At 43.7% G+C, this 979,550-nt stretch overlaps 4 protein-coding genes across 8 annotated transcripts; 3 read left to right on the forward strand and 1 right to left on the reverse strand.

Moving 5' to 3' along the window:
- Positions 1–289: 289 nt before the first annotated feature.
- GOPC (golgi associated PDZ and coiled-coil motif containing) lies at positions 290–54,451 on the reverse strand. 5 transcript variants are annotated; one of them, XM_088480969.1, is made up of 9 exons: positions 53,828–54,451; positions 35,484–35,648; positions 32,450–32,473; positions 24,500–24,675; positions 21,965–22,130; positions 14,900–14,995; positions 14,087–14,251; positions 2,466–2,649; positions 290–1,910 (listed from the first exon to the last, which is right to left on the reverse strand). In XM_088480969.1, exons 1-9 carry the CDS (start codon positions 54,080–54,082, stop codon positions 1,792–1,794), a joined length of 1,350 nt encoding a protein of 449 aa, XP_088337095.1. In that variant the 5' UTR covers positions 54,083–54,451; the 3' UTR covers positions 290–1,791. The 5 variants fall into 5 exon arrangements, with proteins under 5 accessions (XP_088337095.1, XP_088337094.1, XP_088337098.1 ...); XM_088480968.1 differs by having other exon boundaries at positions 14,900–14,998; positions 53,828–54,450; XM_088480972.1 differs by lacking the exon at positions 53,828–54,451 and adding an exon at positions 38,630–38,712 and having other exon boundaries at positions 14,900–14,998.
- Positions 54,452–112,654: 58,203 nt separating this feature from the next.
- Positions 112,655–144,751, forward strand: NUS1 (NUS1 dehydrodolichyl diphosphate synthase subunit). Its single transcript, XM_088480973.1, has 5 exons — positions 112,655–113,291; positions 127,672–127,800; positions 130,483–130,635; positions 137,522–137,621; positions 142,487–144,751. Exons 1-5 carry the CDS (start codon positions 112,850–112,852, stop codon positions 142,575–142,577), a joined length of 915 nt encoding a protein of 304 aa, XP_088337099.1. The 5' UTR covers positions 112,655–112,849; the 3' UTR covers positions 142,578–144,751.
- A 116,149-nt stretch (positions 144,752–260,900) lies between these two features.
- On the forward strand, positions 260,901–754,763 carry SLC35F1 (solute carrier family 35 member F1). The gene is made up of 8 exons (XM_088480974.1): positions 260,901–261,413; positions 524,126–524,301; positions 637,051–637,178; positions 665,816–665,975; positions 667,378–667,546; positions 679,437–679,489; positions 688,682–688,836; positions 749,952–754,763. The coding sequence occupies exons 1-8, from the start codon at positions 261,304–261,306 to the stop codon at positions 750,174–750,176; spliced, it is 1,176 nt and encodes a 391-aa protein (XP_088337100.1). The 5' UTR covers positions 260,901–261,303; the 3' UTR covers positions 750,177–754,763.
- A 105,107-nt stretch (positions 754,764–859,870) lies between these two features.
- Positions 859,871–890,456, forward strand: LOC148514759 (uncharacterized). Its single transcript, XM_088481003.1, has 8 exons — positions 859,871–860,166; positions 861,838–862,111; positions 879,924–880,061; positions 884,402–884,659; positions 885,766–885,857; positions 887,133–887,314; positions 887,983–888,152; positions 889,897–890,456. Exons 1-8 carry the CDS (start codon positions 859,882–859,884, stop codon positions 890,073–890,075), a joined length of 1,578 nt encoding a protein of 525 aa, XP_088337129.1. The 5' UTR covers positions 859,871–859,881; the 3' UTR covers positions 890,076–890,456.
- Positions 890,457–979,550: the final 89,094 nt, after the last annotated feature.

Below are 979,550 nucleotides of genomic sequence, written 5' to 3' on the forward strand. Positions count from 1 at the left end.
CTAATCACAAGGTGTGCTATGCAATATTAAAGCACTAAGTTACTTATATGTTCATCATGCATGTACCTTCTCCTACTTTTGAGATAGGCAGAAAGTTTATTTTCTAGTGTAAAGAAATTAGCAAGTAATTAGTGTGCAGTAATTTTATATGTGTACATGGTTTTTAGTGTGTAAACCATTAAAATAACCCGTCATACTGGTGTAAGTAGCAGGTGGCAAAATAATAGAACCAATATCTAATGTTGTAGTTTGCACATAATAGAAATGAAACAAAAGCTATTACACACACTATAAGGGTTTAGTGCATTTATTTAATTTAGTGGATCCTGTGACACGTGACCTTTGTGGTCATCGTATTGCAAAGGAAAAGACATTACAAAAACATACTTGTATGAAAGGGATATGTAACATAAAATTCACCTGTCTGCTTTGGCATGGAAAGTATGATGTACACAATGCACAACAACATCTACTGTTACCAGGATAAGAGGACAGGCAGCCTTAATGCAAAGCTTCCATTTTATTGTATTTAGTTTAACTAGTATCTTAAAGTAAATATGTCTTTGAATAACTGAAAATATAGTCAAATGTAATATAGAAACATACTGGCTGTAAATGGAGAGTGATGGCAATATTGTATAAACCAAAAACTCTGAACCTAAAAAATACAGTATAAAAAGATTTAAAACATACTTTATATAACCTAAATTAAGTGACACCACAAAAGATCATGTCACGAACAAGAGACACAAATTTATAAATAGCAATTTGACTACTATATACACTCTCCAAGGCTCTCTCAAACAATATGTATAGTGCAGCTGGCAAAGGGGATAACAGAAAAACAACCCATTTCACATCACTCTTTGTACATAAACAGTGGCTGACGTATAGCAGAAGGCTGTTCGAGTATTGCCATACAGGTGGTAACAGAGCAGTCATTTCTTCATTAGCAATCCTTTCACCTTCTGATGCCATAGAGCAGATACAACAGTAGGCATTACAGGATAAAATAGGCAAAGTGTGATACATTGACAGGTGACATGGTGAGACAAAAACCACACATTCTGCCCAGTTACTAAGGTTAATATAGCGATCCGGTCACTGAGACTTTCACCATGGTTTGCATCTTGTAGATGAACCATTACCAATATATTTATAATAGGCACAGAATCCTCTTAGTGTACCTGTTAAAGCGTGCACCTAATTCTGTACTCTGCAGGTAAATAGAAAATACATACATAGAGTTTATTGTTCTTTCTAGAAAAAAACTTAAATACAAAACATTAGTGCAGACTGCAGGACTTTTTTTTACTGCATGAACCAGAATACAGAAAATAACGGTTTTTAATTGATTGTACTGGGCCAGACTGGCACTTACATTTATCCTAAAACCAGAATATAATGATTTAAGCTTTATTTAGAATAAAATGCTGTTTTTCTGTCACTTACTTTAAACATCTCTAGTGTAACTCCCTTCTAGATCTGTGTTGTAAACATTTATCTTAGTCCAGTTTTACCTATGTCAGACAAAAATATAATCTCAAAAAAATCTTTACATATTTAAAAATGCATGCTTTGGTGCTTACAAAAAGAAATGAGAAAAGAAACATGCAATATCAACAGGTATGGCTCATAGTGGATCAATGAAAGATTTTGCACATGTAGAATTGCTCAGACAACCCTGAGGAAACTGCATTGGAGGAAATTGTATCCAACCTCCCTTGAGACTGATATTTGTCCACTAGAGTGAGTATTGGTCTCTTCCTCTGACGACACAGGAGACTAGCCCTACGACAGGGATTCTGAAGAATATGCCAGCTTGGAAGCAGTGTCTCCGGATAGGGAATCACTTGTTGGCTCCAGGTCCCCATTTTCATGTCCATCAATGTGATGCTTTTGGTCAAACACTAGGAAAAAAAAAGTTGTTTTTTTTACAAGACTTTTAGTGAGCTATGGAACGCAACTTGAGGGGTATTCAATTAGTAGCGCTGCTAATTGAACGTGACGGGGCTATCCAATTAGCCCAGAAGTGCCGCCCGATGTCGGTACTTATCGTGGATATTTTTCGGGACCTGCTGTGTCCCGAAAAATAATCCACGATAAACACGTTTTTTACCCCACCTAAATGGTGAAAACAGATAAGCTCACGGACCTATCGCGGATCCTATGTGTTTTCAGGAGAGATATCTTATTTATTTCCCCCCCTATCCTATTATTTCAGACAAAATAATAACCATAGGCCGAAAAACGGGGATAATCGTTGAAAAATCCCCATTTTTCACCGATCATGGCTAATTGGATTACCCCCCTTGGTCTGATATAAAATAACTTTAATAATAATAATAATAATAAACATCTTGGGAGAGGACATGGGCAGTGGATAAACAATATTCATTATTTTTTTTTAAACCTTACTTACAAATCACTTGAGTGCTCCTGATGGGGGATCGGATCACACTTACCTCGCAATGGTTTTGCATCACCACTTCCATCTTTATTAGATGCTCCAGGACTAGTTCCACCTTCTTCTAGTTCATCAAGGTACAAGCGATAGCGATGTCCACTTTCATCTTCATACTCCACATTTTCATCATCTGAATCTATCTCTGGAGCCACATAAACTACTTCAAACTCAATATCCCCCCTCTGCAAGATAAGCAGTTAAAGAAACTGTAAATAAAAGCTTGTGACGCAAAATAGGATGATAAATGCAAAAACCTAGCTCAGTGGTAAAATACACAACAAGAAAATGCTGCATAGCTGCAATGAATTGCTAATTCAGAGATTTTAAGTAATTAATGACCACTATACATGTACCGTGGCATTCCAGCCAACATGAAGAATTCACAACCCACTGCATAATAATTCAGGATCAAAGAGAAAAACATTCTAATCATGGCATAGATTATGCGACTTTCTTGTAAATTATTATTATTATCCTTTATTTATTTGGCGCCACAAGTGTTCTGCAGCGCCTTACATAGTACATAGAACTAGTAGGTGAACAAGAAACAAGTAACTTACAGTACATTACAGTGCAGGACATGGACACGATTTATATACATTGCTGCAATAGCGATTAAAGCACTCACAATAAGCAGCCGGGAGTTAGCAGTCAGTGTTAGGTGCCCTAATGGGGAGTAAGGAGTAGAAGAAAATGTAACGAGAAGCCCATGAGGGAAGAGGTCCCTGCTCGTGAGAGCTTACATTATAAAGGGGAGGGGCAGACAGACAGGCGTGACACAGAGGGGGAAGATAGGGAGGAAAGAGCATGAGGTGGGTTAGGATGAGTGCTGGAAGGCCTTGATGAAGTAAATGCACTGAGGCGCCATGAAAGTACTGTGCCAAATGTAGCAATTTTCCAGAAATACCTTGATGCAAATATGGCCATTTGTATTCAACTTCTCAGATAAATAAGATAAATGTGATGCCACCTGATTTGCTCACACACCTTTATTTGAAATTACAAAATGCAGTTTCCCATCTGTTTCCATTTGCTTGAGGTGTTTTATGTTCTTAAAGAGGAATAATTACAAGGTTTTAAACACTTGCTCATAGACCTATTGTATTAGTTGTTGTCCCAGGCAACGCTTGGACTTCTCTCTCTCTCTCTCTCTCTGGCACTCCTCCACCGCATCCTCTTTGTCTCCTCCTCTATTCCCCTCCTACTCCATCTCTCTTGTCGCTCTCTTCTCTGCATCGGTTTCTATTTCTCCCTAACAACCTTCGCCCACCCTCTGTTTATCCCCCAATTCCTTTCTATCCCTTCCCACCCCCTCTCTTGCTCATTTTTCCCCCCTCGCGCTCTCCTGCCCATCAGTGCCTGCGTTTCAGTTCCCTCTCCCCCTCTCACCTCAGTCTTCATTCTGTTGTTGTGCTGACCAGACAGGCAGCACTAGCTGTGGTAACATTGGATCGGCCATGCATGTTTTAAATGAGAAGTTGGCGGCAGGCGCATGCTGTGCACGAAAGCGGATGACCCAACTTTTAGCAGCAGTTTATTTTTCTATATTAGTTAGAAACTCGTGTAAAATTTGTGCATGCATCAGGGGCTGAGAAAAGGATTTGAATATTGAATACTGATTAGCCTGTTAAAGGGATGCTATTACATCCTGATTATATATAATCTCATGAATGTGAAAGTTTTGTGATCTGAGGCACATGTTGGCCGTGGACAATGACAAAAAAAAAAAAATAGATTGATTCGCGTTTTGTATGTTGCCCCCAAATGTCTATCAATAATCCTATTAAAATAGATGATCAGTACAGTAATTGTTGTGTAAAAGTTTGTGTACACTGAACCTTCAAAAAGCAAAGGTGTCACTATCTCAGTCATGCGAAAAAATATTCTGTATTTTGGAATATTTGGATATGGGAGGCTCAGCCTGTACTGACTATGAGCTATCTGTAGGCCTGAGCAACTCGTGTGGCCAGGCTGGTCAGTGATCCCAATGTTACAATTATTTAGATGGGGCCATCAGTGATATATGTTATAAGAATGCTATATATACACAACTACAACCCTGAACTAGAAAGAACTCCCTCATGAGGAGACTGAGGAAACATACCGCATTATATACAGCTTAACATATTTGTAGGCATCACAGAGGGGGAAAACAAAAAACCTTTATATACCATTGTAATGTCCTCCCCTCTCCCTCTACCATAAACGTCAACTGCAACCAATCTCTCCTGCTTGAACTCATTCATTCTATTGCTGCATATACTTTTTATCTATTAACAGTTTCTTATATAGCGCAGCATATTCCGTTGCGCTTTACAATTGTAAGCATTAATAGAACACAACTGGGTAATAACAGACAGATATATAGGTTGCACTGTAATTCCTGCCATCCTTACTCAGCTTTCCATTCTTCACTTCTTTTCCTCAAAATGAATTAGACATTTCCCCACTAAGCATATGCTTTATCCCCGCCATCATAACTCCTCTTCATCTCTTTTTTTTATACTGCTCTTCTCTTCAGTCCTAACCCAACACATTTACCCTCTCCCAGCTTTCCCTTCTTACTCCTCCTTTCTATACTCACTTTTCCACTTACCTTTTATCCCTATTATCACACTATATTATATTGGGGGTTTTATATATTTTTTTTGTTACATTTTATTTTTATTATATCTTTTTCTTTGCATGCTTATTCTATATAATTATTTCTAATCATAACTTTTATATATTGTATATGTTATTTCCCACAGTGACTTCCTCACGTATAAGACAATCTACCACTCTTATCGTAATGCACTGGATAATGCCAAACAGATATATTTCCAATCTGTTATCTCTGACCAAGCCTCTAACCCCAAGCGACTTTTTAATACATTTAAATCACTTCTTAACCCTCCATCACCCAACCCACCTGCTACTATCAGTGCACAAGATCTTGCTTCCTATTTCAAAAACAAGATTGATAATATCCGAAATGAAATGGTATGCACTTCCTCAGCCAGGGTCTTGTTCAATTCCCTACCTGAACCCAATGGCACGTTCTCATCATTTGACCCCACTAATGAAGATGAAGTAGCTACACTCTTCTCATCCTCCTACTCTACTACCTCTCCTCTTGATCCTACACCCTCACAAATCAGTAAAGCTCTGTCTCCTGTGCTCATTCCACACTTAACTAAAATCTGTAATCTCTCTTTCTCTACTGGTATCTTTCCATCACTGTTCAAGCATGCAGTGATCACTCCCATTTTGAAAAAACAAAATTCTGACCCTAACTCTCTCTCAAATTACCGTCCTATCTCCCAGCTACCTTGCCCCTCCAAGCTACTGGAGAGACTTGCCTACACTCGCCTCACACACTTTCTTAACACCCACAACTTATTGGATCCACTTCAGTCAGGCTTTCGTTCCCAACACTCCACTGAGACAGCACTGGCTAAGGTAGTAAATGATCTGGTCACTGCCAAGGCTAAAGGCCATTATTCACTTCTAATTTTTCTAGATCTCTCAGCTGCCTTTGACACTGTTGACCACTCTCTTCTCATACAAACACTACAATCCATAGGTCTTCAAGACACAGCCCTTTCTTGGTTCTCATCTTACCTATCTAATCGCTCTTTCACTGTTCGCTTTTCTGATTCTAACTCCACTTCGCTACCTCTATCAGTTGGAGTACCACAAGGTTCAGTATTAGGTCCTCTGCTTTTCTCAATATATACCACCTCTCTTGGCAAACTAATCAGCTCTTTTGGTTTTCAGTATCATCTGTACGCGGACGATACTCAAATTTACCTATCCTCCCCAGATTTGTCACCATCTGTGCTGGTCCGTGTCACTGAATGTCTCTCTGCCATTTCATCTTGGATGTCATCTCGCCACCTCAAACTTAATATATCCAAAACAGAATTAATTATATTTCCACCAGCCAATAGCGGTTACCAACCTGATATCTCTATTACTGTTGACAACTCGACAATCTACCCCACCTCACAAGCTCGCTGCCTAGGTGTCATCCTTGACTCTGAACTGTCTTTTGTTCCCCACATTCAATCTGTCTCTAAATCCTGTTACATGCATCTAAGAAACATAGCCAAAATTCGATCATATCTTACTCAAGACACTGCAAAAACTCTTATACACGCACTCATAATTTCCCGCATTGACTATTGCAATAGTCTCCTTATTGGTCTTCCCAAAAACAGGCTCTCCCCACTACAATCCATTTTGAATGCAGCTGCGAGGTTGATCTTTCTCACCAAACGTTCAGTGTCTGCTGATCCACTCTGTCAGTCCCTCCATTGGCTGCCAGTCTTCTACCGTATTCAATTTAAAATACTTGCACTCACACATAAAGCTATTAACCAAACCACACCAACATACATCTCTTCACTTATCTCAAAATATCTTCCAACCCGACATCTCCGTTCTGCACAAGATCTGCGTCTCTCATCCCCGCGCATTACTTGTTCCCATGCACGGTTACAGGACTTTTTTCGGGCTGCACCCACCCTGTGGAATGCCCTCCCATGCACAATAAGACTTTCCACTAGTTTCCAAACATTCAAGCGTTCTCTGAAAACTCACCTCTTTAGACAAGCTTATCAGATTCCAGGACCGCCCACCTAACCTTTTATAGCTCCCTATCTAACTCTCTTCTTATAGTAAACACTTATCACATCTTCTCTTTCTTCAATTGAACATCCTCCTAACCCTAGGCCAACTTTCCAGTGTGATTGGATTATACAGCCCACCAAGAATATCTGCAATTGGGCTGGACCTATTTGCAATAGCACCTCTCCTTGTGTATCAACACCTATTTCCCTATAGATTGTAAGCTTGTGAGCAGGGCCCTCTTACCCTTATGTATGTCATGTATGTATGTCTTTTACAACCCAGTATAATGTTAATCTTGATTCAAATTGTAAAGCGCAACGGAATTTGCTGCGCTATATAAGAAACTGTTAATAAATAAATAAATAAATTAAGCAGTCAATGTTATCCATCTTGACTATATGCTCCCCCACCTGATCGCCATAAAACTGGGAGTATCCAGATCTAGAATATACATGCAGAACTTCACAGCATCAACTTAATGTGCACTTCTGAGGTTAGCAATAATTATAGTTGGCCTTTAGTGCCCTTCCCCTGATACCGTACCTGCTTAGATAAGATCAGAGAAAGCACAAAACAAGGAGCAATTTGCACCTTGGTAAACCATATTGCACTACAGGTGGGGCAGATATAATATGTGTAGAGAAGCTGGGTAACACGTTCCGATACATCATATAGTGTGTATACCAGATCAGTCGTTCATCGCATCGTCCTATCTACTGTTCTGCACAGCAGCTAGGACGAAGTGATGAATGACATGGTGCTGTTACATGCATCCGTTGTACATGGGATCGTGCAGTATGTACAGTTTATGCAATGTATCATTATATTGCATCGCATAGTTGCTGGGTCTCGCATCGTATAGTGTGTACCCAGATTTACAATTGAAAAGGGGGCGTGCCCAGGCTTAATGCTAATTCACTGTAAAACTAAAGTTGCTATTTGTTCACTACAAAAGCAGCCGGTATATTGCCTGCATACAAAAATGTGCACCCTTTGCATTGCAACATGGCTTATTCCAGGAGAAGATTGAATAAAATTGCTCCTTCTTTGCTCTTACTCATAACTGAATAATGCCTCAAAATAGGAAAAATCTATATACACCATTTTTTCAAATAATTGTTTATCCAAAGTAACAGCTCTCAAAAATTATGTATAATATTATAACCTTGTACGTTTTAATCATCACATAGATTTCTCTCTCTGCAACTCAGACTGGCCTTCAGCAACAATTTCAATAGATATAGGGCTCAATTTAGAGATCAGGGGCCGTATTCAATTAGACGTGAAAATGTTAAGTTCTCGTGTAAACTTTTCGCACCATTCGCCTCACTTTTCGCACATATGTGCGTTCCCGCTATTCACGCAACAGTATAGAAGTCTTTTAGGGAACATAATCAAAAAGGATAAGGGCTGTTAATTTGTGTGACATGGCTGTTATATGCGTTTTTATCCAACAGAGAAGTCAGGTATCAAGCAATTATTTTTTTGGGGGGGGGGAATAAATGTTGTAGTTAAATTGGAGGTACATAAAAATGGGAGTAGTATAGTTTTGTCTCATAAAAGTGCATTTAAAAAAAAAATTAAAAATACACCTGTCACTTGCACCAGCAATCCTAAAAGCACCTGTCCCATCCTTACAGCCCCACAAAATAGCCAGTGTTCTCCCCAGGCTGCTTTCTGCAGGCGCATCGCCCAGCAGGAACAGCCTACCGCCCGGCACTTTCCCCCGCCGACCCCTGCTGTGGAACTCTGGCCTCTGAAGTGACCAGAGGCTAAGGAAGCCTCCGATCGCTTCAGAGACAAGCATTCCGAGTGATGCAGTACACGGGTGACGTCACAATGTCAGGAGCCTGTCCGGTGCGCCTGCTGGATCTAGTTAGATCCAGTCAGAGCGAGGCAGCGGGAGTGGGAGTGCGAGCAAGTTAAGGTAAGCTCTGGGCTGGGACCAGTCTGGGGACACTGCCTAAGGGGCACTATTTAAGCCTGGGGGCACTGCATAAGGGACCAGCAGCCTGGGGGCACTGCATAAGGGACACTATTTAAGCCTGAGGGCACTACATAAGGGACCAGTCTGGGGGCACTACTTCAGCCTGGGGGCAATGCATAAGTGCAAAGCAAAACTACAAGGGGCACTGTATAAAGAGCACAAATACAGGGGGCACTGCATAATGGGCACTTTTGACTGAGAGCCAGTGGGGGAGCAGCCTGAGACCTGTCGGGCTGGAATGGTAAGGGAGATACCCCTTTTCCCGGCGCGCGCATAATTGCGAAGGCCCTCAACCGGCTACTTCTTGATGCAACCCGGCTGGGAAAAAAATCTGGGGAGAACACCGATAGCCACTACATAAAATCCATTTTCCAACACTTTCTTTTTTTTTCACCCCAAAAATGACATGTCAATATTGGCCCTAATTAAACATGTATTTTTGCCTAATTAGTCATTACGGGGGTCCCCAAGGAGTTCTGAACAAAGTCCTGACATTTTTAGCCAAAAAATAGGGATTTTACACAACTTTTCACTAGCTCTTAGATGGTGTAAACTTTTCATAGCTTTTGCCTATGGAGAGTTCGCACCGGCGAAAAGCCGCGGCTAATAGGATAAGCGAAAAGTTTGCACAAGTGAAAACTTTTCGCACATTCGCAGCTTTTCGTGTCTAGCTGGATACGGCCCCAAGGTATGAAAACTTCATCAATACAAAGGCAGCACAACAAAAACATCTCATCAACAGCCCCTCCAATTCATAAAGATTAAAGCAGCTCTCAAATTAAATCAGTAAACTAAAGCCAAAATAACAAAACACAATAAAATAAAGTAAAATTATACAATCAGTGACACTATAAATTATTTCAATGAACTGACGTTTTTAAGAAAATTGATAAATTTGGGTTGATTAAGGGCCTGATTCAGAGCCGTTCGCTATTTGCGGTCGTTCGTTCAAAAACAAGGGGTGGCTATTCAAATGATCCGTTCGCAAATTGCAGTCTGTTCACGCCTTTAAGTCTGAACGAGCGAGCAAAACATACGCTCGTTTATTTGTTAAAAACGCCCCCTGGCCGCTCGCACCATACGTCATGTCCGCTATTTATTAGATTAATCGAGTACATCGACCAGCGTATGAACTGCTCGCTATTCTTGTGGTTGGTTTTTGCTACCACAATTTTGCGAACAGTTCTGGCTTAAAAAAAACCCAGTGACGTGGTCAATGACGCTGCTGTTTTAAATATGCACACCCATAAAATGCCCGTTTTGACCTTTAAGCACGCCTGCGTTCTGATTTCCACTCCCCGTTTTCAAGCACCTTCCCCTGTTACCACCCACATACGCCTCATCCTGTCACTCATATTATCAGGCATTCGCTATTTTGCGAGCACATGAATTTCGGCCGCACTGACTGGTTCGCGCATGCGTATAACGATCCGTACGCATGCGCAGATGTGCGAACATCGCTCGGATCGAGCGTACTGCCGCTAGCGAGTGGCTCTGAATGAGGGCCTAAGTTCTAATTGCATGCACATCACCATCCTATCTACACTTATTTTCTATCTATCTCTGGCAGTTTAGATTTATGTAGGAAAAAAAAAAAAAAACTGGGTTGCAAGGGGATTTATATAATGTGCCAGTATTAGGGATGTTAGGAACCCACCTGGTGAGGTCACCATGAGTGGTAGGTGGGCAAACATCTTTGACCAAACATGTACTAAGAACCTCAATAGAAAACCATGTTAATAGTTTATTATATATATTTTGATATTTAGTATTCCTGATGAGGTCACCATGATGTGGTAGGTGGGCAAACATCTTTGGCCAAACGTACTAAGAACCTCAATAGAATACCATGTTAATAGATAGTTTATTATATATATTTTGATATTTAGTATTCTTAGTGCTTAGAGTGTGCATCTGCATCCCCCCCTTTTTTCTGCATTAGAACTACAGGTCTCAGCATGGTAGCACCTCTTATTATGTTTAAATAGGATGTGCAGCCCAGCTCCCACCCCCTTTTTCTTAGTTTACATTGATGTACTCTAGTAGCAGTGTACAAAATGCTGCCAGGTGAACTGGGGGACAACATAAAATGTTGACTTCGAGATCACCTGAAAAATAAAGAGACAGACTTATGCTGGGTACACACTGACAGATATATTGGCCGGTCAACTGATCGGACAATATATCTGCTACACGTCGGCCAGTTTGTACCAGCTGTACGTCTGTGAACGGCGTCGTTCACAGACATATCGCATTAGCTGCGCTGCACAGCCGATCGACATATGTCTGTAGACATATCTGTCCATCGGCAGGTGTGTACGGGCGGTCTGCAGATCGCCCGTACACCCACAGTGGCAGCCACGGGGAGGGGAACAGGACACGTCCCCTGGACCCGCTGCAGCATGCAAATGATGGTTGTTCAGTGTGTATGAACGACCATCATCTGCAGATATATTGATTAGGTGTGTACTCACCATAACTTCTGCACTGGGTAAGTATTCAAATAGGGTAATTATGTTAGGACCAACAATGAATCTAATAGAGCCCCTGAAAACCAAAGTTTGTAAAGTTGGTTGTGCACTATAGTCAGTATTTTCACACCATGTATGAGAAAAGAGACAGAAGAGGGACACGCCTGTAACAGTGAAGAATTATTAGCTAAAATTTTACTTTTATTGTGAATATTAAAATAAGTGGGATAATTTTAAACACAGACAAAATGGGCTTCAATTGGGAGAAAATGAGTAACTCTTAATAAAAATGGGAGTTTATAGTATACGGTTTAATATATTATCAGTTGTATATTTGACAATAAAAACACCATCTAGTTTTGTTACTTTAATATTGTACAAGGATTATGGCCTTCTTATAGCGATTAATCATCATTAAATATGTATATCATGATCAGAGTGTATTTGTCTTATTCCTCAATCGTTGTCAGGTTAGATAGTTGCCACTGTTTTAAAAGAATAGTGATCATACACAAAAACAAGATGTGATGTATATAATATATTTATTAAGCGACAATATAAAAATGCATCATCTGAAATAGAGAATTAATATGCTAACTTGCATATAAATGAGTGATGCCAATATGGTCACTAGGTGGAGCTCTTGCACAATTTATTGGAGTTAGCAAACTAATGCTGGCCATACACTAGCGTGATTTCGGGCCGATTACACGTATTTAGACGCGTCGTATGATGTGTAAAAATCATGTAGTATTTAGGTAGGAATACGATGTGCGCTTCTGCTGCTTTTCGATCGTATCTTATGATCAGACGAGCAGCCCATATTATCCGTCGTGATCGTATGCAGATCGTGCCGTGTTTTTGTGCATGCGATGCATCGTGCGCCTGACTGGCGTCATTTAAATCTATTATGATCGCATGTTTTTGGTGAGGCACACGATCGATCGTATCACGGCCAGTCGTATAGGGGCAAGTGATCGTACGTTCATCGTGTGTGAAAAAAGCACAATCGTGTGTCCAGGACTGCCAGGGAGTTTGGGGGAAAACATATGATGAATCGCATCTTATGCTGGTCGTACTAGTAGTGTATGGCCAACCTTAAGTTCTGATTCCTATCATAGAAAACACCAATGTGACGACAGACAGACATTAAAGTTTAGCTTATAATTTTTCACTATTAGAAGTGTGCCCCACAAAGGGGTCAATCCTATTAGCCGCGATGATCTCGCTGGCGCGAGTCATCGCGGCAATGGCCGTCTTTACAGCAGCCTGGATCTGCTGAATGTTGCTCGCGGCCCCGTAGGGCTGCAAGGAAAATTCAGTAGATTCGGGCTCGGAGCAGGCCGCTAGGGTGTGAGGTGCCGGTCCATTGCTGGCAACTCGCACCCTTCGCACATAATAGGATTGACCCCATTGAGTCTTCTGTCTTTTTTCTCATACATGGTAAGATCACCTCAAAACGCAGATCGTGAAGAATATATAAACAATTAAAAGAAAAAGGAAAATACATATTAACTATTGTAGGGTTATTTTTATCAAATTATCACAGGTGTTCTAGTGTTTCTCTATGCCAAACCAAATGAATACCATAAATATACTTGGAGTTTGTGAGAAACAATACAATGCAACCATCTAAAAGCGAAATTTGTTTGATTGACCCTTGTAAAAAAAAAAGTTGTGTGCAGTCCTTTTAATCTAAAGCAGTGGTTCTCAAACTCGGTCCTCACATGACCCCACACAGCTCATATTTTTGCAGGTCACCCAGCAGGTGCACAGGTGTAGTCATTACTCACTGACACATTTTAAAAGATCAACAGGTGGAGCTAATTATTTCACTTGTGATGCTGTGAGGAGACCTGGAAAACGTGAACTGTTTGGGATCCTGAGGACCGAGTTTGAGAACCTGTGATCTAAAGAATTAATGTAAATATGTTGTCATGAATTCACCTAGAATTGCTTGACTGAGGAACAATGAACATACTAATTTTCAATGTACCGAGCTGTGGGTGCTGATGTTCCAACAAACTAAAAGGGGACGAGTGACCAAATATGTAGAAAAACAGCAAACGCCATGCATTGGAGTGATCCCCCTTGACCTCTCTTTTGTAGCAGAGCTTTTAGAAAAACAGTATAGCCAGCAGTTATGGCACCCCCACTTTGTGATGTCCAGCTCGTTGGAATGGTGATTGAGCATGTTCATGGTTTTGTTGCTAAAGGATTGAAGAAAGATTCAAAAGGCGACAACTCAGATTAAATAGAGAACATTTACAATATGAATGCTGAATCTCTGAACAACAAGAGTGCATAAAACCATAACATAGTGGGATCTAAAGGATTCATTATATCCCATAGGATTAATGCACTACCTGTTTACTTTTGTCATATATTGTTTCATTCTTCCTTTAAGCGAAACACAGCTACTCAAAACAAAACAATCTGGCTACAGGGTAGCTTGGAATGTCATAACTAATACCTGGAGTACAAATACATTAGCAGACATTGCAATATATAATAACAATCCATAGTACAACATCTAATATTACCTACCTGCTGAGATAGAATGGTAACGGCTTCTTTGTGTTTGGCATCTCTTAAATTGATGCCGTTCACTGCCAAAATGGCATCACCAACATGCAGTCCACCACAGCGATCAGCCGGCTGAGTCGGGTGAATTTCTGATATGAGGATTGGAACACCGTGCTCCTTTCCACCCTGTACAGAAACAGAGAAAAGACAACTCTATGTAATAACAATTAGAGCCAAAACTTCATTATTTTGCTTTTACTATAGAAACAAGTTAACTGGGATTTCAGATTCTGACCATAATGACGGTCTACTGAAATTACGTAAAATAAAATCAAGTATGAAGAGCTGCGGACCATTGGCTGGGGATCAATAAAGCATTTGCATAATGCTCTTCATTCTAATGTCACAAAATATTCCCTTTAAGCTCCTCTTTAAAATGCCTCACAGCACTAAGGTCGTGGGTTTGATTCCAGCTACGGCATAACTGTGTGGAGTTTGTATATTCTCCCTGTGCTTGCGTGAGTTTCCTCAGGGTGCTCCGGTTTCTACCCATACTCTAAAAGTATACTGGTAGGTTAATTGGCTCCCAACAAAATTACCCCTAGTGTGTATGTGTGTGAGCATGTGATAGGGAACATAGATTGTAAGCTCCACTGGGGCAGGGACTGATGTGAATGACCAATTATTCTCTGTAAAGCGCTACGGAATATGTGTGCGCTATATAATTAACTGGCAATAAATAAATAAGCAGGTCTGGTCTTGCTTAAAAATAAATTGCATTGTATTAAGCATAGCTGTCCTAAATCAAACACCAGTTACTCAATTTCCACTTACAGTAATCGATATGCCAAGTCCTTCATGATCTTCTTTAACCAAAAGAACTTTTCTGATTGGACCAACTCCTTGACTTTTCTTCAAGCAATCTGGTTCCTGCTGGTTCAAGAAAGCACATTTATAACCTCACAAACACATGGGACGAGTAGCATCAAATTAAATGTACTGGCGAATAAAGAAAACCATGTATTTTTTCATACAGTAATTTGTACATACAGTGGGCCTGATTCAGACCCACTCGCGAGCGCTATGCGCTCGCTAGCAGGTCAATGGTGGCCCAGTGCGCATGCGCACGACGGAGCCGGGTCCGTCGTGCGCATGCGCGAGACCCGGATAGCGGCGGGCAAACAGTCACTCCGGGTCTCGTACCAATGGGGGCGTGCTGTCGATGTTGAGTGACAGCACGCCCCCTTAGGTGGGCGGGCCGGGGGAGTGGCTGCCCAAACGGAGGCGTTCCCATGTGAACGCCTCCGTTTGGGGGCGGCCCCACTGACATCACAAGTGATGTTAGTGGGAGGGATTTCGGCTCTGTGAGAGCCGAAATCTCTCTGGGGCTTGCGGCAACGAGACCCTACCAGAAGGGTCTCGTCGCGAGCCCGATGGTCTTGACCATCGTGACAATCTTCCTGGCCGCTCGCTATAGCTGTGGGTGGTTACCCACAGCTATGCGAGCGGCCAGGAGGCCGCTCTAAAAAACAAGAAGGCCGGCCCTGATTCAGAGCGAGCGCTCTGTCAGAGCGTCCGCCTCTGAATCAGGGCCAGTATTTGGACAGCCACCGATTGTGCAAGTTGTTGCACTTAAAAAGATGTTGAGAGGTCTGTAATTTCCATCATAGGTACACTTTAACTGTGAGAGAATCAGAACAAAAAAATCCGGAAATCACATTGTATAATTTTTAAACAATTTATTTGTATATTCTTGCGGTAAAAAAAATATTTGGACAATCAAAAAGTTTAACTCAATACTTTGTAAAGTAACCTCGGTTGGCAATTACTGAGGTCAAACGTTTCCTGTAGTTCATGACCAGGCTTGCACACACTGCAGCAGGTATTTTGGCCCACTCTTCAATGCAGATCTTCTCTAGATGTGTCATGGTTTGGGGCTGTCGCCGGGCAACACGGACTTTCAACTTCCTCCACAGATTTTCTATTGGGTTGAGGTCTGGAGACTGGCTAGGCCAATCCAGGACCTTGAAATGCTTCTTACGGAGCCACTACTTAGTTGCCCGGGCGGTGTGTTTGGGGTCATTGACATGCTGGAAGACCCAGCCACGTTGAATCTTCAATGCTCTTACTGAGGGAAGGAGGTTTTTCCCCAAAATGTCACGATACATGTCCCCATTCATCCTCTCCGTAATATGGATCAGTCGTCCTGTCCGTAGAAAAGCATCCCCAAAGCATGATGTTTCCACCCCCATGCTTCACAGTGGGTATGGTGTTTTTGGGATGCCACTCATCAATCTTCTCCCTCCAAACACGGCGTTTGGAGTTTATATCAAAAAGTTCTATTTTGGTCTCATCTGACCACATGACATTCTCCCAATCCTCCTCTGGATCATCCAGATGGTCACAGGCAAACTTTAGACAGGCCTGGACATGTGCTGGCTTAAGCAGGGGGAACTTTCGGGCGCCGCAGGATTTGAATCCATGACAAGGTAGTGTGTTACTAATGGTAACCTTTGTGACTGTGGTTCCAGCTCTCTTGAGGTCATTGACCAGGTCTAGCGTTCCCGCTAGGCTGTTTTAGCGGGGCGTGGCGCCCTGCCCTCCTTCTGGAGGGCAAAAAGCACCCTGCCCTCCAGGAGGAGGGCAAAAAGCGCCCTGCCCTCACAGCCTGCGGGAGCCGTTCTCACCCACGGGACGCAGCGTCCCGCGGGTGGAGAAACATGCGGTGACCCTCACCGCCGGAGAATAGACGCCGGGCGCATGCGCCCAGCATCTATTCTCCCTGTCTGCAGGGCTTGGGGGCTGCCCGGCGTGTCCGTAAGTGCCGGGCACGCCCCCAAGAGTGACGAAAAGGGGACGCGTCTTATAGACACGCCCCCTTTTCCGATGACCACGCCCCCTTCTCGGGCGCACGCACGGGCATGCCCTCTCTAGCTCCGGCGCCCTGCCTGCCGCCTGAGCTAGAGGGAACACTACAGGTCCCCCCGTGTAGTTCTGGGTTGATCCCTCACCGTTCAAGATCATTGATACCCCCATGAGGTGAGATCTTGCATGGAGCCCCTGGTCGAGTGAGATTGTCAGTGATCTAGTATTTCTTCCATTTTTTAATAATTGCACCAACAGTTGATCTCTTCTCACCAAGCTGCTTGCCTATTGTCGAGTAGCTCATCCAAGCCTTGTGCAGGTCTACAATTTTGTCCCTGGTGTCCTTAGACAGCTCTCTGGTCTTGGCCATGGTGGAAAGGTTGCAGTCTGACTGTTTGAGGGTGTGGACAGGTGTCTTTTATATAGTTAACCAGTTCAAACAGGTGCCATTAATACAGGTAACGAGTGGAGGATAGATGAGCTTCCTAAAGAAGAAGTAACAGGTCTGTGAAAGCCAGAATTCTTGCTGGTTGGTAGGTGTCCAAATAATTATTTTCCGCAAGAATATACAAATAAATTGTTTAAAAATCGTAGAATGTGATTTCCAGAATTTTTTGTTCCGATTCTGTCTTTCACAGTTAAAGTGTACCTATGATGGAAATTACAGACCTCTCTCATCTTTTAAAGTGCAACAACTTGCACAATCGGTGACTGTCCAAATACTTTTTTGCCCCACTGTATATTTTTGCATTAAGTACCTCTGGATCAAAATCCTTAAGATCTTGGAAGATAACAAAACTGTGCATGAAAAAAAGATGTTCAGTTTCTAATCACAAACATTAAGTGTTTTGATATATTACTTATTTAAGTGTTTGTTTTATTTTATTTATTTTTAAAGGAAAACCTAATAGCTGTACATGTTATTGTCTCATTTTATACACAAGCACAATATTAATTATTACGGTAATAATAAAAATGTTATATATATATATATATATATATATATATATATATATATATATATATATATATATATATATATATATAATTCATTGGTCTGTTTGTCTGTCTGCATATGCATTCGGACACCCCTGCACCGATTGGGATGAAACCAAAGTGAGGTGGTCCAGTTGGATCCTGGTCAAACCTCCCATTGGTAGACGCTGGGCAGAACTTTGACCCGGGGAGCCTGTTCTGGGCCTTCCATGGACAGATTTGGACGAAAACTTCAGAGTGGTAACATTGGATCCAAGAACAATTACTAGACAGTGGAGGTCTTGGTCAGAACTCACATTTGTGTATGCTGGGCAGAACTTTGATCTGGGGAGTCTATTCTGAGCCTACCACTGGATGGATTTAGATGAAAACTTCACAGAGGGGTGGCAATTGGTCTGGGATGCCTACTGTAGTGGTTGGGGTCCCAGTCTGACCTCACAGCAGAGTGCACTAGGCAGAACTTTGACCCGGGAGCCTGTTCTGGGCCTTCCACTGGATGAATTTGGACATCATCACATTAGAAAACCCAATAACTTGAAGATTTAAACCCGGGCAACGCTGGGTACTACAGCTAGTAATAAATAAAACTGGAACCACATGTAATAGTCATGTGGTCAGCTGATGTCAGTCATATTTGTGGTTCGGTTCATAATATAACTATTGCTTAAAAAGGTTTTTTTTTTATGGCGGGGGGATGGCGAGCTATCTAGTTTATTTATATTTCTATTATGTCCTTACAATGATTTGTTGTACTATTCAAATTTTCTTATGTATGGCAATTATTCCATATGTAAATTGAACCTATTGGTTCTTCTCTTTGCTGTTTGGATAATAGTATACACCATTTGCACTATTGTACAACTATTGTGTTCACTGCATTTGTATCATTGTTTATTGTGATGTCTGTAAATGTGACACTTGACGCTTCCATAAAAAAATTTGTTTATAAAAAAAAAAAAAAAGGTTTTTTACTATTATTATTTTGATAGTTCACCGAAATTTTTTTTAGACATTCTGGGCTTATAATTACTACTATAGTTATCATACACAGACATGGTCATTGGGTACTTCTTCATCCTAATCACCGAGGAGCACTGCTCCAAAATTTAAAGTAGCAGGAAATGCCGTTTTAAAGGAGAGACCTGGTTATTTTTAGTACAATCACAGTATGCAGAAAAAAAAGCTAACAAAATTTCTTGACAGTCCTTATAATTCATAATAAACTGAATGCAGTATAGAAAGCAAGAGTAGCAAATGTATGTACATGGAAAAAAAACATAGATCATGGAGCACATGGGAGGACGCATACAAATATGTAATCGTGTGGCAGTGACCATGCCTCAAAAACACCTACATGATTGAAATATATGGTCTTGCGTGTTAGCAGAGAGAATTAAGGGCCTGATTCAGAGCCGCTCGTAAGCGGCCGCTCGTTCGCTCATCTGCGCATGCATATGGGTCATAATGCGCATGCGCCAACCAGTCATTGCGGTCGGAAATCGAGCGCTCGCTAAATAGCGAGTGCCTGCTAATTTGAGTGACAGGATGAGGCGTTTGTGGGTGGTAACAGGGGAAGGTGCTTGAAAACGGGGAGTGCTGATCCGAACGCAGGCGTGCCAAACGGTCAAAACGGGCGTTTTAAGGGTGTGCATAATTAACAAAGCAGTGTAATCGACCACGTCACTTGGTTGTTTCTTAGCCTGAACCATTCGCATGATTGCGGTAGGAAAATCCAACCACAAGAACTGCGAGCAGTTCAGATGCCTTTCGATGTACTCGATTAATCAAATAAATAGCGGAGATGACGTATGATGCGAGCGGCCAGGGGGCATCTTTACAAAATAGCGAGCGCATGTTTCGTTCGCTCAGACAGAGGCGTCAACAGACCGCAAAGAGCAAGCGCTCAATTTAAATAGCCGGCCCCTTTTTCTGAACGAGCGAGCGCAAATAGCGTCCGGCTCTGAATCAGGCCCTAAGTCCATTGCTAATGTAGTCTCTATGTCTGTTCTATTGCAAAAAATAAATAAAAATCACAAACCCAGTAGGGTAGGTACAACAGAGGATCTCTATGCAGAAACCCTAATTAGTGCTGAATGGCAAGACATGCAGTCCTTGGGATGGACTGGGTTTCCCATGTAGACCATGTACTTTTAAAGTGGCAGATGAAATAGACCCATCCGTCCCACCACAACACTAGAATTAGTGGGTGAAGGGTATGATTGCTGAGACAGGTGGGTCAGCAGCATAGACAGAAGGGAATGTAGGAAAGGACAACAGCAAGAGAAATATCTGGTTCATCTCCAAGCCACTAATGGATACATGTACAAGATATTAAATAAATTAAAATTCCTGTTTATTAAAAAGAAAGACGTACACAAACCAGGTGCCATAGTAGCTAGAAGAGGCTGTACAGAATGGGGCATATCCAACTGATCGAAAGGTTTTGCTCGCAAAAAAGTATGCGGACCTCGCAACCAACTTTGGATTACCCTGGGTTTGTGTGCTCCAGATACCCACAGTATCCAATTTAAAAAAATTGGTTGCATGATTTTTTTGTGGGCAAAATACTACAGGAGGGGATTTTTTTTTTTTTTTCACTTAGTCTGCAGGAGGCTGCGGAGGCTGTGCGTGGGAAGCGGGAGCAGGATTAGGGGTAATGTAGTGTGTGTGGAGAGCGGGAGTAGCTTTTGGGGTAGTGCGTGGGGAGCAGAAGCAAGGTTTGGGGTAGTGTAGTATACTGTAGTGTAGTGTAGTATGTGCAGAGAGCAAAAGCAGGGTTAGGGGCAGTGTGTGCAAGTAGTGGGTGCAGGGTTAAGGGTAGGATAGGTAGATAGTGTGTGCAGGGAGCGGGTGCAGGGTTATAGGATAGGTAGATAGTGTGTGCAGGGAGCAGGTGCAGGGTCAGAGGTAGTATAGTGTAGGTAGCGGGTGCAGGGGTAGTGTAGTATACGGGGAGTGGGTGCAGGGTTAAGGGTAGGATAGGTAGATAGTGTGTGCAGGGAGCGGGTGCAGGGTTATAGGATAGGTAGATAGTGTGTGCAGGGAGCAGGTGCAGGGTCAGAGGTAGTATAGTGTAGGTAGCGGGTGCAGGGGTAGTGTAGTATACGGGGAGTGGGAGCAGAGTTAGGGGTAATGCAGTGTGCGGGTGCAGGGTTAGGGATAGTGTGTACAGGGAGCGGGTGCAGGGTTATAGGATAGGTAGATAGTGTGTGCAGGGAGCAGGTGCAGGGTCAGAGGTAGTATAGTGTAGGTAGCGGGTGCAGGGGTAGTGTAGTATACGGGGAGTGGGAGCAGAGTTAGGGGTAATGCAGTGTGCGGGTGCAGGGTTAGGGATAGTGTGTGCAGGGAGCGGGTGCAGGGTTATAGGATAGGTAGATAGTGTGTGCAGGGAGCAGGTGCAGGGTCAGAGGTAGTATAGTGTAGGTAGCGGGTGCAGGGGTAGTGTAGTATACGGGGAGTGGGAGCAGAGTTAGGGGTAATGCAGTGTGCGGGTGCAGGGTTAGGGATAGTGTGTACAGGGAGCGGGTGCAGGGTTATAGGATAGGTAGATAGTGTGTGCAGGGAGCAGGTGCAGGGTCAGAGGTAGTATAGTGTAGGTAGCGGGTGCAGGGGTAGTGTAGTATACGGGGAGTGGGAGCAGAGTTAGGGGTAATGCAGTGTGCGGGTGCAGGGTTAGGGATAGTGTGTGCAGGGAGCAGGTGCAGTGTTACAGATAGTGTGTATGGGGAGCGAGTGCAGGGTAATACCTGTCCTGCGGAGGAGGAGGTCACAGCGCTGCAGAAGGTGGGTAGTTAAGGGCTAATTGAGCTAATTTTAAACTTACATTTTCCTAATTAGTCATGGGAGGGAGGTGTCCAATGCAAGGGCCAAAATATTTTCTTTAAATGTGGATTTTTAGGAAAAATTAAACCTGCTCTAGAAGCGCTCAAAAAAAAAAAAAAGAGGGCAAGATTTTTATTGAACTCGCACCTAACTGGATACGCCCTTATATGCACTACATGATTGGTAAACAGCTGCTGGGTAACAAAAGGAACTTACATGTCCCGGAGGAACTGGCAAAGGCCGCTTTAAGTCATTTCGCCCTCGGCAGGCTCTGATAACCGTTTTATGTCTATGTAGGTGGATTTCAGCTTCAAGTTGATTCCATAGTTTGTCATGAGCAGGGCCCTTCATATCCCGGCCAAGCAACTGTATCTGCTGCACCCTTCAAATAATTAATCACTTCCATTATTAAGTACATATTCATAGAATTTTAAAAAATGCTGTTTTACACTTAAGGATGACCAAATCCCATTCTACAACATACATACATATATAAAAATGCAGATTTTAATACTTTTGTTTTAGGATTCACAAATAAAGCACCATAAACCATGCATCTACAAAATCCATAAAACTTTGGTTTATTGTTCCAAGTACTTCACCATTTGCCCTGCAATAGCAAACTGGTATCAGATATTTGTACAGGATACAGTCAGTATCCAGCGGGCGCGATGTCAGCAGTAATATTACTGGCGCCGGAATCCTGGTGCAGACATCCCGACCGCCGGGATACCGAAGGTAAGTAGCGGGGTGGGGAAGGTTAGGCAATAGAGCAGGGCTTGACAAATCCAGGGGGCCAGGTCGCCATGGTGACCAGATTTTGCTGCCTGGCTACCAGATGTTGCAGGGAGTGCGGAAGCAGACCCTCGTCAGCCCCAGTGCCGATTAGTGTCTGTAGTATTGCAGTGATCATTTCATGCACAGGGGTGCATGTGCTGAGAGTCGCCTGCGGTGACTGCTGTGTCTGTCCATCCTGGCCTGCGCTGGCTTCTCATGTACGTCCCATCCTGCACTGACTCCTCCTCTCCGTCCCACACCTGCACTGACTCATCCTCTCCATCCTGGGCCTGTTGTGACTCCTGCTGTCTGTCCCAGTCTGTGCTTATCCTCCTGTATGTCCCGGCTGTCTGTTGTATCCTAACTTGCTGCATAGAGCTCTCCAGTAAGAGGGTCTATGTGTGGCCAGGGATTGCGGAGCGGCTTCAGAGGGATAGTGGTGTGACCACGAGGGGGGGTGGTATGGCTGCGGAGGAGTGGTTTGCTGCCGGGTACCCCCCTAGTTGTGTGGCCATTGGAGGGGGGGGGCTAGCTGCTCAGAAATGTGACCGCAAGGGGGAAGCTGCACAGCAATGTCGCTGCAGAGCAGTGGTTTGTCTGAGGGGTACCCCCTCAGTAGTGTGGCTGTGGGGGGTGGTTGCCTGGGGGTAGGTGCTCAGGAATGTGGCCCCGGGGGAGCTGTGCAGAACAGTGAGGGGGCCTCCATTTTACTATATCCATTCAACTGCGTACATTTTGTGGACTAGTATAGTGTGTATAACAGTTGCATAACACAGAGAGCTGTGCTCCTCACTCACTCCTGTCATTTTTTCGGGGGAACGGCGGTCTGGCGCCTACACTTTCATCCTGGCTCCTAGATTTTAGAAAAATTTGTCAAGCCCTGCAATAGAGGGAGTGATAGGGTTATGCACTAATGGGGGTGGGTTAGGTTTAGGGTATGGGGATGGAGTGGTTAGGTTAGGGCACTAAGGGGGGGGGGGGGGGGGGTCGGGAGATTAGGCAGCAAAGAGGGAGGGTTAGGGTAGGGAGAGGTTCCCGACTGCTGGAATCCCATACCGATTCCATTTGCACATAGATGGCCTGAATGGGAGTCGGTACCATATGTGCAAAAGTGGACACGTCTAGCAATTTGTGTCAGGCTGCGCATGCATTGAAAACAGCAAACACGGTCTGCGCATGCATCACACCAAGTATCCGCAGTGGTAAGAACATCCGTACAAGTGAGATCTTAAGTAGACATAGGCTTTCTTGGCGGCAACTGTGCTTATTTGAGGTGTATGGACGAGCATTGGACGCCTCTTTCAGTCAGATGGTTTCCACCCTGCATGAGGAGGGTGCAAGTTCTGATGCTAATGATGACGGCAGCGGTTGGGAACACATTTGGCGGTATAACATGAAGTCGCACAGATACTTGCATAGACAGAAGCTCACATTACCATAAGGTAGTAAACCTGGCTGCCATGGACAATTTGTGCCCAACTCAGAATCAGGCCCAGAATACTGTACTTACCAATCTACTGAGATATACATCATTACAAAATGTGATGTAGACCGCATCCCGGCGTTTGGGTTGCTGACGGTCTAGCTCGGGATCCCGGCTCCAGCATCCCTACCGCCGGCATCCCGAAGGCAAGTATCAGAGGTTAGAGGGGGGTTAGGTTTAGGGTTAGGCACTAGGGGGAGGATTAGGTTTAGGGTGCAGAGAGGCGGTTAGGTTAGGTTTAGGCACTAGAGAAGGGGGGGGGGGGGAGGTTAGATTCAGGCACCGAGGAGGGCTAGTTTGGCACAATCCTGACACATGATGGTAAGTTCCCTGTCAGGATGCCGCTGTCAGTATTCTGATAGCTAGCATCCCAACGGCCGGGATCCCATATCCAACCCCTATATAACATCACCAACCGAACACAAAAAGGGATTCACTGTATGTTAAAGGCAGGACAAGCAAATGATAAATTTCCTTCTAAAGGATCTTACCTTCCAGCCAGCTCCTTATCTAAATATTTAGCAGCCAATCTTGCTCCATACACTTCTGCCTGAAGAACAGCAATGTGCCTGCGGAGAGCTTCATTTTCTTTCCGCAGCAGTTTCACTTCTGCCTCCAGCTGTGCTTCCTTTACCTTCTCTTTCTTATTTGCCTCCAATTCCTTTTCCTACACCAAGATTATTCATTATTACAAAGTACAATAAATGTAGTAATAGCAATAAGATATATAGGTTTACAATAGTTACATAATGACTGGATCAAAAAGAAAAAACAAAACAAAACATTGTGTCGTGGGTACTTTTTTTCAGTACCCGTATTTAACAAAATGCAGGAAACTAGAGCAATGAAAAAAATTAAACCAAAGAGGTTAATCAAGTTGGCTAAATGGGTTCCTCACTGTACTGCGACTCCAACCATATACTGTAATACATAAATAATAAATGTAGACAAGGAAACAACTGTTAGGGAGAGCTCTGCTTATGACAGGGGTTACAATATAATTGATAATGGCAAGATTCAGAGTTGTACATAGTTTGAATCGCTGATGCGTCTTAGGACCGCTGAAGGTATCTGAAGGTAAAAGATGCCCAATGCTGGCATTGCAGATTCGAGTGCTGCATCAGCATCAAATCCCCATTCTGCAGCCAAAGGCTATCCGATTAAGACTAAGCTTATTCAGAATGACCGCCGAAACATCTCTCCTGTGGCCAGGAAAGTTGAAGACGCTGGCCTCTGTAGGTCGACAAAACCCCATTTTTTTATTTTATTTAAATGGTCCTTGTCGCTGACCCATCCCCACCCCCAAAATTGTCAATCATTCTGCAGCTAAGGGGGCACTGCGAGGGATCTCGCAGTACAAGATCTGCACATGCACAAATCAGTAACCATCGGAGATGTACACAAACCATCGGGTAAGCGTACAACTCTGAATATGACCCAAAGTCCAGACCCCTGATTACACAGTTGGTGTAGACTCCGCTCTTCATCTCTATCACTCACTCCCATTAAAGCCAAGATATTGTTTGAACACGAAAACTAAGGAAGAAAAACACAATCTCCGGCGCTAATTAGATTCACATGAGTACAGGATGAGTCTCCCATATCCAAAATGCTTGGGACCAGGGGTATTTGGATATCGGAATATTCCGTATTTTGAAATAGTTGCATACCATAATGAAATATCTTGGGAATGGGATCCAAATCTAAACAAAGAATGCATTTATGTGTTATATACACCTTATACACACAGACTAAAGGTTATTTAATACTATAATTTGAATAATTTTGTGCCTTAAAAACAAAGTTTGTATACACTGCACCATCAGAAAGCAAAGGTTTCACTATCTCAGTCATGGTAAAAATATTCCGTATTTCGGAATATTTGGATATGAGAGACTCATCCTGTATATTATAAAACAAACAAACAAATAAATATATATATATATATATATATATACACATATATATATATATTAGTGTATTTATTACACACAAATAGAAAAAAATAGTGTCATTCAGATAAACATATTAATTAATACAGCAGCAAGAAATTGATTACAAGCTTGTGATTGCTCAAACAGCTAGAAATGATCAACAGAAATGAAGATAGAAGTATATCTGTGCTTATCCTAATAATATTGTGAGATGGCAGAAAATATCACTCAGGACCCCAATAATTATGTCAAATATACATATTATTTCATATAAATTCCACATCTAAAAATATTTTAGAACATCTGTTACATAGAATTGACTTATATATAATATATATATATATATATATATAAAAAAAAAAAAGTTAATAAAAAACCTTTAATTTAATTAATGAATGTTTCAACACTGGATGTTTGCATACCTCCGAATGTCAATAGTGCTCTATATGTTGCATATACACCAAATGAGCCTGAAGTAATGAAAAGGTCAATAATAATTGTTCACGGACATCCTGAGAATAATGATGTTTAGTGGAGATATTGCTGTGCTCACTGTATACCGCACATTAAGGGGGTGGGGGTCCTTATGGTTCCTGTGCTCAGGACTTATGTCCCCCTGGGGGGTGTCTCCAAAGTTACAGCCGATTTGTTGTGGAAATAGTCAGCGCTGGCTCAGATCACCTTATGCCTGCAGGCAACACACAGCAGGCTGTCACTCCTATCAGCAGAAGAGCATATGGAGTCCAGTGTATAATCACACTCAGTTTGTAAGTCACCGGAGAGGTATGTATAGTCACAATCACGGTGTTCAGCTCTGACTAGTTTCGCCCCACAATAGGGGGGTTTATCAACGATGACTATTTCCACAACAAATCAGCTGAAAATTTGGAGACACTCCCCAGGGGGACAGAAGTCCTGAGCACAGGAACCATAAGGACTCCCCCCTTAATGTGCGTATACCGTGAGCACAAGTGACTGGGTAATTATCCGCTATTTTGTCCAGCCAAAGTGCTAAAAAGTATCAATATTACTGTTATTAACAGTGGTGTATATAAACAGACTGCTCAAACTGATTAATATTTATGGTCTAAAGTGGATAATCTATGTGCTTAATTAAGCACCATCAATACCTCCACTAAACATAATTATGCTCAGGATGTCCGTGAACAATTATTATTGAACTTTTCATTACTTTAGGCTCATTTGGTGTATATGTAGAGCTAAGTATATGCAACATATAGAGCATTATTGACATTCTGAGGTCCGCAAACATCCATTGTTGAAACACTCATTAATTCAAGGTTTTTTATGAACTGTTTGTTATATAAAGTCAATTCTATGTAACAGATGTTCTAAAATATTTTTATATGTGGAATTTATATTAAATAATGTGTGTATTTGACTCAAGTATTGGGAGTCCTGACTGATATTTTCTGCCATCTCACAATATTATTAGGATAAGCACAGAAATACTTCTATCTTCATTTCTGAACACGAAAACAACTTTTCCAAATCATTTAATAATGTATTTGAGTGCATTTTGTTCACATAATTTATTTGAAAATCAGTGAATTTTTACAGAACATTATAATTATACAGGAACCCAGGAGGTAAATACCAGGGGATGCAATCGGGAAACCAGCTGACGTGATCCCGACAGCCGGCTTCCCGACTGCTTTATCCCGGCGTGGGTTAAATGACAGGCGACTATATCTAGACGCCTGTCATTTTCCCGACGCTGGGAGACAGGCGCCCGGCATCCCGATCGTAGCGATGCCGGGCGTCGCAAGCGGACAGCCGCGGCGGGGGTTAGGGCACCCGTGGGGACTTAGGGTCAGGCCCCCCCCTGGGAGAGTTAGGCTAGGGGGAGGGAGGGTTAGGCACCCCCCCAGGGGACTTAGGTTTAGGCAGCGGGGAAGGGGGGGGTTAGGCACTTACGGGGGGATTAGGGTTAGGCACTTGGGGGGGAGGTTAGGGCTAGGCACCCCTAAGGAGGGTTAGGTTAGTTTTTACTTACCTCAGGACGTTCAGGATTTCCAGCGTTGTCGGGCTGCCGCTGACGGGAATCGAACCGCCATGCAGCCAGCGGTATTTCATACCGATTCCAATACCAGAGTCCCAGTGTGATAAACTCAGCACTTTTTCAAACTTGGTCAGCCTGGGTGCTGGTCATCTACTTAGCAGCGCCCCACCTTTTTATAGCACTGTAGCAGTGGCCTCTATAGCCTGACCTGCCATTTCACACCATTAGTCTTGGCTGTCAATGAAAGAGGGCACCTCAGGAAAGTTATTGTCTTAGGTGACAAATATCTTTAAATATTTTAGCTGTGAATAAGCTTTGAGATACATAAGAATTATGAATGAAAAATGCTATTTTAAATTAGTTTTAGTAAAGATTTTAGTAGTAGAACATCAGGTACTCGTCCAGAATACAATTCATTATCTATCAACTGGCAGTATGCAGCAGCTTAGCATAAGCAAATAAAGAACTGTAACAGGATGCAGGGTTAGGGTACCTTGACATAAAGCTGAGCCTTCCATTGTAATAACCTGATTGGTTCAGTAGGACATTAATTACAGAATAAGCTGTGCCAACAATGATAGCTGAAATCAAGGGCACCAACAACCACAGATGTAAGACTAGATACCATTTGTACAATGCGATTTACTACTAACGTCTCAAATCTGTACAAATACACATTCAATTTAACAAACCCCCGGCTAAGGATTTGTGCACGTTTAAACCCTTTGCTGTCAGTATACCACATACAGGACAAGGAAACAGGAGTGCAGCTTAGACACTAGAGACATACTAATCACAATAATAAACATTTATGCATTAGACTCTGTATTACTATAGAATACCTGACAAAGGATTTTTGTGAATGCCCCTCTCCATGGTGTTAGATTGTGCGTGAACTCTTTAGAATTTTCTGAAATTATTCATAAATGGGACCTTAAGTATGTTCAAAGTTTCATCAAAATCATAAAAAAGAAGAGATCAAACAACACATAAAAAGTTTATACTTTTCCATTAATTTAGTGATCAAAATGTTCCAACTTCGTTCTTGATCCCTTGTGCTTTTTGTAGGAGGTGAGGTTAACAGCCTTTGCAGATGTTATTTTACGGTGTCTAATTCTGGGATTTCTCATACTGCTTTAAGGACTCAGGGCCTGATTCAGAAATGGACGCTAATGCGATCGCAGCTGCAATATCATAGTCAACACAGCTGACTCACAGAGGGTTCTCATGCTGTGTAGGAGATTGCAAGGGCTAATTTATGTATGTCCATGTAACGGCGTTAACACGCCTGAGTTTTTCTGACTATCCCCTCATTACCACCCCCCAAACGCTGACTACCTGTCACTCACTCTGTGTGTCTGTAATCGCAATGAGGCAGCTCACACATGCAGTGCGACTTATACGCATTGACAAACAATTGCTCGATCTGTGCTCATAATTGCTATTCATCTCTGAATCAGGCCCTCAGATTGAAGCTATTGGTGCGTTCGCTGGGTTTCAAATTAATTTTGAAATGTATTTTGCACTATGGTTTTGGCTTGGCCATGTTTATCCAACGTAGGCTGTGAATACTTTCATTTCATGGCCATCCCTCTCCATCCATACTTGGGAGTCCCAGGTTGAGGACATCTCTATTTGTGTTATATGGGTAAGGCTAATCTGGTCAAAATGATAATCTGTCTAAAATTATGCTACCCTCTTCAGACTTTGCCCATGCTCTTAATACATAGGGATGTCTCCTCTGTTGATACTAGATTTCCTATGGGGTCATAGGACAATCAGGTGTCCTTATGCGTGAGCCAAAGGTTCTTAGGTCTGCACAGTGATGCTAGTAGCATGGTTTGGGATGGCTTTATTGCCAGAGTTAGGAATACTTGTCATTATTGATAAATCTATGCATTCAGAGCAAATCTTACAGGACAATGTTGTGGAATAAAGCTCAACAAAAGGTAGGTCTTGCAGCAAGACAATGACCCTAGACACGCAGGTCAGGCTTCCAAAATAAATGGTTAAAGCAGAAGAAAATTTACTTTTTGGAATGTCTGAGTCAAAGATCAGACCTTAATCGAAAAGAAATGTTATGGCAGGACAAAGTTAGGTAGTCTTGCAGGAAGCCCACAAACTTCCACGAGTTGAAGCAGGAAATAATGGTCTTAAATTCCTGCAAGCAGATGTAAAGGATTCAGCAACAACTACCTTAATGTTTGATTAAAGTCACTGCTGCTAAAGGGAGTCACGCCAGTTACTGAATCCTAGAGCCTCACATACTTTTTCCAGACAAAGAAATTTAATCTTGGGTCATTTTCATCAATAAATGAATGAAAACGTATGTAATTTGTGTATGTTTTTTGACTTATTGGGTTTTCTTATTGTTACCATTTGGTTGAATCTCTGAAAACATTTAAAGCTCATATTTATGCAAAAATGAAAAATATTAATATTAAATTTTGCAAACATTCCAGCAGCATTGTACTCCAGCAAGATGACGTTGTTCAGATCAGCACGCCGGATGTTCCGTTCTTCAGGGAGACCCATCATTTTCACATTTTACAGGAAACCAACCAAATTTAACACAATGTTTTGAAAAGGCAGGCAGCAATTTTTGTACCAGATCCAAGTAAATATATCACTTTAAAATTTATGAACATTATAAAAGGAGCTAAAATAAGTAAATTAACTTTTCTATGAATCCACTCTTAAGTCCAGAAAATGAATTCAGCCAAAGCAATATAGACCCTATTTTATTCTGTAGCTTTTAAGACTTTCAAGATTATTTATATATGTCCACTTCAACGGAATGATCTGGGTCACAATAAAACAATTTTGTTTTTAAACTTTAACAATTATTTTATTACATTTAAGTTTTTTTTTATAGAAGGCTGGTTTTATGGATATTCCAGTCTATGTCTCAGGATGTATACATTTACCCTGATGTTTGATATGTTGTAACACATAAAATCTGAGGTTTCCTAGACTACCATATCTATTAATCAGTAAACACCAATGAAGACATGGGGTGTCATTATGATTCCCAAATTAATAAATCAAGTGAAAGCTACTTATGCGTGAGCCATCGGTTCTAAGCTGCAGCCAACAGTGCTATCTAAGAAATGCAAGATAAGGTCATGCATCCAAGCTTGGGAAAATGCTGGCTCTCCAAAGTGAAACCACAAACCCAGCATGCTCTGACAGATAGTTGACAGTTGGCAGGGTATGCTGGGACTTATAATTTCACATCAACCAAAGAGACATAGGTTGGCTAGTGTTGTCTGCAGCATAGATACTGGTCAATGGCCACCCATGTAAACCTGACATTAACAGCACCAAAAGGTTTAATCATCTTTCCGTATATTCCACATACTCTCTGTGGACAGACATTGAGCGAATGGTAGAAGAGAGACTGGATAAAATAGGACATGTTCTTCCAACATCCCAACAGGCCTATTGCCTAAATTGTAAACAGAGAAGTTATGAGTAAAGCTGCATACACACAAACACAATTTTGTTACCAACGATTTTCTGTCAGATTTTTTAAAGTGTAATGAACGATTTTTTTGAACTACAAACGATTTTTGCATATTCCCTTAATGAAAATCGTTCAGTTGGTCAGTCTGACTGAACTACAAACGTGAACGTGCATGAACGATAATTGTTCATCGTTTTAACTCAGAAAGTGGACGATTTTTTTCAACGATTGAACAATACCGTTATCGACGATAATCGTTCAAAAAATCGTTGTGTGTGTATGCACCTTTAGTCTAAATGTCCAAGTGCAAAAGTAAGGTAGTACAAATTCACAATACATAATACAGAATTGTTTTAGTAAGATGCAAAAGACAACAAGGTTAAATACATATTAATGTAACCACATCAAACCACAGCAGCCATTCATTAGTTCCAATTGTGCAGCACATCATCACTGTTTGCTTGCACAGCTAAAGCTTAACATTATCCCTGTGGCCATCTTAGAATAGATTCCAAAACTAGAATTACAGAGAGTGGCGATATAAATAAGAGGAGTGACATAAATAAAGAGACTACACCTTGCTATAAGTGACAGTAGTAAGGGGGAGCATCGTTTCATAAAGGAGCTTAGAAAATGACTTTTACATACCCAGCATCTCCAATTAAATACATAGGTTAATGAAAGACCGATGAAGAAATTATAAAATGTATTCTGCATACAGAGAGTCCAAAGGACAACAAATAAAGGGCATCTCAACAGCAAAACTATAATTACACCACCTCATTTTCCCCAAAATCTGTAATACTAAAAAAAGTAATGAGCAGTGATATTTGCAATGGGATACAGCTTAGTATGGTCCAATATGACACAGCTCATCTACTTATACTTGTGGGGAAATGACAACAAGTTTAGCTTCTCTAAAGAAAGGAGTGTAAACATTTCCAACTTTAAGCAGTCACTGTGCTGGAGAATAAATTTGTATTTTGCTACAGTAAATACAGAAGCGTGCCATACTCACCATTATTTCCAGACTAGGGACAGACTTAAAGCAAGAAGAGAGAGACTTTTAGTTAGAATAGCCATATTAAAGACAGAACAGAGTATTAGAAAAGAAAACTAAACAGCAGATATTAAATATGCACCACTTTGTACCAGAATAATAAAGGTTTATAAGGGCACAGCAATACAAGTATGAACTAAGGTAGTCCATTGTCAGTCCATTTGCACATGATGTAAAAAAGAGGATAGAATAAATAATGCAATAGAATCAGAGACCTAGACTGATTTAAAGATCTCAAATGCATATGCACAAAACATTTGTCCTTGGCTGGTGGGGTTAGCATTGTCAATCCTCTGAAAGTACAAGGGCGGACGAAGACTCACTTTTTTTTCTACTCATCTGGTCAGGGTTTTATTCTGCATTATTAAATAGGAGTCAAACACAGCTTCCCATGGTGATATAAAGCAAGAAGGAAATCCAAGGTATGGCACCAGACTCCACCAGGCCCACAGCTTGGGGATGACCAATCAACTAAACCAGTGGTTCTCAACATCAACCCTCAAGTTTTCCCAACAGGTCATGGTTTCAGGATTTTGGTTTGTGGAAGCAGGTGGGATAATTACTGACCCAGCAAAATACATTAACCCACCTGAGCATTTATTTAATTATTTTTTTTTAAATCCGCAAAACATGATCTGTTGGTGGCACTTGGGAACTGGAGTTGAGAATCCCTGATCTAAATGAAGATTCCGTAACTGGTGTTGTAGCCTAAAATGCCAGCCTGTGGGTCTTCAAGGTGGCATTGGGTTGGTGACATCCAATGGATCAAGAGTTTGGGTAATTGTAATTTCACAAATATTCCCATTATATACAATAGCTCAAAAATATTATTTATACCACAGTTTCTAGTCTATACTTCATGTGAAACCTCATTATGCCAGTATAATAACCCATGCCCTGTATTATCTTACAGTAACCAGCACCATACCATGTACTTCTACCTGTATACTGTAAGATCATCTGATTAACACCCTGTACCTCATTACCTCACCCAGAGATTGTCTTAAAACATTAAATAGGCATTACTGCACCTTGTAAAAAACAATACCACACTTCCAAATCAATTTCATACATTCTACCTGATAAAGAAAAAACTCAAACATTGAAATCTTAATAAATATCTACAGACCATATAGTGAGGGGCAGTGGTGTTGCCAAGGACCTTAGGGGTGGCCCTGCCCTTTCAAGTTAGCACAGCACTCAAATTACATGAGCCAGCTCTTAAGATGGGTACAAACTGACATATATTGGCAGATCAATTGATTGGCCAATCTGGTGCCCGTCGTAGTGTGTACAAGCAATATGTCTGAACGACGTTGTTCACAGACATATCGCATTAGCTGTGCTGCACAGCCGATGGACAGATATATGCAAGTGTAGTGTTCATTCTAGCTCCGGCGCGAGGCAGGGCGCCGGAGCTAGAGCGGGCACAATCTTGCGCGTGCCGAAGGCGTGTGCGCCCGAGAAGGGGGCGTGGTCATTGAAAAGGGGGAGTGTCTATAAGACGCGTCCCCTTTTCGTCACTCTTGGGGGCGTGCCCGGCACTTACGGACACGCCGGGCAGACCCCAAGCCCTGCAGACAGTGAGAATAGATGCCGGGCGCATGCGCCCGGCGTCTATTCTCCGGCGGTGACCGGGTCACCGCACATTTCTTCACCCGCGGGACACTGCGACCCGCGGGTGAAGACGGCTCCCGCAGGCTGTTAGGGCAGGGCGCTTTTTGCCCTCCTTTTGGAGGGCAGGGCGCTTTTTGCCTTCCAGAAGGAGGGCAGGGCGCCGCGCCCCGTTAAAACAGCCTAGCGAGAACGATACAAGTGTGTACGGGCGATCAGCCAATCGCCCGTACACATGAAGCGGCAGCCACGGGGAGGGGGGTCACAGCGCGACCCGCGGCTGCCTGGAAGATGATGGTTGTTCAGTGTGTATGAACGACCATCATCTACAGATACATCTGCAGATCACTCGATATATCTGTGCAGTGTGTACCCAGCATTAGCCTCCTGTAACAATAGCATGGGAGTCCTGATTAGTGCTCCACAATCTCCTAGGTTTAGGCCCAATTACACAGGCTGTCCCACATGAAGTTAAATGTTCAAAAGAAACATTTTATGTCATAAATTAAAAAAAAAATGTAGTGTGAGATTGCAAATAGATAACATTTGCACGTTAAGCATCACACCGAATTAAATATAAAATAAATGAAAAAAAAAAAGCTAGTATTATTTGACTTCTTCTAGAAAAATCCAACATATACAGCATATTATTAACACTAATACAAGAATGTACTATTGGCTTGATTCCAAGATTTACGCTAATGCAATCGCAACTGCGAACTCTTACGGATCGTAATTGCTTAAATATGCTCATATCTTCCAAAGCTTAGCCGAGCATAGGGACACACACCGCTGCCTTCTCATATCCGTCCGACGACATACAATAGCGTAAACATTGGTAACATTGACGCAGCTCAGGCAACCACACAGTTTGTCATCAAGTCTGACCTTCCTCAAACACTGCAGCTCTCCTGGCACGGAGAGAAGCTCTCATGCTGCGAAGGAGATCGCAATGGCTAATTTATGCACGGCCATGAAACTAAGTTTAAATGGTCAGACAGGCCTGCGTTTGCCTAGCCACCTCGTTACCTCCCCCAAACACTGACCGTCACTAACTTTGCGAGTGAATCCTCTGTGCAAGTGGAATCGCGACACAATCGCTACACGTGCAGAATTTGCGCTTGCGCAGTGGCTAACAATCGATTGATCTGCGTAAATATCTGCATTGCGTACATCTTTGAATCAGGACCTATGTGTCAATCAGTCAATGATCATATAGTTGGGTTTTATAAACTATGGTTACTTAAATATAAAATATACCATTATCACATATGTGGAATGCATCATACATGATAACTAATACGTAGTAGGACCAGCAAAAGGCCATTTTAGTCAGTTATGCACCAAAAGAAAAGACTTGACTTCAGCTTCTGCTTACCAGTTTGGCTTTGATGGCTACGGAGTCCACATTCTGGCCTGTTTTGGAGTGAAGCTGTAGTTGTACAGCATGGAGCTGCAGGAGCTGATCATGAACCTCTCTCTCCAATACCACTTTTTCTGCTTGAGTCTCTGTCAGCTCAGATTTCATATCCACAAGCTGAGCCTGCAAAATACAAGACATATTGTGTTCCTTGTGTTCTAAAATATAGTGTAGTCTTATGAAAACAATATTATAAAGATGTAATGCACACGATATTTGTGCCTAGAGCCTTGCACTGCAGTCTGAACTGATGATATACTGTAGCCAGGCACAAGTTTCCAGGTGCTGACACGACTCAATGCTGACTGTGTATGTGAGGAAGGAGTGGGATTGACATAATTTTGATATGACTTATGGAGCGTACACACGGTCAGATTTGTCAGACTTGTCAGATTTGTCAGATGAACGACTGAACGATTTGAACGATTTTACCAAAGTTTTGAACGATTTGAACGATTGAACGATTTTTGACTGCATTAAAATGAATGGAATCGTCCAAGTCTGACTGCAAACCCATCAGATGTCAGATATCGTTATCTGACAAACGGGAACGCGCATCGTTGATCGTCCATCGTTCAGGCATGTCAGATATGAACGATTTTCCTTCAGATATGAACGACTGAACGATTTTTAAATCGTTATCGTTCATATCTGAAGGAAAAATCTGATCGTGTGTATGCACCATTAGCAGAACATTTTCAATGCATAAGCAATGTAGGATAGTTATACTGCTATTAGACCTTATGCTGAATACACACGTAAAGATTTTCTGTCCAACCAGCCAACTAAAATGAAAATGGTCGTCAGACAAGTTTGTTAAATGTTTGATCTAAACAAATTTGATCAAACAAAAGTTTTTGTCCATTTTCCAGCGTCTGGGAGCAAATTGCTGATTGTCATTTGCTTTCATACCTTACCAGATTTTCATTCCAACCAATCAACTAGTTGGCTGGTTGGACAGAAAATATTTAGGTGTGTACCCAACCTTAGTTGTACTTTTACAGTATACAATCTTATATATAAAATGCACTAAAGTATCCTGCGTTCCAGGGTTTAAATCTTCAAGTTATTACGTTTTATTATGTGAGGTCATCCAAATCCATCCAGTGGATGGCCCAGAACAGGGTCCCTGAGTCAAAGTTCTGCCCAGTGCACTCCGTTGTGAGGTCCGACCGGGACTTCAACCACTCCATTAGGCATCCCAGACCAATTGCCATCACCCTCTGTGAAGTTTTCGTCCAAATCCATCTAGTGTTAGGCCCAGAATAGGCTCCTCAGGTCAAAGTTCTGCCCAGTGTACACCAACGGGAGGTCTGACAGGGACCCTAACCCACCGAAAACCTGGCCAGAATCCCACTGGACCACCTCAAGTTGGTTTCTTTCCAATTGATGCAGTTGTGTCAGAATGCATAAATAAATAAACAAACCGACCAATGAATTATATATAAGATTGGTCTGTTTGTTTGTTGTCTGTCCAGTTATGCATTCGGCACCCCTGCACAGACTGGGATGAAACCAACGCGAGATGGTCCAATTGGATCCTGGCCATGTTTTAGGGGGGGTTAGGGTCCCAGTCGGACCTTCAGTTTGTGTACGCCGGGCAGAACTTTGACCCAGGGAGCCTGTTCTGGGCCTTCCACTGGATGGATTATGACGACATCACATAATAAAACGTAATAACTTGAAGATTTAAACCCGGGAACGCAGGGTACTTCAGCTAGTTCTAGATAAATGTCCCCCTAAACTAGTCACATTTGTGATTGATTTGTCAATCTACATTTGATCATACTACATCATAAGTTCTCAAACTCGGTCCTCAGGACCCCAAACAGTGCATGTTTTCTAGGTCTCCTTACAGAATCACAAGTGAAATAAATAGCTTTCACCTGTTGATCTTTTAAAATGTGTCAGTGAGTAATGACTACACCTGTGCACCTGCTGGGTGACCTGTAAAACGTGACCTGTGTGGGGTCCTGAGGACAGAGTTTAAGAACCACTGTACTACATAAATTACACAACTCTGCGATGAAAAAGCCTTTGTAACGAATTTATGTGATACTTTTTTTGGCTTCTGAACATGAAAATGACTCACGATTTTGCATATCACATCACGTTTTTCTACAAAACATGTATTTATGAATAAGTAATTTTTTTCATATTCTTTAAAGTAATAAATATATTCTGCCTACATTTATTATAAAACATTGTCTTAAATGAATTCAGACGGTAGTATAGAACGTTGCAATTCAGTTCTCGTCATAAAACTTCCCCCCGCCCATTTCCAGATTAAGGTCCACATGGGCCTGAAGCTGAAATTTACAAAGGGCCTAAACCCCATACTGTCTAAACTCTAAAGGAACATTGCGCGCGCGCGCACACACACACACACACACACCAACTACAACGTGAGCTGGCGAAGGTGGAACCAAATACAGCAGATGCAACACAGTTTTGCCCTGTGCCGGCTCATTTTAACCCCTGCCTACCACCACACACACACACACACGCACACAGTACACACTACACTAGACTACAGTTTAGAACAGAGTGAGCGGTTCCGCCAAGACGTTAAAGATGTAGAAAGAAGATACCGGGGTCGTTGGGACATCAGCATGATGGCTGACTACTGCTGGATGATACACAGAGATGACACAGAAAAAGTTTATAAGCGAAAAAACAAAGTTTGAAGACAAAAAAAAAACAAGATAACGATTTTTTCAATAATTATGGTTTTGTTTCTATTATTGTTTGATTTTATTGTTATTTTATGTAATTAAGACAAAAACAGTGATATCACTTCTTCATATTTCACAATAAATATGTCAAAAACAATTAAACTTCTTGTTTTTTCCTTAAAAATGTATGTAACCCCCTGTAGCAAGGTCGGGGAACTGGTACCATCTCCTGGGGTAGATGGCACTGCACAGCAGCTGAGAAATTACACAAAGTCCACTGGTCTGTTGCAACTGGTCTCCACCAGTTTTATTAGGCAAACAAACTAAATAAATAGAAATAAACACCTTGCCGTCTGGCACTAACTATACAGAAGTGATCCTAGCTCACTAATAAACAAAGTATTAGAAGGGTTTTCAGGTTTAATTTACCTGCTTTCATCAACCTGATTCTCACTCAGAGACACGAAAGTCTGTCCTTTCCCCCAGGCAGTGTTTCCCTCTAATGCTCAGCCTCACAGCACTAAAAACAGCCAAACAGCTGAAAACCCTAATTAGCCTCCAGTGAAGTTATTAACCCAAAAAGCTCCTAACACAATCACCTTCCTGAGGTTTCAAAAGACATAGGTCAGGAATCTAGGGCAAATATACCTCCCTTCCACTATGATGCCAGTGACCTTGTCACACCCCTTATAAGTAAATGTGATGTTGTAATTTTTTTAATATACTATTTCTTGATGTATACAGGAGTATAATTAAGACTATAAAAGTATTATGAAAAAAAGCTTTCAATACCTTTCGCAGACCTGTTTTATTGATGTGTATGAGTGTCTAACAATTCAATATAAAAATAAAATAGAACTAGATTGAATGAACAGATTGGACCATATGTAGCCAGCAAACGACACTCCTGTTAGTACTTATTTTGCTTGATGTAGTGTTAGAAACAAACTTCTAGTGTGGTTATAGTAGTGATCTTATAATTTGTTAATAGTTATGCTCTAACTAAAATTTTTGTAAAATGTGTAGATATATAGAGCACACACATAATGGAGACGATTCAATTCGGTACATCCCATGTTAAGATTACCACTACGGTAATGGTTCACAGGCTTCAAGTGATATTTTAACTTCATAGCGGGAAGTTTATGTGCAATTAAAATGTGCATGCCGCTTGCTTTGTCTGTTAATCTATATCCTGTGACAGTCATGTGATGTACATGGGTAAGATTAATGCAAGGGCTTAAACTTATTTAAGGCATAACAAATGTGAAGAGGACCAAATACGAAATTGTGCACTTTAAATAAGCAATTAAGATCATACTGAGCATAAGGCATTGTTTTAATTGTTTGAAAGAACAAGCAAGAGCTATAAAACGAGGTAGTACAGGTATATGAGGTGGGAGCAAACTGTTGGTAAGATGAAGCACAGGAAGTAAACAAAATCAGGTAAACATATAAATAAACGGTGATGGACTACATACCACTTGAAACTTCAATTTAGAATTCATCTGTAGACTTAAGTCTGATTCTAAAAGGAATGCTCACTAAACAATACTGTTTTATTACCATATTAGGTTGTTTCAAGGTGAGGCTAGACAATTACTAGTATCTCTCTCCCAAGTTTGGGCACCACTTATATGTGCTGGCCAATGTCCATATACTTGCAGGATAGACTGATTGATCAATAGATAGATAGATATCAGAACACTGACATATATTGGCCAATATAACGTGTGCCCGTCGGACAGTGTGTACCAGCGATATGTCTGAACTACGTCATTCACAGACATATTGCGTCGGCTCTGCTGCACAGACGATGGCAGATGGATATATCTGTAGCTATATCCATCTGCCGACCGCCCGTACACTTGCAGCAGAGGTCACGGGGAGGGGGGCGGGACACACCCCCTGGCCAGTGGGACCCGTTGCCAGAGACAGATGATGGTCATTCAGTGTGTATGAACAACCTTCATCTGCAGATATCTGTTCAGTGAGTACCCAGCTTAACAGTGCATGTTTTACAGATGTAGTTGGTTCACAGGTATTTTCATTACTGGCCGACACATTTTAAAGATCCATAGGTGAAGCTAATTAGATTGTGATGCTCTGGAGATCTGTTAAACATGCACTTTTAGGGGACTGGGGGGGGGGGTGTCGATGTATTATAGCGGCACGGAACGGGTTTACGATCATCTTTACAAGGCGAAGCACTACCGCATAGCGCCCCTGTCATTTACCATCCAACCCCACATTAATACATGGGGGAGCAGCATGATCCGATAGCACTCCTCCCCATATTGCCAGATAATACATCTATACCTGGATTTAGAAAACACTGATGTAGAGAACTGCTCAGCTCCACTCATGAAATATATCATATTACATATAACAGATCATATTTTAAGGCAGAGGTTCTCAAACGTGGTCCTCAAGGCACCCCAATGGTTCAGGTTTTAGAGATATCCATGGTTGAGCACAGGTGGTTAAATCAAATTGACTGAGGTACTAATTAAGTCACCTGTGGTCAAGCATGGATATTCTTAAAACCTGGACTGTTAGGGTGCCTTGAGGACAGAGGGCCTGATTCAGACTCGCTCGCGAGCACACGCAAGCGGGTCGATGGTCCCCCACTACGCATGCGTGAGCCCCAGCAAGTGACGGCAGCTCCGTCGCTCCTGGGCTCACTAAAAGTCGGGGCAGCTGTCGATATTGATTGACAGCTCGCCCCGTTTTGTAGGCGGGGAGGGGGGGTGGCTGTGCAAACTGGGGCCTGCCGTTTGGGGGCGGCCCCAGTGACATCACGAGTGATGTCTGTGGTGAGCTTCCGGCTCTATTAGAGCCGGAAGCTCACTGGGGCTTGCGGCAGACGAGACCCTACCACAAGGGTCTCGTCGCAAGCCCGATGGTCGAGACCATCGCGACCATCACCTGGCCAGACGTAAAGGCTGTGGGTGGTCACCCACAGCTTAGCGAGCGGCCGGCTCCAATAAAAAAACGCCCTAATTCAGAGCCAGCGCTCTGAAAGAGCGTCCGGCTCTGAATCAGGGCCAGAGTTTGGGAACCTCTGTTTAAAGAAATTCTTTAATCATGTGCTGGTGAATTATTTATTCCTTCTGCATCCTTAGAGGGAAATTCTCAAATCATGACCTGTTGGGCTTACCTGAAGACCAGATTTGGGAATAGAGACACTGAGTCTTGCTCACAGGAAGTGATTAAGTAGTAAAATATAGAAATATATTTTTCACATATGATGTACAATATCAAGATCCAAACAAAATATGGCAAATAAATTCTGGGTCTGACGGTCATAGAACACAACTTATTACTTTGACCCAGTGGTGCACAGTAAGGGAAGGGGGGTTTTGGAGTACTGAGAAAACCCCCAAAAGGACCAATTATTTTTTTATTTTTTATTTACAGAGACAGCTCTGCCTCAATTTCTACATTGAGCATGGCCTGCAATCGGAGCCGCATTCTTCCACTCGTACAGCCTATTTGCTGCTGCATCTCCCCTCTCAAAGCAAGTGTATATTCCATTATATATATATATATATATATATATATATATATATATATATATATACACACACCCGGCTTAGAGAGAGAACCACCCCCCCCCCTCCCCCCCTTTTACATATCCAGTGTTTGCCCCTGCTAACACTGGTAAAGCAGATATATGCATATTAACATTTCAAATATTGTATGGATAAAAATAAAGTATAGTCAATACATAAAATATGTCACAGAAGCCAGATGATGGCATAATGAGGTGTGTTTGACAGGGATATGTCTCTGCATCAGTTTGAACGAGGTCTCATTATTTGACTGTGCTGCTAGAGCGGGGTTACTATCAGGGCAGAGTAATAATATCAGCAATCAATTGGGGCAATTCTGCATTTTGCAGATGATTGTGTAAAGGTGCCTACACACTCGGCGATATTTTACACAATTCGCCCGATTTTGACGCATCGGAACAACAAATAGTGTAAAATATGTCCAAATCGTGAGTGCCCACTCACAATCACGATGCGCGAACCCGCTGGTCGTACATCGCATCTTCAGATCTTGCCTGCTGCAGGAAAGATCTGGTAATCTCTTACACGATGTGGTGCAGATTGTACGTGTGTTTGTACTCACAATCTATCGCATGATCTATTGTCCATTCCGTCACTTAACTGAAATATCCCTGTACACGCCCAATCTCCATTTTGTGCAGCATTGTGACTTGGATGAAGATGGACGCGATTCCTTCAGCTGGCACACCTGATCACGCGACCTGGCCTATTTTTTGGTGAGTATTTATGATGCTAGTGCAGCTGAGTAGCAATGTATATGCAAACCCTGTCCATAGGGACCTGCCTGATAGAGGTCACCTGGACGCGGTGGGCAGGCCCATAATTATGGCCATTATTATGCAAAGAACCTCTTTGATGCTATTTAGCAGTTATATTATTAGGTTCAGCATGGTTACAGTGTGCACTTGCATTTGTCTCTTTATGCTTGCACCACCAATGAATATGCCTGACCCACTGTCCACCAATGTGACCACCTATGTGTATAATGCATGACCCACCTACTGACCACCTATGAGTAATGTGTCTATATATTATATATTTAAATAATATTTTGAACATAATAAATTAATTTAATGAATCTATAAATTTATTGAAAAAATGCAATATGTATTAAAATTAACCTTAACATTAACACACCATAAGAACAGAAACAAACCAAAAACAACAACTTTAAAAATATTTAAAACTATACAACCAAACATATCAACATTAAAAATACTTTAAAATAACCAAACTATTAAAAAGGATAATAAAAAATATGGACGCATACTATATTATGTTTTTTTTCCCCTAGCTATGTCTTTGTATAAGGACCATGAGTTTCTCACCGGCTTCCTGGAGCTTTTGGAGGCAAAGGAGTGTCTATGGAGGGTTAGCTGTCGCGACTATTAAAAAAAGTTGAAAAATCAATTGGCATTGGAGGAAATGGTGGAATATAGCTGTCAATACTGTAGTGTTGCATCCGTGAAATGGGTGAGAAATTAAATCCCAAATCTCCATACAGTCTTTGTCAAAGAACGGAAGAGGGTGGAGGAATCTAAACATTCAGTAGCTGATGACATATATTGGCCCAACCTTTGGTACTATCCTCTTATTTCCTTTATCATGGACCAAGAACCACAGCATCAGTCTCTTGTCCCTATGGCCGAGCAAGAGGGAGAAGAGGAGGTGGCTGAAGATTCACAGTGGACCGTCCGAGGCAGGTTTGGTAAGTAGAGACAGTGCATACACACCATGTTTTTTTTTTGTTGTTTTTTTTTAATCCTTCTATTTTTTTACGTACCACTAATGTCTACTTAATTGTCATTTGTCCCAGACAGTCATCCTGCCATGGCATTGCACCCGGCCCCTTAAAATAGGTCAGATCCTCCTCTCTAACCTGTTTGGCCCATGCAGTCCATGTGGTTTGCATTGGAGGTACTGCCACTGATGAAAACTGGGCAATCTCCTCCAGATGGTCTGGGTCTTCTAGCATAGCTGTGCCTGATGCCCTGTGTGGGGTGTTTTGAACAGTAAAAAGTTATGTAGAACACAGCACGCCAACACAACCCAGTCTATTTTGTCCACACGCAGGTTTATGGTGGCGTGGAAAATGCAGAACCGGTTACTCAGAATTCCAAACGCATTTTCCACAATACGGCGTTCCCTAGAAAGCCGCCAGCGGCAGCTGTGTGTTTGTTATAGCGGCCGATGAGAGTCAGGCAGACTCTCATTGGCTGCTGCGCTGCGTCCACTGAGGGAGCCAGCTGGAGCTCACTCATGAGCTCCGCCTTCCGGCTCCCACCGCAGTGGGTGATGGGAGAGACGACATGATATCTCTACCATCCCATAGTGGAGAGCGAGAGCGGGCCCGGGGAAGTGGACAGCGGTGGTCGTCGGCAGGAGCGGGGATCAGGCAAGTTGTGTTTTTTTGGGGGGTTTTTGTGCGTGTAAGAGGCAGTGCATAGGGGGGGGTGGCCGCTACTGGAGCACTGTACAGGGTGGGGCCGCTGCATGGGGGGGGGGGGGAAATGCATAGGGGGGGACCACTTCTGGGAGCACTGATTAAAGGGGCATTACATAGGGGGACCACTACTGGGGGCACTGTATATGGGGACCACTACTGTTGGTACTGCATAGGGGGGGTGGCCGCTAATGGGGGCACTGTATAAGGGGCGGTGCTACCAGGGTACCGTATAGGGGGGCCAATGCATAGTGGGGACTACTACTGGCGTCACTGCTTAGGGAGACTACTACTGGGGGAACTACTACTGGGTGCAATGCATAGGGGGGACCACTTCTGGGGGCACTGCATAGGGGGGACCACTTCTGGGGGCACTGCATAGGGGGGACCACTTCTGGGGGCACTGCATAGGGGGGACCACTTCTGGGGGCACTGCATAGGGGTGCCCAAAGCATATTCTTGCACCTGGGCCCACCACTCTCTAGTTCGGCCACTGCCGGCGATGGCTTTGCTTGCCTGGGGTTTTTTGGCTGCGGAGGGGTGGTCTTTCTGGGGGTTGGTTGCCTGGAGAGGGGGGGGGGGGGTTAGCTGCTCAGTAATGTGGCTGTGGGAGGGTGGTTTACCTGGGGTACCCCATTAGTGGTGTGGCCATGGGGGTTGGTTGCCGGGGCGTAGGTGCTCAGTAATGCTGCCCAGGGGAAGGGGGGGGGGGGGGGTCTGGCTCCTACACGTTCATCCTGGCTCCTAGATTTTAGAAACATTTGTCAAGCCCTGCACGAGCCCGACCACTGCAAGCCAGGCTATATATAGTGCCCTTTTAGAAGCAGGAGGAGGATATTTCGGGGTTTTACGACATCTAAAGTTTTTTTTTTGTTGTTGCCTGCAGTATCACCAAATTTGATCTCTCCCAATAGCTACACTATGGTATACGGTGGCGATGACGCTGATTGGACACGGTCAATACACACGTCACAAGGTCAGACTGTTGGAAGCCGGGACCAATCTGTCCATGTGCCATGTGTTTATTGGCCTATTCAATCCAGTGTCTGACCCAACGTATACCATAGAGCAGCCTAGCTATTGGGACTGAAAATTTGGTGATAATGCAGTTTTACATTATTAATGCATAAAGGAGACTTTAAAAAAAAATTGCAAAGTTATTTATTCCATGTTTGGAATGCAAATGTTATGCTTTTGTCATAAAGACAGTTTTATTACTCGCAGCCACAAGAAATAAATATGTAGTGTTTTTTTCTTACCTTACAAAACTGGTACTGCAGCACTTTGACAATGGTCTTGCAGGTCTCCGGGATGATGACGCCCACAGTCTGAGGGGATATGAGAGTCCCAAACTTCAGGTCTTCCAGTGACCTTCCTGTAGCCAGGTACCTCAGGGTAGCCACCAGCCTCTTCTCAGCAGGGACTGCCCTCCGCAGCTTAGTATCCTGCTTCTGGATATAGGGGGTCACCAGACGCAGCAACTCCTGGAAGGTGTCGTCATCCATGCGCAGGAAGTTGCGATAGTTGTCCGGATTGTTCTCCCGAATCTCCATCAGCAGCGACATGTGAGAGCGCGTATCCCTCTGCAGCAGCCACTCCTTGCTCCAGCATGCTCTCCTCTTTTGCTGGGCCCTCTCCTTCAACACCTTAACCCCAGCATAGGCAACCAAAACTCTATACCGATAGGGATCCATCAGCACAGAATGCAGGATAGAATGCAGGTAAATCACACTTTGTTGAGCCAGACAAAACAAAGCAGAGCACAACAGCAATGTACAGTGGCCTTGATTCAGAGCCATATGCTCTGACAGAGCGCTCGCTCTGAATCAGGGCCGTCCCTCTTACTTTTTGGAGCGGCCTCCTGGCCGCTCACATAGCTGTGGGTGACCACCCACAGCTATAGCGAGCGGCCAAAATGATGGTCGCAATGGTCAAGACCATTGCGACCATCGGGCTTGCGACGAGATCCTTGTGGTAGGGTCTCGTCTGCCGCAAGCCCTGGAGTGCTTTTGGCTCTATCAGAGCCAAAAGCACTCCCACTGACATCACTAGTGATGTCAGTGGGGCCGACCCCAGACGGTAGGCGTTCCCATGGGAACGCCTCCGTCTGGGCAGCCACGCCCCCGACACGCCCAACAAAGGGGGCGTGTTGTCAATCACCATCGACAGCACGCCCCCTTTGGTGCGAGACCCATAACGACGGCTTGGCCGCCGTTATTCGGGTCTCGTGCTTGCGCACGACGGAGCTACCTCCGTCATGCGCACTTGGGCAACATCGACCCGCTTGCGAGCGCTCAGCGCTCGCGAGCGGGTCTGAATCAGGCCCAGTGTTCAGCAGGTGTACACCAAGCCTCACTAGTCACAGAGCAGAAGTGCACAGACCTAAAAATGGCAGGACTGCTTTATATACCCCCTAGTTAAGCCCACCAATTATTTAAATTTAGTTGAACTCTTGCAGATCATTGTGAGGTGTTTGGTGAGCCAACGATTTATCATGTACGATCTCACGATTTGAACATCGGACACGATAGATGGTGAGATCGTGTGTCAAGTTGAACACTTTTTACAACAAATAGTGTCCAGGACTGCCGCGGAGAGTTCAAGGGAAATTGGACACAATATTGCATTGTGAGTACATCGCGTAGTGTATAGGCACCTTAAAATATCTGCGATATATGGGGTTACAGACCGCAGATTCCGATCAACATGTTGGATTTCACAGACCAATTGGTGCTATAGATTTTTAGTGTATGGTAACAATCAGTCAATTTGCAGACCATTAATAGGAAAATGAGGAGCCTTCCAATCAAGATTGGCAGATCTGTCTTTCCAGAAAATGATCTGCAAATCAGTGAAAAATATCTGTAATGTATGGGTGCAGATTGGTGAATCCTTAAATGGGGGGGGGGGGGGGGAAATCACAGATCTGTGAATCTTTATTTTTGTGATTGCTGATGTATGGGCCTCTTTAATCTATCCCTAGCCAAGGTTTTCCCTCCCATAATTAGCTGTAATGTGCGCAGACTTAATTCAATCTCCCTCTGAAGCTACCTACACACTATACAATTATTGGTCTGATTTGCGAATAATCGGGTGATCGGGCTAATTTATTGTATAGTGTGTATGAACGATCGGTTCAGCGTTTCACCGATAAAACATCCACAAATGCATTCCTTTGATTATCTGATCCGTCGGTCAAGAACGAAAATCTCAGCCTCAAATTCCCGATATGGAGCAGAGTGCATTCCCAATAAACTGCCCATATTTCCTATGTACTCCTGTCACTATGTCATCATCCTTGTAGGTGGACATATGCAAAATCAGTGTGGTGTGGTGGATATTGCTAGCTTCTATGGTAAAATTGCATAATGTTTAGCACATATATTGGGGCTGGCAATTTGCTGAAAAATCGCCTCCGTTTCTCATCACGATCAAAAAAATCTGACAGGGTGTAGCTAGCTTTCCAGGCACATTCAATTAGGTGCGAGAATAGCAAAAATCCTGCACCTGCTGGGTTTTTCCAGCAGGTGCGCGATTGTTACTATTCAATTAGGTGCGGGATTTTTAAGGTTTTGAGCGCTGGAATGTTTTTTTTCTCCCACCTCCAGAGCAAGCCTGACTTTTCCTAAAATAGTTAATTTTTGGAAAAATCACAGGACTTGCTCTGTGACCCTGGCTGCACTCCCCCTGAGGTCTGATTAAGCAATTGGAAGTTTCCAAATAGCTTAAATTACTCATCTTCCGAAGCGGTATCGCCTTCTTCCAGTGCCGGGAGCCGGTTCTTCTGCAGCAGGGTGAGTATGTGGGTACTACATCTCCCAGCAGCCCTTGCGCCTCCCAGCAACCGCAGAGACCAATGAAGAGCTCCAGACATACAAGTATATATTTTTTGTATTTAATGCGCCACAGGGTTTTCAGCCTCAAAAACCCAACAACCACTTACACGCGCAAACCCCTGGTAATTAAAGATCGCACCCAATTGGATATGCCCCTTTCAGTCGTTTTTTACAGGACTAACAGCAATGGTAATCAGATACTTTTCAGGTATTGTAGAATCGTAAAAAAAAATCTAATCATACTCACAAGTGCAGTTTAACATGGCAAAGGGATCGTAAAGTGAGTGCTGCCATCTACAAACACATTCTTTATACATGTAGGTTGTTAAACAACCAGTAGTTCAGCAAGGAAAAGGATTAGAAGATGTGATTATTCAAACCGACTTTTCGTAAAACATTAACCTTGCAGAAAAACTTGTCTAGCAAGGCTATAGGTCTAGCTGCTGAGAAATGTACTAAGGAATACAGCATCCTTCAATTTCAATAGTGGCTAAATAGCATAGTAAACAAGTTTTTCTTGCTACACACAAGCAATTTAAGCCCACATAAAACATTTTTGGCAATTCAGATCTAAATAAACAATAGTCTTTCACAAAAAATGTCCCCAAAAGGAAAATCGAGTAGATTAAAGAATGTTGAATGTCCATACAATTTCAGAAATGGAATGCCCCATCAGTCGGGCACCCACTATCTTGCCCTGTTAAAATGCAGATAATTCACGTCGCCTTGCCATGAGCAGCCTAGCTGGTGTTCAAACTGACTCACGAAATGTCAGATTACAACTGATGCAGGTCTGGGCATTTCCAAGACGTCATACTGCGCTGAAGCCACCTACCATTACTTTTACATAACACTATCCCATGTATATTGTTGGAGAAAGGATTTAAAAAAAAAAAAAACATGTGTGTACATATACCTGTAATTACAGCAGTTACTGTGTGTGCAGGGAATGTTAGCCACAAATCCAAGCGACAGATCAAGTTCTATTCTATTCCAGGATCACAGAGAAAAGTGCCACGTGATAACCAAGCAGCGTTCGTACACTAAAAGGCACAACATTGTTCAGGCTGGACAAAGGTTTAGTATTTATCAATTTTATATCTTGGATAGTGTTTGAAAAAATAACCAATAATGCCTCTGCCCATCACTGGCTATCTTTGTTTTTTCCTAAAGGTTTAATTTCCAAGGAAAATAGCATAGTTGGTATAATTCTGAGAAGACAGTAAAGACACCCAATGACTAACTTTTTCACACCCAACCTTTAATGACCAAAGTTGGCAAATACCATGGGCGGTATTCGTTTGTTTTAGTGGTCCGAATCTCCCATCTAAAGTGACAGGAAATCGCAGGGCGCTATTCAGTTGAGGCCCATTTTCGCGCTGATCGCGCCCATAATGGTCGGGTTTAGCCGCGTAAAACAGCTACCTCCGACCAAAGTGCTGGACGCGATTGGGCGCCCAAACAGGTCACTTTTTGCCCATTTCAGCTCTCACCCCCCTGGGGCTGCGAGCTGAAATGGTGCTCCGTAGGCTGATCGCGCCCGACAGGAGCAATAATTGAATAGCTCCTGTCGGGCACGTAAGGGGGCGAAACAACTGTATACCGCCCCATGAGTTATGCTGCCTAAAATAAGAGTTATGGTATAACATACCTTTGTTAACTTTTTCTTTGAGGTCCATAGGGCCACAGGAACTACCTTGGGGTATGTAGTTGGAATGATCCAATGCACCAAACAGCTATAGCTTTGGAGCTCCCAGCATGCACTGGTCCCCCTCCCTATATACCCCGCCCTCAGCCACAGGCATTCAGTTTGTAATCAAGCCTAACGGCAAGAGACAGATAGTGGAGAAGGAAGTACAATGTACACAAGAAACACTCAACATACGAAGAGGGAATCCGTGATACAAAAAGGCCAAAGAACAGATCCCAACTGAGGCCATGTGTGTCAGGATGGGTGCCCTGTGGACCTCGAAGAAAAAGAGTTAACAAAGGTATGTTATAGCACAACTCTTGCTTTCTTCTTCAGGGTCCAGAGGGTCCACAGGAACTACCTTGGGGACTCTCCTGCACAGAGAGGAGAATCAGCTGCCCAAAGGAAGCATCCTGGGAGGCAAAAGTATCAAATGCATAGAATTTGATAAAAGTATGGATGGCAGACCAAGTGGCTGCCTTGCACAGCTGTTCAGCCGAGGCGCCATGTCTAACCGCCGACGATGGTCCAACAGTGTAATGTGCTGTCACCTTGTTTGGGACAGGGAGACCAGCCTGTGTATACATCTGAGAAATAGTCGAACGCAGCCAGCGAGCCAAAGTCTGTTTGTTTGCTGGCCAGCCTCGTTTGTGAAACCCATATAACACAAAGAGTCGGTACGACCCACGTAAATACGAAGGGCTCAAACTACATCCAGGAAAGCTTCACCTGAAGACAGGTCTGAAGACTGAAAGGCCAGAACTACAATTTCCTTATTTATATGAAACCGGGAAACCACCTTTGGAAGGTAACACGCCTTAGTACGGAGGACAGCTCTATTTTGATGAAAAATCAAATATGGAGAGCGACATGACAGTGCTGCCAAGTCAGAAACTCTGCGAGCTGAAGAAATAGCGAGGAGAAAAATTATCTTCGCTGTCAGCCATCGTAAGTCCACCGTATCCAAGGGTTCAATGGGAGGAGCCCGCAGTGCCCTGAGAACCAAGGATAAATCCCACTGTGCCACTGGAGGGAGAAATGGAAGTTGGAGCCGAAGAACCCCTTGCAAGAATGTTCTAACATCCGGCAGAGGGCAATTCTGAGACGATCATCCAGCATGTTTCCTTCTGTAACAGTATTTTATTTCTATTACCTCCTCAACAAAGAGGTAGCAACTGTTCAATAAGCATATATTTAATATCATGTAAGGTGTGTCCAGCCTAAGTAAATGGCTGTGTTTTGCCACTCCAATAAAGTGCAAGCTCTTTTAATGGAAAAACTGAGAAGGGCAATGCGTTCTATGGGGGAGGGGGGGTTTCAATTAGTTCCGGAACAGCACATTGTGCCAGTCAGAGCTTTATTCCTTGAATACGGGATCGCAGTCACAGTATGTAACACGCCCCTGAAATGGTCACACCACTCCGTTACCTCCCCCAAATGATCCCTGACTGTCAATCACACTGCAAGTAAATGTTCGCTACGCATGCGCAGATTGACGCTTATCGCTCAACCTGCGAACATATCGGCATTGCATACAACTCTGTATCAGTCCCACAGTCATTGGTTTGGTACAAAATAACGCATTCATCCTTACATAACCTATGTTTAATTATATGTTAAAGTCAAATAAGTTCCATTACTGCAGCACAGTAAAAAATGTTAAAATAAACCTTACATATCAGCTTTCAGTACTAAGCTCCAGCAGTGGCGTCACTTATTTTGGCGACACCAGTGTTTGCAAATACGCGCTATAGCGTGTATTTTACCCACATATGAGGACCGGGGGGCCCATTTTTTCAAAATGGGAGGGTCCCCAGGGATGCGCTCCGCTGCCAGGCAACTCCCGTGGAGTGAAGACTGTGACCCGGCACGCGGCTTGAAGACGGCGCCGCGGACCAGGCAAGACACTGGCTGCACTCCCTGGGGCATGTAAGTATATATCGGTTAGCACCGCGATAGTGCGAGGTGGATGTTGGTGGGGGAGGAAGTTGTTGGTGCGGTAGCGGTCTGGTTAGTGTGAAGGGGTTTTGTCATAACGCGCGGAGATTAGGCATGTCAGAGCATCTTTTTGGGGGTGTCAGGCTGATTTCCCCAAATCTGATCTCTGTGTCTAAGTAAGCCGTACTTTCCGCCTGTTCAGGTTTCGCCTGGTCCCGTTTTCGCATACTTTCAAATTAAATACGGGGTAAATCGGGAACGCACGCGATACTTTTCCGCCTACAAAACAGGCTCGGCTCAAATTGAATACGGCTCATAGTTGGCAATCCTGTTTTGGATAGTTGTATAGGCCTGGACAATTACATCTTTCATTTTTCAATTTTATAATTTGTCAGGCACATCGCTAGATGAGTGCCTACAAAGCAAGTTTATGTTTACAACAATCCTATGTTCCTCTTTTGACATTTGAAATGATGGCAGGTATACAACATTCAAGTTGTCCAAAAGTTAAACGATCCACACAGCCACAACCCCATAGGCCTATTTCACACCTGCCGATTTTGTCCGGCCGGCAAAAAACCAGGCAGAAGCTGACTTGTTTTTTCAGGCACTCAGTGCCTTTCACATGCAGCGGCTTTGAGCCGGTTTTAATGTTTTTTTTATTATTATTTATCTACTGGGCATGCGCAGCAACTACTGTACAAGCCGGCAGGAGGGTGTGTGTTTCACCTACCACTAAATTTCACACCCGGCAAAAAAAGGCCTGGATTTTTGCCGGCCGGTGAATACCGGCAGGTGTGAAATAGCCTAGGCTGTATGAGAATAGAGATGACCCATATAAACAGAAACCCTAACAAAAACTATTTCAGAGTACAGATATAAAAGAAATGTGCACCACTTATGGTCTGTGTAGCAGCTCATAACAGGTTAATATGTAAGGGTTAAATAGGAGCGCTAAGTGGAATATTTATATGTATAGGCATCAAAATATACTAGCTCGCATCAAACTACAATAAAAAACAAAGACTTTTTAAAACAATATAAAAAAAACAAAAAAAAATCCATGAAACAGTTTCTACTGAGAAATAATAGAAGGTAACAATGAAACAGTGTTTATGCTCCTTCGTATCAGTAAGCGGCTTACTTAGACCCAGAGATCAGCGGCGTAAAAACAGAGGCAGAGTGGCATCATCAGCGGGCAGACGCACCACCGCTATAACACGGACATACCATCTTGGAAAAGACCACCTTCCCTCACAAGAACAAGGTAGGGAAAGCCAGCGGTTCCATCTATAAGCACCTGTTCACATCCGTGCAGCACTGCTAAAATATTGGCTCACTTACAAATACAAAGGAGCATTAACAGTGTTTCAATGTTTCCTTTTTTATTATTCAGGATATAACATTTTCATACTATTGTTTTATAATTTCATAAAGTTAATTCACAATTTTCATTATTTCATAAGTCTTATGTTGATTTTATAGTTTGATGTGAACTAGCATATTTTTATGCCTACACACACACATACATACATTATAAGCCCAGCACTCATATTTAACCCTTTCATATCTCCGAGTAGTGTTATCTAGGCTCCATTCAGTGGTAACTAAACAAGAAACGAATGCAATAGTTCATTCTGAGTGATGTACTGTACGTGATGTGCCGTTGGAACAATGTGGAACCACGCGGCACATCACACATTTTACATTGCACCCGTATAGAGGAGCACAGCAAAATAACTATTCCGAGTGATGTGCGCAGCTGTACATGTTTTGGAGTTGAATTGCCTGCCCCCCCCTCCCACCACCCAAGAATGCTGCTTTATTGATCTCACTCTATTTATGTCCATGGTAATCTGATGGAAGTATAACACTATGTAAACCTTCACAAGGAAGTCATATACAGTGGTGTACAGATAGTAAGTGAGCAGGACAGAGAAGAGTGGGGCCTCCCTCCTGCTCCTATCATTTCATTCTTCAGCTAGTCATACATAGCTTACTAGACGAGCCATGTGGATTCTGACATGTGTGAGAGAGACATGCTACATGCAAAGAGCTGGGAGTCCGGTTATGATGTCATGTTACCATGACATAGGAGTGCCGCCTGATGACGTCAGAGGCAGCCCCGTAGTCGGCCACACTCACCTCCAGCTTGTGGTTGATCTGACTGACCGTCTGCGCCTTGTGACACAGCTGAGCAAAGCAGGAGCTTAGGCTCGTCATCTTCTGCCGGCCCTCATAGGTGATGTCGGCCTGGTCAGGGTCTATCTCGCCCAGTAGTAGGTCCACGTCTACGAACGCCTTATCAAACTCCTTCTCCAGCACCTCCAGCCAGCGGAACATGGACATCCCGGGCACGGGGCCGGGGGAAGCGGCGGTCGAGCACGGAGCCGCCGACATGACGGAACAGCGGAAAGCAGCTGCAGCGGCGGACACCGGGGACCGGAGAGGGAATCACACACAGTCACTGTGACCCCCGTGCTGATTGGCTAGCCGCGGAGAGAACAGGGGCAGAGTAGCCTCCTGATTGGTCCGTCACGGAGCGAACCTGTGAGAGGCTCAGCGCTGTAGCCCAACGCAGGACGGTGATTGGCTGTTCTAGAACCAGGTGCTCCAAGGCTAGCCTGTGATTGGCTGATCCTCAGAGGTGGTGATGGTTTGGGTGTTAGACTGATACACAGCCCATGTACTGGTGCCAGAGCTAGTCTGTGTGCCCTGACGCAGTCTCCCAGTCACTGTTACTTTTGCGATGTTCTGTACTTGCCGGTGAGGCAGGACATATATCTTTATCAGGAAGCTGTAGGATGCTTATCCGGGTGTAGATAATCGTCTGTTTCTGCCTGCCACAACTGACAGATTGCAGGCCAGAGCAAACGATCACAGAATAATCGCAGTTCTGTCACGTGACCAGGAAGCTGTGCACCTCTTGTGTTTTTGTCACGTTTTCACTGTTTATAATAATTTACCGGGGTTGTGAATAGATCCCTTTCATTTCAGTAATGTCTCTGCCCTTGGTAGGAGGGATTGCTTATGTAGTGCTCTGTGTAGCAGTAAATAACATGTTGCTGCATTGATTTGCCTATGCAGATAGAAAGGAGATATGTAATTTGTATAAAACAGGTGTCATACGTGCATTGATTTATTTGCCACTTATGCCCAATTAGCGAGACTTGCATTCGTTTCTCCATGCCATTAAGACTTCACAGGCCTGTTCATGTTATGATGTTTCTCTGGTGGAGAGCTGTCTATAGTCGGGTTGGGTACAGGACGCTGGCACTCAAGATCTCCCGCAGCCTTATCCCTACCCCTAGTGCCGCCTAACCCCAATAGCTACCGTCGGGATGCTGGTGCTGGCATTCTGAGCGCCTGCATCCTGACAGACGGGATATAAACTTTATCCCCAGTCTGTTTGCAACCATCAAGGTTTCTAACCTGATAGGCATGCTTTTACAAGCGATGCTGCTGTTGTAATGGTACCCACTACCGCCTGCTTTCCAATGGGTAATGACTTCACAACTGCTGCATACATCAGGAGAGAGTGTCCGTAGAAGAGCTCCTTTGGTAATGTCTAAATCCCCTTCACCGTGAGGACCCTGACGTCATCAGCCAGTGTCCAGCGTCATTCCCTGCCATCCAAGTGGGCATAGAGGGGGAATATAACCATGTGGCGAGCCACTGTGCCCGAAGCGTGGCGAGCGGACAACAAACTTGAGTAAGTGGGGACAAAGTACTTCTGTAGCTGGCTGTCATGGACATGAGCTGCACTTCCGCCCTCACTCACGTCACTTCCAGGTCCTTAGCGTGAAGGGAAAATACAGCCTACCGAGCTCCTTTGTGCATAAGCAAATGTCAGGAGTCCGTTGAGTATGTGCACAAGCATACCATTATTGGTTAACATGCTTCTACATGTCATCCTAAGGCATGTTGCGGTAAAGGGGTGCGCTTTTAAAAAGGGAGAGCATGTCACCTCTGTTTTGGGGGCATGCCAAAGTCAATGACTGCATCCTTAGATGCTGATTCACTGGCCTTGACAGCTTAGGCAACCTTAGGTGTAGCGGAAAAGCTAATTTCACATCAGCATGGGCATAACTGCACGTGATATTGTGTTGGTGAAAACATGTAAATTTCAATTGTCCATTTATGTAGCATCATTTATATGTAAAAATGCTTTGAACTAGGGTCTGTGTAATCTAAGGGGTTGTAGGAAGGTCTGTCTTCCTGAACAGCCATAAACCTGCCTCACTGTATATGGCATGAATGAAATATGTCTGTGGAATTATATGACAGCTGTCCAGACCCTTATTAAAACAGTCATTAAGAGTCTGTGTCCTGTTTGGGGACAATGATCAAAGAATGGTTGCTATACAGAGATGTGTGAATTGCTTCACCTAGTCAGCAGTGTACGTTTATGACCTCAGCCTACTTCCCAACTTCATAGAGAGCTGAACATGTAACACAGAACCCCTGCTCATGTGGCCAGGAAACCCTGAGCTCCAGCCAGCTGTACCATCCACTCTGAGCTGAAAAGGGTTAAATCACCCCAGGGAGGGGGGTGAGGGGGTGCCTGGAAAAGCAGGCATAGATATGTGACTCAACCCTGGCTTATTGTTCAGTCTGCATGAGACTATTGAAGGATACAGATGATCCAGAGTTCGTCACTGGGAAGGCCACATCCCAGAACCATTTAATCCGCCATGACTCTAATGGTTTGTTTCCCCCTTTATTTTATTTTATAGAAAGTGTCAGTAACTGTTATTCTTTTTATCATTATTATATTCTTTTTAACTTTTTGTACATAAGCTTTGAAGATATTCTTGAATTAAACATTCATTCTAGTTCTGGATCTGTGTTTTTATGACCCAAGGCCTCATATGGCTCATGTTACCTATTTTCTAAGTATTTACAATTGTGTATGCAGGTGAGAGCAGAAGCTCACCTTATGCTTTAGCATTACATTCTTCATCTGCTGGTGGCAGTTACCAGGTTTAGTTAGCGCTGAGGTAACCTGTAAAAGTCACGGGAGGCGAGTCTCAGATTGGCGTATCTTCAGGGGGGGCTCGCAGGACTGTGACATTATGGTCGATCAGATGTCTAATAGTCGCCGTGATGTTGCCAGTGTTTACCTGATACTGCGTCTTTGGAAGCAGGCAGTGTATCTGAGAGCCCGGCAGTTGACGTCTCTTTACAAAAGACGGCTCCTGCGGCATTTGCATAATTTCTTTGATCTGCTGCTACCGAAGACGCAGCAGCCACCTGGATTGTGTCCACCTCTTAATCAGGCCCAAAATGCTTTGCTCATGAGTGCCACTAACATTTCAATTGCAGTTACCTGGGATCAATTATCTAGTTGATGAGAATGGTGTTTTTAAATTCATACTGTGAAGATTACTGGAATTAAAACAAACGTGAGGCTTGAAAGCAAAACATTTTATATAGATAAAATACCTGTCAACATTCCACAAGAAAATTGGGCCATGTTAGATTATGTCCAGATCTGCCAAACCATGCCCATTTTATGTGAAGTGACACATTTTAGGGTAAATCATGTCCCTTTTAAGTACTGAAACAAGTGAAAATCGGGACTGTTGGCAGGTGTGCATGGTTAGCATTTCCTGATGGCCAGATAGTGAAGCGTGATTCATCACTCCAGAGACCGCGTTTCCACTGCTCCAGAGTCCAATTGTGGTGTGCCTTATGCCACACCAGCTGACAATTGCAATGGTAATGCACATGGTTACCTGATGATTGTGTACAGCTGCTCTGCCATGAAAACCCAATTCATGATACTCTTGATGAACAGTTTTTGTGCTGATGTTACTTCAAGAGGGAGTTTTGGACTTGGTAGTGAGTGTTGCAGTCGAAGACAGATGATTTTCTTTTTTAGACCCCTTGGCAGCCCAGGCTAATGGGATAAATCCTACTGAAATACATAGTTCATAGGTTCTCAAATTCGGTCCTCAAGGCACCCTTACAGTCCAGGCTGTAAGAATAGCCATGCTTGACCACAGGTGACTTAATTAGTACCTCAGTCAATTTGATTTAACTAGTGTTCATTTTAGCACCTGTCACAGCCCGTGCAGTTCCTCTTTCCTGCCTAGGGTGTTGCTGTCTGATCTGGTGCTTCTAGCACACTTAACTAATGCAACAAATTGATGAGATAAAGACCAGCGAGTACTGGAAGCACCAGAACAGAGAGTGACACCTCAGGCAGGAAAGAGGAACTGCATGGGTTGTGACAGGTCCAGGGTGCTTTAATGAACACTAATTTAACCATATGTGTTCAACCATGGATATCTTTAAAACCTGAACTGTTGGGGTGCCTTGAGGACCATGTCTGAGAACCTTTGCGATAGTAACTAAAATCAAATGTGTACGTCCTTACTATCTTGTCATTTTTTCCTGCTTTCTCAGCAGATAGTCTAGGTGGCAAGGAGCACTTTTCCCTTTGTCCGTACCTCTGAGGCAGCCCATCATGGAGCATGGGTAACAAAGAGATTGCCATCCTCAATTATAGAATTATTATGTAGTAGACATGATGCAAGTAGAGGCTTGATTTATGCACAATATGAATGCAACTCGTGATACAGCATCCACAAATCGGCAGCTGCCATTGACAGGAATGAGCATGCCCGTAGTGAGTCTTTTTATTCACTCACTGCATTGTGGTTCACCAGAACTTGCCTGCAGTAAGGATAAAGAGCCTGGCTCAAAGAAGTCATAATGCCCCCATACACTATCCGTCGGGTTGCCGTATCCTGCGATGGGATTTGAAACGCCAATCCGCTGGCCGGAAATGTCGACCGGCGGCCATCAATGTTCTGCAATCCCTCGGAGGATCGGTGAAATTATATATGTTAAATTTCACCAATTTGCTTGTGCTGCTCCGCAAAATATGAAAAAAAACTTTATTGCAGTGGCCAGTGCTGGAAGAGGAAGACCAGAGACAGGATTCTGACCGCGTCAGATGGCCCCGCAGCAGTGTCAATTGGCCTGGCAGCAAGCCACAAAAGGGGGAGGGGACCAGCCCAACAGGGACTCTCCAGAGATTCTGGTGGCCCAATCCACCCCTGCTCACAGCAGACACAGTGATTACACAAAGGAAAAAGGTTTGTCTCTTTGAGACAATCCTTTTCCTCTTTTTTTCCTTTGAGTAACCATAGTTACTGTCTTTGGCAGCAGCCCCGCATGAATAAGACATATTATATGTCATAAGTAATAATTCTGGGCTACATGAATTTTTAGAAATACCTATTAGTGCAGAACTTCTCCCAAAATCCCCTTCCCCCATTTATATAAAGCAGACACATTGACACAGTTATCTCTTACAACAGACACAGTGGCCCATTTATCAAAGTGTATTTGAGGTAAAATCCCCGCAAACACCAGTTTTCGGGGGTTTAACTCAAATTCTAAGTATCCCCCGTATGTATGAAGGACCGCCATTGCCGCTGACAGCCGCCTCCCCCATAGGTTTCTATGGGGATGCAATGTTGCCAAATTTACCAATATCCGGAATGTGATGTTTTCCAGATATTGGGGGATGCAATGTTGCCAAATTTACCAATATCCGGAATGTGATGTTTTCCAGATATTGGCCCCATCTGAAGATGACGTTAGCCGCCGTAGCCTATGGGCTACACCTCGCACTATTAGCCGGTGGAGGGATCCACCGGAACCCTCCCCGGCTATGGCGGATGTGCATGTGCAGTCCACGGGACTGTGCATGCGCAGCACCCCCTGCACTGGTCGGCAGCTCTCCGGAGACATCGCAGGGACGAGCTCTGAAATGGTCCCAGATGATACATCCGGCTGATAGGATCACTTTTTGCAATGCGATTAGGGGCATTACGGCATGCCCTGATCGTGTTGCAAAAGCGATCATTGATAAATGGGCCCCACAGTGTTTCCAGATATGTCAGACAGTTGATATTGAATGGTTAATATTAGTGTTTAGGAACATTTTTTTCCCTATATACAGTGCCTTGCAAAATAATTCACACCCCTTAGCATTTTCATGTTCTGTTGCCTCACAACCTGGAATTAAAATGGATTGTCTGAAGGTGTGTATCATTTCATTCACAGAACTTGCCTACAACTGTGAAGTTGTGTTTTTTTTTAATATTGTGAATCAAACCACATTTAGGACAACATAACAGAAAACTTCAGCGTGCATAACTATTCACCCCCCTAAAGACAGTACTTTGTCGAGCCACCTTTTGCGGCAATTACAGCTGCAAGTCACTTTGGATAAGTCTCTATGAGCTTGCCACATCTTGCCCCTGGGATTTTTGGCCATTCCTCAAAGCAAAACTGCTCCAGCTCCTTCATGTTGGATGGTTTCCGCTTGTGAACAGCAATCTTTAAGTCTGCCCACAGATTCTCAATTGGATCGAGATCTGGGCTTCGACAAGATGCTCTGACTTGGGGGATCACTCTGGATACCCCCGATTAGCCCTGCTGAAGGTTTTTGGGGTTTTTAAACGGGCTCAATAGCTGCTATTTTGGGGATTTGGGAAGGTGGTGAAGAATAGTATTTAGAATTTTTGTTTGCTGAAAAGAAGTAGTCCCAGCAAATTTTGTGAAATTTTAAAAAACGTGAAAAATCCACCTGCCGCAAACACATGCAATGAAAAAAACACCTGGGGCATACTTGGGGACCCCCCTAGATTGTAGTTTGCTAGTTTCTAACTTTGAACCCCCCAAAATGAAAGTGCTTTTTTGGGGGTGTTGTGAGGTATTTTTGTAAAATTTTTTGACACAGTTTACCTTTGGGGGACTGTCTGAAGGTTGCCGGGTGGTTTCCGAAATGTTGCACCCCAAAACCCCAATTCTGCACTTTTTTTCGCCACCCATTCCTTGGTGATACTTTTTCGCAGGGTCAAATGCACCAGCGAAAAGTTTTCAAATTGAATGCGGTGTAAAAGCGTCGAAAATGACGTCATCTGAGCAAAAACCTCGCCGAAACAGCGTTTTCGCTCCATATTGAATACCCCTGTTAATGTCAGTTTATTACTAGCTAAAGTCTGATTGATTGCGATCAATAAAACCATCTTTTTCTTGAGCAGCTGTTTTAAAAATATTTCATGAATCTGTCTGTTAATATTATTTATTTGTTGAAAATGTTTGTTTTGCTCCAAGTAAAAATATAGACCATCAACAACTGTAACCCCAATTAATAAAACCGAAGTTCATATTATAGTTTCTAGGTGAGTCTTTATCAAGATGCAGGGATTTTCTATTGCCACTTGTCACCGCAATAGATAGTTTTCTATTGCTTCAATTTAACAGATAAACTTTGCTGGGGAAGCTGAGTGATGCTTTACTCCAGGGCCTAACAGTACAGTATAGTATGCACTTTAGGGTGCCCCAGCACATGATGCTTTGTGCCATAGCACCACTTGTACACCCTAGTTATGACCCTGCTCAACTCCCAAGCGATACTGTCTGGCAGCAGTAAGTGGAGACTTTGGGGCAGGGCCATAACTAGGGTGGTGCGGCCGGTGCTGCCTCACAGAGGGCCTAATTCAGACCCGCTCGCGAGCGCTGAGCGCTCGCAAGCCGGTCGATGTTGGCCAAGTGCGCATGCGCACGAGGGAGCCGGCTCCGTCATGCGCATGCACGAGACCCGCATAGCAACGGGCAAGCCGTCGCTATGGGTCTCGCTACAAAGGGAGCGTGCTGTCGATGGTGAGTGACGCCCACCATCTGGGGCCGGCCCCACTGACATCACAAGTGATGTCAGTGGGAGTGCTCTCGGCTCTGATAGAGCCGAAAGCACTCCAGGGCTTGCGGCAACGAGACCCTACCACAAGGGTCTCGTCGCAAGCCCGACCATCTTTTTGGCCGCTATAAAATTCAGAGGGACGGCCCTGATTCAGAGCTAGCGCTCTGTCAGAGCGTCCGGCTCTGAATCAGGGCCAGAGTGCAGATGCCCTGTGGGTGGAACTGCTTGCAACTACCTTGATCTACCAGTGCCCCCACTGCCTAGCGTCTGCTGCAATGCATTTGGGTAGCTGTGCGCCCGGCTCCTTCACTGCCGGGTGCACCACTTTTAATATACATTGGAGTGGACAGTAACTGTCTTCTGTGATCTGTATCCTGCAGTGTCTGCAGGGAGAGATGTCATGATGTCACGGAGCTGCATATGGTGGACAGGTAGCCAGAGGAAGGTAAGTGGGGGCTGGAATGGAATTGCCACTGGGGGCTGGAAGTGACACTGGGCTGGAGTGAATAAAATTATGGTTTACTATTAAATAGAGGTATATGGAGGGGGGTGATAATTTGTGGCATAATGTGTAAAAGGCATTACTGTGTGGCATAATGTATAAGGGAATTGTCACGATCCGCGGTACTGAAGTCTCCATCTTACCTCTCTGGTGCCTATCCAGGTTGGCATAGAGGGCGTTCTGGGTCGCGGGCCGCGCCCAGAAGGTGTCAGAATATACACTTGGTGCTCCACGGCCTTCTACTACAGGCAGGCTTCTCCTGGTTGTTGACATATTGGCTGCACATTGGGTCTCCCTCCAGAACGGAGACATAGGCGCGGCCATCTTGGACTCTGTCACATGACGCTAAGCTTCCACTCAGTGCATAGCCTGTTGAATTGCTGACTGCACTGACCAATCATCCAGGATCCAGTCCTATGAATTCCTTTCACTGACTGGCCTCTGTTGCCAGTACAACGTCGCTTCTTACCTCAATTGCTGTTTCTGAATTGCGCAGTCCGTCCTATGCAATTGTCTTCATCTTCTATCAAGACTCCTTCATCATTTGCTGCAGTTTGGACTTGCCATTGGGAATTCCTCTCATCATCTGACGCAGTCTGGATTTGCTATTGGGAATTATCTCTCAGTTATCATCTGCTGGAGTCTGGAAATTATCATTGAGAATTATCTCTCAAATCATCATCGGTTCCTACTGGCTATCTTTAATAAAGTTTCATCATCGGTTCCTATCGATTATCTCTAATAAGGTATCACCAGTGGTTCCAACCAAGTGTCATAATCTGTTCCTACCGATCATCTCTAATAAAGTGTCACCATCAGTTCCCACTGATCATCTCTAATAAACTCGCCATTGGTTCCTACCAATCAAACATCGAATCCTCATCTAATCCATTATCATTCCTCAAACATCGAATCCTCATATAATCCATTATCATTCCTCAAACATCAAATCCTCATCAAATCCATTATCATTCTTCAAACATCGGATCAACATCAAATCAAATATCTATCTGCATTTATGGATATTCATCAACTCTTATCAAGTTATTCTATTACATTGGACTTTTATTTCAACCACCATTGATCTTCTGCTTATGCATATACCAAATCCTCATATTATAGCCCTTTCAGACATATCGAGAAACCCGGGAATTTGGCCTGCCTCAGCCAACTTCCTGGGTAGCCGCGTATGTCTGAAAGGTACCTACCCCCGGAACAAGTTCCCGGGTAGCCGACTGTCAAAGCTGGATAATTGGCTGAGACAAGAACAGTTTAAAATTGAAGCGTGCGCAACGCCACCTTGCGAATGGCAGCTAGACTCCATTTTAGAAACAATCTGCAAGACGCCATTTTGCGACCAGCGTCACTTTAAATTACAACTCACGAGCTAAGAACAGATGGCAATGTTTTTGATAATCTACCAAGGGCAACTAGAAGAACAGCCTCTTGAGAAAAAGTAAATAGAATAGACAATGCACCAGAAACTGTGAGTGCTTTACATACAAATTGGGAATCCCAGTATGCAGATAAGTATAGTTGTGGCAATTGTAATATAACCCAGGCATTGATCTACACAATTGAATGTGTCTGAATCCTAAACAGGTTTTAGTTTCACACCCAGACAGAATGGCCCTAGCTTCACAGCTGGAGGTAACACATTTGCATTGCAGTCTGAAACTGTGAGGATTGATATGTGTGTGTATGTATGTGTGTGTATATATATATATATATATATATAAATATGTTAAGTCCATCATGGATGGAATCTCATGCATAAACACCGCACATTACGCACAGTTGAGCTGCTAACGTGACGCCCAGTAGCGAATGCACAATTATTAGCATCATGCGATTGCATCTTTCACCATTTCACATACACACATTATGCTTAAGACCCCGAATGAAAACACCGTTTAGTAGCTAAATGCGCACGCATCTGTCCCCAGTTAACTAGCATCTTCATATCAAACCCCGTACACTCACACATTACATATTCACTTACAAGGTTCCATTAGTGTTAAGGTATAAGATTTAAGTTTGTTCAGTTAATATAAACGCTGTGAAATAAAGATATTTGGTAACTAAGGTTTTATACATGCTAAACAAGCCGTGGTTGGTTTCGTACTGATGCGTACTCTTTCCACAGTATTCCGGTGATATCGGTGGGGAGATCGCATCATGCATTCTCGAGTTATGGACCGCAGAGACTTCAAGCAACAAAATGTATTAACTGTTATGTTGCAGGGGGCGGGTGGGCAGAGATCACCAGCTGTTAGAGGCTGGGTAAGTCTATTTGAACCAGCCTGTTAAATACTCTGTAACAGATGCTTCTCCCCTGGGAACCAATGATATCAGCAACAAACTTCTCTATTGTCCTGTCTATTCTGGGGGGGTATAAACGTGTGCTCAAACACTGGGTCTTAGTCTTCATGCTGAATGCTGACGGACGAGGGGTTTCTTGCTGATACCTAACATCTGGACCAGCGGCGCTGCGTATGTATACTGGACTTGGGTCTGTATAATTCCTTTGCGCTAAATTGTACACAGATCATAGCGTGTAACTGACTGTACTTTTACTTGAATAATACTTTGTGCTTTGGAACCACAGATTCCAGGTTTAAGTCTTTATTTACTGTATGACTGCGTACGCAAATTAGCGTCATCCTTAGAATGTATAGGCAGGATATTAGAAGGTATAGGAAGATGTGTATAGAGGTTCATTTTAATATCGTCAGATGGGGGCTTATCGAGTGAAGTCACTTACCTACTCACACAGCACATACGGCTATCGATATCTCAGCAAAGGGTGGAGTGGCCACATGCAGGGTTTTCCTGCAACCGCTTTGTGCTGAAAAATCGCTATCCGTTTTCGTGTGAGCAAAGGAAGCTGACTAGAATCCAGGGACAAGAGAGGAAAAAGTTTGTTTTCCTTTGTTGATAGAACCTAACGTTTAAAAGGGTGCCACAGTATTGAGTACGCGGCTGAGTCTCAGTTTTGCGCAAAGCAAAGAAGCACTTTTGCGTACGCAGTTAAAAAGTCATTATACGGTTGTGTGGTAGTCGCATTATTGTGTATGCGGCTGGTCGCACAATAGTGTATACGTACTTCTGGTTCTACTGCCACGTGTTTAAACAAAGCCGTCGAGGTTTACCTTTTTCAATTGTTATCAATATCTGGGTTAATGTGTATTTTTATGCGCAGGAAAAAAGTGTGTAACAGTGAATATTTGTTGGACAAAGTTAAGGGTATCGTATGATCCATAAGGGCTATGTGCAAGGGTTAGTCTAGCCGCTCGGTAAGTAGCTTTACCGTTCTATACACAGTAGCAGGTGTACATGTTGTCTTTGTTGTAGAGAGGTGCGTGGGAGTGGCCGACATATAAACTCCCATAGGTGTGGAAGTTGCCTTACTAAATCTTATCCGGGTGTGGAAGTTGCCTTTTTCAAATCTTATCCAGGTGTGTGGGCGCCGCCGACTTAAATCGTCCACAGGTAAGTGAAAGTATCTTGATTGTCTTTCACCAGTTTAAATCTTTATTGAAAAGCGTAGGATTTTATCTCAGAATGGGAGCCATGCAAACAGTAGAGATGTTAGACAATGATGTGCTGCTAATGGAGGCGCCGATCGGATCGGCCTGTCGTATTATGCATACTAAGTACGGTACTTATGCAATATGGTATTGTGATGTATGGTTTAAAATGACGATGAAGAGTGTTAGACCGTTTCCCAGAATTGGTAGTTTTGATAAGGATGTATTATATAATGTCCGGGATCACATCAGTTTGATGCGCTCCCGAGAGAAAAAGGTCAAATATTGTGAATGTTTAAAATTGTGGCAGCATGAAGGGGATGCGTGGCTTAAAAATGTGCAAGCGACGCAAACTAGCGTCACGAGCGCATTGCCAGAAAATACATCCGTGACGTTAAATTGCGATACGGGCGAGCAAGGTAGCGTTGTGGAGAGTATTGCCAGCAGTTCACGCTCATCTCCCCCACCTTATGTGGATGGAGGTGCAAGTACAGTTATCAAAAATACCCATAAAAATGTAACAAGCAATTTGTACCCTCTCTTAAGCAACCATAAAGAAAATGTTTATGAAGTGGATGATGAGCCTGTTGTAATGTCTGCAATTTCCCATGCTATGCAATCACGGGTGGTGCCGCCATCTTCATCGGTAACAGCAAGGGAAGTTTTAACACACTCTGCACCCGTAGAGGAAGTTGTTAATACCATATGTAGCAGCAGCAGATTAAACCCCCAGCTAAGTAACCAGGTCAGAGGTAGCAACGCTACCAGTCTGCATCCCATTCGGACGATAACTGTTCCGAATGGAAATGCAGATGCGAACGTTGTAGTGCCCACGAGGGAAGTAGTAATGCATTGTCCCTGGACAAGAGCAGAACTAAATTCCATCATAAATGATTTCCCCGATTCCAAAAAGGAACTAGCCAAATGTCAAAGATTTTTGAGAAATTTGGGTAGTTCTCATGAGCCAACTAAGAAAGATTGGCGTGTGGTGTTAAGGGCCTGTCTGCCACGTAATACCGACATGACAAAATTTATCACGGATTGTGTATTGGATGGTGACATTCCCTTAACAGACCAAGTAAACCAAGGTAACATTTCTCGCATTGTAACTCAATTGGGTGTATATTTTCCAGTAGTAGTTAACTGGAACAAAATTTTCACAATTAAGCAAAAGGAGAGTGAAACTGCAGAATATTATTGCGATCGGGCTCTGCAGGCTATCACCCAGTACACTGGGTTAGAAGATATTAAAGATAGCACTCACCACAGGGGAATGATAGTCACGGTACTCATGGACGGTCTGAAAGATGACGTAAAGACTCGGGTTCAGACCTCACGACCTGGTTGGAGGGGACTCACAATAGATACCCTCATAGAGTCTGCCATAGAACATGATAAAAATATCACCAAGAAAAGAGAGACCCAGAGCGAAAAACTAATGGCTGTCAGTATCCAAGCTCTGGAAGGAATGACAATAACATCACAGCCAACCGACACACCTGCACCCACACACACACCTGCACCTGAACAGTTACACATCCTCACCAATCCCACAATACAGTAAACACATCCTTACCCCACATATCATACACAACCACAGGCCTCATACTACCCACAAACTTCATACCTCCCACAATACCCTTGTCCTTCACATCCTTACCCATACCCACCATCTTTTCCTCTTGCACAACTCCCACAACAATCCTTTCATCCAACCCGTTCAAAAATATGTTTTAACTGTCACCAAGTGAGACACGTAAGTAAGAACTGCAAAGTGAAGAACACCACACAGGAACACGAGTTTCCCATGGGTTCATAGGTAACCCCAGTATCTTCTCCCAGGCCTTAAATGACTGTTTACAATCTTTTCAACCTATCAATGGATCTGTTCTAATGTAAAATGTGGACGATTTATTGTTGTATTTTAGGTCATGTTTAAATGATATTAAACTGTTGTGCTTTATCTCCCACTCATAGGACACAAGGTTGCTAAGGATAAACGGCAGCCATGCCAGGCTGAGGTCGACTACTCGGAATACTATCCAACCCAGTGGCCCAGACATTATTTAGAGCAGTAGCTATTAATAACAAGATTTAATTGCAGGAACCTGTATGCAGATACTATGGCCTTCATTCAGAGGCGGCCGTACGGTCTGCGACCGCACGGCCGCCTCGATGTTTGTCAAGTGCGCATGCGCACGAGGGAGCCGGCTCCTTCGTGCGCATGCATGAGACAATGCCGGTCATAGCGGGTCTCTTTCCAAAGGGGGCGAGCTGTCGATGTTGATTGACAGCTCGCCCCATTTGGAAGGCGGGCCGGGGGGGTGGAAGCCCAAACGGAGGTGTTCCCATGGGAACGCCTACCGTTTGGGGGAGGCCCCACTGACATCACTAGTGATGTCAGTGGAGAGCTTCCGGCTCTGACAGAGCCAGAAGCTCTCCGGGGCTTACGACAAGTGAGACCCTACCCTAGGGTCTCGTCGAAAGCCCCGATAGTCACCCTAGCGGTCGTTAGAGCTGTGGGTGTAAACCCACAGCCTAACGACCGAAACAGAGGCGGGCAGTCAGGATGCAAGCGGCCACCCAGTTTCTGAGCGACCGCTTGCATCCTCCGACCGCCTCTGAATGAGGCCCTATATCCCTAGAATTATTAAAAATGATAGGGGGACTTATTTTACAGGTGACGTTCCCAAGAACATGTATAAGGTGATGGGTAACAACACTAAGATTATCCCAGACTGTCTTTTCCTTTATTTGCCCCCCTTTGAGATACTGGGCCTGATTCAGACCCGCTCGCGAGCGCTGAGCGCTCGCAAGCGGGTCGATGGTTCCCTAGTGCGCATGCGCACGACAGAGGGAGCTCCATCGTGCGCATGCGCGACACCCGGGGAGCGACGGGGAAGCCGTCGCTCCAGGTCTCGCACCAAAGGGGGCGTGCTGTCGAGGTTGATTGACAGCACGCCCCCTTTGGTGGGCGTGCCGGGGGCGTGGCTTCAAGATGGAGGCGTTCCCATGGGAACGCCTACCGTCTGGGACCGGCCCCACTCAGTGGGAGTGATTTTGGCTCTGATAGAGCCAAAATCACTCCAGGGCTTGCGGTCACCGAGACCCGACCGCAGGGTCTCGTCGCAAGCCCAATGGTCGCGATGGTCTTGACCATCGCGACCATCATCATGGACGCTCGCATAAGCTGTGGGTGGAAACCCACAGCTATGCAAGCGTCAAAGAGGTCGCTCCAAGTTTAGGTAGGAGGGCCCTGATTCAGAGCGAGCGCTCTGGTCAGAGCGTCCAGCTCTGAATCAGGCCCACTGTTCAAACAGGCAGCCTCATGTGAAAATATGATAATGAAATTACTGTGCAGGGTCTCACAAAGATGAATGAGAATAACCAAAATTGAAAGTGTTATTAACTAACATGTCTAATGCAAACTGTCATGATGTCAAATCTGGAGAATTTGTTATGATCCAAATTTTTTTTAGCTCAGGTTTTTTGACTGATCGGTGGAAAGGTCCGTATCTGACGATGCAACATCCTCAAAGGGTGGCCGAGGAAGATACGTGGGTCCATTCCACTCATTATAGGGAGGTTAACCATCCGGTGGAGATACAAGGCGGAGACAAGGCCGATAACGTGGACCTGTCGATTGCGAGCTTGTGCCGGAAGGATTAAAAAGGTGACGGTGAGATATCTGAGCTACAGAAATGTGTAGATCAGTGCTTCCAGCAATGGAGTGGTCTGCTGTGGTCATCCTAGTTCTTTTTCTTTCCAGAGTTTTTGTCGTGATGATCTGTTTGGGGATACTCAGTGTCTGTGATGGAGGACCGAATGAGGAAATGGGAGCTGATGGCAGTGCTGATGGAGTGGAGTCAGGCGGAGTGCAATGCCAATCAGGGGAGTGTCTGACCAATTTTAGTATTGTAATTGTTATGTTATTTGGGAAGAATACTTCCAGAAGTTATGACCCTCACACATGTTGAAATGCTTAGTATACATAAAAATATACCATCACCATATCTTCACACGCAATATGAACACAGAGGCAAAAGAAACATGATACCTGGTGATGTGCATAAAGCCACTCAGTTAATTAGTGAGACAACTGGCTTTCAAGTTTTAGTCGCACTGGATCCCACCAGAATTGCTTGGGGTACATAAAATTTTAGATATATCCAGGAACTTGCTAATTGATAGATGTACGATGACACATTCAGGTATACAGGGAGAGAATTGCAAGCGTACAAGAAAGAACTGGTGCAACACAGACTAGTGCTGAATTATTTAACTGCTGTTACTGGAGGGTATTGCGTAACATTGGCCACCCAGTTCGGAGTAAAATGTTGCACCTATGTCACCAATGATACAAGCGACCCCAAGGAGGTGATAGACCGGAAGATGGATGAAATTCTGCAGCTAAAATGGGAGTTTCGAAAGAACCATAACGCTTCAGTGGCTGAAGTAGGAGAAAAGATAGAAGGATGGGTTTCATGGCTGAACCCAGTGAAATTGGTTCTCAGGTCTAGGGGAATGGGTCGAGGAAGTGATCGCCAGCATAGGCAAATTCTTGATCCTTATACTAATTGTTATCATAGTAATTGGCATATGTGTCCGGTGTGTTCCTATTGTGTTGAAGTGTGGAAAATTTAAAAATAGAGTAAAACAAAAGAATGAAATTATGATGGTGGCCAGTATGAATACCGAGGTAAATACAGAACTGTATTACAACCCTGAGCTAGGAAACACCATCATTTAATGTATTATATTTAGCCATGCATAGAATGTATTATTGAAATGTTATTTTTAAAACACCTCAGATAATGTAAAGTCTAAATTCCCCTTCAAGACTGCTTTTATAAGACTGGTGCATTCCCACACCTTTCACATGATCTTCCAAGATCCGCGGTGTGCGTATAATAGTAGTTTTATGTCCCCATCCAAAGACACATTATTGATGGATTAAGAACCACCTTGTGCCATCCCACAATAACACTAAATAATATGTAAATGTAAGCCTAAATTAAATTCTAATAGCAGATTTTGATAGCATGTTGTTCACTATCAAAGGGTGGACTGTCAAAGCTGGATAATTGGCTGAGACAAGATCAGTTTAAAATTGAAGCGTGCGCGACGCCTTCTTGCGAATGGCAGCTAGACTCCATTTTAGAAACAAGAATCTGCAAGACGCCATTTTGCGACTAGCGTCACTTTAAGTTACAACTCACGAGCTAAGAACAGATGCCAGTGTTTTTGATAATCTACCAAGAGCAACTAGAAGAACAGCCTCTTGAGAAAAAGTAAATAGAATAGACAATGCACCAGAAACTGTGAGTGCTTTACATACAAATTGGAAATCCCAGTATGCAGATAAGTATAGTTGTGGCAATTGTAATATAACCCAGGCATTGATCTACACAATTGAATGTGTCTGAATCCTAAACAGGTTTTAGTTTCACACCCAGACAGAATGGCCCTAGCTTCACAGCTGGAGGTAACACATTTGCATTGCAGTGTGACACTGTGAGTGAGGAATGATATGTGTGTGTGTATGTATGTATGTATATGTGTGTGTGTGTGTATATATATATATATATATATATATATATATAGAAGCATGAAGGTGCAGCACTCCCCTCTCAATAAATCAAGCAGAGACCAAAGGATCAATAGAACGTTTCAGTACTTTTAGTACTATCTTCAACCATATACAGATACAAACAAATGGCTCACCTTAAATACACCCCTCTGCCCAATGTGCTAAACACAAACCAGTCAGATCACATGACAAGACTGACAGCGCCTCCTGATGACATCAGCAACTAAGCTGTCATCACTACAGGACCACATCACCATAGAAACACATAAACACAAACAGAGCCAGGACATATAATGCAATAGCACTGTGCCTGGTTGCCTAGCAACCACAATTACCTCAATAATGTACATGTACTGATTGTCAAACGAGCGGAATGGATATACAGCATTACAGATACCAACAATGTTACATGTGTGGATATCAAAACACATTCACAATGATCACAATAATAGTCATTATATATAAAAATGTCTATCACATGCCCATACTATACCCAGGTTACATAATAGCCTCAATAATACACGGATATAATAAGGGAATATTACAGGCATGCAATGCTATACAAAAAGACCTATGCATGTCAACACATATTGCAGCAATGACTAACATTCATATACATAGAGATAGTTATGTTATTAAATTCCAGTAATTAGTTATTAGAAACATGATAATGTGAGAGCCTCATTTAAACCACGCGGTGCAACTACATCCAATCGATGAATCCATCTCGCCTCACACTGTAATAGCAAACGGTTTCTATCACCCCCTCTTTTTGGCTGTGGGACATGATCTATCATCCTGTAGTGGAGGCATGCCAAATTATGATTGAATGCCAGAAAATGCCGGGCCACCGGCTGATCACTAGAGCCACATGACAATGCTGTCCGAATACTTGAAAGATGCATTGCCATGCGTTCTTTAAATTTACGCTGGGTTTTACCCACGTACGAAAGTCCGCATGGACAGATAATCTGGTACACAACAAATGTGCTATTGCATGTTAAATGGTGAAGAATGGAAAACTGTTTACCCGAATGCGGATGAGCAAAGCTATCCCCAGGGATTAAGTATCTACATGTCACACATGAACATCTGTGACATCCGTTCTTTCTTACTGCCAAAAAATGTTTTTTAAGAGGAATATTCATGCGATTAGAAATATCGGCCTTCATCAATATATCCCGTAAATTTCTCCCTCTGGAATAACAAGACATAATGTCAGTATTGGCCAAACCCAAGGACTTATCATATTTTACAATGGGCCAATGCTTTTTAGATGCCTGATTAATATTAGGGGATAAGACATTAAATTTATTAACCCACTGGAGTATTTCTCTTCTGTCACTAGATTCAAATTTAGTTAGCAAAGTTTTTCTTTCAACCTGCATAATCCTATTCTTAGTATCAAGTAAGCATTTGATGTCATAGCCACGTGCAATGAATTTCTGTATAAGTACATCGATCTGCCGGACAGCAGTATCAGTGTCATCATTAATACGCCATACCCTTAACATCTGGGAGTACGGAAGTCCCAATTTAAGACTTCTAGGATGACAACTATTCCTATGTAACAGAGTGTTTCGATCAGTCTTTTTAATAAATACCGAGGTGGTCAATGCTGAACCTTTTTTGGTGATAAGAACATCCAGGAAATCAATGGAGTGTTGATCCATTCTAACTGTAAATTTCACAGGGCTTGGCGAGCTATTATGAGCATCAAATAATTCTCTTAATGCTTTATCACTGCCCTGCCAGATCATAAACACATCGTCTATGAACCTAGTATAGAACAGGATTTTACCAGCCACGATATCATCTGAAAAAAATATCTCCTGCTCGATACCAAACATATAATTATTTGCATACGCGGGTGCCACCGCTGAGCCCATGGCACAACCCATGAGCTGCAGGTAATACCCGCCATCAAACAAAAAATAGTTTTTCGTCAGAACAAATTTCAACATGTCAACACACAAGTTGATGTAATCATGATCATACAGAGAATTATGAGACAAAGTATCCCTGAACGCCCTTAAACCATCCCCATGTGGGATAATTGTATATAAACTCGTTACATCTGCACATACTAGCCACGTATCTCGTGGAATGTCTCCTAATTCAAGTAATTTATTCAATAACGATGTTGTGTCCAACAGAAAATTTCTATGCGATTGAATTAAAGGCTGCAGGATAGAATCTAAAAAAAAACTGCACATGGTTGTGCTAGAGAACCCCTAGCACTGATGATGGGTCGTCCTGGAGGTGGAATAATCCCCTTATGAACCTTAGGGAGTGTATATAGTAAAGGGGTGATGGGAAACTCCGGCAACAATGCTTCAGATAATGCCTCTTCAATGATTCCTTCTTCCAAAGCATGTTTCAGAATAGTAGATAATTCTGATTTGAAAGCCACTGTAGGGTCACCATTCAATTTACAATAAGTGGCACTGTCACTCAACTGGCAATAAATCTCAGATCTATAGTCACAAATGTCCTGGAGCACCACTGCCCCTCCCTTGTCCGCGGGACGGATTATTAAATTAGGATTTTCTGAGAGTGACTTAATGGCCACCCTCTCTGGTTGCGTAAGATTAGGGTGCACCACACAAGGCTGCTTAGATAACATGGAATTGATCATTATTAAAGAAAAGATTGCAATATTTGAAAAGGTTCAATTACCTATCTTGTTATCTGAAAGTGGCACTGATTGGATGGGATTATTCCACCTCCAGGACGACCCATCATCAGTGCTAGGGGTTCTCTAGCACAACCATGTGCAGTTTTTTTAGATTCTATCCTGCAGCCTTTAATTCAATCGCATAGAAATTTTCTGTTGGACACAACATCGTTATTGAATAAATTACTTGAATTAGGAGATATTCCACGAGATACGTGGCTAGTATGTGCAGATGTAATGAGTTTATATACAATTATCCCACATGGGGATGGTTTAAGGGCGTTCAGGGATACTTTGTCTCATAATTCTCTGTATGATCATGATTACATCAACTTGTGTGTTGACATGTTGAAATTTGTTCTGACAAAAAACTATTTTTTGTTTGATGGCGGGTATTACCTGCAGCTCATGGGTTGTGCCATGGGCTCAGCGGTGGCACCCGCGTATGCAAATAATTATATGTTTGGTATCGAGCAGGAGATATTTTTTTCAGATGATATCGTGGCTGGTAAAATCCTGTTCTATACTAGGTTCATAGACGATGTGTTTATGATCTGGCAGGGCAGTGATAAAGCATTAAGAGAATTATTTGATGCTCATAATAGCTCGCCAAGCCCTGTGAAATTTACAGTTAGAATGGATCAACACTCCATTGATTTCCTGGATGTTCTTATCACCAAAAAAGGTTCAGCATTGACCACCTCGGTATTTATTAAAAAGACTGATCGAAACACTCTGTTACATAGGAATAGTTGTCATCCTAGAAGTCTTAAATTGGGACTTCCGTACTCCCAGATGTTAAGGGTATGGCGTATTAATGATGACACTGATACTGCTGTCCGGCAGATCGATGTACTTATACAGAAATTCATTGCACGTGGCTATGACATCAAATGCTTACTTGATACTAAGAATAGGATTATGCAGGTTGAAAGAAAAACTTTGCTAACTAAATTTGAATCTAGTGACAGAAGAGAAATACTCCCGTGGGTTAATAAATTTAATGTCTTATCCCCTAATATTAATCAGGCATCTAAAAAGCATTGGCCCATTGTAAAATATGATAAGTCCTTGGGTTTGGCCAATACTGACATTATGTCTTGTTATTCCAGAGGGAGAAATTTACGGGATATATTGATGAAGGCCGATATTTCTAATCGCATGAATATTCCTCTTAAAAAACATTTTTTGGCAGTAAGAAAGAACGGATGTCACAGATGTTCATGTGTGACATGTAGATACTTAATCCCTGGGGATAGCTTTGCTCATCCGCATTCGGGTAAACAGTTTTCCATTCTTCACCATTTAACATGCAATAGCACATTTGTTGTGTACCAGATTATCTGTCCATGCGGACTTTCGTACGTGGGTAAAACCCAGCGTAAATTTAAAGAACGCATGGCAATGCATCATTCAAGTATTCGGACAGCATTGTCATGTGGCTCTAGTGATCAGCCGGTGGCCCGGCATTTTCTGGCATTCAATCATAATTTGGCATGCCTCCACTACAGGATGATAGATCATGTCCCACAGCCAAAAAGAGGGGGTGATAGAAACCGTTTGCTATTACAGTGTGAGGCGAGATGGATTCATCGATTGGATGTAGTTGCACCGCGTGGTTTAAATGAGGCTCTCACATTATCATGTTTCTAATAACTAATTACTGGAATTTAATAACATAACTATCTCTATGTATATGAATGTTAGTCATTGCTGCAATATGTGTTGACATGCATAGGTCTTTTTGTATAGCATTGCATGCCTGTAATATTCCCTTATTATATCCGTGTATTATTGAGGCTATTATGTAACCTGGGTATAGTATGGGCATGTGATAGACATTTTTATATATAATGACTTTTTATATATAATGACTATTATTGTGATCATTGTGAATGTGTTTTGATATCCACACATGTAACATTGTTTGTATCTGTAATGCTGTATATCCATTCCGCTCGTTTGACAATCATTTCATGTACATTATTGAGGTAATTGTGGTTGCTAGGCAACTAGGCACAGTGCTATTGCATTATATGTCCTGGCTCTGTTTGTGTTTATGTGTTTCTATGGTGATGTGGTCCTGTAGTGATGACAGCTTAGTTGCTGATGTCATCAGGAGGCGCTGTCAGTCTTGTCATGTGATCTGACTGGCTTGTGTTTAGCACATTGGGCAGAGGGGTGTATTTAAGGTGAGCCATTTGTTTGCATCTGTATATGGTTGAAGATAGTACTAAAAGTACTGAAACGTTCTATTGATCCTTTGGTCTCTGCTTGATTTATTGAGAGGGGAGTGCTGCACCTTCATGCTTCTATTTATGCCTATGTGAGGGCACCCCTGCAGGATTTGATTTATTAGCTGGAGTGCCGGACCTGGAGACTTTTTATATATATATATATATATATATATATATATATATATACACAGTCAGGTGCATAAATATTGGGACATTGACAGAATTTTCAATAGCTTTGAAATGAAACAAACAAGATGTGCTTTAACTGCAGACTTTCAGATTTAATTTGAGGGTAATTACATCCAAATCAGGTGAACGGTGTAGGAAATACAACGGTTTCTATATGTGCCTCCCACTTTTTAAGGGGCCAAAAGTAATGGGACTATCAACTCAAAAGCTATTTCATGGACAGGTGTGGGCTATTCCCTCGTTATTGCATTATCAATTCAGCAGGTAAAAGGTCTGGAGTTGATTCTAGGTGTGACATTTGCATTTGGAATCAGTTGCTGTCAACTCTCAATATGAGATCCAAAGAGCTGTCACTATCAGTGAAGCAAGCCATCATTAGGCTGAAAAATCAAAACAAACCCATCAGAGAGATAGCAAAAACATTAGTTGTGGCCAAATCAACTGTTTGGAACATTCTTAAAAGGAAAGAACGCATCGGAGAGCTCAGCAACACCAAAAGACCCGGAAGACCACGGAAAACAACTGTGGTGGATGACAGAAGAATTATTTCCATGGTGAAGAAAAACCCCTTCACAACAGTTGGCCAAATCAAGAACACTCTCCAGGAGGTAGGTGTATATGTGTCAAAGTCAACAATCAAGAGAAGACTCACAAGAGTGAATATAGAGGGTTCACCACAAGATGTGAGCCACAAAAACAGGAAGACCAGATTAGAGTTTGCCAAACAACATCTAAAAAAGCCATTACAGTTCTGGAACAATATCCTATGGACAGATGAGACAAAGATCAACTTGTACCAGAGTGATGGGAAGAAAGGAGTATGGAGAAGGAAAGGAACTGCTCATGATCCAAAACATACCACCTCATCAGTGAAGCATGGTGGTGGTAGTGTCATGGCGAGGGCATGTATGGCTGCCAATGGAACTGGTTCCCTTGTATTTATTGATGATGTGACTGCTGACTAAAGCAGCAGAATGAATTCTGAAGTGTTTCGGTCAATATTATATGCTCATATTCAGTCAAATGCTTCAGGACTCATTGAACGGCTCTTCACAGTGCAGATGGACAATGACCCGAAGCATACTGCAAAAGCAACCAAAGAGTTTTTTAAGGCTAAAAAGTGGAATGTTATGCGATGGCCAAGTCAATCCCCTGACCTGAATCTGATTGAGGATGCATTTCACTTGATGAAGACAAAACAGAAGGGAAAATGCCCCAAGAACAAGCAGGAACTGAAGACATTTGCAGTAGAGGCCTGGCAGAGCATCACCAGGGATGAAACCCAGCGTCTGGTGATGTCTATGCGTCCCAGACTTCAGGTGTAATTGCCTGCAAAGGATTTGCAACAAAGTATTAAAAAGTGAAAGTTAGATTTAGGATTGTTTAGTTTGTCCCATTACTTTTGGCCCCTTAAAAAGTGGGAGGCACATATAGAAACCGTTGTAATTCCTACACCGTTCACCTGATTTGGATGTAATTACCCTCAAATTAAATCTGAAAGTCTGCAGTTAAATCACATCTTGTTTGTTTCATTTCAAAGCCATTGTGGTGAATAGAGGCCAAAATCTGAAAATTCTGTCAATGTCCCAATATTTATGGACCTGACTGTGTGTGTGTGTGTATATATATATATATATATATATATATATATGTAGTGGCAGTATCACCAGAGGTGGCACTGGTGAGCAACAGATTCTGTGTGGGGCAGGGGAGATCCACCCAGACTAGAAAAGCATTGTGAGAAGATGCCTGATGGCTGCCTTGTGGATAGGGCTCAGGTGTGGGCTGATGAGAGGGCAGACCATTCAGGGTGCTGTGGGAAACAGTCTATGTAGGATTGTGGCAGCCAGAGAGCCCAATGAAGCTAAGCGAGCCACTGTGGCCTGTGTCTGGACCTTGCAGGAGGCAAGGGGGGACCACAAATTCTCAGACTGTGTGACAAGAAAGCAGTGAAACTGCAGGCTGAGGAAGCCAATCTGTAGGATACAGGGAAGGCCATCCAGACTGTATTTGTGTAGCTGTGGCAGCCAAGCCAGGCTGGAGCCGACGATAGACCTGCAAGAAGCAGGCAGAGACTTTGTTGGCAGACGCTGCACCATGATAGAGAGGGCTCACTAAGTGAGTTTGATGCCATAAACAGGGGCTAGGTTGTTTATTATTTTCTGTTCCTTGGTGTTGTACCTGTTTTCCTCTGCTGGATTGGTACCCTTCGTACTGAGATTTTCACCTGGTGTCAGCTCCTAATCAAGATTTTCACCTGATGTCAGCTCCTAATCAAGACCAGCCCCAATTCTTTGATTCTCTGTTTAGGTGTATTAGCAAAGTGGCACAGGGCCATATTATTATGAGTGGGGATTTTAATACCATTATTGATCCCCTGTTAGATAGATCTAACCCACCTGCAAACTCCTCCGGGATGTCTCTTCCTAGAGCTTCTCATACTCTCCTGGCTTTCCTTAAACATTACGGCCTCTGTGATTCCTGGCGTCTTAAACATCCTCATGCCAAGGACTATACTCATTTTTCAGCTCCACATCAACATTATTCCAGGATAGATATGATCCATATTTCCTCCTCTATTACCTCTATGGTTACAGAAGCTGGTATTTCCCCCTTTACATGGACAGACCATGCAGGTGTTTATATTCTTTTAGATATATATCGTTCTCCTTGTGGGAAGCGTAATTGGCGCCTTGATGACTCCATCTTACAACATCCTCCAGCGTTGCTTGAAATAAAATTGGCGGTGACCCGCTATTTTGAGGAGAATACCTCCACTGATATTTCTTCTAGTATCCTCTGGGAAGCCCATAAGGCTACTATACGGGGCTTTCTCATTTCTAAAACCTCAACGGTTAGGAAAGCGGCTGCGCAGGAAATTAATTTCCTTGAGTCACAAATTTCTGTGCTGTTGACTCAACATAAGACATCCCCTAGTGCTTCCGTTTTAACCTAAATTGAGAAGCTACGAGGTCAGCTTAATTCTCTTCTGTCCCGCCGTGCTGCGCTTATCTTGCAAAAACTCCGTCAACACTTTTATGATAAAGCTGACAAAATTGATTCTTTATTAGCTAGTAAATTGTGTCGCAGGCAAGCATTAGGTGCGATAGACAAATTACACTCCCAGTCTTCTGGTTCTCTTACTTATGATCCTGAAGTTATTGCTGAGGAATTTCGGACCTTTTATAATTCCCTTTATAATTTGTCGGACTCTTCCCTTCCCACCTCTGCTGGAGCCGAGGGGGTGCGTTCATATTTATCCTCTACCCCCCTACCCAGTCTTTCAATATCCCAATCAACTATTCTCAATGACTGTATTTCAGATGAGGAGACAATAGCCGCTATTAGATCAATGCGTTCCTCTGCAGCCCCGGGCCCCGAAAGGTTTACAGCCCAATACTATAAGTTATTTGCAAAGGAACTTGCTCCATATCTTACATCTTTATTTAATGACATCTTGGATGGCACTTCTTTTGCTCCCGATACAACCCGGGCCGATATTGTGGTGATCCCTAAGCCTGATCGTAATCCTACTCAATTTATTAACTATAGACCGATCTCACTATTAAACGTCGACCTGAAAATTTATGCAAAAATTTTAGCAACTCGGTTAGCTCCTTTGCTTTCTTATTTGATACATCCGGATCAGGTCGGGTTTATACCTGGACGTCAGGCATCGGATAACACTAGACGGGCTATTGATCTAATATATTCCATTCATAAAAGGAAACTTCCTTCCCTGATTTTAGCTTTAGACGCGGAGAAGGCCTTCGACCGCATTTTCTGGCCCTTCGTATTTGCTGTCCTAGACAAAATGGGCTTCTCGGGCAAATTTTTAGATGGCATTTTGGCGCTTTACCGTTCCCCCCACGACATGGGTTTCAGTTAATGGTGTTTACCCCTCTAGTTTTGGGATCACTAACTGTACTCGGTAGGGCTGTCACCTCTCTCCCTTAATATTTGCTCTAATTATGGAACTTCTGGCGGCAAGGATCTGTTGTAATAGATCTATCTCTGGAATATCCTCGGGCCCCTCTGAATATAAAATCGCATTATATGCCAACGATGTTTTAGTTTCTCTCACAGACCTGGCCCAATCCCTAAATTCACTTCTAGAGGAAATAAATTCATATTCCCGACACTCGGGTTATAAAATGAATGTTACCAAGACTGAAGTTCTCGATTTCTATATCAAAGCTACCCTAAAGCAAATCCTGGAGGCCATGCTCCCTTGTACCTGGCATAAAAAGATCAAATATCTCGGGGTTTTCTTAACTCATCACCATCATCAGCTGTTTCAGGCAAACTTTCCCCACCTTCTAGATTGTATTAAGTCTGATTTGCATGATTGGTCCAATTATCTTATCTCTTGGATAGGCAGAATACATTCTGTTAAGATGAGCGTTCTCCCTCGGCTCTTTTATTTATTTCAGACCCTCCCGATTTACATTCCTCCCTATATTTTCAAATTCCTTCAGTATCAAACTTCATATGGAATTGAAAACGCCCACGGATCAGACTAAAGTTGCTTCAGCGTCCCTCCAGGGGAGGAGGATTGGGTATTCCTGATTTTAGAAAATATTATTATGCTGCGCAGCTTTCTCATTGTGCTCAGTGGTGTAATTTTAACGCAAGGAAGGTCTGGGTTGCTATCGAAACTGAGAAGCTGGCTTTGTCTACTGTATCCTCCCTGTTATGGCTTTCTAGGATTCATCGCCCTCGGATGGTTTCTTCTTACCCTGTAGTTTCCCGCTCTTTAGCTATTTGGGATTTAATCAATAGACATTTTAAGTTAGCTCCAGGTCTGTCCCCTTTGATTTCATTATTTCTTAATCCTGTTTTCCCTCCAGGCTTATGCAAATCATCCTTACTGCCTGGTCATCGGGTAATATTTACTATTTAAACGACATCACTATAGATACAAATTTTCCACAATTTTCTGAAATCCGAGATAGAGTAGCAATCCCATCCAAAGAATTTTTTTGGTTTCTACAAATTAGACATTTCTACTCCAAAATTAGCTTGATCCTGATTAGCAGACCTTTGATTTCCTTTGAGTCTATATGTTTGAGACGACCCCACCACTAGGGGCCTTATCTCTACTATTTACTCTTTGTTAAGGGAAGAAGTAAGTCCCATTCGGGATTCTCATGAATTGGTGTGGGAGCGAGATTTGGGGCACTCTATAGATGCTGATTGGACGGAAATTTGGGACAATGCCGCCGCCAGCTCTATTTGCGTCAAAATTAAGGAAAATATTTACAAATTGCTATATCGATGGTATTATGTTCCATCGTGACTACGAATAATGTTTCCCGATGCTTCGGATAGGTGCTGGAGGGGCTGCCGTGGCTTGGGCACTTTTTTGCATATATGGTGGACCTGTCCCAAAATAGCCAATATATGGCAGGAGGTTATAGATCTCCTTTCGCACCTCTTTGAGACCACTATTCCCTCTGATTCTCAGCATTTTCTGCTTCCCTTGTACCTACCCACCCTGTCCTGGTATCAGAATAAACTATTCCGACACATAGTATCTGCTATGACCTGCCAAATAGCAGCGGATTGGAAGAACCCTAGTCCTTCTCCTATGCAGGTAATATTATCACGTGTATGGTATGTTTACAAGATGGAATACATGCCAGCTTTATTACGCAATACATTGAAATCTTTTGATAATATATGTCACCTTGGTTGACATACAAAAACATTCATTCTCCATTCAATATTTAATTTCAAATGTTTTTTCTATTATATTTAGATTAAAGTGTTTTCTTATGTAGAGTCCACCCAACAATCTTCCCCCTTATTTTCTCTTGTTTTCTCTGTTTGTTTTTTCTCCTAGACGTTGCCGCAAGATATTTTTTCTTGCTTCTAAACTTTTCTCTTATTACAATGAGAAAATGAATCACTTTATTACTGTTTTGTATTGTTATAGTTTTTATGTCATATGCATATTATGTGCTGTAATTTATTTTTGAATATTTAACTGCACTATTTTATTGTGATTTGCTTAATAAAAAGAGTTTTAAAAAAAAGAATAAACTCGAGTAATTCAATTAGGAATTCATTAAATTCACCGTGAACCCCCATATCCTGAAAGTATTTCGTAGCTTGTGTGACTCTCTCGTGACTGATGCTGGTATAGGGGCTCTCTACGTCACATGATACCAGCCAGACATCATGGTTAACATTTAAATTTTGACGTTTAGGCAATACATCCATGGTGTCTCTGGTATACAATGATAATTCCATAATGTATTTACGTAGATGTTGGTCAAAAAAAATACTTGTTTTTTCCGTAAGGCTTCCCTTTCCAGATAGAATGGGTATCCAATTGGATACCCGCGGTATCCAATTTAAAAAAAGTGGTTGCAGGGTTTTCAGAGCTGAAAACCCCACGCTGCGTAAAAAAAGAAATTAAAAAAATCTACACTTACCTGCCTCGTGGCCTCCGTGGCTCCCGGTGGCCTCCCCTCCAGCTTCTCACTAGAGAAGGGGCTGCTGGGAGTCCCGGGAGCTGCTTGGAGGCTTCAGGGGCTGGCGGGAGGAGCAAGGGCTGCTGGGAGATGTAGTTCTCCCAGTGCCCATTGCGGGGGGCACACAGACACTGGTGGGGTACACACACTGGGGGTCGTACACACAACACTCATACACACACACACTTACAAACACTCACTCACCCTGCTGCAGAAGACCCGGCTTCTGACGCTGGATGCAGAAGACAGCGCTGCAGGTCCCAGAGCAAGTCCCACTGAATTTTCCTAAAATTAACGGGAAAAATCAGACTTGCTCTGGAGGTGCAAGAATAAAAACCTCCCAGCGCTCAAAAAAGAAAAAAATCTACACCTAATTGAATAGCAAAAATCCTGCACCTGCAGGAAAAACCTCGTAGGTGCGGGTTTTTTTTGCTATTTTCGCCCCCAATTGCATATGCCCCATTAGCTCCTTTATCAGAAGGTTTTACTATCAATTCCTGCCACTCTGGGATTTCCTGTAAGGCTTTCCTCTCTTCTTTACTAATGTTGTCAGAATATGATTTGCTGTGTAAAAATAAGATGTCCAGAGCTTTAGAAACCAGATCTTGAAATACTTGGGGACAGATCTTATTGTATGGGAAAAAGGAGTTCTTTTTTATCTTACTTTTATGCGGCTGTCCGCTCGCAAGTGGGTCGATGGTGTGCACTGCGCATGCGCACGACGGCGGGAGCTCCGTCGTTCGCATGCGCCAGACGCGACAAGCGAAGGACTTTCCTTCGCTCGTTGTGTCTGATCAAAGGGGGCGTGCTGTCGATGTTGATTGACAGCACGCCCCCTTTGGTGGGCGTGCCTCCCAGACGGGGGCGTTCCCAAGGGAACGCCTACCGTCAGAAGCCGGCCCACTGACATCACTAGTGATGTCAGTGGGAGTGATTTTGGCTATGATAGAGCCAAAATCACTCCGGGCCTTGCGGTTGAGAAACTCAACCGCAGGCTCCGGCTCGCAGTGGCGATGGTCAAGACCATCGCGGCCATCAACCTGCACGCTCGTATAGGCTGTGGGTGGTGACCCACAGCTATACGAGCGTCCAGGAGGACGCTCCATAATTATGGAGGACGGCCCTCATTCAGAGCGTGCGCTCTGCTCAGAGCGTACGGCACTGAATGAGGGCCTAAGTACGATCTGGATATTGTGCCTATTACGGAGTCATATCCTGGATACTCTCATCACCTGGAACTTGATGACCTGGCTGTGAGTATATCCTCCCCGTCTACCCCATCTGTGTCACACCTGTTTGTCTGCCCTACCTTTTTAGAATGTAAGCTCTTGCGAGCAGGGCCCTCTGCCCTCTTGTGCTTCTCCCTTCTTTACTTTCATCTACTTCTTTCTCACCAATAGGGCACCTAACACTTGGTTGCTTATGCTCTGTTGCTTATGTGGGTGTTATGGTCGCTAATGTGGCAATGTATATTATCCATGTCCTTGTCCTGTATTGTATTGTACTGTAAGTCTTTTGTCACCTATTTGTTTTCATACATTGTAAGGCGCTGCGGAACACTTGTGGCGCCATATAAATAAATTATAATAATAATAGTGGGTGGAGGGGGGGCAGTGGGCTTGTTAATAGTGGGGGGGCAGCGGTCTTGCTTCTAGGGGTGGTAGCGGGCTTTTTTTATAGTGGGTGGGGGGGCAGTGGGCTTAATAGTGCGAGGGGGGCAGCGGGCTTGCTTCTAGGGGGGGATAGTGGGCTTTGTTTATAGTAGGTGGGGGGGCAGTGAGCTTGTTAATAGTGCGGGGGGCAGCGGGCTTGCTTCTAGGGGGGTAGCGGGCTTGTTTATAGTGGGTGGGGGAGGTAGCTAGTGCGGAAGTCAAAGGAGGTACGTGGTTTTTTTTTATGTATTTTATTTTTTAGGTGTATGTAGCTATTAAAGGGGCTCTATGGGGTCACTATAAGGGGCACTACAAGGGCACTATGGGGGCTCTATAAGGGCACTATGTGGGCTCTATATGGGGCACTACCAGAGGGTACTATGGGGGCTCTATAAGGGGCACTACAAGGGCTCTAAAGGGGCACTACAAGGGCAATATGGATGCTCTATAAGGAGCACGACACGGGCACTATGGGGGCTCTAAAGGTGCACTACAGGGGCTCTATAAGGGGCATTAACAGGGGGCAATATAGGGGCTCTATAAGGGGCACTACCAGGGCAGTATGGGGGCTCTAAAGGGGCACTATGAGGGCTCTATAAGGGGTACTACAAGGGCACTATAGAGGCTCTATAAGGGGCACTACCAGAGGGGGCACACCAGGGGGCACTATGGGGGATATAAAGGGGGCACTATAGTGGCTCCACCAGGAAGGCACTACAGGGGCATTACCAGGGGATGTGAAGGGGCATAAAAGGGGAACTGAAGGGGATGTGCAGGGGCATATAAGGAGAACTGAAGGGGCACTAAAGGGGATGTGAAGGGGCAATAAAGGGATGAACAGGGGCACAAATGGGAGTACAGCAAATTGAATCTAATGGGAGCACAGGGACACTACTGTTTGGAAATGTCTATTAAAAAAATTAATATTATTTTGCAGATGTCAAGATCCAATGCACGACGATTTTGGATGGGATTCATCGAATTGTACCAGGCCAATGAGTGCCTGTGGAAGTTATCCAGCAACGACTACTAAAACAGAGATAAAAAGAATCAGGCATTTAATAAGCTTGTAAAAAGATGCTGACGTCGACTGGGTAAAGGCGAAATTTCAATACTTCAGAACAGTGTTCTTAAAGGCACACAATAAGTACAAAGATGCACAACGTTCGGGAGCAGGTGCTGATGAAGTCCAGAAGCCCAAGCTGTGGTATTATGACCTGCTGCTATTCGTTCTTGATCAAGACCCAAAGACACGGTTGCGGTGTTGGAGCCAAGGATCGAGGAGGAGGAGGACCTCGAAGAAGAGTTGGAGGGTCAGGATGAGGTAAGCTATTAAAAATGTTATACTATTTGGATTAGGTAAAGTCTATTGCTTACCTTAAAAAAAAATGTTTGATTGTGCGTCAGAATTTTTACCTTTCCCAGGGCTTCCTTAATTTCCAGATCACTTAATGGTAAGTATTATTGTTTTAGTAAATGTATATTATATTAATTTTTTTTTTTTTTGCTTCACGGTCGAAGTTATCGACGTTCATCCTGAACCTCCCTCCAGCGAGCCCACAGAGGTTTTGGAGTCGGATGTGGAGAGGCCGGCCGAGTCTGCATCTTCCTCTGCAAATCCTCCTGGGAGGAAGAGGCAAGGCCGTCTATAATGACTCCAGCCTCTGGACCGTCAAGGACTGCCCAATTTATACAACACGCGGAGGAGGTTTTGAGGAATCCCACGAGTGCAAATCAATCTATTGGTAACAATGTCAGCCATGAAATGGATAAGATGACTCCGAGTCAGCAAATCCATTTCAAGAGGTTAATGTATCACACTATTATCCTTGCTCACCAAGAAAAATTGGATGAGCATACGGATGTTGCATCATACATTAGAACTCCGCCCACCCCATCGGCCTCTGGTAATTTCCCCATCCCACCTTATAGACCGGCGTATCCAACACATCCAATGCCTCCTCCGTCACATCCCCTCCCGTATTCTGCGTCGCGTAGCCCAGCGCCACAATCTCCCTATCCCAGCACATCGATGAGTAGTGTGCACTCATCATGGATGAGAGCACAAGCTGCCCTCCAGGCGGACGAGGAATTTTTTAATTAGTATTTTTTTTTAAATATATATATATATTTGGTTTTTAAAGTGTTTTTTGAATTGGTCAGTCCTTTTGTCTTTGGGTTTTTTTCAAGAACGACCGTGAGTTTGGTCATGTTGCCATGACTTGGGCAAATGGACATCATCAAACTTGCTGCAAGAATGTTGTGTCATCTAGTTACTCATTGTGCTCAAAGAACACTGTTTTGGAGTTTTGTTTATTCCCCTTTACCCAATTGATGTCAGTATTTTTTTCTAAGGCCTCGACTGTATTTCACAAGATTGTTATGTGCCTGATTCTTTTTCTGTTTGAGTAGTCTGGCACTCATTGGTCTGGTAACAAGGGATGAATCCCATCCATACTTTATACTTCATCAGAAGTAAAAAAAAATTTAATGAAATAAACAGTTGTTGCGTTTTTATTTTTTTAAATATTGGTAAATTTTGTTTCTTAACATGTTTAGTATTGGTAAATTGTGTTGTGCTAATCAAGTTTTTTTTTTTCTAGGCAATTCTACAAGATTTGTCTATCTGGATCACAACTGGAGAAGGGCCTCGTTGAATTAACGTAGGTGTCTTTACTTGGACACCTATGTTAACTACAACGGCAGAACTACGATGGACATTATTAGCAACAAGGTAAGTACTTATAACCCTTTTACACCGTGTCAAAAATCCAGGGTTGATGCGCATCAACCTGGGATTTGTGGTGGTATAATGGATCCAGCCAGGTCCATGGACCCGGTGATATATCCCGGGTGTTCCCGGTGGAACGAGATAAGGTTCTTGGATACAGAAGGTTAATTAAGCCACACAAACCAGTATCTTGAAAAAAGATATAATTTATTACAACAGATAACAAGATATGGAAGAATAATAGTTACTTAGCTTCGGAATATAAGATGGTTAACACGATCCAGGAGCCTCCTCTCAGAATAGAGCTGGAACGAACAATATCCTAGCCACCAGCTGCAGTCTCTGGTCCAGGCATAGGGCAGGCCACTGGAAGCTTCTTTGTTCTTTGTTTATATAGTATCCTACTTGCATACCCATCTAACTCTTACTAATATGGGCATAAACCTACTTCAAAGTACTTTATTGGTTAACTACAGTAGACAACGCCTAAAGGATTTATGGCCTGTCTGCTTCCACATTCCTGTACCATTTCATGCCTGATACCACTTCATGTCTGATACACACATAAGAACCATGAATAGAAATGGCTGTCAGTAGCCATTTTGCTATCCCAATACACCGGGGAAACTGCAGGGTTGGCCAAGGGTGGTCACGTGCCACCCTGTAGTGTAAACGGCGCAATGCAGGTCTAGATGACGTCATCTCCAAGCGTCCACTTTCATGATGGAAGAGCCGGGTCTGTAGAGACCCGGCTCTGGTGTAAACGGTGCCAACTCAGGAATATGCTGGATCGGCGCCGGGTCTGATCCGGCCGGAACACTGTTCGACCGCCCAGATCAGACCCGGCATTTAGGTCTAAAAGGGGTATTATAGGGGTATTTCCTGAAGAAGTGGCATGTGCGAGAGGGAATCCCTCTGCAACAGCCACTCCCTCATCCAGCAGGAATGTACACTTCTTCTCACGGACCTCTCACGATCAGACAACAGCACAGCGGGCAAATATGCTGTCCTGACACGGTAATGGTAGTGATCCATGATTACAAGAGAGTACAGTACGCTGTTTAATTAATGGCATGCCAAAAATCAAAGCAGCAATTTATCTTTAAAACGACGCTCAGAAAGGTATACACCCAACCTAACTAGCAACAAAGAATAAATGCTGAGTTTTAATAAGGTAATCAGGAATTTAGAGGGCTGCAGAAAGCACCTTTAATGAATATTCAAACAATCATTAAAAAAAATCCACTCCCAGAATGATGTCATGCAATATCTTTCATCTTTTGCCAAAATCTCTCATTTACATGACAGATACAGTCAGGTGCATAAATATTGGGACATTGACAAAATTTTCATATTTTGGCCTCTATTCACCACCACAATGGCTATGAAATGAAACAAACAAGATGTGTTTTAACTGCAGACTTTCAGATTTAATTTGAGGGTAATTACATCCAAATCAGGTGAACGGTGTGGGAATTACAACGGTTTATGTCCCTCCCACTTTTTAAGGGGCCAAAAGTAATGGGACAAACTAAACAATCCTAAATCTAACTTTCACTTTTTAATACTTTGTTGCAAATCCTTTGCAGGCAATTACAGCCTGAAGTCTGGAACGCATAGACATCACCAGACGCTGGCTTTCATCCCTGGTGATGCTCTGCTAGGTCTCTACTGCAAATGTTTTCAGTGCCTGCTTGTTCTTGGGGCATTTTCCCTTCAGTTTTGTCTTCATCAAGTGAAATGCATGCTCAATCGGATTCAGGTCAGGGGATTGACTTGGCCATTGCATAACATTCCACTTTTTAGCCTTAAAAAACTCTTTGGTTGCTTGTGCAGTATGCTTCGGGTCATTGTCCATCTGCCCTGTGAAGCGCCGTCCAATGAGTTCTGAAGCATTTGACTGAATATGAGCATATAATATTGCCCGAAACACTTCAGAATTCATTCTGCTGCTTTTGTCAGCAGTCACATCATCAATAAATACAAGGGAACCAGTTCCATTGGCAGCCATACATGCCCACACCATGACACTACCACCACCATGCTTCACTGATGAGGTGGTATGTTTTGGATCATGAGCAGTTCCTTTCCTTCTCCATACTCTTCTCTTCCCATCACTCTGGTACAAGTTGATCTTTGTCTCATCTGTCCATAGGATGTTGTTCCAGAACTGTAATGGCTTTTTTAGATGTTGTTTGGCAAACTCTAATCTAGTCTTCCTGTTTTTGTGGCTCACCAATGGTTTACATCTTGTGGTGAACCTTCTATATTCACTCTTGTGAAGTCTTCTCTTGATTGTTGACTTTGACACATATACACCTACCTCCTGGAGAGTGTTCTTGATTTGGCCAACTGTTGTGAAGGGGTTTTTCTTCACCAGGGAAATAATTCTTCTGTCATCCACCACAGTTGGTTTCCGTGGTCTTCCGGGTCTTTTGGTGTTGCTGAGCTCTCCGGTGCGTTCTTTCTTTTTAAGAATGTTCCAAGCAGTTGATTTGGCCACACCTAATGTTTTTGCTATCTCTCTGATGGGTTTGTTTTGATTTTTCAGCCTAATGATGGCTTGCTTCACTGATAGTGACAGCTCTTTGGATCTCATATTGAGAGTCAACAGCAACAGATTCCAAATGCAAATGTCACACCTAGAATCAACTCCAGACCTTTTACCTGCTTAATTGATAATGAAATAACGAGGGAATAGCCCACACCTGTCCATGAAATAGCTTTTGAGTTGATAGTCCCATTACTTTTGCCCCTTTAAAAGTGGGAGGCACATATAGAAACTGTTGTAATTCCTACACCGTTCACCTGATTTGGATGTAATTACCCTCAAATTAAATCTGAAAGTCTGCAGTTAAAGCACATCTTGTTTGTTTCATTTCAAAGCCATTTTGCTGGTGAATAGAGGCCAAAATATGAGAATTCTGTCAATGTCCCAATATTTATCCACCTGACTGTATCTTTCAGCACAGCCACAGGAATTTTCAATAGATATCTTTTGTCTTTTATCTTTCATAAAAATATGAGATATGGTAAGAACTTACCTTTGTTATCTCTATTTCTACGAAGTCCATAGGGATCCACAGGATACCTTGGGGTATAGGTGATGATGTCAGGCATCGGGCACCATAGAGTTAAGCTTTCAGCCTCCCAGGATGCACTAGGGTCCCCCTCCTATACCCCGCCCCCGAGCCAAGGCATCTCAGTTAGGTACCAAGCCATAGGCCGGAGGAGGAGAAGGAAGAGAGAGAAGAAAGATCTGGACACACACAAGAATCACATTCTCACCAGAGGGAGACGGAAAAACCAGTGACCAGATCAAAGCCCATCTGCAGCACAGGTGCGACAGGGCGGGAGTCCTGTGGAACCCTATGGACTTCGTAGAAATAGAGATAACAAGGGTAAGTTCTTACCATATCTCATATTTTCTACTTCAGGGTCCATAGGGTATCCACAGGATACCTTGGGGATGTCCCAAAGCAGTATCCTTTAAGGGTGGGGACGCTCCTGTGCTGAAAGGAGAATCCGCCGCCCGAAGGAAGCATCCTGAGAGGCAAAGGTGTCACGCATAATACCTCACAAAGGTATGGACAGAGGACCACGTAGCAGCCTTGCAGATCTGGACTGCAGAGGCACCACGTCGAGCTGCCCACGAAGGACCCACAGACCTAGTGGAATGAGCCTTCACAGAAGGAGGAAACGGCAGGCCTTCATGCAGATAAGCTTCAGAAATAGCCATACGGATCCAGGCTCCAAAGTTTGCTTTGAAGCAGGCCAACCCTTTTTACGGAAGCCAGAGGCGTCCGACTTCCTAAACGAAGAAGTGCGGTCAACATAAGTCCTTAAGGCCCGCACAACATCCAAAGTGGCCTCACCCACTGAAAGGCCGGGTGAGTTAAAAGCCGGAACAACTATTTCCTCGTTAACATGAAACTGGGAAACAACTTTGGGAAGAAAATCAGGACGAGTGCGTAGCACTGCCCTGTCCCCATGAAAAATCAAGAAAGGGGGTCTACAAGAGAGAGCCCCTAAATCAGAAACACGTCTGGCTGAAGCTATGGCCAGAAGGAAAACAGTCTTAGCTGTAAGCCATTTATGATCCACTGAGCCCAGTGGTTCAAACGGCGGTCCTTGGAGAGCTCTCAGGACCACAGCCAAGTCCCAAGGCGCAATGGGTGGAACAAAAGGCGGCTGAATTCGCAGAACGCCCTGCATAAAGGTGCGTACATCAGGGATTGTAGCAATCCTACGGTGAAACCAGACAGACAGGGCAGAAACCTGCACCTTCAAAGAAGCAAGGCGAAGCCCGTGGTCTAGTCCCGCTTGTAGGAAGGTGAGTACACGAGACAGACGAAACTCCCGCGGTGCATAACCTCTCGGTCGACACCACTGGAAGAACGTATGCCACACGCGATGGTATATTCTCACGGAAGACGGTTTCCGAGCTCTTAGCAAGGTTCGCACCACAAAGCTGGAAAACCCCCTGGACCTTAACATGGCCATCTCAACAGCCACGCCGTCAAAGACAGCCAAGTCAGGTCCGGGTGAAGACAAGGACCCTGTGACAGAAGGTCCGGTCGTGGCGGCAACCACAGAGGACTGTCCACGGACAAACCCTGAAGGTCTGAGAACCAGTGCCGTCTGGCCATGCGGGAGCTATCAACAGGAGCGTCCCTCCTTCCTGTTTGAATTTCCGGATTACCCGTGGAAGAAGGGAAACCAGAGGAAAGAGGTAAGCAAACCGGAACGTCCACCGGACGGACAGAGCATCCACCAGAGACGCCTCTTCGTCTCTTGTGCGAGATCCGTACACCGGCAACTTGTTGTTGTGCCGGGACGCCATGAGGTCGATCTCTGGAAGACCCCACCTGTCCACCAGTAGTTGAAAAACGTCCGGGTGCAGGGACCATTCCCCTGGATGAACGTCCTGGCGACTGAGAAAGTCCGCCTCCCAGTTTAGCACTCCCGGGATGAAGACAGCTGATATGGCCGGAAGATTGCGCTCCGCCCATACCAGGATATGAGACCTCTACCAGAGCCGCCCGACTTCGGGTTCCTCCTTGCCGGTTTATGTAGGCCACGGTGGTAGCGTTGTCCGACTGGACCTGCACTGGGTGACCTTGGAGAACCCGATGTGCCTGCTGGAGAGCATTGAAAACCGCTCGGAGTTCCAAGATGTTTATTGGAAGTCCACCTGCCCTGAAACAAGTGTGGACCCGAGACCGCTCCCCAGCCCCAAAGACTGGCGTCCGTTGTTAACAGGACTCAATTCGCCACCCAGAACGGACGACCCCTGTTGAGATGGGTCATCTGCAACCACCAGGTTAGAGACAGGCGAACCTCCAGAGTGAGCACCAACGTCTGGGACTTCAGACTCTGAGGCAGTCCATTCCATTTGGACAGGATCAGGTGCTGCAGAGGTCTGGAGTGAAACTGGGCATATTCCACCATGTCAAATACCGACACCATGGAGCCCAGTAACCTCATTGCCGAGTGCAGAGACACCCGGCGGCTCTGCAGACAACTGCGCACCCTCGACTGTAAGGCAGAGATCTTTTCCCCCGTCACAAAGATCCTTTGCTGTCCCGAGTCCAATAAGGCTCCGAGATGCAGAATCCGCTGAGACGGGATCAGGGTGGACTTCTGTCAGTTTATCAACCAGCCGTGCCGTTGCAGTAGCGCAATGGTCAGGTCCAAGTGGCGCAGAAGGAGCTCCGGAGATCCTGCCACTAAGAGAAGGTCGTCCAAGTACGGCAACATGCGGACTCCCTGAAGCCGCCATGACCGCCATCACCTTGGTGAAAACATGTGGTGCTGTCGCCAGGCCAAAAGGTAACGCCCGGAACTGAAAGTGGTCACTGCGGATTGCAAACCTGAGGAACTGCTGATGGCGCAAAAGGATAGGGACATGCAGGTAAGCGTCCTGTATGTCCAATGACACCATGTAGTCCCCAGGTTCCAGCGCCAGAATGATGGACCGAAGGGTCTCCATCCGAAACTTCGGCACCCGCAAAGACTTGTTGAGAGCTTTGAAGTTGAGAATCGGACGAAACGATCCATTGGGTTTCTGCACCAAAAAGAGATTGGAATAGAAACCCTGGCCCTTCTGGGAGAATGGAACAGGCACTATAACTCCAGCCTGGAGCATAGTGTGCAAGACATTCTGCAGCTCCGTGGCTTTGTTCCGGTCTGATGGTAGACCTGTGGTGAAGAATCGAGCCGGGGGTCTGTGCCGGAAGGAGAGGGCATACCCGTGTGAGACCACCTCGAGAACCCAAGTGTCCGTCGTGGTGACCGACCAACACTGGGCGAACTGCAGCAGGCGGCCTCCCACTTTGGGATTCCCCAAAGGGAGGCCCGGACCGTCAGGCCGCAGGCTTGTCATCTGGCTTAGGAGCCGGAAGTCTGGTACTCCAGGCCTGGTTCCGGGGCTTGGCCGATTTCTTGGGGCCAGCCTGTTGGGGAAAGGACTGTGCTTTAGGCCTGCCCTGGGCCCTATAAGGCCGAAAGGACGACTTACCTGAACCGGAAGAAACTGCAGCAGACGGGAGACATGCCGATTTGGCTGCAGCCAGCGTGGCTACAATTTTGTCCAGGTCCGGACCAAAGAGAACTTCTCCGTTAAAAGGCAACGCTTCCAAACCCTTTTTGGAATCCGCGTCCACCTTCCAAGATCGCAACCACAATGTACGACGAGCAGCTACAGCTGCCGAAGAAATTCGAGACGCCAGGGTACTAATATCCAAGGCCGCTTTGTTGATATAAGTGGCCGAATCCCGGAGATTGCCGATCAATTCCGTCTGCTCAGCCGCACAGTCGGAATCGAGGGACGCCTCCAACGTATCAGCCCAGAGCTCCATAGCTCTGGCAACCCAGCAAATGGCCATAGCTGGCCGCGCTGCCCCCCCGGCAAGGGAATAGATGGACTTCAGGCAGATCTCCACCTTGTGGTCCGTAGCATCCTTAAGGGAGGACATGGATGGCATGGGTAATGTGGCACTACGGACAAGGCGTGTCACATGAGAATCCACCTGTGGAGGGTACTCCCACTTGGCAAAATAATTGTCCGCAAACGGATACGCCACTGCTAAACGCCTTTGAGGCTGATAACGTTTGCCTGGCTGTTTCCAGGCTTCCTCTAGATGGTCAACTAATTGCCCCGAAAGAGGAAACACTGTGGTATCTCCTTTAACATCCTTGAAAAAGGCGTGTTTGGACTTTGATACTGGAGTCTCCTTATCCTCAATAACTAAAGCAGTACGGACTGCACGAATAAGGCCAGGTATATACACCTTAGACTTAGTGTCCGACTCTTTAGGACGGGGAGGTTCCTGGTCAGAAAGATCCAGAATCTCCCCATCGTCGGACGTCCCGTCGTCATCCTCATAAGGAGCAGACAGAGACGCCACCGGCTGCATGTGAGGCCGCATCACAGACTCCCCTTGCAACACTTCTGACAACTGCTGTACAGTTTGTTAACAAATTAACCCATGCAGGCTCATGAGAGACCTGAGGAGGGGAAATAGGGAGACTGTGGGGTACCATCAATTGTCTTGGGAAACCCTGCATGGGTGAAGGCACCACTGACTGCTGGGACAAACCCATCTGAGTGAAGGCAAGCTGCGGAGCTAACTGGCCCACGAGGGTTGTAAGCGCTTTGGCAAAACAAGCCCAGGGCGGCTCCTGAGCCGGAGCCGTGACTGTAATCGGTCGCGTCAACGAATAATACCGTCGACATAGTCCCTCCGCACTACCGCCCCCCTCCGCTATAGATACCTTGCATGTAGTACATAAAAGCTGGAGAGGAAAATCACTTTTAGACATAATGGTAAGTATGTGACCCCTCTCACTGATACTCATTAGTATAGTGTGAGACCACCCTGCAAGCACCGCACCGCAAGGGTTTTAGCAGAAAGAACAGGGACAGTTAAAATGCTGACAGATAGAAAATGAAAGTACAGGCAGCAGACGCTAGCATAGGTCACATACGATGCAAAGAAATCAATTCCTGCACTATCAGCGCTGATCCTCAACTACACAGACTCAGAGTCTGGTAGGACACAGCGCTGCATACACAGACCTTAATTCAACGGAGGAGAGGTAAGCAGGGGGACCCAGACCGCGATGCCACCGTTCATCAGCGTCCAGCAGCGCTCACCATGCTTCTTCCAAAGATGGCCACCGAGGAGCAGAGAGGAGGCCGGCCTGGGGGAGGAGCAGGACCAGTCAGCTAGACCAGAGAGGGCTGTGTGCAGCGGGGGAGGCGCCGGCTGTGACAGAGAAGGCGCGCTCCCCTGGCATGCATTTAACCCCTGGGACGCCGCAGCTCTGCCGCGGTCCTGCTGTCCCAGGGGGGTAGTGGAAGCGCAGGTTAGAACCTGGCTCCACGCTGCAGCCAGTCCCCAGGGAGCCCCTGCCTGGGGACTCGGGACCATGTATCAGGGGGGACCCACCGTGGGACCCCGCTGCTTACCTGTTGTCCCCCTTGATTCCGGCCATGGTCCTAAACATCTGGGGTCACCGCTAGCTGTGACCCCAGATGCCTACCAGCATCCCCGGATCAGTACCGGCATTCTGGTACCAGTGGGGGTGTAGGGAAGACAGCATGGACGTCAGGACTGATTGTCCATGCTGTACTTCCAGATGTGCAGCCACAGCTGCATTGTAGAAACTTCAGGGGCTCTTCATGGCCCCCCTCTAACAGGTGCATCCGACTACGGCCGGGCACCAAACTAAACTGAGATGCCTTGGCTCGGGGGCGGGGTATAGGAGGGGGACCCTAGTGCATCCTGGGAGGCTGAAACTTAACTCTATGGTGCCCGATGCCTGACGTCATCACCTATACCCCAAGGTATCCTGTGGATACCCTATGGACCCTGAAGTAGAAAACATCTGCTAATGGATAGACCCCTTAAGGTTGATGATTCTCAACTATTTTTGGAGTCACTTATATTTGATTGTGCATCCATTCTCATTTTCTGTACCTCCTCCTCTCTCTGGTTTCTTCTCTCCAATCCGAGGACTCCCTTTTTCTCATTCCTCCCTTTCCCCTTTCAGGTCTTTCTCCATCTATGAGCCGTATTCAATTTGGGAGTGAAAAGTCTGTGCTGGACTTTTCGCTCCACATCGCTGATTTTCTGGGGATAAAGTATCGGGCGCGTGCCCGCTTTATCCCTGTATTCAATTTAAAAATAGCGAAAACGTGACCCGGCGAATTTGGATCGTCGAAAAAAAAACGGGAATTTTCTAGAAATATTCTAGGGACCCCCTAAAGATGTCCAGACATGGGGGTTCAGTCTGGGTACCCCAGTTTAGCCCTGCAGAATGTGTTCTGTATTTTTAAATAGCCGCGGCAGGTGTTTTTTCCCGACATTGCAGAAGTGATTCAGTAGAGCACTTAGCTTTTTTTTTTCCTTTTTAAAAGTGGTCCCATCAAATTTGGTGTACATGAAAATGGGTACTAGCATATTTTTAAGTCTCTAAAGTAATTTTTAAAAAATTCTGCAAAAATGCACCTCTGCGAAATGAAGAAAACACCTGCCGCATATAAGGGAACCCCTGTGGATGTCATTTGTCTATTTTAGAAGTGGTTTTTAGTTTGTTTGTTTTTTTCACCCCCAAAAAAGTAATTTTTTTGAGTGTCCCGATTTATTTTTTTTTTTACTTTTTGTTTGGCACATTTCGTTTTATGGGGGCATTCCCAAGGGTGCAGGCTATTTTTTTTAAGCCTGCACCCCTAAACCCCAAATCTGCACTTTATTCACCTGCTAAAAGGTAATTGAAAAATTATCCTTGTTTTTTTAAAATGACTTTTCGCACCATCTACGACAAAAAACGGGAATTTTCGGGAAATATGCCTGGAACCCCCTAAAGATGTCCAGACATGGGGGATCACTATGGGTACCCCCATTTTTGCCTGCTGAAGGAAGTCAGGGTTTGTAATAGTCGCGATAGGTGCATTTTTGCGGCTATGAAGAAATGGTGAAGAATAGCACTTATATTTTTTTTACGGGGGGAAATAACTTCCTATCAAATTTGGGGTACATGAAAATGGGGGTAAGCATTTTTTTAAGTTCCTAAAGTTATTTTTAAAATTCTGCAAAACTGCACCTGCCGCTTGTCCCCGCAATGAAGAAAACACCTGCCGCATACATGGGGACCCGACCTGAATTAATTTAGATAGTTTGGCACTTTGTTCCCCTATTTTTTTTTTAACCCCCAAAATTAAACTTCATTTTTTTGGGGTGTCCCGATTATATTAAAACTTTTTTTGACGCAGTTTTTTTTTTAAATGACACTCCCAGAGGTGCAGGCTATTTTTGTAAGCCTGCACCCCTAAACCCCAATTCTGCACTTTTTTTCGCCAGCAAAAAGCTGGTGAAAACTTATCCCCGTTTTTTTAACATTGACTTTTCGCACCGGCGAAAAGTCAATGTAATTGAATACGGGGATAATTCAAATAAGCGAAAATGACATCATCAGCGATAAATTATTGCTGATTACAACATTTCGTCTCAAATTGAATACGGCCATATGCCTAAATTCTCTCTCGGATCTTTTGGCATTTTGCCTAAACAAAATCCCTGTTTAGAGCCCTATTGAGACTCATGCCACTGGGGCTATCCCCCTCTGCAGAATCTACTTCAGATTAGGGGTGTGCACCGGCCACTTTTCGTGTTTTGGATCTGGATCTTTCTTCGTGTTTTGGATCTGGATTGGTTTTGCCAAAACCACCCTTCCGTGTTTTGGGTTCTGGGTTTTGTGTTTTGGATCTGTATTTTTTTTTAAAAAAGCATAAAAACAGCTAAAATCACAGAATGTGTTGTTTTTTCTGCTCCTATGCTATTATTAACCTCAATAACCTTAATTTCCACTAATTTCCAGTCTATTCTGAACACCTCACAATAGTGTTTTTATGTCCAAAAGGTTGCACTGAGGTAGCTGGATGACTATGCTAAGCGACATGAGTGGGCGGCACAAACACGTGACCCATCTAGGAGTGATACTGCAGTGGCAGACAGGATGTCAGTTTGAAAAACTAGGCCCCAAACTGTACATAATGCAAAGAAAAAAAAGAGGTGCAAGATGGAATTGTCCTTGGGCCCTCCCACCCACATGTTGTATAAACAGGACATGCACACTTTAACAAAGCAATCATTTCAGCGCCAGGGTCTGCCACACAACTGTGGCTGAAATGATTGGTTCGTTTGGGCCCCCACAAAACAAGCTGGCAATTAATCTGTCCCTGCACAAACTGGCTCTACGGAGGCAAGATGTCGTCCTCATCCTCCTCATCCACCGATTCCTCACCCTCTTCAGTGTTGTGTAGATCCTCATCCTCACAGAGTATTAACTCGTCCCCACTGGAATCCACCACCACAGGTCCCTCTGTACGTTCTGGAGGCTGGTCTCCCTGGAAGAGTTGATAATTAATTTTTATGAACATCATCTTCTCCACATTTTGTGGTAGCAACCTCCTACGCCTTTCGCTGACAAGGTTCCCGGCTGCACTAAACACTCTTTCGGAGTACACACTGGAGGGGGGGGCAACTCAGGTAAAATAGAGCCAGTTTGTACAGGGGCCTCCAAATTGCCTCTTTTTCCTGCCAGTACAGGTATGGACTGTCTGACATGCCTACTTGGATGCTGTCACCGATGTAATCCTCCACCATTCTGTCAATGGTGACAGTATCATATGTAGTGACAGTAGACATGTCAGAAATTGTTGCCAGGTCCTTCAGTCCGGACCAGATGTCCAAACTTGGTCCTGCCTGCCCTGTATCACCGCCAGCAGGTTGCTTAGGATACCTAAGTTTTTTCCTGGCAGCCCCAGTTGCGGGAGAAAATGAAGGAGCTGTTGACGTGTCACGTTCCGCTTCAGCTGACAGTGTGTTCACCAGCAGGTCTTTGCACCTCTGCAGGCTTGTGTTGGCCGGAAAGAGAGACACCACATAGGCTTTAAACCTAGGATCGAGCACGGTGGCCAAAATGTAGTGGTCTGATTTCAACAGATTGACCACCCTGGAATCCTGGCAAAGCGAATGAAGGGCTTCATCCACAAGTCCCACATGCCGAGCGGAATCGCTCCGTCTTAGCTCCTCCTTCACTTTCTCCAGCTGCTTCTGCAAAAGCCTGATGAGGGGAATGACCTGACTCAAGCTGGCAGTGTCTGAACTGACTTCACGTGTGGCAAGTTCGAAGGGCTGGAGAACCTTGCACAACACGGAAATCATTCTCCAGTGCGCTTGAGTCAGGTGCATACCCCCTCCTTTGCCTATGTCATAGGTGGATGTATAGGCTTGAATGGCCTTTTGCTGCTCCTCCATCCTCTGAAGCATATAGAGGGTTGAGTTCCACCGCGTCACAACCTCTTGCTTCAGGTGATGGCGGGGCAGGTTCAAGAGTGTTTGCTTGCCCTCCAGTCTTCGGCACGCAGTCGCTGAATGGCGAAAGTGGCCAGAAATTTTTTGGGCCACCCAAAGCGTCTCCTGCACGCCCCTGTCGCTTTTCAGAAAATTCTGCACCACCAAGTTTATTGTGTGAGCAAAACATGGGACGTGCTGGAATATGCCCAGATGTAATGCCCACACAATATTGGTGGCGTTGTCAGATATCACAAATCCCCAGGAGAGTCTAAGTGGGGTAAGCCACTGGGCGATGATTTCCCTCAGTTTCTCTAAGAGGTTGTCGGCGGTGTGCCTCTTACTGAAACCGGTGATACACAGCGTAGCCTGCCTTGGAACGAGCTGGTGTTTCTGAGATGCCTGCTACTGGTGACGCTGCTGCTGTTGCTGCGTAAGGTGATACATCTACCCAGTGGGCTGTCACAGTCATATAGTCCATAGTCTGCCCTGTTCCACTTGTCCACATGTCCGTGGTTAAGTGGACATTGGGTACAATGGCATTTTTCAGGACACTGAGGACACTTTTTCTGACGTTTCTGTACAGTCTCAGTATCGCCTGCCTAGTGAAGTGGAATCTAGACGGGATTTGGAACCGGGGACACACTACCTCCATCAATTGTCTAAATCCCACTGCACTAATGGCGGATACCGGACGCACGTCTAACACCAACATAGAAGTCAAGGCCTCAGTTATACGTTTTGCTTCAGGATGACTGCTGTCGTACTTCATCCTCCTCGCTAAGGACTGTTGGAGGGTCAATTGTTTAGTAAAAGTAGTGGTGTTCCTACTTCCTCTCTGGGATGATGAACGACTCCCAGCAGCAGCAACAGCAGCAGCGGCAGCAGGAGGCGTAGCAATGCAGGATCCTCCGGAGGAATCCCGGATAGGAGAGTCAGTCATGCCAGTGACATGGCCTGCAGGACTACTTCCGATCCTGACTAAGGAGGAAATTGACGAGGAGGGAGTTGACGGTGTGGTTTGCAGGCGCTTGGATACAACAGGACAACGGGATTTAGGTGTCCCTGGACTGCTTACGGTCTTAGCCAAAGTTTCTGAACTTGACAGTAACTTTTTATGAACGCGCTGCAGGTGCCGTATAAGGGAGGATGTTCCTAGGTGGTTGACGTCCCTACCCCTACTTATTCCACCTCTACATATGGTACATATGGCAAGACAGTTGTCCGGATTTGGATAGAAATATTGCCAGACCAAAGAGGTGGAATGTTTGGTCTTCTGCCCAGGCATGACCGTGATGGGCTTTTTCATCCCACGGACAACAACTGTCTCCCCCGGAGCCTGATTTAAACAAACCACATCACCATCAGAATCCTCCTCGCCAACTTCCTCCTCAGCGCCAGCTACACCAGTATCCTCATCCTGTTGTACTTCAACAGTGACATCTTCAATTTGCATATCAGCAAGTGGACTGTGGGTGCTCCTTTCAGCACTTGCAGGGGGCGTGCAAATGGTGGAAAGAGCCACCTCTTCCCGTCCAGTGCTGGGAAGGTCAGGCATCGCAACCACCACCACACTTGGACTCTCCTTGGGGATTTGTGATATCTTCTTAGAACGCACAGTTCTTCGCTGTGCTTTTGCCAGCTTAACTCATTTGATTTTTTTAGTGGGAGAAGGGCTTCCATCGTCATGTGAAGCTGAACCACTAGTCATGAACATAGGGAAAGACCTTAGCCATTCCTTGCCACTCCGTGTCGTAAATGGCATATTGGCAAGTTTACGTTTCTCTTCAGATGATTTAAATGTTTTTTTCATTTTCCTGAACTTTGTCATTTGGGATTGTATGTGCCCTCTACTATGACATTGGGCATCGGCCTTGGCAGACGACGTTGATAGCATGTTATCGTCTATGTCATGACTAGTGGCAGCAGCTTCAGCACTAGGAGGAAGTGGTTCTTGATCTTTCCCTATTTTATTTTTATCGGAGAAAGTTTGGTCCTCCATTTATGTTATATTGATATATACGTGCGGCTAAGTCGCACACAAACACAGAAAATAATTTTTTATTTTTGTTGGAGACTAGTGCACTTTGTGGGTTACACCACCCTTTAAGAAATGAGCCAGCTGGCCCTTTACTTATGGGACACAGGCGCACGCTTGGCGCTGCTCCTTTGTTGATGCACGTGCAGCCACAGTGCACACAATTCACAAACACAGAAAAATATATTTTTTTATTTTGTTTGGAGTGCCCTTTGGGGGTTACAGCACCCTTTAACGGACAAGCCAGCCGGCCTTTTACTTATGGGACACAGGCGCACGCTTGGCGCTGCTCCTTCGTTGATGCACGTGCAGCCACAGTGTACACAATTCACAAACACAGAAAAATATATTTTTTTATTTTGTTTGGAGTGCCCTTTGGGGGTTACAGCACCCTTTAACGGACAAGCCAGCCGGCCTTTTACTTATGGGACACAGGTGCACGCTTGGCACTGCTCCTTCTTTGATGCACGTGCAGCCACAGTGCACACAATTCACAAACACAGAAAAAATATGAGATATGGTAAGAACTTACCTTTGTTATCTCTATTTCTACGAAGTCCATAGGGTTCCACAGGATACCTTGGAGTATAGGTGTGACGTCAGTCATCGGGCACCATAGAGTTAAGCTTTCAGCCTCCCAGGATGCACTAGGGTCCCCCTCCTATACCCCGCCCACGAGCCAAGGCACCTCAGTTAGTTACCAAGCCATAGGCCGGAGGAGGAGAAGGAAGAGAGAGAAAGAAGATCTGGATACACACAAGAATCACACTCTCACCAGAAGGAGATGGGAAAACCGGTGACCAGACCAAAGCCCATCTGCAGCACAGGTGCGACAGGGCGGGAGTCCTGTGGAACCCTATGGACTTCATAGAAATAGAGATAACAAAGGTAAGTTCTTACCATATCTCATATTTTCTACTTCAGGGTCCATAGGGTATCCACAGGATACCTTGGGGATGTCCCAAAGCAGTATCCTTTAAGGGTGGGGAGGCTCCTGTGCTGAAAGGAGAAACCGCAGCTCCAAGGAAGCATCCTGAGAGGCGAAGGTGTCAAACCTGTAATACCTCACGAAGGTATGGACAGAGGACCACGTAGCAGCCTTGCAGATCTGGACTGCAGAGGCACCACGTCGAGCTGCCCACGAAGGACCCACAGACCTAGTGGAATGAGCCTTCAAAGAAGGAGGAACCGGCAGACCATCATGAAGATAAGCTTCAGAAATAGCCATACGGATCCAGGCTGCCAAAGTTTGCTTTGAAGCAGGCCAACCCTTTTTCACGGAAGCCATAGAGGACAAACAAGGCGTCCGACTTCCTAAACAAAGAAGTGCGGTCAACATAAGTCCTTAAGGCCCGCACAACATCCAAAGTGGCCTCACCCACTGAAAGACCAGGTGAGTTAAAGGCCGGAACAACTATTTCCTCGTGAACATGAAACTGGGAAACAACTTTGGGAAGAAATTCAGGCCGAGTGCGGAGCACTGCCCTGTTCCCATGAAAAATCAAGAAAGGGGGTCTACAAGAGAGAGCCCCTAAATCAGAAACATGTCTGGCCGAAGCTATGGCCAGAAGGAAAACAGTCTTAGCTGTTAGCCATTTAAGATCCACTGAGCCCAGTGGTTCAAACGGCGGTCCCTGGAGAGCCCTCAGGACCACAGCCAAATCCCAAGACGCCACAGGTGGAACAAAGGGCGGCTGAATGCGGAGAACACCTTGCATAAAGGTGCGCACATCCGGGATTGTAGCAATCCTACGGTGAAACCAGACAGACAGGGCCGAAACCTGTACCTTTAAAGAAGCAAGGCGAAGCCCATGATCTAGTCCCGCTTGTAGGAAGGCAAGTATCCTAGACAGACGAAACTCCCGCGGTGCATAACCTCTCAGTCGACACCATTGGCAGAACGTATGCCACACGCGATGGTATATCCTCGCGGACAACGGTTTCCGAGCTCGCAACATGGTACACACCACAGAGCTGGAAAACCCCCTGGACCTCAACATGGCTGTCTCAACAGCCACGCCATCAAAGACAGCCGAGCCAGGTCCGGGTGAAGACAAGGACCCTGCGACAGAAGGTCCGGTCGTAGCGGCAACCGCAGAGGACTATCCACGGACAGACCCTGAAGGTCTGAGAACCAGTGCCGTCTGGGCCACGCGGGAGCTATCAACAGGAGCGTCCCTCCTTCCTGTTTGAATTTCCGGATTACCCGTGGAAGAAGGGAAACCGGAGGAAACAGGTATGCGAACCGGAACGTCCACCGGACGGACAGAGCATCCACCAGAGACGCCTCTTTGTCTCTTGTGCGAGACCCATACACCGGCAACTTGTTGTTGTGCCGGGACGCCATGAGGTCGATCTCTGGAAGACCCCACCTGTCCACCAGCAGTTGAAAAACGTCCGGGTGCAGGGACCAATCCCCCGGATGAACGTCCTGGCGACTTAGAAAGTCCGCCTCCCAATTTAGCACTCCCGGGATGAAGACCGCTGATATGGACGGAAGATTGCGCTCCGCCCATACCAGGATCCGAAACACCTCTACGAGAGCCCCCCGACTTCGGGTTCCTCCTTGCCTGTTTATGTAGGCCACGGTGGTAGCGTTGTCCGACTGGACCTGCACCGGGCGACCCTGGAGAACCCTATGTGCCTGCTGGAGAGCATTGAAAACCGCACGGAGTTCCAAGATATTTATTGGAAGCTCCGCTTCTGTCGGCGTCCACCTGCCCTGAAACAAGTGTGGACCCGAAACTGCTCCCCAGCCCCGAAGACTGGCGTCCGTTGTCAACAGGACCCAATTTGGTACCCAGAACGGACGTCCCTTGCTGAGATGGGTCGTCTGCAACCACCAGGCACGGGACAGACGAACCTCCGGGGTGAGCACTATCGTCTGGGACTTTAGAGACTGAGGCAGCCCGTTCCACTTGGACAGGATCAGGTGCTGCAGAGGTCTGGAGTGAAACTGGGCATATTCCACCATGTCGAACACCGACACCATGGAGCCTAGTAACCTCCTTGCTGAGTGTAGAGACACCCGGCGACTGTGCAGACAACTGCGCACCCTCGACTGTAAAGCAGAGATCTTTTCCCCCGTCACAAAGATTCATTGCTGTCCCGAGTCCAATAAGGCTCCGAGGTGCAGAATCTGCCGAGACGGGATTAGAGTGGACTTCTGCCAGTTGATTAACCAGCCGTGCCGTTGCAGTAGCGCAATGGTCAGGTCCAAGTGGCGTAGAAGGAGCTCTGGAGATCCTGCCACTAATAACAGGTCGTCCAACTATGGCAACATGCGGAATCCCTGCAGCCGCAGAGAAGCCGCCATGACCGCCATCACCTTGGTGAACACACGCGGTGCTGTCGCCAGGCCAAAAGGTAACGCCCGAAACTGAAAGTGGACGCTGCGGATTGCAAACCTGAGGAACTGTTGATGGCGCAAAAGAATAGGGACATGCAGGTAAGCGTCCTGTATGTCCAATGACACCATGTAGTCCCCAGGTTCCAGCGCCAGAATGATGGACCATAGAGTCTCCATCCGAAACTTCGGCACCCGCAAAGACTTGTTGAGATCTTTGAGGTTGAAAATCGGACGATACGACCCATTGGGTTTCTGCACCAAAAAAAGATTTGAATAGAAACCCTGGCCCCTCTGGGAGAATGGAACAGGCACTATAACTCCAGCCTGGAGCATAGTGTGCAAGACCTTCCGCAGCTCCGTGGCCTTGTTCCGGTCTGATGGTAGACCCGTGGTGAAGAATCGAGCCGGGGGTCTGTGCCGGAAAGAGAGGGGGTACCCGTGGGAGACCACCTCGAGAACCCAAGTGTCCGTCGTGGTGACCGACCAACACCGGGCGAACTGCAGCAGGCGGCCTCCCACTTTGGGATCCCCCAACGGGAGGCTCAGACCGTCAGGCCGCAGGCTTGTCATCAGGCTTAGGGGCCGGACGTCTGGTACTCCATGCCTGCTTCCGGGGCTTGGCCGATTTCTTGGGACCAGCCTGTCGGGGAAAAGACTGTGGTTTGGGTCTGCCCTGGGCCCTATAAGACCAAAAGGACGATGGTCCTGAACCAGAAGGAACCGCGGCTGATGGGAGACATGCCGATTTGGCCGCCGCCAGCGTGGCCACAATCTTGTCCAGATCTGGACCGAAGAGAACGCCTCCGTTAAAGGGCAACGCCTCCAAACCCTTCTTGGAGTCAGCGTCCGCCTTCCAGGATCGCAACCACAAGGTGCGACGAGCAGCCACTGCTGCTGAAGAAATTCGAGACACCAGTGTACTAATGTCTAAGGCCGCCTCGTTGATATAAGTGGCCGAATCACGGAGATTACCAATCAACTCCGTTTGTTCGGCCGGACAGTCGGAATCAAAGGACGCCTCCAATGAATCCGCCCAGCTCTCCATCGCTCTGGCAACCCATCAAATGGCCATAGCCGGCCGCGCTGCCCCCCCCCGCAAGTGAATAAGCGGACTTCAGGCAGATCTCCACCTTGCGGTCCGTAGCATCCTTAAGGGAGGACATGGATGGCATCGGCAATGTGGCACTACGGACAAGACGTGTCACATGAGAATCCACCTGTGGAGGGGATTCCCACTTTGCAAAATAATTATCCGCGAACGGATAAGCCACTGCCAGGCGCCTCTGCGGCTGGTATCGCTTGCCAGGCTGTTTCCACGCCTCCTCTAAATGGTCCATTAACTGACCCGAAAGAGGAAAGACTGTGGCGTCACCCTTCACATCCTTAAAAAAGGCATACTTGGATTTAGCAGCTGGGGGAACTTCATCCTCAATCACCAAGGCTGTGCGGACTGCCCGAATAAGTCCAGGAATATATACCTTGGACCTAGCGTCAGCGTCCTTAGTATGGAGAGGTTCCGGATCGTAAGGATCCAGAATCTCCCCATCATCAGACGTCCCTTCGTCATCCTCATAAGGAGCCGACAGAGACGCCACCGGCCGTTTATGTGGCCGCATCACAGCCTCCCCCCTGCAACACATCCGACAAGTGCTGTACAGAACTCGTCAGGGAGTTAATCCACGCCGGCTCCTGAGAGGGGAAATAGGGAGACTGCGGGGTACCACCAATTGTCTTGGGAAACCCTGCATGGGTGACGACACCACTGACTGCTGGGACAAACCCATCTGTGTAAACGCGGGCTGCGGAGCTAACTGGCCCACTAAGGTTGTAAGCGCCTCAGCGAAACAAGCCCAGGGCGGCTCCTGTACCGGTGCTGTAACCGTAATAGGCCGCGCCACTGACAAACACTGCCGGCAGAGGCCCTCCGCGCTACCCTCCCCCTCCGCTAAAGGTACTTTACACGTAGTACACTGTAGCCGGAGAGGTAAATCACTTTCAGACATGATGGTACTAAGTATGTGACCCCTCTTACCAATTGTATTTTAAAGAGGTGAGAGACCACCCTGAAGCACCGCACCGCAAGGGCTTAGAAGAAAGAACAGGGACAGTAATAAAGCTGACAGTCAGAATAGAAGATACAGGCAGCAGCGCTAGCACAGTCACATACAATGCAAAGAAAATCAATTCCTGCACTAACCAGCGCTGATCACTCAACTACGCAGACACAGAGTCTGGTAGGACACAGCGCTGCATACACAGACCTGACCACAGTGGAGGAGAGGTATGCGGGGGGACCCAGACCAAGATGCTTCCTTCCAGGCTTCCAGCAGCGTTCACCATGCGTTCAGGAAGATGGCCGCCGAGGAGCAGAGAGGAGGCTGGCCTGGGGGTGGAGCGCTGCCACAGGGCCAGTCGGCAGAGTGCAGAGAGGGCTGTGTGCAGCGGGGGAGGCGCCGGCTGTGAGACAGGGAGGGCGCGCTCCCCTGGCGTGCATTTAACCCCCGGGACGCCGCAGCGCTACCGCTCTACTGCGGTCCGCTGTCCCAGGGGGGTAGTGGAAGCGCAGGTTCTTACCTGGCTCCACGCTGCAGCCAGTCCCCAGGGAGCCTCCTGCCTGGGGACTCTGGACCATGTAACAGCGCTGCTTACCTTGCTGTCCCCCTTGAATCCGGCCATGGTCCGGAACATCTGGGGTCACCGCTAGCTGTGACCCCAGATGCTCACCAGCATCCCCGGATCGGTATTGGCGTTCTGGTACCGGCGGGGGTGTAGGGAAGACAGCATGGACGTCAGGCCTGACTGTCCATGCTGTACATCCAGATGTGCAGCCACAGCTGCATGCAGGAAAGCTTCAGGGGCTCTTCTTAGCCCCCACTCCAACAGGTGCACCCGACTCCGGCCGGGCACCAAACTAAACTGAGGTGCCTTGGCTCGGGGGCGGGGTATAGGAGGGGGACCCTAGTGCATCCTGGGAGGCTGAAAGCTTAACTCTATGGTGCCCGATGACTGACGTCACACCTATACCCCAAGGTATCCTCTGGATACCCTATGGACCCTGAAGTAGAAATATATTTTTTTATTTTGTTTGGAGTGCCCTTTGGGGGTTACAGCACCCTTTAACGGACAAGCCAGCCGGCCTTTTACTTATGGGACACAGGCGCACGCTTGGCGCTGCTCCTTCGTTGATGCACGTGCAGCCACAGTGCACACAATTCACAAACACAGGAAAATATTTTTTTTTATTTTGTTTGGAGTGCCCTTTGGGGGTTACAGCACCCTTTAGCAGTCAATCCAGCCGGCCCTTTATTTATGGGACACAGGCGCACGCTTGGCACTACTTTGTTGATGCACGTGCGGCTACTGCGCACACAATTCACAAACACAGAAAATATTTTTTTATTTTGTTTGGAGTGTACTTTGGGGGTTACAGCACCCTTTAATGGACAAGCCAGCCGGCCCTTTACTTATGACACAGGCGCACGCTTGGCACTACTTTGTTGATGCACGTGCGGCTACTGCGCACACAATTCACAAACACAGAAAATATTTTTTTATTTTGTTTGGAGTGTACTTTGGGGGTTACAGCACCCTTTAACGGACAAGCCAGCCGGCCCTTTACTTATGACACAGGTGCACGCTTGGCACTACTTTGTTGATGCACGTGCGGCTACTGCGCACACAATTCACAAACACAAAAAAATATATTTTTTTATTTTGTTTGGAGTGCCCTTTGGGGGTTACAGCACCCTTTAGCGGTCAATCCAGCCGGCCCTTTATTTATGGGACACAGGCGCACGCTTGGCACTACTTTGTTGATGCACGTGCGGCTACTGCGCACACAATTCACAAACACAAAAAAAAAAATTTTTTTGTTTTGTTTGGAGTGCCCTTTGGGGCTTACAGCACCCTTTAACGGACAAGCCAGCCGGCCTTGTACTTATGGGACACAGGCGCACGCTTGGCGCTGCTCCTTTGTTGATGCACGTGCAGTCACAGTGCACACAATTCACAAACACAGAATTTTTTTTTATTTTTTTTTTAGCACTTGGGGGGAGCACCCCTGACAGACAGAGCACCCCCTGGACAACACTACAGCACCCCTTTAGGACTGGGACACTGCACAGGACTTTGGAGTGGACACAGCCCCTATGGACAACTGACTGCACAACACAGTCCAGCCAGCCCCTATGGACTTTGAAGTAGTGGACACAGCCCCTATGGACAACAGCAGCACAGCGCAGCACAACACTACACTGCACTACACTACACTACTACACTACACTACACAGCCCAGCCAGCCCTAACTCCCACCCTCCCTCTTCACTGTCCACAGCCGAGTGAGAAAATGGCGCCGACGCGGGTACCTTATATAGGATCCAAAAACCGCGAGACCCGGAAGGCGGGATGATGACGTTTTGCCTCGATTTCAGATCCGAGTCAGGCGGGAAAAGTCGAGCCTGACTCGGATCGGGGGGCTCGGATTTCAGAAATCCGAACCCGCTCACCCCTACTTCAGATGTAGAGTAATTAAAAGAATTACCATTTCTTTTACGTTGAATCGAATTGTTCCATTTAAAGACTCTATTCAGGAAATAATCAGTTTTGTCCCTCTGAAACTTTATCTGTTTCCTCTCTGTAATGTAGCTTTCAGACTCCTCTCTTTCTTGTACTTTTTGTACCTTTGTTTAAATTTGTCTAGAGATTCAAAACTTTTGAATTTATTCCCTAATATAGAGATCTCGTGTTAATTGGGTGAATATGATTTAATCATGTTTTATGAGAATCTTTATTAGGTCTTTGGAACACTGGGTCAGAGCTGTCTCCTATTCTTTTTTTAATTCCTCATTTACTAAATCAAAAGCTGTTTATATATCTGTTCTGCCATTATAAATTGCCTGGTACCGTTCATGTTATTGCCTTAGTGCATTCCTGGACATTTTTGGATTCATCCCCTGTACATGCTGACATCCATTCCTAGAACATGTTCATTGCTGGCAGTTCCCAGTGACCTGACAAATGCATTGCACAATCACATAACGATAAATCAATATCAGTTGTGATCAGAATGAAAGAACAGAGGCCTCAAATCAAGTCTGCCGTGCTTACATTCACTGGCGTCACTAGGGTGGGGCGGGGGGGGGTGCGGGCCGCACTGGGTGACACCATCCAAGGGGGTGACACCAAAATAGCAGAGCTGCTCTGCTATTTTGGTGTCAACCTGTCGGATGGTGTCACCGTGACATGGAGAAAGGAAGGGGTGAGATTGTGGGCTACCCCAGCAGCTGCAGGAGCGCTGGGGAAGCCTACTGTGTGCCGAGAACAGGAGGCATTAACGCCTCCCGGATCAAATTTGGGGTACATGAAAATGGGGGTAAGCATTTTTTTAAGTTCCTAAAGTTATTTTTAAAATTCTGCAAAACTGCACCTGCCGCTTGTCCCCGCAATGAAGAAAACACCTGCCGCATACATGGGGACCCGACCTGAATTAATTTAGATAGTTTGGCACTTTGTTCCCCTATTTTTTTTTTTAACCCCCAAAATTAAACTTCATTTTTTTGGGGTGTCCCGATTATATTAAAACTTTTTTTGACGCAGTTTTTTTTTTAAATGACACTTCAAGGGGTGCAGGCTATTTTTGTAAGTCTGCACCCCTAAACCCCAATTCTGCACTTTTTTTCGCCAGCAAAAAGCTGGTGAAAACTTATCCCCGTTTTTTTAACATTGACTTTTCGCACCGGCGAAAAGTCAATGTAATTGAATACGGGGATAATTCAAATAAGCGAAAATGACATAATCAGCAATAAATTATTGCTGATTACGACATTTCGGCTCAAATTGAATACGGCCATATGCCTAAATTCTCTATCGGTACACATAGGGGGCGTGGCTTTGCAGGCAAACCCACACACCCTTTCACAGTGCCACACCCCCTTTTGAGAGCGCGAGCCTACAGCGCGCAAAGCATTTCAGTCCTGCTGCACCAGGTGTCACAGAGGTAAGTGACGCCTCTGCCTACATTGGGACAGTTGGGAGGTGTGACACTGTTAAAGAGTCTGTGACTCCCACAACAGAAAGGTAAACATGTCACTTCTTAAGCACAAAGTATATAACATATGTACTACATTTTAAGGAATTAATACATTTGCACTATTTCACTCTCATCATTTCAAAAAACTTTTTTAGCTCCTTTGTACATGACACAGTGCCATAAATTCCAATTAAGGGGCATATTCAATTAGACGCGATAAGCCGTTTTCGGCGAAAGTTTTGCCAATGATATTTCCCGAGGCGAAAACGTATCCCCGTTTTCAATTCCAAAGACTTTTCGCCTACGCAGAAAGTCAATGCATTGGACTAGGCGAAAAAGATTTGCCTATGAAAGGACGCGGAAAAAAGTGCAGAATTGCGGTTTTGGGGTGGAAAGGTGGGGACACCACCCTGCACCCTTGGAACAGGCCCCCAAAGGTTAACTGAGTCAAAAAAATCCCCTAAAAATTTTAAGAACAATCCAAAAAATTACTTTGAAAATGGGGGCAAAAAAGTTTAAAGTTGGGGTACAAACTTAAAATCTAGCAAAAAATATTTTATACTAAATCAAGTACATATCAGGCGCACAAATTAAATAAATATTAAATAACAATAAAAAACAACCAATCAAGCAGCTTTCAAAAGAAGTGTTTGGGAACACTCCATAGATATACAGACATGAAAAAAATACACAATTATAGAAAGCGCTTTCTATAATTGTGTATTTTTTTAAAAACTAGCAAATTAAGATTTTGGGGGGTCTACAAGTATGGGGAGGTGTTTTTTTGATTGCAGCTGCTTGTTGAAGGTGCGTTTTTCAAATATTTTTAAACTTCACTTTTGCGATTTTTTTTTTACCATGCTTGCACCCATTTTCATGCACCCCAAATTTGCTGGGACTAGTTATTTCCACCAAAAAAAAAAACCCTGCTAAATGCTACTCTTCACCACTTGTGCAAATTAGCAGCTATTGAGAGCATTTAAGTACGCTAAATAGCTTCAGTAGGGCTATTCGGTCCCCAATGTTAGTGCATCTTTTGGGGGGTGTCAGGTTGATTTTCCCAAATCTGACAGCACTTTTCATCTGTTTGCGTTTCGCCGGGTCCCGTTTTCGCACATCACATCCACGGGCCGCGCGTGAAAAGTTTTCGCCTGCAAAATGCGCGAAGTCGGTGAAAAGTACGGCATGCGAAACCTTTCAGACATTTTGCATCATGGCCGGCTGACCTATTACGCCAGGTACGCAGCTGCGTACGGTGCCAGGCTATAAGGGCATCATCTCCGAGTCCGCTGTGCTATCCCCCACAGCCGCCGTCAGTGTGACAATCAGTCACACTGACTCATCGTATGCCGCGGAGCACTGAGCATCCAGCACCGCAGGTGCAGCCTGAACACCTCTAACAATAATGACAGTCCAGGGCCGGGCACTCCCATCTCCTCAGCTCCTCCCCCTATTGTGACAGCTTACAAGAGTGTGCCTGCCCGGCTGGTGGAGGAGGGGCCTTGCACTCCCCTTTCCAACCCCAGCTGCCTCTCTCTGAGAGGTATGCATTAGTATAGTATTACATTATAACTTTGTGTATATTAAGCTGGTCTTTTGATCTACAGATTATCATTTTGTCATTGTTCCATTATTACATGTACTCCCGATATTTCACACACCGAAATATGAGGCATTTATTCAACAGGGGGGCGCCAAAATCTATACCCGCTTACCAATAAAATTAGGCTCGGGCCGGCCCTGCGTCTAACTGAATATCCTCCTTAGTGCATTACATCTTCTCTGTGTTATGTAGATAACTCCTGGCTGTGACAGCAAGATGTCGCTGTCACTTTCCCGGACACGTCACTCCTGTTACATCCTGTCTTGTTGCTTCCATAAATCTCTCTCAGATTCCGGCTCCAACCTGCGCTGGCCACATCACTTCGCTTCTTTCCTGCGGAAGTGAGATCACATGATAGTCTGGCCAATCCGGGCCGCGGATGTGATGTGTGCCGGAGTCACACACAGTGTATGGCAGGCAGCAGTGGGATGCTAGGAGCGGCGGGGCTGAGGTGCCGGTGTCAGTGAGCGGCGGACATGTCCGTGCTGTACGCGTTGGCCTGGCGCCTCCTGCACGTGCTGCTCGGTGTGCAGCGCGCGCTGCTCTCGTGGCTCCGGCTCTGGCACTGGCGGCTGTGGCGGGCAGCGGGCGCGCTGCTTGTGACGGGTGACACCGGCTTCCACGAGCGGGGACCGCAAGGAGACTGCAAATTCCTCCGCCGCCGCTGGGATGTGACCGGACGCTGCGAGTGCCCGGAGTCTTCGGACAGCACCTCCCTACGGCAGCGCTGTGACTGCACCTACCTGCACCGCGACTTCACCGCTCATCACCGGAGAGACCGAGCCAAGCTCGGCAAGCTGCCCATACATCTGGGGCTCCTCATCGGCGAAGAGCAGGAGAGCTACACGGACGTGGCCAGTCTGGTGGTGTGGTGCATGGCCCTGGGCATCTCCTATGTCAGCGTCTATGACCAGCAAGGTACCCGGGGGGGCAGCATATGGTTATCGTGTCTCCCTATGTCGTCTGTCCGTGCCCTGTACTGTGTTCCCTGTGTGTGTATGTCCCTACCGGCTGCATACTACAGTGATAGGACCGGCTATGGAATGGAGCCCATTCATTCCAATCAGCTCATACTCACTAACGTGTTGTGTTGCTGTTTGAAGTGTTTGCTGTGTAGTTAATTTGGTAGCTCCCTCTCCCACCCCCAACCTGTGGTGTATATATCAGTGCATGTGATGAAATCCTTAAATGAGTTACCCTGTCATCTTTGGTATTAATTGTTGTTACCTTTCCAGCAAGGGGCTGGAAGTTTAAGGGATGACCTGGATGCTGGCAATAATTAGGGGAGACGCACACAGATTTTAGGTGCCTACACACTTGGCGATTTTTTATTTTTTCCATGATTTGCCCGATTGCGACAAATCATGACGACAAATCGTGTAAAATATGCCCAAATCGTGAGTTTCCACTCGCGATCGCATTGCTCATCCCCGCAGGTCGTACATCGCATCTTCAGATCTGCCGTGCTGTAGGGCAGATCTGACAATCTCCGTCACGATGCACTAGAATAGTTAGGAGGCACAACAGATCGTTTGTCACATTGGACAGTTTTTCACACCAAATCGTGCCAACGACTGCCGGGGAGCTCCTGGGGAGAGTTCAAGGGGAAATCGGGCACATCATGACCACATTGCCAAGTGTGTAGACACTTTAACACTTGTCTAGAGAGGAAATATAAACAATAGGTTTATGGTACTGAATGCGGTGTCAGGATAGCAGCTCTACGGTCTGTGGAACTAATTAAAAAAAAATAAAAAAAATTGCTGTTTAGTCATTGTAACCTGCATGCCGTATTCAATTTGAGCCGAGTCGTGATTTTTGCGGCCCGGACTTTTCGCCTGTTTTGCAGGCTGAAAAGTATCGCGCGTGTGCCAGCTTTACCCCATATTCAATTTGAAAGTACGCGAAAACCGGACCCGGGGAAACTTGAACAGGCGGAAAGTACTGTCAGAATTGGGGAAATCAGCCTGACACCCCCCAAAAGATGCTCTGACATGGGGGTTCACTATGGTACCCCCTGATTTGGCTTACTGAAGGTATTTGTGTGTTTAAATTGGCTCAATAGCTGCTAAATAGCGTTTTTTTGTAAGTGGTGCAGGATAGTATTCAGGAGTATTTATTCCAGAAAATAACTTATCCCAGCAAATTTGGGGTACTTGAAAATGGGGGTTAGCATATTTAAAAGTTGCTAAAGTGAAGTTGAAAAAATCGTGAAAAACCCACCTGACGCAAGCACCTGCAATCCAAAATATACTTGGGGCATACTTTTCCCCCCCCCCTCCCAGAGTCAAGTTAGCTAGCTTTCAACTTTGTACCCCAATTTTTTTTATTTTTTTTTCCCTTTTTCAAAGTAATTTTTTGGGGTGTCTAAGTTTTTTTTTTTTTATTAATTTTTTGGACAGTTTACCTTTGGGGGACTGTCTGAAGGCTGCACGGAGGTTCCCGCAATGTTGCACCCCAAAAACCCAATTCTGCACTTTTTTTTCCCACCTGCTATTCATAGGCGAATCTTTTTCGCCTAGTACATTGCATTGACTTTCCGCCTAGGTGGAAAGTCTTTCAAATTGAATATGAGTTAAAAGCAAAACAGGCGAAAATGACTTCATTGGCGAAAAAATATCGCTTATCCGGACTTTTCGCCTCAAATTGAATTACGGGCCTTAGGCCCGTATTCAATTAGTTTTGCACCTGCGATACTTTTTCACATGCCACTTCGCCTACATCGCCTGTTTTGGGTGCGGAAACTTTTCGTGCGCGTCCCGCTATTCGCCGTCTTCAATTCCAAAGGACGCAAAGACGGGACCCAGCGAAACCTCAACAGGCGGAAAGTGCTGTAAACCAGCCTGACCTCCTCCTCCTCCCCCCCCCCCCCCCCCCAAATAAATGCACTAACATTGGCGTTCACTAAGAAGTCCCCGAATAGGCTGCTGAACATGGTCAAACGTTGAGGTGCTTAGTGTAAGTGTTCCCGCTAGGTTGTTTTAGCAGGGCGCCTCGCACTGCAAGATTTTAAAACTGTAAGATGTGCCCTGCCATTATGGTGGCGCCTTGCTGAAACGGCCTGCCGGATGTGTCGGTTGCAGTCTCCACCTGCGGGCAGCAATGTCCTGTGGTCGGTAGAAGTTAGTGAAACAGTCACCATCTGATGAACAAATGCCATGTGAATGCGTGTGGCATCTTTTCACTCTGTATGAAGAGCATTGGGGCTGCCCAGCATCTCTGTGACTGCAGGGCAAGCCCCCTGCAGTGATGAAAAGGGAGAAAGTCTTAAGGAAATCATTGTTTGTGCTGTTTTAGAGGGGCTCTGCACCCAGTCTGATTTTAGGAGTACAAAGAGCCCTGCCCTGCGCCTTCCCCGGGTGGAATAAGTTGCGGTGACCCATCACCGCTGGGTGAACAGACGCCATCACCGTGACGGGAAAGCTTGGGAGAAGTCCAGCACCTCTGCAAGTTTGACGAATTTGGGAAGTGTCACAAGGACACGCCTTCCCCACAACTCTGCGGGAACACTATACGTGCCCCCTTTTCCAATGACCACTCCCCTTTTCTGGATACATGCGCTGCCTGTTTTCACGCCAGGTACCCTGCCCCTCTCCGGCCCTGCCGTGAACACTATAGTGTGATCCGAGTAATGCATTTAAATGGCACATCAGCAGTTGAAATTCATAGGCCAACTTGTCGAGATGCAATGTCATGTCACAGAAACCGGTTTTGTGCACTGCCTTTGATAACGACAGGGCAGGCGTTGAAGATTAGCAGCGACCTGGGGCAAGCACGTCCAGTTGACTTGTTACGGCGCTGCCGTTGGTAGGTAATGGACCATCCTCTCTACATCTATGAGCTGGCACTGAGTGATTACCATTTCTCTGGACCATTGAAGCACTTGGGTGGAAGGCGATTCGCAACAGACGGTGAAGTTCAGCAAGCATTCATGTCCTGGCTTCAGGCAGTTAAAAACTGATTTCTATGGCGGGATAGATGCCTTAAAGTACCGTTGGAACAAATGCTTAGACAAGTATGGGGACTATGGGCAGTATTCAATTTGCCTGTGAATAGTCGAAATTGGCGATAAATTATAGCTAATGACGTCATGTTCGCATATTTTCATTCCCGTATTCAATTTCAAAGACTTTTCGCCGTCTTTGTAAATAAACGGGGATAAAGTGTTGGGAGATCGGGTTGCGATATTCAACTGTTTTGGGAACCCATGCCTTTTTGCAAATGTTGCGCCCAAATATACTGGGTTTAGCTGTGTAAAGCTGCTAAACCCATCTAAAGTCCTGGGTAGCGTGCTAAAACAGCAGTTTTGGTGGCCAAAACCAGGACTTTACTTGCTACCTCAGGAGGATGTAAAGGAAAATATAGTGTAGTATATCAGGGTAGACCATACTATACTACATGTCATAGGCTACTTACCTGCTGTAGAGCTGCACTGTTAGCTTGGCTAGGTATTGTCAGCATCAGCATATTTCCAAATCATCCATCTGTGTGTGATGGGGGGAGTGCTCGCGTCTCAAACAAGTTTTGGGGCCATTCCCTCTGTTGCGCTATTAGGTGCTTGGAATGCGTGCGGACAACCTGCACATTGCAAGGAGGTGGGAGGCAGTTGACTGGTCACAATTGCCTCATGGGCCTCATTCAGCCTGTGGGCTGTATATAGTTCGCCCCTGATCTAGGAGCTTGTTTTTGCTAGCCACTAAAGCTGGCCGTACACTAGACCGGGGGTAGCCAACCCTGGTCCTCGTGAGCTTACCAACAGTGCATATTTTCCAGGTCTCCTCACAGAATCACAAGTGACATAATTAGCTTCACCTGTGGATCTTTTCAAATGTGTTAGTGAGTAATGAATACACCTGTGCACCTGCTGGGTGATCTGGAAAAAGTGAACTGTTGGTAGCTCTCGAGGACTGAGGTTTGGCTACCCCTGCACTAGACCAACTTGCATCCAACTATTTGGTTGGTTGGAATTAAAATCTGGTATGGAAGAAAATGATCAGCAATTTGCTCCCAACCCCTGGAAAATGGACAAAAACTGTTGTTTAAATCAAACATTTAACCAACTTTTCTGAACGACCATTATCATTTGCTCCCATACCTTACCAGATTTCATTCCTACCAGCCAAGTAGTTGGATGGTTTGATGAAAGTTGGTCTAGTGCACAGGTTCTCAAACTCTGTCCTCAGGACCCCAAACTGCATGTTTTCCAGGTCTCCTCACAGAATCACAGTTGAAATTATCTCCACCTGTGGATCTTTTAAAATGTGTCAGTGAGTAATGAATACACCTGTGCACCTGCTATGTTACCTGCAAAACGTGACCTGTGTGGGATCCTGGGGACTGAGTTTGAGAACCACTGGTCTAGTGTATGGGCAGCTTTAGCATCACACAAACTATTAATTTATCTGACGTGACTGTTCAAATTGGTTACATTTTTCAACTAGATTTATAAAAATAGTTTGGAACTCTGAACTAAGCCAATGAAATCTGAAATGTTTCAGTGTTTAAAACCATATGATCGACTGTAATTTGCATACATTACCAGGTTTTCATTCCAACCAGACAGATTGGACAGATATGGCAGAAAATTGTGTAGTGGATGCCCATCTTAAACCACAAAATTTGTTGTTCGGAATTTATTGGCACCATAATGTGATTGCCTTGCTGTGTGTGGTGGTGATATGGTGTAATCTGAATGAAAACAAATTTTGCAGAAAGTATTCTTTTACAGCCGGCAATGACTTCTGCAGCTTTCCATAATAATGCTGGTACACCAAATATTTGTTTTCAGTCAAAAGGCAATGTGGTGGGCACCCAACCCATGTGGCCAAGATGACAGCTGTGTGATTGAGGGATTAATCCCTTGTGCCACGGTGCCATTATTATAATGACCTAGGCGCTATATAAATATGTAAAAAAAATTGTTTTGATTTTATTTTGTTGAAGCATGCTCCGCAGAATGAAAATCTGGTAACGTATGGGAGTAAATGATGACCAGAAATTTGCTCCTAGATGCCAGAAACCTGAAAATGGTCATCAGACAAGGTTAAGTGTTTGATCTGAACAATTTGTTCAAACAGTTTTTGTCCATTTTCCGGCGTTTGGTAGCAAATTGCTGATTGTCATCTTCTTTCATACCTTACCAGATTTTCATTCCAACCAATCAACTGTGTGGCCAGCATAAGGCTGTCCATTGTATGATGTTGGAACATGGCATAGCCAAGTCCTGGTGTTGTATTTAAAAGTTGAAGTAATGTTGTATGTATTAAAATATTATCTAATGCATTTAAGTTAATGTGCAGCTTTGCAGAAAGGACTCCAGGGCTGTGCTAGCAAAGCCAAGCGGATTGCAAATGAAAATGTTTTAATACGTTTTTCTTTTAAGTGTAATGCTTAATTCACTGTGTGCCGTTTTGGGGGGAGATTTATTAGTTTATTAAGTCACGGTAATGGGCGCCTAATGTTGTAATTCAATTGTTTGTGGCCGCTCATTAATTATCTTGCTTGTTGCGCACAATTAAGCTGGTTACACACTGAGACGATTGAATCGTTACCTCCATTACCTAGCTCAAATGTGTACACACGATACGATATGTGCTCTTCAGGCCTATATATTGTCCGGTACACATTGCATAGTGTACCCAGCTTTAGACAGTTTAGCCGCCCAAAACGGCTAAATGCGCCCCTCATGCCATGAGGCCACACATCCTATTTGGACTAGGCACACGCAGATATGCCCTCTTTCATGATCAGCTCCCCGCTCGATATTGAGGCTAGAGGGAACACTACAGAACTTTTCTCAAGTTCACAAGTCTGGTATCAGAATGATAGTCTGGCACACATTTTCATGTTGGCTGTGGGTGCATAGTGTCTCATGTTTGTGTGATTGCAACATACACTCTTAAATATGAACTAGTGATTATGCAATTACACAGCTGTTATATTTTCCTTCATTGTGAAACTGATATGAAAAAAAAAATCTTTGGGTTGTGAGAAAATGGTATTATACTGGACAAATCCCAGGAGTAAAGTTGCCATTGCAGTTAAACGTGTAGACTTTCTCTCATCTGTCATATATAGCATGCCTTTTTCTAAAGCTGGGTACACACCACAACAATGATGCAGTGTAACAATACATCGCGCATGCTGTGTACGATGGCGCGATGTATGGTTACATCGTGTAGTGTGTGCACCCGATCCATCATTCTGATCTGCATCTGAACGATACATCATATATTGTGTACCCAGCTTAAGATATAAACTTGCTTTTTCTGGTCTGATCTGCTCATGAATTTGGCAGTTCATCTTACCAATGTCTAGACCAGAGCATATACCTAACATACAGACAGATATACAGGTGCTTGTTTTACAGTCATGTACGTTCTGTTCAATCTATGGTCAACATTATTTAAATGGCTATCATCACTTTTTAATTGCTGCAAAACGTGCAGTACTAGAATGCAGTCAATAATACATGTATGCAGTAAAGGGCAATACACAAAACACATGAAAACAATAGCTAAAGGAATACAAAGATATAATAGCAAAGACAGGACAGTTGGCATGTGATGCGGAAGGCATAATACTACAATTCAGCAATTAAGGGCAGCATCAATGAAGTTTTGGAGCTGGAATGAGAGGAAGTGATGAAGGTAATAGGCAGAGGGATCAGCGATTACGCAGAGGTGTAATGTGATAAATCAATGTTGGGAGCTTTGCTTCATGGTCATTCAAGTCTTCAGGTAACTGCACTGGTGCTGGGAAGAGGGCACTAGTGAGACTTTCTTCTTCAGGTTCCATAGGGTCCACAGGAATTACCTTAGGGTATGTGGTTGTAGTGATCCAGGCACCAAACAGTTACAAGCTTTAGTTCCCAGGATGCACTGGGTCCTCCTCCATATATACCTGTTCCCTGGCTACAGGCACTCGGTTTTTCATTTGGTGCGCAGGACTAGTGCACCTTGTAGACAAGGGACTGCTTCAGCAGTACCAAGCTTTTGTTTTTGGGGTTTTTTTTATGAGTAAGCAGCACTAGGCATGCTGATGGACGCCCGTGCTACTGCTCCATCTACCCCGCCGGCGACACAACACCAGTGAGGGAACTGGTGATTTCAGCAGGTGCCAGTGGAGTTGATAAACGCTGGGCCCTGGGATTGCAGCTGGAGACAGGTAAGGTGTTTCCCAGCTGGCTGGGAACCACGTGGCAGTCCGTACCCCTGGCAGTGAGGACCTGCCGAATGCTGCTGTTGTGAGGAACCAGGGGCGACTGCCTCCCCACTAGACCACCGGGGCATAAAATTCTGGCGCCGGGAGCAGTAAAAGGCGGCGGCCATGTAAATCCAGTGCGCCTGGTGGATCCATACAGCCTAGGGGAGGTAGGCTCTCCCCGACGACCCCTCCTCCAGCCCAGACACTGCTCTAGAGACGAGGTTTCCCGCGTCTGGGTTGCTCTTCTCTGTCATGAGACGCCCAGAGACCACTTACAGGTGCTTTACTATAGCTGCGAATCTCAGGAGGTTTGGGCAGTCTCCCTGTATACCTCTCCTTAGGTGGCCAGGTTATATAGAGCTCAATATCCTACTAAGCTTGTGGGCTGTTCGTAGTTGACTAAGAGCCTATTGTGTGTGTGTGTGTGTGTGTGTGTGTGTGTGTGTGTGTGATATATATATATATATATCTTTGCATTGTATGTGAGTTATGTAAGTTCTGCTGTGTGTTATACTGAGGTTTCTGCTCATAACCCTCTGCTACAGGTGTGTGGGTTATTTTGGAGGTGAACACTGTCACATTATATTGTATTGTATTGCATTGCTTTGCATAACATGTATTGTTTTGTTATGTCCAAAGATAAAGAGAAGCAGGAGGTTAAAGCTCCTGTGGTGGTTTCATGTATGGCCTGATAGGCGGCCTTGTCCCCTCAGGATTTCATACAGGATGGATTATGTGGTCGCTGTCATAAGGAGTCACCACATCAGTCCAGCCTACCAGCTCCTGGGCAGGAACCCCCTTGGGCTTCTTTTTCTCAGATTATGGCACAGGTTGTGAACAGTTTATCTACACCCATGCCAGCCCCTACTATGGGGTACCCTCAGCAGCTACAAACAACTGTTTATGCATCTATCCTGGATGGATGTTTATGCCCACTCAAGTCAGTGTATGGCTCCGTCCCCTGCTGCATTTTAGCAAATGCTGCAAGCAGGCAGGCCAGTAGTGCCTAAAACCAGAAGGTGGTCAGCTTTTTCCTATGAGTCCGTCCAGCCTGCAGATTCTGATGCATCTTCAGATGAATTTGAAGAAGTACAGGGCCTCTCTCAGCAGAGGCGGACCATCTGGCAACAGTGAATGTTCCCTCTTTGTTTAGGGCTGTCAGAACTATTTTAAACATAGTGAATAGCCAGAACCTAGGAAGGCTCCAGTGTTCAAGCGCCAGAGGGTCGTAAAGGCTGAGTTTTCTAAATCTGAGCAACTCTCTGAACTTATGGGGGAAGCATGGAGTTCTCCGGATAGACTATTCCATGTTACAAAGAAGGTTGCATCTTTATACCTCCTCCCACCTAATGAATGCGCTAGGTGGGAAGTTTTGCCGACTCTGGATGTTCATGTGTCACATCTGGTTAAGAGCGCCACTTTGCCCATACCATCTGCATCCTTCCTTAAGGATTCCACAGATAGACTTGAAGCCTGTCTGAAGGCATTTTTTTCTCTTGTCAGGAGCTGTTAACCGCCCGGCCATGGCCACGGCGTGGGTATCTACGGCCATTGAAAATTGAACAGGGACACTGGAAAACACTCTTCTAGAGGCTTCCAGAGAGCAGCTGACGATCATCTCCTATATCAAGGAGGCAGCCTCCTATCTGGGAGAGGTGGCATAAGATGCCGGTATTCTGGCTTCTAAGGAATCAGCTGCCTCAGTTGTTGCTCGCAGAGCCCTATGGTTAAAGGACTGGAAAGCAGATGCAGGGTCCAAAAAGCCTTGGGAGTCCCTGCCATTTACTGGAGGCTTTCTGTTTTGCACAGAATTGGATAAGATTGTAGCTGCTTTGGCTGTTTCCAAGGAGGCTGGTCTGCCTTCAATGACTACCCCATGACCTAGGCAGTTGTCATTTCGAGCTTTTCGCCCGCAAGGAAAAGCGAAAGGTCAGTCTTCCTTTAGACAACCCAGTTCTCGTAAGAGACTGCAATCTAAGAGATCTTGGGAAAATAGCCGTCCGGCTTCCTAGTCAGAAGATAAACCCTCTGATGGGGCGGGCCTCCCCCTGGGGAATCCCAGGGTGGGAGGTCGACTTCTTCAGTTTTCTAATACCTGGCATCACACAACAGATGCCTGAGTCCGGGTGTTCTCTCGAGGGTACGCCCTTTCTGGAAAAGTCCCCCACAAAAGTTTTTTGCACAACTCCTCCCTCGGAGTCTGAAAAGGCCTTAGACTTCCAGCAGGCTATTAATTTCCTGCTGGATTCAGGGGTAATAATCCCGGTCCCATTGGATCAACAAAGAAAGGGTTATTATTCCAATCTATTTTTGCCCAATGGGTCCCACCTGCCTATTCTGAATTTGAAAGGTCTCAACAAATATATTCGGCTGCTCAAGTTCCATATGGAAACTCTTCAGTCAATTCTGGCAATGGAATCGGGGGATTTTATGGTGTTCTTGGACATTCAGGATGCCTATCTGTATAGCGTTCCCGCTAGGCTGTTTTAGCGGGGCGCGGCGCCCTGCCCTCCTGGAGGGCAAAAAGCACCCTGCCCTCCAGAAGGAGGGCAAAAAACGCCCTGCCCTCGCAGCCTGCGGGTGCCGTCTTCACCCGCAGGTCGCAGTGTCCCTCGGGTGGAGAAATGTGCGGTGACCCAGTCATCGCCGGAGAATAGACGCCAGGCGCATGCGCCCGGCATCTATTCTCTCTTGTCTGCAGCGCTTGGGGGCTGCCCGGCGCCTCCGTAAGTGCCGGGCACGCCCCCAAGTGTGAGGAAAAGGGGGTGTCTTATAGACACGCCCCCTTTTCGGGAGCTCGGAAAGGTGCCCTCTCTGGCTCCAGCGCCCTGCCTGCCGCCGGAGCTAGAGTGAACACTATCTGTATATGCCAATTACACCTTCCCACCAAAGGTTTCTGCGGTTCTGCAGCAATATTTCCAATTTCAGGCGCTGCCCTTTGGTTTGTCAACAGCCCCGCGGGACTTTACCAAGATAATGGCAGTAATGATGGCCTACCTCAGGCGTCATGGAGTCAGAATACTGCCATACTTTGACGACGACCTGATATTGGCAGAGTCTCCAAAGGTATTGCAGCATCATCTCAGACTGACTATTAACTGCCTACACAGACACTGCTGGATAATAAATTGGAAAAAGTAATCGCTTTCTCCAGTACAGAAGATGGTGCACTCCTGGATTCTCTGGCACAAAGGATATCTCAGATTGTGGCCCTTCAATTGCGGGTTCACAGATTTCTCCACAATCAGACTGTCTATCTACTCAGCGATGCAGTTTCTGGGGTCCATGATGTCCACCTTCGACATGGTGGAATATGCTCAGCTCCACTCCAGACTACTGCAACACCTGATCCTCTGCCGGTGGAACGGGGAGTACCAGTTAATAAAATCACAGATCCGTCTTTCCCCAGAGATTCAGCTTTCCCTCTCATGGTGGTTGCAGACGTTTCATCTGAACAGGGGTCGGCCCTTCTGAATTCAAGATTGAGTGCTCCTCACTACCGATGCCCGCCTCTGCGGATGGCGCACAGTGACGGGTAGTCACACCTTTCAGGGAAAATGGATGACCAAGGAAGGTCACTTATCCATAAACATCCTGGAACTTCGTGCAGTGTTTAGAGCACTTGCTCAGGCACGGGATATACTGAGGGGCATTCCTGTCCAGATACAGTTTGACAATGCGACCGCAGTAGCCTACTTCAACCGTCAGGGAGGCACGCAAAGTCTGGCAGCTGTGGCGGAAGTGACAAACTTTCTGGTCTGGGTAGAATGTCATCTTCTGCAATCTCTGCAGTATTCATACCAGGAGTCCTCAACTGGGAAGCAGACTTCCTAAATCAGCAGGATATACACGCCGGGGAATGGGCTCTTCATCCTGATGTCTTTCAGATCCTACTGGACAAATGGGGACTACCAGAGGTAGACCTCCTAGCCTCAGGCCACAACCACAAGGTCCCCAGGTACGGGTCCAGAACCAGGGATCCCTCAGATGATTTTGTGGACACTCTAGCAGTGAAGTGGGACTTCAAGCTAGTGTATCTTTTTCCTCTGATCTCCCTCCTCCCAAGGGTCATCAGGAAAATCAAGCAGGAGGGTGGAGCAGTAATACTTGGCCCAGATGCCATTGGTTCACCGACCTTCAGTCTCTCTCCATAGACACTCCATGGCCTCTTCCTCTAAGGCCGGACTGTTAACACAGGGTCCCTGCCTGCATCCGGATCTTCCCCGTCTGTCTTTGATGGCGTGGCTCTTCAATCTTCCATCTTAAGAGCCAAGGGTTTTACTACTAGTATAATTCAGACGATGCTTAGAGCACAGAAGCCCTCCTCTGCCCGTATCTATTACAGGGTTTGGCACTCGTATTTTCAATGGTTTAGGCATAGAATATATGCACCTGAAGTTTTTAGGCTCTCGCGAGTGCTTGCTTTTCTTCAGGCTGGGTTAGACCTGGGTCTCTGACTGGCCCCCCTGAGAGTTCAGGTATCTGCACTCTTGTTTGGTTTCAGCGAATGATCACCCCGCTGCCTGATGTTAGGACATATTTTTTCAGGGTGTTCTTAGGGTTCAGCCTCCCTTTGTCCCTCTGGTAGCTCCGTGGGATTTGTCTTTGGTTCTCAGGGCTCTCCAGGCTCCCCCATTTGAACCCCTGAAATTAATAGACCTTAGGTGGTTGACAGCAAAGATGATTTTTCTTCTTGCTATCTCCTCTGCCTGCAGGGTCTCTGATTTGGCAGCCCTTTCTTGTCGCTCTCCCTTTTGATTTTTCATCAGGATAGAGCTGTTCTTCGTACCAGGGCGGGTTACCTTCCTAAGGTAGTGTCCTGTTTTCATGTAAATTAAGAAATTGTGGTACCAGCCTTCAGACTTCTCAGTAGGTGAAGCTTCTCTGGATGTGGTGTGGGTCCTACGTATCTTAAGTGGATCGCACCAACTCCATTACGATTTTTTTTTTAAAATGTTTGTGTTGTATGGTTGTCATAAGCAGGGCTGGCCAGCTAACAGACTCTGGCTAGATGGCTTCGAATGACAATTTCTCACGCTTACACACAAGCTGATCTTTCTGTTCCAAACACAATGACAGCACATTCTACTCGATCTGTGGGACCATCGTGGGCATTTCGTCGTGGTGCCTCTGCTGAACAATTGTGTAAGGCAGCCACGTGGTCTTCCGTCCACACTTTCCTCAAATTTTACACATTTGATACATTTGTCTCTCAGGATGCTTCCTTTAGCAGAAAGGAGAATCCGACGCCCAAACAGGAGCGTCTCCACCCATAAGGGAACTGCTTTGGGACATCCCCAAGGTAATTCCTGTGGACCCTATGGAAACCGAAGAAGAAAATAGTTATAGTATAACATACCTTTTTGTTAACTTTTTCTTGTTATTGGGTAATCTGTTTATTTATTTTTTTTTCTTTTGTATTTCAATGTTTCCCTCTTCTTAGAGTGTTTCTGATGTACAATTCTCCTCTTTCCTTCTCCTGCCTTGGGCTTGGCAACAAACTAAGGGCCGTATTTAAGTGCCGGCGAAAAGCCGTTCTCAGCGTAAAGTTCTCGCCGGTGACGTCATTGCGCCAGGCGAGAACTTTTCCCTGTATTCAATTTCAAAGTTTTCGCCGGTGCGAAAAGTCTGCGCCTTGTAACCAGCTCACAAGTTTCGCCTCTGAAAGGAGGCAGAAAAAGTGCAGAATTGGGGGTTTGGGGTGCAAAGTTGCGGCAACACCCCTGCAGCCTTGGGACAGTCCCCCAAAGGTAAACTGTGTAAAAAAAAAAAAAGTTTAAAAAATACTTTAGATCACCCCAAAAAAGTACTTTCGTTTTGGGGGTGAAAAAAAAAACTAAGTTAGGGGACACTTAAAAACTAGTAATCGACTCCAGGGGCTCCCCCAAGTATGCCCAAGCTGCTTTTTGATTGCAGGTGCTTGCTGAAGGTGCGTTTTGCGGTTTTTTTTAAACGCACTTTTTAGCAATACTTAACCATGCTTGCACCTATTTTCATGTACCCTAATTTTGCTGGGACTACTTATTTTTCCCCATAAAAAACCTGCTAAATGCTATTCTTCACCACTTGTGCAAAAATCCTAAATGGCACCAATTGAGAGCATTTAAGCACCCCAAATACCTTTCAGCAGGGCTATTTGGGGGTATCCATATGACAGTGCATCTTTTGGGGGGTGTCAGGCTGGTTTCCCCAAATCTGACAGGACTTTTCACCGATTTCAGTTTTGCTGGGATGTGTGCTCGCTTCCTTTACAATTTAGTAGGGCGAATCGTGGTGCCAAGCGCAATACTTTTACTGACGGCGAAATCTCCGGCATGCGAAAAGTCCGCGACTTTTCTCCGGCAATTGAATACGGACCTAAGTGCCTGTAGCCAGGGGAGGGGTATATATGGAGAAGGACCCAGTGCATTCTGGGAGCTAAAGCTTCTAACTGTTTGGTCCCTGGATCACTCCACTTACATACCCCAAGGTAATTCCTATGGACCTCAAAGAAAGAGTTAACAAATTTATGCTATACCATAACTTATTTTTTTAAGATGTTCACTGCTTCAGTGATTTTAATGAAAAATGGTGAATAGGAAGCAAATGGTCATGTAAGTTCCTTAATTGTGGGAGTGACAAGGCATGCAAGTTTAGATTTTGATAATTGTGTAACTGGTATGAGCATGATATTATACTTGATATGCATGTATTAGAGCACAGGTTCTTAAACTCAGTCCCCAAATAGGTCATGTTTTCCAGGTCTCATCACAGAATCGCAAGTGAAAGAATTAGCTCCACCTGGGAAACTTTTAAAATATGTCAGAGTAATGAATACACCTGTGCACCTGCTGGGTGACCTGGAAAATGTGAGGTGTTTGGGGTCCTGAGAATCGAGTTTAAGAACCACTGCATTATAGGAGCTGTGCATTTCTTATCACCTTCTCCTAAGTGCCAACAGTTTCTCTCATAACCATGTTATTTAAAGTTTTCATGTTGGTCTGAAGGTGTTCTGACTGCATCTCTCCTCTGTGTTTGATAGCAAACAAAACATGTGGACATGTACACACAGCACAAGAATAATGTGATTTGTTTTATTTTTTTGTCCTTTAAGGGATCTTCAAACAAAATTCTTCCAGACTTATGGATGAAGTTTTTAAACAGCAGAAGGAATTGTTAGGGGATGAGTGTTCAAAGTATCCACTTGAATATGCAAACGGCAGCACTGACAAAACAGATAAAGGTAAGGTAATTTGGCAGTGTAGTGTTTGTTTAAAAATGAAAGGTGGTTCTGTTGCAAAGTTTCTCACTGACCCCTATTTTCATTCCACATTCATGCAGTATTGTGGAATATGATGAGATCCACAATTTTAAATTGGTATATTAAGGTATATATTCATCCAAAATGAAAGATGTTGCATGAAAATACTTTAACATTTTTCATTATTAACATTTTTAAAGTCCTCTGCCTTTTGGAGTAACCATTACACAGACTGTATTTATGGGGCCTAAATGTAAATCATGAACCTGCCTTGATTATTAAGGATTTGTTTCGCGGAGATCCCCGCTATGTATTGCGGGAAACTCGCAGGTACAGCGGTTGTAATAACCGATGTCCCAGCAAGTTATATCACTGGCATTTTGTAGGTCTTTCACATTTCTGAAAGTTTTCTCCCGAGATAAGCTGACACAGCGAATGCGCACATGCCAGTTTCCGCTGTCAAGTTTTCATAGGCTTAAAGCGGTTTACACCATCTGAGCAAACTTGGTACGTAAGGATTATGGTGTGTATCCACTACCTAAATTTACCAGGCGATTGAGCGATAACGACGCCTTTATCGTTCAATCTTTTGAAAATCAGGCACAAATCGGGCAGTTTAATGTGAAAAACTACCAGCTGGTTGTTTTTGACATCTATCATCTCCCGTATATGCTGGTCAACCTGACGATAACGTCAGGTTCAGCATGTACGGGGATGATTGATGTGCCTAGACTGAACGTTCAGTGTAGGCACATCAGACTGTGAAACTACTGCACTATTACAATGTCATAATCGTGCAGTCGTTTCACAGACGCTAAGTGGATACGCACCTTTAGATCATAGTCTAAAATCATTATAATGGGGTTTGCGATATGGAGTGCTGATTAGCACTCTGCCAGAGATTTATGTGAAATCTCCTGCATTGTGTGATTAGTACATGGGTGCAATACGTAAAATTATGCAGAAACTACAGCTTCTACATAGTTTTATGGGGGGAAAAAAAGCTTGATAAATAGTCCCCTGTATTTCAGTTATAAGAAATACCACATGAAACGAGGAAGGACTAAATATACTGCATGCTGGAAAGATTACTGTATCAATCATGTGATGTGAAGTGCTATGTCACAAGACCTGACTTAACAATCATAGCTGAAGATCCATCACCCAGCATAGCCACGTACAGTCTTCTCTGCATACACTGTATATGATTCAGCAATTTTGTTATCTTTCTATCTATTTATCCATCTATAAGCATAGTCAGTGTAAAGAATGACATTTGTGTATTTAAAATAGTTTGCTGTGCTCACTGGTGTAAAATTCACTAGATTAAGGGGGAATTTAATTAGATGCGAAAACTTAACATTGGAGAAGTTTTTGCACAATTCGCATGTTTTGGTACGATATTTTCGCGTATTGCCTATGTGCGCTCCCATTTTTCGCCATATCCGATTATAAAAGACGCAAAAACTCATTCGTGCACAAACTGCGCATGGTGAAGCCAGTGAAAAAAGTACAGCACATTTTAGGGAAATCAGCATGTACCCCTTAAACAGCCTAACTGACATTGGATATCAATATAGAAGTGTATTAGTGGACCTAATAAAAGTATTTTGAGTTTTTGTAAATTTTGTTAAATGACTGTTATATGCATATTTGTATAAGTGTGGGAAAATAATAAAAAGCAATATTTAAAAATAGCTGCATTTAAATTGGGTGTGCTAGTATATTTTTGTCTTAAAAGTGCACTTTTAAAACATTTTAAAAATACACCTGCTGCAGCCACCTGCAATCCTAAAAACACCTGTCCCATCCATACAGCCCCCCAAAATACCACTACTTTTCAAACCAATTTCCAACACTTTTAAAATTTTTACCCCAAAAATTACATGTCATTATTAGAAGGAATTAAGTTCAATAACTGTTTTTGGCCTAATTAGTCATTAGGGGGGGGGTGTCCAAAGGGTTCTGAACAAAGTCCCCACATTTTTAGCCAAAAATGGGGATTTTGCACAAGTTTTCACCTGCTGGTGAAAACAGTTCGTCGGTCTTTGACTATGGAGCTTTCACATATGCGAAAACATCGGCAATAGGATTGCACGATACGCCTTATTGTGCGAAAAGTGCGTACCTGCGGCTAATTGAATCCAGCCCAAAGTGTCCTCATTTTGTGGCTAGGAAGGTTTTCTAGGTCACTAAATATGTGTGTGCATGTTAGAAGTTTTGGAAAGCTTAATATTTTGTGTGATTTATATTAATTTAGTATATTGGGTGGGAGCTGAGCTAATGGTAGGCAATATCCTGTCCTGGGAACAGATGTATATTATGGTAAAACAAGCTTGAGTGTGCAGGATGGCATGTGGAGACAGTGGTATAATGATGCTAGTATACTGTTGTGGTATAGGCTGATATACAGTGTCACTAATTCAGTGTGCGGTCTACTATTTTTTACATAATAACCCAATATCTCCTTGTCACTGTAATACTTCATTTAATAAAGATTGTTGCGCCTAACAATTTTATAAACCTAAAAAAACAAAAATCACTTTGCTTACTTGTACAAGCTGATATTTGCAGACCCAGCAGCTACATGAGACCATGGTGTAAGCATCGAGGCTCCTAGAAGCTTTGAGTTTCAGTTTTTAAACCTGTGTTCTATGTCTACAGATTTCCGCCATTTGCCTGTGCTAAAGGTGTTATCGCCAGAAGACGGGAAGCCACACATTGTGAAAGCTGCTCAAAGTTTTTGTCAACTCGTAGCTCAGAGGCAGAAAACACCAGCAGACTTGGATGTAGATGTTTTTGACCATCTATTAAGAAGTAATATACTTTAATATTTCTTGTCCTTACTTGCCAAGTTTAAAGTAATTATTTAATATGTAAGAAAATATTAAGAAAACATTACTTAATTGTATGCATTTTTTTTACTGGTGGCCTGTAAAGCAATGGTCCTAAACTTCTGTCACAGCATGCTGTGTTTAAGTGGTTTATAGGGACTTGTGATGTATTCACCAGACTAAACCAAAAGCGCTTACCGTAGCGATCGCCTGCACATTTTGAAATACAGCTTTAATGCTGGCTTGTAAAAATATTGCACATACAATGGTAAAAAAAAAAAAATATCATTCAGTTTAATCTGAAGTTAAGGAAAATGGTTATGCAACTATTCACTGCTCTCAGCGCAGTCCTTGGTGGGTTTCTCACAAGATTAGGCTTTACTATCAATTATGTATATTTCCAAAAGACCACTGTATTATTGCAATCGCTTCCCTTAGTATAGCGGTTCCCAACCTGGGGTACTAGTACCCCATGGGTAACTCCCTGTAACTTTCCAGGGTACCTGACAGATTTCCTTTTATGGTCTGGTAGGACAACAAGGTGGTTAGACAACTAGGAAAAACAGTGTCCTAGGAACGTTTAGCAACATGTATCGCTGTATGACCCTGATGACAAAGTTAAGGTGCATCACTGTAAAAGCATACATGGTCACTAGTTTCGGCAATATTTTTTTTTTTAGAACTTGAAATACATATGTAGAATTCAATCTTGTGTAACATTTAAAAAAAACTTGTTTCTTCTTTAGGGTCAGTAAGGATCCACAGAGATACCATGGGGATAATGTGGTTGGAGTGATCCAGACACCAAACAGTTAAGCTTTCAGCTCCCAGGATGCCTCACGGTCCTCCTCCACATATACCCCGGCCACAGGCATTCAGTTGTTCGTTTGGTGTGGCAGGATTCAGACGCACCTTTGTAATAGAGGACTGCTCAGGCAGTCCCAAGCTTTTTTCTTTTTAGGTTTTATTTGTATGTTTTTGGGTTAACAGTGCTGATCGTCTGAATTAAGGCGCATGCACTGCGACTGTCTACCTCTGCCGGGGCGCAACACCAGTAAAGTCTCTGGTGATTTCGGCGGGTCACGGCAGAGCTTGCTAGCAGCGATGCTGGGGCCCGGACTGCAAACGGACACATGGAGATGTCAGGTAAGGCGATTACTCGCTTACGGGGAATTGCGCCCAGCAGACCTTGCTTTTGGCGCTGGAGACTCATCGGAAGCCGCTGCAGTGAGGGCTCGGAGCCGTCTGCTCCCTCACTAGACCACCTGCATCTTATCATTTGACGCCGAGGATCGGCAGCAGACACTGCTGCTGCCATGAGGCCAGCGTACCTGGCCGGTTGATGCAGCTTAGGAGGGTAGGCTATCCACCGGTAGCTCCTCCCCAGAGCCAATGAAAGGTTTTCCCGTGTCTGGGTCGCTCCTCCTACCCTCCTCGTGCATATGAAATGCTCAGTCCATTATCTGTGCTCTGCTGAAGAGGCTTGGTCTCAGGAAGTTTTGGGTCAGTCTCCCTGTATACCTCTCCCCAGGGTCAGGTATATAGCGTTTGAGTAGTTAATATAGGATCTGTGGCAACTTAATTATATATGCATTGTATGTGACTGTTTGCTAGCTGCTGTGTTGATACTGCCTTTTTATTTTCTGACTCAGTTAAAAATATAACTGTTTTTCTCCTCATCCCTCTGTTAGAGGTGTGGGGGTTTTCTTTGGTACTTCACATTTACTTATTTGTGAAGGCTGTCACATTACATTGCATTGTTACCTTTATAATTGATATGTCAATAGGTAAAGGGTCTCATCTAAATCCTGTTTGACAACCTTGTACCCTCAGGACTTTATAAATGATGGTGTGTTTGCCCCTCCTATACATCCTTCCTGGGTGGATGTTTATGCCCATCTAAAGTCAGAGTATGGCTCAGCCGGCTGTTGCGAACAGACCGGTAGTCACTAGGGTGCCTAAGCGGAGGTTATCTTTTTATCAGTCTGCACAGCATATAGATTCAGACGCATCATCGGAGGAATCAGATGATGCGCTGGGTTCTTCTCCAGGGTCTAGCTCAGGAGAGGAGGACCATCCTTCAACAGTGGATGTTCCTCCTTTGGTGAGGGCGGTTAGATCAATTCTAAATATACAGGATGATGAACCGGCTCCTAGAAAGAAGGCTCCAGTGTTTAAAGACCAGAAGGTGGCAAAAGCGGAGTTTCCTAAATTGGAGCAGCTCATTGAACTTATGGAACAAGCATGGAGTAACCTGGATAAACTGTTCCAATTTACGAAAGATTAGCATCTTTGTATACCTTACCAGCTTCTGAATGTATTAAGTGGGAAATCCCTCCTACTGTGGATGCTCATGTGACTCATTTAGTCAGGAATGCTACGTTGCATATTCAGTCAGCATCTTCTCTTAAAAGATCCTAAACAGGAAAATTGAAACCTGTTTTAAAGCAGTATTTTCATCATCCCGAGCCATTACTCGACTAGCTATGGCTGGGGCTTGGGTAGCCAAGGCTGTTGAAGAATGAGAATGGACGGGGGCATTGGGACATACTCTACCAAATGCTACCAAAGAGTAGCTGACGTATATCTCCCACATATGGGAAGAGGCCTCCTATTTGGGAGAAGCTGCAATAGATGCTGGGCTCCTGGCTTCTGAAGCATCGGCAGCTTCGGTTGTTGCTCGTAGGGCCCATTGTTTAAAGTCCTGGAAAGCAGATACAGGGTCAAAGAAGGCTCTGGAATCCTTTCCTTTTATTTTGGGAATATACTTTTTGTAGCAGAATTAGATAATAGCTACTCTGGCAGCTTCAAAATCTGCATTTCTGCCATCAACAGCTACTTTGAACTCTAGGCAGTCTTCTTTTTGGTCCTCAGGGATGAGCAAAAGGGCAGTTTTCCTCCAGGCCGTCTATATTTCTCGCAGGACAGCTAAGCAAATTAAGAGGTCCTGGCCGGCCAGACGTCCAGCGTCTAAGCCTGGCGACAAACCCTTTGTCTAATGGGGCGGACTTCCTCCTGGGGGATGCCAGGGTGGGAGTCCGACTTCAATTTGCAGACTACTGGCATCAAACAGACCCCTGGGTCCGAGAAGTGGTCTCTCAGGGCTATGCCCTCAATTTCTGAAGGCATCCTCCCCAGATGTTTTTTCGCACAACTCTCCCATCAGATTATATCGAGGCCTTGGCCCTCCAGGAGGCTATTTACTTCCTGCTGCGGGCCGGGGTGATAATCCCAGTTCCTGTGAGTCAACAAGGAAGGGTTTATTATTCCAATCTATTTTTGGTTCAGAAATCGAATGTGTCTAATTGCCCTATTCTAAATCTGAAAACCCTCAACAAGTTCATCCGTGTACCCTAGTTCTGTATGGAGACTTTTCGGGCAATTAGTTTGGCAATGGAACCTGAGGATTTTATGGCTTCCCTGGACGTTCAGGATGCGTATCTGCATGTGCCTATTACGCCATCCCACCAACAATTTTTACGGTTTGCTGTCCTGCAACAAAATCACCACTTTCAGGTACTGCTTTGGTCTATCAATGGCCCCTCAGGTCTTCACCAAACTGACTTGGCCTGTCTACAGACGCACGTTTGGATCATCAATTGGAAGAAATCCAAACAGTGGATGGTACATCTGGGGGCATTTCAGGATTCTCAGGCACAAAGGGTGTTTCTGCCAGAGGACAAGATTGTGGCCCTATCATTGTGAATTCGCAAAATGCTATGCAATCGAAGGATATCGATTCTATCGGCGATGCAGGTCCTGGGATCAATGGTTATCCATCTTCGACATGGTGGAATATGCTGCGTTCCACTCCAGGCCTCTGCAAAATTTGATTATCTCCCGGTGGAATGGACAGTATAATCTAATAAAGTCCCAGAGGATCCTTCTCACTCCGGAGGTTCGTCTCTCTTGTGGTGGCTACAAAAGGATCATCTAGACAAAGGATGCTCATTCTGGATTCCAAGTTGGGTGATTCTCACCACGGACGCCAGTCTTCGTACATGGCGGGCAGTGACAGGTCATCACACCTTTCAGGAAAGATGGACAAATCAGGAGTCCTCTGCCCATAAATTCTCGAGCTTCGAGCAGTATACAAAGCACTCATCGTTCAGAACCAGTCCGACAACGTGACCTCAGTAGCCTATTTCACTCATCAAGGAGTCACACACCATGAGGGAAGTGACAAACATTCTGATCTGGGCAGAACGTCATCTTCCGGCTATCTCGTCAATATTCATATCGGGAGTCTTCAACTGGGAAGCAGACCTCCTAAGTCGTCAGGACATACACGCCGGAGAGTGGGCTCTCCATTCCTAGTGAACAAATGGGGCCTACCGGACATAAACCTCATGGCATCACGCCACAACCGCAAGGTCCCTCAGGTACGGGTCCAGGACCAGAGACCCCTCAGCCGCCTTAGTGGGACGCACTGGCAGTAAAATGGGACTTCGAACTGGCGTATCTCTTTCCTCCGATTTCCCTCCTCCCAAGGGCCCTCAGGAAATTCAAGCAGGAAGGCGGAACTGTGGCTCCGGCGTGGCCCAGACGTCATTGGTTCACCGACATACGGAATCTATCCATATACATTTTGTTTCCTCTTCCTCTATGGCCGGATCTGTTAGCGCGTGGTACCTGCCTACATCCGGGCTTACCCCGTCTGTCTTTGACAGCATAGCTCTCGAGTCTTCCATCTTAAGAGCCAAATTTTTCTCCAGCTCTGTGATTCAAACGATGCTTAGGGCATGAAAACCTTCCTCTGCCTGCATCTATTACAAAGTTTGGAAGTCTTTTGGTAAATCGTGTTCCCACAGAAAGTATGACCCTAAGATTTTTAGGGTTTCCCGGGTACTTTTTTTTCTCCGGGCTAGGTTAGACCTTGGTCTCTTGTCTGGCCACCCTGAGAGTTTGTGCACTGTCAGTCTGGTTCCAGAGAAAGATTGCTACTTTACCGGATGTTGGACTTTTCAGGGGGTTCTCAGAGTTCAGCCACCCTTTGTCCCACCAGTAGCACCATGGGATTTGTCTTTGGTTCTCAAGGGGCTACAAGCGCCTCCATTTGAACCTCTGGACTATGTTGATTTGAATGGTTGACAGTGAATACACTTTTTCTCCTCGCTATCTCTTCTGCACACAGAGTCTCTGATTTGGCAGTGCTTTCTTGTCGCTCCCCATTTTTTATTTTTCACCAGGCTAGAGCTGTTCTCTGTAAAAGGGCAGGTTACCTTTCTAAGGTAGTGTCCTGTTTCCTTGATAAGGCTTGTCAAAAACAACAAAGCTGTAAACACTTCAAATATTCACTCAAATGTTGTAAGTTTATTGATTCAAGTAAACTTTTGATAAACATTGTTACATTTAGGGGGAGATTCAGTTAGTCATGATAATTTACAGCTGGGGCAAATTGGCCCCACTTAACGGGGATTTCTTTTCGGGTCTCGTGAGACACGAAAAGAATCCCCGATAAGTGTGTGCTGTTTTCGGGTGATAAAACACTTAACACTCGAAACCGTGAACTTTTCACCGATGCTGGATGTTAATACCAGTTAACACGTTCATTTAAAGGGCGTTAACACAGGGTGAAAAGGGGAGTCTAATTGAATAGCGGCTACCTCCCCTTTTCTTCCCTGATTTATCAGGGCTAATTGAATTCCTCCCATAATAATAATAATTTTGTCTACAGATTTCTTTAAATTGTTTCAAATATGTTCACATTTTAAAATTTTACTAAAGCTTAAAAAAAAAAAAGTGTTTCTGGATTATGAGGGAAAATTGTTCAACTGCAGAAACCCCTTTATTGGGCTGCAATTACAACTGGCCTGATCACGGTACAGTGCCGACGTTTACACCTACATTGATTCATCTAAGCAAAAAACAATCTACATAAATTATTAGATCTGCACACTGTACTAGGCCTTCATACAGAGGTTTTTCGATCTATGATGTTTACAGGATAAGTCCACATTTTAATTTCAAATTTATTATTTAAATGTAAATGATAGTTCCAAAGGTCTATTTTGTGACTAAAATCCTCCCTCATATCTACAGCACCTGATATTGGAGGTTTAGTGTTAACTTGCAGAGGACAGAAGGTTAAGACCCTGCATTAACAAGTAACATTTAGATCAGGGGTTTCAAACTTGCAGCCCTCCAGTTGCAGTGGAACTGCACATCCCAGCATGCACTGTAATAGTTTTGCTTTTAGGGCATTCTAAAACTCAGGTCATGCTGGGATATGTAGTTCCACAACAGCTGGAGAGCCGCGTGTTTGACACCCCTGATTTAGATGCACTCTGATAGAGCGTGTCTGTCGATGATTAAAAGGAGTCATTGGATTCTACTTATACCACTTTCACACAAACTTGAAAAAGCCTGCTTTTACCTGGCATTTGATGCAGTTTTTTTTGCCGGTCCCAGCCTGCACCTCCCTTCAAACAGAAAAGCACATTTCCAGGTCAAGTCTTTGGACCCGACAATTTGCAGATAAATCTGGATGTTTCATTTGTGTGAAAAGGTCAACCCAATCGCAGTTCCCGTGACTTCGGCCCTGGTGAAAACCAGGGTCATAGTCCCGGGAATTTTGACCCTTTCACGCAGAAAAAGGACCAGTGTTGATCTGCAAATTACCGGGCCCAAGTTCTTGACTCAGCAATTTGCTTTTCTGTGTAAAAGGGGTATAAATAGACCCATTTAACACTCTTCATTATAATTTTTTTTTAACAATGTGTTAAATTGCTTTGAAACTACTGCCCCATATAAATATTGTAAATTGAGGCATCCAAGGAATATTAGATAAAGTGGGTGACTAATTGTTTTTCTAATCGTACTTTTTGGAATTAAGTGACCGTTCTCTAACTGTTTGATTTCTTTTGTAGGTACACAGAATTTCCCAGACCCTGATCTAATATTAAAATTTGGCCCTGTAAACAGCACATTAGGTTTTCTGCCATGGCACATACGACTTTCAGAAATAATGTAAGTGTGTGCATCAAGTGTTGGAGCTCCTCTATTTATTGGGGGTGTTATGTTACCCCTCCTTATCCTAGCTCCTTCTAAGGGAAAAATATCCTAAACTATTTGTATTTCTGATACAGTTCTATGTAGACGCTAGAATGAAAGCTGCTGTCCCTTAATTGATACTTACTATGTAATGCACTAAACGTTCCCTGTGAAACTTGCACTGTAGTGTTGTAATGAAGAGGTTTCTTGGAAGTTTGTTTTTTGCTAATTTAAATGTCTTAAGGTAAAAATATGCAGACATCCAAACATCTCACACATGTGCTTAATTAAGTACATATGGGTGTCCACCAAAACCATGGTCATTGTTTGTACCCGCTTGGCTGCTTTAACAGCCTCCACCCTTTTGGGAATACTTTTTACTAGATTTTGGAACATGCCAAGAACATTAGTAATGTTGGGCTCGAACGCCTGACTTGCAGTCAGCATTTCAGTTCATCCCAAAGGTGTTGATGTCGGATTCATCCACACCAACCTCTAAGCTATTCCTTGATGCACCTTGCTTTTCTGCATGGGTTCCCCTCTCCAAACTATTGCCACAAAGTTAAAAGTCCACAAATCTCTAGAACAGTGGTTTTAAATTATTAAAATTTTTAAAATATGTTGTGTACCCAGCTTTAGTTACTGGCACAAAAACTGCTTCCACAAACAGAAATTTTAAAAATATGACCTGTTGGGAAACCTGCGTGTTGAGAAACTGCCTCTTCGCAGGGCCAAAATCATGAATAACTGTTTCAAGGCCATTATGTCTCCTCCCATCAAATTGTATAGAGTTTTGGTAATACGTTTTCGGATGGACAGGAAGTGTTAGCCTAGCATCTGGCAAGCCTAGATTCACCTGTTAGACTGCCAGTTTCTGTAGCATAATTTGTGTCTCCAGCCAACATGTGGCAATGCACGTAATGTCCTTAGGCTGGCGTGCTGCTGCACATTCATGGAAACTCGATCCATGATTCTCCAAACCGTTCTTGTTCACAATGACATTGCTTCCAGATGCAGTTTGGAACTCTGCAGTGAGTGTTGCAAACGGGGACAGAATATTTGTGTAGGTTGCTCAGTGGTCGCATTCTGTGTGGCCTAGAACTTAGCAGCTGACCTGTTTTTTCATAAATGTTTCCTTTTCACCATAACCTCACTTTACAGTTGACCCGTGACAGCTGAACCAGAAATTTGACAGACTTGTTGAAAAGCTGGCTTCCTATGATAGCGCCATGTTCAAAGTCATTGACTCTTTCTATGGCTATTGTTTGGATATTGTGTGGCAGCATGCTTCATTTTCTGCATCTGTTAGCAATGGGATTGATATCAGTGCTAAACACTAATTAAGAAGGGGTGTCTACATACTTTTTCCCATGTAGTGTGTGTGTATAACGATTGTTTAAATGAGAAACATTACATAGTTAAAACATTTGATTTAAACATTTACTTTTCTATATATTTGTGTGTAACGAAAACATGTTTTTGTTTTTTTGAAAAATTTTATTGTTAGGAAAACAGCATATTGTAATATAAGTATAGATAGTTATCCTCAACATAATAGACAAATAGCAGAAAATCATATAGCAAGATATTCATATAGTTTGCAGTACATAAATCTAGATATAGATTGCAGTTGCACAACCAAAAATCAATCACATATATAGTTATATACAGTTAGTGGGCTGGTGACAGAGTGTAGATCAAAAGTGAGGGCCATTATCAAGCACTTCCAAAGCAAACCATGACGTAAGCTAGAAGCATCTCCGTAAATAATCTTTAAGTGATGGGGATAAAGTGTGAATATAAGGCAACCAGGTGCCAAAAAACTTTTCAGTAAGCTCTTCCTTATTGGTGGACGTCTCTGACCAGTCCGTTATAAACAGAAATGTAATTCTAGGATGTAATAATGTAAGAGTAGGTGGGTTAGAGTCAATCCACTGTGAGTGTTTTTTTGCTGCCGCTGCCAATTCAGTCAGAAGTCGCAGATTTCTCTTTGTCAATCCTGGTGATGTGTGTTTACATATATGTTCCAGAAAACCCAATCTTTAGAGATCACAAAAGTAATTTTTAGAACCTTTTTAATATATCTATTAAGTTCACCCCAGAAAACCTGTACACGTGGACATTCCCACAGGCAATGCACAGTATCTGCGTCAGGCGCTGAGCATTTATAACAATTGGCAAAAGGTGCATCATCAATAACTTATTTCAATTTAGGGGTGTAGTATGCCCTGTGCAAGATTTTGAGATGCATTTCTGTATAAGAGACTGATCCCAATTGTTTTTTAATTTTAAGACATGAAAGAACAATAGTCTCTATGGGAATTTGTGGGAAGACCTCTTTCCATTTCACTAGTCCTGTAGTACTTGACTCTAAATCAATAAGAGGTCAGGAACAAGAATATATAAAAGAGGTAGAGAAAGGGCCATGTGGTTTGCGACGCAGTGCACCATCCAGTCTCCAGTTTAGGTCCGCTGCCAAAAACCCACGCAACATGGTTTGAATATAGCTCATTGCCTGGAATTAAGGAAATAAAGGGACAAGAATGGCATGGTATAAATGTTATGACATCCAATCCATTGCTATTCGATAATTAGCTGCCAGGGCATATTGTCTGAGGCATGGCAGGTTTACACCACCCAAATGTGTCTGCTGTTGCTACTTAAACAGTGAGATTCTGGGGTGTTTTCCTGCCCATATGAATTTCTGTAGGGCTTGAAAGAAAACATATTTAACAAAACTCATTAACTAATCATCACTAGTTTTTGTACTCTGAATGAACGGTTGGATGTAAGTTTACTATATACTCTTCAGTCAGACAATAGTAGATATCTTAGGGTGGGACTTGCACTTATATACATGGTACATATTGTAGCGCTATTTATACTTCTATCAGCAGAGTTTACATGCAGATATATCTTTTTCTTTTCAAGGCCAAGCACTTTATTGCCAATTTCCTTGTATAACACCAGCCAACTCTGTTGTGCTTTAATAAAGAGAAATGACAACACACATGGGACTTAACCTTTTAATACAGGGGTGGGCTATTATTTTAGCCATTTATCAAGTCTCTGCAAACTGTCGAGGGCCCCGCACAAAATATATATTTTTCGCTTTAGTGACATGCAAAAATGGACAGATATGATGCTATTAAAGTAAGATTAGAAAAGAATGTTATGGATTATAAAGTAGTATACTAAAATATCAATAGTAGCACACCACAATGCAGGGAGGATTAGAAGAATATTGTTTCTTGTTGCTAATGCCAGATAATTGAAGTCCCCACCCATCCTGGGTCACTGATGTCCCCTCTTACTAGCTCTTTGCATCTCAGTGGAAGGACTGGGTCAGTGCTGGATGCAGCACTGGCTGTCTCTTCCTCTCTCACTGCTTCGCTGCTCCCATTCCACTTTATCACTCATTAAAGAGATCTGGCATTAGGGACCGCTTGCAATCTACAATTATTTTACACTCTATATACAAACCAACTCCCCTTTCAATCTGTGTTTTTGTATACTGTGAGCAGCCCCTACTGCAAGATCCCTGGCTGATGAGTGTTTGCTGCAAGGTCAGGACCCAGTTGCCTCGGGTCTTAATTTTGCCTACCCCTGTTTTAATAGCTCCTAGTATATCTTCTAAAATGTACAAAATAAATTGCTGCTATTAAGTGACTTCCAGTTTCTGTACAGCTAAATTCCAATGGCACCTATGTGTTCTACCCTGGAATGCATAGTACTAATGCATGCCAAATATTTTATATAATGAGTGATCTTTATTTTTCTGAGCGAGTCATAGTGTATTTAGTTTTATATACTCCTGTATGTTCTATATATCACATCACAAGTCTCATATATTTCACTCAAACCTCTACTTTGCACCACAAATGCAATTTGAACCCATTACAACATTTAACTCTCAATATGCAGGCTATATTCCCATATCAGCAGTGGAGTCCCCATGTGCTGTAACCTGTAGTTTGGTAGACAGACTGGGCTTCCAAAATCCACCTGTCCTTAAAAATATGCTTAGTTGCAATGATGTCTTTGCCCAAATGTAGACGCACACTGGTTCTGTTGCCAGGTGTGGTGGCCTATATGTGCTACCTAGCCACTTGGTGCAGCCATTATGTGGCTGCCACAATAGGGAAAGTGGTTACCTTTATGGCTGGCCATGCCCCCTTTCGATTCTATCTTTATAGGGGCTATGGCGTAGGAGCAGGAGCATGCCTTTATGTGATCAATCAGGTCCTTAACTGTTTATTTTCCAAATTGTAAAGAGCAACAACATATGCTGGCATTATAAAGATATATCTAAATTAATAAGATTGAAAGTGATTTCTCCAGTTTTATGTCTTTCTCCAGATATACAGTATATATTTTATGATTATTTTATTTTTTTATCTGGAGTTTGAAATATTATATTGAAGGACAGCCAACCTGTAGTCCAAAGTTCCCCCAACTCCGCCACCACCGACCAGGTTTTAAGGATATCATGCTTGAGTCCAGATGGTTAAATCAAATTGATTAGAGGTATGAAGTCACCTCTGCTAAAGCATGGCATAACTTGTGGACTGTTATGGGGGAGTTTGGGAACCTCTGCTGTAGCCAATCATGTCAATAGCAGCAGACAACCAATGTGCTGAACTTGTGGGAAGTAGCTAAGGTACTGGCGGTGCCCATGATAAGGTGAAGAAAAGAATAGAGGCGTGCAGGAAGACAGAGTTGGATAGTAGAAGTGGAGCATGGTTCCAGGACAGCACAGATTAGTGGAGGAGAACATATCACATTCACCTCTATTTTGAACAAAGTTTGTGATTATAACTTTTTATTCTTTTTCCCCTCAGTTCTTTACCATCCCACGTGAATATCCAATATGAAGACTTTTTCTTTGCTCTCCGTTGCTACGCGGGCTGTGAACAGCGGCTTGGGAAATGACCTGCTTTTTTGGTTAGGTCTTTCAGACTTCCTTCAAAAGGGACTGAATACATCGGTTTACACGCAATCTGTTATTTCACTTTGGTTCACAATTCTTACCCCAGATTTGGTCTCCAGCTATTACACATCCGTTCTTAATGTTGGAAAGTGTCAGCCACAATCTGGGAAGTGGAAAGGATAAATGTGGACATGAGCGCTGCTGTGTAAAGATATTGAGTCCACTGTGCATTGTATTCATACTTTGTGCAGGTTCAGTGTCTGCCTGCAAATAAAATGTTCAATATCAGGAGTATTGTAAGAAGATCTGGTATATGGTTACCTATGAAGAATTGTTTAAACGAGCAGTCCGTCCAGTTATTTGTATGGTATGGGCTGTTGAGTGGCTTATCAGTCGCGGGTGTCTTTCTTCGGCCAAAACGCAAATCTGATATGAGGAATGTAAATGGTGTTTTTGTTTTTATTTTTTGTCCACTGCAGTAAAAAGGGCATGTGCTTTAGTTTACAATACCAAAAATATCTCATCAGAGTTGGATAATATCAGCAAGTGTCCCAATATTAACATGAAGTATTTTCAAATACTACACATAATACAAACCAAAATGTTGAAATCTGTATTTAAAATATATCCTTTGTCATAGAGCAAGTCCATATTTAAGTAGAAATGCAAGAGAACTGAATAGGTGTTGCACCAATTTGCACTGGAACTACTTGTTAACTAACTTGATTATATGGCATTTAAGTTATAATTTGTCTGACAAGAGTAATATGTAGGGTAAAACAAATTAAAATTGTGAACTGGAGCTTTTCGACTTCTAGTATAATAGGTTAGAACTGCTATTGCTTATCCATTATAAAACAAAGCTTTTACAATATTTCTGTATACATAGATATACAAGATTACCACCAGACCATTGCTTCCATTAGGACAGGGAATTACATTAGGGCAATGAGCAGTAGTTGCCAGCCTTCCATGCTGTTGGAAAATACATGTTTGAAATTCATGATTATTTTAGTGCTGTATTTATTGCTTTTGTCCTAATTTGATATTGGTTACCATGTAATCCTTTCTACCATATGTATTTGAAGTATTCCATGTTTGTAATGTTGCCTGCAGTACCTTCTGCTTTAATAGATTGAAGTAGACCTCTAACAGGAAGCTACTCTGTATTGTTCATGGTTCTTCCCTTTCTAATGCTGTTGACTGAGTCCAAGACACATCAGTCTTTATGAACATTGTCAGTATATAGTTGACAAACGCATTTCAATGACCTTTAGTACACAATTGTGCCACATAGAGAAGACTTTGTTTCAAAAAATGCATTAAAAATGTCTACAATAACAGACATGTCTTTGTTTTACCTATATGCAAACCTCCACTTTTACACATTTAGAGAACTACAGTAAAATATTCTTCCAGTTGACCAATAAAACCTTGTTGGTCCGTCTGCTGTTTTTGTTTTCTAGATCCCATCGGGGTTAATGGCAGCATTCCCCATTACTGAAGAATACAAATATCAGTTTGCCAGCAGTGGAAAGGATAGTGCAAACAGCATAGGTCCCAAATAGAAGCCCTGCAGCTTTTCTAAGTAGGTAGAAGTTACTGTACTCTAAGCCAGTTTCTCTTGTTATCCTTTAAATACTGTGATTCTTCTAGAACAGTACTATTAAATATAGGTGAAAATTGTTAATAAATATTTCTAAATAAGTCAATAAATTTTGTATAAGATTTCTGAAACTACAAATTCTTGGCTGTAATCTGCCACATGTCCCCCTTTTTTTTTTTTTTTTTTTTTTATTTTATTTATTTTAATTTTTTTTGTTAAGTATTTACTTCATAGTCATGCAGATGGAGAATAGAGCAGGATGGTTGTGGGAAATCCTATTCTAACTTGACTTTATTAAAAATGTACACTTTTTACCATTTGTGCCAAGCACTTTATCCATCTCTGGGGATTTATCTATGAATGTATGTGAACCTATTATGTCATTAGCTCGAACATCTTCTCAAAAGCATTTTTACAGATGAGTCCTCTTGTGCACTGTGTTGCTGTAATGTTTGGCTAAATGTAAATATGTAAAGTTTTTATGGTTTAAAAAAAAACCAACATTGAATTTTAATATTCAAAAATATCCATTGTACAAGAAGAGAATGGAAATAAAGTCATTTAAGATTACTCTGTAATCTGGATATGTTTTTCAAGTTTTTGCATGGTCTATAGCTTGTTAATGTTTAGAACATGAAAAATGGTGACTTAAATTTTTTTTTAAATGTATTTACTGATATATTTTGCATGCCATTGACTTTCTCTTGTCACTAAAACATCAGTGGCAGGAACCAGGCTTCATCTTTATAATCCTTTCTGTTGGTGATGAAGGATGACACGTGGGTTGGAATGAATTCTTCCTCCTAATCTTCTGAACTCTGATACGAGCAAGTCATGTAAAAGAAACAAATATATAAATGTGTAGTACAGTTTTTCTTATGTTTTAAAGAATAGTTCAGTTGTGTCTCCCTATATCCACCCTGAAAACTGGTGAGGAACAATCAGCGTACCACAACTCACACTTTCACATGTAATGCACAGCGTATCAAGGTATCTTTACCACCAAGAAATAATCGCCACAAGTGATCCGTGTATAGAATTGCCCCAAAGGTAAGTATGACTTACCGCACTCACTATAAGTGCAGGAATTTTTCAACATATAAAGCAGTGTTGGCTAACCTTGACACTCCAGCTGTTATGGAACTACATAACCCAGCATGCACTGCTACAGTTTTGCTATTAGGGCATGCTAAAACTGTGGCAGGGCATGCTGGGATATATAGTTCCACAACAGCTGGAGTGTCAAGGTTAGCCAACACTGATATAAAGGTTTCTTTAAACCAGCATACATAATCCAAAAATAGAGGGTGTACCCTACTCATGATGGATGTAGCTCTTTTGAACCATATCAAGGTATTTTTGTACTCTTTTTTTTTTTTTTTTTTTAAGTCACCACCAGCCCTTCTTCCCTCAATATATAGTTGCAAAAGGAAGACCCAGGTGGATGTTTTCAAGCAAAAAACTTTATAAAAAAAAATTCCCAAACAAACGGGATATCCACAAAAAGAAAATAAGACCACTAAGGGTCCAATATGAATCACAATGTCCAATAGAAAAACAAGCAAATGAATAAAAAAAAAATATACAAATAAAAATGCAAAAATTAGTCCATCATACCTAAAATCCATATGAAGTTGAAAATGGCTGTTTAAACTCTTAGCTGGTCAATGTTTTGGCCCTAATTGAGCCTTTATCAAGACATGCTTGGAGTGTGAATAAGCCCCATATTTAAGGAATGAATAGCCATCTGTTTTTGAGAGGAAATGACCTCAGCAGCTTCGTGTAATCAGATTTTAAAGTGCCAAATATTTTACAGCGATGCTCAAAATAAATTAATGATACATCAGATAGTGTATACAATGATTGGCAATCTCAGTAAACATCATCTTAAAAACAATCCTAAAAATTACAAAAGTTACCATGTTGTCATGACAACCCAGCCTAACCGGAAATAGCCAAATGAGAGTAATTCATTAAGATATCGGTAATCAGGATGAGTTCTGAACTATTTGGAACTTTACCTTGTATAACCCTTCATTCCTAATAATTAAGGATGGAGACATCGATATAGAATGGTGGCGATCACTGCTCCACCACGATAATTAGACAGGAAATACTACCCCGGAAGTGGTCATCTCCCTGACTTCACAGTCTGTGGAACGCAAGGTGGACCGCACAATTATCCGGAAATTACGGGGAAAGCGGCTGTATAAGCCGGACCACCGTCCTTTACATGTGGCTGCACCGCATAGTGGAACGTAATAACATCACTTCCTGTTGGTGAACACAGGAAGTGGGAAGGTGGCTATATCCTCGGACTAAATCAACATCCGGAAAAGGACGGGAATTGCCTGCGTCCATTTTTGTAAATGGAACAGGACCTAAAATTTAAATGATTACTCTCACTTTTCACACAAAGTCGCATCTTCTAATTCTTGTATGGGTTCAAGATTCCAATGGAAATCTTTTTCTTTAAAATGTCCATTCGGGTGATGTTTAAAAAAATAAACTGACAGCTTATCTCTTATAGATTTTCTATCTCCTCAATTGTACATAATTCATATACATAACTTTAATCGAATAGCAAAAGGATGAAATTTGGCGGAGTTATAATACCCTGCACTAGAGGGACCATTTTAGTTCGAAGTCTCTATTCAGTCCCCCAGGAATCAAGGTTTTGCATTTATAAATCAGATTCATTTCTGTTCTAGCTAAAACCTTGAAGCTGTCTTTGTCTCTTATTGCCTTTTAACGGCTTTGGTACCATAAAACGCTAGTACACCAGAAATGGAGCATTCATGGATCTGTGAAATAGGCTGAAAGAGCATGTGACTCCAGTCCTTTTTTTATATTTTGTATATATGCTCCACTAATTGGACCTTCAATGGCCTTGAGGCCCTACCGATGTATACTGTCGGGCTGGCTGGCAACTTTTACCCTGGGGGCAAATGCATGCAGGCGGCCCTAGCAGAGGAGTAGCGTGTAGCCAGGGTGCCCGGAGCACGTTCGGTCAGCGCTACATGCGCGGTGCAGGCAGCTGTGTCACAGACTGCCTGCGGTCCGGGGGGCACATGGCACCCTGCCACCCGGCCCAGCCCGCCACTGTATACGGTGTTGCAAGTGCAACGTATTGCATACACAACATTTTTGGAGACGCTGGCGTATGTAAACAAGCAGCTGTTAAGGAAGAAGACAGCGCGGCCGGTCACACCTACCTCTGATAAATAGCAACTGAGTGATTACAGCTGCAAGGCTTGCAGACCGCAGCATACAGAGGGGATGGATGAATACATTAGCAATTACTAATACAACAAGTATTGCTATCTTATATATAGAAGGGCTTATTCTGTTACTGCACTAAAGTTAGGCAGTAACTTAAAAAATATATATATCTTATGTAAGAGCTTTTACCTTTGGCTTGTTGCATTTACAGAGGGTGAATAGAATTATTGGTGTGTGGTCATGTCTTTCCTACTTAGTATGGAGAAGCCAAACAAGGGGGACAAGAAGCAGGGTTCTTTAGTTGTTTACACCTGTATAAATTGTGATCAAAAAATTATATGCTACCCTGTACTCAGACTCCTCCTGTATCGGATTCCTCAGTGAAGCCCAGAACATGGGACGATGTCTTACGCAAATGGCAACGTCCCTGAATAGAATGACAGGAGCTATTGCCTCTAAGAGGCGAGCAGATCATTCTTTAAGGTTATATCGGAGAAGAGGTTGCTGCGAATTGGATTCGGATTGGGAGGATTCCTCAAACTGGGAGGAAGACTAACATTTTTATTCAGGTGTGTATAAGCTGGTAAATGCGGTCAGAGAGACTTTGGGTATACAGGAAACAACTGTCCCAGAGACTAGTTCAGTTTCTTTCTTTAAGCGCAAGAAGAAACAGGTATCTGTGTACCCAGAATTTCACTTTTTGAGGATTATATTAAAAGAAGCTTGGTTAAAGCCTGATAAGAAATTTCAGATCCCAAGAAAAGTTTGTATCTTTATTCGTTTTTGGAAGAAGATACCAAGCTTTTGGAGGTTCCACCCACGGTGGATGCTCATATTGCTAGGTTAGTAATCTGCACAATCTGTAACTCCAAAAGACCCTATGGAGGAAAAGCGACACTGTATTAAAAGCTTTATTCACTTTGTCAGGAGCATCACTGCGTCCAATATTGGCCAGTGCCTGGGTGATAAAGGCTATCTGTCCCTGGATGAATCCGATGATTACTGGTTTTCAAGCAAGGGAGATGTCTGAAGTTAGTTCCTTAGCTGATCAGATTTTAGAAGCTTCAACCTATATAGGTGATGCTTTGATAGATACTATTCAGGTACAGTCTCCGATTTCTGCATTGGCCATTTCAGCCAGGCGTTTGCTGTGGCTTAAATCATGGAAGGGCAGATGTAGAATCAAAACATGCTTTAGAGGCATTGCTTTTTTCTACTTCAGGGTCCATAGGGGGTCCACAGGGTTGACCTTGGGGTTATAGCTGGAACAGGATCCATGGGCACCACACAGTTAAGCTTTTAGCTCCCAGGATGCACTTGGGTCCTCCTCTATACCCCGCCCCCGAGCCACAGGCACCTCAGTGTAAGCTGGTGCCCGGCCGGAGTTGGTCACCGCGCAGGGGGGCTGCAGGAGCAGCCCCCAGAAGCTTTTTATTTTAAGTTAAATTTTATTTATTTTTAATCTATTTTTACTACAGACGGCAGCGAAGGGCTGTCTGTACAGACGCCCACGCTGCCGCTCTGATCCCCGACTGGCGCCGCGACGCCAGTACTGATCTGGGGATCGCGGCGGGAGGACAGAGTCCGTACTAGCCGGACTCTGTCTACCTCCCAGGACTGCTGCCGGAGTCGCCGGGGATTCAGGTAAGCCGCGCGTCGCTGGCTAGCGGCGGCGCGCGGAATGCCTTAAATGCAGTCCTTTAGCCTCCGGTCCGGGGGACAGACCGGAGGCTGCTGGCAGTGGCGGCGGGCCCCCCCATAACCCGTGGGACCACTAGACTACCAGGGATAACCGGCAAGCGGGAAGCCAGCATCCCTGGGGTTAATGGCCAGCCAGGGGAGGAAGCCTTCCCTGTCAGCGGCTCCTCAGCTCAGCGCGCCTTTCAGCACGCAGTCTGGTGTCGCTGAGCTGCAGATACTCGGCCACTCCTCCTCTGAGGTCTCCAGCGGCCATTTTCCCAGTGGCAGCGCAGATCTCAGGGAGCACGCGGACCGGTCCCCCTGTGTACCTCTCCCCTGATTAAGGACAGCGTACACAGCACTATAGCCCTCCCAGACACTGAATCTGGGCAGGTTGATTGTAGTGTAAAGGTGCAGTGAGTATATCTTCCTGCATGGTATGTGACTTTTTGCTAGTGCTGCCTGTCTGTGCTTATTTTCCGCTTACTGTCAGCTTATACCTATCCCTTTACTTCTCCTACAAGCCCTGCAGGTGTGTGGGGGAGGGGCGTTTCTACTGACCTCACTTATATAGATCACGTATTTGTGAGGTCCGTCACATACAGTTGTGTGCTACTCAGTGCCATATTGTGGGCTGTTGTTCAGCACACCGGTGAGTGCGTTTTACTTCTACCCTGGTGCCAGATATATAATATATTCTGTCATGTCAGACGAGGAGGTTGAGCGCTCAGTGGCTCCGGTGTTGGCCTCCTGCGGACGCTGTTCTGCAGGAGTAGATAGGGAGGATTTGTCACAGGATGGCCTGTGTAGTCGATGCCAGGTGGCTCCTGGCCCATCCAGACCTTCTCTGGCGCAGGAACCACCGTGGGCGATGTTTTCTCAAGTGCTGGTGTCTATTGCGGACCGTCTGTCGGTCCCGACTGCTCTCACTACTAGGGCGGTGCCCCAGCCGACCATCCCCCATTCCCCGGGTGTCCCGCAGTTATTGCGGAGTCCTCCTGGGTCTCAATCAGTTGGTCCCTATGCGGGGTTGCCTATGTATATACAGGCTTCCCCTGTGCCGCAGCAGCCTGTGGTACCTTTTCAGGCCCCTATGGCGACGCCTCCACCATGGGTGGATGTGCTCTCCAACTCCGTGCAAAATTTGGCGGCCGCTTCCTCGGCTTTTCAGTCAATGTTGCAGACTGACATGCCTTCTAGGATTTCTAAACGCCCACTCATGACACGGGCTGCTCAGGTATCGGACTCAGAGGGTTCCTCAGATGATGGGGAGGTCCCTGATGACACTGACTCGGACGCCTCGGTCCAGGAAATGGATACCAAGTCGTCCATTAATGTGCGAGCACTAGTTAGGGCGGTGCGAGCTATTCTTCTTATAGAGGATGAGGCACCGGTTCCTAGGTCGAAGTTTCCTAGTTTCAAAAAAACTAAGGTGGCTTCTGCGGTGTTTCCCCTGTCGGATCAGTTGACGGATCATATGGCGGTAGCTTGGCAGGCGCCCAGTAAGAGATTCCTTCCTCAGAAGCAGTTGGCTTCTAATTACCCCTTCCCTGAGGCACATTGTAAAAAATGGGAAACTCCACCGGCGGTGGATTCCCATGTCACCCGTTTAACTCGGGGCGCCACCTTACCATTACCGTCGATATCCTCGCTGAAGGATCCCACGGACAGGAAAGTTGAGACTTGCTTAAAGTCTATTTACTCCCTCTCCGGGGCGGTGGCCCGACCGTCCATGGCCATTTCCTGGGTGGCCAAGGCCATTGAGGGGTGGGCCAATGCATTGGAAGATACCTTCCCGGACGACGCTCCGGATGTCCAGCGGGCGTTGTTGGGACAAATGAGGGACGCCGCTTCTAACATTGGAGAAGCTTCTTTAGATGCTAGTCTGCTGACCTCGCGGGTATCGGCTGCAGCGGTGTCTGCCCGCCGATCCTTATGGTTGCGGTCCTGGAGAGCGGACTCTGATTCAAAGAAAGGTCTGGAGGCCTTACCTTTCAATGGGGAATTACTATTTGGTCCGGACTTGGACAAAATAGTGGACACCCTGGCTAAATCCAAGTCGGCCTTCCTCCCTTCGGCGGCACTGCCTGCTAAGGTTCGGAGTTCGGCTTTTCGTTCCTTTCGGGTTCAGGGTAAGGCGAAAGGTCAGTCCTTCCCGAGACAGTCTGCGAGTAAGATGGCCTCTAAACCCAAGAAGCAAGCCTGGAGTGCTCGGCGCCCTTCTTCCAAGCAGGAAGATAAACCTGCGGCCTGATGGGACGGGCCTCCCTCTGGGGGACCTCAGAGTGGGAGGCCGACTTCTTCTATTTGCCCAGTGCTGGCACAATACCACCACGGATGCCTGGGTTCGAGAAGTGGTCTCCCAGGGGTACGCCCTGTCTTTTCGGCACAGACCACCCCACCAGTTTTTCTGCACAAGTCCTTCTCAGAACAAGACCAAGGCGTTACAGGTTCAGGAGGCTATAGAGTCCTTGCTGAAAGCAGGGGTCATTGTTCCCGTTCCTCTATCACAACGAGGGACGGGGTATTATTCGTCTCTGTTTCTGGTGCAGAAACCCAATGGTTCTCATCGCCCTATCCTCAACTTGAAGTCTCTGAACAAATTCCTCAGAGTTCCCAAGTTCAGGATGGAAACGTTACGTTCCATCATTCTGGCGATGGAACCGGGGGATTACATGGTGTCCCTGGACATCCAGGACGCCTACCTCCATGTTCCGATAGCATCTTCACACCAGCGGTATCTGAGGTTCGCTATCCTTCAACACCACTATCAGTTCCGGGCGCTACCCTTTGGTCTCTCCACGGCACCGAGGGTGTTCACGAAGATTATGGCGGTCATGGCCGCACATCTTCGGAACCAGAATGTACGGCTGCTGCCGTACCTGGACGACCTCCTGTTGCTGGCGAGCTCCCCGGAGGTACTGCTTCAACATCTCCACCTGACGATCGCTTGCCTGCAAGCACACGGGTGGTTGATAAATTGGAAAAAGTCCTCTCTGATTCCATCACAGCGGATGGTTCATTTGGGAGCCCTGCTGGATTCGCGTCAGCAAAGGATCTTCCTGACTCCGGAGAAGGTCGCCTCACTACAGCTGCGGATACGCAGTTGCCTGAGCCGTTGCCGCCTGTCGGTCCATTCGGCTATGAGAGTTCTGGGGTCCATGGTGTCGACATTCGACATGGTGGAATTTGCCCAGTTCCATTCCCGGCCCCTGCAGGGGCTGATTCTATCAGAATGGAACGGGTTACCTCACCGGATCCGCTCTCAGGTGCTGGTGTTGTCTCCGGACGTTCGGCTATCTTTGGCTTGGTGGCTTCAGACAGCTCATCTGGTCGAGGGGCGCCCATTTTGGATCCCGGACTGGGTCCTGCTCACGACGGATGCCAGTCTCCGGGGTTGGGGGGCAGTGACCGGCTCTTTGTCGCTTCAGGGTCGTTGGTCAGCGGAAGAAGCACTTCTCCCCATCAACATCCTGGAACTGCGGGCAGTATACAAGGCCCTGCAGTCGTCCGGCCCCGCTCTTCACGGAAGGGCGGTACAGGTGCAGTCCGACAACGCCACCACGGTGGCGTATATCAATCACCAAGGCGGAACTCGCAGTCAGGCAGCGATGTCGGAGGTGTCTCGTATCCTGTCTTGGGCGGAGGGTCACATTCCAGCGATCTCGGCGGTCTTCATCCCCGGAGTCCTCAATTGGGAGGCGGGCTTCCTCAGCCGTCACGACGTGCATCCCGGGGAATGGTCGCTTCACCCAGAGGTGTTTCAGCTACTCGTGGACAGGTGGGGACTGCCGGAGCTGGACTTGATGGCCTCCCGTCACAATCACAAGTTGCCCGTTTACGGGTCAAGGACAAGAGACGCAGGTGCAAGTCTGGTGGACGCGCTGTCGGTGACATGGACGTTTCACCTGGCGTATCTGTTTCCTCCGATATCCCTGCTTCCTCGGGTTCTGCGGAAATTCAAGCAGGACGGCGGCATGCTCGTGCTGGTAGCTCCGGCGTGGCCCAGACGTCCTTGGTACTCCGATCTGAGGAGCCTCTCCATCGACGCTCCGTACCTTCTTCCTCAACGTCGGGACCTGTTGTCTCAGGGGCCCTGCCTTTACCCGGATCTGGGTCGGCTGTCTTTGACGGCGTGGCTCTTGAGACAGCCGTCTTGAGGTCTCGGGGCTTCTCCAGTTCGGTTATTGGTACGATGCTCAGGGCACGCAAGCCTGCTTCAGCACGGATTTATCACAGAGTGTGGCACACTTACTTTCAGTGGTGTGAGTCCAGACTTTATGATCCTCAGGTGTTCCGAGTTTCTAGGATCTTGGAATTTCTTCAGTCAGGATTGGATCTCGGCTTACGCCTTGCATCTCTGAAGGTTCATGTGTCCGCCTTGTCCGTGTGGTTTCAACGGCGGATTGCAATACTACCAGACGTTCACACCTTTTTCCAAGGTGTTCTCAGGATCCAGCCTCCCTTTGTGCCTCCTGTGGCTCCTTGGGACTTGGCGGTGGTGCTACGGGTCCTGCAGGGTCCTCCGTTTGAGCCTCTTGAGGCGGTGGAGCTCAAGTGGCTGACATTTAAGACGGTTTTTCTCCTGGCAATTGCTTCGGCCAGGAGGGTGTCTGAATTGGGGGCGCTTTCCTGTCGCCCTCCTTTCCTGATTTTTCACCAGGACAGAGCGGTGCTCCGCACTCGTCCTGAGTTTTTGCCCAAAGTGGTCTCGAAGTTCCATATTAATCAGGAACTTGTTGTGCCAGCTTTTCAGTCCCCTGATCCTTCAGCTGGTGAGACTTCCTTAGATGTGGTCCGGGCGCTTAGAATTTATGTAGACCGGACGGCTTCGGTTAGGAAGTCTGATTCCTTGTTTATCCTCTTTGGTTTTCACAAGAGGGGTTGGCCTGCCAACAAACAAACGTTAGCCCGTTGGCTTCGTTCCGTTATTTGTGAGGCTTATGCACAGGAGGGCTTACCTGTGCCAGCCTCTGTTAAGGCTCATTCCACTCGTTCTGTGGGTCCCTCTTGGGCTGCTAGACGTGGCGCTTCTGCTGTTCAGCTGTGTAGAGCGGCCACTTGGTCTTCAATTCAAACGTTTTTGAGGTTCTATGCGTTTGACACCTTTGCCTCTCAGGATGCATCCTTTGGGCGCCGGGTACTCCTTTCAGCACAGGAGCGTCCCCGCCCTTAGTTGTACTGCTATGGGACATCCCCAAGGTCAACCCTGTGGACCCCCTATGGACCCTGAAGTAGAAAACAAGAGATATGGTAAGAACTTACCTTTTGTTATCTCTGTTTCTACGAAGTTCATAGGGTCCACAGGGCGCCCACCCTGACGCACCTGGCTTCAAATGGGCTGTGTGGCTGGTCACCGGTTTTCCGTCTCCTATTGCTGTGAGTATGGTTTCTTGTGTGTTCCAGTCTTCCTTCTCTCTGTTCCATATTCTCCTCCGGCCTAGGCTGCTTACCAACTGAGGTGCCTGTGGCTCGGGGGCGGGGTATAGTGGAGGATCCAAGTGCATCCTGGGAGCTAAAAGCTTAACTGTGTGGTGCCCATGGATCCTGTTCCAGCTATAACCCCAAGGTCAACCCTGTGGACCCTATGGACTTCGTAGAAACAGAGATAACAAAGGTAAGTTCTTACCATATCTCTTGTTTTTTTAAAGGGGGAGTTTTGTTTGGTCCAGAATTAACCAAGATTATTTCTCAGAATACAGGAGGAAAGAGTCCATATCTTCCTGTAACTACTCCAAAAGTTTCTGGCCATTTGGAGAGTATAATCCAGGGGTCAGGGAACTTTTTTTTTACCTTTTACCCCAAAATGTATTTAGCTACGCCGCCGTTACCCCCTTGATTTGAAGGGAAGGAGATCATATAGTAGTGCCCCCATAGTTATACCCCTGTAGTAGAGCCCCCATATAGTGCCCCTGTAGCAATGCCCCCATATAGTGCCTCTGTAGTAGAGCCCCATATAATGCCCCTTTAGTAGTGTCCCTGTCGTAGAGCCCCCATATAATGCCCCTGTAGCAGTGCCCCCATATAGTGCCCCTGTAGTGCCGCTTGTACAAAGAAAAAAAAAATAAATGAACACCTTAATCCCTGCTCCTTCATATGCCGCCATCCTGTCCGCACGGCTGCTCTTCGGAACTATGGGAGAGCCGGGAGCTGGAGTTCAGAAGTGAACTCCAGCCTCTGGCTAACGCGGCGCTGCATGGATGGAAGGAGCCAGGCGCCCGCTGATAATAACATCTCAGGGGGCATCCGGCTTAGAGCATCCCTGCGGCGCCGTGCGCCTGTGACCTCCATTCCTGGTGGTAATGGACGGACAGCCGGGCATGCAATGATTAATATGCATGCCCGGCTGTCCGTCCATTACCCCCAGGAATTTCATTTTTACCCCATTTGGGGTAATTTACCCCTGTTCCCCGACCAGCAGTATAATCGAAACCACAAATGTGATGCTCCAGATACTCAACTAGCTTAAAGGAAGGCCAGTTTTATAGCTTCTCTAATGAGCAAACCCGTTTTTCAGCTGTGCTAACATAATTGCACAAGGGTTTTCTAATCATCCATTAGTCTTCTAACGCACTTAGCACTGGAGTGATGGTTGTTGGAAATGTGCCTCTATACACCTATGTAGATATTCCTTTAAAAACCAGACGTTTGCAGCTAGTATAGTCATTTACCACATTAACAATGTATAGATTGTATTTCTGATTAATTTAATGTTATCTTAATTAAAAAAACAGTGCTTTTCTTTCAAAAATAAGGACATTTCTAAGTGACCCCCAAAATTTTGAACAGTAGTGTAGATCTAATGGCTTCTCGTCTAAATATTCTGGCCATCCTACCCAGCAGTGGGTTAAAAGGAGAGCATTTATACTTTCCCTCATGTCTGGGATTGTCCTAAGAAGTTTGTGCACTTAGCGACCACTTTGTTGTACTGTATGTGTTATGGCTCTATAGATTTTCCAACTTTTAGAGCACAGCTTTGAGACCTTGGGACATTATTCATGGTCCCTATCTTATAGCTTTGATTCACTCTATTGATGAGATTGAGGAACAGTTTTGTTCTGATCTTTTATATTGTCAACTAATGCACAATGTATCATTATGCTTATATACCCCAACCATTCTACAACATACAGAGAACTAAAGATTACTGCTCCTCTGGTATTCATTCAGGCAACAATACCTTAATTAAGATAAACCATACACTAACAGCTGACTTCGGAACTCCCGGTTTAGGCTGGTACACACGTAAGATTTTCTATCCAACGATCCAACTAGTTGATTGGTTGGAATTAAAATCTGGTAAGGTATGAAAGCAAATGACAATTATCAATTTGCTCCCAAACACGGGAAAATGGACGAAAACTGTTGTTTGAACAAATTGTTTAGATCAAACATTTAACAAACTTGTCTGATGACCATTTTCATCTGTTTTCTGGTATATAGGAGCAAATTTCTGACCATACGTTACCAGATTTTCATTCCAACCAATCAACTAGTTGGATGGTTGGACAGAAAATCTTTACGTGTGTATGCACCTTTACACTGTAGACACAACCTGTTTTTCCCTTCAAGCTAATTTGAGTTAAAGGGGATGGTGTCAGAATCCCAACTGCTGGGATTCTGGCGTTCAGAATGTACACCAGTCCAGCGTCAAAATACCAGCGCTGGCAGCCCGAAGGTGAGTACTGGGGTTAGGGGAGGGTTAGGCTTAGGCAGTAGGGGTAAGGATAGGTTTAGGCACTGGGGAGGGCTGGGTTAGGAATACTTACAATACTGTGCAACATTTTTTCCACACCTGCCTAAAACTTTTGCAAAGTAAGAATGCTTTCAAAAATAGAAGTGTTAATAATAGTTTATTTTTATCAATTAACAAAATGCAAAGTAAATGAACAAGAGAAATGTAAATCAAATCAATATTTGGTGTGGCCACCCTTTTCCTTCAAAACAGCATCAATTCTAGATACATGTGCACAAAGTCAGGGATTTTGTAGGATTATAGTCAGATGTATTATTAAACAATCATACCAAACAGGTGATAATGATCATCCTTATCATATGTAGGTTGAAACAGTCATTAACTGAAACTGAAACCGCTGTGTAGGAGGCTTAAAGCTGGCTGAGGAACAGCCAAGCTCTGCTACAAAGGTGAGGTTGTGGAAGACAATTTCAAGTCACAGGTCATACACCATGGCAAGACTGAGCACAGCAACAGGACACAAGGTAGTTCTACTGCATCAGCAAGGTCTCTCCCAAGCAACAATTTCAAACCAGACTGGGGTTTCAAGATGTGCTGTTCACGCTCTTTTGAAGAAGCACAAAGAAACAGGCAATGTTGAGGACCATAGACGCAGTGGTCGGCCAAGGATGAAAGACACATCATGCTTACTTCCATTTGAAATTGGAGGATGTCCAGCAGTGCCATCAGCTCAGCACTGGCTGAAACCAGTGAGACTCAGGTACACCCATCTGTTCGGAGAAGTCTGGCCAGAAGTGGTCTTCATGGAAGAATTGCGCCCAAAAAGCCATACCTTTGACATGGAAACAAGGCCAAGTGACTCAACTATGCAAGAAAACATTAACTGGGGTGCAGAAAAATGGCAGCAGTGGCTCTGGACTGACGAGTCAAAATGTAAAATATTTGGCTGTAACAGAAGGCAGTTTGTCCGCCAATGGGCTGGAGAGCGGTACAATAATGAGTGTCTGCAGGCAACAGTGAAGTATGGTGTAGGTTCCTTGCAAGTTTGGAGCTGCATTTCAGCAAATGGAGTTGAGGATTTGGTCAGGATTATGGATGTCCTCAATGCTGAGAAATACAAGCAGGTACTTATACATCATGCAATACAATCAGGGAGGCGTCTGATTGGCTCCAAATTTATTCTGCAGCAGGACAATGACTCCAAACATACAGCCAATGTAATTTAAGAACTATCTTCATTGTAAAGAAGAACAGAGTCCTGGAACTGATTAAATGGCCCCCACAGAGCCCTGATCTCAACATCATCGAGTCTGTCTAGGATTACATGAAGATACAGAAGGATTTGAGCATCCTACATCCACAGAAGATCTGTGATTAGTTCTCAAAGTTGTTTGCATCAAACTCCCTGCCGAGTTCCTTCAAAAACTGTGTGCAAGTGTACCTAGAAGAATTGATGCTGTTTGAAGGAAAAGGGTGGTCAAACCAAATATTAATTTGATTTCGATTTCTGTTCATTCACTTTGCATTTTGTTAATTGATAAAAATAAACTATTATTGACACTTCTATTTTTGAAAGCATTCTTACTTTGCATCATTTTTTCCACACCTGCCTAAAACTTTTGCAAAGTACTGTACCTTTAGTCGTCGGCATTGTAACCTGGACGGGATTATGACCGTCGGGATCCCGAGCACCGGCATCCTGTACCCAACCTGACTTAAAGAACACAAAGATGGAAGTATTTAATTACACCAATAGAAAGTATTTTACATACACATGGCATTGTATTGGTCAGCCTGTTCAATGTACCATTATGTAAAGTGTATATTACAACTACTAAATTAAGGAGTTTACAAGGTAGAGAACCTACAAAAATGTGTGACAGGTACATTGAGCAATGATGCTAAACTTGCACTTTTTCTAATCTTCATGTAATGTTAAATAGTAATGCTTGGAATGTAAAATGTTGGTCTACCCCAGGGGTATTCACATATGGCCCTTCAGCTGCTGTGGAACTACACATCCCAGCCCTGCCACAGTTTCTCTTTTAGAGCATGCTGGGATGTGTAGTTCCACAGCAGCTGGGGGGCTGTATGTTTAATACCCCTGGGCAGCACAGACTGTGTAATGGTTAGCATTACTGCCTCACAGCACTGAGGTCATGGGTTCGATAATACTGTGTGGAGTTTGTATATTCTCCCTGTGCTTGCGTGGGTTTCCTCCGGGTGCTTCGGTTTCCTCCCACATTCCAAAAATATACTGGTAGGTTAATTGACTCCTAACAAAAATAAATTAACCATAGTGTGTATATATGTGTGTGAGTATGTGATAGGGAATATAGATTGTAAGCTCCACTGGGGCAGGGACTGATGTGAATGGCCAAATATTCTCTATAAAGTGCTGCAGAATTTGTGTGCGCTATATAAATAACTGGTACTAAATAAATAAAAAATAAATACCCCTGGTCTACACCCTCAGTGGCTCTGACATATTTTAATAGGGCTACTATGTGTCCTGGCTTTCCCACGAGATATCTTTACCTGACAGTGCACTACATAGATGCATTAAATAGTTTCATGCATTTCTACACAATGCACAAATGTGGTGGAGGGTGGGTGTATTTTAAGAAGTCATCAGTTCCTGTACAGAAACAACATACTTTCAGAAGAATGCATTTGCCTTTCATCATTGGATTACATTAGATTACTGTAAAAACACATCTCCTGGAGTATGAAATCATATCATCCTCAAGGGCTTCATTAGTCTTCTCATTCTTTGTTCTATATACCAGTTACAATTTTTTTTCCATTTCTTTAGAATAGCTGGGGACCACCCATCAGCAACGTAGATAGGACAACCAGTATAAGGCTGCCCTTAAGCTGGGTACACACTATGCAAGGTGCGATCCAGCGGCTGAATGATCCCGCTGTGCTGCATGGTGTCGTTATTGCATCTTCCCATCTGCCACGCATCACAGCAACTGGGATGATGCGATGAACGATGGATCGGGCTTACACACTATACAATGTATATGATGTAACGTTCTGATCCCCTCTGGAACGATATATCATAATGTATATCCAGCTTTAGGGTTTCGTAACTTCCTTCAGAAGTATGTGCACATATGTGCATAGAAGGTCAATATGAGCATTTATCAGAAAATAAATGTATTATGCATCCATATATTTTGATGTTAGTAATTTACTTTCAATTTATTTTTTAAGGAAGCCATGAGTTGTTTGGCTATTGCATTCTCACTTAGATTTCAAGTAAGCAAAGTGAAAGTTGATCCAAACGAGATACTGTGGAGGCCCCTCTCCATAGCAGCCCTGGTTACTCTTTTACTAGTGGTATTTTCGGTTTATATTATCCATTTGGCTGTCTGTTTGTATGGGGAACTTACTGTTTTTACAACGTTGAAGACCAAATGCATCCAGAAGAACCGACTCATTTTACAAACTGACGAGATGTGAACGCTGTACTGGACTGCTCCCTGATGTGGGAACACAGTGCAGTGAGCAGCCAAAGATAGAGCACCTGTAACAGCTGGTGGGATTCCTGTGTGGCTGGGTGAATATTTTTGGTCCCTGCAGTGCACATTTTGTGTCTCTGGGGATCTGACCCATCAGACTCATTAGGTTGCCATGGTTTATCCCTTTTGACTGGCCAATGGCAGGATAAAGTCCTTTGACTGCTGTTTTGCTTATCTATATTGAGTGGGGATAACCAATCATGTGGTCAAGGTTCAGTGGGGCGTGATTTCTTGTGATTGATAGGTGTCTACACCTACCAGTGTAGTGCCGGAAGACTAAGAAGTTGTATGCAGACTCATTGGTGGCAGCCACTCTTGCAAATCAGAGTGATGCCAGTACTCATATTTCTGTGTTGACTGAATGGATGGGTAAAGTAGCGGCTTCTGTGAGTCAGTATGGAGCTGGCAGATACAATTATGTGTAAACTGATTAATGGCTAATTTAACCACTCCTATAGGAGTATTATCAGGAAAACAAGATTAACTATGGGCTGATTGATGGCTAGTGTAGCCACAGCCATGAGGTGGGTGGTCCCAGCAGTAATTTGATGTACAGGCTGATTGATTACTAGAATAGTTGTCAGAGTGGAAAAAAAGAAAGATACCTGATATAATAAAATTATATTTATACATTTGTACTGTTGTGGGTGATAAATATTAATGCAAGTAACATTGTGATTAAGGAGTAGCGAAAGCTCCTATATTTATTAATGATGTGCGTAAGGAGGATCCGGTCAGAATGTCCACACCAGAATGTTGTCAGGTTCCGAATGTCGACAATATGTTGACATTCAAAAATGTTGACTTGTTCTTAATGTTAACATAAAATGGAAGCTGCTCAAATCAATTTGGCAATACTCTTCAGGTACATGAAAAAGAGGGGTCATACTAAACAGAAAAACAGAAAGGGGAGTATCCCCTAGATATCCTCCAGCACACTAATGGTACCTGCAACAATGTATGAAAACTATATTGTAATAGAATTCAGAGATATTTGTTGCATGCATTTATAAGTACATGGTAAGCTGCCAGGTCACTTCACGGCTTCTCTGATACCAGCAGTTCCTACACTACATGAGATAATAGTGCCCACTCTGGGCCATGTAATTATCTATTGTAAGGCCTCATGATAAAGGCACATACAGAAATACATCCAAATTGAGAGCACTGGGCACTATTATCATGTAAAGGGGGCCAGCGCGGGGACTTCCAGCTGGCCCCAGCCGCAGCTGTGAGGGAAGGTGGGCGGATGAAGCCTCCAATTACACCTGACGGAACACAGTTCCGTTCCGTTCCACTTAAATGTTAATTTGTGTTTGGGGCCAATTAACCTACCAGTATATTTTTGGAGTGTGGGAGGAAACCCACACAATCACAAACTCCGCACAGTTAGGGCCGTGGTGACCTCAGTGCTGTGAGGCAGTAATGCTAACCATTACACCGTCTGTGCTGCCCTGTTTAACACAACCCAGGATAGTTAGATTCCTGTTGTGGAGGAAGAGGTGTTGCATGTGAAAAGAGTTATCTGTTTGAACATTGTGCAGATTGTTGTGCAAGTTAAATTAAGATTATTTAGCAAATATAAACAATTGCTGGATACAATGTTAACAATAGTCATCATATCCCCAGATGCTCAGGTGGCTAACGGCCTATTTAAACACAGCCCTGTGTAGTCAGATTCCTGAGTTATTTGTTTGAACATTGTACAGGTAAATATGTTTTATTTTACTTTGTTTAATTTTTTGCTGTCCAATTTAAATTTAGATAATTTATTTAGATGATTTAGGGGCCTATGTATTAATAATCGAGGAAGTGCTTGATTATTAAGGTTCCCTATTGTAGCAGATATTTTCATATTTTATTTTTAACATGTACTTATATAGCACCGAATATTCCGTTGCACTTTACAATTGGGAACAAACAGTCACAGAACAAGACTGTGTAATAACAGGCACAGATAAGAGCACCCTGCTCGAAAGCATTCAATCTATAGGGAAATCGACATTGCTACTTTTTTATAAAAAATTTCCCCGCTATGTACAAAGGAGAACTCGCAGGGATAGCAGTTGCGGTAACCACTGTCCCAGCAATTATATCCCCGGCAAATTGTAAAAGTCTTTCACGTTTGTGAAAGACTTTTCCTTAGGAAGCAGACTCTGCACATGTGCACAGTGTCAGCGTCCACCGCCTGCCGGAGGCTGCGGTAGAGATATCGGAAGACCTCTCCCTTGCTCCTAAGCCTCCATAGCCTTAAAGCAGTTTACACCTTCTGAAGATGGAGATTTTTGTCAAATGTCATGCATTGTTCTATTATTACAGTGGTTCTCAAACTCTGTCCTCAGGACCCCACGCAGGTCATGTTTTCCAGATAGGTGTATTCATTACTCACTGACTCATTTTAGATCCACAGGTGGAACTAATTATTTTCCTTTTGTTTCTGTGAAGAGACCTAGAAAAACACGCACTGTGTGGGGTCCTGAGGACCGAGTTTGAGAACCTGTGTATAAGTACCTAGAAACAGTTTATAAAATTAAGCAGAAACTGCAGTTTCTAGATCAGTGGTTCTCAAACTCGGTCCTCAGGTCGTGTTTTCCAGATAGGTGTATTCATTACTCACTGACACATTTTAGATCTACAGGTGGAGCTAATTATTTCGCCGTGTGATTCTGTGAGGAGACCTGGAAAACATTGCAATGTTTAGGGTCCTGTGGACCGAGTTTGAGAACCTGTGCTCTATATAATTGAATGAAAAAAAGCATGATACATAGGCCTCTAAAACTATTGTTGGACATAGTGTTAATAATAGTAACCATATCCTGATGCTGCTTACACACAGTACGATGGCATCGTTGTCTGATCGTCCTCCATGTGTTGGATCAAGACCATCGCGACCATCGGGCTTGCGATGAGACCCTTGTGGTAGGGTCTCTTTGCCGCAAGCCCCAGAGAGATTTCGGCTCTAACAGAGCCGAAATCTCTCCCACTGACACTCGTGATGTCAGTGGGGCCAGCCCCAAACAGAGGCGTTCACATGGGAACGCCTGTTTGGGCAGCCACTCCCCCGGCCCGCCCACCAAAGGGGGCGTGCTGTCATTCAACATCGACAGCACGCCCCCTTTGGTACGAGACCCGGAGCGACGGCTTGCCCGTCGCTATCCGGGTCTCGTGCATGTGCACAACGGAGCCGACTCCGTCGTGCGCATGCGCTCTGGGCCACCATCGACTCGGTTGCGAGCGCTCAGCGCTTGTGAACGGGTCTGAATCAGGCCCAGAGTACAACTGAATCAGCACCATAGGCAAGAAATATCAAAAATAGATAATTGACAGAGAAACAAACGGGAAAGTAAATTTTATACTTCAGTTGGTAATATAATAATAAATATATTTGTTTTTGTGCTAATTATTAAAGAGGTTTAGCATGTGAATTAAACGCTAAAATACTCTAGAATATATATATATTTATTGCACAATGTAAACAGTTGCTATTATATCAGTGTATTTTCCTATAAAAGATCACAATAAAAATGGCATAAAAACCCATTAAGACAAAAAGAAAACACCAGCGTCTCTTGTGTCTATACTCCAGGGGTCTTTAAATTGGTCCCTTTAACGGCTATTAGTGTGAAAGCTCACCATAGCAGTTTTTTTCCTTTTTGGGTGTAATCAATATTGTAAACAACAAGTTAATATTTAAAGGAGCAAATTTCCAAAGTCCTATTATTGCTGGCCTGGTTAACAGGCTCTCCTGGGCTAGATTCACCTTGGTGCCTTGAACCTATGTAAGATCATTAGCACAGGTGCATAAAATGCTGTGCCGTTTTGCTGTGTACTCAGGGCCTGATTCAGACCCGCTCGCAAGCGGGTCGATGTTGGCCCAGTGCGCATGCGCACGACAGAGGCGGCTCCGTCGTGCGCATGTGCGAGACCCGGATAGCGATGGGCAAGCCGTCGCTCCGGGTCTCGCTACAAAGGGGGCGTGCTGTCGATGTTGAGTGACAGCACGCCCCCTTTGGTGGGCATGCTGGGGGCGTGGCTGCCTAGACGGAGGCGTTCCCATGAGAATGCCTACCGTCTGGGGCCACTTGTGATGTCAGTGGGAGTGCTCTCGGCTCTAATAGAGCCGAAAGCACTCCAGGGCTCGTCGCAAGCCCGATGGTCGCGTTGGTCACCCACAGCTATACTAGCGGCCAGGAGGTCGCTCTAAAAATGAAGAAGGACGGCCCTGATTCAGAGCGAGCTCTCTGTCAGAGCGTCCGGCTCTGAATCAGGGCCTCAGTTTGTTATGCCGTGTTCCCAGACAGTGAGCAGATAGCATGTACAACCATGTTTACTTGTCAATAGTCAGGTGGTAGTAATCTCCCCCTCACACACAGCCGCTATTCCCGGTGTCACCAATCAGCATTTGTGTAGGGGCACACCTCTGTGGCCAGTGGTCAGCAAAGGTGATGTCTCCAGGCAAGATGTCATCCACTGCGGGCACCAAGCAATAGATCCACATTTGTGGAGGAACAAACGGGGTGACTAACCGGTTTCGTTCAATTTTCTGGGAGCTTTTTCAATAGTAAGTATGGTAATATAATAGTAAGTATGCAATTAGAAAATAATATTGTCCTTGTTTAAGAAGAAAAAGGAGAAAATAAGCTTAAACAAACATGAAGGGAGGTTGACCCAATATAAGTGAAGGTGTAAGTGTTATTCTAATATATTTTAACTGTATTTTTGTATACTTTTTTACAAAGAACCAATAAGGTGTGTAAGGGGAAAGAAAAATAATTCTGATAAGATAATTATATTAATGTATTGTTGATGAAAAAAGGAACTACTATTATGTGATGAGCAGTATTAATAAAACAAAAAAAGGTAAACGGGAGTTAAGCTCTAGTATGGAACTAGAGTAATATAAAAATAAAGTGGTGATAAATAAATCTGTATGTGTTGATTTATATAAAGAATACACCATGTCAATATGCTTATTGAGACAGTGGGGAGGGAGTGTACCCATTTTAAAGGTCTGTTCACTTTCCTTCTAAGGTAATTCCTTCATAAGGGCTCGTCTGTAAATGCCCAATTTTTATCCTAACCACACCAAAGACTGGGATCAGTTTGTTTGCTGTTCTGTTTCAGGAAGCAATGTCTGGCCACTGATGTTATTTGTTTCGATATGTTGCTTATAGCATTTCTGATGTTCTCAATTTGCTCTAAGACCTGTTGCTTTCAAGGCTCTGGTGGTCATCCCGACATACCTCCTGTGTTTCAACTGAGGCAATACTGTATATCACGCATGGGATGCGGTCACAATCCCGGCAAGTGGAATGCAGGCGCTTAGAATACCGGTGCCGGAATCCCGACACCTAAGTAGTGGGGTTAGGCACTAAGAGGGGAGGTTAGGTTTAGGCATTGGGGAAGGAGTGTTAGGGGTAGGGAGAAGAGATGAGTTAGAATACCTACCGACAGGTGTCGGATCCTAACCCTGTCGGCGTTGGGATTTTGACCACTGGGATCCCGTACCCAACTCATCATGCATGTGGTGTTGCAATTGATGTAATGTTGGATATTCGATGATTTCCCATTTTCGTCTGCTACATTTTGTGTTTTGAGCATGCTTTACAAGAACCACAAGGGAAGGCGTATTTTAGTTTAGGTTGTGTAATCAGGTTTTTGTAAAAATGTCTCTCTACTGGCATGTTGTTCAGATTTGTGTATCAACACCAGCTCATTTGAACTTAATCATTTTTACACCATTCACATCAAAATCCCAGGTCTGACCTGGAATATACAGATCATGGTTTTAACCCGTGTCACAGCTGCTCAGACCCCTTGCACATGGCACCTTGGACCTGGATATTTTTCATGCTCACAAAGATGAGGTCATAAAAAGTGGTTGGTGTCTTTTCACTGCATTGCATTAATCATGGCCAACGAGTTACCACTGTGTAGCCCGGAGTTCCTGAGTTATTTTGGATTACTGCTGCTTCAAACAGCAACTGAGAGCCTGATGCAGCTTGTTACAATGTGCTATCTTGCCCACTGTTATTCCAGGAGAAGGGTGCAATTTAAGGCGGAGAGGTCTAATACACAACACCATTATTTGCTCCCTCACTTTTGCATCCTGCCAGTTAGCAATGCTGCCTTCTCTGCTGCCACTTGGAGATGACATCATCTCTGAGCACACCTGATCCTCCTATCGGCTCCTTTTCAGTGTTACCCGGGTCGGATAACCTGTGTCGCACCTTTCAGATCGCATTGTATCTGGGTTGAAGTCCCGAGACACAACCCGGGTTGACCCTTTCACATCAAGCCAGGACCCGGGTTTCCACGGCAATATCCCGGGTCAGAAAATTGCTGTGTAAAGTAGTTTTGCCAGATCATGGTCAGAGAGAACGATATGCCAGTGGTTTTTTTTAATCTTTTATATTCAAGGCAGAACTTGCCAACAAATTGAATTTGGTTAGATTTTAATTGTGTTGGTTGAAAAGATGAGATCTTTTATCTTGGTTTTAGTTAAAACATGTCTGTCCCTTTTGATCTATTACCAGGGCCGTAGCTAGGGTAGTGCGGCTGGTGCCATCGCACAGGGCACCACAGGTCAGGGGGCGCTGTTCGGGGCTGTCAAATTTCTGCTTATTATCATTCTTGCTTGTAGCTTCCTCTTATTTCATCCCCAGCATCTCTTGGCCTCTCCTATCTCTTCCCTGGCCCTTCCCCATGAAGCCATGGCCTTTTTTTGGGTGCATTATGTACCTTTGAAAAATGAGGGGGGCGCCAATGCTCTTTCTGGCACAGGGCACCAAAAAGTCTAGTTACGGCTCTGTCTATTACTATATCCTTTTGTGTAGTCTCTCAGAAACTTTGTGGCTCTTGTTGATGAATGATTTATCGTCTGAACAGTTTCTCCTTAGACATTGGAATTCTCCCTTTGGGATGTTGATTATAATGGAAGATGGGAGCTACTTCTTTGTAGTAGATTGTTTGTTTGAGGTGGGCTTACTAAAAAGTTCTGTATTTATTATCCTATGTGTTTTTGCTAAGAAGGAGATGTCAGTTTTACTGATCTCATAGCCAAGATTTAATTTTTTTTTTATTGAGTGTGTCAATGAAGCTGATGAGATCTGTTTGATTTTTTTGCATCTTGTCGTGACTTGACACTAAATGCTGCTTATCAATTACCCCACAAAGATCTGATTGACTGATACCATCTGGACACAGATCCGTGAACATGGAAATTTTTATATATATTCAATGGATCTTTAATAATGGCTTTACAACGTTTCTAGCTACAATTGTTGCTTAAAATTGATATATCATGCAGCAAAAAGATATCTATTCAAAGACTGAACAAGTTTTTCTTAATTTGTATATAACATTCTTGCTACTATTGCTGCTATTATTGATATTCTACTGTGATTTTGAGATATACGTTCTGTTATTTAATTCATTAAAATATTTTTTAACACATTGTACTAACTAGTGTCACCAGCACAGTTTTTTTTCTGCTGCATATTTGTGTGTATGTGTTGCATTTATGCATTGTGTACATATATATTACGCACACACTTTATTTTATATGATTATTGTGTGGGGTTACAAATCTCCCCTTTTTAATTTTTTTTTAAAACAAGCAGCAGGTGCATGTTGTTGCTAAGCGCTGAGTTTTTCTTATTTATTTACTAAGAATACTACTGTCCAGTGCAGGAATCCCCTCCACCCTTTCAAAACTCTCATTAAGGGGGAAATTAGCCGTGGTACTCTACTGCCAGCTAATTGATTCCCCAGGCTATTTCAGTTAGCATCGAAGCCGGTACTTATCAGGGCATGGCCTAATCGTGCGAGGTGTGACCACACACCACTTAGTAAAAAAAAGACAAAATAAACTTTTTGCTTCAGGATCCATAGGGATCCACAGGGATACCATGGGGATATTATGGTTGGAGACCAGCCACCAAACAGTTAAAGCTTCAGCTCCCAGGATGCCTCTGGTCCTCTTTCATATATACCCTAGCCATAGGACTTCAGATGTTCATTTGGTGCGACAGGATCAAGATGCACCTTTGTAACAGTGGACTGCTCTGGCAGTCCTAGGCTTTTATTTTATGTTTTATTTTATTATGTTTGAGTCAGCAGTACTTAGCGTATGCATTAAAACGCAGATAGTGCGACTCCATCTACCTCCGCTGGGCCACCTCACCAGTAACTGGGCTGGTGATTTCGGCGGGTCGTGGCTGAGCTTACTAGCAGCAATACTGTGACCCGGACTGCAACCAGACACAAGGAGATGTCTGATAAGGCAATTCCTCGCTTACGGGGAATCGCTTGCAGCAGTCCTTGCTTCTGGTGACTGGAGACTCACCAGAAGCCGCTGAAGTCAGGGCCCGGGATTATCTGCGTCCTCACTACACCACCGGGGCCTTATCGGCTGATGCATGGGATCGGCAGCAGACGCTTCTGCTGCCACGAGGACAGCGTACCCAGCTGGTTAACGCAGCTTAGGAGAGGTAGGCGCTCCTCACCTGACCCAGACACAGCCCCTACGAAGGATTTTGCGCATCTGGATTGCTCCACCTACCCTTCATGTGTATATGAAACGCTCATGGTCCACACTTAGTGCGCCCTGTAGCTGTTAGTCTCAGGAGGGTTTGGGTCAGTCTCCCTTTATACCTCTCCTTTGGTTAAGGTATATAGTGCTCTATATCTTACAATTCCTTTGTGTTTGTGTAGTTGATTTAGAAGTTGATTGTAATTTTATTACATATGCATTGTGTGCGACTGTATGGTAGCTGCTGTATTGCCACGGTCTCTTATTTCTGTCTGGTAATTATAAGTATCACTGTTTTTCTCTCCATACTCTTGGGGTGGAGGTTTTTCTCTGAGTACTTCACATTCATTAAGATTTTTTGAAGGCTGTCACATAATATTGCAATTATTTCCTTTATTTTGAACATGTCAAAAGATAAAGGTATACAGGAGGGGGAGCCCTCTGTGCTGGTTTCATCAAATCATAAATCATGTATGGCTAATTTGTCCCCTAAGGACATTAAGGATGTTTGTGTTTGTCTGTTATAAAGAGCCACCTAAACAGTCCAGTTTAGAGCCTTCTTGGGTATCCTCTTTGTCCCAGGTAATGAAGCAGTTTGTGAATCGTATGGCTGTTCCCACTATGCCTCCTTGGATGGGATGTCCACAGCATGCTATGTTTGTACCTCTTATGCATTTTTCCTGGAAGGATGTTGATGGCCATTCTAGTCAGAGTATGGCACAATCTAATGTTGATAGCAGACCGGTAGTTACTAAGGCGCCTCAACGCAAGTTAGCTTTTTATCAGTCTGCTCAACATATGGATTCAGACGCATCATCAGAGGATTCAGATGATTCGCAAGGTTCTTCTCCATGGTCTAGCTCGATGAGGACCATCCATCCACAGTGGATGTTCCTCTTTTGGTGAAGGCAGTTAAATAAACCCTAGACATTCAGGATGATGAACCAGCTTATAGTAAGAAGGCTCCAGTGTTTAATAACCACCGGAAGGTGGTCAAAACTGAGTTCCCTGAATCTGAACAGGTCACTGATCTTATAGATTAGGCATGGGGTAACCCTGACAAACTTTTCTATGTGAATAAGAGAATAACATCGTTGTATCCTTTCCCGGCTTCTGTATGTACTAAGCGGGAGGTACCTCCTACTGTGGATGCACATGTGATGCATTTTAATCAGAAATGCTACATTGCCTATTCCGTCTGCATCTTCCCTGAAGTATTCCACGGATAAAAAGATTGAAGCGTGTCTTAAAACAATTTTTTTCATCATCTGGAACTGTTGCTTGTCCAGCTATGTCTGGAGCCTGTGTAGCCAAAGTGGTTGAAGAATGAATGGGAGCATTTGAAATATCTTTACCAAATGCTGCCAGAGAACAGATGATGTATATCTCTCATGTACGGGAAGTGACTTCCTATCTGGGAGTAGCTGCTGTAGATGCTGGTATATTTGCTTCTAAAGCATCAGTAGCTTCAATAGTGGCACGCAGGGCCATGTGGTCAAGATCCTGGAAAGCTGACACAGGATCAAAGAAGGCGCTGGAAGTTTTGCCTTTCTATGGGAAAGTACTTTTTGGAGCAGAGTTGGATAAAATAATAGCTGCTCTGGCGGCTTCAAAGTTAGCAGCTCTGCCATATAATATAGGGCGACTATGAAGTCTAGGCAGGTTTCTTTTTAGTCCTTCGGTTCTCAGGGACTAGCAAGGGAACAGCCTTCCTCTAAGACGTCTAGTTTTCACAAAATATCAAGACGACAAATTAGGAGGTCTGGGCCAACAAGATGTCCAGCTTCTAAGCCAGACAACAAACCCTCTACTGGGATATCCCAGGGTGGGAGATCGACTTCTTCAGTTTGCGGATTGTTGGCGGGGGGAGGGTTAGGTTAGGGGCTCCCGGGGGGGACTTTGGGTTAGGCACCCCCCGGGAGGGTTAGGTTCAGAGGTATACAATCGTTAAACCGGCTGCATTAACCGACAGCCGGCTTCCCGACTGTCATATCCCGGCGAGAGTGAAATGCCGGGCGTCTATATCTTGATGCCTGTCATTTCCCCGACGCCGAGAGACAGGCGCCCGGCATCCCGATTGAAGGGATGCCGGGCGCCGCGGGGGAGGAGGGTTAGGTTTAGGGCACCCGGGGGGGACTTAGGGTTAGGCACCCCCCCTGGGAGGGTTAGGGTTAGGCTAGGGGGAGGGAGGGTTAGGGTTAGGCACCCCCGGGGGGGACTTAGGGTTAGGCACCCCCCGGGGGGACTTAGGTTTAGGCAGCAGGGAAGGGGGGGTTAGGCACTTAGAGGGGGGATTAGGGTTAGGCTCTTGGGGGGGAGGTTAGGGTTAGGCACCCCTAAGGAGGGTTAGGGGGTTAGGTTAGTTTATACTTACTTTAGCAACGATCGGGATTTCCAGCGCTGTCAGGCTTTTGCTGCCGGGAACTCTGCTTTTGTCGGCCAGGCGCTGCCGGGGATTGAACCACCTGCTGAGGCCGGCGGTATTTCATACCGATTCCGGTTCAGGCACTTACAGGGGGGAGGTTAGAGTTAGGTACCCCTAAAGGATGGTTAGGGGGGGAAGAGGGTTAGGGTTGGTTAATTTACTTACCCCGTCGGGATCTTAACTTCAGGTCTTCCGGCGTCGGGATTTGAACCTAAGTCCGGCAGTAAATCATACTGATTCCGCGGTGAAGGCATTGGCCTTTCAGGAAGTCATTCACTCCCTGCTGCAGGCAGGGGTAATAGTCCCGGATCCTGTGTTGCAACAGCGAAGGGGTTATTATTCAAATCTATTTCTGGTTCAGAAACCAAATGGGGCTTATCGCTCTGTACTAAATATAAAAACACGGTTAATCCATGTACCCAAGTTTCGTATGTAAACTCTTCGGTCAATTATTTTGGTAATGGAGCCGGGGGATTACACTGTTTCCCTGGACATTCAGGATGCATATCTGCATGTTCCTATTATACTATCCCACCAGCAATTTTACGGTTTGCTCTCCTTCAGCAACAATTTCAGGTTCTACCCTTTGGCCTATCTACGGCTCACCGAGTTTTTACCAAAAAAAAATGGCAGCCGTGACAGCCTATCTCAGGCGTCAGGGAGTCAGAATTCTGCAATATTTGGACCACCTTCTGATAATGGCACGGACTCCGGTTGTTTTACAAAACCATCTTCAACTGACCATAGCCTGCTTACAAAAGCATGGCTGGATCATCAATTGGAAGAAATCATCACTTTCTCCAAGCAGATTGTACATCTGGGAGCTCTTCTGAATTCTCGGGCACAGATGGTGTTTCTGTCAGAGGACAAGATTGTGGCCCTATCGTTGTGAATACGCAAGCTGCTTCAAAAGTGAAGGATATCCATTCTGCTAGCAATGCAGGTCCTAGAATCAATATCAGAATCTTTATTGGCCAAGTATACAACTGTATACCCGGAATTTAGCTCCGGTTATGCTCCGTTCCATTCCAGGCCTCTGCTATGATTGATTCTCTCCAAGTGGAACAGACAGGATCATCGAATAAAGTCTCAGAGGATCCTTCTTACTCCAGAGCAGCGGCAGAACTATGGGAGACAATGGGGGCACCTGCCACCGGGCTCCAGCTCTGAAGGGGCACCTGCTCCATTGTCCACAACATTTTCACCCCACTTCGGGCTGTAACTATGTACCAAGAGTGTACAGTCAAAGACGCCCAATACATGGCACCCCTTCCCGGCACCTGAGAAGCCACCGTACACTAGTGGAGAGCTCCTTGTCAGACCATCAGCTGCTGCCTTCGTCTATCTATATACTGTCTGCATGCAAATTGCTACATTACAATGTCAGCGGCTGTGACGGGGTGGCACCAAATTATAACTTGCCTCCGGGCATCTGCGATGAATTTACGCCACTGCTCCAGAGGTTCGTCACTCCCTCCTGTGGTGGCTAAGAAAGGATCATCTGAACAAAGGGTGCCCATTCTGGATTCTAAATTGGGTGCTACTCACCACAGATGCCAGTCTTCGCGGATGGGGAGCAATGACAGGTCATCACACCTTTCATGTAAGATGGACAAATCAAGAAAGTCACAGAAAAAGAGAAAAGGATCGAACAGTGCTAATAGTAATAATAGTATTATTGATACCAATCTAAATATACTGAGTAACTCCAAATCTAATGAGAAGACACTTTGATGTTATACATACTTAAATAAAACAAATGATATAATATAAGTAACTCCTTTAATTAGAATCCAATACGGCTTGGTTCATAATATAAACATTTAATAATAATAAAATGGTGCATAAAAATAATTATAACAATCACAAAGTATTAAAAAGCTGCAGCACATAAAGTGATGATATTCCGGCATAAAATGGATGAGTTAACTCAATTCATGAGAATCTCTTGTCCATGTAATCCATTAGAAATGTGGGAATCAAATAGTATTATCACAATGTTACAAAAGAAATAGCAACCTGCGTGGAAAGAAACGGAGTCAAGGTAGGGGCAATCCGGACGACTATCCAGCAATGTTTGATATATTACCAGCCCGCAGAGATGATCCTGTTAGTGGCTTGTCCAGTTAGCCAACAGGGGCCGCAGCTTTAATGGCAAAAAGTGGTAAAGATGTATGGTGCTGGCCCGGAACTTCCCAGATGCGTCTCCAATCCGATTCTGATATTCTGAGGTGCTAATAGGTCCTGGGGTGCTAAACGCGTTTCGTTGTGGAAACCCCCCACAACTTTGTCAGTAGCTCAATAAGGCAATCCTCTCAGTATGGGGTTTAAATACCCTATTAGTGATTGCAAAATTAGTGCAGCTGTACACACCCTAATTGGTCTGAACCAAGCCGTATATAGATTCATATAGACTACTATGCACATAATCTAGGAGAACTTGAATAAACATAGAGAGCATATTTCATTCTTATTACACAGAAGTAATATAATTCTTATAAAGTCAATTGCATACATGCGCTCCAATACTTCCGGGTCGCGTGACTCAGATGTTAAAGTGTAGTCACGCGAGCCACCGGAAGTAATAGCCAATGATCTGGGCATGTCGGCGGTCACATGGTGCAAACACACTCAGTGTACGTCTGCATCAGGACTGCCAGGTAGTGGCGGTCATGTGATGTAAACATACCAACGTCATTAGCTACATCAGCGATCACGTGTCTCCACATGCCACTCGGCATCTATCTATCTCGGGGACCACCCAGTTGCCGGCGGTCATGTGATATCAACACACCTAACGCCATGAAATCATATATTAGTTCTAATGAAAAATCCACTAATAAATTACTTTTCTTATCCATTATTCTAAATAAGAGGGAAAGTTTAACCAATTCAATGTCCTATTACTCAATAATGGTAAACTTTCCATTCATAGAGAAGATTGTAACAGGCTAAATAACATATCCCCCTAGAAATATTAACATACAAAGGTAATTCCTATTGATAACGAACCCATATAATAAATAAATAATTAAATAGATTAAATTATTGAAAATATAACAATCTAAAGAAACCTAATAATCTAAATAAATGTTAATAATGGGTGGGTTAGTTCTACTCCTACATAGACATGAATATAAGGTCTCGAATAAGGAATGATGTAAAATAAAGGTGAAAAAAGAGGGATAGAAATTGGTAATGGACACCCTGTCTGCCTGTTTAAACTCATTGGTTAAGCAGGAATTAAAAGATGGAATTAATTTCCACTGATTCATTTAAACCACCCGGGTATAGCAAATTCAGTTTAAACATCCAGTAGACCTCTTGTCTACATAATATCCTGAATCTGTCTCCACCCCATGACGTTGTTTTAATGGACTCACGTCCAACTATCCTTAAAGTCTGAGGATCTTTATTATGCTTATTTAAGAAATGTAAAGATAAACTGTGTGTTCTCACACCTTTAATGATATTCCGACGATGTTCCATGAACCTCGTTTTAAGTGATCTCGTGGTGTGGCCCACATATTTCAGAAAATTCTATAGTTTCTGAAGATAATCTCCCTAATTTCCTTATGTTTGTTGGTAAATTTGCATATAAACGGTACATTACCTCTGTTAAATGACTTTTCTTTATTACAATACGAATCTTTTTCTTTGGGGTATAGTAGATCTAATCTCTCTAGCTTCGAGACCTCCTCTAAGGCTTTCTTCAAGATATATGGGGGGTAACCCCTTCTCTCAAAGGAGGTAATCATTTCAGATACTTGTGTTTGAAAAGCTTCCAAAGTGGAGCAATTTCTCCGTAGGCGCATCAGCTGCCCCTTGGGGATGTTACTTTTCCAAGGCTGGTAGTGAGCGCTTTTAAAGTGTAGATATGATTGTGTATCCACTTGTTTGGTGAAATTGGAAGTATGAATAATACCATCACGGACCTCAAGGGTCACATCCAGGAAGTCCATATGTGCCGGATGATATTGATAAGTGAAAGAAAGATTAAAGTGATTAGTATTAAGAGACAAAGCAAAATCAGAAGCAGAAGATAGATCCCCATCCCAAATAGAAAATAGATTGTCAAAGAAACGGCCATAGAAAACCAGGTTCGCAGCGAACCCGCTCCCCCACACATGGTGGTCCTCGAACTCTCCCATGTATAGGTTCACGTAGCTCGGTGCAAACCTGGTCCCCATGGCTGTCCCCATGACTTGAAGATAAAAAGTGTCACCCATTATTAATATTTATTCAGATTATTAGGTTTCTTTAGATTGTTATATGTTCAATAATTTAATCTATTTAATTATTTATTTATTATATGGGTTCGTTATAAATAGGAATTACCTTTGTATGTTAATATTTCTAGGGGGATATGTTATTTAGCCTGTTACGATCTTCTCTATGAATGGAAAGTTTACCATTATTGAGTAATAGGACATTGAATTGGTTAAACTTTCCCTCTTATTTAGAATAATGGATAAGAAAAGTAATTTACTGGGCAACTGGGCGGTCCCCGAGATAGATAGATGCCGAGCGGCATGTGGAGACACGTGATCGCTGATGTAGCTAATGACGTTGGTATGTTTACATCACGTGACCGCCACTATCTGGCAGTCCTGATGCAGACGTACACTGAGTGTGTTTGCACCATGTGACCGCCGACATTCCCAGATCATTGGCTATTAATTCCGGTGGCTCGCGTGACTACACTTTAACATCTGAGTCACGCAACCCGGAAGTATTGGAGCGCATGTATGTAATTGACTTTATAAGAATTATATTACTTCTGTATAATAAGAACGAAATATGCTCTCTATGTTTATTCAAGTTCTCCTAGATTATGTGCATAGTAATCTATATGAATCTATATACGGCTTGGTTCAGACCAATTAGGGTGTATACAGCTGCACTAATTTTGCAATCACTAATAGGGTATTTAAACCCCATACTGAGAGGATTGCCTTATTGAGCTACTGACGAAGTTGTGGGGTGTTTCCACAACAAAACGCATTTAGCACCCTAGGACCTGTTAGCACCTCAGAATATCAGGATCGGATTGGAGACGCATCTGAGAAGTTCTGGACCAGCACCATACATCTTTACCACCTTTTGCCATTAAAGCTGCGGCCCCTGTTGGCTAACTGGACAAGCCACTAACAGGATCATCTCTGCAGGCTGGTAATATATCAAACATTGCTGGATAATCGTCCAGATTGCCCCTACCTTGACTCCGTTTCTTTCCACTCAGGTTGCTATTTCTTTTGTGACATTGTGATAATACTATTTGATTCCCACATTTCTAATGGATTACATGGACAAGAGATTCTCATGAATTGAGTTAACTCATCCATTTTATGCCGGAATATCATCACTTTATGTGCTGCTGCTTTTTAATACTTTGTGATTGTTATCATTATTTTTATGCACCATTTTATTATTATTAAATGTTTATATTATGAACCAAGCTGTATTGGATTCTAATTAAGGGAGTTACTTATATTATATCATTTGTTTTATTTAAGTATGTATAACATCAAAGTGTCTTCTCATTAGATTTGGAGTTACTCAGTATATTTAGATTGGTATCAATAATACTATTATTACTATTAGCGCTGTTCGATCCTTTTCTCTTTTTCTGTGTATTTATATTTGGGGTTTTGACACACCCGCTTCGAACGAGCTGCTTTTGACAGCGCCTTTCCAGTCATATATTTATTCTCCAGCTATACTTTGTATATTGTCAACAGATTGGGGGCTGCAATCATGTCTAATTTTTCGTATAGAAAACATAGAAGACAGTCATACTTGACACAATGGGAAATTAATGTAGATCCTATAAATGAACCAAAAAATGCTGATTTACATAAAAAATTTTATCAATTGGAAGATCTCATGAGAGCCGAATCCAAACATTGGTTGGATTGTTTACATCTCCAAAAACTTATAGACAAGGGAGTGATTCCCCATTGTTTGAGATTGTTCAAACCATCTATTTTCCCCAAGGACTCAGAATTTCAGTCGGAATGGGAAAAAATCCTTAACGACTGTTTTGTGTCCTTGATGAAAATGGTTATTAAATATAGAACACTTAAAGTTCAAGAACTAGAGAAGGAGATAGAAGATCTGAAAATTTCTTTGGACCCTGTGAGCAAAACAAATGAATTTATAGAGACAGGGTTGTGTGTGATAGAATAGAAAGGTTTGAAAAACAACTTTTTGAAAATGAACAGAAGAAATATAGGAGGGATCTAGAGGATTATAGGGAGAATAAGGTTAGATCCTATAAGAAGAAAGAGGACCCGAACCAATATACATCTCATTACCCTTCTTCTAATCTGACTAGAGAGCATAGAGGAACAACTCAAAAAAGAGATAATAGATATCGATTTGTCAAGAGATCTAATATCAAAGGATCACATTATATTAGGGATATTACCAATATACCTATGTCAGAGATAAATAGTTCCCCTAAATTAATAGATCAGGGAGCCAGACCTAAAAGGAAGTTCATTAGAACCCATCCAACAAGACCACGCTTTGAGTCAGAGGATTTTCAGGAGGAGGGGCCTCCCCCAAATCACTGGGAATGGAGACACAGAGCTCCGTCCCAACTAGGGACTTACAAAAGATCAAGAGATACAAGCCTAGTGGTAGAAGAGGAGGCCTACGCTCCAAAGAAAAATCTAAAAAGAACATAAAATGTAAATATAGAGAACATCATCATAATAATGATGTTATGAATCCTCCAAATGTATTTGATTTGTTATCCAAACAACTGGATGAGAGTCAATTAACTCTATTGAGCAAGGGATTGAAATTCTCGCCCACTGCCAACTCTAATATTTTTGAATTGTTTGTTGATCTAAATAAATTTGTTCGTGATTTGTGCCGCAAAAGGTTTTTCGCGAACAAACAACTCAGAAAAAATGATGATAACTCGATTCCAGTTGTATTGGACTCTACTGACTATTCCTCTCTCTATGTTGGAGGATCTATGGGTGGAAGGTAATGTTACCTCCCCCAATCGATCTACCGATGTACAAATTTATGACATTAATACGCATCATCAAAGAGGCAGACAAGGGGGGGGGTTGGTTGTACAGGATAGGGCCAATTATTTGAAGGAGGCCCTTAATCAGTTGGGCGACCGTTCATTTTATGAGGTCCTCTCCTACAACCCAACCACTGCTTTTCTCTCCGAGATTAAGATCCTTCTGGATGCAGCGCTGACCAATGGGGTCATATCTAGGGAAGTCCATCGGTTTATTTTTAATCCACACCCGGTGATCCCTATCTATTACCACCTCCCCAAAATTCATAAAACTCTTGATTCACCTTCGGGACGCCCCATCATTTCGGGCATTAACTCACCTCAAATTTATCATTTTACGTTGACACTTTTCTTCAGCCCTATGTTCCGGCTCTTAGGTCGCATCTTCGGGACACGACTCATTTTCTCCAACGCATTCAGTCTATTCAATGGAAGTCTTCTTATGCCTTCCTAACTATGGATGTTAAGGCTCTTTATACGCATATTCCACATCAGTTTGGCATTGCCAATATTTCTGCCCGCTTGTCCCGAGATGACGACCTATTACCGGACCGTAGGGACTTTATCCTAGATTCGATTTCCTTTATTCTTTCTCATAATTATTTTTTGTTTCAAGACACTTTTTATCTTCAAGTCATGGGGACGGCCATGGGGACCAGGCTTGCACCGAGCTACGCGAACCTATACATGGGAGAGTTCGAGGACCACCATGTATGGGGGAGCAGGTTCGCTGCGAACCTGGTTTTCTATGGCCGTTTCATTGACGATCTATTTTTTATTTGGGATGGGGATCTTTCTTCTGCTTCTGATTTTGCTTTGTCTCTTAATACTAATCACTTTAATCTTTCATTCACTTATCAATATCATCCGTCACGTATGGACTTCCTGGATGTGACCCTTGAGGTCCGTGATGGTATTATTCATACTTCCAATTTCACCAAACAAGTGGATACACAATCATATCTACACTTTAAAAGCGCTCACTACCAGCCTTGGAAAAGTAACATCCCCAAGGGGCAGCTGATGCGCCTACGGAGAAATTGCTCCACTTTGGAAGCTTTTCAAACACAAGCATCTGAAATGATTACCTCCTTTGAGAGAAGGGGTTACCCCCATATATCTTGAAGAAAGCCTTAGAGGAGGTCTCGAAGCTAGAGAGATTAGATAATTAGGTAATAAAGAAAAGTCATTTAACAGAAGTAATGTACTGTTTATATGCAAATTTACCAACAAACATAAGGAAATTAGGGAGATTATCTTCAGAAACTATAGAATTTTACAACAAGATAACATCCTAAGGAATGTCTTACCCTCTAAACCGGCTGTGATATACAGGAAGAACAAATCTCTAAAATGTATTCTTGCCCCTAGTTATTTAAAGTCCGATAAAAAGAATATATCAGAGACTCAGTTCCCTGAACATAGAGAACAGTGGCTACCAATTAGACCTCTGGGTTTCCACCGGTGTGGAAAAAGATGTACGATGTGTACACATACACATAAGAAAACAACCACTATCCCTTTAGGTACAGACCAGGATACTTACACACTGGTTAGTTTTATGAACTGTGATACACCTTATATTGTTTATCTCATTACCTGTGGTTGTGGTCTGAAATATGTGGGCCGCACCACGAGATCACTTAAAACGAGGTTCATGGAACATCGTCGGAATATCATTAAAGGTGTGAGAACACACAGTTTATCTTTACATTTCCTAAATAAGCATAATAAAGATCCTCAGACTATAAGGATAGTTGGACTTGAGTCCATTAAAACAACGTCTAGGGGTGGAGACAGATTCAGGATATTATGTAGACAAGAGGTCTACTGGATGTTTAAACTGAATTCGCTATACCCGGGTGGTTTAAATGAATCAGTGGAATTTAATTCCATCTTTTAGTTCCTGCTTAACCAATGAGTTTGAACAGGCAGACAGGGTGTCCATTACCGATTTCTATCCCTCTTTTTTCACCTATATTTTACATCATTCCTTATTCGAGACCTTATATTCATGTCTATGTAGGAGTAGAACTAACCCACCCATTATTAATATTTATTTAGATTATTAGGTTTCTTTAGATTGTTATATGTTCAATAATTGAATCTATTTAATTATTAATTTATTTATTATATGGGTTTGTTATAAATAGGAATTACCTTTGTATGTTAATATTTCTAGGGGCATATGTTATTTAGCCTGTTACGATCTTCTCTATGAATGGAAAGTTTACCATTATTGAGTAATAGGACATTGAATTGGTTAAACTTTCCCTCTTATTTAGAATAATGGAAAAGAAAAGTAATTTATTAGTGGATTTTTCATTAGATCTATTATATGATTTCATAACGTTAGGTGTGTTGATATCACATGACCGCCGGCAACTGGGCGGTCCCCGAGATAGATAGATGCCGAGCGGCATGTGGAGACACGTGATCGCTGATGTAGCTAATGACGTTGGTATGTTTACATCACGTGACCGCCACTATCTGGCAGTCCTGATGCAGACGTACACTGAGTGTGTTTGCACCATGTGACCGCCGACATGCCCAGATCATTGGCTATTACTTCCGGTGGCTCGCGTGACTACACTTTAACATCTGAGTCACGCAACCCGGAAGTATTGGAGCGCATGTATGTAATTGACTTTATAAGAATTATATTACTTCTGTATAATAAGAACGAAATATGCTCTCTATGTTTATTCAAGTTCTCCTAGATTATGTGCATAGTAATCTATATGAATCTATATACGGCTTGGTTCAGACCAATTAGGGTGTATACAGCTGCACTAATTTTGCAATCACTAATAGGGTATTTAAACCCCATACTGAGAGGATTGCCTTATTGAGCTACTGACAAAGTTGTGGGGGGTTTCCACAATGAAACGCGTTTAGCACCCCAGGACCTATTAGCACCTCAGAATATCAGGATCGGATTGGAGACGCATTTGGGAAGTTCCGGACCAGCACCATACATCTTTACCACCTTTTGCCATTAAAGCTGCGGCCCCTGTTGGCTAACTGGACAAGCCACTAACAGGATCATCTCTGCGGGCTGGTAATATATCAAACATTGCTGGATAATCATCCGGATTGCCCCTACCTTGACTCCGTTTCTTTCCACGCAGGTTGCTATTTCTTTTGTGACATTGTGATAATACTATTTGATTCCCACATTTCTAATGGATTACATGGACAAGAGATTCTCATGAATTGAGTTAACTCATCCACTTTATGCCGGAATATCATCACTTTATGTGCTGCTGCTTTTTAATACTTTGTGATTGTTATCATTGTTTTTATGCACCATTTTATTATTATTAAATGTTTATATTATGAACCAAGCCGTATTGGATTCTAATTAAGGGAGTTACTTATATTATATCATTTGTTTTATTTAAGTATGTATAACATCAAAGTGTCTTCTCATTAGATTTGGAGTTACTCAGTATATTTAGATTGGTATCAATAATACTATTATTACTATTAGCGCTGTTCGATCCTTTTCTCTTTTTCTGTGTATTTATATTTGGGGTTTTGACACACCCCCTTCGAACGAGCTGCTTTTGACAGCGCCTTTCCAGTCATATATTTATTCTCCAAATCAAGAAAGTCGTCTGCCAATAAATATTCTGGAACTCCGAGCAATATACAAAGCACTTATCATGGCACAGGACCTGCTCCAGGGCAAGCCGGTCCAGATCCAGTCCGACAATGAGACTACAGTGGCCTACCTCAATCATCAGGGAGGCACAAGAAGTTACATAGCCATGAAAGAGGTGACAAGGGTTCTGATTTGGGCAGAACGTCATCTTCCGGCCATCTCGGCAATATTCATACTTTGAGTACTCAATTGGGAAGTAGACTTCCTAAGTTGCCAGGACATACATGCTGTAGAGTGTTCTCCTCCATATGGGAGTGTTTCAGCTTCTGGTAAACAAATGGGGTCTGCAAATAAAGCATAGTGGTCACTCACATCAGCTTAATGATATTGCACAGGTGCATGTAAAGGGCGGGGTTTACTCTGAAGCACAGAAAAAAAGGATATTCCCTCCAGCACACTGCAACAATATCACCAAAAATATTTGAATCCTACATGATAATAGAAATTCAGAGGTATTGGTTGCATACATTTGCAAACATGAATAAGCGCCGGGCCAGCATCAAGCCTCCTCTATAACAGTGTCCCTAACATTCAGGAGTTCACGTCTGAGGCACAGGGCACCCCAAAAGAATCCAGACAAGGACCATCCCCAGGGCATCACACGAAAAAGGGAAAAAAGGTGATAGTGAAGTGCAAAGTATAGATGTGTAAAGATAATCAATGTGTTAATATAATAAGAATTAAAATTACATAAATAATAAACAAACAAATAGAAAGGTGATGAAAAAGTATCTATGTGAATTAAGTGGTGATGCCCTGAAAAAGGCCCAGTCAGAGCAACTCCGGGGGCCCCACGCCCAAACACTCACCCCAAAATAATTAATGCTACCTAATAGTAGCACCCACTCTGGGTCATATAATTACAAATTAATGTACTGCATAATAACAGCACATATAAATATATAAGCAGAGAGCTGACTCACCTAGGAGGTACCCCAGAAACCTCCAAATGGCACTATACGGACCAGTACATCCTCCCAATGCTGGCTCCCTTCATGCCTCTCAGAACTACAAATAAAAAATATACTGGTCGCTCACATCAGCTTAATGATATTGCACAGGTGCTTGTAAAGGGCGGGCTTTACTCTGAACCACAGAAAAAAAGGATATTTCCTCCAGCACACTGCAACAATATCAGCAAAAACAAATGGGGTCTGCCAGAAATAGATCTCATGACATCACGTCACAACCACAAGGTCCGCAGGTACGGGTCCAGAGACCCATCAGCAACCTTCGTGGACGCACTGGCAGTAAGATGGGACTTCAAGCTGGCGTATCTGTTTCTTCCAATCTCCCTTCTCCCAAGACTTCTCAGGAAATTCAAGCAGGAAGGCGGAACAGTAATACTGGTGGCTCCGGCTTGGCCCAGATGTCATTAGTTCACTGACATACAAAATCTGTCAATAGACAGTCCGTATCCTCTTCCTCTATGGCAGGATCTGCTAACGCAGAGTCCCTGCCTTCATTACCTCGTCTGACTTTGACGGCGTAGCTCTTGAATCTTCCATCTTAAAAGCAAAAGGTTTTTCCAGTGCTGTAATTAAGACAATGCTTATGGCACGAAAGCCAGCCTCTGCCCTAATCTGTTACAGGGTTTGGCATTCTTTTGGTCAGTAGTGACCACTTTGGAAGTGCAGGTTTCTGCGCTGTCAGTCTGGTTCCAGGGAGTTCTACAAGTTCAGCCTCCTTTTTGTTCCACCGGTAGCACCATGGGATTTGTCGTTGGTTCTTAAGGGGCTACAAACTCCCCCATTTGAACCCCTGGACTCTGTAGATTTGAAATGGTTGACAGCGAAGACACTTTTTCTCCTCGCTATCTCTTCTGCATGCAGAGTATCTGATTTGGCAGCGCTTTCTTGTCACTACCCATTTTTGATTTTTCACCAGGGTAAAGCTGTTCTTCGTACAAGGGAGGGTTACCTTCCTAAGGTAGTGTCCCGTTTTCATGTGAATGAAGAAATTGTTGTTCCAGCTTTTCAGGCTCCAGATCTTTCTGTAGGTGAAGGCTCCCTAGATGTAGTTTGTGCTCTCCATATTTATGTGGTGCGTACAAACTCTGTTAGAAAATCAGATGCTCTTTTTGTATTATATGGTTTTCACAAACAAGGTTGGCCAGCTTTTAAGCAGACTCTGGCGAGATGGCTACGCATGACTATCTCTCAGGTGCACACACAGGCTAATCTCCCTGTCCAAGGCACGATGACAGCACATTCTACTTGTCTGTAGGGCCATCATGGGCATTTAGACGCGGTGTCTCTGCTGAACACTTGCCCCCCCTCCTTGATCCCATCCCCCTCCCACCTCTGCTACCGCTCTCCTTCTGCCTGCTCACATCTTGCCCACCTTATTAACCTCTCCCTCTCATCAGGCACTGTTCCTTTTGCATTCAAGCATGCCCTGTCTCCCCCATTCTTTAAAAACCTAAAGAATCTTTAAAAATTCTTTGATCCTAACCTTCTCTCTAACTACCGACCCATCTCTCTCTCCTCTCTCTGCTCTCTCTCTTCTCTCTCCTCCCTTCAAACTCCTTGAGCGGATTGTCTAAAACCGCCTTGCTGCTTTTCTTACCTCCCACTGACTCCTTGACCCTTTTCAGTCTGGCTTCCATTCTCTCCATTCCACTGAAACTGCCCTCATGAAAGTCAGCAACGGCCTCCTTGCTGCCAAATCCAAACGCCACTACTCTGCTAATTTTCCTTGATCTCTTTGTTGCTTTCAACACTGTGGACCACCCTCCTCTTCTGCATATCATTCACTCCCTTGGTCTATGTGACACTGCCCTCTCCTGGCTGCCCTCCTCCCTCTCTGACTGATCTTTCTCGGTTTCCTCTCATGACTCCTCTACTCCGCCTCCCCCCTGCCTCCCCCCTGCAGGCTCTTACAAAAGTGTATCCCAAGGTTCTGTTCTTGGTCCTCTCCTATTCTCCCTCTATACATCCTTTCTAGGTGAACTCATCAGCTCTTTTGACCTCCATTATCATCTCTATGCTGTTGATACACAAATATACCTTTCCTCCCCTGATCTCTCCACCTCTCTTCTCACTCGTATCTCCATCTACCTCTCTGCTAACTCTTCCTGGATGTCTCAGCGGTTTCTTAAACTTAATATGTCTAAGACAGAGCTGATCGTCTTCCCACCCTCCCACATAACCTCACTTCCCACTATTTATTTATCAATTGATGGCATAACTATCTCATCTAGCCCCAAAGTACGCTGTCTTGGAGTTATCCTGGACTCATCTCTCTCTCCTTCAAACCACATATCCAGAACCTTTCGCAGTCCTGTCATTTCCATCTCACAAATATTTACAAGATCAGACCCTATCACACGCAGGATGCTACTAAACCCTCATAGTCTCACTGGTCATCTCTAGATTGGACTACTGTAACCTCCTCCTATCTGGCCTCCCCAAATCCCATCTCTCTCCTCTCCAGTCTGTCCTTAATGCTGCTGCACGGCTTATCTTCCTCTCAAAATGCTTTACATCTGCCTCCCCTCTCCTACAAGCACTCCATAGGCTCCCCTTCCCTTTAAGAACCCAATTTAAAGTTCTCACGCTTGCTTACAAAGCCCTCACCCAATCTTCTCCCATTTACATCTCTGATTTCATCTCCCTTCACTCTCCTGTCCGCTCTCTTCGTTCAACTAATGCACGCCGCCTTTCATGCCAAGTGATTACTTCCTCCCACTCCTGCCTCCAAGATTTTGCCTGCTCTACTCCCCACCTTTGGAACTCTCTCCCACTCCCCATCAAACTCTCCACTTCTTTGCAATCCTTCAAACAGGCTCTCAAGACCTACTACTTTATCAAGGCCTTCCAGCTATCATCCTAATTTGCTGCTACATGCTCCTTCCTCCCCAACTACCCCATCTGTGTCAAACCTGTTTGTCTGCCCCTCCCTCTTAGAATGTAAGCTCTTACGGGCAGGGCCCTCTACCCTCTTGTGCTTCTCCCTACTTTAGTTTCATCTACTTCTTACTCACCAGTAGGGCACCTAACACTTGGTTGCTTATGCTCTGTTGCTTATCTGGGTGTTATGGTCGCTAATGTAGCAATGTTTATTATCCATGTCCTGGTCTTGTATTGTATTGTTCTGTAAGTCACTGGTCAAAAATTTGTTTATGTACTTTGTAAGGCGTTGCAGAACACTTGTGGTGCCATATAAATAAATGATGATGATGATAAAATAATAACAATTGTGCAAGGGAGCTATTTGGTCTTCTGTCCACACTTTTCTTAGGTTCTATGTCGTTGATACTTTTGCATCTCAGGATGCTTCCTTTGGGGCGGCGAGTTCTCCATTCTGCTCATGAGCGTCCCCCACCCTAGGGGAACTGCTTTTGGACATCCCCATGGTGTCCTTGTGGGTCCCTATGGACCCTGAAGAAGAAACTTTAGCATTATGGTAGACTTACCTAGATAACTCCTTTTCTTCGAGATCCACAGGGCACCTACCCAGACGCACCTGGCTGCATGGGTAAATTTTTTTTCTTTCATGCACAGATTCCCTCATTTTGTGTAAGAGCGTTTCTGATGTACGATTGCTTCTTTCTCCTCTTTCCTTCTCCTGCCTTGAGGCTTGTTAACTAAACTGAAGTCCCATGGCTAGGGGCGGGGTATATATGGAAGAGGACTCGAGGCATCCTGGAAGCTGAAGCTTTAACTGTTTGGTGCCTGGTCTCCAACCATAATATCCCTGTGGACCCTATGGACCTCGAAGAAAAGGCGTTATCTAGGTAAGTCTACCATAACTCTGAATTTTTAATTTTTTTGTGCTATCCTTTTATTCCGTCTGACACCAAGGGGTAAATTTACTAAGATGGGAGTTCTATTAAGAAGTGATGTTGCCCATAGCAACCAATCAGATTCCAGGTATTATCTTCTAGAAGGAGCTAGATAAATGAGAAATAGAATCTGATTGATTGCTATGGGCAACAGCACTTCTTAAATAGAACTCCCAAGTATAATTTGCTGTGTTTTTCATATCATGCACATTTGCATCTTCTAAATGTAATAGACAATGCTTACAGATAGCTATTTTATGCCTCTGACTGACATTAAGCTAAAAAAAAAAACAACAGCTTTTAAAACCATTTACATTTTCTTTTAAGCTACTGCACAAAGTATGTGTAAATGTTAAAATGAATATGGACAACCTCTAGAGATTTCCACTAGGTGGCAGATTAACACAGTGTTATATTACGTTATTCAATGCATTCTGCCATTTTCAAGCATTGCCAAACAGGAATGAATGAATTAATCTATTTTAGGGATGAAAAATTTACTTTTGAAAAGTTATTTGCTCAAGGAATTGTGAGCCACATAGGTATTTCTGACCATAAAAGGAGTGTATTGATAGTTTCTAAACTCTGTTTTTGGATTGTTGTCTTTTAGGGGCCTATTTATTAAGATCTTTTTCATAAAATTATGTAGGAACTGCAGTTTTTGCATAGTTTTTATGCTTTGTAGATATGTACTAATAGCCTAATGCAGGAGATTTTACAGAAATTATTACAATGTGGACTACGATCTGACCACTATGTACTAAACTCCAAACAGCGAAGCTTTTCAGAGATTGGTCCCGTTAGTTTACACCATCCTAAGATGGTGTGAACCACTGTAAGCCTGGAGGCTTACAAGTAGGAGAGAGATCCTCCCCCACTCCCCAGTGACAGTTTACCCAAGAGAAGCCTTTTACAATCTGCAGTTAACCACATGGTGTCATGGCACACCATATCTGTATTACGCAAGGAACACATCCATTAAGCCGTCAGGCTTAATGATCGTAATTTCATTGCTTTTTGAAGTTTGAGTGGCAGAAATTCTATGGGTTTTGTGAAATATCAGATCATGTCTAAGCAGCCTTAATGGGACATGTGACACCGGAAGGTTTTTTGTCTATGGAATTTTTTAAAATGTTTTATCTATCAGGGTTTGGAGGAGCAAACTGGGCCACCTGCAGGGGAGAAGGGCAACAAAATGGTACACTAGCATAGGTGTTAGAGGGGCCGGCACACAGGAGGTGGTTGGGGACATGAGGAGTGACAAACCGCTGCAGGGGTGGGCTGTAGGCATGCGGGGTAGCGGCAGCAATGGGGCAGTGCAAAGGGGCATCAGAGAGCTCACCGGTACTGGGCATGCACCTGAGAAAATAAAATCAATAAGTCACAGATGCACGGACGCATCAGTGAGATCCATCTACGCATCTATGTTAAAAGTTGAATGTTGAATAAAAAAAAAGTTATCCCCCCCCCCGCCCTCCTAAGCACAACCAGCCCTAGGCTTTTCACGGCCAGTCCTGGTTGTGAAAATACAGGGGCCCACGTATCTAGCATAACCAGCACTGGGCTAGTGAGAACCATCCATGATTGCAAAAATATGGGAGGACAAACAACGTAGGAATCCCCCATGCTTTGCACAACTTGAACTGTGCTCTGATCCGGTATTGGAAATACAGGGGGAACAAATGAGTAGGGTCCCCCTGTATTATCCAGAACCTGCACCGGACTTTTTCTAATGGGGGGGGCTAATGCTACAGCCAGGGGAGCCCTTTCACCGGCCCCCCAGCCGAAGCATTAACCCTGCAGGCAGGGGTCCATCTGGAGCTGGGGACCCACCAATAAAGGGATCCCCCTCTCTAGGGCACCCCAGGCCTAGGCTTATAGCCTAGGGATATCCCCAGCAACCCTGGACGATGGATGCTGGGTTGATTGTGTGAAGTGACCCACCCCATCCCCCTGAAGCACAACCAGCCCCAGGCTTTTCACGGCCAGTCCTGGGTGTGCTTAAATACAGGGGACAAATTACATAGGGAACCCTGTACTTAAACACAACCAGCACTGGCCTAGTCAGAACCAGCCCTGGTTGCCGAAATACGGGGGGACAAACGATATAGGGGTCCCATGTACTTTGCGCAACCAGCCCTGGGCTCTGATCCGGTCCTGGTTCTGGAAATGCAGAGAAAAAATGAGTAGGGTCCCCATTTATTATTCAGAACCAGCACCGGACTTTTCCTAGTGTGGGGCTAATGCCACAGCCAGGGGAGCCCTTTCACCGGGCCCCCCAGCCAAAGCATTAACCCTGACCGCTAGTCAGCCCAGGACGGGGATCCCTGGAGTGCTGGGGACCCCCCCAATAAAGGGGTCCCCCTTTTTAGGGCACCCAAGGCCTAGGCTGACAGCCTGGGGCTATCCCCAGCACCTCTGGGCGGCAGGTCCCGGGTTGATTGTGTAAAGTGTGGTGTGTAAAGATATATTTTTCTTTGCAGGTGAACCACAGGTCCCAGCAAGCCTACTCTGCATGCTGGTACTTGGAGCTCCACAAGTACCAGCAAGCAGGGCATTACAGGCCCGCTGACACCTGTAGTCCACCTGTAAAGAAAATATTAAAATAAACACAATACCCTTCATATTTTAATAGTTTATTTTACTGCATCTTCACCTGGGGGATGGTGGCTTTTATGCATGGCCGCCACTGCCCCAGGGCTACTGACTTCTCCACTTGGGGGGCGGCCGCCGCCTTCCCAGGGCTTCCGGCTTCTTCACCTGGAGGGAGTCCGCCGCCTGGGCTTCCGGCGTCTCCACCTGGGCGGAGTCCGCCGCCTCCCCAGGGCTTTCGGTGCCTTCACCTGGGGGGCGGCGGTCTTTAAGCACTTTTACATGGCCGCCACCACCCAGGGCTTCTGAAGTATTCAGAACCTGTGCTCTTGTACTGCGGGACATACAGAGACATGGTTACTGCACGGCAGGCACACAACATGGCAAGGGATGGAAAGTCACACTTCCAGGAGAGGAGGCTGTACAGGGGACATTGGGAGAGTGGCCCCGCTCACATGCCAGGCTGATAAGGGGGATACAATAGGGAAGGGGTGCAACTGCAACATCCCACCCACAGAGAGGTGAGAGAAGCAGAAAAGGGTGGGAGAAGAGGAGAGACAGGAGGGAGGCGATCCCCATCACCACCACATCTGGCTGCTGCGGGACAGGAGAGAAGAAGGCAAGGAGGAGTTAGGGTGGATATAACAGTCTGTCACCCCCCCGCCCCATGATACCCTCTAGTAACACCAGGCACCTCCACCCTACCAGGATGACAGCTTCTCCCCCTCTAGTGAGGGTGGCCGGGGACTGTATGTGTGGATGGTATGTGCGCACATGCCTGCTCCTTTTGCAGGAATCCGCCTCCTCCCGTCCGGCTCTCAGGCTTTGCTGCAGTTGTTGGTGCTTCCTCTGACCTGTGCTCCTGATCTGTGGGACACACAGAGACATAGTTACACATTAATACAGTCACACTAATATACACACATAATCACACACTAATATACAAACATACAGTCACACATTAATACACAGTCACACACTTATACACACATACAGTCACATATTAATATACACAGTCACATTAATACACAGTCACACACTAATATACACACAGTCACACATTAATACAGTCACACACTAATATACACACATACAGTCACACACTATTATACACATACAGTCACACACTTATACACAATCACACACTAATATACACACAGTCACACATTAATACACAGTCACACACTAACATACACACATACAGTCACACACAGTGGTCGAAGTGGGAATTTGTAGTGGCGTATGGAGGATCACTGTGTGCGTCGAAGGCACGCCCAAAAAATGGGAGTGGCCATGTGTCATGAGGGGCGTGGGAATGTATCACAAAGGGGCTTTACCCCTCGTGATACATTGTCATGCCCCTCATGTTGTGTTGAGTGTGGTTAAATATTGTCTCTTCAAAAGGTAAAAAAAGATGAGGTTTATTTTAGAAATAGTGACATCAGCAAGTCATTAATTCAGATAAAGAAAACAGGAGCTCTGCCAGGGTGCTGCTGGTGTCTGCATGCTTGTGTGAGGGGTGCTGCTGGTGTCTGCATGCGTGTGTGAGGGGTGCTGCTGGTGTCTGCATGCGTGTGTGAGGGGTGCTGCTGGTGTCTGCATGCGTGTGTGAGGGATGCTACTGGTGTCTGTGTGTGTGAGGGGTGCTGCCGGTGTCTGCGTGTGTGTGTGTGAGAGGTGTGCTGCCGGTGTCTGCGTGTGTGTGTGTGAGGGGTGCTGCCGGTTTCTGCATGTGTGTGTGAGGGGAGCTGCCGGTGTCTGTGTGTGTGTGTGAGGGGAGCTGCTGGTGTCTGCATGTGTGTGTGTGTGAGGGGAGCTGCCGGTGTCTGCGTGTGTGTGTGAGGGGAGCTGCCGGTGTCTGTGTGTGTGAGGGGTGCTGCCGGTGTCTGTGTGTGTGAGGGGTGCTGCTGGTGTCTGTGTGTGTGGGGGTGCTGCCAGTGTCTGCGTGTGTGTGTGTGAGGGGTGCTGCTGGTGTCTGTGTGTGTGGGGGTGCTGCCAGTGTCTGCATGTGTGTGTGTGAGGGGAGCTGCCGGTGTCTGCGTGTGTGTGTGAGGGGAGCTGCTGGTGTCTACGTGTGTGAGGGGTGCTGCTGGTGTCTGCGTGTGTGTGGGGTGCTGCTGTTGTCTGCATGTGTGAGGGGTGCTGAAACTGCGTGTGTGGGGGGTGCTGCTGGTGCCTATGTAGGGGGGTGCTGCTGGTTTCTGCGTGTGTTGGGGGCTTCTTCTGGTGTCTATGTGTCTGTGTGGGGTGCTGCCGTGTCTGCGTGTGTGAGGGGTGCTGCCGGTGTCTGCGTGTACTGTATGAGGGGTGCTGCCTTGTCTGCGTGTGTGAGCGGAGCTGCCGGTGTCTGCGTGTACTGTATGAGGGGTGCTGCTGTTGTCTGCATGTGTGTGGGGTGCTGCCAGTGTCTGCGTGTACTGTATGAGGGGTGCTGCCAGTGTCTGCGTGTGTTAGGGGTGCTGCCGGTGTCTGCATGTGTGAAGGGTGCTGCCGGTGTCTGCATGTGTGTGGGGTGCTGCTGGTGTCTGCATGTGTGTGGGGTGCTGAAGGTGTCTGCGTGTGTGAGGGGTGCTGCCAGTGTCTGTGTGTGTGTGAGGGGTGCTGAAACTGCATGTGTGTGGGGTGCTGCCAGTGTCTATGTAGGGGGGTGCTGCTGAGGGGGGTGATCACAGGGGAGTGTGTGGGCAGCCGCAGGGAAGATTAAATGCTCGGCTTTGTCTGGGGGTAAGTGATCACGGGGGAGTGTGTGGGCAGCCGCAGGGATGATGGAATGCGCAGCTGTGCCTGGGGGGGAGGGGGAGTGTTCGTGGAGGAGTGTGTTGGCAGCCACAGGGAAGATTTAATGTGCGGCTCTGCCTGGGGAGAGGGAGTGATAGCGGGGGAGTGTGCGGGCAGTCGCAGGGATGATGAAATGTGTGGCTGTGTCTGAGGAGGAGTGATAGCGGGGGAGTATGCGGGCAGTCGCAGGGATGATGAAATATGCGGCTGTGCCTGGGGGGGAGTGAATGCGGGGATGGTGCTGGCAGCCAAGGAGAGTTTGAAATTTGTACTGCTGTTGACCGCGAGGGGGGGGTATGGGCAGGGGTGGAGAGGTGATCGTGGGAGGGGGATATGGGCAGGGGAGACTGAAGTGCAGCTGTGTGTGGAGGGGAGGTGTGGGCAGAGAAGAAACATACTGTACACTGGTGGTGAGCGGGCGGGCGGCGGGACTCTGCAGGGCTCATCAACATAACTGTAACTGTCCTGTGACTGACACTGACAGCAGTCAGCAGTGTCAGGGAAGCCGCCGGCAGCACACGCAGGGGTCCAGACCGTGAGTGAGACTGTCACTCAGCAAAAATCTTCTCCTTGAAACTTAAAAAAAAAAAAAATTTCAAAGTTTAGTGCTTGAAGTTGAAGTGGCGGTATGTCATACCGTTGCATACTGGTCACACATTAATACACAGTCACACACTAATATACACATACAGTCACACATTAATGCACAGTCACACACTAATATGCACAGATTCAGTCACACATTAACACAGTCGCACACTAATATACACATACTGTCACATATTAACAAGCACACACTAATATACACATACAGTTACACACTTATACACATAGTCACACATTGACACACAGTCACACAATAATATACACACATACAGTCACACATTAATACACTGTCACACTAATATACAGTCACACGCTAATATCCACACATAGTCACACACTTATATACACATATACAGTCACACATTAATATACACACACAGTCACACATTAATACACACACACACTAATATACACACATACAGTCACACATTAATACACACACACTAATATACACACATAGTCACACATTAATACACACACAATAATATACACATATACAGTCACACATTAATACACACACTAATATACACACACAGTCACACATTAATACACACACACGCTAATATACACACAGTCACACATTAATACACACACACTAATATACACACAGTCACACATTAATACACACATAGTCACACATTAATACATACACTAATATACACACATACAGTCACACATTAATACACACAGACTAATATACACACATAGTCACACATTAATACACACACACTAATATACACACATACAGACACACTAATATACACATAGTCACACATTATTGCACAGTCACACACAGTTACACATTAATACATAGTCACACACAGTTAAACATTAATACATAGTCACACACTTATACACACAGTCACATATTAATACAGTTACACACAGACACACACTAACACACACATGCATAAATACAGTTACAGACATAGGGGTCTATTTATTAAGCAGTGTTAGGAGAAGTGAAGAGTGAAAAGTGATAAGGTGCCAGCCAATCAGATCCTAACTACCATCTCACAGGCTGTGTTTGTGTATTGGGATAGCAAAATGGCTACTGACAGCCATTTATATTCATGGTTCTTATGTGTGTATCAGACATGAAATGGTACAGGAATGTGGAAAGCAGACAGGCCATAAATCCTTTAGGCGTTGTCTACTGCGATGTACGCTTGCTTAAGTTTTAGAAGTCCTTATCAGTAGTTAACCAATAAAGTAGTTTGAAGTAGGGTTATGCCCATATTAGAAGAGTTAGATGGGTATGCAAGTAGGATACTATATAAACGAAGAACAAAGAAGCTTCCAGTGGCCTGCCCTATGCCTGGACTAGACTGCAGTTAGTGGCCAGGAAATTGTTTGATAACTGACAGTTGGGAGCTGATTGGCTGGCACCTTATCACTTTTCACTTCTCCTAATACTGCTTAGTAAATAGACCCCATAGAAACACATACATGAATACAATAGTGAGCCCTCCCTCCTCTCTCACCTTGCAGGGTACATTATTAGTCTGCACACTAGTGGCTCCTCCATCCCCTCTCCTTCCTCTCTGCCATGCTGCAGCAGCTGCTGGGCTGACCTGAAAGTGACGTATAGCCTCACCTCCTGCAAAAAGTAGTGAAGATGGGGGTGACGGCCTGGAGTGAGGCTGCTGCCTGTCATACATTTTGACAGGCGCAGCAATAGTGGGTAGCAGCGGAGCGGGGAGATCGCCTCTCCCAACTCGGCGCCTCCATGCTTTGTTTACCCCTTTAAGTGAATCACGCCGGCCCTGACTATATAGTGTACACTTTCCTTTGGGAAGGTGATGTCCCCTCTGGTCAGCGTCCTCCTATCATCCTCTGCTAGCACTGTCTCACAGCCAGGGTCACTCTTCACTACACATGCTCAAACAGTCCACAGCCTTGTGCAACGCCCCTTCCCCCAACTCCTACCCCGACTCAGCGCTGAAAGGCAGCTACTTGGCTTCCCTTTAAATACAAAAAGTAAAGAAAAAGTGCCCAAAAAATGGTAAGGGGGACATGCCTCGGTGCTACCCACCTGAATCCACCACTGGTCCTGTGTGAGCGCTCAGCAGCAGTATCATATGGGATGCAGGCTAACAGGCAGCCATGTTTGTGCAAGTGAAGCCTGCTGGAGGCTCTTACTGAGGCTGCGCAACAAGTTGAAAAGTCCTATCTCTATAATGGCGCATTCTTGAGGTAATAGTTTAAAAACTGTAACTTTCTAATTTACCTGAACCCCAAAAGCACGTACCCTGGCACAATAGCTGCCTAATAAAACAAACCCCAAGTCTAAATTCCACCCCTACCCTGGGTTATGCCTTCCCAAAAAAAAACCATAGACTACAGCAGAAAAATGGTCCTAATTGAGAGTGTCAGAACAATGTGACAGTTGGACCTTTAGATTACTCCCATGTCCTCATTTTTTATGTTTTTGCCCTGCAATTTGATATGCAGCAGCCAGTGACAGTTCTACCCGGCCCTGCCAAATTTCAGATCCGTACCTCTAAAAGGTTTTGAGGTGTAGCCCCTTGAACACCCTGCCCCCCCCCCCCTCCCCCGGAATTCTCTATGGAGAAATCCGTTTTTTTAGATGCAGCCTTAATATAAGCCCACAACTGTGCCCTTATAATGACACATACTTTTCTGTATTTAGAATACCTGGGGGTCTGGCAGCGTAGCAGGGATCTGGCGGCATTCACATTGGGGGTGCTGGGCCAGGCGGCAAACAAGTTGGCAAGGGGCGTCACCTGCGGGGGCAGCAGTGATATATTATATATCTGTATAGATGTATAATATATATTTATGTGTGTAGTGTATATATTATATGTATACACAGGACAGGCGCTTGGTGTCTCTGCACCCAGCGCCATCCTGTGCTTCCTCTCCGCCCACTTCTTCCCTGTGTCCTCCCCCTAACCATAATGTTATACCTGCAGCAGGTGGGTGGAGGGCGGGAATTTTCTTCAGCCGGACCCGGCGCCCCTGTGCGGCCGCACTGACAGAACGTGTCAGGAGCTGGGCCTGTGCATACTCTACTGCCCGATCACTGTGGCTGTTCCTGGAAGGAAGGAGGGACAGGCTTATCCCCATGCGGTAGCCGGGAGAGGAAGATGGGGGCGTCGCCAACTATACACAGCAGTCGGCTTATCAGGAAGGTCATGGCTGCTATGCAGCCGCACCAGGCAGGGGATGAATCCGACTGCCCGATTACTGCTGGCCACAGTGATCGGGACTTAGCAGAAGCCGTGGCTACTGGAGCCCCGGCTGCTGCTTCTATGGAGGTCACGGCTGCACTTACAGCTGCGCTGGGAGGGGGGTGTACTACCGGGTCCTGATCGCTGTGGCCAGAAATGATCGGGACACAAAGCAGGGGGGGCGGAGTGTGTAGAGGGACCAGGAGGTCCCTCTGACATAGGCGGCTGTGGGAAGATTACCTTCCCGCAGCCGCCTAGTGGGCATATTCGACTGGTCGTCACCATGACGACCATGCCAGTTAAAGATAAGCCTGTTGTGGGCAAAACTGTTATGTCCATGCCAGGCAAGTGGTTAAAAACCTTTTAATGGATGGGATGGTTAAGAGGCCATTCAGAAAGAATGGGCTCTCCTGCTGCTCTTAGAAGCTATTCTCTTGAACTACAGTTGTTGGGGAATCCCCATACCTTTTTCCAGCATAGTACAGGTGGGTTTGTGCCCAGCAATCCCTCGGGCATCATCTGTGCCTACTGTTAACAGCCTAGAGCTAGCTATTGTATAGAATGTGGTCAAGTGCTTCTAATTTGTAACCAAAGCAGCTTTCTTAAACAAAATTAATTGTCTTAAATTATGTGTGGTACCAGAAAGCACTAAAATGAAGTGTAATAAATACAATAAATGATAGCAAAAAATATATAATTTAATAAAATATATAATGTGTAATAAGAAACAGATCTGCAGGGTGTAATCAGTTAATAGGAGACACATAAAATGCACACTTAAAAGATGTTTATAGCCCCTTTTGTATGAATGTGATGATTAACCTCCGGCACACTAAAGTACTCAAAAACTTTCCCTGTCTTACCCTATCGACTGATCTTCTATTCACAGTCAGTGCAGCTAGCAGACGTGCTGTTGTTTTTCCTGACCGAGATAACGGCTTCTTGAGTCAGCAGTGTTCACTCCGTCCGGCTTTTGGCAAGCGATGGTACGATCACTCTGCTCCATCCTGATAGCCCAGAGGAGTCTCCACGAGAGAGTAAAATCACTGATGCTGGTTGCCTTTCTTCACCAACATGTTTCATTACAATGAGTACAGGTCCCCATACATCTGCGACGGATCGTCGTGATGGAAGCGGAAATGCCGACCGGGGACCATCGATGTTCAGCGATCCATAGCAGGATCGCTGACATTTCACATGTCAAATTTCTCCGATTTGACAATCGCGATCATTTTTTTATCGTGATTGTCATAACTGTGAAATGCAACATGTTGTAATTCTGCGATGCCGGGTTTCAGGATCGCGGCAATCAATCGCAGATGTATGGGGCCCTTAACTTTTTCAAGGTGATCTGTTTGTTTCTCCTCCACACCTTTATTTCATTAGGTCGCAGCCTATTAGCTACATTCTAAGGCAGTCCATTTTGTTTCAATTAAAATTAGACTTTATTTAGAGCTGTTTTAAAACTTCTATAAATCTTCAAAAATTATCAGTTTAAGAATCTTTGATCTAAAGTATGAAAAGTTAGTTGACAAAAGGAAACCTAAAACTAAGCTTAAAAGCTAAGGTGCCCACACACATAACGATGTCCTCACGATACGATTTTATGGCCAATTTCCTCATGAACTTTCACAGGAGCTCCCTTGCCGTCGTGATCACGATTTGGAGTTAAAAATGTCCAATCTGATTTAAGATCTATCTTGCAGCCAATGCATTGTATCCCAGATTGGCTAATCTGCCCTGCAGCACGGCAGATCAGAAGATGCGATATACGACGAGCGGGGACGCGCATCGGCATTGTGCTCGTGAGTATAAACTCACGATTTGTACTTTTTTTACCCGATTCGTCGTCACGATTCATCGAAATCGGCCAAATCGTGTAAAATGTCGCTATGTGTGTGGGCACCTTTACAGATGTCAGTGGTCTCTATCCATTTAAAGTGCACTATTTCCCATAATTAAATAGTTTCTTGCTAAAAATATATAGAACATATTAAAATGTATTTTAAAACATGAGCAGATAATAGGGTGAAATAAAATAAAAAATAAAACACTAAAATATATTCAGTCATATAGTAAAATTAAAAAAAATTCATATCTTCAAGAATGAACCCAGGTCAAACTCCAAATTTAAACTGTCTGGGTGTAGAGCTTTCATTTTATATATCCATTCTGTTTCTACTTTTGAGATCTTTTTTCCAGATAGTCTCCATCTCCCCAGTCTTGCTCCACATTTTTGGATTGCCAGAAATTGTAAACCTTTGGGGTTCTTAATATGTACAGTGAGAAAATGACTCAATATGCTATGAGTGCGTATGCCTTTTCGGATGTTTATATGCTCACCTATCCTAATTTTTAATCTTCGTTTCGTGCGACCCACAAATTGTTGCCCACAGGGTAATCTAACAAATAAATAACCCCCTCTGTGTTGCAACTTAAATTATTTTGTGTGTTGTACCCTTTGTTTTGGTGAACAAAATTATTGATTTATTTCGTGGTGGATTCTTTTTTTTTTTGCATCCTACACAATTCTTGCAATACATGAACCCTTCTCTCTTCTGCATTGGAGTACATGATTCTGGGGGGATGCAACTTTTTTGTTAGCACATATTTAAGAATTTGCGCTCTTTTGTAAACAATTCTTGGCTTTTGTCGGATAATATCTTTAAGGTCTTGATCTGATTTAAATAAATGCCAGTGGCACTTCAGGCTTTGTTCTTGTGTATAGCTGTTGTACTTTGTGATAAATAATGCTTTCGGTGGACTACTTGTTTCCTTCTCCTTATATTTAATCAATTCTACTCTGTTGATTGCCTTCACTCAGAAGTTTAAAAAGAGCATTATTTATCACCGTGATCTGGGTTCATTCTTGAAGATATGAAAAGATTTTTACTTTTGCAATACGACTCTGAATATATTTCTTTAGTGTTTTTTTTATTTTAGTTTATTTCACCCTATTATCTGCTCATGTTTTAAAATACATTTTAATATGTTTTATATATTTTTAGCAATAAACTATTTTATTATGGGAAATAGTGCACTTTAAATGGATCTGCTATAATGTAACAGTTTTTTATAGAGATCACTGACATCTGTAACTTTAAGCTTAGTTTTATGTTTACTTTTTTTCAACTAACTTTTCATACTTTAGATCAGGGATGGGGAACCTTAGGCCCAGGGGTCGTATAAGGCCCCTGGAATGATTTGGTCTGGCCCTCTGAGCTTTTTTCTGCTAGCCTTATCTGGCTAACAGGGTGCCTAGAATGGCACCCTGCAGTCAGAATCTATGGAGCAGTGCCACCTGGAGCATCCTTGGGATGCTTCAGACAGTCACACCGCTGCCCTTACAGCTCCCCGGAGCATCCTCAGGATGTGGAAGGGGGAATATGTTGGAAGGAGGAGGTGGATGGGGAAGGAGTTTGGAAGGAGGAGGTGGTTGGGGGAGCAGGATGGTAGGAGGTGGGTGGGTAGTTGGCCGTTGGTGGAAGGTATGTCGGTGTTGAATAGTTGCTGGATGGCGGCATGGTGAGGATATTGGGGGCAGGAACTGCGGGCCAGGCTACAATGGTTGTGTCAGATGTGAGTAGAGTTATGCGCTTTGAATATCAGTTCTGACGTCAGTCTTTCATACTGAATCCTTTGCTCTGCGACCATTGCTATCAGACCTGCACTCACATAGGCAACAAAGTGGTCGAATTCATCGGGTGGTTTTAATAGTGCTTCTCTGGCCTGTAAGTAGTGGGTTCTCCTCTTCTGTGTATGTTTTGTTTTTCGGCGCTGCTTTTTGGAAGTGTGTGTGTGTGTGTGTGGGGGGGGTGTTGGAGTCACCAAAGTGTCATCTCTGCTGGATAAAGTTCCGGGCTGCTGGGAATGTCAGAAGTCTCTTAACAGAGAAAAATAAAATCAATTGCATATAGTAATTAATGTGTGTAAAGAAAAACAAACACCACAGTTCCAGCGCTATAGCCTATAGAATACGTATATCCAATAAATAGTAGGAGCTGCGTCTTGCAGAGTCCATCAAATGATGTAAAGGCAATGATTCCATATGAAAAAGAAAGGTATATATAGTGCAATATCGTTTAATCACATATGGAAAAAATATATATGCTATTGAGTGTGAATGCGGTCTGTACTATATCGGACGCACTTCTAGACCTTTAAAGACGGGAATAGGAGAACATCTGCGCAATATAAGGAAAGGGCTAGAAACACATGTACTGTCTAGCCACTTCAAGCAATCTCATAACTGCTCGCCATTAGCCATAAGAAGGTTTATAAGATTGATCTGGGTTAAAGGGAACTGGAGATAAAGGGACCTACCTAAACAACTGGCTAAGGCCGAGATGAAAAAGATCTATGAATTGGGCACTTTAAAACCAGGAGGATTAAACCTCGATTCTGATATAAAATGGTTCCTATAATTGGTCGATGTCCCTCTTTGTTTCTTTCCCTCATTCTCCTTCATCTATTATTTCTGCACTGTGCATTTGTATGTTTTATTAAATCATTATAGAATTTTAAAATTATTATAGAGCTGTTTACTTTTACAGATATGTGATACTTATTGCTATTTTTTACTGATTATAGAAAAAAGATCGGTTGGCACACAGTACTTTCTCACGTTAACCACTTCTTATTCGCTGGCTCAGTACAATCAATATTGCGGAGTGATCAAAATAAGGACTTTGTTTTTACTCCGTAAACGCGTCCGTTTGCCATGGTTATATACCAGAAGTGAAGTCGCGTGAAGATAAAATGAGCCATTCTAATACACATGCTGAGCGGAACTGGAAGAGTCACGTGCTCGCCTTCTGCAATAGGAGATTGGCCGGAGGCAGCAAAGGGTCATGGGACTTGTAGTCTTCTTTGTCTAGAGACCAGCTGTGTCCAGCGAATCTAGATTGGATTAGGTATTTAATGGACCGAAATAGACATTAGGACCACTCTGATTTTGACCTTGAAAAAGACCCTAGCTACTGGGTCGAAACGCGTTGGTTTGTTTGCTCACGGACCCCACCTGACGACACGCTATGGATCCAGAAAGGATGCTGGTATAAATCCATCACTGTCATTCACGCAGGACTACGGCATTTCATATGCTTGGAAAGTCCAGATTACTGCCAGTTTTCTTCTATGATCGGGTAATTGTTGTCCTCCAGCCGTTTGGAGATCTTCACTATGTTCTTATATATTTTCCTGTCTGTTTATTTATTATGTCAATATTGACATTATTAGTTGAACATTGGGCCTGATTCAGACCCACTCGCGAGCGGCTATCCGCTCGCAAGTGGGTCGATGGTGTGCACTGAGCATGCGCACGACGGAGGGAGCTCCGTCGTGCGCATGCGCGAGACGCGACAAGCGAAGGACTTTCCTTCGCTCGTTGTGTCTGATCAAAGGGGGCGTGCTGTCGATGTTGATTGACAGCACGCCCCCTTTGGTGGGCGTACCGGGGGCGTGCCTCCCAGACGGGGGCGTTCCCAAGGGAACGCCTACCGTCAGAAGCCGGCCCACTGACATCACTAGTGATGTCAGTGGGAGTGATTTTGGCTCTGATAGAGCCAAAATCACTCCGGGCCTTGCGGTTGAGAAACTCAACCGCAGGCTCCGGCTCGCAGTGGCGATGGTCGCGATGGTCAAGACCATCGCGACCATCAACCTGCACGCTCGTATAGGCTGTGGGTGGTGACCCACAGCTATACGAGCGTCCAGGAGGATGCTCCATTTTTATGGAGGACGGCCCTCATTCAGAGCGAGCGCTCTGCTCAGAGCGTCCGGCTCTGAATGAGGGCCATTGTGTTCTTTTATGTTAATTTTTTTTTTTCCATATGTGCTTAAACGATATTGCACTAAATATACCTTTCTTTTTCATATGGAATCATTGCCTTTACATCATTTGAGGAAAGGACAAATATTTGAACTGTTTCATATTTGATGGACTCTGCAAGACGCAGCTCCTACTATTTATTGGATATAAGTATTCTATAGGCTATAGCGTTGGAACTGTGGTGTTTGTTTTTCTTTACACACATTTAGATTTGGAGGGTGGAGGGCACCTCTTTGATACCATTTGCACCAGCTGCTTACTTGCGCACTTATCTTTTTTCCTTTAAATATTCTGTTGCATATAGTAATTCATGTTTCTATTCTTTTACAGTTCCCTACAAGCACGGAAGAGTGGATAGCCATTAGGGATGAATTTGAGAGCAGTTAGCTCCCCCACAGTTAGGGAACTTCCATCAACGGCAAGCATATTCAGATTCCCCCACCTGTCAATAGCGGATCGTACTACTATAACTACAAGGGGTACTTTAGCGTTGTTCTGATGGCGGTGATGAACGCCAACTACGAGTTCCTGTTCGTAGATGTGGGGAAGAACGGCCGTGCTTCAGACAGTGGCTCCTTTAAGAACATGGCATTCTACCAACGGCTCACTACGCAGACCTTGCATTTGCCATCCAGAGAGGCAACGAAACACGGCCTGAACTTTGTATTTGTTGCTGACAAGGCTTTCGCCCTTCATGAGAATGTCATTAAGCCATTCCCACAGAGGGCACTCAATCATGAAAAGAGGGTCTTCAATTACCGGCTATCTTGGGCGTCGCTATCCGGGTCTCGCACATGCACATGACGGAGCCGGCTCCGTCGTGCGCATGCGCACTGGGCCACCATCGACCCGCTTGCGAGCGAATAGCGCTCACGAGCGGGTCTGAATCAGGCCCTGTATCCAATGCAAAGGGCATAACAGAACTGTGTTGCACTGAAAATAAGCAATGATATAGTCCGTAGCCTAAATTCAAGTGCTAGTCTTGGTGGACAAGCACATTTTTTTGTGACTTATTGGTAATAAATAAACCAACACTAAGACATGAGAGTATGGAGTCAAGCCTAAATGCGGAGAACAGTGGCTAACATTTAAAAATACAGAACTACATGTGGCCATGTTACCAAAGAATATATATAACAGGCGCTAGTCAATATGAAAATGTATTAAAGTACATCAAAATAAACAGGAAAAACAGAAAAAAAAATTCTTAATGGCGTTTATTAACTATACAGATAGCAGCCTAGATTTTGAAAGTATTGCAATATATGTGCTGTCCAGAAAAAAATAAAAATGTGTATATGTGGAAAAGCACAGAAAAGAAGAAAAATGAATAACTGAAGATGTTCTTTGTTAGGACATCTAACTTGCATATGCCATAATTAGGAATCCAGATCATACCAAAAAATTCAACCCCATTAGTGTTAGGTTTAACAGTTCATGGAGAGTAATTTCAGCAGGTGTGCCAAAAAGATTTATTTGCTATTATTTTCCGGAATAAATAAATTAAAAAAGCATGCATGCAGAAATATATGTATAGCACATGTCGTCCAAAGGTACATGTCTTACGTGATCCCAGAAACATTTACTATATCAGCGTGCATAGAATATGCTGATCATCTAACCAGCCTGCTGTCCTTGTCTAGCAGATTCTGAATCACAATGATGTGGTGTGGTGTTTATCCGTCACATCCGTAATCTTAGTAGTGGATAGTTAGATGTACAATAGTCCTGGTCACACAGGGGATCACCAAAGAGCGCACCTTCTCTTGCTTAGATTTCTCTCCACATCAGCATAATGATTAACTAGTTTCTCCGCCTCTTTTAGTTACTCAGCAGCTTCCTCAGAATCACATAGATTCTGAGGAAGCCGCTGAGTAACTAAAAGAGGTGGCTATGCTTTTCCACATATATACATTTTTTTTTTTCTGGACAGCACATATATGACAATACTTTAAAAATGTAGGCTGCTATCTATATAGTTAATACACGCCATTAAGAATTAAGTGTATAAGTAGGATGACTGCTTAATCTTAGGCAGATGTGTATTTTTAGCTTGTTATATATATATATATATATTTATATATATATTCTATTGGACAGTGGGCCTGATTCAGAGCCGCCCGTAAGCGGCCGCTCGTTCGTTCCTACCGATTTTCGCACAACTGCGCATGCGTACGGATTTTAATACGCATGCGCGAACCAGTCAGCGCGGCCGAAAATTGTGTGCTCGCTAAATAGCGAATGCCTGCTATTTTGAGTGACAGAATGAGGCGTTTGTGGGTGGTAACAGGGGAAGGTGCTTGAAAACGGGGAGTGGAGATCCGAACGCAGGCGTGCTTGAAGGTCAAAACGGGCGTTTTAAGGGTGTGCATAATTAACAAAGCTGCGTCATTGACCACGTCACTTGGTTGTGTTATAGTCAGAACTGCTCGCATGATTGTGGTAGGAAAAACCAACCACAAGAATAGCGAGCAGTTCAGACACCTTTCGATGTACTCAATTAATCTAATAAATAGCGGACATGATTTATGATGCGAGCGGCCAGGGGGCGTTTTTTTCAAAATTACGTTCGCATGTTTTGTTCGCTCGTTCAGACATAGAGGCGTGAACAGACCGCAAAGAGCGAATGGTTCATTTAAATAGCCAGCCCCTTTTTCTGAACGAGCGAGTGCAAATAGCGTCCGGCTCTGAATCAGGCCCAGTGTGTACTAATTGTGTGTTAGCCATACATATGGTGATATTTTTACTGTTTTTATTAATTGTTTTTCCTCCCACCTATATAAATGCTGCTGTCACTTGCATAGAAATATAATTACATCAATTGATCTGTTGTTACTCTATGGGTTAGCACCCATATATATTTGATAGGTATGTGGCCATGTTCCCTGAATTTATTTACTATCTTTTATATAGCTCCTACATATTGCTCCGTACCTTACAGAAATAGACTCAAACAAGAAATTTAAAACAAAGTCACACTAAAACTCATTTATTGACACATTGTTTACAACTATTAATACTTTGTTTATAATCCTTATGAGCAGCATGCCAAACCGCATCAAGAGTTTCACAGTTTCTTTTGATCAGGCTCTGACTGGAGAGCCGGTGAAATCCCCAGTAGACCCCATTGATCTGTAGCCATGCCCTTTATCGTGGTAGGTTGGGGCCTACCGCACCATTTGCTACAGCAGGCTGCTGCTTGCTGGTCAGTCATCAAGGCTGTGACTGACCCAGCCTGCAGCTACACCCAGAGGACCGGGGCACACAGCAATCAGACTTGGCACTGCACTACTGGGTATTAAATCCCAGTAGTCTCTGCAGAGGGGTCAGAGGAGCATGTGCTGAGCTCTTATTGGAGGAGCGCATCACATGCTCCTCTGACCTGTGAAGATCAGCAGCAGCGCAGCCTCATGGAGTGACTCATTGTGATGCTGTGAGTGCTGTGAGTGCTGCTGTGACTACTGCTCTGTTGGCTGCCAGAGACTGCAGTGGCTTCTGGTGAGTACAATGTGTGGGCACCACAGTGTGGCATCATGTTAGTAAATGTGTAGTGGTATAATTTACCCACAACTGACCAGCATTGCAAGGGTAACTGGGTGGCTCGCCACTATTTCTTTGACTCCTCCATAGTCGCCACTACCTATCTGCACTACTGTAGATTAGATTAGATAGATAGATAGATAGATAGATAGATAGATAGATAGATAGATAGATAGATAGATAGATAGATAGTGAGTTTTATAGTATTCTGTTTTTAGTACATAAAAGGGTCATAAATTATCAGTACTTTTTCCCATTATAGTTGGCCACACTGGACTGTTACCTGGCCAGGGATGGATATACGTTATTCAGGGCCGCAACTAGGGGGGGGCTGGAGGTGCACGTGCACCGGGTGAGCCGCTGTACCTGGTGCCAGTGACCTCCAGCCCGGCGCTGCAGAGAGGCTCCAAGCCGGACGTCCGCTGGTAATATTTATTACCAGCGGGCGCACGGCTCCTTCTCTGCAGCGACGCGGTGTAGCCGGAGGCTGGAGTTCTCTCCCGAACTCCAGCTTCCGGCTCTCCCCACGGGCACTATGGGGGAGACGTCATGACATCTCCCCCATAGTTCCAAGGACCAGCCGGCGGACCGGACGCGACGCTGGATGCAGGAGCGGGGTTCAAGGTAAGTATTTTTTTTTTTAATAAGCTGCACTACAGGGGCATTATTATGGGGGCAGGGGCATTACCACAGGGGCATTACTATGGGGGCATAGGCAATAAGGGGCATTACTAATGGGGCATGAGCACTACAGGGGCATTACTATTGGGGCATGGGCACTACAGGGGCATTACCACAGGGGCATTACTGTGGGGGCATGAGCACTACAGGGGCATTACTGTAAGGGCACTACAGGGATATTACTATGGGGGCATGGGCAATACAGGGGCATTACTATGAGAGCATGGGCACTACAGGGCCATTACTATGAAAGCATGGGCACTACAGGGGCATTAATATGGGAGCATGGGCACTACAAGGGGCATTACTGTATGGTGGGCACTACAGGGGCATTACTATGGGGGTATTAACATATGGGCATTACTATGGGGGCATTACAATATGGGCACTACTGCAGGGGGAATTACATGGGGGGCGCCAAATTACTGTCTTGCCCCTGGTGACAAAAATCCTAGTTTCGGCCCTGCGTTATTTTCTGCCAAGGCTGACACCTTCAAATAAACAAATTTCCCTGCCAATGTTTTTAAGAAGCTTAGGTAACACATGAAAATACCTCATTGCAAAACAGTTTTACAGTCTAATAGGGGTATTCAATATGGGTGCGATAACATCGTTTTTTGCGTTAATATCGCACTTTTTAACGTTTTTGCGTTAATATCACTTGTTTTAGTTTTACACCGTATTCAATTTCAAAGACTTATCGCAGTTTTGAAAGGTCTGATAAAAAACGGTGAGAACTTTTCACCATTGAATAGGTGTCGAAAAAAAGTGCAGAATTGGGGTTTAGGGGTGCAGGCTTAAAAAAAAATAGCCTGCACCCCTGAGTTTGACATTTAAAAAAGAACTGTGTCAAAAAAAGTTTTAAAAAAAAATAGGGACACCCCAAAAAATTAATTAAAAAATTGGGGTGCAAAAAAAAAATGGGAAAAAATTGTTAAACAATAGGCAAATAGGTTCAGGGCTATTCTGCATGTATGCGGCAGGTGTTTTCTAGAATAGAATTATAGCGGCAGGTGCACAAATGCAGAATTTTAAAAAACTTTAGGGACATCAAAATATGTTAGTACCCATTTTCATGTACCCCAAATGTTGATGGGACCACTTAAAAAAAACGAAAAAAATAACCTAAGTGCTCTTCTGCATCACTTCTTCAATGTCGGGAAAAAAACACCTGCTGCGGCTATTTAAATCCCCGACTTTCAATTAAAGTTTAAAACAGTGGTACCCATAGTGTTCCCCCATGTTTTTACAACTTTAGGGGGGTCTTACAATTATTTTAAGGAAAAGTTCGTAACTTTACGCAAATCCAACTTCGGAGTTTACCGTTTTCGTTAATTGATATTGAATACGGGGATAAGCGGGAGCGCGCACCATACCTTTACGCAGAAAAAAACTCCGATATGAAACGTTAACTTCGCCAGGGAAGTTAACCTTTCATATTGAATACCCCTCTAAGTTTTTGGCCAGTAAGTCAGAAAAACTATGAAATTGTAAAACCTGGTGTTGAGTCTGATCATTTGCACACCTCTGTATTATATAGTTGCATTATCATCTATTAGATCAATTTTACAAAGCTTTTCTCTACCCTAGCAGGAGGGTATACGTTTAGGATGCCAGCAGCCGCAATACTGACCGCCGGCTTCCCGACTCCTCAATCTGGGCTAGGGTTAAATAACAGGCATCTAAAATCTAGAAGCCTGTCATTACCCCTACGCTTGGAGACCAGGACCTGGCAACCCGATTGAAGGGATGCCGGGCGCCACGAGCGGACAGCCGCGGGGGGGAGGGTTAGGTTTAGGGCTCCCGGGGGGGGCTTAGGGTTAGGCACCACCCCGGGAGGGTTAGGCTAGGGGAAGGGGGGGTTAGGGCTAGGCTCTCCCCCCCGGGGGACTTAGGTTTAGGCAGCGGGGAAGGGGGGGTTAGGTTTAGGCACTTAGAGGAGGGATTAGGGTTAGGCACTTGGGGGGGAAGTTAGGGTTAGGCACCCCTAAGGTGGGTTAGGGTGGTAGGTTAGGTTAGTTAGTACTTATGCGGCCGGCAGTATTACATACCGATTCCAGCAGGAGCTCTCAGCAAAAAAATGTTTGCATGCAGCAAAACCAATGTTTATATGCACTTGGTCTTTGCTTTTTGGCAAATTGATTTCATGGTTTAACCCAGTGGTTCCCAAACTCTTTTTAATCGCAGCGCCCTAGAGTATTCGCATTGTTTTCACGGCACCCCTAAGCCAAAAGCTTGTTGAGGAATTCAAAAAATATGTAGTAAAGTTAAATAAATTGTGCTTACCTGTCATCCTTAGGTTCAGTTATGTGGTGGTGGACAGGTTTGCACTTCTGTCTGCCCACATATTTACATTACATTAACCATAAATATATTGATTTGGTGCTGGACAACCAACCTGAGGCACCTCTGCAAGTGTCCGGAGGCACCCCAGGGTGTCACGGCGCACAGTTTGGGAACCACTGGTTTAACCAATCAAAAAGCACAATCTCTTCATAAACACTCCCTTGATTGTGGCTGTTGATTGTCCTCACACTCAACCCCCTGTTTTTGGACAGAACTCTGAGACGAAATATAGGAGTACCAAGTAAACTAGCTGCATGCATAAACCCCTGGGGCTCAGGCAAGGTTAGAGTTTAGCTAGGTAACATTTAGCAGGTAGATGGTATTAGAACTTTAAATCATTTTAAAATATTACGCTTCTTTATTTATGTTTATTTATGCTTCTGCTGGGTGAATAGGTTTTCAGGATACAAATGCTTCCTGTGTAAAAATATAAAAAAGCTAAGATATGATCATATTTAACTAATAAACGTAAGAAAACAAGTGTTTGCTGACCTAAAGTCCTACAATTAAAAATATAACAGCCTTTATTATTGATATAGACCGTAATAATACTACTAGAATACAGATCAAATCTAAAAAAACAGTTATCACTTGGTGCACACAAATGTTGATCACAGTTCAAAGGAAAACCATAAAATCAAATATAGATCACAGTTCAAAAGAATAGTTCATAAAAAATATTTTCCTTTTTAATTGATTCCTCTCTTCCCCTTGAAGATACTACTTACAAGGAAGTAGAGTGTTAATTGCCTGTTTGAAATGATCATCACTTAAAATCGATCAAATTCTTTATAAATTCTTATTCCCCTTTATCCTTTTCTTTATGTAATAATGCACTTTTGCCTCAGCATATATTATTCTTGTTGTATAAGCAGGAATTCTCATCTAAAGGTATAAAAGCAAAAATTGCCAATCTAGTGCATTATCCTCCCAAGTATAATGAATATAATAGTATAAGAATAATAAAATCATTAAATGGTTTGTGAATGCCTCTACCAGACTGAGGACCTCATTCAGAGTCGGTCGTTGCGGCCGCACGGTCGTACCCATACAATGTTTTTCTTTCTGCGCCTGTGCACGGCTAGCAGATTGCTAAAGTTGATTGACAGGAAAGACCGTTTGTGGGAGTATACGGGGGTGGTGGTCTGTAAACGGAGGCATTCTTCAGCGTTTCCAGGCGTTTTAGGGGAGTGCATAAATTACCTGCCTCGTACGACCAAGAATTGCGGATGCATGAAAACGTCACTCTACGAACAGGCTGATCGTCCAGGCTAAGGTAGGCAAGTAGCGTCCATAAGCCACAACAGTACAATCGTTAATCTGATGTTACCTGTGATGTTTCGATTTGGAACCACACAAACCAAGCAGCTGCATTGTAACTATTAACACTGCTAATTACCTTGTAACTCATTTCACTTACGTGTGCATTAGGGAATTCGTAACACAAATGTTTATTTGTGCTTTTTAAACCTTTTTTTTGTAAAACAGTTTTTAAAACATCTAGCATTGTGTTTTGCGTAGCAGCCTTTTCAGATACCACACTTTTTAAACCTTGTATACATTGATATAGTTAAAGATAGACATTTTTGGTATTAAATTTTTTTATTTTTTTGAAATTTGCCTTTCATCACAATGTAAATAATAATTGTTTCAGCAACATTTGTATATAATTAAAATAAAAAAAATAAAAAAAAATTTTTTGTTAAAAAAAATAAAAGAGCTTGAGACATTGGTGACAAGAAATATGGGGACTGGACAACAGGTGAGGGAGGAGATATCCAGGGCTACTTGCGTCGTTTGGGCCGGCTTGGAGGAAGAGGTAAGCTACGGACAGCCGACTGGCGTATAACACGCTGACTGGCCTGGCCAGAGGTAGATGGGATTTCCTCTGGCCTAGGCATAGGGCTCTCCATACTTGCGGGGGTGGCTGTTGGGCTGCCAGAGGTGGTGGTCCTGGGAGGAAGGGAGTCTTGCTCCATCATGGCAGGTGGGTTGGCCTGCTCCTGGGTTTTGGCCAAACGATCTAGGGCCCCAGCAATGGTCTCCAGGGCCACCGCCACCCTCACCAGAGTGGTCTCCATCCTCAGAAGAACACATGTGTTCTCCTGAGTTTGGGAGACCAACCTGGTGAGGAGAGGCACTGCTCGGTTTGATGGTTGCCCTGGAGTAGACTCCACTGGGTCCCCAGATGGAGTACTTGGATCCTCCCCTGCAGAGTCTCCATCTGTGCTGGACCCAGACCTGACCTCAGCAGCATGCACTACCTCCTCTGAGTCTGGAATATAAAAAAAATTTTTTTTATTTGTTTTCATAAAAAAAAAATCGCATAGACGTTTGAGCTTTATACTTTTTGGCTACCAAAAAAAAATTACCTTGTTGCACATGTGGAGCGTTGAAGTCGGCCATGTCAGTGTCCATATAGGACACGCCGACTATCTCCTCTTCCGTCACACATCCCTGAGCCAACGTCTCCAACCTTGTCAAGGCCAGCTCCTCAGGGATGGGACCACCACCTGTCCCCGCAGCATGGTCCAAACTACTCCGTAGCTTCCTCTTCAGTTGGTACTTGAAATCAGTCCAGCTGTCAATGTTATTTTGGAAATTTTAAGTGTTAGTTTATTTAAATAAGATCAAGCTTTGGACTTCAGTACACTCACAATATAATTTTCTTACTGTTTTTTAACGACTTTCTGTGTTCTGTAGGTTGTCCCCACAGCATTAACAGCCCTGAATATCTCCTCCCAAATCCTGTCTTTGGCTCCATATTTCTTGGTGCATTGACAAGGTTCTCCATTGTCATGGTCACCAATGTGTCAAGCTCGATCCGTGAAAATGGAGGGTTTCTTGGCCTTGGCCTGCTTGGGCCCACCTCCTCCTCCTCTACTGGTGGACTTTGATTCCCAGCACCTACAGCATTTTTTAAATTAGATAAAATATTAATCATTTTTTAAGGGAAATATGACCAGTTCTTGTGTTGTGGAAAAAATGTGATTTGCACTTACCTGGCTCATTTGGCCTCTGCTCACCATGCTCCTCGCTTGACATTCTGCTAACCTGTGAGAGAGCATGAAGAATACTGCTTGTGCAGACTTTTTTATAGATGTGAGCGCATCCCTGGATTGGTTACCCGTGCATCCTTATTTCCCTAACTACAAATGCACACCTTTCCTGCATTCCGTAATTACTGCGTGGGTTGTGCTAGATGTGAGCGCATCCATGGATTGGTTACCCATGCATCCTTATTTCCCTAACTACAAATGCACACCTTTCCAGCATTCCGTAATTACTGCGTGGGTTGTGCTAGATGTGAGCGCATCCCTGGATTTTTTACCCGTGTATCCTTATTTCCCTAACCACAAATGCACACCTTTCCTGCATTCCATAATTACTGTGTGGGTTGTGCTAGATGTGAGCGCATCCCTGGATTGGTTACCCATGCATCCTTATTACCCTAACTACAAATGCACACCTTTCCTGCATTCCGTAATCACTGCGTGGGTTGTGCTAGATGTGAGCGCATCCCTGGATTGGTTACCCGTGCATCCTTATTTCCCTAACTACAAATGCACACCTTTCCTGCATTCCATAATCGTTGCATGGGTTGTGCTAGATGTAAGCGCATCCCTGGATTGGTTACCCGTGCATCCTTATTTGCCTAACTACAAATGCACACCTTTCCTGCATGTTTCAATAATTGGGGTTTGGTTTCTTTATTTAAGGCAAAGCCAAATGTTCCCTTACTTGTGGGTTGTAGTTGGAGTGTTTTGTGGTGCAGGAGGTGTTTGATAGTAGTTACATTGTTTGAAGTTGTTTGACAGGTGCTTGTGTGTGTTGTTTGAGAGGTGCTTGTGTGTGTTGTTTGAGAGGTGCTTGTGTGAGTTTTTGAGAGGTGCCTGTGTGTGTTGTTTGAGAGGTGCTTGTGTGTGTTGTTTGAGAGGTGCTTGTGTGTGTTGTTTGAGAGGTGCTTGTGTGAGTTTTTTGAGAGGTGCTTGTGTGAGTTTTTTGAGAGGTGCTTGTGTGTGTTGTTTGAGAGGTGCTTGTGTGAGTTTTTTGAGAGGTGCTTGTGTGAGTTTTTTGACAGGTGCCTGTGTGTGTTGTTTGAGAGGTGCTTGTGTGTGTTGTTTGAGAGGTGCTTGTGTGTGTTGTTTGAGAGGTGCTTGTGTGAGTTTTTTGAGAGGTGCTTGTGTGTGTTGTTTGAGAGGTGCTTGTGTGAGTTGTTTGTGTGTTGTTTTATTTTTGTTTTTTATTTTGGTTGTGGGGTTTTTTTTGTTTCCTTTTTTTATTTTTTTTTGTTCTATTTTTGTTTATTTTTTATTTCCTTTATTGTTGTTGTTGTTTTTTTGTGTTCCTTTCTTTTTGGTGTTTGTTTTTTGTGTTCCTTTCTTTTTGGTGGTTTTTTTTGGTGGGTTTTTTTTTTTTGGTGGTTGTTTTTTGTGTTCCTTTAGTTTTGGTGGGGGTTTTTTTGGTTACTTTATTTTTAGTGTTTTGTTTTTGGTGGTGGTTTTTGTTTGTCAAATTTGATTGGTGCTGACATTTAACAAACCCCGTTAATTGTTTTGCTTGAGCCGGTTACTTGTTCTGTTTGGGTGGCCGGGCTTTTGTATCCTTCAAAAAACAACATTATTCGAACACTCAAGTAAGTGTGGCAGCCTACTGCATTTGTTTTTTTTGGATCAACAATCCTAAAAAACTTACATTTTTTGGTACTAATTTTTTTTTATTTATTTTTTTATTTATTAAAGGTGTTTAACTGTCCATTTTGTACTTGAATCAGGTAAGTGTCTATTTATTCAAACCTACAATTATTATTTTTTATTTTGTTAAAAAATGTAAAATTAATACTTTTAATAATGTTTTCTGATCTATTTGGTAAATGTAAATTCGTACATTTAACAACAATTCATCTTGGCGATTTTAAAAGTTAAGCTTTGTTTTAACAATAATAGTAGTAATATTGGTTTGGACTAAAAAAATCTAATTCATTTTTGTCTTCCCTAAAAATAAAAAAACCTACAACAAATACACATGTAGGGATTTCCGAAGATGGCACTGCCCAACCCTGTAAGAATATGCACCATTATTATAAAGCTAAGTATTTTTGAACAAATAATCCAAAAACACTGTGTAGAACCAATTTTAAATATAAATTTAACTTTACAGAGCGATGTTGGACAGCTAATAGTGGCCATGTTGACCCCCACCAACCTTCCTCAGCCTCCTCCTGGGCGTAGGCAAAGGAGGCATGCAAGGGCCAAGATATATAGAACATGTGTCAACCTTTTTGGAATGCCTGATGATGTGGTTGTAACCACTTATCGCCTGCCTCCAAATATTATCCTAGACACTCTTTCAATAAAAAAGAATGACCTAGAAAGTCAGATTAACATTCCTACTGCAATCTCACCACTTACACAGTTGTTGGCGGTGTTACATTTCTGCACCTCAGGGTCCTTCCAAACCACTGTGGGGCTGGTGGGTGGCCTCTCCCAGCCCTCATTTTCACGGATCCTGAGGCATGTGCTAGATGCATTTTTCAATCATCTAGCACATTTTATTAGTATGCCTTTGGATACGGAAGCCCTTGATGTGATAAAGCAGAAGTTTTTTGAAATTGCAGGCTTTCCACACATCATAGGGGTAGTGGATGGCACTCACATAGCACTTCAGCCCCCTGCATGCAGGGAACAAATCTATAGGAACCAAAAACATTTCCATTCCCTAAATGTAATGGTGCTATGTGATGCCTCCCTCCAGATCCTCTCCCTGAATGCCAAATTCCCAGGCTGCAGCCATGATGTGTATGTGATCCAGCATTCAGGGATTTGGCCAAAATTAAGCACACTGCAAGCTGGTGACGCGTGGATTCTTGGTAAGTAAAAATCCAGTATGTATCTCTAGTAATAGTGTAAACAGGTTTTCATGGTAAATGTATGTATCTTTTGGTGTCCCATTTCCATCAGGTGACAGTGGATATCCTTGCACGCCCTGGCTGCTGACTCCTTATTTGACTGCCACACCAGGGCCCCAAAACTCAATATAATGCCACATTTACTGCCACCAGGCAGGTGGTGGAGCGCTGTATCGGCCTTTTAAAGGGCCAGTTCCGGTGTCTCCATCACTCTGGTGGTGCACTCATGTACTCGCCAGATATGGTTCCTTGCATTGTGGTCCTGTGTGGGATTTTACACAACATTGCAATAAGGAGTTGAGTACCCATGCAGCCAGAGGAGGACTTGCCAGAGGATGGCCCTCCGGAGGAAGGTGTTGTGATGCTGTCGGGGGGGGCCAGACGCGATTATGTTGTTTCACGTTTTTTTAGGTAGGAATATTTATATTTTTTTATTAAACAAAACACTTTTTGCAAATGTATTTTAATGTGTACCTTTTTCTTTTGTTTTCTTTTCCTACCAACCAAATCACACTTTCCAAAACCTGCAAAAATAATGGAACCCATTGGCAATACCCTGTATGTTTTTGGACAACTAACACATTTTGCACGGATATACCCCAACATGTTTAGTTAATTTGCCTTTTGTTTTAATAATTTGTATGTTTCCCATTCAAAAATCTGTTTGTTTTTTACTATCGTTGTTTATGTTTGACTAAGCCAGATGTTTTCTTTGCCCAAACCCTGAGGACATTTGTTATGTGTGAATGTGTTATGAAATTATTTTTACGAGTAAAAGCCTGTTGGCAACATGTTTGTTATTTAATAAATGTTTTCAATTAAATACAAATGGTTTTTTTTATTAAAAAATGAAAGCCATTTTGAGGTGGGTAATGTATGCCAACCCCTAAATAAAAAATATACAACATTACTGCAAATGTACTTAAGGTTTACTAATACATTTTTGCAGTTCTTACACTATGGAAAGGCACCCACCTTTGTTCACAAAGTTTTTAAAATGCAGAATTACACCCTTTAATGTGTTGCAAAAAAGAGGACAAATGTTTGAAACACAAAAACTTTAATGTTTTTTGGGGGTAAGAAAAATGCAAAAAAATGTCAACAAAATAACTAAACATCCTCCAAATGCCCCACTATTCTTTGGAGGCAGCAGTAGGCCTGCATTAAATATCCAGAGGTGTCTCTTAGCTCCTCCCTTATTTCCCTCAGGATGTGGGTTAGATCTGTGGAACAAAAAAAAATTTTTGGAATTAAATACTTCATTAAAATTACAAACATTTGAACATTACACATTATTCAATGTACCAAAAAGTGTTTAAACACAATGATGTTACGGTGTGTTTGAAAGTATCAGCCACACAACATTATTAATAGGTTTATACTTTTATGTTGTTAAAATAATTTGAAACCCTAACTATGTGGCATAAGCCAAAAACCACTATGATGATGTTAAAAATAATGGGAGGTGTATTCTTAAGTCATGATGGCCATATCCTTAAAACACAATGCACGTATTCACTTCTAGAATGTTCTTGATAAACCTAAAATACAATGTGTTTGTTTGCTATGGAAAACATCACTTTGCCTAAGTACATTAGTACATTTTAAACACAGTGTACACAACATCAACAAGGGTAGTCTGGTTCCTAGCACCTTGCCAAGTTGTGTGACATGTTTTTTACATTGTAAAATACTAATCTGAATGTAATCATTATTTCCTAAAAATATAAAACATTTTTAAAAAACCAGTAAACCTATATCTTTGTGGTCCACAATAAAAAAAAGGCCCAGGCACAAAACCTAAGGTCGTAATTGTGAAAAACAGCATTATTGCGCAACGATTTGGAACCCCAGACAGAAATTTTAAAAACCAAAAAAAGGTCAAAAATTTGTACAACTACATGGATAACAACACCCAAAAAAAAAAAAAAAATACCCTCAGAGTGGTCAGACACAACCACAGATGTGGGCGGAGATACTTCCGGTGAAGGAGTATATTCGGGAGTTGGGGGAATGGTGGAAGGGGAAATGGAGCAGGAAAGATCCAAGTGAGGGGAGATTTGAGAAATTTGGGATGAGTGGGCAGGGGAGGGAGGAATACTCGGGGAGGATTGGAAGAGGGAGGGAGGGTTACTGGGGGAGTATGGTGGTGGGGAGGGAGGGCTGGGTTGAGGAGATGCAGGTTACCACCAGCATGTCTTTGCATTCTGCATGCCCTTCTCTGTCTCCGCTGTGCTTCTAAAATGTAAACATAAAATAAAAATAAAAAATTAGTTTTGAATTTCGGCTACACAATACAAGTACACTTTACACATTCTGGACAATAGGGACAATGTACAGGAGGGTTTTTTAACATTGACTAAAATAATTGGCAAAGGAACATACATTTTTAACAGTCCACTAATTATTACTTTTAAACAAACGCATACTTACGTCTGCGTATTTGCGCCCGCAAATTCATCTGGAGCGCAGGCGACCGGCGGCGCAGGTCAGACCAGCGCCTCTCTAATTGGGCAATATTGCACCTGTAACCCGCTGATCGGAGTGCTCGCCTCACCTCCGCATAGGCCGCCCGCTTTATGTGGTTGGAAATGGGCGGCACAGCGTGGGTAATCCGCCTGTCCAGGATATTTACCAGGACAAGCAACTCCCTCCTGGTAAAGGCCACGGCTCTCATGATGGCAATGGCCGATTTTTCAGAAAACATGAAATATACATGGGGTACAAAAAATATGATTGGCTAAAATATTTACACTTTCCTCAAAAAAACCACTATTGGCCAATCCTTTAATCATGTATCCCGAAAAATAAGGTCACATTTGATTGGCTACAACACGCAGTGTGCAATTGCAAACATAAGAGTGCAAATGATCCTAATGCAAAATGCACATGCATTTATAAAGTTAACACAATTAGCAAAAGTACATTCACAGTTAATAAACCTTACTTTGTTTTTCAAATTGTGTGAAAAAAAAGAGAACGGCGAAAACACCCATGAAATGAACAATAAAGTTTATTGACACTTGATAAAAAACTCGTTTTAAAGAACAGCAAGAGTTAAACACTTAATTAGATAATTGACAACAGGCTAATAACAAGCTGATCGATAGTCCATGTAAACATGACATGTGACCATCAAAAGAGCACATACGGCCACAAACATCAGAACATAATTAGCATACAGTGACTGACAGCGCCTGACTACGATTGACTCGTTCGCTCAATCAGATCAGTCGGTAGCTAGAGGTGGTGCAGTGCTAACGAATGGGCGTCACTTTGTTTACGATCGCCCTGCCATACGATCGGATTTTGCGGTCGTTGGACGTACGACCGTGCGGCAGCAATGACCAACTCTGAATGAGGTCCTGAATCTTTGCTGACAATGTTTCAATAAGACAAGTGTGTTGCAGTCTCTCACACTGTGGGCTCCCAGTCCACTCACAGTGGACTGGAAAGCCTAGTAGGACCTACTTCAAACTCCTATCTACTATTGTTTATCGGAAAGAGACAAATTGGAACAACTGTTGCTCAAATAGCAACAATGTCAAAAGGTATTCTTTGTATTCAGCTGTCTATAGTATATGATGGTCACTGATGCTGTCTGTAGTATGTGGCAATCACTGATGCTGTCTGTAGTATGTGGAAATTAGTGATGGTCTGTAGTATATGGTAGTAAGTTATACTGTCTGTACTATGTGGAGGTCAGTGATGCTGTCTGTAGTATGTGATGGTCAGTGATGCTGTCTGTAGTATGTGACGGTCATATAGGCAGAGGGTTACTATTTTCTGTGACAGGTTAATGGAGGCGCCGTGATGAGTCCTTGCGCTGTGTGACAAAAAGCCTACATTCACACCTGTGAAGTGTGATCTATGGGCCTGAATCAGAGACGTATGCAAAGCCGATGGTACTGTACATGTGCAGATCTTGTAATGCAAGATCACTAGCAGCGACTTCTAAACCGCAGCATATCAAACATGCTGCCGTTTGGGGGTGGGGAGTGGGCGTGATGGGTACCATTTTACAAAACTGCATGTCAACCCCGTTTTATAGGTGTGCCGAGGCCAAGGTCTGCATCTTTTGATGTTCCGGAAGCCATTCTGAGTAAGCTTAGGCTTGATGATCGATGGCTGCCCGATGATAATCATGCTGTGTCTTCGGATGCAATACTCTGATCTGCAATGCCAGCAGTGGGCTTCTTTTGCATTCAGACGCCTCATGTGGCATTAGCATTTTTTAGTGTACAACTCTGAATCAGGCCCTATGTTTCATGTCATGATTTTCTTTTGAACGGTTATTAACATCTCTTAGTTCTTAGTGATTTATTTGTATTTTTTTTTTTTTTTAAATATTTTATTGTAAGACTGCAAAACGTATATATCAACATATACAATATGTTTTAATTTCCACAACTGTACATATACAGTAGAACCTATACTTATAGAAATATCAGGAATAATCAAATAAATCGAAACAATTATATAGTGCAATATAACTCGATAAATAGAACAGAGGATCCACTACATAAAGTCAGAAAAGTGTTCCTTTAAATCAGTGAGAAATTCTAGTTTTAGAGCTTCCTTTAATATCCAAAATCATACTAACATATGTATACTATCCGACTAAAGGGAGCACTGCCTAGAGTTACCAATTCTAAATTGTACCATTGAGTCAGATGGTCTGCCTGTCTAAGAGAATTATTTACTGAGGGTAAGGTGTGTGTATATATGGAAGCCAAATAGAGAAAAAAGTTCTGCCTTACTATCTTTGTCTCTCATCTCTAGCCAGTCCATATGAATCAAGTAGGACACTCTAGGCAAAAAAGAAGCATCAGTGAAAGTGTATCAGCTGAGACCCACTGGGACAGAATAGTCGTCTTTGCTGACGCTGCAATTTTTACCAGCAGTGTACAACTGGGCCACCTAGGTACTCCTGACAGGGAGGGTAAGTCCCAAAGAGCCCATTAAAGACTATCCCTAACGTTGAGGTAATATAAGTTTGAAATTTTTTGATTATTGTACAGTATTTCTTATATTTGTTCTATATTTTAATTAATGGTTAAATATACTTAGTGTTTTTTTCTCCTTCATCCACTAGGGGACACTGGAGTCTCAGTACAATGGGGTATAGAAGTGGGATAACCGGGAGCTGGCACCTTTAAAAATCTGAATGGTAGCTAGCTCCTCCCCCTCTATACCCCCCCAGGTCAGTCTAAAATTTGTGCCCTGGGAGCTGGACCTATGCTCTTTAGGGCTCGACATTAACTGAAATTACAACCAGCAAGAGGACAGACAGGCAGCTCACTGCCCCTGTCTGTTTGCGCCGTTGGAGCTGCTGGGCAGACCTTACCGCAGCTTCCTGCGGTGTGTGCTGAGGTCTCCTGCTACAGAGACCTCAGTCTCTGGGGAGCCCAGACGCTCTGCATGCGGCACACGTCGCGGGCTCCCATAGCACATGCCCGCCGCTGGCAGCACAGGCAGAGCAGGTTAGTGTATCCTGGCTCTGTGGCTAGCAGATGAGCCAGGACATTACTTTAGGCAGGCATACATTAGCGGCCCGCTAGCGCTGAGCGAGCGCCATAGCGGGGGGGTGCGGAGCCTAAGTGACTCTTCTACTCCTGCCTCCCAGCAGCCTCAGCGCTTCCACAAGGATGCTGGAGGCCATTTTAGCTGCTGCATACACACGGAGACTGTCTGCATAAGACGCTGTGACACAGAGTCAGGCCAATACTGCTGTTTCACGGCATTTATTACAAGAACAGCACTAATCAGTTAGCGCTGCAGGGGTCATAGCATATCTCCCTCTATGCCCCTTTCCAGTTATCACACTCTCTGTTGTAATCTGTATTAATCTCTGTATTCATCTCACTGTCCCTATCATCTACGTGTGTGTGTGGGTGTGACAGTACGTTGCAAGCATGTCTAACAAGGGTTCTATGGCTGCCCAAAAATCATTCTCCTGCAAAAATTGTGCGGAGAAATTCACACAGGGACAGTCTAATTCTTCCCTGCTGTGTGACAAGTGTGTTTCTCAGTCTCAGACTGCTGACTCACCAGCTCAGCCTATATGGTCTGATCAATTGACATCTGTTATGTCTAATCTGACTGCAGAGCTGGAGGCAGCTCGCAAAGACAGGGAAAGGATCAGACAGACATCATCCGAGCCAGATTGGGCTCGTTCATTAGCCAGGTCTGTTGAGGGACTTACAAAGGTAATGTCCCAGGCCCCTCCTGCAACCTCATTTTATAATATCCCTAATAAAAGACTGATTCATAATCCCTTATGCTTGGATGATTCAGAGGAGGAAGAGGTGCAGGAGCCTGAAGAGGGCGAGGTTCAAGTGGATGAGGTTCAGATTCCTGAAGAGTCTGAACCTACATCTCACGGCGTAGATGCTTTAATCACTGCAGTACACCAGGTTTTTCACCAGGAAGACATGGAGGTAACTACTAAGCCGTCTATCTTTGGTAAAAGATTTAGACAGGCTGTCACTTTTCTAGCATCAGAAGAGTTGGATGATATCCTAACCTCAGCGTGGAAACACCCAGATAAGAAGTTTCAAATTTCAAAGAAACTTCTGTCTTATTTCAGTTGGACCTTCTCTCCCAGTGGTCAGGATCCCACCTCTTTCTCCACCAGCGAGTCCTATTGTCTATCCAAACTCGAACATCTCTCATTTGGTGGTTGAGTCCCTCTCACCTGCTGGCAGGAAGATGGTTTGCTGTGTGGGATTGGATTCTCCTCACCACAGACGCAAGCCTGAGAGGATGGGGAGCAGTGACCCTGGGGAAACATTTTCAGGGGCACTGGACTCAGACTCAGTAGGAGGCAGGACTGCCTATAAATATTCTAGAATTAAGAGCAGTGTTTTATGCTCTCCAGCTGGCGCATCCTTTGTTGCAGGGTCAGGCAATCAGAGTACAGTCGGACAATGCCACAGCGGTGGCGTATATAAACAGACAAGGCGGCACCAAAAGCAGCACCGCCATGAGAGACGTAAGCAGAATTCTACTTTGGGCAGAGGAATTCGCAGTGGCGATTTCCTCAATCTTCATCCCAGGAGTGGAAAATTGGAAGGCCGACTACCTCAGTCGGCAGGACATTCATCCGGGGGAATGGTCCCTCAATCCTCATGTATTTCACAAACTGACTCTGCGGTGGGGCTGACTGCAGACCGACCTCGTGGCGTCGAGGTTAAACCACCAGTTATCAATTCACTGTTCATGAACAAGGGACCCGCAGGCAGCAGCAGTGGATGCACTGACAACTCCGTGGACGTTTCACTACATATACCTCCTTTCCCGCTTATCCCTCGCTTGCTTCAAAGAATCAAGCGCGAAAATGTCAAGGTGCTACTAGTAGCTCCAGATTGGCCCAGGTGAGCGTGGTACTCACAGATACAGAATCTGTTGATAGACGAGCCGTGGCCGCTCCCTCTACAAGACAACCTCCTTAAGGGGCCGTTTATTTATCAAGACTTAAGGCGGCTTCGTTTGACGGCGTGGCTATTGAAAGGGCCGTCCTCAGGAAAAAGGTTATCCCGTCGTGTGATTCCTACCATGATTCGGGCTAGGAAAGAAGTTACGTCCCAACATTGTTATCGTATATGGAAGACGTATGTAGCTTGGTGCGAACTACGCAATTCTCCTCCGTCAGTATTTAAGGTATCACGTCTCCTTCTTTTCCTTCAGGCTGGTTTAACAGCAGGCCTTCATCTTGGTTCCTTAAAGGTACAGGTATCCGCGTTATCTATTTTCTTTCAGAGGAAATTAGCTTTATTGCCGGATATCCTAACCTTTCTCCAGGACCTAGTCAGAATTCAGCCTCCTTTTGTGCCTCCAACGGCACCATGGGACTTAGATTTGGTACTGTCTTTTCTCCAGTCTGACACGTTTGAACCGTTACAGAGGGTGGAGATAAAGTACTTAACTTGGAAGGTGGTTCTTCTTTTGGCACTCGCCTCAGCGAGACGTGTGTCTGAATTAGGTGCTTTATCATGTCGCCCTCCTTATCTAATTTTCCATGAAGATAGGGCGGAGTTGCGCACACAAAAGTGTTTCCTTCCAAAATTAGTATCGGCTTTTCATATGAACCAACCAATTGTGGTCCCTGTGTTTAAGGATGAGTCTCCAGCCTCTAGGTCCTTAGATGTCGTCAGAGCGCTTCGGATTTATGTTGACAGGACTGCTTCTCTCTGAAAGTCTGATGCTTTGTTTGTTCGATTTGATTTGGCGCGTCCAGGTTGGCCGGCTTCCATACAAACCATTTGAAGATGGATTCGTCTGGCTATCAGACAGGCTTATGTGATGGCTTTAAGACAACCACCGGTTTCCATTACGGCGCATTCAATGCGCTCGGTAGGCCCTTCATGGGCGGCTGCTCATGGGGTTCTACCGCTTTGATACTTTTGCGGCCTCTGCTTCGGAATTTGGCTGTGCAGTTTTGCAGGGTTCTCAGCGCTCTCCCACCCGGGATGTGAGCTCTGGGACGTCCCCATTGTACTGAGACTCCAGTGTCCCCTAGTGGATGAAGGAGAAATTAGGATTTTGGTACTTACCAATAAATCCCTTTCTCCGATTCCACAGGGGACACTGGACGCCCCCCCTGCGTGGAATGGATATGATATACCCATCAGCTGCAGCCCGACAGGAGCAGAGTGCGAAGCAGCGGAAGCCCGACAGCGCTGGAAATCCCGATCGTGGCTAGGTAAGTATCTGCTAACCTAACCCCCCTAACCCTAACCCTCCTTAGGGGTGCCTAACCCTAACTTCCCCCCCAAGTGCCTAACCCTAATCCCCCCTCTAAGTGCCTAACCCTAACCACCCCCTTCCCCGCTGCCTAAGCCTAAGTCCCCCGGGGGGCTGCCTAACCCTAAGTCCCCCCCGGGAGCCCTAAACCTAACCCCCCCCCACGGCTGTCCGCTCGCGGCACCCGGAATCACTACGATCGTGATGCCGGGCGCCGGTCTCCCGGCGTCGGGGAAATGCGGGCATCTACATCTAGACGCCCGGCATTTCACCCATGCCGGGATAAGACAGTCGGGAAGCCGGCTGCCGGTATTTAGGCAGTCGGCTTTCCGATTGCTTCCCCCCTGCGCTGCTATACCTGCATTAGTTACGGTTTTCCAGGTTCAGACGGTTGTTTGTTTTTCCATAGTCTGATTGGAATGTTGTTTTTTTCCTCTTATACAACTGTTTACTTCTTTGTACATGAATCCTGTAGCTTTTTTGTCTCCTTCTCCTTACTTTCCAGCTCCCCTTGGGCACAGTTTGTTTAGACTGACCTGTGGGGGTATAGAGGGGGAGGAGCTAGCTACCATTCAGATTTTTAAAGGTGCCAGCTCCCGGTTATCCCACTTGTATACCCCATTGTACTGAGACTCCAGTGTCCCCTGTGGAATCGCAGAAAGGGATTTATCAGTAAGTACCAAAATCCTAATATTTGTAGGTGGAATGTTTGAGGTTATTTCCATGAAGCTCTATTGTGATGTGGGTGAAAGCAGTAAATTGAGGTCTTTTGGAGGCGTCATTTCAAACTACAGGAAGGTTAGTGTGAATTAACATTATCCATTATTCTTGCAATAAATGGGGATTAGCATAATATAAGTGGTCACAGAGAATCGGTGTGAAAAGAGCATGAGATAGCCCTAGCAAAAGCATTATCTGCTTTTACATTTTTGCTACTTAATAATATTGTTCCTTTTAAGTAGATATACTGTATAGAACATTTTGTATTGAAAAGCAAAATACAAAGCGCGTTTTATCTTCCCTGATTTAGGGGCATATGTATCAAAGCTTGAGGTGAGATAAAATTGTGAGATATATATCACCAACCAACCAGGTTCCAACTTACATTTTGCAGGCTGTGTTTAAGAAATAATAGTTTGGAGCTGATTGGTTGGTGATATATATTTCACAATTTTAACTCACATCAAGCTTTGATACATATGCCCTGAAGTGTTTTATGTGAGTCAATAAATTCACTCATCCATTTTATATAAGTGTATCACAAATATTATTATTCTCTGTATGTATCTACTCATCAATCATCTATTCTCATTTTGCAAAACAATCTGAGCCAAGATTCATTCAAACTAATATTTCTGCTCACAAAATGCATCACAATCTGTACATCAAACAGACCTGTAAATGTCATTAACAAACTGCAACAAAAGTACAAGCATTTCACAACTGTTTGAAAAAACTATTTGAAATTTGTCAAATTTTAATTAAGACCTAATGCAAAAATGTGGTATTTACTCACAGATGTGTCCTCATACACAAATACTGCTGTCTTGACAAAAAGTCACTCTCTCCCATGCGACTCTACTGGTGTCAACCTGTTTTTTTGTTGCCCGAAAATGTGACTGACACACTGCAAGACTACACTCATTTGTTATGCGATACTTGTATATCTGTGTGCGATTGAATCTGTGTACCTAGTGCCAGGGTCTGGCTGGCAACTTTTAGCCTGGGGGGCAGATGCATGCAGGTGGCCCTGGCAGAGGAGTAGCGCGTAGCCAGGGTGCACGAAAGAATGTGCATGCTACGGCACCCCCCCCTCAGGAGGACACCCTTATGCAGGCCTCGAGTAGTGCCCCCAGTAGTGATCCCCCCTATGCAGTGCCCCTTGTGCCCCCAGTAGTAAGCCCCTTATCTAGTGCCCCCAGTAGTGGTAACCCTTATGCAGTGCCCCTTAAATAGTAGTCCCAGTTGTAGTGTTCCCCCTATGCAGTACCCCCACTATTGCCCTTTATATAGAGCCCCCAGCAGTGGTCCCTCGATGCAGTGCCCCCAGTGGTAATCCCCTCCCCCCTATGTAGTGCCTCTAGTAGTAGTCCCCTCCCCCCTATGCAATGCCCCTAGTAGTAGTCCCCTTGTAGTGCCCCTAGTAGTAGTCCCCCCCACTAGTAGTAGTCCCCTTGTAGTGCCCCTAGTAGTAGTACCCCCCTTGTAGTGCCCCCAGTAGTAGTCCCCCCCTTGTAGTGCCCCCAGTAGTAGTAGTCCCCCCCTTGTAGTGCCCCCAGTAGTAGTAGTCCCCCCCCTTGTAGTGCCCCCAGTAGTAGTAGTAGTCCCCCCCTTGTAGTGCCCCCAGTAGTAGTAGTCCCCCCCTTGCAGCGCCCCCAGTAGTAGTAGTCCCCCCCTTTGTAGTGCCCCCAGTAGTGGTCTCCTCCTTATAGTGCCAGACCCCCCGCAGTAGACACATAATATAAAAAAAAAAAAGCCACTTACCTGACACCCGCTCCTGCTCCTGGTCCCGCCGCCGAGATCAGCTCCTCTGTCCGCCGCTTTGCATTATGGGAGTGATGCGTCATGGGAGTGACGCGTCACTCCCATTACCCACTGCGGGTGCTGGAAGATGTCCGGCTCTGGCAGTGGGAGCAGCAGCTGATGAGAGTCTGTCTGACTCTCATCAGCTGCTAAAGCAAACACACAGCTGCCGGCTCCGGCGGCTGTGTGTTTGTGCTGTGTAGTGCTGGCCGAACTCCGTCCGGTCAGCGCTACACACGCGGTGCAGTCTGTGTCACAGTGACACAGACTGCCCATGGCCCGCGGCCCACATGACGCTGCGGCCCGGGGGGCACATGGCACCCTGCCCCCCGGCCCAGCCCGCCACTGCCTAGTGCTATGATGCAGGGGCCGTGGCTTTTTTCCATGCCAAGTTCAATTGGGCTTCGTATACAGTTTCAGTCACACACACATATACAAGTGTTGCATATCAAATGCATCCGTGCAGTCTCATGGTACTTGTTGGTCACATCAAATTGTGACTAAGATGCACTTTCTGCCAAAAAAGGTGCTAGGAGACAATCTGGCAGCTCACTCGGGCAACAATGTGTATTGAGGCTAGGTGTATGAGGACACCTGTACATATATAATAATGAGATTTGAGTTTTTTAAATGTCCTTTTTTAAGATGGATAAATGTCTTAATGTATTTGTGTTTTTTTGGACTAGCTACATAAATGTAAACCATTTTGTTAAGCTTCGAAAAAGGGTTTTGTATATTTCCAATTTCAAAGTACTATTAGAAATAGAATGGTCAAAATGTTAATCACAAACCATTAGTTGTCTCATTTATTTGTGAAGCATCAAATATATGCTATACAACTGGCCGATTTAGCCAAATCGAAATGACAAATCGGGCATATCGTGCAGTGTGTATGCCCAATTTGCGTGTACCCGTGGTTGCATGCGATATTGAGCGATTGGCTGTGCTGCACATTCAATCATGTAATATCACATGTGAGTCTGTACAAGTTAATGACGGACGGAACAGTGATTGTTCTGTCTTTCATTACATCTTTCAAGTGTATACCAGCAATCATGCGATGTCCAGGGTGAAGACAAATCGCCCTGAACATCGGCACGATTGCCGGTCGTTTAGTTGTGTACCCAGCCTCAGTGAAACAGCATTAGCATGTACAAATCGGCACAAGTACTGACGCATGTTAGTAAGGTCCACAAGTTCTCTCACATAAACAAGCCCCCTGGCTATCCTAAAATAGCAGCCTTGTGATCCACATGCAGTAAAGTGGGTGCATGCACTAGTGGATATGAACAGCCTGCATCATTTTGCTTATAATTGTACATATAACAGCAGCCTGCTGTTGCAGCTAAACGGTGCCACTCTTGGTATTATGTACTGATTAGAATGACGGGCAACTGCACTTTCAATTGGAGAATTCCAAATATACACCAGTTACCAGTACTTCGGGTGGCCACCCTCTAGGAGATTCTCTTGTCAACTGCAATCCAATGCACTGCTCCGTCCTGGTTGCTGCTGAGTGACTTGCTGCTTCAGTGACTGCCGTGAGTGTGGAAGCCGGGTGCTGAAGAGTCTGTGCCGATCATTAGACCATGTGACCATATCACGCGTTTCGTCCACGTGATAGGACTTTCTCAAAGATTGCAAATAGAGAAAAATATGAATATTTTAACTTCCATTACAACCGAGCTTTCAAGCTAAACAGGGTTTCAATGGATAATCAGTATTAAAGGTTTTTGGGGAATGAATGAACGATTGGTCTTTTGCACATTTTCACCATCTAACCATTATGTGAAAACATAATTCTCACTGAAATTAGATGACAGCTTGGCATATTTTTGGATCTTTGAGACATTTAATAAAAATAATAAAATGGATTCTCCTCAAAAATGTCATTTTCTTGAATCAGAAGGCAGTTCAAGAAAAGTGTGTTATGTGCTCTGCCTTAATGCAGTAGGATAAGTATGGTTTTAATTAGCTCACACTATATTTATCCTTTAGAGTTTTGTCAAGCTGTTACCCAAAATACACACAATATATTATTAGCTAGTGCATTTTATGCTGCTTGAAAAATCGAGGAAATTAAACTGAATATAAGTCTGTGCTTGTTTTCAGTTGCATTCAGTCAATGTTCTGATACCTTGAATTGTCCTCTGCAGCTCTCTAAGCCACTCACAGATTTTTAAACTTTAGAAATTCTCATCCATTTGATTAATAAAAAATTGTCATCTGTGGTGGCTCACATAACGGTTTTCACAAGCAAAGGTGATAACCCCTACAACTGGTATTCTTTCCTAACCTTAAGCTTTGTACTGTATCCACTCCAGTATTGCATCATTATTTGTATAATACCCCTTTTCCACCTAAATTCCGGGTCTGACCCGGAGTTGGAACAAAGTTCCTATCCGGATCTGACCCGGAATTTTGCCGGCGCTGACTCGGGATATTCCCGAGTCAGTGCCGCTCACACCGCAGTCGGGTCTGCATAGACCCGGCTTTTGCGGAGTGAAAGTGGACGCTTGGAGATGACGTCATCTCCAAGCGCCACTGAAGCCGGACCAATCGGCCGGCTAGAAGCGCACTCCAGTTCATCGTGACCCGGAGTGCGCTGTTCCCATAGCAGGGTTTCACGGGCTACGCCCGTGTTAAACCCTGCTAGTTACCTGGGTTGGATTGCCGGGTCACTTGACCCGGTGATCCAACCCTCTGCCCTTTTACACCAGGGAGCTGCCCGGGTTAACCCTTCAAAAACCCGGGTTTTAGCTCCGGTGTAAAAGGGGTATTAGAGGGAGAACAATACTATACATGCACAACAAAGACTGTGTGTCAGAGCAAAAATACTCTGACACACATCAATTACTCAAATGCAAATTCATCACCGCCTTGCTGTTAATTTTACTTTAGATATTCAGATGCTGGAAGAAGCATGTTTTCTTATTACTTATCTATTTATAATGCAAATATCTTGTAACTTCAGAGCTCACAATGCTTTGGCCCCTTCAGAGCCATTGCGATCTTATTTATTACAAGTTTAATTCCTTGTTCAGTTTTTGCTTTGATTTATAAAATGTGACACAAGATGCCCTTTCCAGATCACTAAATTACAGTGACTCCAAGAATGACATTGCTGATTTAATTGATTCTAAATCCTATGTAGCAAAGGAACTTTGATTACATTTACTTTTGTGGGCACACAATTTCAACTTTGCAAGACATCCAGGGCCCAAAATGATTGTGAATTACTTTCTACTGTACATATTCAGTGTATCCACAAAGCAAAATATCCCCTTAGTCTCATGGATTTTATCACTAATTTGCCTGACTCCTTGGCTCATAATTAGGGGTGAGCGGGTTCGGATTTCTGAAATCCGAACCCCCCCGAGCCCCCCCGATCCGAGTCAGGCTCGACTTTTCCCGCCTGACTCGGATCTGAAATCGAGGCAAAACGTCATCATCCCGCCTTCCGAGTCTCGCGGGTTTTGGATCCTATATAAGGTACCCGCGTTGGCGCCATTTTCTCACTCGGCTGTGGACAGTGAAGAGGGAGGGTGGGAGTTAGGGCTGGCTGGGCTGTGTAGTGTAGTGTAGTGTAGTGTAGTGCTGCTGTTGTCCACTACTTCAAAGTCCATAGGGGCTGGCTGTGTTGTGCTGTGCTGCTGTTGTTAATAGGGGCTGTGTCCACTACTTCAAAGTCCATAAGGGCTGGCTGGACTGTGTTGTGCAGTCAGTTCTCCATAGGGGCTGTGTCCACTCCAAAGTCCTGTGCAGTGTCCCAGTCCTAAAGGGGTGCTGTAGTGTTGTCCAGGGGGTGCTCTGTCCATCAGGGGTGCTCCCCCCAAGTGCTAAAAAAATAATATATTTTCTGTGTTTGTGAATTGTGTGCGCAGTAGCCGCACGTGCATCAACAAAGTAGTGCCAAGCGTGCGCCTGTGTCATAAGTAAAGGGCCTGCTGGCTTGACCATTAAAGGGTGCTGTAACCCCCAAAGTACACTCCAGTCCAAACCAAAAAAATATATATTTTCTGTGTTTGTGACTTGTGTGCACTGTGGCTGCACGTGCATCAACAAAGGAGCAGCGCAAAGCGTGCGCCTGTGTCCCATAAGTAAAGAGCCGGCTGGCTCATTTCTTAAAGGGTGGTGTAACCCACAAAGTGCACTACTCTCCAGCAAAAATAAAAAAATATTTTCTGTGTTTGTGTGCGCTTTAGCCGCACGTATATATCAATATAACATAAATGGAGGACCAAACTTTCTCCGATAAAAATAAAATAGGGAAAGATCAAGAACCACTTCCTCCTAGTGCTGTTGCTGCTGCTGGGAGTTGTTCATCATCCCAGAGAGGAAGTAGGAACATCACTACTTTTACTAAACAATTGACCCTCCAACAGTCCCTAGCGATGAGGATGAAGTACGACAGCAGTCATCCTGAAGCAAAACGTATAACTGTGGCCTTGACTGCTATGTTGGTGTTAGACGTGCGTCCGGTATCCGCCATTAGTGCAGTGGGATTTAGACAATTGATGGAGGTAGTGTGTCCCCGGTTCCAAATCCCGTCTAGATTCCACCTGCATCCTCAAAGCAGCAGCGACAAGCGTGCGTCTGTCTGTTAAAGGGTGGTGACACCCTCAAAGTGTGCAACACAAACAATAAAAATATTGTTCTTTTTTTTTCTGTCTTTGTGAAATGTGTGGGCTGTAGCCGCACCTGCATCCTTAAAGCAGCAGCGACAAGCGTGCGTCTGTCTGTTAAAGGGTGGTGACACCCTCAAAGTGTGCTACACAAACAATAAAAATATTGTTCTTTTTTTCTGTCTTTGTGAATTGTGTGGGCTGTAGCCGCACTTGCATCCTCAAAGCAGCAGCGACAAGCGTGCGTCTGTCTGTTAAAGGGTGGTGTAACTCTCAAAGTGCTCCAAAAAATAAAAAACTATTTTTTTAATGTGTTTGTGACTTGTGTGCGATGTAGCCGCACTTGCATCTTCAAAGCAGCAGCGACAAGCGTGCGTCTGTCTGTTAAAGGGTGGTGACACCCTCAAAGTGTGCTACACAAACAATAAAAATATTGTTCTTTTTTTTCTGTCTTTGTGAATTGTGTGGGCTGTAGCCGCACTTGCATCCTTAAAGCAGCAGCGACAAGCGTGCGTCTGTCTGTTAAAGGGTGGTGTAACTCTCAAAGTGCTCCAAAAACTAAAAAACTATTTTTTTGAAGTGTTTGTGACTTGTGTGCGATGTAGCCGCACTTGCATCTTCAAAGCAGCAGCGACAAGCGTGTGTCTGTCTGCTAAAGGGTGGTGTAACTCTCAAAGTGCGCTCCACAAACAATAAAAATATTCTTCTCTTTTTTTCTGTCTTTGTGAATTGTGTGGGCTGTAGCCGCACTTGCATCCTCAAAGCAGCAGCGACAAGCGTGCGTCTGTCTGTTAAAGGATTACATCGGTGACAGCATCCAAGTAGGCATGTCAGACAGTCCGTACCTGTACTGGCAGGAAAAAGAAGCAATTTGGAGGTCCCTGTACAAACTGGCTCTATTTTACCTGAGTTGCCCCCCCTCCAGTGTGTACTCCGAAAGAGTGTTTAGTGCAGCCGGGAACCTTGTCAGCGAAAGGCATAGGAGGTTGCTTCCACAAAATGTGGAGAAGATGATGTTCATAAAATGAATTATCAACTCTTCCAGGGAGACCAGCCTCCAGAGCGTACAGAGGGACCTGTGGTTGTGGATTCCAGCGGGGACGAATTAATACTCTGTGAGGATGAAGATGTACACACTGAAGAGGGTGAGGAATCGGTGGATGAGGAGGATGAGGATGACATCTTGCCTCCGTAGAGCCAGTTTGTGCAGGGGCAGATTAATTGCCAGCTTGTTTTGTGGGGGCCCAAACGAACCAATCATTTCAGCCACAGTTGTGTGGCAAACCCTGGCGCTGAAATGATTGGTTTGTTAAAGTGTGCATGTCCTGTTTATACAACATAAGGGTGGGTAGGAGGGCCCAAGGACAATTCCATCTTGCACCTCTTTTTTTTCTTTGCATTATGTACAGTTTGGGGCCTAGTTTTTCAAACTGCCATCCTGTCTGCCACTGCCGTGCCACTCCTAGATGGACCACGTGTTTGTGCCGCCCACTCGTATCTCTTAGCATAGTCATCCAGCTACCTCGGTGCAACCTTTTGGACATAAAAACACTATTGTGAGGTGTGAGGTGTTCAGAATAGACTGCAAATGAGTGGAAATTAAGGTTATTGAGGTTAATAATAGCATAGGAGCAGAAAAACCCACACATTCTGTGATTTTAGCTGTTTTTATGCTTTTTTTAAAAAAAATACAGATCCAAAACACAAAACCCAGAACCCAAAACACGGAAGGGTGGTTTTGGCAAAACCAATCCAGATCCAAAACACGAAGAAAGATCCAGATCCAAAACCAAAACACGAAAAGTGGCCGGTGCACACCCCTACTCATAATAATCATAGTCATGACAATTGATATGTCCCCTTCATGGTTTGTGGTACCAATTCCAAACACTTGGGATTATGTTTTCCTTTTTTTGAGTTTTCCGCTGCCAATTCTTTTATCACCAGTATTTTAAATGTTCAAAGTATTTGAGGATTCAACAAATCAGATTCTTGTCAAAAGAGAATTGAAGATAGGCATTCAAGAACTGTTCTTCAGTGAAAACATGGCTTTCCAAATGCCATATCCATTTAAAAGCAGCCCCTATAAAATTTTCTACATCATTTAGTGGTTGTTATGAACTTATTAAGCAATTCAATCCTGCTGCTTTCTGATTTAAATTAGAAAAACCTTCAAATGCCCAGTGTATTTAATGTATTATCTTGTTATTGAATATTTTACTGACAGACAACAAGAATTATAAACACGTCAATTTGCGGACTACTAAATTTGCTGTAATCAATTGTTCTATATAGTGGACTGGCTGGGTTATATACCAGGCTATGGACCATTAACTGCTGACAACTGCAGCATCATCACCATACACAACAAAAGCACACTTAGGACTTCTGCAAATAACCAAGACCGCAGGTTCTCAAACTCAGTCCTCAGGACCCCAAACAGTGCATGTTTTCCAGGTCTCCTCACAGAGGGGGTCATTCAGACCCGCTCGCGAGCGCAGGACGCTCGCAAGCGGGTCGATGTTACCCCAATGCGCATGCGCACGCCGGAGGGAGCTCCTTCGTGCGCATGGACGAGACCCGGACTCTGGGTCTCGCACAAAAGGGGGCGTGCTGTCGATGGTGACTGACAGCACTCCCCCTTTGCTGGGCGTGCTGGGGGCGTGGCTGCCAGACTAAGAAGTGAGTTTAGCTGAAAGTTGGCCGATGGTGAAGCAGATCGAGATTTCAACCCCAAGTAGCAAGTTTAGAGGAGATTACTCACCCGAGATTGCAGTTTCTTTTCTCTGCAAAACTCTCCTGAGCAAGCAGCCTGCACATGTCAGTGAGATATGTGAAGGCTGCTTGTGTGGTCTACCTGTTAAACAAGGGTTAAATCATAAAATAACAATGATGTAGGGTCTCCCCCCAAAAGCATAATCAGCCCCAGACTGCTCAGCCAGTCCTGGTTTCTAAAATTACGGGGAACAAAACGAGTAGGGTTCGCCCGTAATTTAGGAACCAGCACCTGGCAGCATGGCCAGTGCTGCTTTTAAATATAGGGGGAAAAAAATGTGTAGGGGTCACCCTATATTTAAAACCAGCAATGGACCCAAACCGACCACAGTGTAATGCCACAGCCAGGAGACCCTATCACTGGGTCTCCAGTGTCAAAGCATTAACATTCCAAGCTGGTCAGCCCAAGTCGGGGATAAGTAATGTATGTCTGAGAACATCTCGGACACAGGACCTGATTCAGCACAAATTGCAATCGCATATACGCACAAAGTGCGATCATCAACAGAACTGCAACGGAGGTTTGAGTACACCCACCATACACAGTGCTTGCGACTGCATATGCAGTTGCGAATGTAATCGTAAGCACATCAGAATAGCAATCGCAATCATGAATGATCGCAATTGATCACAGATCCTGTATGGCTAAGGGTCTGTACCAGTCTTTTCACAGCATTCGATGTTATTGTTGTAATGATTGCTTGTTGTGCTCACATAATTATTGCTAATTGTACCTTCGATCTGGTTAATTTCCTAATTTATAAGCTAATGACCTACATGAAGATTACAAAGACCCTTTTTTCCCTATTAATTTGTTGTGTGCAAATGTGTACAACATGGGTGCGTGTGTGTGTATGTATATATATATATATATAATATATATATATATATGTGTGTGTGTACATGTACATACACACACATATACACACACTCCAGACTTTTTTTTAACAAATCTCTATTACGACCAATCATGTTAGCTAAAAAAATTATTTTGTAATTTATCTATTTCCTTTGGGCGACAACAGCAAGCACTCCATCAAAGATATTTGAAGCGAGCTGCAGTGGTTATCTCCCCAGAATAATAAAACCTGAGAGACAAATGCACAATTTGTTAGAACTGACAGTCTATTTTCTAACGTAAAATGAATACAATCCCCCCTCTGAGGGGTAAATTTGCTAAGATTCGTGTTGATTAATCCGATTTGATCCGTTTTTAAACATGGATAGGATCGATCAAAATCTGACTTCTTTTTTCACACAAAATATCGGAATTTACCAAGCTCCTGTGTTAGTCAGGATCGTGTTGTCTGATGGTGTATTTGATCGTACCTGTTCGTGTTAAAGCCCCAAGTTTACTGCCGAAGTTTCCCTCCCGAACAAGCGGCCTGCACGTATCAGTGATATATATGCAGGCTGCTTGTGTGTTACTGTAATGTAATGTGTTACTTTTTTTTTTTTAATTACATAGGGTCCCCACCCCAAAAAGGGGCTGCTCAGCCAGTCCTGGTTCCTAAAAATACGGGGGGAAAAATGAGTAGGGTCCCCCTGTATTTTAGGAACCAGCACCTGGCTGCTGGCCAGTCCTGTTTTTAAAAATAGGGGGATACATTTTTTGTAGGGGTCCCCCTATATTTAAAACCAGCACCGAACCAAAATCAACCAGGGTGTAATGCCACAGCCAGGGGATCCTATCACCAGGTCTCCCCAGCCAAAGCATTATCAGCCAAGCAAAGGGATTTCAGGGGAGGAGGGGACCCCACCAATAAAGGGTTCCCCCCTCTTCCAAACACCCCAGGCTTAGTCTGAATCTGGGGGCTCTTTCCCACACCCCTGGACTGTGGGTACGTGGGTAATATTGATGTTAAAATAGTGAAACTATTTTATTTTACAGTGGAACTACAGGTGACAGCATGCCTGCCCTTTGGAACTACAAGTGCTAGCAGGCGGCCGGCACCCGTACCCCCACTGTAGAATAAATAGTTAAAAAACCACAACTCTCACACACCCTCTAAAGTACAACTTTATTACATACATCTATCTACCATACTCACACATGCTTACCTGCTGCCAGTTGTGCTGTCCCCTTCTCCAATAGAATTCCAATGTGAGTACCTGGAAAAAAAATCTGATACTCACCTCTATCCTCGCAGCACTCGCCGTAGCATCCTCGACACTTTGCAAAACAAAAAAACGAATATCTGTACCAAGCCGGACAAGTATAGGTATGGGTTACCATACATACCTATACTACGCAAAATGACAGATGACGGCAGTAGTTCCACTGTAAAATACAATAATTTCACTAGTCGGGAAACCGGCTGCCTTAATACCGACAGCCGGCTTCTCGGCTGCTTTATCCCGGCGTGGGATAAATGACCGGCGTCTATATCTAGACGCCTGTCATTTACCCGATGCTGGGAGACCGGCGCCCGGCATCCCGATCAAAGGGGATAGCCGCGGGGGGGTAGGTTTAGGGTACCCTGGGGGGACTTAGGGTTAGGCACCCCCCGGGAGGGTTAGGCTTAGGCTAGGGGAAGGGGGGTTTAGGGTTAGGCACCCACGGGGGGAGGTTAGGGTTAGGCACTCCCCCGGGGGACTTAGGTTTAGGCAGCGGGGAAGGGGGGGGTTAGGGTTAGGCACTTGGGGGGAAGGTTAGGGTTAGGCACCCTTAAGGAGGGTTAGGGGGTCTGGTTAGGTTAGTTTATACCTTAGGTACGATCGGGATTTCCAGCGCTGTCGGGCTTCCGTTGCCGGGCTCTGCTGATCTGTTGGGCTGCCGCTGCCGGAATTCGAACTGCCAGCCATGCGGCAGCCAGGACTCCATACCGATTCCCGGGGAAGAGCCCCGGGCTACAGACTGCTTGGGGTGATAATTCTTTGGCTGGGGAGACCTGGTGATAAGGTCCCCTGGCTGTGGAATTACACCCCGATCAGTTTTGGTCCGTTGCTGGTTTTAAATTTAGGGGGACCCCTACACAAATTTTTTTATTTTTAAAACCAGGACTGGCCAGCAGCCACGTGCTGCTTCCTAAAATACATGTATATGTGTTTTCCCCCCATCTTTTTAGGAATCAGGACTAGATGAGCAGCCCGGGGCTGGTTATTCTTTTTTGGGGGGGGCGGGGGGGACCCTATGTCCTTTTTTTTTTTTAAATAACCATTTACACACTGTTACCATGCTGAAATCACACTGATCTGTGTATGTGTCAGGGAAACTCGCAGCTCAGGAGGTGGTCTATTTAAAACTTGTATTGACTCCCCGATTTAGCTGCAAAAACGCCTGAATAGAACAAAATGAATAATGGTAAATTCCCTTGTTATGCTGAAGTGAATGAAAAGTACTTCCGATTTGAGTCGATGGTGTATTCATTCCTATTGAAATAAATGGCTGATTTTGCAGGATTATCACGGCCGAATTCACCCACCCTAAATGAAACAAAACCCAGATTTTAACAATAGTAAATTCCTGTGTTGGTAAACTTTCTTTTCACCCGAGATTGCAATCTCTGACCAACAAAAATCTTCGTAAATTTACCCGAGTATTGGTTTGATTCAGCAGTGCAATACTCAATGCAGATTTACAATAATCGTTGATCTGCGCATGCGCATGACCCATTCTGCGACATTGCAGAATGCGTCCTGTGTAAACTCATGCATTCCATTTGATGTCTCTGTCTGATTTTACCTATGTGTATAGTCAATAGACACTCACCGCTAAGCTATACTAAGCTAACTTGTAATAATTACACAATACATCATATATGCAAAGCAACAACACTTTTTATTTTTTTTAACAAGTTTTTTAAACAAAAAAAATAAATCTAATAAATTTAATATGCGGTCCACAGACCCCATCATTGTAATGAGGCTGTTTTTGAGCATGTGTAATTCGGCTCGAATAGCCTCACGCCTCTCATGCCTCTGACGTTCTGCATCTGAAATTTAAATAAAATAAAGAATATCAGCATATTTTTAACACTCTATTTACAAATGCAAACAATAACATAAAATAAAAACTCATCTGCATAAGCCAGTGTGTACTGGCTATGTCGTGGACGATGTGTGCTCCCGCACAGTGTCAGCGACATTGCCTCTTGAACCTGCATGCATGAAATTTGGTGAGTTTGATAAATGGTGCATAAGCAAACAGATGACAGTTAGTAGATGATTATCTGGAGCAACATTATCATACACAACAAGTATCAGCGCTTCTTGTGACGGTTTGAAATTTTGTGATAAATGAGAAACTTACAATAAAATTATAACTAAAGACTAAGGGCCTGATTCAGAGATGTATGTTCATCTCGGGATATGTTAAATACGTTAAGCACATGTGCAGAATGGGCCCAGCAGTCTCCCTTGCAGACCACCCAACCTGCAGCATGATTGATAAGCTGCCCCGAAGTGTCCTGTTTGTGGCCCATTCACGGAAACGGAGGTGTGATGGATCCATTTTCCATGAGGCAAGAGGCCAGGATCTGCATCAATGCGTGATCAGGCACCGCCAAGGCAGATGGAAAAATTATCTCCAGCAGCCTGAGCAAATGTAAAATACTTATAGATGAATGTTATTGTTCCAATGGTGATCCCAGCCTGCAGCCTCATTTGCAGCAATGGAATCACACATATGCAGCAAGAAGGTGTCTGACATCTCCTTCTGCATTTGCAGCTGAGATGGATGGATTTGCTCAGCTGCTTGTGTGTGGCTGTACAAATCCATCCATCTCTGACTCAGGCCCTAAGATAGACCTAATGAGTGTCTATCTTCATCACACATTTTACAATTTAAGTGCTGCAAATACAAACAGTTCTACATGTGAGGTGAATTATGACTGCTTGAACATGTACCTTCAACCACATTTTCTTCCTCAGACACATCCACGGCAGCCTGTGAAATCCCACTTCCATGTCCAGGAGTGGATGAGGCAGCCCAATTGGAGCCTGAGGATGATGACCGGGAAGGAGGTTGGGCGCGGGAGAAGGACTGGGTAGAGGAGAGGGACTGGGTAGGAGAAGTAGGTTGGGGCGTGGAGAGGGACCGGGTACGGGAAGGAGGTTGGGGAGGGGAGGGGGATATGGGCACTGCTGGTCGCCTCTGCCATCTTTGCCCAAGTGTGCACTGTTGTCCTAGGAAATAAATACATTTTAAAAAATGATTGTCTCAAACATCATTAGACATTTCTACCATGAATTGTTTTTATTGATTTTGTACAATAAAAACATCACAAAAAAGAAAAGGAAGGGAAACAGAAAAGAAAAAGAGGGAATCACATCACAAATGGCAAAAAGAATAAAGGAATAAAAAACATTTTTGCATGTAAAATACAAATTTAACAATGCATAAGAAACACATTTCTCAGAGAACATGAAGGAAACAGAAGAGGGGTTTCAAGGGCTCTCATGGAGCATCCATGTACCATCCCCATCAGTAACAAATTGGTGCCATTTAAACCATTTCGCTAATGGGTAAGAGGCTGAGAAGGAGTAAGGTACACCTAGTGTTTCCATTTGAAAAGTGGAGGATTTTATGTAAGACTTTATGCAAAGATGGCAGACACGGGCACTTCCAATGCTGTGCAATAGCATCATTGGACATGTCAAATATAAGTCTCTTTACAAGTTGATTGCATCTATGCGAGTGCCGGACTATTCTGAATACTATATATAGCAGAAAAAAGCACTCAAGGCAGGGGCGTAACTCACAGAGACAATGGAGGCACCAAGCCCTGAAGGGGCTCCTCCATCTATAGCAAGTACAGGAGCACTTGTGTGGTTCACAGAGGAAAACAAGTGTGACCGCTGATCTTCCACTGCAGAGGTGCACCTGCTGCTGCTACAGCATTCACCGCTAACACCTGAAATAGGAGATAGGAAGGTTCCTGCCTGATAACAGGAAGGTACCTGCCACTGCTGCTGGACAGTGAGTTGGGATCCGAGACACCTGTCTGATTTCCTATCCCAGGAACCATCGGTACAGAGAGCCACCCGCTGGTAACCACTGATTCTGACTCTGTCCTTCTAGCCGTTGTCACTCAGCGTACCTGGAACCCTGGAGCAAAATGTACATATCAGACATAATTGTATACGAGTGTCTATGCCTGATTTGGCGCTGCCAAGGCTAACCTTGTAAAAGTCACAGCGAAACGCATGTCGGAGTGCTGCTGTGTGTCAGATGTCACATGTACAATTTGTGAATACTACATATATATGTTTGTACCTATGCACTAACTTTAGGAGAACTATCCCTGGGTCTTGATACTGCAGGACCCTGGGGCTTGTCAAGGCCGTATCAGACACAGACACAGAATCTCATATACAATTATACCTGGTATGTAAATTACCTCTAGGCCCCATAAAATTCACATAATTTATTTAAGCAGATTGCACGGGTATATATTTACACACACCATATTTGTTTTCCCCACTTTTTTTTGGAGGGGGGGCGCCAAACTCTAACTTGCCTTCGAGAGAGTGGGATGCCCTTGACTCAAGGACTGGTCAAATAGAATCACAACACAGACTCTGTCTGTTAAATGGTCAACGTTTTGGAGCCTGAAACTCCTTTATCATGACGTGAATAAACAATGTAATACAGAAATATAAATACCTGTGTATTTACCAACGTGCTCGGCCGTCCTGTTCCAATGCCCAGTGGAGACCCGGTGACGTCATAGGCACGGGACGCGCCTGCGGCCAGGAGCTCATGTGGGGTGTAGTTCAGGGAGTGACATCCCATCACCAAAGTGATCTATAAACATAAACAATTTCATACTCAACAGTGTAATAAAGAACATGTGAAACACACACTAACATGTATATACTGTACTCTTGCATACTTACTGCGCAGAATGAGGGCTCGCAAGCAGGCCAGGAGGTGCAGTTATCGGCATTTTAGGTCAGAGCACCGCCTTTCTAATTGGACTATGGTGCGGCTGCACCCAAGTGTTCGGAGGCGCATCCACACCTTGCGGTAGGCCGCCAGTTTCACGTAGCCCCAGCTAGGTTCCATCACATCAGTGAAGACACGGAGCTCCCAGAGACTGAAACATGCTGCTGATGATGGTAATGGCGATTATTACAGTATGCATACCTTATAAAGACTATGGTGCTTCTGATTGGCTGTCTACATTAAAATGGCTGCTTCTAATAAATCACTGGTTATGAATTTGATTAGCCACAATACCGTCAATGTCAAGTTCCTATCATCACGCAATACATGGACAGCTGTATTAGCAGATGCCTGTGCATTCATTCGCATGAGCAGCATCTAGGAGATGTAAGTGACAAATGAGGTGCCTGCCTTGGGAGCATTGTTTTATAGGCAATTGTTGACTGCGCATTGCTCCTCCTTGCATAAGCATGTGCATATAAAAAGCTCGGATGGGTTTTGAAGTTTGGCAAACATGGAGGAAGACAATCTTTCTGACTTGAAGGAATGTCTGGAAGAATTTGTAAATGACTTGCCAGATAAAGATCTGCCCTTGGACATACTTGCAGATGGTGATGGTGGTCTTGTTTCTGTTGCCTCACCAAATGTTCCTCCTCATGCTCCTCCTCGCACATCACCTCTAAATGGATCTGTCAGCACTGAAAGAGACTCAACAGATGGCAAGATATGAGTGTCATGTATTTGTAAGAGGGAAAATGATGTCCTTATACAAGAGGCGATATCCACATTTCATAGTGGGCCCAAAGTTCGGCCTAAAGATCATGGAAGGATCTGGATGGAAATTGGCAAAAAGGGTCATTCTGTGAACTCCACTTATCATACACCAATATATATCTGCGGAAACTGTAAGAATTACAAAAATAGACAATAATAAAAAATAACAACAAGCTAAAACATTTAAACCATAGTGTGTGAGCTGATACTAACTTTCAGACCCTGTGTACTGTGTAATATGTGTATTGCTTTTCTTGTAAACGATATATGTGTGTAAATCTTTTCAAGTGCTAAAAATAAGTTGAAACATTATTTGTTTTACTTTTTGTCTTCTCATATGTTTTATTTAGATGGAGTGACCTTCCCAGCAGACTCAGGAGCAAACTTAAATCCCGGATTGAGCACGAAAAAGGACCAGGAGGTCCCATCCCTCAGATCTTGGAATTGACCCCACAGGATTTGAAAATTGTGGGGACCTTAGAACGGAGGTTGTTGGCAGATGCACACTTACAACATCTGGTGGTGCCTGCCACATACTGTGTCTGGTAATTGTGTATTTTTTTATCTGTCTATCAATCTCTCTATTTTTACCTTCAAAATTGTAAACATGTTTCTTTCTTTCTTTTTTTATGAGATAACCACCCTCAAAGGCTTCAGTCGGATGGGGGGAGACCTAACCTCCATCATCAGTGTCACCCCCATCCACCACTGCCACCCTTATCAAAGTCATTAATGGGCTTAGGGTGGCAGTGGACAGACAGACTGCAGCCATTGAGTCGATGCACAACTCAATCTGAACCAGCATGCAGGAAACAACCTCCGTTCTAAGGGAAATTCACCTAAGATCTGAGGAGATAAAAGAGATACTTCCTGGTCCAAATGCAAGGTCCGATGAGGTGGACCAGTGCCTTGCCCAGCCAAGAACCAGCTGTGGGCAGGCTACACGATGGTCCATCCGGTTCCGGGATACGTTAGGTCCTGAGTATGCTGCGAAGTGTCATTGCACAGAATTAACTTTTTTGCCAATTTAAATCCAGATAATTCCATGATCTATTTGAACTTTGGCCTACTATGAAATCTGGACATTACCTCTATGATGCGCCTCCCTCTTACTAATACCTGGCACTGGTATCTTGCCATCATATGTTGGGTCTGTTGAAGTTCTGGCAGACACATTTGATGTGATTATTTTGTTGGAGGAAGTGGGATAGGAACAGTTGGTGCAGTAGCAGCATCAGCACCATCACACATCTGCAAATGTGTTACCCTTACAAATCCTTCCAGAAATTTTTTGTTTGGGTTTTTTTTTTATAAAGCTATTCATTTTGTAAATTTATGTTTTTTTATAGTTTAGCTATGAAATATGTATAACAAAAAAATTACAAATCACACTTAGATATGTCTGTGATTGATATTTTACAAAAAACAACAACATTCTACCTTGTATGTACTATATTATATAGGCATGACATTTAATATAGCCAAGTTCACAAGTATTTTTATCAAGGTTTTGATGTATACATGTCTGGTGTGCTACAATATAACAGACTACATCATAACAAAATAAAAGGCCTAGATTCCAAACAATCATACTTTGACCAAGAAACTGAAGGTATACGTCTAAAGTAAAAAACGAACCAAAAAAAACAAGACATTTAGAATTTTTTTTTATAGATTTTGTATTATTACTGACGTGTTTAAAACTTGCAATGAAATATAAGTGCACTAAGAAAAAAACACGTTTCATTGAAACAAATAATCCAAAGTATGAAATCAGGGGCGTAACTATACCTACGGGTGCCTGACAGCAAAAAAATTTACAGATCCCCCTCTTAGTCCACGGCCCCACTCTCAGCCTACCACCCCCGGTCTCATCCCGTGGACCCCCCTTGGCCTGAGGCCCCCCCCGCACCCTCCTCACTCCCCAGCTTACCTGATCCATGGTCACGCTGTGCAGGGCAAGGGGCACCTTCTCTCCTGGTTGGCTCCATCTCACTGACTGACGCTGGGAGGAGGCAACCACGCCTTTTCCCAGTATCAGTCAATGGGGAGAGCCGGAGGCAGTGCTAACTGGGAAGACGCGACCACGGAGCAGGGGGGTTGTGACCACGGAGTAGGTAAGTGGAGTAGAGGGGAGTGAGGAGAGTGATGGGGGAGTGAGGAGGGTGCGGAGGGCAGGGCCGCGGACAGAGGTCTGGCACCGTAGGTGCAGTGGGAGGGCCAGGCCCCGGGGTTGGTCTGGGCCCCATAGCAGCCGCACCCACAGTAGTTACGCCACTGTATGCAATACTTATGTCATAGCGTTCATACCTTTGTTACATAACTTGCTCAATTGTAATCTCTGCACCTGACTTCCATTATTCTGATTGTAAAATCAGTCTGATGGATATTACCTGCTATCATTCCCATGTCATGCTCTGTTACCCCAAGGCCCTTTTAGCTGTGCGTTCGCATTGGTACCATCGAGTAATATTGAACTCTCACGCACATCTACAGCAGCCCTGACTTTACTTTAAAATTGCCCACCTTGTAGTATGCAGTGAGTGCTCGGATTGCGTAGGCAATCACAACAGGTAATTGATGCACGCCCACAAAACGGCGTCCAAATGGCCTGGCACGCCTGTGTTTTTCAGACCACTCCCTTCACCATCCACAGTCGTCACTCTCTCTGCGATGGATTTTTGAGTCCGTGCGTGATTGCAGAGCGATCGTAATGCTAACTCACGCACGCTTACTGTGATGCATGCGCAATATGCAACAATCAGCCAATTGCGTGCATAATCACAGTTGCGATCGGTAAAGAATCAGGCCCACAGTCCCTAGTTCACCACTAGATGTTCAGTTTCGGGCATATTCATTTGTTCAGCTACTCTTGTAGGCAGATTATTGTCAGTGTTATTTGTAAGCTTTTTCCTTCATTTCTAAATGTTGTTTGTCTCTGGGTTCCTTCCAGGTAGTGAAATAAAAGCATACAATCATATAACAACAATACAGAAGACCAGTAGGGAAATTGCTTTTAGCTTTTCTTTAATACAGAATCAATATTTTATGTCCTATATCCTTGAGTGGCAATATACATTTGTAAGTAAAAAGATAATATTTTTTGACAGCAAAGTAGTATTTGCACAAAACTAAACTTACAGGGCACAAAACATTCAGCTAAGCATTTTCTAAATTACGTTACAAGATTGAAAATTGCCTTAAAACTTTTAGTTGTATGTCTAGTAATTTTCATCCATCTTCTATTCTATTAGTTAAAATTAGGGGTGAGCGGGTTCGGATTTCTGAAATCCGAACCCCCCCGAGCCCCCCCGATCCGAGTCCGATCCGAGTCAGGCTCGACTTTTCCCGCCTGACTCGGATCTGAAATCGAGGCAAAACGTCATCATCCCGCCTTCCGAGTCTCGCGGGTTTTGGATCCTATATAAGGTACCCGCGTCGGCGCCATTTTCTCACTCGGCTGTGGACAGTGAAGAGGGAGGGTGGGAGTTAGGGCTGTGTAGTGTAGTGTAGTGTAGTGTAGTGTAGTGTAGTGCTGCTGTTGTCCACTACTTCAAAGTCCATAGGGGCTGGCTGTGTTGTGCTGTGCTGCTGTTGTTAATAGGGGCTATGTCCACTACTTCAAAGTCCATAGGGGCTGGCTGGACTGTGTTGTGCAGTCAGTTCTCCATAGGGGCTGTGTCCACTCCAAAGTCCTGTGCAGTGTCCCAGTCCTAAAGGGGTGCTGTAGTGTTGTCCAGGGGGTGCTCTGTCCATCAGGGGTGCTCCCCCCAAGTGCTAAAAAAATAATATATTTTCTGTGTTTGTGAATTGTGTGCGCAGTAGCCGCACGTGCATCAACAAAGTAGTGCCAAGCGTGCGCCTGTGTCATAAGTAAAGGGCCGGCTGGCTTGACCGTTAAAGGGTGCTGTAACCCCCGAAAGTACACTCCAGTCCAAACCAAAAAAAAATTATTTTCTGTGTTTGTGAATTGTGTGCGCAGTAGCCGCACGTGCATCAACAAAGTAGTGCCAAGCGTGCGCCTGTGTCATAAGTAAAGGGCCGGCTGGCTTGACCGTTAAGGGTGCTGTAACCCCCGAAAGTACACTCCAGTCCAAACCAAAAAAAAAATTATTTTCTGTGTTTGTGAATTGTGTGCGCAGTAGCCGCACGTGCATCAACAAAGTAGTGCCAAGCGTGCGCCTGTGTCATAAGTAAAGGGCCGGCTGGCTTGACCGTTAAAGGGTGCTGTAACCCCCAAAGTACACTCCAGTCCAAACCAAAAAAAAAAATAATTTTCTGTGTTTGTGAATTGTGTGCGCAGTAGCCGCACGTGCATCAACAAAGTAGTGCCAAGCGTGCGCCTGTGTCATAAGTAAAGGGCCGGCTGGCTTGACCGTTAAAGGGTGCTGTAACCCCCGAAAGTACACTCCAGTCCAAACCAAAAAAAAATTATTTTCTGTGTTTGTGAATTGTGTGCGCAGTAGCCGCACGTGTATCAACAAAGTAGTGCCAAGCGTGCGCCTGTGTCATAAGTAAAGGGCCGGCTGGCTTGACCGTTAAAGGGTGCTGTAACCCCCAAAAGTACACTCCAGTCCAAACCAAAAAAAAATTATTTTCTGTGTTTGTGAATTGTGTGCGCAGTAGCCGCACGTGCATCAACAAAGTAGTGCCAAGCGTGCGCCTGTGTCATAAGTAAAGGGCCGGCTGGCTTGACCGTTAAGGGTGCTGTAACCCCCGAAAGTACACTCCAGTCCAAACCAAAAAAAAAATTATTTTCTGTGTTTGTGAATTGTGTGCGCAGTAGCCGCACGTGCATCAACAAAGTAGTGCCAAGCGTGCACCTGTGTCATAAGTAAAGGGCCGGCTGGCTTGACCGTTAAGGGTGCTGTAACCCCCGAAAGTACACTCCAGTCCAAACCAAAAAAAAAATTATTTTCTGTGTTTGTGAATTGTGTGCGCAGTAGCCGCACGTGCATCAACAAAGTAGTGCCAAGCGTGCGCCTGTGTCATAAGTAAAGGGCCGGCTGGCTTGACCGTTAAGGGTGCTGTAACCCCCGAGAGTACACTCCAGTCCAAACCAAAAAAAAAATTATTTTCTGTGTTTGTGAATTGTGTGCGCAGTAGCCGCACGTGCATCAACAAAGTAGTGCCAAGCGTGCGCCTGTGTCATAAGTAAAGGGCCGGCTGGCTTGACCATTAAAGGGTGCTGTAACCCCCGAAAGTACACTCCAGTCCAAACCAAAAAAAAATTATTTTCTGTGTTTGTGAATTGTGTGCGCAGTAGCCGCACGTGCATCAACAAAGTAGTGCCAAGCGTGCGCCTGTGTCATAAGTAAAGGGCCGGCTGGCTTGACCGTTAAGGGTGCTGTAACCCCCGAAAGTACACTCCAGTCCAAACCAAAAAAAAAATTATTTTCTGTGTTTGTGAATTGTGTGCGCAGTAGCCGCACGTGCATCAACAAAGTAGTGCCAAGCGTGCACCTGTGTCATAAGTAAAGGGCCGGCTGGCTTGACCGTTAAGGGTGCTGTAACCCCCGAAAGTACACTCCAGTCCAAACCAAAAAAAAAATTATTTTCTGTGTTTGTGAATTGTGTGCGCAGTAGCCGCACGTGCATCAACAAAGTAGTGCCAAGCGTGCGCCTGTGTCATAAGTAAAGGGCCAGCTGGCTTGACCATTAAAGGGTGCTGTAACCCCCAAAGTACACTCCAGTCCAAACCAAAAAAAAAATTATTTTCTGTGTTTGTGAATTGTGTGCGCAGTAGCCGCACGTGCATCAACAAAGTAGTGCCAAGCGTGCGCCTGTGTCATAAGTAAAGGGCCGGCTGGCTTGACCGTTAAAGGGTGCTGTAACCCCCGAAAGTACACTCCAGTCCAAACCAAAAAAAAATTATTTTCTGTGTTTGTGAATTGTGTGCGCAGTAGCCGCACGTGCATCAACAAAGTAGTGCCAAGCGTGCGCCTGTGTCATAAGTAAAGGGCCAGCTGGCTTGACCGTTAAAGGGTGCTGTAACCCCCAAAGTACACTCCAGTCCAAACCAAAAAAAAAATTATTTTCTGTGTTTGTGAATTGTGTGCGCAGTAGCCGCACGTGCATCAACAAAGTAGTGCCAAGCGTGCGCCTGTGTCATAAGTAAAGGGCCGGCTGGCTTGACCGTTAAAGGGTGCTGTAACCCCCAAAGTACACTCCAGTCCAAACCAAAAAAAAAATTATTTTCTGTGTTTAGCCGCACGTATATATCAAATCGATATAACATAAATGGAGGACCAAACTTTCTCCGATAAAAATAAAATAGAGAAAGATCAAGAACCACTTCCTCCTAGTGCTGAAGCTGCTGCCACTAGTCATGACATAGACGATAACATGCCATCAACGTCGTCTGCCAAGGCCGATGCCCAATGTCATAGTAGAGGGCACATACAATCCCAAATGGCAAAGTTCAGGAAAATGACCTTGAAAAAGACATTTAAATCAGCTGAAGAGAAACGTAAACTTGCCAATATGCCATTTACGACACGGAGTGGCAAGGAACGGCTAAGGTCGATCCCTAGTATGTTCATGACTAGTGGTTCAGCTTCACATGACGATGGAAGCCCTCCTCCCACTAAAAAAATCAAAAGAGTTAAGCTGGCAAAAGCACAGCGAAGAACTGTGCTTTCTAAGAAGATATCACAAATCCCCAAGGAGAGTCCAAGTGTGGTGGTGGTTGCGATGCCTGACCTTCCCAGCACTGGACGGGAAGAGGTGGCTCTTTCCACCATTTGCACGCCCCCTGCAAGTGCTGAAAGGAGCACCCACAGTCCACTTGCTGATATGCAAATTGAAGATGTCACTGTTGAAGTACAACAGGATGAGGATACTGGTGTAGCTGGCGCTGAGGAGGAAGTTGGCGAGGAGGATTCTGATGGTGATGTGGTTTGTTTAAATCAGGCTCCGGGGGAGACAGTTGTTGTCCGTGGGATGAAAAAGCCCATCACGGTCATGCCTGGGCAGAAGACCAAACATTCCACCTCTTTGGTCTGGCAATATTTCTATCCAAATCCGGACAACAACTGTCTTGCCATATGTACCATATGTAAAGGTGAAATAAGTAGGGGTAGGGACGTCAACCACCTAGGAACATCCTCCCTTATACGGCACCTGCAGCGCGTTCATAAAAAGTTACTGTCAAGTTCAGAAACTTTGGCTAAGACCGTAAGCAGTCCAGGGACACCTAAATCCCGTTGTCCTGTTGTATCCAAGCGCCTGCAAACCACACCGTCAACTCCCTCCTCGTCAATTTCCTCCTTAGTCAGGATCGGAAGTAGTCCTGCAGGCCATGTCACTGGCATGACTGACTCTCCTATCCGGGATTCCTCTGGAGGATCCTGCATTGCTACGCCTACTGCTGCCGCTGCTGCTGTTGCTGCTGCTGGGAGTCGTTCATCATCCCAGAGAGGAAGTAGGAACACCACTACTTTTACTAAACAATTGACCCTCCAACAGTCCTTAGCGAGGAGGATGAAGTACGACAGCAGTCATCCTGAAGCAAAACGTATAACTGAGGCCTTGACTGCTATGTTGGTGTTAGACGTGCGTCCGGTATCCGCCATTAGTGCAGTGGGATTTAGACAATTGATGGAGGTAGTGTGTCCCCGGTTCCAAATCCCGTCTAGATTCCACTTCACTAGGCAGGCGATACCGAGACTGTACAGAAACATCAGAAAAAGTGTCCTCAGTGTCCTGAAAAATGCCGTTGTACACAATGTCCACTTAACCACGGACATGTGGACAAGTGGAACAGGGCAGACTAAGGACTATATGACTGTGACAGCCCACTGGGTAGATGTATCACCTTACGCAGCAACAGCAGCAGCGTCACCAGTAGCAGCATCTCAGAAACGCCAGCTCGTTACAAGGCAGGCTACGCTGTGTATCACCGGTTTCAGTAAGAGGCACACCGCCGACAACCTCTTAGAGAAACTGAGGGAAATCATCGCCCAGTGGCTTACCCCACTTAGACTCTCCTGGGGATTTGTGATATCTGACAACGCCACCAATATTGTGCGGGCATTACATCTGGGCAAATTCCAGCACGTCCCATGTTTTGCTCACACAATAAACTTGGTGGTGCAGAATTTTCTGAAAAGCGACAGGGGCGTGCAGGAGACGCTTTGGGTGGCCCGAAAAATTTCTGGCCACTTTCGCCATTCAGCGACTGCGTGCCGAAGACTGGAGCACCAGCAAACACTCTTGAACCTGCCCCGCCATCACCTGAAGCAAGAGGTTGTGACGCGGTGGAACTCAACCCTCTATATGCTTCAGAGGATGGAGGAGCAGCAAAAGGCCATACAAGCCTATACATCCACCTATGACATAGGCAAAGGAGGGGGTATGCACCTGACTCAAGCGCAGTGGAGAATGATTTCCGTGTTGTGCAAGGTTCTCCAGCCCTTCGAACTTGCCACACGTGAAGTCAGTTCAGACACAGCCAGCTTGAGTCAGGTCATTCCCCTCATCAGGCTTTTGCAGAAGCAGCTGGAGAAAGTGAAGGAGGAGCTAAGACGGAGCGATTCCGCTCGGCATGTGGGACTTGTGGATGAAGCCCTTCATTCGCTTTGCCAGGATTCCAGGGTGGTCAATCTGTTGAAATCAGACCACTACATTTTGGCCACCGTGCTTGATCCTAGGTTTAAAGCCTATGTGGTGTCTCTCTTTCCGGCCGACACAAGCCTGCAGAGGTGCAAAGACCTGCTGGTGAACACACTGTCAGCTGAAGCGGAACGTGACACGTCAACGGCTCCTTCTTCATTTTCTCCCGCAACTGGGGCTGCCAGGAAAAAACTTAGGTATCCTAAGCAACCCGCTGGCGGTGATGCAGGGCAGGCAGGACCAAGTTTGGACATCTGGTCCGGACTGAAGGACCTGGCAACAATTTCTGACATGTCTACTGTCACTGCATATGATACTGTCACCATTGACAGAATGGTGGAGGATTACATCGGTGACAGCATCCAAGTAGGCATGTCAGACAGTCCATACCTGTACTGGCAGGAAAAAGAGGCAATTTGGAGGCCCCTGTACAAGCTGGCTCTATTTTACCTGAGTTGCCCCCCCTCCAGTGTGTACTCCGAAAGAGTGTTTAGTGCAGCCGGGAACCTTGTCAGCGAAAGGCGTAGGAGGTTGCTTCCACAGAATGTGGAGAAGATGATGTTCATCAAAATGAATTATCAGCTCTTCCAGGGAGACCAGCCTCCAGAAGGTACAGAGGGACCTGTGGTGGTGGATTCAAGTGGGGACGAGTTAATACTTTGTGAGGATGAGGATGTACACACTGAAGAGGGTGAGGAATCGGTGGATGAGGAGGATGAGGATGACATCTTGCCTCCGTAGAGCCAGTTTGTGCAGGGACACATTAATTGCCAGCTTGTTTTGTGGGGGCCCAAACGAACCAATCATTTCAGCCACAGTTGTGTGGCAGACCCTGGCGCTGAAATGATTGATTTGTTAAAGTGTGCATGTCCTGTTTATACAACATAAGGGTGGGTGGGAGAGCCCAAGGACAATTCCATCTTGCACTTCTTTTTTTTCTTTGCATTATGTACAGTTTGGGGCCTAGTTTTTCTAACTGCCATCCTGTCTGCCACTGCAGTGTCACTCCTAGATGGGTCACGTGTTTGTGCCGCCCACTCGTGTCGCTTAGCATAGTCATCCAGCTACCTCGGTGCAACCTTTTGGACATGAAAACACTATTGTGAGGTGTGAGGTGTTCAGAATAGACTGGAAATGAGTGGAAATTAAGGTTATTGAGGTTAATAATAGCATAGGAGCAGAGAAACCAACAAATTCTGTGATTTTAGCTGTTTTTATGCTTTTTAAAAAAAAAATACAGATCCAAAACACAAAACCCAGAACCCAAAACACGGAAGGGTGGTTTTGGCAAAACCAATCCAGATCCAAAACACGAAGAAAGATCCAGATCCAAAACCAAAACACAAAACACGAAAAGTGGCCGGTGCACACCCCTAGTTAAAATACATTTTTGACTGAAAGCCATAGATCAATAAATTCTACACCTTCTAATAGATTTTACCCCTTTGGTTATTCAGACTGGTTTTCTGTTACTGTCATGTTTCCATAATTCTTTCCCTGTATACCACATCTCACATACGTCCCTTTATGTTTGACTATTGCATGATTGGCCCACTACAAAGAAGAATGTGTGCCACTGATTTACTGTGGTGCTCTGCTAGAGGGTTGTGACAGCTGCCAGAGGTGCATGGCCAGTCGCTATGGAATATATATAGAACATGGCTAACGCAATAGCTTAACATAAAAAAAATGTATATAGATAAAGAAAAAGTATTTATTGCAAATAATGCCATCCTACGATGATAATAATTAGTCTTTGCGTGTTTTGATGAATCTACTTGTTAGTGAATGCAAAATATAAAAAAACTGGCTTTGTCTCAATCCTAATTGACGCATGTGCAAATGAGGTTTTGAGCTGCATGAATAGCATGCATAACGTATCAAAGTTTACTAATCAGTTGCTCAACAAACTTAAAATCAGAACACTAAGCTTACCTAAAGAACACAGGGTGAGTTTTCCTCACTGAACCATATATATGATTATAAGAAAAAGACAGTATATTTGCCATCAATATGTATATATAAACTGAGTAAGCACCTATTAGGATTAAATTAAATTACTGAAACACTGGTCTTGCACCCTTGGAGTAAAAATATTTAAATTGATAACACAGAGTAGAAAAAAATAGTACTCTCTTGAGGGAGCACTCTTAGGGCTCTATTTATTAACATTATTTTTACTAAAATAAAGTGAAAAAGGGTGTTTTCACACCCTTTTCACATTACTGTAGTATCACCTAAAGTTACTACATGGCAATTGGAGTAGAATTCATAAAATTCTACTCCAAGCCCTAATTATCACTTATTTTTAGTAAGCAGATCGTATTTCCCATAATTGTAATGGGAACTGTGATCTTTCCAAAGATACTAAAAATAAATTGTGACAAAATACCGGGAAAAAGCCCTGTGATAACGCCACCTGGAGGTCTCCCCCGGATACCGGTCTAACAGGCAGAACAGAGCCCGGAGCCGGCCCCAGTAATCAGCTGTGTGGTCTAAACAGACCACACGCTGATACATTAAAACGCTAATTAAAAATAATTCGTAGAAAAAAAACTTACTTGAGTCCAGGGACCGGAGATTGGGCTCCGGTGATGTCTCCCCTCCGGTCAGCTGGTCTCCCAGCCTGCACTGGTGCCTGATCGTCACCTGACCGGGTCCCAGTGCAGGATGGGATGTCAGCTGACCGGAGCCACGGAGGACATCACCGGAGCACCAATCACTGCAGTTAAGTGTAATTAAGAGAGGGGGGTCACGGGGGTCTGCGATCGCGGGGGGTGAGGCTTAGCGACGGTCAGTTGGCGCATGCGTCGGCACTTGTCACGGTATATTTTACGAAAATACCATGATAAGTGTGCGGAGGGGATTTGCGGGGACAGAGCTTTATCGCAAGCTCTGTCCCTGCAAGGGATTTTTAGTAAATCCCTGTGATATTGCCTGAATTCGCAATGCGAACTCAGTCAGTAATATCACACTACAATCTGCATTCAAAATGCGGATTGTAGTAAATAGAGCCCTTAGAAACTTTGAATATATGGAAATTTCTAAAATGTAAATTCTATTAATAGATATATATATATATATATATATTGATAAGATAAAAGTAAAACTATAAACACAATAGTGGCTAAGGTGTATTAACATCCATCTATATTCTAGTATATACACATATATATTTATATACACACGCACACACACACGCGCTGAAGTACCCAGGTTTATACATTTTCAAATTATTAAGTTTTATTATGTGATGTCGTCCAGAACAGGCTCCCTGGTTCAAAGATCTTCCCGGCGCACTCTGCGGTCTGACTGTGACCTCAACCACTCCATTAATCATCCCAGACCAATTGCCGCCCTTTCGTGAAGTTTTCATCCAAATACATCCAGTGGAAGGCCCAGAACAGGCTCCCCGGACCAAAGTTCTGCCCAGCATACACCATCGGGAGGTCTCGTCCAGGGCCGGTAACAGAAATGATGAGGTCCTTGCAGCCATCCCCTTGTGAGTGTTCCCCCTAGTGGCTAGCCCCCGGTGGCCATCCCCCTGTGAGTGCCTCTCCGGTGGCCAACCAGCTCCCCACAGTGCAGCACCAATACTTACCATGCTGCAGCTAGAAGTGCCAGTGCGGCGCTGGCTGATGTCATGGCGTCACACACTGCACTGCAATAAACAAAAAAAACGTTATTGCACTGGCCACCGCCGTTGCAATAAACCTACATCAGTTCACAGACACAGACTCTCCGTATGGACCCGGCAGGTACCTGTCTGCTGTGCACTCCTGATCATGCAGCAGCGCAGACAGATATCAAGGGAAGTATTATGTGTGGGTTCCTCCTGGGCCCCCTACAACCTCGAGGCCTGGCACAGCTGTGTCCCTAGTCCCCCCCTGTCGGCAGGCCTGGTCCCACTGGGACCTCAAAACCCTAGTATGTGTTTTGGGATCCAATGTTACCACTTTGAAGTTTTCGTCCAAATCCATCTAGCAGAAGGGCCAGAACATGCTCCCTGGCTGAGAGTTCTGCCCAGCATACACCAACAGGAGGTCCAACCGGAACCCTAACCTCCCATAAACCTGGCCAAGATCCAACTGGACCACCTCACGTTAGTTTCATCCCAATCTGTGCATGTCCGAATGCAGAGCCGGACAGACAAACAAACGAACAGACCAATACATTTTTTATATATCTATATATATATATATATATATATATATATATATATATATATATATGTGTGTGTGGAAGAATAAGGCGCTCAACTTGTACGTAAACTTAATAAATCCTTAATACGGGATTCTGTGTAAACAAACAAATAATATATATATATAAACACTTCCCTATTAATGAGTGGCTGCTCTTTGCAGCAAAATGTGTACAGGTGAAACACACATAGGTAAAATTGAATAAATGAAGATAAAAGAGCGCCTACTAGTGTCAAAACAATTATAGGTGCCTAAATAAAGTGCGTAAGAGGACAAGGGGATCCAGAGACTTATCGTATAAGGGAATGATCTTCGGTCAACTGACCATCATTTGAATTCAATATATATGAAAAAGAAGAACATATAATCTCACGCAGTGTATAGAAGGTAATTTACATATGCAAAAAATTAGGAACACTTAGGTCCCAAACACATATACACTCCACAGTGATTTTAAAACATAATCTATTCATGAAATTCGGACAACAGGCATACGGTAAGTAGCACACATACAGGAAAAAAGATAAAAACAGGCTTATCTGTCCATATAAGTGGCTTCCAACGCGTTTCATCTCATAGCAGAGATTCTGGGTGCGTCACATGATCCACGCTGTATGAGCAGATTGCCAAATGACAGGGAAAGGCAATAGACATTTAAAGAGTCCTCATCATGTATATGCATTGGCCATTTTCTTGTAGTATTTTCCATATATCTTTAGCACAGATGGCCATTTTGTGAATGTCCTTAGATCGAACCAAATCCATAGTTGTTTTCCTATTCCCTTTAATAAATGGATAGGAAATTAGTGTATAATACAAATTGAATTCAATGTAGAGAAAAGGCTGATAGATATAAATAGAGAATATAGGCCCTCATTCAGAGCCGGACGCTCTGAGCAGAGCGCTCGCTCTGAATGAGGGCCGTCCTCCATAAAAATGGAGTGTCCTCCTGGACGCTCGTATAGCTGTGGGTCACCACCCACAGCACATACGAGCGTGCAGGATGATGGTCGCGATGGTCTTGACCATCGCCAATGCGACCAGAAGCCTGTGCTCGGGGTTTTGGACCACAAGCCCTGGAGTGATTTTGGCTCTATCAGAGCCAAAATCACTCCCACTGACATCACTAGTGATGTCAGTGGGGCCGGCTTCTGACGGTAGGCGTTCCCTTGGGAACGCCTCCGTCTGGCAGGCATGCCCCCGGCACACCCACCAAAGGGGGCGTGCTGTCAATCAACATCGACAGCACGCCCCCTTTGATCAGACACAACGAGCGAAGGAAAGTCCTTCGCTCGTCGCGTCTGGCGCATGCGCACGACGGAGCTCCCTCCGTCGTGTGCATGCGCAGTGCACACCATCGACCCACTTGCGAGCGGACAGCCGCTTGCGAGTGGGTCTGAATGAGGCCCATAGTTCATAATAGATTAAAATCTCATCATAAACCAATATTATATTATATATATTGCATAACAAGCAAGATTATAATATAAAGGTATCTTCACAATTTGAGGTGTATAAAATGCTAAAATATTTAAATATTAAAAGTTAAGAAGCTATAAGAAGAAACTATAAAAAAGGAGCGCTTTCAATGCTTTCATTAAAACCCTTGGGTGATAAAGTCTGTAGCTCTATAATCCAAAACATCTCCCTCTTTGACAGTTTATTCAAGATATCTCCCCCTCTTTCATCAGGTTTCACTAATTATATGGCTTTAAAGGTGATTTCATCTGGATTTATACCTTTAAATAGTTTTACATAAATATGGTGGCTGCTGTACATTTTTAAACAAACAACTCACCTGTTCCCTAAATAGTGCAAATGGTAGTATTGTATTTTTGTTACTATTGATGTTATTATCTATATCAGTGGTTCTTAAACTCGGTCCTCAGGACCCCTTCAAGTTTTCCAGGTCACCCAGCAGGTGCACAGGTGTACTCATTACCAGTGGCGTCCTTCCCTGCGGTATCACACGGTGCGGAGAGGGACGTTGTAAACCGGCAAAGCCGCACGTGTCCCAAAAAGGGGCGTGGCCTCGTGGGATGGGACGTTGTCTCGCTGCCCCATCCCCCATGGTCCTGCTCTTTACTAGGGGGTGCATGCCGGCTCCCTCACAGTGTCAGGAGCTGGGTGCTGCACTTAATACTACAGTGCAGCACCCGGCTCCTGTCACTGTGGGTGAGTGTCAGTCTGCACCTTGGTGTCACCCTTCGGCGGGTGACACCCGGGTGCGGCCCGCACCCCACTTGTGATGCCACTGCTCATTACTCACTGACACATTTTAAAAGATCCACAGGTGGAGCTAATTATTTCACTTGTGATTCTGTGAGGAGACTTGTTTGGGGTCCTGAGGACCGAGTTTGAAAATCTGTGATCTAAACTAAAATAATAAGAATGTTGTGTCTATTTGTTCCAAGTTGACACTAAAACTACTGTACTGAACCAATTTTCGTGATAACTGCATCATTTTGTAGTGGAAACTCCTAGAAATAACCTGCACTTTGTTTCATCTCGTACCGTCAAGTTAAAGCTGAGCAATAACAAAAACAACATTTATTGACATCATCAATGCAAATGATAGGTGTGGCACCATGTACGCGGCTGGCAACGGGGTAGGGAAGAGGTGCTTTGGGACCACATTCACTTGAATAGGATAGGTTATATAGCAGTCTGCATAGGGCACACAGTGTACACTGGTTTTCTACATTTCAGACACTGAATAGACACTGGCCCTGATTCAAAGCCGGACGCTCTGACAGAGCGCTCGCTTTGAATCAGGGCCGTCCCTGCTCCTTTTTGGAGCGGCATCCTGGACGCTCGCATAGCTGTGGGTGACCACCCACAGCTATAGCGAGCGGCCAAAATGATGGTCGCGATGGTCTCGGGCTTGCGATGAGACCCTGCGGTAGGGTCTCGCTGCCACAAGCCCAGGAGTGCTTTTGGCTCTATCAGAGCAAAAAGCACTCCCACTGACATCACTAGTGATGTCAGTGGGGCTGGACCCAGACGGTAGGCGTACCCATGGGAACGCCTCCGTCTGGGCAGGCTCGCCCACCAAAGGGGGCGTGCTGTCAATCACCATCGACAGCACGCCCCCTTTGGTGCGAGACCCATAACGACGGCTTGGCTGTCGTTATTCGGGTCTCGCACATGCGCACAACGGAGCCGCCTCCATCGTGCGCATGCGCACTTGGGCACCATCGACCCGCTTGCGAGTGCTCAGCGCTCGCGAGCGGGTCTGAATTAGGCCCACTGATCCTGAAAATTAGACATGGGCAATTGAATATACAGATGTGCAAAAGGAAGAACTGCATAGTCCTGTGATTTGGATTTTATCTTTCGATGTGATGTGATGTGCTGATTTTTACATGTTTTATTTATGTGGCTATGTAATAAAACGTGTGCATTTTAATTAGATAATGCGCTAGATGTTTTTTTCCCCTTTTTTTTCCAAAATAATTTATAAATCCGGGTGATAATGTTGAGGATCCATACTATGTCTTCAAGTTGTGTATTGGAAAAGATAATCTTAAAGCATAGGTAATGAGCCCAAGGGCATATTATCAGAGGCCTGTGTGCAAACGCCCACTTGCTCCCTATGCACCAGCTCTAGCGCAGTGAAGACTTTGGCACTGTAATAGAGTCTACTGTGTAAGCGCATATCTCTGGGAAATTGTCAGTGGCACCATTTTCAAGGTGGTTTCTCTTCTGCATATGCGCATATCTTTGGGGAAAAAATGCAGTGGCTTCTATGCTTACATCCGCAAGGTAAGTATATCCACTGGGTGCAGGGCTTATCTTGACTTGGGCCCATGTGTACAGCAAACCCTGGAAGGCCGTAACTAGGGGTGTGTAAACAGTGCCGTCGCACAGATCGCAGGGCCCTGTTGGTGGCACCGTCGCTGCCCCACAGCCTTTGCTTCTGGTCAGCAGGGTACCTGAAAAGGCACCTTACAGCCAGTATCACTGGCTGCAACTAGTGGATGAGCTGGAGAGTAAGTATAATACCTGAAGGATGTATACCTGTAAGTGGAAGCTGTTTGTTTATTTTCCTGGTATTTGGTGATATCAAATAATAGTGATGGGTGATTTTCTAATTTTAGCTGAGTGTTTTCTTTCCTAAAGGTTTTCGTTTTACAAAAAAAAATCATTAGCTGTTCAGGAAACATTTAGTAAAGTGTAGTGTTTTTTGGGCCACTATGTTTACTAAAGGCAAAAATTTATGAGAAACTACAAGAAATGTTTTCAAAGTGCCACGTTCTACTTCATCATCTTGATCTTTTACATAAGAATACATGCCATGAGATTTATAAAACGGCAGTTTACCAAACTGAAAACATAAAAAGAATTGGTTTTAAATGGCAAGATTGTTTTGGGGGTGAGGAGGGAGTAGAAGCACCAGGGTCCACAGAGGCCCAGGAAAGCACCTGTTTTTGGAACGTGCATGGTCCTGGATTCATTCTCAGATCAGCAGACCTTTTTCAGCTTTATGATCAGGTGACAAATTATTATGTGTGCTTTGGGCCTCATGCAGTGTGGCTACATTTTCCCCCCGCAAAATATTTTTTCTTCCAACTGCTCATGCACAGTAGAAAGGACAATGGGCCTGATTCAGAGCCGGACGCAATTAGCGCTCGCTCATCCAGAAAATAGGGGTGGCTATTCAAATCAACCGTTTGCTCTTTGCGGTCTGTTCACGCCTCTAGGTCTGAACGAGCGAACAAAACTTGCGGTCCTTTTTTGAAAAAATACGCCCCCCTGGCCGCTCGCATCCTACGCCATGTCCGCTATTTATTAGATTAATCGAGTACATCGACCAGGGTATGAACTGCTCGCTATTCTTGGGGTTGGTTTTTGCTACCACAATTTTGCGAGCAGTTCTGGCTATAAAATAACCCAGTGACGTGGTCAATGACGCTGCTGTTTTAATTATGCACACCCATAAAACGCCCGTTTTGACCTTTAAGCACGCCTGCGTTCGGATCTCCACTCCCCGTTTTCAAGCACCTTCCCCCGTTACCACCCACATACGCCTACTCCTGTCACTCAAATTATCAGGCATTCGCTATTTTGCGAGCACATGAATTTCGACCGCACTGACTGGTTCGCGCATGCGTATAACGATCCGTACGCATGCGCAGTTGGACAAACATCGCTCGGAGCGAACGAGCAGCCGCTTATGAGCGGCTCTGAATCAGGCCCTATGGCCCTCAGTCAGAGGCGCTCACAAAATGCGAGCGGTCGCTCTGAATGAGGACGGCCGCTTGGGTTTTGAAGTGCGGCCTCCTGGTCGCTAGCTAAGCTGTGGGTTACCACCCACAGATTTAGTGACCGACCAGGTTGATGGTCGCGATGATCAAGACCATCGCGACCATCAGGGGCTTGCGATGAGACCCTAAGGTTGGGTCTCTGCAAGCCCCAGGGAGTTTCCTGCTCTGATCGAGCAGGAAGCTCCCCACTCACATCACTGCTGATGTCAGTGCGGCCGCCCACAAAACGGCAGGCGTTCCTTAACGCCTCCGTTTGTGAAACCACCCCCCCGCCACGCCTACAAAATGGGTCGAGCTGTCGATCAACATCGACAGCCGCCCATTTTGTAGTGAGCTCCGGAGCGAGAGAATTTCTCTCTCGCTCCGGGGCATGTGCACGCACAGTGCGGCCGCCGCATGTGCACAGGGCCTAAACATCGACCCGCTTGCGAGCGCTCAGCGCTTGCAAGCGGGTCTGAATAAGGTCCAATATCTCAGTCTGCATGCAAACTTAGACATAGCTCTAGCTAAATACATACGGGATGCCGGCGTTCGGGATCCCGACATTCTGACAGGGTTAGAGTCCCGACATTTGTCAGTAGGTATTCTAACCCTCCACCTCTCCCTACCCTAACCCCCCCCAGTGCCTAAACCTGTCCTCCCTCTCCCCGTACCCTAAACCTAACCCTCCCCCTAGTGCCTAACCCTAACCCCAGTACAAAAATAGTGTAACAAAAAAGCCACCTTGGGTAAGTAACAACAGATATCAAGGGGTTTATTACTAAAGTGTTGTTTTTTTTAGAAGTGGAGATGTTGCCCATAGCAACCAATCAAATTCTACTTAACATTTTTCTATAACCTTCTAGAAGATAATAGCTAGAATTTAATTGGTTGCTATGGGCAACATCTCCACTTTTAAAAAACTGCACTTAAGTAAACATACCCCCAAGTGTCAAAAATGTACTAAAATTAAAATTTGTCTGAAAACAATTTAACATACAGTTCCTAACCTTGAGACAAAATACATCCTTGTGTATTTTTACTACTAACTTTACTACAGGTCAATTTTAACCAAGATTGATCAATTTAAAATGGATACAAATCGATCAACATCGATGTTGTGTTTCTGGGGCTAGTTGTATTTAGGACATTTAAGTTGAGCCCCCTGACTCTGCCAATGCATTTAGTGGCATATTTATTACTGGGGTTTAGACCCAATAATTATAATTTCTTATTGCCACTGTTTGTACTGCCGAGATGTTTTAAGAAACACATCCAGGAACAGGGAATCCAAGAGGAGCCCATCCCTGCGATGTGTAAATAAAAGTGATCGCTGACGCTTTATGCTGCTGGAACCCCAGGGCCGGGGCCATAACTAGGACAGGGCACCGCAGGGCAGGGGGCGCTGTTTGGGCCTGTCAATTTTCCTTTTTATTATCATTCTGACTTGTAGCTTCCTCTTTTTTTAATCCCCAGCATCTCCTGGCCTCCCCTATCTCTTCCCTGGTACCTTCCCCATGAAGCCATGGCCCTTTTTCAGGTGTACTATATAATGTCCCTATTTAAAAAATGGGGGACTCTCTGGCACAGGGCACCAAAAAGTCTAGCTACGGCTCTGCCCAGGGCAGTTCTATGCATGCATTGTTATCTGTAGCCTATAAACTGCAATGGCTAACGCCACCACTACTGCTGCAATAAGAAATGGGGGATCCGCAGCAGTTTAATAAATATGCCTCTTAGTGCCACAGATATTTCGGTTACATTTCCCATACTGCTTCCCCCACCCTCACTCCCCAAGATAGGAAAATGTAGGAATTGCTTGTGTAAGTGAAGAAGTCACAGCACAATAATAGTATGATGTGGCTCGGTTAGAGTGTAAATGAATGAAGGGTTAGAGAGGTGGGATCCCAGAGTTTCGGCTTTCCTTTGTCTGACTCCCATCGATCATCTTCTCACAGAGGAAAGCTGCTGTTCCCAGCTGCTCAGACACCATATTCTCCGTAACGTACATTAGGAGAGGATGATGAGGTGCTGCTGTCCAGCGGAGAGAGCAGCTGAATTACAGTACCACAGGTGCTTGCGATGCACCGCCTGATGGGAACTACAAGTCCCGTCATGCTATAGGGATAGATGTATTGCTGCTGCTGGGTGTTAGACCCCTCTTGTTGGCGCACTCTGGCGGTGTGCGTGGGGCAGGCATGTACAACGTGTGTATGAGGGGAGCACAGCCCACCAGCATCGTATCCTCCATCCAACTGCACACCTCCCCAGCCGCTCACTGACTCCCGGCCACACAGGCTGCTGCTGCTGCTGTACACGGGTCATCGCTAGCAGTAGTTTGATGCCTGATTGCCTAGAGAGCTGGAAAGGATCATCTCATAGCCAGAGACCAGAGCCCTCCTCCTCCCATCCCCGGGGTTCTGTGCTTGGATAGGGAATCTCTGGTCTCTAATCAAGTGTGTGACTTGTCCTGGTGACGTTCCAGATCCTGTTGCCGCTGTCATTCCTGCCATCCCCGAGGCAACCACCTCTTGCACCTTCCCAGTGCACTGTCACCCCCGCCTTGCCCTAATCTGCTCCGCTGCCTCTCCGTGCAGTGTCCTGGGCTGCCGCTAGCTCCTCTCCCGCGGGAGGCAGAGGATGCGCCCTGCCCTCTGAAGCTGGAACAGCGATGATGCCCGAGCAGCCAAACCATGTTGTGTCCACCATTGAGAACCTGCCAGCGGAGAGCATCTCCCCCAGCCCCGGCCCTCTGCAGAGGATGAAGAAAGTGTTTAACAGGTGAGGGTGCTGCAACTAATGACAAAGTAGTGTAGACAGTGTCATGCTATCTCCACATATGTCTGTGCATAGAGCACATAGGATTCTGTCATTTATAACTTACATTTCAGAGGAGTGGAAGTTTCATGACATAACACATAGGCTTTCACATGTAATATGATGCAGTCACCCTAAAGACTGAATGCCTTTATGATGATGATGATAGCTAGCATATGACTATGCTCATGTGTAACAGTGATAAATCTGGAGCACCCATTACTATACACCTTTCTTCCGCAGTGGTATAAATACATATCTTAGGTATTTACAGCCTGTGATCTGTGTGTGATGTTTTTGACATCTTATGTAACATTAGTCATAGTAAAATAATCATTGACTGCTATCTTATTATGTTCACATTTATTACGTAGGTTTGGCAGTTGTTATTATTGGTGTAGAGTATGAAATTGGCTTATTTCTGATGGAATGATGGTGTACTTGCCTTTAGCAATGTGATGTGTGTCCTTGCCAGTCTCATGCTACCTGTGGAATAGTCATTTGATACTGTGAGGAAATTCCTTGGCTCTCCACTGAAAGCCGTGTTCTATTCATAGTAACAAATCAATAAGTATTCGTGTTTACACAGTCTCATACTTGTGAGAATGACATACTGTAATAACAAATGGTCAGGTTCCCGAAGTCTGGCTTGTACTAGTTTTATGTTCCACAATGTCATTTGTTGTGAAAGGGAATATGTTATATTTATATCTGAAAACAGCATTTGTAGAGTAATATATTTGTATGTCAAAATGTAACATCAATTCAGAAATAAAAGCCGTTAATCTGTTATATAATTACCAAATGTTGTCCTAAAAAGCCCTCTTTTTTAAAATAAATATATTGCTTTGAGGAACCTGTGCGATTGTATAATCTTATTATAGACTGATTATGATAATTTTATGGTAAATTAAATTCATATCTGTCCATTTCTATTTGAAATATTAAACGAGTTAAATAAACATCACAAAGCAAACTTGAATTATTCACACAGTTTGTCATCTATATTGTTGTGTATAGATTAATTGGTATATATTTAGCACGTGCCTATAACTAGTCATACCTCTGTGTTAAACTGATTCTGTGCAAAGGATAAATATAATTTTCCCAATATATTTCCTATCTTTGAATTTCCAGGTATTGTCTAAAATAGTACACTACAGTAGGTTATGTTTTAACATTTTGTTTTGTACCGAGTTGTCTCCAATCTCTATCCAGTTTCTTCATCCTCTGATCGCAATCTATTGACCTTTCAGTCGTGTATCTGAATTTTATTTGTGTTTTAACCTACATAGATGAAAGATGTTCTGTTACATTTTCAAAATGATAATTTATATATTTACAGTATCACAAAGTCATGTCTCTACCCATATTTTCTTCTTGACAAAATGCTTGTTTTAATCTGATCGTGAGAATGCACCGGTTTCCATAGAACAGTGTTGAAAATCTATGTGCTGCAGAAATATTTGCTAATTACACTGTTCTTCCTGTTTTTAATGTGTATTGTATTTCTATGTGATCAGCAGACTGAAGCATTGTAGGGTGAGGGGACTGGAGGGATAATGATGTCCTTACTGTGGGGACTTGTAGTGGTAGAAATGCAGGTCTTTTGCATGGCAATTTAGCAGTGACAGCTCTTTCAGTTCTGTGAGTTGATGGTGATCTACTCTCTATATTGTATGGTTATCGATTGCATTCAGGTTCCCACCCCCTGTGCCTTCTGCTTTGCTGAGGATGAGAGTGGGCTTTCTATCTTGTATTACACACAACTCTAGCTGAGCAATGGCTAGACAGGAGAGAAAAATGTCTCCAGACAGGAAATGTTTCTGAAATGATGAAGTTTATTAAATTGAGTTTTAGTATCATGAACAGAAACCTTAAATATTTGGACCATTCCACAGAATTTGAAACCAAGGTGCAAACACTTTTTTGTTGTTGTATGTAATATTTAACATTCATGCTGAAATAAGTGGGATCTTTCCTGTGGTCAGTGCCGGATTAAACCATTTGGAGGCCCCTAGGTAAACAAAATCTTGGGGGCCCCCTCGCAAATTATCTCTAAATACATTTTTAATTTTACCAACCAACAATTTTAGTAGACCGTAAGTAGGTTGCCCCAAATTTTTTTTACAAACTGACAGCTGATAGAAGATGAGCTTTTAAGAGACAAACTGTAAATTGAATCTGATGTTTATGGTTTATGTGCCTTAGGTTGTTAATGGGCACATTACATTAATACAGTATTTTCTCTATAGAGTCTTTGATGTCAATTTTTCTTTTCTTTGAGTTGATTCATTTTTTCTATCTTTTGAAAAGCTTGATTGTAACTTTCTTTCAAGATCAACTCAACATTTTGATCTCGTTGTCACATACATCTATCATCCAAATAATGTGGGTGCTCCATGTGCCTAGTTAGAGCTGAGCGTCTTTTTGTGTGACTTTTTACCTTCAAATGTGTCTTATTCACACAGTGATGCAAATAATTAGCACAAGCAGCTACTGCTGATTAAAATGATATGCAGCATGCCTATGTTCTCTGTGCATTGCGGGTGTATCTGCATGCGAAACGCTACGTTACAGTGTTACAGTCACTGACTTCTTGGCGTTACGCATGCAGATACACCCGCAACGCACAGAGAACATAGGTATGCTGCATATCATTTTAATCATCAGAAGCTGCTTGTGCTATCTATTCACATCACTGTGTGAATAAGACGCATTTGTAAAAAGTCGAAGAAAAATAATCTCGGCGCTACAGAGTCACGCCACGACATGGCGAGATTAGAATGGCTGTATAACTTGCAAGGAGGCTAGATGTATGTGGACACATCTGTATATGACATAAGAAAGAGCCATGTATGTGACATTGTTATTATATTGTTTATTTTCTCACTAAAGGAATTATTTTTTTTTTATTTTCTGATACTCTCCCTAGAGGTCAGTAGTGGAAACTTCCTATTTAGATCACATGGGGGAAATGTGATAGCCTGCAAGATGCAGGCATCAACATGATTCCGGCGAGTCTGCCCGATCTTTGTTTTTAAAGCAGCAAAACCAAACTGGTTTTTAGGTTTAAATTATTGCTGGTTTAAAACATTGGGCCGGAATTACGCCAGTGCCTGCATTGTGCAGGTAATCACATTTCCCCATATGGTGTTTAAAGGAAGGTAGTGGATTCTAAACTATAACATCCATTTTTATTCTGCCATCAAACATTATCAAAGGTGGACATTGAACAGAAAGCAAAGAATGCTGAAAATCAGAGAAGATATTACCAGAATAAAAGGAATGATGCCAGTTTTACGGAGAGAGACAGAAAAGAGCAAAAAATGTTAAGGCAGACAACGGCCATAACTATGACAAAGAAACAAAAGCAACACTCTGAGGCAGCTAGGGAAGGACAGAGGAAATGTAGAGCTGCTAAGAAGGATAATCATTTATCAGAGTTGTCTTCTCCCACTGTTTCTACCTCTCTGTGGGTGATTCAATTTATCTTTTAGTCGCGGTAATAATGGGCACCCAATGTGCCAAATTAAATTTTCTTGGGAGGCACCCATTATCCCACTTATCGCGCCCAATTAGACCGGGTTTAGCTGTGTAAAACCGCTAAACCCATCCAAAGTTCTGGCTAGGATGCCCAAACCATGGATTTATCACACATTTCTGCTCGCCACCTCAGGAGGGTGCGAGCAGAAATTCTGGCACCGGCAACTATCGTGCCCAAATTGAGTAACAATAGAAATGCTCCATCAGGCGCCCATCACTGACAACCGTCGACACAAACAATTGAATTTCCCCCTCTGACTTCAACTTACAGAATACCACAAACTCTTGATAAGGCAGTTAAGAAGATTTGATAGTCTTGCCAATATCACCACGTAAACTATTAGCATTTGTGAGCAGTTTGATGGATAAGGTAGGTTTAAAACTACATACTGTAAGGCCAAGGAAGACAATAGGCCTACTGAATATAGAGGAATAGTGGTAACATTCTTATCTATCTTTGCAATAATGTATGGTGGTGCTAGACCATTGTACATTTATAATTTCTGATGTTTTGAAAAGCAAAATGTGGCTTACTGATTGTTTGGCTGGCAAGTGACATAATGGTTAGTGTTAATGGATAATGTGTGTTATGTACCTGTACCTGGTGTGCTCCCGCATGTCCAATCTCATTGGTGGCATAGTGTTCATAGAGGGCATAGTGTGTGCATGCCTCTCCTATGTGTGGCTTTGTGATGGCTTCATAGGCATCACATCTGTAATATTCATCTGTAAGAGCTTCCTTGGTCTCATCTAGGTGTGGAGTTTTCCCTATTTCTTTGGGCACTACTTGGCATAATACTATTTTCTTCACAGTTTAAACAAAAGTTCTAGTAAGAGATAATTGTTCCTTCTTCTGGGATGATTGTCTAGCCCCAGTTTATATGATTTCTTCCAGAGTAAAAGCTGGGAAGTATCTCTAGATAGTACTGTGTACCGTACAGAGGAGTTCACCAGAACACATTCCTTTCTCCTTTGCCTTAATCTCTATCAATCTTAATTGCTAAATGCATGGCAGTGTTCAAGAACGTATTCATAGTGTAATGAAAACACAAACAAAAAACAATCTTTAATGGATTAATAAAAAACTAACAAGTCTGTGACCAAACAGCGGGACAGTGTGGCAGTGGCTTTCCATTGGAAGCGCTCACTGCTAATATGGGGAGGTGCGCGACTGCCAGTCCGGACTGCCATTAGCAGAGAGTGCTCTTCCAATGGGAAGCTACTCCCCTGTTATAATGGCAGCCCTATATGGCTTCTAGGGGCTGCAGCTGATGCAGTCCCGAGAAGTTTGGTTGTTGATTTCTGTGCAATCCCATGCATGCACACATTTCTGACCGGCAGACCACCTGGGACTTATAGGGAGGAACTGCCACTGCCTATAGCCTGTCATTGAGTATATACCCATTGTGCTTCCGGCATAACAATCCAAGTATTCATCAGACTGTATTCTTATTTGTTCATTAATAAACATCCATACAGCCATTAGTAGAACTGGTCTAATGAGAAAGAGCTTTATCAATGCCTCAAGCTTCTGATACTATCCTAACCACAAGGCTAATCCCAGGGGTCCTGATCCAAATCTACAAAACCTCAGTGATGTGACAAGAACTAGATATGCTCAATGGTACTCTGTTACCACTACAACTTCTGCAGAGTTATTAGTGCTTATCACTCTAAAGGTGCATACACACGTAAAGATTTTCTGTCCAACCATCCAACTCGTTGATTGCTTGGAATGAAAATCTGGTAAGGTATGAAAGCAAATGACAATCAGCAATTTGCTCCCAAACGCCGGAAAATGGACAAAAACTGTTGTTTGAACAAATTGTTTAGATCAAACATTTAACATACTTGTCTGACGACCATTTTCATCTGTTTTCTGGCATTTAGGAGCAAATTGCTGATCATCATTTACTCCCATACGTTACCAGATTTTCATTCCAACCAATCAACTAGTTGGATGGTTGGACAGAAAATCTTTACGTGTGTATGCATCTTTAGGGACCTATTAATTAAACTTCTCCTGCCCAAATAAAATCGTAGCTGCTATTTACCAAGAATAAAATTGATTCCTGAAGTCAACATTTTTTTAAAATGGGAACTGTGGTATTCTCCAAGTTATCAAGCTCCCTGGTAACTAATGTCATTGTTGCTTAAAGGCTACTTTTAAATTTTAACACCATCAATTGATCTTTGGAATCTTCTCCAGCAGCATAGACTTGCGCATGCACTGGCCTATGGCCATGTATTAGGCAAGTCGAGTCCAAATGGGCACTTTACTATTTTTTCTTCACTAGGACAGCCTCTTATTGGAGCCACTATCCTGGCACATTCCCCTTAATAAATAGCCCTGAAAAAGCATTCTGAATCCCATTGAAATGCGACGATAAGGAATGTTAATTTTCAGGGAGGTAGTACCATTTTTAGGAATGTTAATTTTTGGGGCTGTAGTACCATTTTTAGTAAATAGATCTCATACTTTGCTGTAAAACCCAGACAACAGAAGAGTCTGCAAATAAAGTGAAAAAAACTGTAATCGCGAAACCAATGGGAAAATCAGCAGACATATATAAGGTCTGGAACAGAGCATAGATCGGGGCTGGTGAAGTTATTTCAAAATCAAATGTTCTGGCAGAATCTGTACATACAGTATGTACATACCCCTTTCAGACATACGACCCGGGAAATTTCCTGCTCAGACCCAGGAATTTCTCCTGTGCAAATTCCCAGGTATTTGGAAGAGACCCCCCTTTCACACTACAACTTCTACCCGGGAAATTCCCAGGTAGACCCCTTTCAGACAACAGCAGGGTTTTTTAGATTACATGGCAACTGCTGGACACAAAGATGAGGTGGAGCTGATGTGAGTGGTGCCAGGCCCTGATCACACACAACAATGTGCTCCCTGTGACTGGCATGCTGTGTATGTGGGGGTGCATATAATTTGAATCACTGCCCAACATGACCTCAAACTACCTCCCATGGGTGCCCTGGCAGCTCGCCCCCATCCCAAGGCCTCTGGCTGGGCTGCCCCTGGACACAAGTCTCCTGCCTGGCACTGATCACGGACACATGGAAGAGCAGAGCAGCGGCCGAGGTGCCAGGGCTGGACTGGCTGGGTACAGGTGCACGAAGAGCAGTCGTCCACCCATATTTGCGGCAGCAGCAGCGTCCCACCCAGCCCTCCCCGCCTCTCACCTCTACAGTGGCCGGGGCAGGCAGAACCCCCAGCGAGCCAGCATCTCACCCCGTCACCCGATGCTATGCCCGGGAAATAGGGGCAGTAGTGGTGGTCCAGCGGGAGTGTGGACGGGTGGTGAGCGGCAGCGCAGAGCATCCTATAGGACGCTCTGCGCTGCCAACTCAGAGCAGCAGCGCTGAGCGTCCTATAGGACACTCTGCGCTGTCAGCTCAAAGCAGCAGCGCTGAGCGTCCTATAGGACGCTCTGCGCTGCCAACTCCATGTAGAAGCTGCTTGGTGCTGCCCGGGAGTAGTAAATTCCCGGGTGGCACCATTCAGACATAGGCAGGGTAATTTCCCGGGACTTAAGTCCCGGGAAAAACCCTGGTCGATTGCAGGGGCGGCTACCCGGGAAAGTGTTCCCGGGTAGGTACCTTTCAGACAGACTTGGCTACCCGGGAATTTGGCTGAGGCAGGCCAAATTCCCGGGAATCTCGAGATGTCTGAAAGGGGTATCAGGTCATGTTACTGAGAGCTGTAGAACATGCACCCACCTGGCAGCTAATGCGCAATCACATGGATGTAGCACATCCACATAAATAAAGGCAAAACAGAACCACAAACATAATTAACACCTTTCTTTAATGTTCATAAATTATTTTTTTTCCCTCTACACCAGTGATTCCCAACCTCGGTCCTCAAGGCACACTAATGGTCCTGGTTTTAGTGATATCCATGGATGTGCACAGATGGTTAAATCAATATAACTGAGGTACTAATTAAGTCACTTGTGCTCAAGTATGACTATCCCTAAATTCTGGACTGTTAGTGTGCCTTGAGGACCGTGGTTGGGAACCCTTGCTGTACACCATGATAAATAGAACATAATGAATTAGAAGATTCTGATTATTTTCACATGTGCTGTTAGATTTATTCCAGGTAATATATCTCAAATTTTATAGTTTTTTATTTATGTAAAATGAATGTTTCCCAAAATATTACAGGCAGTAGACATGTTAAGATGCAGATCAGTTTGGTTTGAGTGTGCGCATCAGTTTAGTATGGCTCTGCTGAAGCATGCTATAAGTCATATACTCTTCTGTATTAGATTTGTTGCTATATACTGATTTTAGTCTGATGAAGCAAATAATTATGTTTCTTGAGCATACAGAAAAAAAGATACAATAAATTATGCAGCACCATCTATGAAATTCACCATACATGAATACTGAAATATGCATAGCACAATGCTGCAGGTAGCAGAGTGAACCTACATATTGTGAACACCTGAGTATAGAAACGCACTGTGTCTTCAAAATGATTTCACTTCAGAGTGCAGTATAACACATTGGGCTTCTTCTTTGCTGCTACTATTTTCCAACATTATATTAATTCCTCCAAGGCAATAATAGGGTGTTTGTTGAAGTCTCTGAGAGATACCCATTTATACTATAAAAGGAACATAGGCCACTAGTGATTAATGAACTGTCCAGCTTGAATGTGCTTTAATTTGTAGCTCAGAAACAGGAAACACATCCAGTATAGGACTTAAAGAGTTCTAACAAATGGATCTCAGCTGTACAGTGACATGGTGACATGTGTCCTCAGTGTTTCCTAGTGCCTCTCCTGATTGCTTGAATGAAATCACTCTATTTAGATGTAGTCTAGACAGTCCTAGAATATGCATGTGTAATAACCAATTTCATTTTCAGTGCTAATATGTCTCTAATGTAGTACTAATAGTAGAAGATCTCAGAATATTGGTTTTCCTTAGTTAGAATCGTCACTTTGCTGATGTTCAGTGCATAATCTGACAGTCTGTTATGATTGCCTTCCTTTTGCAATGTCATTCAACTCTTATGACTAGATTACATTTATATGATAACTAAAATATCTATTTTATCACATAGCCACATAAACAGAACAGCAACTTATATCGGAGCTATGAGTGTTTGTTCTGCACCAGACAGTTAATATGCTGAGAGCAGAGATAAGATTGATCATATTAGGATGTGAGAGTGTTGTACCTAAAATAAAAATCAGGGTTTAGATAACTTTATACTGTTTAAACACCAACACTTTACCTCCTTCCTCTTTTCACAGGTGGTAAAGATCCCTGATTTGTTTCTGGTACAATGGCACCCCTCATGCAGTCATGAAAATGTATGGTACTGTCTGTGTGTAGAGGTGCTCAGAGTGCATCATAGTGACATTGATCAGTGCCCACTCTTAGTGATGAAAGTCTTGGTGGTAGGGCCACTCTTTGGCAGCAGTGATGCCACAACCTTTTGTGACCACTACTGCAACAATTATGCGCAAATTCTAGTACATATTAACAGTGTGGTCACCTATGTAGCCTATTTTAAAATGAAATCTCTGCTGAAATTCATTGGCATGGTTATAATAGACGTCTATGTCAAGGGTGTCAGTAAGCTATTGGCCTACAGTGTAAGCCTCAGAACCGAAAGTGATCCATGTCACTCTGGAATAAGTTTTATATTCTATTCTCAGCATATGTGTGCACTAATCACATATTCTTGTCCTGATGCCTCTCTGTACCATTGTCCGTGAACTGTCCGAATATTAAAAAATTCTGGACTCAAGTGAAACAATTTGCAACAGCACATCTTTTGAACTATCTTTCCCTTACACCAGAATGGCCTGTTTTAGCAGTCGCCCCTGCCAAAGCCAAATTCACAAAGGGGCATAAAATCTTCATCTGACCATTTCCGCAGCTGAAATTTTTTTTTTGATCTTACAACACTGGATCCATACCAGCCTACCAAGTTTGACCCTATTTGGAGAAAATGATTTTACATTCTGCATATGGACTGGCTTGATGACAAAGTACAGTCTTTCTTTGAAATTAGGGAACATCTTATTGACACCCTGTCACACTCAGTCAAATTGCAGATTCAACGATGTTTTCAAGATGCGGATATAGAACTAGAGTGTTCTTACAAGATCTCCCAACTACAGTGTGAGATGTACTGTACTGTACTGCTGTTTCCATAGGGGGAAATCTTTATCTACTTGACCTTCCAACCCCACCCCTCTCCTATTTTGTATGTTAATTTGCTTGTTCTTTTTTTTGTGTTTGTTTTTACCTAAGACACTCTGTTCCTTAATTGGTTATTGCTCCCCTTGGGTTGTGTTGGTTCCTGAGCATTTCGACTACTTTTTCTGTTTTATTTTGTATCCATGTCTGTTCATTATCAGCTGTCTTGCATTTTCTTGAAACTTTGTGGAACATAATTTTTTATTTTTTTATTGTTGTATTCAATATACTTAATAAAGACAAAATGTAAAAAAAAAATGTTGAAATTGTATGATTATTTTTTTTACCCAGAAAGTAGCTACATACAGTATATTCAGTATTCTTCAATTTGCTTTTCAATTATATATCAAAATCATTTCATAACACTTTACAAAGCCATTGCCTACAAATAAGAAGACCGTAAGAATTTTTATTTTTAATGTAACAAATCAACAAATAGCAACAGCATTGAATTAAATTACTTGGTTTTCTGCTGAATGATTTGTTATTTATACTATATTTTATTAGTTTATTTGCTTGCTGTATGTGTCTACTTTACTGATTGTGGCATTTTGCTTTGTGTGACCAGTCCCTATCTTTTATCTTTATATCTAGAATTACAAGTTACAATAATAACAGCTTCATTAGTCGGGAAATATTGCAAAAACTGAGGTGGACATTATCACTAGGCTTTATCCTGTTTTTTCCCTAATTATATTTATAATGCCCCCAATTCTGTGCTTAATACTGTAAAATTTAAGTAAGTGATTTAAGACTTTTTTTCCGATACACGGCTATGTAGGCACGGGTTGAATATTATACAATACATTCAATTTAAATTACCTATCCTCTTGGGCTTTTATATGGTCACAAAACAACAGAATCACTTCTAATATCTATATAATTTAAAGTATAGAGCGCATTATCCCATATATTATGCACCAATATTTCCCACAGCTCTGTACAGAATAAGAAATAAGCAACACAAACTACATAATACAATTATGTGATTTTAAAATTTACGCAAACATTAGTCAGTAAGAATGCGAATCCTGATCATGTTAAAAGGACACTAACTGCCCGGACATTGTGAAAGGGACTGTAATCTAAGTGTGCCTCAGATTTTATCCATGACAAAAAGAGAATTAATGAACTATAATGGAGCTTAATAGAAACCATAGCTGCTGATTCGACAAGTGAAAGTATTACTAATCCATATATATATATATATATATATATATATATATATATAGCAGAAACAGCAAACAAACGGCGGCACTCGGAGACTTTCATGAAAAAGTAAGTGTATTTAAATATCCATAGCAGGCACCAACGTTTCGGGACCGCTGCGTCCCTTTGTCAAGGTAATCAATATTTATCAATATTTATATATATATAAAGGCAAATGTTAGGTCGCACTCAAAACTTGTGCAGGAGTGCACGGATCACGGAATTTGTAGCAATGAGCATATGGGCTCAATATTGTTTTGTGGTTCCCTGAGGACGGTAACCCGAAACAGCTGTTGGAGCCATCCGGGTTCAGAGCGTGTCTCCCCGGGCCCTATGGAGGCTGTACATTACCTAGATGTGCTGAGTATTACCTTATATTATACTGCTTTATGGCTTGCTATTATACCCTGATGGTGATTTTTTAAACATTACATATTTTTTCATTTTACTCTTTACAAAAGGTGTGCTGGATTTTTGCCCTATATTGGGCTCATTGCTATATATATATATATATATATATATATATATATATATATATATACATATATGTGTGTGTGTGTGATGGTGTTGCAGATGTAGTAAACAGTATCTCCAGATAGTGTTTCTAGGAGAACGATCCCACGTATATGTTGCTAGTCCCAGCCTGTAACCCCCTTCACACAAAAAAGCAATTGCCGGGTCAAGCATTCGGACCCAATAATTTGCGGATGAAACCAGTTATTTCTTCTGTGTGAATAGTTCAACCTGGGTAACACTTTCCAAGGACTTTGACCATGGTAAAAACAAGGGTCAAAGTCCCGGGAATTTCAACCCAGGTTGACCCTTTCACACAGAAATTAGGGCCTGTGTTGATCTGCAAATTACCAAGTCCAAATGCTTGACCCGGCAATTTGCTTTTCTGTGTGAAAGGGTATTGGTTATGGAACTACCACTGCCCCTTTTTAGAAAATGAGCTGCCTTTTGAGATTAAACAGCCTAGTAGATACATTAGTACCTCTTTTCCACCAAAAACCCAGGTCCGACCTGGGTTTTTGGACATGGTTCCAACCCTGGTCAGACCCAGGTCAGACCCATTTACACTGCACCTTTGATCTGGGTACCTCCCAGGTCAGCCTTGTTCACACTGAACTCAGGTCTGCCCTGCTAAACCTGTGAGGTCATAAAAAGTGGGAGGTGAATGCTCCACAACCACCAATCCCCTCATTTTAGGCATGATCCAGGTCAGATAACCCGGGTTGCACCGTTTACACTGCATCATTACCTGGGTCCATCCTGGGTCCAACCCTGGTAGCTACCTGGGTTGGATTGCAGGGTCACTTGACCCAGGTTATTTTTCAGGGACCCTTTTACACTGAGCTGCGACCCGGGTAGACCCAGCAAAAACCCAGGTTTTTGCTCTGGTGTAAAAGGGGTATTAGTTGATGAAATGTTCTCACCTTGAGCTGCAATGTTACATTTTAGCATCTTCTTGTGAATGGAACCAGCTTTGTAGTGGATGCAGTATCTACAGACCACAGAATATTAATAACATTGAATAGCCTTTCATAAGTTTAATAAACTTGTACATAAATCTTTTTAAGACTTGCAATACTAAATTTATCTGCTGAGATTCACCAATGTATCCAGTTAAATTTAAATGAGTGTCCACTTTTGCATTTGTCTACTTTTGATTGTGTTTTTTGCATTGTACAAATATCTAAAAGTCAATTAGAGATTTGGGGGGATATGTATGAAACTTGCAAGAGAAGTAAAGTAGAGAAGTTACCCATAGCAGTCAAACAGCTTCTAACTGTTATTCTATAGACTGTGCTAGATACGTGATAGCTAAATGGAGCATACACACGGTCAGATTTGTCAGACTTGTCAGATTTGTCAGATGAACGACTGAACGATTGAACGATTTGAACGATTTGAACGATTTTACCAAAGTTTTGAACGATTTGAACGATTGAACGATTTTTGACTGCATTAAAATGAATGGAATCGTCCAAGTCTGACTGCAAACACATCAGATGTCAGAAATCGTTATCTGACCATCGGGAACGCGCATCGTTGATCGTCCATCGTTCAGGCATGTCAGATATGAACGATTTTCCTTCAGATATGAACGACTGAGCGATTTTTAAATCGTTATCGTTCATATCTGAAGGAAAAATCTGATCGTGTGTATGCACCATAAAGGCTAATTGGTTGCTATGGGAAACTTCTCCACTATATCTCTCTCTAAAATTTGACAGGGTTTGATACAACTCCACTTTGATTTCTATTCATTTACACGTGCTAGGCAATTCAGGATACATTTAACTCTTAGAAAAAAAACATTCCCATTGGAGTAAATGTGGGCCCTTCTCTCCCTGGAATCATGCTAGCTCCTGGATGAGGAACAGAGATGGTAACAGCATTGACTGTTGAACTCAGTGGTCCAGAAGCTGAAATTAGTTGGTATTTCACTAGATCTTTATCTACAAGATATCGTGCTGACGTGCCACCCAATGTATGAACTGACCATTCCGACAGCTGCAGCTGTTGTTCCCCTATCACCACAGCAGGGACAGCATGGGCTTCGGGCTGCAGGCGAGATTTCCCAATGCTTGCAAGATCTCTCACATGCCCAGTGGAGCTGGCTTGATATAAGACACAGTGCATGAGCATCAGCACTAGGCTGATGTGTTGTGGGCTCTGGCAGGGATTGGCGGAGGAGGGAGTTGTCATGAAGCAGGAAGAGTTATAGCGCCACAACCCCTGTTGCTATAATACATCTACCCCAATATCTCAAATAAACATCAATAAAATGTAGTGTCTTTGATATGGGCTTTAGGAGTTTAAATGTCAGATGCAAAGTAATAAAATAATAATAGCAGTATGTGATAAATTGAATATAAGGGTGCACACACTAGATAGTGGGTATTTCACAGCAATATCTAAATAAAACAAAGAGTTCTCTTGTTTTGAAATCACCCCATCCACCTCAAATGTGGGCTAATACTTATATGAAAGTTGCTTGTTTTTTAGTTTGACATTTGTTAAGCTGTTTTTCGATGTACAAGCATGGTGTATGCTTATAAGGGTTGGGTACGGGATCCCGGCGGTTGGGATGTCGGCGGTCAAAATACCGACTACAGCATCCAGAATCCCAACAGGAATGGGTAAGTATCCTAACCCTAATCCCTAAACCTCCCCCTAACCCTAACACACCTTTCCCACAGCCTAACCCTAACCCTCCCCTTCTGCAGCCTAACCTTAACCCTCAACCCCTGCAGCCTAACCCTCCCCCTAGTGCCTAACCCTAGTTATTGCTGTCAGTGCTCGGAATTCTGGAGCCAAGATTCTGACTTCTGTTGGGATTCCGGTGCCAGTATTCTGACCGCCAGCATCTTGACCACCAGGATGCTGGATGTTCCACACAATGTTGTAGCCAGCTTTTGACAGGAGGGGGAGCAAAAGTGGAAAATTAGGTGCTGCAGGCATGGAAAATAACCTTCACTCACCATATGTTTCATATTACCCCTTCATACCCCTATCACTACATTCTCTACTGCCTCCCCACACTCCCATCTCTGTGTTCCATACTGCCCCCCACACTCCCATCTTTGTGTTCCATGCTGCCCCCCACTCCCCCATCTCAGTGTTCTATACTGCCCCCCACACTCACATTTCTGTGCTCCATACTGCCCCCCACTCCCCCATCTCTGTGTACCATACTGCCCCCCACTCCTCCATCTCTGTGTTCCATACTTTCCTCCATGCCCCCATCTCGGTGTTCCATACAGCCCCACACTCCCTCATCTCTGTGTTCCATACTGTCCCCCACGCCCCCATCTCTGTGTTCCATACTTCCCCCCACACTCCCATCTCAGTGTTCTATACTGCCCCCCACACTCACATCTCAGTGTTCTATACTTCCCTCCACGCCCCCATCTCGGTGTTCCATACAGCCCCCCACTCCCCCATCTCTGTGCTGCATACTGTCCTGCACACACCCTTCCAGCTTCCCCTCCTCTGTAATTACCTACCTCTGGCCGTTCTTCTTTCTTTTCTCGGTTCCTTTCTCTGGCAGACAGCTAGGCAACGTCATCACCAGCGCTTCATAGGCGCAGTTTTTACCAATTTGTCAGCACAGGATGCTACTGGCCTCCCCCTGGCTACATCACTGATTCCACATACACAAACAAATATACTGAAAATGCCTATATAGTCAGTAAAAGATTATATGCCTCAAAAGTGTTATACCTGTTGCTTTTTGGCAGACATAAATCTGGATTCTTATTTTGTCAGGAACAACAAATTTCAATAAAGCTAAGGGTAGCTTGTGCTCTGTACAGGAGAAACCTGATGCAGTACTGGCTGCTGTTTGGTGTATGGGCCTCTGCCATCAGCCACCAGCACTAGTGTAGGAGTACTGCACATGGACAGAGCTGAAACGTAGTGATATATGTTCAAGTCAGAACCCCGATAAATACAGTGAAAATAATAAAGAGAAGGTGAGGGATTACTAGCAGTCCTATTTAATGGGCAAACCGTCTTTTGAAGTATAAACACCAAAATGTAAATAATAAATACAATGTAAAGATTCACCTGGCAATCCACCGCTGATCTTGTACAAAGTACATTGTTATCTCCCCACTTTATTAACGGTCACCTGATGTTGATGTCATATATTTTGAACAGTGCCCTAATGATACACTTGCTTATTCTCCGGGAATGTCCACATTTCAGAGGGCTTGATGATGCGATTTATGGCATACGCCCTGGAGACGGGGCTATTATTATGCAAATTGCCCCATGAACTTGCTCCTTGAAATTTCTCAACCAGGATCTCACAGAGGGACAACCTGAAAGTTGGCAATAATGATATTTGTAGAAGAGAATGGAGTTATGATGTCAGCACTTCCCTGCAGGCATGACAACCTGCTACATAGTGGTTAGAAACTATACTGTGGATTTCATCAATTCAGTATAAACTTTCCAGCCCGTTCATGTATATTATTCAGGTCAGTCATGCACAGCTTATGAGATATATGGATGTTATATATTGACTTTGCTTGCACTTTATTCAACTCTGCTTATTAGGATTAAGCTGGCCATCCACTATACAATTTTCTGTCAGATATCTGTCCAATCTGGCTGGTTGGAATGAAAACCTGGTAATGTATGGGAGCAAATGACAATCGTCCATTGGCTCACAAACATTGGAAAATAGCCAAAAATGGTCGTTCAGACAAATTGGTTAAAACACACAAATGTAACCAATTTGAACAATTTTTTTTGTCCTTTTTTCAGTGTTTCAAACCATATGATTGACTGTAATTTGCTCCCATACATTACCATGTTTTCATTCCAACCAGCCAGATTGGACAGATATCTAACAGAAAATTGTATAGTGGATGGTCAGCTTTAGAAACGATTTTGTGTACATGTTCATGTTCTAGAACTAATGGTACAACATCTGTCTGGATCATTTGTAGTGATAAACGCTAATTTAAATATAATTGTATCCAGTATGTTAGGAGTGACAACATAATGAATATACTGTTTCTCGTTAGTGTTCATTTGCATAATTGGTAGTGTGTTTGGGTCACTAACATCTATAAAATTAGATTTTTATTCACAGCATGGCTTTAATTCATTTTCCTCAATACCCATCATTCTACATATCATTTCTAATCTAAATCAACATCTCAGGACAAAGCATATACAGATTTTGTGTAGCAACATATTACTAAGGCTCAGGGCCGGACTGGGACTAAACATAGGCCCTGGCATTTAAAGAGCACACAGGCCCAACTCGCGTCAGCATCTGGCAACGACTCCTCCCCTTACTATTCCTGGCACCTCCCACTTCTTAGTCTATTTTCTTACAAATATAATTAATATTAGAACAACATACAAGTACACATCATTCTCTGTATTAAAAATGTAATACCTACAACAGAGCTCATCCCGCAGGGGATTCAAACATGTGCCATAGTGAGACATTACTGGTGTAGGTCACACAGAGAAAAGGGAAAGCATTTTCCCTAATGACCAATCCCTGGCTTAGCAGTTGTACAGGATTAGATAGTGTTCACTGTAGGAATTTTTTAGGGCAGGGGTGCTGAACGCAGAGGACACATCTGAGTACACCAAAGCAGAGCTGTAATTACACATTTTGACAAAAGAGCGTTTGTGCCGCAATCCACAGGTGAAGCAGGGAGATCGAGTAACAAAAAAATCAAGGTGTGGTCTCGCTGGGAAGGCGCGTAACCACATAATAGTACCCCCAATTCAAATTATGCCACAGAGTAGTGCCGATAAGTCACATTATTATTATCCTCTATTTCAATGGCGCCTTAAGTGTTCTGCAGCACCTTACAAAGTACATAAACAAATAAGTGAACAAGAAACCAGTGACTTACAGTACAACAGAATACAGAACAAGTAAATGCTGCATTAGCGATCATAACTCTCAAAATAAGCAGCAGGGAGTCAGCAATCATGTTACTTCACACAGTAGTGCCCCATAGTCACGTTATGTCACACAGTAGTGTCCCTTAGTCACATTACACCACACGGTAGTGTCCCTTCGTCACACTACACTGCACAGTAGTGTCCCTTATTCACTTTACATCACACAGTAGTATCCCTGTTTCATGTTACGTCACACAGTAGTATCCCTTATTCATGTTACGTCATACAGTAGTGTCCCTTTTTCACATTGCGTCACACAGTAGTGTCCCTTTTTCACGTTACATCACACAGTAGTGTCCCTTGACGTTATGCCACCCAGAGCTTATTCACATTATGCCACAGTAATAATGCCCCTTATACATTATGCCATGCAGTAGTAGTGCCCCATTATACATTATGCTACACAGTAATGCCCCACATACATTTTGCCAGCCACACACAATAATGCCCCTTATAACACATTATGCCACCAGTGGCGTATCTAGGGTATTTGGAGCCCAGGGCAAGATGAAAAACGGAGCCCCCCCTAACATGCCACAAACGGTGTGGCCACTGAAAGTGGATCGTGTCAACATGACACACCACCGTTTCTCATCACTCATGGAACATACCTTTTCATTCCATATGCACCTTAATACCCCCAGTAGTAGTGCCCCTTAGGCAATGCCCCTAGTAATAGTGCCCCTTATGCAATGTCCCCAGTAATAATGCCCCTTATGCAATGCCCAGTAGCAATGCCCCTTGTAGCAGTGCACCTTATACAATGCCCACGTAGTAGTGCCCATTATGCAGTGCCCCCAGTGGTGCCCCTTATACAGTACCTCCAGTAGTAGTGCCCCAAACACATAAAACACCCAGACATACATAATAATTTTACTTACCCGTATCCCCGCTTCTGCGCACACCGCCGTCCGCTCCTCTGGTTCCATATGGCACTATGGGAAGTTGGAGCTCATGAGTGACTTCAACATGACACCGGCCATGGGTGCAGCAGCTGATAAGAGCCTGTCTGACATTTATTGGATGCTAAATCAAACACACCGCCGCCGGCAGAAGTGTTTGTTTTCTGTGTAGTGCCATGGACCGCACTACCTGGATGGCGGACAGCGTCCCCTCGGCCGCCGGGTCAACAACGCCAAGGACACGTGTCCCGCTCGACCCTCTTAGTTATGCCACTGCTGAGAACAGCTTGCAGGACACAACTCACACCTAAAAGAATTGACCCTTATGTATCACTATGATATTTATACAATGTACGGTATCACACTATAATATATGTGCACTAATGCAAATATGACAGAAGAACTCACAATATATACAATGCATAACTATGTATGATGTATCATATAATATACTGAGAGGAGGACCCACACACTATACAACATGTATAAGAGGAACACACACAATCTAGACACCATGTAAGACTAAACACACACTATGGGCCTGATTCAGAGCCGCTCGTAAGCGGCCGCTCGTTCGCTCCGAGCGATGTTCGCACATCTGCGCATGCGTATGGGTCGTAATGCGCTTGCGCCAACCAGTCATTGCGGTCGGAAATCAAGCGCTCGCAAAATAGCGAGTGCCTGCTAATTTGAATGACAGGATGAGGCGTTTGTGGGTGGTAACAGGGGAAGGTGCTTGAAAACGGGGAGTGGTGATCCGAACGCAGGCGTGCCAAACGGTCAAAACGGGCGTTTTAAGGGTGTGCATAATTAATAAAGCAGCGTCATCGACCACGTCACTTGGTTGTTTCTTAGCCTGAACGGTTCGCATGAGTGCGGTAGGAAAATCCTACCACAAGCACTGCGAGCAGTTCAGACGCCTTTCGATGTACTCGATTAATCAAATAAATAGCGGAGATGACGTAGGATGCGAGCGGCCAGGGGGCGTCTTTACAAAATAGCGAGCGCATGTTTCGTTCGCTCGCTCAGACATAGAGGTGTCAACAGACCGCAAAGAGCGAGCGCTCAATTTAAATAGCCGGCCCCTTTTTCAGAACGAGCGAGCGCAAATAGCGTCCGGCTCTGAATCAGGCCCTATGCACCATGTATGACAGGGGGGACAGGCACTATGCAGCATGTATGACAGGGGTACAGACACTATACATCATGTATGACATGGCGTTACACACTATAGCATGTATCACACAGGACACACTATAATGTATCACTAAATACAATATATGACAGGAGGCCACTCAATGTATACCATATACAATGTCTGAGAGGGGACAGGACTCGCACATGCTGTTCACTATGGGAGATGATGATACAAAGCCGGAAAGAGGTTCTGCAGTAGCTGAGCCCCCCCCCCCTCTTTACCTCCCAGAAAGAAGTTCAGCAGCAGCTGAGGCTCCCCCGGTTAAACCTTTCCCTTTTGGAAAAGAAAGATGCTGAGGATGAGGGGCAGGAGAGAAAGAGGATGAGGGGCAGGAGAAAAATAGGATGAGGGGCAGGAGAGAAAGAGGATGAGGGGCAGGAGAGAAAGAGGATGAGGGGCAGGAGAGAAAGAGGATGAGGGTCAGGAGAGAAAGAGAGGGAGGGTAGGGATAAAGAGGATGAGGAGCATGGGAGATACAGGATGAGGGGCAGGAGATAAAGAGGATGAGGGGCAGGAGAGAAATAGGATGAGGGGCAGGAGAGAAAGATACTGAGGGGCAGGAGAGAAAGAGGCTGAGGGGCAGGAGAGAAAGAGGCGGAGGGCAGGGAGAAAGAGGCTGAGGGGCAGGAGAGAGAGAGACTGAGGGCAGGGAGAAAAAGGCTGAGGGGCAGGAGAGAAAGAGGCTGAGGGGCAGGAGAGAAAGAGGCGGAGGGAAGGGAAAAAGAGGCTGAGGGACAGGAGAGAGAGAGACTGAGGAGCAAGAGAGTAATAGACTGAGGGGCAGGAGAGTAATAGACTGAGGGGCAGGAGAGTAATAGACTGAGGGGCAGGAGAGTGAGAGTAAGGCGCTGAGGGGCAGGAGAGTAAGACGCTGAGGGGCAGGAGAGTAAGGCGCTGAGGGGCAGGAGAGTAAGGCGGCGAGGGGCAGGAGAGTAAGATGCTGAGGGGCAAGAGAAAGGGACTGAGTGGCAAGAGAGAGAGACTGAGGGGCAAGAGAGAGACTGAGGGGCAGGAGAGTAAGACAATGAGGGGCAGGAGAGAGAGACTGAGGGGGCAGACACAGGAAAACAGAAAGGATAGACAGTAGGAAACAACATCCATTCAGTGCCAATCATAACTGTTATAAATAAGCCTTCCTTATTATAAAACTTAATGAAGTGTCCTCCCACTGGGAAGAGGTTCTGCAGCAGCTGAGAGTCCCCCCCTGGGTTATACCTTTTAGCCATGCGAGGACAGTTGGTCAGCGCCTTCGATTGACGCAGGGTCCCGGAGAAGCATCCTTGCTCCCGGCTGAGTCGAGCCGTGCAGCAGCCGGGGTGCCATGCTGCGGGTGTGCAGCATGATGAGGAGCCCCGCGGAGGTCACAGCAGCCGGGGCACCATGCTGCGGGACCGTGTGTGCGGCGTCATGTGGAGCCCCACGGAGGTCGCAGCGCCTCACCGTGACGGCCAGCAGTAGCGTCCGGCTTAGCCAATACCACTGCCCCTGCATGATCACCACCCCAGCCGCCAGGCAGCAGCCAATGGCAGCATGACAGAGGGTGAGGAGGAGAGACCATCATTGAAGGCAGCTCAGGCCTGGCCACTAGACAGTCAGTGGACCCGGGATAGTACGTCACAGAGTAGGAAGCTTTATTGTACAACAAAAGTATACGCTGCATCACGCAATGATGCGGCCGGGTAAGCCTGTGCTCGCTCAGACCGGCCCATCTGGCCATCGGCCCTTCTGGCATTCGCCAGAACTGCCCGATGGGCAGTCCGGCCCTGCTAGGGCTATGATATGGTCTATTATTAAAAAATTATGTATACTATAGACTATAGTATACTCCAAACATGGACCAGCATTTCTCCTTACATGCTGACATTGTTTCTACATTTAAACATAGAAGATAGAAACAGAAATATTTTTTTGACCAATATTCTGTTATGAACCAAAATATACAGACATATTTGTACAAATAGACTTTAGAAAAAGAAAATGTGTCTTAAGTTATTAGACATTAGACACCTGTTGTAATAGAATATTGTCATTATCAAGAACATGATCATGTACAGTACAACACAGCACTATCAATTAATAAAACCACAGCACATAACCCCCCCCCCCTTTCTTTCTGATCTCCCCACACTCAGTTACTCTGTTGCTGTTTGCCAGTCAAATAGGTGTTATGTTTAAACTTACCATGCAGCCACCCGACCTTGGCTTTGGATACACTAGCAACCACAGAAGCTCCTCAAGAGCAATTGCTATAATGAGGGGCTGCTAAATATCCAATGATGACAGTACTTTACACTGTCTGCTTAGCTGAACCCTGATAGTGTCCTTCCATATGGAAGCGTTTGTGTGAAGTTATAATCCATTTAAAGGGCTAGCTATGTTGGTTCTAATGGTACATCACAGCTAGTACTGACTAGGTAATCCCTCCACTCAAGCTGTATCCTAATGCTCTGTGTCTTAGGCTTCTTAGATAAAACTGGTCCCTTAAACACACCATCATAGTTTCCATCTTAAGGGGCATATTAATTGACATTATTTTTACTAAAATAATGTGAAGAATGGTGTTTTCACACCCTTTTCAAATTATTTTAGTGTCACTTACAGTTTTTAAAGGGCAATTGGAATAGTTTTTCGTGAAAAACTACCCCATTCCCTTCAATTCACATATTTTAGTAAACATTGCATTTTCCATATTTGTAATTGGAAATGTGATCTGCTCAGATTTTCTAAAAATATATTGTGAAAAAATACCGGAGGAAGCCCTGTGACAATATCGCCACCTTACAATGGCGTTGTTAGGGCTTTCCCCCGGTTCCTCGACTCTAACAGACAGAGCAAACCCGGGAGCCGGGCTCGGTGATCAGTTTTGTAGTCTAAATAGACCACAAGCTGATCAAAATTGTTAAAAAAAACCCCCAAAAAACACTTACCTGCATTCAGGGACCAGTGATCGGTGCACCAGTGAGATCCTCTGGGGCTTCGGTTAGCTGGTCTCTCGGCTCCTGCACTGTGGCCCTGGCCAGCTGCTGCATAAGGGTCATAGTGCAGGAGCCTGGAGACCAGCTGACCAAAGTCCCAGAGAGAGGACCTCATCGGAGCATCGATCACCAGGTAGATAAGTTTAAGCCGGGGGGGGGGTATCGGGCAGGGGGGAACCGATGGCTGTGGGGGGTGTTGATCGCGCTTAGTGGCAGCCAGGGGTGCATGCGCGGACGCATACTAACTGGATTTTTTGCAAAAAAATACAGTGAAAACTATGTGAAGTGAATTCGCAGGGACAAAGCTTTATCGCAAGCTCTGTCCATGTATGCGATTTTTGATACATACTTGTGATGTATTCAAATATCACATTACGATATTGTTCGAATTTATCACAGCCAATCCTCATCTGAGATGTGGATTGTAATAAATATGCCCCTAAATCTTTTGCTTAGTATCTGTAGGGCAGTGCTATTATTTAATCCAAATACCTGTCAATTTATCTGCAGCCCACATTTTTCTTCAATTCTCCTTATGCTGGCAGGAAAATTTCACGTTCACAGTCTTCTATACGGCAGATCTGCAGGATTATATTTGCGTTCTGTTACACCTATTCTTTCTGTTCAGCAGCTATAGAGAAATGTATAGAAAGAGAATTAGTATCTCTCACTGGAGCCTGATAGTAATGGGATTTTAACCACTGGTCTTCATGAGACATGCATTACATTCATTTTCTGATTATATACAAAAATTGGATAGTTGGGTTAAAGACTATTTTTATTCTATGTAATGTGTGTAATAATTTCTTCCTTGCAGATAATAATTTTCAACTTTAAGTACACTCATCCTCGTTTAGATTATGTGACACTTGAAAAACACTTGTGATCTGACTCTCTTGGTTTTGTTCTGCTACAGTATAAAATACTGGGAGTGGATATTTCCGGATGATACTGTGTAAGGTGCACAATTGTTTACATTTTTGCAATGCTACAATCAGTAAATCAGCAGAGAAAAGTGGACCCAATGATGATGAATGGTATATAATAGCTGAGCTGTTGACCATGTGAATAGGATGCTTTTGCTATGGGTTGAGTGTTATGGTTAGTATTGGATTGGGTTAGGGTTAGCTTTGCCCTTTCCAAACTGTAATTAAAGAAAGGGAGGGTGGGGGGCTGGGCTGGGCTGCACACGCTAATTTTAAACATAATAAGAGCTGCTACCATGCTGAGACTTGTAGTACAATGCATGAAAACTAAAATGCAGGTGCACACTCTAAGGGGTAAATTTACTAAAGTGAGAGTTTTTAGAAGTGAGTTTTAGAAGAGATGTTGCCCATAGCAACCAATCAGATTCTACTTAACATTTAACTAGCATCTTCTAGAAGATAATAGCTAGAATCTGATTGGTTTCTATGGCTAACATCTGTTCTAAATCTCACTTCTAAAAACACTCACAGTAAATTTACCCCTAAGTACTAAGAATACTGATAGTAAAAATTATTTTGATAAACTCTGCAATTTGCATGGAGTATAATTGAGGTTCTTAGTGCATGTTTGGTCAAAAATGGTCGCCCCTCCACCATGTCAAGGTGAACCCTATCAGATGGGCCCCTAACATCCCTAATACTAATACATTATGTAAATTTATGACTTACCTATAATAGTGTTAATTCTAATATGTAGAACCCTAATTGAAACCAGATGCTGTGCCACAACTGCAGCACCTGCCGGCTGGATCTTGCCTCTGTAAAGACCCAGAAGGGAAAATTAAAATGATGGCAAGTATGCTTATCCCACACGTAAATCATGGAAAATAATATATAGAGTTTTCTACAATATGGACAAACTTAAAAAAAGATTTCAGATTTCTTACAAAAGCATTATTGTTTATTTCACATCACACTTAAAAGAAGAGTTATTTTATATCTTTATGGTATTACATTACAAATCTTTTCTGATGGACTATACACTTCTAGATCAAATCTTCAATTCCTTTTTAATCAATAAGCAGCTGTATACGTGGTAAGATATGAAAGGTGCAATGCTGTCTGTGCACTCTGTCAATACCTGCTTCTTATTGCTTCAGGGTAATTAATTAATTTAGAATTTCATAGCAAGACATTTTAGGATTAAACACTGATGAGATCTTGAATCCAATCTTGCCTGAAGATGATTGGGATGAGCATTTAATTAATCAGTTCCTAGGCCATTTCAAGATAATAGGTTTGGCAATAAGTTGTGTAGCAAAACAAGTTATAAATAGATCTTATCATATGTTGGGGATCATCCTAGATAACTTCTTATAATTATCTTGTTCACCTTCTTAAAGAGCTACTAGAAAGACCTTCTCTGTAAACCTATACTGTGTGCAACTGGGACGTAACTAGGACTATGCGAGCAGTACCGCGCGAAGGGCTCTGTGGGCAACACTGTTGATGCCCAATGGCCCATGCATATGGAAAGCAGGGTGCCTGGAGTCAGAATCGCTGCTGCAGTGCCACAATTCCCAGCACTGGCAGCCCTGCCCCCTCAGCAATATGTCATAATGTCATGCATTCAGAAAGTGTGGTCTTCAACTGCTTAAATTAAAATTTCAGCGGAAGATTATGGGGCCTATTTATCAAGCCACTCTACCCCATTAAGCATTAAATTAAAATCTATTTATCCAGCCTGTAATGCAGGAGAAATTGGCAATATCTCTATGGTAGAATCATAGCACACTGTGTTTCCCATACAACACATTTGCTATTTGTCACGCTCCAAAAACTAAAAGTTTTGATGTTTTTAATCTCATTGTGAATCACCATAGGAAGGAATGTTACTGAACGGTTGCATTTCGATGGAGCTACACTTTTAAACTGTAGACATGAAACTTGGCTATAGTAGGGTGTGCTCACATAGGCAAAGATCAGTGAGGGCGTTTTCATATAAATGTGAGTTATGCAGAGCTGGAGGCAAGTAAAAATACCTCTAGTGTGCAAGTGGCAGGTGCAAATGTGCAGTGATGGTGATGACTAGTAGTAAACCAGGCATGTGTACAGCTCTTCGCTTATGAGCGAATATACAAAAGCCTGGGCACGCTTTTTATGAGTCATGTATACCCATGCTTGCCAACATTCTGGCTGCCCCCTCCGGCAGGTTGGCGTAGTGGGGTGGGTGTGGTTGGGACGGCATGCTTTATTAGGGGTGGAGTGGGGGGCATGACCACGCCCACACTACACAATGCCGGCATTGTGAAGCGGGGGGCGGGGCCATCTAAACGCAATTCAGCATGAATCGCATCATGTGCCCGTCCGTCGCTGCGGTGTTTGAGTTATGGTGCGGGGAGGGATGGTGATGATGTGGGGGGGTATGGGGGTGGTGTCCGGGGTAGACGGCTGGCTGGGAGACTTGTCCACCTTTCCAGGTGGGCTCGAGTGCCACCCAATTTTCGGGAGACTCCCAGTTATTTCGGGGGGGGGGGGGGGTAGGCAAGTATGTGTATACCCAATTTACTTGTAACCCCTCACCAGGCTGATTGTGTACATACGCACTGATTGAAGAAAATACATTTTATTATAGCAACTGTTTTCTCCATTTCCATATTTTGTGAGGTTCAGAGAAAGAATGCTTAACTATTGCAGTATGTATGAATTGCTGCTTAGTAAAGGCTGGGTGTTTATGACCAATTCGTGATGTACCAGTATGTCACTGTTCTGTTCCACTTATTTACATAGCAAAGACAGCAAGTTTAGTTTGGCTAGAGATGTAGCTTTGTGTGCTGTGTATGTGCTGCTCAGCTGCCATGAGGAGAGCGCTATTATGCGTCCCCCTTTGTAAGTCATAAACTGTGATTAAATCCTAGGGGAGTCTGCTTTACCAGGCAACATGCAGACAATAGTTGGAATCTGGTCAGCTCATTGATAAATACTAGAGACCCAAGGCATGATGATTCTTTTGTGTGCACAGGACACTGGATGGGTCCATCCCACATTCATTTCCATTGTGGCTTCACTTCTCACTTTATCATTTGAAGTGCAATTAAGCTATTATATTAAACCATTCTCTATTGTGAGAATATTAAGTAACCTTCTTAACCTGTTTTACTTAAGTACATGTGTTTGACCGTGCCATTTAAATCAAAATATAAATCTCGCTGTGCATTTATACCATTACTGTGATGCTCACCTCACTTACTTTGTAAAAAAAAAGTTATATATTTTATGTTTTGCCCATTCTTTGTGTTCTTTCAACACTTAAACCATAAGAATAATGGAATACAAGGCTGTGAAATTAATGTGTAACGTTGTGCACATCCTTCTGTGACCTCTCTTGTACAATGGCATGAGGCTTTCATTGTCTCTTCCATATAACTTACAGTTGTGACCCCATGCACTATATTGTGGTTTAGCATGCAGCTGCCCCTTTTGTCATTATTTATCATCCTTCTTAGTGCATGTCATTTGAGGCACAACTAGTGTGTATGGAGGGTACTCTGCATAACTGTCAGTGCCAGCCGTGGACTTTGTGTATATATATATATATATATATATATTTATATATATATATATATATATATATATATATGCAGAGTAAACTCCGTACACAGCATTGAGCTGTGAAACACAAAAACAGACTTGCAGGGGCGGCCCTCAGAGCATTATGAACCACAGTAGGTTCTAAAGGTTCAGCACATTTAATTCTTTCCTCAGAGATGCAACATGATAAATAAAAACACATACCGGAATGACGCCATAAAGGGGCGCCCATCACCAAGACAACAAAGAATACATAGAGACACACATGCCTGAGAGGGAGAAAACAGTAATGATGGCACATGTTAATACAGTGCTCATAGGGGAGATTTCAGTTAGCCGCGATTCCGTGTGTAAAAGTATTTTTCAGGTGAATTTTTTTTTCCCTATTCAATTAGCGGTCCAGTTACTGTGCGCTATTTCTGTATAGGGGTAACGCTTATTTTTTATCGGGACCCCCTGAGCAGGTGAAAAGTTGGGGAAAATCCCTATTTTAAGGTAAAAATGTTGGGACACACTCCTTATAAATATAAAAATAAAAATAATTTTTTAATTAACTTAACTTGGCCAATAATAACATGTCATTTATAGGGTGAAATTCTGCAAAGTGCAGAATAATGGGATAAAAGATGTGGGACAGGTATATGAGGGTGCTGTATGGATGGGACAGGTATATGAGGGTGCTGTATGGATGGGACGGGTATTTTAAACATTGCAGGTGGCAGTTACAGGTGTTTTTTAACACTTTTTTATAACAGTGCCTTATATGAGCCAAAAATAATCTGACAGACATTTTTATGCACCCCAGCATTTAATTAGCTGAAAAAGACTTGCTTTCTATGATTTTTTTCTCGGTTATTGAAAAATGCATATAACAGACATTTGACACACTTTAAGAACCCCAAATAGTTTGCTTTGGACCACCAGGAGACTTCTATACTATTATCCTATATTAGTGTGCAATTTCTGGGGGTACAGGCTGATTCCCCACTTTCACCTATACTTAATGTGTGTAACATCAATCGAATGCCAAAAGATGACTTTTCAAATTTAATTGGGCATAAATCAGGAGCACGCATACAGTCAATAAGTGACATTAATGGGTGACAGGTGATTTAAGTAAACACACGTTAACTTAATGTTTTATCACGTCTAAATTAATTCCCCCCATACAAATGTAAACTGATCAGTAAAAAAAAAAACCACTCAATACAATAGGCAAAATGCATAAACTGCAGAGCATGGCTATAGAACAATAGGAATCAGAATAACATGTAATATTACAGAGAGGGGTGGTGTGGTGCACACTTTGTGAGGTTCACGTGGTAGGCATGCATCGCAGTGGCCCCTAGATAGGTTCTGCATAAAGCATAGCCTCCTCACGGGGTGATGTTCAGCACCAAAACTCTCATAGAGCTCGTCATTGTGGTAAACCCCGAAGACAAACTTGAATGGTTGCCCAGCCGCCACCAGTTCGCATGAACCACCATAAGTAAAGGGTTGGGACATGTCAAGAAGGTACAGCTGGTGTAGTTGCCCCCCTTGCTGTCGTGAGACATGATGGAGAACTCCTCCCGTTTGTCCACCACATGCCTCACAATTAGCTCAGCACCTCCTTAGCCATTAGCTGAGTGTCATACATGAGATAAGAGAGGGACCTGAACAGGCAGGCTACTTCTCCTGTGATGGGGACAATGGTGTGAGGCACCACCTCCCCTTTAACATTCAAAAACTCAATTGCCATGTTCGAGAAAATGAAAAATCCAAAAACAAAGCAAGTGAAGTAACCAAATAGAAAAAAACGAGTCAAAGTGTTAAGTCTTTAGCAGTGGCGACTTCAGAGGTGAGGCTGCAGCACAGTCCAATATTCAAATAGGGGAGCCACACCAACTGTCACCCCAACTGCTGCCAAACATCACTGACAGTTGGTGTGGCTCCCCTATTTGAATACTGGACTGTGCTGCAGACCCACCTCTGAAGCCGCCACTCGACCCAGACAATGAGCTTACAGTCCCACAGCACTTGGGTCATGTTACTTTGTCATCCAATCACCTCGGTTGAGAGGAAACATTTTACCACTTTTCACTCTCTTAAGGGGTCGAATTTCAAAAAAATCTCTGCTTAGTTGGTGCTTATATCATGGAAGAAATATACTCCCCAAATCACTTGTTTCTAAGTCAAGGGGTTTGGGCTGGGCGAGGGTGAGTCCGTGAGTCAGGCCATTTGTTTTTATATACATAGATTAAGGACCTGTATTTTTAATATTTTATGTCTTTATAAGTGTACTATAAACTTGTATCTTTTTCATTGATTTGCTCTCTCCCAGTTGTAATATATCAGCATAATACTGGAAGTGTTTTTAGCATGGCTCCCATTGTAGGGGGACAGAGAGAAAGGACTGTAGGAGGGTTCTGCCGGGGTGACTGTAGGGGGCAGTGTGATTGACATTGGACATACTCTCACACAGCAAACTGAGCATAGCAGCACGTCAGTTATTAAAAAGGGAACCCTGTGAGAGGAGCACCCAGGAATAGTGTCCCCTATGCTCTCCTGCACAGTGCAGTGCCAGGGGTTCTAGAGCCACCACCCCCTGCTCCTGGAAGCAACGGCCAGTGGACCCCCCAGTCCCTGCTTGGCTCTAGGCAAGTGCTATGGTCGCCTAGTTGGTAACCCAGCCCTAACATCCACACCCCATAACACAACCCATTCCAGGAAGGACAAAATGCTCTGCTACTGGATTTACCTCTTAATTTATGATTGCCGTCACCTGTGTTGACACACGTTTCTTATCAATTAACTAGTTCACCACAGGTGACGGCAATCCTAAATTAAGAGGGAAGTCCAGGAGCAGAGCATATTGTCCCTCCTGGAATGGGTCATGTTGGGAGGTATGCCATAGTCTCTTATCAGTGTCATAGTGGTAATATCTTTTTCCCAGCTTGAATAACCAAACATCAGATAAATTACTGTTTGGACTTTATGTTTTTCTTGGCTTGTGTATGTTGTTTGATACAGTAGTTCTTGAGTTCACAGATGCCAGTGCATCTCCCACAGCAGTGCTGTCAAGCAGGGACTCTCACAGCCTCATTTATTAAGCAGACTTATGTTGATTTTTGCTCGTTGCGAATGGTAAAAGCACTGGTTATTTTAGTCACAGTTTTCGTTTGGCTGGTCTAACATATACAGTATGGCTCATTATTTACTAACAAACGGTATTTTAGTGGCAGTTCTCGTGGCACTATTTTGGACTCGCCTGGTCAAGCAGCTGTTAAACCAGCGCTGGTGAGCGATGGTCACCCGGCGTCCAGTGATCTGCATTAATTAGCTCCCATAATTCTTAGTGGCGAGTCAGTCGACCAGGCAACCAATGAAAAAGGAAGATTTAGTATTGTTGTTAAATGAGCCTGCGAGACAGACAACTTGTGTCCGGGGCTGTACTGCATCGGCGTCCTGTGTAAGTCAATGCGCATACGCAAGCAGGGGTACTTCCACAAAGCCTCTGATTCATCAGGAGCGAAATTAAGAAAAATTGCTTAAGAAAACAAGATTACAGTTTTCACTTGCTGGGGAGCAAGGGTTTAATAAATAGCTGTTAAGAAAAGGTATTTTACCACAGAAAACAGTAGGGATAACGAGCCATATTTAACATAAGTTTTTAGTATCGTTGTTAAATGAGCCTGTCAGACTGCTCTCATGTCGTTTGAGGGCCAAGTTGAGGATGTCACAGTGGGGCCGGAGCTTGGGGGTGTTTTGGATCTGCACACTACATTGTGTGCCGTGTGATCTTAGTTGCTATGGTGGCCTGTAACATAATTGAAGGCAAATACACAAAACATTCTGAATTGGGTGGGACAGTCACGATATATGGACACTGTATAGCTGTGACATCTGCAGGCCGCACTGTCCTGTGGGAGGGAAGGGTAAGGGAGGTACGTTTGCTTACCGCTGCTCTACTGAGAGAGGATGGGACAGCCCAACAGATTGGGAGCACTAGGAAAGCCCCCAGTGGGACAGGGAAAAGGGCGTGATGCCTGGTTATGTCCCCAACATGACACGTAATGGGACATGACACAAAGCTACACTCCTTTTTCGCTGGTGTCTTGGTCCCTTCGTTCCAAATGTTGGGAGATATGGTTGATGGTCTGAAGATTAGTCATTAATGGTGGTCTGGGGACCAACCTAGGGGCTAGGGATATTTGACAGGCTGCTCACTGTGACTAGTGTTATATTTTTCATAGAATTGCTGTTTTAAGTTTCACCAATAGGTCAAAAGGAATTGGATGATGGGGACTGTGTGGGAGGCGGCATCGGCACTGGCTGTTAGCATTACCATGGGAGCATTTCTGCAGTCCGGGTCCTCTGCAGACATATTTTTTCTTTCCTCCAGACATTAAGAACACTGAAAAGCCTTAAATTAGGAAGGATGAGAAGATACAGAAGAGTGTTACAATAGTAAGAAATAGCAGTTTAAGTATTTAATTAGTTTACTTAATATTCTGGACAAGTTTACTGATCTAAGCAGTTTAGTTATGCTAACCCAGGGGGTCCCATGTTCAAAACTTGAACCTCAAAATGCATATACAGTCAGGTCCATAAATATTGGGACATTGACAGAATTTTCAGATTTTGGCCTCTATTCACCACCACAATGGCTTTGAAATGAAACAAACAAGATGTGATTTAACTGCAGACTTTCAGATTTAATATGAGGGTAATTACATCCAAATCAGGTGAACGGTGTAGGAATTACAACGGTTTCTATATGTGCCTCCCACTTTTTAAGGGGCCAAAAGTAATGGGACAAACTAAACAATCCTAAATCTAACATTCACTTTTTAATACTTTGCTGCAAATCCTTTGCAGGCAATTACAGCCTGAAGTCTGGAATGCATAGACATCACCAGACGCTGGGTATCATCCCTGGTGATGCTCTGCCAGGCCTCTACTGCAAATGTCTTCAGTTCCTGCTTGTTCTTGGGGCATTTTCTCTTCAGTTTTGTCTTCATCAAGTGAAATGCATACTCAGTCGGATTCAGGTCAGGGGATTGACTTGGCCATTGCATAACATTCCACTTTTTAGCCTTAAAAACTCTTTGGTTGCTTTTGCAGTATGCTTCGGGTCATTGTCCATCTGCACTGTGAAGCGCCGTCCAATGAGTTCTGAAGCATTTGACTGAATATGAGCATATAATATTGCCCGAAACACTTCAGAATTCATTCTGCTGCTTTTGTCAGCAGTCACATCATCAATAAATACAAGGGAACCAGTTCCATTGGCAGCCATACATGCCCACGCCATGACACTACCACCACCATGCTTCACTGATGAGGTGGTATGTTTTGGATCATGAGCAGTTCCTTTCCTTCTCTTCTCTTCCCATCATTCTGGTACAAGTTGATCTTTGTCTCATCTGTCCATAGGATGTTGTTCCAGAACTGTAATGGCATTTTTAGATGTTGTTTGGCAAACTCTAATCTGGTCTTCCTGTTTCGTGGCTCACCAATGGTTTGCATCTTGTGGTGAACCCTCTATATTCACTCTTGTGAACTCTTCTCTTCATTGTTGACTTTGACACATATACATCTACCTCCTGGAGAGTGTTCTTGATTTGGCCAACTGTCGTGAAGGGGTTTTTCTTCACCAGAGAAATAATTATTTTGTCATCCACCACAGTTGTTTACCATGGTCTTCTGGGTCTTTTGGTGTTGCTGAGCTCTCCGGTGCATTCTTTCTTTTTAAGAATGTTCCAAACAGTTGATTTGACCACACCTAATGTTTTTGCTATCTCTCTGATGGGTTTGTTTTGATTTTTCAGCCTAATGATGGCTTGCTTCACTGATAGTGACAGCTCTTTGGATCTCATATTGAGAGTCGACAGCAACTGATTCCAAATGCAAATGTCACACCTAGAATCAATTCCAGACCTTTTACCTGCTTAATTGATAATGAAATAATGAGGGAATAGCCCACACCTGTCCATGAAATAGCTTTGAGTTGATAGTCCCATTACTTTTGGCCCCTTAAAAAGTGGGAGGCACATATTGAAACTGTTGTAATTCCTACACCGTTCACCCGATTTGGATGTAATTAACCTCAAATTAAATCTGAAATCTGCAGTTAAAGCACATCTTGTTTGTTTCATTTCAAAACCATTGTGGTGGTGAATAGAGGCCAAAATCTGAAAATTCTGTCAACGGCCCTCATTCAGAGCCACTCGCTAGCAGCAGTACCCTCGTTCCGAGCGATGTTCGCACATCTGCGCATGCGTACGGTTTTTAGTACGCATGCGCGAACCAGTCAGTGCGGCCGAAAATCATTTGTACGCTATATAGCGAATGCCTGCTATTTTGAGTGACAGAATGAGGCGTATGTGGGTGGTAACAGGGGAAGGTACTTGAAAACGGGGAGTTGAGATCCGATCGCAGGCATGCTTAAAGGTCAAAACGGGCGTTTTATGGGTGTGCATAATTAATACAGCAGCGTCATTGACCACGTCACTGGGTTATTTTATAGTCAGAACTGCTCGCAAAATAGCGGTTGAAAAAACCAACCACAAGAATAGCGAGCAGTTCATACCCTGTTCGATGTACTCGATTAATCTAATAAATAGCGGACATGACGTATGGTGTGAGCGCCCAGGGGGCGTTTTTATCAAATAAACGAGCGTATGTTTTGCTCGCTCGTTCAGACTTAGAGGTGTGAACAGACTGCAATGTGCGAACGGATCATTTGCATAGCCGCCCCTTGTTTTTGAACGAACGAACGCAAATAGCGAACGGCTCTGAATGAGGGCCAATGTCCCAATATTTATGGACCTGACTGTATATAGTTTTGAATGGGTTGAGCTGGCAATGGATTAGATGAGTCTAGCATGACTGGACAGTACTAGGAAGGGGAAGGAAGATGCTAATACAGCAGCATGTATTTATGTGGAGACAACAGTGTTGGAAAGTAGATGGGGATACGTCTTTTGCAGTACTTGGAGGGCACTTGCTTACCACCTTGAATAGCCTAGGACATTACATTACAATAAAGTGTGCTAGATAACCATTGTTCTTTGTAACTTTTACCACTACGGTTTTTGGGTCTGATTCAGCATGGATCGCAATTACAACCGCAACCGCAGATTGGCCATTTGTTGCATACAGCGCCTGCGTATGCACCGCAATGCGCGTGCGTGGGGATCCTACTGTGATTACGCACGCAGACAGAAATCCATTGCAGAGTGAGTGACAGGCTATGAGCGTTTGGGGGTGGTGACGGGGGAGTGGTTGCAGAAACGCAGTTGTGCCTGTCCCTTTGAACGCTGTTGCATGGGCGTGCATAAATTAGCCACTGCGATTGCAAACGCAGCTTGAGTACTCACAGCGTGTGACGAGACTTGCAGCTTCTGAGACAGGTCAGATCTGCTGTAATTGTGCGTGACGGGCTAATGTTCTCTGATAGTACCGATGTATTCGCAAGACTGTAAGGTATTACGGATGTGAGAAAGCAGCAGTGGGCGTCTCTATGCTGGCTGAGCGGTGGCAGACATTAGTATTTTTTTGCAGCACCATTGCGTGCGATTACGCAGCTGCGATCGCAAATGTGACCCGTGCCGAATCAGGCCCAATGTGCGTCAACGTGTCATTTTAACTCTAGTGTTGGTTAATGTGATATATTTTTAATACCATAATTATAAGTTAAAAATTAAATGGTGAGCTGCACTTTACCATCACATATATTTGTTTCTGGAGTGTCACAAAAGGTACATAAACTGTTATCACTGGGTAAGGTATATAGCAGACGTAAGTGACAACACAACAGTCAATTTAGTTAAACAAAAAAACATTATTTATTGAATATGCTTCATGGGTGAATCTAAGCAATAATACAACTGGTCTTGCATGGCTGCTTACTGCTAGATACTTGTAGATTGTCTTGGGCACATTAGGCCTGATTCAGAGGTGGACGGAATTGCACAGCCACACACAAGCAGCTGTGCAATTCCGTCCATTTAAAATGCAAATGCAAAAGGAGGTGTCGGACACGTCTCCGTGATCGCAGCTAGATGCCTCTTTTTCCGGGAAAGCTGCCCTGGAACGCCCCAGCACCGCCTCCTAAACAACACAATCTGTCAATCAGGCTGCGGCTGTGAGGCTCTGCAAGCGAACTCGCAGACGGAGGGCTGCACATGCGCAGTGCACCTCCTGTGCATGCGCTGTCCTCCCACCACTGGAGATATGCGCTAACCATCGGGTTAGCGTTCATCTCTGAATCAGACCCATTGTCTCCTATTCAGAGGCACTGATGTAGCCCACTCTTATACCCTTACACATTTAACAAACCAGTCTTGATCAGTTTATACCAAATGAAACCTTGATTTTGTACTGCTACACAAAATTGGGCAAATCAATGCATACCACCCAACATTTAGACATGAGACGGAGCCTCTCCCCCTATCAGAAATGGCCTTTTTGGGGTGAAGCTCCACCCATCTTGAGGACCACAATTCCAGTAAAAATTTATGTCTGCAGTGGGCATACTTATACATAGCAAGGAATACCCTCACTCAGGGCCGTAGCTAGGGTGGCACAGCTGGTGCCACCACACAGAGCGCCACTGTCCCGAGGGCAGAGCCGGCCGCCCACCACAATCTGACATGACACATGTCAGCAGCATTGCTCCTGTAATTCATTCTGCCCCCTCAAGAGTATCGGGTCAGGAGCCACAGTATATACATGTCGCTGGCCGCAAAACATTCGCGGACCGGCGGCCAATAAAAAACAAGCGGTGGCCTTTCAAATTTGGTACCAGCCGCTAGCCAATCATGGCTTGCGGACCGGCAGCCAACCAGAAGCAGCCATGCGGCTGCTTCTGATTGGCTGCTGGTCTGCACGGCGATTGGTTTAAACTGCTGCCGCATCTGCCCTCGTGCCCTGGTGCTGGGACCCAATACTCTGTCCCAGCACCGATGAAAGATGTGTCCCTGCTTGGTGCTGCCGAGCCGCCGCAGAGAGCCCAACGCCAGCGGGAAGTGGAGGAGGAGAAGCAGCTGGGCTTGGCAAGATGTGCACCTGCTTTGTGTTCATCTGCCCACGGAGAGCCCACTGCCAGCCAGGTGGACTGGGAAGGTGAGAAGCAGCCTGTCAGCGTGGACAACAAACATGAACTGAGAGGTACTGGGGGTGAGGTAGTGTGAGGTGCAGGGGGTGAGAGGGAAGAAGGTAGTGTCAGGACCAGGGGGTGTTAGAGAAAAGTAAGCTGTGAGGTGTAGGGGGGGTGGGAGAGGGAAGCAGAGGCTAATTCTCATGAAAAGGTTTTCTAGAAGAAAAAGTAGATGGAGTTTTTGCTAGTGATTTTTTTTCTAGGTCGTCAGTTGAGGTTGAGGAGGGGGGGGGGGGCGCCAATGCTCTCTCTCGCACAGGGCACCAAGATGTCTAGTTACGGCTCTGCCCTCCCTTTTCCATCTGCCATTCAAAACTTCCGCAACTATTTTACTCTGTAAACCCGTGCACTAGCACAGATGAGGCTCACAGTTTTATCAAAGAATTGCACACTGCAGTTTTATTCTTTATAAATGACCTCCAGAGACACCAGTGGAACAGGACTGCAAGTAGCTAAACTATGGAGAATACTTGGTTGGTACAATGGAACCATGCAAATCATCTCTCAGACCTGGGCTATTAAAAATTGTCTCTACTACAGACCTGAAAGAAAAATGCTCCCATGCACCAAACACTGCACCAAACACTACTGTAAATCTGTAGCTGAACTCCACAAATTGGAATTATACAATTACAAAATAATAGACCAAAACAACAGAGCTGAGAACCATACAGCTCTGTGACGCATGATAATACAGATTTATACTTCTGGAAGTGTAGACGATGCATTGCTTTTATTGTTATATTTCGTACAATACATCTTACTTCTGCAGGACAGGAATCTACTGCTAACATAATTATGTGTATTTACTAGGTTCATTATGTTTTCTTTGAACAGACAACCAAGTTCTTCCAAAAATTGTTGTTTTCATCTCCTATTAAAGCCAAGTATTGTCATGAACCTGTGAGAATGTGGAGAATACAGAGGGAGGAAGGAGAAAAGTGTTACTGGTAATGACAAGTTGTTCCAAAGCACGAACCACCATGGGTCAGTTATGCTGAAGGACAGGCCAGTTTAGAGCACAGCTCTCTTTGTTGGGTTCCATTTGCGGACTAGTCCATTATATTTTATAGTTTTTTAAAGATTTAAAGAATCAAAAGATGATTTATGCAAAGAGGCTTATTGTAGAACATAGTATTAGTGTATGTCCGAGAGATTTGCTTATGCACACAGCACAACAGTATTTGAATAATGCAACTAAATAAATCTAAAACTGCAAAAATACCTGCTTTTGCATGTTAAATATATATACCATTTTTAGGGGCCTATTCATCAACACTAAAATAATGCAGCTGCAGGCAGTGCTGCACATGTGCTGCTTCTACGGATGTAACGGCGCCTGCGCAGCACTGATTACAGCTGCGGTAAGTTAGAGTAGATAGGGAAAAGTATCTATTTCCCGGAAAGCTGTCATTGCTAACCCTGGCGCTCTCCGTGCAAACTGTGTTTGGGTCATGAATTGGTTGCAGCTGCCCTTAAAAGAAAAATTGTGCAATCTTTCTATAAAACTGATACAAAAAACGAGGGCTGCGCAATCCTAGAAATATGACCCAACAATCACTATATATTCAATATAGATTTATTATAACATGAGTATATATAAAGATAAAATCTATGACAATATCTGCTATAGGATAGTTAGTAAAAAATAAAACGCAACTTATTAACACACATAAATTATATAATAAAAGCCACATGAATTAATTCGCACATGTGAAGATCCTGTTTAGCAAATAATTTGATAAATTTTGGATTCAACAAAGTGGAAGGACTATAATCTCCCATTGATGGTAATAGGAGATAAGCAAGATACAAAGTTTCCAAAGTTTTAGCTCAAGTCTCATTTGCCGTTATCTGTTTATATATTGGGAGCGATAATTTGAGTAGTTGGAGACCTGATGGTAAATCTTAAAAGCCAGGGGAGGTTTTGAAGCAAAAAAGATAATTCCTTGTGATCAGGTCAATTGCCTGCTAAGTGGTGTAACCCTCCCCCAGCAGTGGGGATATTCTCCGGCGGCGCTAAGAAGAAATAGCCGTGTATAATAGGAAATAATCACTCACGCTGTCCCGGGGTTCCGTGCACGATCTGAATCCCTATTGCTGCACACTTGTTCCGGATGTGTAATGCAGGATGGGTGCGGAGAGGTAGGGTGTCCACTGACAATGCCCCTATGTACCCCCTGATTCTCTCTCCAAATGAAAAGTAGGCACATTGTGTAGGTCTCTGATCCTGCAGGCCTGCTTACTCTAGACTGATGCGTGCAGTCTGGCCGCTGGCGGCATAATAAAATGAGCTGCTCAGGGATGCTGACAGTATCTCCAGGTGTCTGTCTACTGGCTCAACACGTTTCTGTGCTGCTTGGCACCTTCGTCAGGAGCTTGGTGTTTCCTTTGGAGACCAGATGATCTTACAAAGGAGATTTGTTAATTGAACACAAAAGGTTCTCTCTGCTTATTGGTTGAAGTGTTTTTCTTTGCTTGTTTTCAGTTAACCCTTTACTATTGGTAATATAGTACCCAAAATGTCAAATTAAATTTAATATATTGATAATAATTTCAAGACAATAATCTAAATACTTATTAAACAAATGCACAGTTTGTTTTAGAATTAATTGGCTATGAACTCGGCATGAAACCATTAATATATGACGGTAATATAAAACCCATCTTTAATTTGAATGAACCTACTCATATATCAATTTCTAAACCTAGTCTCAAATCCATGTAGCTGCACATGCACGTACACACTCACATAAACATACATGTCCAAGTGCATGTCATATACACGGGAACAGGTAAATCTATTTACCATTTAACCAACTTTTCAGAATAGATAGTTATGGAGAGGAGGAATAATGAATTCCTCTGGTAATTAGGTAGAACTCCATGCGAGTTCTAAACCTAATTACCTCCAGAGAATTTTTAGTAATGATAAATAGGCCCCTCAGTTTGGAGCTACAAAACCAGCAACAAGGTCCAAAACTGGCACCTGGAAAAATTCTACTTAAGAAGCGGGGATAACCTCTTTCTCCTGCATTTTGCCCAAAGAAAGGAAATATTAACACTTCTCTTGATTTACCAACATAAGCAACAGCGAACTCAGGGGCTAATTGAACATGCAATGCTGAATGCAAATTCCCGATTATTGGGAATCAGCGCGTGCTCAGGACCCGTTCTGCGAAAGTACAGAATGGGTCCTGCGTGATCGCATGCAGCCCCTTCAATGCCTCTGCCACATAATCCACGATCGCGACCAGTGCTGGGATTGCCCATGCAGCAGTGTCATACACCTCCTGCTGCATTTGCATGCCTGCGTGCAGCTTTTCAATTCCGTCCAGTACTGAATCACACCCTCAGTCAATTTTTAGTAGCGTTGAAAATATGAATTTTTCACTTTGTTGAAAACATAACATCACCGCAATATAGCGTCCCGTTGGTTTGTGCACACGCAGTTTAAAAAGTTTAATATTGCCTTACTAGATTGCACATGCACAATACTTAGAAAGAGACCACAATTTTATATTAGCAAAACTCTGACACTCAGGGACACAAACTGCATCACCGAAGAGGTAGATTTGCGCGAAACTCTCCAGCGGATGCAAATTTGTTAAATATTGGTGCTCACACATTTTGTATTGCTGCAAAAAATGGTGATACTGTGTGTGTATTAGTGCAGGGAAAAACAATAAAATAACCCTTTGTGATTCATAGTCTCATTTATTAAAGGGAGTCGGGCGAGAGGGCTTTTAAAACTATATTTAACCCTGCTATTGCTGGCAGTAAGATTCACCAGATTCCCTTTGCATGGGCAAACTGATTGTGCAAGTATTGAGGTGGTGTTTGTACTCTTCATTTTTCTTTTTTCTTTTTTTGTAGATTTTGTTTCAACTGTTTAAAGAAGCTAGTAGTGAAAAATTATGTTGCGTTAATATAGTTGTAGTGAAACTGATACAGTTATTACTACAAGATTCACTTAATCATTCATTTCTACTTTCACAGTGCATAGTTCTTAAACATATAGCATTGACATTAAAACACACCTTCCAGAATTGCGTGTTCCTGAAAGTCATCACTGTCTCATTGGCAGTGTACCAGAAATAATGCTGGTGCACACTTCCATTATCACTTTCATGTTTATAAATGTCATTTGCGAGAGGGGGATAAACAAATTAACTTAAGAAGGAAAAGGGGCAAAGTGACTGAGGAGCTTAAGATTTATTGCAAATAGGTCCAAAACACTGTCCCAATTGATAACAATAGGGACTGCAGTCTGCAGCATTACTTAGAAAGAGATATCTTCTGCATAAGGTTCTTCTTTAAATAGCTCCGATATGGATTCCTAAATCATGCAAAAACTTCCATTTCTGTATGATTTTAATGTAAAAGAATCTTGATAAAGTAGCTGAATTATGAATATGTATGAAGGAATGACCGCAGCAGATATGGAGATACGGTTCCTCCAGCCCTGCTGCGAAGCTGTCAGATTTACCAAGCTCTGTAATACAAAGAGTTCTGGAATATTGCCCCGGCAACTAACACTATCTGAAGATGGTGTTCACACTTCACAAAACTTACTGGGAAAGAGTTCCAGAGGGACCCTCCCAGGCAATGGCCACCGCACATGCGGGGTCAACGGGCTCGTCTGGTGTCCCGATATAGTAATGAAGTGACCACTAATGTGACCACTTCACTGCTAACACATTGCATGGATGGGCTCTGTTCCTACATGCATTTTTTTTTATACATTCGGGCAGTAAATAATTTCTTATGCACTTAACTTCCTATATTTCTCAAGGGGAACCAATTGTATGATAGCTTCTGTGAAGGTCACTGCCAGCTATACATGGCATCCGGTAAGTATTGTTAACTAGATAGAGGGCTCAATTCAGACCAGCTCACTAGATACGTTCGCACGCAGCAGAAGTATGCAAATCCGCGATCACACGGCAAGGCAGTAGCACGCCCACTATGTCTTAGCGTGCGATCGCTTTGAGAATGCAGATGCCCCCCAGCCAATCTTAAGACACCCACTTTCTCACGTCATGTCCAGGAAGTGTATGCAAACATCGGTAACATCGAGTACCATCGGAAGCGAACACAGCACTCGTGGATGACCATACCCTACCGCAAGCACTGCGAGTGATTCAGTGTGATTTTCAACCATGTGACGTGTACTATGATGCCGCGTCTTAATTATGCACACCTCTGAAATGGCGTTGAGACGCTCAGGCACACCTGCGTTTGAACCACCCACTCCCCCGTTTTCATGGTCCATCCCCTGTCACCACCCACAAACGGCTTCTCCTGTCACTCTGGCTAGCGAGCTGTCTATACGCAGCGAGCGAGCGCTTCCCAATCGCATGAACTAGTTTGCGCACACGTAGTGTGATGCCTACGCATGTGCAGATTGCAAAATTGCGAACGCAGCCTAGCGAACGGGTCAGAATTGGGCCCAGAATCTCTAAATCCGGCAAAAAAATAATTTTTTTGCAGGATTTAGGGATCTACTCCCTTTGCTAAATGGATGTCTTAGTCCACTAACATATATTAGGGGTTTATTACTGAGCCTACAACCATGCAGAAATGCCATTTATTTTGTATCATTCCAATTTAAGAAAAGTTTAATTCAGGAGATATCTCTTCTCATCTCTCCTTGGCAGACTCCATGCTCCCCCTTTATCTGCCATCACATATGTTATTCCGTAAAACCTGTGCATGCCCAGGGTCAGAATCCAGCAATTTCTATCAGTTTACTGCAGGCTCTACGCTGGGACAGGCTGTTATCTGCTGTGTTGTTACTGCAAGAGTTTTTTCTTTATTAACGCAGGAAATAATTTCTATTCACTTTGATATGCAGCGATAAGAAATTATACTCTTTTCTGGCCTATTGCCACCAATGATATATAGACCTCTTAGCATTGTTGCCCTTGTAGTAAGATGAGCCAATTTTCGGCTGTTCGACCTGAAAATCTTATAGTGCACTGCACTCGTGGCTGGTGGTCGGTTGGTCAGTGACATCGAGTCCCGATATGTGCCTGTTTTATGCGTAACAATTTCTCTTAATATATATAACAAAAAAAACCAACACAGTTGAAAACATAGCAGCTCCGCTAGTCATAACTGCCCCACTGAAAAGCTTTGATGAATTGTGTAGGTTGCTAACATTCTGCTGATTTGAGAGCTAAGACATTGGCGTGCAGTCTAATTGATGTCTTCTTGATAATCCTTTCCAGAATCTTTAGGTGGATTACAGGGTGCATCAATTTCTACAATTAAGCTTGCACATTATTAACGTCTTTGAATCATTCAATAGCCACTCTATGCGTCTGACCAATTCAGTGTAATTATCCTTCAGCAGAAGACACAACATGAAGTCTTTGAAGGTTTATGGATAAAGGAGGGATGTGTTAAGGAATAAAAATAGATTTTTCCCAATCTGTTTCCTATTCTTAAAGCTGTACAAAAAACTATAATGGCTACGGTGCAATTCTTATTCTCATTAGTTTACCTTGTAATATAATATGTCTATTTATAGGGCTGACCTTAGGTGCTGCATTTCAATTCCCCCACTAATTATCTTGCAGGTGGAAGGTGGTAAGCAGCATCTTCTCCTCCTCAGACTAGGAGAGTGACATTGCACTGTGACATCACAGCATGCCTTCATACTCCCAGCGTATCACAGAGATACAGGAGCAGTGGCTGGCTGCTTAATTATGTAAAAAACAGATAACTGCCGCTCCTCCATGTCAGTAGGGCCAGAATAACAGTGGGGTGGATGGAGCTCCAGCTCCAGGCCTCCATATAAAAATGGTCTCTTTGTCATGGCAGCATCATGATGACCATCTGTCTATCTGGCCACACAGTCGGCCATAGATCATAAGTATTAAAATTATTTTTCTAGTTTTCACACATTTTGCTAGTTTTATGTATTTAGGCAGACAGTGGGGATGATAGTGTATGGGGTGTACACACACACATGGCACTTGCCACACCCATGCAGCACTGGCCACACCTCCTCTTCTCAGGATAGGCCCTTGAACATTTTCAGGCCCAGGTGGCCCTTAATTCTACTCTGCATGTCAGGAGCCCGTACTCTGTGTGTAGGGGGAGGTGCTCCAGGGACAATAAAAACAACAAATTCAATTATATCCCTCAGTTTTGTAAGCACCCATAAATCGATACCTAATGGTAGTGCCGTCCTGCTTGTTAAATTAAATATAAAGATAATGGAACAGTTTGCTATAAACAAATGCATGAGACTATACAATTTTGAATTGGTTGGTTTACATCTAACCAGATCAGTAACTAGACATTTTAGTGGGTGAGAAAGAACACTGGTGCTCTCCCCTCTCCCTTCCATTTCGAGGACAGACCTTGCTCCATGAGCAAACACAGGATTTGGCAGGGGTGAGTATGTACAGATGTGTCCTTATACATCTTTCCTGCAGTCGCGCTTCAAAGCCCGTTTCGGTGCGCCATGTCCAGTGAGACTCTGCTAGCACCGGGCACCTTTTTCGACAAGAATGCAACAAAGGCCCGTATTCTGTTAGTTTCGCACCCGCTATACTTTTTCGGCTCCCTGACTTTTCACCTACATTGCGTATTTTAGACGTGGAAACTTATCGTGTGCGTACCACCGTTTCGCCCTATTCAATTCCAAAAGAGGAAAGAACGGAGATACGTGATGTCCGAACAGGCGAAAAGTGGTGTCAGAATCTGGGAAATCAGGCTGAAGCCCCCAAAAAGATGAGGAAACTTTGGGGATCAATGTAGTAGTGCCCGATTATCCCTATTAAATCATTTGGAAATTAAACATTCAGTATTACTTTTGCTAAAACATGGGGGTTCTACTTAAATATTGTAATTTCCAAGCAATATAATAAAGAAAATTAATTCTTTGAAAATGTATATTTCTTAAACATCAAAAAGATTCCAAGGAAACACAAAGAGACCATATAAATAGCTAGCTCACCACTGGAGACAATCATAGGTTCATTCATTTTATATATTCAGATTTAAACACTAACGAGACCATATTAATAGTGAAAAATAAATGGGTTATCTGAAATATTATCAGAAGTAGTAGTAGTAATAATAATAATAATAATAATAATAATAATAAAAATTAAAAATGTATCCACAGGTGTAGATATGTATCCTGCTAGGACCCAGCAGGATGAGACTTTCCATGGGGCTATGCATGCTGGGAGGGAGTTCCTGTTTGTGCTCAGTTCAGTTACTTATGTTGTTCTAAGTAAACATGTTATTCTGCACTCCTGAGTCCATGAGTCTTATCTGATATACAACATATCTAAATGTGACAGAAGTGGGATACCATGGCTCAAGGACTCCGCCGCATCGACCCCCTCGTGTTTAATGAAACTATCGCTGACAGATGGGTGCAGTTCAGGAGAGAATGGGCTGTGTACCGCATGGCTGGATTGTCCAAAAAATCAAAACAGGTACAAGCATACACATTGCTTAATCTGGCAGGTGCAGAGGCAGTCACTAAAGCAGACACATTCACATATGCAGAAGGGGAAAACAAAGAAGACCCAGATGTATTAATTGCAAAGTTTGATGAGATTTGTATGCCTGTAAAAAATGTCATAATGGACAGACACACATTCAACTCCATAAACCAGAACACTGGGGAAAATATACAGACCAGACCGACGTTTGTCTGGCACTCCTTAACTTACGTAACATCTCGCGAGATGGATTACCATCCCCTGCCCAAAGGTTGTTATCACGTCGCACCAGAACCCAAATCCCAAATACCAAACAACAAGTACAGCCTCAATTACAGACACAAGTGCAGGCAGCACTGGCTGCTAAGCGCATGTCTAATAAAGGGAATTATGACCGTACAGCACACGCTCTCCCTCAGTTAGTCCCAGGACAAGCTGTTCGACTACAGACCGCTCGAGGATATGACAAACTTGCTACTGTTCTAAAGGAAGCCGACCGGCCCAACAGCTATGTTGCTCAAGCAGATGGAGCTGTGTATGAGCGTAATCGTCGCCACCTCCTGAGTGTACATGAAGAGACTATTACTGCGCCCAATGTAACAGTGGACGGTACAAACCCCTCTCACATCACACCAAGCCCGGGGTTGTCAGAACCTGTAGCTTCCTCAAATGATAATGAACCGCCATCTTACTCAATGGCACCAACAGATATCCCTTGCAATGACCAGGCTCCCATTCCGCACATGTATACCACCAAGTCAGGAGGGGTATGCAGGCCCAATTCCCGATTTCGGGATTATGTCACATAACCTTCCACACCCATTCTCTCTCCTTTCGTTATTCTCTTTTTATTGTGTTACCTCTTCTCTATCATCTTTATGAAGGGAGGGATGTAGATATGTATCCTGCTAGGACCCAGCAGGATGAGACTTTCCATAAGGCTATGCATGCTGGGAGGGAGTTCCTGTGCTCAGTTCAGTTACTGATGTTGTTCTAAGTAAACTTGTTATTCTGCACTCCTGAGTCCATGTTCAGTACTACATACTCAGTATAAAGAAGCTAAGACTCCTATCCAAATGACCTATTACAATGCTGCTTTCGACTCTCTGTAGAAATTCTAGCTACTAGCTTGAATATATAAATTACATACAGTATGTAATATATAAAATCATGTTCTGTACTTAAATCATTAACATATATACCATTAACCATTATATTCTGTGGTTTTTGATGGAAAGATGCCAATGCATAGTTTTTTTTCTTTTTTACACAGCATCTTATCTCTCTCCATGCTATATTTTCCTCTGGTTTTATGTGATTGTGATGTCTCTGAACATGTATAATTAGTATTAGCCACCTTTTATACTGCTTACAAAACTTGTAATTTCACCTTGCATCAATTTAGAGATGTAGCAGAAACCATGGCACTATTGAGGGAGTTGCGGTAGGCAAAAAAAATCAGTGTCTTTAAAACATTTATCAATTAGAAAATGATCTATTTAATAATGGCCACAAAAAGGACCATGAGTCGTGCGTGCCCTAGACACCCCATTCACGATTACTGACCAGCCGCGCTCACTACCTCTTCGTAATATGGGCAGAGTGCCATCTTCTGTTGTTGGAAGCGTGGAGTTAGACAGTGATATCGTAGCCAGTCACCAGCCTACCATCACTGGCAGAAAAAGCAGTGCCTGGTTTCACTGCTTACTGCTTCCCCTTCATATACATGTGTAGGGCTCAATGTGGGGGTACCAAGGTGACAATTGAGACAACGAACAGGTGATGTTATGACAATCGTTCAGTGTTTTAGATGCCCTTTACAGCCTGGCACCCTAGACAGCCATCTATGTTTGCCTAATGGTATCGCTGGACTTGGTCACAATATACTGTAGTTCCATGAAAGTTTCATTATAGTTAACCTCTAAATGAAAACACAGCATTTCTATGTCACCATCTTTGTAGGATCTGAAATTCCAGCATTCAGTTATTTGCTAGCAAAACAATATTCAATAAAAAATGTGTACTTTATAGTTGTAATACAGTTGTTGCTTCTTTCTCTCTTTTGTAAGATATATATTGCCACTTTCTAACACAAAGCAATTAACAACCAACTACACTGCACTTCTCTGTTTAGATATTATAATCAAGGCAGCCCCATTGTAACAAAGCAAATTGTTTATTAAGAATAATAAATTGTTTTATCTATAAAGAAAGTAAAGGTCCATACATCTAAGGTTCCGATTCCCTGTTCTGCCGATCCGACCCAATCCTCGGCTGCTATCGATGATCGGCGATCCATCGGCTCATCAGGGAAATTTAACTTCTCTGACTCACTTATTCCGACCACTTTCGGATTGAAATTGCAATTTTTCAACATGTTGAATATTCCCGATTCCCTGACCACGTTGTAGGCAGAACGGGGAATTGCGGCTTTAGCAGCTAGATGTATGGGTCCAATAAGGTAACACTGAAAATAAATATAAAAAATGCTTTCAAGTAAAGACTGCATTGGAAAGAAATCTATCCCTTTATTTTTAGGGCAATGAGTTTAAAAATTGTTAAAATGTAATTCTAGCCTGTGTACATGTACAAAATATTTAATAAAAGTTCCTTAGTGTCTTGGTGCAGATCAAGGCTGTGGAATAGCCCTGACTGAGTATGATAATTACAGACAAGGTGCACTGAATATTCATAGTCTGCTGCTAATAAAAACATAAACCGGCAGATGTTACAGAAAAAACTATCTGGGCCTGATTCAGGAAGGATCGCAAGTGCTAAGACGCACGCAGTCGTCCGATTTGCGCGATCTGTGCATGCGTATGGCCCTGAGCTCTAGATACTGACAGGAAGTGTAGTAGTTTGTGACATGCTTAATTGTGCATGAGGCTCCGATGGTACTCGATGGTACCGATGTTTTTTGCAGACTTGCAAACTATTACGAATGTGTAAAGGGAAGTGGGCATCTTTATGTTGTGCTGCGACGGCATTAGCGATCGCAGTCATTTGCATAATTTCGCAGTAGAACTGCCGCGATTGCATCAGCGTTCTTTGCTGAATCAGGCCCTCTGTACGGATAAGAAAAAAGGAAGTGCTCAGTTATTTTTATACTGCTGTGATGCCTGCAGGGATGCTATATAATAAATGCAGCATCCTGAAAAAATTAATTGCTGCTAATTAATTGCTTACTGGAATGTGCCATTGTGGTGTTATCTGTAATATAATTATCATTTAAACTGCACCAATTTCATTTAGAAAACTAACAATGGCAAAGGGCATGTCTAGCAAGTCAAAATAAATGCTTCATTGGACTTTATTAACCAGATATGTAGATATCATTATTTAATTGCCTCATAATCAGTGCTCAGAATCACAAAGACCACAATTTCCTCCAATGCCACAGGAAGTGCAGTATTGAGGCAATACACCAAACGGAAGCTGACACATACAAATATATCAAAATTGACAAGTATACTTAAAACAGGCACATATGACACGCTTGCTGCACTGTATTCATATAAACAGTGTGCTCTGCACACTGCACACAATGCCCCTGAGATAGGCCTACCATACTTTCCCTTTACTATGCAATCTGGAAGAATACTGACTATTATTTTATTCACATCCCTGAAAATGGGGATGTAGTGGTGAGTTTGACATTCAAAATGTCAACAATGAGAATGTGGACATTGTGAGGTCGAATGCTTCACGTCAGCATGTTAATAATGCTATTTAAAGTATTTTAACAATGTTGGTATTACAACATCAAACATGCTGATTAGCCATCTTGTTTGATACTGTAAAGCTGACAATGTTAAAATGCTTTAAAACGTATACTGGGTTCGAGCTCGCTGCTAGGATTTTCTGTAACAAATACAAACTGTTTATATGGATATTTGAAAGCCTTAAGGCGGGTATCCACTACAAGATCTGAAAACGACTGCACGATTATGACATTGTAATCGTTCAGTCGTTTGATGAGCCTGCACTGAACTTGCAGTCGTTCAGTGCAGGGTCATCAATCATCTGGAAACATGCTGAACCTGACGATATCGTCAGGTTGACCAGCATGTTGGAAAGATGATAGATGTCTAAACGACCAGCAGGCATGCGCATTGCTGGTCGTTTTACACGATTTGCAAACGATCGAACGATCGTTATCGTTCAATCGTTCAACTTAATCGTCTAGTGGACACTCCCCTTTAGACCTAAGGAGTTAGGTCAGTAACAGAGAGACTTGGGCAGTGACGAAAATCTTCTTCACAGGTCCCGACTACATGTAAGTTCAAGTCGCTTACTATATAGAAAGAATACAGAGGGTCACAGGCAGAGGCGGACTACTGCCAGTGCAGCAGGGGCTCCTGTGGAGTAAGGGACCCTCAAGGCATCCGTCACACTATGAACTCAGGGTGGGGCCTCGATGGGAGGGGACCCAAAGCATATTTTTGCACCTGGGCGCCTACCACTCGCAGTTTCCACCACTGATTACAGGGTTAGACCTCCACTCATGTAATAATATTAGTGTTATGTTCTGGGTTGTTTGTGGACCCGGGGTGGTAGCAGGAGTGATCACAGAAGCAGATTTGAAATAAAACTAGGATCTTTAATAAGTGCTTGAGTAGACATATAATGTGGCAGTAAATAAAAGTCCAGGGTTATATAAATGTGCACAAGAGTTCTGTGGTGGGAGCAAAAGGGTTAATGTCCAAATAGAAACAATTAGAGCTGTCCAGGTGTGCAGGTAGTGAAACTGAAAATAATCAAGCCAGGTTTGCAGATAGTGAACTGAAAATAAACAAGGCAGGTTTGCAGGTAGTGAACTGAAGCGCAGGATGTCAGCAGGCTCAGGCACTCAGGTATGGGCAAGGGTGATGGAGGAAGCGGGGTAGTCCAGTGGGAGCTAGGAGCTGACAGGCAGACTGGCAGACAGCGAATTCACAGGAACAGGAAAGCACAGAGAACTCCCTCTCAGCTAGGCTGAGATACACGTTGCACTGGCAAAGAAGGAAGGCACTGACCCTTCCTAAATACCCCATGCCGTGCTGTTACTGTGACTCACCAGGATTGGCCAGCCGCATCACATGGCCAGAAGGCAAGATGGCGGCGCCCATGCCAAATGGAACGGAGACGTCGCCAGGCCTTACCAGCGCAGAGTGACAACAGGCCCGCACAACAACGCGCGCAGCCAAAGCCCCCCGCCAGACACCAGCTCCGCCACCAGACAGCCCGCGCCACAATGACCTCACAGGTAACACTCGCCTAGCGCCATGCTGAAATACCCTGGCCGTGACAGTACCCCCCCCTTTTGGGGTGGCCTCAGGACACTCACCAGGCTTCTCCGGATGGGCAGAATGGAATCTCCTGATGAGCGTGGGAGCGTGGACATCACGAGCATCGGTCCAGCAACGTTCCTCTGGACCGTAACCTTTCCAGTCCAGCAAATACTGTAGATGACCTCTGCGTAGACGAGAGTCCAAGATCTGGGCGACCTCAAACTCAACTCCTCTCTCCGTCTGGACTCGAAGAGAAGCAGGTAGAGCACTATGGAATTTATTCAGGACCAGGGGCTTCAATAAGGAAATATGGAAGGAATTAGGGATTTTTAGGTATGGGGGTAACTGTAGACGATAGGCCACTGGATTAATGACTTCTGTTATGGTGCAGGGACCGATGAAGCGTGGTGCAAATTTCATAGAAGGAACCCTCAGACGAAGATTCCGGGTGGATAACCAGACCTGGCTTCCAACTTGCATGCTTGGAACTATTCTACGCTTCTTATCGGCCTGGGTCTTATAGCGAGAGGATGCCTTCAACAAATCAGACCGTACTTGAGTCCAGATGGCAGCAAAATTCCGCACCGTGTCCTCCACGGCCGGAACATCGAAAACAGGCAGGCTTCGAAATTCGGGAACACGAGGATGAAGGCCATATACAACCTGAAATGGCGTTTGGTTAGTTGACGAGTGGTAGGAAGCATTATGTGCAAACTCAGCCCACGGCAGCAAGGCAGCCCAATTGTCCTGGGAAGATGACATAAAAATTCTTAAGAAAGTCTCTAGATCTTGATTAACTCTCTCGGTGGAGCCGTTGCTTTGCGGATGGTAGGCCGTGGAAAAGTTTAACTTCACTTGAAGAACAGAACACAAAGCCCTCCAGAATTTTGCAGTAAACTGCACACCACGGTCAGAGACAATTTCAGCAGGAAGGCCATGTAGACGAAATATGTGTTGGACAAACAACTGTGCCAGGTCAGGGGCAGAAGGTAACTTCTTCAACGGTATATAGTGGACCATCTTAGAAAATCGGTCTATTACAACCCAGATAGTGTTGAAACCTTGAGAGACTGGCAGGTCTGTGACAAAATCCATGGAGAGATGCGTCCATGGACGTGATGGAGTAGGTAATGGAAGCAATTCCCCAGCTGGAGCTTGTCGTGATGATTTATGCTGGGCACAGGAGGAGCAGGAAGAGATGAACTCCATTATATCTAACTTCATAGAAGGCCACCAATAGTGTCTTTTCAGGAACTCCAAGGTCTTCCGAGTGCCTGAGTGCCCTGCGAAGCGAGAGGAATGTGCCCAAGTGAGAAGCTGCTTCCTTAATTCCGGGGCCACAAATGATTTTCCCGTAGGAGGCTGAACTTGTAATGAGGCAAAAACTCTTGATTCCAAGACAGGGGTATTGCTTTGATTTTCAGATTGATCATCACAGAGGAGAGATCTTGATAGGGCATCAGCCTTCTGATTAAGTGCTCCAGACCGGAAGGTCAGGGTGAACTGAAATCTGGCAAAGAATATTGCCCAGCGGGCCAAACGAGGACTCACACATTGGAGGTTTTTGAGAAATAGGAGATTTCTATGGTCCGTAAATACAGTAAATGGAAACTTGGCGCCTTCTAGCAAATATCTCCATTCCTTCAACGCCAACTTTACAGCTAGTAGTTCTTGCTCACCTATGGCGTAGTTCCTTTCGGCAGGTGAGAATTTTTTAGAAAAGAACCCACACGGATGGACTCGGTTGTCCTCATAACGTTGAGACAAGACTGCTCCCACAGCTTCAGATGATGCCTCCACTTCCAACAAAAAAGGCCTGTCCAGATCTGGTTGTCGAAGAACTGGTGCTGAGATAAAGGCCTGTTTTAGAAGATGAAAGGCAGACTCTGCCTCAGGTGACCATTGGGCAGGATTAGCACCTTTGCGGGTCAAGGCTGTAATGGGAGCCAGCAGTGTAGAAAATCCCTTAATGAAGCGTCTATAATAATTGGCGAAGCCCAGCAATCTCTGGATGGCCTTCAGTGTCTGAGGTCGGGTCCAATCCAGAATTGCTTGTACCTTCTTGGGGTCCATTTCTAAACTGGAGCCAGATATTACATAGCCGAGAAAAGGTACACTGGGCACTCCAAAGACGCACTTCTCCAGTTTGCAGTAAAGGTGGTTTTCTCTCAAACGGGTCAGAACTTCTTTAACATGTTCTTGATGTTTAGCCACAGAGGGTGAAAAAATCAGTATGTCATCCAGATAGACAACAACCGAAACATATAACAGATCCCGGAAAATCTCATTAACGAAACTTTGAAAGACAGCAGGGGCGTTACACAATCCAAAAGGCATTACTAAATACTCGAAATGTCCATCTCTGGTATTAAAAGCGGTCTTCCATTCATCGCCAGCTCGGATACGAATGAGGTTGTAAGCCCCTCTCAGATCTAATTTAGAAAAAATGACAGAGCCCTTGACCCTATCAAACAACTCAGTAATCAGGGGAAGAGGGTATCGATTCTTTACAGTAATGTCATTAAGGCCTCGATAATCGATACATGGTCTTAGACCACCGTCCTTCTTGCCAACGAAGAAAAACCCAGCTCCGGCTGGTGAAGTAGAGGGGCGAATGAACCCCTTTGCCAGGTTGTCCCGGATGTACTCGGTCATGGCTTGAGTCTCAGGCAAGGACAGCGGATAGGTACGACCACGAGGTGGTATCTTATTAGGTATCAATTCAATTGGACAGTCCCATTCCCTATGAGGGGGTAAGATATTTGCTTGTTGCTCAGAGAACACATTGGCGAACATCTGATATTCCTTGGGAATGGCAGAAGAAACGAATGGAACGGTCTTTCTCACAGGTCGAATTTTTGGAAGACAGGATTTCTGACAGTCCATACCCCATGACAGAATCTGCATAGAACTCCAATCAATCCTGGGATTATGTTGACGTAACCAGGGTAGACCAAGAACCACTTCTTGAGAGGCCTCTGATATCACCAGGAATTTTAAGGACTCAGAATGAAGTGCTCCAATTCGGACCAATACTGGTTGAGTCTCTTTGGTGACTATCCCGTTAGTTAGAGGACGTCCGTCTATAGAAGTCAGAGAGATGGCATGGTTGAGAGACAAACAAGGAATCTGATATTTATCTATGAAACTAGACGTTATGAAATTTCCGGCTGCTCCTGAGTCAAGTAGAGCAGTAGCAAAGACAGGTTTGGGTTTAAGATCAAAGGCTAGGGTAATCGTGAAATCTTTAATTTTTGGAGACGGGTTCATAACTCCTAACTTGATGTCTCCAGGGTCAGGTAGGATTTGGCATTTCCCGGTTTACGGGGGCAGGAGATCAGCAGGTGACCGGACTCTCCGCAGTACAGACAGAGGTTCTTTTGCATTCTTCTCTGACGTTCTTCTTTGGAGAGGTGTGTATGATTTACCTGCATAGGCTCCTCTTCAGTAGGAGAAGGAATGGGTTGGGTAGAAATGGAGGGGGTAAATGACCTTTGCCGGTCAGTTCTGTTTTTTTCAGCCTGACGTTCCCTGAAGCGTAGGTCAACTTTGATACACAACGAAATCATGTCGTTCAGATTAGTAGGAAGCTCTCGAGTGACTAGATCATCCTTTAGTCGGTCTAACAACCCATGCCAGAAGGCCGAGGTGAGGGCTTCCTCATTCCATTTGAGCTCTGATGCTAAAATTTGAAATTGCACGGCATATTGACTGACAGGACGGACCCCTTGTCTCAGTGTCATGATGTTTGATGATGCTGATACAGTACGCCCAGGTTCATCGAAAATCCTCCTGAAGGATGACACAAAGCCTGCGTAATTATCCAGCAGTGGATCTGAGCGCTCCCAGAGTGGGGAAGCCCATTCCAAGGCCTGGCCGGATAACAGAGAGACTATATAAGCCACTTTAGTTCTTGCAGTTAGAAAGTTGTCTGGCTGCAGGGTAAAATGTATGTCACACTGATTTAGGAATCCTCGGCAGAGTTTAGGATTGCCGTCATATTTACTTGGTAAAGGAAGATGTAAGCGGGGAGATGATCTGCCTCCTGTATTCCCAGACGCTGATGCGGATGTAGATGCTGGTACTTCAGGGGTAGAAAAGGAAGTTTGCAAACTATCCTGTCGCTTGGACATCTCTTGCAGAAATTTAGCCATCTGATGCTGCATGTTTTCCAGATTTTCTAAACGACCAGAAATGCACCTGAACAAATCCACTTCTGACTCCTGATCCGTGGCCGGCTCCATGGGGCCAGTGCAAACTGTTATGTTCTGGGTTGTTTGTGGACCCGGGGTGGTAGCAGGAGTGATCACAGAAGCAGATTTGAAAATAAAACTAGGATCTTTAATAAGTGCTTGAGTAGACATATAATGTGGCAGTAAATAAAAGTCCAGGATTATATAAATGTGCACAAGAGTTCTGTGGTGGGAGCAAAAGGGTTAATGTCCAAATAGAAACAATTAGAGCTGTCCAGGTGTGCAGGTAGTGAAACTGAAAATAATCAAGCCAGGTTTGCAGATAGTGAACTGAAAATAAACAAGCCAGGTTTGCAGGTAGTGAACTGAAGCGCAGGATGTCAGCAGGCTCAGGCACTCAGGTATGGGCAAGGGTGATGGAGGAAGCGGGGTAGTCCAGTGGGAGCTAGGAGCTGACAGGCAGACTGGCAGACAGCGAATTCACAGGAACAGGAAAGCACAGAGAACTCCCTCTCAGCTAGGCTGAGATACACGTTGCACTGGCAAAGAAGGAAGGCACTGACCCTTCCTAAATACCCCATGCCGTGCTGTTACTGGCCGGAGGGAACATGTGACTCACCAGGATTGGCCAGCCGCATCACATGGCCAGAAGGCAAGATGGCGGCGCCCATGCCAAATGGAACGGAGACGCCGCCAGGCCTTACCAGCGCAGAGTGACAACAGGCCCGCACAACAACGCGCGCAGTCAAAGCCCCCCGCCAGACACCAGCTCCGCCACCAGACAGCCCGCGCCACAATGACCTCACAGGTAACACTCGCCTAGCGCCATGCTGAAATACCCTGGCCGTGACAATTAGGACAGGGGGGATTTAGTATCTGGGTTATTTAAAAGGGGAAATAGAATGCGATAAAACTTAGTGGTTAAACATGTAATTATTTTTTTTACTATTTTATCCTTTCCTGAAAGCATCTGAGTACAAAAGATGTGCGAAAGAGAGAGAATTCATCAGAGATTATATTTCACATATCATTGATTCCAGAAATAAAGTAGACAGATTTCTAATCCCCTGAAGGTTTTATTTCAATATTACATCTTGTTCGATGAATCATTTGCGTTCTTGTAGAACTGCAATCTCAATGTTGCCTAAAGGGCCCACACAGTATTGCAAAAACAGAAGTGGTTAATTTGTTGTACCTTATCGCACTGTTAACCTTAATATGTCACTAATGTTTTTTTTTGTGGACAATCCTATTGCAAAAGTTGCAAAGCGCAAAAAATCTTCAAGGTCTTAGCCGCAAAAAGTATAGGTGAAAATGGGGAAATCTGCCTGTACCCCCAAAAACATTGTACTAATATTGGGTAACATTATAAAAGTGTATAAGTGGCCATAATTAGAGGGTTTGGAGTTCTTAATTGTAATAGAAAGCAATATTTTTTGCCCAAAATAAATGCTGTAGTTAAATTTACATTAATATGGGTGTAAGTATATTTTTGGGTCATTATAGGGCATTTTAATAAAAAAAAAAAGATACACCTGTTGCTTGCACCTGCAATGTTTAAAACACCTGTCCCATCCATACAGCACCACCTGTGCCACTACTTTAAACCACATTTTCAACACTTTTTACTTTTTCACCTCAAAAAAGACATGTCATTATTGGCCAAATTAAGCTAATTAAAAATCGTTTTTAGTTAATTAGCCATCAAGGGGGCTATCCGAGTGGTTGTGAACCCAATCCCGACATTTTCAGCCAACAATTGGGGTTTGGCACAACTTTTCACCATACTTACCGACTTTCTGGCAGCCCCCTCCGGAGGGGGCGGCCAGGTCGGTGCAGCATGGAGGGTGGGGACAGCTGAAGTGGGCGGAGCGGGGGAGTGAGTACTCAGCAGGTGAAAACTTTTCGCGGCAAATGCTATGCAGAATTCGCATGCGCAAAAAGTCGCGACTAATAGGATTGCGCAATATGTCCAAATTTGCAGGATAAGCCCTTTTTTTGTGGAAAAACGGCTTGTCGCAGCCAATAGGATGAGTTATGTGCGGTTTTGCAATCCCCACCTCTTTTTTGTCATGTTGAATTTTATTATTTGCTTTCTGAGTTATGCATAAAGATCATGTAGATGTAACTGAACTGCAAAAAATTACAAAACCTGTATATAACATGAGCAACTAGCAATCATGTTTTGTGGCTGCATCTCAGAAGATGTACCATTACACTGTATACAGTGGTGGCTTTGTGCTTGTCTCTAGTTCAGATAACACGGCCCTGATGAATGAGGCTGTTTGAGCTATTCATGGAGATTGTTTATCACTGGTCAGTGACTTTGAAATTCCCTGTTGACTTGCATGTGTTGGAATTCAAATGTGTTCAGTCCTTGTTATAGTACTTTGGGGTTGTATGTTGTGAGTTGAGGATACTTTCATATTAAGCAATATTCCCAGAGCGGTAACTCATTTTCTCTACTCTGTATTCTCACCATCAGGCCTCATTGGGCTGCTATGTTGGTAATTACGATCCTATTGAAGTACACCATTTTGCGGTTTAGATGTTCGTAACATCATAAAACAACCATCATGGCAATTTTGCCATAATTTAGGTTCACCTGAGCACAGCATATGCAGGGAGGGAGCTGCGATTTCAATCTTGATATTTTTACTGAATTTATTAATTATTTGCACTTTATGGTGGGAATTCAATTATCCGCAGGATATACCCCTCAGCTAAATGATCACGCCATGCGGGCAAAAGATTTTCACTGAATTAGCTTTTTCCCTGTGCTGTAAACACATACTTGCCAACTCTCCCTCATTGTCAGGGAGACTCCCTGAAATAGTATCAATCTCCCTGACTCCCTAAAGCAGTGTTTCCCAACCTCGGTCCTGAAGGCACACTAACGGTCCTGGTTTTAGTGATATCCATGCTGGAGCACAGATGTTAAATCAAAATAACTGAACTACTAATTAAGTCACCTGTGCTCAAGTTTGGCTATCCTTAAAACCTGGACTGTTAGTGTGCCTTGAGGTTGGGAACCCCTGCCCTAAAGAGTCTAGGGGGTAAATTTACTAAGAAGGGAGTTCTATTAAGAAGTGATGTTGCCCATAGCAACCAATCAGATTCCAGGTATTATCTTCTAAAAGGTGCTAGATAAATGAGAAGTAGAATCTGATTGGTTGCTATGGGCAATATCACTTCTTAAATAGAACTCCCATCTTGGTAAATTTACCCCTAGCAATCTCCCTGATTGCATCTTACCCCCATTATGAAGCTGTTACATTAAAAAACAAACAAAAAACCCCCAGATATCTACAGTACATTCATATGGGATCATTAGTATAATTTCCCTTCATTGGTTATAAGGCACAATGATCCCTATGGCTACATACATTTTGTGAAAAGTATCAGTGTGTTGTCATCAACAAATAGATTTTACTAACTGCTTTGGGGCTCATTTATATGCGAATGTAAGTCAATTTTATGGCATGCCTCTCAGATGTAGCAGTACACGCACACTTTACCACTGCGCTCATAGGTGGTGCTTTCACAATCTCCCTGAAAAGCTTTTTCAAAAGTAGGCAAGTATGGGTAAACCGGGGGTTAACGCATGCTAACCAATTGATTCTACGTAAAGTGTGGAATCAATTTGTTTTCCCCACGCTTTAAACCCCAGAGGGTGGCTTTACTCTTAAGACTTTTCCTGGCACCTCCTGAAGCTGCGAGGAAAAGTACATCTCTGTGGTTTAATGCGCAGGGTAAAGCCCACTAATTTACTCCAGCGTGGGTAATTGGCTGCGGGGTAAACCCTCTACAATAAATATCAAGAAAGAAAGACCAGACAAAAAATTATATGGGTCCACTATACAGTCAGCCAGTATAGGAAAATAGTGAAATTTCCATGGGCATAACTTTCCAGGGACAAAACCTTAAAACTTGGCAGTGCTCCTGAAATTTGGCATCTATGGTCTTGTCATATACCTTGTCAAGACAGAGGATGATTACAGCGGGGAACAGTCAATCTGTTGACAGGGATTTAAGAGTCGATTTCAATTAATTTTGTGCTCCTGATCATGAATATGCCATGCTTATTTTTCAATTGGCTCTAGTTTTTGAGATATGCATATGTCTTTAATATTTATGAAAAATTGAATTAAACAATGTGGAAAATAGTTAAAAAAATATTTTTTTATTCTGATTAAATTTGATTTGTAAAATGTTATAAAAAGACACAGGATAATTACATACATAAGTGTTAGGAAGCTGTGAGAACCGTTTTTTGTAGGATTTTCTTTTGTATTCTTGTTGCGGGCAGTCCCTCTGCAGACTCCAATAGTAATCGGCCATCATGTGATGATCCCACCTTCCTTGATATCTTTCTTCCATTACCTGAATATCCTGTTGGAACAGTTCACCCTGTTCTTAGCTTAAATCTCCAAGACTGGACGGGAAGTGATCTAAAAATGTACTTTAATACTCATGTTGGCACCTACATTTTCAGCATGTTGTGGACTAATTCATGATAGTTGTCTGCCTTGTGATTGCCTAAAAAATTTTGAATGACAGACACATAACTCAGCCATGCTTCACATTCGGTTTCAGTCATAGATGGGGTAAAATTTGGATCCTTCACCAGTTTCCGTATCTGTGGGCCTTCAAAAATTCCTGCCTTTAATTTTTCAATACTAAGAGATGGAAATGTTCGACAAATATACGTGAAACAATCGCCTGACTTGTCCAATGCTTTTACAAATTGTTTCATCAAACCCAGGCCCTCATTCAGAGCCACTCGCAAACAGCAGTACGCTCGTTGCGTTCCGATGTTGAATAACCGCGCATGCGTCGGTGTAACACTGCGCATGTGCGTACGGCAGATTGCGAGCTTTTTTGGTCTCGTTCGTCAAATAGCGTACAGGAAGTGACATGTCAAATGTGATTGACAGAACAGGGCGTTTTTGGGTGTTGACGGGGGTGGAGATGGAAAAACGCAGGCGTGGCGAGGCGTTTTTGGGGCGTACATACATTAGCAGATGCGAGCGTAAAATGTGTTCGGACCGACTCATACGTCACTGGATGATCCTCTTTCCCTTCAAAATGCTCGCACAGCTTAGGGTCTGGATTACTCGACCACATTGGCGATGGCCTTCTCCTCCTTCCCGGGACTCCACGATGTTGTTGCGATTAATCGTGGGAGGTCTGAAAAGCAATTAGTGTTGGATTGAAAACCGGCTTGGTATGTGTTTTGAAATCAGTTTTTTGGGATAGCACAAAACCGTACGCAGGTGGAAATCAGAGCTGCTAATGTCAGGATGACACAATCAATTTGCGTACATTTGTGGGGGTTTATTTTGGCCTCAATTTGGTGGTTAGGGCCTATTGTAACAATAATGTCATCATGTTTTAATTTTCTCACCATTTTATTTTTGCCTCTTGAATTTGCCTCGTTATATGAATTTTTAAACGTTCCTTAAAGAGCCCTTTTTTAAAAAAAAAATGTATTTATTTTTTGGCAAGTTTTTGCCTTTTGGTCCAGGATTAAATGTAACCCATTTGTACAATAATTTCACAATACAATGTCAGATTTTTGGTGTCAATTTATTGGTCAAACTAAAAATAAATTAATAAAAAATTTGGGGACATCTTTTTTTGGCAAAGATCAGTCCCAAAATCAAACAAATTGGCCCAACATAACTGTTGACATAAACATACAACAAAAAATTAAAAACATTTCACAAGAAAGGAGAGGGAAGTTTTGACCAGAAAGGAATATGAGCCAAGCACAGAAGGATTGTGGGAAAAGTCGCCATTGCTGTCACCGTTTTTTCACCCGTTTGGATGGGGGAGGGAGGGCGCCAGACCGGGTCCGGGATGTCATCGGGTTGGCCTGTCCAGAGGCAGATGTTGTGGCCTCTGGACTAGGCCCAGGGCTAGGCACATTTGGAGGATTGGCTGATGTTGTGCCAGAGGTGGAGGATCCTGATGTTCCAGCAGGAAGGGAGGTCGGCTCCACCATGTGCTGGCGAACGAGCTGCTCCAGGGCATTGGCGATGCGGATGTTGGCCTTGGTATTTTCCGCCAGGGCCTGACCAATGGTCACGTTGGCCGCAGCATTTTGCTCCAGGGATCAGCCACCCGTAGCAGACTGGCGTCCATCCTCTGCAGAATCTCCGTATGGAAATCCGATTTGAAATTGAGTTCTGTGAGGAGGGACACTGCCTGCGAGGGGGATTGCCCTGGACTGGCTTCTGCAGGGTCCTCAGCCGGATGTACTGGTTCCTCCCCTGCCGAGCCAGCAGAAATTCGGCGGCCAAGGCTCCCCCCTGAGAAAAGACTCACATTAGAATCTACATATTGGCACAATAACATTTCAGAGTTGGTGACATCAAAAGATTTACCTGGGACAACATGAGGAGCCGCAAAGTCTGGCATGTCCGTATCCATGTTGGACACGCCAAACACCTCCACAGGCTGCACACACCCCTGTGCCAGCTCTTCTAAATCCGTCAACTCCAATGACACAGGGGTGGGACCCCCACCTGTCCCCCTTGCATGCCTAGCCCTGTCCGCGAGTTTTTGCTTTAGGCGATATTTGAAGTCGCCCCATCTGTGGGAAAAAATGGAAGCCATTATCCTTTTGTTTAAAATGGTGTTTGTTTTTAGGGGGGGCAAGTGTTTACTTACCGCCGTTTGACATCCCGGGCTAGACGGACATAATCACTCACCCTATTGACAGCAACGGCTACCTCTTCCCACATTCTCCCCTTCTGGTTTAGACTCATATTCCTGTCTGCCTGTGGCAGGATGTCCACACACTTCTGTATCAAAACCTCCATCTCCTTTCTTGTGAAATGTGGCTGCCTTTTTTTTTGGCAGCTTTGGCCGGAATACTGGGCCCAGCAGCCTCTTCCATGTCATCCTCCTCACCTATTTGTGTAAATATTCAGATTTCACAAATTCACAACTTGCCCAATCTTATGTTTCAAATTAATCATTGATACAAAATGCATGAAAGACTTACCGCCTGACTCTTGGGCATTGTTTCCCTGGTCTGTCGCCATGTCTGAGGTCCAAACAAGAAATACACCAGAATTTTAATGTGTTTTCGTGACGTATTTATACATGCGTCCTTATTTTGCGGCCGCATCATTGATTGTGCGTTCCTATGATCCCTCCTTAATTTGTGCGGGAAACGAAACACTATTTATGGCTTGGTGTGTCTCGAGTCGAGGTGGCGTTTTTGGATTGTTGGAGGTTACCTTGGTTGGAGTTTCTTGTTTGCGGATAAAGGAGTTTGCGTTTGGAGTTTATTTTGTTTGCTAGATTTGCGTTTTTATTTTCCGTTCTCTTTTTCGGTTTGTTTTTTTTTGGCCTCGTTTCTTGATTTGGTAAGTTTTGTGAAGTCTAACTTTTGTTCAATTGTTGTCTCATTGTGTTTCTTCTTGTTTTTAATTTTTGGATCCATAATTTCATATATTTTAGCTTTTTATTAATTTCGGACCCAAAGACCTTTTGATTTGGACTCTTATATATTTGCTCTTGGTAAGTCCATTTTTTATCTTGTATTTGTGAACTAATTAGCGCATTTTTCTCAGTTTGGATAGTGACTTGTATTTGCGAACTAATTAGTGCATTTTTAGTACTTACTATTGTGACTTGTATTTGCGAACTAATTAGCGCATTTTTACTACTTACTATTGTGACTTGTATTTGCGAACTAATTAGCGCATTTTTACTACTTACTATTGTGACTTGTATTTACGAACTAATTAGCGCATTTTTACTACTTACTATTGTGACTTGTATTTGCGAACTAATTAGCGCATTTTTACTACTTACTATTGTGACTTGTATTTGCGAACTAATTAGCGCATTTTTCTCAGTTTGTTTATTAACTTGTATTTGCGAACTAATTTGCGCATTTTTAAATGCTTATTAATCCTGTAAAATTTTTTGTGGTTGCCCTTTCGCTTTTTTGGCAAACATTTCAACCCATTTTGATGTACTGTGTGCAATGTCGTTTTGCTCTTTTGCCAAATGTGTGTTTCGCATATTTTAAGTTTTGTCTAGCACAAAATTTAGAAACATAAATGCACAGAGTGAAATTTGTCAAATTATTTTTGTGATTAATTTCAGTTTGGACGTATCATGACAATACCCCGGCATGTAAGCAGCAATGGATGGTATCATCAAGCTAAGTTGTTTTTAATTTTCTTTTGGGGTGGGTCCAAAGCCTTACATTCCAATCTTGCCATTTCAGGTTGATCTTGGGCGGATTGTTCTGGCCATGCTCCCGGAAGCCGACCAACCTCAATCTCGTCCCAGGCGTAGGCATCGTAGGCGTGCAAGGCCCCAGATATTTCGAACACGTGTCACCCTTTTTGGAATGCCCGATGATGAGGTTTTAAGACGCTACTGTCTTCCTCCCAAAATCATCATAGACACTCTCTCATTAATAGAGAGTGATCTTGAGCGGCAAATTGACAGTCCAACAGCAATACCACCACTGACGCAAATTATGGCGGTGTTACATTTCTGTGCCTCAGGATCGTTTCAAACAACGGTGGGAATAGTGGCGGGCATCTCACAATCCTCCTTTTCCCGGATCCTGAGGGCAGTGATGGAGGCACTTTTCAAGCACCTCCATCATTTTATTCAAATGCCTTTGGATATGGGTGCCCTTAGTGTGGCCAAGGCCAATTTTTACCAAATAGCTGGCTTCCCACACATCATAGGGGTTGTGGATGGCACTCACATACCACTTCAGCCTCCAGCACGGCTGGAGGCCATATTTCTAAACAGGAAACACTATCACTCCCTGAATGTAATGGTGGTATGTGATGCCTCCCTCCAGATCCTGTCCCTGAATGCAAAATTACCAGGAAGTGCACATGACTCCTTCGTCATCCGGCAATCAGGGATATGGCACAAATTAACCAACCTACAAGCTGGTGATGCGTGGCTTCTGGGTAAGTGTAGACCTTTAGTACATAACAATGTTAAGCTTGATACACAGTGATCCTGATGTTGTCTATTCTTTTTCACAGGAGACAGTGGATACCCTTGCATGCCCTGGCTGCTCACTCCTTATTTGGCTCCCACACCAGGTCCACAAAGTGAGTTTAATACCGCACTTACAGCCACCAGGCAAGTGGTGAGCGCTGTATCGGCCTTTTAAAAGGCCGATTCAGATGCCTCCACCGCTCTGGTGGCGAGCTCATGTATTTGCCGGATATGGTTTCGAAAATTGTGGTCCTGTGTGGGATCTTTCACAACATCGCCATAAGGAGTGGTGTTCCAATGCAGCCAGAGGATGCCTTACCTGAGGATGGCCCCCCCGAGGTTGGTCGGAGGTCAGTATGTGGGGGGGCCATACGCGATGATGTGGTGGCCCGATATTTTAGGTAATTATTGACCAAACAACAGTGTGTATACCCAATGTGTTACGGTTTTTTAACGTTCATGTTTTTTTATATTAATTCTTGCACCATCTTCTGTTTGTTTGCATAATCTTTGGCACTCCCACGATGACTACTTCCTGCTACCCTTCAAAAACCTTTATGTTGAAACTTCGGGAATATATTCTGACACCAATATTGCAACGCCATATTTTTGAAATCATGTGGGCATGGACCTTCGTCAACCAGTTCTTGATTTGTTGTGTGTTTGTTTAGTGTTTTTGGTATGTGGTGTTTTTCTGATTATCACTGTGTGTTTTGTTTGTGAGTGACCACTTTGTATTTTGATTTCTGTTGTGAATAAATATTTGGAGAGTGTAATTTGTTTCCTTTTTGGGCACGTTAGAAGCAAGTGTAAACAAACTCCCAAACGTTAATTTTACCTAAGGGGTAACCCAGTAATGAAGCAAGTGGAGCTAAAATGTAATATGTTTTCGGGGTACTAACCAACACAACAAGGAATCGTGTACAATCAGTTGCCTTCGTAAGATTGTCCGAAGCAGTTTGGCCACCAAATAGGAACCTGAAAAATGGTGTAAACTATCATGTTGACCACCACAAAAAAGGAAAATGACATTGGTACTGGGAGGTGTTTCTTGTGCCTGTTTGCATTCAAAATACAACACACAATCTGTAGTGAGAAACCTTGCTTGAAGAGTCTACTTATGTCAGTGTAAAGAATCTTGGATTTACTCCAAACGCATGAGACAGAGCTTGATTTAAAACTGATTTATTAAGAAACAATTTGAAAAAAAATTAATAAAAAAACTAATTCCTAAGGAGGACCAACAGATGGTCAAGGCCCTGCATAAGCCCGGTGACCTGCTCCCGCATACGGCCCACACAATTCACTAGCTCTTCCCGACGCCTCTGTTCCTCTGTGGGTGACAAAAGTTTGGGGATTAATAAATCGATAATGAAGCAACATTCTAAAAAAACACAAAACAAGCAAACCAAAACTTACAAGCTTGTGGGCCAAAAAAACATTACACGGATAAAACCCAGCACCCCAAAATGTCTAAGGGCAAAAATACAAGGGCCCTAAAAAAAGGCACACAGGTGTGATATGTGTATGGTGACATCAGCAGGAACAGGTAAAGACAACCCCCAAAAATACCCTAAGGCGACAAAAAGTCAAAAAAAATGGGGACGACACATGATTACATACAAACAGTTTGTGGTGTCCAAAATAAACTTTAAAAACATACCGTTCTCCAAAACGACAGAGCCAGAAGCCACTCCCTGGACCACCTCGGAGGTGGCTACATTCCCCAACCCTAGGGGCAAGGTGTTTTCGGAATCCTGGGAGGGGGTATTTGGAGGAGGGACGGATGGAGGAGAGGGGGAATTGGGCTGGAGGGGAAGTAGGCCTGAAATTTCGGCCACAGGGTCTGGGGAGGAGGGGGTAATAGAGGAATTGGGGGTTGGAGAGAGGGGCCGGGACCGGCGTCTTGTGTGGTGATGCCGCGTAGTGTTTGCTGTGCCCCTAAAAAATGACAAAAATATTGTGGTTAGTTTCAACAGGAAACCAAAAAAAAACAAACAAACAAACAAAAAAAAACACAATAGGACAGACATGAAAACATGCACATGCAGATATGACTACAATGACTCAATAGGACAGACATGAAAACATGCACATGCAGATATGACTCCAATGACTCAATAGGACAGACATGAAAACATGCACATGCAGATATGACTACAATGACTCAATAGGACAGACATGAAAACATGCACATGCAGATATGACTACAATGACTCAATAGGACAGACATGAAAACATGCACATGCAGTTAGGGCCCACAAGATAAACTTGAAAACCACAGTCCAGAACACTTACTTTCCGCAATCTGCATGCGAAAGCATGCCAGCAAGCGGGGCGTCCGCCGGTGCAGGTCCGACCACCTGTGCTCCAGCTGGCCAATATGTCGGCGTGAGCCGAAGGAGCGCAGGCGTCGACGTACCTCCGCATATGCGGAACGCTTGCGCCTATTGGAGATGGGTGGAGGCTGACTGGTGATCCTCCTGTCCATCACCTCCGTCAGCACCAGCAGTTCGCGCCTGGTGAATGCGGCGGATCTCATGATGGCAATGGTGTTTTTTTGACAAAATATTTTTAATAAAGCACCACAAAAAATTTTGATTGGCTAATGTATTTGGGAAATTAACAGGACAAATTCTATTGGTTAGTGTATGAGTCATGTGTTCGACAGGGCCACAAATCTCTTGAGAGTTATGATAGGCTTGATGCAGTGACATGCGTAAGCAAATTTAAATAAAGAAATGAACCACAGAAAAATTGTGGGAGACAAACAAATAGAACAATTGTTTAATTGGGGCTAACATGTCTTTTGAACAATAAAAGCGAAGGTTTCAGCCGTACGTATTCTGCGAGCAAATACAAACACGGACAAGATTAAAGTTTATTGCATTGTGTTGAAAAAAAAAAAAAAATTAAGCTAATTGATACATTGATTGCCATGATACGATTGAGGGAGGTAGGCCGAAAAAACGAGCAGGTAATCGGAATCTGACAGTCCCACTTCCGGTTTGTACTTGTGCGTGCGTTCCCTTCAAGCCATTTCGGGGATGTACGCTCGCTATTTGGCACGCTCGTTAGTTAGAGGAGGTGTCGCCTGAGTTTGGGGCGGATTTTTAGCTGCGTGCGAAAATACGAGCGAGTGCTTGAATTTAAATATTTTTTTACGTACGCCGAACGTGAGTACGCCCACTTGCGAGTGGGTCTGAATCAGGGCCCCAGTTTGATATGGAGAGGCGGCAGTATGATTTTTTTCCTGTCAATTAAGGGCTCATGAATGATGTTGGCTTCTCCTACAGTTATAACTTCTCTTGGAGGCCATACGGTTTGCTGTTAGTGCATTTGTTTTGCACAACTATCCCATAAGCATATGTGACAAGGATACTTAGTATTTCCACTTTGCTGCCCAAGTAGAAAGTTTACCATTTTTAAATCGACACAAACAGACCAATGATTCTGAGAATGAGCAATTTTTTCTAAGACTAATTTGATATTTTCATACTGTTCTTTAAGTTTTGTTGAATGAACGATTCAGTAATACGCATTTTAAGCTCTTTTTAGAACTATCCAATAAGAGCCGCCAGTCTTCTGCTCGATATCCTGGTAAGCCCATCATCTGAAGAAGTTCCGGAATATTGTTGCAATACACAAGATTGTTATCTTGGCTAAAGAACGGCAGTATGGCTTGCTCTCTATTTCGATACAACGTTATAGTAACATTCAGCTCAAGAAAGTGCTTTTCTTGAAGTTTGGATGGTAAAAGCTCAGCTCCTTTTTTCGATAAATTCAAATGAAATCATTTAGTTCCTTTTGAGAACATTTGTTTGGAGTAGAGGAACTTTCTTCAAAATCACTTTTTTCTGTGTTGTCACTTGCACTGGATGAAATTTACATTTCCACATCATCACATTCAAATTTGGACAAAGAACTGAATGATGGTACAGGTAAATCTTCGCTATGTGGTATCGGTTGTTTTGCAGAATTCATACTTGGGTATTCCCATTTGCGTATCTTAAATCGATTCATACCCTTCACATTTACACCACAAAAATAACAGTCACTCAAGTGATCTTTTGAGCTCACACCACATCATAGGTATGCCGAAATTAAGTCCTTTTCGATCACTTTTAGTCCAATTGCGGAGTGATTCCACGCAGGTTTTACAAACTTTGTGAGGCACCCAAATCTTGTCTTGCTGGCTCATGTGACCTCCAAAATAAGCCTGATACGCTTGTTTTCCGAATACAGTTATATTTTCTCTTTCTTTCGCAACACTATATTTGCCACAAATATAACAAAACACATCAGGGGCGTTAGTACACTGTCTCCGAGAAGAACTAATTTTTACGGCGAAAAGTTTTGTTTCACACATTCAGTGCTAACTCCCAACAAAAGCCGAGGACATACATAACAAAACAAGCCCAAACAGTGGGAAATTGGTTGTGGTGGGACAGAGAGAGGGCCAAACAAGGGAACAGGAGGTGTGCTAACTGCGTCACTCGGTCCTCTCTGTTGCTCCTCTCTGTATGCTGGGAGGAGGCGTGGCTGTGGTCTGAGGATGTCCCAGCAGGCTCAGCAGTGCACTGCCACGCCTCCTCCCAGCATTAGTGAGGAGATTTGAATGAGTTATGTGTCTCAAATGTGACTACCAGCTACATTGTCACAAATAAAACAAATGTTTGTTATTGTTGAAAGAGGGTAGTTGTTAAAAAGCAAAACTACAGTAAGTCGATTCTGTTAAGTAAAGCAGGCCTAGACTAGTAAGGTACTTCAAATGGAGAAAATAATTGAATTTTATAATTTTTCATTAATTTGAAAACTGGAGCCAATTCAGCTATAGCAAAAGATCTAATGTGAAAATAGGACCTGCGAGTACTCTCAAACCGATCTTAAATCCTTATCGTTTAGCAATGGGTATGATATACCAGCGGCTCAATAGCCGCCGGTTCAAATCCCGACGCCGGAAGTCCGAACTGTGAAGATCCCAACAGGGGAGGTAAGTACCCTAACCCTTCCCCTTCCCTGTCCTAACCCTAACCCTCCTTAATTGGTGCCTAACCCTAACCTCCCCCCGGTGGAGCCTTACCCTAACCTCCCCCCAGTGGTGCCTAAACCTAACCCCCCTTCCCGCACCCTAAACCTAAGTTTTCTGGGGGGGTGCCTTACCCTAACCTCCCTCCCAGTGGTGCCTAACCCCCCCTCCCCACAGTCTAACCATAACCCTCCCTGGGGAGTGCCTAACCTTAAATACCCCCGGGGGTGCCAAATCCTAACCACCCATCCCTGGATAACTACCATACTTACCGGCCTCTGGACGTTTGGGATTCCGGCGTTCGGGTATGCCATTTGGGATAGCAGCGTCTGCATTTTGCTTGTGGTCGGGATTCTGGCTTGATATATCGGGGGCCGGAATCCCGTCCGCCGGTATTTTAACTACATCCCATAGTTTATTTGGGCAGCCAGATCATAGATACTGGCCTGATGAAGCGATAAGTCTACTGTTATCATTCTGCTGCCCTGGCAATATTTTACTAGTTAATCATGGTGATTGGGGGTTTTCTGTGACTGCAATATGCAATTATCCCTGCTATGACTTAACAGACATCTTTGTCCATTGCCTAAAATGCAGGAGCATTCATAAACATATTTTTAAAGGTGACAAATAAGCCAATAGTAAAACTTAACTGTGAATTGTCTGTGTGCTATTGTTTAAGTGATTGCTGGGTGCATCACTTTGGCTTATTACTGGCGAACCTGCTCATATACTGTACACAAATTCAACCTAGACCGGACCTGCTCCCTAAGTGCCTCACGCAGAAGTTATGTAGTAAGTCATTTCTGACTTCATTCTTTTACCCCTCTTTAAAATGTCACAATTGTGAAGTAATCTTGAAATTATTCAATTGAGCAATATTTGGCTCCAACCTCAGCCACATACAGCTGTAGTGGTTTTAAAGGAATGCTAAGTCTCCCTCTATCAGAGGGCTATTTATTTTGTGATAACTCCTTTTTCTCACATTTTATGCTTCACCCAATTTGTCAGTAGGTTTTCAACAGAGAAGTCTTCCATTCCTTTAGATTTTCTGTAATATCACTTCCCCATATTCAGGAGAAATGTGATTTACTTCCAATATAACAAACTGGGATAAGCTATGCGGGACGTAGTTAGTTTCCTGGCGGTCGGGATCCCGGATGTCAATATACCAACGCCTGAATCCCGCCGCCCGCCATAACGCTGGCGCCAATATCCCGAATGACAAGGATTCTGACGTCGGCATCCTGATCGTCCACAGCCGGGTAAGTAAATAGTTTGCCCGGGGATGGGGGGGTTAGGTTTAGGCACCCCCAGGGGGAGATTAAGGTTAGGCACCCTCCTGGGAGGGTTAGGGTTAGGCTACACGGAGGGGGGTTAGGTACAGGCAACCTCCCGGGAGGGTTAGGTTTAGGGTGTGGGAAGGGGGGATTAGGGTTAGGCACCACCGGGGGGAGGTTAGGGGGAGAGGGGAGGGTTAGCATACTTACCAGCCCCAGTCGGGATTGTAGATCATCAGGCTTCTGGCATCGGTATGAGAACCAGCGACTATTCATCCGTCGGTACTTCATACTGATTTCAGCTATGCTTATTGCAGATTTTGATAAAAACCTAACATCATCTCAAAATTACCTTATATATATTTTCAGCATGGTTTGGTGTATGAAGTCGCCTTTAGTGGTACTTCGCATATGTGACTTTTCCTCTTGCCCGTATGTATTACGCTGAAATGGGAAGATTTTACTGGGCATGCATGACCTCTCTGGGCTGTGCAAATGCAGTATGCTAATCTTGCAGGTTTTTAGTGGGCATGAGAGATATTAATTGTTTTAGTGGCCTCATTACTGAGAAAGCCTGTCACCGATGCATTATGTAATAAATTACAGTGGTTCTTCATACTGTATCGCTGCTATGCAGTGTGATACAATGTGCAAAGTACTGCTGTCTACAAGTTGTTATTGATTATTCAAGCCCTTACTATTTTCCTTATCCTCCAGCGGTTGATCATGTGATAAAGTAAGCAACTCAACACTGCCTACTTCACAATGCTGTAGATGACAGTGCCCCAAACAATATATAAAGACATTGGCAGCTTCTGTCTATTTTATCCTAATTTGAACCGTGCAATAAATCGTAGAACTTTCTACTTCTTGTTCAGCATGATTTAGTCTGTGCTTCTTTCCTTATATAGACACTTCGATTCTAGCTCTGGGAGTATTTGATTCACTTCAGTTAGTGTGCCTTGAAACATGCATCATACTGATTATAAGAAGGCGAGTTGTTAATACGTGATATGGCATACAAATCTACTTAATCATCTTTTATGTTAAATAGTGTACACTGAGTGTAAAGTATAGTTTGTTTATCAATGAAATAAGCTTCTACTTTCAGTTTAAATTGATATGTTTTATGTCGCAGTATGGGTATAATATGCAATATTTTAACAAGATTCACCACTGCTGTACATATTGGTCTGTTTAAGATCTTTGACATTTTAGCATTAAAAATTGTCATTGCTTACTACCACAAGCAGCGGTAAGCAGTTACCTTTCAGGGTTATTTATGAATAACCACTTGCCAAGACAGTGCTTCAGATGAGCCCATTTTGGCAAAGAGTGAATAAAAAAGTGACAGCTTCCATTATCACTTTACTGCCAGTGTTGGACCTGGCTTACCTACAGTATAGGTTGCCTGGGTGATCTCTCTCCAACGATCTTGTATGCTACAATGGCTAACACCATCTGAGGATGATATTAGCTGTCGGGACAAGCTCCAAAAAGTTAAACTTTTTGAAACGTGGTTCAATACTGCAGTCCGTCCCCATAAAAATTTGAGATATTTCTTTCTTAAACCTATTGTGAAATTGGCATGAAACTAACATTGGCAATGGTAATGATGCTTCCACATAATTAAAGCAATATACATACAGTACTTGATAAATAAGCTGCATACAGTATGCTGTTTTCTCATTTACATTACCTATTTTTGCAGCTTTTGCAGGGCCTTAACTAGGGGTTTGCGAGCGGTCTTGTCGCACAGGGCACAGGACACTAGGGACGGCACCGTCACTGTCCCAAGGCACCTGTATGTGGCTTACACAATGCCTGGAATGGTACCCTGCAGCCAGTAACATGACTGCAGAGCCGCACGCTCTGTGCAGGTACTGCAGCCTGTGGAGGTACTTAGAGCATCCTTAAGATAGGGTTGCCGATATTCCGGCTGCCCCTTCCGGGAGAGGGCAGCCAGATCAGCAAAGCAAGGGGGCATGGCTGGCATTGGGGGTAGAGGAGGGCGTGGTCACGTGATCGCGTCATTTTGTCCCCGTCCCAGCTACACAATGCCGAGATCCCAGCATTGTGAAGCAGGGGGTGGGGCCAAAATGACGCGATTTAGTGTAAATTGCTTCACCACCCCCCCTCTGCTGCGGGGGATTCTATATAACCACAGGGGGGGGCAGATGGGTTGGCGGCCGCTGGGAGGCCTGCCTGCCTTTCCGGGGGGGTTGGGAGCTGCACTCGATTTTTGAAAAGTTCCCGGCCGAATCAGGAGGATAGGGCAGTATGCTTAAGATGCTCCGAGCCGCGCCCTACTTCCTAGAGCTGGCAGCCCCATCCCTAGGTATGATATCATGTATTTAGGGGGCGAAGCCGGCACAGGGTGGCATAGAGCCCTGTTCTGTACCTGGAGAAGAGCGTGAATCTATGTGACCCAGTGGTGGCATCTAGGGGGAGGGTGTAGTAAATGTATGGGCAGATTAAGGCAGGGGTCAGGGAACTTTTTTACCTTTTACCCCAAAATATACTTGGATACACCGACGTTACCCCCTTGATTTGAAAGGAAGGAAATCATATAGTAGTGCCCCCATAGTTATGCCCCTGTAGTAGTGCCCCCATATAATGCCCCTGTAGTAGTGCCCCGATATAATGCCCCTGTAGTAGTGCCCGCATATAATGCCCCTGTAGTGCCGCTTGTACAAAAAAAACACTTACCTTAATCCCCGCTCCTGCGTCCGCCGCCGTCCTGTCCGCCCGGCTGCTCCTTGGAACTATGGGAGAGAGTCATGACGTCTCTTCCATAGTGCGTATGGAGAAAGGCGGAAGCTGGGGTTCAGAAGAGAACTCCAGCCACCGGCTAACGCGGCGCTGCTGGGAAGGAGTCGTGCACCCGCTGGTAATAACATCTCAGCGGGCGTCTGGCTTAGAGCCTCCCTGTGGCACAGCCGGGCATGCATATGAATCATTCTATAATGATTCATATGCATGCCCGGCTGTCCGCCCATTACCCCCAGGAATTTCATTTTTACCCCATGTGGGGTAATTTACACCTGTTCCCTGACCACTGGATTAAGGCATATACAACTAAATTGGGTGCACGCCTATATACCCCATATAGCGTCAACATTCTAAAAAACGATTTTGGTTTAAGTAGAACATTTAAGATTCAAGACTACTTACCTTCCATACATTCTGGGAGACTCTAAATCTAGTTCCACAGACTCCATGAAGAGTAGTTGAACTCCAGCTTCCTGCCTACTTCCTAGGGTGAGAGGGCACGATGACACATTAGTTTGTACCCGCCCCCTGTACTGGGACCCTTGATTTGCAACATTATCCAGTTATTGGGTGAGGCCTAATGACAAGAAATGCTTGGTCCCACTCCATCCATGATCAGCTGCATACTCCGTCCAACACTCTATCGAAGGAATGTATGGAATAAAGGAATGAGCAATATACATACAATTATTGTAACACACAAGTGACACATGTATACCTTCCAACATAAGATTCTGTACATAGGGCCATGGTTTTGGCATAGTAGTTATGGTCATGTCCCCAGTGGAGTGGTTATATCTCCATGGGGCATTTCTGAAGTGCTAGGACATCTTGCCCACATATCCATGTGCCTTCCCATAAATAATGGGTCTATAAGTAGGCAGGTAATATCACAAAATGTTTACGCTTTGCTTGGACATGCCCATGGTGTTAAAAGTGTTACATTCCTTGAAAAAAATTCATGGCTGCATTCACATATTCATAGATAAGCTACTTACCAATTACTATAAACAACAATGGGGGTGATTCAGAGTTGTACGTTGATTGCATCACTGTTGCATCTTTGGACTCAGTAGCGATGTGCAAATATGGTAATGTTGCAGGAGGCGCGCCATCATAGATCTGTTATCTGACCCTACTTTTATCCCCTGTCACACCCACTGTCTGCTACCCCCTGCCAGTCACCCCTTTATCTGTCACCCCTTGCCAGTCATCACTATGATCTGCCACCCTCTCTCAGCCAGCCCCATTATCTTGTGGTCTATCTATAGAGTGTCCTAATAATTGTGTATAGTTCCTAGTAGGCTTATGTCAGGTAGGCAATATCTGTAGGCTGGATATTCCTTAATAATGCAAAAAGACCTTGCACTACAGAGAACACAGAGTTGTTGCATATTTCACTATCAGAACACACTGCCGAAAGATATTGCTGAGCTGATATAGGACTGAAGTGCAAGGTCTTTTTGCATTATTAAGGAATATCCAGCCTACAGATATTGCCTACCTGACATAAGCCTACTGGGAACTATACACAATCATTAGGACACTCTATAGATAGACCACGACATATATTAGGACGTGAATAGAATACTTATTGCAGTACCATAGAGTGCTTAGCTTAAAATTTTCTTCACAATATATTTGGAGAGGTTTGTAACACCTCATAAAGCTAGCAGCACTTGGTACACTTAGCGGGTTACTTAGTGTGCGCAAACCGTCTATTCTTACTACCTTAAATTTGAGCCCCCATTATCTGCCATCCTCCTTCTATCCCCTGCCACCCCCTGTAAGTCACCCTACTATCTGCCGCTGGCAGGTGAGTGCAGCCAGCTGAAGAAGCTCACATCTCCCAGTTGCTGTACATCACGGAGCCATGGGCGCACTGCAGCCTTATATGGAGAGAGGGAGGAGAATGATATCCAGGGCCCCTCTGGGGGAGGAGTGAGGGCAGATGCTGGATGCCAACCTGGGCTCATGTCTTATTTGGTGTCATTAGGTATCCATGTACACTGACTGATGGTGCCCATCTGTAGTCTGTACTGTATAGAGTGTATAGTGCCCACCTGCAGGCTGTGATGTATAGTGCTCAGGACTAGAAGTCCCAGCATACCCTGGCAGTCAGGGGGAGGGGTGGAGGATGCACTAATGATCTTTCTTGCACAGGGCACTAAAGTCTTTGACTCTGTAGAATCCTAATATATTTTTTATTTTTTTTTATTTCATGTTACATCTCCTTGGAACATTGGTAAAAGCAATTGCCTTATCCATAGAGTACATTACATTTTGTGTACAATAATTTACCATCATTGACAGCACCAGTGTCCAGGTTCAGATATATGCTTTTACCCTGAGTTTTTATCCAAGAAATGTAGACAAATACAGTAGTTCTTATTTTATGGTGTTTTTCAATGACTGTGTCTTGGAATGAGGGCAAGCACTGTTCATTGTATTCCAGCATAATTTGGGATACTGTAATAATGCACTAGCCACTAGACTGCATGCTGAATACTACTGGTGCCATATGCTTGTGCTTTTATCTGCTCTTTACACCAACTCTATACAGAACATAGAGTGCGCCCTTATTTTTGTTTTACACAGTCAAGTCCCATTTGAGTTTTCAAGAGAAAATGGAAAAACTGCTGTAAGAGCAATAAAAGTGTATAGGAAGGAAAAAGTAATATAAGGGAAAGAAAATGGGACTGCTTTTGGCTTTAAGAAAATAGACGTTTTCAATCTCCCAACTAAAGGCCTGATTCAGAGATGTACACAGAATTAGAATGCAGCGACAGTGTAAAAATATACAGATGTCGCAGCCGACGGGATTTGCATTGAGACGCCAATTGGCGACTTCACAAATTCAAGTGACTGCATTCAAAGATGCAGCATCGGTCGCAAATCAGTCGATAATCGGCCTTCTGAGTAATACTATGGTCGCGCAGAATTGCTGCTGGAACTGAGGCACAGGAGCCATTTTTACTGCGTATAGGCAGTTGCAGGCAGAGACACGCCCCCAAAATTGTTGCAACATGCCAGCGTTTGAGTCTCCACCTCCCAGTTGCCGCCCACAAACTGTCCCTGCCTGTCAATCACTTTACGAATAAATCCTCACTGTGAGCGACATCTGTAATGAAGCTTGATACATGCGCAGCGCCTACCACCGATGATTGCTCAACTGCATAAACACGTCCATCTCTGAATGAGGCCCTAAATCACAAAATCTTACCGCAACTTAGCCCATGATGACATTTCTTTAAAAAAAATAATTTGGATTATGAATTTAAAGGTGATTTGACACTATAATGTAATTTTATTGTTCTGGAGACACCCTGAACCTTCACTATTCATTTCCAAGTCTGTGCTTTCCATTCCTCTCTTCACATCATGACTTCTCTCACATGCACTCCTGTCCTTACCAAGGTCTCACACAGTGACATTTTCTAAGTATGTTCTATACGCATTTTTTATCAATTTTAAACAATGGTTTTTAGTATTACCAATTGGCATTTTACTTTGCTTATCATTGCATTGCGGTAGCTTACAGAAAATGCTACTTGTTCCATTGGTTTTGTGTTTTTAGGATTTAAATGCATTGGGAATCTTACTGTGATCTCTGAAAGTCTAGTAAATAAACAAATCTAAACCCATATGAAAGGACTTTGATGCTTTTACAAGTATTAAAATTGCAAGTAAAATGCCAGGATGTATGAGGCCTATCATACTCACAGGTCCGTGCTACTCTGAACATTTTAATGATATGATTGGCTACAAGTTGTTTTATTCCCACCCACTTAAAAAAAAGGTTCTACACGAGTTAGGAGATACAGATTTATAACAAAAAGATCCTCCGACCTTAGCGAAATGATCCTTAAAGATTAATATTATTATTATAACATATCAGGTGCTTATCTTACGTGTGTTCTGATGTTCTGTGCATGCTCCAGAACTGAGCATATGCAGGTACAGTATAGGTTATGCAGAGATATACTCATATAGAAGCGCATTTCTACTTGTGACTGGAGAGCTGTAACTTGGCCATACTTACCGACTTTTGTAATCTGCCCGGTGAACAGACACAGCTAACCACTTTGGGGCCAGGTTCCTATGTCATTAGGCCCTGCCCCCTCATTATTTAGCCCCGTCACCTCCATACAGAGCCGCGATTCCCAGCAATTATCTCCCCATCCGGTCCACTTCACTAGGAAGTAGGCAGGATGTGGGAGATCCGAATACTCTTCCGGCGGTGCGGGGGGCTCCCTGCAACTTCCATGAGAGTAGGTAAGTATGAACTGGGTGTTCTCAGATATGCTAAATTCAGTGAGGATGTGTTGATGTAACCGCAAGTAGCGTTCACTGTAGGTCCGGCGTGGGACAGGGCGCCGGACTATAGAGAGAGCACTCCCAAAAAAGGGGGCATGGCAATGAGAAAATGGGGCGAGTCTTTAAGAAACGCCCCCTTTTCATCACTTTTGGGAGTGTGCCTTACTGACATGCTGGGCTGTCCCCAAGCTCTCCCCTCTCTGTGAATAGATGCCGGGCGCATGTATACGGCATCTATTCACCTGCAGTGATCGCTGCACCGCAGTTTTTTCCAACCGTGGGACACTGCAACCCGCGGATGGGGACGGCCCACGGCATGATGTTTTAGCGGGGCACCCCCAAAAGGGCAGGACGCATTCTGCTCTTTTCAAATTCAGCCAGGGCACGCCGCCCTGCTAAAACAAGCTAGCGGGAACGCTAGCAAGCTATACAGAGTTGGACAGAAGCCAAAATTTTCCTGTTTAGTGGTACTATTTGTGACAAATACAGGCCGGTGCAAATGATGATGATAAGTATCAAACCAAGCATACGATTAGGGGCTGAGGCCCTGATTCAGAGCCGGACGCTCTGACAGAGCACTCGCTCTGAATCAGGGCCGTCCTTCTTGATTTTTAGAGCGGCCTCCTGGCCGCTCGTATAGCTGTGGGTGACCACCCACAGCTATAGCGAGCGGCCAGGAAGATGGTCGCGTTGGTCAAGACCATCGCGACCATCGGGCTTGCGACGAGACCCTTGTGGTAGGATCTCGTTGCCAAAAGCCCTGGAGTGCTTTCGGCTCGAACAGAGCCGAAAGCACTCCCACTGACATCACTTGTGATGTCAGTGGGGCCGGCCCCAGACGGTGGGCGTTCCCATGGGAACGCCTCTGTCTGGGCAGCCACGCCCCCCGGCACGCCCACCAAAGGGGGCATGCTGTCACTCAATATCGACAGCACGCCCCCTTTAGTACGAGACCCGGAGCGACGGAGTGCCCGTCACAATCCGGGTCTCGTGCATGCGCAAGATGGAACCGGCTCCGTCGTGCGCATGCACACTGGGCCAACATCGACCCGCTTGCGAGCGCTCTGCGCTCGCGAGCGGGTCTGAATCAGGCCCTGAGTGCACTGCTCTACATGAAAAGCAGTGCACTTGGAGAGTCCCATGCAGAGTTTTTAAAAATTCCAGAAGTAACGGTTTACTGTAGTAACATTTTTTCTGGTGTATATTTTCTATTAACGAAGTATTTATGAGTATTTATGGGGGCCTATGTATCAAGCTGATTTTTGCATTAAATTATGCAGAAACTGCAGTTTCTGCATAATTTTATGTATCAATCCTATGTACTAATAGCACAATGCAGGAGATTTCACAGAAATCTCCGGCAAAGTGCTAATTAGCACTGCAGACCGCAGTCCCCATTATTATCAATGGGGATTACGATCTGAGCCCTAGGTACTAAACTCCAAAAAGCGAAGCCTTTCGTAGTTTAGTACCCGTAGTTTACACCATCTTTAGATGGTGTAAACTACTTTTTGTCTACAGGGTCTCCAGGGGAAGGAGAGAGATCTTTCGATCTCTCTCCAGCCGGCCCCGGAAGCTGATACTGGGCGCATACGCAGTGTCAACTTCACCCGGGGAAGTCTTTCACTTCTGTGAAAGACTTTGCCTAAATGCCGGGGATATAACTCGCGGGGACAACAGTTACCAAAACCGCTGTCCCTGCGAATTCCCGGTAGTGCATAGCCGGGATATTTTCATTGAAAATGAAAATATCCCTGGCGAGTTGGACCATTAATAATCGTGGCAGTACCGTGATTATTAATACATAGACCCCATAGATACCAGAAAAATGTTAAAAAATTGTGGTATAGAAAACAGTTGACATATATGAATGTATGTAAATGTCCCATGTGTCGCACAGAGAATTACCCATTAGTGCGTGACCACTTCTACATGGGAACATATTTGCTGTTAACATTGTGCGTGAATTGGCGCGGGGGGGGGGTTTGTTACCCTGCCTCCAGAGTTTATGGTAGGTTTGGCCCGGGCCTCCGCCGGTACCCAACGGAGTAGACAAGCCTGGGCCTGGGTAATTAGTAGTAAGATAAATAGGTTGCCAAGCGCTCACTGTGGGTTTACTGTATTCGTAAATGTAGGAAAAGAGGGGAGGGGGGGCAGCAAGTCTTTAGAGAAGGAATCCCCTTTCCTTCTGTACACCAGTAAATGAACAATAAGATATATGTTGGACCATATATCTAAAATAGACTGCGCCTGTAAGTGATGGTGCTGTAGAGGTATAGGGTATTCAGAATGACACAAAGTATTTATGTTTTCATCTGCCATGAGTCACAGTACTCAGAAGGATAGATCAACAATTTGAATAAAGAGTAAAAGTAAAAATAGGTAAAATGGGGGAAGTTTAGTAGGGGTATATATTGTATAATTCTATTATATTATAAATATGATATATAATGTTATATAATATATGCCCAGTGTGGCTACAAACCCAGATGGGGGGAAGAGTTAGAGTGAGGATGGAAAACGGCCACGGGGTGTAGGCGTCCCTATCCCTCCGACAAGAGTGGTTGTAGTCTGAGTATCTGGATTTGGGGGGTGATAAAGTCTGGGTGAGGCCTCACCTTCTTGAGTCTTCTTTCTCTTCTTCTTTATCTTCTTCTTCCGATCCGTGGTGAAGCTCCAGACCCTATTCTAATGAGCTCTGGCTTGGTCCCCGCAGTGTGAGCCAGGACGTGTGTCACTTTGTTAATTGTTAATCTATCCTTCTGAGCACTGTGACTCATTAAAGGCAGATTAAAACATAAATACTTTGTGTCATTGAATACCCTATACCTCTACAGCACCATCACTTACAGGCGCAGTCTATTTTAGATATATGGTCCAACATATATCTTATTGTTCATTTACTGGGTAATTAGTACTCACCCCTTCTCTCAATGCCTTGGCGCAGTGTGTTTGGCCAGCATTACTGTTCTTCTTCACCCAATCTAGTTACTCTTTTCCCAGTATTTTATTTTGTCCTTTTACTTTTAAATACCATTTCTGTATATAATGTATATACAGGTTGAGTCTCCTATATCCAAATATTCCGAAATACGGAATATTCCGAAATACGGAATATTTTTAGCATGACTGAGAAAGTGATACCATTGCTTTCTGATGGTTCAATGGACACAAACTTTGTTTAAAGAACAAATTATTAAAAATACAGTATAAAATAACCTTCAGGCTGTGTGTATAAGGTGTATATGAAACATAAATGAATTTCATGTATGTACACAAACTTTTTTTTATGCACAAAATTATTAAAAATATAGTATAAAATTACCTGCAGGCTTTGTGTATAAGGTGTATAGAACACATAAATGCATTCTGTGTGTTATTGGGGTCCCATTCCCAAGATAATTCATTATGATATGCAATTATTCCAAAATACGGAATATTCCGTTATCCAAAATACCTCTGGTCCCAAGCATTTTGGATATGGGAGACTCAACCTGTACTGTATATAATGCTATCTGAAAAGTCTGCGTTTTTATATTGTATATTCTGTAAAAATAATTTTGATAAAAAATAATTGAATGAAAAGATAACTGTGTGTATTCCAGTCCAGGTTATGAGTACACCACACAAAGAATAATGAATTGCAAACTTACCATATCCTAGAAGCCATGTTTCAGGAACCTTGACATTTTTAGTTGAGGATTGACTTGGAAAAGAATCTAATTCCCTTAATCATTGTCCAAAATATTCCATGATGCAAGGATGAATATACAAGTTGTTCTCTTAGGAAGGAGGAAGTTATTCAGAACATCAGCTGTATAGGCTGAATGAAATATGCCAGAGTACAAACGCTGGATTGTAACATCGCTGAGGAAATCAGAGGAAAACTGAAATACTGAAGAGCGACACAAAATACAAGCGCTACTGTTATTGACAAAAGCCTCATGAGAAGCCAGTGATGGGAAAGGAAACAGAAAATAGAGCATTCATTTTCCTTATTCTCTATTTAATGGGACAATAAGGTCTCACATGAAAAACATAGAACCAATAAGAAGATAACCCTATTTTTGTGCTAAAATGTAAGTTGATAAGTATCCTGGTGCATGTACTCCAAAAAACATCCATAGGGCTAATTTATTAAGTTGTTATTGACATAAGATGTGAAACATTAAGGGAAACACTTATAAAGTTGTGTACACTTTATGTTTCAGTATAGCACTATGGAGGGAAAGTGAATCAATTTTGTGGGTGGAAATGTCTCAGGTTTTAACTTTGTACGGTTCTATCATGAATATTTTTTTTCCCTTTTATCTGGATGGTAATAGTAGGGTAATAGTCATGAAAAACATTAGTGATTGATTGATTTATTTAAATAAAGCATTCTCTATTAGAATAATTATTATTATTGTTTTTTTTATTATTTGATTTTTTTTTACCTTTTTTTTTTGCTTGAATTCTCTGTACCACTGTCAGCCATTATTGCTGGGCTGCTATTCAGTAAGCTGAGCAAGGGATATCACCAAAAGTTTTTCTTTTCTAATATTCATCACAGGACACAAATATTTGTTAGTGTTAACATGTCGTTAAATACAGACTTAGGGCCTGATTCAGAGCCGCTCGTTCGCTCCGAGCGATGTTCGCACAACTGTGCATGCGTACGGCTCGTAATACGCATACGCGAACCAGTCAGTGCGGTCGAAATTCATGTGCTCGCAAAATAGCGAATGCCTGCTAATTTGAGTGACAGGATGAGGCGTTTGTGGGTGGTAACAGGGGAAGGTGCTTGAAAACTGGGAGTGGTGATCCGAACGCAGGCGTGCCAAAAGGTCAAAACGGGCGTTTTAAGGGTGTGCATAATTAACAAAGCAGCGTCATCGACCACGTCACTTGGTTGTTTCTTAGCCTGAACTGCTCGCATGATTGCGGTAGGAAAATCCAACCACAAGCACTGCGAGCAGTTCATACTCCTTTCGATGTACACGATTAATCAAATAAATAGCGGAGATGACGTAGGATGCGAGCGGCCAGGGGACGTTTTTTACAAAAAAACGACCGCATGTTTTGTTCGCTCGTTCAGACATAGAGGCGTCAACAGACCGCAAAGAGCGAACGGTCAATTGAAATAGCCAGCCCCTTTATCTGGACGAGCGAGTGCAAATAGCGTCCGGCTCTGAATCAGGCCCTTAGTACAGAGAAAACTTAATTTAACAACTGTAGTTTAGAAATTATAAAGATTTTTAGAGCTGCCAACTGTGCATGATAGCCAAGAACATACAGTAGCATGAACTACTGGGATCAGTGGCGGCACTAGAGAGTGGTGGGCCCAGGTGCAAGAATATGCTTTGCCCCCCCCTATGCAGCGCCCCCAGTAGTGGTCCCCTTATGCAGTTCCCCATATAGTGCCCCATATACAGTGCCCTCAGTAGTGGTCCCCCCCTATGCAGTACCCCCAGTAATGCCCCTTATACAGTGCCCCCAGAAGTGGTCCCCACTACTCAGTGCCACCAGTAGTAGTCCCCCTTATGCAGTGCCCCCAGTAGTAGTCCCCCCTATGCAGTGCCCCATATACAGTGCCTCCAGTAGTGGTCCCCCTATGCAGTGCCCACAGAAGTGGTCCCCCCTACGCAGTGCCCCCAGTAGTAATCCCCCGTATGCAATGTCCCCAGTAGTAGTCCCCCCTATTCAGTGCCCCCAGTAGTACTCCCCCTATGCATTGCCTCCAGTAGTAGTCCCCATTATGCATTGCCCCCAGTAGTAGTCCCTCCATTACAGTGCCCCAGTAGCGGCCACCACCCCCATACAATGCCCCTAGTAGCGGCCACCCCCCCTATACAGTAACCCCAGTAGCTCCCCCTCTATGCAGTGCCAGTGTCAGGGCCCCCAGTAGCGCCCCCCCTATTGCTGTGTCAGTGCCCATGCCCCTTACACCCACACACACACACACAAAAAACAAACACACAACTTACCCGAATCCCTGCTACTGCCGCGACCGCCACTGTCCGCTCCTCCCGGCCCGCTCTGCACTATGGGAGAGACGTCATGACGTCTCTCCCATCACGCGCTGCGGGTGAGCTCACTCATGAATGAGCTCCAGCCGGCTCCCTCTGTGGACTCAGCAGCCAATGAGAGTCTGTCTCACTCTCATTAGCTGCTATAACAAACACACCGCTGCTGCTGGCGGTGTGTTTGTTACTACGTAGTGCAGACCGCTCTCACTGCGGTCTGCACTACACTTAAATACTGTGGGACCTGGGGGACACTGGCTGTGGGCCCCTGCACCACAGTGGGCCCCCGTGCAAGCCACCGGCTGCACCGCCGCTAGTTCCGCCACTGACTGGGATAGCCATCAATCATCAATATTTAACAACCGTTGATAATTTGCCACCTATGTTCGATGTGTTTGTCATCGATGGCAGAGACCCAATGGTTCTCTGACATCAATGGCAGCAAATCAGCGATGTTTTTATATATAGCCAGCGCAAGGACAAGGAGCTTAGTTCCATCCCTAATGTGCAGCTAAGCCCCACCCTATCCACTGATTGGCCCGCCGCCAACTTTATAGGACAAGCAGAGATGTCCATCAATGGGTGAAACAATCACTAGTTTCCTGTCGATTTCGTGCCATTGATGGTCATACCTAATACAATATCATCTCTGCCCTCTATCCTCCCAAACCTTGCACAGATCCCTCAAAAAATTTCCAATTGGAATGTAACTACAATCTTTGCAATATATTCACCATCCCTTTCTAGATTCCTGATTCAAGACAGTTGGGAGGTATTACCTTGATCATTTTTGTTGAGTTCAATTATGAATCTTCTTCCTAGTGCTTCCTCCCACATAATGAGGCTGATTCTGGACTGCTTTAGCGTCTTTTTTTTGCAGTCGCATCTGCAATTTTTGGTTAATGATAATCAGAAATCTGCAATCATCAGAGTATTATCGTTCACTACTGAATCAGGCCCTCTATACGCAGACACCGTGGCACACATGTGCCGTGTGGTTTGTTAGAGATTTAGACGCATGCATAGTTGCAAACAAATCTAATTTACGTAATCATCGGCATTGCGTGCAAATGTGCTCCACTGTTTACTATGCAGAGGTAGTTGCCAAATAAAGATCGGAAACACCAATGTAGTCACCTAATAATGGACCTCATTCAGAGCCGGACGCTATTTGCGCTCGCTCGTTCAGAAAAAAGGGGTGGCTATTCAAATGAACCGTTCGCTCTTTGCGGTCTGTTCACGCCGCTAGATCTGAACGAGCGAACCAAACATGCGGTCGTTTTTTGGAAAACTACGCCCCCTGGCCGCTCGCATCCTACGTCATGTCCGCTATTTATTAAATTAATCAAGTACATCGACCAGCGTATGAACTGCTCGCTATTCTTGTGGTTGGTTTTTCCTACCGCAATCTTGCGAGCAGTTCTGACTATAAAATAACCCAGTGACGTGGTCAATGACGCTGCTGTATTAATTATGCACACCCATAAAACGCCCGTTTTGACCTTTAAGCACGCCTGCGTTCGGATCTCCACTCCCCATTTTCAAGCACCTTCCCCTGTTACCACCCACATACGCCTCCTCCTGTCACTCAAAATAGCAGGCATTCGCTGTTTAGCGAACAAACGATTTTTGGCCGTACTGACTGGTTCGCGCATGCGTATTACGATCCGTACGCATGCGCAGTTGTGCAAACATCTCTCGGAACGAACGAGCGGCCGCTTACGAGCGGCTCTGAATCAGGCCCAATGTTAGTGTGCAGTCAGTATTCCCCTTATGTGCTATGCCATTGAGTCAATGTCTGCAATTGTTGAATATAGCAAAACTTAATCTGGGTACCAAAATTCCAAAAATGAGACCACGCCAAATGATATGATCACCAAGGAGTCACACAGCTTCACACCTTGTGACAGCAGACGGTGTTGAAGTTCTTGTCACTACCATGTGCAGATTAAAGTGGATCTCCAAAATGTAAGTTGTGAAGCTCATTTTATACGGTCAAATCACGTAATATTATATCACACATAAATACGATGCACGTTAAAGAATAAACCGAATAAACAGTCATTATCCTGCAGTATGTGCTTTCGCCAAATGTTGCTTATGATGTTTTTCCCTCTGATTTCAATATTGACATTTAGAAATCTTGTTAAACATCAGCAAGTTATGGGGGGTATCCACTTAGCGATATACAAACGACAGCACGATTGCGAAATTGCAATCGTGCTGTCGTTTGTATAGCTAGTGATGTGCCTAGACTGAACGTTCACTCGTTCAGTCCCGGCACATCCCTCATCCCTGCACATGCAGAACCTGACAAGATCGTCAGGTTGACCTGCATGTACTGGCGATGTCTGATGTCTGAAGCGACCCACGGGCACGTGCATCACGGGTCGCTTCCGTCCAAAACATCCCCCATGCATGCACTATGCATGCGCGATTTGCAAGCGATTGCACGATAATGACACCGTTATTGTGCAATCGCTTGTTTAAATCGCTTAGTGGATACCCCCCATTAAGCTCTCTTGAGGGGAGATGTAATCATAACTTTGAGAGAGATAAATTGGAGATGTTGCCAAAGCAACCAATCAACATTTAGCTATCATATATCTATTACAGTCTATATAAAATGACAGTTAGAAGCTGATTGGTTGCCATTACCTCTCTTGATGGTTTGATACATTGGTCATGAAAGCTCCTGCCAAACTCACCCCCAAAAATAACCAATTTCAAAGTCATTGAAGTTTCCATGCTAATCATAATTATTGGCAGCCAGGTCAGACCAGCACCTTTATATATAATCCTGATCATACTGACATGTTGGTTGCTTAATAAATGTTGGAGCAACACATGTGGAAGAGTTTTTTTCCAATATGTTTGGTGTCCATCATTTACCCAGTCATTGCCTTTTTTTAATCTACTCACTGTATGCTGTTCGATGATTTATCACTTCACAAGGCACATTTATGACAGTGAAGACCAGCAGTTCACTAGGACCAGCTACACCACTGAGGCACTTCATGACCATAATTAACACTAATCTATAAATGAAGATGTTTTGTTGCTGGAATTCAGATACTGTACATTTTTCATTTAGACTGATCCAGTTAAGATTGAGTACCTAAAATTAACTTCAGGCTTTAAAGCAGGAGTGGGCAATTATATCGGGAGTTGCGCCACTTAATAGGTTTTAGTACACAGTCAAGGGCCGCACACATAATATGCCACCCTCCTTATAATAATAACATTCCCCTTTATTGTCAACAGGCCACTCCACATATCCCTGTAATGCTGCCATCACCCCCTCCACATGTCCCTTTTATGTCATCAGACCCTTCCACATAAATGATAATAATAATATGTGCGCTGGTTGCTGTGTGGTAATAATTAAAAGAGACACTTACAGATTGTAACTCTTGTCTCGGGAGGAAATAGAGACATGTTTATGACACTGAATGTCCCTAACTCCTCTTCTCCCACATATTTCAGCCCCACAGAAACACCCTTCGCCTCACATAAGTCCTCTCATATATTTCCTGTACAATATGTATGCTGTGTTTGAACTGTAATGTAAAAGTCAAGCAAACTGTAGTCATAGATGTTAACATACTGATGATACTGCAATATTACAATTTTCTTTGCTCTTCAGTCCCAGATGAGACACAAACTGGCAGTTTGCACTATTATTGTTTGCCTTGTGGTGTAGGGGATAAACCTATATCTGTCAGTACAGCCAGCTAGTAAGTAGTATTGAGGAATGCACTGTTGAGTAGTGAGGCGAGAAATATGTGCACGGGTAGTGTAATAGTTAGCTTGGTTATCATTAATGCCTTGCAGCACTGAGGCCTTGGGTTTGATTCCCACCACGGCCCTAACGGTGTGGAGTTTGTATATTCCTCTCTTGCTTGTGGGGTTTTTTCCAGGTACTCTGCTTTCCTCCTACAATCCAAAAATATACTGGTAGGTTAATTGGCTATTGAGAACAAATTACCCCTAGTGTGTGTGTGTGTATGTGATAGGGAATATAGATTGTAAGCTCCACTGGGGCAGGAGCTGATATGTATGGCCACACATTCTCTGTAAAGCACTGCGTAATATGTGTGCGCTATATAAATAGCTGGTAATAAATAAGTAAATAGAAATAAATGTGTATTTTTCTGTATGCTACTTGTGGGTATACAGGAGCTGAGATTAGAAAGCTCTGACTCCCAGCTTCCTGTGTCCAGAAAAGCTCAGGTACCTCCCATATGGAGTCCAACTACTTGTTCATTTGAGGTCCAAAGTGGAACTGCTAGTTCTGTTAGTTAGACAACAGAGAGGGATTAGTCCATAAGTACACACTCTGTACTGCCACTGTCTTCTCCATTAGATATATAGTGGAATTTATACTTATATTAGTGCTCTTTGCAGAACAGCACAAAGCAGGTATATATGTTTCCATTCCTGCAGGTATTGCAAATCTATTTAAACAAGAATGTCTGTAAAAAAAAAGCAGCATCCCTAAGGTGGCAGACTTTTAATGGACGTTTACCACCAGAAGCCTTCATTTTCTGGGCTTCATAGTAGCTGGAGTAGTTGGATTATTGAATGGATCTCATCAAGTTCATAATGATGACTAGCATCTCTCTATTGTGTGACACGCTTTAAGCATAGCTTTCTCCAGCATACGCATTTTACGTAGTGTGCAGAGCCACATGTATCTTAATATACCTTCAGCTCTGCATACTACATAAAATGCGTCTTTACGTAGAAGTATTTTATGTCTGTGTACTGGACGCAAGATGCATTCTGCTCTATATCGTGCCATAGAGGCTTGCTTACAGCACGTTCACCTAATTTAACAGTAGATTAATCTCTACCCTGAAGTTTTCTATCTAGACAAGTTTTACAAACCTGGAAATTATTAACCAAATAATATTGTAAGCAGAATTATCCCCTGACTATGTAACATGAAATCCTGTACTTTTGTGGTAGGAACCTTGGATTCAGCGAGGTGGAAACATCACACTTCCCTGCACATTACTTAATGCTAGAGACTGCAGTTTTCCTAAGGTGAAATGCATTATTGTTGACATTACCTCCTGACATGATTTCTTTCTTGCAGAAAAACCTACAGGTTATCGTAGTACTTTTTGTCTAACTAATATCTTTTTACCTTCCAAAAATACTTTGTTACACGCGCTTACGATTTCACTTATGAGATAGATTTTTATTTTGTTTTCTTTGTCCATAATATTGAGTGACGACTGAGGCCAAATGAGTAGGTAAATATGTAGGTCAGAGCAGTGGACAGTCTATTTTCTCTTGTGATTCACAGAGTGTAAAGATGATAGATCACAGGTTGGCTGGAGCAGGCATAGAATGCTGACCTTCACTCTCACTTTATTTTACAGTCACTAACTCAAATTTCTGAAAGATGGAAAGTATTACAGAATTCCAGTTACATATGTCTTTTGCTTTAGCTTGATTGCTCACCCAGATATAACCTTTCAGAGATATTCGTTTTGTCTTAGTCCAACAACCTTATAAGGTCCCTCCATAGTTGTGTTTCTTTTTAATTTAAGTCCGCAGCAATGAGATTTTGCTACCAAGTAAAATATGTTCAAACATTTAAAAAATATCAAAGATTGTTTCGTGATTAAGGGCAAACTCATCTTTTCTTTCTCATTTAATGACCGTTACCAGGGGGAATGTGACCTTTAATAGAATGTGTCCTTATAAATATATGTAGTCACCGGTTTGCTGCTGATATGTGTGTAGATTGAAAAATTGTGACTGATAGGGAGCTTGAGTTGAGAATCACTGCAGCAGCGTAACAGTCCAGGTTGTAAGGAATAAAATGCTTGCGTACAGGTGTCTTTTTGATTCAACTAACTGTTCTCAAGAATTGGTATCTTAAAAACCAGTGGGTACATTTATCAAGCATTGTGTTGGTTAAGTCACAGCTTTTCAGTGTGTTTTTAGTAGGATTCAAACTGCCAGATTTATTGAAGCCAAACTGACAAGTGCCATTTTAATAGTTGACATTCTGTAAATCGGCATCGCAATTTCTTACATATCAAGAATACAACAGCGAAGGAAGTGAATATGCTGACTGCACACAATCATAAAGTTATTGGAGCAGCCAGTAAGTATAAAAAGGAAGATTCATCTTACCCCTCTGCTGTAATCTAGGAAGGAAAAAATGCTTATACCCCCCAAGGCGCTCCTCCTGATACCATGTGATCCCATAGGCAATTCATTCTCAGCATATGTACATGGAAAGAAAAAAAAACAATATACATAGTGTTGTCCATCAAATATAGAACAGTCCACCCTTGGTGTAACACACAGGAAAAGGTGTTGAAGTCCCTAGATCATTTCAGAATAACTTGGATAGCCACCAACCAGGGGCATAGTGAGGGTGGATCCGGTGGAGCATGAGCTACACAGTATGATGCCCAAGTAGGTGTGTTACAGGCACTTTAAAAAGATCTGTTTGACCAAGCTGCTTCTAGAATAGGGGTAGTTAAGCCCATAAACTGTAAACATACAAATAGAAACAAAGTAGTATCGCTAACATCAATGTCAATATAACATATAGAATGAAATGGATTGGATACAATAATATAAAATAATGAATATAATATCACTTTAATAAAAATTGTGAATCATAAAACATGTTATTAAAAAACTTGAACAAATTGCCTCACTGCTAAATACATAGACATGGTATAGAGCTTGTTCCTATATGTACTTCCGATATTGTCAAGATAACCGCAACATTATTTCAATCTCAACCATGAGAGAATAGGACTGTCTTTATGGGTATATTTACCAAGCTGCTCACTAATAAAGGAATGGTCCTGTTTAGATAATAAGTCCCGCAATTTGGGGTTAGGAGTCCTCAAGTAATCACGGTGTCCACAAGGTTGTTAGTCCCAATGGAAATAATTCCAAAGTCCAGAATTGGATAGCGGCAGTGTTGTCTTGAAAAAAATTATACACAGTAAGTTGGTCCAAGCTTCTTTAGATGTAATCCGTAAATTAAGTATTGTGGTGGTGGGAGGCAAAACCACTGACGCGTTTCGCTTATCAAAAGTGACATCTTTTTCAAAGGTCAAAGGTAACAGTATGACGCCCACCTGTTAGTTTTATCTTGGTTTGTTTGCTCTATATCCTACATAAGTTACAGATCTGAGATCCGTTTCTACATTTCATGATCCCTCTGTAAACTTCTTTTGTCACCTCCTCTTTACTGTCAGGTTGATTACATTCACTTCTTTGATTCCCTCCCATCTCTACCTTGTGATCGGCTCTTTGCCCCTCCCCTCTCCTTTCTTATTGGCTTCTGTCACCACCCCTGTCCTCTCCTCTCCTTTCTTATGGCTTCTGTCACCACCTCTCTCTGATCGTCTCTTTTCCCCTCCCCTTACCTCTCTGATTGCACTTTCCTCTCCCCTCTTCTCTTTGATCTCCTTTGATCTTTGATGTCCTCCCTCCTTCTCTCCTTATTCATTCATTGTGCTTCAGTGGACTTAGAAATGACACATCTGAGGTAAAGTCCTAAACTATATGAAAGCTTCAATTATAAGGTATGATATGAGATAAAAAAATGTCACTGCTTTGCTATTTAAAGTAATGAGGTGTTCCCAGGCATGACCACAAAGTGTTATTTGAAGGGTCTTTGAAAAAATATTAGGAGACCTGAAATAACATGACATGGTTAGTAGTACTCACATTAATGTAGGTGCCATGTATATTTGCTAAGTAGGTGCTTAGTTGAGAAGGGAGCTTCCCATAGGTGTTCTCACTCAAGTGAAAGCTGCTTGGGGCCATAATTACATATATAATATATAATACAATCTCCTCTATTGACTAATAATAATGATTCAAAGGAGCTACCCCTTTGATGCTAGGTGCTATACATGTATAAAGCCGTGCCAAAGGAGCTACCGCTTGATGCTAGGTGCTATACATATATAAAGCCGTGCCAAAGGAGCTACCGCTTTGATGCTAGGTGCTATACATATATAAAGCCGTGCCAAAGGAGATACCGTTTTGATGCTAGGTGCTATACATAAGTAAAGCAGTGCAAAAGGAGCTATCCCTTAATGTACATCACCGAAGCATTCCATTCCCCCAATGGAACCTCCATGCCCAGCGTGATACTGACACTGTTTGCTGTTTTCTCTTCCCTTCAATATGCTCCCCCAGACTGGCCATACCCCACTGGCACAGTTCAGTATAGGGATTGGGGGGAGGGGGTGCTATGACATGCACTTTCTCCGGGCACCATGGTACCACGCTACTCCTCTGCAACCACACTCCTCTTTAGATATACTCTTGAGCTGGGTACACACTATACAATGCTCACTTAAGATGCAATGTAACTCACAATTTTTCCATGCGAGGACTCATCCGAAATCATGCGTACACACTATATAATTGTTCCTTCCAATATTCGCTATTTATCTTTTCTAATGATGGGAAAGAATAGAGATATACATATGCACACCCACAACTATGGGAAGATCTGTCAGCAAGCCAATCGTAAGACTATACCGTGACGGCATATATGCTTGAACAGTGTCGGACTGGGGCATGTAGGGCCAACTGGGGGAATGCAATGGTAGGGGCCCCCTGAAGAGCAGTGCGGCCAAGCTGAAGAGATGTGGCCTGCCACCAGGGGGGCAGAAGGAAAGAAGAATAACTGCCCAGGTCACCTCATCTGAGTGATTCATCTTTCCTTCTGGCACAGTAAGAGGGGCCTGTGTATAACTTTAAACAAGTTTGACTGTAGGCATGTGCAGAAGCGAACACTGTGTGCCGCTTCACCACTTCCCCCTCCGCCAGGTCATGGACTACCCCTTTCCCCCTCCTTCTGGGACATACACTACTCATCTAGACTCACCTGGCTGTCCAGGTGAGTAGTCTTTGTCTCGGTTGGAGGGGGGAAGTGCTGATGTGGCACCCCCTGTGCTGGTTTGGATATCTTTAAAACCTGGACTGTAATGGCAGTTTGGGAACCGCTGGTATATGGGATGCTTTTTTTTGGTGTGTTGGGATTAATTTTTTTTGACCAATGTAGTTATGAACTCCACCATTACAGTCCAGGTTTTAAGGATATCCATGCTTGAGCCAAGATGGTTAAATCAAATTCACTGAGGTGCTAATTAAGCCACCTGTGCTCAAACATGGATATCCTTAAATCCTGGACTGTAATGTCGCAGTTTGGGAACTTCTGTCATAAACACTCTGAAGCACTGCATTCAAACAAAAACACCAACTGCTCAGTTACAAATTATAACGAACAATACCACCACTGTTAGCAATGAACTGGGAGATCACCTTATTTACTTTAAGGAGCGCCATCTCCACAGTGCCATTTGATCAAAATATACATTAAGCATTATTATTATTATAATTATTATTTTTCAGCATAAATTTTGTTATTCAAATACTAGTTTAGTAATTTATTATTTACTGAAAATCTGCAATTTTATTTATTGAATTCCTTATGTCTTCAATTATACCATTAAAATATAATGTAAGAATATTTTATCAATATATAAAACTATGTTCTATTGATTGCAATATTATAAGTTTGTACCACTTCTGAGCAGTGAAATTACATGGTCTTTAAGCCAAAGGGGCCTATCCATTAGCAGATAAATTGAACGACTGAACGATATATCGTTCAGTCGTTCAATTTATCTGCTAATGGATAGGCCCTGAATGATGACAGATGCGGCCGATAAATTTGATCTTTCGTTTCTCCAACATGTTGGTTAATTATCGCATATCGCTGCCAGATATTAGAAATATCTGGCAGTTTATATGCGGTAAACGCCAAACGCCGAACGATATTAACAGCAGCTACAAAGCACTGGAGAGAAAAAAATTCACTCCCTGAATGATGTCATGCAATATCGTTTATCGTTCGTCTTTTGCAAAAATCTGTCATGTACATGACAGATATCTTTCAGCACAGCCACCGGAATTTTCAATAGATATCTTTTGTCTTTCATCGTTCAGAAAAACATCTGCCCCTTGAGTTTGATCTGATTGGCTAATGATACAGAGAATATAAATTATAAACAAGAGTGACCATGGGAATGATGGTTAGGCTTTCAGGGCCACTCCTCTAGAAACATGTGTTAGACAGTGCTGATAGGTGTAGTCTTTTACTACGCTGCACAAATGTATTTTGTAAATCTATTTACAAATGATAGTCCGTTGGGCCTCATAAACAATTCATCATAAAGTATTTGTAATAGATATAATTTTCAACCTGCAATTTATGATTTTCAATGTGATTGTGACATTTATTTTTTATTATGGTGCGCAAAATCAGTTTTATTATTTAAAATTAATTAGAAATAAACAGTACTGTGTGTATATTTACTAAAGTGAGAGTTTTTATAAGTGGAGATGTTGTCCATAGCAACCAATCAGATGCTAGCTATTCTCTTCTAGAAGGTGCTAGTTAAATGTTAAGTATAATCCGATTAGTTGTCATGTACAATATCTACACTTCTAAAAACTCTCAAAAAAATATATTTTTTTCTTAGTACTGGAACTTTCTTTGATAGCAAAAAAGCACTGGCCCAAAAAGAGATCTAACAAATGAAGCAGAATAAGGTTTAATCACCTGACATACACATGTCAAAACGGAATCGGTATGAAATACCGCCGGCCGGCGGTTCGATTCCCAGCAGCGCCTTCCCGACAAAAGCAGAGTTCCCGGCAGCGGAAGCCCGACAGCTCTGGAAATCCTGATCGTTGCTAAGGTAAGTATAAACTAACCCAACCTAACCCTAACCCTCCTTAGGGTGCCCTAACCTCCCCCCCAAGTGCCTAACCCTAATGCCCCCTCTAAGTGCCTAACCCTAACCCCCCCCTTCCCCGCTGCCTAACCCTAAGTCCCCCCTGGGGGTGCCTAACCCTAACCCTCCCTCCCCCTAGCCTAACCCTAACCCTCTCGGGGGGTGCCTAACCCTAAGTCCCCACCGGGTGCCCTAAACCTAACCCTCCCCCCCGCGGCTGTCCGCTCGCGGCGCCCGGCATCCCTTCGATCGAGATGCCGGGCGCCGTTCTCCCGGCGTCAGGGAAATGACAGGCGTCTAGATATAGATGCCCGGTCATTTATCCCACGCCGGGATAAAGCAGTCGGGAAGCTAGCTGTCGGGCAGTCCGGCAGCCGGCTTCCCGATTGTATACCGTCAAAACAAATGTACCTTAAGAATCCCAACTCCTCAATACATATGTCATCAATATAAGACCATATAAAGCTCCAGCATAAGTGGCTAAGTGCGTGCTCTGGAACTGACTTTGTAAGTGATTACTGGTAAGATAGGTGTAACTTGGGCATGGACAGTGGTCCCTCTCCCACACCCTTCACAATGACTTTTTGAGTATTCATTTAAAAGGAAATGCTCATTTGCATGGTCTTATGCTTCTTAAATGCCAAAGGACAGGAGTGGAAGGCTGTGGACTAAAATAAGTGGTGATTGCTACATAATTGTAGTTTATGGCCACTAAATTATACTGCCTTATATTCATCTTAATTTACCCTATCACCACTTTCCCATATCTATTACTCCTTCTTTTTTAGAAGGGTAAAAGCTCTTCATATATCATTTATACCCTGGGGAGAGGTTTTCTTCTCCTTGGCAGTCTAGTATAGAATTGTTTTCCTTGTAACAGTCAAAATAAAAATATAATAACATTAAAATAAAAATTTAGGTTTACAATTTTACTATATGCAATCTGTCACATTTTCTACAAATGAAAAAAAGAAACTCAGCCTCCCATATCTACCATGTAGCGAGACTAGTGGCAAACATGGCATGATATAAATGACTAAGCCCTGTGATGGGAATACTGAGACAGGAGGAGCGTATTCTCTCTTCTCATGTGTGGTTGTTACCTGTGTACAGTATTAGCATTCCCAACACAATGACATTAAACACTTTCTTTTAAATAAGACCAGATCCGGTAAGCTGTGCTAGCTATACTAAATAACCTATTCATTTCAAAGTACAGTGAATACCAATTAATGATCTCTAAGTGCTGCTAGGCTTAAGTGGCTGTCACTTTTTATAGGACAATCATGAAGATTATTTATAGGCGTATACTGTAGATAGGTCTAAAGTAGCTGCACATCTGAGCTTTGTGCTCTTGAAAGGTCATGTGTATAATTTCCGAATAAAGGTCAAGTTCATACAAGAAAACAATATAAAATTTACTGTATAACAGAAGTTCTTTATTCCCAGCCCTAACAGCATTCATTCAGTTTTTATGTAAAATGAAGCCCAAATGTTTAGGCAGATTATAAGAAAAAATCATCTCTATTTCCTGAATAAGTATGAAATAGCAATAAGACACATTCAGTAAAACTGTATAGTGCAAGAGAAACAGTAAAATAAAGTATCTGAGATAGATTAGCTTTTATCAATAATACAGTGTAATGTTACCCTCACTGAGTAACAACTGTTAGCAGTTAGTCCAGAATAAGACACAAAAGGGCCGATTGTAAGTTGCACGCTGCTGCAACTGCTTTAGTGTCTTTTACCGCAGTCATTTCTGGACTTTATGCTAATGATAATAATAGCCCTTCCCCAGTATACAAATGTAAGTATGAATGTGCTAGGAATGGGATGCCCACTATGTGTCTTTGGGCCTGATTCAGAGATGGACACTGTTAGCATCGCGGTTGTGTCTTTGGACAAAGCAGAGATGCTTCGGACATATGCTAATACAGCTTGAGGCATCTGATGACAAAAGACACCTCCTGTCAGCATCGCAGATCACAGTGCTGCGTCCTAAGACACAGCATAGGATCACCATCGCAACTATTTTATGCTTACTGGGCAATGGAAATTAGCAATATAACTGCTAAGTCAGGGCCATGAAAGCATTGCATGCGCCTAGGAATTGGGGGCAACACTCTTCAATTTTGTAAATCTGACACTGTCGCCACCCCCCTCCCCTCCCCCAAATAACTACAGCAGGTTAATAATGCTGCAGCTTTGGAGGCACTGCGAGCGATCGCACAGGACCTGGTCTGCAAATGCGCAGTCCCCCCGCCATCATAGATGAACGCAAATTATTGATGATGCCACCACCAGGACAGAAATGGTAGTTATTCCCAAGCCCGGGAAGAATCCCTCGGAGGCATGTAGCAACCAATTTCCCTACTGAACTCGTATCTTAAACTGTTTGCAGAGATCCTTGCTAACCACTTAGATAGGGTCATCCCATCCTTTGTCCACCCTGACCGGATTGGCACCATTTACAGGTAAAAAAAAACAATAAAGGTGCCCAATATTTCTATGCAATATGCAAAATCAGGCATTTACCCTGCATGCCAAAAATATGTCAGCTCAAAGCAGCAGCGCTGAGCATCCTATAGGACGCTCTGCGCTGTCAACTACATGTAAAAGCTGCTTGGTGCTGCCCGGGAGTAGTAAATTCCAGGGTATCAACATTCAGACAGAAGCAGGGTAATTTCCCGGGAAAAACCCTGGTCGATTGCAGGGGCGGCTACCCGGGAACGTGTTCCTGGGTAGGTACCTTTCAGACAGACATGGCTACCCGGGAATTTAACTGAGGCACGCCTATTCCTGGGAATCTCGAGATGTCTGAAAGGGGTATTAGTCAGGTAGGATACAGCACATTACCATACTCTGGAAGATAGTGGGTGGAATTAAATTAGCCGCGATAAGCCTCCTTTTTTAAAAAAAATGGCTTGTCTTGTGAATTAATACTTATCGCGCAATCCTATTCGCCGCGGTTTTCGTGGGTGCGAATTTTGACATGCAGTTTTCGCTACCTTGCTTTTACCACCTCCTGAGCAAGTGAAAAGTTGGGAAAACCCTATTTCAAGGGAATAATGTTGGGACTTGGGCCCTCATTCAGAGCCGGACGCTCTGAGCAGAGCGCTCGCTCTGAATGAGGGCCGTCCTCCATAAAAATGGAGCGTCCTCCTGGACGCTCGTATAGCTGTGGGTCACCACCCACAGCCTATACGAGCGTGCAGGTTGATGGCCGCGATGGTCTTGACCATCGCGACCATCGCCACTGCGAGCCGGAGCCTGCGGTTGAGTTTCTCAACCGCAAGGCCCGGAGTGATTTTGGCTCTATCAGAGCCAAAATCACTCCCACTGACATCACTAGTGATGTCAGTGGGCCGGCTTCTGACGGTAGGCGTTCCCTTGGGAACGCCCCCATCTGGGAGGCACGCCCCCGGCACGCCCACCAAAGGGGGCATGCTGTCAATCAACATCGACAGCACGCCCCCTTTGATCAGACACAACGAGCGAAGGAAAGTCCTTCGCTCGTCGCGTCTCGCGCATGCGCACGACGGAGCTCCCTCCATCCTGCGCATGCTCAGTGCACACCATCGACCCACTTGCGAGCGGACAGCCGCTCGCGAGTGGGTCTGAATCAGGCCCTTGGTTCACAACCACTAGGACTTATAAATATAAATTTTTTTTTTTAATTAGCTTAATTTGGCCAATAATGACGTCATTTTTGGGATGATAAAGTGCAAAGTGTAGGAAAATGGGTTAATTGATGTGGGACAGGTATATGTGGGTGCTATATGCATGGGACAGATGTTTTTAATGTTGTAGATGGGTGTTTGAGGCGTTTTTCGAAGTTTTTTTTAAAAGTGTCTTTAAATGACACACATATACACTTATAGACATTTTTATGCACCCCGATTTAAAAAGAACATTTATTTATTAAAAAAATTATTTGTTTGTTTTAGAAATACTGTATGCATAAAACAGCAATTTGACGCAATTTAAGAACCCCAAATACAGTTATAAGGGTTATCCTATATCACTTTGCCTTTTTTTGGGGGGTACAGGCAGATATTACCTTTACTTATCGCGGATAAAACCAGGAAGATTTTTCACGCGAATGCTGACTCGTGACTTTTGAAATTGGATTGCGTGAAAAACAGGAGCACGCATAGATGCCATAAGCAAAATTCGCACACGAATATTGCAAAAATGATCGCATTATCAAAGCTAATTGCATTCCACCCTGTGTCTGAATTGATTCTTTGACACACCAGTGCTCCTCCAACAGGCTAATGGTTCACAGTGCTTGAAAGGCTTACTGCTTGGTGAAATGATGCAATGGGATGCTACTGTACATGTTTGTTGCTTTTCAATTGGGTTAGACACCCAATTAATGGCAGTGTTGCTGGAAATCTAAATAATGTCCTTCATATTGAGAAGTTCAATATTATGCAGGTATTCGATTAATACCCACATGAGGTCCCATGGCAATTTAATTTACATAAACTCATAAAAACAATGTATAATGGACCTTGCTATATTACATGCAAACTCGAAAGAGACAATTCTTGATATTTTATTTCTACCCTCTTATGGCTACTTATAATAATGAAAAGTCTGATTTTCTATTATCACAATATATACATTTTAACAAAACATGTTTACTGGTCTATCTTTTTTCATTTACCAGCATTACTGAGCGAAGTAACTTAATACACAAAAAAAACCCCAAAGTAAATAAATGCAGCTTAATATACACACACACAGGTGTAATATAAAAGATCGACATTAAAACGGTTGACAGCCAACGGGTTGACACCAGATGGTCGACATAGACAAAGGGCCAACAGGATTGAACTGTCAACAGGTTCAAATGATCGACACAAACATGGTTGACACTTTTTTTGTAATTAACTCTAATACTAACCCTACCCCTTCTCCTGGTGCCTAACCCTCCCCCTAGTGCCTAAACCTAACCGTCCCCTCTGGCAGCCTAACCCTCCCCCAAGTGCCTAACCCTAAACCCTAACCTTAAAAATGTTAATAAATCCATAAAAAAAGTGTTGACCATCTCTTTATGTCGATCATTTGTGTGATGACCATTTTAACCTATCAACCTGTTAACTCTTTCGACCTTTTGCACTGTCAATGTTTTGTCAGTCAACCTTTTGTTCCTGTCGACCTTTTGCCCCTGTTGACCTATTGCATGGCAACCACCTGGTATCAACCTATTCATTGTCAATCTTTCATCCAGAAACCCCCCCCTTCCACGCACACACACACAAACATCAATGTGAGCCAAATTATATATTTGGTAATAGGGGTGGCTCCATACAGAAAATACATGTGCTTATCTGAACCATGATAATTCTTGAGACATGAGATGAAAATGTTTCCATATATTCAATGGATGATCTCAAAGAAAAAAACCCAGGAAATAATAATGTACCAAGCATAACATACAATTTATTACTAGATAAAATAACAAAATAAAATAAAATAGATAAAATCAAATATAGCTTATCTTAGCAGATACAGCAGACGCCAATAACCTCTTGCTCACCATACACTGGATCAGGATATCACCCAAAGCGTTTCATTTCTGATAATGAAATGTTGTCAGTATGATTCAGGGAAGTGCAGTAAGGGTAGGCAGAGCCTCCCCTGTCATACACCTGAGATTTGATATAAAAATTATTAAAATAATACAAATAAGATATTTATAACTTATAAACATCTTTGTTTATTGTAATCATTTTTTCATTTTTATAGTTAACGAGCACCAGCTTTGTGAAGCTCCCTGCGACTGCAGGGAGACAAGAGATGAGGCAGCAACAGCTCAGCCTCGCTTCTGTATAGTCAGACACTGCTTGCAGAGCTGTGGGCGGGGCCACAACATGGGCAGTAAGCTGCTCAGAAAGAAAGCCAATAGTGGCATGTCCCTGAAGATGGGAGGTGTGCCTTGAGCACTGATGGACACCTTGGATGTGTCTCAGTCAGCAGAAGCAAGAGAAGACATAGTGATGCAGGTAGGAGAATCAATGGACACTGAAGCTTAGTCTAGTGAGGGGAGAGTTACAGTGGGTAGGGGGTGAAACAGGCTCCCAGCATTCAGACTCATCTCCATGTGTGCCTCTCCAGCCATTGACCTCAACGCACGTCACTAGTAGGATCTCATTGTCAGAGATACCCTGTATTTGTGTGTGTTACTACTGTCAGCACTCTCCTTGAGCCTTTGTTGTATGATCCTTTGCCCGGTGCCCTCCGATGGAGCAGTTTGAGCTATTCCAAAATATTACAAAGTAGCGGCACTCAAAGGACCACATGGAGACAAACAGTAGGTTTTCCAACATTTCAGAACAAAAGTTCTTTCTTCAAGGATAACAATACAAATGAAATTATTACCTTACTACCTCGTGCAGACGCCAGCTGGCCAGAAATGACGGCGCAATCCAATGACATCAATACAAACGTATCTATCACCATAGTAACATGAAATACTGCAACATGAACACAGTGTAATTATAAAAACAATATGCTATGTATGAAAAGAGCAACAATAAATGAATACATAAATAAACATACTGCTAAATATAAGGCTGTCACTAAGGGATTTAAAAAACACATGGAAAAGGAATTATATGTATCTAACCCAGAGCCGAGAATAAGTAGAAAAATCATATGTACAAAATCATATGACAAAAAATGTTTTCAAGAAATACTGGTGACCCAATGTTTCATGAAGGCCCCTAGGAGCCAGGGCATCTAACTTAAAGATCCATCTAAACTCCCTCCAGTAATAATCTGGATCTGTCACCACCATATTTAAGGACAGGGATGTGGTCGATTATTTTAAAGCACAATGTAGATAAATTATGTGGTGCTTGACCAAAGTGTTGGGCAACAAGTTTCTTACTAGAGCCCTTCTCAAAGGCAGATTGAAATAGTAGCTCTTTGGCGCACCATTGGTGCTCCGTTATTCATACATAGATCTTCCCACGTGGGCACCAGATATTATAAATAAATTTACTATGGTGTGAAAGGTGGTGTTTAATCAATATGAAGATAATGTTTTCTTACAGTGCAGAATAAGACAGAAATAAATATGAATGTTAAAATGTGCTAATCTGCTTTTGCCTAATTTTAAAGAAGAAAATCTTGGTGTCTATTACAATAAAGGACACAGGGATCACTGTCAAATTGAATTCCACAGAAAAGCACCAAGGGAATTAGGCCACTACTTTTGTGCTAATTGAAATTCCGCAGGTAAATCTGCTGTCTGACTCCTGAGTGCTTCCTTATATTATTTATATTGTTCACTTTTAATATTTAATTAAATGGCTGTCTAAACATTTACTAATGTAACAGTACTTATTATGTATATGTCATCAGGCCAGGCCTCCAGTATTTGTGTTAGCTGCAAGGCACTTAGGGCCTGATTCAGAGCCGCTCGCGAGCGCACGGCGCTCGCAAAAGGCTCGATGTTTGGCAACTGCGCATGCGCTGTGTCCGGTGTGCGCATGCGTGAGCCCCGCCGAGCGACTGAACTTCAGGCACTGCGGGGCTCGCTACAAGACGGGGAGGCTGTTGATGGTGAGTGACAGCTCGCCCCGTTTTGTAGGCGGGTTGGGGGGGTGGCTGCATAAACGCAGGCATTCCCTTAGGAACGCCTAGTGTTTGTGGGAGGACCTACTGACATCACTAGTGATGTCAGTAGTGGACTTCCTGCTCTATTAGAGCAGGGAGTCCACTTGGGCTTGCGGCAGCCGACCCTACCCCAGGGTCTCATCGCAAGCCCGATGGTCACGATAATCACAACGTCTCCAGCCTGCTCGCACAATCTGTGGGTGGACACCCACACCTTTGCGAGTGGCCTGGAGACAAAAAAATAAATAAAAAAATACGACCACAGACCCTGCGAGCTGCTTGCGGCAACGAGCGGGTCTGAATCAGGGCCTTAATGCAGACAGTATGCATGAAATGACCACTAAATACCAAAAATTAAATATTCAGACATGAACCAAGGAGGTCAAGTGCATTGTTCTGTATTGGCCCACGTTCTAGTGTGTGTAGCACTGTCTCCTCTCACATCTTCAGGGTGGTGTCCAGTTGGGATTTCGTGCAGGTCACAAAGCTAGGAATGCCGTCTTTTCAATTGTGACATCAGTGGCCCTGACCCGTTATTTAAATCTACCAATCCCCCCCAGTGCATAACTGAAAGGCAAGCCTGATCATTTTCCTGTCACTCTGCTACTGATGTATTGGAGGAGCAGTTCTTTGGTCCTACCCAAAATTATTGCAATATATTTCTCACATTAAGACAATAACCTCTAAAGATATTAGAAAACATTATATAAAAAAAAAACGCTTAGGAACATATGGAAAAATAGTATAATGTTTATATAAAATAACTGGATAGCTTGGGTTCTTATTGCCAAATTATCGCAATCGTTATTGAGATCCGAACATATCCAAGTAAATCCGAGTAAACCGAACCGCACATCTCTACTTTGAAGAATGGTTCTTCAACCAGGCACCAGATAAAAACTGAGACACAAACAATAAATATTAGAAATACTGGAAGCTAGAATCGAATAGCCAGGAACATAACTTGAAAACATTAGGAAAAATCCTACGATTATCGGGAATCTGCGCGTGCGCAGGACCCATTCTGCAAGTGTGTAGAATGGGTTCTGTGTAGTTGCACGCAGACCCTTATATGCCTTTGCCTGACTGACAGGCAGAGGCATATAAGGGGCAGTGTGGGGGCGGTGGCGGCCGACGTTACCGGAAACGGGGCGTGTCCGCCCCATTTTTCAGGAGTGGCCAGCCTAGTGTCCTGGGCTCGCAAGCTGACCAGCCTGAATTGGCTGAGGCTTTCTCAGCTGGCTGGCGGCCTGGCACCGTCCTCCATCGCGACCATCGACCACCGATGGTCGCAATGGTGATCCCAGCCTGCGACCTCCGTCGCAGTGCTGGGATCGCAAAAGCAGCAGGGGGTGTCATACACCTCCTGCTGCATTTGCATAATAGCAAGGACGTAACTACAAAGCTGCCTGCATGCAGCTTTGCAATTGCAATCCTTGCTAAATCACCCACAAAATAGGTTCTGGTCCTGCAGAGGATACAGAGAAACAATGGAAAAGCTCCAGCCACATAATGCGGGGTTGTGGAAAAAGAATTCTATGTAACACCATCACATAATTCCAAAAGTGGAATCGTTATGAGTAGCCGGCAATCGGAATCCCGGCTGTCATGGTATTAGGCACAGCGGAAAAGTTAAGTGATATTTTTTTAGACAAGTTAAGAGTTGTATGTTAGTGCAGTATTGCCTTTTGTGTTAGTAGAAATACTATATATTGGATTTGGCACATTATAGACAGGCAAATTAGGGACTGATAGTACAGACCCACAGTAGGATTATAGATTCATGTAGGGATAAAAGTCTGGTTAGGGGAAGACCAGTAAGGAATTGAATCAATCAGTACTGGAGATGAAGTAATTTAAAGCTTTGCAGAGTGATAGACGTGCGTATGTGCATAGTCTGAAAACATTTCTTAGATGTATGTAACAGGAAATTATATGGGGAATAAAAGCAATTTCTGAGTTATATATACTATTTTTCTTATTTCCTTACTTTCTACTTTTCTGCCTTTCTTTTTCTTGTTTGTTTTCTCCTTCCTTTTTTTCTCCTTCTGTCTTTGAATGCAACTTAATATATTTATTTTTCTTCTTTCCTCCTTCAATTTCTTTTCTGCTTCATTTAATATTTTTTTTCTTGTATGTTTATATTTATTCTGTTATCGCATAATTTTTTTGTCTCATAGCTTGTTTTCTTTCTCTTTTCTATTTTGCATTTATATTTTACTATCCTTATTTCTCCTTTTCCTTTTTTTCTGATCTCTCATTAACTGTGGAGAATAATGGGATGAATGGAACATAAAACTGTAGTAAGAAGGGGGGAACAATGTTGATACAATGTGTGGAAAGACAGTAGGGGCATTGCTGGAGACACTGTTTGGCATTGTGCATGTACATTAAAATGCAGTACATCTTAGTCTTTCTACAGACTGAGACGTATATGTGCATTGAGACGGGGAAGCCTGGCATAGCCCATGTATAGTACATACATACAAAGTATGAAGGGGTGGAAGCAGCCGCAACATATGCCTCTTAGTAGGGGCACCTATTGCAGCTACCTCACCCTGTGGCAAGATCCGTGATGATGGTGATGATAATGATAATGATGATCCCATCCTTGACTTCCAGTGCAGATTCTTCAAAAAGTAATAAAAAGATCAAACAAATAGTTTAAAAATCGAAAAACCAATTAAAGAAGTTTAACTTTATTTAATTGAAGCATTTTTCTGTTTCGCATCCTGCTATCTATCTTAATTCTGAGATGGCAATAGCTTTGGAAGACAGCCCCTGTACAAGTACCACTGCTGTTTTTGATAAATTTGCAGTAAGTAGCTTCCCCAAGCTTTGTAGGAGAGCCCCTGTGATAGTTATTGCCGGCGATGGCCATCACAGGTTGCAATGAATAATAAATAGTGAGCTAATTCAGCCCCTTAGTTTCAATATAAAATTCATGTTATAATAAAGTTTTTGGGTAAACTTGAATGTAACAATAAATCCTTATACTATGGTCCGATCTCCCTAGCCCTTGGACTAGATTTCAGTATTACATATCCCAAGTACAAATCAAAACAGAAACTTGAAGGATAATACAAAAAAGTATATTTCCTCAGTGGTTTCCCATGAATAATTCATACCCACAAAAGAAAGGTTTACAATCTTTGAAGTTTAAACTAGAATAGACATGTGAGAGTTTCCTTTTATTTCATTATTTTCTGCAATAGGAATTGTGGAAAAGTTCCTGGAGCAATTCTGATTAACATGGGAATTGTGGAGTGGGTTCTTTGCTGAATGATAATATCTTTGTTAGATATCTTTGAGGTAGCAGTTTGATTACAAGTACATAGGCTGCAAACAGCTTGTCCTTAAGGAAATTGTTTTTTTGTGGTTATTTAAAGAAACTTATAAGGAATACATTTCATAAACTTGGAATTACTCTTGTATGATTTATTTTTTATCTAAAATGTTTTATTTAAAATCTTTTAGAACAAGGTGGTATTCAATATAAAGTATAATTTATAGATGACCAGTGTGTCTTTGCAGTTTTTCTGTGAGTACTTTAATCATAGAAGTTTGGCTTGGACATACAATTACACAATGTGTTAACTGGATGACAATGGTTGTTTTTCAGTCATTTAAACAATAATTTCTAATTTAGTTATATATACATCAACATTATTTTCCTTATTTCTATACCGCCAACCTATTCATCAGCACTGTGCACTTACATTTCCATACCAGAGCTCATACATCAAAGCTAATTTATTAAAAAATCCAGTGTAGTTATCGCCATGCTTTGTCTGCACTGCCATTTTCTGGCACTGGCATTTAGGGGACGTAACCCACGTCACTGAAGGGGATGTGGCCAAAGCCATCAAAAATGCATTGTTGCACCCCTTTGAAGTTTGTACTCACCCCCACTCCACACTCACCTCTTGGTGCCTTTGGTCCATGGGAGGAAAGAACACTACCTGGAGAAAACCCATGCAAGCATGGAAAAAAATATAAACTGTACACAGTTAGTACACTGGGTCGAAATCAGCATAAAACATACTTGTCTACTTTTGGGATCTTGCCTCTGAGAGATTCCAGAGAAGATGTCCAAGTGGCAAGTGCAGTGGCATCGGTAACGTAAATTGTATTATCATGTCCACGCCCCCTGCTGTGGTTTGTCATAGTTCATGAATATGTAATAATTTACAGTGAGATCATGACATCATCAAAACTCTGCCCACTTCTCTAGTGAAATGTACAGGGCAGGAAACAGTGGTCTACTCTCCCAGAGAGTTTAGAAAACTAGGCAAGTATGACAGTCCCTGGTGCTATTAGGCAGTAATGCTAACTGATTGAGCCACCCTGTTTCTTACAATTATTAATATTACCTAATACCCACTGTGTTTTTATATGCAAGCATTTCTTGTAACAAAGTCTTGTTTCTAACATGACTTCTAGTTGACATGGAAAATAATAAGGATGAGCCAGTAAGCGAGTAGACAACCCTGTCATTACAGAGTCACCAGACTCTGTAATCCAAGTGCAGAATTTGGCATACATACAGCATTTTAAACAACCCTCAAAATTATATGCATAGTCACACTATGTTGAAGGCATGGCCATATTCCTTGGTCATGTCTAGTAGTTTGGAAGCACTAGACCTAGGCAAATTCAGTTTCCTGGAAGCCCTCTCCCCTGCCTGGGCACCGGCTCAGATCATGACTACAATAGCAGTAATATCTAATATGATTGTACTAGACTTTGCTGGAGCAGGGCAAAGTTGCACCCTGTACTAGTCCACCCTGAACATGTGATGGGTTGTCAGCATCTGGAAGTACAGCACTGCCCATAATGTCCTTAGGATGCTCATAGTTCTTGTACAGGCCGCCTATCTGGGCACCCTGCAAGCCAAATGCAAGTGCCGTGGGGAAGCTATAGTGCCACCCTCAGTGCCTTGCATCCTTGGTGACTGCACCGCTTGCACACCCCTAGTACTATTATAGCTGCTGCCACAACATGAAGTATAAGTGGTGAAATGGACCTGCTGTACATGCCCAGTGGCCCAGTGTCAACAGCTTTTCCTACCAAATCAGCTGTGTGTATGCATCTGACTGCTTGGCATTCCATGTCAAGACATGTGTCTTGGCATGGAATGGGAGAATGTGTGCTTAGAAGTTTAGTCTACTGGTTATATTATGTATGTATATTTATTATGGAATGTTTAACCTTCTCATCACCACTTATGTTATTTATATGAAAGTGTGTTTTTTAGACTCTGTCCTTCAGCCTATACTATAGACCAGTGCTTTTCCAAACTCGGTCTTCAGCAACCCTAAGAGTGCACATTAACAGATCTCCTAGGTATCACAAGTGAAATAATTAGCACCACCTATGGAGTTTTTAAAATGTGTCAACCAGGAGATCTGGAAAACATGTATTGTTTAGGGGTATTATGTATTTCTGTATTGTTTAGGGGTCCCTGAGGACTGAATTTGGGTATCACTGCTTTAGACCATCTATGATTGTATTTATTAATATTTTATTATATACAGATAAGGAGACCAATGTATACATATATGTCTTGGGACGGTGCAAAAAATATTTAGCCCATATGGCCTGGCAATACTGCTGCATCTAACATCTTTGGCCCCATATGTCCTTCTAGAGTTGGGCTCATTTGCTCTAAAACCTAGCAATTCCCCCTAAGACATTCTGCATTTTCTTCTACACCAAGCCCCTCCTTTGCTTAACAAGCTTTAAACACCAATGTCAAGTGTGTGTGGCTCCCACTCAGTACCACCCAGCTTCCCAGGAATTTGAATAAATATGTGGACTGGCAGGATTTCAGTCTCCTTAAATTGTGACTTAGCTGGGACAGTTGTGAGGTACAGTATGTGATCAAAATTATATAATAACCCTTTTGTTGTGTCATATCTCCTCCCCATTGGTCACCTCAAAGACCAAGGGGCAGAGTTATCGAAAGGGTGAAAAGTCAGATTTGCGATAAAACTAAGGGTTTCCATTAGCAATATCACTGCTTCTGTTTGGTAAAATTAACTTATTTAACAAGTATTGAAGCAGCACTTATACTACTAAAATACATGCTCCACTAGCATATTTATGGCACAAAAATAGTGATAGTAATCATGCACAATATGTTTTAGCATCCTCTTGGAAGTGAAACATTTTGGATCTCTAGGAGTTAACACTGGAGCTAATCACACTAGTCAGGAACATTGGTGTTTTGTTTTTAGTATACACTGTAGTGTGAATTGGGAAGGCACAGCAATCATAGCAATCAACTATCCCTAGGTCGCGGTATGCTTTATAAGTGGCACGCATAAAGCAGACCCCCCAAAAAAATCTACCACGAACAATAATAATAACGTCCACCGCATATACTGTTATAACAGTGATTGTGACTAGCGGTGTTTCTTAAACCACCATCCCAATTTGTTCCACTATTCTATGGTGTGCTGCACATCAACATGTTAATCTGCAGTACTATGAAATGCAAAAGACGTGCAGTGTTTATTGCTGTTTTAAATTTCCTGCCTAACTACACCAAGATGCAGCAGTTTGAGTAGAAAATGTACATCCTAGAGTCACAAACTGTTTCAGATTTTTTTTTAAAATAAAGTATAAAATACTTCATTATTTAAACATACATATTTGGGTTTTAATTATTTAAACAAAATTAAAATATTATTATATTACAACTGTATACAACTTCATGTGTATTATTGGGCAAATTGATGTTATATAGCATTGTGGTATTTTGCTGCTTGTAATGTAAATCTCCGAACGTGTGTCTGGTCCCGTATCATTAAACCTTAAATAAAATAAAGATGCAGACACAGGAATGGCGTTAAAAAAGGTTAGCTATTTATTGAATAGATCAACAAATTAAAGACTGTATTGTGGCATAAAAGGATGACCAATAATCATTGCAGCCCAGTAATGCACCAACGCAAGCACTGAACATGTATTGAAGGTGGAGTCCTCCCTATGGGTGATTACAACGCACAACTAAAAAGAATTATTCAACAAGTCACCCAGAAAGGTGTAGTGCTGCCCACGGTGGAGTGGTTCAGACTTCAGACAAAAATGAGTGCACCCAAAAACAAGTCAACTGCACCCAAGCTGAATGACTTGCCGATCTTTCCCGCCAACAGGAAATATCCAACATCCAAACAAAACCAAACTAAAGGGTGGGCAGGAGGGCAAATTCTTCACAGAGGGGCTTGTACCATGTGACTCCAAACCTTAAATACCCTAACTTTTAACCCCACCCCTTAACACTTAACTGACTTTTCCTAACAATTTCAACAAATTTTCCTATTAAATGCGTCATATGTTCAATATCCAGATTATTTCCTTTTGTACTTAAATGATATATTTTCAGTTATATTAGTTCATGAAACAATTTATATTATCATTCGTTTTTCAATATCCACCTGTGTACAAGGCATTTCATATTCAATTACACTTGTGTGTTATATGCAGTGATATTTCCATCTTATATTTCAAACAATTTTGGGTAGCCCATACGAGTCTCTGTGTCGTTATTTTATTTAAGGTTTAATGATACGTTCGGAGGTTTATATTACAAGCAGCAAAATACTACAATACTGTACAAATGTAGCAAGTGTTGTGCTGAGTTTTGATTACAGAAATAGTAGGGCAGGGGAGGGACGTACATATGTTTTATCACCCTAATAGATCAATTTGTTTGTATTTTAATAAAGTTTAAAATAATACAAAAGCAAAGGCAACCAGCTTTGTATGTAAGGCTCTATATTACATAAGGATTGCATCTGATATCACACAATCCACCCATAGCTTCATGGTTTAACCCACAACAGTCATACTCTGCCTTCTGTTCTTCTTTTGCTAACATTTTTTTTTACTGTGCATATTATGCTTCTATAGAAGGTTTTATTCAGGGATGTAACTAGAGGTGGGCGAGTGGTGCCACACCGAGCACGGCCCCTCGTCATGATGTTTGGGAGTGGGGCCAACTGGTTTTAAGTATCACCCAGACTCAAAGATATTACCAGACCCCAAAATAGGCAGTTAAGATTAACTGTCTGCTGTCAATGAGCAGATTCTAGTATATTTAAGGAAGGATTAGGAGGATTCTAGGAAGGAGTTCACGGTGTAAAGTCTACATGCATCCTAAGTCCCTCTAGGCTGTGCAATCTGCAAATGAAATAGTAAAACAATGTGATCCCATGAGAAGCTATCCCAGTGAGCTGAATTTATGCAAGCTCATAGCCGTTTACTTAGCGTAAAATACTCACATTTGCCAATTTTTTGTGTGTTTTTTTACTGCTACTTTCATTCATACAAGAGAATGAAGAATACACCTGCTGTATTTGCATTACATAAACATTTTGTTGCGCTTTTCCCCAAGGAATGGTGGAATACACTAGTACTGTGATTTGCGGAACACCGCTAACCTAGCCACTATTAATATTTTATGACTTAAGGACACTTGCTTATTCTAATATGTTATGATTATCAGAACAGTTTATTAACACTTATTGCATGATCAGTAGTATTAGCAGTTGATATATGGTGTAAATGTATCTGGTTGTAAATATGACAAGTAAACCTAGCACATATGCTAGAGATGGATGCAACTTGACTTTACCAACTTTTTTTTTTTAACTTCTCTCTGGGAGAAGCCCAGTGAAGGAGCTGCAGCTGGCCACTGAGGGGCGCGGCCAGGAAATATGTGTCAGTAAGCCCAGATGAGCGGGGCCAAACTGATGCTATTTTCATAGACTCACTTCATATTGGCCCTGCCCCCTCCCCCGCTTTCGCAGTTCATGGTATTACTCCAGACCCTCCAACATGACCTGATCCATTAGATACAAAATGTTCTGCTCCTGGACTTCCTTGTTCATTTCTCATCAATAAACTAATTCAACACAGGTGACTGCAATCATAAATATGGAGGGAAGTCCAGGAGCAGAGCATTTTATACCTGATGGAACGGGTCATGTTGGAGGGTAGGTTATTCTCCCCAGGGTCCTGCCCACTTTACTAGGAAGTGGGCTGGATACTTGAGTTTTACCCACTCTTCAGGGGTTTCAAGGGACTACCCAAAAGATCAGGAGTCTCCCGGATGTTCCTGTAGAGTATTTATGTATGTTGACATGTGTCCGACTCAACATATGGGTACAAATATGCAGATTTGTGCTTCTTTTTAGAGTTCAGGGTCAGTCCATAGTGGTCAGTGCACAATGGACTTTTCATAACAAGTTCAACAACTTTTCCTAATAAATGCCATATGCTCAATATACAGACTATTTCCTTGTGCACTTAAATTATATACAGTCAGGTGCATAAATATTGGGACATTGACAGAATTTTCATATTTTGGCCTCTATTCACCACCACAATGGCTTTGAAATGAAACAAACAAGATGTGCTTTGATTGCAGACTTTCAGTTTTAATTTGAGGGTAATTACATCCAAATCAGGTGAACGGTGTAGGAATTACAACGGTTTCTATATGTGCCTCCAACTTTTTAAGGTGCCAAAAGTAATGGGACTATCAACTCAAAAGCTATTTCATGGACAGGTGTGGGCTATTCCCTCGTTATTTCATTATCAATTAAGCAGGTAAAAGGTCTGGAGTTGATTCTAGGTGTCACATTTGCATTTGGAATCAGTTGCTTTCAACTCTCAATATGAGATCCAAAGAGCTGTCACTATCAGTGAAGCAAGCCATCATTAGGCTGAGAAAGCAAAACAAACCCATCAGAGAGATAGCAAAAACATTAGGTGTGGCCAAATCAACTGTTTGGAACATTCTTAAAAAGAAATAACGCACCGGAGAGCTCAGCAACACCAAAAGACCTGGAAGACCATGGAAAACAACTGTGGTGGATGACAGAAGAATTATTTCCCTGGTGAAGAAAAACCCCTTCACAACAGTTGGCCAAATCAAGAACACTCTCCAGGAGGTAGGTGGATATGTGTCAAAGTCAACAATCAACAGAAGACTTCACAAGAGTGAACATAGAGGGTTCACCACAAGATGTAAACCATTGGTGAGCCACAAAAACAGGAAGACCAGATTAGAGTTTGCCAAACAACATCTAAAAAAGCCATTACAGCTCTGGAACAACATCCTATGGACAGATGAGACAAAGATCAACTTGTACCAGAGTGATGGGAAGAGAAGAGTATGGAGAAGGAAAGGAACTGCTCATGATCCAAAACATACCACCTCATCAGTGAAGCATGGTGGTGGTAGTGTCATGGCGCGGGCATGTATGGCTGTCAATGGAACTGATTCCCTTGTATTTATTGATGATGTGACTGCTGACAAAAGCAGCAGAATGAATTCTGAAGTGTTTCGGGCAATATTATATGCTCATATTCAGTCAAATTCTTCAGAACTCATTGGACGGCGCTTCACAGTGCAGATGGACAATGACCCGAAGCATCCTGCAAAAGCAACCAAAGAGTTTTTTAAGGCTAAAAAGTGGAATGTTATGCAATGGCCAAGTCAATCCCCTGACCTGAATCAGATTGAGCATGCATTTCACTTGATGAAGACAAAACTGAAGGGAAAATGCCCCAAGAACAAGCAGGAACTGAAGACATTTGCAGTAGAGGCCTGGCAGAGCATCACCAGGGATGAAACCCAGCGTCTGGTGATGTCTATGCGTTCCAGACTTCAGGCTGTAATTGCCTGCAAAGGATTTGCAACAAAGTATTAAAAATTGAAAGTTAGATTTAGGATTGTTTAGTTTGTCCCATTACTTTTGGCCCCTTAAAAAGTGGGAGGCACATATAGAAACCCTTGTAATTCCTACGCCGTTCACCTGATTTGGATGTAATTACCCTCAAATTAAATCTGAAAGTCTGCAGTTAAAGCACATCTTGTTTGTTTCATTTCAAAGCCATTGTGGTGGTGAATAGGGGCCAAAATATGAAAATTCTGTCAATGTCCAAATATTTATGCACCTGACTGTATATGCAAATATATTAGACGATGAAACTATTTATATATAGCGATATATCATTAGTTTTTTTTTAAATCCACCTGTGTACAAGACACCCTTTTCATGCTTAATTACACTTGTGTGTTATATTCAGTGATTTCAAAACAAATTTGGGTAGTCCCAGTGACGTCGGAACGATATTATGCTGGGTGGTGGGGCAACATAAAATCAATCCGGCGGTGCCGTCCCCCTCCTCCCCTCCTTTTTACCTAAGCGGTTGCCGCAGACTGTCAGGGGCTGTGCTTTATAGTAATAGACTGCACGGCTTCTGCAAGACACGGAGGAGGAAGTGTAATGTGCAGTGTTTTAACTTAAAGACCGGCACATTACACCTCCTCCTCCATGCGGTGCAGGGGCTCCGTCACACATTCCCTTGATTGACTCGTGTGACCAATGGTGCCGAGTCATCAATGTACTGTAAACTTCACTTTTTCCTTTACATCATTACTGTTCAATTCTATCCCTGGTTATACTTAGTATTTATTATTACGACGCTGGTTAGAAGGTTTTCCATTTCCTTCAAACCTCATGATCACATCATCTGATATGTACGGTATTTTGTATTTTTAATTTTAATTTATTTATTTTTTTGCTTTTAAGTGCTATTCTTTTGTCATTTCAAAGAGTCAATGTCACTCATATTATCTCTTTACTAACTGGACAACAACAATGTACCTAATATCATCTTTTCACAAACACTTATACCGCTTTTATATCTAAATTCTGGGTTTCAACAACAAAGAAAATAACTCCGGCGCTTAATAGAAAATAAATATATAAACTTAAATTGAAATGAATCTCAGCTACAGAGAGTTTGGATGAGTCTGTGAAAAAACTCACCCTAAAAGAAAGAACAATAAAGAAATAGATATATAAAAAGAAATAAACTCTATATATAAAACCTCTGCGCTAATAAAAATCAACTAAAAAGTGTGAATTGGCAGATAAATCACACCAACCTTTGCTTATGCAGAAATTCTTCAGGACTCGATCAGTGAAACATAATATATTTAATCATACACATAATAAATGAAAATGAAACAAAAAATTTACATATATCACATGATACCTCTAAAAAAATGCATACTGAGATAGCTTAAAAGTTGATAGCAATTGCTTAAAATCACTCTCGTGCAAAGTTCCTTATATAATAATGGTATTATTAATTTCGACTTGTTAAATACCACTATCCCTTAATTAAAATGTCCTGCTGCCATCCGTGTTTAGGCATGTAAGGAAATATAAATGAGGATTTTGTCCTGCTATTGAAATAGATGATAAATTATCCTCATATGTGCATAGGGGTAGAAAATTGCAAATGTCCTGTATAGATGTTCAGTTTGTGAACTGGCCAAACTGAACAGCAGCTAAAGTTAATGCTCACCCTGCTGGTGTGCTCGATAGCCACAAGGCTTCCTGTTTGAGCTCTGGCTGAAAACGAGCCTTGGACCCAGTGTCAGCAATGGCCTGCCTTCCACTGAGGAGGTGTCTTGCAAAGTAACAGCGGCCGCGCTGTATAGATACACTGTAGCGGTGGCGTTATCACGTGATTGGCACACCAGCGTCCTGGGCGATCTGATCAATTGCTGCTCAATATCCTGGACTCAGCAAAGTGGCTGGGGATCCCTCTGACACGTTTCGCCCCTATATGCAGCGGGGGCTATCTCTTTGAGAAAGCCTCCGCTGCATATAGGGGCGAAACGTGTCAGAGGGATCCCCAGCCACTTTGTTGAGTCCAGGATATTGAGATAGCCCCCGCTGCATATAGGGGCGAAACGTGTCAGAATTTAGCCGGCGCCAACCCAGGATATTCCCGAGTTGGCGCCGTTCACACCCGTGCCGGGTCTGCAGTGACCCAGCTTTTCCGCCATGGAAATGAACTCTTGGAGATGATGTCATCTTCAAGCGCCAGGCAGGTCATCATGACCCGGATCGCGCCATTTACACTGCAGGGTTTCATGGGTTATTCCCTTGTTAAACCCTGCAAGTTACCTGGGTTTATTGCCGGGTCACTTGACCCAAGAATCCAACTCTGTCACCTTTTACACCAAGGAGCTACCCTGGTTAACCCTGCAATAACCTGGGTTTTAGCTCTAGTGTAAAAGGGATATTAGTTGTCTATATACACTAAGGGCTAAATTTACTAAAGTTAGAGTTTTTAGAAGTGAGTTTTAAAAGTGATGTTGCCCATAGCAACCAATCAGATTTGACTTAACATCTAACTAGTACCTTCTACAAGATAATAGCTACAACCTGATTGGTTGCTATGGGCAACATCACTTCTAAAACTCACTTCTGAAAACTCTCACTTTAGTAAATTTACCCCTAAGTATGTAACATTTTTACAATTATGATCATGTTAGTTAGATGAATAACAACATATATATATATATATATATATATATATATATAAATCACCTGATAATTTAATCAAACAAATATCTATGGACAAAAATATGTCGAAACTAAGGTGGCATTTGGGGCCATATTCAATTTGAGGCGAAAAGTCAGAGTTTGGACTTTTCGCCATCATCGCTGTTTTTTGCAGGGATAAAGTATCGGGTGCGTGTCCACTTATCCCCATATTCAACTAGGATCCGGCGAAAACGGGCCCGGCGGAAAGGTAAGTATTGAAAAGTCCTGTCAGTTTTTGGTGAAATCATGCTGTCATCCCCAAAAGATGTCCTGACATGGGGGATCACTATTGGTACCCCCGATTTGGCCTGCTGAAGGTAGTTGGGGTCTTTAAATAGCCACGGCAGGTGCATAAATACGGCTTTAGAAGAAGTGGTGAAGAATAGCACTTAGGTTTTTTTTGGGAAAAAAATAACTAGTCCCATCAAATTTGGGGTACATGAAAATGGGTGCAAGCATATTTATAAGACCTTAAAGTCATGTTTTTAAATTCTTCAAAAATCCACCTGCCGCTACCACCCGCATTCTAGAAATCACCTGCCGCATACTTAGGGACCCCAATGAGTCAATTTCGCTAATTTTAAAGTTTGTCCCCCAACATTTTTTTTTTTTGTGCCCCCAAAATGAAAGTATCTTTTTTGGGGTGTCCTAAGGATTTTTTAAAAACATTTTTGACACAGATTACATTAAGGGAACATTCCAAAGGCTGCAGGCTATTTTTTTTTATTTTGCAGCCCTAAACCCCAATTCTGCACTTTTTTTCGCCACCTATTCAGTGGAGAAACCTTATCCCCGTTTTTTACAAAGACTTTTCGCACCTGCGAAAAGTCTTTGAAATTGAATATGGAGATAAGAGAAACAGGCAAAAATTACGCCATGTGCGATAAATTATCGCCGATAACTGACTTTTCGCCCCATATTGAATATGGCCCTTGGAAGCAAAGAATAAGTTAGTGATAAATTGTGGTGAAAGATAATAAATAATAAATAAAAAATGAATACTAATAATGTCAGTGAATTTCATATACATAGTTTTTGCAAAAGAGTGTTCCTGCTTTACTGTTCACTTTTGAAAGCAAATATATCAATATTATTTTATAAATGTATCATTCTTTTGGGCTTTTAATATGAGTGTTTATACATTTATAATTTACATCAATTTCTTGCATGTCTTTTATGGGTGTTAATCTGATTTGCCATTTACACAATATAAAGTAGAACATAATATTATTAAACAATGAATAGACACAAATACAAAATATTTTTAAATAAGCCTTCCTCAGTATTATAATATATATTTATATTTTTTATGTCTTTGTGTGTGTATACCAATTTGCTTATATATTTTTATCTATTGCTTTTGTTTTCTGTTAACCACAATTGTGCCAGTAATAGCATATTCTCCAACACAGCGGCAATGAGCCAAAATGAATAAAAACTCTACAGGTGGCTTATGGAGTAGACCTAGTATATTAGGAGAAATACCACTCCTATCTGGACATACCCCTCTGAGGAAATCCTTGTCTGGGAAGAAACGCTTTAGGGAGCATTACTACTTGACCACCAAAATGAGTGCAGCAGTATAAATGGTCAAACTAAATAATCGGTTCCAAGACGCTGCATGGCTCTAATTAGTGGCCATTACTAATAGCGGAGGACATATGAGGCCTATTGAGCAGCAGGATTGTTTCCACTTCAGCGACAAACATAACGATTGATCCCGGATGTCGCATGGCTCTAAATAGTGGCTATTACAATTAGCGGAAGTGGCATTTGCAGACTGAGCCCTACTGAGTGGCAGGATTTTCCTACCATAGCAGTGAGTGCCTATACATTACCCAACAGGAAGTGCCCGCTTTCAGTGATAACATCGGGGACTCGGGCCGTATGCCATTAAGGGATTATCCACCTCACACTATTAAATTTAGGAACCCAAATCTGCAAAAATTCCCTACAGATGGACGCTGCTGCAGGTACATACAAAACATATTAGAGACTAATTCTCTCTCTTTGTATATGGCCCAAAGACTAGATACTCTATAGAAAGAGCAGCGTATGCAATCTTAAAATTGCACCTAAACATTTGCCACTTGAGTGTGGACTTATGTGGACACTGAGGGGCAGCTGTCCCCTTGACTAGTATCACAGCTACAGAAGTAGCTGCGTTACTTACCTCCTCACCGTCGGCCTGGCTACGCATGCGTGACTGCCGGGGACGTAGTGAGGAGGCAGCGGCGGAGGGATCCGCTCAGATCCCTCTTTGCATCCCCAGAACTCCTTCCCATAGGTAGGAGTGGGGCTACGAGAGCAAGCGCCGTCTGAAGATGGTGCTTGTTCTCGGAAACACCGAATATCAGACCCCTGATGATGAATGGCCCGGTAACTTAAATATGCAGAAAGTAGCGTTTCCGCATGGTTACCGGGCCATTTATTGTTTGATGAATAGGCCCCCTTATTCATCATGTTTAAAATGAATCATGAACTGATGTGATCCAGGGTGTTAAAAGTAATCTTAGCCACTGTGTTTCAGTGTTTAATTTTTCTGTTTCATAAAGATACTAACTTGCCAATTCTAGGGGGTAAATTTACTAAAGTGAGAGTGTTTAGAAGTGAGTTTTAGAAGAGATGTTGCCCATAGCAACCAATCAGATTCTACTTAACATTTAACTAGCACCTTCTAGAAGATAATACTTAGAATCTGATTGGTTGCTGTGGGCAAACATCTCATCTAAAACATCTAAAAACTCTCACTTTAGTAAATTTACCCCTAGTTGTTTGATGAACTGCTGTGATCTCAGATTGTAGAAACCATACAGTTATAAATAAAATAATGAAATATAAAATATAATATGCGTTTGTATGTTATTTAATGGCACATTTTCACTATATATATATATATATATATATATATATATATATATATATATATAATTATTCCACAGCACTGTTATTTTTTCTTTATCTATATTACATAGGGATTGTAGGTTGTTACAGTGGATAGCAATCAATATACTGAGCGACTTTGTCCAGTAATATGACAAAATAGGAGGTCAGTAACTTTTCTTTTTTTAATAATTGCAGTTCGAGATTAATATCGGCTGACAGAAAACAAATTATCCTGATTTAGCATTATGATTCTGCTCTGATTTCTTATTTGTTCTTATAAACATCATGCTGATTTTTAATACGTTGCCGTAATCTTACCGATTGTATGACTCGACTGCATACATTAATTCCTGCAAAAAATTATTGCTGTTTAGTGGGAAATGCTGAAACCAATTTAATTTATTGATTATCATGCATAAATGGGTAAATGTTTGTTATGCATTGATGTGGTTAGTTTAATGATTTATAATTAGATTTGTTTTCCAAACATAGGTGTCCGTTTATTAAGGCTAAAACCTTGGCAGTCCCCAGGTGCTATTATTCTCAATGGATACTGTAGTCTAGCTCAATTATTTGGAGATTGACCCTTTTAGATAATGCAATTTTCAGATGGTGTTAACAGCCCTGTCCCCCTGAGAATAACATCACCGGAGAAGGAGCTCTGATCAGGGCAGCCATCAGGGGGGGACTACCGGGACTAGAGTCCTGGGCCCGGAGACTAGCAGAATGGGAGGGGGCCCGCACCCGCTCCTACCACGACTGCACAGCCCGCACTAGCCCCCCCCATGGTCCGATTACCCATCCCCTCTTCAGGCTCCGATTGCAATGGAGGCGGGGCCAATGTGACACCCCCCATACAACCGCAAATTGCATCATTTCGGAGGGGGAGGCCTAATGATGTGAGGTGCCCGCCCCCATTAGCAACCTGCTGTTGAATCAGCAGTGTAAATAGTAAGTAAAGCTGCATACACACTTAACGATGTGCTCCATGAGCCATATCGTTAAGTGTTTCCCCTGCACTGCCAGGCTCAATGTTTTTAATGGTATTGAGCATACACACTGAATGATATCGTTAATGATATTGTTCAGTGACGGCACCCTCCCTCATCTCCGTACTTGCAGAACCTGACGATATCGTCAGATTGCCCTGCAAGTACGGGCGATGAAACACATCGTTAACGATGTCTTGCATACACAATAGACGATATGGAATGCGATGAACAATAACGATATCGTTCATATCGTCCAATTTATCATCTAGTGTGTATGCGGCATTATTATGTGTGTGTTTTAGCATGTGTATGTATGTGTTAGGGTGTATATATGTGTAAGTGTGGATATATGTGTATGCATGTTAGTGTGTGTATATATGTGTATGTATTTGTTAGTTTGTATACATGTGTTAATGTGTATATATGTGTGCTATATATAATATCTACATTAGCTATATACTGCATATATTATATATGTGCATGTGTGTTTAACACACACACATATATGTATATACTGTATATATATATATACTCAGAAATTATAAAATTAACATAGCGGCATAAGTTTTATAATGTATATCAATGTGACTTTGGGTATCTGGTAGTGATCTAAAATGTTTTTAACGTCTTCAGCAACAATTGTTGCATTGATTAACTTGTTGCACCTGTGTGATGGAGCCCGTTGTGGGTGACGTTGCGTGATACTCACGAGACGCTGTACCCCACGTTACTTTGGACCGCAGGTGGAAATATCAGGTAATTCAGCACAGTTTGGGGTGGGAGTGTCTATATAGGTTTGTCTATGCACTATGTCAGTATACGTTTGTCCCTGAGGACGGGGTTGTCCCTAAAACATGTCGGTCTGAATAAAGCAAACTAACTTGGTCTCATTACAAGCCTGACGAGTGCTGCCTTTATTTCTGAGTATACAGTCTCCTCATCACGGATTCAAGGAGGGCACCACAGCATTTTACGAACCAGTTTTGTTACTGATCACTCACGGAGTGCCGGGCTGAGAAGCGCAACTATATATATATATATATATATATAAATACATATTAGAAACCCACCCCCAGAAAATCCAATAAAATATATAATTTTTCTTTGGAGTCAACGCGCGCTACTTCATGACACCGCTGGAAGGAAGAGGTCAGAGGAGCCGCAGCGTGTGAGGAGCAGCACCAGCCAAACCTGGAGGAGAAGAAGCCAGAACGAAAGAGCATTCTTCAAGGTAATAAGTTAAGTCATGACTCATGAGACTTAGCGGTAGCAGGTGAAGGGGGAGGGGGGCCCTGCCCTGCCTATTTTGTCAGTCCCGGGCCCCACAATTTCTGATGGCAGCCCTGGCTCTGATTATAATTTATTCCCTTGTAGCCTTGGTGCCCCTCCCATCCCAGCAATTGTAAATGATAGTGCACATACGTGGCCTTATGGCTATGCATACAAAGTGTCGAAACAGGCAGTAAAGTGATAGTGAGAAAAATCACTTATTTATATTATCCTTTTTCTATAGAGCAAAACAACTCTGTAGCAGATACAATATATCTAAAAGTAGGCAATTATGACTACACCTAATCAACCCCACAAACAACTGGCAAAACACAACCCCACATATGTCCTAACGAAAACCTCTCCACAAACTATAGCATTGTCGGTGGCAATAGTGCTGTGTGACAATGCTAACCACTGTGATAACATGCTACCCCAGTTATGATAAACACAGGATGTGCACAACAAATATGTTTGAAGTGTACAATCCTGATGGGCGCTTTAGTGCAATATCAAAGGCTTGCTGAGAAATCAGAGGATGCACATATAAGTCACATAGAGCTCCAATCTCTTACCACTTTAGATCACTCCTTTAATATAACAAAAATGTTCAGTTTTTCTCCTAAAATACAGCTCTGTTTATTCTATTTTTTGGTCTATATGAATGCTAGTGAGGGGATAATGTACCGTCTTTATTTTATGTGGCATATTGTGTGGGTGTGCTACTCTGCCGAAGTGCAACTGGCATTAAAAGTATAGGATGTTAGTACCTGATGTTTGCCAGATCTCAGATGGTGCAAATATGTTTGTGGAGTAGAAATGACTGTCCACCTTCTGGTAAACTGCGCAGTCTGCATCTATTTATTTCACTGAATAATCCAACCTCATGAAATGCTCTTCCTGAAGGATATTGTACCGTGCTTTTCCCATTGACTGAACAAACTTGCACAATAAGTGATCTCATACATGAGCAGATGGACGCAAGACTGGCCGGTTGGTATAGCAAAGCAACTGTTTACTTGTTTAGTAGTAGTAATAACTGATTTTTTATTGCCATTATTAATAAATAGGTTCCTAAATAAGGCAGTTCAAATAATGGGAAATAGGTAGGAAAGAAGAGTTGCAAGTAAATAAATGGGAAATCCATACCCCCCATTCAAAATACTTACAGTATTATGTTATGTGACTCGGGGAATGCCTTTCATGTTGTAAACAGCAGGCACCATAATTTCTTGTTTAATTTTTTTTAAATCCATATTTCTTCATAAAGTTACAATTGGTTTGCCAAGAAATTGGCTGAATTAAAAAATATATATATTTTTTTTATAAATATATAATTTGGAGGAAGCACAAAGCTGTTCTAAAATAATAATTGTAGCGGTATAGGATACAAGAAAATAGTATTTTCTTGCAAATATCTTGCTTGAGGTAAGTTGAGAGTGACAACCTGAACGTAATTGAAGATGTATTCAAACTGTCCTTCCATTTCTACAGGTCTTTAATCTATTTGTGACTAACTGAAGCATTTGAATCTGGGAAATATAGTGGGTCATTTTAAAAAAAATATGTTTAAAAACTAAATTAATATTACTGCACAGATTTACCTACTACAATTGCCTCTATTTTGAAGAGAGCAAAATTGACATTAAATGGTGAGCAGGAGAGGGCAGAAAAATCAATGGAAAACAATATTCCAGGTCCATTTCTGAGGAAAGCTCAAGGCTGAGATGCATCTACTAATTTCCAAAGTGAGTTCCTCTCTTGACAGTTTCATAACCCATGTAAGTTCGTGATTCAGATTTTTTTCTTTATTATTTTGAAGCATATTTGCATATATATGAATGTGTCATTTTGTGTAATATTACACCTTGGTTTGCAGCTAAGTCTAGGTGGAAACAAGTCCCAAAAAGGCTGATTTAATGCGAAGTAAAAAAAAAATAGAAGTAACTTTACAGCTTGGATACACCTATTTCAGGCATCTTTTATCACAGATGCCTGAAATAGAGCCCTTGACCATTTAAGAAATACTCAGCAGTTGTTTTTTTTATTTGATTAAGTTTAGAACATATATTTTTTAAAAAGACATACTGTAGGGCCAAATATAATAGGGTGAGAGTTTAGAAAATGTTAGATTTTAGCAGTAAACTCCCAAAATTATTAAACTGGGCCATTGTAATAGAGTCCGAGAAAATGCAAACTCACATCTTTTTACATTAAAAAAACTCTCACGACTTAAACTCTCATCCAGATTTTTCCCATTTTGAAGATTAAACTCGACCAATGTGAGAATTTACTGCTAAACTCTCACATTTTCTAAACTCTCACCCTATTACATTTGGCCCATAGTGCCCACCGTCCAGTGTCAATCCCCCAGCAGCAATAGATCCCCAGTAGCATTACCCCCACCTCCCTGTTGGTAATAGATCCCAAGTGGCACAACCCCACCCACCCACCAGTGTCCATAAGCACCACTATTCTTCACTGGATCTGCGAATAATACCAACCTCCAACCCAGGACCAATAAAACTTTCTGTGGTCATCACCCACGTGCCTGGTGGTCAAAGTTAAAAAGATACCCCCCTTCACTGTGGCACTTAACACTCCCCCATCCCCAGCATACAGAGCAGAGAGGAGTGTGGGTCTGGAGGAACTGATCATCAGTCCTTCCTGCTGCAGCTGATCTCTGCACTCATAGAGCGTATTAGTGTTTTGTGGGGGAACTAAATTCCCCTCCTTGCACCTTAGTACATGCACATGCGCCACAGATTGCCATCCTGATGTGCGATTCCAGCAGTGATGTCGTCGGTCACAGAGCACTAAATGACTGTCATGGGACTGTAGCAGGAAGAAGATATCATCATTCACAGATATCATCATTCACATAGCAGGACTGCGGGATCGCATGGGATACAGTAGTGTTGGAGAAAGCCCAGCTGGCTGCAGCCACATCACATGCAACCATGCCAATTAAAGTTTTACCTCCCCATTTAAAGACAGCTGAAGTCACTAAAGGAAGATGATTCCAGTCAAAATGTTTTAATTTGTATATATTACATTTACTTAAACTATTTGAAATTGAATTAGTTTATGCACAATTTTTTAACAGTATCATCGATGATAATGATGACGATGGACTGAGAAACTAACAATCGTGAGGATTTGTCTTTGTTTACCAAGACTTTTAAAACCCTGTAAATGTGATTTAGGAGTCTATGTACTAAGCAGTGATAAGTGACAGAGTGATAAGTCTGTGATAAGTGCCAGCCAATCAGCTTCCAACTGTAATTTTTCAAACACAGCCTGTGAGATGACAGTTGGAAGCTGATTGGCTGGCACTTATCACAGACTTATCACTTTTCACTCTGTCACTTATCACTGCTTAGTACATAGACCCCTAAATGTCTGTAATTTAGTTTATTCCCAGTGCAATTTTAAATTGTATACTTACCTATTTTCCTGTAATGCAGACTAGAATCATATCATTGTCCTCTGCTGCAAGTAGAAACATTGCAGAGTGTAAGATGGGGCTGCAATGATGCAAACCCCCAGCTATCCCACTTGGACCACCTATCCAGGGTCTCCCGGAAGGCAGACAGAAGTAGTTGGCAAGTTAGCTAAATTGTATTTTAAACAGTTTTATTTCACTGAAATAAATGCCAAAGTAGCTGTTACTCATATTTTTAAATGTATTTTAATTGAGCCAGATTATAGTTATAAACACCTCTATTTAGCTCAAACATAATACAACAGTTTTTGTGGTTTATGCTTTTTAATGTACCATACTCAATTTTGCCACTACATTTTCTGTCTTATTAAAGAAGTGTAAATTTCAAAGGCTCAAACTATACTAGTCAACACATTCCTTTATCTCCCAGTAACATTACAGAGAGGAAAACATGCTTATTGGGGTGGAGGAACCAGACTGATTATGATTTCCTACAGTATGTAATGATCAGGATTTCCTGCAGTATATTCTGTTTTGCCTAATTTTTTTTTTTTTAGTATTTGATGAGATTAAGTACAACCATGACCAAAAGTTTTGAGAATGACACAAGCATTGGTTTTCACAAAGTTTGCTCCTTCAGTGTTTTTAGACCTCTTTGTCAGATGTTACTATGATATACTAAAGTAAAATTACAAGCATTTCATAAGTGTCAAAGTCTTTTATTGACAATTACATTAAGTTTATGCAAAGAGTCAATATTTGCAGTGTTGACCCTTCTTTTTCAAGACCTCTGCAATTCGCCCTGACCTGCTGTCAATCAACTTCTGGGCCACATACTGACTGATGGCCGCCCATTCTTGCCTAATCATAGCTTGGAGTTTGGTAGAATTTGTGGCATTTTGTTAGTCCACCTACCTCTTGATGATTGACCACAACTTCTCAATAGGATTAAGGTCTGGGGAGTTTCCTGGCCATGAACCCAAAATGTCAATGTTTTGTTTCCTGAAGCACTTAGTTATCACTTTTGCCTTATGGCAAGGTGTTCCATCATGCTGGAAAAGGCATTGTTCATCACCAAACTGTTCTTGGATGGTTGGGAGAAGTTACTCTTGGAGGATGTTTTGGTACCATTCTTTATTCATGGCTGTGTTTTTAGGCAAAATTGTGAGTGAGCCTACTCCCTTGGCTGAGAAGCAACCTCACACATGAATGGTCTCAGGATGTTTTACTGTTGGCATTACACAGGACTGATGGCAGCGCTCACTTTTCCTTCTCCAGACAAGCGTTTTTCCAGATGTCCCAAACAATCTGAAAGGGGATTCATCAGAGAAAATAACTTTACCCCAGTCCTCAGCAGTCCAATCCCTGTACCTTTTGCAAAATATCAGTATGTCTTTGATGTTTTTTCTGGAGAGAAGTGGCTTCTTTGCTGCCCCTCTTGACACCAGGCCATTCTCCAAAAGTCTTCGCCTCACTGTGCGTAAAGATGCACTCACACCTGCCTGCTGCAATTCCTGAGCAAGCGCTGCACTGGTGGTGCTCAGATCCTGCAGCTGAATCAACTTTAGAAGCTGGTCCTGGCGCTTGCTGGACATTCTTGAGCGCCCTGAAGCCTTCTTCACAACTATTGAACCTCTCTCCTTGAAGTTCTTGATGATCTGATAAATGGTTAATTTAGATGCAATCTTGCTAGAAGCAATATCCTTGCCTGTGAAGCCCTTTTTTGCAAAGCAATGATGACTGCACGTGTTTCCTTGCAGGTAACCATGGTTAACAGAGGAAGAACAATGATTTCAAGCTCCACCCTTTTAAAGCTTCCAGTCTGTTATTCTAACTCAATCAGCATGACAGAGTGATCTCCAGCCTTGTCCTCATCAACAGGCCCGCCAAGAGCCACGTTGGGCCCCGGTAAAAAAGGGGGTGTGGTCTAATTGTGGGAGGCATGGCCATGCCCCCTTAGGTAAAAGAAAAAGCTTGATCGCTCCCCCCACAGGCATAGGAGACTGCTGTGGCTTCTTCGTAGCAGCCGCGTGCAGTCTCCCGATGCAGCCCAGCACACAGCAGCATGTGCTGGGCTGCTGTGATGTAAGAGGGGAGGGAGCCGGGCCGGACTCGGTGCCCTACTGGGCCCCTCAAGCAAGCCCGGGTAATTAGTACCCGCTCCCCCCCATCTCGGCGCCCCTGCTCATCAACACTCTTACCTGTGTTAATGAGAGAATCACTAACATGATATTACATACTCATACAGTATCTAGTGTATTTTCTACATATCAACCATCACCTGTGCGGCCCTGCACAGTTGGCCGCATGCCATCTGCAGTGATCTCAAATACTCAATATAGCGTGTTATTTTGCCCAATAATTTGGACTGGGGACCCACTTTTGCAGAATGGGTGTGTCCCAGGGGACGCTCTCCCCTGCGGCCAATCCCTGGCTCCAGATCATATGACTCATGTCATCAATTTAAAAAGTGGAGGTGGGGCCATCTCTTTACAGCGCCTTAACTTATGCTGCAGTACCCGGCGGAAGGAGAGCCCCAGTATGATGACGGCCGTGGGACCTGGTGGGAAGATGGCTTCGGCACGAGGACGGCCCCGGCGGGAGAGTGGCCCTGGCACCCGATGGGAGGACAACCCCAGCATAATGATGGCCATGGCACCTGGCGGGTAGATGGCTTTGGCATGATTACAGCCTCGGCCCCTGGTGGGAGGGCGGCCCGGGAACCCGGCAAGAGGACAGCCCCAGCATGATGACGGCCATGGCACCCGGCGGGAAGATGGCTCTGGCACGATGATGGCCCCCGGTGGTAGGGAGGCCCTGGCACTCAGCGGGATTATCGCCCTGGTGGAAGGACGGCACCCGCAACTTGTGGGAGGACGCTGTGCAAGTAAATTTAATAAGTGGGTGGAGGTTGGTTTGGTGCTGCGGGTTAATGGGTGGCTGTGCTGTGGCAGGTGGGGGGCATAACTTCCAGCGGTTGCTGGCACTGCTGCTGCTAACAGTGAAGAATGGCAGGCAGGCAGCCAAAAGGGGGTACATTTAGCAAACAATGTAGCGGGTGGGGTGGAGGTCAGCTGCTGCGACTTCTTTAAGCTACCTTTCTATCTACCCTGACCTCCTCCCTACCCCCAGTACTGTCTTCTCCTAACCCCTCTTTGCCCCCCAGTACTGCACCAGCTGCTATCTACCCTTATCCCCTCCTTGCCCCCAGAACTGCCTGCCCCTAGCCACCTCCTTGCCCCCCAGTACTGTCCCAGCTGCTATCTACCCTCACCCCTTCCCTACCGCCAGCACCGTCTGTCCCTAACCTCCTCCTTATCCCCAGTACTGCCGCAGCTGCTATCTACCCTTGCCCTCTCCCAACCCCCAAAACTACCTGCCCATAGCCCTTCCTTGTTCCCCAGCAGTGTTGTAACTTCTGTATGCAGTTACCTCGCCCCTACCCCCAGCACTATTTTCCCTTACTCTCCATTACCCCCAGCTCTACCCCAACTTCTCCCTGTGTTTACCCCCAAGCTCTAACCCATCTGCTGCTTACCCTTAATCCCCTCTACCCCAACTGCTACCTGCCCTCAGCACTGTACCAACTGCTGTTTGCCCTCACCCCCATAATATGTAATAGGACCCAGAAATTGTGGAATAGGACCCCAATTTTCTAAATTGGGTCCCTGGGACTCACACTTTTTTTCTCTCTGCCCAGTCACTGCATATGGTGTTGCATGCCTGACAGTGATAGGTACTTAGGCATGCGCTGTACATCAGCGCGACTGTCTGTGCACCAGTGTCCCGGTGTCTGGATACACACGGGACTGTTTGTTTACATTGTTAACTCTGCCCAGACATCTGATGCCCGACAACCAATGAGTCACTAGGGGGCTCAGCTGGGGGATGTCAGTATGGGCAATGGTTGAGATTGTTTGGTGCCCTTTTTTAGGATATATACAAGCAGGTGCACTGTTAATTCCTGAGGTAAACCACCTAGGATTTGGTTGAAACGGTTGTCGGGCAGGCTGCTGCTGCCGACGACTATTGGATGCTGTAATTTTCATATGTGACATTCACAATAAATCTACTAAATGTGAGTGCTGGCTCCTTGTTGCTTTTTTTGTTCCTAAAAAAAAAGTAACAGAGTTCATATATTTACTTTGCATGAACCAGGCTCCGCAGCTTTGAAAAAAAATTTCAGGAGCGCTGTTCTGTCTCAAGTGTTCTTTTTATATATACCTATATATGTGTATATATATATATATATATATATATATATATAGTGTAGGGAATGTAGAGGCGCACTGATTTATAAAATAACACTTCAAACAATAAATTTGCAACAAACAAAGAGAGAGAAGATTAATTACTTAATCTTAAGCTGTACTGTGGGTTCTGCTGTACCTTGGTCCTCCTTGAATGGATAGATAAGCATATAATATTTATTTTTCTTGTACGTGTGTCTTTTTACCATTGTCTGTTACTGTGTTATTAAAAAAAACGTTTTTAACATTGAAAAACACACTATGACCTCTTGCTTGAGTTGTATTTGGGAAGAGATTGTTTCCCATAAAAAGAGGGTCTAATTTAAGTTTTCTTTGTGTGCTATATAATAACATACAGTGCGGTACAATACACACTATGTTGGTTTTCTTTTGTTTTTCTCCATATATTTCTCGCAATGGTCATATAACCGAAGAATCCTATACCAGATAAGTAGTGTATTTATCCTCACTTCTGGTCTCACTTAAATTTTTAGACACTAGTAGGCGCTTTCTTTTTCTATTGTTTCATATATATATATATATATATATATATATATATCAGAGAAATGTATGTCCGCACTCCAAGCTTCAATTGTAAAATTGTATCATGGCGGTGCTCCTCAGGAATCCAATAAAGGTATCCACATACAAAAATAGGAAAAATGGCACTCACCAGGTAGTTGTAATTGTAAATATGTGATTTTATCTTTACAACTACCTGGTGAGTGCCCTAATATATATATATATATATATATATATATATTAGGGGTGAGCGGGTTCGGATTTCTGAAATCCGAACCCCCCCGAGCCCCCCCGATCCGAGTCCGATCCGAGTCAGGCTCGACTTTTCCCGCCTGACTCGGATCTGAAATCGAGGCAAAACGTCATCATCCCGCCTTCCGAGTCTCGCGGGTTTTGGATCCTATATAAGGTACCCGCGTCGGCGCCATTTTCTCACTCGGCTGTGGACAGTGAAGAGGGAGGGTGGGAGTTAGGGCTGTGTAGTGTAGTGTAGTGTAGTGCTGCTGTTGTCCACTACTTCAAAGTCCATAGGGGCTGGCTGTGTTGTGCTGTGCTGCTGTTGTTAATAGGGGCTGTGTCCACTACTTCAAAGTCCATAGGGGCTGGCTGGACTGTGTTGTGCAGTCAGTTCTCCATAGGGGCTGTGTCCACTCCAAAGTCCTGTGCAGTGTCCCAGTCCTAAAGGAGTGCTGTAGTGTTGTCCAGGGGGTGCTCTGTCCATCAGGGGTGCTCCCCCCAAGTGCTAAAAAAATAATATATTTTCTGTGTTTGTGAATTGTGTGCGCAGTAGCCGCACGTGCATCAACAAAGTAGTGCCAAGCGTGCGCCTGTGTCATAAGTAAAGGGCCGGCTGGCTTGACCGTTAAAGGGTGCTGTAACCCCCGAAAGTACACTCCAGTCCAAACCAAAAAAAAATTATTTTCTGTGTTTGTGAATTGTGTGCGCAGTAGCCGCACGTGCATCAACAAAGTAGTGTCAAGCGTGCGCCTGTGTCATAAGTAAAGGGCCGGCTGGCTTGACCGTTAAGGGTGCTGTAACCCCCGAAAGTACACTCCAGTCCAAACCAAAAAAAAAATTATTTTCTGTGTTTGTGAATTGTGTGCGCAGTAGCCGCACGTGCATCAACAAAGTAGTGCCAAGCGTGCGCCTGTGTCATAAGTAAAGGGCCGGCTGGCTTGACCGTTAAGGGTGCTGTAACCCCCGAAAGTACACTCCAGTCCAAACCAAAAAAAAAACATTATTTTCTGTGTTTGTGAATTGTGTGCGCAGTAGCCGCACGTGCATCAACAAAGTAGTGCCAAGCGTGCACCTGTGTCATAAGTAAAGGGCCGGCTGGCTTGACCGTTAAGGGTGCTGTAACCCCCGAAAGTACACTCCAGTCCAAACCAAAAAAAAAATTATTTTCTGTGTTTGTGAATTGTGTGCGCAGTAGCCGCACGTGCATCAACAAAGTAGTGCCAAGCGTGCGCCTGTGTCATAAGTAAAGGGCCGGCTGGCTTGACCGTTAAAGGGTGCTGTAACCCCCAAAGTACACTCCAGTCCAAACCAAAAAAAAAATTATTTTCTGTGTTTGTGAATTGTGTGCGCAGTAGCCGCACGTGCATCAACAAAGTAGTGCCAAGCGTGCGCCTGTGTCATAAGTAAAGGGCCGGCTGGCTTGACCGTTAAAGGGTGCTGTAACCCCCGAAAGTACACTCCAGTCCAAACCAAAAAAAAATTATTTTCTGTGTTTGTGAATTGTGTGCGCAGTAGCCGCACGTGCATCAACAAAGTAGTGCCAAGCGTGCGCCTGTGTCATAAGTAAAGGGCCGGCTGGCTTGACCGTTAAGGGTGCTGTAACCCCCGAGAGTACACTCCAGTCCAAACCAAAAAAAAAATTATTTTCTGTGTTTGTGAATTGTGTGCGCAGTAGCCGCACGTGCATCAACAAAGTAGTGCCAAGCGTGCGCCTGTGTCATAAGTAAAGGGCCGGCTGGCTTGACCGTTAAGGGTGCTGTAACCCCCGAAAGTACACTCCAGTCCAAACCAAAAAAAAAATTATTTTCTGTGTTTGTGAATTGTGTGCGCAGTAGCCGCACGTGCATCAACAAAGTAGTGCCAAGCGTGCGCCTGTGTCATAAGTAAAGGGCCGGCTGGCTTGACCGTTAAAGGGTGCTGTAACCCCCAAAGTACACTCCAGTCCAAACCAAAAAAAAAATTATTTTCTGTGTTTGTGAATTGTGTGCGCAGTAGCCGCACGTGCATCAACAAAGTAGTGCCAAGCGTGCGCCTGTGTCATAAGTAAAGGGCCGGCTGGCTTGACCGTTAAAGGGTGCTGTAACCCCCGAAAGTACACTCCAGTCCAAACCAAAAAAAAATTATTTTCTGTGTTTGTGAATTGTGTGCGCAGTAGCCGCACGTGCATCAACAAAGTAGTGCCAAGCGTGCGCCTGTGTCATAAGTAAAGGGCCGGCTGGCTTGACCGTTAAGGGTGCTGTAACCCCCGAGAGTACACTCCAGTCCAAACCAAAAAAAAAATTATTTTCTGTGTTTGTGAATTGTGTGCGCAGTAGCCGCACGTGCATCAACAAAGTAGTGCCAAGCGTGCGCCTGTGTCATAAGTAAAGGGCCGGCTGGCTTGACCGTTAAGGGTGCTGTAATCCCCGAAAGTACACTCCAGTCCAAACCAAAAAAAAATTATTTTCTGTGTTTGTGAATTGTGTGCGCAGTAGCCGCACGTGCATCAACAAAGTAGTGCCAAGCGTGCGCCTGTGTCATAAGTAAAGGGCCGGCTGGCTTGACCGTTAAGGGTGCTGTAACCCCCGAAAGTACACTCCAGTCCAAACCAAAAAAAAAATTATTTTCTGTGTTTGTGAATTGTGTGCGCAGTAGCCGCACGTGCATCAACAAAGTAGTGCCAAGCGTGCGCCTGTGTCATAAGTAAAGGGCCGGCTGGCTTGACCGTTAAGGGTGCTGTAACCCCCGAAAGTACACTCCAGTCCAAACCAAAAAAAAAATTATTTTCTGTGTTTGTGAATTGTGTGCGCAGTAGCCGCACGTGCATCAACAAAGTAGTGCCAAGCGTGCACCTGTGTCATAAGTAAAGGGCCGGCTGGCTTGACCGTTAAGGGTGCTGTAACCCCCGAGAGTACACTCCAGTCCAAACCAAAAAAAAAATTATTTTCTGTGTTTAGCCGCACGTATATATCAAATCGATATAACATAAATGGAGGACCAAACTTTCTCCGATAAAAATAAAATAGAGAAAGATCAAGAACCACTTCCTCCTAGTGCTGAAGCTGCTGCCACTAGTCATGACATAGACGATAACATGCCATCAACGTCGTCTGCCAAGGCCGATGCCCAATGTCATAGTAGAGGGCACATACAATCCCAAATGGCAAAGTTCAGGAAAATGACCTTGAAAAAGACATTTAAATCAGCTGAAGCAAAACGTAAACTTGCCAATATGCCATTTACGACACGGAGTGGCAAGGAACGGCTAAGGTCGATCCCTAGTATGTTCATGACTAGTGGTTCAGCTTCACATGACGATGGAAGCCCTCCTCCCACTAAAAAAATCAAAAGAGTTAAGCTGGCAAAAGCACAGCGAAGAACTGTGCTTTCTAAGAAGATATCACAAATCCCCAAGGAGAGTCCAAGTGTGGTGGTGGTTGCGATGCCTGACCTTCCCAGCACTGGACGGGAAGAGGTGGCTCTTTCCACCATTTGCACGCCCCCTGCAAGTGCTGAAAGGAGCACCCACAGTCCACTTGCTGATATGCAAATTGAAGATGTCACTGTTGAAGTACAACAGGATGAGGATACTGGTGTAGCTGGCGCTGAGGAGGAAGTTGGCGAGGAGGATTCTGATGGTGATGTGGTTTGTTTAAATCAGGCTCCGGGGGAGACAGTTGTTGTCCGTGGGATGAAAAAGCCCATCACGGTCATGCCTGGGCAGAAGACCAAACATTCCACCTCTTTGGTCTGGCAATATTTCTATCCAAATCCGGACAACAACTGTCTTGCCATATGTACCATATGTAAAGGTGAAATAAGTAGGGGTAGGGACGTCAACCACCTAGGAACATCCTCCCTTATACGGCACCTGCAGCGCGTTCATAAAAAGTTACTGTCAAGTTCAGAAACTTTGGCTAAGACCGTAAGCAGTCCAGGGACACCTAAATCCCGTTGTCCTGTTGTATCCAAGCGCCTGCAAACCACACCGTCAACTCCCTCCTCGTCAATTTCCTCCTTAGTCAGGATCGGAAGTAGTCCTGCAGGCCATGTCACTGGCATGACTGACTCTCCTATCCGGGATTCCTCTGGAGGATCCTGCATTGCTACGCCTACTGCTGCCGCTGCTGCTGTTGCTGCTGCTGGGAGTCGTTCATCATCCCAGAGAGGAAGTAGGAACACCACTACTTTTACTAAACAATTGACCCTCCAACAGTCCTTAGCGAGGAGGATGAAGTACGACAGCAGTCATCCTGAAGCAAAACGTATAACTGAGGCCTTGACTGCTATGTTGGTGTTAGACGTGCGTCCGGTATCCGCCATTAGTGCAGTGGGATTTAGACAATTGATGGAGGTAGTGTGTCCCCGGTTCCAAATCCCGTCTAGATTCCACTTCACTAGGCAGGCGATACCGAGACTGTACAGAAACGTCAGAAAAAGTGTCCTCAGTGTCCTGAAAAATGCCGTTGTACACAATGTCCACTTAACCACGGACATGTGGACAAGTGGAACAGGGCAGACTAAGGACTATATGACTGTGACAGCCCACTGGGTAGATGTATCACCTTACGCAGCAACAGCAGCAGCGTCACCAGTAGCAGCATCTCAGAAACGCCAGCTCGTTACAAGGCAGGCTACGCTGTGTATCACCGGTTTCAGTAAGAGGCACACCGCCGACAACCTCTTAGAGAAACTGAGGGAAATCATCGCCCAGTGGCTTACCCCACTTAGACTCTCCTGGGGATTTGTGATATCTGACAACGCCACCAATATTGTGCGGGCATTACATCTGGGCAAATTCCAGCACGTCCCATGTTTTGCTCACACAATAAACTTGGTGGTGCAGAATTTTCTGAAAAGCGACAGGGGCGTGCAGGAGACGCTTTGGGTGGCCCGAAAAACTTCTGGCCACTTTCGCCATTCAGCGACTGCGTGCCGAAGACTGGAGCGCCAGCAAACACTCTTGAACCTGCCCCGCCATCACCTGAAGCAAGAGGTTGTGACGCGGTGGAACTCAACCCTCTATATGCTTCAGAGGATGGAGGAGCAGCAAAAGGCCATACAAGCCTATACATCCACCTATGACATAGGCAAAGGAGGGGGTATGCACCTGACTCAAGCGCAGTGGAGAATGATTTCCGTGTTGTGCAAGGTTCTCCAGCCCTTCGAACTTGCCACACGTGAAGTCAGTTCAGACACAGCCAGCTTGAGTCAGGTCATTCCCCTCATCAGGCTTTTGCAGAAGCAGCTGGAGAAAGTGAAGGAGGAGCTAAGACGGAGCGATTCCGCTCGGCATGTGGGACTTGTGGATGAAGCCCTTCATTCGCTTTGCCAGGATTCCAGGGTGGTCAATCTGTTAAAATCAGACCACTACATTTTGGCCACCGTGCTTGATCCTAGGTTTAAAGCCTATGTGGTGTCTCTCTTTCCGGCCGACACAAGCCTGCAGAGGTGCAAAGACCTGCTGGTGAACACACTGTCAGCTGAAGCGGAACGTGACACGTCAACGGCTCCTTCTTCATTTTCTCCCGCAACTGGGGCTGCCAGGAAAAAACTTAGGTATCCTAAGCAACCCGCTGGCGGTGATGCAGGGCAGGCAGGACCAAGTTTGGACATCTGGTCCGGACTGAAGGACCTGGCAACAATTTCTGACATGTCTACTGTCACTGCATATGATACTGTCACCATTGACAGAATGGTGGAGGATTACATCGGTGACAGCATCCAAGTAGGCATGTCAGACAGTCCATACCTGTACTGGCAGGAAAAAGAGGCAATTTGGAGGCCCCTGTACAAGCTGGCTCTATTTTACCTGAGTTGCCCCCCCTCCAGTGTGTACTCCGAAAGAGTGTTTAGTGCAGCCGGGAACCTTGTCAGCGAAAGGCGTAGGAGGTTGCTTCCACAGAATGTGGAGAAGATGATGTTCATCAAAATGAATTATCAGCTCTTCCAGGGAGACCAGCCTCCAGAAGGTACAGAGGGACCTGTGGTGGTGGATTCAAGTGGGGACGAGTTAATACTTTGTGAGGATGAGGATGTACACACTGAAGAGGGTGAGGAATTGGTGGATGAGGAGGATGAGGATGACATCTTGCCTCCGTAGAGCCAGTTTGTGCAGGGACACATTAATTGCCAGCTTGTTTTGTGGGGGCCCAAATGAACCAATCATTTCAGCCACAGTTGTGTGGCAGACCCTGGCGCTGAAATGATTGATTTGTTAAAGTGTGCATGTCCTGTTTATACAACATAAGGGTGGGTGGGAGGGCCCAAGGACAATTCCATCTTGCGCTTCTTTTTTTTCTTTGCATTATGTACAGTTTGGGGCCTAGTTTTTCTAACTGCCATCCTGTCTGCCACTGCAGTGTCACTCCTAGATGGGTCACGTGTTTGTGCCGCCCACTCGTGTCGCTTAGCATAGTCATCCAGCTACCTCGGTGCAACCTTTTGGACATGAAAACACTATTGTGAGGTGTGAGGTATTCAGAATAGACTGGAAATGAGTGGAAATTAAGGTTATTGAGGTTAATAATAGCATAGGAGCAGAGAAACCAACAAATTCTGTGATTTTAGCTGTTTTTATGCTTTTTAAAAAAAAAATACAGATCCAAAACACAAAACCCAGAACCCAAAACACGGAAGGGTGGTTTTGGCAAAACCAATCCAGATCCAAAACACGAAGAAAGATCCAGATCCAAAACCAAAACACAAAACACGAAAAGTGGCCGGTGCACACCCCTAATATATATATATATATATATATATATATATATATATATATGTTCTCTCTCCCTTTTTTGTTGATTTATTTAATTTTTTTGTTTTGACAGTACGATGTCGTAATCGTACTGTCTTTCCCTAGTCGTATAGTGGATGTGCGCCTTTAGAAATCATTATAAAAATTCACAAATAGTTACTTTATATCTGAATTCATAGCTTACATTATTCTGTGATATATGTTGTTTTCTTTCACATTTCGCTTATGTTGCATTTAGCTATCTTGTTTTTATTTTCTTCATCTCCTACTTTACTAACAGGCAAAAACACTATTCCCCTGTCTCATTATACAGGTATAATGCAGATTTTACTTCTTAGTACCAAAATGTGCAATTTGCAAAGGGACCTTATGCTAGCAGCAATATAAATTCTGTATTTGGGAAACTGAAATCGATATCCAAATGGTTGTTAACTCTATTTTGTTTTCGACTTTTCTCTTAACTAACACTTAAAGCACATCCAGCAGAGCTCATTGTATTCATGCGTCTTACAAAGTGTTCCTTTCTAATCAATTTGTTTGATCATGCATTACAGAGAAAAGAATATACTCCTGGTAAGCGAATGTTACTACAACAAGGTTCATTTGTAGCAGCAAATTCTATAGCAGCATTCATTAATCCTGCAGTTTATGAGATATGCTGTTGTTATCTTTTAGTTTTAACCCATAGACATTTTCCTCTCACAATAAAAAGAAGCCTCTACCACTATGCCTATAGTATTAATGTCTTGATGCTGAATGAGAGAGATGAAATAGATGGTTCCCTAATACATACCACTGTATGTAGCTGTTACAATAGTCTGGATCAGCAAAGGAACTTGTGTCACAAAAGACAGGTGCACCAGCATTTGTCACTTTTTTTTATATATCAATAAAATGTGAATAAATTTTTTTTTTCACCAGCAACCTGCTGATACAATAATGTTAACCAAATGAGGATACTACAGTACATACAGTGAATGTAGAAGATTTAATGTTCACATTTAAATGATTTCTGCACATAACATTTTATTTTGATTATAGTAGTGAATGTGGTAACTGAGACACATTTGAAATCAGTTCCCCAACTTCAAGTTACATGCCTATACTCCTTTATCTCATATAGCAGTTCAGTTACTATGCAGTATGTACTATATGGTGTAGGAAAGCCTCGGTCCTCTAATAATGATATATCTCCTTCCATCTCTCTGTAATGGTTAGTTAAGCACTGTACCAATCCTAGATTTGTGGTGCAGAACTTTGCTGCAGCTCTTCAAGTTTAAAAAGTAAGGCAGAGCCTGAGACAGTTCTTTAAAGCCTACTCTGACAAGCCCCGTTTTCTAGCAGGTCTACTGAATAGCCCTTTCTGTTGGTGGATCCAGGCCAAATGCACCTTCTGCTATTTTAGCTAAACAGTGCCTAAAAAGAGTACATTTAAATTTGTGAACGTTCAAGGAATCATTTTCATATCATAATGTTATATTAGAATTTGTGTGCAGCGTACAGAACTATCAAGAACAGCACATCCTTTTTTACAATGTATTATTTTCTGCTATTATTTCCATGTTGTGCATGAGAGCAACATACAGTAGGGATTTGTGTTTACTATGGCTACATTTGGAATATGTGGTACTTATACTGTAAAATATTCCTGGGGCAGATATGTGTTTGGTACCAGAAACTTATTTGGAAACTGCATGCATTATTTTTCTGAGCTCATTCAAGTCATGTTGGGACATTAACAGATATTATGTAGGAATCATTACCACCCATTAATATTATTGTTTCAAGTTATCAGGGTAACAATCATGAAATACAAGCACAAAGAATGAAAAATTACACATCATTTATAATAAAATATTTATTCCAATGCTTTTATTAATAAGCATTTATGGTAACCTGGTTCTGCTCAGCGATCAAAATTTCAATCATGCCCAAGGATAATGGGACACAATATGCACATCGAGGATAATGGGACACAATATGCACATCGAGGACAATGGGACACAATATGCACATCGAGGATAATGGGACACAATATGTACATCGAGGATAATGGGTCACAATATGTACATCGAGGATAATGGGACACAATATATACATAGAGGATAATGGGACACAATATGTACATAGAGGATAATGGGACACAATATATACATAGAGGATAATGGGACACAATATGTACATTGAGGATAATGGGACACCATATGCACATAGAGGATAATGGGTCACAATATGTACATTGAGGATAATGGGTCACAATATGTACATTGAGGATAATGGGACACAATATGCACATTGAGGATAATGGGACACAATATGTACATCGAGGATAATGGGTCACAATATGTACATTGAGGATAATGGGACACAATATGTACATAGAGGATAATGGGACACAATATGTACATAGAGGATAATGGGACACAATATGTACATAGAGGATAATGGGACACAATATATACATAGAGGATAATGGGACACAATATGTACATTGAGGATAATGGGACACCATATGCACATAGAGGATAATGGGTCACAATATGTACATTGAGGATAATGGGTCACAATATGTACATTGAGGATAATGGGACACAATATGCACATTGAGGATAATGGGACACAATATGTACATCGAGGATAATGGGTCACAATATGTACATTGAGGATAATGGGTCACAATATGTACATTGAGGATAATGGGACACAATATGCACATTGAGGATAATGGGACACAATATGTACATCGAGGATAATGGGTCACAATATGTACATTGAGGATAATGGGACACAATATGTACATAGAGGATAATGGGACCCAATATGTACATAGAGGATAATGGGACACAATATGTACATTGAGGATAATGGGACACAATATGTACATTGAGGATAATGGGACACAATATGTACATAGAGGATAATGGGACACAATATGCACATCGAGGATAATGGGACACAATATGCACATCGAGGATAATGGGACACAATATGTAGGACATCGAGGATAATGGGACACAATATGCACATCGAGGATAATGGAACACAATATGTACATAGAGGATAATGGGACACAATATGCACATCGAGGATAATGGGACACAATATGGACATCGAGGATAATGGGACACAATATGGACATCGAGGATAATGGGACACAATATGCACATCGAGGATAATGGGACACAATATGCACATCGAGGATAATGGGACACAATATGCACATTGAGGATAATGGGACACAATATGGACATCGAGGATAATGGGACACAATATGTACATTGAGGATAATGGGACACAATATGCACATTGAGGATAATGGGACACAATATGCACATCGAGGATAATGGGACACAATATGTACATCGAGGACAATGGGACACAATATGCACATCGAGGATAATGGAACACAATATGTACATAGAGGATAATGGGACACAATATGTACATCGAGGACAATGGGACACAATATGCACATCGAGGACAATGGGACACAATATGCACATCGAGGATAATGGGACACAATATGTACATCGAGGACAATGGGACACAATATGCACATCGAGGACAATGGGACACAATATGCACATCGAGGATAATGGGACACAATATGCACATCGAGGATAATGGGACACAATATGCACATCGAGGATAATGGAACACAATATGTACATCGAGGATAATGGGACACAATATGCACATCGAGGATAATGGGACACAATATGCACATCGAGGATAATGGAACACAATATGTACATAGAGGATAATGGGACACAATATGCACATCGAGGACAATGGGACACAATATGCACATCGAGGATAATGGAACACACTATGCACATTGAGGATAATGGGACACAATATGCACATTGAGGATAATGGGACACAATATGCACATCGAGGATAATGGGACACAATATGCACATTGAGGATAATGGGACACTGTCACGGCCAGGGTTTCTCGCCATGGTAGTCACCGGGTGCTACCTGTGAGGTCGTTATGGCCAACGGAACGGAAACACCGCCAGACCTTACCAGACCTCTGGCAGCGGTGCTGGTGTTTGGCGAGGGTCATTGGCTGCGCATGGTTTTGTGCGGGCACATTGTCACTAGGCCTGGTGAGGTCTAGCGGTGTTTCCGTTCCGTTGGCATGGGCGCCGCCATCTTGCCTGCGGCCATATGATTCCAGCTGTCCAATCCTGGTAGGTCATGTGCTCATTCCAGCCAGTCACAGTGCGGCACTGAGTATTTAGGAAGGTCCAGAGCCTTCCTTCCTTTGCCAGTGCAACCTGTTTCTCAGCTGCGGCTGAGAGAGACTACCTGTGCCTTACCTGCCTGCCTGTCTGTTACGCTACTAGCCTGAACCGTGCCTGCTCCAACCTGCTGGATTTACGTTGCACCCTCCACATACCTTTTCACCTGGCTGAGTACCTGAAACTGCTGTTCCCTGCACCTTGCCTCCCTTCACTCCCAGCTGGACTTCATTACCACAGCCTGCATTTGTTACAGGTCATCATTCCTGCATTTGTTACAGCTCATCATTTCTGCATTTAGTTACAGCTCATCATACCTGCATTCTGTTTTCAGCTCACCATATTTGTTTACTGGACTGTTCCTGCCTGTCACTATCTGGACATTTCCCATTAACCCTCACTACAGTTATCAAGTGCACTTTAGTGCTATACCTGGACTTTTTATTTGCCATTCCCATGACTTCTAAGTCACTTATTAAAATTTCCACTTTTTCATTTAAGTCTGCTTCTGTGTCTGCTCCTATCACCACCCCGGGTCCACAACAAATTCAGAACCTCACAGACACAATCAGAGCCGTCACTAGACTTTTTGGTGCCCTGTGCCAGAAAGAGCATTGGCGCCTCCTCATTTTTCAAATAGGGACAAAACGTACCCAAACAAGGGGAAGGGCCAGGGAAGAGATAGGGGAGGCCAGGAGATGCTGCAGATAAAATAAGAGGAACTACAAATGAGAATGATAAAAACAGAAAATTGACAGACCTGAACAGCGCCGCTTGTTCCATGGCACCGGCCGCACTACCCTAGTTATGGCCCTGGACACAATATCTCTTTATGTAAAAGAGGGATTACAAAGAAATCCCCATCCTGCATATCCTTATAAACGGTCTCAAATATCATAATAGATTAATAAAGCAGTAGGTGGCAGTAGCATACTTCTTATTTAATAAATATAATCTAGCGGAACAAAGGACAATACATAGTCTATTGCTAAGAACCCAATAACGATTTCCAGATGTCTTATGTATAGTTCAAAGTAGTGTAAAAGTGTCTAAACATTCACTTATCTTATCACTCATATCTGAGCTGTAGAGTCTTCACAGAATATAAATTCAAATCTAATAAAAATGCATTAATTTATATATACAGTACTTAAAAGGAGAAGAATAGATGTTGATAAGCGTACTTTATATCTGTACTTGTTAAGTAAAGTCTAAAAAGAATAAATACATAAAATTCCTGTGTTACCTGCATAAGCTTAATATCACTTCTATTATCTTACATACTGTATGTACAGTCCCTGTTTTACTGATCATCAGTCCTCCTTGACACATGCTCCACTGCGCTCTGCACTATGGCAAGGGGGAGCGGTAAGTGACACTGGGGAGTGGGTAGTGGCACTGGGGGGAAACAATTGGCACTGCAAGGGTGGGTATTTCTACATAAAGTTATAAAGTTTGGTTAGCCCTGGAGGAGTGGGGGGGTACGATATTTATATGTGATACATGGCACTAGGGGATGAGGATGGGTTAGTGCCCCAATAGGGACCTACAGACACTGGTGTGTCGAGGAGTTACGCCGCTGAGGATCTTTTACCACAAGGGGGGAGGCGGGTAATGCTACTGGGAATGTATTGCCAATGGGGAGTGACTAGCAAAGCTTATTTGTTTTTCAATAAAATTTATCAATACATTTTCAAAAAATATATATATTTTTTTACTTAATTACATTTTTCAATATTGACAATGTTTGAAAGCCTTTTTGTAAGAAAAAAATGTCAGTTAAGTGGCTACTACTGAATCCTTAAATAGCTGTTACAATTATACCGGAAGTCACACTGCACAGATATATCTGCAGATCGAGTGATCTACAGATATATCCGTAGATGATGGTTGTTCTTATACACTGAACAACCATCATCTTCCAGGCAGCTGCGGGTCCCGCTGGCCGGGGGGTCGCACCATGATCCCCTCCCCGTGTCTGCCGCTGCATGTGTACGGGCGATTGGCTGATCGTCTGTACACTTTTGCCGATGGACAGATATATCTGCAGATATATCTGCCCATCGGCTGTGCAGCACAGCCGACGTGATATGTCTGAGAACGACGTCGTTCAGACATATCGCTGGTACACACTGGCCGACAGGCACCAGATATATTGGCCGATCAATTGATCGGTCAATATATCTGCCAGTGTATACCCAGCTTTAGGAACCTTTTCATGTATAGATTTTAAATATCAACTTATGAAATTAGGGTCGATTATGCTGCCCAATGAGACCTGTAGGGGAGGGGAGAACTATTTGAATATCTCACTCATAAGAGTATTATCTGGTTAGAAAAATAAAGAAGCAGAGAATAAGGGACAGGTTCAATTAGCCGCGAAAAGACGCAGGTTGGCGAAAAGTTTTCGCAGGAGCGAACTCTTTGCACAAAAATGCTTATTGTGCAAGCCTGTTGTTGAAGTTTTCGCACATGCGAATTCTGCATAGACAAAAAACAGCAAACTGTTTTCACCATCTCAGAACAGGTGAAAATTTGTGCAAAATCCCTATTTTTGTCTAAAAATGTGGGAACTTTAGGCAAAAATATTTTTTAATATTAAATTAGCTTAATTTGGCCAATAATGGCATGTCAATTTTGGGGTGAAAAAAAGTTGAAAATGGGTTCAAAGTAGTGGGTCAGGTATTTTTGGGGGCTGTATAGATGGGACATGTGTTTTAAACATAGCAGGTGGCTGCACCTGGTGTATTTTTAATTTTTTTTAAAAGTGCACTTTTTGGACTTAAAAATATACTTTCACCCATTTTAATGTACCCCCAATTTTACTGTATTATTTTTGTTAAAAAATAGCTTTTAATAATTTTTCCATACTTATACAAATATGCATATAACAGCATTTTGATCCAATTAATACTTTTATTAGGGCCACTAATATACTTCTAAATTGAATACCTACATCAGTTACATAATTTAAGGGTTGCAGACAGATTTCCCCAAATACACCTGTACTTTTTGCAGGTTATTCCACGGACAGTTTTTGCTTCTTTTGTAATTGGATAGTGTGAAAAATGGGACCGCGCATAGACAAAAGACGCAAAAATACGAATTGTGTGGAAAATTCTCTGACGTTAAGTTTTCGCTTTATCGCGTTTAATTGAATTCCCCCTATATGTTAGAAAAAAATCTTTTCCGATTCTTTATTTCTACTTCGGGGTCCATAGGGTATCCACAGGATACCTTGGGGTATAGGTGTGACGTCAGTCATCGGGCACCATAGAGTTAAGCTTTCAGCCTCCCAGGATGCACTAGGGTCCCCCTCCTATACCCCACCCCCGAGCCAAGGCACCTCAGTTTAGTTTGGTGCCCGGCCGGAGTCGGGTGCACCTGTTGGAGTGGGGGCTAAGAAGAGCCCCTGAAGTTTTCCTGCATGCAGCTGTGGCTGCACATCTGGATGTACAGCATGGACAGTCAGTCCTGACGTCCATGCTGTCTTCCCTACACCCCCGCCGGTACCAGAACGCCGGTACCGATCCGGGGATGCTGGTGAGCATCTGGGGTCACAGCTAGCGGTGACCCCAGATGTTCCGGACCATGGCCGGAATCAAGGGGGACAGCAAGGTAAACAGCGGGGTCCCGCGGTGGGTCCCCGCTGTTACATGGTCCAGAGTCCCCAGGCAGGGGGCTCCCTGGGGACTGGCTGCAGCGTGGAGCCAGGTAAGAACCTGCGCTTCCACTACCCCCCTGGGACAGCGGACCGCAGCAGAGCGGTAGCGCTGTGGCGTCCCGGGGGTTAAATGCATGCCAGGGGAGCGCGCCTTCCCTGTCTCACAGCCGGCGCCTCACCCGCTGCACACAGCCCTCTCTGCACTTGGCCGACTGGCTCTGTGGCAGCGCTCCTCCCCCAGGCCAGCCTCCTCTCTGCTCCTCGGCGGCCATCTTCCTGAACGCATGGTGAACGCTGCTGGAAGCCTGGACGGAAGCATCGTGGTCTGGGTCCCCCCACATACCTCTCCTCCGCTGTGATCAGGTCTGTGTATGCAGCGCTGTGTCCTACCAGACTCTGTATCTGTGTAGTTGAGTGATCAGCGCTGGTTAGTGCAGGAATTGATTTTCTTTGCATTGTATGTGACTGTGCTAGCGCTGCTGCCTGTATCTTCTATTCTGACTGTCAGCTTTATTACTGTCCCTGTTCTTTCTGCTAAGCCCTTGCGGTGCGGTGCTGCAGGGTGGTCTATCGCCTCTTTAAAATACAATTGGTGAGAGGGGTCACATACTTAATACCATCATGTCTGAAAGTGATTTTCCTCTCCGGCTACAGTGTACTACGTGTAAAGTACCTTTAGCAAAGGGACAGGGTAGCGCGGAGGGCCTCTGCCGGCAGTGTTTGTCAATGGCGCGGCCTATTGTGGTTACAGCACCGGTACAGGAGCCGCCCTGGGCTTGTTTCGTTCAGGCGCTTACAACCTTAGTGGGCCAGTTAGCTCCGCAGCCCGCGTTTGCGCAGATGGGTTTGTCCCAGCAGTCAGTGGTGTCGTCACCCATGCAGGGTTTCCCAAGACAATTGGTGGTACCCCGCAGTCTCCCTATTTCCCCTCTCCCAGTTTCTCAGGAGCCGGCGTGGGTTAACTCACTGACGAGTTCTGTACAGCACTTGTCGGATGTGTTGCAGGGGGAGGCTGTGATGCGGCCACATAAACGCCCGGTGGCGTCTCTGTCTGCTCCTTATGAGGATGACGAAGGGACGTCTGATGATGGGGAGATTCTGGATCCTTACGATCAGGAACCTCTCCATACTAAGGACGCTGACGCTAGGTCCAAGGTGTATATTCCTGGACTTATTCGGGCAGTCCGCACAGCCTTGGTGATTGAGGACGAAGTTCCCCCAGCTGCTAAATCCAAGTATGCCTTTTTTAAGGATGTGAAGGGTGACGCCACAGTCTTTCCTCTTTCGGGTCAGTTAATGGACCATTTAGAGGAGGCGTGGAAACAGCCTGGCAAGCGATACCAGCCGCAGAGGCGCCTGGCAGTGGCTTATCCGTTCGCGGATAATTATTTTGCTAAGTGGGAATCCCCTCCACAGGTGGATTCTCATGTGACACGTCTTGTCCGTAGTGCCACATTGCCGATGCCATCCATGTCCTCCCTTAAGGATGCTACGGACCGCAAGGTGGAGATCTGCCTGAAGTCCGCTTATTCCCTCGCGGGGGGGGCAGCGCGGCCGGCTATGGCCATTTGCTGGGTTGCCAGAGCGATGGAGCGCTGGGCGGAGCTGGGCGGATTCATTGGAGGCGTCCTTTGATTCCGACTGTCCGGCCGAACAAACGGAGTTGATTGGTAATCTCCATGATTCGGCCACTTATATCAACGAGGCGGCCTTAGAAATTAGTACACTGGTGTCTCGAATTTCTTCAGCAGCGGTGGCTGCTCATCGCACCTTGTGGTTGCGATCCTGGAAGGCGGACGCTGACTCCAAAAAGGGTTTGGAGGCGTTGCCCTTTAACGGAGAAGTTCTCTTCGGTCCAGATCTGGACAAGATTGTGGCCACGCTGGCGGCAGCCAAATCGGCATGTCTCCCGTCGGCCGCGGTTCCTTCTAGTACAGGACCATCGTCCTTTCGGTCTTATAGGGCCCAGGGCAGGACCAAACCACAGTCTTTTCCCCGACAGGCTGGTCCCAAGAAATCGGCCAAGCCCCGGAAGCAGGCATGGAGTACCAGACGTCCGGCCCCTAAGCCTGATGACAAGCCTGCGGCCTGACGGTCCGGGCCTCCCGTTGGGGGATCCCAAAGTGGGAGACCGCCTGCTGCAGTTCGCCTGGTGTTGGTCGGTCACCACGACAGACACTTGGGTTCTCCAGGTGGTCTCCCACGGGTACGCCCTCTCTTTCCGGCACAGACCCCCGGCTCGATTCTTCACCACGGGTCTACCATCAGACCGGAACAAGGCCACGGAGATGCGGAAGGTCTTGCACACTATGCTCCAGGCTGGAGTTATAGTGCCTGTTCCATTCTCCCAGAGGGGCCAGGGTTTCTATTCAAATCTTTTTTTGGTGCAGAAACCCAATGGGTCGTTTTGTCCGATTCTCAACCTCAAAGCTCTCAACAAGTCTTTGCGGGTGCCGAAGTTTCGGATGGAGACCCTACGGTCCATCATTCTGGCGCTGGAACCTTGGGACTACATGTGTCATTGGACATACAGGACGCTTACCTGCATTTCCCTATTCTTTTGCGCCATCAACAGTTCCTCAGGTTTGCAATCCGCAGCGACCACTTTCAGTTTCGGGCGTTACCTTTTGGCCTGGCGACAGCACCGCATGTGTTCACCAAGGTGATGGCGGTCATGGCGGCTTCTCTGCGGCTGCAGGGAGTCCGCATGTTGCCGTACTTGGACGACCTGTTATTAGTGGCAGGATCTCCAGAGCTCCTTCTACGCCGCTTGGACCTGACCATTGCGCTACTGCAACGGCACGGCTGGTTAATCAACTGGCAGAAGTCCACTCTAATCCCGTCTCGGCGGATTCTGCACCTCGGAGCCTTATTGGACTCGGGACAGCAAAGGATCTTTGTGACGGGGGAAAAGATCTCTGCTTTACAGTCGAGGGTGCGCAGTTGTCTGCACATCCGCCGGGTGTCTCTACACTCGGTGATGAGGTTACTGGGCTCCATGGTGTCGGTGTTCGACATGGTGGAATATGCCCAGTTTCACTCCAGACCTCTGCAGCACCTGATCCTGTCCAAGTGGAACGGGCTGCCTCAGTCTCTGAAGTCCCAGACGATAGTGCTCACCCCGGAGGTTCGCCTGTCCCTTGCCTGGTGGTTGCAGACGACCCATCTCAGCAAGGGACGTCCGTTCTGGGTACCAAATTGGGTCCTGTTGACAACGGACGCTAGTCTTCGGGGCTGGGGAGCAGTTTCGGGTCCACACTTGTTCCAGGGCAGGTGGACGCCGACAGAAGCGGAGCTTCCAATAAATATCTTGGAACTCCACGCGGTTTTCAATGCTCTCCAGCAGGCACATTGGGTTCTCCAGGGTCGCCCAGTGCAGGTCCAGTCGGACAACGCTACCACCGTGGCCTACATAAACAGGCAAGGAGGAACCCGAAGTCGGGCGGCTCTCGTAGAGGTGTCTCGGATCCTGGTATGGGCGGAGCGCAATCTGCCGGCCATATCAGCTGTCTTCATCCCGGGAGTGCTAAATTGGGAGGCGGACTTTCTAAGTCGCCAGGACATTCATCCGGGGGAATGGTCCCAGCACCCGGACGTTTTTCAACTGCTGGTGGACAGGTGGGGTCTTCCAGAGATCAACCTCATGGCGTCCCGGCACAACAACAAGTTGCCGGTGTACGGGTCTCGCACAAGAGACGAAGAGGCGTCTCTGGTGGATGCTCTGTCCGTCCGGTGGATGTTCCGGTTCACATACCTGTTTCCTCTGGTTTCCCTTCTTCCACGGGTAAACCGGAAATTCAAACAGGAAGGAGGGACGCTCCTGTTGATAGCTCCCGCCTGGCCCAGACGGCACTGGTTCTCAGACCTTCAGGGTCTGTCCGTGGACAGTCCTCTGCGGTTGTCGTTACGACCGGACCTTCTGTCGCAGGGTCCTTGTCTTCACCCGGACCTGGCTCGGCTGTCTTTGATGGCGTGGCTGTTGAGACATCCATGTTTAGGTCCAGGGGGTTTTCCAGCTCTGTGGTGCGTACCATGTTGCGAGCTCGGAAACCGTCGTCCGCGAGGATATACCATCGCGTGCGGCATACGTTCTTCCAATGGTGTCGACCGAGAGGTTATGCACCGCGGGAATTTCATCTGTCTAGGATACTTGCCTTCCTACAAGCGGGACTAGATCATGGGCTTCGTCTTGCTTCTTTGAAGGTACAGGTTTCGGCCCTGTCTGTCTGGTTTCACCGTAGGATTGCTACAATCCCGGATGTGCGCACCTTTATGCAAGGTGTTCTCCGCATTCAGCCGCCCTTTGTTCCACCTGTGGCGCCTTGAGATTTGGCTGTGGTCCTGAGGGCTCTCCAGGGACCGCCGTTTGAACCACTGGGCTCAGTGGATCTTAAATGGCTAACAGCTAAGACTGTTTTCCTTCTGGCCATAGCTTGGGCCAGACGTGTTTCTGATTTAGGGGCTCTCTCTTGTAGACCCCCTTTCTTGATTTTTCATGGGAACAGGGCAGTGCTCCGCACTCGGCCTGAATTTCTTCCCAAAGTTGTTTCCCAGTTTCATGTTAACGAGGAAATAGTTGTTCCGGCCTTTAACGCACCTGGTCTTTCAGTGGGTGAGGCCACTTTGGATGTTGTGCGGGCCTTAAGGACTTATGTTGACCGCACTTCTTTGTTTAGGAAGTCGGACGCCTTGTTTGTCCTCTATGGCTTCCGTAAAAAGGGTTGGCCTGCTTCAAAGCAAACTTTGGCAGCCTGGATCCGTATGGCTATTTCTGAAGCTTATCTTCATGATGGTCTGCCGGTTCCTCCTTCTTTGAAGGCTCATTCCACTAGGTCTGTGGGTCCTTCGTGGGCAGCTCGACATGGTGCCTCTGCAGTCCAGATCTGCAAGGCTGCTACGTGGTCCTCTGTCCATACCTTCGTGAGGTATTACAGGTTTGACACCTTCGCCTCTCAGGATGCTTCCTTCGAGCGGCGGTTTCTCCTTTCAGCACAGGAGCCTCCCCACCCTTAAAGGATACTGCTTTGGGACATCCCCAAGGTATCCTGTGGATACCCTATGGACCCTGAAGTAGAAAATATGAGATATGGTAAGAACTTACCTTTGTTATCTCTATTTCTATGAAGTCCATAGGGTTCCACAGGACTCCCGCCCTGTCGCACCTGTGCTGCAGATGGTCTTTGGTCTGGTCACCGGTTTTCCCATCTCCTTCTGGTGAGAGTGTGATTCTTGTGTGTATCCAGATCCTCTTTCTCTCTCTTCCTTCTCCTCCTCCGGCCTATGGCTTGGTAACTAACTGAGGTGCCTTGGCTCGTGGGCGGGGTATAGGAGGGGGACCCTAGTGCATCCTGGGAGGCTGAAAGCTTAACTCTGTGGTGCCCGATGACTGACGTCACACCTATACTCCAAGGTATCCTGTGGAACCCTATGGACTTCGTAGAAATAGAGATAACAAAGGTAAGTTCTTACCATATCTCATATTATCTCCATTTCTCTAACATCTTAATGGCCTTAATAAAAGTATACATATTTATTATCCATATACTTTGGAAAATTAGACAAAATGTATGTTGGGATAATTTTCTGGAAAGATTATGGAAACATTTAGTTTTTTTAATGCTTGGAAAAAAAACCTACCTTTTGCTATGCTTACAAACAAGTAGGTCTCAAAAATAATATAAAAGTTGTTTTTGGATAGAATAAAAAATAAATCTCAATAAAGCCATAACATTTTATTTGGTTATAGAGATTTATGCCCTCTCCAGTTTTGGATGGGTTTGGAAACATTTGGTTCACACAGTGTGTGCCAAATAATTGTACTTGTATACAAAAACACATGTTTCAGAGAGGTTTTTAGCATGATGGTGATTTGGAAAACACCAATATTTCTATATTGGTCATCCCCCCAGTGTAGTATTTTTTTTATCTTTATTTCTTTTTATAGTGATAACAAGTGTTTTGTCCACAGAAATGCTAACGAACAAATTCAGTGGACCACATTGTTTCTTTCTGTATGCGTGTGCCTACTTGTCCACCAAGATCATAGTTTTTGTAAACACCCATCTAAAAACAATTGATTAGTTTGCAGATGGTGCTTGCTCCATAATAAAAGGTATGAGAGAGGGAGCTGTACCCATCTTGCAACAAATGTTAAGAGTGGTAGAAGCAATCTTTTTTTACTCCTCTTTTAACACTTGTATCAGGCTGCCCAATAATCAGAGACTCCTCTCCTTAAGAGACTGTGTTGAGCACAGACGGGAGGCTATAAGTATAATACTTTTAATGTGTGTTTTGCATTTAGAATTTATTTGCACAGACGCACAGCTTATTGTTACCAATATTCAAAAAAGCAGCAATATAAACCCCGGATATCACATACCAGGGATCCTGGCATCAGCCCAGGAACGACTAATATATTTTCAGTACCCTTCTGCGTGTGTGGGTCTGGAATCACTACTGTGACTCTGTACTAACACAATCGGGACACGTGTGTTGCAAAACAGGCGTTAGCGCAGTAAAAAAAATTGCTCAACTTCGTCCAACATGCTAATCCGGTCCTTAATGTGGTGGCGCTCCAAGGATTTGGCTATTATGGATTTTTACTCTACATGTTGCATATGTGCATAAAAACTTAAATTTATAGGTATTCAACAATTGTTAGGTATGCAATTCACACATGTGCTGTGCATTTATCAGTATGGTACAATGATAAATAATATCAGTGACATTGTCAGGAGATATTTGATTATCATTATGTGCTTTTGGGTAAGCATGAAATAAAGTGATTAGGATTGTACTTATGTCCATGTATTAATCATGGATATAAAACAAATGACTATTTACATTTTGATCACCTGCATAGAAGCAATAATGACACACTATTGATGAGATGAGTGTTCCTGGAATACAGTGAACACAGAGGATAATGTTGGGGTAGGGGGGTTGTAGAACCACTCTGAAAACTATTTTACGGTACTTACATAGGTCATCTATCATACACATATGTAGGATAAACATGTACAGCATATACATATGTTTTACACACAAACATATTTTCCCTCATTCATGAAGTTCCTTCTGAGAACAGTTTCTGGTGCCACCTATTACTTCTCATTTTCTGTATTGTTAGTGCCTCTGTTTCCTAATGATGATAGAGTAAGGTGTTTCCAAGCAACTGCAAGCTTCCCTAAATCCATCTTTGTATGCAGTACCAGATCTAATACATATTAATTGTTATGCATAGCGACTTACCCAAGGTCAATACGATCTAACACAGTGCTTCATTTAAGACGAAATAAAAAAAAAAACTTTATACATTGAATACAGTATATTTTTTTAGAAGACTAATGTTAGAACACTATTCTTCGATATGAAGAAAGGGCACACATTTTTTATATATATAATTTTATATAATTGTAATAATAAGAAAGTTGTCTTTTGTGAATTTATTAAATTGTCAACTGGTAAAACAATAAATATTCTTCATATACACTATATCCATTTATTACTGTTGCTATGATAAGAATTTTTGTGATTGAGTGATATCAGCAAAATGGGTGAAGCAAATTTATTGAGTACAGATTAACAGATAAGAAGAGCGTAATGATTTGTTTTTGCATTTATCTAAAAAAATCCCTTAAAGTTTTGGAATATGATTAAATAATATTCACAGTATCATGTGCAGCTCTGCACAGCCTCATATAATATTAGTACACAGCAATTGTTTGCGTTTATATTTATTTGGCGATGTAGTCAAAATTTAGGTGGTCAAAACATAAACAATCAAAATGTCGACATGGTCAACATGTCGAGAACCATAAGGTCAACATGGTCAAATGGTCTACAGTTAAAATGTAGACACAGTCAAAATGTTGACATTGAAAAAAAAAATATTGTCAAAATTTCAACAGGGTCAAAATGTTGATATTCAAAATGTAGACAATTAAAATGTCAACAAAAAATGGCGTGGGACTGGTTAACGTTAATGTTCCCTGCTATAGTGTTATCCCCCTGGCTGGTTCAGCTCGGTGAAGGTTATTGGAAAACAGACAGGATCCCAATCTGTTTTTTTTTCCCCAGTATTTTCCAATACTAGAACAGGCTGAGATGGCCGGAGCTGGTTATGGATTTGTTTTAGGACCCCAAACTTTTTTTTCTTAAATGTAACTATTTATGGTCATATTGACATTCGGAACATAGGCATGTTTATATTATGAGTGTCAACATTTTTTTTAGAAATTATTTTATTGAGGTTCTGCAAGAAAAGGCAATAACATGCAGACATATAATAATATGAAAATGGTATCCGATAATGATCACACAATGTTGAAATCGGTATACAAAGATATTGAGATACAGCAAAATTATGGTATGGGTGATATCAGAATATTTTGAATGGGCGAAGGTGAGTGGAAAGAAGGGAGGGGAGAGGATAGAAAGACGAAGGGGAGAAAGGGAGGCAGGGAACTGTTAGTAAGAGAACAAAGGGGAGATGGGTTGGAGACTGTTGGCAAGTGTTGAGTATAGCGAAGAACAATAGATTGTCAAGTGTGAGCCTCATGTTAAGAAATCCAGGGAGACCAGATTCCAGTGAATTTGTGTGGGCAATCATGTAAAAACCTAGTGGTATGTTCTAAATGGTAAGTGTGCCAAATTGAGTTGTGTAGAGCATAAGAGGAGAGGGGGGGGGGTTTGCTTTCTTCCAGTAAGCCATGATGGCACAGTTACCCGCATTAAGGATGTGTAGAATAAGTGCTTGAGTATTTCTATTTCAAAATTTTTACTGTGTACATTTTGATTATCAATATTTTGACTGTGTCGACATTTTGATTTTGACCATATGATTTGTCTATATTTTAAATGTCAATATTTTGTCTGTATCTACATTTTATCTGTTGATATTTTGACCCTATCAACATTTAAGCCTCTCTATATATTAATTGCCTACATTATGTCCATATCTGCATTACTGTATGTACCTGCTGTCATTTTGATTGCCTACATATTATTGGCAACATATAGTCCATGTTAACATTTTGGTTGTCTAAGTAATGTACCTATCCACAATATGGTGTCTATATTTTGACTGTCTGAGTAATATACCTCACCCATTTATTGATATAGTTTATGGTAATATGGAACTATTTTGTGGCATTTCAGTAATTGAAGAAACACAATTTAATTATGAGGTTTGAATACAGACCAGTGTTATGGTTACTTATTTTACCAATATTATATTTTGGATGAGGAGGAAAGGGGGGATAAATTATACAAGTACATAAAGTATGTACAGTGCCTTGCAAAAGTATTCACCCCTTTGCATTTTTCATGTTTTGTTGCCTCACAACCTGGAATTAAAATGGATTGTGTGAAGGTGTGCATCATTTCATTCACAGAACATGCCTACAACTGTGAAGTTGTGTTTTTTTTTATATTGTGAATCAAACAACATTTAGGACAACATAACAGAAAACTTCAGCGTGCATAACTATTCACCCCCCTAAAGTCAGTACTTTGTCGAGCCACCATTTGCGGCAATTACAGCTGCAAGTCACTTTGGATAAGTCTCTATGAGCTTGCCACATCTTGCCTCTGGGATTGTTGCCCATTCATCAAGGCAAAACTGCTCCAGCTCCTTCATGTTGGATGGTTTCCGCTTGTGAACAGCAATCTTCAAGTCTGACCACAGATTCTCAATTGGATTGAGATCTGGGCTTTGACTAGGCCATTCCAACACATTTAAATGTTTCCCCTTAAACCACTCGAGTGTTGCTTTAGCAGTATGCTTCGGGTCATTGTCCTGCTGGAAGGTGAACCTCCGTCCCAGTCTCAAATCACAGGCAGACTGAAACAGGTTTTGCTCAAGAATATCCCTGTATTTAGCACCATCCATCTTTCCCTCGACTCGAATCAGTTTCCCAGTCCCTGCTGCTGAAAAACATCCCCACAGCATGATGCTGCCACCACCATGTTTCACTGTGGGGATGGTGTTTTTGTGGTGATGGGATGTGTTGGGTTTGCGCCAGACATAGCGTTTTCCTTGGTGGCCGAAAAGTAAAATTATAGCCTTATCTGACCAGAGTAGCTTCCTCCATACATTTGGGGAGTCGCCCACGTGCCTTTTGGCAAGCTCAAATCGTGTCTTCTTATTTTTATCACTAAGTAATGGCTTTTTTCTGGCCACTGTTCCATAAAGCCCAGCTCTATGGCGTGTGCGGCTTATTGTGGTCACATTCACAGATACACCAGTCTCTGCTGTGGAACTCTGCAGCTCCTTCAGGGTTACCTTTGGTCTCTGTGTTGCCTCTCTGATTAATGCCCTTCTTGAATGGTCTGTGAGTTTTGGTGGGCGGCCCTCTCTTGGCAGGATTGTTGTGGTACCATGTTCTTTCCATTTGATGATGATGGATTTGATCGTGCTCCCGGGGGATCATGAAAGATACAGTATATATTTCTCATTTCACTTCACCAAATTAGATTATTTTGGTGAGATCCATCACATAAAATTCAGATTAAAAAAATAAATAAATTACTGGTTGTAATATAACAAAAAAGGGAAAAAGCCAAGGGGGGTGAATACTTTTGCAAGGCACTGTAGGTACTACATATTTGAATATAATTCATAATTACTTTCTAAAACATTTTCAGGTGTGTTTAAATATTATTCATATGCTTCTTTTTCTTTTGTCAGAATATTTATTGAAGGTATAACAAGCAGTTGATACAGTGGGGTGGGTACAGCATGTGGAGAGTAGAAGAAACAGAAGCAGAATACATTTTGTTCAGAGTTGTGTGTCTGTGTGGCAGGAGAGCAGGAGAATTGTGTGATAACAACAAGTAGTATTAATAATGAAATAAACTAGAAAAGGGTTAGTACGTTTTGGGATTGTGGTAGATTCTGTAGTTCTGTAAATGTACATGAGCTGTCATGTATGAGAATCAGATTGTATTTAACTTTTAGCTATCATGGATTTTGCTGCAGCTAATATATGAAAAACTAATTGCTTTCATGTTATTTCTGACATCTTGGGGAGGGAGGAGATAATGAAGTAAAAAATTCCATGGATGTTTTGGGATAGTCTGTTCCACAATTGAGTTAATAAGGGGCCTATTCATCATCACCAGTGATTAGGTATCTACCTAGCCATGGGGGATACTTATCACCAGAGCAATTCATCATTGCTCAGGTACGGGAACAGCTGCTCCAAAATGAAGCTGTCCCTGCGATTAGCAGCACAGTATACAGAAATAGCAGCGTTACTTACCTGTCTCCGGCTTCTGCGCATGTGTGAGCTGAGGTCACGCATGCGCAAAGCCGCAGAGGAGGCAGTGAGGAGGCGGTGGAGGGATCTGAACATAGTACTTGTTCTTGCAGGCAAACTGCAAAAACTTTTAAGTTTTCGGAGTTTGCTGAATATCAGGTGGTCCTATCAGACCCCTGATGATGAATGGCCTGTTAAATATGCAAAAACTAGCATTTCCGCATAACGGGCCATTTTAGTTATGATGAATAGGCCCCTAAGAGTGTGTACACTGTACCACAATGGCAAGGTGCAGGGGTAAGTCCACCAGATATGATAATGTTGCCTTGTCTTGTTTGCACAATCAGGGTCCGTTTTAGATATGTTTCTGGTGTGTAGTACCATCTAGTGCAGCGTTGGCCAACTTGTGGCTCTTGAGCCACATGTGGCTCTTCCAATGCTCTGATGCGGCTTCCCTGATGGCTCCTCTGACTGACACTGACTGCCTCCTCTAATAGATGCGCAGCTGTTCAGAGGAGGCTCGTCCTTTGTTGCAGCAGTCTGCTCCGCTCTGGAGAGATGTATGGGTGATGTGGTGATGTGACACGGCAAACAGGAGGTGGAGCTCAACGTGTGACTGAACCTGCAGCCACAAAGAGGAAGCAGTCGCAGACACCGGAGCCTACCTACGTGACACAGACATGGGGGGCTGAAGTGGTCTGTGGAGTGGGAGTGAGTGTGTGGAAGGTGGCTGGACTGGAGTGGCCCAGGGAGAGAGGGGTGGCTGCAGTGGCAAATGAGGGTCTGCTGTTGTGACACATGAGGGTCTGCTGGAGTGACATATAGGGGGCTGGAGTGACACATGAGAGGCTGCTGAAGTGACACATGGGGGTTGCTGGAGTGACACATAGGGGGTTGCTGGAGTGACACATGAGGGCTGCTGGAGTGACAAAAATTGGAGGCTGAAGTGACACATGAGAGGCTGCTGAAGTGACACATGAGGGGACTGGAGTGACACATGGAGGGCTGGAGTGACACCAGGGGGGGTTGGATTGTATTTTGTGAATCTGTTTTATTTATTTTTTCAATGTATTTTTTGTGGATGTGGCTTTTTCAGTATATTTTATGTGGATATGGCTTTTTCAGTGTAATTATTTGTGTATGTTGTTTTTCTCAGTGTATTTTATGTGGATCTGTTTTTTTCAATGTTTTTTATATTGTTCTGGCTTTTTCTTTCCCTTAAATAGTTACCTCCACGGTGATTGTGTGCATGCACTTTTACATGCTCTTACAAACATCATACCAGAGCGTTTTTGAATGTGTGCCTTTGGCATGCGCATGATCTCGGCTCTTTGACACACCTACAGATATTTTTGGGCTCTTTGCCTCTGACTGGTTGGCCACCCCTGATCTAGTGTATAATAGAGTTTATATGCCTTACCCTACTTTGCCCTTCATAAACAAACATTCATCAGGTGGTATCTAAAGGTCTTTGTCCTATTCCGTGTCTCGATGTCCTTGAAAGTCGAAGGTTAGTTAGGTTTGTGATTACATCATTTATTTCTGAATAGGAGTTTGGAATCTTTCAAATGATAAACAAGCAAAAGTACAGTCTTGGTTGGGGCACTCGTCTACTTTAGTGAGCAGATCATCTGTATAAAACTTAACTTTTAATAATAAGTAAAAAAAACCCCTGCAATCTCAAGGAGAGTACATACAAAATGCAAACATACACACAAATATAGTACTGAAAAGTACTTGTTATAAAAAACTTGGGGAAAAGCCTAAGGTCTCACTTGCTGAAAAAAAATGCAATAGCAGGTTTGTACAAAGTCAAAGAACTTATAGAATCACAGTTTGTGAGATGTTGAATTTTTTACAATATGTTTAGAAAATACACAACACCTAATAAAGTGTCACAAGCCGCCGCTGCGTCTTGTCTGACAATGGTGCTTCGGGTGATCTTTTCAGGCCCTTTGCTAGGAGACAAGAATGCCGGGCTGCCGCTCCACAAGGTCTTCCTACCTGACTGTGTTGTCTACACCTCCCTGCGCTGATTGGATCTCCTTCCTTTATTATACCCGCAGGTTCTCTGCTCTGACACCAGCTATAGCGTTTTCCATGTGCTTTCGGTTCTAGTGAGAAGGATCCTCCTCTGTGCTCCAGCTCTTCGTGTCCAGCGTCTGTGTACTCCCTGCAAGTAACATCTAAGCAGTGGCTGCCAGCTTCTCAGCGTCTGTGTGATCTCCCTGCAAGTTACACCATAGCAGCCTGCCACACCTCAGCATCTGTGTTACTCCCTGCAAGTAACTTCTAGCAGCGGCTGCCTTTTCCCGTGTCTGTCTGGATTCCCCGCATATTCATCTTATCTGTGTCTGCCGCTTCTCAGTGCTGTGTGAACTTTTTGTTATTTCATTTCAGCATCCTCAGTCACTCCTTTGTGCTTGTGTGGTTACTCAGCTAATTACACTCAGCTGCCTTCACTGCCATTCAATGTCTGTGTACACCATCTGCTACTCACAACTCATCATTCTCATTAGCTATTCTACATCTGTGTATACAAGCAGCAATTGACATTTACAGCAGTATCTGATATACTTCAGTGCATACCAGCTCTCTAGGCTGCAACCAGCCAAGTGCATACCAGCCCTCAAGGCTGCAACCAGCCAAGTGCATACCAGCCCTCAAGGCTGCAACCAGCCAAGTGCATACCATCCCTCAAGGCAGCATTCCAGTCAAGAACCATCCTATCTTCAGAACTCCTTATCAGTTGACTTCTCAAAGAATCTTTTATTAATTGACTCATCAATTCATTCCTCAGGGATACTTTATCAATTGACTCTTAATCAATTGACTCTCTTTTGATTCAATTGAATCAATTGATTCACTGTAATATTTGGAGCTTAATTTTCCTGGTAATGATTTTACTGTGAATCTTCCCTGAGCTTCATAACATAAAGTTATTTGGGTAGTAGTCCAACATCTGGATTTTAATACCATGATAAAATTAGATCACAATATGTGAGTATTGATTATTGTGGTATTTCAGGAAAATAATCAACACCAAACAGAATTTTTAGGGTAGTAATCCAATATCAATGTTTAAATACAGTAGTAATTATTATACTGGATTATCCCAATGTGGTGATCCAGTGCCAAGTTAAATGGTGTTTAAAAGTCAGGAAATTGGTCGTCACTAAATTGGTCGTCACTAATTAATAATCACAGTATTAGAACACAAGTAGCAAATATTGTTGCAATATCAGACAAATGTTGATAATAATTTGTATGCCTTAAGGTAACAATAAATGCAAAGATAACACTGGGGAACAAAAAAAAAATTGTTTTTTTTCTTGCCAATTATTTAAGATCGGTTTAAGAGTACTCGCAGGTCCTATTTTCGCATTAGATCTTCGCTATAGCTGAATTGGCTCCAGTTTTCAAAGTAATGAAAAATTATAAAATTCTATTTTCTCCACTTGAAGTACCTTACTAGACTAGGCTTGCTTTACTTAACAGAATAAGTTGTTGCTAAACAATAAAAAAACTAAAGAGGTAGTGATCGATTTTAGGAGGTCAAAGAAAAGTGCTCCCCGCCCCTTATTTTTGAATGGTGTTGAAGTTGAGAGGGTGGGTTTTTAAGTTTCTTGGTATCAAATTTCCAGAGGACCTGTCGTGGTCGTCGCATGTCTCTTCTGTGGTAGGAAAGGCTCAGCAACGCCTGTATTTTTTAAGGAAATTAAAGGCAGGAGGATTATCTAAGCCGTTGCTGGTAAATTTCTACCGTGGTATAATTGAGAGCCTTTTAACCTATTCGATCACTATCTGGTACGGTAACTCCGCATGTTTGAAACAAGATCATTGTCCAGAGTGATTAGGGCAGCTGAAAGAATTATCGGTCAGTCTTTACCTAGCTTAGAAGACATTTACATTAAAAGGTGTGCTTCTAAAGCAAAAAAGATGGTTGCTGACCATAGCCATCCTTGTCACTCTTTGTTCTCACTTTTGCCTTCTGGAAAGTGGTTCAGTTGTCTCAGGTGTCGTACTAGTAGGATGCGGAATACTTTTTTTTCCTGCTGCTATAGTTAATTTAAATACTTTAAATTGTGTTTTGTAATTGTTTATTGTGAATATCCTGCATTTTACTTTCGCTGACGCATTTTATGTGGATGTGACAATAAATTTGATTTGATTTGAGAATCAACTTATTTTTGGTTTTTTAACAACTACCCTCTTTCAACAATAACAAGAATTTGTTTTATTTGTGATAATGTAGCTGGTAGTCACATTTGAGACACATAACAGATTCAAATCTCCTCACTAACGCTGGGAGAAGGCGTGGCAGTGCACTGCTGAGCCTGCTGGGACATCCTCAGACCACAGCCACGCCTCCTCCCAGCATCCAGAGAGGAGTAACACATAATACATTCATATCTCCTCACTAACGCTGGGAGGAGGCGTGGCAGTGCACTGCTAAGCCTGCTGGGACATCCTCAGACCACAGCCACGCCTCCTCCCAGCATACAAAAAGGAGCAACGGAGAGGACCGGGTGACGCAGATAGCACACTTCCTGTTCCTTTGTTCGGCCCTCTCTCTGTCCCACCACAACCAATTTCCATCCATTTGGGCTCATTTTGTTCAGTACGTCCTCGGCTTTTGTTGGGAGTTAGCACTGAGTGTGTGAAACAAAACGTTTTCGCTGTAAAAATTAGTTCTTCTTGGAGACGGTGTACTAACGCCCCTGATGTTTTTTGTTATATTTGTGGCAAATTTAGTGTTGCAAAAGAAAGAAAAATTATAACTGTATTCGGAAAACAAGCGTATCAGGCTTATTTTGGACGTCACATGGGCCAGCAAGACAAGGTTAGGGTGCGTCACAAAGTTTGTAAAACCTGAGTGTAATTACTCCGCAATTGGACGAAAGGTGATCGAAAAGGACTTCATTTCGGCATACCTATGATGTGGTGTGAGCCAAAAGATCACCTCAGTGACTGCTATTTTTATGCTGTAAATGTGAAGGGTATGAATCAATTTAAGAAACGCAAATGGGAATACCCAAGTATGAATTCTGCAAAACAACCGATACAACATAGCGAAGATTTACCTGTACCATAATTCAGTTCTTTGTGCAAAGTTGAATGTGATGATGTGGAAATGTTAATTTCACCCAGTGCAAGTGACAACACAGATGAAAGTGAGTTTGCAGAAGACTGGTGGCTCTTTTTGGATAGTTCTAAAAGGAGCATAAAATCCATATTACTGCACAATGGGAATAAATTTGTGTCGATTCCTATAGGTCATTCAACAAAACTTAAAGAACAGTATGAAAATATCAAGTTACTGTATATACTCGAGTATAAGTCGACCCGAATATAAGCCGAGGTACCTAATTTTACCACAGAAAACTGGGAAAACTTATTGACTCGAGTATAAGCCTAGGGTGGGAAATGCAGCAGCTACTGGTAGTAATCCCTCCCCTGGTACTGCCCCCAGTAGTAATATTCCCCCTCTGGTAGTGCCCCCAGTAGTAATAGCCCCCCTGGTAGTGCCCCCAGTAGTAATACCCCCCTGGTAGTGCCCCCAGTAGCAATATTCCCCCTCTGGTAGTGCCCCCAGTAGTAATAGCCCCCCTGGTAGTGCCCCCAGTAGTAATACCCCCCCTGGTAGTGCCCCCAGTAGTAATACCCCCCTGGTAGTGCCCCCAGTAGTAATACCCCCCCCTGGTAGTGCCCCCAGTATCAATATCCCCCCCTGGTAGTGTTCCCAGTATTAATCCCCCCTGGTACTGCCCCCAGTAGTAGCCCCCCCAGTAGAGAGAGATGTAATAAAAAAAAAAAACACTTACCTGAAACCCCACTCCTGGTCCCGATGCTGCTACTGGCTCCTCCGGCCGCTTTGCATTATGGGAGAGACGTCGTCATGACGACGTCTCTCCCATTACCCACTGCGGGAACCAGAAGATGGCTCCCGCAGTGGGAGCAGCAACAGCCAATGAGAGTCTGGCAGACTCTCATCGGCTGCTGATTACAACAAACACACAGCTGCCGGCTCTGGCGGCTGTGTGTTTGGCAGTGTGTAGTGCTGACCGAACTCCGTCCGGTCAGTCCGGTCAGCGCTACACACGCGGTGCAGCTACGTACCATGCGGGCATGACTTGAGTATAAGCCGAGGGGGTGCTTTTTCAGCACACAAAATGTGCTGAAAAACTCGGCTTATACTCGAGTATATACGGTAATCTTAGAAAAAAATGCTTATTCTCAGCATCAGTGTTCTGTTTGTGTCGAATTAAAAATGGTAAACTTTCTTCTTGGGCAGCAAAGTGGATATACTAAGTATCCTTGTCACATATGCTTATGGGATAGTCGTGCAAAACAAAAGCACTAGCAGCAAACCGTATGGCCTCCAAGAGAAGTTATAACTGCAGGAGAAGCCAACATCATTCATGAGTCCTTAAGTGACAGGAAAAAATCATACTGCCTCCTCTCCATTTCAAACTGGGTTTAATGAAACAATTTGTAAAAGCATTGGACAAGTCAGGCGATTGTTTCACGTATATTTGTCGAACATTTCCATCTCTTAGTATTGAAAAATTAAAGACAGGAAATTTTGACGGCCCACAGATACGGAAACTGGTGAAGGATCCAAATTTTACCACATCTATGACTGAAACCGAATCTGAAGCATGGCTGAGTTATGTGTCTGTCATTCAAAATTTTTTAGGCAATCAAACAACTATCATGAATTAGTCCACAACATTCTAAAATGTTTATAGAAAGTAGGTGCCAACATGACTATTAAAGTCCTTTTTTTGTACAGCCATTTAGATCACTCCCCGTGCAATCTAGGAGATATAAGTGAAGAACAGGGTGAACAGTTCCACCAGGTTATTCAAGTAATGAAAGAAATATATCAAGGAAGGTGGGATTGTCACATGATGGGCGATTACTGTTGGAATCTGCAGAGGGACTGCCCGCAACAAGAATACAAAAGAAAATCCTACAAAAAATGGTTCTCACAGCTTCCTAACACTTATGTATGTAATTATTCTGTGTCTTTTTATAACATTTTACGAATCAAATTTAATCAGAATAATAAGAATATCTTTTTACATTGTTTAATTTAATTTTTCATAAATATTAAAGAACTATGCATATCTCAAAAACTAGATCCAATTGAAAAATAAGCATGGCATATTCATGATCAGGAGCACAAAATTAATCGAAATCGACTCTTAAATCCCTGGCAACAGATTGACTGTTCCCCAGTGTAATGATACAATTCAATCACGTTTGTATAACCAGCCCCTCATAGTCAGCAGGAATACTCATTTAAAGGTTAACAATCACAGGTATAAATGGACACAATATATGGTATTGAAGTAATTGTGATGCAATAAGTAAGAGAAAACTCAATATCGTATCATAATAATATAACAAGAGAATATTCAGCAATTTACTGTTAAAGGTATCAAGAAATAATATATGGAAAGGGACTCCGTTATAGGGAGCCCTCTTCTAGAGACGGTAATTGGCTGCTGTTTACCATTTGAAACAGTGAATGGTAAATGAGCAGAATATCGTCTTCCAGGGGGTTCAGAGTTAGAAGAATGAACATCTGTTTTTGCTCCTCACCCCTTCTCATGTCTGTTACACAGTAGCGCAGACCTACAGCAAGGGGATCCAGTGCAATGAGAGTGTCTGAAAAGTATAAATAACAGCAAAAGTGCAGTGGAAATAAAAGAGAGGACCTGAAGGAGTTCCTGAAAGCCAGAGGTCTGTCAGACAGCGCAGTGATCACTTGGGTCAGCGCTGCCACAGGTGCCAGAACAAAGAAAAATACCTGTTTAGAGTAGTGCTGAGACGCTGGCAGGTATTAGAGCCTGGCATGTGCACCAGCCGCAGCTCCAGAGCCAAACAGCTGCTTCACCCAAGGGCTTTCTCAATGGTGAGCCTGCTGTAAAGGGATGCCCATATACTGTAGGAGGACCAGCCAATCATCAAGTAGGTGTGGTCCACTAATCAATTGGTGATTCATAGCTAGAATAGCAATTAGTAATAGTCTATGGCTGGATTACTTCCAAAGCCACCATAATCACATGGTCCGCAGAGACCATGTGTGTCTAAGCCAATCAGGAGACTGCATGAGTCGGAGGGTCTAGTAATGTGTGATTGATAGGGACTGTATCCAACGGGGAAATCTCTGAGTTAACTAATGTTGTGTTGTATAGCATAATCAAGTAGATGCGTTCCTTAAAGGGGAATGTAGATATAGATCCTAAATGGATATAAGGTGATGGGAATGACCATACAAAATAATAAAAATAGAAATGAATCAAATATAATTTGGGTGGATTTGCACAAAAAAATAAAAAAATAGATTTAACATGAAATTATTAGTCTGCAGCACACAGGTAATGCTCTAGATCACTTTATATCTCCATTTTAGCTGACAACTCACTGAATGAAAATATAGAGTGTAGCATATCATAGTAATATATTGTTTCAGGGTGTTTGTCAGTTACTATTAGACTGACCATACACTATGTAATGTGATCCATAACTGGGTCACATATGGTAATTGCCTATGGCAACCTAAGGGTCAAATTAGAGCTAATAATTCAAGATATAGAAATTGCTCTGATGGTATAGAGCTCTGTCCCACCCTACCAATCTCTCTGCCTGGTGCTCCCCCACTCTGTCATGCCCCTGCTCTGTCCCACCCTCTCCCAGCTGTATATACTTACCCCTTCCCCATGCAGAGCAGTCTCCCAGCAAGGGTCTGTTACATTTCTTGCTGCAGTGGTGGCTGTTGAAAGGGCAGCGCATGCACCTGCTGCCTCTGTGCATACATGTAGGAGACGGGACAGATTTTAGGACATTATTATATAGATTTTAAGATCAATTACACATTTTATTCCCATTTGGATCCATGGTTTAAAGTGAGTGATGGTGAGTCCTATGGGAAATTATGAATTATCCCATATAGGGATGATAGGAGAAATGTTATATGTCAGTATGACTGGAATATACATGAGTCTCAGGGTTTTAGATAAAATATTAGTGTATGGTAGGAATTAAGTTGAGGGGGTCTATAAACTTTGCAAATGTCCCATCAATGTCGCTACTCTACACCACTCAGCGTGGCTCAGTCACATATAGGGTATTGAGGCTTGGTGTGTATGAGGACACATCTGTACTTCCATGTGTGTGACTAGTGGCATTAGAAAGGAAAGCTGTTGATTGCAGCCACGCCAAGACAGCCGGCCTGCATTGCCTTTTCAAGTCTGCATAAGGCACAATCTGTTTTCCAAAAATATATTCTGCCTCATTGTCCTATTGATGCTTTGCAGATGCTGATTTTAGCATTTACCTAATTGTACACAGATAACACAGCCGTGTAGTTCTTTGTATAATTATATGTTTCTGCCTTTTTACTTTGAGTAATTGACTTTTAATACTTTATGTTTACTGCAGTATTTTGCAAGCTTCTGTAAAAACAACTATTAAACTGCACCTCATACTGAATGGATGTTTCCTATAAAATCCTGAATTGCCCTGTTGAGCTGTGTATAACAATAATTTGTATCCAAATGCCTGCTGGGCTACATGCACATATCTATAAACATGAAATAATGTTACTGTTTGTAATTTAAGATGCTTTTCTTAAACAAGAAAAACATATTTGCAAGACGAGGCTTTCCACTCAGCTGAGATCCCAATACGTTGTCTGTAACCCTGTAGATAGCGAGTGGGCCATTTAGACATGCATAAAGGATAAAATAAGTTCTGCTCAGATCCAACACTCCCCCTCACTTTTGGGTGAAACTCTACCCATTTTCAAGTAAGCCCCGTCCTGCGATTCAGGACAGTCGGTTGGTATGCAATCTGAGGTTATCTGAGTTAGAATATGAAAAACCAGCAAACAGCAGAGGTCACTGTTAATTTTAGTTTGGGTAAGGAGTGTTTTCTCTAAAATGTTTAAGGACTTGAATTTCTTCCTTAAAAATAGGCCAGTGTGGCTTTGAAGTTCCTTAGTGTGGAATGCAATGATAGGGTGTGCCTTTCCAGACCATTTCATCCAGGAGACATTTGTCTTCTTTCATATTGAATCTATTGAATTTTGGATGCTTAGCTTCTATAAAGAACTAAATAAATTGAGCCCAGGTAAACTCATATAATTGGTGTAAAATATAGGAGCAGACAAATATTTCCTGGTTAAGAGGCACAGGGCCTGATCCAGGGATGAAAGCAACTGCTTTCACGCTTGCGTCTGCTGCTGGAGTCGCATCTGCAAGTACTATATATGCAAATACTGGTATCAGCCCTTCCCCTGGTGTACAAGTGTGCGTCTGAGCGTGCAAGGGCCGATCCCCACTTTCAGCATCTTTGCACGCTGTAATACTGCCAGTGTTTCTTTAAACGCCACCAACGGTGCACAATCCACACTTGTACCAGCTGTATTGCAGGCGCAAATTCTCAGTCTGGCTCTGCCTCCTATGGCTGTGGCTGTGCTTCTGTGAACGCAGCTGCTTGCACTAACACGCCTGCAACACTCCCATGAGAATGACATTTTTTGCATGCACTACTAGTCACCACCCAGGAATGCCCATCACACTTTCTCGCATTTCTAATACCTCCTACACCAAACTCAACAGCATCTTTGTGCGAACAGTCTGCATAACACATGTGCAGTAGCCTTTTTTAGATTTTTTTATAAAAGATGCATGTAGAAATTGCACACATTACTATAAAAAATCGTTATAAATATCTTAAGGTGCCGGGTTACAATCAATACATAGCAACATCCATCCTCTGAACTAAAAGTCCCAGCATGGAACAGAACCAGCACACTCATTTGAATGCAAAAAAAGAACAATTTATTCCATCAATTCAATGGTCTCCTCCCCCCATCCACACCACTCTTATCTCATCTGCGCAGCTCTATCTTCTGCTCAGACCTCAGTTGCATAGACTGCATTTGTGTATTCCAATGAGCACACAATTCTGTGAGTTAGCAGCTGCACCATTTTGTGAGTGACAGCAAGCTCACTCTGTGAGAGTGCTGAATCTGCAGTTAACCACAGGGTGTGATGGCATACCATATCTGTATTGCGCAAGGAACATGTCCATTAAGGCATCAGCCTTTAATGATCGGAATTTCATTGCTTTTTAAGTTTGATTGGAAGAAAATTCTATAGGTTTTTTAAATTTCAGATCATGTCTAAGAAGCCTTAATGGGACATGTGAAACCATAAGGTTTTTTGTCTATGGAATATATATATGTACACCAGGGGCATCTTAAGAGAGGAGGGGGCCCATGTGCCTTCCCAGTGCTGGGTCCCCTCCTCTCCCCAGTAGCCGGCAGCTGACAGACGCGGCTGGCCGGCTACCACAGAGTCAGTGGACTGTGGGCACTAGAGTGTGGTCAGAGTCTACTGCGCATGTGCAGAACGCCATTTTCCGGTGTTCTTTGCAGCGCTGATACCCGACGCGGGACAACTGACAGGTGAGTTTTAGATCATATGGGAGCAGGGTGTGCGGTGCAGGGCCCCTCTGGACCCCGTGGCCCGGTGCACCGAACACCCTGCACCCATTATAGATACACCCTTGATGTACACATACAGTTGCAAAAATTCAATCAACTATGTGTGTGATACCCAGGTAAAACATGTATGGTTTTGTGTGGTGTACTGGTTGAACACCTTACCCAGTTTCAGTAGCTTGTTTGTTGAACACAGGTTCATCTAACTCCCACAGAGAGGTAAGGAGTGTGTTTTAACACAGAGACTGCCACATTTGGATGCTCCAACTTCCTTCTGCTCCACGGGAGGTTTCTGTCATCGCTGAGCTCGCCTTTTATTTATGAAGAATACTCTATTCAGCAATGTTGGAATGACAAATAAAGCATATGGTTTTCACTGTAATGGTTTTAGTAAATTTCACAACAATACCTTTAAATTTATTAAACATTAACAAAAGATTGGTTAAACTGACCAATGCAATAGGATAAATAAACAATTATAAGTTTAACACACCAAGTACTTCAACATGTGTATAGATTCAAATGCGATCCTGCAGCTAGAGTCAGGATTTTCACACAGCAGTGTATTAGTTGTCTGCTTCAGATTAGATTCTGGCACTTCCATTAGCATCTGCTTAATGCTGTTTTTGCTCATGTTGTTCATGATATACATCTTTCTCTGAATGGGTTTAGTGCAGTTGCGCACACTCATTCACAGGTATATTTCCTGTTTTATGTCTCATTGTGTACCATGTAGATGGTTTGTTTACTGTTGTCTTGGTGATGGCACGGGGTTTCGACCACGCCCCCTGTGCATGCTGGAGCGCTGGTGCGTCCCAAGTGGGTGATGTCATCAGTAGGCTCAGCAGCTGGGGAGATAGTGGAGGTGATGGACACAGGGTGAGTAGATGGCTATTAATGTTTTTTATACAATCTGTATGTCTTAAAACCATTAATCGCTGAAACGTTGGCATATACCACCGGCTCCGTCTGGTTTGTTTCACATTTTTTATTGAGACCTGCAGAGTGCCCTCCGTTCCTCTACATATATATGCACATTTTTGGATTGGTATCATATATATATATATATATATATATATTTATATGGACTAAAGGGGCCCCACTAAAGTATATGATTATGTACAATATACATATTATATATATATATATATATAATATGTATATTGTACATATACTTTAGTGGGGCCCCGTTAGTCTAAATATCATAGTTCAGCTGATTGCAGGGGGTGCACTGTTGGAGTGATACTCTTCCTATTGCTGTATAAAGAAAGTAAATAGCACTGTGTAGTCACTATTAAATTACGGTTGACTGGCTAGCAAACTGTAACGTTGGTCTGCTGGTTTGTGATATCAGGGTGCAAAGCTGCAATACCTCTCCTGCTGCCTGTAATGTCCTCAGAGGTGATGGAGACTGTCGGGGGCTGCTCCTTCTTACTTCTCGCTCTTCCCCTCTGTGGGTCTGTCATCCAACCACCTTATAAGGTAATGGTGTCTACCTCTCAGCCGGCCTAGGCCGTGCCCCTGGTCTCTGCTGCTGCACACCCTCTTGCTTCTGAGCCTGCTGGGATGGTGGTGGAGGGCAGGGATCAGCCTGGACTTATGGTGCATACACACGGTCAGATCTGTCAGATGAAAGATGAACAATTGAGGGATTTTTACCAACGATTTGAACGATTGAACGATATCAGACAGTATTAAAATGAATGAAATCATCCAAATCTGACTGCAAACACATCAGATGTCAGATATCGTTATCTGGCATGCGGGAACGCGCATTGTTCATCGTTGCAGACCCACATGTCAGATTTTATTTCAGATATGAATGATTTTTAAAATCGTTATCGTTCAGATCTGACACAAAATCAGACTGTGTGTACGCACCATTGCAGCTTCACTGACGCTCCCCTCACAGCATTTGGGGAACCGCTGGGACCAGGTAAAACACACACACACACCGTGCAGCTCTGCTCCCACTGGCAGTTTCCTCATCACAGCGCAGCCACCAACTGCTGTTTTCTCTAGTTCAATCCTTGAACCTGCCACAGTACTCACTGTCCCCTAATAATGTCCACCTCCGCTGAGGGGGCCACTGCAAAAAGGTCCCTGAACCCCCCCCAAAAAAATGAATCATAGCCTCTATTAGACAATGACAGGAGGTACCTTATAACTTTTCCTTTTTGTAGGGGCACCTCAGCATGGTTAGGCATACAGGGTCTTGGTGGGGTGCACCATGTGAACATGCATGCAAGTATTGCATGCAGACTACAACTCAGTATCAGGCCCAAATATTAGCTACAATCGCCTGCAAGGTGCAAGGAGTTAAATCTGTGTATATTCTGCAAATGACCTATGAGCTGAAACAAATGCAGGGCATGAAATTGAATTGGTTTTATTGCTGTTTTCAGTACATGGACATATGTTGTAAAGTTAATCCGAATAAATAATACATGGGTACTACTTCACACTGTGATGCATTATTCAAAGGTGAAGAGAAATAAGACTGCCCTTGTTTAATCCCATATTGTACTGGGTCCCAGCAGCATTGCTGTATAGTGCTGTTCTATATGTATACAGGCAAGTCTACACTCTACAGCAATGATTTTCAACCTTTTTCAACTCGAGGCACACTACACAAGATTTTATAATTGCCAAGGCACACCATCCGGCAATGCGGTGTGCGTGATTAATGAAAAACATACACATTGGTTCCCACATAAAATAAATACTTAGAGGAGTGCCGCATATAGTCTGAGGGCGCAGTCGCTGTGTCCCCGCCGGCGCCTTCTAATTAGACGGCGTGCCCGCTGCAGCACCACCATCTGAGACCACCATGGCGCAGCTGTTATGGGCACTCATTCCATCCCACTGCCCCAGAATGCCGTGCTTCAAACCCCGTGTTGTCGCGGCCGCGCCTGGCATCCTGGGAGTCCCAAAATGCCAGACGCAGACACAGCCTAGCGGCTACGACAACATCACTGGGACTATGAGCGCAGGGGAGAGGACTCGGAGACCCAGAACACAATGCCTTGGAGCAGCAGCAGCTCGGCAGTGGGTGTGGTGCTACACATCCTCGCGCCACTTACTCATCAGCTGCGGTCCCTGCTCCCTGTTCAATAGGGTTATGAAATAGAAGAAAAGTTGTGACAGCCGCTGCCTCCACCCGTGTCAGTGCTGCAGCTCGTGGCCCTGTTTCACTCCCCTGAGAGACTCCCTGTGTGAGTTATTTTTCCTAATGATTAATAATAATTAATAAATGTTTCAACTTAAATCCACACAGACAGCCCTTTAGCAGAAGGTTCAGGAGAGAGGATATATGTATACATTTGATCAGCTCTGTATAGCAGTGGCACTCTGCAGTATGGTATAATGTACAAGGCTCTGTAGTATTCAGGCAATGCACAATGCTTTTCTAAATGACCTATCAATGTACAGTTGCTAGGTTTACTACATTGTAAAAATATGTCATGGATATACGTTTAGAAGCTTTTCGTAAATGTTTAGTATTGAACAAGGTATAATGTATTCCTATTCTGTATATTAAGACAGGTCTCTGCATCTAGGTACAATGATACACAAGGGGTCAATCCAACTACATGTGGAGGGTGCGAGTTGCCATTGCAACAACGTTAAAAACCCTTCTCAGCCCGCTCCGAATTCGACTGAATTAGCTTGGAGCCCTATGGTGCTGCGAATCCGTCCTGCTGTTAGGTGGGCCCGTTGTCACGATGACTCGCATGCGCAAGTACATCGCAAGTAATTGGATTGACTCCTAAGTCTTCAATTACAGCCTGGTGTGCAGCAATGAATGGGACAGACGCCCTGATTCAGAGCCGGACGCTCTGACAGAGCGGTCGCTCTGAATCAGGGCCGTCCTTCTTAATTTTTAGAGCGGCCTCCAGGCCGCTCGTATAGCTGTGGGTGACCACCCACAGCTATAGCGAGCGGCCAGGAAAATGGTCGCGATGGTCAAGACCATCGCGACCATCGGGCTTGCGACGAGACCCTTGTGGTAGGGTCTCGTTGCTGCAAGCCCTGGAGTGCTTTCAGCTCTACCAGAGCCGAGAACACTCCCACTGACATCACTTGTGATGTCAGTGGGGCCGGCCCCAGATGGTAGGCGTTCCCATGGGAACGCCTCCGTCTGGGCAGCCACACCCCGGCACGCCCACCAAAGGGGGCGTGCTGTCACTCACCATCGACAGCACGCCCCCTTTGGTACGAGACCCGGAGCGACGGCTTGCTCGTCGCTATCCTTGTTTCGCGCATGCGCACGAGGTAGCCGGCTCCGTCGTGCGCATGCGCACTGGGCCAACATCGACCCGCTGGCGAGTGCTCAGCGTTCGTGAGCTGGTCTGAATCAGGCCCAGTGTGCTTTACTATATATTGTAGTCGGACTGGGTTTTACAATAAGAGGAACTTGGGACTGCATGTGACAATGAACATGTGTCAATTTGTGTATAGCTCTGTGTAGGGTCAGATTTTTGCACCACATTTTGTTAGCTCCCTGCCTTACCTTCACGTAAGTATTTACATATCCATTATTTAGTTTGCTTTTCCCTACAGAGGCTTAGGGTATCCAGTGCTCAGCCATGTGCAGCTGTGAGTAAAGCTAATGGCACCCCTCCAATGCAAACAGCCTCCTCCTCTGGCAATTGGTGCCCCCCTTGTACAGTGCGAGCAGCCTCACATTTTGTATTTTTTTATTTTGTTTGTATTTTCTTTGAACCAGTGACCATGCCCCAATTAAGCCAAGCCCCCAAGCTCGGGGCACCAAAGGAAACTTTCGCCCTGAGCTCCAGAATGTCTAGAACCGGCCCTGGGTCCCGGCATACACCTGATTATGAATGGGGGATATTATCCAGTGGCCGGTTGGAGCTTGTGAGTGTTGGTGGAGAATTACTACTCCTAATAGCCTTTCGCACTTTGATGTTTTTTTACACACCGGACCAAAGGATCCAGTAGCCATTTAGTATAGTAAGTCACTGTTTTCTTGTTCTACTCATTTGTTTGTACGTTGTTAGGCGCTGCGGAACCCTTGTGGCGCCATATAAATAATGGATAATAATAATAATTTAACTCACTGACAGCCCCCAATAATTAAGTATCCAACTCACTGCGAGTAGCAGCGGTTCATACAAGTTCACTGGAGTAATTGCTCCGGTGCAGAGACAGCTGATCTGAAAATCAGCTGTCTCTGCAATCCTCTTCTCGTCTGACTCGGCAGTGCTAGTGCATCTGTGTGAACTGGGCTTCACGCAGGCTCATAAAGCCCGGCGTCCAGCGAAAGGAGATGGACAGGGGTAGAGGGATCCAAAAGCATCCCTCTTTGCAACCTGGGACTTCTCTCCATAGGGAAGGAGCGGGTGAATGGGAGCAAACGCCATCTGAAGATGGCAAATGCTCCCACAGTCAAGTTCCAAAAATATTGTATTTTCAGAGCTTAATGAATTTAGGTCCCCATACAGTGGCGGAACTCCCGGAGACAATGGAGTCAGTTGCCGCCGGGTGCCAGCCCTGAAGGGGACACCTGGCTCCATTGTCACCCGGGTCCCGGCCTTTCCACCTACTGGCTTCAGTTCTAACGAGTAGTAGAGGAGCCGCTGAGCGCCGATCAGCATCAGCGGCGCTCCTCCTACGGCTTCACCACGGCTTTATCAGATGCATACTAATGAGTCAGACTGACTCATTACAGTATGCCCAGGCCAGACGCTAACAAAGAAGGAGGATGCTGGCACGGTCTGGCCATAGGAGGGAAGGTCCCCAAAGGCAGAACATCCACAGTTGCAACAGGGGCCCTGGAGCATCCTGCACCTCCGGGAAAAAACGCTTTGGAGGGGATCAGTAAGTGCTGCAAGTGGGTGGGCAGTGAACTTTGAGGGGGAGGTGAGCTGTAAGGGAGTCAGTGTGTGTTATAAGGGGGCAGTGAGTACTGCAAGGAGGGACAGTGGTCTATAAGGGGGGGTATAAGCTGAGTGTGATGGGTGCAGTTAGTGTTGTGTGGGGGCAGTGAGCTGTGAAGGGTGCTGTGAGCTGAGAGTAGGTAAGTGTGTTCTGCAAGGGGGACAGTGTGAAATGGAGGGAAATGAAATGGTAGAAAAAAATACAGTGCTAGTATATACACACAGTGGGCTATGCCCTGTCACAGAGCTTGTATAATACACACAGTGGGCTATGCCCTGTCACAGAGCTTGTATAATACACACAGTGGGCTATGCCCTGTCACGGAGCTTGTATAATACACACAGTGGGCTATGCCCTGTCACAGAGCTTGTATAATACACTCACTGGGCTTATGCCCTGTCACAGAGCTTGTATAATACACACAGTGGGCTATGCCCTGTCACAGAGCTTGTATAATACACACAGTGGGCTATGCCAAGTCACAGAGCTTGTATAATACACACAGTGGGCTATGCCCTGTCACGGAGCTTGTATAATACACACAGTGGGCTATGCCCTGTCACAGAGCTTGTATAATACACACAGTGGGCTATGCCCTGTCACGGAGCTTGTATAATACACACAGTGGGCTATGCCCTGTCACAGAGCTTGTATAATACACACAGTGGGCTATGCCCTGTCACAGAGCTTGTATAATACACACAGTGGGCTATGCCCTGTCATGGAGCTTGTATAATACACACAGTGGGCTATGCCCTGTCACAGAGCTTGTATAATACACACAGTGGGCTATGCCCTGTCACAGAGCTTGTATAATACACACAGTGGGCTATGCCCTGTCACGGAGCTTGTATAATACACACAGTGGGCTATGCCCTGTCACAGAGCTTGTATAATACACACAGTGGGCTATGCCCTGTCATGGAGCTTGTATAATACACACAGTGGGCTATGCCAAGTCACGGAGCTTGTATAATACACACAGTGGGCTATGCCCTGTCATGGAGCTTGTATAATACACACAGTGGGCTATGCCCTGTCACGGAGCTTGTATAATACACACAGTGGGCTATGCCCTGTCACGGAGCTTGTATAATACACACAGTGGGCTATGCCAAGTCACGGAGCTTGTATAATACACACAGTGGGCTATGCCCAGTCAAGGAGCACACACAGTGGGCTTATGCCCACTGCCCAGTAATGTCACAGAGGTTATTTTTTATATTATAAAATGCCATGGGCAAGAACACTGCCTACTCTCTATAACTGTAGTCTCACTCGATTCTCTCTATTTTCTCTAACACTAGCACTAAGTAACTAAGCGTGACTTCTGTCCGACACAGTTATGCGAAATGGCGCCGACTGCCGGGCGCCGCGCCTTTTATAGAGGCCGAACGTCACCCGGGTCTTGTGAAAATCCGACGCCGGCCGGGTGACGTTCGGCCTCGAGGTGGAATCCGAGTCAGGCGGGCACACCCGAACTTGCATATGGGTGGACTCGGATTCCACCTGTTCGGAGCGGTTTGGATTCCTCAGAATCCGAACCGCTCATCTCTAGTAAAAATATGCTAATTTCCAGAATATGTAGTGCTTTTTACCAGAAATTTCTTGTTATATTTAAGGGTTCAAACATGTTATGATTGGTGCAGATCAGACAAGCAGTTTTTGAATAGACATTAGAATGCAGCTAGTTTTATATTACCATGGGCCAACTTCTGATTCTTCTACATAGTGTAGTCTTATGTGTGCAAGTAGTAATATGTCCATTATATTGTAAATTTAGGGACATCATTAGGCCCAACATCTGGCTCATTGTCATATCAGGAAATTACAGATGTAATTTGTGTTGCATTTATTACACTATTTGTGTCACACAGTGTAATAAATACAAGCTAAATTAAATTGGTAATCTCCTGGGTCCACAGTTTTTCTTTTGCGTAGTGGGCCCACCACTTGCTAGTTCTGCTTCTGCACTGCATGTTATCGCTCCCTGTCACCCACTGCTTCTCCCTGTCACCCTCTCCTTGTCACCTTCTTGCCTGTCTTTGTCTACCTCTTGCCTCTCCCTGTCACCCTCTACCTATCCTTGTCACCCACTGCACTTTGAACTTGGAGGAGGGTGGTCCAAAGCAAATTTTTGCACCTGTGCCCACCACTCACAAGGTCCACCACTGCGTGGACGTCACGTATCGTGACCGCCTGCAACCCTGTGCCTGCCCCTTCTGAGTAGCCGAGATTCCAACACACTGCTGCAACTTACTTGGCACCGGCGGCTGGCTGCGGAGAGAAAGAGTGGCCGGGACACGGGAGAGAGTCAAGTCAAGTGCAAGCCCTATTAGGGTGGGGTGGGGTCGTCGCGGGGCGTAGGACTCGGGGGGGGGGATTATATAATTAAAAAGCACATTTTATCACTCAGTCATGTTAGGGTGGGTATAGTTAAAGATCATGGGCCTGATTCAGAGCTGGACGCTATTTGCGAACGGTCGTTCTGAAAAAAGGGCTGGCTATTTAAATGAAGTGCTCGCTCTTTGCAGTCTGTTGATGCCTCTAAGCCTGAACGAGCGAACAAAACCTGCGGCCGCTATTTTGATAAAAACGCCCCCTGGCCGCTCGCATCCTATGTCATCTCCGCTATTTATTAGATTAATCGAGTACATCGAAAGGCGTCTGAACTGCTCGCAGTGCTTGTGGTTGGATTTTCCTACCGCAATCATGCGAACAGTTCAGGCTAAGAAACAACCAAGTGACGTGGTTGATGACACTGCTTTCTTAATTATGCACACCCTTAAAACGCCCGTTTTGACCGTTTGGCACGCCTGCGTTCGTATCTCCACTCCCCGTTTTCAAGCACCTTCCCCTGTTACCACCCACAAACGCCTCATTCTGTCACTCAAATTAGCAGGCATTCGCTATTTTGCGAGCACATAAATTTCGACCGCACTGACTGGTTCGCGCATGCGTATTACGAGCCGTATGCATGTGCAGTTGTGCGAACATCGCTCGGCGCGAACGAGCGGCCTCTTACGAGCGGCTCTGAATCAGGCCCCATATCTCTTATCACTCTGCAAGTGCCATGTTAAATTATTTAACATGACAGAATGATAAAACATATGCTCAAATCTCCGCCCCTAACATTACAGAGTGATAAAACATATCGGGCGGCAGCATTGAAGGGGCACCTCTTCCTTTGCCCACAATATATTCACCCCACTTAAGGCTATTTTATAAGTGTTTTTGTGTATATGTAATAGACAGATTAGATGGATAGATATGCACCATATTTATTTTCCCTATTTTTATAGGGGGGGCACCAAATTATTGCTTGCCTTCAGGCGTCTGTGATGAACTTACGCCACTGTCCCCATACTTAATTTCTACAAAACCAGGTGAAAATGAAGTAGGTGAAAATGGTTTGTAGAAATTAAGTGATGTTAAATGGTTTTCTCGCCCTCACCAGCAACCTAACACTGTCAGTAAGTAGTTCCAGGAATACGCGTCTGAGCATTGTGACGGGTATAGGGTACACCATATCAAGATTTTGTCTCTTGTTAAATTGAGCCGCTTTGCAGACTGCATTAAATGGCAATATTAGAGGGACCTCAGTTGAAATCTGGGATTTCTCTGTGGAGCCCTCTTAATAGAAAGAATCAGCAATTACCCTTTCAGCAAAACAAGGAGTCATCACTGCTTCATAAATAGACCTCTCAGTGCTTCCACCGCCTTCGATATAAGCTACTACAATTTAGGGACATGACCAGACTGTTGTCTACTTGTCATGTTATTTGTGGCTACGAAGAAGCTTCCACTGCTATAGAAAGTCAAGAAATTACTAGTAGGACTACAACTAGGCACGGATTAGAAATTTAAAGTGGTTCTGGAAATTATTCTGAATATGGACCCATGCAGTAGGTGTGGACAGTTTGCCAGTAGTAGGGGGTCATGTCAGCAAGAAGTGTTTCACCAGTGTGGGTGCTACTGTACAGCTGAATGTATGAGTAACCAGAAGGTATAGCTATCATATAACAAGACAGTTAGGGCCTGATTCAGAGCCGGACGCAATTAGCGCTCGCTCGTCCAGAAAATAGGGGTAGCTATTCAAATGAACCGTTCGCTCTTTGCGGTCTGTTCACGCCTCTAGGTCTGAATGAGCGAACAAAACTTGCGGTCGTTTTTTGCAAAAATACGTCCCCTGGCCGCTCGCATCCTACGTCATGTCGGCTATTTATTAGATTAATCGAGTACATCGACCAGCGTATGAACTGCTCGCTATTCTTGGGGTTGGTTTTTGCTACCACAATCTTGCGAGCAGTTCTGGCTATAAAATAACCCAGTGACGTGGTCAATGACACTGCTGTATTAATTATGCACACCCTTAAAATGCCCGTTTTGACCTTTAAGCACGCCTGCGTTCGGATCTCCACTCCCCGTTTTCAAGCACCTTCCCCTGTTACCACCCACATACGCCTCATTCTGTCACTCAAAATAGCAGGCATTCGCTATTTAGCGAACAAACGATTTTCGGCCGCACTGACTGGTTCGCGCATGCGTATTACGATCCGTACGCATGCGCAGTTGGGCAAACATCGCTCGGAGCGAACGAGCGGCCGCTTACGAGCGGCTCTGAATCAGGCCCTTAGTCCCTTCTCCAGCAACTTCCTTTTCAAACACTCTAGCAAAGCTGCGTGCATCACTACTAGGTTCTTGTGGCTCCCTCTTCAAGCAGACAAGCGTGAAGAGGGGCATACAGTACCATTCAACTCTCCCTATAATTGGGACAAGAAGCTAAATGTAATAGGGTGCGAGTTCTAAAAAGGTGTGAGTTTAGTGCAAAACCCTACTTTTTCAGAACTCATACTTTTGCAAACCCGCATGTTTCTCGCATTTTCACTACTCGCATGGTGCAAAGTCGCATCCAGATGTTTTCCCATAGAAAACATACAACTCACCGAAAGTTATAGGGCGCGAGTTGTTAACTTGCACATAATTAGCTAATTAAAACTTGCAAAATAATAGACCAGCTTCTGGCTAGCGAGTTTAGCCTGACCAGCAGTGTCTATAGCAGAAGCCTACACATCCGTGCATTAAGGGCACGCTGGTACTTCTAGTTCACCTGCAAAAGAAATAGAAAAAAATATGACAAAAGACATACACCGTATATTGTATATTTTTATCACACATACATACACTCACTCATTCACTCACTCACTCGCACTACATACTTACCTTGTACCTAGAGCTGATCTGTGCCCCTGTCAAGGAGAATCCACAATCAGGACCTGAAAAAAAATATCCATACTCACTCACCCCTTGGTTCAGGTCCTCTTCTTTCCATGTAGGCATCCTTGGCCTTAAAACAAAACAAGTGAACACATTATGCATATATAGTGGAGATTATGAATAAAACACATGACATAATTAATATTATGATCTGGATGGGATGGAGTCCACAGAAGATAAGAAATTACTAACGGATTTATACGATAAATGTATACAAAAATAGCAAGGTTTTGAAATTTATCAGCATAATACTATTTGTAAGTAATTATAACAGAAAATCAAAATGTATTAAAAAGTCCACACATAGGACCTGATTCAGACCTGCTCGCTAGCAAGCGGTCGCTCGTTGCTGGTGATGTTTGCAAATTTGCGCATGCGTGTAGTTCGCAGTGAGTGTGCGCAAACTAGTACGAGCGATCAGGATGCGCTCGCTCGCCCTGCAAAGACAGCTCAGTGGAATGAGTGACAGGAGAGGCCGTTTGTGGGTGGTAACAGAGGCAAGGCAGTAGTAACGGGGGAGTGGAGTTGCGGATGCAGGCATGCCTGAGTGTTTCAACGCCGTTTCAGAGGTGCGCATAATTAACTGGCATCGTCATAGTACACGTCACCTGGTTGAATTATACACTGAAGTGCTCGCTGTGCTTGCGGTAGGGTACAGTCAACCGCAAGCGCTGCGTTCAGATCCGATGGAGCCCGATGTACTGATGGCTGTATATACTTCCTGGAGATGACGTCCGCTAGTGGGCAGCTAAAGACAGGCTGGTGTGCGTCTGTAAACACAAAGTGATCGCTCGCCAAGACTTAGGGCCGTATTCAATTTGAGGCGAAATGTCGGAATTGGCGATAATTTTTCGCCGATGACGTCATTTTCGCCTATTTCCAATATCCCCGTATTCATTTTCATTGACTTTTCACCGGTACTAAAAGTCAATGTAAAAAAACGGGGATAATTTTTCGCTTGCCTTTAGCAGGCGAAAAAAAGTGCAGAATTGGGGTTTAGGGGTGCAGGCTTAAAAAAAATAGCCTGCACCCCTGGGAATGGTCCCTAAAAATAATCTGTGTTAAAAAAAAAATTCTAAAAAAAATAGGGACACGCCAAAAAAATATTCAAAATTTTGGGGTTTTAAAATAAAAATAAGGAACACACTTCTAAATTAGCGGAATGGAGTCCAGAGGGGTTCCCTTATATGTGGCAGGTGTTTTCTTCATTGTGGGAGTAGCGGCAGGTGCATTTTTCCAGAATTTTTAAAAATCATTTATGGGACTTAAAAATATGCTTGCACCCATTTTCAAGTACCTCAAATTTGATGGGCATAGTTATTTTTCCCCCAAAAAACTTCTAAATTACCAGGTTTTCATTCCAACCAGCCATATTGGACAGATATCTGACAGATAATTGTATAGTGTATGCACAGCATACAGTAACTCTGACCATCAGCTGCATCTGACATCTCACACTCAATGTAGTGTGTTTATTCCTGAGAATGCCGATGTAGTGTGTTTTATTCCTGTGGAGGCCGATGTAGTGTGTTTTATTCCTGTGGAGGCCAATCCAGTGTGCTTTATTCCTGTGGAGGCCGATGTAGTGTGTTTTATTCTTGTGGAGGCCAATGTAGTGTGTTTTGTTCCTGAGAAGGCCGATGTAATGTGTTTTATTCCCGTGGAGGCCAATGTAGTGTGTTTTGTTCCGGTGGAGGCCAATGTAGTGTGTTTTGTTTCCGTGGAGGTCAATGTAGTGTGTTTTGTTCCTGAGGCGGCCAATGTGTGTGTTTTGATCCTGTGGAGGCCAATGTGTGTGTTTTATTCCTGTGGAGGCCAATGGGTGTGTTTATTTTATGGGGGAGCCAATATGTATGTTTTTCCTTAGGTCGCGCATGCCGTATTGCCGGATGGTGCGCCTTGGCAATTTTAAAATCTTGCGTAGTGTGCTTCGAGTTGAAAAAGGTTGAAATTCACTGGAGTAGAGGGTCAAATACATTTAATAAAGCTGGTTCTGTAGATATATAACTGGCAAAGCAAGTTTTATTGCTGTATGTTCTCAGCTGTTTAACTGGAGAAATTAGGTAGCAAACATAGGAGATATAATTCTCATTTTACATTTAACAATATATTAATGTAAGATGGAGTAAAAAATGTAAAAGAAATTATATATGATTAACTGGCAATATTTTCCTTCAGCTGCTTGAGTGAAGTACTGAACACCTAGTACTCTTGAGACCAGTGTCTCCATGGGATTGCAGTAATAATAGGGGCACAAACTTAAGGGTTGTGGCCAGTCAACACAGGCGGACTTGGTCAAGTATAGAACAGGGCTTCTTTATAAATGAGGGGACATGGTTGTGCCAGAAGTGCCCACTTGTGGGCATATTCAATTGGGCGCAAAGGTTTAGCGAGGTAAAAAAAACCTTGCACCCCTCGTGCCCAATTTTGGATTACTGCGGGTATGCGAGCTCCCTATACCCGTGGTTTACAATAAAAAAAAAAGTGGTTCAGAGCTGAAAACCCGGCTGCACGTAAAAAAAAAAAAAAAATCACAAATACCTGCCAAGGGGTCTCTGGTAGTCTCTGTGGCTCACGGTGGCCTCCCCTCCATCTTTTTCCTGGGGAGGGGGCAGCTGGGAGTCCTGGGGTCTGCTGGGAGGCTCCGGGGGCTGGTGGGAGATGTAGTTCTTCCAGCGCCCGTTACGGGGGGGCATACTCACTTTGTGGGGGTGCACACACACTCACTGGGCATATTTATTTTGGGTGTAGGGTGTACAGTACACACGGGCCCCTGGGTCCTGGGGGGCACACACCGCACACCCTGCACCCATATGTAGTTCATATACCTTTCCGCTGCTTTCAGTGCTGCTCTGCGCTTTCAGAGTGCTGCTCTGCGCATGCAGGAAAGAGGTCTCCGGGAATAAGGCGAGGGCGACATTTTCCCGAAGTCCCGCACATGTGCAGTAAATTCTGTCATTAAGCCAGAATCTACTGTGTTCAGGGCCTGATTCAGGTACCCTCGCTGCAAAAATATGCTAATGTAAACACACGGCAACCGCAGCACTATACCAAGATGCCCATCACTGTATAAAGCCTGCCCACTTCCCATGACATGCATCCGCAAGTCAGTGAAAACATCGGTACCATCGAGTAACATCAGAACCATCCGCACAGTTGTGGTTGACCTGACCCTACCGCAGAAACTGCTAAACTTCCTGTTGTCATCTAGACCTCTGCCAGCGTATGCTATTGCAGGGGCTTAATTATCCACGCCTCTGTAACAGCGTTTAAACGCCCAGGCACGCCAGCGATTCTCTGACCACCCCCCGTCACCACCCTCAAACGGTCACTTCCTGTCAATCACTGTGTGAGACTCTGCGTGCTCACTATGATCGCTTCTCGATCGCTGTGGCCGGATTGCGTACGCGCACTGCATCTTATACGTATGCACAGAATGCAAACATTGGCTGGCTGCGTGCGAACGCAACCTTGCGAACCAACCTGAATCAGGCCGTCACTACACTGTCAGAGATTAGGGGGCCCAAACGGAGGCTGCATACGGGCCCCCTACTGTCTTAAAACGCCCCTGCTCACACATACACTCTTACACACACTGATATACTCACCGCTGCTGGAGAATACAGGTTCCTGGCGTTGGATGCAGAAGACAGCTTTTGAAAGGTGAGTAATTAAGGACTAATTAAGCTAATTGGAGATTTCCAATTGCTTAATTAGTCCTCAGGGGGTGCGCCGGGGGGCCCACAGCAAGTCACGCTAATTTTTCCTAAAATTAACGATTTTAGGAAAAATCACACTTGCTCTGGAGGTGATGAATAGAAAAACTCCGGGCGCTCAAAATAGAATAAACCCTGCACCTAATTGAATAGCAAAAATCCCGCACCTGCAAGCAAAACCTAGCAGGTGCAGGAATTTTTGCTATTCTCGCCCCCAATTGAATATGTCCCTTTGCCTGTTAGGAGTGCTAAATCGTGGTTTAGTTTCCGTAGAAACAAAGCAAGCACTCAAGTTCATCCATGGTCCTGCTCCTCCAAGTTACTGACCCTCTAGTAGAGTAAAAATGGATAATTTGAGTGCATGGTCTGGAACCTGACCCCTAGAGGATGAGGTGGGGCCCACCAGCAATTCCCCCTTTTCATCTATGGGCGAGTCCAAACCTGCTTGAGACAGTGAGTAATGAAATGGCTTTATAAAAAAGTGCACTATTTTGTGAACTTTGTGTATCTGAAGAAAGGGAATGTTATCACAAATCATTATGTTTTTCTGCAATTAAATGAAGAACATTTTGTGAAGCAGGAATCCCAAGTGTGTGGCTATTCTTTTATGTTTGCGTAAAATCTGTTGGATTCAGCACATTTTTTCTAGAAATAGACAAGATACTTGTCGGGACCCCGATTCCCTTATTGCAAAGATGCTGTTTCTCCCATCCCCATCGGTTTCTTTCACTTTGTCTGTATGGTTGTATGCTTCAACGCTCATATGGAAAGCTGGCTCCTGTCTCACATATATAACAGAATTTTTATCAACGCTTACAAAGTCAATTGTGACAAAGCATGTTGGATGTGATCAGGAGCTGACACATGCACAGTAGGCATCAGTAAGAGAAAGGCTCCATGGACCTGGAACGGAAGACTCAGGGACGCAGACCCACTAGTTGTGCCTGTTGGGGAGGAGAAGTATGAAAATACTAATAATGTCTGCGTTCGCTAAAAAGTTTGGATAGTGTAGGACAAAAGGTAGTGATGTATATTGTGTAGTAAAGATACAGTCAAATTTTTACTGAATGCAGATAAAAATACTGTACAAAACCCTATTTTGAATAAAAATGTTCTCATTTTCTGTCCATTGATGTTAATAAACATCCACATGGGCACAGTGGAATGCCATCCTTGTATTGCCATATTGGATGATCCTGGGTTTCCTTCAGGTGAGTTGGGTCTCAATTCAGAAACACATGAATATGTGACCCAAAGCTATTATTTAGGGGTGAGCGGGTTCGGATTTCTGAAATCCGAACCCCCCCGAGCCCCCCCGATCCGAGTCCGATCCGAATCAGGCTCGACTTTTCCCGCCTGACTCGGATCTGAAATCGAGGCAAAACGTCATCATCCCGCCTTCCGAGTCTCGCGGGTTTTGGATCCTATATAAGGTACCCACGTCGGCGCCATTTTCTCACTCGGCTGTGGACAGTGAAGAGGGAGGGTGGGAGTTAGGGCTGTGTAGTGTAGTGTAGTGTAGTGCTGCTGTTGTCCACTACTTCAAAGTCCATAGGGGCTGGCTGTGTTGTGCTGTGCTGCTGTTGTTAATAGGGGCTGTGTCCACTACTTCAAAGTCCATAGGGGCTGGCTGGACTGTGTTGTGCAGTCAGTTCTCCATAGGGGCTGTGTCCACTCCAAAGTCCTGTGCAGTGTCCCAGTCCTAAAGAGGTGCTGTAGTGTTGTCCAGGGGGTGCTCTGTCCATCAGGGGTGCTCCCCCCAAGTGCTAAAAAAATAATATATTTTCTGTGTTTGTGAATTGTGTGCGCAGTAGCCGCACGTGCATCAACAAAGTAGTGCCAAGCGTGCGCCTGTGTCATAAGTAAAGGGCCGGCTGGCTTGACCGTTAAAGGGTGCTGTAACCCCCGAAAGTACACTCCAGTCCAAACCAAAAAAAAATTATTTTCTGTGTTTGTGAATTGTGTGCGCAGTAGCCGCACGTGCATCAACAAAGTAGTGCCAAGCGTGCGCCTGTGTCATAAGTAAAGGGCCGGCTGGCTTGACCGTTAAGGGTGCTGTAACCCCCGAAAGTACACTCCAGTCCAAACCAAAAAAAAAATTATTTTCTGTGTTTGTGAATTGTGTGCGCAGTAGCCGCACGTGCATCAACAAAGTAGTGCCAAGCGTGCGCCTGTGTCATAAGTAAAGGGCCGGCTGGCTTGACCGTTAAGGGTGCTGTAACCCCCGAAAGTACACTCCAGTCCAAACCAAAAAAAAAATTATTTTCTGTGTTTGTGAATTGTGTGCGCAGTAGCCGCACGTGCATCAACAAAGTAGTGCCAAGCGTGCGCCTGTGTCATAAGTAAAGGGCCGGCTGGCTTGACCGTTAAGGGTGCTGTAACCCCCGAAAGTACACTCCAGTCCAAACCAAAAAAAAATTTATTTTCTGTGTTTGTGAATTGTGTGCGCAGTAGCCGCACGTGCATCAACAAAGTAGTGCCAAGCGTGCGCCTGTGTCATAAGTAAAGGGCCGGCTGGCTTGACCGTTAAAGGGTGCTGTAACCCCCAAAGTACACTCCAGTCCAAACCAAAAAAAAAATTATTTTCTGTGTTTGTGAATTGTGTGCGCAGTAGCCGCACGTGCATCAACAAAGTAGTGCCAAGCGTGCGCCTGTGTCATAAGTAAAGGGCCGGCTGGCTTGACCGTTAAAGGGTGCTGTAACCCCCGAAAGTACACTCCAGTCCAAACCAAAAAAAAAATATTTTCTGTGTTTGTGAATTGTGTGCGCAGTAGCCGCACGTGCATCAACAAAGTAGTGCCAAGCGTGCGCCTGTGTCATAAGTAAAGGGCCGGCTGGCTTGACCGTTAAGGGTGCTGTAACCCCCGAAAGTACACTCCAGTCCAAACCAAAAAAAAAATTATTTTCTGTGTTTGTGAATTGTGTGCGCAGTAGCCGCACGTGCATCAACAAAGTAGTGCCAAGCGTGCGCCTGTGTCATAAGTAAAGGGCCGGCTGGCTTGACCGTTAAGGGTGCTGTAACCCCCGAAAGTACACTCCAGTCCAAACCAAAAAAAAAATTATTTTCTGTGTTTGTGAATTGTGTGCGCAGTAGCCGCACGTGCATCAACAAAGTAGTGCCAAGCGTGCGCCTGTGTCATAAGTAAAGGGCCGGCTGGCTTGACCGTTAAGGGTGCTGTAACCCCCGAAAGTACACTCCAGTCCAAACCAAAAAAAAAATTATTTTCTGTGTTTGTGAATTGTGTGCGCAGTAGCCGCACGTGCATCAACAAAGTAGTGCCAAGCGTGCGCCTGTGTCATAAGTAAAGGGCCGGCTGGCTTGACCGTTAAAGGGTGCTGTAACCCCCAAAGTACACTCCAGTCCAAACCAAAAAAAAAATTATTTTCTGTGTTTGTGAATTGTGTGCGCAGTAGCCGCATGTGCATCAACAAAGTAGTGCCAAGCGTGCGCCTGTGTCATAAGTAAAGGGCCAGCTGGCTTGACCGTTAAAGGGTGCTGTAACCCCCAAAGTACACTCCAGTCCAAACCAAAAAAAAAATTTATTTTCTGTGTTTGTGAATTGTGTGCGCAGTAGCCGCACGTGCATCAACAAAGTAGTGCCAAGCGTGCGCCTGTGTCATAAGTAAAGGGCCGGCTGGCTTGACCGTTAAAGGGTGCTGTAACCCCCGAAAGTACACTCCAGTCCAAACCAAAAAAAAAATTATTTTCTGTGTTTGTGAATTGTGTGCGCAGTAGCCGCACGTGCATCAACAAAGTAGTGCCAAGCGTGCGCCTGTGTCATAAGTAAAGGGCCGGCTGGCTTGACCGTTAAGGGTGCTGTAACCCCCGAAAGTACACTCCAGTCCAAACCAAAAAAAAAATTATTTTCTGTGTTTGTGAATTGTGTGCGCAGTAGCCGCATGTGCATCAACAAAGTAGTGCCAAGCGTGCGCCTGTGTCATAAGTAAAGGGCCAGCTGGCTTGACCGTTAAAGGGTGCTGTAACCCCCAAAGTACACTCCAGTCCAAACCAAAAAAAAATTTATTTTCTGTGTTTGTGAATTGTGTGCGCAGTAGCCGCACGTGCATCAACAAAGTAGTGCCAAGCGTGCGCCTGTGTCATAAGTAAAGGGCCGGCTGGCTTGACCGTTAAAGGGTGCTGTAACCCCCGAAAGTACACTCCAGTCCAAACCAAAAAAAAAATTATTTTCTGTGTTTGTGAATTGTGTGCGCAGTAGCCGCACGTGCATCAACAAAGTAGTGCCAAGCGTGCGCCTGTGTCATAAGTAAAGGGCCGGCTGGCTTGACCGTTAAAGGGTGCTGTAACCCCCAAAGTACACTCCAGTCCAAACCGAAAAAAAATTATTTTCTGTGTTTGTGAATTGTGTGCGCAGTAGCCGCACGTGCATCAACAAAGTAGTGCCAAGTGTGCGCCTGTGTCATAAGTAAAGGGCCAGCTGGCTTGACCGTTAAAGGGTGCTGTAACCCCCGAAAGTACACTCCAGTCCAAACCAAAAAAAAAATTATTTTCTGTGTTTGTGAATTGTGTGCGCAGTAGCCGCACGTGCATCAACAAAGTAGTGCCAAGCGTGCGCCTGTGTCATAAGTAAAGGGCCGGCTGGCTTGACCGTTAAAGGGTTCTGTAACCCCCAAAGTACACTCCAAACCAAAAAAATATATATTTTCTGTGTTTGTGACTTGTGTGCACTGTGGCTGCACGTGCATCAACAAAGGAGCAGCGCCAAGCGTGCGCCTGTGTCCCATAAGTAAAGAGCCGGCTGGCTCATTTCTTAAAGGGTGGTGTAACCCACAAAGTGCACTACTCTCCAGCAAAAATAAAAAAATATTTTCTGTGTTTGTGTGCGCTTTAGCCGCACGTATATATATCAATATAACATAAATGGAGGACCAAACTTTCTCTGATAAAAATAAAATAGGGAAAGATCAAGAACCACTTCCTACTAGTGCTGTTGCTGCTGCTGGGAGTTGTTCATCATCCCAGAGAGGAAGTAGGAACATCACTACTTTTACTAAACAATTGACCCTCCAACAGTCCCTAGCGATGAGGATGAAGTACGACAGCAGTCATCCTGAAGCAAAACGTATAACTGAGGCCTTGACTGCTATGTTGGTGTTAGACGTGCGTCCGGTATCCGACATTAGTGCAGTGGGATTTAGACAATTGATGGAGGTAGTGTGTCCTCGGTTCCAAATCCCGTCTAGATTCCACCTGCATCCTCAAAGCAGCAGCGACAAGCGTGCGTCTGTCTGTTAAAGGGTGGTGACACCCTCAAAGTGTGCTACACAAACAATTAAAATATTGTTCTTTTTTTTCTGTCTTTGTGAATTGTGTGGGCTGTAGCCGCACTTGCATCCTCAAAGCAGCAGCGACAAGCGTGCGTCTGTCTGTTAAAGGGTGTTGTAACTCTCAAAGTGCTCCAAAAAAATCAAATAATTTTTTTTAATGTGTTTGTGACTTGTGTGCGATGTAGCCACACTTGCATCCTCAAAGCAGCAGTGACAAGCGTGCGTCTGTCTGTTAAAGGGTGGTGACACCCTCAAAGTGTGCTACACAAACAATAAAATTATTCTTCTTTTTTCTGTCTTTGTGAATTGTGTGGGCTGTAGCCGCACCTGCATCCTTAAAGCAGCAGCGACAAGCGTGCGTCTGTCTGTTAAAGGGTGGTGTAACTCACGAAGTGCTCCAAAAAATAAAAAACTATTTTTTTAATGTGTTTGTGACTTGTGTGCGATGTAGCCGCACTTGCATCCTCAAAGCAGCAGCGACAAGCGTGCGTCTGTCTGTTAAAGGGTGGTGACACCCTCAAAGTGTGCTACACAAACAATAAAAATATTCTTCTTTTTTCTGTCTTTGTGAATTGTGTGGGCTGTAGCCGCACCTGCATCCTTAAAGCAGCAGCGACAAGCGTGCGTCTGTCTGTTAAAGGGTGGTGACACCCTCAAAGTGTGCTACACAAAGAATTAAAATATTGTTCTTTTTTCTGTCTTTGTGAATTGTGTGGGCTGTAGCCGCACCTGCATCCTTAAAGCAGCTGCGACAAGCGTGCGTCTGTCTGTTAAAGGGTGGTGACACCCTCAAAGTGTGCTACACAAACAATTAAAATATTGTTCTTTTTTTTTCGGTCTTTGTGAAATGTGTGGGCTGTAGCCGCACCTGCATCCTTAAAGCAGCAGCGACAAGCGTGCGTCTGTCTGTTAAAGGGTGGTGACACCCTCAAAGTGTGCTACACAAACAATAAAAATATTCTTCTTCTTTTATCTGTCTATGTGAATTGTGTGGGCTGTAGCCGCACCTGCATCCTTAAAGCAGCAGCGACAAGCGTGCGTCTGTCTGTTAAAGGGTGGTGACACCCTCAAAGTGTTCTACACAAACAATTAAAATATTGTTCTTTTTTTTCGGTCTTTGTGAAATGTGTGGGCTGTAGCCGCACCTGCATCCTTAAAGCAGCAGCGACAAGCGTGCGTCTGTCTGTTAAAGGGTGGTGTAACTCTCAAAGTGCTCCAAAAAATAAAAAACTATTTTTTTTATGTGTTTGTGACTTGTGTGCGATGTAGCCGCACTTGCATCCTCAAAGCAGCAGCGACAAGCGTGCGTCTGTCTGTTAAAGGGTGGTGACACCCTCAAAGTGTGCTACACAAACAATAAAAATATTCTTCTTTTTTCTGTCTTTGTGAATTGTGTGGGCTGTAGCCGCACTTGCATCCTCAAAGCAGCAGCGACAAGCGTGCGTCTGTCTGTTAAAGGGTGTTGTAACTCTCAAAGTGCTCCAAAAAAATCAAATTTTTTTTTTTAATGTGTTTGTGACTTGTGTGCGATGTAGCCACACTTGCATCCTCAAACAGCAGCGACAAGCGTGCGTCTGTCTGTTAAAGGGTGGTGACACCCTCAAAGTGTGCTACACAAACAATAAAAATATTCTTCTTTTTTCTGTCTTTGTGAATTGTGTGTGCTGTAGCCGCACCTGCATCCTTAAAGCAGCAGCGACAAGCGTGCGTCTGTCTGTTAAAGGGTGGTGTAACTCACGAAGTGCTCCAAAAAATAAAAAACTATTTTTTTAATGTGTTTGTGACTTGTGTGCGATGTAGCCGCACTTGCATCCTCAAAGCAGCAGCAACAAGCGTGCGTCTGTCTGTTAAAGGGTGGTGACACCCTCAAAGTGTGCTACACAAACAATAAAAATATTCTTCTTTTTTCTGTCTTTGTGAATTGTGTGGGCTGTAGCCGCACCTGCATCCTTAAAGCAGCAGCGACAAGCGTGCGTCTGTCTGTTAAAGGGTGGTGACACCCTCAAAGTGTGCTACACAAAGAATTAAAATATTGTTCTTTTTTCTGTCTTTGTGAATTGTGTGGGCTGTAGCCGCACCTGCATCCTTAAAGCAGCTGCGACAAGCGTGCGTCTGTCTGTTAAAGGGTGGTGACACCCTCAAAGTGTGCTACACAAACAATTAAAATATTGTTCTTTTTTTTTCGGTCTTTGTGAAATGTGTGGGCTGTAGCCGCACCTGCATCCTTAAAGCAGCAGCGACAAGCGTGCGTCTGTCTGTTAAAGGGTGGTGACACCCTCAAAGTGTGCTACACAAACAATAAAAATATTCTTCTTCTTTTATCTGTCTATGTGAATTGTGTGGGCTGTAGCCGCACCTGCATCCTTAAAGCAGCAGCGACAAGCGTGCGTCTGTCTGTTAAAGGGTGGTGACACCCTCAAAGTGTTCTACACAAACAATTAAAATATTGTTCTTTTTTTTCGGTCTTTGTGAAATGTGTGGGCTGTAGCCGCACCTGCATCCTTAAAGCAGCAGCGACAAGCGTGCGTCTGTCTGTTAAAGGGTGGTGTAACTCTCAAAGTGCTCCAAAAAATAAAAAACTATTTTTTTTATGTGTTTGTGACTTGTGTGCGATGTAGCCGCACTTGCATCCTCAAAGCAGCAGCGACAAGTGTGCGTCTGTCTGTTAAAGGGTGGTGACACCCTCAAAGTGTGCTACACAAACAATAAAAATATTCTTCTTTTTTCTGTCTTTGTGAATTGTGTGGGCTGTAGCCGCACCTGCATCCTTAAAGCAGCAGCGACAAGCGTGCGTCTGTCTGTTAAAGGGTGGTGACACCCTCAAAGTGTGCTACACAAACAATTAAAATATTGTTCTTTTTTTTTCGGTCTTTGTGAAATGTGTGGGCTGTAGCCGCACCTGCATCCTTAAAGCAGCAGCGACAAGCGTGCGTCTGTCTGTTAAAGGGTGGTGACACCCTCAAAGTGTGCTACACAAAGAATAAAAATATTCTTCTTCTTTTTTCTGTCTTTGTGAATTGTGTGGGCTGTAGCCGCACTTGCATCCTCAAAGCAGCAGCGACAAGCGTGCGTCTGTCTGTTAGAGGGTGGTGTAACCCTCAAAGTGTGCTCCACAAACAATAAAAATATTCTTTTTTTTTTTCTGTCTTTGTGAATTGTGTGGGCTGTAGCCGCACTTGAATCCTCAAAGCAGCAGCGACAAGCGTGCGTCTGTCTGTTAAAGGATTACATCGGTGACAGCATCCAAGTAGGCATGTCAGACAGTCCGTACCTGTACTGGCAGGAAAAAGAAGCAATTTGGAGGTCCCTGTACAAACTGGCTCTATTTTACCTGAGTTGCCCCCCCTCCAGTGTGTACTCCGAAAGAGTGTTTAGTGCAGCCGGGAACCTTGTTAGCGAAAGGCGTAGGAGGTTGCTTCCACAAAATGTGGAGAAGATGATGTTCATAAAATGAATGATCAACTCTTCCAGGGAGACCAGCCTCCAGAACGTACAGAGGGACCTGTGGTTCCAGCAGGGACGAATTAATACTCTGTGAGGATGAGGATGTACATAACACTGAAGAGGGTGAGGAATCTGTGGATGAGGAGGATGAGGACGACTTCTTGCCTCCGTAGAGCCAGTTTGTGCAGGGACAGATTAATTGCCAGCTTGTTTTGTGGGGGCCCAAACGAACCAATCATTTCAGCCACAGTTGTGTGGCAGACCCTGGCGCTGAAATGATTGGTTTGTTAAAGTGTGCATGTCCTGTTTATACAACATAAGGGTGGGTGGGAGGGCCCAAGGACAATTCCATCTTGCACCTCTTTTTTTTCTTTGCATTATGTACAGTTTGGGGCCTAGTTTTTCAATGCCATCCTGTCTGCCACTGCAGTTTCACGCCTAGATGGGTCACGTGTTTGTGCCGCCCACTCGTGTCGCTTAGCATAGTCATCCAGCTACCTCGGTGCAACCTTTTGGACATAAAAACACTATTGTGAGGTGTGAGGTATTCAGAATAGACTGGAAATGAGTGGAAATTAAGGTTATTGAGGTTAATAATAGCATAGGAGCAGAAAAACCTACAAATTCTGTGATTTTAGCTGTTTTTATGCTTTTTTTCAAAAAAATACAGATCCAAAACACAAAACCCAGAACCCAAAACACGGAAGGGTGGTTTTGGCAAAACCAATCCAGATCCAAAACACGAAGAAAGATCCAGATCCAAAACCAAAACACAAAACACGAAAAGTGGCCGGTGCACACCCCTACTATTATTATGTAGGCCCACCAGAGCAGAGACGCCTTGATGTGACTGGTGGCTTATAATATCTTTGCAAATTTGTTTAATTGAGTCCTCTCTCTGCATTTTATTTTTATATAAGCTACAAGTCTCTTTTGCTGGCCCATTCCAGAGTGCTGGGGAACTTTTGTCTTTTTTTCTTGTCTAAGTAAGTAAGTAGCATGTTAATACACAACAATAGTAGCTTGAAGAAGAAAACAAGCCCATAGTTTGAATAAAAGATATTATCTTTAAGCTACAATCTTTATATTTAGTACTTCCTACCTAATGAGTTACACTAAAGCCCTGCCTTAACATGGGCAATGAGAATAATTTTGGATAAGATAACTGCTTTCCGCTCTATAGGATAATTAGGGGAGCAGTCCCAACAATATTCATTATTGTATGTATGTATGTATTTGAAGATGAGGGGAGAAGTGGTACTAGCTGTGTTAGGTAATGCAAGGCCAGACCTCTAGTTCAGGACACCCACTTTATACATGGTATTATAAGGGTTAATCATACGAACCTTGGATATGGACTAGTTCTGGAGACCTGGTGGACACTTGATGTAAGGTTCAAAGATTTTGGTCAGTCCTCAAATACTCCCCTCACTAAGTCATAGAGTAAAAGCAATAGCAAAGGCAGGCACATGGATATTCTGGTACAAATGGAACAATTTGACTCCATATGGACAATTGGGACAGATCTGGCTTGTACTCTGGATAACTGCAATGGATCTGGATGGCCTCTAGACACCTCTGTTTACCTAGTCCTAGTGCTGATCCCACTGGACATGTTGGCTAGATCTGCAACCCCTCTGGACACCTGGATTGGATCTGAAAGCTCTCTCCTTTCTCGCAGCCTTCTCCCTAATAATGACAACTTTACATTGGGCAGTTTTTTTTCAGATCGTTTCAGCTCCTTTCCCTGGCACTGGCAGCTCCTGCCCTTTTACTAGCAGATTGCTCTCTGGTATTGGCAGGTCTCCTGTAAACTTGCATCGCTCTCTCTTAAAGGATTCACATCCTCTACAAGGGTTATATTCCCTCTGGTGGTCTGTATTCACTCTCTTGTTGGATGCTGGGTTCTCTGGCAGGCTCACTTTTCTGTGCTCCACTATTTTCCAAGTGGCTCTATCTCTCGATTTCTGTGGTCCGAAGGATGGCCATTCCTCCATCCAGGGTTGCGTTTCCACTTCTAACTGGCCGCACTGCTGTCATTCCTTTTCTGGCACCCAAAGAGGTGTACATTTCAGAGCCCGAAGAAATCTTGAGACAGTGTTATCAATTTTAGAGACTGAACTCACTGAAGAGGTGAGCATCAGATATGGGTGTTACCTTTTAAATTCTTATTTGTTTCCATTCCAGCATACTGAATAATGTTTGGACTGTCTGTATCATTGAGTTAGAAGTTTATACCCAGCTAGCAAGAAAACACAAAGGAATTGCAACAGCCCATATTATGTTGCAGTATCTTTGAGGTTGACACTATTTTTTACTATTTGATGTTTTATTTATTACATATGCCATTAACCTTTTTTCCCCTGAAGCAACACAACAATTCTGAATACTCATTTTATGTTTGTTCTGAACATATATATCTATATGTGGGGATTTATTTAAGGTGTCAACAGAGTATGTGGCAGAAGACAAACATGCTTTATCTTTAGTGTCACCTAAGGGTGTGCTACAAAGTTATTGTATGAACAGATTTTTGATTGCAGCAGTCACCTTGCTCAACTTCAATGTGCTCCCAATGCTTTTTGCTAAAAATAACCAAAGAATTTCTGAGCAGTAACAGCATGAATTTGTATATACATTTTGTTGTTATGACCATCTAATACAAATCAGACATGTGATGATAAACCATTTGAAAAGATGCTGTATATATTTATCAAATCTTCAAGAGGGATAAAATTGAGAAGTTTCCCATAGCAACCAATCATTTATCCAGCACAGCCTATAAAATGACAGTTAGAAGCTAAATGGTTGCTACAGGCAACTTGTGAACTTTATCTTCACTTTATCTCTCTGGAAGGTTTGATACATCTCACCCTATACATCTCCTCCTATACGAGTTTCCTTTATATAATACGGCAACATTAAACTTAGTTCAGCTGGACACAGACTTTTCTTGACAGTCATGAATTTTATATATTAAAGTGTTCTTATCTTGTTGCATACTAAAAACGTGTACTTGTGATCCTTCTGTTGCGCCCACATGAGAAATAGAATATGCAGATATTGTTTTGAGGGGTGGGACATTGAAATGAGATGCACAGTGTGGACAGAGCTTCACCTCTGCTAGATATGTAAAAATCAAGGGGGAGATGTGTCAGGGCCATATTGGTGCAGCCGTTATGCAGGGCGCGATGCCCAGGGGGTGGCATGCTTGCTGCTCCACCTCCTGTGTTCTGTAGCTGGAGCGCCCACAGCAGTAAATGGTAAGCGTACAGTGTTACCGACTTTCCTTTGCTTATCACCTCTTCCTCCTACACTACTCCGTCAGCTGTCTGCAGTGGGCATGGATTGTACCATTTTTCTGCACTTGCAATGACCATCCTTAGAATGCTGTCAACATCCTTACATTGGGATAGCGATAACAGGCTTAACCCAGTACCTGTGCTGCCACGATCCTTCTTAAACAGACTTCACCTTGCTTTGCATGGGGAAGCTCTCGGCGGAGATCACTAGCTGGGGGACATGCTAAATATGGAGGAGCTTTTCTCCCTTTTGATAATAGGCCAGATAGAGTTGGATACAAAAATATTGCTGGTTTTCCAAATCAACTAGTTCTAAGTCTTCCACAACAGGTCTGGATGGCGGTCATTTAAATATATACGGTCTAATTTAGTATTAGGAGCAAATCCAGCTAAATGGTGCAAATTTTCACCTGGTACACCATGTTTTGATGTTTTTTACATATAGTACAGAAATCATAGATGTCTACATTTGGGACCTCCCTGTCGGAGAACCTGAAAGGGAGCTCCAAGTGGCAAGTGCAGTAGGTGTGATGATGCGATCTACATCATGGTCCCACCCCCAGCACTACGCAACTGGAACAAGGCTATTATGATGTAATTTTCTAATTGCATCATAAGTCACATTTAATCCTCATGTCATTATGATCCTGTCCCTGCTGCCCGAGGCTGCAATTGTGCTGGTGCCCAGTGGAGGGAGGAGCCATTATGATGATGAGATTGCGGTGCCACGTCCCTGTACTTCTCACTTCTAACTAGATTGTTGGATTTAAAAGTAGGAGAGTTTGTATTACCATGCAATGTGCAAGGCTTACATTTTAGAGACCCTGGTCAATTAATTTAAGTCCTGAGCTCACATAAATGTCTAAAATCTGGTAACTAGAATATATCCTCATAATCCTGATCTAGCTGCTTTGTTGCAGACACACCAAAAGGTTTCAAGCACCGCAGTGTTTTATTTCCCAGCTATTGATTTCTAAATTGCATTTATGAGAAGGTGAAAAGCCCTATTGCCATCAGAACAGCAGTTTATGCTGGCAGTTATTTTTCACTTCACCCAATACATATAATGGGTTGCCATCGACTTTTACACATTTTTAATGGCAATCATTTCATACTTCCCATCATCAAGACATGCACAAGCCCCATCTGCGATTCACCCAACCACCCACCTTAGTCATTCCCAAAAAAACACCCATTTTTTATTTATTTACTAACATTTACTTATATAGCACCAGTATATTCTGTTGCCCTTTACAATTTTGCTGGAATCAGGACAGTTTCAGGATATACACTTCCCTCTATGTTGCACTTATGCAGATAAACACATTATCAGGTACACTTTAAATAATGTAATCAAGTGCTTTACATACTGAAAATTGTCACCGCTAATAAATAATCCTCATGTACCCAGATTCTTATAATATATCTAGGAGACTAAACCAAGTATTATTTTATTAGAAAAAGTTTGATTAAATGGGATGACACACTAATGGTTGACATGGGAGAAGGTTGACAGGTACGAATGGTCGGCAGGGTCAAAAGGTCAATATGAAAATGGTCAACATCTGTTTTTTTTTTTTTCTAGCCCTAATCTTCACCCTAACCCTCCACTTGGTGCCTAAACCTAACCCTCCCTCACGGTGCCTTACCCTAAACATTGGGGTAGGCGCCTGACCCTAACCATCAGTTCTAGTGCCTAACCCTCCAGTAAGTGCCTAACCCACCCTCCTGGTGTCTAACCCTAACCCTCTCTCCTGGTGTCTAACCCTAACCCTCGGGATAACTGCCTAACCCACCATCCTGGTGTCTAACCCTAACCCTCTCTCCTGGTGTCTAACCCTAACACTCTCTCCTGGTGTCTAACCCTAACCCTCGGGATAAGTGCCTAACCCTAAAAAAAAAAAATGTGTCGACATTTTGACTATGTCGACCATTTGTATCTGTCGACCTTCTTCTATGTCGACATTTAGTGTGTCAACATTTTGTCCCTGTTGACCTGTTGCTTGTCTAACATCTGGTGTCTATCTAGACATTGTCGACCTTTTAACTGTCTATCTAAATTCCGAATACCTATCATACTTGCCAACTCTCCCTGATTGTCAGGGAGACCCTGAAATAGTAGCAATCTCACTGACTCCCAGAAGAGGCTAGCAATCTCCCTGATTGCACCTTACCCCCATTATCTTGCTGTTATATACTTTAAAAAATAAGAAATCGGAGATATATGCATTCACATGGTATAATGATATAAACAGTGCCATTTCGCTGCATTTGTTATAAGGCACTGTGATCCCTATATCTACATGTATTTTCATATAAGTTTTCCTGTGGCCACTTATATGAAATTCTTTTTAAAACACAATACATGCACAAGTCCTGAAAAGTATCAGTGTGTTTTCATCAACAAATAGCTCTTACTAACTACTTCCGGTTTATGACACGCCTCTCAGATGTAGCTGTACACGCCCACTTTTCCGCTGTGCTCATAGGTGCTGCTTTCACAATCTCCCTGAAATGCTTTTTCAAAAGTAGGCTAGTATGCTATTATTGAGCAATACAGTTAGGTTAAAGTTGAATTGAACATTATTTTAACATGGGTAATTAGCCAGAGACCAATTCATTTAGGAGACAAGTGGTGAGAATCGTGTCTGGAATTTATCTTCGCTCAATATGCTAGGCCTGCATCTTGAAGAGCGCTGATCAGAGTACTGGTACAAATCCTAGGTGCTTTGCAGTATACCTCAATTGTTTTCCTTCTTGACTTTTATTTTATCTGTCATCCACGCTCTATATAACACACCTCTATCCTTTCCATGTGCTGTAATCTTATATAATAAGATATTATATATAAAAAAATTGCTACTGTACCCTGTGCTTTCACTTCCTTTTATGTCATATTAAATGAGTTTTTATACTTTAAAAATAATTTTAACTAAATATACTACATTCCATCCCTTTCCAGTACTAGTACTTGGTGGCAGTTCCCTGGGAACCCTACTATTCACTGCCATTAGCAGAGTGCCAGTACTTAAATATAGTCTGTGCTGATGCCATTCACCTTTTACACGGGTTGTTTCTCTCTGGGGAGATCTAACACAGCCGCTCTTATGTTTTCAAATAGAGCCTAGGGATATGTGTAATAGCCTTTGAGTTGCAGGCAGCAGCGAGATTTCAGCAATTTAGCCACTATATTTAAATCGTCAATCTTTTAAAAAGCATAGTCTTGCAACTGCCTGTAACTTGTAGGATACTACGTACATATAGCAGTGGTGGGCAAAGTGTTGTGATATAGTCTGATTGGACGTGCAGCACTGCCGACCGGATGATGTCGCAAACGGCCACGGGAGCGCGCTTATTGGCCATACACACTCAGCGATGCGGCCGATATGTCGTTCCGATTTGGCCAGAAATGACATATCGTGCCGAGATCGTCTCAGTGTGTACCCTGCTTTACAACACAGGCGAGGAGGGGAATGTGTTACTACAAGGGTGAGCGGGGATAATGTGTTTCTACAGAGGTGAGGGAGGGGAATGTGTTACTCCAGAGGTGAGGGAGAGGAATAAGTTACTACAGGTGTGAGGGAGGGTAATGTGTTACTACAAGTGTGAGGGACGGATTGCATACATCACTGCTGTTGGGGATTCTTGCTGGTGTAGGAACACCTTACACATGCATGTTATGGTCATAGTGGCTTTTACATCCACTGAGCAGCACTGTGTCACGTGGCCACCACTACATATGTGCCGGACTGAGGAGTGTGTCATTCAGCCAGAGGACATTATGGTAACTAAACATCCAGTCTAAAGGCCGGATGTAATTAGCTGCGGTAATTAACCGCAGGATAATTGCACTGCCGGGGTAATGCAATTTAAAGCCTGCGGCAGCCCATGGCCTGCACTTAATGCAGCTTTCTGTCTGAACCTGAGGGAGGCTCGGACAGAAATCCGCAGTACTGTAAGTGCCCTGAGTGTAGGTGCCGCCAAGATGTTAAGCCAACTTATTGGATTACCACACGTTAGCTGAGGATTTAGCCCATGAGGAAAAAGAGGTAATAATGGACCCTATTCCTCACATGGTAAATTACTGCGTCTAATTGCATCCGACCCTAATTGTGTCCTGGAACAGACTTTGTATTACTACCGCCTACAGTTTCTGTTGGGACTGATTAGTTCCTTCTATATTGTGTGAAAGGCACTTGTGTGAGAGGGACCTTATACAAAGAACATTTTTATATTTATCTTTTTGTGAAGCTCCACTTTTTGATTAGAATTTATCTGAGTTTGTTACATCAATCATAATAACATTTTATTTGTCTGCAACTTTGGTGTTTGTTTTACATATGATATAGATCTATTCTATCCCTGAAGTTTGCTTGTATTTGTATGATACATATGTGCATTTGATTAGTGTGGTCATTACTTGTATATTGACTTTCATTCTACATTTTTTAAATACTTTTTTTTATCTTTATTTTTTTAAATACAACATGTCCTGATATCTTTATTATATCTGTCATATCAGATGTGGTGTTTTGATTTTTAAAAGTGCAGTTCTTTATCAGGTAATATTATTTATATGTAGATAATACTTTTTTGAACCATGTAGCACAATGACACTATCTATTTCTCAAAGCTGTGTTTGACAGCAGATATTAGCATTGGTGCAATTCCCTTGTGAAGCAGCTACCTACATGGACTTGTACTATAGAACACGGGTAATCTTTGTTCTTCCTCATACATGTTTGATTGCAACTAGGATAAAACAGTGATGCTCTGTGAAGACCATCCGTGTAAAGGAAAATATGCACTTTACAGACATCTTGTTTTTTTTAAGTACACAGACACTATTTAAAATTTAAGGCAATACATAAATATATAACCACCACATTGGTTTCCTAATGGAAAAGAATAATCGTTTCCAAGTCCCTGCTGTTTTCACTTTCATTGTTTTGTCTAAAAATAGATGTACATGATTATACCAGCTGGGTGAGCAACTTAAAGTGCATGTTGCATTATTTTCAGAAGAGTATCAGACCTCTTCATGAAAACACAATGACCAGTTGTGTATGGGTGACAAGGAGGGTAGAGTAGAAAGCCTATAAAGAAAGGAAGAAAAAAAACTGTGCTGCAATGGTGAGAAAAATATTAATTAAGTGATGGTGCTTAATAGACCAATTAAATACAGGCTTCTTCTGACTATATATAAACAACATTTATTTACAAAACACATACAATATAAGATTATTAATATCAGTAGTACATATCCATTCCCAATACTGCTGCCAATAATGGATAATAAGTTAGTAACAAATTCACAAACCTATGTAAATACAATGTATATCAATTTGAGCTTCATGGCAAAGGCTGTGAATACTTATGTACATGTGATTTCTTAGTTTGTTTGTTTTTTAATTAAATTTGCAAAAATCTCAAAAAAACTGTTTACATGTTGTCATTATGGGGTATTGTGTGTAGAATTTTGAGAACAAAAATGAATTTATTCTAATTTGGAATAAGGCTGTAACATAACAAAATGTGGAAAAAGTGAAGCGTTGTGAATACTTTCCAAATGCACTGTATACGGCTGCTCATATAACACTTGTAGTTAGTAAGTAGCGTGCAACAATGATGGTCCTGGGCCTGGGCCGGGTCTCACTATGCCCGATCCTACAGCGCTTCAGCCGCGGGAGTGGCGGAGCAGCCGTGGATGGCAGATATCAGCTGGTATGAATGGCAAGCCTGCTTGTACGTCCTGTATGTGGCAAGGACCCCAGCTAATAGTCACACCCTTCACTGATGCTTTTCTACAGGGAGGGGGGAGCAGCCAGTCCACTGTAAGTTTGAATGATGGCAAGTCCGCAGCCGGGCAAGCAGGAGATCAAGGCTGGTGAACAGTGAGATGAATGCAGCAGTAATACAGAAAGGCCCTATCGACTAGTTTCGCTCCTATTCAGGAGCTTTTTCAATTGCTGTGATTTTATACTATATGTCAAAAATATTTTTGCTAGAGCAAAAAAAGAAAAAAATTCCTTTTTGGAATTTTCGAATCTAGCAAAAATATTTTTGAGATACGTTATTTCATTGATTCCTGGGAGCACCACCAACATTGTGCTACGAATACGGATTTATACCAAGAAACATTTACTGTTGGTTTTACTACATTATTTTCTTATCCTTACTCCTGTGCGGGTTCTACTTTGCCATTTCCCCTTTCCCATATGATTATGTGATTTTATACTACTCAAGTGACATCCTATTACTACTCATCCAGCATATTCATTGCTCTGTGGAGAATATCTATGGAGATCTGACTGATTACCTTCTGGTGAGAAGTGTTCACTATGAGTGCATAAGCCATACACCTAGCATACATTGTATTTACATAGGTTTGTGAATTTGTTAATAACTTATTAACCATTATTGGCAGCAGTATTGTGAATGTACTACTGACATTAATAATCTTATATTGTATGTGTTTTTTGAATAAATGTTTTTTATATATAGTCAGAAGAACCCTGTATTTAATTGGTCTATTAAGCACCATCACTTAATATATATTTTTCTCACCATTGCAGCACAGTTTTTTCTTTTTTCTTCCTTTCTTTATAGTCATTACTATGTACTGCCAGTTGGCTACTGGCATTAAAATTAGCAGCAGCACAATGGAGATGCTTACATAATCTATTGATTGATCATTGTACGCAGCTAAATCACACTAAATGTAAGTATATAGCCAGTGGTTGTCTAGCGCCAGGTTTTAGCAGCTTACGTTTTACCGACAGCTGAAGTCCATTTTCCTAGAGTAGAAAGCCTGCTGTGGTGTAGGTGTCCTTGGGCACTTACCACTGCCACTCACTTGCACTTTTAGGCTGTTGTCGCTCTCCTGGTGGACGGTCCTGGGATCTTGGACAGGTGAGGACGGTAGAGATGGACCAGCGTTGGAAAATACAGGCTGAGACAGGATGACCACCACTGGGATCAGTGGATGGTCATCATTGGCACTTTTGGCCTTAGACTGGTTACACCCATGTGCCAAGCACAAGGGTGCAACCCGGACGGAAATACCCGAGGGGAGGGGGATAGAGACGATGTGCAACACAAACAACAGACAACACAAATTATGCTCACCCAGGCACCCTTGTCTTCTTGATGAATGAATGGTTCTGCTCAGCCTTTGCAAGAAATTACAGGAGACAATCTTCTTGGCGATACCCTATCCCTATTGCCCTAGTGTTTACCACCCACAGCTGACTGTTCTTCAAGCAAGGGGCCCTATTCCATCTAACCCAGTGAGTCCCCACACAGCCCAGCTTGGTCTAGGGTGTTCTAAAATGGGCCTACAGCCCTAACATAACAACAGTGAATCTCGCACAGCAACAAATTATATACATATAGCTCCGCGAACAGTATAAACATGTAACACAGCAAATATAATATAAATATGTCCAGCGAACAGTGTATAAATACGACACTGCAAACAGTGTACAAATACGACACAGCAAACACTATATGAATACAACACAGCAAACAGTATCTCGAGATATATATATATATATATATGTGTCTAATGTGGCCTTGGTTTTAACTATAGTGCCTGTTGCCCGGTATTGCCCCTCATGCCTAGTGCCTGCCTACCAGTGATTCTGGTGCTAACTCTAAGGTGTAGTGCCCTGTCTTGCCCCTCAGGCCTAGTGCCTGCCTACTGGTCGCTTTCCTACAATAGTAGGGCCTAGTGCCCTGTCTTGCCCTCAGGCCTAGTGCCTGTCTATTGATGCATAGGCCTAGTGCCTGACCGTGCCTCATAGGCCTAGTGCCTGACCGTGTCGCATGGGCCTTGTGCCCGAACCCTGGTGGTCTAGGTAGGTGTCCAGGAGACTTACCAGTCCTGGAGTATTTGACTGAGCTAAGCCCGGCTCAGCCCCACCCACTTTCTCTTTGCTGGCAGTTGAGTCCTTCCCTACCCTTCCAGGCTTCCTGCAGTCTTTACCTGGGGCAGGCCAGCTTCCCCTGCCCCAGGGCTTCTAGGCATCTTCATCTGGCTATAGGCGGTCAGCTTTAGCTCTTTTGCATTGGCTGCTGGTAGCACATGACTTCCGCCGCTTCTTCCGCCACTGGTCTATTCTTCTGTCTTCAGGAGCTCTTCACTGCCCCTTCCAGACTGACTGACTTATAACAGCCACCTCGCCCTGGCTGTTATAAGTATATGCAAGGGATTGGAATGATCACACGGCAAGCCGTGATTGGCTTGCCGTTGCATCCTGGGATGGCTGCTAGCCCACGAGCCAAGATTGGCTCGCGGCTGGCGCCACATTCAAAATGCTGCATGGGGATTGGCGGATGCAGGACCGCCACCATTCCCCATGTGGGGCATTGGTGGCAGGGATCTTCCGCCGCCATCCCCATGCACACATTTCCGTGAACTTCATTGAAGATCCATACGATACCCTCTTGCTGTATGGATAAATACTTTACCAATGATTTATATAAGACCGTCCTGATTTGAGGGGTCCGTTGAATTGTCCTATCCATCCACACTATTGTGCCAATGGTCAGAATGTTGGGTCTTTTACCTGTCCACCACTGCTCTGCACCACAATGTTTGGCAGTTCTTACGGAAGAGGGGTAAAGTGCGGCCCATTTAAGTTATGGCAACGCCTCCTGTATTGTGTCCATGATCTGTATCCCTACTTGCTGCAATATCTGTAGGCATATTTACAGCATGTTAATGTGTTATGCCCTTATAGATGTTTATTGGTCAGAATTTAGTGTGATTATTAGTAATGTGCCTATTTATTAAACAGTTGCAATAACAATTTTATTTTATCTCTGATTCAAGCTCCAATAGAAAATCTAGTATTGCTGTCATATACCTAAAATTACCGCTGGGTCAGCTGAGTAGATCTGGCTGCCTCAGTAATATAGATCTGTAGCTGTAAGGCTCGATTTATCCAATTAGTGTATGCACAGTGGAGCTGAAAGTCAGGCTATGGCTTTCAGCTCCACAAATAAAAAATAATATTAGCAAGAGTAATTAGTTTAAAAAATAGATGCAAATTTAAAAAATATAAATATATATTTTTAAATTATTGAAGATTTACTAAAATGCTTTATTCAATTAAAAAAAACTTTATTTCATACGTTTTAAAGTTTATCGTCATCTTGAGATAGTGATAACAGAACACAGATGCGGTGGTACATGTACCGCCATCATCCTTGTTAAGGAAAGTTATCACTGGCTAAACCCAGTGAATCTGTCGCTGGTGGTAAGCCCTTGAAATGGCTTTTTGGCCTTTGATAAATAGACACAGTAACACAGGTAAATCATTGTATAATGGTAAACTCATGATTATTTTGTGTTAAGGCAGCAGCAAAGTTATTAATTTGAATCAGTGTAAAAATGTCTTGCAATACTGTCATTGGTTACTTTGTGTGGATTAGCTGTTGTTTTTAATTAATGTGAAGTTACAGTGTTTTGCTGCTGTAACATCTAATTCTAATCGAATGATTTCCTAAATAAAATCTGTAAACTCATTAATTTTCGTACCTACAGGAAAATCATGAACATGTTCAATTAGTGAAATGTGACCCGCCAAATCACATTTATCTTCTCAGAGCTTTATGACTGTGATATTGTGGTTAGAAGTGAACTAATGTAATCAGGGAAGCACGCACATCATTTACTGTCCAACGTCCTAGGTAAGCAGGGTGGCATGTTTTGGGTCCTATGTGGTAGGAGGCTAGCTAACCAGACGTGTAATTTCGGTATGCCAAACTTTCTACTCCAACTCCTCTATTTTACTAATGTCCAACCCCGACTCATGAATGGCAAATGTATATTAATTAGTAATAACAAATTTACACCAATTTTTTTCCTGTTTAGGACAAAATGTTATTGTTTATACAGTTATACTGGTCTTTGGTTTGTTTGTTTTTATTTTTTGTTTGTCTTTGTCAATAGCACTTTGGGGTCAATCCTATTAGCCGCGATGATTTCGCTGGCGCACTTTACGGCAGCCTGGATTCACTGAATTTTGCTTGCAGCCCCATAGGGTTGTAAGCAAAATTCAGCGGGTTTGGTGCGGACCACGAAGGGTGCGAGGTGGCAGTCCGTTGCCGGCGTTTTAACACTGGTGCAACGGCAACTCGCACCCTTCGCACATAATAGGACTGATCCCTATAATTTGCTTTCTACAGCTTTTTAGCATTTCTTTACTGCAAGACAATGATCAGGTTCATATGGTCAGAGACGAACAAGACTAATCTGGAGGAGTGCCTGGGAAATGGGGAATAATGAATCATTGATGCCCATACATGAGTTTTTGCCTTTTAAATCATTGCCGCTTTAAATTTACAGGCTTAATCGACAAGATTGGCCTGGTGCATGGAAATCGCACCCTATTACATATACCCCATTTGTTGTGTATAGCTCAATAAAAAAGTACTCAGCATGTCCAGTATAGAAAAAAAGTAAATACTGTGCATAGCATACTCATACAGCCCACAATCCCATTATAGTCCTGCGAAGAACGTAAGAGCAGTAAGCCCTTGATATATATCCCTGTGCCCACATTAACAGCCGCATCAGGCTGCACTGCTGCAGAAAAGCACATTTCTAGGTTATAAGAATCTACAAGCAAACATAAGTTCAACATATAATAAATACAGTTCTAATGTCCTGTAAGTCTTATGATTAAGCCAAAGTGAACAGTATTGCAGTAGAAAAATGAAAGGTATAAACTAATGAATGGGCTGTTGTGACTACTTAAGCCAGGTCACCGTGATCCTCTTTTTCTGCAAGCCAACTAACTACCTAATGATTAATCATTATCATTAATCTTCTATCTGTTATTTCTCAAAACTTTCAGTAGGAAATGTGGGCGGATGATAATGTAATTAGCATTTTATGCTCTATACCTTTGTAAGGGCGGCACGTGAAACTCTCCCACAAACAAAAAATAGGATTGGAAACTTTGTGCAGGAGAACACCATCCAGGCTGTCAAACAAAGCAACTTCTATGAAAAAAGCAACAACTACTCTTAATGTATTGTACATGTAAAATGACTTATTATGAAGCTAGGTCTATGAGTTTATATGATGTTAGCAGCTCAAATCGCAAATAAAATTTTAGTACTTCCCAGCAGATCTCAGGAACAGTGCAGATGTAAATTTTTATGACTGACAGTGAACGTACAGTAATATACTGTACAGTGCGTGATTAGGTAATAGACTGATCAGGCTGCAGCCTACAACACCTGGATACTGGGGGCGGCACAGACCAGATCCTGTGTACAATGAATTTAACAAATCTCACTATTCCTCAGATAACAGCAGCTGTTTAAACCACAGTGCACTCTTCTCTGCTTGTCTGCAGATCTAAAACATTGTTTGGAGCCTTGATTGGCGCACTGCAGCCTAGAGCCGCCCCCAGCCATGCTCTCTCCCAATTGACCACCCGGCAGCTTGCTAGAAAAAGTTTCATGTTGACCTGCCACCAAACCGGACCTTTCCAGGAGGAGCAAGTGCAACGAGGTGTGCTCTGTCCTAAAATAGTGCATTGAATGATGGCGTGGTGTGGGAGCTTTCCAGGCTCATGTCTCTTTTGGAGGACTTTGTCTTCTGACAGCAGATAAGTTTGTGGAGGACTCAGAGAGAATGATTACTTGTGTGGTGGGAGTGAGTTAAGAGTGTGTGAGCATAGGGCAACCAGAATCCTTAATCAGGCCCTGGTAATATAGGAGCCATCAATAAAAGCCAGTATGGTTAAAAAATTGCCTGCACCTGAGTTATATTTGGAGGTTGTTAGTATCTGCACTCTGCATGTCATAGACATGTGCATACCATTCAGGTTGATTTGCTAACTTTGTGCCCAATGCAAATGTTCCAGACGGTGATTAGTCCCGGTGGGGAGAAGGGAATGTATCAGGGGTACATTGCTGCACATAATGGACCTGATTCATTATGGATCGCAACTGCAACAGCTTATGCAGATCAGCCGACGATTGCGTACTGCGCATGCGTATGCAGATACAAAGCCATCGAAGAGTGAGTAATGGGAAGTCAGCGTTTGGGGGTGGTGATGTGGGAGTGGTTGGAGAAACGCAGGCGTGCCAGTCCGTTTGAACGCTGTTACTTGGGCATGCATAAATTAGCCACTGCGATGGCATACGGAGCTTGTGTACTCAATGCGTGCGATTAGGTTAGCAATTTAAGATCAGACCTGCTGTAATTATGTGTGAGTGGCCAATGTTACTCGATGTTACCGATATATATTCAGGACTGCAAGGTATTACGGATGTGAGATAGCGGTAGTGGACATCTCTATGCTGGCTGTGCGATGGCTTTGCGATTGCAGTCAGTAGCATATTTTCGCAGCAGACCTGCATGCGTGATCGCAGCTGCGATCGCGATAGATATCCGTAGAATCAGGCCCAATGAGTGGGAGTCATCATCCACAGTTTAAAGGTATATTTAGAGAATGCGAAAACCGTCCTCAGCGAAAGGGTTAAGGATATCAGTGACGTAATCAGGCCCGACCCTTTCTCAGAAAGGTCCACGGGTCCGAGATGAGGGGACGGGGCTAAATGATGCAAATCGTGCCATATAGCCCCGTCCGCTCCTCGCAGACCCGCAAATTACCCATTAAATCTCCCCATCCTGCCCACTTCACTAGGAAGTGGCCAGGGTGCGGGAGATCTGCCTACACTTCCGGGGGTGCGGCGGGGCTACCCGAAAAATTGGGAGCCTCCCGCGACCTCCGGGAGTGTAGGCAAGTATGGTATGAACATATGGTAAAAATCAAATAACTTTTCAGCTTTGCTTTCTTTATTAGTTAAAATTTCTAGCCAATGTATTTGCAACCCGGGGCAGTAGCGGGGTTAGAGCGAGGGTGTCTGACGAAATCCACTGCAATATGATATTTTTTTGCTTCCTGCCACAATCATAGCCAGCAATAATCATACCCCATTAGGTGGTCTAAACCTCAAGGAAGTAGAATATCCCATAGAGTCCATTCAGCAGTAACCTGAACCACAATCCCCAATTTATTAGCAATGTATAATTGTAGAAGTAGCCAAAACCTGTGTACCTCCTTACAGGGCTGCCATCAGAAATTGTGGGGCCCGGGACTGACAAAATAGGCAGGGCAGGGCCCCCCTCCCCTTCACCTGCTACCGCTAAGTCTCATGAGTCATGACTTAATTTATTACCTTGAAGAATGCTCTTTCCTTCTGGCTTCTTCTCCTCCAGGTTTGCCTGGTGCTGCTCCTCACACGCTGCGGCTCCTCTGACCTCTTCCTTCCAGCGGTGTCATGAAGTAGCGCGCGTTGACTCCAAAGAAAAATTATATATTTTATTGGATTTTCTGGGGGTGGGTTTCTAATATGTATATATATATATATATATATATATATAGTTGCGCTTCTCAGCCCGGCACTCCGTGAGTGATCAGTAACAAAACTGGTTCGTAAAATGCTGTGGTGCCCTCCTTGAATCCGTGATGAGGAGACTGTATACTCAGAAATAAAGGCGGCACTCGTCAGGCTTGTAATGAGACCAAGTTAGTTTGCTTTTTTCAGACCGACATGTTTTAGGGACAACCCCCATCCTCAGGGACAAACGTATACTGACATAGTGCATAGACAAACCTATATAGACACTCCCACCCCAACCTATGCTGAATTACCTGATATTTACACCTGCAGTCCAAAGTAACGTGGGGTACAGCGTCACGTGAGTATCACGCAACGTCACCCACAACGGGCTCCATCACCCAGGTGCAACAAGTTAATCAATGCAACAATTGTTGCTAAAGACATTAAAAACATTTTAGATCACAGCCAGATACCCAAAGTCACATTGATATACATTATAAAACTTATGCCGCTATGTTAATTTTATAACTTCTGAGTATATATACAGTCAGGTACATAAATATTGGGACATTGACAGAATTTTCATATTTTGGCCTCTATTCACCACCACAATGGCTTTGAAATGAAACAAACAAGATGTGCTTTAACTGCAGACTTCCAGATTTAATTTGAGGGTAATTACATCCAAATCAGGGGAACGGTGTAGGAATTGCAACGGTTTCTATATGTGCCACCCACTTTTTAAGGGGCCAAAAGTAATGGGACAAACTAAACAATCCTAAATCAAACTTTTTAATACTTTGTTGCAAATCCTTTGCAGGCAATTACAGCCTGAAGTCTGGAACGCATAGACGTCACCAGACGCTGGGTTTCATCCCTGGTGATGCTCTTCCAGGCCTCTACTGCAAATGTCTTCAGTTCCTACTTGTTCTTGGGGCATTTTCCCTTCAGTTTTGTCTTCATCAAGTGAAATGCATGCTCAATCGGATTCAGGTCAGGGGATTGACTTGGTCATTGCATTACATTCCACTTTTTAGCCTTAAAAAACTCTTTGGTTGCTTTTGCAGTATGCTTCGGGTCATTGTCCATCTGCACTGTGAAGTGCCGTCCAATGAGTTCTGAAGCATTTGAATGAATATGAGCATATAATATTGCCCGAAACACTTCAGAATTCATTCTGCTTTTGTCAGCAGTCACAACATCAATAAATACAAGGGAACCAGTTCCATTGGCAGCCATACATGCCCACGCCACGACACTACCACCACCATGCTTCACTGATGAGGTGGTATGCTTTGGATCATGAGCAGTTCCTTTCCTTCTCCATACTCTTCTCTTCCCATCACTCTGGTACAAGTTGATCTTTGTCTCATCTGTCCATAGGATGTTGTTCCAGAACTGTAATGGCTTTTTTAGATGTTGTTTGGCAAACTCTAATCTGGTCTTCCTGTTTTTGAGGCTCACCAATGGTTTACATCTTGTGATGAACCCTCTATATTCACTCTTGTGAAGTCTTCTCTTGATTGTTGACTTTGACACATATACACCTACCTCCTGGAGAGTGTTCTTGATTTGGCCAACTGTTGTGAAGGGGTCTTTGTTCACCAGGGAAATAATTCTTCTGTCATCCACAACAGTTGTTTTCCGTGGTCTTCTGGGTCTTTTGGTGTTGCTGAGCTCTCCGGTGCGTTCTTTGTTTTTAAGAATGTTCCAAACAGTTGATTTGGCCACACCTAATGTTATTGCTATCTCTCTGATGGGTTTGTTTTGATTTTTCAGCCTAATGATGGCTTGCTTCACTGATAGTGACAGCTCTTTGGATCTCATATTGAGAGTCGGCAGCAACTGATTCCAAATGCAAATGTCACACCTAGAATCAACTCCAGACCTTTTACCTGCTTAACTGATAATGAAATAACGAGGGAATAGCCCACACCTGTCCATGAAATAGCTTTTGAGTTGATAGTCCCATTACTTTTGGCCCCTTAAAAAGTGGGAGGCACATATAGAAACCGTTGTAATTCCTACACCGTTCACCTGATTTGGATGTAATTACCCTCAAATTAAATCTGAAAGTCTGCAGTTAAAGCACATCTTGTATGTTTCATTTCAAAGCCATTGTGGTGGTGAATAGAGGCCAAATATGAAAATTCTGTCAATGTCCCAATATTTATGCACTTGACTGTATATATATATATATATATATATATATATATATATGTTAAACACACACGCACATATATAATATATGCAGTATATAGCTAATGTAGATATTATATATAGCACACATATATACACATTAACACATGTATACAAACTAACACATATATACACACACTAACATGCATACACATATATCCACACTTACACATATATACACCCTAACACATACATACACATGCTAAAACACACACATAATAATGCTGCATACACACTAGATGATAAATTGGATGATATGAATGATATCGTTATTGTTCATCGTATTCCATATCGTCTATTGTGTATGCAAGACATCATTAACGATGTGTTTCATTGCCCATACTTGCAGGGCAACCTGACGATATCGTCAGGTTCTGCAAGTACGGAGATGAGGGAGGGTGCCGTCACTGAACAATATCATTAACGATATCGTTCAGTGTGTATGCTCAATACCATTAAAAACATTGAGCCCGGCAGTGCAGGGGAAACACTTAACGATATGGCTCATGGAGCACATCGTTAAGTGTGTATGCGGCTTTACTTACTATTTACACTGCTGATTCAACAGCAGGTTGCTAATGGGGGCGGGTACCTCACATCATTAGGCCCCCCTCCGAAATTATGCAATTTGCGGTTGTATGGGGGTGGGGCTTGTCACATTGGCCCCGCCTCCATTGCAATCGGAGCCTGAAGAGGGGATGGGTAATCGGACCATGGGGGGGGATAGTGCGGGCTGTGCAGGGGTGGTAGGAGCGTGTGCGGGCCCCCTCCCATTCTGCTAGTGTCCGGGCCCGGGACTCTAGTCCCGGTAGTCCCCCCCTGATGGCGGCCCTGGCTCCTCATAAGCCCACATACAATGACATAAGTATGTGTCAGGTTGGTGACATTTGAACAGTGAGAGTTCACAGAGTCCCCTATGAGAAATTGTAAGTGTGGTTGATCTGTGAACGATATAACAAATTATAATACATCTCAGCAAATTATGCAGAAGTAAGTAGCTTATTTAGACGCACAAAAGCTTTAAGGATATTTTTCAGAGATATATTCTAAATCTACCTGCCGTTTGGAAAAGCCAATAGTCAACGTCTCTAGGTGAAGTTAACACCTTCATTATTAATTTTAATGAAATGTATGAATGCTTCCTACCGCAGCGCTGTGATATTTTTGTGTTTTTTTTCTTGTCCTCATGGGAAGCCTGTTCTGCACTAGTGAGCACTGGGCAGCTACCTTCAATATCACTTCCACCAGCGGATAACAGTAGAGCCCATTCACTAGTGCAGTGGTTCCCAAACTGGGTGCCGTGGCACCCTGGGGTGCCTCAGGACACTTGCAGGGGTGCCTTGGGTTGGTGGTCCAGTACCAAATAAAATTATATTTAGTCAGTGTGAAAGGCAAACCCAGTGCTAATGGCAGCCAATCAAAAAATGTATGGACAGAAAGAAACGCAGCCCTGTCAACCACCACATAACTGATCCTAAGGGTGACCTATAAGCACAATTTATTTCATGTAATTGTTGCTGAATTTCTCAATAAGAAACTTTTCGCCGAGGGGTGCCGTGAAAAAATGCTGATACTCTAGGGCGCTGTGATTCTAATAAGTTTGGGAACCACTTCACTAATGCTATGCTATGCAACTTTCCTGTATCGGTCAGCTGGCAGGATAGAGCCCTCAAAACAGGTCTGCCTTGTCTCTTACAGTTTTGGCTATGCACACCAGATGGCCGTGCATGCACAATAGCACAGTAGTGTCCTCACCCAGCGTAAATTGAAGAAGACAAATTTGCGTTACTTAATAAACAGCCAATGGTATTAAGACTTACTGCTCATTTATCCGAGTGCTTCACTAGTTTTTTTCTATTTTGCACGTTTGACATAAGGCTAGGGGTCAGGGCCAGATTAAGTGCCACATGGGCCTGGGACTGAAAATGGTCAAGTGCCTATTGTGAGATGCAGAGGAGCTGTGACCAGGTCTGTGTGGGTGTGGCCAGTGCCATGTGGGCGTCTACACCCCCTAACCTATCAGCCCCATTGTTTCTCCTAAATAACTAAAAGTAGTAAAATTGTATAATTTTGTAACGAAAATAAAAATATAGTTTAATACTTATGATTTATGGCCGACCATGTAGCCAGCTGAGCGACTGGTCATCATCATGCTGTCATATTTTTATGTGGAGGCCTGGAGCCATAGTCCCATCTGTCCCATTGTTAATCTGGCCCTGCTAGAGGTGGTTGTAACAAAAGAAAACAACAAGCACCTGATTAATGTAATCTACACTTCTGTACATTTACAAATATTGCTTCTACAACACCATTTGCATCCATTAGGAACTGCAGACATAATGGAAATCAATTAAACTAGTGGTGCTTTCCAGGGATGTGTTTGCTTAGCATTCATTGTTAGTACAAGTCTGTATGATAGATTAATACTGGTTGTAGAGCAGCTTTGTACCTGTAAAACAAAATAAGAAGAGCATAGACCTTTCCTCAGGCTAGGATTGCCGACACAGACATTATTATCAGATTTATTTCTGTCTTGTATCTGGTATGTTGTTTTTTTTCTTGCCTTTTATTTCCCATTTAATTTAGTTGTCTGTATGCTGCACAGCGTAGCATGAACGAATGTCTATAACAGCAGTATACTAAGCGCTTAACACAATGTATACAAATAAATAATAATCAAGGAATACGTATGTACATAGGCTATATAATTATACCATACTTATCAACTGTATATATCTCCCCTCCGGGAATTCCCACATGAGAGATACAGATTACCAGATAACGTGGATGGGATGATACAAATTGCTAAATCCTGGCCTTCGCCCCACTATACAAAGCACAAATAACAACAAAGTGGGAAGAGCCATGATGACTGAGTCATGCCTATGGAGAAGGGGAGTCTGTGTAATCAGTGGGCGACACTTGTTTCTGCTTGCACACACCCGATCCCCCGCATTAGTTGGATGGATACTCGTAGTCGCATAAAGTAATAACACAGGCTTTTGCTGCTGCCGAGACTACAGCTACTGTGCGTGAGTCAGAATCGGCCCCTTTTAGTTCACAGACAGCTTGGCTTCATTACCCTCTATTCTAATGTAGGTAGTAGGGGCAGACTGACTCTGCGGCGCACCATTTTTACGGCGATTTCCAAGTATTAGAAAATATGGGTGCAGGGTGTACGCTGTGGGCACCCCATGCACCGCACACCCTGCACCCATTATAAATACGCCCCTGGTAGGTATCTCATGGCAAGCAATAATATGGCAATATATGGTGAGCAACCACTATAGTATATTTTGTTAAGTGTTGCATAGCTGTCTTGTAGTATCAGGTCATCAATACTAGTAGTCAGACACTCCAATATCAATACACAGCCCAGCCCAATCCAGTATATAAGGATAACGTCAGTGAGTTCCAAATAACAGGCAACTGGTCATGTGCACAGAAAGGCAATAATGGAAAGCAGGGGTGTAACAGAAAGGTGGTCCAGGGAAAAGACCAGTTTTTGGTACATAGTGGAGAATGTTAGCAGACAAGAGTATCGCAAAACAGGGTCAGTAAACAAGCCAAGTTTGTACACGGTTAATCCACTGTGGAAGCAGACAGGAGAGTAGTCAGATAGCAAGCAAAGAGGTTAGAAGCCAATGCGTCTCTCATCTGGGTGTGCACTAGGGTAGGATCACAGAATAGCTTTGACTGCTAGGTGAGGTCTCACTATATGGCAGATGTATCAAGCCTTGGAGAGTGGTAAAGTAGAGAAGTCACCAAATACAACCAGTCAGCTTCTAGCTTTTATTTCAAAGACTGTGCTAGATAAATGACAATTATAAGCTGTTTGGTTGCTTTGGGCAACTTCTCCATTTTGTCTCTCTCCAAGGCTTGATGCATCTCTCCCTATGAGTGTTACAGACATGTTAGTTGGTACTGCATCTGCAGACACTTTCACAGCAAGCCAGAAACTGGAGACCCATCTTAGCCTAGGGGCAATATCACAGTACATCTGACAGCCAGGGCCGGCTCGACCATTGGGCCAGGTACGCAGCTGAGTAAGAAATGCCAAGGGAACGTGATCAAGCTGTTAGCCCTACAGACACTGGCATTAACATAAAGTAATAAATCAGGCTTCTGCGGCAGCACTCCAACACAGCCACTTTGTGTCCAACTCAGAATCAGCCCCCTGTATCTACTTTGTTTAATATACTGTAATTGACTGTGCCCCCTTTGTTTTTAATAAGATATAATTAATTGTTTTCTTCTCTGGCGGGTTTTGCTTTAGTAAATCTGGTGGATTGAAAACCACTGAAAAAAACTGGTTTCTGCAGAGCACATTTTAGTAACTATCTGTAGTCATGTCCTATTTCCTTATACAAAGTGATGACAGAGATAGTGCATGGCCATAGGCTTTAATGTGCATGCAGTGTCTTGCGAGGTGGAAAGTTTGGGCTGGCGCACTGTCACCGCTGCTCTGATTACCATAGCAGAGCAGCAGGTAAATAAATGCGCACAGCATCTGTTTATAGTCCAGGGAGAGTAGGGATGGACATCGGAAACTGATGGTTACTAACCATCAATGTTTTTTGTTCCGATGGTAGTGTTTTTACCATTTGACGGTGGCGTTGTGATGTTTGCCACCATCAAATAATCTGATGGTTACTTGTTTTTTTAACTTCTTATAGCTATGCCTCCCCTGGCTCCTTCCTGGCTGCTATTTCTGCATCAGGGAATCTTCATTGGTTCATTGGAGGCTGTCTCTCTCACTCTCTCTGCCTCAGACTTAACCCTGCTTAGTCCCTGACTCCCTCTCCTCTCTAGGCTGCTGCTAGGCAACAGGGCACATTGCTAGCTCTAATTGGCTCTCACTGTGTCAGAGACCCAATCAGAGCGCAGCCCTTGCACCTGCAGCAGCAGTCAGTCACTTACACAGCACAGGCACACTCTCACACAAAGCCAGAGTGACATCACTGAATATATTATACCAGCTCAGCAGCAAGCAAGAATAATATTAAAAAGTACACATTTTGTATGTTATGTATATGGCTGGTGTTACTACACATGTACAGTTAATATGCCGTGGCATGCAAAGAGAAGTACTGCAGCTGACCTAACAGACTCCCAGCATAGGATCTCTGAAGCAGCAGTAGCAGGTACACACAATAACACCGCCCTGGGCCACTCCCTGATTCCCAACCCATTCCAGTCCCCCCAGTCCCATACCCAGTCTCGTTCTTGGCCAGCAGCGCTGCACAGTTATTGCGCAAGCGCAAACAGGTTTTCTTGCGCATGCGCAAATCATATGAATAGTTTTTTCAATCTAATTCTTTTGACCATTGCATCGAAAGTTTAGATGGCGGAAGCTAGCCATCATTCAGTGGTGGGCTTCCAGTGTCAATCCCTAGGGGAGAGCCTGAGGGCAGCTCAGCATTTGTGGTTGTGCCATAACCCCCCCAGAGTGATGAAAATGAGGGCGTGCCACAATGCCACACCCATCCATGAGGCCATACACCCCTTTTCGGGCACGCTTGTTGGTTGAATATGTGCAATCATAATTGTTCTGCTTAACATCTGCAGTTCTTCTGTGGCTGATGTCTTCAAAATTGGAACATGTAGTATAGTTAACAATAAGTCCTGTACAGTGGTACAGGACTTTTATCTTAGTGCCCATGATTGTTTCCTGATGTATTGGTACTCTGTGGTCTTTCCTCCTGAGTCACATTAAAGTAAAAATAACATATTATGTGCATATAATAAATAGATACAGGGCTATAATTCTGTGTCCTGTATATTTTATTATCCACATGCTCCTATGTTTTTTTTCTAAAGAGAGTAACTCGCAGTCCAGTAATCCCCAATCTGAGATTTTATACTGCTTCCAAGAGGCTTTTTATCACTGCAATAAAAATGTAAATGAGTATTACACTTGTAAAGCCCAACTGGCTCCAGCATGTGTATCTCATATGTGGCTGGCAGTGCTATAAATAGAAGCAGCTTCAGAAATATTACAGCTGTGGATCTGCAGTCTCCTTAAGGATTACTAAAACAATATATATGAATTACAAGTGAAGTAACACAGCACTATTAATATGTGACAATGACTATAAGGTGCACTATACCGATCACAGCCAGGGCCGATGCAAGGTCTCTCTGCACCCTAGGCAAGGCTTCAGCCTAGCCACCCATAACTCCCTCCACCCCCGCTCCAAGGGCCACTGGATGGGCTGGGGTGAATTGTGTCATTATATATATATTATATATATATATATATACATATATATATATATATACACACATAGAGAAAAGAGATACTGTATCACTCAAGTAGTTTTCAAGTGAAAAAGTATATACTTCTACTTTAAAAGTCCTTAAGTGTTGACCTTTTTTTCTGCTAAATTATACATGCAGCTGGCATGTTCGAGTAGGACACCAAGGCCAATTTAACTTTTTTGCTGAATGCAGGGATAAGATATATATTATATATTATAGTCGTTATTGTGCTCCATCCTCCCCTCTGTAAGTTCATTCCTGACCTCCCTCCACCATATGTATTGTATTGTGCCCCAGTGTTTGTGTTTTCCCTATTGTTCTTAGTGCACCTCCCACCCTGTAAGATCTGTACTGTTGTGTGGTCCCGCAAAAACCCTTTAAGCAGTTTTCTTGTTTTCTCTCCTTATTGGCAAGGTTCCTCTGACAGGCAGCAGCAGCATTGCAGCGACACTGCCGGGTGCAGATAACTAGTCATGTGCTGCTGGAGAGCTGGGATCCAAGTGTCTGGAGAAGGTACATCGGAGCTCTAAGGGGTGGCCATGGTGGTGCCCCTTGGGAACCCTAATTACAACAGCCTTCTATATGCTGTCATGTGACATGATGTTACACGTGCCAGCCCGGATGAAGCACTGAGGCTGCGGCACTATGCAACCCAGCCTGATAGCAGCCGCTGTAAAAGGAGGAAGTATCATACAGGGACATCCATCAGTTTGGTTGTTTGATGGCTTCAGTGGTGCCCCCCAAGCGGTGCCCCTAGGCAGCTGTCTAATGGTACCTTCGGCCCTGATCACAGCACAAGTGTACATACTGTAAGCAGCATTTAAAATGGTGTATTAGCAATGACCACTCAGCATGTTTATCATCATGATGATTAGCTTTTTATATATTGTTTTCTATGTTTAGAATGCACCCATACATTTTTGAAGAAATCATGTCAGTACTAAGGGCCTGATTCAGCACGGATCGCAATTGCAACTGTGTACGCTGATCGGCCGATTGTTGCGTGCTGCACATGCATAATGTCCATGCGTATGCACCGCAATGCGTGTGCGCCATGAACGTGCTGCGATTACGCCTGCACACAGGAATTCATCACAGAGTGAGTGACAGGCCAAGAGCTTTTGGGGGTAGTGACAGAGGGCGGAATTCAATTGATTCCAGCCCAACGGAGATATTCAATTCTTGCTCCTGTCGGGTGCGATCAGCTGCCAGGGCTACATTTCAGCTCGCAGCCCCAGGGAGATGAGAGCTGAAATGTACGAAAAGTGACCTGTTTGGCCACCAAAGCATCACTTTTCGCGATCGCGCCCAGCACTTTGGTCGGGTTTAGCTGCTTTACGTGGCTAAACCTGACCTCTATGGGCGCTATCAGCGCGAAAAACAGCATCAATTGAATAGCGCCCAGCGATCTCCTGGCACTTTAGACGGGAGATCCGGACCGCGTAATCAATTGAATTCCGCCCAGTGTGTCTGTCCATTTGAACGCCGTTGCATGGGCATACATAAATTAGCCACTGTGATTGCCTACGCAGCTTGTGTACTCACTGCGTGCGACGAGACTTGCAGTTCCTGAGACAGATAATTGCAAAGGAAAGGGGGAGGGGAAACCCAAGCACTGGCAGGATGAAGAGAGTGGAGGTATATAGACTGTATAAGAATTTAGTATACTGCCCACTATTGAAAATCAGTGTTATTCAGATCTAATCAATAAATCAAAATCACACATGTGGGGGTGCACCCCTGAGAGTACAAATACTGTATATTCGAAGGAGAAAAAGAAGAGAAATGGAACTCTCTTTTTTTTGGGGGGGGGGCTGTACTCGATATATGTAAATTAAAACTTCTCTTTTATTGGTAAGTTTAAAATAATCAAACAAACAACAAAATGTAGACGAACAACATTGGCCTTATTCAGGGCTTAAAGTGGTCCTGGAGAGGTGGTGGAACTCATCTCCCCTGCTGTCTACTCCCCCTCCCCCCTCTTTCACCTATATGCTGGTTTCTCTGAAATGAAAGACCTCTGACGAAATTGAGACTCCCTAGGCAGACAGATAGTAGCTCTCTGTCTGTGGGACATCTGTGCAGGTGTGCAGGGACTTGGTGGAGGTGGAACTAGTTCCACCTACCATTAGAGATGATGGAACTCAGTTCCACCCCGTTCCTGCCCACTTTAATCCCTGGCCTTATTTATAATAAAGTAGTAAGAAGCAAGCTAAAATATTGCATTAGAGATAAGTTATAAATTATAATATGAGTGCTAATACTCAATTTAACATGGCAGCAGTCACAGTAAGATAAATGGTAACATACATTAAAGCAACACAGATATTGTTTAATTGTCTTGCGCTCGGAGTACCAGCATTCAGACAGATCATATACCAATATAGAGAGTATTCCTCATTCAATAAATTGGTCTCAAAAATAGCCCAGACCTCCCGCAAGGGCAAGATGGGTGCTCGATGTGCTTTGTGATACTTACGCAGGTAAGCGACTTCGTGTGCATATGAAAAGGCAGCAGTGGGTGTCCTTATGCTCAGGTAAGCTTTGCAACCATTAGCATATATTCGTACTGCGATGCATATGAAATCGCAGCTGTGATTGCATCAGCGTCCGTCTCTGAATCAGGCCCTATGCACACCATGTATACGCACCTTGGCGAAGGATACAAGAGCCGCCGGTTGAGCTTTGTGCGTGACCGGATCACTTTGTCAGAACAATGGCTGTTTCTGGGTGGCAGCTGGGCAGTGACTATGCGGAAACACAGAACTGAGGCATCTTCTGTGTCATGGGAGTGCCAAGAATGTGTAGCTTGACTTACATGTTTGTTTGAGATGAGTGGACGGAGATGGAATGCCAGTATCAGACATATCTTTTGCACACAGCATGGGGTTGTTCAAGTGCTGCTAATAATGATAATAATGATGACTGTGGTTGAGGAGATTAAAACAGTGGGCTGATCAATGCATATGCATGAAGACAGCCAAATACTTGCATTGACAGAGGGATGCTTGCATTACATAAGATAATCTGGCAGTAGCAGACATCCGTATGTGCCGGCACTTGGCATCCGGCCCAGAATCAGACCCATGGTTCCATTTTTGACACACCTTATCCGAGGGACTCAAACATATATATATGGTGAGTACCGCAAATGGAGCTTATGACAACTACACGGAATAACCTGTACAAGTGACTATCTGTGCCAGTTCTGAACTACATTCCACTACAAATACTCTTTTCACCACTATATCTATTTTTTGTATTGCTTTCTCTTGTATTTTTGTGTAGGTTTGCGCCAAAAACACTCTTTCTATTAGTACTTTCATGGTAAAGATGGACAACAGGGAGAACTCTTGATTCCATGTGTATACGATTGAATATCTTTTTTCCATGTATGCTTATCTTGCCTCACCTGGTACTTTAGTAGGATGAACAGTCCATGGAGTAAATTACTATTTAAGGAATCTGTAACGTTTCCTTTATTCCATATCTCCTCAATTTTTTCACAAGGTGGCTGCCTTGACTCGTACTCTTAAGGGTAGGATGACAAGTATGTGGCTCAATGATTTTGCAAGGGTCTTTTACCTCATATTTAGCTTTGGTATTCTGTAGCTCCTCAATTACATTTCAACTCTTTGAAGCATTGGCTGTTCCACCCAGTATGGTTGCCTTACCTGTTACTTTCGCGGGTAGGATGAACAATCCTTCGAACTGATGACCTGAAATGGCTGCCTCAAATCTGTTTTATGTTTCTGTATTTTTTGCAAATGTAAACATCTGTCTTATATTCATGGTCTCTGTATTTTCTGCAATGCAAATTTCTGTATTAAGTTCACGCTTTCTGCAACTATAAAGCGCCTTGAGGGGATGTAGTCATGAGACCGGCTTCTCAATCTCGACATCGGAATTCCGGCAAGGGATTTAACATAGCCATCAAAACACAGACGCCTATGTAAATCGCGATGCTGGAATGCCGAGGACGCCAGCCCGAATGAGGGTAAGTCCGGGGCGCCCTTAGCGTTAGCCGGGGGGGGGAGGGTTAGGATAACGGAGTCTAGCAGGGTTAGGGTTACGTTTGGGGGGGGAGATTAGGGTTAGGCACCCCTGGGGGGAGGGTTAGGGTTAGGCACCCCAGGGAGAGATAAGGGCTAGGCACCCCCCCCCTTCCCGGGAGGGTTAGGCTTAGGGAACAATAGGCGAGGATTAGGACCAGGCACCCCTGGGGGAGGTTAGGGTTAGGCACTAGGAGGCAACACTAAGGGAGGGTTAGGAGGGGGACAGGGGAGGGTTAGGGTACTTACCTGCCCCAGTCGGGATCTTCATCCTGTCGGGCATCTGCTGTCGGAATTTGAACCAGTGGCTAAACAGTCGCCGGTATTTCAATCCCATTCCTGCCTTGAGTCCTACTGAAAAAAAGTGCTATTTAAATAAAATTATTATTATTGTCTGTGCTGCTGCTCTTAACCACTTGCCTGGTGTTGCCGGCCGGGATCCACTGGCAGTTGGTGTGGTTCCTCTATTTAAATTTTGGACTGCACTGCAGCCCCACCTCTGGAGCTGCCACTGGTTGTGACCACTGTATTGTGAAGTGGTTCCGGAGCTTCCTGTGATCTAATGAAAATCTTTTCTTTTTGGTATTTTTCTCCAAAAAATATATGAAAAAGAAAATATATAGTGTAAAACCGTAACAATGTTCTATAAATCGTGAAAGGTTTATAGAAACTCACCCTTTAGAAGTGAGGTGTAGACGTTGGACCCAATTTTCACCATGGTCCTGCGGTGGTTGCAAAATGCAACGCTGGCCTTTAAGGTGAGGTCTTCAATTCCTCCCACACATAGAGTTGTAAATGGGGAAATAAATACAACAAGCCTCCATGGTACAGATCAATTTACCCAATCCAAGATCTTACACAATATGCAGTGTACTCACCTTGAATGGGATATATTATACGCCTTGGACATTTATTTTCTCATCCCGATGTCCGTCGGTATATTACTATGGGTCCTTATACCCAGTCCAAAAATAATTGTGGATATAGACTAATTCTTTATAAAACAGTAATTTTATTTCTTAATCTGTATATGATAAAAAGGTCTTAGCGGTATGTTGTTAATTTCACCAGACCTCAAAAAAACATACAACAATTTCTGTTTAAATAAAAATTTTAAATATTTAAAAATGCAAAAATCAAAAAATAAATAAATAAAGCAAAGATAATTCCAAATCTTACAAGTAGAAAAAGGAGAAATGAATGAGTGGAGAATTCTAATTCTGAATACCTAGCAACATGTCTGCTTCCTCAGGCTGGTAGCGACCACGTCAAGCTGGCTTTCCGTCACATGGTCACATCTGATGCGACCATGGGCCTGATTCACTACCGTACACAATTGTGATTACGCACACAATTGGCCTGCGCATACATATGCGTTGCGGTGCTGTAATGAATCCCAGGGCGATTCTCTTCGGAGGGAGACGATAGTCCTGAAGATAATGGAGCGATGGGGTCAACCAAAGGATAATGCAGTTGTAGCCCAAGGCTGGAAAAGTTTGACAAGGTGGAGACCTGGTGGTCACATAGCAATCTTGGGGGCTGGAGATATTTGACAAAGGTAAAGACCTGGTGGTCACGTAGCAGCCTTGAGGGCTGGAGATGTTTGACAAAGGTGGAAACCTGGTGGTCAATTAGCAGCCTTGAGGGCTGGAAGTATTTGACAAAGGTGGAGACCTGGTGGTCACGTAGCAGCCTTGAGGGCTGGAGATATTTGACAAAGGTGGAGACTTAGTGGTCACGTAGCAGCCTTGAGGGCTGGAAACACTGGGCAAGGATGGTGACCTGATGGTCACAGAACAGCCTTGATGGCTGAAGATATTCCGGGATGCAGAGCAGCAGAGATAACATTGATGTTGATTAGATCCACTCAGACGCAACAATGTGGAAAAGGCCGCTGGGAAGTAGTGCAGCAACTGTGGTGACTGGAGACGAAAAGCAGCGGAGATTGTCGTGAGGATTTGGTTGTCCACTCAGACTCTGCACTGTGGTAAATGCCGCCGGAAAGTGGTGCTGCAACTGTGATGACTGGAGATGCAGAGCAGCGGAGATAGCTGTGATGTTTAGGCTGCGTCCACTCAGACGCTGCACTGTGGTTAATGCCACCGGGAAGTGGTGCAGCAACTGCGATGACTGTAGATGCAGAGCAGCGGAGATAACTGTGATGTTTAGGCTCAGGCCACTCAGACGCTGCACTGTGGTTAATGCCACCGGGAAGTGATGCGGCAACTGCGGTAGCTGGAAGCATTCTACAGCTGAGATAGCTGCGATGGAATTCTGGTACCTCAGACACTGCAGTGCGGACTGGGCATCAGGATGTTACTCAACACAAGATACGATAGACTCAGGGCTGGGGATACTGGAAGAACACAATGAATTAATCCTGGAGGCATCTCAGGAGGAGCTTCAGATTGGCACCGCTTCAGGGAGTCTGCCAAGGTTCTTGTCAAGGCCAAATAAATCCGAGAAGAAGGGATGATGGTTTTTTCTCCAACAGTAGAACCCTGGCCAAGAGAAAAACTACGGGAAAGGGCATCCGCCTTCACATTCTTAGTCCCAGGCTGAAAAGAGATGGTAAAGTTAAAGTGTGTGAACAACAGGGCCCATCGTACCTGTCTAGCATTCAGTCTCTTGGCAGACTCAGTATAGGCCAGATTTTTATGATCTGTCAGCACAGAAACAACATGGTAAGCCCCCTCTAACCAGTGTCGCCAATCCTGAATTGCCCACTTTATGGCCAGAAGCTCTCGGTTGCCCACATCATAATTTCTCTCTGCTGACAGAAATTTCAGAGAGAATAAGGCACGTGGATGTAGTTTATTGTCCTCCAAATTATTGACCCCTACTCCAACCTGAGAGGCGTCCACTTCCACCACAAAGGGAAGGTCGGGATTAGGATGTCGGAGGACCGGAGCGGACACAAACGCTCTCTTGAGGAGATTGAAAGCCTGAACAGCTCTGGGAGACCAATTACCGACATCCACCCCTTTATTGGTCAGGTCCACGATGGGAGAGACAATAGTGGAAAAGGATTTGATGAATCGGCAGTAGTAATTAGAAAATACTAAAAACCGCTGAATGGCCTTTAACGATGTGGGTTGTTTCCAATCTAGGACAGCCTTACTTGGATCCATGGAGAACCCACTAGCGGAGATTATGTAGCCCAAGAAGGAGATCTCTTTTACCTCAAACTCGCATTTCTCCAACATGGTGTTGTTCCACAGATTTGGAAACAATAAGGATGTCATCCAAATAGACAACAGCAAAGACCCCCAAAAAATCCTTCAAGATCTCATTGATAAAGTCCTGGAAGATGGCTGTGACGTTGGAGAGCCCGGAGGGCATAACCAGATATTCAAAATGCCCCGAGTGGGTGTTAAAAGCCATCTTCAATTCGTCTTGTTTCCGGATGCGGATAAGGTTGTAAGGACCGCGTAAATCAATCTTTGAGATCATAGAGGCCTCCCGTAGCTTATCAAACAGGACTTAGATGAGTGATAAGGGATAGGCATTCTTAATGAAACAAAAAAGAAACCAGCATCTACCGGGGACTTGGATGGCCGAATAAATCCTTTCTCAAGAGCATCTTGGATATACTCCTGCATCGCCTTATTCTCTGGAACTGACAAGGCATATAGCCTACCTTTAGGTAGTCTGGCATCAGGTATCAAGTTGATGGTACAATCGTAGGACTGATGTGGCAGAAGAACATCGGCTTTCTTTTTAGAAAACACCTCTGCCAGGTCACGATAAGGAGCGGGGACCACAGAAGTCTCAGACGGAATGACAGCAGCAAGACGAACTGGACGAGACAAACAATGAGCGAGACAGGAAGATCCCCATTGTAGAATCTCCCCAGTTTGCCAGTGGATAACAGGGCTATGCTTTTTCAGCCATGGCAAGCCCAGTACCATGGGGGCCAATGGGCATTGTAGGAGGAGAAAAGACAGATCTTCCCGATGAAGAGCTCCAATGGCCACCTGTATAGGAGGCGTCCGGTAGGAAATGGGAACTGAAGAAAGATCCTTGCCATCTAGTCAACGACTGCAACCGGGGTACACAAAGGTTCTGGAGAAAGCCCCAAAGTCCATGAAGTTCTCAGCGGCTCCGCTATCAATGAAGGCAGACACAGAGACCTGGCCAAAAGAAGACTTGAGTATAGTGGGAAAAAGGACTGAATTTCTAGGAGAGATGGATGGAAGGCCTAAATGCAACTCTCCACTAGCATCTAGACCTTGCCTTTTCCCGACTTGATGGGACAAAGTTGGGCCATATGACCATTACCCCCACAATACATGCACAGTCCCAGTGTACATCTTCTTCATCTCTCTTCAACAGGGAGACGGAAAGCCCCCTGTTGCATGGGTTCCTCCTGTTCACCAGCAGGCATCCAAAGTGGACAACGAGGAGCTTGTGGAGGCAGATTTTTCTCCAACCTTCGCTCTCTGACATGTCAGTCGATGCAGATTGTCAGACTCATAAGGTCATCCAGAGTGTCTGCGGAAGGATGTTGGACCAGGATGTCCTTAATCTGATCCGATAGGCCCCATCGAAACTGACTCAGAAGAGCAAAATCGTTCCATCCCGAGTCTATGGTCCACTTCCGAAACTCTGTACAATAATCCTCCGCTGCCCTATTCTCCTGTTTAAGAGACCAAAGGCTAGCCTTTGCCATGACTGCCTTGCCTGGGCCTCTGCCATGGCTGCCTCGTGCAGGTTCAATTTGGGCTCACAGACAGTGGAATGGGCAGGTGCAGCCCGAGTCTATTCAACTTTGAGGGTAAGTTCCTGCACTTTTTGGGTGAGCACCTGAATCTGGGCTGCCAGAATTTGCACCGGATTCTGCCCAGGCTCCATGACAAATCACAATAATTTTTTGGACCGGTGATAATGTTAGGATTTGTAGGGATGATTACCCAAGAGCCTAGCCCTGTACAGTTTTGAGGGCAGAGATGTTTGTCTAAGAGTTGTATGGCAGCTTCTGGGCTGAGTAGAAGCCTTGGGGGCTTAAAGCCTTGGCTTGATGCGGCCTTAGGGTGGAGGTGCAGCCTTTGGGCTGTCTAGCAGCCTTGAGGGCTGGAAACCTTGCATTGATGCAGCCTTTGGGCCCAGATTTAGCCTTTGGGCTGTGTAGCAGCCTTGAGGGCTGAAAACCTTGGCTTGATGTGGTCTTTGGACCGAGATGCAGCCTTTGGGCTATGTAGCAGCCTTAAGGGCAGTAAACCTTGGCTTAGTGTGGCCTTTGGGCCAAGGAGCAGCCTCTGGGCTGTGTAGCAGCATTGAGGGCTGGTAACATTGGCTTGATGTGGCCTTTGGGCCAAGGAGCAGCCTCTGGGCTGATAGACCTGGCAAGGTGATGCTGAGATGCGCTAAGTGCCGCTGGCGACACTAGCGGCAGTCCACAAGATTGTGTACACAGGACGCTGTGGTACGCTAAGTGCCGCTGGGATGACACCTGCGGCAGTACACACAATCGCGTACAATGGTGTACGACCTGTGCCGCCAGGTTGACACAAGCGGCTGGACGCTGGGTTGCACACTCTGGACACTGAGTGCGGTTTGTGCCACCTGGATGACACAAACGGCAGAAGGTGGTAATGCAGACCGTGCCGCCAAGATGACTCGAGCGGCAGGTAGTATAAATGCAGACCGTGCCACCTAGATGACACAAACGGATGGAACAATAAAGCTGACTGGATACTGGGAACTCGACTGAATACAGGAGACTATGCCAGAACCGGAAACATGTGGAGTGCTATCACCGGCATTGGAGCAGTGTTTACACAGGGATGAAATAGAGACAGGAACCAATAAGGGTCAATTCCAGCATGACGGAAAGAAGATAGGAGGAGTTTCAGTGCACCTTCGTCCTGCGTTCACCTCTTCCTGAGGACGCAGTTCGGCGGCTTGTGACACTGTGTACATGATGAATGTCAGCATGGTCAATATCGACATACTCATATGTCATACCCATACGACATATTATACCACACCTGTTTTAACTAATTACTTCCTCTTTGTAGGACAAAGCTCGGAGACCCATGCTTAGAGCATCCTGGTATTACTACTTGCAAGGGCTACAGTGATTCATTGTAAAAATAGGGGTAATAGAGTATTGGTGGGGCATTCTGCCTTAAAGGAAAAAGTGTATGCACTAGTTTACCCAGTGTTCCCAAAGGAACCCATCATGGCCAGTGTTCTGTTCTGTAGCATTGTATGAGATAGTTCAAATAAGCTGTCAATCTTGGAACTCTTCAATGACCTACAGACCTACACAGAAATAGACTGTACCTGTGATATCTTGTTGCAGTTTTGCTATTTTTTACATTTTCCCTCAACATTCACAGTGCCATTTGCTTATCTCTGTTAAACAGAGCATAACGTTTTCAGATTCAGCTGCCATCAGAAACTTTGTAAAAAATATATATATTGTAGTCTGCTTCGTATTGCCATCACAGAACAATTTCTGTTTTGTTCTGTTGATTTTGAGTGACAGACATAGAGCCAGATTTGTTGTATATATAGATTACATACATTAAGAGACCCTCTGGTGTATTTAAATTGCAAATAACTAGCAAAGTTTTGAGCTGACCAGGATAATTTAACTGTATGTATTGAACATTCGGTTTGGCTGGATAGTCCATCCAACGTTTTGTAAGCTCATTTTCATTTGTCCATTTATTTTGATAAATACATATGGGTCTATTCACTAAGCAGTGATAGGAGACAGAGTGAAAAGTGATAAGGTGCCAGCCAATCAGCTCCCAACTGTCATTTTTCAAACACAGCCTGTGAGATGGCAGTTAGGAGCTGATTGGCTGGTACCTTATAATTTTTCACTCTGTCTCCTAACACTGCTTAGTAAATAGACCCCTTAGAGCCTCATTTATCACCGGGTTTTATCATTCACAATGAGTGATAAAACTCACTGCATATGATAAATGGTGCTCCAGCCAATCAGCTCCCAACTGTCATTTTTCAAACAGATGACAGTTGGGAGCTGATTGGCTGGAGCACCATTTATCATATGCAGCGAGTATTCATATCCCGGCTGAGTCATCTGATAGGGCAAGTATACTCACTAGAACGCTGCTCCAACACCCTACTCATAACCTATATATATACTGTATATATCATATGTAACAGGGTTTATCAGTTGTTGTGAATGATAAAACTCATTGATAAATGAGGCTCTAAGTAGCCTATTTTACATATTTTGTATTGCTGCTTATTGCAGCAATTGAAAATCTTATCTGACCAATGTATCAAGAAACTTCCCTGGGCAATTGAGCGATACAGGTTAACAGTGGGAAGAAGGCAAATACCGCTTCACCAAACTGCAGAGAAAAATGGGAGAAATTGGGCAAAGAAACCAATCAGGTACTAGCTATCATTTATCAAGTACATTCTATAAAAGGATAGCAAGAAGCTGATTGGCTGTTATATGCAACGTCTCCAACTGTCCTCTTTAAGTTTGATACAATACAAGTGCTCCAAATCCCCTATGAGCATGTCTCATCCAACATTGCTGGGTCATGGAGGTGCACTGCCTTGGAAGCTCGGACTTGCACTCCAAGGCCCGCATTCAATTAGGGAGCGAAAAGTCCGTGCTGGACTTTACACTCCACATTGGAGCTTTTCCTGGGATAAAGTATCGGGCGAGTGACCGATTTATCCCCGTTTTCAATTTAAAATCAGCGAAAACGTGACCCGGCGAATTTGGATATACGGAAAAAAACTGGAATTTTCGGGAAATAATTGTAGGACCCCCCTAAAGATGTCCAGACATGGGGTATCACTATGGGTATACCCGTTTTTGCCTGCAAAAGAAAGTCAGGTTTTTAAATAGCCGCGGCAGGTGTGTTTTCCCGACATTGACAAAGTGATGCAGAAGAGCACTTAGGTTATTTTTTTCATTTTTTAAGTGGTCCCATCAAATTTGGGGTACATGAAAATGGGTACTAGCATATTTTTAAGTTCCTAAAGCTATTTTTTTAAAATTTTGCAAAAATGCACCTGCCGCTAATAGCCTATTTTAGAAAACATCTGCCGCATACTTGCAGAACACCCCTGAAGCTATTTCCTTATTTTTAATCACTGTTTCCACTTTTTTTTTTACCCAAAATTTTTAATTAATTTTTGTGGGGTGCCCCTATTTTTTTTTTTTAAACTTTTTTTGACACAGTTTTTTTTTAAATTACATTCCCAGGGGTGCAGCAGGCTATTTTTTTTAAACCTGCACCCCTAAACCCCAATTCTGCACTTTTTTCGCCATGTGAAACATGGTGAAAAGTTATCCACGTTTTTTTTCAAAGACTTTTCGAACCTGCGAAAAGGCTTTGAAATTGAATACAGGGATAATTGAAACATGCGAAAATTACATCATCGGTGATAATTTATCACTGATTCCGACTTTTCACATCCAAATTAAATACCCACCCAAGTAGTAAATCTGTAATAAAAAATGTGCAAAGCATAGTGAAGCTATCCCCGCAAGCTGACTGCCACCAATACTCTGAGAAGGTCATCTCCAATGATAGCCTTTGATAATTAGGAAAAAGATCACAACTCTGGTGAATACAGCCATTTTTGCTGGAGACGGAGCATTTCACTGCTTCATAAATAGACCCCCAATTCTTTAATTGGATCTATCCACAAAGCCATTTGTCACAGACAATACTTTGGAAGCATTATTAAATTGACATGTTACTCTAAATCAGGAAGAATTCTATATTATCCTTCAGATAGATAGAAATTATAGAGATGACATGCTACCATTTATGAAGCTAATAGTCTAATATTTGTCTTAACTTTCTACTTATTCCACTTTTTAATAAAGCATAGCTGCCAATTATTCATACTTTCCAGGAGATGTCCCTGTAAATGTCCGTATTTGTTAGTACTGACCAATTGCGCAATAAAATTGGTTCCTTTTTTCGCCATATCGGTATGATGAATAACATTTTTTTCTTGTGACATTCCGATAAATAAAAACCATGCAAGAGATACAGGTCACACTGTTAACTATTTTAAGAATACGTGTTTCTGATATAAGGCTTAGATGTTATTTTCAGTTCTGGATATTTTTAGAAAAAATATGAAAAGGATAAAAAAAAAACATCCTCTGGGTACCGGCCCTTATGAACCAGCAAGGGCAAAGCTTTGTACAGTGAAAAAGAATAGAGAATAGAGAAATGTATTATAATGATGTGTGAGTAAAACGGGATGTATTTGAGCCTATCTATTAGTCTATTTGCGCATTCTGACTCCATTGTCCTGAATTTTAAGGCAAGTGAACAGTATAACAGTATGATCTGTGAAAATATATATATATGTATACATATATATATATATTTATTTATTTAATAGTGTATCATATATACATTTATTATAGTTCACACAACAGCAAGGTTCCTTCTAATAAGCCTTTTTATTTTACAGTATTTAAGGAGAACATCATTTTTTCTAATATACTAATATCAACTTGGAACAAAAGTTGAATGTTGACAACATTTGAAAATATTCTGCAGGCACTTTTAGCTGCTGGGTAGGTGACTGTCCTTCACTGTGCTGTCTGTGTGCACCTGCAGGCTCTACACGCCATCATAACCTATTAACGGAAGAGAGGTCTAATCTTATCTTACGTTTTAATTGTAAAACTTCATATTTAATAAATATTAAGTTGTAAAGACCAGAGAACAAGGCTATAATTGCTTTTCATATATATAAATTGCACTCTATACTTGATAATCATTGAACATTTTGGAAATGATCAAGGAAATAAACTTTTGTAATAATGTTAATGAGGTGATTTTAAATTTCTAAATGCGCTTTGTCCCCTTACCGGATGTTTTAACACTATTCACCAAATGTATATTATATATATGTTTGGTGGGACTGAACATGGGAGAAAGGCTACAAACACAATAAGCCTTCAGTGAATACTTGGATATGTACTATAGTTGCAATGCCACATTGACTTATATTATTTCTACTCTTTACACAACTCTGCACCCATCGCCTAGGGGTGCGGAGGATATCAGCCTGGAGCTGGGGTCTGCCTGGGGGGGGACCCTTTATTGGGGGTGTTCCCACTTCCCGAGGAATCCCAGGCCTGGGCTGACTAGTATTGGGTTGTGAATGGTTTGGCAGGGGAGCCCCATCAAGTGAGTCCCCCTGCTGTGGATTACACCCTCGCTAGTTAGAGCCTGGTGCTGGTTGTGGATAATACGGGGGACCCCCACTCATTTTGTCCCCTTTATTTCAACAACCAGAACCAACTCGCAGTGCCTGGTGTTGGTTGATGAAAATACAGGGGAACCCTATGTTTGTTTCCCCCCATATTTTCACAACCAGGACCGACTCACTTTTAACACACAGAAGCCTGCACAGATCCCTTGATCTGTTCAGGCTTCTGCTGAATACACTGCTGCCAATGGTTATTTTGGCTAATTTCATACTTGCCTACTCTCCAGGAACAGCTGGCTCCCAAAAATCGAGTGGCACTCCTGGCCGCCTGCAAGAGTGGGTAAGTCTCCCAAACCATCCGACACCCACACAACCCACCCACCATCGCCACACAGCCAGCTACTTACTGTTTAAAAATCTGTATTAAGGGGGTATATGCACTGAATCGCATCATTATAGCCCCACCATATGCTTTACAATACTAGCATTGTATAATGGGGCGAGGCTTTGATGACGCGATTGCATCACCATGCCCGCAGCCAGAAAGTCAGCAAGCATGGCTAACTCGCACCTTGTAGTGAACCTTGCATTACAATTTGTGAGTTTTCCCGCCGTAACAATAGCATGAAGCTCGCATGGACTCGTATTTCATATAAACTCGCACCCTCCAACTCGCAGGCTATTTCATACTGCGCGTTTCAGAAAAAACTTGCATCATACTCGCAGCGAGACGATGCGAGTCCATACTTGCACAAAAACTTGGAACATATTACATTCCCCCCCCCCATAGGGTCCTTATCATTGGTCTGATATAGCTGGGTTGTTTTTTTTTTTGAGTCCAGTGGACACGATTTGCTGCTGAGTTCTTTAGTAAACCTGTTACGGAAGAGAGTAAAAAATGAGCAATGAATCTCCTGGACATAAAATTTATAACCTGGTACATTATTCCAAAACTTTGGAGTGTACCTATAGTCAGGTGCATAAATATTGGGACATTGACAGAATTTTCATATTTTGGCCTCTATTCACCACCACAATGGCTTTGAAATGAAACAATCAAGATGTGCTTTAACTGCAGACTTTCAGATTTAATTTGAGGGTAATTACATCCAAATCAGGTGAACGGTGTAGGAATTACAATGGTTTCTATATGTGCCTCCCACTTTTTAAGGGGCCAAAAGTAATGGGACAAACTAAACAATCCTAAATCTAACTTTCACTTTTTAATACTTTGTTGCAAATCCTTTGCAGGCAATTACAGCCTGAAGTCTGGAACGCATAGACATCACCAGACACTGGGTTTCATCCCTGGTGATGCTCTGCCAGGCCTCTACTGCAAATGTCTTCAGTTCCTGCTTGTTCTTGGGGCATTTTCCCTTCAGTTTTGTCTCCATCAAGTGAAATGCATGCTCAATTGGATTCAGGTCAGGGGATTGACTTGGCCATTGCATAACATTCCACTTTTTAGCCTTAAAAAACTGTTTGGTTGCTTTTGCAGTATGCTTCGGGTCATTGTCCATCTGCACTGTGAAGCGCCGTCCAATGAGTTCTGAACCATTTGACTGAATATGAGCATATAATATTGCCAGAAACACTTCAGAATTCATTCTGCTGCTTTTGTCAGTAGTCACAGCATCCATAAATACAAGGGAACTAGTTCCATTGGCAGCCGTACATGCCCACGCCATGACACTACCACCACCACGCTTCACTAATGAGGTGGTATGTTTTGGATCATGAGCAGTTCCTTTCCTTCTCCATACTCTTCTCTTCCCATCACTCTGGTACAAGTTGATCTTTGTCTCATCTGTCCATAGGATGTTGTTCCAGAACTGTAATGGCTTTTTTAGATGTTGTTTGGCAAACTCTAATCTGGTCTTAATGTGTTTGTGGCTCACCAATGGTTTACGGCCCTCATTCAGAGCCGTACGCTCTGAGCAGAGCGCACGCTCTGAATGAGGGCCGGGCTCCATTTTCATGGAGCGTCCTCCTGGACGCTCGTATAGCTGTGGGTCACCACCCACAGGCTATACGAGCGTGCTTTGTGATGGCCGCGATGGTCGAGACCATCGCGACCATCGAAATTGCGAGCCGGAGCCAGCGGGTGAGGTTTTCAACCGCAAGCTCCGGAGTGATTTTGGCTCTATCAGAGCCAAAATCACTCCCACTGACATCACTAGTGATGTCAGTGGGCCGGCTTCTGACGGGAGGCGTTCCCGTGGGAATGCCCCCATCAGGGAGGCACGCCCCCGGCACGCCCACCAAAGGGGGCGTGCTGTCAATCAACATTGACAGCACGCCCCCTTTGATCGGACACAACGAGCGAAGGACTTTCCTTCGCTCGTCGCGTCTGGCGCATGCGCACGACGGAGCTCCCTCCGTCGTGCGCATGCTCAGTGCATAACATCGACCCACTTGCGAGCGGACAGCCGCTCGCGAGTGGGTCTGAATCAGGCCCTACATCTTGTGGTGAACCCTCTATATTCACTCTTGTGAAGTCTTCTCTTGATTGTTGACTTTGACACATATACACCTACCTCCTGGAGAGTGTTCTTGATGTGGCCAACTGTTGTGAAGGGGTTTTTCTTCACCAGGGAAATAATTCTTCTGTCATCCACCACAGTTGTTTTCCATGGTCTTCCGGGTCTTTTGGTGTTGCTGAGCTCTCCGGTGCATTCTTTCTTTTTAAGAATGTTCCAAACAGTTGATTGGCCACACCTAATGTTTTTGCTATCTCTCTGATGGGTTTGTTTTGATTTTTCAACCTAATGATGGCTTGCTTCACTGATAGTGACAGCTCTTTGGATCTCATATGGAGAGTCGACAGCAACTGATTCCAGACCCTTTACCTGCTTAATTGATAATGAAATAACGAGGGAATTGCCCACACCTGTCCATGAAATAGCTTTTGAGTTGATAGTCCCATTACTTTTGGCCCCTTAAAAAGTGGGAGGCACATATAGAAACCGTTGTAATTCCTACACCATTCACCTGATTTGGATGTAATTAACCTCAAATTAAATCTGAAAGTTTGCAGTTAAAGCACATCTTGTTTGTTTCATTTCAAAGCCATTGTGGTTGTGAATAGAGGCCAAAATATGAAAATTCTGTCAATGTCCCAATATTTATGCACCTGACTGTAAGTATGACAGGAAAGGTTCTGCTAACCTGCCTCACCTGACCGCACATCACTGAGGTTTAGGTTGCCCTGCTTGTGGGAAAATCTCTATTAGTAAGCTTCAACTAATGGAAACGTCTATAACTAATTAATTGGCCCATATTTTTTCTTCTGGTACACAATGGATGGAGAATTATGGGCCTGGGTTAATGGCTGTGTGCTGTAATCTGACATCCTGAACAGGCAGCGCAAAATCTTGCTACTTTGACAAATACCCAGGGTGAATAGAACCAAGTTATGATCCTATGAAGGCTCACTTTCCTTCCTAATTGTCCTTCCATTGTATACTATGGGCCAGGGTCAGCCCCTATTTATTTATGCATGACCCCCTGGTAAAAGATGTCATTTTGGGGAACAAGTTGCAATCAACGTACTGTATGTCAGCATCCAGATAGTCTTTTCACTTACAGATGTGTTTTACTTTTAATAAAACTGCTGATTTAAAAGCTGCCAGCAATGTCACCCAAAACATTGTTGCCTTTGATTAAATGATAAATAAACAATAGAATTAAACAAGAACATAAATATAAATAAAAAAATATATATGAACAAAAGATATGAGCTTTTCACAGTTAAATGACAATATATTTTTATTTTTATTTTTTTTATAATATTTTTTATTGACTGAGATAGCATATATTATCACATAATAAAACAATAACATACAGTCAGGTGCATAAATATTGGGACATTGACAGAATTTTCATATTTTGGCCTCTATTCACCACCACAATGGCTTTGAAATGAAAGAAACAAGATGTGCTTTAACTGCAGACTTTCAGATTCAATTTGAGGGTAATTACATCCAAATCAGGTGAACGGTGTAGGAATTACAACGGTTTCTATATGTGCCTCCCACTTTTTAAGGGGCCAAAAGTAATGGGACTATCAACTCAAAAGCTATTTCATGGACAGGTGTGGGCTATTCCCTCGTTATTTCATTATCAATTAAGCAGGTGAAACGTCTGGAGTTGATTCTAGGTGTGACATTTGTATTTGGAATCAGTTGCTGTCGACTCTCAATATGAGATCCAAAGACCTGTCACTATCAGTGAAGCAAGCCATCATTAGGCTGAAAAATCAAAACAAACCCATCAGAGAGATAGCAAAAACATTAGGTGTGGCCAAATCAACTGTTTGGAATATTCTTAAAAAGAAAGAACGCACCGGAGAGCTAAGCAATACCAAAAGACCCGGAAGACCACGGAAAACAACTGTGGTGGATAACAGAAGAATTATTTCCCTGGTGAAGAAAAACCCCTTCACAACAGTTGGCCAAATCAAGAACACTCTCCAGGAGGTAGATGTATATGTGTCAAAGTCAACAATCAAGAGAAGACTTCACAAGAGTGAATATAGAGGGTTCACCACAAGATGCAAACCATTGGTGAGCCACAAAAACAGGAAGACCAGATTAGAGTTTGCCAAACAACATCTAAAAAAGCCATTACAGTTCTGGAACAACATCCTATGGACAGATGAGACAAAGATCAACTTGTACCAGAGTGATGGGAAGAGAAGAGAAGGAAAGGAACTGCTCATGATCCAAAACATACCACCTCATCAGTGAAGCATGGTGGTGGTAGTGTCGTGGCGTGGGCATGTATGGCTGCCAATGGAACTGGTTCCCTTGTATTTATTGATGATGTGACTGCTGACAAAAGCAGCAGAATGAATTCTGAAGTGTTTCGGGCAATATTATATGCTCATATTCAGTCAAATGGTTCAGAACTCATTGGACGGCGCTTCACAGTGCAGATGGACAATGACCCGAAGCATACTGCAAAAGCAACCAAAGAGTTTTTTAAGGCTAAAAAGTGGAATGTTATGCAATGGCCAAGTCAATCCCCTGACCTGAATCCGATTGAGCATGCATTTCACTTGATGAAGACAAAACTGAAGGGAAAATGCCCCAAGAACAAGCAGGAAACTGAAGACATTTGCAGTAGAGGCCTGGCAGAGCATCACCAGGGATGAAACCCAGCGTCTAGTGATGTCTATGCGTTCCAGACTTCAGGCTGTAATTGCCTGCAAAGGATTTGCAACAAAGTATTAAAAAGTGAAAGTTAGATTTAGGATTGTTTAGTTTGTCCCATTTCTTTTGGCCCCTTAAAAAGTGGGAGGCACATATAGAAACCGTTGTAATTCCTACAGCGTTCACCTGATTTGGATGTAATTACCCTCAAATTAAATCTGAAAGTCTGCAGTTAAAGCACATCTTGTTTGTTTCATTTCAAAACCATTGTGGTGGTGAATAGAGGCCAAAATATGAAAATTCTGTCAATGTCCCAATATTTATAGACCTGACTGTATGTTCAGAACAAACATAAAATGAGTATTCAGAATTGTTGTGTTGCTTCAGGGGAAAAAAAGGTTAATGGCATATGTAATAAATAAAACATCAAATAGTAAAAAATAGTGTCAACCTCAAAGATACTGCAACATAATATGGGCTGTTGCAATTCCTTAGTGTTTTCTTGCTAGCTGGGTATAAACTTCTAACTCAATCATACAGACAGTCCAAACATTATTCAGTATGCTGGAATGGAAACAAATAAGAATTTAAAAGGTAACACCCATATCTGATGCTCACCTCTTCAGTGAGTTCAGTCTCTGGAATTGATAACACTGTCTCAAGGTTTCTTCGGGCTCTGGAATGTAGACCTCTTAGGGTGCCCAAGGAGCCAGAAAAGGAATGACAGCAGTGTGGCCAGTTAGGAGTGGAAACACAACCCTGGATGGAGGAATGGCCATCCTTCGGACCACAGAAATCGAGAGATAGAGCCAGTGGGAAAATAGTGGAGCACAGAAAAGTGAGCCTGCCAGAGAACCCAGCATCCAACAAGAGAGTGAATACAGACCACCAGAGGGAATATAACCATTGTAGAGGATGTGAATCCTTTAAGAGAGAGTGATGCAAGTTTACAGGAGACCTGCTAATACCAGAGAGCAATCTGCTAGTAAAAGGGCAGGAGCTGCCAGTGCCAGTGAAAGGAGCTGAAATGATCCGAAAAAAACTGCCCAATGTAAAGTTGTCATTATTAGGGAGAAAGCTGCGAGAAAGGAGAGAGCTTTCAGATCCAATCCAGTTGTCCAGAGGGGTTGCAGATCTAGCCAACATGTCCAGTGGGATCAGCACTAGGACTAGGTAAACAGAGGTGTCCAGAGGCCATCCAGATCCATTGCAGTTATCCAGAGTACAAGCCAGATCTGTCCCAATTGTCCATATGGAGTCAAATTGTTCCATTTGTACCAGAATATCCATGTGCCTGCCTTTGCTATTGCTTTTACTCTATGACTTAGTGAGGGGAGTATTTGAGGACTGACCAAAATCTTTGAACCTTACATCAAGTGTCCACCAGGTCTCCAGAACTAGTCCATATCCATCAGAGAGATAGTAAAAATATTAGGTGTGGCCAATCAACTGTTTGGAACATTCTTAAAAAGAAAGAACGCACCGGAGAGCTCAGCAACACCAAAAGATCCGGAAGACCGCGGAAAACAACTGTGGTGGATGACAGAAAAATTATTTCCCTGGTGAAGAAAAACCCATTCACAACAGTTGGCCAAATCAAGAACACTCTCCAGGAGGTAGGTGTATATGTGTCAAAGTCAACAATCAAGAGAAGACTTCACAAGAGTGAATATAGAGGGTTCACCACAAGATGTAAACCATGGGTGAGCCTCAAAAACAGGAAGACCAGATTAGAGTTTACCAAACAACATCTAAAAAAGCCATTACAGTTCTGGAACAACATCCTATGGACAGATGAGACAAAGATCAACTTGCACCAGAGTGATGGGAAGAGAAGAGTATGGAGAAGGAAAGGAACTGCTCATGATCCAAAACATACCACCTCATCAGTCAAATGACTGTAGATATCATAATATGGTTAATATATATGAGACAAAAAGATATAAACATATCAATACAAAACTCCTTACTATTAACCAGGAGTAGAATACCATAGAAATATAATAATAATTCAAAACATCATGTTATACATCAAAAAGAATGGCAATAAATGACCAATGAGACATTATGATAACTGGGAAGGTTAGTGAGGGTGTGTCTAGGGCTGAAAAGATGCACCTCCATCTAGATGAGTCATATCGTGCCAAGTCGTTAGTTGGAAGCTGCGACGAAGTGTCGACTTTACCTGGGGCGGTAAAATGTGTATGTAGGGTGGCCAGACGGAGAAAAACTTTCAGCTAAGCCTTCCTTATTAATTGACGTTGCTTTCCAGTCCATAGTGAACAAATAAGAGAGTTGGGGGAACAATTAAATCAGAGTGGGGGTGGTTGGGTTGTTCCACTGTGATAGAATAGTTTTTTGCGGCACCGGCTATTTTTGTTAAAAGTAATCTTTTACCTGTAGGTATGGTGTTTGACGCTTCTGGGAAAAATATACTCCATAATACCCAGTGAGGTAACATGGGGACAGTAATATGCAAAGTGTCTGTAAAATATTGATGTATCATATTACAAAATTCAGCAACCCTAGGGCAGTACCAGAGGCAGTGATAAATGTCAGCGTCTGGTGAACCGCATTTGAAGCAGTTGGAGTTGTCATATTGACCTATCAAAAATTTTTAATTGGGAGTGTAATAGGTCCTATGCAATATTTTATAATTCATTTCTGTGTAGGAATCAAATTTTTTTTAACTGTTGGAAAGGTGTTTTTCCATTTGGCCACGCCTCTGGAAATCACATCTAGGTCTAAGGTGGAACGTAGAAATGCATATATTTGGAATGAAGAGAAAGGATTCCAAGGTCAGAGGTAGAGTGCACCATCCAATTTACACTGCTTACGTAGCTCATTTCTTGTAGGTAAGGGAAGAGCAGAATGGTTAAATGCGTAAATTTGTTCTGCAACTGACTGAGGGCCTAATTCAGACCCGCTCGCGAGTGCTGAGCGCTCGCAAGCGGGTCGATGTTGGCCCAGTGCGCATGCGCATGACGGAGGTGGCTCTGTTGTGCGCATGCGCGAGACCCGGATAGCGACAGGTAAGCCGTCGCTAAGGGTCTCGCTACAAAGTGAGCGTGCTGTCGATGGTGAGTGAAAGCACGCCCCCTTTGGTGGGTGTGCCGGGGGCGTGCCTGCCCAGATAGAGGCGTTCCCATGGGAACGCCTACCGTCTGGGGCCGGCCCTACTGACATCACAAGTGATGTCAGTGGGAGTGCATTCGGCTCTGATAGAGCCAAAAGCACTGCAGGGCTTGCGGCAACGAGACCCTACGACAAGGGTCTCGTCGCAAACCCGATGGTCGCGATGGTCTCGATCATCGCGACCATCTTCCTGGCCGCTCTAAATATTCAGAAGGACGGCCCTGATTTAGAGCAAGCGCTCTGTCAGAGCGTCCGGCTCTGAATCAGGACCTGACTGTGAAAGGCTGCAACTTTCTAACATCTACCAACTGATATAAATAGTTCAAGCCTTGGATAGACCAAGCGTTAATACAGTTTGTGGACCTACCACCAGAGAAAGCTGGGTTACCCCATAAGGGAAGGAAAAGGGAATGGGAAGTGGACATTTTTAGAATTGCATGAAGTTGCTTCCAAGCCGCACATGTGGATTCCAAGTTTACATTGTCCTTAACCTCCTGAGGTAATTGTGCGGTCGCATATAAGGCAATGCGACTAGATGTACACCTGGCTAAAAGCCTGCTCTACAGAAAAATGAGTATAGTTATTGGCCCCACCTATCCAGTCCATGGCATAACGATAGTTGGCAGCTAGAGAATAGCTCTGTATGCGCAAAAGATTTACTTCACCGAAATCAGTGGTCTGTTGTAATTTGTGAAGGGAGATTTTCAGATGTTTATTGGCCCATATGAATTTTTGCATTTCTTTATTTAAAAGTTGGAGATCTTTTTAACCACTATAGACTGTGTATCCTGACTTAATGCGGGCGTATTAAAGTCGGGTGGGGCTTTGTTTTCTGATATAATAGAGTTGTAAAGAGTGACTAAGTAAGGGGTAATGTGAGGAAGTAGTAATTTTCTAGTATTCTGCACCAAAGCCATCTAGGCCCGGTGTTTTCCCTATAGGGGGAGATTTAATAACCATCTGAACCTCTTCTTCAATAACCGGGGAAGCAAGTTGAAATTGCTTCTCAGCAGTGAATCGTTGTAGCCCAGCCTGTTATAGAAAGCAACTCCTAAATTAGGGGCATCTACGGGAGCTGCATATAATTTATCATAATGTTGCGATATTATCAGGATCAACCACTGGTCCCACTGTAGGAGAATTAAGTTTTGCAATATGTTTAATTGCAGTTTTCTGCTTTAAGAGGAAGCAAGCAATTTCCCAGACCTATTGCCCCATTTGAAATATTTATGTTTCTGAAATGTCTATAAGGGCATGCTCAGAACTGATGTTATCATATAATGTTTTGGCAGGTTTGGAGGCGGCCAGGAATTTTTTGATGTCTTGAGAGTGCTGAGCATTATCCCGGGTATAGTTAGTAAAATTAAATTCTACGTTTTTTTTAAATCGTCTGAAGCCGATAAATAGGAAGGGAACCTCTAATTGAAGGAAGTACGGAGAGGAGTACCTAGTTGTAATGTAAACCATATAGGGGCATGGTCATAAAACTTTATGTTTTAAATACCTGAGTCTATCACTCTATGAAGCAGTTGTGGAGCTAATAGCCCACGGGCTTTTCTAGTAAAAGTGTTGTGAGTAGCAGGAATATTCCCTGGCGGTAGGATTTTGAAATCTCCAAGGGTCAATGAGTTGCAGTGAATCAGTCATAAAAAAGAAAGAGGAAGGTGCACCTCCTTGCGACCTAGCGCAGTATTAAAATCCCCTCCCAAGATAAGATGTCCATCCACCCATCCCTACAATTTAACATGTAGGTCTGAAAAAAAGGAAGTGGTAGGACTATTTGGGGCATAAACATTAGCAATTGTGAATTTGGTACCATTGAGTAATAGCATTCTAAACAAAAAATGGTCTTGGGGATCTATGAGGGTATCAAACATCTCATTCTGAACAGATTTGTTAAACAAAATGAGTACCCGTTAGTTTTACTATGATAAGAAGCCACTATGTAATCCCCAACCCAGTTACCCCTTAAAACATTAAGGTCAGAGCCAGGGCCGGCGCAACCTGCTCAGCATAGCCTGCATTGCAGGGAGGCGCCAGGCCTGAGAGGCGCTGTCCCTGCAGCTGCTGCTGACTCAGTTGTTGCTGTTGCCGGCTGCCACTGAGCCTGTCAAGCTGCCAACAGGGCCTATAAAAGAGAAAGAGAGACCTGTACAGAAAAACAATAACAGTATAAAACTGTGATAGCGAAGAAAATGGAGAAATATGCAGCTTTACATAAATCAGAACAGCCAGCACTCGGTGAGCAATAAATAATAACAGTGTAGTAGTATCCGTGCAATGTTGACGTAAAGGCCATAAAGGGGATACATCTAAAAAAGTATAATATAAACCTGCAAAAAAACAATATGAGAAAAGTGTGGTGGGAGGAAACAAGTGTTACATAAAAACACCAGCAAATATACAAAAAAGAACACACACAATGCCATGGAAGAACATAGAGCCATGGAACAGAAACCATGGACTCAGCGTCTTGAGAAATATCCAAGTCATTGAGCTTGTAGTAAAAGACACAAATATCAGGAAATAACTGTAATAAGAGGAACTGAGAATCAGTTGTCATCAGTGGACCTAAGAGGTGATTGCAATTGAGTAGAGTGTAGAAAGGTGGATGTGTCTTTGGGATTGTCAAAAAAATGAGACTTGCCATTATGAAGAATTTGTAACTTAGCTGGGTATAGTAGAGCAAAGCAGACACCACTTTCAAAAAGTTCTTTGGAAATTGGCGAGAACTCTGCGTCGAATTGTGACATTGTAGGAGAAGTCTTGGAATAGAAGTAGTTTCGCTCCTTGGAAATGTAAATCGGAGTGTCTGCTATATGCTTCCATCAACTTCACTTTGTCAGCGTAATTGAGGACATGCATGACGAAAGGCAGTGGACGGCATTGATCAACTCGGCTACAGGACCGACCCTGTGGACTCTTTCGATATGAATAGGAAAGATATTCCTGTCCAGGCCCAGTTCTGTATGCAACCATTCAGGGACCAAGTGCATCAAGTCCTTAGGTTTTACCGACTCAGGGAGGCCAATAAGATGAAGATTATTGTGCCTGCTTCTATTTTCCAAGTCTTCAAGTTTATCTTAAAATACAGCGATAGTCAATTCATATTGGTGTACAGTGGCTTTGGTTCATCTTCCAAAGAAAAAAATTCTGTGCTCTGCTTTATCTAGCCGTTGAGAATTTTGCAGTAACTTTGCTAGGACAATTCAATAGAGGTCAATTCGCGAAACTGGTCAATTTTTTGTCAAGAAGGGACAAGATTATGTCAGAAATTTCTTGGGCACGTTGCAAAGAGTGACTACTATAGCCAGATGATTCCTCCACTGTGTCAGATGTATCCGCTCTAGATGGAGATGGTGGAGAGAGAGGTGGTTCATAAGGGGGAGGTTTGTCTTTAGCTCTAGCTGCAGTGCTACCTCTGGGGCCTCTCTGCTGTTGGTTACAAATGTATCCATTATGTATAGAGGAAAAGGCTAATACCCTTGTAATATAATTGAGACAACTGGAGGTAATTGAGAATGGAGAGCAGTCCCATTGTGTACAGTAAGCAGAAGGAGATTACAAGGAGAGAGCAGGCTTGTGTACCTGAGATGTAAGGCACTTGCAGGCAGTTTCAGTAGTGGTGAAAGCAGGACCGAAAGTAGCAGCCAGTACCAGGCACAACACGAGGCACAATGTGAGGGATTCTAGCCAGATCCAATGATTTGCTGGGCTTGCAGGAGAGCCAGAGAAACATATTGTGTCTTCCCTAGGAGGCTGGAACACAGGACCTGAAGTTGCTGGATATGGGCGCGAGAAGCCGTGGTACTGGCAGTGCAGTGAGCGTTGGTGGAGAGAGGGGGGGGGAGCCAGCCAGATAAAAGGAATCAACAGGCAAAGGGGGATGCCAGCTACTTGGGTTAAATAAATAGCCGCGGGTATGATGACAAGATGGCTGCAGTCACCAAGGAGGGAGAACTAGAGTCTCCACCATCCGATGCTGCAGCATCTGCTGGGAGCCGGACAGTGGTCAGTCTCTTGCCCGCAAGTATCCTAAGGGTCCCGGTGGTAACGGGGACCCCTCACAGATGTAGCCAATAGCCCGATGGTATGGGGATAGAAAGTCGTGGAGGAGCTCAATTAAAAAGTGGCCATATATTTTTATTTTTAGAAGATTTTAATATAGCTCTAAAGAAATGTAACATGTAAATAGGATCCTTAAAACATGTCACATACAGAATATTAAGGGACACCTTAAATATTATGAATTAGTGTCTCAGGTACTTCTCCCAATTGTCATTCCTCCTTGTCCACTTATCGGTGCTTTAATGCACCCATTCAACCTTCCCACAACCTCTAAATGCAGATCATTATTTTAAGAGCATATTTTTGTAATCAAATAAATAAAAAAGGAATATAAAGATGTCCAATGACCAAAACCTTTACTGGACCATGAGAGGTCAGACCTAGTTTATGCTATGCTGCCCTTCTGTGGCAATGGGTGCTTTCACAACAAATAAAGCATCAGTGGTTGAGGGGGGATTAAACATTTAGATTGAGACATTTCTGTTACATACAACGATACTTTACATCAGAGGTTCCCAAACGCGGTCCTCAAAACACCCCAACAGTTCAGGTTTTAGAGATATCCGTGGTTGAGCACAGGTGGTTAAATGAAATCGACTGAGGTGCTAATTAATGATATCCTTAAAACCTGGACTGTTAGGGTGCCTTGAGGATCAAGTTTGGGAACCTCTGACTTACATGCTTCCAATTACAGTGAGTAGCCTTTTGCCATTTGTTTAATCATAGGTTATTTCTGTCTTTATTTTACTTTTGTTCTCTTGTTTATACAGTCTTTCCAGACCTGATTCATTTTAGAGCCATATTTTCATGGACAAACATAGTAGTCAAGCTAGAAATATATTTCTTCTTTTTCCAACATTTTAGTTTCTCAAAAAGAATACATTCTATATCTAGGTGTTTGAGTTATTGTGAGATTATTATTATTAAACTCAGAATAGAAAATAATAAATCAGGCTGGGCCAGCCACAACAGTGTGTTCCTGTGAAAATGTACCCAACAAACTGTAGTTTGAAAATAGATTTTCCGATTCAGCCTGTAACTCAGGTAAGATTCTATTTGTTGCATTATTTGTGATGCACAGAGATTGTCAAGGAGATCATTTATAATAGATTTATGTAAGATGTGGAGTACATTCATATGACTGATGGACACCTCCAAGAGTTTTATTGCACAATGCAAAGATTACATCCTATATTCTTTAAACTTTGTTTTATTTTTTATTAAGCAGATCTGAATAGTACATATATATATCATGTTATTCACTCAAGTGTCTACCCACTTAGTAAACTAAGCTCTGATATGCTGGCATTTATGGCCAGTAACATAGAGCTTTCTCTGTCAGCTCCTTCTATATAATAGAAGCACAGATAATGGGGTTGACATATAGCTATTCCCAGCTGGTTTGTGAACACTGGATCAGTGGCATATGTAGGGTTGTCGAGCGGGGCAAGTGCCCTTGGCGCCGTCAACCACCGCTGCTGTACAGGGGGTTATTAATATGCTAATATATTTCTTCTAATATAATAATCTCCTCCAAGTTCCCTAATGTGGGGATGGACATGACCCTTATGAGCTGTCTTCCCACCAATGTGGTGGAATTAAAATGACCATTGTGAGCTGTCTTCTCACCAATGTTGGGGGGCTAGACAACATCCTTATGGGCTGTACACACTCCTATGTGGAGGTATTGGACACAACACTTATGGGCTGTATATACTCCTATCTGGGGGTTTGGATACGACCCTTGTGGACTGTTTACTTTTTATTATATAGATCATCACATAAACATATTTTACCCAGAATGCATCTTGTTTGTTATTGTTGCATATGTTGTTAAAAGCATAATGCATTATAGATAGCATAATTTTTACATATGTAAATAATTTTACCCAGAATGTGTCTTGTTTGGTATTTATGCAATGTGTGTTCTCTCTGCCTGTGTTGTTTGCTTACAGAAATTAATATACAGTGGTTTGCAATATAGTAAGTGTTATAAATGAAATATATATTGGAATGAGAAAAAATGGTCTCCCTATTTCTACAGGTGTTTGAATTAAGCTATCCCCAGTGTAATTTTAGTTTATTTAAGTTTACCCAATGTGGGGTATTGGACATGACCTTTATGGGCTGACTTTACTCCAATAGTGGGAGATTGGACATGATCTTTATGGGCTGTCTTTTGTCCAATAGTGGGGGAGTGGATATGATCCTTATGGGCTGTCTTCTCTCCAATAATGGAGGAGTGGATATGATCCTTATGGGCTGTCTTCTCTCCAATAGTGGGGGAGTGGATATGATCCTTATGGGCTGTCTTCTCTCCAATAGTGGGGGAGTGGATATGATCTTTATGGGCTGTCTTCTCTCCAATAATGGAGGAGTGGATATGATCCTTATGGGCTGTCTTCTCTCCAATAGTGGGGGAGTGGATATTATCCTTATGGGCTGTCTTCTCTCCAATAGTGGGGGAGTGGATATGATCCTTATGGGCTGTCTTTGCTCTAAACACTATTACAGGAATGTGATGTCAGTCAGTGATTTAATAGAGTGCGGCAATGACATCAGTTGTTAAAATCATAATGCATTATAGGTAGGATAATTTACATATATGAAATTTGTTTTACCCAGAATGCATCTTGTTTGTTATAAATGCTCTTTTCCTGTGTTTTTTGTATGAAATAATAAACAGTTGGGGAAAGGGTATGGTCCTTATGGGCCACCCTTGTTTCAAGTTCTCGCCATTTTTAAATTTGCCTTGGGCTCCAAGAACCCTAGTTACGTCACTGCACTGGATAGGAGGTGTTTTCAAAATGAGCAATTCTAATTTGCACTGTGCTTAGTGCACACATCGTTTTTCATAGAGAAATCATGATGAGATGTAGTCAGGATGCCGACAGTCACAATTCCGACAGGTTCCGATGGTGAGTACTAGGGTTAGAGTAAAGGGCCCAATACACGGTGCAATATGCACCTTGTGATGGGACAGGCGACATATCGGGTGGTCCCCACACAAAGATAGTTCCGGTGGCCGACCGCCCAATATGCCTGCACTCCCTCCCCCACCCGCATAGTGCTGCATGGGATTGTACATCGCTCCCCCAGATCAATTCAACATGCTGAAAGATCTGGAGGAGCAACGGATGACCCCAGCAGGCGATATCATGCCACACACGGAACAATATAGCAGCGATATCATTCAAAACCGTAGAATCGGCCACTATATCACTCCATGTGTGGAGGCCTGTAGGCACGAGGGGGAGGGTTAGAGATAGGCTACGAGAGGGGATGGTTAAGATTAGGCTGCAAGAGTAGATGGTTAGGGTTAGGCTGTGGGTTAGGGCTAGGATTGGGGTTAGAATACATACCAAAATCCATCAGGATTTTGACTGTCAGGATGCCGATGTCGGTATCCTGACCGTAGGCATTGTGACCATCGAGATCCTGTACCCAACCCATCATGACTGCTCAGTTACACTCAGGGGGAGATGTACTAAGCCTTGGAGAGAGATAAAGTCGAGAGAGATAACGGCGGGATGCAGCAACATGAGAAATCCAGTCAAACCCTCGAAAATGCGGGTTTGACAGCACTTCTCGTATGCACCAAGCCCTGGAATGCGATTGGAAGTGATGGATAACGCTATTTTCTGATGGCGCCACCCTATAGAAGCCTATGGGCTTTTATTCAGAGTGTGCTGTGAGAGGGATCCATGCGCAGAAGTATGCTCATTCGCAGAGGACAGCTCTTACTGAGAGAGCTGTCCTTTGTGATTTTGTTCATGCATACTGGCGTAATTAAAGTGGCATGCATGTGAAGAGTGGCAGGATGCATCGCATCCCGTCCAAAGTACCAACCAATCAGCTCCTAACTGTCATCTTACAGGCTTTGTTTGACAGTTAGGAATTGACTGGCTAATACTTTATCTCTCTGCAAGGCTTAGTACATCTACCCCACAATGAGTTGCAGGCAAGTCTGCTTTGTGGATAGATCTTGCCATGTTTCACACTGCTCATGCACTGCGCCGAACATACATAACTTTGATTAACTAGGGCGATTTAGAGTCATATGCATCTCATATACATCTCCACTTGTGGCTGAGTGGGTGTAAATGGGCGGTAACTGGACGTTCACAAGTAGGATAAGTGTTCTGAGGTTGTGTTGTGGGAGTGTAGGTTACTCAAAGTTGAGTGTGCACAGAGAGTCCATCTGTTTTCAGACTGATCTCTGGCACCAAAGATAGTGCTGGCACAAATAAACCGGATTTAGTGAATTCACCGTCGAAATACCGACGCCAATCTTTAGCCCGATGCCGAAATCCTGACAGCCGGTATCCCAAAAGAAGGTAAGCGGGGACAGGTTAGCATTAGCTGTGTGTGTGGGGGGGGGGAGGAGGGTTAGGTTAAGGCACCCCTGGGGGGAGAAATTAGGTTTAGGCACCCCCCCCAGGAGTGTTAGGGTTAGGCTCCGGAGAGGGGGGTTAGAGTTAGGTTCCACCTAGGGGGTCAGAATTAGGCACCTCCCTGGGAGGGTTAGGTTTTGAGTCTGGGCAAGGGGGATTAGGGTTAGGGTTAGGCACCCCTGGGGAAGATTAGGATTAGGCACCACTAAGGGAGGGTTAGGGTAGGGAGAGGGGAGGGTTAATATACTTACGAGCCCCTGTCAGGATGTTGAACCTTCGGGATGCCGTTGTTGGGATATGAACTGGCTGCTACTCAGCTGCCGATATTTCATACACATTCCCAAATATACACTGATAGTGATGACAGCTACTTTCACAAACAAATGGATCTATGCGGCCAACTCTGAGTACAGGTAGATATTTGCAATTGTTTCTGAGCTTGCGATGTGGCCACATCTGCTGCTGACTCACGTGTAACATTGAATCAGGCCCAATGTGAGGATGCCTCCACGCTGCTAAATGAGAATTACAGGCATCTTTAAAAAATGGAGCAACCTCAATCAGGGGTAGATGTACTAAATTGTGGAAAGAGATAAAGGACCTCATTCAGAGTCGGTCATTGCGGCCGCACGGTCGTACGTCACCGATGTTCGCTAAACTGCGCATGCGTAAAATTCACAATGCGCGTGCGCAAACTAGCTATTACGATAAGAAATATCTCTCTCCTTGAACTTGGCCAGGTCGTTAGTTTGAGTGACAGGATGAGGCGTTTGTGGGTGGTAACAGGGGAAGGTGCTTGTGAACGGGGGAGTGGAGATCCGAACGCAGGCGTGCCTGACTATGCAAATGGCGTTTTATGGGAGTGCATAATTAACTAAGTAGTGTCATGGCACATGTGACATGGGAGGTTTTTACACTGACTTGATCGTAGTGCTTAAGAGAGGGTATGGTCAACCTTAAGCTCTATGACCAGCTCCGATTGTTCCCGATGGTCTCGATTAATCCTTATATGCCCGGAGCTGACGTGTAATGGGAACAAGAAGGGGGCGTATATTTAGTCTTACGGCCGCATCCTCCCCTTGCTCATCCAGCTAACGAGTGCAACTTGCGAGCGCTTCATTTCACATCCGGCCCCTTTTTCCATACGACCGTGCGGCCTCAACGACCGACTCTGAATGAGGTCCAAAGTACCAACCAATATGCTGCTAACTATAATTTTTCAAGCACAGCTTGTAAAATGACAATTAGGAGCTGATTGATTGGTACTGTACCACGGCCGGACTTACCGCAAGGCAACCTAGGTGCCCACCTTAGGCCTGACGGGCAGGTCTGCCATCAGAAATTGTGGGGCACAGGACTGTCAAAACAGGCAGGGCCCCCCTGCCCAGTGTTTCTACAACTCCAGCCTTGCAGCATCTCTCAAGGGTTAGGAGGGTTGCCCCAACCTGCCCCCCTTATGTCTCTGCCAGCCAGCCCCCATTATGTCCCTGCCGGCCAGGTCCCCCTTATGTATCTGCCAGCCAGCCCCCCTTATGTCTCTGCCAGTCAGCCCCCACCTAATGTCTTTGCCAGCTAGCCCCTTTATATGTCTCTGCCAGCCAGCCTCTCCTTATGTGTCTGCCAGCCAGCCCCCCTTTTATGTCTGCCAGCCAGTCCCCCTTATGTCTCTGCCAGCCTGCCCCCCTTATGTCTCTGCCAGCCAGCCCCCCCCATGTCTCTGCCAACCAGCCCCCACAGGACATGACACTTACCTTCTCTTCTAGCTGGCATGGATGCTCCTCCACACACGCAGCGGGCCGCAGCTCCTCCTCTCCCTTTCAGTGGCTTACAAAAAAAAAACTTTATTGCACGGTGGCCACGGCAGTACAAGTCAGCGGGCCCCCTGTCACTACAATTGCACAGGGCTCCTAGTGGTAGTGGCTGGTTAGTGGGTTGTAGGAAGGGGATGGAGGGTGGGCGTTAGGAACGGACGGACCCCCTTCTCTGTCTGAGTGTCCAAGCCTGGTACTGGAGTCCCGGCAGTCCCCCCCTAATGGCGGCCCTGCCGACGGGTCCCAAGGAGCCTGTAGCCAGGCCCCACGAAATCCAGCCCATCTATCACAAAAGCTGCCTTCTAGTTGTACTTGTAAATGTTTTACAGAGGCTCAGTCACTGTGCAATTCTTCAAGTGATGGATCGATTTAATGTCTTGTTTGATCATATAAGATTTATCACTGCTCCTGTACACAGTAGAGCAGCCATCTTTAAGAGGTGACATCTTTAGAGGCCAAATCGGAACAACATATCGCCTGGTCGTCCGGTTGGCCGTACGCACTACACGATGTGCACCACATAATTTATGATATCTTCTGATTGACCTGCAGCACGGCCAACTGTAAGATGTTGTATACGATGCACGGGATCATGCAACGTACACACTGTGCGATCCGCACAATATGCCGTTCCAATTTGCCTCAAAATTACATATTGTGCTGATATTGCTCTAGTGTGTACCTGCCCGTAATCAGTTGGGGTAAGTTTCTACCTGTTTAGCACACTGTTTGGGAGAGATTTTTGCCCTTTCTTTCTTGCAGATTTGCTCTAGGATGTTGAGGCTGGATGGAAGACTTTTGTGGACAGCAACTTTCAAATAATGCCACTTATTCTCGATTGGATTGAGATCTGTACTTTGACAGGAATCAAGGAGTAGACTGGTTTCAATAATGAAGGCTGAAAAGTTCTGGAACTTCTTACATATCTTGGGAGATCTAATTGAAAAGCAACTGGATTCAATTTCATATTTATGATTTAATAATATTTATATAGCATCAGCATATTCTGTTGTGCTTTACAATTGGCAAAATAGTAATAAAATGATAATGGGTATTAACAGACAAACAAGACCTACAATGATAGAACTGCAGTAATAATAAAGAATCACCATAGCAGAAAAAAATATCGCTCAGGATACGTTGGAAATTAAAATATTTAATTATGCAAAAACATTGAAAAATGCACTTGATATAAATATTTTGGCCCAAAAATAGGGAAAAACTTTGGTTTGGAACTTTAACACTGTAAGATTACTAAGTACTTATTACAAAGTGCTTAAAATAATGTCTATACTATTGCAGGATTTGGATAATGCTAAACTACATTTGTTTTGTAATGGTCTATAATTACAGTAAATGCAATGTATAGTAGTGCAGATCATTTGCTATTAAGAATACTTCTATTTAAAAGATATATTATTTGTTGAATTCAGTTAGACTCTATTTTTTGGAAAAAGGTTTTTATGTTTATGCATCATTAAATATTATAATTTTCATTTCATTCGGATACTAATTGATATTTTTTCTACTATGGTGATACTTTGATATGGTGATATTATTTGCGCAGTACTATCATTATGATTCAATTTGCTTGGCTGAGTGAGTCTCCACTTATTCACATTAGATTACTGCAGCCTCTTATTTACAAAATAATATAAATTCTATTATATTTGTCTCATAAGTTAGTAGAGGGATCTCTATTACTATCAATATATATGTTTTATTGTGTCACCCATTTTATTACACACGTTTTATTCAGCGCCTCAGATATTTTTTGTTTGTGTTTATTTTATTAACAGACAGTCAGAGAGGTAAGAGGGCTCTGCTCGCTATCTTACAATCTGTAGGGGAATAGAAATTTGATACGTGAGGTTCAGTGCTACATATTCCACTTTACCTTGATCCAGCCAGATTGTAAAGGGGCCTATCCATTACATGACTTTGTGAACAATCTGACCAAAACCAGGAGAATTTGGTCACATTGGCCCTCATTCAGAGCCGCTCGTTAGCGGCAGTACGCTCGTTCCGAGCGATGTTTGCACATCTGCGCATGCATACGCTTTTTAGTACGCATGCGCGAACCAGTCAGTGCGGCCGAAAATCCTTTGTACGCTATATAGCGAGTGCCTGCTATTTTGAGTGACAGAAAGAGGCGTATGTGGGTGGTAACAGGGGAAGGTGTTTGAAAATGGGGAGTGGAGATCCGAACGCAGGCGTGCTTAAAGGTCAAAACGGGCGTTTTATGGGTGTGTATATTTAAAACAGCAGCGTCATTGACCACGTCACTGGGTTATTTTATAGCCAGAACTGCACGCAAATTTGTGGTAGCAAACACCAACCACAAGAATAGCGAGCAGTTCATACGCTGGTCGATGTACTCGATTAATCTAATAAATAGCGGACATGACGTAGGATGCGTGCGGCCAGGGGGCGTTTTTATCAAATAAACGAGCGTATGTTTTGCTCGCTCGTTCAGACTTAGAGGTGTGAACAGACTGCAATGTGCGTACGGATCATTTGAATAGCCACCCCTTGTTTTTAAACGAACGACCGCAAATAGCGAACGGCTCTGAATGAGGGCCATTGTTCACAAAGTCGTGTAATGGATTGCCGGCAAGGACCAGCGATGCGCGTGCACGCTGGGTCCTTGCCGACCCTGACTATCTAATGAACATGCCCGTCAACCTGACAACGCTCGTCACGTTCGGCATGTTCAGAGTTAGGAGGTCGGACTCCTGCACTGAATGACGTTCAGTGAAAGCCGTTCAGTGTGGGCAACGCACCTCGGCGACCTGAAGGTCTGAACGCTAGATGTTCAGTCTTTCAGGTCGCCTAGTGGATAGGCCCCTTAAGAGTAAAAAGTGGTTAGTGTGCTATATATCCCAATCATACAGCAATGTTGACTTGGGGTTAGAATTGTGTCTGTAGTTTGGTGTGAACTGTGTAGGGGATGTAGTTGGCATCCTGGCAGTCGGGATACCAGTGCTCAGACTGCTGGTGCCGGAATCCTGACACCAGCATCCAGGCGCAGCATCCCGACCAATGACCCCGACTTTAAGTATTGGTGTTAGGGGTGGGGTTATGGGGAGGGTTAGGCTGCTTTAGGTTTAGGCTGTGGGGGGGAGGGTTATTTTTTGGCTGCAGGGGGGGGTTAGGTTTAGGGTTAGGGTTGGGGTAGATACCAGTAGCTGTCGGTATTCTAACCCAGTCGGGATGCCAGTGCCAGGATTCTGAGTGCCGGGATCCTGTACCCAACCACTGTGTAGAGGGTAGAATAGCTTATTTGGGTGGTTTGGGAATTTAATAAGCTATTCTGAAGAAGTATGTTTTTATGGAACACTTGAAGGATTAGATGCTAGAAGAAAGCCTTGTGCAGACCCCAAAAAGTCCTGTAACTGTGAAAGGGAGCAGGTAAAGAGTGTGGATGAGAGGCACAGACCTTGTGCAGAGTGAAGGCGTCAATTTGATATTTTGAGACAAGTGGAGAGATCTATGTTGGTGTAGTCTTTTTTATGGCCTTGTATTTTAGTCGAATTATGCTGTATTGGCTTTGGTAAAATACAGACAAGCATTGTAAGTCATGACAGAGAGATGCAACAGTAGAAGAATGTTTTCAAGGAAAATCAGTCAAGCCATTGTATTCATGGGGTGTGAAGGGTGAAAGTCTGGTATGGTAAGACCAACAAGAACTCTTGCAATAGTCATTGCAATAGATAATGAGCCCATGTCTGTTATCAGGTAAGTAACTTATGCTGGCTGTTGGAAATAAATTCTGTTTTCATGAAAATTATGAATGGTCCTGTGAATCTGGAACTAAATGTATTGGAAGGCTGAAGAAGCTTTTCATTTCTAGTAGAAAGCCAAGCAATATAACCTTTTTTTTTCAGCTTACATGGTCTCCAAAAATAATCCACAAAAAGTTTAGAACAAACTGCAGCTCATTTAAGTAATGTACAGTAGTATATTATACTGTAAATTCTCTCTCTGTAGTGACCAAGCAGTGTTCTCTAGATGCAATGGAGAACAGAGACCAGAAAATAAAGGTTGGCTTCCTAGTGACGAGGGCTGGGGCTTAATGTTGCAACTCGCTGTTAATTGCATGGTGACGAAAATTGTGGGGTCATGTCCCCTTGGACTGAAAAGTTGGCATGTATAATATGAAATGAAGGAGTAATACAGAATATAAGTAAGCAGAATATATGATGCACAATAGATTCCATTGCAGAAGATAAATAATTACTCACATATAGACCCGATACAGAAGTAAAACAGTTAAAGATTAATACAGAAATTTTGTATTTTACAGGTAAAATCCTGTGCCTTGTCTATTCGGCTTAATTAACACATTTCACTAAGTGGTGTATCCATTCAACATGCCTCATCTAGTGGATTCATAATATAATGGGTTTTTTTTTACTGTAGAATAAGTTGCTTTCAAAGTTCTCTACTGATGGAAGGAGGGAACTTGATTTCATAACTGTAAATTAGAGCTTGGGTAATCTTTCTTCATAGCAGACAGCAATAAGAACTGAGGAGAGCAGTTTTTCTCTTCCTGGTAATAAATTGTACCTTGCCATGTGTAGGTCTCTCTACACTGCAGTGAGGACATCCCTCATTGCCTCCTCTGTGTAATACACAGGAGCTGGCAGGATACGCAAGAAAAAAACAACTTCCAGAACTGTTTGAAGCTGCAGTTGTGCTGTCAAAAGTTGACAGCTATTTACGGCAAACTATTCTTTCCTCACTTTGCTAAAAGTATGTGTTCTCAGGAACTTCTCATTTATAATTCATTGTAAAGCTAACTTCAGTACTTTACGTCCCCCGTGAATATCTATTTATAGAGACGACCTGATATATCTTTGCAGTTGTTGTTCATTTATTCTTTGCGTAGTCTTTTTCCTCTATTGTTTGAAGATTCAAAGTAATAGGGAATAAAGTAAAGGATCAAACACATGAGTGAAGTTTCCAAGTATACTGTGCTGTGGGGCACTAATTGCAAAATACTGTATGTGACTTGCAGGGCATGCCTTTACTGCACCTAATGCACAGAGAAGGAATACTACCTTTCATTCTTCACTTCTATAATTCGCCTGAGCAGACACTGTAAGACAGATTGATACTTTTCAACTAGTGGTCACTTTGCATGAGGCAAAATCAATCTCCTACACCCCAACATCTTCAGAAAGCAAAAGTTATACGACCTAGGGGCGTATTCAATTCGGAGCGAAAAGCCGTTTTCGCGTGGGGTTTTTTTGTGGAAATTTTGCCTGGTTTTTTTTTCTCCGTTTTCAATTCCATTCCATTTTCGCCTATGCGGAAAGTCAAGGTACTGAAATAGGCAATACTTTTTCTCCACAGAATAGCAGATGAAAAAAAGTGTAAAATCTATATTTTGGGGTGCAGATGTTGGGAAACCACTGAAAACCCTTGGTACACCCCCCAATGGACAATTCACCCAAAAAAAATATATATAAAAAAATTCCAGGAACACCCAAAAAAAGGCCTTTGAAATTTGGGGCAAACATGACAAAAGTGGGGGGACAACTTAAAAAAATAGCGAAATAAGCTTCTGGGGGTGCTCTAAGAAGGGGTCAAGTGTTTTTGGGATTGCAGGTGCTTGTATGATGGAGAAATTTCACTTTTCTAAAACTTCACCTTAGAGACATTAAAATATGCTAGTACCCATTTTCAAATACCCCAAATTTGCCATGACTACTTATTTTCACCAAAAAATACTGCTTAATGCCATTCTTCATCCCTTTTGCAAGGACGCTAATAACAAGGATTTTAAACAGCTTTAGTACCCCATTTAGTTTTATTAGGGCTATTGGAACACTTCTACATTGATCCCCAATGTTAGTGCATTTTTTTGAGTGGTTCAGCCTGATTTCCCCAAATCTGACAGTATTTTCCGCCTGTTCTGCATCCGCCGCTTGCCGTGTTCGCCTGTTTAGGAATTGAATACGGAGGATAGCGGGGATGTGTAGGATAAGTTTTCGGGTTCAAAACAAGCGAAAAGTCGGGCAGGCGGAACTTTTTCGTGGATGCAAAACTAATTGAATACGGCCCCTAATGGGAAAAGGTTATAATGTATTAGGAAATCGGTGTGAACTGAGTGGGTAGGTTGTGGTGTAGAGGATCAGGGAGTCTTGTCTTGATCTTCCAAAAGGAATGCAATGAGATTTACAACCTGTGCATTTCTTAAGTATTACATACCTACTTGTTGCATATACATCTGCATTTAAAATATACAGTCGAGTCACTTTATTATGACCCCCAGCTAACAGCCAGAGTAACCGCCGTGTGCAGCACGGACAGCAGCTAGATGGGCTGGGAGTGACTCAATAAGGTGCTGGTAGGTTGGTTCAAGTATCTGGAGCCATGCTGAGTGCAGTGTATCCCACAGATGCTGGAGGGTGTGTGGCGGAGTATCCATAGAGCGAACACAACGATCAAAGTGGTCCCACAGATGCTCAATTGGGTTCAGTTCGGGTTAATTAGGGGGTCAGGGAAGTATTGGAAGTCTTGGTCGTGCTTGTCCAACCACTGTTGGACATTTCTAGCCATGTGACATGTCGCGTTGTCTTGCTGGAAGATCCCATCCGCCTCAGGGAAGACGATCAGCATGTATGGGTGTACATGCTCTGCAAGGATGGATTCATAACCAAATCGGTTGAGGGTGCCTTCCACATGGATGAGTGGGCCCAGAGAATGCAATTAAAAGATTCCCCAGACCATAACGCTGCCACCACCAGCTTGTGTTCTTCCAGCAATGGTGGCAGGGTGTTTGTTTTCCGATGTTTCTCGCCTGACACGCCAACATCCATCCGTTCGATGAAGCAGAAAACGTGACTCATCGGAGAAGGCAACCCTTCGCCAATCACCGGAGGTCTGATTCCGATACAGGCGTGAGAATTGAAGCCTTTTCCGCTAATGCACCTGTGTTAGCATAGGTGCAATGACCATCCATTTGCTTCGGAGCCCCACGTAGCAGGGTTCGATAATCTGTCGTTTTAGACACACGTCTGGTGGCTCCCAGATTCCTTTTGACAGTGAGCTGCTCCAATATACAGTAGCACGTCGAATGCCCCCCATGTGCCTTCGTTACCGATGTTCACCTCTCACATCAATGGCATGTGGTGCTCCCCAGTTTCCACGATACACCTTCACCACAGCAGCAGTCGAACAGTTCACAAACTGCGCTGTTTCAGAAATACTGCCACCCTTGGACCAAAAGCCAATAATCATCCCTTTTTGCAACTTGGATATATCGCCCCTTTTACCCATGACAGCAACGAGTGATATGTGTGCAGACGGCCTATCACACACCTTATATACACACCAAGCCAGTGTACGGCACATGACGTACTTCATGGGCTATGCTCTGCAGACGTCAAATGTAGGAGGTGGTCATAATAATGTGACTCGACTGTTTATATCTGTATAATATTTTTCATTCTATGTACAACTGCACAAATATGCATACCTTCCAACATTGCAGACCCATGATAAGGATAGTGGATACAGGCACATCACAGTGTGGTTGTGGACATACCCTCAGGCACCAGTCAGCCTTCCTATTGCTCCTTGCAGCGCTCGGTTGCGCTTTAGCCACCTCCCTTTCAATTACCCTGTCATTACTGCATGCACCAGTAGAGGGCCAAACAAGACCTATCCTAACTTTTCCAAATCCTGCTTATATTGGGACAGATGGTAGCTCTATGCTGTGTATTGACTATAGTGCAATCTTTCTGAGTGCTACTATTAAATACAACTCTTCAAGTCTGTTGTATTAAATGGAGGAAAGCTATTCACTTACATAAATTAAATGTAGAATTGTATGCCAGTTATTGGCTGTTAAAAAAGTCATGTTCCCTACTCTCCTGTAGCAGTCTTCACTACCCTGCTCTCAGCTTTACTTATTCTGACCCTCTTCCTCTGCTTCTTTATTGTTTTCCTTGCTTTGCTGTGTCTCAGGTGCTGTAGAGGCCTGCCTCTCTCAGCGTGCTTACCTGGCTCACACTACTTACCAGATTGTTTCCTTGCTTTGCTGTGTCTCAGGTGCTGTTAGAGGCCTGCCTCTCTCTGTGTGCTTACCTGGCTCACACTACTTACCAGATTGTTTTCCTTGCTTTGCTGTGTCTCAGGTGCTGTAGAGGCCTGCCTCTCTCAGCGTGCCTACCTGGCTCACACTACTTACCAGATTGTTTTCCTTGCTTTGCTGTGTCTCAGGTGCTGTAGAGGCCTGCCTCTCTCTGTGTGCTTTCCTGGCTCACACTACTTACCAGATTGTTTTCCTTGCTTTGCTGTGTCTCAGGTGCTGTAGAGGCCTGCCTCTCTCAGCGTGCTTACCTGGCTCACACTACTTACCAGATTGTTTTCCTTGCTTTGCTGTGTCTCAGGTGCTGTAGAGACCTGCCTCTCTCAGCGTGCTTACCTGGCTCACACTACTTACCAGATTGTTTTCCTTGCTTTGCTGTGTCTCAGGTGCTGTAGAGGCCTGCTTCTCTCAGCGTGCTTACCTGGCTCACACTACTTACCAGATTGTTTTCCTTGCTTTGCTGTGTCTCAGGTGCTGTAGAGGCCTGCTTCTCTCAGCATGCTTACCTGGCTCACACTACTTACCAGATTGTTTTTGGGGTGTTACGTGTACACTCCTTGTGCTCCTTTGCATTCGCTTTTCATGCATTTGGCAGCTCTCCATGTCATTCAGTTCAATAGTGTTATATTTACTGCATCAAAAGTGCATGAAAAGCTCACATGTGCTTTTGATGCCATTTGCCCACAAGTCACTCTCCATTCATTGAACTGAATAGAGTTCTCCAACTGATGAGCTTCACTTCACTGCCTTAAAACATCATTACATATAGAGGAGCGTGTGTAAAGCACCTTCTATATGACACACAGGCCCTGATTCAGAGCCGGACGCTCTCACAGATCGCTCGCTCTGAATCAGGGCCAGCCTCCTTGTTTTTTAGAGCGGCCTTCTGGCCACTCGCATAGCTGTGGGTGACCACCCACAGCTATAGCGAGCGGCCAGGAAGATGGTCGCAATGGTCAAGACCATCGCGACCATCGGGCTTGCGATGAGACCCTTGTGGTAGGGTCTCGTTGCCGCAAGCCCCAGAGAGATTTCGGCTCTAACAGAGCAGAAATCTCTCCCACTGACATCACTTGTGATGTCAGTTGGGCCGCCCCCAAACGGAGGCGTTCACATGGGAACGCCTCCGTTTGGGCAGCCACTCCCCCGGCCCGCCCACCAAAGGGGGCGTGCTGTCACTCAACATCGACAGCACGCCCCCTTTGGTACGAGACCCGGAGCGACGGTTTGCCCGTCGCTATCCGGATCTCGCGCATGCGCACGACGGAGCCAGCTCCGTCATGCACATGCGCACTGGGCCACCATCGACCCGCTTGCGAGCGCATAGCGCTCGTGAGCGGGTCTGAATCAGGCCCACAGTTCATACTGTAAATTGTTTTTGCAGACAGGGGTGCCATTTTTACAATTGCAATAGTTTTGGTTGAAGCACGACATGTTTCCTGTCAATAAGAGAGGGGACCAAATTGCTTATTAATTTCTGCAAGTGCTATTTATCCACTTTACATGTTTAGTCCACTTGAAAAATGTGCATTGTGTAAAAAATACAAACATTACTTAGAAAATGTCCGGTCTGCGAAAATATTACTTCGTTTTCCATATTTATTATCTTAAATTAAGCAGAGAATAGGCATTAATATTGTTGTTTTTGAATCCTGCAGTGGCACCTGTTCTGTACTGCTATGTAGGTACCTCTTGTGTTTTCACCATCACAGATGACAGCAGAATTAAAGCAGTCAAAAAAATGCTTTGGTCTTTTCACTAAAAACTGTTTTTAATGCATCACTGTTTTAAAATAGTGTTTTCATTTGTAAAATAGAACAGATCTATTTTTTACATCATGTTTTTTTCCTTAGTGTAACCGAAGCCTAAATTAAAAGTTAACCCTTACCTCTCCAAGCTAGTATTGTTCAGCTGCCCAGGGCATATTTTGATGTTACATTGCAGCAGTAAAGAAAAAAAAAAAAAAAAGAGTTGTACCTATATTTTGCTGAATATTCTGTAGCAATATTCCTCTATTATATAGAACGGGATTGCTTGCTTAAACTCTCTGAACCTCAATATACTATATGTAGAATTCTGGTAAATACCAACTACTTACCCATTGCCTGTGATTTGCTGTATTAATGAAAGAGATTGCTGTGCTCTATAGTTATTGCCCATTTTATGAAGTGAATGTGGTTGAGATTCTTCCACTGGAGAATGCCATTTATTATTCTAATCCTTTAGATTTCTTATTTTCACTCTGAAATTCTCCACATTAAGATCATGTTATTGTTATTGATAAAGGACTATTCTAGATTGTTTATTTCCATAATTACATATAGAAATATATAGTCAGTGTCGGTTATTGTGTGCACACATATAAACATATTAAACATTTGTAGGATGTATATATATATATATATATATATATATATATACCACCTGTCTGTTTGCCCCTCCCGTTAGAATGTAAATTCTCACGAGCAAGGCCCTTTTCCTTTGTGTGCTCTCCCTTCCCTTACTTACTTACACCATCATCTACTCCCTACTGCCTATTTGAGTATTATGACTGCTGATGCAGCAATGTTTGCAAATTCCATGTCCTGCAATGTTCTGTGCTATAAGTCACTTTTTTCCTGTTTTGCTCATTCTGTCTCTGTCTAATTACTGTACAAGGTGCTGTGGACCTCTTGTGGCACCATATAAATAATGGTTTATATATATATATATATTTATATATATATATATATTACAAAAATAAATAGATACTGGTGCATACATTTTGAGTTCCTTCTTCTGTGAATAGTCTTATGATTTACAAGAAAAAATTATTTCTTTGTGACACTTGTGAAAAAAGGGGGGGGGAAACACTCCTGATGATAACAGGTGGCAACAGTCTTCTAGTGGTCTGTGTGGCAACAGGAAAAATGGGTTCTGAAAAATAAGAGACGTGCGCCTAATAGTGTAGTATTTAAGTAAAGCAATCTGTGCTCAAAGTAAGTAATGTGCGTACCAAAAATATATTATATAAAAGCTTATCTGATGTCCAGGTCACACTCCTAGGGTCAGGAAGCACATGGTGCCAATGAGTTCTGGATAATTAATCCAAGGGTTGATGACCACTTGAATAACCTTAAAGAGAGGGCTTGGCTTCATATTTGCGGTGACATGACCCGGCAAGCGCTGCCCTCTCTGGTGATGGCCTGTTTGCACACGCTGCAGGACTTCACCTTTTTGAAGCTCTTTATCTTGAATATGTGACAGTTCTGCCCTTCCAGGTCTTCCGGCTTAGGATCTGTGTGGTCCCTGCTGGTCTCCAAGGCACAGGAAAGGAGGCTTTTTAGGTGAAAGTCGTAGGTGTCTTTTAACCCTCACCTCCCATACTTGTATTTGCTTGAAAAAACTCTGTGGAATCTGCCTGACCATGCTGAATGTACCCCTAAGAAGACCAGCCACCATTTTAAGATAAGCAACTTCTTTAAAAAAATTTTTACTGTATGTTTCATCTGAAATAAAGCAAAATCTATCATAGCATACTATATTGTGTGACATTGTAGCTTGCTGACATTGTGTGTGTGGCATACTGGAGTCCAGGTATAAGACGTGGGTTGCACTAGCTGCTAAGTGCAGGGAATTGTGATTGATGCACATAGACTAAATAGATACACTTACCCTACAAGTGTATACTTGGTACGGGCATATATATTGAGACACTACCATCATATGTTTTCCACACTGTTGGGCACTTGTCCTCTCTCTTTTTCTATTTCTAGAACCAAAACCGTTTTACCAAGCAGTTCATTGATGGGACTGAGCTGCCACTGACATAAAGCAGGAAAATAGTGTGTGCACATTGCTGTGACCTTAGATCAGTACAGGACTGGACTTTATTTGTGACTATTTGATAGACCACATAGGAAGCAGCACCACAGTTCCACCCCCGCCTATGTGTATATATATATATATGTATATATATATATATATGTACTGTATTACATATATATATATATATATATATATATATATATACAGATTTGGTTTAGCTCCTGAATGACCTCTACCACTCTGAGCTAGAAGCAATTACATTTCGCAGCTCCTGCATGTGGTTTCTGAAGATACTCTGAAATATATATGACCATTTGTGATTTGATGCTGGAGTCAGATAAGGATTGTCTAGGTGCTGCTTACTCTGAAATATAGGCTTTGAATTCTAATAATCTGTTTCAGTTGACTGTTGATCAACCTATATTCTGCTGTATATATATATATATATATATATATTAGTCCAGGGACTGGCACTCCAAATGACCTTTGCGTAGCTGCTGCCGGTACCTTCACGTAGGAAATATACACTGCAAAAGGCGCAGCACTCCAGACACATGGAAAAAAAAATCACAGAGTGGCCAATTGCATCAACATTTCAGTTTTAATAAAATGCTGTTGATGTCTATTGGTGCAAGCATCAACACAGAATACATTTCTCTGTTCCTTGGTATAACCACGGTTGGATCATACAACTTTCTAAAGCGTCAAACAGTAAAGATTTCTCTGTTCCTTAATAAAACCACAATTGGATCAGATCACCTTCTATGTGTACAGTGGCGTAACTAGGGTATTTGAAGCCCAGGGTATATTTGAAAAGGGAGCCCCCCCTCCCCCCGATATGTGCGTGTGCGGCAAAAAATCCATATGCACCTTAACCCCAGTAGTGCCCCTTATACTGTACCCCCAGTATGCAGTTGTGGTCCCTCTTATGCAGGCCCATAGTAGTGCCCCTTACACAGTATCCCCAGTAGTGGTCCCCCTTATACAGCCCCCAATTAGTTCCCCTTATTCAGTGCCCCCAGTAGTGTTCCCCCCAAATGCAGTGCCCCATGTAGTGTTCCCCCTTATGCAGTGCCCCCAGCAGCAGTCCCCACAATGCAGTGCGCCCAGTAGTGGTATCCCCTTATGCAGTGCCCTTTATATAGTGCCTCCAGCAGTAGTCCCACCCATGCAATTTTCCCAGTAGTGGTCCCCCTTATGCAGGCACCCAATAGTGATCACCCCCTATCTAGTGCCCCCAGTAGTGGTCCCCCCAGTGCAGTGCCCCTAGCAGTAAGCCCCTTACATAGTGCCCCCGGCAGTAGTCCCCCCCATGCCCATGCAGTGCCCCCAGTAGTGATCCCCCCTATCCAGTGCCCCCTGTAGTGGTCTTTCCTGTTATTGTCCCCAGTAGTGGTCCCCCCCAGTGCAGTGCCCCTAGTAGTAGGCCAGTTTTATAATGCCCCCATTAGTAGTCCCCCCTCCCAAGTAGTAGTCCCCAGTAGAGGTTCCCCCTCCCGATTAAGTGCCCCCAGTAGTAGCCCCCCCCAGTAGAGGTCCTCCCAGTAATGGTGCCCCCAGTAGTAGCCACCCCCAGTAGAGGTCCCCCCAGTAGTAACCACCCCCTTTTCCCGTTGTGCCCCCAGTAGTGCAGTCAGGTTTAAAAAAAAAATATATAGAAATATACTTACCTGAATCCACGCTGCTGCTCCGGACCGTAACACCGCTCCCGCCGCCACCGCCCGCCAGTCCTCCCGGGCTGGCGCGCTCAGCATTATGGGAGAGACGTCATGATGTCATGACGTCTATCCCATTACCCACTGCAGGAGCCGGACGGAAGCCTGGCTCTTGCAGTGGGTGCTGCAGCAGTCAATGTGAGTCTATCTGACTCTCATTGGCTGCTGTTTAACACACGCATCGCCGCCAGCGCTAGCGGCGATGCGTGTGTTATGCACAGCCTGAGCCCGCCTCCTGGCGCTATTGGGCAAGCGCTCAAGGGGAGGGAATGGGCTCAGCAGTGCAGCACAGGACCGGCGCTGGAAGCCTAGCGCCGGTCCTGTGTAAATCTGGCTAACTAGGGCGGGCCGGACCGTGGCCGCGGCGCCCCACCACCACCACCACCCCCGCGCGTCGCCGGTCCCACGGCTCCCAGGGCACACGCCCTGCTCGACCCCCTCTAGTTACGCAACTGTATGTGTAATACCCAAAGACTTATTATACTGCAGGAGAGGGGGAAAGTTTGTGAAGTGTGGTTACTTGTTATCAAACTGTCTTGTAACGAAATAAGTACGGGACTTGCTATTAAAAGGCAACAATGTTTCAACTGTGCATGTATCAATAAGCTTGCTATATAAATAACCACGCTCCAGGTTACAAGACAGTTTGATAACAAGTAACCACACTTCACAAACTTTCCCCCCTCCTGCTGTATAATAAGTCTCTGGGCATTATACATAGAAGGTGATGTGATACAATTATGGTTTTATATAACATAACAGCTTTATAATGGGGGTATGGTGCAATCAGGGAGATTGCTAGACTCTGCCGGGAGTCAGGGAGATTGATACTAAGGGAGTCTCCCGACAATCAATGAGAGTACGCAAGTAAGCTCTATCATATTATGATGGCAGTGTACATATGAGCAGTGTTTAAAGCACAAAGCACGTATTATGCTTGACTTCCCCAAAGTATAGTAAGCCCACCACTTTATGCAGAAGTCGCCCCCCCTGGTTCAGTCTTAAGGCCGTATTCAATTAGCCGCGATAAGTCTGTTTATGCTGAAAAGTTTTGGCAGTGACGTCATTTCGCCATGCGAAGAGTTCCTCCATATTCAATTCCAAATACTTTTCGCCGCTGTGGAAACTCAATGCAATGGGACCTGCGATATATTTTCGCCTATGAATAGGTGTCAAAAAAAAAGAAATTGGGGTTTGGGGTGCAAAGCTGCAGGAACCATCCTGCACCCTTTGGATAGTCCCTCAAAGGTGATCTGCGTAAAAAAAAAAAAGTTTTAAAAAGTATTTAGATCACCCCCAAAAAGTACTTTAGTTTTGGGGGCGAAAAAGTTCAAAGTTCGGGGACAAACTTAAAAACTAGCGAAATAGACTCCAGGAGGGTCCCTAAAGATATTCCCCAGGTGTTTTTAAGTTTGCAGGTGCTTGTGCCAGGTGGATTTTGTACGATTTTGAAATGTTCACTTTAGCAACTTAAAAATTTGCTAGCACCCATTTTCATGTACCCCAATTTTGCTGGGACTACTTATTTTGAATAAAAAAACCTTGTAAATGCTGTTCTGCACACGAAAAAGAAGCTATTGAGAGCATATATGTACCCCAAATACCTTCAGCAGGGCTATTCAGGGGTATCTACAGTGATCCTCAATGTCAGACCATCTTTTGGGTGGTGTCAGGCTCATTTCCCCAAATCTGACAGTACTTTTCGCATATTACAGTTTCGCCAACTCCCGTTTTCACCGATTTCTAATTGAATACGGCAGAAAGAGGGTCCTTAGCCGGTAAGTGGAGGGAGAACACAGCTCACACTGGAAATGGCAATGTGATATGTTTTACAATTAAAATTATTCTATAATGTTTATATAACATGGCTCTACAGTATATATAGCACTTCTATTTTCTATGTTTTTTATCCAAAAAGACACCTGGCTGTAATAGCTGGTAGAGATGGTGCATCCAGATATTCACCAATTGGTATAAATTAAATGATGATATTTAACTTTTTTGCTCTTTATTACTTTATGGTTTACTATGTACATTTAATATATGCCTCCAAAGCTATAGTTAATGCTAATCATCATTTTATTATGTTATTTCACAGGGAAATGCTGGTGTCTATAGCTCTGGGCCAGGTGTTATCTCTGCTTATATGTGGAATAAGACTCACCAGCAAATATCTATCAGAGGATTTCCATGCCAACACACCGCTCTTTCAGAGTTTTCTTAACTACATCCTTCTATTCTTGGTTTACACTACCACTCTGGCTGTAAGGCAAGGTAAGCTTCATTATCTATAAGGGCATACTGTTTTAGAAGCCATCACTGTTCTTATGACTGCGCTAAATGTAATCGTAGCATTAACCTGAGCTAAATATACATCCATGTAAAGGACAAAATACTGACAGCCTTCTATGGAGAAAAGGTGTTGTCTTTATCGATCATAATTAATCATAATTATAATGACTCATTTCCAATATGTTGGTAGATGACCTCAAGAGAATTTACTATTAATCCCGAAAGACTTCATATGGCAAATTCACATGGCCTTCTAGAAGCTGCCATTTGCTGATGAGGGAACTATGACATACTAATGCCACACTGGCCTGAGATACACTAATTGGGTGTAATATGTACACTAAGTGAGTGCTCCCTTATTAATGTATAGAATCCCACACAAGGATTATTCATATCTAAATCACTGTGTGATAATGGGAATAGTGTTACTCTTGCGCTTCTATGTTATAGAGAGGTAGAGTGAATGTATCTCAATTTACCCATGTAAATCTTTCTGCAAACTAGGAAACCTGATACTGTTAGCTAATGTCCTTCTTGAGCTTGATCTCCAGGTATAGTATACGCTTTTTATTCCTTGCTCTGCTTAAGTGTAAAAGGCACAATGTACACAATTCAGTATCAAGTGCAGGGTACCACATAACTGCCTTTTCACAAGGTTTAATGTTTACAAAATAGGCATCTCTGCTGACAGTAGGACGTCTAGTTTCCACTACTTTATATTTCCATTGCAGATTTAAAGTGAGATTGAACCTCATTCTGTAAAAATACACAGAATAAATCACAACGTCAGATTAGTAATCCTAGATAATTCCACCCAGATTTCATTCCCCATCTCTCCTAAGTATCAGGATACCAAGCATGTGTCATAGGCTTTTCTGATGGCAATTACAGAGCAAGGACTATAGAACTCAATATGAGTTACATGGTTATTATAGATCTAATTCTGGGCATGGAAATCCTGAATATTACCTAAACCTCTTCCATTTTGTATATGTAGGGTGGCATACATATAGAGCCAATATTGCCCAACATATAACATAAGTTCTACTCTCTGTCTCCCATTCAACTCCACTGACTCAGGACCAGGGGCACAGAGAGGGGGGGTACTAATTACCCTAGCCCAGGCCTTTTGGAGGGGCCCAGGTCAGCTGCTGAAGGGGAAGATATGTCCCCCTTTATAGCATAAGGCACCATTTCCTGATGCTGCACTTAGTATTTTCCACTTTTTGTCTAGAGGAGGCGTGGCCACACCTCCCTGTTTCGGTCACACCCCCTTCAGTAACCAGGCTCCATTGCTATTTCAATGTCCCTGTTCAGGGCAGTAACTAGGGGTGTGCAGGCAGTGTTGCCATAAAAGGCACAAGGCTGCTCCGTGGCACCTGTATTTGGCTTGCAGGGTGTGGCAGTCAGCAGAACCAGTAGAGAGCCACCCAGCGCACAGCGCATCCTTAGGAAATGCTGGGAGCTCAGATCCCTGGTTCTGAGGGCGGACCGACCCCTATTTAACTAGCTAGTGTTGCCCATTATTGATAAGCACTTTTGGTTTAATGCATAATGACGCTTGCCTGAAAAATGAGGATGTAAACAATATGGAAGCTGAGCTGATCATTCACGTAATTGTAGATCCTCCAACATGTTCTCTTCATCCTAGTACAAAATGTTCTGCTCCCGAAGTTCCCACTTCATTTACTATTGCAGTTATCTGTGCTGAATTAATTAACCAATGTTAAAAAGCATTCCCTGCTCATAAGTTAATTAGTTATTGATACAGGACAGGTAGCTAGAGTACTACATTAAGTGGATAGTTCAGGAACAAAACAAATTGTACTGGGTGGAAGGGGTCACATTAGAAGGTCTATAATTGTATTGCTAGTGAGAAAATTAGGAACTGCCGTATTGATGTTGTGATGTGGTATATTTTAACTGAGACAAACATTCTTTGGAGAATTCATCTTGGCCATGATCTCCTGCCAGAAGGCCTTTTCAGAAATACACCAAAGAGCCCTAAAATTTCAGTCTGTTGGTCCGGTAGCTTGAGATCCAAATTGTAACGTGCCAAAAATACTCCTTCGCGCTATTATAATCTGATATGATAAAAGAATTAGGTTAAAACAAACATTGGAAAAAACTGGTTATATTCACCAGTTGTTATGAGGACATATGAGCCAGCTCTGTGAGTGCTATAGGTGTTTGAGCATCCCAATATGTGTGCTGTCACAGCCACTAATCATGTCTATGCATGCCAGTTGCCTCCTATGGTGGAGGTCATTTTGCTGGTAATGAATTTCTTCTATTTACCCGGGAGATAGAGAATAGTTTTATGCACGTTAGTATGCAGCTTTCTGTATATGGCAGACATAAGCTCTAGTTGTAACATTACTATAGTGTAGAATCTACATTTGGTACAAAAACGGTTATGTGCTATGTGCCCACATACATCTATCCTTCGTGCGGTACAAGTCGTGCCACACAACGCGGGAGCTCAGTGTGTCTCGGTAGCGCCGAGTGTTTTTCCGTGCGTCTTTTTACCTTCAAATGCGTCATATTCGCACAACGATGTGAATAGATAGCACAAGCAGCTTCTGCTGAATAAAATGATATCGCTGACACTGTAACGTAGCATTTCGCATGCAGATACACCCGCACTCGCACACAGAACATAGGCATGCTGCATATCATGTTATTCAGCAGAAGCTGCTTATGCTATCTATTCACATCGCTGTGCGAATAAGACAAACAAAAAGACGCCCATCGTTTCTGAGTCTCGCCAATGCATGGCGTGACTAGAAGGGCTGAGTAACGCGCCAGGAGGCTAGATGTATGTGGACCCATATGTAGCTATATTTAAAAGTATAAATGTAAAGGTAGCCTATGTTTCTGTCTGAGTAGCTCCATGTTTAACTTAAACAAATGCATTTGCTGTAGCTTTTCCATCCAGGTTTTCAAAATGCTCTGTATCTTTAGTAATTAACATAAACGATTATTATTACCATTGAAGAAATGAAAGTCTCTTTATAATTTACTCTCTCCATATTCATCATCCAACTCGCAGCGAGTTGCTATGGTGGATATTTAAATACCAGAGAAATGTAACATTGCTCCGGTGCGGCTACAGCTACTCCAAAAAGCAGCTGTCCCCGCAATCAGTAACACTGCTGATCCGCTCGGATCCCTCTATGCTACCCAGGACCTCATTTCTATAGGAAGGAGCAGGGGTACAGGAACTACTGTCATTGGGTCCATAACAAAAACATGCGGAAACTAGCATTTCCACATGTGTAACAGGCCCATTAGTGATGATGATTAGGCCCCTATTACTCATATATTGCACATTATCATCACCAACATTACAGGAACCTGTAATATTTAAGACTTTCATATATATTAAATGGGTGTGGTAAGGTAAAAGAGCTTTTCAATTATTATTATTTTTTTTAATATTAGCATCCAGTGCCGTAGCTAGCTCTCCCGGCGCCCAGGGCAGGCTGCGCTCCCTCTGCATGACGTCACATGGAGGGGGCACGGCCTACACCTGGTGCCAGGAGTGGGTGATTACAGCAATGCCCGGAGCATGTAGAAGAGATAAAGAGTTGTGTAATGTTTCTGATAATGCTGCATATATTTAATTTAATACTAGAAAACTGTGACACCAAGCATAGAATTTTCGATTTTATGGATTTGTTTTTTTTCATTAAATATTTTACGATTTATGTTAAAATAATAGGAACTTGTGTACTTTACGGACTCATTGCAGAGAGAACACAATGAATGTTTTAAATGGTACACAAGTACCGAAAGTAGTCCCCACCTAAAGAAGAAAGTTGTCCGCTCGCCACGCTTCGGACTCGGTGGTCGCTATGCTTGCCACAAGGTTATATTCCCCCTCTAGGCCCACATGGATGGTAGGGAATGACGCTGGACACTGGGAATGACGCTGGACATTGGCTGATGACGGCCAGAGTGTAGGACACTTGGGTTCTCTCTGCAGTGAGTCCGTAAAGTACACAAGTACCAAATAATATTGTTTGATATTATATGCTATCCAATTAAAGTTGTTTTGTTTTACCTTTAAACAGCTTTCATTTATTGACTTGTGCATATTCTTCAGCAACTTTTGTTTCTTCTAGCTGCCTTACTTTGTACAGTACTTTTCACTACAGCCTTTGTATCTTTTAGGCAGAGGGCCTCATTTATAATGAGAAAAACTTTGCCCCGGCAATACACTTTATCAGGCATATATTTTGCACTGACTTCTGGTTTTGCAGGTATGAGAGAAAATTTAAATAGAGGAAAGAGTAAACAATTTTATGCATAGGACCAGATTTATCAATGAGTGACAGTTATGGGCCCCATACATCAGAGATGGATTGCCGCGATCCTGCGATGCTGCAACCCGGCATCGCAGGATCGCAGAAATCCAGAAAATGATCGCAATTGTCAAATCGCGGACATTTAATATGTCAAATGTCTGCGATCCAGCGTCGGATTGCAGAACATCGATGGTGGGCGATCGGAAATTTCCGATGGCGATCAGAAATTTCCGATCACAGCCCTGCATCACGGCAATCCGTTGCAGATGTATGGCCATCTTTTGAAGCTGATTAGTTGGAGAATCATTTATGATTAGTAACGAGTGATAACAAGAATATCACGCATTGATAAATCTAGGTCATAGTGTTATAATTAAAACATTTAAAAGTCTTTGTGACCCTGCAAAGAGAACATCTGCATACATTTATCTCTTTACCCTTTTATTTAAATATCTTTTCCTGCAAAAGGAAATCTTGTTTATGGTGTGAGCCACCCCCTAAGGTGCTAACTCTGCCTATTTGTGTTTGCTCCAACTGCCATGGCAATACTTTGTCTAATTGTATGTTACCTTTGCCAAATATTGCTGTGACTCAGCTTACATTTTGCACGTTGCAATGACCTTTTCCGCCATGAATGGGGCTAGGGATAATGGTGTGCAGATTAGCACATTTTTGTGCTGGCCACACCCCAGTGTCTGGAAACCACATCTCTGATCAGTCGGCCTGTACTGCCTCCTCTGCTCTGGTCCTCTGTTCCTCTGCTCGTTCTGCCTCTTCTGTTCTGTCCTGCAATCACTTCTGGCTGCGGGCTCAGTCTATATAGCAGTTGTAACCCTACTGCACTTTTGCCCATGCACTCCTGTTCAGGGGATGAAGTTATGAGACTGGCGGCTGTAATGTCGCCGGTCTCAATAACGACATTGAAATCCCGACAAGGGACTTAAGATAGGCATCAAAATACCGATTCCTATCTTAATCGGCTGGAACGCTGAAGGACGCCACCCGAACGAGGTAAATCTGGGCGCCTTTAGCCTTAGCCGCGCGGGGGGGGGGGTTAGATTTGGGGAGCGTAGCGGGGTTAGGTTAGGTTTTGGGGGGGTTAGAGTTAGGCACTAAGGGGGAAAGATTAGGTTTAGGCAGGAAGGGGGGGTTAGGTTTAGGCACTAACGGGGAGGGTTAGGGTATGGGGTGGGGAGGGTTAGGGTTAGGCTACAAGAAGGGAGGGATAGGGGGAGAAAGGGGGAGGGTTAGTATACTTACCCGACCCCTGTCGGGATACCAACCATCAGGATGTCGCTGTCGGTATTCTGACAGGAGGCATCCCAACAGCCGGCATAACATACCCATTCCCTGTTCAGAAATCTGAAAAGTAAAAGATGGTAACGCTATCTGGAGCTGAGGGATCTGGAAATGAAATAGTATAAATAGATTTAATATTAGCACTCTAATTCCTAATGGCATACCTTATATATTATAGTTTTATGCCCAAAATTACCATAGCCGAAGGGCTGGAAAGTGGAAGGTTAGGTTGTTAGAGTTCTTCATAAACAAGCAAAAATTAAACAAAGATTGTATGAATTATATGTCTCTGTCTCAATAACATTAATTATGTGGGGACACCATAAATTATGTAAGATAAAATTATTATTTATTCTAATAATTATTATATAATTTAATATAAAGATGTGAAACACAGCTCTGTGCAGTTCGCTTACTGGGTTGTAATTTAGCCATTTTATTAGTAAGCAGACACCCACAGCACTATTGCAGATCTGCAGTCTCTATTGTCTGTTAGGTGTTTTTATGACTTTAAAGACCTGATCACTATTTGTTCTTCTGGGCAATTTCATTAGTAAATAATGTGATGTGCTTTTCATCATCCCATGCATCTCACTTGAATAGCTGCAGTCCCAATGACCAATCATGCATTTCCACATTATGTTCAGCACATTGACAATTAAGCTGGGATAATGTGATGCAGCAATTGAGAATTTTACTAATCAAACATCATAAAATGCTAGAATGAAATGCCAACACCATGGTAATGTGAGGCCAGGCATCTGTTCTAAGCAATACCCGTAATAGAACAGTGTTCCTCAATTAACTCAGTGTGAGGTTTTCACAGCCAGGAAATGTGCCCCTGTCTGATGCAGGCAGATAGGCTTCACTTCCACTCCAGAACACAAAAGCAACTGCATTGTATAATAATGTGCTCTCAGATCCTTCCTGACCTGTTTGAAAGAAACTTTATTTATTTGTATCCTTTGTGCTTTTTATGTATTGAAAGTTACTCACAAAATAGTACTGTAAAAATCCAGTTATTTAAAGTGAGTTTAAAGTGGAACTATTATCAATACCTAGAACGTAATAGAAGATAATATAATCATATATGAAATAATGATATGTCTAGTTGACTGTGTGCAAAGAAAAGGAATTGATGTAATTACCACTTCATTCCTCTCTCCACAGATACAATCATTTTTATTTTCCTTGCTAAATCTGTGGCATATAAGCTGTACTACTTTTCATTCATAACTTAACAGCTTGCAGTAAATGTAATAGACCAAGCTATGCCATCCCTACTTACATTTAAAAATATAGGGACATTTAAGATCCCTTTCAAATAAGTTAGATGTATGAACCCCTTTTACACCAGAGCTGAAACCTGGGTTATTGCTGGGTCTACCTGGGTCGCAGCTCAGTGTAAAAGGGTCCTTTAAAAATAACCAAGGTCAAGTGACCTGGCAATCCAACCCAGGTAGCTACCAGGGTCAGACCCAGTATGGACCTGGGTATTGGTATAGTGTAGACGGCACAACACGGGCTATCCGACCCGAGTCATGCCTAAAATGAGCCAATTAGTGGTTGTGGAGCACTCACTTCCCACTTTATGACCTCACAAGTTTAGCAGGGCAGACCCAGGTTCAGTGTGAACGGGGCTGACCTGAGAATAACCCAGATCGATAGTGCTGTGTAAACGGTGTCTAACCTGGGTCTGACCTGGGTTGGAACCATGTCTGAAAACCCAGGTCGGACCCGGGTTTTTGGTGGAATAGAGGTATTACTATCCTATGGTTTGGAAACTGAAAACTCAAACCTAATGAGTTGCGGTTTGCAACCTGTAAGATGCATGTGGTTTAGGCCAAGCTGCATCTCAGTCTTACCCCTTACATTGTGTAAGAGATCAGTGCTATGGGACTCTGGGGGAAGGGCAAGCCTGAAAACCTATTGGACTCCTGCATCTAACGATGATCATCCCAATGCTGAGTAGCACTGGGCACCTCCTAATATACCTGGTTAATTCTGTTAGTATAGTAAGCAAGCACCTGTGGCACTATAAGTGCTGGCTCTTGTAGAGCTAGCATTTGTAGTGCCCTGAACATAAATACAAAAAGAATAGTGCCTCCTGTAGAAAATATCTGTTGATACCAGTAATAAATAAATAATATATTGCCCCAGATGAAAATCAATACATAATATTGTCACTAGCAGTGCTGGATTTATAATAGGGTATATTGGGCAGTTACCTGGGGAGGTCGGATGACCCCATGCATAGCTACTGTACATCACCACCATTGTGGCACTGACTGTGGGATATGTAATTCGGGGTTTCTGTGTAGCATATTGTGAACTAGGTGGGGGTTTTACATTGTTTGTTACATATTTATGGTGCTGGGAGTATTTACACATTCTACATTTTAATAACATCGCCAGCATATCTTATTGACAATTGTATTGGTAGGCACCCCCCAAGTTAGTTGACCTGGAGCCCCCACACACTTTAATCTATCCCTGGTCCCCAACAGTAAATCAAAGATGAATATTGCCCCAAGATTAATTCAATAATATTATCTCATATATAAACACATAAATTATTATTGCTACCATACTGCGAAAAATAATATGGCTCCCATAATTTTGTTATTACTAAATACTTATGTGATATATTTTTCCACATGAAATGTTATCTGTGATTGGCTGAGCAATATAAGAGACTGCTCCTGATTGATTGGCCGTTAAATAGTTGGGCGTTAAGTAGTTGGTCTCACTGGAAATTAACTAATGTCACGTTGTGTGCTATCCAGGTGGTCAATAACTTTCAATGGAGTAACTGTATGGGCTCACAAACATAAAGAAAAGACCATTGTGCAGACAAACCACCAGATAAAAAAGGTTTAGTTATAACATTGCACTTACATTTAATAAAAATAAATAGGCATATCACCACATGATAGTCTCTCTGGTAATTCAATGGATGGGCTTGAACACGTCCTTAATCCTCCTTTGGAAAGGGAGAGTGATCATAGGTACGAAGTGGTTCCGGTTACCATAAGTCCCATGAAAAAGGCTTCAACAAGTTCCAGTTGCTTCCTAAACGGCTACCAGATCCAAAAAGGTGTAACAGACCAAGTCCAGTAACTTGCTTAATGCATTTCGAACCTCCTGGGTTCTTCTTCAGAAGCATACTGGACAGGAAAACTAGACTCCTATTTATCCCCCTAGTGATTAGTGGGCATTGCCGCTAAACCGAAAGTGACGTCATCACGTACCGGAAGTGACATCATCTCACTTCTGGTTGCGTTCCACAGCGGCTGTTTGCATCCAATTACCAAGCAAACAGGAAGTGATGTCACAATACTTCCGGTTTGCATACAAAAGGCCATCTTTAGTATGGGAAGAGTGAAAGGGAAAATAATATTAGCAAAGTATCACTTATAAATAATTAAACAGGGGAGATAAATAATCAATTTAGACAAAATAAATTGATCTAAGTACATAATTAGAACAACAATTTATACATAAATAAGCATTATTAAAATCCCCAAAAATACAAAAAAATATAATAAAATAAAAATAAATAGAAATAAAAATTAAAAAACTCCATATTTTCAGAATGAATGTACAGGTCGAGTTGATACATAAACAAGAAAAGGGAGAGAAGAAATATGAAATCATGATTAAAAGAATATCAAAGAAAACATTTTAACTCAAAATCTCCATTCAAACCTTTTGGAATAATGGTTTTTAATCTAAAAATCCAGCGCATTTCTGCTTGAGACAATCTGATATCTATATCTTGCGTTCGCCATGAGAAAAGATACATTGTATACCCCAAAAGGAATCGATCTCACATTCTTTACATTGATGGATATTTTTAAAATGTGTAGATAGACTATGGGTTTCCAACCTTTTTCTAATGTTGTAAATGTGTTCAGAAAGATGTGTCTTCAAATTCCTTGAAGCCTTTCCGATATATACCAGACCACATTTACATCGCATAGACAACATTTTTGGTGTTACATGTTATAAATTCCTTGATTGGATAAGTTACTCCATTTATAACAAAATCCTTAATTTTTTGTTGAATCTCCTTTTACGGTCCTGCACATTAGACAGGACCCACAGCGATAGAATCCTTTAGATCTTATACTGGAGCTAACATTAGAGTCAATACTACTACATACCAGATTGTCCTTCAAGGATTTTGATTTTCTATAAATAAATTTCTCTCCCAGTCACCGGCCCTTTTTAAAATTCCCCAATTCTTCTTAAAAGACCTTTCTATTTCCCACAAATCAACATTATATTTGCTGATAAATGCCCACTCTATGGATGAGTCTTGACAAAGTTTTGTTCCATTTACCTCCAAGAGTTCAGCTCTATTGATTTTCTCTACTTTGAGTCTGGCCTCTTGTATAAGGTCTGGTTTGTACCCTTTATTTCTAAAACGGTTTGAGACTTCTTTGATCTGTTCCTCACATTCTGTATTCTCTGTGCAATTGCGCTTAACTCTTACAAAATGTCCAAAAGGAATCCCATTTAACCAATTTCTGTGATGTAAGCTACTTGCCTCCATGTAGCTTTTAGTCAGTACTCTTTCTATAATTCTTTGTACATACAGACCCATTCTGAATATAAATACATAAATCTAAAAATGTAATACTTGATGAACTAAAAGCAAGCTGCCAGTGAAACAAAAATAAGGAAAGTTCACCCAATTCCCTGAAATAGAATATTGAGAAATAAAGGATTGTTCACTTAGGTGCTGAAGCTGATAGAGACATGCATAAAAACCAGGATGGTGGATCAAGGATCTATATAAAGTGATATCCCACTTCCTTAGAGTATTGAGCTTAGATTATTACTCAAAAATAATAATGTCCCATAGAGTTCCACATTAGGGAAAAGACGATATCCTTCTCTTTTTCCAAATATCTGAAGCTGTCCAGGTGGTCAATAACTTTCAATGGAGTAACTGTATGGGCTCACAAACAGAAAGAAAAGACCATTGTGCAGACAAACCTCCAGATAAAAAAAGGTTTAATTATAACATTGCACTCACGTTTAATAAAAACAAATAGGCATATCACCACATGATGGTCTCTCTGGTAATTCAATGGATGGGCTTGAACATGTCTTTAATCCTCCTTTAGAAAGGGAGAGTGATCATAGGTACGAAGTGGTTCCGGTTACCATAAGTCCCATGAAAAAGGCTTCAACAAGTTCCGGCAAACTGGTATTGTATTGTGACATCACTTCCTGTTTGCTTGGTAATGGAATACAAACAGCCGCTGTGGAATGCAACCGGAAGTGCGATGATGTCACGTCCGGTACGCGATGAAGTCTCTTCAGGTACGCGATGACGTCACTTCCGGTACGTGATGACGCCACTTCCGGATTAGCGGCAGTCGGGAGGTGGGAAATGGCAATTGGTAGGCAGTGCCCACTAATCACTAGGGGGATAAATAGGAGTCTAGTTTTCCTGTCCAGTATGCTTCTGAAGAAGAACCCAGGAGGTTTGAAATGCATTAAGCAAGTTACTGGATTTAGTCTATTACATCTTTTTGGACCTGGTAGTCGTTGTGGAACCAGCTGGAACTTGTTGAAGCCTTTTTCATGGGACTTATGGTAACAGGAACCACTTCGTACCTATGATCACTCTCTCTTTCCAAAGGAGGATTAAGGACATGTTCAAGCCCATCCATTGAATTACCAGAGAGACCATCATGTGGTGATATGCCTATTTGTTTTTATTAAATGTGAGTGCAATGTTATAATTAAACCTTTTTTATCTGGAGGTTTGTATGCACAATGGTCTTTTCTATCTGTTTGTGAGCCCATACAGTTACTCCATTGAAAGTTATTGACCACCTGGACAGCTTCAGATATTTGGAAAAAGAGAAGGATATCATCTTTTCCCTAATGTGGAACTCTATGGGGCATTATTATTTTTGAGTAAGAATCTGAGCTCAATGCTCTAAGGAAGTGGGTATCACTTTATGTAGATCCTTGATCCCCCATCCTGGTTTTTATGCATGTCTCTATCAGCCCCAGCACCTAAGTGAACAATCCTTTATTTCTCAACATTCTGTTTCAGGGAATTGGGTGAAATTCCCTATTTTTGTTTCACTGGCAGCTTGCTTTTAGTTCATTGCACACTGATTGGTATGTGTTTTTCACTAGTATCTTTATTATATCGACTAGTACATGAAGCTGGAATCGGTATGTAATGCCGGCTGTCGGAATGCCTACTGTCAAAATATGGACAGCGGAATCCCGATGGTTGGTATCCCGATAAGGGTTAGGGTAGTATACTTACTCTTCCTCCTTCTCCCCCTTAACCATCTCTTCTTGTAGCCTAAAGCGCACCATAACTCTCCCTGTTAGTGCATAAACCTAAGTCTCTCCCCTTGCTACCTAAACCTAACCCTACCCCCCCCCCCCCCCTTTCTCCACGACTAATGCTAAGGGTGCCCCGGAGTTACCTAATTCGGGAAGCCATCCTTCTGAATTCTGGCGTTGGGATTAAGGTAGGCGTCAGTGTGTTTCTACGCCTATTTTAAGTTTCCTTGTCGGGCTTCCCCTGTCGGGATTTAGGCATCGCAACCGCCAGTCTAATAATTACATCCCCCACATTTAGTTACAGAGGCCATCCTATATAGTGTTTATAAGCTGACCAAAGAGATACAATTTTGCATTTAAATCATGAAATTAACTAAAGTACATTGTATATGTGATCCACTTACAGTAGTTATAAGAAGTAAAGACTGCATATTTATTACTTCCATTGAATGTTATCGATGTGTGATTTGGGAATTGATACTATGATATTTTTACAACATTGGAGAATCCTGTTAAAGGTAGAGATTATGGGCTAAATGTTTAGCAGTAAACTCTCACACTTGTTAGACTTGGCCAATGTAATAGAGTCCGAGAACAAGCAAACACGCATGTTTATAGACTCAAACCACTCTCACAATTTAAACTCTCAATCATAAAACTTGAACAATGTGAGAGTTTACTGCTAAACTCTCACATTTTCTAAATTCTCACCCTATTACATTTGGCCCTATGTGTATGTACGGTTTACCCAAAACTTTGTAACATTAATATCACATGTCAACATTGTAACATCTTTGAGTAGTTCAACAGCCACACATTAACAGAATATAGGAATATGTAAGTTGAATTTAAATATTGTCTGACTTAATTTCTTGACGCAGCAGAGATATGCAATAATTATACTTTACGCTACCATATGTTGTCATAAAAACATAATAAAAATACATTGTGTTAACATCTTATTCTGCAAAATATAAGAATGCTCATGACTCTTCTTTAGTGTTCTATTTAAGTTAACAATTTATATATACTGAAAGTAAGAGAAACGTCACAAGCTGCAGGCTATTAAATAACTGCTGCTCCAAGAGTCAATGATTCTAAGTAGCAGAATTATTCATTCCATATATAGTTTTATTTTTACTTTAATTATGAATTAAATAGGGTCGATTTAAAAGTATATTTTATTTAAATAAAAGACTACATGAAACTTCTAGCTGTTATAAAGACAATTATCCTGTCATACAGTGATCTCAATGTACTGTTGGCAAAGGATGTTATTTAACTTAAAATGACAAAAGAAGTTCTTACACCTCTGCAGTCACAGGGTAGAACAGAATTAAAGCTTAGTGCAAAGCACTTATACTTTAGTGATAGAATGTAGAGGCTTTTTCCTGAATGCCCACTTGTATAAATACCTATTTATACATTTACCCAATGTTACCACTGCATAAACATCTGCTAGATGGAGAGGAGGTGTATTTTTAATTAAAAATTATCCCGTAATATTACAGTTGTCTTATTATAATTTTACTGTTTGTTTAACCTTCACTTCCCATAATTCACAGCTGGGAGAAGTTAAATAGAAATGTGTTGGCCATGGCTAGTCCACACAGCTTTGATTTGACCAACATATGCAAAGTCTTTCTTATTTGGATTTCGCAAATAAGATGATGGGTGGCTGTTGGGGCTGTGGATATGAATATCTGCTGAATCACACTACATATAAGAAATGGGTTTCTCTCACCAAATCAGTGAAGCTTTCATGCAATGGCTTCCCCTCCTATTCAGGGCAATCTATGATGACTGGATATTTTCATTCCACTGGGATGCTGGCTCACTGGGGCTGCTGTTTCTGTGAGATACTCTGCACAGCACTCTGCTTCTGGATCCCTGGAGCTACTGGTTCTGTGGGATTCTCTGCACGGTCAGGGCCGTAGAGATCCAGACCGGGCCCCATTACTATAGAGCAGGGGTGGGGAACCTTTTTTCTGCCGAGGGCCATTTTGATATATATAACAATTATTTACGGGCCCGGTGCAGGCCACGTCCACTCCAAGTGACATCACACGGGGGCGGGGTTACAATCGCTGGTGATTACAGCAATGCACGGAGCATACTGAGGATGCTCCCGGGGAGCTGTAAGGGCAGCGGTGTGACCGTCTGAAGCATCCTAAGGACGCTCCTGTCGGCACTGCTGCATAGATTCTGGCTGCATGGTACCGTTCTAGGCACCCTGATAGCCAGATGAGAATAGCAGAAAAAAGCTCAGAGGGCCAGACCAAATGTTTCCGAGGGCCTTATATGGCCTCCGGGCAGGAGGTTCCCCATCCCTGCTATAGAGGGTGTGTGGCCAAATCGTGTTGTATATCACAGCATTAAACATGGGGGAGGGCATGGTTACCACAAAGCAAAGTTCATCACCCATGCTTTTACCATTGAAACTCCTGGAGTGGAGGTCCCAAATGTTGGCAAGTATGACATAAATGAACAAAGAATGCAGCTTATTGAACAAGTGCAAACAGCACAAACATAAATATACTTACAGTTTAATGTAAGTGCTATTATATTGTTTTTGCAGCCAGAAAATACTTAGGAGCCATTAGAGGAGTTTATCCATATACTGTATATCTTACATCAGATGGTAAAAAGGGACAATTTGAAAATAAAAAATGGGGGTGGAAAAGAAGATTTGCTCCTCCACGCCCCCTTAGAAAATATTTGAAAAAAACCTTATTTCCAGCAGTAGGGGGGTGCTGTGAGCCACCCAGCCCAGCACAAATCCAGGGAGGGACGCAATTAGTGTGATAGCTCCCCCCCCAAAGGCAGAGGAGAGGAGACTGCTGCTGTTCAGTAGTTTTTTCTGCAGTGGGTCTGTTCCTGGACATCACTGGCCATGCTGCCTGGCACAAAGAGAAAGTGTTACCACGCAACATGCTTCCCCTCCAAAAGATGCATTTCTTCATGCACCAAAATACACAAAAGTCTTTTCATAGACAAAGTCCATCTACTTGCATAACTAATTTAGATTGCAAGCTTTCATGAGCAGGGCCCTCTTCCCTCATGTGCTTTTCCTTCCCTTACTTATACTATCGTCTACTACATACTCCTTACAAAAGCACCTAACCCTTGGTTTCTGAATCCCTGCTGCTTACTTGAGTATTATGACTGCTGAAGCAGCATTGTTTATAAACCATGGGCTAAATTTACTAAGCAGCGGTTTTGCTGTAATTTAGGAACTGCCGTCATTGATGGCGGTTTCAATTTCAAATTGAAAGCGTTTACTAAAGGCCGGTTTTGATGACTAAACTAAAACCCCAGTTGATCCCTGGAGGTTTCTAAATGACAATTCACCATGGCGTGTTCTATTTGACAGCGGTTTCTATTGAAACCACTGTGTTTTAGACATTCATTTAGATTTAGATTTCCTGGGGCTTTTCAATTGATGTGTGAAATTTCCTTGTAATTGACATAACACAAAATGTATAAATAGGTTATCCATTTCCTCTTTTACATTGAGGTTTGTGAAGAGATACAGAGGAGGGACAATTAGTTATTGTTATAGAACTTTGATAGTTGAGTGTTGGATTTTTTGTTGTTATTTTTTTTAACTATAAAAATATTTTTTTCAAAAGATTGTAGATTTAGTTTTAATTATCACATTATGTAATAATTAGCTACAAATGTGTCCTTATACATCTTTGCTGCAGTCATTCTAAAAAGCCCCTCTCGACTCGCTAGGTCCCGCGAGACTCTGCTAGCATTGGGCGTCTTTTTGTGTCTTTTTGGATGAAAATGCATCTAAGTTGCAATGTTATGTGACTGTGCTGATTAATTGATATGTGACACTTGTTTATCTGTGCGCGACTGAGTCTCTGAATCTGAATGAAGTGCTACGGTGTAGTGGCCGCAGCTTTTTTCATTCCAAGTTCTGTTGTGGATCATAAAAAGGTGCACACAGATATACAAGTATCACATATAAAATTAATCAGCACAGTCTGCGTCCTAGTCGCATCGCATTGCGACTTAGATGTATTTTTGGCAAAAAAGACGCCCGGCACTAGCAGAGTCTCATGGGACCTCGCGGCTCATTCACGCCAGGCAAGTCATGTTGTGTGGCGTATTTAGGCTAGATGTATGAGGACACATCTGTATTTAAACTTGTGTTTGCATTTTTTTGTCAAAAAAATTACATGGAATCACATTTAAATAGCTATTATTTACATAATTTGATCATTAAAAAAAACACAGTTTTGGAAACATTTTTGCAATAAATATTAGCCAGTTAAGTGGTTAAATAAAACAAAGCCTGCACATACAGTATCATAGGTCTATTGTTTGGGCGGGTTTGGCGGCAGTTTTACTGTGGTTTTCAAAACCCCTGATTGATAAATCCAGGGTTTCTATGCTATGCTTTTTATGGTCTAAAACATTGACTGTGCTTTGATATTCAATTCTGTTCTATTCTAAAGTGTGGTTTGACAGTGGTTTTGCCATTAGTAAACTGTGGACCCCTTGTGGCGCTATATAAAGAAAGGATAATAATAATAATAATAGTAATAATATTACAATTCAATATAAATTCCTGGGTACACCTTGTTTAAAGTAGAATTGATAAACGGGATACAGTGCTAGAGTTGTTGTGGATATAAATATTTAGCATCCACATGCCCTTTAGCGCTCTCCCCTGTATTTTTTGATGATAGGGGTTGTTTACCTTTATTAATTGTTTATATTTATTAAACTTATATCAAATTTCTTTTACACCATATTTAACAACAGCACCTACAGGAGTTTCAATTTGTTCTGTTTTTACACTATTTGTAAAGGCTTCTTCTGTCAATCCAAATGGACACTGATCTTATGTCCTTTATCTGAAGTTTCTATCTTTTCAGGACAGTCCATAACTACATTGCTTTGGGCTATAACTGGGCCCTTCACTACAATAAAAAAATAGGACAGTTTAAATACAGTGAACATGCCAAATAGAGCCTGACTCAGATGTACACTAATGCTGTCACTGATGCAAATTTGTACACAGCTGCTGTGTGAAAATAAGCCTATGTTGCAGCCAGTGCCGTAACTAGGGGTGTGCGAGCAGTGTAGAGCGCAGTGCTCTGTGGGCCATAACGCTGCTCACCCACAGCTCCTGCATCTGGCTAGCAGGGTGCCTGTAATGGCCCCTCTCTACCAGAATCTCTGCAGCGTCCTTAGGATGCTCCAGACGGTCACAATGTTGCCCTTACAGCACCCCGGAGCCTGCAATCACCAGCTCCCGGCGCCAGGTGCAGGCCACGCCCCATCCCCGTGATGTCATGCAGAGGGGGCTTGGCCGGCACCAGGAGAAATAGCCACGGCACTGTTTGCAGCCACCCGGGATTTGTATTTATACGTCGGCTGGCGCCTCACAAGTCCAAGCAATTGCACACAAAGACGCAGCATTAGACACAGATCAGTCAGTTATCGAAAGTCTGAGTAAACCTAAGGTTACTCAGAATGGACACCGGAACTAAGACACCAGAGCCATAATATCTGCATACCGCATAGCAATCGCAGTCTGTGATCTGCTCCAGAAATGTGCAACGCGCCTGCATTTGAGCCGCAACTCCCTCGTTGCCTTCCACAGATGGTCTCTGACTGACAATCACAGCCATATCCTCGCTGTGATCACCAATGGTAATGAAACTTGGAGCATGCGTAGTTTGACGCCGTCGTACAGTAAACTTTGGCATTGCATCCATCTCTAAAGCATGCCCAGAGCATACTTGCCTAGTCTCCTGGAATGGCCAGGAGGCTCCCAGTGGAGTGGAGCTCCCAGCTGCCCGAAAAAGGGGGCAAGTCTCCTGACCGGCCGCATAGCTCCTCCCGCACCACCAAACTGCCCCCCTGCAGAATCGCATCATAATGGCCCCGCCCCCTGCTTCACAGTGGCGGTAATCTTGGCATTGTGTGGCGAGGCAGGGCCACGTGACGGAATGGCACGATCATGTCCCCAATTCAGCGTCATGTCCACCGACACACATCCTTATGCCACGACACCCCCCCCTGTGCTATGCTGACCTGGCTGCCCCCTGTCGGCAAGTATGCCCAGAGTACAGAACATGTCGATACAGAAGACAATGTGAATAGGAATATGGCTTAGACTAGAGTGTAGACAATATTACAAAATCCAATAAAGGAATACATTGTGAATAAATAAGCAATGCAAAAGAATGGGCATACAAATTCAACGCCTTAAGAACCAAAGTCATAAGAGTAAATATAAATCATCACACTGACCATGTTCAAATATCCCTGACAAATTGAGAGCTATAAGCAACAGGTTTCTGTTACAGAAACACTAAAGGCCCCTACACACTAAACGATATCGTGAGCGATTGGGCCAATACCGACGCATCGGAACGACAGATCGTTCATATTGTCCAGTGTACACTTGATCACGATCACGATGCGCGCTCCCGTAGGTCATTGGTCGTAACTTCAGATCTTCCCTACATGCAGGATCTAAGGGCATGATTCAGACCCGCTCGCGAACGCTCGCAAGCGGGTCGATGGTGCCCAAGTGCGCATGCGCAAGCCGTCATTATGGGTCTCGCACAAAAGGGGGCGTACTGTCGATGTTGATTGACAGCACGCCCCCTTTGGTGGGCGTGCCAGGGGCGTGGCTGCCCAGACGGAGGCGTTCACATGGGAACGCCTACCGTCTGGGTCCGGCCCCACTGACATCACTAGTGATGTCAGTGGGAGTACTTTGGCTCTGATAGAGCCAAAAGCACTCCTGGGCATGCGGCAGCGAGACCCTACCGCAGGGTCTCGTCGCAAGCCCAATGGTCGCGATGGTCTTGACCATCGTGACCATCATTTTGGCCGCTCGCTATAGCTGTGGGTGGTCACCCACAGCTATGCGAGCGGCCAGGAGGCCGCTCCAAAAAGGAATAGGTACGGCCCTGATTCAGAGCGAGCGCTCTGTCAGAGCGTCCGGCTCTGAATCAGGGCCTAAATTCAATTTTTGTTCTATATTTTTTTTAATGGGCTACACAATTTTAGAACCGAAATGGCCTGAATTAGATTTGGGTATATGTCCATATTCTCGCTATAAAAATGTGCTTTGTCCCACTGCACATGAGCAAAAACTAGCAGCCAGCTTGCACTCATGTACCCACCCGTGCATTTGGAGAGGTGGATATGTGCAAGTCTGGCACACTAACGGAGTGCATACAATCTCTTGATGAATTCTGGTTATAATTTTATGCATAACTAGATACCACTTAGGAGATATATCTATGTCTTGTCCCAGTGCCAGGTGTAAAGTTATGTGCTGACAAGGACTACAGCTTTGACTCATAAATGTACTGTTTTAAAATGACTGTTTTGTATGACCTTGCCCATTCTGATGTTTTGTATGACCTCGCCAATTCTGATGTATTGTATGACCTCGCCCATTCTGATGTTTTGTATGAACTCGCCCATTCTGATGTATTGTATGACCTCGCCCATTCTGATCTTTTGTATGACCTTGCCCATTCTGATCTTTTGTATGACCTCGCCCATTATGATCTTTTGTATGACCTCGCCCATTCTGATCTTTTGTATGACCTCGCCCATTATGATCTTTTGTATGACCTCGCCCATTCTGATCTTTTGTATGACCTTGCAGCTATTTTCAGCTATAGCAGAAACTTTACAGTACTTACTCGTCGCAGTATTGCGTACACACGCAGTTCAACTGTGATATCAGGCTAATCCATTGCGATCGCAGTGCAAACTCAGCACAACATAAGGACGCCCACTTTACCTTACACACATCCGTAATGATTAACAGAATAGCGAAACCATCAGTACAATAGAGTACCATCGCAGCCTCACGCACACTTGCACAAGCTCTGACCTTACTCAGAAATTGCTAACTTTCACGCACGCTATGAGACCTCAGACTGCTATGGTATCGCAGTGGATAATTTATGCACGCCCCTGCAACGTCGCTGCACTGGCACTCCTGCGTTTCCCCGACCACCCCCCCATCACCACCCACAAACGGTGCTTCCTGTCAGTCACTCTGTGAGGGGGTCTGCATAGCCTCTGCGATCGCAGTCTCGATCGCAATAGCTAGTTCGCACACTGCGATGCATACCGATTGCGTGAGTATTAGCAATTGTGATCCTTGCTGAATTAGGCCCATTGTACTCAACCTAAACATATACAATGATTCCCTATAACTCTATATATTACTACATTTCTGAGTTTTTGTCACATCATTATTCTAAATAGGAACACAGCGCGGGAGCAAGACTTTTATGGTGTTGCTTCTCTGCAGGCTAACGCATCCAAAGACATTCGGCATTTCATCAGATTGCAGATACAGGAGAACCAAACACATTTGAGGTGACTAATCAAAACAAGAACTACACCTGATGTATTACGTTTCTTTGAAATATCCTCTGGTACCATCAGACTTAAAAGTATTATTAGGAATAGTGCTGCAAATTACCCATTTGAAAGTCATTTTACAAAAAGAGAGTTTCTGTTGTTAGAAAATGTTTCTTCTATATAAACCTAACTTTGTGTACACTAGCTTGAAGGTACATAACCTCCTGAGGCAAGTAGATATTTGTTTAGAATTATGTTGCTTTCAGTAAATTCTCCAAATACCCTGGTCATAGTTCTGTTTTTCACCCTACCCTTTTATCATCTTTTCTTCACATCTTTATTCTTTGGCTAAAATACTTACAAAATGGTTTTCATCTGCTATTTTCTTTTGAATGGATCCAATGGGACTCCTGATGTCTGTAACAGTCCAGCTCCAAATATGATTTCTCTAGCTTGGGCGGGCTTGTGTTCAATCACTGTGAAAGAGCTTAGACTTTAGACAAACACACTGTTAGTTTAAAAAATGTAGGGACGTGCAGTCAGGGTAGGCAGAGTCTCCCCTGTCATACTCCTGAGATTTGATATAAAAATGATTAGAATAATACAAAGAATATATTTAGAACTTATAAACATCTTCTTTGTTTATTGTATAAACATCTTCTTTGTTTATTTGTTTATAGTTAACACTCACAAGCTTTGTGGAGCTCCCTGGGACTGCAGGGAGACGAGAGATGAGGCAGCAACGTCTCAGCTTTGCGTCTGTATAGTTAGACACTGCTTGCAGAGCTGGGGGCGGGGCCACACCATAGGCAGTAAACTGCACAGAAAGATAGCTAATAGAGGCATGCCTCTGAGTATGGGGAGTGTGCCTTGAACACTGATGGACACCTTGGATGTGTCATGTGACCAGGAAGTGCACTGCAGTGTTTACAGATTGGAGCTCAGGGCCTGATTCAGAGCCGGACGCTCTGACCAGAGCGCTCGCTCTGAATCAGGGCCCTCCTACCTAAAATTGGAGCGGCCTCCTGGTCGTTCGCATAGCTGTGGGTGACCACTCACAGCTTATGCAAGCGGCCAAAAAGATGGTCGCGATGGTCAAGACCATCGCTACCATCGGGTTTGCGACGAGACCCTGCGGTAGGGTCTCGCTGCCGCAAGCCCAGGAGTGCTTTTGGCTCTATCAGAGCCAAAAGCATTCCCACTGACATCACTAGTGATGTCAGTGGGGCCGGACCCAGACGGTAGGCGTTCCCATGGGAAAGCCTCCGTCTGGGCAGCAACGCCCCCGGCTTGCCCACCAAAGGGGGTGTGCTGTCACTCACCATCAACAGCACGCCCCCTTTGGTGCGAGACCCATAGCGACGGCTGGCCGTCGCTATGCGGGTCTCGCGCATGCGCACGATGGAGCTCCCTCCGTCGTGTGCATGCACACTAGGGCATCATCGACCCGCTTGCGAGCGCTGAGAGTGCTCGCGAGCGGGTCTGAATCAGGCCCTCAGTCAGCAGCAGCAAGAGAAAACACAGTGATTCAGGTAGGAGAATCAATGGACACTGAAGCTTAGTGTAGTGACACTCAGCACTCAGACCCATCTCCATGTGTGCCTCACCAGCCATTGACCTCACCGCACATCACTGAAGAAATACTGCAATAGAATAAAGAATCTCCAGCTCTGTACATTTATCTCTCCAAAAACACATACCTACTGTATGGTCTGATTGCAGTTATTTAATTATGCATGCTCAAATAAGATACCTGGGATTATATATCACCCCTACTTAAATATCTCAAGATAACTTGCATCCTCAATACTCAAAAGCTTAAAACAGACATCCTGATATGGAAGCTCAAAATTATCTTCTGGCTGGGCAGGGATCATTGCAATCAAAGTAAATGTTATTCAAAAGTTTTTTTATCTGTTTTAGATCCTCCCTGTCCAAATTCCTCTGTCAAAGATCCACAGCATTCAGTAGGACTTCTCACAAATTGATGGAATATAAAAACCTCCAATGACTGTTTTCCAATACTCAATGAGTTAGAGTTTTCCCAGAAGTCTCCTGCTTAATTTGGGTACACACTTTGCAGATCAGAAATATGATCCTCAGACCGATTATCCAACCGGTGTGCACCCTGTACACTCTGAGCTATTTTTAGCTCAGCATGTGCTTTCTTCAATAGGATCTGGAGGTCGTGTATCGCAATTTGTAAGCAGAACATAAAATGCAACCTCCTGATCCGACCTTAGTAGGAGTGTTTGAAGAATTTAATATGATCTAACTGTGCTCTCTCGATATTTTATCCTCCAAACACCTCTTTATGCAGGTATTGTGGCAAAACATCACAGGGGTGCATTTTGCAGCTCCACGTCCCCTCGCCACCGTCATGGACCACCTCCATGGAGCTCCTCGGATCTTAGACCTTTAAAGTTGGCATAGCCAACTAGTATGGAATAATGGAATAGCCCAAGCTTTACTCCAGGACTCAACCTAGCCTTGACTATTGGTTTTGGGCAGGAATATGATTTGTAGCAGACCTCAAGGATTTTAATGAATGATCATAATCCCCTATTTTATGCAAAATATCTCTTTGACCCAGTCTTTTTGAGTATTTTCAAATTAGGCGACAACTCCTCTCACTTGCCTTACCACAAGCCCTGTGTGAACATACTTCCTTTGAACACTTGTGTTTCAAATTCTCCATTTGTAAGGGAGTAATTTCTAATTTACTCTCAAAAAAGGCATGGAAGAGAATGGGAAAGAGGTCTTGGCCCCCACCCAGTTTAGGATGGTTGGGAGTAGATGAAAACATGGTTCAATTAAATTTCCACCTCAAGACCTGAGCAACAAATCCATAAAAACACTCTGGCAGCAGCAAATTGTTTTAATGCCAGAAAGTGGAAGAAACCTGACACCCACTACCTAGAAAATAAATAAAGCTAATTTAGATTAATCTAGATCAGGTTCTTCAGGGAATGAAGGAACCCTTCATGAATTTACTTACATTAAACCAAATTCCAAACCAATAACTTCTATGTAAGAAATAATGTCCAACTATTCAACTGCTTTCAAATAAGGATAAGATCCAACACCAGAGCAAGTTCTAGGTACTCCTTCCATGTTAAAACTAGGGATGTGCAGGCTCAGATTAGTTTGGATTTTCCCGACAAAATCGTATTTTTCCTGCCAAAAATCGGGTCTCAGAAAGAGGCAAAACTTCATCTTTCATGGACAAATATCATCATTCCTGGACAAAAGTCCATGAAAGATGACGTTTTGCCTCTTTCTGAGACCCGATTTTTGGCGTGAAAAATCTGAATTTGGTGAGAAAATTCGAACTAAGCCAGCCTGCACATCCCTAGTTAACACTGTCCAAATTGTCTATAAATGTTTTTTTAGTAACTAGAATCATCACAGGCTTCATGTGAAATCTATAGTGTAATAAACTATAAAAATGTATTGAGCAGTTTACTTTAACAGCAAGTTAAGCCTACAGAAGATAAAAGCACATAAAGAATTGAAGAGCACCAATGGATCCGTAGAAAAGCTGTAGTTCAAGAGCATATCATACCAGTATTCAGCGGGAGATAGATTGTGTCACTTCAGTTCAGGACACGCCTCTACACTTTTCATTACTGAGGCCTTTATTAGAGGGCTGGCCTCTCACTCTGCACTAACTTAAGGAATTCAGTTAACCCTGATAATTTTTCGGGCAGATAAAACAGGACTTGCTTCATTTTTCTTACCATCGGGCAATTTAATTAAAGCCCATTTTAAAATTTAAATAGGGTGACAAATTGAGCCTGAAATTAATTAGTGCAAGTGATGGCACCATGTAATATGTCACATGTTCTACTTAATTATGTCTATGATCAGAATAAAGTTCGTGTGTGTCCCAGGACAAACAGTAACTCATATAAGCAAAGGTATCAAAGTATTAGATTTTACTGGATAACATCTGTAGTATAAAATAAATAAATACGCTCTAGCCAAGTGTATATAGAAAAAAATGGGGTAGGGGCAAATGTAGCAACAAGTGTATCACATAGACATTAATATAAATTTACAAAAAATACAAAATTACAAAAATATACTTGAGATTTGGGGTATGTCGAATTAGGAAAAAGGGGATTCCGGACTGTGCTGCCCAACTCAACCAGATAGACGGCCGGTCACCTACCTAAAGGATCTGTCCATCGTCCTGCCGAGACAGCAGCTGTAGTCTGGGGAGGGAACAACCTCACCTGGACTGACCCTTCAGGAGAATCCCAGCCAGGTACCCCCCTCCTTTGCCGGAGTCTTACCTCTGTTCACTTGATTCGCGTGTCCCGTGCTCGGCAATATCCGCGTGGTCTTCTCACCGTGCGGGCATCACTAGCTCACCAGTCCTCCTCATCCCGCTCACTCTAAGTGAATAAGGTGTCCTTAACCCGATGATCCTCGTTCTGGCTTGGCTGTCCTCCACACGTGTTCTGGTCTGTATATGCGCTCCAACTTCCGCGTCTTGTGTGTGTAGTCCTACGGATGAAAACAGGCTGGGGCAGTTTTTGCACTTCTGGTATTGAAACAAAGTATTTTGCTGCGCTTCTTTGTGTTCCTACGCATATCGACCCCTTCGGGTCTTCGTCAGGGAATTACCTATTTTCGGGTGAATACACATAGGATCCTTGATAAGTTTAGGACCTATGCGTTTTCGCCACCGACTTCCTGATAATAGGGTCATTATCGGTGCCTGCTGAGCTCCTGAAAAAAAAATCCCTTATAAGGGCTGCCGGCGGCCATGCTTCTGGGCTAATTGAATAGCCCCCGGGGGATTAATTAACTGTGGGACATTACCATGGCTAATTGAATTCCCCCCTTAGTATTATCAATTTCAACAAGGAAGAAAAAGGTAATTATTCTTACAGCATAATCTTATAATAATATTAGGTTCATAACTGTGATTATCTAATATTTTCCTGATATAAAGCAAATGAAAATAGCTAATGCTTGCACAGTGAAGTAACTGTGCCGGGCTTAAACTCAGAAGCAGAATAGTTGCTTATACAATAACTTCACATTTTATTCTCTGTGGTAAAATATTGATAAATTGCCCCGAAAAATAATTTCTTATGACGGCAATATACGGCAATAACAAATTATGCCTATCGGGGCACAAATTAAAAGCATGCTCTATATTATTTACAGTAGCTCTGTAATACATTGGATATATCCGAAATAGCTGGTGTTTATATTTCACTGCATTTGACCACCATCCTCACGAAAACTTTTTAAAAAGTGGAGCTTCTTTACGATAACTCATTTTGGAACAAGAATGATTTTACCATTCAATCAAACTCAAACCATATAGAATTGTGGGCTAGGGGGCTGATTCAGACCCGCTCGTGAGCGCTATGCACTCACAAGCGGGTCCATGTTTACCCCCTGCGCATGCACCGCCTCCGGCGTGCGCATGTGCGAGACCCGGTCAGCGGCGGGCGCTCCGTAGCTACTGGTCTCGCTCCAAAACAGGGTGGCTGTCGATTGTGATTGACAGCTCACCACGTTTTGGAGGCGGGCAGGGGGGGTGGCTGGACAAACGGAGGCGTTCGTGGGCGGCCCTACTGGGCGGCCCTACTGACATCACTAGTGATGTCAGTAGGTGGACTTCCTGCTCTATTAGAGCAGGAAGTCCACTGGGGCATGCGATAGACGAGACCCTACCACAAGGGTCTCGTCGCAAGCCCGATGGTCGCGACCATCGTGACCATCACCTGGCCGCTTGCAAAAGCTGTGGGTGGTCACCTCAAAAACATAAAAAATGCCGCCCTGATTCAGAGCGAGCGCTCTGAAAGAGTGTCCGGCTCTGAATCAGGGCCAAGGTTCACACTTCAAAAATAAATGATGATAATCATTTATTTGTTTACCTTGTCAGTAAAGTATGCGGAATAAAACAAATGGGAAAGAATAAGCAGGTCCCTATTATAACATTTTCAGTAGATAATATATTTGAGGATCATTGCCATGGCAACAGCCCACACTAAACCAGTGCTTATGGTAACCTGATGTGGCTTCACAGTGTTTTAAGTTAAGTTGAACATCACAGCTGGGAAGATTTCTTCCAGTGAATATTAAGAATCTCTGGGCTTGAATGCAAAGTACACATAATTACTGGGGTACAAAGTCACAGTTGTTTAACCATAACATTTTCCAAACATTATTAAGATTCACATATACAGTATATTTATTTTTATTGTATAGTATTCAATATTGTGCTCTCTTTACTCAAAAATGCACAAATTCCTTATCCTCTAAAATATTACTTTTTAGAAAGGTAATGTTATGTGTTACAAATTCTATATAAAAGCTAAGGCCACATTTGTGGTGAATGTTCTAGTAGGTGTTACATTTGTATATAGCACTTATGATGAATGTTCCAGTAGGTGATTCATTTGTATATAGCACTTACAGCAGTGGTTCCCAAACTGTGCGCCAGTGGCACCCAGGAAACTTGCAGGGGTGTCTCAAGTTGGTGGTTCAGCACCAAATTATATTATTGATGGTCAATGTAAAGTAAATATGTGGACAAACAGAAGCACAAACCTGTCCACCACCACCTAACTGAACCTAAGGATGACAGGTAAGCACAATTTACTTCACTTTACTACTGCACTACATTTTTTTCAGAATTTCTCAATAACAAATTTTGGCTTAGGGGTGCCGTGAAAACAATGTGGATACTCTAGGGCGCCGTGATTCAAAAAAGTTTGGGAACTACTGACTTACAGTATTTATTATGAAGCGCCTGCCATCTTCTGAGGCGGACCACAGTAAGCCCCTATGTTTACAGCTGGTCCACTGCTCTGCGTTACCTTGCTGACATCATTGGATATGAACATAATAGTACAAAAATGTATTTACACTACTTGCAGGCAGAAGCCTCACTATGGCTGACCCTATAGAGATGATAGGAGCTACTGAACAGATAAATTATGTATATACTTTACTAGAGTGTTTATATATAATGCATACAAGTAGAATATGGTTTATATTTGTGAATTCCAAACCCTTAGGTATGTTAGCCTTGTACAAGTTTTATCCAGTGGCGTAACTAGGGTATTTGGGGTCCCAGGGCATGATGAAAAATGGAGCCCCTCCCCAGGTGTGTACCAAAAGTGGGTGTGGTCACTGAAAAATGGGACACACCACTGTTTCTCGTCACTCTGGGAACTTTCCTTTCTATTCCATATGCACCTTAATGCCCCCAGTAGTAGTGCCCCTTATGCAATGTCCCCAGTAGTAGTGCCCCTCATACAATGCCCACTGTAGTAGTGCCCCTCATGCAATGTCCCCAGTAGTAGTGCCCCTTATGTAGTGCTCCCTGTTGTAGTGTACATTATGCAGTGCCCCCAGTTGTTCCCCTTATACAGTGCCCCTTATGCAATGCCCCCTGTCATAGTGCCCATTATGCAGTGCCCCCATTAATGCACTTTAAGCAGTGCCCATTATACAGTGCCCAATATATAGTGCCCCCAGTAGTGCCCCTTATACAGTGCCCCAGTAAGGCCCCTTATGCAGTACCCCCCAGTAGTACCCAATATATAGTGCCCCCAGCAGTGCCCAATATACAGTGCCCCAAGTAGTGCCCAATATACAGTGCCCCTTATGCATTGCCCTATATATAGTGCCACAGTAGTGCCACTTATATAGTGCCCTCTGTAGTTCCCTATATATAGTGCACCCAATAGTGCAGTTTATACAGTGGCCCCAGTAGTGCCCCTTATGCAGTGCCCCCAGTAGTGTCCAATATATGGTGCCCCCAGTAGTGCCGCTTCTACAATACCCCTTATGCAGTGCCCCCAGTAGAGCCCAATATATAGTGCTCCTTATACAGTGCCCCAGTAGTGTCCCTTATACAGAGTCCCGCAGAGTCCCCAGTAGTACCCCTTATGCAGTGCCCCCAGTAGTGCCCAATATATAGTGCCCCTTGCAGTAGTGCCTTTTACACATAAGACACACTCATAATTGAGACGTCATGACGTCTCTCCCATCAGCTAGTGCGGCTCCAGCCCTGAGTGCAGCAGCCAATCAGAGTCTGTCTGACTCTTATTGGCTGCAGTGCTAAAACAAACACACTGCCGCCGGCATGTTTGTTTAATTTGATGTGCCGCGGACTGCACGTGCCCTGGACTGCGGCCGGTTGCCGGCGGTGCCCCCCATGCCACCGGGTCCAACGGTGCCCAGGGCACATGCCCTGCTCGACCCCTCCACGTTATACCACTGGTTTTATCACATGTATGTAAAATATAATTGTGTTTCCTGTTACTACAATTCACATCTTCAGCATTAAAAGTAGACAATTAGGGGTCGATTTAATTAGCAACTCAGCCACAATGTTACTGATTATTTCGTCTTTAAAAAAGCTATTAATAAGCTTGAAATAATAGACAACGTGTAATATGTTTGTTTTACATGTCTTTGTTGTGTGTTTTTGCAATTTTAAACGTCATTCATTAAAAGTTATATTTTAGCCATGTATATACAGTATTATGTTCTGTGCAGAATCACCTTTTCTGGATTTGGAATATATAATAACTAACCAGCGGGTTGTTAATGAGTATGGCATAATCTCATTAAATATTTTGGCCACATGGCCCTCACTAACGACATTCCCCGTCAGCCCTGCATGTAGTTCCGACGAAGGATGCCGCTGACGACACACGGGAGCCAGTAGCGTAAGTTCATCCCAGACGCCCGGAGGCAAGTTATAATTTGGTGCTCCCCGTCACAGCCGCTGACACTATAATGTAGCATTTCGTAAACATATATACCCACAGTTGCACACAGAATATAGGTATGCCATGGAGGAGTGAGACAGAGAGTTGTGGGCGAGGGTGGCCCCAGACATGGCACACTGACAAAAGAAGCTGCTGAGGAGCAGCAACACCAATGAGCAGGGACAGGCTATAGATAGACGGAGGCGGCAGCTGATGGTCTGATACGGAGCTCTCCACTAGTGTATAGTGGCTTCTCAGGTGCCAGGAAGAGGCGCATGGCGGCTGTGACGGTACACTCCGGGGACATAGTTAAAGCCCTAAGTGGGGTGAATCTATTGTGGGCAATAGAGGAGGTGCCCCTTCAGTGCTGGAGCCCCCCATTGTCTCCCAAAGTTCTGCCCCAGACGGGATCGCACATTGTCAGCGACATAGTGACATATCGTCTAGTGTGTAGCCAGCATTAGTGATGTCACTAGTTCCTTCTGAACTATTGTATTTTGTATTTAGCCTCCAGACCCCCATGGTCTCCACTGTGTTTAACCCATGTGTAGAATATAAATAGAATAAAATATAAATCCTCATTACTGCTGTCAACCATTGTTTTCTCTATAGTTGTTTTTATTTCTGGTTTGAACAAGCTAATTTAGCTAACATATTCTGGTGCACACTGTATTTTGACAGACGACAGAAACAGAATTAATTATCACCTGGTCTCCAGATAATTCACATATTCCTGCACTTTTCATTTGCATATCTTTACTGACCGCCACCAGCAGAACTTGACACAACAAATATCAGCACCAGATTACGTTGTAGTATTATTGGCATTTTTACCTCACAAATTCAATAGAAAATGTAGATTGCTTATCAGAATTAAATTATTTTAATATATACTGTATTTGTATGTACTATACACCCATCCCTGTTTCAACATGTTTTTGTATGCACTAGAAAGACAGGAACAGTTTAAATATGTTTTGCTAAACAATTATTTCTTTATTTTACATATTTAGGGAGATTCAATTCAGTGCGAATTCAATTGACCACGCTGTTAACCCCGACTAGAGGATTCCTGCTCGCACCCTTCTGAGGTGCGAGCAGAAGTCTGACTAAATTAAGGCCGCAATGCTGTTTTTGTGCTTAGCACATGCGCTAACAGCATCGGGGCCGGCACTTTAAGTCGGAGAATGCAGGTCACCACGACTAAACACCCGGCCTAATGTGCGGCTACTTACATCTCCCAACTTAAGTGCAGGTTGCAATGGGGACAATTGAAAAGCTCTGGAAACTCATTCCCGGCGTTATTCAACATTGCGCTGAATTGAATCGCCCCCATAGTTTTTTAATGGTCATTAAAATAGATATAACATGATGTTCAGCTCCAGGCCCAGCAGGCAAAACAGTACAGATGTGGAAACTACTGTGACCCAAATATAATAGTTTGTGGTTTGCAGGCATGGCGCAAATCCAAAAAGATAGCCACTAGATTTAAAGAGGAAAATAGTTTTAAGCCAAAACAAAACTGGTTTTGCCTTAAAACTAATTGCTGCTTTAAATCTAGTGGCCATATCACCGGAATTGTGTATGTGCCACAAAGCACAAGCCATTAAATTTCGGCTCAAGTCTGCTCCTGCACATAGACAATGTCATTCACAGACATATCAGGTCGGCCCTGCAGCACAGCCGATGCTGATATAACTGGCAGATATATCACTAAATCTGTTTGTGGTACTGGCAACCCGCTGACTACCCCGCTGAACACTGGCTGCAGGAAAAGCCGACACTGACTTTATAGCTGGGCAGACAAATTTAAATGTCCCTCAGTTGTGATGTCTGGCCAGACATATCGAGCGCTGATTAGTTAGTGTGTACAGCTTACCAAATTGGCCGCTCAGTCGGCGGAACAGTCGGTCGGCCAGTGAGTTGAATAGGTGTGTACCCAGCTTCAGATGTGTGTCTTAGATGTGTTTTTTGAGAGTAATCCAGTAGTTTTAGTTTCTTATATTTCCTCTGTGCAGGGGAGGGGGTCCATGTGCAACCTCCGTATGGGCCCACACCACACACCCTGGGAACATGGCACCCGTGCTTTGTTCCTGAAGACATCTCCAGAGCACAAATCACTGGGAAAATGGCAGCCGCTACATTTTCCTGATGATTTCAGTCTGCAGAACTAGCTTACATGGGACTCCAGAAAGGTAAGTATACTAATTATATGGGTGCAGGGTGTGCGGTGTGGGCCCCTCCTGGACCAAGGGGCCCGTGTGCACTGCACACTCTGCACCCAATATAGATACGCTAGTGCCTCTGTGTTTCTTCACTATAAATGCCACAAAGAGGATTTATTTTTAATTGTGCAGGGAAGCTGCTGTGCAAAACTGTACAGCTGATATGCACACAGCTTTTTAGACTTCTGCAGGATACCAGCACACTGTGAGCGCCAACAGTCCATATAAAGCTCTTCTGACACCATGTTTTGCTTATATTTTTATGTATAAAAACACTGCAGCATTAGAAATACCTTACTTACAAACTATACACCTTCTGTACCCTAGTGATGGCCACCGATGATTTTGCTATTGATGGTGGGAATCCAATGGTTATCCATCAATGAAGGCAGACTGGGAACCAATTTTTTTTGTTTTTCCTGTCAGTACCGGCAACACAGAGCTTAGCCCTGCCCATGGCAGCCTACTAAGTCTCATCCCAGATGCTGATTGGACCGTGGCCCGCCATGTCCAAAAGCTGCTGTGTCCATCAAGAGGTGCAAACGGTTGATGGTTCACAGTCCATGGTTTCATGCCATAGATGGTAAGCACTGATGGCACCACTGATGGTTACTCCACCGATGCTCATCCCAACTGTAACTTGGACTACACCCACTTCCCAGCATTCCCCATGGTCCTATGGACTGTCAGTGAAGATTCAGGCTTTCACATTATGTAAGGGAGTTTCTGTCCCTTGAGGGGGCGTGGCCTAGACGGATCTGTGGGTAGACGTGCCTTGCCTCAGCTCTGTTGTCTACAGCTCTACACTGTAATTTAGAGGAGCTTCCTCCCCCTGTTCTCACCCCGGGGGTGCTTGCCTCCCTCCCGCATACCTCTTACATCCTCGCCGTGCGGCTGCGGTAGCGGAGGACAGCTCAGTTTGGGAGACCTGAGACCTCGGGCCTACTGTCCTGAAGCCGCGGGCTGGAGTGCGGGACCTCCGTCGTGGCAGTGTGCAGAGGTGCCCGCATGATCACCGGACCCCACCTACACTCCAAGAAGGCTGGTTGCCATCCTCCCGGCGCCTATCTACCAGCGAGACCCCACCGCTATCACAGGGGACAACTCCGGGTGCCTGGGATCCCGTTTTTTGCGCCATTCCTGTCTGGCCGCCATCTTGGATGGGAGTCAGCAATCCCTGTTTACTGTGTTCATTTACAGTATTGCGGAATCACGGAGGCTCAACATAAAAGGTACCCTGCCCCTCACAAGATATTGGCCTGCCTAGATTGGCATCAGAAGTGTTGGGATATTCTATTTTAACCCCTGGTGAGAGCTTCAGCCCTAATTTTGTACAGCTACAACCTTTATTATACAACAGTTCTTTCCCTGGACAGAGGCTGCTCCCTCTCATACATGAGCTGTATAAGTTTGGAGCATTGATAATTGATAATTAAACTACTACAGTTCATGCTCTTTATCTACCAAGAGCTTATGACCACCTGAGGAAGATTCCTTCGCTGTACTATGATATTATTGTGTCAGTTCTGCAGGAACCTGTCTTTGGAGCTATAACGCTCTCCCACAGCATGCTTCCCTTTTAGGGATGAAGACACCCTCACCCATGCAGTAATCTTACGAGACTGTTTACCACATAACTACCAGGTGCCAAATATCGCCTGTCCCTTTCATTAACATTTTCTATTAGTATATGCGGAATCATAATGCCGCCTAAGCGTGGAGGGAAAATACAGCGATTACCATCTCCTATACAATTTCCTAACTCATCCTCGAATAAACAGAAATCATCTACCTCTGCATCACTGAAGTCCGCCCTGACGCCTGTGGCTTCACTCTCTAAGGGTCTCACGTCATCGGCTGACTTGGGACTAGACTTAGATACCTCAGCTCCTCTAACTACCCATTCGATGTTCCAGATGTTCGTAGCATTTTGCACTGATATCCTCACTGGAGTAGAATCCTCCCTGCAATCACTCAGAACAGAGCTTATGACCCTGGATGGACGTACGGATCATTTGGAGGGAAAGATGGGTGAATTAGTTTCCTCGCATAATGACCTGCTTACTGCCAATGCTGAACTGCAAACTGAAGTATCAAACATCCGCGATAAAATGGCTGATCTAGAGGACAGATCGAGACGTAACAACGTAAAAAAATATGCGGTATCCCGGATTCAGTCACTCCTGCAGAGTTACAAGAATATGTGACCAAACTATTCAAAAAACTCTTACCATCGGCTTCTGTACAAGATTTACTTATAGACAGAGTACATCGTCTGCATAAGCCAAGAGTGAGTACCAATAATTTCCCTAGAGACACGCTGATGAAAATCCACTTCTTCCATATTAAAGAACAGATTCTGAAAGCTGCCAGACAAGCAGAAGGATCTGACACCCTGTGAGGTCTACAGATATTTCCGGATCTATCGGCCCATACATTGGCCAAGAGATGTTCGTTTCATAATATCACGGCAGCACTTCGGGATTACGAGATCCCCTACTGTTGGGGTTTCCCAGTTAAGCTGCTAGTTCACTACGAATCCTCTTCGTATGTTATTTCATCAGTGGAGGCTGGTGTTAAACTGCTGGTGGAATGGGACATACCTATAACCACAGGCACATCTAGATCTTCAAAAATGTTTGATCTTTTGCACGTGAGAGTATGAGTATTTTTTTTTTTTTAAGTATTGGTAGATGCAGATTTCCTTCTGACTTTAGTACCTTTTTAGGTCTGTTGTATTTCTCCTAATATTTGCATTATGTAAGCTTAATATTTTTATCTGTTTGTTATCTATATGGTCTAATAGAAATGTTCAGGTGAAATATGAAGCTCCTATTGTTATAGTTCACTAGGCGACAGGGAAGATTCACAGGGCTTTATTCAGAGGCGGCCGTACGGTCTACGACCGCACGGCCGCCTCGATGTTTGTCCAGTGCGCATGCGTATGAGGGAGCCGGCTCCTTCGTGCGCATGCGTGAGACCCGCTATGACCGACAGCGCCGGTCGTAGCGGGTCTCTTTCCAAAGGGGGAGAGCTGTCGATGTTGATTGACAGCTCGCCCCGTTTGGAAGGCGGGCCGGGGGGTGGCAGCCCAAACGGAGGCATTCCCATAGGAACGCCTGCCGTTTGGGGGAGGCCCCACTGACATCACTAGTGATGTCAGTGGAGAGCTTCCGGCTCTGACAGAGCCAGAAGCTCTCCGGGGCTTACGACAAATGAGACCCTACCCTATGGTCTCGTCGTAAGCCCCAATGGTCGCGATGGTCTATGACCATCGCGACCATCACCCTAGCGGTTGTTAGAGCTTTGGGTGTAAACCCACAGCCTAACGACCGAAACAGAGGCGGGCGGTCAGGATGCAAGCGGCCGCCCAGTTTCTGAGCGACCGCTTGCATCCTCCGACCGCCTCTGAATGAGGGCCACAATCCCAAGAAATAATCTTTTTCTAAGATGTAGTGATTATTGTAAGGTTATATAAGTTGGGAATCCTGAGTTACGTATAATTGATATTTTGCTCATATCCCAACTCTGTTAATTTCTTTTTTTTCTATAGTATCGAAGTAGCTGCATGGGTGGGTGGGTTTATGCTGCGCCACTATCTTTGCCGTCATTTTTTCCTTGCGGCAAACATTCTATTCCCGATTTTTGGGCTAATTCAGTTCAATCCCTTTTAATGTATGTTATCTTTAGTGTTATTTTCTTGTCTTTTTTGTTTTTTCCCTGTTTGTCAATCTCTAGGAATCTAGATATGCTGTTATATATGTTTTTATGTAAAAGTGTGGCCCTCTCTAACTCCAAATGGTTACATTTTATTCACTAAATACTCATGGGCTCAATTCCCCCAACAAGAGGCGTTTAGCTCTGGCCACTTTTCATAGAGAAAAGGCAAAGGTAGTGGCTCTACAGGAGACACATTTCTCTTCACTGGCACCTCCGGTGATCGGTGATACTAGATACCCAGTAACCTATTATGCTAATTGTCCCTTTAAGCGCAATGAAGTAGCTATTTTATTTAATTGCTCATTACGATTTGAACTATCCTGCAAGATCGTAGACAGAGATGGCAGATATTTGATATTAGTTGGGAAATTAGATGATAGAGAAATGACCTTAGTTTCCCTGTATGCCCCTAACACGAGACAAATTCCTTTTCTAAAAAAGATGTTAGAGGCCCTTCGAAAAGTTCAAAGAGGTAGTTTAGTGATCATGGGTGATTTGAATCTCGTACCAATGCAGTGGGCACTTCCAGATCTGGTCCGGACACACCCTCTTCGTTACGTAATCTGTTGAAGGAGTTTGATCTATACGATGTGTGGCGAATTCATTCCCCAAGGGTTAGGGATTTTACACAATTCTTGCATGTACATAATTCCTATTCTCAGATAGGTCTAATTATTTATCTCTTAGATAAATGGACTCTACAACATACCAGACAATCCAAAATTGTCCCTGTAGTTTGGTCTGACCACTCGGCTGTGACCTGGTTGTGGGAATGCGAGGGCTCTCAGCTTCCCCCTAGACAATGGAGATTTCCTGAGTATCTGTTGCACTCACATGAAGCAGCCACTCCTCTACTGGATACCTTTTCAACTTATAAGGCTACCAATGCCCCAGAAGAAACATCAATAACTACGTATTGGTGTGCTCTTAAGGCAGTACTAAGGGGAGTGTCTATTCAGACAGGTTCTAGACTATGTAAAAATACCTACAACAACAGACTGACCTGGAACTCCGCCTGGCGCAGGTAGAATCTTTAAATCGTGCTCGTCCTTCTCGTCTTCTCAAAACAGAGTTGGTATTCATTAGAAATAAACTCCAAAAATTGTTCATGGAACATATGAAAGGTGCCCTGTCTAAACTACAACAGAAATTTTATACCCTAGGCAACAAAGCGGGCAAATTTTTAGCGCGTAAATTACGTCTACGCCAAACAAGAAATAGAATAAAAGCCATCAATACGCCAGATGGACAGAGATTGCTTAATCCCTCGTCCATCGCAGACGCATTTGCTAGTCCATCGCAGACGCATTTGCTAAATACTATGAAAAATTATATAATTTATATAATGATCCCAATACTCCCCAACCCACACATAACCTTATCTCATCTTTTTTGGAAAAACTACATTTACCTAATTTGACGACTGACGAGTTGGAGTCTCTTAATGCCCCTTGGTTGGAGAGAGAGATTGTAGATGTCATTAAGGCCCTCCCTTTAGGTAAAGCGCCTGGCCCAGATGGATTTTCCAACTCTTTTTATAAACACTTCTCACTTGAGGTTGCCCCTGTTCTTGCTATTCTTTTTAATTCAGCTACTGAGCAAGGGTCTCTTCTAACTAAGATGTTGGAAGCACGGATCATCACTATACCTAAGCCTGGGAAAGACCCCCTCTTTATGTCAGAATTACAGACCAATTGCCCTCCTTAATTCTGATGTGAAGATTTTTTCTAAACTAATTGCCAATTGCCTCTCCCCATTGATTCCTCAGCTCATATATCCAGACCAGGTGGGTTTTGTTAGGGGGCGTCAAGCCTCAGACAATACTCGTAGGGTTTTTGATTTGACTGAAATGCTAGTTAAAAGGAAACGGGAAGCCCTTTTGCTTTCATTAGATGCCGAAAAGGCTTTTGATCACCTGCATTGGGAATTTCTTATAGCTACCTTAACGAAATTCGGATTTCGGGGACCAATACTCTCTACTATATCAGCTCTATATAGCAACCCAACTGCCAAAGTATTGAGTAATGGTTTCTTATCTTTTCCATTTACTATCTTTAACGGTACAAGACAGGGTTACCCTCTTTTGCCATTAATGTATGTGATAGCCATCGAGCCTTTCGCCACTTCTATCCGAGAAATGCCATGTTTCCCAGGAATTGCTGTAGCCTCCACGTCACACAAATTATGTTTATTTGCCGACAATGTTTTATTTGTTACCAGCTATGCATCTTTCTACAAACTAAATACCACCAAGACAGAGGCATTACCCTTCCATCTTTCTAAGGAAATCACTTATATATTTTCAAAATAAGTATAAATATCAATGGAAGAAAGAATCCCTTTTATATCTTGGTATCCGTATTCCAAATAATGTCTCTAAATTTGCTGAGATTAACTTTTCACCCATTATAATACAAGTCGCTGATCTTTTAAAGAGGTGGATGAGCTTTGAAGTCTCCTGGCTGGGTAGATTGGTAGCGTTCAAGATGATCGTTCTACCCAAGTTAATGTATCTGTTCCGCACAATTCCTTACATAGTACCACAGCGCTACATAGCTCAAATACATAGACTTATTCTTCAATATATTTGGAAAGGTAAAACTCCACGAATAGCCTACAGCCGTTTAACACGTCACAGACATCGAGGCGGCCTAGATGTCCCGGATTTATTAGCCTAGCTTAGTAGCCCAGATTAGCGACTGGGCGCTACCTGCCAACTCAAAACCTTGGGTTGATTTGGAGAGAGCTTTGTTTCCTCAGTTCCCCTTACAAGAAATGATTTGGACTCCTAGTCAATTTTGTCCATCTTCGACAGACTCCCCTAGAGCAATATTGGATTCCCTTACAGCATGGAATGCTACTATAGGAGTCTCTCATTGCATGATTCTACCTACCCATAATATCTCTCTTTTGGCCCTTTCCCGTTTAATTCCAGATTTGCACATTTCACAACGGCGCTCTAGAGGTATAAACACAATAGCTGACGTATTTTGTAATAATTCTATGTGTTCCTTTTTATATGTACAGACACAATATAATTTACCATCAAGCGAACTCTTTACATATATACGTATTAGTCACTGGGTTTCTGATATGTTTCGAACAACGGGTTCACTGGCTTTACCCCCCTCTAATATTTTAGCCAAAATGTCGTCAGGAAATGTTAGAGGTGCTATAAGATTTTGGTGTTCCCTATATATAGAGGACAAGACCCTTACTAAATCCCCTGCACAATTACGGTGGGAAACGGATTTACAAATTGTATTCACCCCCCAACATTTTCTAGATGCTCTAACCATTTAGAGATGCAGTTCAAGCTACTACATAGGTTGTATTTTACACCTGAAAAGCTACACAAAATATGGCCCTCCCAGTCAAAATATTGTTGGCGGCAATGTTCAGAACAGGGAGTTATCTTTCATATATTTTTGAATTGTCCAATTATCCGAAATCTTTGGCATGACGTATTTGTATTAGTATATAAAGTTCTCAATGTCCTTTTTCAGGAAACGCCTACCATAGCTCTTTTCCATATGTATCCCCAAGAGTTGTCTAATTCTGACAAATATATTCTAGGTTACATATTGATTGCCACTAGGGCAGCTATAGCACAAAACTGGAAGAGTCCGTCTCCTCCATCCTTATAAAATTTTTTAGGCAAGATTCAATACGCTTTCCAAATGGAAACTTTAGGTATCCCATACTCCTTTGCGACCTCCTCCCCTCTGGTAAAATGGTTTAAATGGCATGAATTTGTCTCGGATGGAGAGGGCGCCACACTACTTCTTGATGCTAATTGATTTTTATGTACGAACTAGTTTCTTCTATTTTTTTATTATGAGAGTGTTATTTGTTTGGTATTATTAGGTCTGGATTGGGTAAAGTGTTGGTATTGGGGGTTTGAATCTTTGATGCCCTATTTATTATTGTGTTATTTTATTATTTTATATTTATTTATGTGGTATTGTGTATGTGTTTAATGTTTTTCTAATACCATGTAATTAAGAGGTTTATTATGTTGACAGTAATGTCTGATTCCTCCCCTCTCCCCCCCTTTTTCCTCCCGTCCTTATGTTTTCTTTTTTCTGTATCCTTCCCTTTCCATGTTGTTAATGGAACAAAATTTTTATAAAAATTATTGATGGTAAGGGAGTTTCTACAAATATTAGGCATATATCTAATGCAATAACATCACATGCTCCATTGTCAGCAAAGGCAGCAAATACTCTTCACTGGCTCCAACAGAAGTTTTATGTATAGTAAGATAAAACAGATGTCCTGCTGGTGTACAAACTCAGGTAAAGTGCATACGCAACATCATTTTCTTCATTAAAGAAGTTAATATATGACCTCAAAATCAGGCAGATTTAAACACTAAAATTGAACAGCATCTAGACTAGGGGTGGGCAATCCAGCCCACAAGCTAATCCTGGCCGGCCCGCTGCCTCTCACTACACACAATGACAAGTGGCCACACAAACTGCTTGTCATTGCGGTACAGTACCTCAGACCCGCAGCCACCATTGAAAACAATCTGGTGCAGCCGGGAGCAGCTGTATGCTCCCGGCTACGGTTGGCTGCACATTCAACAGTTCCATGGTGCACTGCAGCGTGACATTCTCCCGGCTCCCCCTATCAGAGCAGTGCTTGATGAGTGTATTCCCCCGAAAGTTTAGTAGCGGAGCAGCAGCAGTAGAAACAGCGGTGGTGACTGTGATAGCCGCAGCACAAAGATTTTTACAGTGCCCCTGCAGTAAAATCCCTTATAAAAATAAGTAGGTATATATATAATTTAAGATAAATCCCGCACCCTTCTAACAGGACATACTGTCTTTTTGCTTTACAAATGATTACAAGAGCTGTTTTTTTGTTGATTGCATTTAGCAATAATAGGGTGAATTTACTGTGCAGCTATTTTCACAGTCACCGCATCTTTGACGGTTTTGGTTTAAAGGGGTCATCATGCTTTTTATCTAATATTATTGCCCCCGCGTAGTTGATATATCCAGTCTCCAGGCATACGTGACTAGGGCCGTCAAGATATTTTGCATGTGACCCTCACATGTTCACTGAAAAGCGTTAATTGGCCTCTAAGCTGAAATAATTGTCCACCCCTGATCTAGACTCCTGCACATTTCCAAAGATAACAAGTTCTCAATAAGATAAACTTAATATGGACTTTTTTCCTGGGAGGTCACCCAACTTATAAAGGAATATAAAATGTCACCCGCTCCTGGTGACAACAGACTTCCTGCAACCTACTATAAGAAATGTCAAAGATGCTTCATCCTGGGAGCAGGACATGGAGGACACCCTTCACCAGAGAACTGAGGGCCTGATTCATGTTCAGACGCAAAATCGATGTTTCACGCAAGTGGATCGGTGGTTTTCCAAAGCCACAATGCGCACGTGCGGAGACTGATTAGTGATCATGCACACATAGAGGAATCTATTGCTAAGTGAGTGACAGGTAATCAGCTTTTGGGGAAGGTAACGGGGTGGCTAGGCAAACGCAGGCATTTCAGGACCATTTAAACTCCTTTTCATGGCCGTACATAAAATAAATTAGCCATTGTGATCTCCTTCGCAGCATGTCAGGAGAAACGCAGTATTTGAGACAGGTCAGACTCAGAAGGTGTGGCTATCCGATCTGCGTCGATGTTGCCAATATTTAAGCTGTTGTATGTCATCAGACGAATATGAGAAGGCACTGGAGACATTACCATATTTTCGCTATTGCGATCCATGAGAGATAGCAGCTGCAATGGCATTTGCAACATGAATCAGGCCCTGAATACACAAAGCTAACATAGTATCACCCGCCACATCCATACCTACAAGACAAAGCAAAGGGCTTGATTCAGCTTGAAATGCAGTTGTGTATACACACGCAATCGTTCGATTAATTCGCACTGTGCATGCGTATGCATCGCAGTGCGAGTGCGCGAACTAGCAATTGTGATGGGAACTGCTTCTGTAGAGGCTACACAGACCCAGAGTAGAGTGATTGACAGGAAGTGCCATTTGTGGGTGGTGACGGGGGGTGGTCGGGCGAACACAGGCATACCAGTGCGTTTCAACTCCGTTGCATAGGCATGCATAAATTAGCCACTGCGTGACCTGACGCCATCTGAGGTCTCATAGCGTGTGCAGAAGTAAGCAATTCCTGAGTGAGGTTCGGGCTTCCTTAACTGTGCGCATGGGTCCGATGTTACTCGTTGTTACCAGTTGTTTCGCTATGTTGCCCTAGTATACGGATGTAAGGGGAAGTGGGCGTCCTTATGTCAGGCTGCGTACACAATGTGAATGCACACATTTACATATCACCGCAGATATTAGCAATGCAGTTGCATGCATATAAGCAGAATAGCGTTCCTTGCTGAATCAGGCCCACAATCAGAATGATACCTAATCCCCGCAGGGATACACAAAATCTTTCCGGACTCAAGTGACCTATATTGGAAGCTTTACAAATAGAGTTGAAGCCAAACACTTGGTGGATATTTATCCCAATGTAGTAGGAGATTTACCGCCTCATATTTAACATCACTTGTATTGCATATCATCATCTCTTTTTTTTTTTTTTTTAAATGATTTTGTTTTTATTGGATTTTTCAGGGTACAGCAAGTAAGGCACATCTGCATATACATTGGCATGGAAGAGTCAAATGACACAAAAAGTAACAATATTCCTAGCCATATGAGAAATAACAAGAACACAGATAGGCTTCACAATTATAAAACGAATCAATCCCCGTCTATTTTATAGGTGATAAGGAATATCACTATCAGAAAAGAAAAGGAGAAAGAAAGACAGAGGGGAACAAAGAAGAGGGGAAGCGAAGGAGTGTTAGCGAGGAACAACAATGGGGGTAAGGGGCAGGAAGGGAAGAGTTGGCATGGGGAGTAACCTCTGTTAGATATATTAGGCTAGGAATGTCTCCTGATAGGCTAGCCAAGGAGCCCAAGTCTCCGAAAACTTAGAAACATTTTCATGTAGTTGACTAGTGATGTATTCTAGGTTATATGTATGCCAGATCGAACCCTTCAGGGCAGCCATGGACAGAGGGTCCAGGTTTTTCCAAGATGATGCAATCACACAATTAGCGGCATTGAGAATATGCCTAACAAGAGATTGGGTGAGTCTGTCACAGCTACCGACAGGTCGCAGGAGGAGGGAAAAGGATAAGCACGGGGGAATGGAGACATTCGTGACCTGTAGAATCAACCGATACACTCTCTTCCAATAGAATCAATCGATGTACTCTCTCCCAATAGCCTTTAATTTTAGGGCAATGCCACCAAATGTGAGCCAGAGTCCCCTCTCCTCCACAGCCCCTCCAGCACCTATCTGAGGACTGAGGGAAAATATCCCTAATTCGTGTAGGGACCAGATACCACCTATACATTCGCTTGTACATTTGCTGACACATATGGAAGACTTTGCCGTCAGCTCACCGATCTTGATCCAATCTTTAGGATCCAAGGAAACTCCCATGTCTGTTTCCCAGGCCAGTTTGTGCGGCTCCTTTAGGGGCCGATTATGACCTAAGAGTAGATTATAGAAAGTGGAGATAAGCCCTTTAGAGCCAGAGCGGAGTAAGCAGAGGGACTCCAAAAGAGAGTAAGATGGGTGTGACCTTGAACCAATTACTGTGGTAAAAAGATGATGCAGTTGAAGATATTGGTAAAAGTATCTTGTCGGAATTCCTAATCTGTCTTGTAGATTGGAGAACTCAGGAAACGGGCAAACGGCAGCAATATCTCTCAAAAAATTTACTATTATTGGCCATCCAAGGAGTGAAAGATTTAGGATCCAGTCCAGGCCCAAAGTCCCTTTTATTCCATAAAGGAGTCATAGCAGGACAATTTTGAATCAAGGCAAACGTTCTATCACAGTAGTCCCAGATAGACAAAGAGAAATGAAGAGTTGGAGGAATAGTAAGGGAGGGTGGCCTAAGCTTGTGATCCATCCAGAAGAGAGAGTAAGGGGAATGGAAAGAAAGTAGCTGAGCTTCTATGTCCACCCAACCCATAGTGCGAGACGCAGCATGTGCCAGGACGGCCTGAGTTAAGTGGACAGCCAACTAGTATTTGTGAAGGTTTGCTAGACCCAAACCGCCCTCTTTACCACAGTAACATAAAATACGAAATCGGACTCTAGTTTTACGGCCCGCCCAGACAAACCTGGAGACGATCCGCTGCAATGTAGATAGAAAAATTGAGGGAACTCTAACTGGGAGCGTCTGAAACAGATACAGAAATCTTGCGAGCACATTCATTTTGATGGCGTTAACCCGCCCAATCCATGAAATAAAATGAGCTCTCCAAGTGTTCAAATCTCGGCGTATCCTGTCTAAAAGAGGTGGAAAGTTGGCAGCAAATAACTTATCATAAGATATTTAATAGATCGGGAACACCATTGAAAGGAATAGGAGCTACGCAGATGAGAGACAGTCATGGGGTCCAAGAGTATAGGTAACACTTCCGTATTATCTTGATTTATTTTAAAATTTGACAGGCGACCGTAAGAATTAATTTTTTCAAAGACCGCAGGGAGAGAAGAAACGGGATGAGTCAAGGTGAGAAGGACGTCATAGATAGCCACTTTATGTTGAGACTGATCCACTTTAATGCCCGTGATTGCAGGATTGTTGCGAATATTTGTTGCTAGGGGCTCCATGATCAAAGCAAAGAGGAGCAGCGACAGAGGGCAGCCCTGGCGGGTGCCATTCAAACTACTGAAAGGAGAAGAAGCAAAGCCATTGACCAGGACCAAAGCAGAGGAATTCAAATATAGAGAGGCGATACCATTTATAAAGTTGTCACTGAAATTAAATGCATGAAGAGTGAATCTCAAGAAGGTCCAATCAACCCTGTCAAAGGCCTTCTCAGCATCTAAGGCCACCACCAGGGCAGAGACCGACTCAGTATTGGCAAAATTAATGAGGTCGATGACCTTCCGGGTATTATCAAAGACCTGTCAGCTGGGAATAAATCCCACTTGATCACGGTGGACCAGGGAGGGAATAACAAGAGCGAAATAAGAGGCCAGGAGCTTAGCAAAAATTTTCAGATCAACATTCAGAAGGGATATTGGTCTGTAGCTAGTGCAGGAATCGGGGTCTCTACCTTCTTTATGGATAACCACTACTTCAGCCCTGGTGGTGGCCTCATCAAACTTCCGACCTGTTAGTATAGAATTATAAATGTTTAACAACAGAGGGGAGAGGGAGGGAAGAAGTTTCTTATAGAAGGCCGCAGGAAACCCATCCGGACCAGGGGCAGAAGAGGACTTCATAGACTTAACCACTAGTTCCAGTTCATCATAAGTGAAGTCTTCATTGAGGGCAGATAACTGTGACGAGGATAAATGAGGCAATTTACAAGAAGCAAGATAGGTACTAGTGGCTGTAGAGAGAGAAGAGGGGGAGAGATCTCAATTTTGAAAAGAATAAAGCGAAGAGTAAAAATCCCTAAAAATTTTAGGAATGGATTTAGGGCGAACTTCAGGGTCAAGAATTTTTAGGATCCTATTCTTGGTGCACTTAGTTTAGAGCGAACGAGCTAAGATCCTATCTGCCTTATTCCCATGCTTGTAGAATCTTTGTTGTAGCCATTTGAGAGTATGGGACGCCTTTGATGAGAAAAGTTGGTTCAGTTGGGCTCTACAAGAATGAAGTTGGTGGAAGAATTTATCTTTAGGGAACCTCTGGCACTTCTCAGTCAAGACCGAGATTTTAGCTTCTAAGCTATAGATTTCCTTTCTTTCCACTTTTCTACGGGTGGAAGAGATTTGAAGGAAATGGCCCCAGAGCGAAGCTTTTAGTGCTTCCCAATTAATCGCATGTGAAGTATGGTCACGGTCATTATGTTGATTAAAATCACTGATTGCCTGAAGGATTTGAGTACAAACATCTGAGCATAGGATAAGAAAGTCGTCCATTCTCCACTTAAACCGATGGGGGCAAATGGAGGGGAACTCTAGATCCAGCAATACCGCCGAGTGATTGGACCAGGAGATCGGGGAGATCTCCGAGCCTTGTAGAATGGGAGTTATGGTATGATCCACCAAAAAGAGATCTATTCGAGAGAAAACCTTATGTGAGTGGGAGTAATGCGAGTATTCGCGAGCTGACGGATGCAGAACCCTCCAAGAATCATACATGTTGTATAATTTAAGGAGCTTGGCTAATTTATTGGATTCCCTAAATTGAGTAGGAGAGGATCCAGTGGAACCTGTTCGATCCATATGAGAGGAGAGGATCGCATTAAAACCTCCACCAATTAGTAACCTGCTGAGTGTTGGAGGCAGATCAGTGATGTATAAGACTGCTGGTACTGACTATTGAAGGTAATTGGCAAGTACTTTTGCCAATATTTTAAAGTCCTGGTTCAAACACTTTATAGGCCTGTAGGAGGAAACAAACTCTGGATCCTTAGCAGGTTTAAGGAAAAAAAATGTATGGCCATTATTAAGTCTTGGAAATTGAATTAAACCCTTGTATAGGGATTGAAAAAAGAAGTGCATTACATTAGGGGGTATATTTACTAAACTGCTGGTTTTTAGAAGTGGAGATGTTGCCCATAGCAACCAATCAGATTCTACTTAACATTTATCTAGCACCTTCTAGAAGATAATAGCTAGAATCTGATTGGTTGCTATGGGAAACATCTCCACTTCTAAAAACCCACACTTTAGTAAATATACCCCCTTGGACTCAAAATCTTGTAATAACCTAATCTAAAATAAGTTCATTGGGACCAGGAGATTTGTTATTGGGTAAAGTAGAAATAACCCTAGAGACCTAGACTCAGAGATATCCTCATTGAAGAATTCCCACTGTGATGATGACAACTTGGCCAAGAGAGACCTGAAATTTGGAAATTATGTCAGAATTCAAGATGAATGTCATGATTCAGTTGAAGCGTTGATGACATGGGCATATTGAAGAAAACTCCAAAACTATAAAACTATTAGAAGAAAACGTTAGAGCTCACCTCTTCATAAAGCAGTCAGAGTAAAAACTGTGTGATCCCATAATTCAGCATATTTAATTCAATATTACATTATGGTATCCTCTTCTCATTTATTTTTTTAAATGTAATTTTGGATTTTATCTGGTGGTGGGTATAACGACTATCTAACACAATAGTTAGAATACAGTGCTTTATATTCTGATTGCACAATATGAATTATTTTATTTGTTTTTGAAATATTTCAATAATTTTGCTTTTCAATCTAATATTCCTGGATTTTATTTGATTTCATTACGCTTTAACAATTCATAAATCAGTACTGCCTATTGGCCATATTGTCATAGCATACAGAACGTTCTGGGGACAGCAAATTAGGTTTAATGTCCTCGCTCCAAACAGTTTACTGTCTGTTTCTGAGTATTGTTTTTAAGATTTGCTTATGAATTAAATTTTAGTAAAAGTTAACAAAGAACCAAAAACCTAAAGTTTTTACTTTTACTCTGTTACGTTCCAGAAAAGAACAGACCTTGTGTATGATATAAGAATTCTTCACCTTGCGTACTTTGAGGCCTCACACTCTGCTAGCAATGCCTTTGAAATACACATCTAAATTCCTGACACCCACGGGTATCACGGGTATCTATGTATTCCTCACACGTATTGCCTGAGCTTATGATGGTAATTTCAAAGGTTCTTGCAAGATGATAACTGTGTTGCCTGAGGAAGATAAAGTTCAATTTCAGAAATAATTGTGTTTTAGATATAATTAGTGTCCAATTCAGAAGTGTATAGTTTACCTTGAATGCTATGTCACGCATTAAAAGTGAATCAATCAATTAATCGTATTGACTGATGCAAATAACTTTACTTATGTTTTACATCAAACAGCAGTAGCAGAATGTGCACATTTTAGACCGTTACAGATGTGTAGGAAGAAGTAGTTCTTATTGCAGATTACCCTTCAATTTGGAAGTAAAAATGAAATAGACAAGCTTCTATTTACATTTCACCATATTTTTATCATTGCATATCTGTAACTCCTGTTTCTGAGATATAGGGGATTACGCTCTAAAGTTTGAACATAAGCCTTCTCATTACTTGTGAGTGCCTCCACCTTTGCCTCATCATAACATGTTGGTAATCGTAATTCACCAGGGGTGGCTAGGGAGAACCCCAGAACACTTTCTATAGGTAGGTAAATTACCCTACTCTTTTTCCCTCCTATATCCCAAGTAATTTGACACTACTACACCAATGGATCAAAAGACAAATATTAATTTATTGTTCAGGGAATCCTGTAATTAAGAATATCAATGAAGCATTAATTATAAACAAGCAATATAATTTAAAACTATCCAGAAATCCTTCACATGAATTAAACATAAATTAAGTTTAGAACAATATGAACCAAAATGTGCTGCATAATAGCCCTTAGTACAATCTTTCCTTAATCCCTATAAAAAGACACCCTATTATTTATATGGCTACTATTCTATTATATGTTAGTATAATAGGAGAGACACCTTCTACCTCTAATTCCTTCAAGCTTAATATTAAACATATTACTGTTACCTTCCTAACACTTTGTACTCCCCCAGTCAACCAACAGACACACATTCATACTGCTCACTTCTTCAAATATTTTCTTAAATAGGCACCTACTAGTTATTTCTACATTTATCCATACTATATATGTGCAATACTATATGATTATTGCTAGCAAATTTGCTTAGTCTATATAAAGCTGGCCAGTTACTAGTTGGTGCACATGTGAATCTGTTGCAAACTCAGGTTGGAATTCCTTAAGGTGGTTAACATTTTATCCTCATATGAACTAGTCCATTAATTAAGGTGGTAACATGTTATAGGGATAACATAGGCATCCAAGTAACGTGAGTCTGAATCACAATCAAAGTGATAATTATACACTATATTTACTCATATCCCTGAATAGATAGTAGTAGATTATGCTTAGTGGATGATTATTTCAAATAGTATATGAATTCACTATATATGTACTGTATATAGACACTGCATCAATCTCTTGCATGTCTCTGATAAGTTACACTATAGCTTTTAAAGTACTAAATCAGTATCTTTACTTTGTAAAAGAACAAATCAAAAACTGCTTCCGAGTTCTACTCTTAAGCAAAGCTATTTCCTTCCAATTTGCTGATGGTTCCTAAATGGAGGTGTTTTTTTGCAGATCTAGGATAAAATTACCTTTATACTGAGCCAGGTACAGTACTAAATCTTATACTGATAAATAACTTTGTTGTTCTTCCTTTGAGATTATCTCTAGTGACAGGTAGCCTGTATGTCAAAAATAATACCCCTTTCTCACCAAGGCAAGGACTCTGGAAAAATCCAAGTCATGTGTTGGTGTACATACTGTAGTTCAAACCGGGTTATCTGGCCTGGGTCCACACACCTGGGGGTAAATTTTCTATGGTTCGATTTGAGATTTACTTTTATGAATCTCTGAAATCTCCTGAAATCAAATTGAACTCGAACAGCAAAATCCCTTAACAAATCTCAAATTTACTAATAATGGATTTTGCTTTCGATTTTCAACTCAAATTCAAAATTGTTTCAGTTTAAGAAGGGATTTGCTGTTCGATTTTGCATGTTCATGTCCAAATCGAACAGCAAATCCCACTCCAAAATGAATTGCAAATCCCCAAATGAATAGAACTGCTTCATGCTTTCATTTTCAGCATGAGCAGTTCGTTTTTACACAGATACATGCATACATCAGTGAGATGCATCCATGTATCTTGCTGTAACAAGCTTGTAAAGGGTTACTGTTCCCCACTAAATACTACCAGCCCCGGACTTTTCATAGCCAGTCCTGGTTGTCTAAGTACAGGGAAGAAATTGTGTAGGGTTCCCCCTGTACTTAGCACAACCAGCACTGGGCTCTGATCCGGTCCAGGTTCTGGAATTACAGTGCAAAAAAAGCATAGGGTTCCCCTGTAATTTCCACAACCCGCAGCGGACCCTTTCTAGCGGGGGGAGTTATGTCATTGGCTGAGAGAGGTGGGGGCTGAACTCTCTCAGCCAATGAATGCTCAGACACGGCTCTACAAAGGGAGAAGCCGCGTCTGAGTTCTTCATTCGGGAGGTAACAACCATCGTGGTTGTTGCCTGTTGCGTGGATCGTGTTTCTCATTTTTTAATTTTACGAAGACCATGGATGCCTACAGGGAGAAGGGGACCAGTACAGGTAATGTAGGTGAGTGTGTGTGTATGTATGTATTAAAGCTATCACAGTGTGTGTTTATTGTGTTTATTTAAACATTTCTTTACAGGTGAACTACAGGTACCAGCGGGCCCTTAATGCCCCGCATGCCAGTACTTGTGGTTCTCCATGTACCAGCATGTGTGGGAGGCTTGCTGGGTCTTGCAGTTCTACTGTAAAGACAATGTTTACACATCTCTTTTTACACTACACTTACACTATCAACCCGCCACCCACCGCTCAGAGTTGGCGGGGATAGCCCCAGGCTATCAGTCTAAGCCTGGGGTGCCCTGGAGAGGGGGACCCCTTTATTGGGGGGGTCCAACTCCCCAGGGATCCCTGGACTAGTCTGACTAGTGGGCAGGGGTAATGTTTTGGCTGGGTAACCCGGTGATAGGGTTTCCCTGGCTGTGACATTACCCCCTGCTAGAAAGGGTCCGGTGCTGGGTGTGGGAATTACAGGGAACCCTGCTCTTTTTTTCCCCTGTAATTCCAGAACCAAGACCAGATCAGAGCCCAGTGCTGGTTGTGCTAAGTACAGGGGTAGGAACCCTACGCAATTTTTTCCCTGTACTTACACAACCAGGACTGGCTATGAAAAGTCCGCGGCTGGTTGTGTATTTAGGGGGGGACCCCACGTAATTTTTTTTTGAAACATTAACTCTTTACAAGCTTGTTACAGTAAGATACATGTATGCATCTCACTGATGTATGCATGTATCTGTGTAAAATCGAACTGCTGATGCTGAAAACGAATGCATGAAGTTCTTCTATTCATTTGGGGATTTGCAGTTTGAGTTTGAGTTCGTTTTGTCATTCAATTTACAAATCGAATGTTAGTAAATGAAGGGATCCTATTGTCCTCTATGTGAACACATCAATGTTTTTCAGAAATTCAATTTCATTTCAAATTCCTTTTTCTGTTCAATTTGACATTCGATTTTGCCTTTAGTAAATCCTTTCATAAAAAAATCAAACCAAAATCGAATGCAAAATCGAACAGAAAACAAACTCGAACTTTAGTAAATTTACCCCCTGATCATGATTTGGGATTAAGTTACTCTATGCCGTTAATGATGAAGGAACCTCATTGGTTGATTGGAAGCACTCTAGTATACATAAATATAATGCTCCTGTGTAAATATTAGCGGTGACTTTTAGCCCTTTCAGTTATAGATTCTGCTATTCTTCAGGAAATAAGACTGACCATGATTGCAGACTGTAAATAGTTGCCTTTCGTTTACATTTTAAAGTAAAAGATATCCACAGTAATATGGGAACTCCGGACTAGACAGTAGCTGCTTCTATACCTCATCTGCCATGTACTGTAGAAAGCACTGTAAACAGTCACTGAAACATTCACTTTTAGTGATGTAGCAAAGTGATGACCCTGTTTTGCAGGAGAGTGTGAAAGGCGACAATCCAGGAGTTACCCAGGACCAAAGTGTGAAAGACGCAATATGGGTTGATCCCATGTTCATTATACCATCTCTGACCCGGGGTTTTGTGTGAAAGGGGTATAAGTCATACAAGAGGGAGTGTTCTTGATCTTTGCTCAGTAACATCGCATTACATTACAAAAAAATACACACAAGTGAAAAGTGCCCGGGTCATAATGACCCAACCTGACTGACACTGGGTTTAAGAGACAAACTTCTGTAATAATTAACAATGATTATATAGCAGCCAGGCTGCGCATTGCATCACAATGACAAATGAGCTACAATGGTCTGATATCTAAATCAAGAATGAAAATAAACAGTTTACATTTAGTATGTTATTGTCAATTTAAATACTGTACTTAACAACTTAAATACTTTATTTTAAGGTTGTATTTATTCCTAAACATTAATTGACAGTTACTATATAGATATTTTGTTGGCCATGTGGGCCCAAATGTGCTCTGATTTGCTGGTCCCAGAGTGATTTTGGTGATATAGGGATTAGAGTTAAATCGGTAATTAGGTTTGCCTTATTGACACTTTAATCTAGTGGCTATATCGCGCCAAGGACAGCAAATCGTGCCTATAACATTCGGGCTGTGGTGTGATAAAATTTATAAAAAAAGTGGTAGAGGGGTTTTCCCTTTTTAATGTCTACACCCCTTTCTTACAATGACAGCTTTGGGACTAATATGGGAGCAATGCAAAAAAGAGAAATGACTTTAGAAAACATGGTTTTGCCAAGGTGTAAAGTTACTCCTTTTTTTGGTTTGCTCCCAACTCTGAATCAGCGCATTTGTAATTTCCTATTCTTTGGGCATATTCTCATTATAAATGTGATTGTGATGCGATAATATTGATTAATATTGTATAGCAATATTAAATGTTATCACAGGTATTTATCATATAAAAAAGTGGAGGGACAGAGCTTGCAGCAAAGCTCTGAACTGTCGATGTGTCTGTATAGGGCTTTTGCAGTAGTGGAAGCCTTTACTTGCCTGAGTACACTCTGCACATGCCCAGTAAAACAGTGCAGAGCGAGTAGATGAAGTATGCAGCCGGTCTAATAGAACACAGGCTGCATGCATAAAGAAAATATGGTGTTAGTTTAGCTCGGAGCAACCTCAGGACGCTCCAGGCAGTGCTGCACTTCTCGGTGCTGGTGGCCCGGCCTCCACTGGCCAATGCCATGGCATTGTTATGCCGTTGATTGTCGGCATACCTCCCAGCAGATTCTCAGGCCACAAAAGGAGCAGAGTTTCAGCAACAATTGCTATTTATGGGCAGATTGGTGCATGGTTTGGGTTGATCGGGGTGGTGCCTATATTTTTCTCTATTTGGCATTTGCAAACATTGGGAGGGTTACATTGCTACAGACTTGCCAATTCTTCCAGAAGATCTGAGAGAGTCCTGAATTTCGGGGACTCTCCTGGCCTCCTGACAGAGTTGGCCATTCTCCTGGTTCTGCCCTCCTCCCGACAGAAGTGGGTGGCCAGGACATTGGATGAAACGATTTACATTAAATTGCATCATCCTAGCCCTTCTCTCCGCTGTAAAATACTGCAAGTCATGGTTTTGACCAGCAGGGGTTGGGGCTACAATGACATGTAGCTCCACCTCCACTGTAAAATGCGGCAAACTGCAGATTTAAAAGCGTTGGGCGGGGACGCTCTGACAGAAATGCAGAGCTTCGCCCCTTGATTGGATTGGTTACCTCCTCCATGACTCTCTGGGTTTGAGGCTGATGGACACGGACTGGATTGAGGCTGAGAGACACGCTGGCTGAAATGAGGCTGAGAAACACGGGCTGGGATGAGGCTGAAAGACACGAGCTGGTGTGAGGCTGAGAGACACGGGTTGGGGTGCGGTGAGAGACATGAGCTGGGTTTGAGGCTGAGAGACAGGGTGGTGAGTGAAACTGGGAGACATGGGGAGAATGAGGCCAAGAGACACAGGGTGGGGAATGAAGCTGAGAGACACCTAGAGATGTTTTTTATTTTTTTGTAACTTTAACAAAATACTCAAATGCATTTGTTTGGAACAGAACTGGAATGAAACACAAGAACATTTGAAATGAAAAGAAGAATAAAACAATACAGCTGAAAACCAGCAAGATATAAATGAAATACCGTGGCTCATTGCACAGGAGACCCTGGTGTATTTGTCTATGTGATATGCATTCACATTCAGCTTGCTTTGTGTGCTCAGAGTTCTGTACTAAAATATTCTTCTGTTCTATAATGAGAATAGCTACATTTATAAGCACAGATCCAGTCTCTCACCACTCTGTACAATGTTTCCCAGACAATTTTTATTTTATGTAGCGATGAGCTAAGCATAGTGAAATATAACAGCTTACTTCTTTAATTCTTTTATGTTAAAGATCATCTAATAAAAGATTTTTTATCAGAACTTTGCAAAATTCTTTTAAGCCTCAACAGAATACGTTGGGGCTGATGCTGATTTGGCCACATTTGCTCCGCACATCACCGATGCAATTGCTGTCACAAAAACAAATGTAATAATGATAATTTTTTATTTATAACATGCTGAAAGAGTTCTGCAGCGCTCTACAATAGGCAGGAGAAAACATAATAAGCGGTATGACATAAAGTAATGTAACATGATGTAATTGGCATGTTAGATGATAGCGTGCACACCTGGAGGGAATCATGTGGGTGACAAAGCAGCGAGGTAGAGCAAGAGAAAACTGGCTGACAGGATTGACAGAAGAAAAGCAAGAGGGATGATGCTAAATACTGTATATGGCATGTAAGCAAGATCTTCAGAGAGTGTGGTTATTAGAAATTACAATCATTAGGGCACATGTATAAGATGGATGGAAAGACACAAGAAGAGGGAGGGCCATGCTTGTTAGAGCTTATTTTCTAATAATTAGGACCATATGCAAAGGGGAAGTTATCTTACAGTGTGTGCCAGATGGTAACAGTAGCATAAATGCCTGGTGTACGCCAGGTGTACGTCACATACAATTAACGTCCTCTTATTCAGATTATTTTTTTTACAATTTATATTTACTATAATAAATGCATTTACTATTAGGCATCAATGTGAGCTCTTAGGAGCAGGGCCCTCTACCCTCTTGTGCTTCTCCCTACTTTAGTTTCATCTACTTCTTACCACTAGGGCACCTAACACTTGGTTGCTTATCTGGGTGTTATGATCACTAATGTAGCAATATATATTATCCATGTCCCGGTCCTGTATTGTATTGTTCTGTAAGTCGCTTGTCTACAACTTTATGTATTATGTAAGGCGTTGCGGAACACTTGTGGCGCCATATAAATAAATGATGTTAATAATAATAATAATACGGTTTCCACTGCAGCTCTCTCCTGTGGGGGTCTGTCCTTCACACAGACTGCTTGACCCGATTACTAACAAGGTGGTAAAGTAGGCATTCTACTGTCTGAATCGTCCCCCCTGAATCCTTCCCATCCTCCACTTCTTTGAAAACTATATTATATCCCTCTACTCTCTACTCCACCTGTGCATTTCTGACATTTAGCATCGCCCTCCCCCAGTTGCCTGAGGTGGAGAGACAAATTCTTGTTTCCAAATTCCTCAACAATTTCTCCACCTGGCTTTCGTACTTTTTTTCTACTGACCTAGACTCTCTTATTCTTGGGGTTTTCAACATCCCTACTCTTCATGCTTATAGTACTTTCATCTTTAGTCTCCCCAAGTGGACATCACCTCTCACCCATTGCATGGAACACTTCCTGGACCTTGTGTTCATCCATTTCTGACCATCTCCAGTTTCACAAAGTCTTTGTTCTTGCTCTCTAACCACAACCTTCTTTGCTTTCACCTCACCTTGCCTCCTGCAACCTCACCTGCACCCAAATCCGTACAAACACTGCAGCATCTAAACAGCCTTGTCCTGATCCTCTTCTCAGCCCCAATTAAATTACTCCTCTCTCTTATATCTACCCTGTCTTGCCCTAATGCTTCAGACTCATTGTACAACACTATGCTCAACACAGCGTTTGACAAGACAAGGTACAGTCACCATGAGTTCTCCAACAATCCAAACCCAACTCTGGCATTCCAAACTTAAGACCTATCAACTACAAAAGTGGTCCAATACTTCCTAGTGCAAATGGAGAAAGGGCTTATTGCAGCTTCATAAATAGACCCCCTAGGATGCGAGCACTGTGTCATCCTATATTACTAAAATTTTAATTCAAAAAGTGTAATTTACAAGTGTTTTGTTAATACCATCAACATTTTTTTGTGAATACTCTAATAATGATATTATAAAATAAATATTTTGTTTATAATACAGAATTTTTGTGAAGTAGTTGCAGATGTTCCTTATAATACTATTTCTATTATTTATATTGCCCAGTGCATTATAGAGAATACAAAGTGGTATATTTATCAAAGGAATTAAGAAAAACAGTCTTCTGGGGATACCTGCATAAAATAAGTATCTACAGTATTTAGGAAAGGTGACTCTCCATTTTTGTTCATAAAAACAGTCCCTATAGGTTTTCTGTGGGGCTGCTAAATTTTGAACTTGGCTCCAATAGGTAACGTCATCTTTAGATGGTATTGGCAATTGTAGTCTATGGGCTACATTATGCCAAATTGTTTTCAATCCTTCAGCGGAATCCCCACAGGGAGATGTTTGGTCTGATGACAGCTCATGCATAGTACTGTGGCATGGTCCGTACCTAGAAGGTTTCCTTATTACACATTATAGGGACAGCTTCTCATCTGGACCCCTTTCCCTCCATGTAATTTTGGTAAATTGTAATGATATATGCAGTTGGAAGAAATTATAATTATCAGGGCTAGTTCCTGAATATTAGTTATTATGCCCCTTAATCACATGTGTACTTGCCTTATACTATCTTACAGTCTAAATTCCCTACTACACAATTACACATGAGGGTCCATTTTGTTAGAAGCCTATTAACCTATCAGTATGTTTTCTTATTGAGGGAGAGTAATAGTGTAGAGCACTTGGAGATGTCCATCTTTGCAGCAGTCACGCTAAAAAGCCCCTCTGCCAGGTCCTGTGAGACTCTGCTAGCGATGGGTGTCTTTTTGGGGGGGTTTTTTCACCGTAAATGCGTCTAAGTCGAAATATCAGATTAATTTGATATGCGACACTTGTGTATCTGAGTACAACTTATACTGGGTACACACTAAGCAATGTGTACACAGATGATATGGTGGCCGATGAGCCAACCTATCATTACCGCGTGTACACATGCACCATGTTCATTAAACAATGTAATGAACAACAGAATGTTCCCTCGTTCTGTCCTTCATTACCTTGCATGGTGCCGCACGCGATATCGTCCATGACTGGATGATATCACATGCGAACGTGGGAGTGCGCAGATTGTCCATACACATTGTTTTCCGATTCTGCCAGAAAGGACATTTTGGGCTTACATCGTCCTAGTGTGTACCCAGCTTTAGTCTCTGAATCTGTATGTGAAGTGCTACAATTTAGCAGCCACAGCTTTTTTTATTCCAAGTTCCTTTGTGGTTCATATGCAAACTCAGGTGCACACAGATGTACAAGTGTCACATATCATATTAATTAGCACAGTCTGCTGGTGCGTCCTAGTTGCATCACATTGTGATTTAGATGCATTTTAAGCACTCACGCTACCAAGTCGTGCTGTGTGTAAGGCTAGTTGTATGAGGGCACCTCTGTAAATAAAGGGAGAACATATAAACTCCACATATACAGTGGCATGATTGGAATGACTTTCATGGCCCTATCACTTGGAGGCAGCAATGCCATCCATTGTGTTACCAGGGCCGCAACTAGGGGTGGGAGGGGCTGGAGGTGCACTGCACCCGTTGCCAGTGTTCTCCAACCTGGTGCCGCAGGGAGGCTCCAAGCTGGATGCCCACTGAGATTTTATTACCAGCCAGTGCCCGACTCCTTCCCTGCAGCGCTGCAGGAGCCGGAGGCTGGAGTTCTCTCCTGAAATCCAGCTTCCAGCTCTGCCCACGGGCACTATGGGAGAGACGTCATGACGGTCGGACCGGACCGCCACCGTCCGGTCGGACCGGACGGTGGCGTACTTAGGAGCGGGGTTTAAGGTATGTAATGTTTTCTTTTTTGTGTAAGCGGCACTACGGGGGCATTGCCATATGGGCACTACTACAGGGGAATTACCATGGGGGCTTTACCATTTGGGCACTACTACAGAGGCATTACTATAGGGGCATTGCTATATGGGCACTACAGGGGCATTACTATATGGGCATTACTATATGGGCACTACTACAGAGGCACTACTATATGGGCACTACATCAGGGGGCATTACTATAGGTGCACTGCTGAAGTGGGCATTACTATGGGGGTACTGCTGCTGGGGGCATTACCATGGGGGAATCACCAGGGGGGGGGCGCAAAATTACTATCTTGCCCCGGTTGACAAAAATCCTAGTTTCGGCCCTGGTGTTACTATGACACCTAAATAATTGTGTTTTATTCCATATATTGTACAATAACAGATTAACATTTAAACGAAGATTTTTCACATATTGGCCCGTATTTAATTGCAGGCGAAAAGTCCCAGACTTTTCTCCTGCCGGACATTCCGCCTACATCGCGTGTTTTGGCAAAAACACTTTCCGTGCGCGTGGCCGCTTTTCATGCCCTATTTAATTCCAAAGGACGCGAAAAGAGCAACGAAACTCAAACAGGCGAAAAGTGCTGTCAGATTTGGGGAAATCAGCCTGACACCCCCCAAAAGATGCACTGACATGTCCCACAACTTTGTTTTTTTTCGCCCACAAAACAAAAGTACTTTTTTGGGGTGTTCTAAAGTAATTTTTTTTTAAAATGTTGGCGCAGTTTACCTTTGGGGGACTGTACCAAGGGTACTGGGGGGGGGTTTCCTGAAGTGTGCACCCCAAAACCGCAATTCTGCACTTTTTTCCGACCCCTATACATAGGCGAATCTTTTTAGCCTATTCCAATGCATTGACTTTCTGCCTAGGCGAAAAGTCTTTGGAATTGAATACTGGGATAAGTTTTCGCCTGGCGAAATGACGTCACCGGCGAAAAGTTTTAGCCGAAAACGGCTTATCGCGGCTAATTGAATATGGCCCATTATGTATTAAGAATACATTAGGCCTGATTCAGAGCCAAATTAATACATACAATAGAGTCTGCGCTCAACCAGTTGGTGTTGGATAGTAATGCTATAATGAAAAAATAGTAAGATAAATGAAAATAAAATGATGCTCGTGGGCAGGAGTGACGTGTAAAGGGTTTATTGTACCAAAAAACGGGGTAGAGGGATGATTGATATGGAAGACCAAATGCTTCCTAGTGATACGGGAAGGGAATAAGAATATCGTGGGGCTGAAGCTGGTGATAGGGAAGGTATAGGGGTAAAGCAAATAAAAAATAGAAAATAATAAGTAATAGGAAAATTAAAAATGAATCAAAATGTAAGTTTGTAAATGTCCTGGAGTAACTGTCCTAGTGGGTGTTGTGCTCTGGAGGGGCGGCCTCCCGAGCCCTCCGGTCCAGCAAATTACCCGGTCTTCTGTGTTTTCTTTAAGATGAAATCCGTGCGTGCCTCCGACTCTGCTGGAGTGTGCGCCCGGTTGCAGACTCAACTAGATGTTCGTGTATCAACGAGAGAGGCGAGATCGCCGGGTACCGCGATCACATGAGATCACGCGGCCTCCGGCTATCTGCTGATGCTGATGGCCGCTCAACCCGCCGGCCGGGAGACTGGTTGCTGCAGAGGAGGGTCACACCAGTGGGTATTTCACAGTGGGCCTGATTCAGAGCTGGATGGATGCTCTGAAAGAGCGCTCGCTCTGAATCAGGGCTTTTTTTTTTTTTTGGAGCAGCCTCCTGGCCGCTCGCATAGCTGTGGGTGACCACCCACAGCCATAGCGAGCGGCCAATAATGATGGTATCGCGACCATCGGGCTTGCGACGAGACCCTTGTGGTAGGGACTTGTTCATCGCAAGCCCTAGAGAGCTTTCGGCTCTAACAGAGCCGGAAGCTCTCCACTGACTTCACTCGTGATGTCAGTGGAGCCGTCCCCAAACGGCAAGCGTTCCCTCGGGAACGCCTCCGTCTGGGCAGCCACCCCCCCGGCCGCCCACCAAACGGGGCGAGCTGTCACTCAACATCAACAGCTCGCCCCCTTTGGTGCGAGACCCGGAGCAACGGATTGCCCGTCGCTAGCCGGGTCTTGCGCATGCGCACGACGGAGCTGGCTCCGTCGTGCGCATGCGCTGTGGGCCACCATCGACCCGGTTGTGATCGCTCAGCGTTTGCGACCGGGTCTGAATCAGGCCCAGTGTGCGTATTTAAAAGTGCGTTGCATGTGTTCTTGTAGTATTTGATTTTAGCATTTGTAAGAAAAAAATACAAGAGTTTGCCATAAGAAGAAGAAGCTACTTTAAAAATGTACAAACATGAATGTTTTTTTGCTTTTTCCTTTTATGCTTTGGTGCTTTGGTAAGCTGTTTTGAATTAGTTTTGTTCTCTATAAAATTGTACTGGACTGTAATTCATACTAGCCGACATTATTGGGGAGATTTCTGGGAGCAGCAGAAGGGGACCTGCTGCTCTCCTTTTCGGAGGGTGGGGCCAGACGCTAGATGACATTAAGCCCCACCCCCTTTACAGGAAACCCCCGCGACTCGCTGGTCTGTGATGAGGGGGCGTGGCTAAATGATGCGATTTGCGCCATTTTGCCCCGCCCCCTTCCCTACGGACCCGAAAATGCCAGGTAAAATCTCCCCATCCTGCCCACTTCACTAGGAAGTGGGAGGGATGCGGGAGATATGCCTACTCTTCCGGGGGTGCTGGGGGTTACCAAAAAATCGGGAGGCTCCCGCAATTCCCGGGAGAGTAGGTATGGATGATGTAATTATCTAAACTTTGTTTATCATACTGTAAATTATTAGAACTGGATATTTGCCACTTTACTGTATCTATAAAATGGCTATCTTTAATGACTGTAAGATTTCTTGACAATATAAAAAAAATTGTATTAATGTAATTTTTTTTTGACTACTCTAATATGTAATATTTAGACTGTAGGTTCCATGAGCATTGCCCCCCTCATTCCTGTTCTCATAACCTCCTACACACCAGCTACACTCTACACCTCCTCCTTGGGATCTCTGCCCCTAGACCCTTTATCTGTAGCCATGCTAATAGGTACAGGTTTCAGCTTACGCTGACTGTTTCCATGCACCCCTTTCATCAGTGGCTGTGTTAATAACAGTGCTATTTATGGCTGTGTTAATAACAGTGCTATTTGTGGCTGTGTTCAGGGACGCCGAGAGGGGGGGGGGGAGCGGGTGCAGATTATCTGGGCCCGGGCATGGCAAGGGGCCCGGGCTGCCAGTCTTTTTTTTTTTTACTTTTTTTTTCCTTTATTCACTTTGATAAATCCCTTGCGGGTGGTGGGCGGTAATTGAAGGGGGGGGTGGAGCGGCGGCAGTGGTTGGGGTCTCGAGCACCGCACTGTCTGTGTGTTAGACAGTATCACTTATTTGCAGGACCTGTGCTGCTGCGGAGCTAATGATGGTCTCGCGAGATGATGACGTCATCATCTCGCGAGACTCTCTCCACCTGACACCTCTGCAGTAGACTCCGGGCGGCAGGTGAGGACTGGGAGGGACTAGAGATTAGAAAATCAGGCTGGGTGACCGTGGGCAAGGGCAGCAGTCTTGTTTGTGTGTCAAGGTCAGAGGGAAGAGCTGAGCCTGCCTGTGTGAGTGACTTACACATGTCTGACACCCAAAGAGGTGCATCCATGCCCCCAAGCTGTCTGCTGCTAAGATTGAAAGCAGTATTAGATATGTATATAGTTATATAGTATATCATAGATTATATATAGTGTATGTATATATATATATATATATATATATGCTATAGATAGATATACCTATCAGAATATCTGTCTATAATATATATGTGTATATGTATATATGTATGTATATATATATATATATATATATATATGCATATACATACACAGTATAATATATCCTTGATTTCAATAAAATCGCTGCTTACTAGGTGCCCTTCATGCTACAGAAATAAATAAATACAGTAGGATGGCAGCACTCCGGATTAGATTAGTAACGCTGTTCCTGAAGAAGGCGCAATAAAGTGCTGAAACGTTGACAAGCTGTAACGCTGCAGTGAATTTTTATTTCTAATCTGGAATGCCACCCGCCTACTGTATTTATTTACATATATACATATATATAAATATATATATTATATATATGCCCGATTTGTCGTTCAGATTTGGACAAATCGGGCTGATATCGTGCAGATGTGCACCCAGAGTAATAGTGAAAACTTTCAGCCCAGCTGCTGGGAGCTATGCCATGCTCCTGTGAGTGGGTGCTTCACACAGGGGCATATCTACCCATTGGCCAGGATGGCACTCGCCAGGGGCGCCAGCCAAAGGGGGGCGCCTTCTGGCCATGCCACCAGCAGCCAAGGGGTATAAATCAGGCTGGCACTAGTGGCGGTGCAGCCGGTGCCTTGCACCGCACCCACCGCTAGTGCCCAGGGCCCCACAAGTGTAAGGAAGACTGCAGTGAGAGTGGTCTGCCCTACAGTTATAAACACACAGCCGCCAGCGGCAGCTGTGTGTTTGTTATAGCAGCCAGCCAATGAAAGTCAGACAGACTATCATTGGCTGCTGCGTACTCCACAGAGGGAGCCGGCTGAAGCTCACTCATGAGCTCCGTCTTCCGGCTTCCCCCGCAGCGGGTGATGGGAGAGACGTCCTGACGTCTCTCCCATCCCATAGTGCAGAGCGAGAGCGGGCCCGGAGGAGTGGACAGGAGCGGGGATCAGGTAAGTTGTTTTTTTTTTTTGTGTGTGTGTGTAAGCCCTGGCACGGGGGGGTTACTGTATAGAGCGTTGGCCACTGCTGAGTGCACTTCATTGGGGGGGGTGTCCGCTACTGGGGGCATTGTATAGGGGGGCTGTTACTGGGTGCACTTTATTGGGGGGGCACTGTATAGGGGAGACTACTACTGGGGGCACTGTATATGGGAGACTACTACTGGGGGCACTGTATATGGGAGACTACTACTGGGGGCACTGTATACGGGAGACTACTACTGGGGGCATTGTATAGGGGCACTACTACTGGGGGCACTGCATAGGGGGGACTACTATTGGGGGCAATGCAGTATAGGAGGGATTACTACTGGGGGCACTGCAGCATAGTGGAGATTACTACTGGGGGCACTGTATAGGGGGGACTACTACTGGGGGCACTGCAGCATAGGGGAGGTTACTACTGGGGGCAATGCAGCATAGGGGGGATTACTACTGGGGGCACTGCATAGGGGGTGGCCGCTACTGGGGGCACTGTATAAGGGGGACTTCTACTGGGGGCACTGCATAGGGGTCTACTACTGGGGGCACTGCATTGAGGGGACTACTACTGGGGGTACTGCCTGAAATTATGAGGGAAGGGGAGCGCCAGTCCATTACACTGCCAGGGGCGCTCGGATCTCTAGATACACCCCTGGCTTCACACATACTAGACGTGCTCCCAAAGAGGTGCAGCCATGCCCCCAACATGCTGTGGCCACGCCCCCACCAGGGGGGCCCCGGGAAGTTGCTGTACCGGGGCCCAGGATTTCTCTTGGCAGCCCTGGCTGTGTTAATAACAGTGCTATTTGTGGCTGTGTTAATAACAGTGCTATTTGTGGCTGTGTTAATAACAGTGCTATCTGTGGCTGTGTTAATAACAGTGCTATTTATGGCTATGTTAATAACAGTGCTATTTGTGGCTGTGTTAATAACAGTGCTATTTGTGGCTGTGTTAACAGTGCTATCTGTGGCTGTGTTAATAACAGTGCTATCTGTGGCTGTGTTAATAACAGTGCTATCTGTGGCTGTGTTAATAACAGTGCTATTTGTGGCTGTGTTAATAACAGTGCTATTTGTGGCTGTGTTAATAACAGTGCTATTTGTGGCTGTGTTAATAACAGTGCTATTTGTGGCTGTGTTAACAGTGCTATCTGTGGCTGTGTTAATAACAGTGCTATCTGTGGCTGTGTTAATAACAGTGCTATCTGTGGCTGTGTTAATAACAGTGCTATTTGTGGCTGTGTTAATAACAGTGCTATTTGTGGCTGTGTTAGGAACAGTGCTATTTATGGCTGTGTTAATAACAGTGCTATTTATGGCTGTGTTAATAACAGTGCTATTTGTGGCTGTGTTAATAACAGTGCTATCTGTGGCTGTGTTAATAACAGTGCTATCTGTGGCTGTGTTAATAACAGTGCTATTTATGGCAGTGTTAATAACAGTGCTATTTGTGGCTGTGTTAACAGTGCTATCTGTGGCTGTGTTAATAACAGTGCTATTTGTGGCTGTGTTAATAACAGTGCTATGTGTGGCTGTGTTAATAACAGTGCTATCTGTGGCTGTGTTAATAACAGTGCTATCTGTGGCTGTGTTAATAACAGTGCTATTTATGGCTGTGTTAATAACAGTGCTATTTATGGCAGTGTTAATAACAGTGCTATTTGTGGCTGTGTTAACAGTGCTATCTGTGGCTGTGTTAATAACAGTGCTATCTGTGGCTGTGTTAATAACAGTGCTATTTGTGGCTGTGTTAATAACAGTGCTATGTGTGGCTGTGTTAATAACAGTGCTATTTGTGGCTGTGTTAATAACAGTGCTATTTGTGGCTGTGTTAATAACAGTGCTATCTATGGCTGTGTTAATAACAGAGCTATCTGTGGCTGTGTTAATAACAGTGCTATTTGTGGCTGTGTTAATAACAGTGCTATGTGTGGCTGTGTTAATAACAGTGCTATCTGTGGCTGTGTTAATAACAGTGCTATCTGTGGCTGTGTTAATAACAGTGCTATTTGTGGCAGTGTTAATAACAGTGCTATTTGTGGCTGTGTTAACAGTGCTATCTGTGGCTGTGTTAATAACAGTGCTATCTGTGGCTGTGTTAATAACAGTGCTATTTGTGGCTGTGTTAATAACAGTGCTATTTGTGGCTGTGTTAGGAACAGTGCTATTTATGGCTGTGTTAATAACAGTGCTATTTATGGCTGTGTTAATAACAGTGCTATCTGTGGCTGTGTTAATAACAGTGCTATTTGTGGCTGTGTTAATAACAGTGCTATTTGTGGCTGTGTTAACAGTGCTATCTGTGGCTGTGTTAGTAACAGTGCTATTTGTGGCTGTGTTAATAACAGTGCTATTTATGGCTGTGTTAATAACAGTGCTATTTGTGGCTGTGTTAATAACAGTGCTATTTGTTGCTGTGTTAATAACAGTGCTATTTGTGGCTGTGTTAATAACAGTGCTATTTGTGGCTGTGTTAACAGTGCTATCTGTGGCTGTGTTAATAACAGTGCTATCTGTGGCTGTGTTAATAACAGTGCTATCTGTGGCTGTGTTAATAACAGTGCTATTTGTGGCTGTGTTAATAACAGTGCTATTTGTGGCTGTGTTAGTAACAGTGCTATTTGTGGCTGTGTTAATAACAGTGCTATTTATGGCTGTGTTAATAACAGTGCTATTTGTGGCTGTGTTAATAACAGTGCTATGTGTGGCTGTGTTAATAACAGTGCTATCTGTGGCTGTGTTAATAACAGTGCTATCTGTGGCTGTGTTAATAACAGTGCTATTTATGGCTGTGTTAATAACAGTGCTATTTATGGCAGTGTTAATAACAGTGCTATTTGTGGCTGTGTTAACAGTGCTATCTGTGGCAACAGTGCTATTTGTGGCTGTGTTAATAACAGTGCTATGTGTGGCTGTGTTAATAACAGTGCTATTTGTGGCTGTGTTAACAGTGCTATCTGTGGCTGTGTTAATAACAGTGCTATCTGTGGCTGTGTTAATAACAGTGCTATCTGTGGCTGTGTTAATAACAGTGCTATTTGTGGCTGTGTTAATAACAGTGCTATTTGTGGCTGTGTTAGTAACAGTGCTATTTATGGCTGTGTTAATAACAGTGCTATTTATGGCTGTGTTAATAACAGTGCTATCTGTGGCTGTGTTAATAACAGTGCTATTTGTGGCTGTGTTAATAACAGTGCTATTTGTGGCTGTGTTAATAACAGTGCTATTTGTGGCTGTGTTAGTAACAGTGCTATTTGTGGCTGTGTTAATAACAGTGCTATTTATGGCTGTGTTAATAACAGTGCTATTTGTGGCTGTGTTAATAATAGTGCTATTTGTTATTTCTCTACTGTATTGAACTGTACTGTCTTATTGTTTTGCCCTCTGTATGGTGCTGTGGACCACTTGTGGCATCCTATAAATTAGGTTTTATTATAATAATATTAATAATAATAATAGTAATAATAATAAACCTCTAGGTTGCCAGTCAAGCACAGCCTCAGAAGACAGCTGCAGGGAGGCCCAGCCCCATCACTCTTGTCATAGCTCTCACTGGCTGCCTGACTCCTACATAACCTATCTTCCAAGCTGTTCCCCGGGAACAGCTGGAGCTCTCATACAGCAGAGAAGATATATAAATTAAAGCTGCATGTTACAGTATAATCTCCAGAGTCAGTCCCTGGAGGTCCCAAACCCCCACATGGGCCCCCCTATATGTTAGTTACATGTTTTTGAGACTTTGTAGCGCTCTTTGTCAGCATGGTATAAAAACAATGAAGATAGATCAGGGAAATAAAACACATGGTTGTGAAAGATTAACTATTATACATAGATAGATGCCAAATACTAACCTGTAGAGACCGCCTTATCAAAAACTGTGCCAAAGATGCAAAGTACACAGTTTAGTGTATATACGTCTAAAATGAGAATTATTTGATCATAACAGTCTTGAATGCTAATTGTACTTTGTCTGCTGTTTGCAAATTGCTTTTGAAGTACCTTGTACAGTAGTTATTTCAGATGAGTCAAAAATGATCAACCGCTCTAAATTAAAGGGCCATACTTATACTACCTCCCTTTTTTTAGGGCCGTTGCAGGGCACTTTCATAGCAGAAACTATTAACAAATTCCCAGGACACAATTAACAGTGGAGCATTCAGGAATATGGTCATGTGACTGTTTCCGTCTATAAACCAGCACACTGGTCGCTAACAAACAGATGACAGAGATGTGGAAGTGGATGGCTGCAGCTCTCTGCTCCCAAGCCATTGTGTTCTGATATTACCTCGGTGTGTCAGAATGGCATCAACAGCGTACACATGATGTGGTTTATCAAATACCTTAGCGATATCATATAGAAAATGAGACAGAGTTTCACCTTGCATTTCTGTGTTCCAAGTATTGGGTGGCCCAATTGAAAGGGGTGTGGTATAAGAGATAGACAGTAATTAGATAGCCAATGTCTAGGTAGGTACCAGATGTTAGACAGACAAAAGTTCAATGGGGACAAAAGATTGACATTAAGAAGGTCGACAGGTACAAATGGTCGAAATGTCGACATAAAATGGTCGACATGATTTTTTAAAAATTTTTTAGCCCTAATCTTCACCCTAACCCTCCCCTTGGTGTCTAACCCTATCCCTCCCTCCTGGTGCCTAACCCTAACTATCGGGGTAGGTGACTTACCCTAACCATCCCTTCTAGAGCCTAACCCTAACCCTCCGATAAGTGCCTAACCCCAAACCTAACCCTAACCATATTTTAAAAAATAATGTGTCAACAATTTTTGCCATTGACCTTTTGACCCTGTTGACCATTTGCACATGTCGACATTCTTACATGTCAACCTTTTGTGTGTCGATCTTTTGTCCCTGTCGAACTTTTGTCCCTGTCGAACTTTTGTCTGTCTAACATCTGGGGCGAAATGTAATAGGGTGAGAGTTTAGAAAATGTGATAGAAAACTGCCAATGTAATAAAGTCACAGAACATACAAACTTGCATGTTTTTCAGACTCAAAAAACTCTCAAGATTTAAACTCTCATCCTGGTGTTTCCTGCTTTGAAAATACAACTAGATCAATGTATTAGTGTGAGAGTTTTACTGCCAAACTCTCACATTTTGTAAACTCTCACCCTATTACATTTGGCCCCTGGTGACTACCTAGACATTGCCCATCTAATTATTGTATATCTATAGTCCGGAACCCAAGTGAAAGGGCCTCCTTTTTAGTAACATCAGAATCATTCATACATTTAATTGGTCAGTGGAGTACGTGTAAGCAGAGCCATAACTAGGGGTATGCGACCTGAGCTGTCGTACAGGGCCCTGGTGGAGGCATCGTTCCTGCCTAATGCCACCTGTATGAGGCTGGCAGGGTGCCAGGAACAGCACCCTGTGGTCAGTAGCGGTACTGCAGCCTGAGCATCCAGAGCGTGCAGTAGCACTATCGGAACGTCCATTGGCACCCTGGAGCGTGTAGAGCTGCTGCTCCGGGCAGTGCTCTACTTAGTTCCCAGAGCTGGGGTCCCCTCCCCTAGGCGTGATATCATGATGTCACAGGTTTAGGGGGCAGGGCCGGCACAGGGGACACTGCTGCCCTGTTTTTGTGCTGTGTGTAAGTTTGCAACTAGCCTGTATAGTACCACTAATTGGCGATACTAGCTGCTTTTTCCATCAATTTTGCGCATCACCACCTATGGATCTAGACCTAGATAGAACATATTATGGACATAGTGGTGGAGATGACATGGTACTGCTAAGCATAGCTAAGCAAAGGTCAGCACAATCAAAAGTTAAGATAAGATGAGTGTATAACCAAAATGAGGGTTAGATAGCCAGAAGGGTAGTCAGGGATAGCAGAGGTTGTGCACAAGGCTACAGAGAATAGCATCATTACCTGAAAATGTGCCTTATCAAGCCATAAACTTCACATGCTAAGTTAGTGCAAGTGTGAATTAACACATGCGCTGTCACACACACAGATGTACAGCATGTACTCAAACAAGTGCATACACAAAGGATCATGCTTTCATCTCGTGCAACACATTGGCCATATTCTTAGGTGAGAACGTGGTATAGTTAATGGTCTTGCTTAGTGAGATTGATAGGCAGCTCCCTACTGGCTACTGTGACTTCAATTATTCAACAATGAGTCAAAGGAATATGCACATATGTAGCATTCTCCTCTTCCCTAAAGCCGGTTATCCACTAGCAGATCCTGGCACGACAGTATGATTACGACATCGTGATCGTACCGTTTTTCCCCTTCCCCCTGCAGTGTCTACCCTGAACGTTTGATCGTTCAGTGTAGGCACATCAATCATCTCTGAACATGTGCAATCTGTCGTTATCAGCAGATTTACCAGCATGTTCAGTAGATAATTGAAGTCAGAAATGACCAGCGGGAGCGCGTATAGCTGGTCGTTTCCGACATAATAGTGGCCGAGTTGTGCACGATTACTGCGAGATTGCACGATTACCATGACGTAATCGTGCAATCGCTCAGTAACATTGCGTAGTGGATACGCGGCTTAAGACATAAAATATCATGAACTTCACTACAATACTCATCTGAACACATATCAGCCAGTTTCGGTGCCACCGACATAGTAAGTTTTCCTGTGCACTCCTATAGGGTGCCAGAATGGCACATTGCACCCTGTCTTTGAAGTGAATCACCCCCTATGAATATTCTAACCAGCAAAGAACATTGACGTAACAATCATTAATGCTAGCTAGATGCCATAGAGAAAATGCTTATTAAGGAATGAGATAGATAGATAGATAGATAGATAGATAGATAGATAGATAGATAGAACACCATTTAAAAATCATTTTATCTAATTAAATCTGCTTCCTCCTGACTAGTAGAATTGTGACAGTCCAATGCATAAAGAACACAGGCCCTCATTCAGAGCCGCTCGTTAGCGGCAGTACGCTCGTTCCGAGCGATGTTTGCACATCTGCGCATGCGTACGCTTTTTAGTACGCATGCGCGAACCAGTCAGTGCGGCCAAAAATCGTTTGTACGCTATATAGCGAGTGCCTGCTATTTTGAGTGACAGAATGAGGCGTATGTGGGTGGTAACAGGGGAAGGTGCTTGAAAATGGGGAGTGGAGATCCGAACGCAGGCGTGCTTAAAGGTCAAAACGGGCGTATTATGGGAGTGCATAATTAATACAGCAGCGTCATTGACCACGTCACTGGGTTATTTTATAGCCAGAACTGCTCGCAAATTTGTGGTAGCAAAAACCAACCACAAGAATAGCGAGCAGTTCATACGCTGGTCGATGTACTCGATTAATCTAATAAATAGCGGACATGACGTATGGTGCGAGCGGCCAGGGGGCGTTTTTAACAAATAAACGAGCGTATGTTTTGCTCGCTCGTTCAGACTTAGAGGTGTGAACAGACTGCAATGTGCGTACGGATCATTTGAATAGCCACCCCTTGTTTTTGAACGAACGACCGCAAATAGCGAACGGCTCTGAATCAGGCCCACAGTTTGGGAATATGTGCATCTCTAGCTGATGTTGTAGATGACAATCCTCCCAGGCTACCAGCTGGGAGAGGTTAGAATAAACTGCAGGCTTTTAAACGTCATTGCAGCTTACTGGAAAACTGCCACGACTTGCTCAGTCAGCTCTATCGACCACCTTTCAATGTCACCACTTTACTGTCAAACTTCTCTCAGATATTAACCTGGGAGATGTGTCAGTTGCAGCGACAGCAGGATGAGCCTGTCCTCAGCAGCAGGTTTGCAGCCGTGGCCTCCTCATGGCTCTACTAGTTGGGGGAGGACACAGTCATTCATTAGCACAAATATGTTTTCATCTTTGCTGCTAAGTCATTCAGAGAGTGTTTCTGTCAGTCCCGGCTTAATGCAAATATGCCTGACTACATTATAGAAATCTATAGAAATATGCTCCACTCAGTGTTTAAGGGGCTGATTCAATTAGCCGCAGGTTACATTACACACATTTTGCTGTATATTTTCATGAAGTGTGCTCCCAATATGACTGCAAATGTGAAGTCGCACATTAATTCTGCATTTTGTGACCTACAGTATGTGATGTACATGTGAGGGTGGGGAAATCATCCTGAATCTCCCAAAACTGACAGATAAGGTAGCAGGACAATGTAAAAGGCTGTTTGTAGCCATACAGAAAATGTATTGGAAGCAGTATGCTTTGAAATTGTTGACATTTGCAACTTGACAGTAAGCGAGTATATTTCAGAAAATAAAAGTGTTTCATACACAGAGAAAGAGAGGGGTCTATTCATTAAGTATTGGATTTTGGGGAAGGAGCCGGACAGGGGTGAGTGGGATCCGAAAGGATCCGTCTTCGCAACTCGCTACTCTTTCCCATAGGGAACAAGTGGGTGTGTGGGAGTAAACGCCATCTGAAGATGGCGAATGCTCCCGCAGTCAAGCTCCGAAAATATTGTATTTTCGGAGCTTGATGAATTTAGGGCCCCATACTAGTGTATGGGCAGTGGCGGGCTGGGCCGGGGGCAGGGTGCCATGTGCCCCCCGGGCTGCAGCGCCATGCGGGCCACGGGCAGTCTGTGTCTCTGTGACACAGACTGCACCGCGCGTGTAGCGCTGACCGGACGGAGTTCGGTCAGCGCTACACAGTGACTGACAAACACACAGCCGCCAGCGCTGGCAGCTGTGTGTTTGTTTTGAGTGGCAGCCAATGAGAGTCTGTCAGACTCTCACTAACTGCTGCTGCGCCCACTGCAGGAGCCGCTCCATCTTCTGACTCCTGCAGTGGGTAATGGGAGAGACGTCATGACGTCATATGACGTCTCTCCCATAACGCAGAGCGGCCCGGGAGCCAGGAGGACAGACGGAGGAGCAGATGGCGGCGGCGGGAGCGGGGATTCAGGTAAGTGTTTTTTTTTTATTATGTGTGTTTGTGTGTACTGTGGGAGGGGGGGGACTACTACTGGGGACACTACAAGGGGGAGAACACTACTGGGGGCACTACAAGGGGGATTACTACTTGGGGCACTACAAGGGGGAGAGCACTACTGGGGGCTCTACAAGGGATTATTACTGGGCGCACAACAAGGGGGGGCTACTACTGGGGGCATTACAAGGGGGGATTACTACTGGAGGCATTACAAAGGTGGGGACTAGTACTGGGGGCACTACAAGTGCGAGAGAGCACTATTGGGGGCACTACAAGGGGGAGAGCACTACTGGGGGCACTACAAGGGGGGGGACTACTACTGGTGGCACTACAAGGGGGAGAGCACTACTGGGGGCACTACAAGAGGGTGCTACTACTGGGAGCACTACAAGGGGGGGAGACTACTACTGGGGGTACTACAAGGGGGAGAGCACTACTGGGGGCTCTACAAGGGGGATTACTACTGGGCGCACAATAAGGAGGGCTACTACTGGGGGCATTACAAGGGGGGATTACTACTGGGGGCATTACAAAGGGGAGGACTACTACTGGGGGCACTACAAGGGGGAGAGAGCACTACTGGGGGCACTACAAGGGGAGGGGACTACTACTGGGGGCACTATAAGGGGGGGACTACTACTGGGGGCACTACAAGGGGGGGACTACTACTGGGGCACTGCATAGGGGGTACCATACTGAGAGCACTATATAAGGGGCTTACTACTGGGGCACAAGGGGCACTGCACAGTGGGGACCACTACTGGGGGCACTATATAAGAAGCTTACTACTGGGGGCACAAGGGGCACTGCACAGGGGGGACCAATACTGGGGGCACTGTATAAGGGGCACTGCATAGGAGGATCACTACTGGTGGCCTATATAAGGGGGTCTTCTCCTGGGGCACAGGGGGCACTGCATATGGGCACCACTACAGGGGGCTGCCCCATATCTTTATTTTCACTTTACATTAATTCCATATGGACCCGCCTACTCCCTGGAACACTTGAGGGGGGGCGCCTAAGCACACACGTGCTACGGGCACCCTAGCTACACGCTACTCCTCTGCCAGAGCCAGCTGCATGCATTTGCCCCCCAGGCTAAAAGTTGCCAGCCAGCCAGCCCCTGTGTATGGGGACAGCAGGCCACATCGGGAGGGAAAGGTAAGTAGGGGATACATTTGTATCTGTTATATCTCCTGCGTTACCTTTATGATTATTGCCCCAAAATTTTATTTTTACAAAAGGTGAAAATGTTCATTTTCCCCTGCTTTTGTAGCAATTAAGTGATAATGAATAGACCCCAGAGAGAGAGAGTGAGTGAGTATTCTGGGGTACATTAAAATGTCTCCATAGTGATTTTTAAGTGTGTACGTACAAGTTTGTAAAAAGTATGAAAAAAAACCTTTCAAAAACGCTTATTTGCACCTTTCATCGATGGCACAGTGACTCCTCTGGAGTCCTGGACCCCAAAATTAAGGCTGCATTTTGTCCAGACACCCCAATACCGACCATCTTCCATCTCACAGCCAAAACCACCGCAAGTCATTTGCTTTTGTCCAAGGGCTGGTAAATATCCCCATCGGGAAACAGCCTATCTGGACTGATACCTTATAGTGCTGGGACATTAGCAGTTCATTTACTGTATGTGGGTACACACCAAACCTGAATTCACTGTTTTGTGCTAGTTTATTGCTGTGCATATTTGAATGTATGCTAATTTGCTTTTTTAATATTGACCTTTTATGTGGAACATTTTATTGCATTTTATTTAATCAGTGTTGAATTATTACTCTTATCAGCCACACCATTATATTTACTGAATATCTATATATTTATATTGGTAACAGCCATTTTATTTTTAATGTCAGTTAATTCTTAATAGCTCTGATTCTTTATTCCTATTATACTATTTTTTATAAGTAGAATTATGTCACAATTTATTGTAACTTATTTTAGCTCCATCCAATGCACATACTTGGCTACTCTCCTGGAATGCCTGGGAGACTTCCGAATCTCGGGTGGCTCTCCCAGATGCCGGAATCGTGGGCATGTCTCCTGGAGGCCACCCACTACCCATCCAGTTCCCTAGTGAAGTGGATTGTCCGGCCGCCCAATGATGCTATTTGGGCTGAATTGTGGTAATTGCCAATGGGTAGCAGGGGCCAAGCCACAATGACAAGAGTGCACTCTCATGCTCACACACCCACCCACTTTGCCACACTACGCCCCCAGCATCGTTTACTTTGTCACGGCACTAACCCCGCATAGAGATGAATTTCGACAAAACAAACCCAAACCGTTTTATTGGACACAAGACATGTGGATACTTGCCTGAATCATTTTCACAACATAACGTGTCTAAACTATGGCTTTGGAAATCAGTAAGTTATGCATTATATAACCAGGGCCGGTGCTAGGCTGAGCTTTACCCAGCGCCGTCCTGTGTTGCCGCCCCTTCCCTCCTCCGTTCCCTCCCAGCTGAGCTTAAATATATCCCATAGCGCTGGGAGGGAGGTGGGCGTTTCCTGCGCCCTCCGGAAACAGTATCGCTCCGGGCGACGGACCGGCTTGCCCGTGCCTGGAGCCGCTACTGTATATAACATGCAACCTATAGATCAGAGGTTCCCAAACTCCGCCATTACAGTCCAGGTTTTTAGGATATCCATGCTTGAGCAAGGGTGACTTAAGTCAATTTGATACTGGAAACTACTGAAGAGGAAAGAGGAAAGGGACCTAGGAATCACTATTTCAAGTGACTTAAAGGCAAGCAAACATTGTAACAAAGCAATGAGGAAGGCAAGTCAGATGCTTGGTTGCATAGGGAGAGGAATCAGTAGCAGAAAGAAGTGATAATACCACTGTATAGGTCATTGGTACGTCCTCATCTCGAATACTGTGTTCAGTTCTGGAGGCCATATCTCCAGAAGGATATTAATACATTAGAGACTGTACCAAGAAGGGCAACTAAAATGGTGCAAGGTCTACACCACAAAACATACCAGGAAAGACTAAAAGATCTTAATATGTATAGTTTGGACCAGAGAAGGGATAGGGGGGACATGATAGAAACATTCAAATATATAAAAGGTTTAAACAAGGTAAAGGAAGGAGACATTCTTCAAAGAAAGAGTAGTATTAGAACAAGAGGACATGTTCTGAAACTGGAGGGTGGTAGGTTCAGGGGAAATTTGAGAAAAAATTACTTCACAGAAAGGGTAGTGGACAAGTGGAATAGCCTCCCATCAGAGGTGGTAGAGGCTAAGACAGTACTTCAATTTAAACATGCATGGGATAGACATAAGTCTATGCTTCAGAAAAAGTAAGGATCAATAAGGGTTGAGGTAACAATATGTTTAAAAATGGGGTAGACTAGATGGGCCAAGTGATTCTTATCTGCCGTCAAATTCGATGTTTCTATGTTACTATGATATAACTATCTGGGCTCAAGCATGGATATTCTTAAAACATGGACTGTAATGGCGGAGTTTGGGAACCTGTGCTGTAGAACATTACATCAGATATTCAAATAAAATTCTCTGTTTACTGATCTGCCCACAAGACTCCACCTGATACAAAATGCCTGACTCAGTTTAGCTTACAATTGCAAACACATGGGCTGAATTAATTAATATATGAGAAAGGTCTTTTAAAAAAATCAATTAATTAATTCAGTTGAGGATAATGCAATTAGAAAATAAGTGGAAAGTATCTTTCAATTTAGTTTTAAAGGTTTTAACTTTTACTATTAAATCTATTGCTAAAATAGAATGCTGCTAAATTGAATTTGGTCATGGGATTTTAAAGAGTAATTACCAATCTATTACTTTCACTGCAAAAGGGAATTGGGGCATTACAAGTCTAGTCAATACATATATTTGGTTGGTGGAAAGTGGGGCTGTTCTTCATAACCTTCCTAAAAATAAATAAATCTCAGAGCTCTGACTACAGCTTTGTAATTCCTTCTTGTAGCATTACCTAAAGTAGCATTCAAATACAGGCTGCTTTAGTGAATATCCAATAATACATTTTCAGAAATAAAAGGCAATATGTGCTTTTGTGGTTTACACAGGGATAAGTCAGCATTCAAACCAACATTCGGGGGGATTTATTAATGTAGTATATAGCCTGCTACACACAGGTGATACAGTCAGGTGCATAAAAATTGGGACATTGACAGAATTTTCATATTTTGGCCTCTATTCACCACAACAATGACTTTGAAATGAAACAAACAAGATGTGCTTTAACTGCAGACTTTCAGATTTAATTTGAGGGTAATTACATCCAAATCAGGTGAACGGTGTAGGAATTACAACGGTTTCTATATGTGCCTCCCACTTTTTAAGGGGCCAAAAGTAATGGGACTATCAACTCAAAAGCTAGAGACATCAGAGACACCTTGAAGCAGGACCACCATATCAGATATGCTTTGAAGTGGCTGATGCCATATGTTTGCAAGTATATGTAAACTGAGATCTGCAGATGTGTCCTCCTATATCTATCCTCGATACGCCACACAGTGCGACATGCCTGGCATGAGTAAGACGCTAGGTCCCGTGCAACTCTGCTATAGTCGGGCACACCACATACCCTGCACCCATTTCTTCAATATTTACCTCTCCGGAGTCCTGCGTCAGTGGTCGTAGCACTGTACAAATCACTGGCAAAATGGCAAGGTAGCCACAGGTGTGGGCAATTCCCTCGTTATTTCATTATCAATTAAGCAGGTAAAAGGTCTGTAGTTGATTCTAGGTGTGACATTTGCATTTGGAATCAGTTGCTGTCTACTCTCAATATGATATCCAAAGAGCTGTCACTATCAGTGAAGTAAGCCATCATTAGGCTGAAAAATCAAAACAAACCCATCAGAGAGATAGCAAAAACATTAGGTGTGGCCAAATCAACTGTTTGGAACATTCTTAAAAAGAAAGAACACACTGGAGAGCTCAGCAACACCAAAGGACCCGGAAGACCACGGAAAACAACTGTGGTGGATGACAGAAGAATTATTTCCCTGGTGAAGAAAAACCCCTTCACAACAGTTGGCCAAATCAAGAACACTCTCCAGGAGGTAGGTGTATATGTGTCAAAGTCAACAATCAAGAGAAGACATCACAAGAGTGAATATAGAGGGTTCACCACAAGATGTAAACCATTGGTGAGCCACAAAAACAGGAAGACCAGATTAGAGTTTGCCAAACAACATCTAAAAAAGCCATTACAGTTCTTGAACAACATCCTATGGACAGATGAGACAAAGATCAACTTGTACCAGAGTGATGGGAAGAGAAGAGTATGGAGAAGGAAAGGAACTGTTCATGATCCAAAACATACCACCTCATCAGTGAAGCATGGTGGTGGTAGTGTCATGGCGTGGGCATGTATGGCTGCCAATGGAACTGGTTCCCTTGTATTTATTGATGATGTGACTGCTGATAAAAGCAACAGAATGAATTCTGAAGTGTTTCGGGCAATATTATATGCTCCTATTCAGTCAAATGCTTCAGAACTCATTGGACGGTGCTTCACAGTGCAAATGGACAATGACTCGAAGCATACTGCAAAAGCATCCAAAGAGTTTTTTAAGGCAAAAAAGTGGAATGTTATGCAATGGCCAAGTCAATCCCCTGACCTGAATCCGATTGAGCATGCATTTCACTTGATGAAGACAAAACTGAAGGGAAAATGCCCCAAGAACAAGCAGGAACTGAAGACATTTGCAGTAGAGGCCTGGCAGAGCATCACCAGGGATGAAACCCAGCGTCTGGTGATGTCTATGCGTTCCAGACTTCAGGCTGTAATTGCCTGCAAATGATTTGCAACAAAGTATTAAAAAGTGAAAGTTAGATTTAGGATTGTTTAGTTTGTCCCATTACTTTTGGCCCCATAAAAGTTGGAGGCACATATAGAAACCGATGAAATTCCTACACCGTTCACCTGATTTGGATGTAATTACCCTCAAATTAAATCTGAAAGTCTGCAGTTAAAGCACATCTTGTTTGTTTCATTTCAAAGCCATTGTTGTGGTGAATAGAGGCCAAAATATGAAAATTCTGTCAATGTCCCAATATTTATGCACCTGACTGTAGATATTACATCTTTTGAAGCATTTTTATCAAAGTGAATGGTCTGTTATACTGTAGATGCGGGAACAGTAGTTTCCGCATGTTTTAAGTAATGAATGTGATGTATCTTGCCGTCCCCATACACTAGTATGTTGTCGTAAGTTCATCAAGCTTGACTGCAGCAACCAATGTCATCAGAGCCCTGCTCTTTCCTAAAGGAAAGGGGTCTAATTTGCAAATCACTTGCTCTGAGTCAATTTTGAAGTTGCATGCAGTGTTCAGGAGCATAAGGATCGGTAAAATAATATGGAGTTATGTGTCATTAAAGTATATACACTATGCTGCAGGGAAACTTTGAGACTCCTTAATGAAAGTGATTCTACCACTATGTTACAGCAAGGACAAGGTACATGGTTTCTGTCTAAATTTGTACCCCCTTCACATCGCAATGCCCAGATCGCACCCGTGATTTTGTACACAGGTCCATCCCGGGTGCGACCCTTTTCAGACTGGTGGCCCGACCCGGCTTAGTACCAGGTCAATGACGATACTGCCAACACGTGCTGAGCCAGCGCTTGGAGATGATCTAAACTGTGAACAGGACCCGGGTCGCATCGACCCGGGTTACCCGTTCATGATGCATCGCGAGCCAGGTTGAACCCGTGTTTATCCCTGCTCATTACCAGAGTTGAAATGCCAGATTGCTCAACCCGGGATATTTCAACCTGACCCTTTACACTGCACAGTAACCCCGGTTGCTGCGCGTTCATGTGCAATAACCCAAGTTATTGCTGGTAGTATGAAAGGGGTAATAACTAGCATCATTTTTTATTGCCCACGTATGGCCATATGTACTCCTTTCCATATACTATCCTATACTATTTGACTGCTCTAAGTAGAATATTGAAACATTGTTCTTTGTGAAATAGTTTTTAAAGACCATTGTACAGTTCTATTAGTGAAAAGTGTTTCTTTAGAAGAGGGATGGGGAACCTTTTTTCTCCCGAGGGCCAATTTGATTTATACAATATTATTTGCGGGCCTGGTGCAGGCCACGCCCCCTCCATGTGATGTTACACGGTGCTGGGCCACAATCGCCGGTGATTACTGCAATGCCCGGAGTATCCTGAGGATGCTTCGGGGAGCTGTAAGGGCAGCGATGTAACCATCTGAGCGTCCTAAGGATGCTCCAGGAAGCACTGCTGCATAGATTCTGGCTGCAGGGTGCCTTTCTAGGCACCCTGCTAGCCAGATGAGGCTAGCAGAAAAAAGCTCAGAGGGTCAGACCAAATGATTCCGGAAGCCTTATACGGCCCCTCGGGCCTGAGGTTCCCCATCCCTGCTTTAGAACCTAATGGAAGAAGAAAGTTGAGAATTATGCCTAATACACTAACATTCTGATTTTAACATGCACCAAGTTCTGCAGTAAATATTGTCTTGGACAGCATCCATTGTGTCAAACTCCTAGCAGGTGTTTGTTATTCCTACAGCCGAATCTCATTAGAATTAACTCTGCACCACTAAGCTAAACAGCTCTCATTCCTGCCAGAATAGAAGATGGCCATCTGCAGTCTAACACGTTACATGCATATAGCGTGGTCAGTTTGTTTGGAAACAAATGAGCAGGTTGTGTATACAATCACAGGAGAGAGGCTGCTGATTTAATGTTTGTAACCTGTGTCATCCTTCAAGAGTGACTGTAAAGTCAATACTGTTAAAACATTTATGCTGTAATTCCCATAGATCAAGACACTGCCTACGGATTACTACAATGAATTAAAGATTTAGGTTCTATTTGCCAACAAAAGCTTTGTCATGGGGCAATTACTTTAATAATACGCTATGTCAGTTTTCATTGCCTTGCGTCTTAATTCCTATTTCCTGTTCCTTATTAATGTATAAAGCGGCCACATATTCTTACAATGTATCAATGCTGGTAGGTTCTCACCTAAGCAAATGAAGCATTTACTAATAAATTCACCAATAAAATGTTGCCAAAGTTAAAGACATAATTGCAGCCTAGGTAAATCAGCTCTGTTTGGGAGGGGTGGCATAAAATACGTTATTAAAGATATAAGATTGAAGTACACTGCTGAATTGTCGACATGGTAGAATGCCGACAGACCATCCCTGGTAGTCCAGCAGTGGCTTAATCACTCCTGTCGGCAGCTTCCGGGTCCCAACAGTCACATATGCAGCAGTTCCGGAGTTCCAGTACAGACATCTGAAATAGCGGTAGTTCCTGTAAATACTCTCCCCTTTATCCTAATCTCTACTCCTACACCCTCCCTCTAGTGCCAGTGCCTAACCATAAATCCCCCCATAACCTAACCTCCTCATAATGCCTAACCCTAACCCTAATGTTGACATTTTAAGTTTTCACATGTCAACATTTTATAATTTTTTTTTTTAATGTACAGTGACACATGGGCTAAACAATGTGGGCCCATTGATACTGGGGTGGGGGCTGTACCATGGGGATCTATTACCACTAGGGGGGGCAATGGTAATAATGCTTGGGATTTTTCAAAACTTATTCTAAACTTTATTATATGAAAAAAAAATTACAATTCCTGAGCGATTTAAGGAAAAAAATTGTCCATTAAGTGGTTAAGAAGAATTATGGCAGTACATGCAATATACCCGCACAATCTTTTCTTCACTAACACTATCTTAAGATGACGATAGCAGGGGCAGGGACTATTTTTCAAACATTTTATGTATTTATTTTTTTATTTAAAAATGGCCACTAGAAGACTCGGGGCCTGATTCAGAGCCTCTCGTAAGCGGCCGCTCGTTCGCTCCGAGCGATGTTCGCACAACTGCGCATGCGTATGGGTTGTAATACGCATGCGCGAACCAGTCATTGCGGTCAGAAATTGTGTGCTCGCAAAATAGCGAATGCCTGCTAATTTGAGTGACAGAATGAGGCGTTTGTGGGTGGTAACAGGGGAAGGTGCTTGAAAACGGGGAGTGGAGATCCGAACGCAGGCTTGCCAAACGGTCAAAACGGCGTTTTAAGGGTGTGCATAATTAACAAAGCAGCGTCATCGACCACGTCACTTGGTTGTCTTTTAGCCTGAACTGCTCGCATGATTGCGGTAGGAAAATCCTACCACAAGCACTGCGAGCAGTTCATACGCCTTTCGATGTACTCGATTAATCTAATAAATAGCGGAGATGACGTATGATGCGAGCGGCCAGGGGGCGTTTTTTAAAAAATAGCGAGCGCATGTTTTGTTCGCTCGTTCAGACATAGAGGCGTCAACAGACCGCGAAGAGCGAGCGCAAATAGTGTCCGGCTCTGAATCAGGCCCTCTGTACATTGTGCAAGTGTGGCCCTGCAAGTCAGGTCATACATACATATGGGCCTGTTAAGTAGGCAAGTACCATTGCCAGGCCAGCTTTTGCTGGGGAGATAAGCATGGCCCATATGATAGAGCCAAAATCACTCCTGGGCTTGCGGAAGCGAGACCCTACCGCAGGGTCTTGTCGCAAGCCCGATGGTCGCGATGGTCTTTGACCATCGCGACCATCTTTTTGGCCGCTCGCATATGCTGTAGGTGGTCACCCACAGCTATGCGAGCGGCCAGGAGGCCGCTCCAAATTTAGCTGGGACGGCCCTGATTCAGTATGGGGACAGCGGGCCTTTCCGCAAGAGAAAGGTAAGCAGGAGATATCATTTGAAATGCGGATTGTAGTAATTAGTTGCCATAGGGGCCCATTTATTAATGATCACATTTGCAATGCGATCTGGGCATGACATTACCGCCCATGATCGCATTGCAAAAGGAGTCCATCACTGCGATGTGCCCGGAGTGCTGCCAGGGCTACTGCACATGCAAAGTCACGCTGACTGCACATGTGCGGCCGCCATTGCCAGGAAGGGTCGAACCCCCTGCCAGCTACTTATGCGATGTGTAGTCCATAGGCTACAGGCCATCTTCAGATGGCGTTAGCTGCGGGGACCAATCTCCAGATTGTAAATTTGGCAGCATCGCATCTATGGGGGAAGCGGCTGCAGGCGGGAATGGAGGGATCGCAGCAGCTATTGGAGATATCTGTTGCAGTGCCTCCTTCATACATCTGGGGGAAACTTAATATTTGCGGTTAACCAACTGATGTTTTGGGGGATTAAGCTGCAAATATGGAATGATAAATGGGAGAGAGCAAAGGCGCTCCCAAGCATTTGTTAGAATATGCTGCTCAGCAGCAGCCTCCAAGCCCTGATTCTGATTGAACTAGTCACAGGACACAGCTCCTGCACATCCCCATTGGTCCTCACTGCTGTACTTTGTCAGTGCTATGCTAATAGTGAAGCCCTCTGACTCATCAGTATGTGCAAAGCTCTTTTATGAAAAACATTTATTTTTGTTTTTTTGTAGCGTACACAAGATCAGATAAACTGTCAGATTTCTACGATAACGATCCTATCATTAACGTTTAAATCTGACAGCTTCTGGCCCTGCAAACAACCAAACGATTGTCAATGCGCGGCCACGTGTGGTCGTTATCGACCATTGTCGGTAGTCCGTGCAAGCAGGCATACCTGGTCGATATCGACCAGATTAGCCTGTTTACTATAGGGACCCGCGGGTCGTTATAGTTGTAAGGGGCTTGCAGCATGTGTTGGATGTTCGATAACGATCATCCAACACATGCAGGATGATCAGATAACGATTTCGTTATCTGATTATCCCCCCGTCATACCGTGTGTACGCACCATTACAGTACTTTTAGAAGTTGCTATTTTGCTAGTCCCAGTCTAGCCCTGATTTCTACAGGTCTATCAGTCATTCAGACATTTATGCTACATGAACTTTAATGATTTCTGTATTGAACTACTTCTAAGCAGTATGCAATCTTAAGGACACAAACACATTAAATATTTTAAAACACTTCTACTGAAAATGTGTTTTGTATTAATTTTCCCCTGACAGATGTCTGTGTGTGTGTGAGAAAAAAAGGCAAACAGACAGCACTAGGAAACCCACTATCCTGCACTAGGAACACCCACTATCCTGCACACATTGCCTCCCCCACAGCGCTTCTGGTATCCAGAGCCAGAGCTGTCTGTGTCATCACGAGACTTCCAACTCCAAACAACGCCGCTATCCACCCCCAAGGGAGGTTGCCTGCACAAGGAACGCTCACCTGCCCATGTTACCGGCAGCACCCTCAGTCACTGGTACCTTACCCTGGGCAGACACTGAGCGGTCAACCCAGACAACCATCCCCCACATCAGTCCTCACATGCCTGCAACACTCTATACCAACAACCCCCCAGAGGAGGGTCGCTCACCCTAGCCGCAACCACCAGCGAGCATTCTTAACATTGGGTCCAGATCAAGTGCAGACACCGCACCCAACCATAATATCCCGCCTCACTCCTCAAGTCAGGACAATGAGGAAGGGTACGTACCCACGAATATCCCGGCCGCAACGCCCGCCACACGAGCCTCCGACCGGTAGGTATACAAAGGAACTTGAAAAACAGCACCAAATCACCGTGCAGGACGCCGCCGGCATGAACTGCCATTCAAACATCCGTATACCTCCATAGGTACCTGCACACTCTCAGACGGCTCATAAGATTGTAGACCATAGGTCCAGCAGGGATAATGTGCCGGTCCAGAACCGCACGGCAAGGAGCGCCCTCCCACCAGAGCATAGTTTATCCCACACCCCACCAGACCCACATCGCTCTCTCCCACTAACCTGAACCTAATCGGAGTAGCACTGTGCCTCTCATTAAACGATTTGGCCCCTTTGCTGTCTGTCAACCTTTTTGGTAGTATACACCACATTTCTTTCTACACCCACACACACAACCACCACACCCAGTACACTACACCCCATCACCCAGAAACCACTACCCACAGGAAGAGCTCACCCGACCAACAACTATCAACTCTGCCATTAACAGGACCTGGTACTCCTGCAAGACTATGCAGTACTCCTGCAAGACTGTGCAGCACTCCACACACTCCCACCCTTCTACCCCACCCATCTTGCTACACCAACTCTCCCACCCACCACCCTGCTTTTCCAACCCCACCGCCCCCACCTCCCTCCCGTCTACCCCCGCCCCCCCACACCATCCAGCGATTTACATATATTGCCCCATTCCCCTTCCTCTAGCCCCACATCATCCCCCCCCACACCATCCTCCACCAACACCACACCCTGGATGAGTGCATTTCACCACAACCATCTACAGCACTAGGAACACCCCCAATGGAAGTAATATTAATAACCACAGGGGTACGGTTTCATATGTACAAACAAAATATACATTTTAAAAACATGTAATCATACATAAACAACACATAACATACCACTAAGAGATCATTGGTACAACAAAACTCATGGTAAAATAATGATATCATAAAAAGTTACTGAGCTCCACTGCAGTTGGTATGTAATAAAAGTATAATACTGTAACTGAAAAAAAAAGTAAAAACATCCTGCATAGCAGCCCCAGAAACTGTAGATATGAATATAGTCATGTCAAGTTCACCCTTAATTCAAAGGCCAGATTGAAAAGTTTCATAGATGCTTTTATGTCTGAGATAAGCCAATGGAACAAGGGCTAATTGATAGCTACAGTAGTGCATGCACCTGGTCGGCTGATAGCAATTAGTTGGGCCAATTGTCGGATAATAATGATGTCAAGTTAAAGCCAACAATATTGTCCTTAATATACTCTTTTTAAATTCTCACGGGTTTCTTAGTGGCCGTTAGCTATATAATACTCCATGAGTCTGGGGATACAGTACATGCGATAGTAACAGTCCTGTGATTGGTAAGTGCATGCACACTCTGCTTGGAGGGTATGCTTGACCCCAATAACTCTTGCAGCTTCACTGCTGGCTCCTCAAGTCTCATGGCACTGGAGAGGTATGGTCCAGAGTGGAACCCATGTGTCACGTCTGAGACTGGAGGAGAGGACGTGGTGGGCCTAAGTTGGGGAAGGAAGCGGAGACGAGGGGCCTGGATATAAGTTCTCCTCATTCACAGGTCTTGAGTGTTGGCGAGACCTGGGCAAAGGTGCGGAGTCTAACCCACAGGATGGTGTTCGCCAGTGACCCCCCCAATTGGGATTTGGGCTTAGCTGCACCCTGTGAGCAGGTCGCGGTCCTTTGACTAGGTACCCAAGCCCTGCAGGGATAGAGACACTACACCCGTGGCCCAGAGAGGTTATGCCTGCTTAGGCACAAAGCAATTCCTAAAAACACTGTACAGTAATACACCTTGACACGAGGATCAATAATTAGGATACAAGTGGGGAGCGACTCACGGTTACTTGAGCATTCACCAGAGATAGAAGGCACACAGGTAGAGGTGGTATACGCTGTTGCACGGATGTTCACTGGAGACGAAAAGGCACACAGGTCTAGATGATAACGCTGCTGCACGGGTATTCACCAGAGACGTTTACGGCACACAGGTAAGGGTGGTAACGCTGCTGCACGGGTATTCACCAGAGACGTTTAAGGCACACAGGTAAAGATGGTAACGCTGCTGCACGGGTATTCACCAGAGACGTTTAAGGCACACAGGTAAAGATGGTAACGCTGCTGCACGGGTATTCACCAGAGACGTTTAAGGCACACAGGTAAAGATGGTAACACTGCTGCACGGGTATTCACCAGAGACGTATAGGCACACAGGTAAAGGTGGGTACACTGCTGCTGTAAGGAAAATAGGAACCTGGACCGGGAACTCACTAAAGCACGCTAGGAGACAACCGTTGTTCAGGCAATTTCCTGGAACCTGTGGAACAGTTTTATACCCAGGGGAACCCTTAGACAGGTGCACAGCATCAGCTGATCACGGACCTATCAGGGAGAAGGATACAATCACATGGGCCGACTGTCATGGCGGCGCCCATGTCCAGACTTGCGATGCCGGACACCAGCCCACCAGGAAGCCACTGCATGCGGGGAGAATACTCAGCTTCTCCCCCACCGTCGCGCAAGCTGCCCGACCACCCAGGATGACAGGGGAAGCCGGCGGCGCGGTAAGCGGGAGCCGATCCCCGGCTGAGCCCTGACAGTACCCCCTCCTTTAAGGGGTAATTTTCCCACTGAACACCCATCAGGCTTATCTGGAAATCTCCTATGAAAACTCTGGATTAGTCGCGGAGCGTGTACATCAGAGGCTCTGATCCAGGCCCTTTCCTCGGGGCCGTATGCCTTCCAATCGATGAGATATTGAAGGGTGTTGAATCTGTGCCGGGAATCCAGGATCTTCTCCACCTCAAATTCAGTGCCTTGTAATGTCTTGACTTGAGGCAATTTAGGAGAACAATTCTGAAAACGATTGAGCACCAGTAAGATCAAAGTAAGAACTGGTAGGTTTTGGTGATTCCAGTGTGACCTGCGAACAAGGATGCATGAGCCCAAACCAGCAATTTTTTACGTAAATTAGGAGGTACAAAAATTTTCCCAGGCGGCAGAGACACTACTTGAGTAGGAGCAAATACAATTGGGTCCAAAATGGAACGAACTTGAGAACACTCCTCCTCCTCCAAGTTAGTCATAAAGGAGCGAGATAATGCGTCGGCTTTCTTGTTCAACACACCAGGACGAAACTGGAGTTTTAAATTAAACCTAGAAAAAAAAAGTGACCATCGTGCCTGCCTGGCATTCAACCGGTGTGCAGTTTGCAGATAGATCAGATTCTTATGGTCTGTAATAATCGTGACAGGAAATTTAGCCCCTTCAAGAAGATACCGCAATTCCTCCAAGGCTAAACGCATAGCTAGAAGTTCTTGGTCGCCTATAATATAATTCCTTTCTGCAGGGGAAAATTTACGGGAGAAAAATCCACAGGGATGCATCTTCCCATCTTCAGCAGACTGAGATAATACCGCCCCTACTCCAACAGAGGATGCGTCCACCTCCACAATGAATGGTTTGTCTATTTGAGGCTGACAGAGAATTGGAGCTCTAGAAAAGGCATCTTTTAGGTTTTGAAAGGCTTGTACTGCTGGAACAGATCATTTAGAAGGATTGGCTCCTTTCCTTGTGAGGGAGGTAATGGGTGCTACCAGCGTAGAAAAGTGTGGAATAAACCTCCTATAATAGTTTGTGAATTCTAAAAAGCGCTGAGTACCTTTTAAAGAAGTAGGCAGGGGCCACTCAGAGATTGCTTTTAGTTTATCAGGATCCATCTGGAGACTCCCCCCGGAGATAATATGGCCTAAAAAAGGTACTGAAGTTTGGTTAAACATACATTTGGAAAGTTTCCCAAAGAGGTGATGAGTGCGAAGGCGGGACAATACCTCCTGTACATGAAGACAATGGCTCTGTAAATCTCTGGAAAAGATTAAGATGTCATCGAGATAAATCACAACAAATTTATGAAGAATATCCCGGAAGACCTCGTTGACATAACCTTGAAAAATAGCTGGTGCATTGCAAAGACCGAAGGGCATTACGAGGTACTCAAAGTGTCCGTCTCTGGTATTGAACGCGGTCTTCCACTCGTCCCCAGTTTTAATTCGAATCAAATTATACGCACCACGTAGATCCAGCTTAGTGAAAACCTGAGCCCCTTGAACCTTGTCAAAAAGTTCTGAAATTAAAGGTAAGGGGTACCGATTTTTTATGGTGATTTGATTTAAGCCTCGATAGTCTATGCAAGGGCGGAGTCCACCATCCTTTTTCCCTACAAAAAAGAAACCTGCCCCTGCAGGAGAAGAAGAAGGCCGAATGAATCCTTTAGCAAGATTTTCCTTAATGTATTCTTCCATAGCCGCGGTCTCTGGCACGGACAAAGGGTAAACACGGCCACGTGGAGGGCTTTTCCCGGGAAGCAAATCAATAGCACAATCCCAAGGTCGATGCGGGGGGAGTTTATCTGCGGCTTGTTCACAAAATACATCAGCAAAGTCTTGATAAGCCTCGGGCAACCCCTGCTGGGGGGAATGTTTAGAAGACTCAGGACGGAGGAACTTCTTAGCTGGGTTGGAAACCGTCGCCTGATTACATACTGGAACGACCTTGGTCAAACAATTTTGGAAACAATGTGAACTCCAGGATAGGATTTGCATAGTATCCCAGTCGAAGACAGGATTGTGTTTTCTCAACCAGGGCAGCCCCAATACAGCTCATAGGAAGATTCGGGTAAAACAAAAAATTCCAACATTTCTTGATGTAGGCATCCAACTTGAACAGTCACAGGATGAGAGAGCGAAGAAATGGGTAGCCCTACCAGAGTTTTACCATCTAGGCCGGACAGTAACAATTTATTAGGTAGGGGAACGACTGGAACACCCAAGGTGTGAATCAATTTTTCCGCAATAAAATTACCAGCGGCTCCAGAATCAATTAAAGCGTGGACCTTTCTTGTCCTGGACTTATGGGAAAGCGACACTACTAGAAGACTCTCTGATAATTGGGATGGCTTGAGAATAACCCCCAACTGAATGCTCCCTACTTCAGTCAGGGTTTCGCATTTCCCGCAAGTAAAGGATAATTTCTCAGAATGTGGTTAGGTGCAGCACAATAAATACACAATTTATTTTGGAAGCGTCTATTGCGCTCTGCCGGGGTGAGTTTGGTTCTGTTAACCTGCATCGGTTCCTCTTCACTAGCTAAGGTGGGTATAGGCGGATTGACAGTAGAAGAACGGGCTGGTAGGCGTTCACCTCTTCCCCTACTAGCCCATCTTTCCCGGTGGCGAAGATCAATTTTAATGCAAAGAGAGATAACGTCAGCGAAAGATTGTGGCAAATCTCTGGAGGCAAGTTCATCCTTCATTCTCTCAGAGAGTCCATGAAGGAAGGATGCTTTGAGAGCTTCCTCATTCCATTTTAATTCTGAAGCCAGGGTCTGAAACTGGACTACATACTGCCCCACGGATCGTGTGCCCTGACGCACTCGGAGAAGGTCAGAAGATGCAGAACGGCCTGGCTCATCAAAAATTCTCTTAAATGCGTAAACGAATTCCTCGTAGGTAGATACGATGGGGTCGGCCCGTTCCCATAAAGGGGAGACCCAGTCTAACGCTGCTCCTGTTAATAGTGAAATCACATATGCCACTTTTGCCCGAGACGTGGGAAAGTTCTGGGGAAGACACTCAAATTGGATTTCACATTGGTTAATGAATCCGCGGCACCGCCTGGGATCGCCGTCAAACCTTTCTGGAGTGGCTAACTGTAGTCGGGGTTTGGGGGTAGGAACCACCAGTGAAGGAACTGATGGAGAAGGTACAGGGACTGCAGCCGGGGGAGCCGGGAGAATAGAAGCCAACGTGGTTTGAATAGAAACCAGTTTCCTCGAGAGCTCCTGTAAATACTGAGCCACTTGTTGTTGTTGCGCCTCTTGGTTGTCCATCCGAGAGGTCAACTCTTGTAGTGACCCAGTACCTTGGGATCCTGCAGCCTCCATTTGGCCTGAACAAACTGTCACGTCTGAGACTGGAGGAGAGGACGTGGTGGGCCTAAGTTGGGGAAGGAAGCGGAGACGAGGGGCCTGGATATAAGTTCTCCTCATCCACAGGTCTTGAGTGTTGGCGAGACCTGGGCAAAGGTGCGGAGTCTAACCCACAGGATGGTGTTCGCCAGTGACCCCCCCAATTGGGATTTGGGCTTAGCTGCACCCCGTGAGCAGGTCGCGGTTCTTTGACCAGGTACCCTTTTCCAAAAGGAGCTATAAACAAAATTGTTTTTTAACCAATTTCTATTTTTACAGGTGCCACATTATTATTTGTAATATACATAGTGCTCAATATCTTATTTTACCGCTAAGGGAAGGTTTGGGGGGAGAGGAGAGGGGAGGATTAGGGTACTTACCAGCCGGTGACAGGATCTCCTGCTGTCGGGCTTCTCGTGTCGGGATTTGAACTGGCGGCTAAACGGCCACCGGTATTACATACTGATTTCGTTGTCAGTGATCATAAAGTATATAATAAATCACTTAACGTGTTTCACATATTAATATAGAATTCTTCAAACTCAATAAAAATGTGAATTTTGTCTTTACTTATTTAACCGTACCTCCAGGGTAGGATCTAAAAGAGAATATCAGGGGGGGCTCGTGTGAATATAGAGTCTGCCAGTAGTCATTGTGTCCTCGGCAGTCTGTTGTATTGTTAGTTTAATAATCCAATACACCCAGGGACAGACTGGGGCTAACAATTGACACCAGTATTGATTTAGTGCACGAAAAATGGGTCTCTAAAGTGTGCTGTGTGTAACAGGGCATGACCTCATAATACGCCCTATCTTTGAACAGCTCCCTCTGTATGAGTCTGCACGATGCAACGTCATGATGTCAAGAATTACAGAAATCCTGATAGTCAAGCAGAGCTCTGGGAGGAACAACAGCTCGGCCAGGCCTCCAAATGGCCATACCAACCAATCAGCCCTTCTCGCATTTGCCAGATGGCAAGTCCTCCTATGAATCCACCAATTGGAAATCAATGACTGAATATTCTAGCACACCAACTAGCCTTGACATTAAACAGTAAAACACCAGAACGACCATATAAGAAAAATGACATACAATACACAAGGCCAAGACAAATTATGTCCTACCTACACTTGCCGCCATGAAAACTTGCTGCAACTGCCAGCTGGTGTTCTAAGTTTTGTTGGGGCTTATATAAATTACGCAAAGTAACAAGCCTGTTTGGAAAAGAGATAAATGTCACGACTAGAGTTTCTCGACATGGTGGTCGACAGGTATTACCTCTGAGGTCACTATGGCGGGGGGCGTCTGGCGGTGGCGCTGGTGTTTGGCGAGGGGCGTTGGCTGTGCGTGGTTCTGTGTGGGCATGTTGTCACTTTGGGCTGGTGAGGCCTGGTGGTGCTTCCGTTCCGCTCTTGCATGGGCGCCGCCATCTTGCCTCCAATCACATGACCTAATCGCCCAATCCTGGTTTGTCTGGCCAGTCACGGCACAGCACTTGGTATTTAGGGAGGTTCAGAGCCTCACTTCATTGCCAGTGCAACGTGTTTCTCAGCATAGCTGAGAGAGAGTTCCCTGTGCTCACCATCTGTTCCTGTGTAACGCTACCTGCCTGCCTGCTTGTCTTCTCATACCCCACTGGACTACCCTGCATCCTCCATTACCTTTCCCTTGCCTGAGAACCTGAGTCTGCTGTTCACCCTGCACCTTGCCTCCACTGACATTCTGCTGGATGATTTTCCCTCAGCCTGCATTTTTCATTTCAACCACTACACCTGATTTCCCTGCCTGTCATTAACCAGAAACTCACACTGCTGAACAAGTCTTTTTCACCACCCTCACAAGACCCGGATACTGGACTGCTCCTATCTGCCACTACCTGGACCTTTACTCATTGCAATCACCTCAGTTCCCATTTGCACTTTAGTGCCATCCCTGGACTTATTTTCTCCCATGTCTGCCAAACCACTTATTAAAAGTTCCACGTTTTGTTTTAAATCTGCTTCTGTGTCTGCTTCTATCACCACCCGGGCCCACAACAAAACCAGGACATCACAATAAACAATAACCTCTTTAAAAGCCAAACAATGAATGAACATTCTAGCCCACATAGGTCTCTCTCATTATCCCCTCCCTCCATATAATTATCATTGCCACCTCCATAGCTCTCTCACTGCCCCTACCTCCATACTGTATTTATCTGCCTACCCCCTCCATAGCTGTCTCATCACCTCCCTGAGCACCCCCACCTACACATCTCTCATTATGTCTCCTGTATCGCTCACTGCCCCTCAGTGTCTATCTCATTACCCCCCCTTATCTCTCAATGACCTCTATATATCTCTCATTGCCCCCTCCATAGCTCTTATTGCCCTCTCTAAAGCTCTCTTACAATACACCCCGAGCCCCACACACTCCATATATCCCCCATTCATAGCAGTCTTATCACCCTCTGAGCACCCTCTCTCCATAACTTTCTGCCTCAATGCCTGAGACCCCTCCCTCCATGTCTGTCCAGGGGCAGAACTATGGGAGACAATGGAGGCGCCTGCCGCCGGGCTCCAGCTCTGAAGGGGGCACCTCCTCCATTGTCAACAACATATTCACCCCACTTAGGGCTGTAACTATGTACCTGGAGTGCACCATCATGGCCCTTCACGGCACCTGAGAAGCCACCATACACTAGTGGAGAGCTCCGTGTCAGACCATCAGTTGCTGCCTTCGTCTATCTATAGCCCGTCTGCATGCGATTTCCTACATTACAGTGTCAGCAGCTGTGATGGGGGGGCACCAAATTATAACTTGTCTCCGGGCGTCTGGGATGAACTTACGCCACTGTGTCTGTCTCATCGGTCCCCTCCATATCTGGACAAAGTTCTTTCATTGCCAGATCCATAGCTCTCTGTCTTCCCCCTCCATAGCAGTCTCATGATCCCCTGAGCCCCCGCTCTCTCAGATCCAGGATCAAGCTTCAACTAATTATCTTCCGTACATTTACAGCATAACTATGGCAGAGACTTCTGTGCATGACATGTCTCCCACAGCATGTATTTCTTTGTTCTCAAAGAATAGAGTAGAAGGAAGAGGATAATCACTCAGAAGATCTGCCTAAAGTCATACATGCATTTGTATCACCACACTTAGACTAAAACAATACCCTCTACCTAATCCTCCCTGCAAAACAATTGCACTGCTTGCAGCTGTACAAAATGCAGCTTCCAGACTGTTAAATAACCACCTTCATTCTTGCCACATAACACCCATTGCCTGCTCCCTTCACTGGCTGTCTGTAAGATGACAGATCTATTTCTGACTTTCAAAGCTCTACATAACCAGGTACCTGAAGCAGGTCCTGATTCCTTATAGTACTTGCTTACTTCGATCTGCATATGAAGGACTATTAGCAGTACTTAGAATCTTCCTTAATTCATTTGGGGGTAGAGCTTTTAACTTTACGGTACCAACTCTATGGATTTCCCACAGTTCAAGAGGACTCCACTCAGTGGCGTATCTATAATGGGTGCAGTGTGTGCGGGGCACACGGGCCCCCGGGTCCAGGGGGGCCCCGCACCGCACACACTGCACCCATATTATTTTAGACTTACCTGTCCATGGTCCCACGTCGGGTGTCTGCGCTGCTCAGAACACCGGAAAATGGCCGTCATGGCCATTTTTCCAGGGTGCTGCGCATGCACAGTAGACTCCAGGCACTAGAGTGTGCCCGCAGTCTGCTGCGCATGCACAGAATGCTGGAAAATGGCCACCGCGGCCATTTGTCCAGTGTCTTGCGCATGTGCAGTAGACTCCGAGCACACTCTAGTGCCCGGAGTCTACTAAGGCTCTGGTGGCTGGCTAGCTGCATCAGTCGGCTGCCGGCCATCAGGGAAAGAGGAGGGGGCCCTGCACGGGGAGTGCACATGGGTCCCCTCCTTTCTTAAGACTCCCCTGCCTCCACTAGAATCTTTCAAAAAGAAAAACAAATGACTTTACTGTTTACTCAAGCATTTAATTACTGTCCCATTAGCGCCTAAACAAAATACAACCCAAATGCTTAGTTCTCTTTTCTGTTAAGTTTATTTTGTATCATGGATTTGAGTCCTATTGGGAGAAAATCAGCTCCCTGATATTTGTGGGAGCAGGATCAGAATGTGGTCATAATACTGACCGCAGGGATTCCGGCGCTCAGAATGCCAGCGCCTGAATCACACATGTCAGAAACCTGGCACTGGCATCACAAAGGTAAGTAGCAGGGTTAGGTGGAGGGTTAGGGTTAGGCACTAGGGGGAGGGGTGCTAAGGGAGGATGGTTAGGTTTAGAATGCAGGGAAGGAGAGGTTAGGTTTAGGCACTAGAGGGAGGTAAGGTTTAGGCACCAGGAAGTGAGGGTTAGGGAGAAGAGGAGGTTTAGGATACCGATCAACAGGTGTCAGTATACTAACCCTGTCGGATTTCTGACTGCCGGGATCCCGAGTGCTGGCATCCCGTACCAAACCCGCAGGATCTTGGGTGTGAATGGAGCTCTCCACCATGTCCCATAAGTGCTGTATTGGTTTCAAGTCGGGCAAATATGGTGGCCACACCATTAGTCGGAACTCTCCAGAATGCTCCTTGAACCAATTTCTGGACAACTTGGGACCGGTTATATGTTGCATTATTTTTCTGGAATATTCCATCATTGAGGGAGTACATGAAGTCCATGAAGGGCTGCAAATGGTCATCAAGCAATGCATTGTAGTGGTTACCGGTCAATAGCGTGTCCAGACGGACCAGCAGACGCAACCCATGTCACGTGAACACTATACCATTATAGAACCACTACCAACCTGCACAGTGCCTTATTAACAACTGGGCTCCATGACCTTATGGAGTCTGCGCCACACCTGAACCCTTCCATCAGCCCGAAACTACTGGAACCACAACTCATCGGACCACTCCACATGTTGCCAGTTCTCAGGGGTCCAATTAGCAATGTCACAAGCCCAGGGGAGGCGCTCTGTCCGATGTCCATAGGCGTAACTACCATAGGTGAAAGGGGTGCAGCTGCTACGAGGCCTAGAGCTGAGGGAGGCCCATCTTCCTTGTCAAAGTTACATTTGTTATATACATTTTTCACCATTGGGGGGTACATAGGGGCCCTTACAAACTTTTGCTATGGGGCCTTCAAATACCTGCCAGTGTCATAGTGTTAACAGGGGCACTCTGGTGGGTCTTCTGCTCCCATACCGCATGGAAGCTAAGGAACGCTGCACTGACCTTCTGCATATGCATCTGGTACCATCTGCATTGAATGTGGATGTGATTTGAGCCAGTGTTGCTTGTCTGTTACCATGAACAATTCTGTCCAGATGCCACGATCTTTAAGAACCCGTGATCGGCCACTGTGTTCTTCAATGCATTCCTGGTACACGTGACACCGTAGATTGGGGAACGATGAATGTCCGCACAACTTCTGAAATGAAATGTCCAATCCGTTGGGCACCTACTCTCATGCCACGTTGGGCGTGTGTGTATGAGTATATATATATATATATATATATATAAAGTATTTTTGAAAAACATATAAAAATCAATAGATTAAAATGGACTATACTATATTAGAAGCCTAAATCTGGTTTATCTTGACTCTGTGTAACAAATATATGCCTCTTTTAGCATTAACAATTTTTAACGGTCAATGATTATACTATTAAGTTCTGCGTAGTTACTTTACTGTCCTCCTGCATATACTCAAAATTATTGCTAAATTATATTTGAAAGCAGCAAACTGATATATGCTGTGGTTTCTTAATTGGGTCTGAAGTGCGGTCTGTCATATTTTCTAGTTGTGTCTGCAGTAGAGTTGCACTAATTATAACAAGCAACCTGCCTCAATTGAAAAAGTTACTATGTCATGCAGTGTGACTGCAGAAGGCGATCCTGTCATCCTACAAAAGCTCTATACAGTTAGCAGTGCAATGGTCAGTGACATGGAAGAAAAGCTTGTGCAGAGCGGGTGTGCCCAAGGGTTTGTGGCATGACTGCATGACTGCAGTATTAAGGCACAACAGAAGGCACCTGCCTGCTCTTCCTCAGGGCGATTTTGGCATCTGACAACGGATCAACTATACAGCAGAAAACTGCAGTAAGGAACTTTTCCCATCATTTGGCAGTGTGCCAAATAACAAGAACCCTGAGAATTGTAGAGCACAGTATTTATCAGCAGAAGTTTCCTCCGATTGCACTTTACAGCTCTTGGCTAGATGATGCTATTCTACAAATTCCCAGTGTTGTGATATACACAGTATGTGTCTTTTGTGAGCAGTGAAGCTGAAGATGCCTGGTGCTTCATACAAGACAGAATTTCTCTGAGAAATAATACGCCCAGACACATCAAGGTCAGCTCTTTATGGCCTATTATGGCTTTTATGGTTACAATAAAAGCAGCATCTAATGGAGGACATCAGCTGTTGTCATAATCCAAATCAATATCTGACTTATTTTTACTACTAGTACAAACAAACATAAAAAGTATTGTTAGCGACCTAATCTGCAACATTTTACCTGGTACTAGATGTGCTGTCTTCTAATGTAAGCAGTGCCGTCATTGATAAAGAACTATTTTCTCACAGTGCAAGTAGAAATGTATTATTGTTATTGTATTATTGTTATTATTAATAATAAGAATAAATGTATTAGTGTCATCAAATGGTACAGGGATATAGCAAACAATATGTGAACAACCCGTATCAGGCATGTAGGACTAATGTATATGAAAAGGCGAGAAACATAGAGGGAAGAGGAGAGAAGAGGTGAAATGATACACCGCACAAGGGTAACAGGAGAAAAATAATCTCTATAATAGAATCAAACAGACAGGAGAGACCCAACAATAGCATCTGAAATTCTTATGACTCAATGTCAACAAAAGGGTGCACCCTCGGAGCAATAAACGATTAACACAGAAAAAAGAGGGGACAGTACTCCTAGTAAATGGGGCACACCTAAATGGTTCTAAAACATAACTTTTAATAATTACATAATAAAGGTGGGTCTCTATGATAAGCAAAAGTTAAAATATGAAGACAATAATGGACAAAAACAAAGACAAATGTGAAAATATCAAAAGTGTATTACTAATTGATGGTGTCAAATGCATCTAAAGAAGAAATCAAAGACCATGCACTTAGATACACTGAGGTCTGCTTTCACCAGTCATGTGAAACATCAGACTGGTGATGAGAGTCCCGTGCAATGGCACAGTGAAAAATACTAGCAGACTGTTTCTGCTGCCAACATGAGTCACAGATCTTGTTGCTAAGCAGCGTAAGATGTGGATCTCCGCAGCGGCTGGTGATAGAACAGTGAGGGAAATAAAGGTACCTGTTACAGGATAGTTCCCAGTGGTGTGTAGGTCTACAGGTGCGGGGGTCCCCTGTGCACACAGAGGTACCCCGTGAGCAGTGCCTGACGTGTGTTTCGCCGGGGGCTTTCTCAAAGGAAGCTCATCTTGTGGCTGGTGAGCAGGAAGTAAATACTTCCTGATGAACACTGATTGGCTGGTGAGAAATGATTGATGGAAGGAATTACCAATCATGTACATTGTCTGAATACACTAGTTAGAAACACATGTTGTGGTCACGATTGCATTTAGCCATGATTCTTAAACGGAGCTATAAATACTCCTAAATATTCTACAAACCTAACAATAAAGAAAGTTAGTTAAACGAATATATTCTCCATAACAAACTGGATGTAATAATGAAAGAAAAAGAGAGAAATCTGCTCAATAAAGTATCCGCTTACCATAAGCAGGGTGCAGACACTCCGTTACTAATTGGTACAAATGCCAACAAGAAAAACGCTTAGGATATCAAAGCAAACTTGATAAAATCATAATTAAGGCATGCTGATAAAGAGTATATATTGTTAACCCATTGGTTATGAAAATAAATATAATGGTAGAAAATTCTGACTAAAAATAAATGAAATAAAATTTGTCTCTATTATAGTCTCTAGTATACCAGTAGTCAGTGACTGAGTAATATTTTGCAAAAAGGTATATTTGGTATATCAAAGCAAATTTTAATCAAGACTTATTAGTAAGGGTATATGTTCTTACATCTTTTTGGGAGGAAATTACTTCTCACAAAGTTTTTTGCCAACACAAGGAAGGACAGGACTGATGACCAAGGAGCTATTATCAACGACTGGCCCAACAGCATGAGTTTATCGTCAGCACAGCTTACCTCAGAACAACGGCCGATTAATACTACCTCTACCAGTGATGGTACAATCTGCCATTCCAGCCTTTCAACTAATGAGGAATTAGAGGCACTGGCAATACTGGAAGATTTGGTTGATCAATCTCAGGTGACAATAGATCCTACTAACAAAATCAGACCCCTCTGTAAAAGAAATCTTCCTTCTACCCCCAGGAATACATCTGCCCAGAGGTTAGGATATTTATGGACCTGGTCTCCAGGGATCTGGATACCCTGGTCCAATATGACACCAGAGGAACAAGACAGAGGGTCAATCACAATCTAAATCAAAATGAGCGTAAGGCCCTGAAAGAAATTAGAGAATGACCTGACATTCTGATTAAGCCATCTGATAAGGGTAGCAATGTAGTCATCTGGCCCCTTGACAGATATCTGAAGGAGGTGCTTCGCCAGCTGGGGGATGAACAATGCTATAAGCATATGTTGTTCAACCCGAGGGAAAATTTTACTACATTGTACAACAGGATTATTGATAGAGCGAAATCAGAAGGAGCGATCAATAGACTTGAACATGAATTTCAACAGGTGTCATATCCTAAGACACCAACCTTCTATCTTTTGCCCAAAGTACACAAGAACCGGGAAGAACCCCCTGGTAGACCTATAGTATCTGGCATAGGAGGTCTGTCCGAACAGGCCAGCAAATTTATTGATATACATCTTAGACACCATGTAGTCACCTTGCCCTCCTATGCCAGGGACACTTCGGATGTGCTTAGGCAAATAAATGATTTAATGTTAGATGAAAATTCAATGTTGGCCAGTATAGATGTCGAATCTTTATATACCAGCATAAACCATGATCAGGGAATGACAGCTGTTACATTTTTCCTCAATATGGAGGGGACTTCTGATTTCAATGATTTAATTCTGAAACTCCTTGACTTTGTACTTAATAAAAATTACTTTGTCTTTAATAACAAGTTCTACATCCAGACCAGGGGGACTGCAATGGGAGCAGCATGCGCACCTACGTACGCCAACCTATTTTTAAGATGGTGGGAACATTTTTACATTTTCAATGAAGAAAATTAAAAATTTACCTCGCTGGCTCCCATTTGGATTCGTTACATCGATGATATCTTGGTGGTTTGGAATGGCACAGTGGAAGAGTTCCATGAGCTCATGAAGAAGCTTAACCATAATGCTTTGAACTTAAAATTTACTTATGAACTGAATGCCAACACAATCACCTTCCTTGACCTTAAACTTCATATTGATGAACATGGGAATCTTACATCAGATCTATATAGAAAGCCTACTGCAACCAATAGCCTTTTACATAGAAGCAGTCATCATTTCCCCGCAACCATCCAGAATATCCCAAAAGGAGAATTCTTAAGACTCCGTAGAAATTGCTCGGATGAAGCATCTTATAGAACCCAATGTGAGGATTTGGCGGATCGTCTATCATTGAGGGGATACAGTAAGAGACTAATTAAGAGAGCCAAGTACACAGTATCACGGATCAACAGGGACACTCTGATATTTCCCGATAATAAGCAGCAACTGGATAAGAAACAGGATAAAATACGATTCATTGCCAATTTTTGTGACGAATGGAGAAGTGTGAAATCAATCCTCCAAAAACACTGGCATATCCTGTTATTGGATCATGATCTTCAACAGAAATTGGATACCAAGGTGGAAATGAGCTGGAGAAGAGCTAAAAACCTAAGGGATATGATGGTTCATAGCCATCTCTCACATCCAAATCAGAAAGGCCCTACAATAATGCGATCTTTTCCATGCGGCCACTGCAAGGCATGTACCAATATGATAAAAAGGCATAAAATCGCGGATCGTTATGGCAAAGAACACTCTATTCGCCATTTCATTAATTGCAATACTACAGGTGTGGTGTATTGCCTGGAGTGCACTTGTGTCAAAAGGTATGTAGGAATTACAACTCGCCCATTAAAACAACGCATCCTTGAACACATAGGTAACATTAAACACGCGACCACAGATCTCCAAAAATTTAAGAAAATAACTTCTGTGGCTAGGCATTTTTACCATTATCATAACAGCTCAAGCAAGGATCTTACTGCATTTGGTTTGGAAAAGGTACAATTCAATAGTAGTGAGATTTAATGAAGGACCTTTTAAAAAAGGAATGTGAATGGACTTTCAAACTTGGCACCATGAATCCACATGGACTGAATGAAACCATTAACTACATCCCCTTTTTGGATATCTAAATCCCCCTCTATTTTCTATTTTTTTTTTTTTTATTATTATTATTTATTATTATTTTTTATGTACCTTTACCACTCTCTTTGCTGTTTCAGAGGGTAAATATCTAAATGATCATTTTCCATTGTATGCTGTTGCAGTTTTTATTCTTACTTTTTCAATCAGTGAATATACATCATTACTAGTATATTTTCATGTATTCTGTACTCCTTAATTTTCCATTTTCAAGTCACTGACTAGCTCAATATTAGAGAATATACTATGAATTGCCAAATGGAGGATCCTACTTTGGTTTAGATAACTGGTTTCCTTGATTATTTTGCCCTCACTTGAATATTAACCATTTCAATACCGCAGACCTACTATTATGAAAGTTCTAGTTTACTCGCCAATTAATGAACATATACCCTTACTAATAAGTCTTGATTAAATTTTGCTTTAATATACCAAATTACCTTTTTGTGAAATATTATTCAGTCACTGACTACTGGTATACTAGAGACTATAATAGGGACAAATTTTATTTTATTTATTTTTATTTTTATTCTTATTCATATTTTTCTACCATTATATTTATTTTCGTATACCAATGGGTTAACAATATATACTCTTTATCAGCATGCCTTAATTATGATTTTATCAAGTTTGCTTTGATATCCTAAGCGTTTTTCTTGTTGGCATTTGTACCAATTAGTGACAGAGTGTCTGCATCCTGCTTATAGTAAGCGGATACTTTATTGAGCAGATTTCTCTCTTTTTCTTTCATTATTACATCCAGTTTGTTATGGAGAATATATTTGTTTAACTAACTTTCTTTATTGTTAGGTTTGTAGAATATTTATATTTATTGGAGTATTTATAGCTCCGTTTAAGAATCATGGCTAAATGCAATCGTGACCGCTACATGTGTTTCTAACTAGTGTATTCAGACAATGTACATGATTGGTAATTCCTTCCGTCAATCATTTCTCACCAGCCAATCAGTGTTCATCAGGTAGTATTTACTTCCTGCTCACCAGCCACAAGACGAGCTTCCTTTGAGAAAGCCACCGGCGAAACGCGCGTCAGGCACCGCTCACGGGGTAGCTCTGTGTGCACAGGGGACCCCCGCACCTGTAGACTTACACACCACTGGGAACCATCCTGTAACAGGTACCTTTATCTCCCTCACTGTTCTATCACCAGCCGCTGATGAGATCCACATCTTACGCTGCTTAGCAACAAGACCTGTGACTCATGCAATCGCTGGCAGCAGAAACAGTCTGCTAGTATTTTTCACTGTGCCATTGTACGGGGCTCTCATCACCAGTCTGATGTTTCACATGACTGGTGAAAGCAGACCTCAGTGTATCTAAGTGCATGGTCTTTGATTTCTTCTTTAGATGCATTTGACACTATCAATTAGAATTTACCAGGTTTTTCCCAGCATATTGAGGGACGCCTCATTTATTATTTGATTTTCCATCAGGAATTATTCTATGATCTATACGCATGGTGCATTTTTAATTATATATAATAACGTCTATGATATGTGCTATATGTTCTGTTTTCTTATTATCGCCGATATTCACTCTAGATGAACATATACAATATTGTTCCCTATGCACTAAGTACACTTTTGATATTTTCACATTTGTCTTTGTTTTTGTCCATTATTGTCTTCATATTTTAACTTTTGCTCGTCATAGAGACCCACCTTTATTATGTAATTATTAAAAGTTATGTTTTAGTACCATTTAGGTGTGCCCCATTTACTAGGAGTACTGTCCCCTCTTTTTTCAATGTAGGACTAATGCACAAAAAGAGCAAAACAAAGTTTGCTTGTTGAACTAGAAAATTATAAACCACATTGAATCAAATGTCTTCAAATACAGAGCATATTTTATATATATATATATATACTTCAATACAGCCTGGCACTCGTGACAAACTGGTCAGTAGCAGGGTGCCTTCCTAAATAACAATGTACTGTCCAAGGTTCCCATAACAAAGAACGAGGCGGCACTCCCAAATAATGTGAAAACAGCTGTATTCAGATCATAGAAGGGACCAAGACATCAACGTTTCAAACTCCTGAGACTTTTTCTCCAGAAAGAGTCACAAAGACATTGTAACCAGCGTAAACATGCTCGTGTTAGTGTTCTCACCTTATATACAGAGAACGTTGATGTCTCGGTCACTTCTGCGATCTGAATAGTTTTTTTCACATTATTTTGGGAGAGCCGCCTCGTTCTTTGTTATGGGAACCTTGGACAGTATAAATATATATATATATATATATATATATATACAGTCAGGTCCATAAATATTGGGACATTGACAGAATTTTCAGATTTTGGCCTCTATTCACCACCACAATGGTTTTGAAATGAAACAAACAAGATGTGCTTTAACTGCAGACTTTCAGATTTAATTTGAGGGTAATTACATCCAAATCAGGTGAACGGTGTAGGAATTACAACGGTTTCAATATGTGCCTCCCACTTTTTAAGGGGCCAAAAGTAATGGGACTATCAACTCAGAAGCTATTTCATGGACAGGTGTGGGCAATTCCCTCGTTATTTCATTATCAATTAAGCAGGTAAAAGGTCTGGAGTTGATTCTAGGTGTGACATTTGCATTTGGAATCAGTTGATGTCGACTCTCAATATGAGATCCAAAGAGCTGTCACTATCAGTGAAGCAAGCCATCATTAGGCTGAAAAATCAAAACAAACCCATCAGAGAGATAGCAAAAACATTAGGTGTGGCCAAATCAACTGTTTGGAACATTCTTAAAAAGAAAGAATGCACCGGAGAGCTCAGCAATACCAAAAGACCGGAAGACCACGGAAAACAACTGTGGTGGATGACAGAAGAATTATGTCCCAGGTGAAGAAAAACCCCTTCACAACAGTTGGCCAAATCAAGAACACTCTCCAGGAGGTAGATGTATATGTGTCAAAGTCAACAATCAAGAGAAGACTTCACAAGACTGAATATAGAGGGTTCACCACAAAATGGAAACCATTGGTGAGACACAAAAACAGGAAGACCAGATTAGAGTTTGCCAAACAACATCTAAAAAAGCCATTACAGTTCTGAAACAACATCCTATGGACAGATGAGACAAAGATCAACTTGTACCAGAGTGATGGGAAGAGAAGAGTACGGAGAAGGAAAGGAACTGCTCATGATCCAAAACATACCACCTCATCAGTGAAGCATGGTGGTGGTAGTGTCATGGCGTGGGCATGTATGGCTGCCAATGGAACTGGTTCCCTTGTATTTATTGATGATGTGACTGCTGACAAAAGCAGCAGAATGAATTCTGAAGTGTTTCGGGCAATATTATATGCTCATATTCAGTCAAATGCTTCAGAACTCATTGGACGGCGCTTCACAGTGCAGATGGACAATGACCCGAAGCATACTGCAAAAGCAACCAAAGAGTTTTTTAAGGCTACAAAGTGGAATGTTATGCAATGGCCAAGTCAATCCCCTGACCTGAATCCGATTGAGCAAACATTTCACTTGATGAAGACAAAACTGAAGGGAAAATGCCCCAAGAACAAGCAGGAACTGAAGACATTTGCAGTAGAGGCCTGGCAGAGCATCAACAGGGATGAAACCCAGCGTCTGGTGATGTCTATGCATTCCAGACTTCAGGCTGTAATTGCCTGCAAAGAATTTGCAACAAAGTATTAAAAAGTGAAAGTTAGATTTAGGATTGTGTAGTTTGTCCCATTACTTTTGGCCCCTTAAAAAATGGGACCCACATATAGAAACCGTTGTAATTCCTACACCGTTCACCTGATTTGGATGTAATTACCGTCAAATTAAATCTGAAAGTCTGCAGTTAAAGCACATCTTGTTTGTTTCATTTCAAAGCTATTGTGGTGGTGAATAGAGGCCAAAATATGAAAATTCAGTCAATGTCCCAATATTTATGGACCTGACTATATATATATATATATATATATATATATATATATCCACGATCCGGAACTCATAGGATGATATTGTTTCTTTGCCCAGTGCCATCCACAGCATGTCTCTGCACAAAACAGGCTGTAATACAGAGTCCCACAGGCGGCACTCAGGGCAAATAAATGAACTGCTACTCAATGCGGCATAAGATGCAACGTTTCAACGCCTTTAATTAGCGTTTTTGTCATGCCAAATTACAAACAATACAGTGATTTACCAAACCTTAAATAGCAGGCAACCCTCGTGTGCGCCCAGCATCACTCACTGCTTCCGGTGTCAAACACCCACCAGAGCAGGAAGTCACATGCACGCCCCCAGTTACCATAGTGATGGACCAACACAGCAACAAACAACAATACATACTTTTAAAATGACAGAGCATAACAGTGTGCAAAAATTGATTTAGAACATGTCAAACAGCAAATCACTGTAATTACTTAATATGCAACTATTAATAGAATGCAATAATTTAAACAAAATGACTCAATAACATGCGCCTGGACGGCTGGAGTTGTTAAACCATAAAAAATATGAAGGCAGAATTGTAAGAGTCAATCACGCAGCAGAATGAATAAACACTATATATAACCTACAGGTTATCCAATCAATAGACACACCAATATCAAGATAACTAGAGACTAGTTATCAGAAGCACTGGAGCCCCAGTATTTCGTTTAACCCCCTCGGGATAAAGTGTCTAATTTAATAATCCACCATGTTTCAACTTGTAACAACCTGCGCGAACGTTCCCCACCCCTTGTTAACGGGGGCACATGATCAATGATCCTGTACTGTAAGGAAAAAAGATTGTGTTTTTGCATAGCAAAGTGCCTTGCCACAGGCTGCTCACTCGTGCCTGTGGTCCTGGCCATTCGTATGGCTGAGCGATGCTGAGCCATACGCTCTCAGAGTGTGCACTCCGTTTTCCCAATATAGACTATTGAACATGGGCAGGTAATGGCATAAATAATTAATCTAATAGTACAAGACAAATGGTGTTGAATATTATATTTAACCCCAGTATACGGATGACAAAACACAGATTCTGTTTGCAGGGATCTGCAAGTAATGCAGTTGGGGCACCTGAAGCAACCCAACTTAGGAGAACCCAAAAATGTCCAGTTCTGTTTTTTGCCAAGATGTGTGATATCATTACGCACTAGGTAATCCCTCAAATGTTTTCCTCTACGATAACAAGACATTATCCTCGAATTGTGGAGGGGTTTGAGGTCCTTATCTGAAGTAATGATGGGCCACAATGATTTAGCTTGATGGCTAATTGTGGTACTCATATGGTTATATTGATTAACCCACATATGTCTATTAGTCAGATGTTCATATTTGTTCTTTCTCTCAAAAAGCTGTTCAGGGGAAATCTTAATGGCTTTCAACCTAGCTTTATCCAAATGACAAATACCCCCTCTGTAGGAATTTGTTATACATGGTATCCAATTTTCTCAAACCTTCATTCCGATCTCTAGCAATTCTAAGCGCTCGTTGAAATTGCGAGAAAGGCAATGCATGCTTGAGAGGTGCAGGTTGTGCACTACTGGCCAACAAGAAGTTGTTTCTGTCTGTGGATTTACAAACAATGATGGTAACAACTGGCCCTCCTTTTTAGTCAATGTCACATCCAAAAAATTGACGCTGTGCAAGTCCATGGAATATGTGAACTTAACCGGTGTGTCCAAAACATTGTGATGTTCAATAAGCTCTACAAAAGACTGTCTAGAACCCCCCCCATATGATGAGTAAATCATCTATATAGCGCAAATAAGGCAACACCTACTTAGAGATGTTAGGATCTTTAAAGAAAATGTCATGCTCAATTGAAAACATGTATGCATTGGCATACGATGGGGCCACATTCGACCCCATCGCACAATCTGACAATTGCAGAAAAACCCGTAACTACTTTATGTACGATGGGTCCTTTTTTTCTGCAATTGTGAGTAGGAGAGTGTGACCTGGATAGTGGAATTGTATCCTGAATTGTATCCTGTGGTGCCAGGTTTGTAGGATGCCTATTATCAGTTTCATGGTGTGAGATTTCCAAACCCCAGCTAGAAGGCACATAGCATCACATGTTATGGGCCAGATGTTCACTTAGATTAGCAAATTTTTGCTACTGTGCATAATGGGCATTTCGGGACAGTGACAGAGAGGTGTCTTTGCACATGCAAGGAGATGGCGTGTTATGGGAGTATCGCGGGCGTGTGGGTGAAGGTAGCACAGACACTCAACCCCTCCACAAGAGGCCATACAGGGAGGAACAGCTATAGGGCTGCTGCAAGTTTCTGTGGTGCGATCGATGGGGTCTATAGATGCACCATGCGGTATTTCAGCACATACGGAGGCTGGCAGGGGGCATCTCACTCCTTACACAGTCGGACACACAAATGTAAACAAGGGAAAGACCATGTAGCAGCATTTCATAAAGTCACAGACGACCGCCAATGGACACATACACCGGCACTTTTCAAAGTCACTATAAGTATTGGTTCCCAGAAAACAAATAGAGGTAATCTCCAACCAACACCTTTGTGTTTTTTTCTCAACGGAATATGGAAATGAAATAACACCTCAGTGTGTAAAGGCAATTTCCAATAATGGCTTACATTTCATGCTTACATAAATAAACATGCACCATGCTCATAATGGTATCTTTAAATCTTCTCCCTTCCTTTCCGCTCCAACCAGGGATGCGTATTGGGAAAAACAGACTCCAGGTGTATAAAACAATGTATATTTTTATTAACACCACATTATAGAAAATGGGAACATCTGTACCGTCATGCAAATACAGTCCTCAGATCACCTTACAGATGGAACAAAAACCCGGGTTCAAATGGGTGAATATCAGAATCTGTACAATGCACCAATAATGGACTTCTCATATGCCACGTATATCAACGCGTTTCGACGCCCGTATGCGTCTTTATCAAGATTTCTGGCTAAAAAACAATCAATGATTAAATTAGTATAAAAAACGGGATCAAAAATATCAGCCAATAACATATTGTATACTTACATCATATGCTGGTCTACAATTAAAGAGCAAATATTTGTCAAGAGAAACTTAGGCTTTATAATACTTTCCTTACAGTTTGTGCTTTGTTCACAGAATGGCATGTTACCATATATGATTCATTTATGGAACAATTTAGGTCACTGACATTTTGTCAATCATAATATGTATCCATTTTAGTGCCTATACAATGTTCTGAATATTTATGCCTAATATTTCTTTTTCTTACCATTAAAATCCCAGAGACGTTGAATTAATATCTAACAATATTCATGTATGCTTGCACAGCACTTTATGATATATCATTTATTTTATGATATCCCCAGTATTGCTTTCTCTGTAAGATTGATGTTTATAATAGCAATATAAGATATAATAACTGTTCAGGATATTTGTAATGTTTGTTCTACTAAAAGGGACAACTATTTCTAAAGAGTTACAATTGTAGCTACACTACACTTTAAGTGAATTGTATTTTCTTGTAGTATATTAATAGGGTTATTAATCAGATGTCTTTAGTTTGGATGTTTATATAGCATTATTTGATACATCATACATTCTAAGACATCCCCAATATTGTTGTTCTTATAAAATTGATGTTTATACCATCTTAAAAAAAAGTTACAATTGTGGCTACTTTATATTTCATGTGAATTGTATTTGTCTTTACCTTTACCTATACTACTGTATATCAACATGGTTAAGCTGTTATTTATGAATTTGATGTCTTGAGTTAACACAGAGAGAGATACGTATATCAATAAGCTCACTGTACACTTTATTAATTTTCAACCTCCTGGGTGAGCATGTACTTATGACTTATATATTCGCCGCCACATTTATTAAAATCCTATATATTGTTTGGGCAGATTAGTTATCTATATATTCAATCTGGATACCCTAATTTTTTAAATATTTACAATAAAGGTTACATTTTATGATTATAATCATCTTTACTTTTTCATTTTCATCTCTGGAACTTTGATTCCAGACAAATGAGTATCCCATGTAAGGAATTTCTTTTATTTGGCTTCTCTTGCCAAATATTTGCTCTTTAATTGTATACTTATTTACATTTCCTTGGGAGCACTGCCAACCAGTAACTCCTAGGTTATCTATATACCACTTAAATGATCTTTTTAGTACAAGTTGGTTTCTTCATCTAATAGCTTGATTTAAAAAGTCCAGTGCGGGATTTCTCCTGAATCCTGTATCATATGCTGGTCTCTCAAAACATCCGACCGCGGCGCTGGCTTAGCTGCGTGTGGGGTATTTAAAAGAGAGTCCCCGTGACACGGACTCCCGTAAACATCACTTCCGGTTCCAGGAAAACTCGAGCGTGCATCACTAAACCTCTTCCCTCCATCCCACCTGTACTGGCAGAAGTAGGCCACGCTCGTTGCATCCTTCAGGTAAACTAAAGCTGGCGGAAGTGTTCTATACTTATTACGTCCCTTCTCAACAGAAAAAAAATGTGTTTGTTTGTTTGTCACCACGCCAGGGCAGATGTATAAACCCGGTTTTTTTTACAAATACAAATTTAAAAACATGAGCACCATACTTCATAGGATATACATATACATATGTATGCGTATACACAAAAATTCCCCTAAAGGCAATTTTTTCTATAAAGAGTACATGCAAACTCCAAACAAAAACAAAAACGGACTGACAAAAAATACATATATAATCCATAAAATTATTTTAGTATAAAAGATCTCCTTCAACACATATCACATATTTGCAAAGAGTACATATAAACTCCAACTACAGGAACCATTTCACCTCAAAGTTTGCATTTAAGCCAGCAGATACAGTATTAATGTATTTAATTCAAATATCACTCTCATCTCTGGTTTGGCCAATCTCTTCTCCCTATCATTCATCCTATCTATGTCTATGATAAGGCTGCAAACCTTTGTATACCTGCAGTTGAGCAATTATGCTTTTCCTTAAAATTCTGTGAGAAGGGATGATCTTCCTTTCCCTTTATTACATTTCTAATATGTTCTGCCCACCGTACTTTTGCTGCCCTAATGGTTTTTCCTATATAAATTAAAGGGCAGGTGCACTCTATTGCATAGATCAGTGGTTCCCAAACTTTTTTGACTCACGGCGCCCTAGAATATCAGCATTGTTTTCACGGCACCCCTAAGTTTAAGTTTATTATTGAGAAATTCAGACAAAAAATAAGTAAAGTAGTAAAGTGAAGTAAATTGTGCTTACGTGTCATCCATAGGTTCAGTTATGTGGTGGAGGACAGATTTGCACTTCTGTTTGTCCACATATTTATATTACATTGGCTATAATAATTTGATTTGGTGTTGGACCACCAACCTGAGGCACCCCTGCAAGTGTCCCGAGGCACCCCAGGGTGCCACGGCGCACAGTTTGGGAACCACTGACATAGATTATACATTTGGAGTGACATGTAAGGAAGTCCTTTATAGGTACAGTCCTATTTATCGTTTTAAATTCTGTAATTTTACGTTCTCCTTTACACTCTAAACACATTCTGCATTCTCCACATCTATGGAACCCTTTATTTCGAGGTAGGTTCCTTTGCTGTAACTGTGGAAGTGCACTGGATACTAGTTTATCTTTCATATTTCTAGATTTTCTGTAAATAAATTTAGGAAGGGAATTTATTATTTTATTGAGTACTGGATCCTTTAATAAAATATCCCAAATCTTTCTTATCACTTTCTCCACAGTTTTATACTGTTTATTGAAAGTTGTACAAAAGTTGAGGGTATATAAATTAGATTTTTTATTATTATCCATAGTTTCATAAATGAGTTTATCTCTATCCATATTGCGTACCTTCTAAGGATTCCTCCATCTTTTTTACTCCATATCCTTTATATTTAAATTTTTGTATTAAAGCCTACAACTGTTCTTCAAAAGTATTTATCTCTGAACAGTTACGCCTTAAATGCACCATTTGTCCTTTAGGGACATTATCCAACCATCTGCCATTTGTCCTTTAGGGACATTATCCAACCATCTTGGCAGATGGTTGCTTGTTTTATCTATATAGGTATTGGTGTCAGTTGGTTTTACATAATTGCTCGTAATTATTTTACCTTCCACTATATCTATTTGTAGATCCAAAAAATGATTAGTATGTTGACTTATGGAGAAAGTCAAATGAATATTGATATTATTACTATTCAAATAGGTATTGTTGATGGTATTGGTTTTATTTTAAATAACAATTATTTTAATTTCAATTAAGTAAATTATAAAAAAGAGGTCAGTACTGCTATGGGCACCAGGTTTGCACACAGCTATGCCAATTTATGTTTATTCATGTCTGGAATGGACATGGCTGGAGCGCAAACCTGGTGTCTGGGTGTTGTTTTATAGGCAACATTCTATTCTTATGAAGGGGAGAAAGGGAGTCTATGGATAAATTCTGTACTTATTTGAATAGTAATAATATCAATATTCATTTGAATTTCTCCATAAGTCAACATACTAATAATTGTTTGGATCTACATATAGATATAGTCGGATGTTTTGAGAGACCAGCATTTGATGTAAGTATACAATAAGTTACTGGCTGATATTTTTTATCCCGTTTTTTATACTAATTTAGCCATTGATTGTTTTTTAGCCACAAATCTTGATAAAGATGCTTACGGGCATCGAAACGTGTTGATATAGGTGGCATATGATAAGTCCGTTATTGGTGCATTGTTCAGATTCTGATATTCACCCATTTGAACCCGGGTTTTTGTTTCATCTGTAAGGTGATCTGAGGACTGTATTTGCATGACGGTACGGATGTTTCCATTTTTTAGAATGTGGTGTTAATAAAAATATACATTGTTTTATACACATGAAGTCTGTTTTTCCCAATATGCATCCCTGGTTGGAGTGGAAAGGAAGGGAGAATATACCATTATGAGCATGGTGCACGTTTATTTATGTAAGCATGAAATGTAAGCCATTATTGGAAATTGCCTTTACACACTGAGCTGTTATTTAATTTCCATATTCCGTTGAGAAAAAAACACAAAGGTGTTGGTTGGAGATTACCTCTATTTGTTTTCTGGGAACCAATACTTATAGTGACTTTGATTAGAGTTTTGTCCTCATCAGTGTATATATCTTCTTTTTTCATATCTATCCACTTGTATTGGAGAGAAACCATCAGTGGAAGAAAGAAGAAACAACAATTAGATCTGTATGGTTTGGCACAGTTGGAAGCCCCTGCTTTTGAACATTAGGAAGACTTTGGATAAGGTGGTGTTTTATCTGTGTGGGTTTATTGCAGCTGAAAGTTGTCAGCTCCTGTACCATTGCAATTTCATTGTTTTTTACACCTGTATCCTTATATGGAGGATTTTGCCACCCCTAGCCATATATCAGCCCAGTCCTCTGCATCCAGCTCCTCACATGTGTCCACCAACTCGGCTATTTGTGGTATCAACAGACATTTTTTAAAGTGCATCCAGATTAAGGGGGCCTGTAATGAATAGATTCATAATGAATCAGAGTTATAATTGAGCCACTTGACGAGTGTAATCTAAACCCTAATATATACTATTCCTGACATTATAGGAGACCTTTAAGTAGGACTACATACTTTGCTTACATACTTACAGTACTTTGCCTACATACTTTGCCCACATACTTTGCTCGCATACTTTACCCGCATAATTTGCTTACATACTTACTTTGCCCACATACTTTCCCCTCATACTTTGCCCGCATACTTTGCCCGCATACTTTGCCCACATACTTTGCCTAAATACTTTGAAAAAAAAAAAATAACTGAACTAGAAATGTTTATCCAGGGCAAGTGCTTGAGCACTATATGGGCCTGATCCAGCGATGGACGCAATGCCAATATTTTTGCAGAATGAGCGATTGTTTGCTATTGCGCATGTGCCAACACAGCGCTGTGCACGTGCAGCGATCGCATTGCAATTCCGTTCGTACAGAGGTGCCACTCACAAAGTGAGTGACAGGTAGTCAGCGTTTGGGGGCTGTAATGGGGGTTTAGAGGAACGCAGGTGTGTCTAACCATTTAAATGCCATTTTGTGGGTGTGCATAAGTTAGCCATTGTGTTTTCCTGCGCAGCATGAGAGGTCTCTACGTGTCACAAGAGCTGCAGTGTTTGAGGCAGGTCAGACTTGACTTACATGCTGCGTGACTGCATTGATGTTACCAATGTTTTCGCTGTTGTACATCGTCAGACAGATACATCACTGTTGTACATCGTTATCATTATCGTACAATGTCTTCCGCTGTGCTATGGAAGACATTAGCATATTTTAGCAACTGCTATCCGTGAGTGAATGCAGTTGCGATTGCATTACCATCCATCTCTGAATCAGGCGCTAAGTGTCCCCCTTCATTGCTGGCCCTTTGTCATCCGTCCCGCTAACCTGCTACTTAATTAGTGTGGAGTAGTGACCGTATCTTCTATTCTTGAAGGTGTGGCACTTGGCCATTACATCCTACCCACACGCCTCAGTATCAGCTCATTACTAATAGAAGTAAGAAACTGCCGGTTCAAAAAGATATGCCCACTCTTTGCCCAACTCCTCCTCTCTGCATGTGCAAAGTTTTGCTTCTCTGCCAATATATGCATTTTTCTGAGACCTATACTTCCCTGGGGAAATCTAGGTGCATGCGCGCAAATTTATACTGCAGAGCTGCTGTCTTGTGTTGTTGAAATGTGATGTGCCCTTAAATTGCTTAAAACTGCTTGTAATTTGTTTATTCTGTCCTACTGGTATTTCAGGCATCTGCAAAGGGCTCCAATGGGCTCTCAACTTGGTAAATAGCATACTTAGGGCCTGATTTAATAACAAGTGATATGCTTGTTATCACATGTTACTAATCTTAAGTGGTGCTCCAAGCAATCAGCTCCTAACTGTCTGTTTGAAACGGAATGTAGTTATGAGACCGGCGGCCGCAATGCCGCTAGTCTCAATACCTACATCCAAATCCCGACAAGGGACTTAAGATAGGCATCAAAATACCGACGCCTATCTTAATCCTGATGTCGGAATGCCCGAAGGACGCCAGACCGAACGAGGTAAGTCCGGGGCACCTTTTGCGTTAGCCGCGGGGCAGGCAGGGGCGCCGAGAGGGGGGGGGGAGCGGGTACAGATTACCCAGGCTCGGGCTTCCTGAGGGGCCCGGCGGGGGTCCGGCGCTGCTCCCCCCCCTCCCTTTTCTCTCTCTCAGCAGCCCAGCACACAGCGTGTGCTGAGCTGCAGTGGGAGACTGCTCGTGGCTGCTGAGCAGCAGCCACAGCAGTCTCCTTTGCCCGTGGGGGGGGGAGTGATCACACTGATCGTGCCCCCCTTGGCTTTGCGCCGCACTGAGGGGCTTACAGAGCCCCCCTCCCCATCGCGCGGCGCTGCAGCGCTGAAAATATTTTTTATTGCTCGAGGGGGCGTGGCCACGGCTCCCGCAATTAGGCCACGCCCCCTCTGTACCTGGGCTGCCGCGGCTCTCTACGGCCCTAGGGGCAGGGTTATGTTTAGAGAGCATAGCAGGAATAGGGTTAGTTTTTTTGGGGGGGAGTTAGGGTTAGGCATCCCTAGGGGGGAGGGTTAGGGTTAGGCCCCCCGGGGGAAGTTAGGGTTAGGCATCCCCATGGGAGGGTTAGGTTTAGGCTGCGCTAAGGAGGGTTAGGGTTAGGCACTACGGGGGAGGTTAGGCACCACTAAGGGAAGGTTGGGGGGGGAGGGTTAGGGATAGGTTACTTACCTGCCCTGACAGGATCTTCTCCCTTCGGGCTGCCAGCATCAGGATATGAACCGCCACCTATTCAGCCACTGGGACTAGATCCCTATTCAGTTTGATACATGACAGTTAGGAGCTGATTGGTTGGAGCACCATTTAAGATAAGTAATGAGTAATAACAAGCATATCACTCGTTATTAAATCAGGCCCTAAGTACCCATAGTCTATATGCACAATACAAACTCAATTTACTAGAAATGAATAATATGATATCACTGAGGCACAAAGGGGTCTACTTACTAAGCCTTGGATGGAGATAAAGTGAACGGAGATAAAGTCCCAACCAATCAGCTCCTGTCATTTTTCAAACACAGCTTGTGACATGGCAGTTAGGAGCTGATTGATTGGGACTTATCTCCGTTCACTTTATCTCCATCCAAGGCTTAGTTAATAGACCTCAAAGTCATGGACTGTAGGACTGCACTTCTATATGTTGGTTCAGTCCATAATATAGTTGGTTGTACAATGTGTAGGTGGTAAATACACCATTCTGATTTTATGGAGTGCTTAGAATTACCATTTATTTCTATGTATTTTTATTTATTTTTTTCCAATTTCAGGGGAAGAAAACTTATTGGCAATTTTGAAAAGGAGATGGTGGAAGTATATGTTCCTAGGCATTATAGACATTGAAGCAACATATTTAGTAGTCAAAGCACATCAATATACCACTTTCATTAGTATACAGGTAAGTAATTTGCCATTTCTTGCACTTGTTGAATGCAGTATGTATCGTGTTATTCTGCATCAGGGATAGCCACCCCTGATCAGTGCTTGAGAACACAAGAATTGATGTAGAGCTTAAAAGTAATAGAACCTTAATGTCACAATGAATAGATAGTGGATGCTGGCCTGTACTAGACCTAGTATTGAGGTGCGGAGTCTAACGTGCCAGTGGTATTCACCAGGAGCCCCCGCAAGGAAGTTTTCACTTAGCTGTGTCCAACACGCAGGTCGCAGCCCTCAAACTAGGTTCCCTAATACAGGTGCTGGTGTTCTCTGTATAGGAGTAGAGTACGATGAAAACGTACAGCATAGTTGACAAGACGGGTCAGAACCAAACGGACAATATGGTACCAGGGAGCAGACATATGCAGGTCACGGAGGATAGCCAAGGTCAACACCAGAATATCAAGGGCAGTACCAGGGAGGAGACAGAGTCTGGTCACGAACAAAGCCAAGGTCAGGAACGAGCAGAGTATCACAGGTGAGAACACTGGAGTAAGGTTTGGGAGCCTATACTCTGGCATACAAGTGCACGCAGAGCCTCCCTTATATAGGAGGAGGCTTGAATTTGGCGACTCGTGTGATATCACCTGGAGGCCCTTTAAAAACTATTGCTGAGCGGCCACGTGGCCCTATGGGAGCCGCAGCCGCAATCCGGAAGCCACAGGGGAAGAGCTGAAGCATGCCCTGGGTGGCTACATTAACAGAATAGCCGGTTAAGGCTTATAGCAGTGGGTGCCGAGGACCCCCAGTCCGCTGCCCTACAGACATAGCCCGACACCAGCGCTGATGGACCCGTTACATGGACGCTGTGACACTTAAATTAGTGTTTAAAGTACACTGCAACATTTTTTGGTGCATGCATATGCAAGATTGGGAGCTCAATTTTACTGCAGAGTTGTCTCTGTAATTTGTGCCGCAAACATCCATTTCAGAGGATGCAATTATGCAGCGCTAGTAGGGACCAGTATACTATGGCATCAAGAAACAAAATAATGGATGCAGTATTATGAAACTTTGAAGCATGTGAGGATATACTTTTATTATTGTTGTTATGGAGAGTAAATCCATTTCAGATGGGTGTTTTTGAAGGAGATAGGACTGCTCCCTATATATCAAAGCTGGTAATAGCTATTGCTGGTAATAACTTTTGCCAGGATTTTGATATAGCCTTCTCCATCCTAAGTATGGGAAAACCTGTTCAACAAGTACCCAAGTCTAGGCTTCCAGTCCACAGTAAAGCCGGTCACTCATGTGCAGAGGCTTTCAGGACTGGCTGGTAAGAGTTCACTTACTACTGCCATCTAGTATCACTGGGGAGCATAGTGTCACTCAGCTGCCAAGGCAAAGTTTTGCTAACATTGCATATTTGTAAATTAGTGTGTTGTACTTTATACAGTTTTAATATGGCAAAAATATAAATACTCAGCTCACACAATATGGCAAGTTAATACTTTATAGTAGTACAATTACTTACCAATCTGAACTGGGCGGAAGATGGAATCAGTGCATCCACAGCACTTTATGGCAGTGCACCCTGTGATGCTGGTCAACTCTGTCTAGGCCACACTCCTGTGCCTCTAGCGGTGTTGGTCGTATTGCCAATGCTCTTACAACAGTAGCTTCCTCCATCTTCGGTGTCTTCACTTGTATGCAGGATGTATTTCTGGCACCAAATGACAGTAAAAAATGCATGGCCAGGAATTTCCCAAGAACACTCGTGTGTGTTCATCGAAGGCACAAATCTGGGGAAAGACATGTTTTACCTCTATATTTCAAGGGTAAATAAACCAATGGGTCACAGAGCCAGTTAACCCTCTTATTTTTTGCTACAGAGGATAAGGGTCAAGAAACACTGGGCCTGATTCAGACCCGGTCGCAAGCTCTGAGCGCTCGCAACCGGGTCGATGGTGGCCCAGAGCGCATGCGCACTATGGGGGGGTGGCTGCCCAGACGGATGCGTTCCCATGAGAATGCCTACCGTTTGGGGGTGGCCCCACTGACATCACAAGTGATGTCAGTGGGAGAGCTTTCGGCTCTGTTTGAGTCTTGACCATCACGACCATCATCCTGGCCGCCCCCTGTAGCTGTGGGTGGCAACCCACAGCAATGCGAGCGGCCAGGAGGATGGTCCATAAAAAAAGAAAGACGCTCTGATTCAGAGTGAGCGCTCTTTCAGAGCGTCCGGCTCTGAATCAGGGCCACTGTTTTATTGATTCTTTATTTCTGCTTTTATTATGCTATCTGCCATGCCATTGACTCTTAAATACAAATTGTAAAGTGTTTAACAACAAGGTACAAATAGCAAATGTGCTGTGCCTAACAACCATTAGTCTGACTTTGTGCCATTTATAGCGCATTATATTAAATAAGCTGTATCATGTCCATTTCACAGGCACAATATTCAAGAAGGGACTACAGAACGTACATTGGGCCTGATTCAGAGCCGAACGCTCTGACCAGAGCGCTCGCTCTGAATCAGTGCCCTCCTCCATGAAAATGTAGCGGCCTCCTGGCCGCTCGCATAGCTGTGGGTGACCACCCACAGCATATGCGAGCGTCCATGATGATGGTCGCGATGGTCTTGAACATCGCGACCATCGGGCTTGCGACGGAGACCCTGCGGTAGGGTCTCTCTGCCGCAAGCCCTGGAGTGATTTTGGCTCTATCAGAGCCAAAATCACTCCCACTGACATCACTACTAGTGATGTCAGTGGGGCCGGCTTCAGACGGTAGGCGTTCCCATGGGAACGCCTCCATCTGGCAGGCACGCCCCCGGCACGCCCTCTAAAGGGGGCGTGCTGCCAATCAACATCGACAGCACGCCCCCTTTGGTGCGAGACCCAGAGCGATGGTGAGCCCGTCGCTCGCCGGGTCTCGCGCATGTGCACGACGGAGCTCCCTCCGTCGTGCGCATGCGCAGTGGGGGAACATCGACCCGCTTGCGAGCGTCCTGCGCTCGAAAGCGGGTCTGAATGACCCCCATTGACTTTAATGTTTTTACCTACCCATTCTCTGTTAACAATATTGGAATAAATATAGTTTATTTTTATATAAGCAGTATATAGCCTTATTCCCACACCCCAGCCCTCTCACTTGCACTCCACCTACCTTGAGCCAGTACATCTATGGAGGCGGAGCGGGACTAGCAGCATCCTGGAAACAGAATCATCCGTAATACACATGACTGCAATAACATAGAGAATACCTACACTGCTCGAAGATCCAGCCTAAAGTTCTTGCCCACCAGTTTAAAGTACACACATCATAGTTATTAACCTACAGCCACCAACCCAAAAGACTACATACTACAAGTACCTGCCTACAGTTATTGCCCACCTGGACTGTTAAATAACAACTACACTAGATCCTTATAACACTTCGGATTTAGAGAACCATTTGTATAGGGAGACAACATTCAAAGGAATAGAATTCCCGTTAAACAACAAGCACACACTAGTAATCACAGAGCACTTATCCCTAACTTCCCCCCTAGCCTAACCTGTCCCTATCCCCACAGTCTATCCCTTGACTTCCCACATACAAAAATAGTTCATCGTTGAATACCAGGAGTGTGGGAAAACAATAAATAGCAGCTAGTGGTTATAATCATTAATAATATTGACGTTGACCGACAAACAGCTCCCTAAACAATATTCAAAAAGGACTTGGTACATTATTTTCAATGGGGATGGGTACGGGATGCCGGCGCTCAGAATCCCGGCAGTCAGAATCCCGACGCAGGCATCCCAACAGGGTTAGAATACCGACACTTCTCAGTCAGTATCCTAACTCTCCCCCTCTCCCTACCCTAACCCCCCCAACCCCCCCGGTGCCTAAACTATACCTCCCCCCTAGTGCCTAAACCTAACCTCCCCTTCCCTGCTCCCTAAACCTAACTCTCCCCCCTTAGTGCCTAACCATAACCCTTCCTCTAGTGTATAACCCTTCCCCCAACCCCGCTACTTAGCTTCAGGATTCCAGCGGTCAGGATGCCCCTGTCGGGATTCTGACAAGTGTCGGGATTCCGGCACCAGAATTCTGAGCACTGGAATCCCCGCGGATTCCAACAAGACAGATTACACATTAAGCCCATATTTAAGAATTTATTTTATACGATGAATCAAAAGTCCCACAAAACAAAACACAATCCATCATGAAATATGTGAGTCTGTGTAAGGCCCTCTGTCTCCAACTATGAATGAGATTAGGATAGCAGAGCAAGAGGAGGATGTACACTATCCATATTAGTGGAAAACTAAGATTTTTAGCCACATGTAAACGTACCATTTTAAGCTACACAGAAAGCAATCTGCCATCTGTCTACCTTGGTGAAAGCAAGATATCACTAAGTGGGCATGTCTCTCATATTTCTTTTTACTAACGTGGTTTAAGATAACAGGTTTTCATGTGATTTGATGTTGAAAAAGGCAGAATTGGACATCAAGCTGCATAAAACAAAACTGCAAAACCTTTCTAATGCCAGAGCCTCAGTATGCAACAGTGGGGTCTCCCCAGTACTTTGTGAACTTGCGCGGTAACAAATAATCCCTCAACTGTGCAAACATTAGCACTGCATCTACATTTTAATCAGGCCCAATTAGTACATAGCTAAATGGTTATATGTAAATAATATGTAAATTAAAAGTTCTTAATATTATTATGAGAAAAAATAAGAAAAGTGCATCATCCCAGTTGCCCTAGTCTTAGATCATCCCTAGTCTTCTATTTCTAAGAAGAATGGTGGAAACAGAGACCCTGTAACAGTCCAAAGGAAAAAGATGTTCCTATTTCTCTGTAAGTCGTTTTGTATTATCTTTTCTACTGATGTAAAACTATACTTTGCACTGGTTACGTAAATTCTGATATACACTAATATTTTACCAACTAGCTGAAGTTCCTGCCGTTGCCCGGGTTTAAATCTTCAAGTTATTACGTTTTATTATGTGATGTCATCCAAATCCATCCAATGGAAGGCCCAGAACAGACTCCCTGTGTCAAAGTTCTACCCAACACACTGCGACGTGAGGTCCGACCGGGACCCCAACCACTCCATTAGGCATCCCGGACCATTTGCCACATCTCTGTGAAGTTTTCATACAAATCCATACAATGGAAGGCGCAGAACAGGCTCCCTGGTTCAAAGTTCTGCCCAGTGTGCCTGGGTCAAGTTCTGCTCAGCGTACACCAACTGGAGGTCGGACACGACCTCAACCCCCTAGTAAGTCTTTTGGGATCCAATGTTACCACTCTGAAGTTTTCATCAAGTGAAAGGCTCAGAACAGGCTCCCAGGTCAAAGTTCTGTCCAGCGTACACAAACAGGAGGTCCAACCGGGACCTCAACCCCCTAGTATGTCTTCTGGGATCTACTGTTACCACTCTGTGAAGTTTTCGTCCAAATTATGTGGTGTTGTCCAAATCCATCCAGTGGAAGGACCAGAACAGGCTGCCTGGGTCAAAGTACTGCCTGGTACACTCCACCATAAGGTCCGACCAGGACACCAACCACTCCATTAGGCATCCCAGATCAGTTGCCACCTCTCTGTGAAGTTTTCATCCAAATCCATCCAGTGGAAGGGTCAATGTTCTGCTCAGTGTACACCAACGGGAGGTCTGACCGGGATCTCAACCCTCTAATGTGTCTTCTGGGATCCAATGTTACAACTCTGAAGTTTTCTTCCAAATCCATCAAGTGAAAGGCTCAGAACAGGCTCCCCGGGTCAAAGTTCTGCCCAGCGTACACTAACGGGAGGTCCGACCAGGCTCCAAAACTCCCTAAAACCTGGCCAAAAACCAACTGGACCACCTTGCATTGGTTTCATACTAATCGGTGAAGTGGTTTCCGAATGCATAACCAGATAGACAATAAACAAAGAAACAGAAACAAACAGATTAATGAATTTTGTATATGAGATGATGTTATATATAAAACATTTATTATTTTGATTTTATAAAATATTTTTATTATGGAACTTATTGTAATTTAAGTAATTCCACTTAGATAATTTTCTTTAAATTGTCCATTGTGACTAGCATTCTTTTGCTTAATGTCTATTTGCGTATTGTACATTATCAACTGTATTGATTATCAGTATGATTTAATAATCACATAGCACAAATAAATTGAATGATGGAGGAACAGACCATACAGTTTACAATCTCATTCTACTGCCCTGCTTTATAGATAAATATATTTTCATCATTTCCATAATTGGGTAATAAAATAATGAAACAATCTATTATGTGTTTTGGGAGTGCTACATTATAATAACATCACAATGACACACCTCTATTTTCTAGCAGGCTTACAAACAAACGTGTTTTATGGTGCATACACACGGTCAGATTTTTCTTCAAATCTGAACGATAATGATTTAAAAAATCGTTCAATTGTTCATATCTGAAGGAAATCTGACACATCTGCCATGCCTGAATGATGAACGATGCACGTTCCCAATGGTCAGATAACGATATCTGACATCTGATGTGTTTGCAGTCAGACTTGGACGATTCCATTCATTTTAATGCAGTCAAAAATTGTTCAATCGTTCAAATTGTTCAAATCTTTGGTAAAATCGTTCAGTCATTCATCTGACAAATCTGAAGGTGCCCACACACATACTGATGTACTCACGATCCGACGATGTGTCCAATTTCCCTTGAATCTCTCCCCAGCAGCTCTGAACACGATATGCACACGATATGCATACGATATGCTGTCCAATCTTCATCCGATCTCCTGCAGCCAGAGTCTTTAACAGTGCATTTGTGTCTAGATTGTCAGATCTGCCGTACTGCACGGTAGATCTGAAGATGCGAGGTGCGACCTGCGGGGGAGCGCATCGCATCGTGTTCGTGAGTGGGTATTTTTTACCAGATCTGTCGTTCCAATGTGTCGGAATCGGCCAGATCGGGAAAAAAATCGCCATGTGTGTGGGCACCTTGACAAATCTGACCGTGTGTATGCACCATAAAGAGATTGTCTGACAGATATAGATTAGAAAAGCAAGATCCAACTTACTTAGTGTTGGACTAAAACACCAAGGGCCCACAACTAGAAATCATGTTAAGATATCACTAACAGGAATAATTATTGCTAAACCTAACATTAACTCACAGTATTTATCATTACCATGACAGTATACAACAAATACCCAACTTGCTCTTGATCACTGCTATTTAAGCCTTTCTTGAGTTAGTAAGTATAAATGTTATACACTGTCCATTCTTGTTGGCTGGGCATAAAGACCAAAATTTGGAATATCGAAATGGAAATTAATAGATGTGAATAGGTGGCTGTGACTACATATAATATAGTGACAGTAATGATTTAAGTATTGTTAACTGGGTTATATACATAATAGAATTTCTCCAGACCCAATAGCAAAATTGAGTAGGGGCAGGAACAGGGTCATAACTAGCTATGAACGACCAGTGCTCTCTCGCTGACCCACAGCCCTTGCTCCTGGCTAGCAGTGTGCCTGGAATGGCACCATGCAGCCAGGGTTGCTGTTGCAGCACACGCGGTGCATCCTGTGGACACTCCAGATGGTAACCCTGCACAGGACCCTGCCTTCCACTGGATGGTGCATCGTGGGACGCCCAGTCAGCGCTGCATTTACTGGAGCTGTCGGTCACGCCCCCTCTGCTGGACAGGGGGCAGGGGCTGGCGCAGGGTACAATTGTGCCCTGTTATGGCTTTGCGCAGGAATGTTCTTTTCGGACTCCCTATACAGTGGTTAATATGCAATAAACCAACCAGAAGCCATTAGCATTTTGCCTGACATTCAGCAGCTGCAATATACACTACCTAAAAAGTGAATCTGCATATGTATCCATGTCTAATTTTTTTGCAATTATGCTATAAATCTCTTATTACGTTTGCCTTCTCCTGTCCAACCATTCCACCTCTTAGGCATTGGGACACACAGGTTAAAGATATGCAAAAACGCATATACAGATTTATGCTCAATTTTAGTGCACACGCACAGCATGCAAATATGTATCTTACACAAAGAGATGTACATCTAATTCTTAATTAACCACAATATGTTTCATCTCTAACTTGTTTATTCTTTGTAGGCCCAAACGAATGCTACTGAAATGCACATACATGATGCATATAAATATGTAGCAATACAAATACACATTAACAACAAAGCCACCAAATAAACAATTCATGAGTCAAGGTCAACAGAGGAGCTCTGTGAGATATGGAAATATATTGTTTATTTATTCCTTCTATTCCTTCACCCAGAGGTTCCCAAACTCCGCTATTACAGTCCACATTCTAAGGATATCCATGCCTGAGCACAGATGATTTAATTAGTATCTCAGTCAGTTTGATTTAACCATCTGCACTTAAACATGGATATCTTTAAAACCTGTACTGTAATGACGGCTTAACCTCTATACTAGAGGCATGTGCTTTACCACACATGCCATATATTATGGGTATGGCATGCCAGCGCTCAGGATCCCGGCAGTCAAAATCCCAATGCCAGCATCCCAACAGGGTTAGGATACCAACACCTGCAGGTAAGTATCCTAGCCCAACACCTAATCCTCCCTCCCCATAGCCTAAACCTAACCCTCCCCCTTGCAAATCTAACCTTCCCTAACCCGCAGCCTAACCCTCCCTCCCCGCAGCTTAACCCTAACCTCCCTCTAGTGCATACCCTTAACACTCTCCCTAACCAAAATATTTAGTGTCGGAATGCCAGTGGTTGGGATGCTGGCACCAGGATTCTGACTGTTGTTGGGATTACGGTGCCAGTATTCTGTCGGCATCCTGACAGCCGGGATATAAACTACATCCCATATTACCAATTGTATTGCATATGCTTAAAACAGAGGTTCCCAAACACGGCCCTCAAGGCACCTTAACAGTCCAGTGTGCTTGGGCACAGGTGACTTAATTATTACGTCAGTCTTTTGATTCAACCATCTGTGCTCAACCGTGGATATCCTTAAAACCTGGACCATTAGGGTGCCTTGAATACAGAGTTTGGGAAACTCTGGCTTAAACAATCTTGAATCTCTGCATATATTCCCCTGAAACGTTCTAGAACCAAGTGCCAAAAATGTGTGCATTCTTTGTTAATGGTAGATGTGGTACAGGGATTGTGCTGGATGTATTCTAATAATTGTACAGTAATGTCTGGCTAAGGTAAATGTGATAGTGAAAGATTGGAATGAAACACAGAAGCCGTAGACATTGTTGAAACACATTATATCAACTAATGTGAAATATACTGATTTTGCAAACTTTTGACATGAATGAGGTATGTCTTAAAATTGACACTATAGAGAAAGATATATTTTCATGACTAGAGAAGACAGCTGTTTATAGAAGAATACTAGCTGAAGTACCCGCCATTGCCCGACTCTAAATCTCCAAGTTATGTGATGTCATCCAAATCCATCCAGTGGAAGGCCCAGAACAGGCTCCCTGGGTCACAGTTCCGCCCGGCACACTACGTCGCAAGGTCTGACCTGGACCCCAACCACTCCATTAGGCATCCCAGACCAATTTCCACCCCTCTGTGAAGTTTTCATCCAAATCCATCCAGTGGAAGGCCCACAACAGGCTCCCCGGGTCAAAATTCTGCCCAGCGTACACCAATGGGAGATCCGAACAGGACCCACCTAATACCTGGCCAGGATCCAACTGGACAACCTCGCATTGGTTTCATCCCAATCGGTGCAGGGGTGTCCGAATTCATAACAAACAAACAGACCAATTAATTTATATATAAGATTTGTTGCATTATAGCTATGTGGTCTAATAGCTTACTTTTTCGATACTAAATAACTATGTAAGATTTGGCAGCTTTACCTTGAGTAGTGTGGAAGATATTCACCAACAAAGAATCAAATATATAAAAATGTATTTTATATAAATAGATTTACCAGTAATGTACTATAATTAAATGTTGTAACAAAGTGTAAAATTTACTTTTTGTCTTTTGTCAACTTGATAAAAGATTTACTCAATTTGGAATATCTACCTGTCACAAGCAAGAGGGTGCTGATATAGAACAACAGGCACAAACAATATAGTATGTTAGTTAGCTTGTTATTACATCACTGGCTGTGACTATGTGTATGAATCCACTAATCTATCATGACAAGTTATATTAATTTGGATATTACAAGCCAATGACTAATAATGTGCTGAACCTAAACTTATATAAACTGACCTCAAGATGGAAAAGTCCCAGATGACATTATAGATAATATTATCTATTTCTGACTAGCTATTTTCCTATCTTTGTTCATGTGCACCTCTAACACTTTCCAATGTATAAAGTATTACAGAAACATAACTTGCGTTAGGTAATTTTTGAAAGAGTTCATTTAAGCTGAATGATTGGTACCTGCTTAAATAAAGTTGAATTGATTGGTTTAAACAAGGCAGAAATATTTGAATGCCAACTTAAGTCAAGCATTGCTGGGTCAAACCTTTAATCGTGCATCCTCCAAGGTATAAATCAGTGATTCCCAAATACATGGAAGAATGGCTACACTTAGATAGTAAGCTCCAATAAGCAGAATGCTTTCTCTGTAAATACACTCTCTTCCATATGCTGCTCCACTTATAAGAGCTACAGTACTCACTCAAATTGACTCTGCCTTATAAATGCATCTTTATAGTAAAAGATTTAAATCAAAGTAGAAAGTAAACACTTTTTAGTTTAGCCACTTCATAATTGGATAGTTTTCCCACCTTCATGACTAGCCTGGTATTCACCTTCTGTAATGTGCCTATGATATAAGAAATAATGTTTTATTTCTTACTCCACGTAAGATCATTTTATACTATTTTAACTTTAAACTTTATAACTATTATAACGTTAGACATACACCTTTACATGTATGTTGGTATACTGGCACTGGCATTCTGGTGTTGATACTCACTGTTGACACAGTAACTGTTTGCATCATGACTACTGCACATTCCCCCCTCCCCAAATATTTAATAAATGAAATAAGCAGGGGTATCACATATGTTTATGTACTGTAGTGTAGTATGCTTGTGGTTGCCCTGCCTCGTGCATTCATGGAACGCCAATCATAAATTTGTTTTCCTCAATCCTATTGAGGAAAATATTAGGTATTGGAAATATTGGGATTTATGCTTCATCAAATACACAAAAAGTCTTGAAGGATTTAACAATATATAGCAATAGTTGTCATCATGAAATGCTGAAAATATATATATTAATCTATCCACCAATGAATTACAAAATTAAGAGCCGTATCATTTTTTTTTCTTTTTCACATGATTGGAATGTATCGAGTGATCATAATTGCTCTCGTTTTGATAGGTTTGAGGCAACTGGGTGCTAACAGTTTTAAGACACTTATTTTTTCTAAAAAACTAACTGGATTATCAGGGATGCAATCTTTTAGTTTTTTTGTAACATGTTACTGGATCCCATCATTTCCATTAATAACGTTCCTCAGTATTAAAGAGTCATGGTCTAATGAGAGGACTTCTTCATATGCTGCTTTTAGGATATTGTAAGGATGTTGGTTTTCCAAGGGATATTTGTGTGCACTTTTGTAGTAGAGCTATGTATATGAGTTGGTGATAACAATTTAGCAAAATATAGAATACAAAATTAGTTCGGTCACTGCAAACTTCAAGGGTCACTTCCATGAAGTCCATGTGAATCCAGTTGTAGATGAAGGTTAAATGAAAAGTGTTGATGTTGAAAAAAGAATAAAATTGCTGTGATGTGTATAGTTGCCCATCCAACATAATAAATAGATCATCTATGTAAGGGTCATAGAAGACCATTCCTGCTGCATATATAGGCTGTCATAGCTAAGTGTCCAAAAAAAGAAATTAATTGTATTGAGTACTGAGAAAACATTATAATTGATGTAGCATATATGTAATACCCCGCTGTGCAAGGTATTATGTTTGACGCGGTGCATTGCACTACACGGCATGTCATTACACAGGCAGATCACTATCCCCAGCAGCCTCTGCAGCACATCAAGAGGTCAGGAGCAGGTCACATGATCTATGTCAGGTGGTAAGGCTAGTGACAGTTGGAGCGCGTGGCAGTTGGTGGGGCAGTTGGAGTGCCGCTGTGAGAGAGACTGAGCTGCGCTGGTGGGAGCTGCTGTCACTGCCATGCTGATGAGGTAGATTGGCTCTGTCAGGGAGGAGCTACTAGTGACCATCCCCTTTATCTTGCCTGATCCTGGAGTGTGGGACACCCATATAAGAGATAAGGTGGTGCTGGGTTAGGACTGCCCAGATCATTGAGATCCCGTCCAGTGCTGAACTGGCTCAGTTGGAGCAGACAGCAGGAGAGAAGGTCAGTAACGTGACTGAGAGTCACCACACGCCTGCAGAGCACCTACACAGGAATACCCTCGTATATAGCCAGGATCACCTCACCAGCTTTATCAGCAATTGTTCTATTGTTCTCTTATGACAGGGAAATCTTGCAGCTGTGTTAGACCTATTTATTTATGAGACATTACACTGAGCCAGTGCAAATACTAAATAAATTAATACCCAGCGGTTACTAAAAAACCACACTGTACTCAAAGGAGCCGTGAAAGAGTTAAAGACAGTACAATACCATACAGTTACACATTCCTTGCCTCATCCATTGACGTTGTATGTAGTAAGCCAAGCATAGAACCATCATCCCTCCATGAAACCATTAGGATACAAAATACCTTTTACTGGTTGATTGAGACTTCACCAAGGATATTGCTTCTCTCATTAACCCCTCACCCAACTGCTGTACCCATTCTATGTGACTGGCATCAGTACCCCTTGGAGTGCGTGCACCAACCTCAGCTGCAACGTTAATAGATAAATTCCCGGGCTAGATTTAAACCACATATATAGATTTGATATGTGAAATGATAAAGTATAGGCCTTAGGAGTACTGTATATGGTAAGCTGGTTACCTGATATTCATGTACACCGATAAATGTTACTGAGTAGATGTTAAGTTGTATGTGTTTTCTCTTGTTATATGGTAATATAACTGTGTATCTTGGAAGAGTTCATTGGTACCTTTGACCTTTTGGCCAAAGTGACACATTTAAAAGTGACGTCCCAATTTCATACTAACTGGAATAAAAATATTGTTGATCTCCTTCCTTCCTGTGTTATTTACTATATAAGGGGTGGGAACTCCGCCTCTGCTGTGTGGTGAAATAAATAAAATAACCTTATGGAGAGGCCCACTTGGAAGATCCAGCAGGTGAACAACAGAGTTCAATGACACCCCATCACTCCCAGCGGGAGTATGCTGTGAATAGCCATAGAAATTGTTACATGGTTGTTACATATACACATGGCCATGTCTGACATCAGTTAACCAATTACAGTTTATCCTATAGGCCACATGACTGGGACGTTGATTTGATTGCTTCCAGCCTCTGGATATATTTACCATTTACTCTTTTACAAATGAACATAAGAAGATGAGACTGTATTTTAATCCCAGGTGCAGTCACATGTCTAATTAATCTAATGGGTATTTAAAACTTAAAAAAAAACCTCATAAACCAGATTTCTCCTGACAAAGTTGTGGGAGTCTTAATGCAGACCTTATCCATGGACCAAAATCTTCTGGGGCCAGTATTTGAGTGGAAATCTTCTGCACCATCGTACTGTTCATTTGCATATATCTTAAAGGGAAAATTGGATGCCTATGGAACTGCTAGTCTGGGCAGACGTGGACACCCTCATCCCAGCCCAACAGTGGAGATCAGCCTGTCTATTATTATTATTATTATTATTATTATCGTTTATTTATATGGCGCCACAAGTGTTCCGCAGCGCCTTACAAAGTACATAAACAAATAGGTTAATTTACAGTGACTTACAGAACAATACAATACAGTACAAGGATAATGTACATTGCTACATTCGCGACCATAACACCCAGATAAGCAACAATGCAAAGCAACCAAGTATTAGGTGCCCTGGTAGAGAGTAAGAAGTAGATGAAGGTAGAGTAAGGAGAAGCACAAGAGGGTAGAGGGCCCTGCTCATAGGAGCTTACATTCTAAAGGGCCTTGTTAGTGGAGATGCCCCAGTCATCTCCTTTCCAAGTCCCAGCACACAGCTGATTATAAACGTGTCTATCTGTATAGTAACAGCAGTGGGAAGTGTCGGACCGTGCATGCTCTGATCCTGCAATCTAAAACACTGTGCAGAAGAACTTGCCTACGCCAGTATCAGTGACTGCATATAATGGCTTGTACCAGCTGGGGGTGGGGATAGAGGGTGGTGGTGAGTGACAACAGAGAAAAAAACAGGCAACGCCAGGCATAAAATCTAGTATTTAATATGGATTGTTTCTGCTTCTTTTGCTGCTAAATGGGAGTACCGTAACTAATGTGGATGCCCAGTTTCAAACCAGAGTAACCAGCATAATTCCAGGTGAAGAATTGTAGCAAGTAAGGCAATGATGCCAAATTGATTCATTTTGACCTCAGTTACTTATACTAGAATGAGGGTGGGAAGGGAAAGGGTAGTGAAGAGTGATAGTTGGATGGCATTTGAGGTAACACATGGTGTATGAGGAGACTGAGAGGAAACTTTGCTTCCTATGACTGTTCAACATAGCTCTCTTACACTAATACTTGTTGTTCTGATAGATTTACCTACCTCCAAATTGTCCAGTTGAAGCAGGGTAGTCCTTTTCGTAGGGGGTGTGACCCCAGGTGGAATGCATGACGCATTGCATTTTGAATGCAATGCATCCCACCACTCATTGCAAGCATAACGTTTGTATATTTTAATAAAATCACAAAGGACAGTTTTCCCGGTAAGAGCTGTCCTTTACGATAAAAGGGCTTCCGGGTTTAGGACCTGTTGAGTGACGCATGCACCATGGGTGGTTCTGGGAGGGATCCAATTGGATTTCTCTCAGGGGGAAGTGTGAGTAGAAGCCCATTGGCTATAATGTCATCGAAAGATGGCATTGCCCACGGCATCCAAGCCTTGGAATGTATCGTATTCTGGAGCTTGCTGTATATGCTGTAAATGTCATTTTCGGAGATATGACTGCAAAAACTGCTTTGATACATCTCGTCCCGTGTCCGGATTCTGAAAACTTTGTTTTTGGGAGGCAGGAACTTATATGTTACTACAAAGGAGCAGAAGTTTGGGCAATAAAACAGACATTTTTGACATAAGTAAGTCACACAAGTATATAAATGTATACGTTTATTTTTATGTATTTTGATGGCAATACCTGAGTGAGTAGTTGCCAATATATTCTCTGTCAGTCTGTTAGATTAGCAGATCTAAAGTGAGAATAGTAAAATATATAATAGCTGATAAAGTTGGCGCTCTATGATATTGTTCCAACCCTCAGCGCAGCAGGAGCTCTGATTGTACAGAGCATCGTTGCTCCAATTACCTGTGGCATGTTCTCTACTTTTAGTACCTCTCACTAGAGAACAGCTCTGGACTTATTAAAAAGCTTTTGATGTCAGAGCAGTGGGTTTGGATTTTTATTTGATGCTTCCTGACAATGGATCTACTTTGTTACATGATCTATTAGCTAGACTCAGAAGTTTCACACAAAACAGGTAGAAATTATGCCTTTTCCCCTCATTAAATCAGCTTGTTGCTATAGAAACAGTGTCATGATGAATTAATTATACAGTCAAATTTTAGAACGTTTCTTGAATAAAGCTGTTTCCAACAGACTTAGTATTATGTAACTTTTCACCAATTAAATAGTTTCAAAACAGCCTAAACAAAAAATTCCATAATGTTATAGTTCTATGTACTTTTTGTCTGTCACCTTGGTGAGATGTTGATGGAATAATATACATTGCAACTCTTACCAGTTTACTACATTGGAAGATTCCAATACAAGATACTTGGGGTAATTAATATGATTTTGTGTCTCCTACAGGTTTTTACTGAATATATTTATTAAATGGTATACTGCATTTTACATAATTATTATATAGACTAGTTTTTTAAACATTAAGATGCAGAATGATTACTTATCAGTTGCTGTAGCGTATATACATTGCGCAAGCCTAGAACACTGGGTGCAAACGGGCTTATGCAGATTTGCATGATCTTGCCACTAATACACCTGGATGGGTGGGACAGATGTCTGAAATAAGGGGAACAAGAAAACTGTTTTTCCGTGTACAAGGATGAAACTACATGATTCTTATAGTATACTTTGTGCTAGATTTAGCTATGTTTGTACAATTGCTATATCAGGTAAGATTATTGAGTGATATACAACTTATTTTTTTCAAACTCATATGTATATGGTGAATCTTCTAGTGAATGAACAGTTAAGGGAATCCTCATTTTTAAGTGAGTGGTGTATTTAGAATATACAACACAGAGGCGTCAATTACCTGGTTGACACCTGGTGCGGCTGGACCGAGTTCTTTCGCGCGCCTGCGGCACGTGTTCTCGAAAGGTGGCGTGACCTCGCAGAAAGGGGGCGTGGCTGTGATCCATGAAGCCACGCCCCCTTGTGTGCCGATCTTGGGAGCATTGCCGCCTCCCGTTCTCGGCACACAGTGGGCTTCCCCAGCGCTCCTGCAGCTGCTGGAGCAGCCCACAGTCTCTCCCCTTCCTCTCTCCGTGTCCTGGCTTCACAGTGACACCATCCGACGGGGTGACACTAAAATAGCAGAGCAGCTCTAGTGACACCAGTGATACAACATAAAAACTATTTTGAGACGTGCCATCATTTATTACTATGTATACTTGTAAAATAAATGGTTGGTTTAAAAATTGAAGGAATATCCAGAATTCTTCAACCAAAATACAGTAGTGGTATAGGAATTACCAGTGAATGAACACATAATGCTACAAATGCACAGACAAGTTCAGTAAATGAATAATATGACTTACATCAATAAGCATAGTCAATAGATCTAATCTAAGATTGGTTGCACTAATATTTAAGATTACTGTATTAAACCTGAAAATGTTCATTTACTAGTAGTTTCATTCACTGGCTGATGCACCTTACATACTTTTATGTTTGATTTTCTGCTGTATTTGCCTCAGGAATGTCTGTCTTAAGAGTCCACCAGTATCAGCCAGTAAATTGGGGCTCCATTTGCCTTGGTAATGCTTTCCCACGTTAGTGATGTCCTGATGAAAACACTCACCGTGATCATCACTCACCACACCTGTGTTTTCTTAAAAATAAAAGGCCAAATTAGAGTCCAAACAATTTAACTTTAAGGATATATTTCACCCCATTGGTTTGTAAGCTATAAGAAGGTCACTCACTATTCAGTATAGTTTTTGGCCTTGTGATTCCCCAAAAAGTTTGTGCAGACTCTTTTCAAACTCTGGGCCGTATTCAATTTGAGGCGAAAAGTCTGTTTTCATGTGTTTCGGCAGAAACTTTTCGCCGATGACGTCATTTTCGCCTGTTTTGATTACACTCCGTATTCAATTTGAAAGACTTTCCGCCTAGATGGAAAGTCAATGCAATGTAATAGGCGGAAAAGTTTCGCCTATGAATAGGAGGAGGAAAAAAGTGCAGAATTGGGGTTTTGGAGTGCAATGTTGCAGGAACCCCTGTGCAGCCTTCAGACAGTCCCCCAAAGGTAAACTGCGTAAAAATTAAAAAAAAAAACACTTAAGGACACCCCAAAAAATCACTTTGAATTCGGGGGCAGAAACAAAAATGTTGGGGGACAAAGATAAAAACTAGCGAACTTGACTCTGGGGAGTCCCCAAGTATGCCCCAGGTGTTTATTTCATTGCAGGGGCTTGCGGCAGGTGGATTTTTCACGTTTTTTTTTCAACTTGACTTTAGCAACTTTAAAATATGCTGACCCCCATTTTCAAGTACCCCAAATTTGCTGGGATAACTTATTTTCTGCAAAAAATACTCCTGAATACTATTTTTCACCACTTATACAAAAACGCTATTTAGCAGCTATTGAGCCTGTTTAAAAACACTAAATACCTTCAGCGAGCCAAATCGGGGGGTACCATAGGAAACCCCCATGTCAGAGCATCTTTTGGGGGGTGTCAGGCTGATTTCCCCAAATCTGACAGTACTTTCCGCTTATTTAAGTTTCACTGGGTCCCGTTTTCGCCTACTTTCAAATTGAATACGGGGTAAAGCGGGCACGCGCGCAGTACTTTTCCGCCTACAAAACACGTGATGTAGGCGAAAAGTCTGGGAGGCGGAAAAGTATTGTGGGTCCGCTCTGTTGCGCAGCTTTCTCAGCTTCATTCAACTCTCATTCAAATCTCCCATCTCTTAACAAATACTTGATTTGAGGGCCTTCAAAAATACCTTCTATAATCTTGGCATCACTGTCACATGGAAACTTATATCACACGTACATATGTGAATCCAGCTTGCGTTTATTCATCGCTGTAAACGTTTTTCAGGCCATGCTTGGGGGCTGATTCTGAGTTGGGAGCAAAGCAAGTAAAGCAAGTAACTCTGCATCTGAACATAGGGCCTGATTCAGAGGCGCTCGCAAAAAGCGAGCGCTCGCTCTGAATCAGGGCGACCGCTTTTTTTTTTTGTCCGGCCCCCTGGCTGCTCGCTAAGCTGTGGGTGACCACCCACAGCTTTAGCGGGCGTCCAGGTGATGGTCGCGACCATCGGGCTTGCGTCGAGATCCTTGTGGTAGGGTCTCGTCTGCCGCAAGCCCCAGTGAGCTTCCGGCTCTAATAGAGCCGGAAGCTCACTACTTCGGGAATGCCTCCATTTGGCCAGCCATCCACCCCTCCCTGCCTACAAAACAGGGCAAGCTGTCGATCAACATCGACAGCCGCCCCGTTTGTAGCGAGCCCCGGAGCGAGAGAATTCCTCTCCGTGCGTGCGTGCGCAATGCAAAACCATTGACCCGCTTGCGAGCGCATAGCGCTTGTGAGCGGTTCTGAATCAGGCCCATAGTGTTGTGCAATGTAAGGCGTACAAATACATTTTTATTTCTATGCAGAGTAAATACTGACTGCTCTTGCATGTAGCCCACAAATCATACTTGCCTACCCTCCCGGGACCTGCTGGAGGCTCCCGATTTTTTGGGTAACCCTCCGCACCCCTGGAAGTGTAGGCACTTCTCCTGCATTCCACCCACTTCCTAGAATGCAGAGAATATTCCAGGGGATCGGTAGGTCCGTGTGTAGGGGGCGGGGACTACTGACGCGATTCAATGAGAATGCGTCATTTGGACCCACCCCCTAATTAAATATGCAGCGTTCACAGCAAATTCCCGTGAGGGGCGGGGCTTAATGATGCAACTAATCTGGCCCCGCCCCCGGGAAGCCGGCAGGTATGCCACAAATGCTGAGAAGCTTTATTATTACACTGCTATTTACGGTTTGGACACGTTCCTTTGAAATATAAATCTCTGCACATTTTTAATCTGCCCCATCTGCACTGCAACCTGGTGTTACCAAGTTGCAAAGTTACTTGCTCTTGTTTTTCTTTTGCCCCCAATTCAGAATCAGTCCCTTGATGTGCAAAGGAGGAGGGCACACTTTGAAATGTCCAACAAGTGAGCTGTTCACAACAGCAGCCAACCAGCCCTTATATGCATCACCCCTGAAATATCATATTATTTCAACATGAAGTCACAGGAAATAACATACAGTAGGTGGAATAACACATCCAAAACTTAATGAGGTTATGCAATTCCATATGTTGGAAACAAATGTGTCATCCCTTAGTAAAAGAAGTATCCTTCGTAGAATGTTTTTATAACTACATGAAAGAAAGAAAACTGTAATACGCCCAATGTCAACTACAATAACAGTTGTAAATTGCCCAGTGCAGAGATGTAGGTTGTTAGAAACTGCGATCTCTGTGTAGAATGATCCACCACCAAAAAGGAATTCAAGGACTCACTACTGCTCTTGACCCTATATGGATGTACTCACACTCAGGAACCTTTTTGGAAGGATTCAATGAATACAGGGTCAATGTTTTCACAGTGGTGAGAGGACCAGGCAGATGCTTCACCAGTCATGCAGGCTACTTTGGCCTTACCGAAAGAGACGTTCAAATTCAATAAAGCACTGATTCATAAAAACACTATAAGCTTTGGTGTCACCATCACCATCATTAAATTTCACCAAAAAAGCAGAAGAAAATACAGCCGGAACAGCAGGAGGTGCTGGATTAGCAATTGCAGTCTGGAGGTTGTCAGATTGCCTGGAAAGTCCTTGTAGACACTGCATAAGTTCATTCTAACTAGACTCTTGTGTCTCAGTTCTACCCATGAGATATTGAAGGAGATACAGTATCTAGTAGACAAATTGCCAGGGTCAGAGTATACTATCCATTTTCTGTGGTATAGGAATAGTAGGCAAAATAGTGGTCAAAAAGTATCCCAGATCAGGGTCACAAGCCAGAATCACAGCCAGATAACTGGTACACAAATAATTCCACAAGAAATAACATAAGGAGCATTGGAGCAAAGGACACCTAATACTCTGGCACTATGCTGTGCTCAAGGCTAGTGTAAATAGAGCATTCAATTTGAAAAAGGTGGGCTAGTGACATTAGCGGTGACTTAAACGCAGCTTTTACAGACTCCCATTGGCACATGCCGACTGCAGTAGGAGAGATGAAGATGAGCAGCCATGGAGCTGGGAGCCACAACATAAGGAGCGCGCTGCACCCTGTAAGTGAACAGCAAGCCCCATGTCCAATACTTGACAATCAGTATGTAACCAATCTGTGAGGGCTTTAATGTTTTCAAGACTTCCCAAATTCTGGGCTTTATGACAGTTGCATAAATTACTAATAGAACAGGAACTCCCTTAGGTTTAAAGTAGTATTAACAATGATGTTGGATCCTACTGCTGGACAAACTGTGTATTTATATAGTTATATATTTCTGCACAAGAAATAACATTTTTTGTGTATCAATAAACCAACAGTAATAAACGTCCTAGGGAGGAACTTCTCCCTCTGAATTGAAATGTTGGTGGTGGTCCCAGGAGTCTCAAATAGTCCAATGCAAAAAGAAATTTCCTGGGCAGGCCAAGAAGACTCCTTTTTGGGGCACTCTAGTATCTTATATATTTTTATATATATATATATATATATATATGTATTTATTAACATTCACTTATGTAGCACTAGCATATTATGATGTGCTTAATAATTGGCATGCAACTTAATTATTATTATTATTATTGTTATTATTATTATTATTTTCCTTTATTTATATGGTGCCACAAGTGTTCTGCAATGCCTTACAAAGTACATAGACAAATAAGTGGACAAGCAACACGTGACTTACAGTGCAATACAATGCAGGACAATGTTTATATACATTGCTGCATTAGTGATCATAACACTGAAATAAGCAACAGGGTGGAAGCAACCAGGTGTTAGGCCCCCGAGTGAGGAGTAGATGACAGTATAAGTAAGGAGAAGCGCAAGAGGGTAGAGGGCCTTGCTCTTGAGAGCTTACATGCTAAAGGGATGTGGCAGGCAAACAGGTGTGACACATATGGGGTAGACAGAGAGGAAAGAGCATGTAGTGGGATAGGATGAGAACTGGAAGGCTATGATGAAGTAGTGGGTCTTGAGAGCCTGTTTGAAAATTTGTAGAGAGGTGGAGAGTCTGATAGGTAGAGGGAGAGAGATTCATAGGTAGGGAGCAGCATGGGCAAAATCTTGGAGTCGGAAGTGGGAAAAAGTAATCAGTTGGCAGAAGAGGCGATGTGCATTTGTTGAGCGAAGAAGAAGACAGGAATGTGAAGGAAGATTAGATCAGAGATGTAAATGGGAGACGATTGAATGAGGGTTCTGAAAGTGAGTGTAAGAACCTTGAATTTGGCTCTGAAAGGGAAGGGGAGCCTGTGAAGGGCTTGTAGGAGAGGGGAGGCAGATGTAGAACGTTTGGAGAGGAAGATGAGCCGAGCATCAGCATTGAGGGCAGATTGGATTAGAGAGAGGTGGAAAGCAGGTAGGAGTTTATAGTAGTCCAAGCTGGAGATGACCAGTGAGTGGATAATGGTTTTAGTAGCATCCTGGGTGAGAAAGGGTCTGATATTGGAAATATTTTTGAGATGGAAATGGCAGGACTACGAGAGTTGCTGAATGTGTGGTTTAAAGGAGAGGTAAGAGTCCAGGATAACTTCAAGACAGTGCACTTTGGGGCTAGAGGAGGTAGTTGTGCCGTCAATTGATAATGAAATTGTGGGAAGAGAGGTAATGCTGGAGGGTGGGAGGATGATCCACTTAGTCTTAGACATATTAAGTTTAAGAAAGTGGTGGGACATCCAGGAAGAGATAGCAGAGACAGTTAGAGATACGAGTGAGGTGGTGGGGGGGGAATGTCAGGGGAGAAAAGGTAGATCTGAGTATCATCAACATTGAAATTATATTGGAGATCAAAGGAGCTGATGAGTTCACCTAGAGAGGACATATAGATGGAGAATAGGAGATTGTAATTGGGTGGTAATGGGGCATTTAGTTTAGTGGGGTGTAATCAGAATGGTTAGATATTCTGAGTTGTGTGTACGGGGAAATCTGTTTAATTTCAGACATCTCTTGCTTCAGATGTAAGGCTTGTACAAGTGCACGCTGATAATGATGATGGCTACTTGAATACTTGTATGGATATGGGCAGAGCGGTGCGTAGGCAACTGGGTATGCTGGCGAATATTCGCATTTAGGGCCTGATTCAGAGATGGACGCTAATGCAATTTTTACGCAGTTCGAGCGATTGTTTGCCATTGCGCATGCATGTAAGCTGCACTGTGCACCGCTGTGAATGCTTTGTGATTATGGACGTACAGAGGATCCATACATAAAGTGAGTGACAGGTAGTCAGTGTTTGGGCGAGGTAATGGGGGTGATTCGAAAAACACAGGTGTGTCTTACCGTTTAAATGCCGTTACATGGGCGTGCATAAATTAGCCATTGAAATTACATATGCAGCATGAGAGCCCTCCATGTGTCAGGAGAACTTCCGCAAGGCTCAGATGGCCGCTCGATCTGCATCGATGTTACTGATATTGATACTGGTGCGTGACGTCGTACACAGATGAGAAGGCAGTCGTGGGCGTAAGCTTTGGAACTATTAGCATATTTTCGAAGCTTCGTTTTGTACGAAATCACAGCTGTGATCGCATTAGCGTCCATCCCTGAATCAGGCCCTTCGTTCTTTGCAGACAGTGCTAGTGTAATTGCGGCCAACTTGTGTGCAACTTTGAATTTGGCCCACTGTGTTCTCCCTAACACAAAACAGGCAATCTGATCATTTCCTTGGACCAAGTACCCTGTAATGTCCTATATAATTTTAGAAACCAGTAAAGAAACCTTCCAATGCTCATGATGAAACTTCATTCTCAAGCACTTCCTTCCCTCAGAAGATCTGCCTAAAGTCAAACATGCATTTGTATCATCAGGCGTAAGGTGCATATACACGTAAAGATTTTCTGTCCAACCAGCCAACTAGTTGATTGGTTGGAATGAAAATCTGGTAAGGTATGAAAGCAAATGACAATCAGCAATTTGCTCCCAAATGCAGGAAAATGGACAAAAACTGTTGTTTGAACAAATTGTTTAGATCAAACATTTAACAAACTTGTCTGAATGACCATTTTCATCTGTTTTCTGGCATTTAGGAGCAAATTGCTGATCATCAGTTACTCCCATACGTTACCAGATTTTCATTCCAACCAATCAACTAATTGGATGGTTGGACAGAAAATCTTTACGTGTGTATGCAGCTTTAGACTACTGCAGTGCCCTATATCTGGGTCTCACAGCAGAATAAGCCCTATTAGTGATCCTTATATTACGCACCTAATAACTTTAGCCCAGTCTGAATATGTTCTTTTATAGTGAATTAGGAAAATACTAATTAATGGCAAATGTCTGTATACAAGTTCAAACTGTGACATTAATCCAGTTTATATAAAATTAAATATCTGTATAAAGCTATTGAAGATGAAACAGCCTGTGGTGTTGTGTGCTGAATTTCTTTTCATTAAAGTAACCCAGTAGTTTGAAGGAAGTTTTTAGTAGAACACAAATCTGGCAGCAAAGCAGCTGGCTAAAACACCAGATAGCAAGCCTTTGCACTCTAATTGCTTCTATACACAGCTCTAACCATTCAGATTGAACTGACTGTATTCATTTTTCAAATTTCATTTTGTGGGTCCTCTAGATGAATAAATAATTATTTATTTAGGGTTCTGGATTTGAAACAGCAGAATGACATTTACCAACCAATGTGAAGGAAAATATATCCATGTACAGTCATATCCATATATTTTGATACCAGATTTTGGAAATATGCTGGACTTTTTTAACATTAGTATAAAATAGGGTACACAACAGAAAAGAAAGTCATAAAAAACACAGGAAGGCCAGACACGGGTATATACCTTATATATAATACACAGTCAGGGCCGTAACTATGGTAGCGCGACCAGTGCCATGTCACTTTGTCGTGTCTAAAAGCAACTCATTTCACAGATTGCAGTGTCCTTTGGAAGTGTTAAAACTGATAATCAGGTATATTATTGTATATTTAAAGGGGTATATTTACTAAGTGTGGGTTTATAGAAGTGGAGATGTTGCCCACAGCAACCAATCAGATTCTAGCTATTTTCTTCTAGAAGGTGCTAGATAAATGATAGGTAGAATCTGGTTGGTTGCTATGGGCAACACCTCCACTTCTATAAACCCGCACTTTTGTAAATATACCCTAAAGTGCAAAATGTTTTTTCTTATTACATTAACTCCAGTAGTCACTGGTTCCAGTCACGTCTATTATGCCAAAAGTGTTAACATAAATAAATAAAAAGTAATTTCACATACCGAACATATTTTTCTAATAAAATACTTATATACTATGTTCTCACATTTAGTGAATATATATATATATATAATATTTTTTTCTTCTTAATTGATCCATTAGTTTTCAAATAGGAATAAAAAACTTAAGAGAATTCCTTATAAGTAACACCCACGATGAGTAACTCTTCACCACCAGTCTCTCACAACTGTTCTGCAGTGGGATGCTTGTGACCGGCTGGCAATGAGAGGAAACCCCCATGATTGCCAACTGTGATTATTTCACTTCCATTGAAGGTGTGTTAGTGTATTAGGGTATTTTTTGGCTTGTTTGTGCTTATATGTAAGACTGGGTTGAGTAAAAATGATTGGGTGAATTATGCGTGGAACATTTAAGGCTACATTATACTGGTAAAATATGCAATATTTTCAGAGCCAAATGTTTAATGTGGCCAATATTCTGCAGAATAGGTTTGAAAATATTATTTATGTCTACTTATGTTATTATAATTTGCATGATTATTTATGTTAAGATATGAAGCAGACTTGCCAGCAATACATCACAATTATTAATGTTTCAGTTTAAGACAATGGGGTCTAGTTACTAAGCAGTGTTAGGAGACAGAGTGAAAAGTGATAAGAAAGTGATAAGGTGCCAGCCAATCAGCTCCCAACTGTCATCTCACAGGCTGTGTTTGAAAAATGACAGTTGGGAGCTGATTGGCTGGCACCTTATCACTTTTCACTCTGTCTCCTAACACTGCTTAGTAAATAGACTAAACTGGGTACACACTATACAATGTGTGGCCGAGCCGACGGAATGATGCGATGTACCAATACACACACGCGGTACACACTGCACGAACTGGTGTATGCCGGCGAGATGTGACATTACATGCTGCATGTAACTGCATAGTGTCATTCATTGCATCGTCTTATGTGCCGTACATTACATGACATGCGTGACATGCAAGTGGGCATACACACTATAAAATGTGTCTGATATTGTACACTATATCGTATAGTGTGTGTGTACCCAGCTTAAGACTAATGCTGATACTTCAACAGCAGCGGATTGGGATGGAAAACCAGCCCGGGAAATTTCTGGAAGCAGCCCTAATGGGGATGGGGTCTATGGAACGGGGTGGGATAATCCCTCCTCACAGGGTCTTATTCTATGATTCTGAGTCAGAAACAGTTGCGGCCTTCCTTGTGTCTTCTGATGCAGTTACGACTGCGACTTAATGCTAATGCCGCTACAGAGCCCTTCCCTGGTGTACATCCATGTGACTGACTGTGCAAGGGCTGAGACGCCCACAGTGAGTGTGTACAGATGCTGCAATCATGCTTTGCACATCTTTAGATGCCATTGAAATTTGCCAACTACAGTAGGTGCAGATTATCCGTCTAAGTATGGCCTCCAATGTGAGCGATTCAGCATCTCTACATGCAGTCACTTTCAGCAACACACCTGTGTCACTCCAATTACACACCCATCGCTACATCTGCGTCTGATTAGCCAACCCCCTGTAGCCATACAGGAGCGCCCAACACATTTCTGATGCACTTCTTTGTGTGTCTCTGAATCTGTACTGCACAGCTATACAAACACCACTGGGATGTATGCACGGTGCAACTCCAACAATAAACACCACTCCACTGCGTCCAACATTGCTGACTCACCATCAGGTCCATAATACTGTACAGTGTGTGACATTATGGTGACCATCACACCAAACATGCTGCAGAATAATAGGGGTAGATGTATGAAGCAGTGAAAAGAGTGGAGAAGTTGCTCATGGCAACCAATCAGCTTTGAGGTTGCATTTATCAAGTACATTCTGTACAAGTACTTAGGTATGAGCTGATTGGTTGCCATGGGTAAATTCTCCACTGGCACACTTCTCCACTCTTTTCACTGCTTTATATATCTACCCCATGTGTGGAAACAATAGCCAAAGGGTATAATATAATAATATATATAAAACTCACTAAATGATTGGACACCATAGATAATGACTGTGCATTATTCCCCAACAACCGCAGTTTCCAACTGTAACAGCACCATCTGTAAACCAATTAAAATGTAAGCACTAGCATCACTCACGGGGACAATTCATTCACTGCACTGTAGAATAGATCAGAGAAGAAGTTCCCAGAGCTATTCAATTGACCACGCTGCTAAGTCTGACTAGAACCATTTAAGTCAGAGAATGCAGGTTACCATGCCTTAAGATGGGTGTTTAGTCGTGCTAACTGGCATTTTCCGGCTAAAGTGCGGGCAGCGAAGCTGTTAGCGCCACGCTAAGCCGGAAAATAGCATCGCAGCTGGCACTATAGTTAGATTTCTGCTCTCACCTCAGGAGGGTGCCAACAGAAATCCTCTCAGTTGGCTTAACAGCGCAGTCAGTTGAATAGCTCCAGGAACTTCTTCTGGAGTCTATTCAGCATCAGACTAAATTGAATCGCCCTCACAGAGACACTACTGACAAAATAGCAGCACATCACCACCTCAATGACAGACATACACATTTCTGAAAATTCAATCTATTTTATTCACTTACACAGTTTGTCAGTGAAGGCATACCTCCCAACTTTGTGAATGGGAAGGTCAGGACCCCCGCGCGCACGCCCAAAAAAGGGTGTGGCCTCGTGGCACCTCCCCTTTTCCATCACTCCAGGGGTGAGCCCAGCATCCCTGGAGATGCTGGGCTGCCCCCAGCTCCCCCCGCACGATGAAGCGATGCCGTGCACACGTGCACTGCATCTATTCATCCGCTGCCCTGCTATGCAGAGCAGCGGTGATATTGATTTCTCACAACTTCCCCCCACCACGGGACACTGCGGCCTGCAGGTGGGATGGCGGGACAGTGCCTTAGTAGCGCGGACTCAGGCACTGTTTGAAGCTGTGAGGGAAGAGCAAAATAAAGGGTGTTTGGAGCTGTGATGAGAGAGCAGAAAAGGGGTCCTGTGTGGGGGATGGGGGGTCAGGTGGTGCCACGGATGGGGTTGTTTGGAGCTGTGTGTGGTAGGGGGAGGGAGCACTGCTGGAGGAGACTGTGATACTCCCTTTTTTTTTTTTTCTACAAGGGTGTAATTTGAACATTGAAATTATAGTTAGTATATTATAGTCTCCTACCGTTGGTCTTCTGTCTAGGCTGCTGTGCAACAGGCAGCTTGCAGATGCAGACAGAGTGCAGTGCACTGCACTCTGTACACTTCAGATGGAGATGGTCCTAGGGAAGGCCGCCAACTGGCTGGAGGCGGAGCCGTCAGTGCTGACTGACGGACTTTGCAAAGGATTATGGGAGGAGCTGCTGCGGCTGCCTTTTTTCTTTAGCTTCAATGAGCTTCTGTTCATATGCTACGCTTCCCGATCGTGTTCTTCCCGATCGTGTTCCGTAGCAGTCGGGCCGGTGGCCTGCGGAGCACAGTGGTGAGTGAAGGGTGACTGCCGGCCGCTAAAGGGACAAATGGGTCAGGCCCAACGGGAAATGGCCCGGCATCCCAGTCCACCCCTGTACTTCAATAATGATACACAGCTGGCTACTATTATGTAAAGGTGGCTAGACAGGTCCCTGCAGTTGATAATAAAATGATGTCACATGACACACTGACTGCGTAAAAGATGGAGTATTCCCTTGGCATCCACCCTAGAACAGAATATCAGTCCATGACCATGTGTGTGAAATATGTATTTTATCATATTTTTGTAGCATGTGTACATTTTCTGCTATTGATTGTGTTACTGTTCTAATTTCATATAGTAATTTAATTGGCAAATATATTAATCATTAAATATTTCTTTCTTTGCAGCTACTAAATTGTTTTGTTATTCCTGTGGTCATATTACTGTCCTGGTTTTTCTTGCTGGTCCGATATAAGGTTTTACACTTCATTGGTGCTGTAGCCTGTATCCTTGGGATTGGTTGCATGGCAGGAGCTGATGTACTTATGGGAAGACAGCAAAAAGAAGGTAAGTCATATTCTTGATGTGTTATCTAATGCCACTGAACATCTTGCTGTCACGGATGTCATTGTCCTACTGAAAGATGAACTGTCGCCCCAGTCTGAGGTCAAGAGCACTCTGGAGCAGGTTTTCATCCAGGATGTCTCTGTACATTGCTGCATTCATCTTTCCCTCTATCCTGACTAGTCTCCCAGTTCTTGCCGCTGAAAAACATCCCTACAGCATGATGCTGCCACCACCATGCTTCACTGTAAAGATGGTATTGGCCTGGTGATGAGTGGTGCCTGGTTTCCTCCAAACATAACGCCTGGCATTCACGCCAAATAGTTCAATCTCTGTCTCTCATGGCCTGAGAATCCTTCAGGTGCATTTTGGCAAACTCCATAGGGGCTGCCATGTGCTTTTTACCAAGGAGTGGCTTCCGTCTGGCCACTCCACCATACAGGCCTGATTGGTGGATTGCTACAGAGATGGTTGTTCTTCTGAAAAGTTCTCCTCTCTCCACAGAAGAATGCTGTAGCTCTGACAGGGTGACCATCGGGTTCTTGGTCCCCTCCTGGCTAGGGCCCTTTTCCCCCGATTGCTCAGTTTAGACGGCCGGCCAACTCTAGGGAGAGTCCTGGTGGTTCCGAACTTCTTCCATTTACGGATGATGGAGGCCACTGTGCTCATTGGGACCTTCAAAGCAGCAGATATTTTTCTGTACCCTTCCCCAGATTTGTGCCTCAAGACAATCCTGTCTCGGAGGTCTACAGACAATTCCTTGGACTTCATGCTTGGTTTGTGCTCTGACATGCACTGTCAAGTGTGGGACCTTATATAGACAGGTGTATGCCTTTCAATATCATGTCCAATCAACTGAATTTACCACTGGTGGACTCCAATTAAGCTGTTGGAACATCTCAAGGTTGATCAGTGGAAACAGGATGCACCTGAGCTAAATTTTGAGCTTCATGGCAAAGGTCGTGAATACTTATGTACATGTGATTTCTTAGTGGGGTTTTTTTATTAAATTTTGCAAAAATCTCAAAAAAGTTTTTACACATTGTCATTTTGGGGTATTGTGTGTAGAATTTTGAGTACAAAAAAAGGCTGTAGCATAACAAAATATGGAAAAAGTGACTAGAGACATATACTGTGAAAATGTCACATTTATAAAATCGTACTACAAGGGATGAAATTCAAATAATTTGAGGATTAAATGTGTTCTTATTAAAACTATATGAGCAACTTGATGTTTGTTGTTGCTATCAGGAAACAGGCGAGAGGACAGCTCCGATACAGTACAATCTGGTCATCATTATTTCAGTAAAACACGCTCCATTTGCTGTTAAAATCATAAAATATTTTATATTTTAGAGTAGACTAGTTTTGTCTTCTAACATTTTGTTTTCTATTTTGTCTGCAGATTTTTACCTAGGCGATAGTAAACTAATTGGAGATGTCTTGGTTCTCGGAGGTGCCACTCTGTATGGTATTTCTAGTGTGTGCCAGGAATATATTGTTAGAAACCTTAGTCGAATTGAGCTACTGGGTATGATTGGACTTTTTGGATCCTTCTTCAGCGGGATACAGCTGTGAGTACAACAATTATAATAGTTAAACCAAGTCTTATAGATGCATGGATAGACATACAGATGAACAGACAAATATAGATATCTATATAGTCTTGAAGCTCCATGAGAAAGCGTTTTCCAGCTATTTTGGTGAAAAATTATATCCTGTCTAATATTGTGGATACCTTGTGTGAGGGACGCCAGTTCTAATTCTGATTCAAACTCTGTATACACTCAGGACCTCATTCAGACCCGCTCGCAAGTGCCTATGCGCTCGCAAGCGGGTCGACGGTGGGGCACTGCGCACGTGCCATGAGCGCACGGTGCATGCGCAAGCCCCGGAGCGAGAGAGAAATTCTCTCACTCCGGGGCTCGCTACAAAAGGGATGGCTGTCGATGTTGATCGACAGCTCACCCCGTTTTGTAGGCGTGGTGGGGGGTGTGGCCAGACAAACGGAGGCATTCCTGAAGGAACGCCTGCCGTTTGTAGGCGGCCCTACTGACATCACCAGTGACCTCACCTCAACTGTTCAATCTTTTCAGTCCAAACACTTCTTAACTAATGCCATCTTCAGGAGCTTTGGTCAATTTGTCTCAGAGCCGTAGTCATGCTCTGCCTGTCCTGACGTCTGACAGGCAGGGCAGAGCCCAGAGTTGTCGCCTGTAATCAGCCTTTGTCTGATAGATGAGTGCACAAAGAGAATAAATGTTAATAATAGAAAATAAATAAATAAAGCTTACCTGCACACTGATCTCTGATCGGTGAGCTACTGTTTCTGTAACCTGATCAGCTGAGCTGTGCGGTCAACTGAGTCGCAGTAAATGTCCTACCACACAGCTCAGCTGATCGGGTTACAGCAGCTCACCAATCAGAGATCCCTGTGTGAAGGTAAGCTTTATTTATTACTAGCTGGGATACCTGGCGTTCCCCGAGTTGAAGACTAGACCCTGAAGTACATCTGCAGCCTTAATTTTTTTTACATTGTCCTCGTCTAACCTGGATAACTATTCAAATTAGGAGTAACGTGTCTGCTCGCGGGCGCACATCTTGCGACGTGTGGCACGATTTGCCGCGTATGCAGCAAAGATGTAGCAGGACACATCTGTAGCTTCCAAAATCACTTGAGTTTCAGAAATCACTGCAGAACAGAGGGGGTGATTCAACTGAGGACAGATATGCTATTACAGCCACTAACATGTTAGCAGCTGTGATAGCTGTAATATGTAATGCAGCAGGGCCATCACACTTCTGATCTGAGCTGTGTGCAAAGGTGCAGCATCGGATCATCTGCGATCCTTTCAGCCGGATGAGAGACCATGGGGTCACGCAAGCCGGCTGCCACAGATAAGTAAAAGAGGCCAGGAAATCTCCATCAGCTGACAGAGATCCTGGCCTCTCCACTCCCCCCCAATGGCGGAAACACGTCCAGAATCAGCAGCAGACTGTCAACCACTGAAAGTCTGCTGCCGGACTGTGTGCGGAATCACAGCACGTACAGCACATGTGCAGTACAGGTCAGGCACATGCACAGATTCCTGATATTTGGGAATCTGCGGGATCCCTGTCACCGCGTCCGCAGCTGAATCACCCCCTGAAATCACTCTGCAGACCAACTTTGAAGACCATGGGCCATATTCAATTTGGTGCGAAAAGCCGCTCTCGGCTAAACTTTTTCGCCAATGATGTCGTTTTTGCCGATTCCATTTATGCCCGTTCTCAATTTGTCCGACTATTCGCCAGTGCGAAAAGTCAATGCATCAGACCCGGCGAAAGAGTATCACCTATGAATAGGTGGTGAGAAGGTATTCTGTGTCAAAAATTTTTAAAAAAGTACCTTAGGACACCCCAAAAAAGTACTTTCGTTTTGGGGGCAAAAAAAAGTTGGGGGACAAACTTCTAAACTAGCGAAACAGACTCTGGGGGGGTCCCGAAGTATGCCCCAGGTGTTTTTTTTATTGCAGATAATTACGGCAGGTGGATTTTTCACATCTTTTAAAACTTCATATTAGCAACTTTAAAATATGCTTGCACGCATTTTCATGTACCCCAAATTTGAAGGAATTACTTATTTTGCCAAAAAAAACATCCTAATTGCTATTCTTCACCACCTTCTGAAAAATGCAAAACAGCACCTATTGAGACCGTTTAAAGACCCCACATACCTTTAGCAGGGCTATTCGAGGGTACCTATAGTGAACCCCTATGTCAGAGCATCTTTTGGGGGGTGTTAGGCTGATTTCCCCCCAAATGATAGGACTTATCGACGATTAACTTTTCGCCGGGTCCTGTTGTCGCCAATTTGAAATTGAATACGGGGAATCGCGGGGATGGTACTTTATCACTGCCAAAACCTCAGATGACGGCGACAAGTCTGGCAACGGACTTTTCGCTCCAAATTGAATATGCCCCCATATCTAGCACGGCTGCCATCAGGGGGGAATGCCGGGACTGGAGTCCCGTTGCCGAACAGAAGAGGGCCCATCCGCAGTGGCACTGTGATCTATCTCCTCTGCTGTTTATAGTCTCCATATGCTAATCTTTGCCAGGAACAAAGATTGTGGATTGATTATGCTGTCTGCCACAGTCTGAATGTTTTGAGTGGAATGTATCGAGTACTGAGCTGTTTATGAGTCTGCCAGACCGCAGCTGCGATTACGCACGGGAGTCTGCGAAAATATGTTAATGAATGCAATCGCAAAACCATCATCGAAACACCCACTACCGCTATCTCACATCCGTAATACCTTGCAGTCCCGGGTATACATCGGTAACATCGGCCCCTCACACACAATTACAGCAGATCTGACCTGCCGCAGAAACTGCAAGTCTGCGTATGCCGTCTAAGTGGCTAATTTATGCACACCCAGGAAACGGCTTAAAATGGACAGGCACGTCTGCATCTCTCTGACCACTCCCCTGTGACCACCCCCAAAGGCTCACAGCCTGTCACTCACTCTGCGATGGCTTTCATTCTGCTTAAGTGATCGCAAAGCAATCGCAATGCAAACTCACGCACGCACACTGTTCTGCATATGCATGCGCAGTGCGCACCATTGACCGATCTGCGTACGCTGCTGCAAGAGTAAACCATGCTGAATCAGGCCCAGTGTGTGTATGTATGATGCCAGCCCCTCAGCCCCAGAACCTGTGAAATGTAAAGGGGCCTATCCATTTGCCGACTTTCTGCACGATGCAACAAAAACCAGGAGGTTTTGGTCAGAACGTGCAGAAAGTCTGCTAGTGGATAGCCGACAAGGACCAGCGATGCGCGTGCACGCTGGGTCCTTGCCGACCCCGACTATCTATCGCACATGCCGGTCAACCTGACTACGGTCGTCAGGTTCAGCATGTTAATATGTAGGGAGGTTGGGCTCTTGCACTGAAGACGTTCAGTGAACGTCTTTCAGTGCGGTGCCCGCACCTCAGCAACATAAAAGTCTGAACGCTGGACGTTCAGACTTTCATGTCGTGAAATGGATAAGAGTGTCTCGGTTTACTGGGATTGTGTGACAGTGTGTGGTCCTGACGAAGTTCAAACCTAGGCAAAAACCTTTGTTCAAACTACACCACCATGCCAAATTTGGTGGATCTAGGTACAAAACTCTGGCTGTGCATAGAGGGCAAACAGACAAACACTTTCTCGCTATAGATTACAAACATTTATTATCTTTATACATGTAGCCTGTTTCCTATCAGACCCTGGCTGCATCCTCCTTCCTGCACACTAGGCACTGCCTTACTGGGCATGTGCAAATGTGCCCCAGCAAGTAAAGGCTTTCACTATTGTGAAAGCCCAATGTAGACACATCGCCAGGACAGAGCCTTCTCACAAGCTCTGTCCTGGCACCTTTATTATGATAAATACTTGTAAAAATATCTAATTTTGCAATGCGATATTAAATCAATATTTTCACACCACAATCTTATTTAAAATGTGTATAATGATAAATATGTTACATAGTCTATATTGTCATAATTAGTGTAATTAATTCCTGGCTTCTATCTTTGTGCTTCCAATGTTACCTAATTTGCAGCCCTGACATTAAAATATTGTACAGTATATAAATAATCATAGGAGTAGACACTAATGGGAAGGGACAATTAAATGTCATGGTTTATCATGGTGAAATTCCCTGGGCCTAGACATACTTCTCCCTTAGGGACTAGTTTGAACTTCCGTATAGTCATCTTGCCTTTGAAGTTCAGGGCTTAGGAAAACTAATGGATATAATTATAGCACAGACAAGTGAAACAGATCTAAAAGTCCTATTTGATGTATATGGCTGAAAATTCAGAATATATGTCATAGGCCTATATATTTAGTCACTTCCATTATATATAAAAGGGTCAACCCTTTTCCAATATGAATAATTTGGGTAACATTCCCAGTTATTTGCTTGCCAAAATAGTTTGTTAACCTTTTTTACAACTGTACATATTTTCACTAGCATGGACCGAAAGTAAAAATAATGTCATTTATGCAGCAGTTTAACATGAAACTAACTTTCTCGCAGAATTGGGATGCATGGTTTTCTTTTAGTAATCTACCTCTTTTGTAATCCCCACTTCTCTCCCATTCCCTATTGTATTGTTGGATTAATGCATATATTAAGATCAGTGGTGGATTTTACCTAGGGGATGCGAGGCTGCAGCCCCCCCAAGTAAAATCCTCCACTTCAGTGAACCAGTGCAGTCCGTGACTGCACTGGCTACACTGTGTCTGAAGGTGGAGTCCTATTGGAAGCGCCACCTTCCAGTCATACACAGGACAGGCAGCCCCAGGGGCCTCCTCTGCCTGGGACTGCCAGTCCAGGCTGCCATAAGCAGAGAGAGGCTTCCAGTGGAAGCCGCTGCTCTGCCTTTCAGGCAGCCATACAGAGAAGCTGGTCTAGTGTTATGCGCATGTGCGGCACTACCGCCGCTCATGCGCAAGTCCCGGGGGCCTGACATTCATTGTGCAGGCGCTGGGACCAGAGGCAGCAGGAGCCGCTGTTGATTAAGATATCTTAGTAGGTATTTAGTATGGTATACGTTCGGCATCCCAGCGCTCTGGATGCCGACACTTACCTTACCGGCGACATAATACTGTCGCTGATCAGAATCCCGGTGCCGGCATCCTGACCGGCCAGATGCCAAAGGTATGTAGCGGGGCAGGGGGGGAGGGTTAGGTTTAGGAGTTAGGTACTAGGGTGAGGGTTAGGCACTAAGGGGGGAGGATTAGGTTTCGGGTGCGGGGAGGGGGAGGTTAGGTTTAGGCACTAGGGGGGAGGTTAGGTTCAGGCCAGGGGCATCTTTAGGGAGGAGGGAGCCCGTGTCCATTCCCCTTCCGAGGTCCCCTCCTCTCTTCCCGGCGGCCGGCAGCCGACTGATGCAGCTAGCCAGCCACCGGAGCATTAGTAGGCTCTGGGCACTATTCATATGGGAAATTCTTCTTTATTTGTAGGACACGCCTCTCAGATGTAGCAGTACACGTCCACTTTACCGCGCGCTCATAGGTGCTGCTTTTTCAATCTCCCTGAAATGATTTTTCAAAAGTAGGCAAGTATGGGTTTATGCAAAATACTTGGTGGGGGGAGTTCCCTTTTGTATTACCTATTTATAATTTATAATTGTGCTAGTGAAATGAATGTGAAAAGCTCCATGCTGTTTGCATATAGATGCATGAAAAATCGACCATATTTATAACACTTGAACCACATTTTAGATGCGTAAGAGTTTAACCACTTAACTGACAATTTTTTTTCTCCAAAAAACGCTCAGAAATTGTCGGGTTTTTTAATGAATGAATTAGGTCAAGAGCATATTTTTAAAACTTATCCAACACGATTTTATAAATAATTTGTTTTTTTATAACACAGTGTACCATAAAAATAGCAATTTTATGGTATACTTTAATGATTGCTATTGACAAGTGTACCATTTATAAAAAAATTCATTGATTATTTGAGACAGCAGCCGCCAATGTTTCCTTAACATTGGGGGCTACCATCGATGTGCAGCATCGGTGCCCGTTAGCAACGGCAAAACCACTTGTTATTGATCATTTGCAAACCATCGGTGGTCAGTGGCCATCCCTAGTGTGTAAATTTATTTATATATATACTATATTCATACAGTGGTGGAACTAGAGAGTGGTGTGCTCAGGTGCAAAAATATACTTTGGGCCCCCCTATGCAGTGCCTCATATACAGTGCCCCCAGAAGTGGTTCCCCCTATGCAGTGCTCCACACACACATAATATAAGGGCAAGGTTGTACCCTTATATTAAGGTTGCATCTAAAAAAATTGATTTATCCATAGAGAATTCCGAAGGGGGGGCAGGGTGTTTAAGGGACTACACCTCAAAAGCTATAGGAGGTACGGATCTGAAATTTGGTATGGCCGGGTAGAATTGTCACTGGGTGCTGCATGCCAAATTTCAGGGCAAAAACATAAAAATTAGGATTTGGGAGTAATCTAAAGCTCCAACTGTCACATTTTTCTGACATTCTCAATTATACCACTTTCAGACATACGACCCAGGAAATTTCCTGCTCAGACCCGGGAATTTGTCCTGGGCAAATTCCCGGGTATTTGGTCGTTACCCCTCTTTCACACTACAGCGTCTACCCAGAAAATTCCCAGGTAGACCCCTTTCAGACAAGAGCAGGGTTTTTTAGATTACCTGCCTCTCCTATGCCGTCTGCCCTTCCTAGCCTGTCCCCTCTCCGGCTGCCGCTGATGAGGTCATCAAAATGCAGCAGGCAGCTGGCCACCCCAATCCAGCCATTTTTTTAAATTTAATTTTATTAATAAATTATTTGTTTTAACCCCTATTTGCCGTTCCCCCCCACACTGGGGTAGAGATAGAACCCCTTCCGTTAATGAACTGCCCTGGTGGTCAAAGCTGGAGTGCGGGCGACCCGCTGTAGCAGAGACCTGTCGGCGGTCTCCAGCACTGGCGGGTGTCCCCGGCGTCAGGCAATGGTAGCAGCGGCAGGGACATGGATGCGGCGGCGGGACATCAGCAGTGGTGGTGTTGGCGGCAGGTCGCGGTGTCGGCGGAGGCGCGGGTGTTGGTGGCGGAGGGTCCAGCGGCGTTGAGGGCATTGGTGGCGGGCCTGGATTCGAGAGGATCCAGTCCCCGCCAGCCATTCTGCTGAAAATGGCAGCGACGCCCATTTCAAATATGGTGCCACAGCGCCATTTTTGAAATTTAAAGATGGCCGCCGCGAGCCAATCACGGCTCGCGGCGGCCATCTTTGAATTTCAAAAATGCGCTAAGGCACTGTTTTTGAAATGGGCACCGCTGCCATACTCGGCAGAATGGCTGGCGAGGACTGGATTCTCTCGGATCCAGGCCCGCCGCTGACACCTAATACAGGCTACCCATTAAGGCTACTTAGACATGATCTGAAATTTCACAAAACCTATTGATTTTCTGCCACTCAAACTTCAAAAAGCAATGAAATTACGATTATTAAGGCTGATACCTTAATGGACGTGTTCCTTGCGCAATACTGATATGGGTATGCATCACACCCTGTGGTTAACTGCAGATCCAGCACTTCACAGAATGAGATTTCTGTTACTCACAAAATGGTGGAGCTGCTAATTCACAGAATTGTGTGCTCATTGGAATACACACATCGTAATTTCATTGCTTTTTGAAGTTTGAGTGGCAGAAAATCAATAGGTTTTGTGAAATTTCAGATCATGTCTAAGTAGCCTTAATGGAACATGTGAAACCGTAAGGTTTTTGTCTATGGAATGTATATATATATATACACACACACACAACAACACACACTGACCCAGTTATTGCCCACCTGCGAAGCTGGCCATGTGCAGCAGCCCTCTCGCGTCCATTTTACTTGTAGAACAGAATGAACTTCTGTGCATGCGAAGAAGCTGATTCTGACAGCTGCACAATCGGAGCTGAGCTCAGGCTGTGGTAGCAGCCCGGTGGCGACCCCTGCCCCAATCCGCCACTGGCCCTAGACTTGGGATGCCCCTAGGCATAATGCTTATGCCTAGGGCCGGCCTTGACACTTATAAAAAATGATGGGGCTGATGAGTCAAGTACTAATTTGTGTACTGCACTTTATGATTGAAAACGTTGCATGCAATAATAGTATATTTCTGCCTTTAAACAGAGCTCTAGATGCATTCCGGTTGGCAACAGCAGAATATGCAACTGGTTTACACAGGCACACAACGCATACAATTAGATCCTACTTGAATCCATGTTGTAAAGCATTAGTTTAATGTGCAATATAAGGATTCCCTATTAGGCAAACTACAAATACCTGTATAAATACAACATAAAAGCCGCCCATCTTGCATAAGCGATAAAAATAAATAAGTTGCTAAAAACATGCTCAAAAAAAGCATAATATATGCAGAGCAGTGAAGAAAACACCAATCAGTGTAAGCAGAACATTCAGAACAGACAATCATATGTGGTTTGCTAGTGCCAGCGACTGCTATAAATATCAACCATTAATTGCAGTTTACATTCTAGAATGATTACACTGCTGCAACCAATCCAACTTTTTCAGCAAGTTTATAACTGTATATAATTTGAAACTTGCAAATTCAACTCCAACAGCAAAAAAAACCAAAACACAAACCCTGTGAAAGCAGCTGTTACACCGCAGTGCATTACTGCATTGCATAATGCTACATTTTATGTATAATAAAAAAGAACAGCTGCAAACATTTTCAATGTTGTGTACTGATCCTGATCTCAATGTTGTGTACTGATCCTGATCTCAATGTTGTGTACTGTTCCTGATCTCAATGTTGTGTACTGATCCTGATCTGTTTGTGTGCTGATGCATAAATTTACTTAAGGTCGATTTTGCATTTTGAGTGATTTGAGGTGCGATTCTCATTCGATTTGTATTCGATTTTGCTTCTGGGTATTTACTAAAGGCCAAATCGAATGTAAAATCGAATTTCAAATCTAATTTTTCTCAAATCGGCCTCAAATCAAACATCGGTAAAACATTGGTACTTTTACACAGCCCAACACACAAATCCCTTATTTACTATCATTCAATTTGAAATCGACCTCAAAATCGGACTTCAAATCGAATTCAAATCCCCAAATGAATAGACCTGCTTCATGCTTTCGATTTGAGCATGAGCAGGTCGGATTGACACAGATACATGCAGACATCAGTGAGATGCCTGTATGTATCTGACTGCAAAAAGTAAATAAAGAGTTAAAAGTAAAAAATGACGCAGCGCCTGACCTCTCTCAGCCAATGAACGCTCAGACCCGGATCTTCAGAGGAGTAAGCCGCATCTGTGTGCTTTATTCGGGAAGGAATATTCATCCTGGTTAAGATGGTTATTTCTTAGTACGAGGGTCGCGTTTATCGTTTTGTTACTTTAAGAAGACCCATGGATGCCTACTGGACAAGGGGACCACTCGAGGTAATATAGGTGAGTATTGTGTGAGTGTGTATGTATGTATTAAACTTATACTGTGTAAGGTGTGTGTGTTCCTTTCAACATTTCTATACAGGTGAACTACAGGTCCCAGTGGGCCCTTAATGCCCTGCATGCTGGTACTTGTGGTTCTCCAAGTACCAGCATGCAGGGGAGGCTTGCTGGGACCTGCAGTTCTACTGTAAAGACAATGTTTTTATTCTTCTATTTTTACACTACACTAACACAATCAACCTGCCTCGGGCTATCAGCCTAGGCTAGGGGTGCCCTGGAGATGGAGACCCCTTTATTGGAGGGGTCTCCAACTCCCCAGGGATCCCTGGCCTGGGATGACTAGCGGTCAGGGCTGATGCTGCAGCTGAGGGGCCTGGTGATAGGGCTCCCCTGGCTGTGGCATCAGTGCCTCATTAGAAAGGGTCCAGGGCTGGTTCTGTGAATTACAGGGAGACCCTACGCAAATTTTTCCCTGTAATTCCAGAACCAGCACTGATGACCTCATTCAGAGTTGGTCGTTGAGGCCGCACGGTCGTACGCCACCAATGTTCGCTATACTGCGCATGCGTAAAGTTCACAATGCGCGTGCGCAAACTAGGCGCTACGATTACAAATTTCTCTCTCCTTGAACACAGCCAGGTCGGTAGTTTGAGTGACAAATTGAGGAGTTTGTGGGTGGTAACAGGGGAAGGTGCTTGAAAACGGGGGAGTGGAGATCCGAACGCAGGCGTGCCTCATTACAGCGTTTTATGGGAGTGCATACGGATTATGGGAGTGCATAATTAACAAAGTAGCGTTATGGCACATGGAGGTTTTTACACTGACATGATCGTAGAGCTTAAGAAAGGGTATGGTCAACCTTAAGCTCTACGACCAGTTCCGATGGTTCCCGATGGTCTCGATTAATCCTTATATGCCCGGAGATGACGTGCAATGCGCACGAGAAGGGGGCGTATCTTTTTGACTTCCGACCGCTTCCTCCCCTTGGTCGGCCAACAACCGATCCGAACTTAGGGACGCAACTTGCGAGGGAATCATTTGAATATCCGGCCCCTTTTCCCGTACGACCGTGCGGCCGCTTCGACCGACTCTGAATGAGGTCCTGATTCCCATAGCCCAGTGCTGGTTGTACTAAGTACAGGGAGACCCTACGCAATTTTTTCCCTGTACTTAGTCAACCAGACCTGGGTTTGCAAAGTCCGGGGCTGGTTCTGATTTGGGGGCGACCTCACTTTTTTTTTTACTTTTAACTATTTGGTTGCTTGTTACAGTCAGATACATGCAGGCATCTCACTGATGTCTGCATGCAGGGGCGCCGAGAGGGGGGGGGAGCGGGTACAGTTTACCCGGGCCCGGGCTTCCAGAGGGGCCCGGCGGGGGCCCGGGTCTGGTGCCACCCCCCGCCTCACTTCCTCCCTCCCTCTGCTGCAGCCCAGCACACAGCGTGTGCTGGGCTGCAGCGGGAGATTGCTTGCGGCTGCTAAGTAGCAGCCACAGCAATCTCCTATGCCTGAAGTGGGGAGCGATCACACTGATCGCGCCCCCCACTGGCTTTGCGCCGGGCTGAGGGGCTCACAGCGCCCCCTCCCCAACGCTGCGAAACACTTTTTTTTCAAGGGGGCGTGGCCACGCCTTCTGCAATTAGGCCACGCCCCCTCTTTACCGAGGCCCCCCCATGGCTCTCTACGCCCCTGTCTGCATGTATCTGTGCGAGAACGACCTGCTCATGCTGAAAGTGAAAGCATGAAGCAGTTCTGTGCTGTCAGGGATTTGCAGTTCGTTTTTAAGTGTGATTTGCCATTCAATTTGTACATGAACATGCAATATCGAACAGCAAATATCACTGTTCAAAACCGACTCAAATCAAATTTGTTTTGCAAATCACAAAACAAATCGAACAATAGTAAATCTGGCAAAAATACTGGTTTTGGAACATTCGATTTGAGTCGGCTTGAAAAGAGCTAAATCACTCTGCAAATCGACCTTTGATAAATTTACCCCCTAGTCTGTTTTTACTAAACCTTAAACCATAACCTTCCTAATCAGTGTTTCAGTATTTATATTATTAGCTATTAATTATTTCTTATTTAAAATGTGCTCAGTTATTTTACTCTTGTATTTCCTTTGCAGTCATCTGCCTCCAAAAGTCAGTGACAAAGAACCAGTCCAGTTAACAAAAATGGAAACTGTCACTGCAATCTTCGCTTATGGCGAGAAAATAAGGTTACATTGCTTATTTAAAAGGGGAAATAGTTATATTTTGCTATAAACAAACAATACAGTGTGATTCTTTGTAAGAATTTTAGGTCAACGGCTGTGGCTAAAATATTTTTTGTTACACATTATTTCAGGGACAAGTCATAATTCATTTTGTGCACCTGATACACTGGGAGAATAGGCTTGTTATATCTATAACTGATCCTATTTTAGATTGACTGAATGTAATGGGTCTAAAATGAAACTTATATTTCCTTTCAGAGCAATAATGGAACACAAGGAGTTGTTAAAAGTACCTTGGGACTGGCAAGTAGGTAAGACATTTCATTTCTTCAGTTCTGCTATAAATAATTCTTAGCTAAACAATGAATAAAGTCCTTGCAATTTATCAAATGCAGAGCCGCTTCATAACGTTCCTAAATGAGTTCTCCACCTACTGGCTTAGATAACATTTACTGCACCATTATCTTAGGCACAGAACAGCAATATTAGGAGATCATTGTGAAAATAAAATCACAGAGGATGACACTTTCCCTCTAATGTGAGCCAGCAGAACAAGAACACTATTAACAGCAATGACCATAAAAACAAATACTTAGGCAAAATCCAAATGCATAATTCTTAAGAAATAAAATTGCCCAGAGCAAACTGTGCATAAAACATACAAATGAGAGAGCAGTAAATTATGTCTGCATACAGAATGTTACATACATACATCTACGTCTGCCCAAACTGATATTTAATAGTATGTTACTGTATGTTTGTTTTATTAAACAAGTGTGTATAAGTCCGTTAAATAAATGATGGAAGTACTTGGGCCTTTGGTTAACACGGTAAATATGGTTATATTAATACATGCTCATTAAAATGTATTTAATTATAAATACATGCATATAAAATAGTAAACAATTGTATTTATGTTTATACGCTGAAATATACTTGGCATATCTGTTGAGCAACTACTGTAGATGCCATGCATATAGCCCCAACAGTATTGATTTTAGGTTAGGGGAGAGGAGGCATCTGCCTTGAAGGTAGGCTCCTAAAGGACACCTGAGCAAGATGGGAGATGTTGTGGCAGAAAGACAATTGAAGCAGATAATACTAGTACACAAGAAAAGGGATCAGGTTATCTATTCACTGGTAAAACGAAAAATAAAAAGATCTATGTAAAAAACAGTTGCTATACTGATTTTACATGCTACAAATACAATAGTTTCTACAAAACATTCTTTGCATAAACAATTATAAAGTTTAAACCTTTTGGGGTCTATTCAGGAAATCAGTATGATTTACCTCCGGACCCATGCCCGGCGGTTGGAATCCCGACTGTGGCATCCCGGCAGAGGAGGAAATCCCGATTGTCAAAGGTAAGTATATACTAACCTACTTCTACCCTCTAACCCTAACTCTCCCTTAGGGGTGCCTAACCCTAAACTTCCTCCAGTGCCTAACCCTAATCCCCCCTCTAAGTACCTAAACCTAACCCCCCCTTTCCCCGCCGCCTACACCAGAGTCCCCCGGGGGGGTGCCTGACCCTAAGTCCCCCCCGGGGGTGCCTAACGCTAACCCCCCCTTCCCCTAGCCTAAACCTAACCTCCCGGGGGGTGCCTAACCCTAAGTCCCCCCCGGGAACCCTAAACCTAACCCTCCCCCCGCGGCTATCCGTGCTCGGCGCCCGGCGTCCCTTCGATCGGGATGTCTAATGACAGGCATCGGCATATCAATGCCTGTCTTTAGACCCTTGCTGGGATATGACAGTCGGGAAGCCGGCTGTCGGGATTAGGGACCTCATTCAGACCAGCTCGCAAGCGCTATGCGCTTGCAAGCGGGTCGATGGTGAGGGCCTGTGCACGTGCAGCGCTTGCAATGTGCGTGCGCAGTCCCCGCTCGCTCGCTCCGGGGCTCGCTACAAAAGGTGTAAAAAAAATGTTGATCGACAGCTCGCCTCGTTTTGTAGGAGGGGTGGGGGGGTGGCCGGACAAACGGAGGCGTTACTGAAGGAACGCCTGCCGTTTGTAGGCGGCCCTACTGACATCACCAGTGATGTCAGTAGGGAGCTTCCTGCTCTGCTAGAGCAGGAAGCTACCTGGGGCTTGCGGTAGATGAGACCCTACCGCAAGGGTCTCGTCGCAAGCCCCGTTGGTCGCGATGGTCTCGACCATCGCGACCATCACCTAGTCACTCGCTAAAGCTATGGGTGGTAACCAGGAGGCCGCCTTTCAAAAGAAAAGTGGCCGCCCTCATTCAGAGCGAGCGCTCGCTTTTTGCGAGCGGCTCTGAATGAGGTCCATGGTCCACCGGCTTCCCGACTGCATACCCTATTCAGCAATGATTTTTTTTTTACATAAAAAATGCAGAAATCATAATTTCCGCATTTTTTATGGAAATCCACTATTCAGCAATAGGATAATGGATAAGATAACGTAATTATCTTCTCCAGTAATTCCCTAGTTGATCTCTACAGTGTTTTAACGCTTTTTGCTACTCATGGGCCAATGCAGAGTTTGTAGTAAAAGGGTAGAAATGACTCAGATGAGAAGTGCATGAAAATATTAGCATTTCCGCAAACATACAAAGCTATACGCGTCTCATAATGTGTACACGTCTGTACTGGCAGGATCCCCGCCTACTTTACTACATGTCCTCATCATCAGTGTGTAAAAGATGCACCTCCTAGCCGGCATCTATGCACACAATTGCTAGTCTGTATTTGCATAGACAAGCTCTTGCTGAAGTTTACCTACATGATTACGCCTCTTTCCACTTCCATTCTGCCTCTCCAGTCAAAAGGTTTGATATGTACAAAATGCATAGTACTCACTCCGCAACAGGCTCACATTGTCCAGTTTGTATAATACTGTAATGAAATGTCTATACACTGTTATTAATATTCACAAACTACCCTGGACAACTCTAGACCCACACAAGGTTTTTTCCACTGCGGTACGTGCACCAACTGTACCACCTTGAAATATCGCAGCACCAGACCCACCACATCATTCACATCAACACAGACAGGAGAAACATACAAAATACAGGAACACATAACATGCAACACCACGAACGTCATATATCTTATACAATGCCCCTGCAACCAACAATACATCGGCAGAACCACCAGACCACTTAAAACCAGGATCCAAGAACACCTCAGAAACATCACGAAACAGACAGACAACCACAGCATACCGATATACTTCCAAGAACACCACCATAGCAACACGACAGGCATCAGATTCACAGGCATTAAACACATCAAGAAAAACTGGAGGGGAGGGGACCACACCAAGACCCTAAACAAGGAAGAACTCCGGTGGATCTTCACCCTCAAAACACTAGCACCCAAAGGACTAAACATCGATAACGAGATTAAATCAGTCATCTCCAAATGAACACGGCCACCATATACTTGACACATTAACAACACCGATCCCCACGCAACCCCGCGTACTCAACCTCTTAAAATGTCAAGACAATCCGACCTTCCACCCTCTGACCATCCAAACCCCCCCTCCACTAAATCATCTACCACCTCCCCCTACCACCCCCATCAAGCCATACTCACCTTCAAATGCTGACACCCAGAATCAGTGATCCCCATTCACCCCCCGCATCACCGTTACCTTGACATCCCCTTCCCCAACCAACCCTGCCCTAACACATACACACCCTGACACCTTGATCACTACCACCCCCATACCCTTTATATTGCCCGCACCACCAATTCCAACACCCCCACCCACATCCCAAACGGACTCTCCCCGACACAACAGACAGCGGCCCTCACACTTATACACCTAGTCACGACCTCATCCGAGTCACCCCCGTCCTCCTCACCTCATCGCCCAGCACATTAAGCACCCATTACACCCCACTGCCACACACATTTAAGACACACCCCGCCCCCCGCTTCTCTATGTTGCTATGGCTCCTGTCTGACACACATCACCGATCCGTAACATGAACACACACCTGCCCCCTACCCCCCCTCACGCTACATTTTATCCCAGCCCCCACACACATTCCTGCCTCTATAGTGACCACACCACCCCAAGACGGCACCCCCCCCCCTCTCCACAACAAGACCATTTACACACTACTGCACCAAACACATTCCACACACTAAGAACCTATTAGTCAACACACCAACCTTACTCCTCCTCGCCACACGTTGACACACACTTCCCCGTGTCAGTCGATTTAACCACTTGGCCACACCACATATATACTTACACAACCCTGGCATTCCACACATCATACAGGTTAGCGATACTAACCACTACTCCCACCCTCCCACTACACGCGGCCATCATCTAGACACCATTATACACATAACAGGAATGTCCACTACAGCACTGCCAGCTTGACACATGCCACACACACCAGTCTTATTCCATCTCCCCCTGCCCGATCACCTAGCCACCATCCCTGGAGAGATGCCCATCCACACCTCCCCGGACCCCTGCGGTCACCCGAGCCACCAACCATCACCCTCATAATCACCCCCCCACACACACACGTTTGGCCGCCTGCACCACGGGACTAAACTACCACGACAATGCTGTTTCACATCCCCACCTCCACAATAATTGCCTTACACACCCCGGTGCCCTTGACCCCCACCCTACTCGCCACATGCCCCTGCCCGCTCATTAAATCCTCCACACAGCACAAAACACTCCGCATACCTCCTCCGCCCAACGCACGCCAGAGCCAGCTGTCACCTTAACCCATGTAAACATACGGAAACCCTACACAGCACAAGATTGGCTGCCAGAACCACGTGACCACCTCCAACCAACTGCACCCGGTCTCGATCCCCATAGCAGCTGCATAATGCATTAAAGCACACCAGCCCCAGCATACACACCCACACCAGCAGAGCACATGATTGGCTGCCGACACCACATGACCGCCGCTGACCATTCACAGCCGGTCACAATCCCCATAGCAGCCACATATGCACCCAGACACGAGCTCCAGCTAACACAACCACAGCTGCACAGTAAACCATTGGCTGCCCAAACCACGTGACGTTATCACCCAACCACAGGCTTAGCCTCGCACAATCACCCACGACCTATCAGATACATAGGCCACACCCACTCTTAGCCCTGATTGGTCATCTCCACCACCTGACAAACACAGAACCCGGAAGTTCCACATTTAAACCTCACACATGCATAGCCACACTTCTTACCTCCTTGAAGAAGGCAGAGCCCCTGCCGAAACGCGTTGGAGACCCCCTACATTCTGACACCACAGCCAGCTTACACCAGAGCTCTTCATTCCTGCGGAGAACTCGGTCGAGCCTTGCTGCTTCCAGAACCCTCTCTACCCACCACCCGCAGGGCCGCGCTGGGCATCACACCTAGCAAAGCCCTTCGCACCCGTCTTGATCACCACTCCACCTGCTAGACCCAGGCGACCACGCACCGCCCCCTGGGAGCAACCAACACCAGCTCCACTCACAGCTGTTCGTCCAGCATCAATCCCTAAGCGATCCACACCAGCAGGCACCCACCAGGCAGCGGGAACAGAACGCCAGCAATGCGGTGCACCAAGCCCCACAGTGCACCAGCAAGCCACTACCACACACAGAGCTTCCTCCAACCGCTGACACCGCAACAGCCATCCAACACCGCATCTGCAAAAGGAAACTAACACCAGCTACCAGCAGCCCAAGCCTTTTTCACCAACAAATCCTACCGGTAGGTAAGTGACTCCGAGACTTATACCCCTGCGCGGGACGCCGCCAGGGTGTACATCCACAACCGCCAGACCCGCTGCCAACCCACCACTCCCCTCCCCCCGAGACATCCTAAGACTGTTGACCAAAGGTCCAGCAGGGGTAACGTGCCGGTCTATTGAACTGCACGGAAAGGAGCCCCCTAAAAGGGTCCACTCACCTCTCCAGTCTCCACCCACACACACCCCCAAGTGGATCGCTCACCCCACCTGGGTGCCTGGGACCAAACAGGATTAGTACTGTTTTTTTCCAATAAACCCTTTGGCCCCCATTTCTGCCTCTGTCTTCATTTCCTCACCCACCACCTCCAGTCCATTAGACCCCCTTCCCTCCCTACACCCCATCACTCCACAAACAACATCGAACACAAAAGACCACAACACACTATTACTCCAGCATTACACCCATAGGGCGAGCGCACCCTCCGCACCCTCTACCCCATTATATCATTACACAGGACCCGGTACTCCTGCTTTTAGGAAGGTGCAGCACCCCGACACAAACAATACATCTCACATCCCATCTGCCCATACAGCAGAGCGCAGTTCTAACCCATCATTTACTGTTATTAAAACATTTGAAAGTCACGTTTACCGTGTAAAATACAATTCAATGCAGATACAAACACAAAATCAAAGTACAAATTACAAAGATTCGTAATCTTCCCATTTAAAAATGAAATATTCTTAACTGTTGTGGCCTAATGCTGGCCACACACATAGCGATATTTTACCCGATATGGCCGATTGCAACACATTGGAATGACAGATCGTGTAAAATATGGCCAAATCTTGAGAAAATCGTGAGTCCCCTCTCATGATCACGATGCGATGCGCGTCCCCGCTGGTCGCACATTGCATCATCAGATCTGCCGTGCTGTAGGGCAGATCTGACAATCTGGGACACAATGCACTGGAAAAGAAAAAAAGTTAAGATGCAAGATAGATCTTAAGTCAGATTGGATGCTTTTTACTCCAAATCGTGTGTAGAACTGCCGGGGAGCTGCCGGGGGAGAGTTCAGGGGAAATCGCACACATTGAGGGATTGGGTGCAGATCGCTATGTGTGTGGGCACCTTAAATGCAGCTATAAAATAATGTGAATAGATTGCTGCCTTCTTATAATATAGCAGTATATCCAGTGGGGAGGTCGAGACATAATCAGCCAATTAGGATGGCTGTTGATCACCATCATCACCAGTGTATATTTCACTCAAAGATTAAGCACCAACTAGAGAGTCACCTCCTGAATGGCGCATATGCATTTGAAACCAGTCTGCCTTGGGCGCATTTACATGAAGTTCATGAACATACACTCCCATACTTAGACTTTGCTTGTACACCCCTCATTTCCCAGGTCTGCTTCTCTATGTATAGAGTAGTAACTGTAATATACAACACAATGTGCATACGCAGTGCAAGTCTGATGTGTGTGTATACATGGCACAGAAATGTGTATTTTATGTAGTATACAAAGATATGTGTATTTTATGCAGTATTCAAAGATATATACAGATGGGTCCTCTAGCCTCCTTGCGCGTTAAGCAGCCCCTCTAGTCGCGCCATGCCGTGACTCGGTAGCGCCGAGCATTTTTTGTGCAATTTTTTAGCTTCAAATGCGTCTTATTCGCACAACAATGCGAATAGCTAGCACAAGCAGCTTCTGCTGAATAAAATTATATGCAGCATGCCTATGTTCTGTGAGTGAGTGCTGAAAGTCACAAAACATCAAATGACCGATGAACCCAGTAAAAATGTGCATACCAAAAATATATTAATGATGTCTTCATATGTGTTTGGTGTCAGGTCCTTTCTGATATGCTTGCCGAGATATACGTGAACCCTAGAAAAGAGAAACATTGACACTAGCAGTGCGGGTGACCCTGTCTGACATTCAAGAATACAGGATAAAAAATATTGTACAACCATTACAATACATGGAGCTATATTTAATAGTAATACACAAGTTAGGCAAGAAGGGCCTAACCAGCTGGCTTAACGTTCCTTCACAATACCGGATACCCCTGATCCCACCACAACTGGTACACATGGGTGTGGTCACTCCACTTTCATGCCAGGGCAAATAATAAATCCCTTGGTGACCATGGTAATGATATACCAATTCTGCATGAGCAATGTGCACAAGTATAATACAATTCTATTGTATTGCAGTACAGAAACAACCTCCAGTCATTAAGGAATTAAGAGACAGTAGAATAAGGCCTAAACCGGCCACATATCTCGTAGTTCTTCATTTTTATCAAATGAGTGCATTTCTGTACCTTCACGTCAATGTACATTTCATGTACAAACATTATGATCACATTTTAGTAAGTTATTTGTTTTTTTTTAATTAGATTCTTCACCAAACACCAAGCCATGAAATTACATTTTACCTCACAGAGCAGACAGACATTACAGTGCATGCACTACAGTATGTAAGACAGATGAAGGACCATTGGGTTTAATTACATGTTATCCATAAACACATTTCCCTTGGGCTCATTCCAGGTACTCTTTATTTAACAATTCAGTGTAAAATACTGTATGTGGAATGAATGACGGGATTAATACATTTGTGACCAATAATTGTGTGTGGTTTGGTTTGTAATACAGACTAACAAAACATTAATGCATTAGAATAATCTGCCAGTGGTTGCATGTCTCTCATGAATGACTATTGTGATAATATTTTATTTGATGTACATATAAATCAAGGTTGCTCTTCCATAAATACTAGATATTTATTTATTCATTTTAAAAGCACCTATCAGCTTCAGTGGTGAATCAGCCAATCAGATGCAGTCATCACTGAAATGTATGCATTTGATCTCAGGCATCCACAATCAATACTGCTTTGACAAGCATGTGTGTCTCTGTGCGGATCGGCACCTGTTCATAAGCTGGGTACACACTTTTTTGATTGCAGGCTGATGGGGTAAAACTGTCCCGATCAGCCATACAGTCTGTCCCCACTGTGACCCTCTGTCAGCCGCGTACACACTGTGCAGACATAGCACAGTGTGTACGGGCCTCTATGGGATTGGGAGGTCGAACCAATAAATATTAAACAGTACATAAGGTGCGACCTCCCAATCCCGACCGGGATTGGGAGGAGCATTACAAGCCATTTATCAGCTAATGCTCCTGCATCGGGACAGCGTACACACCTATACAATCCAACAGCCGTTCTCTCGATATTGGATGAACGGCCCGCTGGTATATAGGTGTGTACCCAGCTATCGTCATGCACACAATCCCTTCCTGTACTCAGCCCACATTATCAGAACATCCATGTTTTTCTCTATTTACTAGCAATTAAAGTATTTGTTGGGTATCGGCTATCCTGGGCTCTCATGGCTGCAAAAGTCTCTATTCCTTTGAAGTTGTCACGTTACAGACTACTTAGATAACTGTAACAGAGTAAACCCTAGCAGTCCCTGGTGACATACTGCCATACCGGGTACTATCATGTGCACGTACAGAGTGTGTCAATAGCCAATCTCCACACATAGGAATACTTGGGATTTGTGTGGTCAGCATTAATTGAAACTTACCACTACATCCTGAAATAGTATAGGGGTGGGTTGTTGGATGCCATACAGGGATCTATAGGTTATTTTTATGACCCACACAGATATACAGGTAGTTGTAAGTAACTTGTCATTACAAAGTTAATAACTGTGTCATTACAAAGTTAGCATGATAGAAGTGTAAGTGCTAGTGTGTTTATTGATATGTATGTATTTTGTACAGGATTGCTGTATGTGGGTTTCACTGCCTGCATGTTTGGCCTTTATAGCTTCTTGCCTGTGGTTATAAAGAAAACCAGTGCCACTGCAATCAACCTTTCCACACTAACAGCAGAACTCTACACCTTTTTTTGTGGCCTCTTCTTGTTTCACTATAAGGTGAGTTAAAATGCTAAATTATTCCATTGTTCCATCAGTATATATGCAAATTTGATTTAAGAAACACAGTTGTAGATGTAGTTATAACCAGTTTTGCTGCAATACTGTTTCTGTTTATTGTTAAAGAAAATAATTTCTCTGTCGCCAACAACATATATTTACACAAAAAAGCTAATTTAGAGTAGTCCATAAGCGCTGTCTGAATGTCCAAAAAAGGAATCAAATTCAATTCCAATTCCTCTTCTATATACTCTTCTCCAATAACGTTTTATCACCGATACTCTTCCTCAATCTCTCCACTCTCCTATGGTAACATGGGTGAAACTCACCATAAAACGGTGAACAACGTTCCCTGAAAGGTTTCTTTACTGTACACCCTCAATGTACCACCTCCATCATGTCTCTTTCCTTCCTTTGTCGATAGATGAAATGGTACTCACCAAAAGTAAGCTTGTTTTGTTCCTCAAAAGGTTTCTTTAGTTCCTCCCCGCCTAGGGTGGTCAGGTTTATACAGGCACAAAAAAGTCTTATAAAAATTTATTTAACATATAAACAGTATATAAATATACAAAATAGAATAATTTCCACTATACAGCCAAAGGAGTGTCACCTCGTACACCCGGGAAGTGAGGCCACTACCCAATAGGCCCACATCCTGAGGAAGGACTCCGGTCTGTAAGGCGTTGATGTGGTGGACCACCATCTATCCAGCCTGTTTGTCTTTAAGAATTGACAGAGGTAGTGGCCTCACTTCCCGGGTGTATGAGGTGACATTCATTTGGCTGTATAGTGGAAAATATAAAAATGTATTTCATATAAAAACAGTCTAAAAATATACAAAATAGTATAAGACTTTTTTGTGCCTATATGAACCTGACCACCCTAGGCGGGGAGGAACTAAAGAAACCTTTTGAGGAATGAAACAAGCTTACTTTTGGTGAGTACCATTTCATCTATCTACAAAGGAAGGGAAGAGACATGATGGAGTTGGTACATTGAGGGTGTACAGCAGGGGTCTTCAACCTTGGCCCTCCAGCTGCTGTGGAACTACACATCCCAGCATGCACTGCCACCTTTTTGATATAACAGCATGCTAAAACTATGGCAGTGCATGCTAGCATGTTTAGTTACACAGCAGCTGGAGGGCCAAGGTTGAAGACCCCTGGTGTACAGTAAAGAAACCTTTAAGGGAACGTTGTTCACCGTTTTATGGTGAGTTTCATCCATGTTACGATAGGAGAGTGGAGAGACTGAGGAAGAGTATCGGTTATTGAACGTTATTGGAGAAGAATATATAGAAGAGGAATTGGAATTGAATTTGATTCCTTTTGTGGACATTCAGACAGCGCTTATGGACTACTCCAAATTTGTGTAAATTGAGTGAGATAGGTTGGGTGTACCTAGCAGGACTGAGCAGCAGTCTTGGGGTGCAAGTTGCAATGTTTTTTTAATATTGTTACAGACTAATAACATATATGCCTACTGTTTAAAGATAAAATCAGCTAGATTGTGCAAGTAGCACATAGCCAAAGGCAATATGTCCTGCTCTGTCCTAGGGACATATAAAGCTCCATCTGTGATCGTATCTAGTGCTACTTAGCGGTGTGTCCAGCACCACCTATAGTGCTGTGTGCAGCATGCAAGCATGTTTATACATGGATGGCACGCCTCCTGAGGATGCACAGTGCAATAAGGATGAAGAGAAAGTTATTTCTGTGTCACCGTAAAAGTGATGGCACATGTGGCGATAACTAAGCAGCACAGCAGCGCAGTTACTTCCTACTGTGTGATAAATAATAAGGTCTCCCACATATGATGGTCCATTCACTTTCATAAAGAGGGTGAATAAATAAAGCAAAAATAACTCAAATAAAACTTTATCGCAGCGAAAAAACATATCACATTAATGTGGCTTGATATATAGGCCTAAAATTCTTTAACAATCTATCTATAATTTATGTTTTTATATATATATATATATATATATATATTTTGTAATAGAAGCCTTGTTCTGACTAGGTTGAATCTCAAGGATCCTCATTTCCTCATTTCTAGCAGGAACTGTGACTGAAGTGTGGGATAACATTTAATCTTTTTACATGTTATCTAATTTCTAGGTAACTAAAAAAAATTAGGTTGACCATAGTAACAAATTAGAATGTAACTGCCATCTATCTAGGAGAAGTAAAGCAAAGCAATCAACTGCTATGCATAACATAAGCTTTTCTTCAGTCACCTGAAGTTCAGTTTCATAAATGCTCCACAATGTATAGAATAATATCCCTGTTCACAAATGTGCTACATACCTTATACAGACTTTAGAAACAGGCATGTCATGGTTTTGTTTGACAGATAATCAATATATCACCTCCCTTTTCTTGTACGAGTATGATCATTATTCCATCATTGTCTGAGGTGAAACATGCAAAGCGCCTTTGATATTGACATAGTCAAATAGGGCTGAGTAAGTGTATGTGTCTATGGGCCTGATTCAGAGCTGAACGCTCTGACCAGAGCGCTCGCTCTGAATCAGGGCCCTCCTCCCTGAAAATGGAGCGTCCTCTTGGACGCTCGCATAGCTGTGGGTGACCACCCACAGCATATGCGAGCATCCATGACGATGGTCGCGATGGTCTTGACCATCGCGACCATCGGGCTTGCGACGAGACCCTGTGGTAGGGTCTCGCTGCCGCAAGCCCGGGAGTGATTTTGGTTCTATCAGAGCCAAAATCACTCCCACTGACATCACTAGTGATGTCAGTGGGGCCGGCTCCAGACGGTAGGCGTTCCCATGGGAACGCCTCCGTCTGGCAGGCACGCCCACCAAAGGGGGCGTGCTGTCAATCAACATCGACAGCACGCCCCCTTTGGTGCGAGACCCTCCGTCGTGCGCATGCGCAGTGGGGGAACATCGAGCCGTTTGCGAGCGTCCTTTGCTCGCGAGCGTGTCTGAATGACCCCCTATGTGTACTGACATCACTGTCAGCTTATGATGTCATCTATGGTGCATTCCCTGGCACCACATTGTAATTGTGAAATAATCCATACAAATAATTTGAAATAGAAATCTGCTGTGTATTATGTAAAATAGTGTACCCCTGCTATAAAATGTATGGATATTATGGGCCACTGGGGGTTTTGTGAGCTTACAAAATACAGGTCACAGAGCTAATATGTTTATTTTGAAGTAATTATTCCTTATAACAGGGAACTTTCATTTGGAAACAAAACAAGATGCTTATATGATGTCATATCCACATGTGTTACATTCACTGACAATTATGCTTACCATTACAGAATAAAGTCACAATGAGACATATGACACAAGTGACATCACTACTCTACAAATATACATTTGTTTATTTATTACCAGTTATTTGTCAGAAGCCATTTACCCTACTAGTATTTTTTAAGATTGTGGGAGGAAACCGGAGTACCTGGAGAAAGCCCAGGCAAGCACGTGGAGAATATACAAACTCCACACCGTTAGACCTGTCGTGGGAATTGAACCCTAGACCCCAGTGCTGTGAGGCAATTATGCTAACCATTACACCTACAGTGCTAATAAGTTATATTTTATTATTACTCACCAAATGTATAAATAAAGGGCTATAATTTACAAGATAAATTGCATGTACTCATGTTGAAAGAAAACCTTGATGGATGTTCTAATATAAGTGCTAATAGACCTTGAAATGCACCATTTACAGGCATTACTTATGCTTTCCAAAGTAACACTTTGTAGCAAAGTAAAGCCGGGTACAGACTAAACGATATATCATCCGATCCAGTGGATCATACGACATATCGTCTACATCGGGCAGTGTGTACCCGCTATGCTGCTGACGATGCGCACTCCCGCGCGTCGTCAGCATCATCGTCTGTCAGACCTGCATGCAGGTCCGGTGGGCGATATCGTCAGAGGGGGCCATGCTGCCGAATGCAACGTGGCCCCCGCTGTCACTCCGGGCATCGGCAAGTGTGTATGCACTTGCCGATGCCGGGACCCCCGCCAGGTCCCGCTCTCGATGCTCACAATGTCGTGCTGGGTACACATTGTTTAGTGTGTACCCAGCATTATACCATTGCAACAGATATGGGGTGAACAGGTCTACATGTAGTAACACATAGTATATAATGTATATAAAACTACTTGCCTTATTGCAGCCTGAGATTTGGAGGAGATGAGAACAGATGTAATGGCATGCAGAAAGGCCAATTGTCTTGAAATATTTAAAATTAAGATTTAAGGGCCTATTGCACATATGTGCAATGCTGAGCGCCGATTATTGGTGCGTGTGTAGGACCCATTCTGCACATGTGCAGAAAAGTTTCTGTGTGATCGCACGCAGGCCCCCGAATACCTCTACCTGATTGGCAGGCTGATGCATTTATTGGGCGGGGGCTGCCGGTGTTAGCGGGTAACAGGGGCGCGTCTGCCCTGTTTTCTGGGAGTGGCAAGGTCAGGGGCTCCGTCCACGGACACAGTTTCCTAGCCTAGCAAGCTGGCCAGCCTGAGTAAGCTAAGGCTTGCTCAGCTGGCCGGCGCCGTCCACCATCGCGATCGATGGTTGCAATGGTTATCCCAGGCTGCGACCTCAGTCGCAGTGCAGGGATCAAAACCCCGCAGGGGGTGTCATACACCTCTTGCTTAATTTGCAAGGACGGAATTGCAAAGCTGCTTGTGTGCAGTTTTGCAATTCCGTCCCCAAATAGTGGAGTAGGGAATATTACAGTTGAGGCATGATAGCCTTATCAGAGAAATGATAAAGTTCATTCATGTCCAAGTACAATTAGCAAAAGAGAAACTCTGACATGCTACATCTCTTGTAGTTCTCTTCTCTGAAACTCTCATATTATGACAAATCCATCTGTATGTTCCTCACGTTACAAGAAGAATGCAAAGTATTTTCAGGTTCTTTTGTATTGTTAAAATATTCCAGGCAGCAAGTCTTTTAAGGCACAAATTTCTTGAAGGTAAATTTAATTTAATCCTTATCCTGCTGGGGGCAAACGTATAAGGTTTATTATAATGCAGAAATGTACAATTTCCCAGGAGATGCATATTTGTTTGGCAACATTCACAATGACACATTAAAGGTTATTTACAAACCATAAAATATGTAGCAGGGAAAAAAAATTATACTTTTGAAAATGAGCCCAATTTTCCTTTCACACATAAATAAGCAGAACACCCACATTTTGTTTTTCTTTAAGCTGTCCTGGTGAAGACGATCTGAATAATCTTTGGAGGGTCCTAAAAGTATTCATGATAAAAAGAGGGAAAAAAACATTCCTTTTTTCCTAACGGGAACGGGAATACTGAGACTGGTTACAATAAAAGCACAAGGGGTTGGCCATGGGATCCCGGCGGTCGGGGTGCCATCGGTCAGAATACCGACAGCGGCATCCCGACAATCAGAATCCCGACAATATTAGGTAAGTGTCCTAATCCTCCCCCTAAACAACCTTTCCCGCAGCCTAACCATAACCTTCCCCCTACTACTTACTGTCGGGATGCCGGCACTGGTATTCTAAGCGGCTCCAGACCGTCCGGATGGTAAAAACATCCCAGCACAAATACAACTTCCAGATTCATGCTGTTCTTACATGCTGCAATATAGTTGTATGGTGCAAAGGCTGAACAACTGCATAATGAGTTTCTGGTCACACATGGATGAGTAAATAGTACTGAAGTTGTTGTAAGTAACAGGCAGATCAGCCATATTGGAATGCTTTGTTGTCCACTTTTGATGATGTGGGAGTCATTTGCGGCTGAGTTTTCCATCATACATGATTAAGTCTGAACCCTTTGGGTCATACTTGCCTACACTCCCGGAAGTTGTGGAGGCTCCTGATGCGGTAGCCCCCCGCATCTCTGGAAGAGTAGGCAGATCTCCCACATCCCACCCACTTCCTAGTGAAATGGGGAGAAACTTACCTGGAATCTGCAGTCCTTCATTAGGGGGCAGGTCTTAATTGCGCGATTCTATGATAATCGCAGCATTTGGCTCTGCCCCTATTAAACCATGTGCGATTCGTGGAATTTTGCAGCTAGGGGGTGGGGCCTGCTGACGCGGATGGTCCGGCCCTGCCCCAATCACTGCCAGACTGCTAACTCAGATCAAAAGTTGGTAAGTATGTTTTGGGTTGCCCAGTGAGCCACGCATGGCTACGTGGGTAGCTACTAGCCAATGTAGTCAAAATGAGCAGATTAACTAAATCGATGACACCATGTACAGACAGCTCAAATTCATACAGTCCAAGGTTCATTGATGATCAAGTTACAAATAAATGGTGCGGTTGCATATACAGTGTAATTTCAATGGTTAACTGTACCAGGTTCAGATTCATGAGTAAAGTGTGAAAGCTTTAAGAAATCATTGCTTTACATTTTACTAGAGGAAATACTTGTATGTGAACCAAACCCACATTATCTATGCAGTATATTTAGTATTTTGGGTTTTAAACACGGGATATACACATTGGGCCTGATTCAGACCCACACGCGAGTGGCTGTCCGCTCGCAAGTGGGTCGATGTTCTGGACTGAGCATGCGCACGACGGAGGGAGCTCCGTCGTGCGCATGCGCCAGACGCAACGAGCGAAGGACTTTCCTTCGCTCGTTGTGTCTGATCAAAGGGGGCGTGCTGTCGATGTTGATTGACAGCACGCCCCCTTTGGTAGGCGTGCCGGGGGCGTGCCTCCCTGACGGGGCCGTTCCCACGGGAACGCCTCCCGTCAGAAGCCGGCCCACTGACATCACTAGTGATGTCAGTGGGAGTGATTTTGGCTCTGATAGAGGAGCTCCGGAGCTTGCGGTTGAAAACCTCAACCGCAGGCTCCGGCTCGCAGATTCGATGGTCGCCATCAAAATGCACGCTCGTATAGCCTGTGGGTGGTGACCCACAGCTATACGAGCGTCCAGGAGGACGCTCCATTTTCATGGAGGCCGGCCCTCATTCAGAGCGTGCGCTCTGCTCAGAGCGTACGGCTCTGAATGAGGGCCATTATCTGCCTTTTTTCATTGGGATTAATTATCCCTGCTGGTTCATATATTCACATTTTGTTCACATTGGGCCTCATTTAAAGTTAGGAGTAAATCTAAATAGAAAACTGTGCATTATGCAAAATAGTGTACCCCTGCTAAAAATGTATGGATATTATGGGCCAAAGGTGCCATTTTATATGGACAGATTTAGGCCCGGATTTATCAAAGAGTGACGTTCTTGTTATCACTCATTACTAATCTTAAAGGGTGCTCCAACCAATCAGCTCCTAACTGTCATATGTTTGAAAAATGCCTGGTTGGAATTACCCGTCAACTGCATAACAATCCTTCTTGTTCCCCTAATGTCCCTCTGTGGGGTACTAAAATAATATCCACTCCTATGATCTTGATTGGCAGTTTGCCAGAAGAGAGTGGGGTGCTGAAGATGGTTGTTATGTAAGTAATTGGCATAAAGTTTCCAGCATAGATATAAACTGTTTGGAGAAGGCTAATTTAGAGGGAAACAGCCACTGGGATATAGAACCGATATTGAGCTGGATCCGTATTGTGACCCAGATGGGAGCATGATAGGATAATCCTACGGGTTCTATGGTTGCCTCCAGCACTGAATGGGAGAGGGAATCAGATTGAAGGAAATAGTCTATCAGGGATAAAGTATTATAAGTAGTTGAATAATAAAACTACTGGTTTTCAACCCTTTCCTATATTTTGGGGGATTTTTGCGCAAATGTACAATGTGATTCAACAAATATTTGTCTTATTTGTCTCAGTTTACTAGAATGTTTGTTACTTTTTATCCAGTGTGATGGTTCGCATTTTTTTTTAAACTCTCCCAATAAGCGTAGACTTGCACTGTCCACATTCTATAAGCACAAAGCAGATATAGTAGCCCGCCAGGAGACACATTTTAAAGCAAAAAGCCCACCTGCCCTTAAGGATCATAGATATCCTATAGGTTATTTTGCTAATGGCCCCTTTAAATGCAATGGCGTCGCCATTTTTTTTGGTAAATCGGTTTCTTTTGTTTTACATTCTTCTGTGTCAGATAAAAGTGGACGATATCTTGGTGGGCCAATTAGATGATAAATGGGTGACTTTTGCCTCTGTTTATGCCCCTAATTCCAACCAGGTTCCATTTCTTAGAAAACTGTGGGCCTGATTCAGAGCCGGACGCTCTGACCAGAGCGCTCGCTCTGAATCAGGGCCCTCCTACTTAAAAATGGAGCGGCCTCTTTGGCGCTCGCATAGCTGTGGGTTACCACCCACAGCTTATGCGAGCGTCCACGATGATGGCCACGATGGTCTAGACCATCGCGACCATCGGGCTTGCGACGAGACCCTACGGTAGGGTCTCGGTGACCGCAAGCCCTGGAGTGACTTTGGCTCTATCAGAGCCAAAATCACTCCCACTGACATCACTAGTGATGTCAGTGGGGCCGGACCCAGACAGTAGGCGTTCCCATGGGAACGCCTCCGTCTGGCAGCCACGCCCCCGGCACGCCCACCAAAGGGGGCGTGCTGTCAGTCACCATCGACAGCACACCCCCTTTGGTGCGAGACCCGGAGCGACAGCTTGGCTGTCGCTATCCGGGTCTCGCGCATGCGCACGACGGAGCTCCCTCTGTCGTGCACATGCGCATTTGGGTACAATCGACCCGCTTGCGAGCGTCCTGCGCTCGCGAGCATGTCTGAATGAGACCCTGTGTTTAGCCATTCAAAAAATTAAACGAGGCTCTCTAATAATGTTGGGGGATTTCAACTTGGTTTTAGACCCTACAGTAGATAAATCACGTCAGCTCTCTAACGCTTCCTCTTCTGGTCCCCACCTTGCATTTTGTAACTTGATGGCGGAATTTGATCCATATGATGTTTAGAGAATATCTAACCCCTCAGGATGAGATTATACTTATTTTTCTCCTGTCCACAATTCTTATTCCCATATTTATCTTTTACTGACAGACAAATGGACTTTACAATATTCTCAGTCGTTGGATATTTTACATTACGTGGTCTGACCATGCTTCACTACTGTGGAAATGGAATTTGTCCTGTCAACGTTTGCCACCTCGCCCTTGGAGACTCTCTCCCCACTTTCTTAGAGACCCTGTTGCTAAACAATTTATAGCAGATAGTATCAAGTGCTATGTAGAGTCTAATGTTCCCTCTGATACCTCTAATTTTACCTTTTGGTTTGCCTTTAAGGCCGTTGTACGGGGTTCCGCCATTCAAACTGGTGCTAGATTTAAACATCAGAATATTCAATTGCAGGTGGATTTGGAGGCTGAACTTGGTGATTTAGAGACTCGTAATAAGTTCCACCCTTCTAAAGAATTGTCCGCTGTTAGAAGCCAACTTCAGAAATTACTTATGGCACGTACCCAAGCTGCATTAAATCGCTTACGCCAAACGTTCTACCTGCTGGGTAATCGTGCTGGGAGACTCTTCGCTCGTAAACTCCGAACTCAGCATGCACGACACAGAATTAAACATGTTTTCTCCCGTACAGGTGCTAAAATAGCTAATCCATCAGATATTGCTAATTTATTTGCTAATTGTTATTCTCAATTATATAATCTGTCCTCTGATACTTCTACCCCTCAATCCTCGTCTTTTATTATTGCTTCTTTTTTGTCAGACATTGGTCTTCCCTCTTTGACGCTTGATCAGCTATTGGAATTAAATGCTACATTATCCCCTTTGGAGGTGGAAACAGTTATTCGCTCGCTCCCGCGTGGTAAAGCCCCCGGCCCTGATGGATTCATTAATAACTTTTATTTGACTTTTTTTGATCAATTATCTGTGTTTAACAATCTTTCTGATATTGGCTCGTTTCCCTCAGAAATGTTGGAAGCCCAGGTTGTGACCGTGCCTAAACCAGGAAAGGATTCTGCCTTTTGCCATAATTACTGCCCTATTGCTCTTCTAAACGGAGATGTGAAATCAAATGCAAAATTGATTGTGAATCATCATTTTCCTCTTCTTCCATCTCTAATTCACTCTGACCTAGTAGAGTTTGTGTCTGGCAGACAAGCCTCAGATAATACCCGCAGAGTATTCAATCTCATAGATTATGGTAACTCTTCAAAAACTGGACTACTTTTACTCTCCCTTGATGCTGAAAAAGCATTTGTTTGCCTTAGTTGGCTATATATGCAAGCTGTCCTTTATATGGTTTTAAGGACCGCATTCTTATGTCTATTTTAGCTCTATATAGCTTTCCTTCAGCTAGGGTCCTTAGCAACAGATTTTTGTCGGACACATTCCCTATGACTAATGGTATGCTCCAGGGTTGCCCCCTTTACCCCTTGATATTTGTTTTAGCCATTGAACCCCTAGCTGCGAAATTAAGAGCAGATGCTGCGTTTCCTGGAGTTAAGATTGGGGGTAACTCACAAAAACTTTGTCTATTCGCAGACGACGTCCTCCTTTTTGTTACAGACCCTTTCCATTCATTGCCGCATCTCCATTCAGTGTTGGATACATATAATGCTGCTTCTTAATAGAAGCTCAATACGTCTAAGACTGATGCTTTACCTGTTAATCTTACACCTTCCGATATTTCTTCTCTCTGTTTCAGTATAATTAGCGTACCTTCTCCTATTCACTATCTTGGAATACATATCCCACCCTCCTCTGCATGGGTTTTTGAAGTTAATATGCCAGCTCTAATTGATTGCCTATCCAATTTTACTAAATCTTGGACTTCTTATGAGATTTCTTGGCTTGGACGCTTGTCTGCTTTTAAAATGTCTTTATTACCCAAACTAATGTACTTGTTTCATACGATCCCCTTTCTGTTACCTAGTAAATATTTAGATAAATGTCGTCTTTTAATGTCTCGCCCTCCAAAACTAGCTCGTTCTTGAATGATTCTCTCTAGGGGCCGTGGGGGTTTGGGTCTGCCAGATTTAGTTTTGTATCAAGAAGCTTGTTTATTGGTTCTCCCTCTGTTAATTGCTGGGTCTCCCTAGAACTACATAGCTGTTCGAAATTTCCTTTAGTGGATTTACTTTGGACTCCCAGATCTATGCGCCCATCTGGTTCTTCATTATTGTCATCTATAAAAGCCTCATTATATATTTGAGACAAATTAACTGCTCGGATACCTGATTTTTCACTCCCGTTCCCAGAACTCTCTATCACAGCAATAGCCAAATTAATTCATAATCTTACTGTTTCGGTTTGGCTAAGCCATGATATTTATAAATTGGGAGATCTTATGGAAAGTAGTCTATTTGTCTCATTCTCCCATCTGCAATCCCGTTATTCCTTGCCTGCGACAGAGTTATTCCACTATAAGCAAATCCGCCATTGGTTTCAGAAGCTGTCTGGTTCGGGTGGCTTGATTCGCCCTACTCCCCAAACGTTTTCCTCTCAATTGCAAAGAGGTGGTGTTTCATTTTGGTATAAATTTCTCATTGGGTTATGCCCTTCTGATAAATCCGCAGCACAGTTAAGATGTGAGAAAGATTTGGGTCACCCCATTTCTGATTCTCAATGGGAATTTATTCTACTTCTTTCCGTATGTCCCGGTGTTTGAACCATACTCAAATGCAAGTCAACTTAGTAAATATTCTTTATCTAACACCAGATAAATTGCATTTTTGTTGAGTTCATGTTCCAAATTTTGTTGGTGGAATTGTGGTGATGTGGGCCATATTTACCATATATTTTGGACTTGTCCAATCCTCCGTGCTTTCTGGTTAGATGTATTTTCTTTGATTCAGAAGGTTCTAGGGTTATCCATATCTCCCTCCCCGTCCTTGGCGTTATTACATATATTACCCAGCCTCCGTTCCATTGCACCAATGATATATACTTGCAGGGGCGGATTGGGCCACCGGGACAGCGGGATAGTTTCCGCTGGGCCGGTCCCATCCTCCCCTCTAGCGGTACAGTTACCACTGCTTGCTATCCCGGGCCGGTCGGCCGCCCTTCCGGGATCTGCGCGGGGTGGATAATCTAGGGCTGCCCGCAGCCGCATGTTCATGGCTAGCTGCGAGATGCAGACAGGAGGAGGCAGGCAGTGGATATTCACTGGCTGATCTGTGTGCTATACAACAACAAAATCAGAGCAGCCGGCAGCTCCGCCTCCCTGTGTACCTCAGTTTCGGCAGTCGGCAGGTGCGAACACGCTGAGCTGTGCACACCACAGCAGGAGCCGGCTCAGGATAGAAAGAACTAATGGACCAGACAGTCAGACCAACGAAAGAAAGCAGACGGTGCCGGAGGGGGTGTGGGGAGAGTGTGTATTGAAGGGGTGAGAGTGCTGTGAGAGCTAGCATTGAAGTGGCTGAGTGAGGGGGGATGGGGGGTTGGAGTGCTGAGAGAGTTGGACATTGAAGTAGGAGCAGGGGTAGCAGTGCTGGGAGAGTTGGACATTGAAGTGGGAGCAGGGGTAGCAGTGCTGAGAGAGTTGGACATTGAAGTGGGAGGGGGGGTAGGAGTGCTGAGAGAGTTGGACATTGAAGTGGGAGAGGGGGTAGGAGTGCTGAGAGAGTTGGACATTGAAGTGGGAGAGGGGGTAGGAGTGCTGGGAGAGTTGGACATTGAAGTGGGAGCAGGGGTAGCAGTGCTGGGAGAGTTGGACATTGAAGTGGGAGCAGGGGTAGCAGTGCTGGGAGAGTTGGACATTGAAGTGGGAGCAGGGGTAGCAGTGCTGGGAGAGTTGGACATTGAAGTGGGAAGGGGGGTAGCAGTGCTGGGAGAGTTGGACATTGAAGTGGTAGGGCGGTAGGAGTGCTGGGAGAGTTGGACATTGAAGTGGGAGCAGGGGTAGCAGTGCTGGGAGAGTTGGACATTGAAGTGGGAGCAGGAGTAGGAGTGCTGGGAGAGTTGGACATTGAAGTGGAAGCAGGGGTAGCAGTGCTGGGAGAGCTGGACATTGAAGTGGGAGGGGGGTAGGAGTGCTGGGAGAGTTGGACATTGAAGTGGGAGGGGGGGTAGGAGTGCTGGGAGAGTTGGACATTGAAGTGGGAGCAGGGGTAGCAGTGCTGGGAGAGTTGAACATTGAAGTGGGAGCAGGGGTAGCAGTGCTGGGAGAGTTGGACATTGAAGTGGGAGGGGGGGTAGCAGTGCTGGGAGAGTTGGACATTGAAGTGGGAGGGGGGGTAGGAGTGCTGGGAGATTTGGACATTGAAGTGGGAGGGGGGGTAGGAGTGCTGGGATAGATGGACATTGAAGTGGGAGCAGGGGTAGCAGTGCTGAGAGAGTTGGACATTGAATGAGCAGGGGTAGGACTGCTGGGAGAGTTGGACATTGAAGTGGGAGGGGGGGTAGCAGTGCTGGAAGAGATGGACATTGAAGTGGGAGCAGGGGTAGCAGTGCTGGGAGAGTTGGACATTGAAGTGGGAGCAGGGGTAGGAGTGCTGAGAGAGTTGGACATTGAAGTGGGAGAGGGGGTAGGAGTGCTGGGAGAGTTGGACATTGAAGTGGGAGCAGGGGTAGCAGTGCTTGGAGAGTTGGACATTGAACTGGGAGCAGGGGTAGCAGTGCTGGGAGAGTTGGACATTGAAGTGGGAGCAGGGGTAGCAGTGCTGGGAGAGTTGGACATTTAAGTGGGAGCAGTGGTAGCAGTGCTGGGAGAGTTGGACATTGAAGTGGGAGGGGGGGTAGCAGTGCTGGGAGAGTTGGACATTGAAGTGGGAGCAGGGGTAGGAGTGCTGAGAGAGATGGACATTGAAGTGGGAGCAGGGGTAGGAGTGCTGAGAGAGATGACATTGAAGTGGGAGCAGGGGTAGCAGTGCTGGGAGAGTTGGACATCGAAGTGGGAGCAGGGGTAGCAGTGCTGGGAGAGTTGGACATTGAAGTGGGAGGGAGGGTAGGAGTGCTGGGAGAGTTGGACATTGAAGTGGGAGCAGGGCTAGCAGTGCTGGGAGAGTTGGACATTGAAGTGGGAGCAGGGGTAGCAGTGCTGAGAGAGTTGGACATTGAAGTGGGAGGGGGGGTAGGAGTGCTGGGAGAGGTAGACATTGAAGTGGGAGCAGGGGTAGGAGTGATGAGAGAGATGGACATTGAAGTGGGAGCAGGGGTAGGAGTGCTGGGAGAGTTGGACATTGAAGTGGGAGCAGGGGTAGGAGTGCTGAAAGAGATGGACATTGAAGTGGGAGCAGGGGTAGGAGTGCTGGGAGAGATGGACATTGAAGTGGGAGCAGGGGTAGCAGTGCTGGGAGAGTTGGACATTGAAGTGGGAGCAGAGGTAGGAGTGCTGAGAGAGATGGACATTGAAGTGGGAGCAGGGGTAGGAGTGCTGAGAGAGATGGACATTGAAGTGGGCGTAGGGGTAGCAGTGCTGGGAGAGTTGGACATTGAAGTGGGAGGGGGGGTATGAGTGCTGAGAGAGTTGGACATTGAAGTGGGAGAGGGGGTAGGAGTGCTGGGAGAGTTGGACATTGAAGTGGGAGCAGGGGTAGCAGTGCTGGGAGAGTTGGACATTGAAGTGGGAGCAGGGGTAGCAGTGCTGGGAGAGTTGGACATTGAAGTGGGAGCAGGGGTAGCAGTGCTGGGAGAGTTGGACATTGAAGTGGGAGCAGGGGTAGGAGTGCTGAAAGAGATGGACATTGAAGTGGGAGCAGGGGTAGGAGTGCTGGGAGAGATGGACATTGAAGTGGGAGCAGGGGTAGCAGTGCTGGGAGAGTTGAACATTGAAGTGGGAGCAGGGGTAGGAGTGCTGAGAGAGATGGACATTGAAGTGGGAGCAGGGGTAGGAGTGCTGAGAGAGATGGACATTGAAGTGGGCGTAGGGGTAGCAGTGCTGGTAGAGTTGGACATTGAAGTGGGAGGGGGGGTAGGAGTGCTGGGAGAGTTGGACATTGAAGTGGGAGAGGGGGTAGGAGTGCTGGGAGAGTTGGACATTGAAGTGGGAGCAGGGGTAGCAGTGCTGGGAGAGTTGGACATTGAAGTGGGAGCAGGGGTAGCAGTGCTGGGAGAGTTGGACATTGAAGTGGGAGCAGGGGTAGCAGTGCTGGGAGAGTTGGACATTGAAGTGGGAGGGGGGTAGGAGTGCTGGGAGAGTTGGACATTGAAGTGGGAGCAGGGGTAGGAGTGCTGGGAGAGTTGGACATTGAAGTGGGAGCAGGGGTAGCAGTGCTGGGAGAGTTGGACATTGAAGTGGGAGGGGGGGTAGGAGTGCTGGGAGAGTTGGACATTGAAGTAGGAGCAGGGGTAGCAGTGCTGGGAGAGTTGGACATTGAAGTGGGAGCAGGGGTAGCAGTGCTGGGAGAGTTGGACATTGAAGTGGGAGGGAGGGTAGGAGTGCTGGGAGAGTTGGACATTGAAGTGGGAGGGAGTTAGGAGTGCTGGTAGAGTTGGACATTGAAGTGGGAGCAGGGCTAGCAGTGCTGGGAGAGTTGGACATTGAAGTGGGAGCAGGGGTAGCAGTGCTGGGAGAGTTGGACATTGAAGTGGGAGGGGGGGTAGCAGTGCTGGGAGAGTTGGACATTGAAGTGGGAGGGGGAGTAGGAGTGCTGGGAGAGCTGGACATTGAAGTGGGAGCAGGGGTAGCAGTGCTGAGAGAGTTGGACATTGAAGTGGGAGCAGGGGTAGCAGTGCTGGGAGAGTTGGACATTGAAGTGGGAGGGGGGCTAGGAGTGCTGAGAGAGGTAGACATTGAAGTGGGAGCAGGGGTAGGAGTGCTGAGAGAGATGGACATTGAAGTGGGAGCAGGGGTAGCTGTGCTGTGAGGTGGACATTGAAGTGGGAGGGGTGGTAGGAGTGCTGGGATAGATGGACATTGAAGTGGGAGGGAGGGTAGGAGTGCTGGGAGAGGTGGGCATTGAAGTGGGAGCGGGGAGGGTAGGAGTGCAGTGAGAGGTGGACAATAAAGTTGTCGTAGGCAGGGTAGAAGTGTTGAGGGAGGTGGACTTTGAAGTGGACGAGGGGGGGTAGGTGTGCTGTTAGAGGTGATCATTGTAGAGGGAGTTACGTGACAAGATCTGTCACAGCAGAGTCTCTTAAGGTGTGTCCACACTAGATGGCATGTGTACGCAGCGATGTGACCGGCGACCTCCCCTTTACCCGTCACCCACCACACCTGTCCCTGCAGACTCATTCACCCTGTCACCCACCACACCTGTCCCTGCAGACTCATTCACCCTGTCACCCACCACACCTGTCCCCAGGCCCGCCAAGAGCCGTGGCAGGCCCCGGTAATAGGGGCGTGGCCTAATCACGGGAGGCGTGGCCACACCCCCTTGCCGAGAAAAAAAAAAAGATTTGCAGCGGCGCTGAGCGCTGGGGGCGCTCTGAGCCCCCTCAGCCCGGCGCAAAGCCAGGGGGGGCGCGATCAGTGTGATCGCTCCCACGCACAGGCATAGGAGACTGCTGTGTGCTGGGCTGCTGTGAGGGGGGGGAGTGGCGCCGGACCCGGGCCCCCACCGGGCCCCTCAGGAAGCCCGGGCCCGGGTAATCTGTACCCGCCCACCCCCCTCTTGGTGCCCCTGCCTGTCCCTGCAGACTCTTTCACCCTGTCACCCACCACACCTGTCCCTGCAGACACTGAGGCTGCTGGTGGTGGTGCCACCCGTGGCTGAGGAAGGGACTGGGAGCTACACTCTTCTGCTACCGACAGGTCAGGTTGTTCTTCTTTGGGAGGCTGGAGCAATTAATGCGTGTTTTATTTTTTCCTATCAGGGTCAATGTGTTTTATTGTTTTCTGGTGGGGGCCAATGTGTCTGTTTATTTTTTATTTTTTTTTATATTGGAGTCCATACACAAACGGATTATCTTCACCTAGTATAGGACTATGCAAGTTTCAATGGTGCGGCCGATGGTAGCTTCTAAAGACGCACAAAGCGTCTGTAAACACTGACAGTCCTGGCACATTCAGATGCACGGATGTACACCAGGGAAGGACATTGTAATGGCATTAGCATAAAGTCATAGAAGATGCAAGGAAGGCCGCTACTGCCTCGCTCAGACTCAGAAACAGGCCTTAATAGGAAGAATCCCGCCCCCTTAACAAACCCCACCTCCTCAACAGACCCGCCCCCATAAGGGCTGCTTCCAGAAATTTCCCGCGCTGGATTTCCATCCCAATCCACCCCTGTATACTTGGACATATTTGTATTGCAGCCCTCGCTGCACTTGCCCAATACTGGAAACAGCCTCTTCCTCCTCCAGTTCTTAAGGTGTTCCATAAGGTCCATTTTCTGACAGAAACAGAATCTATGCCATATTCTACCTCTGCCTCCTCTCCGATAATGAAGTGGATGGCTTGGCACGATTTCGTAACTGATGGAGAGGGTGCTATTTTTTGGACCAAACCGTCCTCGTCAGACCGTTTACAATTTACCCTGAATGAACCTTCCACTTCTAGTTAAGGTATAGCTTTTGAAGATTGTGCCAAGGTATTTGTTTTTTGTTTTTTTATTCATTGATTGGTCTAGATTTATATATCATTTGTTAGATTTGTATTATGTACACTTTAAAGTTGTGTTTTGTAATTCTCCCCAATTTTCCCTTCCCCTTTTTTTTGTTTCTGTAACCCCACAAATTTTTTTTAATAAAATATTATTGAAGTAAAAAAAAAACTACTGGATGACGCGAACATCAAATATCCAAGAGACCCAACTGAGTGGTGATATAAAGTGTTTATTTGCGGTCTCCCAAATTTACTCAATGGCACTGTCTTCGCAGAATATCGGGGGGATCCTCCAATTCGGCTGGATTCCTAAGGGGCATTTGTTTCCCTTTCCACAAATCCCCCCTCCACCCCCCCCCCCCCCGGCTTCCTGGTCCCACGGCCTCTCTCCTTCCTAGATTAGGTTTATAGAGTGATATATGTATTTATAAATTGTCAAGTATGGATACGACAAGAAGTATTGTTTGTGTCAAATATTTTGGTTTCAGATAAGACTAATTTGTTTTATCATAACTATTGAATACACAATCTATTATCTATGCAAAATGTATAATTATTCAGTTGTACTGTGGAATTTGCTGTATTTGATTTGTTTTATGATCTGCTGCTATTACAGCAGAAACAATTTGTATGACTTGTTAACATGGTGTTTAAAAAAAATGTACAAAAAAATGCCGCCTCCCCCCCCCCCCAAAAAAAAAAAAAATCTTTGTATCTACATTTTTGTAGAGAATATTAACAATTTCAAGGAGAAATTATTTGTTATATGTATTGGGAACATAGAGATTGCACAATGTACCAACGATCGTAATATCTAAGAGAACATACTGACCAGCACTGTCCACTCGTGTATGATGAATATCAATTGTCACACTCTTACGAGCAGTATTTTATTTGCATATGAAAAAATTTGCACCACTTGCATCCAACATTGGGCCTGATTCAGCTTCAGACGGAATTGCAAAGCTGCTCACAAAGAGCTTCTTCCCTCCCCCCAACTGCGGCGACACGCCTCCGGGAACGTAGGGCATCCCCACCCCCAAATGGCCTCAGACTGTCAATCACTGACAGTCTGCTGCCAGTCTGCGAGTGGGATCGCAGACCAGTTCTGCACATGCACAGAACGGGTCGTGCGCCTGTGCAGATTCCCAAACACTGCTGAATCTTACCCATAGTTTTAACCAGTTGCAGATCAGCATCTTTTAGCTGGATTGTTCCTAATGATAAACTCACATTGTGGGCCAGATTCAGGGTTAGAAATAAAGAAAAAAAGCAAGTAAGTGTGCCCCATGGTAAAACCAGCACTGCAGGTGGGGCAGATTTAAAATGTGCAGACATGGCTTGTCCAGGTGCACAGGTAGCTGCTCTTTTTTGCTTTACTCCCAACTTAGGGGTATATTTACTAAAGTGAGAGTTTTTAGAAGTGGAGATGTTGCCCATAGCAACCAATCAGATTCTAGCTTTTATCTTCTAGAAGTTGCTAGTTAAATGTTACGTAGAATCTGATTGGTTGCTATGGGCAACATCTCCACTTCTAAAAATCTCACTTTAGTAAATATACCCCTTAGAATCAGGCCCTGTTTGTGCTCCAGTTGGACATGCATGGTGCAAATCTGATCTCTTAACAACTTTAAAACTACACGCAGGATCGCCAGTTGTGGAGATGGTTAAGTGGTAGTGATTTATTAACTGATGTATGGTCACTGAGGCTAATTCAGCATTGTACGCTAGTGCAATGCTGAACGCAGATTCCTGATTATAGGACTCATTCTGCACATGCTTACAGCCCCTACTATGCTGCTGCCTGATTGAGGCAGAGGCATTTAAGGCGCGGTGCGGGGGCGGGGAAGGCCAGCGTTCCACGAAACAGGTGCATGCTGGCCCCATTTTCCAGAGTGGCAAGGCCAGGGGCTGTGTCCACGGATGCAGTTTCCTGGCTTCGCAAGCAGGCCAGCCTGCGTAAGCTGAAACTTCTGGCCTGGCGTCGTCCACCATTGCGACCGATGGTCGTGATGGGTAGCCCAGCCTGGGACCTGCTGCATTTGCATATTTGCAAGCATGGAAGTGCAAAGCTGCTTGCTTGGAGCTTTGCAATTACATCCTGTGCTGAATCACCCCCACTATGTGGTACTTAATCATTGTACTTTTACTTTAAAAAGAAAAATTTTCTGGGTATGTGGTACATACACATTCACCACAATAACTGTGCTGGAGTGTAATACAATATGCTTGGTTGTGTACAAAAAAAATAGAACATCCGAAACAAAACTATCATGTGGAAAGATACATTAGTCTGCTGGTAGCATTAGGGAAAATCGAGGTATGAACAAACAATATGAGTGTGTTCTCTAATACAGTGCCACAGTCTGCTGCCACACACAAAGAGATAGAGAGAAACCTCTCATGCAAAACACCATGAAATAAAGGCATTCTTTCTTCCACATTAATATCTGGAAGAAAATGCTCAGTAGGAATCACAATTCTGGTCAGTTAAAAATGAAGTTTAAAAGGCTGCTGATTAACAAAGCTCCTTTGTGTCAAATTAATTCTTATGCTATAATAGCTTGAGGGAATGTGTTAGCACACTAGTTTCCAAGAGTACATTTATGTAGACTCATAATAAAAAGTCTACTTTTACAGTATTTGTATTGGTTATCTCTACCATCTATCCATATTTCTTCTGACCCAAAATATACTTACAGATGTGTCCTTATAGATCTTTGCTGCAGTCGCACTAAAACTCTACTAGCGCCAGGCGTCTTGTTTTGCCGAACATGCATGTAAGTCGCAATGAGATGCTACTAGGATGCACCAGCAGCCTGTGCTGATTAATGTTATATGTGACACTTGTATATCTGTGTGCGACTGAGTCTCTGAATCTGTATACAAAATACTACAATATACCGGCTTTTTTCATTTCAATTTCCGTTGTGGTTCATACAGTATACAGTCTCAGTTGCACACAGATATACAAGTGTCACATATCAAATTAATCAGCACAGATGCATTTTTGGCAAAAGAGCTGCAAAGAAGACGCCTGGTGCTAGCAGGGTGTCACGGGAACTGGTAGCTTACTCACGCCAGGCAAGTTGCGCTGCGTGGCATATTGAGGCTGGATGTATGAGGACACATCTGTAGGTCAGCATGGCGGCCAGACTGCCAGGGGTATATTTACTAAAGTGCGGGCTTATAGAAGTGGAGTTGTTGCCCATAGCATATTCTACTTATAATTTATTTATAATTTAGCACCTTCTAGAAGATAATAGCTAGAATCTGATATATATTATACACCAACCCATATTTGTACAAAGGCAACATAGGCTTCCACTTGGGATGTAGTAGGCATCCCGTTGTGTGGGATGCCAATGGTCTTAATCCCGGCTCCAGAATCCAGACCGCCGGCATCCCGAAGGTAAGTATCGGGGGTTAGGTTTAGGATGCGGGGTTAAGCAATAGAGGGAGTGTTAGGGTTAGGCACTAACAGGGGAGGGTTAGGTTTAGGGAACGGGGTGGGAGAGGTTAGGTTCAGGCACTGGGGGAGGAGGTTAGGGTTAGGCACCAAATAGGGAGGATTAGGGTAGGGACAGGGGGAGGGTTAGCATACTCACCAACAACTGTCGGTATGTTAACCCTGTCGGCATCAGGATTCTGATCGCCGGGATCCCGACTACCGTGGCAGGCTGGCAGGGTGTCATCTACCTCCCCAGGACGGTATAATTTCACTGTTATGGGGCCAGCCAATACGTCATGATCTACCGGTAGCTCGCTGAGCTCCCGCCGGTAGATCGCGACTGACTTGCTGCAGTAACTGGGAACGCTGGTCTCTGAAGTGATCAGATACTAAAGAAACCTCTGATCATCTCAGAGGCCAGTGTTCCCAGTAATGCAGTGTGCGGGTGACGTCATTATGTCCCCCACGTCTCCCGCGATGTGAAGAGCCTGCTGGATCTAATTAGATCCAGTCAGCGGCAGGCAGCAGACGTCTACGTGGGAGCATGAAGTAAGGTAAGTACTGCACAGGGGAGGGGGCACAGCATAAGGGGCATTATTGTGGTAACAGCATAACAGGCACTACTAGGGGCATTACTGGGGGAACTACAGGGGTACTGTATAAGGGGCACTACTGGAGCACTACATAAAGGACACTACTGGGGCACTGCGTAAGGGGCACTACTGGGCTACTGTATAAGGGGCTCTGCATAAGGCACACTACTGGGGGCCCTGTATAAGGGGCACTGCTAGGGGGATAGTTAGTGTATCATGTAACCAGTTTATGTTCTTACTGGGGTCACTACATAAAGGACACTACTGGGGCACTACATAAAGGACACTACTGGGGGGACTGCGTAAAGGGCGCTACTGGGAGTACTGTATAAGGGGCCCTACTGGGGGCACTGCATAAAGGGCATTACTGGGGGTACTGCATAAGGTGTTCTAATACAGGGGGCATTGCATAATGGGCTCAAATACAGGGGGTATTGTATAATGGGCACAACTACAGAGGGAACTGCGTAATGGGCACAAAAAGAAAAAGAAATAGCAGAAGGAGAAGAGAGATATGGAGAAGAGATAGAGTGGGAAGTGAAAGATGGAATAAGAAGGGAAAAGTGGAGAGGAGAAACGTGGGTGGAAGAGAGAGAGAGAAGAAAGTAGTATGTTTTTAAATGTTCATTCTCATGTAGATATTTTTTTTGCTGTTATGTTGTGTGTTTTGGGAAGAGGCACTAAGGGGTCTGTGTAGTAAGCCTTAGAGAGAGATAAAGTGGATGGAGATAAAGTACCAGCCAACCAGCTCCTGTCATTTTACAGGCTGTGGTTGAAAAATTATAGGAGCTGATTGGTGGGTACTTTTTCATTCACTTTATCTCTCTCCAGGGCTTAGTACTGTACATTGTGATCTGCAGTGACTTAGTCACTGATGCTGCTGTGTGTTGGTGCAGCCAGTGGCTGAGGGCAAGGGGGAGACTGGGAGCTCCTCTCTCTATTCCGCTCTTCAGTGCCTGCAAGTTAAAGTAGCGGCAACTAGTAGTTCTGTAGTGTGAATCCGACAGGTCAGGTCAGGCTATTGTAGGGCAGCATGGGCAATGAATATGTTTTTTTTTTCCTGAGAGGGCCATTGCGTTTGATTTGTTTTTTCCTGTATGGAACAATGGGCCTCATTCAGACCCACTCGCAAGCGGCTGTCCGCTTGCAAGTGGGTCCATGGTGTGCACTGCGCATGCGCACGACAGAGGGAGCTCCGTCGTGCGCATGCGCCAGACGCGACGAGCGAAGGACTTTCCTTCGCTCGTTGTGTCTGATCAAAGGGGGCGTGCTGTCGATGTTGATTGACAGCACGCCCCCTTTGGTGGGCGTGCCGGGGGCGTGCCTCCCTGACGGGGGCGTTCCCACGGGAACGCCTCCCGTCAGAAGCCGGCCCACTGACATCACTAGTGATGTTAGTGGGAGTGATTTTGGCTCTGATAGAGCCAAAATCACTCCAGGGCTTGTGGTCGAAAACCCCGACCACAGGCTTCTGGTCGCACTGGCGATGGTCGTGATGGTCAAGACCATCGCGACCATCATCCTGCACGCTCGTATGTGCTGTGGGTGGTGACCCACAGCTATACGAGCGTCCAGGAGGACGCTCCATTTTTATGGAGGACGGCCCTCATTCTGAGCGAGCGCTCTGCTCAGAGCGTCCGGCTCTGAATGAGGGCCAATGTGTTTTATTTTTTCCCTGTGAGGGCTATTGTGTTTTACGAGCAACCTGTAGTCGGGGTTATCAACACAAGGGCCACTTGCTTGTGTTGCCCCCCCAGGCTGAAAGTTGCCAGCCAGCCCCTGCCGACTACCAGCATTACATACCCAACCCTTCTACTTTACTATTGGCACAGTATTTACAGTTCAGGTTCCCACCTACTTATATTGTGCCATAAAACACTGCTAGACTTGTTACAGGCGACACTGAGCAATTGACCTTTCATGGCTGTATACTGGAAAGTGATTCTTGGGTGTGTTGTCATTTTCTGACATCAAAGCCAGTCCAGTGCCTCCCCAATGAAAAAGGATGAAAATATTAAGAGAGATTTTACGAAACAAATTGTATATATTACAATAGTTAGTGTATCATGTCATTTTATTTCCTTACCAGTTGTAGTTATATAATACTACATCATTTTTGCCAAGAGACTGATCATTCACCCTTGTACTGACAAGATTGCTTTAAATGTACTTTCTATTGCTTTGTATTGCAAAGGATTAGTAAAATGGACCTCTACTAAATATTAACACCAATCCTCAAAAACTAGTGTACAAAATTCCCCAGTTTCCCCATGTAATTAAATCTTGGAAGCATGTACAGTATATGGACTACAGTACTATGCCTGGGTGCTGGGTTTACATTTTAAAAATAAGTACATTACTATTTACTTTTCAGTAGGGAAACCAATCCTGGGATCCCAATCCGCGGGATCCCGAGATTTAGCCTGAAAAGGCCTGGGATTTTAATTAATGCACCGTTGTGGTGTCCTCTGTAGTGGGGCATGCAATCAACTGCAGTCACAGATTCACTGTGCTTACTTGTTCTTCTGGCCCGGGGCAGTACTGAGCTCTTTCAGCGACTCAGACACTAACACATATATACACACATTCACACACATATATACACTCTAAAGGTGCATACACACACAACGATAATCGTTTGAAAAAATCGTTCACTTTCTGAGTCAAGCGATGAACGATTATTGTTCATGCGCATTCAAGTTTGTAGTTTGCAGTTTGTAGTTCAGTCAGACTTGTCAACGCAACGATTTTCATTAAGTTAATATGCAAAAATCTTTGTAGTTCATAAAAATTGTTCATTACATTTAAATGAACATAGTAAATGAACAACTTTAGTAAACGATTTTAGTTCATTTTTTCAAGGTAGAAAATCGTTTACTAAAATCGTTCATTAACTCAATCATTGTGTGTGTATGCAGCTTAACACATACATACACATACTATTAGTACTTATTACTTACACTGATACCAGATGATGTGAATATCAAGTAAGCAGTTTTGAGTCATGAAGTTTCTTCCTTATCAAAAACATATTATTCTGTTCCGCCGCTTCAGCGCAGGTTCTACTGTTACTCAACACAGAAGTAAAGCAGGATCGTTGCACACAGAAAATATTACAATATCTAATAACCTTCACCACAATAATGTTTTATACAATTTATTTAACTGGAAACTTGACTGGGTAGACTTGTTTTGCTTTGTAATATTACACTTATGCGGTTGTATTATCCATATAATAAAACATTACTCAATAACAGATCACAGTGTCAACAATATTTTACATAGAAAAAGGCAGTTAATATATTAACTTTAACCTTGGGGCCCCATAAAGTGGGATAAATCAGTTCAGTATGATGGAGCTCGGTGGTGCACTCGCCAAAACGTATTTCCTCCTTCTAGACTCTTTATCAGAGTTATGGAGCCTGCGATTTATATGTGTTATACAGCACATACTGTGTTTGTTAAACTGTGCTGAATTAAGGACTAAAGTGTCTTAGTTTTGCATAGAAATAGTTGCAACACACTGATGTGATCTCAGTTGTTACTTTGTAAACATCCCAGCATTAGCAACAAAGGGCCTGATTCAGACCCACTCGCAAGCGGCTGTCCGCTTGCAAGTGGGTCGATGTTGTGCTCTGCGCATGCGCACGACGGCGGGAGCTCCGTCGTGCGCATGCGCCAGACGCGACGAGCGAAGGACTTTCCTTCGCTCGTTGTGTCTGATCAAAGGGGGCGTGCTGTCGATGTTGATTGACAGCACGCCCCCTTTGGTGGGCGTGCCGGGGGCGTGCCTCCCTGACGGGGGCGTTCCCACGGGAACGCCTCCCGTCAGAAGCCGGCCCACTGACATCACTAGTGATGTTAGTGGGAGTGATTTTGGCTCTGATAGAGCCAAAATCACTCCAGGGCTTGTGGTCGAAAACCCCGACCACAGGCTTCTGGTCGCACTGGCGATGGTCGTGATGGTCAAGACCATCGCGACCATCATCCTGCACGCTCGTATGTGCTGTGGGTGGTGACCCACAGCTATACGAGCGTCCAGGAGGACGCTCCATTTTTATGGAGGACGGCCCTCATTCAGAGCGAGCGCTCTGCTCAGAGCGTCCGGCTCTGAATGAGGGCCAATGTGTTTTATTTTTTCCCTGTGAGGGCTATTGTGTTTTACGAGCAACCTGTAGTCGGGGTTATCAACACAAGGGCCACTTGCTTGTGTTGCCCCCCCAGGCTGAAAGTTGCCAGCCAGCCCCTGCCGACTACCGGCATTACATACCCAACCCTTCTACTTTACTATTGGCACAATATTTACAGTTCAGGTTCCCACCTACTTATATTGTGCCATAAAACACTGCTAGACTTGTTACAGGCGACACTGAGCAATTGACCTTTCATGGCTGTATACTGGAAAGTGATTCTTGGGTGTGTTGTCATTTTCTGACATCAAAGCCAGTCCAGTGCCTCCCCAATGAAAAAGGATGAAAATATTAAGAGAGATTTTACGAAACAAATTGTATATATTACAATAGTTAGTGTATCATGTCATTTTATGTCCTTACCAGTTGTAGTTATATAATACTACATCATTTTTGCCAAGAGACTGATCATTCACCCTTGTACTGACAAGATTGCTTTAAATGTACTTTCTATTGCTTTGTATTGCAAAGGATTAGTAAAATGGACCTCTACTAAATATTAACACCAATCCTCAAAAACTAGTGTACAAAATTCCCCAGTTTCCCCATGTAATTAAATCTTGGAAGCATGTACAGTATATGGACTACAGTACTATGCCTGGGTGCTGGGTTTACATTTTAAAAATAAGTACATTACTATTTACTTTTCAGTAGGGAAACCAATCCTGGGATCCCAATCCGCGGGATCCCGAGATTTAGCCTGAAAAGGCCTGGGATTTTAATTAATGCACCGTTGTGGTGTCCTCTGTAGTGGGGCATGCAATCAACTGCAGTCACAGATTCACTGTGCTTACTTGTTCTTCTGGCCCGGGGCAGTACTGAGCTCTTTCAGCGACTCAGACACTAACACATATATACACACATTCACACACATATATACACTCTAAAGGTGCATACACACACAACGATAATCGTTTGAAAAAATCGTTCACTTTCTGAGTCAAGCGATGAACGATTATTGTTCATGCGCATTCAAGTTTGTAGTTTGCAGTTTGTAGTTCAGTCAGACTTGTCAACGCAACGATTTTCATTAAGTTAATATGCAAAAATCTTTGTAGTTCATAAAAATTGTTCATTACATTTAAATGAACATAGTAAATGAACAACTTTAGTAAACGATTTTAGTTCATTTTTTCAAGGTAGAAAATCGTTTACTAAAATCGTTCATTAACTCAATCATTGTGTGTGTATGCAGCTTTACACATACATACACATACTATTAGTACTTATTACTTACACTGATACCAGATGATGTGAATATCAAGTAAGCAGTTTTGAGTCATGAAGTTTCTTCCTTATCAAAAACATATTATTCTGTTCCGCCGCTTCAGCGCAGGTTCTACTGTTACTCAACACAGAAGTAAAGCAGGATCGTTGCACACAGAAAATATTACAATATCTAATAACCTTCACCACAATAATGTTTTATACAATTTATTTAACTGGAAACTTGACTGGGTAGACTTGTTTTGCTTTGTAATATTACACTTATGCGGTTGTATTATCCATATAATAAAACATTACTCAATAACAGATCACAGTGTCAACAATATTTTACATAGAAAAAGGCAGTTAATATATTAACTTTAACCTTGGGGCCCCATAAAGTGGGATAAATCAGTTCAGTATGATGGAGCTCGGTGGTGCACTCGCCAAAACGTATTTCCTCCTTCTAGACTCTTTATCAGAGTTATGGAGCCTGCGATTTATATGTGTTATACAGCACATACTGTGTTTGTTAAACTGTGCTGAATTAAGGACTAAAGTGTCTTAGTTTTGCATAGAAATAGTTGCAACACACTGATGTGATCTCAGTTGTTACTTTGTAAACATCCCAGCATTAGCAACAAAGGGCCTGATTCAGACCCACTCGCAAGCGGCTGTCCGCTTGCAAGTGGGTCGATGTTGTGCTCTGCGCATGCGCACGACGGCGGGAGCTCCGTCGTGCGCATGCGCCAGACGCGACGAGCGAAGGACTTTCCTTCGCTCGTTGTGTCTGATCAAAGGGGGCGTGCTGTCGATGTTGATTGACAGCACGCCCCCTTTGGTGGGCGTGCCGGGGGCGTGCCTCCCTGACGGGGGCGTTCCCACGGGAACGCCTCCCGTCAGAAGCCGGCCCACTGACATCACTAGTGATGTTAGTGGGAGTGATTTTGGCTCTGATAGAGCCAAAATCACTCCAGGGCTTGTGGTCGAAAACCCCGACCACAGGCTTCTGGTCGCACTGGCGATGGTCGTGATGGTCAAGACCATCGCGACCATCATCCTGCACGCTCGTATGTGCTGTGGGTGGTGACCCACAGCTATACGAGCGTCCAGGAGGACGCTCCATTTTTATGGAGGACGGCCCTCATTCAGAGCGAGCGCTCTGCTCAGAGCGTCCGGCTCTGAATGAGGGCCAATGTGTTTTATTTTTTCCCTGTGAGGGCTATTGTGTTTTACGAGCAACCTGTAGTCGGGGTTATCAACACAAGGGCCACTTGCTTGTGTTGCCCCCCCAGGCTGAAAGTTGCCAGCCAGCCCCTGCCGACTACCGGCATTACATACCCAACCCTTCTACTTTACTATTGGCACAATATTTACAGTTCAGGTTCCCACCTACTTATATTGTGCCATAAAACACTGCTAGACTTGTTACAGGCGACACTGAGCAATTGACCTTTCATGGCTGTATACTGGAAAGTGATTCTTGGGTGTGTTGTCATTTTCTGACATCAAAGCCAGTCCAGTGCCTCCCCAATGAAAAAGGATGAAAATATTAAGAGAGATTTTACGAAACAAATTGTATATATTACAATAGTTAGTGTATCATGTCATTTTATGTCCTTACCAGTTGTAGTTATATAATACTACATCATTTTTGCCAAGAGACTGATCATTCACCCTTGTACTGACAAGATTGCTTTAAATGTACTTTCTATTGCTTTGTATTGCAAAGGATTAGTAAAATGGACCTCTACTAAATATTAACACCAATCCTCAAAAACTAGTGTACAAAATTCCCCAGTTTCCCCATGTAATTAAATCTTGGAAGCATGTACAGTATATGGACTACAGTACTATGCCTGGGTGCTGGGTTTACATTTTAAAAATAAGTACATTACTATTTACTTTTCAGTAGGGAAACCAATCCTGGGATCCCAATCCGCGGGATCCCGAGATTTAGCCTGAAAAGGCCTGGGATTTTAATTAATGCACCGTTGTGGTGTCCTCTGTAGTGGGGCATGCAATCAACTGCAGTCACAGATTCACTGTGCTTACTTGTTCTTCTGGCCCGGGGCAGTACTGAGCTCTTTCAGCGACTCAGACACTAACACATATATACACACATTCACACACATATATACACTCTAAAGGTGCATACACACACAACGATAATCGTTTGAAAAAATCGTTCACTTTCTGAGTCAAGCGATGAACGATTATTGTTCATGCGCATTCAAGTTTGTAGTTTGCAGTTTGTAGTTCAGTCAGACTTGTCAACGCAACGATTTTCATTAAGTTAATATGCAAAAATCTTTGTAGTTCATAAAAATTGTTCATTACATTTAAATGAACATAGTAAATGAACAACTTTAGTAAACGATTTTAGTTCATTTTTTCAAGGTAGAAAATCGTTTACTAAAATCGTTCATTAACTCAATCATTGTGTGTGTATGCAGCTTAACACATACATACACATACTATTAGTACTTATTACTTACACTGATACCAGATGATGTGAATATCAAGTAAGCAGTTTTGAGTCATGAAGTTTCTTCCTTATCAAAAACATATTATTCTGTTCCGCCGCTTCAGCGCAGGTTCTACTGTTACTCAACACAGAAGTAAAGCAGGATCGTTGCACACAGAAAATATTACAATATCTAATAACCTTCACCACAATAATGTTTTAAACAATTTATTTAACTGGAAACTTGACTGGGTAGACTTGTTTTGCTTTGTAATATTACACTTATGCGGTTGTATTATCCATATAATAAAACATTACTCAATAACAGATCACAGTGTCAACAATATTTTACATAGAAAAAGGCAGTTAATATATTAACTTTAACCTTGGGGCCCCATAAAGTGGGATAAATCAGTTCAGTATGATGGAGCTCGGTGGTGCACTCGCCAAAACGTATTTCCTCCTTCTGGACTCTTTATCAGAGTTATGGAGCCTGCGATTTATATGTGTTATACAGCACATACTGTGTTTGTTAAACTGTGCTGAATTAAGGACTAAAGTGTCTTAGTTTTGCATAGAAATAGTTGCAACACACTGATGTGATCTCAGTTGTTACTTTGTAAACATCCCAGCATTAGCAACAAAGGGCCTGATTCAGACCCACTCGCAAGCAGCTGTCCGCTTGCAAGTGGGTCGATGTTGTGCTCTGCGCATGCGCACGACGGCGGGAGCTCCGTCGTGCGCATGCGCCAGACGCGACGAGCGAAGGACTTTCCTTCGCTCGTTGTGTCTGATCAAAGGGGGCGTGCTGTCGATGTTGATTGACAGCACGCCCCCTTTGCTGGGCGTGCCGGGGGCGTGCCTCCCTGACGGGGGCGTTCCCACGGGAACGCCTCCCGTCAGAAGCCGGCCCACTGACATCACTAGTGATGTTAGTGGGAGTGATTTTGGCTCTGATAGAGCCAAAATCACTCCAGGGCTTGTGGTCGAAAACCCCGACCACAGGTTTCTGGTCGCACTGGCGATGGTCGTGATGGTCAAGACCATCGCGACCATCATCCTGCACGCTCGAATGTGCTGTGGGTGGTGACCCACAGCTATACGAGCGTCCAGGAGGACGCTCCATTTTTATGGAGGACGGCCCTCATTCAGAGCGAGCGCTCTGCTCAGAGCGTCCGGCTCTGAATGAGGGCCAATGTGTTTTATTTTTTCCCTGTGAGGGCTATTGTGTTTTACGAGCAACCTGTAGTCGGGGTTATCAACACAAGGGCCACTTGCTTGTGTTGCCCCCCCAGGCTGAAAGTTGCCAGCCAGCCCCTGCCGACTACCGGCATTACATACCCAACCCTTCTACTTTACTATTGGCACAATATTTACAGTTCAGGTTCCCACCTACTTATATTGTGCCATAAAACACTGCTAGACTTGTTACAGGCGACACTGAGCAATTGACCTTTCATGGCTGTATACTGGAAAGTGATTCTTGGGTGTGTTGTCATTTTCTGACATCAAAGCCAGTCCAGTGCCTCCCCAATGAAAAAGGATGAAAATATTAAGAGAGATTTTACGAAACAAATTGTATATATTACAATAGTTAGTGTATCATGTCATTTTATGTCCTTACCAGTTGTAGTTATATAATACTACATCATTTTTGCCAAGAGACTGATCATTCACCCTTGTACTGACAAGATTGCTTTAAATGTACTTTCTATTGCTTTGTATTGCAAAGGATTAGTAAAATGGACCTCTACTAAATATTAACACCAATCCTCAAAAACTAGTGTACAAAATTCCCCAGTTTCCCCATGTAATTAAATCTTGGAAGCATGTACAGTATATGGACTACAGTACTATGCCTGGGTGCTGGGTTTACATTTTAAAAATAAGTACATTACTATTTACTTTTCAGTAGGGAAACCAATCCTGGGATCCCAATCCGCGGGATCCCGAGATTTAGCCTGAAAAGGCCTGGGATTTTAATTAATGCACCGTTGTGGTGTCCTCTGTAGTGGGGCATGCAATCAACTGCAGTCACAGATTCACTGTGCTTACTTGTTCTTCTGGCCCGGGGCAGTACTGAGCTCTTTCAGCGACTCAGACACTAACACATATATACACACATTCACACACATATATACACTCTAAAGGTGCATACACACACAACGATAATCGTTTGAAAAAATCGTTCACTTTCTGAGTCAAGCGATGAACGATTATTGTTCATGCGCATTCAAGTTTGTAGTTTGCAGTTTGTAGTTCAGTCAGACTTGTCAACGCAACGATTTTCATTAAGTTAATATGCAAAAATCTTTGTAGTTCATAAAAATTGTTCATTACATTTAAATGAACATAGTAAATGAACAACTTTAGTAAACGATTTTAGTTCATTTTTTCAAGGTAGAAAATCGTTTACTAAAATCGTTCATTAACTCAATCATTGTGTGTGTATGCAGCTTAACACATACATACACATACTATTAGTACTTATTACTTACACTGATACCAGATGATGTGAATATCAAGTAAGCAGTTTTGAGTCATGAAGTTTCTTCCTTATCAAAAACATATTATTCTGTTCCGCCGCTTCAGCGCAGGTTCTACTGTTACTCAACACAGAAGTAAAGCAGGATCGTTGCACACAGAAAATATTACAATATCTAATAACCTTCACCACAATAATGTTTTATACAATTTATTTAACTGGAAACTTGACTGGGTAGACTTGTTTTGCTTTGTAATATTACACTTATGCGGTTGTATTATCCATATAATAAAACATTACTCAATAACAGATCACAGTGTCAACAATATTTTACATAGAAAAAGGCAGTTAATATATTAACTTTAACCTTGGGGCCCCATAAAGTGGGATAAATCAGTTCAGTATGATGGAGCTCGGTGGTGCACTCGCCAAAACGTATTTCCTCCTTCTAGACTCTTTATCAGAGTTATGGAGCCTGCGATTTATATGTGTTATACAGCACATACTGTGTTTGTTAAACTGTGCTGAATTAAGGACTAAAGTGTCTTAGTTTTGCATAGAAATAGTTGCAACACACTGATGTGATCTCAGTTGTTACTTTGTAAACATCCCAGCATTAGCAACAAAGGGCCTGATTCAGACCCACTCGCAAGCAGCTGTCCGCTTGCAAGTGGGTCGATGTTGTGCTCTGCGCATGCGCACGACGGCGGGAGCTCCGTCGTGCGCATGCGCCAGACGCGACGAGCGAAGGACTTTCCTTCGCTCGTTGTGTCTGATCAAAGGGGGCGTGCTGTCGATGTTGATTGACAGCATGCCCCCTTTGCTGGGCGTGCCGGGGGCGTGCCTCCCTGACGGGGGCGTTCCCACGGGAACGCCTCCCGTCAGAAGCCGGCCCACTGACATCACTAGTGATGTTAGTGGGAGTGATTTTGGCTCTGATAGAGCCAAAATCACTCCAGGGCTTGTGGTCGAAAACCCCGACCACAGGTTTCTGGTCGCACTGGCGATGGTCGTGATGGTCAAGACCATCGCGACCATCATCCTGCACGCTCGAATGTGCTGTGGGTGGTGACCCACAGCTATACGAGCGTCCAGGAGGACGCTCCATTTTTATGGAGGACGGCCCTCATTCAGAGCGAGCGCTCTGCTCAGAGCGTCCGGCTCTGAATGAGGGCCAATGTGTTTTATTTTTTCCCTGTGAGGGCTATTGTGTTTTACGAGCAACCTGTAGTCGGGGTTATCAACACAAGGGCCACTTGCTTGTGTTGCCCCCCCAGGCTGAAAGTTGCCAGCCAGCCCCTGCCGACTACCGGCATTACATACCCAACCCTTCTACTTTACTATTGGCACAATATTTACAGTTCAGGTTCCCATCTACTTATATTGTGCCATAAAACACTGCTAGACTTGTTACAGGCGACACTGAGCAATTGACCTTTCATGGCTGTATACTGGAAAGTGATTCTTGGGTGTGTTGTCATTTTCTGACATCAAAGCCAGTCCAGTGCCTCCCCAATGAAAAAGGATGAAAATATTAAGAGAGATTTTACGAAACAAATTGTATATATTACAATAGTTAGTGTATCATGTCATTTTATGTCCTTACCAGTTGTAGTTATATAATACTACATCATTTTTGCCAAGAGACTGATCATTCACCCTTGTACTGACAAGATTGCTTTAAATGTACTTTCTATTGCTTTGTATTGCAAAGGATTAGTAAAATGGACCTCTACTAAATATTAACACCAATCCTCAAAAACTAGTGTACAAAATTCCCCAGTTTCCCCATGTAATTAAATCTTGGAAGCATGTACAGTATATGGACTACAGTACTATGCCTGGGTGCTGGGTTTACATTTTAAAAATAAGTACATTACTATTTACTTTTCAGTAGGGAAACCAATCCTGGGATCCCAATCCGCGGGATCCCGAGATTTAGCCTGAAAAGGCCTGGGATTTTAATTAATGCACCGTTGTGGTGTCCTCTGTAGTGGGGCATGCAATCAACTGCAGTCACAGATTCACTGTGCTTACTTGTTCTTCTGGCCCGGGGCAGTACTGAGCTCTTTCAGCGACTCAGACACTAACACATATATACACACATTCACACACATATATACACTCTAAAGGTGCATACACACACAACGATAATCGTTTGAAAAAATCGTTCACTTTCTGAGTCAAGCGATGAACGATTATTGTTCATGCGCATTCAAGTTTGTAGTTTGCAGTTTGTAGTTCAGTCAGACTTGTCAACGCAACGATTTTCATTAAGTTAATATGCAAAAATCTTTGTAGTTCATAAAAATTGTTCATTACATTTAAATGAACATAGTAAATGAACAACTTTAGTAAACGATTTTAGTTCATTTTTTCAAGGTAGAAAATCGTTTACTAAAATCGTTCATTAACTCAATCATTGTGTGTGTATGCAGCTTAACACATACATACACATACTATTAGTACTTATTACTTACACTGATACCAGATGATGTGAATATCAAGTAAGCAGTTTTGAGTCATGAAGTTTCTTCCTTATCAAAAACATATTATTCTGTTCCGCCGCTTCAGCGCAGGTTCTACTGTTACTCAACACAGAAGTAAAGCAGGATCGTTGCACACAGAAAATATTACAATATCTAATAACCTTCACCACAATAATGTTTTATACAATTTATTTAACTGGAAACTTGACTGGGTAGACTTGTTTTGCTTTGTAATATTACACTTATGCGGTTGTATTATCCATATAATAAAACATTACTCAATAACAGATCACAGTGTCAACAATATTTTACATAGAAAAAGGCAGTTAATATATTAACTTTAACCTTGGGGCCCCATAAAGTGGGATAAATCAGTTCAGTATGATGGAGCTCGGTGGTGCACTCGCCAAAACGTATTTCCTCCTTCTAGACTCTTTATCAGAGTTATGGAGCCTGCGATTTATATGTGTTATACAGCACATACTGTGTTTGTTAAACTGTGCTGAATTAAGGACTAAAGGCCCTCATTCAGAGCCGCACGCTATTTGCGGTCGTTCGTTTAAAAACAAGGGGTGGCTATTTAAATGATCCGTACGCACATTGCAGTGTGTTCACACCTCTAAGTCTGAACGAACGAGCAAAACATACGCTCGTTTATTTGTTAAAAACGCCCCCTGGCCGCACGCATCCTACGTCATGTCCGCTATTTATTAGATTAATCGAGTACATCGACCAGCGTATGAACTGCTCGCTATTCTTGTGGTTGGTGTTTGCTACCACAAATTTGCGTGCAGTTCTGGCTATAAAATAACCCAGTGACGTGGTCAATGACGCTGCTGTTTTAAATATACACACCCATAAAACGCCCGTTTTGACCTTTAAGCACGCCTGCGTTCGGATCTCCACTCCCCATTTTCAAGCACCTTCCCCTGTTACCACCCACATACGCCTCATTCTGTCACTCAAAATAGCAGGCACTCGCTATATAGCGTACAAAGGTTTTTCGACCGCACTGACTGGTTTGCGCATGCGTACTAAAAAGCGTACGCATGCGCAGATGTGCAAACATCGCTCGGAATGAGCGTACTGCCGCTAACGAGCAGCTCTGAATGAGGGCCAAGTGTCTTAGTTTTGCATAGAAATAGTTGCAACACACTGATGTGATCTCAGTTGTTACTTTGTAAACATCCCAGCATTAGCAACAAAGGGCCTGATTCAGACCCACTCGCAAGCGGCTGTCCGCTTGCAAGTGGGTCGATGTTGTGCTCTGCGCATGCGCACGACGGCGGGAGCTCCGTCGTGCGCATGCGCCAGACGCGACGAGCGAAGGACTTTCCTTCGCTCGTTGTGTCTGATCAAAGGGGGCGTGCTGTCGATGTTGATTGACAGCACGCCCCCTTTGGTGGGCGTGCCGGGGGCGTGCCTCCCTGACGGGGGCGTTCCCACGGGAACGCCTCCCGTCAGAAGCCGGCCCACTGACATCACTAGTGATGTTAGTGGGAGTGATTTTGGCTCTGATAGAGCCAAAATCACTCCAGGGCTTGTGGTCGAAAACCCCGACCACAGGCTTCTGGTCGCACTGGCGATGGTCGTGATGGTCAAGACCATCGCGACCATCATCCTGCACGCTCGTATGTGCTGTGGGTGGTGACCCACAGCTATACGAGCGTCCAGGAGGACGCTCCATTTTTATGGAGGACGGCCCTCATTCAGAGCGAGCGCTCTGCTCAGAGCGTCCGGCTCTGAATGAGGGCCAATGTGTTTTATTTTTTCCCTGTGAGGGCTATTGTGTTTTACGAGCAACCTGTAGTCGGGGTTATCAACACAAGGGCCACTTGCTTGTGTTGCCCCCCCAGGCTGAAAGTTGCCAGCCAGCCCCTGCCGACTACCGGCATTACATACCCAACCCTTCTACTTTACTATTGGCACAATATTTACAGTTCAGGTTCCCACCTACTTATATTGTGCCATAAAACACTGCTAGACTTGTTACAGGCGACACTGAGCAATTGACCTTTCATGGCTGTATACTGGAAAGTGATTCTTGGGTGTGTTGTCATTTTCTGACATCAAAGCCAGTCCAGTGCCTCCCCAATGAAAAAGGATGAAAATATTAAGAGAGATTTTACGAAACAAATTGTATATATTACAATAGTTAGTGTATCATGTCATTTTATGTCCTTACCAGTTGTAGTTATATAATACTACATCATTTTTGCCAAGAGACTGATCATTCACCCTTGTACTGACAAGATTGCTTTAAATGTACTTTCTATTGCTTTGTATTGCAAAGGATTAGTAAAATGGACCTCTACTAAATATTAACACCAATCCTCAAAAACTAGTGTACAAAATTCCCCAGTTTCCCCATGTAATTAAATCTTGGAAGCATGTACAGTATATGGACTACAGTACTATGCCTGGGTGCTGGGTTTACATTTTAAAAATAAGTACATTACTATTTACTTTTCAGTAGGGAAACCAATCCTGGGATCCCAATCCGCGGGATCCCGAGATTTAGCCTGAAAAGGCCTGGGATTTTAATTAATGCACCGTTGTGGTGTCCTCTGTAGTGGGGCATGCAATCAACTGCAGTCACAGATTCACTGTGCTTACTTGTTCTTCTGGCCCGGGGCAGTACTGAGCTCTTTCAGCGACTCAGACACTAACACATATATACACACATTCACACACATATATACACTCTAAAGGTGCATACACACACAACGATAATCGTTTCAAAAAAATCGTTCACTTTCTGAGTCAAGCGATGAACGATTATTGTTCATGCGCATTCAAGTTTGTAGTTTGCAGTTTGTAGTTCAGTCAGACTTGTCAACGCAACGATTTTCATTAAGTTAATATGCAAAAATCTTTGTAGTTCATAAAAATTGTTCATTACATTTAAATGAACATAGTAAATGAACAACTTTAGTAAACGATTTTAGTTCATTTTTTCAAGGTAGAAAATCGTTTACTAAAATCGTTCATTAACTCAATCATTGTGTGTGTATGCAGCTTTACACATACATACACATACTATTAGTACTTATTACTTACACTGATACCAGATGATGTGAATATCAAGTAAGCAGTTTTGAGTCATGAAGTTTCTTCCTTATCAAAAACATATTATTCTGTTCCGCCGCTTCAGCGCAGGTTCTACTGTTACTCAACACAGAAGTAAAGCAGGATCGTTGCACACAGAAAATATTACAATATCTAATAACCTTCACCACAATAATGTTTTATACAATTTATTTAACTGGAAACTTGACTGGGTAGACTTGTTTTGCTTTGTAATATTACACTTATGCGGTTGTATTATCCATATAATAAAACATTACTCAATAACAGATCACAGTGTCAACAATATTTTACATAGAAAAAGGCAGTTAATATATTAACTTTAACCTTGGGGCCCCATAAAGTGGGATAAATCAGTTCAGTATGATGGAGCTCGGTGGTGCACTCGCCAAAACGTATTTCCTCCTTCTAGACTCTTTATCAGAGTTATGGAGCCTGCGATTTATATGTGTTATACAGCACATACTGTGTTTGTTAAACTGTGCTGAATTAAGGACTAAAGTGTCTTAGTTTTGCATAGAAATAGTTGCAACACACTGATGTGATCTCAGTTGTTACTTTGTAAACATCCCAGCATTAGCAACAAAGGGCCTGATTCAGACCCACTCGCAAGCGGCTGTCCGCTTGCAAGTGGGTCGATGTTGTGCTCTGCGCATGCGCACGACGGCGGGAGCTCCGTCGTGCGCATGCGCCAGACGCGACGAGCGAAGGACTTTCCTTCGCTCGTTGTGTCTGATCAAAGGGGGCGTGCTGTCGATGTTGATTGACAGCACGCCCCCTTTGGTGGGCGTGCCGGGGGCGTGCCTCCCTGACGGGGGCGTTCCCACGGGAACGCCTCCCGTCAGAAGCCGGCCCACTGACATCACTAGTGATGTTAGTGGGAGTGATTTTGGCTCTGATAGAGCCAAAATCACTCCAGGGCTTGTGGTCGAAAACCCCGACCACAGGCTTCTGGTCGCACTGGCGATGGTCGTGATGGTCAAGACCATCGCGACCATCATCCTGCACGCTCGTATGTGCTGTGGGTGGTGACCCACAGCTATACGAGCGTCCAGGAGGACGCTCCATTTTTATGGAGGACGGCCCTCATTCAGAGCGAGCGCTCTGCTCAGAGCGTCCGGCTCTGAATGAGGGCCAATGTGTTTTATTTTTTCCCTGTGAGGGCTATTGTGTTTTACGAGCAACCTGTAGTCGGGGTTATCAACACAAGGGCCACTTGCTTGTGTTGCCCCCCCAGGCTGAAAGTTGCCAGCCAGCCCCTGCCGACTACCGGCATTACATACCCAACCCTTCTACTTTACTATTGGCACAATATTTACAGTTCAGGTTCCCACCTACTTATATTGTGCCATAAAACACTGCTAGACTTGTTACAGGCGACACTGAGCAATTGACCTTTCATGGCTGTATACTGGAAAGTGATTCTTGGGTGTGTTGTCATTTTCTGACATCAAAGCCAGTCCAGTGCCTCCCCAATGAAAAAGGATGAAAATATTAAGAGAGATTTTACGAAACAAATTGTATATATTACAATAGTTAGTGTATCATGTCATTTTATGTCCTTACCAGTTGTAGTTATATAATACTACATCATTTTTGCCAAGAGACTGATCATTCACCCTTGTACTGACAAGATTGCTTTAAATGTACTTTCTATTGCTTTGTATTGCAAAGGATTAGTAAAATGGACCTCTACTAAATATTAACACCAATCCTCAAAAACTAGTGTACAAAATTCCCCAGTTTCCCCATGTAATTAAATCTTGGAAGCATGTACAGTATATGGACTACAGTACTATGCCTGGGTGCTGGGTTTACATTTTAAAAATAAGTACATTACTATTTACTTTTCAGTAGGGAAACCAATCCTGGGATCCCAATCCGCGGGATCCCGAGATTTAGCCTGAAAAGGCCTGGGATTTTAATTAATGCACCGTTGTGGTGTCCTCTGTAGTGGGGCATGCAATCAACTGCAGTCACAGATTCACTGTGCTTACTTGTTCTTCTGGCCCGGGGCAGTACTGAGCTCTTTCAGCGACTCAGACACTAACACATATATACACACATTCACACACATATATACACTCTAAAGGTGCATACACACACAACGATAATCGTTTGAAAAAATCGTTCACTTTCTGAGTCAAGCGATGAACGATTATTGTTCATGCGCATTCAAGTTTGTAGTTTGCAGTTTGTAGTTCAGTCAGACTTGTCAACGCAACGATTTTCATTAAGTTAATATGCAAAAATCTTTGTAGTTCATAAAAATTGTTCATTACATTTAAATGAACATAGTAAATGAACAACTTTAGTAAACGATTTTAGTTCATTTTTTCAAGGTAGAAAATCGTTTACTAAAATCGTTCATTAACTCAATCATTGTGTGTGTATGCAGCTTAACACATACATACACATACTATTAGTACTTATTACTTACACTGATACCAGATGATGTGAATATCAAGTAAGCAGTTTTGAGTCATGAAGTTTCTTCCTTATCAAAAACATATTATTCTGTTCCGCCGCTTCAGCGCAGGTTCTACTGTTACTCAACAGAGAAGTAAAGCAGGATCGTTGCACACAGAAAATATTACAATATCTAATAACCTTCACCACAATAATGTTTTATACAATTTATTTAACTGGAAACTTGACTGGGTAGACTTGTTTTGCTTTGTAATATTACACTTATGCGGTTGTATTATCCATATAATAAAACATTACTCAATAACAGATCACAGTGTCAACAATATTTTACATAGAAAAAGGCAGTTAATATATTAACTTTAACCTTGGGGCCCCATAAAGTGGGATAAATCAGTTCAGTATGATGGAGCTCGGTGGTGCACTCGCCAAAACGTATTTCCTCCTTCTAGACTCTTTATCAGAGTTATGGAGCCTGCGATTTATATGTGTTATACAGCACATACTGTGTTTGTTAAACTGTGCTGAATTAAGGACTAAAGGCCCTCATTCAGAGCCGCACGCTATTTGCGGTCGTTCGTTTAAAAACAAGGGGTGGCTATTTAAATGATCCGTACGCACATTGCAGTGTGTTCACACCTCTAAGTCTGAACGAACGAGCAAAACATACGCTCGTTTATTTGTTAAAAACGCCCCCTGGCCGCACGCATCCTACGTCATGTCCGCTATTTATTAGATTAATCGAGTACATCGACCAGCGTATGAACTGCTCGCTATTCTTGTGGTTGGTGTTTGCTACCACAAATTTGCGTGCAGTTCTGGCTATAAAATAACCCAGTGACGTGGTCAATGACGCTGCTGTTTTAAATATACACACCCATAAAACGCCCGTTTTGACCTTTAAGCACGCCTGCGTTCGGATCTCCACTCCCCATTTTCAAGCACCTTCCCCTGTTACCACCCACATACGCCTCATTCTGTCACTCAAAATAGCAGGCACTCGCTATATAGCGTACAAAGGTTTTTCGACCGCACTGACTGGTTTGCGCATGCGTACTAAAAAGCGTACGCATGCGCAGATGTGCAAACATCGCTCGGAACGAGCGTACTGCCGCTAACGAGCAGCTCTGAATGAGGGCCAAAGTGTCTTAGTTTTGCATAGAAATAGTTGCAACACACTGATGTGATCTCAGTTGTTACTTTGTAAACATCCCAGCATTAGCAACAAAGGGCCTGATTCAGACCCACTCGCAAGCGGCTGTCCGCTTGCAAGTGGGTCGATGTTGTGCTCTGCGCATGCGCACGACGGCGGGAGCTCCGTCGTGCGCATGCGCCAGACGCGACGAGCGAAGGACTTTCCTTCGCTCGTTGTGTCTGATCAAAGGGGGCGTGCTGTCGATGTTGATTGACAGCACGCCCCCTTTGGTGGGCGTGCCGGGGGCGTGCCTCCCTGACGGGGGCGTTCCCACGGGAACGCCTCCCGTCAGAAGCCGGCCCACTGACATCACTAGTGATGTTAGTGGGAGTGATTTTGGCTCTGATAGAGCCAAAATCACTCCAGGGCTTGTGGTCGAAAACCCCGACCACAGGCTTCTGGTCGCACTGGCGATGGTCGTGATGGTCAAGACCATCGCGACCATCGTCCTGCACGCTCGTATGTGCTGTGGGTGGTGACCCACAGCTATACGAGCGTCCAGGAGGACGCTCCATTTTTATGGAGGACGGCCCTCATTCAGAGCGAGCGCTCTGCTCAGAGCGTCCGGCTCTGAATGAGGGCCAATGTGTTTTATTTTTTCCCTGTGAGGGCTATTGTGTTTTACGAGCAACCTGTAGTCGGGGTTATCAACACAAGGGCCACTTGCTTGTGTTGCCCCCCCAGGCTGAAAGTTGCCAGCCAGCCCCTGCCGACTACCGGCATTACATACCCAACCCTTCTACTTTACTATTGGCACAATATTTACAGTTCAGGTTCCCACCTACTTATATTGTGCCATAAAACACTGCTAGACTTGTTACAGGCGACACTGAGCAATTGACCTTTCATGGCTGTATACTGGAAAGTGATTCTTGGGTGTGTTGTCATTTTCTGACATCAAAGCCAGTCCAGTGCCTCCCCAATGAAAAAGGATGAAAATATTAAGAGAGATTTTACGAAACAAATTGTATATATTACAATAGTTAGTGTATCATGTCATTTTATGTCCTTACCAGTTGTAGTTATATAATACTACATCATTTTTGCCAAGAGACTGATCATTCACCCTTGTACTGACAAGATTGCTTTAAATGTACTTTCTATTGCTTTGTATTGCAAAGGATTAGTAAAATGGACCTCTACTAAATATTAACACCAATCCTCAAAAACTAGTGTACAAAATTCCCCAGTTTCCCCATGTAATTAAATCTTGGAAGCATGTACAGTATATGGACTACAGTACTATGCCTGGGTGCTGGGTTTACATTTTAAAAATAAGTACATTACTATTTACTTTTCAGTAGGGAAACCAATCCTGGGATCCCAATCCGCGGGATCCCGAGATTTAGCCTGAAAAGGCCTGGGATTTTAATTAATGCACCGTTGTGGTGTCCTCTGTAGTGGGGCATGCAATCAACTGCAGTCACAGATTCACTGTGCTTACTTGTTCTTCTGGCCCGGGGCAGTACTGAGCTCTTTCAGCGACTCAGACACTAACACATATATACAGTATACACACATTCACACACATATATACACTCTAAAGGTGCATACACACACAACGATAATCGTTTGAAAAAATCGTTCACTTTCTGAGTCAAGCGATGAACGATTATTGTTCATGCGCATTCAAGTTTGTAGTTTGCAGTTTGTAGTTCAGTCAGACTTGTCAACGCAACGATTTTCATTAAGTTAATATGCAAAAATCTTTGTAGTTCATAAAAATTGTTCATTACATTTAAATGAACATAGTAAATGAACAACTTTAGTAAACGATTTTAGTTCATTTTTTCAAGGTAGAAAATCGTTTACTAAAATCGTTCATTAACTCAATCATTGTGTGTGTATGCAGCTTTACACATACATACACATACTATTAGTACTTATTACTTACACTGATACCAGATGATGTGAATATCAAGTAAGCAGTTTTGAGTCATGAAGTTTCTTCCTTATCAAAAACATATTATTCTGTTCCGCCGCTTCAGCGCAGGTTCTACTGTTACTCAACACAGAAGTAAAGCAGGATCGTTGCACACAGAAAATATTACAATATCTAATAACCTTCACCACAATTTATTTAACTGGAAACTTGACTGGGTAGACTTGTTTTGCTTTGTAATATTACACTTATGCGGTTGTATTATCCATATAATAAAACATTACTCAATAACAGATCACAGTGTCAACAATATTTTACATAGAAAAAGGCAGTTAATATATTAACTTTAACCTTGGGGCCCCATAAAGTGGGATAAATCAGTTCAGTATGATGGAGCTCGGTGGTGCACTCGCCAAAACGTATTTCCTCCTTCTAGACTCTTTATCAGAGTTATGGAGCCTGCGATTTATATGTGTTATACAGCACATACTGTGTTTGTTAAACTGTGCTGAATTAAGGACTAAAGTGTCTTAGTTTTGCATAGAAATAGTTGCAACACACTGATGTGATCTCAGTTGTTACTTTGTAAACATCCCAGCATTAGCAACAAAGGGCCTGATTCAGACCCACTCGCAAGCGGCTGTCCGCTTGCAAGTGGGTCGATGTTGTGCTCTGCGCATGCGCACGACGGCGGGAGCTCCGTCGTGCGCATGCGCCAGACGCGACGAGCGAAGGACTTTCCTTCGCTCGTTGTGTCTGATCAAAGGGGGCGTGCTGTCGATGTTGATTGACAGCACGCCCCCTTTGGTGGGCGTGCCGGGGGCGTGCCTCCCTGACGGGGGCGTTCCCACGGGAACGCCTCCCGTCAGAAGCCGGCCCACTGACATCACTAGTGATGTTAGTGGGAGTGATTTTGGCTCTGATAGAGCCAAAATCACTCCAGGGCTTGTGGTCGAAAACCCCGACCACAGGCTTCTGGTCGCACTGGCGATGGTCGTGATGGTCAAGACCATCGCGACCATCATCCTGCACGCTCGTATGTGCTGTGGGTGGTGACCCACAGCTATACGAGCGTCCAGGAGGACGCTCCATTTTTATGGAGGACGGCCCTCATTCAGAGCGAGCGCTCTGCTCAGAGCGTCCGGCTCTGAATGAGGGCCAATGTGTTTTATTTTTTCCCTGTGAGGGCTATTGTGTTTTACGAGCAACCTGTAGTCGGGGTTATCAACACAAGGGCCACTTGCTTGTGTTGCCCCCCCAGGCTGAAAGTTGCCAGCCAGCCCCTGCTGACTACCGGCATTACATACCCAACCCTTCTACTTTACTATTGGCACAATATTTACAGTTCAGGTTCCCACCTACTTATATTGTGCCATAAAACACTGCTAGACTTGTTACAGGCGACACTGAGCAATTGACCTTTCATGGCTGTATACTGGAAAGTGATTCTTGGGTGTGTTGTCATTTTCTGACATCAAAGCCAGTCCAGTGCCTCCCCAATGAAAAAGGATGAAAATATTAAGAGAGATTTTACGAAACAAATTGTATATATTACAATAGTTAGTGTATCATGTCATTTTATGTCCTTACCAGTTGTAGTTATATAATACTACATCATTTTTGCCAAGAGACTGATCATTCACCCTTGTACTGACAAGATTGCTTTAAATGTACTTTCTATTGCTTTGTATTGCAAAGGATTAGTAAAATGGACCTCTACTAAATATTAACACCAATCCTCAAAAACTAGTGTACAAAATTCCCCAGTTTCCCCATGTAATTAAATCTTGGAAGCATGTACAGTATATGGACTACAGTACTATGCCTGGGTGCTGGGTTTACATTTAAAAAATAAGTACATTACTATTTACTTTTCAGTAGGGAAACCAATCCTGGGATCCCAATCCGCGGGATCCCGAGATTTAGCCTGAAAAGGCCTGGGATTTTAATTAATGCACCGTTGTGGTGTCCTCTGTAGTGGGGCATGCAATCAACTGCAGTCACAGATTCACTGTGCTTACTTGTTCTTCTGGCCCGGGGCAGTACTGAGCTCTTTCAGCGACTCAGACACTAACACATATATACACACATTCACACACATATATACACTCTAAAGGTGCATACACACACAACGATAATCGTTTGAAAAAATCGTTCACTTTCTGAGTCAAGCGATGAACGATTATTGTTCATGCGCATTCAAGTTTGTAGTTTGCAGTTTGTAGTTCAGTCAGACTTGTCAACGCAACGATTTTCATTAAGTTAATATGCAAAAATCTTTGTAGTTCATAAAAATTGTTCATTACATTTAAATGAACATAGTAAATGAACAACTTTAGTAAACGATTTTAGTTCATTTTTTCAAGGTAGAAAATCGTTTACTAAAATCGTTCATTAACTCAATCATTGTGTGTGTATGCAGCTTAACACATACATACACATACTATTAGTACTTATTACTTACACTGATACCAGATGATGTGAATATCAAGTAAGCAGTTTTGAGTCATGAAGTTTCTTCCTTATCAAAAACATATTATTCTGTTCCGCCGCTTCAGCGCAGGTTCTACTGTTACTCAACAGAGAAGTAAAGCAGGATCGTTGCACACAGAAAATATTACAATATCTAATAACCTTCACCACAATAATGTTTTATACAATTTATTTAACTGGAAACTTGACTGGGTAGACTTGTTTTGCTTTGTAATATTACACTTATGCGGTTGTATTATCCATATAATAAAACATTACTCAATAACAGATCACAGTGTCAACAATATTTTACATAGAAAAAGGCAGTTAATATATTAACTTTAACCTTGGGGCCCCATAAAGTGGGATAAATCAGTTCAGTATGATGGAGCTCGGTGGTGCACTCGCCAAAACGTATTTCCTCCTTCTAGACTCTTTATCAGAGTTATGGAGCCTGCGATTTATATGTGTTATACAGCACATACTGTGTTTGTTAAACTGTGCTGAATTAAGGACTAAAGTGTCTTAGTTTTGCATAGAAATAGTTGCAACACACTGATGTGATCTCAGTTGTTACTTTGTAAACATCCCAGCATTAGCAACAAAGGGCCTGATTCAGACCCACTCGCAAGCGGCTGTCCGCTTGCAAGTGGGTCGATGTTGTGCTCTGCGCATGCGCACGACGGCGGGAGCTCCGTCGTGCGCATGCGCCAGACGCGACGAGCGAAGGACTTTCCTTCGCTCGTTGTGTCTGATCAAAGGGGGCGTGCTGTCGATGTTGATTGACAGCACGCCCCCTTTGGTGGGCGTGCCGGGGGCGTGCCTCCCTGACGGGGGCGTTCCCACGGGAACGCCTCCCGTCAGAAGCCGGCCCACTGACATCACTAGTGATGTTAGTGGGAGTGATTTTGGCTCTGATAGAGCCAAAATCACTCCAGGGCTTGTGGTCGAAAACCCCGACCACAGGCTTCTGGTCGCACTGGCGATGGTCGTGATGGTCAAGACCATCGCGACCATCATCCTGCACGCTCGTATGTGCTGTGGGTGGTGACCCACAGCTATACGAGCGTCCAGGAGGACGCTCCATTTTTATGGAGGACGGCCCTCATTCAGAGCGAGCGCTCTGCTCAGAGCGTCCGGCTCTGAATGAGGGCCAATGTGTTTTATTTTTTCCCTGTGAGGGCTATTGTGTTTTACGAGCAACCTGTAGTCGGGGTTATCAACACAAGGGCCACTTGCTTGTGTTGCCCCCCCAGGCTGAAAGTTGCCAGCCAGCCCCTGCTGACTACCGGCATTACATACCCAACCCTTCTACTTTACTATTGGCACAATATTTACAGTTCAGGTTCCCACCTACTTATATTGTGCCATAAAACACTGCTAGACTTGTTACAGGCGACACTGAGCAATTGACCTTTCATGGCTGTATACTGGAAAGTGATTCTTGGGTGTGTTGTCATTTTCTGACATCAAAGCCAGTCCAGTGCCTCCCCAATGAAAAAGGATGAAAATATTAAGAGAGATTTTACGAAACAAATTGTATATATTACAATAGTTAGTGTATCATGTCATTTTATGTCCTTACCAGTTGTAGTTATATAATACTACATCATTTTTGCCAAGAGACTGATCATTCACCCTTGTACTGACAAGATTGCTTTAAATGTACTTTCTATTGCTTTGTATTGCAAAGGATTAGTAAAATGGACCTCTACTAAATATTAACACCAATCCTCAAAAACTAGTGTACAAAATTCCCCAGTTTCCCCATGTAATTAAATCTTGGAAGCATGTACAGTATATGGACTACAGTACTATGCCTGGGTGCTGGGTTTACATTTTAAAAATAAGTACATTACTATTTACTTTTCAGTAGGGAAACCAATCCTGGGATCCCAATCCGCGGGATCCCGAGATTTAGCCTGAAAAGGCCTGGGATTTTAATTAATGCACCGTTGTGGTGTCCTCTGTAGTGGGGCATGCAATCAACTGCAGTCACAGATTCACTGTGCTTACTTGTTCTTCTGGCCCGGGGCAGTACTGAGCTCTTTCAGCGACTCAGACACTAACACATATATACACACATTCACACACATATATACACTCTAAAGGTGCATACACACACAACGATAATCGTTTGAAAAAATCGTTCACTTTCTGAGTCAAGCGATGAACGATTATTGTTCATGCGCATTCAAGTTTGTAGTTTGCAGTTTGTAGTTCAGTCAGACTTGTCAACGCAACGATTTTCATTAAGTTAATATGCAAAAATCTTTGTAGTTCATAAAAATTGTTCATTACATTTAAATGAACATAGTAAATGAACAACTTTAGTAAACGATTTTAGTTCATTTTTTCAAGGTAGAAAATCGTTTACTAAAATCGTTCATTAACTCAATCATTGTGTGTGTATGCAGCTTTACACATACATACACATACTATTAGTACTTATTACTTACACTGATACCAGATGATGTGAATATCAAGTAAGCAGTTTTGAGTCATGAAGTTTCTTCCTTATCAAAAACATATTATTCTGTTCCGCCGCTTCAGCGCAGGTTCTACTGTTACTCAACACAGAAGTAAAGCAGGATCGTTGCACACAGAAAATATTACAATATCTAATAACCTTCACCACAATAATGTTTTATACAATTTATTTAACTGGAAACTTGACTGGGTAGACTTGTTTTGCTTTGTAATATTACACTTATGCGGTTGTATTATCCATATAATAAAACATTACTCAATAACAGATCACAGTGTCAACAATATTTTACATAGAAAAAGGCAGTTAATATATTAACTTTAACCTTGGGGCCCCATAAAGTGGGATAAATCAGTTCAGTATGATGGAGCTCGGTGGTGCACTCGCCAAAACGTATTTCCTCCTTCTAGACTCTTTATCAGAGTTATGGAGCCTGCGATTTATATGTGTTATACAGCACATACTGTGTTTGTTAAACTGTGCTGAATTAAGGACTAAAGTGTCTTAGTTTTGCATAGAAATAGTTGCAACACACTGATGTGATCTCAGTTGTTACTTTGTAAACATCCCAGCATTAGCAACAAAGGGCCTGATTCAGACCCACTCGCAAGCGGCTGTCCGCTTGCACGTGGGTCGATGTTGTGCTCTGCGCATGCGCACGACGGCGGGAGCTCCGTCGTGCGCATGCGCCAGACGCGACGAGCGAAGGACTTTCCTTCGCTCGTTGTGTCTGATCAAAGGGGGCGTGCTGTCGATGTTGATTGACAGCACGCCCCCTTTGGTGGGCGTGCCGGGGGCGTGCCTCCCTGACGGGGGCGTTCCCACGGGAACGCCTCCCGTCAGAAGCCGGCCCACTGACATCACTAGTGATGTTAGTGGGAGTGATTTTGGCTCTGATAGAGCCAAAATCACTCCAGGGCTTGTGGTCGAAAACCCCGACCACAGGCTTCTGGTCGCACTGGCGATGGTCGTGATGGTCAAGACCATCGCGACCATCATCCTGCACGCTCGTATGTGCTGTGGGTGGTGACCCACAGCTATACGAGCGTCCAGGAGGACGCTCCATTTTTATGGAGGACGGCCCTCATTCAGAGCGAGCGCTCTGCTCAGAGCGTCCGGCTCTGAATGAGGGCCAATGTGTTTTATTTTTTCCCTGTGAGGGCTATTGTGTTTTACGAGCAACCTGTAGTCGGGGTTATCAACACAAGGGCCACTTGCTTGTGTTGCCCCCCCAGGCTGAAAGTTGCCAGCCAGCCCCTGCCGACTACCGGCATTACATACCCAACCCTTCTACTTTACTATTGGCACAATATTTACAGTTCAGGTTCCCACCTACTTATATTGTGCCATAAAACACTGCTAGACTTGTTACAGGCGACACTGAGCAATTGACCTTTCATGGCTGTATACTGGAAAGTGATTCTTGGGTGTGTTGTCATTTTCTGACATCAAAGCCAGTCCAGTGCCTCCCCAATGAAAAAGGATGAAAATATTAAGAGAGATTTTACGAAACAAATTGTATATATTACAATAGTTAGTGTATCATGTCATTTTATGTCCTTACCAGTTGTAGTTATATAATACTACATCATTTTTGCCAAGAGACTGATCATTCACCCTTGTACTGACAAGATTGCTTTAAATGTACTTTCTATTGCTTTGTATTGCAAAGGATTAGTAAAATGGACCTCTACTAAATATTAACACCAATCCTCAAAAACTAGTGTACAAAATTCCCCAGTTTCCCCATGTAATTAAATCTTGGAAGCATGTACAGTATATGGACTACAGTACTATGCCTGGGTGCTGGGTTTACATTTTAAAAATAAGTACATTACTATTTACTTTTCAGTAGGGAAACCAATCCTGGGATCCCAATCCGCGGGATCCCGAGATTTAGCCTGAAAAGGCCTGGGATTTTAATTAATGCACCGTTGTGGTGTCCTCTGTAGTGGGGCATGCAATCAACTGCAGTCACAGATTCACTGTGCTTACTTGTTCTTCTGGCCCGGGGCAGTACTGAGCTCTTTCAGCGACTCAGACACTAACACATATATACACACATTCACACACATATATACACTCTAAAGGTGCATACACACACAACGATAATCGTTTGAAAAAATCGTTCACTTTCTGAGTCAAGCGATGAACGATTATTGTTCATGCGCATTCAAGTTTGTAGTTTGCAGTTTGTAGTTCAGTCAGACTTGTCAACGCAACGATTTTCATTAAGTTAATATGCAAAAATCTTTGTAGTTCATAAAAATTGTTCATTACATTTAAATGAACATAGTAAATGAACAACTTTAGTAAACGATTTTAGTTCATTTTTTCAAGGTAGAAAATCGTTTACTAAAATCGTTCATTAACTCAATCATTGTGTGTGTATGCAGCTTAACACATACATACACATACTATTAGTACTTATTACTTACACTGATACCAGATGATGTGAATATCAAGTAAGCAGTTTTGAGTCATGAAGTTTCTTCCTTATCAAAAACATATTATTCTGTTCCGCCGCTTCAGCGCAGGTTCTACTGTTACTCAACACAGAAGTAAAGCAGGATCGTTGCACACAGAAAATATTACAATATCTAATAACCTTCACCACAATAATGTTTTATACAATTTATTTAACTGGAAACTTGACTGGGTAGACTTGTTTTGCTTTGTAATATTACACTTATGCGGTTGTATTATCCATATAATAAAACATTACTCAATAACAGATCACAGTGTCAACAATATTTTACATAGAAAAAGGCAGTTAATATATTAACTTTAACCTTGGGGCCCCATAAAGTGGGATAAATCAGTTCAGTATGATGGAGCTCGGTGGTGCACTCGCCAAAACGTATTTCCTCCTTCTAGACTCTTTATCAGAGTTATGGAGCCTGCGATTTATATGTGTTATACAGCACATACTGTGTTTGTTAAACTGTGCTGAATTAAGGACTAAAGTGTCTTAGTTTTGCATAGAAATAGTTGCAACACACTGATGTGATCTCAGTTGTTACTTTGTAAACATCCCAGCATTAGCAACAAAGGGCCTGATTCAGACCCACTCGCAAGCAGCTGTCCGCTTGCAAGTGGGTCGATGTTGTGCTCTGCGCATGCGCACGACGGCGGGAGCTCCGTCGTGCGCATGCGCCAGACGCGACGAGCGAAGGACTTTCCTTCGCTCGTTGTGTCTGATCAAAGGGGGCGTGCTGTCGATGTTGATTGACAGCATGCCCCCTTTGCTGGGCGTGCCGGGGGCGTGCCTCCCTGACGGGGGCGTTCCCACGGGAACGCCTCCCGTCAGAAGCCGGCCCACTGACATCACTAGTGATGTTAGTGGGAGTGATTTTGGCTCTGATAGAGCCAAAATCACTCCAGGGCTTGTGGTCGAAAACCCCGACCACAGGTTTCTGGTCGCACTGGCGATGGTCGTGATGGTCAAGACCATCGCGACCATCATCCTGCACGCTCGAATGTGCTGTGGGTGGTGACCCACAGCTATACGAGCGTCCAGGAGGACGCTCCATTTTTATGGAGGACGGCCCTCATTCAGAGCGAGCGCTCTGCTCAGAGCGTCCGGCTCTGAATGAGGGCCAATGTGTTTTATTTTTTCCCTGTGAGGGCTATTGTGTTTTACGAGCAACCTGTAGTCGGGGTTATCAACACAAGGGCCACTTGCTTGTGTTGCCCCCCCAGGCTGAAAGTTGCCAGCCAGCCCCTGCCGACTACCGGCATTACATACCCAACCCTTCTACTTTACTATTGGCACAATATTTACAGTTCAGGTTCCCACCTACTTATATTGTGCCATAAAACACTGCTAGACTTGTTACAGGCGACACTGAGCAATTGACCTTTCATGGCTGTATACTGGAAAGTGATTCTTGGGTGTGTTGTCATTTTCTGACATCAAAGCCAGTCCAGTGCCTCCCCAATGAAAAAGGATGAAAATATTAAGAGAGATTTTACGAAACAAATTGTATATATTACAATAGTTAGTGTATCATGTCATTTTATGTCCTTACCAGTTGTAGTTATATAATACTACATCATTTTTGCCAAGAGACTGATCATTCACCCTTGTACTGACAAGATTGCTTTAAATGTACTTTCTATTGCTTTGTATTGCAAAGGATTAGTAAAATGGACCTCTACTAAATATTAACACCAATCCTCAAAAACTAGTGTACAAAATTCCCCAGTTTCCCCATGTAATTAAATCTTGGAAGCATGTACAGTATATGGACTACAGTACTATGCCTGGGTGCTGGGTTTACATTTTAAAAATAAGTACATTACTATTTACTTTTCAGTAGGGAAACCAATCCTGGGATCCCAATCCGCGGGATCCCGAGATTTAGCCTGAAAAGGCCTGGGATTTTAATTAATGCACCGTTGTGGTGTCCTCTGTAGTGGGGCATGCAATCAACTGCAGTCACAGATTCACTGTGCTTACTTGTTCTTCTGGCCCGGGGCAGTACTGAGCTCTTTCAGCGACTCAGACACTAACACATATATACACACATTCACACACATATATACACTCTAAAGGTGCATACACACACAACGATAATCGTTTGAAAAAATCGTTCACTTTCTGAGTCAAGCGATGAACGATTATTGTTCATGCGCATTCAAGTTTGTAGTTTGCAGTTTGTAGTTCAGTCAGACTTGTCAACGCAACGATTTTCATTAAGTTAATATGCAAAAATCTTTGTAGTTCATAAAAATTGTTCATTACATTTAAATGAACATAGTAAATGAACAACTTTAGTAAACGATTTTAGTTCATTTTTTCAAGGTAGAAAATCGTTTACTAAAATCGTTCATTAACTCAATCATTGTGTGTGTATGCAGCTTAACACATACATACACATACTATTAGTACTTATTACTTACACTGATACCAGATGATGTGAATATCAAGTAAGCAGTTTTGAGTCATGAAGTTTCTTCCTTATCAAAAACATATTATTCTGTTCCGCCGCTTCAGCGCAGGTTCTACTGTTACTCAACACAGAAGTAAAGCAGGATCGTTGCACACAGAAAATATTACAATATCTAATAACCTTCACCACAATAATGTTTTATACAATTTATTTAACTGGAAACTTGACTGGGTAGACTTGTTTTGCTTTGTAATATTACACTTATGCGGTTGTATTATCCATATAATAAAACATTACTCAATAACAGATCACAGTGTCAACAATATTTTACATAGAAAAAGGCAGTTAATATATTAACTTTAACCTTGGGGCCCCATAAAGTGGGATAAATCAGTTCAGTATGATGGAGCTCGGTGGTGCACTCGCCAAAACGTATTTCCTCCTTCTAGACTCTTTATCAGAGTTATGGAGCCTGCGATTTATATGTGTTATACAGCACATACTGTGTTTGTTAAACTGTGCTGAATTAAGGACTAAAATGTCTTAGTTTTGCATAGAAATAGTTGCAACACACTGATGTGATCTCAGTTGTTACTTTGTAAACATCCCAGCATTAGCAACAAAGGGCCTGATTCAGACCCACTCGCAAGCAGCTGTCCGCTTGCAAGTGGGTCGATGTTGTGCTCTGCGCATGCGCACGACGGCGGGAGCTCCGTCGTGCGCATGCGCCAGACGCGACGAGCGAAGGACTTTCCTTCGCTCGTTGTGTCTGATCAAAGGGGGCGTGCTGTCGATGTTGATTGACAGCATGCCCCCTTTGCTGGGCGTGCCGGGGGCGTGCCTCCCTGACGGGGGCGTTCCCACGGGAACGCCTCCCGTCAGAAGCCGGCCCACTGACATCACTAGTGATGTTAGTGGGAGTGATTTTGGCTCTGATAGAGCCAAAATCACTCCAGGGCTTGTGGTCGAAAACCCCGACCACAGGTTTCTGGTCGCACTGGCGATGGTCGTGATGGTCAAGACCATCGCGACCATCATCCTGCACGCTCGAATGTGCTGTGGGTGGTGACCCACAGCTATACGAGCGTCCAGGAGGACGCTCCATTTTTATGGAGGACGGCCCTCATTCAGAGCGAGCGCTCTGCTCAGAGCGTCCGGCTCTGAATGAGGGCCAATGTGTTTTATTTTTTCCCTGTGAGGGCTATTGTGTTTTACGAGCAACCTGTAGTCGGGGTTATCAACACAAGGGCCACTTGCTTGTGTTGCCCCCCCAGGCTGAAAGTTGCCAGCCAGCCCCTGCCGACTACCGGCATTACATACCCAACCCTTCTACTTTACTATTGGCACAATATTTACAGTTCAGGTTCCCACCTACTTATATTGTGCCATAAAACACTGCTAGACTTGTTACAGGCGACACTGAGCAATTGACCTTTCATGGCTGTATACTGGAAAGTGATTCTTGGGTGTGTTGTCATTTTCTGACATCAAAGCCAGTCCAGTGCCTCCCCAATGAAAAAGGATGAAAATATTAAGAGAGATTTTACGAAACAAATTGTATATATTACAATAGTTAGTGTATCATGTCATTTTATGTCCTTACCAGTTGTAGTTATATAATACTACATCATTTTTGCCAAGAGACTGATCATTCACCCTTGTACTGACAAGATTGCTTTAAATGTACTTTCTATTGCTTTGTATTGCAAAGGATTAGTAAAATGGACCTCTACTAAATATTAACACCAATCCTCAAAAACTAGTGTACAAAATTCCCCAGTTTCCCCATGTAATTAAATCTTGGAAGCATGTACAGTATATGGACTACAGTACTATGCCTGGGTGCTGGGTTTACATTTTAAAAATAAGTACATTACTATTTACTTTTCAGTAGGGAAACCAATCCTGGGATCCCAATCCGCGGGATCCCGAGATTTAGCCTGAAAAGGCCTGGGATTTTAATTAATGCACCGTTGTGGTGTCCTCTGTAGTGGGGCATGCAATCAACTGCAGTCACAGATTCACTGTGCTTACTTGTTCTTCTGGCCCGGGGCAGTACTGAGCTCTTTCAGCGACTCAGACACTAACACATATATACACACATTCACACACATATATACACTCTAAAGGTGCATACACACACAACGATAATCGTTTGAAAAAATCGTTCACTTTCTGAGTCAAGCGATGAACGATTATTGTTCATGCGCATTCAAGTTTGTAGTTTGCAGTTTGTAGTTCAGTCAGACTTGTCAACGCAACGATTTTCATTAAGTTAATATGCAAAAATCTTTGTAGTTCATAAAAATTGTTCATTACATTTAAATGAACATAGTAAATGAACAACTTTAGTAAACGATTTTAGTTCATTTTTTCAAGGTAGAAAATCGTTTACTAAAATCGTTCATTAACTCAATCATTGTGTGTGTATGCAGCTTAACACATACATACACATACTATTAGTACTTATTACTTACACTGATACCAGATGATGTGAATATCAAGTAAGCAGTTTTGAGTCATGAAGTTTCTTCCTTATCAAAAACATATTATTCTGTTCCGCCGCTTCAGCGCAGGTTCTACTGTTACTCAACACAGAAGTAAAGCAGGATCGTTGCACACAGAAAATATTACAATATCTAATAACCTTCACCACAATAATGTTTTATACAATTTATTTAACTGGAAACTTGACTGGGTAGACTTGTTTTGCTTTGTAATATTACACTTATGCGGTTGTATTATCCATATAATAAAACATTACTCAATAACAGATCACAGTGTCAACAATATTTTACATAGAAAAAGGCAGTTAATATATTAACTTTAACCTTGGGGCCCCATAAAGTGGGATAAATCAGTTCAGTATGATGGAGCTCGGTGGTGCACTCGCCAAAACGTATTTCCTCCTTCTAGACTCTTTATCAGAGTTATGGAGCCTGCGATTTATATGTGTTATACAGCACATACTGTGTTTGTTAAACTGTGCTGAATTAAGGACTAAAGTGTCTTAGTTTTGCATAGAAATAGTTGCAACACACTGATGTGATCTCAGTTGTTACTTTGTAAACATCCCAGCATTAGCAACAAAGGGCCTGATTCAGACCCACTCGCAAGCAGCTGTCCGCTTGCAAGTGGGTCGATGTTGTGCTCTGCGCATGCGCACGACGGCGGGAGCTCCGTCGTGCGCATGCGCCAGACGCGACGAGCGAAGGACTTTCCTTCGCTCGTTGTGTCTGATCAAAGGGGGCGTGCTGTCGATGTTGATTGACAGCACGCCCCCTTTGGTGGGCGTGCCGGGGGCGTGCCTCCCTGACGGGGGCGTTCCCACGGGAACGCCTCCCGTCAGAAGCCGGCCCACTGACATCACTAGTGATGTTAGTGGGAGTGATTTTGGCTCTGATAGAGCCAAAATCACTCCGGGGCTTGTGGTCGAAAACCCCGACCACAGGTTTCTGGTCGCACTGGCGATGGTCGTGATGGTCAAGACCATCGCGACCATCATCCTGCACGCTCGAATGTGCTGTGGGTGGTGACCCACAGCTATACGAGCGTCCAGGAGGACGCTCCATTTTTATGGAGGACGGCCCTCATTCAGAGCGAGCGCTCTGCTCAGAGCGTCCGGCTCTGAATGAGGGCCAATGTGTTTTATTTTTTCCCTGTGAGGGCTATTGTGTTTTACGAGCAACCTGTAGTCGGGGTTATCAACACAAGGGCCACTTGCTTGTGTTGCCCCCCCAGGCTGAAAGTTGCCAGCCAGCCCCTGCCGACTACCGGCATTACATACCCAACCCTTCTACTTTACTATTGGCACAATATTTACAGTTCAGGTTCCCACCTACTTATATTGTGCCATAAAACACTGCTAGACTTGTTACAGGCGACACTGAGCAATTGACCTTTCATGGCTGTATACTGGAAAGTGATTCTTGGGTGTGTTGTCATTTTCTGACATCAAAGCCAGTCCAGTGCCTCCCCAATGAAAAAGGATGAAAATATTAAGAGAGATTTTACGAAACAAATTGTATATATTACAATAGTTAGTGTATCATGTCATTTTATGTCCTTACCAGTTGTAGTTATATAATACTACATCATTTTTGCCAAGAGACTGATCATTCACCCTTGTACTGACAAGATTGCTTTAAATGTACTTTCTATTGCTTTGTATTGCAAAGGATTAGTAAAATGGACCTCTACTAAATATTAACACCAATCCTCAAAAACTAGTGTACAAAATTCCCCAGTTTCCCCATGTAATTAAATCTTGGAAGCATGTACAGTATATGGACTACAGTACTATGCCTGGGTGCTGGGTTTACATTTTAAAAATAAGTACATTACTATTTACTTTTCAGTAGGGAAACCAATCCTGGGATCCCAATCCGCGGGATCCCGAGATTTAGCCTGAAAAGGCCTGGGATTTTAATTAATGCACCGTTGTGGTGTCCTCTGTAGTGGGGCATGCAATCAACTGCAGTCACAGATTCACTGTGCTTACTTGTTCTTCTGGCCCGGGGCAGTACTGAGCTCTTTCAGCGACTCAGACACTAACACATATATACACACATTCACACACATATATACACTCTAAAGGTGCATACACACACAACGATAATCGTTTGAAAAAATCGTTCACTTTCTGAGTCAAGCGATGAACGATTATTGTTCATGCGCATTCAAGTTTGTAGTTTGCAGTTTGTAGTTCAGTCAGACTTGTCAACGCAACGATTTTCATTAAGTTAATATGCAAAAATCTTTGTAGTTCATAAAAATTGTTCATTACATTTAAATGAACATAGTAAATGAACAACTTTAGTAAACGATTTTAGTTCATTTTTTCAAGGTAGAAAATCGTTTACTAAAATCGTTCATTAACTCAATCATTGTGTGTGTATGCAGCTTAACACATACATACACATACTATTAGTACTTATTACTTACACTGATACCAGATGATGTGAATATCAAGTAAGCAGTTTTGAGTCATGAAGTTTCTTCCTTATCAAAAACATATTATTCTGTTCCGCCGCTTCAGCGCAGGTTCTACTGTTACTCAACACAGAAGTAAAGCAGGATCGTTGCACACAGAAAATATTACAATATCTAATAACCTTCACCACAATAATGTTTTATACAATTTATTTAACTGGAAACTTGACTGGGTAGACTTGTTTTGCTTTGTAATATTACACTTATGCGGTTGTATTATCCATATAATAAAACATTACTCAATAACAGATCACAGTGTCAACAATATTTTACATAGAAAAAGGCAGTTAATATATTAACTTTAACCTTGGGGCCCCATAAAGTGGGATAAATCAGTTCAGTATGATGGAGCTCGGTGGTGCACTCGCCAAAACGTATTTCCTCCTTCTAGACTCTTTATCAGAGTTATGGAGCCTGCGATTTATATGTGTTATACAGCACATACTGTGTTTGTTAAACTGTGCTGAATTAAGGACTAAAGTGTCTTAGTTTTGCATAGAAATAGTTGCAACACACTGATGTGATCTCAGTTGTTACTTTGTAAACATCCCAGCATTAGCAACAAAGGGCCTGATTCAGACCCACTCGCAAGCGGCTGTCCGCTTGCAAGTGGGTCGATGTTGTGCTCTGCGCATGCGCACGACGGCGGGAGCTCCGTCGTGCGCATGCGCCAGACGCGACGAGCGAAGGACTTTCCTTCGCTCGTTGTGTCTGATCAAAGGGGGCGTGCTGTCGATGTTGATTGACAGCACGCCCCCTTTGGTGGGCGTGCCGGGGGCGTGCCTCCCTGACGGGGGCGTTCCCACGGGAACGCCTCCCGTCAGAAGCCGGCCCACTGACATCACTAGTGATGTTAGTGGGAGTGATTTTGGCTCTGATAGAGCCAAAATCACTCCGGGGCTTGCGGTTGAAAACCTCAACCGCAGGCTCCGGCTCGCAGTTTCGATGGTCGCGATGGTCAAGACCATCGCGGCCATCAAACTGCACGCTCGTATAGGCTGTGGGTGGTGACCCACAGCTATACGAGCGTCCAGGAGGACGCTCCATTTTTATGGAGGGCGGCCCTCATTCAGAGCGTGCGCTCTGCTCAGAGCGTACGGCTCTGAATGAGGGCCAAAGTTTCATTAGTACTGCGCTCCAGAAAGTCTCTGAGATTATTATTACTGGCAAGTTTGCTGGCTCAAAATATGTCAATAAGATTCTGGTGCTGTTCCTTGGTCAGGGCTGATCACTATGGGCCTGATTCAGAGTTGGGAATAGAGAGAGAGATCTCTCTCAACTGATCATCTTGGTGAAACCATGCTGCACTGCAGGAGGGGCAGATTTCAAATGTGCAGAGAGATTTAGATTTGGGAGGGAGGTGTCCAAACTGACATCTAAATTGTAGAGTAATAATAAAGCTGTGCAGTATTTGTGGGCTACATGCAAAAGCAGCCAGTATTTACCCTACATGCAAAAAAAATGTATTACACCCCCTTGCATTACATCATGGTTTGTTCAGGTTCACAGTTGAGAGAAATATTTCACTCTATTTTCAAGTCTGAATTAGGCCCTATATCCTCTCTGTACTGACTGGGTACTTTCATTATTCAGCTAAAGGGTTATACTGTCTCCAGCGTTGTCCCTCTCTAATATGGACTTGGGCTGTGTGTGGATAGTAATGCAGGACTACCAACCTGTACCATACACCAATGCTGGCTCCAACTAATAACTGAGAGCTGACAAGATGTCCTCTTTTTCTGTAGCCATTGCTCTCCCCAACTGATTGGATACCTTCTTCTGCAGCCCACCGAGTGCCTGTCAAGGAAGAAGCCCTCTGGGAAACACCACTGGGAATCCCGTGAAACACACACAACATGCAGCTCTGCTCCCACTGGCAGTTACCTCACCACAGTGCACACACCAACTGCCGTTTTTCTCTAGTTCAAATCCTTGAGCCTGCTACAGTACTCACTGCTCCCCTAACGTCCACCACCGCTGAAGGGGCAGTGCAAAAAGTCCCTGAACCTTAATGATACCAGTTAAATCATGCCCTATATTAGACAATGGCAGGAGTCACATTAATACTTTACATTTTCATAGGGGCACATCAGCGTGGGTAGGAACACAGGTTGTTGGTGGGGTGCCACAATGCTAATGGGGCGGGCACCTTGGATCATTAGGCCCCGTCCCTTCGCAATAACATGATTTGCTGGTGTATGGGGCGGGTCTTGTCACATTGGCTCCGCCCCATTGTGATAAGAGATTGAAGAGGGGAATCAGCCCATGGGAAGGGTGGGGGCGTAGTGCGGGCTGTGCATCTGGGGTAGGATCGGGTGTGGGCCCCCTCCCATTCTGATGCTGTTTGGGCCTTGGACTCCAGTCCTGGCAGTCCCCACGATAGCGGCCCTGGAGTTGGGTGAGGGAGAGACTGAGAGGCGGAGTTCCCCTCTTCTTCCACAGCCTTAGGTCGGGTGCACACTACACGACTTTTTATGTTGTTTTCTGACAGATTGGAATGAAAAATCATTCAAATCGTCCAGTGTGTATGCACTAGGCGGGCTTCCGCATCGTCGTCCGTTGCATCTTCAGATCTGCCTATATGCTGCTCAATCTGAAGATGCATTTGGATGCAGCGGGGGAACGACATATCGTGCAGTCATTCACCAAATTGTGTGGTGTGTACGGACCGCACGATATGTCGTCCATCACATCTGCCATCAGCTGGGTACACAGGTTGTCTGGCATTACATCTTTTGAAGTTGCTAAGTCAGAGAGTGACACATGCTAAGGGGTATACAGTATTTACTAAGGTGAGAATTTTTAAAAGTGGAGATGTTGCTCATAACAACCAATCAGATTCTAGCTAACATTTAACTAGCACCTTCTAGAAGATAATAGCTAGAATTAGATTGGTTGCTATGGGCAACTTCTCCACTTCTAAAAAAACTCTCACTTTAGTAAATGTACCCCTAATAGTGTGTTTTATTTTTTTCCTGTGGGGACAATGAGTGTCTTTTATTTTATTATTATATCATATTTTATTATTTATTAATGGTAATCAGTTTTTTCTGAATGTGACTTTTATTGTATAGCTCAATACTGGGAATCCTAGGATTATAAAAATGGGGCAGAATTGGTTTCCCAACTTTTCAGTATAGTTGTTACCTAAAAGTGACCTGTAAAAATGCTTTCCTATCTTACTGCAGAGAGTGGGACATGTTACCCGCTCCATGGTGTGCTAGTGTGTAAAGAGTTGTTTGGTAGATAAATAGTGTATTCAATTATCTTACACTTAGCCTGGTACAAATAAAGGGCTAAAAGGCAGCTTTTCATGAAATCATGTATCTTAGTCTAATAAGCACCTGTACGATGTCTTGTTCATAAATCAGAAACTTGCATTTGATTTCATATTGAATTTTAATTATTTAAATATTCTGTTTAGTTTTCAGGACTTTATCTCCTGTCTTTCTGCACAATTCTGGTTGGACTGGTTCTGTATTTCTCCACAACAACCTATGTGGCCCAGGATCCCAGAGTGTACAAACAATTCCGCAACCCTTCAGGACCTGTAGTAGAACTACCTGCTAATGCACAAATGGAGCCCTCAGTAACATACACAAGCTTAGGCCAAGAGACAGAGGAGGAGCCACGCGTTAGAGTTGCCTAGAGTTAAGCATTTGTCACCCACTGAGGTCTCAGTCGCATCCATTATCTCTGTATTGTGCATAGAGAAAAGGCATTCACCATGTACAGTTACATGAAAGCAGGAGCATGAAAAAGGGTTGAAAAGGATGCAAGAAATATTGAACACCAGCAGCTTGGAAACACCTGGAGTCATATATATATGACAGCACTATTTATTCACAAGTGTGTAATCTCTTAGAGGGTAGGAAAACATTGAGAAAGGTGATATTACCTCAAAGTTTACTTTTACACATGTCCTCATGTGATGTATTGCCAAGATTTTTACTTTAGTACATTTTACACCATGTATTGTTCACAAAATGTTCCCTTTCTTATATAACCAAGGGGTCCCTTAATTAAGGCTACTTGATTATAAGGAAATAATCACATTCCTATTGGTGCACTGCCAGTTGCCTGTACTCTTTAGTCCAGACAAACACCTGCAATCACCTAGACTGTTTGTAGCATTATAAGGTCCCTACAGAACTTTTGTAATACATATTAGGTTTGTAAGTCTTTTTGTACCTTCCATTTGCCAAGTAAATTATATTTTTATCTTTCATGCTTTAACATGAGCTTAACAGGTCTCAAAGCAGCTAAAAAGATGGTTTGGTGCAACAGAGACTAAGTGGTATTGACCTATTTAGTGGTGCTAAAATAACATCAAAACTCCACTATTACCATTCATACAATATGAACCAAACACCAGCACATTAAAAATAATGTAATAAAATATACTTTAAATAGCAAAATGTGAACATGACACATATCAGATGGTTAAGAGATTATGCCAACAATGCAGGAAAATATTTCTCTTAATTTTGCCATGAAATAATAACCTACTTCGGCTTCTAAGATAATAGGTAGTCTGTTACTGTTACTACAGAATGGTGGCTTCTAAGTAATGGAAGAGGAGAACATCACTGACTGGAAACACTTTTTACATGGTGGAAATAACAACTGTGAGTAAGAGTTGTGGACTTGTCAGACTGTCACATTCAAAATGAGTAATACTTGATGTGGTGAAGAAACATCAAACATTACTTCTAATATCAGGTCTCAATCTCAATTGATCACATATCATTCCTTATGCTCATCCATCACACATCAATTTCATATTCCTTATACTCAGCATTTAGGAACATAAAAACATAGCTTGTTTGTGATATTTGACAAAGGATGATGTCTTGTATAAGACACTTTGTACATTGATCATATTGTTCCTTTCTTAGTATGTAAACGTACCATGTTCCCAGGATATGTTTGACACTAGAAGCAGTAATGGGTGATAATATTCTTTACATATACCAACCTAAGATCTCATAACCTTATAGAACAGGGGTGGAACTACAACAGCTGGGGGGCCGCTTATTGCCCACCCCTATTATAGAGCTCGAGACGTTTAACGCTGTACTTATTTTTGCAGCGAAGCTCTGTGCAAACGATGGTTTATCAGCTGTTTCAAATATAATGAGCAATATCACGATTCGGTAGTTACCAGGCCACACTCAGGGATGAAAATGTGTTATGGGATTTTACAGTGCTATATTACTAGACTTATAACATCTGCAAAAAATGATCTTGTACTAGTCCTGTAAAGAGCCTGTTGATGCGTCTAGAATACACTAACACTATGAATTTACCTGCAGAGCAAAGGGTATAACATCTCTTCGCAAGCCTCTCATTGTAGATACAGAGTAATACCCCTTTTCCACCAAAAAATCCTGGGTCCGACCGAGAATTATTCCCAGGTTGAGTGCTCCATGCTGTAAACGTATGGCCTGGGTTACCCATTTACACTGCCCCTTAACCCAGGTCCTTCCTGTGTCCAACCCTGGTCACTAAGCAGGTTGGATTCCGGGTTACTGGACTCGGGTTATTTTTTTGGGACCCTTTTCCACTGAGCCATTACCCGTGTAGACCCGGCAATAACCCGGGTTATTGTGGCAGTGGAAAAAGGGTATAACTAAACAGGTCTGTTTCCTCCAAAATGTGTGGATAACAGTACTATGCCTGCATTACTCCCTACTGTTCCTTCTTCCCTCTGCAACTAGTACAATGAAACACTTCGTAGGTTGTCCCAGACTGTAGTTTTGCGATGAATAATTCCTGCTGCCACTTCTGGTACACCAGCTCACGTTAACAAAGAAATAGTTCTACCTGCCATTAGTATTAATTATATTTAAGTATTTACTTGCAATGGCACATTTAATAACTTGTTTTTTTCTTTCTATTGTTTTAATGCCTATATACTTTTTATATCAACATGTAGTACATTATATATTATAAATTGCCTTTCTGTAGTTACATGCAGTCCATAAACAATGCCTACCACAAGACCTAGTGGCAGATACACTTAAATACAAGGTTCTGTGTCTGAGCACATAGTGGGTAAATTTAGGAAGAAAACTTTGCGCTTTTTTTGCTTGCACCTCTACGGGCCGTGAGCAAATATAAGAAAGGTATTCCTGCCCACATGACCTGCATTGTATGAGAGCGTGAGGTTCCTATGGAATTGATTCTTCCTCCCGGTATTGTCATAGCTCCCACACTGAACATCATTTGTATTTTAGGTACTGTTGTGTACTACAATGTATACAAATCTAGTGGTCCTCTTTTGTGACACAGATGCTAGGCTAAACTATAAGATGGATTTTTACCTATGTCAAGATATTTTTTTTTATATTTTCCTTTTTTCAGTTATACATGCCTAGTAGTTTAATAAACATGCCTACTATATTAGGTTATATTAAAATATAAATGGATCTTGTCATCAATAATATAAGAATACTTTAATGCGAAACCATCAATTCTTTTGAAATTAAAATGCACTGTATATGAACATCCAAAAGACATCTCAGGAGCAATGGTTGATGGAATTTACATATTAAATGTTCTCTGCTTTACCTAATGTGTGAATATTCTGTATTTGAACAGTGAGATGATGACCCACCAGAAAGATCTAACCTCATCTTTTCCCACACCACAACAAATTATAGAGATGAAGCAGATTGTATTGAAGTGCACAGAAAGCAGAAAGTATTTTTCAGTTAACTCAAACATTCCAAGCTATTCTCAGCTATACTAATCAGAGATCTGTCGCAGGATCATACAGATTTTCCAGCTAAGCCCTAGCCAGGATGCAACAAGCACTGCAATATATACTGCTACATCTTAATTATCTGCTGAGAAGAAAACTATTCTTCACATTTTCAGAAAAAGACAGATAAATATATATTTTATAAGGGATCCTCATTATCAAACCATCATATTTTATTGTATAAAAGATTTTCAAAGCTCACATTTCCAAAATAAGTGGCAACTTTTACTGTGTGTTATATATTTTATTAGATCTCCCAACATTGAGACATTCATAATTGGAGACCACATATGTTCATCCTCAATCCATTAATCTCTGTCCAGATTCTCCCCAAAACACCCAGTTTTAGGCAAAACCAATTTCCATGAATGTGTCCTTTTTGAGATTCACAATTCAGCACTGTCCTGCCAAATTCAGCGGATGTGGGTATGCAATGGCTGAATAAAAGTCCAGTAGGGTTCTTGAGATCAAGCTTGTAATAGACATGCTTGTGAGACCTTGGAAAGCCCACATTTATTTAACAAGTACAGATGTTGCCCTTTGCATGTTTACTAGAGCTTAATAAGACAAGGTAGCAGGAAAAAATTAAATATTTTAAATCTGACCAAGGCAAACATACTGTACTGCAAACATACTGTATGGTGGAAGTTTCTCTGCAAACATCTAGGGGCTTATGTACTAGGGTTGGACTTGCAGGCGATGCGGTAACTCTTGCAAGTCTACCCCTATTTTTAAAGCGGTAATCATTTTAAAGGCAAAACCAAGCCCCATTGTTAACCCTCTTATTCTATATTTTTGGATCAAAATAATTTTACTCTTCTTTTGTAGTTCTATGGAAGAGATTCCGTAGAGCTCTGTTACAGTGCTGGAGAACTTCATCTGCCAATAGTTCTTTGAAACAGCTCTCAGGTTAGGTTAAAGGTAAGAGAATAGGGAAATTATCTCACCCCCTCCCCAGCCATTTGCTATATGTAGGGGAAGAGAGCAAGTTTACTAATGGAGTATTTTCCAACCCACTGAAATATAAAGTGCATTGGTTAACAACTGTTTATTTCAGCAAGGGAAATCAATTATGAAAGATATGTGAATCTATCATGTAGGTTGCTACAATTGCAAAACACACTTGTATTAGATGACGTTCAAAGTACAACCCAGGTTATGTAATGTTTATATGTGCTGTCTGCAAGTGTAGTCTTCTGACATTTATATTCACAACCATTTTGTAATTTCTTAGGCTGAAGAAAAACACACACTCCAATGGGTCAGTCTCAGTGATAAAAGCACACTTATTTTGCTGCAATGTGGAAATTACCAAAAATCATGACCATACAGGTCCTGCATTATTATAACATACAAACAAACAAACCCTTCTCTGTTTTTGATATTTGCATGCACCTATATGGACTGGCTGTGGCAATGTAATGCCTGTAAATTGTTTTAAAAAAAGAAATGAATAAATACTTTATGACACATTATTGTTTTTATTACTAGATAGGGTCTATATCTACTATATTACTATTACTTTTGAGTGAACCATCATTGCACATCAAGGAAGCAGGTACTGTATATTGATACATAACTGCCAACTCCATGAATGTCAGTGAGAGTCCCTGAAATAGTGGTGATCTCCCTAACCCCATGGAGAGTCTAGCATCTCCCTGAAGCCGAGCTAGGTAGGTGCAACACGGTGATAATGTCTTAAATCTCTGCCCACCATGGAGGAAAGAAACACTGGGAAGAAGAATAGGAAGAAGGTGTGCTACAAGAAAATGGGTGCTGCTCTCAGACAGCACACTGATGACTATATGAGTGTGCCCAAACAGGTGATCTGTGCCCAAGCAAGTATTCTGATATACTAGAGATGTCATCTCCATTGGAGGAAATGTGTGCTGCATTACAGGGGTTCTGTGTCCCAGGATGTGTGCTGCATTACTGGGCATGTGTGATAAATTGCAGGAACCTGGTGGAAGGGAGTGGGTAATTTAAGATGCTAGAAAATTGTAGAGTGAAACATATTTTTAATGTTCAATAACGTCTGTGGTAAAAACATCTCGCATTTATTAGGTAGATGGGCTAAAGAGCAGACTTATTAGCCATCTATGTAGGATCTTTCTGTGACTATTTCAGATTTGTTTGTTACTGTGACAACTGTTCATGGTTTGTTTTGCAAAACTTAAATAACTGGTTTAAAGGACAGCCTTCTATCACAATTGCACCTTACCTCAATGCTGCTGGTGATGTACAGTAGTTTCAAATCCCTGGAAATCCTGTCGCTTAGTAAAATGACCCCAAAGTCTTCTGAAAAAAACTAAGATATAGTTTATGTGCGTACTGCATGAAAAAAAAATTATAGTGATGTAATTGTGATGAGTGCAAAAGCTGAAAATTGTCCTGAGCATAGGGGTGAGAAAATGCTTAGCAGCAAAGGGGTTAAGCAGTTATTATTCCACAAATATAATCTACAGAGGGATGTAGTCAAAAGTTCGACAATCACATTGTCGACATTCATAAATTGACATTGCTAAAATGTTGACAGGCAACATGTCAACATTCTCAAAATGACACATGAAATGTCGACTTTGAACGACGACATTAGGGTTAGGCTGCAGACAGGAGGTTATTGTTAGGATGCGGGGGAAGTGGAGGTAAGGGTTGGACACTAAAGGAATATTTAAGGGTAGAGATTAGGTAATGTCTAAATCCCCTTCACCGAGAGGACCCTGGCGTCATCAGCCAGTGTCCAGCGTCATTCCCTGCCATCCAAGTGGGCATAGAGGGGGAATATAACCATGTGGTGGGCGAAGCGAGGGGACAACAAACTTGTGTAAATGGGGACAAAGTACCTCTTTAGCTGGCTGTCATGGGCAGGAACTGCACTTCCACCCTCACTCACGTCACTTCCAGGTACCTAGCGCGAAGGGGAAATAAAGCCAACCGTAGAGATTAGGGTTAGGGAAGAATTACTTACCGGAACTCAGGAAGAACACAGCTCTGACCTGGAAGTCACAGTCACATGACTGTCGGAAGCTGCGCTGGAGCCGCTACAGCGAGAACACCGTTGGGCCACCAGAGATAATATGTCAACTTTCTAATGAGCACAGACAGTTCTGGGGACAATATCTAGTTATTGAATATTATAATCTATTGGTTTATTACATATTCCGGTAAATGTAACATTCTGCAAGATGCAGGCATCAGGCGAGTTCCCAGCGAGTCGGCCTGAAGTTTTAAAGGGGCATTCATTTAAAAGGCAAAATCAATCTACTTTTTCCTTTTATATGATTGCCCCGATGTTACTCGGCAGTAAGTCGCCGATGCCTGCATTTCACAGGCTACTACATTTACCTCATAGAATTACAAGCAACAAAGAAAAATTAAAAATATATATTTTGCATGAGAGTCACAAATAAACCAATACCTTCTAATAAAACAATACAGATATTCAACTGTCACATATTGGACCAATAAGAAAATGATATAGCAATAGAAAAACCACCATATGATATATAATCTGGAACTAAATGTCCCCTATGCAGGTGATTTATGCATTTTATTCCACTGTCAGATTAGATAATAAAACACTTCTTAGATCCTAATATAGTATGCACCTTCTTAAAAAAAAATGAAAAAAAATGTTATATAAAATTGCCTAAGAGATTACATTTAATTTTATCTCAGTGCCATTGGGAATTAAAATTGTCTGTGAGGGGTTTGGATACAGACATTGTCCCGCGTCTGTATCCAAACCCCTCACAGACAGTTTTAATTGGGCAAACTTGTGTTCCCCAGAACAAAGAGCGACTCTTGAGAGATCGGTTTTGTCAAACCCTGGTGGCTAGGGGCTCAATGGTGAGGGCAAAGTTGAAGGCATCCCTGGCGAGTGCTATTTCTAATGTTAAATGGAGATGAGAGAGTGCTGTTGACTAGCACAGAAGCCCAGGGATTATGATATAGCGCTGTAATCCCAGTCAAAACTTTGCCCCCCCCCCATACCATAGGCTTCCAGGGCTTTTGAAGGGCTAGCCATGGCGATTGGAAGCTTTTTCTGTGACAAAGCCATGATTATTGATGGGGTTCTAGAGGAGTTTATGTGGTGAACCACCGATCACCCTACTAGTGTTGTTGTGAGCTTGATGGCCAGGAATAAAGCTGACCTGGTCTGGATAAACCAGTTGAAGAAGACAGGGATTGTGGCTAAAGGCTGAAAGTTTAGCAAAGATTTTTAAATCAACTTTCAGAAGGGAGATCGGTAGGTAGCTGCCACATAAGGAAGGATCCTTGCCCTCCTTATGGATAATGAAGATAGTGATGGTAGTGTTGGCTTAACCAACAGTAGAAGGGCTAGTAATAGTGTTAAACAGTGCCAACAGTTTAGAGAAGGGAATATTACTAAATTTTTTATGTATAATGCCAGAAAACCATCTGGTACAGGTGCAGAGGCTGACTTGCAGAGATGGTTTCGTCATTGAAGGGGGCATTAAGGGATTTGATCACTTTCAGGAGTAGTTGTGTAAGAGACAGCTATTAAGGTAGTCCCATATCTCAGAATCTAGCTTCTGAGGTGAGAAAGAGAGGAAGGGGAAGGTACTGGAGAGAGCTATAATAGAATTGAACTACATCAGCAATTTTGCGGGGGTCATAAGTCAAACTGGCAGAGGGGTCTTGAATCCTATTTTTTAGCATTCCAAGTATTGCACGGATGAAGACACCTTATAAGGAGGGTGTCACCTTTGTAATTTTTTTGTAAAACTGTTGGTTCAGTTACCTCAAAGACTTTGCTGCCTACTTAGCCAAGTTCACATTACGCCAGCCCCATAAGGATGTTAGAGTTTGCAGGAGGAATCATAAAAAGCCTGATGCCAAGCCCTGGCAGTCAAGATTTGAGCATCAATGAAGCAAATAAGGTCCAGTAAAGCTTATTTCTTGGGCAGTGCTGATTAGTGTCCATCTGATAGTTGCTTTAGGAGGGTCCCAAATTGAGAAACCTCCTCTGAAGAGATAAGCTGAAAGAACTCAGAGAGAGCATCTTGGACAGTAGAACAAACTGTGGGGTTCAGCAGCAGGGTGTCATCCAGCCTCCATTCAAATTGCTTTGGAGTTGGGTGTAAGTCAATAAGAATCAAGGTGGTAGCGTGGTCAGTCCATGAGAAGGGAAGAATATCGGCTCAAAGAACATGACAGAAGAAAATAGCTTCAACAAAAAGAAAGCCTATGATAGAGTAAGTCACGTGAGGAGCAGAGCAGAAAGTATTCTCTTTTGCCTCACCATTGATCAGCCGCTAGGTATCAACCAAAGAATGTTTCTTAAGGAGAAAAGCGAACTGCTGGGTGGAAATGAAGGACAGGTCTTATCTGTTCCTGAGCTCATGAGGGATGTCTGAAAATCTGTGGGGTAAGAGTCCGGCACTGGATACATGTGCGGTGATGTTGCAGGACTTTCCAGCACAGTGAAGGTTGAATCTGGTGAGATTCAAGCTCAAAGAGCCGCACTCTGTTTTAAATTAGGCGCCAACCCTGATCCCCTTGCACCGTCTTATAGATGCCTCAGGAGTGAAGCATTACAATTCCGGTGGTGAGACGAGTAGAAGAACCTCCAGAGAAGAAGAGCTCTGGTGGCCGCAAAAGAAGCCAGAAGACATCGCACTCAGGCCATAAGACTGCATGATCAATGAGAGATGACCTTGAAGTGATGGCTAAGCATTGAGCCTTATGCCTCACATATTTGAGCACTAGTGCCTGTAGACATCCAGGGATTAGGGCATTAGGCCTGCAGGTATTTATTACCGGGCATTGAATCCATGCCACTGCAACTTTGGCCATTAGGCCTGTGCTCACTGAAGGCCCTTTTATGGTGTGGAGGGCTTTCTGGCCCCCATGCAATAAGGGGACTATTTTCACACCAAAACAACTCAAATTTCTTCCCAAAATTCGACCCCATTTTCCTGCCAAAAGTAGATCCCCTATTTAAATGGCATAAAGCCCTAATAGAAGAAAGGAGCTGGCCAGCTTTGTGTAGGAGAGTGTAGACCAAAAGGGCATAAAGTAATAATTAATAATAATTTTATTTATATAGTGCTTTTCTCCCATAGGACTCAAAGTCTCTTTACAGACATCAGAAAACATGGTACATTGTACAAGAATTTGGTGTTGCAAAAAAATAGAAAACCACACCGAGATAATTAAAATCAACCGAAACCTAGAGAGCACAATAAGCATATTGCAGGGTTGGTGCAGACATTTTGGGAAATAACTTCCATGGGTTATATATTCCACCCACAAAAGGTACCAAATGAGGCAGCCATCTTGGGCGCACTACGTAGGATTACCCTGGGTGGAATAGATTACACCTAGAAGAGATGACACAAAATGTGTGGTTGCAGCATCCTGATGCTAGGAGTAGGGTCCCAACATAATAGTCAGGTCCATGCATATTTTATCACATCCACGAGTGTACCAGGTGAGGCAGCCACTACGAAGGTTGCATTGTGGGTGATAAGCCATTGAAGGACCCAAGGAATGTATGGGAAAACTGACACGTGTGGCAGTATGATATACCCTTTGTGAATAGATCCACATGAAGTACATCCTGCCCATGGAGGATGCACTTCAGTGGATGTATAGCACACCAGTACAGTCAGGTCCATAAATATTGGGAGATTGACAGAATTTTCTAATTTTGGCCTCTATTCACCACCACAATGGTTTTGAAATTAAACAAACAAGATGTGCTTTAACTGCAGACTTTCAGATTTAATTTGAGGGTAATTACATCCAAATCGGGTGAACGGTGTAGGAATTACAACAGTTTCGATATGTGCCTCCCACTTTTTAAGGGGCCAAAAGTAATGGGACTATCAACTCAAAACCGATTTCATGGACAGGTGTGGGCTATTCCCTCGTTATTTCATTATCAATTAAGCAGGTAAAAGGTCTGGAGTTGATTCTAGGTGTGACATTTGCATTTGGAATCAGTTGCTGTCGACTCTCAATATGAGATCCAAAGAGCTGTCACTATCAGTGAAGCAAGCCATCATTAGGCTGAAAAATCAAAACAAACCCATCAGAGAGATAGCAAAAACATTAGGTGTGGCCAAATCAACTGTTTGGAACATTCTTAAAAAGAAAGAACGCACCGGAGAGCTCAGCAACACCAAAAGACCCGGAAGACAATGGAAAACAACTGTGGTGGATGACAAAATAATTATTTCTCTGGTGAAGAAAAACCCCTTCACGACAGTTGGCCAAATCAAGAACACTCTCCAGGAGGTAGATGTATATGTGTCAAAGTCAACAATGAAGAGAAGACTTCACAAGAGTGAATATAGAGGGTTCACCACAAGATGCAAACCATTGGTGAGCCACAAAAACAGGAAGACCAGATTAGAGTTTGCCAAACAACATCTAAAAAAGCCATTACAGTTCTGGAACAACATCCTATGGACAGATGAGACAAAGATCAACTTGTACCAGAGTGATGGGAAGAGAAGAGAAGGAAAGGAACTGCTCATGATCCAAAACATATCACCTCATCAGTGAAGCATGGTGGTGGTAGTGTCATGGCGTGAGCATGTATGGCTGCCAATGGAACTGGTTCCCGTGTATTTATTGATGATGTGACTGCTGACAAAAGCAGCAGAATGAATTCTGAAGTGTTTCGGGCAATATTATATGCTCATATTCAGTCAAATGCTTCAGAACTCATTGGACGGTGCTTCACAGTGCAGATGGACAATGACCCGAAGCATACTGCAAAAGCAACCAAAGAGGTTTTTAAGGCTAAAAAGTGGAATGTTATGCAATGGCCAAGTCAATCCCCTGACCTGAATCCGATTGAGCATGCATTTCACTTGATGAAGACAAAACTGAAGGGAAAATGCCCCAAGAACAAGCAGGAACTGAAGACATTTGCAGTAGAGGCCTGGCAGAGCATCACCAGGGATGAAACCCCAACGTCTGGTGATGTCTATGCATTCCAGACTTCAGGCTGTAATTGCCTGCAAAGGATTTGCAACAAAGTATTAAAAAGTGAATGTTAGATGTAGGATTGTTTAGTTTGTCCCACTACTTTTGGCCCCTTAAAAAGTGGGAGGCACATATAGAAACCATTGTAATTCCTACAACGTTCACCTAATTACCCTCAAATTAAATCTGAAAGTCTGCAGTTAAATCACATCTTGTTTGTTTCATTTCAAAGCCATTGTGGTGGTGAATAGAGGCCAAAATATGAAAATTCTGTCAATGTCCCAATATTTATGGACCTGACTGTATATCATACAGTGGGGTGGAAGTACATTTTACATAACAGGGATTAGTAAATACAGCAAACAGAGCTGCAGTTTGGGCATGAGATTTACGGGTGACTGAAACATTTGAAATATGAAATGCACTGAATTAATAGATCCACGTGTTTGTTCATCCTGCCCAAGAATAAACCATCCGAGGCAGCCATCTGGGGCGCATTGTGTAGGTTACATCTGGCAGAGTGTGCAAGTAGCGGAAGTATAACGTCCAGGTGGAGAAAAAAATAAAACAGAATAAATGGTGACCGCATTTTAAGTTAAAACCATGTTAAACTTAATCAGAAATAAAAAAAATGATAGAGTGATCTACAAAAAGCCACAGAGTCTCCTTCGCTCGAGTGTGTGGGTTTGTCGCATTCAGCAGTTTGTGGAGTTCGAGTTGGCTGCAGCATGAGACAGCAATCAAACCCAGTCTCAGGGGAGTGTAAATGAAGGTGGAGTGGCAGCATTCCTGTGTGTTTATGAAATTGTTTAAATTTTGGTTAGAAAGTAGTCAAAAGTCCAAATCCAGTTCGAACTCCGGTTCGAACTCCATGCTTCAGATGACATGCTTAAGATGCAGGCTACAGTGGCATGCCAAGGTGTGTGTGCAGGCTTAAAATGAGTCCCTTTTGCAGGAGAGGGTAGGTCATCTGGTACAGTGGGAGGGAATGTTTGAGCAGTTTATTCAACAAGCTAATTAATGGTGGGAGGAAGATGCAGCCTCACAGTTGGAAAACAAACTTTCAAAACAGACAGTGACAGGAGCTTGATATTTTTAGAGGGGTTATTCTTACAGTTTGTTCATGGTTTGTCTTTGTAGATTAATCCATGCAGGGTAAATATTTAAAGGCTAAATGTTATTTAAGGTTATACACCACATGTGCACATTGTTCCTTTGTTGTCACACTACATTAGGCCTTTTGAGCAGGGGTCTATCTAGTGATCCAAGCGCCCCTGGCAATGTAATGGACTGGCACCCCCCACCCCACCATGCAGTGCCCCCAGTAGTAGCAGCCTCTATACCATGCCCCCCAGTAGTAGTCCACCCACACAGTGCCACCCAGTAGTAGACCCCAGTAGTAGTCCCCCCCTTATACAGTGCCCCCAGTAGTAGATCCCTCTATACAGTGCTCCCAGTAGTGGCCACCCCCATAAATTGCCCCCAGTAGTAGCCACTCCTATACAGTGCAGCCCAGTAGCAGGCACCCCTCCATAAAGTGCCCCCAGTAGCGGCCACCCCCTATTTCATTGCCCCCCCTGTAGTGCCAGGCAACACACACAAACAACCACAAAAAATTCAACTTACCTGATCCCTGCTCCTGACGCGACCGCCGCTGTCCACTCTGAGTCCCGGCCGCTCTTCTCTTGCATGGGAGAGATGTCATGACGTATGACGTCTCTCCCATCACATGCTGCGGGGGGAGCCGGAACACGGAGCTCATTAGTGCGCTCCAGCCGGCTCCCTCCGCGGATGACACAGCAGCAAATGAGAGTCTGTCTGACTCTCATTAGCTGGCTGCTATTACAAACACACAGCCGCCGCTGGCTGATGTGTTTGTAAACTGTGTAGGGCAGACCGCTATCACTGCGGCCTGCCCTACACTTGTGGGGCCGGGGGACTTGTCCACCCCTTGGCTACTGGTGGCACTGCCGGGCAGCGCGCACCCTTTGGTCGGCACCCCTGGCGAGTGCCATCCTGGCCAATGGGTACATACGCCCCTGCTTTTGAGATGAGGGCACTATTTGTTTAGATAGCCTGGCACACCGTAGTTTAGCATACGTCACTTCTGGCAACCAGTGATTGGCCATCAGCCAGAAAAATACAAGGTCACTCACACTTGCTGTATGTTTCGATAAAGATTTCAGAGAATCAAAATGCGATGACAGAGGAAATGTGAGATATTTGTTGTACAGAAGCTATAGACTCAATAAAACGAGCCTTTCCTGAAATCATGCTGGTCCTGAATCTCTTTCGAAAACAGGTTGCATGCACTTATTCTATCTTTCTCTGGTATGTTTTGTCGAAGCTGGATAATTGGCTGAGGCAAGATCAGTTTAAAATCGGATCGCAGCGATGCCATCTTGCGACTGGCCGCAAGATGCCATCTTGGAAATGAGATCGCAAGACGCCATTTTGTGAATGGCCGCCTAAGCGGCATTTTAGATAAACTCACACTTTAGTACATGTGGCGATAGTACTATTAGCATCATGCGATTGCATCTGTGACCATCGCCATAAGTTACGGCGATTCACCAAAAGCCCATTTCATGACTTTACATAGTTTGGGTGCTCTGGATAAAGTGTATATTATTATAATTCCCCTAAAGGATATATTGTATTAGCTAAACAGAGCAAATGGCCACGTGATAACTAGCCTGTGTAGACAAGCTTCCTGAATATAACGTCTGCTCTCACTCCAGATGGCCCTGCTCGAATACACACTTTACATTAGCAGGCTTCCTGCAATAAAATACCTTCAAAGCCAAGAGTGTTATCTTAGGTTTGGGTCTTGTAGCTGGGCTAATTTGCATTCACACAAGAGTCTGGGAGAACAAAGGACTTTACTTTTGAGCCTGGGAAGGGTGGGGGCTGCTGAGAGAGAGGGGCGTGTGGAACTATAAGGCTCAGCATTCCACACTGCTAGGTGTTCACTTAGTTTAAGTGAGATCTAAGTGCACCATTTCTCATACACACATGAATACGCACAATTGTGCTGGTAACTAATCGCATATTAGCGAATGCACAAGATCCTATATGAAAACGCTGTTCATTACCTTTATGCGCATGCATCTGCTCCAAGTTAACTAGCGTCTTTACATCAAACCCCGCATACTCACACATTACATATTCACATACAAGGTTCCATAAGCTTTAAGATATAAGATTTAAGTTTGTGCATTTAGTAGAAATGCTGTTGTTCCCGGTGGAACGAGATAAGGTTCTTGGATACAGAAGGTTAATTGAGCCACACAAACCAGTATCTTGAAAAAAGATATAATTTATTACAACAAATAACAAGATATGGAAGAATAATAGTTACTTAGCTTCGGAATATAAGATGGTTACACGATCCAGGAGCTCCCTCTCAGAATAGAGCTGGAATGAACAATATCCTGGCCACCAGCTGCAGTCTCTGGTCCAGGCATAGGCCAGGCCACTTGAAGCTTCTTTGTTCTTCGTTTATATAGTATCCTACTTGCATACCCATCTAACTCTTACTAATATGGGCATAAACCTACTTCAGACTACTTTATTGGTTAACTGCTGATAAGGACTTTCTAAAACTTAACGCAAGCGTACATCGCAGTAGACAACGCCTTGTGGATTTATGTCTGCTTTCCACATTCCTATACCATTTCATGCCTGATACCACTTCATGTCTGATACACACATAAGAACCATGAATAGAAATGGCTGTCAGTAACCATTTTGCTATCCCAATACAATCCACCCTTGGGCTTATGATGTGGAAGAGATGTATATCATGTTCTCATAGGAATCTTTCCTCCTAATCGACATCAATTCCGCAGAATCCAGCGTGTTACAACATTTCCCTGCACAAAGAAATAATACCTTGAGCCCAAGATACATACATATTATAATCATGATTCCCTAAATAAGCATATGCAGTAAACCAGTGAACCAACCCCCTATTTCTGAACAAGGTTGAACCACCGTACCTAACTTTCCTCATAATACTGTTTTAGAGGCCACACTGCTCTCTTGGTTAACAAATGATGCAGAATCTGCTTGGTATTAACTTGATTCCCATCTGTAAAAAATGTGGTGGGTATCAAACGTCCCAATGTACAATTTCCAAATCCCCCATAGGGCAACCATTTGTAGGCCTTTCTCCCACAGAGGTAATACACATCATCTGGAAGAATATATGGAATATTAGCCAACACAGTGTATACAATGGCCAAAAGATCTCTGCTCTTATCAGGATCAAGTGTTCATTGCATCATGTCTGGGGTATTGCTACAATTACGTGTAATGTTTAACAGAGCCCACCATTCCCTGGCAGTATTAATCAATTGAGCTCCTACATCCAATATTTAAAATATCTTTCTACCCACCATGCACTCAAACATAAACAATCCCCTTTTATATGTGAATATTATAATAAAACAGTGAATAATACATATGATTATATCAAATATATATCAGTTACTTATAAGATAATTAATATCAGTAAAGTAAAACTCAGTTCAGTTCAATATTGAAAAAGTCTTGTGAACATTGCTGAGTGTGGATCCAACCAATATAAGGCACAAGTTCAGTCTTGGACAATGCACATAAATGTATGTAATAGCTGTGCCATCAGATCTTATAACTCTGTTGTCCTCCTGGACTCTCTCCTGTATAAGAAATCACTCTCTGGTAATCGTCATCTCAGGTACATCTCCAGCGACGTTCTCTCATCTGTTCCAACCATCAACCTGTTGGCTTAAACAAAGAAACAGTGTGAGATAAACCATAACAACAAAACAAAATAAGCATATACTTATCCTGTTGAAATTATCTCTTCTACTTGTCTCTATATCTCTTCCTACTAAACATTTCATCAAAACCTTATCATAAATTTTGTGTCTGTGCACCAGGTATCGTACTTTTAAAAGTTCCACCTTTACCACCTTCCGGTTAACAAAATACATAGGTACTGTATACAGCCTGCTCTAAACACCCAACATTGTGTGTATATATATATATATATATATATATATATATATATATATATATATGAACATTCCTGTTTCCTAAACAACACATTCACTCATTCAATCATACTGATGTCAGTTTTGTGAATGGTATGAAGCATATAAAACCCAATATACTCCATGTTATTTCTGTAAAATGGGTGTCTTTGTCTGCTTGAATGCTCTCAGACATCCCATAATATAAACAAGTCAGTCTGTGTCACATATTCAGGAAAGTCTCTTATCTTGTATCACTCTGCTTAAGACAACTTCACTCCTGAATGCCAGTGTTTTGTAGCTGTTCAGTACAGCACTCGTCCTCCATCTTCTCGGTGGCAAACGATGAATTCAAATTGCCAGACCTGTGCAGTCATTTCACAGTATATAAGGCCTTTATCAGCAGCAAGCAAAGTAGGCCACATTTCCAACTGTTGGCAAACATAACAGGTTATTGCAAAGTCTCTGACCATGGTTTGGATATAAGGAATCCCTTTGATTTGAGCTTGCTTGAATGCAGCTTCGGCTCCGTCATGGCTTAACAGTTCTAGCACCATCAGTGCTGTCTTTACAGTGAATTGCACATGTTCTGTGCTCAGTTCACTTGTGTACACACCATTGAAGCTGTAGGTGTGTGTATCAGCATGTCCCACGTCGTTCTTCCAGCTTTTGACAGCAGCGCATATAGACTTTGTGTCAAATGTCCATTTCTCAGTGTGAAGACTTACAGGGCATCCAGTCTTGTCAGTGACTTGAAAAACAGTCATAGATGCAACAAGTTCGCTAGCCCCTTCTTCTGGCTTTCTGCTGTCAGCTTGTAAAGTTAGCTGCTTTGATTCAGCAAAGATCCACAACAATCCTGTGTGGGTGCAGGTAGCATCATAGTCCATGAACCAATAATACTCTCTGTCTTGGAAATCTTCCCACCACTGTGGAGCTGTGATCATAAAGAAATCCAATGTGGACAGTTCAAACATTGGTTTAAATTTCACTCGACCAGCAAGTAGTGCTTTGATCTCCTTCATTAGCATCAGAGTTACTGCCATTGTCATTAGAAACTGTGTGTCTTCCAGCTGCTTCAAAACCTTTGGCTGGTAAGGCTTTGTAAGGAAATACACTGGGATGCGGATTTTATTACCTTAACAAAATCTGCAACTTTGTCACTAAATATTCCCACAGTCAGTGTGTCTGTAATGCATGTATGCCCCTTGTGGTTGGTCAGTGTGTACCCACCAACCCCTCCTTCACAATGAGCAAGTAAACCATGAACATCATTTGCAATGGATGCTTAATCAGAAAACACATCTTGTTCGCTTTTTGCATTTTTAAACTCAACAATGACACGCTGATCATGCCATTTAAAAGTAATGTTGTCACAATGGGAGTCTTCAGCCTCAGGGGCATGGTCTTTAACTGCAATCCTGCCTAATTCTCACCCTTTTTCTTTGGGCAGTGCCCATGTCTCATTGGGCAAGGCCCTCATCACCACCCCTTCACTTAGCAACACCCCTTTGAATGGCCATGAACATACAACCTGTTCTGCATTTATATCACAATGGTTGGCAAGCTGGACAGTCCTGGACAATTCAGACATATCATCATTCAGCTCATGAGTACCAGAAATCAATTGCATTTTGTCAGAAACCTCATTTACATTCAATTTTGACTCTGATTTCTGGGCATATTCCCTGAATTCATGGGTTTCAACATTTTGTTCACATGTTGTCAAATTAGCAGACATTTCCATCACACAACTCCTCTGATCAATCACATTTTCTGTTTCAAGTTCTTTCTGACACACTTCTCTGTGTATCTCAAACTCACTAATTTCTACACTTTCTGTGTGTAACAAATCAGCACTTATTTCTGCGCTAGCTGACATCTCAACTCTTACTTGTGGGGATTCACTCCCCCTCCCTATGGAATTTCTGGGACAATGTGAATTCAGGCTTACTCTCTCTGTCTGTGAGACAGGCTTTCTTATCACTGCATTCTTCTCAACAGATATTACACTTTCAACATATATCAGTCTACGCAAAAGTTCACTATTTTTACTCTTATCAATACCAGGCAGTGAAAAACCAACATTATGCTTTTTCTGGAAATCAGCCAGCTGAAATCCCAAATCATTTTTCAACATATTTGCAACTTTCTTAAAAATCTTAAAATACATTATTCTTGTTTGATTCAACAACACAAACACAAAGACAGTAAACAGACAACATACAGATATACTGTGACGTACAGTATACACTCTGTGACTGATCAGGTCACAACTCCCTCATTCACTTATGAGACAGAGGATTTTTTACATGGGTTTGCACAACCCTGCATTTGCACAACACTACGTTTGCACAGCAATGCTAAAACAATCGACTACACATTCCAAGCAGATTTATGACTATTAACTCTCTGTATCCCACTTTCTGACACCACTTTAATGTTTCCGGTGGAACGAGATAAGGTTCTTGGATACAGAAGGTTAATTAAGCCACACAAACCAGTATCTTGAAAAAATATATAATTTATTACAACAAATAACAAGATATGGAAGAATAATAGTTACTTAGCTTCGGAATATAAGATGGTTACACGATCCAGGAGCCTCCTCTCAGAATAGAGCTGGAACGAACAATATCCTGGCCACCAGCTGCAGTCTCTGGTCCAGGCATAGGGCAGGCCACTGGAAGCTTCTTTGTTCTTCGTTTATATAGTATCCTACTTGCATACCTATCTAACTCTTACTAATATGGGCATAAACCTACTTCAAACTACTTTATTGGTTAACTACTGATAAGGACTTTCTAAAACTTAACGCAAGCATACATCGCAGTAGACAATGACTTGTGGATTTATGGCCTGTCTGCTTTCCACATTCCTATACCATTTCATGCCTGATACCACTTCATGTCTGATACACACATAAGAACCATGAATAGAAATGGCTGTCAGTAGCCATTTTGCTATCCCAATACAGCTGTGAAATAAAGATTATTTGGTAACTAAGGTTTTATACATGCTAAGTAAGCCGTGTTTTGGTTTTGTACTGATGCGTACTCTTTCAACAGAATTCCGGTATTATCGGTGTGGAGATCGCATCATGCATTCTCAACTTATGGACCGCAGAGACTTCAAGCAACAAAATGTATATTATATGAACAACTGTTAGAATGTTGCATGGGGTGGGAAACCAGAGACCCTCAGTTGTTGGAGGCTGGGTTGTGTCTATTTGAATCAGCCTGTTAAATGCTCTGTAACATATGCATCCCCCTTGAGGACCAATGGCATCAGCAACAAACTTCTCTATTGTGTTGCCTATTTCTGGGGGGTATAAATATGTGTGCTCCAACACTGGGTCTTAGTCTTCATGCTGAATGCTGATTGACGAAGGGTTTCTTGCTGATGCCTAATATCCGGTCCTTGGGCCTGTATAATTCCTTTGCGCCGAATTGTGTATAGATCAATAGCATGTAACTGACTGTACTTTTACTTGAATAATACTTTGTGCTTTGGAACCACACATTCCAAGTCTGGAGTCTTTATTTACTGTATAAACTGCGTACACAAATTAGCGTCATCCTTAGAAGGTATAGGCAGGATATTAGAAGGTATAGGAAGGATATTAGAAGGTATAGGAAGGAGTGTATAGAGGTTCTAATCCAGTCTCATTAGTTGGGGGCTAGTAGTGAAGTCACTTACCTACTCACACGGTACATACAGTTATCGATATTTCAGCAAAGGGTGGAGTGGCCACATGCATGGTTTACCTGCAACTGCTTTGTGCTGAAAGATCGCTATCCATTTCCGTGTGAGTCAAGGAAGCTGACTAGAATCCAGGGACAAGAGAGGAAAAAGTGTGTTATCTTTGTTGATAGAACCTAACGTTTAAAGGGGTGCCACAGTATTGAGTACGCGGCTGAGTCGCAGTTTTGTGCAGAGCAAAGATGCACTTTTGCGTATGCAGCTAAAAAGTTGTCATACGGTTGTGTGGTAGTTGCATTATTGTGTATGCGACTGCACCATAGCGTATACATACTTCCGGTTGTGCTGCCACGGTGTTTAAACAAAGCCGTTGAGGTTTACATTTTTCAATTGTTATCAAAATCTGGGTTAATGTGTATTTTTCTGCACAGGAAAAAGTGTGTAACAGTGAGTATTTGTTGGTAGGGGTAACTTGTTCCCTACAGTTAGAGGTACCATATGACCTTTAAGGGCTAAGTGCTAGTCGCTCGGTAAGCAGCTTACCGTTCTATACACAGTAGCAGGTGTACATGTTGTCTTTGTTGTAGAGAAGGTGTGGAAGTTGCCTATTTAAATCTTATCCAGGTGTGGAAGTTGCCTTTCTAAATCTTATCTGGGTGTGGAAGTTGCCTTTTTCAAATCTTATCCAGGTTTGTGGGCGCTGCCGTTTAAATCGTCCACAGGTAAGTGAAAGTATCTTGATTGTCTTTCACCAGTTTAAATCTTTTTTGAAAAGCACAGGGGTTGTCTCAGAATGGGAGCCATGCAAACAGTAGAGATGTTAGACAATGATGTGCTGCTAATGAAAACGCCGATTGGATCGGCCTGTCGTATTATGCATACTAAGTACGGTACTTATGCGATAAGGTATTGTGATGTATTGTTTAAAATGACGATGAAGAGTGTTAGACCATTTCCCAGAATTGGTAGTTTTGATAAAAATGTACTAGATAATGTCCGGGATCACATCAGTCTGATGCGCTCCCAAGAGAAAAAGGTCATATATTATGAATGTTTAAAATTGTGGCAGCATGAAGGGGATGCGTGGCTTAAAAATGTGCAAGCGATGCAAACTAGCGTCGCGAGCGCATTGCCAGAGAATACATCAGTGACGCTAAATTGTAATACGGGCGAGCCGTAAAATAGCGTGCACGTGCAGCAAGGTAGCATTGTGGAGAGTATTGCCAGCAGTTCACGCTCACCTCCCCACCTTATGTGGATGGAGGTGCAAGTACAGTTACCAAAAATACCCATAAAAATGTAACAAGCAACTTGTACCCTCTCTTAAGCAACCATAAAGAAAATGTTCATGATGTGGATGATGAACCTATTGTAATGTCTGCCATTTCCCATGCTGTGCAAATGATAGATGCTGCATCACCACAATCACGAGTGGTGCTGCCAGCTCCATCGGTAACAGCAAGGGAAGTGCTAACACCCTCTGTACCCGTAGAGGAAGTTGTTAATACCATACGTAGCAGCAGCAGATTAAACCCCCAGCCAGGTAACAAGGTCAAAGGTAGCAGCGCTGCCGGTCTGCATCCCATTCGGACAATAACTGTTCCGAATGGAAATGCAGATGCGAACGGTGTAGTGCCCATGAGGGAAGTATTAATGCATTGTCCTTGGACAAGAGCAGAACTAAATTCCATCATAAATGATTTCCCCGATCCCAAAAAGGAACTAGCCAAATGTCAAAGATTTTTGAGAAATTTGGGTAGTTTACATGAGCCAACTAATAAAGATTGGCGTGTGGTGTTAAGGGCCTGTCTACCATGCAATACTGACGTGACAAAATTTATCACGGATTGTGTATTGGATCGTGACATTCCCTTAACAGACCAAGTAAACCAAGGTAACATTTCCCGCATTGTAACTCAATTGGGTATATATTTTCCAGTAGTAGTTAACTGGAACCAAATTTTCACCATTAAGCAACAGGAGAGTGAATCTGCAGAAGACTATTGCGACCGGGCTCTGCAGGCTATCGCCCAGTACACTGGGATAGAAGATATTAAAGATAGCACTCACCACAGTGGAATGATAGTCGCGGTACTCATGGATGGTCTGAAAGACGACTTAAAGACTCAGACCTCACAACCTGGCTGGAGTCACAATAGATACACTCATAGAATCTGCCATAGAACATGATAAAAATATCACAAAGAAGAGAGAGACCCAGAGCGAAAAACTAATGGCTGTCAGTATCCAAGCTCTGGAAGGAATGACAATAACATCACAGCCAACCGACACACCTGCACCTGAACAGTTACACGTCCTCACCAATCCCACACCACAGTAAACACATCCTTGCCCCACATATCATACACAACCACAGGCCTCATACTACCCACAAACTTCATACCTCCCACAATACCCTTATCCTTCATATCCTTACCCATACCCACCATCTTTCCCTCTTGCTCAACTCCCACAACAATCCTTTCATCCATGCCATTCAAAATTATGTTTTAACTGTCACCAAGTGGGACACATAAGTAAGAACTGCAAAGTGGAGAACACCACACAGGAACACGAGTTTCCCATGGGTTCATAGGCAACCCCAGTATCTTCTCCCAGGCCTTATATGACTGTTTACTATCTTTTCAACCTATCAATGGATCTGTTCTAATGTAAAATGTGGACGATTTATTGTTGTATTTTTAGGTCATGTTTAAATTATATTAAACTGTTGTGCTTTATCTCCCACTCACAGGACGCAAGGTTGCTAAGGATAAATGGCAGCTATGCCATTCTAAGGTCGAATACTCGGAATACTATCCAACCCAGTGGCCCAGGCATTATTTAGAGCAGTAGCTATTAATAACAAGATTTAATTGCAGGAACCTGTATGCAGATACTATGGGCTTTATTCATCGATGTTTGTCTAGTGCGCATGCGCACGAGGGAGCCAGCTGCCTCGTTCGCATGCGTGAGACCCGCTACGACCGACAGCTCCGGTCATAGCGAGTCTCTTTCCAAAGGGGGCGAGCTGTCGATGTTGATTGACAGCTCGCCCCGTTTGGAAGGCGGGCCGGGGGGTGGCAGCCCAAATGGCGGCATTCCCATGGGAATGCCTGCCATTTGGGGGAGGCCCCACTGACATCACTAGTGATGTCAGTGGAGAGCTTCCGGCTCTGACAGAGACAGAAGCTCTCCGGGGCTTACGACAAGTGAGACCCTACCCTAGGGTCTCGTCGTAAGCCCCGATGGTCGCGATCTTCGAATGACCATCGCGACCATCACCCTAGCAGTTGTTAGAGCTGTGGGTGTTAACCCACAGCCTAACGACCGAAACAGAGGTGGCTGGTCAGGATGCAAGCGGCCGCCCAGTTTCTGAGCAACCGCTTGCATCCTCCGATCGCCTCTGAATGAGGGCCTATATTCCTAGAATTATTAAAAATGATAGGGGGACTTATTTTACAGGTGATGTTCCCAAGAACATGTGTAAAGTGATGGGTAACAACACTAAGATTATCCCAGACTGTTTTTTCCTTTATTTGCCCCCCGTTGAGATACTGTTCAAACAGGCAGCCTCATGTGAAAATATGATAATGAGGTTACTGTGCAGGGTCTCACGAAGATGAATGAGAATAACAGAAATTGAAAGTGTTATTAACTAACATGTCTAATGCAAACTGTCATGATGTCAAACCTGGAGAATTTGTTATGATCCAATTTTTTTTAGCTCAGGTTGTTTGACTGATCAGTGGAAAGGTCCATATCTGATGATACCACATCCTCAAAGGGTGGCCGAGGAAGATACGTGGGTCCATTCCACTCACTATAGGGAGGTTATCCAACTGGTGGAGATACAAGGTGGAGACAAGGCCGATAACGTGGACCTGTCGATTGCGAGCTTGTGCCAGAAGGATTAAAAAGGTGACGGTGAGATATCTGAGCTAAAGAAATGTGTAGATCAGTGCTTCCAGCAATGGAGTGGTCTGCTGTGGTCATCCTAGTTCTTTTTTTTTTCCAGAGTTTTTGTTGCGATGATCTGTTTGGGGATACTCAGTGTCTGTGATGGAGGATCGATTGTGGAAATGGGAGCTGATGGCAGTGCTGACGGAGTGGAGTCAGGAGGAGTACAATGCCAATCAGGGGAGTGTCTGACCAATCTTAGTACTGTTATTGTGTTACCTGGGAAGAGTAATAACAGAAGTTATGACCCTCACACATGTTGAAATGCTCGGTATACATAAAAACATACCATCACCATATCTTCACACGCAATATGAACACAGAGACAAACGAAATATGATACCTGGTGATGTGCATAAAGCCACTCAGTTAATTAGTGAGACAACTGGCTTTCAAGTTTTAGTAGCATTGGATCCCACCAGGATCGCTCGGGAAACACTAAATTTTAGATATATTCAGGAACTTGCTAAATTGATAGACAATATTACCGAGCTGTACGATGACACATTCAGGTATACAGGGAGAGAATTGCAAACATATAAGAAAGAACTGGTGCAACACAGGCTAGTGTTGAATTATTTAACTGCTGTTACTGGAGGGTATTGCGTAATGTTAGCCACCCAATTTGGAGTAAAATGTTGCACCTATGTCACCAATTATACCAGTGACCCCAAGGAGGTGATAGACCGAAAGATGGATGAAATTCTGCAGCTAAAATGGGAGTTTCATAAGGACCATAATGCTTCAGTGGCTAAAGTAGGGGAGAAGATAGAAGGATGGGTTTCATGGTAGAACCCAGTGAAATGGTTCTCAGGTCTAGGGGAATGGGTCCAGGAAGTGATCGCCAGCATAGGCAAATTCTTGATCCTTATACTAATTGTCATCATAATAATTGGCATATGCGTCCGGTGTGTTCCTATTGTGTTGAAGTGTGGAAAATGTAAAAATAGAGTAAAACGCAAGAACGAAACTATGATGGTGGTCAGTAATGACAATATGAATACCGAAGTAAATATAGAACTGCATTACAACCCTGAACTAGGAAATACCATCATTTAATGTATTATATTTAGACATGCATAGAATGTATTATTGAAATGTTATTTTTAAAACACCTCAGATAATGTAAAGTCTAAATTCCCCTTCAAGACTGCTTTTATAAGACTGGAGCATCCCCACACCTTTCACATGATCTTCCAAGATCCGTGGTGTGCGTATAATAGTAGTTTTATGTCCCCACTCAGAGACACATTATTGATGGATTAAGAACCACCTTGTGCCATCCCATAATAACACTAAATAATATGTAAATGTAAGCCTAAATTATATTTTAAAATCAGATTGTGATAGCATGTTGTTCGCTATCAAAGGGTTGACTGTCGAAGCTAGATTATTGGCTGAGACAAGATCAGTTTAAAATTGAATCGCAGCGACACCATCTTGCGACTGGCCGCAAGACACCATTTTGCGAATGGCCGCCTAAGCGCCATTTTAGATAAACTCACACTTCAGTACATGTGGCAATAATACTATTAGCATCATGCGATTGCATCTGTGACCATCGCCATAAGTGTCGGCGATTCACCAAAAGCCCATTTCATGACTTTACGTAGTTTGGGTGCTCTGGATAAAGTGTATATTATTATAATTCCCCTAAAGGAAATATTGCATTAAAAACAGAGCAAATGACCACGTGACAACTAGCCTGTGTAGACAAGCTTCCTGAATATAACGTCTGCTCTCACTCCAGGTGGCCCTGCTCGAATACACACCTTACATTATCAGGTTTCCTGCAATAAAATACCTTCAAAGCCAAGAGTGTTATCTTAGGTTTGGGTCTTGTAGCTGGGCTAATTTGCATTCACACAAGAGTCTGGGAGAACAAAGGACTTTACTTTTGAGCCTGGGAAGGGTGGGGGCTGCTGAGAGAGGGGGGTGTGTGGAACTATAAGGCTCAGCATTCCACACTGCTAGGTGAGATCTAAGTGCACCATTTCTCATACACACATTAATACGCACAATTGCGCTGGTAACTAATCGCATATTAGCGAATGCATAAGATCCTATATGATCCTATAGCTTTATGCGCACACATCTGCTCCAAGTTAACTAGCGTCTTTACATCAAACCCCGCATACTCACACATTACATATTCACATACAAGGTTCCATAAGCTTTAAGGTATACGATTTAAGTTTGTGCATTTAGTATAAATGCTGTGAAATAAAGATAATTTGGTAACTACGGTTTTATACATGCTAAGTAAGCCATGTTTGGTTTTGTACTGATGCGTACTCTTTCAACAGAATTCCGGTATTATCGGTGTGGAGATCGCATCATGCATTCTCAACTTATGGACTGCAGAGACTTCAAGCAACAAAATGTATATTATATGAACAACTGTTAGAATGTTGCATGGGGTCGGGAAACCAGAGACCCACAGTTGTTAGAGGCTGGGTTGTGTCTATTTGAATCAGCCTGTTAAATGCTCTGTAACATATGCATCCCCCTTGAGGACCAATGGCATCAGCAACAAACTTCTCTATTGTGTTGTCTATTTCTGGGGGTTATAAATATGTGTGCTCCAACACTGGGTCTTAGTCTTCATGCTGAATGCTGATTGACGAAGGGTTTCTTGCTGACGCCTAACATCCGGTCCGGAAGCACTGTGTATGTATACTGTACTTGGGTCTGTATAATTCCTTTGTGCCGAATTGTGTATGGATCAATAGCGTGTAACTGACTGTACTTTTACTTTAATAATACTTTGTGCTTCGGAAATACACGTTCCAAGTCTGGAGTCTTTATTTACTGTATAAACTGCGCACGCAAATTAGCATCATCCTTAGAAGGTATAGGCAGGATATTAGAAGGTATAGGAAGGAGTGTATAGAGGTTCTAATCCAGTATCGTTATGAGCCTATTATGTCTGCCATTTCCCATGCTGTACAAATGATAAATGCTGCGCCACGACAATTGGTAACAGCAAGGGAAGTACTAACACCATCTGCACCCATAGAGGAAGTTGTTAATTCCATACGTAGCAGCAACAGGTTAAACCCCCAGCCAAGTAACAAGGTCAAAGGTAGCAGCGCTACCGGTCTGCATCCCATTCGGACAATAACTGTTCCAAATGGAAATGCAGATGCGAATGGTGTAGTGCCCACGAGGGAAGTGGTAATGCATTGTCCTTGGACAGGAGCAGAACTAAATTCCATCATAAATGATTTCCCCGATCCCAAAAAGGAAATAGCCAAATGTCAGAGATATTTGAGAAATTTGGGTAGTTCTCATGAGCCAACTAATAAAGATTGGCGTGTGGTGTTAAGGGCCTGTCTACCACGCAATACCGACGTGACAAAATTTATCATGGATTGTGTATTGGATGGTGACGTTCCCTTAACGGACCAAGTAAACCAAGGTAACATTTCCCGCATTGTAACTCAATTGGGTATATATTTTCCGGTAGTAGTTAACTGGAACAAAATTTTCACCATAAATCAAAAGGAGAGTGAATCTGCAGAAGAGTACTGTGACCAGGCTCTGCAGGCTATCACCCAGTACACTGGGATAGAAGATATTAAAGATGGCACACACCACAGGGGAATGATAGTCACGGTACTCATGGATGGTCTTAAGGAAAACTTAAAGACCTGGGTTCAGACCTCACAACCTGGCTGGAGGGGAGTCACAATAGATACACTCATAGAATCTGCCATAGAACATGATAAGAACATCTCAAAGAAGAGAGAGACCCAGAGTGAAAAACTAATGGCTGTCAGTATTCAAGCTCTGGAAGGAATGACGGTAACATCACAGTTAACAGACACACTTGCATCTACACACACACCTATACCTGAACAGTTATATGCCCTCACTAATCCCACGCAACAGCAAACACAGCTCTATTCTACTAACCCTAGGTCCCACACTACTCACAAACTTCATATCCCCCACAATACCCTTATCCTCCATATCCCTACCCATATCCACCCCATTTTCCCCCTGCTCAAACTTCACAACAACCCGTGTCATCCGATCCACAAATATGTTTTCATTGTAACCAGCCAGGACATTTAAGTAGAACCTGCAGAGTAAAAAGGGTAGGACCCCCAAACCAGAGAGTACTTGGATATCCCCATAAGGGATATGCACAGAGACCAGCAAATATCCAGCAAGCACCAGCTCCAATTGTGGCCGTTAATGCTTTATTGGAGAATGGTAGCCAACGCTAGGGGTCAGGTCATACCTGTAGTCTACAGATAGTCAGGTTAATGGGAAGTACTAGGGAAGAACCGGTCATGATGGTTGATGTAGCTGGTAGTGAATATCCTTTTTTTGTAGACACAGGGGCGACCAGGTCAGTGATAAAATCTCCCGTTAATTACAGGTGACCAATGAGACAGTACCAACAATGGGTGTAACAGGTAAAGTGCAACATTATCCTTTAACAAAGTCCACAGAGGTTACTATTGGCCGTTGCATACCAGGCATTCTTTCCTTCTGGCTGCTGCGGCTCCTACTAACCTGCTGGGCAGAGACTTGTTATGTAAGATGGGATGTGTTATATATTGCACCCCTGATGGTGTATTTTTAGATATCCTCGAGAGAGTTGCGTACGAGGTGCGGGATATGTTGGACACTCCCCAAAGGATAATGTATTACTCTACCAGTTTAATGAAAAACCATCCCAGATAGATCAAATGTTGTCCCAAATTCCAGATTCCCTTTGGACTAAGGATGGACAGGACACTGGATTAATGGCAAACGTAAGCCCCGTAATGGTAAATTTGAAAAGCGGTAGGCAAGCTCCAAAAATTCCCCAGTACCCACTAAAACATTAGGTAGAATTAGGGGTTTTTCCAATAATTGAACGATTATTGCAACAGGGAATTTGAGTTCATACAGCTAGTGTAGCCAACAGTCCCATCTTTCCAGTGAAGAAGAGTGGTGGGAGGGGTTATCGGCTAGTACAGGACCTTAGAGGTGTTAATAAGGTAGTAGAGAGCCAATTCCCCGTAGTGCCAAATCCAGCTGTCATTCTTATGCAGATCCCTCCAAACGCAACCCATTTCACTATCATTGACCTCTGTTCTGCTTTCTTCTCTGTGCCTCTCCACCCTGACTGTCAGTATCTATTCGCATTTACATACAGAGGTGTGCAATATACATGGACACGGTTTCCCTAAGGTTTCATAGACAGCCCCATTATCTTTTCCCAGGCATTGCATGACTGTTTACAATCTTTTCAACCTGCAAATGGATCTGTTCTAATTCAATATGTGGACGATTGATTGCTATGTTCTGATTCGTTTATGTCATGTTTGAATGATACTAAACTTTTGTTGCTTCATCTCTCGCATAAAGGACACAAGGTGGCTAAGGACAGCCGTGCCAATCCAGAGTAAAATATTTGGGACACTGCCTAACCCAGGGGTTAAGACATCTCATAAATGATAGAATCCAGGCCATACAGAACATGACACTGCCGCAGAATCAACAGCAAATTCATGCCTTCTTGGGAATGTGTGGATACTGTAGAATGTGGATCTCAGGTTTTTCTATTTTGGCCTTGCCTTTACAGGACTTAGGACCTCATTCAGAGTCGGTCGTTGTGGCCGCACGGTCGTACGCCACCGATGTTCGCTAAACTGTGCATGCGTAAAGTTCGCAATGCGCGTGCGCAAACTAGCTGCTAAGATCAGAAATTTCTCTCTCCTTGAACACAGCCAGGTCGGTAGTTTGAGTGACAGAATGAGGCGTTTGTGGGTGGTAACAGGGAAAAGTGCTTGAAAACGGGGGAGTAGAGATCCGAACGCAGGTGTGCCTAATTATGCGAATGGCGTTATATGGGAGTGCATAATTAACAAAGTAGTGTCATGGCACACGTGACATGGGTGGTTTGTACACTGACCTGATCGTAGTGCTTAAGAGAGGGTATGGTCAACCTTAAGCTCTACGACCAGTTCCGATGGTTACCGATGGTCTCGATTAATCCTTATATGGCCAGAGATGACATGTAATGCATACGAGAAGGGGGCGTATTTTTTGTCTTACGGCCGCATCCTCCCCTTGGTCGGCCAGCTAACGATCCGATCGCAAGGACGCAACTTGCGAGTGAATCATTTGCATATCCGGCCCCTTTTCCTTTACGACCGTGCGGCCGCAATGACCGACTCTAAATGAGGTCCTTAATCTCTTCCTCAAAGCCCGATCGTGTCATACACACAGAGGAGTCAGAGCAGGCTTTCCTTAATCTTAAGGATAGTCTGACCAAAGCACCTGCATTGGGAATACCTGATTATGAAAAACCTTTTGATTTGTATTGTACGGAAGCCGATGGTTGTGCTGCAGGTGTCCTTACACAAAAACATGGTGATGCCAGTAGGCCCATAGCATACTACAGTGCCCAATTGGACACTGTGCCGAGATCACTCCCCACCTGTTTGAGAAGTGTAGCAGCTACCGCTCTATTGGTGAGTAAAAGTGAGGGCGTAGTATTGGGTTATGATATGATTGTCTATACTCCCCATGCTGTATCTGCTCTGCTGAACTCTGCTCAAACCAGACACGTCTCTTCGGCTAGGTTTACCAAATGGGAACTAGCTCTAATCACACCTGCAAACATCACTGTTAAACGTTGCAGCATGCTGAATCCAGCAACGTATTTACCATATGTACAACATGATGTACAAAGGGTGGAAGGAGATGAGTTGCTGGCGGAGGGTGAGTTCAGCGGACATAATGATACACACGATTGTATGGAATATCTGAATCAGACTTTTACTGCTAGACCTGACATACACGACACACCTTTAGAGAATGTAGATGTGACTTTTTACACGGATGGGAGTTGTCATAGAAAAACAGGCACAGGTGAATTATGTACAGGTTATGGTGTTGTAAATGACACAGACATCATAGAAGCCAAACCTCTTGGTCCTCCTCACTCAGCCCAGGTGGCAGAGTTAGTAGCACTAACTAGAGCATGTGAACTGGCAGCAGGCAAATATGCTAACATTTACACTGACTCGAGGTACACGTTCAGGGTGGTGCATGATTTCGGGGCTCTATGGCGTCTGAGAAATTTTATGAGCAGCAGGCACACCATTTGCACATTCCCGACACATAAAACATCTTTTAGAAGCAATCCAACTGCCCAAAGCGGTGGCAGTAATCAAGTGTAAAGCCCATACATGTGAGGATGACCCGGTGTCACTGGGCAACAACAGAGCCGATGAAGCTGCAAAATGGGCAGCAGGGTTAAAAATGTTTTCTCCCACTGAAAAAATTATGTCTTTCCAAACAGTTGATATGTTGAAATTAATTGAGATGCAAAATTTGTGTTCAATTCAGAAAAAGTTCATTTGGAAGTTCGAGGGATGTGGGCAAGAGTCCTCCGGGCTCTGGAGGGACGGACAAGGTAAGCCAGTAGCCCCCAAGGCATATTACCCCAGCCTGGCTGAGGCAGCACACGGTCTGACTCATCTGGGAAAGCAAGGTATGCGCAAGTTGGTGAGAGCATACTGGTGTGCACCAAGTTTTTCTTCACAAGCAGAAAAGTTAGCAATGTCCTGTCTGACCTGCTTGAGGAAGAACATAGGGAAAGCGATCCCTACCGAACCATCCCACATTCCACCGACTGATGGACCTTTCCAGGTGATACAAATTGATTTCATCCAATTACCACCCTGCAGGAATCTTAAGTATGTATTAGTGTGCACTGATGTATTTTCTAATTGGGTTGAGGCCTACCCAGCGGCCACTAATACTGCTGCATTTACTGCCAAGAAAATAGTTCAGGAATTTGTATGCAGATATGGTATCCCTAAAATCATCGAGAGTGACTGGGGTACTCATTTCACAGGTGATGTTTTTCAAAATATGTGTAAGCTGATGGGTATTAATAGCCAACTTCACACCCCCTACCGACCGCAAGCCAGTGCCAAGGTAGAGAGGATGAACGGGACTATTAAAAATAAGTTAAGCAAAATCATGGCAGAGACTGGACTAGGTTGGCCAGAAGCATTACCGTTGGTCGTGCATAGTGTAAGGACCACTCCCAGACTCCCTCTAAATCTGTCTCCCTTTGAAATACTGTTTGGTAGACAACCTCATTTGATTATAAGTCCACAGGAAGACTTGAAAGGTAACAACGAGGTAACTGTAAAGTATCTTATATCAATAAGTAAACAGTTAAAACAACAGCAGCAGAAACTGAAATTGTTGTCCAATGATATGCCTGAAACTAACTGTCATGATGTTGAACCAGGAGAATATGTTATGATCAGAAATTTCTTGCGTTCAGGTTGTTTGACTGATCGGTGGGAAGGTCCGTACAAGGTGCTGCTGACAAGTACTACATTGTTGAAGGTGGCTGAGAGAGATACCTGGGTCCATTCCACTCACTGCAAAAAGGTCAATCAACCGGTGGAGAAACAAGTCGGAGACAAGGCTGATAACATGGACCTGTCGCTCGCGAACTTGTTCTGGGAGGATTGAAAAGGTAGTGAGATACCTGAACTAAAAGAAATCTGCAGGTCTTGTTGTGGCAATGGACGAGCCTGCTGTGTTCATTTTCATGTTCTCTTTTAGAGTGTTCATCATCCTGGTCGGTTCAGGAATGTCCGGTTTCTGTGAAGGGCGACCAATTGTGGAGAGGGGAGTTGATGGCAGTGCTGATGGAGTGGAGTCAGAAGGAGTGTCTGGCCAATCTTAGTACTGTTATTGTTAAGAGAGCTGTTATTCTGGATATTCGGGGATGGTGTGGAGGTTTATCGTCTGAAGATTCCTGTATTTGTGAGCTTTGTGGGTCCCTAGTTGATGAGAATTGTATCCAGCGGTGCCAGCCTAAATATAACCCGTACTGGGGTGGGTATACTTTAGAGGATTATCATAGCATGGTAGGCAAAGTGTTAAATCAAACTGATTGCTGGGTGTGTTCACATGTGCCACAGGGACAGCATAATGTAGGATTGGTGCCATTTCCACTGAATATCACGGAAATTTTAGAATTACAGAAAGGGAAAACCTTGGATGGAAAATTCCTCTCATCCAAACCACCTCATTTCAAACTCTATCAATTCCAAGTAGATAGATCAGTTTTATGTTTAAACATAACCAACCCCAATAAACCCGGGAGTTGGGAAGTGACAGGGAATAATCAGACGATGACCTTCTCACAAAGAGCTGATAATGAGTCCGTAAACCATGATCTATTACGCTCAATTAAATCTAGTGGGAGACATTTTAGGTACTGGTATGCATTGAGTTCCACTAAAGAAATTATTGGTAAGGTGCCAGATGGTTATTGTGCTAAAATAATACAGCCAGAAACTTGCATGTACCAGATGGAAGACCCAGAAATAGGATTGTTTGCAAGGGAAATGTGCTTAATGATAATGATGCATACCATTCCTTATGTTCTCCCTGATAATGTATATTTTATATGTGGAAGAAAAGCGCATAAGTGGCTCTCCCCGAGTTCCGAAGGTTTGTGTTACCTGGGAAGAGTAGTCCCAGAAGTTATGATCCTCACACATGTTGAAATGCATGGTAAACATAAAAACACACCGTCACCATGACTTCACACACAATATGAACACAGAGGCAAACAAAATATGATACCTGGTGACGTGCATAGAGCCACTCAGTTAATTAGTGCGACAACTGGCTTTCTAGTTCTAGTCGCATTGGATCCCACCAGGATCGTTCGGGGTACATTAAACTTTAGATATATTCAGGAATTTGCTAAATTGATAGATAATATCACCGAGATGTAAGATGACACATTCAGGTATACAGGGAGAGAATTGCAAATGTACAAGAAAGAACTGGTGCAACACAGGCTAGTGTTAAATTATTTAACTGCTGTTACTGGAGGGTATTGTGTAAAATTGGCCACCCAATTTGGAGTAAAATGTTGCACCTATGCCACCAATGATACCAGCGACCCTAAGGAAGTCATAGACTGGAAGATGGATGAAATTCTGCAGCTAAAATGGGAATTTCATAAGAACCATAATGCTTCAGTGGCTGAAGTAGGGGAGAAGATAGAAGGATGGGTTTCATGGCTGGACCCAGTGAAATGGTTCTCAGGTCTAGGGGAATGGGTTCAGGTAGTGATCGCCAGCATCGGCAAATTCTTAATCCTTATACTGATTGTCATCTTAATAATTGGCATATGTATCTGGTGTGTTCCTATTGTGTTGAAGTGTGGAAAATGTAAAAATAGAGTAAAATGAAAGAACGAAATTATGATGGTGGTCAGTATGAATACCGAGGTAAATACAGAACTGCATTACAACCCTGAACTAGGAAATACCATCACTTAATGTATTATATTTAGACATGCATAGAATGTATTATTGAAATGTTATTTTAAAACACCTCAGATAATGTAAAGTCTCAAATTTCCCCTTCAAGACTTTATAGGACTGGTGTATCCCCACACCTTTCACATGATCTTCCAAGATCTGCGGTGTGTGTATAATAGTAGTTTTATGTCCCCACTCAGAGACACATTATTGATGGATTAAGAACCACCTTGTGCCATCCCATAATAACACTAAATAGTATATAAATGAAAGCCTAAATTATATTTTAATATCAGATTGTGATAGCATGTTGTTCGCTATCAAAGGGTGGACTGTCGAAGCTGGATAATTGGCTGAGGCAAGATCAGTTTAAAATTGGATTGCAGCGACGCCATCTTGTGACTGGCCGCAAGACACCATCTTGGAAATGAGATCGCAAGACGCCAATTTGCAAATGGCCACCTAAGCGCCATTTTAGATAAACTCACACTTTAGTACATGTGGCGATATTACTATTAGCATCATGCGATTGCATCTTTCACCATGTCTCATACACACATTAATACGCACAATTGCGCTGTTAACTAGTCGCATATTAGCGAATGCATAAGACCCTGTATGAAAATGCTGAATATTAGCTCCATGCACACGCATCTGCCCCAAGTTAACTAGCATCTTTACATCAAACCCCACATACTCACACATTACATATTCACATACAAGGTTCCATAAGCTATAAGGTATAAGATTCGAGTATGCACATTTATTATCATTGCTAGGAAATAAAGGTTATTTCGTAACTAAGGTTTTATACGTGATAAGTAAGCCATGTTTGGTATTGTACTGATGCGTACTCTCTCAACAGTATTCCGGTAATATCGATGGAGAGATCGCAACATGCATTCTCAACTTATGGACCTCAGAGACTTCAAGCAACAAAATGTACATTATATGAACAACTGTTAGGATTTGCATGAGGCGGGAAACCAGAGACCACCAGTTGTTAGAGGCTGGGTTGTGTCTATTTGAACGAACCTGTTAAATGTCTTGTAACATATGCCCTCTCCTTTAGGACCAATGGTATTAGCAACAAACTTCTCTATTGTGTTGTTTATTTCTGGGGGGTATAAATATGTGTGCTCTGACCCTGGGTTCCTAGTCTTCGTGCTGAATGCTGATTGACGAGGGGTTTCTTGCTGATGCCTACATCTGGACCAGAGAGCGCTGCGTATGTATAATTATACTTGGGTCTGTATAATCTCTTTGCGCTAAGATTATATGAGGATCATAGCGTGTAACTGCTGTACTTTTACTTGAATAATACTTTGTGCTTTGGAACCACAGGTTCTAGGTCTGGAGTCTTTATTTACTGTATGACTGCGTACGCAAATTAGCGTCATCCTTAGAGGTTTATAGGCAGGATATTAGAAGGTATTGGCAGGGGTATATAGAGGATCAAAGGCAGTATCGTTAGTTTCCTGTTTATTGTTTTAAGGAACAATATTACTATATTCACTTGATTGTAAATGATGGTCCTACTTTGAGACATATTGTATTAGCCTATCTCCAGTATCTCTTGCTTCTATTTCATTAAGGATTATTGATGTGTTTATGTCATATGCCATCTTGAGACCATACTGAAGTTAAAAGAAACTTTAATGGCAGAGCTTCCCAAATGCGGTTCTCAAGGCATCCCAGTAGTTCAGGTTTTTTAGAGATATCCATGCCTGACCACAAGTGACTTAATTAGTACCTATTATTACACTATATAGATTCTCTCTGTTACATGTTGATGAGAACCTAAGAAGGAAGAAAATGCTTAATCAAGAGACATTCTTTTGACCATAAAGGATGTATTTTACAGTGTTTATTTAGCTATTGTTTATTTACCAATGTGGTATTAGTACCTTTTAATTGAGTCATTCCCACATTTTCAGTTTTGCTTCTTTTATGAAATTTGGTGACATTTCAGGAATGACACAGGCAGAGGCTTCTTTGTGCCATTTTTGAGATCCATCACCAATTTTGTGCATCACTTGTGCAGGTTTAGGTTCAGGGGTCAGTATTTTTTATTGAATTCTTGACTTCACTGTAACCTCTCAGCTAGAATATTTTCAAATGGGTTTCTTTCCTCTCCATTCCCTGCTTCGAATAGTACACATCAAAGGTGCCAACTCTGACCCTTTTTTGGGGGGATGGCCATTGAACCTCTTGCTGAATGGATTAGAGTCACCACTTTCATTCAAGTTCCCTTAGTTCGGGAATGTAGCATTAACTGCTTTTTTTTATAATATCCTCTTGTGCTTCACCAGCTCAAAGACCCCATTATCCACTTTACATAATGTAGAGTATTGGAAGCTTATGCGAAGATTTATTTTTAGAAATTACATACTTCCAAAATTGATGTCATACAAATTAATATGCCTTCAGATTTATTGTTAGATCTCTGTAGGGACTATAAATATGTCTTGCAAACTGGATTATGAATTTCCTTGGAATCAGGATCCTATCCTTGGAGGAGAGACTGTTGGAATATAAGTACAGCTGATGAATAAAACAGTAGCCTTTACACAGGACTGGATGTTTTATGAGGTTTCATGGCTAGGTTGCCTTGCAGCTATAAAAATTATGTAACTGACCAAATGACTTTACTTGTTGCAAACTGTCCCTAGAGTACTCCCTTTTTGTCTTATTAATACATTTTACTTGCTTATAAAAACTTTTATATGGAAGCTGAAAAAGCCTAGATTGATGAGGGGCACCATGTACTTGCCTAAATGGTACAGTGTTTTGGCATTCCCCAATATGGAGTTTTATCATATTGCTGATTTGGGGTCGGGGACTGGTTTATGTCTGGCACGTCAAAAGCTTTGGACTATTGCTGAACTGAGTATGTACAATGGGTTCCCTGTAAAAGATCTCCTTTTGTGTTCTTTTAGAAAGACTATTCACGTCTTCCAAAGCCACACTGTCGGCTGAGTGCTTGGGGAAGATTTGTAATAGATTTTGATGGTATTTTGATTCCTTTTCCCAGCAACTCCCATCTCAAGTTAGGAGATTAATTCCTAAATTCTAATTGTATAACTGGCTTGACAGTGGGGTGATACCTTTATGGACTTTTTGAATAGGGGTGTTGTGATGTCCTTCTCCCAGCTTCAGAAATCCTAACATATCTCCACAAGAGATTTTTACAAATACCATCAAATCCATCAGTGGATGCTGGTCTACACATTCTACATTTACCAGTATCTCAACCTACATATATGCTAAACTTTCCTGCCTCAAACGCAAAGGGAATAACATTGTGGCATAATATGTGGCTTGCTGCACAAAAGGAGGGAAAAATCACAGTGCATCTGAACTGGGAGCTCCAAGACATCAGAGAGATGATACACAGGTTATGCTTTATTCCGAATAAATAGCATGAAATAAAACTTTGTACATCTCGTCAGTGCTGGAAGAATTGTGGCCTGGTGGTTAACATATTCCATGTGTCGGAGGTTTCAAATTATTAGACCATTATGGGTGCTGTTTCTGCCTTATTCTCATGAGTTACGGGTTCAACAACATTCTACAACCTAGAAACTGCTTTACCCAGATGATAGTTCCCCTAGTAATCATAAAATTAAAGGTTATACACTGATTGCCCTTAAGGCGGTGTTAAGGTAAGTGAGGGGTATTACAGTGGCTGAGGTATGGTGCTAGGGAGTGATGGTAAGTGAGGGGTATTTCTGCAGGTAAGGTATAGTGTCAGGGAGAAGTGGTGAGTGATGGCCATTTCAGTGTGTGAGGGATAAAGTTTGGGTATGAAGGATCAAAGAATGGTATTAATGTAGAGGACAATGTGATGATAATATATAACTGATAATTCTATTAGTAGGGGCCACACAAGTTAGATGCCCTGGGACTCCACAAACTTAATCTGGCCCTACTGGTGATGTCCAGCGATTTCAAAATTGCCCCAAAGGCTTCTGAAAAAAAAAACAAGTTATATTTTGTGTGGGTACTGCATAAAAAAATTAGTCCTATCCATTATGTAAATGTGACAAGTGCAAATGTCAGGAAATGTCCTCAGAATATGGGTGAGAACATCCTCAGCACCTGTTAACCAGTTAATAGACCACAAATATCATCCACAGATCACCTGTATATTGTTTTTTTTTATAATTTCTATATTATATAACTGTGATTATATACAAAGGCTTGCAAAAGTATTCAACCCCCTAGAAAAAGTAAACAGATTTGCCTGTATACTAAATGACACTTACACAGATTGTTCCAGAAAAATCATTCCCATACTGCGGAAAACCAGTAAAATTTCACACAAAATACTTAGAGCTGTTATTACAGCAAAAGGCAAGTTCTAGACTGCAGGCATTGAATACTTTTGCAAGCAGCATTCTTCAGGTTTTTCTGGAAAAATCTGTGTGTCATTTGTAATACAGACAGATCTAAATATTTTTTAGGTGGCTGAATACTTTTACACTGTATACACTGTTCATTGTTCTCGTAGTACAGAACAAATAATAGATATAGATAATATAAATATAGACTGATAGATAATAAATAGAGATAATGACCAATAGATACATAGTTATTAGATAAATAATATAAATATAGATTGATAGATAATAGAGAGATAATGAACAATAGATATGCTGTATAATTATTAGATAGACAGATAATATAAATATAGATTGATAGATAATAAATAGAGAGATAATGATCAATAGATACATAATTATTAGATAGATAATATAAATATAGATTGATAAATAATAGAGAGATAATGATCAATATATTATTATTAGATAGATAGATAATAGAAAGATAGATAATAGAGAGAGGTAATGATCAATAGATATATGATTGATAGATAGATAATAGAAATATAGATTGATAGATAATAAAGAGATAATTATTAATAGATATATAATTATTAGATAGACAGATAGACTGATAGATAATAAATAGAGAGATAATGATCAAGATATATAATTATTAGATATATAGATAAATATAAATATGGATTGATAGATAATAAATAAAGAGAGGTAATGATCAATATATGTATAATTATTAGATAGATAGATAATATAAATATAGATTGATAGATATTAAATAGAGAGATAATGATCAATATCTCACCCAGACCCCACATATTATGGTTCAGATTATCTACCTCAATCAACTCACTCAGGTGACAGGACTCAGTCAGTTAGTAACAGGGAGGTTGCCTTCAAGGAGCTGCTCGGCCTCTGGGTGCTGACACTGTCCCAGTGGGTGCCTTGGGATGTGACATCACAGAGCGTAGAGGAGGTGTTGAGGTACTCTATGCAGCACTTGTGAAGCCTTCCATATCACCTGCCCTCTACACTCCAAGCTCTCTTCCTCTCTGTGACAAACTTGCACTCCCAAAAGAGCACCACTATTATATTAAATAGTCCACCATTAAATAAATATGTTACATAATAAGGTGCGTCTCCAGCTAATCTACTCATAATAAGGACGTAACCTGAAACCAGTTAGACCTACAAACACCTTTCTGTCATCTTACAAGTAATGATATGCATACAGGCGCAACAAGTTCCAACAAATGGTGGATTGGCTGTGCATCAATTGTAAAAGTAAACAACCCATTGGACGAATGCGGGAATTTCTGCGTCTGCAAGTGGCACGCTGTCAACTGACTTTATGCCAACTGCCTCATCCGTCATCATTAGTATCAGCACTAGGAGCAAGAGATCCGTCAGAAACAGGAGTCCTCTCTGTGTACACATGACTCAGAATCACACAGGGTTTTAGATACACACCCACACCACTATTATGACACTCCCACAAGTCAGGGCAGGTACATGTGATGGCATTTTTACTGCCCAGTTCCCGCCCTCGAAAGACAGATCTCACCAAGTTCTGTCCAACTCAGAATAGGCTGCATGCAAACACTAGTTTAAAAGGTTTCAATATATCAGTTAGCCAGTTACAATGTCAACATTCAGCATGTTGACAAGGATGTTATGGCAAAGTGGACATTCAGGCGTTCTTCTCCTTCTGTCCCTTACCCCTGGACATTGGATTATGAGTGCAGGGCTAGAACCCATCTTTTTTTAATATAGTTTTTATATAATTAAATATATTGTCAGGGACAGCTCAAGGCACAGACTGATAGGTGCCAACCCTGCACTCCAAGCTGCCTAATAAACATCTGGACCAGGCCGCGCTGGGCTCAACCTCTGGCTCGTGAGCATCCAGGTTCGGGAATCCAAAGGCCACCTGGTGCCCTTTCTGACATTCCCAACCCGCTTCACAGCCCAGAAGCAAATGGTACGCTATAAGTTAACCCCTAAATTACCCTGTGCTGGCCAGCAGCTCACAAAGTTGGTTCTGCTACCCACTAAAAATATCAAAAATACAGAAAGAAATGTGAGCGCTAGGTCAGAGGCAGTAGAGGAGAACAAAGATTTATTCACAATAAAAGTATAAATAGTAAGTAATTACCTAATATATTAGCACAGTGTGGCAATTGGAAACAATCTAAAGTCCATGCAAGTTGAAATAGCAACACTGTTATAGTGTATGATGAACACTGTAGCTTTTGGACAGTCAAAATGTATCAAGCCAGTCTGCAGAATAAATATATATGTGAAATGAGTATGACTCTAACCACAAGCTGTCCTGTAAGGATATTACATATGATCTGTATAATATCCAATACAGGCCCAGTGATGACTGCAGGAATCCAGTAATTCAGGTTGATATAGCTTAAATAGCCATAATTCCCAAGATAAATGCATTGGTTGCTATAGGCACAGGCTTCCAAATGGACTGCGGTAATAGTGATCCTGTACAAACCATGTGCCAGCAGGGATGAACTTCCAAACGATAAACTGGAGTCCCGTATGTGTCGTGCCGCTATCACAGGTATGTAATTTGGAAATTAGGAGAGCCCGTGTCTTTGCACTATGATGGCTGCAGTCCAGGAATGATCCGACACGTCACACCAGCAAGTGGGCTATATGCATGAGCAGGTGGACCATGTGCAGCAGTGTCAGAACAACAGTGCTGGCGATGTTCAAACATTGGAGCCTGATAGAACCAGCACTGGGAAGGCTGTGGCAAGCGGATAAAGGGGCATATGTATCAAAGTTTGATGGGAGATAAAATTGTGAGATATATATCACCAACCAATCAGCTTCTAACTTACATTTTGCAGGCTGTGTTTAAGAAATGATAGTAGGAGCTGATTGGTTGGTGATAATATTTCACAATTTTATCTCACATCAAGCTTTGATACATATGCCCCTAAGTCCGGGAAAAGCTAGTACTGACTGCTTGAAAACACAAGTAGACATGCCAGAGGGATAAAAGCAGCAAGTCCTTGACATGTTTCTCCGGGTCACACAGCTCCCGGTTTTCTCAGAAGGACTCCCCACACAGAAGGGCGAGCACTCAGAGCCAGAGGCTGGAGCAACTGCTGGAAGAGGTGTGTGTGTGATGCTGAGGGCAGTGTGTGTTTGAGGCTATGGGGCAGAGTATGTGTGAGGCTATGGGGGCAGTGTGTGTTTGAGGCTATGGGGCAGAGTATGAGTGAGGCTATGGGGGCAGTGTATGTGTGAGGCTATGGGGCAGTGTATGTGTGAGGCTATGGGGCAGTGTATGTGGGAGGCTATGGGGGCAGTGTATGTGGGAGGCTATGGGGGCAGTGCATGTGTGAGGCTATGGGGACAGAGTATGTGTGAGGCTGTTAGGGCAGAGTATTTGTGAGGCTATGGGAGCAGCGTATGTGAGGCTATGGGGGCAGCGTATGTGTGAGGCTATGGGTGTAGCATATGTGTGAGACTGTGGGGTAGGCGTATGTGTGAGGCTAATGGGGCAGCGTATGTGTGAGGCTATGAGTGTAGCGTATGTGTGAGATTGTGGGGGCGGCGTATGTGTGAGGCTATGGGTGTAGCGTATGTGTGATGCTGTGGGGTAGGTGTATGTGTGAGGCTATGGGGGCAGCGTATGTGTGAGGCTATGGGGGCAGTGTATGTGTGAGGCTATGGGGCAGCATATGTGTGAGGCTATGGGGGAAGCGTATGTGTGAGGCTATGGGGGCAGCGTATGTGTAAGGCTATGGGGGCAGCATATGTGTGAGGCTATGGGGCAGCGTATGTGTGAGGCTATGGGGGCAGTGTATGTGTGAGGCTATGGGGCAGCATATGTGTGAGGCTATGGGGCAGCGTATGTGTGAGGCTATGGGGGCAGTGTATGTGTGAGGCTATGGGGCAGCGTATGTGTGAGGCTATGGGGGCAGCGTATGTGTGAGGCTATGGGGGCAGTGTATGTGTGAGACTATGGGGCAGCGTATGTGTGAGGCTATGGGGCAGAGTATGTGTGAGGCTATGGGGCAGAGCATGTGTGAGGCTATGAGGCAGCGTATGTGTGAGGCTATGGGGCAGAGTATGTGTGAGGCTATGGGGGCAGTGTATGTGTGAGGCTATGGAGCAGCGTATGTGTGAGGCTATGGGGCAGCGTATGTGAGGCTATTGGGGCAGCATATGTGTGAGGCTATGGGTGTAGTGTATGTGTGAGATTGTGGGGTAGGCGTATGTGTGAGGCTATGCGGGCAGCATATGTGTGAGGCTGTGGGGGGGCAGAGTATGTGTGAGGCTATGTGGCAGCGTATGTGTGGGGCTATGTGGCAGCATGCATATGTGAGGGTTTGGGGCCAGTATGTGCATGTGTGAGGCTATGGGTGTAGCGTATGTGTGAGATTGTGGGGTAGGTGTATGTGTGAGGCTATGCAGGCAGCGTATGTGAGGCTGTGGGGGCAGAGTATGTGTGAGGCTATGGGGCAGCATGTATATGTGAGGGTATGGGGACAGTATGTGCATGTGTGAGGGTATGGGGGCAGCATGTGTGAGGGGAAGGGAGGGCACCCCAGAAGAAACTCTTGCCCTGGGGTCCACTTGGTCTAGAAATGGTTCTGTATATTGGAGTCGTACAGAGCAGCAGAGAGGAAGGGGAGGTGGGGTGGGCAGAGCAGCAAATAGAGAGGGAGTGGGATCAAAACACACAGAGCAGAGCAGCAATGGACATTACACTAACCTGTGGGAAGCATGTAGACTTCACCTCACAGATGGTGACAGGCAGACAGCTGTCCAGTGCCCATGTGCTCCTCAGTCTTCCGTCACTCTGTACTTCTCTAAAGCTCATACCCTGTGGCTACACTTTTCTCATAAATTCAGTGCCAAGTGCCTACAAACTCAGTTGTTGAGGGTCTCGAGAGGGATTGGGGCGGGACTATAGATGACAACGGGGCGGGACTTAGGGCAGCACAGGTGTGTGGGGCTTTGGCGGGTGTGAACGAATGGAAGGAGATTCAGACTCCTGGATGCAGGGCCGGCTACAGGGGTCTGAGCACCCTGTGCCAGCCAGGTACGCTGAATCCTGCATTCGTGCGTAGCAAAGCTGCAGGTGATTGAAATTGGGGGTGTGGCCTAATTTCCATAGGCCACACCTAAGTGACGTCACTTGGAGGCATGCCCACAAGGCATGCCTCCAAATAACATCAGGCTGGGGGTAAAGCCCAGCCCTCCGTCACTGGCTGGGCTTCCCCCAGCCCTCTCCCGTCAGTGAATGGATGCTGTGCGCATGCGCACAGCATCCATTTACACTCTGGGGGTCCGGCACCGCCGCAGCTGGTGGGGGTCCCCAACCTCCCTGTTTGACCATCCGTGGGCCACTTTGGTCCACGGATGGAACAGCGGGACAGTAGTGTCCCGCTGAAATCGGGATGTTGGGGAGGGATACGTTCTCTATGGGTGGTGCCCCTGTTCGACCGCACTGGTCGAACACCCCTAGAGCTGGCCCTGCCTGGATGAATGGGCAGTGCTTCGGATAGCCGAGAGGTGAATGGCCAGGGGCTGGATAGGCACAGCTAGAGAAAGTCGGGGTTGAATGGGCGGGGCTTCGCAATGTCGTGGTGACAGGAACATTTTTTTTCCTGTCATCGCGGTCCAGACTACAAAAGAGGATCATGTGGGCCTATTTTCATGGGTAGGCCTGGAGCTGCAGCTCCACCCGCCCCATTGTTAATCTGGCCCTGTTCACTGTTATGGCTTTGCCTAAGGTTTGAATAGTGAGGTAGTCTTTTATTTAATTTTGATACCAAGATTAGATGCAATTAACAATAGCAATCTACATATTCAGATGTAGACGTAGTTTAATTCATAAAGAACAAAGGAACTGCAATGGGTCCTTAACAAAAACAAACAAACAAAACACTAATCATACAGCAAAGGCTCATAGTCAGGTAAATGTTTCACTATACATTACTTAGCTGAATGTTCTATATAGGTGAGGCCAGATTTGCAAAAGTCAGGTTGATGACAATACTTTAATCATGCACACTTTAGGATATGGAATTAATTTAGTATACAGTATATCAGATTTCCAAATACTGTTATATATTAAGAGAGTTAAGTGAATATTATTCAGTGCTTATACAAATGCCAGGAGGAATGAATAGTATAATATAATATACTGCTAAATTAATGAGTGTTGTACAGAATGATTCACTTCTAATTAGTCCTACGCTAACATCAGGAGAGAAATGTTACAATCCGTCTTATATTGGACTAAAAAAATAAAAATCTCACAGAGCCAATAAATGTGACTATTGACTAACACGCTACTATTAATGACCATAATAACTGAGATAGTGTGGCTAATAACCACAAACCCAACTCTATTTTCATTGGCGATTACTCAGCCCAAGAAGGAGTATTTATAGAAAACAGTAAAGATTTACAATATGTAATTAAACATTGGCAAATTTGATGTACCCAGAGCTGAATGATAACACAAACTACTGAATATTTGACATGTACTATATACTTAATATTTTGTTAACAGTGATGCCTCTAAAAAAAAATGTATTCGACATTACAATCTAAGGGATCTATTCATTATGTCAATTATCAGGGTCCGGGTGGAATGCTAAACTAAAGAAGGTCACTTGTCTTCCCGAACACTTCACTGCAGAGAAATTTAGCATTACCTAGTCTATCTTGGCAGTGCTAGTGTGCCTGCGTGAACTAGAGTTCACGTGCTGGTTCCGGCCGTGAACATCAGCATGGGGTGTGCTCTTTACGTTGATTTACGTGGCTTATATATATATATATATATATATATATACACATACACATATACACATCAATATATACTGTATATATATATATATATATATATATATATATTTATATTTAGTTCGTAAGGGGAAGCAGTCGGCATTAGGACTATCAGAATTCAGATGAGCACTATACTACCTGCGGGAGCCCAACGAGTCAAAATGCAGACAACGTCGAACGGTATGTATTAGGCTGCGGGAGGGTTAAGCTGCTGGAGGGGGGTGATGGTTAGGGTTAGGCTGCGGGAGGGGTGGGTTAGGGTTGAGGCTAGACTTCGGGATTCCACTGCCGGCATTCCAACCATCAAAATGCAGCGCCCAACCCTTTCGTAAGAAATAAGGATTTTCTACAGATAGCGCCACATTCAGATAGTGTTAATTTAGGTAAGCAGTTAGGGATTTACTAAACGCTTTTCTGCTTGCTGCATAGCACAGAATGGTAAGCGCTGAAGAAAGCGATGACTTGCTCTCTACAATGCGATGATGTAGGAGTCGGGCATTAACAGAGAAGATAATTGTGTTATCTTTTCCCTTAAGCCTTTCCTACATATATGTGAAACTTAAACATGCTGAGACTTTCGTCTAACAGCACGGTGCTGAACTGTGTAATGCGCAACCTTTTTCGGTCCCTTGACTACTGCAGGCTAGTGCACTAGATTTTCAGAGGACTTCCCAACTGCTTTCAAAATCTGTGGCACCAAATAATTCCACAAGGCTCATTACTCGATCTACCAAGACAATGATCGTGAGTGACTTTTTTTTTTTTTTAAATAATATTTTTTATTGAGGATCAACTTCAGAAATACATACATCAGAAATACATACATCAGAAATACATACATCAGAAATACACACATCAGAAAATTATGCAAAGATAACAGGATATGAGAAAAAAGCACACAATCTGATATCAGGGTTAAAAAAATAAGACAGCAATGTATGAGTTACTGTGAGACTTATTTTTGGGGGGATAATGGATAGAAAGTCAGGGCAGGGGGAGAGATGAAGGGAAGGGATATGGCATGGCTAGAACCGTTAAAGAAAGAAGGGGAAGGGAGGAAGAAAGGGGGAAAGAAAAAAAAAGGATAAAAGAAACATTAGTGAAGGGATAAAAGGAGAGGAGAGTTAGGTGAATGGAGAACTAGCATTGAAGATAGACAATCAGGGGCCTCATATCTTGTCAAAAGACTTAGATGAGTGCTTGAGAATACTGGTCATGTATTCCATACGTTGACCCTGCCAAACCCTATTAATAATTAAATGACACAACAGTGCATTATTCGTAGAATCGTATGTTTTTTATTTTTATTCATTATTTTCTATGTTTATTTTTATTGAAGTTTATTTCTATTTCCATGTTCATTTTTATTTTTATTTCATCCTTTATGTGTATTTTGTAGTTATCATGTATTTACACACCCCCGGGAGTCTTATATATAATGTGGATGATATTTTATATGAAATAAAACATTTATACTTGTACCACAATTATCTTGTATTTTTGGGCGCCACTAAGCAGTGCACATATTTTCTGCATCTCATTTTTGTGTGGAGATTGGCGTTCTCCACGTGGCTTGTGCTGGTTGGCTGCTAGTGATACTTGATTGTACAAAGGCAGGTGTTCCTTTCAGCGCGAGGTTATCGGTTATTTTTTCTTTTATTACTGGGTGGATACCTATTGTGAACGCCTTTTGTGTGAGTGTCATGGGCATGTAGCCAGACTTCAATGCTATTATGATGCGTGTATATGGTGACAGATCTTTTGCTCCCAACCATGGGACAGGTGACAGTGCTCATACTAATGGTATAGCTGTGACTCCAGACAGAAAAACTATATGGATGAAGCTGTGCGGATAATTGCATTAACCTAAGGTATTATAGGCATGGCTGCTTTGCATGCGACTCAGAATCACACCCATAATATGCAGGCTGAATTAGTTTACAGAGAAAGATTACATTTCCAACAGAATGCAGAATTTTGAGAGAATTGACTTTGATGGGAGCAAGTTCCAAATATTCTAAAACTTATCTCAGCAAGAATAATATTAAAGACAGAAGGGGATTTCCCATTTAGTTTACAAGTTGCACATAACAGGACTTGAGTTTCTTTGTGTAATCCATCAGAATTAGATTCATTTTGCTCCTCGTTAAGTCTTCAGAAGATTAGCCTTCCAGATTTGTTAAAGAAAACTGACAAACTGTATGGTGGTCCAAGGGTGTTGCAGAATGATAGCAGAGCCTCAACATGAGATCCTGGTCTTTTGGATAATCATCATTGGAACTGGGCTAACATTATATGGGTAAAGAATTCTAGAATGGATTAAGAGACTTCAAGACTAATCTCTTTACAATCATATGATGTTTATTAATTACATGTGATAACAATGTTAAGTTTAAGATTTCTGCACTTTTAAGGGTTAATATTGTTACCTATCCCTGGTGATGCCTCCACTAGTTAGGTTATTCTGGACAAAGAAGAGATTTCTTCCCCACTTCATCATATAGCTGAACTAAACTCTTTTTCCAATGCTATGTACCAATATGCATTGGTGAATGGCAATGATCAAACTATTATCTTCCTATAGATTATAAGCTTGGGAACAGGATCCTCTTTACCTGTCAATACCCAGTCTTCTCCTATAGCAGTGTTTGTTCCTAGCTGCAAAAGCACTGCTGTGTATGCTGGCATTACATAAATTCACGTTCACATCGCATAAATTAGCACTTTAATTATAGTTCAAAGACCCTTATTAGTGGTTCCGATTGAGCTCCATCTACAAAATGCTTAGAACTCAGAACAAATAAACCATAGGTTTATAGAAAGGACATCTCTGTAAGAACCCTGATAATCACCTGCATAGTCTGCAACAGACATTTTTTTTATCAGTGATCTTCATATTTTCACACACCTGTTCATTTCTGGAAATAGAGGATGTGTATAGTGCACATAGAAATTTTGAATTGATGATTTTGGGCAGAGCATCACAAGTGTCACAAAACGGAGACTTAGTAATACATAGCTAGTCAGACGATGCTTCAATAAATTGAGCCACTCTGTCCCAGAGTGCTGTCATTACATTCCTAAAGGCCATGGGCACAGCTTTGTGTATCCAGTCACTGCCTGTCTGCTGCTCTCACATTACTGCCTCCTCCTATCCCTTGTAAGAACGCCCTATTTAAAGCTGCACCTGTTACTAGCACACCATTGGAAATATATAGAATACTCCTCTGTGCTCACTCACCAGTATGTACAAATGTGTCCACATATATCTAGCCTCCTTGCATGCTAAACAGTCCTTCTAGTTGCGCCATGCTGTGGAGTGACTCGGTAGCACCGAGCGCCTTTCCGTGTGACTTTTTACCTTCAAATGCGTATTATTCACATAGCGATAGTGTGGATAGCACAAGCATCTTCTACTGATTAAAATGATATGCAGCATGCCTACAGTATGTTCTGTGAGCGACTGCAGGTATATCTGCATGCGAAACGCTACATTACAGTGTCAGCGGCTGTAACATTGTAACGTAGCATTTCACATGCAGATACACCCGCAGTTGCACACAGAACATAGGCATGCTGCATATCATTTTAATCAGCAGGAAACTGCTTGTGCTAACTATTCACATCACTATGTGAATAAGATGCATTTAAAGGTAAACAGACTCACGAAAAGACGCCTTGCACTCACGAGTCACATGGAGCTCCCACATTATATGTGGCGCGACTTGTAGCACACAGAGGATAGATATATGTGGACACATCTGTATCTCCTGAACTCCAATCCGCTGCCTGATCCTGTGCTCCTGTCAGCTGGGCTCTTGCAAGCAGCTGCTTCAGTTACTGTACCTTTCAGAATTACACTGTTATCTGTATCCATTCTGCACCTCTCAGCCTGTGTTCAAGTTGCTGCTTCTCCTCCGGTCCCAGTCCGGTGCAAGCTCCTGTTTCAATCTGGTTTAAGTTGCCGGTTCAACCTCTCATCCTGAATCAAGTTACTCTTCTCCTCCTGTTCCATTCCAGTTTAAGCTCTGGTCCCAGTGTGGATCAAGTTGCTGGTCATCTCCGCTCCCAGTCCAGTTCAAGTTTCAGTTCCATTCCAGATCAAACTGCTGTTCACCTCCACTCCCATTCTGGTTCAAGCACCATTCCGTTTATCCTAGAGACTATTATAGTGTTTCAAATACCAAGTCTTCTAAGTTCAACTTGCCTTATCATGGCAGGTTCAAGTAGAATAATCCTGTTTATGATTTGGACTGTATTACTGCGCAGTGGGGTCACTGCCTATCTCAGCACCACAGCTCCTACCTGTCTCTAGTACTAACTGCCCTTAAAACCATTGGTACTACCATCGATGGTGATAGTTGCTCGGAGGGTCCTCTCTTTGAGTGAAGGGCTGGTGCCGAGTTTCTGCTACAGTGGTCACTCTGGGTGCTTGGGACTGGATCTGTATCCCTCTTTGAGGGTGTAGACTTCAAGCACCTAACTCTAGTTGGGTTGTCACTCAAATATTGGTTACAGCTCATATTCTATTCAGGGCTAAGGGCTGAGTTCCCTTCAATTGGTTCAAGGGACAGACTGATAGCCTTATATAGATCTCTGACCTCTTAGATGGATCTAAGAAACTTGCCACATGAGTCCTCTCCATGAGTACACAGCTAATCCAGCCATCTAGATTCCAAGTCCATGGGTACTGACTTGGATCTGATTATTCAAAACGTAACAACAAGGTTAATTTGGGTTTAGAGAGAAAGGAACAGAAAGGTGGTGAACATCAGTAGGACTTGGCGATCTTAAGAAGTCTGGTGACAGCTACAAGGAAAAAACAAAAAATCTACAGGAAGAGAGGTGTCATGAGAAACTGTTTTCTACACAATTATTAGAATTAGAAAGCTAGATGAATTGCCAATGAAGTTTCTAAACATAAAGCCTGACATTTACTAAATTAAAATTATCCAATTGCTTACACTTCCAGATGTGACATTAAAATTCACTGTATATTGGTACTACAGCAAATAAAATATTCAGATTTGTGCAGCATGAAGAAGTTCCATTATCCTGTCATATGCCAACATCTGTTAAAGTATTTGTTTCTCAGTGTAAACCAGCTGGTTTTCTCTTTTAAATATTAAATAGAAAAATAAAAACATAATAATAATCAAAATTATTTATTTTCGTTGCCCTGGGCAAAGCTCTTTTACTGAATACAGCTGTATGTAATAATGAATGTATTGCAGATACAGTCAGGTGCATAAATATTGGGACATTGACAGAATTTTCATATTTTGGCCTCTATTCACCACCACAATGGCTTTGACATGAAGCAAACAAGATGTGCTTTAACTGCAGACTTTCAGATTTAATTTGAGGGTAATTACATCCAAATCAGGTGAATGGTGTAGGAATTACAACGGTTTCTATTTGTGCCTCCCACTTTTTAAGGGGCCAAAAGTAATGGGACTATCAACTCAAAAGCTATTTCATGGACAGGTGTGGGCTATTTCCTCGTTATTTCATTATCAATTAAGCAGGTAAAAGGTCTGGAGTTGATTCTAGGTGTGACATTTGCATTTGGAATCAGTTGCTGTCGACACTCAATATGAGATCCAAAGAGCTGTCACTATCAGTGAAGCAAGCCATCATTAGGCTGAAAAATCAAAACAAACCCATCAGAGAGATAGCAAAAACATTAGGTGTGACCAAATCAACTGTTTGGAACATTCTTAAAAAGAAAGAACGCACCGGAGAGCTCAGCAACACCAAAAGAACCGGAAGACCATGGAAAACAACTGTGGTGGATGACAGAAGAATTATTTCCCTGGTGAAGAAAAACCCCATCACAACAGTTGGCCAAATCAAGAACACTCTCCAGGAGGTAGGTGTATATGTGTCAAAGTCAACAATCAAGAGAAGACTTCACAAGAGTGAATATAGAGGGTTCACCACAAGATGTACACCATTGGTGAGCCACAAAAACAGGAAGACCAGATTAGAGTTTGCCAAACAACATCTAAAAAAGCCATTACAGTTCTGGAACAACATCCTATGGACAGATGAGACAAATATCAACTTGTACCAGAGTGATGGGAAGAGAAGAGTATGGAGAAGGAAAGAAACTGCTCCTGATCCAAAACATACCACCTCATCAGTGAAGCATGGTGGTGGTAGTGTCATGCGTGGGCATGTATGGCTGCCAATGGAACTGGTTCCCTTGTATTTATTGATGATGTGACTGCTGACAAAAGCAGCAAAATTAATTCTGAAGTGTTTTAGGCAATATTATATGCTCATATTCAGTCAAATCCTTCAGAACTCATGGGACGGCGCTTCACAGTGCAGATGGACAATGACCCGAAGCATACTGCAAAAGCAACCAAAGAGTTTTTTTAAGGCTAAAAAGTGGAATGTTATGCAATGGCCAAGTCAATCCCCTGCCCTGAATCCAATTGAGCATGCATTTCACTTGATGAAGACAAAACTGAAGGGAAAATGCCCCAAGAACAAGCAGGAACTGAAGACATTTGCAGTAGAGGCCTGTCAGAGCATCACTAGGGATGAAACCCAGCGTCTGGTGATGTCTATGCGTTCCAGACTTCAGGCTGTAATTGCCTGCAAAGGATTTGCAACAAAGTATTAAAAAGTGAAAGTTAGATTTAGGATTGTTTAGTTTGTCCCATTACTTTTGGCCCCTTAAAAAGTGGAAGGCACATATAGAAACCGTTGTAATTCCTACACCGTTTACCTGATTTGGATGTAATTACCCTCAAGTTAAATCTGAAAGTCTGCAGTTAAAGCACATCTTGTTTGTTTCATTTCAAAGCCATTGTGGTGGTGAATAGAGGCCAAAATATGAAAATTCTGTCCCAATATTTATGCACCTGACTGTATGTGTCATAACTCTGCCTGATGAAAAAGTATATGGCAGAAGAGCAGCAGAAGAGCAGATATAAATCAGAAACATAAAGCAATACATTTTTTAAATGAAGTCTTTTATTGAAAATATTTATGCAGTTTATAAACATACAAGCAAAAATGGCAACTTAAACAAAACACCAAATAAATAATACTAATACTGCAAGGTAAAATTCCCTTTCTCTCTTTCCCCCCAGTCTTCCCAATGTGTTGCTTAATTTACTACTTGCAATTATCGTTTGTTATTTTTTCTGCTTCTCATGCCTTCCTATATTTTGGTAGTTTGTCTAAAACTTGTTGTTACATGCAGTTATTGTAGTTGTCTTTGCTATGTTCTTATTTGTGTAGCTTTCTGGTACAATTGTCAATGTACTGCTCTTTCATTTATATAATGTAGAAAATTACAAATGGATAAAAAGTTAAAAAATAAATAAAAAACATTTGACAATTGTTTTGGGCTTGTTACTTTCGTTATCCTGGCAATGTTTTTTTTTTCCATAAATTGTTTTCCTTAACTGTCTTATACATTGGACACTATAATATTTAAGGGTGCATTATATTATAAGCTGAGAATTTTTTAAGCTGAATTATGTGAATTGTCAGAAGTTGACAAATTTGTGAGTTTTCTTACATTTTTAAATCTTTATCATTCAAAAACAAATTTGATGTCCCATTTAGTATAGAGAGCCTGATTTAGTACTGATCGCAAGTGTAACTACGGACACAGATTGAGCGATTGTTTGCCATTGTGCACGCGTATAAGCTGCACTGCACGTGAGCAAGGTTCACACTGTGACTACGGACGCACAGAAGAATCCATTGCTGGGTGAGTGACAGACTGATAATGTTTGGGGATGGTGACAGAGGGGTATTCGGAAGAATGCAGGCGGGTTTGTCCGTTTTAACTCTTGGTCGTACATAAATGATCCACTGCGATTGCATACGCAGCATGAGAGCTCTCTGCATACAAAGAGACTTGCAGTGTACAGGTATGTGGCTGAAATGCTGCATGATTGGCCGATGTACATAAATGGTACCAATGTTTATGCAAAAGAGCGACATTGGACGGAAGTGAGAGAGCGGTAGTGGGAGTCTTTTTGCTGGCTGAGCTTTGGCAAGCATTAGCATATTTTCACAGCTGTGTTCTGTACATTCGGTACTGAATCAGGCCCAGAATGCAATAAAAATTGGAAGAACCTAATGTAAAAATTTAATACAAAATTGGATCAGTTGATGTGGAATGACCCAAAAATGAACATGGAATTGAGCATAATCAATGATCAAATATATGGTATGCACAGTATGGTAGTTAGACCACAGAAGATAAATCATGTAACAGACGTGACGTTCTAAACATTAAGATACTAGTTTATCACTCAAGGAAAACTGTAGAGTCGGAGTTATAGTGAAAGACAAATTTGGTTGGAGTAAAGGTGCCTGCACACATAGCGATGTACTCACGATCCAACATCATGTATGATTTCTCCTGAACTCTCCCCGGGAGCTCCCTGGCAGTCGTGAGCACGATTATTTAAAAAAAGCTGCCAATTTGATTCACGATCCTACGATCTATCGTGAATCATGTCGGAAGTCCATATCGTGAGATCTTCATGATTGGTGGGAAATTTAAATAATGGGCGGGGTTAGCTAGTGGGTATAAAAAGCAGGCGTCATTTTAACCCTGTGTACATTCTGCTCTGCTACTAGTGAGGCTAGGTGTATACCTGCTGAACCCTGTACATTGCTACTGTGCTCTGCTTTGTATTTGGCTTGCCTTTTACAAAGTGTGTTCTACCTGCAAGTTTGTGCTACTGCATTCTATCCTGTTCCTAAATTCTGTGCTAATGCATCCCTATCAGTATAAAGTGTTGGTTGCCCAAGCTGGGGTCAAGGTGATCCAGGAGAGGGCCCAGCGAAGGAGGAGAAGAGCATGCTGGACCAAGGAGTGGCTGCTGCAAAGGGATACTTGCTCTCACATGCCCCTGCTGATGGAGATCAAGGAGAACAACCCGGATGACTACCGCAACTACCTGCGCATGGACGACGCCACTCTCCAGGAGTTGCTGAGTATGGTGACCCCCATATCCGGAGGCAGGACACAAAGCGGCGGAAAGCAATCCCTGCATTCATTAGCAAATTTTCGCAGAAGACCGTCATGCATAATTGCAGCTGCGATCGCAATAGCGATCAGTAGTGAATCAAGGCCCCAATGAGTATATTTTGGTGTGTGAAGACCTTTTCTCTTGGTGGCCGGAAGCTTAGCCCTGCAGGTCAGCAAACACAAGAACAGTAGCAAAAAAACTGATCGCAGAAGTGATTTGTAGATATGGAGTATCAGAGGTAATAGAGAGTAACAGAGCTACACATTTTACCTGGGAAATTTGAAAACACATCTTGGCAGACCTGGGGTTCACACAGGCCCTACATACTCCTTATAGGCCCCAAAGCAGTGACAGCGTGGAAAGACTGAACTACAGTATACACTTAAATTGAATTTGCAGAAACTAATGGCTGAAACCTAAAGGAACTGATTAGGATATTTACCCTTGGCCCTATTTCCATTAGACATACCCCCTCAGAAATAGTGTTTGGGTATCCAGCTAGAACAGGATGTTATTTCCCCCGACAATTGCAGCATGAGCATGCAGATTTGACACAGTATGTTGATCACTTACAACAAGAATGAACCAAAATACATCACCAAGTGTCTGCCTCTATTCTAGATCCCAATTTCTCAGGAGAAACCCATGACCAGGAGCCTGGTGACTGAGTGGTCATAAAGAAACATGTGAGGAAACGATTGGACCCACTATTTGAAAGGACCTATCAAGTTCTTCTCACTACCCCAACCTCAGTCAAGGTGACGGAACGAGACACTTGGATCCATGCATCGCATTGCAAGAAGATTAAAAAGAGGAGTATTGCTACACAACACAATGTTTCATAGATACCAACTTATTGGTCCCAAGCCAGACAAAGGTCTATGGGCCTGCATACTAGGATGTGGAATTTGTTGTACTTGTATGATTTTGATAAATGGGCATTACTAATTTTCCCCAGCCCTCACTAATGTTCCTAATTTAATTCTACAATTAATCTTAGAATTGCATGCACCTGTCTGAAAGCTGGAACAATACATTTATACAAATGTATTACCTTCTGGCTAAGGGTACCAATAGTATTGACTGTTGGATTTGCACACATTCTCCAATCTTTGCAAGAACTATGTCATATATTGCCTTGCCTGTGTCTTGGGCAGAGATGCAGACTGTGAACAATATTTAAGTTCCACTTCTAAGGGAATCTTACTGCCTAGGACAGGGGACAGTTATAACCAGAGTGTATTAACATATCATTGTGGGTTGGTAGTTTCCACCATGGTGGAAAACAGAGAGACAACAGCCTATAGATTTTGTAAGATCTGTATGGGTTAACAATAATGCAGTCAATTCAACAGTTTAGAATGGGTCCCTACGGACTGTGTGGGAAAATACTATTATTACCTTTAGAGATGGTAAAAGATATTTAAGTGATAGTTCTATCACTGCTTCATACCCCACCCTACTGTGGAATGCCAGTAAGCCATGGAATAATTACCTTAATGGCAGTAAGAATATTGACCAATGTGATGATTTGGGAAACTGTAATTGTACTGATGAGCAAAAAGTGTACATTGATTACTATGGTACTTGTATTCCTAAATGAGCCCAATTTTTGTTATATTTGGCCACTGAAGTTACTTGGATAGGCTAATTGCTATTATCCCTTGAAGTGAAGTTTGTGTGTGGACACAAGGCATACAAGTTTTTACCTTTTGGTGGGAAAGGGAGCTGTACACTGGCCAGGATCTGCAACCTGGATACAGGAGACTATAAGTTTACATAACAGCCCTATGAATCACATAACAAAGAGAGCATTAGTAATTAAGCCTCAGCATTCCCATGATCTGATATACATCCCCTGGTACAAGGAAATGATCCTGTCGGGGATTTCTGTGAAAAATGCTCATAATATTGAGGCTTTGGCTAAGCTGTTTGACAATGTCACTGATCAAGTACTGGATGTACTAGAGATTATCTCAAAAACTTTGAAGTATCATGTTAAAATACTCCAACAATATCTATTGGTTTTAGATTACCTCACAACAGCACAAGGAGGTAAGTGTCAAATAGTAGGACCAGCCTGCTGTTCTGATCCTATAGCAGCACATATACAAAAGGTACGTGAACTGAAGGATCAGTTTAGGAAAGAATATAATGAGTCTGAATGTGACTTGTCTGAATAAGATTTAAGCTGGCTAAACCCTTTAAGGGGATAGGTGGATGGTTGTCGGGTATACTACACATGGTAATTTAAGGCTTGACACTCATACTAATTGCTTATGTAGTTATAAGATTAGCAATATGGCTTGTTAAGAAGTCGCTAACAATTAACTGTTTTTCAACTAAGGATAAAAGAGCTGACATTATCATTGGTGTGGATTCTAATACAAAAGATGGACATACCAAAATGGCTGGTTTGGTCAACGCGTTTCGATTCCATATGGACCATGTCTTGATAAAGATCCATATGGGACCGAAACGCATTGACCAAACCAGCCAAGAGAGTGAACAGCCAATTCTTCTTTTTGGAATCATTAGGCATGATATGTAGATTTTTTTGTACGGAATGCCTTTTTAATATTCAGTACTGTGACTGTGTATTAGTGTCTTAATAAGACCCCATCTGCTCAAAGACTTTGCAGGGTCTTTTTTATTTTTCATTTTATTTTTTGTGAAGTTTTATGTATCCCTTTTCTTTTGGGGATGTTTTATTTACCCTTATTGTTTGGGTTTATTTTTAATAAAAACTTTTTGGGAGTTATTCACGCCTTAGCAGTCATATTTTGGATATCCTTCAAACGGAGGTTGGATCTGTGGTGGAGATAAGGTATTGGAACCTGATAAAAAAAAAACAGATATGTTTCAACACATCTTAGCCTGCTGTGTGAGTAGGATACGCCATCTACGCTATAATCCCTACTGATAAAAGAAACCTATGTATGTTTGATACCTTCATGACCATTCAGTGAGTGGAGTACGCTCATCTTCTCAAGTGCAAGGAATTTCTATGTATCACATGGGTGTAAAAGAGACCTCTATATGTGGATCATTAATTGTTGAATTGTGCATTGGGTGTGCACACATCTTAAAGCAATCTTCTCTCTACTCCTTACACAGAGGTGTGATTGTAGCTTTGATAAATTCTTGGTGTGTGAAAAGAACGGTTCCTAATATATGCACACATTTTTTATATTTTATGATACATTGCCTCCGACTGGTGGATGCAAGGACTAAAAGAGCTACATAACATATACATCGCTGACATTTCTCATAAGGAATGTATAGATTTCTTCTTTTACTTTTTCTATAGAGTGCTTGAAATATTGAGTCCCACTTTGTATATTATCGTTGGTGTGGATAGTCAAGGGACACCTTGGTACACTCCAATCAGTCCTTACTGCATAAATTGTGACCTCCAACACCTTCATAGATTATACAACTGCCTCACATGTGGTTCACACTTATCTGACTGTTCGAAATTTAAGACTTTACATCCATGATCTATTGATTTGATGCAATGTATCCTCCCAATGCATATCTAAGATAGGGATTGATTCCATTCCTGTCAATAAGTAACAGTGCTTGATGAGTGCATTACATATGTGCTTACCCCTCATGAATATTTACCATAACAGATGGTTTCTTTTTAGATAAATAACAGTAGACAATATGTAGGTTACAGTCACTGAATAAATTCCTCACCATTCCAAGGGACCTGATAGAGCGAGATTGCTGTTCCGCTCACCTTCTTGGACCCTCCAATCGTGAGTTGGTAAGAGACTGTACCATCTAATTGGACCTACCACCAAGCCCCCTATATTTAATGACTGTAACCCAGGAGTCATATAGGAACATGACATTATTATTATTCAAACAGCCATCCATTATCCATATCCAGAGTTAAGGAACTCATGTCAGATGCTTTATTGCATTGCATGTCTATACTATGTACAGTTTAAACTGTTGTTTTAATATGTCAGGTAATACATTTTATTAACATATGTATTACACGCCATCTGATTGTGGTTTAAATACACTGATATCCTCACAATAGCGCTGTACACCTTTAGCTCTTGAATTTTCCATTGGGGTAGACTAGCCCCACTATATACAGCTGCTGAGGAAAAAGCACCCATTAGAGCGCCTGTTCCAATAGATAAATCACCCCCTAAAATTTACAACAAACCTAGAATCATAATTCACTATTTTAATGAATTGATAGTTAAAGCTGTTTTCTTCAATTATAACCCTGATAACTTAACATAACAAGACTTTCAGCAAAATTATTAAATGAAGTATATTGTGTTTAGCTGTCACCCTTAGGTTTAGCTATGTGGTTGAGAACATGGTTGTACTTTTGTTTGTCCACATACTGTATTTCATTATTGGCAACTGCCAGCAATGGTTTTGCTTATCACGTTGACTATAAATATTTTAATTTAGTCCTGCACCACCAACCCATAACACCCTTGCATGTGTCCCAAGGCACCCCAGGGTGCCACGGCATCCAGTTTGGGAACCACTGGTATAGAAAATAGATTCAACTACTCACCCTCACATATAAAGCCCTTAATCACTCTTGTCCCTCTCTGCTTCTGCAATTAAGGTTGCCTCACCTCTACTCACTTCCTGATTCCCGCATCCATGATTTCTCCCGTGCCACCCCACCAACGGCAGTCGGAATTGCCAACAGGGCGCCCATCGATGTTCTGAGATCAATCAGAGGATCAATTAAATTCTCTCCATCCTAACCCTCTATCCTTACCATGCTGTTGTTTTTGGTGTATTATGTTTATCCTTTGAATTTTTGCAATATGTGTAAAATTTTGTTATCACTGTATGGCACTGCATACACCCTGTGAAGCCCTGTAAGCAAACGTTACTACTAATATTAATAATACTTAAGTGTTATGAACGCAATTATATAAGTACATCCCTGCAGTCATCTAACTTATATACTCTAGTGATCTAAATAATCTATGATTGATCTAACACCGTGATTCTCAACTCGGTCCTCAGAACCCCACACAGTTCACATTTCCAGTTCACCTAGCAGGTGCACAATTGTACTCATTACTCACTGACACATTTTAAAAGATTCACAGGTGAAGCTAATTATTTTTAATTTGTGATTCTGGGAGGAGACCTTGAAAACATGCACTGTTTGGGGTCCTGAGGACAGAGTTTGAGAACCTGTGGTCTAACATTAATACTCTTAATTTTGAGCATTCCTGTAGAGACTAAAAGTACTATAGTAAATTCCAATATAACATACATAAAAAAGTATAAAAACAAGAGTATAAGCACTAGAAAGATACTCACACAGAATCATGCTCCTGCCACTACAAAGCATTTCTTGACTACATCTATATTATCAATTTATTTTTGTATTTATAAATTGAATCTCTACTTGAGTATGTTGTTCATTGCCTATGGTGTCATTGACATAGCCACACATTTTTGGAAACAGGGGGTTTCACCTGCTATCTATGTTCTTGGCCAACATCACATAGAATATATATTTGGATACATAAAAACATAAAATAACCAGTGCTCCAAAAAAGTACCAATAAAGAAATAGGGTTGGATTGGTTAGTAATATAAAAGACACATTTATTAAAACACTTAAGATAGATATAAAAAAGATCCAATTAATCACAATAATAGATTAATATCAAGACACTACAGTGGCTGCTCCTGAGTCAGGTTATGCTCTACATTAGGACTCCAACAATCTTAATATAGTCCAGTTTAAGCAGCACATAGTTACCAGGCAGTGGGTTAGTGTACTTAAACAGTCCCTTAGCATTTAGATTGTAGATATGTTGGGCTGTGTAGATAGTCCACTTGGCATTTCAGAAGCTGCACTTAGGGGTCTATTTACTAAGCAGTGTTAGGAGACAGAGTGAAAAGCGATAAGTCTGTGATAAGGTGCCAGCCAATCAGTTCCCGTCATTTTTCAAACAGCCTGTGAGATGGCAGTTGGGAGCTGATTGGCTGGCACCTTATCACAGACTTATCACTTTTCACTCTGTCTCATAACACTGCTTAGTAAATAGACCCCTAAATCTGGTCCAATGGAGCAAGGCAAGTCCAACATAATACTTGATCACCTCAGGAGTCTGGATCAATGGTGTGGCATACGCTAACCAAGGGTTTCACTGGGCAAAGGTCACCCAGTTTCATCAGATCATACTTCTGATGAAGCTGTGTGACCTTTGCCCAGCGAAACGCATTAAACTGATATTACAATATTTACCTGGCTAGCATAAACATTGTACTGACTCATGATATTGGACTAAACTAAGTGCAGTTAAACAAGACTAGATCAGGGCCCTCATTCAGACCCGGACGCAAGTGGCCGTTCGTACGTTCGGCGTACGTAAAAAAATATGTAAATTCAAGCACTTGCTCGTATTTTCGAACGCAGCTAAACATCCTCCCCAAACTCTACCGACCCCTCCTCTAACTAACGAGCGTGCCAAATAGCGAGCGTACATCCCCAAAGTGGCTTGAAAGGAACGCACGCACAAGTACAAACCGGAAGTGGGACTGTCAGATTCCGATTACCTGCTCCTTTTTTCTGCCTACCTCCCTCAATCGTATCATGCCAATCAATATATCAATTAGCTTAATTGGTTTTTTTTTGACAATGCAATAAACTTTAATCTTGTCCGTGTTTGTGTTTACCCGCAGAATACGTACGGCTTAAACATTCGCTTTTCTTTGTCAAAATACATGTTAGAGGCAATTAAACAATTGTTTTATTTGTTTTTAACCATGCATATTTTCCTGGGTTCATTTCTTTATTTAAATTTGCTTACGCATGTCACTGCATCAAGCCTATCATAACTCTCAAGAGATTTCTGGCCCTGTCGAACACATGAATCATACACTAACCAATAGAATTGGTCCTGTTAATTACCCAAATACATTAGCCAATCAAATTTATTTTCGGGTCTTTATTAAAAATAATTTTTAACAAATACACCATTGCCATCATGAGAGCCTCGGCATTCACCAGGCGCGAGCTGCTGGTGTTAACCGAGGTGATGGATAGGCGGATCACCAGCCAGCCTCCACCCATCACAAATAGAGAGAAGCGTTCCGCATATGCGGAGGTACGTGGCCGCCTGCGTTCCTTCGGCTCACGCCGCCAGATCGGCCAGCTGGAGCGCAGGTGGTCGGACCTGCAACGGCGGACGCCCCGCTTGCTGGCATGCTTTCGCATGCAGATCGAGGAAAGTAAGTTTTTGGGACTGTGGTTTCCATGTTTATCTTTGTGGCCCTAACTGCGTGTGCATGTTTTCATGTATGTCCTATTTATTCATTGTACTCATATCTGCATGGCCATGTTTTCATGTATGTCCTATTTATTCATTGTACTCATATCTGCATGGCCATGTTTTCATGTATGTCCTATTTATTCATTGTACTCATATCTGCATGGCCATGTTTTCATGTATGTCCTATTTATTCATTGTACTCATATCTGCATGGCCATGTTTTCATGTATGTCCTATTTATTCATTGTACTCATATCTGCATGGCCATGTTTTCATGTATGTCCTATTTATTCATTGTTCTCATATCTGTATGGCCATGTTTTCATGTATGTCCTATTTATTCATTGTACTCATATCTGCATGGCCATGTTTTCATGTATGTCCTATTTATTCATTGTACTCATATCTGCATGGCCATGTTTTCATGTATGTCCTATTTATTCATTGTACTCATATCTGCATGGCCATGTTTTCCTATTTGTGTTGTCATAAATTAGTGTTTAACTCGGTTTTGGTTGAAACTAACCAAAATTTGTTTCACATCTTTTAGGGGCACAGCGAAGACTACGGCGTCATCGCCATCAAAGACGGCGCTCTCGCCCACTCTCCCCAACCCCAAGCCAAACCTCCACACCCCCAAATTCCCCTATTTCCCCCTCCTCCCCAGCATGCACAGACCCTGTGGAGGATGTTTCGGGGCTCCTTCCCAATTCCCCCTCTCCTCCAACCACCCCTCTTCTAACTACCCCCTCCCCTGAATCCCAAATCACCCCGCCAAGCTCGTTGGGGAATGGAGGCACCTCCGAGGAGGACGAGGGAGTGGCTTCTGGAGCGGCCGTTATTTTGAACGGTATGGTTTTTTTTTATTTTTTTGGGGGGAAAAAACTGTTTGTATGTAATCATGTGTCTGTCCCTTTTTTGTGTTGTTTTGGTGAATTTTTGTGAGTTTTCGGTTTGTCTTTACCTGTTACTGCTGATTTCACCATACACATATCACACCTGTCTGAATCTGATTTTTTGAATTGTAATTTTTGGGTAGACCATTTTGGGGTGCTTGTTTTTTTCGGGGTAATTCTGCTTTGGGCCACAATATTGACATTTTTGGGTAGCTTGGTTTGGCTTGTTTTTTAATGTGGTTTCATTATTGATGTATTAATCCCCACACTTTTCTAACCCACAGAGGAACAGAGGCTTATGGCTGAATTAGCCGGATGTGTGGGGCATCTTCGTGACCACGTCCTCGGGCTGCTGGTGGTCCTTGACCATATGTCGGTCCTCCTTAGGAACCAGTTTTAGTTTTTTTTTTTACAAAAGTTAAATAAATTAAAAATTTAAACTTAATGTTCTGTCTCATTCCTTGTTTCCAAATCAGAGATTGTTTACACTGACATAAATAGACTCTTCCAGCAAGGATTTGCAATTATTGTCACTAAAATTGTGTGTTGTATTTTTTAGGAAAACAGGCACAAGAAACACCTAACAGTAACAATCTGATTGGCCTTTTTTGGTGTTGTACAAATTAAATATTACTACATTTTACATGTTCCTATTTGGGGGGCAACATGCTTAGGCCGATATTACGAAGCCAACTGATTGTACAGGATTCCTTTGGGTGTTGGTTTGGACCCAGAAAACATCTTACATTTTAGCTCAACTTGCGTCATTACAGGCTTACCCCTTAGGCAAATGTAACGTGTGTGAACCTGGTTACACTTGCTTGTAATGGGCAAAAAAAGGTACAAAATTACACTCTCAAAACATTTATTCACAACATAACTAAAATAACAAAGTGTGTTTTATCACAAACAAAACACACAGTGATAATCATAAATACAACACATACAACAAACTTTTAAATTTAAAACTAAAAATCAAGAACTGGTTGACGAAGGACCATGCCAACATGATTCCACAAATGTTGCGTTGCAATATGGGTTCCATAATATATTCCCAAAGTTTCCCCATGAAGGTTTTTTTAGGGTAGCAGGAAGAAGTCATCATTGGAGTCCCAAAGATTATGAAAACAAACAGAAGATGGAGAAAAAAACACAAAATAATTAGATGTTCTCAAACAATCCTTACCACATTGTGTCTAAACACTGTTGTGTTGCCAATAATTACCTAAAATATCTGGCCACCACATCATCGTGTATGGCCCCCCCACATACTGACCTCCGACCAACCTCGGGGGGGCCATCCTCAGGTAAGGCATCCTCTGGCTGCATTGGGACACCACTCCTTATGGCGATGTTGTGAAATATCCCACACAGGACCACAATTTTCGAAACCATATCCGGCAAATACATGAGCTCACCACCAGAGCGGTAGAGGCATCTGAATCGGCCTTTTAAAAGGCCGATACAGCACTCCACTACTTGCCTGGTGGCTGTAAGTGCGGCATTAAAATTACTTTGTGGCCCTGGTGTGGGAGCCAAATAAGGAGTGAGCAGCCAGGGCGTGCAAGGGTAGCCACTGTCTCCTGTGAAAAAGAAGTGACAACATCCGGATGACTGTGTATCAAGCTTAACATTGTTATGTACTAAAGGTTTCCACTTACCCAGAAGCCACGCATCACCAGCTTGTAGGTTGTTTAATTTGTGCCATATCCCTGATTGCCGGATGACGAATGAGTCATGTGCACTTCCTGGTAATTTTGCATTCAGGGACAGGATCTGGAGGGAGGCATCACATACCACCATTACATTCAGGGAGTGATAGTGTTTACGGTTGCGAAATATGGCCTCCAGCCGTGCTGGAGGCTGAAGTGGTATGTGAGTACCATCCACAACCCCTATGATGTGTGGGAAGCCAGCTATTTGGTAAAAATTGGCCTTGGCCACACTAAGGGCACCCATATCCAAAGGCATTTGAATAAAATGATGGAGGTGCTTGAAAAGTGCCTCCATCACTGCCCTCAGGATCCGGGAAAAGGAGGATTGTGAGATGCCTGCCACTATTCCCACCGTTGTTTGAAAGGATCCTGAGGCACAGAAATGTAACACCGCCATAAATTGCGTAAGTGGTGGTATTGCTGTAGGACTGTCAATTTGCCGCTCAAGATCACTCTCTATTAATGAGAGAGTGTCTATGATGATTTTGGGAGGAAGACGGTAGCGTCTTAAAACCTCATCATCGGGCATTCCAAAAAGGGTGACACGTATTCGATATATCTGGGGTCTTGCACGCCTACGATGCCTACGCCTGGGACGAGATTGAGGTTGGTCGGCTTCCGGGAGCATGGCCAGAACAATCCGACCCAGATCAACCTGAAATGGCAAGATTTGAATGTAAGGCTTTTCCCCCCCCCCAAAAAAAAGATTTTTACTTAGCTTGATGATACAATCCATTGATGCTTACATGCCGGGGTATTGTCATGATTGGGCCAAGCTGTAAATAATCACAATATAAAAATGCAACAATTTAGGCTGGGCATTTATTAATCAAAATTGGGTGCAAGACAAAACATAAAAGGGGAGAAACACACATTTGCCCAAATAGGCAAACGACATTGCGCAGACTACCTCAAATTGGGCCCAAATGTAATCAACAAATGCTAAAGGGAAAACACAACCAATTTAACGGGTCTAAATAAGCATTTAAAAATGCGCTAATTAGTTCGCAAATACCAGTCACAATAGAAACAGTTAAAAATGCGCTAATTAGTTCGCAAATACCAGTCACAATAGAAACAGTTAAAAATGCGCTAATTAGTTCGCAAATACCAGTCACAATAGAAACAGTTAAAAATGCGCTAATTAGTTCGCAAATACCAGTCACAATAGAAACAGTTAAAAATGCGCTAATTAGTTCGCAAATACCAGTCACAATAGAAACAGTTAAAAATGCGCTAATTAGTTCGCAAATACAAGTACAAAAATACGCAGATAGAAAAACACGAATTATTTGAAACATTTCTGACTAATAAAAACAAAGGTTACAAGTGTAAGGTCAAACAAAGTTGCGTAAATACAAACATGAACATTTAATAACCAAGTGAAAAAATAAACTTACCAATAGATAATATATAAGTCTCCGGATCAAAAGGTCGTTGGGGCAGAGCCAAAAAAAACCTAACAAAGATGAAATTTGGATAAATTAACGTTCCAAAATTCAGGAAAAGAAGGAGACACAAATTGATCAAAAGTTAGACTGCCAAAAACTTACCAAATAATTAAACGCCTAAAAAAAAACCACCAGAAAAAAAGCGAACGGAAAAAAAATAAAGAAAAATAGCAAAAAAAAAACAACTCCCACCAACGCCAAATCCAAAACCCGCCAACAATCAACTCCAACCAACATAACCTCCAACAATCGCCACCTCGACTCGAGACGACCCAAGCCATAAATAGTGTTTATTATCCCGCACAAATTAAGGAGGGATCATAGGAACGCACAATCAATGATGCGGCCGAAAAATAAGGATGCATGTATAAATACGTCACGAGCCAACAAAAAAGTTCTGGTGTATTTCTTGTTTGGAGCTAAGACATGGCTACAGACCAGGGAAACAATGTGCAACAGTCTGGTGGTAAGTATTTCAGGCATTTGGAAACAATGATTAATTTGAAACATAATATAGTGCAAGTTGTGAAGCTTACAATTCTCAACATTTAAACAAATAGGTGAGGAGGATGACATGGAAGAGGCTGCTGGGCCCAGTATTCCGGCCAAAGCTGGCAAAAAAAAAGGCAGCCACAATTCACAAGAAAGGAGATGGAGGTTTTGGTTCAGAAGTGTGTGGACATCCTGCCACAGGCAGACAGGAATATGAGTGAAAGCCAGAAGTGGAGAATGTGGGAGGAGGTAGCCGTTGCTGTCAATAGGGTGGGTGATTTTGTCCGTCTAGCCCGGGATGTCAAACGGCGGTAAGTAAAAACTTGACCCCCCCAAAAAACTGGGTGAAAGAATGCATGAATAATGGCTACTTTTTCACCCACAGATGGCAAGACTTCAAATATCGCCTGAAACAAAAAATGGCTGACAGGGCTAGGCATGCAAGGGGGACAGGTGGGGGTCCCACCCCTGTGTCATTGGAGTTGAATGATTTAGAAGAGCTGGCACAGGGGTGTGTGCAGGCTGTGGAGGTGTTTGGCGTGTCCAACATGGATACGGACATGCCAGACTTTGCGGCTCCTCATGTTGTCCAAGGTAAATACTGTGATGTCACCAACTCTGAAATGTTAATGTGCCAATATGTAGATTCTAATGTGACTCTTTTCTCATTTTTCCAATAGAGACACAGGCGGATGAGTCTGCTCCAGAGGGGAGCCTTGGCCGCAGAATTTCTGCTGGCTCTGCAGGGGAGGAACCAGTACATCCGGCTGAGGACCCTGCAGAAGCCAGTCCTGGGCAATCCCCCTCGCAGGCAGTGTCCCTCCTCACAGAACTCAATTTTAAATCGGATTTCCATACGGAGATACTGCAGAGGATGGACGCCAGTCTGGTACCGGTGGCTGAGGCCCTGGAGCAAAATTCTGCGGCCAACGTGACCATTGGTCAGGCCCTGGCGGAAAATACCAGGGCCAACATCCGCATCGCCAATGCCCTGGAGCAGCTCATTCGCCAGCACATGGTGGAGCCGACCTCCCTTCCTGCCGGAACATCAGGATCCTCCACCTCTGGCACAACATCAGCCAATCCTCCAAATGTGCCTAGCCCTGTGCCTAGTCCAGAGGCCACAACATCTGCCTCTGGACAGGCCAGCCCGATGACATCCCGGACCCGGTCTGGCGCCCTCCCTCCCCCTGCCAAACAGGGGAAAAAACGTTGACAGCACTGGCTACTTTTCCCACACTCCTTCTGTGCTTGCCCCATATTCCTTTCTGGCCAAAACTTCCCTCTCCTTTCTTGTGAATTGTTTTTAATTTTTAGCTTTACGTTTCCATAACTTTTATGATTGCACAATTATTAAAATTGTTGGAATGAACACAGCAAAAAATGTTTGTTGAAAAAATGTGCATGAAATTGATTTTTTTATCAAATAAATTTGCCAAAAATGTACGACATTGTATTCTGACATTATTGTAGAATTGTTTTACATTTAATCCTGGCCCACAAGGCAAAAACGCACAACACCAACATTTTACATGAGAAAAAAAAAGGGCTCTTTAAGGAACGTTTAAAAATTTACATAAGGATGCAAATTCACCAGGCAAAAGCAAAATGGCCAAAAACACACAAACATGATGTCATTATTGTTACAATAGGCCAAAAACCAAATATCAACCCAAAAATAAACCCCCACAAATGTACGCTAATTGATTGTGTAATCCTGACATTAGCAGCTATGATTTCCACCTGCGTACGGTTTTGTGCTAACCAAAAAAACTGATATCAAAACACATACCAAGCCGGATTTCAATACAACACTAATTGATTTTCTGACAAGCCGTGATTAATCGATGCAACATCGTGGAGTGCCGGGACGGAGGAGAAGGCCATCGCCAATGTGGTCGAGTAATCCAGACCCTAAGCTGTGCGAGCATTTTGAAGGGAAAGAGGATCATCCAGTGACGTATGAGTTGGTACGAACACATTTGACGTTCGCATCTGATAATGTATGTACGCCCCAAAAAACTCCGATGGACTTTCCTTCGCTCGTAGTGTCTCATCAAAGGGGGCGTGCTGTCGATGTTGACTGACAGCACGCCCCCTTTGGTGGGCGTGCCGGTGGCGTGCCTGCCAGACGGAGGCGTTCCCCGTCTGAAGCCGGCCCGACTGACATCACTAGTGATGTCAGTGGGAGTGACTTTGGCTCTGATAGAGCCAAAATCACTCCTGGCCTTGCGGTTGAAAAACTCAACCGCAGGCTGTTGCTCGCAGTGGCGATGGTCGCGATGGTCAAGACCATCGCGACCATCATCCTGCATGCTCATATATGCTGTGGATGGTGACCCACAGCTATACGAGCGTCCAGGAGGACGCTCCATATTAATGAGCGTCCGGCTCTGAATCAGGGCCAAAATGTGAAGAAATATCGGGGAAAGCCCTGTGATAATAATTCCACCTGGAGGTGGCGTTATCCAGGGTCTCCCCCAGTTACCGGACTCCTGCCCTGCTCTAACAGGCAGAGCAGAGCCGGGAGTCGGTCCCTGTAATCAGCTGTGTGGTCTAAACAGACCGCAAGCTGATTACTGTAAAAAAAAAGAAAAAAAAATAGTAAAAAAAAATTTTACTTACCTGACTCCAGGGACCGGTGGTCGGGGCTCCGGGTGATGTCCTCCCTCCGGTCAGCTGGTCTCCCATAGTGCACTGCTGCCCGGTCATCAGGTGATCGGGCCCCAGTGCAGTATGGGAGATCACCTGACCGGAGGAATGGAGAACATCACCGGAGTTCCCGGAGCGTGCAGGTAAGTGTAATTAAGGGAGAGGGGGGTCGCGGGGGGTCCGAAATCCCGGGAGGCGGGGCTTAGCACCAGGGGGGGTAGCAGCGGCGACCGGTCGGCGCATGCGCCGGGCACTTAAATATGGTGTTTTTTGTGAAAATACTGTGATAGGGCTCCAAAGGGGATTCGCAGGGACAGAGCTTTATCGCAAGCTCTGTCCATGCAAGGGTTTTGTAGTAAATACCTGTGATAGTCGCGATGCGAATTCAGTCGTTGATATCACACTACAATCTGCATTCAATACGTGGATTGTAGTAAATAGAGCCCATAATATATTATATTATACACGGAACTTGACAACTCGTCACGAGTGCCGCCTGTTCCTTGTATGTTTATGCCTCCTGGTTGGCTGAAGAGTTAATTTGGGGGGCAACGGACGCACTACAAATTCAACTAGCGCAGAAGTCCATTCAAAAATTTTATATATATATATATATATATATAGATATATAGTATAATACACAGAGGGTGCTAAATGACGAGGTGGGGTGCGCTCCAAAACATTATTGCACAGGGTGCTGCTTGACCAGGAGCCGCCCCTGCCCCTGGTGCTCTTCACTGCCGCTGTACCAGTTCCTTGCAGTTGGGTATGGGAAAACGGCGGTCGGGATGCCGCCTATCAGAATACTGACAGCTGCATCCAGTCAGTCAGAATCCCGACACCACAAGGTAACCTGCCTAGCTCTAACCCTTACCCCTAACCATCCCTGCCCAGTGCCTAAACCTAACCTCCCCCCTAGTGCAACCGTTCCCCTAGTGCCTACCCTCTAAACCTAACCCTCCCCTAACCCCTGATACTTACCTTCAGGATCCCTCCGCCAATATTTTGATCGTCGGCATCCCACATGCTGACTACATCCCGTTCCCTTGTACTGTGTAAGTCATATTATATAAGGGGCACTACTACTGTGTGGCGTAGCATGAATGGGCTCTGCGTGGTATAACGTGAATGGGCTCTGTGTGGTATAATGTGAATGGGCTCTGTGTGGCGTAACGTGAATAAGGGACACTGTACGGTGTAATGTGACGAAGGGGCACATCTGTGTGGTGTAATGTGACGAACGGGCACTACTGTGCAGTTTAATGTGACTAAGGGACACTACTGTGTGGCATCATTTGAATTGGGGGTACTATTGTATGGTCATGTCTCCCTTCCCAGGGAGACCACACCTGCTTTTTTTCGATGGGCGCCTTCGCTGCGCACTCTTTTCTGCATCTATAAATGGTGGCACCAATGCTTTTCATGCACACAGGGCACCAAAATGTTTGGCAATAGCTCTGCTGTGGTGTGTATGGATGTGTATTCCTCTGCGTGCAGCACCCCTGCCCTAAAAAATTCCTACAGTAATCACAATCTAATCCTCTACAACTGCTAAGCTAGGGCTTCATCAATTGGCAAAATGCCTTTACTTTTCTTTGTGTGTGACCTCCACCAATGAAGTGCCAGCTTTACCTAACATAACCAACCAAATACCAAATGTCTGACTATGGCACATGTTTGAATCCCCTCATGCAGAATGTCCTCTGTTGTATGTATTTTAATACAGATAATGATGTATACTTGTAGGTTGTTGTAATATTAATTATAAAAGCATAGACTAAGAAGCAGGAGGTGTCAGGAATAGTAAGCGGAGGAGATTAGGCCAGGAGCCAGGTGCTGATGCACGGTGGGCCTTTGTGCTTTAAATGCCAGGGCCTATTTTTAGTCCCAGTCCAGCCCTGCCGGAGAGGTAGAATGGGACTCTCACATAGGCAAAGTAAAAAAAGTGCATGTTCATGCAAATGTGGCATGTGCCTACCAGCAAATATGTGCTTTCACCTTTTATGATGCATGTTTTGAATTTGTTACAGTGCAGTGATGATGACGTCGTAAAATAGGCACATGGGTGGAGGAATTTCAAATCAGGAAGTAACAAGACACCAACTACTTTGGATCTAAACAGAGGGGGTGAGTCAGGGTCCAACGTTAATGCTATCGCAGCTGCAACCATGGTAACAGCTGCGATAGAATTATTATGGTAATGCAGCAGGAGCCATTACACCTCCTGCCTGCATTACTCTTCTGAGCCACGTCCATGGAGGCAGCATCGGAAAATCTGCGTGATCCTCTGCCGGCTTCAGTGACCATGGGGTCACTCAAACCAGCGAACACAGTTGCTCAAAAGAGGCCAGGAAAACTCCATCGGTTGACGTCAATCATGGATGGCGACACGCCTCCGTTTGGAGAAACAAAGGCCATCGCCAGGAATATGTATCTGGATGTGTTACTAAGGGAATAAAAATTTAGATTAAAGTATCATCTTATTAAGTTAATTATTTTTGACATAGGGAGATTTGTTCAATGTTATGTATTTTTGTTATTATATAACCAAAACCCGAGGCAATGGTCAGTGAAACCCAGTTTGACTTAATATTAGTTATCACTGGATATTTAAAAAATATACATCTACTGCAAGTGGTGCTGTGCCCTTTAATCTTGATTTGATATCTTGATGGATAAGAAATTGATCTAATTTGGACCAGTTTATCTTAAAGCCCGAAAAACTTAAAAAATTGTCAACGACTTGTAACAAGATGGTAAGAATATATTTTCATCTGCCACAAAGAGCAGCAGAACATCATCATAGATAGAGGGCAACAATGTCAGTATTGTCACTTGCTGAGTGCTAGTATTACATTCAGGTGTAATCTGATTAAATATGCAAAGCATCCTATGGCAAGAGCAAATAATGGGAATGACAATGGGCAATTTGCTGGATGGCCCTAATAAAATTATAAGGATTAGAGGCATACTTATTGACACATATTCTGGTTGCAGGGGTAGAATATAGTAACTTCACATGTTGTATGAATTTAGGACCTTTCAATCCACAAGCCCCTCATTAATCTCCATAGATATGTCTTTTCTATTAAGTCAATGGTCTTGGAGGCATCAACGGACAGCTTACTAGGCATGAATCTCATCCGGGCTGGGTAAATTAGCTGGGTTATGACTTTGCAGAATTTTAATATGAGTATAAATAAAGAGATACATTGTCAAGATTCAGAATAAAGTAAATCATTGACCAAGCTTCAGAATTACTATAACTAATGTATCTTAAGGTGCATATCCACTAGACGAGAGTGGAACGACTGTACGATTACAGCATTGTAATCGTGCAATCATTCTCCATCCTGTGCAGTGGATGATGTGCCTACACTGAACGATATGTCGTTCAGTGTAAGTACTCTCCCTCATCCCCAAGCATGCCCAACCTGTCGATATCGGCAGGTTGCCCTGCATGTTCAGGTGATGATTGATGTCGAAAACGACCAGCAGGAATGCGCTTCACTGGTTGTTTTCAACATTTTAATGCACAATTTATGAACGATTAATGAGCGATTGAACTATAACCAGGGGTTAAAGTGGGCAGGAACGGGGTGAAACTGAGTTCCATCACCTCTAATGGTAGGTGGAACTAGTTCCGCCTCCACCAAGCCCCTGCACAGAAGTCCCACAGACAGAGAGCCACTCACTGTCTGCCTAGGGAGACTCATGACCTCATTCAGAGTCGGTCGAAGCGGCCGCACGGTTGTACGGGAAAAGGGGCCGGATATTCAAATGATTCCCTCGCAAGTTGCGTCCCTAAGTTCGGATCGGTAGCTAGCCGACCAAGGGGAGGAAGCGGTCGGAATGAAAAAAAATACGCCCCCTTCTCGTACGCATTGCACGTCATCTCCGGGCATATAAGGATTAATCGAGACCATCGGGAACCATCTGAACTGGTCGTAGAGCTTAAGGTTGACCATACCCTCTCTTAAGCTCTACCATCATGTCAGTGTAAAAACCTCCCATGTCACATGTGCCATGACGCTACTTTGTTAATTATGCACTCCCATAAACCATATGCACTCCCATAAAACGCTGTTCGCATAATTAGGCACGCCTGCGTTCGGATCTCCACTCCCCCATTTTCAATCACCTTCCCCTTCTGTCACTCAAACTACCGACCTGGCTGTGTTCAAGGAGAGAGAAATTTCTGATCGTAGCGGCGTAGAACTTTACGCATGCGCAGTATAGCGAACATCGGTGGCGCACGACTGTGCGGCCGCAACGACCGACTCTGAATGATGTCCTCAATTTCTTCAGAGGTCTCTTATTTCAGAGAAACCATCATATAGGTAAGGAAAGAGTCAAGCGAAGGCAATACATAGGGGTTGCAAAAATACATTGGGCATCCAAGTGACTTAGACTAGTTTGTGGGGACCCCATAAAAAAAACTCAGAGGCAAGACAGAAAATAACACTGGTGATATAGAACTTTTCTTTTCCTTTTCAAGTGACCTGACATTGTAGTCTCAGCTGATGGCAGGAGTGCTAAAAAAAAGCATATAAAATGTATTTCACACTGTCATCCCCCCCCCCCGCCATTCACTTTACTGTTTCCTATACACAATAGTGTGTGTGTAAATAGTTTTCACACTTGTTTTGGCCTGTAAGACTAGCGTGGCGGGGGGTTGGGGAGCAGGCGGCGGGAGAGATGAGTTCCACCACCTCTCCACGACCACTTTAAGCCCTGACCATAACGATGTCGTAATCGTTCAATTGCTCATTTTAATCGTCAATAGAATTAAGGCAAAATCCCCATTTACTAGTTGGACAAAATGCCAGAGGATATTAGGAATGTAAAAATTTCTAAATCTTATTTATAACTTGAGTGTAATTTCATGCAGACTTGCTGCTCTGTTATTGGAAAATTATTTAATTGTAGCATCTATTTCCTTACCTGTAATGGGGATACCATAAAATGTGTGATCATAATGATGTGTCTGGAGAGTTCTACTTAATAAATCTGCCTTTCCCAAACAGGTCATGACAGAACAGATCCAATCTGTTTAAGCATATTGAGCATGCCTATATTTGTGTATGGGGTGATCAGATCAGACCACTCTTTCTGGGCTGTCAGTCAGCAAATGTATTATGTTTCAAAAAATGTATTACCAGTTATTTATATAGCGCATATTACGCAGCGCTTTACAGAGAATATTTATTCATTTTCATCATTCCCTGCCCCATTGGAGCTTACAATCTATATTTCCTACCACATGGACACACACAGGAATCGGTATGAAATACCGACACTGGAACAGATCCCTGCATCGACAGCGCTGGAAATCCCGATCGTCCATAGGTAAGTATTAACCTACCCTCCCAACCCTAACCCTCCCTTAGAGGTGCCTAACCCTAACCTCCCCCCCAAGTGCCTATCCCTAATCCCCCCTCTAAGTGCCTAAACCTAACCCCCCCTTCCCCGCTGCCTAAACCTAAGTGCCCTCGGGGGTGCCTAACCCTAACCCTCCCGGGGGGATGCCTAACCCTAAGTCCCCCCGGGAGCACTAAACCTAACCCTCCCCCCCGTGGCTGTTCACTCGCGGCGCCCGGCATCCCTGCGATCGGGATGCCGGGCTCCGGTCTCCGGGAAATGAGCAGCGCCTACATCTAGACGCCGGGCATTTCACCCTAGCGGGATATGACAGTTGGGAAGCTGGCTGTCAGTATAATGTCAGCCGGCTTCCCGATTGCATCCCCACACACATCTAGGGGATATCCTATTAGCCGTGATAAAGTGGTAATTTGTCGTGCTCAGTACGCTTATAGCTGCAATGACACATACCTTTCACGCGAATGAAAAACAAAATGTGGTGGTTAGTTGTGACGCCGATAAGGCATTTGATAGGGTCAGCTGGTCCAACCTTATTCGCATTTTTAACTTTCAAGGTTTTGGTCCCGATTTTGTGCATGTTTTCCAAACATTGTACAAACTCACAACTGCTTATTTAACTATTAATACATTAAATACTAGACGTTTTTCTCTTTACTGGGGGACTAGGCAGAGTTGCCCGCTATCACCACTGCTCTTCAACTTAGTGATAGATCCGTTAATTTGTCACTTCTCCCAGCTGTCTGATTAGCGAGGTATTCATGTAGCCAATTATGAAATTAAACTTTCTGCTTTCGCAGATGACCTGCTATTATATTTTCACAACCCCAAACAGGCTATCCCTTTATTAATGGACAAATTACGAGTCTTTGCCAATGTAGCAGGATTTATGGTCAATACGTCCAAAACAGAAGCTCTAGCATTCTACCCCGATGCTCATATGATCTGGAGCAGCGCCTTTCCATTTAAAAGGGCTAATCCCACTTTGAAATATTTGGGCCTACTGATTCCATCACATCCTTCTAACTTATACTCAGTGAACTATAAGAAACTTTTAGCACAGACATTAGAAGACATTCACAAATGGAGTAAGTTGCCCCTTTCTTATATAGGCTGATGCCACGTCATTAAATGGTCAGCTTTCCTTGTAAATTATATTTGATTCAAATGTTACCATTCATCTATCAAAAAAAGATCTTCAATCACTTAATAAAGAGATGCAACGGTTTATATGGGCTAACAAACGTCCCAGGATCTCTCTCTATAAATTACAACAAACCACGGACTTGGGAGGTCTAAAGCTCCCTTGTATAAAACGTTCCTCTATAGCAGCCAACTATCGCTTTGCTATGGATTCATAGGCAAACGCAGGGGGGGTTTCTGTCTGCCTGGAAACCCCCCTCCCCAGCCCACACCATGACCACAATAGAAATAGTAATGTAATAGAATTTTACCAGTGCTGCATTTTCTTCACAGTATCACAAATTTAATAATTAGCACCACCTGTGGATCTTTTAACATGTATCAGTCAGTAATAAATAACCTGTGCACCAACTAGGAGATCTGGAAAACATGCACTGTTAGGGATGTGCTGCTATAGAGCCCACTATGTACATACACAGTGTGTCCAGGGCAGTGCTAGGTTATTCTGCTGCTCCCCCATACTCCCGGACTTGCTCTAATACTCTGCAATGGTGCCCACATCTAAAATAAAAACATTCAGCTTATGCAGGATGGCCTACTGCCGCCTTTAATGGCTTACTGTGATCACTGGTCATGTATATGCTGGAATTATGATACACAATACCCTTTGTATGACGCATATTAAAGCTGGTTAAGTGCTAATTCTGCCCTCTTCATGGACTGGCCACACTCACTCTAATTTCAAGCATTTGGAAACCGCCATTTAGAAATCCTGCGTTTGCCACTGGGATTGGATTAGCGGAGCCAATAATTACTCTTTGTTTTCACTAGAACAGGCATTTAGTCCAGATATACATCTCGTGGCGTTACTACACACCAAGCCTTCCCTTATGCCAAAACATGTCAGAGACAATTTACTTCTCTCCACCACTTGCAGTGCTTGGAGGCAGCTCAGATCGCTCCTAAAACTTCCCCGTCTCACTCCCTTTTTCTCCCGTTAATGAACAACCTGCTTTCTCAGGAGGCCATTCATCACACTATATTAGAGGTAGGCATCTCGAGGGTCTGAAATCTCTATACCAATTTCTAGATGTCACTAGCTTAGAACCTCACACACTTAGCCAATTGCAAGATACATTTCCACATCTTATCATTCCGCTATTTCCTTATTTTCCTTATTTACAAATGTCAAACTATCTTTGGACAACAATTAGATTGATGTCTGATGAGGAAAGACAGTTCCAACTAGACGGTGCATTGCGATACCGATAGGAACAGATAAATGATTACCTCAGTACATGATTCAGCTTAGGACAGAATTGCAAGGCTGCATGCAGGCAGCTTGGCAGTTCCGTCTTTGCAATTATGGTAATGCAGCAGGAGGCATCACGCCGCCTGCATGCATTACTTATACAAGCTGCATTGTACAACACAGTTTCAAACAATATGCAAGACCGCCGGCCGGCTAAATGACCCATGGGGTCATGCAAGCCGGCCGTCACAGAAGAAAGAGGCCAGGAAACCTCCATCAGCCGACGGAAATCTTGGCCTCTTCCCTCCCCCACAACAGCGGCATCACATCTCAGTTTCGGGAAACCAAGGCTGTCGATACCCTCTCCCGCCTACAAACTGCAGCAGACTGTTAATCAGTGACAGTCTGCTGCCGCTCTGCACATGCGCAGTACCGGGTACCGGTTCAGATACCTGCCCAGATTCCCGTATATATGGAATCTGCATTCAGCATTGCACTAGTGTGCACTGCTGATTCAGGCCCATAGTATGCAGATAGGAACATTACTTACTAAAGGTCAGAGGTGGATCACTGCGATTCTGCGATCGGTTACGCCAATCCCGCTTAGCGCGGCGTAATCAGCATCGCGGCCGGCACTTTAGTCGGACAATGACGGGTAGAGTGACTAAACACCGAGCTTACAGCATGGTAACCAGCATTCTCCAACTAAAGTGGTCCTAGGCGGGGTTCACAGTATGGTCAATGAAATAGCCCCGGGAATTTGTGAATATATATGTTTTATACAATGTATCTGCCTTATACTGCCATCATATAGGATATGTGCAATATAAATGAATGCAATAATACTCTCCAACAGGGACCTGTGCAATATTAAGGATATTAATTATTGCTAACAGGGATTTATGCATTATTTTAGATCAATGTCTTTTTTTTCAAACTCTGTACCACTGTCTTAAGGAATATGTGCAATATAGTGAGGTTTCTAACGATTGATGATAGAGAAATGTGCAATATTGAGGAATAACTTCCTCTACAATTTATTGATCATATACTACTGCCATATGGGATATGTGCAATATAAATCATAATTTGTGCTACTAGACGCATATAAACAGATACAATGTGGCGGTGAATATTTGAATGTATCAAATTTTGTACAACATTACTTCCTCTTGGGAAATGTGCACTAATTTTATCAGTGTCCTATTGATATAGATATATCATGATGTTGGTCTTATATATACTATAGGACTAATTGTGCAAGTGATTAATAGAACTAATCTTTCAAATATTCTTCATCCCTATTTCGCCAGTATTAAAAATTATATTGTACCTCAGTATACCCATTCATTTGATTGTGACCAGTAGGTAATTTTTCAGATATTTTCTGAGATTACTAACTTTTTTAGATTTTTGCCTCAACTGTTATTTTCATAATTTTTTATTTAAATAGGTATAAATAAAAGTTACGTTTTAATTACTACAACCTTTACATTTGTCATACATTAAGAGTGCCCCAAAAAAGGAATTTTCTTTCCTTTTTGCCTTTGCAAAATACCATTTGGATATACAAATATTTTGATTCCTGGGAGCACCACCAACACTTTAATATTAATATGGATATGTACTCCAAATAATCTTCTCTACAGTTGGTTATTATTACACTACACACTTTGTTACCTCTATTCCTGTGCAGGGTCTATTTTCCCTCTTCCCCATGTTTCCCCTTTTTTTACATAGACCATGTGTGCCCGTCGACCTTCTTACATGTTGATCTTTAGTGTGTCAACCTTTTGTACCAGTCTAACATCTGATGTCTATCTAGACACTGTCGACCTTTTACTGTCGAGCTCTTAATCCACACCCTTATGTTTAGAATGTTTTGCATGTATCTTGAATCGATACTCAGGTGAAGCGTCAATTAGAACAACATCTTGATATATTTACTACGTCTGCTGGATTTTGGAAAGTACTGTCACGATATTTGGTAATGATAAGGTCCCTATGGATAATGGAAAGTAGGAAATACTACATTAGTAATATTATAATAAATAGTACATTAGTAACAGCTCTATCATCCTGTATAAAGTGTAAATATCGATTTCTTTACTAGTATTAGGTAATGATACTTTGTTTTAGTAGGTCCCGTATTAGAGGATTTAGTCTGCCTCAGGTTCTAGAACATGCTGCTATAATCTAGGAAGGAGCTTGATAGGATCCACTGTAATTACATCAGGAGGGCTGTCGATATTTGATATATGACATTTTAAAACCATAAGTAGCATTTCTGATATAATCTTTTTGATCTTGGGTCTGTAAATCAAGTATATCTAATACATATTTTGCAGAATTTTTTCTATATAGTCTGCTTTTCAATTGTGTTATTTTATACCAATCTGTCCATGTAGGAAAAGCATTTATTTACTATATTCAAAAGTTCCCCTGTAGGAGCTGCGAATATTTTACAATTTTAAGTTATCAATCTGACTTAGAACACTTAGGGGGGAATTCAATTAGCTGTGGTAATTTACAGCAGGCTAATTGATCCCCAATGTAAAACCCAAAGGCAGTCCGCAGGCTGCACTTAACAGGGATTTGTTTTCGGGGCTGATTAGACCAGAAAATAAATCCCTGTCAAAGAGTGTGTTAACAGATGCTGCGGTCCTATTAATGCATAAGTCCGTGAAATTATCATGGATTCTATGTGTTAATGCCCATTAACACGTTAATTTAACGAGCATTAAAAAGGGGCTCAGGTGAAAATGGGTCTGGAATTGAATAGCCTGAGGCTACAACCCCTTTATCACTCCCGTTAAATTAACAGAGCTAACTGAATTCAGCCCTTATAGTGCATACACACAGTCAGATTTCTTATCAGATATGAACGATAACAATTGTAATAATCGTGCAATCGTTCATATATTTGACATGTAGGGCATGCATCGACCAACGATGCATGTTCCTGCATGTCAGATAACAATATCTGACATCGACTGTGTTTGCAGACAGATTTGGACGATTTCATTAATTTTAATACTGGCAGAAATCGTTCATCGTTCATGAAATCATTGTTCAAATCGTTAATCTTTGATTTAGCAAGTCTGGCCGTGTGTATGCACCATTAGGCTCTATCGTTTTTATTTAATTACAGTAGCAATATAAGGCTCTATTCATAGAGCAGAGAAAAGCCGTTTTATTGTAAGCAGGGATTTTCTCTGCTTGGTGCTATACACAGAGCGGGTTACTGTGGAGAAGTTCATTACTTCTTCAGCTGCACCTCTGCTTCGTAGCTGAATCGCATTCCCATACTGTAGTATGGTGAGTGCGATTCATTAAAGGACGAAAAGCTCAGCTTTCCGCTTCTTCTGTGTGTTCAGATTCTCCATCTCAGCATGGCGTAGTCTGTCTGAACACTGTGACATAACGGGCAGGGAAGTTGAATACTTCCTTGCTCTCTGCCCAGGCACCTGGCCGTGGCTCCGCCCCCTTGTAGAGCAGCATCATTTGCAGCAGGTCAGACGTGCTGCTCTCAGAAGCCGGTGCATGTACAGTGAGAAGAAGACATATCAGACTCTCAATATGTCGGTCTTCGCACTGCTTCCAGAGATCACGGAAGGGCAATTTACTGGAGGACGTCGCCGGACAGGTAAGTATACATGAATGGCTACAAAACATCACTATACATCACATCGATGTGATATATAGTGATATCTTTCGGTAGCCAGTTCGTGTTTTACATAGATACTATAATGCAGTGTCTTTAAACTTGAAAAGAGGTCACACGTTATGTAGTAAATGTTCTACACCTTACTATGTGGAATTTGTATGTTCTCCCTGTAGGTCTGATTCTGAATTGGCTGCTGCACCACCCGTATGTGTATATTTTGCCAGTCTTGCTTCTGCGACATTATTACGCTAAGTGATGTTGTGCTAATGTTGATTGAAATCAAAATATATAATTATAATAACTTGGCATGTCAGAAATAAGTACCAAGACGCCAATAATATAATCAAATAATAATTTATAAAAGACACAATCTCAATAACACTATAAAATATATATAATCATGCATACAATGTATATCTCATCTGAAGACCACTCCAGAAATCCATATATAACTGTATAGATGTAATAAATCCACAATCAGGAGTTTTCTTCATATCCTATCAATTAAGGTTGTAATTTTGTAACACAGTCATATAGCTCTCACCGGACTTGTATATAATGTCCTTTTTTAAGGCTTCATGAACCAGACCTCTCAAGTTGTAACAATCGGAGGCTCACTGTCCAATAGCGGTGTTTGCCATGTATAGAGCGTGGAGTCCCGGCTTATGGGGAACGAACAGCCCGATGGTCACGGCTTATGAGGCTTTTGGAGGCAAGAATTTAGTCAGCCCGTGACCGCCTTTTTTCCAGCCGCTGTTGAAATCCGGATGTTAAGGACTTTCTCTCCACATATAACTGCACAGCTCTCACTCCGTATCGTGAAATTTCCAGCTGAGGTTTAGATATAGTCCAGTAAGGTAAATAGTGGTATCAAAAGCAGGTATCACTGATGCGTTTTGCTTCTATTTTAAGAAGCTTTATCCAAGAGCATGGATACCTATGGCTCCAGGTCGCTCATATTTATACCTGCCTTCCTTGATTTAATTTGTAACAAGGATTTTCACCTGTTCCAACAGCTGTATTGAATGGTCATTACTTTCTATAGGCATGAATAAAATCAACATCTAAAACAATCATATCATATTAAATTAAAACATTAGTATATTGGCGTCATGGTTAATAAACAGATACTGACTTCTATATTACATAATCTGATTAAATATACCATATAAACTAAATATAAACAAAAATAAATCATATATCAAAACACAGTGTATATAATACATATAAAAAAATATATAATTCCAACAGACTTTCGATTGAGATTCAAACCCCAGTCTTTAGAGGCTTAATTCTTCAGCTTCATACCGTTACCTCTATAGTATCCATCCCATTAGTAATGTTAACTAGAAAAGATACAAATATATCCTATGTTATTCATCTGGATCTATTGACACTTTCCATTGTTGCCTTAAAGAGATATATTTGCAATGGCTATTAGGACTTTCTTGTTATATTGAAAATTATACATGATTATATCAGAACATTAAATAGAAATAAATGTAGAAGTTGACAATTGGCTAGTCACAAAAAAAACTAAATAAAATTAGACATAAACAATATATACTGTAAATACACAGACTAGTTCAAACTTAGAACCCCCAACTTCCAGATACCAAGGACCATAGTGCTAACCTCTACGCTACCCACCTTACCATACATTGCTAGTACAAAAGTAACAATCAAATCAGAACTAAGGGTCGCCCAAAATTAGGTATACAGAAAAAAAAAATTTATTGTACCAATTTGCATAAATATATATACAGTCATTAACCCAGATCTAAACTCCAAAAAAGAGAGAACACCTACAGAGATTCCATATGAAAGAACATAAATGTACCCAAGTTTTGTATAATGTTCGACCTACGGAATGTACAAAATCTTGTACTCTCTGTATAATAATGGATCCTTGAAACAAATATGGGAAAAGGGAAAAGAATACTTAGTATTATTCTCAATAGAAAAAGGTATAAAGATAAAATATGACTAGCAAGTTGAAATAGCAAGTTGAAAAAATCACCAGTGATCTCATCAACTGGCGAATAATTCAAAGTCTATATTATCATTAAGTCCCAACGGAAATAATGTTTGAAGTCTAAAGATCCACAATGCCTCTTTACTACACAGGGTCTTAAACCTATCTCCTCCCCTGTTGGTGGTTTTGACATTAATGGTCAATCTGTAATAGTCAATCCAGTACGATTCCCATTGTGAACAAGGTCAAAATGATGGGATACACTATGTAATCTAAATCTTTTCAGTATATTGAGTCGATGTTCCCTAAACCTGGTTTTTACAGAATGAGTTGTTTGCAGGCCACAAGGGGACTGCAAAATGTAGATACAATAAACCGTATTGCAATTGATGAATTCCTGAATACTATACCTAAGATTGGATCGAAAAGATGTGATTTCCATAGCTTTGATAGTCATAAAACCACATGTGAGGCATCCACTACCTCCACATCGATAGCAACCTTTCTGAAAGGAAGGAAGCCAATTCAGACTGTTGGGACTGGTACTTGTAGCATTGTCCCTTTCTCTTAAAGCACTAGGAGCAAGAATGTTCTTGAGGTTTATATTTTTCTTAAAAATCACTTTTGATCCTGGTTCGACTACCTTATTTAGAATAGGATCTTGTCGTAAAATATTGAAATGACTAACTAATATTTTCTTCATGGCATTGGATTGATTGTTGAACTTGGAAACATAATATAATTTTTGGTCCTCTTTAATATGCTCATCCTGTCCAATTTGTATATCTTGTTTTTTTGTTGATTTAGTGGTTAGGAGTGAATCTCTATCTGTGTCTATGGATTTAGTGTAGGCTGATTCCAGCAGAATCTTTGGGTAACCTCTTCTAAGGAAATCTTCAAATAGTTGATCTGCTTGTAAACGATAATTGACCAAATCCGAACAATTACATCTAAGGTGGAGAAACTGACTAAGTGGAACATTCTTCAACCAAGGATTGTAATGACTACTAGAGAAGTGGAGGAAATTATTTGTATCTACTTATTTTCTATAATTAATTATAACCAGAGAAGAACCCTCAGAGGAGATGGTAAGGTCCAAAAAATTCACCTTATGGTGACTAAAACAGTGGTAAAACTTAAATTAAATTTATTAGTGTTTAAATAAGTAATGAATTCAAGTGCCTTACATTCATCTTGATCCCAAATAAATAATAAATCATCAATAAAACGGCCATAGTACACTATTATATTGGGGAGACACACTGACAGTGTATGTCAACAAGCATAGGCAGAGTGTGATCTGATGCTGCCTGTATGTGACACTGCCTGCTTGCATTTTTCATAACCAGCCAAGTTAATATAAAAGCAAACATTTTCACCTGAGTCCACTCATTCTAATAATTACCAACCTTATTTGCTTTCCAGTCAGCTGGGTGTGACTGAGGATAAATGCTGTGACCCAGGCTCCTCCCCCTGCTGATGACAATCAATGTGCAGCTGCTGTCAATCACAGATAGTTCACAGATAGTCCTCCTGATGTCACCACCGCTGGCATCAGTGTATGTAGCTGAGCCTCAGCAACTAGTGATCAGCAAGCTGCCTGCCCCCTCCCGCCGCCGCATCCAGACAGTCACAGTGGAGCTTAGGAGGGAGAAGAAGCCTGTGATGAGCTCCTCCCCCGTGACGGCACCACTGATTCCGGATGAAGGAATTAGTGGTGTTAAAAGCCCTGCAGTTGTACCGCCCACTGTCCGCTGCACACAGCATGCTGCAGGACATCACCCGAGGGCCGCAGCCACCGCTGACCTCCCACCGAGCACCTTCCAATACACACACAGACAGGAAAAACAATACAGCGCTGGTGACAGCGGCTAAGCCACGGCCTCCCACAATAATGGGCATGGCTAGATCACTGGGCCCACCGGGGAATACCCCAAATCCCTGACAGCTCAGTCCAAGCCTGGCAGTCACCCATTCTGTCTCACACACACAGCAGTAACCCATTCTCTCTAAGGGGTCTATTTACTAAGCAGTGTTAGGAGACAGAGGAAATCAGATAAGGTGCCAGCCAATTAGCTCCTAACTGCCATGTCACAGGCTGTGTTTGAAATCTGACAGTTGGGAGCTGACTGGCTGGCACCTTATCACCTTTCACTTTGTCTCCTAAGTCTCCTAACACTGCTTAGTAAATTGACCCCTAACACACAGCAGTCACTCAATCTAACTCACACACAGCAGTCAGACATTGTTACACAAACAGCAGTCATCCTTATATATATGGAGATATATAGAGATGTGCGCCGACCCTCGAGTTTTAGCTTTGGTTTTGGACCTGCGTCTCCCCTGGTTTTGGATCTTGATTGGTATTGCCAAAACCTCAACTCTGTATTTTGTTTTTTAGTTTTGGATCTGGATTTTTTCTTTTAAAAAAATCATAAAAACAGCTAAAATCACATAATTTGGGTCTGTTTGTGTTCCTACAGTATTATTAACCTCAATAGCATTTATTTCCACTTGTTTCCAGTCAATTTTGACCACCTCACTGCTCACTATATTGTTTTCATCCAGTTTAGGCCCAAAATTTGCACCAAGCTAGCTGGCTGACTAAGCTATGAGGCAGTAGTGGGCGGCAAAAACGTGGCAGTTCAACTTTCAACATGGCATATCAGGAAAGAAATGTTTTTATTATTCAAGAGAGGGAGTTGAAGTATGTATGTAGTTCAAGGCAAGGTAGAGATAGGAAAGTTTGATTGGTAGTAAAATTTTATTTAATTTTTTGATTTTTATTTGAAAATTTATTAGGGAGAAGGGGAGGGGAGGAGGCATTTACCAAAAAATATTTGACACATTCACATCAGTCCTTGCCCCAGAAGAATCCTTAAGCATTCATTGGCTGAGAGAGGTGAGCCCTCAGCCTCTCAGCCAATGAACGATTCGTACCATTGTAGTCAATGGTGGGAGCCGTTCATGCGCTGAGAGAGGCAGGGGCTGACCTCTCTCAGCTAATGAACGCTCAGATACAGCTCTACAAAGGCTAGAGCCATGTCTGAGCTCTTCATTCAGGAGTTAACAAAAATCGTGGTGGTTACCTAGTGCGTGGTTCGTGTTTATTAGTTTTGTTATTTTACCAAGACCATGGATGCATACGTGGAGAAGCGGACCAGTCCAGGTAATGTAGGTGAGTATGTGTGAGTGTGTATGTATGTATTAAAACCTTACTTTCACAGTGTGTGTATTGTGTTTAAACATGTCTTTACAGGTGAACTACAGGTACCAGTGGGCCCTTAATGCCCCACATGCTGGTACTTGTGGTTCTCCAAGTACCAGCATGCGGAGGAGGCTTGCTGAGAACTGCAGTTCTACTCATAAAGACAATGTTTACTATTCTTTTTTTGCACTACGCCACATAATCAACCCGGCACCCACCACCCCAGGGGTGCCGGGGATAGCTCTGGGCTATCAGCCTGGGCCTGGGGTGCCCTGGAGGGGGTACCCCTTTATTGGGGGGGTCCCCAGCTCCCCAAGAATCCCCAGCCTGGGCTGACTAGCGGTCAGGGTTAATGCTTCGGCTGGGGGGCCCGGTGAAAGGGTTCTCCTGGCTGTGGCATCAGCCCCCCACTAGAAAAAGTCTGGTGCTGGTTCTGGAAAATACAGGGGGACCATATGCATTTTCCCCCCTGTATTTCCAGTATCAGGACTGGATCAGAGCCCAGTGTTGGTTTCACAGAATACGGGGGACCCCTACATCATTTCTCCCCCGTATTTTGGCAACCAGGGCTGGTTCCTTCTAGCCAGGTGTTGGTTGTGCTTACATATGGGGGACCCCTATGTCGCTTGTCCCGAAATGTTGCCCAACCAGCACTAGGTCACTAAAGGCCTGGGGCTGGCTGCTCTTATGGGCTGCACATCTGATAATACGATACATTTTAGGAGCCACGGCAGCGCGCATCGCATCATATCTTACCTTAAAAACTACACGATTTCTACATGATTTATCGTACAACACGTCGAAAATTGGGCAATCAGCCCGAAATCGTGCTAGTGTATGGCCAGCATAATGGTGCATACACACGGTCAGATCAGACAACAATAACGATATTGTTGTCTGATCGTCCTGCATGTGCTGGATGATCAATATCAATCATCCAGCACACCACCAACCCGCAAATGACATTGCAACTGGACATTGCGGAGCTCAGGGCGAAAGTTCCCAGTGGCGCCCCCCCCCCCCAAAAAAAACAAAAAAAACCAATTAAAAACATCAGATGGCGTTCCTCTGTGCGCGCACTTCCGGAAAGCGGGCGTGTCCTTGCGGAACACCCCCAATTCATCACGGTGTGGGACATGCCCAGCACTTACGAAGATGCTGGGCTTCCCCCAAGCTCTCCCCTCATGGCGAATAATTGCCATGTGCAGTAATGCTCCTTACACAGTAATGCCCTTTATAACACATTATGCCAAATTCAGTAATGCCCTGTATAACACATTATGCCACACGCAGTAATGCCTTTTATAACACATTATGACACATGCAGTAATGCCCTTTATAACACTTGCCACATGCAGTAATGCCCTTTATAACACATTATGCCACATGCAGTAATGCCCTGTATAACACATTATGCCACACGCAGTAATGCCCTTTATAACACATTATGCCACACGCAGTAATGCCCTGTATAACACATTATGCCCTGTATAATACATTATGCTACAGGCAGTAATGCCCTGTATAATACATTATGCCACAGGCAGGAATGCTCTGTATAATATATTATGCCACACACAGTAATGCCCTGTATAATACATTATGCCACACATAGTAATGCCCTGTATAATACATTGTGCCACACACAGTAATTCCCTTTATAATACATTATCCTCAATTCTAGTTACGCCACAAAGTAGTCCTTTATTCATGTTATGACACACAGTGGTGCCCCTTTTACACAATGCCCAAATTAGTGCCCCTTATACACAAGGCCCACAGTAGTAATGCCCCTAGTGCAATGCCCACGGTAGTAGTGCCCCTTATACAATGCCCACAGCAGTGATGCCCCTTACACAATGACCCAACAAGTGGTGCCCCCCATACAGTGCCCTCATTAGTAGTGCCTGCAGTGGTTATGCCCCCAGTGTTAAGGCTCCCAGTAGTAGTGCCCCCATTGGTAATGTCCCCTATAGTAGCGCCCTCATTGGTAATGCGCCCTATAGTAGTGCCCACAGTAGTAATGCCTCTATAATAGTGCCCCCAGTTGTAATGTCCACATTAGTAGTGCCCCCAGTAAGAATGCCCCCTATAGTAGTGCCCAAAGTAGTAATTCCCACAGTTGTAATGCCCCCATTAGTAGTGTCCACTGTAGTAATGCCCCCTATAGTAGTGCCTCCAGTAGTAATGCCCCCTATATTAATGCCCCCATTAGTAGTGTCCACTGTAGTAATGCCCCTATTGTAGTGCCTCCAGTAGTAATGCCCCCTATATAAATGCCCCCATTAGTAGTGTCCACTGTAGTAATGCCCCCTATTGTAGTGCCTCCAGTAGTAATGCCCCCTATATTAATGCCCCCATTTGTAGTGGCCACTGTGGTAATGCCCCTAGTAGTAATGCCCCCCTATAGCCATGCCCCCAGTGCTGGTGCTTCTGAAAAAAAAAACAATTAAAAAACAAACACAATACTTACCTTAAGCCCCGCTCCTCCGTCCGGTCTGAACGCGACTCCACCACGGATCTATGGGAGGGACGTCATGACGTCACGACGTCCCTCCCTGTCACGGCCAGGGTATTTCAGCATGGCGCTAGGCGAGTGTTACCTGTGAGGTCATTGTGGCGCGGGCTGTCTGGTGGCGGAGCTGGTGTCTGGCGGGGGGCTTTGGCTGCGTGCGTTGTTGTGCGGGCCTGTTGTCACTCTGCGTTGGTAAGGCCTGGTGGCGTCTCCGTTCCATTTGGCATGGGCGCCGCCATCTTGTCTTCTGGCCATGTGATGCGGCTGGCCAATCCTGGTGAGTCACATGTTCCCTCCGGCCAGTAACAGCACGGCATGGAGTATTTAGGAAGGGTCAGTGCCTTCCTTCTTTGCCAGTGCAACGTGTATCTCAGCCTAGCTGAGAGGGAGTTCTCTGTGCTTTCCTGTTCCTGTGAATTCGCTGTCTGCCTGTCAGCTCCTAGCTCCCACTGGACTACCCCGCTTCCTCCATCACCCTTGCCCATACCTGAGTGCCTGAGCCTGCTGACATCCTGTGCTTCAGTTCACTACCTGCAAACCTGGCTTGTTTATTTTCAATTCACTATCTGCAAACCTGGACAGCTCTAATTGTTTCTACTTGGACATTAACCCTTTTGCTCCCACCACAGAACTCCTGTGCACATTTATATATTCCTGGACTTTTATTTACTGCCACATTATATGTCTACTCAAGCACTTATTAAAGATCCTAGTTTTATTTTCAAATCTGCTTCTGTGATCGCTCCTGCTACCACCTCGGGTCCACAAACAACCCAGAACATAACACTCCCATAGTGCTCTCTGCCGGAAGCCGGAGCTCAGGAGTGGGCTCCGTATTTCAGCTGCCGCTGAAGGGAGGGGGCCGGGTGCCCGCTGATAACAAATATCAGCGGGCGCCCGGCAAATTAAGCCTCCCTGCGGCGGCTAGCTGATACAGCTATTGCGCTGAGGGCGGCTGCTGAAAAGAATCCCCGCTGGGTATCGGAGCCAAAGTCTGGCTTAGAGTTGAATAAGTGGTTAAACTGCAGTATCTGGAGTGACGGGCAATCCACAAGGCTATCAGGCTTTTCGTGAGCTGATTAATGTTTACCTCAATGTACGTTTTTATGATTTTTTCAATACAGAAAATTTTCAATTTTACTACAGTGTGCGCTCCTATATTTCTTTCCTAGAAATATATATAAATAAATAAATAAAAACTCCCGAAACCCTAGTTCTAGGAAATGTTATTAAAATTTACATTCTAAGAATGTTTAAGAAGGGAGGTTATGAGGGATATGTATCAAGCCTCAGAGAGAGATAAAGGACGAACCAATCATCAGCTGTCATAATACAGGCTGTGTTTGCAATTTTTAGAATCTGACTGGTTGGTACTTTCTCTCTCTCCTATTTATGTCTCCAAGGTTTGATACATCTCCCCCTATGTCTGAAACAAAGAGGGTAAGAATATGGGGAGAAGGTGGGAAGGGTAACTACTCTCATATCCTTAAGGGCAGTATAAATTAAAAATAAATAAATGGTGATATTTTATTACAAGAATAGCTTTTTTTCTAAAATACTACAATAAAGGACTAGATATTTTATATATATAATTGGAATATATCTGTTTTACTAGTTTTATCTGGAGGTTTTCATGCCTTTATTCACATTACTTAGTTATATATATTTAGCTTATCTTATGGACCTGTCCACTACCAATTATCTTTATTTCATTTACAATTATAATGGACTATGTTTCTGCTAAGCCATTTGTATTACAAGAAACCTATTTTCCCTTTGTAAATATTGTGTAGAAATTGTGACACTTGAGGAGTAATATAAGATGTAAATGTCAGTGTAATAAGCATTACATTGTATGACAAAGATCTATAAATACTAGGATATAAGGAAAGTGTAAGTAGCCACAATAACACTGAAAGCACTTACCTCAGGTACTGCCAGGTGCTTTCTTGGCTTATGGACCACGCCTTCAGGTACTGCCATATGTTTTTTTGGCATAGGAACCACGGCCTCAGGTACTGCCAGGTGTTTTCTTGCATAGGGACCATGGCATCAGGTACTGCCAGGTGTTCTCTTGACATAGGGACCAAGGCCTCAGGTACTGCCAGATGTTTTCTTGGCATAGGGACCACAACCTCTGGTACTGCCAGGTGTTCTCTTGGCATAGGGACCACGAGCTCAGGTACTGCCAGGTGTTCTCTTGGTATAGGGTCCACAAGGGACAATTTATGCAGCGAAGCCCTAAAAACAAACACAATTGCACCTAAAGGACTCCATGAGAATGTAACAATAGCTATGGTTAATACAATATAATAATGTACCCACTGCTAGGTATTATGGTGTGTAATATGGTTAACGTTTGAATAATGATAGTTAAAAAAATACTTCATAATAATCTATTCTTATCTATAAATTACATTCATTTTCATTATTTTACATTTAATCCTTAATTCACATTGTGATATATTGTTCATGTAATATCTGCATAAAGTACGTACGCAGAGCGTCTCTTAGGACCAGTGTTACTGGTACTGGAGGTTTTGTCCTTATGGTCATTACGGGCTGACTCTGTGGAAAAGAATACAGAAATAGTATAGTTACTACTATGTCTGGTATATGTTTTGTTCAGTTAGTCAATGGATTATAGTTTGGAAGTGTAAACCCCTTTTTGTTCCTATTGAAACTAGGTCAGTTGCTTCCTTTGCCTAACCTGCAACTGTAAAGACCGGCATATGTACATACCTCCCAACCATCCCAGCACTGTAAATTGTGGCACAACTAAATTTTTTATTGCTGAGATAAGAGGTGATGCAGATTGTTAGCGCACAACTATGATAAACCGAACCCTCGATCTTTTCATTAAAAAAAACAAGAATACCTGGAGGACGAGGGTCTCTCAACTGCACTTTGTCTTCTCTTGCAGCCTCAGGGATTTTGTGGGGGGCACAAACATGGTTCCTCTCCACCTGCAGGAGGAAGGGTAAACAGCAGAGAGTTAGTTACTGGGCACTGGCACATTCAGAGAAAGCAGGGAGACAGGAGATTATGGATGGGTAACCTACGTGTCCTCACACAGACATGTAATTCCACAGGTGTAGCTTTTATGACTGACTGAGCCTGTTGTATATCTTTTTAACATATTTTAATTGGCAGCTGAATTTCTAATAGATGGCAAAAGATCACATTCCAACCAATCTTCTAATAAAACTGATTTTGAATGTTCCTAATATTTGTTTTATTTAATAATAAATCCCTTGTTCCACCACAGTTATACCCAGTAACATACATAAATATGCCGTTACCCCTTGGGGGCTGCTCACCAGTGTTTTGATGTGCTTGGCCTTGCTCCCGTAGGTGAGTGTGCTGCGAGAGTCTTCATAGGCAGCATCCGCAGGGCTGATGTGAGTGATCATCACCATTCTGCTCCTGCCACTCAGTGCTCCCTGTGATAGATAAAGCTCTGGTTATAGGAGAGATCACTGAGGAATCCTTACACAGTGTAATGAGCAGTTTAAAGATCTACTATTATTTTATACTGTTTGTGAGAAACAAGTGATTGCACTAATTATATAATATCATGATTGATTGCAGCCATTGTGTGAGATAAAACAACACAACAATGTGTTAGGAGCAATGATGACTGAGGTTCTGGCGTGGAAGCTATAGCCACTTTCCTTTTACCCAGGGCCTTAGCAATTTCAAAGGGGACCACACACCCCATTAGTACCAGGGCATAAAGTCTCTTAATGGCCCTGTTTGAAAACTCCCATTCATAATCCTAAATGCTTCTATCCCCAAAATATATCTAAGTGACTACTTATTCATCAGTCATGGGTGTATCTATGGGATGAGTATAAAATAGATGGCTCAATAAATAGCCGCCGGTTCAAATCCCGATGCTGGAACCCTGCACAGTCAAGATCCGACAAGGGTGGTAAGTATGCTATCCCTAACTCTCCCTAATCCTAACCATCCCTTAGAGGTGCCTAACCCTAACCTCCCTTCTAGTGCCTAGCCCTAACCTCCTCTCTAGTGCCTAGCCCTAACCTCCCCTTACTGCACCCTAAACATAACCCGGGGGGGTGCCTAACCCTAACCTCCCCCCAGTGGTGCCTAACCCTAACCTCTCCCCTAGTGCCTAACCCTAACCTCCCCTTCCTGCACCCTAAACCTAACCCGGGGGGGGTGCCTAACCGTAACCTCCCCCCAGTGGTGCCTAACCCTAATCCCCCATCCTAGCAGCCTAACCCTAACCTGCCCGGGGTGTGCCTAACCCTAATCCTCCCCCCTTGGTGCCTAAACCTAACCCTCCCATTGCCGGGGACAGTGCACTACTTACCTCTGTCCGGACGAGCAGTATTTTGCCGCCGGTCGGGATTCCGGCATCGGTATATCCAGTATCCCTTCCGTCGGCATTTTAACTACAACCCCGTCTCTATAATGGTGCAGGGTATGTGGTGCACATGTCCAGTGGTCTCACACCGCACACCCTGCACCAAAAACATATATGTAACACACTGTCAGTGCTGCTGTAATCACCAATGTAGTCACTGGGAAAATGGACATAGGTGTCATTCTTCCAAAGTTCTGGGTGCAGTGCTAGAGCCTAATTACACATGTGCCTGCAAGAGAAGGGGTAGGCTTGCATGGAGACTGCACAAGGGGCCCTTCTCTCTTATCACTGTCCCTGAATCATATGTGTGTAGGAAATCTCATAGTAATAACATACCTTTAGCAGCCAGGTCAATTTGCTGTCCCCATAATTTATATGGCTGCCTGGTCTCTTGCACCAGCGCCATGATGCAATTCCTTAGGGCCAGAAGGGAGCGGTTTATATAGCCACTTTCTCTGAAGGTTTGCCCACTGTTTTTAGTCTGACATAGAAACAGAAAAGATTATGAGGACACATCTGGCATCAGTCACGGTGTGGATGTAGTACAAAGACATAAACTATGATCAAACTATTTACATAATTTACTTCAATTGTGTCCCAAGACAGTGAATCTCATTCACCTTTTTTTTTGTTAGTGATATTGGCAGAAATGTTTCTTACTGCATGTAATTTACCCCAAGCTGCTAAATAAATAATAATTACATTATCATCATTGATTTTATATTGGTTTATGTTATTCATTAAATAATAACTTTAATCAAAATTGTATATAATTTGTTATGAGCAAGGTCTCATTGGGTGTTGGGGCACTGAAATAAATGTATGTAACTAATGGGGTGGTGGCCTGTAACAGATTGGGAATCACTGCTGTAAAGGGAGAAAGGCCACGCTTAGGGAGGATTACAAACACAAGAAAAGAGTTATAAACATGAATGGCCCAGGTATAACCCACTAACAAAGAGCTCATTTCACTACAAAAAGTTGCAAAAACAAACTACAATGTTCACAAGAGCTTTAATCAAAGAAAAGAGCTTATAGTACTTTTCATGCCACCTCAGAATACAGAACAAGAACTACCCTAGGACCACTTAACTCCCTGATAATTATACACATAATGAATTTAATTTATGTTGCATAATGCAAGAGCAGCTTTGGTCTCGCTTTGTGCGAGCAGGGCCGTAAGTAGCTATGGGCCACTAGTACCGCCCCACAGCCTTTGATTCTGGCTGGCAGGGTGCCTGGAACCATGCAGCCAGAATTGCTGTTGCAGAACCCACACGGGCACCCTGCTCAGTATATGCAGCCTGTTGAGCTTACTAGAGCTGTCAATCATGGCCCGTCTGCGCGACGTGATGACATAATGCGCACAACATCATGACATGGTGTGCTCAGGGGACAGGGGATGGGACAAGGTGTAATTATGCCCTGTTATGTCTTTGTGTGAGAGTGCACCTAGATTTCCATCAGGGTTTAACTTTACCAAGTAAGGTGGCTGAATCTGCGGAGGAGCAGAAGAATATAAAGGCAAAGGGGAGGAGTTAGGAGGAGTGAAGGTGTCCCTAGCTGCCTAGCCTAATATGTATGGTGTTGGTATAACACAGCTCCTTGTCGTACAGAGCAGAACTGTAATAAAATCTTGCACAGTGCCAGGGGCGTCTTAACAGAGAAGGGGGCCCGTGTGCAGTCCCTGTGCGGGGCCCCCTCCTCTCTGCGGTGGCCGGCAGCCGACTGATGTGGCTGGCCAGCCACCGGAGCGTTAGTAGACTCCGGGCACTAGAGTGTGCTCAGAGTCTACTGCGCATGCGCAGAATGCAGAGAAAATGGCCATGGCGGCCATTTTCCGGCATTCTATGCATGCACAGTAAACTCTGGGTACTAGAGTGTGCCCAGATGCGCAGAACACAGGAAAAATGGGCGCGGCGGCCATTTTCCGGTGTTCTAAGCAACGCTGAGACCCGCCGCAGGACCACGGACAGGTAAGTTTAAAATAAAATGGGTGCAGGGTGTGCGGTGGGGGGCCCCCTGGCCCCGCACACACTGCAGCCATTATAGATACGCCACTGCACAGTGCACATCTGGAGATTGTTCTCTAGTTTCCAGAGGCATTCCCTTAGAGCGGATAGTAGGCACACACCCAGACGTGCTCTGGGTGGACTATCAGTGCTCACTGGTCTAAAACCAAAGCATTTAGCATAGTGCAGTTTTAGTAACCTTCTATATTCCTGAAAATACATTGCATGTTCCTCTTTGTGATTCCATGGGTTCTCTCTGGGTGCTCTGATTTTCTCCAAAATCATATTGGCAGGTGAATTGGCAGCTGGCTAAAAAATGGACCCCTGTATGGGAGTGTGTGTATGTGTGCTAGAGAATTTTGACTGTAAGCTGCAATGGGCCAGGGGCTGATGTGAATGACAAATATTCTCTCTGTAGAGCAGACAGTGACGACTAGTGGTAAAGCATGAACACTGCAACAGGACAGCAATCTTATATTCACCTATTTGCAGGGCCATATTTATAATGGGTGCAAGGTGTGCGTTGCACATGGGCCCCTGAGTCCAGGGGGCCCCACACTGCACCAATATTTAGTTAATGCTTACCTTTCCGCAGTCTTTAGACTACTGCAAAAATCACAGGGAAAATGGTGCTGACCATTTTCCTGGTGACTCGTGAATGTGCAGAAAAGATGTCCCTGGGAATAAGGCACATTCGCCATTTTTCCGGAGACTCACGCATGAGCAGTAGAGAGGAGGGGGCCCAAATGGAGACTATACATGGGACCACTCCTCTCTTAAAACACCCCTACCTCTTTGGCATTGCAAGGGGAAATACAAAGAAATGATAATGATATGTAAATCACAAGTGATATCTGGGATGCTCGCTCTGAACCTGCCAGGTCTTAGAGTGGCGCTTGTTCCCTTTCATTAGTAAAGCTATGGCCTAAAAAAGAGAGAGTAGTATAGATGCACCAACACTCTTATGGATACACAAAACAGTTCATAAAGTTACACCCATGTGTTATAGCTACAATGGGGTCACTGCACCAGCGATCACATAATCATGGGCCCTCTTATTAATTCACACATTAATAGGCTCTTTTCAGACAGCAAACCTGTTTGTATTAGTCTGTACTTGTATAACATTGTTATTTGTACCTGCCTTGGTCAATGCTGCAGAACCCTTAGGGTGCCTTATAAATAAAAGGCAATAATAATAATATAGACAGGGATGACTAGTGGTGAAGCATGGATGCTGCATAAGGGTAGCCCAGACTAATGATAGTCACCTCTTCAGGGCTGCTGGGGAAGTACTCAGCGATCCCTTCTATTTTGGTGTTGCCGTAAGGATCCACTCTGATGGTCAAACATCCAGAGGACAGTCTTAGCAGGTCCTGAACGGTTTCATTGTAGACCTGAAAATGTAATGAAGGAATAATCGCTCTCTGCAATACAAGCACGACAAGTGTGTAATCCATATTTACTCTCTGGAAAGGACTTGGGTTACTTGTGGTTCTCCAGATGCTGTATATTACGAGATCATGAGGAAAGGTTTTTCGGGGGCAAGTACATACATGGCAAGGGCCCATCTGAGCTTTCAGTTCTGCATCAGTCCCCATGAATTCTAAGCAGAGTAGGGGACCCTCTCAAACTTTGCTAGGGGGCCTGGTGAATACTAGTGATGCCCCTGATTGCACATGTAGAGGGGTCATTTACATCATCACTCTGTGTAGTTGCATCCGGCCCTATAGCACCGGCAATAGATGCACATCCCCATATCTGCCTATGCATCATGTCTAAATGTGCTGTAATATACTTGGCCTATGCATGTTTGCAGCTGCCTCTGCATGTGCAGTATGTAAATGCATATCTTATGTAGAAACCCCCAGAGTTCCATTCAACTCCAAATAAGACACATAGAATATAAACCAAGCATATATTCCTCACATATTTACCTCCGCATAGGACAATGAAAAAGAGAATTTATTTGGCCCTCTCTTCTCCTCAATGGTCTTATATAGATCTTTCAGAGTGCGGAATATCACTCCGGGCTCATGACCATTGCCCATCATGGTAAACGTCTTCCCGGTGCCTGTAATAAATATAAAGGTTTTAAGCATACACTCACTGACGTTACAAGAAAGAATGGCAGATATGCAATTATACAATGTGTCATGTCAGTAATGAACAGTGACAGACATCGTGACTAAACCAATATTCATCAGGATGCTGCTCATCAGTTCACTCTCTCAGGGATGTCACCGCTTGTTAGTGAATGGACTGTGCACTATTGTATATTTGTTCTGACCATAAAAGGCTGCATAACAAATTTGGTGATGGGTGTACCTATTCCCTGGTCAGTGAGAGTTTAGAAGCAGTGGTATTCACAAGCTGCCATGCACCTAACGCCTCACTTTCTGGAACCACATGGATAATCACACAGCCTGTAAGGAAACTACTAGCTCACAATTACTAATAATACAGATGGTCCACATGTTTTTACCATCACTCATTTCACCAGCTCACTACTTTTACACATACAATATAAACAATTACACGTATGATTTAATAACATTAAGTTTACCTGTTGGGCCATACTCAAATATGGCAGCATTGTACCCCGAAATGATACCATCCACTAGGTTCTTCATGGTGGACTGATAAACATGCTCCTGAAATGAGACACGTTTATTGATGCTACTGTACATAAGCAATCATGCAAACATTTTTTAAAACATGGTCTATACTGAATAAGGAGAATTGATAGCTGTACAGGCATTAATGTCTGATGCTACATTCACATGTGATGATAAATTGTTATCATGCGCTATTTTACTCCCTTACAAGATGCAGCATGAGCAGCGCTACCATATGTATAATGGGTGTACGGTGTGTGGTGTACATGGGCACCTGAGTCCAGGGGGGCCCACACCACACTCCATGCATCCATTAAATGTACTTACCATGCAGCCGCCTCAAAAGAAATCTACCTTGTGACACCATTTTCCTGGAGATATATGCATGCACAATTGGCTCTGGCACAGTACCAAAGACTACACCTCACGTACAATGGTTTGGGGGGGACCCTTTCAGATGTTGCACACAGGAACCCTCATCTCATAAGATGTCCCTGAGTACTGTATTATATATACTAACTTGTATTATTCATTGTAAATATCTCAGACAGTGGCTTCCCTCCCTGCAATGTCACCCGGGGCTAGGAGGGACGCTGTGTGCGCGCCAATGAAAAGGGGTGTGGCCTCACTGTTCGAACCCCCATGCCTATTACTTGGGTTGCAGAAGGTACCTGTGTGCAGTGCTGGCCGGCTTCCTCAGTGTTAGGAGCCGAGTGCTGCACTTAATGCTACAGTGCAGCACCCGACTCCTGTCAGTGAGGGGGGAGTCTGCACCTTGGTGTCAACCCTCAGCGGGTGACACCCGGGTGAGGTCTGTACCCCCCTTGTGATGCCACTGATCTCAGGATTACAATCACCTGGGTAGCTGCTTGATCAAACACCTCATTAAAGGTAAACGTCATCTCTCTGGTCCTGCAGCAACGCAGGACGTCATCAGGATCCTCGCCAGGATCCTGCAGTAGTACTGTCTGTAAGGAAAGAGAAGACACATGCTCAGTAGATGTCACCAGGTTCTACAAGCACCTCTGCGGCTGGAGCAGAAGATCTTAGGTCCAATTTGTATTAACGGATGACGGCGAAGTCACACATAGGAATGTGATCCGGGAATATAAAGTGTTATTTGTCAGCATTTCAACACAGTTTCCAGAAACATTTGCTGATATCTTTAAAAGCTCTACTAGTCACTGGTTCTTAGGCCCTTAAGACACAGAATGGTCTACCTCATAAGCCTGGGGGTCCGTCCAACTGTAAGTGAGGCATATAACTTATTGGATTGTGCCTCAAGTGTTTTGCTAACTATTGTGGAACTACCAGTCTCAGCATACCCTCATTATTGGAGGGAAATGCCATATGCTACTGCCCATAAAATATGTGCATGACATTTTTTTTTCCCTACTGAACCGAGAGCCCTGGATTGAGCAGATAGCGCAAGATGGAAGATGTGGTCCGGCCTCTCTGCAGTATAAACATAGATACATCTTCTCCTATCACTGTCTTCATAGGATATAGCAATAGCTGGTGTGGCGCTGCCTGTGCAGCCTAGAGGGGTGTGTGATCATGCAGACCAATAGGAAGCCACAAGCAGAGAGCTCACCAATTCCTACTGGTCTGTGAGGTCACACCCCTGTCTGACAAATATAATCAGCTGGTTACTAAGAGGGAGGAGCAGTTTAGGAGCCCTGTGATGGTGTTTTGCAACAGGCCCACAGTTGCATAGTCCAGCAATGGTCCATGATATCCCCATTTCTTGTGCACAGAGAGACAAAACCTGGATAAACCTTGGATAGCGATCCACCTCTGATACACAAAGCAAAATATTTAGTTTTTATATTTATTTCTAAACACAAATATATATACAATGTGAAAAATCAAAGTAAATGTGCTAGAACATAAAATAATGTTCTTTAAACAACAAATAAATCTAATAATAGTGTACTGGTAAGAAAACAATTTTAAAATGATCTGTGTTAAATATTACACTAATTCAATTATTTAAAATAAAATAATGTTATTAGCATTTTCTTACCTGCTGCCCGAGCTGCTGAATAATGCATCGGGCACTGCCCTTAGCCTCTGTCCCATTAAATGGACGGATGCGTAGAGCGACATGTGAAATACTGAAACAGACATAAGAACAATGAAGGATTTTTAATGCCATGGTAATCTCCCAACCTAGCCTATTATGTGCCGAGAGAAAGGACAATTGTCTTGGTCTGACTTGGTTATGTGTAATAAATAAAGGACTATTTTACAGTTGGAGCCAGTTGTAAAACCCCAATCAGCGAGATGAGTTAGTAACTAAGGAATATGACAGCATCGGAAATCAGCAGGAAGGATAACTGGCTGCAGGAATAAAGTCATAGGGGGATCCAATTACAGGTGATAAAACGTTAATGTGTATTAGGGCTCATCGCCCTTTAATGTCCCTTATCGCCTGTATATTGAATCAGCCTGTTTTTTTTTACCACTCAAAATTTGACTTCTAATTGAAGCCCCACTATAGATGCAAAAACAAAAACCATTAATATAAAGCAAACCAAATAGTGATATAGATGCACTTCCCCCCGCATAACAGCATTTCACAAAATGTTTGCTTTTATTTTAAATATTTTCAGAACCTCAACATAATTATTAGAAAGTCTGGAAAGCTATTAAACAAACTATAAATACTCTATTTTAAATAGTATAAATACAGAGAATTGGGAGCATTTAAAACTAATGTATCTAACTCTACCATGAACTTATATGAAATCATATAACAGTGACCTATTATCATTAGCCATCAATGATAAAGTGAGTCCATGGTGGCTCTATAAGAGATACTTACAGTTATTTGATGGTCTTTAGTATGGTTATTTCCTGTCTTCTTCATCATAAAATCATTTTATCCACTCACAAATGAGACGAAAAAAATATCTGTACTGTCACTAGTCCAGCAATATCAGATATGACACAGGAAGCATCCAGCTGCCTTGTTATACCCATCACACCTCCAATAGTGGCATCATCAGCTGCACTATGACATCACTAGGTGCCCTGCCATGTATCTCAGGCAGGGTATTGGGGGTCAATAGTAAATACAATGTGATGACTACATGTCAGTAAATAAAAACACCTAATTGGGATGAGCAGAAATGTAATAATTGCAGTGATGTGTATTATCTGTTCGCCTGTGATACATTCAGGCCCATACTATGCATCAGTGGAAACATATACAGAGGGAGCCTCGAGTAGTGTTGGACGTACATCTATTGTTCTGAGTCAGATATGCATTTTCATACTGCATCTACATACCAGAAAAAGTGCATATACCTCCATATTCAAATATTGGTGCCTCCTACACTTACAATTTCTTAGGCCCTGGAGCAGTAGCATGAGGAAGGGAAGGAAAGGGGGCGTGTTCTCATAATTATGACTGAAGCAGACCTGAAGACAGATACACCAGCCTGGAGATGTATCTCTTGCGCGGGCTGGAGCAGCCATGCACAATGATGGCGACAACCAGCAGCACCAGCTGGTCACTTCTGATTGGCTGTGTACTAAGCTCTCCAGCTGATAGAGCTTTAGGGGTCTATTGTACTAAGCCTTGAGCTGGGCATACACGTCCAGATAAAATGCCTGTCAGACTGACAGACATTTTATCTGGCAGCATGTCAGCCACAGATATCCGCGGCATACACTGTGAGATTTCTCAAAGTGTATTAGCCCGACATCTGCGCTCCGCCCCCGGGGGAGGAGATATTTCCGTTACTTTCATTGGAAGGAACACAGGAAATGTCTGTCAGCCGCGGCTGGGCATACACTGCCCGATGCGGCCGACAGTTTACCTCTTAAATATCGCATCGGACGGGCATGCTGAACAATTCGGCATGCCCGACCGAGCGATATTTAACCTTCGGTAGCCCGCACACATGCTACAATTATTGCGGCGATTCGCGGATATCAGGCGGATCGCCCCGATAATTATAACATGTATGGCCAGCTTTGGATGGAGATAAAGTACCAATCAACCAGCTCCTGTCATTTTTCAAACATAGCCTGTGACATGACAGTGAGGAGCTGATTGGCTGGTACTTTATCTCCATCCAAGGCTTAGTAAATAGACGCCTTAATTATTAGCATATCAGCTATGATTAGGTCATCAATTCGCATTACTTATGCTGGGCATACACTATATAAGTATCTGTCAGATATCTGTCCAATCTGGCTGATTGGAATGGAAATCTGGTAATGTATGGGAGCACATGACAATCGACCATTTGCTCACAAACACAGGAAAACAGACAAAAATGGTCATTCAAATTGGTTAAATCAAATTAATTTAACCTATTTGAACAATTGTTTTGGATTTTTTTTCCAGTGTTTGAAGCCATATTGTTGATTGTCATTAAATTCTGTAATAGGCATCCGCATAGCAATACCACCACTGGCTAAATTATTGGCTGTGATACATTTCTGCATATCATATCTGGTTTTATAATGCAGTTTGGCATGTGCAGCATGTGGTATATGGGATTGCAAACCTCAATACTTAGATTCCTGTTTCAGTTTCCGGCCTCCAAACTGCAGGATAGTAAATATTTTGGTTTAAATCTTAAAACCTCATCTAATTTATACTGGTTGTCAAATCATACAATAAACTGGCGCTTAGTAAATGAATCCCTTGGTCTACTAAAATGCCATTTTCAGTGCCTTGACCAGCATAAAGGAGCCCTCATATACAGTATGGGTCAAAAGCTTAGATGTCATTGCTGTGTATATCATGACATCGCCATATGTACAGGGATGTAGCCAAGGACGTAACTAGGTATTTATAGGCCCCATAGAAAATTTTGTAAGGACCCCTATGTACAACCCAATAGTGAAAAATGTGTATAACACATGTAACCTTGACAAGGAAGATAGACCGCACAGCAGCTGCACTCCTTGCACCTATGGTAGTTACGCCCATGTATGTAGCCAAAACTTTGAGGGCTTTATAGCAACATTGTGAAGGTGCCCCCGCCCCAAGAGAAACACGTTTTTCTACACCCGTTGTTCATTGTATGCCCAATAGTAATGCCCAATTATGCCCCATAGTAGTGCCTAGTTAATTGTATGCCCCACAGTAATGAGCTATTTCATTTTATGCCTCATAGTGCCCTAGATAACATTATAATATTACAGTTTATATCCCATCGTAGTGTGTATTATGAATAGCAATGCCCTAGCTCAATTTATGCCCCATAGTAGTGCCCATGTTCACATTACACCTAAAGTGCCCTTAATTAATTTTATGCAACATTGTACTGTCACCATTTAAAATATGCCATATCGTTGTGCTGCCAGTACAAATTATGTCAAATAGTGCCCCCAGTTCATATTATGCTAGTGTCCACAGTACATGTTATGACATTTTGAAGTGCTCCCAGTTTGTTATGCCACATTGTATTGCCCAGTTCACATTATGCCACATTGAAGTGTCCCCAGTTTATCATTGTACTGCACCAGTTCATGTTATGCCACATTGCTCACTACAGCCCTAGCTCATTCTACAAAGGCAGTAACCAAGGAGAAGCCTATAATCTTACAATGTTGAGCTCACTGATTAGCTCAGCTGTACCTGTGAGGGTAAAATGAGAGCATGAGATGGATCAGATCAGTGTGGTGCTTTACTGAGAGGGAGAGACTGCGATCACACCTATATGAGCTCTGATGAGTTCCTATTATCAGACTGGGCAACAAGTCAATTGCTTAGAGGGCAATTCCAGGAACTAGGTTAACAACAATATGACTTGTATCCAGGGCCACCTAAGCCTCTGGGCCAGTGGTGTAACTAGGGTATTTGGAGCCCAGGGCAAATTTGAAAAGGGAGCCCCCCACTCAACACCCCGATATGTGCGCGCGCCGAAAAAATGGGCGAGGTCACTTAAAAATGGGGCGTGTCAACATGACACACCCCTTTATTTTCACGCTGAACATTCCTATCCATATGCACCTTAACCCCAGTAGTACCCCTTATACAGTACCCCCAGTATGCAGTTGTGGTCCCTCTTATGCAGGTCCATAGTAGTGCCCCTTATACAGTATCCCCAGTAGTGGTCCCCCTTATACAGCCCCCAATTAGTTCCCCTATAGTGTTCCCAACAGTAGTCCCCCCCATGCAGTTTTCCCAGTAGTGGTCTACAAAGTAGTTGTCCCCCCAAATGCAGTGCCCTATGTAGTGTTCCCCCTTATGCAATGCCCCCAGTTGCAGTCCCCACAATGCAGTGTGCCCAGTAGTGGTATCCCCTTATGCAGTACCCTTTATATAGTGCCCCCAGTAGTAGTCCCTCCCCTATGCAGTGCCCTTTATATAGTGTTCCCAACAGTAGTCCCCCCATGCAGTTTTCCCAGTAGTGGTCCCCCTTATACAGGCACCCAGTAGTGATCCCCCCGTATCTAGTGCCCCCTGTAGTGGTCCCCCCAGTGCAGTGCCCCTAGCAGTAAGCCCCTTATATAGTGCCCCAAGCAGTAGTACCCACCCTCCCATGCAGTGACCCCAGTAGTGGTCCCCCTGATGCAGGCCCCCAGTAGTGACCCCCCTATCCAGTGGTCCCTGTAGTGGTCCTTCCTGTTATTGCCCCCAGTAGTGGTCCCCCCAGTGCAGTGCCCCTAGTAGGCCCCTTTTATAATGCCCCCAGTAGTAGTCCCCCCCCTCCCATGCAGTGCCCCCAGTAGTGGTCCCCCTGATGCAGGCCCCAAGTAGTGATCCCCCCTATCCAGTGCCCCCTGTAGTAGCCCTTCCTATTATTGCCCCCAGTGGTCCCCCCAGTGCAGTACCCCTAGGAGTAGGCCCCTTTTATAATGCCCCCAGTAGTAGTCCCCCCCCAAGTAGTGGTCCCCAGTTGAGGTTCCCCCTCCCGATTAAGTGCCCCCAGTAATAGCCCCCCCCAGTAGAGGTCCTCCCAATAATGGTGCCCCCAGTAATAGCCCCCCCCAGTAGAGGTCCTCCCAATAATGGTGCCTCCAGTTAGTAGCCACCCCCCCGTTGTGCCGCTACCCCCAGTAGAGGTCCCCCCAGTAGTAGCCACCCCCCTCCCCCGTTGTGAACCCAGTAGTGCAGGTAGGTTTTAAAAAAATATATATAAAAATATACTTACCTGAATCCATGCTGCTGCTCCAGTCCGCGACACCGCTCCTGCCGCCGCCCGCCAGTCCTCCCGGGCTGGCGCGCTCAGCATTATGGGAGAGACGTCATGATGTCTGTCCCATTACCCACTGCAGGATGCAGTGGGTGCTGCAGCAGTCAATGAGAGTCTATCTGACTCTCATTGGCTGCTGTTTAACACACGCATCGCTGCCAGCGATGCGTGTGTTATTCACAGCCTAAGCCCATCTCCTGGCGCTATTGGGCAAGCGCTCAGGGGGAGGGAACGGGCTCAGGTGTGCAGCACAGGACCGGCGCTGGAAGCCGAGCACCGGTCCTGTGTAAATGTGTAGCACTGACCGCACTCACTGCGGTCGGCGCTACACTGGTGGTTAACTAGGGCGGGCCGGACCGTGGACGGCGGTGCCCCCCCACACTGCCGGTCCCACGGCGCCCAGGGCACGCACCCCGCTCGCCCTGCCCTAGTTACGCCACTGCTCTGGGCTCCACAGCAATGGCACCCCCTGGACCCACTATAGCTACACCCATAAGTGCCTATAAAGGAAGAGCTGGATCGAAAATCTTTACCAATAGAAGAGAGGATTAGGAATCATATTATCCAACAATATCTCTCCTCTAAGTACACTATAAAATGATATATAAATGCTAGTGATAGATGTGCTAACTCTGCCACCCTGTCTGCCGAGTGAAGGTGGTTTTACTGAATGCACTGGGGGTTCCTCTTACTATGACTAAACCTGCTATTATGGAGCACTCCTACTGGTGTTCAGCGGGCAATTGACACTCACTGACACTCTCAGGAGTGCAGCATATAATAAGTATAAAACAGTAGTTTTTATAACTTAATAGTAATACTCAATAGGGAATCAGTATGATTTACCGCCGGCCACATGGCCCGGCAGGGGCGAAGATCCCGACTTCTAATTTAGGTATAGCTAACCCAACACTCCCTTAGGGGTTCCTAACCCCCCTCTAAGTGCCTAAACCTAACCCCCCCTTCCCCGCAACCTAAACCTAAGTCTCCCAGGGGGTGCCTAAGCCCCCTTCCCTTAGCCTAACCCTCCCGGGGGGCTGCCAAAGTCCCCCACGGGAGAGCCCCTAACCTAACCCCCCCCCCCCCCCGCGGCTATCCACGCCTGGCTTACCTTTGATCAGGATGCCGGGCGTCGGGGTCCCGGCGTAGGTAAAATGGTCAGGATTTAGACGCCTGTCATTTGACCCTTGCCTAGATTAGACAATCGGGATGCCGATGGTCGGCATTTAGACCGTCGGCATCCTGACTGCATACCCTCAAAAGTTATTCATTAGTGAAAAAAAGAACACACACACACAAAGGAATATATAAATGTGTTTTACATGGGGCTCTGCTTCATATTATACAGTTTTGTACACATTCTTGCTGTGTGTAATCAGGGCCTGATTCAGACCCGCTCACGAGCGCTGAGCGCTCGCAAGCGGGTCGATGTTGGCCCAGTGTGCATGCGCACGACGGAGCCGGCTCCGTCGTGCGCATGCACGAGACCCAGATAGCAACGGACAAGCCGTCGCTCCGGGTCTCATATCAAAGGGGGCGTGCTGTCGATGTTGAGTGACAGCACGCCCCCTTTGGTGGGCGAGCCGGGGGCGTGGCTGGCCAGACGGAGGTGTTACCATGGGAACGCCTACCGTCTGGGGCCGGCCCCACTGACATCACATGTGATGTCAGTGGGAGTGCTTTCGGCTCTGGTAGAGCCAAAAGCACTCTAAGGCTTGCGGCAACGAGACCCTACCACAAGGGTCTCGTCACAAGCCCGATGGTCGTGATGGTCTAGACCAGGGGTCTTCAAACTTGGCCCTCCAGCTGCTGTGGAACTACACATCCCAGCATGCACTGCCACCTTTTTGATATAACAGCATGCTAAAACTATGTGCAGTGCATGCTGGGATGTATAGTTCCACAGCATCTGGAGGGCCAAGTTTGAAGACCCCCTGGTCTAGACCATCGCGACCATCTTCCTGGCCGCTCACTATAGCTATGGGTGGTGACCCACAGCTATGCGATCGGCCAAGAGGCCGCTCTAGAAAAACAGAGGGACGGCCCTGATTCAGAGCGAGCGCTCTGTCAGAGCGTCCGGCACTGAATCAGGCCCTCAGTCCCCTGTCCCTTTAATAGTCAAGGCTGATTCGCTAATCTTGCATCTGTATCAGCCTGGACCTATTCACACATTTTTATTCAAAGTAGCAGAATGTGTTTTTTCCCCTGTATATGCATTGCCAGGGTAAGGGGGACTTAGTCTACCCTCCATCTGCTATTATACCTCTGTAGTACCAGATTAAGGGCCACATGGGCCTAGACCTGAAATTTATGAAGGGTCTATGGTGTGCTGCCACAGGCGGCATGACCAGCATGATGGAGGTGTGACTACTGATGTGGTGGTGTGACCAGTGATGTGGGGGTGTGGTCTGTGCCATGGGGTGTGGCTAGCACCATAGAGGGCATAACTAACGCCTACTTTCAACCACCTCAATATTCCTTCCCTCTTTTCTTATATGAAGCATACACCACCTGTTATATTATTGACCACTAAATTAAAAATTAAAAAGAAAACACAAACTATGGTTTATTAATACAATTTTATTATTTTTACTGCTTTTACCTCGTGGGGACTAATATTTGATTGAACTTATTGCATGCATATTAACATCCTAGTTAATTTAAATTATAAGTTAAATTATTATTAATAATTATAAATATGTGTTTATTTTATATACAGTAGCTATTGTACTCTTAGGGGTAAATTTACTAAGAATCGAGTTTGTGAGTTTGCAAACTCTGGAGAGTTTGGGCATTTTTTCCACTCGCAAATTTACTAATGTTAAACTCAGGAGAGAGATCTCCTTTGCTACGGGAAAATACTGGATAGTTAGCAAACTCTCTTCAATTCACCATAGGCTAAACTCGAGAACCTTTTCACTAGTGAAGATAGGATTCTGGAATTTAATAAGCAGAGAGTTTCTAAACTCTCATGAAATGGGACAACTCTAATGTAAATATTCGGGAAATAAATTCACCTGCCTGTGATCTGCGAGTTTGGCAGAAGCATACACAGATCACTGTGATCCATGTATGTTTCTGCCTGTAAATAGAAACAAAAAGGGTTAATTTTTATATTAAAAAAATGACATGAGGTCCCCCCCTCAAAAGCCTAACCAGCCCCGCACTTGTCAACCTGTCCTGGTACCTAAAATGATGGGGAACAGAACTAGCAGGGTTCCACTGTAATTTCAGTACCAGCACCAGGCTGCAGGACCAGTCCTGGTTTTAATTATAGTTAAAAAAAATTGCGTAGGGTTCCCCTCTTTAATTAAAACCAGAACCGGACCCAAAACGGCCGGGCTGTAATGCCACAGCCTGGAGACCCTATTACCGGGGCTCTGTGGCCAAAGCATTATCAGCCCAAGCCAGGGATCTCAGGGGTAGTGGGGATCCCCCCAAGAAGGTGGGTTCAGGGGTAATAAAGATATAAATATAAGTAAACTATTGTATTTTACAGTGGGACTACAGGTGCCAGCATGCCTACCCTTTGGCACTTGTGGAAGTACAAGTGCCAGCAGGCGGCCGGCACCCGTACCTTCACTGTAAAATAAATAGTTAAATAAAGACACCACACACCTTGCCTAGTAAAATGTTATTCCATACACCTACCCACTCACACATACTTACCTGCTACCAGAGTTGATTGAATTTTGGGGGGGCACTTGGGAGAGCACCTGAACGAGGCAGCAGCCTCTTGAAAAACGACACAAGCAGCACAGCACCCCTGCGCACCTACGTTGCTACTAAATGTGGCCAGGGGTGTATCTAGGAATTCTAGTGCCCCTGGCAAGGTAATCGACTGGTGCCCCCCTCCCCCCATAATTTCAGGAAGTGCCCCCGTAGCAGTCCTTTCTATGCAGAGCCCCCAGTAGTAGTCCCCTCTATGTAGTGCCCCCAGTAGTAGTCCCCTCTATGCAGTGCCCCCAGTAGTAGTCCCCTCTATGTAGTGCCCTCTATACATTGCCCCTAGTGGTCCCCCCAATACAGTGCCCCCAGTGGTAGTCTCCTCTATGCAGTGCCCCCAGTAGTAGTGCCCTCTATGAGGTGCCCCCAGTAGTAGTCCCCCTTATGCATTGCCCCCAGTAGCGGCCTTCCCCCCCCCATAACTTGCCCACAGTAGCGCCCCCCCCTATACAGTGCCCCCAGTAACGGCCACCACCCCCATAACGTGCCCTCCCTATACAGTGCCTCCAGTAGCGACCAGCCACTATACAGTGCCCCCTAGTAGCCACACTCCCCCCATGTGCTGTAGCTACTAGAAAAAAAAAAAAAAGAAGCAACTTACCTGATCCCCACTCCTGCCGATGTGACGCTGACCAGTGGCAAACGCAGGATTTCTAGACGGGGGTTTCCAAATGCTTGATTTTAGAGGGAGTGTGACCAGTCCGTGAAGAGGGCAGAATTAGTACTCAACCAGTTTTAATATGCGTCTTACAAAGTGTATTGTGTGTAGTAATTACAGCATATACAGGACCAGCGATCACAATAAGCCATTAGATGCATCAGTAGGTCATCCTTCCTGAGCTGGATGTTTTTATTTTAGATGTGGGCACCATTCTAGACTATTGGAGCAAGTCCAGGAGTCTGGAGGAGCAGCAGAACAACCTAGCACTGCCCTGGACATATATGTATATATTGGGCTCTATAGCAGTGCATCCCTTATAGTGCATGTTTTCCAGATCTCCTAGTTGGTGCACAGGTTATTTATTACTGCCTTATACATGTTAAAAGATCCGCAGGTGGTGCTAATTATTTCATTTGTGATACTGAGAACATGCAACACTAGCAAAATTCTATTATATTGCTATTTCTACTGTGGTCATGTGTGTGCTGGGGAGGGGGGTTTCCAGGCAGACGGAACCCCCATGCGTTTGCCTATGACTCCTACGGGCCCTCTCACGCTCTACGGGATGGGAGAGACATTATGACGTCTCTCCCATTTCCCGCAGCGGGGGGAGACAGAAGGCGGAGCTCATCATGAGTGAGCTCCAGCCAAATCCCTCCGTGGACGCAGAAGCCAATGAGAGTCTGTCTGACTCTCATTGGCTGGCTGCTATAACACACAGCCGTCGCAGGCAGCTGTGTGCGTTTGTTACTGTGTAGGGCAGACCACTCTCACTGGGGTCTGCCCTACACTTGTGGAGACTAGCGGGGCTAGTTCAAGCACCTGGGGTAGTCCACCCATTGGCTGCCGGTGGCACTGCCGGACGGCGCCCCTGCCGAGTGCCATCCTGGCAATGGGTAGACACACCCCTGGAAAGTAGTATACAACTAATAATACCATTATTACTATATACCTCTCAGGAGATGACTCTGAGGAGACTCTGGCAGGGATTGCACAGTGTATGAATGTCTCCGCCGCTAATTCGTCCCAGATGAGATCTCACACTACTCCCCAGCTCAGTAGTCAGTATATTGGCTTCCAGAGCGTGCAGGGTGAGTATGTAGCGGGCGTTCTGCGGGGCTCTAATATAAATCGGGGCCATCAGCTGGCTCCCCGCCCGCCGCCGTGGTGCAATCCTGCGCTATATAAGCGCCGGGCGAGGAGATGGCGGCAGTTAGGGCGTAGTACACCAGTAGGCTGGGATGGAGGGGGACGCAGAGCAGCTCAGGCTGCGGGTAACCGGCTCGGTCATCACAGCATGGCGGCCTGGTCAGAGTGCGGCGGTGCCGCCAGAGCAGCCCCAGGTGGCTGATGGAGAAGGCGGGACAGCGAGCGTTCCCTACAGAGGGATGCTGGACATGAGCGATGAAGTCCTACTACTGGTCCTGGATCTCCTGGACCCCTTCTCGCTGCTCAGCGTCGGTGGGGTCTGTGCCACTTTGTACAGGGTCAGCTGCACAGACAGCCTGTGGGCCCAGCACTGTAGGGTAGGTGATTGAGATTCAGGGAGACATTTGTAACTTTAATGGTCCTATACAGTACGCCATGGTTTGAAATCAGAAGATCCGTTACATACCCCAGTTATATAGCACGTGATCATCTCTCCAATTTGGCACCATTGTGAAAGCTAGTGACAAAAAAATACTGTAACCCATAGCAACCGATTAGTGGTTTTTATTTTTTTTATTTTCTTGGTTTAGAAAATGAAAACCCAATGTCTGGTTTGTTGAAGTTACAAGTCTGCTGTGCATCAACGAGCTCTTCATGATTATATTTAGCTTTTCTAAAATAATTTTTAACTTTATTCAATTTTTACTTTGCACTGAATTTGTCAATATAGATGTAGTGTTTAATGGTGATATTGTGATCTAGTTCTAATTTTGGAAACTGAAATTCACTTTAATCTAGTTTTGGACCTTAATCATTTGTGTTTATCAAACCTCAATAGCTTGTTTGTGATGGTCAGTGTTTTGCGATTAGTGGTGGTCTGATGTTTCTCTGGCATTGATGGCTGAAATGGTGACATGATGATCGGTTTTTCCAGCTGTCCTTTAAGCTGGCCATACACTGTGCGATTTCCTAACGTTCAGATGTCTCGTACGATTTCCCTTGAGTCTTCCCTTAAAATTCTCATTATGACTTGTCAAATGGTGTACATGATTGTGTATAGGTTACCGATGTGTTGTATCGATCTGCTCACCACACACGATCAACGTGATGCTGGCTCTATTGCACTGTCAATCCCAAAATGGAGGGGAGTGGCCAGGGCTTTTGCAAGATCTCGTACATTGCACATTGGATCTTACTCCAGCAAAACAGCATACATTGTATCACATAGGTTGAAATCTTACTGCTTTTCCATAAGATCTATGATGCAGAATTACAACGGCGGGGATGTGTAAATGTACAAATACGTACACGATTGGTTGATAGGATTGATCTAAATTGGTCATATCGTGCAAAAAATCTCAGTGTATGGGCCGCATTAGACCTTGCCCACCTACTTAGATTGTCCTGCTGCATCTACCCACCTGTGCTGCCTGTTTCAAACAATTGATGTTTTCCTGCTAATGGTAGAGAACCGTTTGATGTCTATCCCTACTTTAGGCCAGAGAGATTGAGGGGTTTATTCATCTGATATTGCCACACCTTATGCCAATATATGTTGGTAATTACAAAAAAAAAAAAAAATGGCTATGCAGCTATATTGATTGGCAGTGGTAAGCATAGACTTAATGCATTGCTGGACACAGGGCCCCTACTGTTCCCACGTGCCTTGTAGAGGTCCTATATTGAAGAGAAGCAAAATGTCACCTTGTTTCACATGGAGAAGCTCTCTCAGGAGGTCCCTAGTGGTGGTTGTCACATTTTTCTCTTTGATGATAAATAGACCCCTGGGGACTCCTGCATGCTGTAATGTTTTTGAGTGGCCAGAGCTGATTTTTAACTTTACATGTGCTTCAAAGTAAAAGCTGCTGTGAAGGCAGTGGCATTTCACATCTACATATTGCAAGATACTGACTTTTTTTAATATACAATGTAAATTTATATAGGTATGATTGTGTGTGGTGGTTTCTGTATCCAATTATGTGGGTGTTTTTGTTTTGCCAAAGAGGTCATATCAACTTTTTTTTTTCTTTGTTGCTCCCCTTTTTTAGGTTGCTTTTGGCTCCTGTTTTAGAATGGACTGTGTGGATTATACCCCCAAGGAAGCCTTTAAGCTCTTGTATATGTGGAGGAAGCTGTACAGAACCCTGCCTTACAATAGAAAATTACAAGACTTGTTGTTTTCAGGAATTCCTCCAAAGAAATACTGGGTGCAATGGCTCATGTTAGAGGAAATGGTTCCACTCCCCCCAGTCCAACTACCTGAGGTTGAAATTGAAGAAATTTGGGGAATAAGTAAAGATCTACTTGATGACCAATATAAAGGTTAGTTTTGCATATGTAATTCGGAGAGTTGTTACATGTTCTAATTCAATATTATTATCCTTTATATGGTGCCCCAAGGGTCTGTAGTCCCTGTCATAAACAAATAAGCAAAAACAAGAAAAGTAACTTGCAGTACAAGACAACGCATGACAAGTACATGGTTTATAAACCTTGCTGTATTAGCAGTCGTAACGCTCAAATACGCATCAGGGTGGCAGAAACCAAGGGTTAGGTGCTGTTGTAGTTAGTATGGAGTATATAGTACTATTAGTAAGGGAAGGAAAATTGCATGAGGAAAGAGGGCCCTGCATGTGAGCTTACATTCTAAAAGGGAGGGGTAAACATAGCATGGGGAAGTGAGTTTGCATGAGAGCAGGATGGCTTTGTTGAAGTGGGTTTTGAGAGCCTGTGTTAAAGTTTTGTGGAGAGTTGGCGAGAATTCCAGTGGTAGGGAGCAACATGGGCAAAATCTTGGAGGCGGTAGTGGGAGGAAGTAATTAGTTGACAAGGGGCGAAGAGTGTGAAGGGAGATGAGTTTGAAAAGCTTTAATTGGGTTCTAAAAGGGAGCCGGTATATGGCTTGCACGATGGGGGAGGCAGATGTAGTACCTATTTGGAGAAGTATATGAGTCAGGCAGCAGCATTGGAGTGGAAGTTGGTGAGGTCTGACAGGAGGTTACAGCAGTCCAATCTGGAGATGACCAGTGAATGGACGAGGGTCTTGGTAGCATCCTGGGTGAGTGTGATCCTGAAAAGATTTGGAAACTGCAGGTCTGCTAGATATAGTGAATGTGGTGTTTGAAGGAGAGGTAGTAGTCAAGGATAACTCCAAGACAGCGCACTTGGGGGCTAGAGATGGTTATCTTTCAATAGATAATGGAATTATGGGAGGTGAGGTTATGCGGGAGTGTGGGAAAATGATTGGCTCAGTCTTAGTATTCTGAAGTTTAAGAAAGCGCTGGGACATCCAGGGAGAGACCGCTGGAGAGAGGGGGAGAGGTCTGGGTAGGAAAGGTACAGTAGATCTGAGTATCAACAGCACAGAGATGGTATTGGAGGCCAAAAGAGCTGATTAACTCTCCTAAAGAGAATTTATAGAAGAGGTCCAAGAACAGAACCTTAGGACATCTACTGTTACTGTAAGTGAGGAGAGAAGACAGAAGGAACTGTCTGAGGTAAGAGGGTAGCTAGGACAATGACTGATTTGGGGGGGGGGGGCATAACACCCAGCCCCACCCACCTAATTATGCAGGCAGCAGTGCAGCTCTGAGCAGAGGCTGGGGTAAACTCCTGGCCGGGCCTGTAGGGAAAGGCTGCAGTGATGCCGCCACCTGTGGTGAGGTAATCAGTGCCCGCAGCCTGTCCACCCTCACCCCAGCAAAGTGACCTACCGGGAACATCAGTCAGTGCTGTGTGCTGCTGCTGTGGTGTACTTGGCCGATCACATGACTTCTACATAGTGCAGATTATATGAGGATGCAATAACCCTATATATACCACCCTTTATGTGCACAAAGCAGCAGAGGTGTCTCCCCTACACATGCAGGCTTCGGTAAATGGGTGTCTAAGGCTTCTATATACGTTACACCATATATACATCCTATTACTGCACATAAATAACCTCACTGAGGCACCCTAAATACAGGCCATGTCAGTGATCCACTCATTAAACTATTACCACACCAGTTTGGTATGGATTTTGAAAATCATACTTGCTAATTATTTTGAAAGGCCTATTTCCTTATACTAGATATTCGTCTGTTCATACTAATGAGTCTCTAATGCAGTTAGAATGCGCTAGTTAATGCTTGTACATTGCATTACATTTAAAATTCTCAAGAATTATGCTGGCCATACACTATACAATTTTCTGTCGGATATCTGTCCAATCTGGTTGGTTGGAATGAAAACCTGGTAATGTATGGGAGCAAATGACAATCATCCATTACCAGGTTTTCATTCCAACCAGCCAGATTGGACAGATATCTGACAGAAAATTGTATAGTGGATGCCCAGCTTTAAAGAGATAGAAGAAACAAAGATGGATCCCCAAAGCTATGACGGAAGGTTATGGTTGCGGCTAGATTCCCTTCACCGTTTCTATCCACATGGACCGAGTAACCTGTGCCTGACGTGTGGCAAGCGTACAAATTTCTACTATTTGTGGCCAGACACTACAGTTGAGACAAAACAGTGCTTCCACCTTCACTGATGTCACATCTGGGTCCTTAAGCTGAAGGGGGAATAGGATCAACTGTAAGGTTATTGCTCAAATGGGAGGAGCCAGGGCGAAGTGAGGAGGAATGAGTAGAGGGAAGGAGACAGAATTTATTCTTAAATTGGCCGCTCTAAACGAAAAATCTAGATCCGCCCCTGAGCTAGGAGAGGGCAGTATCATGTAGACTGAGGGATTGGATGATTTGCAGGAGGAGAGGATGGTCCAGTGTCAAAAGCACCTGAGGTCAAGGAGAATGAGTAGAGAGTAGTGGCCCTTGGATTTGGCAACAAGGAGGTAATTGCTGAGGGTAGTTTCAATGGCGTGGAGGATGGTAGCCTGACTGAAATGGGTCAAGCAGGGAGTGGGAGGAAAGGCAATAAGGTGGTTGTAGACAATCCGCTAAAGGTGTTTGGAGGCAAAAGGCAGGAGAGAGGTCTGTAGTTGGGGAGAGTTGGGATCAAGAGTGGACTTTTTATTAAGAATGGGGGAAGGCAAGGGTATGCTTGAATGCAGAGGGGACTGTGCCTGATGAGAGGAAGAGATTGAAGAGTTGGGCAAGATGGGAACAGGCAAAAGGAGAGGTAGTGGAGGATAGGATCAAGAGGGGAGGTGGGAGACGGGATGAATGAGGGCCATGACTTCATCTCCATATACAGATGAGACCTCATACTTCTAGCCTCAAAATGCCATGCAGCATGACTTGTCTGGTGCCAGTGAACCTCCACATTCCTTGCTACTCTAGTGTCGGGCGTGTTTGCCAAAAACGAGTCTCAATGTGATGCAACTAGGATGCAAAAGCAGGCTATGCTGATTGATTTGTTATGGGACACTTGTATATCTGAGCACGTGTGTATGAACCACAACAGAACTTTGAATGCAGCCGCTACATTGTAGCACTTTGTATACAGATTCAGAGACTCGGTTACACACAGATATACAGTACAAGTGTTGCATATCAAATTAATCTGCTCAGTCTGCTGGTGCGTCCTAGTTTGCATCACATTGAGACTAGGACTCCTTTTCGGCAAAAGACGCTTGGTAGAGTCTCAGTACCTGGCTTGCCGAGAGGGGCTTTTCAGCACAACTGCAGCAAATATGTATAAGGACACATCTGTACACAGAAGTCAGTCGCTGAGATAGATGGGGGGGGGGGGGGGGGGGGGAGGGAGGCTGGGAAAGTAGGGGAGTGGGGTGTTGAGGGTCTGGTGGAATGTGATGTTCTGACGTATGGAGTCCATTTTAGATGTGACTTACTTTGAGACTAAGTGCTAAACATAGTATATGCCCTTTTGTTACATATCTATTGAATGTCACAGGAGCTTCAAGAGAATTCAGACCTATCAATTCTACAAAACTGGTGACCTTCTAAAGTAAAACCTCAATTGTGTTCCTGAACTCACTGCATCTAATATAATTGGACCTATCTCAAATACTGAATCTGTATGTAATGCCAGCGGCTCAAATACCAACAGCGGCAGCCTGGCAGGTCGAAATCCCTCCCTTAGGGGTGCCTATCCCTAACCTCCCCCTGTTATTTCCTGACCCTCCCAGGGAGTGACTAAGATTTCAATTAAGGAAGGTAAACACATTGGGGCTGAAGAAGCATTCTTGGCAAAATGGGTGAAAAACTCTTAGCATCTCTGCTCATATGCAGAGCCATACATTGACAGCTTATGGGCCTGGTTGAGACAAGTCCTTATCAGTGAATTATGCACCTGTTTTATAGTGGGTGCAAAAGATGAGCCTTTGAACAGTGTTCGCAAATACGCGCTATAGCGTGTATTTTGTCCGATATCGGGCACTGGGAACTCACTTTTTTAAAGTAGCCAGGTCCCTGGGGACGTGCTGTGGCCAATCCCTGACAGCTGGCTGTTGCACAGCGCGTCCCCCTGCAGAGACTGACTCTCATTGGCTGCTCTAACAGACAGCGTTATGTCTGACTCTCATTGGCGGCTGCTGCTGTGGAAAGCCAAGCTGGGATCAAGTGTCTGATCCCAGCAATTGGCACAGCGTCCGTGCCCGGGACAGTGTTTGTTCCCAGCACTGGGTAAGCCACCACGGCGGGTACATGGTGAAGGGACCACCTGGTCCCTTCCACCAGTGGTGGCGAGAGAAGCTTGGCTCCAGGCGCAAGCTGAGCGGAGCTCACTGCCCGGAAGCCAAGTAGCAGCGGCGGTGGTTCGGCACTGGCCACAAGTTTCAGCAGCCAATAGGAGGCACACGACGAGCCAATCGCGACTCCCCGAGTCATAGCCCCGCCCACTCGCTTCGTCTTGAATAGACGCCGCTGAGCGGGAACGTTCAGTCCATCAGCAGAGGGGAGGAGTGAAGACCTCCCGAAGAGCGGCGCGGCAACCGTTCCGGCGCCCGCCCAAGAGACCAGAAGACTGCGTGATCAAGAAGGAAGAGGCGGTGCTGCTGGCCAGGACGGGCCAGCGGCAGAAGACTGAAGCTGAGGACCAAAGAGGATTGCAGGGGAGGAAAGCAAGAGCTAACAAAGTTCCCCCCGCAGCCTCTTCCACCGTACCGGTAGGCGGCCTTGGGCCACCAGTATTTTACTCCTTCCTAGAACACCAGGGTTGTCGGGCACTAGGCCCGTGGGATAAATTCAGGCAATAGGCCTGTGGGTCTATAGGTGGGCACAAGGCCCGGGCAGCATAGGGGGCATTAGGCCCAATTGAAGGTATATGCCCCCCAAATAGGTGTGTGACTTGGGCATTAGGCCGAGGTCACTAGAGGGCCCACCAATTTGCCCTTTAGTGGCCTGGGCCTAATGCCCAGTTCACTCACACCTATTAGGGGGGCGGATACCTACATTGGACTGCATAGGTCAGTGTTGGCTAACCTTGACACTCCAGCTGTTATGGAACTACATAACCCAGCATGCACTGCTACAGTTTTGCTATTAGGGCATGCTAAAACTGTGGCAGGGCATGCTGGGATATATAGTTCCACAACAGCTGGAGTGTCAAGGTTAGCCAACACTGGCATAGGTGGTCTGACAGGCATACGGGGGACTGCTGCTGGGGGCACTGCACAGGGGGGACTAAAGGGCATTAATGTGCGGCATCATTTTGTAAGGGGTATTGCTGCATGGCATAATGTGTAAAGGCTGGGCTTTGCTGTTTGGCAAAATGTGTAAAGGGCATTAATGTGTAAAGACCGGGCATTTATCCTTTGCTTAATATGCCTAAAGTGGCTAACCATAATAGCACTTTAAAACGGGACACTCATTAATTACAAAGGTTCTGTGACTGGCTGACTTCATGCCTGGATTTCTTCTGGCTTTAATGAGCCACAGAACCTGTGTAATCCATGAGTGTCCCAGTTTAAAGGGATGATATGGTAAGCCTACTTATTCACTATGGGTTTTGTGAACAGACAAGTCATATTACCTGAAAGATCATGGAGGCATTAAAACATGCATTTAAGAGGCTTGTGGGGATATCTGATGCTGTTGGGGGTATCAGATCTGCATTTTAGGGGCATATGGGGAGCTCTAAAGCATAAATTATGATGGGACCCAGAAATGGTCAGGTAGGACCCCATTTTTTTTTTTTTTAAGTGGCGGGTCACTGGGACCCACAAATTTTGTCGCTCACTGCACATATGTGCTGTTTTCATGAGCCACACTTGTGTTAATATGTTCCTTTTACAATTGCTGCAGGTGAAAGTAATGGGGGTATCCACTAAGCGATTTAAACAAGCGACTGTCTCGTGCAAACGGAAGCGACCCGCAATGCGTATGCCCGCGTGTCGCTTCCAACATCGCCCGTATATGCAGGTCAACCTGACGATCTAGTCAGGTTCTGGATGTGCGGGGATGAGGGATGTGCCAGTACTGAACGAGTGAACGTTCAGTCTAGGCACATCACTAGCTATACAAACGACAGCATGATTGCAATGTCGCAATTGTGCTGTCGTTTTGTATATCGCTAAGTGGATTCCCCCCATAAGTGACAGAATTGTGCATAGGCACATGTGTTTTAGTCTTTGAGCATATGCAGAGCAAAATTACACATGAGATGCTACCCACACTGGCGTAGTGCTCATTCTGCATCAGGCCCATTGTAGAACAGACAATCCATATTATTGGCTCCTACCAATGCAATGCTTACTGCCTGGAGTGTGTATTAGGTTAGATGGTAATGCTACAAAAATGTTTTGCTTTTTAAACAAACCACTTTCCAAACTGAACATGATCTACTCTGAAGTGTAAACAGCTCAGATCTGCCCTTTAATTCAGAAAGCCATTTGCTATGACACATTGAATTGCTATACTTTAATACAATATTCATTAGGGTGGAAAACCTGTCCAAAAACAGACTTTTCACTGTGATGCTTGTTCTTTCATGCCTTAACTTCCAATTACAATAAAGTGGATGGAATGCAGTTTAGAAATGTCACACTTCTGTTTATGACATACAGGCCAGGTTAAGAATATGCAATAACAGGAAAAATAAAAATATACAGACTCACTGTTGGGTTTGCATATATAAAAATAGGAACATGCAATGCAGTGCACGATTCACGTTCAATGTTTGTAGCTCTAAGCTCTAAACTGCACAGGATATTCAATTGTTTGCACGACCAGCCCCACGGCTGCATTATTGCAGATTCTGCTCTCACCGTCCTGTGTAAAGTAGAGCTTTGGGGCAGGTTGTGAGTGCTGGGTGAGCTGTAACTGGAGCAAGCATGGGAGAAGCCACTTAGCACCTTGCATATTCGCGTGAGAAAGGAGGCTGTTCAAGCAAATGACTAGCTTCTGTAGATTTTTGATGGAAGCTTCAAACAATTGAATTGCCCCTATCCAGGTACACACTAGCAGATCAGGTAAATGCTCTAATCTTCAGAGTGATTATCTGATCAGTGTGAACTCTGTACACAACTGAGCTCTTTTTAGCTTATACTACTTTTCCATCCCAGGTCCAGCGGCTTGAACCCCATTTCCACCCGGAATATTGCTGGGGCTTACCTCTGCTGACGCTTGGAGATTACATTATCTCCAAGCACCAGGAAATGCAGCTCTCCCTATGCTGTGAAGGAGACCCTGGTTGAATGACTTGGAATACCCACTTCCACTGAGCCTTATCCGGGTTTTACCCACGTTAAAACAGAGACCCAGTAAAAAAATGCCAGGTCAGACGACCTGGGATTTTATCCCTAAAAGCCTCTTCCACTATGCCGTGACCCAGGTTGACACTGCAACAGTCTGGGTTTTTGTGTCTGTGGAAAAGGGGAGTACTTTCTTCTGTGACATCGGGAGGTTGGGCATCTTAACTTTTTAAGCAGCTCAAAAGATGCAACCTCTGATTATTTGCAGGAGTGTTTGAAACGGTTTGTTGGCTGCAATATACTAGAATTATCGGACCGATCATAGAATTTTTGGATGATTGGCCCAAAAATTTATAGCGTACCTAGCTTTAATCTTAGCTCAAATACTTAATCAGTTATAAGAACAAAAAATGTACTGTATCTGAATTTAAGGCATCTTTCTTGGATGAACCTGCCATCATAAAATTAAACTCTTTGTATTTGTACAATCTCCTGAATGACTGACTAAAGGTGACGGCTACTAGAGATATAAATGTGTCAGGTGTCTAAACCTAATTCTTTCCATACATGCACCAATATCTGTCAGTTTGCTTGATTGAATTATTTGCATATCCCCTAACACTCAGAATTATATAACTAGTTTTTTCAGGTATGTACATGGACAGATGGCTACTAACTGCTTTGTGTAGTGTTCTCTAAATCTTAATTAGAAATTAGGTTGATTGCATGTTTGGTACTCGTTACTATGGCCAATTCTCAGTAATCGTGCATCTCCATCAGGTTGGATGAGGTCAGTTGGTGAATATCCACTTTGCAAATCATTTCATAGAACTAGATGGGATTGAGGTCTGGGCTTTTTTTGGTGAGTGCTGCAGTAACACACTTTTGCAAATTTTTAGTTTTGCCAATTCTCCTGGCATTAGTGACTGGCAATTAGTGAGCATTGGAAGGATATTATGGGGCAGCCTAGGGCTTGATCTGGCTATTCCCTTAATGTGATCTTGCCATGTGTTGGGAGGCATGCTTCACATTTGGGTTAGTGTTCTTGATGATGTAATCCTTGTACGATACCGTGCCTAGTGTTAAATTCAATGTTTGTCTCAGAAAATATATTACACGACTTATAAGTGGTTGTGCAATGTACTTTTTGTGCAAATTCTATGCAAGATTTAATGCAAGTCTGCCAGATTTTAAAGTCTGACTATTGGCCCTTGGAGCATTTCTTCATCAATTCCATTGAAGCTTGCTGGAGTTCCCAATGGCATCACTATCAAGTGCTCTTCTCATATGGCTGCTCGCTCAGGTTTGGGGGGGGGACAGCATAGATATATTTTGGAGGATGCTTAGTTATATCTTTACCCCAGATGCTCTCCAATCCATTTTTGTTTTTTTATTTTCTCGTCACATTTGATCAAATATTTTGCGCTCTATGAAATGTTTCAACTACAGTGGAATTACCTATAAATACCTCTTTCAGACATAAGCCTAAAACCCATGTTTTTGCACATGAACCTGCATTAACCTAGGCCTGGCATATGTCTGAAAGGTGTGACCTGGGTTGACTGTCCTGGGTGTGCGACCCTGTTCGTTAGCAGGGTTTTTCCCAGTACTTGCATTCTCTGTCAACAACCCGGCTCAAGTGTGAAAAGTGCAACCCAGGCTTTGATGACCCGGTTCCCACCTAAAAACAAATTAATTGGCTGGGGACAGTGGTGCTTGGAGATGAGATCATCTCCAAGTGCCCATTGAATGCTTGAAGGCCTGGGTCACTGCAATACCCAGGTCCGATGTGAAGTGACTGCTTAGGGAAAAACACAGGCCATCCCCCCCCAAGCATGAAAGGGGGTTGAAGCTGGCAGTTTATATCTGGAAGTGGTACTAGACTGCAGTGGGTTGTTTTGGGGGGGGGTGTGTTTAGCAATTTTAACATTTTAAATCTTGCATGGATGGACTCAAATTGTATATACTCCAGTGGCAACTTTATTAGTTATTTAAAACACTACCTTTGCCTCCCGAACATCCTAAATTCTTTTGGGCATGTATTCAACAGGTGTCTGGTTTTTGGTCCATTTTGACATGGCATCATGCAGATTATACATGTACATGCTGTGACTCTTAACACTGTATTGAATTGAGATCTGGAGGCCATTGGATTACACTAAACATATTGTCATGTTTGTGAAACCAGTTTGAGATTTGTATTTTGCAACCTGGCACATATCCATCTGGAAGTAGCCATTAGATGAAGGGTAGACTGACCATAAAGGGATGCACATGGTCTGCAATAATACTTTGTTGGCTGAGACATTGAATTGATGGTTAATTGCTATTAAGAGCGTAATGTGTGCCAAGAAAACATTCACTATACCAGTCCATTATTACCAGTTTAAACTGACACAAAGCAGGATGGATTTCTATTTACAACCATGGCCAAAAGTTGAGCATGACACAAGTTTTGGTCTTCACAATGTTTGCTGCTTCAGTGTTTTTTAGATCTTTTTGTCAGATGTTACTAATGGAATTCTTGTAATTTTACTTCAGTATACCAAAGTGTCAAAGCCTTTTATTGACAATTACATTAAGTTTATGCAAAGAGTCAATATTTGCAGTGTGGACCCTTCTTTTTAAAGACCTCTGCAATTTGCCCTGGCATGCTGTCAATCAACTTCTGGGCCACATACTGATGGCCTCCCATTCTTGCCTAATCAATGCTTGGAGTTTATCAATTTGTGGGTTTTTGTTTGTTTGTTCCCCTGCCTCTTGAGGATTGACCAAGTTCTAAATGGGATTAAGGTCTGGGGAGTTTCCTGGCCATGGACCCAAAATGTTGATTTGTTCTCCGTGCCACTTAGTTATCACTTTTGCCTTATGGCAAGCTGCTCCATCATGCTGGAAAAGGCATAGTCCCCAAACTGTTCTTGGATGGTTGGGAGAAGTTGCACTTGGAGGATGTTTTGGTACCATTCTTTATTCATGGCTGTGTTCTTAGCCAAGGTAGTGGGCTCACACACAACTTTGCCTGAGAAGCAACCCCACACATTAATGGTCACAGGATGCTTTACTGCTGGCATGACACGGGACTGATGGTAGCACTCGCCTTTCCTTCTCCGGACAAGCTCTTTTCCAGATGCCCCAAACAATCTGAAAGGGGATTCATCAGAGAAAATAACTTTACCCCAGTCCTCAGCAGTCCAATCCCTGTACCTTTTGCAGAATATTAGTCTGTCCCTGATGGTTTTTCCTGGAGAGAAGTGGCTTGTTTGCTGCCCTTGACACCAGGCCATCCTCCAAAAGTCTTCGTCCTGTCATGCCAAGAGTAACTCATCCTGAGACCATTCATGTGTGGGTTTGCCAAGGGATTGGGCTCACTCACAATTTTGCCTAAACACAGCCATGAATAAAGAATGGTACCAAAACCTCCTCCAAGAGCAACTTCTCCCAACCATCCAAGAACAGTTTAGTGACAAACAATGCCTTTTCTAGCATGATGGAGCAGCCTGCCATAAGGCAAGTGATAAGTGGTATGGAGAACAAATCATCAAAATTTTGTGTCCATGGCCAGGAAACCTTAATACCATTGAGAACTTGTTGGCAATCAAGAGGTGTGTGAACAAACAAAAACCCACAAATTCTGACAAACTCCAAGCATTGATTAGGTAATAATGGGCGGCTATCAGTCAGTATGTGGCCCAGAAGTCTGACAGCATGCCAGGGCGAATTGCAGAGGTCTTGAAAAAGGGTCCACACTGCAAATATTGACTCTCTGCATAAACTTAATGTAATTGTCAATAAAAGCCTTTGACACTTATGAAAATTCTTGTAATTTTACTTCAGTATACCATAGTAACAACTAACCTTTTGCTTCATGTACAGAGAACCCAATGCCAACCCTAAATGGCTGTCTATCTGAGCTCCAGGAGTGGATGAGTGCCAGTTGACTGCAACTGAACCCTGCTAAAACAGAGGTCCTTATGATGGGTCACAGGACAAGGCTGCAGCATAGTCAACCAACAGGACTTGCACTTGGGGGTTCAGGACTACAAAATACTGAACCTGTGTGTAATCTTGGTGTCCTGGATAGTGGCTTGACACTTAAAATCGGGTATCTGCCTCAATCAAATCCTCTTTCATCTCTGGAACATAACCAGTATCAAGCACTTTAATCCACCAGAAGAGCTGCCTAAAGTCATGCATGCATTTTTATCCTCACATCTACAGTACTCTCTTCACTGGGTGCCTGTAAGATGGCTAATTTCAAGATTGGCTTACTGACTTTCAAAGCCATACATGACTAGAGCCCAAGGTACCGGAAGCAGATTCTTATCACATACTGTCCCACTCGATTACTGCAGTCCATTGACAAAGGACTATTAGCAGTACCTATAATCTCCCAGAATTCATTTGGGGGTCATGCTTTTGGCTTTGACTCAAACTCTGGAACTCTCTTCCACGCAGTTAGAAAAGGCTCCACTCTAGAATCCTTCAAAAACACTGGCCGTTCCATGCCAGATTATCACAGTAACTTTTCAGCTGACCTCAGATTTTTGTGAAATTTGGTAGGCTGATGGACATCAAAGTAACTTTCATATGTAACACTTTAGCCCTCAGTGATACTGTTCATGCAACAGGGTTGCAAACATGACAAAAAGTGTAAAATTTATGCTTGCAAGGGCAACTAAAAACAAAACTTTCTAATTGTGGTAGAACTTTCATGTTTGGCCTTGTTTTGAAGCTAAGGGACCATAGTTTATTTTAAAATTGACTTGTACATTTCAAGGTCACCTGATGTGACCTTTAATATCTAAACAAAAAAATTCAAATTTTTTGGTATAGTACTTAAGCATGTTATACAGTTAAATACAATCTCTGGTGTAAATTTAATTTTGGGAACATGACTTAAAAAAAGTGGCAGTTGAACCCTTTTTGAACTAAAGCTGGCCACACATCGAAAGATTCTGTCCAACCAGCCACCTAGTTGATTGGTTGGAATGAAAATCTGGTAAGGTATGAAAGCAAATGACAATCAGCAGTTTGCTCCCAAATGCCGGAAAATGGACAAAAACTGTTTGTTAAATGTTTGATCTAAACAATTTGTTTAAACTTGTCTGACGACCATTTTCATCTGTTTTTCTGGCATTTAGGAGCAAATTGCTGATAATCAGTTACTCCCATACGTTACCAGATTTTCATATCATGCCCATACACTGTACAATATAGCAGCAAAATTGTACCGATCCGTCGTATCGGCTCTATCAGTGTGTGGGCACCTTACGTTTATCAGTTAATAGTGGTAGTTTATTAAAGTGCGTGACAAATGGATAAGTACATATAAAAGGGTTGCTGCACTGAGATGTTTTCTACTGCTGCTGTAGTGTCCTTTTAAGGAAGGTGACTGACATACTGCCACATGTCAATAGTGATCAAATGATTTGTGACAACTGTTGGCTAACAAGACACAGATGTAGTGAAGTATGGGCGTGTTGTCGGAGTAACATGGCCATACAAAGACACTGAATTGCTCACATCGGAGGACAAACTTGAATGAATCTGCACCCACTGGCATCACTAGGGGATGCGGGCCACTCTTGGTGACTCCATTCGAGGTGGTGACGACAAATAGCAGAGCTGCTCTGCTATTTTGGCGTCACCCCCTCCGATGGTGTCACTGAGCAGAGATATGCTGTGGGCTGCCCCAGCAGCTGCTGGGGGAGGCCCACAGCCTATCCCCTGCCTCTCTGCAAGCCCACTGTGGCTGTGCTGAGAACGGGGGTGTGACATGCGTCACGCCCCCATGAGTTTCCCACATAAGAGGGCGTGGCTTTGTGCAGTAAGGCCATGCCTCCATGTGCACCTTCAGCGCGCAAAAGCCTCACCGGGTGTCCCTACAGTAAGTGACGCCGCTGTCTGCAGGTAGCATAGGCTGGTGCACGTTTCAGTGGCGAGACCGATGGTGGTGTCTAAAGATGCACAAAGCATGATTGCAGTGTCTGTAGACACTGACTGTGAGTGTCTCAGTCTTTACTCAATTTGATGTACACCAGAGAAGGTATTTGTATCAACATTAGCATAAAGTCGGAAACACAACTGCAGTGTATGCCACGACTGTCTCCAACTCGGAATCTGACCCTATGAGAAATATGTATCCCACCCCCATTAGGGCTGCTTCCAGAAAATTCCCAGGCTGGTTTTCCACCCCTAGTACACTATACAATCATAGGAGAAACTAGGGGGTGGTCCCGGGGTGCACCGGACCACCCATTAGCCTCTGCCGCCAAATCGCTATCTTTTTTAATATAATTAGTCCTCTCCCGGTCAGGAAGGTGTTAACGCTGCTCAGTCTGCTCTACACACAGCGCTCACCTAACCGGGAGGACATTTTCTGCAGCTCCGCCTCCCCTTTGTCCGAACCAATAGATGAATTCTTCTTGCGGCAGCGCGCGCGGTGATGTCATGACGTAGGGCCGTGCGCTGAGCGCTCTAGTGAGGAGCTACCGTGATGCCCTACAACTGGAGGAGGACCCGATCCCTGCTGTCTTACCAACGCTGCAGCTTGCAGTGAAGGGGACTTACCGGGGGCAGCAGCAGCAGCCAGCTCCCTCTCACCTCCACACATGGCACAGACAGACAGCTGATATGTGAGTGGTGAGGAGAATTGGGGAGGCGGGGCCTGGTGTGAGAGATTCTGACTGCACTAGTCTGTAATCGGGTGGGAGGAACAGCAAGACCCTGGTGACAAAGTACACTAATCCAAACACCCCAGCACCCATTATACCCCCCCTCCCTCCCATACACACATTATACCCCATTCCTCCGCCCATACATACATTATACCCCCCTCCCTCCACCCATACACCCATTATACACCCCTCTCCCACCCATACACACATTATACCCCCCCTCCCCCACCCATACACATTAAATGTATCTCCCCCCACCCATACACACCTGCTCCCACCAACCATACACACATTATGCACCTTCTTTCTCCTCAAAGATTATACACCCCCATACACATTATATACCTCCCTTCCACTAATAGATTATACATCCCCATACAGACATTATACCCTCCTGTCCCCAGACACATTATACTCACCTCAATACTAGTACACGTACACATGCCTTCCCGCCCCTCCCCCCCACACACAGGCACACTGTACCCCTTCCACCACTACAATCACATATCCCCCTTACCACCACACACACTTCCCCCTCCGCCCCTGCACAGGCACATTGTACCCCCTCCACCACATCACTCCCCCCTCCACCCTTGCACAGGCACACTGTACCCCCTCCACCACTATACAAACACACATCTCTCCCCCCCCCCACCGCCCTTGCACAGGCACACTGTACCCCCTCCACCACTACACAGACATCTCTCCCCCCTCCGCCCTTGCACAGGCACACTGTACCCCCTCCACCACTACACAGACATCTCTCCCATCTCTGCCCCTGCACAGGCACACTGTACCCCCTCCACCACTACAGACATCTCTCCCCCCTCCGCCCCTGCACAGGCACACTGTACCCCCTCCACCACTACACAAACACACATCTCTTCCCCCTCCGCCCCTGCACAGGCTCACTGTACCCCGCTCCACCACTACACAGACATCTCTCCCCCCTCCGCCCCTGCACAGGCACACTGTACCCCCTCCACCACTGCACAGATATCTCTCCGCCCCTGCACAAGCACACTGTACCCCCCTCCACCACTACAGACATCTCTCCCCCCTCCCTGCACAGGCACACTGTACCCCGCTCCACCACTACACAGACATCTCTCCCCCCCCCCCCCCCCTCCACCCCTGCACAGGCACACTGTACTCCCTCCACCACTACAGACATCTCTCCGCCCCTGCACAGGCACACTGTACCCCCTCCACCACTACACAGAAACATCTTTCCACCCCTGCCCCTACACAGGCATACTGTACCCCCTCCACAACTAAACAGACACTCAACTCTTTGCTGCCTAAGTAATGGTCACAAAACAAAGTGCCATACTTCCAATAGCTTTCCTGGTAGGCTGTTTTAGTGGGGCACTGCGCCTTGCTCGATTCTAGTGGGTAGAATGTGCTCTGCCCCTCTTAGCGGTGCCCCACTAAAACAGCCTGCGGGTGCTGTCCCCACCAGCGTTCTGCAGTGTCCCGCGGGTGGGGAAAATAGCGGTGCCGCGTTCACCACCACTGTATGGATGTCGGATGCACAGCAGTGCTTGGGGGCAGCCTGGCAGGTCCATAAGTGCCAGGCACGCCCCCAAGAGTGATAAAAAGGGAACGTGCCTTAAAGAGACTCCCCCTTTTCCTGTGGCCTTTTGCGCACACAGGGGTCCCTCTTTCTAGGTCCGGTGCCCGGCACTGGAACTACAATGAACAGTACTCCCAAAGTAACACAAGTTCTAGCGAGGGGTTGGAACTGGGACCACCCATTACCAGATGTCTAGTTTCGCCTATGTATACAATGTGTACGAAATGTTCCAATCCGTGTCTGGACAATATCTTAGTGTGTACCCAGCTTTAGTGTCTCTGACAGGAAACTTATTAATTCATTTTTATTTTTATCTTCTGGGGACTAGGATGCACTGAGGGCTATAACTATGGGGGCGATTCAATTCAGCGCGGAGCTATTCAATTCACTGCGCTGTTTGGCCAGACTTAAGGATTTCTTATTGCACCTCCCTGAGGATGTGAGGAGAAATTCGAGTGGTGCTGGCCGTGCGGATGTTTTACCGCTTAGTGCAGTGATGGTCGGCACTTTAATCAGAGAATGCCGGTTCTCCCAACTAAACACCCAGGTTAAGTCACGAGAACCAGCATTCTTTGACTTAACCACTTGCCGACTAAGCAAACTGCACAGAGAATTGAATAGCTCCGGGAGCTCCCTCCCCAGAGCTATTCAGCATTGCGCTGAATTGAATCTCGCCCACTATAGCTTCTGCATTAAAGACCAATTTGTGACCGTTGATCAGTTTTCACTTAGACAAGCAGTGGAGAGAATTACGATCGTAGTATACTGGCCCACTTCAAATTATTTTGTTGCTCAATGGTAAAGTAAGCATTCCAGTACAAATCCATCTCATTCTAATGATCTAAGTCAGGGATGGGGAACCTCAGGCCCGGGAGCCATATAAGGCCCACGGAATAATTTGGTCTGGCCCTCTGAGCTTTTTCTGCTAGCCTTCTGGATAGCAGGGTGCCTATAATGGCAGCCAGAATCTATGCAGCAGTGCCTCCTTAGGACGCTTCAGATGGTCACACTGCTGCCCTTACAGCTCCCGGGGGAGCATCCTTGGGATGCTCCAGGCATTGCTGTAATCACTGGAGATTGTGTCCCTGTGTGACATCACACGGAGGGGGCGTGGCCTGCACTGGGCCCACAAATGTTATATACATCAAAATGGCCCTCTGCAGAAAAAAGGTTCCCCACCCCTGATCTAAGTGAATAAAATGTGGAAAATGACAAATGTTGTTTACAGCCTGGTATGTTAATAGTCTTACAATCTAGATCAAGGTATGTTTGCTAGAAGGGCCCTTTTACCTCTAATAACTGTGATAAAAACAAGACTGGGTTTTGTTCCCAATTGCAAAACACAATGGAATATGCTGGCGCTATATAATATCAGACTGCTGCACTCCTAATAACTGGGATCTGCAGTATCACAGGGATAGACTCCACTTACTACTAGCTTATACTGACTTGGGGCGTTACATGTTTATGGTATTAACCATGTGATTGTGTACAAACCTATAGCATGGTGTCTACTGTCTAATCTTATCCTAGATCACTGGTGCAGTCTCCTCCAGAAGTTAGTCTAAACGGGAAGCAATCAGGAAGCCGACTGCCTAAATACCGGCAGCCGGCTTCCCGACCTTCTTATCCCGGCATGGGTGAAATGCCGGGCGTCTAGATGTAGACGCCCGCATTTCCACGACGTTGGGAGACCGGTGCCCGGCATCACGATCTTAGTGATGCCGGGCGCCTCGGGGGGGAGGGTTAGGTTTAGGGCTCCCGGGGGGGACTTAGGGTTAGGCACCCCCTCAGGAGGGTTAGGCTAGGGGGAGGGAGGGTTAGGCACCCCCCCGGGGGACTTAGGTTTAGGCAGCGGGGAAGGGGGTGGTTAGGGTTAGGCACCCCTAAGCAGGGTTAGGGGGGGTTAGGTTAGTCTATACTTGCCTATCCACGATCGGGATTTCCAGCGCTGTCGGGCTTCCGCTGCTTCAAACTCTGCTCCTGTCAGGCTGCCGCTGACTGGAATCATACCCATTCCGTCTAAACTGCTGAGAAGATATTGCATAGCATCGCACACTTGTTTTAATAATCTAGTACTACAAGCATTTGCATAGTAGTTTGTATATAGTGTGGTGCCCAGTTATCTGTGTGCATAATGGGGAAACCTCTACAAAGTAATCATCTTTACTGCAATTTAAATAACAATGCTCTAAGGAATCTCTAGTGGTGTCAAAACTTGACTTTGATGGCAGTTTTGAATATGTAGCTTTCATGTTTATGCTAATCACATTGTATTGTCTCCAGTTGCAGATGAGTATTCGGAAGCAGGGCAAGTGCCTATTTTCAAATATGACTGGAAGGAGCTCCATAACATGGCACTCTTACACCATGGGGACTACACAAATGTACAGTCACATGTCCTTACAAAAATGAGCTTTGAATGTGAGTAATGAATTTGTTGCTGTACAAGGATTTCAGTGCAAACTGTCCATTCCTATTCAACTTCTGTGTACTGTAATCTATGGCATACCTATTGGTAAATGCATCAACTGGCTTTCTAGAGCAGGGGTGGGGAACCTTTTTGCGTGCCTGGTCTAGGCCATGCCCCCTCCGTGTGGTGTCACATGGGGGCGGAGCCACAATCGCAGGTGATTACAGCAATGCCCGGAGCATCCTGAGGGCAGCTGTGTGACCATCTGAAGGATGCTCCAGGTAGCACTGCTGCATAGATTCTGGTTGCAGTGTGCCATTCTAGGCACCCTGCTAGTGAAATGAGGCTAGCAGAAAACCGCTCTGAGAGCCAGACCAAATGATACCAAGGGCTTTATAAGGCCCCTGGGCAGGAGATTCCCCATCTCTGTTCTAGTGGATAACACTACTTGTACTGGCAAAAGGAATTTATCTTCTGGTCGCCATGTATAGACTATGCATGTCCTTGCTGATGCTATCTACAGGGTTTCAGTTGTCCAGAAGGTAATATGCTTTTGTAGAGATCAAATGGATGTATGACTATTGAAGTGTGTGGTTACACGTAGTAGGCTGCATTCATTGAATGGAATCAAGCTCTGATTCCTACAAGATCATACTGTTGTATTTTGATAGTCTACTGGAGTCTCAAATACAGAACACATGTTGACAATACTTTTATTTTATTTTAGAGATGCGTATTTTAGTAAAATGAATGTCTGGTTGACTTAAGATGCCCATCCACTAGACTATTAAATTGAGTGATTTAACAATATTGTAATCGTCCGCAAATCGTTTGCAATTTGATTCGAAAAATGTCTAAAATGACCAGCAATGCGCGCGCTCCCGCTGGTTGTTTAGACATCTATCAGGCAAACGTGCTGGACAACCTGATGATAACGTCAGGTTCAGCATGTTTACAGATTGATGTACCTGCACTGAATGACTGCTCGTTCAGTGTAGGCACATCAGACTGACAAACGACTGAACGATTACATTGTCATAATCATGCAAACATTTTCATGTCTTTTAGTGGATGGGCACCTTAACTTTTATGCACATGCAAAGATTTTTTTTTTTTTTTTTTTTTTCCTCTTCAGTCATGAAATGTCGTATAGGAATTTTTTATCCTAGGAGTCCTCTACCATTAAATTATGTTCACCCTTTGCATGATCTAAATCCAGTCACTCTCCTTGTCCATTCTTTCTAAAATGTGTTTGTAGAGACTCTGACCTCCACATAATATGCTGTGTTCAGTCCTGGAGACCAGATCTCCATAAAGACACAACCAATGGTGTGCCAAGTAGTGCTACTAAAATAGTGTATGATCTACCTTCCAAAGCTTACCAGGAATCGGAAAAACAGGTTGGCACAGAGGGAGATAACATGGCTTTCAAGTAACTAGTTGGTTTTTGCAAGATACCGGGAGAACCATATTGTAGAGCAGTGTTCCCTAATCTGTCCTCAAGACACACTAACAGTCCAGGTTTTAGTTATATCAATGCTTGAGCACAGATGGTTAAATGCAAAATAACGAAGACACCTGTGCTCCAATATGGCTATCCTTAAAACCTAGACTGTTAGTGTGCCCTGAGGAATGTGGTTGAGAACCCCTGTTGTAGAAGTATTAGAACAAGATGACAGGCACTAATATTTGGCATTATGTTTTAGTGTAAGTTAACATTAATGCCTCTCAGCACTGAGGTCCTGGGTATCCAAATCCACAATCCAAAAACCTAGTTTATTTGAATTCTGACAAATTTAATCCTAGTGTGAAGGGGTGAAGATCCCGAAGCTACAAAAGGTAAGTATCAACTAACCTTCGTGGTTTTTTTTTTTTTTTTCCCCTCTACCCCCTCCTAACACACTTTCAGGGGTGCCTAACGTCCCCCCCCCTTCCCTGTAGCCTAAACCCAAGTCTCCCAGGGGGGTGCCTAACCCTAAGTCGATGGTCTGTCCGCGCCCAGCTTACTTTTGATCGGTAAGCCGGGTGTTGGGCTCCCGGTGTAGGTCTAATGACAGGCGTTGGGATTTCGACGCCTGTCGTTTGTACCTTGCCAGGATTGGGAAGTCAGTGGTCGGCATTGCGACCGTACACTTCCTGACTGCATCCAATTTATATAACTGTTAATGAACAATTAATTGGAACATTTGAGAATTTATTTAGTAAAAGGTTAATGGATGATATTTGTTAAGGGAAGTTAAATGCTTGGGGAAAGAGTTAAAGCTATCTATATCTGGGTTATTTAAAAAAAGGCATGTGGTTCTTGCTAAATGTCTATTTAGTGGCACCACATGATCTGAGCCACCACATGATCTGAGCCGTCCCATGTCTTTAAACAGACTTTACAGGAGTTGTTCATTGCACCCATGAAACATGATTTTATGATTGGTGTTCCATGACTGATATATTGCTAGCTCTAATGCATCAAATACAAACAGCTTGTTTGGTTGTGGCTGGTACTGTATTTGCTCTTTCCCAAATAGAGCAATTTTGAAAAGTTTAATATTTTTAACGAGAGAATGGTGTTTATTTTATTTATTTTAATATGCCTGCAAAAATACATATACTGGGTATCCAGTAGTGGCATAGCAAGGCTTCTGCCTGAAAATAGCAGTTCAAATATTGTGTGGCCCTTTTTTAGACCTTTATATTGGACATTACATAGCAACATGTGTAACAAAGTAAATGCAGTGTCTGCATTTGTGATGGATCTTGTAAACACTCAAACATTTGCTCAATATCAACATTTGTGGTAGCCTAGGGGGTGATTCAGTTGTTTGCGACCGTAGCTGATGATGCCAATAGAGCAATTCAACTGTTGCTCTGTATGGGCATGCACAGCCGCAGGAGCACACATTTCTGCTCGCAGCCCCCGGGCAGGCAAGTAGAGATGTGTGAAGTCAGCACTAATGGGTGCCTAAACAGTAGTTTTGGGCTCCCAAAGAAGGACTTTAGACAGGTTTAGCCACTTTACACGGCTAAACCCTGTCTATTTGGGCATGATATGCATGGGCGTCCAAAACAATTGAATTTCGCACCCCGGGAGATGGGGTGCGTTTAAAACATTTGAATCACCCCCCTTGGAGCCTACTCTGTAATCTTCTCATATCCAACTAAACATGGCCTCTGATACTATGGATTTGCAATTGGGAATTCAGCAGCGTTCCCAGACAGGTCTGTGACACTCCTATAGCATGAAACTGCCCATTTTTGCGATCACTTTAGGTCACCCCAGTCTCCACCTTGAAACACCCATAGATCGCAAAACCTTAAGTGTTACCAATGCTGTATGCAATTGCAAACCCCCTCTCAGGGGACATGTGGCTGAATGGACATACAGTATGTTCCATGTTAGACAGAAACCACCATATAGGCTAGGCTTACCTATATGGTGGTTTCACTCTAATGTGGAACATGTGTCCCCTTCAGCTACAAACCCTTTGTGCCTCCTGTCCTTGTCTATTCAGCCTCCAACCCCTGTGCCAGCCTCCTCTAATTTACCTTCTTTGACAGCCGCCTGCTCCTTTTTCCTTGCAGAATGCAGAGGAGTTCTCCTGCTCTTCACGGGCAGCTGGGCACATACTGAGGGCACGGACAGCGTGACGTCATCAGTGGTCCTGAGCAGACTGGCTGCAGAAGTTTTGAAGTCAGAACTGTAAATGCCCATGGGCATAGCTGTTGCAGCTGGGCAGGCGCAGCAGCTCCCCCGTTGACATTTTACTGTCCCAACATATAGCTTCTGTGCATGTGCAGAATCTTCCTCCGCAGGCAGAAAGGTGAATGCTGCCCAATTGGAGCTGAGCTCCATTCACGGCAGCTGGCCCCGCAGTAGTGAGTGTGCCACCCAGCTAGAACTCACCTGGCTTCCCAGCGGACCGCATTCCACTTGTTTTATAATCGTAAATTTGGGGCTGAGCGTTTGACTTGACTGATGTAGACAAACTCTTTAATGCGCAAAATTATAAAAAATATTGTATAAAATGTACCTTCAGGCTGTGTGAATATGAAACCTAAATGCATTCTGTGTTTAGACGTGTCCCATTCCCAAGAGATCTCATTATAGCATGCAAATATTCCAAACTACAGAAAAATCAGAAATCAAATACTTCTGGTCCCAATTAGAAATTGTTGCAAGTAGTTTACTGAACATGTGATCTACTTTGATTGTATAGTATTCTATTGTACAAGGTCATTTGGCTTGCTTTAAGGGGGAAAAAATAGCTTGTATTGTATGGAGCACAATACATTTATACTTTATAACCTAGTATAGTCAGTAAAATGATTTAATACATAATTTGGCCTCTCTTTACAGGTCATAAGGATTTGGAGTGGCTTTATTGCCAATACAAGAAATACCGATTCCAGTGGCTGTTTTCGTATTGGCTCTTTGGCCTTTCCAAGTCTTGTGCTAGACAACTGCAGAGAATATACCTGTGGTGGCAAAGGTTTGATAAAAAGAAAGTATCTAGATGGGGTTCCACAGACTGTGATATTGAGTATCTTGCATCTCTTCATTACTTAACAGAAGACTTCTGGAATGGAAAACTGGCCAATGGAGAGGAGAATATAGGTAACCAGCACTGCATTTTGTGAAGAGTAATTTTATGTATGTACAAAGTCTCAGTACACACTTGTTTTGTCTCTGACTTCAGATCTGTTGGCATGTTGAGATTAGAAAGTGAATTCTGAAAACTATGGTATGCTGTATGATATATTGTACCAGTGAAGTATAATGTAACCTTTGGAGAATTTGTAGGTCTTGTAGTAATAAATAGCAACATAAGTTACTTTTTTTATGATAAAGCTACATTACCTACATTACATTACCTTGCAGGTTTTCATTTTTTTCCCTACTATATTCATTGTTTATGCAAATTCGGTTTACTCTAGGTGTGAACTCTTATGTAGTAGTTTAAAAAAAAAAAAAAACAGGTGCTAACAATAACACTACTTGTAGAATATGAAGTGTCACAATATTTGTGTAGTGACATTCATATGACTTGCATGTAAGAGAATGCAGCTTTTGAGTAGCTGGAGTATTGCAGTGAGATACCCCACTAGTTGGATCTGTTTGTGCTGTGAGTATCCTCCTTGCATGGAAAATAAATGTGAATTAACATTGACAGAAGCCTGTATATACTGTATACACAAGTAAGGCTTTGCGCAATGGCATAGCTATGTGGGTACAAGGAGTGCAGGCACTATGGCCTGTCAATGCTGGTTTTCCCCAGAGTACCCCATAAACTCTAGCACAACCCAGGCTTCCGCTCTGCAATGAGGAGTGACTTCCTCTTCTGTGCAGCATATAGGCCAGCTTGTGCATGTTAAATGCTTTATTTTCTGAATGTAATCACTATTCTAGGGATAACCTCCCAGAAGTTCACAGCCGCTGACACTATAGCGTAGCATTTTGCATGCAGATACAACTGCAGTCGCGCACACAATATAGGCATGCCTCTTATTTTAATGTGCCATCTATTCACATCACTTTGCGAATAAGACACCTTTGATACAAAAAGTTGCATGAAAAGAAGCTCAGCGCTACAGTCGCACAGTGCGCACGCATTGTTTAACCCGCACGGAGGTAAGCTGTATGAACACGTCTGTATTTGAAATTTTGACCTCCAATAGAAACCTTTCTTTCTCCTCTAAACACTGCTTTGCAATTACACGTAGGTATCCAGACTGTGGAGAACTATTTTTCCATGTGCAAATCCCTCTTGGCTTGGATCCTGGGTCGTAAATGGGGAAGATTTAAACAAAAGAAGGTATTTATTATATTTCTTGCACAAACAATGCTAGTAGTAATGGAATAGCCTTTGACAGCAGCAAAGTGGCTGTTCTAATCTGAGAGGATATCTCACTGTAGACAGTACAGCATGTGCACCCACTGTACATATAATGCTCTGAGGAGGACTTCACAGCAGATATTGTGGGCTTGGAGTAAGGTGACCTGGCATTGCTGGACCTCTGGCTGTAGGTCTTCAAATTACTATACCCATGGTAATTTATTACTAAAGCGGCAATCCCATGAAATTTTATTTAAGAAATTACTGGCAATTGGAATCTTGAAAATGTAAAATTGTTCCTTAGGCTCCTATTTCACAGCTAAACAGTCTTGCGACTACCATGGTAATCAGTCACATGGTGTCATGAGCCAAGACTTTGTATTGACCTTTTTGAGATCTGTCTGCTTTGTGCATTGTAAAATTTTTCCCATGCTTCATCTGCCATCTTGCTGAGGGTGGTGTCTGACTGGCAGCTCTGCTCATCAGACCTACAGGGGATGCAATCGGGAATCATCAGACCTACAGGGGATGCAATCCCGACAGCCGGCTTCTCGATAGCTTTATCCCGGTGTGTGTTAAATGACAGGCATCTATATCTAGACACCTGTCATTTTCTCGACGCTGGGAGACAGGCGCCCGGCATCCCGATCGAAGGGATGCCGGGCGCTGCGAGCGGACAGCGGGTTAGGTTTAGCGCACCCGGGGGGGGGAGACTTATGGTTAGGCCCCCCCCGGGAGGGTTAGGGTTAGGCTAGAGGGAGGGGGACTTGGGGTTAGTCACCCCCCCCAGGGGAATTAGGTTTAGGCAGCGGGGAAGGGGGATGTTAGGGTTAGCACTGGGGGGAGGGGGGAGGTTAGGGTTAGGCCTAAGGAGGTTAGATTAGTATATACTTGAGGACGATCAGGATTTCCAGCGCTGTTGCCCTGCCGCTGCCGTGATCTGTCGGGCTGCCGGGAATCTAATTTCATACCGATTCCATCCTACAGAGTTGGTAAATTTGTAGGAGGACCACATGCTTCAGAAGTACTAATCTTGTGTTTTTTTTTGTTTTTGTTTTTTTTAAATCTGTGGGATTGCTGCTTGAGGTGTATCCTACCTAGCCCTTTGGGTGTTGTCTGGTCACCAACCCACTTGGTTATGTATGCTATCCACCATATGTCGCGGTGTCCTGTTTTACACTGCCCACTTTTTATTAGGATATTTGATTGGAATGGTTTACTTGAGTAGTGGAAACTGATATTAAAATCTTTCAGGTCTACAAAGATGCATTAGAAGGGGTGTATCGTGTGCTGAAATCTGAGGCCCAGGCTTCCATGGTTACTCATGACAAGTTTTGGTTGGTAGCTAAAGTTCAGATGTCAAGAATTTGCAGTCTTGAAGAAATTGCTGGCAACTATGTGAATTGGAAGCTTATAGATGCATTGCCATGCTACAGGTAAGAGCTGTCTATACCATGTAGTTGGCGGTACACTGAGTTTGTGCATACTGTAGAATGGAATTGTGAAGAATGTAGCACTTTATAGGTGTGACAGTTGAATGCATGACTAAAGGAGTGTACTAATAAAAATAATAATTTCTGATTTTGGTACTACAGTGTAGACCTCTCCAAATGTGGACTTATTTATTAACTTCGTTTTTTTAAATATACATCCAATGCAGTTTGAAATTGCACACTGCAGCAAGTATGAATATGTGGCTTTTATGCATTGTTTGGCTGTTAAAAAGCCTGAATTGTGTTCTAAAAGTGAATGAAACCGTTTTTTTATAGTCTTCATTTATTGTAAAAAAAATTTAAATCAGCAGCATGGCACTCCAAATTCTACACTCAGACCTAGTGCTAGGCATCACAGAGTTATTTCTTTCTAAAATTGGGAGACTCCTCAAAGGGTCCCAGGGCATGGTGGAACTGGTTAAGTTAGTTAATGCATGGATGACTCCTCTGGGTAGGGGGGCGCAAGCAGCATGGCTTAGTGGGTTACTCACCCAGAAATGCACTGGCTCTTACTGAATCACATTAGTGATTAGTCAGAAGAGAACAAATTGGTAGAAGAGCTTGCTATACTGTGTTGTGGGGAGGATACAAACGCTACTTCTCTTCTCCAGGTTGTACATGGCCTCTGGAGATCTAATCTACCTGGAGCAAGTTAAAGGCTTCCTGTTTAGGAAACAACTAGTACACAATTGGATCCTTCACGAAGAGAACTTGTGGGTGAGCAGCCTTCTGCCTGAAAGCCTCTTCCATCTGCTAGAATATGAAACAAAGATCTATGAAGGTAATTTGTACAGCAATGGTAATCTCCCAATGCTCTCTAGCAATTTTTATTCTATCAGTTGTTCCCAAACTGGATGCTGTGGCACTCTGGGGTGCCACAGGCTGGTGATCCAGTGTAAAATATGATTTTTGGCTAATGTGATTGGCAACCACAGAACTGATTTTTCCAATCCTGAACTATGTGGACAATAGTGCAACACTGTGTACCACCACATAATGTAACCCAAGGATGACTGGTAAGCACCATTTACCTAAATGTTTCCGGAGTTTCTCAATCAAATGTTTGGCCTAGGGGTTTTGTGGAAAAATGCTGATACTCAGGACCATGATTTTTATAAAGTTTGGAAACCACTGATCTGTCTGCTGGCAGCATTCCACTTGATTCAGTAGTGTCACCCAGTGCAGGGAGCGATGTGTGCTTCACCGAAAAAGGGTATGACCACACTCCCGTGGTCCCTTCATCGTGCTAATACTGGGGGTGGGGGGTACTGGAGGTGCGGACTGCCCTGTGGGCAGTGCCAGCCAGCTCACTCATTACAGCACCCAGCTCCTGTCACTGAGGTGGAGTCTGCACCTTGGTGCACCCCTCAGCAGGTGACACCTGGGCGCTGCCCACACACCTTGTGATGCCACTGATTTGATCCACACTACAGTTCTTTAGCAGAAACTTTTTACTTACTTACAAGCCATGCTTCCTGTAACTTTTAAGTACCTTAGAATGAATATTGTAAGCTTTATAAATCCTGTCAAAATAGAAACACTGCATGGTATGGTTAGGCTCCATGTCAGACATTGCAGCATGGAAAACCCTAAACTATAGACTGGTCCCTGCTACACTTCTTACCTATGATTCGGCCAGTGTGTGTGTCCTGGAGCAACTAAATGCTGGCTCTCTCCATCGGACCATGCCCAGAAGGAATGTTGCAGTTTGTCACACCACATAATCCAGACTTCCTTGTCTTTTTAACCTGGTTTATGATTTAGTGGGTGGAGTTTGTCTTTATTTTAGTCAGTGTACAGTAAGCAGCACAGTGGGCAATGTATTTTTGTTAGAAAATATGATCTGGTCTAAGGATATTAGCCTTTGACATGAGGCTTTCAAAGTCTACACTTTATTTGATAACTATACCATATGCGTGCAAAAGTAAATGCCTAGGAAGGTGCTTCAAACTTTGACTAGCATTGAACAGTTTAGTACATGAGACCACAGCCTTTGCTACACATCTTGGGAGCAGTTCATTTAGTACGCAGGGTTTTGTGTGGTTACCCAGGCAGGAAAACCTTGCTTGGGTTTTTTATGCTTGTAATTATGGGATGAAAACTTCGAAGCCCATATATGTGCAAACTATCGGGCCAATTCCGAGTTGCGCATAAGTCGACCACATTCATTTGCACGGAGTATGGATATTTGCCTGTACACTGAATTGCATGCATCTATGCAGCCGCTTGTACAAATTCTTGTCCTGATCAGCGTGGTGCAAGAGATCAGTCTGAAATCTGATGAATATCCGCATACACAGAACTCTACATAACCTGCAATTCTGCCTACATGTCCTAACTCCACTTGCAAATTCCTCATTACCACCCAGTTATTCAGCTGCAAGTGGAAATGCTACTTAAGTACAACTGTGTGCACAGCCGCTAACTTCCTATAGTGGTAAATGTGTTCATTAAAAGACTTGTACTATGACATAATATATATGCGTGTCTATAAACTATACTAATTGCTTTTTCTCTTCCTTTAGAGAGACTACATGGAGATACTGTAGGTGCCCACTTAAGCAGATTAATTTGGCTGTATCTGCATTCTGGTCAGCAGCTGTACATGGATGCCATGAAGGGTTTTGTCTATGAATGTGCTTATGCAAACTATGCATCCCAAATCTATGAAACTGTCAGACTGGTCCCTTACTTTGGTTTTTAACTAGAACCTTTTTTTTTTTTTTGCTTTTATTTTTATTTTTTTATATAATTGCACTTTTATGAAGGTTTTAATGATCCTACGCCAGGCTGTTTTAATGCCCATATTTATATACCTGTAAAATATGTATAAACACTGCTAGCCATAGCAAATAGAAATCGTAATCTAATACTTCAGGACTTGTCATTTAGATATACATTTTAGGACTACCTTTCGTTGTAGGATTACTATGGTGATTTTATAGCTTTCTCCTGAAAAGAACTTTTTTTTTTTTTTTTTTAATATAAATTTTTTTTTCCTGGACCATACATTTTTTACATTTTGACTTGTATTGTCTGTGCAATATATCACCATTTTAAGATTTTTAGTCTGCAAAATTGTGATTCATAGGCTCCTAATATCTCAGGGCAATAAATGCCTTATGTAAGCTACATCTTGGTATGGTCTTTCTTTACATTACATAATGTAAACTGTGACAAACTTGTATGTGTGCACAGCAGAGGTCAGGCAAATCTAAAATCTTAAATATATGCTTGCTATTCTTGTGGCACTGTGCTCCAACCAAGACTTTCTCTACACTGGATTGAAAGGAACACCATTCTAAACTGCAATCAAGGGATATAGATGGCCAGTATGGAGGTTTTGACTTTTTTTGGTATTGCAGCCCATCTTGCATTGGGGGCTTTTTAACATGAGATGTTAGAGCACTAGCTCATACCATTCTAACAATTTATCAAATCTAGTCTCTGCAGGTAATACAAACACAATGTCTGCATACTGTCATTGTTTGACTTTGATTCTACTAGGATTGAGCCAATTAACATGACAAACCACCTACACTGGCTGCGGTCTTCTACAGGGTTTAATACTTACACCCTAGGCTTGGCCAATCTGTAGTGCTCCAGCTGCTGTAAAACTACAAGTTCCCGCATACCTCCTACTAACTATCTGGTAAAGCATGCCAGCTGGAGGGCCACAGGTTGGCCAGGTCTGCACTAGATCTGATCTGTGGGCAGCAATACTCACTAAACTCTTTATGATGAAAACCATAGCAGATGTGAGAGGTGCTCTCTAACCTATACACTGAGGGCCTGATTCAGAACCGAACGCTCTGACCAGAGCGCTCGCTCTGAATCAGGGCCCTCCTCCCTCAACTTGGAGCGGCCTCATGGACGCTCGCATAGCTGTGGGTTACCACCCACAGCTATAGCGAGCGTCCATGATGATGGTCGCGATGGTCAAGACAATCACGACCATCGGGCTTGCGACGAGACCCTGCGGTAGGGTCTCGGTGACCGCAAGCCCTGGAGTGATTTTGGCTCAATCAGAGCCAAAATCACTCCCACTGACATCACTACTGATGTCAGTGGGGCCGGCTTCAGACGGTAGGCGTTCCCATTGGAACTCCTCCGTCTGGCAGCCACGCCCCCCAAAGGGGTATGCTGTCACTCACCATCGACAGCACGCCCCCTTTGGTGCGAGACCCACAACGACGGATTGGCCGTCGTTATTCGGGTCTCACGCATGCGCATGACTGAGCTCCCTCCGTCGTGTGCATGCGCAATTCGGCACCATCGACCCGCTTGCGAGCGTCCTGTGCTCACGAGCGGGTCTGAATCAGCCCCTGAGCACATAATGTATGTGTAATACTAGTGACCACTTTACCACGTTATCACTAGCTAGAAAAGTCAGTCTTATATTTGGAATGTCTGCTTTGGCCAAACACTGGACTATCTGTACAATGCAAAATTCACTATCTGCTGTAGTGGTGGGTTGTGTATATCAATTGTGGTTTAGATGATTAAGGTTAATACTAAAGCTGCATACACACAACAATTTTTTTTTTTTTTACAAACTATTTTCTGCCAGATTATCTGTCAGATTTTTTTTTTAAAGTGTAATGAACGATTTTTTTGAACTACAAACTATTTTTGCATATTCCCTTAATGAAAATCGTTCAGTTGGTCAGTCTGACTGAACTACAAATGTGAACACACATGAACGATAATCGTTCATCGTTTTAACTCAGAACGATAAACGATATCATTCCATAAATCGTTGTGTATGCGCCTTTAGGCTGGTTTTCTGTCCAATTAGTTGATTGGTTGTAATGAAAATCTGGTAACGTATGGGAGTAACTGACAATCAGCAATTTTCTCCTAAATGCCAGAAAACAGATGAAAATGGTCGTCAGACAAGTTTGAACAAATTGTTTAGATCAAACATTTAACAAACAGTTTTTGTCCATTTTTCCAGCGTTTGGGAGCAAATTGCTGATTGTCATTTGCTTTCATACCTTACCGGATTTTCATTCCAACCAACTAGTTGGATGGTTGGACAAAATCTTTACTCTTTACGTGTACCCAGCCTAACAGATCCCTAATCAGATTGCATCAGGCATTTAAAAATAACACTGCAAATTTCTCAAGTAGATTCATAAATAAGCTTGTCCTTAATACTCTAAAGCCTTTTCATGGCGAGAAATATTGCTGGTCTATATAGTGTACAAACAATTATGAAGTGCTGTACAGTGCATATTTAGTCACTGCCCCAGTGGCACATACACTTGACCGCTATCCAATTGGCCCCTATATTTTGTCATTGGTGAAACGAGGTTTTTTTTTTTTTTTTTTTTTTTTTCCCCCCCCTATTCCTTTTTGTTTTTTTGTTTGACTAGCAAGGAGCCTAGTGTGTACATTTGTGTAACAGCATTGTGGGGTTTTACTGCCATTATACAATAGATGGTGGCACATCTGGCCCCAGGTATCTTTTCAGCATATTGTTGGGTTTTGGGGGTTTTTTTGTTTTTTTTCAGAATGTTTGTTTTTGTCCAAGGTCATCACTGCCAGTTTACTTGTCTTACATTTGGCCTATGTAAATCTACAAGGTCCTTTTAGTGTTCACTGTAGGTCCAGAGCTGGACCTAGAGAGAGGGCACAATTGAGCACCAAAGTGGGTGTGGCCAAGGAAGAGGGGCTTGTCTTTGAAGACTTGTCCCCATTTCGTCAGTCTTTGGGTCGTGCCTGGCACTTACCGACATGCCAGGCTGCTCCAAGCGCTGCTGTCAGTGTGAATGGATGCTGGGCTCATGCACCCAGCATTCGTTCACTGGCTGTGACAGCTACACCGCAGTTTTTCTCACCCACGGGACACTGACCTGTGGGTGGGGACTGCACCCGCAGGCTGTTTTCAGTGGGGCACTGTGCTGGAGGGCAGGGTGCTTTTTGCCTTTTAGAAATGTGGCAGGGCGCTGTGCCCTACTAAAACTTCCTAGCAGGAAAGCCACTTTATCAAGGTGTTCATGGTCCTTATGGCTGCTCTCGGTATAACAAGGTGTTGCCCTTTCACCATATCCCGATGACACTCTTGGGGAAATCTGAGCATATTATGGAGAATGACTACACAGGTGGTCTTGTTCTTGCCACATTATGACTGGTTCAACAATGTGGCCAAAAATCCTCCTGTGCCCTCTTAATTACAGATCCTAGAGGTACAGATAGACAAAGTGCCTTTATCTAAAAAAAAAATTGCTGGGATTAAGGACCTGATTCAGACCCGCTTGCTAGCAAGCAGTTGCTTGTTGCAGACTGTTTGCTCATGTGCGCATGCGTGTAGCTCGCAGAGCGCAAACTAGTATGAGCAATCGGCATGTGCTCGCTTGCCCTGCAAAGACAGCCCAGTGGAATGAGTGACAGGAGAGGACACTTATGGGTGGTAACAGGGCAGGCTGGTAGTAACGGGGGAGTGGAGTTGCGGACGCAGGTGTGCCAGAGTGTTTTCAACCCACTTCTGGGGTTTGCATAACTAACAGGCACCGTCATAGTACACGTCACCTGCTTGAATAATACACTGAAGTGCTTGTGGTAGCGTACAGTCAACATCAAGTGCTGCGGTCAGATACAATGGAACCTGATGTACTGATGGTTGTATATAGTTCCTGGAGATGATGTACACTAGTGGGCGGCTAAAGACAGGCTGGTGGGTGTCTAAATGCAAAGATCGCTTGTCAAAACATAGTGGGCGTGCTTATGCCTTTGCCCTGTGAGCGGCTGCCTTGACATCACTTCGCTGAATTTCCATATGCTGGGAGCAGGCGGCTGCATCTAGCGAGCGGGTCTGAATCAGGTTTTCAGTCTCTAACAGGTCAGCTTCAGCTGCAACAAGTTAGTGGCTAATGCAGAACCTTTGATTATATGAGCCAGAGAATCTAAAACCTGATTCCAAACTGACATGAGTCATCAGACAGACTCTGCTGGTGGCAGAAGCAAAGGGAAGAAAAATTAAGGCATGTTCCTTTCATCCAGATATAAGTGGTACAAGGAAAATAAGGGTATAGCTTATTTTATTTTTTTCCCACCCCATCCAAACTCTAACATTGTTTGTATGGGTGTGATATGTATTACGGGTGGGTGCATGGCCGGCGGTTCAATTCCCGACCGCTGGAAATCCCGAACGTCCTAAGGGTAAGTATCAACTAACCTAACCCTCCTTTAGGGGATGCCTAATCCTAACCTCCCCTTCCCTGCTGCCTAAGTCCCGTCCCCACCCCCCACACCCTCCCCCCACACCCCACACGCCTGTCTGCTGTGGTGCCCGGCATCCGTTCGATCGGGATGCTGGTCTCCACACGTCAGGCAAATTACAGGTGTCTACTTTTAGACACCTGTCATTTGACCCTAGTCGGGCTAAAGCAGTCTGGAAGCTGGCGGTCGGCATTTAGACTGTCGGGTTCCAGACTACATGCCGTTTGTATTGCATTGCTTTACCCAAGTATAAATGTGTGTATTTTATGTTCAGTTCTAATATGTTGCAAGATGGGGCAATAGGACTCCTGGTAATTGCGCCTACATGCAAACAGCAGACACGCCACTGGGGATGCTGGTGCCGACCTCCTGACTACTGGAAACCTGAGGGTTATGGTTGGGCACTAAGGGGGGGTGGGTTAGGTTTAGGGTGCAGGGAAGGTTAGGATACCAACTGACAGGTGTCAGAATCCCAAGAGGGTTAGGATACTGACTGCCAGGATTCTGAACACCAGCATCCCAAACCTCCCCCTCCTTCACTGAGTCACAACATTACTTAGCAGATATCCTCATCCAGAAATGCTGGAGCCACACACCACAGGGTGCCTGCAAGTGAGCTGAGGAGTGAAGGTGGTTCATAGGCAAACGCTGGTAAGTGAAAAACAAATGCTAGGTAGGTGATGTGGACTAAGGGACTACCCAACTGAAGGCCTAACACCATAGCTGTTAGTGTGGTTAGAAATATACAGATAAAGCAGAAGGTTTTATGGACCGTGACACCAGGTTCTGCTTGGACTGGTAATAGTACTGTAAAAGTTATTCTGCATGTAGTTTGTGAAGTCTCTGTGGGCTTTGCTACTTTTGGGTACCCAGCAAAAGCGATGATGGATAAGGTAGAGGAGTGAAAAGCTTGACTTTGAATCCAGGAATGACCATCAAAATAATGAGGAGGGTGATCTACAGCACTGGTTCTCAAACTCTGTCCTCAGGACCCCCAACAGTGCATGTTTACCAGGTTGCCTCACAGAATCACAAGTGAAATAATTAGCTCCACCTGTGGATCTTTTAAAATGTGTCAGTGAGTAATGAATGCACCTGCTGGGTGACTTGGAAAAAGTGAACCGTGTGGGGTCCTGAGGACAGAGTTTGAGAACCACTGATCTACAGCACAGGTTCTCAAATGCTGTCCTCAGGGCCCCAAACAGTGCATGTTTTGCAGATCGCCTCACAGAATCACAAGTGAATAATTAGCGCCACCTGTGGATTGTATAAAATGTGTCAGTGAATAATGACTACACCTGTGGGGGTAACCTGTGTGGGGTCCTGAGGACAGAGTTTGAGAACCACTAATCTTCAGGATATAGTTACGATATGCAATGTCCAATTTTGCTATTGTGTTGTGTATAATAAAGGCTGTGTCTGCTATACACTGTCTGTGATTTATGTACGCTACTTTGAGGTACTAAGAAGGCCAAATGCAATGCATAATGCTTACCTATGGGTAAACCAGCCACCTGGTAAGGCAAAAACTGCTAAATATGAGCTTCATACTTAAAGGAAGATATTTGTTCCATTAAGTTGTGGAGTAAAAGTGGTATTAAGAACTTAACCTATTTTTTTTTAATTTAAAGTAGTATCTGCTTTCTATATCAAGAGATATTTGTCCACAGCTAATGCTGGCCATACACGCTACAATTATCGGGACGATCCGCCGTGATAATTGTGGGGGGGGGGGGGGGGGGGGCGCGACCGAGGGTTAAATATTGCTTGGTCGGGCATGCTGGATTGTCCAGCATGCCCGTCCGATGCGATATTTCCCGTTAAACTGTCGGCCGCATCGGGCAGTGTATGCCCAGCGCAGCCGACAGACAGACATTTCCTGTGTTCCTTCCTACGGGAGGAACAGGGAAATGTCTCCTCCCCCGGGGGCGGAGCACAGATGTCTGCCGAATACACTGTGAGAGAAATCTCAGTGTGTAAGCCGGCAACTTCTGCGGCTGGCAGCCGGCCAGATAAAATGTCTGTCGGTCTGACAGACATTTTATCTGGTAGTGTATGCCCAGCATTACTAATAAAATGGAAGGATGATTACATACTCTAGATGAGGGGTTCTTGGCTCCATTCCTGAAGCACGACCAACATGTCTCATGTTTTGTATATATATTCAATCATACACAGGTGAGTTCTTTTATTTTGCTCTGTCAGTAATTATCCCACCTGTGTCACATTGTAGTTCTCTAAACGTGCTTACCTCAGCTGGTGCGGTCACTATTCCACATGGCATCTACCTGCAGCCCAGATTCCACATGACTTTCCAAACTGGATGACAGCATATTGATTCTCGTCACATGACCCTTCTGTGCCTATTCCTAACCTGGATATTCCCACATGATCCTTCCAGATGATCCACACTCAGAGCACCCTATTTAAGTTCCCCCAAGGTCACTAGCACATTGCCAGTACAACTTTTCTCATTAGTTCCTGGTTCTGGGTCGGCAGCTGCGTCTGCTGACTTTCTTCTGCCTGTCACTCGCTGAGTGCATCCTACCTTCCTGATTCCTATCCGCACTGTGCTAGTGCTCTCCTGTGGTCTGTGGTGCGCAGGCTTCCATACACCAGTGTGCTCCTGTCTGCATTCCTTCTAAGACCTGCTGGAAGCATTCCGATATTACTTTGTATTACCGCCTATCCTGGAAACCTCTCTCACCCATCTAACCTATGAACTTACTGATTCTCTGCGCAGTCTCATATGCATATTCCTGCAAACGGCTATCTTTTGTCTGCTAACCCAGTGCAATCTGCAAACATTTCAGTGTGCTGATCACCTCAGCTAATATTCCAGCTGACTGATTCCATCTTAGCACTGAATACATAAATCCAGCTATCATTACAATCTTACCTACAGAGGGAACATGTAATAGTGTGTATCTTGTTCTTGCTGGACTATTACACAGTTCTCATAAGCACTCTTCATCTTCATGTGTTCAGCCACAGGTAGTCCACCAGTGCCTCTGCCTAGGTCTAATCTGTTCTGCCATTAATCCTGTCTGCTCCAAACAATGAATAAAAGCATAATCCGTGCACCTAGTTTTACGCACTCCAGTTCTCGCTAACCGTGCCCAGTGCTCCCAGTTCTGTGCCCACAATAAACACAGAATCTGACAACCTGTTTCCACAGACAGAAATTCTTAAAACGTGATCTGTTGGCAAAACTTGAGGGTTGAGAACTACTTCTCTAAGTCTTGATATAGCTATTTCTGGTTATCTTTCCAGAACAAATTAATTCAGGAAGACAGAACCTCTGTTTGTCCTTCCACAAGGTTTCAGTGAAGGGTATGCTCCATCCAAACTAGGGGTGTGCACCGGCCACTTTTTGTGTTTTGGTTTTGGATCTGGATCTTCGTGTTTTGGATCTGGATTGGTTTTGCCAAAACCACCCTTCCGTGTTTTGGGTTCTGGGGTTTGTGTTTTGGATCTGTATTTTTTTTGGAAAAAAAGCATAAAAACAGCTAAAATCACAGAATTTGTGGGTTTTTCTGCTCCTATGCTATTATTAACCTCAATAACCTTAATTTCCACTCATTTCCAGTCTATTCTGAACACGTCACACCTCACAATAGTGTTTTTATGTCCAAAAGGTTCAACCGAGGTAGCTGGATGACTATGCTAAACGACACGAGTGGGCGGCACAAACACGTGGCCCATCTAGGAGTGACACTGCAGTGGCAGACAGGATGGCAGTTTGAAAAACTAGGCCCCAAACAGTATACAATGCAAAGAAAAAAAGAGGTGCAAGATGGAATTGTCCTTGGGCCCTCCCACCCACCCTTATGTTATATAAACAGGACATGCACACTTTAACAAACCAATCATTTCAGCGCCAGGGTCGGCCACACGACTGTGGCTGAAATGATTGGTTCGTTTGGGCCCCCACAAACAAGCTGGCAATTAATCTGTCCCTGCACAAACTGACTCTACGGAGGCAAGATGTCGTCCTCATCCTCCTCATCCACCGATTCCTCACCCTCTTCAGTGTTGTGTACATCCTCATCCTCACAGAGTATTAATTCGTCCCCGCTGGAATCCACAACCACAGGTCCCTCTGTACGTTCTGGAGGCTGGTCTCCCTGGAAGAGTTGATAATTCATTTTATGAACATCATCTTCTCCACATTTTGTGGAAGCAACCTCCTACGCCTTTTGCTGACAAGGTTCCCGGCTGCACTAAACACTCTTTCAGAGTACACACTGGAGGGGGGGCAACTCAGGTAAAAAAGAGCCAGTTTGTACAGGGGCCTCCAAATTACCTCTTTTTCCTGCCAGTACAGGTACGGACTGTCTGACATGCCTACTTGGATGCTGTCACCGATGTAATCCTTTAACAGACAGACACACGCTTGTCGCTGCTGCTTTGAGTACAGTATCATATGCAGTGACAGTAGACTTGTCAGAAATTATTGGCACGTCCTTCAGTCCGGACCAGATGTCCAAACCGGCCCTTGACTTATGACACAGGCGCACGCTTGGCGCTGCTACTGTGTTGATGCATGTGCGGCTACATCGCACACAAGTCACAAACACAGAAAAAAAATAGTTTTTTATTTTTTGGAGCACTTTGGGGGTTACACCACCCTGTAACAGACTTATGGGACACAGGCGCACGCTTGGCGCTGCTCCTTTGTTGATGCACGTGCAGCTACAGTGCACACAATTCACAAACACAGAAAATATTTTTTTTATTTTGTTTGGAGTGTACTTTGGGGGTTACAGCACCCTTTAACGGACAAGCCAGCCAGCCCTTTACTTATGACACAGGCGCACACTTGGCACTACTTTGTGAATTGTGTGCGCAGTAGCCGCACGTGCATCAACAAACACAGAAAAAATATATATTTTTTTGCACTTGGGGGGAGCACCCCTGATGAACAGAGCACCCCCTTGACAACACTACAGCACCCCTTTAGGACTGGGACACTACACAGGACTTTGGAGTGGACACAGCCCCTATGGACAACTGACTGCACAACACAGTCCAGCCAGCCCCTATGGACTTTGAAGGAGTGGACACAGCCCCTATGGACAACAGCAGCACAGCACAACACAGCCAGCCCCTATGGACTTTGGAGGAGTGGACACAGCCCCTATGGACAACAGCAGCACAGCACAACACAGCCAGCCCCTATGGACTTTGGAAGAGTGGACACAGCCCCTATGGACAACAGCAGCGCAGCGCAGCACAACACTACACTACACAGCCAGCCCTAACTCCCACCCTCCCTCTTCACTGTCCACAGCCGAGTGAGAAAATGGCGCCGACGCGGGTACCTTATATAGGATCCAAAACCCGCGAGACCCGGAAGGCGGGATGATGACGTTTTGCCTCGATTTCAGATCCGAGTCAGGCGGGAAAAGTCGAGCCTGACTCGGATCGGCCTCGGATCGGCCTCGGATCGGGGGGGTTCGGATTTCAGAAATCCGAACCCCCTCACCCCTAATCCAAACCAACTCTGGCAAAATGGTTTAGAGAGGTCATTACACAGACGTATGAGAGGAATTGATGGGAAGTACCTACAATATTTAAAGTCACATTCTACAAGAACAGTAGCAGCTTCATGGGCACAAAAGGCTCAGGCTTCAGTAGACGGTCTTTGTAAGTCAGCCAGAGGATCATCTCTCTGCACTTTTACCAGACCTAATCAGTTTAATGTTACATCCTCTGCCGATGCACTGTTTGGAAGAATATACTTCAGGAAGTTGTTTAATACAAGTTAATTATGCACTGTTAGCATTTTATTGATTTTAAACCCACTCTATTGCTTGTACTGTTTTGGTACAGTCCATTGTAAGGCCTGTCAAGAAGTACGATAAAGAAATTACAATTTTTCCTGTTCATTTAAACTCCTTGAAATACATCATGCCTGACCTATTCTCCCACCCATGTTTTATGTTTTTGTTTCATAGGACAGCTTGGAGAGTTTCTCATAGACCGCAGGTCTGTCGGAGCTAAGTTACCCTTCAAGATGGTTCTTTTTCTGTATCAACTCTGCTGAATAAAAAAAGTGAACCCATTGAAAGGGTTGTGATGGAATATTCAAGGAAATGAAATTAACAGTAAGTATAATTCTCTAATTTCTCAGTTATGTCTTGTTTTGCAAATCTTTAAATGCAGCAAGTATCACTACCCTGATATGATTTTTTTTTCTCTTTACATTGGAGGCAATCTGCCATAAATTCCCTTTTTATTAACATGTCCAATTTTGAACATGTATTCATCAGTTATAGCAGCTATTCTGGTATCTGAATGGTTTACTTTTTTCCAGCAACAGGTGAATTCTGTTGGGCCTTCATAATGTCTATTTTTCCTTGCTATTGTAATATTGACTGTAATGTTTTTATATAGTGCAAACCTGTATAGTTTCTGTAGCATGTAAAGTCTAGTTTGGTATATGAACTTCCCTTAGTTTATTTACATATAGCAAGCCATTTGCTTTGTGTTTTTTTTTGTTTTTTTTTTACTGAATTATGTAAGTCTAAGGGCTGTTACAGTGGTGCTTGAAAAGTTTGTGAACCCTTTTTCTATATTTCTGCTGAAATTTTGGCCTAACTACATCAGATTTTCACACACGTCCTAAGAGTAGATGGAGAACCAATTCAAACAAATGAGACAAAAAATTAGATGTCTTCCATTTATTTTATTGAAGAAAATGATCCAATATCACATATCTGAGTGGCAAAAGTATTTGAACCTTTGCTTTCCGTATCTGGTATGACCCCCTTGTGCAGCAATAACTGCTTCTAAACGTTTTCGGTAATTATCGATTAGTCCTGGATATCGGCTTGGAGGAATTTTACCCCATTCCTCCATACAAAACCGCTTCAACTGTGTTATGTTTGTGGGTTTCTTCCCATGAACTGCTTGCTTCAGGTCCTTCCACAACATTTTGATTGGATTAAGGTCAGAACTTTGCCATGCCATTCCAAAACTTTTTTAATTTATTCTTCTTTAACCATTCTTTGGTCGAATGACTTGTGTGCTTTGGGTCGTTGTCTTGCTGTATGACCCACGTTCTCTTGAGCTGCAGCTCATGGACAGATGTCCAGCATCTTCCTTCAGAATATTCTGGTATAATTCAGAATTCATTGGCAAGTCATCCTGCGCCAGATGCAGCAAAACAGGCCCAAACCATGATACCACCACCACTGAGTCACAGATGCTATGAGGTTTTCAGGCTGGAATGCAGTGTTCTCCTTTCTCCAAACATAACTCTTCTCAATTAAACCAAAACTCTTATGTTGGACTCATCTGTCAACAAAACATTGTTGCAATAGTCTTCTGGCTTGTCCGGGCGATCTTTAGCACACTGCAGACGCGCAGCAATGTTCTTCTTGGAGAGCAGCAGCTTGCACTCTTGCCATGGACACCATTATTGTTCAGGGTCTTCCTGATGGACTCATGAACCTTAACACAGCTAATGTGAGAGAGGCCTTCAGTTGCTTAGAGGTTACCTTGAGTTCCTTTGTGACCTTGCAAACTATTAGACTCCTTGCTCTTTGCATGATCTTTGTTGGTCGACCCCTCCTGGGGAGGGTAATAATGGTCTGTAATTTACTCCATTTGTGCACCATCTGTCTGACACTCGGAAACTCTTTAGATGGTTTTGTAAACTTTTCCAGCCTGATGAGCATCAATGTCACAAGCCACCGCACTGGCAATGCTGTGCGGGGCTGAACGCCGGACAAGCGTTCGCTGAAGTCTCCTCCTTCCTCCTGTTTTGGATCTGTGGTTAGCAGCATATTTTTTGCAGTTCCAGTATTGATTGCTGCTAAACCTCTGCACTAATTACTGCCTGTCTGTGTGCACAATCAGGTGCACACTGATTCTCCTGTCTGTGCACAGACCAGGTGGTCATTAGGGAGACTTGCTCTGGTTGGGCCCTGTTTCTGTTAAATTCCAGCCAGCCCTTCACTCCAGGCCGGTGATGGCATTCACGTTGTTGTTGTTGTTTCACAGTCTGCTTCCCAGTTCCTGCCATTTGTGTCATCCAGGCGGCACGGTCTGCATTTGCTCCAGCTGTCATTTGTGTCATCCAGGCAGCACAGCCCGCACTCAGCGTTCCGAGTGTGCAACCCAGCACCGTGTCAACCCAGCGGCACAGGACTCGCATCAGAGTACGCAACCCTGTGTACAACTGCTGGTGTCATCTGGGCAGCATTAAGCACATCTGCATATCCTGTGTACGCACCCTGTGTACAACCGCTGATGTCATCGCGGCGGAACTAAGCGCACCTTAGAGTCCTCTGTACACAACTCTGCATCCTACTGCTGGTGTCATCCTGGCGACACTGTGCGCACCTCAGCGTCCTCTTGACAAGTCATTCTGCCCTCAAGGCAACATCCAACCCAAAGGCCGCCTCACAGCTTATTGGCCCTCAGCCCAGAGGCTGCTACCGGTCCAAAGGCTGCACCTCAACTCGTTTGCCTACAGGCTTCAACAGTCCCGGTCTGCTACTGGCCCAAAGGCCGCACCACAACTTATTGCCCATCAGGCCTCAACCAGCCCAGTGGCTGCTACCTGCCTAAAGGCCGCACCACCACTATACAGCCGCATCTAGCCAAGATACTCCAGCCCTCAAGGCTGTCCAAGACTTTTTCTCCCACTGTTTGCTCTGAGCCTTAACAAATAACTGTTCTTCTTCTGAGGTCCTCAGCAATCTCCTTTTATTCGTCGCATGATACACTTCCACAAACGTGTTGTGAACATCAGACTGATAGGTGCGACTTTTTAAATGAACAGGTATCTGATTGTCATTCTATAGAGTGAAAATACCTGACTCTAATTTCACCTTCAAAATATCTGCTAAGCCTAAAGGTTCACATACTTTTGCCACTTGCAGATATGTGATATTGGACCATTTTCCTAAAAGAAAAAAGAATTACATGTCTAATTTTTTTTTTATTTGGATATCTTTATCTACTTTTAGGAAGTAGTTTTTAGGCCAAATTTCAGCAGAAATATAATACATTCTGAAGGGTTCACAAACTTTCAAGCACCACTGTACAGTGCAGTGTTACTTTACCAAATATTACATGGTACCAGAAGTGAGGTTGCTAGTAACCCTTTGCTTCTCATGAGTTGTTCAGAGCCTGCTGAAGAAAAGTAAGCTGGTAATCAAATCATTGTTTGTAAAGCATGTTATAAGCTTAGTTTACGATTCTGATAGGTCTTTGTGTGGATTGTATCTCTGAGCCCCACAAATCCTTGGCTCAGTCTGCTAAACAAATTATTAATTTCCCAGATGCTGACATTAATGCAGCCTAAGTAAGGAGTATTTCTACAATATACAGGGCAGAAAATCCCCAGAACACACAACTATTGAGATAAATAATGTACAACCTGGTCCATCTGGTGCTAGCTAGCTTTTACCTAGGTTCTTCTTTTTTTTTTTTTTCTTTATCTTGACTTCTCATCTAGCAATGACTCAGGTGAGATTGGGATAGAGGCAAGGTAATTTAATCATGATGTCAATGTTATAATAAAATCATGGCGGTATATGATACTCCAGTCTTGGCTTCTCCACAAGATCTTTGACTAATCAAATAAGTGTTTGTTTTTTTATAGTACAGTACATAGTTATCAGAGCTCAATAAAGTATGGGAACACTGATAGATAGAGATCAGTTCAATCTTAAGACCCTTAACTACATATATCTTTTAGGATGAAAACTTTTCTAAATGGTGTGCAGTGCCTGAATTACATGCAGTCCGACTAAAAGGAAAAGTATTTGGCTAGAAGCTAGAGGTCCACTTATCTTTATAAGAAATGTAATGTTTTTTTGGGAACAATACTTGCTGTGCTCCTAGAGGAAGGGAGTTCACAGTGGAGCAGCAGCACCTGTAAAAAGATAAGTGTGGTGGTGGTGTTGCTTGATGTAGTATGGAGAAGGCAGCAAACTGCCCTTTTTCCTTCAGAAATCCTGACATGCCTCTTGTTCTCCTAGCTGAACTTGGGCACATCAGCAGGATACCTTATACATACACTCCAGGGTGCTCCATCTGGTGGTCATCGCACCTGCGTCCTCCCACTTTACTGGCTCTGGTTCCGGTGGCTCCCTTCCTGATGCTGGTGGCACCCTCCATGGTACCTGAGACCGCTCCTGACTATTGGCTTCCCTTCATGCTCCAGTCCCTCCACTGTGTGCAGCACTGCCCACAACCATCTTGACCTCTGTCCTCTGCATCTGATTTCCCAGGGTGCAAGTGCCAGCATGTGTTCCTGCATTCAGCAGCTGAATCCTCTACAGTGGCAGTGCCTCAGCCTTGTCTCTCTTGGTCCTCTGCCAACCTTCTGGGTCCTGAAGCTGAGCTCATCCAGAGGGGTTTGGGTGGCCAGTGACCATCTTGGATCTAACAGATTGCACCTCTCAGTTCTGCGGCCATATAACCACTTCTGGCTGCTGTCTCTACCCCTCACTCCAGGGACTTGTCTGAGTTTTCCTCGTAGAAGGAGTTTTACTTGGCTCTGCAGTGATCTCCTCTGATGTGGCACGTCTGGTCACCCCCTTCTGCCCTCTCTCCCTCAGGTGGGTACCAAGTTCCTTGCTTATTACTGAGACTGCCTGACCATAATCTTCACCTGTGCCTCTCTGTGGAGTACCAGTTTTGCCCATAGTGTAAGTTTAGAAAAAAGTGCTGCGCTTCTCTTTTATGGTGTTTTGATATATTGTGAAAGAAACAAAGCCAGATCGTTTGTTATTATCACCCTCAATGGATAATTACTTCTGAGTCAAGAAAGGTAAAATAGTTTACTAATTGGTTCAACATGTGATTGAAGATACACAAATGAAATAAGCACATTAATAAACAAACATAACATAAACATATAATAATACAATAAAGATATTAATAAAAATATTACACTGAGGGTTTTCAATATCAACTTGTGGTGGTAAATGTCCTTATCCCATCAGTGTGGACCAGAGCCGTAACTAGACTTTTTGGTGCCCTGTACCAGAAAGAGCATTGGCGCCCCCCTCATTTTTAAAAGGGACATAATGCACCTAAAAATGGGCCATGTATTCATGGGGAAGAGATAGGAGAGGCCAGGAGATGCTGGGGATGAAATAAGAGGAAGCTACAAGCAAGAATGATAATAAACAGAAATTTGATAGGCCTAAACAGCGCCACCTGACCAGTGGTGCCCTTTGCGATGGAACCGGCCGCACTACCCTAGCTACGGCCCTGGTGTGGACAATGCAGATCTGCAGCCTATTTATGATAAACAGATGGTTTGTGCTGCAGATTCTGGCGCTTAGCAGAAAAAAACTAATGAAGAAAAAAGTGCATGCATATTTTTTGGCCATAGTGTAACACCTTGAATGCATCTCCATCTCCCCACATATTGATTACCTACCTCTGCCTCTCTCCTGGTTGGAGTGTGGCTATACTCTAACTCGGGCCCATCCTTTATGGGCAAATCAGGGCACGCTACTGGCGCTGTGGCCAAATTTGAGAAATATGCCCATTCTTCACAGCCTGCCCCCCCGACACTGCCTGGTCCCACCCCCAGCAATTGCTCAGGCCTCACACCTCTCCTGCTGATGTACTGGGAGATACCCCCACAATCCTTGCAGCAGATACTATAAGGTGTGATCACTTCTGAGCAATGGGTTACTGACCAGATGCATGAACTTCAGGTTGACATCTCCCTGCTCTGTCACGATCTTCAGAAAATCAGTGAGCGTGTTGGAGAGGCTGAGCATAAAATATCAGAACTTGAAATCTAACATCTCCCATGGAAAATATGCTCTTGGCTTTAAACTCCCAGATGAATGATAAGTCCACATTATCCGATATGGAGGCCAGCTTCATCAAAATCTCCGTTTTATAGGTGCCTCGGCGAGGGCTCTGCTCCAGAGAATTTCCTTGAAGAATGGCTAGTTCAAACCTTTACTAAGGATGTTTTGGTTTTCAAAGGAGCTTGCTCACCATTTTCCCTCCCAACTGCCTCCACCGGGGGCCCCCTCTCGGACAATTATTGCCCACCTATTGCATTTAAAGGATTGAGATGATGTCCTGTGACTAGCTCTCCATGGTCCGCCCACCTATGATTACTATCCTGGTTTTGTCCTGGATGTTCAAAAATGTTGTTCACAATTTCTACAAGTTAAGAAACTCTGTGATGCACAGATTCAATATTATTGAAATGGAACTACTCTCTCACATTCAAATATACAAAAGATGCTGAGGCCTGGCTAGACAGATACCAGCGTGTACACCACTGAACTTGGTGTATCATGCTTGCTCTACTTTTTTTTTTTTTTTTTATATTGCCTCTCTGCTGTGCCTATGAATATTCCATTTATTCTGTTTTCCTATATTATCCTTGGTTGAGGTTTTCTTATTAGGAAATACATTTTGATGCAGGTGTGCTCCGATATGTATAGCTTTAGTTCTTTAGTGTCCCTTTTCTAGTTGTTCTTAGTTTGGGATGTAGTTCTGATCCCGGCTGTCGAGATGCCTGCACCGAAATCCCGGCATCAGTCAGAATCCCTGCGCCAGCATCCCGACTGTAAGTATTGGAGTTAGGGTTAGGCACTAGGGGAATGTTAGGCTGCGGGGGCAGGCAGGGTTGGGCTGCGGAGAGGAAGTGTTAGGTTTAGGCTGCTGGGAGAGCGGATTAGATGTAGGGATAGGGTTAGTATACTTGTGTAAGTAGTGTCAGGATTGTAAGCCAGTCGGGATTCTGAGCACCGGGATCCTGAGCGCCGGCCAGTGGCGGTTCTTGGGGCGGGCAAGCAGGGCTATTGCCCGGGGCAATGTGTCCTAAGGGCGCAGCCACAGTGTCCCTGCCGGCGCAGTGTAAACAGACAGCACCCGCCCGCGCTTGCCCTACCAGCCATTGTACCGCCGTCATAGCCTACAGCAGGCAGCAGCTGCCACTTGCTCCCTCCCACCTTTCCCAGAATGTCGTTCACGATGCGGCACCTCCGTGGCATTCTGGGAGTCCCAGAATGCTAGGCGCGGCCGCTGACATCACTGAGCGCGGCTGCGGAGGAGAGAGGACCGCTGAGAGAAGCAGCAGTCATTGAGCAGAGCCAATAATGACGGTGCTGGGTGCGAGTGAAGTGATCGCCCAGCTGGAGAGCGCAGCCAAACTTGTTATGCTGAGCGGGGGAGAGCCTGCAGGGTGGAGATTGCGGCCACCTCGGGGGGAGCTCTGTATGGGACAAGCAGCTGGCGGTGTGCGCTTGGCATCGGGTGCAGGTGCCCACACTGACCCAAGTCTGGGGGTGCTGTTTGCTGCCTTTCTGCGAGAGTGTAGACATGGGTTGCCCACGGGGTCCTCTGTTCCCTGATCTCCCCTTACAGACTTCAGGATCACCCGGCTGCGTGAGAGCCTGATCTCCCTGCTTTATCCTCCTTGCACTGTTTCCATGATGATGACATGATGGCTGGGTGCTGCAGACCTGGCATTTGGCAGGGCATAAGATGTGGCCCCTGCTGTAAGCTACACAGGCATATTATAGTGTTACTTATGTGCAGTCATTCTGAAACCCTCATTACAATGAAAAGGGACAGTGTGCTAATGCTAGATTTTTAGCCCTGGCAACTTCCGCCCTGAGCTCCACAATGTCTTGAACCGGTCCTGGCGCCAGCATCTCATACCCAACCCCTTATTTTTTCCTTGGTTCATTTCTACTTATATTTTACCCTATGCTATTTATGGGTAATGTTGCAGCCCCAGCAGCTTGTTCTGCTGGCACTCGCGCTGCCCAGATACAGCTTTTTATTTTAACTTGGTTGTTGGTTTAGGGCTCCAGGTACACCACAATTTTAGATGGTTTTACAGAGTAGGTTAGGTTTGGGACAGCTTTATATTCATAATCAGTTTTGCTGTTTGTCATCACATGTATAATCTTGATTTTGTATTTTCACTCTGCTTATGTATTTTTTGTTTTCTTCTTGTGTCTCCTTTGTGTTATTATTGTGTGGGTCAGCTACGCATGGCATTTCTGTGATGTTCTCCTCTCATCAGTTGTTTTTATTAGATGGGATTGAGCCCTGATAGTGTGGGGCTCTGTCTGCTTGGTTGGAATGGAGTTGCATAATGTATAAGGGGTACTACTGTGTGGCATAACCTGAATGGGCTTTTGTCAGGGGAATGTTTTTTTATTTCTTTACCTCTGGGGGGGCCTTTTTAAGATCTTGCTATGTGCCCGAGAAAGTTGTAGGTATGCCCTTGCCTGTAAATACAGAGGCTCTGGATTTAATATGAACTTCCATGAGTCATCAAGTTTGCTCAGACTGAGGTTAAAAGGATACTTTTTGTAGCTTTTCAGGTTCTTGTTAGACTGCCAATTTCCACTGGAGCCGACCCTGGAACCTGTGCAATTTACTAGTGTCCCCATTTTTAGCAATTGTGTCAAACTACACCACCATACCAAATTTGTTGGAGCTAGGTCCAAAACTGTGACCGTGCATAAAGTTTCTCTCTTTCTCTCCCCCCCCCTCCATGATAGGATCCTCGCTCACACCACTATAAATCTTAATTTCTAGGAGTCTCTTCTTAGTCTAATGCAGGATTATTCAGTTACCATATAGCAACATTTCATAGCATCAGGGCCGTAGCTAGGGTAGTGCGGCCGGTGCCATCGCACAGGGCACCACAGGTCAGGGGGTGCTGTTTGGGCCTGTCAAATTTCTGTTTATTATCATTCTTGCTTGTAGCTTCCTCTTATTTCTTCCCCACCATCTCCTGGCCTCCCCTATCTCTTCCCTGGTCCTTCCCCATGAAGCCATGGCCCTTTTTTGGGTGCATTATGTCCCTTTGAAAAATTAGCGGGGCACCAATGCTCTTTCTGGCACAGGGCACCAAAAAGTCTAGTTACGGCTCTGCATAGCATTATGCAGAAACTGCTGTTTCTACATAATTTTATGGGAAAAAAATGCTTGATACATAGGACCCTATCTGATTTAATAAAACCTTTTAGAGCTGTTACTTGGGTAAGGAAGTTAAAACAAAGAAGTTTGTAGTTGTGTCGCTCATGATCGGCTGCCAGCATGACCCAATCACCTTCAGCAGAGGAGGAAGGCAAGTGGTAAAGAGGGCAGAAGTTGAAGAAGAAAAGAAGTGACAGGAGAAATTGCAGGGCAAGAGGAGTAGGCAAGTGGAGGAAGCAATATAATAAAAGGAGTAATTGGAGACACATGCAATGGAAGAAAAGGAAAGGCCAAAAACACATAAAGATGATGAGGCACGCACTGGGTACTAGGTGAAAGCATGGTGACACACACACACGAGGCCTAGGGGGGGACATGGAGGCACCCACTAGAGCCTGAGGGGGGGACAACTTGGTGACTTATACACTTGGGCCTCGGGGGTGGGGGGTGGGTTTGATGACACATACTTTATCCTGTGGAAGAAAGGGAGACTGTAGTACAGTAAGGTACTATAGGAAGCTGAGGAGCTCCGCATTGGAAGTGCAGCATCTGCAGAGGAAGCGTTGCGCCCCTATGAAAACAGAGATCAGGGTCAACATAGTGCAGAATGCGGGCAGGGCAATCCATCACTGTCCAAGCTTGCCCCCCGCTCTTCATTGGCACTCGCAGCCCCTGCTCTGTCCTCACCACACCCCAACACACAGGCTCAGGTCCAAGCCGCCTAAGGACCGGACTGGACCTCCCAGCCACGGCAACTCTAAGTGCTCTGCGGTACCACAGGGAGCTACAGCGCACAGTTTGGGAAATTACAAAGCGGGTTGTTGCACCAGTTTGCGACTAAGTTGCTTTTTTGAACAAATAAGATGTACAGGTCCTGGCACGCCAAGAAGAGATGTCAGCCAGTAATAAATACACCTGTTCCTCATCTAGGAGATCTAGAAAACATGTACTGTTTGGGGTGCAGTGTTATAGACCATCAATAGGGTTAAATATTAATACTGTATAATAATACACTATCCAGTGTAATCATTTATGTACATACAGTGCCTTGCAAAAGTATTCACCCCTCATTGGCTTTTTACGTTTTTAGTTACATTACAACCTGTAATTTTTTTATTTATTAACTGGAATTTAATGTGATGGATCTGCACAAAATAGTCTAATTTGGTGAAGTGAAATAAGAAAAATATATATAAAAAAGAATCTCTATAAATAAAATTCAGAAAATTTGGCATGTGCATATGTAATCACCCCCTTTGCTTTGAAGCCCCTCAAAAGTTCTGGTGTAACCAATTACCTTCAGAAGTTACATAATTAGTGAAATGAAGTCCACCTGTGTGTCACATGATCTGTCTGTATAAACACACCTTTTCTGAAAGGCCCCAGAGGCTGCAACACCACTGAAGCTGGGCATACACGGCCAGATAAAATGCCTGTCAGACCAACAGACATTCTATCTGGCAGCGTGCCAGGTGCAGATGTCCACGGCATACACTGTGAGATTACTCAGTGTATTAGCCCAACATCTGCGCTCCACCCCCGGGGGAGGAGACATTTCAGTGTTCCTTCCATGGGAAGGAACACACGAAATGTTTGTATGTCTGCCGGCCGCGGCAGGACATACACTGCTCGATGCGGCCAAAAGTTTACCCTTAAATATCGCATTGGACGGGCATGCTGGACAATCCGGTATGCCCGACCGAGCAATATTTAACCCTCGGTCTCCCGCACACACGCTACAATTATGGGGGCGGTCCACAGATATCGGGCGGATCACCCCGATAATTGTAGCGTGTATGGCCAGCTTAAGCAAGAAGCATCACACCATGAAGAACAAGGAGCTCTCCAAACAAGTCAGGGACAAAGTTGTTGAGAAGTACAATTCTGGGTTGGGTTATAAAAAAATATCCAAATCTATGATGATCCCCCGGAGCACCATCAAATCCATCATCAAATGGAAAACCTGGTACCACAACAAACTTGCCAAGAGAGGGCAACCCACCAAAACTCACAGACCGGGCAAGGAGGGCATTAATCAGAGAGCACAGAGACCAAAGGTAACCCTGAAGGGGCTGCAGAGTTCCACAGCAGAGACTGGTGTACAGTATCTATGCATGGGACCACAATAAGCCATACACTCCATAGAGCTGGGCTTTATGGAAGAGTGGCCAGAAAAAAGCCATTAATTGGTGATAAAAATAAGAAGACACTATTTGAGTTTGCCAAAAGGCATGTCGGCGACTCCCCAAATGTATGGAGGAAGGTGCTCTGGTCAGATGAGACTAAAATTGAACTTTGCGGCCACCAAGGAAAACACTGTCTGGTGCAAACCCAACACATCCCATCACCCCAAGAACACCATCCCCACAATGAAACATGGTGTTGGCAGCATCATGCTGTGGGGATGTTTTTCAGCAGCAGGGACTGGGAAACTGATTCGAGTCGAGTGAAAGATGGATGGTGCTAAATACAGGGATATTCTTGAGCAAAACCTGTTTCAGTCTGCCTGTGATTTGAGACAGAGGTTCACCTTTCAGCAGGACAATGACCCGAAGCATACTGCTAAAGCACCACTCGAGTGGTTTAAGGGGAAACCTTTAAATGTGTTGGAATAGCCTAGTCAAAGCCCAGATCTCAATCCAATTGAGAATCTGAGGTCAGATTTGAAGATTGCTGTTCACAAGCGGAAACCATCCAACATGAAGGAGCTGGAGCAGTTTTGCCTTGAGGAATGGGCAAAAATCCCAGGGGCAAGATGTGGCAAGCTCATAGAGACTTATCCAAAGTGACTTGCAGCTGTAATTGCCGCAAAAGGTGGCTTGACAAAGTACTGACTTTAGGGGGGTGAATAATTATGCACGCTGACGTTTTCTGTTTTGTTGTCCTAAATGTTGTTTGATTCACAATATAAAAAAAACACAACTTCACAGTTGTAGGCATGTTCTGTGAATGAAATGATGCACACCTTCAAACAATCCATTTTAATTCCAGGTTGTGAGGCAACAAAACATGAAAAATGCAAAGGGGGGGTGAATACTTTTGCAAGTACTTTTGTCCAGGGTACTTTTGTCCAGGGCAGTGCTAGGTTCTTCTGCTGCTCCCCCAGGCTTGCTCCAATGCTCTGGAATGGTGCCCACATCTGACATAAATACATTCAGCTCAAGCATTTAATAGCTTACTGTGATCGCTGGTCCTGTATATACTGGAATTACAACACACAGTATTAAAGCTGTTTAAGTGCTAATTATGTCCTCTTCATGGACTGGCCACTCGCTCTAAAAATCAAACATTTGGAAACCCCCTTCTAGAAATCCTGTGTTCGCCACTGCGAGTGCCTCTGCACATACGCCGGGCAGCGCTACCTACCCCCGTGGTCACCCCCCCAGCTGACACTTCCCTCTGTGATCTCTCTCCTCCAGTCAGCTGGTCTCCGGGGCTCCAGGTCTGTGAGTTTAAAGGACTAGATTGAACTAAACAATTACTCCACAAAAAAATAAAATAAAATCTACTCTATTTCAAAGTATTTCAAATTATTCAACCAATTTTACTGACAGTTGTGTTTTTTGTGGTTTAAATTGAAGACAAATACATGATATTCCCTCAATAAAAGGCAAATCAGCCAATTGAGATGCTGTTTAAAAGAGACATTCACAATGGCCTTGTAAAAATAGTGTTATTTAAGCAATTACTGTGCTTTCTCAAGGCCTATTAAATGCACTTTCACGGTGATGGTAAAAAAAATAATGTACGTGAATAGACCTCTACACACACATTTTCTGAGCGCTTTGCAGATAGCATCGAAAATAAATGCAAGGTAGTGCACATAAGCATTAATTGTCTGCAAAATACAATGGGAACTATACATGATTCTGCAGTGATAATTTGAGGTGTGTAATTTATACCCCTTTTACACCATAGCTAAAACCCGGTTTATTGCAGGGTTAACCCGGGTAGCTCCTTGGTGTAAAAGGGGACAGTGTTGGATTCCCGGGTGGAGTGACCCGGCAATCCAACCCAGGTAGCTTGCAGGGTTTAACACGGGAATGACCCTTGAAACCCTGCAGTGTAAACGGCGCGATCTGGGTCACGATGACCTGGAGCGCGCCGCATGCCTCCCGATTGGCCGGCTTCAGTGGTGCTTGGAGATGACGTTATCACTGCAGACCCGGCTCCGGTGTGAATGGCACCGACTCCTGGGTCGGCGCTGGCTAAATTCCAGGTCTGATCCGGTTTGGAACCCTGTTCCAACCTCCGGTTCAGACCCGGAATTTTAGGTATAAAAGCGGTATTAATGTGCTTCTAATCATCTGTAAAAGCAAGTTTTGTCTATATTTCAACAAGTGCTGGTTTTCAATGTTCCTATGAATGAGCCCTAATACACTATGGGGAGGATGCATCAACACCAAAAATGTGGTCAAACCTCTGAAAATGCAATTGTTCTGAAGTTTTATAGCATTCACCATATGCAGGGCCATCGCAACCTGCTCAGCAGAGAGGCACTAGTCTGGAGAAGCGCTCTCCCTGCAGAGCTGCTGAGTCTTCTGTTGCTGCTGCCGGCTGCCGGTGCACACTGTATGACAGGCAGCGGCAGCCTGCTACAGAGACGTCCCCCCCCCCTCCTCCTAGCCTGGCATCCGCTTCTTCCCCTCCCCGCTCCTCCTTGCTGTACTGAGCCTTACCTGCTGTTGAATGACAGGGAGGCTCAGCGAGCAGCTCCTTAACACCACCGGCGGCACCGCAGCTTGTTCCCCCTGGCCGGGTACCCTGTTAAATGACAGCCAGGCAGCAGGCTGAGCCTGGCTGACTGAGCGGCCCCTCACTACCACTGGTGGGCGGCACCGCCGCCCTTGTCTGGTCTGGTCCCACCCCTTTCTCCCCTCTGCCTGTACTGTCAAACTGAATGACAGCCAGGCAGCAGGCTGTGCCTGAGCAGTTCTTCACTGGCGGCACTGCTGGTCTTGTTCCCTTGCTGGGTCCGGTCCTCCCCCGAGTCCCCTCCCCACCTGAACTTGCTCTCCTCCCCTCCCCACCTGACCTGGCTATCAAACTGAATGAAGGCAGTCTCCAGTGCACCCTCCCTCTCTCCCCTCCCCTCTGTTCCTTTTTTTTCCCTCCCCTCTCATAACCGGTCAGGAGGGGAATGAAATGGCGTCCAGCTGAAGAGGAGCATCAAGAAATTGAAAAGTAGTGGACAAGACAGAAGAAGCAAATAGTTGCATAAAAAAGGTAAGTGTTTTATTTTAAATGTTTATAATATATCATTATAATAAGGTAATATTTAATGAAGTCAAATTATTTTGGTTTATAGATAATAATAGAGGGTGGGGTGGGGTATGTATATGTGTATTAATATAGTAAATAATATATTCAATATTTTAAATGAAATATGCACAGTTTATATTTCATTTAAAATATTAAATATATAATTTATTAGGGATGCGGTCATAATCCTGATCGCGGGGATTCTGGCGGTCAGAATACAGACGCCGGAATCCCGACACTTATCAGAATACTGGCACCAGCATCCTGAACGCCGGGATCACGAAGGTCAATACTCTGGTGAGGGGGAGGGTTAGGATTAGGCACTGAGGTAGAGGTTAGGTTTAGGCTGCGGGAAGGGAGGATTAGGTTTAGGCATGGGAGGGAGGTTTAGGTTTAGGCATGGGGGAGAGGTTAGGTTTAGAATGCGGGAGGGAGGGTTAGACTTAGGCTGCAGGGAGGGGGCAGAGCCATAACTAGACTTTTTGGTGCCCTGTGCCAGAGAGCATTGGCACCCCCCACCACCATTTTTTTAAATAGGGACATAAGATAGTGCACCTGAAAAAGTGTCATGGCCTCATGAGGAAGTGCCACGGAAGAGATAGAGGAGGCCAGGAGATGCTGGGGATAAAATAGGAGGAAGCTACAAGTGAGAATGATAATAAACAGGAAAATTGTCAGGCCCAAACAGCGCCCCCTGCCCTGTGGTGCCCTGTGCCACGGCACTGGTCGCAATACCCTAGTTACGGCCCTGGGGGGTTAGGTTTAGGCACTGGGGGGGGTTAGGTTTAAGCAGCAGGGAGGGAGGGTTAGGTCACACTTACTTGCCTGTAGGCGTCGGAAATGTAACCTGGTTGGGATCCCGGCATCAGGGTTGGGTATGGGATGCCAGTGCTCAGGATACCGGCTGTCAGAATCCTATTTATTTATATTGATTATAATTCAAACATATTTTCTTCTTCGGGGTCCATAGTGTCCACAGAAGTTACCTTGGGGTATGTGGTTTGGATTGATCCAGGCACCAAACAGTTAAAAGCTTTAGCTCCCAGGATGCACTGGGCCCTCCTCCATATATACCCCGCCCCTGGCTGCAGGCATTGAATTTTTTGTTTGGTGAGCAGGGGTGCACCGTACTGAACAGGGGACTACCTCAGCAGTCCCAAGCAAGTTTTTTTTTTTATTGTGAGTAAGCAGCACTAGGCATCCAGATAGACACCCGTGCTGCCGCTGCTCCGTTTACCCCCAGCTGGTACCGCAACACCAGTGCGGGAACTGGTGATTTTGACGGGGGTCAGCAGAGAGACGCTGATCCCGGGACTGCAACCGGAAACATCGGGGATGCAGGTAAGGTGGTTCACTGCGGCCGCTGACGTCTGAAAACCACGTGGCAGTCGGTGCCTCCAGCAGTGGAGATCTGCCGGGGACTGCCTCCCCCACTAGACCACCGGGACATGAGGAATCCTGACAGTCGGGGGTGATAACGGCAGCTGCCATGATATGTTAGTGTGCCCGGTGGATCCATACAGCAGAGGGGAGGTACGCTGTCCCCGGCGGCCCCTCCCCCGATCCAGGCGCTTTTCCAGATGCAAGGTTTCCCGCATCTGGGTTGCCCCGCCGAGCCTCCCTGTATATGAGATGGCCAGAGACCACTCTCAGGTGCTCTCGGTGGCTGCAATCTCAGCAGGTTTGGTCCATCTCCCTGTATATACCTCTCCTTAGGTGGCCAGGTTATACAGAGCTCCATATCCTACTTAGCCTTGTGTGCTGTTCGTAGTTGACTAAGAGCTTATTGCATACTGTGTGTTTGTATGTGTGTGTCTATATATATATATATATATATATATTTTACCTATTATTTGCATTGCATGTGACTGGTGAAATTTGCTGTGTGTTATTCTGCCTTTTTATTTCTGAATGACTGTCAGTTATAGCTATCACTGCTGTTTCTCCTCATAAGTCCTCTGCTACAGGTGAGTGTGTTATTGTGGGTGTGAAACATTGTCACATTGTGTATTACTTTGCATAACTTAAGGAATATTGGGCCTGATTCAAAGCCACTCGTAAGCGGCCGCTCGTTCGCTCCGAGCGATGTTTGCCCAACTGCGCATGCGTACGGATCGTAATACGCATGCGCGAACCAGTCAGTGCAACCGAAAATCGTTTGTTCGCTAAATAGCGAATGCCTGCTATTTTGAGTTACAGAATGAGGCGTATGTGAGTGGTAACAGGGGAAGGTGCTTGAAAACGGGGAGTGGAGATCCGACCGCAGGCGTGCTTAAAGGTCAAAACGGGCGTTTTATGGGTGTGCATAATTAAAACAGCAGCGTCATTGGGTTATTTTATAGCCAGAACTGCTCGCAAAATTGTGGTAGGAAAAACCAACCACAAGAATAGCGAGCAGCTCATACCCTGGTCGATGTACTCGATTAATCTAATAAATAGCGGACATGACGTAGGATGCGAGCGGCAAGGGGGCGTAGTTTCCCCAAAAACGACCGCAAGTTTTGTTTGCTCGTCCAGACCTTGAGGCGTGAACAGACCGCAAGCAGCGAACGGTTCATTTGAATAGCCACCCCTATTTTCAGGACGAGCGAGCGCTAATTGCGTCCGGCTCTGAATCAGGCCCATTGTTATGTCTAAAGAAACTGAAAGGCGGGTGGCTGAAGGCCCTGTGGTGGTGTCATGTATGGCCTGTAAAGCGGGGTTATCTCTTCAGGATTTCATGCAGAAAGGATTATGTGGTCACTGTTATAAGGAGCCACCACATCAGTCAAATATACCAACTCCTAGGCAGGAACCCCCTTGGGCTTCCTTTTCCCAGATCATGGCACAGGTTGTAGACCGGTTATCTGCTCCTAGGCTGGCCCCTACTATGGGGTACCCTCAGCAGCTACAACCTACTATGTTTATGCCCCCTATGCATCCATTCTTTATGCCCACTCAGGTCAGAGTATGACTTCGTCCCCTGCTGCAAGCAGCTAGGCAGTTACATTGTCAAAGTCAAATAATTGGTTATGATCGTTGTACAATTATTATCTGACGATATAGTCATCTATAGTCGGATGACTTGTTACGAGGACGCTATCTGCGTATTTACAACACATATACACTGATGCACATAACGCACACACACATATAAATATATACACGGACATTCATATGTGTATGCACATACTTACACATGGACGCTCATCTGTATATAGTCACATGCATATCAACACATATTCGCTATCTCAATACACAGACGCATGTATGCGAACGCGTACATATAGAATGGTTCCCACACATTACAGTTAATAATCAGAGTTATTAAAGGTATTTGTTAGCTAATAATTATAATGTAATATGTACTTAAAAGAGATCTAAGGTTCAGAATATAGTGGACATGTCATGTTTGGTATCATACTAAATCCCTGTTTATTTGCAGACACGAAGGATTCGCATCTTGCGTTCGCTAGTTATGGTTTATAGGGAGCTATTGGTTAGAATGCTATTACTTGTATGCAGTGTCTGTAGCCAGTTTTAACTATTTCTTCGGCGGGAAGCTACACAAAGAAGCTGTTGGAAAACTGAGCCATACCTCTGATGACATCGTATGAACTGACCAATGACCAGATTGACCAGATGCAAGAACCAATGAAAACATGCCAACTTGTCCCTTTTGTTATCCTTGAAACCTGTACCATATATATGCTGTGTGCTGGTCTCAGTGTTCAGTCATTCTCCATTTTGGGTGACCGCAGGATTCAGGTTTGAAGGACTGCATGCTGGGACCAGTAGCGCATGCATGTGTATCAGCTGTTACTATTTTCATTGCTTTTTATTCTAATTGTTAAATCTTTCCCTGTTTAAATAAATAACTTTTTGTGCTTTCAAACCACACGATTGGACTGGAAAGCAATTCTTTCTTAAGCGACTTGCAGCACTAAATAGCGACTATTGACTAATAGGAATCAATAGATGGGGGCTCGCAGCTAAGGAATCATGCTACCGGAAATCACACATACTTTATTGATTTCAGTTCCTCGACAAAGGGTGAACACGTCATATACGGGTAAGAACGCAATCTGTTTAAAGCCTGTTTATTACTCTGCGTTGTGAAACCGAATATCCGTTTTTGTGTGATCTAAGGAGCGCTGATTAGAATCCAGGGACAAGAGAGAAAAGTCTGTTGCTTTTATTGTCACTTTTTACACTGCAATAGGCGATTCGCAAATATGTGTCTTCCCTGTATTACTGCCACATGTTTAAGCAATCATTGTAATAGATAGTCTTGTATAACTTTTTAAAATCCTCTGAATAGGTATTGCCAGTAGGGAAAGCATTTTTCTGGCCATAAAACAAAGGTCTATGAATGTGAATGTATGCTTGTGATGTGATAAGGAAAAAGAAAAATGGAGAGGTTTTTGCTTTTTGAGCTGTTGGTAATAGACAGGGCCGTCTAAGGTGTCCAAGAGGCGGATAGGGCAAGCCGAAGCGGTATACATAGCAGTTATAACTGGGCAAGAAAACGAGGGTGTTTTCTTGGCCGAACCCCCAATAGTAATCGCAAAGTCCACTGATAAGTTTTAGTGTCTCTGGGCAATGCGATCGGATCGCATGGTGGTGTAAACCATGATTGTGACTTGGGGGTCGTGGGAGGAAATCACTGGCAAGGGTAAGTGTTATTGGGATACTTAAATGCTACCAGTGGAGAGTAACTCAAAGTAGGAAGCAGCAGGCAAAGCTTGGTTTATTTCGTCTGGAAAGCAGAAGTATAGTTGAGGCTAGATTCTGTTTCCTCATTGTGCAAAACTGACAAAACACGCTTAGCGGTCATTTGTGCACAGTGGGTGGAAGTGAGTGGACGCAGCTTGGTTAATTCGTCCACCGGTCGATATCTCTAGCAAAAGTAGCCAAAGCGTTGTCCCATATGGGTGCTAAGCAGTCGCTAGGGAAGGTCGATGAGATGCTGCTTATGAATGGGCCAACTGGGTTGCAAAGGTATATAATGAATGTGAAGTATGGCGCGTATGCTACTGCGTACTGCGACATATGGGTCAAAATGACCAAAGGATGTATGAAACCCTTTAATAAAGTTGGCAGTTTCGATTTGGAGGTACTAAATACAGTTAGAGATAACATGTTTAGTCAAATCTTTGAAGAAAAGAGTAAAGTATAATGATTGTTTAAAGTTATGGCAGCACGAGGGGAACACGTGGCACAGTGATGTATGTGCGTCGCAAAGCAGCGTACTCACACTGCTAGGCAGCATGCACACGCCGCAAAGTAGCATGTTCACGCCGCAAAGAAGCACGCACATGTGGCATAGTAGCACGCCGCAAAACAGGGTACTCATGCCGCTAAGCAGCACACTGCCAGGTAGCGTCCCCATGCTGCAAGGTAGCGTTATTGCGCAGCATAAAAAAGATAGCGCATGCGCATCACCGCCGCCTTATGCGGCCGCAGGTGAAAGTGCAGCCGATACCAAAAATCCGAAAAAAAATTGTGTAACAAGTAACTTTTATATCCTGTTTTGAGGCATTTTTTTAAGGTAATGTTCCTGAAGAAGATAATGAACCCACTGTAAATTCAGCCATTGCCTGTGCTATTAACATGCAAGAAGTACCATGCAGGTAAGGAAGGGGAGTGGTCCCCCCAGCAGGGGCAGCAGCTGAAATTGGCGAGATGAGTGTAAAACGTAATGGTTATGTTACTTCAAATGTGTTGTTGATCAAAATAATTTATCATGGTCATAAAGGGGCAATTGTTAACATTTTAGATATTTAAGTAATTCTAAGTGTGTGCACGCCTTAGTCATTGTGCATTGTGGAAAGATCAGGTGTCCTTGTTTACAGTAAATATTGAGATTGGGATATGTTAAAAAGAACAGGCTTTTCTTTGGTCCACCTGGAGGGTTAGACAATAGATTAATTTGTTGTTGCAAGAGGTTCACTTTGATCAAGTCTAACAATTTTAGAAATGAACCTCTATATACCCCTGCCTATACCTTCTGAAAACCTTCCTATAAACCTCTAAACACAACGCTAATTGCGTACGCAGTATGACCGCAAATAAAGACAGGAGTGGAATCTGTGGTTCCAACGCACAAGTATTATTCAGGTAAAAGTACAGTCAGTTACACGCAATCTATACATACATAATTTAGGCGTAAAAAGGAAATAATACAGACCCAAGTACAGTATACATACGCTTGCGCCTCCGGACCCAGAGATAGACCTCAGACTAGAGACCCCTAGTACATACAACCTTCAGCATGGACTCCTCAACCAGTATATGGGCACATGTATTTATTCCCCCCAGACTAAAGCAGGACAAAGGGGAAATTTCCTGCTGATATCATTGGTTCCCAGAGGAGAAGCATATGTTATGGCACATTTAACAGGTTGTTTCAAATAGACTTTCCCTGCCTCTAACAGCCGGAGTCTTTCTGGTAACGCCTCCTGTAACATTTCATCAGCTAAACATTTTGTTGCTTGTAAGTTCTGCGATCCGTAACTTGAGTTTGCATGATGCGATCTCTCCACCGATAACACCGGGATGCTGTAAAAAGCGTATGCATCAGAACGAGACCAAACACACCTTGCTTATCATGTATAATACCTTAGTTATCAAAAGCCTTTATTTCTTAGCATTTAAACTAACTTAACCAACTTGAATCATACATTTTGATGCTAATGGAACCTTGTGTGCGAATATGTAGTGTGTGGGTATTCAGGGTTTGGTATAAGGACGCTAGTTATTAATGGGTGAGATTTAAGTGCATAATCTCTCATACACAAAGTGAACATCCAGCAGTGTGGATGGCTGAGGGTTGTAGTTCTACATGCCCTCTGTCAGCAGGCCCCCACCTGTTGTGTGTTCAAAGGAAAACAAAACCTCTTTTGTTCTCACAGACTCTTGTGTGAAATGCAAATGTATTACCACCTCAAGCTGTGGAGTTTGGGGCCATCCTGTCTAGGATTCAGACAAATCCAATTGTGTAGATCAATGCCTGGATTATATTACAATTGCCACAACTATACTTTATCTGCATCCAGGGATTCCCAATTTGTATGTAAAAATACCCATTGTCTATTCTTATTTACTTTTACTCAGAAAGCTTGTTTTTCCAGTTGCCCTTGGTAGATTAACAAAAACATTGCCATCTGTTCTTAGCTCCTGAGTTATAACTTGAATTGACGCTGGCCACAAAATGGTGTCTTGCGATCTCATTTCCAAAATGGAGTCTTGCGGCCATTCGCAAGATGGCATCGCCGCGATTACATTTTAAACTGAACTTGTCTCAGCCAATTATTCAGCTTCGACAAGTCACACTTGGTAAAATAGATTTCTTTATAATGTCCTTGCTGCATTGCCATGAGGCCCCACCATCCCATTCAAAACAACACAAATCACCCAACACACACATGCACAAATAATTATTTTCTCTGATAGATTGCTCTCCACAATCTATCTCTAGACCAGTAGTCGGGCCGGTAGTGCAGGTGAATAATTAATATTCCCTTAAAATATACGTACGGTATATCATATATCCCCCCATACACACACGCATTTACACTTCACACACATACAACCATGGTATATCATTCCATTTCACCCTGCAGCATATCTGCAGTGAAACATGTGCATTAAGGTCACATAATACCCATTGGCACATGAGAGAATTCATAATTAATCGCAACAATACCAAAAATTAATAATAATTTTTTTCTTATAAATATTAATTCTTTATATATATTTGAAGCAAATGAATGTAAAATTAGAAATTCATTTAGTGATGGTAAAAGTATTTTTCCTATTGCAGGTGTTTTCCAATGTGTTGTGTTCAGAGAATGTCACAAACATTACAATTGGCATTATATGATTTTTGTTATGAATAATCATGATTTATACAGGAGCTAGAATTCAGCACAACTATGAATCATGATTTGCATTTATTACTCTCCGTTCTCAAATGTCTGGTTGTGCACAAAGGGTGGGGTTTACACACAATCTCAGAAAACAGGGATCTGTGTACTGAACCCACACTTGGCTGCAATAAAGAAGTTTTGAGGTATTTGTGCTGTAACATGATCTTGGTTTCCTGTGTAGTTTGTATGTACTTACCTGTGTGCAGTTTGTATGTGCTGTGAATGAGAATTTTCTGTGTGGAGTTTGCATGTACATCTGAAAAATCCTTGCAATACAGCAGTTTATAGATTTACTTGGGCTAAGAAATTAAATTCTTGTGATGGATATATATGTAATACCGTTGTGAAGCTTAGAATCAGGTGATGTATTGCTAAGCAGGGTGTGATTAAATTGGATCATATAGCCAGTATGCAATGAGTCCTGTAATAATCATTATATATGTATTGGTAAGCAGAATGGTTGGAAAAGACTGAATCGTAAGTCAGCGAATTCTGTAATAAAGGTAAACCGGTCATGTGGTAAGTATATATGACTGCAGGAAATATGATTTTTAGACAGCGATATACGTTACATTATAGATATTAAGAACAATGTGATATGCGTAACACTCAGAATGTTGGACATGGGATATTCCTTAGAAGTAGGGATAGCATATGAAAAGCAGAAATAAGGAAATCTAGATTTGTCATCACTGTAGTAAATAAAGAGAGGTCCGTATGGTATTGTATACAGGTAAACTATAATAGTATAGATATGTGTCCTGGAGTAAAGGATTCAAAATTCCCCTAGTGGTAGAAAGTAAGTATCGCAACCCCTTACCAAGTTCATAGGAAATTGGAAGATGGGTGTACGTGGTTTTTGTAAGATATTGGAAATATTAATAGCTAAAAATACTATTTATATCCCATGAAGTACTGTATGTGAAATTACATCGGAACAGTTGTAAGTGGCAAGTGTTTATAAGAAATCGTTTTTAGAGATCCCATGTGTTCGTTAGTAACAGGCACAAACGTGCAGGTTCCATAGGATGATTTTCTGTTATTACTAAATTAATTGGGTCTATCTATTAACAGTTTTTTGTATGTTTAGAATAGATAAAAATTAGTTACATATTAACATGCCTGTATTATGTATACTAACATTCCTTTCTATTTTCTCAGAACATCGGAATGCGGGTTAAAGTAGATCAAAGTGCCCAAGACTTCTCTGATTCTCCTCAACAATTACTACACAGATTATTATCAGGAGAAAAGGGGGGTGTGTTACATGGGTATTTGAATGTTGGAAATTTTAGAATTTCCCAGATTTGGGATATTTTCTTTCTGTGGAGATTCTCATAGAAAATGTTGTTTAACAGATCATTGGGAAGGCCCTTGCCAGGGGTTGATGACCAGTGCCACATCTTTGGTGGTAGCGGAAAGAGATACTTGGGTCCATTCCACTCACTGCAGAGGGGTCAACCATACGAAGGAGGTACAAGGCGAAGTCGAGACCGACAACATGGACCCATCGATTGCAAGCCTGTTCTGGGAGAACTAAAGACTGCAGGGAAACACCTGAGCCAGAGACGTGTGCAGATTACTATTCCAGCAATGGAGTGGCGATCTGTTTTTGTGTCTTTATTTTATTCCAGGGTTCTTCTCATCCTTATTTGTTTCAGGATTTCCTATTTCTGTGACATAGGACAGATAACGGAGAGGGAGGCCGATAGTGATGTCGATGGAGTGGAGTTGGAGGAGAGAGCGATAAAACAATCAGGGCAACCTATGGTCAAACTCAGTTTAGGAATTGTTAAGAGATCTGTTAGCCATGGAACTCTGAGACAGTGTGAGGGGTTATTGTCTGAGGAATATTGTATTTGTGAGTATTGTGGATCCCTAGTTGATGAGAAATGCATCCAACGATGCCAGTCCAAGAGTAATCCGTATTTGGGCGGGCATCCTTTAGAGGATTACCATTCATTAGTGGGTAAGGTCTTAAACCAGACTGAATGTTGGGTGTGCACTCATGTGCCTCAGGGACAACATAATGTAGGATTAGTACCATTCCCATTAAATTTCTCTGAGGTCCTTGAATTATGAGGAGGGAGGTCTATAGACGGGAAGTATAACATTACGAGGTCCCCTAGTTTAAAGCTGCACCAATACTCCATAGATCATTCTTTGCTGTGTCTGAACATTTCATACATAGAGAGACTGGAGAATTGGGAAGCAGACTTATTGGATCAGACAATGGCTTGCCACACCAGTAGTGACGAACCCCAGAGGCGAGGACGTAGGAACAAACCGAATGTGGTATCTATTGGAAAAGTTCCTATGGGGTATTGTAAAAATGTTATCCAGGCTGAAATGTGTCTTGAACAGATGAGGACAATAGGCATAGGTAGTTTTGTTAAAAGTTTGTGTGATATTGTGCAGGATTGTAATATACCATATGTCCTCCCAGATAATGTATACTATGTTTGTGGGAGAAGGGCATATTCTTGGTTATCTCCGAGTTCCAAGGGTTTATGTTTCATAGGTAAATTGGTCCCAGAGGTAATGACCCTTACACATGATGAAATGATTGGTATCCATAAAACCGTACCACCCCCATACATACACACACAGCATGAACATTGTGACAAAAGAAATATGATCCCTGGTGAAGAACATATAGCCACACAGTTGATTAGAGAAACAACTGGCTTCCAAATTTTGGTAGCATTAGATCCCACCAGGATCACTCGGGGAACTTTAAATTTTAGATATATCCAAGACCTGGCTAAATTAATAGACAACATCACCGAGATGTATGATGACACTTTCAGGTATATGGATAAGGAGCTGCAGGCTTATAAAAAGGAGTTGGTACAACATAGGTTAGTGTTAAACTACCTGACAGCTATTACTGGTGCATATTGTGTGACTTTGGCCACCCAATTTGGTGTCAAGTGTTGCACGTACATCACCAATAATACTGATGACCCCAAAGAGATGATAGACCGGAAAATGGATGAAATCCTGCAACTGAAGTGGGAATTTCGGAAGGTAAAGGTAGAGAAATGGTTCTCATGGTTAAACCCTGTCAAATGGTTCGCCGATCTGGGAGAGTGGGTACAGGAGATGGCTGCTAGTGTAGGTAAGCTCCTTATTCTTATACTTGTTGTCATTAGAGTAATTGGTTTGTGTGTCAGATGTGTTCTTACTGTGGTAAAATGTGGAAAATGTACCACCAAGGTAAACCGTAAAAAGGAAATCATGATGGTGGTGAGTGGTGGTGGTATGGGTACTAAGGTCAATAAAGAACTGCATTACAATCCTGAAATTGAATGTACCATCAGATAACCTGTGAATAGGCTTGGTCATGTATAATAAAATGTATTGTAAATGTTCCGCTAAACATCATAGATAATGTAGTCTCAATTCCCCCCAAACTTCCTTTATAGGTTCGAAGAGGTCCCACATCCTACCAATGGTCCCCTATAGATCCGCAGATGGCGTATAAGGGTTGTTTTACCCTTTCCTGAAATGCATTATTGATGGTTCAATGACCAAACTGTGTTATACCATTTAGAACATTGAATACTAATTTATTATGCATGACTAAAAGAGGTTAAGAATACAATGTGATAGTTTGTTGCTATCAAAGGGTGGACTGTCAAAGTCAAATAATTGGTTATGATCGTTGTACAATTATTATCTGAAGATATAGTCGGATGACTTGTTAGGAGGATGCTACTTTGCGTCGCGCAATCCGATACGCTAAACTGCATATTTACAACACACATACACTGATGCACAGAACGCACACACATATATACATGGACGCTCATATGTGTATGCACATACTTACACATGGACGCTCATCTGTATATAGTCACATGCATACTGACACATATTTGCTATCTCAATACACAGATGCATGTATGCGAGCGCATACATATAGAATGGTTCCCACACATTACAGTTAATAACCAGAGTTATTAAAGGTATTTGTTAGCTAATAATTATAATGTAATATGTACAAAAGAGATCTAAGGTTCAGAATACAATGGACATGTCATGTTTGGTATCATACTAAATCCCTGTTTATTTGCAGACATCCGTTTCTATCGGCAAAGAAGTCGCATCTTGCGTTCGCTAGTTATGGATTATAGGGAGTTATTGGTTGGAATGCTATTACTTGTATGCAGTGTCTGTAGCCAGTTTTAACTATTTCTTCGGCGGGAAGCTACACAAAGAAGCTGTTGGAAAACTGAGCCATTCCTCTGATGACATCGTATGAACTGACCAATGACCAGATTGACCAGATGCAAGAACCAATGAAAACATGCCAACTTGTCCCTTTTGTTATCCTTGTAACCTGTACCATATACATGCTGTGTGCTGGTCTCAGTGTTCAGTCATTCTCCATTTTGGGTGACCGCAGGATTCAGGTTTGAAGGACTGCATACTGGGACCAATAGCGCATGCATGTGTATCAGCTGTTACTATTTTCATTGCTTTTTATTCTAATTGTTAAATCTTTCCCTGTTTACATAAATAACTTTTTGTGCTTTGGAACCACATGATTGGACTGGAAAGAAATTCTTTCTTAAGCGACCTGCAGCGCTAAATAGCGACTAGCGATGAATAAGAATCAATAAGATCCTAAAACCTAGAAGGCGGTCGGCCTCTTCCTATCACTCTGTCCAGCCTGTAAATTCTGCGCATCTTCTGATGAGTGTAAGGATATACAGGACTTCTCTGAAGAGTTTCTCTCAGGAGAGGAGGACCATTTTCCAACAGCGGATGTCCCCTCCTTGATTAGGGCAGTCAAAGCTATGCTAAACATAGATAATGAGGAGCCAGAACTAAGAAAGGCTCCAGTGTTTAAATGCCAGAAATGGGTAAATGCTGAATTACCCAAATTCTGAAAACTGAACTTATGGAAGAAGCATGGAGTTCTCCAGATAGACTATTCCATGTTACAAAGAAGGTTACAGCCTTATACCCCCTCCCACCAGACGAGTGCACTAAATGGGATGTTCCACCAACGGTAGATGCGCATGTGGCACATCTGGATAGTAGTGCCACATTGCCCATACCATCTGCATCCTCCATTAAGGACTCCACAGATAAGACCGCCTTGAGACTGGCTTCAAGTCTCCTGTCAGGAACTGTTACCCACCCGGCCATGGCTACGGCCTGGGTTTCTAAGGCCATTAAGGAATGGACAAAGGCACTGGAAAACACACTTCCAGAGAATTCCAGAAAACAGCTGACAATTATCTCCTATATTAAGGAGGCTGCCTCCTATCTAGGAGAGGCAGCATTGGATGCTGGTATTCTGTCCTCTAAGGCTTCAACTGCCTCAGTTGTGGCTCGCAGAGCCTATGGTTAAGGGACTGGAAAGCAGATGCAGGGTCCAAGAAGGCCCTGGAATCCCTTCCATTTATGGGAGACATTCTGTTTGGCACATAATTGGATAAGATTGTAGCTACAGTAGCAGCCTCCAAGGCAGCTGGTCTGCCTTTCAACATCTACTCCTAGACCTAGGCAGTCGTCCTTTCGGCCAAAAGGAAAAGCAAGGGGTCAGTCTTCCTCTAGAACCAGTTCACGTAAGAGACCACAATCTAAGAAACCTTGGCCAAACAGACTTCCGGCTTCCAGGTCAGACAATTAACCCGTGGCCTGATGGGGTGGGCCTCCCCCTGGGTAATCCCAGGGTAGGAGGCTGACTTCTTCAGTTGTCAGACACCTGTCATCTCACGACAACAGACGCCTGGGTTCGGTAGGTTGTCTCGGGGGTACGCCCTTTCTGGAGAAGTCCCCCGCAGAGATTCTTCTGCACAACTCCTTCAGAGGAGTCTGCAAAGGCCTTGGCCCTCCAGCAGGCCATTCATTCCTTGCTGGAGTTGGAGGTAATAATCTGGGTTCCAGTGAATCAACTAGGAAACGTTTATTATTCCAACCTATTTTTGATCCAAAAATCCAATGGATCTCACTGGCCTATTATGAATCTAAAAAGTCTCAACACATTTATCCAGTTGCCCAGGTTCTGTATGTAACCCCTTCAGTCAATTGTGTTGGCAATGGAACCAGGGAATTTTATGGTATCCTTGGACATTCACAATGCATACCTGCATGTGCCAGTTACACCATCCCACCAACGGTTTCTGCGGTTTGCGTTTTTGCAGAAACATTTCCAATTTCAGGTGCTACCTTTTGGTTTGTCAACAGTCCCTCGGGTGTTTACCAAGATAATGGCCTCAGGCACCAGGGAGTCAGAATACTGCCATACCTGCCTATTGTTGGCACAATCTCCATAGGTGTTGCAGAATCATCTCAGACTGACAATTGCCTGTCTACACAGACATGGCTGGATCATAAAGTCATCGCTTCTTCCAGTACAACAGAAGGTGCATACTTAGATTCTCTGGCACAGAGGATATATCTGCCAGAAGACAAGATTGTGGCACTTCAGTTGTGCATTTGCAAGTTTCTCCACAACCAGTCAGTGTCTGTTCACTCAGCGATGCAGGTTCTGGGATCCATGGTGTCCACCTTCGATATGGTGGAATATGCTCAGTTCCACTCCAGACCACTGTAACGACTAATCCTCTCCCACTGGAATGGGGAGTACCACTCTATAAAGTCACAGATGACCCGTCTTTCTCCAGAGCTGTGGCTGTCTCTCATGGTGGTTGCAGACAGGGGCCACCCATTCTGGATTCCAGATTGGGTGCTCCTCACTACCGATGCCAGCCCCCGCGGATGGGTTGGCACACATTTCAGGGAGTCTCCTGTCCATAAACGTCCTGGAACTACGTACAGTGAGCCTGATTCAGAACCGGATGCTCTGACCAGAGCGCTCGCTCTGAATCAGGGCCCTCCTACATGAAAATGGAGCGGCCTTATGGACACTCGCATAGCTGTGGGTTACCACCCACAGCTTATGCGTGCGTCCATGATGATGGTCGCGATGGTCAAGACCATCGCGACCATCATGCTTGCGACGGAGACCCTGCGGTAGGGTCTCGCTGCCGCAAGCCCTGGAGTGATTTTGGCTCTATCAGAGCCAAAATCACTCCCACTGACATCACTAGTGATGTCAGTGGGGCCGGCTTCAGACGGTAGGCGTTCCCATGGCATCTGGCAGCCATGCCCCCGGCACGCCCACCAAAGGGGGCGTGCTGTCAGTCACCATCGACAGCAAGCCCCCTTTGGTGCGAGACCCGGAGTGACGGAGAGCCCGTCGCTATCCGGGTCTCGCGCATGCGCATGACGGAGCTCCCTCCATCGTGCGCATGCGCAGTGGGGCAACATCGACCCGCTTGCAAGCGTCCTGCACTCGCGAGCGGGTCTGAATGACCCCCAGTGTTCAGAGCACTCGTTCAAGCACAAGATGTACTGAAGAGCAGGTCTGTCCAGGTACAGTCTGATAATGCCATCACAGTAGCCTACCTCAACCATCAGGGAGGCACCCAAAGTCAAGTTGCCATGGCAAAAGTATTGAACATTCTGGTCTTGGCAGAATGTCTTCTTCCAGCAATCTTGGCTGTGTTCATACCAGGAGTCCTCAACTGGGAAGCAGACTTCCTAAGTTGGCAAGAAATACAAGCCAGAGAGTGGGGTCTTCATCCACAAGTATGCCAGAGCCTGGTGTACAGGTGGGGACTACCAGAAGTAGACCTCATGGCCTCAGGCCACAGCCACAGGGTCCCCAGGTACGGGTCCAGAACCAGGGATCCCGCAGCCGAATTTGTGAATGCTCTAGGAGGGAATGGAACTTCAAGCTAGCATACCTGTTTCCTCCAGTTTCCCTTCTCCCAAACGTCATCAGGAAATTCAAGCAGGAGGGCGGAACAGTAATACTGATAGCCCCTATTTGGCCCAGAAGCCATTGGTCCACCGATCTTCAGAGTCTCTCTGTGGACACTCCATGGCCTCTTCCTCCAAGGCCGGACCTGTTAACACAGGGTCCCTGCCTGTATCCGGACCTTCCCCATCTGTCTTTGACGGCGTGGCTCTTGAAACTTCCATCTTAAGAGGCAAGGGTTTTTCCAGTTCTGTTATTCAGACGATGCTTAGGGCGCGGAAACCTTTCTCAGCCCGCATTTATTACAGTTTGGCTCTCGTATTTTCAGTGGGGTCAACATAGAAATTATGATCCTGGAGTATTTAGGATCTCTCGAGTGCTTGATTTTCTTCAGGCTGGATTAGACTGGGGTCTCCGCTTGGCCACCCTGAGGGTTCAGGCATCTGCTCTCTGTGTGTGTTTTCAGCAAAAGATCTCCCCCCTGCCTGATGTTAGGACATTATTTCAGGGTGTTCTGAGGGTTCAGCCTCACTTTGTCCCTTCAGTAGCTCTGTGGGATTTGTCTCTGGTTCTTAGGGCTCTACAGGCTCCCCCATTCGAACCCCTGAAGTCAGTAGACCATAGGTGGTTGACAGCAAAGAAATTTTCCTTCTGGCTATATCCTCTGCCCGTAGGTTCTCTGTTTTTGGCATCTTTCTTGTCGCTCTCCCTTTTTGTTTTTTCATGAGGATAGACCTGTTCTTTGTACCAGGGCGGGTTACCTTTCTAAGTTAGTATCCCGTGTTCATGTAAATTAAGAAATTGTGGTTCCAGACTTCAGGCCTTTTTAGGGGTGAAGCCTCTCTGGATGTTGTACGCGCCCTACATATTTACATGGATTGCACCAAACTCCATTAGGAAATTTGGATTCTTTTTTTGTGTTGTATGGCTGTCATAAGCGAGGCTGGTCAGCTAACAAACAAACTGGCTAGGTGGCTTCGTACACACCAGCTGATCTCTGGTCCAAACACAGTGACAGCACATTCTACTCGATCCGTGGAACCATCATGGGCGTTTCGTCGTGGTGCCTCTGCTGAACAATTGTGCAAGGGAGCCACGTGATCTTCCATCCACACTTTTGTTAAATTTTACGCATTTGATACATTTGCCTCTTAGAATGCTTCCTTTGGGCATCGGATTCACCTTTCTACTAAACAGGAGCATCCCCACCCTTAAGGGAACTGCTTTGGGATATCCCCAAGGTAACTTCTATGGACCCCGAAGAAGAAATTAAGAGTTATGGTATAACATACCTTTGTTAACTCTTTCTTCAAGGTGCATAGGGTCCAGAGGACAGCCATCCTAATGCACCTGGTGTTATTGGGTAATCTTTTTATTTTGTATTTCTATGATTCCCTATTCCTAGAGAGTGTGTTTCTGAGGTACAATTGTCCTTTTCCTTCTCCTGCTTTGGGCTTTTTAACAAACTAAATGCATGTAGACAGGGCCGGGGTATATATGGAGGAGGACCCAGTGCATCCTGGGAGCTAAAGCTTTTAACTGTTTGGTGCCTGGATCCCTCCAACCACATACCCCAAGGTAACTTCTGTGGACCCTATGGACCTCGAAGAAAAAGAGTTAACAAAGGTATGTTTTACCATAACTCTTCATTTTGTGTGCATTGTAGGTATTGTCGCACGGTGAGGACCTTCTATCGCTGCTCTTTGGCAAACTCATTGGAGTCAAGTGATTGTGAGGTAAGCTTAAGCTGGGTACACACTATATATTGGCGGACTTGTCATTTTGAGGCAAACCGGAACGACAAATCATCCACATCATCCAGTGTGTACTGCGCGCTCCGGTGGGTCATTTATCACATCTTCAGATATATCTGCAGTGCAGGTAGATCTCAAGAGCCGGTGGCCAACATCATGCTTCTGAATGTGGCGGGGGAACGATACAGTATATTGGAAGGTTGTACACCTGGTCATGCAGTGTGTACAGACTGCCTGATATATTGTGCTGTCACATCTGCCGTTGCTGGATACACACCATCTAGTGTGTATCCGGCTTTAGATTTCTTTTGTCCTACAAAATCATCCTCTTTCTCTGTTTTTCTTTATGGTGTGAGGGAGAGGGTGGCTAGGGATACTGAGCAAGCGTGGAACTGGAATATGGGCAATAAAGCTCTGTTAGGGCTTTCTCCTTGTACATTTTATTTTTATTAACATATTGTGACAAGTCCCTGTGCCCTATATGATTCTCCTCTTTACCATTTATTGCCTCTTGGCCTTTTTAATGTTTCACAAGCATCTCTCACTCTTGGTTCCCTCTCTGTCCTGTTACTCTGAAATTCTGCTCATTGTTCTCCCATTTTTCATCTCCTGGTTCTGTCACCTGCCTCTTTTGTTATTTGTTTCATTCACCTCAAGGGCAAACAATGAATACAGTTCCTATTGTACTCTGACTTATCAGATGACACTGCCGTCTGCCTGTGCATCAAACAAGATAGAAATTCATTGGAGGATTAGAAAATATGATGAGGCATAAATTATCTTTTTTTTCTGCCTTCTGGCAGCTGAAACCAATTGCTTGTACTTCTGCCCCATTGTGTTGTAAATGCAACACTAGATTTCAGTTACTGAGCTCTCTTCATTTCTCTCTCTGATCAAAGGCTGGTAATAAACCCTGTGCTGCCCCAGAAACATGTTTAATTATCCTGTTTCCTAATAAAGAAGCTTTTCTTACTCTTACATTAAACTTAAAGATAATGGCATATACTGTACAAAGATAATCACTGAGGAGTTCATCACAGATCTACATCAATTATCTGGACAGATCTCTTGTTCATAAAATGTTTTTTTTTTTTTTTTTTTTTAAAGATACAATTAATGCAGTTTGCTTTCTTCTTTGTAAGCAGAAAGGAGAGTGGGATTAGTTATTTTAAGAACAGCACAAGTTCATGTGAACATAATTTGTTAATTATATTTTTTATGAAAAGATGCTTGCACAGTATATATACTGTATCTACTAAAGGTTATTAGTACAGAGCTCTCTTTATTATTTACAGATATCTACAGTACGCAGCTCTGTATGGTGTACGTCTCCTCTATTTTATCAATCTGTGCACTTTGCGTATCTCTGGGCAAATAGTGAGTCTGGTGCATCTCCGCTGCTTCTCTCTGTGTGAAATGGGAGTGTCTCAGCGGCAACTGGGCATTTCATGGGAAGATAACCGTCACGAGGGAATGTCATTGGCGTGTAGCCAATGTTGTGATGCCAATTCACAAAATCCAGCATAGGGTAGGTGCAGTAGCATCACTAGTGGGGTGCAGACCACACCGGGTGTCGTCCTCCTTGGGGATGACACCAAAATGCCAGCTCCTTTTCAGTGACTGGGAGCCTGGTGTTATTGTGCAAATCCCAGTCACTGAGGAGGAGCCGGCAGTGCAGGGAGAATCTCTGGGGGCAGCCTGGCATCTCCGGGAGTGCTGGGCATGCCCCTAGAGTGATGAAACGTGGGTGTGCCACGTGGCCATGCCCCCTTTCAGGTTTGCATCCGCAGTGCGCAAGGGATCTACAGTATTGGCCGCACTGGGTGTCACCGATCCCAGTGACGCCACTGGGTAGGTGTAAGTTCCGATGCTAGTTATGATGGCTGTGTCTGCGAAGGAAAACATGGGGTGGCACAATGAAGAGACACTTATAGTCGCATTAGCATTCCGTTACCAAAATATCTGAATTCTGAATGCAGCCATATATGGAGCCATGTGCAACTCTGAAATAGGCCTATTGTTTATAGGTAACTACCAAATAAATGAAAGTCTTATACAAATGAGCAATACGTGGTGCTGATGTAGAGTTTGAAGCATCTTGCATAAAAAATGCATGAATAAAATGCTTCTGAAAACAACATGCATTTTGTGCAGTACTCTGAGTCGGCAGCATCTCCAAGCTAAAGGTAGCTTATTGTCAGGTTACCATCTATCTAAACAATGTTATTAATGAATTGTAAAATTACATTTTTCTATATAAAGTACAATTAAATTCAGATGCAAATACAAAGTAAAATGACTAAGTAAATTCATATAAATACAAGTACATGCTATATTCCTCTTTAGAATTAAACAGGAATCATCTTTGCTGCCACAGTCTGTTTGCATTATGCAACTGATATTTACATTCAGACTTCAGAAGCCACACTAATAATTTATACAATATAGTATCAGTGAGAAATTAGGTGCAACGTATTTTGCACTAGTGGTTGAGCACTGGTAGGTAGATGTACTCTTCCTGATAAGCACATATGCATCTGTGCTGTGATCTAGCTAAATCGCATTTGCACGACCAATTCTCGTAATTAACCTAAGCTTGCATTGCCCATCTCTCCTGCTATGCCTCTCTAAGCTTAGGTTGATGTCAGTACAAGATGAAATCAAATTTGCATACGTTTGAAAACATAAGACTCTTGTGTGCATGCGCACTACAAATAGCTGTATTTTATGCAACAAAAATCATCACATTTTGCCGGAGCTTTATTGATGAAGAGGGCTTAACTTGATGATGTTTCACAAGAAAATCATTTTACAGTGATTGAAGTATGAGTGACCAGTATCAGTAAATAGCAATTTTTGTATGAAAGAGATTCTGAACTGATGTCCACCACCATTATCAACTAGGGTGGTAGCTTGATCTCCGAGTGTGCTAGATACATATAACCCCTTAGAATCTAAACTAATCTTGCTACTTTTTTTTTTTAGCACCATGTGTTGCACATCCTGTTCACCTAAAGGAGCTCTCATCAAACTGGGGTCACCTTAAAACAGTCCTAGCTAGAAAGTCTGCTAAATCTCTTCAATGAGTCTAACAACATTTCTACAAGACATTTCTGATTAGGAGGACCCACTCCTGGCCAGGATGCTTTGGCAAAGGCACTCACGTAATGCCATTGAATTTGTTTAAAATGCCTCCAGTCAGGCCCTTCTATCACCCAAATTTAATTTCAAAGGAGTTTTTCAGTAATTTTACCATAAATTGCATAATCTGGACCCCCACAATAGATGATGATAGAATACATGCATTCCTCTAAGGCAAAGTTTGTGTGTAATACAACGTAAAGTGTTAACCTGAGGAGTATAGGAAACCAATTAAAATGACCAGTGTAATACACAGTGCATCCGGAAAGTATTCATGGCGCTTCACTTTTTCCACATTGTGTTATGTTACAGCCTTATTCCAAAATGGAATAAATTAATTTTTGTCCTCAAAATTCTACACACACTGTGGCAGATGTATGAAGCTCTGAAAAGTGATAAAGTGCAGAGTGATAACCGACCAACCAATCTGAGCTGAGTTTTTTTGAGATTTTTGCAAATTTAATAAAAAAAAACAGCTAAGAAAGCACCTGTACATAAGTATTCACCGCCTTTGCCATGAAGCTCAAAATTGAGCTCAGGTTCATCCTGTTTCCACTGATCATCCTTGGGATGTTCCTACAGCTGAATTGGAGTCCATCTGTGGTAAATTCAGTTGTTTGGACATGATTTTGAAAGGCATAGACCTGTCTATATAAGGTTCCACACTTGACAGAGCATTTCAGAGCACGAACCAAGCATGAAGTCCAAGGAATTGTCTGTAGACCTCCGAGACAGGATTGTCTCTAGGCACAAATCTGGGGAAGGGTACAGAAAAATATCTGCTGCTTTGAAGGTCCCAATGAGCACAGTGCCTTCCATTATCCGTAAAAGTTTGGAACCACCAGGACTCTTCCTAGAGTTGGCCGGCCGTCTAAACTGAGTGATCAGGGGAGAAGAGCCCTAGTCAGGGAGGTGACCAAGAACCTGATGGTCACTCTGTCAGAGCTACAGCTTTCCTCTGTCAAGAGGTGAGAACCTTTCATAAGGACAACCATCTCTCCAGCAATTCACCAATCAGGCTTGTATGGTAGAGTGCAAGGTAAATTTAGATTGGAAATACAGGTGCTGGAATGGTATGTTTGAATTGGGGCTTATATAGGAACAGGCAATATAAACTTTTAATTTGTTGGAAGACGCTAGAATGCCCAATTCGTATTGCTCATATTTTTTTCATTGCTTAATTTTTATGTTTTTTTATTTTATTTGTACATCTCAGAATATCTGAACTTTATATTTATGAATATTAAATGTTCACCATATTTTCTGTGCATAATATTGTGATTAACTTATTGTAGTGCTGCTATCTTTTTATATGTTCATGTTGTATGGTAGAGTGGCCAGACGGAAGCCACTCCTTAGTTAAAAAGCACATGGCAGTCCGCCTGGAGTTTGCCAAAATGCACCTGAAGGACTCTCAGACCATGAGAAACAAAATTCTCTGGTCTGATGAGACAAAGATTGAACTCTTTTTGGCGTGAATGCTAGGTGTTATGTTTGGAGGAAACCAGGCACCACTCATCACCAGGCCAATACCATCCCTACAGTGAAGCATGGTGGTGGCAGCATCATGCTGTGGGGATGTTTTTCAGCGGCAGGAACTGGGAGACTAGCCAGGATAGAAGGAAAGATGAATGCAGCAATGTACAGACATCCTGGATGAAAACCTGCTCCAGAGCGCTCTTGACCTTAGACTGGGGCAACGGTTCATCTTTCAGCAGGACAACAACTCTAAGCACACAGCCAAGATATCAAAGGAGTGGCTTCAGGACAACTCTGTGAATGTCCTTGAGTGGCCCAGACAGAGCCCAGACTTGAATCCGATTAAAAACATCTCTGGAGAGAACTGAAAATGGCTGTGCTTTGAGAGGTGCTGCAAAGAGCAATGGGCGAAACTGGCCAAAGATAGGTGTGCCAAGCTTGTGGCATCATATTCAAAAAGACTTGAGGCTGTAATTGCTGCCAAAGGTGCATCAAAAAAGTATTGAGCAAAGGCTGTGAATACTTATGTAAATGTGATTTCTTCTTTTTTTTTTTTTTTTTTATTAAATTTGCAAAATCTCAAAAAAACTTTACACGTTGCCATTATGGGGTATTGTGTGTAGAATTTTGAGGACAAAATGAATTTATTCCATTTTGGAATAAGGCTGTAACATAACAAAATGTGGAAAAAGTGAAGCGTTGTGAATACTTTCCAGATGCACTGTAAAGTATAATCTAATAACTCATTAAATCTTATATAAAAAAAATATAAAAACAGCTCTCAGGAGTAGAGTCATCTATATAATAATCGAGAAAGCTTCTGTCTGTCTATCTTTTTGTCCATTATGCATGGCCAGAGGTTTGGACCTTGCTCCATCAAATTTGGTATGGTGGTGTAGTTTGACCAGGATTAGGTTTTTGTCTAGGTTTGAACTTCGTCAGAACAACACACTGTCACGCAATTGCTAAAAATGGAGACACTCTTAAATTACACAGGTTCCAGGGCTGGCTCCAGTGGAAATTGCCAGTCTGCCAACAATCTGTGAGAAAGCTACAAAAGTATAACCTCAGTCTGAGCAAACTTGATGACTCATGCAAGTTCATATTAATTCCAGAGTCTATTTGTTTGCATGCAAGGGCTTAAATAAAACATTCAGATTATGTTATGCCACACACTAGTACCCCTTATATGCTGCTGATTGGCTGCCAGTCTACAAGCTATGATTTTCTTGCGACCGGCTGCACTGTGTCTCCAAGATTGCCTGTCAGTGCATCACCTGTAATCAACTGGCGGGCCGGCACCAAATCAAGTTTGCTGACACCCAGGCCCCCCCTCGAAGGCCCTGACTGGAGTGGGCAACCTTGTGTGTGTGTGTGACTGTATGCAGGGAGAGCGACGGGCTACAGAGGCAGCTCAGGCACCATATCAGCCGCACCCCTTGCACCCATGGTAGTTATGCCACTGTTTGCAAGCATGTTAGCAAACAGTGGGGTCCTATTCAGGATCAATGGAATGGGGTTATAGACGAATACAATGTAAACAAATAAAGGCTGCATGTGTACTTCAGGGTACAGTCTTCAACCCTGGAAACACCGGGTATCCCAGCTAGTATTAAAATAAGCATCAGCACCATAAAAATGTACACATTCTAAATGCAAGGTGATAAGAATATCTACTGGTTGGTGGTGTAATGGCTAGCCCAGTCATTCCCAAACTCTGGCCTCAAGGCACCCTAATGATCCATGTTTTAAGAATATCCATGGTTGAGCACAAATGGTAAAATCAAGCATGGTTATTCTCAAAACCTTGACCATTAGAGTGCCTTGAGGACCGAGTTTGGCACCACTGGGCTATGCCAATGTATCTGTATAGTCACAATAATGGTTAACTATAAGGTGCGTTAAACTCTACAAAAGAAAAATGAGAGAGTGCCACATGCACAAATGTTCACATTGGAAATAGTCCAGACTGAGACTAATAATAATAAATGTTCAGTCTAATAGATTATAAATATCCTTCTGCACAATATCTAGAATTAAAATGAAATCCGCTAGTGCTATAAAGTGGATATATTTTAGCTGGGGCACGGCCACTGGGATGTGCTGGGAAGGGCAGGAGGATCATGAGTGAGATATTTTTTTATTGCAGCTACCATAAGCATTATCAGCAGCATGTCCCCGGGGCTGGGGCACCTGTGCATATTTCTGCAGACTTCATGCGCACCCCTCCCACCCCTCCTCGGCTGCTGAACATGACGATGAGCAATGTTCTCTTTGAACAGTGTATCCTGTATTTCCTGGGCTTCCTCGCCGAGGTGCCCCTGTCCAAGAACAGCGCTGGCTTCCATGGGAAGTACATCCTGTTCACTGAGGGTGTGTGGCTGAGTGGGAACACCACGTTGGAGAGGGAGCACTTCACGGGGGAGGAATGGTGTCCGGAGTCCGTCTGCAGATACAGCATAGGGATGGACATTGGAATCCGATGGTAACTATCAATGTTTTTGTTCCAATGGTAGTGTTTGTACTATTTGATGGTAGCGGTCCGATGTTTGCCACTATCGAATGGAAATCATTCCATTACGTTCTGATGGTTGGTTGTTTTTATTAATTCCTGATAGCTTGCCTCCCCTGGCTCCTGGCTACTGTGTCTGCATCGGGGCATCTTCATGGGTTTATTGCAGGCTGTCTCTCTCTGTCTGCTTCAGACATCACCCTGCTCAGTCTATGACTCCCTCCCCTCTCTAGGCTGCTGATAAAAAACAGGGCACATTGCTATCTCTAATTGGCTCAGGCCCTGATTCAGAGCCGGACGCTCTGACAGAGCGCTCGCTCTGAATCAGGGCCGTCCTTCCTGATTTTAGAGCGGCCTCCTGGCCACTCGCATAGCTGTGGTTGACCACCCACAGCTATAGCGAGCGGCCAAAAAGATGGTCGCGATGGTCAAGACCATCACGACCATCGGGCTTGTGACGAGACCCTTGTGGTAGGGTCTCGTCTGCCGCAAGCCCTGGAGTGCTTTCGGCTCTATCAGAGCCGAGAGCACTCCCACTGACATCACTTGTGATGTCAGTGGGGCCGGCCCCAGACGGTAGGCGTTCCCATGGGAACGCCTCCGTCTGGCCAGCCACGCCCCCGGCACGCCCACCAAAGGGGGCGTGCTGTCACTCACCATCGACAGCACGCCCCCTTTGTAGTGAGACCCATAGCGACGGCTTGCCCGTCGCTATCCGGGTCTCGCTCATGCGCACTGGGCTAACATCGACCCGCTTGCGAGCGCGTCTGAATTAGGCCCTCAGTCTCTTGCTGTTTCAGCACCCTGGCCAGCTCCCATGCAGCAGCTTGGTGCAAGATTTTTTATGTGAGTTTGCTTCACTAAAATCATCACTGCTCGGCTCCCTTTTGTCACAGATGAATGGTTCATACACCTAAACCTCCTTGACCAATGCTGCATAGAATAGTGAATGCCCAATCAACAGTGGTTCAAGAGATTAGCCCAGAGGTTCCCAAATGTGGTCCTCAAGGCACCCCAACAGTTCAGGTTTTAGACATATCTATTATTGAGTGCAGGTGGTTAAATCAAAATGATTGAAGTACTAATTAAGTCACCTGTGGTCAAGCATTGATATCCTTAAAACCTGGACTGACGAACAGGCAGACCCCTGAACCAGGGCTTTATTTTAAATATAGAGATATATTATGACACTTTATGGTTCATAATTTAATTCACAATATTTCTTTAATGCTCTAGGAATCTTGTTTTAAGAGCACAGGTTGAAAGACCAATATATTGGAGATTAAAGGAGCACTGTAAAAGGTAAAAAAACAAACTTGCTATTGTAGTAGATAAATTAATCAATCTTGAATTTTTGTTTTGGATACAATAAAGACAAAATGATCTTTGTTTTATTAAGCATAAATGAAGATGTGGTATAGCGACTATGGTTGTATTTGTAACCCACATTAATTTCCTCTTATGTCAGGGTTCCTGTCATGTTCTGATTCAGCTTTTAATTATTTGAAAAAGCCGGGTGCAAAAATGTTGTTCAGATTTTTTGCCCTTTTAAAATCTACTGATGCTGTATCTAGCTGAGCTTGAAGGATAAGGGCAAAAAAGAAGTAATGATTCGTTTTTATTGATAATAATTATAATAATAGTTTTATTTATATAGCGCTTTTATCCTAAAGGACTCAATGTGCTTTACATTTGCCTTTACGGTACAAAACACAAAATAAGCTTAAACAAGGGACATTAGTGAAATGCTTGGGTGAAGAGATAAGTCTTGAGTCTATTTTTGGAGGATTCTAGAGTGGAGGCCTCTCGAACTGTGCAGGGAAGTGAGTTCCATAAGGTTGGATCCCCAAAACTGAAAGCTCGACCCCCAGACGAATTCCGGGAGATTCTAGGTACTGTTAATAGCCCTTCGTCAACGGATCACAGTACTCGTATGGGACGGTACGGAATCAGAAGCTGCTTTAGGTACCTTGGGCCATGGTCATGTAGGGCTTTGTAAGTTAGTAAGCCGATCTTGAAAACAATTTGCCATCTGACAGGCAGCCAGTGAAGGGAGTAGAGAGTGGGTGTTATGTGGCTAGAACGGGGCTGGTTGGTTAATAGCCTGGCAGCTGCATTTTGTACCATCTGCAAGCGGTGCAATTCTTTTGCTGGGAGACCGAGGTAGAGGGCGTTGCCATAGTCTAGGCGTGATGGTATAAATTAGACAAGTAGGGTTTTACAGCGCTCTGGGTCTCTCCTATAAATTGTCCTTAGCTGCACCACCAATAGAGGTATCCCACCCTCTCTGAATTGTAATAAAGTAAATTATAGTGGTGCGCTCTGGGACAATAAGTAGATGTAACTTAATGAAAGTGTCAATGCATTAGTGATTATGATTTGACCAATGTCGTGTAGATAGATACCAATTTAGCGGCTGAGAATCTGTCAAACTGTAGGCAGGGTGTTCTTAAAAAAACGTTGTTATAAATAATTGACTGGATGGTGTTACGATGTTTATCCTTATCCGGGATTACGTCTGTGGAGAAGTAATGCTATCTCTCATCTAAAAAATGTCCTTGGATGGTCCCATCGATACAGCTGTAATATTATCTGTAGGGTGGGTGTTCTTACAGTGTGCTTCGATGTATCTGTAGAGTGGGTGTTCTTACAGTGTGCTTCGAGGTACCAGAACCGCCTTTAACTCCTCTCCACCTCAAATATAATAGTGGCACAGTATCAGGGATCTTGGAAAACGCTATCATGCAGGTAGGTAAGAAGGAATCGTACTTACCCCGTATGTTGTATTGCTCCTGCTGGTTCTCCTCGTCCCGGTGCTTGTATGGATATATATGAGGGGATATGGTGGGTAAGGAATGCTGATGTGCACTGTTATAAGCTGAAAACAACTACAGACTCCGGTCTGAATTGAACTACTTTATTTAAACTGAATATAAAATCCAGTAGGTCATAACATCTAAAAAAAGCTTCCTGACATAGGAAACATATGGCTGAGAGCATAACCAATATGGGAATATACAGAAAAAATCTCTCATAAAAAGTCCTTGTCAATAGGGGGCGTGTCCCAATGCGTTTCATCCGTTTTTCGCGGACTTTTTCAAGGGTGCCCACCCTCCTGTTTAGTCTCCTTATATAGGCTGTGGCTGTCTGTGGCTTCTCTATGTGCTGCGTGCACTTCCTGGTTGCGCGCACGCGCGTCATAGTCTCTCAGTGCTGCTGTGCTGCCTGGCACTAGAGTGTGTATAGGACTCTCCATATGCTGGCCGCGCATGTGCGGTCTCCGGCGGCCATTTTGTCATAGGTACAGCCCAATGTAACAGCGCTGATGTATTAGCCAGCGCTGGATTGTGCATAGGAGTCCCCATAAAGTGTCCGCGCACATTTTTTTTCCTTTTTTTTCTAGTCTAGATTAAACCCCTACATTTTCAAGCACCTTTGAAGGACCATTAAGTTGATTTGAGCAGCCACAACTTTATATTCATATTATAAGATGTTTACAGGCATACTAGTCGCCAAAGTTACTCCCTCTCTAAGTTAAAATGTGGGTACTTTGATCCTGATAGTATCAGAGCCAAAAGGATAAAGATCCTTCTGTAGCCCCATCATATTGCCGCATGTGAACCTGATGATCTTTTCCAAAATGCTCAACCTGATTCTCCACTCACTAGTCCATCCGGACCAGATGGCTTTTGTCCCAGGCTGTCAGGTTTTGGTCAACACCTGACGAATAATCAACTCAATTCATTGCATTATTTAATGGAATTTGCCATCTCTTTCCCTCCCTAGATGCTGAGAAGGCCTATGACTACATGGGGTGGCCCTTAATGATTAAAACTGTCAATACATTCTTACAAGTATCTTTCCTTTGTAGTCTCAGTTCTGGTAAATGGGTGCAATTTTCCAACTTTTCCTGTGTCAAACAGCACCAGGTAAGGATGTTCCCTTTGCTCTTCAATTGTTGTATACACAAAAAGAAGAAATACAGGTGCTCAACTCCAAATTAACTGATTGTATATAAATAAATACATTTTTGCAGTAAATAGAGGTTTTTGGCATAATCTTGGCCAAGGTTATGGGCCCACCCACCACATCCGGGTAGGTCCCTAACATATTAGGGTTCACCAGTCAGAGGCACAATATAGGTAAGTCCTGCAAATATTTAGACTGTGTAGTGCAGCTTTGGTTCATTTATGGGGCGTGGGTCCTCCTGGATTGCTTTGGTTGATCTGTTTCAGGGCACCGCATTATAACACATTTTTCCTTTATAACACATTTTAACCCTTCACTGTTTGTTTATTATATATGTACCTCACTTTTTTATTTTCATTAATTATATGCAGCAGTAGCTGCTCTTAACTCTCTCTTTTACACTGCACTTTTCTAACTATGGTGGTGCCCTGGGGCGGCTTAGCTGGGCCAGTTTGGAGGTGTCCTGCGCTCTGGATTTGAACCCTAGTATGTTAGGGACCTACCCGACAGAGGTTACCTGGATATGGTGGGTAGGCCCATAACCTTGGACAAGATTATGCCAAAAACCTCTATTTACTGCAAAAATGAATTTATTTATATACAATCAGTTAATTTGAGCACCTGTATTTCTTCTTTTTGTGTATATATAACAATTGTCTCCACAGGTAGCACCTCCAATTATGTATATATATATATGTTCAAGGTGTGCAGTCTGAGGTAAATTTCCTATATGAATCTCTTCAATTGTTGTCCTTATAACTGACCCCTTTAATTAGGTCCAACCCAGAAATATCTGTTATACAAACGTTATAGGGCAAACACAAAAGTGCCCATTCTGCTAGTCATAATATGCCCTCTCCTATATCTCTAGCAAAGTAATTTAATGTGCTTCAATGTTTCTCACCTATCTCCAACTTATAAATAAAAGACAGATGTTAGACTTTCCCTACCTCCAAAACTTAAATAACTATTGGAACTTAATTTCCCCTCTGTCTGGCAATCAAATCAAATACTTTAGGATAATTCTCTCCAAAATAGTTGTATTGTATTATTCCATGATAACTATCTCCCCTTTCTTTCTCATACTAAGTTGGATCTTGAATCCTGGAAGGATCTCTATAAATATTGGTTTGGCCATATTACTTCTCCCTTTCCCCACCACTGGTGATGAGAGGGATCCCAACTAAAGAAAATGGGAATCTGACTTTGAAAAGCAGTTTGAGTTGGAAGACTTGGCTGACATTTGTGAGGGTGTTGCCAAATCTATTCATGTTTCCATTAAGGAAAACACTAATAAATTGCTATATCACTGGTATTACATCCCCACCATGCTCCATGGTATGTGCTGTCTTTGCACCGGAGCAATGATGAATACAACCACTGATGATGAATAGGACCCCAGGAGAGAAGGAGAAGTTATTTTAGAAAGCATCATATAAGCCTAAAAATTTGCCCAAGCCATGTGTGACATGGTGTACATCACAGAAGCTACCTGAGATAGGTGTGAGACTAAGTAGTATTTATGCAAGTTCGGCAAGTCGATGCATCCCCTGTTTGCATAGTATTCAAAAGCGAACTTGGGGCCTTTTCACTGACCAGGTAAACTTTGATGTGCTGGACTGTAAGTTTCTTAGGACATGGAAAGGCAATTTAACCAGGATGGATAGCCAGGGACCAGTGGCGTCACAAGGGGGGCGCAGGCCGCACCCGGGTGTCACCTGCTGAGGGGTGACACCAAAGTGCATGCTCCAACTCAGTGACAGGAGCCGGGTGCTGCACTGTAGTATTAAGTGCAGCACTCTGCTCCTGACACTGTGAAGGAGCCGGCACTGCTCACAGGATAGGGCAGTCCGCCTCTTGCGCACCCCCTGCTCGGACCCCCCCGTAAAATGCACGGGACAACGGGGTCCGGCCCGTGAGGCCACGCCCCTTCCTGCGAGGCCATGCCCCCTTTTCAGCGGCGCGCATCATCCCTCCCCGCACCAGGTGACAACGCGGGGAGGGACGCCACTGCCAGGGATGATTACAGAAGAATAAATAAGGTTGTATTTTGGAGTCTAGTTGGTGGGTGGGAAGGAGTCCTGACTGAGATTGTAGAATTCACAAAGTATGGCCAGGGTTCAAAAGTTAGGGAGTTTTGAGTGTAGCAACTTCCTTTCAGTTTTGTTTGTTCAGGAGAAGACAGGCCAGGTGAGAACATGCCTTGTTGCTTCTCTCATTACATTTCTTGCAAAGCCAGAGTTCGATTTAGAGTCACTGAACCACAAGTGCCAGCATGTAGGGCAGAGGTTCCGAAATGCGGTCCTCAAGGCACCCCAACAGTTCAGTTTTTAGAGATATCCATGGTTGAGCTCAGGTGGTTAAATCAAATTGACTGAGGTGCGAATTAAGTCACCTGTGGTTAAGCATGGATATCCTCTAATCCTGGACTGTTAGGGTGCCTTAAAGACCAAGTTTAGGAACCTCTGATGTAGGGTATGCAAGATGAAAATTCAATTGAATCGAGATCAGGATTGGTGAAACAGACTCTCGGGAGATATTCACTGCCTTGAACAACTTCTGAGCAATTAATACAGTATAACAGGGCTCAACAGGTATTGATATGTGGAGCAGAGTGAGGATTAATGTACAGGTGCTACTGCAGGAGCTATGAGAGACTATGGGGCATATCCAATTACCCGCGGGACCTCTCCCGCGAGTAATTGGGGCTTGCTAGTCCCGCGGCGCGGGGTTAAGCTATTCAATAAAATAGCTTTTTCCCCGCCCCGTTAACTCCTATGTCGCACGCGGGAACACACTGTTTCCGCGAGCAACGCGGAAACAGTGTGTTATAGCATCTAGCGCGAGCCCGATTAGGACGGCTACATGCATATTTTACCTCGCACCTACATGAGGTGCGAGGTAAAGGCCGACAGCTAGGACTCGCGCGCGGGGTCTCGGGGACACCCGCGCGTGCAATCCCCGCTAATTGAATTACATCAAGCACGATAATTAGCCCGCGGCTAATTGAATATGCCCCAAAGGTGCAGTTGCTGAACTGCTGGAAAAGCATGAGAGACTATGCACAGGAAATGTTCCAGGACTGCTAAGCAGTCGAGCAGAGCGAGCGTTTATGTACAGGTGATGTTGCAGGACTGCAGGAGCAGTGTGAGACCTACTGTAGCACAGGAGATGTTGCAGTTGGTAGAGTTTGGTGTGGAAAACTTGACTGGCCTACACACAGCCCTGAACTCCTTTCCAATGAACATCCTTGAGAGGAATTGGAATTGCCCACAAGTGGAAGCCATTATTCGAAATCTAGTGGAATACCTTCCCAGGAAAGTAGAAGCTGTTATAACTCCAAAGGGGAAACAACTTCATATTAATGCCCATAGTTTTGAAATAAGATACACAACAACCACATATTTGTGTAATGTTTGACTTGTGGACATGTATTGGGGAGTTTGCAAAACAGGCGCTATTCTGGCAGATTTCCTACTAGTTTCAAGCCACCATATGTAAAAGATTGAGATTTGCAGCAAACAGCCAGAATTGTGCCTTAATCAATCTCCCCATATAAAACAAACAAAACAAATATATATAATATACATACAGGTCAGTTGTGGCGGCACTCCGGTCTTGTAAATAAATACTCTTAACATATGCTGTTCCTTAAGCAACGTTTCAGTGCTTTTTATATATACTATATGCAATCTTGTTGCATTTCTCACTTGTGGTTTGTTTTCATGTTGTACAGCGACCAACAATGCAGACGTCACTTCTGGAATAATGAGCAGAGCGGGCTGGATATGAGCAAGTGGCATCTAGCATTGTGGGTGCACCGGGGGTTTTTATATGGGTGAGTACTGCATTATATTTTTGTAAATGTTGCTTGAAAAAAGCGCAATAAAGCGCTGAAACGCTGCTTAAGGAGCAGCATATGTTAAGAGTATGTCTTTACAAGACCGGAGTGCCGCCACAACTGACCTGAATGTTTAGATAGTCAGTCAGTATTTTACTGACAGCCGGGTGCCATCCAAGGATAAGTATACAGTACTGATCCAACGAGTGCCAGATGTTGATGTACTTATATATACATATATATAGTATTTAGAAAATAAGACCCTCAAAAGGGACTTTAAAATAATAATATTTTGGAAACAACATTTTGTCCCAGGATATTACGTCATAGTTAATAAGAGGTTCAGGAACTGAGTTCATGCTGAAAAATAGCACAGATTATACAGCACAAGCACAACTGGTTTTATTTTTAATAGTGTATTCTGTATGGATTTTAGAAAATAAAACAAAATACCAAATTTGAGTAATCTTAAATATTTACTTAACTCAAAATGGAATACACAAAAATATTAAATTCTTTATACCATGCTAATAATAATGTTATATATTTTTTTAATGCTCTTTAACATCTGAGCATTTTGCTATTCCTCTCCTTTGTCCTCCTGTACCAATATCCTTCCTAAACCTATCAAAGTTTAATATACAGAAAAAAGACTTGTATAGAGTCTAATGAGGTCAAACTCGCGTAACGTCTAACTTCTGATGCATATAATGGTTACTGTCAGTAATGTAATGAAACTCGCCAGCTGATTTGGGCCACGGGAGAATTAGATTGATACCTTCTAAATCACTGCCTATTACATCCTGCGATTTGTACTCCAAAGTCATGGGAAACTTGCCGGGAATTGGGAACCGTTGATAAAGCGCACCTTATTACATTTACCCCAGAATGTATACAACCATTCATCATTATGTGCAAAGCAAAATCTAAAAATAGATTTCTTGAGATGATGCATCAAAGAAAATTACTGCATAATCCAGGAATATCAAGTAAGATTTGTATTATGTTGCTACACAACACTGCAAGACATTCAATCTGATTCACTTCAGCCATACTTACACACTCCGGGTTTGTGTATCAAATTCTAGCATTACAACCTTGCCTTCCCTATCTTCTCTCCCAGAAAATGTATTAATGTTTTACTGCAGGGTTGGATAATAATATCTCCTGGGGCTTATCCACTTTAAAAGTCAATGTTAGTACATAACTTAGCTTACCAATAAGAAACTCTCACTATTCACATTGTTAGATTGACTGTCTAAGCTGGAAGAGTCTGCACAACGTCATGTTAGAAGCAGTCGCTGACGGATGTTGGTCACAATAAATAACGTGAAGCACCTGTGGTGGGGAAGCAATCGGGAAGCCGACTGCCTAAATACCGGCAGCTGGCTTCCCGACTGTCTTATCCCGGCATGGGTGAAATGCGGGGCGTCTAGATGTAGACGCCCACATTTCCCCGACACCGGGAGACCGGCGCCCGGCATCACGATCGTAGTGATGCCGGGCGCCGCGAGAGGACAGCCGCGGGGGGGAGGGTTAGGTTTAGGGCTCCCGGGGGGGACTTAGGGTTAGGCACCCCCCCGGGAGGGTTAGGCTAGGGGGAGGGAGGGTTAGGGTTAGGCACCCCCGGGGGGGACTTAGGGTTAGGCACCCCCCCGGGGGACTTAGGTTTAGGCAGCGGGGAAGGGGGTGGTTAGGGTTAAGCACTTGGGGGGAAGTTAGGGTTAGGCACCCCTAAGGAGGGTTAGGGTTAGGGGGGTTAGGTTAGGTTAGTGGATACTTACCTATCCATGATCGGGATTTCCAGCGCTGTCGGCCTTCCACTGCTTCTAACTCTGCTCCTGTCGGGGTGCTGCTGACAGGAATCGAACCGCCGCCCATGCGGCCGGCGGTATATCATACCCATTCCCCTGTGGTATAAGGTGAAATCAGAGATGTGTTTGCAGGATAGGTGCACAGAAGGTGCCTCCGGCATCCTAACCCTATCCCCCCAAGTGCATTACCCTTACCCTGGTGCCTAACCCTAATCCCCCAAGTGCATAACTCTAACCCTTACCCTGGTGCCTAACCCTCCCCCTAGTGCCTAACACTAAATGTCCCCTCCGGGAGCCTAACCCTAACCCTGGTGCCGATCCTTCCCCCTAGAGCCTAACCCTAAATGTCTCTTCCGGCAGCCTAACCCTAACCCCACAAGTTCCTAACCCTAAATGTCCCCTCCGGCAGCCTATTCTTAACCCCCCATTTTTGTGCTATGCAAAACCAGGTACACCTTGCCCATAACAAAACAGACCAATCAAAAGCAGTATGTGATTTACAATATACTATATATTCTGGTATTATATATTTATATAGTTATACAGGGGGAAACGGGATGCAACAGCAGTTCAGAACATAACTTTAACAAGAAATCATAAAGATAGAATGAAGGGTGACAAAAATATTAAAGTAGGACAACTCAGTATATATTGCCACATAACAATACAATTAATCTTATTTTAGTCCATCAGGAAGATTATTTTAATATTTAATGCCAGGTCCAGGGATGCATTGTAATAACTGTGATCTGATTATGAGTTTGTTTGTTTGAGAGATTTCCAGTAATGTGTTGATGACTTTTCAAAAAGTTCATGGCATCTTTAAGCTTACTTTAATTAAATCATACCAATTCCAGAGGTCTGGTCATCCAAAGACTTGTCAGGAGACAGATCAAGTGTAAAACACTAACACTAAAAGTCTGCTCTGGAGCTGGCAATACATCATGCACCACTAATAGAAGCAGTGTTTGAGGACAGATAAGGGAATGTTGTGCTCTGGAGAGACCTGCTCTGATTTGCTAAGACTGGTAATTAACATAACATGTTTGTAAAGTCTCATGTAATCAGCTGCAAAGCTTAGAAAAGCCTAATAATTAATACTGAATTTAGCAATTTGCATTTATGTGCCACTTAGTTGTATCCTGTATGAACATACACCACAGTTCTATAGGGCCCTGAAACACATATTTTGTTACTTTCCACAACTGATGATCACACACTATTTATTACTCACCTTTCTTACATGTATACATTTCCTGACTTACAGCTAAACATTTGTTTACTTTTATATATGCTCCAGTTACTGCAGGAAGATGCATTGGATGACGTCCCAAAATGTAATGTTTAGGAATTCAAAAAGCACTTCTATAGTGCTAGGCTTACCCAGACCTCCCTCCACCAAATTCACCCATTCACCGGCCCATGTTCACAGCTGCTCTGCTGGCAAAAAGGGCTTTTTTAATACAAAAAAGGATTTTGGTTAACTTTTTATTAAACTTTTCAGTCCACTGTGAATGAGCGAACCAACAAACTGGTACACGCATGCCCAAATAAAAAGGATAATCCCCATCCTAGTGTTGGGGCCTCTGATCCTGAGTGATAGCTAAGTAGAGGACCCAGAACATCATGTCCAACCACTCTTCCTTGCTACATTAGGGGCAGCATAATAACAGAGGCTCAAAGCTTAGCACTAGGAACCTTACCTGGCACAACCTGTTGTGTTTAAGGGTCTGGAGAATAATACAATGACCACTCATTTTTAAGGGATTGTTCCCAACCTCACTTAGGGTCTGATTCAGAGGTGGATACAGTTGCAGCTGCAACTACGTCTTTATGTCAATGCCGCAGCCAATGATATGCCTACTGAGATGCCCACCAGCTGCGGGACTCAGCCGCTGTGCATATTGAGATGCACCATCGGTTGCTCCATCAAAGATTTCACCAGCCCTATGGAGGTGCAGATTCGCCATCTGAACATGGCTGCATGTCAATGCAACTACGCCTGATCTTGTGTCTGGCTAGCCACCCCCATTACCACTCAGAAACACACCAAAAATCACTCTCTCTGCGTCCAAATTTGTTCTGCATCTCAGAGCAGTAACCTTCGGGATGCAGGCACATTGTGACTCGGATGTATGAGCAGACTACATCCATCAGCCGCTTGCATCCCACATCAACACCGTATGAATCAGGCAGATAAAGTGATATAGGCTCCCCCTGCTCCACTGTACTAGAGGAGGCCGTGTGACACAAATGAGCCACCAGCTTAGTGTTGCCTCACACCTACCCTGCTAACAGGTCAAAGCTAAATAAATTATAACGAACCAACAAGTATAATCAATTGTGTGTATTGCAGAGCGTCATAGACTGGTTGGTTCATCTCCATGTTCCATCACTACCTGACTTTATCATCTTTGTTGCACTTGACAGCAATGGTGTAATTTTCTTATCCTTTTCTCCACTAAAATAAAAGAAACTGATGGTTATGTATTAAAATATACCCTCAGTATGTATACAGTATTTCCATATATACATAATGTAGCCAATTCATTTACAGTACTCCCCTTTGGCAGATAAGGAATTAAAATGCTGCTTCTTTAGCACTGTCAAATGTGATAAGACACTTGGCTGATTAACTGTAATTCTGTACAACTGCTGATCAAAAAAATACATCCATAGTTGATACATCTTTATAAGTAAGTCTTTGCATCTAGATTTAAGAAAATAGAAAGTACCTGTACTTCCAAAAATGGTATGAATACATTTTATGTTCTAAAAGGCATACTAATTTTTGTAATCCAATTATAAATTTGTATTCATTAATATAAACTCATAAATAAGTTTGGCAGTTAAATTAAAGTGTTTAACTGGTTTTGCTCCATAGACTTTCTATTAGATGTATAGAACATAGAATAAGAGCTGAAAGAACATGAACATATATTATCAGTATTTATTACAATTATATTTTATAAGCACCAGGGCCATAATGAGGGGTAAGCGACATGAGTTGCCACCCACGGTGCAAGGATGAGGGGGCAGCATGGTCGCCAAACCGATGGCACCTTAGAGACCACCCTTTTCTACCTAACTGGGTGCCTGGAGAAGCACCGTGCTTCAAGGAAAGCCGCAAGGCGCATCCTTAGGATGTCCCTGACAGCCATCTTCCTTCCCATTGTTCTCCCAGCACTTGCTATGTGGCATCATGGTATCACGTGCACTGGGATCAGGGGGAGCTGGTCTGGGGAGTAGAGGTGCTCTGTTACAGCATTGATTATCACTCCAATATCTATCATATTCCTATAGAAATAATGGGTGTCACATACAGAAAATTCCCTTCACAGGCCCAAAGTATTTCTGAGTTGTTTTCTTTTAATCTATGGAGTGGGTATAAATTTATTGAGCAGGTTCCAATGGCAGAACTTAGGGGAGGGCTCGGCTATGCCAGTCCACCACTCTGCTCTTCTAAGGATGCACAGCATGCCTTTAGGAACAAATAGCATTGTATCCATATCCACAAGCACTGTACAGTATTTACTTGAACACATTTTTGATATAACACTGTGTTTCATGAGCTAATTATTATGCAGCAAATTATGGTAGCCAACAGATTCTATGGGTCAAGGAAGGAAAAAAAAATCTTATATTGGTCTTATATGGCCTTAGTTTATATTGCTGGTGAGGGATAAAAAAAAGTGTGCAAGCATTAATGTGCTGAGTGCGCTCTCAACATCACAGGGAATATGCCTGCTAGGAATCTCTGTTGGCCCCATGTATGGCACACAGGATATACAGTACATAACCGGCTGCCTGATAAATTGCAGATAAATAATGATGGAGTGTGAAGCCTTAAGCACTGCTGGACCAGCCGCCTGTGTGCAAGGGAGAGTGAGTGAACAGGGGGCTGTCTAGCCTGAGTGATAAAGGATGTGTTTATTGAGGAAAGTGCATGATATGGGGTGTGTTGTTTAACGGGGACATGGGGTAGATGTATTAAGCCTTGTAGAGAGATAAAGTGGAGGGAGATAAAGTACCAACCAATCAGCTCCTGTCATTTTTCAAACACAGCCTGTATAGTCACAGAGTATCTCTCTACAAGGTTCCTTAGAGGTTCAGTGTACAAATTAACTGGTTGTAAATATGCGAAAGATGCTCACTGTCAGCTTCTCTGATTCGATGCTGCATATGGAGACGCAGCCATTGGATTAACTATATGACCATCTTACATCTGAGTAACTCTCAGGATACTCGGGATGACTGGGGAAATCATGCTGCCGGGGTGGCTTCTGTGCATGTGCAGATCTTAAGACATAGGAGATGTACTTAAACATCAGGTTTACGTACATCTCTGAATTAGGCCCATAGCTGCTAATGTCACCTGCCATTAAGGAACTTCTGAGGAAATCCCTAGTTCTAGGGGAGGAAACTTGAAAAGTTTTGCTACTGTAACTAGTACTGCACGAGGCTCTGCATCCCTCCATCACTTTCTTACAGAGCTGGTCACAAAGTACATGCAGGAACTAGATTTATTCTTCGGCGCTGACAAGGTGCTAGAAATAGATGTCTGTTCGAAAATAAAGCATAAAATATGAAAAGACTTTTTAATGTTATGTTTTATTTTTTCTAAATTGTCTGTTACAATGTTTTAAAATATTTTTTTCAAATCAACATTTATATTTATACTGAAAACTATGAAGGTAATTGGAATTAATTTTGTATCCACAAATAGGAGTTCTAATGTCTCCAGGACATTGACAAGTATTTACTGGGATGTAGTGAGCATCCCGGCATGCTGACGGTCTAAATACTGTTGCCGGAATCCCGACACCAGTGTCCGACCGCCGGCATCCCCAAGGTAAGTATTGGGGGTTAGATTTAGGGATAGGGATTAGGGTTAGGCACTAGGGGGAGGGCAAGGGTTAGGCACTATGGAGGGTGAGTTAGGTGTAGGCACTAGGGGGAGGTTAGGTTTAGGCACTATGGAGGGTTAGGGTGCGGGGAGGTTAGGTTTAGGCAATAGGGAGGGTTAGGGTGCGGGGAGGGGGAGGTTAGGTTTAGGCACTAGGGAGGGTTAGGGTGCGGGGAGGTTAGGTTTAGGCACTAGGGAGGGTTAGGGTGCGGCAGGGCCGGACTGGCCATCTGGCAGTTCTGGAAAATGCCAGAAGGGCCGATGCCAAGATGGGCCGGTCCGGCTGCTGAGATGCCCGGCGAGTATCTCTCTCTCCACACCACATAGCAAAACCCCCCCCAAAATCCCCGCCGCCACATAGTGCAAATGTAAAAAAATGGCAAGAGGCAGAGGTGGGCTCTAGTGTCTGTAAAGCATGGTTGACTGGAGGCGGAGCTACTGCTCCTCTGCGCTCTGCACATGATCTCAGGTGCCTCCTCCCGCGATCACAAGAGCGCCAACTCCCCTCCTCTGCGATCACAAGAGGACCCCCCGCGGGTGCCCCCCCTCACCCCGCAGGTGCCCGCCCCCCCGTGTGACTATAACAGCCCCCCCCAGCTCCTGATCACACCAGCACTTCTCCATGATCACAGGAGCATCCCTGTCCGATGATCATAGCAGCACCAACCTGCAGGTATGTGCTGAGGTTGGAACCCCCTTGCAAGTGCTTGGTTATGTGTTATATATAGGTATATGTATTAATATATACTGTATGTATACATAGTGTGTGTGTGTGTGTATATATATATATATATATATATATATATATATATATATATTATACAGTCAGGGGCATAAATATTGGGACATTGACAGAATTTTCATATTTTGGCCTCTATTCACCACCACAATGGCTTTGAAATGAAACAAACAAGATGTGCTTTAACTGCAGACTGTCAGATTTAATTTGAGGGTAATTACATCCAAATCCGGTGAACGGTGTAGGAATTACAACGGTTTCTATATATGCCTCCCACTTTTTAAGGGGCCAAAAGTAATGGGACTATCAACTCAAAATCTATTTCATGGACAGGTGTGGGCGATTCCCTCGTTATTTCATTATCAATTAAGCAGGTAAAAGGTCTGGAGTTGATTCTAGGTGTGACATTTGCATTTGGAATCAGTTGCTGTTGACTCTCAATATGAGATCCAAAGAGCTGTCACTATCAGTGAAGCAAGCCATCATTAGGCTGAAAAATCAAAACAAACCCATCAGAGCGATAGCAAAAACATTAGGTGTGGCCAAATCAACTGTTTGGAACATTCTTAAAAAGAAAGAACGCACCGGAGAGCTTAGCAACACCAAAAGACCCGGAAGACCACGGAAAACAACTGTGGTGGATGACAGAAGAATTATTTCCCTGGTGAAGAAAAACCCCTTCACAACAGTTGGCCAAATCAAGAACACTCTCCAGGAGGTAGGTGTATTTGTGTCAAAGTCAACAATCAAGAGAAGACTTCACAAGAGTGAATATAGAGGGTTCACCACAAGATGTAAATCATTGGTGAGCCACAAAAACAGGAAGACCAGATTAGAGTTTGCCAAACAACATCTAAAAAAGCCATTACAGTTCTGGAACAACATCCTATGGACAGATGAGACAAATATCAACTTGTACCAGAGTGATGGGAAGAGAAAGTATGGAGAAGGAAAGGAACTGCTCATGATCCAAAACATACCACCTCATCAGTGAAGCATGGTGGTGGTAGTGTCATGGCGTGGGCATGTATGGCTGCCAATGGAACTGGTTCTCTTGTATTTATTAATGATGTGACTGCTGACAAAAGCAGTAAAATGAATTCTGAAGTGTTTCGGGCAATATTATATGCTCATATTCAGTCAAATGCTTCAGAACTCATTGGACGGCGCTTCACAGTGCAGATGGACAATGACCCGAAGCATACTGCAAAAGCAACCAAAGAGTTTTTTAAGGCTAAAAAGTGGAATGTTATGCAATGGCCTAGTTAATCCCTTGACCTGAATCCAATTGAGCATGCATTTCACTTGTTGAAGACAAAACTGAAGGGAAAATGCCCCAAGAAGAAGCAGGAACTGAAGACATATGTGTGTGTAGGTCGTTCAGTGTAGGCACCGTCCCTTATCGCCAAACATGGTCAATCTGTCATTATCGGCAGATTGACTGGCATGTTCGGGTGATGATTGATGTCGGAAACGACCAGCGGAAGCGCGCATCGTTGGTCGTTTTCGACATTATAGTGCACAATTTGTGCACGATTAATGAGCAGTTGCACGATTATGATGTTGTAATCGTGCAATCGCTAATTAATATCACCTAGTCGATGTGTGCCTTTAGTGTAAAATCAAATGACGGACCATCTGCCTTCGTCCTGTGGAAAAGTTTGATTTGGTTGTTCTCTTAAATAACTTAATGGCACACATTAATCTATACTGACCAATATTTAAAGCTGTGTAAACCTCACTTATCCATACTAATAAAATTATATACTGTATAATATATGGATAAATTCAGTATGGACCACCGGCATCCCGAAGATAGGTAGTGTGGTTAGGGATTAGGGTTAGGCACTAGGGCAATGTTTTTTAACCACTGTGCCGTGGCACACTAGTGTGCTGTGAACGGCTGTCAAGTGTGCTGTGGCGGTCAGCTTAGCGCACTTGTACTGTAATGTGTTTTACTCCCAAGGAGGCCAGTGTAGTGAGTTTTATTCCTGAGGAGGCCAATGTAGTGCATTTTATTCCTGTGGAGGCCAATGTGTGTGTATTTTTTATGTGGGAGCCAATGTGTATGTTTTTTCATTGGTCACGCATGCTCACGCCGGATGGTGTTCTAAAATGTGTAGTGTGCCTCGATTTGAAAAAGGTTGAAAATCACTGCACCAGGGGGAGGGTTAGGGTTAGGTACTGGGGAAAGAAGTTGTTAGGATACCATGTCGGTCTGGACGCCGGCATCGGTACTTACCAGCTGGCGTCTGGATTTTCCATAGTCGGCCTTCCGGAGTCGGGATTCGAACCAGCGGCTGTATTGAACCCATACATACATACATACATACATACATACAATACCCAGAGGTACACTCCCCAGTCTTCATGCAGTATTCATTTATTGTATTATATCACATAGAGAATAATCAGAGACTTCACATTGACGTTTCAGTCGGTACATGGACCTTTGTCAAGGTAACCACATAAGTGGACCAAACACACTATATACCCCCATATAGTGTGTTTGGTCCATTTATGTCGGGGCTGCAAAGTTATTAGATTTACCAAGCTCTGCAACATGAAGCATTCAACGGTTTGCTTCATTCAACCATCTGAAGATGGTGTTAGCCCGGAATCCTCCCCAGCAATGGCCACTACACATGAGTAGTCAGCAGACCAGGCATGCACAGGAGTCCCGGAAGAGGAGTGAAGATATCGCTGATGCAGTCACTTCATTCCCAATGCTGGGCATACACTGCCAGATAAAATACCTGTGAGACTGACAGACATTTTATATGGCAGCCTGACACCCAACAGATATTGCGGCCATACACTGTGGGTCAGATGTACTAAGCTCTGGAAAGGGATGAAGTGGAGAGTGATAAGCCACCAACCAATCAGCTCCTGTAATTTTTCAAACACAGTGTCACGATGCGGGCAGCGCTGCCACGGAGCACTCGGACCTTACCTGTCCGGGCGCTCTGGCAGGGTCCTTCCTGCGGCGGCTCCTGGAGGTGATCTGGGCGCTGGGGGGCTGATGGCAGCGGACCTCTGTGTTCGCCGGCGGCTGCTGGGCGCCGCCATCTTGCGGCAGACACGTGACCTGGGGGAAGCCTATCCCATCCCTGCATTGCTCCTGAGCTCCAGCCAATCCCTGCACAACCAATGGTACTTAAGGGTGCCTTGCACACTCTTTCCTTGCCAGTGCAACGTCGTACACAGCGTGAGCTGTGTGTTAGTTCCTGAGCTCCCATCCGCTGCAGGTTGTCACAGTCTGTCAGTATTTGCAGTTCAGCTCCAGCTTGTCTTCCACTGTCCCCAGTTCCAGTGTGTCGCTCTCTGTTCCTGCTCCCCAGGAGGGCCTGCCGTCCCCGAGACTCTGGTTCTAGTTCTCCACTCCGGTGCCCGGGTCCGACGTACCTTCACTTCTGCAGTACCTGTCCGGATCTCCTTGTCGTCTCGTCATTCATGATTTGCACCCCCTTGAAACTGGCTTCCTTCCAGTACCAGCAAACCGTTCCACTGACGTCCTCTGTCTCCACACCGGCTCCTAACCCAGACCCAGCCGTGACAGTTTGCACTGGCCCTATGGATACGGCTAGTGGACAGAGTCCTAGTGTGGACCTTTTACAGGGTATTGCCAACCGGCTAGAATGTCTGGAAGCTTCGCAGCGGCAGTTAGCCCAATTCCTGCAAGATATGTCTCTTAGGCAGGACTCCTTACAAGCCTCCCTAGTTACGGTGAACATACCTGCTGCTACCAACCCACCATCACTTCCAGTCGCTACTCCTGCTACCACCTCATCGCATTTGCACCTACCCACTCTGAGCAAGTTCGATGGGATGCCTAAACTGTGCCGCGGTTTTTTAAACCAGTGTGACGTTCATTTTACGCTCCAACCATCGAATTTTCCTACTGCCAAGTCTAAGGTAGCCTACATCGTCTCTCTGTTGTCCGGTTCAGCCCTGGACTGGGTATCCCCGCTTTGGGAAAGATCTGATCCCTTACTGGACAATTACACCGATTTCCGGACCTCTTTTCGTAGAATATTCGACGAACCTGGGAGAACTACTTCCGCGTCCACTGAGATTATGCGTCTCCGCCAAGGGTCCCGACCAATCAGCCAATATGTTATACAATTCCAAACCTTAGCATCCGAGCTAAAGTGGAATGAGGAAGCCTTAGTCTCCGCCTTCTGGAATGGCCTCTCAGAGAGGTTAAAAGATGACCTTGCCACCCGGGAGGTTCCTGCCAAACTAAACGATATGATTTCCTTCTGCAATAAAGTAGACCTACATTACCGCGAGAGACAGGCAGAGAGATTCAAGGGAGATCGTTTTAGGTCCCGAGTTACTAGTCCACCTGTGGCACCGTTGTCTGAAGCTCCGGCTGACGAACCCATGCAAATTAACCGGACCCGGCTCTCTATTGAAGAACGGCAAAAGCGCCGCCGTGAGAATCTGTGCTTATATTGTGGTGAGCCCGGACATCTGGTCGCCTCCTGTTCTCGGTGTCCGGGAAACCCTCGCTCCTAACTGGCACTGGAGACACCAGGTTAGGAGTCTTGTCCCCGTCTCCAATTTTAAACGAATCCGTTATGTCTCTTGTATTAGACTTAAAACAAGGACCTCAAACAATTTTTTCTCTTCTTGATTCAGGAGCCGCTGAAAATTTCATTTCTGCCGAATTGGTTCAAGATCTCCAGATCCCTGTCACTCCTCTCACCCAAGCCATCTCCTTATCAGCCGTGGATGGTAGTCGAATATTCAACGGGAATGTCTCCTTACAAACCCAGGCCGTTCAAGTTCGTGTGGGGGCCCTTCATACAGAACTCATTCGCTTCCTGGTGATTCCCAAGGCCTCCCACGGGATAATTCTGGGATATCCGTGGCTATGTAAACATAACCCGCGTATCGACTGGAGTTCCATGCAAGTCACGGCTTGGGGAAACTCCTGTTTTGCCTCTTGCCTCCCTTGTATAAAGCCTATTAAAGAGATTAAAATACCAAGAGATTCGTCCGTGCCTCTTCATTATCGGACCTTTTCCGACGTGTTCTGCAAGACCAGGGCTGACGAACTTCCTCCGCATCGGGACTGGGATTGCCCGATTGATTTGGTTCCCGGCAAGAATCCGCCTCGGGGCCACATTTATCCCTTATCGTTGCCAGAGACCCAAGCAATGTCTGACTACATACAAGAGAATCTCCAGAAGGGCTTTATTCGGCCATCTACTTCTCCCGCTGGTGCTGGGTTCTTCTTTGTATGCAAGAAGGATGGAGGTCTTCAACCCTGTATCGATTATCGGGGTTTGAACGACATTACCATTAAGAATCGATATCCTCTGCCCCTTATTACTGAATTGTTCGACCGTGTCAAAGGAGCTACAGTATTCACTAAACTGGACCTACGCGGGGCGTATAACCTCATTAGAATCCGTGCCGGCGATGAATGGAAAACCGCCTTTAACACCAGAGACGGTCACTTTGAATACCTAGTGATGCCATTTGGACTCTGCAATGCCCCCGCTGTATTTCAGAACTTTGTAAATAAAATATTCAGAGATTTGTTATATGTTTCCGTTGTCGTTTATCTGGATGACATATTGATCTTCTCCTTCTCTCTTACTGAACATCGCTCTCATGTGAGGGAGGTCCTATCACGCCTGAGGAAATATCATTTGTACTGCAAACTGGAAAAGTGTGAGTTCGAAGTTCCCTCCATTCCTTTCCTAGGTTATATTATCTCCTGCTCTGGGTTAGAGATGGACCCCAAGAAGGTACAGGCCATCCTGGACTGGTCCCGCCCGGATTCCTTGAAAGCAGTCCAGAGGTTTCTGGGGTTTGCAAATTATTACAGGAAGTTTATCAAAGGATTCTCAACCCTAGCGGCGCCAATTTCCGCCCTTACTCGCAAAGGAGCTAACCCCTCTATGTGGTCCCCAGAAGCGGAGACAGCCTTTCAAATGCTAAAACAAGCATTCATCTCTGCACCCATCCTGAGACAGCCCGACATTTCCAGACCCTTTTTCTTGGAGGTAGACGCCTCTTCTGAAGCGGTGGGGGCGGTACTGTCCCAGAAGTTCGAAGATAACAGAATCCACCCCTGTGGTTATTTCTCAAAAAAATTCTTACCGGCAGAAAGAAATTATCCAATTGGGGAACAGGAACTATTGGCAGTCAAAGCGGCCTTTTCTGAGTGGCGTTATCTCCTCGAGGGAGCCCAGTTTCCCATCACGGTTTACACCGACCATCGGAATCTGCTGTACCTGAAGAACGTCCAGTGCCTCAGTTCTCGCTTAGCTAGATGGGCAATATTTTTCTCCAGGTTTAATTTTATTTTGACCTTTCGTCCTGGAACCCAGAATCAGAAAGCAGACGCTCTCTCCCGTTCGCTCTCCTCCAAGCTCTCTCTGGTCTTCCTAAGGAAACTCCAGTACTAGAGTCCAAGGTTTTCGCTACTATCCATATCCAGCCACCTCCCGGGAAAACTTTTGTTGCTCCTGCCCTCCGTAAACGACTCCTCACTTGGGCACACACGTCTCGTTTTTCTGGACATACTGGCATCCGCAAGACACTGGAATTCTTGCGCCGTTTCTATTGGTGGCCCGCCATGAAGTCTGAAATTGCCGAGTTCATTGCCTCCTGCTCTGCATGTGCCCAACATAAATCCTCCAGATTACCTCCGGCAGGAGCCCTCTTGCCACTCTCCATTCCTTCTCGACCCTGGACTCATTTATCTATGGATTTTGTGACGGACGTACCTACCTCCAACGGATTTACCACCATTTGGGTCGTGATTGACCATTTTTCTAAGATGGTACATTCTATTCCACTCTCTAAGCTACCCACCGCCTCTGAGTTAGCTAGACTCTTTATTAATCACATATTCCGCCCACATGGTCTTCCATCGGAGATCATATCGGATTGAGGGGTCCAATTTGTGGCCAAGTTCTGGAGGGCCCTATGTTCTACGTTCCAAGTTAAGTTAAAGTTTTCTACCGCCTATCATCCTCAATCCAATGGATCTACAGAAAGAGTAAACCAAGACCTAGAAACCTTCCTAAGGATCTATATGTCGTCTTCCCAGGATAATTGGTCCGATTCTCTTCCATGGGCAGAATTTGCGCACAACAATTCCTACCACTCTTCGACTGGACAAACTCCCTTTATGATTGTTTATGGCCTCCTCCTCGAGTGCCCGAGTTTACAGACTTACCAACCTTCGATGTGCCTGCTGTGACCTCCACTATACAAGACTACTCTAAAATTTAGAGTCAAGTTCACTCCTCCCTTCTGAAAACGTCCCTTCGATACAAGCTAAAGGCTGATACTAAAAGAAGGGCCATTCCTAGTATGAAGGTGGGAGATCAAGTGTGGTTATCTACCCGAAATTTACGACTCCGAGTTCCTTCTATGAAATTCGCTCCTCGGTTTATCGGTCCTTTTTTTATCATCGAGGTCGTCAACCCCGTAGCCTACAAGTTAAAACTTCCTCATTACCTCAGAATTTCGAACTCCTTCCATGTCTCCTTATTGAAACCGCTAATCCTAAATCGGTTCTTCAAGGTTCTTCCTCCAACTCCCAAAGTCAAGACTGTGAGGGGGGACGAATTCGAAGTTAAACAAATTTTGGATTCAAGACTCCGTTACGGTCAATTGCAATATTTGTTGGACTGGAAAGGTTACGGTCCCGAAGAAAGATCATGGGAAAAGGCCGAAGATGTCCAGGCTCCCCGTTTAATCCTCGATTTTCATTCTAAGAACCCTAAGAAGCCTAGGAAACGTCCGGAGGCCGTCCCTAAAGGAGGGGGTACTGTCACGATCCGGGCGGCGCTGCCACGGAGCACTCGGACCTTACCTGTCCGGGCGCTCTGGCAGGGTCCTTCCTGCGGCGGCTCCTGGAGGTGATCCGGGCGCTGGGGGGCTGATGGCAGCGGACCTCTGTGTTCGCCGGCGGCTGCTGGCCGCCGCCATCTTGCAGCAGACGTGACCTGGGGGAAGCCTATCCCATCCCTGCATTGCTCCTGAGCTCCAGCCAATCCCTGCACAACCCATGGTACTTAAGGGTGCCTTGCACACTCTTTCCTTGCCAGTGCAACGTCGTACACAGTGTGAGCTGTGTGTTAGTTCCTGAGCTCCCGTCCGGTGCAGGTTGTCACAGTCTGTCAGTATTTGCAGTTCAGCTCCAGCTTGTCTTCCGCTGTCCCCAGTTCCAGTGTGTCGCTCTCTGTTCCTGCTCCCCAGGAGGGCCTGCCGTCCCCGAGACTCTGGTTCTAGTTCTCCACTCCGGTGCCCGGGTCCGACGTACCTTCGCTTCTGCAGTACCTGTCCGGATCTCCTTGTCGTCTCGTCATTCATGATTCGCACCCCCTTGAAACCGGCTTCCTTCCAGTACCAGCAAACCGTTCCACTGACGTCCTCTGTCTCCACACCGGCTCCTAACCCAGACCCAGCCGTGACACACAGCCCGTAACGTGACAGGAGCTGATTGGCTGGTAGTTTATCACTTTCCAATTTATTTCTTCCCAGAGCTTAGTACATCTCTACAGTGACTGTGAGATATCTGCGCTCCGCCACTGAGGAGGAGACATTTCCCTGTTCCTTCCCGGTGAAGGAAAGAGGAAATGTCTGTCAGTTGGATGTGGTTTGGCCAACATTTAACTATATCGTTATCGTTCAATTGATCATTAATCATTTGCAAATCGTTCACTAAAATGTCTAAAATGACCACCGGTGCGTGCTCCCACATGTTCAACCTGACATGTCAGGTTGAACATGTTAGCAGATGATTGATGTGCCTAACTGAGCGACTGAATATTCAGTGTAGGCATAGCACAAATTGACAAACGACTGCACGTTTACAATGTCATAATTGTGCAGTCTTTTGCCTGTCTTCTAGTGGATGGGCAGCATAAGAAGTGGGAGGAGTCAGTAATACAGTTGCTGACGCCAATGTGTGCCTGTATGTTCTTTAAATGCCAGGGCCTATTTTTAGTCCCAGTCCGGCCCTAGGGTGCGGGGAGGGGGAGGTTAGGTTTAGGCACTAGGGAGGGTTAGGGTGCTGGGACGGGGAGGTTAGGTTTAGGCACTAGGGAGGGTTAGGGTGCGGGGAGGGGGAGCTTAGGTATAGGCACTAGGGAGGGTTAGGGTGCGGGGAGAGGGAGCTTAGGTTTAGGCACTAGGGGGGGAGGTTAGGGTTATTTGTAGTATACTTATCTACAACTGTTGGGATGCCGCTATTGGTATTCTGACCATCGGCATCCTGACCGCCGGCATCTCATACCCAACCCTTATTTATTTACCAATACCTCAATAAAACCACTAAATTATTTTATGATACTTAAACGAAATGGACACACTCTTATTTTTATTCTGCTCATTAATAACTAAGGAGGATTTCCCCATCAAACTACTGTAATTGTTTTATTGTGGTTCTGAAAAACATATATTGTATATCTGACACCTTGTCAACGCCCGAGAAGAAATCTGGTTACTGCATATTCCTTTATTGGAGAAGCCCCCATCTCCTCCTTGGCTGCAAACATGGGAGTTTACTTCCCTATTTGGCACCAGCCACTGACCTCTCTAGTTTGCTCCAGCTAAGTACATCAGCAGCTCCGGAATTGATCACTGAGCCAATGGCTGGAGACCTGCCAGCTCCTAAGGATACGAGGATGCTGAACATTTGCACAGGCGCCAATTTCACTGGCCTCACCAGCCTCCCATTCCCATGGGTGCATCTTCATTGACAATTTATGGAACTCTCATTTTTCATATCATATCAAGTTGCTTCCATGTAAACAGCACTTAGACAGCGTTTCTTTATGTCTCTGTGATAAGAATTGTTGAGAGGCACTTTATATGTATCTGAGGCATATTATTAAGCTCAATTAACACATTAATTACAAGTGTCAATACTTGAGCGCTGCCATATTGTTAGGGGCAGACAGATTATAATATTTCTGGATTAGAGGCCTGATTCAGAGTTGTACGCAGTTCACACAGCAAGGACGCAGCGGTTGTGCATAAATAGGTAAAAGCAGCAAGAGGCATCTGTAGTAGAAATAGGCCCATTGCAGGCATTTGTGATCCACTGCTGCATCCCAAGATGCAGCATCAGATCATCTGCGTGACCATTGGTCATCTGAGTAACCCTCAGTTTTCTCAGGATAGCTGTGTTTTTCAGTTCACAGGACAATGTAGCTACATCCAAGGATGCAGCCACTGTCCTCGGCACGGGGATGATATGCCTCCATTTTCTGTACAGCTGTCATCGCCACATTTCCGCCCTCAAACGGCTGCAGCATGTCAATTGTGATGCGGCTTAGGGGGCACCTCAACAGTCATCACAGATAGATCCTGCACATGCACAGCTCAACAAACATCGGAGATGTACACAAACCATCCGGCCCAATTCCATCTCATCAAGAATGTATTGAATGTTTCATTCACATTGCAAGAAGTGGGATTCAGTAATGAATCAGAATACTGCAGATTATAGTGTTGTTTTTTTTAATTTATCTTACATTCGAAGACTAATAATATACAAACATAAGTATTTTTTTAAGGTATCTTTCTGTTTATATTAAATATATTTCATAGTTGTAGGTTTTCAATTTATGTGCGTCAGTTTGAGCATTGCTTATCCCTTTTAGTCTTCCAGTTTCTCCTTACTATAAGTGGTTCCAGCTCCTACGTGCAGATGCTGACATTTAAGCTATGAGGTATGCCGTACACTTCATATACGCTGTGTGTCCTCCAGGCTCTCAGGGTAACATTTTGTTTAAATAGGTGCTAAGTGGTCACATCATTTGAAAGAGGGACTCTCCTCTTACAAATGTGGGTGCCCTCACGTGTACGGGTGCAGATATGACAAGATAGAGCATGTAATGCCTTCCCGCCCATATATGGACAATGTATGTTTTCCAGAGCGCAGACTAATATTGTACTGTATGGTGATCACCAGTCAATAGCTACTAGGGGGCTGCATCATTTGAATGCAGTGACCACCCTCTCTCAAATGTGAGGGCCTCTGAATTTACGGAAACCAGATTGGAGGAGATCTTCCTCCATCCCTAGACTCCATGAGCTTTCTGTAGTGCAGGGGATTTTGCCTGGTGATCACACTGATCGCCAGCCAATAACGTCTATGGAGACATATAGGGATGGATTCAGAGGTGCATGCTAAGCGCACATAATGCCGATGTTCATGTAATTGAGCAATTATTGAAACTGCACAAGATACTCTGTAAAACTCCTATGGTGCGTTACCCTGTGTGTACTCACAAATGTGCTATTGCGTATGGGAACACTGGCATTGTTGATGGTAAGGGAAAATCATGGGCATATCTGGGAGGTGGCCTGAAGCGTATGTAATAAATCTGTCATGTGTGCATGTAATGGGAGTGTCCTGGGGCGCCTGCATTGTGAGTCACAGAGGCCATGCTCAGACAGAGACACTGCTCCTGCCATAGGACAAGTGCAAGCGTCGATGGTGGAGCGTCTTGAATCACCAGCAGCGTTACACCTTGCAGCAATGATGAAACCGGGCGTTTCAGTGTTTGCACCCTCATGTGCACGCTAGTATACGAGGGGCATAAGACAGAAAGTAATATTTGCATATTATCGCCACCACGGCTTCGCAGAAAGATGCTCTCGCACAAAACATCATATATTGAGATTCTTCACATACAGTACCCCTTATATATTGTACTTACTTGATTGTATAGAAATGTAAGTATAATCCTGGCTGGACTTTAATGTAAATGCAGGATTTCTTTTCTACTGATCATGATGTTGATTCTATGTAGTGGGGAATTCTCCAACATACTGTATATGACAGGGAAAGTGGAAACCAAGGCGCTCATCTAGTTAATTATCATTTAGATTTTCTCTTCTTCCATGTTAGAAAAAAAAAAAAAAAGTCACACTCACATATGGAATTCAAACGGATGCCTAAAATCCACATATACTGTAATGTACATAAAAACAAAGATTCCACATAAACCTTAAAACAAAGGGTCATCCACTTACAGTGAGATTCAACTAATACCAGAGTGAGTGTTTCCCAATGCACCTAACTAGAGTTTATCATAATCCCTGTTACAACAGCAGGAGACCAAGACTCCGCTGTGTGTAGGGTGCAGTGCCAGCACTATCTCAGGTAAGGGGACACTACGACACTTATCTATCCCTCCCTGGGATCTTTCTCAAGGTGGGTGTGTATAACAAATGGTGAAGGTTTTAACAGGATTGGGGCGTGGGGATGTAATAACTGTTCCACTTGGTTCCTCATATCTTCACTAAAAAGTTTTGAAACTGTGCAAAAGATATAAAGTTATGGTAGACTTACCTAGATAACTCCTTTTCTTGGAGGTCCACAGCAATGGTGTAACTAGGGTATTTGGAGTCAAGGGCAAATTTAAAAATGGAACCCCCACCTCTCTATGTGTGCGCACCAAGAAATTGGGCGTGGTCACTTAAAAATGGGACGTGTCAACATGACACACACCCCTTTATCGTCACTCTGAACATTCCTTTCCATATGCACCTTAACCCCAGTAGTGGTCCCCCTTATGCAGGCCCATAGTAGTGCCACTTATACAGTAACCCCAGTAGTGGTCCCCGTTATGCAGCCCCTCATTAGCTCCCCTTATGCAGTGCCCCCAGTAGTGGTCCCCCTTATGCAGTTCCCCCTAGTAGTGGTCCCCTTTATATAGTGCCCCCAGTAGTGACACCCCCTTATGCAATGCCCTTTATATAGTGCCCCCAGTAGTAGTCCCCCCTATGCAGTGCCCCCAGTAGTGGTACCCCCTATGCAGTGCCCTTTACATAGAGCCCTCAGCAATAGTCCCCCCCATGCAGTGACCCCCCCTTATGCAGGCCCCCAGCAGTAATCCCCCCTATCCAGTGGCCCTTATACAGTGCCCCCTGTAGTGGTCCTCCCTATTTAGTGCTTCCAGTAGTGGTCCCCCCCAGTGCAGTGCCCCTAGTCCCTTATATAGTGCCCCCAGCATTAGTCCCCGCCCCATGCAGTGCCCCCAGTAGTGCTCCTCCTTATGCATGCCCCCAGTAATGGTCCCCCCTATCCAGTGCCCTTATACAGTGCCCCCAGTAGTGGTCCTCCCTATTTAGTGCCCCCAGTAGTGGGTCCCCTAGTAGAAAGCCCCTTATATAGTGCCCCCAGTAGTAGTTTTCCCCCCCAGTAGAGGTTCCCCCTCCTGATGCAGTCCCCCCAGTAGTAGTCCCCAGTAGTGTCCCACCCCCAGTAGAGGTCTCCCCCAGTGATTGTGCACCCAGTAGTAGTTGTAGCTCCCCCCCAATAATGGTGCCCCTAGTAGTAGTAGTATCTCCCCCCCAATAATGGTGCCCCTAGTAGTAGTAGTATCCCCCCCCAATAATGGTGCCCCCAGTAGTAGTAGTAACTCCCTCCCAATAATGGTACCCCCAGTAGTAGTATCTCCCCCCCAATAATGGCACCCCCAGTAGTAGTATCTCCCCCCCAATAATGGCGCCCCCAGTAGTAGTATCCCCCCCAATAATGGTGCCCCTAGTAGTAGTATCTCCCCCCCAATAATGGTGCCCCCAGTAGTAGTATTTCCCCACCCCCAATAATGGTGCTCCCAGTAGTAGTAGTATCTTCCCCCCCCAATAATGGTGCCCCCAGTAGTAGTATTTCCCCACCCCCAATAATGGTGCTCCCAGTAGTAGTAGTATCTCCCCCCCCCAATAATGGTGCCCCCAGTAGTAGTAATAGTAGTAGTATCTCCCCCCGTTCCCTGTAGTGCAGACACACAAGTTACACAGGAAAAAAAAAACAACACATGAATCCACACTCCAGCTCCGGCCACTGCTCCCACCGCACGTCAGTCCTCCCGGGCTGGCGCGCTTTGCATTATGGGAGAGACGTTATGACGTCTCTCTCATTACCCACTGCAGGAGCCGGAAGGGAGCCGGCTCTTGCAGTGGGCCTGCACCAGTCAATGAGAATCTGTCTGACTCTCATTGGCTGCTGTTTAACACACACATCGCTGCTGCTCAGCGGTGATGTGTCATTGGCTGCTGGTTAACACACACATCGCTATTGGGCAAGCGCTTAGGGGGAGAGAAGGTGCTCAGCTGTGCAACACAGGACCGGCCGGTCCTGTGTAAATGTGTAGCACTCACTGCGGTCGGCGCTACACTGGCTAACTAGGGTGGGCTGGTACCGTGGCCGGAGGCACCCCTCCCCCCCCGCGGCGCCCAGGGCACGTACCCCGCTCGCCCTGCCCTAGTTACACCACTGGTCCACAGGGATAACATGGGGGATATTATAGTTGGATGACCAGGCACCAAACATTTAAAGCTTTGGCTCCCAGAATGCCCCAGGTCCTCCTCCATATATACCCTACCCCTAGCCATAGGACTTCAGTTAGTTAACAAGCCTAAAGGCAGGAGAAGGAAGAACAATCGTGCACCAGAAACACTTACAGAAGATGAGGGAATCTGTGATCGAAAGAAAAATCAACCAATGTAGCCAGGTGCGTCAGGTTGGGTGCCCTGTAGACTCTATGGGCCTCGAAGAAAAGGAGTTATCTAGGTAAGTCTACCACAACTCTATTTCTTCTTTGGGGTCCATAGGGATGTCCTAAAGCAGTTCCCTTAGGGTGGGGGATGCTCCTGAGCAAAAAAGAGAACTTGTCGCCCAATGGAAGCATCCTGGGAGGCAAAAATATCAAAGGCATAAAACCTTAGAAAAGTGTGGGCAGAAGATCCTGAAAAGCTGGAACAACAATTTCTTAATTTACATGAAAACGGGATACTACCTTAGGAAGGTAACCCTCCCTTGTATGAAGAATAGCTTTATACTGGTAGATCCGAGACTCTGCGAGCAGAAGAGATGCCAAGAAGAAAAAGTGTCTCTGCTGTCAACCACTTTAAATCTACAGAGACTAAAGGTTCAAATGGGGAAACCTGTAACCCCTTAAGAACCAAAGACAAATCCCACAGTGCTATCGGTGGAACAAAAGGAGGCTGAACTCGTAGAACTCCTTGAAAAAAAAAAAGCTAACATCTAATGAAGCAGTCTTCCTCTGGAACCAGACTGCTAGTGCAGAAACTGCACTCTCAAAGTGGCCAGACGGAGACCACAGTCTAAACCTGCCTAGAGAAAAGCCAGTTTCCTGGAAATCGTGAACACCCTAGGATCATATTTCCATTGACCAAAAGAATGCAAAATTCTGTAATAGATGCGGGCAGAAACAGGCTTCCGTGCTCGAAGCATCGTTTGAATTACAGAACTGAAAAATCCCTTTGCTTTTAAGATGGAAGATTCAAGAGCCACGCCGTCAAAGTCAGACGGGGCAAGTCCGGATGTCGGCAGGTATCCTGCGTTAGCAGCTCCTACCACAGAGGAAAAGATATGGACTGTCTACCGACAGATTCTGTATGTCAGTGAACCAATGACTTCTGAGCCAAGCCGGAGCCACCAGTATTACTGCTCTGCCTTCCTGCCCCAATTTCATGAGAACTCTTGGGAGTTGGAGGAAAGAGATATGCCAACTTGAAGTCCCATCTTACTGCCAGTGCATCCACGAAGGCTGCTGATGGGTCTCTGGACCTGGCCCCGTACCTGGGGACCTTGAGGTTGTGGCGTGACGCCATGAGATCTATATCTGTTTTTCCAGCAGAGTTAGCATAAGTCACATAAAATATGTTTGCAAAAAGGCAACATATAGAAATATACTTACAAGTCAGCACCGAATCAACTTATACAAACACAAAAGTTCTTAGGATTCCAGTGCTATATACCTTGGTCTTAGGAGAAAGGTATACTCAGAGAGCCCAAATCTTCCCCTCAGCAGACATTTCCATGATCAACTGCAGCTGAGCTTCTCCAACTAATTAGGAGAGAGGGGGATGGTAGCTCAGTCTTCACAAGTAAATATGAAGTACAATTTAACCCCTACCATTCTGGTATATGAGGGTCAAATGGTGCAATAGCAGTGGTCAATAAAACCTGCCTGCTCCTGTTTCTATTTATGCTTAGCATATAAAGGTATCAATGTAATGTGACTACAAGATGACTCTTATCCAACAACAGGAAACTCGGACTGGTAAGGTGGCACTTTATAACAGTCAACACACAAACTTTCCTTTATGTCCTGTGAGGACACACAAGCCTTACATTATTTACCTGAAACCAGCACAGGTGGCTCCCCCTCCTGCTTTAAAAAGTAAAGTAAAAATCGCAAAGTTATGCGACAGCCTTCACAAAATCTCAATGAATGTGAACTACTTCAGAAAGATATAACCGTGATAGTTATAATTTACAAGTAGAAATAAAAAACAGTATCAGTCAACAGCTAGCAAACAGTCACACACAATCCACTACAGCAAGGCAAAGGAATGGTAGGACAGAGAGCACCGTATACCTTAACCAAGGGAGAGGTATACAGGGAGATTGAACCAGGCCCTCCTGAGACCAACAGCTACCGGGTGCACTGTGTGGACCGTGAGCATCTCATATACGTGGAGGGTAGACGAGGGTAGGCCAGATGCGAAAAACCCTCGTAGGGACTGCGTATGGGTTGGGGGAGGAGCTGCCGGGGGAGCACCTACCTCCCCTAAGTTGCAATAACCAGCCAGGTATGCTGGCCTTGTGGCAGCAGATTGCATCTGCTGCCGATCCCCGGCGTCGGACGATAGGGCCCCGGCTGGTGTAGTAAGGAATGCGGACAATCCCTGGTCCTTACAGCAGCGGCTTCTGGTGCGTCTCTGACACCAGAAGGACTGCTGTGCGCGATTCCCCGTAAGAGAGGAATCGCCTTACCTGACATCTCCGAGCATCCGGTGCAGCCCTGGTTGCAGCCTCGCTGCTAGCTAAGCTCAGCCATGACCTGCCGAAATCACCAGCACAATCACTGATGTTGCGGCCCGGCGGAGGTAGATGGAGTCGCAGTAAATGCGTCTTAATACAGAGGCTTGGTACTGCCAACTAAATAAAACACTATGTAGAGCAGTCCCCTGTTACATAGTGCGTCTGAATCCTGCCGCACCAAACAACAAACTGAAGTTCTATGGCTAGGGGCGGGGTATATATGGAGGAGGACCCGGGGCATTCTGCGAGTCAAAGCTTTAACTGTTTGGTGCCTGGTCTTCCAACTATAATATCCCCCATGGTATCCCTGTGGATCCCTATGAACCCCGAAGAAGAAATATAACATTTTTAGAAGTATACATATTTGTATTGGTGAAACAGGTATTCATACTTTTATATAATTAATATAATAAAAAGGGGGGGCATGGGCTAACTGTCAGGCAGTGCAGACATGTTTTCTTGCAGATCCCGGGATAGTCCCTCTAATCTCTGGGCCCCGTAGCCCCCTGTTAATTCTGTAGGTCAGTGATTCCCAACCTTGGTCCTCAAGGCACACTAACAGTCCTGGTTTTAGTGATATCCATGCTTAAGCACAGATGGTTAAATCAAAGTAACTAAGGTACTAATTAAGTCACCTGTGCTCAATTATGGCTATCCTTAAAACCTGGACTGTTATAGTGTGCCTTGAGGACCGTGGTTGGGAACACCTGCTGTAGGTCCTCTGCCCTTACCTGACCCCCTGTGGATCCGATCCACTCCTCTCCAAGCTCCGGGAGTGGATTTGCGGCACCAGATACCCCGAGGCCTACGCAGCCTCCAGAAGCCGCGGGCTAAATTTTGCTACCTACCGGCACTTCCTGGACCAGCGCTGCTGTGGGACTTTACCGCAAGTGGCCTCTCCTTTGCAGCCATACTCTGCCTAGCCAGGACCCCAGGTGAGCATCCAAATGTCCCCCTAGAGCCTCTGGGACCCCTAGGAAGTGGCCGCATTAGGAGCCGGGAATTGTGGGTGGCGGCGATCTTGAGGCCTCCCTTCTCCAATAAAGGTCTCCCTGGATAAAGCCTACTGCATAAGAGGGAGCATTGGATTATATCTGAGTGCTGTTCAGGCTGGCTATTGCCCAGCCTGTTCTGTCCTCTATTGGTTCCTCTAGATTCTGGTCTGCACAATACAGTGACACGGCAATAAGACTTTCATTGATAAATTTCCTTGGGGGAGTTTCTGTGCAAGATTGGGGGCCGTCCTGCAATCAGTAGACCCTAAGTGCTGGAATGCATGCCCTGACAGCCTCAGCTATAATATAAATATATGGCACTAAGGGGAACCTGAAATATGACACGCATTTTCTGCTATGCCTGGTAACCAATCTTTTCCTCACTATGTCAGTCTGCTCTGATATGTTCCCTCATGGGGAGTTGGAATACAGCTAAACGTCCTGCTGCCAGTCCAGTTAAGTCATCACCTAACACTGCTTTCCATACTCTATTTGGCGTTTCCACACCTGCATCTGGTACTCCACCAGGGCCTATCTCTCCACATATAGCCTCAGGTGGCTCTACACCGGAGTCTTGTTCTCCTCATCTAACCCCACCAGTCCCTCTAATCCGTCCAATATTGGGGAGATCCTGCAACATTTACGGTCCTTACCGACTCGGCAGGACATCCAACAAGATTTACAATTACTAGAAAAACAGATTCAGGAAACAGTCCAGACTCCCATCTCCTCCATCCGTTTGGACATTACTCACGTAGCAGAGAGAGTGGTCACCTTGGAAGACCATGTGGAATCTGTCGATACCCAGCTTGGTGACTGCAATGCTTTGCTCTCTCACCACTCCCTTATATTGTTGGAGATGCAGCGTAGACTGGATGATGTTGACAACAGAGGTCGGTGAAACAATTTGCGGATCCGTGGGGTCCCCGAAGATATTCCTCAGTCGGGAATTGAAGATGCTCTCACTAAAATATTCAATTAACTTTTGCATGTTGACCCAGATGCTAGGATCCAATTTGATCAAGCTCATAGGGCACTGCCTCCTAAAGGTATGCCCTCTGAAAGACCCAGAGACATTATCTGCCTATTGCACTAATATACGGTAAAGGGGCAAATTCTATGACAAGCCCGGCAAACAAAGGAGATCGACTTCAATGGATGTCCAGTACAGATTTTCCAGGACCTCTCATGGTCAACATTCCAACAGAGGCATTGCACAAGCGGGACATTAAATTTTACTGGGGTTTTCCGCTAAGTATACAAGTAATGCATGAGGGGAAACTCCTTATTCTTCGAGAATCTACTGAATTGCCCCAATTTTGTTCTTCTCTTGGTTTGCCTGCTAATCCAGTCCCCAACTGGCTGGATTTATTGGATACCAATGTCCCTTTGCCGCTTCGTAGGGAGACCTGGCAGCATGTCTGAGGTTCCAGACGTAGACCGGGAAGAGATCCTACGGTTGAGAGTGAGGAAACTACCTGATCAGGAAAGCTATTATTGTCCGTAATATTCTTGTTATGCTCATTGCCTTTTTGTAGACAATTTGTAGATCTCTGCTGCTTCCCAACACCTTTTAGGATGCTTGATATTGTTATATTTATTTGAGACCCTGGTGTATGTTTACATAGATCCCGATAGGCCCTAAGCAGTTTTTTTGTTTAGCCTGATTATCCAAAGTTTCTTTCTTATGTACTAGCTTAATGTTTTTCTATGGATTCTACAAATGTTATTGATCTAGACAAACATTTGTGTTTATGTTACTTTAGAAAGGCCCAAAAACAAATGGGACCTATTTGGGAGTCATGTTCATTACTACCCTCCTTTTTCCCCCTACTCCATTGTGTATACAATGTCCATGGACCCATTAGGGGTTTTCATGGCCTTTATTACGGAGTTATGTTTTTATGCCAATACTATAAAAGGTTTTCAATTGAGATATATTCCGATAACGGATTGTAAAAAACAGAGGACATTTTAGTATGTGTATTTCTTTAAATTTCTTCCTTTCCTCCCTCTCTTTAGGCTCCTATGTGTCCCCTTTTCAGCCATTATTCCTTTGCTGATAGACACAGTCCGCATTCAGGCAATTGTTTTATGTATCCAACATTCAAGATGCCCACCCACACACTTTAAATATGGCTAAGTTATCTATTTTGTCTAACAATGTAAAGGGTCTTAATATACCGGAGAAGAGATCTCGTCTTCTACATTCCTTGCATATGGATAAGATAGATATAACATTTCTCCAGGAGACTCATTTTAAGAAAGGTGTGGCTCCGACCTTACGATCTCGTTATTTTCCAGTGGGGTACTTCAATGATTTCTCCAAAGCCAAGGCGTGGCCATCTTGTTCTCTAAACATTTATTGCTTTCTGATATCTCAGTTGTCCGTATTGGAGATGGTAGGGGATTACTGGTCAAGGTTACCATAGCTAATCAAAAATATTCTCTAGTAAATTTATATGTACCTAACAGGGGTCAGTCTGACTTTCTACGCAAGTCATTAGAAATGATAGAAGATCAGATGGAAGGCATTCGAGTGGTTGGTGGAGATTTTAATTGGGCCTTGGAACCTCCTCTTGATACCACTTCTGGATCCCCACGCACATCTATTAAAGAGACTAGGAAATTTATACTGACTCTGCACGATTTTCAATTGGCAGATACTTGGAGACTCATACATACGGCAGAGGGATTACACCTTTTATTCTTCCCCAAATAATTCTTATTCCCACATTGCCTATTTTTGTGTAGATCGGTGTAGATGCCACTGTTGGGCAGATCACTGGATCTGATCATGCCCCAATATGTTTTACTTTGTACCTTAGTGATCCCCCCTCACCAGTGCTACTGGAAGTTCAATGAGCAGTTCCTCCGTGATTCCTATTGTAAAGATCAAATTGGGGAAACACAGAGAGTACATTTCTCATTATGTCACTGATGATGTTTCACCCGTCTCAATCTGGGAGGCCCATAAATGTGTTGTTCGAGGTAAGTGTATTCAGTTAGGCTCCTATCTCAAAAAACAAAATGTAGAGATGCTCTGCTATCTAAAATCCGGTTGCTCGAACTTACCCAGAAAACTTCTATGTCCTCTAATGTATTAGTAGAACTTCAAAAGGCTAGAGATGCTCTTAATTATCTACTATTTGAAGGGGCTAGGAGAGGGTTCCGAAGATGCCACCATAAATACTATCGTTGGGGGAACAAGCAAGGCAAAATGCTGGCAAGGGCTCTTAGAGCTCAGAGATCCATGACTTATCGTAAACGTATCAAGGATCATACGGGTAAACTTTGCCATACTGACAAAGATATTGCAGCAGTCGTTCAGACTTTTTATTTTGCCCTATATAATCTAGGCCCTGTTAATACGAATTTAGATCAGGAGGCTCGTGTAATGCAGATCCAGAGGTATCTGGAAGAAATAGCTTTCCCTATTCTCCCCAAAGCGGTGACAGAGGCTCTTGACTCCCACTTTACAGAAGAATTATCTGCTGCTATTAAGTCCTACCCATCTGGCAAGAGTCCCGGACCTGACGGCTTCACACTGTCTTACTACAAGGCATACCAAGACTCTCTTGCCGCTTTTGTTACGGGCCTGTAATGCTGTTTCAGCGCATACTCCTTTTTCTGGTCAGTCGCTTGCAGCACACATTACGGTCGTCCCCAAGGAGGGCAAGGATCCATCATTACTGGCGAGTTATCGCCCGATATCTCTTTTAAATGTAGATGTCAAGCTTTACGCTAAGTTTATTGCTAATCGGCTTAAACCTCTTCTTCCATTTATTATCCATTCTGACCAGGTGGGGTTTGTCCCAGGAAGATAGGCGAAAGACAACACCACCACCAAAGTCCTTGATTTAATTCATCATGCAGTCTCTTCTGATATTCCCATGATGCTCCTCTCCACTGATGCTGAAAAGGCTTTTGACGGGGTGGATTGGAGTTCATGACAGGGGTGTTGCAGCGATTAGGGTTGGGTGAAATTCTGGCCCTATACAGAGCCCCTTGGCCCAGATACGAGTGAATGGGATCCTGTCAGCCCCAGTTCACATATCGAATGGTACTCGCCAGGGCTGCCCTCTCTCCCTTGGTTTTGGTACTGTGCATGGAGGCCCTGGCGAGAGCAATTAGAGTGAACCCTAGTATTACAGATCTTAAGGTGGGTTCACGAGGAAGGAAGTCATCGTTTTGAGGATCTAATTTTAAGATTAATTATAATAAATCTGTTGCCTTAAATGTCACCGCTTCGGTTGAGACAGCGTCTGCACTTGGTGCCTCCTTCCCCTTTAAATGGCAGGCCTCTTCTCTTAAATATTTAGGCATATTTATTCCTAGACCTATATGTGACCTATTTGCCCTTAATCACACACCTTTGCTTAGTTCCATTCGTAAAGAACTGGATCAGCCTATATATTATCAAGATGAACATTACTTCCGTGCCTCATATCTATTGCGGACTACACAGATTGCCCTCCCCCCGAGCTTTTTGTCTGAAGCACATACCCTCATCCAAAAGTTTGTCTCGGGTGGTAGGAAGATTCGAACATGAAGTGCTCTTTAGGCGAAGGTGTCGGAGAGGCCAACAATTGCCAATGATATCCACTTAGTATCAGGCCATTATACTTGGTAGAGTTTTGGACTGGGCTCGGTGCACTGTGGGTAAGCAGTGGGTGGAACTGGAGGTGGAATCGTCTAATCCTCATTTGACCACTTTGCCGTGGTGCGCTAAAATTGCTCGATCCACACACCCAATAGTGGGCCCTACATTGGAGATGTGGAAAAAATTGCGGGTTAAACCTGGGATATCTTCAGTGATATCTCCTCTTACTCCTATCCTTTATAATCCCCGTTTCCCTCAAGGCAGTTTTTGTCCACATGGTCTGCTGCAGGAATTTCTAGAGTTGGTCACCTTATGTCCAATGGCCAATTCATAGCCTTCTCAGATCTATGTGCCAATACCTCTCTTACAAACCAATGTTTTTGGCCTTACATTCCGATCCAACATTTTGTCTTTTCTCTGGGGGGTTCTTCAGTTATTGCTAGGGATATATGACACCCTTTGAATTTATGTGTTCGCACCAGCAGCCTCCCACACATATAATCTCGGGTATATACAAGATTTTATTGCATAACATGTTTCTGGGTGATCCTCTTTATGTAAAGGCCCGGGACAGAGATTTTATTAAAAAGAACATGCATATTAATTGGGAAAAAGTGTTTCAAGTAACCAATGCGTGCTCTGATAGTTTGGAGGTCCTAGAAACGCAATATAAAGTCATGACAAGATGGTAACACTGCCCGGTCATTCTCCGTAAATGCTATCCCACGGTGTCCCCTCTCTGTTGGAGATGCCTGGGGGAGCCAGGTATGATGATGCACATCTGGTGGGATTGTTCACTAATTGCTCCCTTTTGGGGTAAGATAATAGCCTTGGCTTCGGAGATCTTAGGCTACACTGTTCCATCTGGCCCGGATTTCTGGTTGCTCTCTCATACATCTGACCCGATTTCTCTATATAAAAAGTCCCCTCTCTGACATATTAATAATGCTGCAAGGGCGGTACTCCAAGTCCGTTGGTGCTCTCGGACTCCTCCTACGGTGTGGGAATGGTGTCAACGTCTTGACTTCTATATGACTATGGATGCTCTCTACTCGGCCCCTGAGAAACACTCTGAGTTTACTGCTGTTTGGTTCAGCTGGATTGATTTTAAATCCTCCGCCTTATATGCAGCCCTTATTCCACATTCTTAATTTCTAAATACTTCTGTTGTCTTATTTTAGATTTAGAAACATTCAGTGTCTATTTGCATTTCTCTCCCACCCCCCACGCCTTTGTCCCCTCTTATCCTTCTCTCTGTTATTTCTTTTTTTCTCCCCATTTTTATTCTTCTTAAAAAAATAAAATAAAATATTTTTCTGATTATTTTATAGTGGAATACGCTGTATTTTAGACATTACTAAATTATTTCTGTTTGGTTATATGTCCTTTGTATGTCTAAATAAGGATCTGTCATATTGCGCTTCTCTCTATACAGTACTATTTTTTGTACTGATTTTCTGTGATGAAAATTTGTCTTTGTTTTAAAAATAAAGAATTTATAAAAAAAATAAAAGATATAATATAAAGGATGTGTGCAGCAACAGATTGAAAAAAAAAATGGAACGTCCGCCGTTTATTAAGCAATTAAAGTTGTAGTTCACCATAAAAAAAACTCAGAGGGCATTTAAAATGTTTGATAGCTGATCGAAAATGTTGGTTAAATGTTAATATTTAAACATATGTGTCTAAAAAATGTAAGCCTATTTTATTAAACCTGCAGCTCTGATTTCTTTTAAAAGCTTTATAATACTTAACTTTCAGAAAACCTCTTAACCGCAGCTATTTGGTATATGTGTTGGTCTTTCAGTCTGCAGGGCTATGTGAATTTATGCATAAATGGGTTGATGTCCGTTCTTGTTAACCATTGGCCACGGGACCCTGAGGTGCATTAGCTAGAATGGGCTTTCAACTTCGTTCTATTTCTATCAGTGTGTGTAACCACCCAATGCTTGTTACTTATGGGACACACTGGTAACACATACAATTTAGGTACTCAACTCGTATTAAGCCATTCTGGGTTACTCATATAACGGTGCTCCTCTGAGTTATATGACCAGCATAGCCAAACAGAATGAAGAGATATAAAAATAACTATTTTCATGGATGTGACCGTCTACCTGTGGAAGAGTACATATAATGCCCCATTATAAGAGGTCCACCATAAAAGTAATCATCTAAAATTCATAAGAAGAATACAGTAAAACATATAGGGGAGATTTATCAAAGCTTGGAGAGAGATGAAATGGAGAGAAGTGTATTCTGCATATTTTCGCACTGCGTATGCTCCAAAATCAAGTATGGGCGATGTAAAGTTGTAACCAATTCAGTTACATCTCCACTTGCGATTAACTAGGTTAATCTAAGCTGTAATTCAGCGTTCACCTGTCGGCTATAGAGAGTTGTGCTTACACATAAAAATACTTGTTTTCAGATGCCTCTTTTGCAGCAAGAAAAGGGTGATGCA

Source organism: Taudactylus pleione, unplaced genomic scaffold, assembly GCF_031769625.1.
Source record: "Taudactylus pleione unplaced genomic scaffold, aTauple2 ptg000259l, whole genome shotgun sequence".
Lineage (NCBI taxonomy): Eukaryota > Metazoa > Chordata > Amphibia > Anura > Myobatrachidae > Taudactylus > Taudactylus pleione.

What these genes read in the sequence shown, in the direction of transcription:
- GOPC (XM_088480968.1), bottom strand. Translation starts at nt 54,082, where the DNA reads ATGTCGGCGGCTCCGTGCTCGACCGCCGCTTCCCCCGGCCCCGTGCCC. An exon ending in TGCCAGTTCCTCCGGGACAT is followed by an intron (nt 14,999 to 21,964) that starts GTAAGTTCCTTT and finishes TTCTTGAACCAG; the next exon opens with CAGGAACCAGATTGCTTGAA. An exon ending in GACTTGGCATATCGATTACT is followed by an intron (nt 14,252 to 14,899) that starts GTAAGTGGAAAT and finishes GTTTCTGTACAG; the next exon opens with GGTGGAAAGGAGCACGGTGT.
- NUS1 (XM_088480973.1), top strand. Translation starts at nt 112,850, where the DNA reads ATGTCCGTGCTGTACGCGTTGGCCTGGCGCCTCCTGCACGTGCTGCTC. An exon ending in CAGCGTCTATGACCAGCAAG is followed by an intron (nt 113,292 to 127,671) that starts GTACCCGGGGGG and finishes TTGTCCTTTAAG; the next exon opens with GGATCTTCAAACAAAATTCT. An exon ending in ATACGACTTTCAGAAATAAT is followed by an intron (nt 137,622 to 142,486) that starts GTAAGTGTGTGC and finishes TTTTCCCCTCAG; the next exon opens with TTCTTTACCATCCCACGTGA.
- SLC35F1 (XM_088480974.1), top strand. Translation starts at nt 261,304, where the DNA reads ATGATGCCCGAGCAGCCAAACCATGTTGTGTCCACCATTGAGAACCTG. An exon ending in ATGAAGAAAGTGTTTAACAG is followed by an intron (nt 261,414 to 524,125) that starts GTGAGGGTGCTG and finishes GTTATTTCACAG; the next exon opens with GGAAATGCTGGTGTCTATAG. An exon ending in CACTCTGGCTGTAAGGCAAG is followed by an intron (nt 524,302 to 637,050) that starts GTAAGCTTCATT and finishes TTCCAATTTCAG; the next exon opens with GGGAAGAAAACTTATTGGCA.
- LOC148514759 (XM_088481003.1), top strand. Translation starts at nt 859,882, where the DNA reads ATGGAGGGGGACGCAGAGCAGCTCAGGCTGCGGGTAACCGGCTCGGTC. An exon ending in ACTTGATGACCAATATAAAG is followed by an intron (nt 862,112 to 879,923) that starts GTTAGTTTTGCA and finishes TATTGTCTCCAG; the next exon opens with TTGCAGATGAGTATTCGGAA. An exon ending in GAAGATTTAAACAAAAGAAG is followed by an intron (nt 885,858 to 887,132) that starts GTATTTATTATA and finishes AAAATCTTTCAG; the next exon opens with GTCTACAAAGATGCATTAGA.